The following is a 1139636-nucleotide window of genomic DNA, read 5'->3' as shown; positions in this document are numbered from 1 at the left end:
ACCCTTAGCTTGGTATGTGCAATAACTGCATGTATTACTATCAGCTATGAAATTATTCAGCCACAAAATTTACCTGAACTGCCCAAAGCACTATTTTCTACATGCCTATCTCAGCTAAAAATGCCTTTCTTTAATTTATTCTAAATTCATTGGACATAAATTTTATTGCATGAATTCCTTGTTTTGCTGATAAGGGTCATAGAAGTAATGATTAGTTTTAGGCTATACCTATGGAAACAGCTTATCTTATTTTTTAAATGCCTGTACTGCTTTCACTCACCTTGTGTTCACATGGACCACCTTTTCCTCAAGTAAAACTAGAATTACCTTTGGGGTTTTGTAGAACAGGGTCATAGACATGAGAAGTACTTCTCCATGGCTGCTTCTGTGCCTATATCAGCTGCTTCTTGTACTTCAAGCCGAAGGTTCTCTATCATGCAATTTTTCTATCATCCCCCTCCTCCCAATTAAGGTTGTGTTTCACAATACAGTATTCAAACCCCCAAGCCCTTTACAAATTACATTTCATTTTCTAACCTTTTTCTGACCTTGTTTATGCATTCATCAACTGCATCAAAAGTGCTCTATATTCTTGTACTTGTGTTCTACTCTGTGATCCTTCCCATATGAAATTCAGATTTTGCCAGGCTCTTTCGACCAGGTGAAACCTCTTGTTTATGATCTTTTCTATCCAAGAGAAGCCTCACTTTTTTTTTAATGAAAACATGTAGTGAATTATGAGGATCAAATTTGAACAGCTAGCAGGAAAGGATGCTGAAAAACACCACAAAAATAAAAAGGGCAAGTTAAAATACAACAGAGAAGAGCAGAAGCCCAGAATATTTCTGGAAGTAATTGAAGAGTTTGCTTTATAAAAGAGTAAGCAAGTGATATGTTATTACAGGGAAAATAGTCTTGGCCAGAGGTTTAGGTTTTGGCATCAACTTTCTTGGTGGAAAAGTTTTCCTTCTTGGTGGAGGAAATGTAAATCCCTGACCGGCAGAAAGTGGACTACCAATAAGATGTGACCTTAAATTCATCAAGGAGATTTTAAAGGTGATTTTTTTTTTTTTTTTAAAGTAGGTTCTGCAGGTTCAGATATCTGGGTTTATTCTACTTCCTTCATCAGAGTGTGATGCAGCTTTGTAAGAAAGGATCTGATTGAGGCTATGGCAGAGATGGTTTGGGGACACTTCAGGAATCACACAGAAGTTGACCTTGAGCCAATGACTTTACGCAACTTAGCAAAGCAACATTCCTTCAGTATTCCTGCTTTTGTGTACTTGTGGGTTTTTGCCACTTGGAGCTTCCTGTTCCCAAAGACAGTGGGGAACAAATACTTGTAAAGGTTAGCAGGGAGTTTAGTGTTCACTGAATGGTTTGGAAGCATTTTTGTCATTTAGTCATCATAAAAAGACCAGTGGACAGCTTTTAGTCTTTGACTTAGTGATACATTTTGAAAACATGATCAATAACTACATATTAATGGCTTCCCACTGTTGCTTTCCACCGTAAGTATTTGCTGTTGGGGCCAGAAAGATTATTTCCTGTGGAAAAAAAGAGGAGGAAAGATGATTATCAAGAAAGCTATTAGAATGTAAAACACTTCTAGAGAAACTAAAAACAAACCTCTCAAGTTCCCTACTTTTTTTTGCATTATAATGACCTGTAGCAGACATTCAAAAAAGCTGCTGACTGGCTGCTTTGCTCCCTCTAAGCATTCCTTTAATGCTGAAGATTAAATAAATACATTGCTGCAAAGTATGAGCAAGTGATTTTTAAAAATTATTATTGTTAAGAAGAGGGAGTTGGATTAGAAAAAGTAATTCCTCTGAGAAGCAATACCTCCAAAATAATCTTTCAATGAAAACCAAAAAAACCCAAAACAACAAATGAAAACCAAACAATACAAAACCGGAAAGAGTCTTAATTAGCAGAGCTAGCTGAGGTGCTGTTCTTTAAAAGTTAAAGATGTACATCAGTTGGAGATAGGATATCAAGTATCAGTAGGGAGAGCAGCAGGAAACTTTTTCCACTGGATGAAAGGGATAAAAAGAAGAAAACCAAGTCTCAGTTGCAGGAACAGCTGACTAGCTCCGGACATACTTGAAACACAGCCGATTGTAACAAATACCAGGGAAAACAGTATCTTCTAAACAAAAATTCTCCTCGCTTAGAAACTTAAAACCTAGATAAAAAAATGTAACTATCATAATAACATTGAAGCAACAGATACACGGATCACAAAGAAACAAAATGTTGCAGCTGCGATTGTTTGCACAAGATTTTCTCTGTACTCTGGGCAAACCTCAGCCTTCAAGGATTGCGGGCAGGGAGGCCCAGCTGACGTAGAAATGCAAAATTCCAGTCAATGAGAAAGAATCACAGGCATGGGTCCACACCTCTGGTGCTCTGGGGGAAGGGGTAGGGGGAGGAGGGGGGGGAAGCCTGAATGAATATTCTTTGCTTTACACATGTTAAAAGCTTGGTGGATTCAAAAAAACCACAAACCTTACTGGTATGTCACATCTTCAGGTGCAAAGACTGCAGAGTTGGATCTGCTACACAATCCAAAATATTTTAAGGGAAGAGAAGAAAGAAACAGAATCTAGGAAAGCTGGTAAAGATTAAGAATATATGTTTGCTTACACTGCAGTGACACTTCCAGTTCTCTTCCAAGATATTTTGATAAAACTTAAACTCTGAATTTTACTTGCAATGGAAATTCCTAGTAAGACACGATGTTCTTATAGCAACTCTTGATACCTTTCTCCTTGATTACCCTCCTGATTGCTTAGTGCTGGTTGTCCAAGCTGCAGGAACCAGGGAAGCAATTCTCCCCTGCAGTCCTCTGTGCTTCCTGTGGCTGTTGAACTCTGTAACCCTATGGAAGGGAAAATAGAGAATTGGGCAAAGTTTGGCCCTTTACCTTTGATATAGTTGCTATGATTTTATTGTATTTTATTTTTTTTTATAATATTGTTTTACTTTTCCAAGAGGAATACATAGCTTTATTATCCTTAAACCTGAAATGTAATTTAACTAATGTTCCAAGATCTCCCTTAAGAAAAGTATAAATGAAGCTGACTAATTTAGTAATTTTCTATGCTTAGCGACAGTTGCAAACAGACAAGTCTGTAAAAGGTATTTACAGCCTGTGATTAAATATCATGCTGTTCTGAGCTGTTCTTCTCTTGTGCCCACGATATTTCTTTTGCCAGTCCTCTGAGAATCAACACCTTGGGAGTTAATAAAATCTCCAAGGTGAATAATAAAATAATCCTGAAAGTAATAATAATTATCTGTAGGGCTTTCAAAAGCAGCCTGAGATGATGACCTACAGATTGTAGCCTCCACCTGTTCAGTAATTCCCAATTATAGGATTTAAAGCTATCTTTGGGATTAAAAGACCTAGTGAAATTCTAAAGTTGCTCCTTCTTAAGTCATTAATGGAGGGCAGACACAAAATCTGGTCACATTAACCTTGATTCTGTAGGAAATGGGCTATGAACAAGGTTGAAGTAAGGCCTAGAGAAAAAGTACACAGAGGGGAACCAAAAGAGCATCCAGCTTGGAGTCTACTGGATACACAGGCCTCAGCATGCAAGCTGGAATGCTTAGGAAAAGGATGTGGTGTTGTCTCAGAGTCCTCCTGTCATCTGTCAATTTAATGTAAAGGAACTGGCCATAAGCACAGGAGTGCAGTGCAAATTTTGCATAATTTCTGGTTTTATTGATCCTTGTCTTCTTGAAACTACCAAGAAGGTTGCTGGGAATGGTGTTTTTGTGAGGAAGACATATAAGCCAGTTTAGTAATTTCTTCTCTCACTGATACAGAATTGCAACAATTTCCTGCTCTTTCCTTTCCCTTCTGTCTCTTATCTCCCCTCTTCAACACCCTTCTTTGCCTTTCACAGAATCACAAAATGGTTGGGGTTGGAAGGCACCTCTTAAGATCCTCTGGTCCAACCTCTCTACTCACCTGAAGCAGGTCATACAGGATCAAGTCCAGGTGAGTTTTGAATATCTCCACATAAGGACACCCCGTGGCCTCTCTAGGCAGCCTGTCCAGTGCTCTGTCACCTTCAAAGCAATATTTTCTCTTTTATTCAGATGGATCTTCCTGTGGTTTTTTGTGCCCATTGTCCCTCTTCCTGTCACCAGCACTTTTTGACAACTTCTCTTAAGAAGCATTGATAAGGTCCCCTCACAGTCATCTCTTCTCCAGGCTAAACAGGCCCAGCTCTCCCAGCCTTTCTTTACAACTCCAGACCCCTAATAGTCTCCACTGCCCTCCACTGGACTGTCTCAGGCATTTTCTTGCCTTTCTTGTCCTGAGGAGTGCAGAATTGGTCACAGCCCAGAGGTGGCCTCACCAAAGTTGAGTAGAGGAGGAGGATAAAAGCCCCCTTGACCTGCTGGCAATACTCTTCTCAGTGCAGGACACCAGGACGCCAGGACGCCACTGGCCTTCTTGGCCACAGGGACATAGTTCTGGTTCATGGACAGTCTCTTGTCCACCAGGACTCCCTGGTCCTTCTCTGCAGAGCTGCTTTCCAGCAGGTCACCCCCAGCCTGTGCAGGTGCTCTTCCTCCCCCGGTGTAGGGCCTGTGTTTGCCCCTGTGGAGCTTTGCTGGATTTCTCTGTCCCCAACTGTCCAGCCTGCTCAGGTTTTACTGAATGGTAGCTCAGCCTTCTTGTGGATCAGCCACTCCTGCCAGCTTTGTATCATCAACGAATGTGCTGATGGTCACCCAGCTCACTGATGAGTAAGTGGAACAAGACTGACCTTGAGGACACTGTAGCTACAGGCTTCCAACTAGGCTCTGATCACAACCCTCTGAGATCTGCCATTCAACCAGTTCTCAGTCTGAGGTTTCTCTCTCCTTTCTCATTGATTCAGGTTGAATGTAAAGTGGCAGTCATTTATATGTGATAACCATGCTCTCAGTCCCTCAAGATAATTCCCTACACAATTTTTAATTGTTCTAATTTAGTTCAGCAATCTCCTCCCTGCCCCACTTTATACTGTAAAATTGATTAGAGATTTCACTAGAGAATACAGAATGACATTCTGGTAGTACCTTAGAAAGAGGAAAAAGTATTCCAGGCTTCTTTTACAGCTTGCATGACATTTAAATACATTTTTGATATTGTCTTTTTCACAGACCGTGTTTTAAATTGCTGGTGTTTATAACTTTCCCTTGTAGGAGGATGTTTGATTAGTCAATAAAATGTTAGAAAAGCATAAATTTCTAGAAGGTACAAAAGCTGTTCAACTCCTCCTCCTGTATTGCTGCTGGTGAATTTATTCTTGAATGCAAGAGATCTTAAATCTGCCGAAATAGACTCTTTTTGGGTACTTACACAATATGTGTACTGATTGCCCTTGCGAAAAACACCAGGATATGGTAAATCATTGGGCACATGTAGAGTTCAAGTTTGGTCAAGGATCAGTCAACTTGTAACTACTCTTCAAATATTAAAATACAGCTTTGTCTATTAAAATGAACGCAGGCACTGGCCTTAATTATGATTTTGTGCTGCTTTATTTAATCTCTATTTTTGTACAGGTATTTTTTGAGTAGTGTAATTAATATGAAGATTTTTTTCTTCTTTCTTTTAACTCAGTGGCTATATTGTTTTATAAATAGCCCTAAACAAATATACAGCATGGAGAAAATGGATAAACTGCAGAATTCCTTGCTAAGCAGCTTGTTTTGATTTAGCACCTGCTTAAGTGTAAACATGTCTTTGGTCCTACTGACTTAGGCAGGTTTTATCAGGTTTTATCTCTTCCTGGTGTTGAGATTAATTAACAGGCCTGGTTAAGGGGTTTGTTTAGTTTGCTAAGGTTTCCAGCAGGAAGTGTAACTGGGTAACTATTCACATACAGTTCATGGACTTGGAGCCAGGGACAGCACAGACGGAAGGTTCCTGGACATTCATCTGGAGAGGCCTTGGAGGGTAACCAAGCCCATTGGCACAGATGTCTAGACTTCCACTAGAAACTTCTTAGGTTTCTATTTGAAACCCTGAAGATCTGAAGGAACTGGAAACCTCTTATCTGTTTCCCATGTAATCACATATCCTAACACATTACATTATGCACCATACCACTCCCATGTTGGAAAAGAATTTAGATAGTCAGGAACTAGGTTATGTTGGGATTCTTCCCCCCTGCCGTGGGGTCTGGGGGGAGGCGACCCTGGGGTAGAGGCATGGGGTTTCCCTACTCCCTGCTGGTCCCCTGATTGTCGGGGCTCTTTGGCAGTCGTCCGGCCATGCGGCTGGAGAATAAAGATGTCTGAAAAACATCTATCAAGAATCGGTCTCTATTTCTTTTCCACAGGCCTTGCTGTCTATACATGTTGCAGAAATCCTCACTGCAACCAGGTTATGATATGGAGTGTGTTAAATGAGTGTCAGTAATTGGGAGCCTACTAGAAAATTGAACTGTAAAACTGCAGTGAGCGTTGAGGCTTTTTACTGTCTCATATAGCTTTCAAAATACACTTGAGAAAGCTATAATCTATTATTTTTTCAAGCAACTTGCTCGAGAGAGGAGTTTTTACCATTTCAACAACATACCAAGCAGTATCCATCTTCAAGAAATTTCTAAAGTGTCAAGATTTTTGTAAAATAAACTATTTCAAGCTCACCTTCCCCAAGATTAAAATGAAATTTGTTTACAGAATACAATAAACATGACAGAACAATCAACTTTGTGTGTCAAGAGTTGTTGCTGGTAAATCAGTATGGATACTAGGCCACCAGGCACTTCAAAAATCAATATAATAAATAAATATATAAAGCTGACTTACAGTTTTATACCATGTGTACGGAGACATGATTCATCCTGAAACAAATAATATATGTGGGATAATGAACAGAAATTATATGCTTGAATGCACTGAAGCAATCCTGTGATCAAAGGACAGGACTGGATGTCAAAAAATTATGTCCAAGCCCACTATCTGGTCTAATGGCAGATTTAACTCTCTGATGACTCAGTTCTTTTATTTGTGAGATTAGGACAATATAAAGCATTTTGAAATGCTACTATGCAAAATGTTATTAAAATTAATTATGACTAGAAGGGGTCCCATTTCTAGTCACATTTATGCAATGAGTCCTTCTGAAACAATTGCTGGCTTTGGAAAGCAGCCAAGTGAACTGCACCTGGGAAGTTAAAACTGGTTCTGATCCTAATGTTGCTCTTTTTGCCTTTTTTTTTTTTTTTTTTTTTTAAGAACTTATAAAGTGTCCAGCGCTGACATAAAGGCAAGGTGAAAAGCATAGGAATAATTTAAATGGCACAACCTGTTTCCTGATTAGCAGAAAAGGAAAAGAGAATGGCAGAATGAGGAGGATATGCAGGTCAGACAGGCTGCCTGGTAGAGCACAGGCCTGGGAGAGAAGTAAAACATCCTGTTTCCTTCAGTTACTTGTTGTGAGCATCTCTGCCCAACCTTGGAATGAGTTTAGTTTGGTGTAGTGGACTTGCAAATGCATCAAGCATTAAGAGAAAACACATTTCTTGGGGGTTTGATTTGGACACAGCAAATGTTTGTGGGAAACAAAAGGTAAAAACGGAAGAAAACCGGGTGAGTAGCTAACTGTAACTTTTATTGATTAAAATAACAGGAATTAGGAAAATCAGAAATTTTTATAATTTTTTAAAAATTAAAACCACAGGAATTAAGAATTTCCAATGCACCATGAGGACAAGCCAAAAGGATGTATCTTTATACCATGACCAGAAACATGAGAGTGCTACTGCCTAAGTGTTTCAGGTTCTTTCATCTACTTTTGTAAATATTTAATATACAGAAGTTCAGCTCTTATAATTCCCAAACAATCTAAGCACCATGACTGCTTCAACTTTCCCCCTTTATGTTAAAAATACACTAACAAACAATTTATGGAAATCTAATCAGACTTGGGTAAGTTCACAAGGCTTCTCAGAGTTAACGACTGAAACCTTCTGGTAGATGTATTTATTATTCTCAGCATTAGCAAGACTGAATCTCTTTTAGACCAGTTCTTGTTAAAATTAACATTTGGAAGCTGGAAAATTCAACCTTTGATATTTTATTTCAACAAAATATCACTTTGGCCTTAATCTACAAATAAATCTTAGTTTATCATCTACCAAACTGCCTAAGCAGAAGCAGAGGCCACCATGAATCACATGCTTGATCTGGTAGAGTGATATCATGCCTCCATGGTAATATTGACTTATAGGGCTAAACAGTGTATGAAGGTGAATGTGTTAAAAGAAACCTATTTTTCAAGGCATTTAAATTTCAAAATATCCTTACTTGCATAGAAAAAAAAGTGAAGTGGGATAATGGAAGAATGGGTGAAATTTTATGGCATTTGAAATTTGATTCAGACCCCAATATTCTTTCCCTTTTAATCCTTGATAGAAAAATCCTATTAATGTAGAAAAACATACTTACACTAATAACACCAACCCATAAACATTAAATTTTAATTTAAAATACAGCAGAAGGAAAATTTATTTTTCGAGCTTCACAGACAGATTCCTGGCTCTGAAGATTTTAAATGCTTGGTCTGAATCAAAGTTTAGATGGAAAAGAATACTAAGATTAAAGATCCCCTGACCTGGGTCTGTTTTAGAGTAACAGCTCTTCAGGGGAGAGCCCGATTATTACTCTGTTTACATAGTTCTTGTGTCTTCGTCTAACTCAATTCAGTAGTTTTTACAGAGGAACTTCTTGTTCAGTGTTTCTCTATGTGGGAAGATCATAGAATGTGAAAGGAGGCTGATACTCGTAGGACTATTAGGGGGAGCATCAAAATATTTCTAAAAAAGATGGGATTGTTTTTGTCCTGGTTGGTACAAGCTGCGGTATAGTCTGGGCTTTTTTTTTTTTTTTTCCCCGCCGAAAATAACTTCAAGGCAACAACATTTCCAGAATAAAATAAGTCAGGGGGAAAAAAAATGGAAGAATGTAACTGTTCTGTAGAAGGAACGGATCAAGGTGCTGAGCAGGTACGCGCCCTGCAGGGGCATGGCAAACAAAAGGGGAGAGGCGGTGAGGGGTTCCGAAAGCCGAGACGCAAATTAAAGACAAAAAAATCAACCGCAGCAGATAACTCCAAGCCCGATTAAGATCAACCGCTCGCCCGGTAACTGCCCGGGCGGCACCGCGGCAGCTGCCAGCCCCACATTCCTTTACGCCTGCTCTCCCGCAGCAGCCCCGAACACATTTGGTTAATCCCCTCCCTGGCTGCGCCACGGCCGCGGGGTCCAGCGGCGGGCAGGGTGATGCTGAGTGGGGCAGGGGGGCATTGGAGGGGGAAAGGCGGATGCTGGAGGGGTCAGGCAGGTGAGGGGAACGGGCAGAGGGCAGGGCTCTGCCCGGCTCCGCCCGCTCTCCCAGGCTGCTCCGCGTTGCAGCCGGGGGAGGTGGAGTCGCTTTATCGGGAGCTGAAGTGGAAATTTCCCTCAGTTGCCGGTTCCGCCGCGGAGGAAGCACCAGCGCGGGCTGCCCGTTCTCGTCGCCCCGTGTCGCGCCGCGTTCTGCCTGCTGTCATGTCCAACTACATCCACGTCCCGCCCGGCTCGCCGGAGGTTCCCAAACTGGACATCACCGTCAGCGAACGGGAGGGGCCCGGGTATCGCCAAGGCGCCCTGCAGCTCCTGCGCCGGCTGCGCCCGCACTGGAGACCCGAGGAGGTGACGCTGCAGGTACGGCGGAGTCCGCGCCCCGGTTCCCGCGGGGGGTGCGGCAGCTCGGGCTCGGGGAGGGAGGGGAAAAGCAGGCAAGGAAGGGGGGAGGGCGAGCGGCCATTGTGCGGGGGAACTGGTGCCTCGCTTCCTCCCCCTCCCTCCTTCCCCCGCTCTCCGCCGCAGCCCCCTGCGCGGAGCCCCATTTGCTAGGCGGCTCGGCGGCGGGGCGGGGCGGCGCGGCGCGGCAGCATCCCCGGCTCCCGCCTTCCCTCCTTCCTTCCCGGCGCTCCTCCCTCCCATCGCCCGCTTCCCTCTTCCTCCTCCCATGCCCTCCCCGCTGGAACTCGGCTGCCCGCGTTAGCGGCAGGGAGAGCTCTAGTGCCGGGGGCGAGGGAAGGAAGAGGAGGTGTTCCTGAGAGTCGCCCTCGCCGTGTCTCTCCTGGGTGGGGCGTGTTTGTAAACCGGGGACAGGCCGCCGGAGGAGGGGATACCGCCGCCGAGGTCGCTGCTGCCGGTCTGGGGCGCTCCCACGGGCCGTGGAGCCTTTGTTGGGTGCTTCCTGTAATCAAAAATGTAATAAATATCTGTCATGTATTCGCAGCCGGGCTGAGGTTTAGGCTGGCGGTATCGGCACACACCCGACCCGCTAACGCCCTTGCTCTCTGCTCTTGGCAGAAGTACCGCTGTTCTCTCTGGTGTTCTCTAGGTGAACAGTCATTCGTATTTATGACGAGTCATCTGCTGGAGGATTGGCTGCTTTTGTGCTTCTAGAATATACTTAACATGGTCCCTTGGACTTAAAAAGTCTTTAGCCAATTTGGCTGGCTAAAATAACAGTTCAGTCTGTGGTTAGTTGAGCATTTTATGATATGCTCAACTGTGTTATTCAGCAGTTGCTATTACGTGGAGGTGTCTTATTTCAATGAAGTTCTTCTTCAGAGAGCTGCCTGAACTAATTTGTATCAGAAAGCTGAGCACATTGAGGTAATGGCACATAATTTGACAGAAATTTTCTGAAGTGTCTTGAAAGGAAAATGAAACTTGACACGTCAGTCCAGTTAGCATGAAAATAAAGCTAATGAGCTTTTTCTAAATAATCTGTTTGAGGCAGTGGCCATAAGTTATGCACTGTCCCAAGATCTCGAGGTGCAATGAAAATAGTTTTACAACATGTAAAAACGAGGTTGTTAGAGTTCATAGAATATCTTGAGTTGGAAGGGATGCATGAGCATAATCCAACTCCTTGCTCCTTGTAGGGCTACATGAAGTTATACATGGTTTTATTTTTTTGGTTCTCCGATGAGTGCAGTTCTTAGCAGAATATTTTTCTTTCTTTCATTCAGGGATGTTGAAAAAGGAAACCAAAACATTTTCCTGTTAAGGAGGGATAACTATCCTTTGGATAAAGTTCTAGTAGGTTTAAGAAAAAAAAAAAAGTTGCTTCCTTCCACCACTCCCTTTGACAGAAGCAATTAACAGGATAAAAAACACCGGTACCATTGGTGCAGAACCGGGATTCTTTTACTGATCATGCAGATGTGAAGTAGGAGATTACTGTCTGTGGTTAGAGGTTTCTGTCTAAAAAATGTCTTGAGTTTAATTTTAACCAAGTTACTTTAAGAACACTTTTCAGCTTGGTGTTTTCCTTTTGAACAGTGAGAGAACAATCTATTCACAAAGCCCTTTAATGGCCTCTTATTTTTAACTCTTTAGCCTGTGTTTAAGCTGCTGTGAGTGTGTAACAAGCAGGAATGCCTGTGGTTTCAAACAGGTTCCAGCAGCCGTGATGGCAATACAACCAGTTACAGATGCGTGTTGCACACGAATCAAATACAAAAAGGTGTTGAAATGAAAAGTGACTCTTTTTTGTGAAGGTGATGGAGTGAACAGGAGGATGCCCTGGAGTCCGCCCTTTAGAGGGGCAAGTGTTTAGGTGGGAGATGAGGATGGGACTCCTGTATTGCATGGAAAATTTGCCTGACTAATCTGAAACAGCAAAGTGGACAAAGAACAGTGATAGGTTTAATGAACTACTGCTTCCTCTGGTGAACTCTGCCATTAGCTACCTTTGCTCTTAGTAATTCTTGGGTCAGAACAATTAGTAAGACATTGAAGAGTCCAGAGTTTGATTTGAAGAAGTTAGTTAACTTCTCTTGCAAAAATTTACTGTTGTGTGTTAACTTGTTTAGTCAGCTGAACAATTTTGAAATTATAGTTAGTATATGTTAAAGCTTAATCCTCACTTTTCCTAAGATTTATAAGTACCTAAAATCAGGAATATATTTTAACATTTAATTTTTTTTTTTTTTACACCATAGCATAAACCACAAATTTAGGGACAGAAGATGAAAATAATTAAAATCTTCAGTGCTTAAATTATTCTTTTATTGCATTATTTATCAGAAAGTCTGTAACATCAGAAGCATTACCCATTTTTTTTTGAAATGGAAGCAGCTATACTGTAATGTATCTCCTTTATATCAAGTTATATGTGAATTTTATCCCTACAGGGCAGTACAAATATTCAAGTTATTCTACATTGCTAGGGAGAAACAGAATTTTTCTGTCTAAACACTCATCTTCATGTAGGTACATTGTGCAGTTGTCAACTGAAAATGTCCTAGGAACTGTATGGAATTCGGTGCTTGATTTTCTAACTCCTGAATTTTTGAGGTTTGCTTTCTCTGCTTTTTGTGGTAGTCACTTTTGATTCTGGAATGGCTGTTTTTTAGTAGTAGAAATGTTGAGTAGTTCAGGTTGGAAGGAATCTGTGGAAGCCTCTCTCCCAACCTTGCTGAAAAACTCACTGATTGCTAAATTCAGAAGTTAGCTGTAGTGAACATGAGAAATAGGTTTTTAAAATTTCATTAAAAAATGCTCTTCTAACTCAAACCAGGGCCTCTGAGTTTTGTAGGCAGCTTGAGTTTTGACAGTGGGCATTCCAATTTTTATATTCTGCACGATTTTTAATGAAATATAAAAACTTAATTTTTAAAATTCTTTACTCTTTTAAAGAGGTTGTATTACCCTTCCTACTGTAAAAATACACTCACAGATTGTAGTTTGTTGCCCACTTTATGAATTCCTTATTTTTTCTCTTTTAAGGAGATTCAAGGAAGGCCAGTGTTTGCTTACAGTATGGGAAAATTAGTTACCACTTCAGTAGTGCGCATTTGGGGTTCTTTTATCCCATTACTGTCTACCTCTTGTAAGTCTGGTGGCAAAGAAGGATTCAGTGGGATAATACACAATTTCTTCTCTGCAGTGTAATATTATACTGCAGGAAAAACCATCAGTATTTCTTACCATTCTGAAGTAATATTTAATATTGAGAATAAACGCTGCCTGTTTTTATTGGTGAAAAGACTTAATACTAAAAGTGTTAATTTATACCATTATTTGGGTGGAACAGAATGATATATATGGAAAAAAATTTGCTGAAGAATCATTCAAAGTTCTAAAATCATTAAAATATTAGGCTGGCAAACAGTGCTCCTGTCCTGGATGAAACCTGAGGAGAGGTGGAAAGAATCTGTTTTGGAAAGGGAATCAAATTTTTCTTGAAGACACCCCATACCCCGCCCCCCGCAAATCCTGCAAGCAACTATCATCTCCAAATAAGTTGGATTGGTTTTCTTTTTTAATTCTCTGAAATAATTTGGCCTTGCTTGTTTTCTGGTACTGTGGTTTTTGGTTTTTAATTTTTTTTTTCCCTGAGATTTACTTGTCTTTGCTCTTGCCAGCTCTTTGCATGATTTTACGACTCCAGCACTTCATAATTCCCAGAGATTTGTTCCTACAGCTATGAAATGTGAACATGGGATGGACCCATGCTTATAAAAAAAATGTACTTTTGCCAGTGAAACAACCACCCACCTATTTTTATGTTTACCAGATTAGCTTTTGTCCTTGTTTCTTTGCTTTTTCATCCTGACTTGCACTCAATAGCTTTTCTTCAGGCAGTATTTTCTGGCTGCTGATCTAATTTATTTGCTTGTGTTGATATTCTTTTTATAACAAACTATTATTTGATTCAGAGTTCTGAACTTGTTGGAGTATTTTGTAGTTTATTTAAACAGATTGAGCGTGGGCTTAAAAGTGTTGAAATTGAAAATGCTAGTCTCTGGGAAACAAAGTAAACTAACTTTATTTTGTATCTCAGTGCTGTTACATTTTTCAAGTGAGATATTTATTGCTCAGCTGATTTGGGGATATCACCCACTTCAGCAGTTGGGAAAGCAGTTGCCACGTGAAGAGGAAGGACTGAATTCACAGAGAAGTGCTGATACCTCCAAATGGAGAAGTGATGAGTGAGGGAAAGAGTAAGAAAAGTTAGAGCTGCAGAATGGGCTGCATTACTCGTGTTGTGGAAAAACTGTAATTTGAAGTGTGCCTTGAATGCAATGTCACAGTAAGTGGGAAATGCCAGCAGAATTGGATGTCCTTAGAGGCTGGGTTGGTTTCTCCAGTCTTTTAAGCTTCTGATGAAGCTTGATTATCTCAATCCCCTGTTTTTAAAGGTTTTTGTGGTGTCTATGTGAGACAGAAACTGTAGTGGCATTTTATGTAAGTGATACGCCATATGTACCTGATGTAATTCAGCTGTGCATGATAGAGGTGTGTTTATTGATGACTGGGGCTCTAATTACAGAGAATCAATATTTGTTTAGGGACAGCTTGGATGAGTCTATGTAAAGGCATATACCTTATGCTACAGGTTTGTAACTTTGGAAAGGAAGAATCCAAGACAGTTTAGGTTTAGTTCCTGTCCCTCTCCCTCCCCCCCAATATTTTACGTCAAAATATTCCAGGGGGCTTAGGGTCCTTTCTTATTAGCTGCTTTTTTTTTTTTTTTTTTTTTTAAATCTGTATCTGTTTTAATCAGTATCACAAAATTTGTAAAGCAAATTCATAATTTAAAAAGTGTTAACCAGTTACCTGATGTTGACTGTTTTCAAGTAGAAGAATATTCTTCAGAAACAAGGTGAAAAATAAGTAACTTACTTGTTCTTTTTTTTTTTTCCTGGCATTTAAAAAAAATTATAAAAAGCTTTCACATCTTGATACACATTTCAATCAGAACCAGTCCTCAACCAAAAAACACCCAAAACGAAACCCACACACACCTTGAAGCTGAACTGTTGATGGTTTAGTAGCCCAAAAAAAACCATGTGAAAGTGATACCAGCACTCCAAGTATTGCTTTCTCCGTGCTGCTGTCATGCAGAGTACCCCAAGAGTTGAGCAGAAACTGCTAGTTCAGTCTCTGGCCAAACTTAGCAGACAATAGTGCTGTAAACTTCCTTGCTTCCTGCTTCTCTTGGTGTTTTTAACACCAAATGATCTTGCTCCTGATCATCTGACCACCTAAATCATGCAGACAGTGGCTTTCTCCTGCTGAGTGTAATGAACTAGAGGATATGGCGCCAGAGCCTGGAGACCTTTGAGTGAGGTTTCTTGTAAGCCCTGCTGAACATATGAGAATTTACCCAAGGCATTTTCCAATAGTTGTACTTTGTCTTTCTTTTATGAACAGCTACAGAAAGAGTTACAATAGCTAGAGAGAGTAAAATAACTAGCCTTGTTTCAAGAAATTAAGTTCTTGATCTGTATACCTGTGGATGTGTCTGTGTAGACTATACTTTTCCAGAAAAAAGATCAACTTAGATTTACAATACAAACTTGAAGTTTTGTGAGCATTAAAGAAGCATGTTACTAATGTCTCTTCCTTTCTGGAGATCTCAAAGTCAGTCTGGGGTTCAGCAGCAGAATCTGGGGAATCCCTACTTATTTATGCTGCAGCTTTACATCACTGTTCTGCTTTTTATCGCACTACAGTACTGTTTCCTGTGTTCTCTGCTTATGGATGTAATAACTCAGTCTGAAGGGAAAAATCTGCTTGGTTTTACAGTTCTTCTGAGTCATAAGTACTTTCTACTTTGCCCCATGACACTTTTATTTCTGTCTATTCATTCTTGTTACATGTGATTGCAATTTTGTTCTCATTCTTCTCGTTCTTTTGAACACCTGGAATGATGGGATTAGATAGAAGCTTTTCATGAAACACTTGCTTATTAGATGGGGACATAGGCATCACATGCCCTTTCCAGGAATCTAATAACCTAGTAACAGTGCTTTTAGGGTAAACTGTCTCAAAGATGCTTCATGTCTTGGTTGATTTTGCACTTCTTGGGCTCTCTTGGCCTGTCTTGTTTGTACCATGTATTGCTCTCTGAGACTTGAGTAACTTAAGCTTATTTGTAGCTTTCTCAGCTTTAGTCTGCATTTCAGTAAACAGTTTCTTTTTTTCTAGAAAGCTTTGGATTCAAGCTAGATCTGATTGTGGGCAGTATGAATAGAATTTCCAGAAATGTTTCAGAATTTAGTTTTACCTTTGTATCACCTCATCTGAAAGTATGTGTTAAACTGTGGTAAGCGCATATCAGATTAATTAATTTTTTGTGGCTTACAGGAGTGTCAGAATCTTGCTGCTGGAGTTTTTTTTCTGTGTTGCACTGTGTTCTTAACCTCTGTTGTCTCTGTATTTTTTTTTAATTTATTCCCAGAATTTTCTACTTTCATTGCATTCTGTAGATTCTTCCATCTTCTTCCATGTGGCTATGATAGTTTACTGATTATCTTATCCACATCAGAGTCTGTTCTCTGCGTATGATGCTGAAGTGATGCTTTTGCTAGAGAACTGTTTTGTTCTGCTTCATTTCAGGTTATGTTTTGGGCAAGGCCTTCTAAGCTGATTCTTTAAGTGCTAATGTAAAGGCATTCTGAATAAAAAAATAAAATGACTATTATTTTCTTTTACTGGTGGTAGTAAACAGTAGATGTTTTCTTATGATGGAATATGGAAATTGTCTACTTTGAATAATGTTATTAGAAAAGTAAGTGAACCCTTTTGCCTTTTTAAGAAGCAATAGCTAAAATGCTCCTGGGTGTAAATAATTATTTGTAGCAGCATGTTACAAATAGATGCTAATAAGTAGAGTTCCTAAATTAACAGTTGAGGGAGTCCAATTTCCTTGTTGCAGATTTCTCTTTATTAGTGCTAATGAGACTTGTTTGAAGGGAATAATAGACCTGTGACAGAAGGTGATAGAACTGTGTCCAGCAGTTTCTGTTCAACAGCATAACAACTGAGATTCAGTGCTTTGCATCAGCACTATTAACATCTGGGTGGGTTTTTTTTTTTTTTTTTTTTTTTTTGTAGTATCACTATTTCTGATGACCTTAGAGCTGTATCTTTTTAATAGTACATTTTTTCCTTTTAAACTACATTTTGGAAGTTTTTATCTAAGTATGGCAGATAAGATGCTTTTTAACTCGAACAGCTCAACATGAATCACTTCTGCAAAGTGCTCTTCATACTTTTTAAACGAATTAATTCTGGGTTTATGTTAAAAGTTATAAGAGTTAGTACTTTTATGTTGATTTGCCATCTTTAAGTGCTTGTGTTCTGTTCTTGGCTCCCCGGTAGAAGGAAGACACATGCTCATTGGAGAAAGTTGAGCAAAGGTTCATGAAGATGACAGAGAGACCTGGAGAATCTTTCATATGAAGAGAGGCTGGTCTTATTTGGCCTGTAAAAAAGGAGGCTTGCTGTGGTCTTAGATATATAAATACCTGGTGGGGGGGAATTGAGGAGGCATCCAGACTCCTCTCAGTGCCCAGTGACAGACAAGGCAATGGGCACAAAATAAAATGTGTGAAGTTTCATCTCAACAACAAAACCACTTTTTTATCATGAGAGTGGTCGAACACTGGAACATGCTGCCAGACAGGTTACAAAGTCTCCAGAATTCCTGGAGATTTCCCTGGGCACAGTCCTGGGCAGCTGGCTCTAGTTGGCCCTACTTGAGCAGGGAGGTTTAACTAGATGACCATAGGAGGTCCCTTCCTCATCCGAATAGTTCTGTGACCATACGCTTATGACTGGAAAGAGTATGAATGGATATTTATAGTATAAAGGTGTAATTTGTGATTTACAAGCATTTTGAAATGCATTTAAGTACTCAGTGAAACACTGCTCAAGCCCAGTATCTATGGTGCTAAATGGAACAGTTTTCTTAGTTGCAGTGCTTAACATTGTAATAGTTACTATGAAGACTGTTTAAGAGTCTTCATTATTCATCCTGAGTTATTAAAATAATAGCTATTAATAAGATGTCCCCATAAGTTGTAAAGTCTGAGTTTTGAGTCAAAGAGGCTTTGTAAGCAGCTTTATTTGAATTTAAAGTTACCCTGTCTAGATGAAAGTTATATAATTTGCTATATCTACTTCTGCAAGACTGTTTGTAACTGTTCAAGAAAATAGAGTACCTTTGTATCTTCTGCATCTTTTCTCAGGAGCTTGAGCTATTTCTTCCAATTTGTGATGACAACTAAAACTTCCCCACTTGTTTTCTGCATTTATTGATGAATCTGTTGACCTCATCAAATGAGGGGTGTTGGGAAAAGCAAGGCATATGAGCTAAAACACATCTACTGTAAAAGTCTTGCCTTTTCCTAAAGGGGGAGACTTGACCCAACTTCAGATTTTTTTTTTCTTTAGTAATTAAAAAATTTGCTCATGATTCTCAACTTGTCTAAACCCCTGAGATTTGGAAATAATCTGTCACTTGTGTTTGAGAGATACTACTTTTGAAAATAAAGGCTATATCTTGAAGGGGGTGGGGGAATAGAAGTCAAACTTTCTGAATTGTGTTTTACTGCTTTAAAAAAAACAAACAAAAAACCCCCTAAACACCCCCCTCCCCCCCGCCATCCATAATAAAACCCTACCCACACTGTCCAAGGTTCTAAAGAATTATGATGACTGTAGATACGTTGCCTGTTGTTGGCATGTGTTTTCAGCAAAAGTACTTTTTCATTAAATATTATGGCTCAGAATTAGGTCTGACACACAACAGATCATTGAATTTGTCAGTATTTTTGTTCTGGGCCTGACTTAGGGCTTGAGGGAGAAGTCATATCAGAGGGTGCATGACTGGACATGAGTAAATAAGGAATTCAAACTGTTGTCATCGAACACTTAGTATTCTGATCTTGATAAATAGGTTTCTTTTCTTTTTGAGCTGACTTTCTGGCCTCATTGCTATTATGAATTAAAAAATTTTTGTGTTATCCAACTTGAAGCTATTTTTTGCTGCTTGCTTGTTGTACTGTGAGGGTGTTCTGTGGGAGGGTTTATTCTTTTTGAATTAAGAATTAAGGTTTTGAGGGCAACAGAGTGGAAGAAGAGACATGACTGTAAATACTAAAAAAAATTTATATTCAAGTATTTTCTTCATGATATTCCTCTGTCTTAAAGATTTCTTAATGCTCAATCTAGTACACTTTTGTGTTTTGGGAACTAAAGGATAACCCAGCATTCTTTTCCTGCTTGTTGAAGATGCAGAGTTGAGTTGCTTATGCATTATTTTTGCTTTTCAGCTATTCACCGATGGAATCACCAATAAATTAATTGGCTGCTACGTGGGTGACATAACAGATGATGTTGTTCTAGTTCGGATCTATGGGAACAAGACTGAGCTCCTGGTAGATCGGGATGAGGAGGTGAAGAGTTTCCGTGTGTTGCAGGCCCATGGCTGTGCACCTCAGCTCTACTGTACCTTTAACAATGGCCTGTGCTACGAGTTCATGCAGGGAGAAGCCTTGGATCCAGAGCATGTGTGCAATCCAGATATTTTCAGGTAAGCTTTTTTTAAAAATTTCTTATTTTCATTGTGCATTAATGAAGTTCTGCCCGGCCTGAAGGACTTCGAGCAGAGTTTGCGCAGGCAGAAGATCAGTATTTCTATAAGCATGCGCTAAGCTGATATTCACACCGTCTTAGTTATGGTATTTCAGTGCTGAAAAAATGATCCTTGCTGCCTCCACAGAAGACTGTACTCATTAAAGGTCTGTTTATCATGAGTAATTAACACTTGCACATCACCATTACAGAGGCCATTGAATATGGTGGAGTTGTAGGGAGTTGGACTTGGCTAAAGTACTTTTAACTGTTTCCAATACTTTCCTTTTGTGAATAGATCCCAGAAAATTCCATTGAGAAATTATTTTTTAAACTATTAGCAGTGAACATAAAGTGCTGATGTCTAAAGATTTTAGTTTTTCATGTGTGTGCTGAAATGTATTTGTCTAAAAATAGCAGCTAATTTAAATCAATACTTCAAAACATAAGCAAGAGTAGACTGTAAATGCAGGTGAAGTTTGTGTGCTGTAACTGAACTCCAATCCTTCTCCCTTCCCTTCCCACAGGTAATGATCCTAATGACCTTTTGAGTCTTGAAAGATGCTACCCAATGGCTGTGCTACTCTTCTTTAAACCCTCTTTGAATTCCTGTGTTGCATTTTTTAGAATTTTTCAGTTAAATATAACATTAATTTAATTTTAATTTTTTTTAGACTCATTGCTAGACAGCTTGCTAAAATCCATACTATTCATGCACACAATGGATGGATCCCTAAATCCAATTTGTGGCTGAAAATGGGAAAATACTTCTCTCTCATACCCACAGAATTTGCAGATGAGGGAGTAAATAAAAGGTGGGTATGTCATCATGTTCTTTCCAGTCTTCAAATTCCTTCTGCTGGAATTTGTGTTTGTACAATATCATCAGACTTCATATTGCTCAGGAAGCAGACTCCAGCTTAAAAATATTCTTCATGTGAGTTTAAAATCATGGATGCCCTTCTTGCTGCATTGTAATTAGAGAATGCTCTGGCAAAGTGGTTTTTCTTTTACAACAAAATTATTAAGAAAAGTGAGAAAACATTAATAGATAACTGAAAATGAAGAGGATAAAATGGCTATTTAAGTGTATACTGTGACTAGACTAAAAATTAATGTTAATTTCCTTAGTATAGATACATATAGTACCTAATACTGTTGTGTATTCTTCTTGGAGGAAGTAATGTAATGTGAAAAAAAAGTGAATTAAATTCATGCAATAATTCTTTTAATCTTTGCACCTTTAAAATGCGCAGGAGTGTATTCATATTCTGCTCTGGATTTTTGGACTACTGTTGTGTTTACAGCACAGATAATCTTCAGAAAATTGTTTTTTGGGAAGGACAGAGAAAAATGATTTTCATAATTTGACTGCTATTGTGTCTTGGGAATGAATGCCCTGATTTGGGAAAGGGTCTGTTGAACTATTTGCCAGAAGAATGTAGAGAAAAATACTTCATTACAAATGCTTGATATGGAACACAGAGTATTAAATGTTAACTCTGTTTCCTTATACCTGAAAAGGTTTTTAAGTGATATTCCGAGTCCTCAAGTTCTTCAGGAAGAGATGGCCTGGATGAAGGAAAGACTGTCAAATTTAGGATCACCAGTGGTGCTCTGTCACAATGACCTGTTGTGTAAGAATATTATTTACAACAAGAAACGAGGTAGGTGTTGAACTAAACAATGAGTAGTGAGTGGCTTTATCTGTGCTGTATCAGTGGTGTTGTTTTACTCACTTGTTGAGGTGAACTCAGTTTGAGCTTTTAAGATCCAGTGTAATGGTAGTGATTCCTGTGCAAATACTAAGTTGCTTAATTAGCTAATTTTCATCTGTATGTTACTGTATAGAGGAAAAAAAATCAGTGTTCCTTGCTTTTCTTTAATGAACTCATGAATTTGTTAATCTCCAGTTTGCCTGTATGCCTGGGCTTGAAAGTATCTGACTGGATGTTAATTCTATTCTGGTTATATAAAGCTTTTAGGAAGAAAAAAAAAAATCATGCAAGTATAGAAAATAATATGAAAATTGTCTCCTGCAATGTGTTTTGTTCTGGTTTGTGATCAGGGGGAATGCCCTTTCATAATGAACCGTCTTAGTGATATTAACTACTACATTCAGTAGCTCAATTTGTTTTTGCATGAGGTACACAGACATCTTAAAAGATTTCTTTTGTAAATACATGCTTTGTTTAAACTGTTGTAGGCAGCAGACATCTTGGCAAAGATGAATTACTTTTTTGTTTCTATTCCAATACATTTAACTCATAGTTCATGTTATTAAGATCTGTTAAAGCTTCCATATAAACCCACAGCTTATTGATTTTAGTGGTTTGGGGTTTGGTTATTAAGGGAATCAATCAGGTATTAAAACAAACGAGGCAAACTTTTGACACTAAAATGGCTGCTGTGCAGTAAAAATACACCGTTTTCCTCCCATTTCAGATACGCGAGCTCAGCTAAATGTGACAAACCAGTTTACAAGGTTTTCTTTTGAAATAAGGATGATGCATTCCTTCTAGTAGCTGCTTATTTTTGTGCCAGTTGGGTGAGATTGTTGGTATGTAAGCCCAAAATGAGTGAAGTAAATAACTGAATGGAACTGAAGCTGTCAGTTATTATTGGTCTTTGACCTATTAGAATTATGTATCTTAACTATTAAAGAAAAAAAGTAACAAAACCAAGCTGGAGCTTGTTCTAGTATGAAAATTGGCTGTATGTGATAACACATTTCTGCATCATATGTGAATTCTGCATCACCATGTGTATTGAGGAAATAAACTCTTTTGTTGACTTGTATATAAGTTTCCCTCTGAGTAATAGCACCTTTGAAGGGAATTGCTACTTTTAGTTATGTATACCCATATGTGTATGTGCACCCTAACAATGCTATTAACATGAATTTTAAATTCTATGACTTTAGTACCAAGCTTGAGTGGTTTTACTGAGTTTCAGTGATGGACTATAGTTCTGCTCATATAGAGAAAGGGGGGAAAGCATGGAAGGTGTGCATAAGACCAGACTTGTCGTCTTACATTCTTAGAGTTGTGATACTCTAGTACCATCTCTTTTTACCATGTGGGTTTTTTTAGTGCTGAAATTACCTTGAGTTTTAGCATTCCAGAGCAGACCCACTGAGGTAAAAGTAATTTTTATACACACTTTTCATAGTAGAACCATGCAACACAAAGACAAAAATCTGAGGAATTCCTTTAAGAGGTTCTCTATTGTGGTCAATAGACTTGAAGTTCCTAATTGAAAAACAAATGCTGTATGCTTTGTTTTTGTAAACAGAATGGAAGAAAAAACAATGCCAGTAGTGCATCATTTGTGAGCAATCCTACAAAACAAGTGTGTGAATGATTTGAGTTTGGAGACAGGGTGGGGAGGAGGGAGGTGTGTAAAGTACTTAGGCTTCAAGCAAGCTGTACACAGCTGGGGGAAACACTTGAAATTATGATTTATATTATTAAACATATGTTTGAATGTTGTACATGTACTGTGTTATAAAACTTGTGCAATCTGGGTACAGCAGGGACCATTTTCATGGTAACCAAACCTCAATGCCATCTGTAGAAAGGATGATTGTCATTTGAAAGCCGTTTTTTATAGCACACTTTTACAGAGCATAAACAGGAAGCTCAGCTTTAACTGTAAAGAAACATGTATAACTGGAATAGTGTTTAGCAGAGCAAAAGCTTTTATTGGTATACAAATAATTTCACAAGAGCACAAAATGGAATCTTTTTTAAAGAGGAGCTTCACTAGGAATGGCATCAGATTGTCTGAAGGTAGTTAACAGCTTTGGTGAATGCAATACTTTGACTAAATTCACTTTTCCATCTAGAAAGGCTTCTGTGTATCAGAAGACCTTGGTAAGCCTAAACTGAAAACAAGAGAGAATTGATTTTCTAGTTTAACTACCTTATTTTTGATTTACTCCTCAGTAAAATTTGTGCAAAGCTAGTAGTATTATCTGGCTTTTCAGAAGCTGGCACAAAGAAAACTTAATTTGTTTGTTTTAGTAATACTGTATTTATAATTTTGCTTTTGAATGCTTAATTTGCACATTTACTAGTCGGGGGGGCATGTGTGGGTGTGTGTGTAAGCTACAGACTACCAGGACATATTAGGACTTGTGTCCAGTGCAGTACGAATAATTGTGGCTTGTTCCTGAGCTTTGCCTTAGACTTGTCCTCTGCATTAAATTCACATTAAATTTTCAGACTTGAAAGAAAAATCATAGTCATGCCACATACTGCTTTTAAGAAAAATCAGTCTCCTGTTCTTAACTTTTATTTGTGAGACTGGAAGAGCATGTTGAGTGTTAACTTTATTTAATGGAGTTTCACTCATCTGATTTGAATTTGTTCCTGCTGTGGCTGAGAGAACTCTGCCTCTTGCTGTTTTGTTAATGTCCATTCTCAGTCACTCAGGATATGAATATCTGCAAGTGTTACTTTACGTAACTTATAATTATCACTGTCATCTACTCTTTGAAGGGTATAGCTCGGCACTTCACATTGCTTTTTATTGCAGTTTCAACATCAAGAATACTCAAAACATGCTTGAAGCTTGGTGCTGCTTATTTATAGACCTTGTGTTCTGATGCTCCTAATCTGTTTAGTTGCTTTTTTTTGGTTGTTTTTTTTTTTTTTTTTCTTTCCCAGTATGACCTGGGAATTTCCAAAAATACCTGATGTTTTAAGAGTATTCAGCTACTTGATATTCAACAAGATCAAGAGATCAAGTATCAGAATTGTTTTTTCTATGTGTGCTCTTTTTGAAGATATGAAAATCAGTTGGCAGGAAGTTGTGTGTAGGTAGATGGATAGTTTTGTTCTGTTTATTCCCTCTGCCTACCCAATGTTTTCTATGATCTTTGGTAGGAGTCTGTGGGTGCTCAGTGCTTCTGAAGACTGAGGTATGTTTAAGGCTTCTGGTTTTGACCTAAAAACCTGTTTTGTTTTGCAGAGCTCTTTTGGGTATTTAGAGCTAAAATTATCCTTTGGGTGGGTGACCCTTTTGTGAATTTTCAAGTATGTTCCTAGCACAGATCCTTGTCTTTGAAGCTGTTTTCTAGGGGCTCAGTGGGGCTCATCACCTGATGAGCAGGATGGGACAGAACTCAGGATGCATCATTCAGCTGTGGTAACTACAGCCAGGACTTGGACAGGGGAAGTTGCTTTCCCTGTTAAACCATTAAAAAGGAAAAGCAGGTAGAAAGAGAGGTATCCTCACCCTCCTACCTGTCAGAGCCCTGAGGAGATCTAGCAGATCCTTTGTTGGTTACTACTTGATCTGTTTAAAACTGGATTTCTGGTATATGGAGCACAACATGAATTCCATTCTGTATCCTTCTGTGGTTTTTGTGGAGTGTGTTGCATGTTGTCTGCACTAGGAAATTCCTGGAAAAAAGAAATGTGTTTCAACTTAAAATATTCCACACTCTTGACATGTCTATTCCTGTCAATAGCAGTAGCTTCTCCAGAGAGATGGCGTAGCTTGTTTTTAAATTGTTTTTCATTTCAATAAAGCACAAATATACTTAGACCAGGGTCTCTTGTTGGTTTGCCTGCTCCCAGGGATATTGATGGGATGTACAAATTGTGGATACCTTTTAGAAACCTTAAAACAACAGCTACCTGCTAAACCAGTAATGTAAGCTTTTAGAAGTGGCTTTCTCATATGAACTGCAGTAAATCTTAAAAGTAGCTTCTAATACAATGATTATTTAAACAATTACTGCAAACTTTCTTCTGCTTTTTCTAAAGCTACGTAGAGGTATGTATGTGTACGTATAAGTACATATATGTTCCGTGTTTTTGAATCAGCAAACTTTTTGTTTTTGCTTTTTCAGTTCCACAGAAAGAACTGTGCATCTTTATTTTGAGCCTTCATGCAAAAATGAACTTAACGGTTGAGTTTCACAGTAGTATGAGCCTGAAATGGATCAGTATAAATGCAAGGCTTTTTCACTTTAAACTTTTATCTTATCAAATGGGAGATTGCCAAGTTTTCTCTATCTGCTACAGGCTGGATATGCCCTTGTTCCTGCATTGGGAGGACAGTGCCTAGTAACAGCCCCACCCATATCTTGTTAGCTTCAATTTCTGCTTGTTTGTAACATTCTTTATATCTGGAAGTAAGTTTTTTAAATGTTAGCTGTAATTAAAAATTCATGATGGCACATAGGGATGTTCTAGGTGAAATCTGCACATGAAAAATTTAAAGTATATATGTCCATATTTTACTAGCAGACTTTTACCTGCTGTGTTTGGATTTTATGTGAGGAAGGAAGAAAAAAAACTTCTCTTAATACAAGCAATATTAACTGTTTGGGGGGCAGAAGGGGTTTAGGCAATCAGTTGTGTAGCAGAATGTTAGCCAGGGTTGGGGTTTTAACTGGCTTGTAATTTTAGAGGTGCCTGTTTTGAAAAGCAGCACTGGAGAACCAGTGGGAAGGGCCAGCCTGTGAATCTGCCAGTCAGGCAGTGGCAGAAGTTCATCTGTGCCAATAAGATCTTGCCTGCAACTGCTGTAAGATTTGCCACTTCAAAGCTCTAGAGAACTTCAATTTTTCCACTGCCAACAGAATTTCCTGGAAGGAGCTTGCCGCTTTGCAGGGCTGTTGGTTCGTTAGAACCTAAAAGATTTAACATCTTAACCTTGGTAAGAAAGCCTCTCTTTCAGTGGAAGTAAGGGTGAACTCAGACTTGGAGGATTTGTGACTATGTGATTATATTTGTCTTAGAGTTTTATTTCCATTTTAAGTGCTTAGACAGAAAGATTTGTCCATCTGGAAAACATAATTGTGTTAGTAGTTCAAGTATGGGGAAGATGAACTGCATAGAAAAGAGCACTTTAACAAACTTCTTCTGAGCTAACTTGGTCAGGACATTGGCGAAACTATTTTATTTGAGATGCACAATATTCCTAAATCTTAAGGAGGCAGTGTAGTAGGCACTTAAAATCCTTAGTCTAGGAAATACATATATAATGTACTTAATTTTAACATTGTTCTTGATTTTCTTTTTAGCCTAGAGTTTTAAGTCATGTTAAAAGATTGTTCATTATAATAGAACGAATGTTTTTGTTAATTAAATATGCAGCTAGTGATAATAAAAGAGTATAGAGAGGGAGAAGGGTGCAATGGTGAAAATTACTCATTTCAGTATAGCAGTGAGAAATGTAAGGTTTTATTTTTTAATGTTCTAGTGCAAACAGATGTTTTGTTAACCCATTGCTTCCTTTTCTTTTTAGTAATTTTGCTGGTTTCCCTTAAAATACAAGAGCTCTAGTTTTACCTAATCCATCTTGCTTTCATTTTGACTGTTTTATGTGCTTTAGACATTCTTGAGCAGCTTCAATGCATTTTCCCTAGCTTTACTGCAGGTAAACGTAATTTGGAAACTTTTGGGGCTGTGTTTTGCTGCTTTATCAGCCCTTGTTTTTACAATGGCACATAGTTTGATAGCTTTGGGGACCTTACGACTATCTGATGGATTCTTGAAACTAATTGAATCCAGCTTAAAAAAGCAACAATTAAGAATAGTCTTGCTTTGTAAGAGTGGTTGAGGAAGCAGGAAGTATCAGCATGTTGCAATGTGTTAGTCCACTGTGGCTGCACATTTGTGTGAGAATAAACAGGACTGTTATTTTTTAAGTCAGGGGAAAAATTGATCTACTATTTCTACATAAATTTAAAATAAAGAATATGCTACTGTACTTCTCATTTTGAGGGTAAGGGAGGCCCTCATGTGGTAGAAGTTAAAATTGAAATTTTCCTACTCCGACTTCAAGCAGGGAGAATTGTAAGAGCTTTCCCGAATGAATATTTGCGAGCAAGATACCGATCCCTGAGGAAGATTCGTGAGTAACATAATCACTCTAGACCTCTCTCTTCTCATCTTGGTTTGGATATTTCTCTTTGGACTATGGAGGAATCGTGGGAAATGGGGCTCTCTGAGCCACAGAGAAAAATGTATCTAGAAGTAAAAGGAATCCTTGAACAACAAAACAAAAAAGTAATGCAACCGGGAGATCTAGAACACTTTTTCATCTGGCTTTTCAAAAGGTTCTCCTGTATTTCTCGAGACTTACTTTTTAATATCGAACCTCCTGTGTCTTGTGGTGTTTCTGGGACGAGATCTGGGATAAAGTCAGGGATCAAAGAGAAGCTTTCCGTGCATACCTTATAATCAGGGAAGCTCTTGAGGAGCATTTGTACGGTCCCATTACCCCTAAAGCAGAGGATCCTACTTATCCCGTGGCCGAGGCCGCGTGGCCGCCATCCCGGGAGCGCATGACTGCAGCCGTGCCGGCGGAGGTGCCTGCGCTGGATGCGCCCGGCCCCCTCGGGAGCGCGCGCCCTATTGCAGACCCCATCCCTGTCTCGGGGTCCCCGGCCATGCGACCACGAGTGAGGGAGCGATGCCGCAGGTGCCGCGGGTGCCGTGGGCCACGAGCAGCCAGGAACCGGGCATCGGTGTGGCAGGCCGCTCTGAGCACATGGCTCGGAGAGCCCTGCGGAGGGAGAAGCGGTGGTTTCCACAGCAACACGAGAAGCCGCGCAGCGCAGCACCGAGCTGAAACGGGGCCACAACCAAAGCAGCGTGGAGTTGGCGGAGCGGAACCACTCACAGGGCACGGAGCCAGTGGCGATGGCAACGCGGGGCCGCGCAGAGCCCGGACACGCGCCGGAGCTGCGCCGCTCGGAGAGCGCGGAGCAGCCGCAACGCGGGGGCCCGGCCGAGACGTCGGAGTCGGCGAGGCAGCGGCCACGCGGGACCAGCAGCCACGACGAACACGCAAGCACGTGATAGGAGGAGTTGTAGCCACGAAAGTCACAGGAACTGTGAAATGGTACAATGTAAAAAACAACTATGGATTTATAACACAAGATGATACAGTGGGAGATCTATTCATCCATAGAACTGCCATTAAAAGGAATAACCCTAAAAATTACCTGCAAAGTGTAGGAGATGGAGAAGTTGTACAGTTTGATATAGTGCAAGGAAAGAAGGGTTTACAAGCAGCAAATGTTACTGGGCCTGGAGGTATTCCAGTCAAAGGCAGCCGTTATGCACAAAATTATAAACAATATCCATCCCTGCAATTTCCCTACCCACAGCCTATTTTCCCCTTTTACCCTATACCCAATATGAACCCCTTCCTAAGTTTACCCTATCCCCAGTTTATTCCTAACCCGTTTTTCACCCCATGGCTTCCCTATACAATTCCATTTCCCTACAATTCCTCTCCACTACCGAGGGGGGGATGAAAAGCGGGAGGGAAGAAATTAAACCCTCTCCTGCCTCAGTTTCCCCACAAAACATGCCCGGAGAGTTCTGTCTCCCTTGTGTCAGCCCTAAGATGTTCCACAGAATCTGTTTGGACATTTAAAGACTCAGGAGGGTGGCTTGTTTTGTCTTGAAACTGTTCTTGTTATGTTTATCCAGTTGTTTTCATTCTCCTTTTATTAAAATAAAACGGGTGAGATGTTGGGGTCCCTCCCCTGCCATGGAGCCCTGGGAGAGGGGCCCTGAGGGGAGACACGGGGTTTCCCTGCCCCTGGTCACCTTTGTTTCCCATTGGTTGATTTGGGTTCCCCGGTGTGGCCAAGGACCCTGGGGTCCCATGACTGCGGAGTTCCTGAGCTGAGCCCCGGCCATGCGGGTGGAGAAATAAACATCTCTGAAACATCTACCACGAATCTGTCCATATATACTTCGTTTCCACGGGACTCCTGGTTTGAAATATGCTTGTTGCAGTAATCCCCGCTGCAACAAATATTTACCCTTAAATATCTCATATCGTAGAAATCACAGTCTTACCCTGAAACATCTGAGTGCGCGCAACTGGGTATAAGATGAATGTGGTTTGTTTTCCCCAAAAAACTTCAAAGGACACCAAAGGATTAGGGCTGTGACTTGATCTGGACTCTGATGTTGCTGCTGTTGTCTCTTACATAGGTGATGTGCAGTTCATAGACTATGAGTACTCTGGGTACAACTATCTGGCTTATGACATTGGAAATCACTTCAATGAATTTGCAGGTAGGAATTGGGTTTCAGAGGTAAAAGTTGACTGGTTTTATTAAAAACCCCAACAAACTCATTCTTTGTATATCTAGTTACATGTTTACAGCTGTCAGCTCATGGTATCAGAATGTGTTGATGTCTCATTTTGCAGGCCAGTTATGGCCTTCCTCTGCAGGTCTTCTAACCCAGAAAAAGAAACATCATGTCCTAAGTTCTGGTAGAATTAGATAAGTAGAGAACACACAGCTTTCACCCTATCCTTCTGTGAAGTGACACAGCAGAGGCAGCCCACTGTAGTGAAATACTGTGGATGTCACACTAGAGGTGTATATAGTGACAATATTCTGTGTGATTCCACAGTGGCAAAAGGCAGGTATTATATGTTTTTTGGTGGTTTTGAAGGTGTGCGCTAAGTACTTGGCCTGTCCTAAAATGAGAAGTAAAGACTAAGACTATGTCATAGGAAAAAGGTGGGATTTTAGGAAAAAGATGTTTTTAGATTAATTTATTAACTAGTTGAAATTTTTTACAGTGCATGCCCATTCCTCTTACTCCATAAAGGAGAAATGACCTCAAGTGTATGCTGTATTATTTCAGAGCATGGGCCAGCAGGCAAAACCTACATAATGATTAGTGCAGACAGAAAGTACACTGTGGTGAAATGAGGAGCCTTAATTTACCAGTTGCTTCACAAACAGTGTTAAGTTTAGATAACTAAAAAAAACACGGAGTGTGTACTTGGTAATTTAAGTTGCAAAATTGGTAATTTAAACATTTGGAAAGCAAGTTAAATTCTTTTACAAAATTATATTTGAAAGCTTTTGATTTTTCACCTTATACTTCTGAAATCTGACATCAGTAAGAAGAATAAATGAACAAATACATTTTTTTCCTATGAAGAACAGTTGTGCTTCACTTTTATTCTCTATCCAGTAAAAATCTGAATTTTTTTTTTAGCTAAATTTAGGTGGATCTAACACATGAAAGAGTTTAGGTGCCAGGGGATTGCAATGTTCATAATATAAGAATTAATGAGAATTCCCAAATTCCCTGAGAGTGGTAATGGGAGTGAACTGTGACCCAGGTTTGGGACTCCTGGCAGACTCTCTATAGCCTGTGACTAAGCACCGCCAGTGTAGGAAGAAAAATAGGATAAAAATGCGTCATGGGCTCCTCATTCTATCAATCACCGGTGGAGGAGAGAGACAGACTTATTATAAGTTTTCTTCAAACGTGAGCTTAGTGATAATTGGATATGCATCTGGATTCAGCTTGGTATATTGTGGCATACCAGTCTCTTTTCCCACAAAATAGGTAATATTTGATCTATTTATGAGGGTTTTTGTTTCATAATGCAAATACTTTTTCTCAAAGGCCAAGGTGTTGAATCCCAACACACAAGCAGACTCTATCTGGCTGAGAACATAAATTTTTAATGCAGAACACTGATTTGTATGTGGGAAATTCTTGTCAAGATGTAATTTATAAGGCCAGGTCAAAGTAATAATGTGGATATTTGACAATATCAATCTGTTCCTGTGTGGGAAGGGGTACAGTAATGGACTACTAATAGTAGTACTAAAGGGTTTCTAATGGCCTTTTAATGCAACATAAGGTTCTAATAGTATTCTGTTCTTTTCCTAGGAGTAAATGAGGTAGACTACAGCCTTTATCCTAACAGAAAATTACAGGAGCAATGGCTGAGATCTTACCTTGAGGCCTACAAAGAATATAAAGGATTTGGCACAGAAGTCAGTGAAAAAGAAGTTGAAGTTCTGTATGTCCAAGTCAATCAGTTTGCACTGGTAAGTAACAAACACTGGATTAGAATATGTTGAATGATGAAGAGAAACCTGATACTCTTTGAACAAATGTAGTTGCTATTTTCTTGAATTTGAGTGTTGTGGCATGTAGAGAAAACTTCCATAAGAAATAAAACTTCGCTGTTCTATGGAAACTTGCTTCTCTGATGTATATTAAAAATTCTGTGTAGAATATTCCTAGTGGAGGAGGCACTGGGCATTCAGAAAACAAGAAGATGAGCTTTGAGTGAGGATTTCTGTTGGCTGTTTATTGGTCTGGCAAGTTTAAGTTGGCCACAGCTTATGGTGGGTCTTTGTTGAACTTTTGCTTGTAATGGTGAGAAGACAGAAGAGCAAAGTAGTGCTTCATGAAGACTTACAAACTTTAAAAGCTGTTTTTAAAATAAGGTGGTAACAATTCTGTTAAACTAGACTATTTTGATTTTATTTATTTTTTCATTTACAGATAAATAGGTCACTCTAGAGTCTCTTGCTGATCTTGTTTTGTCTAGGTGATGTGGCTGGAAATGTTACAGCAAAAGTGCTTGTATTTTTTTTCTCCTGAAGAATAACATTCCCAGCTATTTGTAGGAGGAATAAGGCTAAAGTAGCCACTTTGGCCTTATTTTAGTCCTCTTTCCTACTAATTTGAGCACACTTCTGTTACTGTAATACCCTCCATTTTCTGGCAAAAGCTACTGGTTGCGGTGAGGAAGTATAGTTAACAAGGAAGATGGTTATTAAGCAAGCTTTAAAAACAGCAGCTTGTGTGCTGCTATTCTTTTCAAATATTGTTACTGTTAAATTCTGCTGTCCTATTCATTTAGGAAAGTTAGAGCCGTAATTAAGCACTCTGGTGGTCTGTTTGAAAATATATAGCACTGTTTTGTCAGTTTTAAACAATGGTCATAGTAATGTTTAAGAGCATAGAGTTGTGTTTAGAGAACAGGTCAGGACTTGCCTACAAACCACCCATGATGCACGAACACCGTGTGATACTTGCGTCAGTTCATGTGGGAAGCTTTGTTAAGGGAAAACTTGACATAAAGTTAATGGTTGTTGATGTAAAATGATGAACTGCAACTCTCTGGCACAGTTAGCTGAACTAGGTGTACAAGATTCACATGGACATAGATTAGTTGCTATTTTGAGGCATTTTCAGGTGTGTCCATGGATATCTTCTAAATTCCTGATCAAGTGTTACATGCAAGCTTCAGGAAGCCATTTAGATAATTAATATGAGCAGTCATTTACTGAAGTTCAAAGTCTGTCACTTGTAACCTGGGTGTCCAGAAATGTCTTCCACAAGGATACTGTCAAGCTTATGGCCATTGCATGTTCATTTTGAAGTATATTAACAGTCATATCATTAATATAACCCATACTTTCAATCTAAAAGTAAACAGAGGCCTCCAGACTACTTCTCTGGACTCCTAATAGAAGTAAGTTTGGAACAGATGACAAATTTGTGTAAATGCTGATGAGTTAGAGGTTTTCTTAAAGCATTACATATTTCTTTGTCCAAGTGAGCAGTAAAAGCGAGTGTAATTATAGAGGTCTAAGGGTGTAATTGAAGATTCAAAAAGAATTTCCTGTTTGCAGTGGAGTTCAATACATGTGGAATAATACAAATTTAGTTAGCAGCAGTAGAGGTGGTAGTTACATTTCTGTGCATTTTTTTAGCATAGTGTATATGGTCGTACAACAATCTACTTAATAGGTGACATAGTTTATAAATGCAACATTGTTTCTCTTGAAAATGACACATGGGGAGTTAGAGTCCAATGGGTTTCCTCCTCTGCTTGCCGGTAATTTATTCTAAAATACTGCTTATAAATCTCTTTGGTAAAGAGAGATCAAATAACTTTACAAAAAGATAGGATTTTGAGTGTTCTCTTATAGATAATGTTTTGTCTTTATGTGAGGATATGTTTACATGTTAGATTTAAGATAAGGTAAATTTTTTTGTGCTAATTTTTTTTTTCTTTCAGGCTTCCCACTTCTTTTGGGGATTGTGGGCTCTAATCCAAGCCAAATATTCCACCATTGACTTTGATTTTCTAGGGTAAGTGTGCTTGCTATGTACAATCATGGAATACTAGAGGGTGGAAGGGACTTGTGGGGCCATTTAGTCCAACACCCCAGCTATCAGAAACTGAAATCTGAGCAACACACCTGACCTATGTGATCATAGAATAAAACTCTTCATTTTTAAGGGAAAACAAGGCAGTAAAAGCTGTCTGTCAGTGTTTTTTTGTTGCTGAAAGTTCTCTAAATTATGTGTCCCTGGGCTAAAACACATGGTTTAAAAGGCAAAGAACAAAATGTTTTTTTGGGCATTAAGTGTTTTTTTGTTGGGGAGACAAAGACATAAAAGCCAAGTTGGTCAGTGAGGTGTGCTGTCTTTCAGATGCAAGACCTACATTTCCAACAGTGAGAATCAAAGATAAAGTACAAAAGAGCTTGATGACCTATTGCATGGAGTGTTGATCCTGGAAGTTGCTATTCTTGTTTTAAAGAGTCTTTGTACAACCAATGAATGTTAAGTTCTGTTTCAGGTAGATACCTGTGTCTTTGGCCTTCTTAAAATGGTCTTTCATGGCAACAAGCAGAGGAATTAATTTCTCCATTAGGGGCTGAGTGAGGTGATAAAATTCATCATTTTACCTGGTAAAAGGTCCCACTTTAGAATTTTTTGCACTGACTAAGCCAGTTTACTGGGCTTAATTATGTCATTGCTGTAAATAAGACCGATGTGGATTCCTAATTCTTTCAGGCTGCAGTACCTCGCAGTCACCACTAGATGACGTAAAAACACCAGTGATAAACCCCAAAAACTTACCTGCTTTGACACGTTTGTTTTAATCATCATGATCAAATTTCTGTGGCATTGTAGTTGTCCGACAGTCCATCAAGAACAATTAAACACAAAACCACTACTTTGATAATCCTGGAGCAGCAGCTGTTTTGCAAGCTGAGAGTGGGGGGTGGTGGAGAAGTAGTACTATATCGTCATTGTTCTGTTCCTAATTTCTTCCTTTGGCAGCTGCTAAGAGTCAATTTTGGAAACAGAGTGCTGGGGTCAGTGGAATTTTGACTAGTCCTACATGACTGTTGTCATGTGGAGAGTTAGCTGTTCCTAACTTGGAATGTCTCTCTCCTTTTGACCAGGTATGCAATTGTTCGGTTTAACCAGTATTTCAAAATGAAACTGGAGGTCATGACGTTAACTCTTCCTGAGTAATGAAGAGGAGGACTCTTACCAAGTGGATAGACAACCCCTGAATCTTTTCTGAGAACAGATACTGGAAAAAAAGCTAAACATTTGTTGAAGTGCTGTAATGCTCACTTGGTGGTTCCTGCTTTATAAATAATGCCTCTAGACAGTCCTTCAATGTTAAATTTATTATGAAGAACATACGTACTGCTGTTGATATAAAACGGATTAGAAACTTGCTAAATCTATAAAAAGTTGTAGAAATGGCAATTTAATCCTTCTTTGTAATTTAACATATGTTGTATGTGAATTATTTATTATAAGTTTAACATGATTCCATTGCTGCTTTCATCAGTTTTTGTTAAAGTTGGGTGCAGATAGTGAAGTTGTTCCAAAGGATTCGTTTAACAACTTGTTTTATTGAAGTTGCATTAACTTACGCTAAAGAAGACATGTCAGAGACAATTATTATTTTAGAGGCCTACGAGTCAAAGGAGTGACAATAGATCTGTGTGATCTCTAGTGTGGTATAACTAGGGAGAATGGTTAGGATGGTCTTTATTTTTCCCTTTTTCTTTTTTTAAAGGTAGCTTTCCATATGATGGTACTTTTCTTTTGCACAAGAATCAAGCAGCTTGCTGAAATGATAAAATAACATTTTGATTTTTTTTTTTTCTTCTTGATTGAGCTGTAGAAATGTTCAAGTTCTGTGACCACAAGATTCTTTGAGGATATTGTACCAATCACTGTTGTTAGCTGGACATCCCTGACTTCTGTGGGAAAGCTGCTTGTTTATTAAGTGTCCTCTTAAAGTCAAAAGACCACTATTCCAAATTTCTTTCTTTTTGAAACTTGATTCTATATTTGAACACTATTTTGGTGTCTGTATCTGTTGTGCTTCAGTGGCAGAATGGACTGTTGGACTGGAGATAGGAGAGCAGAGATCCTGTTGCATGGGGGAGCAAGACACAGGTTTACAGTTCCTGTATTGATGACAACTTTCTGCTTTGTCATCTTCTAACTTTAGATTCTTAAGTCTTAAATGCCTGGTCCTGTAGTTGTGCAGATTCTGGTATGTCTGGTGGTTCTTTTTTTTTTTTTTTTTCTGTCAGCAAATTGCTTTTCAAAGCCTCCAGTTTGAAGGACAGAATGGAAGAGTGTATGACTTAAGCAGCGGGGCTTTGATCATCACACACACTTTATTTCTTAAAGCTATTATACCAAGAATGGTCTGGATTACAAAATGTGAACTGAAAAGAAAATGTTTACTTAATGGAAAAATGCATAAGTTTGTGTGGAAAAGAGGCTTTAACTCTGAAAGGGGAGGGTGGGTTTGGGAGGCAGGAGATGAGAAGGAACCCACAGCAGAAAACTAAAGCCCAACAATACAGTTTGAGGCTAGGCAGGCATGAACTCAACTCTGATGATACTCTGAAAAACTTTGCACTTTGGTCACATAAGTGCCCACATGTACAAAGTCTGTGCGTGTGCATGAACACATGCAAACACAAACTTACCTGAGGACTAAATATTGTGGGGAGTCTTTTGTGCAGACTCCAGCAAAGATATTTATTCAAAATTGCTTTATGGCACATGGCAGTGTGTGTATGTGTGTATAGTATGTACACGCATACATACATATGTGCTTTACAAAAGCTTGGAGTGATTCAGGACAAAGAAAATTCATGTGAATGAAAAATCTTCACTATTAAAGACCATTTCTAATGGCATTCTGTTATTTTGTAAAAGCACGGTTTAGGATTTGTTTTTCCTCTTGTTTGTAATAATCTCTGAATGTTTCCATTTTATTTTTATTCAGTCAAAATGTTAAAAATCTTTATACAAAGGGTAGAACTGGGATTTTTTTGTAACTTGAAATGAAGTAACTATTTTCATTAGCTGGAGGCTACTATACTGGAGAAACTCTCTTTGATTTGAAACAAATAGTTAAAATAGACATTTATAATTTACTTTGTAGCAGTTATCAAGGATGTTGCTAGAGCTCATGAAGGCACTGAAGACCTTAATCTTCTGTACTTTCTCTCTATGGACTTTATTGACATTTGATGAGTAATACCCTGCTGTCTTGTAGTTTCTTTAAGTTCAGGAAAATGTGCTTGGAACTAAGACTGCTAAAGATTTTTGAACTCTTTGTTACTATTTTCTTCCAAGCAGTGGCTTTATTTCTGACAGTGTTGCTTTGTATTTGTGAAACATTTTGAAAGAAGGCTGTGAAGTTCATTTGGTCTTGGGAAATCCAACACTTGACAGATCCTAAGTTTCCCAATGGCTGGCAAAACACATTCCCTTTTCAGGTACTAGTACTACTTAGGTTTGGAGTTACTGTAATTTTTGTCAGTAGTATTTTTGTTTGTATAGCTCAAGTAGCAATAACTGTAGGAGTGGAAGTTTGCTTCCGCAGAACCAAAGCTTTTCCTGAGTGCAGCTCAATCTCATCCTTGTGGAGTGAATCACATAAAAGCACTTTGAAGCAGGTAGCAAATACTCCAAGCTTTTCCTGAGCCACTTTGAAGGAGCACAAGGACTGTCACAGGTTACAGTGGTTGACTTTGCAGTACTGGTCAAGGCTTTAAGTTTGCACGTTGGAATTCACTTCAGACACTTCAACACTGCTCCGCATCAGCCTTCTCTCAAGAGAAGTGCAGGTTAAATCCATTCGTGATCAACTCTGAGGAAATACTGTAAAACATCTCCCAAAATGAAATCCCAGTTACCTTGAGCCTTGTTCCACATCTGTTTGAGCCAGTAGCACTAGGGTATCCTCATTTCCTGAGGAATATCTACATATACATTAAGTTGGAAGTAGTAGTTTGCATTGCAGATGATAAGGTAGCTTGAAACTGTGAATACAGGACATTCTGAATGTAAGTTAGGTACTAGAGAACATATACTTGTTTCACTTAATTTATCTCAGTCTCTTTAAAAGCAACATGAAGATATTTGAAGGAGGACAAAATGACTGAGCTCTAGAAACATCCTGTAGTAGTTTTGACTGTGACTTGCCAAGAAGATACTCTGTTGCCTTTGTTAAACTAAGGGCATGAATGCCAAAATTAATAATTCTTGCTGTAGTTAAAGCTATATTGTAAATATAAAGAGGATTATTAATCTGGGTATTCTTGCAGGAATAGCATCAAGTCAATAGACCGTAGCGGCCTGGTTGCTTTTGTAAAGCAGAATAGCGTGATTTTTTTTCCTTCTCATTTCTGCAGTCAGATCTGGCTAATCCAGGCCTAATTTCTTAGGTTACCCAAGCACTAAAGATTTCTGAATGGTCAGTAGTCTCCTGTCACATAATTTTAAATACTTTCATTGACACTTGTTGTTTTGCTTTTTAAAAGGACGTACCAAATTTGCATTAACCAGGTCTGACTGTATATGTATATACAACAGTGTAAATAACCATTTGTAAATTAGTGTGAATTGTACTGTATCTTGCATTTATGGACTTGTGTATTGCATTGTATTCTCTCCTATTTTGTAGAAATTTTGATGTAAAGAAGAAATCTAACTCTGTGTGCGGACTTCTTTTGTTAAATTGACTTATAACGGAGCATAATACTTCCATGTTAAGATATCCATTTATAGCCTTGGACACCCAGTGTCTTTTTTCCCTCATTAGCTTTTTGAAATCTTGCTCTTGGGAATGATTCTGGGAATAAAGAGATTTATACGGTACTTAGATTAACAGAAAATCAGTTCTAATAATAGGGCAAACCATGTGTCAGAGGTATATGCAGTACTGGTGGGATAGGGAAAGCTGTTAAAATTGTTTATTTAAATTTCCTATGCATTCTTGAATGCTGTTCACTTTTAAACTAAGGGTGTTGGATTGAAGCACTCCTGAAGTGTGTGCTCCCATGGGGACACTGGTTGAGGTAGCTATGATAGGAGTCCCTCAACTTAAATGCTTTTGGTGGATATAGCCTTCTAATAGGATTAGTTGCTAATTTGTAAATGCTTATACTGAATGTCCAAATCACTCAAATAGTTCTGTCAATTAATTTACCTCAACATGAGAATTATTGGTACCCCTTTAGAGTATTTAAAACTTACAGTGGGGGTATTTTCCCTGTGTGCGATTCCCTCCCCCTCCTCCTTGTGCCCAAAACCCTACTTATTTTAGCGTAAACATGAATATAAAATCTTCCTTTTCATACTTGGCTATCACTAGGTCCTTTTGGACTAAAATTATGTTCTGCTTTGTCATACATGATTTCTCATCAGAATTTTTTTTTGTGTAAAAAGTCCCTTTCTGAAGAGGCCTTTAACCTTGGAAACACAGACATAATGAAGGATCGTTTTTTCCCTGACTAGATTTCATCACTGTTGCCTTTCATTGTCTGTTATGAACTCCATAGTGTCCTTCAAGCTGTTAGTTTATTCTAGTTTATTCTTCTCACTGGTGTGTTTAATAATTGCTGGAAAATTCTGGTTTGCAAATCTTGTTCTCCATCTGACAAAATGATCTTGACGTAGTATGTCTTACCTGTGGTGATACTTTTAAGTTACAAAGGCCTTGGGAAATGAGTTTTTCCAAGAAGTACTAGTCAAGAGGAGGGATGGGCTTGGTAACGTAAGTAAAAGGAAATAATTCACTTGGAAACTCAAGTTTTTGCTGTAGCAATGAACTGTATTTGCTTGTTTCCTCTCATGGTTTAAGGACAAGAGAAAATTATAGAGAGTAAAGTTTGTTTCAGAATAAAGTTCAGATTTTTTAAAAGCCTTTGGTACGTAAAAAAAGCTTACAAATACTCTTGTTACTCATACCAAAAGAAATCTTAAAATTGGGTAACTTTTTGATTAAATAAAACTTTGTTCTAAACCCCAGTGGCACTATAATCTCTTGTTTGGGGCAGTTCTTCCTGTAGTTAGCAGAGGAGGTTGACCATGTCTTACCAGTATGTGTTTTAGGTGGCCGTGTGTTCCTTTTTCTCATGTTTTGTGTTATTTGTTGTGTTTTAAGATTGCTAAACTGCTGGATTTGGCAACTATCTGCTGTCATCTTCCATACCAAGCAGGCTGTAATTATGGTAGTGGATCAGAAAGCAACTTTCAAACCTTAAGGGAAATTCAAGGCTGGTGTGGAACTGTCTTGCAGACAATTTTTCCTCCCTCTTTGACTGTGAGTGGCAAACTGATTGTTTTCAATAGTTGTGAAAGATAGGAAAAGCCGAGACCTTTGATCTTGTGCAAGATAGATGTTCTCTTAGCCAAACACAGGATTTTTAGGAATGGGGCTCTCAACAGTGAGACACCACACCATTCTGGATGGAATGTGTTGGATTAAACCAGACTTTGTGACTTAGAGACCTTCAGTGGGAAGGAAAATATGTGAAAAGTTTGCACAGGCTGGTTATAAGGAGGTGCTCCATCCAAGTGAAGTGCTGAAAAGGCATTGTTTGATTTTTTTTTTTTTTTTTTTTTTTAAGTGACTTTTACAGTTGGTCTGATCTGTAGAGATTATTATATAGAGATAATTAGGAAACCACTCAACCTGGAGAGAGAGGGAAGAGACTCTTCAAAAAATAATTTATAAAAAAGAAAGCACCTTTGTAGCTGATTAGTTTGCAATACATTGTGTTTTGAGCTTTTCTGTGTATTAATAGTGTGGATGGTGCTCTGCACAAAATTCTTTAATAAAGGGTTTTATTACTATTGGGAAATGTCAGAAAACTGACTGGGATGGCCCTGAAGACCACTGGGATCTTAGATGGCCAGACTTCACCAGATGACCAAATTTTTGGTTCAAGGTTTCACACTCTGTTTCTGCAGCCTTCTAAATTTGTCAAGCTGTTATCACACTTTCCCTGTGGTGTGGAATTTAATTCATGGACTTCCCAAATATCTTTGATTTGATGTTTATAGAGAGATAACACAGAGGGAAACTTAGTGGAAATGAAAAGGAAAGAAAAACAAGTTACTTGAAATCTAGCAAGCAAACTTTGAGACTAAATGCTGAAATAACTTCAGGTCCTGCACCAGCCTATTTTTTTGGCATTGCAACTGTGTTTTTCCTCTGTTAACTGGTTTTGGGTTTTTTCCCCATGTAGACACCCGTTCAAAATGCAAGATGAAAGATACCTTGGAAGAGAAACATGAAAAATATAGTATAAAATGCCATAAAATAAAGTGTGAACTGGAGAAAAAGTGTATGTTTCTAAGTTTTTGGTAGTAGTAATCCTTAAGTGTTATCAGAAAATAAGTGTCCAGTCTTCAGTGTGTGAAAGATTTCTTTTCTTTTGTAGCAAGTTTCCATTTACCATTTTGTATCACAGTGTGGTAGTTAATGCTGCTGCTTTGTACACAAGTGCTTTGAATAGTCTCAGCACAGAGAATGTATCCAATCTTTCTAAGGTGTGACTTCCAGTTAGAGCTATTGGTTCTAAGCCTCTTCATCCAAAACCCTTTGAACACTTGCAGAGACAGGGCCACAGCATATTAGGAATATATTCCAATTTGTGTCATTTTCTTTGTTACAGCAGATTTTTCAGTGTTCTTTTAAACATGAGTTCACTTGCGTCCTGTGAGTAAACTAAGCTCAATTTATAGAAGAGCCTTTGTCATATTCTAGCGCTGTAATCCCCCAAAAGAGTCCCCATGCCCCTTGTATGTTGTGGTGTTTAGGTGCATCATTTATTCATTGGAGTGAATTGTATTTCTTTTGAGCTAAATGTGATTGAAACTATTCTAAGGCCTTCTACTTCTGATTAAATGAAGTAATGTACCTTTCAAAGAGATTTATATTGTGTAAATAATTTCAAACTGCAACAATAAAGTTGGTTTCTAACGGCGCTGTTAGCTATATTGTGATGATTTAGTTTTCCCCAGGTTTGAAAACTCTTGATACAGAATAGTTAGGAGCTCTTAAAGGGTTTTGACTTGTGTCCAAATACATGCCTCTCTATGTGATTGACAATGCAGCTAAAAATAAGTATTTTGAGCCAGAATATGGCTTGCACAAAGTTAACAGCTTTGCGTATTAAATGGGCTTAAGTCATTGTCTGCTGAAATTTAACATGGGAGACAGGAATTAGATTGAACATGGCTGTCAGGAGAGCTCACTGCCATTGAGGAAAAGGAGGAAAGCATGGCCAGTCAGGGCTGCTCTGAAGTTTAATTTATGCCCCATAAGGGCTGTTTTAACTCTGGGGACCATTTTGTAGGCTGATCCATGATGCTGAAAATAGGCTCTGAATCCAGTGCCAGTGGCACAGGGTTGGACACTTGCTTGTGGATCAGCTGGAATGTGTTCAAGGCCAGATTGGATTGGGCTCTGAGCAACCTGGGATAGTAGAAGGTGACCGTGCCCATGGCAGGGAGTTGGAACTGGATGATCTTTTAAGGTTCCTTCCAACCCAAACCATTCTATGATTTCAATTTAATAGAAAATACTCAGACTATGACTGGATTTCTGGGGTTACTATCCCTACTGAATTGCTGCCTAGAGCCAAGAGATGGTGTTTGTCTGGCATCCACTGCTCACATCCTCAAAGTTCCACAGGGATGGCTATGCTGTGGCTAGTTATTGTTCACTGTTGTAGTTGCAGTGGAAAGGAGATCTGTGTTGATGAATTAATCCAAGGTAACCTGGAATCTTTCTTTTCTTTCCTAAGTAAAAATCCTTCCTTCACAGCTTGGCCAGAAAATTCAGAGTAAGCTCTGAGATAGAAGTTGACCATGGGAAGTAATGAAGAGGTTTTTTGAGGCCACCACAGAAAAGATGATCCTGAATAAGCTATTAATTCTTCTTTAGATAAAGAGCAAAGTACAGACATAAAATAGGAGGGAAAACAATGGCATGTGTAGTGGACTACACTACCTATCATTTTTAAATATCAGCTATGTAAAGTGTGCACTCCCAGGAGTCTTCCTGAGTGAATTCAAAATAGCACATTTAACCTTAATAACAATAGAAAGCTGATTTGTGTTATTTAGGATGTATATAGGATTATAGGTTAATATATTTAACATGTATACATTGTTAATAGATACAATAATTATATCTATATATGTTTCCTTCCCATTCCTTGTTAATATTCCCTACAAGCAATCTGCAGTTTACCCTCATCCTGGTCTCTTGCTGTGCTGTTTAGAATAAAGTTGCTCATCTGGTTTTTAGATTTTTAGGAGTGTGAAAGGATCAATAATTAAAATTGTTGGAGCAATAGTATGTGCCTGAGAAGCCAAAGGTGGTGTCTACCTGAAACTACTTTCTGGCTGACCATCTGTTCTGCCAATTGAGCAATTTAAAGGACACAGACACCAATAGAAAGAATGGTCTTATTTTTCTATGAATATAAAGACAACACAAAAGTAAAATGATACATCCAGTAAATCTATGCACTTGGCTTTAGCAACAAGCAAAACTAAGCAAGGTAATGCATCTAATCATTACTATACAAGAGAAAGGATAGTGATTGAGAAAGATATATCACCACTTGCCTAAATACTTTACCATCATCCAGAGTCAGCAGTCGCTGCTGGAGGCAGTTTCACAGCAAGGACCTGCAGAACCCTTCTCAGCAATTGGGAAAATCCTACACAGTGTGTCCACCCATAGGTGAAGTCTCCAAATTCACCCCGAAAGTAGGCCCAGCTTTTATAGGCCCAAATCAGTAAGTCGAAGTGACTTGATTATATTTTTAGCACAGAAACTCCTGGATCTGAGGGCATACTTCCTAACCAGCCAGGGCCAGGGCTTGGCCAGAGCCCAGGCCTCAGCTGGTAAGGTTTTCCCCTAAAATACCCTACAAATAAGCCTCTATTCATGTCAGTTGGGAAAGTTTCTTAAAATGATAAATTTCTTGCAGATAACTACACAAGGTTATATAGAGCTAGCATAAGCATCTTTGTCATCTATTTTTAGCTAAGTAATACTGATGGCGTTAGTCACACAGCACCCAGGATTCATCTTGTGAATCAACTCTGGGTGAGGCCTGCTGCTCAGGCCTCAGCACATCACCAGGGCAAGTCAGAAGTATGGCTTTTACTTTTCATCCTTCTTTTCTGTGGATACTTTTTCTTTCCCTGTGCTCTGGGAAATAAAACAGCATGACAGGCTCCAGCACACACCCGCAGGTGGCAATGGAGCTGCAGGCTCTGTCTCATTGTTGGAGAAGCTTTTTCAAGACAGCTCCTTTCTGTAGTGCAGCATGTCATTTGTTGAGTTAAAAAGGAAAAAGGGTATTCTTTTATCTCTCAATGAGTTGCAGCCAAGATCTGTAATTGCCTTGCTCTTAATGTTGCATAACTGTTAGCAAGACTCAAGCCAAGCATTAATGAATTTCATCAGAACTTCATTTTTTAATGAGCATCATTAATCATTAGTCATGCATGCTACAACCTACATTTCTCTAAAGTGGGGCTTTGCCAATCCTGTTGCACTATAGAAACAGCAGCATGTCCTCCCCAGATTTTATCAGTGAAATAACAAGAAAAGACTGTGGAGAGAGGAAGACACAAAAAAATTTTATTTGACCTTTTAAATACTTAAGATGCTCTCTGAAAGTTGGACTGAAGCTTCAGCTTATGAGCAGCTGGTGCTCTACTTTTCTCTGGGCTGTGGTGACAATGTGAGAACTCCCAAGTTGCTCTAAGCTGCAATGTTGATCTAGCCTCTGCACATGGATTCACTGGACTCCCTTGGCTCTTGTTACAAAATTCAGTGGAGCTTTGAAGGTAAAACTTATTCTCAAGTTTGGAAAAATGATGTCTAGAGGTCTACTGGCTGGTCTTTACTCATTTGGATTGTGCAATAGGTTGTGTTTAAAAGCTACAGAAGGAACAGTGGGTTCCTGACTGTCCCAGCACACTTATCTAGATTTAGCAATTCCGATAACAAGCAAGTGGCAGTGTTTTATGTGCATCAAACTGTCTTGCAGCTCCTTCATGCTTCTTCTACATAAAGCAGAGCTAACTTAATTCACCCACCTCTGCAAGTTAAGATGTCATGCAGGTGCCGGCCTGGTAGAGCTGTACAGGAAACAAAAGCTTTTCCTTGCTGTATGTCCTGGGGATGCACAATGACTCGCAACTCCTCCCAGGCAGCCAGTGACAGGACAAGAACAAATGGCCTCAAGGTGCACCAGGACAGGTTCAGGTTGGACATCAGGAAGAATTTCTTCACCAAAATGGTTGTCAAGCACTGGCATGCGCTGCCAAGGGAAGTGGTGGAGTCATCATCCCTGGAAATGCTCAAGAAATGACTCTGCGTACCACTTGTGGTTTAGCTGAGAAGGTGATGCTGAGTCAAAAGTGGGACTCCATGATCTTGGAGGTCTTTTCCCACCTTAATGGTTCTGTGATTCTAAGTCTGACCCAAAAGGTGCAGTCTCTCACTGCAGTTGCTGACTAGAAGCAGGATTTCAGAAACAGATTAAACCAAAGAAAACAAATCAAATTGTGTCTAATAACTCTGCACAAGGAAAAAACTATTTTCTGTATCTTATGCACTAGACAAAGAAAATGTTTTACTCTGATCTTGACCTATGTGAATACTAATGTTTGTGGTTAAAACAGAGGAGTTGTCTGAGGTAGTGTTTTATAGGGGGAAGAGTAAAATCATGGAATCACGGAATCATTAAGTTTAGAAAAGAAATCAAAGATCATTGAGCCCAAACTTTAACCAAACACCACCTTGTCAACTAAACCAGAGTGCTTGGTGCCACATCCAGTCATTTTTTAATATATCACAGATAATAATAACAGTATCAAGGGGTATTCATTTATTGAAATACGGGATCTTTATTTGAAGGGATCAGAAAAAAGAATATGTCTCCCTAATGGGAAGAGGAGCTAGCACCACGGAGGAGAAAGACAAGGAATGAATTATGGGACAGGTAATGGAGAAAAGGGATTAATGAAAAGGTGCACTGCCATGGGAGACAGTGCAGGGCTTAAAAACATGGATATGAAATAAAAGGGAGCACCCAAGATTAGGGGGAGGAGATATTGAATAGAGTGGCAAGATTAAATCAGAGGTTTGCTGCAAATCATCCATTTGCCTTTGAGAAAAAAATGGGAGATACAATTCTGCATAACAACTATAACACAAAAAATAAATACAATGTTAACTTATCTATAAATATAGGCTGAAAATACCTGAAGATGATACAAAATTTTCGGTCATTGTATCAGTTATTAGACTTAGTTGTTGATAATGTTCTAGTGAAAACATCAGTCCTAACCAGTATCCATCATGTGTACATTAAATTAAGTAAAAGAAACCAGCTGGCTGTCAAATACAATTTCCTTGCCATGGGAAATGATCTGAAATTGCAAAATGTTATCTCACTGTCACATTGTTCTGCTAAGAAACACATGACATACAAGAAATTCATTCCTTCAAATAATTCAGTATTTTATTTAAATATATAATATTCAAGTCATGGGTGGCAGATAAAAGCTCTGACTTGCACTTCCTAACTGTTGGCTGTATTTTTTTTAAAATAGAGCAATAGAAGGACAAGCGTTATCTGTATTACAAACAAGCTGATAGGCTTCTTACTCTGTGTAAGTACACACACACAGGGAGAGAGAAAGTCTTCCACCCAAGGACCTTACAATGGATATAAAGGTAGAAGAAGATCAGATTCCCATTTTACACGTGGAGAAGAACACAATAGAAATATAAATTGCAAACCTAGTTCTGCACAATGAGTTTTGTAGCATGAGCAGTAATTAAACACTGATATTATATTGATCAAGCTTTTAATTTCTTTCCTGATGAAATGGTGCTTGCTGAGAGTAAAATGTTTCTACAGAAATATTCTGTTTGCTGAAAATATCCCAAAGTCTTGGGCAATGTATGAGGCACCAAGGAAGCTTTGAATCAGGAAGGAAAGCAGGTATCCCTCTTGCATCTGTGTAAGCCTCCTTGCCACCAGGGCAGTGATTCTAGATCATTTCTCTCATTCTGCTCCTAAAATGAAGGCTCATTAAAAGCTCAGTCTCATTAAATGTAGTACCAAAATTTTGAGTTAGAAATAATTTTGTGAAACCATGTCCAGGACAGTGTTTTTAATCTAAACATCTACCTTCAACAACTGTTGAAGTGTTGATGATAAATTCCTGATTTTTGGCATAATTTGATTCAGTTAAAAAAATCTTGGCTATCTTCAGATTACTCACCATGTGCAAATAATTGATGTGTAGACTCCCACAGATTATAAATGTAGTGGATATTTAAAAAAACACTTATTCTGTTCTTTTCTGTAACTCAAGTCAGATATTTTTTCCCCTTCTTCTGGGCTGAACCAAAATAACTTGTGCCTTCAGTAAAATTTTGATTTAAAGACATCCTGAAATGATGAGTTCACCATGTTGATAAGTACCATGTTTCTATGATCACTCAGACTCACCAGTAAAAGAAGTTGCTTCATTTTCCCTTTAAAGTTGTCTGCTTTAAACTCCTTTTTAAAACTCTGTCCTTACAAAAACCCCAGTAACCTTTTTTCCTCACTTTCCCTCATCACTTTTCAGTCTTTGATGGGCAAAATAACAAAGGGTACTAACTTGACTTATTCTTTCCTCAGTGTATTTTTCCACTCTCACAGTTTTATCTTGTTGATATCAGAGGAGGACACCACCTTCCTCCATTGGTCTCCTCTCAGTATCCTGCTTGTTTCTCCCCTGCTTTCATTTGCTGCTCAGTTATTTATCCATTAAAACCCCTTGATCCTGTCCTGACAAGGCAGAGTTGTTTGTGGGGGAAATGTCTGGATTTTTCTGACTTGAAACAGCTGATATTTGAGTCACAGGTCTCCCAAACTGATCCCCATTACAGTGTGATGGCCCTGGTCACTCTGCCAAACTCCTTAGTGCCTAGAAATTTTTCAGAACTGGTTTTATGTTTATTTAAGGATTACAGATCAGAATATTAAATAGCACTGACCCATGAACTAATCCCTTTCATCATATAGTTGACTCACAGTAATAATTCGCCACTGACAACTAACTGTAAGTTAGCCAGTTTTTAATTAGAGCTCAGCAAAACAATTCTTCTGTAAAAAAGATTTCTGTTTGTCAAAATCCAAATGTTTTGCAAGAATGTGTCAATTTCAACAAATATTTTTAACAAGAAAAAGTCAAAACATCTCATTTTTACTTTCTTGATTTATTTCAATAATATCAAAACATTTTGTTTTGATATAGGATAAAATTGTTTTGACTTTATCATGTTTTCATTTCATTTTCTTTCTATATTAAAGTATCTAACATGTTCCATATTAAATATACCAGCTAACACATCATATTTAACATAAGAGAAGCTCAAATGAGATGGAAAAAACATTATCCAAATGAATTAGTGGAAATACATTCATTGTTCTAAATTAAATTGAAAGCAAATTTTAATCCATTACTGATTTTTGAAGTCACAAAATTTTTCTCTGATTTGGAAACCTTTTCAGCTCCTCTCCACAGCCCTGAATTTTCCACAAGGTAAGTTTGCAATCTTTATCTATGTAACACCCACTCTTTAAATGATAAGCAGTAACAGTGGTTTAGTTACAGTAATAACATTGCTCCACCTACTAAAGTGAGCTCATTTTGTCACTTTATAATTGGAATAATATATATTTTAAAGTTTGGGGGGTTTTTTTTAAGTTTTAGCAATTCAAGTTGTGTTCTCACAGTTCTTTATCTTGAAGGGTCATGGTTTAAGAGGTTGAAGCTGTAGTCTCACACAGTACAGACACTCCACAGGCTACTACACACCAGGTGTTGCAAAATTAGGGCCATTCCAATGAAACAAAGCAGTAAAACTGTGGAGTTCTCTGCCAAATTTCCTGGCAAACACATGAACAATGTGTAGCAAAGGCTTGAGCTCTGCCACTCACCACTTCCCATCAATGGGAGCCTACCAGCCAAAGGTTGTTTGGAGACTCCCAGTCTTGATGCAGTCCTAGGCAGGAGCAGCCTGACCCCCAAAAGTCAACTTTTGAGAGCACTTCATTTTCAGCTAGGGCATTTCTTGACCCAGCTTATGATGTGACCATGGGACCCAACAAGCTGGAAGGCCATGGCAGGAGGCTGGGATCCAAAATGAGATCAAGGCTTTTGGGCAGCAGTCTCTGGCTGGGTTGGGCTGTAAGTGTTGGTGGTGGCTGCTGTGCCGCTTCCTGGCCACCAAAATATGAAACACTGCAGTGTGGCAAAGTCAGGTATCCTCTGATGGGTACATTGACAATAAGAGAATGACTTGTCCAAGAATGATTTTTCCAAGTTGTCCATGGCTGGAGTGGAAGAGGAAAAGAAAAAAGAGATAATAAATTGAATGGTTGAGGAACGGAGTTTAAAATAGGCTTGTAAATGGAAGATATAACAGTAAAGAAATGAAAGATGGAAGAACCAAGAAAATTAGATGGAAAAGAAGTTATACATGAAGCAAAAGATAAAGTTCCAGAATTTTCCTTTGCAAGTAAATAATTAATTTGAGACTTATCCCCAAAGGAGAAATCTGCAGTGTACCTGATTATCGGGTATGTTTATGTGAGCATCGGTACAGCCTTGCGCTTCTGGGAAGGTTCCTGTGTGACAAGGACCATGATAAAGTTGTGTGTCATGTTCCCCTTCTGTCCATCTGTCAGCTCTTCCATGGTGTATCTCCACTTTGGGTGTAACAAAACGGACCTGATCTGAATAAAACTGGTAGAAATATTCCAAAGAGGTTGAACATCTTTCATTTTTACAGGCTTCAACAACAGATGGTGATTTCTGAGTAGGACATGGGTAGTGACATTATGAGCCAAAGGCATCCCTGGCAGAAATTCCTGCTGAGATTCACCTCAGTTGCTCAGGTCAGGAAGAGTGATCTCATTTTCAGTGAAAGTCTCATGGGAAGGAGTGGAGATACTCATTTATTGAAGATGACAATATTCTTGGGAATTACTGAGGCTTATTTTGTAAAATATCGAAATATTCCTAGAACAGCCTCTGCTGGCCTCAGTAAACAGCAAAAGCCAGAACCAGGCTGATTCTGTCTCTGAGTCCATATTCCCAGGTGTAGCTGTGGCTGCTCCACTGCACACCTATCACATGCAGCACACAGAAATGCTGAAGTGCCATTGACACCTCAAAGTACCTCAGCTCTCTTAATCTCTGTGTGCATGACAAAGAAACAAGTGGAAGATTTTCAAATCAAGAGGGATGCTAAAAGCTGAAGACTTCCCTTGACCTGGAAGTTAAATAGTGTTTATCACTTTGCAGTTCATATGTGGGTAAAGAGAGGCACAAAAGGATGGTGATTTGCCAAAGCCCATTCCACGGAGGATTACAAATTAAAAGACATTCCAGCACAATGGGGAGCCTGTGTTAAAGCTCCAGATGATGTTAGGCAGCCTGGCTCACCTTCACATCCCCTCTCAGCCCTCCCTCTTCTTTGGATGTCTTCCCTCCCTTTATTGCTAACAGAGCACAATAATTTTTATAATGAAGGGCCATGTCTTCAGCTTGTGTTCAGCCTCCAAATTCCCTGGACACTGGCAGGTTCAGACCAGCTGAAGCTCCAGTACCTGACACTTCAGTCCCAGTGCAGCAGCTGGAGAGCATTGTTGCTGCTTGGGAGTCTGAGCCGAAGAGATGAGTGGAAGAAAAAACTGGCGATTTGCACTGTTCTCCCCTCCCATGACTGGCTCTGCTTATAAGCCGGCACAGTATCCTTACCCAAACAACACATTGGATTCTTGTCAGCCAATTTAAAAACAGGTTGCCAGGCACAATCCGGCCTTTTTCTGCAGTTTCTGACTATCACATAGGTTCTTAATTTCAACTTGTGTGTTCCCCTGACTTTTCTCTTTCACTCCCCTCCTCCTGTGTCCACTGCAGCCTGACTGAGCTTCCGCCCATGACAAAGGAATAATCCCATTGTTGAGTTCTCATAGGACTGAGACATCCCGATCTGAACCAGGCATAATTGGTGCCTAAGGATCCCAAGTCACTTCTTCTACTGCTCCACAACACTGCAAGGGATGGCAGGAAAAAATCAGTTTAAGCCCCTCATGGAATAGCTTTCTTTCCACATAAGACCCTGTTGCTGTGGAAAAGCACAATGAGGGGAGGAGAGGCAATCTAAAACCTGCCTCTTGGGAGTAAGTGGCATTTTAAATGACCAAATGGAGTTAAGAGTTGACTGAAGATTTTAGTCTTGCAGCAGAGCTGGATGATGTTATGACCCAGCCCACTGCGGCGCTGGGGCAGCAAGATGCCAGTCAACCCCGGACCGTCCCGTGGATCAAGTTTCCCGAAGAGGCAGACTCGGAGGGTGGGTCGAGGGGCGGCTCAGAAGCCTAAGCCACACCCCCCCGGGGCTACTCCCGGGTACAAGCCGCTTCCCCTGGTTCAGGAAAATTCTCGGTTACTCGGTTGTTCATTGGTTCTCTGTTATAGCTCCCGCCTCCCGGTTTCCCCCATTGGTTCTTGTTGAATTGTATCCTCCCCCTGGCTTGTAACTCATTGGTTGTTTTCCCCTTTCACCGCGGTTTTCAAACCCCCTATAAAACTGAGGGAAAAGCCCCTCGGTGGGATCCTAGATTAAGATCATTGCCATGTTCTGGTTGTGAAACTTCTGACAACAAACCTGTTGGAAGCCAGACCAGAACGGCCTCTCTCTTCCTTTATCTCCGAGCTAACGTGATCTTATATCATTGGCTCCTGCCGTGTTTCCTCTGCAAAGAAGCCAGCGAGTGCGTACAGCTAGCGCTTATCCTGATGCTAAAGTCGCTTCTGCGATGCACAGAAGTAACGCAGCTGGACTCCCTCTGATCGAGGGCATGCCAGAGCTCGTGCCTCGAGCACAGAACTGCGTTAGCTGGAGGCATCTGCTTGCTAATAAATGTGTGAAGGAAAAAATTGCTGTGGTGGAAGAGAGCCTACTTTAAAATTAGTAAGTCATAAATAAGCTCCAAATGAAGCCTTTTCGTTATTCCAGACTGGGGAATGAGCAGATGGAGCAGCCCTGAGAGAAGGACCGGAGGGTGCTGAAGGTCAGGAGGTGGCCATGCCCTGGCCATGTGCGCTGGGACCCAGAATCCCCCATGTGCTGGGCTGAACCCCCAGTGTGGGCAGCAGGGGAGGGGGGGTCTGCCCCTCTGCCCCAGTCTGCTGAGAGCCCACCTGCAGAGCTGCCTCCGGCCCGGGGGGCCCAGCACAGGAAGGACTAGAGCTGTTGGAGTGAGTCCAGAGGAGGGACACCAAGGTGATCAGAGGGATGGAGCAGCTCTGCTGTGAGGAAAAGCTGAGAGAACTGGGATTGTTCAGTCTGGAGAAGGGAAGGCTTTGGGGTGACCTCATGGTGGCCTTCCAGCGCCTGAAGAGAGTCCACAAGAAAGATGAAGAGAGACTATTTACAAGGGCCTGGAGTGACAGGACAAGGGGAAATGGCTTCAAACTGACAGAGAGTAGTTTACTTCGGATATTAGGAAGAAATTCTTCCCTGTGAAGAGGAAGTGAGGCCCTGGCACAGGTTGCCCAGAGAAGTTGTGGCTGCCCATCCCTGAAAATGTTCAAGGTCAGGTTGGATGGAGCTCTGAGCAACCTGGTCTAGTGGAAGGTGTCCCTGCCCATGGCAGAGTGGTTGGAACAAGACGACCTTTAAGATCCTTTCCAACACAAAATACTGTGTGATTCCCAGCAACAGGCAGGTGCCTAAACCTGTTGGGGTGGGGGCAACTAGCAGCTCTGTAACCCAACTCAAAGGTGGGCATAATACGAAGAGTAAGAAATTATAATAGAAGTAATAGAAAAATGCTCATGGAACTCCTCCCCCACTTTTGTGTGTAGAAAAACAACAGCTTGGTCAAAGTGGAAAATTTGATGAAATGGACATTCCTAGGGGAAATGTCTATTTTCAGTTCTGTATCATGCACCAATACTTAAATCTGTTACTGTTTTGGTTTTCTCAACAAAAAATATTTTCTTAAGCAAGTGTTTGGTTTGTTTTTTCTATAAAAAGAAACATTTTATTTCCAAAGGACAGTTAAACTTTACAACTTTTTAATAATAGCCACTAAGTATCCAGCCTGGTGAAATACTTGGCTAAAAAATTGCACATGCTATTTCAGCTTCAGTGTTTCAGCTTGTACATGTCCAAACCTTTATGGTTTGAAATTTTGGACAAAACAATATTTATCAAAAAAAATTTGGAACAAGATTGCCTTCCCAGTCAACATTTTTCATAAAAAGTAACAAACTTTTACCTCAGCTGTGGAACTGCTTTCCCTGTGTGGCAGTAACATTATACCCAAAAATATACTTTCTTTACTGTATAGTGGTGATGTTACCAGCAGTGACTAATCTCTCTAGAACTCAAAGTCCTCTCTCCATCTGCAAAACTGAGATGTCACCTCTTAAGGAGAAATAATCTTAATCTAGGCTGCTTTTGAAATAAAAATTCTTACAGTGTTCCTAAACTTTTTGAAGACTTAGATACTTAGATCTAAAGTACTATTTTAATTCATTAATTGACTTCTTAATTAAATTAGCAACTCCCCCCTTTCCTAATCAGTAGATCATCTGTCTCTTATTCTGAGTCATATTCCAAGTGACAAAAATTTATTGAGTTTTCTCTCATTAACACTGCAGAGCAACAGTAGCAATGACTGACCTAGATGCTCTTTTGTTTCAGGAAGAGAATTTTACTAAACTTTATTTATATCCCCCATGCAAATTCAATAATTCATGTTTTTAATGGAGAACCTAATTTTTTCTTGAAGAACCTTTAATGCCAGTGGTGCACGAAGAAGATGCTTTGATTACAGCACTCAAACAGTAAAGAACACTGATAGAACAAGAAAATTGATTAGATTTTGATTCAGGTGCCTACAGATTTTGAGATAGGGGCCTAAATTCTTGATCCTCTGTGTTTAAGATAGCATATTCAGTGCTGGTAGCAGAATACATGAGCTTAGTGACAAACTGTGCAGTTTATAAATGCATAGTACCATTTCTCTGGCTCTTCTATCTAAAGAGGACACAAGCTCTGCTTTTAAAATTACATTTTACAAAAACAGATAAAAAGATGCCTCACACGATTTCCTGCTTACTTTGTGTCCCGGAGCAATACCTAACAAATTTAAAGAAAGCAAAGAGTGAAAGAGAATTAGGAAAACGTTCAACCTAAACAAAAGCCATTCATGTAACAAGAGATACTGAAGAAATATAAAAAGAGAAGTGCAAGCAGGAAGACCATGTCAACATCTGGAAGCATTAAATGTATGAAACTCTTGTATTACTCAGTTTGTGCTTTATCCTCACTGTAACATGACCAGGTATTTGCAATTTTCTTCTTTTATTCAGGAGAAGCTTATCAGGAGAATGCTATTCCATAGCAAGGCTTTTACAGGTGACCACAACATCATTCAGTTCATTACTAAATCAGAGAAGACCCAACAGGCAGCCCATGGAGACCATAGTTATCTATCAGTTGTATTTTTAGAAAAAATGTTTCTGCTGCCTTTAAGCCTGTTGAATCTGTTCAAAGAGAGCAAAAAATGTGCGAAACAGTAATATAGAATTAATTCAAAATAGAAAGTCTGCCAGATGCTCCCTAAGGTCTCTGGGCAGTGTAAGACCAGAACAGATATTTTCAGATTGACACAGAAGAGAGGAGTTACAAATCATAGAACCACAGCATCACAGAATGGTTTGGATTGGAAGAGACCTTTAAGGTCATCTCATTCCAACTCCCTGCCATGGGCAGGGACATCTTCCACTAGACTAGGTTGCTCAGAGCACCATCCAGCCTGTCCTTGAATACCTCCAGGGATGGGGCATCCACAATGTCTCTGGGCAACACCTTTCAGTACCTCCCTACACTCTGAGTAAAGAATTTCTTCCTAACATCTAATCTAAATCTCTCCTCTTTTTGTTTTAAAGTATTCCCCATGTCCTGTCACTATCAGCCCTTGTGAAAAGTTGCTCAGAGGACATTTTCAGTTCAATCCATCTGAAGTGTTGATTACACCTGTATATAAGACACTGTAATTGTGAAATGTGAGTATGTATGGAGAACTGGGTGGGCACAGCATTTTGTGTGAGACAGGGTGCACTTGCATACCCTGGGCGCTGTGCACAAGAGCAGGGGTTTTTCAGCTTGGGCACACTGTGCTGTCTTCTCAGTAAATGGATTTCACACCCTTCAATGAGAAGACTGATTGCATCTGCCTGAGGTAGAGTTGAAAACCTGTTTTCATCTATAGCTTCCTTGTTTCATGTCTATAACTTTCTCAAACTTTCACCATTTGGACTGGAATTTTCCATGCCAGCTCTGCATCCAAAGGTGATTATATAAAGATCGGTATGATCAAAGACAAGAGGAGGGTTTTATGCCTGCTTGTTTGTTTTTGAGAAAGACTAGAGTACTGTTACATTTTTTTCATGGATAGCTCTGCTCTCTGGAGAAGAACACTGCATTTTTCCTCCTTTCCATGCAGACTTCTCTGGATTTAGCTTATTCACAGTTGCTCACTGCTAAAGCTTGTTCAATGAGATGACGAGTTCAGTGTGCTGTAGGAGAAAATAGGACTAAAACCTGAGGCAGACTGGCTTCCACCCCCAAACGTCTGCAAAATTTAGACTGGAATCTTCCTTTTCTACTTAATTTAGGATGTGACTCTGATCAAGCTTTTCAAACTAATATTTTATTCCACTCTATAATATAATCTACATAATCTAATAATTGTTTACATCCTGCAGGGGCTTGAACAGCAGGAAGGAGGGCTGTACTGGGCTAATAGCCCACTGTATTCACTCGCTCATAGGAGTTATTCACATTTCTTACCTATCATCCACATATCTGGAAGTCTCCAGGGCAGGCAGAGTTTATGTATGTACAGCAAGGTCCATAGCAAGGTCCCTTCCGAATTATTCCTTTGCATTGCAGCACAACCAGAAATATAGGGCTCTGCTGTCTCTCCGTAGAAGCTTGTGCAAAGTGTTGACTAAATGCTGTTGTCACATAGGCTCTTTTTGGTAAGTCCATTTCCTCTGTGAGTTTCAGTGTCACAACACTGATGGTAGATTTGCTCACAACACAGGCATCAAATGTGTAGCACCTCTAAAGTCCTCTAGACATATATGGCAAAAATCTATTTATTCAAGATGTCAAATTCAAAATTAACTACCTAATTCTGGTTATTAAAATGCATTGCAAATTTTCTGAAAAAGCCATTTGTTGATGCAAAATACTACCTTAAAATATTCAAAATATATTCATATTGCAAAAGAGATTGAAAAAATCAAAGTATGGTTTTAGCTGATTTGATTCATGTGGAAATAATGCATAACATTACAAAGAACATTTAATTTTTCACCTTGCAATAGAATACTAAAATACATTTCTCTTTTAGAACATTGCTTTATTGAGACATTTCTCTCCTGTCCTATGAGCAAGGCTCCTAAAGGACCACATCTCTGACAACACAATGGATACTTTCCTGTGACCAAGTGCAACTCAGTGTTATTCTATCAATCTCTCAAATTCCTTTGCTCTAACAGTCACTTTACTTCCATGGGCTTGATACACTTGATTTTTCCTGTGTTTTCCCTTGTGTTGCTTCAGAACATGAGTAAGGCTTTTTAACAGGGATTTTAATTTTGTTTTATTGCAAGGCACCTCTTTCTCCCACCAAAATTTCTTGTTTGCTCTTCCCTGTAACAGTGTGAGCAACCCTCCTCATGGAATAGAAAAATCTTTGTATAACTGAGATATAAAAGGCACAGGACATACCCTAAATATGGGAAGAGTAGTTGCAAATAGGAGATAGACGTTTTCCCAATAGATCCTGCAGGGTACAGGCAGCCATACAGCTGAGTCTTAGGACACTCCAGTGACAGCAGGCTGGGCAGCTAATTTGGGAACACTGGGATAGCAGCAGTGTGCATTTTCTGCCTCCTATGGAAATTAAAAAAGGAGTGCAGGAAGGGGTCTAATGTATCATGAAACTCCCTGCCCTGTTTACTCAGGGACTTTCTGAGCTGGAGACTTGTGGCTTTGTGTTCCACAGCCCATGATAGATTTTCCTCTGTGAATTTGTCAAATTACATTTTCAACCATATTATACTTTCGGCTTCCAGAGTTATTTGTGTTTGAGCTTAATTATGTGCCACATGGAAAAGTGCTTCCTCTGCTCATTCCAGTTCTGTTGCAAGATAATTAATTTCATGTCCTTAGGTCTTAGATATTGAGAAGGAGCCAAAATCTCCCCATCCCGTCCTTCGCTGCAGCCACCAGCACATGGAAGATCAAGTTCCCTCTTACCCAGGCTGGAGAGTCCCAGGGTACCTCTGTTCCCCACACAAATGTTGCTCTGACCTGTGACACAGCTGTTGCTCTATTATTTCTATATATGCTGTGTTATTTTTGAGAGTAACAACAGGCCCTTGAAGCAGACACAAGCACAGGGATTCTCCTTTCTATTCTCTCTATTCTTCCTTCCCCCATGGTTCTCTGTGTCTTATTTCCCTTTTCAACCTTCCTGAAGCATGGGCTCAATGTTCCTATGGCATTATGCACAGTGACGCCGAACTCTTTACTGAATGATAACTAGTGACTCCATGCCCGAGTGCAGTTCTTTGCTTTTCTTGGTGTTATGTGCTATTCCTGACTACCTTATCGCCTCCTCACCCAATAACTTTCTCCCACAGATGGACCTTTGGATTTCCGAGATGCTGCCTGTGCCAAACAGTTGTGCTGCTGGCTTGTGTCACAGTCCCAGTGTGGGAGCTGCACTTGAGATGTTTGGGATCTCGACTTGGCTACTGCTGCCCTATGAGAGATTTCTGCTCTGTTTTCACTCTCAATTTTGAAATGTGTCTCAAATGTTTCATAAAGCCCCTCAGTACCAAACAAGTTCTCCCTGATGCTGCCTCCCTCCCAGCTCTCCTCCTGCTCTGCTGAGAAGACTTTCACAGCTTTGTGTATTGTCCCCTTTGAAAAGCATGGCTGTTTATTTCGTATGTGGTTAGGCTGGAGCTGTTTCCTTTTCAATGGCACAAATCAGCAAGCTGACTTACATTCCTTGATCAGCTGGTTAAGCTTAGCCAAGATTCAAAACTCAGTCTTGAACAGAACTGAATGTGACATTTTCTTTTCCAGCTGCTTCCCCGAGTTTAAAATGCCACACGCTTGTGAAGGAGAGTCCCAAAATAGAGCTGCTTATTCTAGCCCTGGACAAGACACTTTACCAACACAGGAAAAAAATGCATTATTTATAAAATCCTCCTTTCCATCCTTCAAGGTAAACAGCTCTCAGGGCTGATCGGGCAGAGGGAGCAAAAGTCCTTGTGCCATTTGTGAAGTACTGTGTCTGAACTCTCCATTTCTATTAGTCTGCCCAAATAAAAAAATCACCAGCACTGTAAATTCACAGTAGCATATACTCCAGTTATCTTAGCCCATGGCACAATGGCCCAAAGGAAGGCAGAGGGGAACTGCTGGGGCAGGACTCAAGTGGTGAAGATGTCTCTTCCAGGATGTTTGTTGTTACTACTGCCATCACATCTCATTGGGACGTGCAGATAGGACAATGACAACGACTATTTTGCGCTGTGGCCTCCTTTCAAAACAAGAAAAACCAGCACCCCTAGAGTTGTTTTTATTTTGGTCAACAAAAACTTAGATATAATGGTATTTTTGCACAGTGTACAAGTTACTGAGCATCTTATAGTTTTTTAACCCATGTGCAAAACTATACTCGCTGAAAAAAAAAGATTGGTAACAATTCACTGCAGCCGGCAATGTTAAAAATCCTACTCTATGTATTAAGTTTATGGTGTGCTGCTGCTATTGCTGGTTTCCCACATTCCAAAACAATATAACAGTCTGTCTTCATGTTAAGCACAATAATGCTGTGAGGTTGCCATGACTAGGAGTGATTGTTAAACAGATCTCCTTACTATATATAATTACCTCATTGTCTAAGCAAGCAGCCACACAGAGCAGCTTAATTTTTGTTAAATTTAATTCAAATCTGACAGTATTACAAACTCTCAGAACGCTGCAACAAAAGGACTTTGTATTCATAAAGTAATTTGTTGCTAATTTTGTCCAGTGCCTTAAAAGGTTGCTGGAAGTAGGAAACCACAAAAGAATATACCGCTCCAAGCTGGGATTTTTATCACTTTCTAAATGACACAGTGAATGTCAGGAAAAGCTGTCTGATAGTGGCTGAATGGGTATTGATGGCTGCTGTAGCGCTAAATGATGCATTGGCACCAAAAGAGAGCCAAAGAACAAATCATCAGTGACTCTTTCTATTTTACTCTTTCAGGGAGAAAAACTCACATCGAGACTTGCAAAACCTGAATTAGATTTATTAAAAACAATTAGCTGAAGGAAACCTGCAGCAGACAAGCCCACTTGTGTGCCCATGTTCTCTCACCCATTGCTGCAGCAGCACAATAAGCAAGGGGCTCTAAAAAAGCACAAGAATAATTTTGTTCAGATCCAGGCAGTTATTTTTACAAACCTGACAAGCTCTGAAGTATGCTGGAAAACTGCTGGAGGGAGCAAAAAAACCCCCAAAACCAAACAAACTCACAAAAACCAGCCCAAAAAATGCCACGGGAAGAGGGCGTTGTTCCTTGTGCCCACTTTTGTACCCCCAACCCACTTTTGTACACCCAGCTCTGCTGCCTATATTAAAAAGCTGGTCTTCCTCATCTATGCATGGGGACAAGCTCTTCCAGCTCCTTATGCAGGCAGGAAAAACAGCTCCCTCTGATCTCTGCTGTCCAAACCAGACTGAGTGCAATGCACAATGCATATTAAACTTTGATGCTCTGGCTGGCAGTAGGGAAGAGAACTGGGAGCCTCCCTGAATACTGCCTAAGTATTTCTCCATTTCAGGTTAATACACTTGGGATCTGAGAAATGTGACTGATTTTTTTATTTGCCCTGCAGTTTAGGCACTCACAGACACCTAACCCATGACAATCAGTTTTTACCAGCGCATGCACCAGTGTTTGTAGGACAGATTCCCAGGCTGGCCAAACTCAGCTCTGTGATAGATCAACAGCTCAGAAAGTCCAGAGAGTAGGCAGATCTAGATTTCTCTTTAAGTAGAGAGGGCCCAGGGACTTACAAACAACATCAGCTGGAGGTGGGTGGGCTGGACAGAGGAGCACTCTGGAAATTCCTGATACTCTGCGCCTCTTGGCTGGCAGGGCTGAGCTCAGTTCCTGCTAAAACCACAGGAATTGTGCTCCAAAAATATGGAGAGTGTAGGATTAGAATGGAGATGAGCTCACTGATGGGATGTGGACTCCACCCTCCTTTCTCCATGGCGGGTGATAGCTGCCATGTGCATGACTGCAAGTTCCCTGCCTCCTGACATGAGCTGAACATGAGCAGTGACCTCATGGGCTTATTAATTCTTCTTACTTCACTTGGGTTTTTTCACTTGAGTTTTTCATTTAGCCATCCAAAATTTTAATTATCTCAATATTTCTTAAGCTACCCATGGGTCCTATTATCAGCAAAAAAAAGGGGAGCTAAGAATAATTTTGCTTACACTGCTAGGGTAGAGATCAGTCTTTGGCAGCAAAGATGTTTGTAGTTCTACTAATAAAAGTCACTTAAAAAAAAAGCGCAACCAATTAGATATCATATAAAATGAGAGTTCATCCTCAACATCCCCTTTGTCCAAGTTTGTTTCCTGGCAGACCTTCGAAGGGACATCACACCTCACTGTGAAAATGTTTGGATGGCATATAGGGAAAGGAGGAGCCAAAAAATATCCAACAGTCCCTATATACTAGAGTTTCTCAGGAAAAGAACCAGCCCAGAGTGATGCATCTGGAATCCAAGCAAAACCACTGATGGAATGCCTGCGCTGTGGTAGCAGCAGGCTGGGAGATGGAAATGATTATGCTCAAGCAGCAGTAGAGCTGCTGCCCATGCTCTGTGCAGTAGGACCTTCTGGAGAACCCTGGAATATATCCAGCAGGAATGCACAGAAATAATGTATGGAGAGAAAGGGAAACACCTTTGTGGCACAGCTGTGACCAGGTAAAGGGAATTTAGAAATCGCTTGTTTCTATAGGGTCACCTGTTTTAATTTGAGTCAGTTAACCAATGTTCTCAAAACAGGAACTAAGGGGATGTGTCAATAAGAGTGAATGAGCACCTACAGCTTGGGCAGGTCAATAAATTTTCACAAATAAATCACTAGAGTTGTTTCAGTAGCATGTAGCAGCTCAGAAGTGACATGGTTCACTTTTAGGGGCTACACAGTTAATTGATAACCCAAGAACACATGAACCAACTGCATTAGTAAAGAAATACTTAGCCTTGCTTAGTGCAGTCAGCACAGGTCAGAGCACAGTACCTAAAGTCTGTCCTTTTACACCTCTCCCTGGGTTCTGAGGAAAGCAGAGCATCCACACCTCAAATCCTGTCTTTAGTTTTGGGTCCGTCACTGCAAGGAAGACATTGAGGTGCTGGAGTGTGTCCAGAAAATGGCAATAGAGATGGGGACAGATCTGGAGCACAAGTTTTATGAGGTGTCTTGGTTTGAAAGACAGTTGTCTGCTAAGGAAAGCAGGAGCCTCCCTTGGAAGGGAAAATGTAACCCCTTTCCCTCCAAATTATTATAATTTTAAAATTAAGGGGCTTTCAGGCAAAGATGTGAGAATAGGAATAACAGTTCTTTACTAGTGTGTATAACAAGGCAAACAAACAACAATAACTATGGCAGTAACAGCAAACAGAACCACAAACCCAGTCCCAGCCCTCTCTCAGCTGCAGGCCCTTTCCCCTCGGGTGCAGTTCCACTCGCAGCCGGCAGGGGCGCTGGCGGCTCCCTGTGAGCAGGGCAGGTGCAATGGTTCCCCCGCGGCTGCAGGGGGCGCTGTGGCGTGAGTTCGGGGAGCACGCGGTAATGGTGGCTTGGCCGAGCCGGGAAGGGATGGAAGAAAAGCTTCACAAACCCCCATGGCAGCTGATCCCCATGCCCCAGCAGGACCCTCGTGAGCGTCTAATGGCAGGAATGAGCACAAAATCCTGGGTGATAGATGAGATGTATCAAACTCCACAGCTGTAGGTGGGAACTCCGGGACTTCTCGGCAGGCAGGGAGTGAGGAGCTGCAGTGTAGTGAAGACTCAGAGCAGTGGCAAAGGAATGGCGGGGGCAGGGCAGTGGCAGCCCGGCTGCCAGCAGGCAGAGAAAGGCGGGCTCGGGATCCTGGGGTTTTTTCCCTGAGGCACCTGAGCAGATGGTGAAAAGTCCCTTGTTTAGTGCAGTAGGGAGGTAAATAAGGTCCCAGTGCAATAGCTGCTCCAGTGAGCAAGCTCCACTCACAGTAGAAGAAAAGTAGCAGAAGGCAGAACCCCGCAGAGGTGACGAATTCTCCCCACAGCAACTGCAGCCTCTCTCCCCTCCAAATGCCTAGAGCACCAGAGAGGTAGGGGCTCCACCCAACCCCGTTTTTCCAGTCTAAATCTTGCAGCATCTCTGCCCTGCACGAGGATCCTCAGGTAAAAGAGAGTAGCCAGCTGGACCCCTCCCCTGACCTGTGACGACTTCTTTTGTCTCTCTGAAGTATCCAGTCGTTACTGTCTCCTAGCAGTATGTATGGGGGGAAAGTCCTTAAGAGGAAAAAAAAAAAAACCAAAAGGAGAACTCCTAAAACTCCAACATGAGGAGAATTTGAGGGTGCTGGGGGTGTTTACTGTGGAGAAAAGGAGCCTTAGAGGGGGCCCTTATGGCTCTCCACAGCTCCCTGAAAGGAGGCTGTAAAAAGAAGGTGGTGCACGGGGAAATCAGTCTCTTCTTCCAAGTAACATGTCATAGATTGAGACATAATGGCCTCAAATTGCACCAGGGGAATTTTAGATTGGCCATTAGGAGAAATTTCTACACTGAAATTTTGGTAAATCATTGATACCAGCTGCCCAGAGAAGTTTTCAAAAGACATTTGGATGTGGCACTTAGGATTGTGGTGTAGTGTAGAACAACAGTGGTGCTGGATTAAAACTTGGTTGATGATTTTAGAGGTCTTTCCAACCTAAGTGATTCTATGATTTGTGAGATCAGCATGCCTGCCTGAGAAACAAGGCGTGTAGTATTGGAAATGTCTTTTACAGGTTTTGCATTTTTAAATAACTTTTTACACTGTATACTTTCTTTTTCAAGCACTGAAAGAAGGCAGTCGTAAGGCAGAGGGTGACCATACAACATCCTGCCTACAGCCATGAAGGGGCACTGCAGGGATGGGAAATGAAGCTCTTAGGAATGCTGGATGTTTCTCCTTTCCTGGTTTCCTAGTGAGTTCGTCATTGCAGGAATCTGTAACCAGCAAGTTGATTCAGCAAGTAAAACAAAAATGGGTCAAAGCTGTTGAATGGTAGTGCCACCATCTTGGCTCCTACTTGAGGAGGCCTTGACTCTTAAAAAACCCACAACACTTTCCAGAAGAGAGAACAAAACAAAAAAAGAAGTAACACATAGATGAGAAGTTAAATGCCCCCACAGCACTGACATGTATTTTTGAGGCTCAGGGACATATAAGCAGCAGGACCAGGGCACTGCATCTCCTGAGGGGGCTTTAGATACTCATGTAAGAGGGGCTGGAGGTATAAGTTGAAGCAGATGAGGGCAGGTAGAGGCTTCAGCAGGGAGCAGTGAGAAAGGAGAGGTTTTAATTAAATTATAACCTGGTCTCCCAGACACTAGCCCCCAAATTAGCCCTCAGGGTTTCTACCTGGACACTCCCTCTAGAAAGCCCCTGTGCATGGCTACTTGGGGTGGTTGTTGGTACATGCTGCCCTGCTCCCAGGAGTGGCCATGTGTGAGACTGGCCCAGCCTGGTCCAGGTGAAGGGAAGGAACAGCAGTGGGAGGCAGATGTGCCTCAATCAGTGGCTGGCATTGTAGAATCATTACGCAGAAGAGGTTAAAAATAGAATTTTGCAATCTAGTGGGCAGAAACGTCAACCAGATGGTGGAGGAAGGAAAGAGGCACTATTCCTACTGTCTAGGTAAGAATTTTTGTTAAACTGTTCAGGATCAGAAAGCTGGAGAGGAAGAAGGTGCTATGCAGCCCTGCGCCAACAGGGTGTGGGGTAGGCCGGTTGCGGTGACCCAGCCCACTGCGGGCCTGGGGCAGCATGATGCCAATCAATCCCAGCCCATTCCCTGGATCGAGCTTCTGGAAGAGACAGGCTCAGAGGGTGGGTCGATGGGTGGCTCAGAAGCCTAAGCCGCACACCCCCAGGCAGTGCCTGGGTACAAGCTGCCTCCCCCGGCTCGGGAAAGATCTCCGTTACTCGGTTGTTCACTGGTTCTCTGTTATAGCTCCTGCCTCTCAGTTTCCCCCAGTGGTTCTTGTTAAATTGTATCCTCCCCCTGGCTTGTAACTCATTGGTTGTTTTCCCCTTTCCCCGCGGTTTTCAAATTGCCTATAAAACTGAGGACAAGCCTTGGGGGAGCATCCCATTGCATTCCATCCCTTCCGAGTTTGTTTGGGTTGCGAAACTTCTAACAATAAACCTGTTAGGAGTCAGACCAGAACAGCTTCTCTCTTCCTTTGTCTCCGAGCTAACGTGGGCCAATCCCATCGGCTCTTGCCTTGTTCCCTCTGCAAAGAAGCCAGCTAGCTAGCTCAGCCAGCAGCACCTTTTCCTGATGCCGAAGTTGCTTCAGCGACGCACAGAAATAACGCAGTTGGCCTCTCTCTGACCTGGGGCACGCCAGAGCTCGTGCCTCGAACACAAGTACTGCGTTAGGTTGGCGCACCAAGCATGGGGCTCACATGAGTGGATCCCTGCGACGTCGTGGCTGTCGGTGGACGGCGTGAAGAAGTGACTTTGGACTTGCTGACGCCTCTCAGTGCAGTCTGCTCTGTTTTAGGAGCAGTGTCCTGAGAGAAGACTGCTAAGTCCCACTGATTGTGCACTGAACTGACTTTGGCGAGCAGCCGTGCCTCAGAGAACCCCACCTGTGCTTTTTAGTTTGGGACCGGACACCTTTTAACTGATTTCTGAAACTTGTGCGAGTATCCCCAGTCCCTGATATTTTGTTTCTTTTTTCATTTTGCAGGTGGAAGAAGTGCTGAGAGAGAGATGGGATCAAAACTCTCAGCCCCAATGAGAGGTTTTTCTCCAAGTTGCAAAATTCCTTTCAGTTAATTTAAATTTTCAAAGGGTCTGTTAAAACAGTTTATTTGCTGGCTTTTCTTTTACCTTCCTCAAGTGTCTCCTGCAAATTTAAAATCTCCTGCCTTCTGGCAGGCTGTGGGGGATAAGATTGCTGATTTAAAGCAAAAAGAGGACTCCTCTGGAGAAAAATTCTTTCCTCTAGTTCTAGTCCTTCGGGACTTGCATAAAATGGATCAGAAAGTAAAAGAAAAGCACAAATCCCCTTGCAGTTCTTTCCGTATCCCTCCTTCCTCCCCTCCTGCTCCTCATTCCACTTCCCCTTCATTGGAAAAACCGAATGGGGGTGTTATGCCCAGAGGCACAGAGTTGCTACCTTCTCTCTGACCCCTCTTGGTCTTTTCAGCCACCCTGTCAAGTTAGCCCTGGCCAGGCTGCCTTGACCCCTTCCCAAACCCCGTATCCCTCGCCCTCTTCCCCAGTTGTAAGCCCAGAAAACTGTTCTAAATGCTGTTTGCCATTGTACTCCCCCCACTCCACGTGTCTGAATAATGGCGCTGACCACATGGCACAGTTCAGCCCTCCCCCCTCTTCTTCTTCCCACAGTCCCTTTCGCCCTCCTGCCCCCAACCCTTTCCTATTCCCACCCCCAGACGTGACGTCAGAATGCTCCGGCTCTCATTTGAATGTTCCACCTCACTAGAGACCAAGTGAAAGCCATTGTGGCAACATGCCCCAACTGCCAAAAACATCAGCTTCCATCATTAGGTCAAGGGGTTAATCCCTGAGGTCTAGGCAGTTGTGAGGTATGGCAAACAGATGTCACCCACTTCCCCCAATTTGGCTGCCAGAAATATATTCATGTTTCTGTGGATACCTTTTCTGGCACAACCTTTGCCTCAGCCCACCGTGGGGAGAGGGCCAAAGATGTCATCAACCACCTAGTCCAGGCCTTCGCTGTGTTGGGGACACCAAATAAAATAAAAACTGACAATGGCCCAGCATACACCTCTGCAGAGTTAAAAACATTAATGAGTGAGTGGGGTGTGGATTACATCACTGGCATCCCTGACTCGCCCACAGGCCAAGCCATCATAGAAAGAAAGCATCAAACACTAAAAAGACTGCTAGAACAACAAAAAGGTGGCAATAAGATCACTGCCCCCATCATAAGACTTTCCAAAGCGTTGTTCACTTTGAACTTTTTAAACTGTTCCTATGAGGAACCTGATCTTCCCATCCTGAGACACTTCACAAACTCTGCCAAACATAAACTGACTGAGAGACCTGAGGTCCTAATAAAAGACCCTGATACTTTACAAATACGTGGCCCATACCCCCTAGTCACCCGGGGTAGAGGCTATGGGTGTGTTTCCACCCCAGAAGGTCCAATATGGATCCCTGGGAAGTGGATCAAACCCTTTTTGAGACCACCTGCGGATGCCAAGCAAAGGAAAGAAGCTGCCACAGCCTGGAAAAGAAGAAAAACCAAGCCACCTGGAAAAAAGACTCCTCCTCCAAGCCTGAAAAATAAACCCTCCACCTCCCAGTCTCCTTAAAATGTGTCTCCCTTCCCAAAATGACCCCTCAGTTTTGTTTTGAAAGAGGGAGAGTCCAAGGGAGTCATTGTTATTTAAGTTAATTGTATTTGTATTAATTTTGTGTTATACTTTTCCTGAAGTTACCACCCTTGACTGTGTTATGACCTCCTACCTGCTGCTGTCCCACCTGCTGCTGCAGCTCCTCCTGTGCCACCACCAACGAGGCGAGGCATGGATCATACCGCAGCCACAAAACAACGTGTGGGTATTGCTGGCCAAAGCCCTCAACCAGACAGGGATATGCTTGGACACGGGCGGGGTGAAGGACCCAATGTCTTCCTGCCTTGTTGGTATTCCCTTGCACGCTGAGGAGTTTGTTGCCTACACCCACAACACCCTGTTCTGGTTTGGCCAAATTTAGAAATATATCCTCTGAGAGAAGGCACAACCACCCCTCCCCCACCAGGTTTGGGAAAAAATAAATTTTCCTCGAAGGAAAGTGAAGGAGATAAAACTATTTATTTACCAAACACACAGGAAAAGGAAAATAATGCTAAATAATAAAATCTCTTGCTGTGGAGAAAAAACCTGGGAAAAAGTGTTAGAGTCCTCCCTTTGGTCTCCTCGGAGCTGGGGCTTGGCCCAGGGCCAGGCCCTCTGTGCCCGGTGGAAAGTCCTCCTGATGTGCTCTGAGGTTGAAAGCAGTCCAGTAGAAAAGGGAGAAAATCCAAAATTCCAGGGAAGGAAAAGCAAAGTTCAACTCTCAGTCTCTCTCCGGAGAAAAGGAAACTGAAAAAACTGGCCAAAAGCTGACTGGAAAGCAGCAAGCTGGGTGCTTCCTCACTCCCCTGCGGCAGCTGGGAAAAACCTGCTATCTCTATGTGACCTTGAACAAGCTGCAAACTGCTTTGAAAAAGTTTTGCTCAGTTCAGAGGCATAGAAAGGCACAAAGTTAATTTCTGGGCATACAGCAGCAACATGGGATACACATCATAAAGTCACCCCAGGACACATCCACATCCTCCAGCCCCACCGCTGGGACCAGTGGATGCGGAAACTTCCGGTAGCCATACAGGAACCCCACGAATTACATCTTCAGGGTTCTGCTGGGTCAGCCTTTTGTTTTAACCCACACTATAGCAAGCCAGAACACCAATTCCCAGTCAGCCCTTTTAATAGAATCCATAAAACCCAGAGTTGGTCTCACAAGATGGCTCTGTCAGTTTCCAACTCCATCAGTCACAGCAAGGTGCTGCCAGCGGGTTTATTCTTAATCTGTGGGGACCGGGCGTGGAACGGAATCCCACCATTTCTCACAGGAGGCCCCTGCACTCTGGGGCATTTGACCACTTGCACCCCAGACAGGGCTCAACTTCTCAATCGGCAAAATTCAGCTAATCAGGCTGGGTCAATTTACAAAATCCCTGATGATTGTGATAATTTGGTCACTAATTGGCCTCATTCTAAAAGAGTTATCATGTCAATTTTCATGCCATGGGTGGCGGCAGGTAAGGCCCTTGGAGAACTTGAGTAGTTTTCCTGCTGGCTAGGGAAAAGCGCCCAAGCTACGTCCTCCATCCTCAGCCAGCTTTTAGCTGAGGAAGAAAAAACAAAGCAGGTGACATTACAAAATTGAACTGCTGTCGATTTCCTTCTCTTCGCCCATGGCCACGGCTGTGATGAGTTTGAAGGACTCTGCTCTGTCAAAGAGCAAGTCCCTCCATGCCAAAATTAAGGAAATTTGTGCCCAAGCTGACAACCTGCATGCAGAGGGCAGCGACTGGTTAAAAATATCTTTTCTGCCTCCAGTCTCTCTTCACCCACCGGGAGCTTCAGCAGCCAGATTCCTTCCATTATCAAGGACATTGTTTGGGTTTTGTTTATAGTGTTGTTAATTTTATTAGCCCTTCCCATTTTTAAGTGTTTGGTTTTGAAATCCCTTAAGCCTTCCCCCTCATTTCAAGGTAATAAAAAAGGGGGAGATGTGGCGGTGACCCAGTCCACTGCAGGGCTGGGGCAGCATGATGCCAATCAATCTCAGCCCATCCCCTGGATCGAGTTTCCCAAAGAGACAGACTCAGAGGGTGAGTCGAGGAGCGGCTCAGAAGCCTAAGCTGCACCCCCCCTGGGCGGTACCCAGGTACAAGCTGCCTCCCCCAGTTCGGGAAAGATCTCCGTTACTCGGTTGTTCACTGGTTCTTTGTTATAACTCCCGCCTCTCAGTTTCCCCCAGTGGTTCTTGTTAAATTGTATCCTCCCCCTGGCTTGTAACTCATTGGTTGTTTTCCCCTTTCCCCGCGGTTTTCAAATTGCCTATAAAACTGAGGACAAGCCTCGGGGGAGCATCCCATTGCATTCCATCCCTTCCGAGCTTGTTCGGGTTGCAAAACTTATAACAATAAACCTGTTAGGAGTCAGACCAGAACAGCTTCTCTCTTCCTTTGTCTCTGAGCTAACGTGGGCCAATCCCATCGGCTCCTGCTATGCTCCCTCTGCAAAGAAGCCAGCTAGCTAGCTCAGCCAGCAGCACTTTTCCTGATGCCGAAGTCACTTCAGCGACGCACAGAAGTAACGCAGTTGGACTCTCTCTGACCTGGGGCACGCCAGAGCTCATGCCTCGAGCATCAAGTACTGCGTTATACGCCCACAAGCCTGGGCTCTCTCAGGGAGCTACTCTCTGTCTGTCCATTATGGTGTGGCTCATGGGGGGCTACCCTGGTCCTACCAAGTGTTGTGATGAAGGTGTGAGAAACTGCAAGCAACTTCTGCCTGCTGGGGTAGGTGGTGTGTTGTAGGAGCTTGGGTGGGTTGGACGGTCGGGACGGACGGAGACGAGAGATCTCTTAAGTCAGATCTTGGAACATGTGGTTTATTGCAAAGGGCGTGGGTACAGGGGCACTGCTTAGAGCTGCCAGCTGCAGCTCGGAGCAGGCCCAAGAGAGCAAGAGTGTAAAAGTAAGAGCAAGTAGGTAAAAGTGGAGTAAGAGTGAGCGAAGAGGAGGTAAGTAAGAGAGTAAGCGGGTAAGGGAGTAAGTAGAGTGGTGCAGAAGTCCTCGTTACAATACAATAAATCATCTTTTGTACTGAATATTCTAATTTTCACTAACCAATCTAATACAAGATACAAATCCTATAGCATTTACATACAGCCTATAAGAATTGTTATATTACCATAGAGTGTTACATCTTAACTCCTAAAAACTACTCTTTGGACCCCTTCTGCTGAGCTAGTAGGGTCTGCTCTGACCCTCAGACCTGCCTGCAAGCAGAGGGTATTGTTCAATCAAAAGGGGATTACCTTCAGTCGGCCATACCATTGTTTTCCAGTTGTTCAGTAACTAAGACTTGGTATCTCAAAGGTGGCCTTCATATCGCTTATAGTTTTCATATTCCCAAAATCTTTTGTCAGGCAATCATATTTATAAGGCTTTCCTGTTTCATCTTCCCCAACAGTGTGTCTGCTGCGGGCAATGGCTGAGTGAAGCTTCACTGAGAGAGGAAAATGGCATCCTTTGTGCCTGTGTGTGTTGTGCTCAGGTGTGAAGCTTTGCCTTTCACCTGAGGCATATGAGTTTCTTAGCAAAGTGCTGATAAGTTTGACGTTGCTCAGGTCAGGTGCCTTCTATTGTGTACTGGAATGTCATGGAGAAAGGCTTGACTGGGGAGCCTTGGCACCAGGTCTTACCCCACTGGCTGCGTGAGCCTGTGTCCAGTGGAATGTGTGTGACAGAAAGCTCAGGCAGGTCTTTGTGTTGCCACATTCATAGTGACTTCTCATGTGGTAAGGGAGGAAACCTGCACCTGCTGCCATGGAACAGGCCAGGTCTCCTGTGCCACCATCCCCTCTCCCTCCCTCTGCCCCATTGCTTGGCCCTGAGGCTCCCCTGCTCACCTGCTGTGCTTCTTGCAAATAGCAAATACATCCAATAAGTTAGTGCAGGGTGAGGGTCACTTTCTTACCCAGTCTCATTTATGCTTTAAATTAGAATTCTTAGATGAAAAATTGGACCTAGTGTTTACCTGAAATAAATCCTGGTTACAAGGGAGTGCTTTATCTGCTAGTAAAAGGTAAAAAAGGAAACTACTATGTGTTAACTCCACTATAATGTATTGTATCTCTACATCATTCAGATGTCACTTTCTCAACCTCCTTCCCAGGGTGAAATTATGTAGTCATGATGGGAACTGCTGAGATGGTGGGACATGAGGCTGTTCTGGGGCTCAGTAGTTGTGCAAAAGGGTCACAGTCAGAAGCAGCACAGTAAATTATCTGAATTTACTTCTTACAGCTTTCTTTCTCTTAAGTTATAATGGATTCACTTTGTAAAAGTAAAGCTGTATAGTTGTGTGTGAAAAGATGCTCTGATGAAATGAGTGTTGCCTAATGGAATCAATACAAAAATATCTGATACTAATTTTCCAGCTACTATGATGGAAAACTGTGGAAGGAGGAGGGATCCTCTCGCAGCTGGGCAAACCCTATGACTTCCTCAGTTATCCTCCACTTAAAAGCTATCAATTTAGAGCTGTCCTGTGTATTGCCCCATGAATTGAACAAGTGTTTTCAGTCTTTAATTAAGGGTGACAAACTCTTTGAACATCACAGCATTCATCTGTTCATGTGTGGAAAGCCTGGTATAACAAAAGAATTTAATCAAACTACAAGCCTAATAAAGACTACATTGCCTGAACTAAATGATGTTATTGCTGCTGTAGCTCATAGTTTTACATTTAAAAAAGAGGGTCAGAGTGTTCATTCATCTTGATTAGCAATGCCAACCTAATTACTTCTGGAGGAAACAGTAATTAGCTGGAGTCTCACCTCATTAATCATGACATTCTTCTAGCAGACTATTTTTATCTCATAAATGGCTTGGATTGGAACAAGGTGTATATTTGAATTCTAGTTAATTGTACACAGCTTGCTGCATAACATTTCACATTTTTATAATTTAACTGCTTCCTTCCTGTAAACCTCTCAGCTATTTTTGTAGGCTGCTCTTGCTAAATAGGAAGTGAATGGCCCACATAAGATAAGTCAGTTTTAATTATGGATGGAAGAAGATGAAGTTGTGTTCCAGAAGTAGGGAAATGGAGTCCCTGCCTGCACAGGAGACTAAGGGGATCTTTTCTCAGGCAGAAATCGGGGCAGAACTACTATTGCACTGACACTTAAGAGAAGCCTGGGCCAAGATTTTCAATGGGGAAAAATGATTAAATACATCCTTGTTATTAAAGCCAGGTTCCTGGGGATGTCTCCATTTAGGCACCTTGAAGTCAGTGTGCCTGAGTTGCCAGTCACTTCTGACAGTATTATTACATGGTTTAAAAATGTATGTTGTTAGAAACTTAGTTTTGCATTTATTAAAACCAGTGAGGAAGCAAGTACTTTTTTTTGGGAAGGGGAGGTTGTTTTTTGAAAAGTTGCATTAAACAACTTCTTAATTTTACAAATCGTGGTTGCCTTATTTATCTGAATTTTAAGAACTGGGAAAGAGAGAGAGCCTAGAAGGCACAGTTCCAGATTCAGTTTACTAATAAAGGTATTAGAACCTAATTTTCTAGGGACAATGATTAGGCAGGAGGGTGCATTAGTCTGGGAACATCAGATTTTTTAGAGGTAGTAAAGTAAATGTATCTTTGTATATATGCTTATAAAACATATGCCAAATGTGTCCCTATTACTGGTCTACTGTGAAGAAAGTTCTCCTGCATGAGGCCATGTTATATATATATATATATATATTTTTTTTTTTTTTTTTTAAGGTTTAAATAAAGGGTTTTTTCCCTTACCTACAATTTATCTTTTTAAACAAGCAATATGGTAACCTGAAACAATGACAGAAGATTCACAAAGAAACATAGGAAAAATAAAAGTTACTCTTTCATTTTTAACTAACAAATATTGTCAAGCTTATACTTGGCATTAGTTGTATGCAATGTTTTACGTTTCCAAAGCACACAAACATTAGCATCAGCTTTTTATTTGCTTTCAGTAAGTAGTGAAATTAGCTGTGTTTTAGAAGTTGATCTATGTTCTATGAGTAGAGCTTTCCACTCCATAATCAGGTAAGTTTACATTACTGCAAATAGAAACTAGTAGCTATTTTTGAGTGCTTTCTGCATTGTTAGGGACTGAGTCCGGAGAGCTGGCCAGAGTAACGAAACGTACACCGATATGATTTGAGCATCGTTCCCCCTTTATTGTTCAACTATGCAAGCTTATATATACTTTTGCAAAGATTCATGCCCAGTCCCTCTAGACAGCCTCTAATCAGCGGGGGAGACGACCAGTGTATAACTTTGCCAAGGACTTTCAGGGCTGCCTGCAGCCAGGTGCTTTCCAGGCTTGCCTGCAGTTCAGGGGCTTTTCCTCAGCAACCCTGAGTTGTCCAATCTTTCCAGGGCTATCATATGCCCCTGTTCCATAAGGAATTCCTCTACACATCCCCCGTTTTCTTTTTGGGAAACCCAGGCCTGGTCGATAATCTTTCACAGCCCCACTTTAATGCAAGAAAAAATGCACCCAAATACTATTAAGCCTATTATAACTACAAATAGCAATCGGCAGCTTTCTACTACCAAGGTACACAGCCATCTGGTAATACCCAGACCCTTAAGCTAATCTCTAATAGGGTCGTCTGTCACCCGAAGGTTACACAGGCCTCTCTTCACTGCACCGGAAACAGGCTACTCCACCCATCTGGGGACCAGGAGGTGGGCCAGCGGCCCTCGCCCCCTTTTTACTTTGCGCCCCTCCTGTCAGCGCTGCGGCGATGACTTGTCCCTGCTTTTGCAGGACATTCAGCAGCGTTGTGGTAAATGCAGCTGTTTGAGACGACTGCTCTGCACGGCTAGCATGCACGAGCATCTCGTTTACTCCTGCTCCCTGGGGCAGCGTGGCAAGAATCGTCTTAGTTTGCCTATTAGCATGTTCAAAGGCAAGGGTCCGGAACATTTGCTCTTGGAGCTCTTCGGAGAGTTCAGTTGCGTCCTTCAAGGCTGCTGACAGATGGTCAATGAACTGACCATATGGCTCTGACAGCCCCTGTCGGACTGCCACGTATGGAGGAGGCTTCTTCTTTTCGGGTACTGACAACAAGGCTTTGTGGGCAAGAGTCTGTGACAAGTGATGAATGATTGTGGGCATGGTCAGCTGCGTCACCGTCGCTCCATAAGCTCTGCTCCCAGTTAGCATGTCAGCTTGGATTGCATACAGTGGGTCTTGCGTATCACCTTGGTGTTTGCTAGCTTCTTCTTGTGCTAGCCGCTTCCACGTTCGCTCCCAGAACAGGAACTGTGAAGGGGTCAACAACAACTGTGCGATGCTGATGCAATCATTAGGACACAGGACATCTGCTGTAAAGATAAACTGCAGGATGCTCTGTGTAGCTTCGGACCAGAGGCCATGCGTGGTGACCGTTTGCTTTGCTTGCTGCAAGATCTTCCAGTCATGGGGCTCCCACCTTGCGGTGTCCCCCTGTATCAGTACAGGGCAGGCCAGGGCATCTACGGCCGGCCAATCTCCTTCAATGATTGCGTTACGGACAACTCCATTCCATCTCCTTCACAATGGATCAGTCCTTGCTGTCAGGGCTGACGGAGGCAATAGCTGCACGTCCTCTTGCTGGGAGGGAAGGGCTGTAGGGCCTGCGTCTGGTTCTCCCGACGGGAACAGAGGAGTTCTGGTGGCTGTCTTGACCGGTGGGTCCACGGGACACCATGGTGCTGATGGTGTGGTTTCGCAAGCCTTAGACTCCAGTGCGTCCTGACGTGTAGACAATTCAGCAAGCTTCTTGATTACTTCATGCATCATCTCTCGGTGGTTCTCCTCCTCTTGGGGCTGACCCCCGGCAGCCCTGGCTGGCTCTGGCTCTGCAGACGACAAAGTCGCAGAGGCTGCTTCGCAGTCAGACGATGATCTGCTGTCCGGCAGAGGGGGGTAGTGCACTGCCATTTTCGGCCGGGAGCAGGACCGCTTGCTTCTCCTCTGCTCACCTGCGCCCTGCCCCCAGAGTCAGGAGGGTCTACTTCCGCCTTAGCTACCAGGTCTCCCTCAGGCTTCTGCGGGGTAACTTCCTTCCCCGCCGGGTCCAGCAGCTCCCGCAGCAAGCGTACGGGTGCTGATGTCCCCTTCATTGGTTGACCCACGGTCAGCCCAAAGAATCGCGCAACCCTGGACTCTGCCCTGGCCTCCAGCCGCCGCTCTGTGAGACCCCTCTCTCTTTCTTTTCCAGGGCCGCCACCCCCCAGCGCCTCCATGGCCGCCATGGCCACCTTCCTCTCTGCTTTCATTTCTGCGAGGGTATTAGTCACAGCTTTCCATGTTAATCCAAGAGCTTTTGCTTCTTTACCTTCCTTTCCACCCTCAGTTGTGGACTGCCACAGTCTGTTTCCAATTTCCGACCGCTCTTCAGTCGAAAACAAAAGCGAAGTGCATTTCAAAAACCCTCGTTCCCGGGCCCACGTTATTAGGGCATAGAGATCTCGATCTTTTACAGTCTTGCCTCTCTTAGAGAGGATACTGGCTAGGAGACGAGTTGCAGCCTCGTACTCCATAGCTCTTGCTTGGAGCGCAAGCTCCGGTCTCCGGCACCACTCAGCTTTTTGCCAGGACACTCCTGCTCCAGCTCTCCAGGCTCCTCACTGTCGGTGCGATGATTCGGAGTCTTGCCGCATTTAAGCGAACCGCATTTAAATGAAAACAAACTGCATTTAAGTGAAAACAAACCGCATTCAAGCAAACCACATTTAAGCAAATATCACTCGAGTCCCTGCTCCGGTGCCAGGTGTTAGGGACCGAGTCCGGAGAGCTGGCCAGAGTAACGAAACGTACACCGATATGATTTGAGCATCGTTCCCCCTTTATTGTTTAACTATGCAAGCTTATATATACTTTTGCAAAGATTCATGCCCAGTCCCTCTAGACAGCCTCTAATCAGCGGGGGAGACGACCAGTGTATAACTTTGCCAAGGACTTTCAGGGCTGCCTGCAGCCAGGTGCTTTCCAGGCTTGCCTGCAGCCAGGGGCCAGTTCATTCAGGGGCTTTTCCTCAGCAACCCTGAGTTGTCCAATCTTTCCAGGGCTATCATATGCCCCTGTTCCACAAGGAATCCCTCTACACTGCAAGAATATTTAGTTATAACTGCCCCACTGATTGAGCTGTAACCCAGCAGCCATAAGGGCACTTTTGGAACTTGCAAATGAGAGAGCAAATATTCTTGTCAGTTTTTGAGAAACGATTAAATTATTTTGATTTTAATAATTAAAGAAAGTACTCTGCATTTTTACGCAGTTGTGTTTTAAAAAAGTTTTCTTCAAGTCCTCTTTCCCATCTTTCAATTACAAAAGAAAAATGGAAAACACATGAGGAGAAAACCAATTGTCCCTAAAACTGAACAAATACCTCTCCCTCCATACCTTGACCTTGAAAAAAATTTTTTTCCCAGGAAAGAATTTGATGTAAGAGACAATTTTCTTTCAAAAAAGATGTCAAATTACAATCAGGTCCACACAGTGATAAAGCAAAAAGCTTCTTAACTTCTCTGGCAGAAGTAGCCTTGCTTTTTTGTAGATGTGAAGTAGTTGCAGAAAAAGGACATATTTGACACACGCTTTTGCTACATGTAAGTGACCTTTTGATATTCAAGTGATTAATTTATAAGTCTGTTTCAATAACTGGTATTGTTTCTAATTGCTAACTTTATTATTAGGATCCAATATGTTTAAGGCAGGTATCTTTGATCATAGGTCCCAGTTACAGTGTTATGCTAGAGGCAGTGTTAGATGTTCAAAATGCGTCAGATGTTAGAAATGTAGGAGTTTTCCTAAAGAGTATGTACTTATAAATTAATAAAACCTTAGTAAATATCTAATGAAAATTGTAGGTTTGTTTGCCTGCATATTACTTGTGTAGGTATCACTGATGTCTCATAATTTCAGTCATAGATCACTTCTAGAGGATTCCTCAAATCTAGAGAAAATTACTTTTCCACTTTTAATAGGCTAGAAGGAGCTCATACAAAGTTTTTGATATTTAAGTAGTACTTCTGACATCTCAAATGAATTTATAAAAAATGAATTAAGCCACTCTTGCACTTCTGATAGAGGCTGCCCAGCTTACCTGCCCAGCTTTGAGGAGGAACTGAAAACAAAGTTGGTTAAGGGCAACTCTCTCAAAAAAAGGATGTTAATGTGTGTAGGGCTCAGAATAACCAATCTTGTCTCTTGCTACAGGTCAAAACGTCAGTATATCTTAAACTTGAGCTTTGTGACTTTGTGAGCCAAGTGCAGAGCCAAGAGCAGAAGACCAAAGTTCTTGTTGTTAGGGCTGTTTTTCCAGCCATGAGATACAGACTCAAACTGTACTCTTGCCCTCTCCACAGTAGAAATTTAATCAAAGACCCCCAAAGAGATTTGTTCAAAGGGTCAGGCTGATGTGATATCCCAACAGAACACAATTTCTCATCCTGAAATCCACAATAAAGGGAACTGAGCCTCCTTTGTACCATTTCATTGATGAATGCTGTAGAGAAGTGGGGAATGATGGCCAGATATTTGGCTTCCCAGCCCTTGGGACTCGGGTGGTTTGTGGTACAGGGAAAATGCCCTTTTGCTGTCTGGAGCTTCCGAAGTTGAATTTCTGTATATTTGTGGGGACTGTGGGAATGGGCCAAACAGCCACTGGAGGAGTAGGATAGACCAGGCTACTGCTCTGGTGGATTTGACACCTCCTATTTCCCCGTCTGCTGTTGCAGAGTTGTAAACAGCACTTGAACAGGTCTCCAGATGTCTTATTTCAGTTTCTCGTAATTTGTGTCCAGACTCTCTTCTGCAAGGCCTGCAGTACAAAACACTCCCACCATCCCGGTAATATGCCAGTCACAGGATGCAAATGCCGGTTTTTGGGTATGTTTTATCAGACATTATAGGCTTTGTGTTTGTTACCTCATTTAAAACATGTGATCCTGGTCTCAGGTATTGCCAGGGTCTCATCCTGTGTTTGCCTTGAAAGGCTTTTAAGAATGTTCAGGGGAAAGATTTTAAACATTAGAATTCAATTACAGACTCCATTAAATTATTCAAAATTGCTACTGCTTGCTAACGAAAAGACAAAAACCAAACAGTTTCTGGACATTGCGAGAGACATAATGAGTCTGCCCTTTTAAATAAGAGTAAGGGACTTGAGTGGCATAACTTCTATCACTGTCTATACCCTTTCATAGCTCTATCCTCCAGATAATCCTAAAAGGGATTACATTGCCATGGAAATATTTCTGCAGGTCTGTACTCTCACCCATTGCCACAGCTGAACAGAAAGCCAACAGAAACTAGAGCAAACTTTTGAGCAATTATATACATATATTTTTAATAACTATCATTATTTTGGTTTTTCTGGTAGCATAAGGTGGACACAAATGGTACTGTGGGCAACTAGTTTGTGGGAAAAATAAAAGAATAAACCACAATGGAGAGGCATGGTGACTATCATTACAAACATGGATGCCCTCCAGGGATAACCATGCATTGGCATGAAGATAATCAGACTTTCAGTATACGGCACCCTTCTGGAAAAGGCAAGTTATGTGGTATTTCTGCTTGCTGAAGACTAACTCATGTCTCCTAATTTTATATTGGCTTGAAGTTACCTAACATACATCAGAAAATACATGTAGTAAAACAGATATTTAAAAGTTTCTAACACATTTAAAAATAAAATCTAAGGCACAACCTTATAATTGAAAGATTAAATCCTGCCCTAGCCAGTAAAAATAGTTCAAAAGCATGGGAAACTATTTTAAGCACAGTGTTGGCTGTACTAGACAATTTTAGTTAGGTCTGTGTCTCAGTCTTGTCAGGGATTAGCATAGTCCAGAAGGCTGCAGTCACTGTGCCAAAAAAATGGTTGGGGGGCGGGGGGGGATAAAGTATTAAAAAATTTATAGAAAGCCAATGTCTATAAATAAAATGGGACAGTAAAACTGTACCTGAAATCTTGAAGTATGATAAATATAAGCCTTGGAAACTGGTCACAGATGAAAAAATAGAAGAGACTGTCAATGACAGCATCCAGTCCTGTTGTATGCAGTGGGAATTCTGCCACTTTCATCTTTTGGCCAGGATTTTTTTCGTATGGAATGGGCCCCCAGCTGGCACATGCTGTTGCAGTTCCATGGTTTTACATGGAATTATGATGTGTTTTTAACAATGTAGAATGGACTCAGTTTGAGGCTTTGCACCTTGTGCAGTCCTTCATATCAATGTGAGGAAGTTGGATTATTCAAACTTTACAGGACAAAGGAAAAAATTCAATCCCCTTGTTGCTAGAATCACTTTTAATGACAATGGAAAAAATACTAGGCTAAGCTTCGAATGCTTGTTAGTCTTATTTTTCTCTTTTTTGTTTGATTGCTTATGTATGAGATTAAAATCCCCTAATTTGTGAAGAATTTGCAGGTGATCTCTGATCCATGTTGTTGTAACAGCCTTGTCTGTGAGTAGACCCTCACAGTGTACACATTTAGGAAACATATGTGGTCCCATTTCCATGGTCTTTACACCATTCCAGAGAAGAGATGCAGATGTGTCCAAAGAGTTTATAAGGGCAGAAAAACTCATGGATACTCAGTTTAGATTTATTCTGCTGAGACAACAGCCAGAAGTAGCTGAATTTTAACATAATGGCTTCCAGAATATATAGCACCTTGAAGAGAGAAATTTTTCAGTTCAGATTTGTGAAGTCCCAAAGAACTATTACCATCCTTTTCTGGTGGTGCACTGATGGAATTCTTTCATATCAGGAAGAATATGTGGAGGACATGTTTTTATATCACAAACTGCCAGGGAAATTCCTGGTGACCTTTTCTCTTTCTAACAATATGTGTTGGCTCAAGCTTTTTCTCTGTGAAGTCATGAGTATTTTCAGTTTTTCCAGGAAAGGCAAAGAGGTAGAGCTTCTGCTGCTCTTGATCTGTCTCATACACAAAATGTTTCTATATGTCGTCTCTTGTTCTGACTTAGGAGCACCTCAGAACCTCTGCCATACATTTGAATTTTGTCTTGATTTGGTTGTTCTATTCATTTGTAGACAGTGTACTGTAATTATTCTTTGCCCCAAGGTTTTTTTTTGTACTGAGTCACTGAAGCTGAATAGCCCTTCCTTATGCATATTTTCTTTGCAGACATAATTTGCTCACTTAAATTATTAGTGTGTTTATGCTACTTATGTTTGATCTTGATTATAAAAAAGTGCTCATTGTGGCCCTGAGTTCTAGATAATGTCTGGCATCCATTAACCAACCTAATTTAAAGAGTAACTTGAGACTGATCTATTAAAGAGGTGCAAGAGGTGGTGTAGGTTGAAGTGCTCTAAATGAACACCTTTTTCCTGGAATTTAGCACGCTAAAGGATGTGCAAAAGTTGGACAGTCTCAAGCTGTTTGGTTTAGCTGTTGCCAACTTGGTTGCTCTTGTCTGTGTGCCCATGTTTGCACCATGAAAGCACTTGGTGAGGAATGAGTGGGACAGAAGATCTGAAGGAAAACATACTTTAATCAAGACACTGGACAGCCCTAAATGGCCTTGTTGTTCAAACTGTTTTGCAAATTTCGATGTGACACCATGGTTTCAGGTGTTAACAGCTTTGCTTTCATCTGCTGGAGGGAGGCCTGGGTGCACAGGGCCGTGTGGTCCTGCCCTCTCTCCCTGCTGCCTCTGAGGCTCATGAGAGCTTGCTACACTGCAGAAAAACCTTTTTCTTTTGGCTGAATTAATTTTGTGTCAGATTAGTGATTCACACTCCTTGAAGGGGTTGGACAACCTACTGAGGGGAGATCGATGACATTTGGGAGTGGGTGAGAGGGGCCAATAATGCTTTTGGATGGAACCTTATCCTCCCACATTGGCAGCAATGTGAGCTCCTAGATCAGCTCAATGTAACTTCATCCCAAGTTAGGGCTGGGCCAGGCCAGCTGGTGCTCCCCTGGTCAAGGCTGGTGGTGCTTCGCTACTTCAGATTCTGGCACTGTGAAAGACTGTCCAGGGAAAGGGGGATCAGGCTCAGATCACTGAAGTCCAGCATGAGAGTTTAAATTCACCTCAGATAACTCCACAGAGTTCCAGAAACAAATGTGAACCTATCTCTTCTGTGCAGTGATGCTGCCTCACATAGCCTGGCCTCTTGGCAGGACTGGCAAAGCAGGAAACAAGAGGAGCAAAAACAAGGATGAGTCATAGCATGTATGGATTTGTGCATCCTGGTACACATCTGATATTACAAAATGTTTGTGTGCAAGGCACACATGATTTTGAAGTTTCAATTTGAGTTCGGATAGCATTCAACAATCTCATTTTATTCCCATTTAAAATCCAGCTTAATTAAAATGTACAGAGTATTCCCACAGTGAGTATTGTTTCTAAGGTGTGTGTCTCTTTCAAATTCCCAGCATAAACAGTCCTGTAAATAGGTAATTAAAGCCATCTGCTTCTTGGTAGCCTAGTTACCTTTGGAGCATCATTTACATTTTTCTCCCCTTTAACTCAGGGAATTAAATTGCCATAAATTCTTGCTTTAGTGGTTAAGCTACTACAAAATAACACGTATGGCACATAATTTGTCAAGAAAAGACATATTCTATTGAATTTCTCTTCCAAATAAACTGTTCTTCACAGCTACAAAAAATTGTGCTGACATACCCATAAGCTGTAATCCAGCACAAGATACTTAAAATAATGTGGTTACTGTCTGTGATCTTGTATTCCTCTTTTTCTATGAAAATGGTGCTTTTTATCAAGTCATCAAAGGTAGGTACTGATGTCTATGAACCTACTTTGAGCTAAGGATCTGGCTCTTGTTTTAGGCCAGTTTCACAGAAAAGTAAACTGAAAGTCAAATTTTAGAATCATTCTTGGAAGTGAATAAAACCAGAGTTCTGCCTTGTGGTCACCTCTTTAAGTGAGAGAAAAAGAACCTCTCTTGTAGCAATCTCGCTGATAACTTTATGACTGTAGAGTGAAGATTTAAATGCGCTGAGGTAGCTGCAATGTAGTTCCCAAGGTACTTGCTGGGACTCACAACTTTTGATGGAGTTGCAACTTATTTTTCCCCAATAGCAGAGGAGGAAAAATGTCTTCTGAGTCTTATCCAAGTTATTGCAAGCTCTTTGGAACTTCTGCACATTATTTCTGTGAGGGGAGAAACACTCTTCACCTCTATTTCCTCCCTCTTAAAAATAGCAAGTTCACTGCTGATTACTCACACTTCACACTTGTAAGTTCTGTAAAATCTGGGGCAAAATACTGCAATATTCCACCTGACTGGTAAGCTTTAAAAGCAGAATCTGCTTAAAAGGGAGTAAGAGGCCTTTTTCCATCCCAAATAATGCAAAAATCTGGTACATAGTTCTCATTGTATTGGTGGCACTTTCTGAAAGAACCCTTCACAACTTTCAAGCACAAAGCAAAGGTATTTGGGCTCTTTAGCCCCTTAAATTCTTTTGGGCATCAGAGCAAGCAACATTTTTGCAAAATTTCCTATTAAGAGGGTTTACTCTGGATGTGGGAGAGAAAAAACCAAACCAAAAAACCCACAAGCAAGTAGCCAGGTTCTGTCTGTGACCTGGGGTTTTCTTTAAAACTCTAGTTGAAGCTTGCTGGTGAAGTGAGCTGGTTGTGCATAGATATAAAAAATAACTTATTGCTACTTTGGGTTTATTCAGTAACTATTTAAGGCACCTAAAATAGCGTGTGAACACCTTTAGGAAAAGAACTTAGTAGTGCTGGTTAGTACTGCTTAGGAAAAGAGCTTAGTAGTACATTCTGAGGATGGTGACATGAGCAGGCAGGCTAGATATGTAGAGTCTTAATCCCAAGTTATTAAAACATCCTCTTAAATGAACAGAAATTGGAAAAGTAAGCCTAATTATGGGATATTGCTTATTTAATAGAAATAACAACCTTTTTATGGGTTTATGTAGTTGCATCATTGGGAGTTAAGACACACGTAGAATATTATTGTATAACTGAGCCATTAATCCAGCATTGTACAATAATAACCCACATTTGTCTTTTTCAGTTATGACCAACTGAAGTTTGAACTAAATTTTGCTTACTCTGCAGGTAATACAAAAGTGGCTTTTGGATTTGCATTTTAAGAGCTTGTTCATAACTTCTGAGTCTAGTGGTGTTCCTCACAATTTTCTTAACAATGTCATGTTTTGCAGGTACATGGTATTTGGTTTAAATAAAACCGATCTTCAGTTCTAGTGATTGTGGTTTGGCTAAGAAACAGGTACAAAGGGAAAAAGCCCAGCCAGTGGTGGGGCAACTGCCTCTAACTACTCTGGTCAGTGAACAAGACGCGGATGGTGAGAAGCGCTGGTCAAACACCCAACTCTAAAGCAGCTCACTCGGCGCTGAGGGTGAGAACCCACAATCCTCCAGTTCAGTAATCTGCATGTTTTCCTATGATTGGCTCATGGTTTCCCCTCCTAGTTTTATGTATGATGTTGTAAATATTCATTTCCCTTAGTTAATATGTATAGATTCTAGAAAGTTCTTCGTACTCGACGCCCCCATTGGTTCCTTCTCCAAGTCCCTCCTATGTCTTGCTCCCATTGGTTCCCTCACTGCTTATCCCGTCTACTTGCCCTTATCTCATTGGCTGTAATCCCTTTCCCCGCCTTCCACATCCCCACTGTAGAATCTGTGGACCCTGTCAAAAATTTGGCTGTGCGTTCCTGTCCCTTTCACATGGAAACCATATGGAGAGTCCTCTCTCTTCTTCTTTGCCTCCGCCTGCGTGCCCTCACACCCGCTTCAGAGAAGATTGCTCCCTCGGGTGAGGAGCTCTTCCCCTCCTTTTTGTGTGTGCTGCTTTCCAGATGGGGTTGCAGCCTAGACCTCTGGGCTCCTCTGTTTTGGCACGCTGGGTGCAAACCCGTCACCACCCAGCTGAAAAAATGAAAATGCTTTTGACCTTGAACCATAACAAAGAGAGTGGCTTTTAGAGGGTGGAGTGTCTCCAGGAGAACAGGCACATTGTGTCTTTGCATGTGCAAGGATTGCTGGCAGGGGGGGAGAGTGAGAGAGGAAAACGGGGGCATAGCGGAGCTAGCTCTGAGGAGGAGCCTCCTCTGTGAAGGAATGCTGCTATGGACCATTAGCAGTCGTTGAAGTACAGGTAGGGGAAAGTAATGCTGTTGTTTTTTTTTCTCTCCCTGCAATTTTTGGATCCATATCCTAGAAATAAAATTTGCATTAGGAGATAAAAGTTCTTCTTACTGTCAATACAGATAAAGTATTTGTGCTGAGGCAGTCAAGGGTGTTCTTCCAATGAATGCCACCCCTTCCTTCCAGTATCTTAAGGGGGCCAACAAGGAAGCCCCAAGAGGGGTTCTTCGTCAGGAGCTGTAGTGACAGGACAAGGAATTCTATGCAATTTTATGATTTTTTGCCAGAGAAGATGGAACTCTAGGAAAGAGCAGGTAGTTTCAGTGGAGAACAAATGCTGGAGGTGTATTCCAGGAAATACTGTTCTTAATGAATAGGGAGGTATTCATGTGCATTTATACATACATTTATATATTTTAATTTTTGTCAGGGCTGGTAGCAACTTCTTGCCATATTTGAAGCTGAGATACCACTGGAAATGTAACCAGGGATTTGGTTGCCTTAGGGATATTGGGAGAAGAAATTAGTTATTAAAATACCCTGAAGATGAATGTTCCTTTATAAGTCTTATCTCTGTTTCCTCCCCAAGAACATTGCTGAGATGGCTATTAAGACCTTCAACTGCTATGAATTAGCACAGCTACATGCTTTCCAGTGAAGCTACTTTTAATTTCCATTTGCAGCAGATCTGACTTCCTTGATTCAATGATGCTACAAACTTCCTTTATATGACGCCTGTTTAAAGATTCTCATGTTTTTATAGCCTAGCAAAAAAATTCGTTGTCTCAATGATATCCACAAAAATACATGAGCCAGATTCTTGTTACCTCACTGCAAATCACAGTCCTTGCATTGCTGTCAATGAATTTTATCTGTTGTCCAGCGGTATAGCTGAAAAGAATTTGATCCTGTTTGTCTGTAGAGTTTCCAGGGTGCGCTTCTGCAAATATTTCTGCTTTCTATCCAGTGAGCATTTCCACATCAGTTTAGTAACCCTGACTACAGTGGATCTGTGCCTGTTTATGCTCATTTGCACCAAATTTGTGCAAAGATTTTTGATACTGTTTTATAAACATAAATTATTAGGGATTTTTTAAACTAGAAATGTGATGAATTAAGATATTTTAAGTGGGAGCTCTCGCTTCTTTGAGGGAATTTTGTGATTGAACTCACTGGTATAAATTGTATTTTCTTCTGTATGTAAGAGAAAGAGACACTTTTTCCAACAGTACATATTCAGCATAATTTTCCACCAAGGAGACTGTAGCAGTTTGCCAGCGTTGTCACATGCCTTGATGTCTTTGAATTTCTTCCTTGGAAGCTGCTGAAATCCTTCATGCAACTGCTCCACTTGGGCATAATCCAGGAAGAGCTTTCTCCAGCTGCTTTGGTTTATTATGTATTGGCTCCCAGAATTTGAGATCACAAGTCGAGCAAAAAGGCTAAATGTAGATTCACACAGAACAGCCAGCTCTCTATGAGCCTGTGCTCCAGGAAGCCCCTCTGACCTGTTCTCAGTGCTAATGTTCCTCAAGTTACTTCCAAGACCCCTGGGATTTGGGCTGTTGATGATAACAGGCCAACAAATGTCATGCTGCATTTATGGGACAAAGGAAAAGCAAACAGCCCCTTCTTTTTTTCTCTATTTGTTGTATGGGGAGAGGAGCCCATTCTACATATCCTCCCTCACAAGCTAGAAATGAAGTGCTAAAGCTAAAATCTTGGCACTTAGGAAAACAGGAAGGAGAGAGGCTGAGGTCCAACACAGTGAGATATAAATCTTTGATGCTACAAGACTACCCTTGCTTTTGGTCATATTTGTATGCTTTGGATATTTTTCTCTTGTGCAGATTCAGGGTATTCAAGCTTATCAATGTGTTCTCATGGCAGATAAGCTCCTTCCTTCAATTTGATAAGAAAAACAGTGTCTTATTTCTAAGGCAGAACTGTCAGGTAAATTGAAAGAAATATGATTGAGGTAAATGAGGTTTATGCAGGTTAGAGTGGTCTCCCTGCTGTGGGCTCCCAGCTCCACAGCTATAGCTGTGGTAGGGTTGCAAAATGTGTCCAGTACCATACTGGCAAGGTAGCAGGTGTTTACTGCCAGCTACGGCATCTTCCACCCTTCATGCTTCAGGTATTGCCATTCAGGTCTGTCTCAGCTTTGGAGTTGGATATTGAGGTCAGTATGGATATTCTCCCTCCCTCCTTTTCCTCTCTGTCCTTCACCCTTCCCCTTCTTTGCAGTGCAATCAGCTGGGTAAAAAATTAGTAGTTGTGAGGATGGCATTTATTCTTCATTGCATCAGAAACCCAAGTCTGAGGTAGTGCAGAGAAATGGAAAGGCTCAGGTTGGGATGGCAGTGTTTCTAGAAGGGAACCACACCAGGATAGGCTCCACAAGCCCATGTGTTGGTGGCTTGCAGAGCAGCAGCCCATTGAGGCCCTACTTGCAGTCTCACAGGGTATTCAGCTGGGTAGGTGAAGAACTGGGAACAAATCCTAATGACCTGCAGAGGTGGAGCAGGATGGAGATGCTAATCACTGTCAGCTCCAGAAAGGTACAAAAAGGCACAAACCTGCTAACAATTTGTTGCCCACCAAAGAAGAAACCTGGAGGCAAGAGGAGGTCTTAGTGTCCCTTGTCCTTCCTGGCATTCAATGGAATGGACTTAATAGCTGGACACAAGTGTTGCTTGGCATAGTGGCTGGCTGGATTTCTTGGCGCTCCCCACACTGGTGTTTCTGTGTGTGAGAAAGTGAAAACTGTTTTATTTCAGGTTTTCTAATTAAAAGAATTCTGTCCATGCTGTGTTCCGATACAGTGTTGCAACAGCATAGCCTCCAAGATGTGGACATTTAGGAATGGAAGGTGTCATGATTACAGAGTTCCAAGATTCCAGTCTAATCCAGCTAAGTGTCTAGGCATTCCTTTTGCAGAAATGAATAATCCCTATTAATTAAGAGGATTCTTATGTGCTTTCCTGACATGTCTTGCAGGATCAAATACACTTTCTTCCCAGACCTCTGTTTTGGTTTTCTGGTTACACCCCCCCCCCCCCGCAGCCCCCTCTCCCCATTTCGTTTATGATTTATGAACAGTGCCTGAAAAACAGCTGCTATGAAGACTTAAAGATCTCTATAATTCGTATGTTCTAAACTCATCAATCCTAGGATACTTATGTTCTTTTACAAAGCAGAGGGAGGAAAGGACATGCAAAATCTTTAATGCTATTTAAAAAAAAGACTTCAAAGGAAGAGGGAGAGTTTTATCCTTTCATAGCTCAAGAAAAGTATGCCAGAGTTATGCAGATAATCAGGCATCTTCTCCACATGGTAAGAGTGCAGAATGTGATTTGCCTCTTTCAGTTACATCTAAACACTTTTTAACTTGAAAAGCTATAGTTGTGTTTTTAGATACATCATGGGGAAGCTTAGGAGAGCTAACCTTATTTAGTGTATATACATTTTATGTGAGTTGTTGTGCTCTTTTGTTATGATAAAATGTTTTTTTTTTCTGATTGTATGTGGGAGTATTTTATATGGGACCTCTCTCTGGCTTAGTCTGACTTTCTCACTACTGCAGTTCTACTGCAAGGAAGAATCCACATATGCATTCCATGACTATGATGCGTCCTGATTTCCTGTGTGTCACCTGCAGCAGCTCAGGAAGGACCGGGCAGTTCTGGCTCAGCAAAAGAGTGTGATTGGAGGAGGAAGAGAGTGGATGGGTGACTGTGGCCAGGGAAGAACAGTAGGGCTGAACAAGTATTTTTTATTTAATCTTCCTAAAACAGAGAGCTGCAAAATGTATTATAATCCTAATCTTGACTGGTGAAGTCAATGGGAATGTAGCCTTTTTTTTTATTAAGGACTAGTTTTTTCTTCTTTCTGTATGCTTGTCAGACAGTATTTTCTTTGAGACAAATATCCACAGTTCCAAGTCTGATTATATAGTTTATACAATGCTAAACACTTCAAAATTTCTCAATTTGTAGTCATTAAAATACTGTCTAGATATTGGAAATTTGAACTTCTTTGCTGAAGGTATTCTTCCTCATTTATTATACCTTGGATGGGCTGCATTTTTTCTCTGCTTGACTGTCATGACCAAGAGCAGTAGTGGACATTTGAATATAATGGGTGAAAAAACTCCAAAGCCATTTACCAGCTAAGGCATCTCCTACCTACCCTGTGAACTTGTCCCAGTGAGAGGCAACACAGGTCAGGCATCCAGGGACAATGAAAAAAGACTTCTTTTTGAACAGGAAACTGTTCCATCACTTTGGATTTTAGTATTTGCATTCTTTATCTAAAGAAAAGACTTTACCCTTGGATAAAATCTCACTCTGAACTTATGATTCTAATTTGCAGCATCAGTATTTCTTTTTTGTTCCTGACTGAAGCAGTTCAGCTCCTCTTGTCACAGTTATTTTTCTCTGTTTACAGGGTTGAATTCTTGTCTTGTAACTAATGTCTCCCAAGCCCATATGGTAATGAATATGTGCTAGCTCTTCCTTTTTTCCCTGTTTTGCAAACTATGCTCAAAGCACATTCTGTGCTCAAGTGTGATTATTTAAAAAAAAAACTACATTTATGAGAAACAACAGAATGTATAGAGAACAAGCACAGGTTCTGAACATGTGAATTGGCATCTTTTTTCCTGTTTCCATGCTGATGGACTATTTCATCTTAGACAGTTTTAGGGTTTTCGTCATGACTTTGCATTTGGTAGAATGGCTTCAGACTTATGAACTGCCCAGGGTCCTATGAACACGGATTTATATGCTTATTTATACAAATGTTTCAGTGTGTAGAGACAGCATGCGCCACTCATAAAGTTTTACCTTCTTATGTACTTTCTTTAAATTTAAAACTGATGCATGTTGTTACTGAACTTGATTGTTGGAGGATGAAAGCATTTTTTTTCTATGCTCTTTTAAATAATTTTAAACCTAGATTATTTGGAGACCTGGTTTTTATTTACTCAGCACTTACTTACATAATCAGTACTCAGACCTTTTCCTGTACAATTAAGCCCAGCCCACTGGGTGGTTAATTTTAGCTGTAAGGGTTTTTTCCTACTCACTTTTTGTTTTGCATGTTGCACCTTCAGACTTCAGCTAAAGGATTCCAATACAAAACAAAAGCCATTTTTAAGATTGGATTGCTGATATTTCTCTGCACAGAGAGTCTTGGGAGCAGGCATTCTGGACCTGTTTTTCTGTATTTTCAAATAACTCAGGATGCATCTCAGAACACTGCTGTCAGTTGTGCAAAGAGCACGCTAAATTACAAGGCTAAAAATCTGACTGGATACATCTCATTGACTCTTTCTAGCTTTATTTGGTGAACTTGGTCCATTTTTGCCTTCATATCAAACACTGCTTTTCTTCCATGTGTTTGGCAGAATAAGTCTATAAATGGTATAAAGCTGTTGTGAACTAAGAATTGTTTCCAGCAAGGTATTTGCAGTGTTCCCTTGTCATTGTCCTTGCTGACAAGACAAAGACAGTTTTGGGACTAGAATTTCTCCCTGTCCTTAGTGTGACTGGTTGCCAGAAAATGAGCACCGTATTCTGTATTTAGTTTAATAAAGTTCTTGGTGTGTTATCTGTGTCATTATTCCTTCTGTAACATATTACATAAAATTACAGTAGGAAATTGGGAGAACTGGAGAATCCATAAAGATGGCAGAGCTGCTGCTCAGAAGCAACAAGCAAAGAAAGCCGCATGGGGAAGGTTTGCAAGCCCTGTCTTTTTGCCCTTTCAGCTTTCTTTAGGTGTCAGTAGAGAATAAGGTGCGTTCTGACTACTTGGGGACCCAGGAAAAAAAATCCATTACCAAGGGATAGGACTAGAGTAGACTAGAAAAATTATTTTAGCTGAAACTAGGTGTAGTCAGTAGTGAGCTTTTTTTCTTGCCCTGACTCTAAAGATAGAGTCCTGTACATAACATTTGCTTGTCTTACAGGTAAAACTCCCTTGTTTCATGTTTGTCTTAATAATGGATAATGTTCAGTTCCCTGGCTTGCAAAAATGTTATGCAAAACATTTCCTGTTTTCTAACTAGCTCTAGTTCTGAGCTTGGAGAAAGCTTTTTGGCACTCCTCATCAGAGGAATTCAAACAGCTTCCCAGCATGCTTTTATGACCTGCTTAATACACAGAGACTTGGAAGCAAAAGTGGATGTAAACCAGTTTTAGGGAACAGGCTTTACATATTTTTTTTTTCTGCTTAGTTTGCCTGAATTTCAACAATTGATTTGCTTTCCGGAGTTTGTCAGTGCCTAAGTCTTGCATTAACTACTGTTGGTGGTAGCAAACTCTCAATTTAATTTCAAGCAGTTCTTTTCAGGTATCTTAAGTCGCCTTTCAAAAAATTAGAGACATCCACCTCCAAGACTTTTCAAAAATAAGGCACTGAAGGAGTTGGAGCTCTGCAATGCGTATGTATGTGCAACCTCGTGAGCTCGTTAGTTGGTTCTCTATTGCAATAAAGCTTTTTTTGTGATAGAGTAATTCCGGTCCTGCTTGAACAAGAAGTACAGAAAATCTCAGTCTCATAAGGAACCAAGATTTGCAGTATTTCTGTGTTGATTTTTTGAAGAGAGCAGATGCTGGGAACATGCTTTGTTAAGCTTTTAGATACATATTTAGGAATGAAGAAACCTTCATGCTTCGTTCTGTCCAGAAGTCCTTTCATCACTGGATCATACCATGTCAGGTAGGAATTTAGGAATTTCAGTGGAATTTGCAGAAACTCCCAAAGGGACAATTGCTAGACAGTCCTGCCCATTACAGACATTTCTTCTTGCTTGCTTGTGAGTGATGGATAGCAGAAACCACAAGACTTTGCTTGCTCATTCTGGTTTTAATATCTGTATGTCTATAACACTCATGGCAATGCACTCTGCAGAATAACAAGGTATTTTCTTTTTCTTGCTTTTGCTGAGTGCTTTGCCACACCAACCCAAACATGCGGTCCATCCCATGTAAGACTTGTTGATATGACTCACTGAGATGCCTCCAGCTGTGGTGAACCAGAGACGAGTTGTGAGGCTACACACGTCATTCACAAGGCCAGAGAAAATACGCTATTAAAAGCTTTCTAGGATTCAGTATGACTCCCAGGCTGAAATTAAGATTTGGAAACAGCCAGATTATTCCAGGTTGAAAATTAAGACAAAGGTAGCATGAGCCACAGCAATGAATACAGCACAGGTTCTGCAGCTGTTCTCCAGCTGATCGCATGTTATTCCCTTTGTGCCATTTCCTAAATTTATTACACAGCTGACCTATCAAGCCCAAGTGACCCATTAGAATTGACGAATGGATCCTGAAAGTGGTTTAAAAGAAGAGAAGCCTCCACAAGAGTTTTATTGTGATGGACCAGAAAAGAGGAGTGTTTGTAGGTGAATAGGGGAAGACTGACAGTGAAGGTGGTGTTGCAGTGTAGTCTCTTCTAGCTCCCTCCTGTGTCATCAGTTCTGCCACTGCAGAGACCCTGGTGTTAATTTGCATATCAGTCAGAGATTATAAATAGCTCAAAAGAGGCCTGGCATATTCCACTTCACCTATTGCTGCTGAATTTGGCCCCTTGAATCCTCTTGAAGACCTTTGATTGTAGGGATGACTACTGCAGAGGCCCTCTCTTCCTCCAGCAGTAATGGTCCCCTGCATGGCACACAGTGTGACAGAGCTCTTTGCCTTGTGTTGGCTAAAACAGGGGAATGTCTTTCACCCCATCTGCTAAATCAATTGCTAAAATATCCTGTGACAGCCCTTCTCAGACATCTGTGCACACTGAGAACACAAGCTAATGTTGTGACCTCTTTGTGGCAGGTTATTGCCATTTGATCCCATTTTAATCTATGTTATCTTTATGATTTTAGTTGTATATTATTAGGGCTGGGACTCCCATAAAACTGCAAGCACCCACATCAGCCTGTACTTTCACTCAGAAAGCCCAGCAAAGGCAGGCAACTGTCACAAGCTTTCTGAACACAAATGATTGCCCCTTAACCCTGCCAGACCCGTGGCAGAGGTTCTCATGGACAGCCAGGGAGTGTCCTGGTGACTTGGGCATCAGTCTAAATACAGCTTTTAGAGGCTGGTGCTTAAGTGGCAAACATGATGAATTATGAAGAATCAATGAAGTGAGCAGAGGGAGTAAAATTTCTTTTGACTGGTATGGGCTAAAGTTTTGAAACAATTGCAAAAATAATTCATGACAACATGGCAAAGAGGGGTTGATGTTCTTGGGAATAACTTTCAGCACTGTGTGAGCAGCTGTAAACAAATCTTGGAAGTTAGAGCAGATGGATGTTTGAGAGCAATATAACCATGAGTGATACATTAGGAATCTTAATCCATGTCAGAAATTATAATCCATACCATTGCCAGGAAGGAATCTCTGGGACCTCTACGACTATTTTTTGAATGCTGTATGAGAAAAATCATAAATCAGCTGTGTTGGTGTAAAAACACTGCATTACCAGTGGTGAGATCCTTTAAAATACAGAGCATGGAGTTTTCCGTTCTTGCCCTTTGAACCTGAAACACTGGTATTCATAGTGGATTTAGTGTCTTCCCATTGTAAAATTCTCGTAGTGGAGTGGGAGGGGGGAGTGGGTTTTGTGCAGTTTTTTTCTTTTTTCTTTCCAGTAGCCCCCCTATTCCCTCCCAATCAACTTTGCAGTGTTGAATGCTAAAAGACCTGGGGTGTACAATGAACATCCTTGCGTAAGATTTGATATAAAATTGCAGGAACCGGCAATATTTCAAAGTCCTCTGAGATTTAAATACTAAAAGCTCTTATCTTGTGTAGATTCCTGCTAAAAATACTGGGATATGTATTATGTTTTAATCTTTGATGGTGTATTTTTGGTTATTAAAATGCTGATATTTTTAGAGGTCATTGTAAGTCTGCTGTAAAAATGTTGTGCCGGAATTTAAATGAAAACTTGGGGACTGGCAGTCAAGTGACTGTCAGGTAGCTGCCTGATTTTTGGGCCCCACTCCTTTTATTTTTCATACAACTCCCTATCTATGGGTAAGATTTACTGAATTTCAGCTTTCTAGCATCCAGTCGAAGGAGTCATCTGTAGTTAATGGAAAGAGATAAGCACCTCCAGACAGTGCCTTATCTCAGGTGAGATAAATCTGCTTCTGGAGATGTGTATCCATTCCTATTGACAACAGAGGAATCCTGGAGAGGTAGTTCAGACTAGATGCCTATCTTTAGGTGGCTGAAGTTAGGTAGGATGTTTACTCTTTATCCTAGGTGGCTTTGAATCAGACTTTCTAGTTATGGACTGATAGCAAGAGAAGCAATTCCTCTTAACACAATACCTTGTCATGCCAGTGAAGTTTCAGGTATTTCTGCAAGTGGGCTGGGAGGCTGACTAAGAACAGCAGCTCACAAGAGGAATGGGAAGATGTTCCCATGACTGTGGCATGGGTTTATGGAAATGCCTGTTGTGTTCCACTGCCTCTGCGTCCTTTTTGGAGCAGTTCCCACTTTGCCCGGTCAGCTCTGGACGCAGGAGGCTGCGGGGCCAGCCTCCGGAATCCGGGAGACCAGAGGTCTGGCTCATGGGTCCTTCCACAGGACCGCGGCAATAGAGGCAGGTGGTGGAAGAAGGAGGCAGGCTCAATTGTGGATGAAATCCGGAACGTTTATTGTGTCTCCGAACACGGGACCTCGACCCCCGGGGGTGCCCAGCAATGAGCAACCCTGAACGCACCTGCCAGGGGTTTTATGGGGGGGTGGCGACAGGGGAGGGATGACAACGGCATCGAATCAGGGAAGGAGAAGGACGGGTCTGCGGGATGAGGGACACACAAGGGAACCTATCCTGGGAAAGGAAGGGAGGGATCCTCCCCCCAAGACCAATCACTCGACGCTCCTGCCAGAACTTTCTAGAAGCTTGGGAGGGGTGCCGGAGCGATTGGCAGGGGTCTGGGAGGAGACAAATAGAGAAAGCAGGGTTGTGAACACGAAACCAGGAGGGTATAAATTGGGATGGTACAATAACACGAAACCCAAAGGGGAGACCCGGACTGAACCAAACAAGACACACTCCTACATTCCACCATGCAATTCCAGGCTGACCTGGGGTTCATCTCCCTGTCGCCCACATCATTGCCTGGCATTCAAAACTTGGCCTCTCTGGAAGGAGTTTTTGAGGAGTTAAGACTGAGTTGTTAAATACCCACAAAACTGGAAACAGCGTAAGTAAGTGGAGAGGCAGAAGTAGGAGTGCTGTGAGTGGGCAGGAGCTGCCTGTCGCTAACCTAGACTTTCAGATGCTTTTTAATCACATCCTTATGGGAATGAGAACCTCCCTAACCCATTTATAGCATACCCCTCTGGCAACTAGAGGTTGCTTCCGGGGAAAGGAAGGAAAGATGACTTTGAAGATACTCGTGATGGGAGGAAGCTGCTGTTGACAGCAGGTTGCATGTGGCACTTTGCATCAGATCTCCTTGGGCACCTGGGCTCGTCCACTCTTGCCTCCCTGATCCAGTACCCAGCTATGCTGTGCATGCAATGGATGAGTCTGTTAGTCTAAGAATTGCTGCACAAACCATTCTTTTTCTCAGTGGAGAAATAAGCACAGATTTTTCTTCTTGAGAATATAGTAAGATCAGAATACATAGGAAAATGAGTGTGTGGGTATGTAAAGACTACCCCTGTATATGCATCTTTTACCATTCACTCTTATGTCTGGGAGATTGTCATCTCTATATCCCATGACATTATACAGCAGAAAGAACACTTGCACACATTATCTTTTCAAGTACTCTTTTTGCTGTCAGGACCTCTGTAAGCCAATGAAGCTGCTGGAAACAGATACAGTTTCTTTACAACTTCCATATATAATTTTTTAGTCACAGGAAACAGAAAAATAATTGAAAAACAGGAATTTATAAAAGCCTGCTCCTTCAATTTTATTAACATGAAAGCAAGAGTAACTGCCTTGCAGAATGTGGAAACAACAGAAACCTTCCATCCTGCAGTATCCAATAATGCCTTTTTACTGCTCTGTACATAATTTTAGTGGATTCTAAAAGGACAAATTTAAGAGGTGTGGTTTTTGTGGAGGCATCTGAAAAAGGTAAAATACTTTAAAATGAAAGAGTTTAGGAAGGCTAGATCTCAGACTTTTAAAAGGTGAATTTCCCAAACCAATATAATGTGAAAGCCCATCTTCACACTGAATAAATGTTGATTATAAAGGTACCAAAAGCATGCATTAGGGAATTAGTAAATTTGTTAATAACTGTAACATCAGACCAGTAAATATCTAACATGACTGGCAAAAGGAGTATATAAAAATGTTTTCTTCTATTCTAAATTTCAATATTACATTAGTAATAGCATACTTGCCAAGATCACATTTTTTTTTAATGAAAATACCTTAATGATGTTGATGTCTGCACAATGTAATACATTTCTTTCCTTTACACACTTTCTGTGCTATCAGGAGATAACACAATATTTATAGGAAAGCTGAAACCAGTAGCAACGGGTAAAAATACCACAAGATGTCACTGCTAACCTGGCAAAACGGCTGCTGCTGCCAAGCTGCTAGACAATATGCTATTAATTTATAATAAAAGGTATCTGACAGCTTTATTCTGATGAATTATGTGAATCCAAAGCACAATTCCAAGTCTTTGGTTTATAAATTGTCAGTGATTTTAATGTTCTTTGTAAAGTTGTGGCATGCAACAAATTTTCCTGCCAAAAGCTGTTAAATAAATAGTCATCCTTTGCTCCGAATAGTACTTTGAACTTGTTAAGAGTGATGAGCAGAATGAATTGATGGTTGTCCATAAACCATTTATGACAGAACGCACAGCAGCAATTCAAACAATTATTGAATGCATTTATTAGAGTTTGTTTGTTTTTTTTTTAAATACTCCACTGAACCAAAAGGAATGGGCACAGGTAATACAGGAGCAATTTGACACTGTTCTTTGCCTGATGCTTCCTCTTGAATAACACATGGCTGGGGCTGCCACAGGATTTCTGAGCAGCACATTTGCCTCCCCCCTGAAATTTTCTGATTTCCCAGCATAGGAGATTGGTCACTATGAAAATACATTTCACACCCTCTGGAAACAGACAGTTATTGTAAAGACAAGCTAATTTTCCTTTCTAAAAATTTAACTATTAACTCTTGTGTTTCCTTGAAAAGCTTACAAAATGGTTATAATAGTTGCAATTAATTTTAAACTCAAATTTATATATTTTTGATAGCATTATCTGTGGAGCCAAAGCTGTGAAAAATTTACTTTTTCTCATGTAGTGTCCTTTGTTAAACCTGACAACCACATGTAATTACCTTTGAGAGGGAAAATAACCCAAACCAACAAATTGCCAGCAAACACATCTTCCAAACCTTTGCCCTTTTTCTAGATCTGAAGTGAGATCAAATCCCTTTAGTGATTTAAAGTGTGCAAGGAGTTTGGACATGGAGGGACTGAAAGACTGGTTTAAAAACAAAAATCAGGTTGCTTCTGTGATACTGCTAACCAAAACCAGAATGTAGAGGTGCTAGAAATCTTACAGGTGAGCTTGATAAAGTTTGCAGCACCATTTCGTAGAGGCAGGGACAGATCTGCAGATTATATAAATTGATTTAGCTCAAAGTTTGGGGGGAAAAAAGTGTTTTACAGCAGCTGAACACAGGGAGCTAAGTATGTTTTGTCAGTTCACTGAAGCTGCATGTATGCACAACCTGATTAAAGAAATAATATCCTTAAACTTTGGTATTTACATATCCCCATTTTTTAAAATCTTGGCAAGATTTCAGATCATATGTGCAAAATCAGAAGAAGCAAAGTTCTTGCCCGATATTTTTGCTTTTTTGCAAAAGGATAACTGAACAAGGAATTTTCTGGGTTCTACTTACTCGTGGAACTGTCATTTCCAGATATGGTATATCAGCCTTAAATTTGAATGTATTTTCTCTGAGGGACTGCCAAAATTTGAATAATGTGTAGTCTTTTTTTAGAAGGGAGTATAATGAAAAGTTGGGAACAGAAATAAAGAAACAATTAGAAAGTTTTTGTAAAGCTGGCTCCTACTGATAGCTTGTCTGGAAACATTATGGTCTGACATATAAACACTATGTTTACTAACATTTCAAAATGTAGCCTATAATCTGTGTACACTTGTTATTTTATTAATACTTTTTATTGCAAGTTACAGACAGACAAATGTTTGAATACAGGCTCCACAGTGTGACTTATAGGTACGGACAGATGTCAACACACTTAAAAAGCTTTTAGTTGTATGGATTCAAAATATATTTAGATTTTAGTTCTACAAAGCTACAGCAATGAGGGGAAAAGATTTGTCAGTATACATTTATGTACATTTTTAGTGTATGGGGGGTTTTGGTAAATGTGTATTAAAACTGAAATCTGATAAGTGTTTTGTTAAAGTGTTGCCTGCCTTTTCCTGGTGTGAATCCTGCTTCTAGCCCGCGGCAGATACCTCTGGGCACTGGAAGGTGCTGCAGTGCCAGGGAAAAGGAGATATTTTGCTGTTTTGGGGAAAGGGGGGAAGTTTGCACTAACACCGAGTGCTCTGCCAGTAATTCCTCTCCACTCGGGTTTGCAACTGAGGGTAGGTTTGTACAAACCCTCTCTAAAATCCCTGTAAGAAAATACAGCTGATTCTTCCCATTTGACATCGGAAAACTAAACAAACAGAACCTTCAAATCCTTAGACATCTCACCGACATTAGCAAAATAAACAAACCCCACAAAGCAGACAGGTTGAGTGAGACATGATTTCTAGAATCTGTATCTCTGAGGAGTACTTGGAAGTATTAGATCTCATTTCAGTGTGCAGCTTTTAAAGGAAACAGCCACGGCGTAATCGGCTGCTGGTGTAAATCGTTCTTGTTTCTTGCAAACCTAGTGGAGCTGGGATAATTCACTCCAGCCACAGCTCTGGTTCCCCTGAATGTAGTCAGATTTGTCTGTAAGTCTCTCAAGCTCAGGAAAAAAGAGATAGAAATCTTTCTGTACGTGTTTTCCCATTGCATTTGGAAAAAAAGAAAAGGGAAAGAAAAAATATGAAAGGATCCCCATGCGTCCCCAAAAACCCTGAAAAAAATGTTTCCTGCAATTTTTATGGGACCTCTGAAGACCTTGAATTTTTAAGTAATCTTTTTTGATGATTTTAGACAGACCATTAAGCTGAGGATAAAAGTCCCTCTGTTCAATATCTGGATACATTAAGCATTAGGCTTAAAATTTACGGCTTTCAATTTGACAAGAAAAATGGCACGTTTGGTCTCAAGTGCTACCTTGAACTGTTTTTCAACATTAAGACAGGTTGTCAGTCCAAGGGGAGGAGGTCTGGGCACCAGTGGCAGCTGCTGCTGCTCTTGCTGTGTGCACAGGCAGGGATAGAGAGATGCAGCATTGCTGCTTGTCAAGAGCTGCAACTTGAGAATGCTTTGGCTTTTTTAAAGCAAAAGGAAAATTATGCTGATCGAGGGTAAGGCAGAAAGCAAATGGGGTGTCATTTCTGACTGTAAAATGTGTGGTTCATCCAAATATTTGAAAGAATCAAAAACAGGGGAAGAAGGAAAATTGAGAATCATATTTCCAAGAAAGCTTTGGGGATTAGAGTAATGAGGAGTTTGACTTCCAGCTTCCCTGGTGCTGGTATTCCAGAATGACTTGCTCTTCCCAACATCTGTGAGCATATTTTACCAAGCAGCAACCACTTTCAATTTTGTCCTATGTCTGAAAGAGAGACAGAAAAGCAGACGTATTTTATTGGCAGTGGCCTCAGCTGGGAACATACAGCAAGATGTCATTAGGAATCTGATAGGGAGACTTTCACTATATTAATTCAAGGCACAACCAGTGTACAGCTGGTCTTAATAGTATTTTCTATGGGGAGAAAAGCAGCCCAGGCCACTCAGTAGTGGAGGATAATATTTGCTGTCTGTAGGCATTTCTTCTTTTGAGGTTTGCCAAGGCTAGCAGCTACTTTTGGTTATGTGGATTATTAGGACCTTAAATAATCTTATTAATTAGATTGAAGGGGCAGGGGGGCAGTGACCACCCCATGCGGGATCATGGACTTGTCTCTGGAAAGGTGTAGAACTGTCTCAGTTAAGGAGAGTGCCAATCTTGCTTGCAGGTGGCAAACCAGGTTTGCTGGCCAACCTCACAGTACAATGACTTTGTGTTTTAGTCAGGCAAGTTTTGAAGAAAGCTTGCAAAAATGTGCTTGATGGTAGCAGGTGAAGAGACAACTCCAAGAAGAGATTAACCTTTTGTTGCTTGGCTGGAGTCAGTGAGTTTAAGACAACAAAAATTAATCCATTAATTGACCATCTTCCAAATTAAAGTAGAGCTGGAAAACAAAACAACTGTAGAAAAATGCCTCTGGGCTTTCCCTGCGTGAGCAGAGTTAGCAACTGCTGCCAGCGTATATGTCCTGGTAATGGTCACAAATCTTAGGGCGAAAAAGCTTTGATAACCAGTCAAAGTATCTCAGAAAGATCTGAAGCACGTATCAAACTGCATCCTTTCTAGTTGCAGGAGGCAACACATGATCAGGCCATGCAAAAGCAAGAGGCATATGACTGGTTTGCTGGCATTAGTTTGTATTTATTGTCCCTGTTACTATTAACTTCAAGCATCTTGTGATTTATCTGATACTTGAAAAGAAGGACAGGAAACAAAAGGAGTTGTTGTTTGTTTATTTGTTTTTAATTTTTTTTCCTTGGAAGCAGTAAAATATTAACTCAGTGCAAGTACACTAGGCTGTTGTCTTCACACAGTCAAGAGAGAGATGACCTACCACCACAAATACCATTCACATGTTTTTCAGAGACATTAAATGGGAAAATATCATCTCTCAAGTCACAAGAGAGCTGAGAAAGCGAGCTGTAACAGGGTCAATTAAACAGGCTTAATTACGATGGACCTTGTGAGCACTTGCCACCCTTTGGGTTAAGGCTTACAGCCTGATCCAGAATCACACATTGGGTCAGACTTAGAAATACTTCCATGCAAAAACTGCAATTTGATGATCAATAATTCAAAGTGAAGAACACTCTTACTGTCTCTCTTAGGACTGAAAATACCTAAATGTTTTAAAGTCGGTGGTCTTGATGAACTGCTGCTTGGGATGGGTGAAGTACACTCACAGCTGTCACTGGCTTGTTTTTGAGACGCAAAAGTCCCAGGAAAAGGAACTGGGGTATTTTGGTCCTGTTGTCCTTAATAAGTCCCAGAAAAATTCTGGGAAAAGTAACCAATAAAACTCTTGTAAGCACAGAGAAGTTAACAAGATGAATAGCCACCAAATGGATTTTTCAAGAGAAAAGTCATGTCAAACCAATCTAATTTCCTTTTGTGAGAGGCTGCGAGATCCTGTGGATAAAGGAAAAGCAGCAGATGACATATTTTTACTTTCTTTAGGCTTTGGGCAGTGTCTTGTGACATTTTGATAAGTAACAAAATATTGGTGAAATTACTGTAGATGGGGCTCAAAATCAATTAGGAAACTGAATGTAGAGAATTATCAGGGGTTTGCTGTCAAAATAAATGGGTGGATTTAAGGTGTTCTGCAGGAGTCTGTCCTGGGTTCAGAACTATTCAGTTATTTCAGTTGCAATTTGGGTAACAAAAGAGAGCACACTTATTGAGTTCCCATGTGACATGGTGCTAGGAGAGGCAGAGAGTACATTGAAGATCTAGATTAGAGTAAAAAGTACCTCTCAATAAAATAGATTCAGAGTATGGAAGAAATTAGATGCAATTTGATAGGAAGAGTTACAAGTGTCACACTCAGGCTCATATGACCAGAAGTTCAAGTTGGGGGGAAAAGCTTTTGGTAGAAGATCTGTGGAGGAGGACCTGAGAGAGACAGTAGAGCATAAGCCAAATGTAAGTCAACACTGTCATGCTGTTGTGAAAAAGGCAAATATCATTTTGGAAAGGATCAACAGCAGTATAACCTGCATGACCCATGAAAATTTTCTGCTTTTTTTAGCATCTGTAAGACCTCAGCTTTAAGGCTGTATCTTCTTTTGTGTAGTGCAGTTCAAGAAAGATGTGGACTGGCTGGAAAAAATACAGAGGAGAACAGCGATAGTGATCAGAGGTCACTCTTGAAGGGAAAGTATGAAGGGAAAGTAAATGAAGGGAAAGTAAATCAATGAAGGGAAAGTAAATTAATTTCCTTCTAATATAAAAAAGCAAGGACTGGGGGATGTGTGACAATGATATGCAACTACATAAAAGCAAAGGGACCATGCAGGACAGGTTGTGGGAACTCCATCATTGGGTCTCTTACAGAAAACATAAACATCAGGAATGATACAGGAAGAGTAGATTCTGCTTTCAGACAGAAAAAGGATGCAAGGTCACCCTGCAAGATTCCTTATCTGCACTGTTCATCCATGATTATTTGCGAGTGAGTATGGTGTATTCAGGAGATTCAAAATCAGGGTTAAATAAAACAGGAATCAAAGATAGGGAGAAAGGAGAAAGTACTCTGAGCAAAATTATGATGACTGAAGTGCTGGAAGAAAGGTGGGAGTGGAAAGGGCAGTTTAATGGGTGCCATCATGGCTCTAACTTTGTTGGAGTTTTCCAAAGTCAACCAAGATTTTGCCCAGTGCCGATGATTCCTCAGGAGACAAAGAGATTTTTTTTTTCCCTAAGAATTACATAGGTCTCATCATGCTACCACTGCTGAATTTGTTTTCTGTTAACACTATTTGAAATGTAAGTAAACTTTTCTCTCCTGGGTGCCTCCATTCTTCAGACATATGCAGGTTCATACTCCTCTTTTCCTAGATACAAGATATTGTCTGACTTCAAAATATTAGTGCTATGTGTAGGATGAAGCATGTTGGTTTTTCATAAGGTTCTCCCAAATAATTGTTGTTAAATTCTTTTGAATACTCATGCTTCAGCTAGATCTAAAAGCTGTGTTGTACCAGCCTTTCATTTAATTTTTTTCTTAGTCTGTACATCTTCCTAAATCACATAGAAGCCAGCTTCTTACCACTATCTCACTCCAAATACCAAGATGAGTGTGGAATACCTGACATACCTGGCCAACAGAAAAAGACATGGGAATGGGGCAAGCCTATGCTTTCTCCTACATAATTACTTTCTGTGTACTTATCTTCAGACCTGAATGAGATGTACTTCCTAATCTGGGGCTCTTTGTCAGGAACCCTCTCCTGCTGCTTGTTGGGACTGTGCCAGCCTTTTGTTTTAGCAGATTCATGAAGGGATTAGACAAATGCACAGGCACCAGGTCTGTAAATACATGCAGAAGGAAATGGCCTGGGAAGTTCCCTTTTGTTACAGTGCGGATACTGCAACATGATGTATCAGACAGCAAGGCCCATGGAAAAGAAATATATATGGACTGATTCTTGATAGATGTTTCAGAGAGATGTTTATTTGTCCAGCTGCATGGCCGGAGCTCTGCCGAGGAACTGCTGCAGTCATGGGACCCGAGGGTCCTTGGCCCGCACAGGGGAGCACAAAACAACCAATGGGGAATGGGGCTGACCAGGGGCAGGGAAACCCCGTGTCTCCCCCTCGGGGCCCCTCTCCTAGGACTCCATGGTGGGGGGGGGGGAGGGCCCCAACATTTCACCCATTTATTTTTAACAAAAAGAGATTTAAAACTTAACATTGAAAACAACTGGATAAACATAACAAGAACAGTTTCAAAACACAACAAGCCACCCTCCTGAGTCTTTAAATGTCCAAACAGATTCTCTGGAACATCTTAAGGCTGACAGAAGGGAGACAGGACTCTCTGGGCATGCTTTGTGGGGAAGCTGAGGCAGGAGAGGGTTTAACTTCTTCCCTCCCCCTTTTCATCCCCCCCTTGGCATCGGAGAGGAGTTGTAGGGAAAGGGAATTGTACAGGGAAGCCATGGGGTGAAAAACTGATTAGGAATAAACTGGGGATGGGGTAAACTTAGGAAAGGGTTCATATTGGGTATAGGGTAAAAGGGGAAAGTAGGTTGTGGGTGGGGAAGTTGCTGGGATGGATATTGTTTATAATTTTGTGCATAACAGCTGCCTTTGACTGGAATACCCCCAGGCCCAGTAACATTTGCTGCTTGTAAACCCTTCTTTCCTTGCACTATATCAAATTGTGCAACTTCCCCATCTCCTACACTTTGCAGGTAATTTTTAGGGTTATTCCTTTTAATGGCAGTTCTATGGATGAATAAATCTCCCACTGTATCATCTTGTGTTATAAATCCATAGTTGTTTTTTACATTGTACCATTTCACAGTTCCTGTGATTTTCGTGGCTACAACTTCTCCTATCACGTTCTTGCGTGTTTGTTGTGGCTGCTGGTCCCGTGTGGCTGCTGCCTCACCGACTCCGATGTCTCAGCTGGGTCCCCACATTGCGGCTGCTGCACGCCCTCTGAGCAGCACTGCTCTGGCGTGTCTGGGATCTGCGTGGCCCCGCGTTGCCATCAACGCCGGCCCTGTGCCCTACGAGCGGTTCCGCTCTGCCAACTCCACGCTGCTTTGAGAGCGGCGTCATTTCGGCTCGGCACTGCGCTGCGTGGCTTCTCGTGTTGCTATGGAAACCACCACTTCTTGCTCTATGAGGCTCTCCGAGCCATGTGCTCAGAGCGGCCTGCCACGCCAACTCCCGGTTCCTGGCTGCTCGTGGGGGCCGCCTCTCTGCTGCACGTGGCCCATGGCACCTGTGGTGCCTGTGGCATTGCTCCCTCACTTGCAGTCAAGTGGCCGGGGACCCCGAGGCAGGGATGGGGTCTGCGATAAGGCACGCGCTCCGGAGGGGGCCGGGCGCATCCAGCACTGGCACCTCTGCCGGCACGGCTGCAGTCACGCGCTTGTGGGATGGCTGCTACACGGTCTTGGCCACAGGATTATAGCCATCCTCTGCTCTAGGGGTAACAGGACCGTACAAATGCTCCTCAAGACCTTCACTGATTACAAGGGTTGCACGGAGAGGTTCTATAACTAGTGCCTGTTTTGTTTGATCCCTTATCTCATCCCAGATCTTGTGCCAAAAACACCCATGATTAATTCCAGTAATTCCAGGAGGATTAATATCAAAAAGTAAGTCTTGAGAAATATAAAATAAAATTTTGAAAAGCCAGTTAAAAAAATGTTCTAGATCTCCCGGAACAAATACTTTCTTGTTTTGTTGTTCAAGGATTCCTTTAACTTCTAGATACATTTCTTTCTGTGACTCAGAGAGCCACATTTCCCATGATTCTTCCATAGTCCAGAGAGAATATCCAAACCAAGGCGAGAAGAGAGAGATCTAGAGTGGTTTTTACTCACGAATTTTCTGTCCTTAGGGATCGGTGTCTTGCCAGCATTTCTCTACCATTTGTTACAGTGCAGATACTGCAACACGCGTATCAAACAACGAGGCCCGTGGAAAAAAATATATATGGACTGATTCTTGATAAATGTTTCAGAGAGATGTTTATTTCTCCAGCCTCATGGCCGGGATCTGCCGAGCAACTGAGGCAATCAGGGGACCTGAGGATCCTTCCCCGCGCAGGGGAACACAAAACAACCAATGGGGAACGAGGCTGACCAGGGGCAGGGAAACCCCGTGTCTCCCCGCTGGGGCCCCTCTCCCAAGACTCCACGGCAGGGGGGGGAGGGCCCCAACACCCTTTAATATTGTTAAGAGAGTAGTTGGTTGAGCTGTAAGAGTGAAAGGAGTGTGGTGGCAGAAGCGGTCTGGCTGATATGGCTGTTAAATAACTCTGTACATTAAAAAATCAATGGCTACGGGACTATTTAATAGTGGCTTGATTTGGTGGTTTTGCTCTGAGGACAATTACAAACACTGGAGATCTATGAGAAACCAGCATGTTCCTGGCAAAGGCTGGGGACTGCCACATTAGGTGGAAGCTTCACAGAGATAGGATCTCAGACATGCCTAACTTTTTGGAATGTTAATTTTTAGAAAACATTTGGATTGACTCATTTGAGGCTGGATGTCCTAGTTTATACAGGTGAAGCAACAGTCATCATTGTGTAACATTGATAAATCAAGGGAACATTGATTTAAGATACACATGCACAGGGACTAACAATAATATTTTATTTCTAGAAAGAAACCTTTGGGTCTGACAGATCTGTAGCTAAAAGCTCTGTTTGGAAATCTGACTTTTATATATCTAAATATTGTAGAGTGGAAAATAATGTTGAGGAGTGTTGATATTATTTGCTCTGCAATACTGATCACAGGTCTGACTTAGGCTTTCACTATGAGCAAGGACAGAAAAAAGAGGATCCCAAATCTAAAGACGGTAATATTTAAAAAAATCATTCTAAATTCTGTTGTCAGAAGTGATCCAGACACTTTAGAATCTACACTCCTCTGAATTTCAACTCACTTTTGAAAGCCTGATGGAGATGGGTTATCATCTTTGGATGGATTGCAAACAGTGGGAATAGCTCCTGCAGTCGCTTTCATTGCAAGTGTTGTCTGAATGTTTATATTTGCCATCCAATTCCAAACTCACATTTGCAAGAGAATAAAACCAGAGGGAGTGTTGGACAGCAGATGAGCCTAACTGAGGGCTCTAAATCACCAAAATCAGCAATGTAAAACAAAAAGTATGAGTAATTAATACTGTCCATCTACCTGTGTTTTGCTATTTGACAGTTTCACTCCAGTCACTGTAAGACAAGTGGTCCTAGCAGAGAAACACAATGGGAGAGGCTGGAAGAGACTTTCAGCTCCTCAAGGGTATTTCACAGGGCAGGTGAGCCTGAAGAGAAAGCTAAGGAAAAAGTAGCAGAAATGGTAAACTCTAAATAAAATGTGAGGTAGGGAGGACATGAAAATGCTGAGAGCTGAAGGATCAGGATTTTTTAACTGTGGATCTCCATCACAATACCTTCTCCACACTGAAAAGGGCAGGAGAAGGGGAAGTAGTTCTAAGTGAGAATCAACATAGAAGGCAGCATCAGAAATACAGTGACAGACAGGAAGAAAGTGGGAAGATGTGATTTTACCTAGAGTAGATTGTATTGAGATAGAACAAAAATTCCAGCAAATTAAAAAGCAGGAGGAACAGGGAACTTAGAAAAAGAAGGGGTGTTTTTGGGGATGTCAGGAGGAGAGGAGCTCAGGGCTGAAAAATTAGTATTAGAAACATGTAAGTCAAAATGATTGACACATAATTCAGTGAAACGGTCAATTCTTATCTACCTTCACTGAGATTTGAATATGTCTTTACATGTGTTTGTAAGTGTTCTTCCTGTATATTATCACTATTTTCTCTTCATTTGATGAACTGAACTGCTGTGAGTTTTCTAAAATTTGACCAACACCAAATTACTGAAGCCAGAAGATAAATATCTGTCTCACTTTACAAACATGCCAGCTTGTCAGACTCTTACTCCAGCAACCAGCATGAAACTCTGCTGCTTTTGAGATGTGTTTGCAGTAGGGATCTGCAGCAACTCTGGATATGACAGCAGAAGCAGCAGCACATCCTTCTGTAAGTTGTGTTTGAGTGGAGACTGAGCAGACCATTTGCTTTTCTTCATGGCTTTACTTCTTTTCCCTGATTTTATTGAGTACAACCTATTTGTGCTTTAGACAAAAAGCTGGGATTAGCTAGAGGAGTTTTAGTTGGCTGGCCATCAGTTCTAAATAGCAAAGAAAAACTAACTTCAAAGCAAAGTGCATTTCAATTAAAAAAATGAAGAAAGGGGCATGAAGACTTTACTAAGGTCATGAACTAAGAGAGGGAGAGAAAAGTAGCTATGTCAAAAATACCTTTCTTTTTAGTTTCTACCTAAATCCAAAGTGTAGGACAATTAAGGTTTTGTAAGCTATGCCCTTAATTATTCAGGAATCACTATTACACTGGCTGAGCAGTTTAGAGCAGCATTACGTGATGCAGGTCTCCATCTGAGTGATTGGCTTAACTCCAGGTGATTGTGTGGAAAACACACAACCATATGTATTGTAACTAAGTAAGCTTTACAACATAATTCTCAGGGAATCGGAAATAATACTATTTATTTAATATATGTATGAACTGAGGAAATGGTGTATTGCCTATGGTTGCACAGCAATTTGGGCAAGAGTCCTGAATGGAAATGAATAATGGTGATTGCTCTACAATCCTCTTCCAGTCACTAGGCAACTCTGCCTCTCCCAAATGCTATGTAGTATCTTCAAAGAAGTCCCGGTTTTGAATATTTTAATGGAACTTTCAAAGAAATTTGCACGAGTTAAACATTCATAACCCAAAGAAATTAAAAGAGTATGGCAGCTTTGAAATTCCAGCTCTCACTCCTAAGGATAGCAGTTGTGTCATTCTTTTAAAATGCTAAAGGGGAGTTTGTGAATCTGGGCATCACACCAGGCTCTTAGAACCACTTCTGCCCACTAAAGGAGGATCAGGGCTATTAGGCATTTTTTGAGGAGACCTTTCATTAGCCTAATATGTTATATATTGCTTTAGTACTTTCACTGCAGCTTTGCTTTCCTTTTTTCTTGGTATTGGATCTTTAGTATTACCCATCTCATTGCTTGAGTTACGTGGGAATATCTCTACTGTTGCAAATAGTGACAGGAAAGATAATAGCTTGTACTGCAAAGGACATATTTAATGATTCAGAGTCTCTTCCAGGTCAAGTTATAGTGAGTGCAATGCAGACTAGCATAGCTGAGTTAATACTATACACAGTGGCTCACGTTCATGTGTTCAGAAACTGGAGATACCAGCTGTCTTGTAGATGAAAGTCAGGTCAGTGTATGTATGTATGTATATATATATTTATGTTTGTTTGGCTCAGTAAGGATATCAGAATGCTCCTTTTTGTTCTAGTTTTTGAACAGCAGTAATAGAGAAAGTTTAAATAAAACAGAGCTTTTGTTTGCTGGGCCAGGAGCACTGCTCCTGGAAGGATGATTTGCCTGAAGAAAGGCACAAGAGAAAAGAAGTTGCTCCTGTAGCAGCAATAGAAGAGAGATGAGTGAAGGGATGAGTTTCCTGCAACCCAGAAAAGGCTCCTAGGTAGCCTTCATTTTAAGGAATTAATCATTGGTAAGCTGGCACACATACTGAGTGAGGCAAAAGAGTTGGTGAGGGAACCTGCTGTCATAAACGTGTTCCTGGAAGAAAGCTCCATTGGGAAAATTGTATGGAACAGGAGGAAGCAATAATTATGGACAGTCCAAAAGAAGCACACAAAGGCTGCACTGTGGGAAGGAGCTGCAAGCTTACCTGCACAAGTTCCACATTCGTGTGCTTCTCATTTTGTGTGCATGTAGCTGCTTTTTATGACACATTTATGACTCACCTCTTGGGCACCGGCATCTACAGTGATGCTCCAAAATCTTGTTTGAGAAATGGCCTTCTAGGCTCTGTGTTCCAAATTTATATCCTACCTGCAGTAAATGTTGCTAAACCAGGCCTCCTGCTAAGGAGCAGAAACTACAGACAGGGAGATAACAAGTTTTGCAGGTGGCTCACAGGTCAGCCTTGGCATCATATTGTCCGTGTTTCATCTCTCCATTTGGCATAACTTTCTTTTCTGTTTTTCTCTTGTCTGTAAAATATTTAAGGGACTTTTTCACTTCAAGAAGGTTGAGCACTATAATGTCTTTTCTGTTCATGGACCAGTGAGCACTCCAGCTTGTCAGTATTCAAATTACTATCAAACTGTTTAGTATCTGTCTAATTAAAACAGAACTTACTTGCTGATCTCTTCATGCTAAAGCAAATGAAATCCTAATAGGAAAAGCAATATATCACTTAGATCAAAAGAAAATGAATAACTATAACATAACCACCTCTCTTCTCTTTTTTTTTTTCTTTTTCTTGAAGTGGGGGAGGAGAATGGCAGGCAATTCCTGTTTTCAGATAAAGACATATGTTCTGTCGCAACCTTCTTATTGATTCCCTGTACTAGCAAAATCCCTGCATTTTACTGTAGTGAGATGGAAATTTCCTTAGCTGAGGAGAAGCATAATTCCAGGGATGGAACATGGGGAGGGGAACAGGAGATGGCAAATTGAGGGAAGAGAGCACACTGGGGAAAGGGGACGTACCCCTAGAAACTTTGGAGCTGAATGTAGAGCTTTTCCAATTGCTTTGCAAAAGCTGAGTAAAGGAGGATGCTCTGTGGAAGTCCCCAGTCCTTTTGTTTGGTTCCATTAAATTGCCCAAGTATCCTTGGGGAAGGGGCTGTCTCATTCTCTCTGATACTGCTGGGTTATTGATAAAAATAGAATAGAGAATATCTCCTTGTTTCCAGTCTATTTGCATAGTTCTTCCTGGAGCAGAATGGTCTGTTCTTCTTCTGCCAACAAAGGCACCATTTGTCTTGGGGTACTGACTTGTTCTGAGGCCTTCAAATCTTTTCCTTTCTTTTTACTTTTTTTTTTTTTTCCCTTTCCCTGACCCTTCCTCTCACTGAGCTGTAGCACACTTGCCTCTGGCTAGGAATATTAATGAGCATTTCTTTTCAAGAGCTTATGCAGATTCCACTTTGTGAATCAGCTGGCAAGAGGTGCTGTCCAAGTAACTTACCCAGAATGGTGCCCAGGGGCAGATCGTATAAGTGCATGGCATGTCTCATTCCCCAGCCTGAGAATAAAAGGTCAAGGAGTTGATTTTCAGTGTGGGGTGCCTTGTTATGGCATGGATGGCTTAGAGAGAGCCCTTCATACAACAAGGGTTATTTAAATAACTCAAATGGCTCTGAAAAATGTAAATTTGCAACAAGATGGGGAACTGAGCAGCTCAGGTGGTTCATTATTAATGGCACAAGTATTTTTCTTTTGTTGGTTCAGATCTGCTCTGAGTCAGAAAAGACATAGAACATTAAAAGTATCTGAATAGGGTTCAGTAAGCAGGCATGAAATTAATTTAGTTGGCTAAATGAAAGTGCATTTTTTGGTAGAAAACCCTTGACCACATTGCACACTTTCATTGGAGATAGAAAGACTTGGGCAATGAAAATTTAAAAATCCTGAGTGGAGTGGCCCAGAAAAGTGTACCACTTCTGTCTCCTGGAGATGACAGGCCATTTGAGATGAGTGGGCTGGGTGACAGTATAGAGAAATGCACACTGCTTTGTATTTGAATCCAAAATGCTCTTTAATGACATAAATCCATGTTTGTCCTCCTCTGCATCCTCCTGTAATCTTTGCCTTGGTGGTGGTGGCTCAGGACATTGGTCTTTATACTAGAGATCTTTTTTTCAGGTGGGTTCTGCCCACCCCCCCCAGCTATGGCACTGGGCTACATCATTTAGCTTCTGGTTGACACAAAAAGTCTGAAAGAACAGATACCCAATAACTTTCTGGGAAATCTTTTATAAAATTGGGCTAAATCTGATGCTAAGTGAAGGAGCAGTTTAAATTGCCTCAGGTAATAATTTTCACTGCAGTTCTTAACCCTGGGAGGAGAGGTTGGCATAATTTGACTGCAGAAAATGAGTAGTAGTTTGCCTGTAGGTGTCCAAACCAAGCATGGGCTAAGTCTAACCATCATGACTTTACCTAAAAAATAGAGAAAAGATAATTGTTAAAATCAGTGTTCTTAAAGGATTTGTATGGTTTCTTCCATCCTGTGTCCTGGATGGGATGATGACAAAAAGGGTCACCTTTTGTGCAATATTTTGGTATTTTTAGCTGTTTGTCCCACTGAAAACAGAAAAATAGATAATTTTATACAGATACAGCTGAAAAAAAGTAAAACTGAACTCTAACTGCTGGAGTTTTTCTTTCATTTACATCCTTCCATCTACCAACACAGGTCAATTCCTGTACAAACTATTGATTCATTCCTGGTCCTGAGATATAGGGCTTATCAAATTCTATCAAATTTCAGACAGCCACTAGATAAACTGCTTTGCACTGCTTGAGGAAGAGAAATGACGATCCAAGGACTGGCGTATTTGGCAGGCTGTGGAAAGCTAAGCTTTAGTTCTGTGTTCTGCTGCAGAATTCCACTCAGTTTTAGGCGACTTCCTTAAACTCTATATGATGAAGCATCTCCTGCAAAATTAAGGCTAATAGCATAAACAGGCATGTTCTGAGAATAGATATACTTTTGACAGGAATGGACTGACATCAGCAAAACTCAAAGTTGAATTTCATTCACTCAAAGTGAATTTCATTCACCCTACCCTGAAGCCAGCAAAAATCAAACTTCTGGTCCTCAGTGTGTTAATGTTGCCAAATCACAAACAGGAATCATTGCTTAAGAAATGGTATTATTTGGAAGGGAGGAAGGAAAATCCCTAAAACGTTAGTAGCCCAGTGCTGGAAGGTATTGCCATCCATTTAGGTGACCACTCCCCAGGCAGGCACATTCACACCAAATTACTTAACCTAAAGCTCTTTGGGCTTTTACAGTTAACAGGTTTTCTTCACTTAATGGCACAAGTTCCCTGTTAACCGAAATGCTTCTCTGCTCCTTTCCACTATTTCTCCATCACTGCATGATCTGGCAGCACAGGGCTCTTCTGATTTTGGGAACCTTTGCTTTGGAGTTCCTTCCTGAGCGTTGTGGTTGCACTGTGGCTTAGCTACTTCTCCCATCTACTTGCAGTAATGGCTTTAGGGTTGGATTCTAGGGACATATGGACACCAAACTTTGCTAGGATGAGGATCTGAATGGATGACTTTTTTTGTTCCTTTTCCATGTAGAGTGATCCTTGGCATGTCACTTATATTCTCTTCTGTTTCTGCAATTCTAAAAAGGGGAAAAGTTTTCTCTGCACAGGATGTCACAGTACTTTTACTAGAATTTTCAAGATGTTTTGCCATCCCCAATTCTAGAAATTATAAAACTATTATTACCTTCACTATTTCAATAGACTTTACCAACTAGCCTGAACAGACACTGCTTTTGAACTATTAAATATTTCAAAACATCCATTAACAATCTCATGTAGAGGATAAGGATTTTGAATATATTTAGTGTTGGTTTAATGTTTTATTTTTCTGACTTTTGTGAGAGCAGAGATAAACTACCATAAAGAAATGATTAGACTTAGGAAAAAGAGTCCTTGGATTATAGCTGTAGTAGAAGATACACCAAAAAATGTAGGTAAAGTGACTAAAACATGATAGGAGTTCAGTGCAGCATGAAACTTTAGATGTCTGCTGGAGAGGGGGAGATTAAAATACCAGTAGTGAGAATATGGAAGACATATCATTAATGAAACTGGCCCTTTCCAGAGCTGATGTTTTTTCTTGTTTCACTTGAAAACCTTAATCTTTCTTCCCTGTGTTCAAGATGTAGTTCTCTAAGGAAAAGAGTTTTTCAGTCCTACCTCAGATTCTCAATTTGATTCAGTTACTCACTGTGGAGCACACACAGCATCTTAACTGAGAGGCACTTTTGGAGGTACTACAGATTTGATCTGTCAGCATAACATATCAGAATGGCATTTCTCTAAAAATATTTCTTAGCATGACATAAATTTGTTGCAACTGATTGTGACACTCGGGTCTCTAAAATTATTGTAACTTTTTTCTGTTTTACTGAAAAGCTGTACCAGGAAAACTGATCACTGTGATGTCTTGTAACATTTAGGGCTTGTATTTTAGTTTGATATACACCCCAATGCCAATTAATGTCAGTTGAATCACACAAGTTAGAGATGGAAAACACCTATTAGATAATGGCAGGCCATGACTGTTCCACCAATGAATTCTCATGTGCTTTGTCTCATCTAGTTTTAAATTACTTGCAATTGAGGTGTGTCTGGGGAGGCTATTCCATGGCCTAATGTATCTTGCCATTAAGAAATATTTGCTCCTATTCAGACTAAACTTTTCTGTTGCTTATTCTTATCATATTACTTTACTTCTCCACTTGCTGTTGCTAAACTGTTGCCATTCCTCTCATATACTTACTCTTTCTGGACTTCAGTCCATAAATAAATATTTCCATCCTTGTTTATTATATGCCCATATCTGCACTACATTTCTTTCCTTTTGTGTCATCTCATAATCCAGACTCTCCTCTTCCAGGACCTCTTTCTGATGTCAGGCCCCCCCAAACTGAAATGGTTGTTGTAGGAACAGTGTCCTTCATAGATGCAAACTCTCATGGTTTGTGGTGAGATGTCATTTTGACTGACACTGGCATTTCTTGTTCTCTTATCACTGCTCTGTCCCACTCACTGGTGGTCAAATGCTTAAGACCCTTGGTGCATCATAGTTAGAAATATGTGAGGAAGAATAGGCATTTTAGAGTTCTAGGAATTAGGGTTGGGTGACTCAAAATATACAGCTGAGGGGAGAAACAGGATAGGCACCTTCACACCTCCTTCCACTGAGAAAAAACTCAAGCCGTTTTAAAGCATCCATTGTGGAAGATTTCAGATGATCTTATGGAAGACTGAAGTGTTTGATAGTCATTTGTAGTTGAAAAAATAATTGTGGAGAGATCTCTGCCAGTGTTTGCAAAGAAGCTGCTGCTTTCTTCAGAGCACTGTGTTGTTCAGGAACCCGCCCTTTCACTGCCCAAGGCTTTACTGAGCTCTCCTGGTTCCTCTCATCCCCAGCTGCTGATGCACACCTTGAATTCTTTACTATGAGTTGTTTAAAATGCAACCAACCTCCAGATTCAGGTCTGGAATCCTGAACCAGTCATCTCTGTAATTAAAAGAGACTGTGGTCAGCCCCTGAAGTGAGAGTTAAAGCTGAACACCAGGTTAGGACTAATTTTTATGTATCTTCTCTTTTATGTTTTTGTTAATGAAGGATAAATGCTTGGGAGTCATATTTCTTAGTTCCTCAGATCCCACGGGAGATTAGTACTTAACCAACTTAAAAAAAAAAAATAATCCAGGATAAAAAGGGAGTAATAGAAATTGGTTTTTTCCAGCTTTTCTCCTGGTGAGGATGTGTTATTTTGTCATATTTTCTTTCTTTGCATTTAGTTGAAGTTGCTATTGTTGAAAGTCATGGAACAAACGAATTTGTTCTCCTTTCATAAAGTAAACTCTAAGCATTCAATCCTAGCAGTCAGCTCTTGCTATAAATGCACTTTTCCAGATTATTTCCAAGGTTTAGTTAGAGAACAAAAAGGCAAAAATGTGCATAAGGGAGACTACAAATGCACTCTGACTATGAAAGGAGAGCAAATGATTGTTCATTAATTTAAATCTCTATCTGAATGCAGGTACCTTTTCATAGATCTTGAGAAACTCTTACGACAAAAAAAGTGCTTTATTCATGCCTATGGTTAATTTAGGAAGTTTGTTCTGCAACTCTCAACAATAGCAGCTTTAGAGAAATGCAAAATACATCAACAACTGGAGGAAACTCAAATGAAGTGAATGAGTTTTGGATAAATAGCTCCACTTCTAGTCTGTGTCCTAAGCTGAAAGCCATCTCTGGCCCCTCTAGATTTGCTTGGTTTTAGTTGCTGTGTTTCAAAATTAAAGGGTCTTAAATTATGTTCATTTGCCTAGTTTTGGATTCAGGCAGGTGTGACTGTGTGCAGTGTTGTTGCCTTCAGTAATGTAGTGTAAGTGGAGAAAGAATCTACTTCAATGTCTGGTCTTGGTTTGCCCTTCACGTACTGCGTGTGCTGTGTGGAGGCTGGATCTAAATTCTGCATCTAGATCCTCTTGTTCCTGCAGCACCCTGGGAAATCCTGTGATAAAATGGGAATACTGTGGCAGCAAATAAGTTCAGGTTCAGTTCCTTTGTACTGAATTAAATATGTACATGAATAATACAATTGGTACAGTAAACCTTGTAGTTTACATGATCAAATAATATTCTTAAAACGTGTTCCCTACATTTTCAGCATGCCACAAACTTTGTTTCAATAATGTATGTCTACACTGTAAAAGCTTTCAACAGAAAAAAAAATAGCAAGATAGACTTTAGTGTCATTATATCCAGTATGTGAGATAATTTGGCTTCTGGACACCTGGCACATGTTATAAAATCAATCATAGAATGGCTTGGGTTGGTAGGAACCTCCAAGATCATCTTGTTCTAATTCCTGGTCATGGGCAGGGACACCTTCCACTAGACCAGGATGCTCAGAGCCCCATCCAGCCTGGCCTTGAACACTTCCAGGGATGGGGCACCCTGTGCCAGTGTCTCACCGTCCTTACAGGGAGGAATTTCTTCCCAATATCCAATCCAAACCTACTCTCTGTCAGTGTGAAGTCATTCCTCCTTCTCCTGTCACTCCAGGCCCTTGTAAATAGTCTCTCTCTGATGCAAAGTGTGTGTGGGGGGGGGGGGTGGAAAGATCGTTGTGTCCATCCCCATCGTGTCTTGGAGCCGCTCGGGGGGTGCCATGCAAACGCACTCGGACACACTCTGACACACCGTAGTAGGTGGATACTCGCTGCCACTCACACACACACACAGTCGGATAGCTCCTGCAGTGTCGCCAGGGACAAAGAGGCGGGAGGGGTCCTTTGTATGGAGTTCTGAGGGGTTTATTGGGGTCCCTGCTCGAAGGGATCCAGGGACAAAGAACACAGAACACTGAGGGGTCCAGGGTTTTATCTGGATCGGCACTGGGGGTGGGCATAACATCAGAGACCAATGTTCTAGGGGCCAAGGGGTGGGTGGAGAGGATGTGGGGTGACAGGACAGTGACCACTGGGGAAGGTGAGAGGTGGAACAAGGGAACCGGGGGCCAGTGGGGTATCAAGGAAAGGAGAACTATCTAGAACATGGACTTAAAAAGGGTGAAAGGGGGTGGTCTTAGACCTCTGAGCTTGCCCACCAGCAGACCTCCACTGTTTTGGGGCTCTGTGGCTCCTTGGTCATTCCTGCAGTGGACTCAACCACTGCAACATCTCTCCATCTTTCTAGTAGGTTCCCTTCAGGTACTGGAAGGCTCCAATTAGGTTACCCTGAAGCCTTGTCTTCTCTTGGTTGAGCAATCCCAATTCGCTCTAAATGCTGACATTCAAAGAGCAATATTTGTCTTTTAGACTGAACGTTGCCTGTATGTTGCAATTGTTTCCGATGCCGTAACACTCTAGAGTAGGTGATGCCATACCGACCCCAAGTTGGGGTATGCTTTGATCCCGGAAGTGATCCATGCATAAACCCATTTCCAAGAGAAAGATTCTGTGGAAAAGAGCAGCAATGAGAAACACAGTGATTTGTTCACAATTGCAGCAGCAGAACTGGCTGTGCAGAGCTGGTGGTTTCAAAGGCTTTCAGTGTGCAGCAGAGTGACACAAACTCTCTTGGTTGGTTGTTGCCCCCTTTATTTTGAAGAATAGGTGTTGTATTTCACAATTACTTCCTTAGGGATAGTTCTAGAATATGTTTTGCAATGTAAATTGCAAAATATGTAGGAATATGCTTAAAAGTTATCAAAGTATCTCTGTCTATCTCCTAGTGGTACACATACTCAGTATCTACTGAACCTACTGGGTGGCCATGTAATTAACGAAATCTTTCCAGGACTTTGTAATGGGCTGTATAATTTTCTTTCTGGTTCATAAGAAAATGACTGGGCTTACAGAAGAAATTCAGCTGGAATTTTTCAGCTCTGGAGCTAAAATCACAATTTTAAGTCCCCCTTTAATGTGAACATGAGTTTCAATGAAACACAAAAGCAGAATATGTCAGTCCAGCAATATGGTGTTTTGCCTTGATCTTTTATAACATGCGACCAATGTTATTCTGGTTCTAATTCTTGTGCCAGGGCAAATTATCCATTTAGGTTTTATTGTTCTATGTTTTCCAATATCATAGAAAGTTAGAGATTTGGTCAGGTCAGATCCCCTTTTTTGTCCTTCTTAATGTAAAGAATAGTATTTATGTTAGACATGGTAAAGGAATTAGCCTGTTTTTCTATAATGCCATTTAAAATTTATCTTTTATAATTAGATTTAAATTTAGGCAATTAATACAGGGAGTTAAGCTTGGTACACTCAAACAGAAACCAGGAAGGGAATATCGTTTGGGATTTATATCAAGGTCCATGTATAAAAGTCAGGATGCCTGGGCTCCTACCCTGTTTGCCACAAGTTGCTGGCTCTGTACATATAATTAGTTTAAGCAGCAGAAATCTTTATTACTGGGGCAAATCCATCCTTTGTCTTTGTGGGTGGAACTTCCTATGATTTCAGTGTGACTGCCCATTGCCTACATGTGGATGCATTTACTCTGTGAGGAGGAAGTTCTGGCCCAGAGTTTCAAAAGTGGGTGTTTAACAGAGCCTTGTATAACATTTTTACACTCATTCCCTAACATAAAAGATGATACCAGGCAGTGGTACTGGCAGGACTTGCTCAAACAGATGTTATTGGTAGTTTAGATAAACAGTAACACCTAGGATGCCAGATGTTGTGATTCATCCCTGGTGCTTGCTGTAATGCATATTCCATTAGGGGCAACTGTTTATTTATTTTTCAGCCCACTAGAAATTTAATTGACTATTTCTCCACCTATTTCCCTTTTCCTCTCTGCTCTTTCTTCCTCTCATTTACTTTTCTTATACCTACGTTAATATTCATTTTGGCCTGAAGCATGGAGAAATCCCATCAGTCACCCAGGGATCAGGTACACTAGGCCAGAGTATCTTACTTTTACTTAACGCTTAGTGATAGTATCCAAATAACTTCCCATTTTCCAGTTGAGAGGTGGGTGAGGGGAGAAGATGAAAACCTTTGCCAAGAAGCTCTCTGTGGTGGATACTAAAATAAGTCAGGTAGCAGATGTCCAGCCCAAACTTCAGTGGGTAATTAGCTGATTCAATATCCAAAAGAAGCAGGTAATTGTTGTGATTTGTGAATCCTTTGCCAGGGCAGATAGTTTACAGCTTGCAGATATTTCTCTAATGAGGGAGGATATTGTGAGCTCTGAGCAGTAAAACACTGTTTTCTTAGTATTCAAAAAGAATGGCTGGTTTTTTTTTCTTTAGGGATGTTCTTGGCATAGACTGTTCCTGTTCTTTTCTTGTTGTTTCTTGGAAGTATTCTGGAAACTATTGAAACAGTATGCAAATTCAATGCAGGAAACGTAACATTACATAAGTGTAATTATCCTTTTATTCAAAGACATTTTTATTTGCTCCTGTGTATTTTAGTCCTCAGAAAAAAGACAGAGAAAAGTTTAAATACAATTGTTTACTTTGTCAAAAAGAAAAAAGTCAGAGGAAGATGTTATAAAGATCAGACTGTAAAAAGAAATTGAGGAATTAGAGAAGCACTAATAAAAGAAAAAATATGGATATCACTGGAAAGGCACAGAATGGCACCATTTCAGGAAGAAAAAAGTATGCCTGGCTGTTGCCATTCTAGGAGAACTGGACATGGAAAGAAGAGAATGGAAAATAAGAGCAAAGCTGTAAAGCCATCTCTCCTCTCTTCTTTTCAGTGTCATTTCATAAAGAGTATGGGGAGAGGGGGAGGTGAGAGGAAGGGGGCCAGGAATCCTAGCAACCAAAATACTATTGATGCAAACACCTTAAAAATGTGCAACTGCCAGCAAAATTCTCAGAGGGTCAGCTCACTCCTTCTTCTGTTCCTGGGCAGAGCAGGATGTGCTCACAACAGCACTATGACTCTTGTTTTCTTCACTTCCTAAGGTGGAAAGTTATTGTTTTCTGTCTGCAATATTCTGATACACAAATATGCCTATAGAATGCTGGGGAATTAAAAAAAATTGCTTGGATGTAGTTAGCTTGAAGAAACAGCTGGATAAGTGCAGGAGAAAGGGAAACAGTGTTTTGTACAAGTTGTTAGGGTTCTTTTTTTATACTCTGTCAGGATTTCCCTTTATCTTCTAAAATCTGTGTATTTTCTTCCACTTCCCTTTATTTTAAAATTTTTTTTTTCCTATGAATCTCTCCTTATTGTTTTCTTTCAAAACAGAACTCTGGACAAAAATCACAGTAACTTCGCTGAAGTCAGTGGACTTTAGCTGGTGTAAGAGATTAAATATCCTTTTCTCTTCATTATCTTTGTTCAATTTGCCCCATTTTTTGCTGTCTCTCCCACACACAACATTCCCTATTGAACTACTTCTTCCTGGTCTTTTTTTTTCTTCATTCTTTTTCTTTTTTTTTCCCTCTCAGCACTTTCCAGTAAATATCTCTGTTCTTCACGGCCAATACAACTGGCAGGCAGGTGTTGTTCCTTCCATTCACTGACAGGAGGAATATTTTATGGCAGAACCCAAAACTGGCCAAACAACAAGCCCACAAATGAAATCATCACCATCGCAAGTACCAATGACAGTGAAGGTGCCAATTATCTCAAGTGCTGGACTTGGAAGGAAAAGATTGAGCCATAACTCACCACTTCATTGCAACTTAATGCTTCTGGCCCCTACAATTTCTTTACCAGGGTCAGTATTTTAGGAATGGAACAGTAACATATTGCTGTCTGTAACTGTCCAGAAGAAGCTGACAGTGGAAATGGACACTGTAATTGTTGCTTACTTTGAACAGGGCTCTGACTGCAGTCACATAAATGAAGTAATGATAGCAAATTTGCATGCAAATAATTCCAGTTCAGTGTGAAAGTTGATTCACCGAGGCTAATAACAGTTCAGCAGATTGTAACAAAGAATAATGGAAGAAATTTCTCTTGGAATGACAAAACTGAAATCTGCTCTAAGTCTTTTACGGTCATGTAAACAGTGTTTGTCATATTGCTAAGCCTCTCAAATAATCTTTCAATCTGAATCCTTAAATTCCTTCTATAACCCAATGCCTATTTCACCTGTAACAATGCTTTTATGTTTTCTAATTGCACAGAACTACTTCAGGCATTACACAAATCAATCCACATACTTCATGCACATTTTTAACTGACACAAGTTATTAAGAGTATGGTGCAGTAGTATTTGATTACCTTTGAAAGGATGAATGCTCCAATGAAAAGGAAGAATAGTCTTTGTCTGGAGGGCAATAGACCATTTCAGCTTTCACAAACAAAAATGTATCAAAAGCTAAATCTAGGAAAGTTTCATTCTAGAAAAAAGTGATGATATCATTAGAACCTGTCTGTTCTTCTTGTGTTCTTGCTCCCAGTGGGGAAAGGTCTTCTATACATCACTCAGAAAAGGTTAAAAAATTACTGCCTTTTTCCTAAACCAACATTAAGGTGATAATATTACAGAAAAGAAACATTGTGGACAACATCAAAGTCTGACAGGACTAAGGAGAAGGATACAGACTGAAAACAGATGAAACCCAGGTGTGGGTTTAGACTCAGCCATAGTTTTGTCTTGTAACATGCTCGTTGATAAAAGCCTCTGCTTTTCTCTTTTTTCTATTCTGGATGGCTGGGAAAGAGAAGTTGTAAATTAACTGCAGCACAATGGACATCTTGAAGGCACAATGCCCCCCAAATTGCTTTGGTTGCTGGCAACTGTTAAATACTTGCAGCTTTTAATTTAGCCCTGGATTTTGCAGAACAATTTTGAGAAAAAAATGTAAAATGTTGGGTTCCTTTTTGATTTTCAGAATGCAGAAACAAAGATGATCTGGGTAACTACAGGGTATGCAGAATTAGGGATTCAAACAGAAAAGGAGAAAAAGAATTATTGAAGGGGTTTTGTATTATTTTTCCTCAAAACTGAATCTTTGCATCCCTAACTTTCTGTGTGGAGAATAGATTTCAAATTCTGATCACTATGACACACTAAGGGTAGCAGCAGGACATAGCTGCTCAAGAGCAAGCAGTAGAGACAATACCAGTTTTGTATCTGGGGAAGTTGAGAAGAAAAATAGGGGTAGGGGTCAATAAACCCTCTATTGACGAACTTTGCCAGGACAATCCAAAGCTGCAGGGGAAAGCTGAACACTGACATTGGGAAAGAGCTCCCTGCTCCTCTGGGTTACCTGTGGAGGAAGAAGGGCATTTTCCAGACAGCTTTCTTGGCTCCCTTGACATCACTCACCTCCAAATATGCATCAAAAAGCAAGGCAAAGCTGTTCAAATGTCATTTACTTGGTTAAAAGAATGGATTTTTGTCCATTAAATTGCTTTTGTATTCATAATCAAGTCTTAGTGTGCTTTTAAATCACTGACAATCTTCATGTAGATCAAATCTTCCAAGTTGTAGTGCAGCTGATAGATATTTCCATGTAAACAGTTGTCATGAGCATGATTAATGCTTGGATACACTGTTTGCATTTTCCAGTGCCATGTGTAGGATTTACAAAGCCCAGACTATCTCATGTATAGCCAAAGTCCAAATAAACTTTGGTTTCTCTGTTCCTGAAGAAGAAACTTTGACAATAGAAGAAACAATTGCTTAGAAACAGTATACACTTTCTAAAAGATGTGCTGGCCTGTGAAAGATTATATTTTAAAAGTTTACACTGTTTTTACAATGCTTTTGGTATTTTATGCAAGCTGTCATATAATGGAAATAATGACCTCAGGGACATGTGTTTATCTAGGGTTTAACCCACTTAAAATACATTTAGCCTTTAACTTTTCCTTAGGCCAAAACCACATAAAATGGGCCAAAGATGGAATAAACACACACACTCCTGAGGTCATTATCACTTCATTGTAGTTTTGCAGACGAAAAGGAAAACAAATACTGTCTCTTTGTGTTGCTTTTGGGACTCAGCATCCCTGAGTGATGGTGTATACACTACTTTATAAATATTTTCTTTTTAGGGATGTGCTTTGCTGCCTTTTATTTTTGCCTCTGCCACTTACTAATTGTAAATTCTTCTCTGTTAATACTTTAATCTTTAAAACATTGAAAAACTAGAATTGTAGAAATTAGAGCCGTAGTTGTCAGTGCAGTATTAGTAGCTGGTGTTCTTCACAAAGAGCGGCACAGATGGAAACATTTTAAGAAGAGGAAGAGTTAGCATGGAGAATCTACTCCTTTTATGAGCTGAGTCCTGGAACATCAGATGGCATTTTGTTTGTGAGCAAGTAAATGAACTTTGCACCCCAATGCTACAAGGCAGTTATTGACCAGTACAATATATACAGATCAATGCTATTCCTAGCCCTCCAAAAAATGGTAGTGGCAACTACTAAGGTCTGCCACCTTACTGTTAGGAAAGGCTTACTTTTTCTGTTGAGCCCTATTTTTAACATTAATATAATAGCTTACTCCTGTCATGTTCTGCATAGTCACCGTGGACTACAAGTGATGAAATTTTACTCATCTTTTCAGAAGCTTTAGTTTGCTTCCTGACCTTTAGTTAGGAAGGGGGAGGAAAAAAGATTTCTCTGAAACATTCAACTTAAAAGCAAAATGCCAAATATTTGTTCTGTTGGAGTCATCAGCAATTTTAAAAATGTATTTAATATGGTGAGGATGTCACTCTACACCCAAATAGTACTTGAACTCAATGCTGTAAAATAGAAGCTTGGAAAGCTGCAGATTTTGTCTCTACAAAGCCACCTGGAACAAGCTGAACTTCAATGGACTTCAACAGACATGAATTGCAAAAGTCCTGGGCTTTTTACATTTTAGGTAAATTATATGTTTAAGTGACTTTTTTTGTTTTGGGTGTTTAAAGATGGAAACAACATGGTTTGACTAGTAGGTAGATAAGATGATCCTGGCAGATGTCCTTCCAAGGGAAAGGAAGTGTTGTGTATACGCGTGTATGGTAAAGAGAGCTGTTGGCACTCATGGTTAAGGCAAACTGAGGATATCCAAAACTCTAAAGAATTCAGTAAGGTACTGATTCCCATGCAGGTCTGCCAGAGGCCCAGCAGCTGCAGGGAGGTGGGGAGATCTCTCCAGGAAGAGCCTAGGAACAGCAAAGAGTCACTGCAAGGCTGCACCTACTGTAATCCTGGGGGCTTTGAGGAAACACACACCAGTAGCAAATGTGCCAGTTGGTTTCTCTTACTGGTACCTGCTTAACATGACAAGGCATTCAGAGGGGCAAGGATTTACTAATAGAGATGACCCAAACAGCTGTCTGCCCTTGCCCATAAAAATACCTCCTTGAGAGCTAATACCCACCCTTGGTTACTGGCCTTAATTCCATGTGGAATCTTCATTTTCATCATAGAGATGCTGGCAACATGTGATCTGTGTGGTACAGCCAGCCAAGGCTTTGTGAGGTACAGTGCTCCCCTTGGAGGGAAAAGACCTCCAAGAAGACTTTTCTCTTTCAAAACTCAGGCATCATCTACTTTTGTACTGGGTTTATATGGCAAGGTTTTGGTTGTGTTGCTAACACATAGTGTTGGTATCACAATTTTAGAGTTAGAAGAGCTTCAAAACCAAGTAATATCTGACAAATTGCACCATTTGAATTTGAAAAGCATCACAGCTTGGCATGTAGCAGAGCAAACAACATCTAACACCAGGTTTCCACCTGCACCCAGAAGGGTGACAAATGTGGAAGGGGAGGAAACTAGCGTGTCTGTGATTGGAAACAAAAGTATGTGGGTAGAAATCTCTTGCCCTTTCTTCCCATAAAAGTCACAGAACTGTGGGAATGACTTTCATTGTCATGCCTGTTTGGGGCAGCTCCTTCCCCTGTGGACACCCTCTGCGCTCCATCTGCACACCCAAGGCTGCTCTCCAACCCTCTACTTTCTGCCCCTCACTTGACCATGGAACTTGATATCCACCTCCTTCCCTCCTTGTCCAAGTTTGGCATGGACAAGAGGAGGGCAGTGTCCAAGCAGGTGGGGGCACGTTCTCCTGGAGGGCAGGAGGACGGAGTCAGGGAGAGAAACAGGGGACTTGGCCTGTGGAGCGGATTGGAGCTGTGGGAGGGTTTGAAATGAGTCTTTGCACGTTGGACTCATTTTCATTTCCAAAATTCAGTGTTTCTGGCAGCACTTATTTTTAGTTTGAAGTTCCATTTAACAGTTTTCGAGATTGGGCAGTGTAGTAATTTAGCAGCCCTTATGTGAAGGAAAGAAGGCTGCAGCTTCTGCACCACTTTTAATACTTGTTTACCATTTCAATTTTGTAGCATGCCGACATTTAAATGTTCTGTTTGCTGTTATTTTTGACACCTTCCCTTTATTTGTGTATTTTTAATCTGTGAAAACATAAAACTTAGAGCTTGCTATTTAGAATCCGGGGATAAGAGCTGACTTTTCTTTGAGAGTGGGCCTGGGTGTACCTGAAACACAGGTGAAAAAACTGGGCTGGAGGTAACTGGAGAGTGTACCTTCCGGAGAGGTGATCAATCAGTATTTTCTTACTTCTAGCTAAAATATGTATCAAGAGCTTTTCTTCTACTACTTTAAGTTTCTCTGGTCTAAAAGGGAAAGGAAAGTAAAAATTATTGTTATGCTGTAGTAATTAAAGCATAATTAAAAACACATGTAAGTCGATAAACAGTTTTGTTCTAAAATAATTGTCTTGGATTTAAGAACTCATCTGCCTTGTCTCAACTCTGATACATTATCTACACCATGGAATATTTTCACAACAAAACATGAAACCATATATCAGTGCAGTCATAAATCTCAACCCAAACGGTTAAAAGTGTTTGCAAGCTATAGAGCTTGGCATGGTTTGGTTATACAATTCCAAGTGAGACCAGGTGGTCTTCAAGAAGTGGAAAATCAGTTTTTATCACAATTTTTTAAAAACAGAAATTTAAAGTAAAATTCCAGAGTATGAAATTCACTAAAAAAGTCATGCTGAATAAAATATTACACAGTTACCTGGAATGATCTGAAAGCAGAATTATGCAGAACTGTGTTTGTGAAAAACTAGTGATAGGCTCTTAAGAGGCTACCAGACATATTCCCCTACAGGTGGTCAAAGCTCCAGAAGATCATATCTTTCATTATTTTTTTCTTTCTTTTTTTTTTTTTTCTTTTCTCTTGACATATCTTTTTCTGTGGAAATCATTACTCTGTTGCTACTTTTCTTTGATTTCTGTCCTTTTTACAGCAGCTCACCTATGGGCCATCTTGGCCTTCTCTCAAAGAGCAAATCACCGTAAGGTTCAAGAATTGTTACAACCTACATCATCTATATATGAACAAATGAGTAAGAAAGAACTGTAGCATGGCCTGGAAGGATAGTGATACTTGACTGTAGGCTTAGATAAGTGGACATTAATAGTCTTGTGGCCAGGATTTAATCACAGCTGCAGCATTATTAAGTACAAAACCTAGTTTCAAATCTCACATGGAAAGTTGGTCAGTGACAAAGTCAGTTTCTGGTCTGTGGCCTGGAACTAAAATACAATTTCCTCTTCTTCCCAGAGGAAGCCTCTCCTGGTGCACAGAAAGGAATGATCCTCTGTGAAAGGAAAATGGAAGTTACTTTATGATTTTATGAAAATTAATTTTATTGCTATGTGGTTTTCCACAAGGCAGTCTACATCTTAACACCAAAATCAGCTGGCACCTTTGATCTTCTTTGGGCAAATGCTGTCAAAGATTCACTTGGAATTTAGCTGTGTGGCCAGTGTAGAGTCAGTAAGATCTGCATGGTTATATCAGTTTGCTGCTTTGAAAATTTACCCTGTCATATTTTAAAATATGCTGTCTCATTACACAGAAATAGAGAGGATTTTTTCTGATACCTGATTTTTTTCTGATAAATAGCATTTGTGGGGCTTTGTGTATTTTTGTTTTCACTGCATCTTCTTTTTGATTAGATGCCTATTTCTTGTTAAGCAATAATAGGAAAATATTTATTCAGGGTTTTTTTCCAGCTCCAGTCTTCTCTATGAAAGTAAAAGAGGGAGAATTTTAAAGATCTGTCCTGTGAAACTGTTATTTCTTTGATTAACATTCAAAATTCTGATGTTTGTTTTATCAATTTAACATAACTTTGAAGAAAGAAAAAGGAAATAATGATTTATCATAATAGATTTTAATTAGGATGAGTGTTTGAGTCTTGGGAGTCTTTCCCATGCATGTTTTCAGATCTCTTATCGTCCCAGAATCAGAACTCTAATTACCACCCATACAGATCAACTTGTATTTTGAAGGTATCAGAAAAAACATCATGAAAGAGTCTTCTTTTTAATTGCATCCTTATAACTCCTGCCATAATTTCTATTGCCATCAATGTGCCTCCACTGCTCTTTCTGTGTTTTTATTTCCTTTGTTATAGGTGAGCCTGTTGGGTTACATTTGGAAGAGGATCTGTGCTCAAGAGTCTCTCTGTTCTCCTTCAGCTTCTAGCAGAATTTATGTAGTTGGACAATTCCTGGCATGCGTGGGACATTAGATAATACAGCCTCAGCAAAAACAGGGGCTGTCCTAGATGTGGGACTCACTGCAAGTTACCTGAACTCCTCATCCATGGCTGCTCCCACTTCCCATAGCAGCAGGAGGTGGGTAGGAAAGTAGGGACAGTGACACCCAGTGAGGGAGCCTGGATGAAATCATCATGGACCCAAAGCGGTTCTGCCCCAGGTCACATGGGTTGGTGTCTGTCAGGAGTTTTTTCCCCTCTGTTGTGCAGGCACAGCTTTTGGAAGCACAAAACATGGGTCTCAGTTGTTTGAGACATTAGTAGATATTTTGCATCCTGAATAAATGCTCCAGGCAGTATTGTGCTGGTGTCCCTCCCTCTTTTCTCTCTCCTGTTCATTGACAGGTTCAGAAATATGATGTACCCTGAGACCTTTCCCCACTGAGTGCAGAAATGTACAATTGACAGATTTTGGTTGAGCTCTGAGTGAAGAAGAGTCTGGGTAAGCAAGGAGCTGGAATTAAACTAGGTCCTTCATATGCCAGAGCAGAAACATTCTGAAAATCCTGTTCAACTCTGAATATATGGTATCAGCCCCACTTTGCTGCCTCAGACTTGTGTCTGTCACAGTAGACTCTCTCTGAGCAGGCAGGGTTGGAGCACACAGCTCTCCACTTCTTGTGTGGTGCTGTCTACTCTCAGTCCATCCCATAGGGTGAGTTGGCTTTAGAGCTAAGCAGTCAAGTTCTTGAGAAATTTTCAGCTCTGCATATAGTCCTGTAAAGTCCATTCATTGCCACTACAGTGCCTGCATTAATTTTGTTAAATTCCTCCTGCATCCTGGTTCCATTGATGACGAGGGTCATTAGATGGAGAGGCTTGTTATTGAACAGCCTTCACTTGAGGTCCAAAAGCTGAGATAAGGGATGATATCTGTCAGATGTTCACACTGCCAACTGTCATTAATTCCACAGTCAGGTGAGATGAATTAGGATAAAGTTCCATACTTCTCTTAGCCAGACTTTCAGCACACTCAGAAGGGTGAGCCTATGCTAAGCCACATTTATTTTCAGCAGAACAGGACAGAAAATTAACTATGCCAGATGAACTCTTATTTTCCTTTCAAAGGCAAATGAGCATCTCTGAAAGAAGGGATATTATTGGCTTAATTGGATCCTTTCTGGGCTATGATCAGCAAAATGTGATGGTAACAAGGAGTACACTGCTTACACTACAGCACAGGATCTTGAATTCCTAGAGGGCTGTGCAACAGGGCAGTGGCCACTTCACCAACCCCCCTTTGCCAAGGGCTTGAATGACTGCAGATTTGGTATTCCTGAATTTATTTCCTGTTTCAAAACCCTTAAAATATGGTTAACATCCATTTTGTGGAAGTCTGTTGTCTTTCAGAGGTCTTAAATTTGGCCTGATACAGGCTGCAAAATACTGTTAAGATATTAGCAACTAGGAAAACTCGAGTGCAGGGGATTTTTAATTGCTTTAGTTTCAACAGTCACATAGAGCAAAGATATTCACACTTAAAAATAACGTGAACAATATTATTGATCTATTTGATAGGTAACAAGAAACTGTTTGAGAGAAATAAAACAAGGTTTAAAAATGTAGAATTTCATGATTAATATTTAGTACTTATATGTATTTATTAATGCCCAACATGTTTTGTTGGGGTTATTTTGCTTTTTAAAATTGATGCTGGTGAAAGTAATCATGCTGTAATTTCAATATGTAAAAATTTGGAGCCATACTCAAGGCAGATAAATGTCTTTATTTCATAGCATATATATATACAACCTAACTAACACAAGTTCACAGTTTACAAAACCTCTTAGCAGTCTCCACAGGTTTTTGACTGAATATATATTTCTCAGGTTCAGGAATCTAATGCTCCCTGAAATCAACAGGGCTTTGCTACACATTTGTCTGACCCAGAGTAAACTCCTCAGAAAAAATCTTCATCTGTCTTCCTTCAACATGTATTTTACTTTCCTCAGCTATAGCCACCTCATAACTCACAACGCTTCCCCTGTGCTTCACCTGGGAAGTTGCATTTCATTTTCTAGAGGTGAAGTTTGGCTCTTAATTACTGCACCATTTACCTGCCATAATGTACTAGCAACCAGAACCGGACCAGTTCTGTATATTTAACTCCTCATGTTGAAAATCATGTTGGGGGAGATAATTTTTCAATGAAGAGAAAATAAACCATTATGGTGTTCTTAGATTTCTATTTCTAAAAGTCCATTAAAAGTGCTTAAGAAGTTACTTATTGCATGTTGAAATACTGCAAATCTTCAATTTGCTTTGGTTTCCGGACAATTTACATTTTCTGTGCCTTTTATGATATCACAGAACTGCCAGGATAGTTGGATGCCTTTTGATTCATACTGAGGTTTCTTTTCTGTCTAGATCAATACGCTTATTGGATGTGCTTATCTTTTTTACTAGGGATTTTCAGATCCAACATTCTGGGATTTTTTTTCCCTGGAATCCTGGTAACCAGGGCACCAGGACTGCAGAGTTTTGGTGTTGTGGTGATGATAGAGATCCCAGCTGTCCTACCAAATCCCTAGCAAGAAAACCACATATTAACTTTTTAAGTGCTTGCAACCCTTAAGGGTTCACTGTTTCCAGTGCTTTCTTGTAGTCTGCTAAAAAAATAGAGGAGCAGGGAAGGAAATTGTCCATACAAATAAATTAGCAACTGACTACGACTGAAAGGTCAGAATGAGTTGGGTAAAGTGCTGTTTTTCACAGAAAGAAAGAAGGTTTTAAAAACCTTGTTCTAAGGAAAAAGAATGTAAACAGGAAATGGCACAAGATTTGAAAATCTTGACATAAGGTCGTAAGACGAGATTAAAAAAAAAGGATAAAATGTCACAGGCAAAAAATAGCAATAAGAGCATCTAATCTGCATTTTGGATTTGGCATGGTATAATCAATTTTATATTGGTTGGCAGGAGAAATTAATGTATTAATGTGTTCATTTTTTTCATTTCAGCTGATAACTAGAAAGAGACAATGACCACATCGCTTTTCTTTATAAATACATATTTTTTCCTCCATATATGCTGAACTGCATTATGATAAAAAGGTAAAGTTGCTTACATGTAAACTTCTTACTGCGTATTCTTATTCTGTAAGATTATCTAGGTATGATCTTCTTACCAGAGGTTCTGTGATAATATTCTCAATCCCTGGACTATTGCCAGTCAGTGGGATTACAAATTCTTATGACACTGTCATTCAGATTTCCACATTTTGTTTGCAAGTGGATACATTTTAAGCATATGGAACAATTCCATATGATACCAGCTTATCTAAAGTCTGCATTTGGCATACAGAGGAATTATTCCATACACTTCAGTGGAATTTCCATAATTTTTGGACTGCTCATGAGAATCATGGATATACATAAAAACAGATAAATACAAAAATGTACATATATACTTTTTTATAAGACTTTTACATGTAACACTGACTTTCTACCTGAAGATGTTGTACAGATTCCCTTATTTGGCTTCCCCAGGGAAGCAGTTTTTCATAAGTAGGGTTATCCAAGTCACTTACTGAACTGAGAATGCAGAATTGCTCAATATAAATTGAAAAATCGGCAGCCTCTGAGGGCAATGATCTATGTTCACCTCCAGACACCATGAAAGAAATGCACTTTAAATTCTTATTTTTAGAGGAAGTCAAAGGCTCTAGCTAGCAGAGAAATTTGCATTCAGGAAATATGAACTAAAATTGTCTAGATGAAAATTTCAAAATGGACATTGAAAGTCTTGATGGCACCTTGCTGTCCAAGCCAAACTTCATTCAGTTGTCTCTGTTTTCAAGGGAAATTACTTCACAACAGATTTGACTAGAGATTCACTAATATGAGCTACTGAAATTTCACATTCTGAGCTGCTGTGCCAATATCATATAGTAAATACCAGTGAAGAAATATGAGATGGAGCATCTCTCATATGAGGAAAGGCTGAGAGAATTAGGATTGTTCAGCCTGGAGAAGAGAAGGCTTCAGGGTGACCTAATTGCCCCTTCCAGTACCTGAAGGGAGTCCACAAGAAAAATGGAGAGAGACTATTTACAAGGGCCTGGAGTGACAGGATGAGGGGGAATTGGCTTCACACTGACAGAGAGTGTAAGGTTGGATTGGATATTAGGAGGACATTCTGCCCTGTAAGGGTGGTGAGACACTGGCACAGGTTGCTCAGAGAAGTTGTGGATGACCCATCCCTGGAAGTGTTCAAGACCAGGCTGTGATGCCTTTTTCAACCTAGAAATGATACAACACACACTTTCGAGATAATTTAGTATCGGAGGTGATATAAAAGTGGATATTTATTGGAGCTCCAGGGGCAGTTACAGAAGAATGTCCACAAAAGCCCACCCCCACGGGAGTGAATGCCATTTTATAAGTTTGGCAAATTAGCATAACTGACAAAAAGCAGCAGTTAGGAGGACAAGTGGTGACGCAGTTCCTCCCAGGTCAAGCCCCTTCTCTGGAGTCCCCCCTTGGCACTAGCTGTATTTTGTTTATGAAAATGTGTCTAGAAGCGTTGTTCTCAACCTTGGTAGCCAGAGAGAACCAAGATAGGATAGGGGCCCTGGAATTCGTTTTGTCTTTCTGCCTAGGGAGAGGGCATGGAAAATTACTGGGAAAAACTAGCCACTAATACAGTAGGTTACAAATATATGTGTAAAGAATACAGAGAATATATAAGAAAAAAGTCAAGAACCAAAACGGCATCAGCTGGACAGGGCTCTGAGCAACCTGGTCTATTGGAAAGTGTCCCTGCTCGTGGCAGGGGCTTGGAATGAGATGATCTTTAAGGTCCCTTCAACCCAAACTATCCTGTGATTCTATGACATGAGCTGCACAAAGCACTTTAAAGATTTACAGTTTGTTGCAGGGACAAACCTCTGGTGTAGAAAGAAGCCAGGCAAGTCAGAAGGGGCTGAAATGGAGAAAGGGAAGAATTTAAAATCTCTTAGAAAGGAGAAATGTCCCTATCAGGCTTAGGTGGATGCTGAAGAAACTGGAAAAAGGGGAAAAAAGTATAGGTTCCTCACAGACCTTTTTCCTCACAGAAAACCTACATTTTCTGACAAGGTTGCTCTGTTAGGTCTGTACATTGTGGCAAAATAAGCCATCAAAAGTGCTTTCATCAAGTGAGCAAATGACTTGATGAGTTGTTACATTTTTTATCCCTTTATTGTGTTGTTTTCTGATTGCCTTGTTAGATAAAGTCACACAAGAGCTTTCAAATGTGGCGTACGAATTTCTATACTTTTCAGCAACAATTGCCTGGGCAAACATCTATTATTTTAATAGATGAAAGTATGTGGTCAAAGTCTTGAGTCTTTTGGCACATTCCCGAAATCTTCAGTACATCTCCAGAAAGTTGATGTGTGTGTCAAATTCCTGAATTTAAGAGGTATGCTGAATGCCACGTTAATTTTATAGCTATGATAAGGAAATCTATATGATTCATCAAGTATTTCAGGAAAAAATGTGCTGTTGATACACACTGGACTTGATTCCATTCATTTTTTCATTCTTCTGCTAGCAAAAAGCAAAAGGGTTATTTTTTCTTATTTATTAGTCTTCCTTTCAAAAGATTTTTCTGTCCTTTACAAAATTTCTTGGTTATTTCACATTTTTCATTGACTGGAACGAAAATAACTTGCTACATTTAACTTAGGGAGTCAAAACCAGCATTGAGGTCAGCAGAATTATGGAAAAGATGCACTTTCCCCTAATATGTTCTTAGTTTTCTCTGTTATGTGATTTAACTATATTGATAGCACCCATTTTTGGATGTACTTGTTAAGTAAGAGGATATCCATCATTTTAGGGTCATTATAACAGGCAGATTTAAACTGCATTTCAGATTTAAGCATTTTTTTCTCTGTGGCTTCAGAATTTGAAATGTACCATCAAATTCCAGTTCCTTGATTTAAAAGTTCTCTTATTGGAAAGAAAACTTTCTATTACTTCGTGGGGTTTTGTGTTGTGCTGGGAATTTTGGAGGAAGTTTGGACGGTAGGTGTTGTACAAAATCAGAGGTGATGAGCTCCTGGTAGTAACCAAAGTGAAACACCTTAGTTTGGCTCTGGTTTTCATACAGTGTAAGATACCACACAGATGGTACTGGCCACTGGACAAACTGGCTATTGCTCCAGTAACTTTGGCACATGCTGGCAGGGCATCCACAGGATGGTATTCCTTCAGTCTCTTTTTCACATTCTGTGCCTTTCTCCCCAGTTTTTGGCAGAGCATATCCAATATAATTATTGATATTTCTTATGTCATGCCTAAACTTTTACTTTGATTAGGTGTTTCATATTTCAGAGAGTATTGTGTCTATCCAGTGGCTTTACTTGGCAAATGTCACTGCCAAGAAGAGGATTATATGTCACTTCTTACCCACAGACCCCACAGACCACTTACTTTTTCAGAATATATCTGAAGGGCTTTGCTGAAACTCAGTTATGTAGGGAAATGTGATATGCCAAGAGAGTGCCATGAGACTCCTGCAAAGCTGGAGTTCAGTTTTATAAACAGTAGTTTTCGACTTCCAGTCTTTTAAAGAACTTGTTTCTAGACATTTTTGGTAATTTCTGACTATGTTATGCTCTTGCTTCCTAGACTAATTAATAAAGATAATTTAGAGCTTTGGAAATTAGTTTCTGTTTGGCAAAAAGTTACCAACAAGTGACATGGAGTCAGTGTATTTTCTTAGCATAATTGCTATGTATTTCTGATGTAGGGAAGAGTCAGATCCTCTGAATAGAAGCAGCACATTCAGCTCACAGATGGTTTTCTTTTTGCCAATGCCTCAGGCTAGGCATCTTTCCCTTATCCTACCAGACCTATACTGCCTATCTTGCCTTACTTGCTCTCCAGAATCCATGCAGGCTATGTGAAAAAAAATCTGTGTACTTGGTGATTGTTCACATAACAGTGTTTGCAGCTTGGGAAACACAATTAGATTTGCAATCCCTCCAATCCATGTGCTCATTCCCAGTATCAGGAATTTACCTGCTTATTGATTTACCTTCCTATTCAGAGAGGCCTAAAATTCTCTCTGCTGCCAAGGCAGTCTCAAAGTGCAAAAATTGGTTTATATCAATATTCAACCCCTTGAGAAAGAAAGGGAACAGTTGGCATATTCAAGAGCACTTGACATATTGCCAGTATTTTTGCCTGTGTGACATTTTGACCTGTGAACCAACACAGCATTATTTGTTTTGAAATAAAAGCATCTCCATTCCAGAAAGCTCTTGGCATTGTATCTTGATTTTATTTATGTTTTTATACTAACTTGTATTTTTATACTAACTTTTACTCCTGTAACTTGGGAATTAATTTCATTTCATGATAAAATTTCTAAGATGCTAGATAAGTGACAGATAAATATTATTGTTATAGATCTTTGTGTATTTATGAGTGCAAACTTGAACTTGCATTTGACAAAGAACATTTTCTTCTACCCTTTAACACTGTTTGTTGGTATTTGCCGTTTATAGAATTTTGTAAGACCAGTTAACTCCTGGTTATAATGCCAATATTTGCACAGCTCTCAAGTGTTTCCTGCAGGTCAGACACAAATATAGGTGAGAAGAAAAATTGGTAGAAATCTCATGAAAACTTCAGATTGATTTTTATCAGACTGAACATTAATTGCACCAGTAGGCACCCCCCACCATGCTGTAGCTTGGATGTCCCCAGCCAGCAGCACTTTTTCCCCTGTGGTGTCACAGTGCCCATAGTTTAACTCTTAAACTGTCATGGATGAATTTTCAAATGGAGTGTCACCAGAAGGTAGCAATTCCTCTATGTTTTAAGAGATGAATGAACCCCAAACCCAGCCTGGTTTTCATTTCCATTGATTTGAAAAAGTTTTCAAGGTTGAATTTGCTAAAAATAGTGACAACTTACATTACCTGGAATTAATTCATGCTGTTCATTTTACTGGCAACCAGGGGAGAGATACAGGCAAGTTATTGTCCCTCTGTTGCACAATGATTCAGTGCAACTAGAAAACCTGTTATTTAGGAGATAATTTTAGTTTGCCATTGAGGTTATAAGGCAGTAAATGGCTCCTTGCTGTATCCTCAGAGTTTACCCAGCTCATTTATGAAGCTATTTATTGCCCAGTGTACTTAGAACCAAGGTAAATTATCACTACAGTATCAAATCTACATTAACTGCCCTCCCTTTTCATTCATCCCTTCCTTTATTTCTTTCATATCTCTTTCCCCACCAGATATAGCAAAGTGCTTACTTCGTCTATATTGCTTCTTCAAATAGAATCAGAGCAAATCATATTAAAAGAGCAAAACATTTTACATGTTAATTGCTGATGGTTTTTATTAGTTCCTTGATTTTAATTGGTTAAAATTTTGTAGGGTTTTTTTCCCTTGGGGGAAAAGATGTGCTCTTGGTACAATCAACTTTGTTAAAAGGATAATTAATTGCTCATATGCAAAGTGAAGTAGCTCACTTACTCTGTTTTGGATCACAACCAACTTATAAAATCCTACTTCATATGAAAATTGTCCAAACTTAAGATTCCCTTTTGATAGTGGAAAATATTCTTGTAACAGTCCACATACCTTTGCTTTCTCTCAAGTTGGATAAACACTGCCCAAGTGTTTGCAGGGTTGAAATACTATCTAAATTTTACTGATGCAAAATGTTTCTTCTGTAGTTTGTAAGATTTTTTTCTAAACATTTTATACTGTGATATCACCTGGTAGAAATTGTTTAAGTGTACTTTTTCTTGTGTACCACTTTTAGACCATAGTTTTATGAGTGCAGCTTCCTTGGTGTCTCTTTCTTGGTACCCCACAGATTTGCTCCTTATTTAAATGGCTTTTATGACGGCTGCCTGCCCTATACCTAACATGGCCAACTGATATCCAAAATATAACCAATTCGACAGGTGTTGTGGACAGCAGTCATGGCATGAAGTAGCAGCTCTGTGAAAAATTCATATGGGATCAGCTATCACTAGGCCCTAGCCCTTTATTTAAGAATATTCCAGACCTGAACAACTTTTTCTGAAGGCAAAGATGTTAGGTTGGCTTTTACAATTTTTTTTCATGAACACTTTCATTTTCACTTGGAAAAAAAAAAATTCTCCTCCTAAGTGAGTTCATATCTGTAAGTGATTGCAGCAGAGCTGCAGCTGAAGCCCAGTCACCTTAAAAACCTTCAACCTGTTTTAAAGCAGTTCTTAGCTGACTTGGGTGAAGCTGGTCTTGACTTCTGCAACTTATGCCTGATAGTAAGTACTGGAAACTCATTTGTAAAATTTGGTCCTTCTAAAAAGTAATTTGAAGTTATTTAAAGTAATGTGCTATCTATAATTGTACATCAGGTGTCAACAAGGCACAGGCTTTGAGATAGTTTCATCCAAAAAATAGAAGTCCTTTCCAAGGGGATCTGATGATGAGGTGCATCAGTAACACCTTCCCAATTTCCAGACTTTCTATATTGTCACTCATGGTTACAGTTGTTTTCTGTTGGGCTCATTTCTTTAGGTAAGCCCAAAGTGACTTGAATTTAGTAAATTTGTCTTTCTATTTTGCAGATTATTACAAGTGCAATGTTAAGCAGATGTGATTTAATTTTGAGTATCACTGATACGCCACTGGGAGATGTTCCTAATGTGAATATGTAATGTCAAATACTCTGTTAAAGTGCCCACAGACAAAGCCAGTATGAACTCTCAGTCTGGGAGGGCATTTGTGTGTATGTATAAAAGAGAATAAACTGGAAGCACCACAAGGATGCCAATATGGCAGGTTATAATCCCTTTGTTTCAGCAACACTGGCCTGCTAATATTAGACATACAATCCATAGTGTGGAACATGCAGTTTTAGTCACTTGGAAGCATATGTTAGCAATTATATTATCTCATTAGACTGAAATATAACTTTAGCAATAATTCCAATTGATGTGGAGTTCTTTTTTTTTAAGGGAAGTGAAGAAATTCTGACTTGTAGATGATTCATGGAAGGAAACAGTGGGCTCTGTTTTTCTGGCTTTAATCTGAAAGAGGGTAGGTTTAGATATTAGGAAAACATCCTTTGCTGTGAGGGTGGTGAGCCACTGAGAACAGGTTTCAAAGAGAAGCTGTGGCTGCCCACATCTCTGGAAGTGTTCAAGGCCAGACTGGATGGAGCTCTGAGCAACCTGGTCTAGTGGAAGTTGTCCCTGCCCATGGCAGGGGGTTGGAACTTGATGTTTCGTGTCCCTTCAAACCTGAACAATTCTATGATTCTCTACAAGGTGAGGGTTATTTCCACTATTGTTGACAAAGATTGTATGTGGATCACCCAAAGACTGAACAAAAGATCTCCAGAGTTGCCACTGAGGGGTAGGCAGGGGAGCTGCTGCATACTCCAGTTCCTGTTTTGTAAGTTAAAACATGGGTGTGATTAAGAGAAAGCATAATTACAAGAAGACTTTCAATAGCCACCTGTGGCTGGGGAGGCTGCATTCCAGAACATAGGCATGGATTTTTTTCTTGTCATGTCCCTATACTCTGTAATTAAATTTTCATTGAATGGCTGACTCTGACTATTATAATGTAATCACTTGCAGCTCTTGTGTGTAATTCATTAGAACAATAATGAGTTTCAATGAACAGGCTCCCCACCAGTGATGAACTCTGAATGATTTCTACAATAAAAATTCATTTGGCAGGGTGGCAGATGTAAGACAGATCATGGCATGCTCAAGATCTGTGCATACCTAAGTATAAATAATGAATACACCTCAGGCAAATACAAAATGTTGCAGCTTTTTGTGAAGTCATTGTCAGAAGAGCTTCTCTGCATTCTGGTACTTTAAAGCAAGAGCTGCCTCATCTCTAATAGTTGCAATTTTTGCATTTATTGTTCAATTCTCCATACCACAATTTTTGATAGCAACTTTTCCACCAGCCCTGTATCCCATTCATTAGTTTATCTCCAGATTTTCAGACAGCAAATTTGTTGATGAATCCCACCGATTACCAGCAGGCCTGCTGTTACACCCCAGTCACTCAAACCTTGGACTAAACCCAAGTTCTTTTGCTTGGGTAGATGCAAAGGAGGAAATTTCAACCAAATATTCTCAAGAGGTAAAAATACACAGAAGTTTACTGGCAGACTATAGAAAATTAAGGAACATTGGTGTTGGGGTTTTTAGAATTCGCCTAGGTTTTTTTTCTGTTAAAGGAATTTTCCCCCATACTGTTGCTAAGGGAACAAATGGCCAGGTGCTTAAGAATAACAAAAGAGCTGGCTGCTCTTTTTGTTTCACCTGGGTGTGTGGTCAGTCAGTCTCGGCGTTCGGAGGGAAGCTGCTTGTTCTTCGGCCGTTTTTCTTTCTGCCGGAGCAGCCCCGGGATCCCAAGCCCACCTTCCCTGTCCTGCTGGTGGCCAGGCTGTGGCTGCCCTGCCCCGCCGCTGCTTCGAGCCTTCGCTACGTTGTAGCTGTGCTCGCCCTGCCTGGCCCGACCCCTGGGGGGGAGGGTTCTCCGTTTGGATACATCTCATCTGCCATCCGGGATTTGTGCTCGTCCCTGCCGTTCCAGCCTGCTGTTCCAGCCTGCTGTTCCCGAGGGTCCGGCTGGACACCGGGGCCAGCTGCCCAGGGGTTTGTGAGACCTTTGTTCCATCCCTCCCCGGGATCCCAGGGCACCGGTGCCGCGTGCTCCCCGAGCTCGCTCCGGAGCGCCCCCTGCAGCCGCGGGGGAACCATCGCACCTGCCCTGCTCACCGGGAGCCGCCACCGCCCCTGCCGGCTGCGAGCAGAACTGCACCCGAGGGGAAAGGGCCTGACAACCAAGAAGGTTGGGACTGGGTTTGTGATTGTTTGCTGTTACTGCCATAGTTATTGTTGTTTGACTTGTTATACACATATAGATATATAATAGTAACTAACTGTTATGCCTAAAAGTCCTTGATTTCAAAATTATAGTAACTCGGAGGGAAGGGGGTTGCATCTGCCATTCCAAGGGAGGCTTCTGCCTTCCTTAGCAGACACCTGTCTTTCAAACCAAGACAATTGGCAAAAGAATAAATACAACATAACATCACTTATCCCAGCATAGACTTAGCCCATTGAACATAGAAAACCTTATAACCCATTCAATGTTACATTCCAAGAAAAGAGGGTTAGAATAAGAAGGAGAGAAAAACTGAAAGACAGGAAAATTAAAAAAACCAGCTACCAACTCCCAGATTCCAAGGATGTAAGGCTCGAAGATGAAGGTAGAGTTAAAGCACAATGTGCTTGCCTTGTGGTGAGGCTTCTTAAAGCCCCAGGTGGGACTTCCGGTCTCTCAGCCACTCAGGGGTGGGTTAGATGACACTGGGGGGCTGCCTCCATTGAGCTGTGATTGACGACACTGTGGAGAGGGAGTGCATGGGAGCAGGGCACGACCTTACCAGGGCAAGGCCTGACCCACCCCCTACCACACATTCTAAGCTCCCAAGATGTCTCGGAACAAATCACCTTTCCCAGCCTCTGACAGCTGCCTCCCTTGCAGCTCACCCCAGTCTCCTATCAGCTGGTGCCTGGCATCCAGGTGAGGGAGCTGCCTGGTATCCTTCCTCTGGACTACTTGTTTTCCCAGGAGCACTGTTCCCTATGTTCTACATTTCCCCAAATGTAGAGAGCTGAACAGCCTGCCAGCTGGGCAAGCAGGAGCCAAAAAATCTGAGCAGCATATTTATGTTCAGATTGTTCTACCTTGGGAACATTTTGGAATTTTCAAACTAGAGCTGTCTTTGAGGGGGAAGAGAAAAGAAAAAAAAAGGAAAAAAAATTATAAGCTTTTGGTTTTTCAGCATTTTTCATGTATTGGGAGTTCCATTTTTATGCAATCTCTGTGCTTGAATTATTAATGCCTTGGCAACACAAGCTTAAGAAAAGACCAAGAATTACAACTAAATGAAGAGGCAAATTTCTTTGTCTAAGTATCTTCGATTTTGCACAAAAAAAAAAAAAGTATTTTTCAAAATAGGTTTTGCTGTAGAAGATTCTATTTGTAATACATTTTAAAAGTTTATCTGAAAAAATCCAAAAAGCCAAAAGATGCAGATTCATACATATTTAGATTTTTCTGTTGTACTAGTTTGAAAACAAACCAGTGGGAGACACCAAGTCATAATAACAATTTAATGGAAATTAAAGAAAAGGGAAAAAAACGGTAAAAGAAAACACTGTCAAACTGACAGAGTCAAGGTACAACCTGACACCCTGTTAGGTAGGGTGGTGGTAGCAGTCTGGTAGAATGGTGGCTGCAGTCCTCTGAAGCAGTGATCCTGTAGTAAAAGAGTCTGCTCTTCCTCAGGAAGTCCAATGGTGGCTGTGGAGCTCCTGTCCTCTGGAAATCCAGTGGGAAGCCGTATCTCTGGTGTTCAGCCTCAGATTATATCCACGATGGGATGCTTGGTTCCTCCCTCTGGGTGGAGCATCTCACAATGGGGTAATGAGTCATGAGGCAAAGTGTTGATTAGGCTCATTAACAGAAGATAGTCCGGAGGGAGTTACCTCTTAGTCAGGCGGCAGGACAATGATAGGCAATTAACAGAAAGATAGTCTGGGGGGAGGAGGCAAGGAAACACTGCCCCACCTGGTTTCAACAGCTCCTGAGGATGGTAATAGAATACCCTGCAACCCAGGACATCTGTGGAAAACGGGAGTTTTGTACTCTGCCTTGACTTGATTCCATTAAACTATTAACCACACAGTTGCAGTCTTGCAATGCAGAAAGCTGCCTTTCTAAGGGATGAGGAAGTCCTGTGAAGCCCTGGGTCGAAAACCATTCAGTTTTCAGATAGTTTGTGTTTCATGATGGCAGGAAAACTTTCCATAGTGCTTATTAGTGCTCCCATATTTGGAGGCAAAACAAATGATGAATGAATCTGGAATACTGAACCTTGTATGCAGAGGGGCATAGACACCTGTTCTAGGGTGTGTCCCCAGAAAATTTAGTTCATATCCTGATTGCAGTTTCAATTTAGGTATTATAGCATTATCCTGTTTATGATTCCTATCTTTGGGCACAAGACAGCGAACAAGACAATGAAGATGTTGAAGAAAAAGGGAAATATGTTACAGACCATGAGATGAAGGGAAATAAGTGTTTGAGGCAACTTTTAAAACACCTCGTTGTCCTACAAAGAACTTCTGTCCTGATTTGTTGCTGCTTCTCACAGGTTAGTTTAAAAAACTAGTAGTGCACAAATAGTTGGCACTGCAGCCAAGTTGGGACATTCCTAATTCTATATTCTGACAGATTAAGATGAATTGATCATGGAACTAGATGGTAGCCAAAGTGCAAGCAATCATGATCTAATTTTATTTGTTTTGTGCAAACAGCATTATATTCTTTTATTTGTTTTGTGCAAACAGCGTTATATTCTTACATAAACTGATCTAAAAAGCCGGTTTCCCAAAGCGGAAAACAATCAGGAGCAAAATTGAGTGGGAGGAAAATTTAAACACAAGAATATGCATGATAATTAGGAATTGTGTAAGAATGCTTTATTAGATGCCAACCCTCCCCCTTGCCCCCCCAAACCCAGCTCTGCAATCAAGAAAGGGTTCTATGGCTATAAAAACCCAGCTAAAATAGAAGGAGAAGACAATTACAACCCCTTTATGAAAATAAAAAAAAAACCAAAACCATAAAAAACAGCAGTAGGTAGCAAATGAAAAAAAGGAGAAGCCCATCATAGGGAACACAAACCAACATTTAGGAAAGAAAATCAACAGCTAGAAACAACCTAAATGCACCAGTAAAAACACCTCTGCACTCAAGAGGATGCAAAAATCAGGAATGAATTTCTAAAACACATGAAGAACAAATCATATCTTAGTAGATATCTCAGTGCTGGATAAAGATGACAAAATTTTCTAGTATTGTACATCAAGATGTAATAAATAGATATTTTATAATTGGAAAGAAGGAGGATTATATTTTAGCATGATATTGAAATGTCTTCAGTTAATATTTAGGAGATTAAACAGCAATAGTTAAAGGCAATTATTAAAAGAATTGGCCAAGGAGTGTCTTGAAGTAAAATTGTGGGCACTGAATTAATCTTTAAAGATGGGCAAAATGCCAGAGTACTGAAAAAAAAGGCAATGTGGTTCCAATAATTAAAAAAGAAATTAAATAAATTGAAATACACTGAGTAGGCTAGTTAAGATAGGTATCCTGGAAAAAAATGTGGAAAAGCTGAAGTGGACGTTGTCAAATAAAGGGTGGAATGACAGGTGCCTTATTACTGCCTGTCACAATGCTTGTATGTAAAAAAAAAGGCTTTCTCAATCATACCTGATGTTCTCTTAATTTTGTTGTGTGTTAAAACAACATAGTTGTGTTGATTCAAAAGTTATTATCAATATTTGACATAGTCCTGCAGGAAAAAATAGAGCACAATCCTAAAATAAGTCATATTCATTTAAATAAATTTCATCCATATTAAATTAATTGGGATCTTATAAAATTGTCTCAAAAGGAAATACAAATGGGCATTGCCACCTAGAGAAGGGATTTATAAGGTTGGATTTCGTTAGTCGGTATCTTTTGTCTGGAAAACACAAACCAACTCCTGTCTGACTTTGTGATGTGAAAGACTGTAAGGGAAGCACGTCACCTCCTGCACTGAGAACTGGAGAACTTGACATAACAAGCACATTTAAAAAACCACGCCTTTTAATACTGTTAAATATGTTATTTTGTCCAAAACTAATGTAAATCTTGTTTACAGTTTCAGGGTCTTTTATGCAGCACACAACAGCAGTAAGAATTCTTTAGAATAATTGAAAATTGGCTTACATGAAAATTGAGTAAAAACCCCGAAATTGTCTTTGGTTCTATATGCCCGAACGGTTCTGTATGAATAGGAATCTGAAATAGCCATTGTGTTCAAAATTAGTGAGACTATTTAAAGAAAACTGTGTGAGCTGGGAGACTAAAATTGAAGAAAAAGAAAGTCTGGAAAGGATGTCTCTTAGAGACTTCAGAATCATAAATTATCAGGTTATTTAAGACAAGGCTACGGGAGATTGTTGGCCCTGAGCATCTGCATAAAGAAAAGAATATTAGGAGACAGGTGTTAATCTAATAAAATAAAATAACGGAACAAATGGCACTGCAAGATCCAGTGTAGAGGAATTCCTTGTGGAGTGGGGGCATCCCCAGGTGAGCTTGGGCATCCCAGGGCTGTTGCAGAAGTACCCCTGACGGGGCCTCAGGCTGAAGATAGGCTTGCAAGGCACTTGCTAGCTGGCAGCCTTGAACAGCCTTGGGAAAAGGTATACACTGGTCAGCTCCCCCGCTGCTTAGAGGCTTTCTCATGGGAAAGGGGCGTGAACTTTGCAAAGTATAACTTGGTGAAGGTAAACAATAAAACTGGAGCACGATGCTCAAATCGTATTGGTGTTCGTGTCGTGTCTGAGGCTGGCTCTCCTGCACCCGGGACCCCCCCCCCCCCCCCCCCCCCCCCCACTAAACGTGGTGCCCGAACAGCAGGGACCCGAGTGAGTTTTGCTACATGCAGGTTCGCTTAAACGTGGTAAGACTCCGAATTTCATCGTATCGGTGCGGCGGAGCCAGGGGAGCCAGAGAGGGTGGCCCCAAAGCCAAGTAAAGCTGGGGGCTAAACCTCAAAGCCGAGTGGCCAGAGACCGTATTTTTGCGTGGCTAAGCGAGTACCCACAGCAAAGAAGCTATGGATTACGAGGCAGGAACTTGACTCCTAGCTAGTATCCTCTCTATGAGAGGCGAGATTGTGAAAGACCAAGATCTCAATGCCCTCGTTACGTGGGCCCGGGAACATGGGTGTGTGAAATACACTTTGCTTTTCTTCTCAGTCAAAGCATGGGGGGAAGTTGGAAACGAATTGTGGCTGTCCACGATTGAGGGAGGAAAGGAAGCTAAAGAAGCTAAAGCTCTCGGCTTAACCTGGAGGGCAGTAACTGGCACTCTTGCAGAGATGAAAGCAGAGAGCACAGTGGCTGCGGCCGCCATAGAAGCTTTAGAGAGTAGCAGCTCTGGGTGTAGTGGCTCCGGGAAAGGAACAGACGGGGGTCTTATGGAGCGGCGGCCAGAGACCAGGGCGGAGTCCAGAGTTGCACGGTTCTTCGGGCTGGCCGCGAAAAGACTTATTAAAGGCACAGCAGCACCCATCCGCTCGCTGCGGGAGTTGCTGGACTCGGCAGGGAAGGAAATTACCCCTCCGACATCTGAGAGAGAAATGGCTGTGAAAGCGGAAGCAGAGCCGCCCGACTCAGGGGGCAGGGCACAGGTGGGCCAAGGAGAAACAGGCGGTCCTAGCTCCCGGCCAAAAGCGGCGGTGCAAACCAGCGGTCCTAAAGCCCGGCTGAAAGTGACAGAGTGCAACTCCCCTCTGCCGGACAGCGGAGCAATGTCCGGCAGCGAAGCGGCTTCTGTGGTTTCGTTGCCTGCAGAGCCAGAGCCAGCCAGGACTGCCAGGGGTCAGCCCCAAGAGGGGGAGAAGCACCAAGAAATGATGCAAGAAGTAATCAAAAAAGCTTGCTGACTTATCTACATGGCAAGACGCGGTAGAGTCCAAAGCTTGTGATGTTACACCATCAGCACCGTGGCATCCCGTGGCCCCACTGGTCAAGTTAGCACTCAGAGCTCCTATGTTCCCATCAGGAGAATCAGGCACAGTGCCTACAGCCCCTCCCTTCCCATGAGGGGAGGTGCAGCCGTCGTTTCCATCAGCCCCGACAGAGAGGACTGACCCATTGCGAAGGAGATGGAATGGAGTTATCCATGATAGAATCAGAGGGTGATTGGCAAGCAGTGGATGCCCTCGCTTGCCCTGTACAGATACAAGGGGACACTGCAAAGTAGGAACCCCATGACTGGAAGATCTTGCAGCAAGCCAAGCAAACAATCACCACGCATGGCTTGCGGTCTGAAGCTACATGAAGCATTCTGCAGTTTATCTTTACAGCAGATGTCCTATGTCCGAATGATTGCATCAGCATCGCACAGTTGTTATTAACCCCTTCACAGTTCCTGCTCTGGGAGCCAATGTGGAAGCGGCTAGCACAAGAAGAAGCTAGCAAACACCAAGGTGACACACAAGACCCACTGTATGCACTCCAGGCTGACATGCTAACTGGGAGCGGAGCTTATGGAGCGATGGAGACACAGCTGACCATGCCCGTAGTCATTCCTCAGTTGTCACAGACTCTTGCCCACAAAGCCTTGTTGTCAGTACCTGAAAAGAAGAAGTCTCCCCCATATGCAGCAGTCTGACAGGGGCTATCAGAGCCATATGGTCAGTTCATTGACCGTCTGTCAGCAGCCTTGAAGGACGCAACTGAGCTCTCTGAAGAGCTCCAAGAGCAAATGTTCCGAACACTTGCCTTTGAACATGCTAATAGGCAAACTAAGACAATTCTTGCCACGCTGCCCCAAGGAGCAGGTGTAGATGAGATGCTCGTACGTGCTACCCATGCAGAACAGTCATCTCAAACAGCTGCTTTTAGTGCAATGCTGCAGAATGTCCTGCAACAACAGGGACAAGTCATCGCCACAGCATTGACCAGAGGGGTGCCCAGCAGGTGGTGCCGTGCTACAGGACCCCAAAGCGAGAAGGTGCAGTCAGCATCAGCTCCTGAGGAAAGTGATGCCACTACTACAACAGCTGGAACTCTGGGACCTCCGTCCCGAGAAGCCTTGGGAGAGGCTGCAGACGTGGCTGAGTGAGGGAGCTGAGGACTTGCCAGATCCACCACTCTCCGTAGCAGGAGAAATAGCGAAACCCTGGGGTGAATGTAACGGCTGCCCTGGGTGGTTGCTAGTGACTTGTGGTGGGTGTCGGGGAACCCTCTCCAAAGGCAAAACCAAGAAAGAGAGTTGCATAAATTTTTGGGTATAGCACCAGACACAGAGGTAGAGTGAGAAATTGTTTTTTGACCGTCTGGAGACAAGAGCATTGGCGGACATTTTTGATCGGCTGTCCGCCCATTTAGATTGAGTGAAGGCAGTTAATTTGACTAGCATCTATGTTTTTACCTGGTGCTTCAGCAGCCAGGGCTCACGCTATTTTGCATGAACTTGCTTGCTGGGAGAGGGATGAGTTAAACATAACTTCACAGATGCTTGACCAGCTAAGTGCAGATGTTGCTAGTGTTAGACATGCAGTATTAAAAAATCAGGCAGCCATTGATTTTCTACTACTAGCTCACTGCTATGGCTGTGAAGAGTTCCAGGGTATGTGCTGTATGAATCTTCCTGACCACTCTGTCTCAATTCACAAGCACCTCTCTGACCTCCAGAGGGGCCTACACAACCTTTGGGAGACAGACAAACCCTATTGGAGATTGGCTTAAGAGTCTGGGTATCACCGGATGGCTGCGTACCTTGGTAGCAGAAGGCTGCCGATTGCTATTTGTAGTTATAATAGGCTTAATAATACTTGGGTGTATTTTTTTTGCCTTAAAGCGGGGCTGCAAAAAATCATCGACCAGACCTGGGTTGCCCAAAAAGAAAACGGGGGATATGTAGAGGAATTCCTTGTGGAGTGGGGGCATAGGATACCCCAGGAGAGCTTGGGCATCCCAGGGCTGTTGCAGAAGTACCCCTGACGGGGCCTCAGGCTGAAGATAGGCTTGCAAGGCACCTGCTAGCCAGCAGCCTTGAACAGCCTTGGGAAAAGGTATACACTGGTCAGCTCCCCCGCTGCATAGAGGCTTTCTCACGGGAAAGGGGCGTGAACTTTGCAAAGTATAACTTGGTGAAGGTAAACAATAAAACTGGAGCACGATGCTCAAATTGTATCGGTGTTCGTGTCGTGTCTCAAGCTGTCTCTCCTGCACCTGGGACCCCTCCCCCCCCGCTAAAATCTAGTAGCTAGAAAATTCAAACCAGATATTGATGAGGTTTGCACTGTAGGTCAGCCATTGCAACAATTTATATAAGGATGCAATAGTTCATCACCTGAAGCTTTCCAGTCAAGGATATTTTTATACTTATAGGTTATATTTAACTGAACAAGTATCTATGATCTGCATAGTTCCAGAACTCATGTTATTATCTTCTCTCCATTAAAATGTAAAGAGATTGCATCTTGAAATGTTTGACTTTGTTCCAAAACCATTAGGATGTTTAATCCTGACATGAATTTTGGACTAGATTTCATGGATTATACAAACCTCAGAAAAACAATGGATATTCTCATATGGAATCAAATGGAGTTTTCTCTCTGGTTTCCTTTAGCACACACCTCTTTTATCTTTCCAAGTCCAGTGACAAACATGAGTTTCAGCTTAGAACTTCAGTCCAAAAAAGAGAGGATGCTGTTTGGCAAAATTTCCTTTTGAAGCTTTTCTGTGGTTAAAAGGGAGAAACAAAAGCAAGACAATAATTTGTTTGCTTTCTCTCCATCTAACCAGGAGCTGCTCCAGTATTGTGACTATATGAAAAGCAGTAAATTCCCAGTATTCCCATCATGTAAATGGCAAAAGTCACATATGGGTTGCTGTCAGAGACTGAAATATTATAGTTTATGACTTAAACATTTTCTTAATGCACTTTTAAAACTGTATTACAAAAGCTGCAGAGAAGACTACCGCACCCTGAATGGAGCCCTGACTGAGGCCTTACATGGCTCGCTGATGAAGATAAGATAAAGTAACAACTCAGGGCTGGGGACATTCATGGAGCACAAGCTTAACACCTCCAAGGTGGAGACTTGGCTTACTTGATAGACCAGGTGTTGCGGGTTGGGTTTGTAACTGGGCAGAAACACCAATTTAGTGTAGTGGTTTGGTCTAAAATACTCATTACTGTTTATCTTCTGTGAGATAAGAATTAGGAGAAACGCAAAGCAGGCACCAAACTTGAAAGAATATAAAGAAGTTTATTAACAGACCTAAAAGAAGGGAAAAAAAATTATACCACCTTCAGAACTCTCCTCCTCCCCCCACCTTCCTCCCTTCTCCCACTGACAATGTAAAAAGACAACCCTTTAGATGTTCAGTCTGTTTACCACTTCCATAATAACCTTGTTCAGTCCATGTAGAAAGAGAAGTCTCTTCTTGCTCGTGCTATGAAAACATTATCACCACGAGACAGCTGCCCACTTCCAAATATTGTTCAGTCCATTTAGGAAGAGGAGTCTCTGCTCGCATGTGAGTCCCTTCCGCCAACTTGCAGCTTTTCCCGCAACTGCTTTCGAGGGTCCACTCTTGAAGTTTTTTGGGGTACAATTTTAAGGTTGAGCCGTTCAGAAACAAAAACAGAGGCCCTTCTCCTTCCCTGGGAGCAAAGGGTCTTCCTCATCTTCATCGTTAGGACTATCTCTGGGAGCATCTCTAGGAACTGAGGTTTTCTCCTTTCCTATTTGGAGCAAAAGTCCTCATCTGGTCCATCTCTAGGGACTGAGGTTTTCTCCTTTCCCGTTTGGAGCAAAAGTCCTCATCTGGTCCATCTCTCCCTGTCCAAACTTCTCATGACATTACAGCTGCATCAGCATCTGCCTATCTCAGCGCAGGTGCTTTTGCTTACGAGCTGAACACTCCACCCCCCATATCTTCATGAAATTACAACGGGATACTCTGATATATCATAGCTTCACAACAGACTTTCAGCTTTAAGCATCTCCTCTCTCTCTTCCCTCAGGTTTTCAGCTCTTCACAGCAATAAAAGGGTTCATCTCACCTCGGCCTTGCAGCTTTGCAGCTGGAATGTTGAATGTTTCTTATCACAGTGGAGAGGGAGGGAGAGCCGAGCCGATCCGGCTGCCCACGGCAAGGCAGTGGGGGGGGTTACACGGCTGGAACAGGTCCATCGGCTCCAGGATGGCCGTGGCCCAGCCCAGCCTGGCCCAAGCAGGGCCTGGCCGGGCCCGCTGGCCCCCACATGGGGCCCGCAGCCACCTGTCCCAGCACCGGAAACGAGAGGGGGAGTTTGTCTATTCTTAAGTGTGGATCACAGAGGCCGTCACAACTTTAAGTGGCTTAGAGAATTGTCCATATTCAAACTGGCCAGCTGATAGGTTCTATCAGGTCCCAGAGGAAACTGTAAGCACCCCTTAGCAAAGACATCCCTTCCGGGACTATGCTTGCTAACCTATGACACCAGGGCTATCAGCTGCCAGGCTCACACAGACCCTCACACCAACCGGTGGAGGGAGGAGCAGCTTTGGGTGTCTTGGAAAAGCCTCTGGTCAGAGGTGCAGTGACTGCCCATCCTCCACTGTGCAGAGGAGCCCAGCTGAGGGGCCCTCACCCGGGGAGGGGAAAGCTTATCCACAGCAGAAGGGGGTGACATGGCCCATCAAAGGGGCCCCCCTCAAAGGGGTCCTCAGACCCTGCACCAGAGTACCAGAGATGATGCAACAGACCCTCAGTGTTGCAAGGGACAGTGTCAAGCCAGCCCCTGCAAGGGAGGCACATGGGCGTTCCCACCTGGCCCAAAGCGTATATTAATCCACGGGATTCTGTACTCTTTGGTGTGTGGCATCATGGCCATGGCGGCGACGGGGGACCCTCACCACCAGCAGACCAGATGGAGGGGAGCAACGAGATGTCATTGGGACCCTTGGACGGGTGAGATGCTTCCACCTAACCCCCGTCACTCTCTCCCTGTCCCCCTACCCTCCCCATGCACACACACTTCTTCCTTCCTTCCTTCCTTCCTTCCTGCCTGCCTGCCTGCCTTCCTGCCTGCCTTCCTGCCTGCCTTCCTGCCTGCCTTCCTTCCTTCCTTCCTGCCTTCCTGCCTGCCTTCCTTCCTGCCTTCCTTCCTTCCTTCCTTCCTTCCTTCCTTCCTGCCTGCCTTCCTGCCTGCCTGCCTGCCTTCCTTCCTTCCTTCCTTCCTGCCTTCCTTCCTTCCTTCCTTCCTGCCTGCCTTCCTTCCTTCCTGCCTTCCTTCCTTCCTTCCTTCCTTCCTGCCTTCCTGCCTTCCTGCCTTCCTTCCTTTCATTAAATAAAATACATCAATTTTTTTGGCATCAACATCTAACCTCATTTGGTTTCAATCTCGTTTCTGGGAATATTTTGAACCTTCTAAGTTCCTTCTTGTTTATGCACAGAGACTTAGCTTTCTCTGCTTTTCTGGGTTTAAACCAGATCGTAACAGTTGCGTTTTTATGTAGCTCTGGAGCATGTTTTGTGACCAAATGTTGAGGCCGTTAAGGTGATGCTGAAATAAACAACTCCAGAGGTACCAGGAGGATGAACTCCGCTAGGAGATGTTAATGATTAGTTATCATGGACAGGAATGGGGCATATTCTTCTGGGCAGAGCTTTGATCTCTTTGCTGCCCCAGAGAGTTCACTGAAAATTTGTTCTGGTGTTCCTGGACAGTGCAGATCTAAGGTGGAGCTTAAGCATCCTGCAATGCTGAAGATGTTTTTAGTATTGTATGAAACAGATTTTTCAGGTCTGAGAGTGAAACTGGAGTCAAGCAAAATAAATCTAATGGTTTAGTGATAAGAGTAGAATTGAGCTTAATATTTTCTCACTCTACATATTTTTCTTTTTCAGCAGTACACTTTAATAGTTTCCTTACACAAGGTATGATTCTCCTATGAATTTCCCTGGAGGTGGTATGGCATGTGACTGCCAGCAGGGATTCTCCTGTGTCCCCATTTCCACCACTCTCAGAAATGCATAAATTTGCAGTATTTGGGTGATACCTTTTCCTGGTCTTAAAATCAAGAATCAAACACAATTAGAAGGGAAGAAGGGATTTTACCTTGGTATTTATTTTAAGGATCCTTAGGTGCACACGTCCAGGTCGAATGCATTGAAATGCATACCACAATGCACACTGCCCCAAAAGATCTGGTATAACATTATAGGTCTTACTAATTAGCATATCTATCAATGATTCACCAATGAGAGGCTCAAGTGAGCCCCCCTCCCCAAGAAACCTTCCCCTGGATGGTTCTATCTTAGTTTACAGAATGTGTTCTGGAGAGGACCTTGAAGTCTGGGGCACACTGATCCCTAACTACGAAGCTTCTAAAATGTTTAGTCTCTCAGCTTGACAAACAAGCCCAAGAATGTAGGCCAAAAAACATTAAGAATACAGAAGTTGTAAAGAGGTATAAAAAGGGTATAAAAGAAAAGGCAAAAAATCATCATGGCATCAGGGGATTCATATGACATTCATATGACAGAGAAATCCCTTCTCTGATTGTAGCAAAGCCCTGTTATCTTACAGATGGATCAGTTGAAATCAAGTGAACGTGTAAATGTACTGACTTCTTTCTGTCCTTCCCCACTTCAGTCTTCTCCTGTCTTTAGTTATTGTCTTCCTCCTTGGTCTTGCAAGCAGGCAAGAAATTAATACTGAATTTATGGGGATTTTCCTATGAGAGTTTATTTCACACACACTTATTAACACACACTTATTAAGACTTTAAACCACAGAACTTTAAAATTCCTGGCTGGGTTTTATCAGGTGTTAAGATGACCAAAGCTATCAGGTCTTTAGGTTTACATTCAAGGACTAAACTTCATCACACTGGTGGTCCTTTCCAGCTCCTATGAAGTCATGCGGACAAAGATGCTTGCACAAAATTGATGGTTAAATGCTTTGTTGAACTTAAATTACGATCAGTTAGGGGATGAATTTAGGAAGGACTTCTTCGCTGTGAGGCTGGTGAGGCCCTGGCCCACGCTGCCCACAGAAGCTGTGGCTGCCCCATCCCTGGCAGTGATCAAGGCCAGGTTGGATGGGGCTCTCAGCAACCTGGTCTTGTGGAAGGCGTCCCTGCCACCCTGCAGGGGGTTGGAACTGGATGATCTTTAAGGTCACTTCCAACCCAAACGATTCTATGGTTCAATGATTCTATGAATTTTTAATATTTTAAAAATATATAGCTTTTTATGCATCTTTATGAGTCAGCAGTGCATCTCCAAGAAACAGCACTATTTATAACATATTGTTTATCTCTGTAGGGTCCGGATACATTTATTTGAGGCTGGACAGATGTGATCTTTTTCGTTTCAGAAAAATATTGAAGCAGATCCATAGGCCTAGGAGTTTCTGATCTATTTAGTGACGAGAACACTGTAACTTTTCTTAAAGGGTCAAGAAATAAGACAAGTAACCAAAAATCTTCTTGCACTTAATTCCCATAGATATTGTAAAACCAAAGAGTTGGGAACTAAAGCTCCATTTTAGGAATTCATTCTTTAAGTTTTCTGTCAAATAGATCTTTTGATAATGTTCAGAGAGCTTTTAAACTATTTTATTTTCCTTTCAGGTCAATGTGAGGTTTGCCTAGTGGTCAGCTTTTTAAGCTATTGCACTTCCCATTTAAATGGGAACATAAAGATCATTACATTGCAATTGGCACGCATCAGGGTTCCCTCCTATTTTACCACCAGTTGAGATTTTAGAGATTTTTGAGCTGTTCAGGGGTTGAAAAGAAACCCAAAGAAGTCATTTTATCTAGCTGAAGATAACTGATTTTTTCACAGGAAAGGTAAATGAAACCAATGTATTTTGCATAATGAAACAGATGACAAACTGGGCAAACTGATCTATTAATGAGCTTCCTGTAAAGCGAGAATGCAGGAAAATGAGCGAGGAGCAGAAGAAATCACTCTGATCTTCAAATTTAACAACCACTTCTAATCAAACAGTATTCTAGGATATGTGAATTCTTCATCTCCCTTGAATGGTCAGCACTATTTGAATTAAAAAAGGTGTTGTAAGGTTCAAATGTAAACCTCATTACAAGCAACTTATTCGGTGTGCAGTATTAGTATTTGGAGGAAAACTTATCTACTTATCTGTCACCTGTTAAAGTACTGTCAGTCAGAGATGGCAATTTGCAGTGCTAAGAAAGAAGCACAGACATGAAGAGGTGAGTCTGATCTGACCACACAAAATACTTTGGTTCCTTCTTCCTTTGAGTGTTCATTGTCTTTTGTGACAGTTCTTCATCATCCACTTTGCCATAAGCAACCTCCAAAAACAGTGCCAAGGAGATCTGAAATGAATGGAGGCCTTGCCCATTACTCGACTGGGCTTTGATCAAGTCTATGTCAATGTAATTTGTAATCGTATTCTTTGCTGAGTGCTTTTATAGAAGTTTCCTTAAGTGCTGGGGCTGTATTCTTTGGGCTGGTCACATGGAGCACAGACTTTTCCTCCTGCAAGAAAAGTGCCAGGCTCTGCATTCAGTCGGGTGTGCACATGTCCAGCCTTGCACACTGAGCCTGTAGAAGTGTTTATGCAAACATCCTCTGCTTGGAGAGCAGCTGTTCCCCAGTGTTGCTGTTTGCACTGGGGCCAGTTGGAGCCGCATCCCAGCTTTGATCCCTCTTGATTTCATGGTGAGCTGCCACTTTCAGAGGAGTTTGCTGATAGACACATACTGGTGGTCTTTCCTCATCTGGGCTCTCAGGTGCTCTGGCAGCCCACTGTGCTCTCTGCTGCACAAATACCTGGTAAATGACAGATTGTGACACTGAGGACATAAAAGCATTTAAATAGTCCGAATATTCCTATACCTATGGTGTCCAAGCATCATCTAGAAAAGGTTATCAAGCTAATAAATCTAATCCTCAGCTTGCCTTAGAGGACCTATGAGACTTGATATCTGGAAATTGTTGATACAGAAGTTAAATCCAAGTGCTGTTACTGAAAATACAGACAGTGGAGAGACTGCTTGTTTTGAAATTATACAAGCAAACTAAGTATCAAATAATGAAGCCTATGACAAAGATCAACGACTTCAAAATACTTCCAAGTATGTTGCTGCCTAAGCCAGCTATCAGTATGTCTGAAGAAGCAGTAAATACAATGCAAGAATTAAGAAAAGGAGGAAGTCAGTCAATGCTGTTTTTTCCTTTCAACCACATGGTGTGCTGGCTGCTGTTTTCACTCCAGGTGTGGCCACAGGTATCCTTCAAAAATGTGGTCTGGATTTATTTGGGCTGATATTTGGTCTGTTTGTGAATGCTTTTGTCTTTGTTCCTTTTAGCTTAGCCATGATGCTTCTTTTCAGGCACATATAAACTTTGAATTAAAAGTGAAGCCACTGCTAGACAATGTGACATAATTTATTTCTAGTATAGGCTGACACTTCACAATATTTTGAAGGCCAGATCCTAGAAAAGCATGAAGAAAGAAACATATTAGTCCAAGTTAATATTCTAACAATTTAGTATTAAACGTTTTGTTGTTCTTTCCAATGTGATAGATTGTGGTTGGGGGAGGAGGGACTCAGTATCCCATTAAAAGGAAAAAGCAGCTGTTTAGAAGGACATGATACTTCAGCTCATTTTTATTTACTGTTTGCATTTAGAAGACACAATAATTTTTGCTTCTTGGTCCATTTTCCATTCAGAAAAAAGAGGAGGTATATTAATAGTTTCTGGTACTTTGGTTAGAGGTGTGGTTTGTTTTTTTCTCTAAGAAATTGTGTTTTTCCTTACTGAAGGATAAACAACAGCAGCAGCAACAATAATAACAACAAATGTTGATTCTGTTAATAACTCCCCCTTTGTAATGCAGTGAAGACTTGGACAATAGGTTTCCCGTACACCGCAGAGAAATTCTAGCACCTTTACAAAACTGTGAGAGATGGACTGCTATTGGATCCAGCCCAGGATTCATCCTGGCTTTAGTACAGGTTTGGAGAAGGACAGTTCATTATGAAAATGGGCATGGTTGCATGGACTGTAATTAGCTGAAGTTAGGTTGTGTTTAGGCAACAACGTGTTGAACACAATTTTTCCTTACCTGTAATAGCAAAGTCATGGTCATGCTGTGTATACTGTCCTTCTACAAATGGGAATACATTTCCTTCTCTTTTAGTGTTTACTTCAGAAAGGATGTCTTTTACTTTTTACTTCAGAAAGCACACAGTCAACTAAGCAAATTTCAAAAAAGGTCAGGTTTTGATTTCCTTTATGTTTTGGTGGTATGGATCTTTTGATGTTATGTTTTTTGGTTTTTTATCTTTTTGGTTTCCTTTAAACTCCCCACAGAAAATCAGTTGCACTTGCTCGGGTTTTTTTCCTGGAGTGAATTTCATGTCTGCACAGTTACATACACTCAAATATCCTCATTAGAGAATTATTATTTTTAGAATTATAATGCAAATTGAATCTCAGATTGGTCTGAGCCCCCAGCATAGCTGCATATTGAACGAAATGCCTCTATTCACAGGACTGAATTTGAATACATCTTATGCTTGTATGTGTTTAATTCTGCACGGGGAAGACCTCTTTGCTTGAGGGTGAAAGGAAATAAATTCTTACAGTGATTCCTGCATTAAAGACAGATGTATCAGAGGTCACTCTTGATCCATATGCTGTCATTGTTTATTCATGGGGGATAAGGTAGTTCTTAAGTTAGAAGAGAAAATGTCCGTTAGCATTTAATGCAGCAGCTCAAGATATAAAAGCCTAATGTCTTAGTGCACTCTGGGAAAGTGGGGAATTTAAGTTATTACAGAATCACAGCAAGGTCTTGGGGGCCTCTGTCACAATGACTTGGTGTCATCTGAGGTAAAATGGAAAGCAATCGTCCAGAGGAAAAACAAAAGAAATGAAACTCTAGTTACCAATCTATACTATTTACACAAAGACCCAACATTAATGGAAACTGAAGATGAAGAACTCTGTATCAGCTCATCCTTTGAACTCCAGTAGGAGTAATTATTTTTTTAAGTCTGGATTTTTCTTTTCTCTCCCATTCTTTCTTTAGATCTTCTTGTTTTGTTTTTACACTTGCAGAAAAAAAGGAAAAAGAAAAAAGCTAGAACAATTCATTCCTGTCCATGGGGAATACCACACAGGTCATAGACCAAGGAGCTGTATTACTACATTAGTGCTGAAACCCACCAAATGAATTACATAACTACTTGAGAACAAATAAATAAGGTACAAGGTTTCTAAAGAAGAAACATTGCACCCAGCAGTGACTTTGAAGTTTTACTTCTTTTTTTGTTTTTGTACTATTATTATTCCATGCTGATATGCTGGTGTTCGGAGTCCATGACCTTTGTGCACTCCCTTGAGGATGTCAGAGATCTGAGAGGCATTGTTGTGAAAGTGTTCATTAGGTATAAAGAAAAAGGTACTGATCTAAATGCAACAGAATGTCAAAGCTCCCCAGATTTTGTTGTTGCTGTTAAGGACAGAGCAAAATAACAATCCAGAGCTGGAAAATTTATCTTCTCTGTTTTTGCAGAATAAAATTAAATATCTCTTCTAAAGTACTTCGCTGAAAAATTTAGTAACCAGCTGTACTTTGGGGGCCTGATGGCAATGTTAAAAAAACATATAAATGAGAAGAGCCCTACTAAAAGATAACAGTTTTAATCCTGCTCTTACAAAAGTCCATTTCAAAACTAAAATAATTTTAGGACAACACAGACTGGACCTAATTGTTCTTGATGTTTTTAATGACACTCTCCAAACTGCTTTGCAAATATTCAGTGTTGTACAGTAACTTATCTGCAAAAAGTTCCTAGAAATAATCATGCAGGACTGTTATTGCCAGTTCTGCTAATTTTCTTGTAGTGCAATTGGCCTCACAACTCCCTTTTTGTTAGGCATAATATTCGCAAAAATTTATGGACATCATGTGCCTCAAAGGATTTAGCATATAAGTGGATATGACAAACAGAGGGAGTATGATTATCCCTAGATTCTAGTTATAAATGTGAGATACAGAGAAAGAGATATTCTCCCCTGCAAAACAGTGTGTGAGAATACCACCCACAGCCCTCAAGGATATTTAGATATGTCTTCAGTTCACGTTGAAATAGATTTAGGAATTTTAGATTTAGGGACAGAAGAGGTCACTGTACCCTGTATCCTATCTTTACCATGTTGGCTTACTCATAGCTCTGTTGGAGGGCCCTGGTTCCCAAACAACCCACAGTTCTTTGGAGAGTTTTCTGCTAATTAAGGGAAATTTCCTTAAATTTTTGAACTGTGAGATGCATCAAAAGCACTGATATTTGTATATCTATCTAGCTCACTGTCTCCTAATTCCTTTGGATGCACTTATTTCTTGTGTTGTTCATTAAGAAAATAATCCCAATTACTCAATGTAAAGAAATGCAGAGGAAGTGCGGGGCTTCAGTACAATTTACTTGAACAGAAGGTAGGAAACATTAGTATAGATGCATTCCAGGACTTGCTAGCAAAGCACAACTAAATTTAGCAGCCAGAGATATTGATTTGATTAAAAATGGTTTAGGACTTGTAAATGTCACTGGAACTTAGCAAAATGAACATTATTAAATCCTTCTGGTGATGGGGAAAACTAACAAAGGGATTTACAGTGGTTTCTGTAATTAATTGCTCTGTCATGATTTATATTAACTTACAGTACAACTCCATTAGCTCAGACCTGTCATCTCTGCTCAAGGAACCACCAAGTAATCACTACCACATTAAAGAATAAATTAGTTTTTGGCTTGGAGCCTAGTTGTAGAATGTTTCATTTGTGTCTGCTGTAGACATATGTACCTAATAAAGTTGGGAAGAACGAGTTAAACTATATATACATCAATGCTGGCTGACTGTATTTTAGAGATGATATGATCAGCATCATTCATTAGGCCTAATGAATTATTTAATTTCTGTTGCTTGCCTCCTGTTTTGGTGAACACCTTTGGATGAACTATGAAGCAAGAGATGACTGAAAACAGGTAGGTTTCCTGAGATCCTCCTTCCTTCACATTCTGCGGCCTGTGGTTGTAGTAATAACTTCATATGGTTTTTGTTAACACTTCATTACCCCAGACTTGGATAAATTATTCTCTTGCTTTTTCCCCAGTTGCAGACACATGGGTGAAGCCAAAGTCTTAGCTACTACTTACAGCAGATTATGGGATTTGTGAGGTTCTATCAAATTATCTCTGGCTTTGATAGTTTGAAGATGTTTTAAGTGTTTTTTCTTTTAGTGTGTTACAGCTTGCACAAGAAGCTGTTTTACATTTCCACATATGCTGTAATGTTCTTAGGAGCCTGCAAGTGAAGTTTTCAACCAATTTATCTTTTCCCCACCCCCCCGGGTCCTGGATAACCCTGGATAAATCCCCTTGAGGCATGTCAGCACATGGCTGGGAAGGCAGCAGTGACACTTTGAACATGAGGCTGGCTGTTCCACTGAAGTGTCATGTGGTTAAACAAGAGTTGTGGGCAGACTTCATGACTTGTGAATGTGCATCACATGTAACCCCTCAAAGGGTTTGTTGGGCACTTGAAGCTTTTAGTCCTTCGACAAGCTACTGAAATTAAAATTGTGTCGTTTATTAGCTCTGTTGTTCAAACCAGCACATTATCACTTCCCTTTAACCAACAGTGGAAATCACACTGACAGCCTTGCTGGTTTTATTGTTTCTTACTATTCATGGAGTGTTGCATGGGTCTCGGTTGTCCTTCCTGACCTCAGTGAGAATGTTGCCCTTGGAGCTAAAATAAGGACATGTGTGTCAAAAACCTAATGAAAAATCCAGACAGGTCTTAGCTGATCTTGTAGCTAGGAAAAACTTGGACCTTGGTTGCTCAAGAAGACCTGCAAGCAAGCAAGACCCAAGACAAAGGGGAATGGCTTTAAACTGAAGCAGAGAGATTAGACTGGATACTGGGAAGAAATTCTTCCTTGTGAGGGTGATGAGGCCCTGGCACAGGTTTCCCAGGGAAGTCATGGATGCCCCATCCCTGGAAGTGTTCAAGGCCAAGTTGGATGGGGCTCTTAACGACTCGGTCTAATGAAATGTGTCCCTACTGATGGCAGGGGTTTGGAACAGGATGGTCTTTAAGGTTGCTTCCAGCACAGACCATTCTGTGATTCCGTGAATATGCACAAGCTTAGGACTGGGAGATGAGTCAGCATGGCAACCCAAGCAGAGGGAATAAATTGGCAGTAGAGAGGTGGCTATTCAATGGATATTTTGATGAAGTGTCCTGGACACAAGTGACAGCTTAGAGTGATGTCGCATTCCTCCTGTCAGCTGCAACTTGAGATAGATACAGCTGCATCAGGGTCAGATGCAGAGCACACAGACAGAAAGAATGCTTCTAAAATATACAGTGGTTTTGCAGGTTCTACTGGACACTGATTATAAGTAATTTTAAACAATAAATAATAATATTATATTTATTTTTATTTATTTAATTAATTTATTTAATTAATATAATAATGGTAATTTCCTAGTGTCCCAGAGAAAAAGTCAAAGCCATGCCTGGCATGTTCACAGAAGTGGCCAAGGCACAGATTTTTGTGAGCCCTCCATCTGTTGATGCCAACACAAGGACAGGAAGGAGTGTGAGTTTCAAACCTCCTCTCTATGAAGGGCTCTATGCCACTCCCCACTGCTTTCGGTAGAGAGCTACAGTAAAACTCAAACTTTTTTTATAAAATCTGTGCGTTTACCAGATCTTTTGGCATGATGACTGCTGTGCCTTTCTTTGAATGCCATAGCACAAGCATTAGGTTCAGTGGCAAGAGACACTGTCATTTCTAGTGTCCCAGACTGTTAATCTTTAAATATTGTTGTATCAGCCAGCTCTTTTCTACACATGCCATCATGACTGGCACTGCCAATCTACTATTTATGTGGATTATGTTCAAACCATCTGTTTTAAAATAATAGTAATGATCTCTTGAATAGAAATATGTGTGCTGACGTAAAGTACAGGGCAATGATAAGGAAGAATTACAAAATGGATGCACATTAATTTGCAAATGTTCAGTGATGGAAGAGATCTATATCTATTAAGTAGTCCCAGAAGGAAGAGAAAAACAGGCCAATAACACCCCCCTGTTATTTTGTTGGACATAACTTGGACCAGAGTTTGTTTCAGTGTTTAGAGACAAGCCTAGTTTTATTTTTCAGTTCAGACCTAGTGGGAGTTATTGAAAATGGTGCAGTTGTGATTCTAATACTCCCCCCCAAACTTGAAGAAAGTACAGATCACTATCCAAACTTTGTGGTTTGGTCTCACATTTCTTATGCAAGTTTTCAAAATTAGCCATGAAATGAGGTAGTGCTTTTGTACAAACTTGATGGAAAATGAGAGGTAGAAAATCTCAAGAGAATATCAGTTTTCAGGAGATTTCAGTATGTCCTGAATTCAGTGGGAATAGAAAATCTGTGACAAAGCTTTTCTTTTAAAGATCAATCTAAACCTCTAGCTTTAACTCTAGTCTTCTAGACTTCTGGCTCAGACCCATCATAAAATATTTTAGCGCTTCCCTTTCTTGTGCCAGGCAAAATCAAGCACTGTTGTCTAATTTGCATTTCCAAAGAACCTATAACTGCAGTTTCTCCAGTGAGTGTTGAAATGCAGAGACATAGAAAGCCATTTTTAAAATATTTTACTTAACAAACCTCAGAGAATATAATGATCTGGTTTAGGTCAGTTCTTACTTTTTATGAACATTCTCATTTCTTAAGTCAACATGGTTCTTGGCTGTACTTTTTTTCTGCTGAAGCTTTGCTGTTTAAGTTTGAGAACATATACGCCAAGCCAGCATCTAATGTGATCATAACAAGCCAAGGGGGTATATTCTCCTCTCAGATACCTTCCATTAACATCAGAGCACTTCCCACTTCCAGGACAAGGGAATCTTTCCTTGAAGAGGGACCAAATAATGACCACAGGCTTTGTCTGGGGTAATTTATCATCTTTTAGGCTTTCTTACTAGCAAGAACAAAAAAGTCCTAATGAATTATCAATACCCACACCTTTTTTACCCATTGCTCTTAAAAACAAGAGATTTAGTTTATTCTCTGGGATTCTGTTGCATTATTTTAGTGGTTCAAGGTTCTTTGCTGGATTCTCTCCCTCTGCAGTCTTGCTCCAATTCCAGATTAGCTACTGGTAGTGACCCAACACACTGTTGAATTTAGTGTATCTAGTGGTAAAATGTCAAAGTGTGGGATATTTTCATTATCAGAAGTGTAGTTAGATGTGACTAGAAAAGCTTTTGCCCCTTTCAGAAATGGCAGTGCATGAGCCTTTGCAAACACAGTCAGAAGCAAAAGAACATATAATCTTATCGCTGTCACATTCATATTTTAGTGTATGCAGGAATTGTTCTTACAGGCAGAATAATTGATATTAATGTTGTTATTATAAATTATTATTCTGCAATCATTGCCTTTTAAGAATGGGCTGATGATTTATGCTTTCCATATAAGCACGGGTTTCTTTAAATGGAAAACAGTCAAAGTCCATCAGGTTTTGAACATATAAATTTAATCACTCCTCACACAGTAATTGATAATCACATACATAAATATATCATATTACCTATTCAAGGATGCAAACCACAATATGCCAAAAGGAACAGAGTCCACACTTAGCATCTAATGGATTAATCAACATTTTAAATATATTCCTCAATGATCCTGCAGACCAATAAAATCCTTGGCCATAACCTGATACCTGGTCCTTTTCACTCTAGAGATTGCTCAATAACAGCTTAATAGTTTTGTTACATGATACTAAAATATATTACAGGTTTTGCAGATGCTTCTCCTCTACTAAGACCACCACTCTAATAGCTCAGAGATTAAGGTGTTGACTCTTGCCCAGAGCCCTGTCTTCTCTTTTAGTCCCATCATGAAATAACATTGTGTCTCCACCTTGCTCATTTTGTTTCATAAAACAAGCTTTATTCCTGAGAATAAAATAAAATCCCTGCGTAATCTCAATTCATTCCCTTTGCCATCCCCTGTTCCCTCAACTGTTTCTCCTGTTCTAGTTAACAATCGCAGACAATTTACCTCCCTTAATTAACTCAATGGATCTATTAAGTGTCTAAACTTGATCTGAGGAGCTCAGCAGCTACAAAGCTCGGGGTCAATGGTGCAAAGTTTCAGAACAGGACTTGGCTCAGTGCAGAGCATTTTGGACAGAAACATTACCAGCAGCAGTGTTACTTATCATTACACCACACCACTCCAGTGCATCAACAGCACTCCTGGTGCTCAGTTTGGCTCAGGGTCTTGTAAAACTTTCTGTTGCACAGTCTGGGTAACCTTGCTACTTTCTCACCTCTAGCCACTGGTCCATCTTCATGCCAGCACAGGTTCTCTCTTTAGGAGCTTGAATTACTTATTGCCCAGACTCAAACATTGCTGCCATGTTCTATCCCTCAAGCATTTCTTTGTGCCGAGTAACCTGATTTCTGGAAGTGTGACTATCTGTCAATACTTCAACTAGACTAGTCCTTTGCACTGAGAAGATAGCAACTCTCTGCCAAAAAGGGCTGTGAAACAAATTAGAAAAAAACAACTGGGATCAAATGCTTAGATCGCAGCATTTCCAAACATTGAACTAAACAGGCAAAAAAAGCTGTAAATCATGCAGATGCTCCTGAGCTTTGTGAAGGTATTTCTGTAGTGTCCTACCATAGCCTGTCAGATCAGATATTTTTGGAGTTGATCTTGGAAAAATGAACTTAAAAAAATATTATAATAACCTAGGATAAAAGCCTAAAAGTAAAATAACTGGGAACACTATGGCAAAGAAGCCTTTTAATGGTGTGTTTTAAATTGCTTTATATGGATAATCTTTGGCTGGCAGAGGACAAGGGGAAAAAAGTTGATACTGAGAGGCTTGTACAGAACCAAAGCACAGAACCTCTGCAGAGCAGCTCAGGAAAAAAAAAAAAAAAAGCTACAAGTGGTTTGGCAAGTGATCTGGCAGTAAAACCGTGGCAAAATTACGTGAGATGATGTCTGGAAGACTGGAGGGAAATCAACAAGTGGGGAGAAGCTGTGCTCTTCCAAAGCAGCAGCAAACACAGAGACAATGGTACTGGGAAAGTCATAATAAGTTTGAGAGTCTGTGACTGCTTCTGCTGCATGGAAAATAAGAGCTGTCTGAGAAAGGGATCTGTGAACAAAGATTAAAGGGTGATGTAGCCAGCGAAGATAAACCCACACTTACAGTGTTGTGGAAACTACTGAACCAAATAGGCTGCAGCAGACTGGGAAATGGCTCTGTGATGATCAGGGTGCATCCAGGATTCAGAAATAAATGGATGATTGTTTTTGGAAATACACAACAAAACTATGTGTGTTACCTACTAAGTACTTGCTCTTGGGCTACTTCTGTGTAAGAGAGGTGGAGTGTACTGTGGTTGCAGAAGCCCATTTTTCCTTCCTCACCAAATGCTGATCTGATGGAACTCCCCAGACCCAGCTTGGATCCATAAGGGAGCAGGCAAGATTCCTCTGCTTCAGGGCTGCAATGTGTGTATGTGCACTAGTACCCCTGGGGCAGGTGACAGAGGAAGATAGGACTGTCTGAGCAAAATGAACATGCAGTGCTGTAAAGTTACGCCCTCCATCAGGATGTGCAGTTCTTCCTTACTGCTTTTATTGAAAATGAACGTATTTTTGACCGGCAGAAGAGTGAGTGTAATATATGCTGCAGCTTTTTCTGAGGTGTTTCTGGTATGTGGTATCACTAGCTAACCCACCTGAAAATTTCAAGGCCAATTTAAAAGTAATGAGTGTTTACAGAATTGGTTAGCTTGGGATTTTGGAGGATTTGTCTTTTTTTGAGCGTATCTTTCAAAATAATTGTAGATTAAACATGTAAGACTTTTGGTATTTTTAGAAACCCAACTCCAGGTCTCAGGGCTTGAAGTTTTGCAGCATCAAAAGCATCGTCAGCAAAGTTTGTGCCTTTCCTGGCTATGTTTCTGCCTGCCTCTGCCATAATTCCCTGGGGTTCAGGGCTTGCAGAGGCTTGTGGTGGCCAGCTGAGCTTTGCTGCATTGTTGTGGCCATGGCAGAGGTGGCAGGCTCTGGTGGCAGCTACACACCAACCCTCCCGGGTCCTGCATTTGCACCAGGCATCATCTCTCACTAACTGATGTGCAGATCACCACTTCGCCCAGCTTCCTTGGGAAAATAATAATGCAACTTCTGAAACCAGATTTTGGTCTTATTTATTCTTTTTCCTCTGTATTACAGTAAGAATGAGTGGACTCAAGTGACTCATACTGCCTGTCCCCTTTATTTGCAGCCACACAGTTCTGGCAGGGCATTGTTCTTAGCCCCTGCAAACTGCTGTAGCATCAGGCCTATTTTTTGCTCAAGCACCAGCAACGGCTTGTCCCTTTCTCAGTCTCCTGGCCAGCAAAGACACAGTTTCTGCTGTCTCCTGTCTCCTGCCAGATCAGTTTTTAATTATGGGGCTCCCTTGGCTTGGGCAGCTCTGAGCTCTCCTTTTGGCTGTTTCCCCTGGGCTGGCCTGTGTTTCACCATTGCCCAGCCCCATGGTGGCTCCAGATGTGGGCAGAGGAGTCCAGGAAAGGATTTCTGGGCGCAGACACCCTGTCATAGTGTGTGTCCTCAGGGAGCTGTGGGGGCATGTCACTGTTTGTGGCTGACCCTGTCCACACCAGGGAAAGCGGGGGAAGGATGGGGAGCCAGAGGTGTGCCTCTGAGTCACCATGTCCCCTGGGCTGCTCTGGGCCTGGCATGGCTTAGTCACCACTGCTCGCCTGGAGCTGTGCTCTGGCTCTTCCACAGCTGCCAGCAACACTCGTGTCTGCTTTTCCCAGGAAGCATTGTGTCGTCGTGCATCGTGCCTCTGATTTGGGTCACACTGGTGCAAACCCACCATGGCCAGGTGTTCTCCAGGAAGAACAAGTTGGCCAGGTCCCACCTTGCTGCCCAGGCCCTCCTTTGGTCCTGGGCAGTCGGAACTTGGCCTCAGCTGCCTTTATGAATCTCCTGTATGTCGTGCTACAAGCGTATCTTGTCAGGAAACTTGTAGCAAGCCGTGGGAGAATTTGGCAGTGGGTACTGGAGTGGAAAATATTAACAGCCTGTAAGAAAGTCTGGCTTGTGCTGCTGCCGGGAAATTGGCAACTGGCAGGGGTACAATTAGTGTAGGAAACTCCTGAGCTCCTCGGCGAGAGGGCTGCGATCTCAGCATGCATTGGGATGGGAGTTATTGCAGCATAACATGAACTTTGTGAGCACCCAGAGACGCTGGCAGGAGCCAAGCCAAGTTGCAAAAAAGCACTATAGTAACTGTTCCTCTGGTCCAAAAAAAGTCATATTAAAAAAAATAAAATCAAAGTAAACCAAAGAAAAAAAAAGAAAGAAAATGAAAGCAAGCTCAGTTCTGTAGAGATGGCACCTTTAGAAAACTGTTATAAAACTGACACTGAAATGGTCATACTAAGTGTAAAACACTGTTCCTCTCTCACCCCTGACCTGCTCAGCATGTTCAAAGGACGGATTTTTAGATGTGTTTAGCTCTGGCCTAATCCTGCTCCTGCTGAAGCCTTAGGAAATTTTCGAAGGAATTTTTTTAAGTGGATGTTACATCAACACAGCACATTTTTAAAGAAACTCAGAATTGATCAGACCATAAAACATCCATTAAAGCAGTGACAGTGGAATTCACTGGGCTCAGTGTGACAGTGACTGTGGTACTGTTACCTGTCCATCTGTCTGCTCTGACTGAGCAGCCTGGCTGGATGTGGCTGTGGCAGTGCTCTCCTCAGCTCTGTCCCCTACCCCTGCAGTCACCTCCACAGTGTTGCACTGGAAGAAAGGGCCCTGTCTTTGCTCCTTCTCCCAGCACAGAAGTCAAAGGAAGATGATGGCATTTTCCTTGAACGCCCTGAGCTGCTGCGGGCGAGGAGCACGTACCCCGCAGGCTCCTCAGTGGCTGGTGACCTTTGCCAGGGTAGGGGGGAATGTCTAACAGTGATGGCAACAGCTTCAGCTGCATCCAGGCCAAAAATAATTGTGGTCATTTTTTTCCTATGGCACTGTGCTGAGGAAGAACTTAGTGCTGTTGCTGTTCAGGTCTGGCCACCATCAGCTAACCGCTTCTAGAAGAGAGAGTGATGCAAAGTCAGATATTTGGACTTCTTGAAAAATTGAAGAATCTGATCAAAAATCTCCAAGCTTGGCCTAATCTTTTCTCCCTCCAAGGCTAAGTGCTGCCAATATATACCAAATGTAGAAATAAAATATTTTACTTATTTGGCTCTTTTCATTTTGTTACACATCTGTTTCTGTTACTAAAGTTTTTGCTGGTTGTGGATGACTTTGTAAATATAAAATGTTGATTTATTGTTGATTCAAGGCAAGCAGAGTTTTTAAAGTCCATGTCAGATCCAGTGGTTCATGAATGCTACAGAAATGCTTCAAAGCACATATTGCATATGAATGCCAATCTACAGTCTTTTTCTGATGTGAAAACATCATTTTCACATGTTGCCCTCAAAAATAGTCCCAGTTAAGGACTTTATTAAAATTGCCTTCAGGTTCTACATAGACTGCTGGTGCATGATGACATTATAATGTGCATTAGACACATGAATTGTAATTGAAAATTAGAAAATGTTTGTGCTAAAGTTAAAAGCCAACAACCCAGAACTGTTAACAGGAAAGTTGGGCTATTGATTAAAAAACGAAATTGTCTGGCAAGGGTCATGTGATGTGGTAACATGAACTCTAACAGTATTTACAATACCTTCATTTATCTAAGTGGAGCACTGGAGTTATCCAATATAAGTTACACTCTTGCAACTTTTAATAAAGACTCTGAGGGAAAAAGCCAAGACTGGAATGCTGCAGTACCCCAGTGACCACTGTCTGCTAAACCAGCTTCTTACTGGTGTTTGGCATGTCCCTGGAGTCTGGAGCATGTATCTGTTGGAGTCTAGAGATTAGATGGGAGAAAGATTGTTTCTTTTGATGAAATTCACTGAACACCTGAGAATCTGTATCAACTGAGACTTGAAGGGAAAATAACCCTTTCAAAATGTGACCATGAGTTGATAGAATTTAAATTAAATGACTGGATGAGGTTCAGTTCAAAAAACAAAATCTAATAAAAGAAGTTTTTTAAATGAGTTGGGCTGAGAAAGTGTGGATTTAAGCACAGAAGAAATTTAGAATTTAATCCATATTTCAAAATCTTTTAAGAATTTTTATCTCAGCAAAAAGGTAAATATTATTGGACCAAAAAAAAAAAAAAAAAAAAAAAAAAAGAGCCCTAAGTACCTGTACAGTAGAAATAAGAAAAAACCCTAAAATGAAAGAGTGGGGTGAGCAACAAAGAAGACTGTGTCTTAAAGGCCAGGAGTTGTATTGGTAAACTCAGAATTGCCAGTAGTAAAGGTATGGTATGATTTGCAAAGAACATTCAAACAAGTAGTAAAGGTTTTTTTACCCAAACGTATAAATAGGAAGAGACTAAAGAAAGACAAAACAGAAATATTCTACTCTGTAGGAGTATCCTCCCAAAACAAACAAAAAAAATTGCCTTTTGCCATTAACCTAATTATATTTAATAAGGAAAGCAAAGGTGGGTCAGCTAGTGGGAGCAAATGAATGGAAATGAAAGTGGAGATTATCACATGGAATTATCACAAGGCTCAAAGTGTTTAATCTGTTTGTTTAATCTGTTCAAGTCTTGGGGTAGCAGATAACTTTCAATCCACTACTCTGAAGAAATTGTATCTGATTTTTCATGTGTTGTGGCAGAAACAACTGTCAAGTCAGGAAAGTACTGTGTAAAAAGTTAATAATTCTATAGACATGTTCACATAGCAATGTACATACATATTTGCAATATACATATATATTAAGAGAGGAAAAAGAGTATTTGGACACTTACAAGCCTAATTATCCAGCATCAGTTGTGAGTCAGGCTTTAAAGAAAAGCTTGTAGAATACAGTAAAGATGAAGGATAAATAGAAAATAGGATAGAATATAACATGACTTTAAAAAAGATTATGCCAGACTAAATTAATAACTTTCTTTCTTAAAAATGCAGTTTTCCTTAGAAAAGGAGTCATTGGTTTAATTAAGGAAGTTCCACTACAAGTGTTGGGTTGATTTGGTTAAATAATTTTGGTATAAAATGTTGCAATGAAACTTGCTGATGGAAAAAAGCCCAGCAGGAATATTTTACAGTCGGAATGCAATACTGCATAATAATACAGGGTTACCTGGAACCAATTGTGGATGACTCCTCCTATATGAGAAGTTTGTTGCAAAGGTAAAACTGGTCTTAATACATTGTAAAGAGATATTTATCATAGGAATAGTGATCGATTTATGCCACAGCAGAGGGCCTGGGAAATCTGCCTGGCATTCCTCACTCCTGATAAAATTCTTGTGTCCTCTATAGAGCAAAGACAAACTCAGACTGTAGGCGGTGCTCAGGGAAACCGAGACTGTCTTAAAAGACTGTAAGACACTTGTTTATTTTGCTGAGAGAAATGAAGGCCCAGAAGAAACATTTTTCTTTTCAAGCCATCCCATCAGGAAGTCTAATACCATGGAAAAAAGGAACTGCTTAAGCCAACACACAAAGTTAGCACGCAGGCAGGTGATATAAACTGACTAAAGTGCTTGAAAGAAACATGAGGAGGACAAATAAGCAGAAAGAGGGTTGTAAGTGCTAATAATCAGAGTAACCTGGTATTTTTGTGCTGTTGAACACTTTAGGCTGGTGGGATTGGCTGGAGGAGTGCACTGTAGGGAAGCTTCCAGCAGATTTTCAAAGGATGCCCTACAGTCCAAACACCTTCTGAAGAAAAGGTTTTGTATCTTTCCTGTCTGACATTCTTTGCTCTGAGGAAGCTCTTTTTTCCACCTTTGGCCAAAGTAATTTGGCCATTTCTGGTTATGTGAAAGAAATAAGTGATAATGTAAAATTCACCACTTTGTTAGGCACCCCCCTATCACCCTCCATTCTATGCCTAGGTGTGATTCAGTTGATAAGACATGGATGGTGAAATTCCTGCATTTTTTGTTTGTTTTTCACTTAAGATGTAAGTATTTTAAGTAGCTGGTTTTGATTTATTTACATTTTTTAATTAAAAGAAAATTACAGATAAAAGATGCTATAGCAATCATCTTCCTACAAAAGCAAAATATTGCAATGTAATTAAAAGGACTCCTCACATTAAAATTAGATTTGAAATTTAATTATGACTAGAATACTTCATCTCTGTGCACAACTGACACCTTATTGATACATAACCTTTATTGTAATTTTATTACATTTTAGCTGAGATCTTAATCTATGGACTAAATAAGATCATCAGATTTCTCTGAAGGCTTAGATTTAGGTGAAGGGAGCAGGATGTTGTTTTCTTCTGTATATCATAGTGGAGTTTTGTATTTGTGCACTTCTTCACTTGGGCTCAGCTCCTCCAGACAAAGAGAATTGGCTCTTGGTGTTGAATAAGTGAAATACTTTGCTTTCAGCTACAAACTAAAAAAAAGAAAGGAACAAATGCCAGCTGAAATAAAACTGGTTGAGGTCCTTTTCCACCCAACCTGGTCTCATTTGTTTGGCTGCCTCCTGTGGCTAAATCTGATTGTCACAATATGTCTGCATCTGCTCCACACACATTTTTCTTGCTCAAATTCTTTCAAATCCACTTCCTGTAGCCATCTGTACAGATAAGATCTCAAGAGCAATACACAGGGTTGAGTAGATCACTCTCATGTGGTGTGTGTCTTCTAGTTTTGGTCAGAATTTTATCTCTATTAAAGATCATTCTTCTGTTAGTGATTGAAGTAGAAATGAGGGCCCTGGCAATCAATCAGATGTCCAGTTTGGGCAACTGAAAACACAACATGAAAGAATATCTCTGCTTATCAGTGAAATAGGCAGATTGAGGATCCCTGGATCTCAGTAGCTCCAGAAGGAAAAAAAAAGCTGTTCAGTAGAAGAGACTATAGTCCTAGTGCATGCCTCTAGTTCTTCACTAAAAACTTGCAATTTGTTTTAACATTCTTTTTAATCAGCTTTTGATTTGACATTTAGTCTACTTTTACAGAAGAGTTACGTTCATTTGGATAGAAAATACTGGAAGTGCCTATCAAAGAACATTGAGCTGCAAACTTTGGAGTAAATATATGTGCATATTCGTTAAGCAACCAGCAACATCTAAACGTGTGCAAAACACGAAGTAAAATGAGGTTGATTGATAGGTTGAAAATTATCAGCCTTTCTCCCTCAGTTGAATTTGGTACAAATTAACAGTGTCTGGAGACAAAAAGCATGGTTGACCATCTGGTTAGGTCATATCATATTAACTGCATGGTACTTGAAATTTGCTGTCATGTAGACAGATACACCTGTGCTGGGTCTGGAGGGGCAGCCATAGTCATGGAGACATGGAAGCATGGACCTCAGTCAGGCTGAAAGACTTGGGATTGTCCAGCTTGGAAAAGAGAAGGCTTTGGGGTAATTGCCCCTTCCAGTACGTGAAGGGAGCCTGCAAGAATGATAGAAGGAGACTATTTACAAGAGCCTGGAGTGACAGGAAAGCGGGAAATGGCTTCAAACTGACAGAGAGTAGGCTTAGATTGGATATTAGGAAAAAATTCTTTCCTGTGAGGGTGGTAAGACACTGGAAAAGGCTGGTCAGAGAAGTTGTGGATGCCCTATCTCTGGAAGTGTTCTAGGCCAGGCTGGATGGGGCTTGGAGCAACCTGGTCTAGTGGAAAGGGTCCGAAGATCTTTAAGGTTCATTCCAACCCAGACCATTCTATGATTAAGTCTGGATAAGCACACAAAAGAGAGCTGCCCACATCATTGTGCAAAAAAAATGGTGACCCTATCTCTACATTAGTCATTACCTAAATTAAATTTAATAACAAAAAATTTCAGCATGTCAGGTAGTAACTATTAAATGATAACATCTTTCAATTTAAAGTTATCCACTGCTGCTATGGTGGTATTTCTTATGGCTGCCACAGAAAACACTGACAACTCCATCAGCATAAGACTTTTATTTATTAAATAAAACAGAAAATTGTCAATATGATTAACAAGCTAATACTATAATAACGCAGAAATAATTGCATTATTGAATTTTAAATGCCTGTGGTTTTAGCATTTTCTTCTTCAAATATATCACTTATGGTAAGTCCTAATAATTTGTATTTATTTCTATGTATCTCTCATATTCAGAGACATTGGAAGGTAACTTCTCCATCATATCTGGATAACATCCTAATGAGTTTCTCTTATAGTACCCTAATTCCATGTTTCCTACTTAGGCTAAACATTTAGCAATAAATACCATTTTTATTTTCTTTTGTCCAATGGTATTAATGAAAGAATGAAATACAGGTGTTGTCAGCAGTAGATCTGACAGCATTTTATGTAGATGGGTTATATTTCTGTTAACCATTTACAAACTGGGTAATGTTCAACAAATATTGCCACCAAGTCCATGGTATGGTAGAAAGGAATTCTATTGACTTCTAGACACAGCCTGAGTGCTCAGGACCAGTGTTCTCTTGAGATATTATTGCAATCTTCTGCTTAGGAACTATGGTAACAACCACACTGGTGGTGATAGTATCTCTATTTCAGTATAATGGGGGAAATTACCACTTGGGGAAAAAAAAGTAACAAACCAGCTTCATCTGTAGTTCATCTAAAAAACTTATTAGGAAAGTTATTAAGCCTGAGTAGGGAGAAATCACATGGCAGTTGGCTGGAGAGACATTATGTCTTGCACTGAACTCTCTTTGGGCCACATCAGAATGATTCCCAGGAATACACCTTCCATTACTATACGTTGCCTAGGACCAAGCAATGACTTTGTGCCCTTTGAAAAACTCTTCAGATTTGCCTTATTGTCACAAAATCACTGACATAGAAGAAAATTTGCCCTTCCTGTTCATCTTTCTTGCCTCATGATGTGTGGGCATCAGTATGAGAGTCTGGGCGAAACCTGAGCCTCCCATACCTCCAGCTCTGGCTATTTGTTTGCTCCATGTTCCAGACCACCATCTCTCTCTGGAAATAACCTACCTTAAATATGAGGGGTGGCAGAAGGAGCACTTGGGGTGTGATTTTAGAAGGAGTCTCATTTAAAGACTGGCAGCTTGCCCCTCTGAGGTGGATGTAAAAACAATGGACCTGAGCTTTCATGTTGCAATTTAGAAGAATTATTAGATTTAAAATCATGAAAACACACATTGTTCAGGTTGTCTGCTGGAAAGATGTCAAAATGTAGTGTTGCAAACTGGCACAAATTATTTTCTCTATTATATCAGAGTGAAGCAGGTTATTGGGTTATTAATTGGCTTTAAAATAGATTCCAGTTATTTGAAATTTTCAACATGGCATTCAAGTTTAGATACTGATCTAAAAGGCCTTGTACTCCTTTTATACTAAGAACTTTCAAGTTACAAGATGGTTATAGAATGTAATTCATGGCTATGTATACTAATCTCTTCACACTCAGATTAGTTTGTCTGGCCATCTCAAATTTTCATTAATCTCTTTCTGTCAAGTAATCCAGACAGCAGAAGCAATGCAAATGCATTTGAGGTGACCAATCACTATAAATATTGAATAGCACACAGTAAAAAGTAATACACTCACCAAAATATAGGCTGAAATATTTTTTTCACTCCTTTTCAACCCAGCCACTGTCACCCAGGCAATCTTGCATTCCTACCTTTCATACGAAAAGCTTTTTTTAAAAGAATGCCTTAAAAAAGGCATTTTGCCTTCAGTCTGATAGCACCTGGATACTTAGAATTACCTGGCCTTACAAATTGCTCATGAAAAGTCCTTTTAGTCATCTGTAATGCAGTGGAGAAACTAGGTTCATAAAAGAAGTGGCTCCTTGCTCTCAGCCCACCTTCTAGTCAGTGTGATAACCACTGGGAACCTTACCCTGGGTTTCTTTAAATGCTTTCTGTAAGCTCTTCTCAAACCTGTTGCTGGATTTTTATTACAATATCGTCTTTCTAATTTGAGATAATCGACCATTTGAAATGATGCTTTAGTAACCCTGTTGTATCACCCTAATTATAACCTATTTGTGTTTTCTGTTTTCTCACAGTTGCTCAAAAATTAATGAGTGTTCCTTTCAAAGAGAATGTATTGACCCTATTTTAGTTGTGTTTTTGGCCTGCCACATTGCTCTTTTCAAGGTAACCTTGATATTGTTACAGACATACATCATAATTTTTTATGTGGGAACTATCTATCTTGATTTGGCTGTGGCCTTTTGTTCCAGTAAATCACAACATATTGCTATCTAAAAGTTTCCCCCAATTTGGCTGAGTTTAACTACAGAAGAATGGTTCTCTGGCTACATTAGAGAGCAAACACCAGTCATTTTGTTTAATGGTGTTGAATCTGGGGTGAAAATGTTACATGCAAAGTTACCTCAGGAGCTAATTAGAGGCCTTTTACTTTCGCAGTTTTTATTAATGACCTGTCAACGCTGTATAGTTCATAAAATATTCTGTACATCTACATGCTGATGATGTGACCTTGTACACAGTAAGAGCACAGATAAGGTATCAGACCTTGACTGTTCTAACTCAGAATTTATGGAGTGATTTTCACAATTTAAAGATACACTTTTCTGCAGAAATAAATTGGCTGAAAACCTTAGACAAATATAAAACACGTAATTAGAGGGGTAGTCTCTTATACTACAAACAGACCTAGGTGAACTGCAGGGGAAAATAAGACTTCCCTCACCTCAGAAAATTCCTCAACCACTGAAAAAGCCAAAGTTACCTTTTCTCTCTCCTCAAAGGAAATACTGATAAAGCTGGAAGGATCTAGATCTAAATACTTGCAATTGTAGCAATAGTTGTGACCATGATCTAGAAAACAGCCAAGCACATGCATGCCAAGTTGTTTTCAAATCAGCCACATTTTAGGATTTGGGATATTTTCGTTTTATTTGGGGGTTTTTTTTGTTTGTCTGTTTTGTTTTCTTTTTTATATAGAAATCCAAAGTGACAGTATTATCAGTGTTTGGCTAATCTGTTTGCAGGAAGGATTGCCTTCTTGTAGTATTTGCTTTGGATATTTTTTTTAGACAGTAATGTTGGAAAAATATCCTCAATAACAAAACCAATAGACTTTGATTCTTAGCCTAAACTATGGGATCTATGTAAAGAACTATTAAACAATGACAGGTACATAAGGATCACACACTTCCTGTGTTTGAGAATGATGCTTGGAACTGCTAAACTCCTTCTTGGAATTCAGTGGAAGCTGGGTCTTTCTTTAAGTCTGATGATGGATCTTGTTCATGAACAAATCATTTAACCATGCCAGGCTGATTCCTCTTCTCTGTCTTTTTCCCTGTCTTCCTTCCCCCTGATAGTGTAGTTTTTCACAGGGTTATGTGCTTACTTCACTAGATTGCAGAGAAGATTAATTATTTTTTCTCTGAAAGTGTCTGAAATTGAACACGTGCATATGCTTTCCTTTACACATTCAGAACCTCTGGCTGCATTTTCTGGCTAAACAATTTAGGAGACAAATTTTAATAACACTTTTCACTTAGACTTTATTCCAGAGACACCATAGCAATTCTGAGAATTGTATTTAATAGCTGCTTGTACAAGCCTATATTGCTGATGGAGGGAATTCTTTTTTTTTAAAAAACCAATATGCCAGTTCCTATCTACTCCTACTCACCAAGGGATTGATCCTTAACTTTCTCACCTCTCCCTGGCCACATGGATTATGTATAAAGATGTAGTGTTTACACCACTGCAGCCAGGATTCCTTCTTCATGCAGTTTGGAGGCTCAAATAGGCAGCGGAGAGAGAGAGATACACCAGGTAGAAGTGCTGGAAGGTGGCCCTTGTGGAAGGGAGAATGGAAGCCTAGCAATTATCTCCTTTTCATTGACAAAAACCGTTATTTTCTGATATTTTCAAATTGGTCAGTAGCTCTTGTTGAGACATGTCCTCAACTTCTGCCTGTGTCCTCTTCATTATCGCAAGTGAAAAAATGTACTTTTACGTATTAGCTTGATCTTGGCTACAAATTCTTGTGTGATTTTGAGATTGCAACTAAGTCCCAAACAAAGGGAACTCTGATATAAAATGGTTTTAAAAGTTTTATTTATTTCAGGAGTTACTCCTGTCACATTGGCAGTACCAAATCTTGAGCGCTTTAGAGGGTGAAAAACACTTTTTCAGTTTCTCATACCCAGGCCTCCTGCTACAAAAAAAAAGGTGGGGGGTGGAAGAAGAGGAGAAAGTATGTCGAAGGTGTGGTTTAGGTACTGAAGAAGTAGGAGTGGAAAAAACTGCAGGAGAGGAGAGTGCAAAATGTAACTGTGGAAGTCAAATACATGGACAAAATGACTTTGAGTAGAGAGAGAAATATTTGATCCATGAACAATGTGATAATGTGTTACCAGCTCTTGAGAACCATACTACAGCAGGGAGTGTCATAAGAACAGAGACTGTTTCAGGAACAGCACACTTGGCTGTTCAAAAAGCAACACTGTCTTTATGTAGTGCCATTTCTTGTAGTTACTCACTCTCTGCTAGTAAATCCTAGAAGCCCTGCCCTAGACAAGACATCTAAACACTCCATGGTTATAACAAAAAAACCAGGTTTTACTCCAAACACAGTTCCATGTGCAAAGATCCAGACATACAATTAAGTTGCAATGGTCTAACACGTTTCCATGATGACTCTCTGCATATGTACTCTCAGCTGTCATGATGTAAACTTATGTTCTTCTACCCATTTCACTGAGGTTTAAGTTGGTGCATTTTAACCAATGTGCTATGGTTTAGAACTATGCAATTTACTACATTGGCTCAGCAACACATGGCCTTTATTAAGCTGTGGCAATTTGATTATGCATCTGAGCCCAAGACAAGAGACAACATATGGCTGCAGACATAACTGAGGGTATTCCAGGGAAACAAAGGGATAGTTATAGGTCAGAGTGGTAGGTGGTGGTTCCAGCACACTGAGTTTAACTACTGGTAAGATTCTCCAGATTTCATGGAGAAGGAAAGTTTTAAGGAGAAGTGAAGAAGAACACCAAAATTATTATTATCTCTGACCATGAAAACTTCTTGTTTTGGGGACTGTGAGGACAACCTATGGGACAAAGCATGAAAATGTTTGAAATTTTAATAGGCCAGACAGGAGTAAACAACTCATTAATGAAGAAGAGCTGATAGGATGTGTGAGCGAGATCAGCTATGAGGTTATTAAAACAACAACAGCTAGTTTTATATTTGATACGATATGAAAATTATGCCAACAGAAGAAAATGAAAAGACGGAGTGAAACAGTTAAAATAAACAAGCTAGAAAATAATTTTTGCCAGGCATATCCTTAATGGATGTGAGGATGATTGCTTTTGTCAAGGCAGAGAAAAGAATGTTGCAGTAATCAAGATGTGCTGTGATTAATGTATGGGAAGAGCTATATATTAGATTTGTTATGCAGAAAGAATCTACTAGAGAGAGACAAGACCTGAAGGGGTGGCTGTAGAGAGAGATTCAGCTCTAGGATGAAACCATCTAATAAAAGTTTAAGTTTACAGGTAAAGTATAGGTTTACATTTATATTTGCTGTCCTAACAATGTTAATAAATCTTAGTTTATTATGGAACAGATATTTTTTCCTGCTCAAACCTGACTTTTGCCCTGAGGTTTACCAAAAATAGTGCATGTGAAAATTTATTTGTTTATTTTCCCTTGCTTCCTTTGTCTTTTTAGAAACATGTATTTCCTCTTTAATCATAAATTCCAAGGAACTTTTCTTTGCTGCTGCTCCTGTTGTGTAGATCATGTGATGTACTGTCTCGGACCTTGAAGACAAAGTTTTAGGAGGAAGCGCTCCGGAATGAGCGCCTCCTCCAAAGGGACAAGGGCCTCCCCTTTTCCTCCGCCAATGAGACAAATGGGTTACATCAAGTCAAAGCTGGAAAGAAACCCAAACTGTTCATAAACACAAAACAAAACAGGGTAGAACAGGATAAAAAACCCAAAACCTCAAATTACAACAAATTCCTGGTGAGGGAACAGACACACGGGCTCGGACCAGCCGGGACCACCCCGCAGGCCCGCCGGCTCTCCGGACAGAGGGAAGGGAAGGGAGGCAGTGAGGCAAGGCGAAGGGAAGGGAAAAAGAACAAAAAAACCACAACACAACCTATTTCCAGCTAGCCGGAACACAAAACCACCAAAGAACAGCACAGCGCTCCCAGCGCGCTCCCTCCCGAGCCCCGCCGGGACCCCTGGAGCCCCGCGCCGTTGGGCTCCGCTGTTCAACCGACCCGCACCCGGGTCCTGTGGCTGTGGCCCCGCCCCCCAGGGCCATCTTAAAAGACACAATGTCCTTGGGCACTAAGCGGACAGTTAAGGAATAAAGCGGCCTCATAACATCACCCCAGGACATGTGCATAGCAATGCTGACACCTGAAGTGTCACTCTCCTTGCTTGGTTGAGCTCAGGGTCACCCTGATATTAGGTGTAACGTGTACAAGAGCTTTGCACTAGTAGGACATGTCCTCCCAAGAGCTTTGGACTGACTCGCAGGACATTTTCCCCTGGGACGGGAAGCCCAGTTGAAGATAGGCCTTGGTTGGCTCCCAGATGAGAGGAAGGGAAATTAAGCATTTTAAAAGAAACAGATTTCTGCAGTAAATGTAGTTTAATGCCTTGATGGAGCTGATGAGGGAAGGATGTACAAGTTATGCCAAGACTGGGACAGCTGAATGTGCTGTTGGGGATTTCACAGCTTTCCAGATACAAAGTCAAAAGTCAGACATGGGGAGGTTTTTGATACAGCTTCCAGCACCTTTTGCTCTCAAGTTCTTCAGTATGGATATTCACATAGATTCTTTTGTAAATGTGTCTTGGTTTCATTTAGAGCTCTTTGGAAGCAAGAGCTCCTCCTTTGTGTGGGGAGGCTCACACAGAATGCAGAGATCAGATATCAATCCTGGTCTCTTTCCTGTGATGCCCCAAGGACAATCTGTTCCTCTTGATTTGTTGTGCCAATCACATGTCACAGGGGTGGTATTAGAGGTTTTAAACATTCAAACTGTGGTCTCCCCTGACTCCAGGAGCAGAAACATGCAGAAAACAGGGCAGTTTGAGCAGGATCAGGTTTAGGCAGCACTGCTAACAAGCATATCTTTCTAAAACTGGAATTAAAAACATTGGTGTGGCCAGGGCAGGAATTAATTTCAGCACAAACACAGAAGTGCCAAGCAACATTCAACACTACTGAAATTCTATGGTAATGTGAAATATAAAGAACATCCTAAAATTACACAACTAAATGAAGCAAAGATTTAGTTCTCTAGAATTTAATCACTAAAAATGGAGGCCTAGAACTGCTTATCATGCTTGTATGGATTACTTTCCATGAGCCAGATAAGCAGAATTTCAGCCCATGGGGGTGAAAAAGAAACTGTAATAACCCTAAAAAGGTGTAGGACTACTTATTTATAGACATGCTTATAAAAAGTCCCAGTATAAAGTCAGTAGACAGGCTTCAAACACAAAAAATAGCCAGCTCTAAGTTGCTTCTGAATTATGGTGAGCCCTAAAGACGGCCTAAAACCAATTAACTTCCTTTTTTGGTAGCCTTTTTATGTTTTAAAATGACCAAAGAGATCTCTTTGAAAATATATTTTTAAAAAAATGCTTCTAGAATTAAACCTTTTGTAAGAAGCTTCAGCCTGGAGCAATATTTAATGGCTGAGCTATAAAGCACTGAAAACTTTCATAAAGGGGTTCATAAAGAAACACCAACTGACCCTGAACTCAAGGAGGTCTAGCAAGCTACACTATAATAAACACAGTGTCTAGTTAATTTGCCCTTAACAGGTGTATGACATTTGAGTAAGATGTGGTTACTTTATGCTCACTTTTAGCACGTATGTCCAGTATATATAAATGACAGAGGGGGGATACTGCAGTTGAGAGGTTTACTGTAAGTTAAAGTGTGGTTAAAAACTCTGTTAGCCAGAGTTTTTTTCCATGTGGTTGTAAGGTGCCTAGCATGAATGGATGGAAAGACCCTTTTAATCTACGTTTCCTACTCCTAAGCCTCCTCTAGGCTTGAAATCGTGTGGGTTGTGTGTACAGCTCATTTCCAGAGCAGTTGCATTAAAACATAAGAACTGCTGTTACAGCTGCTGTCACTTTACTGTTCATGCCATGGCAACTGCTAAAATCTAGACCCTGATCCTTACCTGATAAATAGATGTAAGACAAATAAAACATCTAAAAAAAAATCCATAAATGGCTTAAATAGAAATAACAGTATGTTCACTCACTCTCTCTAGTGTGTAATTTGTATGAAGTACTCCATTCATGTGTTCCTCTGTGTTTAATACAGGCACAAACACATGCAGGATGTGAGGCATGAACCTAAGTCAGAGATACCCCTCATTATTTTTTGTAATTGTTGTAATTGCTCAGGCATCATCCACCCTTTTATAACACATTTTTTTATGTCTCAAGATGTTTCTAGTATGGGTGGCTTGAGGACTAAGTTTTTCATCCAGAAAGGAGGCAAAATTTATTCTAGGTCATTGCCTCATCTTGGCCAGTGAGAGATGCTCTTGCACTAACAAGACATCTGTGCAGGGTCTTCAATCTCACCCTTCATCACCACCCTGTTCTCCACCCCCTCTCTCCCCTTGCAACCTCAGCCACGCTTGGCCTTCAGGCTAGATCTCGCAGTACAAGCAAGGCATAGCTACAAAACAGGTCCCATTTTCAAGCATCCTACATTTAATTTTAAATTCCTCATCCTAGCAGTGGTCAGATTTTTTTTCCGAAACAGACAGGAAAATGAAGGAAAGGCAGATGTTTGTCAAGGCTATGTTTGGGAAGCTGTTGCTTAAATGTGAAAATCAGTTACACTTTAACTGTGAATGAGGAGCACAAAAAGCATATTCTTTCCTCAATATGTGTTTGCAGAACACTTCTCTTTTTTTCACCTGCAATATGTTCCTTTATGCTCTGCCTCTACTTGGTTATCAGTAATGTATTGTGGGCCTACCAATGCTGCCTGTTTTCACAAACTTTGTGGAAAAATGCCATCCATCCCCATGGATTCATTGGTTCATGAAGGTATTGGTGAAAGGTGGGATAGATTTACTCAACTTTTCAGCATAATATTGCAATTGTTCACTGCTAGGACATGAATAAGGAATTTCCATTAGTGTAAACAGCTCAGCTACTGAGCTTAGTGATTGCTGTGAGGGGTCTGTTTGAGGTGGGTATTTATAGTTCTTTGATAGATGACTTATTAAAGCCACTCTATGTAAGTATTGTTTAGAGTGCTTGCTGTGCATGTGGCTTGCATCTGAGTACTTGTCTTTGATTTGAAAGGTATTTTACCTACACTTAGAAGTCTTTAAGAGCCTGAACCACTCTTGCATTTTTTGTTATGAACTGTTGGCAGAGGAGTTTGAGGGAATTCGGAATTTCTTGTAACAACAGAAACGGCCTTTGTTTCTACAGACTTCCCTTTGAACTCACTAACCTCCTGTCAGTAGAAAGCAAAATGGATAACAGCATCTTCTCCATTTCTCCAGTCTTTTGTCCTCCCCAGGATGCAAAGGCTGGCCTTGCTCTGTATGCTTACCTTGCTAACAGGATCCAGACCTCAGGATGAGAGCTACAGAGGATTATCATGGCCAAAGTTTATTACATATCCTAAGTTCATATTAACTTCTGTGCTTTGACATCTGCCCTGAAAGATCTAAATTACAGATTGCCATTTTTAAACTGGGTTGTGATTACACGAGCCCATGCTTTTGCTCAGAACCAAAACTGCTCGGATCATGGTGGGGCTGTAACAGCAGAAGAATCCATTTCATTGGTGCCTTGTTGAAATATACTCCCACATCTAGGATGTCATTGCTAGGGAGCAGAGGCCACACCATTGATTTCCTTTCCTCCAGTCAATGGGAAAATGGCATACCTAGTCAGCTTTAAGTGGCATACTTCTTGGCTATGTTTTACTCCCAGCAGTTAACAGCCATGAATCAATGCCTGCTACAATTAACTCCTCTTGGCTTGGCCTTGACTTGTTTCATGCTGCTACTTTACTTGACTATACCTTTAACTTTGCCTTTGTGGTCACTATTTTCATGAGTTTAAAAGGCGAGTTGGTGTCTAGGATAGTGAGTAAAATAACAAGTGAAAGGAAGGTGGAACAGTTGAAAACCAAGAAAAGAAATTATGTTAAGAGTTCTAGATTATTTTCCCTCTGTCTTTCACTGTGGCCATGCTACTGGAGATGGATTTGATCTTGAGGTAGCTACTTCCTGTACTGCCTCCTCTGACCCTGAGTCTTCTTTTAAGACTTCTCTTAAAGTTGGTAGAATGAAGTCCTGGAGGAGCCCTCCTGTTTTGAACATCTTTGCTAGAGACAAATCTTATGTAGAAATTCCTTCATCCTTCCCCAGTTCAAGGAATTATATCCAGCTGCATGAGAGAGGAGAAAATCTTTGCAACCTCTGAACTCTAAAGCTTCCATATAGGAGTCAAATATTATTAATACAATTTTTATATACCAGTGTGAGAACTCTTATTATGATAATTTACTGCTAAAATGGTACACAAAGGCTTCAGTTTGGGTAAGTTGGGAATAACCTGTTGAAACTTAAGCTGATTACTCCAATACATCTGACAAATTTGTCAGCATGGATTAATTGTTGTTCAGAAGAAATGTTAACCACACAGGGCATACCATTTGAGGGAACATTCAGAAGACAAAGCCAGAAGGGAGAACCTTGCCCCTAAATTAAGTTTATGGTTTTCTGCCTCAAAAATATACACATTTCTGAAGCCCTTTTGTAAGTTAAATCTTACATATCACTACTAACTTCTGTTGCTTACAGTTCTGCTGAAATTAATTTATGTCGACATTGTTACCAATGTCAACATACTTTTTAACAGAGGTGAACGATTTTTAATACATCTCCTATGTAAAAGCTACAAACAGGACACTGTTTGTGCAAGACCTGTCACCTGTGAGTGAGCATGCCAGTGGTCCCCGTTTATCAATCATTAAAGTGGAAATTTTTCTTTTTATTTCCCACATTACTTACTCTAGGACTTTTCAGTGTCCTGAGTTAATACAGGGTGGATAAAACTGTTTGAGGCAAGTTTCTAGATTACTTCATCACTATAGAATATTACTCAAAATTTTATAACCTGAAATAGTTGAAACAGGTCGGACAACATTTTTTTCAGTACATCTGAATTCATGGAAATTCAAAGGCTTCCCAGGAGTGAACTGTAAATTCTAATAAAGCACAGGTAAGATTCTGGCTTGCTTGTCTTTCTGGGATTTTTGTGCTTTGAATTTTGCTACTTCTGTGCTGTTTTTCTCACCTGTCTTCCTCCAAGTCAGGAATCCCAGACTACCTAGGATCTGCAACTCCTCATAGAGAAATATCTGAGTTACCTTAGGTTTTGTTTCAAACCTATGCAGCAAAAAAATAATTGAGTTCTCAAATCCTACATGAACCAGATTTAATTTTTTCTGGCTGTCTTGAATTATTATTCTTCATAGGTAGAATATATTTCTCAATTCTTCTGAAACAGAAGTTGGGATACCAAACTGTGAATTGTAACAGTGATATGTAGCTATATAACAGTAACATCCAGAGGGTCAGTACTTCATTCTTTATCTTGGCACAGCCTTTGGACACATAACTGCAGTCTCTGTTTTAAGGGCTTTGCGGGAAAAGTTTAAGGCAAGAGTAAGGGACATACCTAAGGGAAGTGGATACAACAGATATTTTAGAATTACTGGGGATCAAACAAGATATAGAAAATACTTGTTACTGATAGAAGTTCACAGAATCCCTTTTATTCATTGAATATTTATGTGGTCTGTGCTATGCAGTTTTCTTTGGCTTCTGTGTTGGGAAGTATGGAAGTGGTGAAAGTTCCTGTTTGTCAGCTCTCATATCCATTTTCTTGCAAGGTGGGACATATAGGAGATTATGATGTGCAGAATAACAAAGGATTGGAACAGAATATAGTATCCAAGAGTTGCAGCTTATGGCTGTTGCACCAAGTTGCACCCCATTCAGGGATATTTCTTTCATGAATTGGATTTCATGTCCAATTGCCCAGGAGCACCCAAAAGCACCTACACTGTTGACTGCCAGAGTGTAAGCAAACAGCAGAGAAGATGATAGTCCTTCTTGTAATAAACTCCTGAGCTCTTGAGCTCTGCTCTCTAAGAGAGCAAATGCAGTTTTCTGTGTTGAGGTTCACTGGGTCTGTGTAGCAGCGGGGTCTTGTCCTTGTGCACTTTGTTCTGAGTTCAGAGTAAGTCCCAGAATAAGTTTTGTGATGGCCTATGGTGGCAAGTAATTGGTGCTTGATAACCTTTGGTAACACTTGACAACCTCAGGGACCTCTTATATTTCCTGCATTCCTAAAGGATTTGTGTCTGCAATTCCCTTGTACTGCCAGAAAACAGAAATCATCTTGTTGTCCTGCAAACAGTGTACCAGAACCTGTCTCTATCCTGGTTATGTCATTCTTTTACTTTACTTTCACAAGGCTTTCCCTTTTATTTTTGTATTGCTACCACTGAATAATACACAGTCCCACAGCTCTGGTGAAAAGAACCTGATGAAAGTGAACATATAAGAAAAATATTAGTAGCTGCACTCTTCTTAGCAGAGGTTATGGCCATTGACATTAATGGGAATTATGCATGTGTGGAAGAAGAGTATGGCCCCTTTACTTACCAGAGCCCTTAAGATGTTTTAGTGAGCCATGGTGGTGTTCTAAATATCATGAAACCCAAAGGAGATAGAGAAAACAACCTCTGGCACTGATGAGCTGGATTCATTGCTCTAATGTAGATGGCTTTTCAGGAATATTTCTGTTTCTTCTCCTGTGGAAATAGTTGTGCATGCACTATTCATTGACATGAAAGAGGAAAAGGTAAGGAGAGTGGACAGAAAACTGAGAAAGGAAATAAAAAGCAATCCAAGTTTGATGTCAGACTGTCACAAAGAAACATAAAAGTCCATAATTAAGCATTGTACTCACACACACGTACATATAATTTTACACATATAATATTTTTGTCTGCCTTTTATTAAAATTCTAGTCTAGCCCTGCTTTGCACTATGTTCTGTTTTATGAAAGTAAAATGTGAAAATCTACTGATAAGCCAAAATAATAACAACTTTATGGCATGTCAGGGCTATTTTTTTATTATTATTTTTTAACCTTGATTGTGTTATAATAGTGAACATATGTATCCTTGGCCTTAATCACCTTGTCAAGTTAAAGTGTATATTCAACTTCATTTACATGACATATGATCTAATGCTGGAGAACAACAATACCATTGTAGGGCTAATTGAAAACTCTGAGCTGAGAGCCAGAAGAAACCAATGGTCTGATTGCTGAGGGTCCCAGGGAAAGGGATTTATTCCCACACCTGCAGTTGGTCCATAACACTAACATTGTTACCAACATCTGGGTCTAATCAGCACAGAGGCCTTGATATGCTGCTCCCGTGGCACATAAATTTAGCATTATATTCATTTTAAAGGCCCCCTCTTTCAGTTTTTTAAGGACAAGATAGATTCATGGCTCCTCAGAGTCTAACAAAGTAGAAGCCACAAACAGAGTAAGTTACTGCCAGGTTTCTTAGACCATACCTACCTAGTACATGCCTAGTAAATTCCATTAAATAATGGAATTTAATGCTCAGTTCTAGTTTTCAAAAATGCATCTCCACAGAATGCAAAGTTCAGCTGAATAACTATGTTTAGGGTAGAAAGCACTCTTTTCCAATCACACATACCAGTTTTTATGGTGACATCTGAGCCCCGCCAGGCTCAGGGATGGCTACAGAACCAGTGACATTCTCATTGGTTCCCAGGGTTGGTGTCTGACCCCAGGCCTAGGGAGAAGCTTGTCCCACAGTCTGGTGTGAAGTTAAAACACCATTCATAAAGGTGCTGAAAGTATTCAGAGCAAACTGGAAATTGTACAAAGAGAGGGGAAAAAACCCCATAGGACTGAAAGCCAGGCTGCCTAGGCCAGGAAGCAAAATTTAAAACTTCCCTGGTTGAGGATAGGCAGTGATTATTTTTGCTAATGCATCCCTTGGCTGCGTCTATAATTATCTAACTGGCTGTTTGCCTTTGTATCTTCATGTATTTTTCTGGAAAGAATGGGACAGACATGGATACCCTTACAGAAGGAGGGTTTTTCTGACATTTTTCAGTGTCTATGTATCTTTAATATCTGGAAATGGTGAATGTAATTACATAGAGAAATTTTGTTAGAAGATCCAGAACTTGACTTCTGATTGTACCTCTGGCGCTGATCTTTTGTGGCAGTAGGCAGTTCATTTAACTATTGTCTCTCTTACCTACTTTGCCTTTTGGGGATAAATAATAATGTCGAGAACTGTTTACCTAAGGTTTCAAGGTGGAAAAACGACACAGGGGCATTATGGAGGCTTAACCTTGCACCACTGATATAGGGTAATTACATCAACTGGATGAAATCATAGAATGGTTTGGGTTGGTCCTTAAACATCTAGTTCCAAGCCCTATATTGGAATGTGGGGCTCTATCTTAGTCACTACTGTCAGGAAGAATGTCCATTTAATGACATTTGCTCATTGCAAAGGCACAAAAAGTGTAGTTTTGTAACCTCTGGAGCCTTCTCAATAGCAGCAGGATGCTGGAAGAGGGAGGAATTTCCTTTTCATTGCTAATAACTCCAGGTGGAATTTTTAAACTAAGGAGTCATAACTTAAATCGAGAAGACATCAATGGAGATCTTAACATGCTGAAACAGATCCTCTGCCACTATAAATTGCGTTAGTGCTATTAATTTCAGTAGAACTACATTTTACCTCACTTGAAGAGAAGATGCATTATTTATGGTATGACTACAAAATCTGTCACTTGATGTACCATAGAAATGTGTTCTGGCACTAGCAATTGGTTTTGGTAGCACGCCAGTTTGCTGGCTTTGAAGGATTTCCAGTAGCCAAAGGGGATTTTTAGCCCCCAGTGTCGCCCTGCCCCTGCTCTCCATTTGCATGGGTCCTCAGTAGATTTGTCCCATTTCCCTTCCAGCTGGAAGAACCCCTTGTCAGCTCCACTGAGGTTCAGCACAGTTCTGTGACCTCACATGCAAGGGGGATCAGGAACAGCATTCAGGGAATCACAGGGTGGGATTGTTAGAGATGTTCTGTCTGTGCTGTCCTCATTCTTGGTTCATTTGCCTCCACAAGAGTGAACACCTGCTGTCCTGCTTTTCTGCACTCCTGACCAGCTTTGTGAACAGAATGAGAAATCTAAATTTCAATACCTGTGGTTTAACCACAGCTTCCACTTGCAAGAAAACCTACTGTGCTGCCCATGGGAGATGCATGGGTGGGAGAAATGAGACTGGGGTCCCTTGATGTCTCTGTGGAGGGCTCTTTCTCTAGTTTAGCTCTTTAAATTCTTCACATATTGAAAGTACTGCTTAGATGACTTAAATTCTAATTTTTGTAGTAATTGACTGGCTGATTTCAAGAGCTGTTCTCTCATTAGTTGATCTTATAAATGGGAGGAGTCTGGCAAAATTAACAAAACCAGAAAGATCAGAGTAATGTAATTTGTTGTTGTGGCTTCATTAATGCCACACAGAAATCTCACATTTGCGTTGAATGCAGTAAAAATAGTGTAAGCATAAAAAAAAGATTGTATAACTGTATGGCCACTATGGGGAGATCAGAGAGTCTAGGCTTGTATTTCAAGTCCTTTACAAGGACATTACTAAAACAGTCATGTCTGACTTCATGACAAAGTCTTCGTGATGATGCAAGTAAAATACAACAGTTGTATTGGAGAAATTTAGAAGAATAATCAGACTGTGGAGAAGGAATCTCACATCCCTTCATGTTTTTCAATCAAAGTGCTAATGTCACAAGTAGAAAAAAAAGGAGTTAAACTTATGCCATTGGAATGTTCAGATAATTTGATCATATTTATTTTAATATATGAAATGAAAAAAATATGATCAAATACAGATATGTTATTATTTTAATCATAATATCTTACTTCATTTTATGTCGTTCCTTCTAATGTGGTACCAGCAGATCTAATGAGCTATTTAGGTTTTTTTGCATTTCAAAGCATGACCTCCTAAAAATTAGGGTATTTCTTTCATCCAGGATAATTTTGCTGAAAAACACCCAACTTTTCAAACATTAGCATATATTAGATGTGAAAAGGATCATTGCACATATCACAACAAATGAAATGATTGCAAAACGCACTATAAAATACAGAAAAATTCACAAATATTATTCCAATACTTTCTCAGAACACTTGTAACAGCAATCTACAGCTAAACCCCAGTTCTGCAAGTCATAATGTGAGAGTCTGCTAGGCACAGTAACATACCCATGTGGTGTTGATTGCAGACCTGGAGACATTTTCCTGAGGTGTTTTCTAAAAATCATCTTTTTTTCATCATAATTAAGCTATCCAACACATTTTTTCCTCTTTATGAATCATTCACAAGGTAAGGCTATTTCCTCTGACTCTGTCTGTTAGGTGCAACTGGTATAGAAAAGTTAATGTGAAGAATATCTGACTACGTGATGTTCACAACTTGTACATTTCAGTCATCCAGTATGGATAGGTCTTCAAAAGGACCTGGAATCATTGCAGAAATGTTGTGGTTTGTATACATCAGCCTTGGAATTAGGAACCTGCTACTGTCACCTATTTGCCGTTGAAGATCAGAGCCTCTGTTGTGCATCACTCTGGTGATTAATGTAAAACACAGGATTGAGGTTCTTCCCTCCCTGTGGATGACTGAAACATTTTAAGCATCAATGTCAGGAACAGGAAAAGAAAAAAAGAGTGAAGTTTCAATATACATCTAAGGCACTCAGTTCTTGCTGAATACTGTGGTGCTCAGGCATCATTCTTTAGATTTTTGAAAATTGTAGTTATTCTCCTGATGATTGCAGCGAGCCATTTTTAGATTCCAGTGCAAAGAAATTTAGATTCTTTAGTGCAAAGAAAAGCAAGTGACAGAAGTTTTGGAAGTAAATGATGAGAGGTGTAAGTATAAGCCTCATTCAAATATTCAAATACATGTTCGGGCAGAGTTTTTGCAAGTATTTACCCTCTTCCAAAAGTTTCATGAAAGGGATATTTCTATCTGTGTTCCATACAGCTCAATGTCCATTCTATTTTAAAAGATTATAAAACTGTTGCATTGTTTACCTCTATTTTATTAACCGCAGTGACACTTTTTTGGTGTGTTCCAACATTTTTTTTTTTTAATACAGAAAATGACAAATTGCCTTAATTTGTAGCATTGATCTTCTTCAAAATTCCTTGATTTCAAACCAAGCAGATGATTAAAAGCTGAAAGACCATAATGAATCAGATCTGCACTACATTGTTTTTGCATTCCTCCCTTAGAATTGTGTCTGAAGTACAAAGGATGGCTGGTCTAACATAACAATAAGAATAGAAGAAAGCAAATGTTTCCATGTGATAATAACTCTTAAATGGTTTTTGCAGTCCCTCCAAAAGGACATGCATCAGGCCATTACAGCAAATATTGCATGTTTTTACTGCCAGTCTGTTACATAGAAGTTTTAGTTGCATCATACATTTAATTGCCACATTAAATCATGGTTTCTAAACATCAGTTCATAGCAGGATCCTTCTCTGAAATCTTCTTTTCTCTTTGACGATGTAACCAATACTGAAAATGTCTTTTCCCTTTGTAATCTAAATTCCAATTCTGTGTTCATAATACTATTCCTGCCTACTGCAGCAACTCACTACTTACAACAGTGCAGAAGGAAAAGTCCTTTTCTCCCTTGAATGTGCATATTCCTGGTGGGGCTTAAAAACTTCCATAAATCAATAAAGTAATTGCTGCATAATGACCTATTGTTGGTGAGCGTGCCCAGAATGATGTCATTGGGGGGTAATGGAGCTACTGAATCAAAAAAATGGCAGCTGTTCCCAATTTATTTGAGAGTCAGTTGGACAGAAAATTAAATAAACACATAGACAAGCAGGACAAGGGCAAGTCCTTGCACTATTCTTATGATAGTTTTAATTCAATCGCAGGAGTCAGCAGGCAGCTGATATTGTGGCCCAGAGTTTCAGTAATTGCCTGTCTCCCCTCTCAGTCAGGCTGCACATGCTCATTTCATCATTTTAAGCTTTTGTGACTCAGATTAAAAAAACCAAAAACCAATGAAACAAAGATGAAACTTAGTTCTTTTCTCTCCCACCCTCCCCTCCCTTCTCAGCATAGCAGGCTATCCAGGAGATGTATTAATAGAGAGAAATTTTCATTTCTTCCTCCATCTGCCTCTACGGGGTCTCTACCCTTCTTTCCCTAGGATATGAAGGGGAGTTTTCCTTTTTTTTTTAATCACTCATATGTCCTTTGGGAAGCCCCCTAAAGTTTCATATTCGCTGGGGAGAGAAAAAATGCCGCCCGGCTTCACACTCTCTTCTCTGCTGTGAATAACAGCTTTGATGTGCTCCTTTGAAGTTCCTGGCTCCAGGCTGCATTAGGGAAGCATCAAATGCAGCCTTAGCACCGTGTGTGGAAGCTGGAAGCATGTTGTGTTTGCACACTGGACACGGGGGCACCCACTGTGCTTGTGGGGGCCGAGGGAATGCAGGGGAGCAAAACAGGAGCAGGTCTCCAGCACAGTGAACTTTTTTCTTTTCCCTATTCCCATTTCCTACTGGTGTGGCATTGAGAGCGCGTAAACATCCATGATATTTTCCAGTTCTTGTAGCTCCTCGTGATACCTTTGGACCCTTTAGAAGCCCTGATATGGGTCAGAGCATTGGGACATCACATCTGACTCCAGTTGGATTTTGTTCTCTGTTAATTCAGGGCAATGTGGCTTCAAATGCTGCTTCAACTGTTGTGGCATTAAAATAATCACAGTGATTTTTATGGACACTAAAAGAAGTTTGGGTCACTGATCAGTTATCTGACTTGTACTAAGAATTAAACTGTCTATTCCTTAGGAGTTGGATTCTTAATATGACAGTTTTCACATTTCTAAACAAGTGTGGGTTTTTAACATCCCTCTTTTTTTTAAAACTTACAGATGGATTCTTGTGTGTGTGTGTTTTCTGTGTCTGCATAACCAGACACAGTGAAGTTGATGTTTGTCTCCAAGATGGAGAAGTGCTTTTCCATATTTTTCATCACAGATCTCTTCAGATCAGACATCTCTTTGATCATTTCAACTGTGTTTTATATGCTTCATAATTTCCTTGCTGAGTACCTTATGTTACATGTTACTTTATAAATCAATAAATAATAGCAATAATTAAAAGGGTGTTCTGCAGTAGGGAGCTAGATGAAAAATAGGTTATTCCATTAACCTTTTACCTCTGGAGACAGGAATTTTAAATTTGTGTTAGGTCACAAGAGCAAATCAGTTGGTCTCTTGTGATCTTCAGTCCACATCACAAACCACTGCCTCACTTCTCGCAGTCCCTCCTGATTGACAGCTTTAGTCTGGAAGAATAACAGATCTTTTGCAGCTTGGAAGACTGAAATGCAATGGCAATGCCAGCACCTACGCCCACTGTGCCTTGTTCTTTAGAGAACCATTTGGGAAAAAAGGAGAAAAATCCAAACCCTTCCAATGCCTGTTATCCCCACAGCCTGAAATAATATTTAAATATGAAAACTGCAACTGGTAAAAGTAGGAAGTAGCTTGTGCAAGTAGGAAGGTGGAGGTTTTTCAGCCCTGCCCTATAAAGTAGCTCTCAGAGGGCACAAAAAGTTCATCACAAGAAAATTAAGGGGGAGTTGGTGGTGTGTCATTGTATACCCAAGTGTAGGCAACATATGTGAGGAGCTGTCTATTCCATCAAAGATCTCACTGATCACACAAACTTACAAACAGACCTTTAGATTATTATTACTCTCATATCCTTTTTTCCACTTCTGCCTTCCTCCATCAGTTACTGATGGAGCACTGTTTGTATTCTGAGGTCTGAGTGGCCAAGTGAGGTGTAAAAGAGATAAATAACAGATATTCACAATCAGTGTCACAGTAATATGACTTTTTTTCTGAATTACTCTGAGACCAGGAAGGCGAATTAATAAGCGGAATCTCTTATAAGGCTTAAGATGGAAAACCATCTTAAAAATAAAGGTGGCACAAATTTTGGAAGAAAGGCTTTTTTCCTAGAAAATCTGCATTTTTACCATTTCCTTGCTTGTTTTATACAATGAGATTAAAAGGGTATTTTTTTCTATTATGTAATTTGAAACCAAAAGGACTTGAATTATATTTCTTAATAAAAAAATGAAGACTTCTAAAAGTTCTAAGGATTCTAAAAATTCTAATTTTTGACCAAGACATTTCAGTCTGTTACTCTGAGGAGTACTTTCTGCCAAGTCTCAATCTTTCCTGTTATTTCTCATCTGTCTGCAGGTCATTTATAGGGAAAGAGACAGTGCTTTTTGATGCCACTTGTGAAAGATGCCCCAGAGTGGACTACAATTTTTGTCTCTGCTATTCCCATTGCCAGGATCTCACACACTAATTGCCAGCTGATTTGTGCTGAACACTGGTATGTTCTTTACTGCAAACTGGTTTTTTTATCTGGTTGTGATTATGCTTTGTTTGGAAGTGGGAAATTATTGAAATTTTATCAGTATAATACCTTCAGGGACTCAGCCTCTTCCTCATATCTGTAGTTCCTACTTAAGAAGTATGATATTGATGTGGGGAGGACTTCTGAGGGCACCAATTTATGTTTTATGTTGTTGCCATCCTAATGATAACCTTAGCAGATATCAATCTTAGTACAGTTAGTAGACAAAACCAATGAAAATAGACTCAGTGTGTTTCAATTCTTAGCATTGAAATGTCGCTTGGAATAAAGATACAAAACTGTTTATGATGGGAGGGGAGTCTGGGAGTGTTGTGGGGAATTTGACTAGGGCTAACAGGGATGTGGAAGGAGAAGGAAGTTCTGAGATTCAAATATGGAATTTGATAGAAGAGAATAATTTTTAGGAGTGGGAAAATAAGTATGAGTATGAAGCTTGCCTGGTGTACTTCCACAAAAAGTTCTTTTCCTAAGAAACCGGTCTCAGTTTGAAAAAGTTCTGTTTTCTCATTCTCCGTACAGTGTCTGTGAAACAAGCATCTCTTAGAGGTGAAAGAATTTCTCAGAAGAAACTTTTCCACCATTCCTTAAGATGATCAGGTGCTAGATAACACTGAGACTTCTCTGGAAAATGTCATCCTAAGCTTTATGAGAATATCATTTGTCCAAGGTTTTTGGGGTGTTCTGTGCTTTGTGATCCACATGGCTGGAGGGGGACTGTCACGTTCCACTGTGGGAAACTGTGAGGAGTTCTTTTAAAAACAGGTGGTCTGGAATTACATCAAGTCAACTGAGACAGCCTTCTGTCTGAGAACTGTTTATTGGTAACGAAAAAACCAAAAACGAGTTGTCCCACCAAAGAGGGCTAGAAAAGACAGAAAAGGAGGAAGGAAAATGGAAAAGGATTGGTGGGAGAGAGAGGAGACACAAAATGTAGACATTATCACCAGAAAGTTGGGGAGTGCCATCGAGGTCCAGGCGGTGGGGGTGTGTGCATGCTGCCTGTCGGGGAGCCTGCACAGCTCTCAGAGAGGCATGGCCCCACAGGCACAGCTCCCATTGTGATGGGTGGCCGGACACAAGATGAGTGAGTGGGCGCTTGGGCAGGAGGTACAGGACCCTGGACGGGGTTGCAGCGGGGATCATGGTGGCAGGCTGGATCAGAGGCAGGCAGGTTTGGACGCAAGGATGAAGTGGCAGGGCACTGATCAGGGACACAGGGCAGATGCGAGGGTGAGCAAGCACCAGTGGGGGCAGGAGACCCAAAAGGCAGGCTGGAGCCAGGGCACAAAGGACAAAAAGCGGGCTAGGGCCAGGGTGAAGAAGTTCCCAGCAGGCTGGAGCCAAAGCCAAAACAGAAGACCCACAAGGCCCCCAGACTCAAAAAGCCCAAAAGACAAGACAAGACACAAAGCCCCAGTCACCAAGCCCCCAAAAGGCAAGTCTTAAAAAGCCCCCAGAGCTTGTGATGCAGTTACTTTTTATGCCCCCTGGCTCCTCCCAAGTCTGCCTGCTGGCTGGAGACCATTGGCCCAGTCCAACCTTCCACTGCAGTTCATTGGTGGAGACCTTGTGCCGTCTGTTTCGAGAAGCCTCTCTGGAAAGTACAATGACCTTGATGGTGTCCCGCTGACTGCCTGTCTCATGTGAGACATGGAATGGTTGCCAGGCAAAGTACCCCTAGAGACAAGGCTTTCCCCGATCTTCTCCTAGCTGCCTCCTGCAAGTGGCATGTGTGCAACCCCTCTTCCACATGCCTCTGACAACCAGTGTTGAGACAAATCAAAACTAAACTGGGTCCTCACAGGGAAGCATCCACCACTTTGGTTCAGAGGTCAGATTTCAGTTATATGCATGGGACTCATGCCTTTAAAGACTGAGACCAAAGCATTAAATAGGCATTAGAAGCCAACTGAAGGTGACAGGAGTCAGTTGAAGGTGACAGAACACAATTGGCAGAGCTTGTCAGGTGGATAAGGCTCCTTCTTCCTGGAGAAAGTACGGTGCTATTTTCATTTTCATTCTCTTTTTTTTATCTTCACTTACAACACTGAAGTTACTGATAGTAACTGAGTCTGGAAAGAGGTGATTCAAGAGTCCCCCAGGGGATGGTCTCAAACATTCAGACTCCTCAAACTCATTGAAGGTATTCCTGAATACCTGACCTCCAGGCTTAGCAGAGACCCAAACATTCCCTGTGGCTTCAGAGGCCCCAGTGAGTGGGGGAATAAATGCCTTCAGTAAAGATGTTATTTTGTAGCTCTTCACAGCACTTTCTTTTCTGAGCTGAGTGGCTCCAGCCATGTGTAGATCCACCCCTGCTTTGTGCCATCACCCAAACTTCTTTGTCAAGCCCTAAGGCTGAAAGGGGGTTACTGACAGTACCTTTCATAGATATTTTGGGCAGAAAGGGGAAACTGGAAATAGAGTAGTGATGAAAAAGTCTGGTGGGTGTAATGCCCTTTTGAAGAGTGCTTCTGACAGAAGCCAAAACTGTTTCTCATAGTGCTGAAGGTAGTAATTCTTTACTGCCTTTTGTCAGGCTCATGGCTATATAGAGGGCAGCTGTAATATTTTTCAGTGTTTTTCAATATTTTTTCTTAAGTTTTGTGATACAGCTTATGCTCAGCCATACATGATGGGACAGACAATACATTTTGTTTGCAGCTACAATTTTCTTTCCCAATGAGCTTCGTATGTATTCAGCCAACCTATTCAGTGAAACACATTGTCTTGGTTTGAGACAAATTGGGAGGAAACATCTGAAATGAACGTCTCCTCCACAGAAGGCAGGTTTCAGCAGCCCCTCCCACATCAGGTTTGGAAAGAGATTTCTTGGAGGAAAGCAAAAAAAAAAGCTGTTTATTTAACAAGCAGGGTGCACGCAGGCACGAGAGAATGAATAATGTTAAATAATAAAACCTCTCACTGTGGAGAAGACCTGGTAGATTCAGAGTCCTTTCTGTAGGTGTGGCTCTGCTCTCTCTGGAGCTGGGGTGCAGTGTGGGCTCCTCTGGGCCGTGGTGTGGGGCCTCCTGGTGATGGTGTTCTGGACCGGAGCTGAACAGTTCCAGGAGAAGAAGGAGAAGCCACAATCCCAGGAAAAAACTTCTTGCCTCAGCTAACAGGCTAGCTAAAAAGCAAAGAATTTTAACTCTCTGTCTCTCTCCTGAGAAATAGAGCTGAAAGCTGGGGAAAAGCAGGAAGGTGCTCCCTCAGGTCTGCAGTGGTGAGAATGCAGGGGAGTGTGTGAGTCCTTGAACACAAACCACACTGAAGAATTCGCCTGGCTTCTCTCCCCTGTCTCCTGGACCCAGCTTAAAGCTACAGGATTCATGTCTGGCATAGAGCAGGCAATAGAGGGTACAGCATCATCAAGTCATCCCAAGACACACTTGGACAGCTTTTCACAGTGGATATTTGAGTCTGTCACATTGGGTTTGCAGTCTAGGTTGATTAGCTGGTTCTTTGTGTGAAATAGCTCTGTTGCCTTCATTGTACAACAGCAAGAGGTTAATTTTGCCTCTTTTTTGCATCCATGTGGAACTGTGTTGGTCCCAAATCTAGTGGTGAACTTCAGAATATTTTTTATTCAGACAAGATTCTCTGTACATAAGATTTATTTATTGCAGTCTATCTGCAAGCTCTTCTTTTTGCCATAGCTGTTTATTTTATTTTCAGGTTAAAGTTATGTACATTTAAACTGAGGTTTCTCTTTAGTTTAAAATTGTAAATCCTGCATATGAGATTTCCCATTCGTTTGCCAGCCTTGCCAACATTTTGCTGATGAACCTGTGAAAAGTAAGTGACTGCTGTTTTACATAAAGACGGGCCTGCTTGTGGGGGGTCTCTCCTCAACCAAGCTTCTCAGGTAACCTTTAAACAGTAGCTTCATTTTCAGTTGATCCTGAAACTGGAGAAAAGGTACTCCTTTGGGAAGAAATTTGGTGAGGTAATGATGGGCAGCTCTGCTGTACTCTTTTGCAGTACTGATGGAGAAAAGGCATCTCAGTATCAGCAATTTCTATGCTACAACTAAACACTGGAAGCAAAGGCTTCTCAAAAGAGGTATTTTGACAGATCAGTGCTGGTGCTGGGGATCTTGCCCTTCTTCACCTGCAGTCCTCTCTGCAGCTCCACTTACAGCCTCTGTCTGGAAGTCCTTACCCTGGCCCTAGAGCAGAAGTGGCAGTGAGATATTTAGGACCTTTTACTGCTGTCCTTAACACCCTGGGTTTGAGATATCCATGTACCTGTGCAAATGCTACCCAGCTTACTTTCTTGTGCCTACAGGTGCCCTGTGGGGGATACAAGCAGCTGTTCTGCACTGCTCCAGCATGTTCAGGAAGACAGGGGGCAATGTTCTTGGCTGGAGAGGGTGAATGGAAAGTATTTCTCTGAGCTCCTCTCTTCTCCTCTTTCTTAAAGCAGAAAAGCTCTGCAAGCAGCACTGTCCCAACTCCAAGATAGAATTCTCCTGCTCAGGTAGGGTAGAGCTGGTTGGCCAGGACCATGGCCAGTCAGACTTTGAATATATACAAGGATGGAAACTCTATAACCTTCCTGGGCAACCTGTGCCAGTGCTCAGTCACCCTCACAGTAAACAAGCAAAAAAGGCATCTGGGCATCTCTCCTTTTTCTTGCCCCTGGGGAATCAAAAGGCCACAGCCAGGTATCACCAGGGATATTGGGAAAGACTGCTTTGGAAAAGGTCAGCTGAGCTAAAATCTGTTGATAATGACAAGGAGCCAAGTATTTAAAAATCTTATAAGGACCTCAGAATAAACTTCAAGCTAGAGTCTAGCCCCTGGGACCTCATCCTGACAGAAAGGCTCTGAAGCATCTGAGTTTTTGACTCAGCCCTGAGCCAAGGGTTGGTGACTCACATCCGGGTAGCTTTCCTCCAGGTGTACACATTTGGGAAAACAGCTTCCCAATCATTAATGCACATAAGATTGGAAAGCCTGGCAAGAAAACCTTCAGTGCAGTAATTGCACGCAGCTAGAAAGGAATTGGAATGGAAATGGGACCCATTCGCTGGTTTTTGCAAACATTTCCTGGAGGTCTTCAGTTTGGGATTTTTCATTTCCTTTCTTGTTCTGTGTGGTTTTTGACTTCTTAAGATTACAGCATCTCTTCCATTAATGTAAGGAGGTTATAACTATAAAATTTACTGTGCAAATAAACACCCTCAATCAATATGTAGCCAAGACAAGGAACATTTCAAAAACTGATACCAAGTTATCTTTATGGGTAACTATGATGAACTCAAAGTTACCATTTAAAGTCTTTAGTTAAGCGTTAGAAATAGTCAGATTTCCTTGAAAAAACATTTTAAGAGTAATACTCTGTGTAATCACCCCACATATGATACATCATACTGAAGTTTCAAGAACTCTTTGGTTGAAATTTTAACAGCTCTCCTTAAGAAATGCTAAACAGCAAATACTCTTTCCAGAAATACCATCCACTGTAAACCTGTCAGACTATTACTTAGCTATTAACCTTTCACGATGAAATTGTAATAGTGCTGTTTAAAAGAATGCTGAATATCAGAAATATTTCACTAATACATAACAGATGGATACCATATCCAGAAATATTTGTGCTGTAAACCAAAGTGCTAAGCAGTTTTACACTGAGAGGTCAAAGATGGGCAGGAAACTGTTTTCCCATCCCACAAAAATTTTAGTTTTCATATTTTCCTACTCTCATGAATATACAGATTATTAAAGAACCTGGAGTTTCCCATAATAAACTTTTTCTGAGTTTTTATTTGTTCGGTTTTTAGTCCAAGCACTTATCCTCCACATATGCTACATATTTGTTATTTAACACATCTTTCTTGGGTACAAACATCCTGTCCTGAGAAGGCTTCAGATTCAACAAACCTATTGGCAGTTTTCTTTTTGATCTCCATCTCCTTGACTGAAAACCATTTTCTTAGCAGGTTAAAGAGTAAAAGAAAGTGTGAGAGCAAAGCTGTGACCTAACTGAAATACAGATTCCATATGTCACATACCTTTTATAACTCTCCATATGTGAGGATAACTGGTTTTTCCATCCTGTTTACATTGCTGATTTCACTGTTGGACTTGGTCCTGGGTGTAACCTTTATTTTTAAATAAATGAGGTTTGGGAAAACTTAGAATTGCTGATTTCCAACAAGTTGTAAGTATGGGGAATGGGACACTTGCACTTGGAATATTTTTGTGAAGATGTGCTTTTTATTCATCTTGTATAATAGTTATAGCTGTGGCTCTAGCTGAAGATGTTTCTATAAAAGGATAGAATATGTTTCCAAACAATGTCTTAGTTCAAAATAGTTTGGCACTTCTTGTGAAATGTAACTACAGCAGAAAAAAGTACACTGTGTCTTCCATGTAAGAATGAGTAGACACCCTGCTAAATGGGTATGTCATTGAGCAGGAAGATTTGGATGTGGGAGAGAACAAAGTATTATCATGTGTATATGTGTAACATGAGAAAGAAGTAAAGCTGATGATTTATTTTTAATAATTATGAAGCAGTATGTTTTCAGAAAATTTTGATGTGGTGAGATGGAAGCAGGAACCTCATGCTCAAAAAATGTTTCATTCTTCTATTACAAGAATCTGATGTAGCCCAAGGTGTGCTAGCAGTGATTTTCTACCACTGGCAGTTTGTACAGAGTATCTCTTCTGACTGACAATTACATGTACAAATAATACATTGCCTTGAAATTTATTCATTTATTCTGAATTACCACACTAATTTCCTCTCCAGATTTATGACCAGAGTGTTTCATACATTAAACCATGATTTCACGAAAATTTTTGTTCTTCTCAAACAAGAACTCTTCTATGCCTCTTCTTCATGAGGTGTAAATTCTAATTCATGAGCACTGAAATGATGAAGTTAGAGGTGTTGTAATCTTTCTGTTAATTAAAGGCTTTAAATCCAGATGGGCATCTTTATACATGTAACTATACATTTACACAGGTATATGTTCAACTTCATTTGTACCTTCTATATTTTGATTCAAGAATCACTAGACAAAATTATGTGGCCTATATTATTCAGTCAGTTGAGTTTTCATTAATAATCCTAAAATGTACCAATTCATGTTAAGCTATTTTACATTTTTGAGTAACCAGCTTGCCTTTATTAAGTATTTACTATTTGTGCTGTTAATTAGTGGCATAGATGTAATCTGCTTAATGTCATTCTTTAAACATGTTGTTTTCAACTTTTTTTTCAAAATATGATTTTTTTCAGTGACAAGAAACACTGAAAATTTCCACAGAGACTGTTCAGGATTTTAAGGTAGCAGCAAGCCTGGATACATTCTTTCAATAGCTGAAAAAACTTAATTATATTATTTTTTAATTTTAATTTTTTCTGTCCTTTAAATCTCTAAATTCTATAATTTCTTTGAACTAGCAAAACCAAGAAATATTACAGGTAAAATTTTTTTAAAAGTTTACAAAAATACTTATTTTTGTCCAGGAAAAATAACTATTTAGAGACACTAGTTTCCCACGACCACCCTGCAACATAGAGAACTTTTTCAAAATGCCCTCTGATGTCATTTTAAATTACATTTTGACAGTATTTTTCCCTTGGGTTATCCTACCTCAGGAAGGACTGTTCTACGGAGTCAACCTGCTGAGGAAAATCGGTGGTAAGATTTATAGCTGAAAAGCTATTCCATGGTTGGGTTTTTCTGCCTAAGTTTTTTTTAATTACTATTTTAAATTTTATTAAGAGATACATGCTCTCATTTCATAATAAAAAGAGCCCTGGCCCTTATTTTGCTTTAATGTCCTTTAATCAACATTGTTCCTGATACGGTCACAGCATGGTGGCTGTGTTCTCATGGGCCAGGGGTGCAATACCTGAAAGGAGCCTTTAGGAAGGATGGAGAGAGACTATTTACACAGGCCTGGAGTGACAGGACAAGGGGGAATGGCTTCAAACTGACAGGGAATAGGTTTAGATTGGATATTGGGAAGAAATTCTTTCCTGTGAGGGTGGTGGAACAGGTTGCCCAGAGAGCTGTGGATGCCCCAGGTTGTATGTGGCTCTGAGCAACCTGGTCTAGTGAAGGTTCCTAGTTTGGAACTAGGTGATCTCTAAGGTACTTTCCAACCCAGGCCATTCTGTGACTCAATGATTCTATGATCTTGTTGGTCTTCTACCTTACCTAGTCCAGTTATCTTAAATACTGGACCTTAAGAGACATAGCTCTGCATTACACTTTTCCTCTTACAGCATCAAAGTGTATTCGCCTCTCATATCTCCAAATCTCTTCAAAATTTGATTCTTTAGCCACCCAGGCTGCTTTCCTCCCATTCCACTGTTGGGACAGTCACATCAGCTCACACTCTTATTTTCCCCAGAGCTTACCCTTCTCTGACCATGTCTCAGAGCTTTTTAATGTCTTTATCTCTTATTTTCCAGTATGGAAACAGCTCAGAATGGTGGGATGACAAGGAAAGAAATGGTTGTGTGTGATCATGCCCTCAGTGTTCTTTTAGCAGGTTGCTTGTCTGTAGCTGGTTGCGTTGCTCCCTTCCTTGATTTTCTTCCCTTTCTGTTAAGATACAAGTCTACACTTTTACAGGGAAATTTTACAACTATTTTCTCTACCTCCCTAGCAAAACATTAACAAAAGGTTAGCACAGCATGATCCATAAAATTGCCAGTAGTTGCAGCCTTTTCATCTGATGTTGTAACAGATATGGATCCTGCCAATTCTAGCTAATTTGCACTTTGCATGTTTCCAGTATTTATGAGCACAAGGATTGCTGTGCCATGCTTTTCTCTCCCAATGGATAAGGCCCCACACTAAATCCATGCAGAAACACACACCCATGCGCTGAATCATAATTGAATTTAAGAGATTTTAGCTATTCCAGGCCAGCCTTGTTACCTATGTTAATCTGGATGGTAGCATAAGAAGGTCTTAAACTCTTCAATGTGGGTCAATTTTAAGGCGAGTTTTCTTTGTGACACAAGAATGAATTGCACAATCTTCCTGAAGCAGCATGGATTGCTAATTCCATTTTTTTTTCACGTAGGTATATAATTTCTCTCTTTGCTTGGAAGTGCAGACATACACAGACACTGTAAGATTTTTATAGTTAATAAGGTGTAGTGGGTTGAGTTTGAAACCGGGCGGAAACACCAATTAAATGTAGTGGTTTTGATTCAAAATATTCATTATTTACTTATTTTCCTTCTGTGAGATAAGAATTAGGAGAAAAGCAAAGCAGGCACAAACTTTAAACAGTTGCAGTACAATGAAAGAGCTTTATTACTAACAGAATTAAAAGTAAAGAGAAAACAACAAAACAAAATTAAAGTAAATTCCCCCCCCCCCCCCCCTCTTTCCAGCACTTCTCTCCTTTTATCCAGCTCACACAAGGGATAACAGAACATGGGATGTTAGTCAGTGTTGCAGTTCTTGAAAAGTCTCTCTCTTATGCTTAAGGAAAAAAGGGTTTTCCTTCAGTTGCACGTGGTTCCCAAACTGCCACCAATAGCAGACCCGCCCGGAAACAAACAGTCTGCTGTGTGTAGAACATCTCTCCCATGAAGAATTTCACAGTTCTTTCACACTACAGAACATGGGCCATCACATGGGGTTATTCATCTTTTTAAGGATAAGTTATTTTGGCCTGCACACAGAGGCTTTCCTTCGCCACAAGTCTCTAACAGCCTCTTACTACTTCTATATAGCCTGGCATAGGCACTCTTCACAAACTTCATAGGCACACGTTGATTCTCCACCCCCCCCCCATGTTCTTCAAATGGATTAAAGAGAAAAACAGTTTGTGGTATTACAGTTTCTTACCACGGCATGCAAGAAGGTTTCTTTTAAGCTGCGCGCCAGAATCGCGGCACCGCCCTCTTTTCTCCTGTCGCCATGCTCAGCTCCGTCCCACGGGACTCACTTCTCTTTCTCTCTGACTCTGAAGCCGCCATGTTGAAGAGTGTTCTTGTTCGGGCTTTACGGTGGGGAAAGCCTCGCTCCCTCTGTGCTGCTGGCTGCGTGGTGTCCTCTTCAGTTCAGCACGGAGTGTGCTGGCTGCAGACAGGAGGCTCTGCCGGCTCCCGCTGGCTCCGCCGGCTCCGCATGGAGAGGAGAGGGACCCGCCTGTCCCCAGAAGCCGCGCTGGATGGGTTTAGCTGTGAGCAGTCCATGGCTGGTTTTAGCTGCCTGCAGCTTTGGGACAGTCCCCCTCAGTGACCCAGGGTCCGTGCCGCAGCGATGGGAAAGGGGGAAAGGGGCAGTGGCCCCGGCCCGGCCCGGCCCAGCGGGGCCGGGAGGCTCGGAGCCCCCCCACCTTCCAGCAGGCGAGCTCCGACCAAAAAAGGGAAGTCCCGCCTTTCCGTGCGGTTTAAATATGTAAATTGTGAGAAGCGTAATTGGTCTTAAAGACTGTCCATCAACTCAGGGTCAACCCAACACATAAGGCCCTCAGAATTTTTAAGCCTCAGTCTTGACTAGACTAATTTGTTTTATTCTGCTTTCCTTTTGTTGCAGTTTGCTAAGCGTTTGAATTTAGTTTTAAAGTGAAGTTCCTTGTGATCATTCTGCATGAAGGGCACCACAGAAATAGCACAAGAATGATTGAACTGATTGAGTGACTATACTCCTCCCTTCTATGTTCTCCTCTCCCTTGGTATTTAAAAGGGAGAGGGATGGAGAGCTTTGTAGATGCTCTTTGGACTGCATGTTTTTGTTGTGTGGTCTTTCTATCATTTCTGTACTTACAGCATCAAAATAATTAACCAGTGGAGTTAAACTCAGTGCCAGGATAAAAGATTAACCAGTCACAAAAGCTTCAGGAAGTTAGAAGAGAAAAGAAAGTCCTCAAACATTAAATTAGTGATGTTTTGAGCAGCATCTTCAGGGATGCAGCGGGAATAAGAATGGAACTGCTTGTAAAATGCAGTTAAGTCTATCTATGTGTAAGAGATAGTGTGATGTGATTGTTAATTATAGTTGGATGGTTGGTTGGCCTTGATGACTCAAGAGTTGCCTTCCAGTCTTATGTTAATGGACACATAAAAGAAACCTATTTCATGGAAAAATGATCTCAGGTGGTGTGATAGAAAAAATGGAACTTTCACATTTATTGATAAACCCTGCAATTTTTATCCATAAACTGTTGGACTGTTAGAATTATGCTCTCAATATTATTAACTCTGATTAAAATTTACATTCAAAACATTTATGACTAAGTGAGCATCTCTGGAATTCTTCTGGCATCTGCCACACTGTTGTAGGTGGTTATCTCATCTGAACTTGTAAATGGAGCAATTTTGAGGGAAGGTTGAGGTTAGCTAATGCACATAGAGGGTTGCCAGGTGAATCTTTGACCTACCTTCTGAATCAGTAATAAGCGACTGTTTTGCTGAATAAATGGTATCAGTGGATTTGCAACTGCCAAGAAAGTACATTTCCAAGTAAAACACAAAATGAACTTCTGTTTTTTTATGGTTATTAAAAACCAGGGGATGTTTGGACATGCTACTAACCTTACCAAACTCTGTTATGGGAATTACTTTTCTGCATATGTTCTTGTCATTTCAACAAGGTTGTTCTCCTTGTTCTCCTAAGCCAGAGGCTCACAAGTTTTTTTGGATTGGCGAGCCACTTTTAAGCCTTTGTGTGCCTCAAGTACTTACCTGTAATAAACACATTTATCAGGTTTAAAATACCCCTGGGGCTGCTATGGGTCTGTACATTTCTTGTACACTGCTTATTCGGACTTTAAGAATCAGTGTTGGAAAGTTATTGCATTGCTGGGACTATTAAGAAACAATTACTTTCTTTTGCAAGACACCTATAATTTGTGATCAGCTGCAGTAGTCAATGTTTTAATATACTTAATTTTTGCTGTATTTTGGTGTAAGGATACATATAATTTTTGTTGCTTGTTCTCTTATTTTTGTAGAAGTGATCATTTGTCATTATTAGTATGTATTATTGTTGCTGCTATTATTACACCATGAAATTAGGGGTCATCTTTAGGACGATTAACAAATATGATCTGCTTCATCCGTGGTCTTTCCTACCTTGTTAATCAGGGCCATTTTGACAGATTGATGCTGTTTGTATTCTCCAGCAGGATGCACATAACTGCATAAAGAGCTATAAGGCCCAGTTTGGTCCTCAGGCCTTAGATGATCTAAGAAAGTAAGAGTGTGGGAAGTGTTGGGCATTAGTGCTGCAGGTCTGTGAGAGTAAAGAATACTTAGTACCTGTTTTTAAATCATCCTTTCCTGCCTGCTTGAATCAGATTTTGCCAAACTCATCACTGTTAGAAATATTAAGCTATTGTTACACCAGAGGCTGTGGTTGGGTGTAAAATGAATTTTCTCTTACCACATTCAGACAAAGTAATTTGTTTTGATGCATGACTGTATTTCCCCTGCCACAAAGGGTGAGGCCCAGTCCTTGCCTAGAGTATTTAACTGCCTCGATTGGTTTCTGATGCTTCCAACTGCCACATGTGTTTGATAGACTTCCTCATCTTTCCTTATTTCGCACAGAACTTGTTGCAAAATGCTGAAGTATGTACAGGAGCCCCCTGGGGCAGTTTGTTCTGGGAGATGAGTCTATGCCTGGTCAGGCTCTGAGTAACATGAACAGATCCCTCAGGATGAGGAATGTTGTATAAATGCCAGATGTTAATGCAGTGGTAACATTTCTCAAATTAACAGATCAACAGTTTGTCAATTAACAGTATCAGGTAACAATTGTCAAGTTCTAAGACAGAAATGATGGTAGTTTTAAAATGAAAGTGAATATTATTTAATAAGCCTAACTCTTACTTGTTGACCAACATTGAAACTTGCACTGATTTGAAGGACACATATTTCTCAGTGAGCAATTTTTTTTATTAGAGGGAACAATGCTGGCTGTGATAGGTTTTAACTTTCATATTTTTCAAATTCTGTACTGCTTAGTGTGTAACTGAAGTTTCTTGTAGCCTGTTAACTTCTGCTCTCTCATGCTAGGTAGACATAACAAAGCCTCTCCGGGCCTGCTCTTCAAGGACACCCAGACCGTCCTAGGCCCAAAAAGTATAAATCAAAGAGCCTCTAAGGGGGGCAAGTGGAGGGGAAATTACATCATTAAACTGAAGCTTTAATTGGAGAATTAACCCTGATATGCAAATGAACCAAACCTATAAAAGTGTGGAGAACTTGTGACCTGTTGTCCATCTTGGGGCCTATCTTGGCAATAGCCTCTGGCTCCCCAGGGTGTACCTTTGAAGGTCTTTCAAATAAATACCTACCTTTATTCCCTTAGTCCTGTCTAGTCTCTGTTTCTAAGAGGCCTTTTCAGACATTAGCTGAGAACAGCCTGGTTCTAGAAAGACAATCATGGACCACCAAGACACAGCTTTTAGAAGGCCCAGTTTACAGAGGAATGCCAGATTACTATCTCCTGGGATTATTGAAGAAGAAATTAGTGTCTCTGCACTAGCAGTTGTTTGTTAACTTACAATTAAAAAAAAAAAAAGGGAAGGAAAGGGAAGAAAGGAAGGATGGTAAATTAATATTATTATATTTAAATTATGATTCTCCTTTGCCTTTGCCGAAGTCTTTTATGGAAAGTGCAGTGTTACAGATAAAAATGCAGTCAGTAGAAAAAGTCACACTACCATGAGTACAGCCATATGGCACATTGCAGTATAGGCAAATATATAGTTTTTATGGAAAAAAAGAAAACCCAGACCACAGAAGCTGAATGATATAAGGGACAAAGCTTATTCTTCTGTAAGAATATATACTAAGAACCAGCTGTCCAAACAGTGCTGCAGATGCTTCTGAGGTAATCGACAGTCATGATGCACAAATGCTGCGTAAAGGGTGTTACAGATTAAGGATGGACAAGGCCTTTTAAACTTGCTGGGCACTGAAGCAGGGAAATAGGCAGTGCAAGAGAAAAGATGGGATTTCTTACTCCTGCCTTGCACTTGCAGCAGTGGCTTCTCTGGTGAAATTTTATGAGCTTCCATGCTGCAATAATGCTGAGAAAGAACCACAGAGGGTATTTTTTATTTTTGTTTGGAGATGATTTGGAGGGGGTTTTGGTTATTTATAAATAAAAAAATTACCTGAGTTTATGAATACCCACCCTGCCCAGGCTGTCCTCAGTGGGCTGAGCTTGTCTGAGCCTGGTTTGCAGTAAGTCAGAGCCTCCCAATCCCATCAAGTATCCAACAGTTTTCCCTAAAGCTGCTTTATTCCTAGAATCATAGCATAATAGAATGGGGATAGAAGAGACCTTAAAGATCACCTCTTTCCACCCCCCACTCTGCCATGGGCAGGGACACCTTCCACTAGACCAGGTTGCTCCAACCCCATCCAACCTGGCCTTGAACACTTCAAGGGTTGGGGCATCTACAGCTTCTCTGGGCAACCTGTGCCATGGCCTCCCCACCCTCACAGGGAAGAATTTTTAACCTAAATTTCCCCTCTTTCTGTTTGAACCCATTACTACTTGTCCAATCAATACAGTTCTGAAGAAAATTCGTGATTCCTTTGTTTTTTAATTATTCTCACATATCAACAGCAGGACAGGCTTATTCCAAACACTTCCCTTTGAGGTATAAACATTTCCTGAAAAAATGCCCTGAACCTCTTTTATACCTTTGACTGCAGCTATCAATAGCACCCCAGCTATGACAGATCGACTGTCACAAGAGCTGGGACTGCTCACCCAGTAATACCTGAAAGTACCTGTATCCAGCTTCTCAAAAAATGCCAATCGTGGAGCCTTATCCAGTAAATTTTGCAAGGCACACATCCCTAAAATCCCAACACCAAAAGAAAGAATCATAGTGCAAGCCAAAAAACCTCAAGCCCTAAACCAAACTGAACCCCTTCCGGTTTGAAATATTCATTACAGAGAATATGGCCAGAACATGCTCACTGCAATAGCCCCCACCATGGTTTTATTACTGCCCTGTGCAGAGTTAAAAAACAAAGAAAAAATAGAAAGAAAAAAAATTCCACAGCAACAAACTTAGAGGACGTAGGAATCAGTCTCATTACGGAAGAAAGGGGAACTTTATGAAATATATTTACAGAGTAAAAGATGAGAGAAGGAAGAAAAGAGTACCGTACCAACTCCACTAGGGAAATAAAAGAGACTACCAGGCTTATACCAACAGAAAGAGGCATAGAATTACTAGAAAAACAACTATAAAGACATCGTAAATCAAACAGCATAGAGTTTAGAACATCAAAAACGCAGAAATTTTCATCTATTATTAATTATGATAGAAAATTCTATCTCAGAATATTTTACACAGCAGCTGTTGCCAAGAAAATCTACATCGTCTTGAGCTGAGAAACTTTAAAATCAGAAGCAAATCTTTGTGTAGCCAGTGGAGATAGCATAGATATTAACACAGTATTTCAATGTCTTATTTCCATTTTCCAGTCAATTAAAAATACAAATATGAAATACAAAAACTATTTTAATTTTATTTTGATCTTATTTAAATATCTAACTGAGCCCAAATATCCTGATGTCGATTTTGTGTGTGTCTGCATATGTTATGAAAATCCAGTCATCTCTCTAAAATTGAGTTATGGCTGTTAATCCATGTGGATTAGTAGTTCTAAAAAGTAATTTATTTGTTGTTTTAATTCTTTCCCTTGTAGTAATTTTGATGCGGCTGAGAACCATTTTTGAATATGGAGTCAGAGTTAGGATTCACCAGATTTGCTCCCTCTTGAAACCTGTTAGCACTAACTGTAGCAGCTAAACCACAGTGACCAAATTGCTACCATTATTTTTTTATTAATCTGTGTTTTTCAAAGAGCTGGTTCAGGACTTGGGTCCGTAAGTATAGATGTATTTTCCAAAGCAATAATTTGGCCAGGGGGCAGGGGCAGAATTGCATTTTGTACAGTTTGAGACTTCTGTCTCTGCAATCCACTGCAGCTCTTCACGTGTTTTGTCATGTGTTAATTTAGATTGCAAATTCCCCCGGCCAGGAACTACATGGCTCTTTGCAGGCTATAGCTGTTGGCAGTGCTTAAGGAAATAAGTAGAATGGACTATTTCAGTTGGAAGGGACTGACAGGGATCATCTATTCCAACTGCCTGACCACTTCAGGGCTGATCAAGTTAAAGCACATTAGCGGCATTGTCCAAACACTGTGTCTCTTAAACACTGGCGTGCTTGGGGCATCAAAAGCATTCACTGTGTCTTCTCTGAAATTAAGATATGTAGAGTTATAGCTGAAATGTCCTTGTTACCCTGTCCATGTGTTTCAGTGTGTTTTAATGGTAGGAAATACACTGGCCTCCACATGCACTCAGTGCCTGGCCTCTTGTCAGGGAATAATTTATAGCCATTTAAGTCACAAATTATGGTTCTTGCAAACTAATTAGTTATTATTTGTCTAGATAAAAGATAAGGCATACAAAAAAAATTATTAAACTCTAACTTGTTAAAACAGAATGCTCTATTTGATGGGTGGGGGGAGAATTTTCAGGGGAAATACCAGTTACAGCAAACAGCTATAGCCAAGTCAGCTCTCATGGTTAGTATTTGTCAACAGTGTAACACATTTGCATCAGTCAAGAAAGCCATCGAAGCTGTTCACTTGGAAGTATTGCAGTCTCTTGTTCTTGAAGCAGCAGTGAAATGACAACCTATAAAATGCTTGCAAAGATTTGAAAGGAAACATTTCAGGCACTGCCTGGAAAACGTGTGACTAAGGCTGTGAGAATAATTGTGGTTTTTTAGCTAGAGTGCCGAAACTAAAAAAGAGGGAAGAAAAAAATAAGTTAGAGTCAAACCAAATGGAACTTCATTTTTTGTTTTTCGTGCCAAAATGGAAATCTGAAAACATTTATTTAGTGTAAAATGCAAACATACATTCCATTTCCTCCAAAACAAAAATGTTCATTTTAAAGCATGAGGAGGAAAAGTAAAGGAAATAAAGGACTGGGATTTGCCAGGTTTTCAGAGGTGACAGCTTTTTACCTAGCAGCTGGTATGGGGGATGCTATATATGTACACATGACTATTACTTGAAAAATTACCCCCCAGCATATTGTACACACAGGGACAGAAAACCAGGGTTTTGCAGGTGCAAAAGGCTCTTCCCAAGGGCATCTTTGTGCCTACAACACAGCAGAGAGAAGTAAAGTTTCCTTCCACACCTGATGTGAACCTCTGTATCCTGCAAGCACTCCTGCTTCACCTGGGTATCAGCTCTGTGTGTGTGGCTCTTCCCTTTTCTCTTAGAGGCTGTGTGGAGCAGGTGGTGGAATGCAGCTCGCTCAACCACCTGGCTAAAAAGCCTTTTTCTCCATAGCTTGCTCCTTTTCCTTGGCACAGTGATTATTTAAGCACCCTGTAATACTTCAGCTTCTTAATAACACAGAACAGCTCTCAGGAAGGATTTAGAGCTACTTCTCTGAATAACTTGTAGAGAGATAGTGAGGGCACGGGGGTACATGGCAGAGCAAGGTCTCTCAACTCTATCCAGGTAAGGGTGATTTCTCAAGTGTGTTGTGACCTGCTCACATATTCAGTGTGTGTGCAATGAAATGAGCTGAACGAGACTTAGTTTGCAGGTACATAGCATCTGCTCTGTCAGTCCAACATGACATTAATAAAGGTATTAGACTTTATGTAATATATAAAGTCTTTATAAAACTATAAAGTCCAGGTCCCATTGCAGGCACTCAGTCAGAGTATGACCCATTGCTTATAACCTTCTGAGCCTTGAACATCCAACCAATTTTTTAGTCAACAAATTGTCCATGCTTTCTAGCTGTGGGATTTCAACTTGAATACAAGTGTACTGTAGAAGACAGTGCTTAAAGTCTTGCTAAAGTCAAGGTAAATGACATCTACTCCTCTGTACTTTTCCACAGTTCCAGTCATTTTATTGTAGGAAGCAGTCAAGTTGGTCAGACATGACTTACCTCACTGAAGGTTCTTTATTCAACTAGGCAAAGGCAGCAAAAGCAGAGCAAAATAAGCCAGACAAAGAGAAGGTGTCTTGTCCTAGACCACACAGAGGTCAGTTGTGCAACCAAGAACAGAACTCCAGTCTTCTTAATCCCAGTCCAGTCCCTGACCTAAATTACGTGTCTCTATTTTTTAATTGAAAGTTAACTTTTAGTGAAATATTTCATAGCTGAAAGAAAAAACCTCAAAACATGGACCCCATGGCAGATCCCCAGAGAGCACTAACAGCCAATAGAACATATTTTGCAACTGTTATATTGGACTAAATTCAACTAAGAGTTGATTAGCTGTTCTTTTTAGATATAAATGGCCGACACAATTTGGCCTTTACATTTCCTAGATGTATTGGTTTTACATGGCCTGGTTTTTGGTAGTGGGGGGTTTGGGGGGGCCATAGAGGTGGCTTCTGTGAGAAGCTGCTGGAAGCTTCCACCATGTCCAGCAGAGCCAATCGCTGATGGCTCTGAAGATGGACATGCTGCTGGCCAGGGCTGGGCCGGTTAGAGATGGTGGTAACGCCTCTGTGATGACATATTTAAGAGGAAATCAAAACAGCGCATGCACAGTTGTCCCCAGGGAGGGGCGAGGTGCAGCAGCCTCTGCCATGTCAGCATGGCCCAAGGTGAGCCTTGCCTGCCTGGCCGCCCCTAGCCAGCCATGTTGCAGGAGGAAGGGCAGGGGTGGCGGTGGCGGCTTCTCCTTCCCAGCACCTTGCATGGAGAGAGGCATTAAATAGGGTCAGTGCTGCCGCAGCTGCCACCGCCCATGCAGTGGTGGCAGGGCCATGTGGCCAGCAGCACAAACATGGCGAGCGATTCCCTGATGTGGAACCTAGACTAAATCAACTTCTCTGTGCTGCAGGATGCTGCAAGAATCTTTGAATTAGTGAAACTTGTTGGTAATGGGCAGTAGTTTTTCTTCTAGATACAGAAGAGGAGGAAGCGAGCCATGTAAGAGAGAGCAACACGGCAGCACCAAGGTCAGTGGAGAAGGAGAGGGAGGAGGTGCTCCAAGCATCGGAGCTGAAATTCCTCTGCAGGCCGTGGTGAGGAACATGGTGAAACAAACTGTCCCCCTGTAGTCCATGAATGGGGGGACATGGGGGATGCAGAGATGGGGGATGCAGAGATCCACTCGCAGCCTGTGGGATAAGTGCTCATGCCAGAGCGGGTGGATGCCAGATGAAGCTGTGATCCAGTGGGAGACCCGACTAGGGAGAAAGGGCCTCTCCTTCCTGAGATAGAGAAAGAGGGCCCTTGCTTCCAAACTAGAGCAGCCTATCCTTAAAAGACTGCACCCTGCGGACGAGTGACCCACGCCACAGCAGTTTTGGGAAGACCGTTTTGCCTGTGGGAGGGACTCATGACATAGCACAAGAGAGACTCCTTTCCCAGAGCAAACTGAAGATTTTGGGAGACGAACTGACCCAAACCCCCACGCCCTGTCTCCCTGCACTGTTGGTGGGAAAGAGGGAGGGGCTGGGGGGGTGGGGGGAAGTGTTTTAAAGGCTCATTTTGCTTCTCATTATCCTTCTCTGACTATGTTAATAATAAATTTACCTTATACCTTTAAATTTGAACATCTTTTGCCCTTTGAGTGTTTTCCTCCCAATCCATATCTCAACTCATGAGCCTTTCATTAATTCTTTTTTTCCTTCTCCTCTGCCTGACTGTAGCAGGAGAAGGTGAGCGAACGGCTTTTGTGGGTGCCTGGCATTTGGCCAGTGTGGAACCATGACACTAGACCATAAATGGCTTAGGAGCTTTGAAAATTCCACTTGGGTTAGGATAACAATAAAGAATAGAAGGATCTCTTTTCATGGTAGTAGGAGGAATGAAGTCTGTTTCATGCCTTAGTGCCTACACATATCTGACACAGAACTTGATAAGTGTAAGTAAGTGTTAACTTTAATTTTTTAAAGTTCAAGCTTATGGTCTTTGCTAGTGAGGCTGGAGGCTGATAGATGGGAGAGATAAAAGAGGGAGTATTCTTAATGCACTGGAATGCCAGACTGTCTAGGGTTGATGCCCACAAGTGGACCCACAATTTTCATCAGAACTCTTTTGCCTCCAGCCCTTGTGAGACTTTTGACCTTATTTGTGCAAAAACTTTGCACTGTTTTCTTGGCTGTGTTGAAAACTTGACAATTTTGTTTTGTTGATTTGTGGATGGGTGCTCTCAAAAATCCATCCTAATGAGACAGCTGAAAATTCTGACTCCTGACTAATGTCAGGAGGATACAACGTATTTTATACAGAAGTACAGCTTGCACTGGAGAGCAATGGTGCTTTCCTGAATAACAGGATAGAAACAGCCCTTCCCTGGTGGGTCTGAGCTCCTGCTTGAATGCAGCCTTTAAGGAGTAATTTCAGAGCTGTTGAGTTTCAAGCATGAGCTGTAAGGGCTGGTTCATTTAACCTCTGGGCCCATTCTGAAACCACAGCCTGGGAGTCAGAGGAATTGCAGTTGGACTTTTTAAGTGAGCTGCATCACTTGAGTGATAGATGTACTGAAGTCCGAGAAGAATTTCTATTCCATTTAGAATGTTAAGATTTCATCCCTCCCATCTGTCTTTTAAACCTCTCTCTTTTTTTTTCTCAGTTCACAGGTAGCTCAGAAAATAAGTGCATATTTTGTCAGAGAAGTGGGGTCATGTTTTTGTCCTATTATTCAGTGATCATGGGAACCTCCATTAGGTACAAAAATTTCCTGAAATTCCTATAGAAACAGCCTCCCTGTACCATGGGCTGGTAGCAAGACCCACGCCACAGCAGTTGCTATGCCTCAGACCATAATGTACCACTTTGTTTCCCAAACTTTTGAAAACCAAGCCCTGCTGCATTAAGAAAAAAAGAAAATTATTCTTCTCCTGCTAAATTACCATATTGTTAAATGCACACCCGTTGTAAATTATTCATCTTCTGTGACCCACTGTTAGCTCTTTATGCCCCACAAGGGGATATGTCTCAGACTTTAGAAAACAATGATCTGTTGTGACTCATCTGCTTAAACCTTTTTTCATTGTTTTCCATCATACACATAACCACTTGCTATGTATTCTTGCTTGGCATTAAACATAATTGAATAAGTAGTAATTTTTGATGGGTTAATTCATGAAAACTTCAGTGGTTTGAGTAGCTTTCAGGAGGCATCTGAAACCTACTTACTGGTATAGAAAAGACTGGGAAATGGGTTCTGCTGGTTTTGTGCATAAAGCTAGAACAGTCCTGATTGCAGCAGGAATGGAAATTGAAAAAACTGTTTGCTAATTCCTCCCACCTACACCAAAATGCAAGTTTCTACATGTCATACATGAAATCCCTAATTGTGCTTGGTCTTTGCATATTAAGTGCTTTAATTAATTAATTCTGAGTTAAATATTTTTAAATTGAATGTTAAAATTAACCCATCAGCCCAGGTACAAAAATCAAGTTCCATTATCAGTGTTTTCAATTGTTCAAAGTAGTTTATTAAGAGAGTTACACCCTTCCCAGTTAAAAATTCCCCAGTTAAAAATCCCCAACTTATGCTCCCTTTTCAAACTTAAAACCACCTGTATATCATAAGAGTTATCTTTCCTGTGTTTACTGTATACTTTTACAAGTGTTTTAAGATGTGTTGGATGTATTTTAATACATTTTTAGGTGTTTTTACTTGCGCTTTGGTTCCAAGGCTAACTCCAAAAACCCCAGTTCTAACAGCCAGCAGCTATTTTTAGCCCCATAGCCCTTACCCTATAGGCAAGCTCCATGGCAACCTGAATTTTAATGAAGGCATTTTAGCACCCTCATCTCAACTAATACCACCCCTCTGACAACGACGAGCCATTGGTGGACGGAGATGATCTGTCAAAGGGAAAGCACCAATCACTTTAAACCGAGGGGGCAGGCTGTGGGCGGGCTGTGGGCGGGCTGTGGGTGGACTGGGGCGGAGCAAAGGCACTATAAAAGAACGAGACCGGCTTCAAAAAGTTGAGACAGCGTGTCTCCTGCCAGGTAGCTGTGGTTGGGATAAGTGCTGGGCATTAAAAGCCTTACTCCTATTAAGGAGCCTTTAGTAACTTTTTTACTTTTGGACCAGCCAAAAGCCAGCCCAGCACTGCAAGTCCTTTTTCTCTACCTGAGGTCCAGTGCTGTCTCAGCCAGAAGATCTCAAATCCCTGCGCTCCTGGGGCATACCATCTATTGAGCCATAGGATCCCAAATTTTTATATTTTTCTGATTTCTGTAATTTTTCAAATTTTCTGTTTTCAATAAATTATTCTAATTTTTTTTAACTAAGAGTTGTCTCATTTCTCACATCATCTTTTCTTACCTTCTTAGGAGTGAGGCAGAGGGTGAATATATGGAAAAGAAGGTAAGAAAATCTGGAGGGGGGAAAATTTGAAATAGAAATACAGAAATACTATGAAAAGGGCTTTGGTATTTCAAATCTGGCCTAACCAAGAATTATTAGAAATGTCAGGCATCAGTCTGCTCATGCAAAAACTTCCCACTCAGTCTGAAGAGGAAGAAGCTTTGAAAGACTGAAGAGCACTGGAACAGGTCTTGTCCCTCCTCACTGTCTGTGAAATTTGGTTGCTACTGATGCTGAAAAAGGTAGAGCTCAACCTAGAACTCGGTCCACTTTCTTGATTGTAAACCAAAGCTTTTTATGACCTTGTTGTTGTGCAAAAAGAAAAGTTTGGAGTGGGTTTCACACCACCCATGTGAAGTTTCAGTAAAATACGAGGGTCTAGTTAAATGATTAGTCTTTCAGCACAACAGCATTTCTGCTATGCAAAACAGCATTTTGGACCAAAGTCTGCATCTTCCTTCAAGTGGTTCTAATTTTCTTCCTCAGTTCTGGCTTTATTCTTAGTATTTAGCACTGTTTTCAGAAATGTCTGAAGTCTACTAGGGGCAGAGATGGAATCCACACAGTGCAGTTATGTGGTAAGTTACCGAACTTCTGCATACAAATCCACAAAACAGTTTGGAGTGGAAGGGACCTCCAGAGTTCATCTAGCCCAGTGTCCTGCTTCAAACGCTTCTGTTTAGATGGGGATGCTCAGGGGTGTGCCCAAAAGAGTTTTTAGTATCTCAAAAGATGGAGGCCCCCCCCGGTTTGCCTGGCCAGTTGCTCCAGTGGCTGTTCGCTTTCATCTTGAAAAAGTTCTTCCTCAAATCTCCTATGTTCTCCTATGAAATTTCCTATGTTCTACCTTCTGACCAGTGGCTGTCTTCCTATCAAAGCTGGGAAAAGTCTGGGTAATCTTTTAAATGTCTGCAATGATCAAAATGGCTGTAGCAAAAATAAGACAACTATCTCGTACCAAATGAGTCCTGCATATGAAATACAGTGGAAATCTTTGCCATCAGCAGCAAAACTTCTGTTGTACTCAGGAGGGCAGAAATATTGTTCAGTCCCATTTGTGGCAAACCTCAGTTTGTTTTCAGATTGTATAATTTCTGAAGCATCATAGTTGCTATGAAAAATGTGCTCAATTCTAACTTTATATTTTGACCCTATTTCTTCATCAGTGCATGTATGAACATGAGTGCAGAAAATGAGAAAGAAGATGTTGTGAAGTTCAATGCCATGAGCAAATGTTAGGTGCTAGCCAATGATAGGTGTCTAGAAAGAAGGATTTTTGTTATGAAGTCTGTGGCAGAGAATGAATGTGTCTCTGTTGCCATCATAAAGGTACATTTTCTTCACTGTAACCCCTTCTAAAGTAGCTCTTGTTTCGTTATCATAAATGCCCTAACTGTGGAGGAATAGTTTCACACACCGGCTAGTAGTTCCTAAATAATAATTCGTGCTGTGGAAAATTGCTAAGGGAAAATTTAATTTGGTTAGATTGCTATTTTATCTATCAAAGAAATTAAATATGGAAAAAAACTTGTCAGATCATGGAGTCATTCCCATTGCAAGTGGCTACAATCCCCAGCAGAGAACGGCTCTGATTTTCAGACAAAAATGCCTTTGCAGGGACGAGCACTGTGAGACTCTCTTTCTCTTGCAAAGCCTGGAAGCCTCACAGGCTTGTAGGAGAAGAGGGCTCTGGGGTGGGAAGATGGGAGAGGAGATTGGTAGCCACCAGGAAGCCCTTTGGCAGTTTAGTGAGGAGTGTGCAAATAATTCCACATCTTTTCCTGAGTGCTCCAACACTCCCCTCAAGCAAGGCAAGTCAGTAAATCTTGTCTTTGCACTGGAGCCCGTATAATTTTCATTTTCATTTTCTTCCCATGCTCATCCAGATTTTACTGAGTCATTTCGCAGTTTTAATGCCTTTTTTTTTTAACCTTCCACTATGCAGCTGTAGTCTCACTTGGTCCTCACCACAAACCTGCCCCCTCTTTGCCTGGTCCTAGTCACAAAAACAAAGGAAGATGGGAGAAGCAGGCTTGCTGCTAAACCCACTTTCCTGTTGCAGGGGTCTGATGTCTGAGGTGTTAAACTTCATGTTCTTTTGATCTGAGTAAGGATAATAGGTTGTTTTTCAATATTGTTTCTGGTTCATTAATATGTATGTTGTCTGCTCGTTTTTTTTATCCCCCAGAAAACCCTTTGAAGATACCTTTGTAGCCTCTCTTCTGCTGCAGGCCTAACTTTGACTTTTCCGCTATTCATTGTTTTCCTGCTTGTTTCATGTTCTCAGTCCATTACAGCCACTCGGCTGCTGCAGCCCAGACTGAGGCATCCTCTTCCTGCTTTCTTTCCAAGGACCTGCTCAGTGTGAGTGATGCTTAAGCTCCCCTGGTTTCTTCATGTAGCCCTGGCAAAGAAGATGTCACAGAGTAGAGTCAAATAGGGCGCCATCACTGATTGGCATTGGTGGCTTCTAGGCACCCATGTGTCTCTCACTGGACAAACCCCTCTGCATTAACTGGGAAAAAGCCTGACTGGCATTGTTTCCAGACACATTTAAATAGTTGTCACACTGCACCCCCTGAAAGGATGAGACAACCACTATGTAGTTTTAAAGGCTGCTTGTGATGAAAAGAGCATTAGATCATTTGACTGCTGTTTTTCTTTGGAATGCATCCTCCTACTCACCACCCTGTGGGCATCCATACTCTCTTTTGCTGGACTTGTTTCTGTTCATATGATTTCATGTGCTTTGGGGCATTTCAGTGTGCCTGCTGTTCTTTTTTCCCCCCTGCCTTTTTTTTCTCTCTACCTCTCCATATTTTTGTGGTATATTTGGCAAAGCTGTGGGTTACACCCATGTTTCATCTTGTTGTTTTTGTAATTTATTCACCAGCTGAGCTCAGAGGAGGATTTGTTTTTCAGTAAAATCTGGGGACTTTATGTTTTTTTTCTTTTTTTGTCTTTTAATAATTTTATAGTTTTGTTGACTAAAGCATAAGAGAATTGAACGATTTGTCCATGGTCACACAGTGAGTCACTGCTTCTGTCAAAATAAGAATCTGCCTAGAGCTGCCATAGCTTGTACCTTCTCATTCCAGCCATTAGATACGCAGCGCTGGTGTGAATTTGTCACAGATCTAAATGAAAGCTATTTTTGTATATCACCTGGTTCTATGGCGCCAGATGAATTTCCTAGGCACATCTATCGACCACACTGTGTGGTAGGCAGTAGCAATATTGAGCTCTGAGATAAAGCAGATGTTAGTTCCTGGCCTCTAATGAGTGGATTAATAAAGAACTGTAAATCTTGGCACTCTAGGCCCAGCTGTGTTCCAGTCCTGGATTCACTTGGGAGAAAAGTCTGGGACAATGAGGAAAGGGGCTCTGAGTGTCTCAAAGTCTTGCATTTATTTTAAATTGTTGCATCTCGTCACAACCTGAGCCCAGAGTTCCCACATGTGGTGTAGGCCAAAGCTGCTCTCCCCACTCAGACCCGTGGATTATGCTTTGGAGAGCTGAGCCCTGAAGGAAGAAGCTCACCAGTGATCACTGTTTCAATGCTCCTCTAACAGCAGATAAAAGAGCAACATTTCCTGCAGAGACAGAAGTAACTCTGTAGAAAGAATCTGTGAACTTATTGTTTTATAAAGTAAACAGAGGAGACAAGGTGGGAAACATCCCCAGCATTCCCACTACTCCGTATCTTTTCTGGCTGGGAATTCAGATGCAGAAAAGTTGAAGCTGTATTCAGGCGGAGAAGGCCATTCCACAAGAGGGTATTTTTCTTTTGCTGGACAAATATCTTTTCACTGGCCTGCATGACAGTCTGTCTCTGATCAGAGTCCTCCAGCAATTTTCCAATGATGGGTCTGCTTTTGGTACAACCTGACTGTATATTTGTCTTTCTCTGAGCCTCAGGGGTCCACAAACCACAGCTTGATGGTGCCTATTTCAGAGGGGTTAAGCCCCAGGGAGAACAGCCACCTCCACTCAGTCTGGTTCCTTGCTTCTGCCTCCTGAGGCTGTGACAGAGCTCAGAGCTGAACCCACCACCCCTGAGTACCATTTCCAAGGGTAAACCTTAAAATACTTACAACATTTAACCATGAGAACCAAAAACAATAGTAAAACTTTCCCCAGAAACCAAACCAACAAACAAAACAACCCCCCAGAAAAACTCCCAGGAAAACTCAAGTGGCGAAGAGCACCAATGTACTTCATCTTTTTTTATAGGTTGAAATGTATTCCAAGTCTCCTCAGTCAAAATCATCTCTTTGGAGTGGAGAGCCACAGAAAGGTGAGACAAAGACATTAGAATATGGCAGGATATATAATAGAATTATCACGGGCCAAATGAAAGACTAATTTAAATCTTATTTATGGACTGTGGGTAACATTCAAATTTCAAGTCATCTTCTTTAAGCCTTTTACTCACTAATTCTTGGAAGGAAGAATAATTAAGAAAAGGATCTATTTGGTAACTCATTAGTTTAAAATCTTTCTTCTTTACAGATTTGGTCAACACTGCTTCCATAGTCTTTTGGAAATTTTTCTTCAGTTCATTGAAGAGACTTCAGTTGCCTCAAACCTTTTAATTTTAGCTTATTTAAATATATCAGCCAGTTTCAGGACTTGATAAAGATGAATGCAATTAATCTTAGAGGCCTCATAAATGTTAGGGGAAGAGCTTTTATTTTGAAAAGACAGTAGAGCCAAATAAAAATCATATCTGGTAACCCTCTGAAAATACAAATGTGGGAATTTCTGACTGCAATTAATTTTATATGGGGATTATAATGACTTACATTTACAGACAACAAGGATTGCTAAAGAACTGGTGCAACAGAATTTTTATGTGACTGTATATTTGTGTGTGTATACGTATTATACATATGGAATGCAGTAATATAATGTGGTCATTATGTTTTATCATTAGGGTTGGTACTGAGTTTTCATTGTCACTGTCCACCCCTCCAATAACACAAAATAAATTAATAATTCATCACATAATTGATCACTTGGTGTGATTCTTGAGGCTGTCCTGTCCAGGGCCAAGAGTTAGGCTTTGATGATCCTGGTGAGTCTCTTCCAACTCAGATTATTCTGTGATTCTGTGAACACTGCCAACAAAATCAGTGGGCAATCTAGACCTCGTGTGCACTTTTCCAGCTGAATGTGAGGTTGGCTGGAATGGCAGATCCAAAGAGAGGAACTGCCAAACACAGTAGAGGGATATCATTTGATGGAGAGCTAAAATTTCCTTTTTATTATTTTTACTTAAAAAAAATAATGTCTAAAGCCATTTGGTTCGCACCAAACAGAATGACAGTGGTCTTAGGTTTTGATTTCTTTTAGAAAGAAAGGATAGTCTCCTCAAGAAAAATATACTTTTTTTCAACAACATTTGATAAGAATTCACAATATAAAGTAATGATTAGGAAGACTGTGCCCCATTAGAAGCCATAATAAGATCAGTAAATCTCACCAGTCTTGGATGGGAACATCCTTTCCCTTGACAAGCGCAAAGAGGATCATGGATACTTCTGAAATGTTTATCTTTTTTGTCTTTTAGGTGTTTCAAGTGGCAGATGATGAAGGCTTAGATTGTAAAGCAAAATTACTTCTTACCCCATCTTATGTGAGTGTGTGTGCATTTCTGAGCTCTGTTTTTCCTGAGGCCGAGGGCGTTGGCCCACCTTTCCAGCCACTCTTTTTGGTCCATGCATATAGGGTGCTATTAAGTTCATCTTTTTCAGAGAAACACAGCAGCAGGACAAAGTATTAGGATTTGTTTCTATTTGCTCATTTGCTTTAACCCAGCTTCCTGCTTCAGCAACTTGGTTTGCAGCTGAGTTATGAAAACTTGGGGAGGGAGGTTACTTGACCAGAGTGTGGAGCAGAGCTGACCTTGAATAAGACATGCCAGCTCTGCTGAGAGCATACAAATGTGTTACACTGTATAATATGCAGAAAGGTCTTGAGGTCTCTCCCCTCTCTTTAAACATCAAAGATCGGATAATATGTTTTCATCCTTCAACATTAAACATTCCATTGCAGCCTTGGCAAAGGCGGAGAATTGTCTCTGGGATTCGCTGCCATGGGAGGGCACGGAGTCAAACAGAGCGGCTGGATTTGAAAATGGAGAGGCATAATTTTGTGAGCAGTAATAAAATGTGTAGCTACAGATACTAAAATAATGATAGGGCCATAACCCAAATGTGGAGAGAGTCAGGGTGGAATTCCTCTCTATGCCACATGGAAGCACTAAACACGTAAAGTGGTGGATTTGTGGGGTGGAGAGATGGGGTCACCTTGTCTCGAGGTAGAAGATAAATCAGAACTGATGAATGAGACCAATTAGTTTCTGACAATACGTGTCTCAAAGTGCAAAGGAAGTTAAGAGATCCTGGTAAAGGTTTGTTATGCAGTTGTTCCTGGAGACACGCATTTTTGTAAAAGCAGGAGAATATTTCGGGGGGTGATTTGAAAGCTGGATGCCTTTTTTGTGGACCTATAACAACTGTGAAATTCTTGCTGTTGTTTCTGGATACCTTTTAGGAATCAGGAGGTGGAAGTGAAATCTTGGCTTTGCAATTTCTATGAAAGAGTTTGACTTAGGTCATAACCAAGAAAGAAAAGAATGGAAGAGTGGATTTTCAGCAGAGAATGGAAAGGAGATGGAGATACGGTAAAACGGGAATGTGGATGGGGTGCTTTAGGAAAGAGGAGAATCAGCAAAACCAGTTGCTTCTCAGTTTGTAGATCTGTGTAGCTACATACTAAATAACTAGTGATGGCTCCATCAGGCACTTCGCTGAATGTGGCCAGGAGGGCGTTTTTTTGCTCCAGGTGGGGTGGTGGCTCTGGGAGTGGGAGCAGTCAGTGCTGATTTCTTGTTCCAAACCACACCCCAAAGGAAATTTTCCTATTGTTTTCCTTCCAGACTTGTTGGCAGCAACTCTGGCTGCTTCATGCCCTGACATAACATGATCACATCTTCTCCTTGTGCTCCAGTCAGTGGGATTTCCTCCTGTCCAGTGCGATTTGGCAGTAGAAATTCTATCAATGTGATGGTGTTGCCATATATTTTCAGACCTTAATTTCTTAGAGGGCTGCCTCCAAGAGCTGTAATATTCTGTAATTGTTCGACACACCTGTTTCCAAATACTTCCGTGTAGAACTATTTGTTTTTTTCCTGTGAGAAGACTGTAGTACAAGTTCTGTTAAGTCTTTGACACCTAGCCAAAAACTACACCATTCATTTAAACTAGAAAATTAAAGGCTCTATTCACACACATAAGAAAAGGATATTTCACAGTTTTCCAGTAGGATTTTAAATGGAAATAAGAGTGCCTGAAAATATCACCTAGTCCAGCATTTAGTATAGGTAGGTATGGGATGATGGGTAGAAACTGAATATACTGAAGATGGAAGTAAATTAATGAGATATATATATATAATATTCATTCTTTATAGCTTTAGAAAAATTGACAACACGATGCCTATACTCAGGAAGAACAAAGGAGAATAAAATACCTTTTGATGGCAACTCTGGTGACATCTAGTGGCTTATAACCTGGGGGAGACCACACAGTATCACCTCCCCATCACAGCATATGTCCTGATGTACAGGTTATAGAGTAGCACTAAGGATTGTCACTGAGTGCTGGGCTGGCTGTGTGTCTGATGGAATCTTCCTTTCACACACTAGGGCTGCCTCAGAGAAGTTCAGTGGCAAGTGAAATTATCCTTATATGCATATTGGGAAGTTTTTAGATCCTCCCATGCAAAGATTTCACTTAAACATAAGGTGGCTATTAGTAGTAGCGATACCCATAAAGTTTTCCAGCCTTTTCAATATTCAATCATGCTGCTTCATTTTGTCACCTCCTAATATAACAGAAGAAAAACTGTATCTGTGAGGATTTGCAGTTACAGTCTCCCCCATGTTAGGCATGCTGATGGCCCAAGGGCACCAAAGGGGTTAAATACCTGCCTATGGTAGCTCCTTCAAGATGAAAAAAAAGCGAGTTAATTTGCTACCAGCTTAGCTTAATTGCGGGAGTTGTTAGTGCAGCAGAAGCTAAACCGGGTTGCATTTGAAGTGTGCTTGTTAAACACAAGCATTTCTTCTGTCTGGGAGGATGACTACATGTATATGTTGCATATTTATATGCGCCCTGAAGCTCATCCTCTTCCATAGGGGAGGTTCTTGTAAGCCATCCTAAACCCAGTTACTTCACCCTGGGCAAAGTACTTTTTCCTCTATGTTCAGTAAACATATTGATATTTCAGTCATTTCTTGAAAACTTCAAAGGTAAAAGGAATGAGGGGGCTGCAGATCTTCTGTCTTCTTAGAGCATAGACACTCTCCTGTTAGGTTCATAAAGAGCAAAATACATACATATAGCTTTACCTTTACCTGAAGAAACCTTTCTTCCAGGCTGAAGATGACAAAAAAAAAAGGAAAGAAAAGAAAAAAAAAAGAAAATAAATGTAAAATCTCTGTGGAAAAGTGTTGGTTATACACGTATTACAGTCTATATTGAGCATTGGGAATAAAATGGCTTCTTGGCTGATCAGAAGTACAGTGGATAATACACAATGCAAAAGGTGTCACAATCTGACAACTAGATTCTCCTGCATCACCTGCTCAGTTTATGATCCTGAAATGCGGTTGAATAACTCACCCTGACTTATACTTTATACTGTTCAAATTTTTAGAATTAGCCTGAAAAATATGTGGCTAGCAGACAAATTTCATTCTCAGGTGTTAGTAAAGTCAGCACACCCTCAAATATTGTAGCATAACCTCTCAAGAATTTGGCTGCACCACAAAATTTCAGGTTGTATTTTTTGCATCTTCACAAGTAGTGTAGTTGGTTCTGGTTGCAAAGAAAACCACATGGAATTTGAATTGAGTGCAACCAATTTGGACTTGGGCTTTAAGAGAGATAAGAATGCATTTTGCATTTCTCTCCATGAGGTTTTAACTCAGATGATCAGTGCTTTAAAAATATCTTCATTGATAACGAGGTCATATCTTTTATAAGAAATTAGAGGGATGATCACAGACTTGCATAACATATTGCGCCTGGAGTTATTTTATGATACAAGCTGCTGGGGGAAGGGCAGGTTTGAGACATCCTCCAATTATTTTCTTGACTAACCAAGGAGTCAAGCTACATGGAAAATATACAAGACAACTAAATTCAGGACTTAGGGCAAAGTTTCCAAGCAAGCCTGGCAGTGCTAACTAACTGCATGGCTTATTGTGAATGGGTGCATTGCATGTGGCCACGGGATGAAGCTTATTTTTTCATAACTGTCTCTTCCTTTTTTGACTTTTCCAGACAGGAGAAACTGAGATACTGACAGAAAGTGCAAACTTATTAGGCCTAGTGCACATATTATCTCTGTTCTGTCATATTTTTTAATCTGTCCTAAAATATTGTGAGGTTAAAAAATATAACCTGATGCCAAATAAAATGCACTTCACATACAAATTCTTTCCTAATAACATGCATTTCACAGCAGTGTGTTTCAGGACCAGTCCTTCTCAAACAAATCTCTAGTAGAATGGAAGCCATTTTGTACTCTTAAAGCCAGATTGCATTCTGTCAAAAAGGTCCTCTGGATGTCTCTACAGGGTCAGTGAGAAACTAAGAGGAAAGCAGGAATCTTTTAGACGCATCATGGCTTCAAGCCCCAAATGCTGCTGGAGATGCTTCCTGATCCTTTGTACACCCTCGTTTTCCAAATAAAAGGAAAATTACAATCGGAAAGTTTTCTTAACATGCAAACAAAACTTTAGGTTGTTTATTTGAGAAAAAAGAAAAAAGAAGAGAGAATAAGAAAAGGAAAAAGTAAGAATCTTGAAAAGTTTTGGTCTGAAGGTGGTGAAAGCTAATTTGTTTAGCCCCAGAACAGGTACAGGACTGCTCCAAGAAAGTACCTCACTCCTGAGACCCAGCACCACCTGTAGGGATGAAGGGACACTTAGGACCCAGGTCCATTCAGTGCTTGGCTTCCCCACTGAGAGTTTCTACATGGATGCCAGTGAGTGCCAGTCAAGCTGGCAGCTCTTATGATGTGGACAGGCATCCAGCAGGGACCTGACTGAGTTAATACTGGTTTAATAAAATTCTTCTGGTATGTGAAACTCTGCTAAAAACTCACAGTGCTATGGAATCAGCACTTTGAATCCTGGTGTGTCAGTGGAGAAACTGGTGTTAGCACAACAGGAAAAAAGGCTGCAGTCTGCTGAAAATCTACCCAGCTTGAGATGAAATTTTTTGCTCTATACTTTTACCAGATAAATCTTCTGTAAATGCAATATAAATTTACACTAAAGTTGAGCATTTCTTATATGAGAAGGGTAATTGAGTCATCCTGACAGTAGCAGATGGCAATACTTTGTGATACAGTAGAAGACAGGGCGAAAAGATGAAACGATAGAGGAATTGAGAAGAAGGAGACATTCTTCCCAAACCCTAAAACAATCCCTACGTGCCCTACGGCATGGACTTCACTTGACTTCCATAAAAAGATGGAAGTTTTTTTATCAGACAACATCTTCCTCCTGTGTAATACATAATTCAAAACCAATCCAGCATTCTTCTCAGTTAGATTAGCTTCTAATAATCATAAATAATGATACTCAGCATTTTTCAGCTTCAGCTTATTTGATAAACAATCATACCTTCATCCCGATGTAATGTGTGCATTGTTATGTCCAGTAGGGAAACTGAGGCATAACAGTTACTATTCCAGAGGGGGAAAAAATCATGGAGTAGAGTCAGAATTTAATGCTAATCCTTCTTGCCTAATTCTCACTGAAAAGCAGCAATTAGAGCAACACAACAAGATTTGAGCATTTTACTGTGATGACACTGAATTGATTTAAATTCCATTGTTCCAACAGGATGCCTGTACGACTTCAGTCAGATCACTAAATTTAGCCCTGCTGTGAGCTTGTGCAACTCCCACATAAGTCACTGGGAGTTACGGCTGGGTTATACCGGGCCTAGACTTGGCACTGAGCAAACATCCCTCATGATAATGAAGCAAACTGATTTCAAGTGAATGCTAAAAATTCCTGGCAAAGTAACATTTCTCTCCTCCTGCCAAGCGTCATCAACATTATTTTTTGGGTGGATTCAGATCCCTGAGCGCAGAGTTTTCCATTACGTGTTCCTAATTTTTAAAGATTGGGCCTGCTATAATACTTGAGAAGTAGTGTGTTTAGTTGTACTTGTTCCCATAACACCAGGGTGAAATAGTGCTTTTCTCTCAGCTGGTTAAGCCACAGAATATAGTAGCAGCCTTCCTAGCAATGTCAAGGCATTAGACAGAGGCAAAGCAATCCAGAGTCAACAGAATGAAGGGAACAATTCACACTGTTGTACACAGATATAGAGGTTAAACCCAAACACATGAAAAAGTGATGCTGGAGCACTTGGGAACAGCTGGGCCAGATGAATAACTCAATTGGATGCCATGAGGAACAAATTAAACAACTGACTGGAGACCAGGCTGCTTGTGTGACAGACACTTTAATCAGGAAGTCAAAAGCTGATTGACAAGATGAAAAGCTGGATGACATGAAAAATGGAAACAGAAGGAACAACACAAGAAAAGGGCACCCTGGGTCAGCATGCTGACAAAAATAATCAAGTACGACAGGCCATAATCCAATCTTCGAATGTTTGGCATGGTGCTAGTTACGAAAGTCTGCAGCCAAGAGAAAAGAAAACTATTATTAAGTGAAGGAAATTATCTGCCTCTCTAAAACTCACTGCTATGTGTTCATCAGAGATTCTCTTTCTACCCACAATACATTATAGATATATACTAGAAATAGTTTATGTTGAATAATATGAAATAAAATTAAAATAAATCATGTATGTAGAAATAAATCATGTATGCTGTAGTACTTCTACAGCAATGTTAGAGTAAGTCATTGCTTTTTAAAATCCTACAGCTAAACAGGTGTTGACATTGAGTAGGTATGAAAAATGAACTCTATCACAGTACGTGTTTGTTTTTTTTTTTCTAGCTGAATATAAGTCTATTGCTTTCAAGTTTTCCGTAGGAACCTGTTCTGTCTAAACTTAGAGACTGGCTGTGCCTAGCATTATCTGCAAAATGTAAGGAAATTTGAAATTCCCCAGTAGTGCACATTTAAGATGTTCTGCACATGCAGTTTAATGAAATGCCTCCACAAGACCAAGGGGCTGCAGAGTGATAATTGGTGGTAGAATTCAGTATTTCACTGGCTGAAGGTCCAGAAGAAAGGCATCATGAACTTAGTGTCTGAAATTCACAATTTGATACCTAAAAATGTAGCTTGTTTTTTTCAGAAGTGCTGAAGAGATTGTGACAAAGACGTATTTCAAGCTGGTACTCTTGGAAATCAGGTTACTTGGGAACCTTATTTTGCACATAACCCTCCCACCCCCAGGAGTAAAAGGTTTGTGTTAATTGCTTCAGGGGATAAATGAAGTCAGGTTCTGTTGTGAATGGGGTAGTCAGTTTATACAGGTCTGAGAGGAGTATTTGGTAGCAACTTCAGCATGACTTCTTCAAGACTTGGGATGGAGAGGGCTTTTATGAAGGAGTGTTGGAACTTGAGCTCTAATCTTGAAAATGGGCAATGCGATGTAGGATTAGGTGGCCTTGTAGAGAGTTCCTGTACATCATGTATATCATTGCACATGAAGGCTTGTGCTATTGGGAACTAAAGAAAAATTAACTGCAGTAGGGTATGCCTTGCTGGGCTCTCTGTTTCAGCCTCTTACCTTTTGTCAAAAGGGGGGTGATATGTTGTCTCCTAACTGAGATAATAACAGCTTTTTGTTACTGTAGTGCTTTTCTCTGCTTTAGAGAACAATATTAAAACAGTACTCTGAATATCAGGCTTAATGTGGAACACTCTCCACTGGAAAGAAAGTGACCAGTAAAAAAGCACCACCAAAAACTGGTAAAAGAGGAAAATACTGAATTTGAGATAATTTATTTCTGAGACTTTTTCTCCTGCTTCTCCTTTTATTGCCAGTGTCTTTGGGATTATTGTTACAGTTTTGTGGCTTTTTGTGTCTCTGTGTTTTCCTTTATTTCCCTCCCTTCAACAGTGGTCTTCTGCTTCAGTGACAGCACAGACCCAGGACCTGTTTCATCTCGTCCACATTTGTTTTTCTAAACAATAGCAACAATTGCTGGAACAACAAATCCTCTACTGGTAGCAAGCTGTGCCCAGGTTGATGTTTACCACAAACAATGGCATTAAACTTCCTGGAAATCCCACAACTGCTGTGGAACAAGGAAACTGTTGTTTCAGAGGATGTGGTAGGTTGAGTGATTTTGTTTCTTTCCTTTAGCTTTATCTGCTTTTGCCCTGGCATCTGCTTTTGTTCTCTCTTTAAGGCTTTTTATTCTTCCTTGCGCTGTAATGTGTTGCAGAGGCAGGACATGCTGTGCTGCTCTCCTCTAGGAACTTTGTTCTTTTCTTGTTTTGCTGCTCTCTTACTCAAAGATAAAGGTCATCACGACAGGACACATAGCATATGCTTGCTGCTGGTGTTGGTAAAACATATAATAAATGAGCTTTATTCTTGATTTAAATTCTGGTAGACAGATGTTTCTGCATTCAAGAGTCTTGCTGTACTTGAGACAAGTTTTATTCCTTTCTGCATGAAGAAATTAAGACTCTTCATACATGGCCAGAGTGTAGGCGGAGGGTTTGTGAGATGTTGCCCTGTATCAGTCCTGACTTTCAGATGAGCAAGGTGAAAGAAGACAATAGGAAGGTTCTTGAAAGCAGGATTTAGCCTCATGAAATAAACACAGCAAATCCTTAAACGAAATGTACATAAAATTATTTTGGCTGAGAGTCTGATAAAATTTTTCTGTAATAAAAAAAAAAAAAATATCCATAGGCTGTTCAGGGGGCAGAATGTCAAGCTCCCTTTTCTTAAGGTTTTACGGTTATGAGTCCTGTAGCCTGAAGCAGCATCAAATTTGTATTTAAAAAACATTAAATGGGGGGGTGTGTGTGTGCGTGTATGTGTTCATGCATGTGTGTCTGAGAGGTAAGGAGGGAAGATACCTGTAAAATTTCTCGCAAGATTCATTCAGGGTGCACTCACTAAGAAAGAAAGGCTCCTGGCTACAGTGAGTTCATGTCAGGTCTGGTTTGTACCCAATTAAAAAGAGCTATTTTATATAGGTGTTACATTCTAGAATTTTTAGTTTATAAGTAGATTGCTTAGATGAAAGTGAATAACTTGTTAGTGTATGATATTTAAAAGTAATTTCCAAAGCAGAGAAGAGTTTGGTTCATGATACACTTACTTGAAATATATCTTTCCCATAGTATTAGAAATAAACTATATAAAGGGATGCAGATCCAAGGACAATTCATGCTCAGCCCAGAACTGAAATCCCTGCAGTGTGGCCTGAGTATAGGATCAGGACTGGAGGAGTGACCCAGAGCCAGGAGACCAGACACTGCTGAAAGGAGGCAGGATCTGTGCCTGGCTCAGATTAGCACCGAGTTTGAGCCCAGCTGCATTGGCAGCACCCAGCTGGTGTTCACACAATGAGCAGGTGAAAATGTGACAGAGATGAGGTGTCAGAGCAGCAGAGCCCTATGCATCTTTCCTGTGATTTACAGGTGTCAGGGGCAGTATCACAAAGTCTAACTCAGCCAATATGTAATGAAAAATGTTCTATAATCAACATTTGCTGGAGTGAAAAAGAATATTATATTCTAAGCATGGAGATAGTTTGATATTTTAAGATCTTTTTTACATTTTGGAAGATAAGCAAAATGCAGCAGTCCATGATGAGCAATGGATGGAGATCTTTTTGCAGTGGATTTGTTAAATTGAAGTTTTATGTAAAAATTTTCAATTTCAAAAGATGTCTATATATCTGTGTGTCTCTCTATGTATAGATTTTTATTGGCATTAGGCAGTTTTGTTAACATTAACCATGAGGGATGTAGGAAGACATATGTTTCCCTCCCCCCAATAAAACACAGACACCTCTTTGTTAGACTGTATTCATAGCACGGCTGATTCATAGCTCCCACAAAGCCAAGAAAAGAAATAGAAAAATGTGTGTATCAAAGCTGAGGAAAGCACAAGTAGCCCATGCCCTACTTCCAGTTCATTCAAGATCTCATTTTCTCAGTTTTGAAAGGAAGTTTTATTGCCTGTTTGAAGAGTCCTGGTGGCCAGACCCACAAAAGTTTTAAGTTTTTGGAGAGTGACCAATATTCAGTCCCTGCTTCTGGCTTTGGTTCTCTGGGCTAGATCCTCAAGCAGAAGCATACTCTACTGCTTTTCTTCTGAGAATAGGCATCAACAATCTGGCTACTCCACCATTTGTATGCCTGTTGTGGTGCCCTACACCATCATCCCAATCGCTTACACACTACACATTCCAGAACTTCCAAAAGGCATGAACCTGCTGTCCCTCAACCAAAGCAAAGTAGGAGCAGGGAAGCAAAACCTGCAGATTTTGCAGAACAGTCATGTGCATCGCTTAACTCTGTTTTCAGTAGCTCAAGAAATACACCCATGCTTGTGCTTCACCACCTCTCTCCTGCAACACAACAACAGGATATTCTTTAAGCTGAAGTTAACGCTGCTGGTGTAGCTTTATTTTCTGTGGCAGTGCCTTATTCACTGATAGAAGGACCTTACCTTTAGTCTTGCATTCTTGACTTGAAGGTCTGGTTTTATTCTGTTAACTTTTATGTCCATGGCCTTTGTTCTGTGAAGCATTTATTTTAAAGCCACACTTGCTACTTGATACCTTTGTTCTGCTCTTAGTAACTATCCACTGTCCGAAGGCCTCTCCCTATTGATATCCAGTTGTTCCTGGCTTACCCATCTGTAAATGTCCGTGCTAGGGCAAAGACTGGACAGTTTTCAGCCTGACAACCTCATAATATCAATCATGAATCATAAGCTGCATGATTACAAATACCCCTCCCTAAAGCACTGCAACCACTATGAAATAATTTTGAAACTCCTAGCAACATTATCACTTCAGTTTTCCTCTGAACTCGCCCATCTGCTTATTAGCTAGACACAGATCTGCTTAAATTGGGAAATCAAAGAAAAAGAAGGAAGTCTGGTCCAGAATTTAGGACTCTTCTTGGCTTAATAGATGGGCCTTTAGCAGGTAGCTTTGAGTTGGATGCAGAAAAGGACCCAGGCAACAAAACATCCAACACTTACTCAATATAATGGCATCTGTAGTTCTGTGTTAGGTTCCCTGATGGCATGTGAAGTGCTGTCCACGCACCATGGGAGGAGAGGAGATGTTTGAGGATAGGAGCTGCCAAGGTCAGCTCATGGAGCAGGCACTGCTGAGGAACCAGGAAGGTGAAAACACCTTGACCTGGAGGCACTCAACCCATCGTACTCTCACCACCGGGTTACAAAAGAGCTTAAAGTCCTCCTATCCAAAATGTTTAATGTGGGCTGCAATAATTAAATGCTAATTGTCCAGAGAAAGTGAAAGAGTAAGTGTGACTTCATAGGCCAGTAATTATGTCACCCTCTGTAAAGGATGTTAGAGGAAGAAATATGTGTCCCAGTCCCCACTTAAATGACTGTTTTCCATTTTCTTTGAATATATATGTGTATATGTAATATAAAGATTATTGATATAATATGATATAATCTAATGATACAACATTAAATAGCCAGTAGAGCAGGAACAAAACTTAGGTCTCCTCCCTTTGGAATATCCTAATCACTAGGCAATGGAGTCATGCTTATTCTCTCACTTGTATTCTCTCTGGCCCAGTGAATGCTTCATTAGTCCAACCAGACTGGAAGTGCTTCAAAAGAAGTTTGCAACAGCCCTCCTTGTGTATACAACATTGTCCCCTGGTTTGAGAATTCACAGTGGAAGGTGTGGGTTCAAACCTTCCCAAACAGAGGAGAGAACTAAATATGAACTTACTAAAGCCTTGGTGAGTACCCTTTACCACTGAGCTACGGGGTGTTTGGGGAAAAGTCAGAGTTTTCTTCTTGGCTTTTCTGAGGATTATATGAGAAAGCTTAATCCAAGAGGAATGCTCCAAAATACCATCCCAGTTCAAACCCCCATCTGCAGGGTGAGGAGGTCTCCTTCAGGACTCGATCCCGTAGAAGGCTTGGCTGTTCGTTGCTGTGAAAACTTGAAGTCCCAGGAAAGTCTAAAGCAGACTTTCAAATATGGAGCAGATTTGCTGCGAAAAACAAAGTCAACCTGTGTGCATTTAAACTGCAAGAACTAGTAGCCAACAGGAGATTTTGTGGATAGAGACTCCATCATTCACAGAGGCAATGAGGCAAGATACAAGTAGCTAAATCCTATCAAAAGTCTGCCATTATGGCATGGACAGATAATAATTTAGGGAACAACTGTGTACTGTAACAGATTGCCTGTTTGCTCTTTCTCTTTTGTGGTATTACTGCTCTCATTAATTTCTGTGAGCACTTCTTAAATTGAAATAGGCAAACTTCAGCTTACAGAGCTTTAAGGAGTGGTTTCAGAGCGTGTGACTAAACCTAAATGCTGTAAGAAGTGTGAACAACTGGTCAGCCAGTGGTAGCTTCTGGGTTTGGTGTGTTTGAGAGCACCCAAGGTGTGTTGTTAAAACACATCTGAATCAGGAAAAAACTGTCTGGAGCCTTACTATATCTCGAAATTCTTGGTTTGCAGAACAGGATAATAGATCTTTCTGGTTTCTTTTACATTTGATAGTGTTAGAATAAATACATCAAGATGTTTTTAGCAATGAGAATTATTTGGGGGATAAAAATGAACCATATAGTTCAAGCTGCTGTGGAAGGAGACATTTTTTTATTGGGAATAGCTTTGTGTTTTGTGGAGATTTGTGTTCTCTGTGTAGAAAAGGTGCAATACAGGCATGACTAGGACAAACTTTCCCCACCTAAATTGCCACTCTGGTTCAAAGGTTTAGTCTGAGAATCTCTCCTGAGGTGCTAAAAATAATTGAATGTATGTCTGCTTCTACCACATTGCCTGATTGCTGCCAGCTGAGCTGCACCTGAGTGTCCAGTGAGACCAGGAACAAAGGAGCTGCTCATTTCCAGCGGGTTCCCAAGAACCACCAGACGACTGAGATTTTCAGTCACTTGGAACAACTACCAGGGCATGTGGACAAGTTGCGTGGCAGAGCTGTTCTGGAAGAGCTTACCCTGCAAATGGGCAGGGTGAAATAGGCCTGACTTTCTTCAAGAATAATGACTGTACCTGATGAGCTAAATATATCAGAATAGATGAGTATTCTCTCAACCCTGTAAAGTTGAGGTTCTAAATGAAAAAAAAAAAATTCGCCCTCTCTGAATATACTTTGAAAAGACACTTCGTCTTGTTAAAATCTGGAAGTATGTGGCCATTGATTTCAGCGAAGTATCTGGTGGTTTGCCTATATTAAGAATTAACATCAGCAAGAATTCTGGCTGATACAGAATGGTTACAGGAAATGTTACTGACTGTAACACGAAGTCCAGCATTATTTTAAACATTTGCTGCAATTATTTTGTAGTCTTTCAATCTTAACAGGGACTGGCTGAAACATATGTCCTGAGGGTGAGATAAGGAATATTCCGTAGGTGGTAGGAATGCTGGCTTAGTGCCCTGCCTGGGTAAGTTGCCTTTGTTACTATTGCTGCAAATTTTCGAAAGAGTGCCTCATTTGTCTTGTGCTTACAAAGCTTACTTGGGAAACTGGTGTTTGTTTCAGTAAAAAACTGCAGAAATTATTTCTGCTTTTTGAACACCAACTTTGAGGTACTTTGGGCCTGATTTTGAAAGGTGCTGAGATGCCATCAAGCCCCTGCTAATGCATGTAAGCAGTGGGTGCTGAGACTCTCAAGAGGTAATGGTTTTGTGAGCTCTTACCTCTGCAGTTACCTCTCCTGAAAGTTTTCCAGTTACAGGATGGCCTAAAAGCTACTTGTAGAGTTCAAGAACCTTTCAGAACTTTAGCAGCACAGACCTACCTAGTTTTCTTCTTTTTAGCACAGATTTGGCAGTTGATTTGTTCATCAGTTAGTATGGTCTCATATAGGCGTTCTTAATATTTTCTTAGTGTGAACCACCCCACCAGACAAAAATGTGCAAGCCACTTCCTCCCACAGAAGTTGTTTATGTGGAAAAGGAACATTAGGAAAGTATTTAAGGTATTTTTAGCTTACATTTTAGTACAGTTTAGAGTCTGGAAACAAGGAGCAGTGTGGTCTAGCTATATGATGCTGGGAGCTGATGTATAGTCCTGCAGCTGCAAGTAGGCGGAGATGGCCGAGATTCTTGGCCAAGTCTCATCTCCAATAACTCCCTGGCAAAGTGTTTTCCAAGTGGTGAGGCAGCTCAACAGGGAAGTGTGAGCACACTGCAGCGGGGGCGTGGGGCAGGACCCCAGTCCAGCAGAGCTCCCCAGAGGAATGGGGTACTGGCTCATCCCAGCCTCTTTGAGGGTGTCACCATGGCCTGGGTGGGTGCATTGGGTCTGGCTCAGCTCTGGATGTGCCAAAGCAGACCACTGATCTGGCAGGAGTGGAAAGGAGGTAACAAGTATCCTGGGAGAGAGGGAAGAGGCAGTAGCAGTGGCATCATCAGAACATCTGAGAAAGGGCAGAGGGCTGAAGCAAGCAAGCAAGCCAGGCATTTTTTTCCAGCTGAGCCCTAACTACAGATCACTTATCTGCATGTAATTTGCATTGCTGAAGGTTAGCTATAGCAAAATAATGGGGATTTCTCAGTAAACTAAGTGATCTGTATATGTACATGGAGAAGAAAGGTAGACAAGAAATCCTTTCATACTTTCCAAAGCTAAGAAACTTGACTTATGCTTTTATCTGAATGCAATTATCTACCCTAACACTGTAACCTCTCTATAGTATAGCAGAAGATACTAGAAGGGAAAAATGACACAACAGAAACTGAAAATGGGTATTACATTGACAAATGTAATCATCCATCCTGGAACTGACTTATAAGACTCATAAAGTGACTCATAAGGTGATTTTCCCAATTCTCCCTAGAGACATCCCCTTTACAAGGTGAGAATCCCTGGCTGCATTGTTTCATATCTCAGCACATTGTTGAAGGCAGATGAAATTTTTAAGTTAGTTTTTGATGACTGGGAGAAAAGTGCAAAGTGATGGTGGAGTAATCCCAATAGCTGTCCCAACATGTGTTATTACTTTTTATTGTTATTAACTCTTGAATTTTTAGATCAACTGTTAGAATTGGGGAAGGCTAAACTTGTCTTTTTTTCATACATGACAATGCTTATAGAAGACTTAAGTGCATTTGGTTTTCTGTTCTTCCCAAAGGCAGTATCTGTAGCAGCCTGACATTATATCCATATACATGAGGCATTACTGAGAGCATTGTCATGGTGCTATTTAAGCTTCCTAGCATAGTCCAGGGAGGATTTTGATTCAAAGAAAGCTCACAAGAAATGTTCCCATTTGCTAAATCACTGACACCTCTCACTGTGACATAAGAGGTACCACAGGGTGTCCTACCTAGGGTGACTTTCCAGCTCTGCTACCATAGCAGCAAAAGGGCATTAATGTGCTCAAATATACCTGCCGTATTGCTAATGAACATTAGAGATACCACTGTGAAATAGCAAAGATTCAGTATCAACAGGGACCTTCTATGAGAAGTGGAAAGTTAAACCATCCAGAATCTGCATCTGTGGACTCTTTTCACGGAAGTCTTCTATTGTTTTCGAAGTAAAAGGTGTTTTTAAAGGAAACAAGTTTCTCTTTCAAAATGAGATGAAGGCTGAGAGTGCTTGAAGAGCCTGCTACAAGATACGTATAAAGAGACATTTCCTGGGGTTTTCCCTGACAATAATCCTTGTAGACGGGAAGCAGAGTCTAGTAGCAGCTTTTATGTTAGAACAACTATTTTGTTATTGTAAACTCTGGGGAGAAGTTATAGGAGTTGATGGATCAACAACTTTTATCAAGCTGCAACAGCTCTTTCCATGGCTGTCCGAAAATGCAATCAACATAAATTGGAGAGGGAGGGTGGGATCACATATTCCAACAAGTTTAATTTGTCAGCCTGTAATGCACATAAATGACATAAAATATAATTGCTTTTGAATTCAAGCCCCTTCAGGTTTCATGTTGATTGCAGAAAAAAGAACCAGATGTTTCTTCAGCAGGAATCACAGAAGCAAGATAAATATTCTCTGGTCCATGACGTTTTATAGAGTTTCCAAAAGAAACCAATTAATTATTTAATTATTGGGTGTGTTGATCATGTAAAATATAATTGGCCTAGGGCAAATAACAGTACAACCCTGGGAGCTGGCTGACTGAGCTTACTGAGCTACACTTTTTGCCAACTCTTTTTTCTGCTATGAAAACATTGTAAGATGAATTGATGCTACTTCATCTTTCTTCCATTCTCTTTCATAAATAAAAGAGTCTCAAAACATAGACTTCCCTCCTTTCTGATCACCACCTTGTACTAGAAAGTAACTTGGAGAGAGAAGAGCCAGTAGCAAGCATAAATATTGTGATAGGAAAAGATAGCTTTGTTTAAGTAACATCAATTTAAAGAAAGGGCAATCTGTTTGAAAGAGTCACATTTAATCCTCAGCTCTGTGAGGAATTCCTCATGGTAGAGACAGCAAGGAACCATTTCTTCCCTTGTCAGCACCAGTGGGGTGGGTCTGGGAAAAGGAATGTGGTGCAGGATTTCCTGGGGCACCATGCAAATGTAGGTAATTGAACTGGGTAGAATTAACAAGCTGACATAGAATTTTCCTTTATAATGTTCTATAAGCAAATATACAAGAAATAATATGTAATTTCTTTCAATCAGCAGATATTTCTTAAATAATATTTGTGGTCTTCCAAGCTTTCTCTCTGCTCATGGATGTTCCTGCATTTACTCTGTGGTAGCTATTTTCCTGTTAAGGGGCAGGAAGTAATTGAAATGAGGACTGAAAGAAATTAGTGACTCATGTCCTCATGACTCTTCCATCCTAGCTTTCTTTTGTGCTTGTTCAGCAGCATCTGGCATCTGGGAATGAAATGCTACTTCCACTGTGTTTGCTACGATCAAATCTTCAGGCAGACTGTGGGGTGGAAGTCCATTTGTCCAGTCATTGGGAAAAGAATACAGAGAAAACGTAAACAGAGATCCCTGCAAAAAGCAGTTTCAGGTTCTTGAGATCTTATTTTCTTTGTCATTCCTGCCAGAAACATCCTGAAATATTTCTTTTCCTGGTTTGAGGTCAAATCATTCCCTCACCTTTCTTCCAGTGTTCTCTGCAGATCCGGTGGTTCTTGCTGGATTAGATTTGTTCTGTAGTAAAGAAATGTGCAAAGCCACAACCACTTGAAAATGTAACAGCAGGCCCTGCTAAGGAAAGGATTGGCTTCTGAGCTTTACAAAAGAAAGATAGAATGTGTTATCTGCCTGACTTTGCCCACCTTGTGCCCATTCTTAAAATAACCTTGTGGCTGAGGTCAGCAGTGCTAAGCTAAACAAACTTCCCAGAAAGTCAGATCTACGTATTCATCTGTACCCACAGCAAATTTGGGAGCTTTTTTCAGAGGACTTCAGCCAGGAGGAGGTTGAAGACAAGGGATTTTTAGCCCAACAGTGAGCCTACATGACCAGTCACAGGCTGAGAACCACAACTGAAACCTTCAAAACTAGCATTTATTCCTGGAATATACACCAATACTTTTTCCCCAACACCCAGAGTCATTGTAGAGATGGCAGAGGCTTAAGGTCACATTTTTTTACTGGCTGGTGTGGATCTGCTGTTTGTTGAGCAAATATCAATGAAGACACTTTGCTCTCCCCAGCACTACCATCAAGGTGCTGAATGCCCCTGAGATCAGCGCACTCACAAGTTGGAAGGACTAATGCCAAGTTTGAATCCTATTTTTGAAGTGATCCAAGGTACCTGGACTTATATGTGCTGTTTCTATGCTTGTCTTTATAACACAGAAGCCCCTTGCTATGAATACACAGGTAAAATTTGCAGTGTAAGGTCTCTTTCAGGATGCATTAAAAAATGAAGCTCTGCCTTCTACAAGACATAACTGCATCTAAATAGCTTTCATTGGCCATGCAAATAAAATGTTTCCATTCAGGAGGTATAAACAAGGTGGAAGCTTCTTCTAGATGGCTGAATTTTATTTTCCACCTGAAAGGCCTATCATTGACTACATAATCTGCAGCTATACTGAGGAAGGAACTGCTCTCTATTTCACCCTATATATCATCTTACGGCGACATTTTCTTAGCTGGGAATTGCTTGGTGATTTGCCAGCAGACAAATCAGTGCAGGAAAGGGATGAATTGATCACATTCATCCAGCTCTGGAGGTAAAACCCGGATCTCAGCCAGAGTCCTCCTCCCATTACAAACCTGCCTGTTCACCTGGTAAAAAGGTGCCTGAGGAGCAAAGCGTATTAGAGTGGGATGGAGACAAAATATAATTCATACTGCTATAGCTAACCTTCCTCTTTAAATTATAGGTCCTGGTGAAGATGTTATTTATGAGTTTTGAGCTGTAGTTCATGGCACTGGGCCATTTTTCTTCTTTTCTACATATCCTTCTTCAGAAACCTCAAAGAAATGGCACTGAGTTTACTAACTAAATGTCTCTCTGTACAACTGGACAGTAGGCATAAAGCCAGGTAGAAATAATAGCTCCCTGGAGTAATTTAACTGAAAATGAAAGTTAGTCAACCAGTCATGGATAAAAGAGAGGTATCAGGTTGGAAAACTGTAGGTGGTTTTACCATTCACAAGTAATAGCTTTTCAGTCAGGTTTTGGTCACTAAAATTCATGTAAGATAAAGGGCAGTAATTTCAATGAGAATTAGTACCTCGAATTTTAGCTGCCTGTGGTCAATTTTCTGGCCCTTTGTGGTGATTTGAATGATCACTTTCAGTACTTAATACCTCTGAGGGACTTTGAAAATGTAATTTGTTATTACTAGTCCTCTGCACAGTGGGTAAAATGTATGTGTCCAACTGGCAGGAGATTGCACTGAGGACCAGCAAAGTTCATTGACCTGCACACAGACATCTGGTGATCCAAGAGCAGAGAGGTTTCTAGAAGGCAGCAGTTCATCGGTTTCACCACAGTTGCTAAAATTTGCTCCTATTAGTAGATCTCCAACCATTTTACATGGTTGCATCATCTCCAGTGTCTGAGTGTGGAAACCGAGGCAGCGTGCTGGGTAAAGACAGGTCTGGAATTGCTGTGGTCCAGCGATAGAGCCAGGCCAGGAGCTGAATGTGGGCATCCGAAATCTATGTTCAACACCTTGTCAGCATTCCTTTTTGGAACTCCTTTAGCTGACAGATTAATATACTTTTCTGGGAAAGTTCAGCATACAAGATTTGCATGGTCCTAGCAAAATCTTTCAGTGGTCAGAGGCGCAGTTATTTTCCGGTAGTTAAAATGTATATTTCCAAAACAGCCTGTTGGGAATAATGGTTCTGGTTCTTTTGCTTGTTGGTGTGCAGGCTCCCTGTAACCCTCCTGGAGCCAGGGAATTTTGCTGGTGTACACTCACAGTAATACAGCCTGGGATCAGGCCCTGGTGTATTCAGTAAGACAAACCCCTAAGAGCCACCAAATTGACATGGCTTCACTTGAACAAATGAAGCAAGGAATCTATTTGAACTGGGAATTAAAAGGAGCTATTAAAACATTCCCTCTGGTATTTTTATTTTGTTTACTCATGAGGCCTGGCTCATGCCCCTCTGAATCGCACCAAGTCCATATTTGGAAAACTCTGAACTCGTTTGCATACTTACACTCAGGCAAATTTTAGACATTTTTTTTTTTGTATACACAGTGCACTTTTCTTACTATTTCTCTTTTTTCTTAAACAATTAAAATCAGGAGGCTGCCTCTTTCATTTCACTTTCAAAACATGACCAAAGAGGGATCTAAGTGCTTTTTCAATTTCTTGAAGCTAAAATTTCTTCCATACTTGTTATTGCTTCCTGGCCACTGCATCCCATCCTGCATCTCCTCTCGGAAGAAGGAAGAAGCCCACATTACGCTCAAGCTGCAGCAGGGTGAGGAAACGTCAAAAGTTTAAATATGGGTCAGGTCAGAGGAGCAGCCTCAGCCTGGGTGCTCCAGTGAAATGCAGTCCTGTGGGGCTGGGCAGCAGGTGCTGGGAATCTCTTCACATTTCCAGGACTTTCTGTTAAGGCCTGAAGGACTTTCTGATGGCTGTCCCTCAAGCCATTGCTCTCACCCAGTAACAAGCCCTTGCCTGTGGGAGAAAGAAAAACTAAAGTCCTGAGGGATTTTTTGCTCAGGTGTGATCTGTAAACTCAGTTGTGTCTGTTAATGCCTCATGCAAGTCATTTCACCTATTAAAGATACCATAACTATATTGAACCTGAATAAACAGAGTATCTAAATCAATAGGATTCCTTAGGTAGTAGTCAAACCGGTAAATGTGGGTGTGTTTAGGGCTCTCATGACTGACGTGACACTGACCTGCAGGAGTGTAGGGAAGTGACAGACTCCATCCTCTGCCACCTCCACAGACATCTGCCCAGCCTGGCTCCTCTTTGGTAGAGGAAACAAAAATTGGGAAAAGAGGATATGGGAATGCATCTGGAGACAAGAGAGGCCTACGTGTCTCCAGTTAGGAGGATAAGATGCAGCCCCAGCCACACCTGTGTAAAATCCTGCCCATCCCCAGTTCCCCATCCTCTGGAGGAGGGGTCTGTGCCGGCGATCTGGCAGAGGAACTTACATTACCCTACAGGCACCAAAACTCTGCAGTCAGGTGCCACCTGGGGCAGGGAAAAGGCAAGGAGGAAGCGCCAGCTGATTAGCTCTCCAGCAAGTCTTGTTACAGAATGGGATACAGGCCCATGTCACTGACACAGCTATTCACAGGAACTGACTGGGGACTTAAATCCCCTCAGTAAGATTATAACTTTTACCAAGCCCTCACTTAGGTACCAGGGAGTCCTGGAGGCACCTCCTTTCTCACCATTGAGCTTCATATCTCCAAATCCAGCTTCTGCTCAGGCACGGGGGGCTCCTGAGATTGTACTGGGCTGACCTGCTTTGTATCTATGTCATTCCGAAAATTCATATCAGATCGTGTGCTGGAGGTGTGTGCGGGCAGATATTCCCAGCAAGTGGCTGGAGAGGAGAGCTGGGTGAAGGGAAAAGCCATGAAGGCTGTGCTCTCATCAAATGCCAGTAAAGGAGATGCTTTCCCCCCTTCCCTCTTCCACTCCCTGGGTCAGGAATGAGAGTACTCAGCCATGGTGTGAGAAACTTATTTTCATTTTTGTTCTTATTCTTAAGGGATTTGAGCCCATGCTCCCACTTCTGAGGAGAGGTCCTTCCTATTTATCAGGGGCACATTTGTGAGCAGTTTAAAGCTAGTGAGGGAATAATAAAAATAACTGTAAAACAGAATATCTCTCAGTAAGCGTTGTGCTATACATGCATCTTTATATATCTATCAAAGAGAATAGGAGTATATATGACGATGTAGCCTAAATGTTAGTATGTTTGACTGGAAGGGGCTTTGCCCCCTTACCCAGTCGTAAGTGCTGAACAGAGGTAACCCTTCCTCCTCCTCCCCTGCATTAAGCCAGTCTCCCCTAGCTCCTTTGTTTGGAAGAAGGGGGCCAGTTGTGCCTGCTTCACTGCAGGGCTGTGAGGTGGAAAGGTGCGTTACTGCCTGCTGCCTGACCTACCACAAAACAATTCCTGCTGTAGCTGGTCTGGGATACTGGGAAAGCAGAAGAAAGAGGGGTGTTGTAACCAGCTATGTCCTCCTGCTGTGTCCGTGGACAGCCTAGCCTCTCACCTCCTTTGAAAATCCTGTCTGAAGTGTGCCAGGTACTGCTCAAAGCAGAATTTGACCTCCAGATTTTTCACTATTGTTCAGCTTAACTTTTTTTGTCTGTAGGGAAGAGGAATGCACACAACTGTCAGAAGAAAACAATTAAAAAATTTATTTCTATATTGAGGAAAATTAAACTGTGGGGTGCAGAGGAGCTGTTCACTGAATCATATGTTAAATTACACATGGATATACATACAAGAAGTCACTCCATCCATATTGTAAATATAAAGTAGCACTACACTTAGTCCAAGTCAAGGCTGTGCATATTGTATTCTCAAATATGCTTTAAGAGACTTCACAGGTAAGACTCTTACAGCCCAGACCAGTAATTTAATTTGGTACATATATATCTTCATTACTGTAGTTTCCTATTGACTCACAATTCTGAGTACATTTTTTATCATGGTGTTCTTTTTGTCCTGCAGAAAGTGTTTATGATTTCTCATAAGGCTCATAAGGTTTCCCCTAACCCAGCCCACTGCAATCAAGAAGGGAAATGTCCATTGTATTCCTATCCTGAAGTCTGGGAGCAGAGATGGAGAGAGGCTACAATCTATCCAATGTCATAAATGAAGTTTCTGACAGAGCAAGGCATGAATTCAGCTCTTTTGAGTTTATACTTGTCTGCCAGTGTGAACTGAGTGATTTTCTTTTTTTCCCTTACAGCTTTTTTACAGTGATTTATAGAAAATCTGATTATTATTCTTTGACAGACAGTTCTGAATAACTTGATAGTTATTGTTTCTACAGAATCTAAAATAATGTAAATTATTTGGAAGAAAAGGAATGCCAAAAGAGCATGAAAATACAGATATAGATCCAAAACATGCCACCCTGGCTGTCTCTGGGGTGCATGAAAAACTGGCAACAGGAAGATGGTTTTTTTCACAGCCTGGCATCTGAATTTCATCCAAGGAGAAAAGTAAGAAAGTAGAGACAGAGATAAGTTCTCATTGCCACATTTATCCTTTTTGTTTCCTTCTTGTCAGAAGCAGGGCTGGATATAAGTGAAAAGACCATGATGAAAGTGGAAAAATATTTAAAACTACCAGCAAACTCCCTCCTTCTCTGTTCACCCCGTCTCCCTTCACCTTTATCCTGTTTTCTCTCTTAGAGCAGTGCAGACCTTTAGCAGAGAATCATTAGAGTGGGAGAAAGAAAAGTTTGTTGTATCATCATATTGAATCAGTACAGGATTGAACCTATTTATTGCCTCATGCTTTTGCCAGGGAAATTTGAAATTACTTATGTCATGGAGGCTTCCACTCCTCCTCTGAAATTATATTTTGAATGAAGTAAATTATTATTAGTTGTTCTTGCCATTACAGCCATACTTCATTTAGGTTTTGGCTGCCATTTTCCTAACCCAGTAACTCAGTCAAATTCCTACATGGTTTTAAAACTGAAACCAGAAAGTAGCCCAAGTAAGTCTGACCAAAAAGGGATGAAAATTATTTGCTGTGGGAAGTGGAATGTGCAAAATTGTACTGATAAGTAGTGATGCAGAAAGGCTGTTTGGACTTGGCCATGCCATCCTTACGGCATCAGGCTGCCAAATGTTCATCACACTGTGTATGGTGAGCTACTGGTCTGGCACATATGTTACTGGGAAGCTGATTATGTTGTGGAATGCTCACAACACACCATGTAGATTATGAGTAACTAAGGTGGGTGCTCCAACCCCTTTCTCTGCTTCCCTTTCCTTCATCTTTTAAAAAAGTTGCTTAAAACCAGGTTTAATAAAGTTCTTAGCTGTGTAAAGATGCAATAGGTGTCTAATGGAAATGAGGCTGAACACCATTTCCCATGATTTCCCGTGGAACTTAGGCATCCTCTTGACTGCTTCTTTCCACAAACCTGACTAGACTGTAATTTCCACTTTTAGGTATACATGATATGTACATTTTTAAAGAAATAACTTGAGATCTCTAACAGAAATGGTTAAAACAGACGGATGTTTTAGAAAATGCTAGTAACCATCAGATAAAAATAGACAAGAAGGAGCATTACTAAAGATCAAAGTATTACAAAATAGTATTAACTGAGTAATTCCCTGCAGAAAGTCAGGGGGTTCTGGCTGGTTTTACCAAAACTATTCCCTAAATTAGCATTGTAAAAGTGGAAGGGGCAGTACTGTGGTCGTGTGAAGCAAGGACCTTCTTTTGTGTGTATTTCTGAATTGTCATAAAACAAACAAGTTTTCCATGCTTGAAGGAACTCAGAAGCTCTCTCAAGTTACAACTGTTCTTGTGGCTCCAGCTATGGGAAGATTTCCCACCAATCTCTGAGCAAGAGTTCCTATATTGTGGTATACTCTATGCTTCAGAGGACCCTAGCAATATATAGCATATAAAATATAAATTTTTGTAAGAAGGTGATAGGGAAAAAAATTTGCTTCCCTAATAAGATCATTTACTTCTTTACAGCTTCAGTACAGGAGAAAACAGTGATTTCCAAACAAAGCCTCAATTAAGGATAAAAATAATTCTACAAATAACACTGTATTTGCATGGGAAATATGCAAAATATCATAATGCAATTCTTAATCAACTAGAGAGCTGTCAGACGTACAAAAATAAGTTAATTCTGCTGTTAATATTGCTGCATGTTATAAATATTAATTGAATGCTATTCAGCATTAGTTTCATTATTGTTTAGCAACTGTTTTAACTCCCCCCACCTTTTAAGTTGTCAAATAATTGGCCTTCTTCTGCTCACGTCTGTTCTCATAAAGTGGATTCACGGAGAAAAGAAGGAAAGTCTCATATAAACCAACTTAAAGCGCCAAAAAATGTTGTTTCCAAAGACTCTGTGAGTTTGTCCTTTTTACCTAAGTTTGATAAATTGTGAAGCAAAGTTTTGGACTGGTGGCCAGCCTTGGTCTGGCTCTAGGCATCCTTCTGTACCGAGGAGAGAATCTGCCATACTATGCACCTACTGCGTATCATGGTTGCTCTGACCAAAATTCATGAAATGCCTGAAGAAAGCCGACAGACTGCCTGTGGGAGAAACTGTCTGGTTTTCTCATTAGCAAGAGCTAAAGGGTCTGTATCAGGGCCTTTCATGTGGTAAAAAGCACTCATTAATTGCTTAATTCTGTGGTTGCTATTTATGTCATTATTTATTAATATTCTAGAATCTGACACTGGGGCAAATTCTAGTCTTAGTTAAATTAGTAAGTTAATAGTAAATCTAAAAAGTGGCTTGATTCACTATTGTTCTTTTGGATTTCTTCTAATTAAAATAAACCCTATACCATTATAGGGTTATTCCCCATTATCACAAGTGCATGTACTATATTACACTGCTGTAGTACAAATTTCTTCAAAGATATTAAAGGTTTTGTATTGGAACAGGATGTGAAGTGGATAAATACAAATCCATTTTACAGACTTGAAGGTGAACGTACCTAGGCATGCCAGAGGGCACCCTAGTAAATCCGTGAAAAACCTAGGAAAGAAACCAGAATACCAGCCTTGGCTATGACCACCAGCACATTTTCTTCATCAGTTCCTCAGCAGATAAATTCACATCAGCCAGCCTTGTACAGCCATAAACTTGGCACTAATTTAAAACACAGAAAATGTCTTGTCCTGGGTCATATGCATTTTAATGTCATGGAGAAATCCAGTCATCACTATGAAGAATGGGTTACTTTTGCACAAGAGTTTGAGACCTGTAGAGATCTAAGCCAAAGTGCTGGAAAAGTCCAACAAAGAACAACCTCATGCCAGCCAACCAATGTGAGATGGTGCAAGAGCTGGTCTCCTGTCTTCACCCCAGGTGGTAATAGGCAGATTTAGCCAAACATGTGTTATTGAGCACAAGAGTAGTTAGAGGAAGTCATGACAAAAAAGACGGTCTTAGAGCTCCTTTCACCCTTCAAAACTGCGACATGATTTTGCCTTTGTTTTATGAATCTGAGAAAGAAGGATGATCCATATCCACACACTTAAAAATGCAGTGCTTTTGTCTTATTTTTTTTCATCTTATTTCTCTCATCATCATAATAAAGTATATACGTAACAGAGGGACAAAGGCTGAGGATCCTCAGGCTCAATTAACTGGCTTGTCTGAAAGAGCAGGCAATCAGTTTCCATGAACAGTTTCAAAAATGTGCCCAAAGTCTCACTGCTGAGAGTTCATAATCTCGTTTTCAGCCCAAAATTATTCAGGCCAGACTAAAGCAACTTTTCACTGTATAAGCTTTATCATTTACCTAATGAGCTCTTCTCCCTCCTAATGTTTGTCCTCAGATGCAGGCAGAAAGGAGATGTCACCCTCACAGAATCATTTTGCAATGCAGAAAGAATTAAGATCTTAATCTTTGTTCATATGGTGTGCTCTTCATTTCCCTCATCTTCCTGTCTTTCTTTCTTGTACTTCAGTTCATATTTGCAGACTTTGATGGCCAAAAGATGTGTCCTGTATTCCTGATGGAGCCTCTCCAATGTTTTCTGTGAAGGCAAAGGTAATTCACTCTCTCCCCTGACACATTCAATGGCTATGTTCAATGCCAGGGAATATGGGTGTGCCCTCTTGTAGGCACTTGGAGGTCTCTTCTTGAGGATTCATGGATTTTGGAGACATGTAGGGATGAGGTTGGAGAGGGCATGTCTGAATTAACTGCAGCAAACAGAACTGAGATATATCTGAGCAATACAGGAGAAAATTTAGGAAATCTGCCAATAACAGAGAGAACCCACAAAGTGTGGATTTCAGCACTATAAAAAGTCCTCTTCTGAAGTTCTTCATTTTCTTTAGGCTTCTGTACTTACAGAATTGAGGCATAGATACACTTGCTTTTTCTTACTTTGCAGAGGAATATATCAAGTAGATATTAAAGACATAGAAAACCCCAGACAATCAGAGAAAAATAAATTAAAAATAAAATACAGTAAGTTGCCTATTTAAACCTTGTGTACTAATTATTGTGGAATCTGCTTTTACTTAGATTTGGGGTACTGGGGCTTTGGTTTTACTTGTGTTGGCATACAGTGATGTGTAGCAACAAATGAAAAACCTGTTGATGTACTCTTTTTCAGCTCCAAGTTGACAATGGAATTTTATTTTGCTTTCTCTGTCTCTGTTTCTTCCCATCACATACTTTTTAGCCATATTTGCAAAAAGTTTGAGGAAATATTGCTACAAATACATATTTAAGATTTGATTACTCATTCTCATCCACTATCATGTGCCAGACATGCAGCCTACTCTAACAGATTACTGTTCTTAAAGTTGTTACAGGAAGGTTAAATAAAATGTTGCTTTTATGACGCTGAATATCTTTATGATGTTTTAGCTAAATTATAGGCTGTTTGGAGATGCCACAGATGTGCCAGGTGTTAAAATCAAACTGGCAAAATGTCACCAGTCCCTTGCCCAAGTTATCGTGTCCCTGATTCTCAAGCACCTACCATTTGCTGTCCAACACCTCAGGAACCTGTCCCTGCCACACACCCTTCTTCACATTTAAGGACACAAAGCAAAATCAAAACATGCCAAAACCGCTCCAATAGTAAAATCAAAGTCTGAACTGAAGCCACCAAAAATCCCAATTTTCCAAATTGCCGTCCACTGCGCTTGTTAACCACCCTCTTTTAGGAGCCCCCTTCACTAATTTTGTTTGCTTTCAGAGTCTTGGGAAAAGACATGTACAATTTCAAAGTGGTAGCTACGTGTGTGTATGTATATATGTATATATTTATGTATATACAAATATCTATCTCTATGAAAAAACAATTAAAAATAAAATATGCATCTTCCACAGCAAAAGTAGTGCCACAAAATCAATGAATGACTGATGCTGCAATCTTCATGCTGCAATCTTTATGTGAGAACAGAAAGATTCTGAAAACAGGTTAAAGAAGGAAAGTTGAAAATCTTGTTCTTTAAAATAGAGCCAGAGCTGGACAGTAATTCTGAATGGGACATTTTGACAAGTTCTTGGTGAGTATTTCAAATTTAGTTAAGAAGAATAGGAGTCTGAAATGTTTGCAGGTGTTTTTATTCTACTTACTGCCTGCTCTAGTTCTTTCTGTTAAAATATATAAATAAATGGTTACTTGACACACTTTAAGTGAAGATGGGATTTCTTCTGAAAGTATATAAGCAAGAAATTACAATGCAAGTACTTTAAGGGCATTTAGGTCTCAGGTTTTGTAGAGTAATTCAAGCGCAAAGAAAATGAACTTATTTTAAATATTTTTAAATTTTTATTTTTTTAGTGTTGCAATCTATTTTTCAGCATGTTTGAAATGTTTCAAGAGATGAAAGCATCTCATTTTTAAATCATTCACATTCTTCTACCTATCTCTTTTTTTGTATTTTAGGACTTCAAGGAAAACCTGTGCTGAAGCTGGCTAGCTTTTAAAAAAGTTGTGTTATGAAGGTGCTGACGAAAAAAAGTAAGGTATGTTTAGATATACATTATTTTGAGGGTATGAGAACAGAATAAAAATTGTCAATGGGTGCATAGACTGTGAAGTTCTCTGCATCCACTTTCAAACCTTTACCTTGTTGTATTGCTGTAAATTGGTCCCAGTATGGATTAAAACCAGGTCAAAAATACTTATTTGCCAGACTTAACTTAGGTATTGTTCTGCCTTCAAATATTTGTGGTTGACTTACAGTATATACCTCCCATAGCCAAATAATACAGAAATGTGCTTGAATTAAGAAGATGGAACAAGAGAAACCTTTTTTGCCCACTGAGCTGAAGTCACACCCAAACCTTTCATGAATGTTAATGCCAGTTGTGCAGCTTCACAATGGTGACCTGTAAATCTACTCTCAAGACTCCAGAAGAGAAAAAAGATGCCTCCACTTTTATAGAACACCTGCCAAATTTAGAGCATGGAAGCACAGCAAGGATAATCATGCTTTATGTTTCAGAGCAGAAGAAAATTGGTTTATGGCCCAGAGATGATGCTTTTTCCCCTTGGGTATCACACCTTTGGGCTGTAACGTTACAAATTCCTCTCTCTGAAGTTCTAAGACTTGAGAGCTGGACACCATGAAAACTGCAACGGGGAGTTGAGAGACCAAGGGGAAAACCACTTCTTTGGACTGTTTGGTGGTTGTTTTTTTCCTTGGTCTGCAGAGAGAAATAACCCAAAAAGTGTTTTGACCAGCTCTCCTGAGTCACCCCACACGTGCCTCATTTATGGGCTTCTGAGGGTTGTGTGCCAGCTGAACTCCCTACCCATCTACAAAACTACAAAAATCTTTTTAGGGAATATTTCATTTTGCTTCTCCCAGCCAATAAAGAGGCTGGACCCCTCTTTCTCTTGTAAACCAGGAAAAAGATTTCAGCTGGGTACCGTCTGAGGCTGTGTGCTGAGAGCTGTATCACTTTTGGAAGCTTTACCTGAATGAATTCCACTTGCCATATGTAGACTATTTCTGTTAAATAATGGGTGATCTATTTCCCCATTATGCAATCAAATCAGTGCTCAAGTTGCTAGTAGCTGCAAGGAAATCAGATACCTGCTTACACAGAGAATCTTTACTTTTAAATAAAATTAAGTGAGAGGGGGAATGCAGAAATGAGGTGTTGACATTCAGTTGGAAACTGAGTGGATTTAACAAACCTGTGAATTTTAAGATGCACAGGAGATTCTATCTGAACATTAGGGAATTCTTTTTTTTGCTGTGTGGGTGACTGAGCACAGAACAGTTTGTCCAGAGGGGTAGTGGAGTCACTATCCTTAAATATCTTCTGTCTATACATGATTGTGGGGAACTGGATTTTAGTTGTTGGGATGCTGAAGCAGATGACCTCTGGAAGTTCATTCCAACCCCCCTTCTGTGATTCTGTATGTGTCACAGCACTGCTTTGAAATTATTTTTGACATTGTACTACCTTTCAACTAGCAGATGTCTGTATATGCAGTAGGCTTTACTGATTTGGTCTTCTCTTTACTATTTGCCTTTTTAAATATCTTATGCTTTTACTTTGCTGTAGAAATCCGTGTTTAAAACATCTAAAATGTTGGAACATCAATGTGAAGTTCCAGTTCATGGGAGAGAACTTCTGTCTTCTCTGGTTTTATTTGTATTGCTCTCCCATTGAATTTCATGTCCACAGACCCTGCAAGTTTATGTTCAATCTCAGTTTCCCCAAACTAATTTAAAAAAAGTAAAACATAAAGGGGAAAAAAATATGCCATCCTCAGTTAACTTTGAAATATAATCTGTTGCTTTTTTGGAAAGGGCAAATAACTCTTGCTCTAATGCACCAAAGATGCATATTTATCGCTACCATTACAATGACAAACAAGAAGATGAGGAGAGGTAAGGCTGCTGAAGCAAACATCCTTTATTATTATTTGCAAGCAAATTTTCTCAATTTCCAGCAGCTCACACTGCATTATTAAAGAGCAAAGACTCAGGAAACCACAGCTATAACAGATAATACTCTGTACTTAGAGCCTTTCATCTAAGACTATCAAAACCCTTCAGAAAGGCAGGCTTTATTACTACCAGAGAACAGAGGAGGAAACTGAGGCATACAATTTATGTGGCTCAATCTCGAGTGTAATGTAAACTCAACCACAAACTGAAGAAACTTAGAGCTTTTTGGTTTCCACTCCCCTCAGCTTACCTTGGTGGTGTAACTCTATTTACAAACTGACACTATGCGGGTTATTATGCTTGCTGAATCTCTGTCATAGCACATAATGAATAGGAAATTATCAGTGGAATTACAAACAGTGGGTACAATAATAAATGACAGTTAATTATGTGTAATAGATCTGATCATTTATTGCTACAGGATGTCAGTGATAAAATTAATTTTAAAAAAGCTGATCAACTTCATAATCTTATAAAACAAAACATATTAGCTACCTATTACCTTCCTTTCATGACTTGTTATTAATTTTCTATTGTTATCCAAATGCAGGGCACAATATAACACACACCACTCTTTTCTAATTAGGAAAGGCCCTTGCCTTTCAGGTAGGTACAGGATTACTGACTCATACTAAACAGAGTGAATTTTCAGTTATTTTTCAGGATAAAAGGAAACACTGAAATAAGGAAAATGGAGGTAGGGACAAAAGCAAGGAAAACAGCAAAACTCCCCAACAAGTAAATAAAAATAAGCAGAAAACAATGTGATATTTAGTATTTCATTGCCTTCCAAAGAACCTTTTGTGCTACAAATCCAGTTAGATTTGCATTTTTATTTCAACCCTTTAACATTTTTGGGTCAAAATTATGCTTAGTTGAGGACAACCTTAAACAGTCAGGCTGATAGAAACCCAACTTTTTAAAGTGAGAAATCATGTCTTAAAATTCTGCAGCTTCTTCAGGTCTCTATCTATTAAGCAGTAGACATTTTTGATTAAATTCAGTGCCATCAATCTAAGATAGTTTTTTCTCCTCTCTCTCTTTTTTTTTAATAATGTCTGACAGCTTTTGTAACAAAGTTTTTCAAACAGGACTTCAAATTAGCAGCAATTTATAGCTAATATGAATAACGAAGTAGTGTGGATTTACACAAAGAACTGCCATTTCATGTTGAAAATCTCTGCTTGTCCATAAACACTTGGAAATGAATTTAAGGGAGACTTATGAATGAGACAGCAGCTAATAGTGCAGACTGGCCTAATTTGGCTTGAGTTACCTGATTAAGTATCTTTTTACTTTAGAGCGTTTCAAGTGAAAAATGTATTGGTAACAAATTTTTGACAGTTTTCCCATTTATAGTAGAAATCCTATTAAAATTAATCAGCCTTTCAATTTGAAACAGCCTGATAAAAATTTAAATCATGAAAATGCTATTCTACATTTAAACTATCATTCACTTAGCTCTTTAATGAGATCAAAAGTAACCACTTTTTGTGACACTTGATCATTTGAAAGCTGGTCAAGAACTTCAATCAAAGACCTTTCAAATTCAGTACATTTCTATGGAAATAGTTATATCTGAGCCAAATTTAATATCTTTTCTCTCAAACCAGTGCATTTGTCCAGAAAATAAAATCCTGAATGGAACAGGAACTAATTCTTTACCCCAAAGCTTCTCAGCACAGTGAATATCTGACCCAAAAGTTATACACAGCTTAACGCAAGCACACCTGGAGTACAATTCCTAATCAGATCTGCTTTTATAAAGAGGTTCAAGTGCTCTTTCTCTTACACAGCACATTTACTGTAACTATCACAATACTCCTGTGTAGTGGCTGTCATTATAGGGGTATTAGATGGCTTCACTATTTATGAGGAGCAAAAAAAGGTGACTAATAAAAATCTTCCTATCTAGTGCTAGTAATAACTTTATGCTTCATTGTCAAACACCTTATTTCTGTTATCGGTCTTCTGTTTTGTCACATCTCTGTGAAAGTTTCACCCTATTTCCCATTTAAAATGCATTCCAACATTCCTATTCCACTTCAAAAAGTTCTCTATTTATTGATTAAACAGCAGTTAATATGTGTCACTTGAAACATGCATAGGGGCCAAACTGTGATCCAGATGAATATTAGTGTTGCACTGTTGTAGGTGCCTTTTAATGAAGGACTAAACCAGAGATTATTCTTTTGGTTGGGTGCCTTGGTTTGCAGGTTGTTTTCTTGTCTGGCAACAGTGTAATTATAGTTTGGTTCCTATGTAATATTCTGGGGCAGAAGTAGATTTCCTGGCAGTCAGGGTCCCCCAGACCTGAGTAATGTTGCTCAAGAGGTATTGTTTGCTCAGGCGAGCCATCAGCCTGGCCTCCAAACTCCCTCTGTAATAAGAGGCAGAAGAGCCCCAAAAAGAAGGAAACAGTAACCCGTGGGAAAACTGAGGGGCTGGGAAAGCCCAGGGGGATATCAGCCCCGGAGCAGGGAGGAGGAAGGGCCTACTGAGGACACAGTGACCTGGAGGGCAGCTCCTTTGGGGAGGGACTGAGCTCACCACCTGTATGAAAACCTGTCTCTTGTCCCCATCTCTTTGGTCACAGTGTGAGGACAGGCCACCTTCCTGAGACCCACCATCAGTAGGACCAGGTTTCCAGGGAAGAGCAGCCTGTGGAGAGTCTCTCCACAGGCCAAAATAACTCATCACTGAGATACTGGGGTAAAAAGAGGGAGGCATGAAAATCAATGTCATGGAACAACATCTGGGATTTTCAATCTGTATATAAATCTGTACTGTTTTCTGTCATAAATTTGCAGTGACAAATTATTATTCATTTTCTGCAGGTACTCTGGGATTCTTCAAAGTAATGCAAAGTACCATTTCTGGGAGGAATCGCAGAGTGCATGACTGGAAAAAAACACATCTGAAGAAACAGTTCACATGCTAAAAAATAAGCCTCACAAACTACAAAATGTGCCATAACTTTGATGAGAATTCATTAAAACCATGTGTTTGCCTCAGTTTCCCTCTGGAACACCTTACAAAACACAGACTTGCAGCTGACTCCAAAAATGCAGGCACGTACCAGAGCCATGTTGTTCAGTAGGTTTATTTATCTTAGGTTCAGCTGATTTGTTGCAGAAATATGCTAGACCCTTAATCCCAGTAGGAAATTGAAACTCTGAGAAAGACAAAGTCTGGCTGACCCCCCGCAAGAACAAGCAGCAAATCCTGCTGAGAAGTAGCAGTAGCAAAAACAGAGGGAATTACCAGAGAGTTTTGTCTTGGAGGATGACAACTGTTTAAAAAATGCAATGACTGAAGGAGTAATTCTTCTACACCCTCCCACTTTGTCTGTATTAAGCATGTAACAAATGGTGAATTGAAATCTATACTGGTAATAGTGTCAATGAGGGATCAGGATTATACATGATACTTCCTCAATTTGTTATGCCTCATTAGCATTGTGGCTTATTGCAGGGAACGACACAGTTCTCAGGCATTCCCTCATGGCCTGTCCTGATGGATAATAGAAATAAAAAGAGGCAAGGTACTGGTGACACACTGCTCTCATGACATTTATCAGGGGCATAGTTATCTGGGTTAGGGATGCTTCCTGTTCTCCGTCAGAGTGCCATATTGATTGGAATTAATAGTCCTGCTTGCTTGGTACTTTTTCAAGGAGCACCCCATGTGGAAGGGGCCCTGGTGCTAATGAATACACAAGTTTATACTCTGAAAAAATATTTATAATGCTATGAGAAAAGCAACAAGCATGGTTCTTTGCATCAGACATGCAAACTCCCCTCTGTTTAAGCTGTTCCCACTGACCTGGTTTCATTAGAGATAAAATTCTGCTGGCATGTGAATTAAATGGGTGTATTTGTCTTATCTCAGCTTAAACTTTAAAAATGGCTAAATAATTGTTTTACAAGATGGTGGGGTTTTTTTGTATTTATTTTTGTTGTTGTTGTTTATGTGGAATCCAGATTTCATTTCTATAGCTTGTCTTTGCTACACCTTAGCACATGAGCTAAAAAACAGCCTCAGAACACAGCCAGGCCATTCTAAGAAAATGTATTTTCCTTCCTAGCTTATGCTGTGGTCTATACTATATTAACAACAAGTTAGAAAGCAAAGGATTGAGATTTAGGAGAAAGGAATTTTAATCTGCATTCTCAAGATTTTTGGGAGAACCAGAACTTGAAGCTGGTAAGTGTTAAAATGAGTCAGAGGAGAAAAAAGACCTGAAAGAACAGATTCATGATTAACGCTACCAGTAGGCATCTTGTAAGAGAAAGAAAGTGGTAAGCATTTTTCATCTTTATCTGTCGAGAAGGCAGAGAGCAAGACTGGTATGAAACCCACTCTGGAGCAATGAAAACCAACCAAAAATAGAGAAATCCCACTTCACTGCCATGGAACCTGCAAGGAAAAGAATGGAAAAAAAATTGAATGTATATAATCAGCTGATACACAAAAAAATCTGTGCTTGGTCCACAGGATGGTCCACAGCATGGTCATAGGTTATATAAAAACCACTTTTTCATCTGATTTTCAATACTCATAACTTTGCCTCTACTTTTTGTCACAACCAATACAATCTTAGTCTATCTGCAGCTGGGCTATGCTTTTAAAATCAAAACTGCAAAGTTTCAAAAAAAGGTAATTAAAAGTCCCCCAAGTAAAATCAGAAAATATAGACAGTGAAAAATCTTTACGGTGCTAGAATCATCATTCAAAGCCAGATCTTAAAGTAGCAAGAATAGCATTAAATGTATATCTATATATCTTTTTAACCTTTATACAGACAGCAGGAGCGCTGCATGCTCAATTTGCATTTCATAGTGGGAAACAAAACCATCCCACAAAGATGTGATAAATCATCAGAGGAACAACGAGATGCCCTCACACATGCATATGTTTTTCTAAAATCACAGAGAATGAAGATAAGAGACACACAACCCAATCTCCATCTCAAAGGTTGATTAACTATACCCGAGCCTGACTACCTCAAGAGCAGTATAACTGAAATATGAAATACGGATTTTTTTCCAACAGTTCTTCTCTCTTTCTTTTTTTATTATTATTTTTGGACAACTGACTGACCTAGTTTTCAAATCACAAGAATTTTTAAGACAATTCTTGCTATAGAGGTACAATGGTGATGCATATTTACTTCCAGTGATATTTTAATTCCAGAGAGGAAGAAAAGTCTGTCATTCCTGCAAAGCATGTCATGTAAGATGATTGTTCATTCTGGTTCAACTTTGTTGACTTCTGTGAAGGTATAGCAGATACAAATTTGGACAAGTCAGGTTTTTTAAGTGAAACCAAATGAAAAATTTCTATACAAACCTTATTTTGACAGAAGAACGAATTTCTACAAGAGACATATACACTGAAAAATTTCCATATTAAAATTTTAATTCAAACTTTTAAAGTCCATTTTTTTCCTATAGTAAACAAAAACCCCACATTTCTTTTTTATTATTATTATTTTACTTTGTTTGACCAAGATTAGAGTATTGGGGGAAAGTGGGTTTGAAAACCAAGCCAGATTGTTTTGAATCAACTGACTTGGCATAAAACTGCATTTTCTACCAGTGTATTTCCTTTGCCAATCATAGTTTCAGTCCCCCATTTCTTTTGGGCCAGCCTTCCTCAAAGACCAAATATCCTATACAGTAATAAACGGATTTCACTGACACATGGCTTGTCTACAAGATAATTAATTCTCAGTGAGTGAGGATCTGAATTTACAGTGTACTAGCTATGCTGCACTGACTCTCCATATGGACATCCTAATTGCATTGTGGCTTACTCTATCTAAAGTACATTAAGGATATAACGACACAGACTTGTTACCAGGAAGAAAGCAAGGATGAAGGTTTACTGCTCTCCTATGGCATTGGCTGCTACTCTTGAATTGCCTTGAGCTCTCTGTTCTTGCAGTGATGTGAGAGATCACTGAGTGTCCAAGCTGGACTCACTGCAGGCTGTCTAATGGGACACAAATCCAAGTCCTGACTCACTCTTCCTCCGCTGGCCTCTTCAGTGAAGTGCTGCTCTGTGTGAGGCAGCACACTCCAAATCTTCAAATAGCTTACTTGCTCTGTGCACTTTGAAATCCCGCCTGCATGGCAGCATATGGAAGAGAGACATCCATGCACATCTCTTGTCAGAATGCAATTTTGTATTTACATTTTATCACCATGTACCGCACGAGGGCCATGTTCACCACTAACGCCTTCCATCCCTGCTGTGGTTTGGTCCTGGGTAGAACATTAATGCCAAAACTGTTTTGAGCAAACCTTAAAAGAGAACTGGTTGGGTTTCTGGTATCAATTCAGACTGGATACCACATGCTGACTGACACTGCTCCAGGATCCATGGCTGCCTCTGTTTCCAGCTGTGTTGCTGTGGGCAGGTGGTAATTGCCAGCAGGTTTCATGGGAGACATGTCCCCATTGAGGTCGGGGCTTTCTCTATGCAAGCATAGCTGTAGAAACTCAGGCTCCCAGTGTCAGGTTATAAGGGGCTCTCCTCTCTCTCTAACAACTGGTTTTGTTGGTCTGTGCTGCTGAAACCACCTTACTCTGAGGAAGCGCTACCAGGCCATCCCACAGGTAAATCCAGCTCACCTGTACAGGTCAGACCATTTCCACTGCTGAATTGTTTCCGTTTTTTTCATATCTGCTGTAGCAATTGGAAGGATTTCTTGTAAGGCTTCCGCAAGTGCTGGTTTCCAGCTGGAACTAACCTATCCTGAAGTAGACTTCCTTGCCACTGAAGCCTGCAGCTACTATAGCTAGAGAGCTTAGACATATTAAAAAGGGGTAGGCTCTGTCCTCCCTTCAGGTAAATATTGTGAGCCAAGGGACAGCAAACCCAATTTTATAAAGGTCTGCATACAATCTCCTGCATTCCTCCCCACAAAACCTGGAGTCTTCCCTTCTCTCCAGAAACTGCCTCTGTTATCCAAATGCCTCCAGGCTTCCTGGAAGCCTTTGTGGTCTGTGCTGCAAGGATCTTTTTGCTCTCCCATACCCCATGAGTGTTTTCCCTTTTTGTCCCTGGGCATATGCAATGTCCATGGTTACCTCCAGGTCTCCTACCTCTGTTTTTCCCTGTCACTCAAAAGGGCACTGGGTGTTGGATGAAGTCTGATGCTCACTTGGCCTGTATGTGTGTTACCCTTTGTCTTCCTAGCTCTACCATGCCATTCATAGCTTGGAAAAGAGAAGTTTTCACTGGATCTGGCAGTCAGTGATGGCTTCTTTGCTGCTGATTTTCCCTATCTCACGATCTTTAAGACATCTAACAGATCAGCCTGACAGTAGGTAACATGTTCAAAACTTATTGGGGAAAGACATGGGGGTGGTGACAGACAAACAGCTGAACAGATTCATATCTGAGACAATGAGATAAGCCCCACCTTTTAGAAAATCAGACCAAAAGCTCCCAAGATTTTGCTCATAATATGTGAGTTTCTTTGTACATGCTAGGGACTTGCTGAAGTTTGTGATTATGTTCATGGTATTTTTATTTTCAGCCAGGAATTGATGCATACCTTCAGTGAAAAAAAATGAAAAAATTCCACAACAAAGCATATTTACAGTGACTGGCCATCCTACACATGAAGTTAGACACAAAAAATTATGAATTTGTAAGGTGCTTCCAATATAAAATTAGATCTGAAGTTTACATATACATAAATGTATGTACGTATCCATATATGTAAGATCTACTGTGACTCTATGAATAGTGTAACCAACATTTCCAAACTTTGGGACAATAGCCTGTTACTGCAAAAAACAAACAAACAAACAAAAACAAACCAAAAAACCCAAACTTAAAAAAAATTAAAAAGCTGCAGCCAAATTCTTTAGCATCATTTTTTCTCTGATTTAGACCAGTGAAAGTATGCAGCACAGCACTGGGGAGACTCGATCAGATGGAGTAATTTTATACAGCAAAAACATGCTATCAAATCTGAAGTTTTTTTACTGTAAGTAGATCCTTTTAGTTGAAATAGATTGCATTGTTATGTTCTTTTATTGGAATAATCTACATAGTGAATATTGCAGTTAGAAATTAGGGTTTGAAGCAAGAGATTCTCAGATAAATTAAAACACTTCCCACCCCCCACCCCCGCCCCATTGCAAAATTTGTCTCTTCAGTTTTTCAGACTGAGGAGAAAAAATGTCACTAGGAATTAATTTCTAATGCACTTGAAGAAATTTCCAATCATGATTCATTCATAGAGAAAGAAACAGTGAAAACCTTTTTCCACATCAACTTGCAACTCCATTCATATTTATCAACCATTTCTTAATCCATTTAATCCAGCCAGAGTGCTTGTGAAAAGGAGAGAGGTATGGTGTGAAATGTGACAGCCACCAGAGCAGCAGGAGGAATCTGTTATTCCATAGCCATCCTTCTATGTTGCAGTAGTTTTTTTGCAGCTCCCGGCATGGGGCAGTGGTTCCCAGGCAGTGTCTGTCTGTCTGTCTGCAGCTGCACCTCAGCATTTGTTCCTCCATGGCACTGCCAAGAGCTTTCTGCTCCAGCTTCCAAGTGGTGTCAGGCATGGGGCAGGTGGAAGGGGGGTGCTTGGAAGTAGGAAACCTTTGATTTCACTATAGTTATATATATATTTAATTTTAACTCAGTGTTGCTACTTCCCTTGGCTTTGGACTTTGGAGGTCTAGTGGACTGGTTTTGTCCCTGTGCCTGTCCCATGACCTTTACTACGGTGCACATGAACAGATCAGTTTGAAGGATGGCCTCATGGGAGCAAAAGTCAGCTGCAGATTTGAGATGTTGTGGATAATTCTGCTGTGGATATGTTTGAATTACGAGCCTCATCTCAAGCTGTAATGCTGCTGCACCCATCTCTCTGCTCTGATGGCATTGCAAGCTTCCTTCTAGCCTCTCAACCACAATCTGTGTTTTCTTGGCACCAAAAATGTGAACAAATTTGGAGTTTGGTGGGGTTTTTTTGATGGAGAGGTGAATTTCATCCTTTAAGAGAGAAAAATCTAAAAGTTATACTATTAATTCAAGAAACTTATATTAAATTTGGATGCTTGCAATGGAATTTTAGATTCTCCCAAGGCAGTGAAAAAAAAATTACATTCTGAGGCATCCAGATTCTAGTCATGGCTAAAATCTAGAGTTGTTAAATCCTTATCACAACAGTACAGAATCATTTTAATATGCTGGAAATGCCAGTTGCACAAGTGAATGCAGCACTGGGGAAGAAGCTTTTACCATTATTTCCCTTTGATTTGCCTAATGCACATCCTCACAGGAGAGCTCCCTGAGACACCAGGGTTAACACCCTCCACCCTGCCTGCTCCTCTTATGTTCTTGGTTTGATGGATCCCTTTGCTCTCCTGCTGCCAGTCCACTGTTGGGGAGAGGATACCTGGATCCCTGGTCAGAGAGGGAAAGCCAACACTTTGTCTTTTCCCAGTCCTCTGCCTCAAAATGGGCTCATGAAAAGGAGTAGCAGAAGGAAAAGGACAAAAACTGGAGTAAAACAGAGTAGGCAAGGGGAGAGGAGGGCGAAGGGAGCTGTACCTGGTAAGGAAATGTGCATTTCATCTCCCAGCTGTTGGCAATCGTCCCTGAAGTGTGGAGATGGAAAACTAAAACTGAGACTTCATTTTATGTGGGTGTGCAATGCCTGATGCTCGTTTTCCAGAATTATGGGTAAACTCCACGCAAATTTGCCTTCAGGCTTTTCTGTGGCCTCACGTAGACAGCTCTTTCCTCCTCATTTTAATGCTTAGCTACTTATTTTATGCAATTACACAGACAAAGAATTAGTTTATCCAAACTCACTGTCAGCTGATTCCAGTGCACAAGTAAATTTTATTTTGCATGGAAGCAAACAATTCAGAGGTGCTTGGAGATGTTCACCTGGGCTGCTTTTCTGCCAGTACCAGAAGACTGAAGTTCAAACCCCTGCTTGCAGCAGAGACTGATTCTATGTTCTCTTGCCTTGTTTCAATTAGCCTAATACAGTCCCTCATGGAACATTTCTGATCTTCAAGGTGTTGCGTTCACAAGAAAGAGATAGAGGAGGTATCCTTGCTTGCCAGATAAAAGAAACTAATTAGATTAAGGATTTTTTAGTTCTCTGAAAAACAAGAAGTGGGTGTTAGTTCCATGTCATTCTACAAAACATCAACACGGTGACCTCATTTAATTATTTCCCTCATTCACAAAGCCCCTAAATCCGCAAGATTTCTTGCATTTCACAGGGACAATGTAATACTCCAAACACAAAAGATGATATTTAAAAAGAAAATAACTAATTAGATGTCAAAGCTTTCTTTAAAAGATGATCAGCAGAAAATTAGTAGATTATTTTTCTCAGATACAAACAGGAAGTATATCCTGTTAACTCTGTGCTTTCAATCCATATATCCACTCGGAATCTAATAATTTCATCCATGAGCCAGGCTGGGTTACCTTAAGGAGGGGTCAAAGTCTGACTCAGGGATGTGTATTTTTATGGTTTGCCATACCTTTTTTTTCATATGTGGTAACTTTTCTGCATGAGTAGCTTTCCCAGAACGAATGCTGAAATGAAATTTGAATACCACAGTATCAATTATTCTGTATGCCTCCCACTAGTGCTCCTAATTCCATAATGGTCCTGAATTTTTGTTCATAATGCGCAAATTTCTGCAGTTTTCATTGCAGTTCTGAAGCAGAGGTAGAGAGAACTGGAAAATAAGGTGGTACCAATCAGCACCTTTCCAAGCACACAGGTGCACAGTGTGCACTTCAAAAACTTAGACCAACATGCCAATATAATATTTTAAGAATCATGGAATAGATTTCCTCAACATTCCAGATGTGGTTATGGCAGAAACTTGCATGCTGGTGAAATATCACATATGTTACCAGCAATTCTGCAGCATAGTTACAAGGGAAGTCTTTTGCATATTATTAAATCAAAAGAAAAAAAAAAGAACCAGCTCCCTGATTCAGAAGATCCTTCTAGGAAGACACCAAGAAGAGCTCCAAGTGGAGGAAGCAACATATAAGGTGAATAGTATCTTTTCCAGGAAAAAAAACAACAAAAAAAAATGTGCTTGAGACTAAGGACTTGTGAAGTGCTGGTAATACACTACATGCAGATACAAAAGTGCAAAATGCTACTAGATAGAAGATGATGACAGATCTTTGCTCTTGTCAGCAGTGAGACAGTGACTGTAGCAAGTCATTATCACCCAAGTTGTTACTGTGAAGTGTAAATAAAACAAAAATAGCAATGCAGAAGATTGTAAGATTGTTGATCCAGATTCTGGGTGTTTGGAAATCAGCAACAGAAGATTCAACCAAGAAGCACTTTCATCATAAACTGGAAGCAGAGTTTAGAAGAATGCTATGTTTTACCATGAAAAGAAAAATCATCCTGCATCCAGACAGCTTGTGATAAACCTGACACAGATAATCTAGCATTAAAGACAGTCTAAAGCAGCCAATTCAAAAGAAAAATACCTTCAAGTGGTTCTGAGTAGAGCAGCTTTACAGATGAGAGATGACATCAAAGTAGAAACTGTGAAAGAGTTGTTGTCTTCTTGATGCTGAGAATTCAATCACGGTTTACTCATTATACCTATTTCAGTCACAGTCTTTCCTGCACAGCATTAGCAGAAGAAAGGCTTAAGCCCATCAACCATAATACTTCACTCACTTGAAGTTCTGCTGCCAAGATTTAGTTTATGCAGTTACCTGCTGAAAGGAATCCATCCAGCAGAGCACATTTTACTGCTATTTATTCTTCAGTCTTTAAGAGGCAATGTGGAGCTTATTTGACTTGGAGATGGCAAATTTCAGACTAAAGAGGCCGATCCAATCCTTTTTACCTACAAGCTAGAATCAGCCTCAGAGAAGGAGCTGGTACATTGTCTGCCATGTGTATGGTGAACTGGCTTGTAATGACAGACTTGAGCAGACAGTGCTCTGAGGAGATATATCACTACTTCTCAGCTTCTCTTCACAAGGTAGCAGCAAGAAAAGCCTCTGGGGAGTGCTTTGAAGAGCAACATGGGACAACAAAAGAGTCAGTAGTGTCAGGTGAAGGACAAAGGATTGCAGTGCTTGGAGAGCCTGGTTTGGGTGCTTCCTTGCTCACACACTAAAATGACCTTTGAATACTTTGACACTACCTTGAAATGCACACGGAATTTCTCCTACGCCTGCCTGCTGTGTACTGTTGCAGTGGGGATACTGCAACACGCATATATCAAACCAGGAGTCCCGTGGAAAGGAAATACATATGGACAGACAGATTCTTGATAGCTGTTTCAGAGATGTTTATTTCTCCAGCCGCATGGCCGGAGCTCTGCCGAGGAACTGTTCCAGTCACGGGACCAAGGGTCCTTCTGCCCGCGCAGGGAACACAAACCAACCAATGGGAACGAGGCTGAGCAGGGGCAGTGTACAAATGAATCTTCTGGGTATTTGCTATTTGTTTATCCATCTCTACTCTAAATGTGGAGAAGTCTTGGTGTAGACTAATTCTCTAAAACTATCTGGAGAAAAAAAATCCCCAGTATATTAAATCATTGAGGAGACAAAAAATAAAGTTACTCAGATTCAAAGGTGTGAAAGGATTTATTATCAAATCAAGGGCGGTCTGTAAGTACCACAGCAGAGAAACTTAATAAAATTTTCTAATTGCAATTCAATTCAAGCACACTTTTAGGCACCTAGGATTCACTGAGCCTGAGCAGATAGTGAATGGGTACTTGCTGTTCTTGAGGAGACTTGGATATGCCCCGATAGTGCTAATTGGACAGGTTTGTCTGTTTGTCAGCTGTCTTGCAGAACAGTGTAGCCTATTGATAGCTACTGATAGCACATATTGAAGCAAGCATGCACTGATTTCCAGAAGAGACTGCATTAATAGTGACTTGTCTTCATAGAAATGTTATGACCACTTGTCCAAGCAGAAATATTGAATATTTGAGGCATCAATGCTCAAGACAGGTCTACTAAGGTCTCGGGAGAGGCACATATCTTCTGAGCAGACAGGAACTCACCTTGAAAATTGACCATTGCTCAAAGCAGAGAACTAGAGATCAGAGAAGTACTGACCTGCCCATGTAGATCCCGTTCCTGAGAGCTGGCAATATGAAAAAGTACTGAAAAACAAGCCCGGCAACTTTAGGTACAGAGAGAAAAACAAAATTTGGACCCTGCTGAAACAATTCTCAGGCCATCTGTCTGCATTTCTGTGAAATGAATGGTTAATAAGACATTTTCAGAGTGTGTCCTGTAATTAGCCCTCCCTGGCAGTGAGGAAAGCTGCAGAATGGATGCACTTTTCATTACATCCTAGGAAATACCACAAAAGGTCTAAGAGAAATAGTAGAGGATCCAGTGCAAGAATTAATATTAAGGATATAATGCTGAGCACAGCATCCAAAAGGAGGAAATATTTGGGTAGGGGGCATCAGTAGTCAAGCCCTATTGAATTCTTTGCTAAGAAATGTTGGAAACCTTTTTCCAGAAATAAGCTATGCAACAAATGTTCTCCATTTCCTATGAGATCTGTACATGTTTCAGCTGGTGAGGACAAATAAGACATAATCAATTCCAAAGACAAATTTCCATAGCATCACTTCCACAGACAGCTTCATCTTATCCTACATGTGTGCAGATTGGACCATGGATGTAAACGAGTTCCACTTTAATTAGCAAAGCATGGTGCAACACCAAAACAAGTATGCAAAAGCTGTGCACAAAGTCTGTGTGCCTTTTCCATGCTTTTAGTACTTTTAGAAGCAGAGGAAAAGCTGAGAACCTTGAACCAGATATGAGGAGAGGATAGTTCTTCTATCTAACTTCTCTAAGCTTGGACAAACGCAGGACAAACGGATTTCTTTCTGCAATTAAAAAAAGATTCATGTGCTATCTGTCTGTCTCCAAAAGTACAGCAAGCAGCATCAGTGAATGTTGTTACCAACATTTCGGTGCCAGCTGGGGTAAAGCATTTGCGATCAGCTTCCCAACATATAGATTCCTTTTCCCAAAGGCACTATGTGCCTACTCTCAAGTAGGAATTTGAAGATAATCTCTTCTCAATTAACCCCCTTGAGCTGAGCTCTGCAGCACTGGCCAGACAGTTGATGCCAAAGGCAATCTGAACTATCCAAAGCTGTCCTGAAGTCTAGGGAATGGAAGTCCCTCCTGTCCATGTCACATCAAAGCATGTATAAATCATGAGAGTGTCCCCAGGTGCTTGGGCTGTGTACTTAGCAAAGCTGTACGAAAGAAGGTTGAGGAAGAGCTCTGCAAAGTTGTTTTAATGAAGATTTAAATGAGGAAATGGTTGGTGCCTTTAAGAGTGTACATCTACTGCCTTGTGTACTCCTTACAGTACATCTGGTATTCTTAGCCAAGGGTAAAAAGACTCTTTCTTCATGTCTTTTTTCCCACATTTTTGTTAAAAATATTTCTGAAGAATAAATTCATGCAAAATGAATTATAAATACATGTATAATTGCTGGACAGTCATCAAGAACAAAATTACAACTAGTAAACTACCAGTCACAGAAGATTTAAATAAAATTAAGTGGATTCCTTCAAAAAGGATTATTAGAATTTGCTACCTTACATGGCAATAGCAGCCTGGCAACCACAGACTCCCAGCCTTGTTCATGGACTTATTTAGCAGAGATTTCTTAAAGAAGATTGCACGCACGGAGTAATTAAGAGACACTGATATTTCTAGTTCACAAAAAAGTTAAGTTGGGTTTGTTTAAGTTCTTTCTAATTTAAAATACATTTGTATTTGCAAGGTGCTGCCACAGCTCCTACTAGCAACACTTTTGAGGGTTGGATTCAGAGCTTGAACTTTGGTGTCCTATATCCCTGGATATATCCCTCCAATAGCTAGCACAGCAACTGCTGTCAAGAAGAGTGTGGGGTATTTTCCCTTCTCTTTGGCTGTTCTCTCCTTTTTCCATATTTTGCACCAAGGAAAACTTCTCCAATTCATTGGGAATACCACTAATTTCAATGTTAAAAATGTCTGAGGAAGGAGTACAGGAAAGGGACATTCTAAATTCATTCCTAACCTGCAGTAACACTGCTATGAATTAATTTTTAAACCTCTGGAAACTTGTCTCACAAGTAATAATGGAAATGCTGTGAAAACCAGTTTTGTCACTGGGGCTGGTCTACAGGCAAAATTATTCGGAAGGTAGGATAATACTAGATAACTAGTCAAATATTGAAACCAAGACTTTTAAGTCATATTTAACCTATTTCAAGACTTCTTAAGTTTCTGCTAGATAATCCTTTGAACTGCTGCAATGTGTATCTAGTTGGAATTTCTTCAAATTTTGCTGTGCCTGAAACCAAAGGAATTTGAAATTTGGGGTGTTTATTTTATATTTTGTTCAAAGTAAACTGTTTCACAGTCTAATGTATCATCAATGAAAACGGTGTGGCAAAGAAAAACAGCTATTTAATACTACTCTCCTCTAATTACTGTCTCCAGCAGGTGGTGAGATTATTGTCTTCTGTAACATTATCTACTATAAACTACAAATATCACAGTTGTAACTTAATATGACAGGAACATTTAACACTCTCTCCTGATGTTTCCACTTCTTTTCCTTTTAATAATTGTGTGAGTAGGGGACAATAGATTTGGGAGAACAAAATTTAATTTAACAACTACATAGCTGAGATATTTTACTTCATGCATCATACATATGCACCTTATTATCCTACATAGTAGAGTATTAGCAGTGTATATTGTATTCTTTTACTACAGGGAAAAGAAGTGAATGGCAGTGCTATGATCTCAAAATAGGGTCCCTTGGTGTGATTTCTAAATATTACATCTAGAATGACTTCCCTTTAGAAACCTTGAGGTCAGTAGGATGACCTTTATATCTGAGGTTACATATAGATCCAAACCCCAAGAACTTCTGAACGTTCCTAAATTGAAATACCTGTCACTTTTTGTGCTTTGAAAATGGGACATGAGCTTTTTGTTAAAATGATCATTATTCATAAGAACAGAGCAGGTTTTAAACTGATTCAGAGCTCAGCATTTCAGCACTAGATACGGTGCAAGAAACCATCAAATAGCAGTGACAATAAAACAAATAAAAGTGTGTGTATGCAGATATAAGTATCTGCAAAAAAGCCCAACAAAACAAGCAAACAAAAAAACCCCACATGTATATCTGTCAAGTCTGTGCAGGGCTTATTCCAACTTTGGTCCACCCAAATTAGTTACCCAGCTCTTATTTTGAATGATGCAGCTTGTTACTGAATCACAGTGAAAGAATTGCAGTGACAGAGCTGTCCAAAGTAATCAGGATTCTAAAAAGTATTGATGAAAACTCCGCAACTTAAACAAGCAGACAGGCAAATTTCTATCCTCATTGTTTGTGAAGGACACAGCTGTGAAATTCTGCATGAGATACCAATGGAAAGTTGTAAGAATTGCATCAAAATTATTCATTAGTTACATTAGCTACCACTGCAAACTTCATTCAAAGGCCATCAGAAAGGATGTAAAGTCAAACATCAAGAAGCTGGGAGATGCCAGAATTAAGGCTGTCTGTGTAACTTCAGTTTAGCCCTCATAATGAATATACCATGTAATGCAATCTGCAGTTATGTGATAATACATTATTTTCTGTAGGATCAATGCCTCATTCAGTTCACAGCAAGGATTAAGTACATGAGAAAGCCAAAGGGCATAGGATTTGAGGGCTTTAAGAACTTGGACCTGCTGCAGTTGAACTCAATGACAGAAGTCTTCCATATTTCCCCAGAAACGTTCTTAAACGGGATGGGTTAATTTTGCTGTGGAAGCATGGCTAGCAATAATTTGCAAAAAATCCAACTAGACTGAAGGGGGAACTCCTTGTCCTTCTTCCTCTTGCGGCTTTCCTGCCCCTCCTAACATAAGGAGTTATGTGCCTCCTTAATTAAAACAGGACACCGAGACATCTATTTTGAAAGACGAGGCATAAACTTTATCCTTTGTGAAAACAATAATCAGGACACTAATTACCATTTCCCCACAGCTGCCTTCAGCTACCCCAGATTTCAGAAATGCAAGTTCAGAATGGCAAATATAATTACCATGTTGCACTTTGGGAAGAACGCACAAGTAATATGGAAATCCATACAGTGCATTGGCCTGCCCCAGTGCAGGTGGGATGTGAGATCTGGTCACTAAAAATAAGTCTTTCTTGTAAAGGGTGAATCTTGACTAAAAACATCTCTGTGGCATTTTTGAAAGGAGATAATGCTGTGAGCAGATAAAGATGAAGTTATGAGCATAATCTGCTTGGATTATGAAGATTAAATGGCATTTGACATACTTCTGCATATTACACTGGCACATAAGGTCAGGAAGTGCAGGACAGAAAGCATTGTCCTTTTCTGCTTACAAAACTGTCCAGAGGCAGATTTTCCTGGTTAGGAGTTAATAGCTCAGACACAGGGAGTGGAATGGCACACATATAGACATATACTGGCTGTTAAATCTTACAAGTGCATCTTTGCCAGGGTGGGTTGGAGACAGCTCTTTACCTCCCACCCTTTTGTCCCAACCACCCAACCCCTTTTTGTTTCTGTCAGGGAAAGCTGCAGTGCACATGTGTGCCAGTTTGGCCAAATTTAGAAATATAGCCTCTGAGAGAAGGCAGGTCACCACCCCTCCCCCAACAGGTTCGGGAAAAAATAAATTTTCCTCAAAGGAAAGTGAAAGAGATAAAAGCTATTTATTTAACAAACACACGGGAAAAGGAAAATAATGCTAAATAATAAAATCTCTTTCTGTGGAGAAAAAACCTGGGAAAGTGCTAGAGTCCCTTTGGTCTCCTCGGAGCTGGGGCGTGGCCCAGGGCAAGGCCCTCTGTGCCTGGTGGAAAGTCCTCCCAATGTGTTCTGATATTGAAGCAGTCCAGTAGAAAAGGGAGAAAACCTGAAATTCCAGGGAAGGAAACAAAAGTTCAACTCTCGGTCTCTCTCCGGAGAAAAAGAAGCTGAACAACTGGCCAAAAACTGACTTGGGAAACAGCAAGCCGGGTGCTTCCTCGCTCCCCTGCCACAGCTGGGAAAAAAAAAGTTGCTATCTCTATGTGACCTTGAACAAGCTGCAAACTGCTTTGAAAAAGTTTTGTTCAGTTTTTCCTTCCCCCTCTCAGGCTCAGTTTAGAGGCATAGAAAGGCACAAGAATTAATTTCTGGGCATAGGGCAGCGATATGGGATACACATCATAAAGTCACCCCAAGGCAACATGGTTGAAGTTAGTGGCTTTCTTAGCATTCATAAGAAGGGAAAATTATCCCAGATAAAGGGATTAAAGCTTGAAAGGCCCAAACAACAAAGTTATACCATTCATAGGTTTCATTGCTTCCATGCAAGTGGGTTATTATATGGTCAGGAAGAGGGTCTGAAAGGCAGGTGCTGTATCTGGTATACACTTGCAAAGAGAATTCCAGCAACTTGACAGAAGAAAGCATCTTGGAAAGACAGGGAAAATAATGGCAAATCTAGGAGAATTAAGGGAAAACTTGAGGATCTCAGACAATCAAAACATTCCTACAAAGGGTGCCCCTATTTCCTGATGGAAACTGTGTGCAACACCCTGCAATCACCCTGGGCTGGTCTCTGTCTCATCTGGCAGGTACAGGCCCACGTTGCAAAACAGGATGGAACTCCTGTGGGCAGCTGGACCATGGGAAAAGCTGGGACAAAAATTTTTCAAGTAGAAGCTTTAACTTGTATTTCCCATTAATCCTCAGACCAGCACACAGAGCAAGCAGTAGCAGGAATATTGGAATACAAATGTCCAAAGAACACATAGGCACCCAGCAGGTTTTCAGAGGGTCCACAGCTCCCTGCTTTCCCCCCAGAGTACACTGGAAGCTGACAGAGGCCCAGCTCTTTTGAAAAATCAGGCTGCTTCTTAGAAGTGTAACAAACTAATTTTAAGTGTCCATTTTTAGAAAATTGGCCTTTGTTTCTCCACCAGTTTTTCATTTCCCTGTACATCTTTAACAGCAAAATATGTTTAGCAGCAAGGAAAAAAAATTCTTAGCAGTAGATGGGGATTTTTCCAGGATCATTTCAGTGACAGCTGTGTATAGTCCTAAAGAGTATGAAGGCATGATTCAGTGATCCAAACAAACTTTTGGGTTGAGACCAGCTGTTATGAATACTTTTTTGCTCTTTTTAGGAATAAAAAGAATCGATGTGTATATTACACTCAGGCTGAGACTTGGGCTGCTTTTGTTCGCTTTTCATCATGTCTATGCTTATTCTCATTGTTATTGTATTGCTTTCATCTTCAATAAACAGAGTATTTTTTTTACAAGAAGCCCAATGCCTCTTGTATCTGCAAGCCCAAATTCTTTGTGACTTGGCGTAGCTCAAAGAACTGGAGTCTGCATTGCTGACTTAACTCAGATCTGCTGGTTTTCTGGTTGCTGCTTGCACTTTTCAGTGGTAGGGAAGTGACAGTAATATACCTATAACTTGAGCTGCCATGTAGCTTTTTCATTCTGCTCTGATAGTTGAGCTACCAAAGAGTGAGTGACAGAAACCAAACAAAATTAACAGAGAGAAAGTAAAAAAAAGGAGGCATGGCATAAAGTAATAAGAAATGAAAAAATATGAAATTCAGGAAAGAATATTAAAAGCAAATCCTAAAATAAATGGCAGGGCTTGATTTTGCAGTGCTGGCTTACAGCCAGGTAACTGTCTGAAAAGTAAAACAAGTGAAGCAGATACACCAAAGGTAAAAATAATGTGCATACTCTTGAGGAAAAGATGAACTAGAAGAAAATAAAAAGACCCATCAAGAATGATAGAACTGTGGGACTTTAACCCCTTCAGGCCCACAGTGTGCAGATTCTGTTTTTCTGTGTTGCTTTTGAAAGGGAGAAGTCAGAAATTGCATGAGAACAGTAGGGGAGGGAGGAGCTGGAAACATTTGAAGACTCCCAGGCCTTCCCCAGCTGTAACTCCCCATGTCCTCTCAATCTGGTCAACAGGCCTTGTCCAACCACTTCAGGAGAACAGATTAAAAACCTATCTGTTCTTCCACAATTCAAGTGCTTTCCTTCTTGTTCCAGAAAACCCCATAAAACTGCTCTCAGTTACATGGGTAAAAACAGACTCTGGCCCATAGAAGGAAGAACCACTTCACAGGAAAATGGTCTTTTTCACCCACCAAATTTTTGTAGTTGCTTCTTTGACTTTTGCCACAAATGTTTCAAAGCAATTTTAATCTTAATTGCTTCTATCCTACAGGGATTTTTTATTTCCACAACTATTCTCCTTGAAATTCCTTAAAGAGTATTCAAAATCCAATAGTCCTCATGTTTGTTATTTTTAGCAAAAGTCAATCAAAATAGCCAAACCTAAAGCAACTTTTCTAAGGCTGGAAGAATTCCTCTAATCTATAGAAGATGTAAATGTTACTGCTGTTACTGTCACCTGTCAGCTGATAGGAGTAGACTGGCTACGAAGAAGCAGGCAAAGAAGAATTAAGGTATTCTTCAGTCATAAACTCATCCTTTACACACAGGTCAGTGAAAATAGAAATCATTCTTCTTACACTTGATTTAGTTCCCATTTTCTGGGTGCTGACTGGCCACAGTTTTGATGTACCAGGGACCAAATTCCAAATGAAGTCCTTCTGTGAAAGAGCCTATAAAAAGACTCTTCTGCAATGAACTCTGCCTGCTGTTATTCTTCACAGTGGTAAAAGAGGCCAAAAGAACTCTTACAGTCCTGTTAAGCTTATATGAAATGAAAGCTACTTACATGCCTCTGAAACCACTTCATAGTGAAGATGGGTAAACTGGCTTTTTTATAGCTACTGCTGTATATATTTTTCTCCTTATCTTAATGCAGAGTCTTGGCATATCAGTATATAAATAAAGGTAACCTATCCACTTCCCTTTCAGACTTCCAAGAAAAGTTACAAGGCAATTAGCTTTGTATCATGAGCTTTATTGGCAGCAGAAAGCCAGAATCACAGGAACATTTGGTTCCCAGGAATCTGGATCTCGTAAGTGAGGGCTAGTGCCAACACCAACCAGAGTGTCTGCCAGTTGTTGTTCTTCTTCACAGCTACAGCTGGCTGCCATTCCCAGCTATGCTGTAGATTAAAGATCAATACCTGATCAAATTCACTTGGTGAGAGGTCTGACATCAGTGGGACATAAGGCTGTTAGTGAGGAAAAGAGGTGACGCATCACTCCACAGTCCTCTAAAGACACAAGTAAAAGAGAGGTGAGCAGAACTCCAAAACCTGGAGGGAGTGCTGAATTTGAAGGCAGGCTTGCACTGTCCCCCTGGCAGAGATATGATATCTGTAACGTACAGATCATGAAAGTATATTAATCATTGGGAAACTAGATCATGTGGCTGTCAGTAACGAATCCTGCTCAATTTGCCATCTTCTGTCTTGATCTCAGGATTCCCTCCCTCTAGTCTTATTTTCTCACAATGAGAGTGACATTTCCAAGACTGTCATAGCTCCTGAAGTATGTCAGAACATTACTGTTGTAATAACTGCCTCTCAATATTCTTCCTGTGCGGTCTCCTGGGATATAGAAAATACTGCCTAGGAATCCTTATTTGTGTCTCTAAAGCAGCAGGGCAAGGTTACAGCTTAGATACATGAAGTGCCCATCTCCTTTTGCCTTCAGTGTCCCCACCATTTGCCTCAGCAGAGGAGTAGACAAAAACGTTAAAGAAATAAAAATGGCCTTGGTCTTGTTCAACTGTTTGAGTCACTCTTTGTAACGTTATTATATTCAAGACACCACCATTCATCTTTGGCCCATGAGGTCCCCCCCGCCGCCTTGCACTGCCTGAGTAATTGGTGCCTCTCATCCCTGAAAAGGGGTAGAAACACTTCTCCAACTCACTGGGATGTTGCAAGGGAAAATTAGTGGATACATGCAGCACATTCCAAACACAACAATATTAGTGTAGGCACCAAGTGCTACTAGTGAGTTGTTGCTATTGTTCTTCCATGACACAGCACCTATCTTAAAGGAAGCATTTTTGTGTAGACACAGCTAAGACAATCCAGCCAAATGGTATTCGAGTTGTGAAGCTTAGTGCAGATTTTAGGAGGCCTTACTTATCAGTGTTTAAAGCTGGGTTTGTTCAGCAATTTCCAGGGAACCCATCTGCCTAGGTAGCGTGCCTCCCTAAATCTCTCCTTGAGCAGCCAGGCCACTGGTACGGAGCAGGGAGCAAAAGGAGTGTGCCATATCCTACACGTAGTAATGGATTTAGCAGCAGTTTAAAACTATGTTGAGCATTGTCAAGAATGTTCCTTTGTGGCACTTAATCAAGTTCCTTGAGATGGATTACATACTAACCACATATTATCTCAAAATTCCAAGGGCTGTTTATTGTTCAACAATTTATGATAGCCTTGTTAGAGCCCTGCATATCAGGCATCTCTGGAGTATGAGAAGAAACTGAGACAAATAGCATACAAACTATATTGAACAATTCATTACATTATATTGTGGAAACCTAAGCACAGCATGCAGATAACCCTTTTATGCATGCTGCCTTATTGAACAATAATCACTCTGTAATGTTTCAGATATTTAAATCATATTTATAATCACACATTTTAATGTAACATCCCTCATAAAGTTCTCGAGGCATTTTACAGGATGCATAAAGCATGGAAAAATACAAAATTTAAAAATGCAGATGCACCTACCACAGGTGCTGGAAGTAGGCTAATGAGGTAGATATACAAAAGTCTAAGCTGACAGTTTAACTGTTTAAGTAGTGTATATAATAATTCAAACACATTTTAAGGTATTCTTAGTTATAAACCTGTTCTTTAACTAAGTATTTGGGCTAGGTTGTATAAGTGCTTATTTTCAGTTTACAGTTATGATGAGAAACAGCAACATTTTTTGGTTCCTTATTTAGAATCTTGTGCTTAAAAGCTTTCATGGATCCCAAGCTGAAAGATAAATAAGCAGGAGAGGTTTCCAGTGTATTTGCTGAACAGTGTTGTATATAACAGCACCTCTTCGAAGAGGACTGAAGCCTTTGCCTTGCTGCATGTGCCACAAGATCATGAGCCACATCTTCACATCCCATCTGCAGCACTGCTAGTGATGGAGTACGTCATCTCATATCTCAGTTTCCCAGAGTATTTGGATAGATTTAATGGCACTTCTATTCCCAGCTTTTGATGCATGTGTGCATATGTGCATGGAACATTCCATATTCATGGCCATTGGTGCTATCCAGCCAAGGCTCCCATTCATTCTTGCCTAAAACAGCCCCTAAGGATGTTCCTGAGCTGGTGACCAGCGCAGCTGTCACTATACCAAATGTGTGAAATGTGCAGTAAAATGATGATCCTTTAGCACTCCACAGCATACAGCCATCTGATGTGGACTTGGTTTGCCCAATGGTATCTTAATTCTGATTATATACGTGCTGTTCTTCCTACCAGAGCAGGTAGTAGCAAGCTAATTCCATCTCTTTGATTTGCATTCTATTTGGTAGACCACAGCTTCTGAAAATCAAGGTTAAGTTACTGAACTGTCATGGAAGTTTTTTCTGAAAAAAGTGAGTTTAATTCTGTGCCTGTGACTGTAGAAAATTCTGGAGGTACTTGCAACTTTCTAGTTTTTTTTTTTTTTTTTTAATTTAAGCATATTTCACTATGTCCAGAAATAATTTTTAATATGTTGTAATGTGTAAAAAGTGTGGGAGGGTTGGGATATTTTTCTTGATGGCACTATGTGCATGTGTCTATATTCTCATGGCATATTTGTGGCTTGGATTCAAACTATAGATCAATTCTCATTTTTCTACTTTGAGACATTTCCCTCTTCTTTTAAGTTAGAAATTAAAAATTGGGATAAAGTGTCAGGGAACTTTAAATAAAAATATATGGTATTTTGATGTTTAAGGATCTCAAAAACAGTGCTTCAGAGTTTGATGGGATATAATTAAGGAAACAAACAAAAAAACCCAAACAGAAGCCAAAAACCTTATGGAAGAAACAGAACAGAGAGAGTCCCTGTAGTTGAAAAAGAACTGGCTAATCAACAACATCTATGGATAGGAGCAAATTTGGAGGATTCGTGATTCTTCGTGATTTTGTTTTTTAAGATTATAATTTTATTTTTGCAAACCACTTATGTCCTGGTAGATGACTAAGAAAACCCAGCAAATTACAGGACATCTGCTTTTGGCTAATGCACCATAGAACACCATCTTTCCCTGGTTCTTTTTAGAGCTGGACTAGCTTCCTAGTGGGAAAGGCAGCAGGTGAGGAAACCTGGTCAAAGCTTTTTCTAGTTTACTGTGTGCTCCTGAGTCAGGCACGTAGAGCATCATCCTAGCAAAACCTCTGGATTCAAACATACAGGAGACTGGACTCTACTGCCTGCACCCAAGAAAGGAAGCTCATGCCCACATGTGGCTTTGGCTCAGCATAGCCTGGACTAGCCCATGCTTAAAAATCCCCTTATGAGAAACATAAGTTATGCTTTGTTACAGCTGTCAAAAAGGGCTGGAAAGATTGTTCCTGTGTGAGCATGAGGGTATAGCTGGGACTTAAACACAAGGCATCAGTCATCAGCAGGGACACACAGCAGAGACAGTCTGATCACTTTCCACATCGTTGTGCCGAAATTTCCTCAGTTCTGTCTGAGTCAAAAAAATACTGCTGTTTTGGAGGCAAACCTATACCGAGCTTTCGCTCATACTTCTCTCCATGTTTTTGTTGTCTCCTTTTCTGTCTAGTCACAATTTTCACCAAAAACAACATGTGAGGATGAGTTTTAGTGAGTGGCTTGAGCACAGGGTAGGTTATAGAACTGCAAGCAGTCGGAGACTGTCAGCCTTACCTAATGGAATAACAGATAGAGGGCAAGAATAATAGCTCCCTTGTCTGCTAGTCTATTAATAGAGGAGCCATCAATATTGCAAAATGACTGGTAATAAGACTATTTTAAGGATGGGGTTGAACCTTGGAAATGAACTTCCATTGCTAGCAGGATTGCTACTGCATAAATTAAATGCTTTGAGAAATTGTTTGTTTCATTACGGGGCAGAAATATGGTATCAAATGTTAGTTATTGTTATTTTTTATTATTCTGCTTTTTTAAATGTTTAGTCATTCTTTTTCCCTTTAACATCCATGTCCAAAAAACACATAGAACTTCTGACCTAGGAATATATTTATACATCATCACAAATCTTTTCCATGGCAACAGGCCTTGTCAAGCTGTCACAAGTGCCATAATGACAGATTTCCAAGCAGCTCCCAAATAAATATGATCTTAGCATGTTACTGGAGAAAAATGCTTTCCATAAGTGATGGGTAGCTTAAAGCACCTGGCCCAGAGGTGCAGGTAGAACAGTTAAGAGCCAATACCCCACTATGAAAACTAGTCGGAGATTCAATATTCAGTTAAGTCTGAAGCCCTTATATTTGGAAAACAAAGGAGAATAAAGGCTAGTTCTTGATATCTTTTGTTACAAAATTGAACATGACTGACCTAAGTTGAAAGGACTTCTTGAATGAATAACGACCACTTCTCAAGAGCTCAAGGACTGGACCCTTCCAAGTCAAGAAAGACTTAGGGTGACAGTTGGCACGGACTCTGCAGTGAATTGATCTTCAAAAGGTCCCAAAGAAATGAATGAATTCAGAATTGGGCACTGGGATCTAAAAAACAATCTGGAAGTCAGATTCTGCCTTTGAGATATTTTCTGCTTCTTGCTGGATTCCACTGCAGTCAGCAACTAGTAGGAATAAGGACCTTGGAAAAATTTTTATTTACAAATGAGCAGCAGCAATGACTTATGAGAAGTAGGTTCAGGCTGTCCCTCCCCTTGATATTTACCAGCAGCTACATTTAAATAGGATATCTCTTAAGGAGGCATAGTTTCATCCACCTACCTGTCAACAAAGTACCAGAGAATACGAAGTGGAGCCAGATGCTGTTCCATGGCTTTTTTACTTAATGACCACAACAGTGGAGCTCTGATACTGGTTTTTGGTACTATTGTACATTTTGTCTTCCATCTGCATTCTCAGAACGCCCTCCAAATCCTTATCTTGCTCTTTTCCCCCCCTTACTCACTCTCAGCTTTATGCCTTCACTTGTGGTGCCTCCTAACACATTAAAGTCTCCATGACCTCATCTGTCAAACGTCCTTTTATTCACATCCAAAAATTTCTTAAAACCCACCTCTTCCAGTAAGCAAGCTTTCTCCTATTATAATTTATAATTTTGTCTGTCTTTTTTTCTTCTTGTCTGTCTTTATTTTTCACATTGTAATAGACAGAGCTGGTAGTATCATCAGTAGCTAAAATTGCCTGACATTTCCCATTACATGATTTTGGTTTTGGTTGCTTATAATTTTGCAGCTTTAAATTACTTGGACTGAATTTTTCCATGCCAGGTGTCTCAAGCAAAATTTTTCTGGAAAGTTTCAGCTAGACTAGTTCAGACAGTTCTGAAAATGCAATTAAGGAAGAATGTCATGGTTTAGCCATTTGAAAGAATTCTTACAGGCACTTTGTTCAAAAGCACTTGGGTTTGGTGTAGAGATTTCAATGACCCAGAGAATCCTTTGGTCTAACTCTGTCTGTACCCCCAGAAAAATGTCAGTCTGTGTCCCACCCCCAAAATCTTACTTAAAACTAAAGCTTAATGGAGAACTGTGAGTCTTTGGCAGCTACAGCTCTAAGGCTGTAGGGGCTGGAGTGGAAAAAGTTAGGAAATTCCAGAATTAAAGTTGCTTTGGTAGCTTTAACTAGACCCCCGCCTTGTGTGTAAGCTGCTGTTGCATTCTATATTTAATTATGTGATCACACAGAGATTTTTTTCCCCCCCACTGGGTCTGGCCTCATGCAGGGCACAGGATGGGCCTGTGCAGACTGTGGTGAAGAAGGGCTCATTTGTTTGCTGAATCTGAAAGGCACCAGCTCAAGAGCAGTGGGCAGGGGAATTAAGGAGGAAAAATTGTGCTTTGCGTAGTCAAACACTTCCTGGAGGTTTGGATGTTGCTTCTGTCCCTGCGAAAAGAGAGAAGATTTTAAGAGCCACTTAGCTGGGCAGCTCCATGGAAAATACTCAGCACCTACAGTAGAGTGGAAGAACTACTGATTTTAGAAAAATAGGAATCTGATCATATATATAAGGGCTATATGAATGTATACACTTGAAAGAGGTCAGAATTAAAACTTCAGAGACTTAATATTTAGTTTTTTTAGTTGTGCTCTATAGCTTTTATTCTATTTTCAACTGGAAAATGGTGTATTACATTGTTAAGCCTCCACAGCTTGTTAGATCAGGACCCCATTTCTCCAATCCCTGTCAAGGTAAATGAGGTTAAAACCTGCATTTCTGAATGGCAGCTCTCACATCCAGTATGTGCCCCAAAATAATTATTTTCAGGATCTGGACCTTGTTTAAGACAAAGTGCTGGAGCTGGTGTTCAGAAAGCAGATCCTCACAAACAGCTGATAACTTTAGCATTTTCACACAGCATTAAGCAGGTGTCGGGGGAAGGTATCAGAATGTCACAAAGATTGAAAGGAAAATCTCATTCTCATCTCTGCAAATCCAGCTCTGGCAGTGGAAAGGGATGACAAGATGGGATGCACATGGTATTGCAAGGACAGAGGGATGGGGCCTTTTTGTGTAAATTGGAAACTGCTCTGAGGACTCATAAAACATTAATTTGAATAAAACACTTGGGAAAAAAAATAAGGAATATGCTTGGCACTCTGTCAGAATTTTACCAAACTGCTGAGTTTTCCAAAGTTTTCCATGAAGTCGTGGACATGCTGCATACAGAGTAAAGCAAAATAGCAGCTAGTGGTGTTGGGTCAGAGCAATATCTATATCCCAGTAGATACCAATTAGTAGCCAAAAACTACTGTGTACACATGACAGAGGTTAAAATTGCTCAGAAGGTTTTATTTCTGAAGCTGTTGTATTTATAACACAATTTATTAGTCATAGCCAGTTAGCACTTCCTTAGAAGTGAACTCAACTTCATCACATTAACAGCTGAGAATAAAAAGGATAATTAACCAAACAACTAAACTGTTTCCTACAATTATTATTCAAATCCTTAGTAAAGCATTTATGTTTCTTAAAACTTAGTTGGACCATTTTATCTTGAAGTATTTTTTTTTAATAGAAAAGTAGAACAAAAATCTTCTAAATGGGTCAGACTCCCATTGCACTGAAGTCAGCTCCCTGTTTTAGGAACATGTGTGGATTGATATATCCCTCACAGTCACATTTCTGTACACAGGAAGGCAGAACAACTCACTTTGAATTAAGAAAAGGTAAGCCTCATTCAGGAAGTCAGGAATTTTATGAACTTTTGAATTTATTTCATATTTGCCTTCTTTTCAAGGTTTAATTACAAAATCAGCCTAAAAGAATCCCCTGAAACTCCACCATCAAATTAACTCAGAGCTGCACGTCTCTGCTGCAGAACAAATATCTCTTGTAAGTGTTAGACATTTTGAGGGGGGTGGATCATTATAAAGAAATTATTTTTGCTGTGCTTAATACGACCTTTTCTTGACCAGCAATTTTTCTTCTCTCTCAGGCTTGTTTTCCTGAATCTGTCCTAAGCAGTCTGAGAGCTCAGTGCAGGCTGAGCAATGCCCCAGACTCCGCAGTCTTCCACGGAGTTTCTAACTAGGTTAAACATGTTCACCCACCCTTGTTCTGAATTGCCATATGCCTGCAACTTCAATGAGCTTTGATGGATGTAGCTGTGAGGAGGCATTTCAGAAAGACTCCTGGCTCTTCTGTTCAGCTTGTTCCCCACCAACAACTGAATTGTTTACCCTCACAGCATTTTTGCAGTTATTGAGAATTTTTTATCAGCTTTGCTTAATTTTTGCTGTTATTGAGAATTTTTGATTGGCTGTGCTGAATTTCCTGGAATTTTTTGCTCACTATCCCCAGAAACAGGAGATGAAAAGTAAAGAATTTATCAACTGTGCTTTACAGGTGACAAGACCAAGGAACAAGCAAATCAAAAGGCTTGTGCAGAGTCATGCAGTGAAGCTTTTCTGCCATCATCTTCAAGATTCCTGACTTTTAGGATCAGCGTGACTTCTACATGCTTACATACCACAATTTGGGGCTGTTCTTTGATCAAGGTAAGCTGGGACATTTGGCAAGCACAGATTTTGCTCCTGTGCTCTTCCTCCCCAAAGATGATACAGAAGTGCTGCGACAAAACTCCAGCTGTGACAAATGTTTTTCTGTGCAGGAAGTACCCAAGCTCACAGTGATTAATCCAAAAGACCATTTCCTAGTGGATTATCTCAGATGATGTTTTTCAAAAAAACACTCCATATAACACTTGGACCAAAGTTCACACAACTCTTCCTCTGGACCCCTCTCTCTGTCACACCATGTTTGTTGACACCAGAAGTTTGGTGTCTGGGGGAGAGCAGTGAAAGCTACAGGATTTTGTGGAGCATATCAGGGAGGAGAAGAGAATGTGACACAGCTCATGTCTCTTCATCTGAGGTGCCTTATGCACTGCCATCTCTTCACCTAAGGCGTGGAATATTTTTTATGCCTGACACACTCTTCATTTCAACAGATTTCCAGACAGGAGAAGCCGCATTTTTGCTATGAGCTAGAAGTGCCAGTCTTTTGCCAGGGTAGATATTCTCTGGGAGATTTTTGCGATCCAGACATCATTTCTGTCTCCTTATCTGGAACACGAAGAGTCTGGAGATGCCACATTGCCATGAAGCAGAACAAATAGGTTATTAAGGGCTTACCTCACATAAGCCATGGAGAAAAGATTTTGACTTTAATGAATCAAGGCAAAGGTCTAAGTCTCTGGATGATCTACTCTCTATTTTTGCTTCAGCTTTCAGGAGCCTGTCCTGAACCGGCACACTATGGAGAAGGGTCTAGAGTGCATGTCTTGTGAGGAGCAGCTGAGGGAGCTACGGGTGCTTATCCTGGAGAAAAGGAGGTTACGGAGGACCTTCTCACTCTCTGCAATCACCTGAAAAAAGAGTGTATCCAGGTGAGGATTAGGTTCTGCTCCCAGGTAACAAGTGACAAGATGAGAGGAAATGGCCTCAAGCTGCACTAGGTCAGGTTTAGGTGGGACATCAGAAGGAATTTCTTCACAGAAAGGGTGATCAGATGTTGGAACGGGTTGCCCAGGGAGGTGGTGGAGTTACCATCCCTGGAGGTGTTTAGGGAAAGACGGGATGTAGTGCTCAGTGCCATGGTCTGGTTGACATGATGGTGTTGGGTCCTAGGTTGGACTTGATAATCTGAGGCCTTTTCCAATCTGATTCTCTGTGATTCAGTGTAATCCTGTGATTTTCATGCTAGTATACTGTTACAAAGATGATTTGTGTGAGGCTTTTGACTGAATTTTTTAATATTTTTTTTACGAGGACCTTTATGCCTCTGCAGCCTCCAAAGGACAGGCCGGTCCTGTATGTGGCAAACACCTCTTTCCCTTGATGCTGCACCTGAGCAGACGCAGTCCTCTTGGTGCCTAATGCAATATGCTCTGCGGTCTGTTTCCCAAACAATTTTAGTGTGAAAAAACCCCACATTTTCTCATATTTTCAAGACGTTCACCAGGAGAGGAAATTCCATGCTAAATTTAAGCATGAGATACAAGTGGGCACTGGCAGAAGATTACGTACCACAAATGGAGTTCTCAAACTGCCGAAATGACATCCATTCCTTATTTTCTGTAATGGTCTGGTAAACACACCACATATGGACCACACCTTAAAAATATACACGTGCTTGATGTATTTTAAACCAAACCAGCTTTCCCTGCAAAGCCAGCTCAGACAAAACTCCTTCTTACCTCTCAAAATGGATGGAGATCTTGATTTCTGGATATTCCTGGGACATGATTGCAGATGGGCATTACACTGCTAAATAGCCAAGCTGGAGGCTCCATGCAGAAGAATCACATATTATATATATATGTGATTTACTGTAGAATTTTTCCTATTAATGCACATTATATCGACATTTACTGTGAGAATTCATGCTTCATAAACATGGAATTGTTCTGTTTTCTCAATTTGTGCCAGTTTCCTATAAATACAGAATTAGGTAGTTATCACAAAAGCTATCTGATAGAATTCAAAAATAGATAAACAAAGAATAGCAATGCAATTTGGTCATTGAAATTCTAAAAAAAACAAACAAAAAATATATCTGCCCATTATCTTTTTGATGAATCTGGCCTTTTGCCTCAAAACCACTACTAATTTCAGCTGGCATAAGAGGAGCATTTTATGAATCCTACCCAATGTTCGCAGCACTGAACTGGAAATGCCAGTCAATAACAGCTCATTATCATTATCCAGATGAGAGGCATATTAAGCATGGGAACACTATGCTACTGCAATGTAAAGGTTGAAATGCAAAGCAGCAAAAGCAAGAAAAATTTGGACTAAGATTGCCTACACAAAAAACTAAGGATTATTGTGGCTGGATCTGAATTTGTATTTTTTCTCAACATGCTGGAGCAAAGATATAGGTGGAGCACTGCATAGAGTCCTACAGAATTTATCTTTTCCAAAGAATTCTGCTAACCAAAATAAAAATGATTTGCAGGAAAGATAGAATACAGCCAAGGCTCTGTCTAAAATTGGCCTTCTTCCTTTATAACTTGTCTTCCCACCACTTAAGCAGCCCACTTGAATGGCCAAGTTCCCAAGATTGTTTCAACCCCTCCTGGCAGTTTTTTCTGGGATGCTGTCAGTTTTGCACCTGAATGACTCCACAGAACCCAGCTCCCACACCAGCCAAGATTTTAAAACTGTAAAATTTTTTAAATTCTTTAATTCTTCAGCATTTAGGTGGGGGGGAGAAGGACCAGTTTGCAGCTACCTAGAACTTTGCCCTCCTGCTGCTTTGGAGAGTTTGTGCTCTAGCAGTGCCTCCAAGAAATGTCCCGAAGTATGAGAGTCCAGGCATCCAACCTAAGCACACCAGGTGAGTCTGAGTTTTGTGACTGTTTTCTCTACAATTTCGAAATCTTTCTTTGGAGTCAGAATGAAACTGGCTGCTCAGAAAACCTTTGAAATGGAGGTTGCGCCTCCATTGTGAAGAGGGCAGGCTGGCCCCAAAATACACAGGAAACATTTCATTTCCCCTGGCAGATGAAGCATCACTGCCCTGACAGAAATTACCTGACAATTTAGGACATGAAGGTTTGACTGACATTACAAGGACCATAGAGAAAACAAGAAATTACTTGGAGCGAGAGTTTAATAATCTTATACTTAAGAAAAATGATGAAATGTATACCAATTAAATTAATTTGGATATGAAGCCACATTTTACAGAAGTGTGAATCATGCAAGGTCATGACTGGAGTTTTTCGGGCAGAAATACTATACATTTATTTAAAAAATATTAATCTGATTTCCCCTCAATAACTTTACTTCCTTTGATCAGAGGTGGTTAGAATTCTTTCTGGGTACACGAATGTGTGTATGTAGCCACGTATTTTATAGACAAGTGTCTTGGGGTGACTTTATGATGTGTATCCCATATCGCTGCCCTATGCCCAGAAATTAATTCTTGTGCCTTTCTATGCCTCTAAACTGAGCCTGAGAGGGGGAAGGAAAAACTGAACAAAACTTTTTCAAAGCAGTTTGCAGCTTGTTCAAGGTCACATAGAGATAGCAACTTTTTTTTTCCCAGCTGTGGCAGGGGAGCGAGGAAGCACCCGGCTTGCTGTTTCCCAAGTCAGTTTTTGGCCAGTTGTTCAGCTTCTTTTTCTCCGGAGAGAGACCGAGAGTTGAACTTTTGTTTCCTTCCCTGGAATTTCAGGTTTTCTCCCTTTTCTACTGGACTGCTTCAATATCAGAACACATTGGGAGGACTTTCCACCAGGCACAGAGGGCCTTGCCCTGGGCCACGCCCCAGCTCCGAGGAGACCAAAGGGACTCTAGCACTTTCCCAGGTTTTTTCTCCACAGAAAGAGATTTTATTATTTAGCATTATTTTCCTTTTCCCGTGTGTTTGTTAAATAAATAGCTTTTATCTCTTTCACTTTCCTTTGAGGAAAATTTATTTTTTCCCGAACCTGTTGGGGGAGGGGTGGTGACCTGCCTTCTCTCAGAGGATATATTTCTAATTTGGCCAAACCAGCACAGCAAGTTTGTTTAATTTCTTTAATCCAATTCTTGGACCTGCTAATTCTAGTGTGGATATAGCTGGTGGTTTGTTTAGTAGAGATTTTGGATAAAATCAATTCTTCTTTTGAATAACATAATCCAGAGGTTAAAAAGTCAGTGGTAGTGGGCTCACTTACGGCAAGCAAGGGAAGTGTTAATGTGAAAAATCCCTCAGATTACACTACAGGGTAAATCTAAATAAGAAAGACAGTCAGTGTAATAAATGACAACACATCACTGTGGAAGACGAGAATCAATGCAGTTCTTTTACATGACAGATTTTCTATTCAGACTAAATATATTCTGTTTTGAGCATATTGTGTATTGCCCTGACATCATTTTGCCTTTATTCACATACTGTGGTAATGCTATCTACAGCATATAGACTCCCATTGACAGCATTTTGCCTTTCCTCAAATCATAACATTGTCTATGCAGACATCCACTGACATTGTTTTGCCTGTATTTTCCACTATAGACTCACAGTGACATTGTCTGGCATTTCATTATGTTCCATCTCAGCAGGGTTCAGCAGGGTTTTACTCCAATTATTAAAAGTTGTAGCCAGGCTTCAGGGTGCTCTAGTAACACAAGCTGGCTTCCATGTTTTACTGAAGGATCACAAAATGGTGCTGTCTTAGGCATTTATAGGTTTCTTAATTTGGGAATGCTTTAATGGTATAACTAGTGGGATGATAAAAATTTTACTAGTTTAGATGGAATTAATACATCTATAACTGTGCTTTCTCTTATTTAATGAATTTCAAGTCTTGCTGGCATGCCTAAACAAAAAGTTGCCAGCATGAATTTACACCAGTGAATCTGGTGAATATCAGTGTTATCACTTACACCAGTGAATCTGTGGTCTGTGCGGGCATGTGCACTGTGGGATGGAATCTCTTCTCCCAGCTGTCCTGGCACATCTGTCCATGCAAATGCGTGGAACATAAGCCTGGCTTCACTCTGCAACAGGCGTGCTAAACACTTGGTTTAAAACAGGGTTTAAGATTAATTTAATAGCATCTCACTGAGCCTAGATATTTCTGACAGCACTGGAATCCCTTGTGGTATACTGAGTGCAAATGCAGATATGGAAAATGTGAATTTAGTGGATGCAATGCTATATTGTTATTTTCTAACGTGAAATATTATCACAGTTCAGGGATGTGTGCATCCATGGGTTAAAGAAAAGCTCACATAATTTTATTTTGAAAAGGCTTCTAGGGTTTTATAATGCATTGCCTCTATCTGGTAAACAGAAAGCTGGTGTTATTTCTTTTTATTTTCTCTAAGCAAGGAAGCCTTTTCAAGGCATAGAAACCATTTATCTGTCTTAGTCAAGGTGATTTCCATACCAAGGCCATTGTCCCTGCAGTGAAACTGTGATTATGTGGAGAGTAATTGTGTGTGTGCATATCTGTATACTTTTACATTGTTTCCAGATAAAATTAATGAAAAAACCCATAGAGAATACAAGGAAATGTGCTTTTCCTGCCTTTCAGAGCAGCATTAGTATCTACTTCATATTTTAATGAATTACTGTGCTGGTAAAAGCTGTATCTGTCCATCGTCTACTGAGCCAGAGTGGTCTTCATTATGCTGCAGACAGTTTACTCCCATGAAATGCAACACAGACTGAGGCACTATCATCATCAGGAGCAAAATAAAAACTTGTCATATACAATACTGACAGCAAAATGGAAATGCTTGGAAAAGATGATTATCTATTGAAATATATATAGTCCAGAGGCCAAATGTTCATTCAACATATTGACAACAAACATGTAGCATCTTTTATGAATGCTGTCTTTCCAGTTCCCTCTGTGTCTTTGGATATCTCAGCATATGTACAGGGCATTATTTCTTCTATCAGCCCAAATCCTGAGACAGTGTCAAGTGCCATTGCTCTGCAGAGTTTGCAGATGTAGACATCTCACAGTGGGCGACAATAGTGCCTGGAATTTGTGTTGTGCCTGACACTTTGCTAGTCTAAACTTAAAGTTCAAATTACATTTGTTTTGTTGTTATGTTGGGTTTTGTTTGATTGTTGTTTTGGTTTTCTTTTTTTCCCTAAAACTTTTCCGTTAGCAAGATGGTGCTCTTTTAGTCCTTTTCTAAGACAGTCTGGAAATTTTTTAAATTAACTTTTCCACACAGAAGCCTGAAGCCCAGATAAAATAACATTGTACAGTAGTCACTTTTTTTTTACTGCAGCCACGTGTAACTGTGGCAGAAAATGATTAAAACAAAGTGAGACTGTCAGACTTTAAAGTGGGTTTAATTTTTATGAGCTTTGTCTATCATTCCATTCGTAATTATTTTATTTCATGCTCTCATCTTATGAGAACTTGTCAAAAAGCTTTTGAAATCCTGATAAGTAGGTTCACAGGGTCTTCTTTGGCCACAGTTTTCCTAACCTTTTCAAAGAAGACAGAAAACCTTTAAATTAAGCTGATCTGCAGGCAACTAATTTTTGTAGTGTCAGAAAATCACTGACTTCTGTAGTTTGGGCTATTCTTTCAAATATAAACATTTAAAAAAAAAAACGGAAACAGCTTTTAATGCAATCTGTGTTTACTAATACGAGCTAATAAAATCACATAATATTACTTAGCATTGTGCTAATGTGTATTTCTTTATGCTGTATGAAAACTGTATTAATTGATGTTTTACATTGTTATAGGACTTGCTGTGCAGCCCAGAGGAGGAACAAATTTGATTTTGCTAACACAGTATTTACCAAAGCCATAAAAAAACCTTTGGAGACATAAAAATATGAAAGATGTATTGGAGAGGTTTATTTGCTTTGCTTGTTATTGCATTGTATGAATTTGGACTCAGGATGCCATATGAGAGAGGTGTTTGCTGCCTGTTTGGGAGATCTCAGATATGTTTTCATGTAGCTCCTGGGAGTGACATCTACACCTCAACAGAGTTGAACCTTACACCACAGTAAAAAGAGGGGAACAGAGGTGATGTCTCACAACCCTCACAGGGAAGAATTCCTTCCTAATATCCAAATTTAAACCCGGTCTCTGTCAGTGTGAAGCCATTTCCCCTTGTCTTGTCACTTCAGGCCTGTAAATAGTCAGGTATTGCAGTCAGAAAGAAGAAAACTGAAGGAATAAAGAGTATAGAATTATCTCAGTTGTGGAGTTATCCCAGTTGTTCACACAGTCTTCAACACGACAGGTAAAACTGTAGCACTACAACAATTAACTTTGCATCCAAGCTCAGAGGATAGGTTGAACCCAGGGCAAGAAATGAGTTCAGCCTAAGCTTAAAGGGAAAGTAACACCATCCCATTAAAGCCAAGTGCTGGAGAGGCAGCAATGGGCTAGCAGGAAAAGGTGGAAGTTGGGTGTCACCGCACACTTTTGCACAAGGCAAAGAAGCTGGGGAAGGCTAGAGGTCAACTTCAAAATGTCAGGTCTATGGGGAATCTCAATTTATCACTGCAAGGATAATTTAAAAAGGAAGAAGGGACAAACCTCTTGTGTTTTGTTTTCTTTCTGAATTAAAAACTTTAAAAAAAATAATCCTAAACCCAGGTACAGCGAAATAACAGTAGTTACTTCAGAATAATCGAATATCCAACTCACAGAAGTGAAGGGATAGGGAAACTTTGCATACCAAACCCCCAAAAAGTATGGAGGTGACCAAAATCAGTTTAGATGCCTGGTGAATTTTGATGCTATTTTTTGTACTGTGAATTTTGAGCCAGCAAGAGTTAAGTAGGCTTTTCTGAAATTCAGTGCAAGCCTTATTTAAATGCACATTTCTGCTGAGCAGGGTTTGAGAGCTCCTGAAAACCTATGGTGGCAATGATGTAACCTGACCTATCACCTCAACAATTTTATGTGCCCCACCATGCTATTCATGCGTGGAATCATTGGCAGCAATTAAAGGAGCATTGGGTGAGATATAAAATGATGCAACGTGACAGCTAAATGGTAGTTTTATTTGTTTATTATCTTGAAGAGACCCTATTTAAAAACCAGACTTTCCACTTCTTTTTTCACAGAGCAGTTGTCACACTCAGCATCCACTTGGATCTGTGCTTTGACCTGGATCTTTAGCTGTGTAGTGGCTGCCTGACATGTTTGACTTATTTCACTACTTAGAACAAAAGGATAAAACCAATGCCCATTTAAAGCATAATGCTTCCCTGTAAAGACATCAGTGTATCTCATGGATAGTTGTGTTGGGCAGCTTCCCACCAAATGTTTAATGTTACATCTGGAACACAAAATTACGAACATATGCGTGCACAGTTCATTGACTAACTTATCAGCTGCTTAGTATTCTCCTGTTAATTCCATCTAAATATTTTAAGAAAAGGAATAGCCCAAAACCGTGCTGCCTTATACACCTTTTATTTATTGTCTTCAAGAGTATTTAAGCAAGATCTGTATTTTGTAACCTAGACCTCAGAACAGCCAGCAGTGTGGTGGGAACAACAGTTGTGGACAAGGTGGGGGACAGCCATATGAAACCCTCCAATTTTAACACCATAAATAATCGAAGTGTGACTGGGAAACCCATCTGTGTGATAGCTCTGAATTGTATGGCACAGTCCTTCCACAAATTAAAAACCATTGGTCTATATTTTGGGTTATCAAAACATTCTGAGCACCTTGAAAAAACACAAATTCCTACGACACAGAATACCATTTTTCGAAAGATAAGTATACCTAGGTATCTCCAGCTATACACTATTATATTTAAAGTACTTGTGTTTCTCCTCCCCTTTTGTCAAGATCTCTTTAGTACAGTGTTAGCAGATAAGGATTTGGCATCTCCAAAGATAAGACACAGGTCTTTTCTAAATCTGTTTAGCTCTATGTTACATGGTGAAGAGTAAATTAATTTTGCAGCTCCAGATCAGAGATCAGGTGAGTGGCAGCAAGACAACCACAGAATCTTTAGATCAAGGGATTCTTTTTCTTTAAATATGCACTCCATGAAAATACAAATGTTGCTTTCAGAGCGGTGATTCATACTTACCCAGATGTCCTTATCAGCATCAGAAAATATGACTGTCCTCCAAACCCTCATGTTAGATATTTACTGTGTGTTTCATGGCCTGGGTCCTGGGACTGGAACAGTTGTGCAGGGAAGGGATGAGGTAGCCCATGGGCAAGCACTCTGATTAATTTGCATTAAACCACAGGATGGAGCTTGAACTTCTCCAGGCACACTAGGGTGCATCAACCAACTTTGTTTGTCTAGTGTGAATGTGCGTGTGTTTATGTTCAAGCTGAACACTTTAAAGATCCTCTGCAATGGTAATATTCCTTCTTGCAAATAAGCTTCCACAGGAGACAAAATTGTCCTTTGCTGTTGTAGATCTCATGGTTGCCTTCTTGGGTCATAACAGAAAGCAAGAAAAAGAAATACAGTCAATACATGAATAAACAATAATGAGAAAAATCACCAAATAATAGCTGATGGACAGGCAGAGTGATTTACGATGCAGCTGCTGGGGTCATGCAGCTTCCGGAAGCATTGATGGAGCTGCCACTCCCCAGCCCTGGTAGTCCTTCCAGACTGCTAACACAAATGTTTATCCCTCCAAAAGACACGTTTTCTTTAGCTCTCTCAATCATAAGTTCAAGATACACATTGCTCAATCTCCCTTCCAGAAAATATATTGGTTCCAAAGTGGTTTGTTTTGTTTTTACTTTTTTTTGGTAGGAAAGAGGAGACAATTTTTTGGCTGTGGAGTAATGAGAATGAGTGAGCTAAATTAATTTGAGAAACAAATTTTGTTAAGGGAGGGGGGAGCTGATAGATAAGCAGCCATGGTAAATCTATCAAGAAGGAGGACAAACGAGCACAATTTGACTTTCATGTAACCCTCAATCTATTTATAGGAGGAAGAGTTGGGAAATGAAGCACCTTTCAACAGCAGTTTAAGTCAACAACTAAAATTAATTGCCTTCACTTTAAAACTACTGTACTTGTGCAGGCTGCACATGAACAGCCAATTTCACACTCCCAGACTCTGGCAAAACGTTGACAAAACAACCTCCTCTTGGAAATGGAGAAAAAGTCAGCCCTGCTTTCCTAGCTTTAATAAACCTCCCGTTTGTCAAAGTGTGCAGAAAGGGATCTTGTGCTGCAGAGGCAGGTGACCATCATTACGAGCTATCTGGTTTTGCCTCTGCAGCTCAAGGATAAAAAGTGACAATATTTGCTTGTATCAATATCACAGGCAGGCTGTACTGACTTTTATTCCACTATTACACTACTCACCTCATACCTGAGAAGCCCAGAAATGCTGGCAGAGTGGTTGAACTTGGACCCTGCCCATGGTGAAAACATGAGATTAAGTCTCAGCCATGAGATGTCACAGTCCCTGGCCACCTGCCAGCCCTCAGCACCACCAAGGCACTTCAGCACTGGGCTGTGGGGCAAACTACTGGCTCACATGAATAGTCTGGGAATTCAGTAAGTCAGTCGGTTCCACTGCCTTCAGTGATCTGATTTAATAAAGCCAGAATTGCACTGCAAACCCCTTCTTCTTATTATTTTGTTTAACTTTTATTTTGGACTGAGGGTTGGGAAAGTCATTAACTTTTTGGATTTTTCTCCCTTTGCAGAGCTTGGTGGCATACCTGCTCTCTGAATGCTGTCCTGTGGGCATTTCTTATTCACCTAGATATTTATCTCTTTCCAATATTTTAGATAGCAAACAGATGGGCTGCAAGCCCAGCAGTCAGGAGTCAGGGAGCTCCCACTTACCTACAGCCTAATTCTGGCCAGAGCACTCAAAGCTCTGAGCTTCGTTTACCACACATGAAGACTGAGGCTTGGTCATGTCAGCACTGCTCTATAGCCCAATTTTTACACTGTGTGTGATTATTTCTGCAGGCTGAGGAAGCACAGACTGGGCACAAAAGAAGACTTTTCTCATTTGGCTTTCAACTGAGATCTTTTTTGATTTCCCCTCAATTTGCAACAGGAAGGAAAAGCTTGTCTGTCAGCCTAAGTCTACCTCAGAACTACTAGGGAACTCTTAAAATAAATTATAGTAAACACGGGGTATGTATATGCTTGTTTGTATGCTGTGTTTATGAGAAGTTTTGAATTCTATCCCATTGTTTGTAAATATTCTATATAACTCATCTGTTTTTATGTATTAATTTGTATGTGTTCATTTTTTTTGGTAACAACCTGTTTTATGGAAATATTTTAATAAAAATCTGTGAACATGAGGAAAAGTAGAGCACAATACAGATGCACAAACACTCGCTGCATGACTTGGAGGAAAAAAAGTGTACAAGGAATTCACACATCATCTCAATAGAGAAACATATAAAACAGAAATGCTGAATGAACTGAGTGTGTAAATACAGGCTAAATAGGATCATTGTCAGCCCTGCTTTCCTGTGATCCAGTCTATCCATCATGTCACAGGAGGTGGTGAGCCAGCAGGAGAGGTGTGTGGGGGTATCTGATGCTCCCTGGTAAACGCCTGTGGGATGCAGGGAGGACCAAAGGCAGCCGAATCTGGTCCAGCACCCAGGGGTTTTGGAGGGCAGTGCTGGGCAGAGGGATGCTTTCCCAGGATTCATGGCAGGGGAGAGTGGAGGTGACACCCCAGCAGTGCACTCTCCAGGGTGATCAGCCCTTCTGCTGCGCTGGTGCTGCTCCAGCGTGCCTTGATTTATCACTTTGGCTGGGTTTGATCTGGCTGTCACAATATTTCCAGACTCACTGGGCATCATGTGTCTTTATTAAAGTTTGCTGAGCATTTTGAGATCCTTCGACGAACTGTGCTAAATGCCAGGTGTTATTTTCACTTTTCCCCAGATGTACTTAATACAGTTGTGTGCTGTTTTGCTGATTGCTACACACTGCAGCTATGGAGACATGCTAAGTAATAAGGCTATCAGTCAACTCATGCATGGAAAAAACTCATGGGGTGCACCAAAAGCACCAAAGACTGCTTTGCTATTGCTGTGGTTTTACCTGTGGGGACAGAGAGCAGGTAGGGTCTGGCAAGCAAGCAGCATGTGGCTGGTCACAGAAGGGCTTTTCCCCTCCATGCCACATCCTGCCCTCAGCCTTGGACCTTCGGACTGCATCAATTTGGCTTCAGCCCAGGCATTTAGTGGGACTTGCGCCTCCTTTCTGTCTCTGCCCATCCCTCACACTTGTGTGGGAGCCCTGTGTAGCTCTTGGAAAGTCTGGAAGGACAAGCGAGGGCCATCTGACCCACAAGTGGCATTTGCCCTTTTTTTTGTTCCTATTCAGCAGCACAATGTGGAAATCCCACATTTCCTTGAGCAAAGCCCCACTGCCAAACTGGAAAGCTGTGTGCGATTCCTGAAACGCTGACTCCTATGGTTTCAATATCTCCCTCTCTCAGCTCCAGTGTGACAGGGAAGGCTCCACCTGGATCTGAAACACTCACAGGGGGAAGATGGGAGTGACCTTGAAGTTTATAGTAAGGAGTGTTTTGGAACACAATGGAAAATTTTGTAATGAAATGCCAGAGCTGTTTACACTTCAGAGAAAATTTTGGACACGGTTCCACATCCAAGGTTAATAATAATGTTTCGGGTGCAAGAGTCATGGAATAAGTAAAAAGTTGGCTCAGAAATAAATGATGAAGAATGGGGAAACAAAGAAAATAAGTGATATGAGATGAATTATAACAGGAGGGACTGTAAACTAGACCAGAAACTATTGCATGAAGATACAAAAGATTGCAATCACATCAAGGCTAAGATATAAATACAAGTCCCTCAGCATGCTTGTTTTACATTAGTCTGTGTGTGCCATAAAAGACTGGAGCAAAAGAAAAAAAAAAGGAAGTCTAAGGCTTTGGTCAGTATAAGTATGTATCTGTTTGAAAAAAAAATCTATTTGAACATTTGCCCAGAACTTAGAATGAAACCATCTGCACCATTTATGAGCTTTGTGAAGTTAGGTAATATTTTGTTTTTCAATTCCTGGATGATAACAGAGGTGATGCATGAAATGGTCTATGTCCCTTGTGAAGAGACTTGCTCTGGCTGCTGGCCATAAAGGGAGCAGAGCTGGAAGGGAAGAGGGATTTCCCAGTTGCTGCATCAGGACTTGAGTGATGCTCAGATATCCTTTTTTTCCCAGATGGTACATGATACCGGGTGAGCTGAGTGGTTTTGCCTCCACTGAAACCCCCAGCTACGGACATTTACACACCTCCTCACATCTGTCCATTTGTGGCCCTCTCACTGTATTTCAGGTCACATCATCAAAATAACCTGGGGTTTGTGAAAAACTATTTTAAAAAAATGTTAGCCTTAAAAGGTAGAATAGGTAGATGAATGAACATCGTCCCCGTCCTGTTCCCTCCACTCTCCCCCCCCACCCCACTCCCCCACCCTTTAAACATTAACTGAAATGCTTTTGGGAAAAAAAAATAGTGACGGAGAATGTAAAAGACTTTGTTTGCCATCACACAGTATGTAATTTTATTAAAGGAGCTTCAACGTCTGTAGGCCAAGGCATATGTTCTATGGTAGCTCTCTCTGTAATTGCATCAGTACATTCCATGGGGTTTTAGAGACTTAAACATCAATCATGAAGGCGTGAAATGGTTAAAAGAATAAAAGCCAACAATGCTTTCCTGCATGATGCTCAGAACAGATGAATGAAGCCACTCCTGCATGTTACTAAATCATGGCAACTTCTGGAAAAACGTGAATTTTTTGTGCAGTAAAAAGCCCTGCAAAGATGCTTCTTTTTGATTCAGAAACAACCTTTAGGGAGATATCTGTTGGAAGGGCAGAATCTGAGATGCAGGGAATCGTACCTTTCAAATCTACATGCTGCTTTTCTTATTTTTGTCTTTTTTTTTTTTTTCCCCAGAAGAATGCCTTACAACATACAGTTGTAAGGAAAATAATGTGGCCCACAGCATGTATCACTTACAGCAGGGTTAATCAGGAGTTACTCCACTGGCGCTCGTGCTCACATTGGTGTAAATCCCATGTAAGTGAGGCCAGAGTGATTTCAGAGTAACAAAGAATGTGACAACAGCAGCTTTCAACCAGTGACTACTGGTGGCCCCTACCACATGGGTTTTCAGGAATCAAAGCCCAGTGTGTTTGAACCCATGTCGACTCAGACAGTAAAATAAAGCAGCCTTTCTAGTCTGTTTCTCAGCAGGATAATTCTACTACAGTATTACTCCAAGGTTCTCTGAGTAGCTGCATTTAATAATGCTTTACAGCAAGGTTCCATTTATAAACACTTCATTATTAATAAAGCATGGCAATTTGTAGCATGCATAAAAATTATTTATATTCATGTGCTAACCAAGCCCATAGATTTAATAATATTGACGTCTTATAACACGCGTTGTAACAGCTTGTCACAGCATCATCTGTTAAGCATTTCTTACTAATGCCTTTCATACCATGCCTTATAATAATTTGTTAAAGGATGCAGCTGCATCTATTAAGCCTTTCATAAATATGAATAGCACATTTTCTAAAATGGCACCATATATTAAATTATTACTGGGTATTCTAACTGGAAACAGAATTTCTCTTTCTCGCTTTCTCCCTTTCCTTATTTCCTTTTATCCTTGCATTTTCTCTCCCTGTCTTTCTGACCCCCCCGCCCAGTCTGTCTGTCTGTCTGTCTTGTAACTCATCTAAACCAAGTTTTCTTCTCCTGTGCGGTGATGGTTCAGTTCGGTGGGGTTTCCTGGCCTGGTGAAACATAGAATTTGGGCACCTCGGTTTGAAAGCAGCTTGGGGGCAACTTCAAAATGAGTGAGGTCTGTGCCTCACTGGGACCAACAAGGGCACCAGCTGTGGAAGGAGGAGGTGACCAGCCCTGAATTCCTCTTGTGTGTGGGTTCATGGCTCACTCCTGAGCCAGGAAGGGAACAAGCAAAATTGGCGTCAGTGGTTCCTCTTTGCTTCTCAGCTACCACCAGCATTTAACCACAGAATAATTGGTTTTCATGTAGAAAATTAAAATGGAATTACAAATTATTAGAAGAAGAATCAACTTGTCATGAAGGTCTAAATCCAAAAGATTTGGTTGTGAATCTTCTCTGTCAGAGGGACTTGTGCCTCACTGGGGTGCAAGTGGCAGCAAGGACACAGTGTGGGTGTGGAGCAGCACCTTGTGTGGCTGCTTGGGGTACCAAGGTTTGTGAAAATACTTATTTGCTGCAGAAGGAAGTGGCATTACAACAGCTGTGAGCTTAGGTATCAAAGCTCCATATCTGCTGGGAGACTCACACAAATTCCTGGGACCTGCCAGCCACCCTGCTCCTACGTTTGTCACTGCAGTCCTCCAGTGATTTTATCCTGACCTATCAAACAATTTTGTTCCCTGATGGTCCTTGGGTAGAAACTTCACCCCACGTGACAGTTCCTCACCTCAGCTCTGACTTCAGTCCTTTGCTTTTTGTTCCTGGTGAAACACTTTTGAATGCTGCTGTACAGCACTATCTTGCTGTGCACCCTATACAAAATGCACAGGTTATGCTTTGCAGCAGTTCACTTTTGCACTTTATTCCTATTCAGGTAGTATCTCTTTTTGGGTTTTTTTCCCTCCTTTCCTTCTTCTGCCATATAAGGTAAAATTGTAGCACACTGATATTAGAGATTAAACTCTTAATTGTGAATTTCCTTGCTTTTGTAAGTTTGCCTCAGATCCTTAACATTTTAAATGTAATTTTTCATGTGAATTCCATGCTATTTTAATTCATTAGTCATGGGCTATCATTTTTCGATGTAATTACTGTAATTTCATCAAGTGACATAATTACAGTAAATACTTTGAGTAATTACTATTCATATGGAAAAAATATCTGGAGGTGTAATAATGTCATATAATAAAGTATTTATGATGTATAAAGACAAATTATGATGACATATTTACATCACATAATGGCGTGACATTATTTACATGACATAATGGTGTAAAATTCCATATTTACCTTGGGTGAGGATAATGATACAAAAAAACATTTCAGTGATGTCATCTTTTGGTAATGATTACAAAGAGTTGCTCAGCATCCAGGTACAGCAAATTCAGTAACTGTCACCTTTTGAAGATAAATAATGTTCCCCCACCCCTGGAAATGCCACCAAAAGCCAGTGGGGTTGATCTGCTACCAGTTGAGGGGTGAAAGAAGGATTTATGTGCCAGACCTCTGCCTCCCATACTACAAAGCTTGGTCATGGTGGGCTGTAGGAAGAAAAGATTTTCAGCAGGTGTAAGAATAAAGAAAGAGGTGTCTGAACTCTTTACCTATCTGAGCTATTCTTGACAGAAAAGGCAGGATTTGCCACTGGTTGTATAGTCCCCATTTTCTGAATCTGGGTCTTAACCTGCCTGGTGGAAAGGCTTGGTGCTTGGGACAGCAGCTGAAGACCAAAGGAAGTGGTTTGGCAGACCTGAACTGCTCTGACAGGCAGCTTCGGGGCTTATCCACTTGAATGCCTAAAATTAGCCAAAAATTTTATCTTAAATTCACTATGAATTCATCAGCAAATTGATGCTCATCCTACCCTCTGACCTCCCAAAGATCTGAGGGCAGCAAACAGTTGAGAAGAATGCAAATAAAACAGCCATGTGTGTCAAAAGGAGGCAATACATTTGCCAAAAGAAGGGAATACATTTTCCTCAGTGGTGGGGCTGTCACCATGGGTCACAGCAGAAGCCATAAGACATGGCTGGAGCATTGAGCTTCAAGGGAAATGCTGGCTTCAGATTTATGTGGAAGTCAGTACATCTGGGTCTCTGTGCTAAACCACGGCCCCAGGAAGGAAAAATGGCAAATAATATGTAGTTGGAGAATAAATATAAATAGTGCATGAGGAGAACCAGAGTTTGCACAGATAGTCCAATTTTTGAAGCTTTGCTTCTGTCAGTATGCCACCATCCTTGCAGCAGCCTGTTTAGGGACACTACACACACCTGACCTGTTCACAGCACAGGGATATTTTATTTTACAGTTCTGCGTGGGCGGTACCACTCTGTGTGTGCTGCCATTGGCCTTTCCCTCCCATTTACATGGTGGCTACAAGGCGAGGTGACTCCTGACAGATGAGTGCCATGACATATCAGCCACCCCACTTACACCTTGGCCCAGGGTCTCTGAGCAGCCCACACAAACATTTTATGTTAAGGGTTATGAAAGCATCACGGTGGCTGAAGGCATACTAATAAAAGAACCATTTACTGATTTCTTGTAAACTACAGCAGCATTCATTTCCCTCTGTGGGTTACATATGGCTCTTCCTGGTCTGCAGGGAAAAAGGTGTTTTAGTGGGGCCTTACTGAAAAGCAATATCTTTTCCTCAAATCTGGAAGAAACACCATAAAATTGATGTTATTCTCTGTACATCTGTGAATCCTAATAACGTCATCTAGGACATAAGGAAAAAGTAAAAGAACTGGATTTGGGAACAGAGTAACTCTTCAGGGAAATCTCAGGATAATAACACCAATGCTGTGCTGTAGATATTCAGGATATCTCACGTGTTAGGTGTCATCAGTGTCATTTCTTTTTCAAGCAGGGAAGAAGAAGACCTGGATGCTAAGGCCAAAACACCCCACTTTTTTTTGTTTAAAAGAAGTCATCTGAGGATCTGATAGAATTTTAGATAAATGTTGTCTTTGTCTTTAGCTTGATAAGTTTCAATGCCATCATTAAGACACAAAGCAAACACCTATTGTCACTTAATAAGCATTGTCACATACATTGTCACATATAAGCACATGCATGTTATACATGTTATCATAAATGCTTGTCATTTCTGTTTGCTTACATTCACAAAACCAGACCTTTTTTATTTCTGTAGAATGAACTACTGCTTGGTTTACAAACTTGCAGAGGTTTTGAATGGTGTCAGTAAGCCTCAGTGCACTGTAGACAATGTTCAATTGCTTGCCAAAGCTGCAGGCTAGGCTGGTCTTGTAAATCTTAAATCAGATCCTTGGAACTTGCAGACAAATCCAAAGACCAAGACCAAAACCAACTAACGAATCAAAAAAAAAAAAAAAAAAAGAGAAAAAATTAAATCAGATGCTCAAGAGAGAATATTCTTGCCAGTAACATGACAGAGTCAAGTTAATTCAAACTGATTCAAACAAGAGAGATGATTTCTTTTTTTTAGGATATTGCTGGCCAGTTCTGCATCCTGAATCTGATTGACATATGATACTACTAGGCTGAATGAAGACATTTTGCACATGTTTTTTCTTTAAAGAGAAATTGCTAGGGGTAACACTGGTTACTTACAACATGGAGACATGCCAAACTATTCAGAATGAGAGTGGATTGCTGGCTATTTCATGCTTCAAGGTTTGTAGAGCTGAGCTGATAATTAAGCATTCCTGACATCACCATGTGATCACATAGAGGGTTGGAGAAATGAATGGGAAGTGGAGGTTCCTACCAGGTGTGCCATTCACTTCTGTAAATGGGCATTTCCACTAAAAGAACTTGAATGAGCTCCTCAGTAGACTTTATGGGAATATCTTTGACTTTTTTAATAATTTCACCACAAAAAGTAATGTTTTGATGGAATTTTTTGACAGGGATTTTTGGATTTCTTTTTTTTCTAATACCCATCTCTTTCCACTGCTGCTTTTAAATATTTTCCGCAGAGTTTGATTATTTTTTAACAATCTATACCTTTCAGAATATACTTTCCATATTTGGACTTTTTGGAAAGATTTTTCTGAATGGAAGCTCTTCTGTCCCATGAGGTGTTGATGCAGTATTGAGAGCAATAGCAAATAATTTCATTATTTCTTATCAGCAGCCTGAGCCTGTAGAGGAAAGCTTGGGTGGGAAAGTCCTTAAACCTCTGTCAGCATTTAAGCTTTTTTTTCGTTTGTTTGCTTGGTTTTCAGGCACCATGATGGTTGATCCTCCTGTTACAGCCTGTTCACACTTTGGAGTATCTTCAGTTTTCCTCAGCCTTTGCATCAGATAGTTGAGCAAAAAAGTACTTCCCAGGTTCTGTTTAAAAAAACCCCAACGAAACATGAGTCAGACCCAAGACAGTTCTATTTGAACTTTCACCCTATTAATGCATATCACAAGTTTCCCCCCAGCTGGGAAAGAATCTTTCTGAACTACCACCATTTTCCTGAGGATGACATGGCATTAACACAGGGAGGGAGCAGGAGAAACCACACAAACTAAACCAGCTGGTTCGAACTTCACCTGGCAGACCCATGAGTATATGAGACTGGTTAATCTAAGTTTCCCCATGTTCAGAATGAAAGTTTTCTAGCCTTTTCCAGGCATTGATTTTACCTTAAATTGGACAACTCAAGCTCTCTCAGAGTCATCAATACATATTTTCATCAATGTGTCCTTATGTGGTTTATCACCACATTACCCGTGTTTGATCACTCTGTGCACTCATGCATGTCACTGCTTCCTTTTTAGTGCTTTTTGTGGTGTTTTTTGTCATGCAGGGCAAACTGAGAGGTCCCCCTATGCTGCTGAGCCCAGATCAGGGCCTAACATCTCCCAGGGATTCTTTGCCTCAGCATACACAACGTGTCAGAGCATCACGCCTGAATCTGCCGAGCGCAGTGACAGCGCTTGTGATGTGACAAGGCACATCAGATGCTGAACATGTCACAGAGCAACAGCAGGGACAAACGTGGGGGGATGGAGAAAAAACAGTGAGTGGGGAAATGGAAATACCCCTGCACCAACTCTGCTGATGGTGACTTGTGCCCACAGAGTGGACATTGCCAAGAGACTTTGGAATATATCCACATGCTGGCAGCAGACAGTGCCCACCAGGCCATTAACACTTGTTTCTAGTCTTTTCCAAACTGCAGATTGTTAACTAGCAACTAAAACTTAAAGAAAGTCTAAATGCCTATAAGTGAAACAAGGCAGAACTCTGCTTCAATAAACTTAAAAAGTGGCATTGTGAGGTTTTTTTGCATTGTATTTTGTGAAGGCACTGGCTTCCAGATTGTGTTAACAAAAATATGTTGTTTGACAGATATCATCTCAGCAGACAGGTTGCCTAATCTGTTTTATTGACAAATTGACTTATTATTTGATCAACTTGAATATAGTCTTCAAGATATACTTCTATTATAAAAAAGTACATGGAACAGAGAATAATGTGTTTAGTCCATCATCTGCTTTCAGCTGTCATTTAAACATTGGTGTGTCTGTAAGAAAAAAGTTATCCAGTTGTTTTGATCATGCTGTCAGAATTGTCTTTATTGTCTGGGGGGAATGCCCATGTAATTTCTTCTTCCTTGATACGATAATATATTGACCTCCCTCATTCAGTCAGAAGAAAGCAGGTTACGGTGGCTCTACCCACCACCTACATGAAGTTTCAGATTCTATCAGAAGAGAAACAAAGCATCTCTGGGAGCCAGAATCACTTATACTTCACTTCCTCTGTCTTTTCTTTCAATGGGACCAGGAAACAAAGTGAAGTTAAAAGGTTTCCCTCACTGAAGTCAGAAATGCTTTAAAAAAAAAAAAAAATTCTAAGCTGTTGTGTTGCTGTCTTTTCATTAAGGGGGACGAGGGTGGGCTGTTGGTTGTATTTATTTTAAAGTCAATAAGTTCCACTTGAAAAGTTTCAAAAGTATAAAGGATATAAAATAAGTAAGATCTGTATGAATTCAGGTAACAAGGCAGATGTGACAGCTTTAAGACTGTTCTTCAGCAGATTGTTTTGGGAACCTTTCTTGTATCCTCACCTTTGCTGCCTGGTTTTGATGGGAGAAATCCTGCTCATCCCTGCCCTGTGGGGCTCTGATGCACAGGCATCAAGTGAATGAGAAGATCAGAGAAGATTTAAACCTGGACCTACAGAAACAACCTGCTACCTTTGTCTGTTTGCTCTTAATACTTGGGAGCAAGGCAGTCACCAAAAAGACCTCCTCCATTTAGTCCATTTCTGGGTGTCCATCCCAATTTGTCTGTTTACACTTACACTCACAGTAGGTGGATCAGCTCTACTAGGGGTAATAAAAAAGACCCTGATTTTGTGATAAAAAATCCCTCTGGATTCCAGATTATTATCAATATTAAAAATCTTAGCCCTTTTAAATCAAGTGGAATAGACTTTTCATTAGGAAAGTAAATGCACAAACTGAATTAAAAAAACCCCTTAAGTTGTCAATACAAAGGAAAATTATTTTCTTCTTCTTGTTTAACTCAGTGGGTAAATATATCCTTAGAGGGAAGTTGAGCAGGCTTTTGATGCACAAAATCTGGATTTTGATAAGAAGAAGCCCCCAAAAGAAGCCCCAAATCCAAACAGTTACGTTAAAAATAAGGGAGCTCTAGGAGTGACAACAAAACCAGACCCTGAGCTGTACAATCCCTGGCCTCTGTTTAGCAAAGCACTGATGTGGCTAATGGAAACTTGGCCAGAGAAAAAACCAAACCCAAATCACCCACAATTTGCTCATCTTTGGGGGTTTTTTCCTTCCTATTTTTTTTAAACTGCGGACATTTAATGCCATGCTTGTCTGAGAGCTTTTCCTGTAGCTAGTAATACTTTGCACTGTAGTGCTTTTAATCCAAAGATCTCAAAGTGCTTTGCAGGCATTAATGAATTAAACCTCATAACACCCCTTTGAAGTAGGCATTATTATAGCAGTCTTAGAGATGGGCTGAGTAATTTTCCTGAAGTTGTAGAAAAAGTCCCTGACAGAGTCAGGAATAGCTGCCGAAGTCCTGCGTCTCAGCCGCTTCTGTAACCACTATGCCATTCTCCCAGATTAAGTCTCTTAAATCATTTTAATTTTAAATAATTACTTTGATTTACTTACTGTATTAAAGTCATATCTCTGTTAAATACAAGGGGAGGCACTGATTTATCCTTGGTGGGTTAGGCATTCAGTGCCTGTGGAAGTTGGGCTGATAATGTGAAGTTAAACTGACACAAATCCCTGTGTGGGGATGCTTTGCAGGGGGATAGGAGGGGCTTTGCAGGGCTTAGCTTGAGCCCCGTCTTCAGGCACAAACACTCAGTGCTCCATCAGTACTGCTGACACCCATCCCAGGCCCTGGTGCACCAGTGTAGCTGCCTGAAATTACCAGTAGCGTTTTCCAGGGGTGATAATTTGCACTAAAAATGGTCCTTCTTATGGCTACAACTGTGCCTATGCCAGCAGTTTACATTATTTGGCATACACCAGCCCTCCTCTCTGCTTTCTGACATTGCTAACTAAGACTAAACACACAGTCGAGATTTAAACCAAGTCTAACTTATGTCAAAAAGCCATTCAAACTGCAGCTTGAATTGCCACCCAGGGCTGGCAGAGTTTTAGCTAAACCTTAAATTCGTGCTTTTAATTAGGTTTTCAATTATGTATGTATCATTCTACCGTCATTTAGGCCCAACTCTACGGAAAGTCTTCCTGCTTGAAGTATTTTAGGTTTTTGTGGAAAGAAGCATTTTGGTGTGACTTTAACCTCTTCGTAAAGGCTTGGCCTCCACAAAGAAGGGGTGAAGGGCAGGCCTAATTTTGGTCAAAGTAACATTCCATGCTGCCTCTGGCAGCAAGTTTAGAAGCGTCCTAAAAGGTAAATTGCAAACCTGCAAATAACCAGCCCCATAGTCAATAAATTATTATTCTCATGTCAAGCAGTTTCCTCTGATCAGGTTAGTGGGTGGGAATCCCCCATCACATCCTCTTCAGCCATATGGAGCTGGGTGGTGGTGACAGCTGAATTTGTTGGACATCCAGAGCTCTGAGCAGAATCTGTCTGTGATGGTGGACAACTCTATCTGAGCACTTGGTCCTCTCCCTGCTTCCCTGGCTGCAGACACCTGCTGCTTTACCAGCAGAAAAAAACCACTGAAAACCAAAAAAACCCCAAACCACTAAGCACTAGCAGATCTCTCAGGATCTCAGGATGTTGGATACAGCCAGCCATCTCTTAAGGCTGGATATCCAAGTGGCCAGGCCAGATGTGGTGTAAGTGAGGGTGGGAGGTGTGTAGGTGTGTGTGGGGAGTGGGAACACGTGACCCACCCGAGCAACGCCATAAGGCCATGACTGCAACGATGAATGCAATGTTTGCATGACTGAAGGTTGCACAGCAACAGCTCCAAATTATACTTGGGAATCTGCAGGATTTCTTCTGCATTAGCTTAGATCAAATTTACTTACTGGAGAAAAACACTCACAGAACTCCTGCAGTGCCTTGCAAATCCATCCCAGAGCAGGGAAGGCAGGCTGCCACCCCTGTGCCCCGCACGGCTGCTCCAGCAGGGATGTGCTGCAGCTGGGGCACAGCTGATGCTCACAGGGCTGCCGACACCACCAGCCTTCCTGAATAAAGCCAAGGATTCTACAGTGCTTGTTTCTTTTGCCTGTCTTTGTTGTTATCTCCCAAGAACCTCTGATTCCAGTGCGCAAGTGCTACCCTAACACCACCAGACATGAGCGGAGCATCCCAGGGACTGAAATTAGCTACTCCAACTCTCTCGCTAGTCTCAGACACCAGATTACTTAGATAAACATGTTCACAGGATTTTCTGTACCTTTACAGCATGTGTTCTCCACTGGCTGGCCTGACAGACGCTGCCTGCTCTTCTCCCACATTGCTTTCCTACAGTATTGCTGAATATTTATTAACTGAGAGCTTATTGACAAGCTCCCATGCATCCTTTTCTCACTGATGCCAAAGTCACAGCACTGAGTTTCCTCGTGAGGCACATACGCTTTCCATAACCTTTCATGGCTTCTGCGGGGGGTCTTTTCACTTTCCTACACACACAGAGCTCGGTATGTTACTTTCTTGGTAGGAATGCGCTAATTGTCACATGTCTTTCTTTTTTAAATAGTTTAATGTCATAATTATCCTTATTTTCTTCCTTCCTGCTACAGGCAATTGCTGGAATGTTTTAGAAGTTTTTGAACAAAAGTCAAAAAAACCAACCAAAAACCCCTTACAGCCTGTCTAGGGAAAGAATTGTTACCACTCCCAAGTCTGGGCCGTATCACTTAAGGACACTAGGAACTATTTTTTTTCCTTCAGCTGCATACTTAGGATTTGTCTTTCCTGGTTTTGCAAAGCCCAGCCTTACCCACACATATTACAGTTTAGATGTATCTTCAGCTTAGATTTTCTCAGGTTCTCCTTGACATTTTTCCCCCACAGATTTAGGGAACATTGCTGTTTCTGTCAGGTACCAGCCCCACCATAAAGGAAAAAAAAAAGTCACTCCATCTCCGTGTAAGGTGGTGAGAAGACCTTGCCTGTTCAGTCATGCTCTGGTCCAGGTGGGCAATGTGTGCCATGTCAGCACCAGACAGGTGCTCCCTTCATCACATGTTGCTGACAGTATTGGAAAAAGGGATTTTGAGGGGTTAAACGATTCTGGCTTTTATTGGACACCATCATATGGTTCTTCTCAAGCCCATTTCCACTTCTGTTGGACAGGAGCTCTGTAGGTGCTCTAGGCTGCATCAGGAAGCTGCCAGAACAGATCTCTTGTTTGCTGGAGGGAAGTTTCAGGTGCCACCCCACTCAGGAAAAGCAGAGAGGACAACCTGGCAAGCCAAAGAAGTGGGAACAGGTTTGTAGGATCTCCACCAGCTACCTCCTGCTTTCCCAAATATTGCCTTTTCCCTTTAGGAAATCTGGAACTACAGAGTGGCATCTGTCAAGCCGTAGGCACTTGAGAGTAAGCACCCATCAGAATAACTTACTGTCAAAACCAGGTACAAATTCATTTCATCCCACTGCGTGCCATATGCTGCTGTCAAAACTTCATGAACTGTTTAGGCAGCATGTTGGGACATTTTGACTAACTATGAGCAGAGCTATTTTTTTCATAGCTTTGTGTCACTGGCGTTTATAATTGGGTATTTCCCTGAGCATGCTTTGGTCTCTGGGCAAACAAGCCTGTGGCAAAAGAACATAGCCTGGGAAGGTGGGCATGGGACAAACCTCTGGATTTGGCCATCCGTTTATTGTCCTGACAATGAACTGGAAATTGCACTGTACCACATCGTTCAGGGACCAACTTCTCCTTCTGTTTTAATGCTAATATTTGAAAGATGGGGTGATCTTTTTGTCCTGTGATTTGATGAAAATCTTGAATATTGGAGCAGACTGGTAAGCTGAATCTAAATCTCATTTTCTGCTGCTTGAGCCCAGCTGTTTTGTTCTCTTGACAGGAAAATGTGCTAGCATGCCCTTTGCTATAATAAGTGGGAAACAGACCACAGGATAGGTAAAGAACACATTTGCTGTTTTATTGGTGCCTTGCAGGGCAGTAATACTGAAAAAGGGGAATGCAAAAGAAACAAAAACCCAAAAACCAAAACCAAAAACCCAGGATGGTGGCAATCCACATCGTATTTTTTTTAAAGAGTACATCAACTCCCGTTTTTTTCATTTATTGTGGCATGAATGATAACATAAAACCAAAACATGAAAATATACAACTTATATTACACTATGTGTTATGAACAAAATAGAAATCTATAACTCTATGTTATATTTACATAATTATTTCTTTTATTAAATTTCAAGTGAGATGGTAGGTTGCACATACTTTGTTTTAAGCTCCAGGCATTTGATTGTCTCTATTTCTTTTCTATTTTCATTTCACTTGTAAAATCCAAAACGTTAGAAGGAGTAAGAGCTTTAGAGCCAATGGAGCTATATAAATACTGTTTCAGCAAACCAGTGACAAAAACCACTGGGGAGTAGAGAAATCAGTCAGTAGAAAAAACGAACTTGACATGTTCTTCAATCTGGGAAACTGACAAGATAAAGTCGAAAAAATGTAAATATAAACCAGGCTAAACAGACAGCCCATGCCCTGTGAATTGAGGATACACTTGAATCCACATCTAGTGAATTACACAGTTATTTGCAAAATGGAAGGATAGTTCTACTGAGAAGTGGGCAGACAAAGAAACTTCCTATCCCATACATCATGCCCTGAAACATCCAAGATACCACACAGTTGCCGTTCTTTACAGCAGATGAATTCTTGCTAAGGAAGACCTACGTCTCCACGGAGTATAATTATTTTTGATGTTACAAACGTGATGTCAGAGGCTTCTTCAGGGACAGTAACAGCTCATCTCTTTGGATTAAAAAGAAAAAGCTCTGAAAATGTGCTGTAAAAAGGTTAAAGACAATTTACTTTCTAAAAAATGATTTAATTAAAGACAGTCTACTGCAGTAACCAAATCTTTGAAATAATGTCTTCGAAGACATTCTTCCATATGCATTCATAATAAGAGGATTTCGTTACAAAACTAATTAAATGCTATAATAATAGCTAGTGTTCTTTTCTGGGGGCCTGATTAATATAGCGGAACGGTTAAATAAAGATGTTAAATGCACTTAAAAATCCTATTTTACTAATATAAGGCATGAATAAATGGAAAAAAGGATATACTCTGTGTTATTTAATTGAGCTTAGAAGCAAGTGCCTCAGTTTTTTTCCTTTTTTCCGCCCCCTTTCCCCACTGGTGGCGATGTTCTTTCTCAAGCCCACAAGATGCATGGTGGCTCCCCCCATTTAGGAGGAGGTGGCCTGTACACCCCGGCCCAGGCAGCTCCCCAGGAGCATCCTGGCTCACCAGGCTCCCAGGGAAGAGGGGAACAGGGCCCACCTCAGCATTAGGGCCTCAATGAGCTTTTAGGTTAATATGATCCTAATCTCTTCTAACCTGGTTTTCCTACATGCTCCAGGGCACAGAACCCAGGAAAAAAAAAAGAAACAAGACAAGAAGATATTTTTTTAAATGCATGTTTTGCTTTGTTGTTTTTTTAGGGTTCTTTTCTCCCAGGAAATTCAGGCAGGACAAATACCCAATTTTCAGATCTGATCTTCTACTGCTGAAGGATATATGGGTGCTCATCCTTGGACCTAAAAAAGCCATTAGCACGGGCATTAAGTATTTTGCTGGTTTGGAACCCCAGAGCCTTTTAAAAAAATTTATGTTTTCATCTTTTGGCCTTTTTTTTTTTACTTTTTAACATTTCTGCATTGGTTTCAACATCCCCATTGTAGAGGAGGTGGATAGTCCACTAAAGCAACCCATTCCCAAAGCCTGAGGGAAGGCTGGGGTGCAGTCCCTCCAAAGGGAATGTGTATGGAACAAAATCAGCTTGTTCAGCTGAGCCCTGGCTGAGGTGGTGCGAAAAGCATGGGGGTCCTGGAGAAAGGCTCGGTCCCACCGTGCCCATGGACACCAGGCTACCTCCAGGAGTGGCTCCCGCAGAATTCAGGACTGAAACTTGGTCCCACTGAAGTCCAAAGGCCTCCTTCCCACTGACCTTTTCCAGCCCACGCCTCCAAGACTTGCTCCAATCCCACCCGCCACAGTGGCACCTACCTGGAGCTAAAACAAAGTATTCCGGTAGCCTGAAGTGACACAATTAAACCAGATAGTCTCTATAACATGGTGGAAATCAAGCATCCAGCAAATGTGAGGTGAACCCACAAGAGTCAGAAGTAATTTGTTCACAAAGACAGGGAACAAATTTAAAAGTTTAAAAAAAATAAAAGGAGCAAATATCTGTTTTCACATTGTACATAATAATGATATAAAAACAATTGTCTATTTTTTTTCCTTCTTATCCAAACAGAGTGCTTCAAAAAAACTGGCTCTAGATGACTGGTGTAATTAAATAACTAAAATGAGTGATGAGAGAGCAGAAGTTAATTAAGATTGAAAACAACACTCCCATTAATTCACTCCATCATAATAAACATCAGAAGTTGACATGGCTGGGGCCAAAATTAAAATAAAAGAAAGAGAAATGGTGTGAGCAGAAGAAGAAGCGATTTGTTTTCATATGTATATCTATATATTTATATATATATAAAAAGGTAAGGTGGGGAGGGGTATCCATTTTAAATAGCCTAACAGCTTCATTTGCTGCACTGCCAAATTAGAACAGAATAAAATAAAGTTAAAAAAGGGGGGGTGTAAAATAAATTATACATAATTTACTAATCTGGGAACAGCTGACCATTATTATTATTATTATTATAATTACCATTCAACACTAGCAAGAAGAGGCAGTTCAACTGAAAAAAAACCCCCCAACACAGTCATAAAATACAAACAAAAAAGAACCCTCTCTGACATGGAGGATATGATCAGCTACTCCAAGCATAATTTCAGAGCAAATCTTCTGAGAGAGAGAAAACAGAAAAGAATGTTTTAAAGCAGAGGTGGAAATCAAAACAGGAAAAACAGAACAAAAATAAAAGAGATGTAGCAGGATAAAACTATCATATGTCCAAACCGCTTGTCAGAGTATTGTCCTAAGTCTTCAATGGCATTTGCTTTTTGCTTTGCACAAGGTCTGCAGAGGTCAAGTTACACTTCAAGTGGGATTTCAAGAGGCAAAGAAAGGCATTCCCCCCTTCCCAGTCTCTCCTCCTACCTGCCCCATTCATTCTGCACCTGGCTGATTGCATTGAGGGCTGAACTTGCCTGATTAAGGGACTGTTTGCAAAATCAGTGCTGCCAAATAGTGGTGACCAGGGTAGTGGTGAGTGCTTGGGCTGGGATCTCACTGCCACTAAGATGCATAGGACTAATTTTACAAGTTAGAGGTGATAACAACAGCAATGCATCTCCCTCTGGGAGTAGGAATTTACCAGGAAGCAACATAAAGTTGGCAACCTCAGTTAAAAAATCAATTCAGAGGAAGGTTTTTGCTTCAGCACGATCCCAAGACCTTCCTTTCCAGGGTACAGAGCAGCTCCCAGATAGCTTCCTCAACTGGTTGTGGTCACCCAAGGAAGACAAAACTGCCCAAGCAATGTAAGTGCTCTACAGCAACACTGAAAATATTTCAGCACAGGAGGATAATTTTTCAGTTGTGAGAGGCAGCAGCGAGGGAGACGGCACTGCAACTGTTTGAATTCTTACAACTCCACTTTGAATATGGAAATCTCTTCACAGCTATTAGCCTTCCTTCCTACATGAAGATCCCACTGATAAAAGAAGGATTTCTGCCAGTGCACAGGAGAAGAAAAAGTCAGTTAAAAAAAAATTGCCTTTTGAATCAGAAATCAGTACTCAACTACCCCGAAGGTACAATGTCATTAGAACTGGACCCGGTTGGTGGTAACTTAATTATGCTCATCAAGGAGGTAACATTTTCAGTTGCCGTGTCCTGTGCAGAACAAACCACATTTGGACAAGCCTTTTTTATGTTGTTTATGCTGCCACTTGAAGTGTAAACTAAAAGTAAAGGTTCCTTACAGACCAAGTCATTTGGAGGGTGCAGGACTTCATTCTGGAACATGCTTTTTGCTCACAATAGTCCAAGATTATTCTTATTAGTACCATAAACACGCACACATGAAAATCCAAGACCATAAAATATTTTTTCTCTAAATTTCTTATGTCTCTCTCTTTTTTTTTCACCTGAGAACAGCACCTACAGTTTCCTTTAAAAAGCAAAAGCAGAACCAAAAATATATGTCTAATCTCACCAGCTGCTGGTATATCAGGTTTTTCAAGGGATTGTCTAAGATACAACACTGTCCTAACTTAAGACAGAGCAAGAAGCAAAAGAAAAGCCAAAGAAAAACAGAGGAAGAAGAGATCAACCTAAAAAACAGCAATTTGGACTAGTTCAGCGCTTTAGTAGAAATTTGGCACTTGCTCAAAGACTCAGTATGGTGTGCAACTGATGAAGAGAAGTCCTCTCTTGAAAGGAAATAATTGCTTGTTGGGGTTAACAGAAAGACTCCCCACTTCCTTCCTTGCCAGCCACGCGCACAGGCACGCACACACACACACTTCTGACCCAGATTTGACAGGGAGGAGGAGGAGGAGGAGGAGGAGGAGGAGGAGGAGGAGGAGGAAGAAGAGAAAGAGGAGGAGGAGGAGACAGAGGGGGTTAAAAGGACTTTTATCTTTTTTTTTTTCCTGTCAGGTGCATTACCAAAAAAAAAAAAAATTATTTCTCTTTAAACTGTAGCACAAAACAACAAAACACATTCACAAGCCACTTGTTGGCACTGTGTACCTGAGTGAGAATTTCTAGAACATTGTAGAACAAACAGCCATAAAGTTTATTTGAAAAAAAAATAATAATAATAAAAGGTCGACGGGTAAGACTTCAGTGCTTGGGTATAGCAGCTGAATTACTGGCATTATTTTACCCATAGCTTATATCATTCTGTTGTTGTTGTCGTTGTCTTTGTTTCCTTTCTTCTGAGCCTTTTTTCTTCTGATGCAGGCTGATGTCTATTAGTCAGCTGATGTCCCAACTAGTTAAGACTAACAGTTAAAGTAACAGTCAGTGTATGAGAAAGTTAATGTGCTTGGCCACTGGCAAGGGTAAACCAGATGGGGCTTTATTTTTTTCTTTTCTCCTTGAAGTCCTGCAGGTCATGAGACATTGGGACCCCAATCAGTTGGCTTGCCCCGCAATGTGGTTTTCACTGTCACTGCCATAGTCCGCATCGGGGTCGTCCTCCTCCTCATCGTACTCATCGTAGATCTCTCCGTTGACGTCATCAGGCTGCATCTCCTCCTTGATGTGTGGCTCCTCGCCCTTGATTCCATAAGTGCTCTGGATGACGGGCATGCCAGGCTCTGGGCTGCTGGACACGCTCGAGTGCTCCGAGGGCAGGTGTGGGGAAGGCATTCCCGCCATGGCAATGGCTCCTGGGTACACTACACCCGCGGTGGCAATGGGGATCTGTGCTTGTTGCCTGACAGGAAGAAAAGAATAAAAGGAGTTGGAATGCTGCATGGAATAAAAGGAGGGTAAGTTCAACAGCATATATTGTTGGGCATGCAGAGGAATTCTTATATCAATATTCCAGACTCACTAAACGATGCTCCACAAATGAACTCAAACCCAAATCAATTCCACTGATAAGAAAACCCAATCTCTGTTAACATCCCTAGCCGTACCTGAACTACACAGCTTCAGCTTGCCTGCTTGGGGGTAAAATTCTTTTCTGGATCAGCTGCGTGCCAGCCAAAAATAAACATTCTTGCCAACTGTGGACCAACTCAAAACCTGTATATTTTGAAAATCTTCCTTTTAAATAATCCAATCTGCTATCAGGACTAGACATAAAAGTCACAGTAACTAGACATAAACTGCCAACAGGAGAGAGGCAGCAAGGTCTAGGTAGATTGCACAGGAATGGGAAGGTGCTGCAGAAAAATGCCACTGGCTGAGGAGAAAGCAGAGACAATGTTTACTCCACATTCATTCAGAGACCTGGTCATTTCTAGGGAGAGGAACAGCGGGCTTTCTGGAGCTAACATGGGTTCGTAGGATGGATCTCTAAAGGCCTCCCACTGGAAAGTGATAGTTTCCACTGGGAGCAGCCCTTGTGAAAAGCAGATTCTTTGAAGGAAGGTGGATAAAATTGGGAAAAGGCAGACTTAAAATGGAAGTGGGCATTATTTAAAAATAAATAAAAAGCAAGCCAGAAACATGAGCATTTGAGAAAATCTTCTACAGATGCCTTTATACAGCATCTAAGCCTTGGAAACCTGTCTGCAGTAACAAAAGAAGAATTATTCCAGGCCACAGAAATTCCCTCTGCATCAAGAACTGCAGCTGTGTTACACTAGTGTTTTGTTTCCCTGAAAAGCTTCAGAGTTCCAACAAGCCTAGAGGTTTAAAATTCATGCTCCTTTTGTTTCCTTGCTGCATCAAGTAATTCCATTGCAGTAATACTCTTCAGTACATGCTGCACATTGTAATGTCATCAGCGGTGTGTCCATCTGCTCTGAAAAGCCTTGCCACAGGAGACAGGGCAGAGTCTCTTGAGATGAACATTCTTAATTAAGAATGAAACCCTTCCCTGTTCCCCTGCTTGCCTGTGCCCTTGCTGCACAGTAAGCCTCACACAGCACAGTGATCCTGAAAGACTTTCCTCTGCCAAACAGCTTTATACTTGTTTGGAATTGCTTGCTGCATTTTCAGATACTTCCTGCCTGCCATCCGAGCAAGGCCTCCCTCCACAGAGCCCTTATTTCCGTGTTTCTGAAACAACTCAAGTTGTCTCAGCTGAAGATACAGCTCTTAAAGTAGGGAGCAGATCTAAGTTGCGTTTTATTCTTAATTCAGTAGGAAGGCTTTTGTTTTCTGAGTCAGCATCTCTGCAACAAGATACAACACACTTAAATTGGTTTTAATATTTAACAATAGGAACACTTTGCACTTAAATGGTGCTTTTCAGAGTGCTTTTCAAATATTAAATAATTTAAGAATAGTATTTTTCCACTTCCGTGGGATGTCCAGCCTAGAGGATCTTGCAGCAGTCCTCAGATAGTAATGTATTAGGGCTCTCAGCAGGCCACGCTTGCCACACTACCCCTGAAGATTAGGACACTGAAATAGGGAACATATAAAAATTCCCAATCCTTCCCACTGTGATGCCTTCAGCACAGCCACAGCTCCTGTTAAACCAAGCACTTATTGTGGTGCCCAGGCAGAAGCTGGGCTGGTGTTTAGGAGTTTAGCCCTAAATGACGTGTACTGGCAGATGCAACAGATGGGGAACTTAAACCAGGAATGCAACTGTAGTGCTGTGACTGGCGGTATCACACACCGACCCCACTGCACACCCCACAGCCACTCTGTCAGCAGCTTCCATAAAGATTGCACCCCAGGTTCTGTGCTCTGGTGTCCTAGTGCAAATTACCTCCAGAAATGTCTTGATTTCGATGTCAGCCTTGTTTGGAAAGCTGAATTTCTGTATGCGGAATGTTACAAGGTTAATTTTTTTCCTGTGATGAGGCATGCATGTTAACCAGATAAGCAGTGTTTTGGGGGCTCTGTTGCCACCTATTCTTTTTCCATAAGGCCCCCTCCTCTTTTTTTAATCTCTTGATGCTGAATGTTGGCTGACTTCCTTGTGTTTGTTTCAGTGCTTACCACTGGGATCACGGGACCTGCCAGCACCACAGGGTTAAGCAGCTCAAATTTCTCTGCTGAGCAGCTTATTCTAACAATGCACACTGTAGCTGTTTAAAACACAGTCTGATGACACTTAACAGTCACTGGATAGATGGTCTCTCCTTTATTGCTACTTCTAGCCATTAACTAACGAGATGTGCAACCCAGTTAATATTGAAAGGATTCCAAATTCAGATGAAACAGAACACAAATTCCATTATTTTGGAGGGTCGCTCTTGTTGCTGGTTTTGCTTTTTTTTTTAAGATCCATGTTTAGCTTTTAATTTTCTCAAGTGAATACAGGAATATTGTGGAACATTTGATTACTTCTGATTCTTTTTGATCTGTAACCAAAACCAAGGACTATCTGCAGAAGGAAAATATATGCTAGTCTTCTAGGCATATTTTATTCTAATCATATCAAACTTATCTATTAGCTGTTTATCAGAACTGGTCTTCTTAAAATTTCTGCTCAATAGAAAGCATTTAACTTGCTGGACTATAAGACACTACCTGGAAGGACAAATGAACAATGCAGACAACTTCATGCTTGATATGAATCAACTGAGCCAAGCCCATATTCCAGCTCAAGTTCAGTGTGTTCAGCAGTCCTTCTGCAGACCATTTGCCACAGATCATGCCGAGTGCAAACCTGTATTTTTGGCTTTTGGATCAAGAGGCACTAACACAGATTCCTTCAGATACTCTCTCTGAGGCCTCATAATAGTTATAAGGCTTTACTAGAAGACTTATGTTTCATTAGAAAACTTTAAAGCTTTTTTTTTTTCACGATCAGAGTGGAAATGGGACAGTTGGCTGAGGCTTTAAGATGAGTATAAAGCAGAGCCAACAAAAAGATTCCTAAAACTGCATTACCTCCTCCTGGAACACATTGTTATGAAGTGTAAGTCTCATTTTCTGTTAGCAATATCTAACGCTTGTGTCAATAAACTGTAACATTTACCACATGGAATTAAGAATTCTCCCTGATTTTTATTTTCAGTTTTTGATGAAATGAGTAGTTGAAAGGTCCCATACCCAACATTAAAGTACTGCCTCATCTCCTGGCGTCTGTTGCGCATGATGGCCTTGTACTCGCCAATGCGTAGTTTTTTGCCATCTACAAGGCAGGTACGCTTCGGCCTGGGCTTGTATTTGTAGTCTGGGTATTTCTCCAGGTGCTGTTTGCTGAGCCGGGCCTGCTCCTCATAGTATGGCTGCTTCTCTAGGTTTGTCATAGCTTTCCAGCGAGATCCTGTCACCAAGGAAAAAAAAAAAGATGAGACGCTACTCATCCCCAAACACTGAAAGGCAGAGAAACAAGTAGGTCACCCAGAACAAGACACCTAAGGCCATTTTGCTTTGGGCTGGGAATCTGTCAGAGATTCTAGATAGGGTTCAGGTCTTGTTTGTATTTGACTCATAAACCTCCTGGGTATGGCCAAGATGCAGAGAGAGATGGCACTGGAAATTTTGACTCAATATTTTACTGAAATTTATCTACCTTACAATACCTTTCAAGTGGGCAGTAAAACTATTATCCTTATAATGGGCAATCCCTGACACTTTGTTTCAGGAAACAAGGCAGTATATTTTGGAGGAATGGACACACAGTCTGCTCTGCTGTGTCCCCACACCTTCCCTGGGCCATGCGCCTGTTTACACCTCCTGTTCAGAGAAGGCTCCACTCTATGTGCTGTTGTCTGGTCCCTGTGATCCATGGCTGGATCAAGGCATCAGATCTGGGTATGCAAATATCCACATCTTAATCATTCCTGACAAACACTGGGTCTTTTGGGCTCCCAGGTTGGTGAGAAGCAAAATAGGATCTGACTGTAAATGCTCTGCAGTCAGGTACAGGAGACTGCAAAGACCCTAAAGCAATGCCTCTAAAACCCATAAACTATCCCATATGTGTCAGTGGGGTTTTAACTCCAAGACCATGTCCTGGGAAACATTGCCAGCCCCAACTTAAAGAATTTACTGTGTGTCATGAAGGAAAAAGCACTGGGGTACTGGCACATCTCTCCCTGGAGCTGCACTATGGCTTCATTGCTGGCAGCCTCGTTTTCTGCCTATGTTAATGTGGATATTTGAGATAGGGATATAGTGAAGACTTCAAAATTGTTTTCAAATGCCTGCTGAAAGTTATAAACTAATATTTCTTAAAGGATACAACATGGGAGCAGAAAGTAAAAGTTCTTGAATCAGTTGCCCTATTTTATTTTTCCATTAAATATAGAAGTGCTTCAGGGTAAGATACATTTCAAATAACAGGAATAGTTCAAACTGTGAAACCTGTGGCCTAGAAAGAAAACTTTATTGGAAAATAGTCAATTTTCCCACTGGAAAATGTTTGAATAGTTTCTCAGTTTAATGGGTTCGTAATGCCATATGTCATACTTGACTTCCTCTTGTTCCTCATTTTTTATGGTTACTTACACTGTACTTAGCTCATGCTATTACTCACACTGGTCTTATCCGACTGTACCCCCAAGACTCCCAGTAGAGAGAGTGCAGTTATCCTTTCCCCAGGAAAGAAAACAGTTTCATTCCCTCTAGAAAGGCCCCTTCTGATTATTGACACCATTTTCCCCATTACTCTTTGAATCTTTATTCCATGCTGCAGTCTGGGCTTCTGGAGAGAAGAGCTGGTACTGCCTGACCTCACATCCAGAGATAAGCAATGCATAAACAATGATATCTTTGTCCTGAAGAGGAGCAGTGGATATGCCTTTCTTAGCAAACATTGCTTTGAAGTCAAAACCATGATGTTTACAACCTATAGCATGCAGAGATCCCCGCAGCTAGTCCTGGACTGGGAAATGGTTTAATGACATTGTTACTAGCTTAGGCCCAGCACCATAACTGCATGGCTAGATGGCTTTTAGGGTTTGGACTGAAACTCCTGCACATCACTTCTTATGCCATAGAGAGGTAGTGTCTGTGCCTGGGGATCTGTGGCAGGGCTCTGTGTTACATAGGGCAGCACCCCTGTGACCAGAATCCTGCTCAGCAGCTTTGTCTCCTGCAGAGAAATTATTCCAAGCTTTTTCTGGCAAAGAGAGTGGCTAGAAAAATGACACCGACTTTCCACATGTAGTACCTCCTAGATCTGGGGATGAATGACACAGTGATAAACACATGGACACTGTCAAAACACTGCACACCAACTAATGCTGCATAAGAAGGAAATATAGATTGGGCCTGTGTTGAACAATGTTAAGAATTCAGGGTAAAGCAGATGAGCTCTGGAAGATGCCCAGATGTGAGCGTGCTTTCAAATTCTGCCTTGTAGGCACTGACACACTGGTGTTTCAGCAAAGAAAATCCTAATAGTTAGCCTAAATCTAGAGTTGTCTAATCACAGACCTGCTGAAGACCCTAGGAAAACAGCCCCAGTTCCTTTTCCTGATGCTGCATCAGGTTTTTTTTATGAATAGAAAAGCTGAAAACCTCGGTCTTTAAACAAATCTTGACATTGCTTTATATGCTGTGAAAGGATCTGCAATGTAGGGTCTCACACATGTTTGAGACAGACGGATGGACAGAAAGGTAGAAATTAAAGTCAGCTGTTGCAACACTATCATGAAAATGCTCTATTCCAGCACAGTTTCTCTTCTGCTGTGCCAGTTCACTTGCTGCAAACGTACAGTCAGGTCTGGGCAGGAAGATTCCTACCCCCTCATGTGACAAGAAGTAGTAGGTGAAGTTAGGCAAACACCACAAGTCCTTGCAGGATCAGGGCCATAAGAAGGGAAATTTTGATGCATAATATCTGTACATACAGTTACACATACAATATTTATTACATAAATGTCATTTGTTACACTTTTTCTTCCTGAGCTGCTCACTGAAATACAGCAAAAATCCTGGCAGTTTCACCTGTCTTCCCAGAAAATTTTTAATAGCTGCCTTCTGCAGTGATACCTTCTCTTACTACGACTTTACTGTTCTTACAAAGTATACTAAATATATTTGACTAGTATGTTTTGAAGTATCATACATAATTAAACAAACAATGCTGTCAAAATAAATTTTAAAAAAGGGCATATTTTCTGATGATAAACCATCGTTCTTTATATTTTATCACTTTCACTTATTTTCTTAGTAATTTACATAATACAATCAATTCTCTGAACAGTCTTAATCTGAAATTTTGAAGGATATATAACTCTGATCTTTGAATTTCCACCCACAGGGCAAGCTATGAATGAGTACCATCAATCAATGTATTAAAACTTTTAAAAAATACCTTATATTTGGACAAAATATGCTTGTAGTAGCTTTGTCATTGTCTATAAACACACACAGGCAGGCATGGGTACCTATGCACAGTGCCAAATCCAAGCCCAAACAAAGTGTGATTGTAGAAACTTTCTTTTTAAGGGAAGATTTACACTCTTGGGTGAGCTTTCTGCTCACCATCTGTGCTGGAAAGCTTTGAGTGGGTCAAGTATGCAAGGCTTTTCTCCTTGACTGTGAAAACAAGAGCCCATTCCCCTCCCTCGATGTATGCATAAGGACAAGCAGGACTCTTGCACAATTCTCCCTGATATGGCGCCTGAAGTATTCAGGAAAAAAAAGCAAATTCAAAGACTTTGCAGCACTGAGCACAGCTCCTGTCCCTAAACTGAGCTAGGGCAGTCAGAGCTGTGCCCACACAGATGTGTGAGACTGTGAACACATCTGGAGAGGGCAAATACTTGAGTCCAGGGCAGAAAAGAGATGCTCTCACCCATGCCCAGACACTTGTGCTCAGACACACACGTGCATGTTCAGAGCTCTGCTTACTGCTAATTTTAAGCCAAGTTTCTCTGACAAGAATTTTCAGCTGTTTGCAACACTTTCTAACTTTCAGTCCATCAAACAGATTTTTCAATCTGAATACCTGAATCAGGCTGATTTTATGTTTAAAAAACACTCTCACATACACAAACACTTGTATAATGTATAGGTATGAGTAATATTTGTGTAAACACATGTATACACACCAAGAGAATTTCTTAAGCTAGTAATTAACTTAATTTTTTCCAAAAATCTTGATGCTGATTTCTTGATGAAATTAATTCAAATATTTACCAAAATATCTAAACAATGCATTATTAAATTGATAGGGCCCAGCAGTCCCATTTTAGCACTTTTGGAACAATTTACTAAAAAAAATCATTTCCACAAGTTTAAGTTGCAATGAACAGATGGATGACAAACGTATGCACAGACAAATTTAGTGAAAAATCCATGTATCTAATTTTTATGCTCAAAACATAATACCACAGTGTCAAACATAATCCCTAAAGAATTCTAGTGCTGGGAAGGGGACCTCCTCTCATTTTACTATAAAAATGACCCTCGATTGGTGAGAACTCCATCTAAGCTACTCTGCATGACAACGAGCTCTCTGACCTCAATGTGTAGCAGTGCTGCTGGAAAAATGGGAAGGAAAAATTGTGGCTTTCTAATAAGGAGACCCTAATACCTGGCTGAACTATGAGCTTCTGGTTGGTCACCCTACGCCAGTTAACAGACAGCTCCCCTGCTGACTTCAAAAGACTGGCCTTTTGCAGTTGAGGGAACTCCTTTGTAATGTTTCTGTCAAGAAGGAAGATGCCAGGACATCCCTCTCTGTCGCACAGGTAGAATGAAAAAAATCAAATGTGATGCTGTAAAGAAATAGAAACATCATCTTTCACTGTCTCAGACCTTGCTTTTCCCCATATCTGGCAGAAAAACGGAGAGTTTGGAGTCAGCTATACTGTCTGTCACCTCAACAGGATCTGTAATGAATTTGCACATTTTACTCCAACTACTGTATATCTAATCAGAAAAAGATGTCTCCATATCTCCCTGATCTAGCGCCAAATAGTAAAAGGTGATTCCTTATGTTAACAATTTCAGCAGAATGGCTTATTAAAACCAGATTTTAGGGTATTATAAAATGCTTAGAAGCCCTTTAAAATGTCAACCAGGATCCCCAGAGACTGCGTAAAATGTCAGCCCAGCTCAAGCGCCTGTTTTAAGCAGAATGAATTAGCAGCGTGCTGTCGGAGGTTGTTATCCAAAACAATCAGTTAAGAGGGAAAACATCAAGCTCTCTTTGTACTTTGTGTATGAAAAGGGCCATTCAGAATGATCTTGTAGATTTCTGAAGCTGATTATTTAAAAACAGGTTTAACCAGGTCTACTCTCAATTTAGGAACAGACCAAAACTATTACTGCCCTGTCCTCCCGCTAATCACATCATACACCTCTGACCAGTATAATCCCTTTTAACCAGTATAAGGTTATTTTGCCATCAACATAACCAATTTAGCCTTCTAATCCTGTTCCCATAACTAATCTAATAATCTCATACCACCCTTTAAATCATGGGTTAATATCATCACATCTGCCATCCATGGCAATACATTTTGCTTCTCCAACCAATTTATCTCATTTCCACTTGCACCCTGCTAACTTTTCATAATACCACTCTAATCAAGGTAAGCCTCAAACCTCTGACCAATCTAAACTCGGCATATTTATCAGCCCTGCAGCTGGTTAATGCTGCCATCATAATTGCACTACATCTCTTGAGTAGCCTGCAAAACCAGTGAGATCTGCAGCACAGGTAAACATGTTCCCTGCTCAGCCACTGGCCTGAGAGATGCTTAGGTCCTGTAGCTGTTTTTTTCAGTAAAAATGCAGTATCTCTAATTTGGTCACAAATGTATTACTTTTCTGCAGGAAAGTAATTCATTGGCCTCAGTGAGCCTCATTAGTAACCTACTGTATCAGCCAGCACATCACAGAGGAGTAACTTTGGACAGAACATGGTCCTGAGAATCTGATCAAGTAGGGAAAAGTTGGAAGACTTTGGCAGGAGATTCAGTAGATGATGTTCAGGACAAGTGTTGCTCAGGATGTGAAGAGCAGAGAATATGGCAATCAGAGGTTTTTTTTAAAATTTCAGGATTCTTTTCAATATATGGAAGAATGAAGAACCACCCACTGTAGGAGAAGATCAGGTTCGAGACACAAGTCCATGGGACCTGCTGAGATACATCTGCAGGTCCTGAGGGAACTGACAGATGAACTGGTTAAGCCACTGTTCGTCCTCATGGAGAAGTTGTGGCAGTCCAGTGAAGTTACTGCTCTCTGAGAAAGGAGAAACGTAACCCCCATATTTAATAAGGAAAACTCGGGAACTATGAGCTACTCCGTCTCTCCTCTGTGCACAGCAAATCACCACCACAATCTCAATAATTACAAAGACACAAGAACATTTCAGGCTGTGGTTAATGCATACTGCTGGGCAGCACATGGGAAGCTCTTATTACTGTTGTCCTTGGTGCAGTGACTGAGGAGCAAGAGAGAAAGAAACAATTCTATTGTGTCAAGTGCTCAGCTCAACTCAGAATTTTTTCAAGCTTCACTCTGGAAGAGAAGTGCTCTATCATTCTTACCTAGTATCTTGCTGATGTTGGAGTTGTGCATGTCAGGGAAAGCTTGAAGGATCTTCCTCCGTTCATCCTTAGCCCACACCATGAATGCATTCATTGGGCGCTTGATGTGAGGCTCATTGCTGCCACGCCCTCGGGATTCCCGGTAAATCCGAGACTCTGAAACTCCTGCGCTTCCTAAAAAGCAAGAGGAAAACATTTCCAGCTTGTATTTCAGTATGCGGCTTCCTGTGCCATCAATAACTTAGGTCAGGTGCTGCACATTCAATGAGTCAGTGTTCACAATAGGTTAATGGTTAATATATTGTATATTGTCTAGTTTAGTTATTCTATTCATTCAGTACCACATAGTACAGACCTGATGAAGAGTTTTGATGTTTATTTTAAATACAAAGCATTAAACAGCTTTTCTAAGCCATCTTTTACTGCTTAATTACATAAATCAAATATATACTTATCAATGCAGGTTTACTTTTTATTTTCTTCCTTTCTTGCTTACAGAATGCTGGTCATATTATGTTACCAATCTTCTACCTTTTCTGTGACAGAAAGGGGGTGATAGATGACAATACTGGGGATTTCTTCTTAAGCAATTCTGTAACCAGCGAATGAGTATTTACATACTTGCCTGTTTTTGTGCTTACATCTCCTTAACAATATATGCAATAGCAGAGAAACAAATAAACATTATGCTCACTTCATCAAACCAATAAAGCTCCCATAGATGCAGAGCACACAGCACTTACGGAGGACCAGGTCTACACTTCATGGATTCCCTGTGTGATCACACTTACCCCACATATATTTGCTTCCATTAGTCCCTTTTATTATCAGAAATACATTTTTGGTCCCATCTTGAGACTTTCAGTGGACAGAGGGAAGGCTAAAAATCATCTCCAGACTTAAAACACCCCACAATCAATCACTTCTTCCTGCCTTGTTTCATAGCCACTTATTGCTAACAGATCGTACTCCTCATGGGTTTCCAAAGAACTTGGATTCTCCCTCAGATCCTGTTGATATGCACACACAAACCTGGAAATAAGGAAAAGCCATCTGTACTGACCGTCAGAATCTCCACTCATGTTGAAATCCATCATTGTGTGGCTGAACTTCCCATCTTCACTCTGTTTTACTGCCAGCTGCTGAGTCAGGGTCTCCAGTGTCGTTTTGTCCTATATGGGCAAGACGACAGGATTTGGATCAGGAAAATATTTAAATATTGTAACTTGATAGGAAAGCTAGATAACTATTCACAACAGTTTACTGAGCCATGTATTGAATAAATAATACTTTTTCTGGAAGAGATATGGTTACAGACTCTATCATAAAGTCCTTTCTAAAACTTGCTTATTAGCTAGTGATAAGCAAACTCCATAGTGTTGAAAAGATTGGCTTAGTTAGGCATGATAAAATTGGTTGCACATCTGAAGAATACTTCAACTCTCTACGTCCCTGAGACTGCAAAGCTGGCCTGGAAGTTTAGGTGATTCATGGTCTTTTGCAACGTATTTATTGTTTCACTCTATTTCTAGCCTGCAATCGAAGTGCAGAGACATGGATGGCTTTGCCCTGTTTCTATTTTAAAAGGCAGCAAATTTAGGAAGCAGCCCATAGGAAAAAAAACACCCTACAGTTCAAACTTATTCAGGCCCTGGGAAAGGTTCAGCCTGAATTAAGCATGATCTTCGGGCAGCAGTTTGTGTTCTTGTCCAGACTGTTTTGTCCAACTCTACTAACACCCCGTCCATGATTCATCTGGTCAGAACTAACTATGAACCCTGGATTGCAACAGGCTGGTGTGTGCTGCCAATTAATCTGTCAGGCTGCACTGGTGTCTAAAGACACTGCCAGAACGACATGCTAGGGCAATTAATTCCAATGTTCTCTTCACAACACCTCACTTCCCCCCAAACCGTTTGACTTTACAAACACAAAGGTGTTCCATTTTCCAACTGTTTTTGTTTTCCCAATGGCTTTTGCTCATGAGCATTCTATCTTCCAGACAATCATATGTTTAAAAATACACCTTTCAGGAAAGCAATAATAACATTTCAAAATCTCAGGCGCTGTGCCTTTTGCAAAGCTAAGAAAATGACATGATACAGCATGATAATGAAGTGGCTCCAGTCGAAAGAATTCTTTTGAGCTTCTTCCTGAAAGAAAAGATTTCTGTTTCCTTGCTCTATTCTGCTCCTGTTGACTGTAAAAGATCAATGAACTAAAAAAAACTTCCAGATTTCTCATGGCAACTGTTCCATGTAGCCTAATAATGTCACCGGGTTGCATTACAGAAGAAAACAGAACAATGCGAATACAGAAATGCTTCCTGTAATGTGATGTCCCTGCATCTGCAATTCAAAGAATGGTTCAAATTCATGTAAGTCATTGCACAAAGATTTTCTCAAGGAGAGTTGAAAACAAGGCTATTCTGCTCAACTTTGTATGTTCACAGAGTTTAGGGAATATGAGGTTAACTTTCCTATTCCTCACATTCATTTTCACTAAAAACCCTTTCATACTTCTGGTGTTCTGTCTATACCCTGACACTTCACCACGGAAAGCATGTGAGATGAGTTTTCCTCTTGGTTTTTGCAGGAAAAGCTCATGCAACAGACTCAGCCTATCCCAAGCAAAAGGGTTTCCATAACACTACCAGGCACAGCAGATCCAGAAAGCTTGGAGAAGCTTCAAATAAGCACCTGAACTATTCAGGCATTTCGCTTTACCAAACTCTTTGATCCACCATTTATAACTCAGCTCTCATTTCCAAAGTAGCCTGTCAGAAGTCAAAAAGTCAGGAATAAGTTCACTTTGTATTTCTTCCAAATGGATTGCATGGATATATAATAGAAGTCAACAGTTTTTCCTTCAGAAAAAAAAGAATCTATTTACTGTCAACTTCGCAGTGCTAGAGTTCAAAAATTTTTATGTCAGGAATCATTTTAAAACACTGCCACCAAGCTAGAATATGAAAGAACATTTTCTCTTGTTGGCTATATTATGGGGGAAGGGAGTTACTCTGTTGAAGACTTTTTTTGAAGCATGTGTAAACCTCTCAGAGAAACAGAGCTGAGAGTGCAAAGGGCATGGGCTTAACAGCTTTTTCTTTAGGCAGTAAACGCAGCTCTTGGAGTTGGAGGCAGTTCCATTCCCAACCACACTCCATTGACATGATCTGACTGAGTCCTGAGGTCAGTGGATACTCCAGAATGCCACCTGCAAGGCACACTGCAGGTACGGCTCGTTCATCAGAGCCTGACTTAACCAGTCCATGTATGCTCTGCTGCAATCCACCTTGGACGGAGTTCTACATTTTGAGGTACAGCCATGCTGGATGAAGTGAGGGAGAAAAGGTGTCATGGAAGAGGGGCCGTGAAGGAATGTCAGATGAGCATGGAGCTCCCAGGCTGCTCCGTGCAGCCCTGCACATGGAGGTGGCTCTCTGGAGAACTGGAACATGATGAGCACTGAAACCACCCTTTTAACATGGTGACAAATTTACTCCTTGCTACTTAAATGTATAATTCAACCAGCAATGATAAAATGGCAGCTAAAAAGAAGTTCTGCATGACATTGCTCTGGAAACAGAGGATCAAAGCAGCCAGCTGTACTCTTCTGTTGTTAATGCTCAGAAATGTTTTAAATCTAAAAAGCACGAAGGCAATAGTAAGTCTAAGGCCTGCCCTTGCCTGAGCCTCTGCAACAGCACTTCTCCTATGAGGAAAGGCTATGAGAGTTGGGATTGTTCAGCCTGGAAAAGAGAAGGTTTTATGGTGATCTAATTGTGGCCTTTCAGTACCTGAAGGAAGCCAACAACAAAGATGGAGAGAGACTATTTACAAGGGCCTGGAGTGACAGGACAAGGGGCAATAGCTTCACACTGAAAGGCAGTAGGTTTAGATTAGATGTTAGGGACAAATTCTCTGATGTGAGGGTGGTGAGGCTCTGGGTCTGGCTCCCCAGAGAAGTTATGGATGTCCCATTCCTGGAAGTGTTCGGCCAGGCTGGATGGGGCTCTCAGCAACCTGGTCTAGTGGAAGGGGTCCCTGCCTGTGGCAGGGGGTTTAGAGGCAGATGATCTTCCTTCCAACTCAAGCCATTAAAAAAAAAAAAACAAACCAGACCACCCAACTGCCCCCCTCAAAAACCCAAACAAAACAGTATTAGGAGAGCAGAAAGAGATCAGCAACACCCTGGCAAGATGCAAAAGTCTGACTGTAGGTCAGCAGCATTATGATTTCCTGTCCTACGCCCTTCCCATTAAACACACAGCACCCGATTTTCCCCAATCCTGACATAGAGAAACACTTTTACAATCACTAAATATTTGAAAGGGACTAAGCAGCATTCCCATGTTGTTTTGCTTAAAAGCATTCAGTTGATGACTTACTGCTTTTCGTTTGATGGAAGCACCTACTTACCTTTTCTACAGTCTTTCAGTTTATGGGCAAGTATTTATGGAACCTCCAAAGAAACAAAGGAGAATTTCTTTTCTTCTCTGACCCCAAATAAACTGGCAACCTGCTGATATTGCTATTCCAGCCTCCTCTCAGAGAATCATAGAATGGTTTGGGTTGGAAGGGACCTTAAAGATCAACCAGTTCCACCACACTCCGTGCCCCTCCCCCCCCCCCCCCCCCGCAACCCACAACAGACAGGGACATCTACATAATAACTTCAGACAAGAAGTCCACAATGATTTGAAGTTTATACAAAATCAGGATCTATTAATCATCATTATCATAATTCAAAAACAAATTACACATTCCCAAAACTGCCACCACTCTGCTGTGTTGGATTAGCTGGGTAAACAGTAGCAAGATGAGGCCCCACCCAGTGATAACAGGTGGGTTATAAGTATGTTGGGTCCAGCAGAACATACCTTTGTTTCAGGTATGAAATGCTATTCATCCTATGAAAAATGCCAGGTGGCATCTACTGCAGCCTAGAACTACTATTGCTAGGAACGACAGGCAAGGTTTGTCCAAACTAAGGAAAGAGGTGTAACGAATTGCTTGTGAGACCTGCTAAAAATCAGACAGCACAAAGCAGCAAAAATAAAACAGCAAGGAGCACTTCTGCCCTTCCAGGAGAAGAAACACAGCCATCTCTTACTAAACATGAAGTGATCCCAAATCTCTGAATTTTATATCACACCTCAGAAGGCTGAAAGACATTTTATAAATATCTTATTTCTTTATGAAGGGCTTCCTAATCATCATTCTATTGGAGCGTAGGAGAGACTCTCCACAGGGGCAGCAAGAGCTCTGTTGACTGGATCATTTAAAATTCCAATGAACAGACCAGAGGAGATAATACTGTAGAGAGCATTCAATCCCACAATAGCCCAACTGTTCAAAGTATAACCAGAGAGGTTTCATCAACAGCCACAATGTGATGAAAGTTTCTAAAACTTTATTAATCAAAGAAATTAACCTGCCAAAGAAGACTGATTTGTACCACAACTCCTAGAAATGCTCTAATTATATTTAAAAGAACAAAAACACATACACACATGGAATGTGTCATGTAAAAAAAAAATATAAAAAATGACTAAGCACCACAAGTCAGACTCAGTTTTGTGGTCAGCTGCAAAAGTTAGTTGGCTCTCTGTCATGGATAGCTGTCATAGTTTAACAAAACATTGATCTAAAAATGACAAGAACTTGGTTGCAGTCTCTTTCATAGAAGAAACATAAAACAAGAAGAGTCAAAACATATGTAGAACAGCCTGATCCTGTTTGCCAGAACTCCTCCCACTACTACATAAAAGTGAAGCAAAACCTTGGAAGGTTTGAGAAATAAAAACATCCTGATAGATTTGCCTACTGTCCTCCGCCCTCACTGCTCCCATTTTGTACTGGTTCATAGTACCAGCGTTCAGGGTGAACCTGAGACCATTTACACACCTCCATTCCTGAAGGACTCTCCAGTCCTTCCAGTATACCGTGAATGCTGGGCATATGGCAGTGGATCCCTCCTCCCCCTCATTGAGACATCCTTTTGGCTGGGGTATTTGGCAAACTCTGCCGGCACTCTGAACTCCGTTAGAGTCGCATTTTGGCAAGAGCTGTTTTTCCGATTGCATAATTCAAGGTTAAGCACTTTTACTGAAGCAGTCCACTCTCCACTTTGCTGCTCCCCTCAACCCTACCCCCATTTTTCCTGACAGGAATATTTCTCCTCTCAGTTTTGATGCCTGCAGAGAAACAGCCAGTGTAGGATTCCAGAGGAGAAGTGTTCAGGAACATCACTTCACATTTCTGCTTTTCATATCCCAAGGGAACTGGGATATGAACAAACAAAAAAAAGCTAGAGAGAGCCGAACACAGTTACCTATGGACTACAAGGAGGAACTTGATCATTTCTTGCACCTAAGAATTCCATACACACTGAATGACACAGCCTGCTACCTTTGCTCAGTGTCGAAACATTAAAAAGAAACAGACGGTTGCCTGCTATTGTCCTTTTGCGTGTCTCATTTCTTCCCTTCCCCTCCAACTACAGTTTGTCCAGCTATTTCCCATATCTAAATGCTAAGGATAGTATTTTCAAATAGATTTGAGTTTTGAGGAGGTAGTTTTTATCTTAGATTGCTGAGCAGGACCAGTGACAGCATCTGATGTGGTTTGTGGTGCTGAGGCGCATCTCCTTCCCCAGCAAGAGCCTGTAAATATCAGTCCTTTCAATGCATACCTTGGTCGACATACACCAAATCTTAACGTTTTGGGCAGATTAGTTGCTATGATCGCACAAAATGTAAGTTCAGTTTATGACAGAAAAACATATTTAATTATCAGACATGCTGGTGGCACCAGGTGCTATCCATTCAACCCTGTGGTATTTTCCTTAGCTCTCCAAGAAGGTCTTACACTCCATCTAAACGAGTGAAGACTTTGCAAAAGTAATCTTTCTGTGCAATCCCTCTGCTTCTTGTAAAAATAAACATCAGAATAGCCTGAGTTCTAAAACCCTCATCCACAGTCTTACCAAGTGTGGAAAAAATGAGGTAGGCAGGCATTATGGATGACAGAAAGCTGGAAGAACTTAGGGGAACAACTGGCAATAGTGAGAGCTGTGCCCAGAGGTTTGCACATGATGAATTATTTGCATTCCAGACTCTGCTCCTGCATATTAATGCCATGGTACTTCAAAACAGCTACTGTGCACGCTGTCTATGCCCCAGTCCAAATCTTGTTATGGCCCAGATCTTGTTACACCTCTAACTGCTGTAAGAGAGCTTCCAGCTGTTTTCAGAGGGATCTTTGATTTAGATTTGGGTTTTTCTGTGTCACCTTGCCCAAGTGTTCTTCACTCATCAGTGAATTACCCACAACATTTCACAAAGAAAGGCAGGATTATTAATTCTGTTTACCAGAAGGGAAACTGAGTCACACATTATGGGACTTGCCAAAGGTTCCTAAGAAAGACTGCTAAACATTTTAGTAACTAAAACTAGCACCCCCAGATCTTGCCAAAAAATTACCATCTCAAGCTTGTAATTTCTTTATGAGTGTGGAATTGTGACTCTTGCTGATGGCACATGGTACCAAGGAAAGCAAAATAAAAATAAAGCAGTTATAGATCCACCATTGCAATGGACCTTGCTTCAGTAATGCTTGCAGGGCTGTAAAACTCGTAAAAAGCACATGCATAAATGATAAAATAGAGCGAGACTTTCAAATGTTGACTTGGTAATTGTTAAACCCCTTCTGGCTGCACAATTTTATAGTCTTCTACTGTACTAATGAAAAGGCAAGAAACAACAAAGAAGGGTTTTAGCCTTCCAATTACATAAACTTTGTGGACCACCAAAGAAGATGAAAGATTATTTATAATGTCACAGCAAGTTATCATTTGGGAGATTTTTTTGTTGTTGTTGCATCAAAGTTGAGTATGAAGAAACAATGTATTTACCACCCCCTCAGCTCTTTCAATCTTGCTTATCCAAGATCTCTATTTTTCATGGAATAATCCACCCACAGAATCTAAAAGCAGCATTAGAAGCAAGAAAATAAAAGAACATTCTTTATTTGTGGCTCTTCCTGATTTTATGGTACTTTTTTCAAAATTATGCAGTCTAAGTTGGGGCTACATCACTTGGTAGAGGAACCATATCTTTTGGTTTACAATACATATTAAAATCCATATTGCTTTAATACTGCCTAGAAATCATTGCATCTGATTTGTAATCTGCATGAAGTGTTATACAGACTCAGTAGAAAAGTTCCTTATGAGGTGTTATAGGGAAAAGATCAGAGTGACAAAGAAGACCTAGACATTTAATTACTCTTCTCTCAGGAACAGACACCAATTCACAGAAAGAATTTACTGAAACTTATACAGTCATTTTCTTTGTTGTGCATTGTAGACACAGGGCTTTGGTTTCTAAGGGTGCTCAAGTCAGTACCTTTAAAAGCACTGAAGGCATGACAGAGTCCACTGAAATTAAAAGAGGAAAATCCTCAATAACTTGGCAAGGGTCAGGCCCCTAAGGTTTGGGGTTTTTTTAAAAATTCTGTATTTGAGAAAGAATTACTTCCTTCATAAAATGTATTATTTGGCTTGGAAACAAACTGATGGGAAGTAGCAATTCTAGAGGACACTGAAGTCCTGCTTTTCTTTGGTTATGATCTCTGAAAGATAGTGCTAGTCAGGGCTTTTACATGAAAATGCATATAGGACTGGCCCAGCCCATTATTTTGAAGAAGGAATAAAAAGGAAAAGGAAATCAAAGCAGAATGATGAGATGCTGTTTCCTTCTTAGGAAAATTGTTACAGCACGGGCATAGTTGACCTCAACCAGATCCAGCTGTAATCTGCTGACTGCAAATAGGTTAAGAGTTCCATGACCCAGTTTCTCATCCAGACTGCTTCCTGGGCTGACACAGCCTGTAACTCTCTGTGAATTGTTCAGTTGCTGCACCTTAATTTGCTGAACTCCACAGGATGGAGATAGTGATGCTTTCCCACCATTGTGAGGAGTTTTAAGGTCTCTGGATGAAATGTGCTATGTAAATTTTAATCAGGGACTTCAGCGAGTCAGAAAGCTGGTACAGCTGAACAGTGTGGAAAGAAAATGCTAACTGCGGGAGAGAGGTGGCACACCAAAAATGAACGAGAGGAAAATCACAACCCACGCAGGATTTCCTGGGAAGGAGGGTCTGCATGCATGCAAATAGAAAGCAAGAACACAGTTTCTGCTTTCCTGGCAATTGTTTAATAAACAATGGGTGACTCAACTGCATAGCAGCAATATAGCCATTACAGACTATTTTTTTTTCCATTTTTCCCTAGAAGGTATTCAAATTATGAAGGGTGATGTACCTTTGCTTACACCTCTTCCAGCCCTGCAGAACAGGTCAGGCTGATCTCTCAGGAGCTCAAATGGACACAGTTCACAGAAGAATCAGGCCCAGCTTCTATTACACTGAAGAGAGGTACTGCACTGATGCTGGAGTCCATCAATGTGCTGAAAGCCTCAGTGATTTGAGACATGCGATTATGTAAAAATAATAAAAAAATCTCAGGAAGTAATAAGCTCTCATGGCTGTGGGGCACAGGTTAGAACTTAAACCCAAGGACTCAAAAAGCTCAAAAGTCATAACGAGAACTCCCCATCACTTGTATGTTATTTTTTAAGGAGGAAGTTGATCCATCTTTATTGGGTTTCATAAAACTTCCACTACAGTATAAACAGCTGCAGTCCTCCCTGGTCCATACTAGGCTGTGAATGTTTCCAATCTCCGCCCTTTGGAATGAACCAAGTCTTAATTTCCATTTGGACTTCAGCAGCTACAAGGGTCTAGGGTTCTTCCCTTACCTCTCTGCCTGCTGTTCTCCTTAACTTCAACTGGAGTTTCACACACACACATCTGTGGGCAGAATCTGTCCCTCCCTCCATAGGCTTCATTTTTTATTAGCTAACCCTGCCCATGCAGCCCTGCCATCACAAGGCACTAAAGACACACATAAACATCCATACTTAATCTTGTCTTTGAAAAATGGATCTGGGCATTTAATAAATGATGGTCAACCAGGAGGAGGAAAAAAAAATAGTGGTGTTTTAAAATAAAGAGCTAAAATCCTTGGAGGAATAAAAAAAGTCCTCACTGCAGAATCTCTCCCTCTCGTGCGTAGGCACTTGCTAACTGGGAGTAGTGGCACTGTGACAAAAGCAGCAAAACCAAAGGCAGGCTTTACTAAAGGAAAAGGGGGGAGGGGAGTTCTTCCACTGGCCATCTGTGAAAACAAGGCATGTGGCCATTAAATGCAGAGGCTGTAAATATAAATATACACAAGCTCCACAAAGCAAATGGCAAAAAAAATGAAAGGGGGGACAGGAGGGGGGGAACAGATAATAAATGGATAAACTTTCAGCTGAAGTAAATCAAAATGTTTATTGCTTAGTGCTGGGCAAAACCAATTTTGATCTTTGCAGTGTGCAAGCATGATCTGTGTTTTTTTAAATTAAATTTGTGAAAAGTTTCAGGAGAAATTGCAGTGGGTACAGCAGCCCTGTTGAACAGGACTCCTTGACCACAAATGATCCCGTTGAGGCTGCTGACTGGGCTTACTGGAAGTCTGACATCTGGGTGATGGATGGGTGATGACGTAATACCTGCTTCACTTGTCACACATTTGAAAACTTTGTGCTCTGTGCTGATAGCATGGACAAAGAGGACTGCAGCCCCCATACAAGAATTTCTGCTGGCAAAGAACCTCAGTGAAACAAACTTGGAAAGAGAGTAGGGAGAGGCAAAATAAGAGGGGGATATACAGTTGTTAGGGTAACATTAAGTCTTGTGCTGTGGGACTCTTAACAGTCTGCAAGACACAACCTGGTCCCCACATTGCACAACCATTAGTCCAAACGGATCTCTGCTCACACTGCGAGAACAAAAACATTACACTGATCAGCTTTTCTAAGGTTTTACAGGCCAGTGCGGAATAGAGTGGGATACAGGACATATCTATTAGGTCTGCTGAACTTGCAGGGAGAAGTGTGGACGTGTGTAATAGCTATGGGTGACACAGCCTCTGCTAGTCCTTGAGAATGCTGAAGTGTTTTTCCAGTAAAATACTACAGAGATTATGAAAATGGGCAGGTTTCAACTCTTGCAGAGTGATTTGGTTTATGATGTTAGTACTGTGCCTCTTGACTAATTGTCAGTGGGTTTCTCCTGTTTGGGAAGCCTGGCTTGCACCAGGTCCCAGTTTCAGTCACTACAACTTACTCAATCTAGTCTGACTCACAGTCTTTCAGTGTCTGCAGCAAGCACAGCATTAGTCTGTTTTACCAACCCTTCTCTTTTCTTCTCCTGCCTGCCCTTCTGTCCTGCAATTTTCTCTTGACTTTCTGGTTCAAATCTAACCATTAGGAGAAGGAAGAAAAAGCTATTGAAGCAAAAATCTCTACTACAAGAAAAATTTAAATGCCATGTGTTAAACCAACTACTCCTTATGTGTTTAGTAAACTGAGTTCCAGTGTTTTATTTCACAAAGGCAGCAGGATCTGCAGGTTTGAGATTCTTAATATTTCCCTCCTTCCCAAAGGGAGAGCAGAGACAAAATTCATTTCTGCTCAGTGGATCACCGTGGTTTCTAAAGAGTTAACTTTGCTCTCCTCATCCATCAGGCAGCTATGGAGGCATCAGGAAGGAATGATAGATGTAAAATTATTACAGGGCTGCCACCCGACATACTTTCTGCCATTTGTAACTAATGCTGGAACTGACACACTTTTTTCATTATTAAACATCCACATTAAGTCAACATTGGTCACTGTCATTTCATGTTTGGCACTTTCTTAAGGGGAAGAGGGAGAGGTGGGGGTGGGAGTGCAGAGGATGGTGGGAGGAGGGGTGAGTGGGAATGGGAGGAAAGACATCCTGAACCCAGTGTTCCATAAGCATGAGTAATAGGCTCCTGCTTACAATGCTGGAATAAATATTGTTACAAATAGCTCTTTAGTCACAGCCCAGTAGACAAGTACATGTCAGAGCCTTTTAAAAGGACACACTCCAAGCAATAACAGGGAGAACTTGTACCACAGGTTAAGACACACCCCCAGCACAGGGGGTGTATTTGAATGTACTCAACTTGGAGTGTGACTCCATCCCTACACATCAGAAAGCCTCTGGTGGCTGTGTGTCCTTACACAGCTGTCCCAGCGCCTGCCAGCATTCAGAAACCAATTTGTGCCAGTGCACACTGACACGTGTTCAAACTGAGGGCTTGTATGCCCTCTTCCTCCTTTGTCACAGAGTACATCCCTGAGAGTCTGGCTGCAGTCGGGGAATTACTGGCTAGTGTTGTGCATGTTTGTGCTGTGTATCCCTGAAGGAGTGCACTGTAGGCTGGGATGCGTGCACACACATGCTGGCTCTTTGTGTTTGTGTACAGCTCCCTTGCAGTTTTGGGGCTGGACAGAGAGGCCAGAGTTCCCTGGCTGATGCTGCCTGTTGTGATGCTGCCTGCTTGCCCCAGCTGACAACCTGAGCTCTGAGCTATGTGTATAACAGGTAAGATTGTTTATGTATAGTATGTATCAAGCTATAATTAACTGTAGATGACAATTACAAATAAAACCATGCTCTTGGGTTTCCAAGAAACCAGAAAAACATATACACACTCTTGTCATTTATACAGGGAAATGTTTCCAAGAAAAGTAATGTAAAAATATGTTTTACTGCATTTGCAATTAAAATAGGTTTTAGTAAAATCCATGTTCATCGTGATGCTCATAGTTTTTACAGTAATCCTCTGAAAATCAAATCCATCAAGATGGTCCAAGTTGGATGCCCAAAAAGTGACTCACCCAAATAATCTTAGCCATTTTTAAAAATCTTTTCTTATGTATGACTCCTTTTATACAGTTTCGCTCTAATTCCACAAAGTTCCTGTCTAACTACTGCCTTAGCTGGCATGTCTGGCTGTCCACAGGGATCAACACATCTGAGAACATGAGCAAGATAACAGGACACATATGAAGAGCCCGAAGAGCTTTAACAGAGACTCCCAAAGATGGTTTCCAGCCCGAAGGCTGCCCAGCTACCCCTGGCAGATGAACCCCCACCAGGAGTCTCACATATATATTGGGAATGGCACAGAGTCCACCTCCACTGAAAGGCTGCAGAAGCAATTCATGCAGCAAAAAGCTCAACAGGTCTCAGAGAATCATAGGTCTCCAAAAGTACACTACCCACTGCAGCAAAGAAGGGAGAAAAATTTGGGACAGCCCCAAACAGATGTTTGTTACCTATAAATGAGGTTACTCTACAGGAAGGAGAGTCTTTCCTCTGTACATCAGCACAGACATAATGTGCATTTCTAAGTACTAATATGCCCAGGGACACATAGATATATATTAGGATAACCCTCTCTTAATTCCACCTCCCATCTCCAATTCTCTGGCCAGGAAGCAAAAGTCACAGACAGGATGTCTCGAAAGTTTAGGGCTGCCACTAAGTCCCATGGTGGGACCTTGAGCTTCTGAAAGGGAAACTCTCTAATAAAACTGTAGCACTATTTCTTGCTATCCACTCTCCCAACTATCTAATTCTCTGCCTTTGAAAACAGAGAAAACCAGAATAAAGTTTAATTAAAAATGGCAATACTTGCTTTCCTCTCAAATCTTGCTGTTAGGAAAAAAACTTTAAAGTCCTAGACCAAAAAGACACTTTAGAGAAGTTGGATTGTTTGCCTGGACGTGAACTTTACATACTAAAATAAATCACAGAATCGCAGAATCAATTAGGTTGGAAAACACTTCTGAGATCATTGAGTCCAAATCAGTGAGCCCCAATAAAATTTTGGCATTAATTGTATCAAAACCACCAAAGCCTACAGTTGCTTTAGAAAAATTTTCAATTGAGCAAACCATTTTTTTTCCCTGCTACCTTGTAAAAGAACTCCTGTCTGCCCTCCACGAGCCCACCAGGAGGTACGAATTAGAGAGGAAAATAAACTTCAGCTGAGGTTAAGGGTGCGAAGTGAAAACAGAAGGAATAAGGAGAATCCCAAGAATAGGAAAGTAACAGAATAAAGTGAATGCAGATGGTTCCACTCCTGTTACTTAATCAAAAGGCTGTGCAGAGTCACTAGAGCCAGCATAAAGTCATGTGTTAGAACAACAGCTGATCTGTATTAAAGAAGATTAACTCGCAATGCCATGGTGGAGGGCCTGGGATTATTTTATGTGCTTCCATTGCTGAACAAGCCGTCAGCACAATTACTGCCCTCCGATGTGAATGACTGATCTGTAACCACAGCTAAACAGCATGCTGCTTAGGGGCCTGGGTGCTTCATGAAGATGAATTTCCATACCATCAAAGTGCTTTTAATGGGCTTCCTGATCCAACCACAAGGCCTGCTTTGCAAGTATATAGAACTCAGGATGAAGGCTTCCTGTCCAAAAGGATTTGGTCGGTTGTCACTTGACAATTCCCAGCCAGCACAAGGGAGGAGAGGGGGGAGATAGGTAGAGTTCTCTCTGCTTTGGAGGATTAAAAAAAAAAAAAAAAAAAAAAAAGGAAAAAGGAAAAAGGGAAAAAAAAAGGGTACAGATGCTTTCTGAATTCAACCAACTGCTGTATCCACAGCTGAATTCAATGCGCTTAACAAATAACGGCAATTTAGCTATGCTTGCGAGGAATAGCTTGAGTCACTTTGCATTAGCATCTGGCTGAGTGTTAAAGTCATTTCTACATGGGGAGCAGAGAAAAGGAATTTCTGCTCCGAGCATCCTTTCAAGAATGCTTAAATATTTGAATATAAATTCCTTTGTGCTTGTGATCACTTCTTATATCTGACACTCTGCTTTTCCCTTTTCCCTTCTGGTGCTCTTCTCTGTGAAATGCCATAAACATGCTCTATCCCTTTCTTTCTCTCTCCCCATAGCAGCACCTCTTTCTTCTGAGACAGAGTGTATGTACTGCCAGATACCTATTACACTGACCTCTTTTCTCCTTCCCCTTCCTCTCCAGAAAGTGCATGAAATTGGAGTAATTTCTACACCACTGACACCCAGGATAGGCTGATGAAAAAAGTACAGCGGTGAGAGACTCACGTGTACATTTAACATTCATTACACAGGCTGCTGGCTTCTCACAGCTTATTGATCAAACTCCATCTAAAACCAGGGAAAATGGAAAGCTATCCAAATTAGCAATCTGCTCATTCTGGACGATACTGTTTGACTCACAAGCTTCTTAGGATGACTGGATTTCAAGTTCCTGCTAAACAGCTGATCATTTTTATTCAATCTATTTACCTGCCTGTCTCAGTGAATTGCACAAGACCTTACAGTGGAAGTGGTTTCAATAAAATGCAGTTGACACCAAATGTGACAACGGGGATCCTTGTACTGCACAATGACGGCTGTATCACCTCAGAAAATATTGCAGGGAAGGAGAGGAACAGAGGAGAAAGTCCTGCTAAGCACACGATGTTGAGACGCACACTAGAGTTGGGATGCGTATCTTAGGTGGCAGCATTATAAGGGCAACTCAGTATAAATGTGGCAGCAAGCACTGGCAGTTCTATTTATCCTCCATAAGCCAGGGTAGCACACAGAAGGACATCGGGCACTTACAGAGAAAAGCAGCAAATCACGACCTCACTGACACACATGACAGTTAGAGCCCATACAAATTTTACTAGAGAATATCCACTTTGTTGGTATTTTGTTATAGCACAGCTTTACAGGCCAGTACAAAAGCAGAAGGTGGTAAGGCCCATACATTCTGCTGCCTCTAAGCTTCACTGCAAATATTTGGTGCAGTTTGTGTTGTCAATTCTCTGCTTTTTCAATTTTGTTAAGTCATCTAACATGACATGACAGTGCTACATTGCAATGGTCACAAAATATCATATATGACAACCTCACAAGGCTAAATACCCAGAAGCTGAGCCTGAGTATCAGCAAAGCTTATGTTCCTAAAGAAGCTTGAGTATTTTCAAATCCAGCTCATCTCACAAACACATGTAAGCATTTCCATAAAGCAAGATTTCCACTTAGAGATTTCCAAGATCACCTTCTCTTAATACATGTTGACAGGCTGGAACAGAGAATTAGTGGCCTCCAAAATTCTTGTGAGAGCTTTAACTATCTCTACCTCCTCCCCACTCTCACCCAGGGGTCTCCAGGCCTCTCTTTCATTTCATCTTTTGGTTGTGGTTTTCATTTTGCTTTTCACTTTTTTTGAACTATTCTGTTTCAAAAACAGGGAAGGAAAAATAGAGTGAGAAAAAGGAGGAAGAGAAGGGAGGAAGAACCTGGTTATCTGTGGGGAGAGGCAAATTCCTACTCTGACCCTTTGCAGAAGGAGTCTGGGAAACTCACTTTTTCTGTCCTGCAGTTATTGAGACCCAGGCTGTTCACCACGGCCACCTTCCCATCCAGCACCTGCTGCTCCCTCCGAAGTTGCTCCTTCATCTGTCGGGCCTCCTGGATTGCCTTGGTAACAGCATCGTGGTCATTTAAATAACCTGATGACGTGATAGAAGAAAGGATGTCTTAAAAAAAGAAAGTTACAAGAAAACACTTTAGCTTTCATCAATGGAACGCAGAGTTTATCATTATTAATGAGAAAGAGTTAAAAGGCAATGCCCACAAACCTGTCAGTGCTCAGTAATTCTGTTGTTGTTATGATAGAGCCACCTGGACGTAAAGCATGAGAAACCTCGGTGCCAAAATACTCGTTCTTGCTATTTGATCCTATTAGTTTCAATATTTCCCTGACACTGCAGAGGTTAGCCCTGTGGTTTGTATGCAGCAGGATGTAACCGGATAAGAGTTAGGGGAAGCTTTGATCATGCCAGCAATCCCAAACTCTTAAAAATAGACCATTTCATTCTTCCCCTTCTTAAAACTTGTGAATACATTAAAATAAACCACAGGTGGCGGTGGTTTGCTATACATATGAAATGCATAATGGCTGGGAAGAGAAACCTCATCCACTGAATGCTCCCCGCCACCACCTGTCATTCACAAATGTACAAGAAACCACAGCTACACGGACCTACATTCCCACTCCTATTCACGCTTCTAATAGTAGGTCAAATGTCCACTGTTTTGCCACAAATTTACAGCCTAGGGCTTAGCCTTGGTAGTCACTGCATTATTTCCTTTTAAAATGTTACAAGCATCACTAGCACAGCTAATACTATTTAATTTTAAATGTGACACTTTGTCATTTTTTTCCTTTAATATACTGTAGACCATACTTATTATGATCTGCATGTGATTTGTAGGATAGAATACTGATGGGAGACTCCAAGCCCTAGTCTGTTTTTTCAAATATTAAAGGAGAGGCTAATATCTATTGATCTCCCTCTCCCCCTCCACATCCCCACACGTGTGCACACACACACACACACACACTTCTTTCTGTCTTTTAACTAGGGCATAAAAATGGCATAAAATGAATCTGTAATATGAAATTGCCCAGAAAAGGGACTTCTGTTTGTGACATGAGGCTAAATCTATCCAGATCCATTGGTGAATTGTGACAGATGGAGGGACTGTGAGACAGAAGGCAGGCACTAATCACACACAAAATGACCGGCTTGCCTCAACATGTTCCATGGATTCCAGCAAACTTTACACCCTAATCCATTTTTAGAACAAAAAACATCTGGGCCATAAATCCTCTAATCTGCCAAAACACGCTATTAAATCCCATGATTTGTTGAAAAACACTAAGATTAAAGAAAGGAAATATAAAATGGCTAACTGCCGTGTTAGGAAAGTGTTATTAATACTCTTTCTTTGTCTCAATTATGAATGTTCTGTTCCTAAAGAGCCTTGTCTAATCATGTCAGATTACACATCCTTGTTGTATTGCTAGACTCTTCTATCTGATCCACTGATTGCCAAAAAACGTAGGACATTGTCTTGCTGCTTAAAACATTTCAGGGGAAGAAGCTGATGTCAGATTAGTTCAGTGCTGTGCTGCTGTCAGGATTTTAGTTTGATTTGGGCTTTTATTGTTTGTTTTTTTTTTTGGACTGCAGAAAGAGCAGGACTGGTACTCCCATCTTCCTTGGAGAGCAAAAGCTAGAAAGAAAAGTTTCTGTGTGGTTTGACTATTGTTAATTGTACTGACAGCTAGTTTTGGCTAAAACCCCAGGAACCCTGAGAGTTTTATATGAAATAACTTGATCCACATTGCTTTTATTAAATGACCCAGTTCAGTAATTCCCAGCCAATGGAATTAGAGTAATTCCAGTTTTCCCAGCATAAGGAAGAATATAGTCTGCACCAGTACAGTGCTACCAGTCGATTTTTTTTTCATCTCCATTTTACCAACTTGCTTGGTTTCTTCCCCAGTTTGCATCTGCTAACCTTTGCATCTGAACAACCTTGCATGTAGTCAGAATAAATTAAAAAGGAAGGAAATAAACAAACAAACAGCAGTATTAGTGCTGCTTTTGCTCTTGTCTAGGTATAATACTTTCAATCTGTAAGAGAGCCAAATTTGCCTAGGAACTGGAATGCATGCCCTTCTCCAGACTATTTGGCTTTTCCTGAATACTGCTATCTTTGAGACAGTTTGGCACATGACAGTGAATAAAAGCAAGCACTCCTTATGTTTTTCAGTAGCTGCCAAGATGCTGGTGTGCAGGGAAATGATTAATATAGAAGCGAGTTGAATGTAAATTATTGTTGTTTAGGGTAGGTGGTGAATTACTGACAGAGAGGGGAACTGCATTACATAAAATGCACTTAGTTCCAAGGATTGCCAAACTAGCACAGAGATGTTGCAGATAATGGCAAAGAGCAGAGAGAAGTTGTTTCTGTTTTTAGTACACAGACATATGCCTGTTCCCAAAAAGAAATGCTTGGATTTAAAGTCATACATGAAGCCATGACATTTGTGACTGCTCAGTCTGCAGCACAATTTATACACTATAGGGATAGCTCTGGAAAGGGTTGTGGAGCTGTATGCCTGAGTGCAGCTATGCTGATAATCTCTGAGGCTCTGAGTTCATGTCCTCCAAAGAAAACTGAACAAATACACAGGCATTTCTCCATGTCATGGGGTCCAAGGAGCCTGAAGAACTGCTTTCAGAGAATGGTTTTAATTTGAAGTTACTGGTGGTGAAAAGTGACAGCTCAGCCACATCCCAGCAAGGTGGGCTGTGCACACCTAGGAGAGACAACTTGTGCCTTGTGCTGACAGCTGCAATCATTCCAGTGGTGGAGGTAACTGACTGACAAATGACTGAGTGTTTCCCAGTGACTTTTTGTAGAGGGATTTATCACGCAGGATTAGAAAGTGATGCAGTTTCCCTACCGTGTCAGGGACCTTTGTAGCTTTGCTAAAAACGCTGTCAAAATTTTTCATGGTGTAGCTCCTGCTGGAAGGTGACTTGAAATTTCATGCTCACTTCAAGATCACCAAACAGTTTCATCATGGCAATGAGTCCTACTTGCTGTAACTTCTGTTGGATCTGGCCTAGCAGTTAGCAGGAGACGCTGTAGGGTGTTCAGGAGCTTTTCTTTCTTGCAGTCTTCCAGTAAAGGATAAACCTTTGCTAGAAGTACACTGTGTCCATCCAGCTCTTGCACCAGTTAAAGACAGCTTATCTTACATATACAGCATGCACAGTGATACTGCTCAGCAACCTCAAAAAGTCACTTTCTACCTTTGTAGCTGAGAGATGTACAGCAGTGAACTCCATGTCATTAACAATAACTTAAGTATGTTATCTTTTGCTCCACAGTTTTCCATGGTTTATTAATGGTATAACACATTAATTCTTCTTACAAGAGTGACCTTTAAAGCTCTATTCATCCTCACAGCTTTTATCCAATTACATTATCACTCATTAAAGGTACAGCATTTCAAAATCTGCACCTTGTTAAAAGAAGGAAATTGCAGGGGTCTCAAACCTATGGAAAATATCAGGTGTGTAGGGAAAGAAGATTGAAGAGGGGAGAACAAGCAATGTCTTGCCACTGAGATGTGAGTCAGATGCTTAACTTTCCATCAAAATATGATGCTCCCTCTACTTAAGGACAAAAAACCTAATGTGAAAAAATTGAAATTCGATGCATTGTGCATGGAGAGCAGCAGGGTCAAGCAAATCAAAGATGAAATACATTATTATGTACCACAGTTAAAGAGTGTAGGGTTAATAACAATACAGACATTAACAATTAGTAATGTGATATTTAAAAAATATTTATATAATTGTAATGTGTCATACCAAATAAATTTCAGTGCATAGCACTGCTGTATCACAGACACAGCTTCTATTAGGTTTGACCTATGGCTTCTTTTGGGGTTTTTTGTGCTATCCCTGAAAGTGGCCAAGCAGGAGATGCTTTAGGAGAGGAACATGACAGACAGTAGAAAAAGTACATCTGCCTCACTTAATTCCTAAAACAGAGCTTCATTTACATAATGAAATCTTGATTCAGGTTATACTCAATCACATCATGGAGTACAACATTTCAGTTACAAGGATCAAGAATGGGGTGTGTACACATTTTCCTTATACACACAAAGAGCAGTCCCTTTAACACATCAGATTTATGAAATTACCACTAAGACTGTTATTATTTAGATAGTCTTTAGGCAAAGACATAATTTTGGCAGGAGGAAGAATTACACTATTTTCTGGAACAATGGTAAAACCAGACAGTCAAGACTTTTTGCAACATAAACCAACAAATTTCAGTTTTTTTTGAACGAACCTGGTGATTGCTTTGCTTATTACACCAAGGTAAAATAATATTCCATTCAGCATTTGGACAGACTAGGGACTAAACTTGTAATTTTGGAAAGATACAGACTTTTAACTTCAAGGGATATTTTTGAAAGTTTATCCATCACTTTTAGATGACATAGTATACTGTCATGGGTCTTCAATGACCACCATTAGACAGGTCACTGTCTTTAATGTGTGCCATTAAACAAACAGCATTTATTAACTTCTATTGATAAAGCAGCATCTGAAATAACATAGGTCTTCGTTTTCTGACTCTGTAAAAGTTAAGATACCCCTCCTGAAAGGAAAAGTCTCTGCGAGTTTCTTCACTGACACCAACCAACTGGAGTATTATGGTCAAACTGTGACAGCTCCTGGCCCACTGCCTGGCAGTGGCTGATAAAAACTCCCTTTCCATTAGGACCTATCCCTTGTTATGAGTGGGTGTCCTGGGATGATGTTATGAGGCTGCTTTATCCCTTAACCGTCCGCTCAACACCCAAGGACGCTGTGCCATTAAGATGGACCCGGGGACAGGACTGGAGCCACGGACCCGAGGGGGCAGTTGAACAGCTCAACCCAACGGCTCGGGGGTTCCAGGGGCTCGGGGGGGAGTGAGCTGGGAGCACTGTGCTGCTTTTCTGGGTTTCCTTTGTGTTCCAGCTAGCTGGGAAAAGGTTCTATTGCGTTTTTTTCTTGTTATTTTTTCTGCTTTCCTTCCCCTTGCCTCACTACCTCCCTTCCCTCCTCGCCGGTCCGGAGAGCCCGCGGGGGTGGCCCCGGCTGGTCTGAGCCTGGGTGTCTGTTTACTCTCAGGGAATTTGTTGTATTTTGAGGTTTTTTTTTTCATTCTGTTCTACCCTGTTTTGTTTGTGTGTTTATAAACAGTTTGGTTCCCCACTTTCACTTCTTGTGACCCATTTGTCTCATTGACGGAAGGAAAGGGGAGGCCCTTTTCCCTTCGGAGGAGACACTTACTCCAGAGTGACTGAGCTCACCTATTGTGTTGGCTCTGGCCGAAGGACTCGCTAATGTTGCTGGCACGGAGGACTTTAGTGAACTGGCCCCACTGTTTATTCTCAGAGCTGGCATGTGAGGAGAGGTGGGTGATGTGGGAGATTTGCCATCAGATGTCTTGGGTTTGGCTGAAAGGTTCAGAGGCTGGGCCACTTCATCCTGTGACAAGCAGAGGAGAAAAGAATGTTATCACCAAACTGCTGTTGGCACAACAGCGCCCAAGTGAAGACAGTGGTTTCAGCTCATTTGAACTTCTAAACCTGAGAAGTTGTATCATATATATGAAGATCAAATGTGATACCATCTTGTCACTCTAGTTTGGAACTGAAATGACTGATAAACTGGAAAATTAGTGTGACATGATTAGAGAACATCATCCATTTGCACTTTGCTTGAGAGCTGTCTCTGAAGAAATTATTCCCATCAACAAGACATTTGCTTCTATAATGAAAATAAAGAGGAACTTTACAGTTATATTTTATTTTGAATCTTATATTCATTAATGAAGTAAAAACTGAAGAGTATCTTCACTTAAAACTCAACCACCACTAGCCAAACTGGGCAAACAAGTGAATGGGGGTTCAGTTGGGTTTTTTTATGGTCTTTTTTTTCTTTTGCACCTTTTTCTTGAGGTTTTGTTTTGTTTTAACCTGTACTTTCCCTTGAACTTCCCAGACTTAGAATTCCAAGCACAAAAATACCATAGCAAATAAATACTTCTTTTCCACCTTAACAAAATCTGAGACAATAACCTGGATAATTCTGCACATAGCCCTAGAATTTTTATCTTTTGCAAAGTTGAATTTCTAGATTTCAGCAATTATTATTATAATGTGAAAATAGAAAAATTGGGTGACATTTTTTGAAGGGCAACTGAAATTATTCCTAAACCTGGCTTGATTACACAGAGTGACAGACAGTGCTATAAAAAACATTAAAATGCCAAGTAATGTATTTTTGTTTGACCAAAGTAAAATACAGTAAGGAAAAAAAACCAAAAAACCAACAGAGAAGGAAGAAAAGAATTTTCAACAAGGGGAGCATTTTAGAAGTGTTTTTAACTGACTTTCAAATAAGCAGAACTAATGCATGTGATGTTAGATCAAATCATCACATAAGAGCTTAGCTCTTGTCTGACACTGTAACTTAGGAGAGTCATCCTTTAGCTACAAAAAGTGTTACATCAGACAACTGGGTTTCAGCTCTAGGCACTGAAGAAACTGATTCTGATTAGTTTTATAGAATTACTCCTGACTTACAACAATGCAAAGCTGAGTGAGATTAGACTCGTAATGTTTGAGTGTTTTACCACCAAAGTATCTGTAACATGTAACACTGATTCTTTTCCACACAGGGCGGTGTGCTGCCGTAAAGAAGGAATTTTATAGCTGCCTAGTGCTTGAGGAAGTATGATGTAGATGTCTCCAAACACAAGACAATTCTGAAAAGCACTGTCACGTAACTTTTCCGTTGCCTTTGAGCAAAGCACCTTTGTTAGATTGGATTATATTTCTCCATTTGGTTATATTTCTACACAGTTTTGTGATAGTCATAGCAGATAAACATTATCAGAGGCACTGTGGACAAAGCTGTCATCCTTAAAGTGATGTTGAAAGCCATCCTAGAGGCAACTTGTGCATAAAATAAATGGGAAAAAATCAATGCATAAAATTGCCTAAGGAGCCTACATACTGTACTCTCAGAAGTGAATTAGGTACCTAGATAGCAGAGTTCTGTTGATCTTCTAGGAGATTTAAGTTGCAGGGTTAAAAATGTCACAGTAAAACCAGTATTTGAGATTTTTAGAAGGGATTTGTTACTTTACAGAAATACAAATCCATTGTATTAGAATACAATAGATAAAAATAAGGATAAAATAAAATTAGAGTAAAATAAAATACTAGCCAAATGGAAGGGGATTTGCTTTGCTGCTCCCCTGATTTCAATTAAAAAATAAAGGAATCTCACAACAGTCCAACTATAATGTTGTGAAATCAGTACTGAGTTAGTTGCATAAAAGTTTTAAGTACAAATGGGCCAACAACCCAACCAAATGCAGTGACCTTGTCCCAGACAAGGATCCCTGAATAGCAAAGTCATGTATTTGGAAGACAGCATGAGAAGCAAAGCAAACCTGCTCACAGACTTTTTTCAGTTCAATCCAAGAGGGGTTGGTTTCCACGTACATTCGATTCTTGACCTCTGCTGTAAGTCTCAACAAAAGGGGCTGATTAGTGTCAGATATGGTACTAAAAGCTGCAATGTGCTCTCTGCCCAAAGAAAGTCTGACTGAGAGTCGCACCAGTTCAGAAGGAGCAGCAGCTAGTCCCTGATGGGAATGGCTCTCACACACTGCAAAGGCAGCTTGGATTCCAGCCTGCATCCTTACAATGAAAGGTTTTTTCAGTCTCATTCTTTTGCCTCAGCCCCTCAGCTATCCTTTCCCCATAAAGCTTATTTCTTCCCTCCTCTTGCTTCTCCCTTTTCTCAGCTCTTCTCTTCCTTTTTTTTTAAGCTGGTATGAAGGCAAGGTCATGTGCAAATCCAACAGTGGTTCTGATCTCGTTTAATGCGAGTTAGAAACACAGGAGGTGTTTTTTTCCCCATTGTAGGCATCAAGCAATGAGGCTGTCTGTGTTGTAACTATTCTTGGTAGTAAGAATGCTCTTCTTCATTCAAGTCAGCATAGCCTATTCTGGAGCCAAGAAATATAAGGCCTTGTGGAAATAATAGAAGTCGACAGTTCCAGAGCTGATAAATGTCATTCCAAAGTGCCCCTTCATTAACTTTCATTGTGTGTTCAGGCTAATGGTAAATTAATCAGAGGTCACAGAAGCTTGGTTCTCATAAATGAGGATAAGTAAACCATTTTCAGCTATTATATGTATTTATAAAATGATACTACTTCACTGTTTGGTCTTCATAACATTTTTACTTCTGTTATTTCAAAGAGCATTCTCAAATCCTCGCTGGAAGTCAAATGCATTAAAAATTCAGTCAGACAATTTAGAAATCCTACATTGCATCACGATTTGGTAATAACTTCAGTCATTTCCTTTACAATAGTGGAACTACACTGATTTATTCCAAAGGACTCTAAAAAATATCTGGGGGACAAGTAATAACATACAATTGTGTTAAGTGTGAACATGACTGTTAGGATCTTCACTCCTATAATGTCAGTGAAACATTTTACTCTTTTCCCTTTCTGCAACCATAAATTCAAAATCCTCTGCTCTTCCAGCTTAAATCAAGAACTGTACTGTCTTCATTATTGATCTGAGCCTGTATAACCCCAAGAAGAATTAGGTATTAGTCTACCTTTATTTTTTAAGTATAAAATCTCCCAGCTAACATTCTGCCACTTTACAGATTAGCAGAATTCTCCCAACCATGCCAGGGCTGTGTGTAAGACAGCTTGGGCAAGTAAGAGACATAAAAGATAAAAAACAGATGTAGCACCTTCAGGTAGATGGTATCTTTCAACAGCCAGGAGATTTGATTTTATGCAGTGGATCACAGAATCTAGAATTACTCCCTGCACTCAGTTTTTATTAGAGAAAGTATTGATTGGTCCCTACCTTTTTTTTGAAATGCACCTATTCTAAGATGACATTGATAAGGTGGGTTTTTTCCCCAAGCCAATATTTTTTAAAGAGTTAAAGTCAAACATTTATTTATATATCAGCCAAAACAATTAATGCTGAGACTAGAGGACATTAAGACCCAAAAGGCTTGTAATAATACAAACACAGATGTGATGAAAGTAAAATATGATCTTGATTAAAGGTTATGAAATGGCTCTTTTAAAGTAGCACATTTGTCTTACAAAACAAAACACACACACGCACACACACAAAATAAATGTAGAGAATAAAGCATAAGCAAAACCACATGAAGGAGGGCTAATAAAAAAAGCAAAGCATTGGTAAAGAGATTCCCATCCCTTGTATCACAGTTGTGTCAGAACAGCTGCTGTTTGAGGGAGAACTGATTTGCTTCCCAGGATTGGAGGACTCATTAACCAGAACTTGAATTCAGGGAACTTTAAATCCTTGATTTCCTCTAGATTTTTTTCGCAGCTCTATCTAGGTATTTGAGTAAAGAAAGAACCCTTCACCTACACCAGAATTTGGGGGTTAAGTAAAACATTCAAGACCTGTATTTCGTAGCTTCACTCAACCTGGATTAGTATAACTTTGAGCAGTCATATTTTAAACTTTAGACACAGAAAATCTCCAAGTTTAAGTGCCTGACATGCAACACATAAACAGAAACGCCGCTGGCAAGTTGAGTGTGGATCACACTGTTTTTATAATGTTTGTATGGTCCTTTGAAAAGGTAAAATGCTAGGTTAACCCAAAGTGCTTATTAACATGGGAGGAAAAAATGAAAGAAAGGGAAAAGGAAGAGATTTGGCCACAGTCATACAGTGACAGCGGCAGAGCTTCAGACAGACCCAGGAATTCTGACTCGCAGTCACCAATCTTGAAATAGTTGGCTGAAATGATGTCTTTTCTAATCTTTCCATCATGCTGTCTCTATTTACTTCTTCCTAGGATAAAAGGTTAATTCATCTCTATGGAGAATAGATATGGAAAAAGAAGAGGATAAAATCTGATTTTGAGAAACCATCTAAACCATTTATTAAAAATGGTACTATTTTAACACCAAGAACTGAATAAAAGACTGATAGCCCACATGAATGAACCAGCCTCAGAGAATGAAAAAAGGGTGGTGTGGGGGTGGGGAGTGGTGCTGAAGAACCCAGACGATTCATTAGGATTTGATAATCTCACTCCTTTTCACATATTTTAAGATTAGTGCACTATTAAAATACAGTTACTGAATTATTGTACTGTCATTTAAATCCAAGTGCTGGATCCCACTGTGGCATGCGCTGAAAGTCCAGGTTGCAGGGTTTATTACAAAATCATGAACTACTCTGGGTATCATCTGACTGGCAATACAAATGTGCTTAAATGACCTGGCATAAGCACAGCCCAGCCTGCTATACTAAAGAGGCTTTTCATGACCTCTGGGAACACATTCACCACATCTTGCTGCCTATTTAAATGACCTTGACAGTACAAATTACTGCCAAATGAGTTAGAAATAAGAAGTCAGGGAGGGGGGTTTCTAAAAGATTGCCTCTGCCACCTCACCAGAAACAAAGTCTTATACCCACACCCTGGTTCTGTTTCCTGGAGATCTTGATTTCAATAGAAATGCAAAATATGGAGCACTCACTGGCATGTCTGGGGCAGAACACAATGACGCTATTGTTGCCCACTGAACAATGCAGCCTCAGTGGCTTATCCCGTCTCCTGCTTATCCAAAAATGTCTAACCAAAATACATAAGAAACCGAGGTGCAACAGCAGAGATGCAAAGAAAATCCTCTGGAATCAGTGTCCCTCAAGACTACAGTTGTCCACACACTTATACAAAGACACTGGCAGCTTCCTTCACATCCCCTCCCTTTCTTCTGAAGCCACTCATGGTGAAACTATCAGTGGTGATAATAAGAAGCCAAGAGGTAAAGGCAGTTGTGAAACATGTTGTATAAATGAACCATGCTGCTGATATTATCCTCACTGATGAAATAATTGTATTAAATTAAGCAGGGATGTTCACATGACAGGATGGGTGAATTAGATAATGCTCATCTGCAGCTGTACCTCCTCCTGCCACATTCTCAAGTTTTGATTAAGAATAATGTGTCCCTTCCTGCAAAGGTGGAAATTTCTCTAACTACGTAGAAAAACAGATACAAGACATAAAAATAGGTATCTTGGTTATGATACAGTAATAAACACAACAGAATTATTCTTCAGGTTCAGAGAAGTCGCTTTATTGTATTCTTGTCCACAAGTTTCAGCACCAAAAGTAGAAGGCATGACTAGACTCTGGTTAGAAAGGAAAAGGCACTAAAGAAAAGGATGAGGGCAGGTATAAGGAACAACTGTGTTCTTTCCTACTGATTCTGCAAAGTGCACAGACCTTTACTTCTGTGATGGTGCAGAAAGATGTCTGCCTGGATTTTTTTCTATACCCAGAGCAGCTTTTTCTTTTCTTTTTTTTTTTTTTTTTAATGGGGTTGCTTTGCTGAGTATCTTTTCCTGAGTGAGTTTCTCTCAGAAGGCAGGTACTTTCTGGACTCAGGGTACGTTATCCAACCAAAGTTAGTACTTTACTGATACTGCCCAAATACCCTTCTTCATGGGACTCGAAACAAAGGGGGAAACTGAGCTGCCTCATACTCGTGACAAATATTCTTTCTCTTTTCTGGTCTGCTTATATTTATGAATAAATTACTCCCAAAGGCTTTTTTACACTAGGAGGATTATTGCACAGTCTCCATTCTTGTTCACAGAGAAAACTGGTGTAGGAACATAGTAAGTGAATCTGTTTTGTTACACCTGGGACAGAGAGGACTTCTCCCCCAGTCTTCTTCTGCAACCCTAGGGACTCTCAGTGAGGATATTCTCTGGGGACTTTTTCCTCTCAGAGAGATCCCTAACATCCTCCCCTTCCTTTTTTCTTTACAGGAAGCCTAGCTGCCAGGAAAGAAGTCAGCCGTCATAAAGACTAATTTACTGCCCTGGAAACACCAAGCTTTGATTTTGTCTGGTCTGCATGTTGTCACAGTAAAAAACAGAGAGCTGCTGGGTGTTTTTCGCTTTGTATTTAGCAGTGTTGTTTCCCAAAGTTGTATGCAGAATTCCCAAACAGATATAGGAAGAACAAAAGAGCAGCATGCAAAATGACCTGTTTATGAACATGGCAGGCCCTGGATGACTCCTTCTCCTCCACACCACAACCTTTGTATGCAATGCACAGCACTTATTCTGTAGTACCTATTCTATAAGCCATGGAATACAGATGCTGAAATAATAGAGGAGAAAATACAAAAGTCTAGGATCATTTTACTCCTCCTGCTATCTCAGACATGGAAGAGTGGGATGTTGCAGTTACACGGCAGCCTAAAAGCAGTGTCTGGGGAGAGAGTTATGGAACTGCTCTTCAAAGTCTCTATCCATTGATGACCTGGGGTAAAGGCCTTCCTTTTGTGTAGCATCTGGTCAGACCTCTGCACACAGAAGCAGCTCTTTAACGGTCTTCAGGAAAGACTGCACTGGGATCTTGCCCTTTGGGGTCTTGTGGAGCACAAGGCAGGCTGCTTGGCCAACAGAATACACCAGGACATGCAGCTTAGCAAAATGAACAGACTGGTACATGTTTACCCAAAATTCATTTGTTTAGTTTCACAAATCTTCAGAGACACATCCTCCAAACCACACTTGCAGCTTCTGGCTGGCTTTGGACTGTCAAAATGCCCAACCATCCTTGTGAACTCTGCTAGTAATCTCCACAGACAAATAGCACAATGTGTTTGAGGAAAGCAGCCAGTATGAGATTTCTAGGCTAATTTTCCTTGATCACGAGTTTTCAGTCACAACAACCTCTAGGGAAACCTGATGACTTATGGATGCTTATCCCAATCCAGATCCAAACTTCAAGCATTCGTTTTCATCCACACAGAAGTAAATTACTTAGTCCTATCACCATTATTCTTCTACTTGGGCATTTGCTCTTCTGTTTGACAGGAACCAGCAGAAGTGAGAGTTGCTCACCACATTGCTGAGGACCCAGTAAAAGGATTTTCAGTACAGCATGAAACAAAACTGCAGGAACAAAGAGCTTTTAGTGTTTACTTGCACCTCATAACGAAAAATCTCCTTCCCATTCAGCATCTCTAAGTGAGTGAAAATTTAACTCAGCAGCCTCATATACAAAAAAGCCTCAGTGAAGCTGCTTCTGAGCAGATCTTGCCAGGTTGGTCCTGAAAAGAGAAGGGTCCATGTTGAGTAAAGATGAAACATGAGCCAGTGCAGAAGGACTATTCACTTGGGATCCTCCTCATCTGTACTTCACGCCAAACTTGGGTCCTGCTGTTAGCTTTTTGCATCTAATTATTGTTCAGCTGAATTTCTCACATCACTGCTGCACCTGTTTATTTGGTATAATGCTATTAATGAAGCGCTTAGGTCAGAAGCTCAAGTCAGAGGCTAAGCAGGAGGAGTGATTTAGGCACAGGTCAGCAGGGACTGACACAGACACTGCAAATCTGCAGGGGAAGATGACAACCAATTTTTCACAATTTTAACCATGAAAATCACATTACATGTGGTAAAAATCATTAGAGAGGATCACAAAATTGTGGGGGAAAGGAAGGGAAAGGATTCTTCCTAGGAAGAATTCTTCTCCCAAATTGCCCCCACTGAAATACAAGGCAACCAGTAAAGTGCAAGAGGGGGAAAAAAAAAATCACTTCTCCAGTGTACCATAGGAATTATTAATTAATTAGAGCTCATAATTACTCTGACAGCTTTTGCCTTATTTTACAACTGGGAAGAATAAGGCACAAAGCGGCTAAACGATTTGTCTAATCTCACACAGTGAGTAAACAGCTAAGTCATAAGGAAGAACAGAGCCACTCTTCCTCAGAGCAGTGTTTGGGAGTTTCTTTGATACTGTACTGAACCTCCTAAAATGTCCAGCTGCTTAATAAGAAGTTGCAAAAAAAGTAGACAGAGGTCAGACACTTTGATCTGTGCTTATGTATTCCTGAAGTTGTGCTGGGTAGAAACTGTAGTGGTCTGTGCCCCCGTTAATTTTTTTTTCTTTAAAGTCCTTTCTGCATAATTCTGTCCCAATACAACCCAGAAGGCTGCACGTGTGGAGTTGTGTCCTTATTAATGCCTCTCCCACCTATAACAAGTCTGTTTAAAAAATGGAAATAGACATTGGACTGGATTTTGTTACTGCCTAAACTGAACCTCAAGTCACCACCTTCCAACGAATAATCCCCAGTAAATGTTACGCAGAATGAACAGCAATAAAAACAACAACACCTGAAAGGACGGGGAAAGACTTGGAAGGAAATAAAACAAGGACCTGCAAAGCCAAACAGCATTACAAACTGGAACATTTTAAATGAACAACAAGAAAACAGAAGCCACACTGATCAAAGCCTCCCACCTCCTCTCTGTGGTGGATGACACCTTCGCTGGGAACACACCACCACCTCTAACCCCACACCTGCAAAAGGAATTAATTTCAAAAAGAATACAGACCAAAGTGAACCATATCAAAACAAATTAGCAACAGACCCCTCCTCCTGCTGTGGTCAGACAGGAGAGGCAAGGATGCTGCATAGTTGCTAAGATTCAGGGGAAAAAAAGACAAAACAACTCCCCCCTCCCCCCCCCCCCAAACCCAGCTGTTGAAAACTTTAGAAGAAACAAGTCCAAAGACCTTGAAAGAAAAGATATTTCAAACAGCTTGGACAACTGGCAGGGGGCTAAGAAATTCCTTTTCAAAAAACACCTGTGCTTTCTCTGACTTTGGATATCTCTATGTAGCCTAGGTAGATTTTTCACTAAGAGAGGCAGCAAGTACAGCCCTATGAATATGTAGTGCAAAGATAACATATACTGTATTTATTTATAGATACACACAACTGCAACAAAAATGTCAAAATATGTTTTGCAACTGTAGATATGACCTGCTTGACAATTTGTTTTTCCAACTAATAGCTTTTCAAAAGAAAACTATCAATGCAAAGCTCATCTGTCTTTAATAGTTGCGTGCTATTAACAAAATCCTAGATCACTGAAATCAAAATGATTTTACAACCCAGTCTTGCTGGATATCTTTATGTTTCACCTCCTTTTAGCAGGAACATGAAATCTAATCAGCAGTTGCAGAAACTGGAGGGAGTTTAAGGTACTGTAGGGAATGTTCAAAGCCAACACATGCTCCTTCAGTAAATACTGCACTCACAGAAGAATTTGTTTAATATTTATACCCCATCCATGATCCCACATGTGGGGTCAACTACTTGAGAGAACACTTGTTGGGAATGGTTGGGAATTATTGCAGTCATGCCTTTTTTAATTGCTGATTCCTTAGGTCATGCCAAAGAGACTCAGTTTCAGTTCCTGACTTTCAAACAAACTTTCTCTGTGAATCTGAGTGAGTTGCTCCTCATCTAACCTTCTGTACATGGCCACTAACATCTTTGTGAAGTTATCATAAAATATCACCAAATATAAATTCTAGTGTTTTGCACAAGAGCACATGGCTACAGAAAGCAAAGGGTGAGCTCTTTGTCTCAATTCTCTTACAAAATTGGAGACAATACAACCTTTCACCTATGAAAAACGGTTTATTCTATGCAAACTGGGCATACATCAGACATGAAACTGCATGAGGACACCACCATTTTCAACTCTTTAAGTTTAGTAAGTACTATTGATATATATTTATATATCTTTATCTGTATCTCTCTCTATACATCTAGACATATATATACATATTGACCATACCTATTTCTATTATTATTTGCTGCTGAATGCAGAATACAAGCAGAAGAGTGTTGAAGAAATATTCAGCCCCCCTTGGTGCACAGACTTCAGATCCTATTCCTGATTCACACCAGCAGAAATGAAACCACCATCAGGACCAGTATTGGGGCCAAATTGCTGGCAGGCACAATGAACCACTAATTGGTGGATTCATTAGTAAGACTCATAGTTTGTCCCCATGAGATGCTGAATACTTTCAGCTCCTTTCAAAACCTTGCATCTTAGAAATTAAAATTAACAACTGCAAACTAGTATTTTTGTTACACTGTAGAAACTCAGCAGGAATTTGAAGTCAGATCACAGGAATGCCAAAACTCTATTATGTAAAATTAGGCAGATTTTTATCTACCATTTCCCTGTTAATTCTGGAGAACACACATGCATCCACACACAATAGCTACTCCATGCTGTTCCTCAAGCCTAAAAAATTGGTTAAAATAGTTTTTGTAATGCTGAAAGAAGACAACTGCCTCACAAAATACCTTTCAAATCCCCCAGCACTACACTATTAAGACAAACCTATTCTTTTCAGACATATAACAAATGTGTATTTAAGAACACATCCAAATGCATTTCCATCACTCAGCCAGAACATTCACCTCCCAGAAGCTAACACTGTAAGAGATGGAAAGAGAGACAGAGAGAGAGAGAGAGAGGAGACCTTTAGTCCACCTACTGGCTTCACTGAAGGCAGTGAATCCAGCTTTAGCTCATTTCAAGTAGGTTCATCTGTGTCAAAGGTTACCCACGAGCTATTTCTTGATGATTTATAGCTGATGTCTACAGATCTCCTTTTATTTTAATGATGACTTCAATATAGATGCTAAGACATTCTTTGTCTTCACAAAAGTGTATGAGAGGGAAGTTGACATCTTAAAAAAGGAACTTCAAGAGACTGATTCGCTTTTTCTGAACAGGGCCAGCAGCTCTGGGCAGTTTTTATATCTTATCAAGAAAAAAAAAAAGGAAAAAAAAAGCCCTCTTCATCCTTTTCTTACTACTTTTCTATACTAAAGCTGCTATGTTTCTGTGACTTTTTCTCGGCACAAATCCTAGAGCATTGACTCAATGCTTATGTGACCAGTTAATTATCATCAAGACAAGACACTGGGACACTTGGTAAGCATAAGATAATTTTATCTCTTCACCAGTAATAACATATATTTATATAGCATTATTTTGCTCTGCTTGAGCCCAGAGCGATTTACAAAGCGAGTCCCAAAAGATTCCATCATGGGAATCCTTCCACCCAGCACTGAACCACAATCATTTGGGGGTGAGGAACAACAGCACAGGAAAAGCATTAGCAGGACATACTGCATCCATTTGAAATTTCAGATATCATGCTGGTGAAACTGCTGAGAGTTGTCCAAATGTGAGATTGTTTTTAACCTCAACATTAGTCTGCGTGTGTGAGTGTGCACAAGGTCTGTGTGTATGTATGTGTTGAATTCTCCTGACCCCATATTTGGTCTGTGCCTTTACAGAAATGTTGAAAGTATGGGCTATCTACCCATTTATGACAAATAATAAGTGGACAGAGATAAATTAATTCATCTCCGAGTTTTAATTGCAGACTCTATTTTCTGTGGACATTTGAAACTAGGATAAGAGCACCAAGAAAGGGGAAGAAGATCATTTCAGAGAAGACTAAGACTATTGGAAATAAGCACAAAAAGGGGTCATTCTGATCTGCAAGCAAAGCAGAAAAAAGCCAAGAGTTTTTATTAGCAGAGCTCAAGATTTACCAAGGCAACCAACAAGCTAAATTCAAAATATATTAACTTACAGCTGTAACCTGAAGCCTATACAGCTCTTAGCATGGCTAAAGATAAAAATAATCAGTGACCTGGAATGACTGCTCTCCCTGAGAGCTACCTTTCAAAAGAAAGAAATTCGCAAGAACCCACACAACAAAAACACTCTCCCGAATTGCTACATACATATGTTTTCTTCCTGATTGTACACTGAATTAAAGCTGCTTTACTAATCCTGTCACTGTATTACTCCCCTTTCCAGTACACTGCTTCGCAGCTTTCTCTGGAGCATTCTGGAGATGAATAAATGCACCCCTGAAACTCAACTTTAGAAAGCTTTTTGTGCCAATTTTCCCATAGATATGTCATGTTGGGTTGTGGTTGTCACTGTGCAGCTCCTGCTGTGTTGTGTTAGCTGGAAGTCACATAACACGATGTGGCTTATCCATGACGTGAGATGTCACTGCCCGTCACGTCAGCTGAGAGCCTGTGACAAACTCCTGTGCTTCATCTCCACATACACACACAGGCCCCTTGCTTTGAATCCATAAGCAGGTGCTGACACAGCCACTCAAAAAAGTTGAAGGAACACTAATAACTTATGAAATAACTCAAAAGTTACAATACTTCTGTAACATCGTGATTCAAAATTGAAAAACTTTCTCTGCACTGTTCCCATTAGAGACATGGTCTTCCCCTCCATGCACTCCATGTGTCAACATACTCAGAAATCTTTTATCAAACACTTTTTTTCTAAGATTTTTTTACCAGTTCTGGCAATAGCTTATCTTTTCTTTAAAAGCAGCAGGGAAAATGTAGCAACTTGAAATGAAACAAACAGAAACTAAACTCATTCATTAGCACAAAAGGTGCACATTTGAATTCACAGTCTGACAGCATTAATGGATAAAGACACATGATCAAAACTGAAATTTTAAACTGGTTTCATATGTTAAATCCTGTCAAATTACACAAAAATCCAAAGTGGTTTGTTGTATCAGCTTGTCTGCCTCAGATGATCTTTGGATACTCCCGAATGTTCTCTCTGGATACTGCTGAAGCACTTTACTGGGAGATTCTACTAGTAAAAAGTCTAATTCTGCTGTGAAGTATTTATGCCTTAGCAGAATTGTCAACATGAAATCTTCTGTGATTTGAGACTGAAAATTAATTCCACTTGAATAAAATAGTAACTCACAGATTAATTTTCTTAGCTGCTTTCCAAGCCTTTGAGATACACTTATACCAATCTCTAAATTTCAGGCACGACAACGTGAAGCTTTTTTTTAAATGAAATTCTTACATACTCACAAGACTTCAGGACCTTGGACCTTAAGGAAGCTATCTATTATAAAATCACAACACATAGCCACACTACATTGAAAAATATGTGTACTCTAAAGTGATGCTTTCCACATAAAGTCTCTGAATCCCTCTTTTGCAACAGCTCATTTTACACTGAACAATTCAAACTGCATTCTGTACAACAAATGTGTAGTTCCAAGAAACATGAGTGAAACAGTTGCCAAACACTTCAAATAAATCTAAAGTTAATACTAATCTAAAAGAAACTGTCTTGTTGAATTTGAAAATAAAACAGATTTTTCCACTCTGCTGCTAAATTTTGCTTCTCTTCAGCTATCCACAGCTACCACGGATTAGAGATTAAAATGTTTCAGATTAAAATATTTTTGGAGCTCCCTTGTTACATGATTATCATTTAGCTGTGGGTACAGGAATACTTACTGCAAAATGTATTTCTTTGCTGCTTAGTTTGAATTTCATTCTGTCAGAACATGTCAAGAGGAGCTAATTTCAAATCTAGCATGTAGCGTGGATACAAACCACCCTTCTGCAGACAAAACAAGCAGTTTCTGGAAGCTGTCAGACTGATCATACTAGAACTTGATTCAATCACCTCAGAATTTCCCTTTCTATGTTGAAAAGGAGTTCTACATTTGGTAAAAGGTGGCTACACTGCTGTCCACTACACAAGCCTGCCAACACAGCCTATGCAATTTTTTTTCACTATTAATGCACACAATGAAATACTCAAACACTTAATCCAAAGCTGCAAAAGGGAAGATTTAATTCCTGATGTGAAGTATCTGGTTCCTTTCTAGAAGTATCTGGGAGAGTGAGAGTTCTCTGCTCTGTTTCAAGCTCTCTCCTAATCCATGAAGTACGTACACTGCTACACTACTATCACTTGCACAAGCCTGTGCTCCTGGAATAAACATACCCCTTGATTTAGAAACTCTTAAGAGCTCAGAATCTAAAAACCAAATATCTGGAATAAGGCATGACCTTTAATAAGAATTTCATATTCTGAAGGAAACTATACATTAATCTGATATTGGCATAACTTCCTGGTTTGTTATCTATATTTTAACTTAGAGCAAATATTGGTCCCTCATCTTTTCAGTGCTGCTACACTCAGCAGCCCCCAGTGAAGACTGATACACCCCAAGCTAAACTTAATGTATTTCTCCTCATGGCTGCTTCCCCTCCTTCAGCATAAAGACTTTCTTCTAAACGTTTTTCAACTCTTCCCCACAGATCAAGGCCACCCAAATGTAAGGAGTATCAGCAAAAACCACTGCAACCAAAATTTTTTCTCGTTTTCGTTATGCAGCTCCAGATTGCACACTCTCCTAAAGCCCTTTTACTGCTATTTTTAGGACTTTATGGACAACTGGCAACATCAGCTCAACAGCTCTCTCAGTGACATTAAAAACCCCTTGACTTTGTGACACTGTTTTCTTATTTGGGACTAATACAGTTTCTTCTTGCTCTTTCTCATTCAAGCTCTTCCTTCCAACTGACAGAAGATGGGCAGTTCTGTCAAAAAGCTTTTGAAAAGTTAATGCTCAGTATTTCTAAGTAACAGGGTAAGACACTGAGCAGAAACCAAACGCCAAATCCCAGCACTCCTAAACAGTGAGGGATTCTGGAACTGAACCTGAGTTTAGTAACAGCCTCCTGAAAGTCACAGTGCCTGCTGGAATACCTTGGTGTTCAGTATGAAGCCAATGATGTGGACCATTTAAACAAAAATAATAAGAACTACCAGCTGCTGCCCATCCCACCCATTTTATTTATTTATATCAGGTGTAGAAGGCATTAACAGCAAAGAACAGCAGTGAAATAGTACGGACACAGTGCTTGTTTTTTACCACTTTGCTTTACACCTCTGTTGTTCCCTGTCTGATTTCTGAGGACCTCTCTTTCAGGAATAAAGCAGTCTTGCTTGATTTGTGTATCTCACTTTTGTTTTGTGATCAGAGATTTTGGATGTTTTTTTTCCCCCCTTTTTGTTATATTTTCTTCTGAGTTTTCATTATAAAAAATGCCAGCTGAGCCTGACAAGGGTTAACTGCCTGGCAACTTTGCTTGTGAGACATGCTCATGCCAGAGAGACATGACAGCAGGAAAGAAGAGCTGTGGACAGTTAATCTGAAAAAGCATCCTAGGAGCCCCTCCATGTATCTAATTTATTTTTAGGAAAGTAAGGAGGGGTGTTAGGCAGGCAGAATGCTGTGCAAGTCCCTACTACTGCTGCTTCTGTTTAGATACTGCTATTAACATTACTTTTAATGTTTGGAATACATTTGCTATGTTAGAAAAGCACCTTACGAAGTTCCATTAATACCCATCCTTTCACTGTGCTCCAGAAAATGGTTTAAAAAGTCATTGTTTATATGCCTGCATGTCATATATAGGAAGAAGAGCAAGGAAGAGGAAAACAATTTCAAAGATTCCGTCACCAACTCCACATTTTACTATTTAGGATCAAAAGCATGGGCAGCAAATGAGAAAGGCTTCCAGGTAAAGAGATTATTAACTACAAGAATGGAGAGAGAGATTGAAGAAAGAGCATAGCACGGATGAGGTCTCAGTTTACAGCTCCCTACTCATCACTGCATCTGTACTGTAAACTTTTCCTTGATTATCTTATAGCTATTTCTGACCTGTTTGATGCACCGGCAAGGAGATTGGGAATGCAATCACTGAAAAATGTTTTGGATGTACTGATGTAGAATATTCTAGTGCTAATTGTTATTCCGGTGCTGAAAAGATTAATAGATTAATTTAGCAAGGATTTTTTTAAAATCAGTAGCATATAAAGAATCGTGTCCAGCCTGGAAACTCTCAAAAATAGAAGAGCTTGCAAATGTTGGAGATAAAACTTCTTTAAATATAGCCTCAGTGTTTTATCAGGGATGCTGTGTCTTACATCACTTTAATGAGAACTGCTGCCCTTCACTCTAAAATACCTCAGTACTCTAATGAAAATAAAGATGCCTTAATTTCCTGTTGCTTGGACAGGCCTTCAGCAGCTGCTGAGCTCTCCAAAGAGGACAAGGACTGCCATGAGTATTTGGGGCCTAACATGTGCCACGGGTTAGTTTCAGACAGGTTCCTCTTTTCTACTCTTCAAGGATAAGAATTTGTCCTCATCCAACACAATCATGCCCTTTGATCACCTGTACACAGCCATTTTAATATTTTAATGTAAATTAAATGCTTTCCTTTAACATGTTCAAAAACGGAAGCTCTTACAAGGGTACAAGGAATCTGTATGTCTACCTTTCAGCCAGGCTTCTGCCATAGCGAGAGTCATGTGGCAAGTGAGCTGATGCAGCTGTGCACACAAAGGAGACTAATGTTTTCCCCAAGATCTCCCCAGGATAAAATTCCACATTCTGCACCATCATTTGAAAGGGAGAGATGACAGAAAGGGAGACAAATGCACCCGACTTAACATGGCTGCTTAGGGTAGTCATCTAAAATGAAGTTCAAGTCAACAATTTGCCTGAAGTAGAATCAGAAATATCATATAGATGAGTTTTACGGGCCTTTTTACCATTTTAGGGTTTTTTTCTTCTTTCCTTCAGATATTTTCCTTTTTGTTTTCCACTATATTTTTATCTTGAGTTAAGAAAGCTTTCCTACTAAAACTAGGTAGTCCCATCATCAGTTTTGACTGGCACAGGAAAATCCACAACCAGCTCCCCATAGTTTACTTATTTTTCCTAGTAACATAACCTGTGGTATGCCTGAATTAAAATGCCCATTTCCAAAGGCTCTTATTCTTTATTTTTTCCCTGGTCTCGCATGGACTTGGTAAGAAAGTCACCAGTGACTCGGCTGTAGTTCCCTGACCTTCCCTGGATGAGAATGGAGCAAGCACACCTTGCTCCCTTTCTATCCTTCACATACTATAACCAGGATGCAAGACACAGATGGTGCACGTGGCAGCAACTGTAGCACCATCAGCAGACACTCCTCAAAAATGGAAGTTCTTCTGGAGAGACTCTGGCCATCTTAAGGCCAATCTGTTCAGCCCTAAAACTTTCAAAGGCCATTTACTTGTAGCCTATAGGTGACACGAAGAAAATTCCATTAGAAGTGTTCACTTTGGTGATCAGATAATGTGAAACTAAAGCACCCTCTTCAGTTAAAGATTCAGATCGATATTTGTCTGAATATTGTAGCTGAGGAGAATCTGATTGTGTATATCCAGCTGCTTACTGCTGTTTCTGGCTTGTCTGAAACACATTTCCTTTCCTTGTCACAACTCCCAGGTGCTACTGCTGAGTAAATGTAACATCACTGCCAGAAGTATTTGAATAAAACAAAAAAAAAATTGATTTGGACAATTTGTGTGCTCTTGTCATTGATGGAGACACAACTGTGAGTAGGGTTAGGGCTGAGGTCATAACAAGGTTAAAAGAAAAGCGCCCAGGAATTCTCTCCTGTCACATTTCACACTGAATTGCTCCTGTTTTACAGAAGATGCTACAGACAATGCATTGTGCTCCATTAAATATGGGGAATAGTTTAGCTATATTTACAAGCTACATTGAAAATTCACTCTAGAATTACTGCACTTGAGAGGTTACATGGAAAGGGCTAGAATATTGCAGCATGCGGGCACTAGATACTATATGTATCCATGACACATAAAAAGCCAGAAACAAAGGCAGGAATGAACAAGGCCCTGATAAGTGAGGGTGAAGTTGCTGTCCTTATGCAAGGGTGTAAAGCACCTCATCTGAAGCCAGCGAAGACTGGAGCTATCAGGTGAGAGTCCTGGTAGCATGGTAAAGGTCACTGTTCAGATAAGCATAGTGTCTAAAACATTGCTTTATTTTATTTTGTGCATGGGCCTGTACAAGCAAGAGGCTTGAAATGAATCACGAGATGGGCTGGAAAGTTATTCTGCCTAGTCCTTATCTGCACCTCTGCATGTTCTCTCCTATTTGCTTGGGAGCCTGCAACCACCTTCAACACCCAGTGGGGCAGTATGCAAGCATTTACATGATCAAAAGCAAAATGTGCTTAAGACAGACTTTGGAAATCCAGCACAATTTGGCAAACTTCAAAGATAGTTGCCTTTCAAACGGGTTGTGGAGGAGGCCTTGGTAAATTTGAATGGTATGATTAGCATACCGGCTGTTTTAAAAAACTGCTCAAGAAGAAGCTGTGTTAAAATCCATTTCCGCAAGACACATGCATTTTTCTTTTGGACACGCTCCACTAGCTCCGTTTCTTAAATCAGTTTTTCTGGCATGGATTTCTTCTTGGAAGAATGTACGACACCAGCTCAGTTTCCTAACCAAAACTTGACAGAATGTGTGCAGTACAGCATAATGGCATCTCTACTTCATGGCTTCCTAAAAGTTACAGTACTGAACCCTCGGAAGTGAATTTGACTATTCCAGGTCACATCTGCTGAAAGGCAAGCAAGATGACAGGAGATGCCAGGGTAGTCTGTCCAGCACAGTTCAAACACTGGTGAGGGCCACTGATAAAAGGTTTGCCAAAACAGGAGTTGCCAAGGTCTTAAAGGAGTTTCAGGGATGTTTTCAAGTCTTACTAGATTTAAAGGATGATCCTTGGCAAGCTCCCCCTGATGCTTCTCAGCATTTCCAGAGCCAACAGTTGTTCCATCTGCTGCTGAGGCTGACTTTGAAGAATCCTTGCAAAGAGCAGCACACTAACTTTAACATTACACAAGAGAAGAAAAAGCCACAGCTTTTCAGAAGTGACCTAGATGTTTGCCAGTAGCTTGACACACTCTCAGGTAAGGCTGTCTCCTTGTCTCCAAACACTTGAGCGTATTACCAAAGCTGTGCCAGTGTAAACTGTGGGCTGAAAATAGAGATTCAGTAAACAGCATCTATTGAAAGCTGTTCTAAGGCATTAACTATTCATCTGTGGAGGACTGATGTACATTAAGAGTGAGAAAGATCACTAGAAACTAACTTCAGGAATCAAATTGCTAATGGGGATTTTAAAAAAAAAATTTAAAAATGGCTGTGAAACTCAAGACATATTCCCTGATGACAGTTAGAAAAATTAAATATAAAAAAAAAAATATCGGCAAACAAAATAAACTTTTGGAGCTGTTGAACACAAACAAGCTTTGAAAAAGCAAAGAAAGGTCCACACAGACACAAACAAAGGTGTTTACTTCCAACACATAAGCTTCAGTTTCTGCCATTGTGATGGATTTGCCAGTGTGTTTTCTGAGCCACTGCACTATTGTGTAAGCTTTATTCTAATTACTGTAGGCTCTAGAAAGGTTTCTTTATTGTTTAGTATTATAAATAATTGTGCTTCCAGGCTGGGGTGCAAAGCTCAGAACAGCACTTGCACAACAGCTCAGGCAGGTCAGGTGACCTTTCTCCAATTCCCATCTCTCTGGTGCTGAGGACAGACAAAGTGATATGTCTGTCATACACCATTACCATTAGAACAGAATCTTGTTCTTTTATTACAACTGAACTCCGCCGGATTTCTCAGCAGGAATGCTAAGTGAAATCAATGTCTTGGATTTCCAGGCTGAGCTTGGAGGTCACAGCCACTCTATCATTTCTCAGCATTATCCCTTCTCTTTCTCTCCCACTCTCTCAGAGCCTCCAACTGGCACACAGCAGATTGAAAACAGCATGCAGCACAGGGCTTACACTGCACAATTTTACAGCCTTTTGGAGCCCCCTTCCTTTCCTTTTGGCCCACTTTTTCAGTTTATTTTTTTCCCCCACTTTGCAAAATAAGTTTTGTTTGTCTCCTACAGAACTGCAAGCCAAAGGCACTGGAACACCTAAAAATATGAAAAAGCAATAAAACATGGGAGAGAACAGAGATGATCTTGACAGCTGTGAGTTAAAAATGGTTATGCTCGATGTTACCAGCAGATATGGCAGGCCTTGTAATCCTGCAATTGCCACAAAATACACACTGTGCCCCTTAGATCTCATCAGAAATTCTCCTGCTGCACAGGAGAAGCAAAATCAACATCGAGATTTTAAGTGTAGGAGATCTCACAAGCTGCCAGCCACACACAAAACCCTCCTTGTAAAGTGCACAAACTTGCTAACCAAACACTTTTTAAAAAACCCAAAACCCAACAATCTACCATCAAGCACTGCTTTGTGAGTTCTTGCTCTAAGAGAAGAGACCAAGCCAAGGAAAAGCCACAGGAAGTCAGAAAGGAGAGAGGGAAGAGACAACCTAAAGCTTGATTCATCAACACAGCAGCTACTGATTTCAAGCCATGTCTTTCATTCTTTCAACATGTATCTCACTGAGCTGACAATGGTATTATTTATTTGTCTGGTTATTTTTAATCTGTGCTGCTTTACTGCTAGGGTAAAAACAAGACACTACTGTCAATTCAAGGAATCTCTCCTGACATGATAAAAGGACATGGACAGCATGCTAGAGGGCACCAACAAAAAGGAAGGACACATTTTTATCAAGCTCTTGCTGTCACCTAAATAGGACTGCTTTCTCCCTGCATTCCTTAGCTAAATTCTTCCTAGATGTTTTGCAACAACCTCCTCCCATTTCAGGGAGACATCCTGGAAACAGAGCTGCCTGCAACTGAGAGGCACAGGCCTGGTACAGTACCTTGCTTTTGGGTGGAGGGCTGTTTGTGCTCTTGTCTGTGTGGATGCTGGTAGGGGACACGGCAGCACCAAGGTTCCCCTGGGGAATGCCAGGAATCTTGCCTCCCGGAGACACTTGCATCGCAGCAAGTTGGGCAGCATACAACTGCTGGAAAAACAGAACAAAAAGAAAAGAAAAAATTGGGGTGAGGTGGAAGACAAGAGAGACATCATAAATAAATAAATAATCTTCCCAAAACTTCTGCTACTGCAGATGATACATTTTCCTTCCAATGGGTATTTTTTATTTAGCACATGTAAGTTTCAAGACATCAACTGTCATCTTCTCTTTTGTGACTCATTCCTCCAGGGATGAACGAAAGACATCACCATGACGTCCCAGCTTCCCTGTGTGTCCAGGGATTCAAAACAGGGAACAGAAGCTAATGCTCATGGTTTGCCTGAGCTACTGGACAATCTTCCCTTTCCTGAGGCATAAAGGCATTTCCACCAGTAATATGCATCAACCCCTGTGAAACACATATACTGTTTGATATGATGGTCTCTGTGCTACTATTTTATGTTTCTTTATTTGCTGTATTTTTCCTGTTTTCCCAGGCTGTAAGGTGTTTGGGACATGGAACGTCAAAATTTTATTTAGTAATTACTGTGAGAGTCCACTCTCAGTTGGGTTGTGGGGAACCACTAGAGCCAATACAAATATACACATATCAGTGGTACTGTCCATTAACTATTAGAAGCCCCAATTAATTCTGAGAACCCTTTCTGTGATAGATGCAATGCAGACACAGAGTGGAAATGTTTTTCTCTTCAAAACTAAACCAGTAAGGCACTTTAGACACATATTTTATTATTAACATGTGAATACTTATAATTACAGTCATCTGTTTAAAGTTAAGCACTACAGTAAGAGTTTAAGGGACAGAGGTCAAAAGCAGTTAGAAAGGGGGCAAACTAGAAGTGCCTGGAAGCTCCCCTGACCTCCTAAAAAAACATGGAGAAAAAAACCATGGTGGGCAGGAGAAGCAACAATTGTTGCTGCTTTGTGAACAGGGAGGAACTCCCAAGTCAGGAGCCTAAGAGAGCAGGAATGTACTAACAAAGGCTTTCCCTCCTCAGCCCCAGCATCCTTTTCCAGGACTCACACTAGTGCTGTGTGAGTGACTAGTGCTGTGCAGTACATGTGTAACACTGAACAAAGACACTCTCTGCCTGCAGATGCTAACAGAGCTTCTAAGATGCAGTACGACAAGGGATAACATGCAGAAATATGGAACTGGATGTGAAAAAACCAGGGTGGCTTCAATATGACTAAGTCTACAAATTCTTGTTGGTAGTGCTGAGTTGTTTTGATGTTGTTTCTCAGTTAATTTTATATGCTGATAGACGAACTAAGGTTGGAGGGCACAAAGAAATGCCATCCCAAACCATCAAGTCTGAAAGAGGAGTATGAGGATTCATTTCATGATTATGCTACATGGATCTGTGCAAAAGGTGCAGAGACATTGCTAATATGAGCTCACAGTACATAAGCCCTTAACTTGATCAAATGGGCAAGACTTACTGCTCTGAATCTTGGACAACCCTGGGCATTGTCTCATGATTCCCTGTACAAACTCTTCCCTTTGCTGGTGCACAGTCCTAGCCCTTTCACACAGCTAAAAGCAGCTCACTGCTCTTTTAAGTGTAATCAGACACCAAGTTTTTACTTGTTTCTTTTTCACTCTATTATTTTCAGGCTCACTATTATTTTCAGTTTTGAATCCTTTTTATTTCTTTACTCTACTTGGATCACTGCTTGACCCTTATTTTTCTGTACTTCTTAATCACCATTTATCCATCCCATTCTGCTTAGTCTCCCTCTCTTTCCCTATCATCCATTAATCCATCTGCTCTGTTTTAGCCTTTTCCTCATATTTATTTATTCATTTATTCTATGTGTTACCCCCAGTGAGTCTGAGCCAAATAGATGCAAATCAACTACAGATAAAGTAATCAAAAACAATCCAGCTCCAAATAAGTCACAGATTCAAATGCATGTATTTATCAGTTGAAGCTCATATCCATTCATTCTTTCTAAAGAAGCCCAAATTCTGCAGGGAGAAAGGAACAAGGTCTCTGTGAACTAGGGAAGAACTACAGCAGGCAGTTCAATGAAAACCAAGCCAGCATTATGTATGAATTAATATATCAGAAGGGCAATTGTTGTTAAAGAAATAGGATACATGATTAGAGAACAGCTCAAACATAATGGGACTCTGGAGCTGACAGAGCAGATCTATGGAAAGCTTTTCCTTTTCTTTTGCTCCCTCGTGAAAAAATGACAAAACAAATTTAGGAAACTATGGGAAAAAGACAAAAGAAAGTCAAATGGCCATTAGGCAGGAAAGGTTCAAGCTTGCTGCTACTCTGTAGATTAGATATCAGAGAACATGTCTAGTCCACATAAAAATAACACAGTCATTTTGGACACTTGGCAGTCCTGAGCGAACTGGAGATTACTGACAGGCCATACAGGGCCTGCTGAGGACTGAGCTTTACAGAAATTTCTGTGTGGGGAAGACTTTTCCAAATGAATCTTTATCCAAAGATGGAAACACAAGAACTAAACTACATTACATACATGCACAACATGGTGTCCAAGAATCTGCACATCTTACACCTTCCAGTGGTCTCTGAACAATGGCTGGAAGCCGGTTCCTCCTCACAGTACTATCATCAGCCACCTTTCTGACAATGTATGCAGACTAAATAAGCACTGGGAATGTATTTTTCTATGCAACAGCCCAGAAGAAAGCCCTATTTTCAGGTGAAAAATGGAATATATGGAATTTCAAATGCCTTATTCTCACTTCAGGGATGGACACACCTGAAGAGAAATGAAACACACAGTATGGTGTGGAGTAACCTGGAAGGAGGGGTGAAAGAAAATCTATAAAGCCTTCATTCATGCTTTGTAAAACCTTCTGTCCCCCTGTTATCAGATTCAACATCTCACCTCAATTTGATTTATTTTGAGAATTAAAACCAAACATTAATCAAATTTTGTAAGAGGTCCCTTGTTAGAGTCCTCTCTTAAAAGTCTCTGTCTGCAACACAAACCAACTATTCTGCAGAAAAAGCAGTATCAGGCCCAGCTCTAAAATGAAAAGCGTAAGTTTATGAAATTGCAAGAGTTTGAAACCTATTTAGCCAGTAAGATTGCCCCTGTGTCACCCTCCCATTTCAAAAACTGGAAAGAAATACACAACATGCAGCACATTTCTTAGACTTTCACTATTTTTGAGCTTTTGCATTATTGAACTTGTCTTTTCATATTTAGATGTTTCAGGACATGATGATCTCTAGCTCATACCCAAGGAAAGGGCAATGGTGTGACCAAGTGCTGTGAAACAAGATGGCTAAATGACAATAATTTGTGCATTCATTTCATAGACAAACTGAACTCCAACAAAAGAACATTTCTACCTCTGCTTCCATACTGGCTTCAGATTTTGGAACAATGAATAAATCTCTGTAGAAATATTCAACTATCATCTAAAATGTACCCCTATATCATATACAGTAATGAAACCAAGACCTCAAAAAGTGCAAGGAAAATGATGTTATTCTGTATCACTCCTGTAATACACTGAGTTTGAGCCTCTTAATTTTTACCCCAAACAGAGACTGGCTAAGGCATTTCCACCACCATCAGCTAACCTAAAGATTCAATGTCAAATTCTAGCACTCTAGGAGGTCATTTTGCTGCACCTCATACAGGACTTCTTATCTATATGGTCTTGATTGGTTTATTGTGACCAAGGCGTTCAGTTGCAATCAATAAAGCACTATTGCTTTAGGCAGGTTTATTTTTGCTACACATAATAAATAAGGATAATATTCTGAATTTAAAAAGATAGATAATACTTCTTCAAGAAGGCAGAATTGGGTTTCTGAAAAAGCAATTAAAAAGTAACATCTATTGTTTGTTTATAACTAAATGACTACGTTTAGGCTCCCCTGCCCATGTGCAATATTGCATGTTTTGTTAATGTTTTCTCATTAACCTCTTATGAAAATCTGTATGGAAGCAAAATCATCAGAAAAAAAGCACAATTTGATACACTTTAAAATAAGCAGGAGGTATCGTTAATTTTTTAATGCTGTCTCTCTATTCTTAAGGTATTAAACAAAAAATCCCCTTTCTCCCTAGGTCACCACCTAAACCATTTATAATTCTTCCAATATATTAAGTAGAAATATTCAGCTGAACTCTCTAAATTGACTAGTTCTAAGACCTCTTGGCTTGATGACTCTGTAGTACATCAACAGCAAAGCCTTAAGGTTAGGCCAGCTTTGAAAACTTTCCCCTTGGGCATTGTTGTTACACGTTAACAATGCTCATTACTGCTTGGAGGGTACACTAAAAATGAATTCTTGTTCTATTACCACAGAAAATGAGAATGAGATTTAATAGCAGTTTTAAAAAGGGTTGAACAAAGTGCTAGCAATTACACAGGCAGAAATAGTTGATTCAAGCACCTATAGGCATTTGGATTACAGTATTATCTCTTATTAAAATATTTTTATTAGTGAACAGTGGAGATTAAGAGCTGTTATTAAAAAAACACAGAGAGAGACAGGTGGTACTGGGAACTGAATCAGTTGCTGCAATAAATTTGTTTCTGATAAAGTGCTTTTTCAGTGAAGATACCACAGCGATGAATTTACAAACCACTGTGCCTGAGTGTTTTAACTGTTGACTGATCCACCACTTCAATTTCTTTGTCATTCTGAGACCCATCATTAAAAATATACACATGAATGGCCTTCCTCTTTGTTTTTTTTGCATAATCAGGGGTGGGGGGGAGGGAAATGGTATAAAATGAGACTCACTCAGAATACATGAATTTCATTTTTCTTTACCTCAAAATTTATGCTTATATAAGGCATGAACACTTTGATTAAGGCAAACAGAATTAATTTTGAATCTGTTCAGGTGGTTTTTCTGTTGAAAAGGGAATTCACCTAAAGCAAACATTTGACATACATCCTACTGTAAGACAGGTTTTTAAAAGTACTAGCAACATAGATAAAAGCTACAGAAATTAGAATTAAAGCATTAGTGATTGGTAGCAATGCTTGCTAGATATTCTACAAAAATGTCTTCATTTATGTATTTGAAAGGTAGAAATGCCAGATTTTATTTTTGTCTGAGTTTCCTTCAAAGACTGTTAGTCAAACATTTCAAAGGCACATGCTAATTTGTACATTCAAACTTCAGCAAAAGCTTTTAAGTGCCCCCTGTTCGCATCAGAGGGGAGATTTGCAGAAAACAAAGATAATATTTGAACACAAAGACAGTAAGCACCTTTAAAAACTTGCCCAAAGACCCTATTTCAAGGTGAATTTGCTAACTTTCACTTTGGGATAATTTCAGATAATAACAATAGAGCTTGAGATCCTGAAATGCACTTAAAAGTATTTTGGTGCACTTTGGGATTTATTTTATTTTGCTTTGTTCCACAGAATTCTGAACAGAGTGGAGAATTATTACTGTTCCACCTAACATTTGCCTTTATCACAGCCAATTCCTACAAGAAAGTGCCCTGCTCCCAGTGCTGAGGCATGCAGAGACTCCCTGTGGCAGAAGACCTTGCCTGGACTAATGTTTCCTTTATTCACCAAGCAAAAAATAGCAAGCTGGATGAATTCACCCCAAAATTGTGGACCACAGAGAGGTTAGAGAAAATACACTAAATGTTGAAAAGCTGCTCTGCTCCTTCCCACGGCCTCAAAACCCAGCTAATTTTCTTTGAAAACTCCCATCCTGGCTATGCTCTGCATCTAGCCTAAGGGCAGAAGACAGGTAAGTAAACCACGTATCAAGGAACAATAATAAATATTAGAAAGTTAAGACCGGGCTAGTTAATAGATAATTAATACACTGTGTTTAATCAGAGAGCATTGGTGACACTTGGAGGAACTGCCTAGAAAAATTTTGACTCATGATGTCTCAGTCAAGATCAGATGTGTTTTATGAAGGTTAACTTCAAACAAAATTTATTGTGCTCAATAATATTTTACATTTTGTTTTGTCAGACTAGACAATATAACGGTCTCTCTAGCCTTAAAAAAACCTGAGACTTAGAAGGAAACATTGAGAAAAACAAGTTCTCATTAGAAAAACTGTGAAGCATTCACAAACAGAATAACGTTTCATTTATACACTTGCAAGCAAGTTACAGGCACAGCCTTGTAAGCACCATCTCTCTCATATTAGAAAAACATCACTTTTAGAATCAGTAACCACAAGTCCATAAAATATGATTCTGGTAGCTGATCTCTAGGGTTCCAGGCCTGCAGCCCTTATTACTGAGAATAATCCCGCTGTAGCCAACAGGCCCGCTTTGCCTGTGCCAGGATGAATGCACTAGCTCTTTTCTCATTTGGAACCTCCAAGGTATGACCAACTGGGGATCCTTGGCATCCAGAAGCAAGGCTGGAATCCAAGTCACTGAAAAACTGAATGAGCTTTAGGTTTACTTCTGAAGTAAGACTTCCACTGCAGTACATTCAAAACAATGCTTGCTTTCATTGTAGAACAGTGACAGTGAATAAAGTAAAACATGTACCTACAATTTATGATAGCTCTGAGTTTTCTTAGAAACTGATGTAATTTTGATGTCTAGGACACACATTTTAACTGAAGTACAACTCTATTTGTATTTATAGCGGCTTCTATGGGAAAGACACTAACTGTAACACCCTCAAATGTGAAGAAATGCAGTTTTCCTTGAAAAGCGTTCTTTAATTCTGCCAGTGGATAAACGCTGTTCAACTATTAGCAAGGTGAGAACCAACACCCATGACATAACTGACTGCTCCTGGTGACACAGGAAGACTGTAGGAAACTCCTGATTAGAGCCTAGACCTCATGGCTCCTTTGTCCCATGCCTTTAACGAGAAGACAATCCTTCTACAGGATGTAACTGTAGGAACTTATCAATAGACACTTCCTATCAGAGACTAATATGATCTGTTAGTCTCTGTGATAAAATATCATTGCAAACTGTGTATTTAAGATTGTCTGCTCTTTACAAGTAAAGAGATTTTAACTGGAAAACTGCCCAACTGGCCTACATATTCATACATACCATGTTCACACCATATGACAGTAATTGAAATAGAGTGACTATATGGAATGCAATTGGAGAGGAAATTTGATAATGTCTCATGGAAAAAGTCTGTTGGATGAAATGCTGCAGATAAACAGTGTCCCCTTCGAGGAAAGCAATTAATATTGTATGTATTTTAAACTATTAAAAAAAAAAAAAAAAAAAAGCTGGCAACAATTTATTCCTATAGTTTGTTATGCAGTACCAGAATATAATAATATATTCTTGCTGCCACTATTAATTATTTTTATGCCAATGGAACTTCTTACGTTAGAAAGAATTGCAAAAGAAATTATTTAAAGTAAGGACATACTTTTGACAGCATATTCCTTATGGATTATACAGTAAAATTGGCAGTGGTAATGTAGAGGACTAACAAACAGGCATGTGCGGCTTAAGAAGGGGCATTTGTTTTGTAAACTGCATTCCCTTTATCACCAACTATTCCGTAATGCAGAATACAGATGACTATTCTGTAATGAAGATGAAGTGTTTGAATGAAGGTTCCACATGGAGACTGCTGCTCCAGTACAGCTTTGGCAAATTAGAAGCTTGAAGTCAGTAAAGTGGCCCAGACATTTTACTCCATAGGAAAAAACTCACTACTGCCTATTTGTTTACCACAGGTATGCTTCCCAAGAGCTTTATTTTTTTATACATATATCCAGATTTTTGACAACTAGCTCAGAGCACCTGACTTCAGTAAGTATAATTTCTCATTTGAGAGACCAAAATTCTACGAGTGGCCATTTGACAAAATACTTATTTCATATTGCATTGCTTTACTTGACTGGTACTGTATATAATCATTCACTGTTATCCATTAAGTGACCAGAGTAGTTAACAAGCAAGCACTGCCAGCAGAATTACTGTAAATAAGGTTCTATATATTTCAGACTGACGAGCTATAATTAAGGCATTTCACTATTTTACACACATTTCCTTAAGCAACTCTCTACAGTTTTTATTTATAGATTTTCTGTTTGCATTTTAAGTTGTTGTATTCAACAGGGAATTAAGTCAGGGAAAATCTGTGCCTGTGTTAGGACTGATACTGAATTAATTACTTCAAATCTGAATACTCTGTGTCTCCTGAAGTTAAGTGCAGAGCTTGTAGTAGAAAGATTAAGGTCAACTGCATTTCTTATTTTGAGAGCATGGATTTGCTGACTTGAATGCCGATATGGTATCAGGTTTCAGATTCTAAGATTCCTTGGTGACTTGTCTCTCTTCTTCAGGCTTACAGTAGTGAAATAGGTATTCTGCAGTACATATGGATCACAGCACTCAGCCTGCTCTAGAAACTCTTTCTTGATAAGCCGTGATAAGAAGTGAGTCCTAAAATACTAAAGTCTCTCTTTAAAGTAGTAAAGAGATGATAATCACCTACCAGAAGCAACAATGCCACATTGCCAAATTAGAGTTTGTGGGAGGGAAAAGAAACAGATGTAAAAACTTACACCTGGATATTTTTTGCCCCCTTATAGTTGTAGCTTTATTTGTTAACTATGATATCAAACAGTCAAATGAGAAATATTTTCTTTCCAGTCTGTTTCCATCTTAACATTAAGAGTATTTTTGAACCTGAAGTATCCTACAATTGTATCTGTTGTCCTTGAAGGGATAAATGAACATTGTTCCTCATTTATCTGACACATACAGGAGCTCAGTGACATCTTACTCAGCTCACTCATAAACTTAATTTGCTCTTTGAACTGAGTTGTATTACATGGTCAAAGGGTCTGGATAAAGGCGCAGGAGGTAGAGAGTGGCAACCACTCAGTCTATCATAAACAAGGCTGCTCTCTTTTCAGCTTAGGTAGAGAGGAAAGAAAGTGACATTTGTGCCTTAAAGGGGAGCTAAGGACTGTGTTTGAGCTGCTTCCCTTGTGCCAAGCCTCCCTGGAAAGAACACATAAAGGAGGAAGTGCAGGTAGAAGAAGAGTATTGAAAGGCAGGGGCCAGTGATGGACAGATCATCCAAGCTGCAGAAGAAAATGGACTTACTCTGAGAGCTAAACTAAAACAAATTGATTTCTAGTATGGTTCTAAAGAGATTTTTTGCTGTTTCCCTTTTTCCTTAGCAAGAAACACTGATAGAATGTGAAATAGCATCTTTATCCAGCTGCGTAAGTTATTTTATTTTATTTTATTTTATTTTTGGAGGTGGAGAAAGTAGAGCAAGGTTATTATTTGGGGGGAGAAGAATGGCAGTCCCACAGTGTTACCTTTCCAGTTTATGCGTTTCTGTGCCACAGAAAATTTTCAAATAGGTTCAACTAGATTTAGTTCTCATGCAATTTTTGTACATGTTCGTTGCTTTACAGTCTCCTTCCACAAGTCCTCAAGAAAGCTAACAAGTCCTACCTCATCCTATGAGATCCTGTTGTGAAGTTGTGGTATCAGTACAGGGCACCAGTTCTCCTCCCCAGCAGCACACTGTGATCTCTTTCCATAAAAGCAGATTATTTTACAAGAATTAAGGAAAGCTCCAGCTCACATGTACCTTTCCTTTGGCCTTAACCCACATGGAATCCCCTCTTCTAAAACAGAGTGGTTTTGTTCTAGGTATTATTAAAGGCTTGCTGAAAAAAGTCCATCAAACTTATTTGACCTGTGGAAAATTGTAATTCCAATCACCAGCAAAGAAATAAAGAAATTGCCCCAATTTTGAACTATCAATATTGAGCCTCACTGTATCAGAGCAAATCTATGTTCCAAACCAGAAACCAGCTGAATTTCACTCTGGTCAGACTTCTCCTAATGTTCTCAACAGGGAGTCCTATCAACTTAAAACTCACGGGAGTGCCTAAATTAGCAAATTAGCCCCATTGCTAGAAGCTGGATAACTTGGATGCTTACAACCACAAATGCATGTTTGTTTAATTGGGATGCTTGAGCTTGGGAGAGAACAGGCTACAAAGAGGAGATGTTAGAGTATGTAGAGAGGGGTGGCATTATTTGATAACAAGATTGCTGAGAGAGCAGAAAGCACTCAATTGATATTATTTTGGAGTCTGCTTCATTATAGGAAAGTCTCCCCTTAACAAAATGAAATAACAGAAACAACTCAATAGCTGTTCAATATTTTTATTCTTCAATTTTATGATAAAATGGGTGTGGTCTGTAAAACTCCCCCTTCAATGGAGCCCCTAAAACTCCAGAGAGCCTGAAACCTCTGTGAAGCTTTGGCAAACTTCTCAGGAAATAACATAAGAAGCTGTTTTCTGGTTCATCTCACTATTTCCATGCTTACACTGATGTAATGGGAAAAGTGACACTTTGCGTATTCCATTAGGACACGTACAGAAGTTTAGTCTTTAATTCTTAGAGAATTTGTTCCCCCAGAGTGGTCTCTGAAAACATCTGAAATCCTTCAGGATTCAGTTTCTGACTCCCACGACAAGAAACCGCAGACAGTAACATCCAGTGACACTGCATGGTCAGACTGCAACCCATGCACAAAAAGCCTGGAACTCACACCGATATTCCTCTTTTGGCACACGCTGTACTTGAGGTTTAAGGAGCTGTAGGCACAATAACATGATTTAAAGTCAAAGGGAATTATATCTTTAACTTTCATGTCCCTCTCATGCTATATATCACTCAAGCACAAGAAGAGCTATGAGATGAACTCTGGAACTTTACATGGCTGCTTCTGGTTTCACCAATCCGTGTGAATAACCAGGATAATGCTGGAGCCTCATGCTTCCATAGCAAGTGGGAGCTTTGTCTTTAGCATCAATCCAACCAAGGAAAATGCAACCTTCTCCACATTTCTCCACTGCCATCCTGATGCAAGATGTTAAGTCCCTGATTATTCCAGTGTACCTGGGTTACCCTATGGAAGTGCCCACTCTCTAATTCTTCAGCATTTTGCTCTTAAGATTAGACAAGTGTGAATGCAGAAATACATCCCTCTGAATTCTAGTTATTGAGGCAAAAATGATGTCCTTCACTGGCAACAGGGCTGCAACCTCTAATTTATCTCTTAAAGAATTCCACATAGCCACATATTCCACAACCAGTGACTATATTAACACTGATTAACTAGTAACAAGCTCTATAATCCATTAGTACATCTAATCCATCCCTGACTATTTATTAAATTTGGTTTTCACAACTTTTTTTGAGGCGCTGAGTAAACTGGGGAAAAAAAATAGACTCCTGAGTGAAAACAGTGCTTTTTGAAAATTGTCCCCTTCACATCAATTTTTACTACGGACCTTTTTGTGACAGGAAGATGGATCTACTTGTATGAAAAGAAGAAACACTGAAATTATCTTAGGAGACATTTTTCAATTGTTAATATTATGGCTGGGTTATCAAAAGAGCTAATCCGTATCTTTAAATTGTTCATCTGGAAATTTCGATTAGGAGGAAAAACCCCAGAAATTTTCATGTTTCATAATGAAGTATCAAAATACCAAACTCTTTTCAATCCAAAACAAGAGCCAAAATTGATGTAAAAGCAGATTTTAAATTGCTTCTGGCTGATTAGCTGTCTACAAAGCAGAAGGGGTGAGAGCACCAAAGAGTTTGCAATGGAAACACCAAGAAGCTTTTACTGTAGTCACACTAACAAGAGCTGCTATCATGAAGTAATAACATTATCCAGAAATCTTTGTTCATTACCTCATTCCCAATGCCATCTCATTTCACTTGAGTTACTTGGGTCTGATGATGGGGTTAACGAGCGAGGAGGTGTTTGAGTGGGTGTGAATTAGGGGCGCTGCTAAAATAGAAGCTATTTTAACAGTTCTGTGTTTAATATAGTCTGGAGCTCAGAAATTTTTTTTTCAGGTAAAATACTCACACATTCCAAAGCTAAGAGTGACTTTGGCAAAGCACAGATAATACCTAGGCTTACTCATATTACATGGAGTATTACAGAGGAACTCATGCTTCTATTTCTTTTCTACCTCCGTCATTCTGCCCACAAGTCTAACATAGATGGAATGCTAATGCTTTCATTTCCTGTGTTCAGAGACTTTCCTCAAAACTTGGATATTTTCAGCGACCATGACAGAAAACATCGCTGATAGCTGCTCTCCCCCATCCCTGTACTCCACAAGCCATCCTCACAGCAACCCATTACAATATGTTCTAACATCTGCCTCCTCCGATGATGTACGGCCTATTTGATTGACCCTTTTTGTGCTGCTCCAGGACTGGCTGCTCCCTGCAGTGGGAGGGTGAACAGCACTCATTGCTTCTTCAGCTAGCAACTGGTAAATTTAACTCCATTCCAGACTGGGAATGTCAAGCAGGTATTCTCCTTGCTTTGCAAGGAGAGCAGTAATACCCTCCATACAGTCCCTTCCTTTATCATTATCAGGGATAAGGAATCCAGAACAATCCAGAATAGGGAAGGTCTCTGGGCCCTCCCTTCTATTGTTTATATAGGAAATATTTCTGCCAATTAAATTTTTCCATGACAAATATTAACATTACCCAGTGTTTGTGACTCCAGCGTGGGAAGGATGAATAAGGCAAGGAACAGTTCAGTCCTCCATTACGCAGGGATACTACTTGTTTTTGCCAAAGTCAGCAACTGCAAAATATCTCTCAACTTCTCCAGTTAACACCATGGCACAGGACAGGCCTTTGCTCAAAGTAATCATATTCACCATAATAAAAGCCGCGTCTGAAGTAGCAAAAAAGCACTTGCCAATATCACAGTCATTAAATGCAATCCTTACTCTCACCATCTATATTTCTATCATGTATTTAACAACATTAACATCAGGATCATTGACAACTGTCCAAAGTCATCAGGCATGAAGTGGAAAGAATATGGCTATGAAAACATAGGGAAGCAATGCACTGAGACCAGCACAATGGGATATCCCCACTTCCCAAGGATGGCAAACTCTACTGACACAGGGAATTAAAAGTCTGCACTGACCCCTACTCAAAATTCCAACTGCTACAGAAATACAGTCACTTGGTCTTGCTGCTCCAGGCCCCACCAGCCATCACAGAAATTTTCTGACTTTATGGTCCACCATTACTTGCTTACTAACTGGAATTGCCTAGGAAAATGAAAAAGGAAATTGAACCACAGGAGAAAACTGACACAAAGTGGGAATAGTCTGAGCTAATCACCCTCATCTCCCTTTATAAAAACTAGAATGGTACTTGCAATACTATGCCAGATGAATTATACATGTTAGGCATCCATGGCTAAAGGTTATTCTCACCCCACCATCCTGAATAAAAAACCAGGAAAAAAGTAGCTAGTCTGTGCTCAGCACATCTATGTCATTTTTTAAAATTTTGTGGCAGCAGCTGAACTTAAAGTGAAACACATGTGTCCTCTCTGAATCTCATGAAGAACACACCTCTCCTTTTTTCTTATTATACAAGTCAGATGGAGAGCGACTTTGTCTTCCTCAAAGTCATCCAACTGGTAAGGCACAGAGCTGCATTTTCAGGACAGAACATGTGGGGAAGGGCATATAACTCCTCCAAAGTTGCTTGCAAATTACTTTGGCTTTGTGTGGAGAACATGTATGTTAACATAGAGTAGAGTGTGAACCCAAGGAAAATGAAGACAAACACTGACAGCTGGCCGATCTTGCCCTTCTTTACTGTGTTTGCCTCAAATATAGTATGTTTGTAAGAATGTGTGAAATACTTCTGAAAATAACAGTTATACTCTGTTTAGTTTTAACAAGCAAAGGAACATACAATTTACAATCCTCCTCAGAAGGATCTGATTTACTAAAATTCATGGAGAGACATCAGCAAATTTCCAGGAGGAGTTAAAAACCTAACGTAGTCAATATCCTGTGAATTTTGGAACTTGTGTATTTCATTCTCGCATGTCCAAGGTTACAGAGATTTTATTTAATAATTTGTTTTTAATTTTTATCTTCAACTTAATGTTTCCCAAAGAATCAGACCAATGCTTATACCATACACAGTATCTTTCTTCCAACAGTGCGGTGTTATCACATTCCAGAAGGACACTGAACAACAATTTTTGTTTTTCCATCAAGACAGGCTGTGGAAGAGGGATCTTTGCCTCCTGCATCCCAGCAGCGACTGGCAGTCTGTCTCTCTCATCCTCCTCTTAGAGAATTTTGAGAAGGAGATTCACACCACTAGGATACAATGGACATATGCTGCAGGGCTCATCCCCAATTAAAGAAGATCAATTATGGTAAGTTAGATCTTTGTCCTTCAAAAACACTCATATCATGCAACTCCAAGCCCTTTCCTTAATATTTAATATACTACAAGTATAGGAAGGGTCCACTGGAGCTTTCAATTGCAGAAACTTTGACTGAAAGACAACAGTCATCCTGAAGGGCCTTTTTCTTTAATTTACTGTGTGAGGGGATTATACTGATTTTAATAAGCTTAGGATAATCAAAGTCCTAGAGGATGCACATCACAGATTTTCTCATGAGATTGAAAATATCTTACCTTTCAGTATTGTTTATAATTAGTGTCAAATTGCTCCCTTAGAATCATTGTTCTTACAGATGACACCTATCAGTGTCATCACTGACAGCTTTTTTAGACTTTTGACCCTCCTTGAAAGTAAGGCATTGTATGAACTGTAAATTGTTTTGACTAACAAGACTGGTAGAAAGTAGGATATGTTCAGGGACAGTATAATGTGTCCTAGAAGGACTACCTGGCAGTTGCAGACATGGGGAGACTCCCTTCTTTCAGACTTCCCCAGTCAACTGTAACCTCTTTAAGCTGAGTTGCCACTTCTGAAGTAGCTGAAACAAGCAGCCCCACAGATGTTATCTGGTCTCACTGGCCTAGGAAACTGGCCTAGGAAATCTAAGAAGTTGTCGGCAGTATTATCCTTCCTCGCTCTCCCCACTGCTTGTCTTCCATATTCTGATGGCTGTTATGAGATCAGCTGTCATTCTTTGCACTAGGGAAAGATAGATGGGACACACCAACCCCAACCTAACTGACCTTTGGATGTGACAAGATTTTTAGGTCAGTCCTGCTAAATGGAAGCCTTGGTGTATCAAGGCTCGCCTCAGGGTGAAATTTCCAGTGAATTTATTATCTCCCAATGCCCTTTGGACTGCTTCCTACCATCAAACACCATGGCAGCATTCAGAACAGGAAGAAATACATTAACTGGAATCTGATCGTTTTAAAAGGTTACAGCTGCCCAAATATAATTTAATTTCATACTTGCCCTTTGAGGGTTTGGTGTATATTTTCATTTTATGACTGCAAATGATAAAGCTCTTAAGATTCCAGGCAATAAAAAGGAAAAGGGGGGGAGAAAGTATTTTAAGGGTTAGAAGTCTATTCAGTTCATAGTCAATGAGAAAAGTGACAAATCAGCTTTTTAAAAAAAATCTTAACATTTCCTCTGTTTTTAGTAGTAATTTCTTTCCACACTTGATGGGGAACAATACCTTTTAGTGAAATCAAACCTGTAATGCCACCCAGTGTGATATGAAAGAAATATTTGCTGTGCAAGCATCTACCTATCCTACATCCCTTAAGGACTTGCTTCAGAGGAGCAATTAATGGAAAGTGAAATAAAGTAATATGAATGATCTGTTGCAAGAAAATAAAAGAAATCAGACTTTAGAAATGCTTAAATCTAACCAGAATACTTTGAGTTTTAACTGCGTAGGCCATGGTTCCTTCTAGAATCCCTTCTAATTTCTTCAGGTTATGTAGATAGGTCCATCTCCCCACACCCACACAGCAGGGTAAGAATCACGGTCCTCAACACTGTTTTTGGGACAGCGGTCAGTTTGGTTGGAGTCCCACACCTGTGTGATAACAAAATTCTAAAGAACAAGTATGCAGGATATGACATCCTAGTACACAACATGAAATACGGGGAAATGATGCTCACTCTCTCTGTTTCCCCACTTGAAGTGGAAGCAAGCACTGAAACACAAGCTACCACAGAAATGTGAGTTTGGCCAGCTTGGACTAGATGTAGGAAATGTTAAGCACTTGTGTCTTTCACTGTATCCAATGAAAACTGCGTTACCAAATGAACACCACCTCACCATCAAAAGGTCTGATAGAATTTTGACGACTGTTTCCTTTCCAAACAACAAAACATGAAAAAAATAAAACAGCTGTGGAAAGAAGGAATGATTAAGTGCCAGTGTTGCATATCCCATTTTCAAAGCCACCGTAAGAAATTAATTATTGCTGGGCTCCCAAATCCCTTCAGGGCTCTTTAAAAATCTTTCCCAAACACAGATTGATACACACTGTCTGAATTGCTCTCACCATCACTGTATCAGATCAGTGTACAGCAAGAGGCAAAGCTGCCATGATAATGGGATAAATAGGGATGGTAGCCCTGAAAGGAACTGTATTCCGAGGCAGCTATTGGCATAGCAGGAGAGTGAGTTAAATCAAATGACTGAGCAAGGGAATTTTGCCTCTCTGCCCTGCTCAGGTGAGACCCCACCTGCAGTGCTGGCTCCGGCCCTGAGGTCCCAGCATAGGAAGGACATGAACCTGATGGAGTGAGTCCAGAGGATGACACAAAGTTCACTGTGGGAATGAAGCATCTCTCCTACAAGGAAAGGCTGAGAGAATTGGGATTGTTCAGCCTGGAAAAGAAAAGGCTTTGAGGTGACCTAAATGTGGACTTCCAGTACCTGAAGGAAGCCTACAGGAAAGATGGAGGAGCATGTAGTTACATGACAAGGAGAGAATGGCTTCAAACTGACAAAGAGTAGGTGGAGATTAAATATTAGGAATAAATTTTCCAGTGTTGAGGCCCTGGCACAGGTTGCCCAGGGAAGCTGTGGCTGCCCCATCCCTGAAAGTGCTCTCAGCCAGGTTGGATGGGGCTCTGAGCAACCTGGGCTAGTGGAAGGTGCCCCTGCCCATGGCAGGGGGGTTGGAAATAGGTGACGTCTGAAGTCTCTCCCAACACAGGCCATTCTGTGATTCTATGATTCTTATCTATTGCTTACCCTCAACACCAATAAGCCCTAATTTGTAAAAAAAAAATTGGAATATTGAACAAATACTAATGCAGAACTACTGTGGAGAAAGCAAGAGATTTTTAAGGACAGTTTAAACTGCTATAAAACGTAGCACACCTATCAGTGTTTCTAATGTGAATTTTGTAATTTTCAGAAGTTCAGAGTTTAATGGTAAAATCTACGTGAGACATAAACTAGGACTTCAGCCATGTTCTTGTGCCAAATTCAGCTAGATCCATTTGGTTCCCTTAACGAAAAAAATATGCTGCTGTATTCTATGGTAATGGCCTAAAACACTTTAATAACACTATCACAAGCTGTACTGTTTTGGTGTATTAACAGAGAACACACTGTTATAATTTATAAAGACTATTTTGAGCCATGGAAGGGGAAAGAAAGAGAAAAGGATTTGTTGCCAGGTGCAATTTTCACATTCCAGCATGGAGAGAGGAGTGACCTGCAGAGTTGACACTTCACCTTCAGAAGGGCAGAAGCCACTGGTGTTGCTGCCCAGGTGTGCAGAGGGACAGGCATCCTTCCCCAGCCCTGCATCCACAGGGAGACAGACAGGAATGAAGCTTTTTGGGATTCCTGAGCATATCAGGCAGGGGCATGGGTACCACCCCTCATGGCACCCTATGTCTCTGAGGGATTAAGCTCATCCCCTTGAGCACAAACTGGCAGCCCCAGGCCCCTTTGGAAGAAAGAGATACTGCACCTACAGGAAGGAGCTGGAAAAAACCACTCCACAGCAGTCCCCAAAGACAATTTGAGTACCTCAATATGCCACAAACAGATTGCCTCTGTCACTGGCTGCTGGTGCAGGATGTGGCACAGCTGTGGTTGGTTCCTAAAGCAAAGTACAGCTTGCAATACAGTGAGAAGCCTCTGCTGCAATGCAGATTTTAAATAGAGAGAGAAATCACTCGAAACAGCAAGACACAGAGGTGCAGATCTAGGTAGAAAACGCTTTTGAAAATCTCACTTTCTACTACCATGACAGCGTTTGATACTTTCTTACTGCTTTCCTGTTGTATTGATAATCATAGGTTACTTATTTATAAGCTTCCCTCAGCTTAAAACACACACTTTTTAAAAACCGTTTTTCTTTCTTGCATACATGCCTTTTCTTTTGCTTTTTTTTGTATGTTTGCCCATTAAGGGAAGACAACTCACACAGTAGCTTTCTGACAGCCCTGTTTTCTGTAATTCCAGAGTCTGTCATCCTCCAAGACAGATGATTTAACAATTTGCAGCATATTTCCAGTCAGGTAACTCATCTGTGATGTGACCAGTCTCTATGGCTAAGGGTTAAGAAATGTAAATCCAGCAGCCTGCACTACTTTTTTCCTTAGTTATCCAGTGAATGAAACAGAAACAGACCACTGCTAAAAATGGCAGGGAGTTATGCAAAGTGAAAGGTTTTAGTATTAGGTATTAGACTCCAACGAGCAGAGCTCATGCAGATAGCAAAATTTTAAAGCTAGTCTTGAGGACTACTAGGAGCTACAGGTACTGTTGCCTCCAAATTTTCTTGTTCAGATTGATCTTACAAAATTCACTAGAGCTGAAAGCATTAAGAACCTCTGAAAAGAGAAAAAGGACTTGAGGAAACTGAGCCTACATATTGGGGAAGAAATTGCACTCTGACTTAACTTCAGGAACAAGCTTATGCTATTCAGGCACAACAGAATAATTAAGTTTAACACTGTGAAAGCTACATCTCCAGATACTAAGGTATCTTCTATTGAGAAAAGTTCAATTGATGACTTTGGAAAGAAAAACAGAACAAGCATCCTGACCTCAGTGGTTTGTTGTCTAACGCTTTGATCTACAGTCTACAGTAATTAGGTATTTCATAGTTTCAAACTGTGCCTAATATTAGCCCCCATTCATAAAAGGGTGATCAAATATCCTGGCTGGTAACTGTCAAGCCTGGCAAGGAATCAGACTTAATAAAAGAGAGGGTAAGAGTTCAGAAACTTCTAAAGGCTTGCACTGTTCTTGCCATATGCAATTTATATCACAGGCCAAATGACGTGCTCCTCACGCACACATTTACTATTCTGCTTGTTTATTTCTATTCCATTCTGCCTTGTCAATTCAAAATGACCTAAACTTTGGACAAAAAAGAATGGTCATAACATAGACTGTAGTAAAAAACAAAACATAAACTGAAATTCTTATACATTCATATATTATACCAATCTGCATGTAACAACAAACCATGTCATCTAAGTACAACAGAGAGCAAGACTTCAAGAGAGAATTTCAGGTGCTATGTTTTAGGATGAATAAAATGTAGTAATTTGATTAGTGTACCTAAAGAAATAAGTATGTAGTAAGTACTTAGTTTGTGTAGGTTTGTCAGGGTTTCTCCCTGTTGTTATTTGTAGCATTGTTCCACAAGTACTGGAGCATGTGCACGTTGATCTGCAGTTTTCCTGTGTGTTGTCTGTCGTGATGCTCTGCTGGGGGACTGTAAATACACACTACTGGCAGAGTTCAGCATGAAGACAATGAACTCCAGAAATATTTGGAAAAATTTCCTAGTCTGACTGCAGCTTTCATGTTTTACAGAAGGCCCATGACCCCCCCAGTTTGTGGTTTCAGAGTGAGTTCCCCCACAGCCAGCCAAGCTCCACTCAGTGTGGTTTCCCCTCCTCTCCCCCCGCTGGACAGTTTGCTCAGGATTATACAATCTTATTTGCACGATTATATAATCTTCTTTTCAGCAACATGTCTCTGAAAAGAGCAAACAACATAATAGGAAAACCAGTAGCGTAAGCCAACTCTTTCAAAACCCAGTGTCTGGAATGTGCAAAGGACACAAAGTAGGTGGGGAAAAAAAGTTTTTTTGGTTCTGTTACCAGATTTTTCATACAGACCTTTCCCAGGAGCATTAATTCCCAATGAATGTAAGCCATGAAACAATGTGAAACATAAACATCTCATAGGTCTGCACTGTTGCCAGTACAGGGAGTGAAGCATCTCAAGGTATGTACAGGGGTTGTTATTTACTTCTTCAACAGAAGTTACTTTGGGGCAGTGTAAGAATTCTCAGATGGTTTTTCCCCACTCTGGCTTAAAACACAGGCAGGCAGGTGCTGCCACTGCTATTTTGACACTGGTTTTGTCTTGTAGCCGGTTGAACTCACAGCTTCAACAACACAATTTCAGTGATCTGAAGCCTTGGTTCTATCACACAGAAGTATAAAAAAAGTCCTAGCTGATACAGATGTCTCCACTCCTTATCTCTTCTTTCAAACACTTCAGACTTTGTCTTAGGACACTGTGTAAGTGAAGACTGTCATATTCCAATCTGCGAACAGGCTCTTCTGCTGGCTGCTAAAACTACTTATGATGTCAGGTACTTCAGCAATATTCATCTAAAATTAATGCCTTATAAATAATCAAGGAGTAATCTGCTTCCGTCTGTCAGGCTAACCCCAAAAATGAAGAAGTGTAACATTTTTTCAAGAGAAAAGAAATTAGGGATGACCTGACCTCACAAGCATGCCTGCCAGACAGTTACACACTTTTCCCTGCATGACCTATTTTTCCCTGCTCACACCACCGAGATGTTTCAAACAAATGGCTAGTAATTCAGCCTGCTTGAAACACAGAGGGTTGCCACCCAAACAAGACAGTTGGGCATCTTAATGGCTTTGTCAGGTTTCCAAAAGTTTTTAGTGACTTGTTATCTCTTCTCAAGCTGAAATAGAGCTCTATTTAACTAGTCCATGAAGGACAATGTTAAATGTTTCACTTTTCCAGAAATAAGAATACCGGGTATGGATCACAGCCTAACATTTTGTTGCATATTACAGTGTATGAATGGCCTGCATGAAAAGCATACTGACTACATACATGGCGTTTTAGTTAAAACACAAAGTAACATAGGGAATAACTTACAGCTAAAAAAAAAGTCTATAGCTTAAGTTAAGTGTTCCTGTAGCGTAAGTTCCAATGTTGCAATAACTTCCAACCTGCTTTTGAAAGCTGCTCAAAACTACTCCCTAATGAATTCCCATGAGATTCAGAGAACATCTGCTTCTATTACTAGAATCAGATTCTGTACCAGTTATCAAGATCCCCATCAGCTGTAGCATGAACCACTGAACACCTGTGGGTTTTCATTTTTTCCATTTGAGAACTCCACAACTTTCTTAGCAGAGACAAAGACCAATGTGTCATGATAGAACAGTCTACCTAAAACAGGTTAACTTTTCTGACACACCTTTTATATCCGTTAAAAAGATTAATGTTCCCCTAGCAGAAAATCACTGAATTATATTATGATCAGATATACATGATCACTACAAGAAAAAGGCACAGAAATGGTCATCTTGTGCTAATTCAGAAGAAGAGAAGAGAAATCTTGTGGCAAAGAAGGACAAAGCAAAATGGAAACAACACAAGTGATGAGGTGAAAGAAAAATAGAATAAATGTGTGCAGACGGAAGACGAGGCAAAGGACTTGCTATCCTCATGCTGGGGCTTGTATGTAAAGAGACAACACTATAAAGCTGAAAGCTGGCAAATAGGAAATAACACTGAAAAAATGTGCTATTTCCATTGCCCAAACGTCAAATGTGTTCTAGGAACCCAGGGAGTGGGGGGAGAAAGAGTAACAGCTGCATAAGCATCTCGTAACAGGTTCTTCTTAAAAGGGATTTCTTGAAAACTGCTGGGCTCTGACTCTGGCCCATGTGAGCTCAGGAAAGTCAGAGAGAATATTGGCTGCACTTTTTCCAGGCAATATGCATATGTTCCTTAGTATGCAGAATGTCTCTGTATGTAATTGAATTGTTGTTTTTGCCTCTATTAATACATATGCAAATGAGTCACTTCTGCAGCTGTGCTGTATTAATCATATGTGTGCTTCTGTCTGTCTGCCCTGCAGGCTCAGGGTCGGAGGGAGGGGGAAGAGGGAATTCAGTCTCTTTAACCTACAAGAAAACTCACTCATGGAGACAGAGGTCTGCTAGCAAACAGCAGGCCTGAGTAACAACTGGAAGGCAGACAGGCTGGTCATTTTTCAGTCTTTTTTCATTTTTCATAGATATGGATGGAATCTAAAAGTTACGCAGAAAGGACTGTTAATCTAGATAAAATGAATATGCTACCACTGCTTATTCTTTCCCCTGGAGGGGGGAGGGAGTTTTAACTTGACAACCCACAGAGTAGCCATGATATTGTTTTACCATGTGTATTTACTGTCTGTAAATGTCCACTGTGCATGTGCTCAGATATTCACAGTGCTCAATAAAACACAAAGCATTTCTATGTAGTCTGCTGTAATCAGTCTTTCCTAAATTGATTGGATTCTGATAAAATGATGCGATCAAGTTTTTCATTCAATTCTATTTTAATAGAAGATATTGAATTTACCCATAAAATTGTGTAAGATTCTATCAAAGGCACAAAAGGGCTATTTAAATTCCAACTACAAAGCACATTTACCCACCATGAACAAGATTTATTTGAGCTGTGTTCTGTGGTTCATGCTTTTACACAATCTACCACAATCTCTAGTTCTCAGCAGGTATTCAGAAAGTGAGGACCAGTTGCATCTTAGTGTTGCAAGGCTTGCTTTTGAGTTAACTTTTGAGCTTTTGAGAGGAACTTTTTCCATTTAAAAATGTAGGGATTTTTCAAAGATGCTCTGGGCAATCAACAGCCTCTCACCCCACACCTTACTTCTATAGTTTAATGAGTATCTTAAAATCATCACTAGGATTTCATAAAAAAAAAAAAGAAACCTTGGAAAGATTAAATTTTTCAGACAATTTACCCCACAACAAACAACATAGAGATCTTCACTCTGGTTAGATGGTTGTAGCTTCTTTTACATGAAGAGTTCTGGGCCCCGCATTTTTCTAGTTGAAGGACCTTGGTCTTCACTGATCTGTTTTGAAATGGCCATCTTGGCTACCCATTTGCAGTACAGGTGGCAAATATCTAGTGGTCAACACATTCATCTAATGGTCAACACATTCACTTACAAAGCCAGAAGGAAGTAGTGGACAGAAGTAGGGAATATGGAATCTGCACAATGCAACAATTTAAAAAATATTTAGAAGTGCATCCAACAAAAAACATTGCTTTATTACTCCTCTTATTATTGTCATTTGTGATGGCCATCAGAAACAGCACAACCATACACTGAGCTAACGGCAGAGGGACAACTGCCATTTTTGGTTATGCTAATGAGAAATGTCACTTTTCATGTACTTAGTTGCTTTTTTCCCCAGATGTGTGTGCTCACAGTGAAAAACTAATTCTACTTTTTTTTATGCTTAAGTGGATTTCATGAGTATTATAATATTGTAATTAAACTGTGCACTAATGATTCATTCCCTACAAACAAAGTCAGAGTCCAATTAATGAGAACAGGTAGAGTGAAAAAACAAACAAGGAAAGGATACTGACTCTTGCTGTTAAAAAGCCAGCTTAGATGGTATTTAAAGGAAGACACTGCCCAGCAAAAAGAAGGAATAACCTTGCAGCACTAAGAAACAGTTTACTTTCTTGTAAGCAAAGAACTGGTTATAGTAATATCCCAAAGCGGTCATGAATGCAGACTGCAGAGTAAATGAATAATGGATAAAGTATTGCCATCTCTTGGCTACATTCCGTAGGGACTATAACGGGGCACCAGACTTTCCTTCATCAGAAATAATTCATGTCTTTGCAGCTCTGGCAACTTGACTCCCCAAAACAAGGAAAGAATGAAGTTTTCAATATTCTGATGCATCACTACAGTGTTTGTACAGCTTTTTCAGAGTCTTCTTTCACAGATTTGAGGTGTTGTAACACTTAATCTGGCAAAACTGGTTATATCTACAGATTACAGCAAGAAATTAGGAAGAGATATGCAAAAAACCCCAATTATTACATGTGCTTGACAATTAATGCATGACAATATGGTAACATCTCTTTAAGAGCAAGGGGAAGTTCTGTCCTCAGCAACATTTCAAATGAAACTTAAGGACATACTTCAGAGAAACAGCGTGAACTGACAAGTGGAGATATATAGCTCAACCCTGTAACGGTGCAGAAGCCAAAAGGAAGCTGGTATGTAAGAAAAAAAAAAAGGTATTTGACTGAGAAGGCTTTACTTTTACTTCGTGCTTTACTTTTGTTTCTTAGGCAACATGTTTTATGGAACACTTGCATGACCATTGGAACACTCTGCCTCCTGATCAGTCACGTTAAAGTGCTCTATCCCTTCCATTTCCTTCATGTAAAACAAACACGGAGACTACAGATGGTTATGGATCCTTAAGATACCTAGAAGCAAGGTTTTCCAAAGGAAAATTGGTACTGAGTCAGACACCTAAATAACAGCAAGATGAAGAACTTTGCAAGGCCCTCAAACTCCAAATAGGCTTAATTCTTCTCAAAATTCAATCTCTTACATCAGTGCCTGCTTGTGGCCCAAGTATTTCCAAAACTGTTGTCCAGTTTTTAAAATTCCATTTAAATTCAGTCCTTGGTATGCATCTTACCGCACAACTAAGAGAATAGTTCTGTAGTAAGAAAAAATTAATTGACCCAAGTACTTCGTATAGGAAGTGGAATAAAAAACTGGCCAGACTGTTTAAGGTCTAAATATGCTCATCATCTTTATACAAACAGTCAGAGAATCCAGGACTCTTCTAATGACTGGTGTTCAGAACTGAGACCCAGCTAAAATGCTTTCACACTTAAGACACTGATGGGAGGTTCTCTTGATTCATACAGTGACAGATTTGGACATGATGTTACACACAATCACCAATAATTATGAAGTCCTGTTTCATGCTAAGATGAAGAGGGAAGAAAGTTTGAATGCTGGCACTCCAAACTTTTTTGGGATGCTTTTTTTCCAAGAGCAGATGTTTGCAGGAAGTCTGTATTACATCAGACTGCTATACTGTTTTGACAGGACACAAAATGTCCATACAGTAAGACTACATAGGCAGCTGTCATTATTCATCCAGCATTATCTTTCAATGGAGTTATGGGTATATACAGCATTTGTGTAACTGCCAATTAATCAGTTATTGTCACTATCTGGTTATCAAACAAGCAATCTGGCAAATCTGAACCATTCCGACTCCCAATGATGTGGATTCCTCTCAGTTTTCACACCGTGTGATCAATTGCTTTGTTTCCTAATGCTTAGAAACTGCGCATGAAATATTTTTTATCAGAAAATAAACTTTCAGATACAGTTTTATAAAGAATTTTCTCAGACTTATGAAAACATCTATTTTATACTTAGCTATGCCCAAGATGACTGGTACCAGAATAAACCCTTCAGTTTAGTTTGTGCAATACTTGTTACACCATATCTATGTTTACAGCTTTGAATGTTGATCTTCAAGATGGAAATTCCCTCATCTGCTGAACCATACAGGAAAATATCATGTTCATATAAGGTTTACAATAGTACTTTTGAGCCATTAGCCTTATTCAGTAAAACACAGTGACAATTTATGTTCACGTTTTTTCTCATTTATTTGAAACATAATCACCATCCTGTGCACCACTCTTGAAGAATAAGACCAGATGATGTTTATGAGGGGAAAAAATTTACGTAAGAAACTCATGTGCTTACCCAGAGGGATTTTACCGCAGTAAAGTTCAGGACTGAGTTTTCTCATTAACAGAGGAAAGTTAAACCACTTTTTTTCTCCAAATGGCATTTTTGCCATTAAATGTGTGAATGAGTGAATACACAGGGCTGATAGACAGCACTTTATCAGAGGACAGGTTCAAGCTTGCACTGTTAGTTCCAGATTTTCCAACACGGCCCCATCCATCTACTCCCTTTGCAACATCTAACAATTTTAAGTTTTACCTTCCATTCGTTGAGTCATTAGTCTCTCTGTGGATACTAGAAATCAAGGCAATCCCGCACGGCTAATTGTGGCAGATATCAGATGACAGAATCTGTACACCCCAGTGGGGACTCAAAGACAGGGAGAGAAACAGGGGGCTTCGGATTACAAAGCTGTCACTGCAAACCAACAGGGGATTTCAAAATGAGAGATTACATTTTCACTGACAAAGTTTCCTTGCCACAGAAAAACAATCAGGTGTTAGTTCTTCTTCCATAAATACAGTGCGCATTTCTTTTACAAAAACAAAATTTCAATTTTGACAACCAGGGATAAAAAAAGTACTTCCTCTTGACCTCATAGTACACTACAAACACCATGACCTGACCTAAAATTCTCTAATGGAATAACAAAGATGTGTTTATTGTTACACAAACAAACAAGAAAAATTCCTTGGCTTTGTCTTCACTGAGATAATGTTGTGTATCAAATTTTGCTGGGAGCAACAAACTGAGCATTGTGTCAGGTCCTTTGATCTCCCCTGCTTTAAGTACACAAAGTCTGAAAGATGAGTGATAGGGAGGATAGAGAAAGAAGAAAAGAAGGAACATTCCACTTTTCTGACCTTTTACTGTCTGCTGACCAGGCGACAGAGGGTGTGTAGGGAACACAAGCATTATAGGTAATGAAGGGGAATGTCTGAAGTAAGAAGTGTTTCTCCTTGAAAGAGACTCCGAAGCCATCTAAAGGTGAGTTTGGACCAAAACCATCATGAATCTTTCTTTATGACTCAACAAAGTCATCACTGAGCTAAACTGGATTTGAACAGAGTTTGGAAGGCACAGTCTCTCTAGTCTAGCAACTAAGTTCAGCTCCATTCATGTTAGCATAGATGAGCAACCATTCTGAGTCCTGTATGATAAAACCTTTCCAGAAGGAAATCTAGCCTGACTCTTCCAAATGGCACTAGAAGTTATGAGGCATGTCCAACTTCTATCAGATAGATTGCACTGATAGCTAAAAATCACTGTTAAGATGTGAAACAAAATCAGCTTCAATTAATTTTTAGCATATACATGGCCTTAGACATCAGATCTAAAAAATATAAGAGAGTCTACTGAGTTAGTAATTTGAGCCTCTCCCACTGACTGGCTGCCAAACTCTCCCTCTAATTCCAGACATGTAGCAAAACAACACAGGTGAATTTGGTCAATATTTTCATTTTAATGTTCTCCTTTGCACAGAAACAAGAGGCCTTTGAGGTTCTCAAATTTTCCATAACCTAAAGTCATCCTAAGATATTTATGACTGCAGTCACTTTGCACAAAGCCCACCTTTTAACAAGAAAACTGTCATTGTGATAAAGCCTATTTTAATCAGGATACTTCAGCCCACAGCATGCGTAGATACAGCCCAAAGCTGGTCCTGAAATGAAAGTACACCATCCTACCATCTTACCAGAGCACTGATGCATTATTTTAGGACTAGCTTGAATGACTGCAAAAATAAGAATTAGAATCAGATCGTTGTTTTCTCATTGCTAGCTAGCTCCATGTTTGTTTTTCCTTTTTCCCTCCCTCTTTCTTCCATATGTCTGTTCGTGTGTTTGACTATTATAAGCACTTTATCAATACTGACGTTACGCCTCAAAATTCATTTCAGAGGGATGACTTTTATGGCTCCCATGATTCTTATGCCGCCTACAGTATTTGTAACTCAGAGAATCAGAAACTAACGCTCAGACAATGTTGCTTTTCATACAAAGGCACAATAGGAATGAATGTATTAACCTCTGTGGTGCATGGAATGTGTCAGCTTACACACTGGCAGCTATTTCTGTGAAACTCAGCTAACTTCCGCTGGCTGTGTTAAAATTAAAAAAAAAAAAAAAAATCTTCCCCAGAACTATATCCCACGCTCTAGTATGCTGGCCAAACAACTGAAATATCTGATGTCTACTTCATACTGATGTGGGCCAAACTGAGCTGGAGAATGCATTTCACACATCCCAGTTATAAATGCCGAGCCTTTCCAAGCAGGTATAAAGCTCTGCTGTTCCATGTGACTTGGCAAATAAAAATGAGCAGAGAGATGCATTTGCAATGGAGAGCTTGGGGTTTTTTATGTTTCTAGAAAAGAGTGGCAATCCAGACTTTGCAGAATTAGAGATGATTTGGATCTTGATTTCCTCTCAGTCCCAAATATTACTTGGCTTCATCCTACCAGCCAAGAATACACGGCAGGTAGCAAAATTCACACTGTGGCAATGGACAGCACATTTGCTTAATTCCACTGACTTGACAAGGGTTTTGTAGCTGTTCAGGAATATCCAAAGACTTGCTATCATTAAGACCCATGGACACTAATGCCTCCAAAATTCAGAATACTGACAGTCTGAATCAGATACATCTGGCCATCAGGTCAACTCTTTAATGTAGCTGAAAAAACCTCAAACCCTTTTGTATCTTTCCACCTGTTTTCTAATTGTCTATGTTAAATTAGAATAATCACTAATTATCTGCAATACAGCAGTGCCTAAAATGCTCTGGGTACCATAAAACACAGTAGGAGGGGCCAGTTATTGCTCTGAAGAGCTTATGGCCTAAAAGGACATAATCATGTTAACCACTTTTAAGCAGTTTAAAAGTGCTTGTCAGGACAGAGCTTTTCTGCCTGACAATCTATTTCCTTTCGGTATTTTACAGCCTGCATGAGAACGATCTAATGGAAAAGTGTCCCGGTTTCAGCTGGGACAGCACTGGCTTTCTTCTTAGTAGCTGGTACAGTGCTGTGTTTTGGATTTAGGATGAGAATAATATTTGATAACACACTGATGTTTTGGCTGTTCCTAAGTAGTCCTTACTTTAAATCAAAGATTTCTCAAGTTTGTCATGCTCTGTCTGTGAGAAGCTGCACAAAACACTGGAAGGCAGCAAGGCTGGGACAGCTGACCTGAACTGGACAAAGGAATATTCCATTCCAGAGAACATCATGTTCATTTTATAAACTGGGGACAGTTGTTCAGGAGGGGTCAACCACTGCTTGGGAACAGGCCGGGCATGGTCAGAAGGTGGAGAGCAATTGTTTTCTTGGGTTTTATTCTTCTCTCTTTTTCATTACAAGTGTGGCTATTACTATTATTGTATTTTACTTTGTATCAATTATGAAACTGTTCTTATCTCCACCCATGGGTTTTACCTTGCATTTCCCGATTCTCTTTGCCATCCCACTTTTGGCAAGTTAGCGAGTGGCTGTGTAGTACTGAGTTTGTCTGGGGTTAAACCATGTCAATAAGAAAAGCAAACGTACTGCTATGAGGAAATTCAAAGTACAAACCTAGTAGTAGTTAACAACTGAGTAGTAGTAGACAACTGAGACACAAAAATGTAACAAAAACTTCCAGCAAGATAAAAGGAAAATGTGTTATCATTTGATGACTCTTTTGTTTCAGATGCAAATTTTATGTGAAGAGAACAGCCCCAAAACCCCTGTTAATTGCATTGTGTTCCAAAGGAAGAGAAAACTGGTTTTCATATTTACTTAACCTTTGCCTCCTCTGCATTGTGCTGGGACTTACCTGCAGTTGGAGTGGGCCTAAGCCCGGTGTTGCTGCGGCAGCAGCTGCCATGGTAGTTGGGATCAGCTGAACGGGGTAGGGGTCACCTAAGTAAGAGAATAATAGAGGCGTCAGCACCTTTTATCTACTCTCCACCTGCAAATTAAAGTCCTGCATTCACTCTTTCCAAAAGCCTTCTTTTGTGTGCCTTGTTGAGGCCTAATGAAAAGCTCTATTGTGCAGCCTTTTACTAACACTCTTTTCACAATTCTGGCTGAGAGAGGAATGTGAATAAAAGGCACAAGCAATTAAGGCGGAAACCTCATCCTTTTTCATGATGTATTTAGGGAAATGGAAAAAAAAAAGTGCACATTGATCAGAAGGCTGCACTTCAAAAAAAGAAAAGAAAGAAGATGGGGGTGGAGGAGAAGAAAAGGAAAACAGTACAACCTTGATAACATCACAGCATTAGAAGGGAACAAATTTACAAGCTTGTCCAAAATATGAAGTTAACTAAACTCGACTCACTGTTAGTAAACTGAGCCTCACAGAGTAGAAATGGTACTCAATTGACTACTCTGTTTTCTTTGAGGTGAAAAAAAAAAATCTCTCTTTAGTGGCAGGGTTTGATCCTACAACAGGAAAAAAGCACGTGAAGCTAAGGAAATCAGATACAAGCCTTTGAAATCCCTGCACCAACTCCACTTCACTGACTCGAGATTCAATTTTGCTTCTGAGGGAAAACTACTTCAGTTTTAGTAAGAACTGCATTATGCTTAATGAGGTAAGGGGACCCAGTAAAGGTTTTAAGAAAAATTGCAGGCATTTATAAAGGAAAATTACCTGAAATGGCAAAAATTGAGATGGAGACTGGCACGTTTTAATCATATGGAGTGCTCACTTCTGGTCCCTTCTAATATATCTGATTTGTTAAAAGAAACTTCATACTACCCCATCCACAAAACTATTAAGAAAACTAGCAAAACGAATAAGAAATGTAACACACATTATATTGTTTATCCAAGTGATAAAATGTTTTAACACTTTCCACCAAAATAAGGCTCATCAGAGCATTTCTGTATGTCCCTCTGTTCTGGTAGCAAGCCTGATTTCTGTTGCACAAAAACAGCCAGTGGGAATAAGATTACAGAAAAAGCAGAACAATCTATCACGAAAATTTACCTAAATATTCCTGTACATTTCACTAAAAAGCTAGATTAAAAGTTTTCCCCTTTATTGTGTTTTTTTTTTAATGGACTGGGTGAAAAAATAAAAGAGACAATCGAGGTAATGCAGGGTGCTCTGTACAATTATTAATAATTATTATTGAATTAAAATTTAAAATGTTATCAAGCCTTAGTTACAGGAAACAGAAAACAAAGGGAAAGAAATTTATCTAATTTTTTTTAAATGTTAGAAATAAGCTGTGTTGGTGTACACACATTCAGGAAAGTTGCTAATGTTTATTTTTCCCTTTTCTAATGTAACCTTCTTTAGACTTTTCATTCAAGGATTTTGATCTCCTCCTGTTACCAGTTAAATACCACAACTTCTAGTAATGGAGGACCAGCAGAAACTGGGCTGGCAAAGTATCTTAACAGATACTTAACTTAAATATCTTAACTGTGCACGTTTATATTTAAGAATACCTTACGTAATGCTTTGCTGACTGAAGCCTCACAGTCCTTCAAGGCTGACCAGCCAAGCAATGCAAACTAAAATGTCCACCCAGGCATCCCCATTCCCAAGTGTTTGCACCAGCCCCAGGTCACAACACTTCTATTTATTTATTTGTCAATAGGCAACAGATTTCCTGACTCGCTTGGTTTTCCTTTTCTTCCCCAGAGAATACCACTGTTTTACATTTTCCAATTTTATTTTGCTTTCTGAGGCACCCACCTTCCTTTTCATATCATGGACTGAATCAAAAATTTTTCTGACTTGAAATTTTCTGGAGAGCTATCTTGTGACCTAAGTAGTGGGCCTTAAACATGTGAAGACACAGCGAAAAAGAAACCGTGAGTGTCAGGGTCAGTGGTGTTTAGCCGCTTCCACACCACCAGTAGCCCAAGGGCTGATCTCAGCATCATTCTAAAATTCTCTCTAAAAGAAGACATTCTGATCAAAAAACAGCCATAAAGGAAAACAAAATTTTTAAATTCTCATCTGAAAAAAACCAACACCACCACCACCACAAACAAAAAAAACCCCACGAAAAAACAAACAAACAAAAAAAACCAAACAAAACCCCCCCCCAAAAAATCCAACCAAGAATGAGGGAAAAGCTTCTCACTAGGATGCTGATTTTTACAGCCCATTAAATTTTCTAGTTCTGAATGATTTGTATTAAAACATATATACTAAAAGATCAGCTTCCATGCACTCTCCCACATTTCTCTCCACAGACATATATAAACCTCAGTCCAGCATGCTAATTTGTAACTCCCACTATTCCCACCAATAGCCCAGTGGAAGAGCCAAGATTAAAACCCACAGACAACTCTTCAGACACTTCCGACACAGGGAAGGTTTTGGGACCCTATCCATGAGGATGCCAAGCACTCATTTATTGACATAGGACATCATACTGACAGCTGCAGGAGCAACTGCCAGCCCTCAAAATACTAACAAAGATCTCAGGTCTTATCTGATAAATACACATTTTTTGCTGTTACTCTAGAATATAGTACATCTTTCTACTATCCTTAAATTTATTCCCATATCAGAGTGAAGTTATTGACTAAGCAGTTTTAGCTAATTTTGAAATCTGAGAAATGCCTGTCTTAACTATTTCATTACATCTTCAGTAAATATCTTATTTTTAGATTTAAGAAGTAGCTACCTTTTTTTTCCCCCAAGCTCTAGGAACATTGCAGGAATGTGAGACAAGACATACAGTTCTTAGAAATAGGTATTTCCGAAGCCATTCTCAAGTCTGTACCACTGAAAACACCAATAAAATCTCAAACAACCATGTTAAATTTTCATTTACAAAATTCATTACTGATCTAATGCATGCAGGCAGGAGCATCTTTCAGCTACCAAAAGAAACATTTAGTGTAGTTGTTTCATGTTCCAAAATACCTCTCTTGTTATGTGTGGACTTTTTGTATAAACAAAGCATCAGAGCGAAGTTTTATTGAGTAGGCCATATGGTAAAATCTGGAGCAGATCAAAGGCTGGGATTTTCATGGCGACAACAAGGTAAAAATTATTTCATTAGCTGATGTATTATTGCCTAAAATATAATTATTTCCCAGCTAGTTGGTGACGTCACTTTGAAGAACAGAATTATTCAAGACTGGCTATATAAAGAGAACACAGAATTTATGCACTGGTGATGCAGCAGCTAAAGAAGGGAAGAGGAAAAGTCAGCCTGGGGGAGCTGATGGGGAATATTAGAGGTGTTGGTGCCCACTGTGGGCAATGCCAGTGGACCAAGGAAAAACACAAGGCTGAATCCTCAACTCTGTGCCAATACTTTATTTCTCTGTCCTTCTTCTGGTCTGTCTTCCACAAACACACCCAGAACCTCTTTCCTGATAATTTATGCACTGCAACTTCTTTCAATTTCAAATCACACCTTCATCCTTGCCCAAAATAATCTTCCAAGATCTTGCTTACCAGAGGATTTTTCATGAAGTACATTCACTTTCAAACCACTCTTTCTATGAACTCTCCTATGATCCTCCACCAAAAACACTTTTCTGCAAAAGTTAAGTTGTGGTACAGAGCCAAGTGAACATCCTGTCCCAACACACAAAATAACAGCCCTGTGTTTAGGAACTTGATTTTCAACTGACTGGGTACCAAACTCATGGGTACGAAATGATTCTGTACTTGTGGAAATACAACAATGGCTCTTTAACCATTTATATGTTTTGTGAAGTTTTATCAAAGGGGTTTTTTAAATTAAAAAACATTAAGACTTTTTTTAAAAAAGTGAAAATAAAGCATAAGAGCACCATTCACCAAAACTCTTAAGATGTTTTTTGTATTCCTTTTTCTGTCACTCATCTCATTTATTCTCTTCATGGTGTAATCCCCCCTAGTGTCTTGTCTTGTCTCCTGACAGGCTGCAAGCTCTTCAGAGCAGGCACAATTGTCTTACTTGCTATATAAATCAAGTTACATGCTAATGTTAAATTATAATGTTTTGACAGGATTTTTAAGTTGAACCTGATTATATGAAACAACAGAATACTGACTTTTTTCCTGAAATTTTCTTCTCTTAAAAAAAAAAAAGGATACCAGAAGAGGAGAAGTAGGGCATTTATTTCCCACTGTTTTTTAAAAACTCATTGTTTACCTCCTACCTATCTCTCAGGGACAACAAATGAAAAAAAGGTGGAGGTCATGGAAGAAGAAGAAAAAAAGAAAACAGTGTAAAGAATATGAAGAGTATGAAACAAAACCTAACTCTTAAATGATAATTTCCAAGACCAGTATGCTAAACTAAATTCCATGAAGAATACCAAAATAACCATTTTCTTATAGTAGATTCTGTTGAATGAAAAGGAATTTTACATTCTCTTCCCCCATTTTTGACAAATTCTAGAAAAAGCCACAATAATTTTACACTCAATTTGTCACTTAAGTGTATTTACAATGAATAATCACAGCTGATGGCCAACTGACAGGAAAGACACTGCATCTCCTCTCCCCAGTCACTTATTCTCAACCTCATTTTCCTTTCATTTTCTTGGTGTGATGGTGGATGTGCAGTAAAAGTAATGGGAGACTGTGAAAGACATAAGCAGTGTTCCCTGACTTCTGTCTCTAGAGATTATGGATTTAAATTAATAAGACAAAGAGTATGTAGAAGATACCACCAGTGGCTTCCAGAAAGAAATCCAAAGTGGTTCCCTGATTTTCTCTGAAGATAGTTCTGGGCAGTACTGGCTGAGAGATGAGCCTGTTTTGTGTTTTTAGAGAAACAATTCAGTCTACAGAAGGGATGGGTTTGGAGGGATCTAAAAGCAACCTTCCAATCCCTACAAGGTGATCAACGAGACAGGCCAGGCTCCTTCTGGCAGGGTTTGCTTGGAGGACAAGAGCCAATGGACATAATGTGAATCAAGGGAGGATGAGATTTTCCCCACAAGGACAGCCAGATGTTGAAACAAGCTGTCCAAACAGGGTTATGGACTCTCTGTCATTGGAACTTTGCAGGCCCCAATTGAATAAAGCCCTGAGTAATCTGATCCTATCTCCTTGACGACCCCACTTGAAGGAAGAGGCCTTCAAGCAAGCCTTCTGAGATCCCTTCCAACCAGAATAATCCTATGATTTCAGGATACACATTTTTTAATGTATTTCTATACCTGTTGAGTAAATTACAGTTATTCAAAACTCCAGCTTCCAAGGAAAGCCAATGTATTTCCACAAAGGTTTGTACACATTCATGAATTTAAAAAATCAGGACTTTATTTTGCTGCCCCACTATGGATAAAAGTGCAGTAATACCAGACATCTTTCATGGCCTAGAAACTGAGCTGAAACTACCAGCCTGTTTTTACAGGACCCTATTATTTTGCTTGTCTGCTTTGTTTTTATTAGAATTACTAGGAGAAGCCACACAGAGATTGGGGGCTATGGAATTCTTTCATTTAGAAACAATCTTTAGTTGTGTTGTTATATTTTGCAGCCTTGTTTCCTTCCGTTGCATTTGCAACCTTACAGAACCGACACATTCTCATGGATGCGGAGAGGGAAAGTTGTTACCAAAAATTCCTCCTTCTTGCTGTTTCTATCCACAATGCTATTACTCTTCCCTTATCCTGCGGGGAACATGAGAGTTTGGTCATATGGTCTCTCTTTTCCAAGACATAAACAGTAGCCCTGGAAGATGACTAGCATCTTTATAAAGAAGCTACAGTATGTGGTCCTCGCAACACATGGTTTCTATTTTTGTCATTCTGATAAAAGCATAGCAATGTCAATAGTTTTTTCTTGTGATTTGGTGATTGTCAATGACCTGCATGTCAGCTGACACAGCTGACACAGTTAAATCAGAAATAAGCACTCAAGTCTCTTTAGAAGACAGAAAAATGGACACTGAGCACTAGTAAAATTGTAAGACAATCCACATGATACTCCATTAAACAATGCAACATGTGACTGACTGAAAAACAGAGACACATCAGCAAATTTCCCTGAGGAAGTTTATGGTATTTAACTCCTAAACATTAATTTTATTGTATTATGTGAAGAACCAATTAACTGAGAGCTTCATTTTTATCAGACATCAACATTATTGTTCAGAACATAGATGAACGGTAAATTCAGCATATTTCCATTTTATTAGGCTTGACTTTTTCATCTCTCATATTTTACCAATTTTAAGAGGTAATTAGATATTTCATCAATAACTTTCTGTGTATTATTTTATTTAGAACACTTACAGCAGCAACAAGCTGATATGCAAGACATATACAATGTACCTATTGTATATTCAGATTTTTTTCCCCCTAATTGGATATGGTTGAAATAGTGATTAAAGTGCTTTCAAAAAACCTCGTGTTGATGGCATCTGACTACAAACACAATATAATTTGTTACAACAAATCATCCACAGGGGACAGGAGGAATGGGCAAAGAAAAACAATTCTTGTTTCCAAAATTTGTCATATTACCATAAAAATAACACAGGTATCAGCAAATAAAAGGCTATCTAGAAGCTTTCCTGAGAATTTGTCAATAGCCTGGAAAATGTACTTGGGATAAATCCTATTTCTGGAAATAAAGACTTGGCAACTATTGTTTCCTGAGAAAAGGAAACAAATCCTAAAAATCTCCAAATAATTCAATTTCTTGCACACCTCAGTTTAGAAAACAAGGTGGGTTGTTCTTCATCTTCTACAGAAGAAACTATATGGAATTCAACAGCTTCAATCATCCTGAAAAGCCTCAGGACTGACAGAACACACCACACTACTTTAGGTGCAATTCAACATTTCCCTTCCCTTTTAACATGACGATCAAATGTTTTAAGAAGTGCTGAAGTGCAGTTTCCTAAATTAATCTTACTTAGCATCACTTATTAGGGAAGACCCATCAAAATTTGGGCTACTCTGTGTACTTGAATGGAAAACTACTGGCAAACAGTGCTGCAAATGCAGAAGCACAGAAACATTCTGACCTGGTCCATTCTAATACTTAGATTTGTTGAAGAAGACCCTGAGAACACTGTTCTCATCCTACCTCCTCCTGCCTTTTTTGTATCCCAGTTCCCAGAAGCAGTACCTTGTGCTTTCCCAAATCTTTATTTCATTCCCTTTTGTATCTCTTATATAGGAGGTACAGCCATGCCTTAATATTCCACGTACAAATCCATACATATATGCATTAATAAAAGGATCACACTACCTATGACTGATGAGCAGCCTGCTCAGAGGCAGAACTATGCAGTTTTTAAAGGGCACAATACAAACTTTTTCTCTTCTATCACTTGCACCATTTTTATGCTTTCAAAGCACTTCTCAAATATTAATTAGCTGTAAATAAATTCTAATTATTTCTAAGAGTGGCCCTAGCAGATCTGTATCATCTGGTGTGAAATCTGACTTCAGTGAAGTCAACAGCAACAGCTCCTCAGACCTCAGCAGAGCTGACATTTCCCTTGCCATTGCTAAAATCCTGGGAGTTGTGTCTATTATCTGGTAAGTACCATGAGTAGAGCCGAACTAGCAACAGCAGGAGTAACAAGTGATAAGGTTATGGAAGGAGAACAAAGGAAGGGTTAAATGACCTGAGCCAATCTGTGGAGCCGAAATGTGGGAGAAGCTTTGGGAAATGCAGTTATCGGACTTCGTTTGATTTTGGCATCAGCTGAAATGGAAGGTGCTTGCCTGCTGCTAAAACCAGTTTAATTAGTTGAGATACGGGGGTCAACTCCTAAAATTTGCTCATGCTGCCAGTCACTAACTTAGTTAACAACTCACTTTGAAACATCAGCCCTTCATAAAAAGATTTGCATTATATATCTACCTAAAAATTACATATTATGTGTATAATAAAATACATATAAAAAGGTTCACATGAAAAATCAAAACATTTCAATTTCAAATAGCACACATTGCATGAATAAGTAAGTATAGGGCAAATAAGTAGGTAATCGGTACTTTCCTTGCTAACTGGGGACAATATAGCCCATCACATACTGTCAACTTATTTTTCTCATACGAAAAAATACTTTGGTTGTAAATAATAATATTAAATATTTTATACATGCAATTATATCTAGGTATGGAGGTTAAAAATTAACTGGAACCACAGAATATGAATCTTTTTATCAAATAGAAATGTAATCCTAATAGAAGTTCCTCCCTTCATCTCTGCCAACTTTACCACCACACAATATGCCATAAAGAAAAAAGGGGAAGTGTCAACTTGTGTAAATTGTCCCTTATGTAATGCAAACCATCTGTTTAAAAAAACAAAACAAAATGAAAAACCAAGCCACTCCCAAGCATGATCTGCTATGGAGAAAAAGAAAGAAAAGGAAATGTAGTACATCAAATTGGAAGCCAAAGACCATGACCTGCCATGTAACCATGGAGAAAATATTTACCCCTCTCCTCCCTTTATTTACCCAATTTTAAAAAAGATTTGGAAAAGCATAATTGAATCATTTGCTCTGCTCATAACAGAGACTGATAGTGCTGTATTTTTTTGAGCATTTCATCTCTCTGGAATGTTTTCAATCAGGTTGGAACCAAGCAGAGGAAAACTCTTTGTTTTCAGTAACACATCACACAATGATGCCACCACTGGGTTAGAAGGTTCATGAGTCCTCAGTCACTGGAACCTGGCAAAGGATGGGGGATGAAGTATCAGTACATTTCTGCCCTGTTCTTCTAGTCTACCTTAGGTATCTGCCACGAAAGGAGTCTAAATGGACCACTGCTATTAACTGCTACAATTTATTTTTGCATTATCTTCAGTCTGAATGCTCAGAAAACAAAGTATGTGTAGAGAAAACAGTGATCCTCCTTTCCAGCCCGTCTGGTAAGTCATGAGTCTTTTGGGAAGCACTGCCTGAGGAACCCTGCCACATACATACTCTGAAGCCACTGGGAGACTTACATTTGACCCTCTCTTGGGAGGTACAGGTGAATCAGAAAGCACTGCATAAGTTAATTTGGTTTTATTATTTAAGCTGAATAAAAATAAAACAGCAGTATAACTATTCATCATTTCTTCTCTTTTGCTGACCCTGAGGCTTGATCACACATTCTCTTCCGGCTGTGCTGGCTGAAGAGGCTACCACCTCCAACCACAGCCCCCTTCCAAAGGTTACGACTGTGAGCAGACTGCTTCTTTAATCCCTTCCAAATGTGTTTCCATGAAAAGGACCATCTCATTTTAAGCAATTTTAACTGAGAGTCACTGTGGTCCCACCCTGGACAGAAGCAAGTTTGAGAATGCTTAACCAAGAAGCTTGGCCCATATGTCTCCTTTTGGAGATCTGACTTCTCACAGGGGCAGGGTGCAGAATAGCATAAATGTCCCTTTAAACACATCTCCAACAGATATTCAGAATCAAAGAACTCTACATCACTAGCTAGTTCTGACAACACTGGTTGTTGCAATAATTCTCTCTTCCTTCTCCCCCAAATTTTTAAATCTCCCTTTTTTTGAGAAACAGTATGTGAAAACTTTAACAGTTTTTTGTTATTTGTGACTGAAACGGAATTGTTGCATGGAGTTTTTTATCATTCCTTTGTGCAGGTTGTTTATGCTATTAAATAATAGAATAATCACTAGAGAATTTCTATCAATCAGCCACAGAAAGAAATTCTGAAAGATGTAATCAGTCCAGAAAGAAGGGTAGGTTTTCCAAAAGGACTGGGGAGATGTAGAAGTGAGATTCCATTTTCATCAGGCACATAAACTAATTTTAAAACATAGAATGGCAGTCATGTAGAGACGATGCTAGTGGGGTCTTCAGAAGTTCCTAGGAAGGCTTTGCTCCCAAAAGCAAACTCAGTGAAAATCAGGCATTTAACACATTCAGAAGCTGAGCAAATTAATCTGCTGTATATTCTCTGTTGCAGTACAATGCTGGTACCCACTTCAGCTCAGTTCAAGACAGCACAGGTGACTGCACTAAAGTTTACAGTACAAGAATTTGCTAAATACCCCTAAGACTTAGATCCTAATGCCTTTGTTACTCTTCAGATGAAGGTTTAGTCTCCTAAATCACTCAAGCACTTAACAAAATTTTATCCAAAGCTCTCTGGTTTACAGTCAAGTAAGACTTGTGGACTGATACACAGTAGGACAAGCAAAAAGTGGGAGAAATATGTTTTAATGATCTGTCAAAAACATTACTTGATGTGAACATGTTATGGTTTAAATGCAGCTAGGTGTAAGGCAGCTAGGTGAAGCTTTCTAGATGTAGCTAAATGTGTATGCAAGTTTTTGTTTACACTAGACGGTGAGTAAAAGGAAGAAACCCTTTGGGCTACTTATCACTTCTCCTCAGCTTCTCAGTCAAATTCAGCCAAACATGCCAGGCAATCACCAAACACAGAGCTGTCTTTTTCCACTGGCTTCTGCTCAGTCCTAGATCTTGGCATACTGTTAATTCTAAGCCTTACTGCCAGCAGCAGCAGAAACTTTGCTCTTTTTGCCTTTTAATTTTCAAGGTTACACAAACACATAATGTCATATCTACTTCACAGATGTGAGGAACTATAGAACTATCATGGAGTTAGTGTGCATGTAGTACTGTCTTGGGGTGACAAAGAAGGGAAAAAACGACCTCAACTCCTTCTTTCCAAACCGGACTTCATTAACATGGAACTAATATAATCTGCCAGATATGTCTAACAGTGTGCTTTCCTGACCTTTTCCAGACCTACAGTTATGGTAGCATTCATAATCAGTGTGGCTTACAGTTACACATTCTGTAATGTGAATCACTACTTCTCCCAGTCAAGAGAGACCAAGTGTGAAATCACTGGAAGAACTGAATGAGACTATGTTTTGGCATCGCAGCTGTTGAGGGATGTGAAGTGTTTGGAACAGTACTTTTCAATAGTGGTCCCAGCCTATAAAATACCAGGAAAAAGTGTTAGTGGCCAAAGGAACTCAAGTTAGTGCTCAGGTACTGTGTCTATGATGTTCCGAAGCTGAAAGAAATCTGAAATTGTGGGCTAAGCCAGCTTAACTAAAGAAATCTTTTTACGTTCTAAGTTTACAAAAATGCAGCAGTGGCAAGTGCTGAGTAACTCAAACCAACTGATGAATTAATGAGTTAGTCAATGATACAGATGGATACAGAGACATGGACATAACAAACACCCATACTGGAGATAGAGAAGGATAGAACAAGCAAGTCCTGGATAACTCAATAGAAAACTGATGGCAGAGGAGTTATACAAGCAGAAGTGCATGAAAACAAGTCTATGAAATTCATGCTCTAGCTAAGTTTATTCATGGAAATAAAGTTCCTTCATTATTTCTTAACTTGTATATATTCTAATCCTGTTGACAGGAACATGAAATCCTATAGAAGGCTTAAATAAAATTTCAAAAGAAAAATCTGGGAAATGTAGGGAACAATACAAATCTTTCAAGATTAAAAAAGTAGGTGCTATATTTTTTAGTGTTAGGCTCTCACAAATATCCTCAGAGTTCGTGTTAGTCCATCAAACTGAAAGGCATATGCTATCTTTGATCTCTGTGCAGAACCTCCGTTGAGATTAATGTGAGTTCTGTGTGAAGAAAGAGACTAGAATAGGCCCTCAGTTCACAAATAGCAAGCAGTCTGCTTCAGGAAAAAACATGTTTTCTTACAACAATGTTGAAATTTATTGGGAAGTTTCAAGTAGCTTCTCTTCAGATGCAAGTTTGTGGTCATGAGCATGTTCACTTGTCAGAAAGACTTGTCAGAGAGAAGGCGCACCTTCTACCTCTAGTGTGAGATGTTTGGCTGTTACGTTGAAACACGTTCTTCATCCCTGACAACTTTTTCTCATACTGTAACAACTAATCCTCTGTTTTACACTCAACTCAGCAAGTTAATGGCTTTGTCCTTTGGTGAGGTGTTACATACAGATTGGCATGAATTTGTGCCCTATACCTACTTCCAGCTAAAAAAATCTACAGGACTTACTGCATCCCGCCTTGTAGCTGAAACCAGGAGGAAGAAGGAATCCTTGCTGCGCAGCTGCTGCTAGGGTTCGTTGGTCTGGAGGGAATACGGGAATCATTAATGGAGGCAGCTGACCCTGGACCTGCTGAACAGGAGAGGGAAAATCAAACACAGAACTTTTCGGGGGGACAATGTCTGGTAACATGCTTTCTTTCACTTCTGATCTGAGAGGTCTGGTTTGAATACACCTCTTATATTGGGGTGTTTCAGTAGCACCAGCTGTTCAGCTTCACCTTCATTGCCAAACACTTCATATGAATTACATTAATCCAAAATAAACTGAAATATTCCACTAAGGCATATCTATATCCCACTTAAATTAACTCCCCCCACAATTCATGATGACTCACTTATCTCTGACTGTAGGGTGGTACTTTCTTCTCTTCTATTGAACTGTGTAGCAGTATCTGTCTCAGACAGCAGCTTTCACCCTGACTGAGCCCAAATACAGACACCCCCTCAGAAGGAAAAGTAAGTGCACAAGCAGCACACAGCACAAGCCAGTACTATTTTTCTGCTTCTACACATGCACTTATTTGTACATGTGAAAAGAAAAAGTCTCTGGGATGTTCAGAAAGAAGGCTAAGACACTTTATTGACAAATAAAACATAGCTATGTCTGAAGTATTAGGCATTCAACTTTGCACAGCAACTGTACACAACCATGCAAGTCAGGAAGTGGAAAATATTATATTGTAACTGGATACTGCAGGGGACTTAAGACATGAAGAAATTAGTCATCAAAGCTGGAAGTGGGCCACGGCACAATGTCTACTGCTGTTTCTTTTACCCAGTTCTGTTAATAGTTTTTAAATGCTAGAAATGGAAATTGTCTCTGTATTTCACACAGGTGAGAAACACAAAGTTTGCTGGATTAAAATGCTAAATGACTAGTCTTAATTTAAAACCCCCACTGTTTTGACCAGATCAGTCAGTAAAGAAAGACTGGCTCAGTTTTTAAGAGAGCTCATCTAGATTTTTAATGGCACTGTAAAGCTGAGGCATCGGATGTAGATATGTTTTTGAAAACTACATTTTAGTTTGTGGTCGGTAGCCTTAGGTAACTCAGAAAATTAGGGTGTCAACAGACAACCTTCTATGATGAGGGGTGCAAGAAGATGTTACTCCCTTCATTACTGCCTGGACAGTAGAACTGGCAAAAGAGAACCTGCACCAGTCCTTGGCTGCCACTGTTCAAACTGCACCATTTGCACTTAATTTTCTTTTCATTTAATCTCCTGAAAATCCAGGATGTGTCTTGGTTTACCCAACACCATTACCAGGCATAATAGTGATACAAAATTTGGGATTACCATCCCTTTTAATTTATGCCGGGACCTGTCAACAACCCTGTGTGTGCTGACTGCGTCTTTATAGTCTGAAACAATTTTCAAGGATGGAGTTCAAGAGAACTGTTGACAGAAATTCTTGCAGTGGGAGACGAAGATTGGGACTGAAGATAGAGTAGATGTAGCTCCACTCACTGAACTAGCTTGATCCATTTTTTGTTACTTCAATATTTTCCTTTCTATTCTGATCCTGTTAATTAGAAGGCATACATATTTTCAACTGAGAAAAAAACCACATAAAATGTGATTTGTTCTCTATTCCTACTCAATTATCCTAGAGCTGTCCAATACCTGCCTTTTCTTCATGAGTTTATTTTTTATTTGCTTTGTTTGAGGTTTTGTGATTTGCTTTTTTTTTTTTTTTTTAAGACAAAGACAAAGTAACTGAATTCTTTTAGAACAAAAATGAACAGCCATGTGGAATTTTTGCATAGTACTCTTCTTCGGCAAAAAGCCACATAACTTTTTTTTTAAATGGTTTCCAAGGATGAAAGTGACTTTGCCAAGCGAAGAAGCTTCAAAACAGGACTCAAAAACACTAATAGAAAGACAGATGGTTCTACTAAGTGCTTTGCTGCCAAAAAAAATGTTAAAAAAAAGTGAAAAAAATGGAGTGATGTTATTGAAGCTGACTGCAAAGTTCTCTGATGACTGCAAATACTCTTGTCCCACTGCAAGTGTTAACTCTGCCTCCAGGGCTAATATAACTAAAGCACCACACACACACAAATTGTCATTGCCAAGCCCACAATGTAGCACAAGTCTGCACTTGATTCCAAGTGACTGCCAAACACATGAGCAAAACACCACACTGAAAAATTCCCATTTAGGAAAACATTTACCAGGAAAATGCCCCTTCTTCCTAAATCTGACCGCTGCATTTCATTTTTTTTCAAATTGCTGCTCCTCTTTAACTCACCAAGGGGCCTTATAGCCCTTAATTTCAAATGACACAACCCCGGCTGCATTAAGGAGGTAAAAAGTATAGAGTGATGAGGATGGTTTGCATGGATATAGAAATAACGCAGTCAAAACAGTGTGGTTTTCATTCCAGGATGGAATGTATGTAGCAGCACTCAGCTACACTTCATTTTCTCCTAAACACAAATAAATGCAAACATTAGTTTATTTTAATCCGATTACCTGACACAATATCATACAAATTATGGACTCTTCATTTTTATGGCTCATTTAACTACTACATCTTAACTCTTTTTATGTTTATTATTATTATTAACTGGAATTGCTAGGATACAACTGTTTCAAGTGGCATAGAATACAGGCCCTCCTTCTGAGTTTTACATCAAAGGTGTTTTCCTTTTTTTTTTCTTTCCAAGGTATTACTACATCAGTTAAATCTCTCAAATGATTTTTTTAGAGCTTACCTACCTTCCAATGTTTTCTGGATTGCAACTTCTTGATACCACATTTCTAATTTGAATATAATGGATTGAAAATCAGAACTATTTTCCAGGTCCTTCAATTTGTTCTGCTAATGGCCATATGCCCACAAAAAGAAATACCTCTTCAACAACCTAATAATTCATACAGCTGTCAAGATTCTCCACTGGCCAGGCTCTCTATGTGATTACCTCTTCTCACTTGTAATATCCTAAAAGAGAAAACTGTATTTTAAATCCTCACAAAATTTCCAATTTAGTGATTTAGTGAGCTATAGTTTCACCTTGTAACTTCTTACATACTTTATGATGTTAGTCTGGATGATACAGATACAATCTTCCAAGGCCCTGTTTTTTCATACTGTTGCCACTGTGTCAACCAATCACACAGTTCCCTGATTTTTCTTTTAATTTGAATGCTACATTAACTAGACTATTCTTGTTGTGCATGAAGAACTGCAGGGGTATGGTATGCACAGAAAAGGCACATAAAGCACATAACAAAGAAAGGGACCAAATGTCATGAGAGCCAAAATATTCTATAGCATCAATTCTCTAGTCAAGGAATTCAAACTTCCAAATCTCTGACAAAGTTATTTGGAACAGGAGGCAAGCCCATGTTACAGTGAAAGAAGCACTACTTGCCATTTAGTTTATGAGAAATAACACCCCTTAAGGAAATAACACCCCTTAAAGTCAAGGTTCTTTCATCCATAATGAGGACAGTAAATCATCTTCTGTAATGGCAATGTATTTTAGGACCATGAGAAACTCCAACCAAATGTAACCTAGAGCCAAAACCAAACCCAGGTGTGTTGGTTTTGCTTGTCCTGGTTTTTGGTAGCAGGGGGCCACAGAGGTGGCTTCTGTGAGAAGCTGCCGGAAGCTTCCACCATGTCTGGCAGAGCCAATCCCTGATGGCTCTGAAGATGGACATGCTGCTGGCCAGGGATGGGCCAGTTAGAGATCGTGGTAACGCCTCTGTGATAAGATATTTAAGAAGAAAATCAAAACAAAGTGGGCACAGTTTTTACTAGCCAGAGAAGAGGAGGAGGTGAGAACATGTGAGGGAAACAACTGGGGACACCAAGGTCAGTGAAGAAGGAAGGAGAGGAGGTGCTCCAGGCACCGGAGCCGTGATGCCTCTGCAGGCCGTGGTGATGACCATGGTGAAGCAGCTGTGCCCCTGCAGCCCATGGGGATCCACGGGGGATGCAGAGATCCACTTGCAGCCCGTGGGGGAGGTGCCCATGCCAGAGCTGGTGGATGCCTGGAGGAGGCTGTGATCCAGTGGGAGACCCGGTGGAGAGAGGGGGCCCTGCTCCTCCTTGGAGGACTGCACCCTGTGGAAGAGTAGCCCATGCCACAGCAGTTTTGGGAGGACTGTGTGCCTGTGGGAGGGACTCACATTGCAGCAGTTTTGGGAGGACTGCTTGTGAACCATGTGAACCATGCTGGAGAAATTCATGGAGAACTGTCTCCTGTGGGAAGGGACCCCATGGTGCAGCAGGGGAAGGACTCCTCTCCCTGAGCAGCGGAAGAAGATCTTGGGTGACAAACTGACCAAAACGCCCATGCCCTGTCTCCCTGTGCTGTCAGTGGGAAGGAGGGAGGGGTTGGGGGAAAAAAAGGTATTTTGAGGGGCTTATTTTACTTCTCATTATCCTCCTCTGACTTTGTTAGTAATAAATTCACTTTGTACTTCTAAGTTGAGCCTGTTTTGCCCTTGGAGTCTTCTCTCCAAGCCCTTAACTCATGAACCCTTCATTTAATTTTTTTTCTCTCCTCTGCCCAGGTGCAGCAGGGAAGGGTGAGTGAGTGGCTACGGTGGGTGCATGGTGTTTGGCCAGTGTCAAACCATGACACCAGGAAACCGTCATAGTTGCCACTGAAAATCCAAAAAAGAGACCACACCTAAAGAACTTAATGCAAAAACCAATATGAGCACATGACAAGCAACTAATAGTAAACTACTGTTCAAGTGGGAAACTGAGCCACCCAGAGTTGCCTGCAGAGATTTTTGATTTTGAAAAGTGCCTCAATGTATCTTTATTTGTTTCAGTGCCTTTGAAAAATCTGCCCCTAAATGGCTTACCATATCAAAGGGAATTTGTTGTCAAACTTGGAACCAATTCAAGCTGCTGAAGCCTGGGCCAGCATCTTCACAAATCTGTGCATGTCCTTTATGACTTGACCATAACAAATCCAACCACACAAAGACATTGCATTCAACATAGTCACAGTTAATATTTCCAGGATTCTCAGCTTCATTATAATTGTAGTATTTCCACCTAAATTGTGCTCTCCTACCTACTTTTAGGAACATACTATGGTTACCACACCTACCTAAGCACCAAGCAGTATGTTTTTAACAGTTACCCCTACTGTTTGTTACTAGCTCCTGCTGCGACTTACACAAATTTAGATTGCAAACACTTCACACCTACAGTTCTATTTTCTGTTAAAAGTTATGTGTGCTTTGGGTCACTAAGTGAATAGATACACAGGGAAAATAGTTTAAAGAAACATAAGGATTGCAAAGTTAGACATTTGTGGCTTAGGAAATGCCAGAATCAGGGAAGCACGCATGACATTATTTTGGTCCTTTATGCCCCTGCATCCAGACAGAATCTTTAAAGTTCAGTTTCCCTTCGAACACGACTCTTGCTTAATCTAGAAGGCTTATACCATTTCTCAAGTAACATAAATCCATACTTTCGGCAAATCTAAGCCTCTAAAATAGCAGTTGCCATTAGTTGTATCTATTTTCTCTTCATACACTTCCACCAATTTCACTTCTGCAGTTGCTCATTACATGTTTATTAGCATCAACTTTTATGTAAGTTTTCCTCTCTCCAAGGTAAATATCTCAAAGCATTTCCCAGCATCCATATATACAACATTTTCCACTGAGGGGCAAATACTGCTCATGCACCCACCTCTAGCTCTTCAGAAGCAATTCTATTCATTTTGGTGAGACTGGTGATGGATAACGAATTACTCAGTGCGGGGAAGAATAGCTGCTAAAAACAACACTCTCTTCTCTACAACCTGACAAGCCTCTGAACAGTACTTTACTCTTGAACTTTTCAGAAGATGCCCTTCAGAAGCTGCATGAGCATCTTTGCTGAAATGGACTCTTATGTGGCTTCTTCATGCAGAAGTGTGGCTAATTTTTATTTTCATTGGAGTTATTCTCAGCTGCCTCAAATAAGTTCAGATTTTACATTCCTAGAACAGTGGACGCACATGAATGATTTGATTAACTTCAAACTGTTGTATGAATATCTTCTTGCTTGTGACTTGTAAGCATCTCTTCTACCTTATAGGAAAGAATGCAATGCACATTTCACATGCTGCAACATAAATCTGCCCTTCAAAAATGACATGTTTAATTGCATTGGTCCCCCTTCCTCCAGAAACACTTGGCTCTCAGTGACACACACTCTGCTGAAGGACTAGATTCTTTAATTAGCACGTGTTGGCCCTCTTTCTCTCTACCTCACCCCCCTCCCCATGTCTATCTTAAGGGAAATAAAAATATATGTCCTCATATAACTACAATCTGCTATTTTCCCTTTCAGTGATGTTTAAAATAAGAAAAGAAAATGTTTTTCTCTTTCTCTTCTCTGTATCAGTTCCCTAAATTGACATAAGCATGTCCTGAACCTATACAGCAGGAAGCCCTGCCTATCCAGGTTATGGAATGATCCCTCTTCCTACTGAGTTTGAGGTGCCTTTTTATGGGGTGCTTACTGAATGTTCAGGATGCAAAGCAGAAGGTGGATGGCATGAAGTAGAGAGGCATTTTTTCTTCCTAATCACCACGTGTAAACTCTTCTGCAGTGGATGATTTGGGCCCTAAATATTATTCTTCCCTTTGCTGTGTATGAAGCTTACACAATTCATACCAGTACTTACCAAAATATACCCTGTCCAAACATCTCAGTTCACTCAGCAGTTCTCACTGTTCTCAAAACTGTTTGCAAACAGTGATACTGCTGGCAGAAAACATGCTTTCATAGTGGTGATCTTTTAAGGAGAATAAACGAGGGTATTTAGGGAGACACCTCCATCACCCACCACACACACCTAACACATCCTCCCCATTACAACTCCACTAGCATAGGACAGTTTTATTTGGAGTGATGGTGTGGAAAAAATGATTAGTTTGATAGAATATGGAGACAATCCCTAACAGGTAATAGTATGTATGCAACGTAGCTCATTGAAAACACAAGGAACAAACTTTCAGGAAAACTGAAATGCATATCAGGGAAATACATAAGCATTTTTTATTTTAAAAAAGCAAGGCTTTTCAGGCTGGAAACTTTCCACCTTTGCTCAGTCCTGCAAGAGAACCCAGGTTCACTACCAGCATTCCTCTCAAATTCATCTCATCATTAAGTCTGTAAATGAACACACATTTAGCCTTTTAAACTAAAGTGCAGCAAAGTGCCTTTAACAGCCAAATAATACAGACAGTAGCTGTTTGCATAATGAACAGCTTGTTGATAACTTCCTTCCAAGGCTTTCCTCCTCCAGTTCATGCCACAGAACAAAACGCAATGTTGAGAGACAAACCTCCAGCAGCACTTTGCAGGACAGAAGCCAAAAGGACCTTTCACATTAAGGAACAACCCTTGGACACTTCCAAAGGAAAAAGGCAGTGTTACTTGTTCATTTCTGTAACTAAAATAAAGAACTTCAAAACATTTTTTTTTAATATTTGATTTAGTATAGAAAAAACATAGAGAGGAGGAAAAGCAGTAAGATGACTTTTTTGCATTTGGGATGAGGTTTAACAAGTATTCATGCTTGTGCAATGTAGCATGTAAGTTACCTACAGGGCAATTTGCCACAAAGGTATTGGAACCAACAGCCTAACCGAAGAGAACACCTGAAATAAAAAGAACATACACTGGAACTCATTTCAATAGGCAGCTGTTTTAAGACAAAAGCCTAAGAGTTCACACAGGAAGGGCTGCTCCAGACCATACAACACCCCAGTGAGTGGGGCTCTCTGGAAAAATCAGGACTTTCAGAGCAAGCAACTGTAATTCAGGTAACAGCTACACTGGAAGACTCAAGTGCACTCTCAAAAGAACCCTTTCTAATCCAAGCTCAAGAGAAACACTAAAAATAATTTCCTCTTTCATTTTTATAGGAGAAAAAGATTCATTGTTTGGTTGATTGAGCTACTTGTTTCATGAAGAGCTTGAAGTTAGCAAATGGGCTTTTGAGGTAAGATGACCACAGTTTTGGCCAAACTGACTTACTTCACCTTACTTAATATTCACACAAACACTGTGTTTCTCATGGCATAGCTTCCAAGCACCCGAGCACCTTGTTCCAATGTTAGTACCCTTCCTAGAAGAATAAACCAGGACTGTAAGGGAAATCTGCTACAAACTTTTGGCTGTCAAAACTGCTGATTTATATGCTGTATTGTCCTCTATTTGCATTTTTGTTGGCTACCAGCAACTTACTCCTAAGTACAACTGTTATATAGCAAGAGTTAATCTGCAAAGTCACTTCCTTCAAAGTGGAAAATCTCTGAACTTCCATTAATGCCTGATGCTACCTTGCAGTATATGACATAGCACAGAGTTTCCATATGCCTGGCTAATGCTTTTCCCAATGAGGTCTGGACTAGTGCTGATCGCTCCAGCAGTAATCTATCCAGTGAAACATTTGTCAGGGAAAAGAAAACAGGTGTGAGGTTTCCTGATGCGACTTAAAAGACAGCATGCAAGATAATTCCTTGAGCAGCACATGTACTCTTTTCTACAGTTAGCTGATCTATGATAGATGGGTTCAGTTATTCAAAATATAATGAACTATGGGTTTATTTGTACATGCCAGAAAGAATCAGGGATAAAAAGCAATAAACTTCCCTTGTCACTGTTCATAGCAGCCTTTCAGAAGTCATCTCTATACTTGTTCCTTCTGATTTTCTACACTCTGTTTAAAAGGACTGAAGTGGCTGAGTTTTGCTGTGTGTATGTTAACCCAGCTCTCTTTCTTTTCAGAGTCACTTCTTTGGTGACCCAGTGCTCTCATTTTAACAGATCCAAAGTTTCTGTGCAACAGCATCATGGCTTGCTGTCAAAAGAGCTCCAGAAAGTAGGTCTGGTAGGAAGCACTGCTGCAGAGGAAGCAGGGAGAAGCAAACAGGGCAGTTTTGCTAACAGGAGATGTTTCTATTTGAGGATGTCTGAGTGGTCAAGAGAGGTGTGCAGAATCAAGGAGACTTTTCCTGTAGGAGCACAGGTTTTTTCAAGGTTGACTCTGCAAATCTTAAAATGATAAATCAATAGCTAGTCTATAAAAACAAGTAGGAATGGCTCAGAACTGGCATGGGATTTAGAGAGGGGGAGAAGAGGAAGAGGAATCATCCAAAAATTACTTTTCAAGAACTTCCATGAATGTTGGAAGTCAACAGATTCAGTTGCAAATAAGGAAATTAATAAGTAAATGAATAGGAAATAAACTCTAGTGTTACACGCCATCACAGGCAGGAAGCCTGGCTATTTTCTGACAGATAAGCTTTGTGACCTAGGAGAAATGCTCCACTTTGCTATCTTTTCAGCGCTTCTGAGGACCTTTAGGTTCATCCTGACACCAAAGTATTGTTGTAAATGTTTTCGTGCAAAGGATGCAAACAGGACCATAGAATACTCAGCTATAAAACTGCCCAAAAAGGTTTTCAGGTTGAGAATGCAGCTTAGGTAATTTATTCTAAGTAATTTTCTAAAATAATTTCTAAATTGTTTCTAAATATTTTCTAAATTTATTCTAACCATGGTTCTTACTCCTGTGTAGACTGAAGTAATGCAGCTTTTGTGGAGTGAGCCTATTCACAAAACATTTCTTCAGTGCATTTTCCTGAAAAGATCAAGAAATGGATGGCAAGAGAAAGGCTGACACCATTACACTTAATAAAGTGGTATTTTTTGTCATTTGAAGTTATTCTGAAGCATCTGTCTTAAGGCCAGCTGCTAAACGTCCCCCTTTACCCCTTGTTGATTTTTCCATAATATATTCAAACACCAGTAACTAATCATTTTGATGTATAAATTGCAGTGGTATTTTTCCCGTTCCAAAACCCCAAATTCTTAAACTGAAGCAGGGAGAACAGTTCAAATTAGGAAACCATTGCACTCAAGATGGTGTAGAGATGATGGCCAGTTCCATGATCTCATTTTTGACACAATGTTAAGGGTATTCTTTCAAACAAACCCCTAAGGTTTCAAGATATATTTTTCACTCAGTATCTCTTTGACAAATAGAATATCATTAATTAAAAAAAAATGCAGCAGCTTCAGTGTGTAGGTGACGGGGAAGAAATAGGGGTTATTTAATATCATGCAGTGGGCAGAAATTCAAAACCCATTCGGCTGCAATGCTATAAACAAACAAGAAAGTCTTATCAAAGTCATCCAGTTAAAATCATACCATCTAGAAAAAAAGAGAAAAAATAGACTTAAGGGACTAAAAAAAAAAAAATAAAAGTCATTACCTCCTCTTGTTTTAAATTGAAAGGTTGAGACATAGTTAATAAAACTGTATACAATCTAATGCACTAAAGGGAAAAAAACATCCTTCATGGTTTGATCAGTGTAGGCTCTTGCAGAACTGGCTCTGCTCATATAATCTCAGACTAAAATCCACTGACTAAACACTTTGAATGACCCTTCTTTTCCCCTCAACTTTATTATTATTAAATCAGATACATGTTTCAGTGTAAGTGTGGTCTCCAGTGACATCAGTTTCAGAGCACAAGTAGTTACAACAGCTCGTCATTCTTTTCTGAAGACAATATATTATTATTATTATCATTATCACTATTACTATTGTATATTGAGTTTTATTGCTTTCTATAAGATCTTAAAAACCCTTGCATGATGAACAAATGGCCAGGAAAACTCTGACCACATGTTATTAGAAATCCTCGCAGCAAACACAGCTTTAGTATTGGATAGCCTCTAATTACTGCCCAGGGAAATGCATAATAAAGACCTCTTTTCAATCTCTCAGCTGTTCAGACTTGTTTCTGACTGTCCCTTCTGCCAGTGGAATTGTTCCTCTAGGAGAGTTCAGGTTTACCATCAAAAGTTTGATTTCAAAAGCAAAATGGATTCAAGTTGCAGAAGAAATACTATTCAAACAGATACATCACCACTCTTCCATTCATGTCCTGATGCTTTTTGTACCCTTGTTACCAAAATCCTCACAAAAAAAATGTTCTTTGCAAGTTTTGTTTGGGAACATTTTTTGAATAGGACTGAAGACAGTCTCTAATTTTGTGCCTACAATTTAGTGACAGCAATACAGTAAAAGCACAATTAACTGTAGATAGAGTGATAAAGTTTAGACATCTCATCATCTGATTTCTGTGTACAGTCAGGTAAGCAGCTAGCCAAATTCTGCAGCTTTTTACTCCACTGAATTGTAGGTACAAATATTTTGATTGCCCAAAACATTTTATCTTTTTTCCTTTGCTGTCACCTTCAGTTCTTGCTTGTCTTCCTCCACCTCTTTTATTATTAAAAATATGAGGAAAACCACAAAAAGGAAAAAGAAGAAAAAAAAGAAGACTATATGCAATTGTTTTTTTGGCACTTGCAGATAGAGACCATGCAATGGAGAAGAAAATTGTCTACCTCATAAGGGCACCTATCATCATAAATCAGTTTTTAATTTTCCTGGTGGATTACAGCAATCAGATAAACATTTGCTGCCTGCCTCCCCTTGATATTGCTGCTTGAATGGCCTTGACCCAAGATGTGGTTGGGTGTGGCAGCCCTACCTGCCTTACAATCCCAGACAATTCCTGATGGGTGTGCAGAAGGGGCAAACAGAACAGCATTCACAGAGCACAACATATGCATAACGTTTGAAAAGCAGGATCTCACTAGAGGGGGAAAAGTACAGCATAATGAAAATGAATAATCTTTGGGTATTTTCTTCCTAGTCTGAAGTAGTTCTTGAATGTGCAATTTTTTTTTCTGGCTTGACTGCCTTTAAATATATACATACCATACTCCTAGACGAATTTTTAAGCCACTATAGGTATTAGAGGACATTTACATGTGATTTGCATTTTTTTCCCTCTCCCTGTGGTTTTGGTAAGTCTTCCAAACCTAATGACTGTTCTTTTGGCCAGCAACATAAATGCTGTAATCACACAATTATTGTGCTGGGAACAGTTTAATTCAGCATTTTGTTCTCAACCACAGAACAATTACTCAACAATTTTGGTTAACCATACTAGCTCACTGCCTGGAGAGGAAGCAGAATATTCACAAAATCTATTGTCTTACATAAAGGCAGTGAGCAGATTCTTATCTATTATAACTTTCCAGCATCTCTTTGAGGTATTTCCACATACTCCCCATTAATGAAAATAAATTATTAGCAGCACACTATATTAGCATATTCATCTCTACCTGTTGAGTGCTTTTAATTGTGCATTTGCATACTAAAGGGAAAGATAGATGGGATGTGTCTAGGAGAGAAGCATGTAAGGGAACACCGTAAAAAGCTCCGAAATTACTACAGTGATATTATCCATCTCTTCTAAGCATAAACCTTGGGCATTCAGGCTTAATTTTAAAGTTCTGCTCTTATGGCATTGATTTCTCTTTAGTAATAAAAGGAATTTCCGGATCAATTGATTTATTCCTAGTACTGTTTCTATGGAAAGATTGACACCTAACAGGCTTTGTGTGGTAGACCTGACTCACAATAAAGTGAACAGAAGTTCTGAGACCTCAGCAAGAATGTATTTAAGTTAGTTAGCCAAGTTATCAGGATCCTTACAAATTTTCTGCTCCAAATTTCAGTTCTGGAAGCATTTTACCCAAGCAAATATAAATATTTTAGTAATTTCATTTCCACTTTTGTTTTTTGTTTTGTCTTGCCAGTCACTGGGAGTATTTTCATTCAGAGCTGTGAATCTGAAAAGTACAACTCTGGCAATGCTGCTGAACAAGTAAAATTAAACTAATTTGACAAAACTGACTCAATAAACTTAATTTGATAGTTATATAAGAAAGGAAACCAGCAGTAAACATGATGAAAACATCAAGCAGTATTTAATTTTTTAAAATGCCTTTAGCTTTTAAGAAGTGTTTAGCTCAGAAAAGGGACTTTCTAACAATTATTATTTTTAAGGGCAAAATTTGACCTGTAGGAACTTTATGTTGAGTCCTTGCTCTGCTGAAGTCAATACAAATTGACCCCAATGGCACTCAGCAGAAACAATTAAAAAAATTACTTCAATTTACCAAAAAAGCACAAGGCATCTATGGAGCAGAAGACAGGCTCAAATGTCATCATCAGCAGGACACTGAGCTATGACAGTTTTTTTCTCCATTTATGACATGAGCAGTACATCTTGTTTTGCTTAAAGCCCAGTTTCAGATGTGGAGACAGGCCTTGTCTCTTACGAGGTGGGGGAGACACAGTGGGAATTGCATTAAGGGCACAGAAATCCAGTTCTTTCCATTTCTTAAACTTTCACAAGGATACTTCATTTAAAGAAAAGAAAAAATAAATAAAAAAAGGACTATCCCCCTTTTTTAACTGCTGTATGTGGGAAAGGAAGCCACTACCTTTCACAATCCTGCCACTCTACTTCAGGCACCTTTCCGGTGCTGCCAATGCTGCTCTGCCTCATTTCTGGACTGTGATGACCCTTAGGCAGGTGCTCAGCATTCAGGTGTTTAACCCTGGGCAGATGCAGGGCATGCACAAGAGAAACACAGAAAGTGCTCAGATCACACCAGCAGGTGCTGTGTATGTTTAGATACCCTCAAAGCTTCAGATCTGAGGCTCTTACAGGGTCTGTCTAAAGGATGTCTGGACAAGACACGCATGGGAACTCTGAAGTGCTTTTGGGTCTCTCCATTTGGATGTTCCCAAAGACTATCTGAGTACTGTTACCAGAGAGTAAATTATCTTTTTTGATGTTATCCTAAGCCATGCAGGTGAGAATTCTACAGAAAAATACCTTTCCAAAAAAGTTGCAACTATGTTAAAGTTCCTATTACTGTTCTCATATTCTTTGCAGGAAAGGTGATAAAAAGACAGTGATGCAATACAAGAACATATTGTTTGTATCTGTGCATGGACATCATTAACGAAAGAACAGCTGCCTTCCTGCAGCCAAATGCTTTTGAATAAAACAATCACGGCACGTAAAAGAATGGTTCAGGACATAAACTGCTGGCTTACCCAGTGGCCTTGAAACCTCTAATGTTTATACAAGCACATTAATAACACTTTAGTATCCCACGAAAAATCACTAAGTAAAAATACATCTAAGGTATGGTAAGGCAAATAAAAACCTATCTAAAGTCTTTGAGTTCAATACCTTTCTCCAAAAAGAAAAGGATTATTTTAGCAGTTCAAGCCTACAATATTTTGCCAGCGAGTTTGTTCATTAAAATGTGACCCATTCTGAACACACTGGGTCCCTTTAAGACTAAAAGTCAGAGCTGTGTGCTCTGAGCCTTTTCATCAGGATGACTCATTCATTCATGGGCAGCATGGATTGTATGGCTGGCTTATGGTAGCACTCTAAATTAGTACTCACACAATGGAGAGCTTATACAATTGCAGTAGTCCATATCCAGTAAAACTGCCTTGGTGCCCTGAATAATGGGTCTTGCTAAGTCTCTAACAGTTCTGTAAGAACCCCTAAACAGCTGCACACAACACATGACCTGTGCCATCTTTACAATGCCTGCTAACCATGAAAGCAAGCTTTGGGAACTATTTCCTCTGCACCCTCACCATTGGACAGCATCAATCCCTTTGCTTTTTTGAGAACAAGGGGATTTTATTTTTCCCCTCCTCTTTTTTCTTACTTTTTTTTTCTTCTTTTCCTTTCCAATCAGTTCTCTGCTGATCACCCTTCACACTTTAGCCTCTGCCCCAGAATACTTTGGACAATAGTACTGATTCCATCTGTGCTCTCCATTAAAGCCCTGGTAATCCTCCTCGGAACAGCTGGACGCTCCGGCTCCACACACAGACACTCCTTCTGTGGGACTGTTTGGCTACAATTACGCTGAGCTTGTGCTTATTTCAAGCTCCTGCCTGTGAATGCCTTTCATGGGGTCCCCCAGGGCCGCATGGCAGAATGTCCTGACGCAACAAATTGAACAATGTGTCGAGATACACAGGCTGGAGCGAAAATATGCTGCTTAGTCACCTCTGTGACAAGAAGCACTTACAAGGCATTTCACAGACAAATGACAATATTAATGACAAGCTTCAAACTCCCACCATGCCATTAAGTAATCATGAAGAAGCATCTTCAGTTAATCAAATGGTTTCAATACCTTTATTTTAAAGTCTGAAGTGCTGCAATGCCTTAAGTTTAACTTAGAAGCCTTTTTTCAAGAGCTGCAGTGATTTGGCTCTGTCTGGGAACAGCATCTGTTCAAGAGAATGATCTGACAATGTCTGTCCTGGCTTGAAATGACTGAATGTTAGGAAAGGACCAGCAGAGCACACCCACAGGCTGGTCTAGCTGTGTACCTTGATTTTTCCCAGGGATTTAACTTGCCTGAGATTCAACTGGTGCATTAAGTCTCCATTACTTTTCAATATGCTGAATTTGTAGTCAGAAAAATGCAAGAATAACTAAGTTAATATGCTTTACAAGAAGTCTACGCTGATATTCTAATAAAAGTTCATAGTGAGTCCTACAGATCCAAGTGCACCTAATGCATTGCAACATGATGCATGTTTGCCTGTGTCTGTATCCACACACGCATCATCTGTGCCCACACAGACACATAAACACACACACTTCTCCAGTAGATGTGTGTGCACACGTCTCACACATCACACAAGCAAATGAGGGAAGCTATCTATAAACCTCCTTTCTGGTATTTATTTCAAAATGTAAATGTGTGTGTATGTGCACATGTACTGATATTTACACATATATTTATACACACCGTACCCACGAAACAGATGCCCCATGCACAGGAGTCCACACGCATATGCAAAGCAGGCAGGCATGTACCAGAGGAGAGATGGTGCTACCCAGGGGAAAATTCAACTCAGAACACAAACAGCATTTAGCACATACATCTGACAGCTTCACTTGCACAGCACACACTCTCATGTCTGAACAGGGATGGAATCGTGCAATCCCAAGTCTTTTAGAGGTGTATTTTCTCTGCAGCCCATTGACAGACACATGCCTTTTCCTTCCCAACTTTTCATGTAATATTACCCATACCCAGTCCTAGGCCAGAGGGACTTTTGAGCTTTTCTGTTTTGTAACCCATACCCGGCCAGAAAGATGGAGATGGCTATTTACAACAGCATGTAGTGACAGGACAGAGGGAATGGCTTCAGACTGACAGAGAGTAGGTTCAGATTGGATATTAGAAAGAAATTCTTCCCTGTGAGGCTGGTGAGGTACTGGAAGAGGTTGCCCAGAGAAGTGGTGCATGTCCCATCCCTGGAAGTGTTCAAGGCCAGGTTGGATGTGGCTCTGAGCAACCTGTGCTAGTGGAAGATGTCAAGGCAGGAAGGTGGAACCAGAGGATCTTTAAGGCCCCTTCCAATCCAGACTATTCTATGATTCTAAGATTATTAAAAGAAATGGACTTCTCAAAGCTTCCTAATGTGGCCCACAACATCTGCATGTAGCCTTGAGGCAACTCCACACATTAGACTCCCATCAAAATATTATTTATGGAAAAGCTAATCCATGTAAGTTATGCAAGTTTATTTGACTATGGTACAAAACAGTTTAAAGGTAGAAGGACTCAAAAATGTATCCCAATAACTCTTCTAAACCACTCCAAAACCTATTTAAACAGATGTTTAAATTATACTCTTTTCATACAACATGTTACAATATACAGTAGCATAAAGGTTTCATTGTTATTAGTTGAAGATACCAAGAAAAACCCACAAGTGGCAAGTAACACAGCTCTCCTAAGCAAGTCAATAAACCTCCCCAGTGCATCAGTCCAGCGCATATTTCCTAGTCTCCCACATGCATTATGTAGAACACAGTCAGGCAGCCCACAGCTACAAGCAAGATTGGCTTTTTGTTGTAAACCCAAAAATTCAGAGTGCATGGTTCAAAGCCCAGATAAATGCCTAGATATGATACTTTTTGGCTAGTTCCCCCTATCTCTCGAGAGGTCATTTATCCTCCAAAGTCTTTACAGGTGGTCAGCTGTCAAAGAACATACTTTCAGCTGAATTACAGGCAATTTGGCCAAGATCTTTCTGCGATATGGGATTTAGAAAGAGGTGTTAATCATATTTTGAAAATTCTTCTAGGGCTCCTTCATGCCACATTACTGTGTCCTAGAAACTTCAAATGAGGTTTATACAAAAGATCTTGGCAAGATCTAGCATAAGGAAAGGCATGTTTGGGAAGTAATTCTCAGGTGCATTAAGAACATCAGAATAGTCCGTCAGGCTCCAGCGTATTTTAAGGAGTGCCAAATATCTGAAGAGGAACTAAGTTTTTACTAAGAAAAAAAAAAGTGTTTCTTCTCAGTTTTCCTTGAGCAAACAGCTTTAAAATAAAAAAATTCCTAAGAGTTCTGTCACAGAATTTAGCATTTTTGCTGGATGTCTTCTCTTAATTGATATCATTTACCTGGCCTGAAATACCATGCCTAATCCTGCAAAACTAACTTGAAGATCAATCTAACTGCCCACAGAGGCTCTCTGGGGTTCCTGTTCCCATTGTTCTTCGAACCAAGATTCCCAGTTACAGCCCTGTAATACTCCAACAGCTTCCCAGTACAGGTTCTTCAGCTACGACCCACTTCAGTGCCTTGGAAAAAGTAGTAATATTTTGTTGCTAGGTGGTACAGCTACTTTCATAATGTTTTAAGTCTTTCAAGAATGTAGAAGGCCATCAAGGTGAAAATTCAGCAATTGCCTGAGCAGTGGTACCGGGCTCTTTCAATACACCTCTAAGCCACAAAGTTCCAAGTCTCAATCCAAATCTCCACAGTGAAATCAGATCTGGCATTTAGGCTCGGCCTCCCATAAAACGTCAACTCCTGAGAAAGTTGTATCACAGTTTGAAGGGTTTGGTTCAAACCTTCTCTAAACATAATAATAATGAGTAGTTTCTTTCATGTCAATATGATCTGTAAAGTTCATCTATTATGGCTCAACTGAAAGTCTGTTTACTTCAGTTTTATTAAGAATTGTATTCAAACTCTTTATTAGTAAGACTGGAAATTTACTGAAGCAGAATCCAATCTAACGCTCTAAGGCTGTAAAATAGGATGTTGCAGGAAACAATGTTTTTATTTCAACTAAATCTTGCCTTTCAATTTTGGTTGTCCTGCTTTTTCTCTCCTATTTTATGGCCAAATTCTGGAGGTACATAAAACCACATCATACTGACAGCAGAGGGAAGCACACGTGTATAGAAGAGGAGAGATTTAGTCTTTCCTGTTTATGAAATAATCTTACTTAATTCATCCACGTTTTCTTCGATACTACAACTAGCATGGAGAGAAACCCTAATGTATGCAATGTGCATACTAGGAAGATAAGATGGCCAAACAGCAGTTTTCTGCATGCTTTTTTTCTAATAAATTTAGCTAGACCACAGCTTAAAATAACCCTTTTAGTTGTAAAGTCAGGGTAGCTCAACAGCTTACAGTTTTTTCCGCTATGGACTGAATTCTTATATAGGGAAGATTTCAGTCTCCTCTTTCTACTCATGTAAAATGAATGGGATGTCACATACATTCACCTTATCTTGGATAAAAACAGTTTCTTTAAGAACTTTACGGAATGTCAGACCAGTTTGCCAGATAGTGTAAAAGCACTGGATGATGATATGACACAGGACTCCTTAAGAGTCACAGCTGAAGCAGTCTGTTTTTTAACATCCTGTGTTTTATATACAACATTAACCAGGATCAGCCATCAATTGTCTTTGATTCCCCTGTAGATGTTCAGCTGGCATTCATAAAATTCTTCATGCAAATCAAGGACAGTATTTTATCTTTAGAAGACACCACATTTCTCTGGGTTTTGATGAGAATATGCACTATTCTAGAGTGTGAAAAAGGATCACTGAGAATTCTGGAAAGATGTAATAGAGCAAATCCCATGAAAATTGTCTGGTTTAGGCTGCAAATCGGAATGATCTGATTTGCTGTACTTATGTTGATCCCAGGACAAATCAGTGAATCCATCCATACAAAGCTCATTGATGGTTTAGGCCCTTGGACACCAAAAGCACAGAGAAACAAAATCAAAATCACCGGGCACTGAGAAGGCCTTGAGACTTCCACGGGAAAAATGTTGTGAGTGATGTAACAGGCATGGAGATAGAACTGGGTGAGGGAAGGACCAAAATTAATGGCCATTTTGGTAACTGGCCTCGTAGTTCAAATTACAAATGAATTTACAACCCATTTAACAGAGAAGACCTCACTGCAAGCTCTGAGAAACAGTTAAAGAAAACCAGGAGCTCCTTATAAACTTGCAATTGTCCATGAGTAACCAACTATGAGCCTGAATTCCTGAAAGGCTGAATCTTGTAAAGTGAACAAGATAGGCCCATATTAAAACTTTTAACGACTTTAGTTAAAAAAAAAAGGGAAAAAAAAAAAAAAGGAAAAAAAAAAGGTGGAACTTTGCAGCCAGCTGGCTCCATACCGAAAGCCAGGCTGCACAGCTTGAACTTAAAGCTATCTTAACATAATGAATAAGTGCCAATAATTAGCATATGTAGTGTGAACAGGTTTGCTGGCACAAGCAAGTGAAAAACTCCAAGGTAAAGTTATTATTAGGGAGTAATTAGCTCTGTGAAGTAAATGAGTGAAACAATAGCTGCCAGCACTGACAATATGGCTAACATCTGACTATGTGGAAGATAACATTGTAAAGTATTGCTCCCTGAGCTAGAATCTGTTAATAACCATATGTTAGTGTAATTAATGCGGAGTCTTTCTGACCTGTTGTCACATAAGAACAATACTTTCTGGGAAATATTCAAACAGGCAGCTCTAAACTCATGGATGGCAAAAAATAATTTGGGAAGCTGCTTACAAACACCTTTTCTTCTGCATTTCTTTAAAAAGAACTAAAAAACAGTAAATGGGGGAGAAGACTAGAAAAAAAGCCCCCACACTTATGAACCAACTTCTTTTAAGGCTGATGACAAAGTCAAACCCTGGATTGAGGCTTTCCAGATCATCTAAATGAAACCCTAAATAATACTATTGGATTTTAGGGGTGCTTGTAATCCATGCCCAGACCGAATTCTGCAATTTGATTAATTATATGGAGCGGCTTAAACCCTTTATGCAAAAAAATCCTTGAACTCAGGAGTGTTCAAATCTGAGACTGGGTTCTGATTTTTTGGCTTGAGCTCATTTCTAAATTGAATAGATCCCTCCAGGTGTCTGACATTCATCAGACATTCTGCCAAGGTCTTAATATCCTGCTAGATAGGGAGGGCCTCTGCTTGTCCCCCATACAGGACATTCACACCTCCAAATGAGTGAATTCTGTGACTACAAAGTGCTAGGCTACAGATAATTTCTCTTGAGAAGGTACTAAAAATCATGCCCAGAACTTCTGAATTTTCATAATAAATGGCACTGATGCAATATTTTTGTCCCGTCATATCAACATCTCAAAATGTTTCAAAGAGGTCTAGTAAATACAGTTTGCTCAACAAGCCTCACCATAGTTACTGTATTTTCAAGTCATTGTGTTGATGTAGTGCATCCTACAGAGAACACATATCCCATGAAAAGTCATTGTCTCTGAAGCTCCCTGGTAAAGAGACCTTTGTAATTTAATTTGAATATATCTCTATTCCAGTTGAGCATCTCATATGCACCTCGTTCATTAGAGCATTCACACTCATTGGCTCACTGCAACAGTTTCCTAGAGAGGGCAAAATGTGGTCATACATTGCTAAAGAATAGCCTTCATTTCTAAAAGAAGAAGTTAAACAACTTTAAGGACCTGGCCATATTTAATTTCAATTAAAAAAATACAAAATCTAATGCAAGCTTGTTAGTAGGTTCCCTTTTCCCTTTTTAGTGGGGCAGCTAAAAAAAAAAAAAAAAGAAAGAAAAAAGAAAGAAAAAAAGAAATTTTTTAATGCTTTACAGCCTATTATGGCCAGGCAAAGAAGTCCTGCATGTTTGAGATCTCACACATTCATCTTCTTGCTAAACATCTGTTTAAGGCTTGTGTGATCTACCTGTCAGCACCAGTGATCCATAAAGTGTTTGAACCTCCTGTCACAAACCTCAGTCCTGGTTTGATCAGAGGCTTTGTGCACACTAATCACGCCCTTTATCTTTTCTAATGCTAGGAGAAAAAAAACACAGCAAGGCTGTCTTCCAAACCTGAATGTAATTAATCTTTCCAAGGAGGAACCTGCATGGTTTGAAAAAGCAAGATCTGATGGGCTGCTGTTCTTTTCCTGCATGGGCCTTATTTTTCCTACCAGGCATCTTTACACTTGAGTGGTACCCTTTACAAAATACTTTAACTATATCCCAGTGACAGTGAAACAACCTTTAAGATCATCTTATGAATGAAACTGCTGGTAACTTTGCTGAGAAAAAAAGGCCAGTGAAAGGAGTTTGACAGAAGCATGTTTAAATGATTCTCTCTTTTTAACTGCATGGGAAAAAAGGGAATTGGAATAAGAACTGGTTCCCTTTTCATGTTTCTCCTAAGGTGCTCTCTTCACTAATAATCCCACCGCTACCTTTCTTTGACTCAGCTGCACACAAATGTTCTGAAAGCTGCAGGAGTTCCAAAAAGGGAACAGATAACATCAGGTGGGTTTTGGGTTTATTACAGCTTGCCTTTTGCCACTATTTGCTTTCTGCGGCATAAGGGGAATGAATGCTATGCGTGATAGAGATGACAATTCAAAGTGCAGCTGCAATGAGACCCATACTGAATGGGAATGGGACAATTAATTTTAAATTTGGTTACATCTTCTCTGATAAGAAGAGCTTCCTTTGCTCCTCAGTATCCCTGAGTCCAGGCAATAATAACAACAGAAACTCTAGTGAGCAGATGGTGGGAAGCAGCAAGAAACTGATGCTACAAGACCAAATCTGAGTACAGATTTCATAGCAATCCCCAACCTAAATAAGGTCAAAAGCCTTGAACATACATGAACGGATTGATCCGTGAGTATGGAGATGGAGTTCATTTGGATAATTAACTAATCAGAAGGAAAAACTTTAAGAATTTGTGCAATAAAGTAGCAAGTAATTGGTGGGAAGTGACTCTCATGATCACATGGCTGTCCTGTATTATTGAAGGCTCTTTAACACAAGGCTGTGTCACACAGAAACACTATCAGAATCCAGGTTGATTTGGAGAGGAAAATAAGTGAAGTTAAATTAATTTTTCTATTACTGTCATCATATATTACTTAGACTGTTAGGAAGTTCAAAGGACTCCAGAGGTCCAGCATCTGACTATGCATGATCAAAGAGAGTCCTGCATATTTTATATCTTTTTTTAAGACAAGATACCACAAGTGGGAAACATGATATAGTGGAAAGGAGTAGATGTCTACCAATATTATTTGGGGTTCCGTGCTTGGATCCAGTTTAGATTTCATGATCTTGCTAACTGTCTGCAGGCAACAGCAGCAGTAAAATTTGATAAATAATTTGGGCAATATGGAAAGTTGGACCCCTCTGGAAAGATTATTCAGCACACTTGAGGTACTTTGGAATAAAGTGTTATACAGCACAGGAAAAGTGAACAAAAAAAACAATGAGGGGAGTGTGTCACCAACAGAGTAGATTAAAATTGGCATGAACTGTGGAAGGAAGAAATGTAAGTGAAAAACCCGTGAAGAACCTTGGAGAAACAACACCAAACTGTAATTTCCTATTATGGAAAACAAGGAGCTAATGCCTAGGCTGAAGGAAGGAGTTGGGTCCAGTAATATCAACAGAAGTGAAGAGATGATGGTGTTTGGGCAATGTCCTGCCAGGAGAACAGGGAGACAATGGAAATGTCAGAATGACACAGAATGACAACAGAAGACTCAGTAATCAAGTTGTAAGATTGAAACAAAGTGGCTGAAATTTTTAGGCAGAAGAAAAAGCTGGATTTTAGAAAAGAAGATTTGAGAAAGCAGTCAAAATGGTTTCTTGGAATATGGATCTGCTTGACAGGGGGGAAGATGATGTTGCTACAAGTTAGAGAACAGAGGAATCAGAGACACTTTGGGAAGAGAGCTAATGAGTTCATTTGAGGTTAGTGACTCTGTCCAAGATTTATGTTCCCTCTAGCTAGTGATTAAGGCACTTGAATCACAACTAATTTATCACCTTTCTTACTTGCTGCCCATGAAAAAGCACCTGGTATTCCAAACTGGCGCCTAATATTGAAGCTTGACAGCTAACTGTCTATAGAGTCCATCTAAATTTGATGAAAGACACAGGTCAACTTCCAGATAAGCTCTGTACCATATAAACTTTGATTATAGAGTGAGGACAGGACTAAACTGGTATCTTATCTAGTACACAATCCAATTGGTTTAAATCTGTATCTCATTGACTAATTAAGAGTTCAGAAGGTCTAAGATTCTGCAGAGGCTATAATGTGCTGCAAGCAGCAGTGTGGATAGGATTCTAATGATATTAAAGAACATTTTGTGTATTTCAAGGAAGAAAGGGAAAATATATAAATTCTTTACAATTTCATTAAAAAGCAACAATGTAGCTAATAGAAAGATTTTTTTGCTGCCTTATGATTTCTAACCCCTACCCTATCTCCCCGTGGCATGATCACATTGCTTGACAAAAAGGAATGACGGCAAAATAGCTCCTTCAGAGATCATTTAGATTAGTCCCATCTGAGGAACGATATGGTCTTGTCTTGATTAGCTGTTAGAATCAGGTTTCTACGTCTTAACTTAAAATTATTAAGTCCTCCAAACTTCACCTTCCCATATGTATGAATATGCTTATGATGTCTGGGAAGTTAAAAATGGTTTCGCCTTTTCAGATTTCTGTGCATGCGTGCAAACACACTTGAAGACAGTGGGGCTCTCTTGCTCAGTACCCTGTGAAATCCATTCTCCTGAGGTCTACTGGCTTTGGAGATGTACATGCACACAGTTACCCAAAATTCATATCCAAGTTTGTACTTGTTAACTTAAAGCCGGCATTTCTAAGGAGCACTGCTTGGGAGAGCTGGCTGCAACCTGGTCTGCAGAAGTACAAACTGGATCATGTAACAGCAGCAGTACAATAAGATGCTTTCTCTGCAAAATTCAGCAGATAAAGAAGCTACAGTCATGTGAACAAAACCAGCTATAGTTTTACTAAGATACAATCTAAGGCAAAAGTAAGTCAGCCTCACTTGATACACTCTGAAAACTATTAGAACTAAAACCATTTCCTAGTGCCTTGCTGAATTGTCAGTGCTGACTTACACATGCGCACACACAAAATGTTCAGTGTTTTTTCAGCCCAGCTGAAAAAAAATGCATTATGCTGGTGACATGTACTTTTTTCCAGCGGCAGCAATGAACAAAGCACTCACAAGTGAATTTCGAAAGGCTGGAAATTTCAGTCAACATCTAAGCCTCCTCCAAAATCAAACAGGCAGCCTTAAGAAGATTCCAATTTCTTTCATATGTCTAGCTGTTTCTGACACTAACTGAACAAGAAATTAATTCTCATTCTGTTTTTCCTCTGAAGTCCAAGAGCACCCCTCTCCTGGAGTATGTGAGGCTGCTAAATAAAATCATCAGATGTTGTAAAGCAACTTAAGTGAATTCCAGAAATGCAGAGAAGTATGTTTGTATCTGAACATGCAAAGGAGCTTAAAGAAAGTAATAACCTTTAACAAACATCCAGAGACTTCTGCCTTGACCACTTGTCCTAGAGAAATTTGTTCTCCTTAAACAACATTTTCTAAAGACAGAAGATTTATTACTGCTTTTAATGGGTGCTGTAACAATTCCTTGCTTTCTAAGACTTCATGCTTAAAACACCTAGGAGTAAAAATCTCAGTCTTTCACTAAAAAAATTAAAAGTTTATCAATGCAACAAGTTTTTATGCCTTAGATTGTTTATCACCCCATTTTAAAACAAATGCCGAATCCCTCAATTTCCTGCACAACCTCAGTGAAGTGTTTTTTTACCCAAGAAAACTCACTACCTCTACAAGCAGCAAGACAGGCATAGGTATCTTGTGAAGAGAGCTGCCTACCCTATGAACACCTATTTCCCACGGCAGGAGAAGATTAGAGTAACTATGGAAAATGGAAACAAATGAAGAAAAAAAGCAGAGCCCGCTATATTCCTTCATTCCAGAGGGGTAACAGTTACAGTGAACTATTTTAGCCAGATCTATAGCTGCCTTTTCTGACCGATATTTTTAGCCGCAGTTGGTAGAGATGAAATTGTGCTGTTCTTGTAAGGAAGGATTTTTTTTTCACTGGCAAAATTTCAAACTTTGACTAGGATTATCAGCATTATTTCTGCATCCATACTTTCTGAAACATCAGCCAGCACTATCTCTGCTAAAGGTAGTTTGTGCCCCTTCCTGAACAAGCAGCATATGGAGCAAGTAGAGAGACTGTAAAGCAGGAAGGAACAAAGCAGAAAACGTAGTGTCAACCTCAATAACCATTTCACAGGGCTAGAACAACCATTTTATTTTATTTGCCATTCAACAGCTTAACTTCAAATAGGTGTTTAATTAACTCAGAGTGGCAGTCTAAACGTTTAGCCTGAAGCTGCCTGACAAAGGGAAAAGTATCTACTGCACTTGCAGATTTAGAGCATCAGGCTCAGGAAGAAACTGTTAATTGCATAATGCAGAGAATTCATATGACACACACAGAGACAAAAGTGTAAAGACTGAACTCCCACCATATCAAAGTTTCTTCTATGTCAAAACTTCATACAAGTCTAAAAAGTCTAAAGAAAAATGAGGGCACTTATGGCTAAAACCTGTTTTCACAAAATAAAATTCTACTGGACGTGAAGTAACAGATTTATTAAAAAAACCAGGAAAGACAAATCTAGGAAAGCATTTTTATAAAAATACAAGCACAGTATGTTCAGAGGAGGGTGAAAAGGATTAAGGATTTTTCAAACTTAATCCAAAACACTATAATATTGGTTTAAAAAAGCATAAGGGCTCACAATCACCTAACAGAAGCCGGGCATCTTAATATGGAGATGGGAGAAACAAGGAAGGCAACATATATCTTGCCTCCACTACTTGGCATCCTATTCAGTGGCAGAGGTACAGCTTGAGACAGTCTTCCCTCTTGTTTCTTGGGGTCATAACAAGGGACCAAGCCAAATTAGAAGGAAATGAATGCTCTGGCAGTTGACTGATCATTTTGAGTATTTAACTTCTTGCCCATCACCCTGCCAAACAGGTATATTCCCAGCACACAGTGATGCTGGGTGTCCCTTAAAATTAGATGGCCCTCAAATATTTTTTGTTCAAGTACTCTCAATGCCTTGGCCATGCAATAATCTTCCTCCCTCTTTAGTTTATTATACCAAAAGATGTCACACTGTGACTGTTTTAATCAGCAAATAAACAAAGTGCCCAGCACCTGCCTTGGCTTTTATTATCATAATAATCCTGTTTTGTTTTTTAATTCTAAAACATCAGCAACTCACCCGTAGGTGAGCATGTGTTTATGCCGCCCCTACTGTTGCCTTTGTGGTTTCATTATTAGCAAGCCATTAAATGAAAAACAGGAGAAGAAGGGGGAGAGATGGGAAAAGCAGGCCTGAGGCACAGCCAGTTGTGCCTGTTAAATACAACATGCTGGCCTTAGGTAACCAGAGCCCTGAGACTGGCAGGGTAAGTACCAGAAACTGAGAAGACAGCAAGGCAGTGAACAAACCACTGGGAGTTGGAGCAGACCAATCCAGGACAAGAAATACACATGGGCAAGCATCCCACTGGCATTTAGTACAGCCAGAATGGAATACAAACCTAGCAGTGGTCAAGGTGAGGAGAGGGCTTGGGCATAGTAACTGGTAAGGGCCTTACATTCTGATTTGTTTAGGCAGTTTTCACAGAACTGAGGGGTGCTTGAAAAAGGAAGGTATGTGCTGACAGTCTTGGCTTTGTTACAACAAATGGATCTAGAAAAATTTAAACACAGCAAATGCTAAAAGTGTAAGGAAATTTGTTTTCTTACCTTGAAGAGGACAGAAAAAGACCCTCATAAACTTTTTACAACTTATTCACTTAAATTTTACTGATGGAGCAGGTCAGTTTTTCTGCATTAAACTACTGATGTGATTCAGTGGAATGGCACCAACATAAATCTGACTCTGGGACTAAGAGAGTCTTTTCTGCCTGCTTCCCTCCCTCATTCTCCCCCCCCCAAACACTGCAGTCTGCATTCAATTTCTTCCAGGGAAATGAGAAATTCTATAGAAAAACAGCAAAAATGGAGACAGAAGATAAAAACCTAGAAGGCCTGAATCTTTGATGACTCTGCACTTCAGTTCACATTTTGTATTATGGCCCAATGGGAGACGCCTGACAATCTGGGTTCTGTTCCTGGTTCTGGCAATGAGCTACAGCCTAACAATGTGCAAGCTGCTTCCCCTCTGTCCTCAATTCCCCTGGTCTGAAAAACAGGATGCTTTAAAAAGAAAGAAAGAAAAAAAAAAAAAGAAAGAAAAATATTCCAAGATCCAGTGATGACGGTGCTACATAAGATCTGGATCATACACATATTGGTGCAAATAGACTGTGAAATGCAAGTAAAACTTGGTGATTTAATGTTATTTTGTAGAGCTGTAAGTAACCCCAAGGGATGAAAAGGCAGAGAAGAATCATACCTGGCAGTTATGAAGTAAGGGATGATGCTTCCAGAGTTAAGTTTCCATGTACAGGGAGTAACATTTGAATTTCAAGTCACTAGAGTGTTTTGACATCTCTTTCTACTATTTAATACGCAGTAACAACAATTTATCATAGTTCCTCTAGGAGGTGTAAAACAAAAATAGCCAAGCATTGTGGGAAATCTACATTGCCAAAGCTTCTGAAATAATCTGAGTGAAGACAAATCACAAATTCAAGAAAGTGTCCTTCATGTAAGTATTTCAGTTTCCTTCTGAAGCAGTAAGAACCTTAGAGATAAGGACCAAACTTCCTACCCTAATCTTTATTTCTAAAAAAAGGGATTGGGCAAATAGGCTCAACATCTTAAGGCCCACTTTTCCCAGGGACTGGATAGAATTAGATCTGAGTAGGTTTATCTCAATCGAACTAGGATAGTTTCTATTAAAAAAAAATAAAAATCCATATTTTAACCAGCAAAGTTTAATCCCTTCTTTTCCTGTGAAAACTCAGATAAGTTTGATTTTGTGCCTCTTGCTGTCTCCATACTCCAGGTATTATGTCATTGCACATTAGACTGTGTCAACACACCGTGACTTCGTTCCTGCTAATGCAAAACCTCAGAAAACATGGAGCCAGGAGATAATTTCAGAGCGCTTTTTTTTCTCTGTTTAATGTAACTCTGTATTTATCCTTCCATATTTCTGACATTTTCATTGAGTGATAGTTCCAAAACGAAGAAAATCAGTCTTTTGCATGCAAAGCCGTCTTAAAGCAGACTGGTGACTAGCAATCTTCCTGGGCAGGTGAGCTTCACACATGTCTCAGGAAGCATCTCTCTCGTGAAATCCAGGAACAGCAATGACAGGCTTCCAAGGAAACCTCCTCAAGTTCCCCTTTGGTGAAAAGAAGGCTTAACCTCCCACAAAAGGGCACCTCCTGAAGGAACAGGGAGATGACGTCTCAAAAAAACCCCATGTGTGAGGCTCTTAGAAAGTGTGCCCACACTCTAACTGTGAGTGACGTTTGCATGCCTGAACTTAAGAAATGTCTGCTTTCAGAACAGTCTTGTTTTTAAAAACAATCTATCTTTTTTTGTATTTAAGTATTAAAACAGTTGCTCAGGTTCCTTAAACATGAAGAAAATTAATACAGAGAAAGAGCCATGTGGAATTTGATAAAATTGTAACATCATGTTAGTCTTGTCTGCATCTTGATCATTTATTTCAGCTCAAAGTGTCTCTAAATGCTCATGTTCAGATTTTGTACAAGAGGAAGGAATTTAAGGCTCCTGCAATTAACGTGTTATGGCAAAATCAAGTAAAACTTCACGGGTTTTGAGTCATATAATGTAATCAACGATGTTTATTGCACTAGGTAACGAAACACCACCAAAACCAGACAACATATTTCATGAGAAAGAAGCCATTTAGGAAATACTATTACATAGCATTATTAAAGCCCCATCTTCCACTGTTAACTACTGCATGCTAAAGCAAATGTCAGCCCAGGGGGGCTTAATGTTTCTAAATTAAACACCCTTCAAACATGCTTTCTGACAGTTATCTTCGTATTTTCCACAGATGCTGCCAGTGCCACTGCCACAGAGTAAAGCACTAAAATAGATCCAATTCTAGTGTCACATCCAGGCTGTGCTGATACCCCTGCCACTGCCACTATAACTTCAGTCAGAAAACTGCAGGAGGAAAAACATGCTTTGTGTAGAGGGCATCTGATGGCGCTGTAGATGATTTTTTGGAAGCTTGAGCCACTGATCACAGCAACAGAAAGTCACCAGCAGGAGGTTCTGTCTCAGACTGAAAGCAAGAGGCCAATCTATGTTCATTTCCCAGATATGCACTATCTCTTGAACACTGAAATGGTTTAAGTTATTCGACTTCTGCAGATTCACAGGGCAGCCTGTACAGACGTACAGATGTAACATTCTCTAGAGGTTTTGCTTACCCTGTAAATCATTATGCCTATATTCTTAATTGTTTGGCACAGCTCCCAGGACATCCATTACATCTCCTGTGACTAACACAGATTTGTATCTGTTCACCCCTGGGGCTTCCAACCAATAAATGTCCGGGCATAAAGAGAAGGGCATGAAAATAACGCATTATAGGTCAGCAATATTCTGTCAGGACACCTGAACAATATGAGCCAATGAGCCAGTCAGAAACATAGTATGAGCCTCTTGCCCCTCTTTGGTTCTTCCTTCTCTGGCTTTCTTAACATCTAGAGAGTCAGTCGCCAAGATCGTACTGGAGTGTAGAAGTCCTATTCTAAACAAAACCTTGGAAGAATATTAAATGTACATTGGAAACGGTGGCATCAGGTACTGATTTATGTGTACATTTTGCCTACTACACACCTAAGCTCCTGTCACAACTTCCAGACCTCCCCAAAGTATTCCCACAACTAAGCCACAAAACCAGATTAATAGCAGTGGCTCCTACTCAACAGCAGGTGAGGTTGTGTGAAAGAAAAAAGCAAGGCAGGCAGAAAAGTACCTGTGGTACCTATAACCCACTAGAGCAAGACCTGCTTCAGTAGATGCAGAGAAAGTGCTTAGTCTCTAACCCATGGCCCCCACTGAGAAACTCTGAGGAAGCTTCTCTGAGGCGAGATGATGGTATTTGTGGAGGCAGTAATAGGAAACACCACGAAAAAAGCAGCTCTTTTTGCAGAAACAGTTTGCTCTTTTTAAACCATTCCCATGGCTTCATCCAGGCTCTGAGGGGAGCACAGTATTGGGAAGGTAAAAAGGAATCAGTTCTGTGGAGGCAAACAGGAGAAAAGGCAAACACACCCAAACCAAAAGAGAGCCAGAGAAGCAATGAAGGCAGACGGATGGAGGGCATTTGTGCAAATACAGATTTCATATGCAATTCATTTAAAGGCAGTGGCATTTTTATCACAAAGAAGAGTTTAATCAAAGTCTCAAGGGATCTGCCATAAAGGAAGCCCTTGCCTTGCTGCCTGGGTTGTCTGAAAGAAACACCTGTTACGCACAACAAAAAAAGACAAAACAAACAATAGGTATAGAAAGGAGGCCATGGTTCAAACAATGGGAAATGGAGAAGCACAGTTTTCTCTTAATGAAGGACTAGAATCCTATCAAATGAACAGCTGGGGAAAGCGTAATTCTTTATATTTGCAGGGAAGTTGCACAGATTATATGGCAACAAATACAATATATGTATCTGAGCTCTGCTTCCTAGGCACCAGAAAGGACAGAAACCTCCTAAGATACCTCTGAGTGGAAGAATAAACTTGCCTGACCCCAGCTCCAGGAAAAAAGATAGCCAGATTTCAAAGGAACACAATGGACAACTTTCCTCCCATGGGATCTTTGCAAGAATTTCTGCTAAGAGGATACTGAGCTCAAACAACCTTCTCAAAAGGTGCAGAAAGAAAACTTGTGATTTACACAAATCCACCCAAGCACATGAAGGGGATGTGAAGAATACCCAAAATGGATGTTTTGTTTTAAATAGGAAGTGCAAATATTCTTAACATAGACTACAGAATTCTATGTCAGTATATAGATTACAATTCAAGTTTCTTTATTCTGATTGTACCAAAAAGACAGGAATTCTGAACTGTGCCCTAAGAAATAATGCAAGGGAAGTAGACTTAAAAACACCCTGAAAACACCCTGACCCTGAAACTCATGACACAGCTAAAATTCTTGAAAAATGTAATTTTAAGCCTGCCTTTCATTTCAAATAAAGAATAAATTCAAGGAATAGAGCATAATTCTAATTCTGGTCACTAGAATATATCAGCTCTCCAAAACTTTGCTTACCAATACAATGAGAAAGAAATTCCTGTATTTATCACGTATCTGGTATCCTACCCAGCGAAACCTCCTGCTGCCAGAAACAGGTTCTATGGAAAAATGGAAGCAACGTTTATAGAGGTGTCTACAGCCATAGAGACATTCACAGAATCACAGAAGGGGAAAAGAAGAAGTCTGAAAGTTTTATTTCCTGAATTTTTTCTAATTTGAAGTAATTTGAGTCCATTTCTGCTTATATTGCATCTTATTTTATATGCATCAGTCTGTTTGCATCACTGGGAAATACTGTGATCACCAATGCCTTGCTCTAAATTAAGGGTTCTCTCTACTTGCCATGATCTCAGATGAAGAGGAACTGCCAGCACTGCTGAAGAATTCATAAAGCCCTGAAAAATTCACAACTAAGACCAGTTGCAATTTGGTAAGTATTCAATAACCTGTGGCCGCCACTTGGCAAAAATCTTTCCTTCCTCCTAAATTCCTTTAGAGGCATTGAAAACCTATGTTCAGAAAAGTAAAGTAGTCATGTTTGTAATTGATATCTAAAATGGGGCATTTCAAATGCACGCACAAAAATGTGTATAAGTCAGCTTACTTCTGTGTATAAGGTGTGAATGTAACCAATTAACTGTTTCATAAATGCTTACTTTATTCCTGGACTACAAATTTGAACTCCAGGGTTAAAGAAATTGGAAATTATGCTTAATTTAGATGTATGTGATTCTTAGGGATATTACTAACTTAAAACTTATTACATATGGTACATGAAAAAGCCCCTCTTGCTGATTCACAGCAGCTCAGAAATGCTTAAATGGCAGACAAGATTCTACATACAGTTTGCAAGGTAAGAAAATATATTCTCACCACACAGAGCTTTAAAGGGACAAATGCTACAACAGGTTTCCATCAAATACTGTACCATCAGCCTCAGGGGGTTTTTGCTAAAGCACAAAGAACATTGTAAATTAGGAGGAAAGAATTGATTAGTGGCACACACTGATCTGGTCCCAACCCTACTGAGGGAGAATGGGCGGAGCAAATGGAGGGTGCTGAAAAAAAGTAGTCAAACTCCATTTTCAACACAACCAGTCCAAATTCAACAAAGGCACTCAAGCACTCCATCTATCTTTCCAAAGAGGACAGCAGTAAGAAAAAAAAGTCTTCTCTATTTTGATGGAGGCCAAAATTGAAAAAAACAAGCCCAAAACCAGAGGAAGAAAGGAAATGTGACATAGAAAAAGAGGGGACTTCATAGCACAGGCTCTTATCCACCACAGCCAGGGATCTGTTCTGTCCTGCTAGCCCAGGAGAACACAGAACTTCGCCTGTACCTCAAGTGTCATTTGGCACTTCTCCCATGCTGACATATCAGAGTTCAAACTGACCTGGAGATATACTGTAAGTGGCTGGTGTATCAGCATTCTGGGCTTTTACAGACATCAAAACCACACAGAAAACCAGTTAAAATAATGCTACATTGGATGAAAAGTCAACGAATCGAACACTAGGGAATGTCAGAATTAAGGCTGTCAGTGTAATTTTAATTTTCCCACTTGTGACTACAGTTTACAATTATATTATCATATAATTCTGGAATACCGTTTTTTTATTCAACATGTATGACAGAGATGTATGAGAATAAAATAAAGATATCTATTTCACTTAATTCTGGCACTTGTAACTTTCAAATGCCTTACTTTGTTACCTAAATAATGTATTTCTTTGCACACAATGTTCACAGCACACAAGAGTATAGAAATATCTCGATCATTTCTGTCCAAATCCACTTTAAATTGCTATTTTGGTTATCCAAGTTCCAACTTTAGGGTAATTTGTTGAACACTATCACTATCATCTTTTAAATAAGTCAAATCTGATAAAAAATATTTTATAACACACACGTTATAAAATTAGTTCACTCATTGTACCAAATATTTATGAACTCCAAGTACTGTGAATTAAATTTGTCTTGTTTCATTATTATTACTTTTCATGTAAGTCTTGATTTTATTTTTTATATATTTTTTATAACTTTATTATGCTTATCTTGGAACTTAAATTCTTTATTTAACTTCTAAATACAGGAAACTCTGACATATACCTCTAAGTCTCTTCAAAGCATATTTTAAATCAATTTGAATAAAAATCTGAAATGGTTCCCTGAAATTATTTAACCGTTACAAATTTTATTCAACTTTCATATGTGAAAAGTGAACTTAAATGGAGACTATACACAAGATACAAAATAAAGACAGCCGACACGATAACCATAACCCTCCAAGTAATCTTTGTTCAACTGAGACTTTTACAAGACAACTATACCTTTCCCTCTCTTTCTCCAAAATTTTAAGTCAGGGGTCACTCACATCATCTATCCAATCACAACCCTTCAAGAAACTGTGAAATGTTTCATTTACTCTTCTAACAAACACCAAGCACAATGAACTGCCTTCCATTTTAATTTGCACTTTGCAATTCAGTAGCAGATAAGTGGCAGAAACTGGACAACTAAAACAAAACTGTTCCCCTTGGCCTCTTGCACAGTGAGCTCATCTTGTCTCTTAAGCCATACAGGGTAAGGCATCATCAGTTTTTGGACACCAAATGTCTGAGGAAAATCCAAGGTGGTGTAGACAATGGTGTTGATTCAATAGGTGGAACCACGCTCCTCCCTCTGAGTAATTTGAAACCATTATCCCAGGAGAGTTTGAAGTACTCTGTTTGAATGAGCCATCAAAACACAGTTGAGACCACTTAACATGGCAAATGGTGAATCAGAAAAGCAAGTCATTGGCAGTAGGAACTAAATGATCCTCTAATTTCTCCCTCTTGACACAGGTATGGGTGCTGGTGGCAACCTCAGAATGCCAAACATAATCTCTATCTCGAATACAGCCATTTTGGCTAGAAAAGCAACCATTTTAGATAGAATCAGCTGGGCAGAATAAGATGCCCAGTGCTTAGAATCATAACAAAATACAGTGGTCCTCATACATCAAGAGTCCCAGTAAGAGTTGTAAACCTGGCAGTAGTTTTTTGGTTTAGTGCTAATGGACGCAGATCAACACTGTTCTGTCCAAATTCCAGTTTGGGATATTGCACACTACTTGCTTGTGTCTCCCTGTCCTCCCATTGGAGATTCCCATTCCATCTCAGCTCTGAGTACCTGTGCTTGTATGTCTAACTCCTGCTAAGGCAGGGTGAAATGTCACCACCTCTACTGGACCAGCCCAACCCTACACTGGTTGACACCACTGTCATTACAGTCAGGACAAGAAAATATACCCGCATACTCTTGCAGGTCAGAATCTCCTAATATACGTATCACTAAATAGTAACATTAACAAACATTTACCAAAAAAAATTACATCCTCTATTCATGCTATGCATCACTACAAAACACAGTAACTCCTAAAGAAACCTTAAGAACCATCTTCTGAGTAAAAGCCATGCAATCCCAAGCATATTCCATAATATTGAAGAGGAAATAAATGAGATCTGAATTAAGCCTAGAGTTTCATTCTCTTCGGGATCCTTCAGGATGTCCTGTGCCACATAAACTAAGTATTACTTGGCCAACAGGGTCAAAACCTGCCAATTTAGAGAAATCACCAGAATAATATGCAGGTGTGAATTTTAAAGATTTGCTTTGTTCTGGGCGGTGAGACCCTACAATAAATGCTCTCCAAATACGCAGCCATCTGAGTCATTTTGCAACTGGTGACCCTTATAATGATGTTCTCATTTTCAGAGCCAATGTGATGCCACACAGCGATTTGTCTGTTAAATTGAATTTTTGCCTCTAGATAGATAGATAGATAGATATAAAGTTTATTTTGAAATGTCTCCTAGTGCTTCTGAGCCTGACTGATGTGAGATGTTATTTTGAACATGCCAAAGCATCTGAACGGCTCCAGTCCTTTCTTTTCAGTGTGCATTCCTTGATAAGTGGCAAAGCTTCCCACTTATCAGTCACTCAAAGTGACTGTGGCTGTCAGTTGTGTACAAAGCGCAATCAGTTTGGAAGAAGAGACACCAGCATTTTTCTTCTCAGTTTGAAGCAAACACGTTTTGACTGCTAGTCATTCAATTTTAAAGCATCTTCAATTAGGGGCGGATGAAGATATAAAGAAAACACATCCTAAACACCTCTGCCAGCCAGCAGTAAAAAATTTATTGTTATCTTCTGCTTTACCTTACTGCAGAGGCAGCAGTACCAGCCTTTTTTTGGCTGTACAACAAAAGTGCTCAGGATTGCACACACTCCACACAGACAAGATCACAGTCATAAACAGATCATGCTCAACTTCTCCAGTCACTTATACATGGTACCTTCTGCTCCTGTGCCTCTGCTGCCTGCTGTGCAAATACCTGCATGGGCACACAAATGTACACAGAGCTCACATGACACCCCATGCCACCCATTCTGAACACAAACATTCACAAAATGACATATGCTACTCTACAGCCAATAAAATGCCAAACAAAACCGTTAATAAGGCCATGGAAATACAGACAAGGAGGGGAAAGGGAGAGCTGGCAGAAAGGAGAAGTTGCTGTGGGAAAGGATGGGCAGCTGCATAAGAAAGGTTACTCAGTAGCAGGCAGCTGAAAGTGAAAGAAGATGGTGAAAGTCGATGGGTGAGAGATGCAGAAATTGGAGAGGGGATCTGAGAACAATAAGAAGGACAGGGCCCTGGAATGCCTGCTGAGGAGAGAGAGACCAAGATGAGGCCTTGGAGCATGATGCTGCCAGCTGCAATGACTGGATTTGACTGCTGGCCTTTTTCTTACAGTCTTAGCTGGATTATTTTGGGTGTTTCAGTGTTCTGGTTTTTAATAAAAAAAGTTTCTGGCCTTCCCTTGTGATTGTGTGAGAGAATTGGAAAATGGGAACACTGAAAGCTTAGCAACAGAAAGTAAATTAAGAAAAGATGCTAAAACGGCAAGAAAAAAGTCATGAAGTTCAAAACCATGTTATAATTTGAGAACATTTGGACCAGTAACACTGGAGAAAGCAAGTGCTATTGCAATCAAGTAGCTCAGCATAGGCAAAAAAGGTGATTTATCTCAATCAAACATGCCCTTGCATGTTCAATAAACTCAAGTTAACAGAATCACAGAACATTCCAAATTTAAAGGGACCCACAAGGGGTTCAATTCTTCAGGGAATGACCCATATGGGGATCAAACCCCCAACCCTGGCAATGTTAGCACCATGCTCTGACCAACTGAGCTCACACAAGTTTTAAACAGATACTCCTGGTTTGCACTGGCACAACTACACCAGTCAGCAAATTTGGATCGTATAAGGGTATAGAAAGGGCCTGAGACCAAACTACCTACAGAAACTTGCTATAAGGGCCATCTTAGGAGTTAAAACCGTGGTACCTTGGTGCAAAATGATACTCTGCACTGAAAGAAGTACAGATAAAGATCTCAACAATCTTTTTCATAACTTAACTTTCCTGGTAATGGAAGAAAATGAAGGCCCACAGGCTAATCAAAAGTCCAGTCTAATAAAAATGTTATTTGCTGAAGTTGAGAGAACAGAAAGCAATTAGCTCATTCTGACTGATTTTTCTTTTTACTCCTTCCTTTCCCTATTTCCTCCATCAGACTCTTATTTTGGTTGCATTTTTTGTTTGTTTGTTTTTGTGTATGTGTGTGTGTGGTTTTGAATAACTTCTTTCCCAGGGGATTTTTCCTGCTCAAGGGACAGGCGAGTTATTCTGATAACTGATAGGACATCAGCTGCAGAGCTTTGTGAGGAACAATTGTTTTGCCTCTTTGCTGGCAACCTCAGTGCTTTGGGAAGAGGTTGCAAAGTCATGGGAAAGGCTGTAGTGTGACTCCTTTTTGGGTCTCACTGAATCCAGTATGCCCATGTTTATAAGTTGCAGGGAAACAGCTGTTCCTGACACATGATGAATTTGGACAAAATGTCCCCATATCCACAAGACTGTTCAGTTTGACTGTGCAGTCACAGCTTGTCATATCGACACTGGCAAAACAAAACAAAAGAAAAAACAAACCATTTCAGTGGACAGAGCCTGTTCTAAAAGCGTTTTGCCGAGTGAGGAGGAAGATACTTTCTCACAGTTTCCTACTGAAGAAAGGTCTCATTAAATTCCCACTAATAATGAACAAGAGCCTTTTCTCCATGTTCAGTGGGAGTTGGATCAGGCCCTCACTTCAACAGCTTTATTGTCTTTTCAAGGAAACCTTTTGTCCTCACCTCCCTCTGATATGCAAAGAGGACTCTAATTATGGAAAAACTAAACCGTTCTGCCTTGCAAGGACTTGCAAAGGGGTCGTAGCACCACAAAGCACTGCTCCACTGTCACTGACTTCTCAGAACAACAGAATTTCCAGGGAAAATGGGAATCCAGAAGCAACAGGCATTATTAGACCTGTAACCAAGCCCTTGTGTAGCAGTTGCTCATTTTGTGTCTCCAGTGAAGGACTCATTATCTCCATCCCTTCAAAGCCTCTAGAGAATTCTGGTTACAGACATGTGAGAAGTTGGGAACCAGGAAAGAAACACCCCAAGACCTTGTGGCTGCATGAGGGACACTGACAGGACAAGGATTACAAATAGGGATCTCTACACTCCTTACTATAAGCCCAAAGTTCTCCAAGTATTTAGCTCACATAGCGGCCTGCTGGAGTTTGTTTTCCAGCAGGAGACAGAAAATGAAAGGATAAGCCATGCTGGAAGTATGATTTAAGAGTGCAAACTTGTTTGGGCAGCGAAAAAATCTTCACATTTCTTTTTGTACAATCAATTAATCTGTGTCTTCTCTCAACAAGAGAGAGAAACTGGTACCTTCTACAACAAAACAAAAAGAACACAAACAGGTCTAGATATCATGCAGCCAGCTCTGAATAACAGATGATTGCTCACCTGAGGAGTTCAAAACAAACAACAAATCTAAACAACAAAAATTATTGCCATAACTGCGTGGGTAAATGATGGTATCTAAAACACTCTGGAAGCAGGTTCCTACTACTGTTTTGGAGGACTGGAGTCAATCCAGAACCTCTTGCTGCTTGGAAAGTTTTGACAATAACAACTGTGTCATTTCAAAACTTTGCATGTTAAGCTTAAGAAATATTTTGCTGAACTGCTGTGTAACTCAGAAACCAAATACTTCTTTCCTCCCCAAAAATACAGCTACATTTTGAAAAGTAGATTGGGCTGAAAAATGGACTAACCACCCTGCAGGAAATTCTAAGGTCAAGATTTTATTACATTCCAAATTGGAACAACATCTTAAACCTCAGAAGGTAATGAGAATGGGAATATTCTGATTTGAGAACATATTAGTGCAGCCAGGCCTCTCCATCTACCAACACAACTCAAGGGAAAAGGGACCCAGCCAGCTGACAGCAGGTGGGAGGATGGAAACCTGGATCCAGACTCACAAAGGAAAGCCTTCTTTGGAGCTGGGAGGACATGCAGGGCAGCAGAGTGATTTAGGAAAGCCAGAAAGTTTGCAGCCCCAAGGCGCACAATGCCAGGAGGGCTTTGCTGCCCACACTCCCTTCCAGACAAGCTGCTGAGGGTCTGCAAAGCTTGAGGTCATTGAGGCCACAGCAAACTTTCCACCTAAGAGCTGGCAAAGGCACATCCCACCTGGCAGGTGTGATACTAAAAGGGTTAATTCAATTTTTACTGTGCCTGTGAAACTTTTAGCAGAGAAACAAGGCCTGCAAAAGCTGCTTTCAGCAAGGATGGTTGGGAGGTAAGAAGAAGACATCTGGCCCAAGAATGCAGTGATAGACAAAACAAAGGACTGAATCTCTGGGAACTTGGGGTGAGACTTATGGTAATGGAGTAAATTGTACCATGCATGAAGAGACTGTATATAAGTAGCCCTCTTGTAGAATCATCTTCCCACTTTAGGTTAGAATCTCCTGTGTGCACCTTCAGGCCTGAATAAAATGATTCCCTCTTTAACATAACTTTAGTGTTGGAGAGATTAATTCCGGTATTTCAGGCATTTGATAACAGGTGCAGTGGGGCCAGAGACACTTCTTCCAGCTTTGCATCAGAATTTAGTTGGGATCCCCTCATTCTCAGAGGTCCAAACTTTCTCACAAAAAAAGGGTCCTATCAAAACGTCTGCTCTAGCTCTGAAGGAAAATGAAAACCCTCTACTAAAACACACAGTCATCAAATGGTTGCTGTCTGACAGGAACGGTTCTCAAGCTTCAGAAAGCACTTGGTTCTAGGGCTAAGTATGTCGCTCAGAAAAGAATACAAATTAGTAACCAAGTACTGACAGTATTAAACTAAGAAGGTCAAACAAAACTGTGGCCTAAATGTTAGAAACACTGTAAAGCAGCATTGTTGCTTCCTGCTGCTTTGAGATCTTAGTTTTACATTATTGGCAACCTGAAGTGTTCCAAGATCTTGAGCTGGGCTCTCCAAAAAAAATTTTGACTAAAAATCAGAACAGATTAGAAAACAGCATTTGGCCTCCGTTTTGTTTGCCTTCTAATTTTGGAACTTGTAGTGCTCATGGTTTCAGATTTTGCCTGGAAATATGAGAGCTGGAAGTTTACATTTTAGAGAAATGAAAGCTGGCATTTTTGTCATCACATGACTCCAAGAGCTGGGGCTTGAGGGAAAAACATAAAACATTGTCAGGTTTTCTACAAAATTGTGAGATTAGCAGTATCAGTTTTATCACAATTTAGGCTGCAAGGTTGACCTATTTTATCAACAGTGCCCTACTGAATATGAATTGCTTTATGAATTTTAACAACCATATTTCATTTTAAATATAGTTCAATTAAAGTGACATTCGTCACTGAGCTTCAAAGCAAACCCTTCCATCATCATCCTGGGCTAGACTTTTTCTCTGAGCAAGTGAACTGCATGGTTCCTCCAAACTTTGTGTTTCAGAGACACCCTTTGAAGGAGGACACCACTGGGGTGTACTGAGGGACTAGCTCAGCATCATGAACATCTTCCAAGTTTCTTCCACTCTCTGCCCACCTGACGTGATAGCTACAGAGCCCCAGACTTCCCCAGGTTCTAGACTAAGAGCACTAGGAAGCAGATCATGGCCTCACAAAAGATGTGTAGGTAACCAGGAGAGTTCTCTTGAGGCCCTGAAGGACAAAACCAAACTGAATCCAAGAACTTTCTGAGATGTGCTTGGTGTCAGCCTGTTCTACAGCTGCAAATCACTACCATTCTAAAATACAATCTGAAATCTTTGGGATTGTTGAAGCACAAGAGCTGACAAAACACACATTCCAGTTCAATTTCTGGTAAAACAGCAAGACTGGGTGCAGGGGAGAAGACCACAAATACTCAGCAAGCAGAAACTGTTCCAGTGAAAACCTTACACACAAAGATTAGGCAGAACAGAAAGCAGTGTGCATGGGATGATGCATTCCAAAGTGGCATAAAATCAGATGGGGGAGGTTAGTTAATTATTCAGAGAAACTCAAAACTCTTCACAAATTAGGTCTAGAACATCCTGAAAAGTAGAAAAAAATTATAAACATCTGCCAAAACACAAAATCCCATCTAGATCACATTATAGCATTTTGAGGTCATACAGATTCTCAAATTTAATCCAATCTGCAACTTTTCTCCAGTTTACTTAACTCTCTAAACAAACTCCTACCCTTCTGATTTAGTGACACCTCCTTCCAATTAATTCAGAAGAGATGGACTTGGAAAGACATAATGTCAATTAGAGACTCACATGCCAGGTAGATTTTTCTAAGCTCAAGGAACTAAAGCATCTTTCTCCAACATCAAGAAATGCTAGTTTAATTGAGCTGTAGTTACACTGAGCATTTGCAGTCTTCTAAGGAGGAGAGAGACGTCACAATCTCTCCCTGGTAGTGTATTGTGTATCAGAGATTGTGTGATGGGGTAAGGAGAGAGGGAACTGTTTCCAAGTTAGCGCACTTAGAGAAAGGACTCATAAATCATGGGGTCAGCCAGGTTAGGCTTTTTTTAACCTTAGGGTATTATGCTTTCAATACAATATTTCAATGCCTTTTTTCTGTGTAATAATTTATCTGGAATTATGGCAACCCTTACAATCTTAGAAAGAAATTGGCTCAAGTAAAACGATTCCTTTGTCATAAATAAATTGTGTTCGTAACTGCAGCATAATCATTCAAATGCAGGTAAGTCAAACAGTTATCCCAGCTTTGTAGGAATATTTCCCTGTCAATAAATCTAATGCTATTTAAAATCTTCAGGCTGGTGTGACAGAAGCCTGTTAGATTAATTAGGGCAAGGTCAGAAAAGCTGAACTCACAGCTACATTCTTGTCACAGTTTTGTTCCACTTACCATAACCCATAAGCTGACTGTAAAGTCACTCACCATTTTAAACATGGGCATGTTATGGTGACTTCATTGACTTTAATTATATACAAAGGATGATTTCTTTAAGAATTGTTTCTTCTTTGACAGTCAACTAATTGAGGAGAAATGTCTTGCTTTGTATTCACTGTCAATAAGGATTTTTTTATTTTTAAATGTTTTTCCCTTCAGAGTTATGGGCTTCAACCAGGTTTCATGAGACTTCAGGATCATACAGGCACAGAACTGTCCAGATTGCAGTTCTGTGCAGTATAACCAAAATTTCACTACAAACAGATCAGCTCTGTGGGAATGAGAGAACAGTATTCTCTCTGCCTGTTCAATTGTTGACCTTTCTTGTCTGACCATCCAAAAGGAGGTTGCCACAAATCTGGGGTTTGTGTGAAGTGGACCCTGGAGGTGAAATTCTGACCTCGTCAGGGTCAATATTTCATCTGAAATCCCTTGAGACAGACCTCCAAATCATTTCTAAGGATTGCAGCTTCTATCAGATGGTAGTTGGCTGACTTTCATTTACTACTGACTTAGGTCAAACTTGGACCAGGGATCAAGAGATGAAAGGCTCTATATCTCATTATCAATAACCAGGGTTTTCTTCACTACCCTGAAAACAACATACTTCATTCTTATCTACAAGGCGTTAAAACTTAAAAGGGTTGGGGTCAAATTATGTTACTTCAATTTATTTTTATTCACTGTTTATGAAACAACTTCCTCTCTTGCTGCCATAGCTAAATGCTACAAATATAAGTATTTTCCTTGCTATTGTACAGGTTCTGCTATTGTTTTTCTTTTAAAGTCTTATTAAAGATGCAGCAATAAAGAAAACTCCCTTCCACACACAAATTAAAAAAGAAAAAACAGAGTACAGAGGTTGAGGCCAAACCAAGCCTTACCAATCTCAAAATTATTTTCAGCAAAGCACATCTTGTATAGAAGTTGCCTTATAACAGAGGGGTGGACCTTTCCAGGAGTATTTCATAAACACGCAAGTCCTGATACAGACGGAATGTCCTCTGAAATGACAGAGCCAAGTTTTCTTCTAGTGTGAAGCCATACAGCTCTTCTGATTTGGCTGGAATTAAGTTTTCTTAAATGGGTTACAATTATGATTGATAGTTTTAGGCAACTCACTCTGAAATACTGAAGAGAAGCTTTGGAAGGAGAATCCTGTTGCTACTGGACAAACAGAACACAGTCTACAGCAACTTGCAGTGCGCTGTACAAAACTGCATAATTAAACAACCAGAGATTTTACCCTGATCCTAGATATTTATAAGAAGTCAAACCTCTCCTTTGTTATTCTGGGAAAACCTTCACAGGCAAACTGATTTGCATTGTTCCCAAAACAGGGACATGCACATGGAAGAAAAGTAATGAAATACAGTCGATGGCATGAAAAGAAACTTCTGAATACATTAAGGAAGAAAGAGGCTAAATAAAGTTTACTGGTTATACTGGTTTAACAACTTTTTCTACTACTGGGAATAAACCTGTTGATACCTAGAACTAACACAGTTGCTCTCTTGAATCTAACCAACCTTTTGACTAGTTCCTCACTCAGATAATACTTCACCACAAATAAAAATTTCCAGACTGCCAGCACCTCAGGCAGAGCGAAGAAGGTACACTTGATTATCAATCACTGAAGAGAGTACTGCTTCAGCAAAACCTCAAAAACAGAGCTGTAGGACATCAATTCCAAACAAACTCTTTCTGGCAATGCTTTTGTCACTCCTGAGGAAAGAGGATTTAGTCCTGCAAATGTTTGTTTGCATGACCAGCTCCTCTAACATCTTCTTCCTGATCCCCTAGGAAGCGTGTTAATCATATAAGGCCTTCCAGAAACTGACCTTTTTTGCTAAATGACGGGTAAAATCCTCATGTGTTTCCATAAACAAGATGCCAGCCAACTGCAGAGATTCTTAAAGAAACTATGGCAATAACGGCTGAAGGAAAGAGTGGGGAAAGGGAAGGGAAGAAAGAGACATAATAGGGGCATGGGAGGAGATGTGTCTCTGACCTGGATCTGTTGCTGAAGAAGGTTAATTTTGTGTTGCTGCTGCAGAAGCTGCTGCTGTTGTCTTGCAATCTGTGGAGAAATTGCACAGAAGAAACATGAGATACACATCACCATTCCCAGAGTTTGTCCACAGGAATCTTCCACCCTGTTTAGTTCTTTAAACCTCTCCACTGAGCTAAGAAACCTTCAAGTGCAGGTGGCAGCAGCTTGGACTGTTGCTGAAGCAAGGGGCACATGTTCAGTAACAATTAATTGCTAGTGCTAGTGGGAAATGGAATCTTACGGAAAATGCTGTGCTGGATATGAAGACAAGGACCTATGCAAAAACTTTACTGAAATGGCACTGCTAAAATTCCCCAGGAGAGAGAACAGTACTAGCAGAGAAACTGGAAAATAGTGGAGGAAGGCAGAAAAGGCAAAAAATTAGGATGGCCAGAAATAACTCTTCTGTTTGGCATCACCTGCTCAAAAGTTCCAAAAAAATGGCAATCTGACACCATGGAGGAAAGTTCCTAGTGTACTTTTTTTTATGCAGAAACAGGCACAGAGGGACTGGAACTGAATTTGGAAAAATCACAGGCTCTTCAATGTGTGTATCAGCTGCAAGAAACTAAAGGCGCAGGGCAAGGCTACACAGCTCAAATCTAAAACCAGTTTATGGAAGTGGATGGAGTCGTTCAAAGTCTCCTCTCAAAGCCAAGTGCAGTTTTCCATAAGGACTTCCACCCTCCCTCTCCACTAAATGATTGTGAATCCTACTGTAGACACATTTTACACACAGTGAAGGAAAAAACAGACATTAACAGAATGGAATTAAGAGCTCTAAAGGCTGGAGGTAGGTAAACCATTCTCGAACTTAAAGAACAAATTCGAAAAATTTTCATTTAGGTCATCACAAAAGCTCTGCTCTCATGAACAGCCAGTGCAGCAGTACAAACATTAGAAGGAGCTCTGCTCTTCCCCTGTGTTATGTGTACACTTTTCAGGATCAGTTGGTAACTTATACATACTTACTGGGAGAAATTTTGTGCATTCTTCCCCTTAGGTATTTTTTTTCTATTATTATTATTAGACTATTTGCATAAGAAACACTCATTCATAGTTAGCTCCACATCTAACAGATTAAATAAATGTTTTTTTTCTGGACCCTTTCTTTAAGAAAGAAAAATAATTTTTTCACTACATTTTTTTCAGAGTTTAGATAGTTTAATTTCTGCATAATACAGAAGTATACACAATTTCTTTAATTAAAAGAAATCCTAGTTATCCTAATTTTTTATTGCCTTTTTCCATTGTCTTCATTTTCTTTTTCCATTGTCTTCATTTTCTTTTTCACTTTCAAATCCCTCAGCCATTCTGGCAGTAGTGACTTTAAAAGGCAGGGCAAAGGGAATAGCTCATACAGGATGTCTCCTTGTGAAAGAATCTTGCCAATTCCACCTTCACTCCTTCATCTACCTTTGGCATTTTAACAACAGCATGATACAAATTCTCCAGCTTAAAGTAAGTCACTTTTGTTCTCCATGTGTGGGATTTCAGGTGTGAGGCCAAAATACCCTTTGTTTAAGATAAGGGCTTTAAATAATTAAAACCAGGGAAAACCAAGGCTTAAATGTCTGAAGGTATCAGCAGTGGTTTAGAAATCTTAAGACTTGCTTAAGTACAATACCAACACTGAATATGACAACTATGACAGATTTCAAAGAATTTTGTGAGTTTCATAATACTCACATAGCTGCAATTCTGTGATAAAATTTTAAACTAGGTATCTAAATATTCTCTGCTCATGGTCAAGTACAAAAGCGGATTTTAATTTCTGCTAAAATCTGCACAGTGCAAATCTGTGAGCAAAGTTATGTTTTTGCCTATAATGTTGTATGCCTGTGTATGCACATTGGAACTGATCACATGTGACAACCATGCCTGCATTTCCAGTGAAGGACATATTTGCAAGAACTGAAAATCAAACCACTCACATGTAAAAGAAAAAAAGTCATGCTTGTTCACTGACTTTATATTATTCTCTGCTTTTTTCCCCAGCTGGCAAAACCCAACCTTTTCACTTCTCACATTACAATCCAAGAGCTGCATTTTGTTCTTTTTATACCTACTCAGTATTACTGAATTCAAACAGTTTTGGTGGGTTACTCATGAGGGCTGAATTTGCCTGTTTATTTACAGATAGTTAAAAAACCCAAACCGTATTGAAAGAGAATACAGAATTGCAGAATATTCTGAGTTGCAAGGGACTCACAAGGACCATCAAGTCCAACTCTTAAATGAATGGCTCATGCAGGGGCTGAACCCACAACCTTGGCATTACTGGCACCAGGCTCTGAACAACTCCAAGATGGAGATATTGCAAATTAAATCATTCTTCTGGTATGTTTTTGTTCAAACTTTTTCACCTTGGAGAACAAATGGAAAAAATTTTGGGTGCAGAGTGACTTTTGGAGTATGAAGCCTAAAAGATAAACTGCTAGAAAGTCCTGCTAGAAAATTATTTAAGTTGAAAACCACTGTAATAATCACTCACCTGTTCTTGTTGCTGCTTAGCCAGCTCCATTTGCTGGCGTTGTTTCTCGATCTGAGATGCAGCCAGCTTCTTCTGTTCATCGTGAGCTGCTAGCAGCTGTTCCCTCAAACTGGTCAGCTGATTGATCATACCCATGAGCTGCCTTTCTTTCTCAGCGAGGCTTTCTGGAGTCCCTGGGCATCATATGGTGGGGGAAAAAAAAAGGGTAAAGAGAAGAGAGGAAATTTAGAGCAATCCAGCCTTTTTTTTATTTTGCAGCTTTACTGTAAGCAAAGTTTAAGGAGAACCAAAGAGCAGCAGCAGCATATTGCAATATGCTGCACACTAAGACCTGTTCCTCCATAGGAAAATGAGCCATGGAGGATAAATCTGTACACAGGCTTTGATCTGGTGTCCCCCTTCAATGTTTCTTTGCCCTTTCATCTATTTTCCACTGCCTTTTTGTCAGATTAATAAGGTGAAATAATACTGCCTATTTTGAGAAAGTTTCAAGTTTTAAACACTGGGGATCAAAATCAACCCTTCCAGGTTTGTAAGACAACTATATTTATGTCAGAAACTTAGGACAAATATACAGTTTCTGTAACTGTCAAAGCACTGATGCAGGGTGAGTATTAACATCCCTCTATAACCTGTTATATCATCTACAGCTGCCCTGATTAGGATTAAATTATATAGTATTTAAATTGTTAATAACTCCTATTGCTGTTGCTGCCACCAAGGTGCACTTTTATAGGAAACAGTCTTTTATAAACATATCAGAAAACCTGAGTTAAACACAACTCACCATCACTCTCATTTGTACTGCTACTAGATGTTTTTCAATAGTAGAGTTCATCAGACACAGAGGAGCTCACTACCTCACTTTCATAACTGTGCTGAAAAAATTCTTTTTCTACCCAGAAGGACAGTGGTTATAAGGGACGAGAAGAAAAAATTCCAAGAAAAATCAAAAGCTATGAATCATACACTACAAAAAACCAAAAAAACAAAAACAAAAACAAAAACAAAAACAAAAACAAAAAAACCCACCAAACAAAAAAACCCAACCCCCCAAAAAAACCACCAAAAAAAAAACCCAAAAAAGAGGCACTTTTAATATATGCATTTGACTGTGAATTTAAAAGACCTGAAAATATGTGTAGCAGCTAATCCACAGATATCCCCAATACCACCACACCCTCTCATATGAGTCAGATCCTATGAAGACCTTTCTAAAAAGCTGTTAGGAAAGGATTAAGGCTATCAGTGTCAATGCCTCCTCTGAAAATAGCCTGCTTTTGGGACTACCCTGCCACACAAACCTCTTTCAAACACAGGAAACATTCTTCTGCCAATGTCACCAGTGCTCTCCAAGTAAAAAAAAAAAAAAATGGAAAAAGAAAAAAATTGGCGACTATAGCAAACATGTTCCTAGCCAACTATCAGTCAGACATGGAAAAGAGCTACTGGTAATAGCTCATTTAGACTACCCCCCTGCCAGTGCAGGAATGTTCCCTACAGTATATTTACTACAGCTTTCTAGATTGGATTGAAATGTCTGAAATGGTCAATCATCTACTGCTTGCTTTGAAAGGCTGTACCACAGCCTTTGAGGTGGCACTGGGAGGGCTCTTTGCTTGATAGTTAGCTTAATTTACGTTTTTTTTTGGTTTTTTTTACTTTCACTTAATTTCAATGCTATGATCCCAAGCAACATTTCATTTGCTACATCAGCTGAGTCCAAGCCCTTAAATCCATTTGCAGACAGCCATATGCAAGTGAAAAACCACAAAGAATCACCAGAAAAAATGTGACAGAAGAAATGTAACTAAATTGTTTTTTATTAGGGTTTTAGAAATTTCTGTGAAAATATTCTCACCACATAACAAAGAACTACAGCAGAATATTCTCAGATAAAGCCTCTAGAAAAACTGTGGTACAAGCTGGAAACTTGAGAAACACACTGAAACAGAAACCATAGGACTTTAAACCTGTTCTGTTAAAAGCTGTGAGAAAGAATGGAAGCCAGTGCTGAAACACTAACACGGCTGAAGAAAACACTTCTAACTATGATTTTTACTTCCAACATTGGAGACAGTGAACTGCTACAAGTAATGCATTTGCCACCTGGCCCTGGAATTAATCAGAAGTTTCTATTGCCACTCTTCCATCCTTTTATTTTTCACCAGGAAAAAAGGTGCAGTGTTTCCAAGTGGCATAGAAGAATTATTCTAGAAGGCAGCCCCTGCCTTGGCCTGTCCATGTGGGTTTACCGTAACGCTCCTCTAATGAAAACTATCATGCACTGATACTGCCACTATAACTGAAACATCTGAAAACAAAATACTTTGTATTTATTTATTCAGCAGATATTTTATTCCTAACTTTTACTGAGGTGTGGATGCAAACGTGAGAGAGAGAGGGGAAGAAGGTCGTAGAGAAAGAAGGAATACACAGGATTGCCTCAGTCCTTGAGTTAGGGTAAGCAAAAAGAAACCACTGTCAAATACACCAACATGCATCACAGCTCTTCAGCCAGTACCAGTTCATCAGTGCATTTTGAGCTACTACAGTAGCTTTCAGTTGGGAATCAAAAAGCACTTTGTAAAGTTAAATTAATCCCCATCTTTAAATTAATCTGAAAGGTGGAAAAATGTTTCCATATGTGTAAACTGACAGACAGAGGGATCACAGAGTTAGCTACCAACAGCGGCAGAAAAAGATGCGCTGATATCCAGCCCCATGCATCAAAGTTCTGGCTGCGCTTCCTGGGAGGGAACAGGACACTCCACGTACCACTGACCTGACCACGGCACTGGACACTGCACAGCCAGGGATCCACCTCCTGCACTGCTTCTTCAGCCTGACTGACCCACAGAGCAGCAAAAAGCTTCTGCACTAGGCGAAGAGCAGCTTTATCTGAATTCCAAGAATGAAGATGAAGTACTGCATCCAGCTCTGGGGTCCTCAGCACAGGAAATCCATGGACTTGTTGGAAGAGGTACAGAGGAGGCCACAAACATGATCAGAGAGCTGGAGCACCTCTTTTATCAGAAAGGCTGAGAGAGTTTGGGCTGCTCAGCCTGGAAAAAAGAAGGTTCCAGAGAGACCTTCCAATACCTAAAAGGGGCTTATAAAGATGGGGACAAACTTTTTAGCAGGGCCTGCTGTGACAGGACAAGAGGCAATGGTTTTAAACTAAAAGAGGGTCAATTTAGCTTATATATAACGAAGAAATTGTTTACAACGAGGGTGGTAAAACACTGAAACAGGTTGCCCAGAGAGGTGGTGGATGCCCCTCCTTGGAAATTTTCAAGGGCAGGTTGGACAGAGCTTTGAACAACCTGGTGTAGTGAAAGGTGTCCCTGCAGGGCGGTTGGACCTGATGACCTTCCAACCCAAACTATGACTCTATGAACTAAGAGCAAGCAGGCAGTGCAGTGAAGTGCCAATGCAGACACCAAAATCACAGGCACACTGCAGCCAATGCAGCCGGGGACAAATTGACTCAGTCTCTTCATTATTAATCAGTTTTTAAAGAAAATTTGAAATGCCCACAAGGGGTGTTTTATATCCTACCTTAATAAGTACAATGCATAATTCCTTGCGTTTATACAGCTGGAGTGGAAGTAGTCTGACAAAAGGCAGACTTCTTGCATTACATTTCTAAAGCTATTTCAGTTTGCTAATAAACCAAAAGGGAAAATTTATCAGCATCACCTTTATAAAAAAAACTTCTGATGGAGAATACTTTCTGGAAAACATGGCTTAGTAGGTACTTTATTTTCACGTGACTAAGCCATCCTTCCAGTAACTGGAATAGTACTTAATGATAATTTCAATTCTTTGAGGTAATAATTCCTTGCAAAATTAGTACTTGGATAGCCATACTCTCAAGTGACCTGCACAAAACCAGAGGCAAAGAAGATCAGCTATGTGGCTCTAATGAGAGATGGTGAGTTCCGTGTAGATTTTCCCTTGTCTGCCTCACACATCTATATAAGCCCCACTGATGATGAATCATATTTTTGAGGTATCTTGCAGGTAACTGGTGGCTTGTAAATGTGTGAAAATGAAAAAAAAAGGGAAGTACTTGAATCAGACGGTCTTGATAATTGTGTTAAGTGTTTGCATTTAGTTTAAGTTTGGTATTTTTTATGTTAGCCTTATTACCAACCTTTTCTATAATTACCTTCATGGAAATGGTCAACAAAAGTGCCATTTCACAGATGCCACTGCCAATCATACATCAGTTTGCATAACATATGAAGGCCAAAGCATGGTCAGTGTTATTTATTTAATGGTGAGGTGAGGACAACAGGAGGGGTCACTACATGAATACAATCAGTTACTGGAATTTTTCCTAGTGTATTAAAAGTTACCATAGAGTTAAGAGCTCCAGTTGTTTTTCGTACTCTTTTCTAGATGCTGTAGATTGGGGGTAAACAAGGATGGTGGACTTTTGTCATGCCGTCACTATTTTCTCTCTGTTAACCTGCATGAGATCTAAACCTGTATCATTGTGTGAAGTGTCTTGGCAGCTAAGGGATTTCAAGAATTCTGTAGCTTACAGGACAAAACATGTCAGTATTTTAAGCAACTAAGCCAACAACTGAATAAAGACAGTTGCTCAAATTATGCTACTCGTGAATTAATGAACTACCCACATGGCTGCTAACCCTGCTAGAACTTGGGAGGGGGTGCAAATCCCTAGCTCCAGCAGCCACCTTCAGCTGCTTCCTTACTAAACTCATTTGGAGATGCTCCAAGCAGCACAGAGTTGGGAATGGTTTTGGAGCTGGCCTTTACAAGTTGCAGTGCTCTCACTCCAGCCATGCAGCAGGGCTGAGAGAAAAAAAACCACGTGTCCATTATTGCAGCATACAGCTTGACAGCAAGCTAGACCACTTCACAGAGCTATTGAGTGAGGAGCAAAAGGAGAGTGCCTTGCATCAATGACTGCCTCAAGAATTACTCTTAATTACCGTCAGATCCACGACAAACAGATATTGCACATTTTATGTTTAACAAAGCTTTCAACCACCAGGCCACCTGCCTTTCAGGAAATTGCTGTAGGTGCTCATACTGTTCTCTCTGTGCTCTATCACTGCAGTGGCAAAATGTGGATTTTTCACAACTGATCAAAATAACTCAGGCAAAGAAGCATCAAAGTACACACTGCAGGTTGATGCAGTGAAATGCCCAAGAAAAGATGCTTTCCAGATGCGTCAGCTTATCCTCTATTACCATGAAGAGAGAGACTCAAAAAAACCTCCCATGTTTGTGGATGCAACACCCACAGCAGATGGCAATAAAAGAAGACTCAAATTAGTGGCATTCTGTATCGCCAAACCTAAACTTCATCTCAGATCAACACTACCCATAATAATGTTTAAGTAGTAGAAGAAATTTACTCAAATGTGAAATAAACTATTACACATTCTTAGTTCTGATTCACAGTCTCAGACTGGCACTGACAGTAACATTTTAATAAACATTAGAATGAAGACACCAATATGACCAAATGACACACTTAAAGTGAGAAATCGAACAGGAGAAACCTTGGCATACCCACCCAAAACAGAACCAAAGCAAAAAAAAAAAAGGCAGAGAAACTGCTTTTGCGATCAAAACAGTAAATACTTTATTATAATTTATTAGACAGAATGAGAATGTAAATGAGAAATTGGGAAAGTCAATATTTTCTTTAACAGACATTTTAAGCTTTTGCTGCAAGTGTTCAGGCAGTGAGAGTGTTTGCTCCCAGACAGCTTACAGATGTGTATTCTGCAGGGGCAGAGCCATGGCAAGGCTCTCCTAAATCCCTCTGTCATGTCCCCATTAAACTGCTAGGAATGGCATCAACCAGGGTGCTCATGTGCACACTCACCCATACAGACAGTGAAATCTATCTACCGAGTCAGTTTACCATCAAAGTAATTGCGTAAATAGCTTTTGAAGTGTCAGAATCTGTCTTTCAAAGGAAAATCAAAGAAAACAATGTGCAAGTACAAAGCCTGGAAGACACAATAATATTGTATTATGTTCGTATCATTAACTGTGGTTACAAAAGAAAATAAGTCTCCTGTATCTACAAAGTTTTCTACAGGGAAGAAAATCATTAAATGGAAGTAAGAATATTTTGAAGTACTCTGTATTCGAATAATGTTAAGATATGTAATAATAATTACAGCATTCAGTATAAAGTATTTTTTAATTTCAAAGCACTACCTAATTGATCTTCTTAAAGACTGTTTGCAGGTAGAAAGGTAATGGTATGCATTATGTTTTTCAAGAGCAAACTAAGGCATGAAGTTTTTAGCAACTTGCCTACAGTAATTCTGAACTCTATGCAGTGTAGGAGGTTTTATTGCTGGCCTCGATGAAGTCACCAGCAGAACTACTTCAGCAAGGCCAAGAATTTCCCCACTGACTTTTAATAGCGATACACGTTAAATAGATAATTAAGTCTGTGTTTGACCCAGTTGGAGACTAGGTAGCATTTCAGCCAAGGGGACCCTTACGAATGAACCAATTACTGATGTCATCCAACTTACCAAGCAACAGAACCATGCCACAACACAGTTTCTGTGTAACAACAGTGTGACAAGGACTGAGCTACAGCCCGTAAGTGAGCTAAAGAGTGAGTCACCTCAAAGTATTTCCTGCAATGGTGTGTTTTTTCAGTAGACTTTTTGAGCTAGTGAAGGTTACAGTTTTGATACAAAAATGAAGGAGGTTTTTCAAACTGAGCAGTCTATTAACTAAGCCTTCCTCAGAAAGAGTATAATCCTACTAGTCATAACTGTACCAAATCCAAAGAACAAATAAAATTATCAGTAGTTCATAAAATAAGTATCTTTTCTAGAGGGCTTTCTTACAGTATCTTTCCTCCAGAGTATCATTCTCATCCCAGTGTCAACTATTTTTTCCCCACTCCTCTCCCCAGTTCTAACCTTGACATATTAGAAATCTAAACCCAACATTACTCTGCTCAGTAAGGAAACCAGGAAAGTAAAACAGACAGGTCACCTACTCTTCTTCTACTTTCAAGCAAATTAATCTGTGTCATGTTCTCCCTAAAAATTTTTTTTAAAATCTATTTATAACATAAATTTAAAGAGGAGTATTCCCCTTCATGCTGCTGACATCACCTGAAGTCACATATGTTAGGCAATGGGGAGCTGATGTTTCCTTCAGGAATAGTGGTCTGATAAACAGATCTCACCGGCTGAGGTAAGTTCAGAATTTAAACTCTTCTCTCCTCTGTTTTTGAACAGAAATGTGAAATGTTTATAGCCAAGCAATGGGATTTTACTTTATGTACTTGCTGGAATGTGTTGGTGGGTGGATATGGGTCTGTGCTTGTGAACGTATGCAAACTCCCCTGATGCTTCCTTAATCAATACTTCAGAGAGTGCTTTATTATGGACTAGAACATAGCTTTTCAGGCCACTAAATCCTGGAGCTGTCAGGGCAAAAACAGCTGAAAACTGGCATTTTTCATTAAGTATTTAAGCCAACTTTGCTACATAATGACTGCCATCACAACTACCCACCTTGCTAAATTAAATTATTTCATCTTATTGATAGGGACTAGAGTCAGCATAATAAAAGAAAACTTTCTGACTGTTTTTTACTGAGCAAGCCACAGCCACCAGAAAAAGAAACAAGGAAAGAAAAAGTGCACAATTCAAACTGATTTGCCTGTACCTACAGATTTATGTAATGATTCTTCTCTGTTTGACAAGTAAAAATCCATTTTAGAACAGCAAGATATAAGGAAGATATTTATTTCAGCAGATGGACAGTCTTAACCTTTTATGTTTGAGTGCAAGGCTGCAGAATGAATAAAAACAAATTATGACCAATTACCCTCTTTTGCCATTACTAGCCTCAAGAACTCATATTCTGTGGGGGAAAAAAGCTCAGATGTCTGCTCTGTAACAAACCAGCACTTTGCTGTTTCGCAATGCTGGAAAGAGGCTGTCACTGAGTACTCTTTATTTGCTGTCAGGAAAAAGTTTTGGTACAGTAGACTACAAATAAAGCTTGGTATTCAACCAGGTTAGCAGCTTATTGTCAAGGTTACAAAAGGAATATACAACATTTGTATTGAGACTATTTCTCAGAGGTTACTCATTGTTTTACTGTCTAGACAAGTTAGAACTAGGCTAGGAAAATAGCATTTGCTGCTGGAATTTTATGCAGCAGTAGGAAAAAGAGTAAAAAGTGTGTGTGTGTGTACGTGTATTTGCTTTGTTTCGTTTTGACAAACTGGCAGTTGTAGCTCAGAGACATTCAGCTCTATCAGTGCATCTTTCAGGTAACTTCAGCACAGCTTTAGGACCCTTTTGTCAACCAACTCTGAACAATTTTTAAATACAGTGGTTTGGCTCCCATATGCTCCAACAAAGTCACTGGCATTTGCTACCTTAATTAGTTCAATTTTATTCTATTATCTCTATCAATAATCACATCTTAAAAATAAAATTAGAACCTGTTTTTTTCTGATAAAATTAAGTACCTTTATGTATAAAAGTATAAATCCAGAACAACCTGAATTGGCTGTTTTGCCATATAATCACATTTTTAGAGGCTTTAAAAAAGATTCCTCCAACCCTCCTTCCACATATGCTACCCTCAACTAACCTCCCATTCTAGGGTCAAATAGGAGCAGCTCCATCCAGTCACAGTCTCCATCTCAGGCTTTCTTTTGGCCTGAAGAAGTTCTGCATTGGTGTGGCTCAGCTAGCACTGCCTACTTCTACTGTAGCCTGAGACTATCCCATTGTGTTGTGATCAACCTCCAAGATTTTGGCAGCTGCCAAATTTCCTCTCGAAACTTAGGATTCCCTGAGTGCAAGTGGGCAGGTTCTCATGCACGCCAGCACTTCTGGAATATTAAAAAATGATTAAAGCTCAATTTGCAATTTGCTACTATTAAACCCCTCAAAAAAATAAACACAAAGAAGAAGATACTAAGTAGGTTGCAACAAATACTGAATTTATCACAGTTCAAAGCTGACAATCCAACATATCTTACCTCCTTCACTAATGACTTGCACCCTCCTTCTCTTGCCACTCCACTTACAATACTACCCACAAAAAAATAATGCAAAATATCCACAGCTGACCCAAGTTTGCAAATGTTTTTGAACCATTAATTTACAAATGCAAAATTCACCCAGCTCCTACAAAAGTGTGCAACTTTCACACGTCTCCCAGGGATCTGTGCTGTATTAGTCAAAGGTTCAAACCCAGTGTATTCCCCATGAATAATCTTTCTCCCCTTCCCCCTCCTTCTTCCTGTCCACATCTAAATGCAGAATCCCCAGCTTCCTTGTCTTTAGTTTACAGATTATGTGATCCAAAGTGTCACTCACTGGATTACTGCACATAACCTGCGCACTACCCGAAGCTTACTTGTCTTCAACTTGTCCAGCATTACTTAAATGGAATTATCCATCACAATCCATATACCGAATCTGCATAGCTCACTTATCTCAAGATTCTGTGTGTCACCTACTAGATTATCCGTTTTAATCCATACATTGAATCTACATAACATATGTCTTTAATTCATGGGCTCTGATGAGCTATAGTATCGCTGAATGGATTATTTCTCTTTATCCATTATTGGCAGTCCTAAAACCGTTGACTGCGTACTCTCTCATGCCCCATCTTCTGAGCACATGAGCAAAATCAGAGTCTTCAGCAAACACAGCTCTATCTCACATCAAACACAGCCTAACACAATACCTGCACTGATACTTCATGGAATTTGGAACCCAGTTTCTCACACAAAACAAATGTCTGTGTTATCGTATACTGAAGATCAGGATTGGTAGGCTAATCTCGCTTTCAGTTACATCCATAAATCTGTGGTTACTCCAGTACAGTCTCTGGAGTCACCTAGATTTAAGCGGATACAATGAAGAGCTGATTTTAACCTAACGACAATCCCTTTCACAGTGAGTACAGAAAACACTTCACCTGACTTGTTTACAAATTAACCTGCACAATAGAAAAGGTTTTTCAAACAACAACAACAAAAATGTATCAGGTTCAGACTTGCCCGGTCTTTCTTGAGAGACTTGGGCACAATCACTGTTAACAATGCCTTCAACAGAAAACCAACTCAGGAAGATTGGAAATGAAAAGTCTGTTTAGCCTTTTGTTCCACACGCCTATTCAATATTAGCTAAGTGGGGAATATATAAAATATGCATTATTATGTCTTGACAAGTCTCAATAGAGAGATGGACAAGATTAGCAGCAAGGTTTTGTGCACACCAAGGAAGTTTTTAAGAGTTCTCATCATGGCTAAAGCTGCCTCACTCACCCCAGTGTGAGCAAGGGTGGACAACCCATGATGCACCTGAGGGGCCAGCACTGCTCCTGAAGCCCAGCACCAGTGAAAGAGAAGCTTCATGTTAATTTTCTATATATAGGGATGATCACTGATATTTAAGAAATAAATATTTTTTATACCTTTTCCTAACAACACTGGAGGACAGCACCTGCTTTCCCCCTGCACTGCACAGCAACAAGGCAGTTACACTGACAGCAGAAAAGGGGAATGATTTTCCTTCCTGTAGACGATTGGTTTGAGACCTGAAGATCTCTCTGCTCCACTGAATCCAATAACCTGCATTATCTATGAATAATCCAGAGGCTTTTTGAGCCCTGGTTTTGAATATGATGGATATAAGTAAGTTTGAATAGGCTTCAACCAATTCAATATACAGTTTTACAGCTTCACTTTAAAATACTTCAATTTAACAGCACGTTTTGTAGGTTTTACTATACAGCGACTTGTTTTGAGCAGAGTAAAAATTCCATGGATATCAAAACAGAATTTCTTAAGAAATCTCTAGTGCCAAGCTTGTAATTTAGTCCCAGACAAATTCTCTGAACAAACACAGGTATTTGAGTCACAATTTCTACAGATATAAAAGGTTCTAGATTTTGCCCCATTTGAAGAGTATTCCCTTGCAGTAACTTTCAGTCAAGCCGTGGAATAAAACATTTTATTTCTTTTCAATTTGTAACTGGATATATAGATCCTTCTAACTGTGATCTTGAAGTTTGCAGCTGGCTCTCTGCAGCTACTCAGTGATGGTTCTCCTGTTTTATAGGCGTGCAGATGAAGAAAGGGGGGTCTAAAGTAGCAGCCAAAGGTAACAAAGCAACTAAGAGAAACAACTGAATACAAAACATGGGAGTCTCGTGACTTCTAACCAATTCCCTTATCTTTAATAAAATATTACTGCTTTCTAACTTAAAAGAAATCACGCTAATAGAAAATAAAGTCTTCCTCTTCATCTCCCTTTCTTTTAATCTCTCCCAGAGAATAAAACTCAATGGTAGCAACACAGATTTGGGCATTAACAATATGTAGCCTAGTGCTGAGACTTTAGCACGACATACTAAAACTCCCCCAGACCTAATGAAAAACACAATGAAATTTTGAACAGTTAAATGGAAAAAACTATTCAGTGCATAAGACAGTTGGGCAGTACAGCTCCTAGTGCTGTCCACATTCCAGGGTGTATTAATAATAAGACACTACTTAAGTGGGGGTTTCCAAATATCACTAATAGAGAAATGAGGGGTGGAAAAAATGCAGCTGTCAGGCCAAATACAGAGAGAGAAGTTAATTAAAGAATCACAACTGGAGAACTTCATAACTATAGAAGAACAAAATCATTTTGTAGCATAATATATGTGTGTTTGTACACGTGTATGTGGGTATAGAGCAGCTCAACTTGCACACCTTTCCTGCTGCCTCACTAAATATAGCTGCAATACAGCTGAGCCATTGTTTGTTGGCTGCTCACGGCTGATGGTGCCATGAAAACCACATGCCTGGGCACTAAATAATCAGCCTCCCTGACCCCCCAAGAATCTGTAAGTCAAATTCATTTACCCCCAGAGGGCAATGCTCTATTGTATCCTCCCTCCTTTCTAGCCACCTAGGAACAATGGACAATAATTGCAACTGTCACGGCAGTCAGTAGGAAAAATAAACCAGTGCCTGTTTTCACAGCTTACTGCCAAATTTGATCCAAACACCTAATAACCATGCCCCCAACCACAGAACCACAGTTGCACTAAAAAGCCTCAGATGTGAGGCTTTTGAACAGAGCTACAGAACAATAACTCGACTTGTGTTCAAAATATAAAGCTAAAACCCAAAAATTAAAGCTAAGAAAAGTCTTCTTTGAGGCTGAGCTGTTGCTCCCCATCCTTTCCCCCAGGCACGACTGAAAGGACTGTTGAGTTTCTCTCATGGTAGCATATAGCTGGCTGCTGCTGCTTTCAAGTTTAGCTTGTGAAAGGCTAAAACAGGGAGGGAGAAAAAAGATTGCCCTCCAAAAGAGCAAGATCATAGGCACTGGGAACAGACCACCTTCTCACTGCACAGCACTCTTCAGAGCAGCTCTACGAAGTCCAAAGGCACTGGAGAATCACTGGGAGTCCTTCTAAAGGCTCCAGTGCATCAAGAGTTAAAGAAGCTCCATACAGTGTGCAAGATCTGCTGAAATACACTCCCAAAAGTGGGTATGAAAGATGTCTCCTCATACTTTGTCCCTGAAACATCTTAAAGATGTCTCACCAGTTCATGGCAAAGGATGACGTTATTTTAAAACTATGTGCTTTCAAAACCCAGAACTCCCAGGTAAGACCAGTGGCTGCCCTTCCTCTTTATGACCTGTTGCTTTACACACATGGAGCAGGAATGAAGAACCCAGGGTTTGGCCCTCTGTAGTAATAATAATAATCATCATCATCATCATCATCATCATCATCATCATCACAAAAACAACAACAACAACAACATCATCTCAGCCTACTGGGGGCTGCAGCATTATATTCTGTTATGAAGTTATTCTACATAAGTATTGAATATACGTCTTTGAATTACAGCCTCCTAGGGAGAAGCCTGGGGAAACAAGTGGCATATTTTCCTACTTGTGTAGAGTCAGTGGAATAGCACAAACTAATGCTGGTGGCTTATCGGTGACAGGCTGGAAGGCCCATGTAATTAAAATAACACTTTCTTTGCATATGCACCAATCCATTAACCTGTGAGAGCACGTTGTGTTGTATGCTTTCCTGAATACTGCCCACCTCTTGTGCACACGGTCCTTAAACCTGTCAGGCACAAGGTTTGGGAGCCTGCCTGAGTGAGGATGTCTAGATCAGGGACAACATTAGTAAGTAAACATACCAAAAATAATGGAGAGAAACTAAATCCAGTTTATAAACACGAGAGAAGGGTTTAATTTTAATTTCATTCTACTTTCACATTTCCAAAACAACATTGGCTTGGATTTTGCTACTCCAGATGTACACTGATATAAATGGGAGAAGAATCAGAATCACTGTTTCTTTTCAGAGTGATAATGGCTGCTCTGAAAACTTACAATTTTTGACGTGTATTTTGAGTGAGTTCCTCATCATACGTGCTGCAGAGGAATTATAAAAATATTAAATTACATGAAAACAAACAACTACAGGTTCCCTAAAATGACCTCAGATATATAAAAATGGGAAATATCTTGGCAAAGCAGAAGCTACTGCTGCTGGAGAGTGGTCAAATTTTGTCATTTTCCTTCTGGAGTAGGGCTTTAAAAGAACATGCTTTAGTGCACAGATGTTGTACACTGTCTTTTAAAATCTGCACTGGCTAATTTCAGTACCTAGAGGTATCATTACACAAACTTTGCTCTTTTTATTTTTTCCTACATGCAAAAAAAGTAAACAAAAAAAAGCAAAAAAAAAAAACCAAACAAAAAACAACAACATAATCAAAATCTGTCCAAAAATTAACAAAATTAACAAGGAATTCAGATCACCCTCAGATTTCAGAAGCTGAGGTCTGCTATGCTCTGATATCACATATATTTGATACATGAATTGACTTTTTTTTCCCAATCCAGCAATAGGATGTGTTCGTTTATAACACAGAACGATATATGCATCAAAAGCTTAATGTAAATTCATTTACTTAGGCAATATACCATTTCACTGATTTATATTATCACAGATGGGAGTGCATACATTTCATTTAAACCCCAAATTACCATGTTTGAAGGGGAGGGGAAGAGGAGCAGACAAAGTTCCATAAAGCCAGTGGTATCTGTATATTCATTCTTAATTTCCTTTTAGCACAGAAACAGCGTTACCTTTTATTTCTCCAAAGTTCCCTGATCCCATGGCAAGAAGCTTGTCTTTCCAGTCCTTTGATAGTAGCTTTTCAATACTGGGAGTTTCTGAGTGAAGGGGGGGAAAAAAAATGTAAGCAAATCAACATGACTGTCTCCACAATAGAACTCATTAAAAGTCTATCTGCTAAAAATAAGGCCAACCCTATTCTGGGCCCCAGTTCGTAATGACTTCATCAACAAACTGATAAGAGGGGAGGGAAGAGAAAAAAAAAAAGGAACAAAAAAGAAAAAAACTGAATGTGTTTTGTCACCTGCTGTTTCAAAACCATTAGCTTTTTCCTCTAGTGGAACAAAGCTCCGGTAATTCTGTATTACAATGGGCACATATAAACCTGCAGTTCATTGTTTTTCAATTTGGTGAACAAGTTGCTGCCTATAATGGATGCCTGTCAGTTTCTGGGTGTTAGTCTGCAGTCAAAAAATAATTATGTTGATAAAATGCGGAGTAAAGAGAGAGAGAAAGAGAGAGAGAAGCAAAGAATTAGCTCCTAAATCTGCTACATGTAATTATATCCCTCTGAGTCTTTACAATCACATCCACTTTATAATGTGTGTTTAAACATCGTGTGGTGGTAAGCACACTGTGGAAAGATTTTCCGGTAACACGCGCATTATAAATAATAATAAAAAGTTGGGTATGGAAAAAAGCTTTAAAAGACTGCAAAATCCAAAGGGAGAAAACGCACTGCTTAGAATGGAAACCCATTATTTGCTCATTTCAGATTCTATCACTTCCTTTAAAAATAAAATAAAATAAAATATATTTGTTCAGTATTTTCAGGAAAAATGCAGCGAGGGTGTGGATAGGTCTGATATTTATGTCTGCAACTCTTGTGTTCTGACCTCTTTTTGTGTAGAATTTTAATGCATAAGTAAATATAAATGCTAATAAAATTCAGAGAACATTAAACTCAATTCCAAACAATGTAATTGTATATTCTTGTCAGCATTTAGATGGGTACACAATTACAATAGCTTTCAATCCCACGATTAGCACTGCATTCAGTTAGAAAATGGAGTGTACTAAAAGATAAGTGTCCCAGTATGTGCCATCTAAATAACAATACCCACACTTATTATCTGGATCTAAGACATATACTGCTATTCTCCACATTTGTGTTTATGTGTATTTGTATTTGTTCAGGCATTTGTTTACCCCCTACCAGGAGCATAAAGGGAGTACATGTTAACTTATCAAAGGGACCGTCTGGCCTAGAGACCATACAATTATTAGCAACTGGTTAATTTTCCCCACAGTAAAAACCATTATGAGCAACCTTCATTATCTCGTTTGGCTAATTCCGCCTCCTTTCTTAAGCCCCAACTTGGAGCTCGGAGGCGCTGCGGTTCCTCGGGGCGGCTCTGCCGGCCGCGCTCTCCGCGCAAAGCCCCCGCCGCTCCCGGGGGCTGAGCGAGCCCGGGCTCCCTTGAACCCGCCGCCCGCAGGGCACCATCAATGCATAGGGAACTACCGTGCCACGGGCACAGGGATGCTGTCCTGCATCTCACGTCGGCCTCGCCTCTGCTCGCACACAGCTGTGCGCAGACAAACGGAAAGACAGACAGACAGACATCCGAGCCGGGCACAGCCCCACGCCCGCATCTCGCCGGGAGAGCAGCGACAACCTTCGGATGCCACCGACAGCACAGGAGGGTGTTTTGTTCCGTGACATTTTTATTCACGTTGCAGCACCCCGATCTCCTCCTGTGCACCCGCGGGCACTCCCTGTGCTGATCCCCGGGCTTGCCCGAGTGAGATTTCTCTGCTAGAATCTCTAAAACTTATCTCTAAATCTCATGAAATCCTAGGGATGCGGGCGGGAGAAGCTGTCGCGCAGAGCACGGTCCGTTCCGGGGCTGGCGAGCTGGAGGCGCCGCCGGACTCCGGGCACTTGCGCAGCTACTACTGAAGTTCGTCCGTCCCCCTCCAAGCACCCACGAAGAAAACCACTTTCACCAACGTGAATAGGTCAGATAAACACCGTCACTTTTCCTTTTTTCTTTATAATTTTATTAATTTTTATAATTATTATTCCTCTGCGCTTTTCTAAAGACTCCGGAACAGCATGTAAACAGGCCGGAGCAAATGCGGCATTTGCGGCGGAGAGCTGTCAGTCATTAAAAGCCAACAAACCTTTGCAAAGCAGGAATGCGGCAATAGGGATCCATTGTGAGCTGACAATGGGCTCCAGAGCCTCCAGGCACCAAAAGCAGCCCGCCTTACTTTTAAGTCCATTGTCAGCAAAGTCCACGACAAAGCTTTTCCCCCCCGGCTAGACAAAATATTCGCCGTGGTACGCTCGTAAAGAAACACAAGTCTTCTGTCTAACTTGCCGCCTTAAAGCTACAGTAGACGCTCTCCGGGGCTGCCAGAGCCCCGCTGAGCTGGCCGCCGGCCGCTGCCTGCCCGCATCCCTGTTTCCCTGCATACTTGCTTGCCTCCCGGCTTCCCTGCCGCCTTCCCTGCCCGCCGGCCCCTCGCAGCCGCTCGGGGAGGGGCGCCGGGACGGTCCCGGTGTCACTTTCCCGGGGGAGTTTGAGCTCTGTCGGTGCAACCCCGGGAGCCGGAGTCCCCCGCCCGAAGACTCGTGTTACATCCCAGCAACCCGAGCCCGCCGGTGATGCCGGGAGAGCCGCGGACAAACAAGCGGGGAGTAATGAATGCGGTGGACGGCCATGTATCAATGACTGAATTTCTGCGAGAACGGTAAAGATCTCAGTAGGAAATCATGATTAGAGATGTGAAAGGCCAAATGGCAAAATCCCAATAGTAACAATGCATCTGTTCATTAATGTGTGAATATGAGTAATATGAAAATTTAACACAATTATAAGCCCCCTCAGCAATCCTGATGGCATAAAATAGATTGTGGTGATCTAATCAGTGCTTCCCCTGTTGAAATACTGTATGTTAACTATTCAAAATAATATTATATAGACTTTTTTTCCTTTAAAAACCCCCAAGCAATCATATTAAATTGATGTCCGAACTTGGTTTCAAACCTCTCTAGATTTGAATTGCCATTTTTACAGAAGACACTTCAACAGAATTTTGATGCAGGACCAGCAAATAATCATCCTTCTGCTAATACTTAAGAAGAACTTTAATTCCGAAAGACAATAGCTTCCCCACCCCTATAGCTTTATGGAGCTAAACAGCTAGATTAGATTACAGCTTGTCTAATTCTATTATATACCATGTTAACATATTGTACTTACATAAAATATGTTATTCATATACTCGACCTATCACATTTCAGTAACTGTTTGTGAAATACCTTATGCACCATATCTTGGAAAGAAACATTTATTATGTCATTTATGTACCCCATTAAAAAAAGATTTGAAATTTACACATCTTAAATAAAAATAACTGTTTAAAAAGTTACGACAGTAGAGGTTCCATGAATTATACAGAAACAAAGTCATCCTTTGTTCAGCTTTTTTCAGACTTGAGAAGATGATGCTCTCAAATTAAGGGAAGAAATAAATGGTGTATCTTGTTTGCAAGGCAGGCATTCTCTGGATTCATTGGAAAGTCAGTAAAACTTTTAATGCTTGCACATATAATGTGCAGCTTGAAACTGGGAAAGATGGCCTGCACACAGGAACTGCTATTCCTGATCCCTACTCCAACCATTTCTCTCCTCTTGGATTCCCCAAAACCACGTTTTTTTACATGCAAAATCGGAGCTATATAGTGACAGATTTTGGATGTGCATCAGGACAGCTATGTATTCCAATAATCTGTATTTCCAAAAAGCTACACATGTTGTTCTGAATATGGCGATGATTCATAATGCCTCCTAATTCAATCTTTGAGAAGACCCCAGAATTACCCCCTTTCCTTCTTCCAAGCCCCACTTGAGCTAAGAATCCCCCCCAATACCTACCTGCAGTGTAGATCCTATGGCACACAGTAAACCAATCCCAAGTCACAGCACAGTATGAATACATCTACAAGACTTGTTCACAGGTTGTTTGTGAACAGTAATTTCGTTAATGTTTGGGAAACATTTTTGTCCCAGACACACTATGAGAAGTGTTACATGTTGTTGCAGAAGAGGATTATGGATAGGGCACCAAAGAGAAGGATTGAGATGGAAAGAAGAACAGGAATCATTAACTAAACATTGGCCAAGAGGCGCCTGACTGAATCAATAAAGATACAAATTAATCCACAGAAATGATTTCTGCTGTGTCTATTCAACACATTTATCAGTCATTAGCTCTTTCTAGAGATATTTACAGCACATTTTGTTTTTCTTCTTTCACCCCTGCCTCTGTTGCTTACATATGCTTCTCCGCATCACTGCGTATGGCAGTGCCCACTGGTGAATGCCTCCGCCTGTGCCAGCAGCTCCCTGGCTCCTCGGTGTCCCCTGGTCCCGCCACCCTCCCTCTGTGCCAAGCACCATCCAGACTGACTCCCTCATCCACAACAATGAGACTTGGAGACTGATGCCAGCAGCCAGTAATTCTCATGCAGGCCTTCAGCACATGGAATGAAACCACTTTCCTTGGAGTTGTGAGAGTCTTGTGTTCACTGCTCTGATCTGCAGGTATGGATGCATCTGTACATCCACTGAATTGCTCTTACACAACTGGAAAGCAAATAATCTCCATAAATTAACATTAAACAGCTTTTAAATCTAATTTTTGGTATGCTAACAAGCATGTCACTGTCCCTCTACTCCTGCATTTGATATTTAAATACAGCTTCACTGACTTACCTGCTTAAAAGCCCTAAAGTTTTCACACTGGGAAGCGAGTGGTTTGTATCCAGGAAATGGACGAGGATACAAAGCCATAGTAAGAAAGAGGCACCATTTTTATCACTGTCTGCTAGATTTCTATTGAATTTAGTCTACTTCCAGAAGTTCATTTTTTTCAGGCATTGTAACTCCCCTTTGGGAGTGGACCTAATCCTACTCTCAATTCAGTGGCAGCACAGATGCACATGTACCTGGACCTGCCTCGGCAGCCTTCCAAACACACAGTCCCACAGCACAGCACTCCCTTCAGGCCTAGCCTCTCCAGTAGCTCTTTTCAATCCATGCTCCAGGGTCACAGTCCTAGAAATCCACTTATACAAGCTTAGAATGGTGTTCAGTGCCAAATCTCTATTACCTCTCTCTGTTCCTGCTGATTATTTACTGAAAGCAAACTTTGGTATCATGCAGCTGCCTGCTTCCAGAGAAAGGCATGCAATTCCAACATGCTGTAACAAGGTGAGGAATGGGAGCTCTCCACATGAGGCATGACCGAAAGACCCATATTTGAAGAGGAAATGGGAGAGAAAGCTCTGATGTTATACAGAGGCAACTATGATCAAAGTGTAAGAGGCTGATGTAAGTTGACTACAAGTTAAGAGGGAAAGTGTGAGTCCTGGAGCCTCCCACTTGCATGGTGTCTGGATGTCCAAGGATGGGTGCCCTCCCAAGGAGATGCCCAAAGGGTTCCCTCCTCTGTAACTACAGTGAACAGATCTTGCCCTGGGTTGAAAGAGAGATACTTCTCAGAAAAAAGTAAAAGAAAGATGTTTGGCCTTGGCAAGGATGATGACATGAAGTGTAGCAAGAACAGAGAGAAGCCAAGAGTTGCTCAATGCCCATCCAGACCACCAAACATTTCCTGCCAACACGTGTTATTCCTAGAGGAAGGAGTATTTGGTCGGCACAAATTATCATGAATGAACTTCAGCATTAGCTGATACACCTTCCACTTCTGGCAAGCACCTTCCTTTGTATTAAGAAAGCACTGGCAAACACTGAGCTGGCACCCATTATTCACCTTTTCCTTCTGCTATGGTCATAAATATGTTCCACCCATCAGTCACAGTTCCACTCAGCGTTCCTACAACCCTCACCTATCCATATGTCACCCCACTGGCACTCTGTTCTCTGTTCATGTACCGAAACAAATCCTCTCTGGTCTAAATCAGGAAATGAGATCAAGGGCAGATTTCCACTCTTCCTTTAAAAGAGCAGACAAACATGTAGATAGAAGAAATTTCTCTTTTTACGCCCCCATATTTTATTAAGAAGCTCTTACCTATACAAAATCAGAAACAATTTTCATAGCAAGGAAAATAAAGCAACTATTATGAAGAAATGGCTGGTATCAGCAGGTTACATAGACATGCAGCATCTGCATACACATATGGTTCTCCATCAACAGAATCATGCTTTTAGGGAACTACTTGCAGCTAGGCAAGACACTATGAATCATGAGCAGGCACAACACAGAATGTATTTAAATTTGGAAATCAAAGACCACAAAACATACATTTTTCTCTTGCCTTCCAGGAAGTACTGCAATTTTTCACCAGTCTAAAAGCAGATTAAACTTTTGGAGCAGACATTAGGAAACACCTCTATAAATGTAAATATTGTTCAAATGTAGGACATGGTTGCTCAGGCGTGATAAGCAAAAATGTGGTGCTGACTACAATACTACCTGGGGCTTCTCTGACTGGACAGTGAAGAAAGGAAGAAGAAAGTGGTGTGCTGTTGGGTTCTGTGGGTTTGGGGTTTTTTTTATACACAAAATGTTTTTTAGTCTTTGGGCACAAACTCACAGAGCTGAACCAAACATTCAAGTTACAATATTAGGAAGCTGTGGTGCTCTGGCCAGCGCATCACAGTATGACTCTTACTGCACCACTCCATCACAACCACTGTGCAGGAAACAGCTGGGCTACATATGTCCATGGGTAGCTTCCAAGCCTACTAAAAAGCTCCCTTCTCTGGCAGGGATAACCAGCCCTCCTGTTTGTGGAATCTCTAGTTCCATTCTGGCCACATGTTAGCTCACATAGCTTTTCATTTCAGAGGACAAAATCAACTTCTTTATCCATAGAGGACCGTAGTCACCTGTGGTACACAGTGATATCAGGTCACCATTGCATTCTTGTTGCACATAGTGCCTAATTTTGTGTATGGTCAAAAATACACCACTTGTTTTCAATTGTTTGCTCTCTTTTGCAATACCCATCATGCTGCTTTGATGAAGTATATGTTGTATGAATGATAAGACATTTTTATTGTCATTTCTAGTAAAAGAGCACTTAATTCACATAGCCAGAAAAGGTTCCATAGCACCATAAATAAATTATTTAAGATTTTAACATTCAAATCAATAATCTATGAATGCCACCAGAAACATGATTCTACTCTACCTGCAAATATACAAAGCAATGATTTTCACAACTGCTCACCAATGCCTACTGCCAGTCTTATACGAAAGTTAACCTAAAAACAAGGGGATGTTTATTACAAAGGAAAGTTTGGAATAGCCTTCAGATACACTAAACTAATTGTTGAACTAATTATCCCTTTGGATGTAAGCAAGGAGCCTGCAAACCACAGCACCAGACAGGAACACATGGCTAAGCAGGACATGGGGAGAGCAGAATGACTTCTTAAGCTAGATTTGAGGCCAAAACCAGCATCTCAGTCAATGACACCTTCAGGAATAGCCAGGCTGTTGTCTGAAATTTTTATAGTTCCCATCACCTGAATGCACTGGCAGTCGCTCCATTACCTGTGTGCTTTTCAGGCTGTCTTGTTTCACTGAACAGTCACCCACTCCAGGAGCAGTGTCACACTCCACGTAAGAGACGTGCAATGCAAAGACAATCACACCAGTCCTTCAGCCTCCCAGCAAAAGAGTCGATGTTCATTTGAGGGTCACACAGGCCACAGCCAAGATTTTCTCAGCTTCCATCCTCTTTATTGGTATACAGCCTCAGGACAGAGCCTGCTTCCAGAGTGTGAAAAATTCAGGTATTTCTGAAAGTCTCTCTGTCATACACTCTTCTGGACTGACAATGAGATGTTCACAAAGCCCTTCTGAAGACTAAATACCTGAGAAACCCACCTCTTTCACGAGCACATTGCTGAGCCAGGGAACAAGCCTGCATTCCTCCTCTCACCTCAGAACAACAGGGAACTCCAGCTCTATCTCTGTTATTTCTAACATGCTAACTTCTAAAGTATATACTTCATTGTCTTACCTACCTTAGTGACAACAGACCCCATCAAGGCTACAAAGTGTATGCTGATAACCCTTCAAAGCACAGGGCTGCAAGCTGCAGTATGATAATTGCCACCCCTTCCTCTCCTGTGGGTGTGGAAATCATATTTGTGTGCCAGGGCAGCTGGTGTGTGCTCGACTCACACCTCCAGTAATCTGGCCTTCCACATCAAGCCTGGAGCCACTGCTGGCTGCCTCAGATTTACACGGAGGTGGGGCTGCATTACTTGCAGGACAAACCCAAATTATTCTGAAAAAACAACTGCAACAGTGTAGTTTGTAGTCACTGCTCAGTTACCGTCCATTTAAGAATCTGTCCTTAAAATACACAGTGGGATATGGCTGGTTCAAGAATCGATGCAATCTGCCCTTCCCATTTCCGCAGCTGAGCAATGGTGTCCCCCAGAGAAGGGCTCTGTGAATGGCACAGGATGTCATGCACAGGACAACATATCTTTTATCACTGAAATTCTTTGGGATTCAGTGCTTTGGATTCCCAAAGGCATTCAGGAGCATAAATCCCATTCTGGAAAGGAATTAGGGTCCACCTGCCTTTGGATATCCAGGCCAGGGAGTTGGCCCAAAGAACACCTTCTGCCAAATGCTGCATTTCACCGGCACAATTATTGCTGGAACATCTTTTTCAGCACACACAATATTTAGGATGATCCCAGCTCCCTGCTAGCACTATTTTCTTCACCCCTAATTAAATTAACATGTAAGAATGAAGCACGTTTTTGAACCTTATTAAACTTTTAAAAAACCCAAAAGTTAAATTTTTAAATGTGCCCAGTACTTTCTTGATATTCAAAAAATAAATTAATACATGAAACAGAGTAACTCACTTTTAAACACCTGAGCAGCAACCCCTTCCTTTTTAATTGAAGTTACACCAGTAGGAATCCTTATGAAAAGAAGGGCAACAGTGAAATAAAAAACTCCTCTCCTACACATGAAAAAAAGAATTGTCCTATTCTGTGTTCTTCAGCTTTCTAATGCCCCTTTAATTCCTGGCATCTCTAAATGGAAGAAGGAATTGATTTTCTCAGGAGTGGTCCACCCAGCAAAAAACCATGTGTCAGATGACAGAAGGGGGTAGTATACTGAACTTCACTGAAATTCTGAAACCACAAAGATATTTTAATATTTCCAGAGACTATTACAAGAGTAACAACATAAAAACATAGACATCTTGAATTAAATAACATTAAATTTCACTTCAGTTTTGTTTTTCTGTCTCAGTTGGACAGAGATACTCCACCGAAATACATATTCCCCTGAAATACATTTTTGTATTAGTGCTACCAACAGAGCCAGTTTCTAATTAAAGGGCCCTAATATCTTGTTAATATTAACAGAGGGCCATGATTTTGGTCTGCTAATTTTTTACATCTTCAGCACATCCTTGGTAAGTAAGAAGGATTTAAAAAAGGTATTCAATGACATGACTATATACTAACTTTTTATAGGTATTGACACATCATTAAGGATGTTCTAGGGAGATTCCATGGTTTATCCTTTGACCAAAAAGATCTTTCATGCTGATCTGTCACTTTTAAAGTAATTAAATGCTTTCTCGAACAAACCCTAAAACAAAGCCCCAAGAGCCCCCAAAAGTATGTAATCTAAATAACCATAAAACATAAATTGAGGGCTACAGTGTTTGGCTAGAATTTCAGGGAAATCCTTCTAAAGCTCAACCAAACCACTTCTCAAATCCAAAATTCAACAGCAACAATGTAACCATTCACATAGAGTTACTATAGCATTTTTACCTGAAAATCTCAGAGCAACTTACTTAAAAATGGAAAAAAAATTGAGTCCTGAAGTGCTGGTAATTTTCCTCAAAATGACAAATGCGAGGATTGTGTGTGATGAGGCTGAGGAGACAATTTTCTAAATAACCAATCTTTCAGCCCTGGCCACTGCCATCACTTCCCACCAGCAAAAACCCGGCAGCTCTGGCCTCGGGATGATCGGCTGCAAAGGGAGCTGTTGATCCCTGGGGCTCCTCACCTCTCGGCCTTCCTTACATGTCTTGACAAAGAGTTTTATTTGCCAACGCAACAGAGCAATAAAAAAGAAATGAAAAAAGTAAGCGAAACAAGCCCTCTTCTCACAAAGCTGCAACTTCCACTACTGAGGCCTGCTTGGGGTTTGGGGTTATTCTGGGTTAACTATCTCTGCTTTCAGAAACAGGCCCACACAGTGCCTGGGCATTCCTGGCTCCCCCTGTGCCCATCCTGGAGAGCATCAGGGTGAGGAGATGGCAGGGGCAGAGCCCTGCTTCCGAATGGAAGCCAGGAAATGTCCTGCTGCAGCTGTGCTTGTTACTGGCATAATCATGAGCTTCCACCCTCCTCCCCCACCCTGTTTTTCCTTTTTATTTTTCCCTCCTTCTTTTTTTTTTTTTTTTTTTTTTTGACAGCTGTCTTCCTATCTTCCCAACAGGTGCTATTAGGCCTGAACAATGGCGAAGGCTTTTAAGCCACTGCTGTTGACAAGTGAAAGGGAACAACAAATGGCTCAGTAGTGCTCTTCTCCCAGGGTCACTCAACCAATGGTAATAGTTATTATTTTTATTTATTAGCTCTGTGGCACTGTCCTCCATTGTACCTTCTCCAACCTCCCCTTTCCGTGACAGCAAGGAGCTTTTTAACTTTTAATAAAAATGGGCGAGTGCTTAGCTCCTGAGCTAGCTCTTTTTGCAAAGTGCACAGCTAATGAATGTTGTCCATTTAGATCTGGATAATTTATGATGTCAGCGGAGCAGAGGTGGGGAAGGCTGGATCCAGATACGGCCATTACTTACACTGCCAGGAGTGACAACGAGAGCCATGGGGAGGTGGAAGTCAGACAGAAAGAAGAAGTTCCCTCAGCCTGTTTTTAGGGCTTTTTCCAGGATGATTACAAGATCAGCAGATAAATATGACATTCCCTCTTTTGAGGTTGATGTAATTTTTCTTTTCCCTTGTCAGCATTTTGCTGACTGTATCATAATCCTCTTCAGAGAACAATGGCAGGTGGAAGAAAAGTTAATTTTCCCTTAAATGAAAATGACTGCACCCATTTAAACAATGCACTCAGACATGTTACTGCCAAGAGAAAAAATTGTGCCAAAATGTTTTCTGATCCTAATATATTTCTGATACACATACATTTACTAGATGAGGTTACTCAATTAAAAAATGGTATGCAACAGATAAACCCTATCAAATGCAAGCCCTGTGTTGTCACTGTCCCGGCAAACCAGGTAAATAGGAAGGAAAATCAGGCAATTCCATGGCCAAATGAAATCAGTAACCAGAAAGTGACCTGGAAGCACAAATACACTTGAAAGTTGAAAATGTAAAGCTAAAAACCATCAAAAACATATTGTGGAACTGGTTGGTTTAGAGTCATGTGTTCGATCAAATTGAGGTAACAGTATGTACATCTTTTGATCATCTGGACTCATTTATTTAAATTTTAAATTTACGTGAACGTGTAGTGAAAGGGCTACAGACATCAGATTGTGTATGTACTTCCTAGAGTAAATGTGTACTATTATAATTTGAACTGAATGATAACATTGAAAGAACCAGAAAGTACTCATTTGGAATGTTAATAAAACCATTAAAGGAATTTAAAAAATTGAAAACAGAAAACTGAAAAGGATATCCCCCTGAAACAACAAAAAACCCCACACAGCAGGCCCGGATTTCTATTCTTTTTCAAAATATGACAGACTGTTTTACCATTGGAAGTGAGAATTAAAGCACATATGCCTGATGCTAAACAACTACACATCCTGAACTCCTCTTGCACAACATATGTGAACACAAAATCTCAACTATTGATTGCCAGATGCCAGAAAGACAGGAAAAATAATATTATTAATAATAACATTAAAAAAATGGTACACTATAAATCAAAGCTTCTGAAGTGCAGGTAGTTTCACAGTAAATCAGACTGCTAGTTGTGATGTAAATGATATTTGCATAAAATCATTATGTCAAATTAAGTGGAAATTATTAAGGCTAATGTCATCCTTGGACTTGCCTAAAATAATCTCCCAAGACTTGCACACAGGCTTCTCCACTGAAGTACAGCATTCCATCTGCCTTGACAACTTGTTCTGTTTGTTCTCAGTTGTCTCCATTCACGGATTTTTTGGACTGTTATTTTCAGCGTAAATAGGGTGAGGAAATACACTGGGTTTCCTTTTGATCAAGCATTTTTCTTTCTAAGGAATAACATCGAGATACATGGGTGGTTCAGCCATGTAACAGCTGTGACAGGTAATCCCCAAATACCCGAAGAGAAATCAGAGAAAAGTCTGTTATGCATAGCTCTTTAACATAATAGTTCTAGACAAGGGGAAAGGAAAGTCAGAAAGTAAATGCAGAAAAGTCAGAGGAAAAAAGGGAAGAGAGACAAAGAAAACAATGCTGAGAACAAGGAAAAAACGAGACTAAGAAAGGGGCCTCATTTGTCAAATCCAAAACGTACTTATACTACACAATGCACTGAAGGAGGAGAGTTAGGGCAACTCTGCAGCCACTCCTTGGCTATTGAAAACTGTCACCAACATGGAGCCATTCCCCAGCCATCAAACAGGTAACTGCAGCAGCCTGGGCAAGTGTGAAACAGCTGTAACAGGAACTTATCAGAAAAGACAACAGGATTTAGATTGAAGCATAAACTATGCCTTCAAATTACTGCCAGCACTCCAAAGTGAAAACATCTTTTTTATGAGAGAGGAATCTCACTCATACCCTGCAGGAAAACTTTTTCAGACTACTTTAGAAAACTTAAAACTTCCTTCATTCACCTTAGGATGATAGAACTCCCTCTGCAAATAGTTGTCCAGATCCACAAGAAGGATCATCTGCATTCAGCATGGCTTCATGAATCACCAAAGACCAGTAAGGTGAATGCAGGGCAGGAACAGAATACCTTCCCAAGAATTAAGGTCATTCACTAGGCAGCTCTTTACACAGTGTTGGCAATCAAGAGGCACTACATTCCCCCTGGTAAAAAGAACACAGACCCCAGAAATACAGAAAATGTCAACATTTCCTCCGATGAAGTTACTTTGAAACAAGAAACAGTTCTCTCACTTCTGCACTACCAATCTCATCAATGGCCACCTAGAATTAGCCTTCTCCCACTTCATCCAATAAACTTGTCCATGTCACTCTGGGACCTAATTTGTTTCATTAAAAACAAGACAGGACTATGTGTACTCATCCTTACAGATTTCTCAACGACCCATTTGAGAAGGCCTGCTCTAGTGCCTGGCCCCTAGACTTAAATTAGGAATAAACTCCTTTTTGCAATTCCAAAGCATTTATCTGTGCAGTCCTAATAACATGAGCAAAAGGGAAGCTTAAACTAAACTGAAGCAGGATGAACAAGTTCTGATGAAAAAAGAACCACTTAGAAGAGACAACCTTCTCTGCAACATCTGTAGTTCAGGATCCTACTCGTTCTTCACTTCTTCGGTGTAGTGGTAAGAGACATCTGGGTTCTGCTGTGAATGGGCAGAAGCTACACTTTGCTCTGTCAGACAGAAATCTGGTACCAGCAATTGTGTTCTCATCTTGATTATTTCTACCTTTCATGGCCACAAAAGCAAAAAGGCGTCTTCTGACACAGCTCTGACTGGTATAACAAGGTGTCTCTCCAAAGAATCTGGCCTCATATTCAAAGCGCTTAGTGCGACATGCACCTACTGAAAGAACGCCCAACCCCAAACTTCCGTGTATGATTGTGATCTCAAGCACTGACTAGGCTACAACTAACTAAAGGACTGGGACACATGGAATAACGCATAACCTGAGAATCATCAAGACAAACCCTTACAAGGAGCTGGACCCATACTCAGGAATGCAATCTTGCAAGACCTGACAGTAAAAGTGGGTGCTTCGCCGGAGTGACAACTCCTTTAAATAAAGATCAAATCTGTAAATGAAGAGCATATAGCACAAAAAAAAGATCTGCAAAAGGACCGGAAAGTGCAGGGATCTGTGCAGCTCTGCTGCTGGGATTCCTGGCTTTAATTCTTTGTCTTTGTGGGGTAACTCTGAACATTGACTCAAACTACCTCAAAGTCCCTAAGAAACTCAGCAGAATTTTAATGTTTGCATGGAAATCACTCAGGTAACTGTTGGTGCAGCTGTGAAAAAATCAATCCAAGTCTGGTATCAGCTGCGCCTCAATTTTAACATTGAAACAGCTAATGCTGATGAACTCTGAATAATAATACCATTATCAAACTGTTATATGGAATCGTATCTTTTGTGATTTAATTTTGTGACTAACACTGATATCTCAGTATGGTACCTACCTTTCTTTTCTGACACAATGCTCAACAATATGCAGTTTACACAGAGATTTATTTCACATCTAACAGGAGATGTTTGGAAAAAGAACTACATGCAATTCAGTTTTTCTTTTTCAACTCTGAGATAAAACTAGGGCTGAGACTGAAATATTTTCTCTTAAACTGACCTCTCTCTCTGAGTAAGATAGAGAAGTCTTTGAATAAACATATATAAATGTCCCTCTGGTATGGAGATATGAAGGAGAGTCATATCAGATACATGTGGGTATGCCAGAAAAGGACCCAGGGTCAATATCAAAAGTGGTGGAGTGGAGGGATGTGGGGCTCCTGTGGAGTGAGGCAAATGACAAGAGTGAGGCAAATGACAAGGGTGAATTCCCAGATTGCTTGAGAACAGGGTGTCTGGGAAGGTGGGGTGTGGAGTAATTGCAGAATGGTGTAACAGGGAATTTAATAGATCAGAAAAGGCTGAATAGGATAACAGGCCCATTGTTCAGAAAGTTCTCTTTTGTGACCAGGCTTTAAGAGAATGCCAGAGAAACAAATGACTTAATCCTGGGGGGATGCTATGGCATAAATGAAAGTAGTCTATACCTTGAAAGCCGATGGAATAAATTTCTGTATCACATAACCACACTGACGCCTGCAGCTTTCAGCAAAGTCTTAAGACTTTGCAATTGACGAAACCCTCACAATCCTGCCCTCCCATGTCCCCCTTTCTCTCTTCAACAGCATTTTCCAATGTACGTGGGGGGCAGACAGGGGAATAACACATGAACAACAAACAGACGTGGTCAAATGCCATGTCAAACACAATGGTTACAGGGTAGCACAGAAGGAAAGAATTCTTCAGTGCTGGCTTCCCTTCTCTCCCATGTTCTAACCACTGACCTAATCTTGGAGCTTCCTGGTTCTATGAACACAGCCACTAAGCACTACACCACCAATTTACACAGCTTCCTGCTTCCTTGCTAAAGGACTGGAAGTGCCATAGGAGATGCTTGGTGCAAAATGTTGGCTAACCTTCCTAGTCTCTCCCTGAGCATCATGTGTTTCTGGGGAACTTTCTTGAGCCCTGTTAAAGCAGATGATGGAGTTGGAGGGTCCTGGGACATCAAAGACAGCATTTTTCCAGTTACTTTAACACAAGCTGAATCAAGAATACAGAAAGGACAGCCTAATTTAAAAAGTAAATGTCACACTAGGGCATAATATGCAACATATTATACCTTTCCAGAATATGTTATACCTTTCCTTGCAAGGATGGCAGAGTAGGCAGTGTTAAAAGTGACACCATCAGCTTTGGCTTTATAAATAACAGAAGAGCCAGGATATAATGTATTATATGGTTCAAGGATTAAGGAGAACATAAAATGACTGGAGTTTTTTTCATAGAAAAAAAGGTAGAAATACGCATTTCTCAGTTACCCACAATTTCTTAATGGAAGTAATAGATCATTAGTTAAGAAAAAAAAATAATCTCGAGCTCATTGTAACTCAGGAAGAAAAATGAGAGGTAGAAATATAATGCAGCAATCCACAAACCAAACTTTTTCCAGATCTTTATGAAACTCAGCCTCTAAATCCTCAAATTCCTACTACACCTAGATGGAACCTATTGGTTGGTTCTAAATTTGGCTACAGAAATTCTCCAATTCTCTGTGAGTCTTTTGAATGAAATTCCATTCTAAAACAATTAACAGAGAAAAATTACTTTGCCTTCCAGGAATTCAGGGTTGGAGATGTGTAGCTCAGCTGTGACTTGTGGTTTACTTGGTAGGCAGTGTGTTGCACTTTTTATTCTTCGTCTCTCTCCTTTTGCCAGAGGAAAAAAAAAGATCACCATAGGTGCACTTCTAGAGAGCTTTGCATAAAAGCTAGGCTTCTGCAAAGCCCTGATCTGACTTTAATTGAAACACTTGTTTCCATACATACTACAGATACTGTTTTTGTAAGAGTTTAAAACATATAAAAGAAGCTATTACTGCTTTGAACATTTCTAACTCAGAAAAAAAATCAAGGCATGAAAAGTTTCCTCCATCCTATTTAAATTACATTTGGGTAGTTCTCTGTGGGGCTACTACAAATTCCTTTAACCCCACCAGTCTCTTAGCTACATTAAATTAATGATGCGTCTCAAGCACTCACTCTTCTGCAGGAGAGTGTGGAATCTCCAGTCGGACACCTACAATTCACTAAATTGGAAACATTGACCTAAGGGAGGCATCAGTGCGTTATCCTTGCAGACAGTATTAGGCTGTAATGCAAAACACAGATAATATTTGGGGGAGTTAAGAAGATGAGGTGTACGTTGAGTGGATTTTTCAATGTCAGTAGGGAAAGGCTTCAAAGCACTTCAGTGCAGTTCTCCTGACGACTATACCATTCTAGGTTCACCAGCATATAGTACTACATCCTTCTTTATATGAACACTCCAAACACCCAAATTGTTCCAACAGTCCCTACTATAATGTGTTCCTGCTACTCTATACAATACTTCAATTAAGGCTGAGCTACATTAACTATGATTATCAGAAAAATATGTATTTCCACAATGCCCTTTTTCGTCCACTGTTATAACTCTTCACTCCCAAAGCTGTGTTTATAATGAAACGTGTGGTGTATTTTCCATTAAAAGCCTTGGCAGGAGTTTCTGTAGTTTTTCTCATGTATCTCAACTTCAATACTCTTTCTGCATTTGCTTCACAATAACCAGTCTATTTCCAAGTGATTAATTTTCTATTCTAAAACAATGCATTCCTTTCCCCTCTCATTTTGCTGGTGTGGGGTTTGGGGTTTTTTTTCCCTTTTCTTACCAAGAGAAAAAAATTCTTTTTCAATGACATCATGGTATAAAATTTTCAAAGCAGGTTTTAGCGGGAGATATGCAGATTGCTTTGAAAAGTTACCCTCATAAATAACAACAAAGTACTGAATTATCAAGGCTGTAACTCAGTCAAGAGGTGCTGTAACCATTTAAATTATATGACCTCAGCAGAACCTCTTGATTGAATTGCAGCCTTTCATTAAACCAGGCACTCTGTATTATTTTCTCTGAACAAGAGTAAATCAGGATGGTAAAGAGATTAGCCCCCAAGCCCATCTCTTTGTGATCTAGAGGCATATAATTTTTAACCATTACCTCAATTTTGTAACTTAAAAAGCCCGTGCATAATCTACTGTGTCAAAAATTCCCTTCCCTGTACAGGGAATGACGACATGACAAAAGTACTACTGTGTAACCCAGGTACATTTAGAAACTATAATGCTTGTAAAGGAGCAAGATCCCACTACTGAAAGCTAGAGAAAAGTGGGGGAAAAAAGGAGGGAAAAGAGAAACTGTAGATTCATAGCACTGCCGATTCATTCACAAAAAGCTGGAAACCAGAAGGGACCATTAGCTCATCTAGGCTCATCTTCTACATATATTACTGAATATTCATTATTTCATCAACCAAAATCAAACCTTTCTCTGATTTATTTCTAACTACCATTTTACTAGAAGAGAAACAGCTGGCCTCTGAGTCAGGACATTCCATAAATATCTCCTTGCTTTTACTGGAAAGTTGTCTGTGTAGGGATGAGGGTGGAGGGAACCAGGGTACTTATAACACTCCCTCTGTTCATCTCTAGCTGGCTGATAGAATGCTGCCTTCATAATTGGAGAGAGACAACCTCCATACCAGTGGTTCTGAAACAAACCCATGACAACATCATCAATGTTCTGGAACTTTTTATGGAGTGGGTCCATGCAGGAGCTCCTGTGCTTGTGCAAGCAGCCACTGCAGCGGGCTGGCAGGGATCCCTTCTCCAAAGAGCCCTTCCCAGGCTGCTCAGCACAGGTTGGGAGCATGATTTAGGAGGAACAAGTTTCCCCACAATTTGTATCTTACCCTGGAAGAAGACGGTGCTTTCCTTAACTGGCCATAATGTGCTTCAGTTTCCCTTATTGCTTGGACTTTGCCTTCTTTTCAAAGCCCCTACATTTAACTTGGTAAGAGAAAAGCTACAGTAAGTCCCTTTTCCTATTTTCTTATATTTGTGTAGCTGTTAGACATTTTGCAAAGGAGGGGAGTACCAGCCAGCCTCTCACAACAAAAGGGCTACTGTCACTGCGCCAGTCCCAGACATGGTGGAAACCAGCCCACAGGAAAAGGCCTGGCTCCAGTGTTAGGCTCCGGCCGAGTACAGTCACTGCATTCACTCAAATTGGCAACAGGTCTCAGTGTTCCTGGCTTTGAGCTGTGAACAAGGGTCGGGATTGAATAACCAATTATACAACCGCTGACTGAGTTTATCCAAGGTTTGCAAACTGCTATAATAGCCCAGTATTCACTGACTGTTTTATCCTTTTCCAGATATAGTGTCATATCTCCCCTTGTGCTCCATTTACATGTCACTTTATTACATACATCCATTAAAAAGGTTAATACAATGTCACAGTCAATGCCTAAATGTTGCCATTCAGTATCCTCGCCTTGCTCCCTGCTACATTTCACATTCACACATTTCTTTCTCTCCCCCTCTCCTGTGGGCTTTGCTCAGTCACACTCGCACACTCTTTCCTGCTGCAAGTTAAATCAATTTGCTGTCAAGAATACAGAGCAGAGCATGAACAAAACGGTAGCCAAGAGTCAATAGAGTAAAAACTGCATGCTCCCTAAAGTTGCCAGTCATGGTGAGTGCTCTGTACCGCTAGTGACGGGAATAACCTTTAAAACTCCAAAAGTTCAGAGAATCACCTAAATTTGTAGACATTGTTGAGACTCCCTGAATCACCTGGGTCTCTTAAATTATCAGGAAAGTTCACTTGCTAAAAAAGCCTTTTAAGTGGCTTTTCTTACTTTTAGATAAACTTTAAACATACCAAAAACTGTTCTTCTCTGATTTTTAACACTTCCCAACTTGACCCCACCTACAACCCAGACGCGTAGGAGGCTGGAAAAGACTGGAAAAAAATAGAACCAAAATTCTCTACATCTTCATGTGAATTACTGACAGAGATCTTGCTTAAAGTTTGTTATTTTTCTCTTCTGTAAAATATTATTGTCTCTGATCAAATTGATCCTCTCGGCATAGAATTTTGTTTCTGAAAACAGTAAGAAAAGAAAATCTTCTACAGGTTTACTTTTTGAGATAAAGGGATTCCTGCCACTTTTTAAATTTCTGTTTTCTACTGCCCTATTAACAAAAAATAGGGCAAGAAATCAAAGACAAAATTTTACGTTTTGATTTTATGCAATACAAATCACTGCTGTTTGCATACATGGTATCACTGGCAGAAAGGTACAACTTCTAAGTAAAGTACAACTTCTGAGATGTCAGTACAGCAGGAGATCTTCAGTGGTAACACAGTGAAGCTACATTTATTTAACAAAGCCCAGTTTCATTCCTGATCATAAAAACAGATTTTCATTTAACTTTTTGGCATTTTACAGTTAGGAGTAGGACAGTTCAGAAAAAATAATTTGATCCCGTCAAGTAAAGAACTTGAGGATATTTTTTCATTCTCCCCCATTTTCCTGGGGCTTGAGACTTCATCTTTTTGCTGTCTGACCATGAAAGCCATGGCCACAGAAAAAATGTTTTTATAAAGACTACTTTTGTAGAATCTAATTGTTTATTTACTGATTATCAGTCAAGAAAGTGCAAACAGGTATTTGAAAATCATCTAAGCTGAGGGGTTTTATCAACTCATCATCAGTACGTGAAGTTTGACTGCAATAATGGAAAAGAGAACATTTTTTCCCAATATACCCCCCTGCAAAGGAACATGAAACACACTGTTCATGTGAACTGTACACTACTCCCACTCACTCAAGACAAAGTTATTCACTGGGGTAAGACTTTCAGAAAATATTTTGGTTTACTTTTTAAAAGAACCTTCACACACGTTTTGGGTAATATCTATTTCCCTTCTGAGGAGTGCTCAGGCTTCTTACACGAACCCTTAATACTCACACAGACCACTTCATGTAATGGTACCAAACTGTGCTACAGGGACCCTAAACGATCTTATTTGCTCACTCTTCAGCTTGGGACAAGTTAGGGATATGTGAAGCATAGAGATGCAGTGTTAGAGGAGCACAGCAGTCCTGACATACTAAATGGAGAGACACCCAAAATTCACATAACTTCGACTCTCAATAAAAAAAATCAAATTCTTCAAGAAGCCCCATTACTCAATTTAGGATTCCAAACAACAGAATTATAGCAAAAATCTATTTCCAATTAATCACTTTCCTATCTAAGGGCCTGTATGTGAAGTCCTTTTTTTTGTTCTTTTTTTTAATGTAATGCCTTTTGAAACATTCACAATGCAACTGCCCACTTTTGCATCATAAAAGATCTGTAGGCACCACACTGTTCAGCTATCAGTAATAGACTCTTGATTGAGTTGGACTCTGAATGACACATGGTAGCAGCAAGTGATAAAAAGACTGGAGAAAAACCCTCCCCTCAATTTACTCCTAAACCAATTATTTGCAAGCTTTGTGCACCATGAAATTCTACTAGAAACAAATTATATTAGCAATGCTTATGAATGCTATGGCAAGTTGTTATCCAAAAATGGGAATTACCTCTGAACAGAAGAGAGGAATGTAATAATTCTTTTGGCAAGTGGAGAGGCTTCTGTTTCATTCTCTTGTCTAATTGTTCTAAAGAAAAAAAAATGACACTAAATTTTGTTACCACAGTTTCTTACGACTTCTTAAAACTTGATGACCTGACTTGGTACTAATCTAATCAAGCCTGAAGCAAGTAGCTTCAAAATTGTTTAAGGCAGAACAACTTGTCTGAGCTCCTTTGGAAAAGGACATTCTCCAAACTCTGACTTCTTTTTCCTGCTCATTCAAGCAAAAAAAGGAGAAAATGGGGCTGGAATTTCTATGGCCAAAACCAAAACAAAAAAACAGGACATGACATACCTTGGCAAGTTTACAGACTTTCAGGCAGAGAAGGATGCAAAACTGCATGATATTTTGGATAAACGCAATGAAGAAAGGCCTAACTTGAAAATATAGGTATAAAAGCGTTCTTTTTTTCTGTCAGGAAATTCTGCAAGGGAAAATTCCTTCCTATCACCCCTTCTGATTCACAAATTAGCATCTTGCAAATGTCTGCAGCTCTGGTCACCACACAAGAAATACCCAGACAGATGCACTCTTCTGTAGGAGGATATCCTATCCCTGTGACATCTGAGTGTTACTTTAACAGTATTGGGGTATCATACATCAGAAGATGATAGCCTAGAGCCCTGTAGTGTACCTAAAACAGTCTGTGCTACTGTATTTGGAAGAAACTGATATTCCCTGAAAGATGCTGCACCTCTCAAGCAAAAACATCATATTACTGATTTGTGGTGTTTTCATACCACTTTTTGGTGGCTTTTTGAAAACGCTTTGGTTATGCATAACCTAGAAAGAAGACATAGTACAGTACTTACAGATTGCTAACTAATATTTCTGTTTCAGACCTCAAGCTCTCTTGAAAAATGAATAAGCATAATTCAGAATTCATGAATTTGAACGCTAATCTACAAATGTGACAAGCCCCGTCTGTCCCACAGTCCACAGAGCCTGAAAGACTGGCAAACACTCCAGTGAGTGATCAAAGTGTTTTGTTATGATATTAAAAAAATCATAAAAGTAATAATTTTACTTCCTTCTAAGTTTGAGGACAAAATCTGACTGGTTAGTTTCCAATCTTCTCTTTTCCTTCCAAGACTTCCTTACTGTGAGCACAAAAATAATCTTCATTAATATTCTGTGAATATTAAGTGAAATAAATAGTGAAATAAAAATTGAAATAATAATTAATATCTAGCTGTTAAATTCTTGACAGAAAAGAAGAATAAAGCAGAGTTTGATTCACTGACTCCTTGAAATAGATTCTTAGGGGAACTGAAGACATTCAGAGTGTAGAACAAATTACATCTCATGGAACTCATTCTTATGGTCACTCCGGAATTATCCTTATTTATAATTGTATCTTTTGGTATTCAGGCTATTTCCTTGCCCTCATCAAAAGAGAAGGACAAAGAAGGAAATGTGAGGGCATATTTTTTCTTCCATCAATTCTAGTGGCTAGATGCCATAATACAGCACGCTTTTATTTCTATTACAGTTCACTTCTTAGCCTAGTGTTAGCAATAGTCAGCTTTAAGGCAGGTACAGTAATCCTAGCTTACTAATTGATTATTTCAGAATCATATTATTACTGTACTCAAGAATCAGGATGCTACTGCTTTCATCAATATTTCTTTAAAAAAACAAAGATATGAGTTTCCACCTCTTCAATTTTGTGACTGCAGCGAAGTGCTGGATTGACAGTGGTTGGTAGATAGATTCTATTTCAAACACGTATTTATCTGTGTTAGCTGCAAAATGATAGGGCTGTGCAGAAGTAAAGATTCACTTGTTTCATGTTCCTAATCTTCTGCTGAATACCCCTTCATAACTTGACTAGAAAGGGATGGATTTATTTGAATTCCATTTGTGATGTCATATGGATTTAAGAGTATTCCTAAAAATATATGAAATCTTCAAAACCTTTGCAAACTTTTCTCTCTGAGCATGGAATAGGTGCAATGAAACTTAAGAGAATTTTAACTTAAAATATATCATGCTATTAACATTTTAACCACCCTGAAGTCATATTCATGTTGCTACATTTTCAAATTATTTTCCACTTTACGAGAAACATAAATGTAAGTTCCTTTGATATTTTAAACCCCGACTTAGAGACTGTTTCAGCCTCCCTCTGTCCAAGTGTTAACTGACTAATAGCTCTGCAGCTGTGGAAGAAAACATCTCTCATCTCCCCCATGGTCCGGCACCTTCCATTTATGGCGGGGATGATTTCATTATGTTTTACCACTGCTGGCTCCCATATTTTTCCCCTAACTCTCTCCCCAGCCCACTGCTAACTGTTATAAACCTTCGAAAGGATTTGGGAAGCTATCACTCAAAGCACCACGGAGCAAGAGCCAATCACCAAGGCAAGGGAAGCCTTCTTACCTAAACAAACCATTATCGGCTCATCTCTTGTCTTTGTACTCTTTTTTTGCTATTACCTCATGGGATTAACTTTTATCTCTAATCTCTGCTCTGGCCAACTGTCAAGGAGCCTAAAAGCTGCCTGTCTTTTAATCTGTGTGTAATAATACTGCTGTTACTAACAGATAACTGTGAAACAACATGGAGGGAAGGAAAACACACAAACACACAAGGGCTGATTGTTAAAAGCTGCTGTGCTTGTTCCTACCTGAAAGGAGGGCAAGATCACGCATGATGTCCGTATTGCATTTCCTTCTTTTTCTCTTTCATGTTTTTCTTTTCAGTTCAATGCCACTGAAGTGTTTTAATTTGGGGTATCTGTTCTTATTAACCAGTTTATCTCCTGTTCAACCTGAAATGGCTAGGTTTCCAGGAGTATGTGAAAAACCTCATCTACTTGTAACTTTCCATTAAACAAAAAATCAGGATGGGTAACATAACAGAAAATAAAAGAAAAAAAAGGAAAAGAAAATTAATGATCCTACTGTAAAGGGAAATAGCCAAAGCTTCAAAACAGTCAACATTTTAAAGCTTGCCTTGAAATAAGTAAGTCTCTTACTGGGTGGCACATTTACCAGGCAGTCAGGTTTTACTTTAAGTTAATACTTTTATAAGCTCTCCCCAATACTACATTACACCATGTTTTGTAAAACAAGTCTAAGACTGAAAGAAAAACAAAGACCACTTAATTATGGCCAGGTGTGCAGGGTAGCAGTTCTCAGAGAATATGGGGTCTTGAGGGGTTAGAGCAGGAAGGCAAACCCTCATAAAAACTGCTCTTGTAGGGGTGTTGGTGGCATTTTTTTCAGATTTTATTAAAAGCTTATTAAAGTCAAAGACATGCCCTTTTATTTAAATCTAGTCCTTTGAGTTTGAAAATCAACAGGGGAGAGGAATAAAGGAGCCCTACCAAAAAAATACCAGCAGGAGAGTTATGGATACAGTATTTTGAGGAAGTAGTTGTGAGGACACAAAGGACACAAGTCTTATATGGAATAGCAATAGCAATTTAACCAAGTGAGTTAGTGATAAATATATTTTAACCGTTGCACTAGGTAACTTCTAGGATTCCGGCTCAGAATCTTACTATACCTCTCAAAACCTATGAAGCAAACTCATATGTTCCAATCATTCTCCAGATATGAAAACTTAATGATTAGGCACCATACTCTGAATAACCAGCAACCTTAGGGAAGCTGGAGCTGTAGAGTGGCACATGACAAAATTTCCTCCTGGCAGGTCCAAGACAATTCCTTTGAATCTCATGGTGATTTTGTACATCTTAACAGTTGTATAATTTTCCAGCTTCAGTTGAAAAGGCATCATTATTCCCAAGTGGGAAAAAAAAGGCAGAAAAATAAATGTCTGGCTCAAAGTCAACCAAGAGGGCCCAGTGGCAGAGCCAAGGTCACACACAGAGTCATTCAGGCTGGAAAAGACTTCAAGATCAAGTCCAACTTTTAACCAACCACCACCTTGTCAACTAGACCACAGCACTCAGCCTCATGTCCAGTCGTTTCCTGAACATCTCCAGGGAGGGTGACTCCACCAGCTCCCTGGGCAGCCTGTTCCAATGCTTAACAATCCTGTCTGTGAATAAATTCTTCCCAAAAGCAGGTGGCAACAGCAGCCCAAAGGGAGAATCCTGGATGCTTTAGGAGAGGGTGGCCCAGGACATGTCCCCCTGGTCCCCAAACACTCTGGCAGGGACAGACCCAGCTCCAGGCACTCTCCCCAAGGACTCTCTCCTCTTCATAGCTTCCCACAACTCTTCCCTGCAACTCACTGCGACTGTCACGACATATCCTGACTCCTGCCCACAGAGCTCTGCCCAAACAGGCCACAATACACTCTCCATGTGGCAAAGGCAATGAGAAGCCAATGGTGTCAAATGGAGGCGTCAAAAGGAGGTCCAGTGTGTCCCCCAATGGCTAATGGCATCCATAAGAAACCTGAAAGGCATTCAGCAGGAGTGATTATCTTTGCAGAGTATAAAACCTCATCCCCCTGCACAATGTGTTGTAGTAATCTCAGTCACATATCACAGTGACAAGGATTACAGATCTAGGGTCCAGATACAAAAGGCAAGGCTGCAATCTTCAGCCAAAAAAGCAAAGGAAATTTTTAACTAAAGCCATCTGAAACTCCAGAAAGAGACAACGGACCAGAGACATCTCAAGCATGAACTTCTTGGCAAAGACGAGAAAAAGACCATCATGAATGAGGAAGGGGGATGGGAACCATCCTTCACTCCTCAGTGAGGAATGTGAGAGTGACTGTGAGTGTAGTGAGGCACTGGCACAGGTTGCCCAGAGAAGCTGCAGATGCCCAGTCCCTGGAAGTGTCCCTGTCCATGCCAGGGAGGTTGGAATGAGATGATCTTTAAGGTGCCTTCCAACCCAAACCATTCTGTGATTCACCAAACCTAAATCCTTTCCTCTACTACTCTCTCATCAGAGCTGATTTTGGGGGTTTATTCTTAACTCCATACATTCCTTGACCACAGACAAAGATGTCCTGGCAGCCAGAGCTGGACATCCTCGCACTGGAACTCAAACTCTCTCTGACACAAGTCATCATTCCTGACAATAGCTTGAACCCCAATGAAGAAAAACAAGAAAAATGTAATTAATTCTACCATCCACCAATACGTCGATAATCTCAGACTGCATACTGTGGTCTTTATCATATACTATCTCCAAATGGCTTTCCAGGAGTTTTGAATAAATAACAGTAAGGAAACTCAAGCTACCTCCTGCCAAAGGAATATATGACCACAACTATCTGGGATTATTTAGAAAAGAAAATAGAGAAGCACCCAAAAGCAATACCATCCACCTTGTATAGGGATTACTGATGGTTTAACACTGTTTGCTGCTCAAGTGTCAAAGGCTGCTGCTAGATTTAAATGTGGACTATGCTGGTAGAAAGATACTCGCAATGCAAAGCAACAGCATTTCCTCTTATTACGGATTTTGATACTGAACTAAAAGGGACAAAGAATTCAGGAAACCAAATGGTTCAAAACTTTCTCTCTCCCACCTGTTTCACCTGACAACATGAGGTCTTTAGACTTGCCCATCTCACTCTAAGATGCTTATATTCAGCCCCAAAATATAGGATCTTTGCAAACATTAGAGTATTTATTGCTCAGCTCAGATCTGAAAATGAAAACAAAACACTGTATCTTCTCACTGTCACCTCTGAAATTCTTCTTCATACCACTGTCAGTGTTGGTCCCTCATTTCATTTCATCAGAGTAAAAATCTACATCTGTTCTACATTTAAGAGACAACATTCACAGTTTTTCAGACTGCCAGCACCAAAATCTAACAACCAAGTTCTAATCAGTGACAGAGATGCGCCTACACTTGCAGCCCACTCCCACTAAAATAAGGAATCGGGGACACGAACACTAGCTTTGACCCAAGTGCCCAGATTAGCAACCTCCCACTTGCCCCCTCCTCAGAAATCAATATATTGCTCCATTTAAAAATGGTTTGCTGAAAACTTCTCAGAAGCAGCTTGGTGAGGGTGATTATCTGAGGATCTTAAGTGAGCCTTTAATAAGGTTCTACTGTATACAGTACATCTAAAAAAAAGCCCACTAAAAATAACAATGAGAGAAGATGATTGTAGAGGATCTCACTCTCTCAGCATCATTTCTAGCTTGTGCCCACAACACTACAGTAAAATATCTTGTCAGGCCAGGAGGGCTCGACAGGCCTAATCAATAGCTGTTATTTTTTCACAAGTGCCAACAAAGGAAAAACTTAATTTATGCCACACAAGATGCTGAAAATAATTCATACTAATTGGACTGCCTAAAATTCCCCTTCTGTCCTTCTGTTTTTGATTGCTTTTAACTTCTCAAACTTTGACTGTCCACACTGAAATGCTTAGCCTCTGAGCTAGAGAAAAAAACAAAAACACAGGAGTAACAAGGGCAACATTACTTTCTTGCTATCTGACAGTTTAAGCTGCCATTTCTAAGCAAAATTAGCATTGGTTTTGAGTGTCTAACTTCCTTCAACTGTTCTGTAAAAGACAGCTACACTGCTTGAGAATGCCAAATTTTGTCAAGTGAAGATTAAGTGAGTACAGACCTCTTTCAGTATTGTCTTCAGAGGAAGTTAGAAGACTGCAGACAGCTGTGACATACTTTAATATTTGCAATACATATTGTAATATTCTGTATTGTTATTAATCCCTAGGACTTGTAAAAGCCCTTCAGAAGCACACGGAGTAAATCTTAGAAATCGTTGATTTTTTTTCTCTTCATAACCACATACAAACATGACGTAGTGCTACTGCAATTTGTGGGGCTTTCCAGGCCATCAGGTTATTATCCCTTACATAGGAACATTTGAAAAAAGCTAACATAGCAATTGAAAGTTATTCATAAAGAGAGGGAAGATTCTGATAAGCAATAAACTATTTCAGAAAAAAGCCATCCACTGCCATTTGTCTACTAAGCTATAAAAAGCACTTTCATGAACAGTGTATTTCAACTAAAAATCAAAACAAAATAGAAATCACTACCAATTACTATCATACATGTTATCACAGGAAAAGGTTTCTAGCCTCTGTCCTGTTCTGAGAACTTTGGATCTGGTGCACAGCTGTCTCACAAAGTATGGGCAACAGTGTTAAGCGTTTGGTTTTCCTACTATTTCTAACTGTGGTAACACAAAGAAAAGGCTGGATGCTTTCCCAAAAGAAATGAAGATGCATTCCAAATCCTAAAACACAAGGTACAAGCTCCAAAAGAAACACACCAGGCTGTCAGGCCAAAGCTGCTACTGGGGAAAAAGACAGGTATGAGGAATTTGTTGTGGGGAGGTGAGTCAAGCAGTAAAATGTTCTGCACATGAGGATGAAGGAGCAGCAGAACTAAGGAGCAGTGAACTGGGGATGGAAGAAAGATGGTCACTGGGTTTTTATGAAAAGTCCCTATTTCTTTAGTATTTTTCCGTAACTCCACTGCAACCAAGCAGAAATATGCCCAGCAAATGTTACACTGAGACTTCTTTCTTTATTCAGTGATCCAACCTGACTCAGGTCTTAACAGTCTTAGACTCAGCTGATGTGCATTCTCAAAAGAAACAGTATTTTCCCTATCCTTGAAACATCTGGAGAGAAAGTCAGCCTGCTCCAGAGTAGAATGAAAGGGAGAAATACAATCAGTTAATACAGAGAACTACAGAGTTTGGCTCCAGTGCTACCTTAAGCCTTGACCTAACCTGACAGGATATATGCACATCAGAATTTGAAGTTAATTAGACCAAATGTCTGCTGACCAACCTGTGATTGCATAGCACGGCTCAACTCTAACATGCATGTGGAGATACCTGAGGGACAGAAATAAATTTTCACACAGGAAATGTTAAATGTTCGGCTTTACTGTGACATGTGGCTGTGCTGTTAGAACAGAAGTAGCACATAAGCAATGCACAGCCTAATGCAGAAGCTTTTTATCATTCACTCCTAACTTTATTAACTTTCAAAAAGGTTCATGCTGTTATTCTGTCCAAAATTATGTCCAAAAGTGTGCACACACACTTCCAATAGATTAATAATATTTACCACCAAGAATAAGGGAAGTGTAAGTATGATAGATAAAGCTAACATGTACTTCTGTTCCAATATGAAGGGTTTAACAACTATGACACATCCTGCCCTTGCACTTCAGTAATAATCATTCCATGTCAACAAGAGGGGAAAATGTTGGGGCTTTTTTTGTAAAAGAAACATGTTTTCCATAGATGTTTTCATACACTGAGACTTTAAAGTGCGTCACTATGTCTGTGTGTATGTATATGGAAAAAACTTTCTATTCTTAAAATGACTTCGCAAATCAAGCAGGGCAGTACTGCTCCTTACTTTGAACAAGGAAACATTTCAGGAAAAAAAAAAGTTGTGACTGAAAATATTTTTTTGTGGCTTTGTGGAATTATTCTACCTGACTTCGTAACAGAGTAAAAAACTCCTAGAGATAGACAGGCAGGTGATCAATTAAACTAGTATCAGGACTGAGTTAAGTGTTCATTCAGTTTCCACCCAAACATTGAATCCTCTGTCAGACTCCCTCCTAGCAAGCAAAGCTTGCTCTTTATCAGTTCCATAAGTACAATTAGCTAAGTGATAGATACATGCACAGGAGCAGAGTGGAATTATTAATGCAGAACTTTGAAGAATCCTTAAATCCATACCCCACTGTGTTGATTTTGCCACAGTCACTGTTAGAATCACAGACTAATTTACCTGTGGAGAAAATCAACTTTCAAAAGTTCCAAGGAAGAAGATCATATTTACATATGTGCCAGCTTCAATTTCAAGGTCTACAAGATTGCAGGAAAATAAAATAAAAAAAGAGGATCAGTTTTTCTGGTCTTTCAACTTATGCAGCAAATCAAATCTTCCAGATCCAGACTACATATCTCAGATATGCATGAGAATGAAAATAAGAAAGATAACCACAGACACTGAGGAACAGATAAGAATCATCAAATGCATTACCATAGTTTTGAACGATGACAAAAATGGCACTTGAGTGAGATATTACCCTCCAGCTTCATCACACTCAATGACACATTTAATGTCAGACTAAAATTTATAGGATATTAAAGCAAACAAAACCATGTTTAAAGCAATGTTAATGTTACTTTGGTGTTTACACACAAACCACCAGAAGTTTGCAAATTTAAACTTGACACATAGGCCTTCATCTGTTTTATAAACACAAATGGCAACATTTGTACCGAGTGCCTCCATCTTGGGTGCAGCTTTTGATTTCCTGTATGGATTTCAACTCTAGCTTTTCACTTCCTTGTCCAGGAAGGACCCAGCTTCTACTTACGAGACACTACAAAGTAAAATATTGAAGCTGCAAGGCTGCCCAAAGGATCTAGGAACTTTTAAGCGCAAGGGTAATATCTGGGGGCACGTGGGCTATGCTAGAAGTGATGGAGTGATGTTTTAGACATAGAGTGATTCCTTTCAAAGAACAGCTTGGATTTCCTCCCATTAACACAAACCAGTGCATATATGTCTACGTAGGTCCATTAAGCATTTATTTAATCTTCTTTTCCCCTACAGTCTTCTTCTTTGATAGATCTCTCTGCTCATCTCCAGTTATTAGCTATTACCAGAGGCAAAAGCCAGCAGGTAAAAGATAACCAACTTGAATATGTCAAATCTATTGTTGTCAAAATTAAAATAAATCCAACAAAGTCTGTCTTTTAGTGTAGCCGCTGAAATACGCATACTGCCTATTTCAGTAAGACAGTTCAGTTTTTAATTCTTCAGCATTCTCTACACCATGTGAAAATAGCTACCACCACTCTTCTTATTGCTGAGTATTATGTAGCCCGAATTCATAAAGTCATTTAGGATGTGCTAAATTTAAAATATGGCCCTAAATCCACCTTTGTAAAGCATGGCCTGAGTACATTTTAAGTGAATTTTATACTACACTATTATTGTCTTTTTTTTTTAAACCAATAACACTGACCTAATCTGGTTGTTACAAAGGTGCTGTGAAAAGCACCATTCTAGTATTTTAAGAAGAACCTCTCCTAAAGCTGTTGTATATTTGTGAAGAAGGATTTGGGGGATTTAAATAAACTCTCTTTAAAAAGCTAAATTTTAGTTAACAGAAAGAGAATTCAAAAGAGAGAGGAATTATATGGACAAGTTTTCCAGCCCATCATGTCAGGAATTGGGTAAATTATGCTTTTTTTTGTTAAATACTTCCTTCTGTTGACTCCAAATGGGACTAGCAGAGTAAAGAAGAGCAGAATTGATATGTGCTATTTCTACCCACAATGCCACAGTTCAATTCCTTTCATCAACCAAACACCACAGACAAAAGGATTTAGTAAGACAAATGTGACCCACAACTACAAGCAAGTCAAGTATTAAATTATTCAAAGTGCATTACTGTCTTACTCTTCTCACTTAAATTCCAAGTGCACCAGAGACAAAAATACCAGAGTTGTTTTTTGTCACCTCTCGCAAAACTTGGTTAATTAGCGTAGCACAGAGCGGTGCCCCTGGTGCACACGTGACAATGTACACCCACACACTAATTCACTCTGCCACATTCAGACTTAATTAGGTGTGAGCCCAAGCTGCGAGGCTCAAATCCCTATCTGGAAATACCCTGTGCTGGCCAAAATACAGGAATGAGCTTGAGGTGATCCAAACTCAGGTCCCCACACTGTCCTGTCCCCCACCTCTCATCTACACTGGACTTCTTTTAGTCTCTGGCCTCTGAGGCAAGAAATGCCTTTACAGTTTGTCAATACAAGACCTGGCACACGGGATCCCAGGCTGAGTTTGCACCCCACAGGGTTACTGTAATATCCTATTACTGGCTAAACAATGAAGTGACAGAACCACATTTCTAGAATGGTGCTGATTTAAAACAGGGGTTTTTTTAATAGACATTTAACAATATTAGTTTTGTTTCTTTTTCTAATGTAAGCTAAAGACAAAGTTGCATTTTGCTTGAAAGAAATACTAAAGAACTATTAGAATGTAACTTAAGAATATTTAAATAATGTGGGAAACCAAGTCCAATTTTAAGGTAAAGTAAATACTCCTGGTCCTGAGTCACACTGAAAGTTGAAATCGCTTCAATATGCCCATTAGCCTCATCTGAAAACTGGACACAGACTTCTGAATCATTACCTCCTTTCAAAAAACTTTACCAACATCGCCTTACACGTTTTTCTTACCTATGAGGTTCTAGGTGGTTCATATGAGTGGTTTTTTCTTTAGTTTCTTTTCTCTGAGGGTGAAAACAAGTTATTTGCATTATATCCTTTGTGCTTTCAGGTGGAAATGTTACTCTGCTGCAAACTGATGGTGAGGCTTTCTGTGCCTGCAGGCAGAAGCACCGTGTCAACATAGTCCCACCACAGGCACACATCTGCACAGCAGTGCCAGGGGAATGTGGGGCTTTAGAAGCTGTCCTGGTGATTTGGTCTTCAAAGGAGAGAACAGTCTTACAGGAAACCAGCGCTGACCAGTTTTCTTTCCCAGAACTGGAAAAGGAGGCCATTCAGCCTGGGGGTCACCACTGTTTCCATTACAGGCAGAATGAAGTGGATCAGATCTGCATGTGAAATTCAACATCCACACTATTGGGACTTCCTGCACTACACAAGTAGAGACCAAACAGAACAAAAATGCTCAGGAAAAAAAAATCTCCTGAAATCATTCTGGAAGAAGGTTCATGTTGGCTTCTGAATTGCAGAGATAGTGTTTAACTAATACACAAACAGAAAGGAAAATATTCTAAAAGCTGAGAAGTGAGTGCTAGCAAGGAGAGTGTAATTTAATAGCCTGAAGCTGTCTGATATACAGTCTGAGCATAACCACATTAAAAGAAACCTTGTAAACCTTCAAACTGTTAGCTATCTGTTCTGAATGGCACACCAAATCCTTTTAACTACAACTTATTTTGGCTGAATTTTGTCAAGGCAAAATTAGCCCATGTTGTTTACAACTGAAATTACACACTGCTATTCCATTCAAAGCTTTCCTGCTCAAGGTCTTGCCTCCCACATTATTTGCATTTATGTATTTTTCCAGAGTGCAGTTGTCCAGAAATTTCCTCAGAACTCTACTGGATCAGATTTGAAAATTTATGCATAGAATTATTTTTAAGAATGAGTATTATGTCTTAGCACCACCCCTGAAGTCTGTCCAGGTCACCTCACAAGAGCTTTTCCATAGCAGGCTTTACACAAGTTTAATACAATCATTCTATGAGTCATGCACTGGCTGAAGGCTCTACCCCTGACACAGAGAAGACACTTCCAAAGAGGGGAAAAAGTTTAACAGCTTCAATGACATTGCATGCAACACAAGAGAATTCCAGCAGCAGACCATCTGGGCTTCTGATCCAAAGGTCATTGACATCCATTGACTTCATTAGGCTTAGACAACTACTAAATATGATCACCAACATAGATTTTGGTTTCGCTGGGTTCTTGAAAGTGTTAAAAGAATTAAACTCTTCATTTTATTCATGCAGAAAAAACAACCTAACACCAGTGTAATGTCAGGCAGCAAGCATCTTTGAAGGAGAGCAACTAAAGGGAGGACACACCACAGCATCTCCAGATCATTTTCTTCCCTTTTTTTACTGAGTTTGCCAACAAGTGTGCCAAATAGGCTGGACTGGTTTTACTTGTTTATTTATTTAATGCGACAAGGCAGCATGATACCGTCATTCCATGCAATACAGTCAGCCTAGGGTTTGTCTGTTACTTTGTCACCAACGACTGCATGAAAAATACAAAAAACTCCCAAAACAAAACACACAAATCTCTCCTGAAGTATTCATTGTGCTCCTAAAAAAATTAGAGGATCCACAGAATGTCAATCCAACCAATTTCCTGTGCCCTCTGGTAACTCATGGACAGGTTTATTTAATCTTTCTTAGTTCTTTTAACACTCTGAGTAGTCAACAAATTATGTGAAATTACCTATTACAGAAGACAAATGACTATAACGTTCGCATTCACACACTGAAATCAAAGAAAACATTTGGATTCTGAAGTAATATTTCTCTATCACACAGTCTCAACATGTCCCTCAAATATTAACTTCCCATCACAATCTCCATGGAAAGGTAGGGTTGGCAGAAGAAAGCCCAGGAACTCAAGCCAGGAGTGAGATGCTCCAGCGCTCCCTGTGCAGGCTGGAGATGTGGGCACCAGCAGCAGTGCTCTGGTTCCTGGAGCTCTGCCAGCACAGTCTTTGGCTTTAAGGAGTTTGGATGGCTGTGTCCTGCAACCACCGTGGGATGTGGGAGGGGAAGCTGCACCATGGTGAGTTTGCCCAGCAGGTGAAACTTAAAAGTCAAAGTGCCTGCGTCACAGTATTGTCTCATTGTGTCACAATGAAATGCCATGGCATGACGCATCAAACTGAGAATACTTCAAGATCTTTCATTTTCTCTTGGCCAAGATTATCTGGTCTGCCTGGCAAAATCTGCATTTTCAGTGCACATGCAGGGACAATTTGAAGTTTAGAATTACAGTTACGATTCATAATGGTAGACTGAATGGGAGAATTGTGTTTAGGCTGCTTACTTCAGACTCTTTTGTGCATCCCAGCTGGTATCAAGGAATTTTAAGCTGGGTGGTTAAGGGCTAAACTTCACATGGACTTCATGAAGCCCGGCAGGTGTTGTCGGAATGTGAATTAGCCCACCTAAGTTAGATACCTAGAAGTATAAGTATCCTTCTCAAAATATGGGAGAGAAATATGGAACAAAATGTCAGAATTTTTTCCATGAAGTATCTTCATCTTGCCATACAGATTTTTATGCTTCATGGAAAGCGTTTAATGGCTTCTCCTAAAACACAGAAATCATTGCCAACACTTCGATTCAACGTATTCAATGGAAGCAGGGAGAAAGAGAGAAGAACAGGGCAGGGGCAGTTCTACAGGAAGAAGCTTAGATCTACAAAGAGGCTTATGATTAACTTTTTTATTTACCATTAAATTTCTTTTAGCTAAGTCCAAAAAAGCAGTGAGAGGGCTCTGACTAGACAGTTTTCAAACTGTTATATATTTATGGGAAAAGGATCTAAGCAAAATTCCTACATTTTACTGTTTGTATTTCACAGTTTCACATAAACTGTCTTGTTTGCATGAGCCTTCCTTTTACTGAGACTCAAGAACACTGCTGCAGATCTCTTACCAGGGCAACTAACTAAGCCTCCTAAAACTGTGTTCTAGCCATACTCCCTATAGCTGTAAGAATACCAAAATGCTCTCGGAATGTTCAACATATTCCCTTGAAACCAAAGATATGACAATTGTTAAACGTACCAATGAAAGGAAATATTTTATACAATAGAACTAAACTAATCAACTGGTTCTCTAGCAGGAAAAAAAATGAACTGAAAAGAGTGTATTAAAGAAGAGCAGCATTAATTCTAAAAGGTTCCTGTGGTTGATTTGCTAGGATAACAGCTTGACCACAGCAACCACAAATGGAAATACCCCTAAAGCAGCCACGGATGTTGTCCAAAAGAAAAACACCTGAACATCTTCTCAGAAGACAGTTTGCAATATGACCTTTCAGAACACGGCCACTCACCAGTGACTGCTTGTACACTCTGCTTATCCAGAGCCTAACTTGTGATTCCTGAGAGGAGACAACACTGCAGCAGTTTACAACAGGTACAGACAAATTGTGCAGGGAAGAATCAGAAATAGATGACAAGTTGCAAATTTTTATTTTTAGCTTAGCTCGTGGTAACTTCCTCATAACCATACTCTGAAACTGAAAAAAATGCAGTAATTATACACTGAACTTGTTTTAAAGTGATTATTCTCACCAGGGAAAAAGCTGTACTTACTCCTCTATCTTAGCATAAAACTGTCAGCTCTAAGTATCTTGAGGTGAAATGTTATAAGCATTTCTCTTATTGAAAAATATCTTATGGATAAGTCCTAAGTTTTTGGCTGTGGCAAAAAGTGGAAAGAAATGGACTGGGAGAAAAGTCACTTACAATTATGTATTTTGTGGCTCCTTCATAACTTGAAAATAAAATCCACTTAAAAAGACAATATTCAAGGTAAAATTCCAGTACTTCTTTGTCACATCAACTGTTCAGAAAATGTTACAATTTTGAAAATTTTAAAGCAAAATTTTGAAGGAAATCATAGAGAAACATTACCGGTGCACATTATGTGACGTAAGGTATTTTTTTTATAATACTAACATTATAGTTACTGGTAAAGAAAACACAAAGTAAGCATCATCTCTGCCTCAATAAGTTTGTAACGTAAGAAATTTTTTAGAAAATTATGTAAATGTCGGGCTTGGTCTTTCCTGTCCTCCACAGAAAAGCAGAAATAGGCATCTGTTTACATCAGGTTCTCAGAGGAACATAAATACATGCACATGTGTAGGCACGCAGAAAAATACACAGTCCTAATCTTAACTCTGTTGACTTTGTTTGGGATATCCACCAGTGCCACGTAAATGTGCTTATCTCCTGTGTTTTTCTGAAAGTGCTGAAAGATGTCATCTTCCCTGACAGAGATGGGATCAGAAAAATCCACACACATGACCACAGACAAGCAGTCCACCTGGAGAGGACAGAAATACTAAACTGCATTGTCCAGAACACTCATCAGCAGCATATAAGGAAAGTTTTGTTCAAAGATACCAAAACTGCTTTATTATGGAAAATGAAAAACGTCCTCTTTTCTCATGTTGGAAGCAAATCCAACCAAAAAGTTGTTACAATGGAAAACATGCAGTTGCTCTGAGGTGTATCTATCAAAGATTGTTGGCAATAGTTAGCAGGACAGAGAATTTCTTGCTTGCTTACTTGGGAAAGTTTTATCAACTTGAGCAATACCTTTACCATTATAGCCTTGAATGAAAATGAGGATTTTTTCAGCTCAACTTATGGTCACTCCTAGACAACAAGCGAAACTGAAAACGCCACTGTTTCACCAAAATAAGAACAACCACACAGTGGGTCATGGCAGTATACTGATAATTTTAAATTTGCTCTCCTGGCTTTAGGAACATAGGAACTTCAGAAGCACAGCTTATTGTATATTGGGGTTAGAGATCTGTAAGAACAGTCAAGAACTGCATTTAATATCTCATCTAATGGAAATCACTGCTTAATTAAAAGCCTATCAATATTCTCCACTGTATTGACATTGCGATGCACTTTACATAGTCATGTCCTGTTGATAGCAAATCTTCACTATCATTTTTGCTATTTCTGTTGCTTTCCTTGCTTGCCTTGGAGATGCTTGTTCATGCTCATCAAATCTAGTTAATAGATGCTAATGAGCTCCTTCAAGAATACAAGTGGAAAGACTGGAAGAAAGGGAAAATAAGATATGGAACTGAAAGAGGAAAACTTAAACAGAAGAGGAATAAATAAAATGAGGCCTTTTTTCCTCGTGTTACATATTTTTTCAGTCAATGGTGAAAAGCAATGGAGCAATCTTCCCTCTCCTCTCAAATGCCAGACTTCAGGTAAATCTTCTCCTACTTAGTCCAACTGCATAGGAAAGAAACAAAGGGATGAACAAATGCTCCTGCATCACAGGTCCCTTGGGTTCTGGGCCATGGAAAGGCTTCCTTGGTCCCCAAGGATGGGAACAGGTTTTCTGAATTCAGCAGCATGAATATCTGTGTGCCAGCAGACTCCCCCTCAGCCAGGCCAGAGCATTCCAGAGCCTCCACCCTTTGGATGTGTGATCTGCCTATCTTCTAAGAGATTATGTCTTATGTAGATATCTCCCACACCTTTGGATTGTCAAACACAAATCAGTTGGCCAAAACTGTGACATGCAAAATCACAGAAATTTAAATATTGACTTGAGTTGCAAAATTCAGATTTTGAATACCCCTAAATTTAGATGTGTAGGGTCAAGAGTTTAGGTTCAATCCCTCACCCACAGGAAAGCCAGCTGAAAAATGTGCTTACCTGTTAACTCCCAGAATCATTAGTGTGAATTGACAAGGTTTTACTGCATACAGATAAGATTAATGGAATCTTCCTAGTTGCACAAAACCCTCAAGGGTTTGGAAGTACCGTTTAATTTGAGCAAGTAAAGCAGACACACATTTTGGATGTTGAAGATACTGGGATCTGGTTCAGTCTCACACACTTTAATTTTACACATAGGTAATTTCACTGATGTCACTGGAACTACCTGACTTTTACAATGGTGCCATGCCAGAGGAGATTGAAGCTATGTGTCTGCAAGGAAAGAAATGTGCAAAAGAGAAAAGATGACAAGGAAAATACGTGTAAATTAGACTTTGCAGCATTAAGTTAACCACCATCTAATCTTAGAAAATGCTGTACCTTTAACAGTATTTTGCACTGCAGAGATGGTAACAGCTTGTTGCAGAAGCCATGAGTCCAATGTCAACCTGAGGCTGGTGGTGGGGCTGAGATACGGAGGTGAAAGCGGTAAGGAAGCAGCAGTTCACCTCAGAGACCATGAGTATGTCTGGCTTCACAATTCAGTTGCTTTTCAAACAACGGGGGCTTCTTGCAAAGCAGAAACTAAACCTATATTGATAAATCCTTGTAAGCAGGAACACTTGGCAATGCATCTTCCAGCAGGGCTTGATGCAGATTTAAACAATGATGTGTTACATATGCTATAAATGAAACTGCATCAGGGCCTGAACTCCTTAGTTTCCCTAAAACAAAATGCTTGTATTCTGGGGAGAAGTCCATCATAGTCTATCTTTTCTTTATTTGAAACTTCAGTCGTTTCAGTTTGTTTTTCAAAATACCAGTATTTTTTACAAGAAGTACTTGCTTTGCTCTAACAACACTCCTGCCCAATAGCAGCTTCTGTGAAACCAGGATTTTAAATTAATATATTATTGATAAAATTCTTGCATTAAGGAAATGTTAAACTATATAGAAAAAGGTCTGGTGTACCACTGTAACTCCAGTATTTATCCATGTAATCTGCAGAATTCAAGACAAGCAACCACAGCTCTTGCTAATAGTAGTAGCAATAGCAATTGTATGATGTAAGTACATCTGTAATTTGGTCCTACATATCTGCACTGTGCACTTCATAGCTGGCATTCCGGATTTTAATACTAAGAGGGATACTAAACATTTCACGTTTAGCTGAAAAATTCTACAGTTGTTTACTATGAAATGGGAAATCTGAGGAAGTTGCTTCATGTTCTACTTAAATGGCAGCACTGTACGAGAAGAAAGATAATGATTGCACACCCAAAGACTGGTGCGTATGAATCCAGTTATTTCTCTTATCTGAGAAGATATTAATGTGGGGCCTTCAGAAACAGCCATAACTGCGCTGGAATTTGAGATGTTGCTCAGATACCTGCAATTCTGTGTTACAGAACATGCCAAAAAGCAGAGATACATTTTAAGGTGGAAATTAGAACAGCACCTGCCCTGCTGAATTAGATGGTACTTCAGAATCTTTTTCTTTTTATTTTTCATATTATTGCTAAAGTTTTTTGGTTTTGTCTTGTTTGTTGTTTTTTTCTTTTTGTTCTTAAATAAAATTCTTTGTCTATGCATAAGAATAAAAAGTGAAAGGAAAATAATTATTCTGGTAATATTTGGGGAGTTTTCCTATTTTAACAGAATTTTCTTGAAGAAATTCAAAACTAAAAGAAAAGGAAAACCATAATAAATGAGGTTTTAAATACAAAGTCTTTATTTTACTACAAGATATAGAAACACTGCTCTTATTTATGTAGGAGTCTATATAAAGCATGGGCTTTTTTTTAAAGATTCCCGTTTATTTGGCTACATGGTCTGCTGAGAAAAAGATTAATTACAGTCACTTCTTAAGTATATAATTTTCTTAGGAATGGGCAAAAAAATGCCTGAACAATCCTTTTCAGTGTTTTAAGGACAGCTTGCGATGTAAGTCCAGGGAGCAGCCTTAGTTTTGTACCAGTTGAAAATGTGGCCAGACAACTGCAATGAGTGGAAACCTTAAAGGCACAGAAAGCCTTCCTTGCCAGGATTCAGGTCTATGTAATCCACAAGTGCTCCCTGACTCTGAAGCACTGGTAATGAACTATAGATCCTGACCACATAGGAATAAGTCACATTAGAGAGTGTCTTACTGAAATCAATAACATGGATCAAATGTATGATTTTTTTCCTCTACAACTCTTAAGGCTACCGTATGTATGTCATTAATCTAACAACTGAAAGGTATTTAAAATGTTTTTAGTTCAAGGTACCTCATGTTAATTTAGTTATGAAAATTAAATATACATTAAGACAAAAGGGAAAAGAGAGGCCAGTGCTTCTAAAATGAAAGCTTTATTTTTGGCAATAAAAATTTAGAGCCCCTCCTCTTCCTCCCTCCCAAACCCTCAGGTTGATTCATCTCTCATTCAAATTTAAAATGCACAGAGAGGCTGCAACAAACCCACAGAAGATTGATATGCACCACACTCCACACATGGTTTAGCTCTTTATTCCAAAGTCTGGCATGATGATGTTGGGTTTTGTGATGATATTATTTCAATATATAATAAACAGGGTTTGCTGTAAAAACAGTGCAGTGCAAGTCCCCTTTAAAAAAAATACAAATTGTTACTATAGCGCTTTGAGAGAAAGGGAGCGAGGGATTCACAATGCAGGCTCAGAACTTGGCAACCCGTAAAAGTGCCCAGTCGAAAATTACTAACAGCTGGAGATGACAGTTGTTTTAACAGCTGAGCTGACAGGATTAATTTAAATGCACTGAAATCAAAAGTAGATAACACCTGTTTAGTCTTCCAGGGCCATTCGACAAGGTAGACCAAAGGAAAAAAGCAGAGCCAGGGCTGTCTGTGCGGGCATGTGTGCACCATGTATGTGTGCATGTCTGCATGTGTGTGTATGCATGCATGTGTAAGCCTCTCCCCACTTTCTTCTCCCCCTCCCTGAGCAGGGGACAGAAGAACTCCAGAGAAGAATGACATACTTTTGAAGGCTGCGGGTGCAGGGCAGATCGGTGGCTTGTCACACAATAACAGAGAGGCCAACCCCCGCCAGCCTGAAACATCTGGTTCCCATTGTGCCCACCCTCCTGCTCACCCTTCTTCCCCCGCCTCTTATCCAAGGTCTGTGACCCAAACCCAGCAATGGATAAAGATCACTGGGTTTAAAGCTGCAGTTCCTCACTCCTGCATCCCAGCAATCCCCCTGGGTTAATTAATGCATTCTCTTTGAGCTTCAAGTCACTGGAGCTCCCACATGCTCCCTCCCACCCACTTCTTCCTCAAACTAAAACAAAACAAAAAATTCCTCACCTTCTTGCCATGCCACAGCACATAACTTGCATGTCCACAAAATAAATAAATAAATAAATTCTATGAGGCATGTGAGGAAAAGCATGTGAAACAGCAAGAAATTTTTTATGTGACAGGAAAGGAGGGGCTGATTTTATCTTTGCTTCTCAGGCTGTCATCCTGTACAGTGTCCTGCATCATGAAGGCTGCACACCCCCAGGACCACAGCTGGATGTCCCAGCACAGCCCTTGTTCTGGGAACGACCTCCAAGAGATCCAGCAAGACAGGAGAATCTAGGACAATCTATGGGAACCACATCTTTTCCTAGTAGTGTAACTACCATACAAGGCCACTGTGCCAGCTTCCCATGGCACAAGAACCCTACGGGCCTGACTCTGCAGCTGCTCCACTTGCAGCACTTCCACTGAGGCAAAAGTGAGCTCTGCTACTGAATCCAGGCCAAAGGCTCCCAAACTCAACCTGCATTCTCATTTCTGGTTATGTAAATGGGGCTGAGTTGTAAAAGGCAAGTATTTCCAGGGAGCTTCCTTCCTCAGATCTACATCTAGTCCCTTTTTATAAAGCAGGGCCACTGTCAGGCTGTGTCTCCCAAGCAGTAATTAAACTTCACCACTGTGAAGAAGCACACAGCTACTATCGCTATCAACCATACTTCAAAACCACAGAAACTGGACACAGAGAATGAAGTTCATGTGGCAAATCATGAAAAAACACCACAAAGAACAAAACCCAGGAGAAATTGTGTTTTCTGAGTCTGCTCTGTGCTTTTCGCCACAGGACTGATCTTTTCTGCCTGTATTCCTCCAGAGATGAAAGAACCCTAGCCCTACAATTGGTACAGTAATGTAGCTGTACACTTCTTACAACAAAGCCTTCAGCTCTTCCTTCATGGCCCACAGCCCTTCAGCAGGGCAAAATTGAACTGAAAAGCTCACGTGCTCACTTCAGCTCACTGCAAACCCATCCACCATGCTGCCACACCAATATCAAAGCACGGTTGGCACCTTCAGTTTTTGCAGTTGAAGGGGAAAAAAAAGTGTTCAGCAAAATGGTTCAGAAAATGTTTGATTCATTGGTATCAAAAGTTGGAGAATCACAGATACCTTCGGTTACAGCATGAACCATTGCCAGAAAGAAAGCCAGAAAGAAAATTATCCATGGTAGCTGTCCCTTAGCTGCAGGTTTCAATGTACTCAGCTTGTATTGTCTTTACATTTCCAGCCACCAAAACCCCCACTCACTCCCTCCCACCTTCCTCTTCCCCAAACAGCACAAAGCCTCATATAGGCTAAATCACTGTGCCAAGAAAAACAGAACAATTCTTAACTAAGCTGCATTTATTTACTTATTTCAGAATTTCAAGTCCTCTTCTAGCATTTATTGTTCAGGCAAAACTACTTACCCAGACAAATGTAAATATTAATGGCAATTCTGAGAGAAAAAATAACACCCAAACTTACCTCTTGTGTGTGAGCCCTGTATGCAACAAATTTAAGTAAAACCACAAGAAATACCAATTTACCTAGACAAGTTTCAAGTCTAGGTGTAAAACTGCCTTCATTTTGTTTCACAAGAAAGTACCAGGACACTTTTAAACTCGAGTCACATGAACCTTTCTCTGGAGGGAATACTTTGGCCACTAAATTAATTTTAATGAAGCTGGGAAGTATTGTGTGATGGACTGTACCTGAGTTTCACTTCTGCAGCCCAGTCTACGTGTGAGAGGATTTAATGCACAGGACCATTTTGCCCATCTTGCCAGTTTTGTATCCAGGGTAGGAGAGCTCTATTAAAAGACAGACACCAACACCAGTTCTTACCTACTCCTGGGTAGGAAGGGGAAAAACTTCACTATAATGAGATATAAAACTTTCTTACTTGCTTTCTTACTACTTTTCCAGCAAATGAACCTAGAGATTCCCAATACATCCCTAAAATATTGGGCTAATACCAGAGGGCATTTTCCCTGTTATTTTTCATGTTCATGAACCTCTGCATGTCTGGATTCTGGCCAAGTCTGGAAGCAGAAGTGCCAAGGAACATGCGAGAGGCTGTTCTCCTGACAATTCCAATTTGGCTGGTTGCTGGAAATGGCAGAAATCCCCAGAGAAAACCAGCACTAACGACAGTTCGTCTCCTGATACGCAGCACAAGATCCCTACTGCCTACCACAAATAAACCAGGAAATGTTTCAAAAACGGGGAGAAAATGGAATAATATTGAGAGAACATCTATTTTTTAAAAATACATAAATCCTCTACTGGTTATAAACACACATCAAAGTAGCAGCAGTAGTAGTTGTACTAGCAGTAATAATGATGATGTCAGGAAGGCCCGATTACCCTTGCTTATATCCATACTTTATTCTTACAAATTTTATAAAGCCTATCTGCACATCTAAATCATTAATTTCCATTAATATTTCCAGAGGAAAAAAAATCTCGCTTTTTAAAGGGCTTTTTCAAAGTTTTCAGTCTACTGGGCATGCGATGATAATTGCTGCTCTGTTCTGCTTAATGATAGTCCTTTCCCTGCACAAAATAAGAAGCAGTTTCTTCCCCGCTTTTTCTTTCTTTACACAACTCAGAGGCTCAAAGAATAATTACAAACAATGCCTGAAGAATGGTTCAGTTAATGTTAATTTATACAACAAACTAATTACTACCAAATGGTAAAAAATCACACGTGGAAGTTCCTGTCTCCCACGCACACAAGTAAACCAGCAGCCATCTGTCTCAGCCTGGGAGCTCTCAGTGACAACCGAGGAAAGCAAGGCAAAGGATGAATCCAGATACACTAGGCTGCTTCCTCTGACACAAAACCATGGGATTCAAACACCATTGTCTCTATATGGTAATCTTAGCAGTGGCATTTTTTCTCCTTTCATTTATAAAACAAGCAAACAACTTGCATCAGTAACTGCCTTGCTATCTAAATTTTATCTCAATCCCAATAATTTAGGATGAGGTCTAAAATATCTCCACCTATCAGCTGTAATTCTTCCTCCCAGCATTTTCTCTACAATACTCTTTATAACATCTTTAACTATCAGAAATCATGATGTGAGACAGTCTTTGAATCTGCTTACACTATGTTAGACAACATGATGAGAAAATGTGCTTTTTTTGTTTCAACATTTTTTCAACCTGAGAAAGCAATTTTCTCCCAAACCTTGAAAAATCAAAGTCAGTACAATTGTTAAACACTTTTATGGGATGCTCATTAAAAACTGACAGGGAGAAAAAAGCTGGGGACAAATCCTGAAGCATTTGTTCAGTTTAAAGCCTCACTGAATTCAATATGAGTGTTATTTTATTGGGGACTTCAATACCAGATCCTTTACATGAACAAGGACCTTGGCATTTTGACTGTTAATTATTCTTTGATTAGCTTGCATTTCATGAAACAAACTAAACACAATATTATCCCCTAAGTTCTGTTCAAGAAACCTCAACTCCAATATTCTCCTCTCTCTGTGAGATCAGAACTCCAGCAGTCATCAAAGAAAGTTCTGTACAAGAATGGAAGCAAAATATCAGAGTTTAGATTCACAGTACAGATTTCAGAGGAGAAATGTTTTTTTCCCTAACAATAAAAACTTACAAATCTTTCTTTGTTTGAATATAAGGCAAATTATTTATATTACAGAATTATCTCTACGTCTCATTTAAATCAGGCCCCCCTCTTATGTTTCTGTGAACCCCACAGCAGTGCCAAACTGCAGCATTCATTTTATTAGGAGACGAGCCAGTATAAGGTAAAGACTGAAGATGTTTTAGTAAAGAGGAAATGTCTATGAACTTGTGCTTCTGAATATTTCTCTATTTAAAAAGAAAGAATATGTTTCAAATAGCCTGAAATATCACAGAGGAGTAACAAGTGCCACAGCAACCTGAAACAAGGTCCCCGTAATCTCATATTCATGAAGGAACACAGTCATTATTTCTACATGGCAAGAACAGTATCGACAGTTTAAATGAAGTAAACAAGAAAGAATCACAGGAGAATCTGCATAACCAAACAATAATGTCTAATTATTCCTCATTCATAGTCCTTAACAGAATTATGATATATAAAAAAGTTACTGGGAAATGATTCTCACGTACAGCCAAGAGCAAAAAATTTTAAATAATAAAATACATCCAATGAAGTGAAGGCGGATGAAACAATTTTCCTGTTGCTCAGCCCTATGTCGCTTCATGGTTTTTTTTACATCATCAGGGGCTACTTTCTGTGACTGAAAACTTAAAATCCTTCATAAGAATTTAACTTTGTTTCACATTTCACAATGTTTTGACCTTTTAAAGGTGCATTTTATAGATTAGCTACTATTTAAGGGGGTGATGGGGGGTGGGGAGAGGGTGTGGGAATCACAATCCCAGTTCAGCAAAGTCCAGTTCTTGGTATAACAAGTGAACTAAGACAGCTTTCAACATGGATTTGGAGTGTGAAATGAACCACTGAGTGCTGTATCAGTGAGTGGGATAAGACAAAAAAAAGGAAGGGTCATTCAGCACAGTGTGTGTTGCAAAAAAACCTGTATCTGCTTTTGGGGGATGCTTTGGACATCTTGCAGTCCTTGGGCTGTGACTGACATCAGGTCTCTTCCCTCCTCTTTCACCCCAAGTAGCCTCAAACAGCTCTCACAGCCAAAAGTCTGCCTCTAATTTTAGTTCCCACTCCTGGCACAATGCTGTGTCCTAGATCCCTGAAAGCCTTGAATTAATACACTAAAACCCAGTATTAAGCTAAAGAACTGACAGCTTTATGGACTGCATTCAGCCTGGGAGGAAAGCTACCTGGCATTGCCTAAACAACCCTAGTGCCCTCTCCTAGCAGGAACAAGATTTTTTTTTTTTTTTTTTTTTTTTTTTTTAAAAAAAAAAAGAAAAAAAAAAAGAAAAAAGAGCAAACAAACAAATCCCCACTAGGATTTTTCCTATCCCAAGATTAATCAGATTGCAAAGGGGGATTCTAAGGGAGAAAGGAAGGTCTGAAGAATGTTACAGCACAACTTTTAACCTCCTTATACTGAAAAGCTTAGTAAAATTTTCTCCCTGTTCCATTTTTCCACAACGTTGCCTGTTTATACACATATAGCAGGCATCTCCATTCTTTTCTTCTTGATACTTTTTCACCTGCCTTTATGTCTACAGGGACTTGTCTGCTAACAGAGCTGAAGCAGATGAGTTAAAAGCAGGCATACTGCATCTTGTGTGCTCCTGAAAACACTCAGCAGTGTGGTGGTTGGTAGCTACAGTCTCATTTCTGGTGAACATTTACAATGTCCAATACAAGCAAATCCATTGTTAGCACCAACTTGTGAGAAACCAATGATGAACTGGAACTGGCAGCTGAACTCTCTCCAGCACTTTAATGGCAGTTTACTCCATGCTATATTTATGGCATAAGGCCAGAACAAAAGCAACAACCAACAAAATGAGCTTACATAGAAATATCAAGAAGATTTTGCAGTCTGGCAATGTAAGAAAGCACCTCTCATTATACTGTCTTTGTGAGCCCCGTTACTTTAAAATATTAGATCATGAATACTGTGTAGCATCCACTGGGTGTGGTGCTCCTCCATCCAGTAACCTGTCTAGCAATAATAATAATAAAAAGGCACATGATTGTCTCAAAAAGACTGCATCTGTTTTTCAGCAGAAAGAACAAGGTCCTAAACTGCTATGTCATGTATATTAGTCATCTAATAATTTTATGTTTAGTTACAGAATGACTACCAATGAAAGCTCCCTAATTCATCTGAACTCAGACAGGATTGACTTGGCCAAACTAGTAAGAGAAGAATGCATTTTGCCTGGATATGCATCCCATACATCCCATAAATGAAAGCTTCACAGGAGCTGTGAATCAATTAGATGACACAGCAAGAGGAAATGCATAAAAAAAAGGACTTTAAAATAATCTTCAGTGAAATGTCTCCATATTTAGTTAAACACCATTGCTGATTAAGGCTGTACATGAGCTCAGTGTGGAATCCAGAATTGTTGCAGCTGACAATCATTAGCAAGAGCCTGCTGTCCTCTAGTTTCATCTTCATATATTAATTTCATATACAAGGAAATATAACTATTTGGAAATACATGGTTTTATTTAAGTCTTGTATATAGAGATCTCAGCAAAAAACATTAACATGCTTTACACTTTGCAACAAGCCAGCAAACCTACAGGATCAAATGAATACACAGTAATCACTACAGCTGAAACCATTTTTCTGGTTAGTTGTTGAATTTTTTGCTTTTCCATTTTTTTTTCCCCTGGTGCCTGACTCTGTGGGAGATAAGATGCTCAGTTACTGAAATGGGATATGTGTTATGGGCAAAACAGAAAACAAAAAATAAGTTTAGCATAAAAACATCAGGGTGCGTAAAAAAACCAAGAGGCTTTCTTCTTCCATGTGATCTTTGTCTCAAGACTATTTACCTTAAGATTGTGCAGGCTAATCTACAGTACGAGACTAATGCAACATTCCAAACCATACTGGAAAAACAGGACACTCGGATAACCACTTCCAAGTCAGGAGAGACACCTTCCTTTCTGATAAAGCACTTGGACACCAGTTGTAACTTCGAGGCTTTTAAATCTTTGGCTGTTGCTGTTCTTGTTTATTGGCAATGCAATACAATAATTGTTTGGGGGTTTTTTTGAGATGGGAATGATATTTTCCTTTGGGCATATGGGTTGGCCTTTGCAAGTGCAATTCCTAGATATTTAGAAAAAATTTATAATTTTTAGCCAAGTAGCATGTCCCATACACAGCCAACAGTCCCTGCTGGACTTCACATCCATAGATCTCATCTCCTGTGTGTCTATTATTTATTCGCAAATTCAGTAATTTAATTAATTACAGCTAAAAGGCTCAGGTGAACAATGGAGGTTCCTTGCACATTGCAGTGTGTGAAATTGCTATTTCTCCCTGACAGGAAGAATCTGGCTCTCTGCGTCACATACCTGTGCTTCTTCCTTGTGCTATCTAAGCCAGTACTTTCTGTACCCCCAAAAGGCAAGACTGGGGGCTAATTCATTCTGCACTATTGTACTTAGATAGAAGTATCTTACCAGCTAGGCAATAAAAGTTTCTACCAGTTAGTGACCATACAGACTTTGCTGTTGTTACCTTTCAGTTCTTTTAATGCTGCTCCTTCTAGGAACAAGCCTAATCCCTTCTGTAGAGGGATAAAAAACCAAGTCACATTGGGTTCTTTACAAATCCTGTATTGGGTCAAACGTTGCCTACCTAAAGTTCTTGCATATTCAGTGGGAGTGATGAACTTGTATCTGAGAGCAGAATTTGGCCCACATCACCCTGAAGTGTCCATTAACTCTCCCACACTCAGAAATAAATCAAGATGAGATTCCTCTCAAGTACAATGAGCCTAAAATATAAACCATGCTGCTCACAACAGGGAGACCAGGAATTCAACTTCAGTCAGATGGTTTTCTCTTCCTCCCTCCAACCTGCATCAGTAAGAAGAGAGCAGGATGCTCATTCAGTCCCAGGATGTGCCCTGCATAGGGCTCATCCAGAGCATGAGCCAGCAGGACCCACAAAAGGTGCACACGTTCCCTCCAGAGTGGAGACGTGCAAGGTACAGCTCATTCCTCTCTGCTCACTTTGGAAGCAATCCTCGCTCCCTCCAGCCCCCAACCCCAGCTCTTCCCTGCAAAACCTTGAAGCCACCACTCCTGTTGACACCTTTTACCCCATGCCACAACCCTGTGTTGCCACCTGTCAGTCACAGCTCCATTTGTCTCCAGGAGGGTGAATAAAGCAGAGGGGGAAGGAAGAAAGTGGGAGGACCTCTGCATTGATTAGAAATGTTTGGGGTGGGAAGGAGAGGGGGGGGAAAGGAGGGAGAGAGAGAGAGATGGAGATAGATTAGAGGGTAACAAAACTGGAGAGGAAGATAAACAGAGCCAAAAAGAAAAATGTCCTTTGTTCATTTAAATGGCTCTCTGCTCCCAAGCCCTCTGCATGACTAATGCCACGCTGTGGTGTGTAAACCTCTTGGGCACATAACACAAACAAAGCATAACTCGGCCTGAACAAACAAAGGCCTAAGCAACAGTGATTGAATTCATCTTAAAACAACAAATCAATTCTTCCCTATTAATGCCCTAAATACCAGCGTAGGAGCACTGTCCTGTTGTAATAAACAGCCATGTGTTCAATTACCGTCTGTTTTCCCAACTACTGCTCTCTCCAGTAATTACACCATGCAATGCATTCTACATTGACATTATATTAATGTGCTGGGAGGAGAGATCTTAAATAAGAATTAAATCAAGGCTAAACATCTCAGAAAGCCTTACCAAGTCACACAACTGCTAACAGGGCATTCTCCAGCAGAAAGCACAGCCTGATTTTTCTCTTCATTCACTTTTCACTTTCATCCTCTAGCTAAATAAATAAATTAAAACACAAGGTTGAAAGAGCTCTATTGCCCTAAAGACCAGGGCAGCACATCATTCATAAGCTCTCTAAAGTCCACTTCACCTGTACAAGAAAGCTCCCCAATCAGGAGCAATTCCTAAGTATCAGCTTACCTCACATCAGCCAAACAGCAGCAACAAAACCCCTTCAACAACAGACAGGTGACAACAAAGTGGAGCAAGAAAAACAAAAGCAGAAAACTTTACGGACTGAGACAAAAGCAGGAGAATAGAAGTTTAAGAAAAGGTTTCTTACCCTTTTGCAGAACCGCCAAACAACTTCTACTGACTACTGAATAGCACACATCAAACAGACCAAACAAAAGATATGATGAAAGACATATTTACCCGTGCAGGGCTCCTTCCCCCCACCTCAACCTTTCTTTCCTTTTCACGTACACCCACACTGCACCATTTGCATTGTGTTGTTAAATAACCAATAGCAACCCAGAGGAAACACTGGAAGGGTTTCTCTGATGCTGTCGAGCACCAGACAGATGCTTAGCAGTGTCAGTATGTTCTTTACATTTGGGTTGTGCCAAGGTTTGAAATTAAAAATAAAATAGGAATAATAATACTGGGAGAGGAAGAGAAAGATGGCAGTGAGTTAGTGCATGGATGTACAGTAAACTTTTAAATCAATGGAATATCATCCTACCTGCTGGGTTTTACTTCAGCAATTTGAACTGTTACAGAATTAAATAAATAGAGCTTTTCATTTTGCTGTGTACTGGACTGCAAGAATTTTAATAGAAAGTGAAGCAGAATTCTGGGGTGTACCAACTGCAGATTTCTAGGCCCTCTAGAACAGACTCCGAGGTCTCTGGTACAAAGATAGGCCAAGTACATCTAATGCATGATAACCTTCCAAAATCTGCTCCCAAAAAAAATGCCCTTAGGTGCTGCAAAACTTTGCCAACTTGAGGCTTCAGAAGGCAGAGAAATTTGCACATTTGGAGGAAATAAAATTTTGAAAGCTTTTCTGACTAATACTACAGATTGCCCTCAAAACCACAGTGTGTAACATTCAGATATATTTAAGTGTCCTTATAACAACTGTTCATTTGTCCTTCTCAGGTCATTAGACACAAAAACACCCCCAAAACCCTCACCAGGTTTTGAAACTCATTTTTGTTTGACTAGTTCGCATTTTTTCATTTTAGCTGCCAAACCAAGTCAGGGGAAAAGCTGTTTCTACCTGACCCAAAGTGTTTTATTTAATCGTAATTGAAATGTTTTCATTTCTCTTTCAGATTAATAATCTTAAACATTTTCATTTCCAAACAAACATTTTGTCTAAAAATGTTGACTGTTCCAAATTTTCTACTATTTTTTGGCTAAAATTAACTTGCTGAATTGCTAAATGCTATCAGTCCTTAATTACTGTGTAACAGGTTTTAGGGTGCTTAGGGCAGAGAGTTCCCCCCAACTCTCCTTTATTTGGTTTTTGAGCACTTTTTGAATTCATACGTAATAGGAATCATACACATATAGCACATTTTCTCCTGAGGCAATGCAGAAACCACAATACAATTAAACTGTATGAGAAGGAAAGATGCTGAAAGGAATTCTATCTTCCCAGTACAGCTTACGCACAACGCAGGAGATGTATACAGATGTGTAAAGCTGGCAACCCTCAAACCACCTTAAAAATGTCAATGTTAAACAGACATGTATCTAATAAAAGTAAGCAACAGCTCCAAACTTAAGAGTGTTTTTACAAGGCTACTTCATTAGCTAAACAAGCAAGTGGGAGTTGCTGCAAATGTTGCTCCTTGCTGTACTAGAGGCTTTCCCTTGCTTCTGGTAAACAGAAGACACAAGACAGCCTTGTGAATAGCTCATGGCACAGACTGAGATCTAAAGCTAATCAGACAGGATGACAGGTCATCTTAATCAACTTCAACAGCCAATCCACATGCTCGTCCCAGCTCCTCACCTCTCCTTCCCCCATTGCTCTCTCGCTCATTTGGCTGTATTTCCCCCTTCCCCCTTCACTCACTTCCCACAAATTGTGCTGTTAAGAAAGAACGAAGGGAGCCCTTCAGGTCTCAGCATCCCGGGCGCAGGTGGTGGGGAAAACTTTGAAGTGTGCTCTCCACTAACTCTAGAGCTGGCCGTGCCTCCTCCATAAGCAGCTCTTATTAAAAAAAAGACCAAGCATCCACTAGAACAAAACCAAGCAGGCCTATTTAATTAGGGCAAATGCTTGATATCCACTTCTTCATGTTAAACCACACAGTCACACAAGCCTGGGAGGTCTGATTAATTTTAAAATGCATGATTGTGACAAGTGCCTCAGGGGTAAGAGAAAGGGGAAAAAAAATCGCACAAATCCTGCTAGCTCGACAAACAGGTTTCAGCTAAATGGTGTGTATGTTGCCCAGATTAAGATGTTACTATTCAGTAAGGGCTTGAACCTTTAATATGAGGGACAAGAGGCCTGAGAAACAGGTGGCTTGCTCTTCACTCTTGAATAAATGACATCCCCGAAAGCTGCGGCACATGAGCACACAGAAGGAGCTGGCACACTCCTCCATGTACATCTGGGTATTACAGTCTGGGGCAGAGGTTTCTCCAGCAGTTATCCAAGGACTGTAATGAAGGTCAGAAAGCTAATGGCTTTTCCAGGGGAGGGGGAAATGAAAAATAAAATAATAATAATAAAAAAATTTTAAAAGAACGAGAGCACACAAAAAACTGCAAACTGATCTAGGTGGAATACAACAGGGGAAACACACAGTAAAGTGATGTGGGGGCAAAAGTGACAGCCAAGTTTTGAAAACCCCTACTGATATGAATCACAGTTGGTGAGGAGTCTGGCTACCTGGGGAATAAAGGGCAGACAGGAGACCAAAAAATTATTTTTGCCTTACTGAACCACTTTTATGTTGTGTTGTTAAAGATGGGAAGTGAAAAGAGAAAGCATTTTGCTTTGGTTCCTGCTTGTTCAGTATTATAGAGTGAACATAACCTAGAAAGAAAATTTTAATTGTAGAGATTCATCAGAGAAGACTTTCATTCTGAACAGGGGAGGGGGAGAGGGACTGCATCTTCTCTCCAAAAGCACAAGTTTTCTGTATCTCACTTGACCATAATGCTTTCTTCTATATTTAAGATGCTGTATCAGCACCTCAGATGCCTTTATCAAAAGGAAGAAGAAAAATCCAAAAGCTAAAAACCTTTGAGGATGTAAGAAGAGAAAGTTGGAAGGGAATCTAAGCAAATTTTGAAAACATCCATTGAAATAAACTGTGACTATCAGGCTAAACTGTTGGGAAGGAAAACACTTAAACACTGAAGGCAACAAATGAATAAACTTCACTTTGAGCAAGTCAGAGCTGGCAAGGCTTCAAACTAGGCTACCTCTGTTCTAGAGTTAAAGCACTTGTTAATAAAGATTTAAGCTACAGTATTTAACAGGGCCTTCTCTTCACATAGGCCTATTTCACAAACCTAATCCTTCAAATGTTGTAATTGGTTTTTTTTGTATCAGCAGTATATGAAGGCATATTTCCATATGGCAGGGTCTTTGAAAGAAGCACATGGAAGTTTGATGCTGGCCTGCTCTACAAGAAAAGACACATTTTCTGGTGACAGACTGCAGAGATGAACATGGAACCACAAGGCACCTGAAGCTTCCTTCCACAGCAGCAGGAGTGTATGAACAAAACTTGAAAGTACTCAACTGCAAAGTACCCTTGTTTGTCCTTCAGTGGAAAAGCATTACAAAGCCTCTTCAACATGTACTCTGTCAAAGGGGCAGTGAAGAACCAAATAAAAGAATTTTAAACCTCAACCAATTACAGTATCCTTAGGCCTTTCCCGACTCCGTGCACTTTATTTCTTCCCATCTCATCAGATGTGATTTAAAAACAAGAGTCTGCATTTCAAAGGCCACCCTTCTTGTGCCCCTGAATGGCCCGTGCTGGAATTTGTGGCTTAAAAAGAGGGAGACCTCTTGATTTTTTTTTACAAGATTTGCTGATTAAAAGTTTGATAATGTTAGGAGATACTTCAACTACAGAGCCTGAATTCAGTATGGCTCACTTTTATAGGTTACAGAACTGCTTGAACAACAGTCATTTAAATTACCACATTAACAGGTGTTGTGATTTATGATGTAAACTTAAACATCAAATACAAATAGCCTTTGGGGGATGTTCAGAAGACAAAAATCATGCCCAAGAGGCTCTTCTCATTCCTTTTTTCACGACAAGTAATTACTTATAGTATTGCTGCCTACTATAATACATGAAGATCTAGTACTCACATTGCCTGTTAAAGCTCTGCAAACACATGTATTCCCTTCTTACTAAACAGCTGAGATTAATTGTTCCCCCTCTGATGACCAAAGGACTGCAAGATCAAAATTTTGGAGCAGGAAAAATATGAAGCACAATAAATGAATAATTTGTGTGTGTGTGTTCATATATATTTATGTCTAAATACATATAATATATTTTATACATATGTGTGTGGGTAGGTATGTATATTTGTGTACGTGACTTCACAGAAAATTCAAAGTACTCGTTTAAACAGCCCAACTGAACTGAGTTTCAGAGGTCCTTACCAAGGAAGAATGAGCCATGCAGATGAATGCCTGTACCCGCACAAGCTCATGTGTTCAGTCTCTGTTGTCAGATAGCTGTTCATATGATCCTTCTTTATACAGAACTCCTACTAATTCCATACAACAACATGGATCTGGCCTCAGAAGACCCACTGATAAGGTTTTAAAGACGAACAGATACATAACCTGTTACAAATATATACTGCCAAAATGGAAAAAGAAGATTGATTCTTAATGAAAATTAGGAGATGTAAAGAATCAAAGAGTACTCCAGCTTACTCTAAAAATAAGAAGGAATTTACTTGTTTGCCTCTTTCTTTTCCAGAAGCCAAGCCATACATTTAGGGGAAAGGCTACAGAGATTTCAGAGATTTAATTTTCCACAAGCACAGGCCATAAATTAAAATACAGCAATCCAATCCCTTTAATAGTGCAAGGAAAAGCTAAGTGGTTGCTTTGGTCTTTTCTTTCACAAACTTGTGTCAAGCTCAGTGACTTCAAAGAGATTTCCATTTCATTTCTACAAATGAGGAGAACAGACAGACAGAGAGTCGCTGCCATCCTCTGATGCCTGAAGAAAACAGAAGAAAAACATGCCTGTATCTCATTCTCCTAATGATTTTAGCTGCAAAAGGAATCCCATGGTCGGCAGACGACCCTCGGGGCAAGGGCTTGAGGTCTGCCACAGTGTATAAGGCTTCTCCAAACCCACTCCATTATCTTCATTATTGTATACCAGGAATAAAAAGGGACTGACTCCTCTTCTGAAGCTCAAGTTAGAAAGGACAGAATGTTTCATGTAAAATAACATTGTGTGACTTCAGTAATAGGTTTATGCCTTTGGGGGCCTAATACTAAAGCTGCATATAAGGATTTTCCACAGAATTTGAGAGAAGAAAAATGAGCACTGTATTAGTAATGAGTAAAATTCCACAAGTTTTAGATTCACTGAAACACTTACATCTCTGTGTCAGCATGACTCATTGTCAATCACATACTTTCATCCAGCAACAGGAAAATGGCAAAATTGGGGGGGGGGGGGGGGAAGGGGGGTAAATCGTGGAGCTTTAGAGCTAAGTATAAATCCCTACAAAAACAACATTCCCCCCCCCCCATATCTAAGGAGGAAAAGGAAGTGATGAGCTTTTGGAAAATTAGGTAGCATGGATTCCTACAGGGCACATTCACCAAGGGCATATATACAACAAATCTACATGAAAACCATTTATATGAAGAGTGATGCTTCCCTTATCAGCTCATGTGTGAGTACAGGGATGTGTTTACATATGTGCATACGTACATGTGTGCATTGGTGCACTCTGAGCCGTATGTTTAAAATGTAAAAATTCTTGTCCTTTACTGACAAAATTTACTAAGTTTTACTTTTATTTTCTAACAAACATAATTTAAGAATACCGCTTACCTTGTATCTATAAATTTTCTTAGAAACAGTCAAACCTGTTATCAATATTTTGGAATATCTCACTTGTCCTTAAAGCCCATTTCAGAAAAGAGAAGCCCTGTCCCTGCCTGATAGGAGGTTTAAATTGAGACCTAAAGCTGTCTATCCAGCCCTTCTCTTTTTTCTGATTTTGAAGAAACAGGCCATTTGAGAGAATGCTTCAAAAGCACGTTTCCCACAGTAATTCAGAAGACTATTTCAAACAATAAAAAGAGAGCAAACACAGCCCATTGTACAAGTTAAATAATATATAAACTTTTGAGCACATAGAGAAATGGGAATCTGGCTCATATCTGGTCTTTGGAAGATTCACAGGAAATTGATTTAATTAAACCTCAACTACTGGTGCAAATGTTTCCCTTTCTTCCCAAAGGGAAATAAAGTATTATATTATTCTTGTTGACATAATGCAGCAAAGCTTAACCAAGATTCTTGATCTCCATCTCACAAAGGTTTACAAACTAGCAAGACTAAAAATCATTACTGAAATATGCATTTATCACAAATTGCTGCATTTTTACCTACATGTACTATCAAAGATTCCCACTTGTAACATCTTATTCACAGGGAAATTCATTAATATGCTAATTACCTGACTAGCAACCAGTGATGACTGACAATTTTACTTTAGCACTACATGAAGAAGACATGACAATAATTTTCTGCTGGAGTTCAAGCAGAGAAGACACTGTATTGCATCAGTATATAACTCATTTAGGGAAAAAGACTTGCATTTGTCGAGGACCTTTAAGAACAGTCTTGCCATCTGCACCCAGAAATATATATTTTTTAATTAGCCACTCTAAAAACAACCATGTTGGCTGAAGGGAAGGGGGCGGGAGGCTTGTCAAAATGATGTATTTGTCCCTCACTACCTTTCAGTGCTCTTATGCAAGTCTAATTTTCTTCCTAGCCAGCTCACCTCTCTGGCCTCCTTTTGTTTCATGTCCCATTTCCCATTCTCTTCTAACTTCTGAACTTTTGTTAGTTCGCTTTTAAGGAGAAAGGGAAAAAAAGCTCAACTCTTTCCTATTCATTTTTTCCTGGATGGGGAGTAAGCAGAGACATGAATATGGCACCCTCATAATGATTTAACTAGGTCTTAATGAAATTTTCATCACAACCTGCTGTTCAATTTAATGGCCTTTGAAAGACAATAGAACAATGGCTAGAGGGAAGAAAAGATTTTTTGCTGCATGCATTTGCAAAGCCCAACATTCAGTTGCTCCCCCTCCTCTCTCTCCCAATCTCTTCACAAAGCTGTAGATCTTTTGTTTGTACTGTATATTTTCATTTTAGTAGAGCTGAGATAATGCACAAGCTCTGTAACCATTCTCATGTCTATCTGTGGCCTTTCCTTAATGGAGTTTGTGCAGCTTGTACAACCTCATACTCAACAGAGTATTTATACATTGCCCAGAACTCGCTGTTCTTTCCTCTCTCAGATAAAAGCCTGGTCTCCTTCCCACCCATTCCCCCCCGATCTTTTCCATCCAAAGGCACCATGTATGTTATGGCACTGACCATTATGTCAACCTAAAAGCAAAAGAAATCCTGTAAGTAATATTAAAAAAATGCTTAGACAAGTAATTTGTTTCCCAGCAGATCCTTACTGCATACTCCAGTCAAGAAAAGCCTAATTTACAATCCTGTCATGCTTGTGTATGTGCCAGCGTGTTTGTATCCATACTTTCATTCTAGTATCCAAGGTTGTCCTAAGATTTTCTTGTAGGTGCTGTCACTTCATGCTTCAGCACTGAGATTGGCCCTGAGAGCCCTGCTTTAAAGCATCTGAAATAGATTTGCACAACAGGATAGGTGAGTGTAAATGAAAATAGCGTCTCATTACTGTGCACTAGGAAACAAGGCTCAGTATGTTCATACAATCGGCTCGCAGTGCCCCGAAAAGGCAGCTGTAAGTAGGCATGTGGATATCTATGGAGAACATGATGAGAACTTCATCTTCCAGTCAGGACTTTGACTCTGCCCCAAACAGGCAAAAACTAAAAATCTTCATCTTTCATCTTAGTCTCAGCCCACAGAGCACAAGTGCTATCACCACCAACGGGAGAGAGGGTCTCAAAAAGACACCAGTCCTCCAGAAATGAATCCTATAAGCCAAAGCTGAAACTTGCTGGCCACACATGATGCAGGGAACACACGCATTCTCTCCGTCTGTACAGCACCTGCACTACAGATAAACAGAGGATAATGTGTCCCACACAAAAGCTTTCATGAATTCCCAATTTAACTTCTTACCTTTCAAATAATGATGTGAACACTAGATCATGTCACAAAAACATTGATATTGATGATAATATTTCTTTCAGCTCTAGGAATGGGGAGAGGGGAGTAGCGGTGTAAAAGCCCCCAGGTGATTAAAAGTAGCTCAATGCAGGCATACTGAGGAGATTGCAACTGTAACAAAAAGACCTCTAGACTCTCTTTTTTGGGAAAAGCTAAAAATGTTAGCTATGATGGGACACTGACAAAATCTACCTCTAATGTAGACAAGAACGGTAACATCTTAAATCTGCTAACCAGGAAAAGCGAACAGAGCAGAAAATGGCAAGACTAAAAAGTATATGTATCCAAAGGATCTGCAGAAAAGAAAAGAACACAGAAAATTTTGGCCAGTTTCCCAGGCCTTACCTTCTGGCTCGTTTTTGATGAGCTCTTCCATTTTCCTTTGCTTCAGGGTGTCCACGACATCCGCGAGGCTCCCCTTGCGCCTCTCTGGGGTTCCCAGGGCTGTGCTGGACAAGGACTCTCCACTCTGACGCCCACCTTCTTCTGCCTTCAAGGGTGAGGTAGATGAGTTGTGCGGGGCAAATGAAGACATCACTTTATTGCCATCAACTTCCTGAAAGGGGAGAAAAACAAGATGAAACATTTCTTTCTTTTCTTAAAGAAGGGGGAAAAAAAAAAGATGGAAAGAAAGAAAGAACAATCCTTTGTTCTTTGAGTTCATTGCTATTTGTTCTTCTCTTGAAACCTTTAAAAAAGGCATGCAATGCTTCAAAAGCACCCAGAACAAAGCCTATCCATAAAGCATAAACCAAGATTACAGGCTGGAAGGAACAAAGATCAGCTTGCAAGAGAGAAACATAAAATACACTTTTTCCCTAATTGAGAAGAAGTGTTGTTCTCATAGGTTTCCTAATAACAATGGTATTGATTACCTTTAATTGTTTGTTCTTTTACAGCTCTCTTTCTAAAAAAACCTTCAATTTTTACAAGGACCATTAATTTCCTGACTTTATAAAGTGCTTAATGCCTTGATTGGCTAGTTGTTGTAAGAAATAAAATAGTAACCAAACATTAAATGTCCTTCACCATATGACATATTTTTACTCACAGTTCAAGCATTTCTCCCATCTATAAAGGATGAAGCAATTGCTTTCTGTTTTCTAATTCTATTCTCTTCTGTCTTAAACCTTCACTTCTTGTAGAAATAGTATTTTTCACAAAGGTGGTCCTAATGACTTTCCCTGGCAGCACAATGGCAAAGCTCCGTGACTTCCTGGAACACGCACACAACCCTCCTCACGTGAGAGTCCACAGAGGTCTACTCATTAATTTTAACGGAAAGCAAAACTGGTTCCAGCATCTTCAGACTTGCCTTCATTAATGTGAGAGCCGTCTCCTCCACATCTCCTCCAACATAAAGCAACGTTCTCTGCACAAATTCCTTCTCCTTTCATGTTTGTTATACTCTACCTGTCTGTACACATCTCCCAAACCCATTTTTTCCTCTGCTAATATATGCCATCTGTACCTGAAAAACTTAGGTCAATGTCTCCAAACAAAGCTTGCTGCAGAGTAATACACTGCATAAAATATAATGCTGTAAACATGCATAGTTTTTATTTTGATGTGATTTTCCAGGATTTTTTTTCACTGTCCTATTACCTTACATTTTTGTACTTCAGCTGTTTAATGAATATTATTTCTTTAAAAAGCCACTGGATCATCTTGTGATGTGAGTTACAGACTTGGTTAAAAAAGTCTTAATTTTTACATTGTTTTCATTTTTTCATTTCATTTCAGAGGGTATGACCGTGATACATATATCTATAAATATGCACACACATTGTTTTTAATTATTTGTGTTATAATTTTCTTTTTTTTTGAGTAATTTTGATGTCTCTGCTCTAATAAACCACAGTACTTCAGAAAAAAAGATATACTTTATAAATAGAACATAAATTGCTAAAAATTATTTCAATAAAATTTGACTAAAGCTACATGGAAGACATGCAATAAAGGAAATATATTTGTTTCTACAGGCTACTTTGTTGTGGCAAAAAGACTACCTATGGTTAAGAAAACTTTTAATGCAAACAGTTTTGAGCAGCTTGAATGTGTTATACTAGTGAATAAATTCCCTAACAGAATCGGATTTAACTGAGATTACAATCTGGGCCATCATATGCCCCAAAAACCAAACCCGGTGATGTTAATGACAGACTTTCTACTGACGTCAATGAGCTTTTGACCAAGCCCTAAAAAATTTTCCGACTCCAATGAACAGAAATGCTCCTTTTCTTTTTCTTGCAACTCCCTCCATTTCTGTTCTGCAGTTGGAAAATTCCTAGTTGCTAACACCAGACTACCAAACTTAGCTGAACCCAAATGCAATTTTTTTCCCATATAAAGACTTGAATAAACTGATTTTTTAACACCAATCTAAACAAGCAAAATGGTTAACTTCAGCATCAGTTCAGATTTTATCTAAAACTCTAAACCATTATCACCAAGTGGCAATTTTTTTCCTACACACAAGGCTATAAAAGAGGAAATATCTTGAAAGCTGCTTTCTTATTCACACTTTGAAACAGATAAGCCAAATATCATCCTTAGTTACAGTTCTTAAATCTACCTATGCCATCAGTTAAATACAGAACAGCGTGTTTCTTCATTTTACCAGGAACTAGTTTCTTGTTTTAATCCAAAGCAGGTCCCAAAGACTTTCACTCCTGTTTCTGTGTGTCACATATTGATCACAGACATAAAGTACTTGTGAAAGTTGCCTAAACCTCAGGTATCACCCCTGCTGTTTTCATGTACATTTGGGGTACATGCAAGTGGGGTTTTTTATGTACAAATATATTCTGAGTATAAAACCAGTTTGTTATAAGAGAAGAAGCATAAGAACCCAAGATTGAATGATTATGTAAAGTAATAACAGAGATATCCTCCTACTACAATGTTGGCTAAAAGCATTTATAATACCACAGTTAGGAAGACTTCATAGCTGAATAAAAAAGGAAAGGGAAGTGTTTTTTAAAATGGCAAATTATATACTAAAATATACAATCAAGAAACCATTGCCGTAAAAGAAGTTTCCTTAGACCACTCTGGTTAGGTGTGCATGTATGCAGTGTTTGCATATCACATACATGGCTATTTATACACTTCTGGGATTTAAGACACTCAATCAAAACACATATACAGTAGGGGAACAGCTGCAATCACATCTCAGTGGGCTAAATTACAGTACCCCAGTGAATTATTCATTCAGAAAGATCTGTAGCAATCACACATCCATTGCGTGATTTGCAATCCAAGAGGAATCCTCTCCTTTCTGTACTGGTGGATGAGAGCACACCCCAGCTTCTGCTGCTGATGACACTTCAACATGTATCCTCCAGCATACTAGCTCCAGAATCTGCTTTCTCACAAGCCCAGGATCTTTTTATTCTGTCATTCACAAAAACAATGCGAAACATGCAACAGTTATCTTGGCTTTCAGTCCATGTCCCTCTCTTTTACTTTATTCTTTCTTATGCCATTACTGGCAGAAGTGAAAAAGCTCCCAGTGGGTCTGGATTTTTACTTGTGGCATGTAAAAGGAAAGGATACTTCCACCACATTAAACCTGCTTGTGTCAATGGTTGCATAAAGCTAAGAAACTTCTAGTAAAGAAAATCCTCTGATACGGCATACAAGAGTTTAACTATCCCCCTGAAAACACTCAGAGAAATCCTTAATGGCAAGAAAGATATGTCAGCAACAGTCTAAAATTAATCCTCTGAGAACTTCCCTCCCAACAAGTGAGATTTAGCAGGTTCTTTTTTTAAAAGGACAAATCGACATGACTTTCTTCAGTTTAACTGAGAGAAAAGCAACAACACTGTAATGTGGTATTAAGGAACATCAATATCTACTACTGATGTTTTAAAATTAAGTCCATCAAGCCACACACAAGACCCATCTCTCAGCCACCAAACAGTGGACAAACACTCTTTTCCTAAAGAACAGTCTCTCTCAGCTGCGTAACCATTTCACCTGTTCAAGTTTGATTACATTCCAGCCTCCAGCACTGTTAATCCTGGTAACACTTTTATGCAGTCAGCAGCTGCTTGGTGGATGGGGCTCTATTGTTCATTTGCATTGTGAATTGCTCTGCTAATGTGTGCTGGCCCAACATTCCCTCCAACTCTGAGCTGGGATCGTACTCACCAACACCTGATGCTGCTGATTCTTGCTTTTCCCACTTCAGAAAGGCAGACAAGGACCTACACAGATCTTGCTGAAGCAAACACTAGGCCCTTCTTTCCCCCCCAGCAACAGCAACAAAAAATGGGACCGGTGCACATTACGTGTCTTCTGCTTCTGTTCCAAGCTAGAATCCACAGGAAGACTTGTTCATTTACAAGAAAGTTGCCTTGATATTGCCAAACAGCTTTCCACCTATGGAGGAATATACCTCTTCCAAGGTTTAATGATAAAACAGGCTTCTGCCCTTTCAGGATGAGGTCAATAATCTTCCTTTGTTAATCTTGGGCAAGCTTTACTTAATCTAGCCCCCTTGTCACCTTTGTGATTGACAGGAAAAGTCACGTCACTGGACAATGGACTTGTCCTCACTGAGCAATATATTTTTTAAAGATTACACAATGTTACCCTTGCTCTCATAAAAAGTGCAAACATTGTGCTGTTAAAAGAAACTCTTCATTCCAGCTGTATCTTTCAAATTGTCTCTCTCTGTTTCCAGGGTCCAAGGGAGGCCTATTTCAGTTCTTCAGAGAAACATTTAAAGGCTTAATGAAAAGAAACAGGTTGTACTTGGTGAGATTTCCAAAATATCTCTTAGTGCTCTAAATAGATCTCATCTACTCCTTCCTCATCTAGAGATGCACATTACTCCTGTCTGCAATTAAACTCAGACAGAAAACTCTGCTTCTGTGACATTAAAATTTTGTCCCAAACCAACCAAGAATCGAAGCAGAAGAAAACTGAGAACTAAGTCTGAAACTGTTAATTACCACCATATGGTATGCATGAAGTCTGCATCTGCAGGGAAAAAAAAAAGAAAGATATAATGAGAATCAAGCTGCTGGTTTTGCAGCCAAAAACACCTGGAATAAAATACCTGTGTCTTTAAAACAAGCATAGATATTGTCTGATTTTAAGAAGCCTGCGATCCTAAAAGCAACCAAAAAGGTTCTTTTTTTCAAAGCTGGAATTTTGCCCATAGTTCACTCTTTTAGAATGTGTAAGGAAGACCAAAGGCAGGGTTTTTTTCCCTGTTTTCTACATTAGACATGTAGGCCCATCTATTTTATAGTCTCCATAGTGACCAGGAGGCTGGTAACAGTATGACATAAGAGATAATCAGAAAACAGAATACTTCACACTTCTGAAGACAAATGATTCTCCAGCAATTTAGTACTGTTTCCTATTTTTTAAAATTTATTTTCCCTAACAATATTTTAGGAAATGAGTATCTATGTGTAAGATTCAACAGCAAAGCTACTTCAAGTGAGAATCTGGAAGCTGTAGAAACACTTCCATTGCCCACAGGAGGCCCACCAGCAATTATGAGAAAACTCAACTTGACATTTCCAGTACTTGTTAAGGTTTAAAAGAAACAAAACAGACACAAAATACTCACAAAGCAAGAATGATCTTTAATTTTTTCTTAACCTTCCATTTACAATCCTTGCCTTAATTAATGTCATTAACTTACTTCAGGAGCCTAAGTGCCATCACCTTTCAATGGGAATCATATTTTCAAACCACTTAAGTGATTTGGAAAACTCTCTCCTTCTACATTCTGTGTCACAGGGGCTGCAGAGAATGTATTGCCACAAACCTGACTGGTTTAAGGTGGCTGTCAACCTGGCACCTTCAGGAAGATCAAACACATAAGGCTTCCCAGTGAACACTGTGTTTCTCACGTTACAATTTCCTTCCATCTAGCTTATATTTAAATAGGTCTTTTATCTGTAAGTCTCCACGTAGTAAAGTTGCTCATCAGTGGTGGCAAAGAATGATCCCAAGGAGATTTAAAAGGAAACAGTGGAGGATACAGTAAGCCAACAGGAGACTGTATAGAAGGTCATAGAAGGGAAAAGCAGGTGGAAGAAGATAAATACATCATTAGGAAGTAAGAACTGACACATAACCCAAAGAGGGATATGTGTGGGGAAGGGCATCATAAAAATAAACCTGGAAAGATGTACATCCAAAGGCTACGGGTCTGCAATTAGATCTATGCAAACCAACCACTATCCTTATACCAATTCTTTATTTTCCTAGGACTGGTTTTAATGATTACAAGGAAATGAAATGAGAGTGAATAAGTTAATGAATGGATCAGAAGAGTCAGCTGAAGGGGCCATTGTGGCAGAGAGCTAAGAATTTTACCTGAATTAGGTGAACTAAACACAGTGAATAGAGAGGCACATTTTTTTTCTTTTTACTGTGACCATGCTACCATCAAGAGAAATACATTCAAATCAAATACTGATTTGGCTTTACTGACACAATGTATTTGGAACTCCATGACCCATATCTTGGAGGTACTACCAATTATTAGACTTACAGAATCCTGACAACATCTTGTTCTCCCTCTAAAACGTTAAAATTTCGCTTGGTAATGGAATTTTATTTATTTTTAGCAATTACTACTAGCTCTTGTCCTTCAGGTTTTATTTATTTGACATCAAGTGCTGTATCTAATTAATAACCTCTTTTTGATGAAGCAGAGATACATTGGCAGAGATTTCAGTGGGAAGACTAACAGGTACTTCCAGTGCTTGATATCCATGAACCTGGCTGAAAATGGTTCAAAGCTCAAAAAGACAACCATCTGCTACAGGAACTCTGCTACATCAGACACTTCCCTTTCCTCTACCTTTTTCCTCCATATGTAAACTGAGACAGTAATAAATATTTCCTGCAGCTTGGGGCATTTTAGATAATTGATATAAAAAGCCTAGAGATTATTGGCCAAAAGCCTCACAGCAGTTGTGTTTTCATTTTTATTGATGCAATAAATACTGAGCACTTATATTACTCTTACATTACCCCATGGGGCACTACAGCCCAATCACTTGAAACCGGAAATTGGGAATTCTCTCATATATCAAGTGCCACCCCACAATATCTGACAGGAACACTGAAATGTACCTTGATTTTTTCCAAATACCACGATACTCAAACTGCTGCCAAAACTGCATGATCAAGAGACAATTTCAAACATTTCCAAGGTTTACAGATGAGTTGCAAGAAACTGTTTGGTTGCATTCACACAAAAGGAATAACTCAAAATCCGTTTTGCACTGATTTCTAACTTTATCCTTTGAGATTTAGAGAGCATAGGAACAGATTTTTCATGGATTTAAGTATCTACAGATAGAAGGAGGTGCCCAGTGGGATTTCTGAAAATGCACAATAACAGATACATTCATTTAATTCTCACTGACTTCATTACAGGTGCCTGAAAATAAAGAGGTGGAACCAGCACAGTGTGACTGGGTGACTCTCCGTGCCTCTTCACCAGACCATTATCAGACTATCTCTAGCACAGAGCACAATCTGATAACCGATGCTTTAAGACAAACATTTCTCCTCTGGCTGTTCTGCATTCCAGCCCATCCCCAAACATACAGCACAAGTTCAGTATTTCTTACTGCTTATCCCATCATTTTTACTTGATTTATTAAAAATCAAAGAATTATATGCAAATTGTGGATCTGTTTGTAGTAAAAATATATGAGAAAATGTTGTGAGTGAAATTTTAGAACTTTTTTATTTTGAATGTCAAGCATGGGGTTTTTTAAATTATTTTCTTCTGTGGTCTATATTTAGGTTTTATTTTTAGCCCACCTCTTTGTCCCATTTCTTGCAATGAAGTGTTCCCCCATATATAAAATAATTTGCAAATCTTTAGATACTAAATACAGTAAAATTGTAACAACTACTTTGTAATGGGTAAATGTGGTGACATGATTCCTGACACCCATACACAGACCAGATCTCTCCTACTGCTGCTTTCTCCAGCTAAACTCATTTTAAGAAAATAACGCAATATAGGATTACATCTATTTGCTCTCAAAACACTTAACAAACAAAACTGGCATTCTGAGAACTCCTAATATGTTAGCTATAACCTGCAAAAACAAAGAACATGTTGTACTATAAGAGCCTTGTTATCTTTGTGCTAGTAATCTTCATGCTTAAAAATAATAAATAAAGCTCTGCAAAAGCACTTTTAAGACTTTTATGAGCTCTTCCCTGAGGGACTAAAGATCACCCGTAAGACCTTGCTAAACAAAAAATAAGACTGCTTATCAAAACAGCTTGGTAGAGGCTTCAGCATACATTAAATCCTTCTAATAGTTTGGAAATCATGCAGTATAAAACGATTATCTTTGTAAAAAAACAAGCTTACTAACCAGATACAACAACTCTGGCTTGTGAGTGTAATAAAACCTATGCTGAGTGTCAAAGCCAGTTTGATCACCAGCTTTGTTACTATGAAACAAACCCATTGTCTGTGCTAATTCCTTGAAAGGAGGGGAGAGGGGTATCTGAACAGAACTCAGTGATAGGATAAAAGGAATGCCATAGGCCAGCAGTGGCTCCTGGACTGTTCCCAGCTTTCATACTTCAATTCACTGCGTTTTCAGATGGAAAGGGATGTCAGATTACTTCATCTGTTCTCTGGTAGCCTACAAAAACTTGTACCAGACAGATTATTTCACTTCATTCCTTTGGCTGGGTGGCTGAGAAGAAGTAAAGAAAAGCCACATAGGAATAATTAAAACTGCCTTCTCTGTGCTGAAGGTCATTTGGAGGATATCTTGCCTGGAAAGAGCAACCCTCTAAACTGGGGAACAAAAGAAAAGAGAACACCCTGCACCCACAAAGGCTTGTGCTCATGTTCATACTAAGGCAGGGTGATACTGCAAATACCAAAAGCAGGTTTGTAACCCCACTTTTGGTAGGGCCTGAGATGTTTGAATTTGGCTAGCAAAATGTCTCAGAGAGACAGTGAGGTTTCACAATCTCCCTATGAATATTCTACAGATTTTCATTGCTCTGAAACGCTGCCTCATGTTTACTTCTGTTCAAACCCCAACTCTTCTTGTACAGCTGCTTCTTCCAGTGCACTGGATGGTTGGTTCTTCATCCCTGTTAGAGCTTGTACCACCTCTGTCTTTTTTGAACAGTTAGCATATATTTACTTTGTTATTACTGACCATATTTAGGCTTTACTCTCTCAGTCTTCCCTCACAAGTTAGCTCCTACAGCTCTTTAGTAATTTGTTGCTTGCACCTGAAATCCCTCCAGTTTGCTTCTTTTTCTAACATGGCCAGAACTGAACACATTATTTCCCATACAATCTTAACAGAGAGTTATGAAAATCATAATTACCTTGTTACTGCCTTTTTTGTTGCCTTGCTACAAGATCATATCTAATTTGTTTGAACACACCCAAGCATTTTTCAGCATTACTGTTTTCCAAGTGCCTTTCTCTCATTCATGATCTAGGTTTTTGCTGTATTTTGGATTACTTGCTCCAGCTGTATCAATTTGGAACCTTAATGCATTACTTGTTTTCCTTTTTGATAGCTACTTTACCTGGAACATTCGCATGAGATGCATGAAAGACTGTATGAAGGAAGCACAGCTCAATGCATGCAAACTTCTGGACTGAAATCCACGCAACTTGCAATAATCAATTTCTTGAGAATCATTTGCTCTTTATACTTTTGAAGACCTTAGTCCACTCATGCATTAGAAGGAATCTTACACACACCCTACATAAAGGAAGGTAATGAAGTAGGTAAGGGCACTAGAACACATCCCCTATGGAGACAGGCTGAGAGAGTTGGGGGTATTTCGGCCAGAGAGAGAAGGTTTTGTGGAGACTTCAAAAGCACCTTCAGTATCTGAAGGGGCTCTTCATCAGGAACTGTAGTGACAGGAGAAGGACTAATGGCTTCAAACTGCCAGAGGGGAAATTTAGCTTAGATACACAGAAGAAATTCTTTACTGTGATGGTAGCGAGGCACTGGCACAGGTTACCCAGGATAGGTTGTGGAAGTGTTCACAGCCAGGATGCATGGGCTTGGAGCAACCTGGTCTAGTGGAAGCAGTCCCGTCCCTACCCATGGCAGCAGCTTGGGACACAATGGTCTTTAAAGTCCCTTCCAAACCAAGACATTCTGTGATTCTGTGAAGGGTAGGTATGTGGCTAAATCCACTACACTTTTTAAATAATTGTGTTCTGCTTGATACACATTGTGTATTTTTCATGAGCCTTCTCAATTCACATCTATTTATCTACTTTTACCTTGTATTTGTTCTCTTCCTTTTCAAAAGACTACAACTAGACTTACAGGATGATAACCATCAAAATAGTCTTTGCCTCCATAGAGATTAGCATCACACTATTTCTTTCTTCTGAAAGCAATCTTCTGGAAGTTTTCACTTTCAAGAATGGCCAGAAAACATAACTTTATTAAAACGGAATGCTACTTAAGAAATAGCTTCACTGTCTCCACTGGAGTTTAAGATGGCATAAGAATAGGAATTTAATGCTTTTATCTAAATTCTCTATTCTACCTGCTTTTCACAGACTTCAATTGCTTTGTCTACTACTAACTCTCTTACACTTCTTAAGTAATGACTACATGAACAGTAATTCACAGGATTTTTCCAAGCAGTAACTGGTTTAATCTTATTTAACAGTTATTAACAGACTTGTTTTCCCTCCCAAATTCAAACCTGTTCTGCTCTTTTATAACTTGATTTTCTTCCTATCTACAACTGTTACACAATTTTAGTGATAGGGAATTTGGAATTCTGGTGTAAACCAAAGTAGTTTCCTCACCTTTGGAGGAAAGATTCCACAGGATATAAGAAGAAAAGGAATATATATATTCTGTGCTTATAAACAGAGAATAAATCCTTTCACAGAAAGACAGTTCCATAGAACACGTTTACAGAGTAGGAATCGAACTTATTTGGATCTTGTGCACTTCAAAGGATGGTATTTGATCAGAGAATGCCAAATATATCAAGATAATTAATAAAAATTAATATGATGAAAGTCAATCAATATAACATTGATATATAAACATAATATGGGTTAGAGATACTCAGAATTTGTTTAGTTAATCCCCACAAAATACCTTTGTGGTATTGTACATAGAGCAAGTCAGGAAATGGCATGAGCTGACTTGCCAGGTTCCAAAGCACAGGAATGGCAGAGCACATTCAGCATCCAAGGGTTAACAAGAACCAATTCCCTGTTCACTCTTCTGGGTCTTACTATACCTCAAATGGTAACATTATGTTCTACTCCAGAGAGCAGCATGATGTCATTTTATCATTTAAGTCCCATTCTAAAGCTCACCCAAGCAGAGCTTAAACAAGATTTAAAATGTACACAGACCTCACCATTTAGACTGTGGTTGAGTGATGCAAAAAAACCCTAATAAATTCTAATTTATGACAAATTCACAGTTGTTCTAGCTCTGCAGATGAGTTATTCTTTCTTCTGTTTCTGTAAATTGCAGTCAGCAGCACACATTGCCTACTATGAAGAGACCTTTGTGATAAGATGATATCAAGGGATGTTGTGACATTCCTGATTAAGAATTACACAGTAAGCAAACTGTACAGAAATGCTAATTTCCCTCTCCTTTCTCATCACTTACCTAAATTATTCTGAGTAATACAAATGATCTTTATTAGCTTTAAAGCAGTTCATTCTCATTCTCTTATACCATTTCATTAAAGAAATCAGATTCCTGTAGATGACTAAATGCACAATGTATTCTCCTTAACAATTAGTTTTGTGCATTGTTGTATGTCATGTTCACAAACAAACCAAAAAAACCCCAAGGAACATCAATTATTCTACAGTCACAGCCAACTATCCACCATCAGCAGAGAATGAATAACTTTTGCTGGAAATAGCCTTTCTTCTCCAAGGTCCTCTTTGAATCACTGATTTCTGAGTATTCCCTGTAGTTTTCAGTCATCATGAAGTGATGCTGAAAAACCCACAGAATTGCCCAACCCAAATAAGAAAGGCACAATTTTCTCCACTTTGACTGGAAAGAATGTAAGGCTGCTTTATGGTGAGGAAGCACTGCTTGACTAACAGAGCATGGTTTTACAAAATCTCTCTCTTTTTTCTCTTAAATTTACTAAAATTGGGTCTCACAATGTGATCCAACCAGGTATCACTGTGCCTACCAGAACTAAGCTGATGTACTGAAGGTTTCTAGCAAAAAGTTCTCTGCAATGCATTCATTATACTCAGCAACATCAAACAGGGAAAAATAATTAAAAAGCTCCTATTGAGCACATAGAGACCTTGAGCACAGACAGGGGGTGAACACAAAGACAGGGTATTTGGTTGTGTGAGACACAGTTTTTATCCATTTATCTATCTATAAACACACACACACACATATATACACAAATATATATATGTATTCATACACATTAAAAGAAATTACAGTAAATTTTGAAAGGTTTTCTTATTTTCCTCTTCCCCTCTATTCTGGTCTACGAGTGTCTACACTTACAGTATACATATTTAAGCACATTCAAAAGAGTTACACAACATTTCTTTATTTCAGTTTTTTTAATCTTTAGATGTACAAGTATGTGGGGATGACTTATTTGAAAAATAAATTGCCTGTGAAGTAAGAGTGAAAATCACATGCACATGACATTATACAGGGGAACTATGCAAGAAGCTTGTTTGTATGCTATGAGGAGGCAAAAGTAAGACACATTAAGAATGGTCCCTCTGAAAGGCACCCAATCCTCCTTACAGCACCTCTGACAGTACTGGAGGCTGCATTCACACATTTATATAATGCTCTTCTCAATATACTTTGATTTATTTGATTTGTTATTCAAACATTACAGAGTGCCTTGTAACTTCAGGTTCAGAGAAACTTTCAAAACTAGAGGTCAAAAGATGTTATGACATGACGCCGCAACTTCTGATCTAAACTGGATCCAACCAGTTCAAACTGGTCCAAACGTGTTTGAACCAGTCAGAACTGGTTTGAACTGGCTGGATCTTGTTTGAACTAGTTAGAACCAGTCTGACGCAGCTGGATCTGATTTGAAAGGTTCAGAACCGGTCTGAACCTGGCCCCACGCTCATCTGGACTGCTGGTACATAAATCAGTTACCCAAAATAGCCAAAACATCCCCTTCAAAGGAGAAAATCTGGGATTAGGAAGGCCCATGGAGTCCAACAGCAATACCTAAGTTACATTACCAGTGACTGAATGGAGAACTTCTGAGGATTGCTTAAAATACCCAATCTTTTTGTAAATTTTTTTTCCATTATGATATTGATTATCAACATGCTTCTCCAGATTTCAGCACATTTGTTTTCTACAGGAGCTGGCCAGAACACTGAACAACTCAGCAAGAGTTTCAGAAGATCGCCATGAGCAAACTGCATTTAACTCCACAACTTATTTTCAATGAACAATGGGATCACATTTTCAGAAGACTAAACTGTTCTAGAAATCGCACTTCCTGAACACATTTGACTTCAAGCCCTTGTGTTTATTAATTTTCATGTCAGCTATTATTCAATACGAAGTAAAACTTTCTTCCTTGGAAGTAACAGAGTAAGTTAAGAGCTCAGATTATGCACAGTGATAAATAAAACACGGCCAGAATTAGCTGCTAAAATCCCTCAAATTTTAGTCGTTCATCTTAAATTTTACTTTAGGGCTTAAGCACTACTGAAAAGAAACACTTCCAATATACAGTGAAGACACTAATGAAAATAAACTGGAAAACAGACAGTAAAAAACAGCTTTGGAAATTGTTGATTGTTCTTCTGACTGCAAGGATGAATTAATTTGAGATTGACACAGATTACTAGAAGTTCAGATGAAAGTATCTGTGTTCTGCTTCTGTAACAGGAGAATGTCCAACTGTGTATGGGGATAAACAGAACAGTTGGACTTTAAAATGTCACCTATATTCAACATATTTGTTCCCCATGTATTTTCTGAGTCATGTCTATCTGCTTGCTTTATTGACTGTTTTTTTTTAACTACCCTCAGCACTGAAGATTCAATATAGCTACAGAAGAAGGAACTGGACTCTGCTTTGCAGACATATTACCAACAAAATAGTTAAGTACCATTTGCAAAGTGTTTATTACTAGGGATGATGTGAAGCAAAAAAAAGCATATTTTCAAACTCTGGGTGAAGTTATAGCATTATAGGCAATTAATAGAAATATCATATTTTCATGCAACTACATTTGACTTTGAAAGCCACAGCAAGACAGAAAACATAGGATCCTTTAATGTCATTTTTACAGTCATTTATCTGACTATAACCACACTTTAAAGCATTAAGGTCAGCTGGTCATGAAGCATGAGCTACACTTCTGACTAGCGTGCACTACATTTGACTTGAGAGTAAATAAGGGACTGACACTCCATTAACCTTCACAAGTACAATTATTTATCAAAACACTTCAAAAGACTATCCGACAGAGAACTGATAAATCTGGAAGCAAAAAAAAGGAAACTGTAACAGTACAAACTGATCTTTTGCCAGTGATGAAGAGCTATTTCCTACCACAGTTCCTGGGACAAGTCCTCCAGTCAGTTTTAACAGAGCCATCCATTTTAAAGGACTGCCCCTTAATTCACATCAGCTTTGACAAAATCTCAGAGCTTTCCTTTTTTATTTTTTTTGTTCTTTTTTTAATTTCCATCTTCTTGCTCAGAAATAATACATGCTAATATCCTGTATTTACAGGAATCTTCAAAGACTTCCCTTAGAAATGCATGCAGAAAATCCAGAAGAGTTCTGAGATGTTTGGCCCTATCTACTCTTTTGCACTTTTAGTTACAGGCCAAGGATGATGCCTGTTCCCAATATTCCTGTCTGGTGAGGTGACCATCATTTTCGTACCACCATGTGAACTTTATTTCTTTTACTGCAGGACATGTGGTGTTTGTTAATTCTGTAAAATTTCTATATCTTTATGTTGTTACATTCTACCCAAATTCCACACTGAAGCTGCTCATCAGCAGCTGTCATCTGCCATCAACTACTTTGACTTTTTGACTGCAGAAGCACTTTGCACTTCCAAAGATAGGAAAGTTTGTTCAAAATCCTATGCTGGAAATGGTCAGGAGGAGAGTGAAAAGAAAACAGCTTCACTATATGAAGATTCTCTTATGATCAACTCGTAATTTTGTCCATCACTGCCCTTTTGTCTTGCATACTGGTTTTCCTTTGGCAGTATAGCACACCCCTCTATTGCACTGTACCCCAGACTGATCTCCAGCCTCTCTCAGATGCACAGGTGGGAAGAATCACCAGGTATTTACCACTGAAGTTGCAGTTATTACAGCAGAGCTCCAAAAAAAGCAGTGGCGTGCAGCAAATGAACCACCTTCCATGTCTTTGCTCTCCCTTTCAGATTACTTCACTACTTTGTAAAAATGCATCAAGTTCACGAACACAAAGAGCTCACCCAGCTGGCTCATACCTTCTTTCTGGTGGTCACTAGGCAAGAGCCCCAAAATGTAAAAATCAAGAGACAAGGGAGGAAAAAAATCATTTTAAGGAGAAGAGGCTTTTCTCTTATCAAGTAGCCCAAGACACAGTAAAAGTAACGGAAGTGTTGACTGACATCAAGGTCAATTTCTACTAAATGTCATCTAATAAAGTGAAAGATTGACTTGATAACTCCTTTTTAACAGAGGATTTATTACATTCATAACATACAGAAAAGCATAATCCTCATTATATTAGTTACCTTATTTAAGCTTGTACAAACAATTTATTCCTTAAAGATAATAAAAGGAAATGCATTATGATCTTAAATCTTTTGCACACTTTACCTTATGCATATTAAAATAATCATGTTTAGGGGACTGAATACTTTTTAAATATGACTCATAAAATTGATACCATGAGGTCTAATGTTTATTTTCTCCCACTGATTTCCCAATCAAATGCCTTAAATTTCGAAGACTTCCTCCCTGGAAACTCCTAGTCTTTGAAACTCAACATTTCTTTTTCCTCCATCCGCTAAGAAAATATTCTGTAGTCACACTTTACTGGCAATTGTTTAGATATGCAGGAGACACTAGAATCCATTTCGTTATTCGACAGCTCTGCACTCAGAGCTCAGCAAAGCTAAGCAGCCCCAAAACTTGTCCTCTGCCAGGTATCTATGCAAAGGAGAGCAGCACACAAAGCCTTCCTTCCATCAGAAGATGCATGAGAGAGGATTTAACTGCAAGTTAATTGAACAAATCTACACAGCACCAGTTCTAAAATGGTGTCTGAGCCACCCAGAGTCTGTTTTCACTTGGGATTAGAGATTTTCAGTAGCATCTCAGATGCAACTGCTGCAGACATCACTGTCATTAATGGAAAAGCATCTGTTTTTAAGCAGGAGACACAGTTGTTAAAATGTGAAAGATTCTACTGTAAGTAGTTCCAGAGAAGCAGCAAAAAAGTAAAATATTTTTAGAAAAAAATGGTGGAGACAAGAGCTCCATATACTGAAAGAAAAGTTTGAGACAAGGGAATGTGGTATCACTCTTCAAATACAAAAACATTTATGGTAGAAAAGAGCATATTTCCTTATGCTTGCAGTGGCTAGGACAAGAATTAATGAGAGAAAACTGATGCAGGAAAGATTACACAGGAGTTACTTTCTAAAGGCAGAGACAGCAATACCTTGGGCCAGACAGACCAGGAGGTTCTAAGTCTCCTGTCTTGAGTAACTTCAAGAAGTCAGACTATTACCTGAAAGATATTACATTGGTACAGCTGATCCCTGGATTGAAGCTGGGACTGGATGACCTCTCCCAATCCCTCTCAGCCCTACAGTTCCATGAAGTGCAAGGCTGACAAATGGTGAGAAATAGATGTGCTCATTCAGTAGGGGCTCTACAGATCTGTAAGGGACTTACTCACTAAGCTGGATCAGGGGTTTTTAGTTGTGTTTTGCTTTGGATTTTTTTTTTTTAAGATAAATCAATAGGCTTGGGCCATTTTCCAAAGATGTGATTTGGTAAGTTTCAAGCCAAACCTCTCAAGCTTTACTCATGAGATAAGTGCTAAACAATGATCCAGATTCATCAAAGCTTTATAGACTTACTTAAAAGAAAAAGAAACTGATTCAGCCAACTCATTTCAAGCCAAATCAGGCAGTTGAAAATCTATTCCTGAGATTTGGAAAATCTGTCTATTTTAAAAATATTTTAAAAATATGTTTCGAGAGTCCCTCTTTTGCAGGAGCCTCAGGCAACTCTGTCAAGAAACTGTTTTTTTGGGTTTTTTTCAGTCTGATCAGGAGTGGTGTATTCCTCATGTCTAAAGGAGATAGCTGAAATACATGTGTTTGTATATATACACCTAAATATTTTTACATATATACTTATATATACAAGCAACATAAGGATTCAAGAATATTCTATCAGAAGTTTGGTAATTAAAGCAGTGAGTTTACTTTTCAAAAAGACTAAAAATGAATTTGCTTCTTTACTACAAGAAAAAAAAAATTGTAGTGCTGGACACCAATGTACTCTGCTAATGCACAAAGCTAAACCTGTTTCCTGCTCTCAGGCATGTTTATGAGCCTTAGTACATAAAATCTACAGTACTTCTCAGTACTGACCCTTAGAGTACTTCCTAGGGGGAGGTTGATTCCCATGTTCTTACAGTGCTTGGTATCTCTACCAAGAAGGATAACAACTGAGCTAAACTAGCTCATTTTTGTATACACCCCACAAAAATCCTCCTGGAAGCACCAAAGTGTTTCAAAGAAGTGTTTCAAATCAAATACTACCAGGAGAGGGGAAGACATACGCCTGGTGTTATCTAACCAGGATGGGTCACAGTGTTGACTGGGAATGGAGGAAAGGACATCCTGCTTACCGTCTAGCATCCCACACATGGCTTCTGAGATGGAGAAAATCTGGACTGAAAAGGCTGTGCTGGGAATGTAGAGATTTCTATGCAGAAACACAGAAGAGGGTTCTATCCTCTTCTTCCCATATATACTGTTAATTTCTTAGTAAACTCAATTTCAGAGGCTGGAAGTTGATGTCACTACAGTGACGGGCACAGGCTGAGACCATTAGAAGGCTGCCCCTCTAGCCCAGTATCAAGCATTTACTGTAAACATTTATGTCAAAGTGATGAGAAAATGTTCAAACCCTTGCAGCATTTTCTTTTTCTGTTTCTGTTCTTTGCAAGGAAACTACTTCTTCCGAGAACGTGGAAAAAGCATGTGACTTTGAACTGGAAAACCTGAAAGATCAGTGAGCCTACCTGCTAATGAGCAACTTGCTATTGAAACGAGCTCGTTAGCTTTCATTCTTGCTGGCTGCTGATCGATTCATGAGCCACTTACGTGGCCTCTGTAAGCTGTACATAAATTATCAAACACATTGATTTCTACAAATAATAAATCAGAAAGTCAGTCCTTTCCATATCTCTAGTATAAATGCTTAGCTCAATGGCCTTCAAAATTCAACCAAAGAAAACAATGATAACATCAGTGTTCACAGATACATTGCATCTGAAATGGTAAATATTCTGCTGCAAAAATAAGCTGTGCTGGCATCCCAGGGAAGTGAAAAAAAGCTTGCATCTGAAAATGTTACATACAAAACGCACAGAATTTTGCATGAATCTTTGTGTAGGTGGCAGCTCAAAAATTCACAGTAAGGAACAATTGTTTCCAGCAGGGAAAAATCCATGATAGATCATCTTCAAGTCCTTTTCCATCTCATATCATTAAATTTCTACAGCCATCTTCATATGACTGAAGTAGTCAAAGTCCTATGGCATCCCAGAGTCAGTGCTGAGTTTCTGAAGTGAAAGCATTTTCTCTTGTCAACTGGCATTCCCAACAGCATAGGAAGAGAACCTGTTAAACACTCATTAGTCAGAGCATGGGAAGAGGTAGGGAAAGCCTCCTTAACCCAAACATGCACCCATAACATTTCCATTTTCAGCACATACAGGTCAAGCTTGGCCAAGCTGGCCAAGCTGACTTCACCTGGCCTCCCAACTGTTTTTTAAAAGTATATCAAAAATTAATACTTTGGACATGTATGCTTGCAAATTTCCAAGCACTTCATAACACTGATTTGCAATAATTTGCCTAAGGTCATGTGGGCCTTGATCCAAAGCCTATTAAAGACAAAGCAGTCTTTATAGTGACTTCAAAGAGCTTTGGATTGGACCCACAGTGAAGCACTGCACAGTAAATAGAAAAATCAAGAAGAGAAAACCTGGTCTAAGGAAGAAATGTCATCCTCTCCTTCACTGACTCAGTTTACTGAAAAAGATGGGAACATGAGATTTAATTTTCCTGTTCTTCTGTATCACACTGCCAGCCCAATGAAATGGTTGTTTCCCTTTTCCCACTCAACTGCATTTCTCAGAGCATTATTCAGTTCTAAAATACAGCCCAACACAAGAGCTCAACCACGCCGTAGAGATATCTTCATCACCTTGACCCTCAATAACACCAGTCCCAGAGCAGCTCCCTGGAGTGCCCCTGGAGAGAGCTGTGGCATTCCATGCCAGCCGAGGATGGTGCCAGGAGTGTTGGATGGAATGCTCACTCCGAAAGAGCAGCAATCTTAGGACTAAATACAATAACAATAAGGAGTTAAAATGTGCAGACCAGAGAACATCGCTTAATCCCAGTTTACTGAAAGGACATGTCATTTTTAGAAAGTTGTCCAAACAACTGTCTTAATATTCTACACCAAAGTGGCTATTAATCAAACAACAAAGGCCCAATTAACACATAGCTGTTGTCACCTTGATGTTAAAAGCCTCTCCCTTCCCCCTTCTTTCTTTCTTTCTTTTTGTCTTTAATGTTACAACCTAACCCAAAAATGCCTCAGGGCCCTACAGCAAAAAAAAAAAAAAACCAAAAACCAAAAACCCAAGATAGAGAGAGGGAGACAGGGAGGAAGGGAAGAGGATAGGGAGAAAAAGTGGGGTGGGGAGGGGAGAAAAAGAGAGAGAGAGAGAGAGAGAGAGAGAGAGAGAGAGTCTTAAATACCATCTCTCCTCTAGGCAGCAATTTCCACAGATGAAGAGGTCACCACTGTTTAACAGTGTGCTGCCACGTTAATTTAGTATGACAAGATAAAGCAGTAATCTCTGCTTGAAGAGGCTGTAAACCGCCTGCTATCCAGGGACATGCTCGAGTCGATTTGCACTGTATATCACTTTATACAATTGCCGTGACAAAGCCCCCTGAGTTCCCTCATGTAAATCTCTCTCTCTCCCTCTCAACTTCCCTGCCAGTCAGACAGCCGTGGATCCGTGGTAAGCTATGCAAACTTCATGTTTTACGCATGCCAATGGACCCCAAAGCTTCCCGCCTCCCCCCCCCCAAGAAAAGATGTTTAGGACTTTGATAATCCATTGATCCCACTTCCATATCGGCTTGTATTTTTCAATCTGTCGTGTTAAGTTGTCAGAGAGGGCGATTAAACCGATGTTTCATGTTCCGAGATTTGCGTTCCTGGGAATGATAGTTTTCAAAGCCTTTCTTGCTAGGTTCTGCTTAAAGATTATCCCTAAGAAAGCTGATGTGAATATTATTACTGGCATAAACCTGGTAATAAAACCATAAAGTGTTTTAGGTAAAGACATTTTAGAGATATTCAGGGTTATAAACATAAGAGTTTAAAGCTGGATAGAATTTGGAGTGCTCAAAAAAAAGGAAAGAAAAAAAGCGCCCTGTCAGGCTGTGGAGTTTTCTCAGCATGAAGCAAAACAACATATGTAAAAGGAAAAAGGGAACTCGCATGCCTATGTAAAGTAAATATAATTACAGAACCACAGAAGAGGGCAGAGCAGAACACTGACCTGTGCAGTTAGACAGGAACGAGGAGACAGAGCATGTGTAGCAGTGGTCATGATAGTGCCTCAAATAAAACACAGTGACAGCTATTCCCAGCAAACAGCCAAGGAAGCTGCCTGTGTCTCCAGCAGCCTACACAGCTGAAAACATGGGCTTCTTGTTGGGGAAATAGGGAGAATTTTTTGCAATATGTTGCAACTCTCAGATGCCATACTGCATCTCTAGAACATAGAAGTTTTAAATTATGTCTCCTTCTATTTCACATTTAATTTGTGTCATTTTCCTATGGCCTGCAGGCACGATACAAGTCACAGCACACAATATACCAAACGTGGTGCCAAAATGTGAAGCTGTGCACATGTACATATACCCACTTTCTGGATTAAACACAGAGGAGGACATAAGTAGAATAAAAACACACATAGCAGACAGGTTTCTACAGAGTAAGGCTGGAATTTAACTACAGTTTCTGAACTAATACATTGCTAGGTCTATTGACTATGCCTATGCATGGCATTTGGACTTGCAAAAATGACCAAGCAAGGCTAAATCAAATCTTTAACAGGTTACATACATTCTCTGTAATCAATTAAATTGAATAATAAAATTTGATGTTCATTGCAGCTGATACTAAGACCGACAAATGCTTCATTAAGCATTTGAACTTCTAACAACATTTTATAATTCCCTAAATTTTAAAGGGAAAACCCACTAGAATTAATGCCACTATTCAACACTTAGAGAATCCTCCCAAAATTGCCCTTTTAAGGTGTTCCATATTACTTTATTCTCTAATACATGCTGCCAACCAACGCATTTATTATTTGAACTTAACACTACTAAATAGATATAAAACAAAAGGTTTGCTTTCAGGGAACATCCAATTCTTAGAACCCCACTAAACACCATCAGTACTGGTTACAAAAGAATTCTGATAGAATATTCACACACAACACCCCCCAACCCCTCCCCCAAAAAGGATGAACTTGAACATGGTTACTTCTACAGAAATATGAGAGAATATTTGCACAGTAACATGCATTATTTCTTTAACACTATGTACTGTGAATGGGATTACTCTCACCTAATTTTAGCCCCAAATTAGACACCTAGTCTAAACTAGTCATCAAGGCTCCCTCTATAGTCAACAGACAAGCACTTTCAGAGGGTAATTCATCTTTCTTGTCCTGATTGCTTATTTTAAGATTGGAAATGTTGTTCTAGAAGGGTGGTTATCTTTTTCCACAAACTTTGAAGACAGCCCAAACGCCTAAATTTTATGTGCCTAAACTTTGGTGAACTGAACCCCAATCTCACTGTATGGCATTCGATAATCTCCGTGAGTGTGGAAACTCTGATAGAGCATAGACTATCACGGATGAAGGACAAGCATAATTTCTACTGTACTAGCACAGCCATAGGCAACAGAAGGGTTACTGCCCATGATAAATCAACAACCTGGAATCTGGAAATAACGTCTTATTTCACCCAGTAAACCGAAAACTTGCCATCTCTGTTAATATTTATCAAACTACAAGTCCAACAACTCTTTGTGATATTTTACAGAGCAATAAAAAGATACAGGTCCTAAATATAAAAGCAAGTATTTCAGTCAAATTACTTTATTCACAAGGAAAGCTCGGGAATTCACTGTGGCCCTGTGTCAATATATTACCCAATACTCATGTTGACAGCTTCAAAACTGAAGCTATGGTCACTGCCCAAAAGCTAAGTTTACACTGGCCACAAGCAAACAGGAAAAGTACATCATCCGCCACAGATGTATTCTTTGCAGGACTGAATCACACTATTTGAAACTCTGCTTGTAGATATATGAAATTCCAAAAACTGTTTTCCAGTGGAGTTTATCAAATTGGTTTAAAGACAATTTAACCAAGTGTTATACATGTAACTATTGTGAATGATCCATCTGCTCTCCCCCACACTCTGCTATTGTCCATGTCAAGACAATATGAATCTAAAAATTTGGAAAAAAAAAAAAAGGGAGGTATTTGCAGATTTTATATTTATAAAAGTAAAGAATATACCACGGATTCACACTCTATCATTAGTCAGATGCAGGCCACAAACTCAAGTTGAGTGGTTTGAGCTCTGAGATGCAGAATATTTTCTATTCCCAACAGCGCTAAGCACTATATAGCAAACTTGTACTTATGAACAATGAATTATGAAATGCTCTGGCCAGGTAACTACCTCTCAGTCAAGGCTTTTTTGGTTGAAGTTATCTAACCACAGATTTATAAACTACAGGGATCAAGAGCTGAGCTTAACACCTTAAGCTCCAGCTGTAACCTATGAAGAAAAATAGGCACTTCTAGGGTGTGAGTTCCCTGACCTACTTACAAGATATGTTAGGACAAAATGAATCATGCTCCACTGTTCCCTATTTCCTTCCATTAACCATAAAGTTAAACCTAAATTTACTAGCTCACTTCTGAACATACACTTTTTAAACATATACTCTGAGCAGACTTTGCCCTTGAATCTTCGCCCCAAAAAAGACATTAAGATTGACATGGCATTGTATGATGTGTTAGTGGCTGAGTCCATTCTCTGAGAAGAAATAACTTCTTTCCTCTATGAGAAAAAGCCAAAATGTCCTCATGCTGCACCAAGACACTAATAATCACCAGAAATTTATCACTGAGACTCCATAAATTTAACTGAAAATTGTACAAGAAACTAACTCGCTCCTAACAGAGCTCTAAATCCTAAATGCTAAGCTCTGCATTTGTATCTGGTTGTTTTCTGGAAACCTGCACATCCTCAGCAAATACTGCTGCCTTTGAACACAGATGGATCCAAAGCTGAGCAGATCTCCTGATTACAACTACAGCAGTTTAAAATGAAAAGAACGGGGAAGAGGAAAGTTTCACTTAAGAGTTACAGAGATGAAACACACACTTTAAATTCAATCTGAAAATCAGCATAGAGGAGAGTCTGAAGCACGGATGTTTTGCATTATTTCTGGCTAGCAATATTAATAAGCAATGCAAGCTTCCACCTCTGACATGACTTAGTATAGAGATACACATACAATCTACTTCAGTAATTCAGACTTGAGACGTCAGAAGGATTTTACCTTTTGCTATAATATTTCTTATTTTCCGTCATCAAACTCCAATCCTACAAAAAGCTATGTGCAGAAGGAGTTATAGCCAGTGACCTCTCCTTCCCTTCCTCTTGCTACCATCAGCATTAGGTTCCAATCAACCAGATTATTTTGCAGGAACAGGGTCATAAGCTAAGCATTCTGGGGCAGGAATGTTTCTTTTTTCTGTCTCTATAAAAATAAATCATGCTATGGGTACAATATAAATAAAGATAATAACAGTCTGATATTAGATTTTACTGGTCTATGTTTTAGACAATCTATGTAATTTGCTTGCTGCCTGTACAAACTACAAAAAGTTAATCTTTAGAGCTCTTTTTTTCCTTGGGGTGGATTCAGTTTTAAAAGCATAAAAAAGGATGCCGGAGCAGACTATTTTCATGTATAATTACGGTCTTGTTTACATTGCTCTTGAAAAAGCTATCCTGAGTTAAATTGGGCACAACTCCACTCAGTAACTTTCGTTGGTTTATGTAGTGATGCTAAATTCATGGGATTCATCAACTCTACTTCTCCTTTGCAAAGAGCAAAAATGCCTTATCTGATCACACAACTGCAGCTAAACTGGACAAAGAAACAAAGAACTTCAGGGTGTTAAAGAGAATCTGGAAATGAGGCCGGCCAAACTATTCAGACAAGCTTGCTACCCCAGGCATAAAGGACTCTTTTTACTTAAGAAAGTTTGTTTCCTCCATTTCATTGTCTTTTAAACACTTTGGAACATTGGTTGGTTCAGAAACATTGCAGCACATCAATCTCCTCTTGAAGAGAGGTCTCTGAACACATCTTAGGAGCTGACCCACCCAAGGGTAGATGCCCATTCTTAAGCAAACATATTTTGAAATCTGCAGTCTGATTTGCCAAAGGTCCTTCTTCAGCCATGAATTCCTAGAGAAAATTAATAACCCCTTTTATTACAGCAGAGAAGGCAGTGGTATTTCACTGATGTACTTAAGACAAGAAGAAGCAGTTCGCTCCAAGAAAGGGAAAAAAGATGACTGGATGACAGGACACTTTAAATGCCAGCAACTGCCTGGAGACACATTTTCATTCCCACTAAAACCATCATTACCTTTGGTGAATCTGAAAAAGCATTAGCAGTGGCAAGAAAAATTAGAGAAAGCAAGCTGGCCTTGGCACAGCCTAATCCAACTGAATTTTGTATGACCTGAAAAATAATACTTAAAGAGACAATGCAAAAACCATGAGCACATCACTCGTCCATTGAAAGGACAGATAATAAAGAAATGCTTCAAATCCTAACTGCAGTGGGTAACTTCCTATGGACACCAACATCTGACAGTGAGAGAAGAGACCGTAAAACATGACTGTGACTACTGAGTGTAGCAGAAGGTTCTGGCACTTCTAGGAGCCAGAGTTTATAACCACAGGGATTCCTTGCAACCCTGAAATTCAAGAAACCATGACCAACACTTCACAATGCCTTTCAGGCTTGGTATATCTCTACTGAAAGTAGATCTGCATATCAAAAACCAACTATCCTCTAGTTTATTGACATTCTGTCCAAGCAAATAACGCAACACTTATTTTTTACTGTGCAACGTCTTCATATGAGCTATTTACTAAAAGACTTTAGAATGGATTAAATAATAAAAATGACTAAGGTAAATATGACTACAAGCAGAGGAAGAAAATGGGCAAGGCAGAAAAAGGTTTTCAGAGGACAACTGCAAACAGACAGAAACTGATAGAGTAACGTTGGCTCTTATAAGGCTGGAAATAGACAGAAATTTGCACCTGCAGTGAAAAGAAAGGGAGAAAGCCACACCAGCTGCTCAGAGTAAGTAATGTGAATTTGAGAAGCGTGGGGAGCAAACAGAAAGCACATGGGGAAACTGCTCTGGAAGTTTTAAAATGAATTAAAAACTACTGAAGCAAAAATGAGTCAAGGTGGTGTGCAAAAGCAGGAGTTTGTGCTATGTAGGGGGTAAAACACTGACAAGTTGGGATTCCCACATGCCTTGCCTTAAGGCATATGTCAGATAAAAAGTATGGAAGTCTGGTATGCTGCTCTCTATTCTGGTAATAGTTACACTGACAGCCCAAGGCCAAAAGCTTCTCAATGGTGCAGAAGCTCGGCCAAAGGACATACACTCATTGTTTGAAAGGAAAAGCACAAAAACTTAAAACTACCTTTCTATGAACTTCTCTTTTCAGAACCATGGAGAATTGGGTGTTTAACTGGCAGCAGAGTTTGTGTCTCACTACAACACCAGAAAGATTCACTGTCACCAAAGAAAAGGTACAGTTTCAGAATAAATTTTGGTAGAGTGCCACAGGGAACAGACCTGGACTGCCGAAACTACATGAAGTCCACAGCTATTGTTTGACTTCAGAGAGGATGGAGAAGATCCCATAGATCCTACCTGTATTATGTCACACCTAGGGAGTGACAGTTGGAAGCAAAAGATGTATCAAGAAGTAGGAACATTTAAATGTAGTCTCTTTGGATTGTTGCGATAAACTGGTCTTGCAGTCCTAGTGGGACTTTCTCCATATCCTTGTCCTCACCAGTGCTCCTCAAATTGATAACTTCAAAATTTTGTTTCAAATCTCCGCTATCTCCTTTGCTTAGAAAGACGACCAAGTTTTTTGCTTACATAGTTTTCTGATGGGGCATTTAATAGCTCTTTTCTCTTCCTCATAAGAGAGACCATCTGGTTTGAATATTCATACCAAATGTGGGCTTTACACAGTTCTACCTGTCTTTTTTCTGTACAATTTTTCAGCTACTCACTTGAGTTACATTTTACTAGTATTTATGCAGTAAGTTTAAATGAAGATATTTTTCAGTATGAAGTCAATGAATTGATGCCTAGGCACATAACCACTTGCAAACAATGGACACATACAGTTCCCAGCACTTCCATAAAACAAAGGTGTTTACTTTTCTGTTGATTTTTTTCTGCTTAACTGCATTCAAATGAATCCATTAAAAACGTGACTGCTTCACAGTAAGATGATCTTCAGCAAAAACAAACAACTGCTGTTTCCACTTCTCTTCATGGCCTTTAGAAACTACAGTCATCTGCATCCTGTATTCCAGGCAATTTATATATTATAAGCCTGGCCTTGATTTGTCAAGTTGTTGGTTTAAATGTAGTTCTAACCCTCCTGCTTGGGGATGAAAAAATGTTTTCTTACTTCATTACTTACTTAATGCCCCCTAACCAACCTTTGGACCTTTCAAAGTCTGATCAAAACACCAAAGTGTCATCTCAAACTTCAGCCAGTGTTTCTGCCCATTGCCTTCTGCTGGGAATAATGTACCCACTCTGGTTTTCCATGTCTACAAGTATGCAAAAGTCACTGTGTTGAGAAGGTGGTTGAGTAAACTGAGGGAACTTCCATAAAAGCACACTGCTGCACTATGGCTTTGATCCCTGACTCACCTGAAGAATGAAGACACGTTTTTTGTTTCTTTATGTGTCTAAGACAGGACCTCCACATCAAGTAGCTGGCAAATAATGTAAACATGACTCACATGGATAGGACAGGATTGGAGATCTGGGAGAATACAGATCATGACAAGGAGGACAAGCAGATTGGCCCAACCTGAACGCAAGGTACTTGTCAGGCAGATAGGAGAATCATCAAAGCTGTTTCCATTGCAGCTGATTCTCCAGGACTGCAGACAGTTTTCCAGGGTCTGGACTAAACAATGCAGTAGGCAACTTCTACAGCTCTTTGATAGGTCCTGACTGATTATTTTTCATTTGTTCCCTTTCCTAGCAGCCCATAATAGTGATTCCCTGAAATGGTGCAAGTGTAAAGATCAAAGTCTGGTAAGAGCCTGAAATTGTATCTGTGGAAACTGCTTCCATGTGCTTTCGTGATGACATTTATAAATGCAATGTTTGCAACAATGTAATTTCACCATCTTATAAATATCAATTTAGCATTAAGAGAGGAAGGAAAGAACATCATACAAATGCAAACTTACCACCATTTCTCCTTTGTTTTAATTGAACTAGTCTTGTTCAGATAAGCCTATCTCTTACAAAAACTACAGTTTATAGTTTAAACTGTGAAATTGTGTGCGCGCGTGTGTGTGTTGTAATTATGGTGCCTGCTAACAATTTCATACTGCCACACTGCACATATGGCTTCCAAGCTAGCTTTATCTGAATCTTTGTGAATCTATTCTCCATGCTATTAAACTGAGCACATTCCACATCGTTCAAAAGTAATTACACTTTTGTCTAGAGTGTAGGAGACTGCTCTCCCCAAACAATGAAATTCTCATTATTAGAGCTGGCACAGTAAAGGCACTGGTGTTCACAACACTGTGCATTGTATCATCACAATAACTTATCCTAAGCTTGATGCTCAAAGGTACACTGGAAATTAAAATTTCTCTAAAACCACTGTGAGGGTTTGGTGTTTTTTTTTTTTTTTTTTTTAATATGCATTCTTTAGCTCAGTATAATTAGAGTCCTATTTGACTTTTTAAAAAGCTATATGCATTCAGATTTCCATTCTCCTCGGAAGTTCTGAATAATAGCTAAGTGCTCCAGCCGCTTGTTGTTCTGATCCACTACCATTCATATGCTGACAACTCCAGACCAACAGGTGAAACGCAGGCCAGGATGGATGTGATAAGAGAATTCAAATGAAGCATTAAACAACCTTTTATTTCGGACAAGGGGAGGAAAAGCACAAAGCAATGTGTCGGTAAAGCTCTTTGACCTGTAGTACTGCTTTTCTTAATATTATTCCCAAGTTACACAGGAGTAACTTCATTCACCACAGAAACACAACTTCTTTTACTGTGAAGCAACAAAGCTACTGAACAGTGCACCAAAATATTTCCTATCATTTTAAAGTACTATTGAAAATGAATTCTAAATCCCACTAAAAGGGAAGGACAAATGTGGGCTACCAGTACAGTCACAGTCATCAGTGTGGAACAACTAGAGAGTGGCAAAATTATAGCTTACCCGTTTGACCTTTTGTTCAGTACTTTTTTTTTTTTTTCTTTTTTTTTTTTAAATCCCATCCAGCATTTCATTGATATTCTGTAGTTAAAAAGAATGGTCTGATTTAAACACACCATGCCTGTGGTATACTTCCATCAGTACTTTTAGCCTTGACATTTCTCATTTTCAGAAATTAGCACACAGACAACATTGGTGAGATCAGTGGTCTTGAGAGTTGCAAAAGCAGACAAATAGAACATAAAGGCAGGCAAACAGAAACAAATAAAATAAACCTTTGTAACTTAGATGAGCTAACAACTATTTGTGCTATCCAAATTCTGTAGCCTTAATAGGTTTCTTCAAAAGAGCTATTGACTGATACTGTAATCCTCAAGTGTTTCCCTGCAAAGCTTATGGCTTGCTATGAATGTCCTAAGGGGACTCTCGGATATATTCTAGGTTAAATCATTTGTCTTTTATTTTCTACTGAGCAGTTGCTTTAAGTCTGATACATTATTGTTTCTTTTCTTATCAGGAAAAGAGTTTTCCTACTTACAATAAGTATCTAGTTTCTTCTATCAAGAGAAAGACAGAGATAGAGTTACCCCTGCCTTGGTTGAGGCTGGTAGAGATCTCCAGAGGAGACCTGGCCCAATCCCCCTGTTCAAGCAAGGCCACTGAGAGTCAGCCAGGACCATGTCCAGATGACTTTTGAGTATCTCTAAGGAGGGAGACTCCACAGCCTCCCTGGGAAACCTGTTCCTATGCTCAGTCACCCTCACACAAAAGCATTTCCTGATGTTCACAGGGATCCTCCTGCATTTCAGTTGGTGTCCACTGCACTATCTTTTCTCTGGCTGCACTTCCAATATCCTCAGAAACACCCTGTTCACTTTGATGGGAAGATGGGCTTCGCAGATTTTTGCCAATTTTGATTATGTTTGAAGATGTCTTTATAGGAATTTTGCCCTCCTCTTACAAACATTTATCCAGAATTTTGAGCTGTCTCAAGCTGGTAGTTGTTAAAACTTCGTAAAGTGCAACAGGGTAAATTTTCAAAAGTGTTAAGTCAGGAAGTGTGAAGCTTCTGGAGCTTTATCAATAAAACTGTATCAGACCACACTCTGTGGTGCTGTGTGCAGGCCTGACTGTAGAACAACAGAATGTCAATTCAAACAGTATAAAAATGTCCTCTGCAATGCTAAAAAGTGAATGCCCTTTGGAAATGATTTTTGTCACTGCTAAGCACAGGAATTGAAGTCATCTAAATGTTATCCAGTGATTTCCTTCTGATACCTACATACCACAACAGCAGAGGGTGCGATTATGTACATTTTACTCATTTAGACTGATCCCTTCTTTCTTCCTGGAGACACAGATGCTACATCCTTTCTGATCTACCTGAGTCATGATTTTTACAACACAGTCCTCACTAAAAGATATTGCCAAAGTGTTACATTCATACAGACTGGCAATATTCTTAAATATGTATGAAGACAAAACTAGTCCCTTACAATCCCCCAAACACTGTCTCGGGTAAGCCTGCAGTGCGTCACTGCTACAGCGAGACTATCTACAACACCCCACGATTCAGTATCTTGTACTGCAAAAAGACAGAACACTGTTTTGCCATTAAATACAGCCTTCATATCAGGAAGTTACACTAGATGATCAGCTAAACCTCTTGTTCTTAGAAACTATAAATGAACAAAGAAGCTAGTTAAAATTAGTTGAAGAGCAGTTAAGTGTTTCAGTGAGGTGTAGCTGAAATACTCCTGCTGGGCTCCTTAGAAAACAGTAAGATTTTATTTCATTAGCGTCTGATTCTACACTACTGGTGCCATCACACATTTATCTATTGACTTAAATGTTGTCAGAAACAACTTATCTTCAAAACACTCTCTTAAAATAGGTCAAAGTATAGCAAAGCCCACACATTAGTTACATACCCTAATATTCCACTGGCTGGAACTGTTATATTAATGAATTTCATCTCCATAAAACGTAAGATAAAGGATGAGAAATAAACAAGCTCGGAAAAGATAATGATATTGTCTGCCCATGAGTAATTTCTCCAATGATGTTCTTTCTTCATATAAAGTTGCAATAACACAAACTAAAATTATGTATTCCAAACCACTGTCTGAGCTTAAGCACTAGCCCAAAAAAGGAAGGAAAACTGATCAGGATCAATGAGTTATTCTGTCTAGGAGAGCAGCTTCAGTGAATATCCAGTGACTTGGTCCTATGAGAAATAATAATCCCTAAGGCTTTTTACTTAGGGCTTGTTACATATGCATAATGAGCTGTAAGGGCTTAAATACCACTGTGGAGCTGTTGAAGGCTTTTATGAGAATACACTAGCACCTATTTTGCAATGCCTTTTTAAAAGCCTTCAAATATGCAGGTCTGTTTATTATCTTCACTTCTAGTGAAATTATTAGTGCCCTCGTCAAAGTGGGGGACTAACAAAAAAGTTACAGCCAATTTGTAAATAGGCAAGAGCCATGCAAGCGTGTTCACTACAGAGCTTTGTCGAGGTGCCTCAGTCCTGGGGTTCCAATACCTTTCCTTGCACCTGTCACCCTTTCTAAAAATGTATCAGTATTCTATGTGAAGGGCCCAAACACAAAATAGGGACACTACAATACTAGCAAGGAACATGGCATTGTTTTGTCTTCTTTTAGATACAGCCAGTTCTGGACTTCCCCCGGACTACTACATGTAATGAATTAAGTGCTCAGTGTCATTTGTAGAGAGGAAATTAACAAGTGAAAAAGTAGTACGTTGATTTAATTTCATAAGCACAGTAAACTTTATTGTAGGTATCTGTGATGTGAATTACACTTTAGACAAAAGTTTTTAAATCATCAAAATTTAAAGTTTCTTCTTTTTTACCCTTTATGCAGACTTTCATGCTTTACTGTTGCACAAACTTGGCATTAGGGTGATATTTCAGACACCATGCCAAACGTGACTCTCACTTAGAGTGTTCCAAATCCATTTGCTGTTTGCTGAACACATACACTTCCAATTCACATCACTGCAGCTAACAAATTTTAGCACCCTAAATGCCATCAGGCAAAGGTGAGGAAAAGTCTGCACTGCAAGTGATTTAGCATTTGTAGTGGAGGGTAGAGTCAGCCCAGCTAGGTCAGAGCTTACACATTACTGTGGCGTGTTCTGTACGTGTAGCTGTGCATTGTACACTCCATAAAGTACAAATCTGGATGCCAAACTACTGCAGAGGCAGAATTCAAAGAATGGATGTAAGCACAATAGACCATAAGCAAACCTACCATTGTGTTGTGCTGAGAAGTGGGAGTCCTATGGCCACAGTTCTCTTGCGTCAGCAGAGAAACTGGCTGAAATTCCTCAGAGTGAGGCTTGTTGGGAAAACTCACATGCAAGGGAAGGTGAAAGGCTGGGAGCCCGTCACTCTCCTCTTCTCCCACTTTCTGTCTGCTTGTCACCATGGCTACCTCTCCATCTGCTTCCCCATACGGAGAGGCTGGTCGCTTGGAAGACATCCTGGAAGGAACAAAAGAGGAGAAAATAATGAAACCTCCAAATAAATCCTTAATGCCGTCATTGTGTGGTTAGGGGCCATTGTAACAGAAATGCCTTTTTTGTGCTGGCAGAGAGCAGGAAACCATCCAAATACCACTGCAAAGCATACACAATTGGGAACAATGGCCAAGCAGGTAGCAACAGAACAGTGGCTTGTTTGTTGTGAGAATAATACACTAATATAGCACTCTCTTGTATTCTGGCTTCTTAAACATGAAAATTCACCTAAGACTGCATAATGAAATGCAATTCCTTTAAAAAAACACCCATCTAGTTTTGCATTTGCAAGGGACTCTAAGAAGATAGAACGTCTCCCCATACAAGCTATTGTCAACTTAGCTTTTAAGGAATAATCATCTGCTTGTCATTATCAACCACAACTGATAAAAAAATAAAGTAAAATAAAATACAATACAATAAAAGAACTTGCTAGCAAGCCAAAATGTCTGTGTTTACAAAACTTCACCCATGTGAGCAACTGAGTGTTAAAGTCATGTTGCAAGGATCTTTCCAGGTTTGCAGATCTGGTATAGTTAAGCAATTAAACATTTGGACATTAAGCTTTTTGACAACATAAAGTCAGAGGTGTACTGACTGAATTAAGATCTGCTATCAAATCTATCTATATATCAAATTCTTCCTATCTATGGCCAGATCAGAAAAAAAACCCCACGAAAATGTAATTTACATCTCTAACTATATAATAAAGGATACACAAGGAAGATACATAGAGCACACATTGTAAAAACCACACAGAAATATTGACTTGAAGTTCCACCCTACACTGTGAATTTTTTGATACTGTCTGATAACACCAGTCTGATAGCTCATGTTTATCTTCAACTTTTAGAAAGACTGAAAGAAGCTTAAATCATGGGCAAATTCAGGTGTCATCCAAGCCAAGCACTAGTGAAAATCTTACAGAACACAAAATACTTCCAGCTTGGTCTCCAAAAAAGAGGGGGTACAGTGAAGTGTTAAAATGCAGACAACTTCTGGGACTAATTACAGCAACATTGTTCATGAAAATCAGGGTATGCTCATGGATGGCATAACAGACCCCTGTGCTAAGCAGGGGCATCTGCAAGGAGTGGAATGAGGAGTGAGAACTCCTACAGGCACAGCCCAAAGAAGAAAAGAAAAATAGGGAAATGTTTCACAGGAAAAAAGAGAAGTTATGAACGAGGAAACTGAAGACTATTTGTACGCAAAAGTTAAAAGAAGGGGCTTAAGTAATAATGCTCCTCCTCATAAATCTCGTATTTATGATTCTAATTACCCCATTTTTATTTTCCACTTCACAGTTAAAGGAACTGCATTTCAAAAGCCCAGCAGCCTCTTGAACCGTGTGTGGGGCTGCTGTGAGGTGGAGCATGTCCATACGATTTGGCATATTGAGCACGGAATGGTTCTTAGCAGCAGTCAACTGGGTCTGAAAACAAACTGACTTTAAACAGCCCTTTGTTAGGACTTATTTTGCTTCTAATGATCTCATTTTGAGCCTTGCCTCCTGAGACAAGTTAGATTATATTAAAAAAAGAAAAAAAAGAAAAAAAAGAAAAGAAAAAAACAGAAGAACCAAGAACAAAAACTCAGACAAAAAATCCCTACCAGAACCCATACTCAGCTGCACATTGCCTGTTCTGAACACCACCTATTGCTGGTGCTTAGAGAAGCAATCTGTATTTTCTATTAATGTTTGACTTAGTCCAACAGACTAACACTTCATACATCCTACCTGAATTCTGTCTTCTAGGCTTTCCCACCTACGTGTCTGCAGCAAAGCATATGTACAAAGACAGAGATCACCAGATAGACTCTTACTGGCAGTTTTCTACTAGCCCACTGAATTCAGCATTTTACAGCTATGTTTGACATGACAGATCTCAAGCTTTTCTGCAGAAACCATACAACTCCCTTTTAAAGTTAATGTGAATTATTCATATTCTGCATTGTACTGCATCAAGATAGACATTTGCTATTGATTTTAAGTTTTTTGGTTACTCATTTTAACACTATTTAATAGAAGCCTGGGTTTCTACAAATCTCTCTGAAAACCAGCACTAAGCAGTTGTCTCAATTTTGGCAAACAAAAAGGGAGGGACACAAGATCATTAGCCAATTATTCCACAGTAATTTTCTATACTTTAGAACATTTATATTTGATAAAATGACTGAATATATTGTAAACCATGTACAAAAGTCTCCACTGCAATTCACACTGACAACAAATCATAGAGAGAGGATGCCTTGCTTTGTATTGATGATTTGGATTACATATTATAGACTCAAACTGTGTCAAGAACTCCTACTGCTGTTAACCTAGAATAACACAGATTCTGTCACAAGGAAAGTTTGAATATCACACTGAAATAAAGCTCTTCTTTTAACTTTATATGTGAATACAGAGTTTCAGATCATCATCTTCTGCTTGTCACTTTTCCTAACAGGCATGAAATAATTTTCTGCAGAGAATTTGTATGAACAGACAAGGAAGATAATAGAGGTGTCCACCTCCACGCACTTGCAATAACAGAGATTATTTTGCTTTTGATCTAAAATGAAAACCTATAGGTTGGATTGTAGGCCAAACTAAAGTGATAGTAGAAAAGGTAGAAGAAACTTTTCCCTTTGTCTCTAAAAGATCCAGTTTAAATTACAAGCCATGCGCCCATCACCATCCTAGAAGACTAACAAATTACTAAAATGGCTAAGGCAGCAAAGTTGAGGCTTTAATCATCATTAGTCTTCCAAGGACACTCACAGAACTGAATACACAAACCTGGACAGCTCAGACATCAAACACAACTTGTTTTCAGGCAGCTCTGTCCATAGCCAACCTGAGTCAAAAACAGAAATCAGTTTCACAGAAATTTCTTACTCCTTATGAACATCTGGAAAATTTCCACAAGAAAAGGGAAGATTTAAATAAATAAATGAATAGATCCATATCTACTTTTGGAAACGTCTTCCAAAAGAATAGTAACCGAGACACTGTCAAAGTCTACAGTAGCAAAGGATCAAATCTCTGAGGGGTTGCTGAGTAGAAAAATGATACAAGAAAAAGTCACCTATAAATTTCTTTCATTATTTCTACAGTTTTGTTGGTCCATTTCACAAATTTGAAATGCTCCTACATCATGCATCCTCTAATTCTCTTCTTTTCATATATCTTCATTATCCTACTGATCTAATATCATGTCTTAACAGATTCCATATCTAAGATGCAAGTAGAGTTCCCACCACAAACAATAAGGAGACGGAAACAGGGAAATTCTGAGTAACAACATTATCTGAAACCGAGCTCTTTTAAACAGATCTAGATCTAACGAAGTACTGGAATCATCCCATCTCAACAAAGGACTGCAAACATCCTGGATCTACCCTCAGTGATAACACAACAGTTTACAGCTCACATGACTTCAAGATCTTTTCCTCAAATTTAAACTCAGAAGGGTTTTCAATTACATCACTCTGAAAGAAGATTTACAATGGAAGAGGAAACATCAGCTTATGGATAGGATTAAAAAAAACCCCCAAAACCCTAAGATGTAACTCAGAAAAGCAGCAATACAGCAGAACAGATTTCAAACGTAAAAGGGTGTCACTGCAGATGAAATCTGTTGCAACTTAATTGTTTCAAGAAGAATTGCATTTTGAAATGTCATTAATCATTTCTACTGAATAAAAATAGGTAGGTGGTAATTTTTTAGAGAACCTAAATCTCCAAAGTTCTGATGCACTGGGACACAGGCAGTACCCAGGCCATTCCACAGACACACTGGAATTATGAAATGTATCCCTATATTTATGTATCCCATGTATCAATGGTTCAGATGGAACCAAAGATTTAGTTCTGATGATGAATTCAAATTTGATACTGTTTCCTGTAAAAATATCTGTTTGCAGAAAGGCTTCCTAATATGCAGAAATTGCAGTTCAAAACAAAACAAAACAAAACATGCTTTTTGTTAAATTTTCATTAAATAAATGCTTTTCCTGGTAGCAAGAATGTTTTCTTCAGGGAAGTAAAAATCTCACTGTTCTAACACACTGTTATCCAACAAATATTTTATGTGATTCATATTACAACAGTTTCTCCAAGTATTTTTTTACTGCTCTTCAATTTATAACAGATCCTTTGTGGGGTTAAATTGATACCCTGTGTCTACTGATCTCAGAGATTTTGCATTGACTTCAGCACGGCTTGATTTTCCCACTGGAGCAAGTAAAAGCTTGCATCCACATGAATTGTTTCCTCATGCCATCTACACATATTGGTTCCATCCAAATACTTTCAGGGTACTAAATATGACTATTTTGCTTGTTTGTTTTTTCCCTCGAATTCAGTGTCTCACAAAAGTGATCTTTCCATGATCTTTCCACAGCTATTTTTTTTTATTATTATTACTATTTTTAACAGTACCTCACTTAAGTGTCCCCCACTACATCTCCATTTGTTCACTGGTTTCAGTTCATTTCATACATGATTGTACTCCCAAAATAAATCTGAAGTGGTATTCAGTACTCAAGGAGATAGTGCCCTCTAGCACACAACCTGCATCTTTCCCAATTTGATTGTTCATGCCATAAAATTTCATAAATTTTATGTCATAAAACTCTAATCTTGTTACATTAAGCAAAATACCTCAGAAATATTTCAGATACCTACAAAAGCTTTTGGAGAAGGGGCTTATCCATGTCTTCAAAAGTGACAAACACAGATGTGTCAGGAGAAAAAGATATGAGGCCATAAATCTTAACTTGTTGGAAGTTAATTAAGGGATTCATCAATCATTACACAGCTCACCCCATACACATGCAGGCAAAATCCCGTCAGCCGCCACAACCCACAGCAATCTACAGGTTAAAAACTCCCAAAGTCCCACTGTTCTTACTATTTATAAATGACTTTGTATAATCTAGCATTAAGACCTGTAATTATAAAACAGCATTAAAACAGGCTTGCAAAGTTATGGATAATTATAGTTGGTACACTTTTTAAAGAAATAAAAAGCTTTTCCATTCAAACACAGGCTTTGCCTCTTTGACAGCTCCAAGTCCACAGGATGTAGAAAGATGATTTAAATTTTATGTCAAAATTCTGACTGTGCAAGACTCTTTTTTTCTCTTATCAAGAGAGGCATTGTTGTTTTCTCACCATAACCAGGCGTGACAGCGCCTGACTGGAGTCGCACAGCCAGTTTCTGAATCGGCATGAAAACATTCACCTCTTGAGTTCCTCTGGCAGCTAGAAACCAAGTCTTTCTCATGGATAGACTTTAAATCATATGTCAGCGATGGGAACAGGGTATGAGGACAAGAGGAGCATATCAGCAACAGTGTGGAGGGTCAGCCCACTACCAACAGCACCAGATCTGCTCCTGAACACAGCCTGAGTCCAAATCAAATACTAAGTGCTAAACTGGTCCAAAAACTCCAGTGGGATTCAATCTGCAGGGATATTTACCTCTAATTACAGTACTTGTTGGAAAGCCGCAGTCTGCTTTTCCGCAGGAAATAATTATGATTACAGACAGCAGCACTACTACATGCATCTAATGTATAAGCGTACACACGCACACATATAGATGCATAAACACAAGCTTATCCAAAATGTCAGCAATGCATCTGCCTTATCCCTGACCACATTCAGTGCTAATAAAACAGTTCTTCTTCCCAGGTTTACTGAAACTATGATTCTCCTTACACACAGCCCAGGCAAGAGGTGACAGTTAACACTAACAACGGTTTCCATTCTGTTTTGGCCCCGAAGTAATTAATTATTTATGTACACTGAATAACTAGTACCTTTAAAAAAACCAACTCTATTCATTTTGACAAGATTGCTTGTGTAATAAGGTATTACTCAACATGAGTAAGGGTGGCAAACTCCTACACACTGTCCCACTGGGAGCTGCAAGCCTGACTTGTTTCTACACATACCACTAAAAACAGACTTCATTTGGCAATATCTTTGAGTCATTTACAGCCTGGTTTGGAATTCTTCACTGAAGTAATTCTACAATTAAAAAAAAAAAAAGAAAAAAGAAGCAAAACTCTCTAATCTGCTAATCAGTAAAAACTGTGCATGAAACGTGCTCTCATCTGTCACTCACACTGAGGTGGAATAATCTGTTAATTATTACTTTCTAAGATCATATCAATCAGCCATCTTTTAAAATGCACATATGCTACAAGTAAGTTGTGTTATTCAAAAGCGGTTTTGGTGAACAAGTCAACTTTGTTAACACAAACCAAGATCACTACAGCATAACCTACGTAGTATTTCTGTGCAGTTGTCTATAGAGCTGCCACAAGTAATCCTATGGTTAGGGGCACCCAATAATTTCCATTTCACCCGGCCCACCTTCTCCCTTTGGCTTTCCAGATTTCCTCTCTGTATGGGGTAACTTTAACAATTTTTGATAGTCCTCCAGTTTAGAGGATTCTGAATATAAAATAGGAAGGGAATATGTTATCCTCAGTCCGTTTTAAAGTATAGTGTAATATCAGCAGCCTGGCTAACAAACCTGATATTCCACATACTGTGGAAATTGTTTTTTGAGAAAAGCTACTGCTCCAAATTCCAGCAGTAAATGGTTTCAATTCGACAAGATTTGAAACTCTCAAATAATAAAGTTGCTATATGTGTCCTTCAAGAAAATATTAACAAAACCCTTTTCTAATTAGAAAAATGAAAAAAAAATCCCACCATTTTCTAAAAATTCTATGCCATCAACCAGAATTTTATCATCTTCATTTTCTTGCACTTCCAAGGAATTTTTGCATGAAAAACCACTGTAAAATCAAGTCTAGTAAAAATCTGTTGTCAAAAACAGCTCACGTTGAAAATTACCAACATCTGTTACACAAAGTTTTTCACTGACTTTTTGAAGCAGGTAACTTGGAAAGACTGTGCATGACCAAGTTTTAAGTGAAATACTGTAGCCTGAAACAAACCAGCATTCAACCACCAAAACAGAATTTGGAAGGTAATGAAGGAACTCCTATCTACTATATTCTATTACTGTAATGAATATTACCTAATTCTTTCATAGACCTCACACAGACTTTGGTCTTACTGGTGTGTGTTATGCAGGAACATTTAGCAATTCACCCAGAGACACACATTCAAAATCAGCTGTAGCATGATAACCTGTGTTCTCATAATTTTTGTTTGGTACCTGTCAAGTTCATCAGTCTTTTGTTTTTCACTCATCTGTATATCAAAGAGTCTAAAATCTAATAAGAAGTTTATAAACCTGAAACTACAGGGTAAGATTTTAGTTGCTGAAAAGCATGTTTCTAAGAGATCAAACTTCAAAATCTGTGAGTTTTGAGAACTTCTTAAAATCAGAAGAGGCACGTAGTGATAACGCAGTTATGGCACAGGCAACACACAACTGCGGTGGTGCAGTGTCAAAGACGATAAGCATCTATCAGCACAAACTCTGAAACAGCAGGATGCAGTCATTGTTGATGTTTCAAGTAAACTGAGCCTGATCACTGGCTTCTTTCATGCAAAAGACTCTGCTTGGATGATTTTGAATTAAATCCACAAGCTCATTTATTTTCCAGTGCATCCTCAAATTAACTCTGGCTTCCTTTCCTTCCACCCCCCAACCTTTCAGAAATGTACCTCCCCCCACCCTTCAGCTCCTCATACGTCTTGCTTTTTTATTTTTTATTTATTATACTTTTTATTATTATTTAAAATTTGCCCTCATACTCCACAAAAATAGCAGAGTTTTGCTTTTATTTTCATGTAAAGTTTTAGGAACTGCTCACTGCTAAAAGCACTATCTCAATCACTGTGACCATTAGGTAATCATCACTCTTCTGCTTGCTGAACTACAAAGAGGATCTAGTAAAATAATTAGAGATTTCAGGCCTTGAGATTTCACTGTACAAACTAATACTTGAAAATGGCAGAAAAGTCATCAGCCCTTCTCCAGACTGAGTGGGAGAGCTGCGCTGCACGGGGAATCCATACATCACACACAGAGGTGCACACATAATTCCCACTGACACTGAGTGAAATAAGGCAAGGAGTTGAAACGGCTTTAAAATTATGACAATTATGACTGATTTATTACAAAGAAATTTGAGGAAGCATGGGCTCATTTTGAAAAATTAGTTAATATTAGAACTTTTGCATTTTGGGAGCTTATTCTTGGTCATTCGCAGTATTTGTCTAATCAAGCTGACATATTTTTCTTCAAGCATTGTTAAATGATTAATTACTTTCAATAGAATCAACATTAATAATAAGAGTTCTCTCCCAAAAGATGCACAGATTTTAATCTGAGGAGCCATTATTTTGAGTGAGATCTTGGTAGAATGTGACACAGCTTTTCCCACTCTTCCATCATGCCACTGTCTGATGTGAGTGCCAAACAAACAGCCATTCAGCTTCAAGCCCCCTCTCCTTTCCCCTTTATTGAAATTTAAAACTCAACAAATGGTATTTTAAGTATTTTCTAAGCAACGTTTCCTCTGCAGAGTTTGTGGGTAATCACAAACAAACCAGAAACAAGGAAATTTTTAAAAGTTCCTTTTTTTCCCCACTTCACTCTCGATTTCCCTACTGTTAAGTTCAAAATAATAACTTTACATTGCATGTGTGTTTCCTTTCTATAAATGTGCATATAATTGCACTTATGAAATAATTCTCAAGGTGCTCACCAGTGTTTACACATCTGAATTTGCAGTATCATTCCACCATTATTATATAAACTCCTGCTCCAACCACCACTTGCATGCACATTTTCACTATGTCTACCACTTTGTAAAACAAATGCAAAACCCCATTTTTTTTTTTGCAAAAGAAATGCAAAAAAAAGCACACATAAACACATTCATCCACATGTGTCCTGTATGTTTCCTGGCAAAACTGATCATGCCAGTAAAGTAGATAACCACTGATAGCATGAACTTGCATCACTGAATAATTGGGCCTCTAAATAAGTTTAGTGGGAGCAGAAGTGAGGCCTCAGAGAACCCACATGTGCCTTTAAGAACTGCAGACACAGTGAAATTGGTTTTGCATCTGTGTGTGTGGTGAGGAGGGGTATGAAAAAATATACTTAAAGCACAGCAATGTCTCTAATGGATGTAAATATTTTCTTTCCAACAGGTAAATCCCAGCTGCTCAGAAATTTTTTTTTTTTTTTTTTTTTGGTTCACATTCATGTGCGTGCTCCTCCCTTTTTGGAGGGTTTATACATGACAGGTGCATTCTTGGCCCAGGAACAAGTAATCCTTGAGACCCCAAGAAAGAAAAATCAGACTGAACTTGAAGATTAAATCACAGGGAATAAATACATTATTGCTTTTCCATTATGCTAAACAAACACCACAAAAAAATTTCAAACATTTATAATGTATAAGCAATTTGAGGTAGGATTTTCAAAGCTGAAAAGAGATTGTTCCAAAGCCCAGATGTTGCCTTTCACAAACTAGTGAAAATTGCTGCCTTGGAAAATTACTCTGAAATACCAATAGAGTAAAACAAAAATTGTTTAAATAAAAATAATTTTACTCAGGCGTTCTGATATGCCAAGAGAGAAAATGAACTTTTTTCAAGTGTTCAGTTTTGCATTCATATCTCCTACTTCAGAAGATCCACAGTCGTGCCATCTCTGGCCCAACAAATGAGGGCTAGAACAGGAAATATTTATGGTATGATGTGAGGGCTTCCACCTCGCTAACTGTGCACACTGTACTGTGAAGTCTTCTTCAGTTACCTTGTGACTGTTGTATTCTTTTCCCAGTTTTTATTACACAGAAAAGTGTAAGAATTAAAAATCTACATTAAAAAAATGGGTGGTGCAATCACACATCTATTCACTCATGGTAGTGTTGTACAAGTCCCTTTCACATCTGTAATTTTTTCTTATTTCTGAACATCCATGTTCCATTTCCAACACTACTGGACACTTTTCAGAAATTGCTTGCACATGCTAACACTCTTCCTCATGTAGGTAAATGGATTGACTTCAGCTGCCTGAAAGCTGATTTTTAGTTTTGATTCTAAGATATACCTGTCACATTGCAAGAGAAAAGAACAATCATAGCCAGCTGATAATTACCCAGCTTAACAAACTAACTCTAGACACTGCTGGAGCTGCTAGGTAAGAAAAATACAGCTCGTAGTCAGGTAACACACGTATATCCTTGCACAAATAAATGCATATTGGCATGCAAGGTGAAAACAAATCAACAAATAGGAAAATGGGAGACCATGCTGAACAGAACACCTTAAGAATCATAAACTGCCTCAAATTTTCCTTAAGAAAGGCTGCGGTGGCAGGCACAGAAGCACCATTGCAAAAAGAGGTCTACTTTAAAAAGCCTTGGAAGCTGTGGAGTGGGGTAGAGAGGAGAAAAACCCTGGAAGGAATATCCTTCCCTCCAAGGGAACTAGGAGGATGCCATTCACCCTTCCATAGGTGCTCTGTCTACCTTCACATCTGTAGTTCAGCAGCGGTGCCCGTCCAGCTCCACAAAGCCCCAGCTGTATAAACCAGCGCTGTCAAAGGACACAGCTCAGGGGTGGATAAAACAGGGAGGGGTGTCTAACATGCTGACCACTGACTGAGCTTGCAAGGATAAAGAAGCCTTGATGGAGAGAAGTAATCATCCATTGTGTTTGTTTATTTTACCTCCTCCACCACATACTGGAACCTTTTTTGTTTTTTCCATTACCAAAACCATCCCCCACTGAGAGACCTTTGTGATCTAAAAGGGGCAGAGCCCCTCTTTCTTAACAGTGGCAAATTTATGTAAGAAGATTCATTCAAACACATCTTCAAATAAACATTTGCCTCTTCCCCTACCTCACACTCTCCACACACTGCTTTCAAACACACTTAAAAATCACCATTAAAATGCTCTTGCCTACAACTGCTTTTACTAAGACATACTAAAACAATTTAGCAGTCTAAGGCACATATTGCCATGGAAGTCCAACTTCAGATGAGAGCGACAGTCCTCTGAAAAAAATAAATATATATTACAGTAAAGTAAACCTGGCTGCTATTGCCATAACAAGTGGTATAATAGCTTTCTTGAAAAGACTATTTCTTTCAAAAACCCTCTCCCTGCTGGAGATACACTTAATTATATTATAAGTGAACCATGGCATACCTGCTGCAACCAAAGTAATTGACTGGGAATAAGTAGAGTCACAATAAACTAAGCCATGGAGAAAAATCATGGATTCATTAGCCCCATATATTAACAAACACCTCTGTACCACCAGCTAATGATAAGTTACATTTTCAAGGTTAACACCCTCAACTGGATATAAAACACAACAGGAAAGGTCCACTATCCCATTTTTTACTTTAAAACAGTAGTAAATAGATTTTGATTTGGGGAAGTGGTCACCTGGCAAGCTCTAGAGCCATTTGAATGAAAACTAGGAGAAAGGATTGACTAAAATACATCAGAGAAATTTATTTCTTAAGTATAGCAATGGCCTTTGGCATTGATGATTGCCAAAGAAGCACAAACACTGAAACTATGACCCAATTGGTTACTCTTGAATGCCCTCTCTGCCTCAGGATGGACAATGAAACCAGGACTCAACATTAAGAATTCAGAAGACAGCAACTTCCCATGTGATCCCACGATTTATTGAATCTTTCTGGCTCCCAGTTTTTCTATTTTTACATAAGAGATAAGAAAGTTTAACTGTCTTTATAAAATGCTCTGCAAGCTCACATTTTCCTTTTTTAAAAGGAAACATTCTATTGGTGATTGCTGTTTGCATTACTTACTTGTATCATTAATTTACCCAGTGGGTTTGTGTGTACTGACACTTAAGTGATGACAAAAATTAAGTTCTCTCATCAGCTACTGCATTTTGCAACTGCAAAACTAAGTTTTACAGAATCACAGACTATTCTAAATTGGAATGGACCCACAAGGTTCATTGAGTCCAACTCTTCAGGAAGTTCCTACATGGAGTCCTGCCAACAGACTGTAATAATGTTGGTTTTTTTTCTTTTACCTAATGACTGTATTTACATAATAATCTATTCAACCCTCTTTTCTGGGCAGTGATAATTAAAACAAAACAACCCAACAAAAAAAACCCCAAAATCTAAATAAACAGCATTTAGCAGGAGAATGTCACTGAATCCTTTTCACTACTGTCCAGTTTCACTGGCTGGCCTTTCTAGCAGTCTGTAAACCCCTCCTTTGTAAAAGAGCTCATCAGATGTGCAAAGATTTTTACCTTTCTCCTCTATCCTCTCTCATCCTCCATCTCCATCCTTGCTTTAGAGGGGATGATCACAAGGTGCAGCTGTCACCAGGCCTTTACAATCCTAGCCCCTGACTTCCCTCTACCTCCTTCCCGCCCCACATTATAGATACAAAGCACAAGCCAGATTTTAAAGATATTAGAAGTGCCAAAAACATAGAATTTGCCTTGCTGTTAAGAGAATTTCAAATATGCTTCAAATATTAAGATACCTATAGACTTCTGAAAATCTGACTGGGAGCCCATCAATGTCTCCAAGAACCTTCATAACTCTATAAAACTCATCTTACTCCTCTTCTTTTTTGTACACAATTTATTAGCAAACATTCCATACTTGCACTACCCTTTTCATCATCCTTAAAAGCACTTACAAATACTAATTACTCTTCACATATCCCTTCTCCTGTGAAGTAAACAAAGATTATTATGCCCTCTGAAGTAAATACATATTACTAACTCCTTTTTGCAGTCTGAGGAAATACAGAAGGGGATTTTAAGTGGTCTGCACACCCCAAAGTAAAGAGGAGCTATTGAAGCACGGACTAAGATATAGAAGTTCTCCATCCCATGCTCAGACTATGACAGTCTAAATCTCACCCCTCTATTTGCAAATGATACTCTTAGCCCAATTGTTCCTGTCTGCTGGCTGATGATCAAATATTTAATGCATGCCATAAAATGAAAATATGAACTCTATAGCAGTGCCTCTTATTTGTCATGCCCCATTACTTAGGGTGGTAACATGTGCTCACATGACGATTTTCAATTTTATTATAGTCTCTATTTGCTCACTCACTTAAGATGTTTAAAGAAGAGTTGTATGGATTATCAGACAGTCTGAAAAGTTCAGTTCAGAGCTCTTCAAACATATTCATTTTCATCTTATTAGCACAAGTAAAGTAAAAGCCTTAGACAGGTAATTTACCATCCAGTTTATCCAAAGGGACTTCTAAAGAAAAAGTCAACCTTTGTAAATTGTTGGTGATAATCTCCAAATTGATCATTAATTATCAGCTGCTACTAAGCGTTTCTTCCATCAGCAGCACTGTGAAAATAATGCATTTCTCAGAAAATCTACCACTGTTGTCACTGCCACCTGTGTAATCAGCCCTTATTAAACCCAGCAAAGTTCCAGGGCAGGCAGCTGCCTTGCTAAGCAAATTCTGTCCAGCCACTGCATTTTCCAGGCAACTTAAAAATTAGTTACCCACCAAAAAGAAAGCATTTGTTGTTAATATTATATTTTACATTCTCTACCTTCCCATGTATAGTAGCAGCTACAATTAATTTAAACCCATTCAACTCTGCTTAATAAAGAACACATTGTTTTGTACTGCCAAACTCAAGCTGACATACACAAACTTCATCCTTCCCTTTGCAGTTTTATGGTTTTCTTCTACTGCAAGTCAATGCTTACAATCAAACAGTAAACATTTAAAAAAATCATTCCAGACTTTTTGTTTGTGAAACTGAACTCAGGAAGAGACCAAATGTTTACCACCTCAGGTCCACGTCACACAGAATCAGAGCAGGACCTTTTTGTACAAGAGTTTGCATGTCAAAATCCAATTCAGCCTGATGCAAATATTCTGACAACTGTTCTCCAGAATTGCTGAGTATATACACTAAACACAGTTTTCAGAATTTTGGGAAATACTGTGACCAGTGTACAACATCTGACATTCTCACAGCTCCTACTTTAATCCCCTTTAATGGATAGTCACAGCTAACTTTACTGCAGCAACCATGGATGTCACAGACCTCTCACCTTAAGTGGGATCAAACACACCTGACAACCACACTTTAAAAACAACCAGGATCCCAAAGAGGACTGCAATAAACTGCAAGTCTGACAACCATTTAATCGTGTATTGTCATATCACAGTTAAAAGGAAGCAAAGAATTAATATTAGAGGGAAGATATAGGCAGGTAATGAAATTTTTTAGAAATACAGTATCTGCAAATAATATCCAGAAAAGGCTGTACGATTACAAAGCCCATCAGTGTATTTTAGCTTGAAAATGGTCTACAGGTAAAAATACCCTAAAAGAGGTGAAATGCCACCACCATGGTTGTATGTATAACACAGCAGCAGCTGAAGCCTTTTACACTTGAGAATGGCAGTTCCAGCAGCACTGCAATATATTTCTCTGGTTTTGTAAAAATTGAAATGAAGGCTTTAATAATTCTGTATCTGTGCAACCACAACATCTTGGAAACACACACACACACACACACACAGAGTAAAAGAATTTTGTTCACATTTAAAAGGACTGACTGCTCACTGGGTTCATGACCTCTGTCCATTGGCAACAACTCCACACTGAGTCCTGATAATTCCAAAGGCAATGGGATTACAGTCATAAAGACAGAAAAACGCAACAGTACCACAGCTGGAAGAAGAACCATCCCTCAAAGACAGTTTTGCTCAGATACTCTAAAATTCAAGTAATTTAGATGTACAGTTGCAGCACAGGAGCTTTTAAATAATATATATAAGATTCTAGTTCAAATGGCAGGAAGCCTGAAATGGAATAGAATCTTACAGAGAGATGAGACACAAATCTGGTAAAAAAGAAGGGAATAGACTTGCATTTTTATCAGTGAGATGGTGCCAGTGAATGGGCTGCTGCTCTTGCAGGAGCTTGAGCTATAAATACTTTAATCTTGAGCAAAGAAAACAAGGAAATCCATCCAAACCATTAAGGTGTGCTTCTGCTCTGGACAGGGGGAACGTCAAATGGCACCACCTCACTAAGCAGTCCTGAGCACTGGATACACTGAGAGTCATGTGAGTCAGAGAACTGCCTGATTGACATATCCTGGGCTAAACTTGTAGGACTGAAAATAAAAAAAACAAACCCACACTCACAAGTGCAAGTAAAACACAGTTTAAGGAGAGAAAATAAATCCTGTGATGTGATTTATAGATAATTCTTTTCAGGAGAACTACACCAAGACTCTCAATGTATGCTTAATGTTGGAAACAAGATTTGTCATCAGTAAACAATTTAATAACCCAGTTACATGAGCAGTAACAATTCCTGGGCTGGTAATGAACAATATGATATCAAAGTTGTCATCTCTTAAACAGAATCTTGGTTGATTTTCTGTACATGAGTAGTCCTGATTAATTCAATTGTGCCCTCATCATGTTTAGTGTCTGTCTAGATACAGGAGAAGAGAGTCTTGCAAAGGTCTCTCTGAGGATTGAGTGAGCTTTGAAATTCTAACTTGGGCCACGCTATATGAAACAGAATCCAGCTTACTTGCCAGGAAGCAATAAAAGAGAATTCGGTGAGCCTGCTCATGTGAATACATCTCAGCAGAATCAGGGCCCACTCGAGCCACTAGGGAGGAGAAACTTAAATAAAGCATTTCAGTATAACCATTCTTTCAGCAGTTCGTAGTCTGTATTAGTAGCTAACATCTGAGGAAAGGAAAGGTTTGCTGCTTGGCAATAGTGTGGTGTTAATGTAACACAATCTGTTAAATGAAAAAGAAAATTAATTCCAATTTGGTGTCTTCACATTTCACACTCCAGAGACTCTCATGGACTGAATGAAAGACAAGAAGAGGAAGAGAAAATTTAGTGATTTTTTCAAAAATGAATTGTCTACTTCTTTGCATTTCACCTAATTAAGTCAAGAGGCAATCTGAGGGAAAAATAAGAAAGGTTTCTTATTTTTCTAGGTATTTCTCACCATGTGGCATAAGAAATGTCTGCCTCTGTCCATCTTTCACTGCCTACTCCCCCTCTTCCCCTTGTCCTCTCCAGAATTCAACTGTTTAGCTTTACTTCATCCTCACAGCAAGGAATGGATTAAGCAGAATTACTTACTGCTATGCCAATTAGGGATGAATTAATTACAATTTTGCCTCCTGTCCCTCTAAGGTTGCAAGTTTGTATTCCAAGCCCAACCTGAATGTAGTGAAGAGCTGCAAACATTCAAGAGTCTGCAGAAACCAACTTTTCCTCCTGCCCTATTCAAGCCTCTCGCCGCACTGGGGTGACATAATGTGAGTTCTTCCCTCCAGACAAAAGCACTGCTTAGCTGTTGTACTCCTTGGTGCTCCAATTCCCAGGACTGTAAAGGGGGGCGGTAATGATACCTATTTTTCAGCAGCATTGTGCAAGTTAATCCCTTAATATTTGTAAAGCACCTTGAGGCCGAAGCACACAGGGCACAACAGAAGCACAAAGCGTTACCATCCCCATAATAAACTGGGGCATGTTCCAGTTACACTGTTCGTAGCGAAGTCTCCCTGGACGTCCATTTGGGACGCTTTTGGTTTCTGGAGTTACAGGCATGCACTGTCCAAACCAAAGAACTGGAAAGCTACACAAGACCTTTTTTCCTCAGCAGCCCATTTTTGCCTTATTTATTTTTTTCTGAAGAAATACTTCGCCATACCACCCACCACCCACATTCACTTCCAGGCTAATTATACTTTGAAAGACAACCAGCATAAAGATGATTATAGCTTACAGAGTCAAGGGAAGGCCTAGTCAAATAAACAGGATAATTTCCCTTGGTCTCTCACTTTTTTCCAGTTGGTGATGAATCTCAAAACCTGTACAGCCATACACCTTAAAAAGACTAAAACAATCTTTGTTTCCCTTTTTTCCTTCTTTTTTGCTACCCCTATATACTTCCAGCAGCACCCTCCCCAACCTATAAATTGCCAACCAAACCTTCCTCTTCACCCTGGTTACAAAACAAAATGAAGCAATTCTGAATGACCCACTGCCATGACTTAAAAAAACCCAAAAGAATTAAAAACAATCCAAGAACAAGAGCCAAGGGCCCAGTATCTTGTCACCATCCATTTCAAATGCAAAAAATGGGACAGAAAGCAGGTAGCTGTATCTCTCATGCAAGGGCACCCATGTAAGCCGTCCCATCCCATCCCCATTTCCCTCCTGTGTCATTCCCTCTTCCGTTCCCTTTTCACTCTGCAACAAGACCATGGATGTTCTAAGGCCAAGCATTTCATAGCTCAAGGCCAGGTTGGATGGGGCCCTGAGCAACCAGATCAAGCAGGTGGCATCCCTGTCTTTCAAAGTGGGGTTGGAACGAGATGATCTTTTAGGTCCCTTTCAACCCAAACCATTCTATGATTCTGTGACAGTGAGGCCAAATGACCTCAGAGTTAAAAGCTCCTTCTAACTTTAGCACCTTCTGAAGCACTGGAGAAGGATGCCTAAACCTGCAAAGATCTCAGCATTTCCAGCTGCCACTGATTCTAACAGAAACTCTGGGCATTTAATTTTGAGCTTTACAACATCAGGAAAAGAACTTACTAATCTCTCCTTTTTCATTAATCTGTGGTGAGTTTCTACAAATCCACACCTTGTAAGTCTAACCGTTCTGCTTTGCTAGTCTGGTATTACCTATCGCATTATAAAAGAACATTCCTGTACAAACAGAACATGAACCCAAATATCACTTTCTTCACAGAATAAATTTCATGCTGCACATTTGGTCAAATCCCTACACAAAGTAGAAAAGGAGGCACCCAGAAAAAGTACCCCACTGACTTGATTATAACATATTTAGACATTTTCTTTTATATAATTGTTCTGAGATTGTGGTTTTTCTAACACACCATAAAGTGCCACTATTTACCTAAAGGAAAATATTTTAGTTCAGTTCTCTGCCGTTATTTATTCTAGTCCATTTTTTCACATCTATATAGCTTATATCATTATTGACACAGCTATATGAGTAATAACATGTATCATGCCTCTTTCTGTACACAACTCATATAAAGAAAAATAGGGTAGTTCAGCCAAATGACTAATTATCAAGGGTATATTTTCAAAAAACAGAAATCAATTGCACATCACAGTCACTGGCTGTGGTCATTCATTACATCTCTGCTGTAGATCCTGCTCTGCTTTATAGGAGACATGTCATTACCAAGAGGCAGTAAAAAAATACTGTAGAAGTTTCAGCTCTCTGAATGATAAATATGTTAGTCTTTTGCAATGTACAATAAAAAGATGAAAAAAATCACACAAAATAAAGGAAGATGGAGCAAACCACAGTGCTGATTTGCTGGTTCAGTGACATACTGTTCTAATGCACCTCTTTTGGCACCTACTCCTCATACAAACAGATGACACTTATCTGAAGCACCTATGGTGCTCTCATGCAGACCATTCCTAACTAAACATTTAGAGATTCTGGCTTGATTAGCTGAACACGATGGAAGACACCACATACAGATGAAGCGGAGTTTTAGAACTGAAATACCCACACACCTAGCAGGCATATAAAATTGTTAAAGTAGGAAACAAGTAGTTTTATACACCTAGGGTGTTTGACAGTCCTGGACATTATGTGTTGCTTTAATTGTATTCCCTTAAAACTAAAAAAAATTTTTAAAAATCCATAAAAGGTCCAATCTTTCTGACTTAACGCCCATTACCTAACATCAAGCAAGAAACAAAAATAGGTTGTGTAAACAAAGAGGAAATAAAAAAAAAAATCAAAAAATCATTTCAAACCTCTCAGTCAGCATAGCTGGGAAACCCAGGAGCTCAGCCTGTCCAGTTGGAGTGTGTGAAGCAACAGCATGAATCTCTTCCTGTTTACTTTTCTGAGTGCCTTACCTCAAGACTAGATATTGAGAGGAATGAGTCTGTGGTCCTCTTGCCTCTACCTATACACTTAGACATCCTTCAGTGACTACACTGTGTAACTTGTTAGGCGTTAACCATGTCCCATTCCTTAGTCTACAACAGCAGCAGTTATCCTTTTATCTTTTAGGTAATATTGCCTACATTTCACAGGGGGAAAAAAAAAAAAAAAAAAAAAAGCATTCTAATCTGGATTATTAGGCATGTAAAAGTGCATCCTGCTACCAACTGAATAACGTGTAATAGGGATACTAAAAAAAACACCTGAACAACCCCACACCAAAAGAAACGCAAACAAAAAAACTAAACTATGTTTAAATGGCCCAAAATCTATTCTTTAACTGATGTCATGTACACCCACTTCAGTTTTGCAAAATAGCTTCTTCATTCCTGAAACATTAAATCATTCCAAGGGCACTCCAAGCTATGCTGTATTTTCCATGTTTCACTTCAATAAAATATTACAAATACGTTACCATGTAGTTGGGATTTTTTCTGCAATCATCATAACAAACCAATGTTTTCATAATATCGCCACAAACCACATCTATTACCTCATACAAGAGCACAATGTTTCGGCAATGCAGCGCAAATAGTAGGAACAACCTCACCATCATCTTCCAAAATAGTTCTTTGAACACATTTCCAAAAAACAGTAGCGACAAAAGCCCTGCCACTTCATTTCTTCCCTCCACCCCCACAATGGATGAGAAGAAAGCGCTGAAACAAGCACTGTCCTCTCCTATCTCTGCGTTATGAAGAGGCTCTGGATCACAGTCATTCACAGCTAAATCACACTGAATTCAACAGGAAACATTCCAAAACCTGGAGAAACTGTATACATCATTTAACCCAAACACTCCAGAATAAGATTTAAGAAAAACAGACTGTTTAATCTTCCTGTCTCGCTTGTCTTAACCAAGTCATGGTGAGGGCTGGGGAAACACCTGAATTATACCAGAAATGTAAGTAGTGCCCCATTTTAATGTGAAAATGACACTGAAAATTACAGCAGAAAAATTTGAAGATGAGTTGAAAATTCTTTTGCTCATGGCCTGATGCTTTAACAAGTCCAAAACCTACAGAACTTCAAAGGAATCAAAGTCACTCAAAGCCTAACAGATAAAGGGCTGGCCTTTATCTGTGTGTTCAATCTACTATATTCCTTCCCAGACTTTACCCAAAACGGTTTCAAGCAACTTACTGTTAATAAGGATTAAACCTACTTAACTCAAGTATTTCCAGAGATCACATCACTATCAGGCCTGATTAACAGGTCTTGAAGTCTACAGCAGCGAGGCTGCACTCCTCATATATTCTAAATATGACTATATATTTGTATTCTGGGTTCTTTCTCAGTGAGAACCAGTGCATGCAAAATAAATTCCCAATCCCACATCTTGTATACAAAGGGCATCACACATATCCTGCGATTTAAGCTATTCTCCTGAAATTATCTTAGTCTCACACAATCACACTTCAAATACCCCATATGTCCAGTTTGGTTATCCCTCCTTTGAAAAGCTAATAAATGTAATACTTAGATGCAACTGCATTTCATCTAAAAACAATTATCTGCAGTACTTTGTGCCAGGAAAAGCATCAATAGGCATCATTAACAACACTTCCACTTTATTTTCTTCCCGTCTAATGGGCCCAATCCAACACCCAAGTGAAGTCAATGAGAGCCTCACAATTGTTTTCAGTGGGAGCTGGACAGAGCCTCACAATCGCACATGAATGTGAGGTTTGTGCAAGGAGGCCGAGTGACAAGCACAGCCTCTGTTTATTCACACCACGATATTGCAAAGGGAGAGGAAGAACAAACTTCCCGGGATGTTCCCACTACCCGGAGCTGCTGAAGAGCCAGTAATAAAAGCTTTGGAGGTGGGAGCTAACACTGCTCTCTGGACTTACTCAGTCCTTCTTCTCTTCTCTAAAACTGTCCATAAGAGCTGAAAACTGGACTGACACAGGCACCTGGTACAATGAAACTTTTACCTGTTACTCTCCCTAAGTGTTTTTAAAATTAAAAAACACAATAAAAGATCCTCCCCCCCCCCCCCCCCCATTGGTGCTACACAGAGCCTCCTATTCAGCTGGGTTATTTTCATCTCAAAGGAAAAAACAAGTCATCTGCACAACAGTTCTCAGTTACAATGCACTCGTCTTACTTTATTGAACTCTACCTGATTTAGGGTCTAAAAATGTCAAACATTTCAGGCACTCACTTTCATGTTTCATACATATAAAAATAAGGAGAGAGAAAAACGAGCTCTCATTTTTCCCCAAAACACCCATGGAAGCAGTATATTTCCTAAGAGATTGGATGCATGAGCCAAATGATTAAAAACACTTAGAAGTACCCCAAAATTCTAAAAGGACTCCCAAATGCTTTGTACTTGCTGGCTCACATACAATGCTTTCCCAAACAATTTTTTATTTCTTTACAAAAATCATGTACTCTTTCTACACACACGCTCATCCTTTCCTCCTGCTTTCAGTGTTAATTATGACATCAGAATCTTTTAAAGTACAGATGTTATGTAGCCTTTGAAATGCAGGAGACTTTCAAATCTGTATCTACCTAGGGCCTCCTCGAAGGAACAAGTAGCATGTAAGGCTTCAAGGGATTTCCAAAGTTCTGCACTGACGTGTGCCTGACCTCACCTTCCCTCGTACACTGGACCTACACAGTCAAAGACACTGGCAGGCTGATACTCCATTGCCACTTGATACCTACGTATTGCAAACCTCATTTTATTTGGGATTATGAAAATATAAGCCACCAAGAGAGTTGAAGTCCAACCTTTGAACCTGCTCATGTGCACCCATATTTAATGCAGATGCAACTGTAACCTGATGGTAACACAAACTCAGTGAAAATCACAGACATACCAGGAGCATCCTCCTCTGTAAACCATCCTCTCTCCATCTCAAGCTTTCCATAGGTTGGATGGCTAAACTTAGTGGGATGGGTGATAGAATGCAGCAGTTTCCTTAAAACCAACACTAAGAGACCAGAAAGAGACACAACCAGAATTTTAGTGGTGGAAACAAAAGAAAGAGGAAATTAAAAAGAAGAAAAAAAAGAAGGGAGAGGTCAAGATATTTGTTCATCTCGCATTTAGAGCATGAGGGAACTTAGTCTTAACAGTGTAAATCAAATTAAATAGTTCAGGGATCTCACTTAAAAAGCTGCCATTTTAATAAAACGGGGGACAATTGGCAAGTTGTTTAAAAACTGTAGCTGCATTCTCATACCCTCTGCCTCCTCCTTTTCCCAACCCTTACACCCACACCACCAACTGCCATCTCTAATTTACCTTGCCATGCACTCGCTCCAGAATTCCCTCCCAACCGCAGAGGACTGGAGGAATCTACAGAAAATAAACTGACAATAAATACGACTATATTACCTAAAGGGAGGAGGGGAAGCAACGAAAATTACCAAATTGTTGACATTGGTCAAGAAAACTTTCCCCTCTAAAATTTCAAAGAACACGAAGGCTGAACAGCAAAGGTCTCATTATGAATTCACTCAAAACTGTTTTTTTTTACGGAGTTCCTTCTCCCCCATCCCTGAATACAGGAGCTTATTCTTGTGCAATCATTAATGCTCAACGGCAGATAGGCTGCTATTTCCCACTCCTGAAGAAACCCATTTTATAACATGCAATATGAAGAACTGCTTCATTAATCAGATGGTTAAGTAGCTCCAGTAGAGTTGCTATAGGGAGGCATGGTGACACCGTGGTGGGAAAACTGGCTTTCTTTCCATCTGGATCATCATTTAAAGGGCCTCAGAATTTCCTTTAGCTTAACAGGTTTATTGTTTTAATCCCTACCTGGGAGAATAACAAGACTCCTCATAAAAATGTAGAAAGCAAGTCTGACTGCATGTGGGGAGAATGTGAAAGGGAAACAGCTGAAGAAGAGAATGGATGGGAATAATATAGAGGGTTGCAAGCCTATTTTCTTGCTGGGACTGAAAACATTAATACTGTTAAGGCTTATTTCACATACATTTTTTTAAAAGAGTCGGATTTTTGCTGTCCATGATTCAACTAAAACTATGCAGAAGCTTTTAAGTTTCCAATATTATCATCATTTTATCCATAGAAATCCAACTTTATCTGTCTTTCAGCATCTCGGATCTTCTCCACAAAAAGCCAGTCAGGCTAATAAAATGTAATAGTTTAAAGCAGCACTTTCTTGAGACGACGTAACATACAGAAAATGAAATTTTTATAAAATGAGAATGTAAGTATCAATCGGTCCTTTTATTCACCCTCCTGACATCTTGGAAGCAAACAATCCAGCCCTACTTATAAATCAAAGTGCATTTACTGAGGAAAGCATCCAGAAGCATTATGAACTGACATAAGCAGCTACCTAGATGCAGCAGCAAGGAACCTTTAGCCCTGTCCAAAGGTGTTAACAATGCAGGACTAATGTGACACAGCACTAACTGGATGGCCAAACACAGAGGCTTTGTTACACACAGGAGGTTGCATTTTTGCCATCTTTATCCAAACATGCACCTAAGGGAAAATACTACCAAGTCCTTTCAAAGAAGAAAAGGAAAGAATAACTGTTTTGTCCTGCATATTTTAAGGACAATTGCTAACAAAGAGTAAAAGCTCCACAGATTATTTATTTTTCTTGTATGGTGAATTTTCCTCTGCTTAACTTAAGGGTAAAATATGAACTGGTCAGAGTACCAAAGTCCCACACACCCAAATCGCCTCTCTTTCAAATTTTTTTAAATATAGCTATCTATTTCCTAAATAGGGTTTTACCAATGGTTGTAGTCAGTCTCATTCATTCTCAACCTTTAAACAGATTGGATCAAAATGATTGTATTATATGCCTGTACTTTATGGTATCAACTTTACTTTCCACCACCGCACCACTAAAGGAAGACCGTGGTCCTGATTTGAAGCTGTAAATTCAAGATCAAATGGGAAAGTGTTAAATTCAGAAGAGCTTTTGGTCCATTAACTTCCATGCTGATTTTACACGCTCTGCAGTGCTTGGGCAACAGACTCTGCTATACAACGTATTCCTAAGCAAACAGTGCTTTGTGTCATAAACCATCTGGGGTGTCAGTTCCAAGGGCCACTCATCTAAACTCCTCTGATACACTTGGAAATGCTGAGGTGCAGAACAGAAACTTTTCCTCACTACAAAATATCTTTTGCAAGGGTAAGGGAGATGCTGCCATCAGAGAAACGATGGAAGGCACAACATTTTGGCTAAGGGTGTTGTTTTCATTATTCCCCTGAAGAAAACCACTGGACAAACAAGCTTTCTAAAACACTGGGATTTTTCTAAGGTGCCAACAAAAGTGATACCCTTCATAATATGGACAGTGCTCCCTTTCATATCAGAGCCTATAGTTGCAAAGCTAAGTGCCAAGCAGATGGTTGAAATCTGTTTTGTATAAAAAGCGTGTGTGCACACGCAGTTTTTTTTAGATGGAGTTCTTTGTATTCATATTCAGGCCTAGGTTCTAGCCATCAAAACACTGGCACTGAAGCAATCATTAGCTGCACTTTAGACAACTGGCAACTAAGGTATTCACAGTTCTCCACAAAATGTTCAGCTAATACCTCCCAGATGTACAATTAAGGCAAAAGATCATCTTATTAAATTGGTATCAGTGCTTTGGATGGCCTTTCAATAGACTACACATGTATGTAAAAAGCTATTGTATTTATCTTCTTTTTAAAATAATACTCTCTTTGCTTTAAGTGTTTACAGCAGCTTTTAAAAATACAGGCTTCTACGTCAAACTCTACCCAAATAAAACAGCAGAAACTATATTCATCTTGTTTTCATCTTCCTAAGAAACACTGAGCAAGAAATTCTGTAGATCATTTTAAGAGAAAGACTTTGTCTAACTTATCTGATAACCATTTAGCTTGTTTAAAAAGAAAATATAAGATAGGCTCAGCTGCTCTAGAGGAATCAGTTCCAGACAAGATGAACCTGCTCCTGCTACACTGGACAACTCATGGCTGGTTGTGTCAGTTGCAGGTACCTCAGTGTAAGCGGGTTGCTTATTACCACAAACAGCAAAACCAGAAATGCTTACCAGCATGGGGCTCTGCTGTCTGCCTGGGCTTCTCATGGAATCAGTGAACAGGTGACAATAATTTGCCTGGTGACAAATTAACAGAGGTCACACTTTTGAAAACTGGGGTTATCAAACAAATGTATATTTGGAAGAAGGCATTTTTGTGCAGCGGTCTCTCTATAGGCCTTGGTGGCCACAACTGGGAATTAGTGCCTCAGGAAACACACAGTTTCAAAACCAAGATTGATTTTGTGCGCAGTGCCAAGTCCGCTAAGGTCCAGATGTTAGCTCTGGCATAATTCAGGTACATTTTCATCACGCGGCCATTCAGATCATTCTAATCTGCGAAGCATGCATGTTGTTTAGGAGAAAAAGATAGTTAACCTGTTGTCAAAGCACACCAACATGGAACTTCCGAAATCCGCAGATTTGCTGAAGCCTGCAGAAATCCCTCCTGAGGCTTTAGAAACTCTGGCGGCATTGCAACCCATGGAAGTTTGCTGCAGATTAAGGAAAGTCAGGATTCTGCTCAGTGATCTCCTCATGAGTCACCATTTCATGCCATCGTGGCGTACTGGGGTGAAGAATACCAGCCTTCTTCATAGAGTTGAGCAGGACGTTAATTAATTAGGCCGACATTTTTAGGACCTGACACTGAACTCCAGTGCTCCTGAGTCCAAACACTCAGAATGAATGGGTACTTTTTTAAAGGATGCCTTGACTGGCCCTATCACAAAATAGGTCTTTGTGAACACACTGCTGAATAACTACTACAGAAACACTATGGAACTGGCCTGATCATAATCCATTATCTTGAAAGTAATGTCCCTCTTAAAAAGCTTATCAAAGAAAATAACTTAACAGCTCAGTCATGATATTCATAGGCAACAGAGGTCAAACCCACCCAGGACTACTTCAGTTTATACCCATTTTCCCAACAGTGTGTAGTAAAGGATGCAACAGACAGCCTAGATCTAAAGCTACCTGCTGACCTCAGCATTTCAGCTCTACTCTTACTGAGTGTGCAGTTGGAAACAAGAAAAAAAAACCCACTAAAATGGATTAGAATTACTTTTAACGTGAATAAGAAAATAATTCCTCCCTTTTAACAACCCTGTATAATTTCCTTCATTTTGGATCTCATTTAAAAAGCAAATGTCACACATTTGGGTAGGAATCACAGTGCATTTTGTGTTCTGCAGCAGGGTTTTTTGCTTTTAGGCTGGTTGGTTGGTTTGCTCACTGTGGCTGCCTACATTGCTGCTTGCAGTGGAGTCTGTTCCTCACATTAATACTCTCCATGTGAACAATTTTTTCCTGGATTCCCCTCATGCCTGGTCCTTAGGTTATAAAACCTGTGACAACTCTGGTACATATGGCTCAAGATGTTAACTGCTCTACAGGACCAAAGTTTACCTGTTAGTAGCACACACAGTTTCCCAAATTACTGCTTAAACACAGCAGCTGCTGCTGCCAGACTCCAGTTATCCAAACTTGCCCCAGGTAAGGAGTTAGTTTAGAAGCACACACAGGTAACTGGAGGGTCTACAGACAGTATTCCCTCCCAGCCCTCAACAATACAACTGTGGCTGCAAATATTTCTTTAATTTATATTATTAATTATACTCCATAGTCCCTATTTTACATACTTAAGCGATTTGAATACTATAGTTCATCTTGCTAGAATGAGACCTTTAGAAATTATAATTGGACAGAGAGAAGTCTATAATTTGCAGTTCTTAGGATCTCAAGAAGGAAAAGGAGGGTGTCTTCAGGCTAAAAAACAGGTCTAGCAGTCAGTGTCTCCACTTTTTAAACCCGCACATGCAAAAGATTTTGTGACAGCATTCCTCAGTTTACTCATCTATAGGTTGAGGCTAATCTTGCTTTTCAATCTAAAAAGCACAGAAATCTTCATGATTTGTGTATCAATGCTTACCAAATGCTCTGAATTCCTAATCAAAAGACTTTATAGGAAGTATAAATCTATTATTAATAAAATCAGTAACAGTAAAGCAACTTCTACATACATGCATCTGGAAAAAATACAGAGAGAGAATACACATACACATATATTGCTCAATTTATAAATTGTTAAGCATGGCTTCAGGACTGAAATCTCATTCATGAACCATGCTAGGGATCTCTTACCTACTCCCTGTTTCTGAATTTTCCCCATACAAAGGCACATTTATAGTACTCTAAGCTCTAAGCACAAAGGCTGCTCTGTGGAATGGAAAGAAACCTTCTTTTTTTTGTGTTTGTACAGTGACAAGCATAATGGGGTCCTGATTCAGGATGCTTGCACTCTACAAAAACACACTAAATCAATGACACTAATACACATGAAGATTATCTAGGAAGAGATGCACGGCATACTTGAGAGTGGCACAGCACTATCCCTATACTTTGCCTGGTATTTCATGCAAACACCTAATGTGCATTCCTGAGTCGCACAATTTCACACTTTAGGCAAGAACAGCAAATGTGAGCAGAACTTACAAAACATAAGCAAAGGAGGAGAGCCTTCCACTGAGAAATTCTGCCAAATTCTAATCTCAGTTGCAAAACCAGAATCAGCTCTATGTTCATGGGCTTTTGACAAAGATGAGAACCAGCAGCCTTCTTTAAAACACACCATAAATTTCTACTTCAGTGTCCAAAACCCAGGAGCAAAAGACAAATCAAATCCTGAACCTGAAGAGAGAAATGTATTTTCAGTATCCCTGTTATATTTGAATTCAAAAGCCTAGATATTTTTAACAGACATGGAAAAAAGAACTATTTGGCTTTACTCAGCAACTGCAGAAGGAAACTGTACCAAAAGAATAATGTTGCATGTTCTGTTTTCACTTGATTCCATTTAGCCTTTCAGTTCTATTTCAGTTATGTTTCATTTAGCCTATTTTTTTTTTAAATAATCATCATGTTTTGGTGATTCACATTTCACACCAGCACAGGAACAAGTCATGTAAATACAACACAGCAAAATGACCCAGTTTGTTAATAGACATGCCAAACGGGTAAGAACATCCTTCCCTCCGCCCTTACCAACCATCACCTTCCCACACATCTCATTCCTATCCAAAAAAGCCTCTGCCCCGGTGAGGCCACGGTATCAAAATTTAGGGACAAAACCCTACGAACAGAAACCTGACTAAACCTTAGGAGAAAATGTTTTCAGTCTTGTTTTACAAAGTGAATGTAATGAGGACGCTAAGGGAATTTATCTGGAAACAGAAGACTTCTCTGCAGTCTAATAGAGCACTCAGAACTACGGCTCCCTCCCAGCACAAAGCTCCGCTGAAGTGCTTTAGTCCTAACTCAGGCAGGCCACCCCTAAAGGTGAGAGGAGGCCCTATGCTTCTTGCCCTTCATTAAGCATTCTCTCTCTTAAATCAAGGAGTACTTCCAAATTATAAAAATGGTGCGCAGAGACACACTTTGGTCTTTCAGACTGTGATGAATTTTAGCTTCACCACATTCTACTGAAGTGCAGTCTCTTAATGCACCCTAGCAGAGAGACATTCCAAACCACAGAGGGCAAACACAAACAGATCTGTGCAGACGGGTGCACACACTCCTGAGATTTTGGGAGGCTCGCTGTTTTAAATGGCAAAAAAATTTTGGGTGAAATATTTTCACGTAACTATGGTAAAAAAAAAAAAAAAAAAGGAATAACAGCATTAAAAATTGTTTTGAACCACTAATATTTTCTTTACTTTTGGTCTTCTGCAAGCTATTGAGCTGGCAATGGCGAGTAAGTCCAGCTCGCTGTCAGATACATTAACTTTGGCCATGCCCAACCTCTGAGATCAATCGATGAAACTTGGGTCAGTTTCTTCATTCTCACATTCTTAAAAAATTAAGCGCAGCACCAAAGAAATTAAGAGGATGACAAACTGTATGGGTTTCTCCTTACATGAGCTACATTCCTAGGTCTTTTCTCTCTAGAGCTACAAAGGTCCATGAAGAACACTAGATGTAGACAATGCTCTTAACTGCAAAAATAGCACATACCTCTCTCACAAGTTCCTCACCACTAAAAAAAATTTTGAGTATTCACAGAAGAAAATTAAATACCCACTCATTCTGCTTATATTTTTACCCCCAAAAGTAACAGAATTATATTACAACAGAAACAAATTAGTAATAAGACTATAATACAATCACAAAGAAAAATTAGCACTAAGGCAACATTTTATGGCATGTTTAGATCAAATAGCAGTCAGACACCCACATCATAGAAAAAAAAACAAAACCCAAAAAATTTAAGACAGTCTATATGAACTTGAGAAAACACAAAACCAGAAGTGCATAGCAAAGCAAAATAAAATTATTATAAATCTCAAAAAGCATATGCCGATATGAATTTCAATACTTGGTTTTTAAAAACTGTAAGTATGAAAAGGAAATTCGGAATACTAAAAATAAATTTCAAAAATAACAAAATATAAATACAGTTTGAGAATCGAGAAATGTTACCTGATTAATCCCACAATACTTTTAAGGGAAACAAGGTCAACACCATTTCAAACTTCCAAAGCCAGCTGCAAGCTTTTCCTCATTTTCACTTCAACTCTGAGCTCCACAAGTCAAAAATAATATCATCATGTGGGAATTTTTTTTTTCTTTAAACGAGGTGACAAAAGGACGAGTTGAAGAGAAGTGCCAAGCCAGATCAAAACCAGGACGCTGGAAAATGTTTGCCAATTCCTTTCAAAACAAACAGCTCCCCCAATACCATGGGAAGCACCTGAACTTCATACTAACATCTGATAATTCTAGCAAATGGAATTCAACATTTCCTTCTTACTCTGTTTAAAACAATTAAATAAATTAATTTTGCACCTATCCTAAAAAGACAGGCAGCTTCTCTGAATTACTACTGTACACCTCACAATTTCCATTCACTTCTCACATTCTTTTCAAGTCCCATGGCCCCTGCAAGCAGCGCTCGCTCACCAAAATTCTTCCAGAACCTTGTCTAAATTTGCTGTCTCCCAACAACTACTGTGCACAGAACTTCCACACTGTCACAAGGACATGTGGGCTCAGGAACAACTTTTGGAGACTCCTGGCTTCCCAGCTGGCATAGCTGGGCTCACTGTGGAGACAACAAGCAGTGTCTCTCGAGCGGAGGCTACGGCACATTGAACTCCCCGCAGCACCCCTGGTGCCCAGCCACAGCATGGGCAAGGCCACTTGAAGCAAGGCAGCCCCTCTGGAGGGTATGGGAGAACTGGGACAACACCATCACCCTCGGCAAAGGTGTGGGTGAAAACTTTATGGTGGTGGTGTTTCGACAAAGGGGCTGTGGGAGGAGATGGCAATGGGACAAACGCCGTCAATAAATCCCCACGACCGCTCGCCCTTGCCCACTGGCCAGAGCCAGCCCAAAGCTCCAGAGAAAAACAGCCCATTTCAAAAGTTCCAGAAGTTCTGGTTTAGGTAATTCAGTAATATGACAACGATTTGCTTACTTTGTAGCATTGTGGGTTTTAACATACCCATACACAACATAATTTTACCTTTTGTAGGAAGGAGACTTCACACGTTTTCCACATTTGATAAAAATCCATAGAAACTTTAAGAGGGAAAAACTCTTTGCTTTTAAGGATGCTACTCGTTAAACAACCAACTCCTTGCCATCATCAGAGAGGCACTACAGCTATTGATTAATTGCTGTGAGCACTTCTTTTCTCTTGACTACAGTAACAGAATTCACAGCCATTGAATATTTCCAATGTGTACAGGTACAACATGTCAACATGTTTTTCCCCTTCCACTTATGAGTTAATTATGCTATAACCAGGCCTGAACAAGAAATTAATAAAATACAATAAAATAGAAAGTCAAGAGGATGTCAGACTGACTTCTGCAACAGTTGTGAAGGCACAGGTATCTCACACAAACATGAAGTTACCCTGTATTTCAAGTCTAGTATGAAAAGCATGTGAAGAAACTGTTACTGTACCTTGGGAGGAGACACTCTTTTTCCTCTATAAATATTGTTTAAAGTGTTTTTTATACACCTACAGACATATCACATTGCACAGACAGATATTCCTATCCTATGAGGGAGCTTCATGTTTAAGTAACTCAACCAGATACTCTGCGCCTCCTAAATGATAAAGCCATAAATGCTTGTTAAAGCTCCCTGAGAAGTAGTAAATATTTTGTAAACTACTTATATATTTAAGATCTCTGGACAGAAAGAGAAGGAAAAACAATTCCTTGCCCATGTAAAGGTACCAATCAAACACATTATGCACATAAACACCACAAGATGCTTGGTGGGAGACTGTGTATGTGTTTGTGTGTGTGTTAATTAACTCCTTGAATGCATATGATGAGCCAGCCACCCAGAATTAGTAATGCCAAACTCCCAATTTGATTCAAATGCAATGAATACAACAGTCGAATTGTGCAGGCTGGTGTGTCACTCATCAGCTCTCTCATTTGGGCTTTCGCCTTCCAAGACTAGTTCACAATTTCAGCAACTGGTAAATTACTGAGATGTTCATTAAAATCTGTAATCTGTAACAGTCAACTTCTTCCTAGCCAAGCATAAGAACAACAAATTAAATTAGTGCATGCAGGACATTAATGAATAGTCTACAAATACATTAATTCTTTTGGACTTATCTCAGAGAAAAAAACTCTGTTAATTTTTATCACTGTGAAATACCAGCATCTGCAGCTTTACACTGGCACTCTATTTATTCTTCAAATCCCAGACCCCTAGAACCACAAACGTAAGCAATGAAGTCCTTTTCTCAAAATGTCTCAATGAAGTTAAAAGCTATTCAGCCCAATAGTAAAGCAATCTTTTAAATGAAAGAATAATCACTCTTACTTCTACAGGTAGATTTTAGGAGAGTGGAACATCATTCTGAGCAAGCCGAGTAATAGAAAGGTATTATTCTTTCTCCAAAATTCTCAGCAAATGCAGCAGAATAAAGCTTTTAGGGTAACTTTAGCTAAGAAAAGCACTTAGGAATACGCAAAGTTTCCTTTTAAGAAAATGACTTCTCCATTTGACAGTGTTGGTACAACCCCAAAATAAATTCAGTGGGAGTCTAAAATGACTCGTGCAGTGCAGCAGTGAAGCAGCTAAGTATATTTTTTCCTCCCAGCAGAGGCTTGCTTTACATCCTTGAGCCCTTCCTTTCTACAAGCTATTCACTAGAACAGAGAGCGTTCCGAGAGCTCACTACCGGTGCCTGCAAAGGCTGAACTTGTTCTACTCTCCCCATCCCCACTACTCCCATCTACACCTTTTGTCTTTTCTAGCTCTGCCTTTTTTTCCTATGGAGGCACTAACCTATCCTTCCTTCTTCTACAAGCACTACATACCACTTTACCTTGAACTGGCATGTTAAAATTAAGAACGAAAAAAGTAAAGGAAACAATGAAAAAGAGAAAGGATGTCACTCTGTCCGGATGCCTAGCATAGCCTCGCTCTCAGTCTACAGAGAAATGTAAATATGCAGTAATTAATTTGGGTTTAAGAACATTCCATACACTAGGGATATTGTTAAACAGTCACTTATCTATTTTTCATTAATCAGATTTTATTAAGACATTAAAACTTTATGTTGGGCATTTCTGAGTTTTTATCATTCTGTAAATTTCCCAGCTGTCCGCGATGGTTCCGGCCACATTGTCTCTACCTTTTCCTCAGTGAAGTAAACTTACTTTCTATTGTGGCCAGACTTGTTATATTTAAGTATAATGACCCAACTTAAAAAAAAAAAAAGAGAGAGAGAAATCAAACAACAAAAGACTTATTATTTTCAAGACCTTTAGAGCCAATTCAGAGTGCCACAGGCACTCACACAGTACATCCCAGAAGTTACCCTTTCTCTGTGTAACACATGGAGTGGATTCCAGCTATAATTTCTACAACATTGCCGCAAACATCATCCCCCTCACCGTACGTATTCTGATGCTCCTCTCAATCAAGCGGCTGAACCACCACAAACAGAAATAAAGGCATGCAAGGAACTTCTCAGGAAAGGACAAAAACCCTCACGTTTTTTGCATGGTAATTAATTATACATGTTAATTCACAAAACCTACTGCAATTTATCAGTGATGCTGAATGAATTAATGAATGTTTATTCATCTCATACTGAGGATCATTTTCATTCTACGTGTGTACTGTAAATTCCCCCTGCTAATGGTCACAGACACAGAAGAGCAGTCCCCTGAATTCAGCTCTCTTCAGCTGGGGTGACTGAAAGTTTCTGAAGTGTTTGCAGTTTACTGAGATACACTGAAACATCACGGGAAAAACACCGGGGAAAGAGGAACAACCTCCTGAGAGACATACAGATGCTCTGAGATCTGAGCTGCAACCAACTTTGCCTGACAAATCTTTACTTCCTTGTCATTTGCTATTCAAGTTTAAAAAGGAATAGTGGGAGATGGATAATAGTAACAGAAGTGAAGTGGGACATGCAGATGTGACATGCTGGACCCCAAGCAACTGCAGAGATGTGATCCAAGAACTGTGTTAACTGAGAATCCAAGAAAAGAACCTGCCATAAACATCTAAAAAACAATGATCTGTGCATCGTGCGTACACACACACACATCAGCTCTGCAGGTATTTGTGTGACTGAGGATCTCTGTGCAAGAAAGTGTGTCCTCGTGGCTGTTCCCTGACAAACAGACATGTATTACAGGGACAGCGTCTGGGTCTGTGTATGTGCGTGTAACTATAGTCAAACACACACAATGTAAACAAATGGTAATGATTAACAAAGATACTGGTCTGTATCCCCAATTCCAACTGCAGAGGGAAAATTGTTTAAAAAAAATTTTTCAAAAAAATTGCATGTCCTGAGGTTCATTTTTATTGCTTCCCATTTCTACTGTTTGCTATTATCTGCATGGCAAAAGGAGAGCAGCGTATTGATTATTTAACTAGAATGTTTACAAGAGTAAAGCTGGGATCTCTGAAAATGAAACATATGCCTGGGGCAAAAAAAAAAAAAAAAAACCAAAAAAACAAGAGAGTAGAGAAGCTCATTCTAAGGATGATGCTTGCCCCAAATGATTTGTTTATATATAAAATTTATATAAATATCTATATTTATAATGTAGAGAGACTTCAGCTAAAAAAAAAAGTCCCCCAGCAGGAAAATGAAAGGACTTCATTCTGCTTCAGAGAGTTTACAAGGATTGTGTTCATCACAAAGTTCAAAGAAAAATCAAAACTGCTTGCTTATAAATTTCTACATATAATCTTAGTGAAGCACATGAAATACTTGAATCTATCGATTGTATGAAAAAGACAAATACATGATCATGTTGCCAGATCAAATTTGACATCAGAAACAGTAACAGTTTCCTCAGGTAGTTGAACTAAGTTAATACAGCGCACGTGAACAAAACCAATTTTGTTCTATTATTGTAATGATAACAAACCAAAGGAAAACGCCAAGTATTCCAAGTAAGTCTGGAAAATTAATTGCATTAAAGACAACCTTGGAGTAGAGCAACCAAGCCAATTTGACTTTCTAGTAAGGAAGTGTTCTAGTTTCAGAACAAGGATTGAAAGTGTTAAAATAGGTCTTTTCTGCATTTCCAAATTTTAATTTTCTCTGATCTTTTAATTCAAGTGTTCTTTCCTGTCCTTCCTTTCCATGAGTGTTCCTCAGCCCACTTAAAATGTTTTTATCTTGCCTTCTTTTCTGTGCCTTTACTATCAAATTCAGTAGGTTTGAACGATGAACAGCTTGACTTAGCATATTTTTAACCAGCTGGTCTAGCACCTAGCTTGTATTGCATAGTCAGATACAACCAAATGTTTATACAGGAGGTAGCTTTCACGAAGATGAGAAAAACCTCAGTAACGCGCATCCTGGCATTCTTTCATTTACTGCTTAGAAATGAAAGTTTGGGTTGTTTACTGCAGCCGCACAAGGGGCTATTAATAACCTTTAAAAAAGAAGCCGGAGGGGAGGGATGCGGGACAATCAATGGACGTATGCACAAGCGCCTGAGAAAACACTTCCAAACCTCTTAGGAGAGCCAAATCATATGAAATAAGGACTAAACTCTCGGAGGTCACAAGCCGTCACCAGTGACAGCAAAAACTTAATTCCAAGCAGGGAAGGCTCCTGCTTCGGGCAGGGGGAGACGGGCACATCTACGTCATACCCGCAGCCCGCTCGTCATACCCAGACCCCGCTCTTGACACTCCGCGAGAGAGGCGACGGCTAAAACTTGGGAGGCAAGAGTTTCACTTTTTTCCTTTCTTTTTCTGTTTGCTTTTTTCCCTCTCTCCTCAGGCAGAAAGATGTTCTCCTGACGGAAGGCTGGGATGTTAACTTGCCTAAAAATAATAGCTCCTGCTAGATCAACAAAAGGTCATGTGCTCGGAGAGCGCCTTCCCAAGTTTGACGGGAGCCTGAGGTTGGAAGTTGAACCCCCCGCCTGGCCGCCACCGGGCATCCTCTGACCGCTTCCCGGGGAGTCCCCGGGCAGGAGCGGGGAGGCTCTGCCCAGGAAGGTGGCTCGGCGGGCCGGTGGGGTAGGGGAGAGTGTGCAGAAGGAGGGCACGGCAGGCTCTGCGGCCGCGGAACAAAGCTGCGCGCCGCGGGCGCACAGCCCGGGGGCCAGGGGCTTGGCGGCGCCCGCCACCCCGGTCACTGACACGGCGCTGGAGAAGCCGAGGTACCGCGGGGGGAGCATCTCCCCGGCCTCCTGCCGCCGAGCGCCGGAGTTGCGCGCCCGTCCCCGCGTGTCCGTGTGCCCGCTGCCCATCCGTGCACACGCGCGCGAACAGACGTGCTCGGATAGATTAAAAAAAAAATAAATAAAAATAATACTACACCAACAAACAAACCACGAAACAGAACAAAAAAAAAAAAAAAGGGAAGAGACACCCCCACACACATACACACACCCCCGCCCCAACAACTCGACTCACCTTTCAAACTCCTGAGGTAAATCAGGGTCAGTTAGCATGCTGGAAAAGCACAATTTCCCTTTGTCACAGCAGCCACCTATGGTCGCCTCCAACTGAACCTGTCAAGTGAGTCCAAACCTTCTAAACCGATTGATTTTCTCTCTCGCTCGCTCGCTCGCTCGCTCCCTCCCTCTCCCTCCCTCCCTCCCGGCTCGCTCGCTCTGAGCGAGGACTCCTTGACCAGTCTCTTAAAGGGGCAGCGCGCTCGCAGCAGGATGATCGCGCAGCTCCCCCCGCCGCGCTGCGCGACCTCCGGGGGCCTGTCCTTTCCTTTTAATTCTGCTCGCCCGCCGCCGCCAAACGGGAAAAGTCAACTCCTTCAATGTCCTAAAAAAAACGTGGAGGGGGATAAGGGGGGGGGGGGGGGGAGGAGGAGGAGGGGGAAAAAACAAAAAGCAGTCTGACAATCCACCTAAACCGGCAAACCAGGAGCAAATCCCCTGCGCTGAGGAAGATCAGTGGAGAAAGAAGATAAAACAAGAGCAGATTGATTAAATTGAAACAGTTATCAACTCTCGGAGTTGAAATAGGGGAGAAGATATAAAACACATAAAAATGTTACCAAAGGCATTTGTGCTCCTAAAAATTTTCATTCCTTTCCCCCCACCCTTCCCGGTCTCTCGCTTTCTCTCTCCCTCCTTCTCTCTCTCTTTGGGTAGGGGAAAAAAAAAAACCAACCCACCAAAAAAAAAAAAAAAAAAAAAACAACAACAACAAAAAAACCCCACCACACACCCCGCACAACAATCAGGCATTGTTCTGAGGGAAGAAAAGCAACTTTGACAGATTGAAATATAGCAGAGGCCCCTTCAAGGAAACCTGTAAACAACTTGTCACTCACTCTGTCGGTCTCACTGTTAGCTCTTGCTTTCCACAAAGTGCTGCGAACCGTCCTGGCAACAAACCCAAAGTTTCCTCAGCTCCAAACTCCATCAAACAGCCCTGTTGTGTGCAAGGGAAAAGGTAGCCACATGCCAAAGCAGCGGGCGCGCACACGAACGCACACACACGGATGTTCAAACAACAACAAAAATAAACTTTCCGTTCGTCTGTTAGAGCTTTTCTCGTTTTCTACTTAATCACACCCCTCCTTTTTTTCCCCCCACTCTCCGGGCGAGCAATAGAAGTCCCTCGGTCGTGGCTCCCTCTCATTTCCCCTGCCCAGACAACCCCTGATAACAAGGTGGACGACGCGCGGCTGCAGAGCCTCGGCTGGCTGGCGGAGCGCAGCCTCCGCCGCACTTCCAATTATCCAGATAAAAATCTGGCAAGCGAGGAAGGCAAGCAGGTAACGGGCCTTGGACACGCGGGGACAGAGGCGCCGGCAGCCCCCGCATCCCGCTTCGGGGATACCCGCATCCCGCTCCGCTCCGGCGGGAAGGGCTGCTCCCGAGCCCGCCCCGGCGGGGAGAGGGGGCAGTGCCCGGGAGCACGCCGCGGGGAAATTCCCGTCCGAGCCGCGGGGATTAGCCGGGGGCTACTCTGGAAGCGGAGCGCACAATGCCTCAATAGTCTGCGTGGCCCGTGTCCGGCCTGGCACTGAACTCGCAGTAAGGGGAGGGAGGGGAAAGAAAAAAAGAGAAAAAAATTGGGCTCCCTGTTCTTTCACATACACGTGCATACACACCCACACAGAACCACGTATCTATACTCCATTCTTTCCAATTGCCCTGCCCTAATTATTCTCTCTCTCTCTCTCTCTCTCTCTCCCCCCCACTCCCCCCCGCCCCTTAATCTGCAGCTGGACAACATTAAGGGCCTTTAAAACCCACGTGGTTTTGACCCCACAACAGTTTGATTAGGTCCTTTGCCCCCCTCTCATCCCTGCCTCCCAGTGGCACGGACATAGCAAGTTTACTTTTTGAAATATATACACATATTTTCACGGAGCATCCATAAAACTTTCAACATTTTCATGCCCACTGGCTTAAGAAAAACGCCAAATAGAAAATCTTGTTATTTTTAATATCCAACAGCTACACTATTTAATTTGCTGCTTTTCACTCTCAGTGCATGTGCTAGAAACCAGCAGGCTCACGCAGAGGCCAGTCAGTCCAGTGTTGGTATAAAGGCATTATCAGCTGGAAGTCTGGGCTTATCGCTTTAATCACGAGGAGCAAACCCACTCGCAACTTCTGCGCATCATCACTGAGGAGCACCCGACCCAACCACGGAACAAAACACTGCAGCCAAGTTTGCGAAGGTGCCGTCGTTGTTATGGTTTGTAAAGGAGGATCTGCAAAGGCAGCCTCCAGCCTGCCTTCCACCACCACGGCGCTCCGAGCTGAGCCGCACACAATCTGTCAACTTCTGGCATGAGGGAGATCTAATGGCTCCTCACTGTGGGGCAGGGTAAACCAACTTCCTTTGGTAGCCCCCAGCAAATCATATTTTCCACAGAGGTCCATTCATGGGAGCCTGACAAACCTAGTTAATATGTACAAGGATTTTTCATTTGTTATTTAGTAGCTATCCATTTTAGGACAGCCGTGAATTAGACTTTGAAAAGCCAGCTGATGATTAAAAAGAACAATTCCAAATACTTTTTCTTTCATCTGAGGGTCTCAAACCATGTTAAGTCTCACATTACTCCTCTGCAGGTAATAAATATAATTAGGGCCGATTCCAAAACTTTATTTGTATTGAAAAGTATCTCACTCTGCAGGGGCTCCATTCAAATCAGCAAATCTCTGTGTGGAGTAGGAGGCTACTTAGTAAGAGAATTTGGCCTCAAATAAGGAAACTGAGATGCAGGCAGGCTTAGTAGCTTGTCCAAGCTGACACAGTTAGTCAACTCCAGCAAAAGGATGAGAAACAAAGATCCCACGTGCCTTGCAGTCAACAACAGCCCTTATGCTGCTGAAACATATATATATATATATTTGACCTTTTTTTCCCACAGAGGCATGATTTTTTTACATTTACTGTTTTGTTTAAAACATGCTTCATTTCTGTATTCACATTCTGTAGGGCCCCTTTTCTTGGTGTTTCATTTTCCTCTTGATTCACCACTGCCCATCCATAAATGCTGTTCCTTCTGTCCCAGCTCTTGCTTTGCTTTCCCTATTTCCTCACGCTTGGCCTAGGAAGAAGTTTACAGAGTGAAGCTACACAGAAGCCACATCTGGAAGAAAATTAAGACCACCTTTTATTAAAAGAAGTCTAAATCTCAACCATTTGGGTAGAACAGGAATACTATATTTTGACTGCATGTTAGCTCCATTCAGCTCTAACCTCATACCCTTTATCCAACTCAGCTCCACTCCACAACTGCCCTTCTTCTACCATGTCCTTCCTTTGTCTGTTCATATGTATTTACCCCTTCCAATATCATTTCCTGTTTGAGCTTTTTCAGGACAATGATCACATACCCCGCCCCCCCCCCACCACCACCCCAGCTGGTATTAGGCCTAGCACACTGGGGCTCCTGGTTTGCTGGCTCTCAGCTAATATGATTATAAACCAGAGCAACCACCATCAACGTCAGGAATTACAGAAGAAGACATGGGCTAGACTAGGAAGAAGGAGAAAGAATCATATTAAAAGGAGGAAAAAACGAAAAATAAAATGTGGGACAAAAAACTAAGATAACTGAGCAAAAAGGGAGAGCTGAGAAGGGGAGAGGAAATGGAAGAAAGGAAGAAAATAGAGATCTCTCCCCTGAATGATTCTGACATGAACTCTTCTTTTACTTAACCTAGTTTACAATTACTCTTACACCAATAAATTTTGTGCTCAAGTACCTTCTTCCCCACTACCTTCATTTTATGTTTTCTGCAACTACTGAGCTTCCTCTCCCAGATGACTGGGTCCCCCCAGTCATAGAGTGGTGTCCAAAGAGGAGGAAAAAAAACCTTACTGTTGCTGTCGTAGTAATATTGTATTACGGTATCCTTGTACTATACTGGATTATAAGGATAATATATATATTATTGGAATATAGACAATTAAGTATAGACTTTCTGATAAAATTATGGTCTTGCAGTAAGTTCAACTGCAATTGCAAGATGGAGAAAAAGCAAGTTAAGTGGTTTGAGGAAATCTTGAAACCTTTCTAAAAATCATTTCATATTAACTTTTAGACTTGCTTTTTAGAAATTGCCAGGACATGTCACAAAGGCTGCTAGCATATCAGAAAGTGGAAAAACTGAGAAATTTGGATAAATAACCACTAATAAAGAAGAAAATGTACATAAGATGCAACTGTCCAGTTTTTAACATAAGAAATTTTATCTTGTTCTGAAACTTTTGACTAGTAATAGGAAGCTCTGGTGCCCCTTTTTACTGAGTGGGTCATAGTTGCAAACTCCAGCATCCACATTCAATGCTGTCGATTCTTTCTTCTCAAACTGAGAATTCAGATACAAGTTCAAATATCTTTAACTGATGAGAAAGATGAAAACCCCCTTACTACTCCCCCAGCATTTCAGTGAATCTGCATTTCTCATTTTGCTTCCTTTAAGGGGTGCCCAAAACAATGAAGTCCCAGTAAAAGAGGACAATCTGGGTTAACCTAAACAAAAAAAGCTCTTTTCATTTGGATGAGGGGACAGAACTGAAATCATAAACTCCTATAAGAATTTTTGTGCTTAACTGATTTTTTTTTTTTTCGCTATTGTGGTTCTCCAGTTCAAGAGGTGAACCAAAAAATCAATTATCCACCCAGCTCAAGTTAGAAATAACATAACTCTGGCATATTGCACAGGCAGAATCCTCAAGTCGTTACACAAGCATATTGGCAGAAGGAAAACCTTAAATGAAAAATTAATTTTTTTTTTTTTAATCCTTAAATGATAGCACTTCAGTCTAGTGCCTTTGGCAGATACTGCAGCACCGTAAGCAAAGGAAGTTCTGGGGGGGGAAAAAAAGAGCTTTTTGGGTTTTGTTGTTTCCACTGTAGGTTTTAATAATAGAGACCTACAAAGTCCAAGGCAATGTAAGATGTTCCACAGAATGATTTACTGGAAAATTCTCACAGAAAATATGCAAAACTCTGAAGATCCTAAACGGATTTTCTTTTTTAGACACACACTCAAAACAACTGCAGCATTAAGAATGAATCTGTAAGACTTCTAAGAAAGGGTGTTTTGGAACACACTATGGGAGAGTGGAGGGAGAATAGAGCAGGGTTGATGCATTTTTTATGAAAAATATCTTGCAAATAATGAGTGCTTACTTCAGAGCATGGAAATGTTTAGCTACAATGCAGTTTGGATCATATGCTCAGGAACAGATTTTTCCTTCCAGTGTGCATGCCTAGCTGCCATTTCCATTAATGGGAATTAAGTACATGTGTCAAGGGGAGAAGTTAACTCTTAGAAATATAACTAATCTATGCCTTTTTTAAAGAATGTAAATGCCACATCAGGCATGTTCAGTGTTGGCAAAACTGAATGCTGAATATAGTATAGCAAAATCTGAGAAGGAGAAGGCGGTCTGGAGGACTGAAATTTCTGTGCTATTTAGAGTTTTTCAATTTACTGCATTTCTTCAAGGAAAAGTAAAACCATCTCATTTGTAAGTGGGAAGCCCTCATTTATCAGTTATTCACTTGCACTTTTAGCAGGGCCCTGCCATCTGCAACCCTCCCTGTAAAAAAAGGACTGATGCTACCCTTAAAAAAAAATCTGAACCTCCATCTAAATTCAAACTTCTCTGAATATTACAATAAAGTCCCTATTTATTTTTTTAAAGGAGGTTGAAATTCCCTCTTTTATCCTGTCCCCTCTGAATCAGCCAGGGTAAAGGAATCTCAACATTAATATATTTTCGAACTATAATATAAGTAGGGATTTTTAGAAATTAAAATAGTACATGTAAACACATATAAAATTAAATTACATATCTATTTTAGCAATAAGTAAATTTAATTGTAAAACCGAGAAATATTAATGAGATGGCACAATCCTGATTTTGTGTCATGTGTTGGTCTCTCACTCTCCCAGCCCCCTCTATTTTGGGGGTTATTATTGTTTTATTATTTCAGTATACTTTCAGTTACATACAGGGTCTCTTTACTGTTTGTCCTAGTATCCTTTGTCTGCGCAGAGGAAAAAAAAAATTAAACAAAACCAGGACCATTTAAAAAAAAATAGCCATAAAAATAGAGAACATACCCATGGATAGGAACTGTGCTTGAAATTTTTTAAGAAGCTAACTGGATTTCAAATTTACAGTTCCTTGTAAAGGTTCTGAACATAAAATGTTACTAAAATAGGAACCTGTTGCTCCGAGTCTTTTTTTTTTCTCCAGTGTTCTTTTTTCAGTGTCGTTATCTAGTGTGGAACATCCCATCCCAACTGAAGCCCACAGCCTCACATTGTCCCTGCTCTGCCTCCTACCTGGTCACAGGGATGATTCCTTTGACAGGTCTGTTTACTATCAGTGCCCATCCAACCTTCAGCCTCTCCAATGACAATGCCAGCAAGAATATTCTCCCTCAGTGTCATTCCAATGACTGCTGTGAACATGTAAATGCATGCAACAGTGATCCCAACTCATTTCATACAGAGAACTGACTCCCAGCAAAGGGAAATTACTCACTTTTTCCCTGGTGCTTGTGCAGAGGAGGGGTTGGTAGAAATCAAGACTTAACAGACAACTTAAGTTGCCTATAGTTAGACATAAGCTTCTGAGCCCAAGTATCCTAAAACCACAACTTTGATCTATTTGTAATGGCAGATAATAATTGTCGAGCGTGATTCCAAGTGCACTAAAATAGAGATCTTCCTACTTGACCCATTGGGCCTTTCTTCATGGCTCTCACAATTCTTATCCCACCCCATTCTCATCACTCCCACAATAACAATTCTGTCTCTTTTTTTTGACTGATTCTGTGAACAAGGTTAGTCATCACATTTTGTCTCTGCATTTCTAATCTGACTGCTTTTTCCACTCTAGTCTGCTCTAACTTGTACACCAAGGACACTGGGTTTAAAACAAACAGATTTGCTTCCATTGATCATCAAGCAACATGCAATTAGAAGTGCAAGGGTGTTTTGGAATAGTTCACATCACCCAGTCCTGTGTGTTTTGTGAAGGCATTCCAGCCTTCCTCTTGTGGTCATGAGGTTTGCTCTGGTGTTTGCCATCCAAATTCTCCACACCCACACATACATTGACTGTCTGATTTCCTTACTAGAAGTGGTTTTCTTGTAGTGCCATTACAGTAATTTGTGACACTTTTAGCACAGAACTACAGCCACCCTGAGCTAACCAGATTGAACTCTTTGCAGGTGTGCATGACTCAGAGTTTAATTCATGGTTGCCCTCCATTTTATTTGCTTCATTGGATTACAAAAAGTGGCAATATAAAATTCTTTCAAATAATATTACCATTTGCTATTCACTTTTTACTGGAGGAGCAGTGAAGAATTAGGTCTTTTGTAAGAAATATCCTCTATCTGAACCAGTTTACAATTTTGACTGCAGTTGCAATTAGACAAAGAACACCAAAAGAGGTAAGATTCCTACATTCTGTAAACTCTTTATCTATTTTATTCCCTTTTAGTCTGTATAATCGTAAGGATTCGTGTAACTGCTCTCTAGCAAGTATTTCAAAAATAGAAATACCAAAATGTCAAATTCAGAACAAATTTGGAAATGTATTCCTTTCTAGTGTGCCATGCATGAGGTCCCTACATTATGTATACAGTCTATGATAAAATTAATACAAATCAGTGTTTTTTAAATGTAGTGTATTGATATTTAACTTGTTATACATGCCACTGTGAAGATTAAGCTGTAAATTAGGTGATGATTCTAATAACATTAAATGCAAGGGAAGGAGATATAAAACACATTGCCATCTTACACCTTACACAGTGAACAGCAATCAATGAGTATGTAGAGTTACGTTTCATTTGTAAAGTTACAAAAGCATACATAACCCTTAATTTATTTTAATGGTGCTCTGATGCAGTTTTATAAGTGATTTTCCACTTCTGAGTAAAAGCAAAAATCTAAACGCCTACTTTCAGCACACAGACTTCAATTCAGCCACGATTACAGAGAAATAAATACATAAGTATGGTATAAAGCAGACCAATGGCTTGTTATTGCTATTTCTATGGAGGCTTAACTCTTGCTTCTCATCTCTCATTACATGGGACAGCTAGAGCCTAGAAACATTGCCAGGGTAGAATGCTAAAGGCCCCTGGGAATGCTTCTGTACCTCGTACAGGGAAAAACAGAGAAAATACTGCCACAGAGTTCTGAAGCATAAATATGGGAAAATCAGAATATCTGGGGACACTCTTCAAAAACCCTAATGCAACCCAGGTACAGGGCTGACTACTTTCTAGTACCAATTAGCTTGTAAGACAGATCTTCAACAGTTGCCACTGAGGTATATTCAGAATATAAAAGAATCAGAAAGGAGATATATAAAAAAAACAAAAACACAGAAAAAAACCCCCAAAAAACACTGGACTGAGACAAACAGGCAAACATTCGTTAAGATAAAAATACTAAGAAGTTTCTCAGGAATGTTTATCAAAGAAAATTTATGTTATAAATTTTCCTCTGCCTGGAGAAGATCCAGAGCTGAGTGTCTCTTCTCTTGCGATGTAACATTGTACTGAATCCAGACTGCACATTTGGTCACCCACTTTTTGCTTTCAATAACATTTTCTGTTTCTAATGTGGCTTTTGTTTTGTTGTACAAAGTTTAATTTCTCTTTCTTTTTGATTCATTTTATTTTTGTCATTATTTCAGAGTTGTGTTAAAGTAATTAGTGACATGATGCCAAGGACTGAACCACACAAGCAACCTAAATATTTTGATTCAGTGAGAATGCAGTCCATAATTTACAAAGTGCCTGACCCCCATCCAATAGAATAAATAAAATAAAATAAATTAGACGACTTCTGTATGTTAACAGCCTGAGCTATACAGAGAACAACATCAAAATGCAGAAACAGTGAAATGTCACCACATCAGATATAAGATAGTCTTTTGACACTTTTTCAAGAAATGAAATCACATTTGTACTTACCTTTTTAACATTTGCCCCCACACGATCAGTCCTGTCAAGCATTTCTCCTGGTATTTGCATGTGGCTACTGCCCTTTCTTGAGAGCAATGTGGTTCAAAATCTGGGCAAGGATTTCACAAGTGAGAATGTCACAGGTGAAACTTGTTTTCTTAAGGAATTCTGAGCTAGCAATAGAATGGCAGCAAGTGTTTCCAGAAGTGCAAATTGGATAGAAAATAAAAGAAGAAGGAGACACCTACCTTTTTCTTCTTCAGGTTGTTTTTTTTTTTAACTGGCCTTGACTTTTTCATTTATTTTGAAACTTGCCATAAATTTTCCAGAAGGGTCCCAATACCGTAGTCGAAGTTAAAACCTGCTGTATGCAGCCAGGACAGGCATTTGGCACAAAAGTAACCATACTGAGCTTTGTGCCTATAATCTCTAAAAAGATCACAGCTTTTAGGGTGATTTGTGGGTCATGATACATAGGGCCACAAAAACATGACATTGCCAGGATTTGTGTTTCATTGCATGAAAAAAATGTACATCGCTTAGTAAAAGCAATTTTTTCCTTACGTTAGTTTGAAAAATCACCACAGAATTTAAGTGAGGGCTCTGCCTCAGACACAAACTACAGCTTGCATCAAAGTAAGAGTCAGGTCTCCATTATATTATCTCCTAGATATTTCAAACAAGGTGGGCCCAGACTAGACAAGTGTTCTATAATGAGGGGGGAAATTTATTCCTGTCCCTCATCTCGTGCTGAATGCTTTAACTGCTTTATTACTTCATAAAAGTATATAAATCCAAATATACGTTGCTTCTGAGCCAAAAGTAAATTACAAGTTACATAAAAGACTGTTTCCCTATTTTGTGTGTTTGCATTTGACTGACTCATTCTTATAATAACTGAAAAAATAAAAAGTAACTGATCTCGCTTTTATTTCATAAACTTCTATTCTCATTATTTATCTTTTCTCTAAAAAGACTCTTAGCTTTTTCCTCATACAGAAGTCAGTCTATTCAAGCATCTTGTGAAGGTCTTTTTCAAAAACTGCCATTGAAGGGAAAATAAATCTAATGATTGTATTTTATTATTTGTTGACAAGCTCAAACAATTATCTTTATACATAATTTTTTTCTCTACAAGAGCTATGCTGATGGATAGCTATTGTATCACAACACTCATCTATATGTCTCCTGATTTTATTTTTTATTACCATTTCAACCAATTTATCAAGTAAGGAAAGAAAAGTCATTAGACTAATTCTCAGCATCAATTCTACTGTTCAATTAAAGGGAAGCAGAAAAATGGCTTTCTCCAACCTTACAGGTTAGAAGCCAATATTAAAAGGAAAGAATACATATTAAGTTAGCAGCCCTATTTGAGCTCATCATAAATTTCCCGTTGCACATTTTGATATGTCCAACTTTACCCACTACTCTGTTGCTCTTCATTTGTTGAGTTTAGCATCTACTTTTCCTTCACTTTTTTCTTTGACAGTAGCCAATCTTTAATATTGCAAAAGAATGGCTACAGGTTAGGTTTCCCTCTTAAGCCTTATACAATTGAATATGACTAGGAAATAATTCGGTTTTCAGCAAATCTGTTATACTTTTTACCTATTATTCTGTGTTACAATACCAAGGAAAAAACCTTAACTAGTATTCTGTGTCACAGTACTGAGGGAAAAATTATTTACAAAGTTGACATGGATAGCCTTTTAGAAAACATCTGAACTTACTCCGTGTAACTTCAATACATCCCAAGACATTATGGTTGTTTTGGAAGAGGTTTTCCCACATTTCTAGCTAGCAGTAATCCTGATCTCCTCCAGTGTTAAGCCACACCTATTCCAATGCCACACTTCCTCTCCTAATATCGTACAATGAGCTGTGCAAATCAAGTTTTCCAACAACTTGGAGCCAAGTCCATACTCCAGACTAGGGAAGCCCTCAGGGGTTAATGAATTTTAACCATGCATTGATACCAAGGATATCTAGAAAATCAGAGCCTGTATTTGTCAATGTGGTATGAAATGGCATTAGCTCTCCAAGAACTGAGGGAACTATGGGTTCCTGCAACCAGGAATTGGACCAGAGATTGTACAAGATGTACATTTTTTACCATGTAAGAGTTTTGATAGTCTCTGCACATGGTTGGACTAGTCCGTGTAAGGAAAAATACTGGGTTTTTTTAGAAATGATCCAGTGACTTGCATTTACAAATCTGACTGCAGAGTTTTGTATGGCTACTGTGCATGGCTTGAGTATTTTCATAAGCATGACAGAAAGCATATAAAACCAGGATGGTAGAATTTCAGTATTAATCAAAACCTTACAGGTTTTTTTAAATTTAAATAAAGACATATTTCTTATAAACCTTACAAAATATATCATTGCACTAAAACTTCATCTGCAAACACAGTTTCATTATTGGTAAATACTCACAGTCTCTCTGCCACTCTCCCTGATGTCCATACAGGACCTGCAACCTATCCCTAAAACATAGGATAGTCAATGAAAAATTCCTACAACTGTGTTTTTAAAGGTTGTTACACACAAGATCTGTGTACCACAATGAATGCTCATATGTGAATATTCAGTTATTAATATAGCACAGGGAGTTTACTAAATGGGGAGGACTACAGTGAGCAAACCTCTGAGAAACAGTTTGTTGGACTACTCAGATTTTCAGGTTCATGAATACCAGGAACAGCAGGAGGGAAGCTCATCCCCACCTACATGGGCAGCACAAAGGCAGCAGACACATTACACACACTTAACTGGATCCCACATCACACGAACAGTGAATGCTGTGTACCTTTGCTCATTAGCCTGACTGCACATAGCCACTCTTTGCATAAACCAGGAGGGCCTGTTCAGGATTTTCAGATATTCAGCATCAGTCGCTGAAGTCAGGTGTTGCTGAGCTGTTTCTGGCTGTCCAAAAATCTCATAGATATCATAGATAGCACAAAGCAACAAGGCAGTAGATGATCTCTGAAAGCCATAGCATGTTGCTAATTCTTAACAGTTTGTGTGTCTAGAGAAGTTTCAGGCTTAGAACATTCTCTGAGTCGGCTCCAACACAGACCAGGAGCCCTTTGCAAGCCTCTCAGCATCATTCTAAACTTGAAGCTGGGACTGATCATTTCCATTCCCATACCAGTGAATATAAGTTTCCTCACACTTAGACTACAGACAATTCTTACTTGTGGTGATGTATTTTACGTAGTATTTGTGGTCATTTTCTGAAAAGTGTGACCCTACTCTTTGTACTTAGGCCTTTATTCACACATAACCATGTACGTATCATTGCTTTCTCCGTGAAGGAAGTATTCATAGAATGTGTTCATTTTGGGTACTGAGATATATTTCAAACATTAAAAAAAAAGAACCCCAAAAACCAAACAACCCAAGCCTAACAAAAATCAGGAAAAGGTTTTTAAAAGTGCCTTTATGAATATAAAGGATCTATAAAGCTGTCACTAGGTGGGTCCATAGCAATGGATTAGACTTGGAGACATGTTACATACAGAACACTGATGATTAAAACAGATGCAATATAGACTAAGAGAGAAGGTGGAAATGGGAAAGTGAAATGGGAGGGATTCTTTCCTCCAGCTGCAGAGGCATCAGGCCTGGAAACCAAAGGGCTGAGGGGCTGTATTTTGCACTGGCTGCCCATCCTTTAGATAGCTTTTGTTAAGAAAAGTACGATTCAAATAACAGCAGAAGTTACTCATGTTCTCTGGTAAGCAGGTCCACATGCTCACATGAAAGTTCTCCTTTCTGTAAGAGTAAGGTTAAAGATAAAGGAAGGTATTTTTTCAGACCCAAATCTCTGTACCTTCAAGCCAAAGGAGGAACATGAGGAACATTCCTTATTCATGCTAGAAAATATTTATTTGCGGCAATGAGTGGAAAGGAAAGTGTAATTTCTTAATTTACTTTCCTCTTGAACTGCCATAAGAGTAAAGTATGGGTTCCAGGTAGAAAACTTTTATTTTTGGTCTGGTCACATTTATTCAGGTTTAGTCAGACTTCAGCCAAGAGGAAACTGCCTCAATGTGGCCACCATGACAGCAAGGAGGGAATAACAGGTATTTTCTCATTTCTGCTAAGCAGAAGCTCCTATCAGAATACAAAGATGATGAAAAACGTGGGTGGATTATTTGGTTCCAGCTGGCTCCACATCACACAGTTAGGAAATGCCACGATCTTTGACAGGTTCATATTAGCAAAAATCAAGCAAAAGATTATGGGAAAGCTTCCCATTCCATTATCAAATAATTTGAGGGAGGGAAAAGGATGGGAGACTACCAGTTTTTCTTTCTAAGCTCTCAGGAAATGTCTATTTTTATGACCCTTTTAATGTTGAAAGCATTGTCTGAAGTAAAGACTAATCTCAAAGGATGTGAAAGCAAACCTATCGTTAGACTGCTCAGAAAATGTAAAGCAGGAAGAAAGGAACCATTTTCATCTGGTGGAGCTGCTGCCCAGCAGGTCTAAGTGACTGGAGACAGGTGCCAGGGCCTGGAGCCCACCCCCAGTACTCCTTCCACCCTGCCCGTGGCTCAGGACCCCATTTCAGCCCCAGGGCCATCAGCCCTTGTCCCAGGGATGCTGCAGCATGGCCAGTCTCCAGCTCCCCACAGCCCTGCCAGACCTGCCCAGCCATGGCCCCACATCCTGGCCCTGTGGATGTACCCCATGCCTGGAGCTGGAGCTGCCCTGCTCCTGCTCAGCCAGCCTGGGGGGAGTCCCATAGCCCCAGGCCCTACTGACAATAAGCCCTACTTCATCACCCACCCATAACACAACCTACCCAACAGCTTCCAATACCTACAGCAAATAAAACTCAACATCACGAGCATCTTCCTTAGGGAGATGAGAGTGGGAACATGGCACCATATGTGAACACACTACCAGTTACACACATAAGATGTCTGTACACTGTATTAGGTGTCTTAGACATTATACAGTCTGATCTGTGGAAGGAAGCCTATTAAAGAGCACGGGGACAGTATTTAAATGCTACACCCACTGGTGTTTGAATTCACTGCTGCCAAGAGACTGCTCCTTGTCTTTGGACCACACAATTCAAGCCTATCCTGTTCCTTTGGACCTTAATAGGCTGTTGATTTCAGGAGAAGAAGAGGGCTCACCTTGTTCCTCTGAATGCTGCCAGAGGAGGAAGGAGGGAGGGCAGTGCCTATGGCTCTCTGTGCCCCACACACCAAACAGGTCCATGACTCTGATGTTCAGTGAGGACACCCAGGGAATGGAGAAGACGGGGCCAGTCCTCCTGTGCCTGAAGGCTACAAGCTCATGTCTTGCCGTTCCCAAAGATTTGTTCCAACCACCAGGTACTAAAGCTGCAACTACTGACCAAAAGTCTGTTTAGAAACTGGTACAAAGTGCAAAAAACTTGCTTTGATGGGAAATTTAAGTAGCACAATGACAATCCACTAGCACTAGAAGTAAAATACACAGCTGAGAAGATGGCCCTTCACCTTCCGCACCCTCTTCCATGGCCTCTTCCTTCATTTTACATGAAAATGGCCAGGGATGAAGCACTAAAATAGTTTCATTACCTAATTCATTAAGCTAGAAGAAAAATATCTTTCTGCAGCCAAATTACTCTTTCATTCTTTCTGGCCAGTTCGAACAATTTCATTAATAACATTACAGATCTCAGCTAGCCCCAGCCTCCCCTTTGTTCTGGTGGTTAGAACACTCTCCTCAAAAGTGGGAAACACAATCATATCCCCCTGTGGCAAGAGGAGAGACTAACCCCCCCCCCCACCAAGAGCAGCACTTCATTTGTGGATCTGGAGAGATCACTGAGGAAGATAAGTGCTACACTGTTCATTTCCACCAAGAAAGCAGAAACTGAGTGCACTTTATATATCTCACAATTGGGAAGTTTCAGCACAATCAGGGCAGACAGAAGCTAAGAGGAGGTTCTTGGGATCACAAGATTTCATTTAGGCACTTAGGCTCTGTCACTGTTCACATTAAACACTTGCAGATCTGAGCCTAAGTGCAGCTCCAGTTAAAGGGAATAAGATATTCCCTGTGTAAAGAAAATGGATGTGGTTGGAACAAAACTCCCTGACAGGAAACAGGCTGGAAATACATGTAAACTCTAGAGTTTGAATCTGGTATTTAGCAATCTCTTGGAATTAGTACCTTTGATCCTGAAAAATACATGTGTGCTACACCTTAAAATCTGCTCAAAGCCACTCAAATGTTCAAGGAGTGGTAAAAGTTAATTTTTGTTAAGTTTTACTGTCAGACCACACCAGGATATGTGCAGAACTCATCACAGGGCTCTTGCAGTACAGTTAAACAATGCACTCAGCCAAGACAACATAAGACAGCAGCACTATGTCCATGAACTAAGTACTATGGGATTATCAGGGTTCTCTCTCCAACAACACTTAAAAGACACTTAGTCCTTTCTGAACAATTGTGACTACATAATGAACACTTTTGATTTCAACATGCATCACCAAAAAATACATATCATGTCATCTGTAGATACAGAAAGTGTCACTGAGGTAAAGATGAGGTGCCTAATAATTCAAACAGGTGACCATAGGGCAGGAATTCCCCACTTTACAATGCCAGTGTTGGTCCAGCTCCTTTCAGATCTTTAAGGTCTTGTCAACCCCAGCACTAAGCATCCCAATCCCAAAAAAAAGCCAGTAGCTTTTTTATGGGGCTTCCAAGACTAGTTAATTTTTTTACAGCACTTTCAAAATACAGAGTAGTGCATAAGTGCACAGAATTGCAAAGAGAACTTACCAATGGATCTTTGGTGAAACAGTTGTTTCAACAGCCACAATTTCTCTCATTGAGAGGCTGTTTTCTTTGAGTCACTGTTAGTATGTTATTGACTTCTCTAATACTCAGCAAGGGATGTAGAAAACAAGACAAAAGTTCAGACTGGAGTGGATTCCAGTGGGACAATACTCTGCAGCTTCCTCTGATGTCCTCTCATCAATCATCTGTTTCTAAAATGGCAGAGATGGTGCGAGGGATGGAATACTACTTACTGGATGACCTGGAAGTGTCATGAACATTCATTTGAGAAAAAAAGCCTCAAGGGTTGCTCATATGTAGTTTCCCTTCTTGGGGATTTATGGCTGGTTTGAAAAGATGAGGCTCACAGTGATGGCCATTGTAGCTGATATGCTCTTTGGTGCGGTATTTGAATTTTGGTCAACAGAGAATTTTGCTGTATATGCATGTGACATATCCAAGATCTTGAGTAAAGCTGATAAACCAGAAAAAACACTTATTGCAAATCTGATAGATTTCATGTCAATATTACGGCAAAGAAGCCTCTTATCTTGTATTGTATATTATTTGCTTCTAATTAAGCCTGGAAAGAGAAAAGCAAGGAAGAAGGCAAAAAGACCAACAAAACTCAGAACTTTTTAAGTTCTTCAAAATGGTTCTGTTCAAACAGCAGATCAAAGTATAGACTGGTTCTTATTTTATCCGGAGTTGGCTTATCCATCGACCATAAGGACTTCTTTAATTCCTGTAAAACAACTGTGTGTTCAGGAGAGTGTCTATTCTGAAAATGTTTCTATTCATAAAAATGGTATTGCTGAATTCTAGCTCTCCAGTATGTTTGCAACTCAATGTGAGATTTACTGGCTGACAGATAAAAGATGTCTTTTTCAAGCACCAGTCCTGAACACTCAGTGAGGGATCATAAAATCAATCTGGTTACCTAGTGGCTCATCCAGCAACAATAGGAAGAGACAATTTGTTCACTGTCAACACGTGGACAACTTCATTGCCTCGGCTGCCTTCAGAGGGGCCATGCAGCCTTGCGGAGGAGCCATGTTTGGATGCCCGCTCCTGATGCACAGAACAAAGGGAGTCTCATCCCACTGTTCTCTGAGCGTGGAGCAGGGGTCGGCAACCTTCCAACAGGGATATGCCAGATTGTAATTTTCTTTCCCAAATTAGAGTTTAAGAATGCTGGCAGGAACTTTGCAGGAGCCAACAGACGCTGCCTCTCAAAGAGGCGACATGCTGCCAATCAGCTGATTGGCACTGTCTTGCCTCTGTGCGAGGCAGGGGCTCTGAGCTCCTGGGGAATCAGGATCTCAGTAGGAGCTGATGCTTCTCAGACATGCCTCCTGCACTGACCTTCCTATGTGCCATTCTATAATCTGACCTATTGATGCCATAAGTGGGCAGCTTGTAGCTTCTACCCTTAAAAATCTGTCCAGAATTCAAAGCCATATCCCAACTTGGGCACTGATTCTAGCATGGAGGTAAAGGGCCAAAGGAAAGAAAATAGCATTCAACATTCCCTGAAACTTGCAAAGTCATAGGAAATACAAACTTCCTCAGTTGTGCAAGTTTACTTTTAACTCTTGAGTTTCTGTCTAGAAGTGCATGGGCAATTCCAGTGCCTGAACACACACTTTAGAGAAAAGAAACACCTAAAATATCGCATATGCCCTTGCACTTGCTTCAAATTTACATACCTCTTTCACTTTCAGGAGTAGAAAAATATTTTCAATTAGTCAGAGAGTAAATACACATAAATACAACACAGTGGTTAGGGTAGAATAGATAATGGAAAGCAACTGCACTTTTCAAAATGAAAGATGCTTGAGAAAACAAACAGTAATTTTCTGAGGTTTTGGGCAAGGCAGTTTTCTGAGCTTAACTGAGACATAAAAACTACCATCCCTACTCTTTCATTCAAAAAACTGCAAAAGGGGAGAAGAGTCATCCTACTTCTTTCAGATCTTTAGTGAGTAGCTGTCATGTTTTGAAGGCTTACAAACTGTGCGCATAACCAGCGGCACTGCTGTCAGCCAGCGAAGCATGGAACTCGCTCTCCTCGGTTTTGCACTTTCTAGCCAAACTGAGTAGCAATGCAACTGACAGAGCTGCCACCAGGTCCTCTTCGAGGTATTTAAGAGCAGGGCTGTCTACTTCCTATCTTCCGACTTCCTTTTCCATGCAGGCTGTAGTTCACATTCCTCTAAGAATAGCAGTGGCTCCAACTTCTATGCCACTGGCAGTACTTCCCTGGCTTTTGTTCAGTAAATAGTCTAATTCTGCTGAGCTGGTAGCAGCTGAGATTGTTAGTGATATATTGTCCCAGCATTAAACACAGTGTCACCTGGCAGGATGATTGACTGGAGCCTGGATCTTGGCAGAATAGTGTTTTGCAGTTAGTTTGGCATTTCTTTATTAAGTTCAGGCTAGATTCACTTAAGGAATGCGCTTGCCAGCTATGCCGTGTTTTCGACTTTATATCCATCATGATGATAAATGGTCTATTTACAAAGATATTCATAATTAAATTCTTACCTTCTTTTCCCAGCCCAACATAAAACACACCTATCATTGTGTTCTGTTGAAGCTAGCCAAATCCCATTTGAAACATTTTCAGACATCGGCATAGGATCCTTCCCTACTCCGCTCAAGTCCTGAACTTTCGAAAGATGAATGCCTATTTTTAGGGATTGACATTGTTAAAAAAATGACAAATTACACAAAAACACCCTTCACTTCCTTCCCTTTTTTTGCCTCTTTTCTTTGCCTCTGTATTCCTGCAATTCAGTGAGCCATCTAGGAATATATGAAATTTTGAGTGTCTGCCTCCATACCTATGCAATTATCAGAACTCTTATAATGGTAGTGCCTAGGAACCTCAGCCACCAGTGGATGGTAGCTGCTACATAAACACAGAGAAAAATCATAGTTCCTTCCCCAGGCATTTTGCAAGTTATGAAACAAGAGGCAGCAGTTAGACTGCGGTGGTATGGAAGCAATGAAATACATTTGCTCAATATTATTATGCAGTGGTTGCACAGAGACCTATCAAGTTATTTTAGATATTAAGACAAACTATCAGTCCAAACAGAGTTTCAACAACTTCATACACCTCATTGTCAAGCCTTGCAGACAACCATTGTTTTCTGGTTTATTGCTTGGGAATGGCTCAACTGTACCATTTCACCTCCTGCAGTAATGGACTTCTGTCCAGGGCTGTCATTGCTACTCTGAAGGCTGAGAGTGCAGACTGAGAGACACAGCTGTGCTATGAAGCAGTTATGCAGTAAAGAAGTTATTAATCCCTACAAGCATATAAATCACCGTGCCCAAATGCAGTAAGGTTTCTCTAGTATATTTTACTCCCCCTCTGAAATATGAATTTCTCTTGCTCAACCTCCCTTATGATATCCATAGATTCTTTTTTCTGAAGTACCTGGGGACAGATTCTAAAAAATGCCTTAAAATGTAATTAGACAATCACCCTGTAGCATTCAAAACTGCTTCCAGAAGTAGTGCTTAAGCACATTTTAAAATTCCAGATGAACCTCCCTGTGCCTAAATAACTTAGGCACTGACCCATCATGCTAAAGACTGCTCCAAAATTCCTCCTCTCCCCATACCCAGCTCAGTGCTCTGTGACAATAAACCCTTTCTTCCTGGGTTAAATCTGGTAGCAGCCAAGTTTTCCCTTTAAGTATTTAATTAATCTTATTGCCAAAGTATTCTTCTTGAAACCTTGATAAAGAGCCACTTAGCACTCAGAATTAAAATTTATGGGAAGGGAAGCTCGGATGGGATCTGTCTCACCTAATATTACACATCTTCAGCATAGCAGTTAATATCAGATCTAGACTCCATTCATAGTTAGCAGAGAGAAGTGGGATCTCATAGGACAGAATTAATTTGACACCTCCTAAATAACTACTAAAGGATTTCGTGAGTTGCATCTCTGCTTTGACCAGAAAGAAAGAACAGGTAACTCATTTTGCCACAGCATCTGCTTTGAAGGCAGCTGAAGTTAGGTGAGATGGATTGCACCACTGTGTCTGGAGGTTAAACCAGGATATTGATAGTCCAGGTCTATGAATTCTTTCCTTCATATCATTGACTCTGAACATAACCACCAGCAAATCATTTAACTTCTCAATGTTTCAGTTTATGTATCTATAAAAAAAGGTATATTATAGTGCTATTACATTCTAGATACGCTGCAGAGTCATAGCAAGACAAAAGTAGCTCTTGAAAGTGTGCTGAGAACCTCAGAGGGAATATATTAGGTATGTGCAAACCATGTTAAAGAGACTACTAAAGAATGGGGGGAAACAACTGACAAGAGTTGGAGCAAGAAATAAAAGAGATTAAATTCCACTTGCTGCCATAAATGTTGTGAATAGTCTATCTTACAAATGTTTAGCATGTTACACATGCTCAAGAGAGCTAATATTTCAAGGTGGATTTTCTCCACACCACGAGGAGAAGCGAAGAACTTGGTTAAATTCTCATCTGGAGTTAAGGAGCATATTCCAGCCAGGAGAGTTGATTGTGCCATTAAGCCTGGCAACACCGTAAATGAAGCTCTTGTTGCATGGTGCTGATCTTCCCAGAATTCTTATTAAAAATGGATGAGTGCATATGCTTCCAAACAGCCAGGACATCATTTTTTTATTTATTAATCCCATGAGCATTGCTCCTCGTGCATTTTTGCAAGCTTTTCATAAAAATGAAAGGGGGAAAAAAATTGTGGGTTAAGATGGCCATTTGCATGGAATTTTTTTCCCACTGACAAAAGTCTAAAGGAGGCACATGTTTAACTTGTTGGTCAGGACAACACAGTAAATTTTGGTTCTGGATCTGGTGCTCTCCTGGCCTGTGTCTGGAAGCAAATAGTTAATGTTCCACATGCAGCCAGAGGTGCTGTAAAGGAGGGAGGAATTGAGCACCCGAGGTGATTATAGCTGAAAACATGACTCTAATGTAGGGAAATAATTCATATTTAAATAATTGATTATTATCTACAAAGTTATCATTATAATCATGTTTATAATGAATGCATGTTTTACCAATTTGAAATAACTAAGTATTCTAATCTTAGCAAGCTTAAAGAAAGTCTGTTAATGAGATAAGAATATTTTCCTTTCTGCATATGCATTAACTGCTCTTTTTTCAGTTCAGAAAAGATGCTTGCAAATGGATTACTCTGGGACGTGTTCTTGCCAATTTACCAGTGAGTGCAGGTAGTATCAGGAGATACACTGCTGGGAAAAATCTAGGTTTTAAATTGTACTTCCTACTTCCAATTGATATGGCATTTCCCTTCAGTTCAGTGTGCCTTTTCATTCAGTTCCACGATATCTTCACTTCTATATTCCATCAGTGGCTGTGCCAAATAGCACTCCTGAATATTTCGGAAGCACGTTCAACTCAAGGCTGTGGGACATAAACCATCCTCTTTTTTAGTGGGAACGGATGATGCTCTTGTAGGAGCACATTCTTTGAGTTGCCTCAGTTATTAATTTTCATTCTTCCCAGGCAGAGAACAACCTCCCATTTCAAATGAAACCTGTATTATAAGTATCAACACCATAGTCACTTCGAAACCCATGCTAATACTGCTAATATGATAACTTCCACCAAAATTAGTAGAATTCAGGAATTTAAATCATAGAATCATAGAACAGTTTGGGTTGGAGGTGGCCTTCAACATCATGTAATTCCAAACACCTTGCCATGGACACCTTCCACTATCCCAGCCTGCTCAGAGCCCTGTCCAACCTGGCCTTGAACATTTCCAGGGATGGGGCATCCACAGCTTCTCTGTGCAGCCTGTGCCAGGGCCTCACCACACTCATAGTAAAGAATTTCTTCCTAATATCCAATCTAAACCTACTCTCTGCTAGCTAGAAGCCATTCCCCTTTGTCTTTTCACTACATGTCCTCGCAAAAAGTCCCTCTCCACATTTCTTGTAGCCCCTTTAGGGTCTTCCTGGAGTCTTCCATTGCCAGGCTGAACAACCCCAACTCTCTCACCCTGTCTGCTTGGAGAGGTGCCCTCAGTCCTGTGATCAGCTTAGCTGCTCTTCTCTGGACTTTCTCCAGCAGACCTACATCCTTCTTATTTTGGAGGCCCCAAAGATGGACGTAGTCTTAAACCTCCTTAAGGATTGGACATTTAGTCTAATATAATGAATTTTAAAGGTATTTTACTTTGAAACCAACTGGCAAATACAGTCACCGGAGAATATTCCTGCTTATTTTACAAACAAAGCCTCACATATTCCACATTTTACAGAGGGTTGGTGAATCACTGATGGTCCACTTAAGGTGATCAGCTTTGACACAAGGCAGGCACCTTCCCCGTGTGCAAACCTCACAGCTGTGGTCAACAGATGGATTCAAATTCAACATACCTGTTTTGGAAAGATGAAAGACTGGCAACAGGTATTTTGCTGGTTGTGTATTCAGGACCTCTTCACCTGCTTCCCTAATAGTGCATGGAATTGATCCTCTTCAGGTTACGATAGCAAAAGGCACTGGCTCTTCCCACTCCAGATCAAAAGGAGAGCATTGTGATACAAAGACCACCCTTTAGGTTACTACTTGTCCAATTAGATGGACTGTGATGGATTTTCTGTTGTGTAATTTGAAGATTTCAATGATAGGAATGAACAGAATTTTGAAGTATTTAAACTAGCTGAAAATACTCTTTTGCCGAGTTTTGCAAGATATTCACAACTCTAAGTGCCATCTTTTTTACCACATGGCAAAACACTGATTACCAGTAATAGATTGATCCTTTAGGGAAAGAACAAGTCTTACAGTTACAGTACTGCCATTGTTGAGAGACAAGTTCCCCTGATAATCATAATCAGTACTTGATATTGCAATTAATGCTACTGAACATCCTTTCTTCAGAAGTTTGTGAACTGAAACTGTACTTCTACTTTTCCTAGTCATATTGCAGCTCCTTAGTGTATTTTAGCTCAAAGCAGGAACCTGGACTAAATTTATATTTGTCGAAATACCAGGACCTAAGCTCTGGCTGCAGGTTACACATAGCATGTGTAATTGCATGTTTGCATGAGAGAGAAATGGAAGTATATCTCCTGCCAGACAGAAGACTGACTTTTCCCAAAGAGATCCCCTACACTACATCCAGAGGCACGGAGGCCACCTAAGATCTTTTGCTTCAAGCCTAACACTCTGAGCAGTTTCTTTTCATGCCAGCAGAGTTTGTCTCTTTTTTTTTTTTTTTTTTTTGTCACACTGTTAGATTCCCATATCACAGTCATCCTGCTTCTCCTTGTGTCCTCCTTCCCTTATTTTATGAACTCCTGCAAAGGGGATGTGTGGGAACAGGTCTTCTCAAGAAGCAGAGCTGCTATGGAGTCCAGAAATATCGGAAACAAAACAAAAGCCCTGGAGTCTTATAAAGAAGATGCAGTCTCCATGGACTTTCATCCACTTGGAATGATTATTTTAACAGCATCCAAAAGGGCAGTGCATATCCTGATATGCGCTCCAGTAGCAGGGATTATGCCTTTGCCTCCACAGCGAGCAGATGGAGAAGCAGTACCCTTCAGTGTGGTCTGTGGAGACAAAGAGAAGACATGCACCAGACATGTCTCGGGCTCCCAGCCAATCCTTCTTCCAGTTTGGTAGGGAAGTCAGCTATCCTGTGCTTCCCTTCAGTTCAGTTATAAACTTCTCCAACCCTTTAGTTCTTATAGAGCATAAAACAGCTGCTAACATAGAGATCAGTATAATATCAGTGCCCTACAGTCTCAGCCCAAATACCTCTGAGTGATTTTTAATTGGTAGGTGGTCATCCCATCCCTTTTCCTAAAAAGTAATGCTCACCTTCAAATACCCTTAAAATTGTCTTTGAAAATGAGTTCACATTGATGCCATTATTAGTTCAGAAGATCTATCCAATTTCAGGTTTTTCATGTTTATTAATTAAAAGGTGACTGAAAATGACATTGTCAAAGTCTGCATTAAATTGCTCTCTTTGTTTTATGATGGTTAAAGGTCCCTAAATAGAATTGAAAAGGCCACATGTGTTACAATATTATTATTATTTTTTAAGCAGACACCACTTTGTCATCGTAGACTAGATTCAAAGCTAGAGGCCACAGTCAAACACACAAAACAATAGCTGGCTTTTTTCTCTTTCAAGTTATTGATATGTAAGAGACAGGACAGAGTAATTGTTTAATCACGGGCACATTGCTTTAAATCTCATTCTCAGTGCACACAGAGAAAACAAAAATGGATGGAAAGGGCACTGAGGCATTTGAGATGATTGATGGCAGGTCAGTGGCCAATGCACAATAGATATAAAACATAGCAGATCAAGAGCATCACATTCAAAAAGCATTATAAGAAGTTGATCTCAACCAGAGAGATGGTTAATACTATAAAAAGATGGAAATACCAGGCAGTGTGCAATATCATATCATGGATTGCATCAGGAAAGAAAAGGTAGGAAATTGAGGATGGCATATATTTTTGCTAGTCTTTAGAGCACTCACTTTGAAGCAATATTTGCCCATTTTAATAAATTTTATGCTCCAGAAGTTGACCCTTTCAATTAAAAAAACGGACAGTGTTACTCAGGAGAAGCAGTCCCTGTGACCTCAGTGGGGGCAGGCAAGACATCCTGATTTCCGGCTAAATTCCTGTACATCCTAACAGCACAAGCCAAGTTCATTGACACAGAAGATAACTTTACATAGCTAATAGTTTGTACCTACTTTGCATGCACAGCACTCTAGTCTGGACAATCCACTTGGTCCCAAAGAAAAGGCAGGAGGAAAGCCTTTGTGGTTATTACACTTTCCGAGGTTTCCCAACCACTTCACGCAATTCGCTCTGTGAGAATTTAACATGCCGCTCTTATTCCTGTGATATGCATTAGATTTTTAACGTAAATATTTAATGTTTCCAGATCACAGGAGACCATCCAGCTGAACAGATTATAAAACATTGCAAAGTTTAAAGCAACACATAGCAGAGTAGTACCCAGCACTCTGGGAGGTTTATGAGGATAAGAAGCCCCCGGTTTTCTGATTGCCCTCACTGGAGGTCTGTGTCAGAGTAGCATGAAAGAGCAATTAAAAAGTATTTAAAATGTACTATTAGGTTCTGGTTTGAATGGGTACTAGGGGATAAAGTCACTGTCAACAGCTGGAGAGTTAGCAACTGACAGAAGAATCAACAGAATTCTGCAAAACCTCTGGAAGTGTGGCTGGAATTGGGAGCTGTTCAAGCTAACTGTGGGAATTTGGGGAATAAATATTTTACTTTTTTTTTTTTCTATGATGTAAGATGTTACTGCTGAGGGCTACAGTCCCAGCTACTTTTTATATCTACATGAAGCTCTGTGGGCTTCCAGGACTCGAGCACTTTTTCAATACTCAGATCTGAGAACTCACGTTAGAAGGCAGCCACAGGCTTTCATACATGTATGAAATGTGAGCTAAGAAGTTTCTTCACATTAAAGTTTCTGTGAATCTGTTCATGTAGATGGAACCAATTTGGCTACTTACCAAAATGGTATCAGAACCTGCCCTTTGATTGCCAGGCAGAAAAGATCAGGCAGCTCACTGACTGATCAAGTGATTTGTTATGACCTAATTGTATATTTAGATGTAAATGTTGCCTTTGCATTTGCCTGTAAGGGCACAATTTGACCCTTTCGTTTTTTTTCCAGCTGAAATGAAATTCGCCTAAGTAACACATCAAAAGAGGTAGGAATTTGCAGTTGGCACCATTTAAGGATTCATATTATCTATTGATATTACATTAATTAGATATTCCCCTGTTCAAATTATTCAAATCTTTTTTTTCAGGACTAAGAAAAAGAAACATGGCTTGTACTAGAAATTAATATGTGACGCAGCATTCAGCAGCAGCTTTTGCTCTTTTCTTGAAACTATCTTGCACAAGTGACAGGGAGAAAGCTTGGCTAAGAATACTCCTAGATCAGGGATATGTACCAAAGCAATACATCACTATTCTGAGTAGTGATTTCAATAGGATGGTTGCTTGTTTGCAACATTCAGCAAATTATATTCAGGATTGGGCCTGAAAAGCCTGATTTTGTCCAAGGAATTAAATGGGCCAAGGAATGAATCATACTGAGAGCTACCTATGTAAGTATATCAGAAATCCATCAAAAAATCAGAGCATTTCTGTAATACAGTGTGGCTGAATTTTGCTGGTGAGTGTGGTATAACAGCTCTGTGAGTGGACAGAGAATTTCAGTCCCTGGAGCTCAATTCATTAGGCTGTACAAGCAATAATGTTATTTGTTTGAAGCAGAGGAAGACTATTTCACAAGTAATATTTGCCCCATTTACAATATGATAGAATATGCCACATTTGTATATTTTAGTTGGATATCTGGCTACTAACAGGGAACATTTACAATTAAAAATACATTATCCTCACCTAAAAAGTCCTGATTTAACAAGTGAAGACTGTTTACAAGTTGCCTGGAAGTTTAAGAGCCTTGGAAAATTATCACAGATCACTAACCTGTTATCTTCTATGATGACTATGTTTTTATAAAACTATGGGGTTTTTAGGAGCACCAGGTCCAGGCTACAAGTTGCAGCTTTACCCCCCAGACACACTGGTTTTCTTTTCAACCGAAACTGCAGGGAAAGTAAACACTGTCAAATCAGCCAGTGTTCTGAACAGCCATCATGACAACTTCATCTTAGTATGTCAACATACCAAGTATTTCTCCTAGATACCTCCAAGGGCCAGATCCAATGACCCCAGAGCCGGAGTAACTTCCAGTGCTGGAAGCAGGTCTTCCTGCTGGCTCTATAAGAATAGCAACAAAATGGATGTTCCTTAGAGAAAACAAGGGAGACAGAATGAACCAGTGAAAGAGGAAGAAGACGTGACATGCAGAGAGGGATGCTGGAAGAAGTCAAAATGGAAATGCAGAAGGAAAGAGGTTAAAGGAAACCATGGGACGTGTTGATAGCAAGGAAGGACAAGACAAGGATTTGAGCTGTGAGTGACTGAGTTTATACCCAAATCCCTCGAATTTTCAATCTCTTATTTTATCCAGCCTCATAAATACACATATATTGCTCTGCCATTCTCCTGCCAGACAGAAGACTGACTTTTCCCAAAGAGATCCCCTACACTACATCCAGAGGCACGGAGGCCACCTAAGATCTTTTGCTTCAAGCCTAACACTCTGAGCAGTTTCTTTTCATGCCAGCAGAGCTTGCCTCTTTTTTTTTTTTTTTTGGTCACACTATTAGATTTCTGCAGCTGCTCTGTAGCAATTTGCCATCCACTATGGACCATAGGTGGTACAGAGGAAGGAGGGGAAGACGCCAGAAAGGAGCCAGGTAAAACTATCACCTTTTTCCAGGTGCTTATTTAGAGATACAGCACTGGGTAGCTGCATTCATTCCGAGTCTAGGAAGCTACGACCAGCCAACTTTTGCCAATAAACTCTACTGCAATAAATTTTTTGAAGTGCTACAGATCTGGAAAAGCCTGAATGATCAGAAAGCATTTTTGGTTTTTTATTTGTTAGATCCAAGGAGACAAGCTGTTATTTTATTGCTCTGTGTAAATGCTCCTACTTTGATGGACAAAACGTCTAGCACAATTGGACCACAAAGTGACATAAATCCCAACAGAACAAAAATATATCCATTACCTACAGTATGTCCGGAATCAATCTCTGTGAGGGATGATTACGGTATTGACCTGAGATCTGTCAGTACATTTTCTTCTGAGAAGTCCCTAGTGCTTGTAGACAGAACCCCTGTGGGGGTTGTCTTTCATGTACACCAATATGAACTGAAGACTAAAAGCTTGCCTTGTGCGTGTGCTTTTCATAGCCAGATTAAAACAATTAATGTCTATTGAATTAGTAGCTCAATACAAGTTGTGCTAAAAGCATAAAGGAAATGAATGTATATGGTACCAGGAATCTATGTCACCAAGTCCTCAGCAAAGGACTCTAAGCAAGTCACGCCATAATATAAACTTTCACACCTCAGTGCTCCATATACCTGGATAAACTTCACTAAATATCTGCATAAATTTGGTAATTAGGAGGGCAGCAGAGAGGAAACAAAAGTTGAATAGGGTGTAGTCAACAACAGGAAATCCTTAGTGCCTAATGCATTGTAGCCTGTATTTATTACAAAGACCCTCACGTTCACCTGGAATTAATATAAGCAGATTTTTTTTCAGATTGTCTTTCAGTCTCTGGGGAAGATGCATCCAGTTTGAGTGCAGTAGTTGCAAGTGGATTAACCACCCAGAATTGCCTTCAAAGATCAAGTCATCACCCAGACCCAAAAAACCTGTCCAAAGCTAAAGAATTAATTCATGTACAACACCAGTGTTCTCCCAGAGGGAAGAAAACCCTTGTCATGTAGCCCTGTGTGATGTAGGTGGAAGAATCATTCTCTTTACGCCCTGGACACTAACCAAAATAAAGTCAGGAATTTTAGTATACTGCTAACTAATAGGATTAAAACCAGGTACATGAAATTTGAGAATGTCTCCTGACACTTAAGGCTCTTTGGCAGTTTGTTCATCAAGACAGGAGTGAAACCATATTATGAGAAGCAATACAACAAGCTAAACACCATAGCCCTGGGCCTTCATGCAATCAGACTATATCATACCATTTTCTCATACACCCAGGAAAACTGAGATCAGCTGAACAGGCCACAACAAAGTACTCAAAAGAAATGCATGAGCTGCTTCAGTCTTTAAGGAGTCAGAATCCCAGCTCATAAAAACATAAAAGGGAAATTCCAAGTGAGTTACTCGGCTTGTGACACTCATCGTTGCTGGGGTGGCTCACCCTCAAGAGCTGTATGAAAAAATCCTTCTCTGGCCAGGATCCTCATCACTTTTATCACAGAGATGGAGAGCCAGAGAGAGGGGAAGCTCACAGACAGGAGAGGGGGAAGTTCCGTCAGGAATCCCAGCCCTGTCAGAAAAGGGCTGAGCATGTGTTAAGAGTCCCAAAGACACCTGGTAATCTGGTAATTCCAGATTTAGATTGCTTTCAGACCTTGTGATAGTGTGCCCTTGTGCCTGATCCCGTGACACAGTTCAGGCTTGGAAGCCATGCTTCTGTTTTTTAAGAATCAGTGGTTACCCAGCCTTACCCTGGGGAGAAGTATTTGAAGAACAACAAGTTCTTTTGTCTTTACATTTTTAAAAACACTTCCAAGTGTGTCTCAGAAGTTTTTTAAATTAAAACACTAGCCACAGAGACTAGAACTGTTCATCATCAGCATAAAGATGTATAACTATCTTAAACTCTTACATACAAAGATGACTTTTACCTGGCATTCTGCAGTGATTCCAAGTTTTAGCATCCTAAGAGTTTAAAGGATGGGACATGGATTGCACATTACAGTGTCTGATGCATTAAAAAGGGGTTTTCCAGTCATTTTACAGTACATCTGCAGTCAAGCTGGGACTATCACTCCATCAAATTGGAATAAATAAATATTTTGCATGCTTATAAGCACCATAAACAAAGTCAAATATGCACTTCTCTATAAGAATTCACAGAATTTTTCAAGCGTCAGTTGATTAACCAAAGAAAATTGCAGAAAGGGACACAAATGTTCCCATATCCACTCTGTAGTGGAGTAAAGTGAGGTTAAACCCCAGCAGGAGGTGAGTCTCTGACTGTCCGGAGTACTGAGGGGCAGTCCTCAGCCAAGAGCTCACCCTGGCTCTGCTACAGGGCTTGCTCCTGCCCCAGCACCCTCGCTGAAGATCCTACAAAGCACTTACTCATATTTAATCATGGAAGTACTCTGGACCTTGCCTCCATGAAATATTTAAGAGATGTGCATACAAAAACAAAGGTAACTGACATCAGGAATAGCCAGGGAGTCTAATAAATTGCTTTAAAAGAAAGGAAATCTGCATAATGATATTAAGGAAAAAAAACCCCAAACATTCTAGGAGAAAATAATTCAAATATCTTATATTTGAATCTGATAAGGTAGTAAAACCCTGAAATTATATACAATAAACATCACTGCAACAGATGTGGGGACAGCCAAAGCAATCACAGGAAAACTCAGGTTGCACTGAGGTAACTTCAGCTACAGCAGCACAAAGGTTGTTCCTGTTTACCAAGTCCCATATAAATCTCATCAAGCTGATGTTAATTTCAAGAGTGTTTTAGCACAGCTGGGAAAAATTCATGCCATAGAAACCTTGGCTTTACAAAAATAGTAGTTTCTGAAGTATGCTAATTATTTTATAAGTATACAATGAACTGGAAATACTTTAAAGGCAAACAAACAAGAGTGGATTGAAGCGGTGGGTTAAAATTGAGATGCAAACCTTTCAGTAGAAGCATTCAAACATTTTCAGCACAGATTTTGATGGATTACTACATTCTGCTTACTCTATTCTCCCCCTCCCCAAATTGTATCAAAATTTAACGAGTAAAAAATGTGTGGAAAAGGAAAAATAATTATGGATACAGTTAGTTAGTCAACAAACATTAAGTAGCCATAAAAAATCCTGAAGATTTTTTAATGTATTTATTTATATTATTATTTATATTACATTAGCATTCACGAAATAATGCACACTTGACAAACACAGAGACATAATCTTGTCCTAAACAAAAGTTTACATTGAGAGACAATTAGCATGAGGACCTGTAGCTCCTTGTTGGGCTGGGTTTCTGGTCAACACCTATGGCTTTATTTACCACTGAGATGTGCAGCCAAACAAGTGAACTCTCTAATGGTACAACCATGGTTTTATGGCATGGCTTTTTCTGTCACGGAAATACATTAATTCAGGTATGCAATGGCAGTTACAAAATATTTTTAAACTGGTTTCATTTCCTTGTTTCTTCCACACTGCTGCTGGAGAAAGAACTTCCCAAGGTCCCTAAATTTCTATAGGCTCTAAAGAGGAATAAAAATAAAATAATTTAAAAGAAAATTCAGATATTTTACTATGGATTGTCCTCATGACTGAGGCTTGCTGATCATTCCCAGCAGCCTTCCACTCCCTCCCTGACCTATGTACAAAACCAGGAATGACAGCACAAAGGTACTCATACAGAATGTCCTCTCTTCTGCCTAGTGTCCCAAGCACTGGATAATCTTGGTTAGTTGAAGAGTGAAAGAGAAAGAAAATGATTGCAGAGTAAATAATCTCATCACTTCGCTCATGTTGACTTTTCCAGGCCTGTTATCAATATCATCTGCATCATCTGAAGCAAGATACAATTCAATATGCTGGAGACTCAGCAAGAATAGAACCCAGGAAAAGAAAGGTCCAAACAGAAACTCACTCAGAAATTCTGTCAAATGGGACTAGAGGCACTGCTGTGCAACTACAGTGTGGGGGACAGAATCCTGATGGACCAGCTCTAATGTATTTAAACACTGATAGATCAGATCTGCCCAAAGTCAGTACCTTTGTTGGAAGACAGATGTATCTGCTGATACTTAGATGCACAGAAAGTGACAGATCACAAATCACAAAGTCCTCCCTCCCTACATCCACCACAGCAGTTCTGTCCTGGTTGTGCCTCGGATAGAGTTAATTCTCTTCCTGGTAGTTAGTACAGTGCTGTGTTTTGAACTCAGGATGAGAATAGCATTGATAATACACTGAAGTTTTAGTTCTTGCTAAGCAGTGTTTACCCTAAGTCAAGGACCGGTCAGCTCCTCACGCTGTCCTCCCAGGAAGGGGCTGGAGGAGCACAAGAAGCTGGGAGAGGACACAGCCAGGACGTCCGGAGGAAAGTTGGCCAATGGCTCAGGAACATACCAGGCATCATTGGGTTGGTGATGGGCAATTGATTTTTACTTGCATCTCCTGTCTTTCTTGGGGTTTATTTTTATCTCTTTCCATTATTTTCCTTTTTATTACAGCAATTGATCCTTTTATTTAATGCAATTATTAAACTGTTCTTATCTCAACCCATGAGTTTTCTCACTTTTACCCTTCCCAATCCCACTGGAAGGGGAAAGGGAGCCTGTGCAGTGATTAGTTGCTGGCTGGGGTTAAACCACAACTAATTCCCTACTTGCTCTTTGGCAGCACCTGAAGGAAACTGGAAGCAGAGTGACTGCTCAGATGCGATGATCTTCAATGTCCAAACAACAACCAACATAAAATTTAATTCAAGCTACACTACAGGGCGTGTTTTCAGCATTTTTGGGGGGTGATGATGCTTGGGGAATTAACTACAAAACTCCCATTATTAACAGAAGTCACACAGCTAAATCCCCACAATCTATAACAAAAATATTGCCTTACATTTCTCACTGGTATCATTCCTGATCTGTGCTGACAGCACTCTCATCATGAATAACATTATGTCAGGCTGCCCAGTGATTCCTGAAACTGTCAACAATGTTTAAAGTCAAGTTCTCCAAACTTTTTAAAAGTTAATCATCTTCACTCTGGAAGCATAAAAGTTGAATGCAATAGAAAATGTGCAGATTCACAGCAAGTTTTATTGACTTGCTGGACAAAGACTTCATCTAGCTGCTGAAACATTTACATACTACAAAGCACTATCTATAGAAAGGATGTCCTTAAAGGCCAGAATATACATGAGATGGCAGAAAGAGTTGAGAAAGTATGAAGAGTAGTGCATAGTGTACTTGACTTTTACACTAAATTATAAAAGCCTTCAGTCAATCCAATGTGCGCAATCAGCCTAGTTTAGGGAACTTCACTGTAACACCATGTACAAGCACACCTGAGAAGGAAAAAGACTTGAGAGATCTTAATTTCCTTGTCGTCTTCTGTCACATTCTGACTTAAAATGCCACATTTTCAAAGCATGAAAAACCATCAGTCCTTAAACTTCCCTCAATTTATTTACTTTTTAAATTACTTCTCATCAATGTGATGAAAAGTTTCAGAGTGAAAGCCTGAAGTGAGAGTAATCAATGTGCTCTTTACTAGTTGAAATTCTAAATTTTCTTTACTAGTGCCCCCTAGGCAGGTCAATAAGAGGCACTAGTAAAGATAATACCTTTCTTTCTGAAAGGCAGCCAATCAACTTGGCATTTTTAAATGTCTCAATTACAAATAAGTACATATATAAAATGTTTCAAATTGAGTGCCTGATAAATGTTGTATACACTTTAAACACCTATGTTTAACATCCTTTTCTCATTTGCATCCTTTGCACTTCCCTTTTGTTGTCTAAAGGGGGGTTTTCAGCAATAATGACATTAACTTGTACTCCAGACCTCCGAACTATTGACCTACACATGGCCAAGCACACAACTTGCAGGATCAGGAGGGGAATAAAATCCCTCAAAAGTGGAAGCAACAAACAAACAGATAGCATTTAACAAGAAAACTACTTTTTCCCTGCTCCTTCAGCTATTCATTTTACAAGAATTATAGCAGGCACAACGTTCCAAGGCAGAAAGAAAAAAATCAATTTGCTACTGGAGAATGGCTCTGTAAACTTGCTCAAGAAGAATCACTGTAGGAGGGGACTCGGGTTTCCATGAAATATCCACTGGAAAACACCTCAATTGACCGCTACCTTTCTGTTACCAAATATGTTTATCTTTTTTTCTAAGTTCATAATACTTCCATGAAAAGGAACTCTATCTCCTGTCATCATCTATTACAGGAACTCTGTACATGTTGGTAAAGAGTAAGCAGGAGACAAAGTTCTAGTGAATCCATGGGAAACCTGTTTAACTGCCTGAATTGTAAAGCCACTCCAGATTTCAGTTGATCCAAACTGAACTGAGTTTCTGAAGCTTCTATAAGCTTTCATTACTCACAAGTCTTCCAGTCTGTGCTTCTCTCAAAGCTGCAACTCCTTGAATCAAGTGATCACATTAGATCACATTGGGATTCACTTTTTAGAAGTGGAGACTTACTGTTAATGCCCAGCTGAATGCACTGAAGAAGTCCAGAAACAAAAAGTCAAAGAAAAAATGATGCAGGAATTATTATTTTATAATACCAAGAATATTATGCCAAGTTTTCACTTTGGGATTTAATTTATCATTTTCAAATTGTACCTGCTGGCAACACTTCTATTTTACTCTCTGGACCATTGAACTGAAGCACTGAACAAAGCAGCCAACAAAATCTCTGCACTGGATCGAAGTCCTCTTCAAAGATCTCCAGCATATGTTTTTTTAAGAAACAGAGGGTGTATCTGTCAGCTTCCCTCAAGAGCTAATAGGGAACAGTTCCATTTGAAGGGGAAGGCACAGTTATTCTGCTGGTTCCCTATTAACCTGGGAAAGCCTTTAAACCAAGGATATTTCCTCAAAGTTTCTACTCGTCTTTTTCATTTTTGAAGGAGCAGACAGGAGATGAAGTAGAATGGAGAAACAGTCTCATGGAGTGTCCATATGATAGGGCTTGTCTTATAGAAAGCTCTTATCTGTAAGAAATTTATTCACTCATGAGAATCTAAACATAGCTCCCTGCTCAGAGAGAAAATACAAATGATACACAGAAGTCCTCTCATTTTGGTACTGGGTAACCATGGATAAAAATAAAGCAAGGAAGAAGAAAAAGTTATCAGAAACTGTTTGCTTGAAGTCCTTTCAAGCGCCCCCAGTCAAGCCATTGATGTGGTGTGGCCTAGGAAGAGATAAAGCAAATGAAGATCTACAGCTCAGTCAAATATTGAACACTGGCCTCTTAGACTGGACATGCTTCCTAAAGAACAGAAGGATTTTCTCTCTCTTTTCCTCCCCTCCTTTCTTCTCTATTGTCAGAAACCAGATAGCTGTATTAGTGAGAGCCACAGAGGTGGTTACTCATTAGCACCACGTTCTCTGACAGCCAACATGCACCAATAATTTTGTCGTCTCAGGGGATCCAGCCACAATGTGCATCTCCCATGTTTGCCAATAATTGCACTAATGTTCAATCCTACACCATGTAAATTCCCTCCATCAAACAGATATGTTTGACATTGTCCTGAAATGCGACTGAAATGCTTTTAGGTCCAGGCTATGCTGTTCAGCAGTGCAATTACAATAAAGGAAATAACGACAAATATATTGAAAAAATACTGGGAGTGAGGGTGATACAGCACTGGACCAGGTGCTTAGAAACTGAACAAGATCCTGAACAAGCTGAATTACTTTCCAAGCTAGACCTCCTCTGAGTGAAGGGTTGAACCAGATGGCTTTCAGAAGGTTCGTTCCAACCTAAATTCTGACTCTAAGTGTGGTTTAAATGGCCAAACTGCCCACTGGTAGTGGATAGTTAAGGGTTGCTTATGTGGCAAACATTTGCCATGCATCCCATTCTCCCAGGGAAATTTCTCGTTAAGGTGAAAGAGAAAGTAAAATTGTTTAAAGTGCCAGACCAAGAAACATGAATTACTGTAACTTGTCCTTCCAAGTTCTTCACAAGTCCTCTAAGTCCTATATGAAAAATAGTTAACAATTCTTAGAATAACACAGATCTTCATCCTTACAATGATTATTCAGAAATTATTTTGTTAAAGGAGTAGGTTTGCCAAGACAAAATTCATTCAGGGGTTGCTTCAAGCTCTGCTCGAATGTTTATATCAACTTTTATGCAACCTGACATTCCAAAAAGAACTGACAGTAATGGACTGGAAACACAGGGAAACCATTACAGAACACAGAAAAAAGAGTTTCAAAAGAAGCAGAATTTAAGAGCTAAATTTCTTTAACTGGCTCTGATAAGGGACTGGCTGAACAGAAACTCTCTGAGGAGCTTTCAGACTAACAAGATGACACTCCGCATTGCTCCAAAATGCAATACAAAAGTTGGGATGTGAGGCTGCAGCAATATTCCCCTCTGGCTTTTATTTTGTCAGATCTGATGGAGCCAAGCAGCCTTTACACCAATTAGCAATAAAGATGGAAAGGCCTTCCAGGGAAGCATTAGTGTCTCCAGGAGAAAGGTCCTGGCACTACTCTCTGGAAACCTGTCCCCATCCCATGCTCCAGGCTGGTATCAGGGGGCCAGCATCCACTGGAGCCACAATTTCTGAGGCTGCAAGGTTGCAGTGCAGAGCATCTCACCTTCACCATCTCAAAAAAACCCTAGCTGGTTGAGGCATTAAGAAATCTTAGCTGTAAATCAAGTTGATCTAGACATTTATACAGTATTTCAGGTTTTGGCAGCAGTACCAGGACACGAGAGGGGTCTTCCCTGGGATAACAGATCTCCTCCACTTCAAAAGTAACAATCAGATCTAAATGTGTCCTTAGAAGTGCATACAAAGACATTGTTGTGATGACAGTGGTACAATATTGACAATAAATGCTCCACCCTTTTTGCTGGGGCTGAAGCAGACATTGAGCTTTCCTGAGACTAACAATTCTCTGCAAAGATGCTTCCACCTCTGTAGCTCCAGCATTCAGTAAAGCTCTTGGGTCATGCTGGAAATGTTTTCTAAAATGCTTTTTTTGATTCTTGATTCCTGGTCTTCCTTTTTTTCTTTCCTTGATAATTCCTAGCTGGAGATAATGCTCCTTGGTGACCAAATGCATACATAGCACACCCCAGTAGGACTAATATTACTTTATTTATGTTATGATGCCTGTTTAAAAAGTAATGGACCTCATACACCCCATCACTGTAAACCTTTTCCACAAGATGCAAGAACAATGTGGACCAACAAAAGTTACTAAATTCCCACTCTCCACCCATCTTTAAGAACAGGAAGGCTAACTCTAGAGTCTCCTCAAATTATAATGTAGCTCAAAGTAACATTTTTAACTTGTTATGTGGAGTAATTCTGGTTCTTTCTAATAATGGCTGAATATTTCTACCCCTCTCCTCTTTACAATTTGGAGCATTCTAAATTTCTGGTTTCTTCAGAATTAAGATTACTACTAAAATAGAATATTGCCATTTAAAAAACTTGCAAAATATTTGTCTTCCTTTCTTTATACTGCTAAGAGTCTCTGACTGATACCTCACTCTCCAAATCTTTCCCTTGCACAGTGCCAATTTTGTACTGAAGGGTAGTGTCCTTCTCCTTTTTGCACACAGATAACATAGGACCATTTTTCCTCCCTCATCTCATTTTATGGTGTTGCAGAATTACTGTGGACATTCTTCTCAGAGCCTGGAAAACTATGGCCTATGCTGGGCTAATTGCCTGTGAGGTGACAACTGCTCCATCCACATGTCTGCAAAACATCTCAGCAAGTTGCTCCAATCAACAAAGTCTAGTATGTTTGATTTAATTCTCAGAAGAACTCATTTAGGTGTACCCAAAGAGGCATGTATTGAAACAGAATAGATAAGGATTAAATGTTCTGCATATACCCAGAGTCCTGCATCTCAAAGCCTTCCTAAAACCCTAATTAATTAATTAACACTCAAGTTATCCTCCGTGGTAGAGAAATATAGCTTTGCCTACTTTATAGGTCAAGGTCTGAGGCAGAAATAGGCCAAATTAATTGGCCAAGATCCAACAAAAAGCACATGGCAGAACTGGAAATTCAAATATGACTTCACTTGCAAGATGTCTCACATTCCCCACCCAAAAAAGCAGCTGTACCTTCATTCATTCTTTCCTCTCGAACACTTGTAATTTTTTAACTTGATGACCATAATTTCCAGTTAGAGGGAGCAACACATCACTGAAGCAGCTCTTAAAATCTTCTTTAGAGGAAGAAAATACAAGTACGGTACTTCAGAGTAATGCAGAAAAAGAGGTTTAGGGTTGTTAACCTGATACTTGCTCTGATTAGATCAGCACAGTCCAGGTTTGGAAAGCTCAGATAAACTAAAATTGGTAACTTTGATATTTTTGTGACTTTATGTCATCATCCATAATGCTACTGTATGGTAAAACATTATACATGATGACATAACACCTGGAGAAAGCATTATGCTTATCAGAAGGCTGTGGGTTTAGCCAATTCAGTTCAAGACCACATGAGCATTTCTGAGCTTTTAGCCAGGCTTTATCAGCTCTGGTTATTACCTCTGTCCTTTTTCTGGCAAGCTGCTCCAAAATAAGAAGCAAATAACATGGCTGCATTGTCTACCCAATGCAAAAGCTACACAAGGGTTTAATAGTTTGATGCACAACAAGAAAGATACAGGTCATTGTTTTCTGTTATGCCATGACCTTGTGAAGGTAACCAAAAAGAAATTTAAAATAAAAATTTAAAAAAAAATCAGAATGCTCTGCCTTCACAAACCTCTGCCTTCTGTGTGAAGGCAGCTCTAAAATATGTGTCAGGGAAGCCACAATAGTGCTAATGAAAGAAAGTGGAAGAAAAGTTGTCTGTGTCGCTCAGAAAATCCCCATCACATCTAGAGGAGACGCTCCCAGGCAGCAACTCTTTAGTCCAAAGTTTTAACCGACTCCTTAAATTCACCATCTCTGGGGCCTGGCTGCTTAATAAAGACTACAGGGTGTTGAGAAGCACAGTATATTATTTCATTAAGTGCTTTTTCGGAGAAGGGGATTTAGAAGTAAAACTGCTGGCTTTGTGTGGCAAGGTTATGACCTTTGACAACTTTGGAGCTTATCTCTTTCATCTTCCCACTCCCCCGAGACCCCGAACTTGCAGAGGGATGGAAACGGGTAAGCTGGGGCCAGACAGAGTCCAGCATTGTTGTGGGGCTGCCTCCTCTCCCTCTCCCTCTTTCCCCTTCTCTCTCTCTCTCTCCCTCTCCCTCTCTCTCTTTTTTTTTCCCCTAAACAAAACAGATCTGAACTGAGCCAAGGAAACAAAAATGTATTGTTCCTCGCAGATGGAAGCGAGTGTCGCCTAGGTAACCAGATTAATCTCCTTTTTCTCTCCCTTCCTCTCTTGTAGTGCGGTAATCGGTGGGCTCTTTTCACAAAAAAGCCAGCCTCAAAGCTGGGGCTCTAACTAGGTTCCTAATTAGCTGCAATTTACAATGAAGACAACATGATGAGATAATAGAAATTTGCAAAATAATGACATACCTCAGCAAAATATTCCTCCTCCTAAGAACCATTTTTATACAAAAACAATAAAGAGGGCCCTTCTAAAGCAAAGCTGGAAAATGGTGGTGTATTATGTGACACAGAACATTATTGTTCGCCTCTTGTTCCCCCAATCAACAGCTTATTGTTTGGCATCTTAAATAAAAATGACTCAAATACAGGCCACATAATGATCTCCATTGCGCTAATACACTGTATATACAGAGTAGTCAAAAATGTACCCAAGCCAAGGCCAGTGGGGCTGATAAAGTAGCAGGGCCCAGAAAGGTAATTTACAATACAATGCACTAACTATTATTGCTGGCCTTAATCACACATATCTTCCTGATTTCTGTCAGGATGCGCTCTGACATCAAAAAAGGGCACTTGAACGGGGGGCAGCCAGTTAATGAAATATGATGGCTTGCATTTGTTTTCATGTGGTGGTTGGCTCAAACGAGGCAGCTTCAGACTGTTAGCCAACAGTCTTCCCTTGTGCGACATCAAAGGCTCCCATTGATGGCAGAGAGGGAGGGCGCAGGCAGGGGGATCGTGGGGAGACAGCGCCGAGGGAGGAGCGCCAGGCAACTCAAAGGACCATTAAATCCTAATCTCTACCTTATGTCCGAAAGAGGAGAGTGGGGAAACAGAGCGGGCCAGGGCCGACCTGCCCCTGGTTCCAAGGGGAAGGAGTGTCAGCACCTCCACATGCGGTGCAAGACAGGCATGGTCTGTGCACCACTGCTAGAATTGGGCATTTGGCTACACAAGGCTGACTTGTCATTGCAGACATGGGGAGTACATCCCTACTAGAGAAGAGTTCAGGGCAGTTTTGATCTCAACAGAAAGATTTCATAAATAGCAACAGATTGTCTAAAACTGTCAGGAAGAACAGCAGCATCAAAAGTCATTCCTTCTTTTATCTGTGGGCTCATCAGTGTTGACCGGTGCAGCTGCAAATATTCAAGACCTACAGATCTTTGAGGATTGTCCCTCAAATAAGTGCAACTATGGCCACTTTGGACAAGTATAGAAAAGCATTATCATGCACCCTGACCTGGTCTTTTGGTTCCTGAGTATGGCAAGAAGCCTAATTTCCTTCACAAAATAATTGAAAGGAATCAGTAATGTCATATTATACAGAGCAAGCCAACTGCTGAAAACTACTGACAGGATACGTGGCTCTAGCAAGGTCCTGCAAGACAGTTTACAGCGAGGGTTAACCATCTCAAGAAGCACTGTAATTCCATTGCCATCTGTTTATACAACTTCTTTCATCTTTCAGGATCTCAAAGCACTAAAATGGTATTGTAAGTTTGCTGAGGAGAGCCACTGAATACATCAATGCTGAACATTATGCTATGCAAGAATAAGGAAAAGAAGATTTTAGAAGTACCCCAAATACAGCACTTTGAATGACCACTGCCATGAGGTTTAAACAGGACACAGGACAGACTGGGCTTTGGGGTTTAAGATAATATTCAAAACACTCACATAAGAAATACATGGGGGTACACATTGATCCTGAGAGACTTTAGAAGTGTAATGTGACACCTTTAAATCAACAAAAGTGAAAATTCAAACAATAATTAAAAAAAACCCCCAACATGCAGATTTAAGACACAAAACAGTGCTGAAAATAGATTTGAATTCTGAACTGCGTCTGCTATAAACAAACACACCCTGGTCTGCAAAGATTTCTAGGAAAAAGAGAACAAGGTGGACAAATGTGAAGCATTCGGTCTTTAACTAGAAATAAACAGTAATAAATGGTCAGATTCTCATTTGCTTAATCCTATTCTCTCCATGCAAAGTGCGATTCAGCTGCAGAATAAGGTGTCATTTAATGTAACTGCATCAAAACTGGTTCTGAAAAACATAATAGTATGTAAGGTACTTGAACTGCTTGTCAGGCAGCCCTACTCCAACTAATGCTGAGCATCTTCTTATCCCATTGACTTCTCCCAGCACGGGAGCTGGCAATCTACCAGAAGTATGCTGACACACAGGATCAGGCAGCACCTAAGAAAAGAGCAGGAAAGTGCAGAAAATGGCTTTGAACATGTGAACCCAATTCAGTGTAAATCCTGTGTTGACATTACTGATCATAGAAGTCACTAGTGCTTTGCACCAACTGAAAGCCAGATCTAAAGATTTGTGTGTTAGCTTGTTTTTTTGTTTCCACATACTATATATGTTTCTATGGAAGGCTGAATATAGCCTGTTCCTTTCTGGCTCATCTGAAAAAGCAGACCCAGTTTACAATTTAGATTTCTAAACACAGAAATAAGCTTTTTACCTGGCACATGTCACTCCTTTGGAGCTTATACCCTAGTTTTGCTTAATCTATCTAGAGGTTTTATCATTGCATACTTAGATAATCCTATGTGGCACAGCCTCCACACACCAAGAATTCAGAAAAGCGGGAACAGTGTTGCTGCCCTGTATATCCCATGCCAGAGTCAGAACAGCAGCTCTGTATCTGCAGCTTGGTATGATCAAAAACAGCTCACCATTTTACACAGAAAACATTAGCTCTCCCAGCTCCTTGGATGGATGAAATAACTCAGTAAGAGTTAGTTTCCCACAGTTACAGAGCTCTATCTGATATTGCAGGTGCACAATACAAACTGCATTCAATTGGATTTCTGTATATTCAGCATCTGAAGGTTTGAGAGCCTAAATATTAAACTTTTCTCCACAACAATCCTATCCAATGCACTGTACCATTGGAGGTCAAAACACTGGGTGTAAACCTGCAATATGAATCCTGTTATCCCTTTCCTTCTTTTTTTTTTTTTTTTAAGTTAGCAGATCTGTTTGTGTAAATAAATGTTGCAAGGCTGGACACTCAGTATATTTGCTTTTCTAGCATCCTGAGTGTCTGGCACAGACTGTGTTATCCAGGATCTATCTGAGATCATCTACACCATTCCCCTGGAATAGCACCTGCACCCTTGTGGCCTAGAACGGCTCCCACAATACAAATTTACAAACGGCTTTTGAAAATTACTCAAACCTCCTTCAGTATGAGAAAAATCTGGTGTGCGACACAACTGGCTTGCCTTTATTTAATTATGATTATTACCACTCCCAGGCTTTGGGCAGCTTTGTGTGTGTCAGCACATTTCTTTAGCATCTCTGATAGCCTTCAATCTTCCTGCCTTTTCTACCTTTGAACCAGTTGCAAACAGCAAGAAAAACTACACAAACCAATGGGTTCACGCAGGATACAAGAAAATCCATGCATCTAACTTAAGTTGAATGCTCTCCAACTCTATTCCTCCTTCTCTTGCCCCTGCCCCCCAGGGGAGGTGGGAGGTATGGTTTAAATCAATAACCAAAGGCTTCAGTTTTACAAACCCTTGAGCCATTAGAGCTCTGAGTTCTTGGTGCATCAGCACCAACCTCCCCCACCCCTGCACATACACACATGTAACACACATAGAAAAGAAATACTCCCAGCCTGGCATTAACAATGTTCATTCAGTGCTCTTTACTTAAAGGAAGAAAACAATTAAGTGAAACCTTGAAGTAATCTCATTCTGCCTATTTAGCCTCTTCATCCCTCAATGTGTGGTTAGTAAGTGTTGCAATCAGGGACTAAGGCCTGCTATCATTTGGCCTTAATTAAAAAAGACACAAGCAGTGGAGCTGTGAATTAGAAATGTAACAACGTACTACCCCTGATTAATTCGAGGCTCATGTTGGATTAATAACTCCAAACAAAGAACAAAAGGAAATTGTTATGCGAATTGCAGTCCTCCCAGGCCAGACAAAGGTCAAATCACAGGATTTCAATTTCATCCGGAGTCGCTTAATCAACTCCCTCGGAAGGAAGACCATATGCAGTCCTGAAAGCTACCCATTGTAGTCGTGTTGTCACTGGACCTGAGAGACAGCACAGAGATAATCCCAGCTATTCCCCATCTTTTCTCCTTCTTGTCTGTTGCTTTTCTTTTTCTTTTCTCAGTTTTTCTTTTTTTTTTTTTTTTTTCCTTACATTATGACAAAAGCACTTCATTAGGGCTAATGATTAAGGAACAATCTGAAGCCAGGACAGGATAGTATCTGTGGGAAAGCAGCTTTTGTGGCTGCTGCCCCATGGAAGCATCCTGGTTCTCACTCCTCATGCAGCTGCAGAGGTAGCTCCTCATTTTGGGGGGGTCTTCTGAGGCAGCAGCAGAAGCCACAAACTGCTGTGCTTCATTCCACACCACACAGTTACTTACAACAAACAGCACTTGAGGGTGGGGGTATAAAACAGGATGTTTGGGACACATTCAGTATGCTGCCTACACCTTAATGCAGAGGTCTTTTGGGGATGTTAGCTGAGGAAGAAGGATATTACTAGTCTGAAAACCTACCTTTGACCAATACTAAGCCACAAAGAATAAAATCCCATATTTTCTTGCTGTTGATACACCCAATGAAATGATGATGGAGCAAAACAGCCCTCAGTTTTCATGATCTTAGATATACTGTCCCTCCAGTGAGCAGGAACAGAGCATGTCCCCCTGCTCCCATGGAACATGACTTCTCAAGTAACTCACATGGCAGAGCATTTTATATGGACTGACCAGTTATTCTATATAAAGAAAATAGGAAAGGTCAGGTCTGCTTAGGAATCTGGCACCCCATGCCAAGAACAAGCCTATAGAAATTAAAAAGGAGCAAGAAAGAAGCTTCAGGGTGGGGACCTGGAACATGGAGTTCATTCCCACCCTCACTGCCTTCTGGAAGGGCTCTGCCCATCAGCTCAGTAACATCAGTTTGCCACACAGCTGCCAGAAGCTGGCCTGGCCTGGATGGGGCAGGTACCCTCTCTCAGCTAGATCCCTGTTGTTTGTATACATTTCAAAAGGCAAGCTGGAATGTCTCAGGGTTTAATTCATTGGGGGTTTTTGTTGTATATTCTGTAACAGCAACACAGTTCGGGACCAAATTTTCTGTCCCCAGGAATCAGCTCCAGCAAGAAGCCAAGAGCCCACAACACTTCCCACCTTGATGTAGACGTCTTGCTTAACTCAAACAAATCTCTCCTGATTTACATGGAAATGAGATACAAAGATTCAAGCAACAGTTCTCTTTTAATCTTAAATTCTGGTTCAAATCATATTCTGTGTATGAATTCCTTGGTGTAGGATTGCTGACAAATGCACCAGGACTCTCTGACTTGACTTTGCCAAGAGATCCCTTAAAGCCCAATAAAACTACACAAAACCTGGTACTAGTACCTGGCACTGCATGAGTAGTTTCCAAATCTGCAGGCACTGAAGAACAGGAGTTATGATTGGGATATTAAAACACCTTGGAAAATGCAGATGCAGATTCTGTAGAAATCTCTTACCTGTGTTAGGTGCTGGAATAAAATTGCAGGTCACTCAGTGAACTTAAAGGAAGATCCTGTTTTGACTTTCAGCTTGGGATCATCTCCATTCAGTTCTGTCACAAACTACACTTGGTCCTCTTGCCAAGGGGCTGCTCACACAACTGCTGCCTCTGAATTAGCTGTTGGAGGGGAAGAAGTGGTTTGTGAATTGCCCAGTTCTGAAGCCCTTTCCTACTCAGAAATATTCTAGTTTTAAATATTAAGCCAGTACATGACTATTCAACTTCTCTGATGCTTTCCTTTTAAGTATCTGTACTCTCTTGCTTTACATATTGATTTCTTAGCATGCAACCAAAAATTAAGATGAAATACCTACTGTGCCATGGAAAAGGAGAGTCACATACTAAGAAACCCTTTCGCCTGTTTTTTACCATGTCATTAAATCCAAATTACATGGAATGCAAATTCTGTTAGAAATTATTCTCCCAAGCATTCCACCAGCTCCAAAATGTATTCAAAAAATAATTTTTGAAATCTGTTACTATTAGAAGCTCAGAACAAACTAACTTACATGCACTACCAGTTATTTTAGCTACTTCCACTCTTCAGTGCAAAAGTAAAACAAAATTTTTAAGTGTGCAGTTCCAAAACTTTAGCCCATGTATTCATCTGTCAAAGAAGGAAACCTGTGCACATATCCCTGTAAGAATAATAGGAGGACAAGATTTCCTTTCCCATTCATGTTTAAAGCTAGTTAAGCTTGTAGCCCTCAGTCTAACAGGAGAAAGACTGGTCACACATTTCTCATGTATTCTAATTACTAAAGAGCAAATAAGTTTTTTCTCCAAGAATGAAAGAATCACAAAATCATTTGGGTTGGAAAAGACCGCTGAGATCATCAAGTCCAACCTTTGATCACCACCATGTCAATTCGACCATGGAATTAAGTACCACATGCAGTCATTTCTTGAATGCCTCCAGGGAAAGTGACTCCACCACCTCCTTGGGCACTTGAGCAGTCCATTCCAGTGTTTAACAACCCTTTCCATCAAGAAATTCCTCCTGATGTCCAACCTGGACCTCCCTTGGCATAGCTTAAAGCCATGTCCTCTTGTCCTGTCACTGTTGCCTGGGAGAAGAGGCCAACCCCTACTGGGCTACACCTTCCTGTCAGGGAGTTGTAAAGAGATATAAAGTCCCTCTGAGCCTCCTTTTCTGCAGGATAGACAACCCCAGCTCCCTCAGCCGCTCCTCATAGGACTTACTCTCTAGTTAGCACGCACTCAGGAATTTTTTAGGCTCTCACTTCACAGCACTAGTCCCCAGGTCCATGAGATGACATTATTCCTCTCAACACAGGACATGCACCTCTCACTTATCAGTGAATTGTGTGCAAGCAAACACAAGACAAAAGCTGATGTGTTAAGAAAAAATAGCTCACCACAGTGATGAATTACATCCACTGCTACAGTAATGCCACAAAAAAAAAAAAAAAAAGGCACTTAGGACAGCTCTCTTCTGCTTTCTACAGAAGAAGACAGGGGTGTCTGCTCTCTCCCAGCCCAAATGCCAGCACAGGCCAGGTATGCAGAAGTTCCTGTAGCCTACATCAAATGATAACCTACAAATATGCTGAGGATGAGAAGGAAAAGAATTTATTTAAGTGGCTGCAGACCCAAGCCGCCCCCACTACTAAGCATGCATTCTGAGTCTTGAAATCAAACTTTGCCCATCTTCATAGCTCCTGCACACACTGCTGCAAAAAACAACTTCCAAGGAGCTACACCTGTTGGAACAGGCATAAAATATTCCCCACTCCACTTTGAGCACAACTGCCTCCCTCTCTGACATATCTACAGTGAAGCAGGTGGGAAGACAAGGCAAGCCCTGGGTAAGCTGCACCTGGGGACCAGAAGACTGCCCTATATTCCTATGCAATCCCTCGAAGGTGGTTTAGAACCCACCCCACTCTCCTTGCTGCTCTCAGCTGTCTCTAAAGACTTATGAATTTTTATAAATCCAAAGCATCAACAACAGGCAAGCATTGAAAGCTGCCCTCAGCTTGACATGCTCTTTTCCTTGTGGCAATCATCTCAGAGCTGTGTACCTGTATCTTTAAGCAAATAGACCAACAAATTTCCCTGATTTTACTTGACATTTTTTCTAATCCTCTCCCTTTACTTAGGAGCTGCCTCTTTCTCTTCCCTTCCATTCAAACAAGCCACCAGCGAGAAACATTCCTCCTCTGTAGCTCTTACCAAGTGTGCAAGAGCTCTCACATATCTTTACCTCACTGACCCTTCATCTCTTTTCAAAACACAGATAAGAAACAACATTTTCTTATCTTTCTAAGAACTGGGAACACTTTCTACTTCTATTAGTTTTTGCCACCCCTATTAAACACTCTAAGAGTCTTCATGAAAAAAAATATGCATAAATATGGTAGTTTTCTGATAGATTCCAAGCAACCAGTTTTCAGTGGATAGTATTCCAAACTGTACTGCTAGCAAGAAGCTTTGTCAAAAGATTAAATATGATGGGATGTGCAGAGAAAATCACTTATGTCAAGCCCATTTGTCTCTCCCAAAGAAAACCAAGCCAACCAACCAAAGATAATGTGGATGCTTCTATTCACCTTACCAAAATGCCACTTCTGTTAGAAAGATAAAATCAGGACACAGAAAATTAGGTTTTACATCTGGATAATTTTTCCAAAGAAGTCCAGCACCTTTGTTTAAGCTCAACTTAAAGGACTGCACACCATTTCTCAGAGTTTCTGGGCAGTTGCTGCTCTCCCTCTCAGAGGTATCTGCTCCTCAGTATTGGTTGGCATTAAGCAGGGCAAGACATAATTTCCTTGAAAGATACAGCTTTCATTCCAAGTCACAAAAATACCTCATGAAACAATTTTTTTTCTTTTCAATTTTGGCCAACTTTAATGGTAATTATGGGGATTGCCAATTATTGTTATAAATCTAGAAATACAGCAGGAAATTCCTTGTAAAAGAATCTATAATATACTTTCACAAAGTTATCAGGAATCTTATCTAATTCTTCATTACTATGATGAGATATTACATAAAGGAGTAAGATTAAGAGTCGATTCATGTTATGTAAACCTGGAAAGAGGTTCCAGAAGCTTAAAAGAATTGGATCCCATAAATAATTTCATCTTTGCCTTTTTTTTTTTTTTTAATTTTCTTGTGAAATCTGTCTCCTTTGCTTTGATGCCTTTGATTGAAAGGCATTGTGTAAATGACTCACATTTGCACAGCTCTGAAACACGAACACCAACAAAAGCCGAAACATACAATTTGGTGTATTTTCTTGCTGACTAAACACTTTTCCTTGTATCTTGCTTTGCTTGGAGGGTAAATTGTCAGTTTCAAAGCTGAATGAGTGCGTCAATGAGTTGGGTAGCAGACTATTGGTACAGTGCGATAATTAAGGGATCTTAGTTCTTAAACAATGCTGATAAAACAGAAATCCCTCTCCCTTTTTTCTGGATTACCTTTAGAACTGAAATCAGAGCACATTATATGAATAATAATTTGCACCTTCTGTGAATGATAAAAGATTGAATCAAATTTTAACTAGACTCTATTTGTAAATCCCTCAGGATGACATAATTACTATTCAACACATACTTTAATTAGCTGTACACATCTATTTCATAGTATTTAACAGGTTTAAACAGCTTCTATTGTCTGTTGAATGGATGTTCCATTCTTATCAAAATGGAAACAATTCTGAATTTCCTAAACTGGAGGAAATTTGCTTACAGAAGTTAAGAAATTACCTGAAATTACTGTTCTTATAGTCAAATACTTTTTGGTTGTCTTCAGTTGTTTTTAATTTTTAAAGTTGTTTCAAATTCACCAATGGTACAAAGAATTGACAATGCACTGATGTAAATTATTGTTGCTGCTGCTTCTTTCCTTCTGACGAAAAAGGGTCATAGTTGCATTGTCTGGTGAAAAGAAAAATCTATTCAAAATTTTGCATAGAATTTGGAATTAATACAAGCCGGGCTGGGACACAATTTCTTTTCCTGGTTTGGATTACAGCATGTCCTCACCTCTAGAAAGCACTACTGCTTTCATTGCTCCATCAAGGGCCAGAAACAGGTTGAAATTTGGCAAGCCATACCTTCAGGTGAAACTGAAGAATTACCATTTGAGACCTTGGTGCTCACATTGTGTAACAGCATGTACTTGCTCAGCTGCAGGGGCTGTTCTTAAAACCAGTGGGATCTGCAGAACAATGAGGCTTGGTCACACATGCAGCTGCCATGAGTTGAGGCTTAGTGCAAATCACAAGCACAACCTTCCCTGAAATCAGAGAATCCCAGAATCTTATAGGTTGGAAAAGACCTCAACGGTCATTGAGTCCAACCATTACCCTAACATTGCCAGGTTCACCGCTAAACCACATCCCAAAGCGCCACATCCACCCTTCTTTTTAATATCTCCAGGGATGCTCAAGCAAATGAGAATGACAATGATGGTGTGCAGACGCATTTGCACGTGGTATGTTTTCATATTTTGTCAAACTGCCCCAAGTGAGATTAAAATGTTTGCTTAAATACTTATTTTATACTCTTTTTGTGTATAAAAGGGTATACTCTTTTATACACATAAAGATATATAAATATATAAAACTTTAAGGGTATGATTTATAACTCTTAAGTTATAACTCTTTAGACAACTCACTGTTCCCAGAGCCAAATCCAAATGAAGATAATCGACACCCAGCTGAGCTGAGAGGGAAAAGCAGGACTAGAAGTGCTTTGCTCTTCCAGACATCTTGGTTTTACTGGGATCACAGAGAAGCCACGACCTCCATAGTCACTGTAAGGGAGCACTGCCAGGACCTAAGAGTCTAGGGAAAGGGAAAGACCAAGTACACTGCCCTGGCAGAGGAGAAACTAAACAACTTGAGTAGAAGGTCTGAAAGATATTTTAGGTACTACTCCTCCCAATTACCCAATCTTAGGACTTAAGTAATAATCCTGAAACAAACAAACAAACAAACAACCCCCCCTAAACCATACACAAATGCCTTCCAATGCATTTGAGATCCTTTTGTTTTATCTTTCTCTTGCTTCTTTAGGCTACCCCCATGTCATATTTTCAGCAATTCCTTGTAGCAACAATGTATTTTTTTTTGTAAGTGGAGGTAAAGATTCTTACACATTCATATTATCTCATAACAGGGCTTTCCAAGACTTGTTACACATTGCAAGCTTTACATAAAATTGCAGACATTGTGTTGGGAAGCTAATCTGTTTTGCCCCTGAAACAGAATCAAGTAAAACAAAATAAAAATAAACTTATCCAGTTGGGAATGCTACTTGTTTCGTAGTTATGTTTCTTCTACTGTGTATGATGAAGTGTAATTGCCCAATCATTAAAAATTAAAAAGATATGGATGACTCAAATGCATCAATCTGACCCCTTTTCTTTCTCAGCAGATTTATGGATGGAAGAGAAAAAAAAAAAGGGGGGGGGGGGGGGGGCAGGGTGTGGTATATATTCCAAGGTGTTTTATACTTTACCAGCACCTCTCTTTTACCCTCAATTTCCACCCTGCCTTGCTGTGGTCTCAGCTGAGACCCAACAAGAGAAGGTAATAGGGTTCCAAACCTTTCTGGGAACTTTCCACTGCAAGTACTGGAAACATACTAGAATACAGAGCAGGCTAGGAGCAACAGGCTCCTCTGCTTCCATCATGCAAACAAAGCAGGCTGCAATCGTCTGTGCCAGTGCCTGTCCGTGAGCAGCCCGCTGGTTCCCCCTCGTCAGCATGCCATGGGAACCTCATTTGGAGGTGACAAAAAGATGGACCTCATGTAGCTGCACTGCATATCTATCTTCAAGTCATTACCTGGGAGAAGAGAAAAGCTGTTTGTACTCTCCCCAGTAAACTTACTCTCCTTGATTTTCCTAACATTACAATGGAAGTTCCCTGTCTGTTATGTCGGTCTCTTGCTTTGTACTGGAAAAGCGGAAAATTACAGGGAGAAAAATGGTGCAAAATACAGTCACTGTGTAGCATTAGCATAGTGCTGGATACTCTCTAATTACACAGAGTACTGTTGATGTGCTGATAAAAATAATCATACTGATTACTTATATATATCCTATTGGAAAGAGAAGTAGTTCGAGCTCAGCCAGCTATAGAGGGAAAAACTACAGGAGGCCAAACAAGGATTTACAATTCTTTTCCACTTGAATGACATCATCTGTGAGGAAACACGCATTTTGGTGGAGCACAGTACAGAAGAACTTTGTGAGAGTGAAAAAAGTCTGATAGTAGATACAGGCAGCAAAACCATGAGATTCGAACATCATAAAATGGATGGTAGTACCAGCTCACACAGAGCACCCAATACCTTCCATCCCCAGCTGAATCCTACTATCTTACAATACTTACACTGTATTATTTATTATTTGCATTATATATTATTTGCATTGCAGTATCCCCAGCAAGGCCTCCAGGAAACCCCATAGGAGTATTTTCATGTTTGGTTGATTAGTTTTGCATCTGCATAAAAATATTTGCCTTGTTGCCTGAAACCTTGACTTCAGCATGGAAACACACAAAAAGCAGGAAATAAATCTGATCTTTCTGCTTTCCAACTCCAAGTTGATAAATTTTTAAAATAATTATAATAATTAAAGATGAAGTTAATAATACAAGGAATGTCTTAAAATTACATTGAGTGTGTCAGATTTATGAAAGCACTTCTAAGTTCTGCTGAAGCCCCAAGTAACTGCAAACCTGTTGAGTAGTGAGCACAAGCATCTGAGCCACCAATACCCCTTCCAAATCTTAATTACTATATCTGTGGAATACCTGACTATGGAAATCAGCTACAATGATACGTGTTGTGCATGGCTGTGGTTTCACCATGAAGGCAGTAACATTTACACATGAAACTCGTTCTGTGGGTAATGCTTGAAAAAATAAATGTATGTATATGCATGTCCAGAAGAAAGAAAACTTGACAGAAACATCAAGTTTGCAGTGTTGTGTTTTCTAAACACAAAATATTGTAAGCAGAAACATTGTCCCTACATAATACATGTTGGCACGATCACAGTTCATTCTTGTGTGAATAATTTGGGATAGCATTAGAAAAATTGCAAATATGGCACTTAATTTTATTAAGAAAACAACTGATGCAATAGCAGCTATGGCAAAAATGGGATGGTAAACAGGCTGGGGTTTTACCAAGTTTTTCCCTGGGCCTTTCTGATAGTTAATAAAGGTATTTTATGGAAACCATACAGTCATGTTGAAGGAGACTGTACATCCTACAGTAGGAAAGGTAGATACAACTAAGTCAGCTAAGTGTTTTGGCTTTATTAATTCCTTTGAGGGAATTGAAAAGATTAATTTCTGAATGTTGATTAATGTGGACCTGGAACTACATCACTGGATGGAGTAGTCTGTCAAACATGGAGGAAAGGATGGGATAGATCAACTCTTACCAACCACTTGTTTGGTGAGCTTGAGCTGATAGGCATTACTTTATTCTCAAAATATTTTAAAAACCCACAAGCCATGCAGTGGGAAAACATGAGTGTCATATTTGGGATCTGCCAAGTAGAATATAGCTGGAAAAAAATTTGGTCCTAAGTCTCAAAGTATAGCAGATCTGTGCCCTGATTTGCTTACATTCATCCAAACCTCCTTCTGTGCCCTGTGCTTAGATTAGGTTGTGCACACAACCTATTTTCTATTTATGCAACATCTGCTCTGCTTTGAGATTGTGAGCAAGAACATTTCCAGGCTCCAAAGCAGGATGAGATTACAGACTGGCAAACTGAGCTGGATAAAACAAGCCCAGAGCCACAAAGATGTTCAACTCAGATTATTAAAGATTCAAAAAATGTCTCTATTTCACATTAATATAAGTGATTTCCCATATTTATACTTCCTTCCAGTTTTGAGAAGGAAGAGAAACAGAGTGCTTAATTAGTAGAAGTTTGTCTAGTGCTGTTCTTTCACATGACCAGAGTGACAAATCTTGTGGCTATCATGTGTAGAGCCATAATTAAACCTTCAGCCCTGATTATTCAGATCTTGGAGAGTCATCTAAGCCCTGTCGTCCCGACACAATGATGTCCTCCTACCACTGGAATGAAGAGGGGAGTACAGGAGGAAAGGAGACATCCAAGCCCAGACAACGCCAGTATGAAAAATTTTCACCTTGTGGGAACACTGCAGGGACTGAGAGGGGAAAAAAGGTGCAGTGCTGCTGAAACAGGGGGAGATGGCAGGGATGACACAGGGTCCCCCGAAGGTGACCAGTTCAGAATAAGGAGGGTGCTTTTTTCCTAAGGAGCAACCAGCAAAATTTCTGTTAACATCTGCAGTAAAATTAACTGCAGTGGTTCCTGTGAAAATCACCTCTGTGGGCAGCAAGGCCAGAATTTGTTCTGCAGCAGCAAAAGCCACTATGCATGGAATATCTGTTTAATTTGTTTTAATAGCAACAGGCAGAAGGTTAAAAATCTGACCAAGGCAACAGCCTCAGGGTGACTAACAGTACCACAGAGCTGCTCTTACCTTCCTGCTGGACTTGGCTTTCCTGATTGCATCTCAGACTCACTGGCAAAGTACATGTGAACAGAGATGCTGCTGCTGCTGAACTGAAGTTCAACAGCCCCACTGATACTCTGGGAGCTCATAAGCTCACAAAAATTCCCACCCCAGCTCAAATTCACAAGCTGGCCAGAAAGACAGTGGTTCACCAGTTTGGGTATCCAAATACTTTCACCTGAGTTCAGTGGAATAATAGTTCACTGACAGCCTCCAAATAAATAAATAAATAAATACATACATACATACATAAACCCCTCTTTACTTGGCCATGATTGAGGGCTTCTTCCTCCCTTGGAGGACGCTGCAAGACAAGGAATGCCATTCAGCCAGTAGGAACTGGCTGCATCAAAAAGCAGCCAGAATTTCTCCCTCTCCCCATTCTTCCCCTCCCCAACACAATAGACCTGAAAACAAAAGACAGATTATTAGGTTTAAGTATGTAGCCCATTCTCCACATACCCTTTCCTCTCTCCTCCCACCCCTTCTTCGGCACATCTGGTAACCATGTGTGGCAAGTGCTAATGAAGACTTTCCTGAGTGAGCTACAATTAGGTCCGACTGCTGTACGCCTCTCTCGGCTGTACCGAGGATAAATACCAAAACAAAACAAATATCTTCCCTTCACTGTTCCTGAAACCTCCTCTTGCCCCTGGGATTCCCCTTCCTCATTTGCTGCTGAAATGAGAACAAAAAAAATAGTGTAAGCAAATACTTTGAGGTGGTCTTCTGCCTGATTTCTTTTCTGTTTTTAAATCAGCATTTTATTCATTTTGATTGAACACGACAGGCAGGCAACAGTGTTTCTATGATCCTGTCTACAATAGAGAATTGTTAAACAGATGTCCATTTTTTTTCCTCCTAGCCTGGCAGTATTATACACATAGCAGTTTTATCTGCTTGAGCAGATCAAATTTGTGTGTGTGAGTGTGTGTGTTGCCATTTGGAGTGATTAGAATAAGCCGCACAGAGGAAAGATGTATTGTGCACAATTAAGCCCATCTCCAGACCGCACATTTTTGTTTACTCTCGGTATCCTCTCCTTTCCCCAATCAAGCTACTAATAGAGCTGTTTCAAGTTTCAACAAGACCACATTAAGTGCTGGTCTCCGCATGAAACAGAATGCCAAACCCCGGCCCCTCCCCAAGATCTAAGCACCAGCCTCCCTGTCCTCCTTTACATTTCTCTCTGAAATTGCCATGGCCCTCACCTTCAAAATTCCTAATGATTCCCCCCGTAGACACGCGGTGCACTGTGAAATTTCACAGTGTGAGACTTTACATATTCTTTGTCATTTCTCTCAGCTGCGTCATGCAACATGATTGCCACTGACCAACCCCTACTTGAAAGTATGTTCCCACTAAACAAACAATCCAGATAATTGCTGTGGAAGTGATGATATCTGCATACATCATATTTCAATTATACCTTATTCACTCAAAAAATGGCTATGACCCTCCTGCGCCTTTTGAACGGCACCATATATGGAAATTTAAAAAAAACTAAGTTCTAAAAGCAGAACAAAAGCAAAACTGATGCTTAAAAAGGAGTTATTCTCTTAAAATACACATATTTCTACTTGCCAAATGATTTCTCAGAGAAGATGATAGGCTGGAGTAATGCAGGGAGGGGGGAACAAAAGGGGTTTTAATCATGGTTTGGATTAAAGAGTTGTATAACAATTGCTCTCCTTCCAGGCACATATACTGTACATGCTCACTGTAAATGATCAGTATTTAAAGAAACAAAGTGCACCATGACACATTTAACATAAAGACAGCTGCATATACATTAACACTTGATTAATCAAAAGACACTGGTTATCTTTCTCCCTCATGATACCAGGAAATAGCACTTACGCATACAGGACTGACAGCCAAAGGCAGGCTTCTCCCCTACCCCAATTTAAAGTACATAAAACACACTGTGGGGGAAAAAAAAATAAAAAAGCACAAGACTCTTTCTAATTTGACGGCCTCTTTTTGGACAAAAAATATTGCTTCATCTCCACATAGTCTTGTTTTTCTCTGCACCAAGCAGATAGTAGAGCAAAGCCGTGGCACTTCTAGCAGTATTTTTCTATAAAACATAAATTTTACACTTTGAAAAAAGGCTAATTTTATTGGTAATGAATACCAGTAATAACTTAATGAGTCACTGCAGTACACACTTTAAGGAGGAGCCGGTGCTAATGCGTGAATAATTATTGACACAATTAAGTGCCCAACACTGGGCCTGTTAAACTGCTTCTGGCACGTGAGGACTCCTTAATGGCTCCATGGCATCATACAATGACCCTAAAAGGTTTTAAACTGCAGAGACCTCCCTTTCGCTACTGCAAGGGATCCTTGGATCTTCAATCCCTTCCCAGCCAGATAATGCTGAATTGGCAAGGATTTACATCCTGTGGGGTGTTTTGCCTGTTGCCAGGCTGAATAATTACCTATTTACTGATTCTGTAAACAGTAAGCTCACCCTTTGACCTGCCTTGGGAGAGACTGTCTGGTCCATAACCCTGCCGGGGGCTTCTTCCTGCCTAATAGTCACTCTGTGAGCCATGGCTGCTGCTGGAAACCTGGCTGCTCCCTTCCCACTGATGGCTCCAAAGCACAAGATGCCAGCAACACACCAGCCACTGAATCCAAAGTGTGGGGGGGGATTAATCTCCAACTCACCTACAAAAGCTTTCTTGAAACTGGAAAAGAGTATTCGGCACAAAAAAGTCACAGCGTGAAACACCTCCAAGCTGTTTGGGCAGCCTCAGGAAACATGTACTCCCATCCCAAGACACCCAAGCCCCCTCAGCTCTATTGCACACACTCTGCTTCCCTCTTTTACAATGTGTGCCAGTGTACAGATGTCCCAAATCTCTGGCCCCACTGTGCATACCACGCTTATCTGCGGCAAATACAGCAGAATCTCTGGAGATATCTGCAGGTTTCCAGCAGAGTTATTTGCGAGGCAACATTATCATCAAGAAAGCCATAAAAAAGTCACCTCTGGCAAATAACTCTTGACCGTGTTTCACAAGAAGGGCGCTTGTGTCCTCTGAATGGACACGGCTGTCTGTGAGTCCTGCCAAGACGCCTCATCAGTGAGCTGGAGCAACACATGCACTCACACAAAAATTGACCCTTTTTGCTGAGATCCTGAACTCCCTCTGACCTCCCCCAAGCTATTCCAGCATGCATGGAGGTCCATGAGGTAGATGAACAAGCAGACAGACAGGATAATATTTTATGTTAAAATCTGCATAGCCTGAGTACTGCACCTATAGAGCTGTCACTGAGGTGTCCCCAGCCAAGGGTTAATGAAATGGCTTTGCATTTTCTCATCTGCAAAATGCAAATACAGATGCTGCCGTCTTTGTAGGGTGATGTAGGCACATATTCATTTCGAAAAAATGCACTGTACTGGACACAACAAAAAAGAACAGGAAAATAGAGCTGACCTGAAAAATACATGTCCTGAATTAGGAACTACCAAACACAGTCTAGTACTTCTCACACAAGAGAAGGCTTGGAAGGGAGATAGCACCTCAAAAACTAAGTAGCTTCATTAATTTCCTTTTATTAGATAATGGTAAATTATAAACCCGAGTCCTTTTTCCTGACAGACACCACAGGCCAACGCCCAGCTCACTGAGACCTGGAGCAAAGCTACAGGTTGTCCATGTCCCACATGATGACACATTCCCACTGATGCAGTTCTACCAGACCTTCCACAACCCAAGGCCTTTTCTGAAACACCAGGAGTACACATAAGTTGGAAAGAAGATTGGCATCATGCATAATGAACTGAGGTGTTGTTACTTTTAACTGCCTGATTTCTGAGTGGAGAGGAACAGGGAGGTATCTTTCCCCATTGGCCGCCTCCCAATAAGTCACAGGACCTGCCTTAAAGAGCAGTGAGAGTTTCACTTGCAGCTGTATTGTGCCAGCTCAATGGTACCAGACTTCATAAATGGCTCTTGACCTCTTGCCCTAGCTTGCAGCAGAAGACAGCTGTTCTAACAAGAGCAGTCCTGCAAAGCCAAGCAGGGTTTGTGTGGTTCCACTGGAGCAGGATTTCACTGCTAAATGTCCAGTGCTGCTGACACCCAGCCCTAGGAAACTCCCAGTCTGCCCTTTCTTCTCTGTAATAAACCAAATGTGCAACAAAATATTGCCACATCCCATGCATATATTGACACAATTGGGACTTCAACCCCAATTTTGCTTTGTGTTTTTCAAATGGCTTTGTTTATCTTAAGATAAAGCACATGTTTTGGCCTGATGCAGGGGCCAGCCACGTTGGGGAACCGAGTCAGTGCATGCACTGGGCCCTGGGTCACCTGAGGATGGAACCCCTCCTGAAGTGTTGACCTGTGGCAGGAACCAGAGATCCCTGAGACACTTGCAGAATCGGTCCCCTTTAAAAAAGAAAGAAATGATGAATTTTTTATGACTTGCTGCGCGAAACGTACGTTTTGAAGTCAGCTGGTGTGAAAACTGCAGGGAAAAGGAATCAAACTTTAGGCTGCTGGTCATAGGTTTTTATAACATGGAGAAGAAAAAACCAGACATTGTGTTTGCATTCTATTTCTGGCCCTTTTAAGCTGTAACAGCATGAGTGGTATTTGCATCAGGAGTTACCATATATCATTGCAAGCAACATATGCATAGATGGAAAAAAGATGACGGCAGCAGCAGGTTCAGTGAAATCTCAGGATCTCTCTGTGATAGGGACCTGCTAAAGGTTTGGTTTTATTTAGCGTAGCTTAAAATGTCATTGGCATATGTGTTTCTCAATTAACACCAATTTAATACACTCCAGAAGTGTTCTATTCTGAGAGCAGGCTTCAGAGTTTACAAAGGATCTAACCTGACATTTTAGCACAGGATATCCAGACCCATTTACAAACAGGAAAGCACACTATGAAGGCTAGATTTTTTTTGTTTCACATTGTGTTATGATGCATCTAATGATAAATACAAAAGTCAGAAAATCCTAGCAAACAGTGCTGTACTATGGGAATTATGAGTCCCTCCATCCTCTGTGAGTCATTCATATCCCCCAGATGAAATGGTGCCTTGCAGCAATGCAGAGTTTCAACAAGTGCATGGTTGATTTTCCTTCCGTATGCCTTAACCATGCTGCACATTTTCCTCAATTGATAAGCTGCAAACTCACCAATAGAATAAGTAACAAATACATTAAAAAACCACAAAAGCAGACCCCAAACTCAACAAGAAGTAGTCACTGATCCTGAAAACCCTGGACCTTATGACAAAATTTTGAGGGAAAGATTCACTGATGATGGCTTCCTAAATGATAAATACAGATGTCCAACAGAACCCCAGAAAGCAACCACTGATAGGCTGAAGGATTATTTATTAAACAAAAGGATGAATAAAGAATAGGCAAGTATCATTTCATATGAACTTTACACAGACTATATGAATGCCTACAGTCTATTTAAAAAGAGCACCTGGCATTATTAATATTGATTTTGGAATATACAATTCATTAGATGCAATGGGCCAAATTCATCCCTGATGAAACCGGTAACTTTGGAGAAGCTGCATGACACAGAAATACCTCTCCTCAAATCTAGTTAACTGTTTATTCTGAAATCAGTGACAACACTGGGGAAAAAACATTAAAAAAAAAACTGGGAGAAAAAGGTTAAAATCAAGCAGATCAAGCTTAGGCAATACCGGTTTTCAACTTGCCCATTAATTCTGTCCTGTTGTGTGTCCATTGTCTGCACCAAAGAAGGGAAACCAGCCCAGGTTTTTGCAGTTCAAAAGTGTATCACAGGGCATTCACACAAGAGGGCAGAAGTGTGATTGGAGGGACAACCTGAATTCGGCCTTAATTATCAGTGTTTGGCTTTGCAATTAGTATGAACTTTCCTCCTTTTCTAAAGGGGATAAAAAAAAAAGATAAATACTAAATCTATTACATACAACTGCTGAAGCTTTGCAAAACACACATCCCTGGCAATGTTTAGCCTCTGCACAAAAATCTACTCTTTGAGCTTCAGGGAATGAGCTGGAGTGCAGAAAATAAGGTCCAGTCTGGTCTCCAGCCAATTGGACACCTCACCAATTTTTCCCATTTCCCAGCTACATTTCTGGGGAAACTCCAGCCGATGCCAGTGTAGGAAGGTAGGAATGCACAGGAAGGAGATTGGGAGAGGAGGTGCTCACCATCCTGCTCCAGCTGCTCTGGCAGGTCCATGGATGTCTAGTTCAGCACGTACTGCAGGAGTGGAGGTGGTTTGGTCCCAGCTGAGCTCAGCTCCTCTGACACCCCTGTTTGGCTGCTGCTGTGACACTGACTCACTGCCTAGAAAATGACCATGAAAGTGAAACAGAGACTTTCATAGGCTTGTGTCGTCACCAGGTTTGGACAGAGCCTCACAGCATGACAAAATTCTACTGCTGAAACCTGGAATTTCACGGCATGACAAAATTCTACTGCTAAAACTTAGAATTTTTTTCAATAGAGAATTTTAAAGAAAGCCCAAGGCAGAGAAAAGATTAAAGTTTTTTGGTCCAACAGGATCATTTAAAAGAAACTGAAGCAATCTAAAGACCTCAGACTTCTACTGTCTCTTGCAATAAATAATTTGGAATAATCTTGCCTTGTAACAACATTCTCACCTACACACTGTCTAGAGCATGTGTGTTTGTCTATACCCATATATATATAAACACATCCTTGAATACAAACAGTTGGAAAGACTTCATCCCGAGCATGACTTGCCAGGAAATCTGGAGAATTCTGATATATGGTGAGTTAAAATATTAACAGATGTGCACATTCAAAGTCAGAATTTAATCATGAATTTGATCAGGAATACACATTGAACTCTGCTAGTAAGAATTCTGAAATTCAATACTACTATCCAAGATGTTATTTGTTAAATAACAGGAAATCTTGTGCTTCAGATTCTTCAATTCCTGGTTCCAGTGCAAGCTTAGAGTTGCTCATGCTGTTTTGGTCCTCTGAAAACTTAACTCCAAAGACAGGACTCCCTCACCAGGCACCCCAGTGGGTATTCACCTAACTTCAGGGATCTATAACTGCTCATGGAGTCAAGAGAAATTCCTAGTATGGCTGCTCTGAAGCCCCCTTGGATGAGCCTACCTTTCTCTATTGATTACACAGATGGCTTTAGCTCCTAATTTAGGTACCTAATTTAGATGAGGCTCCATGGTGTGATAATTTCATCCTCAAACCTTACAGTAGCACACATGCTAGTCACTACAAGCTAACTCAATCCCAAATGAGTGGGGTCTGAGCTAAATTCAGGCTTCTGCTAAAAATGAGCCCACATGCAGATCTAGATGCCCTCAAGCTCTAAGAATCAAAGATCTTATGCTAGGTGGAAGTTTCTCTGAGCTAGCTATAGCTTTTCCTGGAAATTTGGATTATTTATAGCTTTATAAGCCGTAAAGACCCTGTCAAAAGGTTCCTTATTTATTTTATTCCAATTATATGGTAATTTTTATATCCCTTTTTTCCAGCCTTCAGTTATCACTACTGAAGAATTTTTATGTTATACTTCATAAGCAGCAGAGAACTTACAGAAGTACAGATACCTTGCCTGGAATTCACATATCACTCCCCATTAAAGTGTCGCCTCCCTTCCTTTTCCTCTCCCAGCTTATAACACGCAGCAGTGGGAAATAAGCAGGCAAAGTCCTGTTAAAGCTGGAAAGAAAATCTACCTACACAATGGAATTAGAATCACAGAATGATTTAGGCTGGAAAAGACCTCTAAGATCATCTACTCCAACTTTTGACTGATGATCATCTTGTCAATCAGACCAGAGCCCTGAATGCCACATCCGGTCATTTCTTGAACACCTCCAGGGATGGGGACTCTATCACCTCCCTGGGCAGCCTGTTTCAAAGCTTAACAACCCTTTTGTGAAGAAGTTTATCCTGATGTCCAACCTGAACCTCCCTGGCACAGCTTGAGGCCGTTTCCTCTTGTCGTGTCCCTTGTTTCCTGGGAGCAGAGCCTGACCCCCACTGAGCTGCACCCTTGTGTCAGTGAGTTGTGGAGAGTGAGAAGGCCTCCCCGAGCCTCCTTTTCTCCAGGTTAAACACCCCCAGCTCCCTCAGCTGCTCCTTATCAGACTTGTGCTCTAGATCCTTCCCCAGCTCTGTTGCCTTTTTCCGGCACCTCAATGTCTTTCTTGTAGTGAGGGACCAAGAACTGGACACAGGACTCAAGGTGTGGCCTCACCAGTGCCGCGTACAAAGGGACAATCACTTCCCTGGACCTGCTGACCACATAAGTTTTGATACAGTTATCACACTGAGCCAGGCAGAGGGCATGCCTGTGTGCAAGTTCTCCATCTGTGCTGGATATACAGCATCCGAAAGGGTTAAGAGAGAGAGGAGAGCTTTCAGAAATACCTAGAAACAAGGATGCCTGCAGGGTGTGCTCAGTTTGTTTTGAAGATATGTTGTTCTAACACTGGTGGAGTATATTGCTATTTGGTATCCTGCTAGACAACTCTGTGGCTGGATTTGTGTCAGATCAGTTAAACTTTCTGTGAGGATGTTCATTCCAGCCAGGATCAAACCCTGGGCCTGCACAGGCCAGCCCACAGGACAGGCTGTGGTAGGACTGTATTGAGCACAAGCACTGCTGCCTTCACCCTTCCCAGGCTTCCCAGGTGAGGGGACAGCTCCATCCACACCACTGGGAGCACATTGTGCTACATGGGACACACTCAGCACCTCCACAGAGAGCACTGGGACTCATCCACTACTCACTCATGCACTGCTTGTCTTTATTTCTAGCCTAAGTTACTCCTGCTCCAAAGAGCCCCTTCCTTTTCCTTCCTTTTGCACTTTTGCATCTTTTCATGCTGCCTTCTGGGGGTTAATTCTTTTTTTTTTTTTTTTTTTTTAAAGCAGGTGACAGGAGCACAATATGCTCTCCTCAGGACAATATCAAACCATCCTGCCAGTCTCCTCTCCACCTATTTGACATATATCCTAAAAATGGACAAATTCTTCTGGAATGCCTAATAAATCTCTCCCCTCAATACTGAATTCATCCAAACATGTTTCAGGATACAAAGTGTTGCCTCTTCACTATGTTTTCAAGACAAGTTTTGAACTCTCAGCACTTAAAGTTGAGGTGCTCAAATAATACCTTTGTCCATAATAAAACTGACTGCTCTTTGCTTCCTGCCTCTTCATCTCAAAGGACTTTTTTTTTGCACATTCTGAAGTAACTGCATCTTCTTAATGGCATCCAGTGAGGAACTTTATACAAAGCATTTCAGCACTTAAATAAATCATATCCCCAGTTGTTCCCTGACCACTATTTTACAAACCCTTCCTATGAAGGAGGAAAAACAATCTAATTAGTTAATCTTTGCACAGTACTTTGAAGAAGAAAGTGCTGTGTCTGTTTGAACATTCTTACACCACCTGGTGCGTTGCTTTTCGTTCAGTCTTCAAAACAGATCAGGATCCAACACCAGCCCCCCTAGGAACCATCCCAAAGAGCCCTGCGAGCCACCCTCACTTTCTGCCTTGTTGGGATGCTCCTCAGATGAAACCACTCTCCACACACACACACACACACACACACACACACACACATCAATATCCAGAAAGAAAATAAAACGCCTTTCAAATCCTAACTGTGTAGTTTGGCTGTGTACTACAGGCCTTTTTCTGTAAATAAACACATGCTCAAAACTCTCACTGGTTTGAGGACCGATCATGAACCCTTTACCCATGTACTCATTAATATTCCCCTCACCAGCAGTGCTGGATGAACGTCTGACTGTTGGGATAAGGGTGTTGCAGTACATGATTTTGAGATTTTCATGGCTATGCAAACCAGCAAGAGAGTTACTAAAACACAAAAAAGGTAGCAACAACTTCTAATCAGTGAGTCTCCTCTGGCCTGGAAGAGAGCTTGGTGAAGAAGTAAGCCAGAAACAGATCAACTCTCTCTAATTTACAACACAAGGTATCAATTAAATAAATTAATCAAGGGACAATTAATATCTTGTACAGTAGCAGGAAATTCAGGCCCTGCTTGTGCGGCACATGGCCTGGGTTTGAAAGCTGGTTAGACCCCACGTCGTGAGGTTTTTATTGCCGAGGAGCTGGTGCTACTTCTCTTTCATCCAACGCCTTGGCTTTTTGTTTTCTGTTTTTAAGTGAGGGCTTGCGGTTGTTTCTAACCCATATGTCTCTAGTTTAGAGCCGCGTGGTTTGCCCCCTCTGTCTCTCATCATTGCTTTTGGCCCAGTTTCTTGACAGGAAATGCGAGATTTATTTTGTCTGGCCTGAACTACATTGTTCCTTCCTGACTACTGGTGTTACTTCACTCCAAATAACATGGCTTTGTGCTTATTGCCTGTGCAAGGTCAGAGCCTAAGGGGAACAGGCATACTTAGGAGCAGTGGTGAGAGAAGGGGATAAAGCTTACAGGGCAAGCAAAGAGACTAAAAGGCAGAGGGGAGATGGAGAAAAAGGTAAGAAATTAAGATATGATGTAAAAACTTTTGGTTTGGAGGAAATCCCCTTCAGACAGCAATAAGCTGAACTGCTGCTACGGAACTGGATATGGATTCAATCCAAGCTACTAATGCTAACATTATCATATGAAGCAGGACATTGCCAGGTAATTTTTACCACAAATTTAAGGAGAAGAAAAGTTACCAAAATTGATACAAGAAATTTTAAGTATATTGCTAAAGATTTTCAGTCTTTGTTCACTCGGCAGAACAAGCAGCATGGAACGTGGAACGAATCTGTGGTTCAGAGCAAAGCAAGCTGAATGCAAACAAACATATAAATGCTGAAAACCAAACATCAGTTCTTAAACTAATTATATTTGAGTTCCTCTGGTGCTTGTAGAAGGATTTGTAAACCTTTGCCTGGTATCATTAAGTACATAGTAAATGAACTAGTAAAAGGTGGGGCAGGAGCTGTGCTAGGCATTGCAGCGCTGCTGAAACCCGTGGCACTCAAGCCTAAACCAAGAGCAGAACAGTCTTGCAATAAAACAGTCAGCTTTATTATGAACAAAGATAATATTTGAGCAGCTCAGCTAAAAGCCGCCAAACTGCTTTTTGACTCATCAAAGGGCTAAAAACCCCATCTCTCCCCATTTATCTGACCTAAAATAAATCCAAAGCAAAAAACAAAGCTAATTCTCCAGCCAGCAGAGACACATACCTTGCCAGCATCCCAGCCTGCAATGCATTTACTCTGAGTGGGAAATGCAGCTCTAGCCTGCCCACACACTTGCTGTTATCCTTGAAATTGGACTGAAGGAAGTTGTTCATAACTTCAGATAAGCACAAGGGTAATGGGCACTTTTGCCTAGAACACATCCAAACACTAGAGTAAGTACCTTTTTCACACGAAATTCTTCATCTTAAGCTGATCTCAAATTTTGTTTTGTAGGACACTTTTGACAAAGTCATCCCCACAGCATTTATACCCGTGATGGTTCAGGAGGAGCTCAAATGCCTGCTGAAAGCCTGCAGTCACAAATTAGCTACTAACCAGCAAGTCTACAGATGTTCAAATGTCTTTGGATAACTCTAGAAGTTCTGATGCTTTTGTGACTTTTGTCTGATACCAGTCAAAACAAATTGTTCAGGATGGGGCCAGGAGCCTGGGAGAAGGGAAGAATAGCTTTTCAAACAACCTGAACAGGCATTGCCAGCACTTAAAAATCAGTCCAGGCTCCCTCATGGTAGTCTTTTGCTACCTCAAACACTAAATCACATTACTGGATCAGTACCACATTGCTCCTGGGCACTGGGCAGCTCTGTGTGGTACAGAAAGCCAGTGCTCTCTCCTGTCATGTTTTGATCTGCACAGATAAGATCCTAAGCAATATCCCAGAATTCTGCTCCCCGAGTATCACATCATGTTCCCATACATGGTCAGCCAGCTTCTTCTCACTGAAGGGAAAATGGTTTTCTGTACCAGCTTGGAGGGGGTGTCTCGGGAGATGGGTCTTGCTTTTCATTCCAGAAACACAAGGCCTGTGTGCACACTGATTCAAACAACTCATTTACTTGGTCAAAGCTGGAGAAGAGTCTAAAAAATGTGGTACATGGCAGAACATGGGACCAATTGGCTCCAAAGAGGGAGGAGCAGGGCCTCCCCTTTCTACAGGAGGTTGTTACATTGGCTCAGCTGAGTGTTGTGTGAGAAGTAAGAAGAGCCGGGATTGTCCTTTGCCATTTGGGGTGCAAATTTCTAGCTGAGGTATTGCTTTACTGCAGCATGACACTAGCAGCCATCTGACTGCATGCTGAAGTTTCTGTCTCTTTTATGCTATTACCTAAAATCACTTTTCCTCATGAAATTGGGATTGTCTCAGTGTACTGGCTTAAAAACACGTGGTCAAGCTTTATGGTCCAGTTCTACTCATTTTTTGCTGAGGTCTGAAGACTCAAAAGCTTATCAAATTAAGAATGGTTCTTTAGTGAAAAACGGATTTTAAATTGAATTTAAGTTGGCAAGACCTTTTCAGCAGGGTGGTGAGGCAAATATGCCCAGTGCCAACTTCCTCATACTCCTCAAGTGAGAGGCTAAAACCTGTGGGCCACCTTCAGCAGTGCTTTGCACCCTTCAGAGTCTACTTATTTCATTGCCATTAGGTTTAAAGAATGTTTAACATTCCATGATTGCCCTACTTTACAGTCCCTTCATTTTCTGAGCTTAAAAAATAGCGATGTTGCAACACTGTAGTGTTTCTGTTGTGATTGTCATGATGGAAGCAGAGCCAACGCAATTTGCCCATGTTTTACTCACCGCCATCTGGCAGGGATATGGTGGCATGCTAATCTTCACAGGACTCTTGTTTTTCAACTATCTGCTGGACAACTAAGGAGATCACCAGGCTGCTGGGATGAGTGCCAGATGGGAGGCAGGTATGTTTATGAGTTTAAGATTCTTATTTTCTTTCAGTGCTTTCACATGCTGTTCATGGAGTGGCAGGAAAAGTGAAAAGGGGGAGGAGGGGATGAGTCAGTGACTAGACTACAACTGTTCAAAATCACTTTGAAGTTCTGCAAAAGGTGGTTGTTCACAGTCCACCTCTTATCTGCTGTTTGCTCACTTGGCCTTGAGGTCTGGATGGGCTTTGTGGAAGTCCTTCCCAGTGCTTTGCCCTGTGTTCCCAGTCTGACAGGCAAACACATGGCTGAACACACATATAGTACTCAATAAAATGGTCACATTTTTTTCCTCTCTTCCTCATTTTTGTAGCTCTGGTGAGCTCTGGGTTGATGGAAGGACAGTCATATGCTACCTCACCAGTAATTACAGGCAGCTGACATGGTGTTAGCAGTGCAGCTGAGTCTTGCAGAGGAAGTAGAATTATGGCAGCTTTGTATCAAGAATGAGAGAAAAGTCTTTGCTCATCTTCCTGGACTTCAGGGCTGTTTAATGGCAAATATTGCTGTAACAATATGGAGACTGGGTCTTCCTGCTGATGAATGCCTAAGTAACCCAAATGATAATGATAGCATCAAAGCTATATAGATTTTGAAGTTTACCTAAAAATCCCAACAAGAAAATCCATCAGGTTCTGAATTGTGAGAGGACAACTGCAGACAGTGGATGAACCAGTCAGTAGATCACTGCTCCTCAAGTGATCAAGACAATAAGCCAAATTTGTCTGGAGCACGCTCAGGTCTCAGCTACATGCTGCTTCCTAAGCTTCCCTCCTAGATCCCACATCTCTCGGCCTCTTTAGGGCCACAACTCACTGCTGCAAGTTTCAGCAGGGAGAAGGGTGCACAGCACCCACCCAATTCACTGGGGCTGCAGCCAGTGCCAGCTCCTGTCAGCATTTCAGAAGAAATCAGCAACTTCAGCAAATTTATTTAACAAATGCCTTACCCTGACTCACCTTCTTGCAGCGGGGCCAAAAAGTAGAGTCTAGTTTTAGCCACTGTAATGACTAACATTAATAATGACTAACAAAGAATTACAGCTAAAAACATAAGCTGCTTTAGCTCAAACTAAGCAATCATGGCTCACCAGTTAGGACTGAAAGATTCATGCTCAGCTCAAGTGCAGAGGAGTATCTGTGGCACACTCTCACCAACATGTGACATTAGCAGAGCTACGTGCAATAAATCCTTATTACAGTAGGCTTCTCAGAACAAAGATTTCTGATGAGGGGGCTGGTTTGGAAGAACCCTGTGTTGCATCAATTAAGCAAAACAAACAACTCCTTACAAACATCCCCCTAAACAAAAAACAGAGCACAAAAAAACAAACAAACAAAAAACATCCCTCACCTGTCATGGTCAATTTGGAAATGAACTTATGGTTACCAAGCCAAGGGTAAAGCACAGGACATGCACATGTACCTTACCTTTCTTTCCTCACCATAGGTAAGGCAATTACTATGAAAATTATCTGCTCCATTTTTAATATCTATAAAATATCTATAAATTCACACACTCACAGACAGTCTCTCTCTCAATAGGTCTTGGCATAAGGACGCATACAGAATTTTGGCATTGCACTGAGAGTGGAATAGGCGGCACAACCTAGACATGCCCGAGCCTTCTTGACACAGGAACAGCTTCTCTTCCCTATGCCAGTGGTTTGCTCAGTGCCAGCTCTGATGCACACCCCCTTCCAGGAATGGCTCTCATCCATGCTGGCAAACAAAATGATAGAGAAGAAAATATGAAATTACTCTTCAAAATGTAAGTGGAAGGATGAGCACGGCGCCAAGTGAGAAGTATCCAAATGTGAGATCCCACACTGCGGCGTGTCAGTTGGAAAGATGACACACATACAGAAAGTCAAGCACACAGGTTCGTCCACAAAGGGAAGCTAAAGGAGACCATTTGCATTTTGTACAATAAAATGTTTAAATCAGCACTGCACAAATTATAAATAAAAACACTCACTATAGTCACCAAGAATGCAAGCACCCTATATGGAAGCTGGCCAGCAAACCCCTTCATTAAATACAGAGCGATCAGAAGGAAATAGGAAAGTGGCTGCAGACCTCTGAAGGCCAGCAGGTAATACTGATTATTCAGTTCTAATGAAGGAATCCAGTACTTATTTTGGACTACTCACAGGAGAATAAAGTGAGAGTTTGGGGTGAAGTAAAGTCGGCTTTATTTAACAATCTGTGACTGATTATAAGGGAGCAGCAAGTTCCAGATGGGTGGGAGTGCTTACAAAAACCCCTCTATTTTCCTACAACTTACAATCAGTGCTTTTAGTTTCCATGTATTGTAATATTGCCACTTAACACGACAAGCACAAGAGAACAAAGAAACATGAAACTAACTTTGCACCAAAATTTGGGGACTGAATAGGACATGCTTTCCCACTCAACAAAGGATGTAGTTCAGGCTTCTAATTTTAGCACCTTATTCAAGACAATATCTGATTTAGAATGTTCCTTGGTCAAGCCCTCAGCTCTGACCTAAGCTTAAGAAACTTTAATTCTGTTGTGTAAAATATGCAGGCTTTTTGAGACAGAAATCATGCCTTATTCTATGTGTAGAATAATCATGCAGACAGTCTTTTAAAATAACATTCACTTTAGCCATTATTTATTTTCAACTGTCTGTCTTCAAGAACTACTATAATTTTGAAATGAACAATTGTTTTTCTTTTAAAATTAATCTTATGTGTGTCCTCATAACCACCTAGATTTATTATTGCTGGTGGGCAAATCACATCTTGGAAGCATGGAAATCCCAACAGTTTGAACAGTAATTAGTCCCTTTTCTGTCATAATTGCAAGTTCAAGAAACTGTTCATTTTGACATTCAGAGAAGGCAAGATACTTTAACATTGTGATTCCTGTTCCGTGCCTTTGCCCACCCAGTACCTAATCCCCACTGTCTTGGCACAGCAGTGGAAAAGCAGCAGGAATATGAGTAATGGTAAAAGCCTGGGACATAGCAGCCTTAATTGATTCATATTCTGTGAAAAGCAAAAGAAAAGGTCTATGTTTGTCTCCTTGCAGAGCTCCAAAGTAAACCCTGCAAGACAGAGTAGGTGCATTAGACTCACTGTGTGCTCATGGCTCAGCAGAGTCATGTAAGGTAACACAATCCAACTTCCACCCACAAGCATTTCCCTAAGCAGCAGCTGGAAAAGGGTTAATGCCTGATGTTTCCATTAAACCTGAGCTACCTGGCTGATTTGTAGCAGCCTGATAGAATCCTTGTGTTGCACTTTTTCACATGGACAAATGGAGTCACTCCATGAAGAGTAACGCTCTAACAAAAGGTCAATTAATTTCAAATGGACGCACACAGCATTACTTCTACTTAAACTTAAAACAAACGAAGCAGGGCAAGGCCTGCCTGCTCTGTGCTGTTACTTGCCAATAATTAAAAGCTCCCCATTCAGGACCTGATGAATGCAGAATGTATCTGGAGGCATCCCTGTGTACTTTGGACAGAAATCAATACTATCACCTCACAACCCCCGACAGGACAACATTTAGCCTCTCTGAGCTCTCCAATCCAAAACATCTATCATCTCATCTCTAAACTTTCAAGGACAAGTTACAGTCTCCTTTGCTGGGAATTTAGGGTTAGGTAAGAACAGCAGCCACAATAAAAAGCCCACAAAACCTTTCTAAAGAAAGTCATTCTTTTACCTACTTATTTTTAAAACTCAACTCTGGATTCATTTTCAACACAAAAAGATTGAGGATGGGTGTCAAAGAGGAGTGATTATAGGATTTGCATTACTTTGGTTAACTGTTTGAACATACTAAAGGCCAAAACAGACCACGTTAATTGGTCAGGAGCTGATGATCACAACACAAATCCACAAGGAACAGAACTCACCCTGCAAAAATCACCTTTATGAATAACATTAGTTGACCCTAACTCAAATATGGGAAATGAACTTACTCCTAGGAGGTGTTTCACCAGATCACATTTGTAGTAGCACTGTTGGGAAGACATAATGAAAAGATCCCAATGGTTTTCTTCTTGATTGAAAAAATAGCCTTCATTAAATCAAACTTTTCTACAAGAAAAGTCTGATTGTGCCAAAATACTCTAAATAAATTAAATATTCTGGGGCCAGATCAGTGCAATGCAAGTAATTTCAATACATTTAAGACATCTGCAAGCAACTGAAGCAATTCTGCAGCAGTTAGAATAAAACTTATGAAGGGCAGCGAAGTATGGGTCTAAAAGAGCAAAATAGTACCTGGCTTCAAAGAAATTAAAATTCCGGGAATTACAAACTTCACTTCGTTTTCAGTTCCCAAAAATCAGAAAACAATAAGCAAACTTTGTGTAAGCATGTGAGTGGTAACAAGGAGAAAAATAATACACACATCAGTGTTGATTTGCCAAGAAAATATCTTGCTAAATATCTTTCTGATACTTATAATTCTTTGCAGAGCACCAGGAGTAAAAGTTGCCATACTTCATTTGTGGTTCACTTTTTGAAACTCTCTGACACTACCTTCACACAAGTAAACTATAAGATCTTCAAGAGAGAGGATCTTCCTAGAACTATCACAAGGCAGACATGAAAACAATACACAGTTACAAGGAAAACAACAAAAACATTATTAATGGCTCATTACTTTAATGGAAGAATGCATAGAGCAGTATTCCACAAGAATCTGTCCTAAATCAGACTCTACTCAATATTTTTGCTAACAACTTATATGATGGAATAAAGAGTGTTCCTATGAAATCCGCAGATAGCATCAAACTGGGAGAGATAGCAAGTAGGAAGGCAGAATCAGAATTCTAAATAATCTTAAAAATTGGAGGAACAGCCTTAAAAGGATGCAATGGGGACAAGAAGATGAAACTATAATTAGGGAACAGTTAACTGCATAAATGCAGGATTGGGAGCAACTGATTAGGGAGCACTTCTTTGGGAAAGGATCTGGGTGTTACAGTCAATTGCAAGTCAATAACATGACGATATTGTGGAAAAGTCCCAGGATATTTATAATCAGATGATTCATGAAGATACATGGAAAAAAATCTCTCACTCTATTTCATCACTGGTAAGATCTCTGTAGGGAACAATTTTGGGGTACTTCTCTAGAAAAGAGATGTGAACTACCTGTAGATGGTTTCTAATTTCCACTTGAAATTTAATCATCACTGTGTGTATGAACATCTTTTTTCTTATCCCTTAGCTTAAAATGTTCTTCTCTTTCTTGGTGTATTAATGCCAAATAAATCATGTAATACCTTTAAACACACATAAATGGAGCTGTACAAAACATGCTATGTTAATTGTACAATGGCTTCCTTCCCTCTTTTGCTGGGAATACCAAACCTGATACATCCTGCACCCAATTTGCCTTTTTCGTATTTTCACATTTAATATTTCAGAGTAATCCTGTGATCACCTAAATGTCCAGGTCTTTCCCTCTCACTTTGAGGAAGGGAGGAGATGACAAGGTATAGCAAACATCATTAGTCCTTAACCAAATGACCTTGTTATCTATGCTGCAAAGTTTTGCCTGACTATAAATCCCCTTCAAAGTCATCTATTTTGGCATTATGGCATTGTGACCTCCCGTAAGATGACAGTGCCTCTCAAATTTTATGGTTGGTTTCTGTTTAAAACACAATTGTTAGAACAATTAATGTTCTTTCTTTATCGGTCTTCTTTTCTCCTTTTATTTAGGCATATGAATGATGAAAATCTCACAGTGTAAATCACAATTTGTTCTTGTATGTTTGTTTTGTTGTTTTGTTTTTTAAGCAGAAGTCAACCAGATGAGTTTCTGATTCATTAATTCCATAACTGTCATGACCCAAGCCTCTATCTGTTGAAAGACTGTTAGGTTGTTTATTCTTTTTAACCCTTGTGATACATTTAGATTGATCAAACATTTTCAAAGCTGACACTGCAAGGGATTAAAAAAAAAAAGCTGAAAATTGCAGTTCCCAATCAGGCTTTGCCAAAGCTCAGCTCTATATGAGAATTCAGTTTTAAAACACATTATTTGCTCTCTAAATAACATGCAAGATACTATTCATGATGTACTGTGCCAGTACTTTTCACAGTGCTATAAAACATACTCTTTTCTACATAATGGACTCCTCAAATATATATTGGAGCTGACAGAACGGTTCTAGGTTTGATGATAAAATTATAATGTGAAATTTTATGGCCTGTTGTAAAGAGCAGATCAGGCAGGGAGAATATACAGCCCAGGTGATGGCTCTTCCTGGCTCTGCACTGATCTCTACAGCTCCTCATATTCACTGACTAAAACAAGGACAAACAGATGAAGCAAACAATATTCGAAACACTATTACAATTTTAAAAAATGTTCTGAATGTTAGTCTACTTTAAAATGAATGAGATACATTGCTATTGACATTACCATTAGTATAAAACGATGTGTGTGTGTCTGTGTGTGTGAAGGGATAAGGAAGGCTGGGGCTGACTTGAGTATTAGAGATGCTTTTTTTTTTCCACAGTCTTGTGATTCTTGCTCTGCCACAGTTTTCTGAAACAAGGATTTCAGATCTGGCTGCTGCAAAAGCCCAATGAGTAGTTCTCATCACAAGTTTCCTAAGGAGTCTCAGCAGACAGATGGAAACGATACACATGCGCAAGAGCCACTCCAGCACAATAGAGCCACTGTATCAGGAATGTGGGAAATCCAGCATCCCTCCATCCCCGAGCAGCTTTAATGCACTGAGCTGTAGCAGCTCCAAAGAAGTGTTTGTGGTCTACTGAGTCAATCATCTGTACATTAAAAAATCACAGCTGGCACTACTATCTCTTTGGCACAATACTTAAAAAGTATCAGTCAAAAAGGAGAAATAAAAGGACCACACCAAAGCCACACAAAAGTGAGAGTAATTCAGTTACTTGTGACCAGGAAAGCAGAGAAAAACTCATAGCTTGACTCCAGCATGAGTGAAGACAGGGCTTACGTCTTTTGCTGAGTCAGGATCTTAGCACTGAACATTACCTAAAATTGCTGTGCTGCTGAGCACACTGGGTACATTCTTAATCTAAAACTGATATCATATCTTACATCCCACTATTGGCAATAATGGGGTAATCTCATCCCCACACAGCAAGCAAGAGGCACGTTCACATATTCCAATGGCACAGAGCTTTTTCGGAGAGAACCCTGTGTAATTTGCTCTACACAACCCTTAAAACCAGTTGTTTCTTACATTTGTGCAAACATGAGGAGTGGCTGAGATCACTTGGCTTGTTTGGTCTGGAGAAGAGGACACTGAGAGGACTCCTCACAGCAGATCTTCAGCTTCCTCATGAGGGGAAGCAGAGGGGCAGGTACTGACCTCTTCATTCTCGTGATAAGTGACAGGAGTCTGGAAATGTCATGAAGCTGATTTGGGGGAAGTTTAGGTTGGACAGCAAAAGAAATTTTTTCACCCAGAGGGTGGCTGGGCACTGGAACAGGCTCCTCAGAAAAGTGGCCACAGCAGCAAGCCTGACAGAGTTCAAGAAGTGTTTGGACAATGCTATTAGCACTCTCACTCTCCCTAGAGCAACCAGGGAGGACCTGGAAGCAGAGATTCCCTACCCAAGCACAAACACTGCACAGAGTTACTGACAACTGCACACACAGCAACCTTTTCCCATCATGTTAAATGTGTTAAAAACACATGTACATCAGTTATATTTGAGGATGAAAAATTTCTCCTGGGGCTGGTAGGGAGATTTTTTTTCCTGCTCACAAGTGTTGCCACGGGACTGAAGGAATGAGGGGGGAGGCTTACTGTGCGCAGCCTTAAACACCACGTGTCTGAGAATAAAGAAGAGAAGATCTGTGCTAGAGTATAGGACCATTTGTTCTTCCCATTCATTTGAGAAAAGGACACTGTGGGGTAACCCACCCCTCAAATAAAAATTAAAAAAAAAAAAAAGGAAGGGCTGATTTGGATGTCAGTGCAGAGAGCGTGCAGACCTCAAAAAATACCTTATACTGGTTGCCAGCTTTCCTTATATATGATGGCAAGAGTAATTATAAAAACAAATAATCAGACATTAAAGTTGGCTTAATCCTTGCTTAAGTGCTGTAGACATATAACTCTGAAAGCATGTACAGTGTGATTATAAATAAAAGCTCTGGTCTGTCATTACATTGAGCTATTTCAGAGTTTTTAAAGATGGCAACTTGGGAATTAACAGTCTTGATGCTGTTGCAGCAACATCAGCCACCAAACCTCAAGCAGAGTCTGTGTTATATTTCAAGATTTTACGTCCACCTACTAAGACTGATTACCTCCTCTTAGTCCCTGAATGGAGAGGGCAATTCAGGACATGTTCAGTGTATCTGTATCTAGGAATGTACTTAAATGTGTACTCACACAAATGGGTATTTCTCTCAACTGGGGTCTCAGTTTCCTGGAGCTGATGCTCCTGTAGCCTATTGCAAACTGGGTTCCCGGTATAAGTCTGGGTGATGTGACTGGTGGTATATGAATAATAAAGTTTTAAAAAATTGTCACCTGGCCAGTTTTTTGATTACATATTTATAGACACAGAGAAGTAACAGACACTTCAAATTTTTGCATAATTAAATGAAAAAAAAATACTAATTTGGAAACTATGGGTCAAATGCTCCTCGGTTTTAAATAAGAGAACTCTACACAAAATCATCTGTGTGCTTTTGCATTGTACACACGAAGTGCATAGAATCAGCAAAACTCATATAGCCAAGATTTCCTTGGAAAACATTATGGTCCTTATCTCACTTGACACATCAAGTCATTACCACTAACCTCTTTCCGCACTGAAAAACTCCAATAGCTTTGAAAAGGATGATTGCTATAAGGGAAAAACAAAGTACTCAGAGAAAGAAACCCTCCTTGGGAAAAGGAGAGCCTTCTCTCCTTGCTGGTGACGAATACAGACCAGCATCATATTCCTGCACCTCTGCAAGTGAGAGGATGCTCCTGAAAACACCCCTGCTCACCAAGGAGGACTCAGACAACAATCTCCAGACAAGCTGCATGCATGCCCTCTTTGTCAGGGCTGAAGCCTCAACAACCACATATTATGAGGAAGAGTTTATTTGGAGACAATGCTGCAGATCGGTGTGTAGCTGGGGAAAAGCTGCTGGCTTGGGTAGTAAGATTAGAGAGGAGTTGCAGAGGATCCTGATGCAGTAAAGATGGATTGTGCTCCAGATGTGGCATCAAGGTTATTAAAATCCTCTTTATCAGCTGGTGCAAACACACAGCCACATAGAATTGTTTACAGCTCTGTCAAAGATACCTGAAGCTTAGGATCCTACAAAACATGGAGCAAGAAAGCAAGAAACATGAACAAGTGAAGCTGTTACTGAATGTGTTCGTTAGCACTTCCAACATGATCGTGTGTCCTGAGCCATGATATGAAATAAAGGGCCTTTTCTGCTAAAGAAAACCCTCCCCTGTCCCAGAATCTGTAATAACACTTTTTTTCCATAGTCAGGATTCATATCATCTGGCTGGTTTATTCCCTAACCTTTTTGGCTCGCTCAATTGCAAGGCTACATTCAGGGTCCTTCTGACTCCGAAAGGGGGTCAAGTTTTCCTTTATAACTTGAAAGAAGAATCAATGAAAGCTGATTGGTTTTTGCAATTTTTAATGATTTCAGTAGATAGTCCCCATCTTTGCTTTGTTGACTCGGTCTGGGGCTTTTTGGTTTGTCTGGGCCACAATACTATCGAAGTACAAATTACTGTACGTGCTATTTGCTGATATTACAAGCTGAGATCTGGCACTGAAAGCAGCTTCACTGGGCTGAGATAGTGGCATGTGCTCTGTGACAGATTAGTGCACCAGCAAAAGGAAAAGCTCTTATTTAAGGAATGCAGAAGGCTTTTGTCCATCACATCACGTGCTAATTCAGTGACCTGAAACTCCTGATGATTCCTCAGCAGCTAGGAGAATTGCATCCTCATGTTTTTACAGTGCAAACTTTTCCTTTCCAACTCCCTTAACCCTTTTTTCCTACCTCAGTGCTTTGCAACATGAAAAGCAGAGACGGAAAAGTTAACATGCTTTAGCAGTCCCCACAGACTGCTTAAACAAACACTGTGATTGCAATTTAGACAATCTGGAGTCCATTCAATATTAAATCCCCATCCCAGGCTACAACTACCAAACAAATAAAGGATTCATGGAGTACTTTACACTGTCATTTACTCCCGCAACCATTGTCACTTGACAATCCAGAGGAGGAGCCTGCAAAGTCTGATACTGCACCAGCTACATCTGTCAACAAGAAGACAGAGAGCTCTGCTAAGCAAACAGGCTTGATCCTGCTTTACACAGTCTCCCTTTGTCTTGCCCCAGCTGAGCCCCCTCTAATCTTCTCAGGCTATCTTCAGCAGCACAAGCAAGAACTTCTCCTGGAACCAGGCAGACAAAAGATGCCTTTTTTCACTCCTCTGGACTGTTTAAATGTTTATGCCACTCCAGCTCTGTCCCTGCACCTTTATCCCACGTCCCCACCCACTGCACAACTGGAATGAACATGTACTATTTACGGCTGCAAATTCTACAAATGTTACACCAGCACACTCACGTGTGTGTGTGTGTGTGTTTATGGGGACTCCAAATTAAATGCACTGCACATTTTACTCTCCCTCAGCTGCAAATTATTTCAGTTACTTATTCAGAAGTGGCACCCAGATCAAACTCCCATTATGCTACTTCAAGTCAGGATGAGCTGGTTTGGCTGAAGAACTCTAATTTGTCTCCTTTAGAATCCCCCTGGTACTAGAAATGTTCACCACTTCCAAAAATTGAATCCACTTGGAAACATTAAGGTAAAAATATCAAGGTATATTACTCTAGAAGTCCAGGGTGGCAAGTACTGGCACTGGAAATCTTGCACTGAGAAACTTTTTTCATAGTTATGCATCTTAAATAAATAGTATATAAGCAATATCACCAGGTAAACCCATAGGACACACTTCATCTCAAGAAACATGAATGAATGCAAGATTTCCAGCTGTTTCAGCATCAGGAACTGCCATATTTATTCTGGAAGGAGCAAACAACAGATGTAGTTGGATAGCAAGAGTTCATCTGGTTTTCAGTCACGCTCAAAATAAAACTCAATTTGCCATTATCATGTCAAAAGCACTTGATAAATGTCAGGAATCTGGGGGAAATCCTAATGTGTAAACCTCAAATTCCAATTGCTTAGCCAGGTTAGAAGGGGCCTCACAGGACAAAATCCTTTATCAACATCTGTTAAAGCAACTATTAGCAACAAGTGGTTTGCCTGACTTGTGAAATTCACATGAACTGTATTTATGATTTTTTCCTCCTTCACTCAGTGATGAAACCCCTCAATCCACCACCTTGAACTGCTCCTGCCAGGGACGTGCCCCTGAACAGCGATGGGTGGGATGGGTCGCAGAGCCTGGAGCTGCCTTTGCAGTGTTTTGTGCTGATTGCTTTTTAAAAGCCAGAGAGGAATATTTTAGAAATAAAATGAGCATTAATACGACCCCACCTTCCCACTGTGCCACATCCAGCTGCAGCTCTGCCTGCGCCAGGGAATAAGCAGTGCCCAGTGCCAGCTCCAGGGCTCAGAGGGCAGCACTTCCTCAGCCCAGCCCACACAGCAAATTTGTGGAGCTACTTTTAAACCAAAACCTTCACCTTATTTTGTTGCCATGTGCTTTGATGGGTTCCTTTAAAAAATGCAGTGGAAGAGAATCAGAGGGGATGCATAACCCAAAGTCACAGTTGGATGACTTACTATCCATCTACAGCTCACACCTTGGAAAACTGATGTTTTCTCCCCACATACATCATCACCCAGTGTTAGAAATCTGACTGGTGCAGTTTATCGGACCTGACAAACCTAGGGAAAAAGGAAAAAAGGAAAAATAAGGAAAGAATTGCTGGGTGAAATCTGATGTAAATGCACCTATATCAGGAGTGAATCGAGCTGGTTAAGTATCTATTTAAAAATCTGAATATCTCTTTCAATCTCTCATTCATCCCTCCACAAAAAGGGAAGAAAGAAATTCCATTATCTCAATAGTAGTTGCTGTCAGCAGCTTTATTCTCTACTAGTAGGAGACACACAGCTCTCCACTCCCTCACTATGAAGTACAATCCTAACTTTATATCCAATTCTGTTTAGCTGAGTTTTGATTACTGTGTCTCTACATAGGCCATTACATTTTTTTTCTCCTTCTGGCTGTGAATGCATATTGCACTACACAAATGGATTTTATCCTTGATTGTACCCAGGCATTATTTCCTAACAAATAAATAATTCAGAATAAAAATTTACCTCCCTTCCCCTCATGTTGGCACTCTCATGTAGTAATTCTGTAAGGTGAAGTACATCAGAAATAACAAATTTTTTAGGCCAAGATTACAACTCATATACTAAGGCCACGAATTCCACATTCATTCTATGCTTTTTGTCTCCCCAGCTCTTTGGTGTCCTGTCCCTCATTTGAGGTATTTGTCACACTTTTTTAGAGGCCCATGCCATGCATGTGAGTCTTTGCAGGTTACGAGTTACAACCAGCAGCCTGAGTGACCCTTGGACTTCTACCCCCCATCCAATTTCTTTTCTTCTTCTCTCTTCTCTTCTTCTTGCTCTCCAAATACCATCTTGTCTGCCCCTGTGGAGATATCGCAGAAATGTTCTTCATCAACATACAGTGTCATCTAACACATGGAGCCTGCCAAGTTTTCATGTTGTTATATCAGGAAAATATCCCCCAGGGGCAAGGGGAGAGGAAGAGGTCATTTTTCATCTATGGAAGAGTGAGTAACCCTTTTCCTTTGGGACTAAGAGGGTCTTAATTTAACAAACCTTCTTCCCTGTCACACTGCTGCTGCTCACTTGCACACCATGGCAGGCCAGGCAGAATGAGAGCTGGAGAATAAAGAGCACTTGCAGGAAAGTAGCAGCTAAACTTGGCTTGGTGTGCTGGAATTCAAAATAATTAAATGCAGAATGGGAGAGAAGCCAAAAGTATAGGAGTTTCCAGTGCAGAGCAGTGAAATTTGTCTGGTTTCCAGGTGTGATGAGCAATCCTCAGAAGGCTCTCATCAATTCAAAAAAGGAAGCTCAAAATGTGGGTTCTTGGTTGAACTTTATTCAAACTGTATAAATCTTTTCAATTTTCAGAAAGACGTAGACCCAGAGGTTGCTCAGAAATAGGCTTCTTCAGGGATGGAGTAATTTCTTTTTTTCTTTTCAAACAAACAACAAAAAAAAAGCCTTTCGGCATTTTTCACTGTGGGCAAAACAGCAATAACACTGTTAAGTTTTCCATGACAAGCTAAAGTCTTTTTTTTTCCTCAGGGTCCTAACCCAAAAAGGGATTCAGGGGCTGAGCAAATAATCATTTTGGTTGTGGACATTTGCATTGGAACTGGTGCTTACTCTGCTGCTTAGGCTCAGGCTCTCCTCACCTAAACACATAACACTTCTGCAGCTTGATGAAGTGGTTGCTGGCTGTGTTTTTTTCAGAGGCATCTCTGATGACTTGTAAGACAGCTCCAGCCCAGTAGTACACATGACATTTTACATGTCCTCTGCAGACAGGCACATTTTTCAAATGAAACTGCAGAAAACTCTTACCCTGCCCACAGAATTACACAAAATTAAATAAATGAATCACAAAATCATCTGGGTTGGAAGAGACGTTAAAGATCATCTGGTTCCAAACCCCAAATCAGGGGTTTAAACTAAGATCCCTCAATATGAACCCCTTATTAGCCTACCAAGTGCGAACAATATCCAAGACAAGGACACGTTCATTTTCCAATACTACTGTAGACAAAAACCAAAAAAATGCTCCTCTCATTAAAGCATTCCCTGAAAGAGCAGGAATTTAATTATAATTGTTAGCCCTGAAAACCAGAAGTGAGTCTAAGTCAAAAATTCTGCTTTTTACAGCTGCAGACCAGTTCTGCATTTGCAGCAGTGTTGGCCTCTTATTTAAACCAAACCTCCGGCTTTACACAGATTTGAAATCATCCTTTTAACTAATTTCTGTGACATAATCTTGTTTGAATTAGAGACATTAGGCTGAATACACTGTGGGTATTTGCCACTAGTTACCTGTCTATAATGATAAGACAGAGCATGGAGAACTCTGTAGGCACTGCTTTTTTGCCTCCCCTTTCATCCAAGCTAGGCAAAAATCACCAGATGAGGTAAACACCGTGGTCCCTCAAACACGGCTACAGAGGAATACTCTTGCTTGTTTTTTCAAGTCCCTCATATAGGAACAGCACTGTTACAGCAATTCCAAAAGCAACCAAAAATCTTGTACAAAAAGCTGTAAAACTTTCAAGACCTTTTTCCCCCCCCTTCCAATTTTGAATCATCTTTGTAGTCTCAGAGATGACAGAGAGAAAAAGGAAATAAAAATCCATTAGAGATGGCTCCTTGTGTATCTTCACCCAACCATCTTCTTTTTCACCTAAACATTTTCAACCTTTTCCTTTTTTAAGTTAGAAGTGCTTACAATGTGATAAAGATTGGTGGGGTGGCTAGAACAGCATGAGCACATGTTTTCCTTCTTTTTTTTCTTCACCAAAACCTTCTCTTAGGCTTTTGGCAACTTTTTTTAGATTATGCCAATCAGGAAGGAAAGCTATAAAGAAATACTCAAAGTCAGTTTTCTGGAGAGAATAACACAGCAATCAGGTTCAAGTTCTATTGCACCTGCAGGCACATTTTCTTGAATTGCAGCTTCCTGAAAAGCTTGACAAAGTAGAGGTCCTTATTTTCCAGCTCAGGGTCATCTGCCCCTAGAATGATTTCACTGATTCTATTCAGACTACTATCAAAATATCCAAACCAGGCTCTAGGCAGAGTGATAACCTCTCCTGCTTTCATTCACATTTTGTTTGCCATCAGGTTCTTATTGCTACTCCAAGCTGTTCCCAACATGAACAGCATAACGAAGAACCTTGTCTTGTTTTGTTTCAACCAGAGAAATAAAAGGGGAACAGCAGCAAAATCTTATTACTTGCAGATACCCAACAGTTATTCCCACTGCATAGAAACAGAGAATGAAGCAGATGAAGGAGATAGAGTAATGGAGCAAATCTTCCAAAGGTCCTACAAGTACAGGGTGGGAAAGTGGCTGTTAATGATCCCCACTCCTCTTCTCACATTGGAAAGCAGAAGTGATCTATATTATTCCTGTACTGGATGTGATTAAAAAGTACCAAATTATTTAAAAAACAAACAAAGAAACCAAAACATAAACCAAACCTTCATGAAATTTTCAGTCATGTTCTAATGACAGAGGACCAGAAGATGTTGAGGGATTCCACTGCCTACTCCTTTGCAGAGGAATGACAAACTTTATGATCTTCCATACAGTCTACAACTGCAACATGTGCAGAAAGTGTTCTTCACCATAGGATGGACTTGCTCATTTTGGGGGGAAAAATGAAAGCGTATCCTTGCTTTCTTTTACATAAAGAAACTCTGTACCTTTTACCTACATTTAGCTAATCCCTTCGGAAAACAGATATTACCCATTGAGTGTTAAAAGTAAGCTATAAAAATTGGAAAAACTGTTCCATATTAGATGCCGTGAGTACTGGTAACAGAAAAGAAATTATCATGTTCTTGGTACATGAAATACAACATGAATGCTTAATTTTCAGAAAGTCCCACCTTCAAAAAATATTTAATAAAACATCAAAGCATCCTATTGCTTCTGAAATCCACACCAGATTCAAGCACAGATATGCAATTAAAAGCAAGAAGCTAATTTCTGTAAGGAGGTGCTCTACTTTTAAAAATGTTTTTATGTGAGCAGTAATTTTTTCCTTCCGAATTCAAATTGTAACTCTGTGTTAAGTGAAGAGTAAAATCTCTAGCTTGGCTTCAAAATGGCAATTTTAAGTCTTAATGACCTTCACACAGTACTTTTGAACATCACATTAAAAAGATAAGCCTTTGAAAACTTTAAAATGTGGGTAAGTAGGAAATATTTGAATAAGTAATTATGAAGGCTAAAGAGAAGAATGATGTATATCATCACTAGGCTATATTCAAAGAAATATATTAGGTCTTGGAGAATCAGTTGTTCTTAAAAAGACCCATACCAGTATGAATGTATGTTGCAGGTAATGAACATCTGCACACACATAATTCCTAAAACTCCTCTAAGGATTCCTCAAAAAACAGGAGTGTTGGGGCCTCTGATTCAGCAAAGCACTTTTGTTTCAGCATAATTAACCAGATGAAGTCATGCTCAAGTCAACTGTCTCACTCGAGGAGTGCTCTCCAAAATAACTACACATATGCCATAAACAGTTGTGAGCAAGGTCAAATCCAATATTTAAATCAAGGCAAGATTTAACATACTCTATGGATTGAGGACCTAGCTAATATGAAGTGCTTCGGGAATTAGAAAACAGTTCTTCACTGCTTGAATAAGGAGAGTGGAGTATTTCAGAGCGCTCTGTGTAATTTCATATCTAAAATGCCCAAGTAGTTTAAAAAAGGCCAGGGATTTCAAATTCCATAGGCAACACTGGAAATTTCAGCCACAATTCCTAGAAAGTTCAAGTCAACACTGCTGTGGTTTATTTTAAGACACTGGGTGCACTGTGATTTGTTCGACTTGCGAGTTGCAGCCTCCTGAAAATGAGATGTATGTATGTGTGCTTGCATGATATCCTCATAAATGGGATTAAAAACCAGTCCCTGCTGAACACTGCCATTCATAATTTAAGGGTCAAAAGGAAAGCAAAGAGATCCCTTTAATCCCTGAAATAAACAAATATTTATTTCAGTCTGCAAGCTGCTGTGGTGCCATAACAGCACATTAACAAAAAGTATACTGAAAAATGGTCTGCATTTCTCAGTTAGGGGCTCCTATATATAACTTGGGTCATTTGGGGTTTTGGTAACAGTAGAACTTTAACAAGGTTAACCAAATAAGGTTTTAATTGTAACCTGTAGGGATGTCTAATTGACACTACCTATCAAGGTTTCCTGTATAGTTTCTTATTTATTTTTAATATTTCTACAAACTCTAAATTGTTCTGAAAATAATGGCTACATTTAAAAAAAAAAAAAAACAAAAACCAAAGCAAAAAAAAAGAGAATAAAAAATGCTGTAGTTAAGGTTAGCCAATACCTTCCAAATGGGAAATGGTGAGTTCCTACAATATTGATACACTTTAATATACAAAAGCAACCTAAACTCCTCAAAGAAAGATAAGCTATTATCAGCTCATGCAGTCAAACTTATGTCTAGAAATCACGTAATTTTCTGCACCATAAAAAAAAAAAAAGCCAAGCAGACAGGATTTCTCTAGTAGCCTTAACAAGTTTTGAATGTCTTCACAGCGTGGGCTAAAATCTCCCATACAAGATCTCGGCTTTAAATAAAGTTTGGTTTGTTTTTGGTGGTAGACAGATAGCTGCTTTGAGAGGGAGGGTTGGAAAAGAAAAATGTTCCACTTAATTTTAAAATGGAATGGATCAAATGTTTTTGATACCACTTAACTAACTTTATTTGGTGAACTGGGACACTGAATTATTTTATTTTATTGTATTTTTAAAAATGTTGCCAAGAGACAGACTCCCTTCCCTCAGTGGGAGCTGTACCTATTTACACCAGCTAAAGGAGTCCATCAAGTCATATTTTTGAAGAGACATGAATGAGCTGCACATGAAAAAGAATGTGAAGTAGTGAATATAAATTTTGCATGCGGGAAACTGGCTTGTCAATTTCAAGATGTAACAATAAAACTTCATTCACTATTCTAGTTATTAATAATCACAGCACAGCTTAACTTCCAGCTTACCTATGCCAACACCTGAACTTTAGAACTGCAGAGGGTTTAAGGCCAGACCAAATCCAAATTTTGATGTTTGGTTAATAATTAGTATATTAATTCATTTCAACGTTTACAGCAAACACAGCGGCATTGCTGAAAATCCTAATTATAGAAATCAGTAAAAATTGCAGCACAATAATTACCCCCCTTTGTCTGAGGCCAGTCATTCATGGCTTCTCCTACATAATCTCATGAACTGCCCAGGCCTCCCCTCAGCCTGCTCTTCTAAATATCTGAGGATCATAGAGGTGAGGTCACTTCATCTCTCCTTGGGAGGAAAGAAAAAAAGAAAAGGATAGAAAAAAACAGAGAGAAAAGCAAAGCATCTGCTAAAATCTGACTTCATTTGATTTACTCTCCAAGACTGTTTTTTATTAAATATGTTTGACTGCTATCTCTAATTAAATGTAGAATTAATTTTGGCAAACTAACCACAGATGCAGTTTATGTTCAATTTTATCAGACAGATTTATTTATAAGCTGTCAACTTCTTGAAAGACTTCATTTTGGAGCAGTTTTAAATTGCTAACAGTAGCTGTAAATGGGGCTACTGTTCTCTGGAAGACTAAAGAAGAAGTATGCTATAAATGTCCATTCCATCTGCGAGGAATCATAAAACAATCACATTCCTTTATATTTTTTTTCTTCCCCCCTCCTTCTTGGGACCTTTATTAAATTAGTTCAACTCAATTAAAAATAACTTCAAAAACATTTCAGGGCCCTTTGTTTCAGGGAATACTTGGAACTCTCTGCACGGAACGTCACCCTTTTAACTAATCCCTTTTGGGGAGCGGAGGAGAATAGTGGTATTGTGACTTCAGACAGTGCTTTCAAGGGTCTCTACTGTACCGAATTGAGGTCAGCGCCAGACAATGCCCAACACCCAATAGCCATTCAGGCGTTCTTCACAACTCTATCAAACGTGTCTTTCTTTCTTGCGCGCGCTTTCTCTCGTGGCAAAGTCACAGGACAATGGAGAAAGCCTCCAGCACCATTTATGGTCACTATATTTGCACATGACAAAGTCTATTCTTCCTGGTTTGCCAATTCCGTGGTAAAAAAGAATGAACCCTGGATGGATTTTCCCACCATTACAGTTGCTCAAACTTAGCTCAGATTAAAAACAGAAAACTCTAAAAACAACAAAAAACCCATCTAAGAACAGTAAGTGCTGTTTGAAAGAGTAGCTACTCCAGTCCTTGCTATTTTGGTATTGAGAGAGAAGCTGCAGAGATGAAATGGAAGATTAAATATGCTACATTATAGCCTGCATATGCATAGCTGAGGATACATTTTGGTGGAAACAAGGGATAAAGCAGAAGAGACTATTTTTCATCATATAATTTGCCATTAGCCGCGTTGGAAAATCACTGTTCAAACAACAGTGCAGGAGCTCGTCTGCACCACTTGGTTTTGCTGGGGAAGGTTTCCCCGCTTCAATCACAAACAACAACAGCAGCAAATCAATTACTGCACATTTGCGCTGGCTACTGCTGCTATTTCTGAAGATCTACCTCAGAAGTTTTACTCTTTCAACAGATGAGGATGAGAGAGAGACAGAGTGAGAATGTGGCACTAGATATGGCGAGCTTGCTGCCAGGAAGATTTTTTTTTTATATATTTTAAATATGTGCTACAGATACAGTATTCTTCACAACCTAAAAAGATCTGAATGAAAATGTGCTGCTGTTTAAAAAGACTGTTTATAACCAGTACTGAACTTGACATTTGCACTGCCTCACCCACACACCTCCAAAACACACACATCTTTTTTTAGTTAATCAGAAATGGCGAAGCCCCCACCCCGCTGCCTGACAACAGGGAGCGCAGCAACCCAACCTGCAGACAGTCAAATGCCATTAAACTCATCGTCTGAGAATCATTGCAGAATATTCCATCCTACGACTGGATGATGCTTTTTCTTCATTTCTATTTCTGACCTTTTTGGCAATTTTTTCCTTCCCTTTTGCACCACGCTGTTCTTGTGGCATTTAGTGGCTGCAGACTCCTTCCCAAAAAACTGATCCCTAGCCTCATGAGACAAATCCCACTAGTGTTAGGAGCTGCTGTCCTGCACAAGAAAGTGCTCTGCTTCCCCCTCTCTGCTCCTCACAGTGCTGGAAGATGACAGCCAAGGCATCTTACTTTGATGTTGTACCTACCCATTCTCAAAAGGTCCTGTGTGCACAGTCAGCCACACCTTCACTTAATCATGCAGAACAGCAAAGAATTACAGAACAAGGGCTTCAAACTGATGACTGGTTAATGGTGGTTTGGGTTCCTTCCCCCCCCCACCCCCCCGGGATCTAACATACTTGAATTAAATTATGACACTGAGGCTCCCTGGAACAGTTATCTCCAGGAGCCAGTGTGATGCCAGGGACCAAATTCTGCTTTTTGGCTCATAAGGAAAACAACCAAGTACACAAATGCCAACCCACTTTAGGAAATCCTATAAGTATGAACTTCATTTTAAGAACCTTCCCCAGTCTGAATGTTCATCTGAATCAAAGGCTAAATGTCTAATTCAGGCCGAAACCAATGGGGTATTAAGATCTAGGAGAATTTCAAGATCCATCAGGAATGAGTTACTCACTTAACTGGTAAACCTACATGAGATCTTTGGATGAAAAAATCTATAGAATGAAAAACCATATTGTTAATACAAAAAAAAAACCCTATAGCATATTCCACTTAAACAGTAAAATGTATGTGTTGGAGTACTGACTCATGGGTTCCAGACATGTGGAAAAGAAATGCCATTAAGTTACTTCCAAATTTGCTCCCCACATTTTGATTGTATGCAGACCCAGAAATGAGTCAGTGCCATTAGCACATTCTTATTTGATAGAGTAAAACTTAAATATCTGATTGTAGATGTGAGCATCATCTACAGGCTGATAGCCAAGGGTTTCTGCCTACAAATGGGAGCCTATGTCAAACTGCAGAAACAAATTAAGAGGCCAGAAAAAGGACTTTCTGAGAGTTTGCTGGTCAATAGCTTTCTTTCTGTGTTCTAAAAAAAAAAACCAAAAAAATGTTAAGGAGGTGCATTTAAAAAAGAAAGACTCTGCAATGAAAGAATTCAAGAAAAAAAGCTGCTTTGACAACACATGATAACACAGCATTTAACAGGCATATACTGTTTTGAAGCTGCCTTTAAAATTGCTCAGCTAGGTAAATAAATGCCAGGTAAATATTTTCCTAATGTGTTTTACTTGAAATTGCTCACTTTCCTTAATACAAAAATAAGATGATATCTCATTAGCTTCAAAAGATGGACCATATGTTCTTTGGAAGTTTAATTTCTGGAGTTTTTATATTAGGCCTTCTTTTCAGCGATGATAAGGACTTTTATTAACTACCTAGAGGAAAAGTTGACTTTGAAATGTCTCCTGAACCCCCAAAATACATGACAAATACCTAATTACTTAGCCCTACAGTTTGTGATCTACACTTTTACTAAATCTTAACATACTTGTGGAAAAAGATCTATTCAACTCCAGCAGGTTAATCTGGGTCCTAGAAAAAACTTAAGAGGCTGATGCTCCATCTAGCAATCAAAAAACAGAGGGACGAGGGAAGGAAAATGCAGAAATAGATGGAACAGAAGTCCATCCAACTCCTATATAAGGGTTTTTTTTCAGACACTGATTGAAAATATTGAGGAGATCTTGAAGTATGTAGCTTAAAAAAATGCAACCAGTCCTTTTTCATTTAGTCCTGGCCCACAGCTCTGTCTAGCAAGGGCAAGATTATATGCTGCCACCCCAGAGACGAGTTGCCTATTTTCTTAAATCCTGGTGCTGTGCACTCTCAATGCTGAAGATGCCTCTCATCCTCCAGGTGATGGCCTCCAAGTTACAGCTCCAGCCTGGAAAAAGCCACTGTTGGGAGGGCTGAGGCAGCACCATTCTCAAAGAAACTGCTGAATCTACTGAATCTGATATTATTTATTTTTATAATCAAAAACTAATGTGAACCACATTCAGATTCAAATCACACGTTTTAAAAAAAGATGCAACAAATTAAAACCAATTACAAGTGAACTAAATAAAGCATAGAGCCCCTCATCAAGACTGTAACTGTTTTTAGAACTCAGATTTCAAATTTCTTGTTTCAGACCCAACTCCTCTTTCCATTATATGACAAGCACTTGACAAGTGGAAGGAAGCAAAAGTGAGAAGTCCAGCTTTGCCTCCTGGTAGGAGATGCACAGTTCCTGAGAGAGAGAAAAGCCTCAAGTGATTATGCCTGTGCAGCTCCCGGGGAGAAGCAGCACCCTGGTAGAGGAAGGAAATGATGCTCAGACAAGACCCTCAGGTGATGGAAACAATTTCCTTGTGTCTCAGACTGGACTGTGGACAGATTGCTACAAAAGAAGGAGTCACTGCATTGCTAGGCTAAAAGAAAAACTGAAGGGAAAAGTCTAAACCACAGGAACCCATTTGGCAGATGAAAGGTGATCATAAGCCAGGTTTTCTATACCATTTAATGTAATTATTCTGTTATTTTTTCCTTCTATCTTTAACATATATTTATTTGTATATACATATGCGTATAAAAAAAAGGGTTTTTGTTTCTTTAAGAAGATCCTGGATGCAGAGTTTGGAAGCTTTTTCTATAACCCATTGTTTTGCTTGAAAAGACAGTCGGCAGAATCCAAGAGGATATAAAGCACCACCAAGATAGACAGATAGGTGGACAAATTGATTGAAAGATTTTTTTAAAGTGTCTCCATCCACGATGTCAGTATAGCATGGAACACTGAGACACCTTTAAAATCACACATGCATAATACAGAGTGATAGGTGAAGAAGGTTAAATTCTAAATCAAAAAACCCCCAAAACATATTTTCTGAAGTGAAAAGATGTTTATGAGTGTCAAAATGCAAACTCGGAAGTGCTTTTGGGCATGAAAGCCCCCCAGCCAAGCTAGAACAACATGAATTTCATCCCTCCGCAATTAGAAGGTAACAAAGCTTAGTTTAAACTGCTTTTACTCCACCAAGTTTCATTACAGAGCTGTTGGGATGGGCAACCACACCCACACAGGGACCAACAACAACTTTCACGGGGCACTGGCTCAGTCTGGCAACCTGCTGAGTTACAGCAAATAATTAGTATCTGAGGATTTAAATATTTGAGTGTACAAAAATATATCCACACCCCTGATATCTTGGTGCCTCTCTGTCTCAGGGAGAGCCAAGTTTTCAATAACGCTTGATGACAGTGCTCCCTGGCACTGAAATCATCGGAGCTCCACAAGGGTGGCAGGATCAGTCTCTAATTCATACACACAACTTTATAATTCATTCTTTGAATCCTGAGGTCATGTTTTGCTACTGGATAATACAATGCACTGCTTATTTCTGGTTTGATAGCATCCAAGGAACTTTTGGACTCACTTTTAGGTTTCTGGAAAGCATGTATTAGAGTAGACCTTATAAATATAAATTAATGTGATCCCCTGTAGAGAAAACACACAAGATCATGAGTCCCCTTAATAACACAAAGGGGATACCTGAACATAAGTATAAAGATATATTAGTGCTATGTTTTCTTTTTTATGACAACAATTTAGTTTTCCTCTGTCCTTCCAGCCAGACTTGGCTTGTGTGATATTGAAAGAGAAGAATCATATACTTTCAGAATGGCTGACAGCCTGCTTTAGGCATTATATCTTTAAGCAAATCAGCAGCAGCAAGAAAATTGACATGTAGAGAGAGAATAAATTACAGGACATTGAAATATCTCTACTAGATCTGCAAAAAGTAGAAGAGCTAAAAATAAGAAGAAGATCACCTGATATTAGCGGGAAGGCCAATGAAGGGAAGAGGAAGATGAAAGGGAGAAAATTTTCTTGTAACCACCATGTTTACTCTGAAAAGATAGCATGATATACCCATAGAATGCTACAAAGGCTGCAAAATCTGGTGCTCAAAAGTTAGGACACAAAGAATAACAACTGCCTATACAACCTTTGTTTAGCCCCATCATGTAGATCAATTGCAATGCAATAATTGCATGATCACAGATTATTTTTCCACAAGATCTCTGTACCACTGCACAGAACAAATCTTCCTGAGTAACGAGTCAAGCCTGGGTTGTCAGTGAGAATGTGGCTTTGGCTCATTTTTTGCAGACTGTGAAGGTGTGTTGCAATTGAGGCGAGGGATGAAAGGAAGCCAACAGAAGCTTACATTAGACAGACAGACAGGTGGATCCTGCTTGAGCGGGCTGGATCTCCTCCCTGACACAAAGATGTGAGGTCCCCTTTGTAAGTGAACTTTCCTAGGTATCCCTAACTCTGTCTTCCTCATCTTCTGTGTAGGGGACATAAACCTGCTCTGCTGCTCTGCATTATCACTCACAGGTGCCACATGAATCATTCGATGCATTACTCTGAACATAAGAAGTGCTAGATAATATTTACTATTTAAAAGGAATATATAACACAGATATAAACCCACTAGCAGCTTCAAATGTCCTGGATTCAACATGTTAGCAAAATTTCTGCTTCTTAGTTTCCCATATATACAACTGGTATACCCTCCTTTCTCAGGTTCCCAACACACCCATTGTGAAGATAAAGTTTGTGATGTTCTCTTCCACAGAGCCATACAAAAAACTATGAAAAAGTAAGTAATTGTATCTTCAGAGCAAGAATGATATGTGATTGAATTGTATGGACAGTGCTATACACTGTACCATAAGGAATAATCAAGAAAGATAAGGAAAGATTGAACAGCTGCTCATTTGTTGACCGCCTTCATTCTGTGTGGTCAATGAGGTTCCCTGTAGAAGAAAAACTGTACTTGATCATCTAATTGCAGACTGTATCCTATGTACAGAAATGGGAATCCTGGAATGAAATTACACAGCAATGTAATTGGAATGCTTGACTTTCCAAGCAGTGCTATTTTAGCAGAGATTTCGTGCATGTAATTTCCTCTATTTTTCCAAAAGGCAGAGAAAGCAGCAGTTTCACCATATTTATGGCACTGTCAGTATATTTGTCACATGGCTCAGAACCTCCAGCTCTACCTCCTGTACCTTGCTCTTCTGCTAATGACAGTAACCAAGGGGACAAATAAACTTGTATCTGTGTAGGTCTCACACAGTGAATCTTCCACCAAAGTTTCAGAGACATTTCATGCCAGTAAAAGGGGATCCATCCCATGTCCCTGACAAAACATACTTTTTCTGCCCTTTCCCCTAAATCCTTCCTACTTTATTTTTTCTCCATTCTTCTTTCAGTTCAGTCCCACTCTTCTTGTCTACCAGCATTAACTCACAATATCCACTGTCCAAGACCAAATCTTTCCCTTTCCTCCCACACCTCTTCCTCAGCTTATCTCAAAAGCACTTAAAGTAGATACGTATGGGCACATACTGCAAAAGTCATGGCAAATGCACAGAGTCAATCACTTGAGAAATTCTGTATTTGCCTCACTGCTGTGGAATATTAAGACTATTTGTTTAAAAAAAAAAAAGCCCGCCAGGTTTTTTTTTTCTTGTTTTTTTTTTAATGGATGAACCAAATATTTTCTCTCATATCATTCAATATAAGAAAAGCAAACAAACAAGAATAAGAGTGTGAGGTCAGACCAAAGGTCCACCTTGCCCAGCATCTTCTCTATAATTGAGTGACCAAAGCAGATGTCTAGGGAACAGTGAGTTTAAATAAATCAATAAATCTGCCTAAGGCAGATATTCAACACTTTACAGTCTTATAGCAGGAAGTGTTTGACAACTTCAAAAATATTTTTCTTCTGTAGTACCCAATAAATCTTGGTTATGTTCTTAAAATCCCACTGGAGAGGCCTTAATTGCTGAGATCAGATAATAACATACAATCGGAGGAAACAAACAAGTTCCTCAAAGAATACAAATAATAATGCTTCTGGACTGTCATTTTTATTCCTTGTGCAAAACATACTAGTAAGAAGTTACTTTTATCCAAACTTACATTCTCTGTCCCCAAGATACACAAAATTTCACCTCATCATTGTACTCCCACAAAATTCATATCAGCCTGGTTTTAAAGAAAAAGCTCTGTTTGTCAGAGGTCTGTTTGGATTCTTGTGTCATGTATTCTTATGTTGAAGATGCAAACTCATCCAACACTGGCTAAGGGTTAAAATTGCAAACCTGAGCTACTGTTGCTATTAGAGGATTATTAAAGCCTCAGGTTTTTAGTTAACTGAGAGTGATTTCTCACTAAATCTGGCCTGCCCAGCAAAGAAACATATTTTTTGACATTTGCCATGAACTATTGAACCTTCTTTAAAATAAATAAAATAAGAGATATAAAGTGGGCTGGGGCGGGGGGCGGGGGGGGAGTGTAGGGGGTGTATATAGAAGCAAAAAGGAGTGGGAGAGAGAGAAAAACTGTATATAACATAAAAAACAAAGTAGTCAGAAATAAATCAGCTGAAGTCTCAGCAGTGCTGTGGAGTTGTTCCCTGCTTCTCTGCAGCCACTCACATGAAGTGTGAGCTGTTTTGTGGCAGCAGGATGACAGCATTAGCAGCATGACAGTGTTTGACACCACACAGCTCTGCTGCACCAGGTGGTTCTGGGTCTTCACATGGGAGATTGGTTAGAAATATTTGGAGAGAGAGAGAGAGGCTGAGCAGGGCAAGGAGCAGACTTGAGAAGAAAGCAAGTCTTCTATCATCCCTTTCACTGCTGACTCTGCTTTATGAAGACTGTGGAAATCATTATAAAGAAAAAAAACATCCCATGGAAGGGCAGGTTTATACCTTTTTTTCTGGATCTGACCCAGGGGACCAGCTGGTATAAAGTCCTGGAGTTTTGCTTTCCCAAGGTTTTGGGCACTCAGGATACAGATGCCCTACCTGTGGTGGAAGTTCTTCTTCTCTCACACTATGGCTGGACCTTCCAGCCAAGAACTGCTGTGGTCCAGTATCAGCAGGTGAAGGTCAGCTCTGGTTTGATTCTACCAGAAGTTCCCAAGTTCTTCTCCTTTGGGAGAATAGTGTCCCTCATTTCAGGAAGCCAATACTGTCACAAGCATAACACTACTGACTTCCTTATCAAACTGCATCTGTAAACATCCGCCCAAGTGAGCAGCTGGGAGTTTCTGTTTGATAAGGTATTATCCAAGCAAAGCCTCAAGAGCCACTTGTGTTGAACTTTTCTAAAGCAGGCAAAATGTAAGGCTCTTCTACCAGGGTCTGAATGAAAGTTTCCAGGGATTCCAATGCTCTGAGTCTAGGAGCTATGATGCACCATACAAAAAAAACCCAAACCATGTTGTATTTTCTGAACCTGATGTCAATCACAGTGTCATTATTATTATTATGTTGGCTAACTACAAACAATTAAACCAAAGGGAATGGATGGGGAGCAAACAGGAAATGAAGCAAGAGTAAAGATTACTTGTTAAAAACAATAACAGTGTCCCGGAGGAAACACTAGAAAAGTCATTAATTGTAGAATGCCCCCTCCCTGTCTGAATCTAGGGTAGCAAAGTTTATTCTTTCCAGGACTGAACACAGGATCAAAAGGGATAGTCAAAGTCCCCAGCCTTAACAGAGAGGGCAGTCAAGCAGGTATTGGAAGGGGACTGAGGAAAATGTTACTCAGGGGTTCTCTGCTTCTCTCAGGAAAAAAGCAGCGATTTTAGGTCAGCTGGGGTTTACTCCAAACCTTCCCTTCTTGTTTTAACATTTTTGTCTCCCTGCAGTTTACCTTTCTTTGCAAAAATAATTGCTTTTAAAAAGATGTTCTGAGACATTTTAAACAGAAACTGCAGTTGGAAATGGGAGAAATAGAGGAACATGTAAACAAGACAGTCACTTTTATAAAAGAGGCAACTGTACCTGTCAATAAAGGATGTACTGAAGAAAAATAAGAGCAGGTCTTTTTGTAAGACTGTGAAATAAGAAAACTTTGTCTCAGATTTCCCAGGAGTCTCTGCATACTTCTGTAGATTTCTGTGTACAATAACAACAACACTGAACAAATGTAAATCCAGGTCTGACATTTGTGGTTTTGTCCCATCCTTAAAAGCAAATCCATGCAAGCCCACACAAAACTTGAACTTTGTGATGTGACAGGAGGTCCCGGGGGTTCAGCCAGGCACCTGAACCGAGTGAGTCAATCTTTTGAGGTTGGCTCTTCTCTTCCTCTCCCACACTTGTGGTTGGTATTTCAAATCTATCAGAGTCTGTGAGATACCATCTCTCTTAACAGTGGTTGTGGCCACCAACTTTTTTCTCTATAATCTCTCTCCGTTTTTCCTATGTAAGAGTCTTAAATGAAGTTTGTTCCAGACTATTAACCTATGACAGAAGACTGCAGAGATAAGATTTCACTGACATATAGAACAAAGAAAAAGAAAGGGTGTGAAAATTGCAATGACAAGGTTGCCTTCATAGTTCAAGATGTATGAAATGAAATGAACTAAGATATCTGACAAATGTCTGCATAACACACGTTGGGCACTACTCACTTCATCTGAGTCAATCAGAACTGCATTTAATAGACAGCACAAAAGATTTCATTTACAAACACAACTCCTAACTGCAACATCTACAATTTATCCAATATTGTGCTGTTTTAAAGAATAAGTGATGTAACCACTGCAACCAGGACATATATTCTCAAACTACAACATTTCTAAACCAGGCAGAATAAATACTCCATTACACTGAAACCAATTCAGACTCTGTCTATAAGAGGAAAAGCCATGGCATTGGGAAAGCTACTACGTCACAGTTAAGTTGATCAAACAAGCCTCATGGATTAGACAGGACCAAGCCATCTTTTTGACTGCATGCCAAAAATAATCTTTCATCTTTGGCTGTGCAAGAAGTTTTCATATATTGTAAAGTGAAGATGGTTTCAAGCTGAAAATGCCACAATTCTGCAAAAAAAAAGAAGAGGACTGAAATTAGAGACAGACTGAAGGGAGTTATTTTCATAGTTGCTGTTGTGGATCAGGAACAAAACATCAAAAGCAAAAGCAAGGAAAAATGTAAAGGCTTGCATACAAATACCATGCTGTGTGGAGAATTTCTGCTGAAGTGCCTGTGGTAATGCCTAGTTTGACACCAACTTGGCAAAAGTCTCAAGTTCTATTTCATTCTGCACAGCTTAATACAACCACACACACAGAGCACAAACCCAACATGGATAGTGCTTACATTGCCCTGAAATTTGGCCCTGTGAGTGACACCTTTCCTTTCTGCTGCAGTTCAAAATTATCTGTTAGTTAATGTCTTTCAGGCCTAGCTGGAAACCCTCCTGCTGGGAGCCTCCTCTGAGGAGCACCACCAGGAGCAATGGGATGCTTCAGGGATTTGCAGTTCCCTCTAAGGGGCACCAAGATACCTGGATGCCCCTTGCATCCTCAGAGATCCAATGTACTCCAACTCCTGCTCTGCTTCCCCTCTTCCATTCCAGATTTTCATATAGCAAATATATGTAACCCCATGAAAAAACTATGAAAGAGAAAACAACAAAGAAGCAAAGCAGCAGGGTAGGAGAAATACTACATTGTTTGTTTTTGCTAGGGACCAGAACACAGTCTATTGCTTGGAACAAAAAAGAAAAAAAAAAAAAAAAAAGAAAAAAAAAAGAAAAAAAAAAGAAAGAAAGAAAGAAAGAAAAAAGCCCTAAATTAATGGGTCTTTTTTTTCCATTGTTGTTTATGACCATAATTTAGCAATGCATTTACTAGCCACTGTAATCATCAAACAGGCCCTGACAATTAACAAAAAGACCATGAAAATGAAAGTAGTGAAATGGAAATGAATCACAGCTTCACCACAGCAGAAAACATCTTTCTGAAGAAAGACAGACTAGAATGAACACTACTCCAAGTAAATTACATATTAATTAAATGAATTAGCAGTGTTGCTATTGTCCCATTTGGCTACTCACAGGCATTTTACAAAACGACCCTTGCAGCTTTACGAGTTTCTGTCTTTTCACCACATACTTGTGTAATGCCTGCTTCCCGACTGGGATTCCTATTTCCAGTAGCTACTGGATGACAGCAAATCCCTCTATCCATCCCACATCAAATCAGCCTTATGCATTCAAACTCCAGCAGTTATTCTGAACAGTGTTCTTCCATCATGCCAACCTATGCCTCTTTTTGGCAGAGGGCCTGTATAAAACTGATGAGGGATGGGATAATGCTTTATGGTAGACAAGGGGAGTATGTTTGTCCAGCTCAGTTTTTCAGACTCCCTTTAAGATCTATGTGCTTTCATTAGAAATCCATATTATATGGGGAAATTGTTATATAAAACCAAATTCAATTTCAAATACTTAAAGTATGTTGGGTTCACAAGAACTTTTGGCTTAGATATGCAGTCATTCTTATATTAACAACAGAGTGGAAAAAAACCTTCTGAAATCTGCTGTAAGATCCTTTGCATCATTGCTAAGGTGCCAGACAGATTCTTTGGATATGGGAGTGTATTATATTAAAGAACCTGGCTTCAGGACCTTCACACGTGAAAAAAATCAAATGTTTAATGGGAATGACCTTCAAAAAAATGTTAAAAAACCTGGGGCCCTTGTATAAGCTGGAGCCCTATTTCTTTGGTGTGTTGTCAACAACTTGTCAACAACAAGGCAATATCAAACCAGTATTTAGAGGCAAAGGAAATAAATACAAGCAAACATGAAACTTTGGAGAAATTTTCAAGCATTGTGGCTTTGCAGTTGACAATTCTCTAAGGGAAATTTGCCTCCTGATGCTGAGGAAATGGGTGGTCCAATTACTAATCTGCTCAAATTATTTTCATTCCAAAATATTGTTAAAATCTCTGCCATAATGGAGCAAACATCTAGCATCAAATAACTTGCAATAAAAGCTCAGAAGCATGCAGATGCTCCCCCTAGAAGAGGTGGAAGAAGCCTTGCCCTTTCAGCTACATTTCCTGCAGAAAAGGCTTACTGTGGATGAGCTCAAATTAAGACAGAACGTACTGACCTATTGAGCGTTTAGTCTTAGCTTAAGCTGGATGTCACATTCTGCAATTTATTAGCGCACACAGCACTTCCCTCTGCAGTCATGTTCTTGGCATAAATGAAGTCACAAATCACCATTGTTTAAGATTATTAAAGGTCTTTCTACATCAGTGTTATTATTAGCATTTGGGTTTAAATGAATAGTCTGCCATTTTTAAGCTACAGTCAAATAAACGAGACTCCAAATTCTGCTGGGAAAGGAAACCCCACACTGTCTCATTTGAATAGAAGGCCAACATGCATTTTTTGGCTACGCCTGTCAGTTTTCCCTGACTTGATACAGAAAATTCAAATGCCTACAGACAAATTAAAGTGGGAGCATAATGCATTAAAAGATTACTTGTGGGATGTTGACATTCAGATATGAACTTCACACCTTCATTTTATCCTCACGATACAGCAAAATACAGTCCTATATCCTAAAACGCAGCAAACTCAGGGAAACTCACTAGGCCTGGTACTGTGCAGCTCAGCACTGCTATGTAATTTCTGCCTATTTCACATGAAGGAAATATGTGTGTATAGATGCATTTGTTTTAAACACTTATTGAGGCCACAGGACTGGTGTATTTTAAAAGAGATCACATCCCTTTGTAGGTAACAGAACAGTGGGTAGGTGGGCTGGGGTAGGGTCAGTCAGTGTTTTATTCTTTAACCTTAATTCTCAGCTGAGCTTGGAGATAACAGGGGAAAAAATTATCTTTCCTTCCAGGGGCAATAAAATATTTAGCAGCTTTTTGTATGGTTTTGTCCTCCTCTTAGACAACAAACAGCAAGAACTTCCAGAGGAAGAGTATTTACATGACTGACAAGGTGATCTGGACTTCATGGGCTATCTGAGAAATTCTGTGATTCCGTTTTACATTCCCAAAGACAAAATGCTATGGAAAGAAGTCATGTGCACTATATGCAAAGCAATTCATGGGCCCAAATGTAAATCTTGTTTCATCAGATAGCTTGGCTCTACAGTTAATTATTTTTTTGTGAGTGTTGTGGATGTGTTCGAATGATGCATTTCATATGTATAAATTACCTCCTGCCTTGTAAAGTTATCAGGAAAATGAGATCTTGCTCTAACTCAAGCAAGCCCAGAGATAAAGGAGACAATAACAACAAAGATCTCAGCCCTTCCATCTCCCTGTATAAATAGCTTGAACAGCCTCCTGCATTTCAAGGGTTCTTGTCACTGATGATCTTTAGGATCTTGTTGCTGAACTCTACACTTCAGCAATGAGGACATCCAGTGGCAATCACCAGTTAACTTATGTGATGTGAGTGCTTTCTGCAAGTCTGAATTTGGTATCTGACACTATTTTTGTTCTGCTTACATCTGCATGGGATGAATAATATCCCTTTTCTTGTTTGGTGACTGTTTTTCTTGAGCTAAATTGCCTATTGACTCTAGCCGGAAGCTAAACAAAAAGGGCAAATAATACAGCAGAAGCCATTAAATAATGTATTTTTTTTGCCTATCATTAACATGAATACCATGTGCAATTTCAATCCCTACAGAAAAGCCATAACAATCTGACACTGTTATAGAGCAATTGCTGATGAAGACTCACTGCTCTAGCAGCAGTTTTTTCTTTATAAAATATTTTATGCATTAAAACACCTGGAGAAAGCCCTATTATCTTCTGTAACAAGCAAACAGCAATTCTAGTGCTATTTCATAAAAGAGGAAACTAAGGCAGAGAGCTGAGGCTCCTTTGTGAGTCAAAGGCTGAAGAGGGATTAGAAGGCAGGAGACTTCTTCCCAAGTCAAATCCATCCCAGCCACAACTGCCTTGTTTGTTCAGCAAGGATTGTGTTGTACTGAAACAGTGCAAGGTGAGCTTGGAAGGATGTATGCCTACATTTCATAATCATCCACTCTTCAGGATACTCTGAGCAAATCCCTGCTTGGCACTGTTGCTAGGATTGCTTTTAGCAGAGGAAAGCCAGAAGTTTCCTATCTCAGGCAGGAGCATTCATTCCTCTGTACCCACCTTGCTAATGGAGAGGAGAGATTTTAGTTGCTCTGAAGCAGCCACTACTTGAAACAGTCCCCACAGGGAGACTGAAAAAAGTTACTGCTTCTTTAACCTGAACAGAGGCAAGATCTTGATAGGAGCAAAGGACAGAGCTGCGACTGCTGAGGGAAGGAAAGAATTGAAAACAATTAGTGTGTTGATGTCAGCTTAAAGAGGGTCACCAAGAGATCAGCTTTCCCTGCATCTGTTCTTTAATTAAAGTGAGAAAGGTGGCAGTGTCCACTACTCATCACTATGGTAACACTGAAATGCCACGCTGCTGGGAGCGGGATCAGCCATGAACAGAGCAGGTATGGATGAGGAGGGTAAGGGAGGACCCCACACCTGGGAGCCCTTCCCTCCTGGGACTGTGGAATGGGAGAACACTACACACCCTGCACTGCTTCTGCTGAAGCTGGGCAAGAGAAGGCTTCCCGGGATGAAAGACCAGGAATGTCATGCCAGAAGAGGGGAGGATGAGGGGTTTTGGCAGGTTTCTGCTGTGGGTGTGTGCCCGTCACCCTCTGCCCACTACTGTCTTTGATCATCACTAGTATACTCATACTGTGCCTTATCATCTTCATTGATGATTTAAGTTGCTACAAAAATATTTGCCAAAGCTATTGTTTGAGTTGTCCTAATAATAGTGATTATAATATTCCTTCAATTAATTACAGACAGCTGCACTCCCAGCTTTTTCCACTTTCTCTTCCAAGTATTTCTTGCATTATCAGCACTGACAAGAGTTTTGTCCACAGAAATATTGGTCTTAGGGGTTTTTTTGGTGGGGTATTTTGGGGGGGTTGCTCCTTGTGGTTTCAGTAATTACTTGTGCAATTGCTTTCCTCTTCAAACTGGAGTTCTAAAATAACAACACAAAAATGATACCAGACCAAAATAACATAATATCAGTGCAATTAGAGTGAAAAATGTCTAATACATTTTGCAAATTAACTTCCAGCCCTGCAGTTGAGACCCCATCCTATATCTTACCTTAGAATTAAAATAATCTGGGTATTTTACTCCTTGAAAACTATTTCTGAACATAATTTCCTCTCTCAGCTTGAGACCTGTCTCAAGAACCAACCATGCTGCATGTATATATCCAAGAGTCTCTGGAGCTCTCTCCATTTAGAGTCTAGGAACTGAGGAATAGAAAATAAGTTTCATTGTATGCCAACATTCTTATATTTTCATTCATTTTCAACATTCATATTTTCATACACAATTTCAACATCTTGCCTTTCAAATATGACAATACATTAACAAGATTATGGGAATATATATTATCCTGTATTACTATGTGAACAAAGCAAAAATGATATTCCCTTCGAAAAAGAACCTGTTAAAAGCCCCTATTACACCAGGAGCAGAATCATGAACAATTGAGCTAATGACTAGGTAAAATATAAAAGACATTTTCAGTTAGGTGATGAAAGGTCCTATTAACATAGATGTTTTTAATGAGCTATTTTAACTTGTACCTGGCATTTCTCAGCTTAGATCTCTCTTAGATCTTCTGGTCATTTCTCTCTGGTTCTCTACAAACTCTTGGATCTAAACCTTGATTGGTTCACATTTCTTGGCTGTGGCTATTACAACATATTGGACCACCAAAATATTTCATTTAACTTTTAGTTTGCAAGTGTCACATATTGCTTGAAACCTCTTATCTTCCAAACAAATTATAATAAAATCTAATTTATTTTTTTTTAAAATATTGCACTAGCTATAAACTGTTGGTGCTTTTCTGGCTATACATTAGGTCTATTAATAACACTAGGATAAGCAGTCTGATAATTGTAATCCATTGACAAGGATTTAGCAAAGACTTTGAATGCATCCATGCACCCTAAACTACTGACACCTTACAGGAAATTGTAACACAAGAGGGACTGTACCAGACCAGGAGCTCTGTCTTCTGCCTTATGCAGTGCTACAAGATGGTAAAGAGAGAATACAAAATTAGGGCCATCACAGCACAGCATTTCCTCAGTATACTCTCCTACCCTCCACCAATTCCTCAGTGTCCTTGATCAATTTTTTAAATGGTTTTTCTACAGTGGAGATAGGGGCAGGGGAGACAACAACCAGAAAGGAACACAATCTCCCATATGTGGTTGGATCATAGATACAGCACTAATGGACACAATAATTATGTAAATACAGTGGCATAATACTGTTCTCTGTTCCTTTCCTAATAACTCTTAGCATGATACTTGTTTTATTCATTGGTACTACACTTTGAGATGACACTCTTGAGTGGAAAACTAGTTTACAGTTCACCACTCTGTATGCAAAATTAGAATTATTTTTCCCCATATGCATTACTTCACAATTTATACACACAGATTTTTACCTGCCATTAATTTTACCAACCAGTCACTCACTAATGTGAGATCCTTCTCTGCAATCTGTCTTGGTTTCAGCAAGATCCTTCTCTGCAATCTGTTTTGGTTTCAACTCCTTGAATAACCTGTTAGAAGCTGCAACCTTTTTTCAATTTTCCTTTCTCAGATCATTTATGATATGTTGAGCAACAGATACCCTAGCAGCACACACATCCTGTGAGACTACACCACTGGTTCCTTACACTGTCAAAACTGTCTATTTATTCCTGCCCTGTGTTTTCTACCCTTTAGCCAATTATTTATCCACAGAGCCTCTTACTCCTTATCTCATGACAGCTAAGTTTTCCAGGAGCCTTTGGTGAGGGACCTGTTGAATGCCTTTTCAAATCAAAGTAGATAACACCAGGATCTCTCCCTGACTCCTCTGCAGAACTGCAGTAATCTGTGAAACACAGCTTCTGTTAACAGAAACCACATTAACTCTTCTGCAACATAACATATTTATCTTTGTGTTTACTAACCCTATTCTTCGCTGTTGTTTCATCCAAATGGTCTGTTAGGGTGTCTATTTCCCATCTGAATTCCTTTACAAGTCATGGATGAATACTGTCTGGTCCTGGCAATTTGATGCTCCACATTTTGTTGATTCATTCTCTCCTTTCCTACTGACACTGGAAGTTAAGTCAACTCCTGTGACACATTCCCCCACCCCTCATTTTCCCAGTAGAGTTCTGGCAGACAACATCCAGAGTATTTTCTGTCAGCAGTACAAGCAGATTTGTGTTCACAGAATCACCCTGTAGACTCTTATCTGGTGCATCCCACACACACTTAGATAAACAGACAAGACCCTCCCCAATACAGACAAAACTAAATCTGGGTGCTCAAAATCTAAGCCTAGTTTTAAAAGTCAAGCTGAAAATTACTCCTGACTTTTGCACAAGCCAAGCATGCTGTATGCAGGATAGTACTGGTGGGAAAAGCTTAAAACCATGCAGGTTTTGTCATGTAGATCCCAGCTCAGTACTTTGCATGAGCTCTATTTCACAAAGTTTGTCTGTTTTCAACAGAGCACCTACTGCAAAATAACACTGAGCAGACTGTATATTAAAAAGCCATCCCACGCATATTTATAACTAATTTATTCTTCATTTCTTCTGTGTTGAGTAACTAAATTACAACAGTGGCTCAGTAACCCCTTTTAGTTTAGGAAAGGGCAGCAGCTTCATTTGAGTAATATTTTAGCCCAATTAGTCCATTAGTCTCCAGTGGAGACCAGAGGAGAATGGAAACCAGTGAAACAAGAGTCCTGCAGGATTCCTTTTAAGTAACAGACCTCTGACTCATCTGATATCATCTGGCAGCCCTCATGATCCCTTCAAAGATATTTCAAATTTTCCAAGTGTTCCGCAGAGACACTAAGCAGGCATTTGCAAGGAAGAAGCAGTGTATTAGCATAGGCCCCCATGGATAAATCAACCTTATAAAGGAGTTTCAAACTCCTCATGTGCTGAAGAAGCTTCAAGTATCTGAGAATTTTGGCTTCTACTCTTTCCCAAACCCTACAGAGTATGGGTTAGTCACAAAATAGCACCTTGTGATGGGATGTTGTCTGAATGGACCTGCTGGATGTAGCTGTCCAACTCTGGTTTTATATAGATTTAATGAAGAAGTGGCCAAAATAAGACATGCATTTTTTTTATCTGAAAAACAAAACTATTTTAAGGCCTATTTTAGACTCCTTGCCTTATAATATATATGTGGCAGCTAGAAGGTAGGAAAAAAACAGATACAAATGCTCAAGATGAAAATTCTGAAGGACTTTCCTGGTTCTGTCTAGCTTACAGTCTGAAAGCTGTGAGAAGTTTCAGTCAATTACCCCTTCAATGAATGCAGAGAAAGCATCCAAGAAAACCAGCATCTAAGGCAGGGAAAACTGTTCACTTCACGTACGTATCTGTATGCAGGATAAAACAAGTTTCAATTATTAGCTTCGCTTAAGCATCTGAAAGAGAAGTTACTAGACCAATGAGAGATGTGATAGTTGTGGCAAAAGTGGCAAGTGACACTTTAGTATTACCCCAGAAGGACTCCTCATTTCTGTCACCTTACAGCAGCATAAACATGAGACCGAAAATATTTTCTCTGTACAGGGAAGAATTCAAAGTCCCTGGAAGCTGAGGCAAAGAGAAGTATCATCCTCACCAAGACTGCCTTGGAGTGTTGTCATCAACCTCAAACACATCACTGAAAACATTTATGCAGCCCAAGCCCTCTACTCTTTGAAAGGAACCTTAAGCCTTGACATGGGCCTGCAGGTGTGTGTATGTGTTCTCACCCACAAGTATTAAACTGCAAGTTTAATACTCCAGGATTGCCCTTCATACATTTAAGGACTGCAGCCACACCTACCCTCCTACCAGCACTGAGATAACAAATTCAAGCCTTACAGGAAAATGCTATTTCAGCACAGTGACTGAAGAGGTGCCTTAGCACAGGGCTGTTCTCCAGTTCTGTGCTTTGGTTCAACTTGTATGCACAGAGCTTAAACCAGTAGTCACTGGCAAAAGACCGCATTTCACAACAGGAATGAATTTTCAATTGGTCTCATCTTTTATCTTTATCATTCAATACTATGACCTATCTTCTCATCTGAACAAATGTAAAGTCTTTGTAAATAAATACAGCACACATATAAGCACTGAAATAAAACTTTCAGCTAGTGTGAGGAAGAACTGTTAATCTCCAAAATAAAAATCATCATTGTTAAAATAAAGTCCCAAATAAAAATCATTGTTAAAATAAAGTATCAAGCAGTCTGATACCAATGCATGAAAGATGGGACACTGATTTTGTAACTCTCATCCAGAAGAAATGCTAGTTTCAAGCTGCATGATACTCAATTTATCTGTCTCATAGGGCTGAAAACCTAAGTCTATTCTCATGGGGTTTGAGTCTGAGATTTTCATGGAGAATTTATTTATGATTCCCAAATAGCACTTTCACTGGTTGTTTTTGATATTTTTTTCTTATGTTTCTGTTTGCATTATAAATAATGAGAGAAAGAGAAACTCTATTTTTTAAGTATTCACAAGCCTGAACTGCATGTGATGTTTCTTCCCCAGATGCCTGACTTTATGTGACAGCAAGAGAGGAAGAAAACACTCAGCCTTCATCTCCCATTCATCTAACAGTCACTGAATAATGGCTTTAAAGAACAAGAATACTAATCTCTCTCTGGTCGTCATCTAGTGAGTGCAGGGGCTCCACACCTCAAATTCCTCTCCACAACAGGACTGCTGCACATTTTACTGACAGATACATGTGTAGAAAGGACAGCTTCAATTTGAACTTATTTAAGAATTTGACCCAAATCTCACTGAAGTTGAGAAAGCTATGCCTGCCTCTGCCACTTGTATTGGCATAGACAACCTGTTGTTTTATCGTCATTAAAATGATAAAATTTTATCCTTCTCTGTCATTGCTTATCCTAAAGAAATGCAAAGCACTTTACATAATGATGTGTAAGTTATCGTGTCACAAACATGACAAGAGGATGCTGCTCTTTACCAGAGCACAGCTGTAGATGACAGGAAGAAAGAGGTAACCTTTTATTGTAGGCAGAACAATTAAGGTATACAGATGACAGTCTGGAAATTAAGATACCATGCTAAAATTTATTTCTGGTACTACAAAAGCTGTAAAGATCACAAATAGGATTACAGAAAGAATCTACTGTTCAGTGGTATATGTCTTACATTAATACTTAGATTATATAACAATAACCCTCTAATTTGCTTAGTGGAATATGCCAATAACTGCAGAAAAACTTTTTTTCAGTGTTATTTGTAGAGTTATGGAAAGCTATAATAATATCTTTTCCCTTATTACAAAAGAATGTTTAATACGTCAATTTATTTTTACAATTTTTTTATTCCACAAAGGAGCCTTATCTTTCCTCTCAGTAAAACAGATGGCTGCCAGCACAACATGAACAGTGGGCATTGTGCAATTTCAGCTCACCTGGAAGCTTCTCAAGAATAAAACCTCAGGACTATTTTGGTAACATCATTTGGCTGGACAGTACTTCAGGGGGCGTGGGTGTGGTACCCGCAGCTCCTTCCAGGGGTATCTCCTGATTTATGGCAGTAGGTAACTGGACAAGACAATAGCAACACTTTGATGGAGTTGCACATGTATAACTTACACTGCCTCCTCTTGCGTACACAGAATGGAAGTCAATAAAAGGAGCATAGACTGGCTGAAAAACAATGTGTCTTACAGACTTATGAGCTATTTCACATAAGCTTCTGTATTGCCATGGAGGAACCCTGTGCACTTGATAGAGACACAGCAATAAACAAGGGGAGATAATGACCCAACCTGCACATTAGGCTGGCATGGGAAGAAAACGCTGGGTGAAAGAGGTGAGCAGGCATAGGCACAGACACATTAAGGCACACGAATCTCTATATCAATAAGGGGTTTGAAATCAGATTAATTTCTAGACAATTAACAAGGCTGTTGAAAGATCTGCTTTACAGCTGCTGCTGCTGCCAGGAGATGATGACAACTGAGGAAATGAAAATCAAAGGAGGAAACAATTACAACAATACTCGCTGAAACTATTTAGAGTTCTCTTAATAAGTCAGCGAAACAAGTAATTGAAAGAATGTATTTTATTGCTGATTAAGATAATACTTAATTTAGGTCTTGTTTTTAAAAAGAGCTCAAATTAACAAATCAGGTCTTTCATCTGAGCACAAGTGAGAGCTCAGTACATTCTCCTCATATCCCACAGTCTGGAGATTCAGAGGGCGGGCTCTGGGAGAGAGCAAAGATGAGAAAGAGGTAGGAGACATTTGGGGAGAGGGGCCAGCTGGAAAGAATAAAGTGCCTAAATACAATTATATATAAGATGTCAACTTTTATTCATTCCAATCTAGCAGCACAACAGTAACTACACCTTGCTTTTCTACACATTAAGTTACATTAGCATTTTCCTGTTCTCCAACCATCACACAACTGGTAATGCTAAACATTAAGCCTGACATCTAAACTTGTGGAACAAGGGATGACTTTAAAATAAAATATTTTATAAGCAGAAACATTGCTAGCTTCCTCTTTAAACAGCAACAACAAAATCCATATATATTTTTTCTTTGAGTTCATAGTGCCATCATGTCACATCTCTAGACATTATGGTTGAGAGATAGGGAAAAATAAAACAGTTACAAAAATAAGTTTGCTGTGACTGTTATTTCTTTGAAACTATGCAGAATAACTCAGTTAGCTGTCAGACTGCAAGAACAACAGGAGCCACTGCAAGTTTTTTCTTAAATTTCAAATTCTACACTAGTATCTTTCTCATTTTTCTGAAGGATGAAATAAAATAAAAGCTGCAATGTAAAGAGGATTTTCAGGTTTGATAAAGAAAGGTAGGATTAATAAAAAAAGATGAGTATGGGCTTTTAAATACTATGTTATAACCTGATAGTGTTTTGAAAAACTCAGACATATAAAAGTTAATCATAAAAATACTGGCAAACTTGCCTTTGAAGGGGAAGGCAGCAAAAAATTACAGAACATCAGAGCTCGGAGGGAAAGGTAGAAAAAAATCGGAAAAGGGTTAAAATGACTAAGATTAAGAAGGTGCATGACAACCACTCTCAAAGCCCTGATCTGCGCTAACAAAACCATATCCTATGCTTTTGATGAGACACTCACAAATGATTTAGCAAGAGGTGCTTTTGAATTATACCAGTGCTTTTTTGGCAATAAAATGTCTTTTTGAGTTTTCATTTGTATCTGCCCTAAGCTGAAAACATCTTTGCTAGAAAATAATAACCAGGTTGAAGGTATTTTTTAAAGCAAAATTTCCCTAAAAGGGAACTTTTTGCAAATTTTAGCAAAAATTGATTAAAATAAAATTAAGAAATCAGGAAATAATAAATCTAACCAATCAAATATAATGCAACAGAGGCTCCAGATTTCAAGCTGTTTAAATCAAGACAGCAAGGCATAGATTTCTAGGAGCTATGAAACTTAAAAAGGACAAAATTCTACATTTATCTTCTGCTGAAACTAGGTGACTTCCCTGCTTTTCCTTGTATGTGCTTTAAAGTAGCTGCTTTAGAATATAAAAATACCTATCTTAAGCTGCATGTTAATTAAAATTCAGCCTGTCTTTGACATATAAGCTTTAATCAGTTTGCAGTTAATTGCTCTAAGGTCTGTCCTCCAGTGCCAGCTCCAAAGCCTGAGCTCCCATTGTGCTCTGGGAAATTGCATGATTCACAAAAGTCACTTTGCACCCTACAAAAGTGCAAAGCTTACCCTCCTCAGGGATAACAAAGTGATGACTTTGCTGGTTATTGTCTGAAAAAAACCCAAAACAACCCACTTCTTCATGGTGGGAAGGAAGAGCGGGGAATCTTGCGAGATCTTCAACAACAAAACCCAACGGTAGCCCCACTGCAATCGTAATTCACATCATCACTGAACACAGTGCCACGATTTCCAAGGAAAGCAGCTATTCTTGCCACATTTTACATCAACAACACCAAATTCCTAATCCAAAACTATGTGGCATTAAGCAAAACTCCCATTTCTCTATGCCATCCTTAATTTGGCACAAAACTACTACTTGGTAGATACTGTCTTCAAGAAATACCTTTTGCCCTGAAGAAAGTATTCTGACTAATATTCAGGTTCCACCTCTGAAACTAAATATTCACATACAGCAAAATGTTTCAGTTTTCCATCTGCCAGGTATCCAAGAAAGAGGCAGGTATGTGATACTCATTCCTACACTACAACATCTACCCAGAGAAATGTCTTTTAAGTTATTAAAAATACTGCTGCATCCCACTCACTTTCTGGTATCTTGAATCCTTTTCCTCTATTTCAAAAGACTGTTAAGTTTGAAATTCCAATTCAAGTTGAAAACAACTCATTTTAAATGAATAGGGACTAGCTCCCACTGAAATCAGAGGAAAGAATTCACTGGACTTAACAAGGACTTCAATCGATAGAGGATACAGGATGGTCTGGATGAGTGAACAAATACTTAAGACAGACAAACATATCCTAACCATAAACCTAAACCAGTAACCTTTCAAGACATTACCTATTTGGGTAATATCTGGGAATGAAATCATCCTCAGCACCTCTAAAGGTCAAAGCACCAGCAAGACACAAACAGCACATTCAAGGGCAAAATCACCTAACATGAATCAACCATTATACAAATTCTTATGGCTGGTGGTTATCTACGTCCTCAACTGCACCTGCCAGCAGCACCAGTTTGGGACCTCCGCACACCCCAAGACTGACACAGCCCCACAATGTGCAAGGACCTTGAGTCTGAATACACAGGGGGCCACCAGCTGTGCCCAAAATGTCATTTAGCTAGGGCAGGACACAGCTGGAATGTGAAAAGTAATATCTATATGGATTTATACACAGACAACCCAATTTGGATACGTGGCACAGTGAGTGCCACATGACAACCTTGTCCATTTTCCCCTGCGTTCTGCTCCGGTTGACCCTAAGATGGGTCTTTATACACTTAACATAAAACCTGCACTGAGCAGTTTTGGAGGGCCCACAGAACTGAGCTGGTTTTGATTTACACTTGCTAGTTTTAAACTGGTTTTGACCACTTCTCACAGTTTTCTGCCATCAACAAGGCCCACCCTGCCACAGAGACAAGCAAGATGCAACCACCAGGCCGAACAAAGAAATCACGGTAACTTCTGCTCATTACATTGCAAGAAATGTTGCCCCAGGAAAGAAACTGTGAGCCATGGAATGGCTCATTGGCTGTATACCAAAGATGTTGGTATACACCAATGCTTTTGGTGGGTCAAGACTATCAAGTAAAGTAATTAGCAGCAAGATACTGGATCTTCCATCTCTCGGGGAGCAGTGCAGTTCTGCACGCTGCTCTCCCCAGAGAGGCTGCAACCGTCAGACACAAAGAAATTAGGAGTCAAAGGAAAAGAAAAAAAGAAAAAAAAATGTGGAGGATTTATTTAAAAAAAATTATACAGCATAATTGTTTTATTAATTGTGAAACGAGAAGACATATTAAGCACTGCGTGGCCTGGGAGTGAGAAATTCAAGAGTATCTTCTGTATTTAGGGAGATAAAGAGGAGATGAGTACGGTGTGAAATCAGGAGGAATAAGAAACTGGCTTCCCCTTTTAAGAACAGCATCAATTAAACCCAGGGGAGGCGGGTGCAGTTTACTAGTTAATTAGTCCAGGGATGTGGTCCTTTCATGTGTAATTCAGAACAGGAACACCTGGTGTGCGGCACTTCAAAGCACGGGGGAGGAAAAAAGCCAAACAATGCAGGATAGGTCACAAAAGAAAGCAACAGCACAAGAACAAAAACTGTTTATATCTGACCTTCACCCTGCTGTAAATAAAGCAAGACGGTAGGGCCCCCTCCTCCCCGCCCGGGGAGAACAAACAGCTCTGGGCGCACAAGGGGAGTCACAAAAAAAAAGAGAAGGAGAGGGGGAAGAGAGAGACATGGTGGTAACTAATTGTTTTACAACCTAATTAAAAGGAAAACAGACAGCACGATATAGATAGGGATATAATGATTTTAATCACGTTCTGATATGCAGAACCAGAAAAGACAGAGAAGGGAAACGTGATCCAGGCAGCGCTGGGAGGCTGAAGGAAATGCTACCTATGGGCAGGGAAGTGTGGGGCAGGTTTGGGGCACCAAAGTCCTACCTGGGCATGGATCTCAAGGTCTGTGACTGGGCAAGAATTTGGGTCAAGTTAGAAAGCTACAGACTAGGAAGGAGTCATGATGATCCATGGCCCTGTGGAGATGTACTGACTTGCTCCTCCAAACCCAGACTGAATTTTAGCATGCTCCAAAGTGTCTCTGTCCCTTCCCATGCCTGCTGTTGCACAGAGAAGCTTTTCAGTAGCATGCCTGAATCATGTTGAAACTGGAAGCAGATGCACTGTGATAAAACTTTTACAGTGCTTTATCTCATCAAACACAAAAACCACTCATTAAACCAAAGTAGGTGTTATTTCTGCCTTACAGAAGGAAAACCAATAGGGAGATTGATTTAGCAGCCAGAAGCGACAGAGCAATCAGTATCAATGATCAGGCATGGACTTCTCAACTTCGTCAGTGACTTTGCTGCTCAGTCAGCAAAATCCACCAGAAGATGGCCAGATCTTGTAATATGAACAATATTTCATGGGATGTAATATGGTGGATGTAGTAAGAGTGGATCCTCTGAAGAGGATTACTTTGGATTTTGGATTGCTCTGAAGAGCACAAGCATGTGTATGGTGATACAAGAATCTCAGATAAGTCTGGCAACTTCAGAAACATTTGAAAAAAAATTTAAAATTTTAAAAGATCCCAATTTCTGAATGTATATTTGAACGAGATCCCTTTATTTTATTGGTGATGATTTTGTTCACTCATCACTAAGCTTGATCTATCACAGTAAAGAAAGATGCTGCTATTTTCAAACACTGGACTGCAATTTAAGAAACATGATTTAGTCTTTAATATGCTGCTATCTTTCTTAGAATCCTGGAGTAATTAAGCTGAGTCTCATTTTGCCATCTGTAAAAGAGAAGTGGTGTGAAGAAGCTGGGTTTGTGGAAAATGCCCCACAGAAGGGAGGCATTATTACAGATAAAGCTTACTTATGTTTAAATAGCAATTTTTATGTTTCATGAACCAGTTATGAAAACCCCACGTCTTGTTCTAAATCACCGTCTGTTCCCCAAACAATTTTTAAAAATTAAGAAAAATGGCATAATCAGGACTGTTTGCAAAACTCCAGCTTATGATACAGAATTCTGGCCAGCACAACAAATAATACTTAGTAACTTTTTGGACATAATGCACAGAAGAGCACCATGTTAATATCAGCAAAAGCATGAACACCCTGTGTGATTGATAGTTTGGGAAACTATGAGAATAAAACCAAAATAATCCCTCTTCTTCTCCCTTCTTTTCCTTAAGAAATAACACAGAATAGAATAACACAGAATTTTTTCTTTTTCGTAAGTAGAAAATGGGTATATTGAACAGCATGCATGAAAACACATTTCAAAATGGGCTTGGTGATAGCTGGGAAGAAAAAAATAAATTAAGCCTATTTGGTGATTTGTCTTTGCTTACTTCTCTGTAATTTATACCCAGGTTGGAGATCACAAATGTGGGACTATTTTCTAGAATGAGCTTTGCAAAACAGCCTGAAGAACTCTCAAAGTACTCCCCTTCACCCATGCTCAGATGGGAAGGGCAAGCCCCCTTATTTAAAAAAAAAAAAGTATGTTATTTAATGAGCAGTGACCTCTCCAGAAGCTGCATTTGTCTTACTAAAATGTGACCATCATTCAAGCTGCCATTTAACGGGAGTTCAGTGCTGAAATGTGTTTTGGGGTATTTGGAGGTTGGGTTTTTTGTTTTGTTTTGTGTTGTTTTGGGAAGGGAGGGGGATTGCAACAAAACATCCAGCACGAATCTCATGAGAGTAATGGTAATAAGGTGACATAAATGTCCAGTCAACAAGTTTTGATTAGCTGAAGCCATTTAACAAAAAGTAGATCTCTCCAAAACACTTCCATGCATAACTCATGCGCACTGCAAAATCAAAACCAGCACAAAACGGATTTTCCTGTGTCTTTCACCAGTTTGTCCCAAAATCACTCCCACTCTGCTACACCTAGGACACGACTAACATCACCTATGAATGCAAGTCAATGAGATGGCACAGCAAAGCTCTGTGGGCTCCCAAGATCTCCCAGCAAATAAGGGCTGGATGAATTTCTACACCTAAGAGGGGAATAGGTAAAAGTAGGTTGAAAGCAATTGGTCAGGTCCAAGTTAAATGTGAGCAAAAAAAAATAAAAGTGGTTTTGCAATCTCATAGTTCACAGATACCCTTGGCTAATCTGTGTGAACCAAAGTCACTGTTAAGTACATAAGACTGTAGACCAATATTTAATTCCAAAGAGGAGTAAGAGAGGAAGTAGGAAATAAAAGACAAGGGCAATGAAAACTGAAGGGAATAATCCCAGGTCACAGGACATTGCCAAGAGTCGAGTTGTCACCAGCCTGAGACCTCTCTAGGTGGTTCTAGGTTAGGTAAGAAGTTAATCAGCTACGTAAATGTGCACATATATCATTATATCCAGCTGTTTAGATTGAACTACAGCATTTATTTGGCTTTAGTTGGGGCATTTTTTTGATTTTCTGTTCTCAACTTGTAATTGCAAGACTGTGCTTAAGTCTTGCTAAATAAGCCCAGGCTTTGCCTTAATATGAAATTTGTCTTCTGTTGTGGTTCAAAATGAACTGGAAGAAAACTGACAAACCCTTGGTACTCTTGTCTTCCTGAATGCAGTGGCTCAGTATGGCACAAGAAGACCATGTTCTCAGAAAGAGAGGTTAGAGCAGTATTTCCTCAAAAGCAGCAAAGAGTGTCTAAAAGGGCTTAAGAGGGCCAGATGACTGCAGCTAGGAGAGGTTTCTGCAGAGCAGGAATAAGCCACAGCCTTTCCTGGAAGGAAAGAAAAATTAAGAGCTGAAGGCACACCCCAAGAGTTGCATGTGGTCTTGCCAGGGAGTAATCCTCATACCAACATAGATTTTTTGGGAGGGTATTTATTATGCATGTAGAAGAGAAACTCTCTCTTCATGCAATGCTTGACTCACTTGCAATGAAAAATAAAACCTTCACTGGTTTCAAAAAATGAAGAAAAATAGAGGTGACAACTTTACAGGGAAACTTCAACTTTTTCTGTGGTTCCTCAATAAGGATCCATTTGACTCCTACCTTACTCTAACTCCGCAGGGAGTTAAAGGGTAGTGGACTAAGCCATTCTGTGTACGATTCGCCTGGGCTGCTTTAGCATCCAGTGCTGATTGGACGAACTTCCAAACTGCCTGCTCTCCCCATTGATTAATGGGGAGTCCCAACAACCGGCTCAGAGTCGAGGTTCACACTGTTGAGTTTGAAGGAAAGGCACCCTGATTCCAGGTCAGGTGAGGCCACGATGTGCTGCCAAGGCGGTTCTCCCATGATCACAGGTGACCCTGGCAGGGACATGAGCAATTCCCTAAGGATGCAGCCCATGCTCTTGCTGTGCCAGCTGGGCTGCATTTGCTCCACTACCATTGCTAACTTCAAGGTCTGTTAATAAGCCCACTATGCAGCAAGTCTAAAAATGAGCGATGCCCCCAGCGGGATCTCGGCATGAATCCCAATGAATCTGATTTACATCAGTCCCTCTTACATAACCTTCTACAAGAGCCCCCTGCACACACCCACACAATGACCAAAGCCCCTAAAGGCATTTGTTTGGATGAAACCAGCGGCATTGCCCAGTCTCCTCCAGCAATTTCCAGATCCCAGCTGAGCTCCACTGTGCTGCAGTAGCTCTGCATCCTCCTGTAGAGCTGCAGGTGTTTTACCAGGCCAAGGGGTCCAGTGGACACAGTGGGACTCCCAAGGCCTTAGAAGCTGAGTTATTCTTTGGTTCAAGGTAAATGCTTTCAAACCCCCAAAAGTTGAGAATTCACTGGTTTGTGCACTATTTACCTACCTTCAGCAATAACCCAGGCTGCAACCAGGACATAAATCAAAGCTAGCACGCTGCACTTCGGATAAATTTATATTTCTAAACCATGGTATCTTCCTATGCCAAGCACCCACAACAACAAAACCTCTTCAGTGTCTTACAGGAAGGAGTAGCACCTTCTAAACCATTAGCACCCTTCTAGCTAGCACAACTATGATAAATCACTGGGAATGAAAGTATGCACAGTGTTTTTTCATTTGTGGCACTTCTATTTCCTTTAATGTGTGCCTGATAAAATGTTTTCTAAGCATTGCCTTTAGTATGTGTTTATCCCAAAGGGACCATTCCAGGAGGACAAAAAAAATGCAGCACCCACTACTGCCAGGTTTGCCTTCAAAGTCATGAATACACACTTCATTCACTTGAATAAATTTCCTTTTTATCTAATACATCCAGTGATGCTTCAGGCTTGTGCTTCACGGACGTGTCCTACCTTTCAGCAGAAACTCTGAAACAGAAGTTAAGTTAGCTAAGAACAAAGTTACCCTCATGAAAATACTTGTCAGGAAAGCTCATGTTTCAAGAAGAAGAGTGTTTTATTTTTAAATATTCTTACTGTAAAAGACAACTCAACTTTTTGGGGAGCCAGTCCCTTGAGGTTGAGAGGTGCTAAGTGCCTTCAACTCTCAAAAAGAAAAGGACACACTTGAGCAGGAGAGCTCTGCTTGTGCAGCTGAAACAAACACTTTTCTTCCACCTGTGTCTTCATTAAAGGGGAAAAAATTGTGAGGTCAAAGAGTACAAAGAATGTCACCACACTTTCTCCTTTAACCATTTGCAAATTAATGACAGAGCTCCTGCCTCACCCTCAGACAGAACAAAATCCTTTCTACCCCATCTCCAGTCACTGCTACATATGTGTCCGTGGCTAGGCAGCAGATTACAGTGCCCACTCCTTTAAAGAACACCCTGATAATATGCAGGGCTAAAATGTCAGAAGCTATTAGAAACTCTCAGACACACAATATATCTCCATCCCCACGTTTTCCCCTTACACTGTGCAATAACAGACAACAGGCATGCAAACTGCTCAGCTGCAACTGTTCCAAGTCGAATAATTACAACTTGTCAGAAAGAATTAATTTTCCCATTTCTCATAAAGATGTGTAAAAATTACCATGTTATTATACACTGACACTCTCTGGAGGCAGACACAAAATTTAATTTTGAATTCTTTCCGCATATTAAATTAAATCCATAAATAAGAGTTTAGGCATTCACTCGGAAGCATATGTTCATTGGGAGCGAAAGCCAACACGAGCCTGGCTGTAATGGTTGTTGTAATGTTTTAATAGCTCGCTTCTTCTAAGCACCAATAAATTTACATGATCATAACAGTCGTGGGCATACAAGAAGCCCATTACTGTCTGGGCACAGGCAGCAGCGTTAACAGGATGGAAAAATGGAAGGGGGGGGAGAACCCTTAAATAAAATTAGGCAACTGCACTTGTCAGCTGCTCCATGATTGAATTTTTAATATTGTGGTCAATTGGTCAAAACAAATAATGGGATAAAATATTTTAATGTATTTAAAACCTGCTTCTGTGGTTAACAGAGTTTATCTATCTCTTTCTGTGCACAGCTTCAGTCTTGTCAGGCTGCATTTCTATCCTGTGAGAGCACTGACAGGAGGAAGGCTCGTCCTGGCATCATCTCCCCAGCTCCTGCTGGCCAGCAGGGCTGGGTCCGGGGCTGTGAAGGGCCTGGGTACAGCCATGCCACTTCCTGCCACTTGCAGCTGATGCCAGTGGATTTTGAAATTAGACTCATGGAGAGGGTGGATGGCAGTTGATCCCACACCCTTTGGGATGCTGGGCAAAGCCCAGCAGCCCTGAAGATAAGTGAAGAAGCAATCCACAGATCACCATCTCTTTTCATCTTACCAAGACAATCCCCGTGTAAGCATACCAACATCCCAGACTGTAGTGCAGGCTTCATCCACACAAACCCAACCTACATACGTGCTCCCTCGGCAGAGTCTGGAGTTGCCCTGCTTGCCTGCACTTGTGTATCTTCCTCATGCTCCCTCCATTTTGAATTTCCAATGATTTGTCATTTAGATACATTCATAAGTGAAGCTGAGTTTTCCAACAGGGAATTTAAATGTGATATAAAGGTTAGCTGTAAAGATGGGCTCCTGAAACTTGTTTTTAAATGTGGGCAATGAAAGATAGCAGCTAACCTTATGCTCTGCTCAAATTAAGCTACCACACACTGTCTCTGCCTTTCTTACACTTACAGTCAGATGGTTCTCTGAAAACTTAATTATTTTTAATAAAAAATCCCAGTTATCTCCAAACCTCTGCTCACCACCACCAAAACTGGGAACATATGTATGCATAGTGTGTGTGTACAGTAGAGTGTGTGCACAGCCACACGCCACCAGTGAGTGACTCACACTGCAGGGTGAAAGGCAAGCCAGCTCCTCCAAAAACCTGTGTGTATTACAAGTCTTCACAACATTTTCTTTCCTTCCAGGATAGACAATACACATAGAAGTCAGTATTATCTCTACAATCCCACATTTGTTCAAAATAAGTTTTTAAGTTCCTTACAGGCAGCAAAACACAGCCACAGATAGCCAACCATTTTTCATCTGCAATCATACAACATTTTGAGAACAGCACTGAAAACCCGTCTCCCACTGAAGTCAACAGAAGAGTAGCTGTTGTGGGAGTTGGACAGGTTCCTAAACTCTCACTTATCTGCCCAAGACTTCACTGATTCCCAAACATGCAGCCCAGAACATTCAAGTTTAGGCAACTCTCCCGGGGACATGCCAGCCCTGATCTGCAGCACCAGACCTGGCTGCCACGGCAGGGACGCAACACAAGCACCAGCACTGGCATCTGGATCAGGCAAGAAGAGGCCAGCAGCCAGCAAAACACAGGCATCCGCCTTCAGTAACATCACTCACTTTTAATTCTCAGAGAGAGTGAATCCAGCTGAGGTCAACTACGAGCAAAAAAAAGTATTGTGCTTTGAAATCTGCTGGGTGATGTACCGCACACAACACAAATTGGGGTTGTCAGTCTAATCTCCAGGAGATACCACCATAAATACTATCCCAGGCAGACCGCTACAGGTGATGCTCACACTATCAGTGTGCTGCCTGGCTTGCAGCTGCTCCCAGTGCTCAAATTTGCCAGAATTTCACTGCCCCAAGTTGAGCCTTTAATAATCGGAGATAATGGAATGGAGCAAAAGGAGCCCAGCAGCAGTAACGCTGTTTTGGAAAGGTTTAAAAAAGGTTACAAGTAAGCAGAGATCGCTTTGTACAGACTCCTCAGAGGTACCGGTGATTCAGAAAATGAGTATGACAATAAAACTAGAATATAGCTCTTTGAAGCTGAGGAAATACGGAGATTTTCAGTGTTGCATTTTTGACGTATTTTCAGTGCATTCACCGCAAGACTGAATTCTGAAACTAAAACTTGACAGATTTCGAGAAAGTATCTTTCAGTGGTGTGGCAGCACTAGTTGCAAAAAACCCACGAGGCACCAGTATTTCACTTTTCACTAACAAATCTCATTCTTACTCAGAGGTGAAGAGACTGAAATCCTTCTCACCTACTGTGTAGCAGCTTCTCTGAAATGAATTTGCAACCTCAGCCTAGATCCTAGTGGGCAAAAAAAAAAAAACCACCTCACAAGCCAAAACCCCCTAAAGCACTTGGTATTAATTGGCCATCCTTGCTGGTGGTCTCAGGACTGAGGCCGTGGGCATGGAAAATGAACAAGCTCCTGACCTTCTTCTGATCCTCTCCATGAGGGCTGAGACAATGACTGGGCTATGCACTGCCATTTCCTATTTAATTAAATAGCTAAATGGAAGATTTCCTCTGTGGCTAAATGGGAGGTTTCTTTTTCCAGTGCGGCTCTCAGTCTACTAACTTGCAGTTGTTTAGGTTGACTGTAACATTTAAAGGAAATAATTCCCCCCTTCAGCTTCCCTAGAACAAAGGAAAGAATACTGCACCAGAACTGCAGCTCAGTTTATGGAGAGACAGATTTATATGTGTGTGTTTCGATTTGCATCATTCTTTTCTTTCTAAAGGGACAACCCATGTCATTATTCCCTTTCAAAAATAAGACACGTTTACCTCTAATCCCACTGTAGAGAGAACTTCTTAAATGTGAGAGTGAGTTGCTTCCATGTTAAGACGTGCAAACTTCAGCTACCTGACGGTGATGATATATGCACATTATATAATACATATATGTGGAAAACAGCCTTGATGTGACAGCTGAGTCCTGAGGCATCGTAGTAGTCACTGCGTTTGAAAGACAGCTTCTCTACCAAACCACTCAAACAGTAAAATGAACACAATATACTCTCCAGCTAGAACTATGCCCTTAAGCTTCAGTTGGAAGAGGAAAAGAAAACTTCTCATTGAAGTCTATTTTAATTAGGGCTGCAGAGAACCAGTTTGAATGAAAGCCTGCCTTCTTTTTTTTTTCCTCCTTTTTTTTTCTTTTTGAAATGCAAGGTAGAGTTTAAAAAATTCTTGGGTAGGGTGAAAACCAAAAGAAAAGCCGAAGTAAACTTGCATTTGAACGTCCTTTAGCTGAAGAAATTCCTCGTAAAAACTTGGATTTAGGGATGACAAAGAAAGGATGGGTTCTTATATTCAGTCTGCTTCTCCCATATGATCTGCAGACTGGCTCTGTCATAAAAACTAGAAAACACTAAACAAGTTATACAGCATTTGCTTAACTGACAAAATATTCACTGATTATTACTGCCATTAGCCTGTTCTTTTTGATTTCCCTATGTATTTGTTTCTCAGCTATTTGGATGTTTAGTATCCTGACATGATGTGTCTCCAAAGCTTTGTCAGATGCTATCTTTCTAGATTAAATACATACAGAAGGATATGCTTTATATTTGCCTGTGACAACTGCCTTGCTTAACTGTGGACTTCCAGGAAGGTCACAGAACCTGCATCCATCTGTGCAAGCGATAACAGCTTGGTGGTACCTGACTGGCTCCACTTGCGCTAGATTTAATAATTATGAAAAGTTTGAATCACAGCACAAATAGCTGGAAAGTAGATGCTTCATACATGGCACGAATCCACCTGCCAGCACTGGTGGTTGTCTGGAATACCCTTAAATGTTTCAAGCAACAGGGCTTTTCCTATTTCCCTGACTGCCTGAGATATCAACTTACCTCATGTGTCTTGGGGTCATATGCTGTTACTTTAAATACAGAGACCTAGGCTCAAAGATTTTGAGTTCATTTCTGGGCAAGGGGAACACAAAGCCTATTTAAACAGATGAAAAAATTATTTTGAAATAACAATGCTGCAGAATTCAGTAAGAAGGAGAAAGAAGAGAGCTGCAGTACCAATCCAGCACAGGCATAAGGAAACTGTAATCATATCTAATTAGAGTTAAAGTAATGTTTCCCTTTGAAATGTTTAATTAGCTCTGTTTTATTACATAAACATTCTTGATGCAGAGCATACTGAGCTAGAAGAGTCTGATGAGTTAAACAGTGCAAAGTGCTCAGGCGCCCAGTGAGGGGCAAAACCTGACAAGGAGTGGCTGTTGTTACCAGATGTCTGGACCATCAGTGGAGCCATGATGCTTGCTGCAAACAGCAGGCTATCATTTCAACCTTTGTTGCCTCTACTGAAGCCTCCCATCGTGCTTTCAATTTAACAGCATCACAAGGAGACAAAGAAATTTCTTACAATATGCCTTTCAGTTCAGAGACAAATCCCATTTAAACTTGTTCAACCTCTCATAACGTATTAGTTATTGTTGCCAGTCTGCATGTCCTCTGGCTACACACTAGTTGTTCTGGAAAAGGGAAGCTTTTTCTTCCCCCCTGCCCCGCCCCCCCTTTTCTCTCTCTCTCGCTCTTTTTTTTTTTTTTTTTTTTTAATTCTTGCCCTTCAGTTTGATAAAGCAAGACCAGATTTACTGGCAAACTTACAGCATGCTTGTCACAAGCTTGCAGCAAATTTAATTAACCTTATTACAAATATGGTTTTCTTGAAGATTACATCACAATCTGGTTTCACATCGCCTGCTGCTGATTCAACATATTCTGTGCTTTGGAGAATATGTTCATTTTCTGAAAAAGGTCAAAATGTTAAAATAGCTAAAACTTCACTACTTCTTCTGAGTTCCTGTTCAAATCTTGTGGTGTACCAACACTTCGTCTTACGAGCAGCGTTGTTCTCTTGCCGTGTGCCAGTTGTAGATGGGTTTACTTCACAGTACAGTTTACATCCCTTTAACAACAGGGATAGCCAGATGATGGAAAAGTTTGTTGCTAGTTTAACCCCTCATTAGCACACTGGGACGACATCCCTAAGAATGCATAACTAGAATGAGCTTTGCCCAGCAAGTGAGAAACAAGTAACATTTACTTGCACAATTTGGAATTTCGGCTGCATTAAGGACTGAGTTAAGGTATTACTTCTACTCAGGAACACTGACAGTGTGAATGCATTAGTTGGCTAAGATTAGCAAAATAAATTAGTAACTTTTTAGTTCAGTACAAATTTTTAAACCCTGAAATATTTCACCAAAGGATTTTTAGGTCTCAGTTTTCAGAAACTGGAACAAGAAATTCCCTGTGACAGGAATCTTATGCCAGCATTCTCTATCGGCATACTTCAAACTTTAAGGAGCTGGATAAACATATCTGATTGCTTCCTTGAACTATACCTGCATTTGGAACCTTTACTGTTTACAGAGACTGAGTTAGTCTCCTTGAAAGTGCGTGCTCTCTCCTGAAACTCTGGGAGAAAGATTTCTTACATGTTTAATTTTTTTCATTTAATGTCTAGAAGAGGAATGCCCTTGTCTGTATTCATGTAATAACAAAGCAAGACTTCACAGGCTGATATTCTCTTATGGCGTGGGAGGAAGCAGAGGAAAAAAGTCACAACATCTGTACTAAAATCCTCTTTAATAGAGCATAAAGAGAGAAGAGAGTGTAAAACAAAGACACCTTTGCTAATCACTAATTCTGTAATTCTATTAGCACACAGGTGTTATCAAATCAGTGAGCAGTGGATGCAGGAAAGATTATGCAGAAAAAAACCACAACGCAAACATTAGTACAATAGCAGGGATCTAAAACCTTGGCGTATTCCATATTGTTATGGCTCCCACACACCACACAGATAAGGTGGCTGACCAACACAGCACAAGTGCATCAAAGACATTCCATGGAAAGCAGCTATGCTCTGGAAGAGATAATCTGCAACAGCAGAATTAGTACTAGAGACTCTAAACATGTGGTTATAGTATAGTGGCTTTTGTAGGATATCCAAGTGCCAACTCCCCCATGACTGGGAATATTTTTTGCCTTTACACCTATGTGTACATCACATATATTTTGTATTATCTAACTTTCATATGCCTAAACTCAAGTGAGAACATTTGTCCAAGAAAGACAAAAAGGGTCTGCCTACCTTTTTTCTGCCCTGCAAGAGAAAAACAAAACAAAACAAGCAAAACTCTCCAACAACTAAAACCCTCCAGACTCTTCTGCTAAACCTAATTAATCTATAGGTTATTTCAGCACTGCCACACATGGAGGTTGTGCATTATTTTATTGATTCACTTTATAACCACACAATGCAAATATTAAATCATTTAAACTGGAATAAGGTCCTTGATTCTCTCAGAAATGTATTTACCATTAGGGACATATTTTGAAACTTTCTGCAAAACATCCAAAGAACTAATTAGGAAATGGATAATCCAGCTAAGGAAAATGTTCTGCTGAGCCTTTTACTCAAGAAGCATCAAGAAGTAGTGAGGGATGTGAAAGTCAAGGGGAACCTAAGTCACAGTGAATATGACAGGATGAACATTCAGGATTTTAAGCTTCTGAGGCGAGTGAGGAAGACATAGCTCAACCACTGCTTGGACCCCAGGAAGGCAGATTTCAGATCGTTCTGGGATTTGCTTTTCAGGATCCCAGGGAGACTTCCCTGGAAGGCAGAGGGGCTCAAGAAGAGCTGTTTGATTTCCAAACCACAATCTCCTCAAAAGAAGAAGTAGTCTATCCCTACATGTAGGATGTCAAACAAGGGTGGCAGAAGGCCAGTATGGCTGACAGAGAACTCCTCAGCTAGCTCAAATGCAAAAGAAAGTCTATAGATAATGGAAGAAGGTACAAAGAACAAATTGAGATGTTGTCCAAGAACACAGGGAGTTAGAAATGTAAGAGTTCAGCTGGAGATGGAACTAGAAAAGGAAGTGAAAGCTGCAAGAAGAGCTTCTCTAAGTACCTTAGAGAGAATAGACAAAGCCAGAAATTTCTCAGAGACACACAGTAGTAGGACAGGAGGCGAGGGAAATGTCAGTTGAGTATAACATTTGTTACCATGAGGATGGTCACTTCTGCCAGCATCTGAGCTGGGAGGCTGTAGAGTCTCCACACTTGGAAACGTTCAAAAGGCAACAGGACATCCTGCTGTAGGAGGTTAGAAACGTCTCTCCAGAGCTCCATTCCAACCTAAACTATTCTGTCATTCTATGATTGCATGAAATGTGAATCCGATTGGTCTTCCCCCACTTAAAGTGAACACCACCTAAAGAAATATTCCATAATTAACTGAATTAGTTTTGGTCCTTTGTGCAGTCTGTAATAGTTCCGGCACTGAGTGATTTACTTGGCATATTTTTACTTCTATTTCTAGCAAGTGTTACTCCATCTAATTTACTCATGTCTTACATGCCTTACATTGGTGCTGTACACCAAATACCCCATTCAAAATGGGGTAACATAAACCTGTATACCATCCCAGCACTTTAAACTAATTTACTGTTGCTTGCTTTCATCTATGTGTTTGCCACGTAGGTTATAAACCAGAAATCTTTCTTTAGGAGTCTGTGCCTAGAAATTGGCAGCTCACCAAAGCTCTCCCTGCCCCCTACTTCTAACATGCTTCCTCCTTTTCCCAAAGCTCTTCAACATCACAGCAGTGAATCCTGCTTTTTGCAAGCATTAAATCCTGTTTAGATATATGGATGGTTTTGAGAAGAATATTTGCTGGCCTGAGTGCTTCTGGCTTTCACCTTCATGGTCCCTGCAAATCCACACAGCTTTATGCCAATGGGATAGGAAGGTTTTTGGAAACTTGTTGGCATATGGGAGTTCACTATAGTAATTTTGCTTCCTTCCTAAAACTTTGAGCTCTTCTTCTTCCTCCTCACAACTTTCCGGGGAGACTGACAGAGAGGAATTGAAGCAACCAGAATAAATTCACTGAAGGAGACAATCACTGCCCAAAGATTTGGGGTTCCCCCACTTTTTTTGGGTGATGTGTGACTGGTGTGCAAGAAGGGACATGAAGGGGAGCTTTTTATCTCTAACAATTCTATGCAATCCTTTGGAGTACTATAGAATGAAAGGTGCCCTATATTAAGGCTTGATACTATCATAAAAACAGTAACATCGCTCCAAAATAAATACTTCAAGATTTATCACATTTCTGAACTTTCATCTCTTGGAACACAACCAGAGACCTTTAGATGATTCGCCTGCTACTACTGTTACCAAAAATCCTATGAGAAAAGAGAAGCCCACTACTGATTGCATATGAAACAGCAAAACAGCAACCCCTGACAGTTTATAGCAGCCAGCTCTCTTATCACAATCCTCTATGGACAAAGCACCTGTTTATGCTGGCAACAAATCAAAAAAAAAAAAAAACCAAAACCAAAACCAAAAACAAAAAAAAAAAAACAAAACCAAACCTCTTTTTCTGTAGGTCCATGCATTATTACAGTACATAAGAGACCTGCACACAATTTTTCTCAGAATTCTCAAATTCAGCTAAGCAGGGAATAGCTTTCCCATTCTTCAAAAAAACCTGTGCAATTACAAACTCTTTTCAAGTTCCAAAATGGGAAAACACCAACACCGTTAAAAGTACAAGACACACAAGCAACCAGATTAATCAACTGCCCTGGCAGCAACAGTTAGAGAACTCACTTTGAACATAACAGAACTTTTAACTTTCTACCATAATTGATTCAGATGAAGGCCTTTACCCATCTCACACACGGGGAGCATGTGCTGGGTCTCTTGGTCCGTTCTACTACAGCCAGACAGCCAAACAAATGAGAGATAAAGGCTTTTATCTGGTATGAAGGAAAACAAAAAGCACTTCTAAAGTTTAAATCAGGTAGGGCAAGAATTTAGCCAGATCAGTAAAGCCACAGTGAGTTCTCAGAGGATTAGAATAATTTACTTAGATTTTCTCATCTGGTTTTGATGAGAAAATAGAACCTGGAGATAAGAAACTTTTCTTCACAGAAGTTTCATTGGACTTGACATATTCCAACAGAAACGTATGGTTTCACTTGAAAAATTCCAGAGGAAAATAAGTTTTATAGATTAAAAAAAACCAACCTGTGACCACCTCTAAACTTTAACCTTAACTTGTGGTAGATAATTATATCTGCACTGACACACAGAATAAAGTGGAAGTGAACATTTTTAGGGAGTATGCAAGTAGGCTTTCCTAACTTCCTAACAGTGAGCTGAAATGAAGATGGAGAAGAGATGAATTGGAATTTTCAGTGAGTGTACCTAGCAAATTCCAGAAGTATTATTAAAATTTATGATTGTGGACTAGAAACAGGAAACCTAAGATGAAGCACTCTCTAGTTAAATGTCTCAGTTCATATAAAAGGAGGAAAAAAAAGAGTCAGGAGATCACACACAAAGAGGGAATCTTGTGACAGTGGTCAGGTAGGAAATTTTCTGCCCCAAACTCAATGATCTAAATGAACACACAGACAAAACCTGTTTTGCACCACTCACTGATATCTTCAAGAATGATGCATCTAATAACAGCTCCTCTGTCCTAAGTCAATAGATTGGAAATGCCCCCACACACCATTAGGGAAATGTTCTAGGTTAAACGTTCTCTAATTTCTTCTGTGTGTAGCATTAACATGCACTGCTCCCACAGTAATACGAATGGTGCCAATGCTCATGGAATTTCTGGTAATTCAAGCGAAAAGGAAACACAAAAGTCTTGGCCACTGCTCTCCCATTTGGTCCCCTCACTAGCCAGGCAGTGCCAGGCCCCAGCAATCTTTGAACAAGGCACCCTGATAAAAAGAGAGACAGATTTGTTACACAGAACATATAATACTCCAATATCTACTAAAAGGAGAACTCAGGAGAAGCACATCACCATCCAGTTATATTCAATAAGTTTTCCAGCTAATGGAAATAATAGTGATTGGACAGCTGCAAAGAATTGCTTCAGTGACATATGTTGCACATAAAAACAAAAGGCTGAATGTGAAGATAGCAGCAGCAATTTAATGATGAGAGTTGCAAAGCCAACATCTCAAAAACTAGCAAACATTGTTTTCAGCACAACTGCATTTTCTAGTGTGTGGAGGGCGTACATCTAGTCTAGGAACAAGTGGAAACTGTAAACAGTTTGCGTAATTGTAGCAGCTACCTGGGAATGACATGGCTGAAATTTGGTTAACTACTCAAACTAAGAATGACATGGCTTATGACCCACTTCCCTGGGAGACTGAGGAGATAAAAATATCAGTATTGTGCTTCATGTGAGGCTTGAGCAAGATTTGTAAGAATGGATGCACTCAAGGTTAGTCTGCAAAAATCTGGGAAACTCTAACGAACATTTGAAAATAGGGGTCAAAAAAAATTATATGCTCATAGGAATAGAAGAGGGAACATTCCTGAAATAGAAGTTACATGTCCATTCAAAGACCTGCTACTATTACATTTCAAGTTACTGCTTCAAAAGGTGAGGATGACAATTATCCAAAGAAACAAAAACTTTTCAAAATTGAACACAGACAAATTAGCAATTTTTCTGTATTCCTCTTCTCCAGGATGTCTGGGATGAACTTTTCAAAAGAAAAAAAAAAAAAAAAACCAACCAAAAAAATTTAAGGTACAGAGGAAACAGTTTTGCACAAATTTATAAACTTCCAATCAGAGCTTTGCAATATGAACAGTTTAATAAATAATAATTTTTAAAAATCAGATGAAGAGGCACTTTACCCATCTCTCAATAAAAAAATCCTTTTATCTCTTTCTTCACTTCCATTAGTGATTCCATCAAGAAAGTTAATCCAAATTTTCTCTAAAAATTTGGTAATTCTATTTTGACATTTAAACAAGAAAACTATCCCTCTAACAAAGACTTAAATTTTTTAATTTCTTCTCTATTTTCACAAGAGCAGCAAAATGATTCAAATACAATGAAAAATGTTATACATATGTAAACTGCTACTATCCTCTAAAAGCTGTTTTGTCAGGAGAATTCAATAGCTCCCAGGGAAAGGCTCTCATCTTAAGTTTTCGGGCCCAGTTCTTTGGGGCCATGAAATTTAAACAGAGTAAATAAGGGTTGTAAATCCATAAGATTACTATCTATTTATAGTAGAGCTCAGTAATCTTCATGCACTTCTCATTAACATGACAGTTACATCACCTTTGATTAATATTTCTGCTAGTATTTCTAGTTCCATTTTGCTGAAAAGAAAGTAACATCAGTATCACTGTAGATTTATATGACATCTCCCATTGCAAAGTGATTTTAACATGCTTTAAAAAAAAATATCCATTATATATTCTTACCAGCTCAAATATGAAATGAGACACCTGTGGTGGGCAGGCAAAGCACAACACAACACGTAAGTGAAGTGGAGAGAGAATGGAAATTTTGGTTGGTATTAAAGCATGACCTCAGAGTTATATAATAGGTCAAGGATTTTTTAAATCCCCCGGAGATCAGAAATCTTAGGCTGAAAGTCTGAGCACAGAGAAAACAAACCAGTTGAGCCACAATGATGAAGGTAAACCACAAAGATGACTTGCACTTGTTGGAATCTGGGGTTTGCTGCAGAGGCCTTACATCTTGCTTTATGATGATCAATCATAGTTTGACTCACCAAAATGAAACTCCTTAAAATAAAAATTTTAAAATTCCTAAACTCTATAATTAGTCTTAAAAATGCATGAATGGGAATGATAGTATTGACTACATGAGTCCTTGATGTACAGGACTTGCTGTAAGAGTGCTGCACACTTTGACTTCTCAGTGATTTTAGCCGCCCTCACACTTTAAACCCACAGCTCAAAGCCAGGGACCTAGTGTATTATCACAGCAGTGGGAAGGGCTTGGACGGACGGTTTCAACAGTTGTTCAACTCCAAGGACAGAATTCAGCCCTTGCCTTGGGAGACACCAGTCCTGTGATCACTGATACTGACAAACTCAACCATTTATTGCTCAAGAAGGATTTTTTTAAAGCTTTTTGTCTCTAATGTAGGCAAATGAGGTCTGCAAATATTCACTAGAGTCAGGCATGCTGTGAGCATCGTCTTAATGAGACCATAAGGATGCAAGCAGGAAGAGCTATTTCAGCAGGTTTAAAACATAATACCCAACAGTTAGATTTCTTAATTTCACCTAAGTGTGAGCAACTGAAAAGTAGAGGCAGAAAGCATTTAAAATCAGGAACGAAGCAATACCGTAGCTGCCACCCTGGATTTAAAGAAGACAGGACAGCTTTCAAGAGTTGATTGAACCAAGAAAATGCCCCAAATAATCCCACGGGTACACAATTCCTTTTCTCTTTTCCAAGCATTCTGCCCTTAGAATAGTTTTCACTGTTTAAGAAACATACTGAACATTCTCTGGTTACCAGACTCCACATTTAAAGTTTATCATCAGGAAGAATATTATTTATATCAGGAATCTTATTTGCTAGACCGCACAACAAATAACTGGCAGCCTTGACACCATCCCTGTGTTCCCAGACAATGTCTCTTAAGCTCCTCCTTTGTAATTCCCAAATTTGTGTTTACCTACAGTTACTCAGAATGACTTACTCTTTTAAAAGTATCTGAAGTTCTTTTTTGGTAGAATTCAGGATTTAATGAAATTCTCTTCATGATAATTATTAACATTTTTGTGCAAAACTCCCCAAAAACTCATCTACCTTTTGACCAAAAATAAAGTGAGGAGATATATAGATATATATATATATATATACACATGAGCTATTATTTGCAAGATGTTCTATCAGTCAAATTAACTACTATGGGGGGTAATTCAAGTGCAGTTCTACTACAGAGTAATTTCCACCTAAGGATCTCAGGTGTTTTCCAACCAACCCATCGTGTATTTTGCGTCAGGAGCACAGAGAGCAGATGGGAGCACAGGTCTGGTGCTAGGTCACACAGTAGGGCTGTGGCCACACCAGGCACAGGGCAAGGTGATGATCTGCCAAGACCCAGTTCTGTGACTTAAAAATGCTATTATGCTTTTTCCAGTACTGCTGTTGGTAGGACTTTGTTAGAGAATTTTCTACTGAAAAGCAGTATTTTACTCAGCTTAATAACCTTGTATTCTCATCAATATCCTTACATAAATAGAGAAAGAATGGCATCATTGTGTCTGTACAACCAAGATCCCATTTATGCTGAAATGTATCAGATTACTATAGGGTCAAAATGTGCACAATTATCTCAGATAAAAAGAACAGGTGCTTTCTTGGTGATTTAATAAAAAAAGAGAACTAGGGAAAGATTTTAAAGTTTGTTTTTTAGAAAAGAACTAAGAAAATATTTCCGAATTTTTAAACACTAAGCTGAAAATGATACACATTGTGGTAGAACACCACAGTCAAATACATGAAACCTATCATGATACCAAAGGTGTTGGCAGATCGTTACAAATCATTTATGAACAAGTTTATTCCTCTAAGTTAATTAAATTGACTAGGCTGAAACAAAGCCAACACACAAATTATGCCAGATCAGTAATAAAGTTTGATTTTTCAATGAATGACAACATATCAGCAATTTCTATTTATCTCCTTTAACCTGTGGACAACTAAACAGAAATAAAACCTTTCTGTTGTAAAACTTAAATGGCTGAACCCTGTGACACTCTTTCAGAAACATTCACCAACTCCTCTGCTATTGAGGTCTATTTTGTTGGCTTTAAATCACCACAGTTGAAACTGAATCCTATGACAATGAACATTTTCTTACTCGTCTTTTAAAATAATGCATGCCTTGATCTTGGCACAACTATGAACTGTGTAAACAGAAGACCAGAAAACTATTTTCTGAATTATAACTAACTTCCAAAAATAAAAGGAATTTATCAAAATACAGTATTTCAAAAGTTTCAGACTTATGTAAAATCAAATCTCCAATTCCTATTTAACACCCAAAGTTAATTTAAATGCTATCTTGGGTTGATCAATCATACCCTCTCCTTTTTTTTTTTTTTCCCCTTAATTTGTTTTTGTTTGGGTTGCTTGTTTTTGAAAAAAAAAACATTTTCACTCTCAGCATAAGCCAGTTCTATCTCTAAATTCTCTCTCCAAGAACACATTTCCCTACGAGGATACCAGTGACAAGGGAACACTCAGCCAATGGCTTTGACAACATTACAGTAAAAAAAACTGCTCAAAAGACACCAGCGAGTTAAACCTGGGCCCTGACCAATAAACAGCTTTATTCCCTCATTTCACAGTCAGTAAGTCTGCACCAAGTCCACTGCTTCTCTACGCTGTTATGAGCAACCTTTTACCACTTGTTGCTTCACCTTCTGCTTGAGCTCCTTTTGCGGCGTGTGAAAAGAAAAATGCATAAGGAGGTTAACTAGGACTAGACAAAAGGCTGCAGAGCTCAATCACGGCAGGCATGGATCACTGTCTTCTCAATAACATCTCTGTCCCCCCCACCCGCTGCTCATCACCGCGCACACGCACGCGCTCCAGCTCCGAGCCATAAATCTTACAAAGTCACTCAACTGACAGCCTAATAACATGAAAGAAGTATCTGCAAACAAGATGGTTTCAAACCACTGCTGGTGACCCTGAACAAATCAGGGCCCAGTTTCTTTTGCAGCCTGCGTTTCTCTCCTTCAATCACTTAACCGGGCAGATTGATGTGACACCACAGAATTAAACTGAGTTCTAACACACCCTCTCCCTCCCCGTCTCTCCTGCTTTCTGCTGTTTACTAATGATTGGATCTGTCTGTCCAGACACAGCAAAAGTCCAGTGCTCAGGGTCCTTTGGGTGGCAGAAATGCAGCTTCCCAACATCAGAATAAACAACTGCCACCACACACACAAAAATACTCTTGCTGTCTTTTGTGTTTTCATTTATTATTTAAGAATTTCTTTCTTTAAAAGAAGTATAAAAAGCAAACATCTAAAACAATGCAACCCATCTCTCCATGAATGTAACGGTCTAATACCTTGTGAAAATACAATTTGCAAATTGCACCCTTTGAGAACATAATTGGAATACCAGAGTACTTGGCACAGAGTCAGAGATGGGAGCCCTTGTCTGAATCCCTCTGAAGCACCTCCATCTTCCACTGCTCTTTAAAGCCACAGCAGTACCTGAACCCCTCCTACCTTTTAACGGGGGTACGAGTAGAAAAGTTTGAAGTGATTAAGCACACACAACCCATGGTCCTGAGTAAAGGAGACATCAAATGATTTAATGATGATGCTTTCTCATGGCAAAGAATGACCATCAATCCAGACATCCTAAATCTCAGGGTAAACAACATCTTTCAAGCAGGCAAAAGGAAAGTTAAATAGCTGGCATGAAGAGCAGATAAAACGCCACTAAAACAACCAATTGCTGAGCCTCTACCTGCTATCCTGTTCTTTCTTCAGGATTTCCTCAGGATGCTATACAAAAAAGATTGAAAGAGCGAGTACAAATGCATGTATTTATTCACAAAAATATTTTTATACTCACAAAACTTAAATATTCATACTCGTACAAAGGTAGACATCAAAATCAACACAACTAGAGAGTACAGAGATGGCATCCGATGCTCAAATTTTATCTTTGTTTTCTATTTTATATCTGAAAGCCTGATGTTTTCCTGAAAGGCAGTGGTGTTGCTGGAGAGCATTCTGAAATTTTCCCTAACAAACAGCTTTTCTCCAGAAGGAGGTGACCGAGATGGTGATCATTGCTTCAACAAGGATCATACCACATTGGAAATGCTGATTTAATATTTCTTACTGAAATTTCCTAAGTATAATATTGGTTATAAAGCTCCTATAACATACTAAAATCCCTAAATCTTGTGTCTGAACTGTGTGACATTTCCATTAAAAGATTTACTAAATTTAGAGCTGATGTGATTCCTATGCAACCCTCATGCCTGGAGTGATTTTCACTTCAGTATTCTGATGCAAGTTCAGAATATTTATACTGATAAATATTTCAGAATCAAGACTTTTCTCATCTCTCTTTCTTCTTGCATGTTAAAACAGAAATGACAACGTATCGATAGATTTTTCATTAAAAGTAGTAAAACTTACTCTCTCCTACAAGTGTGAATTTGACTCACTAATTTACACTCTCAGAGGGTTTTTTCCCTTGTACAGCTTCAGCTGAGTCACGCAGCTTGTTTTATATCATTGTTTGCACTTCATCAGTCTCCCAGTTAAAGGAGACTGAGAGATCTTTCCCATATTGTCCCAAAGTTGTTTCTGTGTACCCCCCAACACACACACTAAAATACCCCAATGAATACAAAACCCAGGAGAAAGCTATCAAGAGGGCATGGGAAAAAAACTCAACCACAAAACCAAAAGCATTGTAACCAGAGACATAAACAGGAGAAAGTTCTAGTAGGTTGCTGTACACAAAAAAAACCCACAAAGGAAAAAACTAAAGAACATATATTGTATATGCAGCCTGCTGAGAAGGCTATTTTTCAGATGTCCTCAGCCCAGAATGGCCTATTTGCTGCTTTGAACTTATTTAATAACATTAAGCAAGAACACTTAACTATCTAAAAGAAGGATCAGTGGCATAAATCAGACATCATTTCACATATTTCAGGATCAAAGCTGCAAGGCAACATGATTTGTGAGGACATTTAAACAGCTCTAATATATCACAGTTCCTTTTGAAGGATACTTAGGCATATTAGTTGCACAAATGATGATTTCTTTGCATAGTTGTAGCCAAAAAGAAAAGAAAATTGGAACTTTTCATTCAGGAATTGGTTTCGTCTATAACCTTGATTTATGTATAGCATCAAACAAAGCAGATGAAGAACACCGTGAATTTGAATTATCAAAATTAAAACCAGGAGAGTGAATTGATTTTTTTTTTTCAAATGATCAAGGCTAATCAAAGTGACCAGTACAGAAATTGCATAATCAGTAGCCAATATGAGTTAATAGGAGCTGTATAACCAATGTCCAAGATTACAATCATATTTCATTCAAACTTTCATGAACCTGTCAGGATGGAGCACGGCCTACAGAACTGTTTGACTTCAGGATAAGAGTAAGCTGTACTGTTCAGTTTTAAAGCATTTTCTTTTTCTTCACGCAGAAAACTGCTTGCCATGGTGGATTGCCCAAAAAATATCTCATCTTAAAACTCTCTAATGAGAAAGGCTGGATGAGATGATTTGTCAAGGTCCCTTCCAAACTGCCCTGTTTTGTGATTCTCTAAAAAATGGTAATCATAAAATTGCCCTACACTCTAACATTTAAGATCAGAATCAAACTTTTCAGGCTTTTAGCTGCTGAAGATGTAGTTACAAATATGGAATTTCAACTTATTCTGACTCCCTCCTCTGCCCTCCCCAAGAAAAAGGTCAACCCCTTCTTTGAGCAGTCTTTAAAATACAAGTCAAACAGATTCATGTGTATCAGTCTCTGGAGTTAGAACATTTGGTACTGATTTCCCCTAAAAAAAAAATCAAAGATTATCTATTGCTCCCTCATGTTTCTGCACTGGTCTTCTAAGTTTAGAAAGAACAAACTACCAGGTTTTTGGGGATTTAAGAAGACCTGCAGCTGCTAGGGTACCACACTCAGGGTTTTCAGTATCATCGACAATATCAGGCTGCTGCAAATTCATCACCAGTTGGTGCCCTCATCCTGAATCAGTGCACATGGTGGATATCTACTGCTAATGAGAACAGAGGTAAAAGCCACAGGGAGAGGGGAACAGGACTGAAAAAACTAGGCACCAGAGAAGTCTCAGAAACTGCTAACCTCTGGGTGTGCAGAGAATGGATTATCAGACAGTCTGAAATTAAAGCAACAAGAAGGAGGCAAGAAAACCAATGGGAAATTAATATTTTCAGAAAATGTGTTTAATGTTCACAAGACATAATAGCATTTAATGCTTTATAAAACTCTGTTTAGCCTGCAAGTTATTTAAATTAGCAAGTCTAGAGTCACAATTCTAATTCCCTATGAAAAGGAATTCCATTTCTTTGTTAATAAGTAATCCCATATCCTTTTCCCAAGACATGCACATGTACACAACCTTACCATAAATAGCATTATTCAGTAATTACAGCAAAGAGGAAGGTTAAGGAATACCTATTTTCCCCATGATCTCCATTCCATTAGCATACAAACCCCATTACATTCAATTAACATCCAAAACATATTTGCTAAAGAAAACTAAATACTCTTAGGTTCCACATTCTCAGTTAACTAAAAACAAACTTCTGCAGGAAGCAAACAGTAGTCAAAGCTTCTGTAGTATCAGAGTATTCTTATAGTTGCTTTCTGTATTTTTAAAAATAAACTTTTTGACATTGAGGACACATCTTTAAAACAATTGTTGGTAAGTCTGACATTCAATATGCACTGAAATCTAGAGAAGGACTTTTATGAAGGAGTGATGTCTGATGGGGCCTTCCTCAACTACGGGCTGCATCTCTGTGCTTAGCAGTACTCTATGGTTCTTGCAAGAACTTTTAATACTTACAATGTCTTGTAACAAAGGGTACCACAGTTTAGATCTGCTCACCTAAGAGCTCTGAGTTTTTCTGTAGACAACAAAAAAAGGTGGACTTCTAAGGGAAATTATATACACAGGGAAACCTGATTTGCATGTTTAACAAAACAAGAATACACAGGTTTGGTATTTGTTTAGAAAACAGCATTTGAAAAAGCTTCACTTTAATAAATGGTGCAGATTGAACTCTGCCCTTTGCCGAGCATCATATCTGAAAGGGCTTACTGTAGCACAGATCTCAGCTGCATGTTTAAAATACTCCTGACATATGGGGAAATTTTCCACAGATTAAATGATACTGAAAATAATGACTAAACACTGAGTCAGAAAAAGAAACAAGAAGATATATGCATCCCCTCCATCGCTCCACTCAGCCACCCTAAGTAAGATGATAAAGAAAAGATAAATTGCACTATTCCATAAATTAGAAGAATTACAGAAAGGTCAGATATCTAAAAAGAGAAATTATATGCTGAGAAAGAACTGAAAGAGTGTATAGCTCTAGCACAGCAGTTAATATTTTATGTTACAATAACTCAGAAATTTAGGAACCTTAAATTTTATCTGGAAATACAGCTCTTGGGATTCAAATAAAACACTGAAAACCTCATCAGTTTGGTTTTGTTTCTTTTTGAACAGGATCAGATTGGAGTATAGACTCTGACCCTCCAATACTCTAGCACATGAACAGTCTCAGCTGGCGAGAATTCTTGGGAAGTACAATCCCTCTCAGAAAAAACATCTCTGTTATAGAAATAAATTTAGCACATAGGTAATGCTAATTGTTATGAGTCAGGGCTTAGCATAAAAAAATAGCCAAATCAATCCTGAAAGCACTAGAGCAATATTATGTTCCAAGAATGAAATGGTAGCACTATAGAAAACAATGGTGTTTTTGTACAGCTTCAAAAAGACATATTTTTTCAACAGATATTAGGAGGTATACATAGTAACAAAAATGAAAGCAGAAGAACTTCAGAATCCTAATATAATTTCAGCAAATTAATTTTTTAGCACCAACAATACAAACCTGGAGAGGGAGTTAGGCAAAAAGATCAGAGAACACCTGAATTTTTTGCAGGTACAGACAAGACTCAAAAAATATTCTCAGATGAAGAAAAAACCTAGATTTGAAGATCCCACCTTCAGCGGGAAGATGCCCGCCATCCCTGATGCCCAAGGCTGACCAGGCTGTGCTGGCACAGGGCCCAAAGCATCCCTGAGCCCCAGGCACCCATGGGGAGGTGGGCTTGGCTTTGCAGTCAGTACACACCGACTTTACCATGAGGAAATGAGAACACTGCAGAACCAGGAGAAGACGATTTTTGGCATCTGGAGCTAGGGGAGATGAACAATATGAGAAGGTACTTGGGGGCTGCTACAGGAAAAACTGAGAACATAAAAATTGGAATTGATAGTTTGGAAGAGCAAGAGTAAGACAAGCAGAGAGTGACAGTATCCACTGAAAAGTGGAGACCAGAACCAATAGAGTGGGAAAAAAGGCACTAAAGCAAAACCACCTTCAACAGTATAGACAAGCTGTAAATTTACTGGTGGAGATGGGTAAACAAGGAAAACCACTCAGAAAGAAAAGTGCTCTCCCTCCCCAGCACTCTGACAGTTCTTCCCCTCTCCAAGGTGATGAGAGGGCAGCAACCTCTGGGCAGAGAGGGGCAGGAATAGTCCTGCTGGATGTGAGGCTCTCACAAGGACAACAACAAGGAGTCAATGTGATGGACAGGGTGGCATTTCCATTCTTTTCCCCACCACACATACATAAACACTATCCAGGCTGCAAAGTAAAGAATCAAAAGAGAGAACTGTGGGATTTAAGCGGACTGTGCAATCTTAACTCAGTTGTCTTGTGCAGATGTATCATGGTAGGATATAAATATATCATGCCAGTCTTTTTTATGTAAAATGTCACCCGCAGGATAGAGTCTGCCTGCTTAACAAGCAGTCATTTCATATTTTGTTTATTTTCAGCATTTGTTTGAAAGCCTGGCCTTATTTAGTCTATGTTGCTCTGACTCCATGTTAATAAAGAATCCTTTTTAGCTTTTCTGAAGTCACCCATCAACATAATCTTTATCCTGTATCAAATGAAGCTGTCTACAAACAAGCTTAGCCACAAGAGGACTAAATTAAGGTTGGACAAGTTACTTAAATTATGATTTCCCCTCTGCTCCCTCCCCCCAAGTTTCTCAGTGCTTGGGCTTCGTGTCTTAGCCATGCAATCAGCATTGACTTTTGTGGTTGATACCTGAGTATCATTACAATGCACTGAAGTCATGGCTTCTTTAGCTACTGTAAATTTTAGGTGAAAGTTGCATTAAGATAAGAAACAGAAAGGATGAATAAAAACAGTAATTAGAAATGTAGATTATATCCTTCAAATCTACACATGAATAACATTAGAACAAGTATCACGACTATTCAATGGTGTAATAGTCTTTGGAGCACACACTTATAAAGAAATTAGAAAGCAGCCCTATATTTGAGATTTTAATGGTATAAACAGATCAGACTTGCAAAGATTGGGAGGCAAACAGATGGAGAGGAAACTCAAGAAAAATACCAGTGCACACTCCAAAATCCCCAGAGCAGGTCACTGGCAGAACTGGGTGTCTGCAGTCCAAGATCAGCACCACCAAACATGAACTGTGGGATAGAACCAAATTAATCTATAGTGCTTCTGTGGAAAGTCAGGAATACAAATCAAACTCTCCTTAATTTTAAAGTATTAGCAGTACTAAAATTCACTTTCCACTCTAATGTACTGGTATAAAACTTATCATTTTATTGTTAAGATTATTGTTTTCCCTACGCATTTGCAATAGCATCCATCATGACAGTATTGAAGAGCTTTCAACATCTCCATTTCAGTTAAATGAATTGCATAAATTCTCCTATTTCTACAGAGGCCAAGAGGCACAGAGGATGAGAGGTTCTTAGCAGGGCGTCTGTAAAGCTAAAGATGCACTGTTCTGATGTAGAGTTAAAGATGCACAGACTTTGTCTAAATATGATTCATTATCTTCAGTAATACTGAGCAGCAAGTATCAATGTAAAATCTTTGAAAAAAAAATTTTACCAGCATAGAGGAGCATGTAACTTTGACTGTTTCTATGGATTTAAATTGATTTTTAATCTGCTGATGGTAGACTGTAAATAGCCGCTCAAAGCACACGAGTGCAAGTCAATGGGAAGTTTTATTAGTTTGCTTTCAGACAATTATAGCAATGATGGAAGGACTCTGAAGCAGGCAGAGGCCCACGACCTGAATGGTTTCTCTTCTCCTCACAGGCCATTTGCGCACTGCCTCCATAAGGGTCCAATTCAGCCAGAAATTACATCTGACTTCCGCACCACAGAAGCCCAGGATGGCTGCAAAGGAAGTGCTAACATTATTATATTTTTGGTAGAATAGGGCCCTAATTCATTGGCAAGGCAGCCAGTAAAAACTCTTGTACACAGCACACCTTCTCTATAAATCATTTCACAGAGTCCCACAAGAGGTTCTGAAACAAATAATCTTTTTTTTTTTTTTTTCTGTAGCAAGAGGGAAGGAAAGGGTTGTGCATGTAAAAATTTACTTATTCCACTTGTTTTCATCCCTTTAAATGTCCTGCTGATTATATTTTTATACAGGCACAATCTGCAAGTGTTTCCACACCACATTCACTTGGTCTTCTTCACATCAGTTGTCCTGCTGACTTTTAGCCTGCACTATTTTTGTACAATGGAAGATTAGGGCCCCTAATATATTCTCCTCAGGTGGCACCCAAACCTTCAACTCTTCCACATCCCTCTAATTTCATTCTGCCATTTGAAAAGAGGTCAACAAATAAATCAAGGTTAGAAGAGCTAACCCAAGAAATGCTTTGCTTTCAGTGAACCCAGGCTACCAAACTAGGAGAAGAAAGGACAGAGCACCCTTCTTCATAACCGGCCTGGACAACATCTCTGGTTCTACCCCTTCTCCCCAGCAATGATAAACAGCTCACAGAAACACATCTATGCAACATCCACACTTCGGTGCTCTGGAGAGATCCTGACAACAGTGATCTCATGCTACACTCTTAGGTCTACAGCATGGCACGAGGCACTTGTGACTTGGTATTTCTGTGACTCACCCAGACGTAGAATGTAAGAGAAGACCAGAATTTGCTGTCAGTTCACCAACCACCACAGACACTTCAGAGGTTGCTTCAGCATCCCGCCTATCATTATAACTGACTACAGAAGAAGTATAAGAAGTATTTGCATACTTTGAAAAAGCTTAACAGCCCAACCAAAAAAAAAAAAAAAAAGCCAAACTACAACCAAAACCAATAGTCAGTTTTCTTAGCTGACCTAAAATTTTGTACGGAAGGTGGCACCCCCATCATCTGCTCATATGAAAAAAATAGAAAAGGGAAGTTCTTAGCTCAAATTTGTAACTCACAATAGCTTAGCACAGACAAATGGAAGGAAATGGCAAAACACAGTCATAAAAACTACATGTATATTAAGCAAAGGACATTTCGAGAGGATTTTAGAAATAAGCCCAGAAATTACTCACTTCACTGTCCATCCTTTAAACAGTCAACTCTGCCTGATGCATGGGTGCCGCGCATTATCAAATTTGTGGATTAACTGTGTAGCAGTGCAAAGATGGCTGAAATCACCCAGTTTTACTTGTACCACTCACATCATCAGTGATAAAGTACCCATTTACACATCCCTTGAGGTGGTGGAAGATGACTCATTTTATCAGGCATTACAAAGGCATGGGGCTCTTTTAGGCAAAAAAGGGAATCTTACCATCACAGAAAAAGCACAAAATCAGAAGCTATTGAGATTAGAATATTACCCATTTAACCTTCTTTATCAAGATAAATGTGCTACCTAACAACACAGAAAGACAGCATCTTGGCTTCATGCCTAATTTGAGAAGAAAATATTTGACATAAGTAATATTTATGAAGATACATCTGGCCCAAACTCCATGAGGGTATCATGAAGGTCCTGGCACACTTCTAAGGTGAACTGCAAAGAGAAAAAACAGTGACATCCTCACATGCTTAGATGATTTGCCCTGGGGTACTTCTTGAGAATGTCTTCTTAGCTGTCCATTGTTAATAGGTCTTAAACACAAAATTGAGCCCTAAGAAGTATTTACTTTGGTGATTTTGTACATGCCATGACCAGTGAAGTGTTATTTCTGACTCGTGAGTAGTTAGCACATGTCCAAGAGAAGAACACCACATACAATGCCAACTGAGAGACTTTCCAGAAAATTACTGATTACACCAAAGTCCTTCACAATTTTAGTGACGGTGGCTGCTGCAATGATCACCAGACAGCTGCCAAAACCCTCCCAGAATGCAAGTTCCTTGACTGCACATAAGAAGACCAAACTCTTGGGACAAAATTACCTCCTGATGACATTCTGCATTATTTGACGGTCTCGGGTTAATTCCTTTGATGGATTCATACACATAAAGACCCTCCAGCAAGACAATTATTCTTCTGTTTTGACTATAAAATAAATGGTTAAATCCACTAGTCACTGGCTCATAAAACAACTTGTTGAAATAATGAATTCAAATATACTAATAGGATACACAGGTTCACCATTAATTGTTTAATCCATAGCTGCATAATACTGTATTGAATTATTTCCCCCCGTTTTACCCTTGCTAGGAACTGACACAAGTACAATAATTAAAATAAATTTCAACACAACCATTTGGAAAATTGCCAGCATTTTCAAGAACTTATAATTTTCTTCCTTCTCCCTTTTCCCAAGAAAAAATACAGTTTTGACATCTTGGTAAAAAAACAGTTGCAAACTGTTACTTACAATTTAGGAAAAAATCACTGTTTTAATCATGACCTTTCATCTGTCCTTGATTTGGAGCGAAAGGGTGGGGGAAATTGGCCACTTACAGGAATAATCCTACTGGGCTTTCGTCTCACTGATTGACAGCCTCATGTGGCTAAACACATTCACAATTATAAATAAAAACTACCCCTCTCAAAATGGCAGAACTTATTCTCCATCAAGCAAGATGTGCTTGGAGCAAATATAGCTTTTAGTGGAGATAGTAAAAATGATCTTTGAAAGATGTGATAAACATCAATTCTGCACTGTCCACTTCCAAACCTATTTGAGAAAAGGACACTCCCAATAATTATTTATGTAAAGCCCAGAACAGCTAAATACTGCCCATGTCATTATTACACAAATGAAAAACACATTAATAAAATCCCATGTTAATAATATGGTAATAATACATGCCAATAGGCTCTTCTCAATTTCATATTCTATCTGAATATGGGCTACTGGAAAAGCACAACTGCACTATTGGCTGCAGTGTCCTTATAGATGTTTTCAAAATGTGACAGATCACATTTGCTGTTGAAGACTCAAAGCCAGTGCCTTGTTGGCATTTGTCTGAGTTGCCAATGAACCAACTGAATGAGCTAAACCAGCAGAAAATGCTTCACTGTTTCCTAAAGTGAATCTCACACCCCTCTGCAACAGGCAGAGAGGCAGAGCACAGCCTCAAAGCTGTGAAGGTGACTTGTAAATCAAAGAAAGGAGGTAACAGGAAATTATTTCAGACTCCTTCCTACCTTTCCCAAGACACTTATTTCCAAAGTCAAAAGTCAAAATCAGAGCACTTTGCCAGAAAATCCTGTGTAACGATTACACATGCCCCAGTCACCTCGTAGGGGGGAAGACCCACTCTCTTTCCCCTTTGGTGAACTCCCGTAACCACTTCTTCCTCTTCTGCTTCTTTACCAGAACCACACCCAAGGCACCAGGCTGAAGGACACGCAGGAGCTTCTCATGTGTGTGCGACTCCTTGTACTGTCACAGGCACTTCCAACACGCTTCCCAACCCAATCCCTGCATTAGTAATAGCATTCCTACAAACACTTCTTTTCCAACAGCTGGTAGAAGGGATGAGTTTTACTGTCTTGAAGCAGGCTTAGAAGTTTCACAAGCCTTTGGAGACAAGGGTAGGGGTTTCCCCTCTCCCTCCCACCAGCACACCACCCCCTGAAATCTGGGAGGCACCCAGCCGAGCAGTTTGGAACAGGACCCACGGCAGCAGATTGGCCTGGGCAGAAACAACGCTTGTCTGTCTAGGTAAGATCCCTGCCAGCCTTCCTGCTAAAATTAGAAAATGGGCGACAGTACCTTGGCGCCTGTCACTTGCTGGAGACAAATCTTTAGCTCTTTCCGCAGCCAAAGGGTGGCATTTTGATTCCTGCCTGCCAGATCCAAGTCATGGCAGTACCTTGCTATCAGCTGGGCTCTTTGGTGGCAAAACCCCTGCCTGCCATCAGCTGCCTCTGCTCTTTGCCCCATCACTATCCTTCTCCCAAAACAGCAGAAATGGGAAGGAAGCCAAGCACGGCTTGAAACAGGCAAAACTTTCTGGAGGGGGGACAACAATTTTCACTCAGAGATTAAAACTCCAGCCTGGGTATGTCAAGAAGTAAATTCAGTGTGCAAACAGGCGTGCTCATAATTCACACAGTTAGAGCAGTATCACTTTTTAATCAAAAGATCTCAACCTCTTTCACATAGATCACAGATACTAAGCATCACAATTTTCCTGCAACGGAGCAATGAATTATTATGCCCACTTTTATTAAAAGTATTTAAGTTGATCTATTACCTATGTAGGTTACAGATATATCCTACTGCCGCAATCTCAAACACATTGATCCTCGCAAATCTTCTTTGAAGTAGGGAAATGCTATTTTCTCCATTTTGGGTAATTGGAAACTCTGGTGCAGACAGACCATGGCCAGATGTAGATGATCTAAAAATCCACCTAATCCCAAGGCCTCCACTTTCAATTGGCTAGGCATTTCTGAAGGCCTAGAGACGTCCAGTAAAAACCCTCTAGGTTAGGGATTAGGCAGAATCTAGGCCTTAAGTAGGGTTGAAAATTTGCCTTAGTGCATTTGTGCTTTACCTCCTTGCAGCCAAAACATGCCATGGGGCTCTTGGCCAGAAACTGAGACTGCAGCCCACAGGAGACAACCCCACATGGGCTCAGCTGCTCAGCTCTCAAAGCAGCAGCCCTTCCCTTGTCCATACTGAAACAGAAAGCATAAAAATACCCATAAATATAAAGAATAATAATAAAACTTTTCGTTGAAACAAAATGCCCATCCTTTCTGTTGAAGACGTGAAACAGAGATGTTTCCCCTTCAAGAACAACAAAAAAAATTGTTTTCCTCCCTTAGTTGTTCCATCTTCCTCATAATAAAACTATTTTGTGATCATTAGAGAGGTTTAGAACACTGTAGAAATAATGCTGAGAAAAAGGAAACATAAAGGCTGAGTTTTTCATGTAGTTTTTAAAAGTGAAAATTCTCTTGGGTAAAAAATGATACCACTCTTTTTCCTAAGCTATATATGGGTTGAAGCACTTAGTGTTCAGCTATATCTACATATACATTATAAAGTTACCAGTGTTATGGTTTTATTGACAAACCTCCTCAAACGAATTGTATTTGCTGTCAACTCAGCATGTTTACCCAAAACAGAAAATAAGAAGATGCTCCTCACCCTACTGTTTTAAGTCCACATTTTAGGAAACTATCATTAGATTGTTATTTTACTATAAAAGGTTGGAAAAAAAAATGCTGCTCTCAGAAAATTATACAAAACCCATGTTGTTGGAATTTTTTTTATATATATATTCAGGTCTCATTTACCCTTACATTTGACACAAATGAAAATAAAACAGCATTTTAAGCTCCTGGAAATGACAATATCATGTTATCCAGATAAGTTACACAAAGCTATTATTGAAATTCTGATAGCATTTGGTTTACTGGTAAAGGAAAATTACCTGTAATGCATAGTTTAAATAATTACTTTTAAACAAAAGCTTCTTTTCTACAACACTTATTTATCTTCTGAGACTAGCTCAGCAGGGCTATGTATTTTATTAAAATTGCCTTCAGACTGCTAATGGTGGGGTGTGTGTTAGCACAGGAGAAGGGATGGCCATTTGACTCCTGTTCCTAACATGGGAATTTGGTCCAGATTCTGAAGAGCCAGAGCTCCGCTGTGCATTTGGGTATGTCAGAAACACCCAGCCTTCCTTGTGATAACTGGCAGCAGCATTTCAGGGCAATAGGTCAGACAAACTGGACAGCTCTAATTGTGCTTATGACAGCAGCAGCAACAACCCCTAAACCTGAAATTCCTTTTACTAATATTTCATTTGATTTCAAGTCTCCCAATGTGAAATTATTTTGTAAGCTCTTGCTCATCATTTCTCCATTCTCTTTCGTGCTCAGCATTGGATGTTCCCTGTGCCATATCAGCAACCTGTATAACAGTTCTGAGCTGCTCTGTGGTGAGTTTATGTGGCAGATAACCAGCACAAGTCACCCAGATAACTCTGATAGATCTTGTTTCCTCTCTGAGGAAGCCACAGTCAAAATGCACTTTGGATCAACAAAGCACAGGCACTAAAACCTGAAGTTCTCCTTCTGGAGAAGCCGTGGAGCAAACACATACACTTAATAAGCCCTGGGCACAGGTCATACCTGCCCTGTGGGAACAAGGGGTTCAACTTGGTGTGGTCTCTCTATGGCCACCAAGAATTCCACATGAAAAGCAGGCACATCTATCTTACATCCTTACAATAAACAAGTTAATTTGCTTTATTAATTCACTCTATTTTTATATATGTTTACTTATTCATATGACCACATTAATCTGTTTAACATCTTTGTCTTTAAAGGGATTAAAATACTAGAAATTAAAAACTACAATTTTTTCACAGAAGCAAACACCACAAATGCTACTTACACTTCAGAACTGAAATTGCTAAATGATGTGGTCTCTTTCCTTTGTTGAACAAATATCTGACAAGAAGCAGAAAAGAAGGCAAAAACTTCTCAAAGTTCTGTCATGATATTGGCCAAAAAGAGACAGCAGGATTTGTTCACTGCATTGACCCTGAATTTTAGAGAAGCTCAACAGCTCCATAGAACTGACATTTGCTGGAATATTAACTAACTTTTAAATGATGCTTAAAGAAAACCATGAAAAAATGTTCACTAGCTGATGTTCACAGGTTCTGAGGTGTCCACAACACCTGCAGAAGGAGAGTTAACTCATCACCTCAGAAAAACAGTCCAGATGCACACCATCTCCTGGTAGGCTGGACCAACATCTCCCAGTGGGAAGCGATGTTATTGAACATGGATGGAAAGCAGAGCAGACAAATAAAGCTCAACTACTTTTTTTTTTCTCAAATAAAGAGCATTTCCCATTTCAGAAAAAGTGAACAAGAAGTGAACACCCACACACAGCCTCAAAGGCAAAGAAAAACAAAGCTTTCCAGAAACTCTGCCCTTCAGCTGGCCCAGACACACCAGGGACAATCAGATCCTGCAGACCAAGACTGGGAACAGCAATGGGACTTGTGATAGGGAAGCACAAATTAAGTACTTGAGTTTTAAACTGCTGACTCACTCACTCCCACTGTCTAAAGAAAAAAAGAAAATGATGTACCCAAAAAAAGTGTACCATGTGCAGGGCACACATATATATAAACCCCAAACTTGTTCATAGGAGAATGGCAGAAGAATCACTTATCATCAGGGGCAACTTGGCTTTTTAATGGCAGACATTTTTTGTTTGGAAAAAGTGTTTCTAAAAAGCAGGCAAATACATTACCAGAAAAGTGACCAGGAGCATTCTAACCTAAACTAAAGAGGTAAAAAGAATCCAGTCATGCACACAGAGAATTTGTTCACAAAGGAAGGCAGAAACAAGCAGATAAACCACTGGATTGTAACTTCAGATCCCAAGCAGAGTGAGCCAAGGCATTTCTAGGTTTACAGTGTTTCTCCAAGACTCTAGGGCCACTTCTCATTCCCAATCTCAGCTGCCTTTTCTCACTGCTTTTAGGAAGAGGTAACATTTGATGAGTTGGCTGTTTCTTGGATCTACTTTGATTTTCATTGCTAGTGATTTTTAGGCAAGAAGATTGTCACCCATCCTACCTAATGATACCCAGACCCATGAAGATTATGTTAAGGAATCCAGTCTTGGTTGCATTGAATTTTTTTTTAAAGGGAGAAACAAACCTATAGTTTCTGTTTGTGAGAACAGGCAGAAAGGACATTTCACATGTTTCTGCTGCACTCAGGTTCTTCAGTTATCATTTCCTGTTTCATCACATTTTCATGGATATATCACTGGATAATGTGCATGATTTTAACCTGTGTTGTCTGGGAATATTCATCCACTGATTCTCGGTTACCTGAGCAACTGCTGGGCACAAAATGAAGGCACAGAAAAGAGCCTTATCCTAAGTCTCTTAAGTGCTAGTAAATCATCCTAATTCCTTCTTAGGCGACAGTTCTTGCAGTTGACATAACAGTAAGCAAATTCACATATAAACACTCCAATAAAACATCACATTATGATTTGGACCTGCTCCTTCAACATAAATATGATGCTCTTTAGACCTAGTGGGTCTAATGATCAGTCAGAGGTACACACTCACAAGCCACTCTTGCAAACAAGCCTCAGTCTTGGATTTTTACAAAAACTAGCACAAAACCCCCCAAAACTAAAGCCATCCATGCAAGTAAGAGATTCAGATCTCAAAGTTCAGGATGACACAGAAAACAAAAGATGTGCAAGAACAGGGGCTTCCTCCCTCTCACAGCCAAACTCAGAAATGCATGCAAATATTGTGAGATTGTAGATTACCAATTTAGCAGCTGGTTTCATTTTGAGACCTTTTTGGAGGGGAAGTAATACAGTAACAGCAATTCCTCCCAACCCACTTCCCACTGTCACCACACAAACAGACTTAAATTCTCAGGTTGACCAAAATCGTATCTGCAACAGAAAATGGGATTATAATGAAATTTTGCCCAAGAACATTTATATTATTTACCATCTGGAAGCAAAATCTGCAGTGAGAATACAACCTCAGACAAACTCCCTTTCCTTATTTCATAGAGCTACTCTCTCCAGCCTACACTGGGTGTACAAGTTGCAGACCACAGAGATATAAGATGCTTTACCACATTTGTGTGGAGGAGGTTTCTGCAACTCTACTGATACTCAACTCTTCCTCATCAAAATCATATAGAGGGAGAAGTCATAAAAATTCCTACTTTATTTGGAAAAAGGTTGAATAATTTACTTTTAATGACTTTAAGACAAGCTATCCATAAAAAAATACCAACATTCCAACTCCTTCAATCTCTGGCTGCTTTTCCTTTTTATCAGGAAGACAAGTTCTGCCACATGGTTCAAATTTTTTTATACATTGATCTTTCTACTGTATCTTTTTTTTTTTACTATGATGTTAAATTAAACTGCAGGAATAAACAAGGGTACCTCTCTTTTTAAGTACACTTGTATATAAACAAACATGCTGTATTTGACAGTTGTCTTCTCCACCTTTTCCATGTCATTTGTTGCCACTCTAACTGCAATATCTTTGTAGGACGATCCATGTCTTTCTATTCTTACCTGCACTTACAGTTCAAATTTGATCAGAGTTTACAGTAACATAATGTTTACATGCTAAGGAACTATAATGAGAAATCACTCACTATTCTTATTGTGTGGAAGGGCATATCTACAAAAATCAAAAGCAGCATGTGAAAAAATAATTCAAATATTTATAAACAATATTTGAAAGTCGAATGTATCCTGATCAAAGGCAGTGGAAACAGAGGCTGAGCCTAAAGAATTATCTCCAGCCTGCCATGCTTTAACTACCAGCTCCTGCAGACAACTAAACTGTTATGAAAAAGCACAGAAACTGAGCTTTAATAGTAAACATATGACCCAGTACGCATAGGGAGACAGCCTGATGCATTACACAGGTTTGCTTGGAGATGATGTAACTTCACAGCAAAAAAACAGATGCCAATATATGGGTTTGAAAATTGCAAAAAACCAAGAAAGCATTGGCAAATAAAAACAACCCAAACCAACCCAAATATCCAAACCCAGAAGTTAAATTCTTCCAAGCCAAACATGTCCAACTTGTCAGACGTCTGTTAGTAACATACACTGAAAACACAAATACTTTATTCTCAGACAAAAAATTTTGCAACTAAATCAGTTTTTATAATACTGGTGAGTCTTCTCATAAGTGCTAGGGACCAGATTATTTCAGATCAGAAAATGATTTATTCTCTTATCAGCCACAAACTTCTTTTGATCTGTGAGTTTGAGCCAAGCTTGCTCCATGTGCCTGCAAACTCTCAGTCGCAGGAGTTTGGTATTTTTCCCATGACGTGTTGCTCGAAGCCTCCTCCAAAAAGCAGCAAAGGGTTGTGTGGATGAGTAAGGGAGGCATTTACTGCCCCACAGAGCTTATTATCCCAACATCAGACAAAGCATGACAGGTGGACCCAGCAGGGAATTTCAAACAGGGCAACACTTATCTTAGTGCTATTTACCTCTTTGGGGCCTCTGAATATTAAAATTTAAATATGTTCTCACAAATCTAGAGGAGGGGGAAGAAAATCCAAGATTCTCGCTACAGAGCACCACAGAGAAAAAGCAGAGAAGCAGAAATAAATCAGTCCCTCCCTGTTTGGGTGAGCTCTGTCTTTTAAGGCAGTCATAGTACTGCAGCTGCACACAGTCACATCTTGGGTATCAATAGCTCTGCCTCAGTAAGAGCCCAGGAAAGGCAGCAGGACAATTTATATAATTGACTGGATCAGTAGCCATACCTGTTATTAAGATTACTTGACACAAGCGATTAAACAACTACCTGCAGTTGTTCATACCTTGGCAGTATTTTGCCGTTTCGGCTGATTTATCTCCAACGCATGACTGCCTCAGGCTGTGAGCTTTGGAAATGGGACAACTTCTCCCAAGAACAAGGGTACACAATATTACACTGAAAATTCTTCAAGCTCCTCCTCTGAAAAATACTTTGGTGCTTCGAGCTTCAGAGGAAAGTTTGAAATCTGGCAGCCTAGCTGTGGCTTTTGTTCCCATGAAAAGCCTTTTGTCCCTAGATGTGCTTCAAGTAAGCCCTTAGGAACTGTCTTTGCAAACTGCTGTTGTCCAATGAGTAGTGCATGGCTTTCCAATGTTGTTATTGTGCTTTCAGCATGGTTCTTATATGAAAGCAAGTGTTGTATCTTGCTTATATTGTATTTCACCTTCACCCCATTTAAAACCATGTAAAACAGGAAATGAGAGTAAAGTAATCAAACGAGGTTTCAAAGAAGGTAACACAGTGAAGTTACAGATAGTACCCAAGTACCTTAGCAAAACATTTCTTGAAATAATGCAAACACCAGCCCAGCTGTCCACACAGCCCAGCTGTTACCCTCAAACCGGGCAAGTTTGTCCAAGTAGCTCACATGCTCTGCCACCTTTTACACCAGCTCATTACTTCCCAGTCTTTCCTGCATTTCTCCTCAAGCCACCCTCCTGCTGCAGGGAAGCCTTTCTGCCCCTGTTGCAGGTGAGCAAAGTGAAGCCTCTGCCCGCAATGACACAAAAAGCCTGTGAAGGATCAAAGAACTCAACTGGACTGTGCAGGCCCTGGACCAGCCTTGTCTCCCAGAGTGGAGCCAACATGCTGCCAATTCACATCAGCACATCCAGAAACGCCTCACTGGCAAGGAAGTAAACACACCTCTTACCTGCCAAGTCTCCCAGCTTAAATTCTCAACTCCTTTTTATTTTCTTCCTTCCAACACTGAAGGCGGCAAGGGGAAAGAAAAGAAAAAAAAATATCGAAGGAAAAGTCACAACTGTCTCGTTCAAAATCCTTTTCCTATTCACTACAACTCTCCTGAATAAAAATCTGAGGGAAGTGGGGTTTCTCTACTGATTTTTCTACAGAAGTCAGATCAGGCTCATAGCAAAGCTCTCCCTAAAATATGAGATGCTGAACCTGAGACCAAGACCTGTGGCACGAGGAGGAAAGGGAGTTCTCATTAAAGGAAAACTAAACTGAGGGAAGCAATGGGTATTAAGGAAAATATGGGGATTAGGATTCCAGTACAGCAAGGTGCTTATTCACAAAACTGTAGAAATACATGTAACTTTAATTAATCAGAGCACAAACTCACACAGAACCCTTCAGGAGCTGCAGAGGGGAAAAAAGGAGGGAGAGACAAGTGGGAAACTGAACCCCAGTCAGCTGAAATCAATAGTGAGACTGACAGCCATTTCAGCGGACTTTGGATCGTACCCAAAGTGGCAGAAGAAAAAAAGATGCAGCAGGAACAGGGAGAATAAATGAGGGAGCAGATTAATAAGTCAAATAAATATTATTAATAGTACAACTTAAGAATAGCTGGGGAATTGCAAGGGTGGGGGGGGTGACAGATATTGCTCTTCAGGCTCATAAATGGTGGCTTCCTCTATCAAAATCAGTGGAGTAGTTTTAGATTTACATCAGTGTAACTAAGAACAAAATCAAATTAAGGAGTACAGAGTAACTGGAGAAAAACCAAGCATTATTGAGCGTTCCAACACTGGGAGGCACTCAGATACTATAGTGCTGAAGGCCATGTTACTAGATTGATTAAATGTTTGATCCATCAGTAGGAGATTTATCCAATACGGGGAGAAAACAGAGAGCTCTGACACTAGACTACTAATCAGCTATTATTTATACTTTGTACATGCTATAAACATACAAAGGAGATGCTTTATAGAATTTGCAGTAATAATAACTCACAATTATTTCCCACTCCTGAGGTTAGCTCTAACACATTTCTTCAACATTTTAAAGGTGTTTTGTAAAAGTATTTTGAAAGAAGTTTTCATAACAAAATCCCAGGACTTTCATGCTTTCATTTAGAGCCTCTCTGAGTCCTAAAGACTGATATCAAACACTACAGAAACTAAGCCCAGAGCTATTTATACTATTTTTTCTTGCATGCACTATTTTTCTTGGACAAACAAGGGAGAGTTTCTCTACGCTTCATTGCCAGGCTCATCGGGAGTTTTTATGTGACAGTGTGAAAGTAGCAGCTCTTTTCAACAGTTTCATGCTCCCACAAACACAGACTAGTTTCTTTCAGACACCTGCTTTCACTAATGCACTGCCATTCCTTATGTCATGTCACTTTCTGTTCTAAAACTACAAACCTTAATAAAAATTAAAGCTCCCACTCAAGTTAATCTCTCTTTTATTTACTTCTTATTTCCTCTAAAAGCACTGCAATGATGATATTGTACCTAAGTCCTGACCACTGGGATTTAAAATGACTTGAACATTTTACAGCTTTATTACAAATAAAAAAATTATTCCATCCAGTCTGCCCTTCATTTCCATGCTTCGCCCACAAAATCCACCCATGTTTAATGATGCCTAAAACAAAGCCAGTCACATTTTTGTGACATTTCTGTCACCAACACGTGCACATTTTTTCACTTTTTAGTAGATGGCCTACAGGTACAGAGAAGGCTACTACTGGTAACCTGGGGAAATCTGTTTAATCTCAAATTGTAGAGATTAATGTTTAAATAAGTGAAACAAGGTTCCATCTAGTTTTTGCTCCCACAGGTAGACTTTGATTAGTAATTACTAGTTCAGTCCTCAAATTCCAACTAATAATGAGACCATTAAAAAAAAGAGACATGTTTAAACTTTTTTCTTTTCAGTAATGCCTTAAAATATTAAAAAAATTCCAGTCTCTTTAAGAAAGAATACTGATTTCCTTCCAGAGAAGATGATGTCCTTGGCTGGATTCTAGTCTAGTAGGATCTATCCAGACTTTTCAAAATGTACGACAACTTTAACCAGAACAAGAGGGAATTTTTCTGCAAAGCTGGGGAGCTGTAAGTGAAAAGCTACAACTTCCCATATGGAAGGACAATTTGTCTTTCATATATCAGCATTTCTAACAGACTTGTGTTGAACAGAGCAGGACACACAAGACACTGTCCAGCTTGGTGTTCTTCCATTAGTTTGTGCATTGCTGATGTGTGAAACGACTTGGATCCTCTTCCAAGGTCTAATGATCACAAGTGCTGCTATTATTATTATCATAATTGTTAACCCTACTCTTAAATACAGTCTCAGAAAGAAACAAAATTTTCATAGCACTTCCCTATGAGTTACATGTAGTTTTGATTCCCAGTGCTTGGTTGTAGTGGTGTCGAGAAAGGTTTGACCAAAAACACCGTGGAAAGGAATTTCAGAAGGTCCACAAGGATATTTATTTGAGAGTGTTTGCTCAATGTTACTCAGAGATCAGGCTCTTAACTACATTACAACAAATTTATTGGTGATTACAGATTAGTAAATAGGCCACCAGTGCATGTAGGATCAAAAATTAGAGCTCAGTGTCTTGGGTGTAGCACCATTTGTACTTGAGAGTTATCATCTGCTACACAGAGGAAATGGAGCAGAAAACTTGTCTCTAAGTCACTATTTCCCTTTCTTCCATCTCCCAAAAATAAAACAACTTAATTGTGAAAGCTTTACAGTAAGAACCATGCAAAACTTTTGCCACAAAATGTAAAAATCCCTCATGCTTCATTACAAATCTGAAAAACAAGACAGTATCTGCAAACAACTTTCACACAATCATTATGAGTGTTAAAACAGAAACTAAAGAAAAGCTCAGATATTGAGAAAGAACTATGGTTTTAAGACTAAATTATTTGAAGTAGACTGTTTTCACATGTTGTGGCCAAAAGGCAGGGAAAAATTAATATTTTCAGAAACTGAAAACCATCTCAGTGGACAAGGAGTCTGGCAAACCAGTGAAAAAAAGTAGTTTACACATCGTTTTGCATAGTCCCAAATTTATGTTTAATAGCAATATATCTTTATCTTCAGGTGCAAACAACTTGCCTCAGCAGTTGAAAACACTTTATAATCCAAGAGTATTTCAGGGGTTCTGGAAATATTTCAGAATTAGACTAAAATTTATTAGACATTAGAAAAGGAACAACACAAAGCAAGTGACCTGTATTACCCATCCACAAAATTAGCATTTGCCTTCCTGGCTCTGTTTTTGTGGTCAGCAATGAAAGTAGTCCCATCACTTCAATGATTCCCCTCCCAAACAATTCCGTGATTCTCACTTCTATGTTTTTGAAGTTCTCTATAGCACCCTCTAAAAGGCAGGGACTGTCGCCATGCCTCTTGTCTCTGAAGTGCCAGCTGCAGCAGAACTTTCCCAGTTCCCAGCTGCAGTTCCAGGGTAGTCTTCCCTTAGGTGCTACAGTAGAAGATGTTAACATCCCTTAAGTTTTCATCTTCTTCAGCATTGACAATGTGTATTTAAGGAGTGAAAGTACAAACTTGGAATCATAGAATCATTTAGACTGGAAAAGACCCTTAAGGTTAACGACTGGACTGAACGGTTTAACACTGCTGATCCACCACTAAACTGTGTCCTTAAGTGCCATGTCTACACATCCTTCAAGCACCTCAATGGATGGTGACTCCAGCACTTCCCTGGGCACCCTGTTCCAGTGCTTGACAACCCTTTTGGTGGAGAAACTTGACCATGCAAAAGCCTGGAAGAGCAGCTCAAGAGGCATAAACTGCTCTGTTCACCTCAGTGAAATGTCAACATGGAGAACCCAAAAATGGCTGTAACAGGGTTGAATTTTAAACTGTTTCAAGACTTACATATGAAAAAAGAACTGGTTGTACAAAGCACTGTCTGATTCCCACTCTGATGTTGCAGGCATGTGGCATTTGTTTAGCCTCCTCCCATCTAACAAGAAACCAGCCTCAGAGTCTAACATTGTACAACAACCACCCAAAAAAGAGAGGGAGGAATTCAAGCCGCTCAACAGATTCCAAAAATAACATTCCACTTAAGCAACTGGCACAAGTGAAGCTTCAGAAGGGTATTTACACCCTTTACTACCCTCCCAGTACAGAGGAGGTACTTGTACAGAAAATTTCTTAAATCAGATATGGCAGAACCACTAATAATTCATTTGCACTCTGGGTGAGCTTGGCTAATGAATTCAAATGAGAGCAGAGGCAAGCCACAGACTGCCAGATTTTTAATATCCTCATATTTTCTAGTAATGCTGTAATTGTAAATTATGTTTACTTTGTTGTGCATTTTATTGTTGAGTCTTTAAAATCATCTGGGATCCCTTTGGGATATACAGCACTATATAAATGTAAGTTGTTATTATCAAATAACAATCACTGGCCATTTAAATTATACAATAGCTACCTGATTATACTTAACCAAGTTAAATCTCTAATTAAAAATGATTATATATAATCTAAATTAAAGATATTTTTTGCCAGTTCAAAGAACCCAAAGTTTTTCACATTGGACATGCAAGTGTCCTATAACATCTGGAGCTTGATCCTGCAGTACTGACATCAGTTAGGACTTCTGCTGTTGCTTTCAATGGAGACACTTGGCAGAGAGCTAAATAGCTTGACAATTTTATTCTTCAGCAAAACTAAGATTTGTTTCCCACAGTCATTTGAGAGAGTATTCATCTGCACCTCTAGTATTGATCCTGTTATTTTGGCTGTATCACCAGCTATATATATAGCTGTAAATCTGAGAAATTATTTCAACCCAACACAGAGATCTCTTGAGCTTACACTCAAGCAGTAAACTTGGTGTTTGTCCTGTCAATTGGGCACAGTGTGGGACACAAAAGCAACTAACCTTTTCTCTCTGTGGTCAGAAGTTCTGACCTCCTCCTGTGATACATCCACAGGGACTCAGCATCCAAAATATGTACCTGTAGTCTTGTGCATTAAATAGTCCATGCAGCCATATGAGATATTTTAGGATGCTGCAGATTCTGAAAATGCTGTTTCCAGGCATACTCCAAAATCCCCAGATCATGCATCAGCAATATGGTACCGTGATATTTTATCCAAAAATTCTTGTAGAAGATTATTTACTTGACTTGGAACTGTTAGAAATCACATCTTCAATCTTCGAATCCACTGAGGAAAGAATTAATTGAGCTGAAAGTCCAACATGACTCTAGGATTTAAGGTTAAGAGAAGAACCTTGTTTATGTTCTCTCCTAATAAATACCACGAGACCGGGGGCATGGGGTGTGGGTGGAAACATGTCTTTCCTGGCTGACCTCTGCCAAGTCACTTCCCTTGCTTTGGGTGTCTCCTCTGTGGAACAGGGACAATGGCATTAATCTTGGTATTGATGAATAGAACTGTAGATGGGGCTACGTTATATTTCAATGATAACAGCTCATCTTGGGGACCTTTTAGCATCACAAAAAAAGAAAAAAATTCCTGAGTCAATAACCTGTTGAGAAGTGATGACTGAAACCTAACTTCAACTCAGCTGGGTTAAGTTGGCCCAAGATTCCTCCAGCAGAGATGGACAGACTGCCCCAAGGCTTGTAAAAACCTAATGGGGGCTGAAACACTCTAGCTCTAAAGAGGCAGGCTCAGGTGACAGTGTTCAAAATCTAGTGACCTTAGAAAAGTGATTAACATTAGTTAGGATGAACCTGGAACCATAATCTTGATTTCAATCAGTTCTGGATTCTTCTGAACTATGAAAAAAAAAAAAAAATCTAAGATTTGATCTAAATTTCTCTCCTTTTCCTGCTTCCTCTCCAAAATATTATTTTTAAAGTGAGAAATTGGTGAGTTGATTTTGAAGTGAAAAAGGTACTAAAAAGCACTAATTTCAAAACAATCCTATAAATTTCTCCCAATGAAAGTATAAATATTTTGCTTTGAAGTAGATTTTTTTCTAGAAGTGTTCAATTTTCATGTAAAAATTGTTCATTTTAATTTAAAATGAAAATAACTGAAGTGAGGAAAGACTACATATGCCTGGGTGCTAATTCTTTTAAGATCTGGGCTAAGATCACACTGGCTGAAGATTCCCTCTCTCCAGCAATGCAAATAACAATGATGTCCCACAGACCCTTCACATACACTCAGTGACCTCAGTGGCATTCTGCCAACTTATACCAGCTGAGAATCTGGGACAGAAGCCCCAGCTGAAACCAGGGCTCCCTTGTAGATCCCCACACATAGAAAGATACAGACATCCGTCACAGCACAGTTTGTAATTTAAAATGACAGCAAAACCAAAAGATGAGAAGTAGAGATTATTATTAAAAGGGAGTATAAGCATCTGTTGCAAAGGGACAAATGTGAGGAAAAGCAAGGCATGGATTTCTTGAGTTCTAAGCTCCCAACCAATACTTCCTTTCCTAAGACCATTTCTTGAAGTCAGGATGGAAGTAGAAATTTAATAAATTAATAAAACCCCCATAGTGTAAAAGCACAGTAATGACATGTCAACACTCCATGGATGTTAGCTAACTTTGATTTTAAAGCGTTACCCACTGGTTTCTCCTGCTTGCTGGAGCACACTGCCAGTAGTCCTTTGGCTGCACAAGGTGATGGATGATGACACCCATGTCCTGAGCCACCAGGAAACGCTGCCTTTTGTTTGACACGTCTCCCTACAGTGTTTCAGCAGAGCACGGGGTGCGATCCATCACTCCGGCCACAACACGCCCTGTTACACCAGTTAGTTGGAAGGAGTTGGAGGGCTAAGTCAGGGGTGATATCCTGAGGTGGGAAGTCAGACTTCGGTAGGTGTGGGGAGGAAAGGGGAGCAGGGCAGGGGTGGCACGAGATCCATATTGTGGTTTCACTGGATGGACACAGCCTGTCACAAGGAATTAGCATTAATTTGCACCAGCAGCACAGCTAGATTGAGACCAGCAAGCAATGATGACAAACAGCACTTGCAAGATCACATAATGAGGGGGCAAGGCTGCTTCACTGGAGCCGCTTCACTCAATTAGTGGACAAGGCTTTTAATGCTGCTATGCACAACCAAAGCAATTTTGATTACTTAGAGCTAAGTCTCCATTTAGAATGAGTCAGAAGCTGAAACGGCTTTTTTTTTTTTTTTTCTCTTTCTTTCTTTTAATATAATTTATCTCCAGAGTATTCGAATGGTAATAAGCCATCTGAAAGCTGGACACATTAGCCTCTGTTTGTGGCCAAGTGATGTTGAAATATACTTTTTAAACTAAGTTCAAATAGTACCTATTCTAGCAAATGAAACTGATAAAAAGATAGCAAGCAATCGATACTATGGAAAAGTAAGGGCCAAATTTTGCTCTTTTTCACTGTAATTTAACTGAACCTTTGAAAGGGGAGTTTGGTAGAACAGCCAGAATTTCATGACAGTACACTTAGAGCAGTAGTATTCTTTGCTTGCATCCCCTTGTGCTGCGTTTACAGTCACTAATGTGATTGATTCTGTTAGCCCAAGACCAAAACTGGATTACTTTCTGAGTAGGAGGTAAAACTTTGTGTTCATTTAGCATAGATTTTAGTTGATGTTTAGGAAGTGCAATTTAATCCCAAGAAACTCATGGAAACCTGAGCAAAGCATGTTAATATTAACAGTGTTTCTGGGTTATTTTTGCTACTTTCGGTCCAAACCTGAGTTTCCACTGTTGAAAGGGGAATTTTACCAATAACTGTGGGTTAAGGAAACTTTTGCTGGGCAAAAAAAAGTGCTGCCAACAGTTTAAAAGTAGATCTCATGAACAAGATGCTGCTGTCAAACCCTCCTTACCATTGTGCCTTAGGGATTCAAGTATTCACTGAGATCAGGACTTGAACTTAAATTAGGTATAATTTAGAGCAAGGATCTGTGTGTGCACCACACTCTCATATCTGCCTAGACCAGTGGTACATCAGGATCTCCTTATCAGTCTTTTCAGTCGAAGCTCTGGATAAGCACTTACATATTCCCTGGCACAAGGAGTGGACCCCAGATAGCTGTTTTCACATGGAATAGCCTGCTCACACACCTACAGAATTATTATTCTGTTTCTCCTTCCATGAACAGATATGCATGATTGTACATATAGATGGACTAAGAATGGCATGCAAGATGAAGAAAAATTTCATCCAAGACCTTTCTTCAATTTAGGAAGGAAGAGGATGAGAACATGGGTACCTTTGAGCAGCCCTTATCACTAGACTGTACAGTTAATGAGTCTTCTTGGAAATCCCAGGGAATCAAAATACTTTGTTTCATGGGTATTGAAATGAATCATTTTGACGTTCAGAATTTTATTTTCATCTTTATTTTGGCTGAAATTACTTATCAGATTTGACCCAAATTCCTGAAGAACTTCCGCTGCTTAGAAACTGAATTTTTGGATGCATAAATTGGTTTCTGTGGGAAAAATCTTTACCAAATATGCAACATTTCAGTACTTCATCAGGATTTCTTACAAGTGGGTGGAGGGGACTGGGGGCGTGTGGTGCAGTTGAGAGAAAGGGATTCCTTATCAAAGAATCAAGAGAGATTATTTATCACCCACACTTTTCCCTGTATCTGATCTAGTGCAAAGCTGTATTTTTCCACTGGCCTCTGAAGCACCCGGTAGTGCCCAGTTCCTTTGGTTTGGGCAGGACACTCAAACCAACAGACCAAATGTCTGATGCATTAAGGGCACAGAGTGGATACAGGCTTTGCCTAAAGCACAGAACCAGGAACATTTTAAACTGCTTCATTTCTCAGCTCCAGTACAGCTATGTATGTATAATTTATTTAAGATTTGACTCGGCAGGGTAGCTGCATGCAATCAGCATATTGTTTTTGTAAAGGTTCCCCCCTATTGCCCCTTAGACAGATTTTAACTGTCAGTATATTGGCCTTTTGAATTTTTGTTTTCATAATACCATAAGCTATTTGAAAATACATTATTATATACTAATCACTGCTTGTCCAATTTTTTTTTTTTTTTGAGTCTTACAGGCAACAGCAGAGAACAAGAAATGCAATTTAGTTGGAACTTCAAACCAATGTTTCGCTATCATCCAAACTGAAGGTCTTTTATGCCTCTCTCACTATTTGGTTTTAAAAGTGAAAGGAAACCAGTTGCTTAAATTTGTTCTTTCAAATTTCCACCCACTTCCCATTCTCGAAGGAGGGGCTTTATGATAATAGATAGGCTGATCTTGAGATCAATCACAGATAGAGATATATTTACTGTCCTCACATAGTCATAGTATTGCTTACATACATGAATTAAAGATTGCCTAAATCCTGCCTCTGAACATTTCTAAACTTTAAAAAGATAGATATCTATATTTGAATTTCATATCCATCTCATATCTCTATAGTGGGATGAACAAAACCACCCAATTCAATCACACCTGAACTCTAAAAATATCTCTTTCAATATTTCCTATCATCATGTGGACTTCTATACATAACAAACTAGCCCTGAAAAGCTAATACAGAACAGCTCCACTCCACACTCATCCTTATTTCTTTTCAGGAGTGCCTTTGTACAGTTGAGCTTTGCCTTTGAAGTGGATTAAGGTACACTCCATATGGCATTTTTAGTGGTGAAGCAAAGTGCTACAACAGGAACCAGTGCAGAAAAATATTCAATGCACAGACAAGCTTGTCCATTAATGGCCTAATACAGGGCAAGCCTGAATAACATCCTCAGTTACAGTAAGATGCTGGGTGCTTGATGAAAACATTTTAGTGAGAAACGCAGTGGTTCACAGGTGCAAAAGGTCATATTTCTGTAGATGTTATGAATGGTTACTTTATAAATTTAAATCCAGGAATTGGCAAGATTCCATATTTTTAAACTTAAATCCTGTATTGGAATCCCTGTGCTGTACATGCAGTGGAAACAGCATCTTAGTCAGGACAAGCAGGAAAGGCATAATGGACTTCCACTTTTCATATAATGGCTCTCCAACCATTACTAGCAGCCCTGGTTCCCCCTTCTCCTTCATCCCTTCCTCCCTTCTTTTTGACCAAACAGTCCAGTCTGGACACAAGACAGCTCTTGTTAAAATCCATTTAGTTCTGTGAAAAGATAAAGAAAATAAAGTCTTCTGAACAAAATTTTAAAAAGGAAATCCTTTACAAAACCCTAGAGATTTAACTTTCAATAAAGCAAAACTATTTTAAACTTTCACACAATAGGAAAAGTTCGTCTGGGTGGAACAATTGGTAGTGGAGCAGAGAACAAGAAACTGAAAAGGTTAAGGTTTTCCTGGATGAAAATTGCAACTCAAACACACACTCAGGGGGACAGTTATACATATGTTTTTGAACAAAAACTCTAACCTGGCATGATTAATTTTGGCCTTAGTTTTGTCAAAATATTGAAGTCCATATGGCACAAAGCAAATAATTTTACATTTTTATTTTAAACCCCTGTGTTTTTCTTGTCTATTCCCTTCTCTTCCACCACACACACTGGCAGCCGCTACCAATACGCCAAATGCCAAATCAACCCTGCAAGCTGGCTGGCACAAGCGCTCTACAATACTGGCACACGCTTGCCTTTGCAGGGGGATTCTCTCTGAAACCCTGTGGCACATCCAAGCATCCCTGCTTAGCAGCTGAGGACCCTGTCTATCCCAGTCACATCAGCAACAGGGTGCCTTAACTGTGAACGTGCTGCCCATTTCATTATGCTTAAATCAAACAGCTCCACTTTGCCTCAGTGCATCCATTCCCCCTCCCACCCCCAAGAATCAGTAAGTGCTTTACAATGTCTTTGTATCCAGCAACGGAGAGGTATTGCTGCTGCAAAAACACAGGATGCAAATCACTGCAATGTGAGTAAGAACAAGAAAAAAAGACATCATTCAGGCAGGCTGAGCAAACTCCTGTACCTACAGTTGGCTCCACAGAACACTGGGTCTTAGGTGGAGGAAAAGGATGTCACTCCTTTACTTCTTGTCCATGAAACCTTCAGTGAGCTGGAGAAAAATCAGGAACACTGAAGGCTTTGCTGACCCTGTCAGGATTCAAACTAGTATTTGAGGCTCAAATAAGAAATCATTCTCTTTGATGGCCTCCCTGTTTGTATTCCCTATGTTTTTTCCTTATATTAAAGCATGTTTCTCCAATATATGGCATTATATATAGATACAGATATATATATACACACACATATACATTTTAAAATATTTTAGTTAATATTTATTCAGAATATAAGAGAGTAGATTCCTTAAAAAAGCAGACAATTAATACTGTTTTTAGACAATGACCAAGACTAGGCACTGGACAATCTAGCACGCTGTACTGAACCAAAGGTGCACATACCTTCTACACCATTTTCTACACTTGTACACTAAGTTCATGGCCAGACATTAATCCCACCTCCCAGTGTGATCAGTGACCTCTGCAGCTACAAGAACTGTGTTCAGGATCTTCCAGACAGCCCTGATGACAAGATCAAAATAATACTCTTTTTTCACTCATAGCAGACAACAATGAATCCTTCATCTGTGAGAGCCTGTTTTGAGGGAGATTTGAAGCATTTCTGACAAAGACCCATTTCTTGGGCGGCATGGTGTTGCAGTGCACAGGCTGGAGGAGACTCTGGGGAAACCCCGTGCAGCCACGGTTGCTCAGAGTCTTCACATCAGCCCAACATCCGCCACCTGAGAATAACATGCTGCTCTTCCCTTGAGATGTGTCGAGGAGCCAGAGGACTGGGTGAGGGTACCAGCAGCGGCCCATCACACTGAGGACACAGCCTGCCAAGTGTAGCACTAACCAGAGCTCCCAAAACACTGGACACTCCCTCTTAGGGTAACTGCACCTTTCTGCAGCCCTGCTGGGAGCTGACCAGGGAACAAGTAAGGAACCGGTCATGATTTGATTACTCGCTGCCACAGCATCATGGTCACTGTGACTCGCTGTCACAGCATCATGTGAATCGAGATCACTCAATCGCAGCAAAGCTGAAAACTTTCCCCTGTAACGCCTCATGGAGATGGGGGCAACTTTGGTCTCTTGTAGCCACACAGCACAACCACAAAACACTCTCTGCGCCTTTCCACGTTACCAAGTTTCTGTTGGAGCAGCAACTCCACCTAACAAATGTAACTTTAACAACAGTAAAACGACCTAATAGCTTTGCATGCCAGGGGGCTAATGTGGTGGGCCATTTAACGCTGCACTAAATAGCCGTGGTTTGGTTCTCATTGCCAAGTGCTGAACTGAGAATTGCAACTGCAGGAGCAGTCCCTAATTCGTTAGTTAAAGGGGGTCATTGCTCATAGGGTGGGGAAGAGGAAACAAGGGGGGAGATATCAGACAACTCTAAACATTCAAAGTCGACAGAAGGTTGCACTCCTGAGAGAGGCAGTATTTAGTTGAAAGCCTGACAAAGCTCTGCAGCTGGGAGGCCTGTGGTGGTTTTACTCGACACTAAAAACTTGCCATAAGATACTTGTAACCTGTATAATAGGCTTGGTGGGAATGGGGAAGCTGGGAATGAAAGGAAGGTGAAAACATCTTGCTAATAACACTGCGGTTTCGTTTCAACTGGCCCTCAAAACCATACACCATGCAGGCTGCCAGCACAGCAAAGTAGCAGCAACACAAATAAACTGCTTTCCCATCTACTCTTCCTGAAAAAAAACAAAACTCCCAAACAGATCTGATTGCAAAGGACATCACTTAAAAACTTAAAATGATACAACAAAACAAGCCCAAATTTACAGGGCACCTCTGCAAAGGGAGAGCTTTATTCCTGGATGTTAGAACTCTAAAACAACCGTTTTCTCTAATTCCTGCCATCACTCAGATTGGCCTTGAATTACCTCCTGATAGGCCTCCCATGTGCTTGCAGATGAGAGAGTGTAATGGGGATCTGTTAATTAACTAGAAGCAAAGTTGCACGGTGGGGATCAAACACTGGATGCGTCCTAAAACTCCCACAGAGAAGATGAAATGCAGCGCAAACTTTAAAGACTTCCCGTCATTAGCCAAGACCTTGGCTGCTCCTGGCCCAGACCCCTCCTGTTTCAGAGAACAATGAAGACAATGATGGCAGAAATGAAATAGTGCAGCAAGGAACAAAGGAATTAGCTATTTACCCACAGAGAGAGAAAGGAAAAGAGGGGCAGGGGGGAAGGGGGAAGGGAACTTGCTTTTTTCCTAGGGTTTCTGTCTACTTTTAATTAATTTACGGCTGCCAGGGACTTGCACACGGAGCACGCCCAGGAGCATTGTGTTAGAGCTCAGTGTTAATACATGTAACATCTACTGTTTACTCCCAGGCAGGAAGGAGAAGGAGCTGGGGCAGAGGGGCAGTGGGAAAGGAGGAGAGGAGATCGTCCCTGTAAAAAGCTGCTTGAAAGAGACAGGCAGAGATGAGCAAAAGGTTGTACTGATCTCTAACTTCTCTGAACCTGCTTCATGCAGGCTATTATTCTTTAAAAGAGCTCCAGGTAGGGTGGGTCACTGTGGGCAGGACTTGCACTGGGCACTGAAATGAAAAGGGAGGGCACTAGGACAGGGACATGCAGGTGAAGTGACAGCAAGTGCTGTGGAGCCAATAATGGGCCTCCTCCAGGGCCCTCAGATCAAGGGAGATCTTGGGGCACAGGCACACAGCCAACAGTGCTCTGAGGAGACACCCAGCCTCACTTCCCTGTGCTTCCAAAGGACTTGGAGCACCATAGGGCACCACACTAGTAGCCAGCTTATTCAGCAGTTCCACAGATAAATACTGGCCCCAACTTCAGTGAACTGAAAATCCAGCTATGGCTAAACTGTGCCTATCCCTCAGACACAAGGACATGGCACCACACTGGGACCTTACCATACAGGCACCCAGATGCAAGACTGGATACCCTAAAACATCCAAGCTGGCATTGCAAGCCTATGTTTGAGTGGCTCACTTGAGCACCAAACAAAAATTTCCTTCATCTTATTTTACGTCCAAAAAAAAAAAAACCAACCAAGCTTTGTCAGATGGCTGTTTTCATGAAGCCTGAATCCCAGGATGCAAAGCAGCACTGCATTTCCACTGAAAGAGAAAAAGGAGAACAAGGCTCAGAGAAGTCACACTGGACGAGGACAGCCCTGCATTAAGACTCTACAGTTTCACTACAAAACCATCAGACCTCAGAGAGTAGGGTAATGGATGCATCATGAGAAGCTGAAGGAAGCAGCCTAATGCTTCTGGTAGGTTCTTTGTGAATGTTTTTCTTGGGCTTTTGTCTCTCTTGAAGAAGGAGCAGGAGAAGCAAAGGCTCCACTGAAAAATAAAAGTCTGCAGCTGATCAGATTTATTCTTGGCCTAAACAGTGGCCTTAGGCAGCAATGGTTTCAGTCTGTGTTCTGCACATGACTGCTTTTGATAAGGAATGAGATCAGGAACGTGAGCCCCAGGTGAGGATGAAGCATTTAGACTATTTTCTGGTTGCTTAGGAGAATGTCAGTCTTTTTAAGAGGTAAGAGCAAATGATACTATTACATACATTTTAAAAATAAGAGGCATAACCATTTGGTTTCCAGACAACCTGTTCAGAAGAATCAGTGCGTATTTCACAATTCAGCGAAAGAGACAAGACCTTCTGGGCTTACAGTTAACAAGACCAAAACAACAGCTAAAAAGCCCACTGCACATTAGGCATGTTTGGCCATGTAGGAGAAAAACACAGAAAACTTCCCTGGCATTTGGTCCAGGGAAGCTCCACTCACCATAGAATGAGGGCAGGGGACAATGAGGAAAAGTCCTTTAATAACATAACTAGTGTCTCAGCACTGTCCTACATTAGCTAACTCCACAGGTGGGAAATAAAATGTGAAGGGAAGGTTCGATTATGTCATATCTGATTCAATGCATGATAAAGCCAGCTATATTTTCAAAGGGGGAAGTGATGTCTATTTTTTCAAAAATCATCTAATTCCTGTGTCAGATAGTGAAGTTTTCACATAACCAGCATCATTCATGCATTGTTTACGTATCATGCAGCCCTAACTAAACTGAAGTACAATATCTTGGAGAACATCTCACTGCTCTTTCACTCTTCTCTCTTACAGCAGCTCTTGCTTCTTCCCCCAAAGACTGTTTCCCATTACGTGGAAGACATTGCCATCATGACTTCTGTGTGTGATTACATTTTCCTCTTTCAATGAGATCCAGACAACCACCTGGATATAAAAAGAGAAAATAAAGGGGACTGACTTTATGGAATTTGTTCAGATCTCAAGCAGAACACACAAGATTGTCACTCCAAAGGGAAAACTGCTCTACATGGCACAAATGGATGAAATTAATCCTTACCAAAAGGCCTAAAGCAAAAAGTACCAAAGTCCAGGTTGCAAATTCTTTGCTTTTATGCACCTCTGACAGGAAAATGACTGTGTTAGAATAAGTGATTTTTAAAAATCTGTTTTATTAATTCATTTGGCTTCTAACATAGAGAGAATCATCCCATCACAAAATCTGCCAAAAGGTTCAGTTATTATTAGCCTCTAAGATGCAAGCTAATTGCTTTCTGTGTTTTTCACCAAAACCAGCTGAGATCCTGAGGTTCACAAAAAGGATACTGCACATGCTCAGAAATTTGCCTGTCCTGAAGATTTTAAATTACAAATTTGACATTATTCTTCCCCAGTGTAAAATCTGAGGCTTGCATCTTACAGAGACTTCTCCAGCCTGTAACTCTGCACGTCAATAATCTTGCTGAAGCTAGAGAGACTATTCAGATGCATAAACCAATGTGAACTTGCCAAGCCTTTGCAAAATTAGAGCCAGATTATCACAGTGAATACTATAGACCTTGCCACAACTGCCTAAAATGAAATTCATTTTTAAAGAAATATATTTGACAGAAATTTTATGGAGAAATAATTGGGTCTCTCTTTTTCTCTAAAAGAATTATCAAAACAGATATCCAAATGTTAGTACTCCACAATCTCTCTAGTTTTATTTATCTCCTCCTTCCTTGAAGTTAGTTAAGGATTAAGTTAATCCAGAAAATCCAAGTGGGTTGACCTCTACACTCCAGTAACTCTCTGTGGCCATTGCTATTTCTTGGGACAACAGCATTTTCATACAGTGCACTTTGAAACAGGCACTCTCTGCTCCAGTTTATTCTGGAAGCAGGAGGAGGGAGAACATACTTGATGCTTGTTCGAGGGCTGGGGTTCAGCAAGTTGATTCAGCTCAGGGCATGGTCAAATAGACACCAGAGCACGTTCAAGTGAGAGGCACAGCTCTAGTTGGCACTTAATTTTCTTTTACCTCAAGGAGGACAAATGTGAATGGTTTAATCATGATCAATCCGTTTTACTCCACTAGTTTGTCTCTTGTTGATAAAGAGTTGAAATCAGCTATACAAGTAGACGGTACTACAACACAGAAGAGAACAATGGTTCACATGGCTTTTCCAGAAAAAAACCCAGCACTCCTATTTTTAAGGGTATGATCCTCAGCCTACTGACATCCTCCGACAAGCTGAGGACTCTGCCTCATTCCTCAGCATATGGACCTGCACAGCCAGGCCTCACATTTGCTCAAGCAATATATTCTGCACACCTCTTATTTCTCTGGAAGTGGAAGCAATCCCGCCTTACAAAATCAGCAGTACAGAGAATCTCTTCCCATCTCTAAAATGACAAATCACTGCAATGCAAGTCTTACCAGTGCTATTCCCTATTTCCAAGTTATTTATTCCAGCCACCAGTACAGTAGCTCACCAAAACCTTTCGCTGGCTGGTTTGGAAGACAGCCCCTCCTTCTGCTTTGTATCTTGAGCCAAAGCAATGCTGTAGAGGTACCAGCAACAGGACACTGTGCTTTATTTTTCCATGGCACAGGCAGTGATGGGCCTGAGCTTTCATCTGAGGTTTTCTAAAGAATCATGGAATGACTTCAGGTTCAAAGGCACCTCAAAGATCATCTCGTTCTAACCCTTTCACTAGACCAGGTTGCTCAGAGCCCCATCCAGCCTGGCCTTGAACACCTCCAGGGATGGGGCAGCCACAGCTTGATGTGACCCCTACCAACCTCGTATGTTTCAAAGGGCTGGATGGCAAACTTGCAAGGACTGTCCCTCTTGTAAATTTCTTTAGCCATGAGCAAACATAATTTTCAAATGAGAAAGGTCCAGATTTCAGGCTGACATGCAATTTCGTCTTCCTTTCTCTCCCCCAAAAATCTTTTTTCAAACAAGTGTATTGCCATGAAAAATTTTTGTTTTGACAAATACACAAATTTTTTTAAAACAAAAATATGTGGTTTTTGACTACTTGACAGTACTGCTTATAAAACATTGCCATACATTTGCTTCAGCTACATGTGGGCCTAGAACTAAATATAGACTTTAGTTTTCAGAGTATTCAGTGCCCACCACCTTACCCTCTCTTAAATGCGGAGGTGAACATACACTTCAGCATCGTGAGCCAGCTTATCCATGATATATGTGTATTTCATGTATGGGGTATATATATATATCTAATAGAGCACTGCATACATCCAGTGACTTGTTCAGGAGCTTAATCTTCTCCTGAGTCTCATTTTTATAGGGCTGCTGAGAAAACAAACAAACAAAGAAAAAAAGCTACAAAAACCAAACCAAAACTACCACTTACAAGCACGGGGAGAGACTATTAAAGGCACGGGTCTCTCATATAAGCGCAACATACGATTAGATAATATTGTCTGGATTAGCAGCTTTATAACCTAGCCAAGCCCCAGGGCTACAATTATCTGGTTGCATTAAACTGAAATCACCTGCAAAACCTTGCAGTGAATGAACCCTTGGAAGTGTCTAATCTGCTGGTTTGCACTTGAAAGCGAAAACAAAATTCACCAATGGTGATGAACAAACATCCCAGTGCGAGATTTCCCAACTAATGTTTCTAATTTTGCTTCAAAAGGAAGGTCTTTCCATTGCTTTTGGCTCTTGTTTGAAATACCTTCCAAATACAGCATTATAATAAGCAAAGAGTAAGAAGATAAAAGTCACAATAATAGCTACTACCAATTTTCACTTTTATAAACCTTTTCAATTCATTAATTTTGATGCAGAAAATTTGCAAGGTCTGTTCTAAGGAGGAACCAGATTAGACAACACTCCTATGACTCCTATTGGACCCAACTCTGTTAATAGTTTGGAGGCTCTCAAACTACATTGCAGTTTCAAAGAGAAACCTTCCAACAATAATTTCTTCCTTTGTACTTCCATCACCTTCTCCTAGTAATTGACCAGGTGCCACAGAAACAGGAACAAGCAATATCCATCTAGTACCTGAGGTTTTTGCTCCACAGAAATTCTACAGCCTTGCAGTCTATCAAACAATCAGCCTCCCCGAAAGGAATGGTCGTTTTGGACTCTGACCAGCTCTCACTTCAGGCACTCCCTTCTGTCTATCTACAGTTCCCTCTGGTTACAGAGATGGACACGAAGAGCTCACACCACCAGCTGTTGTATATCAAGATTTACCAGGCGTTTTACTAAAGTAAAACTATGAGCTGATGGATGGAATTATAATCAGGTTATACAGATAAGAAGGAAACCATAGATAAGAAATTCAAACTTGTGTGGTCCTGAAAGTTCCCTAAAAGATTGATGCCACTCTGCCCTAGAAATGGCAATCACCTGGGGCTTGTAAGCAGAGTCCTGTATTTTAGGGAAGCACATAGACAGCGAGCTGCCTCTCAGCCTTCTGCATATCTATGAGCAAAAGACACTTCTTAAAAGAAAATTATGTAGAATCATCAATAAAGTCATGAGGATGGACAATTACACTCATGTTGTCAGGTGAGCGTAGTTACCTACACTCATAAGTGAGAGTAATAGTATGAGAAGATCTGCTAAAGCACCAGTAAAAAGTCAATAATTACAAAGGAAGTGACGTTTGTAGAACTACTCAGGTACTACTGTGAGGGAATTAATGGTACTACTTTTACTGCTGATCTCTGCAAATCTTCAATTTCTCTAGGCTGGAATATGCAAGTGGGAAGAAAACTTCTAACTAAATTAATTTCCATGCAAAGTTTAGGGACAGTCTAGAAGATGTTCTTTAAAAAATAACAATGAAGTTTGAAATAATTTAAACTGAACTAATTGATTTTGGATTTTCTCCATGTTGAAAGCTATTTTCTGATACAGTGTTGGGGAGAAATGTTTAATGTGGATATGACTGGTAAATGCTACTATACTTTTATAGCAGCACCATATTTTTTTTTATTAAAAATTAATTTCTTGCCTGAAAAGGATTAAAATAATTTCCCTTTAAAGAAGGTTTCACTAGATTGCTGTTCTATCTACACTGCACCATCCAGTTGTGTATTTATGTCATGACTTGCAAAAGCTTTTCAAGGCACTCCTAAATGTGCTTTGAACAGATGGGGAAAGGTAATGCATGGCATTTTGTCAGCACAGACACATGCTGATTCTGACGCAAAAAGTGACATCGTAGTGTATTGATTTCACATACATTTCCATATGCTTAAATAGTTTTAGCCTGTATGTTACTCAAGCATTCATTTTAAGATAACAACACTTTAAACTACATTTTTTCCATTTATCTTCTCGTTATCGGAATCCGTATTTCATTCCAAATATAGCTGCTTGGGTATGCAGGAGAAAAAAAAAATACGAATCAGTCAACCTTCCCATCATCCAATGTATTGACAAAGCAGATAATTCCTAAACCACAGGAGGCATTAAGAATGCAGGCCATCATAGCTGCTTAGATGATTTTCTGGGTGCTTCAACCCATCTCACATTGTCAGTCAGGTGCGCTGAGACCTCCTTTCCTCAGGTCCACATATGCACAGACTCCAACTCTTCTCCTCAAAAGTACGCACCTCTTTCCTTGCACTGGCCATTTGCTACCTCAGCAAGGCAGAGAAAACAAATCTGTCACTTGTTCTCTCCTGAAAAGTTCAATGCCTGCCTACAGAAGGGGATGTCTCACACAAATAACAGGCGCCCCAGGGAAGAGCCACACTCCCGCTGCTGTAACAAGTTCCGTCAGACCTATTTGTATGCAAACTTCCAACTTTACCAAAAGCAATAGTGTTGTCCTCTGCCAGCCACTTATTTGATTTTATTTCTCTTCCACAGTTCAGTACTACTCTCTTTTGCTCCCTCTCTATTTCTGACCTGAACTTTAGGAGGGAAATAACACATCTCATCTAGACTAGAAAGGAACAGTTCAGTTTAGGTCAAGCTTAGCTAGCAAAGCCTTCAGCTCATTCTGTGGCTCAAATTCAGCCTGAGCTTTTACTTCAGCTGGATACAGTTGTATCAACAGCATTATCCTCTGTTTAAAAGAGAAAGAGAGATGCAGGCAGATGGATTTAAGTAGCTCTAGCTAAGCTCAACTTAACCATGACTTCCCAGCCACCATCCCAAGGACAAAGGCAGCAGAGACCTGAAAACCAGTGAGTTCACAGTCTAACAAAAAACTCAACAGGCTAGGTAAACTGGTTTAATTTTATCACTCAATAAAGTTGCTACTGGATACACAATTTAGCATTTCAGAGGCTTGTAACTTGGGAGCTGAGCTTTCCATTGAGACAGTGAGAATATTTTTAATAAAAGCAAAACGACTTTTTTTTTCCTCTCAGCTTAGGGACAGCTGAGCCATTTTGGCTGAATTTTTTTCTTTTTTTTTTTTTAAATGTCTGAGGCAAACACCCAAAATGGAAAATATCAGCCAAAGCTGAAATCATTTGGCAAAGATATGAACAGCTGAACTGAGACTTTTAGGATGGAAAGCATCAAGCAATCTTTGACACAGACATAACTTCCCATACCTCCTACTGCCTATTTCCCCACATTCCTGGGGTGGTCAGGAGAGGTGGTCTCCCCACCAGCATCAGTTCCAAAGGTACATAAATGCTGTGGAGAACACACCAGCATCCGCCTGCTAAAGAGCAGTGCCATGGAGCAGGACCCACTCTGGGACTTGTGAATCTTGCTTTGAACTACCTGACCTTCAGCGCTGTTGAAAAGGAGTTGTTGAGCTAAACAGACCCCAGACAAATCAGCACAGCAAAGCCCTCAGCACAAACTATCCAGCAACAGCAGCCAAGCACAAACCCTGGACCACAATTCAGGCTCCTGAGTCCCATGTTTATTTGCAGCTCTTTTATACCTATTACAGGTTTTGTGTAAAAAATATGCTCCATTTTTACCTTGAGCAACCACAGCTTACAGTCACTGGAGGAAAAAATTTGCTTCACTAGAAGCACAAGGAAGTACAAAGCTAAAGAGGTTAACAAGTAAATAGTTCATCCTTTTTTTTTTTTTTTTCTCTTTTTAACTCAGTGGCATGAATGCTCAAGACTCTTATAAATACCAAGTAAGATTTCACAAGCTGGCACGCTTGAGTTTTTAACAGAGGAACGTTTTGAGGTGCAAGGCAAATACTCTGTGTTAAGGTAAAAGGAAATAAAAAAGTTGACCATAACCTGAGGCCTTGGCTCCTGCCAAGTGCCTGTTGTTATGAAAGCAAGGTGCTCCACACGATCTAATCATAGCACTAAACCTTGTTACAAGCCCTTTTACAGCTCCAATATCTGGGTTACATGGAAACACGCTGGAGAGCCTCCTTGTGCTATGAAATAAATGTCATTCTGACTGGCATCCTCTCTTCCAGCGAGTAATTTCCCTCTGCTGATAAATCGATACAGCAAAAACAAATGAGAGTGCACAATGGGCACATTGAGGATTACATTTTTATTCATTTCAGAGCCCCTGCAGCAGAGTTTTTTTTAAACACAATAGCAGAAAATGATGCACTCGAGCTGGGGGTAAGGGGGGAGGAAAGCATACCTTGCAGAGGAAGAGAGAAGGAAAAGAGCAAGAAAGGAAGAGAGAGTAAAAAGGGGAGGAAGAAAAATAACGTCAGAATTTAGAATACAAGTCTACATTTCCAAGCCTCAAGTTTGGGGTGGGTGTGTGTTCAGCGAGTATTTAGTTTGGTTTATTTCTAAGTTCTTGTTCTTTGTTACAGCAACAATATTTTACCTTTTTTCCCCCTTTCCTTCCTTTTTAGATTTTAATTTTAACTATTCCATTCTTTGCTCCAAGGAACTCTTCTTACCCCTTCCATCTCAACTGCTGTACTAATACATACAGGACACCACCAGTACTGCCCACATCTATATTAACTCATACCAAAATGGTTATGTCAGAAGGCATACATTTGGTATAGTTGAGATGTAACTGTAGGAAAATGGACCAAACCAGAGAGACTTCGGGGTTTCGGCTCAAGGAACTGATCCACCATCCAGTGAGGTCAGGAGAGATATTTTCAGTGACCTGCAGCAGGTTCTGACCCAGCCTGGTCACATTCAATTATACACATTTTGGCCCCAGGTCTTTCGTAGTTATGAAGCAGAATTGAAAAGGGCTAAACTTCTTTTCTCCGTAGGGCATTGAAGCAAAGAAGGTGCAACCATGGATTTACTGAGGTGCAAACCCAAAGGCAGGAGCCTAAGGTGTTGAGTAACTGGTTGGCCAGCACAGACGTAAAGAGAAACTCAAGGGCACAGCAGGACACCAGCAGTACTGGTCAAACTCCCAGGTTTTTGGCATTCACCCACTGCTGTTGAGAGGCCAGACCCCAATAGCTCCACAGACTGGAGACCACTGCATGTCTACAGAAGACCTGGAATCAATACAGCCGAGGGGGAGCTCAGGGAAAGACATCACACATTTTTACAGCATAACCCCGACTTGAACATGCCATGGGCAGGAAATCCAGGGATTCCAGGAAATCATGGTCCTACAGTCCTTGTTCCTAAGAGGGACTCCAGCAAATGCAAGCAGGGCTTCCATTTCATCCCTTTATGTCCACTAGGAACTGGACCAAAGTGGCAAAACATTGTACATTTACAGCCATGTGACTGCTGGTTTGTGGCCACTTTCAGTAGTGTCACAGCCCTGGTTTGAACCAACAACCTCAAGGTGAGAGGCTGTTGAATCTCATTACTAGTTCCCCATGCCTCATTAAATTTGCATTTATTTGGTTCTCCCTGTTAGTGGTTCCTACAATGACCAAGTAGAAATGACACAGAAATGCGCTTTTTTTCCCCTTCCTTTTCTACCCCCTCCCTTTTTTTTTTTTTTTTTAAGCCGAAAGGCCGTAACACAACAGCAACATAATGAAAAGTGAAATCCTTTTACAACCCTGGGAAGGCCAAGATGTGTGCCCAATAAATGTAAGCAGACATGATATTCTTTATAATCACAGCAAGATGAAGATGTGAACTGAATAAATGCTTTAAAAACATCATAGATTTTATTAGATGCAAAAGATTGAAGCGTTAGGCACCTTTTAGCTCAACTTTCATTTAATTTACTGCTTGCTGTACTGTAGTCTAAAGGGAGTGAAAAAATCCTCTCTCTAATTTTTTTTTCCTTTTCATGAGCTGACCAAGGAGATGAAATCTGGGTACTTTAATTACCATTCAGAGCCAAAGGCCTGGCCTTTGATATGGAAATCCCACTTCAACTCCAGCTTGCTGCTGCCTTTCCCTGTCCCCTTCTCCTTCCAATCTCACAACATGAATTTTAAGTAGTCTTGTCAACACCTGACCGTGAAAGCTAACAGAAGCCTGTGCTGCTAAGTTGGTGCTGTTGATAATTTTTGTATTTTTTTTTTTTTTAATTTTAATTTTCCTTAGGAGGGAGAGAGTGGGATGGGGAAAGGCAGGTTAGAAATTGGACAAATCTAAGGAACTAGATCTTCTCCTTCCTTGTCCATGGCCTGGCCTGGCTCATGCAGCAGCTCACATGAAAGGGTAAAAGAAAGGAGGAGTAGGCGGGGCAGGGGGGGAACGGATGAAAGCTGTCATGTACAGTTACCCTGTTATTGTCATCTGCCTGCTGCATGACTCCCAGCTTTGCTATAATTATTAATTGCACTTGTCAACTGTCATTAATTCCTCTTTAGCATCCCTGTCTTGGAGTAATTAGACAGAACAGCCTCACTGCACTCATTGTTTTGAGAGGCCCCTGAAAGAGCCCAAGGGGCCTGTGAAGAGACAACCATCATTAATACAATAGAGCACCTCAGCATTAACCCTTTCCAAGGTGTAGAAATCAGAAGCTGACAGCTCTCCTATCTTAAGAGTTCCAGTCCTGTTTCCCTTTTCCTTATGAGGGTTCCCATCCAATGAGTCAAGAGCAGCTGGAGGCTTCAGGTGCTTCAGCCTGGGGCACCCCACTTGAGGGGCTGCTAGGAGGCCTAATTTTCTGAGGGCGGGGGCTCAGCACTCCCCAGCTCTATTGAAACATGATCTTCTGCCCGACTTTTAGATGAAGGCACAAAACACCAGACTTATAAAGTTACCATTATCATCTTTACCTCTTTCACCAGAGTTTAGGGAGGTTGACCAAAAAGCAGTTGTGGGATGTCAGTGTCCTTTGATGCTCGTTTTCCCCCTTGCCTGAAGAAAGGGATCCAGAGCATTTGTTCTGACCATCACTGCTGAGATCTCCAAGCCCAGCTTCGCTACCTCTGTCCCCACAAGTGAGAACTTGAGAACTCCCCGCCCCCCCCTCCTGCCCCCCGGTAATCTTCCCATGCCCACATATGCACTCCCAAAATTCTGAATTCCCCAACCCAGACATCTCTATGCTGTTACAAAGGTATAAGTAATGACCACAATCTTCCTTACACTTGCCATTGATTCGGTGGCCACAGATACATGGCAGGGAGTGGACTCTACTCTCCCACGGCTGCAGTGCTACAAAGGATAGAACCTCAGGTATGTGGGAAAGGTACAGTAGGAAGGCCCAATTAGGAAGCTTACAAGGACAAAAGCAAACAAATGGGTTGATACTGTGTTTGTATCACCAGTCTTGGGAATGAAGCTGCACTTTCCATTGGTAATATCAAGTTGCTTCTGGGCGGGACATAAAAGGGAGGGGAGGAAAAGCAGTGTTCCTTCATTTAACTTTAATTTACTCTGGTGCCTGACTATATAAATGGTGATTGAAAAAAACCCAAACAAACAAGGAGGAACTAGAGCAACCTGTTGCTGCAACGAGCAAAATATCTCTGCAGTTAAACTCAGAGTTTTCTGCTTAGGTTTACCAAACTCTTTCTCTGCAGCTAATCCACTCTCTCTCTTCATCTTTTTAATTGTAATGCTGGAATTCAAGTTTTTGTAGAAAAAGAGAAGCCAGTAAGGCAGTAGCCAGACTTAATTTTACTGTTGCTTGGGAACACTCCAAGGAGCTCCTGGGCCACTGGACAGACCTCTCTGGGGCTAGGGAAGACCGTACTGCACAACTACTCCCTCAGTCCCACAGCTGGGAGTAGAGGGAGCACAGATATTTTTTTCCTCTAAAAATTCCAGGAGAGACTCTTATTCACCCTAGGCAAGCAATTCTGCCAAACCTGGTCACACCAAATAAGATCTTCAGCAACAGTATTCCTTGAATGATGTATTTTAAGTAAGACTACATATTCCTGGTTTAAAATCAGAACCTAGACTACGGAAAATGAAAAGGAACTTTCTTCAGTCTGTTAACTTAAGGGCAACAAGAGACCTTTGTGAAAAGGGTTTTTTTTCCCCATTAAATTTTGACTATCTTTTCAATGCTTACCCAACTGAGATCAAAGCCACAAATTAATGAAGCAAATATACTCTAAACCAGTGTTTCAAAGTCATAAAATGTTAAAGAACCTTATTCAGAGCTTCACCTTCTTTGGATCTGGCTTAGTAGCTTGTGACTTACTGAAATAACAGAGAGCTTTGTATAAAGCCATGTGGAATGTATTTATAGTACATATAGAACCAGAAAAGTATTTCATAAGCATAAGCATCAGATTTTTTGGCACTGTGCACCCTGCATCAGAAACAAGAATGTGGCCACAGATCTAATCAGCGAACACTTATTCACTTTTCTCTTTTGTGGCTGCAGTCAACCACTGTAAAAATTAGAGTGATCTTTTCAAAACAGGGCCCAGTTCAGCTGCATGCTAAGTACCATCACTGATTATATTCCTCCTGCATTTTTTAAAGATGGATTTCAGTGTCCCACAAAACTGGCTCTGTCTTGTATAACAACAAGATTTGACAGCCAAATTTTATTGTTACCTTATTAGTAAGAAGCTCTGCTAAATCACCTTTAAATTGCACACAAGGCCAAATTTCTCTAAAGGTCAAAATGAATACAGCACATGCATATTATTACAGATTTCTGAATGGCCAGTGATACTAATTCCTCAAGTAAATAAACCAATTCTATTTTCCTTTGCTAATGCCAGATGTTTACTTCACCTTCTTACATGAGTATGCTCTTGGGACAGATGTAAACCAATCCTGATTGCTGGCAAGGAAGGCATCCTAGGATAAAGCTGGCTGAACTCAGTGATGATTTCAGGTTTTCAGTGTGATCTGCTGAGACATTTCTGTGATTCAGCCAGAAGCTCCGGCATTAGCTCCGGTTAATTCAAGAAGGTGAAAAACAATAGGTGGTTACCAGCCATTTCAGTATGAATTCACGTGCTTTCTGTGGTGAACTTCTGTCACCAGTGCATTTTGATGCACTGTTGGGAAGTTTTGCCAATTTAAAAGTACAACTCAGCAAACAGCTCTTTATCAAATGGATTCAGCTGCAAATCCATGCATTCCTCTAATGCATAATGCCTGACCCCTGTACATTGGACATTCCCAAACCATCCTGAGCCCCTATTTTCTCCTCCCTCCCCTTTACAGGCCACACTAGCTGAAAAAGCAATTAACAAGAGCACAGAACATCCAACATGTGCACAACCCTAAAAACACACCAATATCATTACAGATAATAAATTCTGTTCCACAGTCTCTCCAATGAAGAGTGTTCAAGTGATGATTAACCAACAAGCCAAGTGTTCAGCTGCAATCTCAGCCCATTTTGAATAGCTTTTGCTCAAGGCACACTAAAACAGAAGATTAAAAAGCCCCTCCCAAACGGATTAAAAACTCTTTTAAATGACCATCTTCCAGGTCATTATGGCAATAAGTAATATCTATATATACACATCTATATTACATATAAGAAGAAAGAAAAAAAACCCTCAGACAATCCTTCTCTAGAGGATTACTTCAACACTTTTGACTTCAGAGAGATTGGAACTGATTCTCCTAGGCAAGCAGCTTTAACCTAAATCAGAACTCACCTCTCCACCAATCAGAAAGACGCTTTTTCAGAAACTTATACTTCCTAATACTTATATGGGCCTTAATCCTCTTGGAAACAGTTTTAGGTCATTATTCCAGGAGTTATTAGGTTGGAAAACAGCTTCTAGGCAAATGATGCTATTCACAAACCTTTTACACCAGAAATAATGGTTGGATTATTTCTGCCTCAAAAGTAGTCTTGAGGTCTGATTTCTGATTTTCTTTATATCTGATGCTCCTGAGGACAAAAAAACAAAACAAAACAAAAAAACAACAACAAAAACAAAGAAACCTCAACAAAACAAAAAACCCCACAACTACTTGCTGTTAAATAATAATAATAATAATAATAATAATAATAATAATAATAATGGAAATTTTAAATATGTAGAAGTAATTTTATAAGGATTATAATAGCAGCAATGAGAGAAAGTTTGGATTTTAAGTAGAAGCAAAAAATAAAGGTTTTTATTCTGGCTTCCAATGCTCTTGTAATGTTTCCAAAGCCACCCGAAAGATATGGTGTTTCCCCAAAATGCCAGTGTCAAAGGGCTTTCACAGATCTTTATTTTTTTTCCTCATGTCTTCTAAACTATTATTCTTTTTTTCACATCCACTGGTGTCTCCCAGCATGATAGAAAAATAATAAAGTATATTGAATTCTGCTCCTTGGACAGCACTTGAGGGAAGGGTGAGCAAACATCCATTGGTCTGGGACCATCCCTGTTTCCAGGACTTTAGAGAGCACTTGCCATTTCCACCCAGCCTTATGCTTTGCTTTCAGCTGCCAGTGCTCTGCAGAGTAGCTGACCACAGACTCACCAGGCAGCTGAGCTCACAGAACTGGCATCAGGTACACAAAATACTCCTGTATTTGAAAACACAGGATTATCAATTCCATTCCGTATTTTTTCTACCCTTGAGCACAGTAAGCAGATGGGAAATGAGGAGTTTAGTACCTCTCACCCCAGATAGTTTCCTCCTTGTCTTTAAAAAAAGTAAGTTATCATTATGTTTCATATGAATTTTCAGTAAGAAGAGAATCCAGCCCCAATGCTGTTTTATTTCCAAAAGGCTCTCCTGAGCAGTTGGCTACTTCTCCATTTTATAGTGAAAGTCAAAAAAACACCAAAAAACTAGCACCCCCCCAAATACACACTGACAACAAGTCCAAAGCATATCAATTCATCTGTGCTATACTGCAAACTTGGCTTTCTTCAAGCAGATCAAATACTGTAATTTCAATGGCAATTTTTGCCCAAGTAAGAACTTCAGGATTTACCCCATAACTTTTACATATAGCTGTATATGCAGGTAAAGTACCCATAATCTTCCATTTCTCAAAGAAAATAATTGAACTATTAATTTAAAACCCTGCCTGTTGTAAACTGGTTATTAGTAAATTTTCACCCATTAATGCTTACTGCAAAGATGAATTTCTGTTCTTTGCAGAAAAAGGGGATCATAGTGGAAGATAAGATTTCAACAGCACAAAAAGAGCAGCAGCATCTCTGACTAAATTCTTCACCAAAGAATTCTTCACTGATATCACTTGGCCAAAGGATTCTCTGGCGTCACTTTCTGAAGTGTATTAAAAATGTATTAATTTGCCTATATAACAACTTTATCATCATTGCTCAGGAAAAATCCCAAAACCTACAAGAAAGGCCTTCTGAGGTTAACAAAAGCTAAAGAGACATAAGATAATTTTAAAAAAAAGAAAAAGAATTGTTGCATTTGTTCTCCTTAGTTATATTAGGAATAAAAAACAAAACTAATGTAATAATGTATCCCAGCAGTTCAAATCTTCTAATTTATGTAGAATGGATTATTACTTAGACAATCTGACCCTGGGCAAAACTTCCTCAGTTGAGAAGATTTACAATCTAATTATGCAGGAAGTTCTGCTGAGACAGTTTGGGTGCAATGGTCTTCTATTACATTAGCTTAGCTAAAATTGCTGCTTCTTCACTTGCTTGCTCTTCCAAGTACTCACATGAAAACAGAAAATCCTTCCTTCGTGTCCTTTATTTCCCTTCAGTCTCTCTCACCATTACTGTGTGCACAGGCACTTGTTCTCAACTGCAAATAGCAGCGATGGGCGGAGGTTGTTAAGACCCAACTACAAGTTGCCTTTCAGGCTTTTGCTTTGGCCCCTGTTTAGTGAAGTGACTTTAAACAGGACCATCAAAGTGCCTTTCATAATTTTTACAATGATACTTGCTGGGTTGTTTCTCCCCTCCCCTATTGCAAATGCCCCTGAAAAAAAGCCTGGAGCTGAAATCTGTGCCTGTATACTTGCTTCTTCATCCTGCATGCACAAAACTAGTTTATTTTTGTAGGGTGGCTCAGAGATGTTTTGCTGCTGTCTCAGACACCTGAATATTTTTAGCAATCTATATCATTAGATTAAAAAAAAAAAGTTCCTCAACACATACAAAAATAGTGAGAGCTTTGTAAGTCTGCAGAGGAAATGATGGGAAATTTGGGTCTAACATAATTCAAAGTATCTTTTTTCCTGTAGATATATTACAGTGTATCAATACAGCTGAATATACAGATATGTCCTGTACTAACATAGATGGAGAAATCAGTGCCTTTTTTTCTTTATAGTAAGTGTTTTGATTTCAAAAGGTCAACGGATCATATCACAGCCTTTGATCTTGATAATTACCATGTGTAGTAATGCACATTTTTATCTACAGGTGGCAGACCTTTTAAAATCAGCTTCAAATTCATTAGACAATTTTGTTGATAGCACCACCCACATTAAAAAGTAAGAATCTGCAGCATAAAGTTCCAATTAATGCTGTTCAACTTAGAGGGCAGATCTGTCAACAAAGTGGCTCAATTCTCAAAGGCTAGTGACCTTTCTCAGAATTAAGGCCTTAAGAAATAAAAATAATTTTAAGAAAAATTAGTTGCTCAGTATATAGGAAGCTTTTATTATTTAAAAATCATTCAGCAACTCAGCAAAAATTCCTTTTTTTTTTTTTTTCTCTGTAAAATAGAAGTTTCACTTCCTTGATTATTAAGCACTGCCTGGCAAATTAGTGATTTCTTCTTTGATAAGCTTATTTAGAAGAGGAAAAGATGAGAATGTCACAACTGACTTCTGGCATTTAGAAAGATATAAGTGAATCGTACAACTTCTCCATATCTGAATCAATCATGTTAAAATACCATGACTTAGACTGTCATCTCAGATGCGTGTCTAAGGCCTCACCACGAAGCAGAAAAGCATTGATTTACACCATAATATTATCAATCATTCACATAATCCTGCATTCAAATTTAATTAGAAATTATTTTTCTGAAAAAGAACAGTGGAATAACCCTCTGCATGTGGACAAAATCATACTGAAATCAAGAAGGCTGTCTCTGGGTTTTATCTTAGTCAGCCCTAAAATCTCAGTTGCACAGCTCTGGCTCTTGATCACCTTCCACACCTTCTCCTCATTTCCACTCAGGAAAACTGGATGTAAGTGTTACCTGTCACCATGGCTGCATTTCTAACCCTGATGTTTTAGCAATTGCCACTCATGATACAAGAAATGTGAGAGCAACCTGGTCAAACATAGGTGACACCTAACCCCATGACAAACTCATCAGACTCAAGAGCGCCCACCTCAACTCTAGTTCCTGAAGTCCACAATAACAAGGATAAAAAAAAGGCTACCAAAAGGAAGTGCTTGTCTTTGAAACCTTAATTCTGCAAACATTCACTATTCATGGAAGTCAGATTAAGCACAAAAACTACCACAGGATTGTTGCCTTTTCAGCCCCTAAAATCAAGGGCCAAACAAGGTTAGGTGATAAAATGCGGTTACTGTTTTTAATGAAGGGTCCCTCCAGATGCCCAAACCGCCGAAATATATGATGAAAATGCATCGAAAATGCACACGTGACATAGGGCAAGTATAGTTTTATAACTTTAGCAAATTAGCATAATTGACAAGAATCTTCAATTAGACAGGTCATGAAGTAATTCCCTCTCTTGGTCCAATCCCTTCTGAAGCCCCCCTCCTTGCTAGTTGTTGATGTCTATTACATGAGAAAGTGGCTTGGGAAGGTGTCTTGTCCTTGATTCCCCTTAGAAGCAAGATTAGAACAGGCTGTCAGGAATTTGTTTGTCTAATAGGAAAAGTACTGAAGTTAGGAAACTATATAACCATATAAAAACAGTCTGCCGAGCTACAAATATATATGAAGAATATATAAAAGCAAAACCCATTTTGGCATCAGGATCAAGAAAGACACAGTAACTGGTGGGATTATCTGCATCTGAGTCTCCTGCCAGGCCGGCAACATTTAACCAGATTGTTCCCCATCTAGTCTCCCTATTACAAGAAACATCGTATTTGTAAAAATTTAGCACTTGGGATATAGATATTTACACAGCAACACTACTATAATATTGCACATATAGCCACAAAACCAAAAAAAAAGCCTCAAAACCTAAACAAACCCCAAAACAAACAAAACAACAATCCAAACCCAAAAACTTTCAATAGTTATCTTATTGAATGTTTTGAATAGCTTGAAATACAACTGCAAGGCAGTTTGAGTAAGTAACAGAAAGTATAGACAAAATATTTACACTGAGAATACACACACTGGAGAATGCTTATTTACTTGCTGACATGCCCACTCTTCCCCCTCCTCCCCAGTCCAAGAGTGGGTGAGAAAAACTGAGTACACGAATGTCTTTTGTGGTAACCTGGTAATCTTCTCCTTTTTCTCCACAAGCTCTTCCTTCATACCACACTCTTCCTTATTGCCAGGCCCCCAGAGTAATTGCAGTATGTCTTTATATGGCTTTGTTTTCCTACCCGATGCAGAGGAGTTGGGGTTATTTTCAATCTTCGAAAGCTTGTAAACAGGATCAAACAGGAACCCGGTCATCAGCAAGAGAAAGGCTAGAAAAATAAAAGCAAATGCATATCAACAATTTTATTTTAAAAAGAAAATACACCCAAAACATGAAACAAAAGCCTGGGCTCTGCTAGACATCCCCCTCCCCATTCCTTTTTATTTAGCTCATGAACTCTTTTTTGCAGAACAGAGGCTGGTGTAAATTAATGTGTGACCCAATATATATCACGTGGAAAAGCTGCCATAGAAATATGTAATAGCAAAAAAAAAAAGAAAACGTAGACATTATTAGAACTAAAGAAGCACCTCTTATAATGATAAATCAATACAAAAATTGAACTAGGGGAAAGATATGACTACATATTCCTGTTTCTCTAGATTGTTTAAACAGCTCACCTACACTCAGTGCTTTTGTATCCCCAACCAAACATGCTTGCACAATTAGCAGTGCAAGTACAGCGCTGGGAGCAAGAAGTCCTCTGCATTTGCTTTTGCTTCCAGCTGACACCCTGTGAGTAGGAGGGTTACTCACACATTTACTCCATGACTTAGACACTGTCCTGAGGTTCTTGAGTTGCACCTGATCTTCCTGCATGGGTGGCATCTCCCCCAAGAACAACACAGCCCAGAACTTCAGTGACTCACATTCATCAGTGAAGTCAGTGTGACTTCCCAAACCCCACCTGGACCTCCACAGTTCAGGAGCATGAGGCACCTCAGATCTCTCTGAGCACCTACTGCAGTTGTGGCTGCTGCTGTGTAACCCCAAGCCTTCAGCAGAGAGGGGAGAAATGCATTGTGGCACAAGGTGTGCAAGTGTAGGATGGGTAACATAGGAATAAGCATAAGCAAGTCTGAGCCGATACTTGTGACATGACACCCTGTGCTCACACAGGCCAAAGTTCATCTCAGATATGAAGTGGTTGTCCTCCCAGTCAGGTTTGGCATCCCTAAATTGTATTACAGTGTATTATTATCAATCTAGTCTAACCAAAACAAATAATTTGTGGTAGGAAATATATGTACAAATATAAATAGGAATTTCTTTTATTTTTCAGCTACAAAACACAGACACAACCAAATTCTGAAATCAAAATCCTCAATATATAAAACCAGGGACTTTTTCCTACTGTTTTAACTTAAGAGAATTACTTTTCCAGCCCTACAGCTCAGAGACCCCCAGGAAAAGCTGCAGCGTACAAGACACCACCAGGAGCAGGTTGTTGCATGAAGGTTCAAAAGGCAACCATTCCTGGTTCCCTACTGAGCTCTGCATGCAGGCAAACGTTGTGAAGACGAAACCTCAATTTCCTATATTATTTTTGAGCAATCAGATGAACAAACAGTAATGTGTCCTGTATATATTTTGTATAGAGATTTCCTCAGCCATGAATTTCTGCTCTTAGAAAGATGAGTATCTCTGTGGGCTTTTCAAATCTGTGCTGAAGAAGGAAGGGGGAAAGTCATTCCTCATTGAAGGTAAGTTATCAAAATTTACTTGTACAAAGATAGGTCAAGTTTTGCAAGACCTGTTAGACTGCCTGTTTACCATCATCACAAAGAACCAAAATATATCAATTGCTTGAGTCTTATTATTTGGTTATCAAATTAAACATTCATTAACTAAATAACATCATATAAAATTAGTCCTTTATCTTCCTTCCCTAACTCACACATTATGAATACAGCAGACATGGACCACAAGCTGAGAAAAGAACAAGCCCCACTCAATTCACTCCTAATTAAGATGAAATCCCAGGACAAAAAAGGCAGGTAACAGGACAATCAGAACAATAACATTTGTTTACAGAATATTCCCTATTATGTTTTTGCCTTTCCCAACAACCTGGAACCAAGTGCTATCCCTGAACTCTTCATATCAGCAGAACACCAGGAAAAAGTAATACTCATTTTGCTCATTCTTTTATTTGCTGCTGCCAACTTTGACCAGTGATACTTGCTCATCCTTGTCTCTGATATCTCCTCCCTTAACAAACTCTTTACAAAACTTGCCATTTTCTATGACCATAGATATTTCTAGGTTTTTGAAGAGCCTTTGCTTTCTAATTTCTCTGTACTTATCAGTTATCTTCCACAACCAGGCCTGGGCAGGCACAGGTAGAAAAAAAATAACGGTAACATTAACAACAACAACAACCATCACCACCTGAATTTGAATCTTAGTTGTATTTGGGTTAGTTTACAACACTGAGACCCCCATTTTATTCCCATACAGACTTAAGCATTTTCTTCTTGTTAATTTTATCTACATACAACTTTCTAGCTGGTGTCAAGCAACTTCAAAAGAGTTGTTTTATGACTGTTAGAAAAGACAAAGCAAAACTCAGGCAACAACTGCCGACAAGCTTTGATGGGAGTAAGAAGATTTTTTTTTTTCAGGAGCAGAGCTGGAAATATCTGTATGGAAAAAGACCCTTTGAAAAAAATCAGATTTACTTGGATTAAGCAAACTTTAGTTAATTAGTTGAAGTAAAAATAAAAATGTGTTTTTAAAGATAAAAACCCACCTAATTCAACTGTTCATTAACAATGCAATGAAGCAATCACCAAACATTAACAGAGACTTCTGAAACTGTGGTTCTGGCTACAGTCTTGAGTGGAGAGACAGAACCAGTAAAAAAAGGCCCTGTTGCCATGTGAAGTAACCTAGATCCTACTGTGCAATTAAATTCACTTTCATATTTACTGTAGTTTCCATAGGATGGACCTAAGAAAAAATCTACTTTTAAACTACTTCTTTGACTTTCTCTCTATTTCCATAACTAATCCTACAATATTTTTGTTTCTACAGCAACATGGTTGGGAATCATTATTTAGGAGGATGGTGAGTGCACTATTCCAGAAGCAGGCAGCAGCTCTATGTACAGAAATTAAACTAACCCTTTCCAAAAAATCCTAATAAGAGAAAATTTTAGGTATAAAAATCTTGAACTGTAGCACACACCCTTCCAAAGACTTTTACAACATTAGAAAAAGAAATACAAATATACTGTATAATATCACCTAGAGTGTTACGTATTGTATTATATTTGACTAAAGTATTTTTATTTAAATGTTGTCTAAATTTTAATAGTGGTGAAATCAGAGCAACAGCCTTGAGAAGACCAAAGTTCTGCCTCTGACCACAAGCTCCCCACAATCATCTCCAGGCAGCCCTGCGTCAAAAAGCTTTCACTATCTGCAAGTTCCATTATCCTGTTCAAGCTTTGCCTCTTTACTGAGGCCACCAGGAAGATGACACACAGTGGCAAACTTTGTGGTGACTTTTCTGTGATGATGACAACATTAGCTTGGAATATATTTTTGGGAAGCAAACAGAGCAAAGCCCCAAAATTACTCTAGCAATTATGTGCTGGATATTTCTCAGTGATAAAAAAATTAAAAATCAAACCCCCAGCCCACCACACAGTTTGTACAAAAAATGCAACCTTTTACAGCAACTGTGACTCACAGCTCTCCACATTTCACCTGGTGGTTAAAACTACATTCAGTTATGCACTGTAGAGAATGAAAGAAACAGAGGAACATGAGGTTTTGTGCATACACTTTCATTTTCACAACAACTCCTCGAGGCTTACAGCTGTTAGTTTTTAACTCTTCAAGTCTTAAATCTGCCTATTGAAAGTTGAGCTGAATTAGTCAAGTGGTATAAAGAAAACTGTGTTGCTGCATCTCCTGCAGGGGAGATCTTCAGTATCTAGCAAATACTTCTTCACCCTTAAAAAATGGAATGCATACAAGAAAAAAGCATAAATGCTTTTGAAAACCTATTGTCTTCAGAGAAGACCCTACCTCCTACTTTCAAACTCTGAGTTCTCATTTCACAAGCCAAAATCCAATCCACTTTATGGCCCTTCAGAACACTGTTTTTGACAACATGCACTAGGAAGAATCACAGGTTGGCTCTGGATGTTTTTTCCGACTCAAAGCAGTCAAAACTAGTCTAAACAGAGTGGGCTTGGGGGTTGGTTCAGGGTTGGGTTTGTTGTTGTTGTTTAGCTGTTTTTCAAATCAGTTTTCTGCTAGAAAAATACCAGGTGGCTTGTGCAAGATTACCTCCTCAGTATCTACCTGTTAATATGACTGAGCTGCGAGAGAAAAATTAGGAGGGTTAGTAGGTTTTATTGGGTTTTTTGTGGTCTTGTTTTGTTTTCTTTTTCTTTTTTTCCTCTCTATTTTTTTTAAAATCTATTTGCCAACCAGAGTCATTTATCCCCTATTAGATAAAGTATAATAGACTATACCGAAAGGGTCACTGGCCTTCCATTTAATGATATTGCCGGCACCAATCTACATTTTCCCGACAGTGTCCCTCAACACAGAATAAATGGCTGATCTCTTCACAATAACAGCTGATTTCTCTTTATTAAGCTAAAAAGGTCACCATTTTCTACGGCTGGGCCGCCCTGCACTATTGATAATTTTATGCATAAACAAATGGCAAATTTGTGCCACATAAATATGCATTAGCAATTACTTTTTCCTCGGGCAACGCTCGCCGCATGCAAATGTGTCCCTCACAGGGCCTGGTGGCTTTTGTTTTAGCTCTTGAACAGCTAAACAAAAGAGCACAATAAACAGTTTAAAAATTGCCAATCAATAGGAAATGCAAATGCAAAGGTAAGTGGCAGGAAACTTGCCCAAACAAATAAAACTAAATCAAAAAAGCCAAACAGAAATCAAGCAAAGAAATACATAAATAAATGGAAAGGACTCTCTCTTTTCTCCCTACACTCTATCTACAACTCTGTTTTATTTCTTTCTGATAGACACATGGCTGAGGTACTCTTTGTGCTGCAACAGTGGAATCGAAATGGAAGCACCTAAAATGGGTTGAATATGTTTTAAGCTGGACCCACACTGGCATCCAAAGGAGGCAAAAGAAGGATGTCTGCAGAAATTCACAGTGGATCCATGGCTTAGCTTTTTTGGCTGCACATTTCCATTAAAGATTTTTAAACAAATGCTACATTTGAAGGAATCACTGAAAAAAGCGTCAACATCTTCTGTAAATAGTGATTCGGGATTTTATTACTAGGGAAGTGCCCAGAAAATACCAAGTTATCTGTGGCTACATACAGATGTCTGTAGGAACTGCCTAATAAATGTTGTCACTTGAGAAGTTGAACTACGTGTAATTTCCTTTACCCCAGGGACAGAAAGCTTGATTTTCCCTTGTCTTATCCTTGGACTACTCAATTCTGACAGCAAGTCAAAGTTGTATATAAGGTGCAGGACAAGGGGAAAAATCAGACCCAGACACTAAATTGGTATGACCATAGAAAACTGACAGTTTTAGGAGAACTGATGACTGCTTTGAATTTTCCTCTTCAACAGAGGAGCTTTAGTGCTGCAGAGGACAGAGTGTGACACATACAGTGATTATTACTGTTCGTAGGCAGGCTACTACACGTGGGCAAAGAACCCAGCTCAGTAATGCAGGAACAACACATTGTGCACAAACATATGCTAAGGCTGCCTCAATGACCCAGCCAAGAAACCTGCTTTCTTTCCACACAACTTCTGGGGCAGAAACTTTATTTTCATGACTAGGATTGGGAAATGGAAAGGCATGAGGGATAGCCAGCAGTGTAAACTGCACCTCAATCTACAAATGTTTATGAAGAAGTCAAACTTAAAACATGTAGGCTTACCTTCTGGTCTTAAAAAAACAAAAAACAAGCAAACAAACAAAAAAAACCACCAAAAAACTCTCAACAAATCAAACCTAAAATATAATTTAGTTCAACAGAAATTGAAGAGACTAATCACGTGCTTCAAGTGTTTCCTGTATAGGGGACATCATACAGCAGGTAACCCACGTACACAAATTTGTATGATGTTACTGTCCAAGGGTTATATTTTTAGCGAATGAGAATGTTCCTGTCAATGTAAGCATTCAGCAGCAATCCTACGTTTTTCCCACCCAATCAGCTGTCATGGAATGACAATTTCACAGAATTCATTTCCATGAATTATCCTAAAAATCAACAAGCTGATAAATATAATTTTTTTGCCGGTTAATTCAGTTCATTTCTTGCCTTTCACTTTCCCTGATTTTGGCTTGGATGATTTTGTAACACCACTTTACAGTAGGACTTTTGATCCTGATAGAACCTGATAAAAGTGTTAAAGGCTATAGTGGCAGTGGTAATTTTTTTTAACTATTCTCTTCCTAAGAGAACTCTTACACATGGTCCAGTATAGGAGAAGCTGCATCAAGCACAGAACAAGATATGCCCTCACAAAGAGAAAGTCCTCAATTTAGGCTTTTAGCCAAGAGCACTCCCACACCAGTAACACATTTCAGCCACAAATCCACAACTTGCAATTTCTCTAAATGGTGATAAGATGATCAATTCAACATAGTACATATGTGAGATATATAGAAATGCCCTCTTGCCCCCTTGCCATCAACCTTTCTTGGCTCTGCTTTTCCCTTATCATGCACCAAAAAAAAAAAAAAAGAAAAAAATATATTGATAATAGCACCTTCTGCTTTGGGTAAGTCAAGGCTCATCCAACAAGTGCATACCCATTAAAGAGAGCATCCTCAGTTAAGACGCTCTGCCTTCTGCAACTAGCCTTGGAGCTGCTCCTTAAACGTGCCCATGCTGTCAAGGGGCATCTCATTGCAAATCCAAAGACTTCAGAAATAACATCTTGCAGAAATTTGCATACCATTTTGTTAAGCTGAATGTGATTGAAAGACCCATGGTTATACACAAAGTTCTCCTAAGGTCATCAACAGAGTGAAAAAAGGCATGAGCAGGTATGCTAAAGCAAGATCAAATAAATTGTTTAAATGTCACTGCAAAGGTAGTTCTCACGAATGTCTCTGTGGCCAGTCTACTGCCATTAACATAGTTAGAAAGTCTGTAATAGGAAGAAAATTATTACTACATAAAATATTCCTACAAAGAGAGACTGCTGCAGAATTGAAATGAAAAGATGTAGCTCAATCTGTTAATGCCCATCCCACATGTGTGAATGTGATGAACAGTGCAGAATGAAATGACTGTTAAATCTCTGTTAACAAGGGTATTTTAAATAGTATGCATGGGTCCTTCTGTATTGGTACCATGTCTTAACAAAATTTGATAGGGTTATTCATGTTAATCCCCAAAACTAGCACTAGCACTACCAAAACAAGACCTCCACAGAACATACCAAGAGATGGCCATTTTCTACAACAGTGGGTGGAGTTGTTTTTGTGAGAAGGATGCATCTCAAGAGAGTGAGAGAGGAATAGAGAAGAAACTATTTTTGTCAAATTCAAGCTCTCTAGCTCTCTCTCCCAATGAGTTCAGCTTCTACTCTTCTTTTCTAGCCCCATTTTCAACAAAAGCTACTCTCACTAGTGGTTAAAAGAGGTTTTTTTCTTTAAAAAAAAGACAGAAATGAGCACTCACAACTAGAATCTTCATAAAAACATGCTTTTAATATCAGAGATTGCATTTTTTTTGCTTTGTTTACAGCTTTCCTGGAAATCATTAAATTTAAAGCTTTCTGGCAAGAGTGAGTTTCTTTAAGAACTTTAATAATGCACAGAGTTGTCATCGATAATCTCTAAATACTTATTGTGTATATTTTTATATGGTTATACACTTGGACAAAAGATAACTAGATGACAATACAGATGCTGACACATCTGTGTGATAGGCTTTTAGAATTTAGCCATGTACCAATTCTTTCCTTGATGCCATGTTATTAGATCATTACATGACTGCACACATGCACACACACACTCACACACACACCTGAGGATACTCAAAAGCAACTAATTTCAAGCATTACAGATTAATCCTACCTCCTCCCCCCTCCCAGACTTAAGTATTAGCACTTCAAGATGTGTCCTACTAATGCAGCTACACCCCTCCTCTTTGATTCTTCATTCTTCTCCCTTCAGTTCATTGCTTTCAGTTGTTTTGAATTGGGAAACATCAAAAGCTGTCAGCAAGAATTTAGCACGGATTAGTATCAGAAAATTAGTGGGTTTTTTAATTAAAGAAAATGTGATGTTTTTGTTCTCCAAATCTCCTCCTTCCTCTTCTCTCTCCACCCCAAGAATAATCAAAATGTGCTTCTGCAATCAATCTTATCGTCTGAAAAGCAAGCTGGATTTCTTCTCTTTCCTTCACACTCACTACCGGTAATAACTCCATGATTAAGACTCAGCTGACAGTTCTCATGCCACTGAAGTTGAAAAAAATCCAGCTCACTCCTCCAGTAGCTGAATTGGTCCTGTAGGAAGGGGTGGGGGGAAGGAGTACGGGGAGATAAACACATCTGATCGGAAGACATACACAGCAAGGCAACACTCCCTGCTCAAAGCTACCAAAGCACCCATCCCAGGCAACCACAGCCTCTCAGCAGATAACAGATTTAAGTATTCTACTCAAAATAGTAAGAAAAAATTCTGAAGGTTTCCATATGAACCCAGCAGAATTGACCAAATGTATCCATCTGTTCGCTTTCATATAAGCAATATGTATGCTGCCAGGATTGGACCTCTTCTAGGGCAGGGCCCTGGGACTTCAATTACATCTGCCACTTCCCCGCTTTACAGCAGCCTCAGCAGCAAAGCAGGAATTTTATTTTTTTAAAGCCTCAAAATAGCATCCTGAGGAAACACACAAGAAAATGACTATTTCTACATTTCCTCCCTTTTCTACCTGATGACTTTGCCTCAGTACCTAATATTAATATCAAATGGGATGTTCTGAGCTGAGAAACATGGAAGCATTTCAAGAAAGCTTTTTAGTGTCTCATTTCCATCTCCTTAGCTCAGAAGGGACTATTTCATAAGCAAATTTGAACACCTTCAAGCAACTCATGATGAGAGTATCCCGAATCAAATTAGTTACCTTGCCTCTATTAAACTGGCAAAGCAGCAAATCCTCATCCTTCCCCGCAGTACATAATCACCAATACAACAGGCAGACCAGAACTTCCAAATATGGCTGCACCTTACATACCCCAAACTTGAATTATAGAATACAGATTACTTTTGAAAATTTATATTGCTGATAATGTTACTTATTTCAGCTATGACAGGTTTTTTTTTTTCTGATGCAAGCATGAAAATCTGTTTCCTTGAATGCAAAGCAGTATTTCTTACTTTAGCAACTGTGGTACATGCAACAAATCAGCACTATAAAGGCAAAGCTAAATTTTGAGTAATTCACTAAATCTCTGGAGTAGTGGTTTTCAAAGGACTGAACTCTCACCAACCTGTGTTGTGAAGCCCCTGTTGTTTGCTTTTCTTTCTAAATATCCAGCATATCAGCAGGAATCACACCACTACTGATCAAACCTCTACCACCCCTCCATTGGAAGTGCCATACTCTTAGCTGTGGTTGGCCTAATATATATAGTATTTATAGGAAAATAAATGCAGCAGCCAATACACAAAAACAGTGAGTATAAAAACTGAAAAAATGAACTGCTTCGCTTCATACATTGTCATTCGTGACCTGAGCCACACATTTTTTCTTAAATCACTCTCACTGACACAGCTTAAATCATTCTTGGATGACCTTGAAAAGTGCATGGAGGAAAGCAACTCTTACCACTTGCCCTTTGCAACCACCCATTGGAATGTTGTCCAAGACCGAGGAATAGGGAGCACTCAATTTACACACATGCAGAAAAGACCTGCTGAAAATCAGTGTAACAGACTGAATGGCCTGGTATGTTGGGTATGCTACCCCTGTGCAGGTCCGTGTGCCTCCCTCATTGTGCCAACCTGCTTCACAAGCCTCTTCCAGCAGCTCTTCTGAGTCTTCGGAGTGCTCCCAGGTTTTACACTGAGAAGCGCTAGTGTGTGGAATGTCTGCGCTACGGCAGTGAAACATCACGCCCTTCTGTTTGCTGCCAAATTGTAAAGGCAGATGAAGCAACTTAACTCCATGTAAAGACCTAAAGCACAGAAAAGCAGCATGGATTAAAAAAACGGAGTAATGGGCTGGCAGGAGCTGAGGAGAAACAAGTATGGGTGAAGATGAGAAAGACAAAAAATCATTTAGAATACACCAAGACTGCTGGAGGCCACTACCCTCATAACTGGGAATAACTGCTGGACTTCTGACCGACTCAACCCATCTGCTTCTGTACACAACTGGCAGAAACCAGCAGGACTCTCTTCTAAGTATCTGTAAGTAACAGCCCTCTGATGACCTAAGTGAGAGGGAAAGGGTGGTAGACCTCTACAACATTTTCAGTTTAATACTATAAAAATTCTCTGGTTAAAAATATCGAACCAAAGTGAGCATTCAGCAATATACTGTACTTTAACATTTCACAATAATTTCTTATTTAGCCACTGGAAGCCCAAGCTAAGATTCAGTCTTTGCGCATACACATTGCAATGCTCTCTAATTATATGATCAAATTCCAATTTTTTTCTAGGAGAATATCACCCCAGAAGAGTCAGCTCTGGAAATGAACATGAGTTGCATACTCACAAAGTTCTTGGCTGAACCATGAACTCCTTTGTTTTAGGTACTGGAACACAAGAATTGAAGGCAGCAGAGATTTGCAAGCCAAAAGGAGGACAGTTTTGCAGGAATCCAAAAATCTTTGCAGGAAGCCCTCTGTCGTACATGTCCCACTTTCTGACCTGGTGTACCTGAACATATACTTGGGGATGCTGTATTTTGCAGTCAACTGATGCTTTGTTTTAAAGATACAAATAGCTACAATAAAATGAAAAAAAAAATTTGAAAATCAGATCTGACCCAGATTCATTTAGAAGCCTATCACAGGAGTTGCCTTCCGTACACATCAAATGGAGGCAGAGGGGTACCTCTGGAGACTTGCACAGAGAATTTAATTCCAAGTAAACTCTGCATTTCCTTCTCTCTACTGACTGAACAGAGGCCTTAGCAAGATACCTCCTCTTCAGTTATCATCATGGAGAAGTAACAGAAGGGCCTGTATCTACCTGGGATCAAACACTCCACTGAAAGCCCAATCCTTCTACAAGCCTACCACCAGGCCAGTTTGGAGCCTGGATTGTCACATGGCTCTGGCCTTCTTGGTGCACAGTAGCATCACTTTGGAAGTAGGGTAGGAAATACTTTTTTCCCCAGGGTTCTGCTAAAACAGGTGGCAAGGGCACACCTCTGGGTAGGAGAGTTCAGACACTTTCACGTGGTTCAGAAACTCCCTAAGGCAGATAAATATTCAGGATGAAGCAGGCTTCAATGAACTGGACTGCTGCCAGGATTCAGGATGACTGTAGCTATATAGGTAGAATTTGACTGAACTGGCATGTTTTCTTCCCCTTCAAAAACTTCCTCTCATCTGTAAAACAGAATCCCACCAAGATGGATGTAGTGAGAATCAATTAACATCTTTACAACATGCAGATAACACAGCGATAAGCATCACAGAGGAGTCCATAGGAAGTTATTAATTTTCACATGTATTGGTTATTATTTATATTTGGTAATATTATAGAATTGCTGTTTTTGAGCTGGGGTTTGAATGTGTACAGAATATGCCTGCCACAGGGACATACAAAAAGGATTTAAAAAAATATGGAACATCTTCTCATTCTGTCAGCACTGTCATTTCAGTGGTCTGATATGTGATCATGTAATTAAAGACTGTATCATAATGCATATGCACAAAGGGGCTGAATTAAGGTTGTGCAGGCAAATCTAATTCGGGCATTTCCTATGCTTTGAGTGCCTGACTTCACAATCTTAGCGTTCATTTATCCAACAGTTTCTGTATGTAATACCATACATTATATACACATGTCGGGAACACCTTCCCCACTGCTGCATGTTCTGATTTTGGGAGATACATTTACACACATATGAACACACACACATCGCAAAAGCAGGATGATACAAAGCCATATCCTTGCCACGGACCATCTTTCCTCCTAATTCACTGTCATTGCTCACTGCCATTGATTTAACCACAAGAACAACCAAATTCTTTTTTACATGCGCTAGTTCAGTTTGGTTTATCCTTGGAGAAAAGAACTTTTTCTCCCCTCTTACAATTTCAGTATTTTTTCTACTTACTGAGCAGAACTTTCATTCCAGCCCTTAAACAACTCACAGAAAGAGCTCCATTAAGGCATTTTGCTGTGCTTTCTTGCCCCAGCACTGCCTGTTTTGTCTGCCAAGCTCTGTCCAGACACCAGTGCTTACTTACCCAGTTCCTGGGTTTTCCAGCCTGCCACTGTATGCCCTCCCAGCCCTTGGAGTATTGATTCTAACTGGGATCCTTGTAACACACAGGTAGTTTCACCAGCTAAGCCCCAAGGAAGATGCTTCAATCCCAGCCAGAAGATGTCCCAACTTAGTCCATGAGCAGCATTTATTTCCCAATCACTGTCCATTGTTCTACGTCTTTGTTACTCACTAATACCTTAAAACACCTTTCAAAACAAACCCAAAAACCTCACACAATCAGCCTTAAATGCTAACACAGTGCTGCAATACACACACACATGGGTCGACAGCTCTCAACCAGGAGTTCTCAGATAAGCTTTTCCTACAGCCACATGTGGCAAAATGCACTGCTTGTTCAGGTTTTAGCATGTGTTCTCTGGTGTACAAATACTGCACTGTTAGACCTCATGAGGCAGGTGAGCATGCCCTCACTGAAGGAAAAATCACCCTGGTTTGTACTAATGATAGCCACAGTGAGCTCCAGGACTGAAATAATGGGAATTTCCTCTTGCACAGTTTCATAAAAGCAATGTTGAGCACTCACAGACACTAAAATCACCTTGAATCTGAGCTTCCTGAGAGGCAGTTTGCAGTCTCACACAGTTAACAGTCTAGATCCTTTCCTCCTCCTCACACCAGTTTTCTCTCTCAATTTCATAGAATACAACCTACAGTTGTCCTAGAATTTCAGAAAGTGATAATTTTCTGTAGAGGTGGTTTATCTGACATTGGGCCTATAGCACAGGAGGGCACTTGTAGCTTCTAATCATCCTCTCCATCTGTTCACCATAAGCAATGTTGATCTTCAAATTACACAACCTACACAATCCTGAAAGAGTCTTTTACTTTCCGGTAGGACAATCTGCTCCTTCCCTTTCCCCGTTTATTGCAATCTGCAGGATCCTTGCACTGCCGCACATACGGAGAATGAGAACATATCAATCCACCCTAAATGACCTCGAAAGGCTGAATCAGTTAACCAAAATAGGCAGAAACTGCAGCTTTCCAGTAGACTCCTCCTCCCTGAAGTTATCTGTAAATCCCATTCTTTGCAGTGCAGACCCTGCAGTAAGACTCTGATCATAAATGTGGTCCCAAACAATGCTGAAATTATGTCAGTGCATCTGTGGGGTCTGAAATACTGTTCCCAGCAGCCTGTCCTGAGCCATTCTGGCCGAAGCAGCCTGATCCTTCCTTCAAGCATGCAGCCTTGGAGGTGCCCCAGCCCAGCATCACGCCACCTACACCTCTCCCCACACTTTGAAAGGTGTCTGCAATGGATGGGCAGGAGGGGCGGCAAGCCAGCTGGCAGCACTGCACTCCTTTGTCTGCCCAGGAGACAACCATTTCAAAGCAGAAATGCAATGGGTGAGGCTTCCAGGAGAGGAAGCAGCAGCCATGATAGGAAGGAAAGACCTTGGGCACGCTGATACCACAGGTGCTCCCATGAGCTCAGATCAAATGGGAAGCAGTTAATACAGTTAACACAGAGAAGATGACGAGAAAAAACAGCTATCTGGCTCTCCAAAACATTGAATGAACCTTTTATCTGAAAGATTTGTAGTGATAGAGGATCTTGGGATGTTTTCTTATAGTAGAAATACTGTTTGTACTGCTCCACCATTACTTGCTTGGTATCATCAGCCACAAGCCACTGAAGGCAGGAGGATGTGGTGCTGAGTGGCATAAAAACTGCTAAACATGTTTTTAAAAAAATCCCAAACAAAATAAAGCCCCAAAAAGTCACACAAACACCAAAGCAGGTCGATCTGCCCTGTAGCCAAAAGACGCTCCACAACATGGAGCTGAGTCACACAGGACAAATGAGCCCAAGTATGGACAAAGAGCCTCTTAGTGATACTTAAGAGCTGACAGTATTTGGCTAAGTGGCTGCCATCACTGTGGCAGCTTTATCACACACCAGTGGGTTGGTAATGCTGTATACACCACAAAACTGATGTTGATGTTCCTAAGCATAAGCCATTGCATGTGCACTTCTCTTAAAGCTCCATCTCCTACACATCTGTGAATGCACGAGAATTCCGCTTTCATTGCATTTTTATTAGGTCTCTATCCGTTCTGCTTCTTGGTAAAGCTGGCAGAAGCACTGCTGACTTAAGGCCTGAAGTAAAACAAAGATATGATATTTTTGCTTTAATCCTAATGTTTATAAATCAAATCTTGGAAGTTTTTGGCTAGGCACGTTAAAAAAAAAAAAAAAAAATCTGGCCTTATATTATGGAAATCTCTCCAGGTATTTGAAACTTCAGACATAAACAACCAAAGGTACCAGGCATGAGTACGAAGGGATGACTAGCAATGTCTTACCCCCACATATGCCCCCAATCTAGCAAATGAACCTGAAAATGTGGCACTACAGCTTTTCCTCTGCTCTCAGTATCATTTGTTAACCATACTACAACATACTATTTTTAGATGCTTCTGCCTTACAAATGGAGTCTTTATGCATAAATTCCTGCAAGAAACAAAACTTTCAAGACATGCTTTGCTCTTGGGCAATTTCACTCCAGACATGAGAAGTAGCGTGTCCTCCTGACATGGGACCAAGCTGTACCCTACCTACAGCCCCAGTGTTTGAAGTCTTCAATTCAATAAACATTGTGAGGAGTAAGGACGTGATGTTTTACTTTCCAAATGTTTGTATGTCTGTACTGTTGTTACAGTATTAGCTCCACCAACTAATGTGTCTGTGGGTCCTCAAGAGGTTAAAACAGGTTTGCAGACAATAAGCAACACAGAGCATGCTTTTTGTTATTCTTGCTTCATATACATAGATGTTCACACTATTTATATGATCAAAGGCTCCTAAACCATTTCAGTAGCTATACAAAACAATTTCAAATCAAGCAAATAAGTATTAAGATTTCCAGATTGTCAAAATACCACTTTTTCTTTTTTTAATATCAAAAGAACTAAAATTCAAAACAGGCCAGAGTGGATTTACTTTTCTGGGGTGTTAATTTTCACAGGTAGCAATGACTGACAGCTCCTATTGTCTTGGCAGGGAGATCTATGGGTACACCAGGTTTGCAAACGTGTCCTAAGCAACGATTTGTAACTGCTTGTCAGGCTGCACTGAAGGAACAGGAAAATGATATGGGGCATTAATGAGCCTTAGCTACAAAGGAACAGGTTCCTACACAGCAGCCTGTCCAGTCCTTTGCTTAGGAAGAGCTGACTGTAATTTTAAAAACAAACAGGACCTAATAAATGCACCCTGGCATGGGAATTATTTCCAAAGGACTAGTTGAATATTACTTTCTTCTTTTCTGGGTTCCAACAGTTAAAATTTCTGATTTTAAGTTTAAAAGACAACATGGCTTTCACAGTGCCTAGAGAAGGTGACTTAGAAGACATAGCTGTGATGGGTAACAAGTCTCAACTTTCCTTCACATCCAGTTCCAATGATCCTGCAGTGAACACACAATATCTATGTGTCCTGTGCTCAGCACAGCCAAGTAGAGATTTTTCACTGCCTTGCCAGGGACCGTGCCTTCAACCTGTTCCAAACACATCCCACTTTAAGACCAATACATTAAAATTAAGAAAACTTAAAATACTTCAATACTTTCTGCTGACTGTGCTGCAGTACTCGTACAATTACCCTCTTTCAATATTTTTAACTGATTTAATTAATGCATAGAAAGTCTTCCAAGCCTAGTAAAACCATAACTTACAAATATTTCAATACTGTTAGGCAGAGCCCAAGTTCCACTGCAAATGGTCGTACCTTTTCTGCTTTTAATGGCACAAAGCAGAAATAGAAAGAAGCAAATGGCAAGAACTTCAGGGAGATAAACCTTAGTTTTCCAATAAGTAAGAGTGTGGGTATTGGAGTGGAAAACAGTAGCAAGATAAAACACAAGCTCAGAAATAAGTGTAAGAAGCTTGAATGTTCTTACAGAAGCCAGTGGAAAACACAGATGTGGTCAACTGTGGTGGGATGTCTCCTTATGCCAGGGATGCTGGTGGCAATACGATTAATATTCCAGGTACAGAAGCAAAAGGAAGTGGGTTTCAGTGTAGTTTTTAACTCAAGACCCTGGGGGAAGGTATTAGTTCAAGCCTGGAATAAATCTCTGGAAATTAATGATAAATCAGACAGAGGGGTCAGAGTATTATAGGGACACATCTAAAGCCATTATTTTATAACAGCTGATGGCAATAGCTGCTCAGGAGGGAAAAAAATAAAATGCTGATTTTACAGATATTTGGAGGGGGGGAATTAGCACTCTAGGGAAAGAGGGCAGAAGAGATGGCAGGATACAAAGGTCCGGCAAGATTTATTGAAAACCAGAGGGGAAATGTAAGCTAAGGGGAAAAGAACATTCAGTGCACACAAAACAAAATCATTAGACAGAATACTAACTAAGCCTCTATTAAATAAAAATAAAACCAAAATTTTTAAAAAGGCAGCTCACCAACAAGACCAAAAGCATCACTGCAGTCCACAAGTGAAGGTGCACAGAGGAAGCAGCCCTGTGATCACAATCACAGTTCAGCCATACTGACTAGACATTCCCCCCTGCCTTTTTCTGACTACCACTGGGTAGGTAATAGCAAGCTTAATACATCTGGATTTATGATTAAAGAGTACTTAGAAAAGATTGATTTGCCCTGCCCGACAGCAAACATGAATAGCCTGGAAAAAAGAAATAAAGGGTTAGAAATCACACAGACTTCAGAAGACATGAAAAGGGACAAAAGTGCTGGCCTTAGTGGCTTTTATTTGAAAAAATAAGTCCACCCCCAACCTTCAGATTACATACCCCTTTGTACCAGAGGCAGGATAATAAAATGCTGTGTAGAATGACATCAACATGAATCTTGCCCAAGAAGAAATTACTGAATGCATAAACAAACTTTTCCATCCTTCCATGCCTTGCATACTAGACTCTTTAAATACATGCATCAAGGCTAAGAAAACTTAAGTGGAGCAGGTTAAAACACATTCATAGGGCACCATACTCTATTATTTACTTGTCAAGCATCACATTCACTCAAGAGGGGTTGGCTTTCAGAGAAGTCAGATAATATTCAGTGTCAGAATCTAGTTCGTAATAAGTGGTATCTAAATGCAACAAGCCATTACACCACTAAGGATAAAAATTTCCTATTCAGTGCTAATCAAAATACATAAAAGGTGCTAAATCTTGGCACCTGGAAGAGGAATTAATCTGTTTCCTGAATACAGGCTCAAGAGTACTGTCACTGCCGGTATCAGCATCCAAAATTCCTCCACTCCTCCTCACATGATGAGGGCCGTGACAACCATCCTGGTGGACTGACATACACTGACACATGGTGACCACAAATCAGAGGAAGATGTCAAGTATTCTCTACCAGCCAGCTGTCCACAAAATAAAATGCTGCTGCTCTGTTGATGGAAAGGGAGGGCTCAGCTGGTCGTTTACTGAGTGATCTTCAACTTCGTTTTGAGAGGGAGCCGAGCAATGCGCAGCATGCTCAGAGCTCTGCAATCCCCTACCTATCATGTGCTGCAACCAGCCAGGACTTCATCCTAAGCAGCTGTCAACTCAACATTTTCAAGAGCAACAAATTCATTAAAACTGTATAATTAAGGCTGAAACTTTCCATGATACCCAGGACATTTAATCATACAGCTTGGTTTCAAATTAACCAAGTCTTGAATACTTCAACCAGTCTTAAAAATTCCAGACTATATATCTATATATTTGTCAAATGCCACAAATTATTCAGATTATTAAAAAGTCTTATCCTTAAATTACTCTTCTACTTTTGAAATGCAGATTCCATAGTAACAATACTTCAAGAGAAAAGAATTCAGAACAAAATTAAAATGGACGTACACATGCTATGATACAGATCTTTCAGGACAGAGCAGATGTTAAAAAATTAAACAGTATTGGGAACCAGTCACTGGTAAATTAAAATTAAACTAAGCAAAAATCCCATTAAAACCCACCAACTTTCACAGCAGCAGAAATATTACAGGCCACAACAGGATATGACCTAGGGCACCAATTTTATTGGAGATGGCCAAAAGCACAGAACAAACACAACTTGGATGGTGGGAAAACACGAAACAAAGTTTATGACCGTTTCTTCAAAATTTGCATCCAAATTACAACTGTCCAAACAAATCTCCAGTTCCTCACATCCTTTCTAATTTGCAACATGACAATTTCCTGCAGTACAACAACCTGTTTTGCCCAAGCACTGAGCACTAAAATTTCCTATTAGAAAAGCCGATGGCAGTTCTCATTATTTATTTGCTCTTAAACTCAAGTAGAAATCATTATGTAAAATTTCATATTTGGAAAGGATAAAATATATCTGAGACAAGTTGGGATAAAATAAACTGGCAGTTACCTGCAGCTGCTCATGGGTGTATGAAACATTAGGAAAAATACAAGAGATGGAATTTAATGCGCAAAGTGAAGACTGCCAAAGGTAAGTGAAAAAGAATATATATATATTACACAGGGTTTGCATTTTCTCCCATCAACATCACTGTAGGGCATTGGATATATATGAGAAAAATATCTGTAATTCCACAACATAACCAAATTTTACCACTCTCTTCTCATTCCTGTTGTCACAGTTAACAACATGCAAGCCATACAGCAGGTATGAGCCTGGTGTATCCCTGTGCTCCTTATGTGGGTTTTTCCTGCTGTAAAACTGGTTGCATCACTTCGTCCCTTTCCCTCCCCTCCTTCCATAGGAAGCCTCCTCTCAAATCTTAAATAGAAGCCACCAGTTTTTCCTTGCAATCTGATTATCAATTTGCACCTCAGCAATGGAAGGCTAGAACTCTATTGTTTTGTTAATTGTCAATTTGCATCTTTGAAAGGTGTTGTGCATTTTCTTCTTTTGGCAGGTTAGGACTAATTCTGTATGTTAACATATATGTGGGTGGTTTGGGTAAAAAAATGTTTTCTTTCAGAATGCAGTTGATTGAAAATGTGCTGCTTTATTTATTTTCTTTTGCTAAGTTGCTAAGTTTTCTTGGACAAATCTTGTTCAAAAGCTAGTAGGGGCCACTCTGCCTAAGAAAGAGGTAAAGGGATAAAGCTCCTTTTCCAGTAGGTTTGTAGAAGTTTATTTAAATATTACCCTCTAAAAAAAGGAAAAATCATAAAGGAATATTCATTTACATTTTCCATTTATGACAAACAATCAGTGCACTCCTGTGAGTGCTGGTCTTTGGACTCAGCAACCACAAATCTCTTATCGTAAATAAAATTCCTTTTACTCCTGCAAAGCCCCTTTCCTGTGTTAAGGATGTATGAAATTGATTGATTCATGAACAGTACAATTGCTAATTAATTTTCAAATGTAGGATGGTTGGAGATGTGAGCTTTTCAAAACTGCAAGCTGCAAATGTAGAGGTGGCCAAAGTCACTCCTGATGAATAACAGGGCAGGCCTCACCTGCATGGAAGAAGTTTTTAAAGTCCTCCACCTACAAAAAGTAGGAAAAACCTGGAAAAAACAGACTTACAGATGGATTCTGAATTATATAATTGTTTGTGTTGGAAGGGACCTTATAAAGATCATCTAATTACAGCCTTCCTATCATGGGCAGAGAAACCTTACCATGTAACTCAGAGCACCATCCAGCCTGGCCTTGAACACTTCCAGGGACAGGGAATAATGCTGAAGTGACAAAAGCAAGTAGAAATTCCTGCTAAAATACCAGACAGCCACCAAGACAAACACTCGAGCTGAGACTACAGTCTATCCAAACACAGAAAAATCAACTGCTGGAAGATTTAACAAGACAGAAAGGCTTAGTTTCACAGAACTCCATGTGTTGTTATCACTTTCAGCTAAAGCTGGACACAGAATGGGGAGTGAGAGGAGGACTATCAGAAAATGACGTATTGTCTTTGTAGGCCTGGGAGCTAATTAAAAAAAAACAAAAAAAGGTACACCAACCCATTTTAAAACAAACAAAAATGAAACAATCTGAAAATCCTGACAACTGGAACTCCTGCTGAGCCACAAAAGCTCACAGAGTGAGATCAAAAGGGGAGATTTCATGACATTTCTATTACTACTCCTAAAGAGATTAATCCAAGCTCTATCAGCAAAACTACCTCAAGTAATAGACTTCCACATACTTTAACTCTGTGAACAGTTGCAGGTCCTGACCAGCTTTGAGCACTTAGAACCTGCAGAACTAGGACCCAAATCAGTTGTGCTCTCTCAACTTTCATTTCCAAAAATATCTCAAAAGCAGGTTAAGAGGAACTGCAATGCTGAATGTGTGTTAAAACCATATAAAGGAGCAGGAAAGTATTTTATTATCCACACTGGAAAACATTCTCAGTTTTACAGACTTCTCCCAGCAAGCTGAGACCTGTTATAATGCCCACCAGCTATATGTTTGTGAAGATCAAGAACATTTATGCCCATGATGCCAGAAGAAATATGGTTGTCCAGAGAATAGGAAGAGAAAGTGGCTCTGGCTTTGGGGAAGCCTCTGTCATCAAATCATCTTGTTTTACATGTAAAAGTAGGCCCAAAATTTAAAAGACTAAGTTTGAGCACTGGACAGTTGGAGGTGTGCATAAAACATCTCACTTGGTTCTGTTCAATCACTGAGGAAATAATAATAGAATAATAATCAAGGCCTTATTATAATTTTAAGTAAATTATCAAAACCAGTTCCTGTAACTGGGTTGAAATATTACAAAAATGGAGCCTTGTGGAACTCCTACAATGTCCTCTTTTTACATGATAGGAATGACAAAAGGCCCTTCCCTTATAATCTTTGGAGTAGACGAGGGTGAAGCCACAAAGACTGAATTTAGACCTAGACTCCACCACAGTGTCAGGATTTGACTCTCTTTCCTAGAGAGTTCCTTTTCTGTTGCCAGCTGGAGAAAACTTAGAAGACAGTGGAAATATTGAAAACCTTCTCCCAAGTGAAAAAAAACCTCCAAGCCAACCACCAAAACCTCCAAAAAAGTAACACAGGCCTTTAAGTGATGAATCCAATCACATGGGCAGATCCACATAAATCACCCAGACAAAAAGGCATCTTGACATCCCATTTTGACACTAAAGATTAGGAAGGAGTACAGAGACTTTTTAACTCGAATTTACTTGCCCATCCTTTCGTGACGGCCAAACACAGAATACATTGCAAAGAGTGAATTTATACACAAAACAAGCTTCATTACCTAAGGAAAACCTGAGATTTGCTGAAATTTTGATACCACAGACACAGATTAGGAGACCCAAAAGCAATTTTGTCAGATGTCCACCTTAATAATAAAAATAAATATTTTCCTGTTTGATGGTTGGGTGATCAGATATAGCTTTGCTTTGGGTTTGACCTAAATTTCTCTTAGTCTTATTAAAGAATCAAAACTCGTAAGGTAGTGCTTCAGCATGTTGACATGCCTCACATCCATGTATTAAATTATCTCACCTATTCTCTTTGTGTTATGCCCTGAAAAGAAGAGGAAAAACTCCTCAGATGGCACTGAGCATTTAGCTGGTGGCATTCCCTACCAGGGGCAACACAGTAAAAAGTAAACACTTGCCAGAATTGGGCACGTAGGGATCTTACAATCATCCTGTGCCAATAAAATGGCTGAAGATAGACAATGCTCTAACACAGATACACAAGAAAATCTCTCAGATACTCCACAGATGAATTCAGCACTTCCAGTAGGCTGTTTAAGTATCTGGGAACATATTTCCTGACTCAATGGTGAAGTATGAATAAAAGATATTAACTAATCCTGACCTGACAGAAACACTTTTCCCTTCAAACAAACAAAACCAAGTATTTCAAAGACCCCTCTCTCTCTCTCTTTCTTTTTTTTCCTTCCCCCTCTTGACTGCTCCAGAATAATAGCTCAAGTGTATTTACTATTCTCCATGACTTACCCTCTGCCCCACTCCAGGGGCAAGGACCCTACTGTGTTCTCCCTCCCAGAGTAAATGCCAGACCTGTTCTCCCACAGTGTGCAATGCTGCCCAGGAAACAACAGTCGGACAAAACCTCTGGGAATCTCAATCGACCTGAGGCAAATGGGAACACCACAGAGATCACCTATTGGAAGAGATCTGACAGTCCTCTGAAAGATAAAATGCTGACTTCCTCCCCAAAATCCAAGTAATATATTTCTAACAATTTCACTATATCAACAATTCCACCAAATCAGAAAACCACCCGATTTTCATTGTTATCCTTCAGATAAGGATTGACAATTATTCTCCAAGCAAGCACCAGAACAAAAGATGAGATGTGGTAAAGCCGGAGAATTTTTATGAGGGCTGTTTTAGTGCACTGACAGATCAGAGACTTCACTCTGACCTCTGCAGTGCATGAGCTCTCTGGAGCAGCAACTCCCTCTCTCACAGCAACAAGCCAATCTCCCCGGCAGTGTAGGAACAGCAGCAGTAAATAGGGAGGCAGGACTGAGCTTTTCTGCTGATGCACTTTTAAGTCTGGTAAGGGCACAAAAGAGTTACAGGATTTAAGAAGAGAAATAACTGTGCTACTCTGTCTGCAGCTCCATTAACACTGCACTGGCTTGAAATTGATTCAACTTTAAAAAAAGTCTTACTAGTGCAACAGCTCTATTCCAGCACTTCTCCTGGCCCAAGCCAGGACAAGACATTTTCAAGATCTGACAGAAGGTGTCTAGAACACCAGGACATCGGAGTGCATTTGTTTCCTATTATTTTTTTGTTCTGTGGAAAACTCAGTAAAACATTAGTCTGATTATATCCCCAGTTAGAGATACTAACTTACTTCAGCTGGCATTAAAATAGCCTGTCAAAGCCAGTGAAAGTACCTGCCAGAACATGACTTTCATCACTTCCTTTCAGAAGTGAATCAGTGTCCTGTTACTGAGTTTTCAAGTCTTTTATGATATCCATGATCTATAGTTATAAGCTCTTTTCTAGCCAAACTCACAATCAGGAAATTTTCACTTTATTCTTCTGATGCTTTCCTCTCTTGGATTCATTCTCCTGTGTCTCAGTTGTAGCCTAACAGCAGTATTGCCACTCCTCTGATTTATTATGCCATCTCTACTTCAGAGAAAGATGAAGGAAACCCTTTGTTAAACACGAGTGCTTGTCCATCCTCTTACAAGGTCAAGTTTTAACCCCAAAAATCCTGTGTTATTCTAGGAGTAGACTAGTGAAACATGCACAATTTTAAATAACAACATACCTCTCTGACTGCTTTCTCTACTGTCCTTTTTTCCTATTTTTGGGGCATCTAATCCAGTCCCTTAGTTACTGCTTTGATGGCACCTGCCCACTGCACACATATTGTAACTAAGGCTCCAGTGACACCACCTCCCTTTCCCACACCACTGAAGTTCATTCACAACCCTAAAAGCTACACAGGTTATTTGCATATGTGCTCTCTTCAATATCCATATCCCTCCTTCTTAGCTCTCCTTCCTCTCAAATACTTGCCCAGTTATTATATCCCCACTTATTTAACCAGGATCTATGCAATTGAGTAAAACAGGAGGAAGAGGAAGGTAAAACCCCTGGACACAAACCTCTCTCTGCCCTCTTAAGCACTAATTTCACATCCCCAATTTCTCCACCTGGAGACTTTCTGGGGACTTGCAGGGAAGAATGTGTTTCCACTGGAGTTCATCTAAGAAACAATCAGCTTAAGCAGTTGTATTCAAATAGTATTAATGTTTTCAAATCGACTTCCTATTTTCCTACTGGAAACCCTGCCAAACACACTCTTCAACAGACACTAAAATAATTTGGATAGTTGATAAGCAGTCCAAATTTTTAGTGGAAAACTGCCAGATTTGACATCTGTGAGAAAGTGGGTAATTTTTATTATCCACAGAGAGCATGCACTCGGACCGATATTTTCTACCTCTACACATCTCTTTCTACTGGAACTGCTTTATGGTTTTACAGGATCAATGGGCTGCCAGAAATTATTTAACCCCTTCATTGCTACCAGGACCCAAGACCCCACTGCCACCATTTTAACAGTGCTCACCTTATTTTCAACAGCAGGATGTTCTTATCCATTAACTCGGATCCCTCTAACTACAGCAATGCAGGTTTTTTTTTGGTTTTTGTGGGTTTTTTGAGGTAGTATCTTCTGATTGTTATTTGCCAAGTATGAGAAGAAGCCTAGTCTCTTCTAAGCAAAGGGTTAATTCCCTGCTTCCTCTTGTCCCTTCTCTTGCTGGAGAGAGGGTCTCTGAACACCTGCTGGGGGAAGCAAGGATGGGAAAATGCCTTTGGGAAAGTAGACCTTCCTGCTGAGGAGCCAGCCCAGCTCCAGCCTGGAAAGGTGTTTTTCATTGCATTTCATTTTGCTTAGGGCACCTTCTAATTTATTAATGGCTATAAATATTTGGTTCTGCCCCTACCCCACCTAACAGGTCAGGTCCTCCAGGACACTGAGGTGCATGGAATTGTGGTAATTTACGTGAGCATATAACCTGTGTGACTTCTCATGACATCTAGTCTGACTTCCTCCAAGCAACATCACTTCTGGTTTAGAATGGATTTTACTATCTCATTTGCAAGCTGTAGGAAAAGCAGAATATGAAAAATAAAGAAGAGATGAGATAATATACAGACCTTTTACCATGGTTGGGGTTTTGTTTGTTTTCTTTGGTTTTGGGGTTTTGTTGGTTTTGTTTTTTAAAAAAAGCAAGATTTCTGTTTGAAACTGCCTGCTGAGGTTCCTTTAAATACATGAAAACAAATAGTCCCTGGCTGTCTGGGATGCACCACAGCAGCTCATCCTCTGAGTGATTTGTAATGCTGAGATGGTTTACCTCATTCACTATAAAGATTATCAAAGTTCACTTTGTAAGTGCACATGTATATTTTATTTCTCAAAGATTACTGGTTTTCTTCTTATCCCCACCTTATCCTGCTGGGAACAGGTGGCAGAACTCCTGGCACCAAAGCAATCTCAAAACCTACACTAAACAGGGATAATTTGTTATTGCTGTCTTAATGATCAAAAAGGAAGATCCTCCTGGCAGCTCTTTTTTCTTTTGTTCCTTTTTTCCCCCCCCTTTTTTATTTAAATACTGTATTTGAGGCCAAATCCAAAGCTAGTGAGTGAGAACTCCTGCGCTACTCATGGATTTTTACTGGACAAATACCAGTGGCAGAGTCACGGTGCCTCTGGACCATAGATCCAATCAGTGCTCAGTCATTCCAACAAACCCTAGAACCAGACAGAGCTAATGGAGAGGTCTTCTGGTCTTTTGCATCTTTTCTGTCTCAGAAATGAACAGAATGCTGTAAAATTAGGAACAAAGTGGCAACTTAGAAGCACCTCTTGCTGCACTTCTAGAAGACATAAGACACAAATGCATATATTTTATGATTCCTCACCCACACTTAAAAAAAAAAAAACAAAAAAACCCCCAGTAACTTCTTGCTGTGTTATGTCTAATTTGCCTAATGCCTGAAAGAGGGCAAGTTTAGATTAAAAGTTAGGGAGAAATTCTTGACTCAGATGGTGGTAAAGGAGTGGAACAGATTTTCCAGAGAGGCTGTGGCTACCCCATCCCTGAAAATGTTCAGGGCCAGGTTGGATAGGGGTCTGAGCAACCTGGTCTGGTGAAAGGTGTCCCTGCCCATGCCAGGGGGTTGGAACAAGATGATCTTTAAGGTCCTTTCCAACCTGAACCATTCCATGATTCTATAATTCTAATTAAGCCTGTTCAAAATCAGGGTCAAGGAGATTTCATTTGCATTTACTTTATTGTCCAAACACTGTTTAAACAGGAGTAATTTTTCATATTTCATACCTAGATTTATCTAGGGATCTCACAGGACTCAAACACCAGGGAACTAAAGCTCTGGTTCTGCAGATGGAAAGCTCTACTGCAAATCACTGCAACCTGTAATTGCTATGTTGCCCAATGCCTTAAACTAAAAAACAGAACTGATAGATGGGAGTCTCTCATTGACTTGAGTAGAGTTTGGATCAGGCTGTAAGTCTCCAGCAAATTTCAAGTTATATATCACCATTATCAATTTTGCAGATTATTACATCAAAGAAATAAATAACATGGTGACAGTACCACAGAAGTGTCACTAGAAGCACAGAACCTGGTCTCCTGGACTTCTGGTTGACTGAAAGAGCTCTGAAAGCTGCTGCTGAGCTCCTTGTTTCAGAAATGCCAGGGAGAGAAGGAGACATCCCCAGAAAGTGCTGTGTCCTGTCAGCTCACGCTTCTTGCACCGGAGGATGCAATTTTTAGGCCGAGTGGCAATATATTTGGCAATGGCAGGGCCTGGAGATAACTCATGCCCCAGCAACTACAGCAGTTGACAAAATTAATAAGGAAGATGAAGACTGCCTTTCAGAAAAGAGAATGAAGAAATAAATTCCAGGATGGAAAAGGAACTGAGTACGGAGAACATGCTCTAATCTGTATGGTGTTCTTTTACTTGGTATTTCAGGAGAAAGGGATCTGAAAGGACCACTGACTTCTTTTGTCTGGTAGCTTAGTAGTTTCCCACTGCACAAAATTATGCAGAGATGTACCAATCAGAAATTCTAAAAGGTTTCCATCAACAGCGCCTTTTCATTAAATCCATAGAAGAACATCTACAAAAAACAAAGTTATTTTCTTGGCAAACTTGTAAACCTTCTATATTAGCAACTTTAGGATGTGGGCACAGCATCACAACATTCACCGTGAGCTGCCAGGGTGGAGTACAGCATTAGACAGCTGACAGCAGACTTCTGCAGCAAAGCCCTCCGAACTTCCCTTACTGCTCCTTCTCCAGAGAAGTCCTGTGATAGCTCTGAAACCTTTCTTTCCTTTGGAATTAATAGTACTCAACTGCTGCAAGAAGGGAGATGCCAAAATGCCTCACTCTTCATGGGCACTCCATAATACTTAGATACAGAATTGATGGGTTTTCTAAAATCATACAGCTTCAAGACAGTTTAGAATTTCAAAGGAGAGTTAGTTGTTAGGACTTTTTTTAAATGCTAGGGACCAGCAGAAATCCCAGAAGAAAATAGGTAAATAGCCAGAGTTAAAGAAGATTGGGGTTTGTGATGAAGTCACATTTAATGATGAACCCCCTCTTTTTAAAGTATCTATATATAACTGATAAACAATAGGACTATAAGATTAAATCTAAATTAATTACAAAATGTTTTTATTGCAGAATCATTCCTTTACTCCTAAAAAAAGCAAATAATTAAGAACAAAGGAACATTAGTCTTGCACAGTTGGCATTTCCTTAGCTCTGGATGTCTAACACCGTGTAGATACAGATTATATCTTTATACTGTAACAAAGTCTTCCAGTACATCATCACCTCCTTCTACTATTAGGGAAGTAGAAGAAGAAGAAGAAGAATAGTATCTCCCCTATTAAAATAGTATCTCTAGCTCCCTTATTAAAATAGTATCTCCCCATGAACGTCTTCCCACGTGGAATCTTATAATCATATATGTTTGTATTAACACTGTTTTTATGATATTCGAGTAAACACGAGCATGAGAGTTTCAAGATATCTCAAATAAATGTGCATATTCATACACACACACACACACAGTGTGTATGGATGAACTTCAGTTGTATGAGCAAAAAAATTATACACAATAATTAGTTCTGTGCCCACATGGAGCTCCCTTACCTTCAGGGGTACTTCACATGATCCTTATTTTTGTACTTTAAACAATACTTTTAAAATTACTTTACCAGATACCATCACACTCGTACTACAGCCATAATGGAAAAGAACAGTAAGCATGATAAATACATCAGCTAATGGGGTAGTAGGCTGTACAGCTCTGCAGAAAGATTATTACAGGCACAATGCCACAGATTTATTTATGGCTTAAAGTAGTGTATGTCATAAACATACATAGTTTTAGAAGGTGGAGTCATCTGATCCAATCTGGCAGAGCTTTCACATGGGAATGGCAAGGACTCCACATTACCCATGAATTAATGCTTTTATTGGCAAAAAGTATCTCCTATGTATATTCCTGAATGAGAACAATGTGAAGCAGTTTCCAGGGATTCACATAAACTCTCTTTCCTTTTGAAAAACTGGCTGAGTAACAAAGTCACTTCTTTTTAGAGTTCTGCTTCACTTCTTCAGTCTGTCCAGCCATGCAAGCCTGCACATTGGTCTCATTTGGCCACTTCAGCAAAGAGCCTCAAATTTCAGGGCAGAAACACAGTTGTTTAATATTGAGCTCCTACAACAGCTTATCAAAGCAAGGTAACTCACATGTGCATCACAATCACATGGAAAATGTAAATACAGAGATACAGTATTGTCTCTGTATTCAGACATTAGTAATGCTGCTACAGGTTTGAAATGAAGCATGTTCTTTTCCAATGAACCATGAATAAAGGAAGAAGGAAAAGCTCACTGGCGGCTCGGTTCTCCCCAGCGCAGCAATGGCTGGCCCATTCAGTTCACATATCCCTCAATCAGCAACTCCACCTTCCCTGAGTCACTGGAAATCCCTAAATCAGGTTTGGAGCACACACTGTTCCCTGCTGCATCTCCTGAGACCACAGAGCCTGGGCACATGATTGTACATGCACCAAGTAGGGTCCATGGGTTTGATTAAATGTGCATTAAAAAAGCGTTACTATATTCTACTGACATCATGCTTCTGAAGCATGGGATTGGGTTCAGACTTTATCCTTTCAGCTGCCCATATGATGACAGGGACAAATAATTAACACTTCTTTCTAAGGGTGCTAAACCAGAGCACTTCCAATACTATGAAGATTTTAGCTTAAGTCCCACCATAAAGCCATAAAACACATGATGTAAGCACACAACTACCTCAGTGTTCATAAAAGCAGTCTTGTCCCACTCTTACCACAGTGAAAGTCATCCTTCTCATCCCTTGCTCTCCTCATTTCCTCCCAACCTAATGCCATTTTACTTCTTTTTTTTTCAATTCTGCACAGCCAGGCTGACTCGTCTCTCAAGGCAGCACCACCCTCCAACACCTAATAACTATTTTCAGAAATATACACCGAGTATTCTTCATAGCTCTCCTCATAACCAAAAACATACTATAAGACTTCAAAAGCCTTCTATATTATCTTTCAAAACTCCTTTTTAAATTCTCCTCCATTGAAATGACTACAGAAAAACTGACAGCTTGGGCCATTAACATAATAAAACCACTAAATCATGCTGAATACTTTTGTACCATTCTTTCCTTATTTTAATAATTTATTTGACCTAGATAAATTTTTTGAAAAGCATTAGGCAAAATCAAGTGAAAGCAACTTGAATCTTGTAAAATAATTAGAAATGTGCATTTTGATAGAACATACACAACTATTACAACAATGCTCTGTCAAAGGAAAACCAATTTTTACCATGCCCAGTTCAAATTCATACCTTAAGATGCTGCATGAAACAAGAGTGGCTTCGAATGCAAAGTTGTGGCCTCACAACTCTACTGACATGAACAAGCAATGCCCAAAGATTTCCTCTAACTCAAAACTGCACATCCTAAGGTTTAATCCCTGTCTCCATATGGGATCTGTTCTCAGCCTTGATGCACAAGGGGAGGACTTTTTGTTGCTCAGGCTAAGCCACAACTGAGCCACACATTCCCCACAGAGCCCAAAAAGTTTCAGCTTCATCATTTATCCAGTTTGGGACAGATCCTGCCTGGGCTGTTCACCTCCCGTCGGAAGGTGCTTCATCTGGGTGTATGAAAGCCAACTCCACCTCCCATGGCAGAACGCTTAAGTCCTCTTGCTGCCAATCCCCACGAGTAGCAAGGCAGTGAAAACAAAGTGTCATTTTTGCCTAAAGTACAGGAGTATTTCATATTATCCTCCTCTGTGGTTACTGAGCCAAGCATGCATTTAACAAAAAAAAAAAAAAAAATTCTACTCTTGTTCTGTTTCCATGCAATGAAAATAATACATAATATTGGCTTGGCCTTAAAAATACTTCTTTTATGAAATACATTCCATTTGTACTGACTTTTGTGGAAGGTGCGTGGGTGTGTCAGAAAGAAGAATTTAGTCCCAAACCCTTACATTTCCCTGTATACTTAACAAAGAAACAATTCAAACCTTGTTTGTTTAAAGGAACAAGTCCAGCTACAGATAGTTTGTAAAACACAAAGAAAACACCTGAGTCCCAAGATCTCAAAATCTGGGCAAGCCAATTCCATCTTGTTCAGTTTGGATGCCGTGTCAGCAAAGCGCACAACTTAAATATGACATGAAGCCCTGCTGAAACATCTTTCAGTACTACCACAGCAAAATTAATAGAGTAAAATAAAGTTATCTTGTGCAGCGTGTCGGGACAATCATTATCTCTACACATTTCCTTGGAAGTCTGGAGCAGAGCAGACGTTTGAGCCAATGTAGGGAGTTTGGATGTTTGTGTCCAGGGGACCATTATGCCTCAGCGCCTTGCTAATCTTTCCCAGTCTTCCTTTCTTCCAGACTCCACAGCACCTTTGTTTCCTTCCATTTATCCTCCTCCTCCCCTCCCTCCCTTCCCCTCACTCTCTCCTGGTGGCCATTAACTACGCTGACAGTTTGACAGGCTGAAATAAGGAAATAAAACACTTAAACATTGTTTCCCGATGTATGCATTCATCTCCTCTGCCAAACACAGATATTGAGGAGATACTTCACTCCTCCTGTCAGCTCACTAAATTATAGCCCAGCTCTCACAGCAACAAAACTCTCAGGTCCAGCACATTCAACTTGATCTGTCTTCCTATCAGAGGGCCACGCAAAGGCCATTTCCATGTCTTTACCAGGAGCTTCTTATGTTTATACTCTTTAATACCACATTTTCATATGCCTAGGGTTGAATTTCTGTTAAAAACAGAATCTTGTGCTTCTTCTACTGAAAATGCTCACATTATCATGACAGCTCCACTTCTTGCTTGGATTACGACGAACCTACTTCAGGAATAAAATAAACTATGTTGCATTAAACTTTGTGTCATTCTCATAACCCATTACAGCAGCTGAGTAAACCAAAACCCAGCTTCGCTTTGACCAGGTTTATTAGACTTTTTTATTTAAGTATTTTCTCCTGGTTGACAGAAAACATGCTGTTGGAGACTAGAGGCATCCCACCCTTTATATAAAAACCACTGCTCCCAGCGTCAGCTTGCAGGAGCCAATGCTGTGCAGCTCCCCAGGGGAAAGTTGCAGTGATACTGTCACTGCTCATTACCTCCAGTGGGTGTTGCTGTGAACAAGCCTATGGGAAAAATGCAGGGGGAAAAAAACCAAAGTATTACAGACACTCATAAACATGTCTTGTGTCTGGAAAGTTTGGCTGTTCCATACAACCAAGAAAGGAAAGCTTGGTAAAAATACTGAATGATTGTACTTCCTTGCCATTTACCACCATTTTCCACTTAGATAAACACAAGCATTCTGTGTGTTATCTGCTGTGCTGGTGTAAGGCTGCAATGGAGCAAAACCATCTTTTTGTAATTTTGGCAGCTCCTATGGAGCAGCACAGCACTGTGGCTGCATCTTCTAGGGATGCCTGAAGGCCAATATCCATCGCAGAGCAGACCAACTTTCCATCTTACCCTTCCCCTTCACTGAGGAGCTGTGACAAGCAGGGTACTGAGGTCCCAGATACTCTCATAACTTCACAAGAAGCAATGTCACATAGCAAACACAAGTACATCAACGGCCCAGAATACATTGTCACTTTTCCCCCTGACTAATGGAGAAGTTTTCTTCAGGTTTCAGTTACCAGGTGGGAATGTAGCAGAAATAGCTTGGCACATTTTGGACCTCTGAAATAAATAAACAAAAAGCCCCTCTTTACACTCCAATGATATAAATCCCAGCAGAACTTTACTCTCTTCCTTATCTCCAGCTTTCTCATGATTTCAGGGATCTCTAATCATGACCCAAAGAAGCAGCCTTTGAAGTAACTGTGTGATTCACCGACACATGGATTTAAGTGGAGGTAGGATGAAAAAACCCCCAAAAAACAACACAACAATGTCCATAAAGAAAAATCTGTGTACGTGATGCTGTTGAGATTTCATTCTCTCTCTAAACATTTTTTTCTGTTTCTAAGAGTTGCTATTAAACAACAGAAAATACTCAAATTCAATCACCCTAAAGAGCAAGCAGAGCCTGAATGGAAAAGTAAAAAAATTGTTCATCTAGAGACAGTAAAGGCTTAGCTACTGCTTTTCCATATTGACTGTCCAAGAGAGCAGTACTTCAACTGGTTACACCCATTCCTTTTGTTATCCTCCAAAGACTATTAATAAAAAGCAGCAGGCTGTTAGATGCTGTTACTTACTGTGTTTGAATTTCATGAATGAAAATGAAAGAAAAATATCAATAAAGCAAGAGGAAACACAAGTTCCTTACTATTTCCTCCATACGAGCATATAGAAGAGTCGGTCAACCAAACCTTCCATTAACTCTTTACTGACCATCTGCACAGAACTCCCTACAAACATCTAAGATTTACTTGGGCTTCATCAATGGGAATTATAAAGAGCTCTCAGCACGCTGTTGGAAGGCACCACTCTTTTTCCACTATCACCATTTCAGACTGCCAGACGAAAGAATCACAGGATCAGAGAATGGCCTGGGTTGGAAGGGACCTCAAAGATCATCTTGTTCCAACCCCCGTGCCATGGGCAGGGACGCCTTCCAGTAGATCAGGTTGCTCCTTGGAGAACCTACCCACATGAGGACAATGAAAATCCCCTGATATTTGTCAAGATATTTCCATCAGGAGGGTAGACTATGGCTCAGGGCTGTGTCATAGGTGGGTGATGCTGGAAAATAAGGGGTTCTTTACAAATAAAAAAAGTCTCAGGAACATAAATTATTGCCCATTCCATCCTCCAAATAGCACAAAGACAAATAAAATTCAACTTGATTACACATCCATAGCACCTCAGTAAAACTGTCACTTGTGTGCCTTATGCCTTCTATTTCCTTTAAGGGTCAAGATGCCTAATATAGACCACACCTTCATGATGCATCAAAACTTTAAGTTTGCATTGCTCACAGTTTTTAGAAGAGATCCATTTCATTTTCCCTTTTAGTTGTACTTCTACATCAGAACAAACAAAAGACAAGTCATCAAAAGTAACTCAAACCATGATAAATACCTGCTTAAGATTTGGAGTTATGAGTAAGCCTTTTAGTGACAATTCATTTTGACAAACATTAAATTCAGAAAGAACCATTCCTCACAACCAGTAATGGCAAAAAAGTCAGTATTCTCACTCCTGCAAAAATGCTCTGCTTGTATTGTCAATGCCAAATGGGTTTTCAAAGTCAAAATGGTAAGTGAAATGAAACAGGGCTTTACAATCCCTGTTGAAATCCACATTACTTTTCATAGCAAATGTCAACAATTTGCAGTATTAATTAAAACCATGATCATCCCCAAAAGACCTGGGAGGACAAAATCTATACAGCTGGAGGAGGGTGGAATTTAAAAAAAAAAAAAAAAGAAAAAAGTCAGTGCTCAGAGTTAAGATGAGTCAGACAACAAAGTCTCTGAAACTGCAGGAATTTAACAAGCACACAAATTTCTTTCACTTATTCCTTAGGACTTCACTGCTTTATCTTCCTTTTTCCATGTGTTACCCCTACTGCTTCTCTCCTTCTCTTTTTCTTCTACTTCTTTTAATCACAAGGCTGTTCCAGTCAGGATTAGAAAAAATAAGGTAGAACCAGTTAGCTTCTTCCTACTCTTTTCACACAATGAAACTTTTGGATGAAGGGAAGAAGCCAACCTTTTCCCAGGTGAAGCCACTGAGCTCTCTGAGACCCTGGAGGGTCACAAGGGGATCCTCTTGCAGGCTGGATGTCTCTGGGGACTTGGTCCCTGGGGCAGTGCTGGACACCCTGAGCACAGCCCAGCTCTGCACACTCTGTATCTGGAGAGAGCTGCACACTTCAGAACTGGTTATAAGATGGATAAAACCCCAGAGATGCAAAAAAATGTGTATAAACAAAATAAAGCCTCTTGCTGAGAAGACTGTTTTATATGTTTACAAGTATTTAAATTAACATGGCTGATGGAGTAATGAGAGCCAGGTAGAAGATGGCACTTCCCTCTGATGCTAGGATAATTAAAAGGGCAAGGTATTAACTAGCTTTGGAAAGAAAAAGTTATCTTAGTTGTTCTGGGGATTATGGTCCTGTCTTGATCCTACCTTCACTAATCATTGCATTTAGTCATTAGACACTTTGCCCATTCCCTGGAATCCACATCTGCTGATTACTGTTTGCTGATCTGCTCTACAGACAGGATTTGAAACACAGGGATAGTGCTAAAATGCCCTTTAGAAAGGCCAGATAATGCCATTTCTGGTTTGTAGTACAGGAAAGAAATTCTTTCAGAGATACTGGTGTCAGCTACATACTCATCATCTTTTTACTAATGTGCTCCTCATGCACAGTGGAATCCTGCAGATCAAATGTTTTATTCATAAGTCAAATAAGTATTTACTACTTTTTAAAAATACCTGAGGGGAAAAAAAAACCCAAGCAAAACACCACCACCTCCCTCCCCTCCCAAAAATAATTCTGAATTAAACATTACGTGATGATTACAAATGCTGGCACAATGGATAGAAAGCACAAGTCACAGAATGATTATTGATGAAGCAAATAATATTAGTATATATCCATCCAGTTAATACATACCTTATTAGCATACATTTATCTGAGATGAAAAACCATGTAAACATGCTATATTTTATGCAAAACACATGCAGATCTCAAAGCTTCTGGAAAATTGTCATTACAGCCTTCGATACTGCAAAATGTAGGTACTCCTTTTCATAGCCACTGCATGCAATAATGTTTCCAAAAGTAAGCTGTTGCAATAAATGAACTTACAGAAGTGAGGTACCTCACTCACAGCATGTAAAAGAAATAGTGTGACAGACCCCTGTGCTACAAATTCATCAGTGGTTACATATTCTAAATAATGTAGCTGGTAGCAACAATATCATTTGTGTCTTGTATTACTCTGCAAACAATCCAATTTATAAAATGCCTATTGTGTTTACACCCACAAAACAATCATAAATTCTGGACACTAAACAGTGTCAGCAGAGGAAAGCCAATTTCCCCACTATATTTTGCACTTGGCGGGTTTTTAAAGAAAAGACAGTCACAAGAGAAGGCTCCTCTGAATTCAGCTGTTTACTCATGTTGGGGACTGATGACAGCAGCGAATCTGTAAGAAATTTAATCTTTCCTCACAATGAAAAGATATTATTAAACTAATCTGGAAGCATGGCACCTGTCCAGAAATTTTGCCAGTTTTAACATTACGCTTTGTTATTAATTACAGAAGAACTAATAGTAGGGAAAATATCCCATTCTAGGGAGAATCCCATTGCATACAACTTCCTACATGCCTTTTGCTGTACTGACAGGAAAGGTGGGTCAGTGATAAATAGATACTCATCCTTACCTGTCACCCTGAATTAACAATTTTGAGGAAAAACGTCTCAGGAAGCCAGGTGACTGCAAACATGCAGATTTGTCCTGATGCTGCCTGGAGTACCTGGATGCTGTTATGCACAGCCAGCTTCTGCTCTCACCAAATTCACACATAGTAGCTGCCTCCACTTCTGTTCCACAGCGAGGCATCCAGAAGCCACCAAGTCACCCCAGTTTTAGAGTGAAACATGTTTAAAATACAAGTAATTGGAACTCAGCCCACAGTGATCTGATTGTTGGGACCAGGCCACCGCTTGGGAAAGCTGGTCTTCCTGGGGGATTGTTCCCAGAGAGGCAATGGTCCGGTGGGGATGCTGGCCAGAAGGAAATGCTTGGGGCACTCAACAGCAGCTTACCTGCCATTACTAGGGGCTGGAGTTACAAAGATATCCATCTCCCTGACAGCTGATTCCTGATACTTTCTCATATACAATCTCAGTACTTCTTCTTAAGGGCCTGATTCCATTCTTCTGAGCAACTCAGGTCTAATGTGAGTACCAGTAGAAACTCAAATTCACTGCTGGGCACAGATGCTTTCTGTTCCCAGACTTCCTGCAGAAAGCTGTCCATCCATTCCCATGGCTCACTCAACTATCACATCTTCTTAAAAGAGGAGAGCTTATCAGGACAAGCTCTCTCTCATGAGATTTTAAATATTCTCTCTCTGTTTCCAGGGCAGGAACATTGCAAGACATATTGTTACTGCCTCATGTTGTATGACAGCTGCTCTCTTGGCCAGTACACAGGGGACTGCACCAGGGACCTCAAACTGAGCATGAGCAACTACAGCTTAGAGCAAAGAGCAGAGAATGTTTGGTAACTAATGCTAAAGAAGATTTCCATGTGAGCTCACGGAATAATATTGTTACTGAGGAAATGAAAAGAAAAAGTAAAGATGTGGTCTGCTCACCAGACCAGGTAGACCTGGTTCAGTACCCTAACAGCAGAGAGAACCCAAGAGCTCAGAAGTGTAACATATCAGGTATATTGCAGTCTGCCCCTGAAAGTACAGTATTTATCTACATAAACCTCATTTTATTAGTGTTTTGTATCTGTACATATACCAAAGGGGACAGGGAAAAGAGTCTTCCTTGTTATTATAAAAGAAGAAACATGTCAAACGTTCAACTGTACTTTGGTTGATGTGGCAACTTCAAATATAATACAACCCAAGGTGCTCATTGTGTCAGTGATAAAACTGGTACAGGACAGACCGATTTTTTTACCTGTACAGAAAAAGTGCCTAAGTAATGAAATCTCTATTTAAAATACTATTTGTTAAGCAGTTATTACAGCATTAGTTTCAATATGCTTCCCTTAATCAATATAAAATAAGTTCATTCAGTCATTCCCCTCTTTTTCCAGTTGACTGATAAGCAGAGTACCTCCCTTTTAGCAAAGCCTTTACAATTAATTTTTAGTCTTTGAGTGGCACAAAGCTGTCTCACCCCAGCGAACCCAAGGAGGAAGAATTCTGACTCACATATTTTGAGTTCTTCCCTGCTTTTCTCTCCCTGGTAAGAAAAATGTTTCCTGCAGTTCTGAGCAAATGCAGTTTACTGCCCACTAATGTTGATGGTTCCAGGAAAAAAAAAGAAGATTTGGTACCACTATTTCCTCAGAAAAGCAGCAGCAATCACTATCAAGGCCACAATTCTGACCACAGTCCACTCACACAAGCCATCTGGATGGTTCACAAGGAAGAAACAGGACCAGAACAAGCACAATACAACATCCAGATCCTGAATTCAAGGGACTGAAAATTATTTTCCCAATAGGCTTAGCTGTTTCCCTTTGGGTCCTTAACCTGTAATTTGGGGAAGAAAGACTCTGTCATATACCATCCTCAAAATATCACTGCTTCCATTAAACCCTAGTGCTGCTTCCTACTTCTGTGCTGTCTGACTCCAAGGATCCTCACTCTGTGCTGTTATTCTTGCACTGATATCACCAGTTGTCTTGACTGAGAAATCCAATTATCATCACACTTCTGAAAATAAAGTTTAATTACAGGCAAGTGTGATGATTTTATAAATTATGATGATTATCGGAGTGAACTGTAGCATAACCAATAGTATTAAGAATATAGCTGAAAATTCTCATAGGGCAGGGCCCAAATCTTTGAAGTTGGCAAGAAGATTCTCATTGATGTTAAAAGTCTTTGGACTTTAATTAGACACAATGACTTAAAGTAATTACTGCAATTCAAATAAATATTTTATCATTTTTGTTACAACTCCTATTAGTAATAATACAATTAGAGTGCATTAAGGATTCTTTGAATAAAGGTACTAAAAGCAAGTAACAAGCATAATCTTAGAAATAACATAACATGTTAGTCTGGCATCATGATATTCTGTCAGTAATCTTTTGCAACACTAGAAAGTTGTCCCAGTTATTTACATAATACTTTTCTATTCATATTTTTATATCAGAAAATTTGCAGTAGCAAAGAAGTCAATAAAATATTTAAAGTCTAAAGAGTCATCTCTTTGTTTTAGAAACAAGACTGCTGAGCTAGAATAGCAGCTTTATTTTTATTTATTTGCTTATTTTTGCTGTCTGACATTGTGTTCCCATGTTGCTATTGAAAACTTCTCCAGCTAAGGAAATTCAGCAGAGATTTACTCTCACTTTATTTATTCCTTGACACAAAACTGTGATATTTTCTGGACAATGAAAAAAATCCAAACACCACCACATCCAAAGGAAGGATCTGTCTTCTTATCCATTCCATTTTAGTTAATGACGAAATGTAACTATGACCCTACTGGGAGTAAATAATTAACTGTTGCAGATGGTAGGACTAACAGTGCATGGTCTCATAGCCATGATTTAGGCTATATAGTAGGTAGTACATCGTCTTTGGTTTTCTTTCTTTTCTTTCTCCAGGGCACACTCATGTAGTTCTGCTCCTCATTATTCTTGGAAGCTGTAAATTTAAGTGTAAACTCATTGCCTCTGCAGGGGTTGCAGGTGAGTAACATGTTAATGACATTTACTCCATTTTTTTTCCTACTGAATTCTGTAGGACTGCATTTTTAAAAGATTCTCCTTCCCCAAAATCAGCCTCACTAACTCCAAAGTGTTTGGACCCACTCTGTAACCCCTCTGGTTTGGCTAGAAATATCACTTGCTGCATCCAAGGAACCCACATCTGGGTGGTCCCAAAATGATGTAGGGCCACTACAGGATTTTGTAATTTAAGTGAGGGTGCTCCTGGGCAGTGGTGGGACACCAGCCAGGGAGCTCCAGGCACCACTGAGTTTATTCCATCCACTTTTATTAGCAGTTGCTTCATGACTGCCTGCAGTTCCTCAATTACAGCTAGCAAGCCTACCTCAAGAGCTTACGAGAGAGGCATGTTCTTTTCTGCTTATGGGAGTTGCAAATACCTTAAAAAAAGAAAATTGACCCTTTTATTGATTCAGATGCTAACTCCACCTTCCACTTCTTTGCTTGGTCTTATTATTCAATTAATTTTTGTGGGTAGCCAGTGGAGACCCACATTAAACATAGAGTATGGAAGTAATTATGACATTCAAACACAAGATGCAAGAACATACAGGGTTTTATCATGTCTAGTAGCTTGGGAAGGACTTACAGTCTCTCATCTGACCTTTCCACATCCAAGATGCACAAAAGAAGGCTGGGAGGAAACAAGTTGTGCACTAAGGGCTGCTCATTTCTGCACAGGTTGGCAGAACAGAAGAGGGAAGAGATCCCAGTGCAACTAAGCAACTATGAAGACAGATGTAAGCTACTAATTAATACAACCAAAAAGTGAACCAAAGAGAAAAGGATGCAAGACACTTCTGTGGAAGACAGGCTAATGACTTCAAGGAGAGGAGGCCACCTTTGATACCACAAGAGTCTTTGGGAAGGAACCAAAACCTCTGACCTGCATCCACTGAAATGAGTAAAGCAATCCTGATGAGTCCATTTAGAAACACCCTCATGGTCAACATTACTGTATGAATGTGCTGCTTTGGAAAATTAAATTTACCGTAAAAATATTTAAAACAGTAGTACTCTTGTTTGCTTTAAAAAAATAATCAGGCCAGCATTAGTAGCAATTTTGATATTCATTCAAGCAAATATTAAGACTGCTACTAAATATACTGAATAAATGTTATAAAGGCTGCAAAGTATCAGTGTCAACCAATTGGCATTAGGAAACACTCTTGTTAAAAGGTAACTGATAGCAAATGACTTACCCTGTTATATTTTCAAGCTTTAATAGTCTTCTATATTTAGTCAAGCTGATACAGTATGCCTGGGAGAGCCTTATGTTTTGTAAATATTAATCCTTCAGTGGATTCACTGGATTACCTGTATTTTATTATTCAGCACAGCCCAGCTGTACTGCATTTGGCTGAATATTGACATTGCTAGCAAGGAAGAAACATGTAGCAATGCTGACTTCTTACCTAATATTTCCTCACCTGGATTTACACAAAGAAGAAAACAGCTGCAGGTTATATCAACTGGACAGATTACTGTGGGCAACCAAGAACTCATTTATATCACAACAAGTGTCAATATAGCTTAGTCTCAAATTAAGTTCTCATAATCAACTGAACTCACAATGCTAAGACTTTCTTAAAAGACTACCAAATAATTAAATCACATTCTTGCCTGGGCTAAGATGTTCAAATTTAGGAACTAATTCCAAAGTTAATTTCCAATTTTAACCAAATGTATCATAGCTGTACTTCCTGAACTTTGCATAATACTTTGGTTATTTCATATGTAAATCCAATCAATCAATAAACCCAGTGAAACTATATATGTATATACAAGTATATGACTTAAATCTAAATCAGAACTCACTGATATTTCTGATATTTATAGTGTATATTTAGAATCTCAGCCTGTTAATCTTTAGACTTTTATTCACAGAATTTCACAATAAAATTTATTATTGGCTATGTTAATATAACAGCAGTATTTTATTCTTAGAAGTTTGCCATGCATAAAAAAGAAATTGATTACAAAAAATTTATGATTTTTAAACATTGCACTTCACAGCACCAGATACAAGGACAAATACAATAGTTCAGGTTGCGTACATAGTCAGACAGGCACTTTAGAAATGCAAGGGATAAGATTTTGAAATGAATCAAGAACTTGATTAACTTGGAAAAGCATGAGTTGAATCTGGTTTTCAGAGAGTGCTGAGTATCCCTCTGAAACAAAATTTCAGTTCATGAGTTTTCTTCCCACCATCATCTTAATGAACAAACAGATGGTTTTCCAAACCTGTTAGGACCTTGAAATACAGCAGGACTTATTAGGTCCCCAGCAGAAGACTCATTGCTGAGTAGATATCACAGCATTGAAATTACAGCCTTTTTGTTATGATATATCAATAACCTTTCATGCAAGAAGCATACATCAAGTAAAACATTAGCTAAATGAAATAACACATATATGCAGAACACCGGTAGCTCAGGCAATAAATTTTACAAGAAAAATAGATTACAAAGCACTTTTTTTGTCCAAATCCATTGTTTTCCAACAAGCCTGACATTCCTAATTATTCCCAAGTCATTTTTGAAATGGGATTTGGGCTTATAAATCACACCACATCTTGAAAAGTGTTCTTGGTTCCTCCGCCAAATAATTCATCATTTGATTGAGGCAAAACCAAACAGAAGCAAAAGAAAACAAAAGGGACATGTGACTTGGGAGAATGAGGATCACTATTTGCGAGTACACTACAACCCACAGGTGATTCAGAGCTGTGAATGTTCAAGCTCAAGTATATTTTTATAGCTTTGTTATCTTACAAGAGTAGAGCGGCATTAAGAAAACACATGTATACACATTAATGTTATAGGGTCGATAGGCTTATACTGACATGCCAAAACAGCCCACAGAAAACCCCAAACCTCAGCCAGATGCAGCAATTCTCAGACACGCATGGCGCAAGAATAGCTTGTCAAGGAAACATGTCTTCTGCTGACAGTAAGAGCTTAATGAATACATCAATATATCCCAGGACTACTACAGAATCACAAACTGGAGTAGGAAAAATCATTGCATTTCCTGTATTTCATAGCAACAAAGGAAAAAAGGAAACAAAAAACCAAAGAACAGACATGCAAACCCAAGGACACGCCTCCTTACTCCTGCCAACACACTTAAGTAGGAGATGGGGCAAAAGTCACAATCAGGAAAGCCACCACTCCAGAAAATAAACCAAGTGCTATAAGAACTAGGTTGGTTTATCCCCATTCTTGGTGGGGAATGTTCCACTCGCATGAGCACTTCAGTTCACACAAGCCACGAGGCATTTTGGCATTCCCAGGAATAAGATAATTGGAAACTTGTGGTCTGACTCCCTCAGTTCTCATTTTTGCACTTGACACAGTTATAGGACAGACAGATGACCTGGTTTTGTTCAGCTGAATCTGTTTTTTTATCCACAAAGCACCAACTTCTGAGGACGTCAGTCAATTAAGTTTTGGTTAACTTCTGACATTTATACACCATCATTTAAGAAAAAAAGACAGAAAAAGCTATTTCCAACAACCTTTAATATATAATGATAAATTTTAATCCCTCCTTTGGATGAAATTTCTCTGTGTTGTTCAGTTGCTGATCAAAAGCTGAACAGGGATCCTACTTGGATGAACAGACACATGAAATTCTTCTTCAGGGGCAGGCCAGCTGAATGGCTACAAAGTTCATGCAGACACAATCACTGCTCTGCCTTCATCACTTTGCATCAAAAAGTTTCCAGCTTCTTTTACAGCCCCTCAGCTCCCAGTGTAACTGCAGGAAAGGACAGCAGCCCTCTCCCTTGGCTCCCTCTCCTTGCACTCTTCCCACACTGACTTACAAAGCATATCTCCATTTAGTGGCAGCACATTTCACCTCCTTTACTCAAAAATAGGCTTCAGAACTGAACATGGGTGAAGTATTTTGGTGGCCTCCTTGTATCTTCAGGGTATTAATTAAAATCCCTCATTTCTCAAATATCTTGTAACATCTGTGCTTTGTTGTTCCAGGGGAAAACTCGTGCCCAAATCTGACCACATCAAAGACCACAGACTCGCAGCACAGTTCAAAAGAGCATTGCTCCTGCTAGCAGAGGCACCTTTCTTTGCACAGCACTTATGGAAAGCTATCAGAAATTGGGATTGCAGACTTCTTACCCCAGCTCCATTTTCAAAATAGCTGTAGGAGAGAAAAGGAAGAACCTCCATTAACATGTCCAAGAACTGCAGCTGAAGTACTCAATGTACTTTGGTGTACAGCACGTAAGGCAGGCCCCTGTCTCAGAGGGCAGGAGAGGCTTGACATAATGCCTGCAAGTGCTCCAAGGATCCTGGATGAAAAGTGCTCCAGAAGGGCAAATCCTGTCTACTGGAAGTTCAGCATCTGAGTGTGCTTCTGACCCTTTTTAATTGGGAATAATACTTTTTTCCATTATTAGTTTAGGTAATGGTTAAGAAGAAAACCTTCTAAAAAATACATACATGGCATAGAGAAAATTTGCAATTCAAATTGATATTTTTAATCTTAAAAGTATTTTGGTGGAATGGAGTGAAAAATAGAAGAACAAGTCCCATAAATCTGTCACTCGCATAGCACATCGCTCACAGCTTTCCCCAGCCCACTGAGAAGGAGAGCCATACAGCTTTAAAATGACTTCATTCCCATATTTACATATTTTTTAATAGGGCTATGATGAATCTCCTTCCGCTTGACTCCTATTTTGAGCTGTGATATTTTAATCTCCATTCTTGCTGCAACTTAGCAGATGAATGTGCAGTGTGACAGAGCTCAGAGGAAACAGTATAAATAAAGCAAAGTGGAGCTATGACATCTCACATTTTATAGCTTTTTTATTGTAGCCTAAGCATAAACAGAGCACAGCTGTGTTATACATACTGCTGTGAGCACTCCCCCAGCTCCAACCCCCCACCACTTTTAAAGAGACACGGCCCCCACAGAGGATCCTCTGGGTACAACCACTGCTGTTCAAGGCATGGCTAACAGAAGCAAAAACACCCCTCCACCCCTCCCATTGCCTCCCTTCCTTTGTTTTCCCCTTTTCCTCCTTCTACTGGTTTGCTCCCTTGCCTTCCTTTTCCCTTGCCCAGGATGTGACCCCGCGGTCCCCAGCGTGTACACACGGCCAGTGCTGTGCTGCTACCTACTGAAGGATGCCTTTCTTCCCTCCTTGCTATAATTTGCTCTGTTTAAGTACACAGACACACATGCAGAGCACAGAAACAACCTGCAAAAACAACACTTTGATAAAAGACTTGTAACTAGCTGGAAGTACTCAAAATATTGCCATCTCTTAACAGTGGTATTTTACAGAAAGGGCTCTCCCATTTCTCATCACTTCTTGATAGGTTTTTTTTTCTCTTCACAGAAGTCAGTAAAAAAAAAAAGAAGGAAAACATACTAACTTTACTCCTGCCTATTTAAAAACAAACTATCATGATAAGTTCCTAGACAACAAAGCCTCTTTTCACCTCAGGAATTTATGAGATACCACAAATGTTCTCAGCATAATCATCACCACGCATTCCACAGAAAAAGCTGCCATTTGAAGCCTTAGACAAGAAAATCACAATGCACATGGACACTTTCATGACTATGAAAACGTAAGGGCAAACCCAATATCCAGCAATTTCCCACATAGTCTCCAAGAATGCTGTTTATCCTTGAGGCTTGTTGAAAAGTTTTATGGTTGGACTAGATTTTAAAGGCCTTTTTCAATGTAGGTGATTCTCTGAAAGTGCTTCTCCATCTCCAATTTCAATATTATAAACATAGGCACATTTAAAATAAAATGTGTTCTCCTTTTCTTTTGTTCTTCCTTCTGCTACCCATTTAAAAAAAAAAAAGCAAAAACCAAACCCAACACATCCTGGCATTGCAATGGTCACAGTGAGCTTGAGAACTGCATCCAACTTGTCCAAATACAGGGCCAAAGGACATAAAGGGAAGCTCTTTGGCTGAGGAGAACCGTGTTGCATGTCTCATCTCACCAACTTGCTGCTCTCCCTCTCCAACAGTGAAGGAACTTCCAGGTATCACCAGTGGTCACCTATGCGCTACAACCAAATTCTCCTGGCCATCCTCTGTTCTCCCTCTACACCCTGCTGATTCTTGAGGGGATTTTCTACTTCGCTGCCATGGGGCTTCACTGCTCAAACATTTTCTGCAGCTTTTTATTCCCCTGTATAGGATTGCATAGAGACTGGGATAAATCATCAAGCAATCCTCATACAAGAAAAGAAAGTTGTTAAAAATACCAAAATACAACTATGTTAGATATTCATCAACAATTGTATTTAAAACTTTTTAAAAAGATAAATTAAAAGCCACGCAGAAAGCCTGCTGAAATTGTTTACATATGGGAAGCTGATTAAACGAACAACTTTTCAAAGCCGGGATCTTGGGATTCTCAAGTCTGCCTGAAGTCATCCCTTGACTCAACTCATGGATTACTAAGACACCAGCCTCATACAAAGATCTGGTTAGAAAACTGTACCTTTTTTTGAGAGAATTAGCGTAATTTCTTTGTTTTGCAAGCAGATCATCACATCTTAAAAAAAACCAAAACAAAACACGTGTTATCTCATCAAGATTTACTTGTCTGTTCTCTGAAAATCCCTTGAGCTGGAAAGGGAGCAGGAGAAACCAACCTCGGACCCAGAAGCTCAATAGCGCCCAGCAAAGCCATCAACTGGAAGTTCCTACAGGCTTCCCACCATCACCATTCCGGTAGGAAGCACTTGTGCACTCCATGCTGACACTACAGTCATCATCAAAATTTGCTCCCTCTGAATGAGTGAAGTCTGAAAGAGGAGGGCCATAAATTACTTTTACTGAGTGAGAAAATAGATAGGAGACAAGATTTAAGAAGAGAGAAAAAAACAACACAGACACAAAATAATATATTTTCACTATGTACCAACATCTACCTCCTGTTGAGTTTTAACTATATTTTTTTCAAATTCATATATGTCATCTTCCGTAATAATAGCAGCACCAGCTTCAGTTCCCTGAGGATTGTTCCTTGGTACTTTTCAAGGTTGCTGCAAAGCTCAAATACCTAAAGAAGTGGTCAGTGCTACTAAAAATCAGCACTAGAAGTAGTAGAATGAAAATAAATGAGACACTGCAATGTCACCTGGAAATTCAGACTTAGAGCCCTTTGTCGCTCTCTGAGCTCCACCTGGAAAAGATCCTGAAGGTATTTACAACCACAATACTAAGAATGTTTTGAATGAGTGAGACTACATCCTGGTTCAGATTTAATGACAACAGTGGGAACTGACCCCTTAGGTACTATATTAAACATCATCTCTGACAGGGACTCTCAACTTTGAAAGCTTAATCCAAGTCAAATAATCTGCAGCTCCAAATCAGACCTCCCCCTTCAGAACTGGCCTAATGGGAAATTACAATCAGTATGAGATAAAACCTTCTTTGAGCTTCCAATTAATACTTCTGACCCCAAATTCCTTTGCATGAACTTCCTGCACTTTGCAGAATTGTTGGTTTGATTAGCACAATCTAAAATGTCTCAGAAATTTAAAAAACAACAACAAAAACAACACAAAAACCCCACCCCAACCAAAAATCATAAACAAAACAAAATATGAACAAAAATCTCAAAAAAAAAAGAAGAAACCAAAGCCTCAAAAGTCATAGCACATGCAACACTTTATCAACACTTTAGGTGTGGCAGTGTCAAAACATCACCAACTGATTCCCAGACTGGTGCAACACTATGTAATGATGGTGTAGCTCTCACCTACTGATTTTGAAGGGTAAATACAGCTACGACCCCAGTTTCTAAAGAAAACTTTTCAGACCATGAAAGGGATTTTCCTTACAAGCCATAGCACCTCTCACCAAGAGCTTTCAGCCCAATCAGGGGAAGAGGCTCCAGGCAGGAGCTGGGGGGTACCTGCCCTGACAAACAAAGAGACAGAGCAATGGGCTTTTTTTTCCCTCCTTCTCGTTTAGTTTTCAGTCACAACAAATGAATGAAATGAACCAAAGAAAAGAACTAAGCTGAGAAAAACAAAGTAAAATTAGTAACAGGCTAACAGCATATACCCACTGCCTGGGGCAACATACGGCTGATGGATGATGACAGCCAACAGACAAATCCTCATTCCCTGTCTACTAAACAAATTAGTAATCTCATCAATATCGTCACTACATACACCTTCTGCATCAGCTGCTGCTGCAACACAACTGCTGCTAAGCTTTAGGGGGAAAGCCTCCCTTTGTCTCGTAGTTTGCCAAACCCTGTGGCCATTCAGGGTTGCCACCCTTTGAAAAGTGCAATTAACCTGATAACAAGATTTTTTTGTTGTTTTTACCTTTACATTTTTTAAAAAGCTTGCAGAGTTATGTTTAAAGACAACGGCCACCTGCATGGCACACTCTGAACTCCTAGGAGTCTGGAGAACTTGAACCTTCAGGGCCTTCCCACCTGTCAGGGTCTTGCCAATTAAAATCTGAATTCAGAGACCTTAAGCTTGAAGAGGAGAACAGGACTTCGCCTCTGAGATTTGGCTCTAAACTCCCTTTTACTCATTACTCCAAAAGTTTCTCTCTCAAAATGACTACAAACAATGAGTTTCAAAAATAAAGCGATTTTTGGATATCCAATACATCTTGATTCCCCCCTCCCCCCAAACTTTTCTGAGCCCCATATAGTACTGGCACTCACAACATTGCCAAAAAAGAGACAGCATCATTACCTTCACTTCCAAAACTCATCAGAACAATAATGTGATTCAAACACATTCCAATCTTGAAAGATCAAATTTCAACAACACTCAACACAAACAAGGACAAAATGATTTGTTGTAAGAAGTCTGGATTGTAAAGCATCCCAGCAAACAAACACACCAGTAACTACAGCAACTTTGTAACTTCAAATTCACTTTAGCTGGAATTTGGGGGAAAAAAGGGGGAGTTTATAGCCTTTGGAAGAAGGGGACGCAACTTAGGAGGACTACAACGGTATCATGAGGTTAAAGGTCTTCAAACAGTAAAGCTGGCTACATTTTTTTATGTCAGCAGTTACATTAACAAACTTATCAATAACTTGCATTACTGAATATTTGCTATTTATTTAAAGTTATCACCTTCCACTTGAAAATATGCAATATATGGAACAACTTCTTTCTGAAGCAACCCACTGTATCTGTGTACAGATCATAGAATCATCAGAGAATTGCTTGGGTTGGAAGGGAGCCTAAAGATCATCTAGTTCCAACAAAACCCCACCCTGTCATGGACAGGGATGCCACCCACTAGGACAGGTTGCTCAAGGTCCAGCCTGACCTTGAACACTTCCAGGGATGAGGAATCTACAACTTCTCTGATATCTAAACTTCTCCTAGTATAAAACCATTCTCCCTTGTCCTATCACTATCAGTCCACGTAAAACATCACTCACTTTTTTAGAAGGCATTGGAAGACTGCTTTTTCATCTCTCCTCCAGGCTGAACAGCCCCAGTTCCCCCAGCCTTTCCTCATAGGAGAGGTGCTCCACCACTGATCATCTTGGTAGCCTCCACAGGACCCATTCTAACAGTCCTTCCTGTTCTGGGGCCCCAGAGCTGGATGCAGCACTGCAGGTGGGTCTCAGCAGAGCGGGGCAGAGGGGCAGAATTCCCTCCCTCCCCTGTTGCCCATGGAGCTTTGCATGCAGCCCAGGATGCCATGGGCCTTCTGGGCCAGCAGTGCAGAGACTGCTGGCCCATGTGCAACTTTTCATACACCAGAACCCCCAAGTCCTTCTCCTCAGGGCTGCTCTCAAAGTGTTTTCCTCTGTTCACGTCTGGGATTGCCCCAGCCCAGGTGCAGGACTTGTTGAACTTCATGAGATTCCCATGGGCCCAATTCTTGAGCTTGTCTAAGGTCTCTCTGGATGGCATCCCTTCCTTCAGTCAGCTGCACTGCTCAGCTTCATGTCATCTGCAAACTTGCTGAGGATGTGCTCAATCTCACTATGTCACTGATAAAGATATTAAAGAGCCTTCGTCCCAAAGCAGAGACCTGAGGAATCTGTGTTAATGCCTTAATTGCAAGAATTCACCAAATACTCCCTAGAAAGCTTCATGGTTGCATTAGAATTTTTTCATCCACAAAAAATCTAAAGGTGTTCACAGCAATGACTGATGATTAATCCCACTGACTCAGCCTTTCTAGTTGTTAACAGCTGAAATTTAAAGTGTATGTCAGGACCAGTGTCTTCTCTTGGGGTCAGCTAAACCAACGAAATACGTGTTTTCTCCTGTTTGCCTCCATAATTGACTCCATGAAAAATTCACAGCATTTCTTTGTGCTCTAGTGTAATATGCAACCCTCTTCTGTATCCTGTAACAGTTGGCACAGTGTTGTGGTTTGACACTGGCCAAACGCCAGGCACCCACGAGAGCTGCTTGCTCACCCTCCCCTGCCACAGCTGGGCAGAGGAGAGAAAAACTGAATGAAGGGTTCATGAGCTGAGATAAGGACCGGGAGAAAACACTCCAAGGGCAAAACAGGCTCAGCTTAGAAGTACAAAGTGAGTTTATTACTAACAAAATCAGAGGAGAATAACGAAAAGTAAAAATAAGCCCTTAAAACACCTTTTTCCCCCAACCCCTCCCTCCTTCCCACTGACAGCACAGGGAGACAGGGCATGGGCGTTTTGGTCAGTTCATCACCTAAGGTTTTCTTCTGCTGCTCAGGGAGAGGAGTCCTTCCCCTGCTGCACCATGGGGTCCCTTCCCACAGGAGACAGTTCTCCATGAATTTCTCCAGCATGGTTCCAATCTCACAAGCAGCAGTCCTCCCAAAACTGCTGCAATGTGAGTCCCTCCCACAGGCACACAGTCCTCCCAAAACTGCTGTGGCATGGGCTACTCTTCCACAGGGTGCAGTCCTCCAAGGAGGAGCAGGGCCCCCTCTCTCCACCGGGTCTCCCACTGGATCACAGCCTCCTCCAGGCATCCACCAGCTCTGGCATGGGCACCTCCCCCACGGGCTGCAAGTGGATCTCTGCATCCTCCGTGGATCCCCATGGGCTGCAGGGGCACAGCTGCTTCACCATGGTCATCACCACAGCCTGCAGAGGCATCACGGCTCCGGTGCCTGGAGCACCTCCTCTCCTTCCTTCTTCACTGACCTTGGTGTCCCCAGTTGTTTCCCTCACATGTTCTCACCTCCTCCTCTTCTCTGGCTAGTAAAAACTGTGCCCACTTTATTTTGATTTTCTTCTTAAATATCTTATCACAGAGGCGTTACCACCATCTCTAACTGGCCCATCCCTGGCCAGCAGCATGTCCATCTTCAGAGCCATCAGGGATTGGCTCTGCCAGACATGGTGGAAACTTCCAGCAGCTTCTCACAGAAGCCACCTCTGTGGTCCCCTGCTACCAAAAACCAGGCCGAGAAAAACCAACACACACAGACACATGTTCCTGGAACTCCTTGAGTCACAATTAATATTAGATTTATATTCTAGTTCACTAATTCATGCGCCTAGTAGAGACTTCAAGAACAAAACTGAAATACTGAAAAATCTTCACCAGCCAGACTGAAATATTTCACCATTTTAAACCACAAACTCCCATTTACCTATTTTCCAACATTAAGTATCTTGCTGTCTAAGTAGGCAGGTACATAATACAGGAGAAATGAAACAATACTTTCAACAACTTATCAGGTTGCAATAGAAATAGAAATAAAAATTTTGCTACTACATGTGATTTTTCTCATTATCCCTCCCTTTTTTGGGGGAGGTTTTTTTTGTTCTTTTTTTTTTTGTGGTTTGGTTTTCTTTTTTTGGTGTTCTGTCATGTGTGTGATTATCATGTCCCATCCCAAATTATTTAACCATATCATAGGCATATTCCCCTTAGCACTTAATCATACACAAAAATATTCTATTGCTTCATAAATTCCATCACAATGAACATAATCCTTTAGTTAAGTGCCAATTAATTATTAAAAACATTCATTGAGGATTAACAATCATGAAATAGATACAGTTCTATTATGTAGTTGTTAATCCTCAATAAATCTACTTGTAATAGACAGCGTTTTAGTAAGAGAGCTAGTCTACTTAAACTAATGCTTTATATTTAATTAGATAATTATTGCATGTTAAAAAATACATTCATTAGTTTAATAACTATGTAATAAGCATATTTCTAATAGAGAGATTAGCAATCCTCAGAAACGAGATTTTTTTAGTAATCATTTGTATTAGCGTCCAAGAGCTACTCTCCAACATGAAGGCCACTATGCTGCATCTTTCCTGCTTACACAAACACAGGCCAAGAAGGGGTTAATGCTCTTCAATCCACACTTCTTTTGGGTCCCAAGATGAGGACAGGGGAGTCTGAAGTTCACCTATGTACAAATCCTATATTACCTTGAAGCACCTGAGATCACATCACACCTCTCCAGAAAGGAGTCCAGCCATTCCTAACATCAGTATATGACATGGCCAAACAGCAGTCCTGGTTTTAAGATGGAGGCCTTGGTCTGAAAGGGATAAGTAGATCCAATGAGATAAATCTCTCTAACAGCAAAGAGCTCACTACGACTTTCAGTTCCTTCAAATAAGGCTAAATGCATATCCAGCTGTAAAGAGATCCATTTCTTGCCATTTTATTTCTCATACTTCTTTTAGTTTTGCCATCTTCTTTAAAAAAAAAAAAAAAAAAAAAAAAAAGATGGTGAGGCATATCCTGTTGTTCATCTGGTACCAAACTCCAGTTAGGCACAATGCCTGTTTCTAGGACTGAAGCTATGGGAGTGACCTATGGCATAAACAGCACTGAGTGGCCCTTTCAGGAAATAAGTTTAAGGTCCCTTCCAGCCCAAAACATTCTGTGATTCAATAAGGTGATCACTAACCCCTCAGTTGAAGCTGTGAGGGCTATCTCATGAAATAGTAAAAATATAAACTTATATCCTGCACCTCTGGAAAACTATTCTCCCAGCTGATGGTCAGTATCATTACCTGACAAAGGTAACTTGTGGGATGGAGTTTCAGATGAGCCTGATACACCCCTATAAACAAATTTGTCTTGCCTTTTTTCCCTTGCACTTCAGTGATGAGCTGATTTTAGTGAATGCTCTCTCTGAAGAGGTGTTAGTTCTTGAACCAGAGCCAGTGCATTGCAGCTCAGCAATAGTAGACCTTGTTTTCTTATGGTGTAGGGAATACATCTGTAATTCTGTAAATCTGTGACTGCTTACACTCCCTTTTGGAACCAAAAGTGGAGAAAAAGGAAGACAGTAGTCAGACAGAATCAAAAGCACAGATTTTGGCTACTATTTTAAGATTTGTATTGACACTGTAAGTGATCTATGTTCTTTCTTTAAAGTGGTTCTTCAGCAGCTCAAAGTTAACTTTAGTATGTTTTTTAAAATGTCACAAAAGTCCACTTAACTTTGAAAAAGAAATTAATCTTTAATATGAAGATGGAACTGCTCTGGATTTCAGCTACCGGTCACTGGACTGCTCATTTTGATGCAAATATTAATTTTGTACACAAAATTTTGTACACAATGTCCTAAATTTTAAGAGTAACATTCGGTAAGAAAAGACAGTAGACATTACATGATGCTACAAGTACCAGCATGTTCTGAATTTTCAGAATAGCAAATGCTCCAACAAGATTAGTAAGAATTCTTTCAGGATTTCAGTTATATTTTTGTAAATTCTGCTGTTACCCCAATGATGGGAAAGAAACCTTTTTTCAGAAAACAATCCTTCCCCTTTTCTCAGGCCTTCCCTGTTTCTGAAGGGTCTGATTAAGACCTAGGTACCCTATTGTCCTGCTCAGCTCAACTACCCAGTTATCCCACACTTCCTTTAATGTTTTTTAAGATACACTTCCAATTTGAGGATTGCAAAAACAGGGAAAAATGTCCTATAAAGTAACCAGTGAGTAATATCTGCTTGAGCAACTGTCTGCTTAACACAGCCGTCAAGGAAAAGTGAATTTCCCAATACTACCCAAAGGGGGATTGATACCTAGTCCTGCTGTTGCACAGTGCTCTGCCTGCTCAGCTGAACAAGTGACTCCACACAAACAACAAGCCTTTGGGAAGGAGAGAAGGAATAAGGAAAGGGGGGAATAACAGGGCTGCCTGAATGGTTGAGGGAGGCGGTGCTCACACTGGCTGCCTGGACAGCCCCAACATCCACCACAAGGTAAATGGAAACAGCACAGTTACCCCTTGGGACAAGGTCAGGGCTGCACAGCACTCACACCAGGGAGGGAAGGAGTTGTGTTAGTCTCTCCCGGCTTACAGTACCACAGACTCACTCTGCCTTCCCTGCCAATAAATTATCCAGTTTTCCCAATGAGGAGGCCTTCACCTTTTAAAAGTTTGAAAACATAGAGGGGAGAATAAATGCTTAAACTCCATGGCACTGGAAAAAAGAAAAGAAAGAAAATTTTTTAAAAAAGAAAAAAAAGATTGCGAGCCTGGGACACTGCTGGAATAAACAAAGTGGCCTTATGGTTACAGCAGAGTGAGAGAAGGAAGAAGCCAACCTTCTGACTCCCCAGACCCCTACTCTGGGCACAGCTTCCCCACAGAGCGTGGACCATAAGCATTCATTCCTGCGGAGAGCCAGTCCCCAGAGCCCAGGGGGAGAAGCCGGCTGGAGACACTCCTGTTTGTGCCTCATGAAGCAGCCAGAGTGCCGTCTGCTCTTCCAGCAGCAGCACAGCACCTCGGAGCTGCAGCGACAGCTTCTGCACAGAACGTATGGCAGAGGTCTGGCGGCACAGGGGCTCGGGCCATGGGGGGTGCTGGGTTGGGCCCCCTGCCTCTGCCCAGCAGCATCCCCACTTTCATGCCAAAACCAAGGACCTGCTTTGAGATGAGAGCACGACAGGGGAGATTTATCAGTCACAGCTGTTTGACTGACTGGTAATTGCAGCTGGGGGTCCGTCATCTCACGTCACACAGAGTAGGAAAATGGGTCAGACGTAACGCGTTTGGTTAAGTATCTAAACTGAAAAGGTACTATTTTCTTTTAAATTATATAGTCTTTACTGGCAGTAAGGTTACTGGTGCAAGGCTTTCTAGCTTTAAAACGTAACAGGGACATGCCCTCTGAGGGTCAGGCTTTCATTTGCCGATGTTAATTCTCAGCTGCCTGTTACTCGTCCTTCATTGTAGCCTCTGTCTTAGCTGGGCACGCTCCTGATTCCCTGCTATATCCAGACGGTCCATGTAAATAGTGTTTATGTTAAGGAAGTCATGTTCTGTGTGACTGGAGCACATAGAAACTGATGTTGTTGTCACTTTAGATTAAGCTCTCATTTTAGCAAAGGAGGCAATTGGAGCAGGCAGCTGAGTGGCCGAATGAAATATTCAGCTCATTTCGTTTAAAGCTGCCCCCGTCTCCATTGTTCAGGCTGGCAGGGCTGATTAACCCTTGCTGGTGCTGTCACAACAATGCTAACTCTGTCTCGAGCCCCAAACACTCAGGCAGGTTTCAAAGGTCAGCAAGGTGATATTTGTCAGGGCTTTTTCCTCACAATTAATGAACTTCAAGGAAAGGGCAAATTAACCCTCCAGGCTTCCACCACTTTATAGATAAGAGAAATAAAACAGTACTTAGCAATGGTCAAGGATGTTCTCCATGCTCAAGGCAAGCAGGAACACTGCTCCCCTTAACCACAGATCGGCACCTGACACCTGTGAACATCCTGCTAACCTTGAGCTAACCCCAGGCACTTCATGAGCTCTTCCTCATGCAGAATTACATACTTGAGGTTTTTTTGCAAAAATTGTTGACAGCAAATAATATGCCAAAATAAACCTAAGGTCTAGGCAAAAGAAAGCCCTGGCCCGCACTGCTTTGAGTGTTCAGCTGTGGCCACACTTGCAGACAGTCTGTGTCTGTCTAGAGCACGGCAGCCCAAGGCTTCCAACGCTGCTGCCATGGGGCTGCTTGCCTACAGCCATCCCAAAACCTCCTTTGGAAATGCCTCGGCCACAGCATTACCACTGCACTGAACCGAGCACAGCCTTCCCTCTCAGGGAACAATCTTAAGGAGTTCGCTAGGATACAATGGTTGCTACAGGAGAAGCAGTGAATGCTCAAATATGCAATGCCTGATGTCCCAAAACCAGACAAGAAGATTATTAAATGGTCTCCCTTCAGCTTGACTAGTTGCAAAGATTCTATTTATGGAATGGCCTAATGCTGTTTCATGACAGGCACTTTTAAACCCAGTTCTACTTATGCCAGCATCTGCGTCAGTGCTCTGTCACTTACTGCCTTATGCTGAAGGGCCTGATGCTCAGCAGTACCTGCTCACAGCACAGGGCTTGGGCTCCTTAGCTCAAGACAGAATTAGAAACAAGACACAGAATATTCTTGGCAAAAGTGTTAGTAACAGCCCCAAAGACTGTAAGGTAAGGCCATCATAAACTGCAATATCAAGGGTAGTAGCATTTTATTTTTAATGCGAGGTTTGGTATTTTAAGACAACAGCGCAAGTACAGGAGACAAATTTTCTTACAATCACTCTGACAATTACTGTACCAATTTTTCCATTTCATCTGTATTTTGCACTAAATTGCCAAAAAAAAAAAAAAAAAAGCATATCTATTAAAAATATCAGTAGTTATACGAACTACAATCATACTGACAGAAGATAAGCACAAAAGTAACTCTGTTGTGGAGCAGCTGAAATCGTAACTCCCCACCCCCCTGAGACACTGAACTGTACATATATACTTGTCTCTCTCTACTGCTAAGGCATTTCTCTAGGATACAACAGAATTGGGTACCATGGATAAATGGATAAACCTCATAAAATAATACTTATACTACCTAAATTACTAATTTCCAATAGCCTTGCAGCTACATTTTACTGTGACATTTTACAGCATAGTTCATATGAGAATATCCTGTAAGAGCACTCACACAAATATTCTCTACTTGCATATAAAGTATAATATTCCAGCTTTGCTGTAATGACTTCTACAGAGTCAAAATCTCATCAATTGCATTTTTACTTTACTGGTTATCTAGATAAATATGCAGCTGTCTATGAATGACTTATGAATGCAGATAATAGTAAGTTAACAGGAGAATATAAACATTAAACATGATATCTTAGGTGTAATTATTGTACACACAGTTTAACTACCAGCACTTTTTTTTTCATTTGGTATATTGGAGAGTATATTACCTGATTCCAATACTCTCTATATATCTGCTTAAAATTTAGGATCCAGTTCAAGAAGATCCTTCAATGCTGTTTAAATACATAGGGGTCTTAATACCTCCAAATAAAATATACATCTGTCATAGTGAAACAAAGAAGTGCTACATGTTATAATGAGACCTATTTCTTCAAAGACTAACCTCTTAAACCTCACAAGCAATGAATGAAATACGCCTTTTAGTAATCCCTTTTGATACTTTCCTGAACAAGAAGTCATGCAAGAAGTACACAGATGTAGCTAAGCTCCTATAATCAGTCTAAATATGAGTGGTTGTAAAACCAAGTTTATGTTATGCATGAACATATTTTAGACCTATGCACTGGGAACAGTGAAGTGCTTGACATCTGGAGCTAGACAGTGGTGAATTGTAGCATGCACACATCACTCTCATTTGCATAAATATCTACTTTCAGAATCACCAAGGCTCAAACACCCCCAGCTTTCCACCAGTTTAAAAGCATCATTCATTTGAAATGTTAGGATAAAGCCCAACAGGTAGCTTACCCACCAAAACTCAGCTTTGACGGTATTGTGGTTTCATATTTCCCCCTCTCACCACGGTTTAATAAAAAACCCAAACAAACAACCCATACATAAACAAAACCCACACACAAAAACATACCCTGCTACCCTGCTACCTGACCACCTGCATCTCCAAAAGACCCCTATCTCAGGATGGCAAGAATGGAGATGGATGGCCTCTATAGAGGGGAAGAAATAAAATGCAAAACACCAGAGGTCCTGCAGAAAACACAACTAATTCCAGAGGTAGACCTGTCCCCTGCATGAGTCAGCCAGCATTCCAGCCCCAGCATTCCAGCATGGTGCTGTGGGAGCCCTGCAGCCAGAGGTGTTGTTTAGGCAGGAGAGTCTCAGGGGTCCTGAGGGCCGCAGTCATTAAAACCGCGGCACCTTTTGAAGGAATCGAGTTATTAACCTCCATGACCCCAGACAAATTTAAACCCGACTAACAGCAGATTTCTCTGAGGAATCAAGGCACGTGTTTGTAAATTGCTTGGATAGTCAGCATGATGAAAGATGTTACATAAATGACAGTTATTAATATAATAGTGGCAAATGGGTCAGGAGGAAGATTTCAGTACTGATTTAGGCTGTTGTTTCTAGCCAACATCAAATATTGGTCAAGTTTGGATACTGATGTCTTGAAAGAATAAATATGATCTTCACCTCTTTAAAACTACAAATCAATTTAGAATTACAAATTGTTTCTCTAGTTTGAAGAAAATCTTGGAAAAAACTCTTTAAAGAAAAAGTTCAAACCAAAATGGTAATAATTCCTTATATTTGGTACAGTCTAGGATTAAAGATTTGAGTTTGGACTGTAATATTGTCACCAACTGATTATGGCCAAAGAAATCCCCCAGCAACATTCGTAAAGCTAATTTTCCCAAAGCAAAGAGAAAAAGGCATCTGGGAATGCACGGTATCCCCATTGCACAGGAAGATGTTGTAAGGATGTAAATGAAACGAACATTTTTCTGAAAGGAAACAAATAAATAAAAGCAACCCGAAATATGCACCACAAACAAAGTTTCCCACTGCAACCCAACTAGAGATCTTGTGTCCCTACAGAGCATTCCACTGGCATGGAAGGAGGTGCAGAAGGTTAAGTTCAATATCCAAATTCGCCAAAGATCCTATCCCTGGTGTTATTAGCTTCATTAGGACTGTTGCCTGGCCAAGTTCAACAACCATATGTAAACAAAAACATGTGAACATATCCATCCACAGATGCCAACTTCCCTGCAATTCCAAGCACCCAGCAATCATTTACAGATCATGGACAGGCAGCACTTTCCCAGCCCTGTTCCAAAATAGATCGTAACCATCAAGCAACATCACCACTTCACAAAAAGAAATGAAGTGGATTTGCTCCCAGATTTGAACCCAAAGAAGATACAAAAGTAAAGACCATGTAATTACCCAAATGGCAATTTGCCAAAGCAGAAACTGCCTGAGCCAGTGCCTCCCAGTTCAGAGGTGGAGGCCTTGGCAGCTGGGGTCACAAGCCTGACCAAAATTAAATCACAGAAGTTGGGCTCACAAACCAAAATGTGACTCCTGGGCCTGTCAACAGGAGAAAACTCTGGACGCTGTTCCAAGGTAAAGATCTGGCTCTTGGTGGATAGAGGGAGTTTTACATAGTTTGTGAGAAATAAGGCAGTAGCTGCTTATACACACAGAAAGAGTGCATCTTTGTTCAACATTTCTCATGGAATGGTTATCCAAAAATACCAGTAGTCTGGTTACAACAGACGTTTTTGGTGGAAAATGGGGTAAGGAAGGAGATGTCAAAAGTCAAATACTGCTCATCAAATTATAAACATTAACTCCCAGAAGATTATAGTATTTTCAATGTAAAAATGAACTCTCAGGAGATTATGTTACTGCTAATGCTATTAACCCCTTCAAGAGGTTCCCCACAAGGTAAAAGAGAAGAAAAAACCCACAAAAATCTCACATACTTATGCTCAAATTCGAGGTGATTCAGAGGGACATTTGAGAAGAGCCTGCACTTAGCATCTTTCCTGTCACAGGAACATGGTGAGGGGTGTTTTCTGCTCATTGTATTTCTACCAAACCATGCAAGAAAGAAAGAGGCACTTCAGAGAGATTGTTCAGGCCAGCTTCAGCAATTTTTTAGGTCAATCCAAAACCCTATGGCCCCAAAAGTCATCCAAGATACTAAAGAGCAGTTCCAGAACTTTGTGACTAAACTTCATCCTCAAAGCTGTATATCAGGATATATGGATGACCAAGGAATCCAGATTTACAGAACATTTAGTAAGGCTTCAGAAAATTTTTGGTGTAGCCAGGCCTAAGCCAGAGTGACCCTGGTCAGTTTATGGGTTTTGGTGGAAACTACGCAAAATGTGGTGGTGGTTTCAGCTGAGTTTCATTCTAGGGTTTGGGTCTTATTCAAAGCCTGAACTCTAAGGGAAACTAAAGGGACATGAAACCATGCAACATGAAACTGAAATAAGGTTTGCATGAACACTGAAAAGATTTCATTAGGTGGGGAAAAGGGCAAAAGCCCCAACCAACAAACAGGCCTGGGGCTTCAAATTCACCATACATATAGTGATAATTCCAATCTTCACTATTGCTATCTCTGAGAAGTCATTCCTCATACTTCAAACCCAACTGAGAAATTCAAGGTAAAGAGAAATTACTTTCATTCATGAAGGTTTCCAGATTTTTAGTTTGGAGGACATGGCTCCATATAATCCATTTTCAGTCAAGAGTTAAGACTAAAATAATAGCATTTATTTAGGTTTAAACTGATAAACATTTATACCTCCACATCCGTCTTTCTTTTGAAATATACCCAGTATCATCATCCTTGACTACATGTGAAAACAATGCATCATGAATCCATAATAACCTCTTCACTTGGTTTGCAACGTGGATTTTTGTATGGTTAAATGTCTCAATTACTCCCACTTATAGGTTATCCACATATGGACTGAGAGCTGAACCCATTTGAGAATTAGCTTTTAACAGCTGACCTGGTGCCTCAGCAAGTGTTTTGCAGAGTCTCCTGGGAAAAAGCACATTCATGAGCAGGCCTAGAATCACAAACCTTATCCCGGGAAAGGCAAAGCACATTAGTACTTATCACACAGAGAATTCAACTACCCTACTGCTACAATGCTGCTCAGTGGCCAAGTGACAGAACAGCATTAAATATTATTTGCAGAAAGAGCCATCTGCCTGCCATCACACGGGAGGGTGAAATCGCCTACAAGCATGTGAGAATGGAAAGAGATGACAGAGTTTCATATGAGAAAGATAAAGGGAGAGGAAAGATGAAAGCCAGAAAAACCAGCAAAAAGTAAAACAAAAATTAATTATTTAGAGCTTAGCATCTGAGCTTGCTATTGGATCTATTAACATCATATCCCAAATAATTATAGGGTTTCCCACTACCCTCACACTAACTGCTACTGCATTTTTATAAATTGCTATGTTACATAAAACACTCTGTATTTTTAATGTCCCTGTAGTATCTGAGCAATTATATGCATTAGAGTTCTGTATTTTCACATCATTGAGGAATGATGGCTTCAATTCACCACCTCTGTGCTGATAACTCCCACATCTCACTCCCAACCAATCTTGTTCTATCTAAATACATATTTCAGCCAGTTTTGCTTCAAAGTACAACTGTTAAAAACTTTTTCTCTGTCAGATACTGAAGACCCAACAGCAGTGACTTCAGACAAGCTGATGGGACAGAATTTTTCTTTTTTTTATATTTGCCTTTAGAAAGACTAAATATCTAATGGATATCTACAGTTAAAGTCAAAAGCATTAGAAAAGATCAGAATGCTTCTAGGCTTGGTATGTAAACTACTCAGTAAGTGATTTTTAAAAAGATCATCCTTATGGGTTTTAACAGTTAAAAACAATGAACCACTACTCCTTCCATCTGGCTGGCAAAACTATGTACCAACAAGTTCAGCTCATTAGAGACCATGACCACATTTACACCTCCTACCTAGCAATGGCTAGGAAAGAGTCTGTAACAGCTTTAAGAGACCAACAGTAAAATAAACCCAGAGAAGCAGCAATAAATTTAAGTATCTACACGGGTCCTACTGCCATCCACACTGCCCCCCATACCCTCAGTGCACACCCATGGAAAGAGCCCACCTGCACCAGAGCCAGATTTTAAGTGCTCCCTTCAGCTCAGTTGTTGGCCTTTAGCTAAACCAGTAAATAGTAGCTGCAGCCCTTGCTGCTCTGCTTTTCCCCAGACTTGCAGAGGCAGCCACGCAGAGAAGGGTGGTGGTTTGGCAAAGGACCCTTGGAAGAGGTGGAGTTAAAAGAGGTGAAGGTAGAGCCAGCTGTTGAGCCATGTAAAGCTGGAGGAACCTGGAAATCAAAATAGGTAGGTTTCATTTCTCCTATCGCTCTGATCTGCCCCCAGCATTGAAAATCATGGCCCTTGTCACTCAATAAAGAGGAAATGCAACCTTGGTGTAGCAGTTCTTATTTCATCAATTAATTAATGCCACTGTGGGATCCCCATCATTCTATCAGCTGTGCTGATGCTCCAAGGATGTATCATACAGGCCATGGCGTAGACAGGAGATTACAGCTAGTAATCCCATAGGTTTTCCACACTGTGGGATATAGCTGCAGTACTGACAAAAACAGGGTAAGTAGCAGCTCAAATTTCATTTCCTGCCTAAGGAATGCTTATGTTGTTCTCTCATCAATTCTACCATGCACAGCTTGCTAAGGAGTTCACCCTGTTCTCAACCTGGAACAGTGAGGGAAGAACAGACTCAATAAAGGCTCAGAGATTTTGTTCAAATGGGTGTAGAGAGAGAATTTAAGCTTCACACATCCCATCTAAACGGTCCAAAAAGAGAGAAAGAAATCTAAAACTCTCTGGACTTGCACACAATTTTTCCAGCTCTCCCGTCTGTTACACAGACTAGACATTTTGCAGATTTCTTGGAGAACTTCCTGGCAACCACAAGCAATCACCAGGGCAGGATGCATATGTGTTAAACTGAAATCTTAAACAAAATCATCTTTTTGAGCTTCAAACATTTTTTTTTTTTTTTAAAACTGTGGGTTCTGGAAAATGGCTTAGTATTATTTTATTTCACTGCAGCTAGTTCAGCCATCCCCACCCACCACAGCAACAAGAGGGCTGCAAAGTCTTCGGGGTCACCAATGGTGTTTTACATGGCCCTTCTAGGAAGAAATTGCACAGGCCTTTTTTTATGGACATCTTATTTCTATTATGGTGATTTTTCTTTGACTCTATGCTGTTGATGTTCAGATCCAATTGAAGATTACAACTCGTTTTTTCAGGCATACCCGCCTAAACAGACAGACTATTCCTGATTATTAAATCAAACAACCTGGGGTCCACAAGGTCAACGGCTCAGTTTGTTCCAGAGCTGTTAATCAAGCAAGAATTAATACACTGAGTATAGGAGAAATTGTCAGTTAAGACTCAATAAAAGGACTTCATCTCTTAGTGAATCCCTAGTAGGTTAACAGCTTTGTCTTGGATGGATGGTAGGTACTGTGAAACATGTTTAGTGTGACCCCACATCACTGGTAATGTGTAGTTCATTGTTTTTATGTTCAAGGACATTGTGGAAGTTCACAGCTTTCACAAAGTTTTCTCCTTAACAAATGATACGGCACCATCCGCTTCCAGGGTGCAATGGGGGCATGAGGAATGGACTGGGAGTAACTTGTATATGATATAAATGCCCTCTTCTGTCAGAGGCAGCACCTCACAACTGCTGCCACAAGAAATACAAAATAATTCACAGTGTTGAAAAATCCAGGGCATTTATCAAAGTACATTTTGCAAAATACTCAACATCATTAATAAACTTGTTATTAATTCATGAAACAAATCACCTTAAAAGCCCTGATAAATTTATGGGTTTTAACCAATAAATGTGTTCTTAGTATGCTGTTATTCAGCCCACCATATAAGCAGGTAAACAGTGAGAGAATATCCATTCCTTTAACTACCCACAGGGTTGGTGAATTTGATAAACTTACATCCCACTTGCATTAAAGAAAATGAGGAGAGATTAAGCTGCTTGCAGAAAGCAACATAGAGAAAGCTGCTGGCTGTGATGGGATAAAACCTCAAATGATAATTCTGTGCCCACTCTGGCTCTTTATAGTTCTCCACTTGTCTTGGGAGTTGTGCATTAAGAAAAAAAAGAAAAAACCCAACCAAACAACAACAGCAAAAATAAAAACCAGCAAACCCCCCCCCAAAAACAAAAACCAAACCAACAACATAAACCACAACAACAACAAAGAAAAAAAATCTGAAAGTGTTAAAACCAAGTGTAATCAGAACCAGCCTTCAATACAGAGTGGGAGAGCAGTGAACCAAAACGGGAGAAAGTGAGAGTCACCCTGTACTCACTAGAAAAAAGACCAAAGGAGGAGCACCTTTTGTCCCACAAACAAAATTTCTACAAATATATGCATTACAAAGGACTCACACTGAAATGAGGAAATTCCCATTGGCAGCCAAGTCTTAAATATTACCTCTAAAAATCAAGGACAGAGCAAAATGCCAGCAGGCCTCTGGATCCAATAAAAGCTACCAAGGTCTCAAACAAAAAAATACAAATGCTGAGCACTCCTCAATTCCTCTTCAAGGCCAATAACTGGCCAGTAAGTAAACTTGAATAACTAATGGAAATCAGGAAATCTGTAATGAGCTGCTCAATAATTCTTTGCTAAAGGGAAAGAAGAAATAAAATAATTTATGTATATTCTCTGTGATCCTGCTGTAAAAATCTCAGGCAAAATACACAAATCATTATTTTATTTAAAAGAAAGAGGGAACAAAAAGGTAATAATCATAGTTATTTGATCTAATTATTCCTAAAGGAATCCATAAGAGACTAGAAAGTGTTTAAAAACCACCAGTCCTGATCTGCTACCTGGGGAGAATAAAAAACATTCTAGAAGGAAACACAGGTGAAAAAAATAATGAAATTAGCATCTCCAAATTGTTTAAAAAAGGATCTTCAGCCTAAAGAGAATCGACAGCATAGCTTTAAGGACAGATAAATGACTGCCTCAAGGATCTGTCTTACCTCCTCTTTTTTTTTAAGTAATACCTTAATTTGCATAGTAATAACCCAATTATTGTAAGATTAAGTGACAGAAATCTCATTATTACCGTTCCTACAAAACAGTCGATATTCCATTCAGTACCTTTTAATGTTACACACCTTAAAACATAATTATTCCAATATATGCTCATTCATCTTTAATGCAATTTCTTTAATAATAATAAAAAAGGCTCTTCTGTAATTGTTAGGGGTTTTTGGTTGAATATATTATTGTTAAAACATGATTTTCCTCCTTCAGGCTGCTATAGAAACAAGCAAAGCCAACCAACTGCTTAGGGGCACGCTCCCTCCCCTCTTCCCAAGAGGGAGTCCACCAAGAGGCCTAAAGCACATATGTTAAAATATGTTGCAACAACTCTCTCTCTCCATCTCCCCACTCCCTGCTTCTTCCCACGCTGAGAGCTGGTCATAAGACAAGCTTGCAAACAAAATCAAATATATAGCAGCACCAGGCTTCTGAGAGTTATTTGTGTTCAGGGATTGCTGCTACAGGGAGAGGGGGAAGGGTTGTGGGTCTAGGGCTGTGGGAGGAGGAATCAGAGGCATGGGGCTCACCTGCTACAGGCATTCTCAGTTCCAATTATGGAGATAATAAATGGGATAAGTGGTCAGTTACCAGATTAAGAACGGAAAGGAAATGGGGGAAGGAGATAGGGCTGGCTCCATCAGAAGGACACATATGCTCTGCTTCAAAAACATGTCATGAGCAGTTAGAAGAGGAGAAATAGCAGCCACCACCTTGCCAGTCCCATCTAACTCAAGGTAAGGCTGGGGACCCTTTCACAGGCAAATCTTCCACACCACTTCTTCAAATCCTAGACAGGCTGGAAACAACTGAGGGTTGGTAGCACTCAGTGTCTGTCAGGAGCCTGTACAACTTCAGTCACTGCTCCAAGTCCAGTGCATAGTGGCCAGTGCCTTCCAGAGTCACAGAGTCTTGGAAGAAAAGGATTGTAAACAGCCACTCTTATAGACAGTCCCCTTCCCAATATACCCAGAGCAGCTCTCCAGGAAAAGTTAGTGGGAGCCATTCTTTGTAAAAACACAAAACTTCAGCTCGCTTGGTGCTCACTTGATCACTTATCCCACCATCACTAAAAGCAGTAAATACAAGAAGCAATTTCACAAGAGTTATTTACTGTTTAATTTTTGTGAAAGCCTTCTGTCAAAATGGCATGAAGGAGAAGTAATTTGGCTAAGTTCCAATTCTCAAAGTCCTTTACAATCACCGAGACACTGCAGGTCCGATTAAAAAGGGAAAGTGTGCATTGCTGGACACCATCCCTGGGTGGAAGCATTCCAGGGTTTTTCAGTGTTGGGAACACAGCTTGCTGATCTTGGAGGTGAGGCAGCCCACCTCCCACCTCCAATCCCTGTGGGGCTTCTCATGATTGAGAACCACAGGGCTGCCTCTTGACACTGCCCTGGATTTCACAGAAGGGGAAAACACCACATGCCAGCGCCAAGCCAGCAGGGAAACGACCATCCTTGGCACTGCCCACAGCCCTGCATGGAGGACAAGCTCCAGGGCAGAACAGTGGGACTTCGTTCTGAAGATTTTGACCACTTCCCTAATGGTTCTGGTTATGAAAAGTTTCCAATTATACCATGTTCCACAGAAAGCAAATTAAAATGACTGTCTTTACTTGAAAATAAAATAAAGCCGTGAATATGCTAATAATTTTTTCTTACATTCTTATCTCATTTCATGCCTTTAAACAGAAAACCTTGTGAATCTTACTATAAAAATTATCAACAAAGACTAAACAGCCTTCCATCTTACACCAAACTTGGAGGGCTGAGTTTATACCATCCTGACCCAATCTGACTGAAATTGAAAACTTTTCCTCTTCCATTAATAGCTTTTCCAATTCAGCAGTTCAAAGCCGCAATCCCTCACAGCCTGTGCAAGGATTTAGGATCATTTTATAAATCTGTGTGGCAAATGAACATGAAAGAAAAACTCTCCTTATGGCTGGGAACTATCCTTTGGGGGGAAAAAATGTTATTAGCTTTTTAGAGAGCATTTGCAAGGGTAATTTGCACTACAGCATTTCTTTTTATTGGCCTTGCAAGCAAGTGTTGAAACAATTTGTCTTATCATATATATTCACTTTGAATAGGGACCTCATGTGAAATGCTCCTCTTGAAACAAGGAACAATGGGTTCGAAAACCAACACTAAAAATGGTTGAGTGTGGCAATAATTTATTTCATCAAAAATATTCAAAGGGAAAGAGGAAAGCAAGAAGGAAAGGATAAATGAATGAGGGAAGGAAAAGCTTCTGATTTAGTCTGTCATAACTTAAGGCAGCTATGCCAAAGCTCCCAGTTTGGTCCAGCAATTTCACAGGTATTATAACAGGAGGGTAAATCGCTACTCCTGGACATCATTTGTATTTTATTACTTCTTAAGCGTCCTCAACCAAAACCAAGGCTTCAGCATATGAGATTCTGCCCAAACAAACAGTACAGAAACACCTCTACTGCACACAGACGATTCCCAACAGGCAGCTGTAAGTCAGGATTTCCATGAGGTCTAATGGACAGCAGCTGAGGATGCAGCATTTGATACAAGGAGTACAGAAGTCACTGAAAATCCTTCCCCTCTTTCACTGTTCTTTGATTCATGGAAGAAGCAAAGCAGCAGATTGCTCCTGGAAAGGTAAAACCGAAACCTCTGAGTCACCTCACCCTGCTCGGTGGGACAGTTCTTCAATGCAGAACACTCTTGAGCAAAGAGAATTGATCTTTTTATGCTCTGGTACAACAAAATGCAGACTGCAGATCTCCAGTTCTGAAAGTGGCATTTCATTCCACCAGGGCAAATAACTTTCATTTTAAGGAAGGAAAAAACTATTCATGACAAGGAAATAATACCACATTTGCAGTGAAGTTACAGGTCATTTGAATTGCAAGTACTTTCTTCTGCTAAAATCAGTACAAAAAAGACCAATGGTAGTATAGTAAGAAATAACAAAATCAAAGGTCACCAGTTACATATGTTTGTAGTGCTGCTTTCATCCCTACAGCAAGAATTCAATTTGCAGATGACAGCCCCAAAAGGCAGTTTCTTAGTGCAGCTCCCTTCCCCTTCTCCTGGAGCTCAAGGGATTCCCAAGGGGTGGTAAGAGTCTGTTGCTCACAGGCTAAAACAATTTACTCGTTCTGTTGCTGCAAATCTTCTATCTCCCATCTCAGTGGTGTACTGGGTACAGTAACCAAAATTTAGGTAACAATACTACTTACTCTGAATTTTTCAATTAAATGCATTTTAATTGAAAAAGAAAAATTAATGGAAACTTGCTAGTTTCAATAGCAAATTCTCAAGCCCAGAATAACTGAGTTGAAAAAAAGCCCAGAAAAACACCCAAAACCCAAAACACGCCACAGGCCAGGATGGATGTTCACCCAAGCTGTGAGTTCAAACCCCTGCTTCAGATGAGAGACCACAATTCCACATGTCTTGTGGGAGAATGTTAACCCCTGGGCTATGCACTGCTCCAAAGTGGTGTCTTTCTCTCAAGGTTAGATTTGACTTCTGGGAGGATGAGCTTTTTGGGGTTTTTTTAAGTGAAGATTCCTGAAAGCTTTCTTTTCATTCTGATTCAGAAAAAGGCAAGAACAGGGGGGATTTTTAGAGGTTACTGAAAAGTACAATGGGCCAATACTTTTAACTTTCACAAATAAACACAGCAGCATTTAAATCAGTATAACCCCCTTGACTTAACTATTTTTCAGCTTAACCCAACAGAAACAGAAATTATTTAGGCTTACATTCAATGAAAACCGAGAAGTAAAGCTGACCAGCAAAAGAGAGCAATTAATTTTTCAAAAATTCTCCTGAGATAAGAAAAAGACAAAATCCCCCCCAAAGCCCCCACACTCAATTCTTTAAAATGTTTGTCCATTTAAAGCTATTGACTCAAGTCCCATGTCCTTAACTGAATTCTCACAGGCTCCTGAGAGATGTCTGTGATAGCTTTTCCTCACCTTCAAGGACATTTCACTGCATTATCACTGCACACACAGAAAAGGCCAAACTCTGCTTCACTTGCTCATGACAGAATTGCCACTTTACTCGCAGTAGTAAGGAAAGGAGTAATAAGGAACTTGGCCTAATGTCATCAGCTTGGAAGCAATATATTTTATACATTGACATCCTCATCAATATTACCTTCAGAGACAGAAATTGTCTCTCAAACTGACCCATTTAGGAATATATGAAATAAAGCAAAATATGCACAGCTAAGAATAAAGGAAAAGACAGACAGACTTAGTAAAATGAATGAATAAACCCTCAAACCATTGTACACATTTTTTTGTTGATGCTTTGGTAAGTACCATCATAAACTGAAAAACAAACTTCTGGGAGCTTTGAACAGCGATTTAAGTCCAAGGCTTACTTAAAATTCATGTAAAAAGTCAAACAGAAGCATCACAGCACATGACTACACTTTTAACCAAGCCTGGGATACACTGTTCTAACTGCATGATCTGTTTCTTTCCACTTATCATGGCCACCACCAGTATTTAGCTGCTCTGCTCTGTGTGTCCAGATGAAGATGCATATGATGATATAGATGTAGCTACCATACATGAGTCCATCTGCTTGCTGCCAACATAACATACTTGTTAAATATTGCATTAGTATTTAGCTGTGACATAAACGGGCCCCTATTCAGCCTGTTTATAGGGGCCCATTTATGTCACAGCCCCTATAAACATTTGAGTGAGTGCTTACTGAAGTCCTTAAAGTTAGCCAGGTGTTTAAATACTCTGCTGAATCAGGGCCAAAGTCAAAGTGTTGACATAGTATGATGTAAAAGCTTAATATCAAAGGAATAATGATACCAGCACAAAGCTCATTCAGCTGAATTTCACTGCTATTAATCTACACACAAACATATAATTTCTGGAGACATCTGATCTAATGGAACCCTAAGGTCAAGCAGACTGTTCCCATCTATTTCCATGTGAAAACGAAACTACTGCTTTGTGACTACCGAAGTTCTCTCAAGAGTAAAGCTATTTGAGACAGACTTGTCCACACATACAAGAACTTAAATGTTTATCTAAAAATCTGAGCAGTAAAAATTTACCTATGACCCTGACAGGTATGTGATAAAAAAATGTAGAAGAATTAATAAAATCCTACATCACACTTCATTTAAATCTGCAAATGACTTGATAAAAATCTATCTTTCTGTATCTTCCTTCTCAGATGATTTGATTACAAAAAGTACAAAATCCCTCATCATTAAATGTCTCAAATCAAACTGAAGAGCTGATAGGAAAACCTGAGCTCTGACGATTCTGAATATCCATGGTATTTGTACAACGTGTTGTAATATTCACACTCTTTAACTACTCACATGTGGCTGAAACATTTAGGTTTGAATCACACAAAGAACAAGTTTTGATGCAATATATATATATTCTTACTAGTGCATGGCTTACATTATGATCTGGGGAGTTTGGCATCACACAACGTGTCACTTTCTATAAAATAAAATCTGGGAATTATTGAAGCCATTGTCATTTCATATGACAAAAATATCAATGTTAAATGTGCCTTTAAAACATTTATCAGTCACGTGTGTCAAGAAGCAAGAGATGAGGAATATTTCATGTGAGTAAAATGCAGATAAGTTAACTTGACAAGAACATGTATTCACTTAAGAACGGGTTATGTCCCTCTTGGCATGGACATCATACTGTGCAGAGTCTCCAAGAATTTAATTAGAGCTGTAATATAGTAATTAACTACTGTATATTGAAACCTTTTGTAATTTTTTTTAATCTTTTTTTTTCAATAGTGGGTGAAGAAAGAGAAATTATCATGATGAAAAAAACCAAACCAGCAGCACAAGAAAAGAGAAACTACTGTAAATCCACAGGCATTAAAAGGTGTATGGTGGGCTTTGTCATCTCTTTGTTCCATCACTGACCTCACCCTGGACCTGAACTACTTATGACACCTTCTCTGAACTACAAAAATGATGCAATAAAGTCTAATTTATTTTTGATAGTTCTCCATTAATAATTTCACTTCTTTAAAGGAAATACTCCTGCTTCCCAAAATCAATGGGGTAAATTCTCCAACACTCTAAATAGGTATATTCCACAACTTCTCAACCATATGTCATAAGTATTGCTGGCTCTATACAGAAAACAAATTCCAAATCTGGGTCCAAACACAAAAACCAGGGACTTGAGAGGACTGAAAACATTTTTTTTTCACAAGGTACCTGTCTCTTAGGCCTTTGTTTGGCTTCCACAAACACCAAGACAGAGTCTTGTGGAGATTCTCTAAATAATCTAGACAAAGTGACGCAGCAGGAATGAGCCTAACCTGAGCCAAACCTGAGATCCCTTTTCTCCTATTCATGACAAAACCATGAGAAAGGGAGAAAATGTTCAACCACACTGCATATGCTCCATGAATCTACAAGTTTGCATTGACTCCAAGGGATCTTTATATCCAGCTCTGATCCCCCAACCAACAAGTAAATCCTGGACTTAGTCCTTTCCTCAGAACTCTTCAAAATTTCATGCTTATGAAAACACTATCAGGATTCAATGAATAGTATAATGGATCCAGAGGACAGAGACATGTATTTTTCCAACTTGGGAAAATTTGGGTGGGTGATCCTAACCACTTCTGCTGTAATTTCTCCACCCACAAAATAGGAATAATAGTAACTTACCTCTTTGATATAGTATTTTTGGTGAGTAAAAAGCACCATGAAAGTGCTGAATTCCATTACTAAGTGCTATTATAGTCTAAGTGGCATTTGGCAAAAATAAAGAGAATATAAAAGCATCCATGCTTGGATTTATTGTTTCAATTGGGAGTATTCCTTTGGACTGCCTTTGCCTTCTTCACCCAGCAGTATGAAGCACAAACACAACATTATGGAGAATGAGTGTTAATACGTTCAGATAAATGCACCTGTGAAACATTTGCAGACGTGATGGTGACACGCACCACAGAGGAATGGGATTACCATGTGTCAGCTGAGCTGGGTGGATGTTCTCTGTGATTCTGTGTGGATGTTCTCAGCCTGCTGAAACTGCCTCTGAAAATTTTTTAAACTGTGATCACTCACTTTGAAAAAGTAGCTCCTCCATGAAGTTTTCAAAGCCAGAATCCTCACTGACTGTGGAGTCTTAATTCATAACTCGTCTGCTGGGATGGATGTGCTCCAGCCCTTACTTGGAATGCCAAACAACAGACTTAGTGTTGGTTGGTGAAGCAGGGGCAGAGTTAGAAACAAAAAAACCTATCCAGTTTCCCCATGATGATTCCCATTACTCTTTCTTTGTTTCCTTGAGATTGTATTTCCCAGGACAAGAAAAGTAAGTGGCCATCAACAGAGGGAAGGACATTCACTGCCACCACACAGGGAACTTGAGGCTTGCTCAAGGGACTCCCCAACTAGCAGAAACCCAAAACCCCACAGGGACAGATTTCCTGAAGGATGCTGAAGGACACATTTTCAGTGTGCAGTGACACCTGAACTGCCTCTGGGCCCTTATGGGGTAAAGGCTGTTTAGCCTGGGCCCAAACTGTGTCGCATGCCTTGTTCCAACAAGATGAAGTCACAGACAGCAGCCCGAGATCATGAAAAGAAGGTCACCCATATGACCCATCCTTCCTGAATCCCCACTGCTCATTCCCTCAGTGCCCCTCTCCATCTTCGCCTCCCACTTCTGCCTCCCCCTAATCCAGCTGTTTTCCAGCCTGAAAAAAAAATCCAAACAAAAAAATCCCACCTCTCATACACAAAACAGGATGTACAGAAAAGTAAAGCATTTCTGATTTCCTTCTCAGGGGATCAGGAGCAGGGCTGTTCCCTTGACTTTACATCAAAAGCTAATCCTCCCACCTCCTCCTCATAGACAGGCAAGTTCTCCAGACTCTTCCTCATTACATAAGGCACATGCATAATCCTTCCCCTCCCACAGAGCATCTCAACAAACACAATCCTCCGCCTCCCCCTCAATCACACCAAGTCTAATCCCAACACTTCTGACATTCCCAGCTAAATAGCCATCAGTACAGTGAGAACAAATGGAATGAAGCACAAACTCTGCACATGGTTTAAACAACAGCCTCACAACTGACTCTCTCAGTTTTCTACTCAGCCTTCATGTTCTGCTTCATACTTGCAATGTAAAATTATTTTTCTATATAAATTCTGTCTTGTGCTTGACTTCTTTTCTGTAGTTTCTTTTGTGAGGGATGAGAGGGAGACAGGGTGTTTTTTATTAGTGAATAGCAGATTTTGTTTTGTTGGTGGCATTTTATGACCATGTTTTAGAAACAAGTTCATGGTAAGTTCAGAGGAAAGGAATTTTCAAAGAAAATCTAACACAAAGCATTGTGGGGAATGATATGGAAAGTTGACAAAATTATGATAAACAATGAAAAAAAAACAATTAAGTGTGGGGAAACACTGCATCAGTGTTTATCACATTGTTAACTTTTCTTATGGAAAATGCTTTATTGTCTGCAGTTTCTGAAAGAGATCTTAACCCAAGCTATGGGAGCAGAATGCTGCATATATAATGGGTTTGAAACATATTTTTTATATATATGGGAAAAAAAAAGAAAATGGCAAATATGTCTGTATGAGATAAGGCTTTCAGAACAAAATATAATACATGGAAATCCTTTCTTGAAGTGCTTTGTGGTCTTAAGGAGGTAGGAAACTTGAAACAGTTACAGTAAACACAAGTCTAAACAAGGTGTGAAAAACTGGGGCAGAAGCAGAAACAAAACCTGAAGTAAGCAGCTAAAAGAAGTAAGAGAAGTGATGTCTTACATGGTCATGGCTAATCTTTTTACAGTTACTTTAAAATCCATTTAAGAACTCAGTTGCAAAAAAAACAGAGAATGTCTACGTGCAGCATTTAGGAAAGGTAGTTGGAAAATGAGGAATAAGTGGAGAGATGGGCACTCAGAACTTCTAGCTCTAATTCCAGGCTCCTTGTATCAAATTGGCTAAGCTGTACCACCTCTTAAACCAGTTCCTTCCCTGAATAATGGGGTGATAGCATTTTCCTCTCGAGCATGCTATCAAGATGAATTAACCAAATTATATTAACTAAGGCTCCCCCACCGTCTTTCTGCAAATCTTCTGTCAAGGCTCCTTACTTGCCTCGATGTCTACAAAGGCTATCTTGACTGCTGGGCAGCTGGTGTATTAAGATACCTGCCTATTATAAATGTATCTACATTAGAGAACAATTTGGTGCAACAGAGGCAGAGCACAAGGTGATTGCAGTTGATACCAGGGCACCTCCATCTATATTATCTGGGCTCAGGTTTACTATTGACTAGATTCAGCCCTGTGTGCTGTACTGAATCTTGTGTGTAGTTCATTTATGTTCCAAGGGACCAGCCACTGGTTTAGATCCTTGTATTTCTCTCAGTGCTCAGAGTACCTGTGGTGTGTTTCAGCACAGTAAATTCTGCTTTGTTTTCCTCCAGAGGTATCTAGTTCAACACAAACCAAAACCATTCTTCAAACCAAGCTGACACATGCTAAGTAAAAAACACCAGGGAGATTTTCTTCAAAACCGCAGGATTGGTCCCAACCAAAATGCTAAGACCAAAATGCTAGTAACCCATGCTGACTACTATATTTTTTCTTTATGCATTCCCTCCATCTCCTTATCCATATCATGGTTGTTTTCTTCTTTTAGTCTTCAAGATACATGAAGGTTTTACACCATGTAGGGTTTTGGTGGTGAAGCCACTCTATGAAAATTGCTCCTGGCTGCAGCTTACAGGGATTCACAAGCAGCTGCAATGGCACAAGGTGAAGTGCAAATAATTCATGTGCAAAGGCAGAAAGAAACATCTGTTTATAAACTAGTTTCCCCCCTGCACTGTGAAGGTTTAAAATCCTTTGGGATGCAGTCAGATGCTGTGTTGAAGAATTATTTGGCTTATTATCTGTACTGTAAAATTAAGTTTCTAAACAATAATGCATTTAAATATTAGTGTTAATAATTTGTCTTCTTCTTATGGTGGTATGTTTTATCTTCCAACTTATTATCTTTCTGAAAGGACATTTTACCTATGGATACAAACCCTGCTGCAGGGTTTTTCCCATCTGTTGAAGGAACAGATAACAAATACAACTGTTAAGAGTATGGTTAGATATCCCCTATTTCGTATATGAAACAATTACTTGGAGAGTGACTGTATAAAAGACATTTGATAATGAGAGTGTTGAGAGTATTTAGTAAGTACAGAAAAAGGACAACTCCTTGATACAGGCCAACCAATATTTTAAATAGCAAGGCTTCCATTTTGTTGTTACTGTGCTTTTAATTGCATGAGGTGTCGACTTCTATTCTTGTGGAGAAATCAGTCAGGAATCGACAATAATGAGGAGTATATTCAAAAAGGTTACTTCAAGCACCAGGAAGCTAATCTTCTTTGGTTATTCATAACTACTAAAGAGATAAAAGCTTATTCACAGAATAATTCAGAGCACCTAAGCTAAACACTGTCTCTGAACCACCGTCCACCCACATCCTTCCCCACTGAGAGAGGAACAGATGAAAGCCAGCCTTAAGTTAGTCTTTCGGAATAACCCCTGTTTGTGAACAGCATTTCCATATACTTCATCTCTTTAATCAGAGGGTTTAAAACACATTGTTTTATTTTGAACTCCAAGTGCTTCAATTTTGTCAGTCAAATCCCACTGAAATATTCTCAAATTTTAACATTTCATTTGGCCTTGCCATTAAAAATGCTTCAATAAAGTGAAGTAGAAGTATTTCAGCTTTGAGAGGTATTAATTTTTATCCTTTTGCAGAATATTCTTGTGGACTCCTGCTACTGATATTCAACTAAGGTCCTCATATATACTGTTTCAGCATAAGGTAAATCAGAATTGACCTGAGGTTATTACAACCAGATTTTAGAGATACTTTGCTGTTATTACCTTGTAGTCAGTCCCTGTGGATTAGCATTCATATAATAAGTTTACGGTTAAATAGCGTCTTAATACCTTAAAAATGTTCTAATGCCCTAGACAAATATTGTTCTAATACATTGTACCTTAAAGGTAGATACAGGGAACAGTAACGTTTTGGAGATGCTTGTGGTGGGAGCACTGTGCAGAAAATGAGTGGCTCTGTGTTAACAGGGATCACCCAGCAAACTCAGTGATAAGCAGTCAGTGGTACTGTGCCTTTAAGTCCTGGAAACACTATTTTTTAGTTTGTTTCGATTTTTGGATCAAGTTATTTTTGTAAATAAGAATAAATTATCATATTTAAAGTAGGTATTAAATTAACCACTATTAATCTCCTAGGGACCTAAGAAGCCTTAAAAAGCAGAGGAATTTTAAAAAGTCTTTTACTTTCATGTTTCTAATCATTGTTGTCTTTCTTGCTTCTAAAATCAAACCAGTTTTTCTCATCGTTTCTTGGGAACTCAGAACAAAATATTTGCAGAGACCAAAATCCTTGTGTGACCCAGAAACACCAGTACTTTCCAAAAATATAATGACATGCTAACCTATTAATGCAAAACTGATGCTTTACCTACTTTTCACTAAATCACACCAAAATGGTCCATTGTGGCAATCTCATTGAATGTGTTGCCAAACTTCCTTTATTAGAGACATTCACAGGAACAAAACCTTAAATTAATTAAGTATTAACTAATCATCTCACTGTCTAATCAGATTCTTTGCACTACTTAAAATAGTTATTGGATCTGTAAGGCATGTTTTTTTCCTATTTATTTATTTATTTTATTTTTGTTTATTTTTATTATTCCATTATATTTTCCACAAGTAATACAGGGTCCAGTTGACTTCCAAGTCTTCTGAGAGACTCAGTAAAATACTGGTTTGGTAACTGTGAGGGTTGAAAAATCTGGCCGTGGGTGTCCATCTCTGTACTTCTCCCACAATGTATCTAAACTTTCCCTCCTTTGAATTTATGTCAGAGCTGAGCTTTTAATGCATGGCCTTGGCTTGATTTATGAGTACATTTAAGGAATGTAAGGTCACTCAAGCTAGCAAACCAGCTGGCCTCCATGCAACAGAGCACAACAAAAACTTTAGGAAAAGTCTCCTTGGACTTACTTCAAACAATGTATAAAATAAATCTTTTAAATTTTACTTCAAAACACATAAATAAAACTATATTTTCATGTTTGAAAATGCAGACCTATTTTAAATGGCAGCCATAGATATACCAGAGAAAATGGGATTTTTCCCCATTTTGTCCTTACACAGCAGCATCCACAGTCATGGCTACTTTATTACGAGTCTGAAAAGAAGTATCTGAGGGAAGGAGACTCCCTTTAAATTAAAAATTAACAAAACTCTGTCAATTCTGTGATGTAACATCCTTTGGAATAGAGGACAAAAGGCCTTTCCAATACAATACACCAAGTTGTTAATGCTGCTGTCTGCGAAGCTTTATCAGGTGAATATTGTATGGAGACTGAAGAGACATCCATGTAGGACACCAGCTCCAATACATCATTTCACTGGCAGTTTGTGAAAAATCAGGGTTAATCTATAAAGACCACAGGGCAGACTAGAGAAAGGCAGTATTTATGGGCTCCTCTGTACTCAGTGAAGAAAAAGAGACATAGTATGAAGACAACAACAGTTTCCTACCTCCGTCAATTTACAGATTTACTTGAAGTATTCCAGTGAGGTGCAGAAACCTCACAGTAAATTTGCCTTAGTTTTTGCAACACCCTCCTAAGACAACAGTCAGAGTCTGCCAGTTTCCTGATAAATCAGCCATACGTGGTCAGCCACTCTGGAGCTATACATTGCCATTCAGGGAGACAGTAGAGGAGGTCTAGACAACCCTGCTTCCCCAGGGACAAAGCACTGCAAAGAACATACATATTTACACAGACCTAGTGTTGTCAAATATTGTGATTTCGCCATGAGATTCATAGCAGGCATTTCTCTTACAGTTCTGCTCTGCTTATTGGAGAATATCAGCTCAAATTTAACAAAGAAACGGAGCTACAAGCTGCGATGCTTAAAAAAACCCACCCTTGAAAGTGTGAACCCTGACAACTCCAATGCAAGAAAAATATAGAAGGGGATTGGGGCTTTTTTTATCTTACGATTTCTAAATGATTTTGTGGCCTGCTTCAACTGGTAATATTCACACAGATGGGTTAAATGTCATTTTGCACTCTGAATTAACTTCCCTAAAATCTGTTCTCCAAGCCTTGTCACTCACCTGAGTAATCCTCCTGGTTTTAAATGGGCCTCCATAAGTGACCAGACTAGTTTACTTCTGCACGCTGATGAGCGTTACGTAGGAGGTGCCGATACTCCCACATCCCTTTAAAAAGAAGATTAGGCACTAAGATAAGTGAAAACTTCTGTTCAAATTGGCTCAAATCCTTCTCCTATTTAAATTGGTGGCAGAACTCCCACTTACTTCAAAGGTCCAGGACAGGCACAGTGTATTAATTAGGACAGTGCAAAAACTCTCATTACAAAACTGAAGCATGTGACACTCACCTGATTTAAAACAAAACAAAACAAAAAAAAAACCAGCCTTGGATTTGCATGTCCGAGAACACTGGGCACTAAGACTTGGGTACAGAAGTACCCAAGCATTTTGGATTTTGAACTAAAACTATGTAAGAATGAGATAAATTTATTCATTACTCATTTGTTATAAACTTGAAAGTAAGGCCCTTTTAAAGCAGGTCTGAATTTGTTGGAATTCATGTAAATGAGAATAAAACTTGACCAAACAGTAGGTCATACTTGCCACAGTTCTACTTACACTGAAGAGGGCTGCAGCTTTTTAATTTTAAAGAAACTTTAGCCTTTGCACCACTCTCTGCAAAAGGAAAGAGCCCCCTTAGCAGGATGTAATTCCAGAGCTGTAATTCCAGTGTTGCCACATCAGACTCCTCTGATAGCAAATCCCCAGTGCGGGGCAAGTACAATTCATTTAATTTATCCTCCTGGCTCATTCCCACTCCTAGAAGATGGCGACATCAGCCTGGTCCATCTGAAAATATCCTCTCTGCCACATCAATTGAACCTGAGAACTGCACTTGGCAGGGCAGCAGCAACGCTTGCTCAGTCCTGACAGTGCAGGGGCTGAGCCTGAACTGCTGCTCCCTGGACCAAGTGGCGACACATCCAATTCAGCCTTTTTTTTGAAGAGATCGGGGAGCAAGCAATCTAATGTCAGGCTGAATACTTTTAATATTTATAATGAATAAAATTATATGCTTGGAATGCAACATTCAGCATAACAGCATTAAAAGCTAAATTTTTATTTGGATTATATTCATGGTAATAATAAGGAATGTAGGGGTTTTTTTGTGACATAGGTTAAAGAGTCTGTAACCTCTAATTTGACAGGAACTCTATTATCAGTCTCTGGAAAATTAGACAAGATAGAATATTAAGACATCCAAAAACTGACACAAATAGAAAACTAGGTCTCTCACTTGCTCCTCTTTCTTTAAACAAGGAAGATGATTATATGCTGTTTGACATTCCATTTTCAGGGCAACTAAAGAGATGCCGGGAGTCACACTTCATTTATTCTTCCAAATGCCACCACTGAAAAAAAAATGTGTTGGTATTTGAAGGCACCATACTCCCACAAACAGCGGCCAGAATTAACCTTGTCTTCCTGATGGATTCATTTGTGAAGTCCCTCAGTTTAGTTTCTCAAGATGAAATTAAAAATACCCTCATGGCTTAGTGTAAGGTCTTAAAGCACACACACTACGTGGTGGGCCAAAACTCCCCAGGGTGTAGCCTCGCTGAACTCATTGTATTAGACAAGTCAAGGGGAAATATGTTCTTGTAGAGATTTCCAGCCTCAAGATATTTGGATTTGCTTAAGGTTAGCATCTGAAATTTTACATAACTATTCTGACTGAACCCCACAAAATTTTGAGGTTCACAACCAGCTCTGAAACTAAGAGCAAAAAAAGTTACTTTTCCAACTCTTTCCTGATTCTCAGTAAGATGTTTTGCTTTACAGTGTGAATAAAACAATGTTGTTTTATATCTTGTCATCCCAGTGAACAAAGGCATAATGTTGCACACATTTCTGTAAACAAACAAACAAACAAATCCCCATGTTTTTGTTGGAATTTTATCAATCCAAAATAGGCAAAAATAAAATTCAATTTTTTAAAATCTACTCAAAGCTGACACAAAAAATTAGAATCATTAGTGAGTTTTTAGTCTGTTCTTACTCAGGCAAAAGTCCCATTGAAATGAAGCCAACATTACTTCAAAATCTGAATACTGTTTCATTCAGCTTTTCAGCACCAAGATGAAGCTTTAGTTACAACCATCTGTCATGGGTATAATCTCATAGCACTGATACCCATTTCTCTTAAATATAACCTTTCTTCATAAACTCTTTATCTACCTCTGGGGTATATACAAAGCTCAAAAAATACAAATGGAAAATCACTATTTTCACTCTTATTGTACATGAACAATGATAGTACCTTGCACTGTAACAAAAATGCATCCCAGATAGCTTATCTAGGCTGAAACATACACTACAATACAGTATCTTGAAGACAGAGATTAAGACTTGTTTTGGCACATCTTGAAAGAACTAATGAACCAGAGGGATGGTGGAGAAGAAGACAATGTCGTATTTTTAGATTTCAACACATTGTGAGGCTTCTCAAATGGCAGTTCCTCCATTACCATTAAAAATCCACTATATATGCATTACTGACTATTAATAAGATGAAGCTTACAATGTACTTCAATGGGAAAAATCACAGATACATAGAAAACATTGTAAGAATTGTATCTTATAATAAAGCATAATCATCCTTGAGAGCTTGCATTCCTCAATATACAAATATTTCACCCTGGTCTTGCTAATGTGTGACAAAAGGCTCAGAACTCTGGACAAAATAGAGAAATAGGGGTTGATGGTGACTGAAATGAGGAAACAGCACAGGCACTGAACTGGGTGTCAGACAAGTTGGGGCTGCATTTCTAACTGGGCTACTTCTTTCTCTCAGACCAAGTAGTGGGTCATGCCAAACTCAGCTATCCAAATGCCTGTGCAGTTCAAGGTGTGGACAGAGACATTTATTTGCCCTCTGGCCTGTCTGGCTGGAATCCATCCTGGTCCATACAGCCACATTAGCAGGATGCTCTGTCCACCTGCAGTGCTGGAACACACTAATTTAGTTTGTTACTTCCAGACTAGTCTGAGCATGCCCTTCCCTGCAGACATGCCCCTCACTGAAAAATAACAGGTCAAGGTCAAAACAGAAATTTCAAGTAGTGTTATATTAAGTGCTATATTGATTGGTTGTTTTTATTTTCACACATAAAATCCTAAATAATGTATTATCTTTCAATGAACCAAAATCTGAAAGTCATCACCAACTGCCCGGAACAGAAGGCAAGACAAAGTTGTTCAGGGGAAAGAAGACTCCTGATTTTTCATATGTCTAAAATCTTTGACTCAAAACATATTTTTTACATCAGCCATGATTTTTGAAGACATGAAATGACTACACTGTTAATGAAATAATTTTTAGAACTTAAAGGCCTGGTTTTCATCTTCAGTGACAACACAATACTAAGAGGTTGGTTTGAGATTTTTTGCAAGGAACATCATTTAAAAACAGATACTTCTAACTCCTCAAGATAAGCAGTTGCAAAACCACAGTGCTTCAATTTAAAAAGTCCGTATCAGACATTATACATTTCCTGAGGATTCTGGGAAGTGTAGTTTCCTAGCTTAGTTTTCTCCTAAAACATAATAAATTTAAGACAAACCATCCAGCTATTTTTGTTGGTAAAAACGAGGCAAATATTGCCCCCTGAAATTATCTCCACAACTGAAGGGAAGAAAACCAAGTGAGCCTATTCCTCTGGTGTAAACAGATTATCTCCTTGTTTAAAGTGATGAAGTTGTCCCTCCCTGTTGGACAAATATATAAAACAATATATCTTATCTGTGTGCCAGGATACTGGGTAATATCTCCAGGGCTGGCTATCAGCTGGTTTAGTTGTAAGACTGTTTTACATTAGGCATAGCGAGAGCAGGAATTTGGTAATCACCGAGAAGAGGGCAGGAGGAGAAAATAGGTCAGATAGCTTACAAACATGCCAGAAACAGAGACTAATAGTTCTACTTTTTATTCTATAATAAAATTAATGTTGCCCCAGCAGCATGCTATTTGGTACATCCATCTAATCTATTAAACAAACAAGAAGACAAAGGATTAGCTGAAGATAGTACTCCTGTGTATTTGTGAACTAGTTTCTTGTAATTAACAAAATTGATGATAAATATAATTTTGCTTTTACTTTCTCTTCATTTTCGCTTACAAACATGCAATATTATATATCAACTCGAATAAAATCTGCTAAACTGATTACGAAACTACAAATCTATGATTTATTTAGATGTTTAGTAACAGCATTTTCCCTTTTGCTGGTTCCTTCACGTACTAGAAAGAAAGGAAAAGACAGGAGGAGATATGCACAATTTCACCCACCAGAATTTCACATTAAACCCTGCAATGTGCACACAGCAAAGCAAACAGTGCAAAAAACATGAAAGGGGAGAAAACGCTGGACAACTCTGAACAAAAGCAATCTCAAGTACAAAGACTTGAGATTTTTTTAAGATCTTTGCAAGCAGAGAGGAAAATAAGTGCTTCAAAATGGGGGCAAAGTGAAGAGGGTTCTTTATAAACACTGACTCGAAGCCTTCAGACATTAAAGACTCACATTATAGACTAACGCTATAAACTCCCCCAAACCTCATCTCTCTAAATGCTTGAATTAATTTTTCTCTTGTCACTGGGAATTAAGTTTACTTGGTCAATCAAAACTGTCTGATTCTCTGCAAGAATTTTCATCCTTTAGTACAGTTTGTAAGCAGCTCTGCAGAACAGGCCCTTTGAAACTATAAAAGAAGACAAAGGTAAATGGCACTACTGCAGCAGGGAGAGTCCTGCCGAGAGGAAACCCAACAAAAGATTCATTATGCTATTAACAATAAGAAAACAGCTCTATGATTTCCTCTTATTTCTAATATTTATATTGGCTTGGTGCCCTAAAAAACCCAGTAAGTCCTCCTGCACCTCAAAATCGGAATGGAGTTTATAGATAAAATTAAAAGACTACAGGTAAAATATTTTTTTCCCTAAAAATACTATTGCTGGCATTTGAAAAATTCTCTTTTCCCTGCTTTGCCTCACAGGCACAGTGGACAAGTGTGCTCAGTTTAAGATTCCCAAATTTATCATATCTGCTGCAATGACAGCATACTCACATGATGACAGTAGCCAAGATATCAGTGCTGATTCATATCTGCATGAAACTCACTCTTCGGTTCATAAAATTCTTCTTATCTTTTTGCTAAGTTTGAGGTCTGCTGGAATCTAAAAGCTCAAAATGAAAAACAGCCTGTGTCTATTCTGGGGCTGAGCTGGAAGAAAAAACCAAGTTCCACACCTTTCCCCCAAAACAGTAACACATTCAGTTTTATTTATAACTCTCACCTATTTTGGAAATTTTTGTGAACCTGGCCTGACATTCAAATTGGTAATTCACCTTAAAACTAGGCGAGGCTCCTCTCCTTTTATGCCTCCATACAATTGCTTTGAGAAGGTTAATAAACAACAAAGATATTAATAGCATACCATGACAAGACCTATGACTGTCACAACATAATTATTCTAAAAACCAGAGGTAAATAGACAAAATCTACTATGAACTCCTGTTAAGCAGCAAACAGAAGAAGGAAAAGATAGTGTCTATATGTTGGAGATTATAAAAGGTTCTGAAAACTGCAGTGTGACTTTGGCATGGGTGACACAGAGTTGTGAATATTTTCAAGGAGATCCCATCAGACCTTGGAACTAACAATCCTCTTTCAAATCTGTCTACTTCTTCCTTTTAATCTTCCTTTTCTGTTGTTTTTGCTTGAGAGAAAACAACAAGGCATGATGCTGTGGGAGAGATGCCAATAGCTCCTGCTGAGAAGTGGAAAAAAAAAAAGATGTGTTGGAGCTGGAGCTGCTGAATCCTGCTCACTTTGTGCAAAGGAATTAAACAGCGTCTCCCTTCACTGCCTAAAAAGGGCAAATTTGGTTTACCTGGGTGAGAGAATGTCTTTCACTGAGGGTGTGAAGTAATATGACGTATGTTTGAGGTAGAAAAGGATGTGTCAATTCAACTCTGTTGCTGCCATAGGCAGCATCCAAGGGAGATGGGAATTTCTCTGTTCTAGGTGGTGAGATCCTCCACACCTGCCTCGACAAGGAGATGCAGCAGTTCCTCCATGGTGGAACATCTCAAGTGCTCAGACCATGAGTCACAGACACACTTTTGATGGCAGCAGGAGCAATTGGGTATGGACAAAAACAAAAGCAAAAAAACCAAACAAAAAATCCATTTTATCTCATTTTTGAGCAAAGATTTGGGATACTGTATAAAATGGAATTTTCAGAATTCAGCTTTTAACTTTCTCCACCTGCTTTAAGTTTTTTATACAGTATTTTTAACTGAGAGGATGACACAGGACACAGGAGACATCTGAACAAAGCTATTTGCTGTTGTTCAGTCTTCATCACAGGGTGTGGCTGGGAGTTCAGAAAACTGGAATTTCTACCACATGGCACAGCTGCCATGAAGAACAAGCCCCACATTCAGTATTTAGTCTTAAACACTATTTTTCTAAAAAAGAACCTCTTCATAAATTACAAAAAAACCTAGCAATATTGGCATCAATCATGTACTCTGAAGGCCTCAAATTATTTTTACATAGAAAACCAAACACTACGATCCATATAAAAAAACCTAGAGTGCACAGGGAAGTCAAGTATTTTCTCCTAATCTGATGTTTTTTCCATGGTCCCACAGTTTCTTCATCTCCAAACACTGACTCAGAGTGTAAGTAAGTAATTCTGAATTTGGGAGTTTTTGAAACATTACTGCAGAAGAACTTGCCTTCTGTGGAAGTCCACAGCATCTGCATTTACATTCTTAGAATATTAACATTATTCTGTTCCAAAGGAGAACTGATCACCTTGCTCTAAAATTGGGTCCTTTCCAAGCAGTGAAAAGCAGAAAAAGTGATTGTGATGCCTAGTCAGAAACACACACACACACACACATACATACACACAGAGCTCAGAGCTAACATTTTGTTTTACAAATCCAGGCTAAGACAACAGAGTACATCCAAAGCCATGAGCAGCATCCTGAGTTTTGGGGCACCTCCATGGGCCAGTGTCCAGGCTCAAGCAATGCCAAACTCCTCCTCCCCCTTCACAGGCATGGTGACAATTTGCATGGATAAGCAAAAGTATTCAGCAGTTGCTGGATTTCACATCCAACTTTTCCACTCCCCCCCCAGTCCCAAGGCAAGGCCACAGCAGAAAAGCAAGCAAGTCAGACAGCACCATGCCACAGGCCACCAGACGGACCGCTCAGAGTTATTCTTTAAGAGGGTTTTTACATCTTACAATTTACGTAGGAAGTTACATCCTTCTCTCTCTCCTTTCCTTCTTTCTCCCACCAATTATTCATTTAACTTTTTGGAAGCAAACAGAAAAGGGAGCCAGTCCTTGCAGGACGGGCACCTACCACGGAGATTTTGTCCTCCCTCTGACAGTCATCCCAGCAGCAGCACAAAGCTCAGAAAACAGAGCCACAGCTCACAGCCAGGCTCTTTCACCTGGATTGCCAGTGAGCTCTGAGCTTCAAGGCTGACAGCTGAAGTCAAACTCCACCTGAGTGACACAGAGGGACACAGGAGAAAGGATTCCACCTCTAAAGACCTTTCTCCAATTCAAGCCCTCTCTGCTGGGAGCCATGCAGTGGGAGCAAAGATGTGTATCCCCAGGGATTTGCACCCTTCCATGCCAGGCCCTGACCATCCACAATGGCATGATGTCTCTGTGAGAGGGTGGCCCTGATACCAGATGCTGCATGTCATGGAGACGGGAGCAGAAATCAGAAGAAAAAGTTAAATACATTCCCTCTTTCTCACACATGTTCGAGTTATTTCTCCACAGCAGCCAATATACAGGCTCCAGAACTGCAGTTTTCTTCACACTAGTTCAGTCCTCCTTTCCAAAAAGAAAGAGGCTTAATTTGAAGCTCAGTTCAGTCAGGAGAGAAAAACAGTCCTTCAGCTGCAAAGATTTGCAAGCCATATGTAGTACTTTGGGGTTTCAATTTTCCTTTGCATCATTTACCCTGTGCCTGGTCAAACATTTTTTCTCCCTTGACTTTTCCAGGCCTCTTCCTCACCAGCCCACCAGTTTTTGCTCACATGCCTGTTTTAATGAGCCTTCCTTATATCCCTCCCTTCAGACCAAGCTGTTTTAATATTTCTGGTTTATTCATTTCTTTTTAAATTCTGAGCAACTAAACAAACTTAAAAAGCAATTATTTTCAGGACTAGTAAAAAGAAACAAAGTTTCTACATGTTTTCAAAATGAGCATCTGATCTATTTAACAAAAAACCAAAACAGTACATAACTATAAGACTCTTACCTTCTGACCAAGCTATGCAGAAGAAATCTTAACTTCAGCTATCATGCAATATGCAAATTTCAAGATGATATTTTAGCTGATGTTTAGTTGAAGCATGTGGCAAAAAACCTGGCTCACAGCAAAAAGCCAGCTTGCCAGTAAGGCTTGTGTGCCTGCTAATACAGAGATGTAGACAAAAGAGGTACCCGAGGTTCTGCAAAACCTAAATGAACAAACCTAATTTATCTAAGTCCTTGACAGCCCACACAGTACAAAGCAGAGGTCTTAGGGCAGCAAGAAGGGGAAGTCTTTACAAATACAGCACAATTTTTGTACCTTTGTATTCTGCAGATGGGCCGTATTGCTTACAAAGGTTGCATGCTTTTGACTAGGAATGAAGAATACCACAGTTGTGATTTTAATTTGTTTGCCATTAATAAAACTGCTCAAAGCAATCCTTGCTTTTTCCTGGTTCTCCTTTGAAGCCTCCCATCCCAACATTCTGCCATTCTCTATTTTACCCTTGTTGCATAATCTGCAAATACCAAACTAACTAGAAAGAGCCTGAGCAAAGGGGTACTCTACACACAGGTCCCAGTGATTCCCTGCCTCATGGAAGCTGGCAGGCATTTATACACCCTAGGGACAACAGAGGTTTTGAAAACTAAGGTGTCTTTCCTCCTTCCAATATGGTTGCTAGGATTGGAGGATACATTCAATTTATTTATCTGGGGGGTGAGCACATGTCAGGAAGAAAAAGAGAAACAAATTCCTATTTTTTAAAGTGCTGCAAAATTGTCTGAGGAAGCTTCACAGGTTAGCACCACTTCAAACTGTTGCTGCATTAGTTTTGCTTTTACTGTGGAACACCACGGGGTAAAACCTTAGTCTTCCTCTGAAAAAAAAACAAAACAAACCTATACTGGTATCAGAAAAGGGTGGGGGGAGAAAAATGACAGCCACTGGCCTGCCCTTTAACTTTCCTAACAGAGCTGGTGGCTGCAATGAAGCTTAATCAATGCAATGGAAGTGACATTTCACAGTCAAATCAAATTAAATGGAAATGAAAGGAAAATCTGAGGTCCAACCTAAAGGCTGTTCCCTCTTGCACCGAGGTCATTGCCATGGCAACTAAATGCTACAAATGTGTAGAGTAAATCCTTAACAAATCTGTAGAAAGCATGTCCAATTGAATATGATAGTTCCTGTCACTGTACTTTGTACCTTTCAAAAGAAAGGGAGACAATAAAACAAAGCACATCTTAGAGCCCATGTAGCAGAAAAGAAGTTCTGCCAGCAAGTACAGGGCGCAGCAGCACACTTAATCTTCCTCTTCGGTTTGGACATGGAGAAACCGAGCAGCTTTACTGTATGACAGCAAGTGGGGAGCTATGGACAGAGACCATATTAAGTGGATTAGGGCATGGTGTGTTACATTTTCAGTCTTGCTTCAACTGGAGGGCTGATGACTGCGAAAACTTCCTTGTATCATTGCAAACACATTTAACCGTGGCTGAGAGTAATTCCTACTGCAGAGTGTACGGGGCCTCCAGCACCCCACCCAGCTTCAGCATGCACCTCCCTCACCCTCTGCCTGACATGAGAAGGCTGCTTTCTCAGGGGGTTTGGAACGGTGAAGGGGTGATCAGACCTGCTAGAAAAAATCAGGGGTGCTCCCACCTTTTTGCTTGCAGCCCTTTCTCTGTCCAACTCCAAGGCAATGGGGCTGGAGCAGCTGCCCCCTGACCTACCCACAGCACTCTCTGAGCACAAAGGCTGCTGGAAAAGGGGACATGAACCCATTTCATCCCCTACACAGTCCAGCATCACAGGCAGCCCTCACCCTTATTGTCTCTGCGTCAGCTCCGACTGACACATGGGCAAACTCCACACCTCTGCGTGCCACTGTGGAGAATTAAAGGTAATTACCAATTCCTACTGCCACTCAAGGTGTATATTTCACTCCTCAGCCTAACAGCTTCTGACAATGAAGGGCAATTTAAGAACCACATCAAAATACAACAGCCGCACGCTCACACTCACTCTGCTATTTAATTTCAACATTTCCACCTGTGTAAGCAATGAGATGAGGAGCGAGGAAGGCACCACACAGGATATGGAATTTTTCTGCTCCTTCCAAGACGTGGAAGACTTTTCACACTGAGCTGTGACCTTCCCGAAACTTGTCATTTATCCGAGCTGCATAAGGTGGCAACCATTATCCTCTTCTTGAACACAGTGAAGTTTTGATTCCGCTGTAGTGATGCAGTCACTGTGCATTACGGAAGATCTTGAGAGATTCCATGCCCTGGGCCAGCACAGGCTGGGAGTATTGCAAATCTGATCCGAGGTGACATTTTCTACTCAAATACAGACAGCCCCAGGACATCACACACCTTCCTGCATGAATAGCAATACACACTAATGAACTAATTTCTGGGGGGAAATTGCTACTTCCGGAGTGGGTGGGGGAGGAGACTTCCCTGACACTTCAACCAGAAAAGGACTCTGGTTTTCCTGCGATCTTTTGCTGTTTTTTTCAGCTTTTACAAACAGTGCTACTTCACATGGCTATACACAGTATCTTCAGCCTGGGTCATGAACTTAGGATCTCTGTGTGGTTCATCCCACACTGTGTACATGAAATCACACACACTCCTCTGCAAAGGAACAACCCAGAGTATCCACATACCCCACCATGCTCACAGGAGATTCTCAATTACATGTAAGGAAATAAATTTACTCTGAATTCATTCTGGTATTATATTGACTGAGTATTGCTGGATATTCTAATTTAGACTAGCCAAGCCCTCCTTTTTATCACACATAACAGTGATATTTACAGATCATTTCACATTTCTTTTACCCTTTAAGTGATGCTGGATGTTTGTGGTCACTCATTCATGCTCCCATGAGTTGTAAATGCACTCAAAAAATCTGGCTGGCAGACCAGGCAAGATGCTTATGCTGGAAGAGTAGAAGTGGCAATTTGCTGTAAAATATACGTAAGCTCTGACTCAGAGATAAAAAAGGGCAAGGAAAATTGCCTTTATATTACCACTATTGTGGTTTTTCTTGAGCTTCCATGGAAAAATAAACTGAAAAAGTACTTCAGAGGACCAGGTAGATCAGAAAAGCAGTAAAGGAATCTACGGAGAGGGGAGATACAAGTACAAAGCTGCAGGCACAAGCACTTTGATGCTGAGACCAGTGTTTTACCCACACAAGTGGTTTCTTAAATTTCTCAATAGACGTTGTTAATACCAACACTAAATTTTAGAGGGTTTATAATCTAGAAATCTACTTACTCTCATAGCAAGTCTCTCTGAAATGCAGCTGGACTGGCAGTCAGGTGAACACCATCATTCAGGTCCCATCAGAATATTTTACTTGAGTAAAATACAGTGTTTAACCCTTAGGTCTGTAATCTTTGCTTTGGGTCAAAGGAAATGGTTTGACATAGAATGGAACATTACAGAACAGACCCAGGGAAAAAAGAGCAAGGAAAAGTGAAAGACACTGAACACATAAAGAGATGAAATGCTGCAAAGAGACCCGTATTCCTATCATATCAACACTCCTTGCACCCAGTTGTTCTTACTCAAGAAAGAAGCAAATGCCTGTGGGAGCTAACAGCTAGTGAATGACCTAGTCAGAACTTTAGCACTATATGAAAGGCAACTATTTAATAAAACCTCACCTTTGTTACAGAATTCAGTATTAATAACAAATACAACTTTTTAAACATATTTTTACATAAGTGTCTTGGGGATCTTCCTTAATATGCCTTGGTCTCACCCTCATAAAAGAAAGGAGCGACATAAAAAGCAGAATCTGCAATGTGATGGACACTGACAAGCAAATAAGAATTCTGAAGCAATTTTTATGTATTTTTTCAGTACTGTTTGATACATATTTTCTCATGTTATTTCTTTTATATTATTTTTGAGATCTAACAACTGCTTTTAATAAGCAACTGTTATTGCAAACATATAATTATACTAGGCCACAATCCAACAAAGCACTTAAAAGCACAGATTAAAGACACTGAAAACAATGGGATTATTTATGTGCTTAAGGTTAAGCATCTGCTGAAGGACTCGGATGGATCAAAGCCCCATTTCTATTACATCTACAGACAAAATATTATATATGTTAATTAAACGTAAAATATATGTAAATTAACCAGCACATGAAAAATAGCACTTGCATAAATGTTTTTAACCCTATATAATTTGTAATCATAGAATATTTCAGTTAGTCAAGATGAAAAATAACTGCTAATATCAACCATTTTATCACAGAGTGACAAATTCCTGGAACTGAAAAACTGCAAAATAACTTGCCATGAGGGACTTCTCCTCATAAACCATCTCCTGAGTAAGTACTTCATGTTCTGAGGCAAAAAGGAGAAAATAAAGAGATAGAAAGCACATCTCATTTACCTTCAAACTTCAGTAATTCATGTAAGAGCTTGATTTGTTAATTTTTTTTTTAATCAGAGTAGTTTTATTAGGAAGATCCACAAGTTATTTGCAGGTAGTGCCTAATAATCTTATTTTATCAAAATATCTTCCTTGTTTTAATTAATTGAACAATTCCTTGTCCTTGAATCAAGGATGAAATGGACCACAGTGCTTAACTTCCATTCTCTCCAGAATTATTTATTTTATTTAACTGTATACCATTTCTTATTCTTTTGTTCACTAATAAAAAACCCATCTTGACTAAAAAAACTTGCAAATCATTATTTCCACTGTAAATTACTGTGTCATTTATATTAACCATTTTAAACAAATAAAGCAATTTTTACAATGTTTCAAATTGAAAATTCTAGAAAAGGCCTCTTGATAAAGTTGAAAATTTCTCATTTTAATCATTAGTCTTAAAAAGCTCTATTTTATATACAAAGACAAATTACCATCTGAAAATTACTTTCACCTGATGTTTCTTTTTAATTTTATGGAGCTAAAATAGAAAAGGCCTCTATTTCATTTCAGTAAAATGTTGTGACAGATGAAACCAAAAAAATTTCTAAAAATGGTTCTCCACTGGAAATCCCAAATGTATTTCATTTTACTTGTAATTTGGAAATTACAAGTACAACAGTTAAAAAAATGTGATTCAATCAGAGTAACACTAAAACTTGCAGTTCTTTCAATTTGTTTTCATATCCACTTTTTCTGGTCTTTCTGTTTTGGTTTTTTTTTTTCCCCTTAGAGCAAATAAAATATTATTACTACCTTAATCTTCTGTAATAGCAAGTACATTTCCTTCAGTATTTTAATATGAAATTGTGTATGGCTTAATACTGAAATATAACCACAGGAAAAAGTATTAATTGTCTTATGTCTTTAATTTAAACATGTACTTGGAGAATTATAGCCAAGAATTACACTCAATGCAAACTTTTAAATGACAGTAAAACCCTTAAAATGGCCTGATCACACCTTCTTTTAATCAAATTTATGCCAGCTCACTGACTTTGCTTATGACTTGACTTCAATTTTGATTTTCTCTATGCAAATAAGGATTTCGCTTGAATCCTTCAATAATGACCAACAGATAAAAAAGCAGAGAAATAATGACATACCTGAATAATCAGCTATTCCTGGAAATATTGGGTCAATTAGGCCTTGTATCAGCATACAGAAGAATTTAACATAAAAATGGCTATCTAAGGACACAGGGAAACTTCAGTGACGGGGATATGTGCATTCCTAGGAAAGTACATTCTGGAAACTACACTGCAGTTCCCAGCATAGAGCTGAATATGTCCAGAATAGATTATTAATTCTGATTAATTCCAACTGTACATTTTTGGTAGTTTTAATAGCTGTTTTGATAGCCATCAGAAGTTACCACACCAAGTCCAAAAACCAGACCTTTGGAATTTCTGAAATGAGCACCTTCTCTGCAAAAGTAATAGTCATGGTAATAAAAAAGAAAGTACACAGAATTTTCACTTATTGGTTGAAATGGCTTTTGGTTTTTTAACATGTTTTTTCATTTAGAAGGACACACTGTCATTCACTTAAGATGACAAGTCTACAGATGGGAATCATGCTATCACAGCTTTATCACCAATATTCTTGATTTTTTCTTTCCAAAGCAAAGTAAGGCTACACCAATGGATTGTTGTGCGCATCTTTTTCCCAGACATTATGAATAAATATCAGTGATGGAGGCAAGGGAAAAACAGAAACTGCCCTTATTCTGCTTCGAAGGGATGACAGAATATCCAGTGCTCTCACAGCACTATAGAGTTAGTGCTGAAACATCTGAATGCAGCTAGAGAAGTGCATCTCAACTGTTTTGTGTACCACAGATGTACTGTTTAATTAAGCCATCAAAAAAAAAAAAAAAAAAGGAAAATGGAAACAAGGGGATACAAAAGCAAGGGAAACTTCTTGAGCAAGTTAAAGCACTCTTAATAAGTAACAACATGACATTAGTCATTAAGAAACAAGAACTCTAAATAATGCATTCCGAACCTATAGATCTAAACCAGAAGTTAACAAAGGCTCATAAATCTGTTTGTTCATTAAGTTAAAAAAAAGGCAGACTTTGTGTTGCTATCATGTCAGCTGGCACCAAACTGTACGCAATTTAGTGCAACTACAAAGTGAAGCCCATAGTCTACAATGGCAGGGTTTTTGATCACGCTAATTAACAGCCATTTTGTTTAAAATAAACAGATACGACTCTAATTGCCTTTTTTACATAAGAAAGGGAAGATCTTAAAAGTGAAAGCATGCAAAAGGAAAGATCAGACAGTCGCCTTTCAGGCTGATAAGCAAACTCTGTGTGAAATGAGCGCAAATGAAGTTTGAGACACTCTGGATTGACAGCAGGAAGACGGCAAAGCAAGAGGAGAAATGGCTTCCAGAGGTGGAAATGCACAGACACAGTGCCTTCCACAAGGAAATGCTCTATTTCAGATCCTTATTTTCTCTAGTGTCCCTGTCTTCTGAGCACCTGCCAGAAAGGAGTTTCATTGTTTGCAGGGCTGGGTACCAAGCGGTACCCGATCTTGTGAAATCACCTGATGACACAAGAAGCCTGGTTAGGATGTCTGTACAGACTCTGACAGGACAGGAAAATGTTGTAGGAAAGGAAGGAAAGAAACATGGAAAAGGCACACCAATCTCTGCGCCTGCACCTAACCCTGGCAGCAGAAGAGGGGCCAGACAGCACTGTACTGCTCCATGTGCCAGCTTCAGGGATACACAGAAAGACCATTCAGGTCCCTGAAAAGTCCTGGTAAGTAACATGCAGGGCAAGTGCTGGGACACAATCCAGTTTTCTAGCTAACTTCAGTGAGCCTGAATTGCAGCCTGGAGTTGCAGTGGAGATTTCGTTTTTTCCTTCTTTACCGCAATGTTGGTTACTTCTACTAGATGGATTATATTTATTGCTTTTCAAACCTAACTTCAAATACGCTTTTTAAAGTGCATTATAACATTGCAGAGTAAAGCAATGAAGTAAAAACCTTAAAAACTATTTACGTTAAAAACGTTCCCTCACCTTTCTCCCCCCTAATAAAATTCACACTCCTGAATTCACACCCCTGCCAAAAAAACCCACTCTGGTAGGTTTTAGGATGCAAGCAAAGAATAATACCATTCAAAAATGCCTCTCTGTACTTTAAGACTCTCCTTAATAACAAACCCTCTGTTACAGCAACCTGCAGCATCCTTCCTCAGCAGCACAAATTCCTGCATGTAACAGCAAATTCTGACTCTCTTCCACAGTATTTCAGAGATAAGAGCAGGGTCCTTATTTTCAGGACACCACACAGACTGCATGTTTTCAGCATATTCAAAATATCATTGTAAGTTCCAAAATCACAGTAAATTGCTCTGCTTAGGCACAGCAGGCTTTTATGCCATTGTGCTAATGGTACAGCAGGAGACTGAGTTTTTGCAGGACCTGGTCAAAGATGTGGCAGCAGCTCTCACTGGAATAAGGGTCTGTGAAAAACCTCATCGTTTCCCATTGCATCTGATGGATGAACTTCTACTTGCTTTTCCTAATGCCTCACACCACAGTTTGTACATTTAAAACAACAAACGAAGCCCCACTCAAAAAGGATTTGAGGATTTGCACATAACCAAGAATTTTCCCTCAGATGAAACAGAAAGAAGACTGTCACTCATTAGCCACGTTAATGAACATGTTGCTGTAAGAAATTTAGATACAACAGTGAGAATCTGACAGCATAGATTACATCTCCTCAAACACTGTTAGTCCCTCTTCTTGCTGGGACTACAGGAGGAAGTGACTCTGGGATGGACAGGAGAGCCAAGGCACTGAACACACAGATCTGCAGGGTGCAGCTGACCTAAAATTCCCATGAGACACCACACCACCATTCACATTCAAAGGTTCTTCTGTTTTCAGCTGAAACTGTTAAGTAAAAATTATCCTACATACATTTCTCAGAACTCAGCTTTCCAAACCCAGTTTTAAACCGAACATTTTCAGCCAGCTTTAATGATAACAACATCAGAGAAGAATTTCATCACAAGAGCAATCTCCCTGGCCTTCAAATACTTTGTTAATATAACTCTGAGCATCAGACATACTCCCTATCAAAAACAAGCATCAGCATATACTGCAGGGGAATTTCATTACTACTGAAACAGTACCGTGTATTGTACTGCTGGCTGGGAAACTCAGACTGAATGACTTCAGCTTTCAGATCAGCAGCCAGAACAGACTACAGCTGGGCTAATTTGATTTAGACGAGGCCATGTTGTTGCTTTTCAAACATTAAAACCCCACAGAGTCATAAAACACCAGTGGTGGTGTTGCCCGAGCAAGGACAAGCAGAAAGATGCAGCAGCTTTCCCGGCACAAACGAAGGTTGCCGAAATATTCCTACAAGAAATACACTGTGGGAAATAAGACATTAAAAGAGAAGTAAGTTAGAAAACAAGGTGGATTTTAGCATTAACCTACCACTAGCATCAGGTCAGAAATCATATTGGAGAGCCATGAGTGACGTACACATGCAGCTGGTTTATCATCTCACTATGGCCAAAGTGATACTTTCAAATACAGACCATGTTTATGTATCAGCAGGTTATACAAGAATGTTAAAGGCAGTGACTACTACAGTACCATTCTTGGTAAAATCTGTCATATTTTTTGTACCAAAGGATTATCCTCATAAGGAAAAAATAATTTGGCTAAAATTACAACCACAGTTCCTTGTCAGTCCCTTCCGCCTTAGGGTATTCCATTGGTTCTTCATTTTCAAAGTATCTATTTGCCTTTTGAATCTAGAACCTACTAACTTTTCAATTTGACTTCATTTCTTCCTGCCTAGGTCACATGATAAAAAAAAAAAAAAATTCCTTACCTAAAAGGGCAATTTTAACAAACAGAACTGAAGTCCATAAAATAAATACAAAATAAGCACATAACCTTTCACATTCTCTCCTTTATGTGTGAGTCTGTGTCCACTCTTCTCTCTTCTAGGAGATGTTTTGAGGGACAATTCTGCTTTAAAATCAGATGTTAAACTGTAACTAACCACTAGTATCAGCTGCACTTGTAAGAAGGCTTTCAGCAGCAATTTTACACAGCACAACAAATGACATAAACAATTTGCCTCCAAAGATCTGACTGCCCTTCTTAACTATCATACTTCTTCAAAGTAAAACACAAAAATAAACCATCATAACAAGCAAATTCCTAAAAATTAAGTTCTGAAAAAAAAAGGTGTGGCAAATCTGGGCAATAAAAAATTTGAAATAAAAACTTCATTTGAAGTATTTAGGATTGAAGTCTCAAGTAAGTAGTACACTTTACTGTAATTCTGTGTTATGACCTCTTGTTAAAATCAAATGCATAATTTACCTTACCAAGAAGTATGGCAATAACTGGGAATATAACTACAAGTAGGATAAAAGTAAAACAAACTACAGGCAATCAATAAACAATAATGCATACTGCAATGCAGGATTTTTTTGTAGATAAAAGCTTTTTAAAGAATTCTTCCCATAGCAGGAGAAACACTCCACGGTTACTTTAAAACAACAAGACGTAACATATGTTTGGAACTTTGCAGAAATTCTGTATCCTGGAATTTGAAAGTTCTATAGAGTATCACTGAATTTTTCATATTTAATGTTTTCCATTGGAAAAACCTTTGGGTTTAGTGTTCATTCAAACCCCAGAAGCAGTAAATCATGTTTTCATTCCAATACCTAAATAAATAAGAGGATTTTATTGAATGCAGAACAGTAAATGCGATTTTATGAAGTTACATCCACTACAGTGTCATCTCTGTCAGGTTTTACATAACACTGGAGAGACTGTGCCTATTTCTGTAATGGCCATTTTCATACTGTGCTTGAATAAATCCATCTGGGTTACACACCAATCATGGTACCGTTTCAGAAAGTGGAATAAAACCAAGTTAGTGCAGTCACTTCTGTCATAAGAAAACCTTATTTTCATCTCAGCACTACGGCTGGACGCTTACTGAGCCATGACCATTGATAATATTGAAATTGTTGGTGTGGAGAGACAAGTGAAGGAAGGACATCTCCCACCTATCCAGCTCATATAGCCTGTGTTCTGAACTTAGTAATAATAAGAAAACACCTATGGCACCAAGCCAAGCCATGCACTGTCACTAGCTTGGGCTTTACAGAAGACTTTAACAATGCACAGGTTTTTAAAAAAGACCAAGTCATCACTGCTGGACTGTGTGAGTCCCACACAGTTCTCTCACACATGCATCCAGCCAACATAGCTCTTATTATCTCCTTAATACACATACTGCAGCACTGCATTGCCACTTGTGTTAAGGGAAGTTTACATTATCCTACTGGTGATATTTGCCGTCATAAACATGTTTTCTTCAGTTACACCATTCAGGCTGTATTTTCCACAGAACACGAGTTCTTGGCATAGGACAAAAGGAAAGCAGCAGTGAGCTTCAAGTGTACATACCAAACTCTCTCATGACAACAGTGGCAGGATCAGCAACAGAAGCAGCAGGTTTCATTTGCAAACCAAGGCAGTCAGATAAGCAAGTCATGGAAAAGGGAATTTCACTGTAAATCGTTTACTGGCATTATATTTCAGCTCACAACTATTGCTTAGTGAGCAGTTTGGGTATTTTTTGGAAGGAATATTTCAAAAGCAAGTCTTTGAAGAGGAAGATGCTGTCTTACACTGGGGAGCAGCGTCCTATCAAAACCTCACAAAAGCTTTCATACACTACATAAAGAAAAGGGAAAACACAGGCCATTCCTGACTGCTGGATTCAGAAAGTGTATAGCTGAATCAAACCCAAACTCCCTAGCTTAAAATAATCACTAGCAATTCATCTTTACCTTTAGTGTTCATAATCTCTAGTATGATACCAACCAGATTCCCCTCCAGTAGTTCCTCTCTATTGAGATTGCTGTAAAAAGCAGCACTGCAGCCACTTTTGCTTGCAGTGTCCTTTCCACTTTACAGTTCTCTCCAGCAGTCTGAATTACTCAAACATATACCCTGATTGGCCTCCTGCTTTTCTGGAGATGCAGCTCCTAGTAAGTCCAATCCAATATAGAATTTTTGCTCTCATCACTCAGCCAAGTGAAAAAAAATCTGAAAACAGAATTTCTCCTGTAAGCCATTCTTTTCTGAAGAAAAACATCTAGGGGGGAAAAAAAAAAAGGAAGAAAAAAAAAGTAATCAAATGAATAGTCAAGGAAATGCTTTTTGTCAGGAACACATCTTTGGAGTTGCTTCTAGGTGGCTGGGCATGCGTCACAGGTGGCTTCAGCAGATACTTTGGAAGCAAAACTATTTATTGTGAAGTATAACAGATTTAATTCTGGGTTGTTTTTTGCTTCTTTAATTTTCTCTTAAATGAAAAATGCTTATCCCTCTTACTCATATCATTTGGATTAGAATGCCTAAACATTTTGGCACTTCAGATATTTTTCATATGGTTTAAAACAACTTAAACATGAACATGTGAGAAGATTCATAGCCTTGGACCACACCTTCATGCAACAAAATTAGCTTCAACAGAGTTGCAGTATCTCTGCCTCTCACAGAACAGCATCAAAAATACGGCAAATACCAAAATAATACGTGTCTCCATCACCGTGTGCATATATACACACACACACATATATATATGCACTCACATGTATATACTGTATACACACAGATTCTTGTACATTCTTCCATGACATGTTCACAAACTTCAGAAGCTGATTTGCATTTTAAAGAATTATTAAAATAGCCTTAATCCCAGTGATCCAGAGCTCACCTGAACAGCACTTAAATAGGCAAACTGAAAAGTCATTCTTAAAGCACTTCAGCACCACCTCAAAGCTCTCAGGAAAGATTCTTCTACAGATCTCAAACTCTCTCAAAAGAACCTGAGAATAAAGGAGGACTTTGCAGCATGTGAAGTCGAATATTAGTGAGAATGTAAGTTTTGTTCCCATACTTTCAGTGTAATAAAAAGGTGGATACATTTTAATGACACGCTGTGGCATAAGTATTGTCTCTTTAATGCAATTCTGGTTACATAGAAACATTTCTCACACAAAACAGCGAGATTTTACATACTCCTCCTGATTTCATCTTAAGGTTCTTAGATTTGAAAGATTTAATATTTAGCCAAATGAAAATATATATTAAAATTATATATTCATGTTCCAGGTTGCACAAATTTCATAGTATCTCATCCCCAAAAATGCAGCCACTTTTATAGAGGAATCCAGGAGCTGATCAACAGCACACAACAGCACAGTTCACAGAAAGAAATGAACACATTAGATGTAATTTTAAAAAATTACCAATTGACTGGAGAGACTTTAGGTCTTCATCTCTAAAAAACACACGATCCTTTAAAAGTAAGCATCCTGAGGAAAATAAAACTTGGCCTACTTTACCACACATGGCTCTATGCCAACAACTCTACGTGACCTCTGTTTAGCCTCCAAGAGCATTTACACGAACCTAAAAATTCTGGTCCATGTTCTGCCCTTGAATGTGTACACACAGCTCCGCCGCAGTCAATGGCAGCTGCGTCTGTACAGCTGAGGGCAGAATTCAACCATGTTACCAATATTGGAGAGATGAAGTCAGCTCTGCTGGAAAGGCAATGAGCCTTGAATCCACCCAAGAAAGTGTTCCTCCCCAGAAAGAGACTCCCCAACAAAAAGTACGACACTCACGTTTTAGTCATTTTGGTGGCGCTTCTGCAAGAGAGAGAAAATTCAAAGGGAAGGTGCTATGCTTGTGTGGCTCACACTCAGAAAGGATCGTACGCAGCGCCGTGCCTTATATACGAATACATCTATATGTATGCATGGGTGTATTTTTCTGAGTGGGAGAGGCTGTATTACAGATGTAGCCGAAGTCTCAACTCTGGAATTACTGACAACAGCTCTCTCAGACCCAGTTCACTTGCAAGCACCAGTCATTGCAGGAAACGTTAAAACGTGTACTTTGTAAAAAGAGCAGCCATTTCCTTTTCCCATTCAAAATACTAATTAAGACCTACAGATCTTTCTTCTGACTTCTCTTTCTCACTGTATTTATTTATTCTGTATTTATTTATTTATTTATTTATTTGGATGGTAACCTCTTATCACTCACGCAAGGACAAACAAAAACTGCAGGGCAAATCAGGTACAGAAAACAGATGTTGTGATACCCTCGTGTGAGGGTATTTTAGCCCACAGGAGACAGTAATGTTAAGCTTTATGTGGTAAAGATAGGACGTGCATCTGGCTCTGCCCTTATGCTCCCTGATCACTAGCCCATACCGCCCACCTTCAAAGCCACAGTCTCTCCCTCTCCAGGAAGCCACGTGCAGCTCTGCCTGTGAAACTGGGAGAGAGGCAACAGCAGGAGGCCACAGCACTGCACTGCAGCCAGGAATGGGGTCCCCAGCAAAGCCCCACCTGCACCACCACAGACCTCCACAGCTCGGGCTCTGCTCTGTGCACATGCCCTTGGCTCAGCCCTTGGCAGGCAGGAAGGGAATGTAGGACATGGCTCTGCCCAGTGACCTGATGTGACACCTGCTCCCCTTGCAAAGCCACCTTTCTCCAGCATGGAGTGGTGCTGCTGCAGGGAGACACTTTGGGATTCTTTCCAATACCTTTAAGTTATTTGGAGAGTACAGCAGCAGACGGCCACAGGTACTACTAAATACTGCTGTGGCTTGTAGATGCTGGGTAAGTCTAGAATCACCATGTCACTTCTCTTCAAAGACAAACCATAGATCACCATAGCACATATAATGTGCAGTTACGGAATGGCACTGGAGCTTCACTCATATCTCTGGAAATAATATGATTTACACTGGCTATGGGTCTGGCTTTTTAATTTCAATTACTAGAAAATTATGTTGGAGTTGTCAGCATGATGATAACTCATGCTAATATATCCTGATTTTTAGAACTAAGTGGTGGCCTGTTGTCTGGGTATTAACATGACAACACAGAAATAACACCTTTTGGAGCATACTGCAAGTATTGAATGCATTTTAAAGGTTTTCCACTTACAAAAGTTATCAGCACATTTATTTCGGTCTGCAGCTTCTTAGAAGGGCCCCATGTTCAGTGGAGAACTATTAGAAGGCCTGCTCCTGATCTCCAGCCTCAGTAATGCATTTCTCTGATGTGCAGTCCCCACTGAAAACTTCTAGTAGCTCAACAACCAAGTTTTGGAAACTACAAAACCTGACATTGGGCACAGAGCTTTTAGTGCTCAACACCCAAATTTGAACCTGGGCCATTCCATTGCCTTCCCCTCTAGTTCTTTTTGAGAAGAGGTGGTGTCTCTTCCCTTCCTTAATGTCATCTATTTCTGGATTTAAGACAGCAGTCTTCTCCTGCTCTGCCCCTCCAGTTATTTCTTGAAAGAAGGACACATGTTTCCAGTAAGGGTGAAGCGAGAGGGACGTGTGAGCTCAGCGTTTCGGGGCAGACTCTGCACAGCTATTCTGGGACTGCCGGAGCCGTGCAGCAGAAAAGCATCAAACATTCAGGGGAATCCCCTTCTGTCACTTTTATTATTATCGCAGAAAAAAAGTAGTGATGATGTGTCTTCTTAGACACGGTCCTGGGCAGGAGGGTGCTCTTTATTTTAGGTAAAGGCAGGAAATGAGTAATAGATTTCCTCTGCAGTCGAACGGGGGGTAGGGGCTGCTTGGTTGAGTGAGCTTTAGCCTCTCAATATTTCAACTTTGTGCTAAATAAGGAAAGTAGTTACAATCCTAACTACTTTTATCATTTTTGGACATTTCAAGTTCAAAAATATAAACTACCTGTGAGTCTTATCCTGTTACTCTGTAAAGAATTTTCTGATCTCATCAGCTGGAAAATTGAGGTAAAGTGTGGTGTACAGAAACACATGGAGAGTTTGGGAAACCACTGTTCCCTCACACAGCACTAATGCATTTTCCATATAATTTCTCACTATTATTAAAAAAAGTTCTGTTTCCCCAGTGGTAGAAGTGATGGGATTGCTTTTTTATATATGTGTGGATAGATAAACAGATAGATAGATAGATAGATAGACAGATAGATAGATAGATAGATGCAATCCCATCATATATATTTTTATATACAGATGATGATGATGATTTTTAGTATATATAAATTTTTTCCAGAACCGGTCCAGATGCTCTTGCAACAAAATCCCCACACAGCCACCTGTGCCGTGTTTACACTTGGCCTCCTCCTACCATTACTCCCACTGATGAAGCTACACAACTGTTAATAAAGTTTGAGAGGGGGAAGATGTTTTTGCATGCAAAGCAGCTGTTAGCTCACAGCACCAGCTCATGTTCAAGACTCTTTTTTACCTGGATGAGAGCAGCCCCATTTCTGTGTGTGTTTAAACTTCCTGCAATATTGACTGAATGGCTTTTTTGCCTCACAGGACTGAAGAGCCACATCAGACAACTTCTCAGTGTAGAAAATCAAGCAAAAGGAAGGAATAAAAGCTGAAGAAGCCATCAATGAAAAGAGACTGCACAACTTAATAATTAACATGCTAAAGAGAAACAGATGAACAGGAGAATGAATTTGTAAAGAAATCTGTATAAAAAGGAAGTTGTTTCCATTTCAGAGGAATTTGAAATGTTTCCTGAACTAGTGTATTAATTCTGTTGGGGCAATGACTGCTTAAACCCAAAATGTAGTAAGATTCTACAGCAGAGCAGCAGTTAATTTTGACAGTATGGATTTTCCACTTAAACTGATAGACACTCCCCGCGATGACACGCTCCTACACTGACTGAAAGGTCACTTGGAAGGCTGCGCAGTTCCTGCCATACACTTCTGTCATTCTGGAGTCCTCACTGCTTACCATGTTAGTGTTGACTGGTCTGACCCAGGCTTACACTTCAAACAGTGACACTTAAGTAGTATTTACTACTGTCATGTTACTTATTTACAATTTTGCCACTTATTAAAAAAAAAAAAAAAAAAAAACAAGAAAAACAAGTTTTCTCCTGAAGTTATGCAAAACACAGAATTTGGGGAACATATTAGGCTGATTAATATTTTGACTGACTTCCTCTCAGAAGAGCAGTCTCACCTTCAAGGTGGCAGCCCCATTTTCTACCCTCATTCTGTTTCATTCTTCTCTGCTTGCACGGCCAAACTGGGTCTATGGGGACTGGCTTTGTCCCATTTTCCTCAGAAGGTCACTGCATGTTGGAGAACAAAGCTTCAGCTTCTCCTGAGCATTTGCACTGGATATTCTTTCCTGTCATTGATACCCCTTTCCACAAACGCAAAATTTTACCACATTTCCTGTATTTCTACTAAACAAATACCATCAGCTTGCAGCTTCTTCCCATGACCAAGCAGACATCTCTTTTTTTCTGAATTTTTGTCTATGAATCAAATTTATAAATATTTCTATCATACTTGCACCCAAGGTTTCTTAATTTCTTACTCCTGAAGGTAAGTTATTTTTAATATGCAAACTTAAACTCCACTTAAAACTTCCACGAACGTTTCATAAGCCAAAATGAATATTGTTTTTACTTCAGCTATCATCATTACCATCTAACATTGATGTCTAAAAATAACTCAATTATGACCTATAAGAAAAGCAGGAATTTCAGACTTTGAAGTAAAATACCAGAGATGGAAAGCTGAACTTAAATTAAGATATTCAAATGCATAAATAATATGTGCAGTATAAAAAACCCAGTTCCTAAGAACTCATTACATGGGTACCATGAACAGGCTGACAACCATTTATGTGCTTTGTGCTGTCCAAGAAAGAGCAGAACCACAGAACAACCTGTGAAATATCTGATACAATGCCCAATTTCACTAAGTAACAAAATGGCCCCTGGCATCACCAACATGGGGTAAGGATTGTGACACATTATGTCATTAAAAAACAGCACACCAACATAGTAGCACTGACCTGATGTGGGGTCAGTAAGAGCACCAGAATGGGGTTCCCTGCACAGGGAACTTCAGTGTGGCTTCCCTCTAGCTTAGGCGTAGTTGGACCATGGATGTACTGATCAATAACCACGTCCTTCTCTGTATACTACACCACGGTGAGGAAAGAGAGAATGATTGTGAAGGGGATTGAGAGTAAGAAGCATTTTGATTTTCCCTCGTATTTTTTCTTGTAAAAAACCAAAATTGCATAGCCTTGTGTCTACTTCAAAGGGCTCATTTGAAAATCCACATCTAAAACCCCTTTAAAAAGAAAGTTAGAAATCACCAGCGAAGCAGAAATCCTCAGTCTCACCACCACGCCTGTGTTATTTCCCCGTTTGTACTGCTGACCCAGGTCTTTTTTTTTCTCTCCTTCCCCCTTCTCACACCATGAGTGCTTCAGTGAGGCTGCTAGTCAAACATATCCTCAAAGCTCCCAGTGTTGTTCTATAAAAGGATGAACAATCGAAAGAGAGAGATCAGCAAAACCTGCCTCAGGGGTTCTGGGAGGGCCAGGAAGAGGAGTACCTCATCTTAGCTGATTTGTTTTGAGTAAAATTTTTTTAAAAGTGAGATTGAGGAATTGACAGTAGGAATTTTTCAGTTTTCAGTATTCTTGTCTGCTGCATTAATGCAAGCCAGGCTCCCTAAGCTGGGAACCAGGCACACACAGTTGCCATGTCTGAAGAAAAATCACTGCAAAAAACCTTTTAAAGGGTGAATTCTCTCCTGGGACTAAAGAACAGCATGAAAAAGGCCACCCAACCTTTGTGATTTCTTATCACAAGTCTAGCAAGACTGAGTCTTTTTCTCAAGTCCTTGGGTTCTGAAGCCACCTGATTGCATAGGAATATCAGTTTCCATTAAAAGAAAAAAACCACCTGCCAATGACGTGTAAGCATTTGCAGGATTATGCCCATAACAATCACATGAAATTTAAGGAATATGGGTGTTATGCTGTCCCTTCAGAACTATAATGACCTGAAAATTTAGGTATTACTAAGCTTCTGTTTTTCAAACGTACTTTCTTAAGTTCCTCTAACTTTTACGTTATTGTGTTTTCCTTTTTTCTCTGGGTAACTACAAAATCATAAGAAGCCAGGAACATCAGTAATTCCTAAAAATAGCCATCCTATCCCCCTTTCCAAATTTAGAAATATATGGCATTTCTCATGAAAATGGAGAAATAAAGCATTCACTAAAGGTGGAGTGACCTATTTTTGGCTTTTTAGTCAGCGCTTTTTTTTCCCTCTCAATTCCCCTTTTCATTTTCCTATCCCGAATCCTTATTTCTTTGCTCCTATTTTTATTTGGGGAGTAACTGTCACCATTACTCACATTGTCCATCTCTTTCCAGTTTTCCCTTAATTTTCAGTTCATTCTCCCTTGCTTCCTTCCACTTCAAGCTCCTTCTCCCCAGCTCAGCTTTTCCCTCGTAAAATCGCCTTGGAGCAGCACACTTCTCCAGCTCTATTTAAGTCCCACTTCAGTGATCATAAAAGGGCATAAACATATAGCTGGGAAAAAAAAAAAAAAGAAGACTGTTACAGCTGATTAAAAAGAAATCAGATGATGAATTGTATAAAATAAGGTCAGAGTCAGTTGGCAAAATAAGATGCAAAATAAGAAACAAACATTTATGGAGATGTAGTAGGGCTATTTAAACTTAAAGTATTTAAATTTTTCATTTCCAGAGGCTTTGCTTAAATATTCTTTATAAGCACGCTGTCAGTGAGGTTCCAAAGTATTTGTGATCCTAAATTCAAAAGACAGCTTTCATTTTTGGTTCTGTAAAATAATTTCTGTTCAGCTGAAACAAAAGTCCATCCCCACATCAAAGAATAAAAAACACCTTCTCCAAAATGTTTCCATTTGATGTGAAATAACTGTAATCCTCAAACCAATCAGCAAATTGAAAAATCTACTTTTGTGTAAAGTGCTCTGGATCCCTTTGGGATGAAGAGCACTGTATCAGCCCTAGAAATAATTAACCAACATTTATGGAATGTCAAATGAGCCTCTGCATAATGCATTAGATCTTCCTACCTTCCAAACACTCTTAATGTTAAGGAAAGTGTATCTGTGACTCCAACAGATGACAAATCACTTTCCTTTTTCTAAATATTTTCTTGTTGCTGTGCCATCCCTTGATCTACTATCTTTCCACCACCAACGCCCTCTCCCTTCTTCCAGGCATTTATTGCTCGTGTGACATCTTTTCTGTCATCCCCTTGACGAAAGTTTACCCAGATCTCTGGAAGCATCTCAATGTCCACCTTCTTTCTCCACTTTTTTAGGAAAGACAGCACTGCATGTAGGAGAGCTGGTGCTTCCCTACTCCTTGTTTTCCTCCTCTCCTCCCTCAGGTGACCTACATCAGCACACTGTAGACTCCCCTTTCTTCCACCACCTTGTCTGAGTGTGGGGCTGAGCTCAGCAGCTGGCCAAGCCATCATTTGAGCATGCCCAGCAGAAATGCTTCCACACTCACAACCAGGGATGCACTTTCAGGCCCTCCAATGAGTTCTTGGCAGCAATCTACATAACAAAGCCTGGAAACCTTCACCAAAATAAAAATAAAAATGAGTCACAGCCCTTCATTTCCCCTAACAGAAGCCAACATGCCAACGTCCACACCTTCTGCCTTCACTGATGTAAATAGAAATAATTTCACCTGTAATTTTCAGTCTCATTTCTGACTTCACATGCTAACAAAGCTCTGACAAACAAAAAATATACACACCGGCACTGGCTCTGAACTGTTTTCCCTTTTGACTCCCTTTCCTCTGCCCTTGCAGCAGATGTGGCTGGTGATGCTTGTTAACTATCCCCTCCTTCCCTCACAGATACCCTCCACCCAGACCTTTCAGAGTAGATGAGCACGAAATGCTGTCCCTGAACAGAAGGAAATTTACGGTATAGCCAGTAATTATCAGTGAATATTACCAATCCCACAGAGGACAAGGAAATCTCTGTTACAAAATCAAAGTATGAAAGTGCAGTCCTTTGTGTAAAAGGGAGAGGGAAAAGTAACATTTCTAATTGAAAATTAAAGCAAGAAGCTAGATACTAGCAAAGTACATTTATTGTGTTAACGTACCATTTGTCTTCTGGGCAAGTTACTAAAGGTCATTTGTTCTTCATAGCAAGTGTTGAAAATAGTTTATGTTGTGGGTCTAACTTAAAGGAACAATGTCAAAACCCTCAGGCCCAAAATGACCTTTTTATGCCAACACAGAGATCTAAATCTCTTACTGAGGATAGTGGTGATGTTTGCATTTCACTCTCTCCCCCTCCCTTCTCCTTCTAACCTCCCCCTGCTTTCACATGAGATACCTCACCACAGAAGACAGCACAGACTGCAAAGTTAACATGCCCACTCCACACCTCGTGCTGCTCAGCCCTTGCTCTGCCCATCCTGCCAGACACCCAAGACAAGCTGCTTGCTGATGTGCCTGGTTCCCAACCTGCCCTCTAACCAAGTGAGAGAGGGAAAAGGGAGGGGAAGGGACCAGACCTACCCTTGCCTGCTGAAAGAAAAGGAGTACACCCTGCCATGTGCTCTAGAAGGTAGAATATAGTGACATGGGCAGTTCTTCTTTCAAAACCCCGTGACAATGCTGTCCTCCTGCCTAAACAAGCCTCTCAGGGTCACCTCTAGCTGGTTGTCCCAAAAGGGCCTGGCTGTAAAAGAGGGAGGATCAGGGTTGCTGAGGTGCTGCTGATGAAATAATAAAATACATCAGTGTAGGACATACACACAGAGAAGCAGACACAGATACAGAGGGATTTGAATATAAAGGCTCTGAATGGTTGCAGACTGGCAAAACACCTGGAGCCTCATGTGATTCATTTAAAAAACAGCCCATCTTTACTACTGCACAGATGCTCTCCCTCAAGTGTTAGTGTAAGATCAACGTGGTGGCCTTGTCCTCCTGCTCAGTGTTGTCACATTATCCTCAACTCTAATCTGAGCATATTGTGAGCACCTGCAGATGTGGGGCACAAAGAGACACTAAGCAGCACTTTAGATGAAGGAACTATCATAAAATGCATCATGGAACTGTAAACACCTTTTCACTTCCAAGGAGAAGTGCACTGGGTAGGCTGCATTCCGGCTTCCTGCACTGCTGCCACTCTCTTCTGAGGGTGAGATTTTCTGTCTCCGCAGCCATCATTCCCACGCTTCTGAGCCACACCTGGGACTTCTGACATATGATACATCACATACATGAGATATATGAGAGTACAGGCAACATGTCATGTTCTCCTACCCCACGCATCTCCCACAGGGCTCCATCTAGAAGATACGTCTTTTCCAGGCTGAATCCCGCAAGGTGAACACCTCCCATGAACTAACGCTGAGCAGGCTTAGCATAACCTTTCAGAAGGCACTGAGCACTTTGCAGGATTTAAATGCAAAAGCCTCAAAAAGGCAAAGCTCATTTTCCTGAATTCCCAGCTCTGGCTGCCATTTGTGACAGACTTCACACATTTATGTGCTGCCCTGTCACATTTGGGTGGCAAAAAAATGGCAAAGTATAGATGCCGTGACAAGTAGATGAGACATGTTTTTCCTCTTTAGTGTTCTTAGGCTCAGATTTCCCTTCAACACATAGAGGAAGAGAAAAAACCCTTGGGGCAGACAGAAACAGTTTAAGAGTTTAGTTACTCTGTTATTGTGAAAAGGATTTTTAAAAAATTAAAAATTCAAACATTATAAAATACAGAGCAGGGCTGGACTTTCTGAAATTCTAAGTGGAGACTTTTGTTCATGTAGACTAATGTAATAAGTAAAAATATGCACAGGCATCTAATCTAATGCATATTTTTATAGAGAAGTCTTATGAGTGAATTTCTATATTAGATGCATGAACTACATTTATGAGTTTCCTTTTTTCTTTTTCGGTTGGTTGAAAAGACATGTAGAGAAAAATACAGGAACAATTCAGACACAACTGTGGTTCCTTTTTATGGTTCCCACCAAATCCAGTATTTATTTTCATTAATTTAAGGATCCAAGACCAAACCACTTACCTAGCTACCTAATAGGTTCTCTTTGAAGGTTTATTTAATACCAGACATACACTTAAAAAAAATATATAAAGTACAATTTTTAAGTGTGGGAGATAAAGGCAGGATATCATATCGGCATCTAGTTCCTAAATACCTGTGATTCTTGTTTTGGTTTTGCACTTGATTGTGGCCATTAATGTTACAAGAGAAATGCTCAGCTCACAGATGGAAAATCTCCCCGCAAGGGCTCTACGAGAACAGTTACCATCAGACTTCTCAGGGTTCATTGGGTGGCTCACAAGAGTATGAAATACTGCCCCATAAAATACATATAAATAAATAAACCTACAGTTAGATTTAACCACACTGTTTGTGTCTTTTTGCATCGAGTATATGCACTTTTATTAGTCAAAAGCAAGTATTGACACACATCAAGATTCAAAGTCAGAGTTATCACTTGGATGGTATCCCCTTGACTCAGACATGTCACGGGATTTCCTTTAATGGGCAAAATACAAACTTGAGTAAATTCTCTCCTCCACAGCCATAGTGAAGCCACCAAGTATCCAATAGTAACTCTGACCTTAATCAAGCTTCAATATGGAAATTTTATTTCACCCTAATCTCCCATGTCTGTTTTAAAGCAAAATGCCCAAGTCAAATCCAGGGACTGAAAAAAGGTTATTTTGAATTGGGAGATATTAAATATTCTAGCTGAAATCCTGGTTCCTTTGAATACCACAGCAAATATCCCATTCACTTCAATACTGCCAAGATTTTTACCATGGAGAATGGCCTGGAATTCAGTTTGTAAAGGTGAAGCAATAAAGGGTCTGAATCAAGTCCCACTGAAGCCCATGGACAGACTCCTATTCATAGCAATGGAGTGGATCAGACTCTAAGTCTGTCTTGGCACAGTTAGGAGCTGTACCCTCACAGATAGTGAAAGAATTGTTGTAAATGCCAGACAGAATTAGGAAGTACAAGAACACCCAGTACTTTATACGACATTTTACAACAAGTTCAAAGTTCTAAACTGGACATAAAGTTAAACAAATTGCAATTAGATTAAGAATCAGTCACTTCAATGTATTAAAAACCCAAGGTAAGTTTTCCTGTAATATTTGAAATAGGCAGTGCAGAATAACAATTTACTTAAATGTAAAAATAAACCTGTAAGAGAGAGAGACAAAGACAGAAAACAGAATAATCTCAGGGGAAGGGTGGGGAATAAAACCATAAATTAAAGCTGTAATTCTAGCCTTCAGTGATGGCTCTACTATTTCAACTATGCTTTTGGCTTCTATGTCCATTGTAGTGAATCATGCTGTATTGAAAGGTGAAAAATGCTCACATCTGGATTAGGAAAAAAAGATTCATAATTGACACTGCCATGAAGAATATTTGCAACACAGAACTGGGTTTCCAACCTTGATCTATTTATTTAATCTAAAAGATAGAAACAGCTATCAAGAATATTTCACAATGAGTGGCTTTGCTTGCAAGGACTTCCCTGTGGCAAGGCAGACTCTGCTGCTGTGCTATTCGTGTTTCATGATATTGACAGGACTGCATTGAAACCTGCCCAAGCAAGTGGCCATATGCTTGGAATTTGTTTAATACTCTTTATCCTACTCTCCATAACAAGTTTATTGCTTTGAAACAATGCATTATGGACAGCAATGGCTACAGTATGCAGTTGACACGTGACAGCAAGGAAAAGAAGGGGAAGAAGACGTGGAAAGAGGATGGATTGAAGAAAGGCAGAGGGGCAAAACACTGTGTGCACCAAGCCTATCATTTTTATCTTATTAGGAAATAACATGACCCCTATGAAGATCTAACATGTATGTGCAAAGAATACTTCTGAAACACGCTGTAAACAGCAAGTAAACTCTTCCAGCTGGGATCAGTATGCCATTTAAAGACCACAGAGGGACCATAAACTTGAAGCAGCCTGCAGGATGGGGAAAGCAGAGATCCCACTCACTGTGTCTGCATGGAATAGCAGATGATCCACACAGACCACTCTGCAGAAGGAGCGGTGAGAGGTGATCCCATCTGATGTGGAGGCAGAGCAAAGACACAGTACAAGAGAATTTTTCAGGGCTATGGTATAGGTGAGGGTTAGTCTGTCATTCCTCACACCAGCTTGGGAACTATTCACAGGATCACAGAACACCTCAAGTTGGAAGAGACCCGTAAGAATTACTGAGTCCAGCTCCCTGCTCCTTGCAGGGCTACCTTACACTAAACCATGGACTGAAAGTGTCATACAGACAGCCCTTAGACTCTGATACACTTAGTACCATGGCCACTTCTCTGGGGAGCCTGTTGCACAGACTGACCAGCCTCTAAGTGAAGAATCTTTTCCTAATGTCCAACCTGAACTTGCCCTGGCACACTGCAACAAAAGAGGAGGCTGTGAATACAATCACAAAATCACAGAAATATAGAAAGCCCTGGCTTGGAAGGCACCCTAAAGACCATCTCGTTCCAACCCCTCCTCAACAGGCAGAGACACCTTCCACTAGACCAGGTTGCTCAGAGCTCCATCCAACCTGGCCTTGGACACTTCCAGGGATGGGACACCCACAGCTTCTCTGGGCAACCTGTGCCAGGGCCTCACCACCCTCACAGGGGAGAATTTCTTCCTAATATCCAATCTAAACCTACACTCTCTGCCAGTGTGAAGCCATTCCCCCTTGTCCTGTCACTCCAGGCCCTTGTAATAGTCACTCTCCATCTTTCTTGTAGGCTCCCTTCAGGCACTGGAAGGCTGCAAATAATCGAAAGGTTAAATTTATTATTTCACCCTTTTTCTGGCAGCCTGGTTTCCAGTTTCATAATCAGGAACATTATCCATTGCTCTATTAGACTAAAAGGAGATGTTCTCCTGTTAAGCTCCTACAGTGTTTAAAGTGTTGGATTTAGATACCTTCACCTTCCCTAAAGGTATGCCATGCATACAGAAGCACCAGTGCATACAAAACTTTTGGAAGCCTGAAGCACACAGCAAGTGTAGAATCCCAGGCACACAGTTCACCACCCCCTCAGCTAAGAAATTCAAACAAATGCCCAGAACCATCATGTACCACAACATATAAAAAACCCTCCTCTGGCCCGCTTGCAGCAGAGCCCTGGTTATGGCAAGGGACAACTTTGTACCTTGATCCTCCAAGCTGACTCCCTAAGGGAAGAAGGACACAAGCCCAGTTTCCCATGAAAGAGATGACAGCACACACTGGTACCCAGAGTGAAGCAGATGTCGGCAGCCAAGAATCCCATCTGAATAATCCACTGAAGGACAAAAACTGAAAAATGTAGAACTCCATAAAAGGAATGTACCACGCTAACAAAGTCAACCAGAAAGGGCATAGGGGAAATTGAGACAGCTAAGAAGGAATCTGAAATGTACATGTTTGGAGAGGTTAAAAAAGGAAATAAAAAGGATAAGCCAGTTTTCAATTAAATATAAATATTGAAAACATTTCCTTTCCCCAGTGGCAAAACAATTTTCAAGAAACATGTTTGTCTAACAATTTCAAATTTAAAAAAAAAGGCAGGAGGAAAAAGGTAAACTTAACTCAAAATGTAAACAAAATTTTCAATTACAATTATTTGAAATTCCAACCTCTGGACCTGAAAGGAGGTCCAAATGCATTTTGTGTCCATTTTTCAGAACACTGATATCCAGCGAAGGCAAGGAAGGGTAGTCTCTCATCTGCTAAGTGCACTTGGCAAAAACAAATGTAGACACTTAAAAGAAAAGAGAAAACTCCTCCCTGTGCATAATGGACCAGGAAATGGTAAAGGAATAAGTTGTTTATTTAGGGACCTGCATCTTTTGAGCAGCTGTTGTACTCACTGCTTATATTTGAGACTAACCTTTACCATGGCAGTGGTGGATTGCATATGGGGCTCATCACTGGACTTCTGGGCTGGGGATTTCCAGGCATTCAACAAAGTTCATCTGCTGCTGAGGTAAATGAGAGCTTTAGCATTTCATTCCATAACAGCAGAGAGAAAGCGTGAGTGCTTTTAAATCACCACCCCCCTACTACAAAACAAGACCAGAAATAGCCTCTGATAACCACTCTAAAAAACTTCAGAAAAAAATGTCTGGGTGAAACCACCCGTGGGGACTGGTCCAGGGTTCTGACTATTTGTTTGCTGAAATGGATGTCTAATCTGTCTTTTAACAGCTCTGGAAGGACATTTCTACAGACCTTCCAGACTTCCAGCACTATCTACAGTGGGATCTTATTATCAGTCATGGCTGGAAAAAATGAAAATGACCAAAAAAAAAATTAAATGCAATAGAAAGGAAATAAAATTGAGTTACAGAGGCTCTCCCCACATGTAGCCACTACACATTATTTAGATTTGAAATCAGCCAAATTACTGGCTACATGGACATACGGACTGAGCAGCTGCTGAGCTACCAATGTTACGCCGGGAAAAAAGATATACCTGAAGGATGCTGATTTTAAATTGTATTGACCAACTTTGCTGCTTTTACATATAGAGAAGGAAAAAGGGAAGCGGAGGACTGTGCTTTACATCAGCAACCCATCACACAAAATTGTATTCTTAAGTCAAAACCAAAAGGAAATGACGATGGATTTCAGCATTGATACCCAGTACAAATCTGTAATTTTTTGAATTGTTCCTATTTTCAAAACATACTTTTGCCATAATTAATGAAGGCTGAATGTCTTTTACTTAATTAGGGATAAGAAAGCAAATTCTAAGATGATGTTATCAAGAACAGCCACAGCCAATTTTGCTTTGCTGGCATGGAGGTCAGTGGGGATTTCTACACTGACTGCAGACACAGGGAAGTCAAGTACTGGCAAGGAGTCAGGAACGGTACATGAAATACTTCTAAAAGCACCTACCCTCCTGCATAAGAAGCCCTGGCTAACAGCAAAGTATGGTGCTACTCTGTCTGTATTTCAGTAGCATGGCCCAGCTCTGAGTAAATAATACTAAACAATAATTCTTGGTTAAGAATTCATTATACAGAAGGTTCCAAATAAAAAAGGAAAGAGAAATAAGTGTCTCAAACCTAGCCATTTACAGTTGTGCAGCATTAAAATCACACCTAGCATAGCTGCATGCATTAAAGCAAATAATAATAATAATAATAATCTGAATTAAACTAAATAAAAATTCTCAGAATGGAAAGAAAACAAATCCAAAGCCTTGACATCAGCATAAAACCAGAATTCTGCCCATTCCCTTCACAATGGCTTTTCTATTGCACTTTGTTCTGACCTTTTATTACTTTCCCAACATTAAAGAATATTGCTTTTCAAAACTCTTCATGTCTTTGCTACCCCTGCCATTATTTCCACTCCTATTGTTGAGAGCTGTTAGTCACTTTTGTTCCAAGGTGCACAGCAGCATTGTATCTTAAAAAAGAGGCAAGAATATATGTACGTTTTGAGGGGAAAAAATATAATGTGTTTTCCACCCTTTCTTCCAAAGACCAAAGCCAAATTTTGTTATAAAATTAAAGTAACTAAATGAATAAATAATATTTTAATAAATATACTGGGAGACTGAAAAGCATGAAATTGATTTCCTGCTGGTAAGGAGGGAAAAAGGACACTTTTATATGACTTGACTGGATTTAAATAGACATTGTCCTGATCCTGTAATTGTTCCATGCCCAGAACATCTACTGAATTCAATGTGAGCTCCAAAACCAGATCAATTAGAGGATCAGAGTTGTTTGGGAAAGGCCTGCCCATCACTTTGAGAAAACAAACTAGACAGACCTTAAAAAGAATGTAAGCCCATAACTAGTTGACAAGATTAAACAAACGGGGCTATGCAAATCCCACAGCCCATAAAGCAGCACACACCATCCTAATGAAGCCACTTAAAACCAGGTCCTGCCCATAGATGAGAAGGGCTTTGTCACTAACTTCTGTGTATGAACTTTAAAATGAGTAAGACCATTCAGGAGGAAAAGTTGAAGTGTTGACACTAAGTTAGGGACACTAACTTAATTTGCACTATATATTTAAAACCTACTTGAAGAGCGCACAGCCTGGCAGCTTTTTGCACCACCAGAAGGCCTGACAGTACAATTCTGCCCTTAAGCAGAGGCGAAACACTGGCTCCAGTCCAGAGCAACTGAGACTAACACACAAACAAAGTCTGCTTCCAGGCCTGCAGCTGGATCCTAGGGGACAAACCCCTGTGCTGCTCTGGAGCCCTGCTGATTTTAGCCCTGCAAAACCAGAGATGTAACTGCAAAATCTAGACCCTTAATTCCTAGGAAATACTGTAAGAGCTCATTTAAAATGGAGAACATAAAGGGCAATTAAAAAAAAAAAAACTAGTTTAGCTTTTTTTTGTCCGGTTGTTTACAAATGGCAACTAACTGCATGATCATTAATCCCTTATCAGTATTTCGCTGCTGCACAGTCAGTTTAGTGGATCAGTTTTACACAGTAGGAGAATCTTAAAAAGTCTCACCTCTGTTTTATTAAGGTCTCAGAGGAACAGTACTCATACCTGGGCAGACTTGAGTACAACAGCAATCAGCCTGATGTACAATATTCCATCTTTAGCCCATTTTAATGGACTCTGACTTAAGCAGTCAAGTTCTCAGTTTGCTTTATAATGACAGCTGGTTCTGCAAACATAAATCTAGTAATAAAAGATAACAATGGCATTTAGTATACTGAGTTCTTTTTTTTAAATGGCAGCACACGTCATCAAGTAGTTCAAAGCTATTTCAACTTCAAGTAGGAAATTCTCACCATGAAGAGTATCAGCAGTTCAGCTACACTCAATTCTCACAACCATATAAAGCAGATTTCAGAAGAACTTCAAGGGGTTGTACAAAAAGTCACACACATTCAGAAAAAAAGCCCATCCATTCCCCTCTCTGGCATCAGTTGGGAACATATACCCAGGGAAAAACTGTGGAAGAGAGTCAGAGAGAGTGATTCTTCCTTGGGTGTACCTTCCTTGCAACCTGTAGTTCACAGACTTCCCAAGTACTCCAGGACAGAGCCTCAAGGCTTTGTTTACATCTCTGTATTCAACATCCCTGATGGACTTTCCATCCATCCACTTGCCAATTTGCTTTCTAACACAGTTATTTTTTAGACCATCCATAACCTTTCGTGACAAAGTTTCACAATGTATAAAAAATACCAGTCTGTGCTTGGCCCCAAAGTGGATCCAGCTGTACATTTGAGACAGAATAAAGCCCCACAATGAGGTTCCCCCAAAGTCTTTTCTCACGTATTAATGCAAAGCAGGCATTCACAGATCCTGCTGGGCAGCTCCAGACACCACCATTAGCTATGGATTTGGTTTATTCCCCATATACCACCAAGTTGCAACAGGGACAGAGATGCAGCACTCTTGAAGCCAGTTCATTTATGCAGGATGGCTTTCTTCTCTGAGAAGGAAATTCTACAAGCAGAATCCATGTTCTTTACTCATCTGACTGCTAAATTCCCTCCTCCGGCTACTTCAGACATTGCAGTTGGAAAAAAAAACCAAAAAAACCAAACCGAGACAGGTATTTAAAAAAGATGCTGCAGTTCCACAATTGCTTCCACAGGGTCACAGAAAAACAGGTTATGAGCAACCTCGGCTGACGCTTATGTGACAGGGTGTGCCATTAAAAAACTCACTAAACATTAGTTTGCAGCCGGATCAGTCCCTTGCTCTGGCTCCGCACACAACTGCCAAGCCCTAGAAAGGATGTGTGACTGCTCTGTTCTGTGACATCCCATTCTGGCACCACTTTAAAGTGGTTATGCAGGTGCAGTTTGTATCTTTTACTTTCAGGACATTAATTCTAAAACAGATTGGTAGTTAGCAAAATATGTTATGACCTTCATTACTTTGTAGAAATCTTAAAACTCCCCAGTAAAATCTCAGCCCTCTGGGCAAGTTCAAGCCTATTCAGAACCCCTTGCTTTTTACCAGCTACTATTCACAGGCGCTTTGAAGGAGCCCACAATCTTTCCCGATTTGTTAAAAGGCTGGAAAAAGGACTCCTGTACCATGATTGTACCTTGCTGAAATAAAAGAATTGGCAGGACTTCCCATCAAATCCTGTGTGGACTGAGCCCCCTGTTTTAAAAACAATGTTTGCCAGTGGTGCTAGTTCTGATTATTCTATTTTAAAATGGACAAATTGGAAAGAAACTCTTTCCTCTCATTCCCATAATTGGAAGCGTGGGTAAGTTTACATGACTTCCTGAAAAAAATGCAGTTCACAGAAGGCATTAATGCAAAATGGTATTGCAGAGATCATTTGCTCGTATTTACTCCTTTTCTTAACACCAGACACACAGTTAAATATCATACAAAGCATTTAGATTTAAAACACCCTTTCAAGAACTATAAAAAGACCCAGAAACTCTGTAACATGTAATTAAATTGAGAAAGTAGCTCAAAGAGCTTGGCAGGGCTCAGAGAGATTAATGAATGTGTGGATGAAAATAATCCGTATCTGCATTCAAAATAAAATAAGTTAGACCACCCATTTCAGCTGTGGACTCCACAAAGACACTACAGATGAGCCTGGTGTCACTCCCCATCAGCCACAGCACGCTGAGAGTAGGTGCAGGAAGCCCTTGGTACTTGAGCCCTTGCATCCCTTATAGGGATGTTAAAGCAGGATAATAGAGGATTGACTGAAATGTTTGGGATTTCCACAAAATACTTATTTCCAGAAGAGGTATAATCTTAGGAAATGTTCACAGGTACTCACAGATATCTTACAGGCACGTAACACAGGAGAGACAGTAATAGATCACCTGAGCCATCTTTGTAACCCTTAAAAGCAAGTAACAGTCACTGGAAAGTAAAATCCAATAACTTTTATTATTTAAATATGCATTTCCATTACAAAAAGAGAAGAGCAAATTTCCATCAAAAAACACATTTGGGGTGTCATTCCTCTGAGTTTGTATCCACCTTGATGAGTAGATTACAAACCCAAGCAAACTGAGCCGAAGGTTAATCAAAACGCAGTGGAACTGCAATACAGCCAACCATCACTGGCGTTCCTCTCACTTCTTTCTTTCAGCACCGAAGATAGGATTCAGTGCAGATGAGAAAAGAGGAAAAAACCAAAACCCCTGACTGTTTAAAGTCTTAATTTCCAGCACAGCAACTTCCAGAGTATATGTGCTCCTGAGGATGATTTGTATGACCACCAGCAAGAGAAAGGATAAAAAAGAAAGTGGAAGAAACAAATGGAAGCAGAGTATCAGATGTAAAAACCTGACATGCAATTGGGTAATCTCTATTGGTAATCAAGTACTCTAGAATTTGAAATTATTAATACTTATTGCTCACATTTCTGAAGGGCGAAAAAAGCACATAAAAATAGTAAAAATAATTTCTCACAGTATTACCTCAGGTCAATAGGGGCAGACTACCTGTAGCAGGCTAGACTGCAGCTGAAAGTTTAGAATGAGGAAAACATAAGGTGTATGAGGCACAAAAAGGGGACACCACAAGATAGGTGTGGGACTGGCGAGGTGAGGAGGTTGATAAAACAAAATAGGTGTGTTAGAAATTCATACACAATGTCAGTGGTGGACCAGGGAAGTTTTTCCATCCCTGACCGAAGCTTCTGTAAAAATCTGATCCTTCATTCCTTTCTTTGGAGAGATGCTAAGAAATTTAAATTGTCTGTCATCATCTCTAAGTAAATAAGGTAGGATATTTAGAAAATGCACCTGACCTCAGGCTGTTTTTACAGCTACAAGTGCTTTCCTTTAATTTGCCTCACAAATTGGGCCCTTGGTCTGAGAGCCCATATTGGGCTCATCTGAACATAGTGGCATCACCTGTAAAACAAGAGGTGATTTTGGAAGAGCAGAAATACAATCTGGCTAAAACACTGAGCACCCCTCTCCTGCACAGGCTTCACCACTGCCCACCTCCAACCTATTCACCTTATTCCACCTCCACAGAGCTGTGCATGAGGCACACGGAGCTCCACATGAGGTACAGAGCTGTGCACGAGGCACACGGAGCTCTGCATGAGGTACACACAGCTCCACACAAGGCACACACAAGCTCAAGTCCTCCCTTGACTTGAAGACTACAAACAAAGATGAGAGACAAAGAAGCTGTCTCTCAGGAGGAGAAGGCTACAACTCCTGCAGGCCGCTTGGTTTTATCAGCCAAGAGATATCCCCTTCATTTGCTGCTCTGACATGAGTCCCACAAGTGCTGTTTGCGCCCAGCATCTCTGCTCTTGTGACCACCACAGCCAACACTGGGCATCCCCTGGCACCTCCCAGAGACACAAGTGTGAGGGACAAGGCTACAAATTATCCCGTTACTTAATTCTGAGGCAGACATCACTTTGCATTCAAGCCAAGTAACAGGTCTTTTTCCTGCAGGTCAGATTAGAAGAACCGCAAGGACTTGGATGCAGGTTTCCACCCCTCAAAACTTTCAGCTCTTTTGGATCCAGCCCAATCCTGCCAACAGGATCACACACAAAATACAGCATTTTCCTGTATGAACAAAAGGAGTATGGACCTTTGAAAGCAGTCATTATATTATTAGACTTCAAATAAAAAGGAAGTGCATTGCTTTTCTCCACTCATGATTTACTAAAATATAATTTGAGTTGTCCATGTCCTTCCAAAGTACTGTATCATAAAACATTCTGCATGATGCAAAGAAAGGGTGAACAAGGTTCAGAAAGATTTGTAAATCCCTAACTCCATGAGCTGTCCCATGGTTTCAAAGATGACGGCGTACATACTGAAAGTTGGGTGTCTATTGTCAGTGCCAAAAACCCAGTGAAACCTGGTACATGGAAACCTACCCTGTGCTGTACTGAAACCATATGTGGTCAAGACTCATTTGGAACTACTAAATTCCAGTGAAATATAATATGCACTCTTAGTATTTCATCTCCTTTCAAAAATAAATTCTTTTTTGCTCTCCCTTGTTTAGTAACAATCACTGCTTATGCCAGATACAAGTCAGACCAGAAAAACAGACTATTAGCCAAATTTGACTTTGAATGGTAAACTTACTGACTTGAAAATTTCAAAAAAGCTTGAGCTGCAGCAATATGCCTCATTTTTGCTTTGGTTTTTCTGGTACCTTTCAAGTGATACAACTTTTCCTTTTTTTAATAAGGCTCATTAAATCATTGTGAAATATAATTACATAGTACCAAAAAGCTCTTTACCCGCCATAAGGTATCCGCAGTGGTGTTAAATTTTTTATCTTATTGTCAGCTTACTATAAAAAGATATTAACCTTTAGCTGATCTATGCTCACACTTGATTGCTATCCACTGTGGTACATCACAAGGGGCCAGGGTTTCACTGTGCACTGCTTTGCTTTCCAAGCAAGGTGCTTCCAACTCCACCTTAGCTCCTCCGCTGTTTCCAGCGAAATGGATGTGTGAAACTCTTCTATTAGTCTCTGAAGTCAACAGCCAACACCGAGGAATATGAGGCTCATCACTTTAAGGATTTAATGCCAAGATGTTTAGAGTCTTTTTTTTTTTTTTCTTTCTTTTTTTCTTTTTTTTTTTTTTTTTTTGGTTCTAATTGGGCGTTTTGGTTTAAATCCTACTTTCTGACTGATGAATTTTTCGATTAATGCAACTCATTTGCAGCTTGGTATTTTGCCTAGTTCCCTTCAAATTGAAGCAATTATAGAAAAAATTAAGTGCTCCAATAATTTTAAACCTCTCCACTCTCTGCAATATTATCAGTGTACTTCACTCTTTTTTAAAGGTGCAAGCTCTTCAGGAGTGCTTACTCTTCAAGCACACACAGTCTATGAACTGATTAAATATTATCAGATAATTTAAAATCTTTACAAGAGCTTTGGCTTTCCAACATTGAAAGCCAATTCTGTGCTAAACTTAGATGATGCTAGGACATGGTATGCTCCAAGCACAAGAACTACCAAAATTATTTTTGAACAAAGACAATCTCAGGCTTTATAAATGCAACAGCAGGAAAAAACAGCCTCCTCATGATTGAGGGGTAAACTCTTTCTTCTAAGATCACAAGCCAGAGGAGTTGGGCTGAAGTCCTGCCAGACTGGCAGACAGCTGCATGCAAAGCCTCCTCGACTTCCATGCTGCTACAGAAGTATCCACAAAGGATTTCCTCTTGCAAAACAACTTGCACAATTGGGCATTTAATATCCATGTCTCACTTTGAAGAAAAACCCACCACAGGTAGACAGAAACACTCACCTGAGGGGCTGCTGAGGTTTGAATGACTGCTGTCTTTGCAGTACAGCAGCCAGACACTCTTCTTGTGTCAGGAGTTTATAGGTATGATTTTAAATGAGCTCCGGAGCAGGAAGTTATCTCATCTTGCACACTTAAATGCTGTCTTAAAGAGTCCACTTTTACAAATCTACAGCACTTAATCATAATTTTAGTGCTCTTTTCATGTGAGGTTTTCAGAGTAGGTAAAAAGATGATACACCTACACACAGAAATCTTATTATTTCTTTATACTAAAAACAACACTGAGGCAAAGAGAGAGGGGTTTTTTCTTGCCTAGTATTGTTAAAAGACTATAACACAAAGAAATATACTGATATATGAATATATAAATATATAAATATACTGATACATGAAATCAACGTTTTCAGTGCAAGGCGTGGCTTCTTCCTATATGTTACACAGCATTTGTAAGTTCAAAAAATACTGTATTACGTATGGAGGTACATGGCTACAAAACCAGGCTTATTGCATCCTCTAACTTAGCAGTACCAAGACTATCCCTCACACAATTTTTAAACCACTCAATTAAAAACAGTAATGTAACTACGACATGATAGACTCCTGCCAGCATCAACTATCTATTATTCATTCCTCAAAGAGTGGCAAAAAAGCAAAAGCAACAAAGGTTAACTCCTCTTTTTATTCATTCTTGTTAAATACCAAAAGAGCAGTTTGTAGGACCAAGGGTAACTTGGGTTGCTTAACAAATGCCATTACATTCCACACAGATTTCTCCTGATTGCCTCAAAAAGCAATCCCCCTGGAGATGCAGCAAAGGCTGCTCAGCCTAATCACTTTTTTGTCCCACGTACCACATTTTATCCCCACGTACCACAAGAACACCACTGTATTGCAACAAATGAGAATACATGCTGTAAGGGAGGAACTTCTGACCTCACCCCCAAACACTTGGTGAATACAGATTCTCCAAATTTAAATCCACCATCTAATGCCTAATCCAAAATCAGCAATTTAGCTGTTAGACAAATTCTTTTTACCATGTATTTCAATAAATACTTAATGAATAACCTGTGACAGTGAAAGAAAAAGGGATGGCAAGAGAGGAAGGGAGAGATTAAAAATCAGCATTTACAGCAGCATATTTTGTCTGTTCTCCCTGTATCCATTTCCAAACCTGTCTTCCCTTTCTTTGCTCTTTGGAGTCAGTTTTCAACCTTGACCTTAGCAGAGTGAAGAGATTAGCTTCAGTGCTACGATAAGCAAGTCTTGGGTCTGAATAGCCCTTCTACATATATTGGACATCCATGTTAGTGGATGTCAGACACGGATCAAGGGAGAGTAGACATCACACTGTAAAGGTCTCACCATGGATCAGCCTGTCAGAATGCTGCAAGAAAATAGGCATTCTTTCTACATCCTGAGTCAAATGCATGAACTTGGGAGTGGTGTCAGGCTTCAGCTGGCCAACACAAACTGGAATCTAAAGGGCTAAACTCTTCTCACTTGCAGCAAATCACAAACTCATCAGTAGAACTGCTCTGGATTTTCTTGTTTGAGACAGGGTGGACTTTACTGATGATGTCCTCTGGCCAGGAAAGGTGCTCGAAGAAATAGTGTGATACTGAAACCTACTCAAACCTGTAACATTAAGTAACAGCACTCCTGAGCCCCACAACTGCCCCCCAGAGCCTCTCTCACAGTTTTGGGGTTTCACAATCACAACCTGTCTTTCTTAAGTACTATTTTCTCCTTCTTGATCTATGTAACACCCACAAAAATATCAGGGAAAACAATGAAACTGACTGCACACTAGGGACAAGGTTATAAAAAAAGCATTTAACATCAGCCTCATTCTGCTCCCATTGACGTCAGTTATAAAATTCCCATTGCCTTCCTGGAAGCCAAGAGATGCCACTGCAGATCACTTTTGAAAACAGCAATCCAAGAGCAGCCAAATGCAAAGAGATAGCAGACTGACGGATTTTTCTTTTCCCTCCTGTTGCTTCTAATTATAACTTTATTTAACTGTACCCCATCATCTACATGCTGCTTCAGGGAAGGGGTCCCCAAGACCAAATGGAGAGGTCAAGGCCCTTTGCAAGTCTGCTAAAATTGATGCTGTCTCTCCAACCCAGCTTTCTCATGTCTCATGGAAGAGTGAATGTGTGCACATGATTTATTTAGTTCATTTCATATTTTACTCCTGTACTGAGGTGCCCTGATTGTCCACACTGAAAAAAACAATCTAGTTTTCTCCCTGTTCCTTTCTGGAACAAACTGCACTCCAAGGGGAAGCAGTCTGACAGGAGAGTTTATCCCAGCATTCATGCTGCATAAAGAATATGTCTACATAGAATGACAAATTTGGCTCGTTCAACCTTTCCGGCAGACCTCTCATCCTCTAACACCCACAAGCCAACAACCCAGGACATGAAACACACAACTCAATGGCATTTTGTAGAAAAATCACCCCCCCACACCAGTCTGCCATGCTATCTGCCCAGTAATTCAGGCATTTTGAATTGCCAAAATCCAAAATGTGTCAAAAAACCATCACAGGGACACCACAAGAACCAAGAAAAATACAGACCCAGGCTTTGCAATGTGGACATGGCCCAAAGCATAACGGACCTAGGCCAAGACAGGAAGGCAGAGAGCTTTACAAATGAAGTTGTTTCATAGTATTTTTACCAGCCATCACATCCTCTCCATGAGTCCTCAGCTACATCAAACAAAGGGCACCTCTAAGACACCAACAGTGTGAAAACGTAATGACATACAGACACACACTCTTAACCTATGAAATAGCATTTCAAAAAGGAAGGAAACAGGTTAGTGGGAGGGAGGTTATATTTTAAAATGCCACACTCATGCCCTGACTGTATCCAATTATGAAGAGGAGATAAAGGTGACAAAGAAACAAATGCAAGAACTTCAAACAGGAATGGAGTAGAAGAAATTAAGCCAGAAGTCTGGATCTCCACAGTCCCAGAGCTCTGCAGCTCTTGAGTCCAGCCAGGACCACAGAAGTGCTCAGTAATGAAAGAAAGAAAAAAGATTGCATGCGCCAGTGTCAATGGAGGCTTTCTTAAATAAACAAGTCAAATCCCAGGGGTCAGGGAATCCATAGGTAATACTCACATGAATTTAAATGCATTGTTTAAACCACACACCTGATTTAGCAAGACAAAGATGCTTCTTTCCCTCCAGTAACACAAGACAGCCAAGGGCATGCCTGATTTTGGAAGCTTTTTCAGTATAGTTAACAGCAGACACTAAGAACACCTAAGTCAGCTCTTAATGATGACTTTTTAATTTAGTCATAAAGCTCACTTAGACAAGACAAAGGCTTCTTCCTTAGTTCATGTGTATGCACCAACAGGAAAAGGCACAGACTTAGAATTCCCTATAACATGGAGAGATCCTGCAGAAGCTGACATCAGTGTGAAACGACAGGCAGGACTGCCACTACTGTCATGTTCTCATCTCTGTAATTAGCCAACTGATCTGAGCATCCTTCATATTGCCCTGCAGTTTGTCAGGGCTTCCCTCTCATGCCCACCATAAAAATAGGGGTAAGAAAATACAGGACTAACTTTTATCCAGACCAAATCTTTTCCCATATTGACAGCTAAAACTTGTTTTATTCACCACTAGACCATTGAACTCCAAAACAAACCAAGGGCTGAAAAAATCTTAGTAGTAAGTACTTTTGGAATAGACTTCCCTTCTTCTCTTTCTCACTCTTCCTTTCCCCTAAAAACAGGTAGAAGAATGCTTGGAGAAATCACACATTATTTACATGCAGTATTATTTTATGGAATTTTTCAAGGTGTTAATTGAAAGTTTTAATGAATGCTAATCATCTGTCATTTTCATTGGCAATCTCCTCTCTGCCATATGGTTAACTTTTACACCTGTACAGATTTTGCAATCAGTTCTTTTAAATTGTTTTACTTTCTCAGTATTTTAGTATTAATATTTAGGAAACAAGCCAGCTGCAACCAAGACTGCCATTGTCTGCGGTTTATTTACTACATATAATGCCTAGTCCTAAGTGAAACAGAGTAATACATTGTACTGTAGTGGCACTAGTTTTGAAATATTTGTATTAATCCAGTATTTAAAGGAGATGCTGGCCTGACACCTGTGAAGATCAAAGTACTACAAGGCAGGGCAGGTACAGCACTCACATCTCCTTCAGCCTCCCTATTTATTGTCCCTATTTTTGTCCCTTGCCTTTCACCCCACTCTCACCCTACATCAACAGGCAATTGATGCAAACTCCAACAGTCATGTTTCAGTTCTGCTCTTTTTAAGTAACGTGGAGATTTGTTTCTGAAGAGATTGGGCTGAGGAAGCACAAGCATGCAAGTTATGAGTTCTATTTTTGACTGACTGCAAATATTCTGTGTGAACCAAGTCACCCTCAGCACACATGGCACACATTTAAAATGGACATACCTACCAGGCTTTTCAGCTTTTACCCTTTTTCAACAGAGCTGTCATCCCCTCTCCTCAGTAAGGAAGTCTGATCTTCAAAACAGGACTTTTCTCTTGTACATTTTAACCAACAGTAATATAAAAATAATATTTATCCTTGAGATTTAGCATTAAAATAATAAAGAGATGAATGAGTGTAGCTTTAAACTCGTCTTTGCTTTTTCATCCATCACTATAAAATGGTCTAAGAGCTGAAACAAATCAGTAACATCAGAGCAGTGCCACTGCTGCAAAACTGGCAGAAGTGAGAAGATGGTGAATAGCAAGTTTAGGTTTTTAAACTCAGGAATAAGTAACAGGCAGGCTACTGTACTTCTTGCTAATTGTCTGAGAATGAGATGCAAGAGGGGTGAAGGAACAGCCTGGCAAGGGCTGCAAGCCCCAGAACAGCTTTAAGCTTTACTAGCAAACACCGGAAAAAGGGTGGAGGAATTTTGGTGCAAATCCTAGGAGAAATTTGTATGCACACAAAAAGTGCTACAGAAAAACAGCAGAGAAAACTGTTTCAGAATAGACTCACACCAGAGACCTGAGGATTTAAGTAATAAACCCCAGAATATCGACAATGCCTTGTCCACTTGTCACTGCTAGCTGAGCATGGCTGATTTCTGCAGTGCTTGTGAGGAAGGAAACACGAAAGCAGGAGAGAAGGTTCTCTGCCCTGCCCTCCTGATGATACCAGCAAAGACCAGTAGAAGGGGCAGGTTAAGAGACAAATACTCCTTTCAAAGGCACAGATCTTCAGAGTCTGTCAAAGTGTCTGAGCAATTCACAGTACAGAAATATGTGCAAATTTCTACCTCTTCTTCAGTTAAATTTTGGGGAATTAAATTCAAATTTTGAGAAAATTATTCTTTGACTAAAGTTATCTCAGCAAAATGAACAGAAGTGTTATCCTCATTAAATGCAGTTCATCGTTCTCAGTATCCCTCTGTTCCCAAATCCACTGTATGGAGAACAGGGATATGAGAGGCACTGTCTCTATTTTTTCCTTTGAATATCATGCACCTCACGAAGCACCACAAGGTGAAAGGTCTTCTTTGTAGGAGGAACACATAACCTGAGAGTCTTTGTGACCCCTTTTCATGGTGTGTTCCAGGAAGTTCCAGGGTTGCAAACACCCATGAACTTTTTCTATTGTCTTGGAATACCTGGTGGTTTCCTTAAAGCCTCAATGCTTGTGATCATATGAAAATCTCAGTTTCATTTTTTTAAGTGCTGAATTTTACTGTTGAAAGTTAAAGAGCCTGAGCTATAAAGACTGAGAGCTAGGGCTAATAAAAAGGAAATCACAATCTATTACTTTTAAAACCCCACAATGCATAAGGGTTCTGACTTTTTAACACTAGGGATAGACAGAAACACTATGCAGATAATTTTGGACAAAGGACAGAAAGAACACCAAGAGAACAAAGTGTACACAATCTCAGCAAACTGCAAAGTCTGGATTTCCTGTGATGAACTGAACCAGAAGTAAAATCCTATAACCTTTCCAAGTGTAAAATGGAATAACAATACAGTAGGTAACTCAGTGAAACCCTTTAAAATCTACCCATTCAAACCACTGCTTCTATAGTGTGATTATTAATAATGGCAATCCAGTACCTGAGAAGCCTTGAATTGAAACCTGGTGTAGAAGTGTTCTTTTAGGCCAGATATTACCACAGAGGTACAGAAATTAGTTCTCTTACCATCTCTTGTGAGTCCAGCTAATGTACAGTGCTCATTTTCTATGTACCCTAGTTCCTATTTATACAGCTGTTCATTGAAGAAAACTGTTCGAAATCATTTAGAAATATAAAGATACCTATTTCAAGTGTTAAATAAACTGCTAGGAACTTCCTAGAAATTTTGCTGAACAGTAGGAAGCAAGTTCTTTATTTTCCACATCATAAGCCTAATAACACTAACAAAACCCCTGCTCATTGCACTACTGCAAATTTTACAATATGAATTTAGATTGCTGAAAAGAAAAACAGATGGAGCAGAACTGCCGAATGCTCTGGAAATCCCAGGGTTGGACACACAGCACTGGGGCCTGAACTGGGATGGACTAAAGGGCACACTCTACTCATTTTCCAGAAGCAGCTTCCAGAGCATCAGAAGTGGAAATGAATTTGCATTTGCTCAAATGTAAATGATATTCATGAGAATAAAAGGAAATCTCAGAAGTTAGGCTTATATATATAGCATATTCATGAATCTGAAAGGGGTATTTAGATGTCTTGATTTTTTGAGCTTTGTTTATATTCCTGTTCTGTTGATTTGTAATGGCAAAAATATGTTCTCACTGGTCCCAAATGTTGATCTCCAACCAGTGAGATGGACCAACAATGCATCACAAGCATGTGGCAGAGACCAAGCTAATAATTTCTGATGCACAGATTAATTTGGGGTTTATGCTGGAGCTTTTAGGGTACATCAAGGACGAAAGGGTACAGCAGAGAAGTGCCATAGCTGCAACAAGAGTTGGGGAGGAGAGGGAATATGAGAGGGCAAGGAAGGAAAGCTCAAGATTCAAGGAAGATAATAAGAAAAACTTCCAGCACAGAGCTGAGGAAAAACCTGGATCTCAGCCTCGTATCTTCTGTCTTTCTTTCCTGTCCCCTGTCCCATGTATGCAGCAGCCAAGATGGAAAGGTAGCTTTGCTCCACAGGAATAAATTCACCTGGCAATGCATCCAGTAACATTTGGTCTCAGAGATTATACTCCCGCTACAATGATTACTCATACTTCACATTATTACACTCAATACACACTATTACTACACTACACAGAGATGAGTACTCCACTGCACCACATCTTACCTAAAAGAAATAATAAATATTTTATTTCTATGCATCAGACTTAAAAATCATGAACTGTTAATTTCTATGTAAGCAAAAGGAAAAAGTAACAGCAATGGCATGCTGCAAAATACATGTATTTACAAATTCACAATTCTCAGTTCACTTATTAAAAAATTCTCATGAAAAACTGGTCATAGCTTTTGAACAGAAATGTCAAATGTTTGTATTTTAGGTGTTACTCTACTGAGAGCGCAAGAGACAGTTCTGGACCAAAGGATAGCATGTTTCCACTTTGCCTGGGCCACAGAAAAATCCTTGCTAACTCTCTACTGTATCCTCAGGGCACGCGTGTACGAACGCTTCCTAAAGGTAGCATTGAAGACCTAGTGGAAAAAAGTAAATAAAAATAACCCTTAAGGTTTTAAATTCATTTTATACCAACTATTTTCCTCCCTACTATACTTTGCCAAAACATTCTCCTATGTTGGGAGTCTATGATGGGAAAGAAAACATTTCAATCTTATGTGATATCAAGACTTTTGAAAGTGTTTTGATAAGAACTGGCATTTAATCAAGTATTACAACATTTGCAAAGAACTTGACGTAGTAAGTCACTTATTTCCTCTGTGTATACGGTGTATATTTAGTCCTAGCCAGGCACCACTGCTGCCCAGTGTGAGCCAGGCAGGCTCCTGAGACAAGGATAACACCATCCCAACAGGTTTTTTGTAACCTATACAACCTTGTAGCCCTTCCCTGAAAAATAAAATGGATGAAAGGCTGACATTCCCCACGTCTTCCTGAACACACACAGGGGCTGTTCCCCAAGTGAAACAGATCTGCAAAGGATGCCACAGGATCCTGGATTTTGCCCAACTGGTGTTTTCATGTGCAAGCTCCAGCAACTAGAAATATTTTCATGGTCCCCAAAATGGAAGACACTTCAAAAAAGTGCTCCCTTAACCAATTCTGCACAAGGAAGATAATCCTCATACTTCCCTGTCTTCCCTCTACTGCAATTTGGCCCTGAAAGAAATCCCATTTTCTTGCAAGAGCAGAATTTCCAAAACGAATATTCTCTACTGGCCGAGGCAGGGTGCTGAAGGAGTAAATCTAGATAGACAGCTCCTACAGAGGAATTTAAGGAGCACCATTTCCCATGGGGAAACTAAGGCAGAGGTGTGTAAGGAACACGTCTGGGCCACTCTGTGGATCAGTGCAAAGCCGAGATCAGACCCATCACCATGATGTACTGGCAGCTGAGAAAAATAAAACAGAGGAGCTTCAATGCTTTAGATGACAGGAAGAGAATTAATTTTCTGATGTGGTGTTTTGTTGATTCTTTCGCCTTGTCATGTACAGCAGAAATAATGTTCGTAGGATTAGAGTAAACTCACAGCAAAAGACTCTTATGATTATTAAGCATCTCAGCTTCAATTCGATGTTTTATCACCTGCCAACCTTCCACATCAAAAATGATTTTTGTGTGTATTTGAAACACAAAATTTACAAAATATCAGTCCAGAATTTAAAATACTTCTTAAACATGTTAGAAAAGTAAGTTTAAAAGGTCACTGAAGCTACAAAGAGGAGAAAGCCTGTCCATTGCTCTTATGCAATAATTAATTTTCATCAGGGTCCTTATTATGCATTAGTTTTTATAGAGCAACAAAACATAACTGCATGCTATTGTTTAAACACATTTGGGGCATATGCCAGAACAGTAAAGGCTGGAAATAAGTGTAAAGGATAATACACAAAATGCAGCTAAATGTATTCTATATTATGGATCCATAATACAGAATGCAAATGATTCTGACTAAGCATTCACAGGAGACAGTCTTTAGGGTGCATGCTGTGAATGTATATTATGAATAATGCATAAAACTTGGCTAAATCTTAATGAGTCCATTGACATCCTATGGGGTCCACAGGAGCTTTAGATCCCAAAGCATGTCAGTGGCGTATTACTCTCCTCCCCCACTTCATTTAAAAAATACTTTCTTAAAACAAAGGAAATTAAAACACAAAAGAAAAACCCTTAGCTCTGATTTAACTCCCATATGATGGCAAATGCAGAGTCACAAACCCTGACTTCCCTCACTCTGTTGTGCCTTGATGTTTGACATTAAACCAGGGCACTGTATGGCCTTTCTGTAGGGCTGCATCAGGTGTGGGACAGAAGTTACTCCTAATTCTCAAATTAATACACTCAAGGGCTTCTCAACACACAAAAGAAAGAGGATGAGGTGATAAGCACCCCTATTATATTTTTTCTCCATTCTCTTTCCCTAATTCCCAGATTCTTTAAGACCAATAATTAATGTAGAAGGAGATGGCAGAAAATATGGGGGGAAAAGACATCCCATTTACTGGTTAGAGCTACTCCAAAGAAGAAAGTTCACATGCTGAAGGACACTGGCAATGGGTGAGGTCATGAGGACAAAGAACTTGACCGAAGAGAAGCGCCTGGTATTTACAGTTTCCAAGTACAAAAACACAGTAAGAAAAAATTTTCTATCTCCTGAGTGAAACCGTGAGGTTGTACCATTCGATCTGAGTGTACGAGTATACCATATTCTCTAGGAAAAAAAAAGCCTTGGCATCAAGCCCCAGCTCCACTCAGAAGTGTGAAGATAGTTTTTGTGTGTCGTGCTTGGAAATAAATTAGTGGATTTTTCCTATAGCGTAAATACAAAGGAAAATAACTGGTTATGTTCTTGTTTATTTAGGGTTACAAGTCTTCAAATTGGTCGACATTGTAATTAATTAATTCTTGCAAAACCCATGAGCGATGGTTAAATTTGTACGTCCTTAAACACAAGAAAGCCGAGGAACAAAAGGTCAAGAGACTTCCCCAGCACGGCAGAGCACGGCAGAGGCAGAGCGGGGCCGAGCTCATGCTCTCTGTGCTCTGCCCCACACTCACCCCTGCACCTGGGTGGGCCAATGCTGCTCTGTTTAAGGACCACTTGGGTGCTCAGCCAGGTGACTTGGGCAAAGCCGATACAACAATACCCGTGCAGGGCTCAAACCAATGGCACAGATCCCACGCTGCCTGGCCTGGCTCTGCCCTCTACTGCCACGGCACTTAGGCCAGCACACACACACTCATGCACGCCCCAGGTACTCCCTGTACATCCAGCCTGGACAGTCTGTGGGCTGGCCGGCATGCCAAGGCAGACCTGCACCCCGGACTGGGCAGGGTTCTTGTTCTCTCCCTCATGCCCTGTTGGAACCCAGGTGTCTACACTCACGGGGGCTGGCAGATCAGGTGAGCACTTTTCACCTCGTCCACATTTCAGCACCTGAACCTGCCACACTAGAGCAACAGGAACCCTGGGAATCCCTTGCCTCCAGAGACTGAGATAGGAGAATGGCTTCTGCCACAGGAATTGCCCTCCTGCCCAAAGCAGGGATCAGGGACAGGAGGAGAGACATGGTTTGGGACAAACTTGACATAACCAAGTTTTGCAAAAAAGAGAAGGAAAAATAGCAACTGCCAGGAAATTCAGAAACATGAGTGTTTTGTAGGTTTTGTTAAAATCTTCCTTTTCCTCCCACATGTGCTTCCAATGGAAAATCAATACCAGGGAGAGAGAAACTATCTGGGTGTTCAGCAAGCATTTCTGACCTCAAAAAAAAATGTTTAATCCGGCTTTCACTTTCCCTGTTTCAACTTCTTACAAAAACAACAAAATATCCAAACATGATTTTTTAATGTGAAAACATTAAACAGACAGATCCTTGAGGAAAGTAAGTGATGGAAACAGTTCCACTGGATCTACAGCAGAATCTGGCATAAAACACGCACAGAGAGAGCAGGGACACACGTGCTGATCTTTGAGTGCAGCTGCCTGTGTATTTAGGCATGAATACCCATAACAATATCCTTTTCTTTTAATGATGGGTAAATTTTTGTGCAGTTATAAAATAAACCCAACTTTCTTCTTGTAGAGATATAAATTGGCCCCTATATGAAAACACATATATTTACACACACACGTATATATTCTAACTGAGAGCAAGGGCCAGGCTTTCACACGAACAATACTGTCAAAGTATTTTACCTTTGCAACCCATCCTGCTACTATTTATACTTACTGCTACAGATATCAGCAATTGTTACCTTGCCTCCTCACCCCTCCTGGACACCATGAGAATGACAGAGAACGGAGTCTCTCGGTAGCACTTTCATTCCCAGCAGGAAGCTCAAGCGTTTGTGATATCCATTTTGATACAAAACCTAAATTAGGCCTCTGGAAATAGGTAATGCATAAAAAGAAGCATTTTTGTGCCACAAGATTATTATTATAGGTTACTGTTAACCCTTGGGAGATGGAGGTGAGTCCTGCAGCTCCCCACTGGGTTGAATATTTGCTGAGAAATCACAAGCACTACCTAAGCAGATATTTCAGGTGTGCTTCATGCTAAAGAGAACGATCCTGTTGACCCATCATATTCTGATAGCCAGTTTGAGAGCAAAGCATTGTGAGTTAAACAAAAAGGATCAGCACAGCATGCACATGCTGCAATTCTCCTGTGCTAAGAGAAGATTTAAAAGGGGCTGGATACAAGGACAACTGTGGAATTACAAATGCAGAGATCAAACAAACAAAGAAATACTGTATTTGGGAACTACCCAAAACACACTTTGCTTCTTAGCTCCCTAAAGTTCTTCCTTATGTCAAAGTTTCCACTGGGTCACAATCTAGTGAAAAGAAACACATCATTCAAAAAGGAAAATATAAATCCAAACCTTTAAATATTTTGTAGTTTTCAAGTTTCAAATCACTGCAGATTAAAGTGTCAGGGCTGGAAGTCTGTGTGATTTATCCCACCTTCACAATTTCAAAACATAAAGCCATACAAATCGTAAGTTAACTTTTTATCTTCAGAACCACCATCATCCCTGAAGTTTGGAGAACTGGTCAATAATTCGGATTCAATGAACCAGGCTATCTTGCACTAAAGCTACACCACCTCCTGTTGTGATACAAGTTGGCCTAGCATTACTCATTGCTTGACTTACTCCCTTAGCAAAATGAACCACACAGGAAATTCAATCTGTATCTGCCTACACGATTAATTCAAGTTCAGCTTATCCTAAGCATTTCTCTTTCCTTCAGACATGCAGACTTCAAAGGGCTATAAACTGTGATATTAAACACAAAACCAACTGCGTGTCAGTAAGTTTTCACTAAATATAAATAAATATTTTAGTAAACCATGGTTGCTACTTGTTAAGCCTGGGAAAAATGGAGCCTTGCTGTAACCTGGAAGACAAACTGGATCTCAGAGCCTCACACATTCTCCCATTCAAATCCCCATGCCCTCTATACCTACAGGAATAACAAAGGAGAAGCATTCCAATAACCTCATGCAGTAGCAAGGCAGGCTGCAGTTCTCCTAATAAATGTAAGCTTTATAGCGCCTTCACTCCAAAAGCCTCATTCTCAGTGATTCCTATACACTGAAGGGGAAGCCCTGTGGAAGAGGTGTTATTTCACAGACCATTCTGACTCTTGCACTGGCGACCAGAGCACACAAATCTTTGCACCCCTATGTGGGTAAACATTCATAAAAATATCCTCCTATCAACAGAACAGTTCACATGGGCTACAACTCACTGTGAACAGCAACGAGCTTTCCGTTTGGCCTAGAGATTTTCCTACAGCCATGGAAAGGCACGGGGAGGAAGCCAGAAGTCCTAGCTGCTCCTTTTCCACTCCACCATTAGGTTTGGCATAGCTTTTCCTAGACAGCCCTCTTTGCTCTAGCAGCTCTGACATCTGCGCATTGCATTTGCCCTGTTGTGCAAGCAGGACTATTTCCTCAGAGATAAACAGAAATCACCAAGCCCACAATGCCTGACACAAACAGACTTCAGATCCAAGCTTCCTTGGGTAGCCTAGACCATCCTTTTCACTTGCAAATGTAAAGCGAACTTGGCAAGACCCAAAGGGGAAAAGAAGGAAATTATCTTAATAAAGAAATGGGAATGAAAGATCTCCCTCCCTCCTGCAAGCATGCTTTTTTGAACAGCTATTTGAATCATCCCTGCTTATAGACAGTCCCACTTCTTCAGCAATGGAAAAGCAATACAAGCATCCTGTCATCTGATCCCCCCAAACATTCTGTAATTTAATGAGAGCAGGCTCCTCACTGGGCTCTCAGACAGAAGTTTGCCCACATGCCTTTTGAAGTACGTACCTGATTTTGCCTTTGTCTGCTACGCTCCTTTTGCAGCTGCATTCCCAGGAAAATGTTTCTATGCCCACTTTCCCCTGTTGTTTCTACAGTCTGCTCAGAGATGGATTCATTGCTGGGTTTCAGCAGTTACACTTCTTCCTCAGTTGACGCTTCCTTTTATTTATTCTGAAATTTCCAGTGTAGAACAAACAGGAATACCACCTTTCTAAAATTACTACTATCCCACTGTCCTCCGATGCAACATTAACAAGAGGCAATATTCTCCAAAGCTATGAAGCATATACTGCCCTAAATTACATTGCAGTTGCTGCCCTGAGCTTACACATTTTTGAATAGGAAGGCTCCCAGGGATCTCTCTCTCTGTTCTGACTGCATTTACTGCTTTAAAATATTTTTAACCCAGACACTGAAGTGCCAGCCTAGCAGCCCTTCATGCTAATCCTAGCCTGGGTGGCTGTTCTTAAGGGAAAGCATTCAAAAATTGTAGCAGTGCATCAACTTTGACCCTTTTCACTTAAAACATGAGACTTCTTTTTTTTTAGGGAAAAAAAAATTAGATTCCAGAGGGAATCACTGAACTCTGACCTGCTTAAAATTAGTTTTGTTTTAGTGCCTGTGTGGTGACTCAACAGGCCAATTTTCCAGACACTTAAGACTTCTCTGCTCCTGAAGATTCCAGTTCAAGTCCTGGACTCACTGCCTGGGGTCGGATCAGAACACTTTGTTCCAAGGCTTCAAGCAGTGAATTCCCAGATCGCCGTACCCTTGCCAGATGCTGGCATGCTTGGTAATAAGTAGGGCTGCAACCAAGCTAATTATATTTTTTTTTAAAATCTGTGAAGAGTTTTGCTTGCAATACATATGTTAGACCAAAAGAATTACCCTTCAAAATTCAGCAGTCAAGAAATGTTTATATGGCTCTGATAAACATTTCATGATAAGCTGGATTCTTTCGGGGGGGAGGGGGAAGATGTGTACTTTGGTTTTAACAGTGCAGCAAATAATTCTCAAATAGGGTCTGACTGAGTGTATCCATCTCGCTGGGAATAACTGATTTCATTTTTTTTAATCTGTCACAGGCATTACAAACACTAAATGAGTCACCATAGACTCCTATGCTGCAAAAAATAGCATCACAACACTTCATTTGCTCTTCAACAGGACTTCAAGTGTAGTGCCTGGTATCAAAAAGCCTTGTCAGTTAACAAATTAAAAAATCCCAAGAAATGACACCCCAACACAATATCTTAAAAAATTACTTCCTGCAGAAGTTAACAACACCCAGCAAAGCAAAGCTCATCTAAGAGCAGTAATTTTCCTCAATCTCAACAGAATTTTTCAATTTATTCTTATCATTAATGCTCTAGCATATACTTCGTATCTTTCATCAAAGGATCTCAAATGATTTACCAAACAGCCCCAGAAATCTCCTGTAAAGCAAGTGAGCACGATTATCTCAATTTATAAGTACTGAGGAATTAAAGCAAAAAAGATGCTAAGAAACTTTGGCCATGAGGCAAGAAGAGCCAGACCCAGAGACAGAACCTAGGTGCTGGTCCATATTAAATGGCATCTGTTACATTTCCATCCCTGTTTCACAGTGACTATGGGAATAAAAGCTATGCCAACGCCCGTAATCACTTATTTGACAGCTGCTAACCCAACGAACACGAAGGCAATTTATACACCGTGCCCTAATCTGTCTGGATTTGATCATGTATGAACACAGCACTAGTACTTGCTCCAATGTAATTCTGTGTTTTTCCAAGTAAGAATGTAGCTTTCTTCCTTTTTCAGAAACACAGCAAGGCACTAAAAGACAGAGTTTTAACACGCAGTCATCAATATGCTGTTCTTACAAATACGAATGTAAAACAGTAATAACACAAACAATGATGCACACAGTGCTGTATCAACAGCATGACTGCCTTCTGCCCAGAAAGCCCTCCTTCAACCTAGACATGGCAGCTCCCAGGACAGACAGGCCTGGCCTTACGCCCCAGGAGACAATGTCAGGACAGCCAAAGGGAGGGGAAAATCTGTGACAACAAACAGGGACTCTGGCTTGTGAGCATCCTCCACATATTTAACCTCAAGATCTGCCTGCCCCTGATGATCACAACTGGTGACCACAGGACTTGAAAAATACCCAAAGAGGGTAAAAGTTTTGAACCTTCTCCACTAGAAGCCAAGCTGCTGAGCCAAGGCAAACAGCAGTGTCTAATGTAAAGACATAACTTATGCTTGGTGGTCCCTGTCAAATGGCCAAGTCATGGTTTCTGTGCCTGAGAGGACCTCCCAAAGAACCACCACGCATCCCCACCAATGAACCTAGTCTCACAAATTCCCACCATGCCTTCTCCGAGGAGAACTGTCACTGGATTGAATCAATGTGAGCTAACTAGGTTATTCATCACCTGCAAAAAAACGATGCTGCTCAGAGCTTTTTGGATACAATGGTGAAGTGAAGAAGGCTTTCTTCACCGCCTACGCAGCCTGGGCTCAACTCTGCAAAACAAATTTGAGCCGCAGTCAGACTCAATGTCAGACTTTTGCCAGCTGAGCTCCCTCTCACTTCCTCAGTTTCAGGTCATCTGAATACCTTGACAACCTGTGAGGATAAATCAAGCACAGAAGGTGTTTAGGAACTAAACACACATGTCAGGTGTTTCTACAAAACCTACACAAAGTTATATCGAAGCATCCCAAATTCCAAATCCTTAACAAATATATCACACATTTTGGAAACGGTGGGCAGGGACTTGAAACACAGCCGCAAAAAATGAAAGGAGACAGAGTAAAGCTGGGAGGAAAGCAGGAGAGAATGCACATTTTTTGCTCTGGAGGACAGATCAGTTGCATGAAACTAATCTTCACTGGGGTCGATTCTTTGAACAGCTCTAATCTTAAAGCAAATTAAACAACACATTAATACAGGCAATCACTGATCTGTTGATCCCCATGCCAGAAAAGGGCTGCTGGGACTCACTGGTTAGGCCTCCTGCCTGATGGAAGGACCTCACCCAGCAATTCCGTCTAACCCCTGGTACAGCAAAAACCAGGGCCCAGGCACAGACCCTGCTGGTCCTCATCTTGCACTGAGAGCATTAGAAACTGAATATTCCCACTTCCCATCTGGCCATCTTCCCTCAGCCACACCGGCTCGGGACCAACATGCCCACAGAGCAGTGAACAGACCCATGGCCATAAACCATTCCCACAGTCAACATCTGGTTCTGCCACCAGATCCATCCCACTGTATGTCACATGAAAACTGTTCATGTCATTGACTTCTTTTTAAGAAATTATTTACTCAGGCTCTTTGATCTTCTTCAGCGCCAGCAAAATTAAAGCCCCCATTCAGCGAAGGGCTTAAAACATTTGCCAAATTTTAGGCACTGAAGAAGACCTGCTGGCTACAGTGGGACTAAAGGGCTTAAAGCCAGGCACATTCGGAACCATGTCAGGGCCAAAATCCCTGCACAGCCATTCAAAATGCATCCAAGGCTTGCGCTTTGCTTCTGGAAACTTTATTCTCACTTTACATATAGTCAAAACCTGACAAGAGCTCACTGTCGGATTATGCAGGAAATCTGCAAGTTTCACCAAGGTGTGATCTTATGCTTTTTCACACATTATTGTATCATGCTGCGCCAGAACACTAACGTATGCACAGTTCTAAAATAACTTGCATTATTACAGCCCAACACGGCAAACGGCACTGAGAAGCCAACACACAGACCTCCAGAGACTTGCTCCTCAGTGACTTGCAAACTGATAAGGGGTCACAATTAATTTCTTATGGAGGGGGGAGGATTTAAAAAAATTTTAAAAAAATAAAAAGGAGAAACAATCCAAACCAAACTCAGCATTTCAAAACCTTTTCCCCCATTTCTCTCTCTTTCAAATGAAATTGTCAATTTTCAGATTTGTCTTTGGTCACGTCAGGGTGGGAAAATGGGATTTAATAACATTTAACTGACTTGCTATCAAGAAGGAAACATATTTTTCTTCTCTCAAATTTGAAACCGACACTTTCTTTTTTTTTTCTGTTGGCCTACTTTCTTTTAAGTTGCTTTTCAATTATTTATGAAAATGCAATAATGCATTACTTTGCTGTGCAAATGTTTAGAAGAAGGAGATAGTGTCTTTCAAGTGAAAAAAACCCATACATGGCCATACAGGGGTTTATTTAGAAGCACATTGCAGGTGACACTTTATAAAAAACAATATGCTTTCATTTGCCTCCCAACACACATCCCCATTTTCTTTAAACTGTGTGTTTGAGTCAATGCAAAGAAGTCCACAGCTCCACAGAAACACCCCACTCATTGCTCTCCTGAGCTGGAGCTGTAACAAACAAAAGCTCTACATGGGAAACTGTACAAGGGGCTGAACCAAAGCCTATTAGGACACTGAAAAGACTCCACGCTTCCTGAACAACCTAAGAAATGACAAAACCTTGTCCCACTAAATAAAGGAAACTAATAGCAAAACTCTCAATGGTTCAGTCAGATTCTTTTTTCTTTTTTAAGTTTTTTGCTACTTTTTTACTTGAAACAGCTGGATTTGGAAACTGCTGTGTTCCAAGCCCATAGAACATCACTGAACACTGACTGCTGAACTTCTTTCTGCAATTTTCGAAATCCCATTTGGATGCACACTCAAGTGGCTAACCACAGGCTCACTACCTCAAGGTTTTAGCATCAATAGACTAAAACAAATAGCAAAGTCTGCCTTGACAGCAGCAGCTACAAAACCAGGCCCATAGCGCTCCCCTCCCATCTCTCAGGCTCTGCTCTCACATGTACAATTTTGGCCTCAGAAGGTGACTTGTCCCTGACTGTCAGTGGGAAGATGCACTGTCAGTGGGAAGATGTTTCTCTGCAACACTTTCTGCAGGAAACTCCTCTCCATTAACAGAGGGAGCCATGAAGGATCAGCTTGACAAAGATTCTACTGATCTGGAATATCAAACCGGGAAAAAAAGACCAGAAAGCATTATAAAATGAACACAGATGTTCTTAACAAGAACATAAACTAAAATATAATCAGAGAAATACAACCTACCAAAACAACCCTAACAAACCCTAAAACAACCCTAAATAACTCTAAACAAACCTCCATCCTGAAGGTTTTCAAGCCTCAACTATACAGAACCATGATTGTCCCAGTCTGCTGCTAGCACTGACCCTGCCCATGTAGGTGGCCTCCTGTGGTCCCACCTGACCAACATCCCCAGTGATATAAAAGAAAACAAAACTGTAGAAGGACTTAGAGAACCCAATCTCTGCTACTATTATTAAAAATCTACAATGTCCTCAGTATCACTCCTTAAAACTGGAATCCATGTAAATACTGCAGTCACTGGAGGTCCTGGAAGACACCTCTCACACTCACTTGTCGCAGTCCCTGCAGTTTTCAGAACAATGTTTAACAACACAGGTAACTTAGGAAATGTTTTTTCTTTTCCCCTTTGTTAGAATGACTTAGGCATCTAAATCACCCTGAAGGGCAGTAGGGCACTGTCTGCACGGTCATCAAAAATGGGACTTAGCTGCATTGAAATCTCATTTATCTAACTAACACTGCACTTGTGCAAACTCATATTTTGCTGACTTGAAATGAATTAAGCCACATTTCTAAAGCTAAGCCTATACTTAAATATTGTTCTTAAACAGGGCCATAAAGCACACCTCTACAACTCACACTCAGGTGTTGAGATAAAAATAATTACAGAAAACCGTACAGTTATACAAGTACATATTTTCCTTTTTCTTACATGTAAAACCACAGAATTTAAAACTAAGCAAAGCAAGAAGAAAAATCTTGCATTCTTAAAACCTTTTACTATTGTGCAACAGCTTTTTTCTCCCATCTTGCCTCTTACAGCTACTTCTTTATGCTGTGTTTGCATGCATTGCAGAGGTGCTTGGGTATGCAAGTACTGCTGCTATTCACACAACGGGACCCATGCCTTTATCTCCAACATACTTTAAGGATTAGAATCTGTTGGTTTCTCCATTTTCTACCCCATTTCAGCTTGTTACTTCTCACTAGGAGCCACTTTCTGTGCCAGCACAGTGCACGAGTTATTAAAAGAACAGTGGGACATGTGTAGAAGGTGCAAGAAGGTGCTTCCCTCCCCTCCATTGCTCCTGGTAAAAACACATGCATTGCTCTCATTCAAAGACCACATCTTATACAGAGCAAGATATTGGTCTAATGGCATCTTGTGACTGGGGTAGGAGGCAAGCATCCACATGAAGGACCCAAGCACACCTTTTAGATGTGTTGGGCATCTACTAGATGCGTGCTTGGAGAATCCCCTCCACACACGTTTTACTGAGAGAGCCTCAAGTGGGTGCAGACCTGACCCCCATCCTCACCGCTGCTTTCAGGGGCTGCCCACAGAACACATCCTGGGGCATCACCACATGCTTTTACTGGGCTGCTTTCCTCCACAGCACTTTCCTGGCAGAGAGGCCTTCAGCTTCCAGAACTGTCAATTGCCTTTCAGAAGCACTAAACTCACACATACACATTTGTACATATTTATCAGCATTTACTCATTTGTAGCCTCTCATGAGAATTAATATTATTCCTCTACAGTGGAAAAACTTCCATCATCCTGTGCAAACTGCTACTTACCTACGGCAACCCTGTTTATGGGAATGCCTCATTATATATAATTTCAGGTTTCAATTGGAAACTGTTTTACAGAAGTGACAAGCACTTCACTATTTCTATCCCAGCTCTGTCTTTCCTGTCTACAGGAGGCTCAAAACAGATCTTGGTAACAAGTTCCATCAAGAACTCAATACTCACCCTACTTGTGCACACACTGACAGAGTAATCTGTGTGTGACTCCCAAACCTGAACTAATTAATTGTCCTATATTTGTAAATCTCAACCACAACGCACTTAATGCACCATGGTGCCACTACACAATCCCGCGTTCCCGGAAATCAGAACAAATCGTTCCGTTTCCTCAGAATCGTTCTGTCCTGCTCCTGGCAGCTGCCTGCATACAATTAGAGATATAAAATCAATCTGAAGCACAGAAAAGAGCACAGTATCTCCTACTGAACACACTCTTCTTCCAGATTTGAATTTGTAAAGCAGAATATTGCATTAACACATTCCCTTTCCTGTGACTTAATATGCTTCTTATATATTTTGCATAGCTTCCTGGCAGGTGTGTTCAATTTGTTATTAAACAGAAGTGTAATTGACACATACACTGCATTCCTTGCTATTATTTATGCATTTGTCTATATATCAACATGAGTACCATGATCCTTAATGCCATGGCATAAGGAGCAAGCTCATCTCAATGAAAAGACGGTTGTATGTTCCTGGATGCCACGTAAGGACAGCAGAGTGCTACAACAGCTGCCTTTCCCTGGGTACCTCAATGACCCCAGGCTCCTTCCAGAGTCAGTGGAGGAGACTCCACCAGAGTGTGATTTGGTGGAATGATCACTGTTACAGAATAGGTACTTTCTGTTTCAGTAAAAAATTCTTTAATACAGAAGTCAGTATCTGGCTTTAATTCAATCTGCTCTGAAATCACTCAAAAACCATTCATTTTCTATCATTTTCTAATTCTCTTCTCTAATGGTTTCTGAATCTTTTTCAGTACAAACCTGGTCTATTAGGACTAATCTCCTGCTAGAAGGTCGGTTGTGACATTAAAATGGTGTTCCCAGCTAAGAAAAGCAACTCTTCTATTCACTGGCTAAAGGCACTGAGTTAGCCATATAATAGGTATTTTGCTTTCATTTCAAAAATATGGACTGTAAAATTAACTTCCAGATCCTTATTAAGAAAATATTTAATTGGTTAGCTGAGGATCACAACTGTGTCCCCTAGCCTTTTTCATTACCCTGAAAGCTTACTCATACGCAAGGATTTTATAGCAGTGTAAAAGGTAGACTCCATAGTCCTAGTTTAGAAATTGAACCAGTTTAATTAAATGCATCTTTAGACTGACTGCTACAAACCACAATATGGCACTCCATTGAATTTAAACCTGTTTTGTTCACTTAGACCCTATAGAAACTGAAGATACTGCAAGCCATATTTACAACCGTTGCAAAGCTTCTCAGCAGAGCAAACTTAACTGAGTTTTGTCCCCTCTCCTCCAAAACATGGGCAAACGAAGCAATGTAAAGGAGGAGGAGCCCAGCTATGAGCCAGCAATTTCGCCCTATCCCATCAGCTCTTTGCTGTCCTAGCCATCCTTCTAACCTGCTTAACCCAAAAGCCAGTGCGGAGAATCTGGGTTTAAATTAAATTAAATTAAATTAAATTAAATTAAATACATCAACATCACTGCCAATAAGAGCAGTAGTAAGACCTCAAATACAATTTTAGTAATACTCTGGTTACACCTTACACATCCCACTAGGCTTGAACCGGTAAAGGCAAGTTCTGTGTACATAGGGCAAATCTAAGCCTGCTGAATTAGACACAAGCATTCCTAAGACCTTTCAGATTCATTTCAAATAAAACCTGTATTACCCTTCTAGGCACCAGGAGACAACAATGGAAATCACTCCTCCGTGAGGTGTGGTTTTACTTGGCTCCTCTTCTGTAAAACTCTGCTCCTTGCAGAAGCTACAAAATGTCATCAAATTGCACTGGCCAATTGAGCCTGGTCAGTTTCTCTCAGGATGTGCTCACAAACCAAAATAGATTGGTCTAAGTGTTTGGTGTCCTTTCTCAGACCAGTACAGTATTAATACAGTACTGACTTTCCCATGTATTTTAACTATAATCATTCAAAGGATCAAATACTAGTACATAAATATATAATGTAAATAGTGTGAGGCTTTTTCCATGAGATTTTGCAGTAGTGAAGAACACTATCCTTGGAAAATAACTCCAACCTGCAATTTTCAGGCAATTAATTTCCTTGAAATATAGACAAATACTTTATTCTTCAAGCAATAATCACAGAATACACTTTAGCTTTGTCACCAGAATTTCTTTTTATTTAAAAGAACAACAGGAAATGGGGGGGGCGGGAGGGGGGGCGGGAAGACTTCTATTAAAGGACAATTCACTGAAAGGTCTTTTAGCTGGCAATTGTCAGCACAGCTCAGGGCCAATGGATCAAATTTAACTCTCAAAAGTGCTGATGGTTGTATGAGTCTTCACAGTAGGGGCTGGAGCTCTTGCCCACTCAAGTTCAATTTTTGGTGTTACCATGGGATGTAGGAACTGGGATCTTGGTGAGCAAAGATTTGCTCAGTATTTGATGCACTGGGTAAAGTGGTATTCTTAAAATCACTAGCCTCCCAAGCAGCTAGTAAGCCAGCAGGAGGTTAGTAGGAAGAGAAAGTAATTGTCCTTTGTGCCTCCGAAAATAGCCAATATTAAAGAATCCTCTTATGTATTACCTTCGTTTCAATCTACGCTTGCAGCTCAAAGGAAAAGAAAGAGGCTGGAGGAGACAGAAAATAAAGCTGTCAGAAATATTATAGGAGACCCTCCTCAAGCTGTCATGAAGTGTATGGTCTCCTCACCTAGAAGCCTGTGCAGCCAGAAAGGATGAGTGCTCTGTAGGCAATAAAAACTTATTCAGACAATGCACTTTACACACACACAGTGTACTGTGCATGTCCCTGTGCATTCACCACGTGCCTGAAGAGGCCGGAGACCTGGGGAAAGGCACTGCAAGAGTGATCCTCAGATACTTATCCAGGATGTCCATAGTGCAGCCAGCACCATGTGGACTCCACTGTACGTAAGTCATCTGAAATCCACTTTACATGCAGCCTCTGCTCTCCACGCAGTGCCCAAAGAAGGTGGAAGTGCACCACGACCAGCAGTAGAATGCAAACCTAATGCTCTGATCTTGACCTGAATGTTGTTATCTGTTAGCAAGTTTCCCAAAATGAAACAGATTTGGCTGCTGATTTCCCTAATCCTACTGTTTGGTCACAAAACTGAAAAGAAATTTTCTTTGGGTCTGGGCACAACATGAAAAAGAAAGAAAGCTCTCCAAAGCCCCCAGTACTTCAGTGCTACTGGAAAGGAGCTCACTTTTGTTTCAAGCTTCAATGTAAATGCTGTCTAAACCAAATTTGGGTCTGAACTTGACTACATAATATATCCTAAGTGATTAACTGGACTATATCTAACATCTTGAGGATATGGAGAATATAAGCAAAACAGATTACAAAATCCCCTGGACTTACAGTAAAGGAGACTTAAAGGCTTTACAAGGGCCATTCCAGTAGGCTCCAGATGCCCACTTCCTCACCAGCAACATTCCCACTGCCTTCTGTATGAGCACAGCTCTGCCTGTTCAGGGAACATGCGAGGATCCTCATGTTGAAAACAGGAAAAAGAAAACTTCTTTGCTAATAGGAAAAAAATCCTTGTAATAATACTAATCTATTTATAATGGTCAAAAAATATGACAGCTTACAACAGCGTCAGAGCAGTGCTTTGGCAATATTTTAGCATAGTGCTGTATTTTTAGAAGGACTGTTCATTTACTTTCTCCTAAATGCTGCAGTTCTTATTTTTCAACAAACGTTCTGTTTTTTTGGTGTATCATATGCCAACATCAGAGTGTTTTATCTCAGGGTAAGTAGGAACTGCAGGCAAAAACAAAGCTCCTGCACACACGCTGCTGTACAGCAGCACTGCCAGAGATGCCAAATCCCAGTCTCCTCCCGTGCTTTATGCAGTGAGAGCTCCACCACTTACAAACCTTCCTGGAACGCGGCGCTCCGTTTTTACAATGAGTAACAGAAAACTGCTGGGTTTCTTCATCCTGAGCATTGAGGAACTATCCCATTGTAAACAATAGGGCTGACAGTTTAATGATATTGCTCAACCTAACTGATTCTGGCAAGCAGCACGTACGATCAGAGTGCAGCAAGATGTGTTTAAGCACTTTTATGTTTTCTCAGCACAGGGTACCTTACCATTTCAAAATTCATCTGCAAGCTACCTGTGAACTTCAGTGTAAAACTGTAAGCTCACTGTTAAGTCTCACCTGGGCCTACAAGATCATGACAACAGGATGATCCTAATCCCTCAGAGCCTCTACAGCCAAGACCTATAGACAAAATCCACAGGCTCTTATTTTCTTTCTAAAAGGCACGTATGAGCTTCCATTGCTTACAAAAACTTATACTAGGCTGAATTAAATACATGTGCACCCACATGTTAACTGAATTAACTTGAAACCATCAATACATCTCAAATGTCCATCTGTTTACACAAGCCACTTGCAGCTTTCAAGTCTTGTGCTCCTTACAGTGTAACTCTCAACCAAAACAGTCTAAGTGCAAGCAGAAAGCTCTGCTGTGAGATTTCCATGCATAATGACCATGTGTTTACAGGGTTTTCATGTTCAAATCATGTCAGAATAGACATGCTATCCATTTGCAAGATGCAACACATCCGTGCCAGCCTCTCCCTCTTCAGCTGCAGAAGCCTCATAAAACAAAGCTGGCTCTAACCTGGACAGATATAGCTAAATTTAAAAAACCTCTCTGCAATTTCAGTTTGATAGCTGTAAATGGTATAGCTTGCAGGACAAAGAATTAATTTTGAGGCAATAATGTACCTTCCAGGTCTGGGAAGGATTAAGAGCAGCAGATACAAGTAGCTGTTTTCAGGTAAATTTCAGGTGATAAAAGACTTCAACCAAAAACTTTGTACTAGCTCCTCATAAGAAGTTGCCTTTTATGAGTGGCAACTTCATATCTGAAGTGGCTCACTTCAGCAAGGCTGTGCGCAACTAGCTGGATTTCAACTGGCAGGATTAAAGCCAGGACACATTATCCTACAGTTCTACAGCTGGAATCAAACTTCCTTTCCTAACCTGAACTAAACTTAGTATTTCACTTTTCAACAGAGATGGAGTGAAATGCAGCTCTATTAAAAATTAAAAAGTCAACCAAAGTCATTTTCTCTCTGATTTTAGGCTATTGCTGGCTTTCCTGTCAGAAGAGGTCAATGTTGTCAACAACAGCAAAAGCTACCTGTGCCAGCATGTGAAACCAGCCTCTCAGAGAAAACAGTTCTCATCAGACACCGTCCTCCTGGATGTCCCTACTGTATTGCTGTTGTTGATGATGATGAGGATTGCGATGTTGAACGCCTACAAATCTCCCATGTGCCTATTTCGTTGGCCTGCTGTTTTGGTTCTTTTTTTTTTTAAAAAAAAAAAAAAAAAAGCTCGAGGCCATTATTCATGAGCAGTAAGAAAACAAATCACTCTTAGACCTACTCCTCTTGCAGATTCCCACACTTACTACCCAAAATCCCACAGCTCGCTATTGGTTCTACCCTTGACCAAAGTACAGGGCTGAGGCAGCATGCCATCCCCTGGGAAAAGCCGATCACGTTCCTCCCGGCAAGCGGCTCCGGTTATTCTAGGATCGCAGTCGGGCTGGAATAAAGTCCCCTAACTTTTCAGAGAAGGCAGCGCTCGCTCCCAACGCTAGTGCCTGAGGAGCCGCGGGGACGAGCGCGGCCGCGCTCTGACCGGGAAGTCGCTTTTCCCCCCTGACCCGTTTTCTTTTTGAGAGGAAAAGAGCCGAAACGAGCAAACCGAGAGCCTTCAGCCCCTTCCACAGAGCCACCCTCCTGCTCGGGCAAAAGCGAGGAAGGTGCCTCGCAGAAACACATAAAGATGCTCATGCCGGTGCCCCCCACCCCGGTGCCGGTGCGATGCCCGCCGTACCCCCCGCTCGCCCCTGCGCGCTCCCCGGCAGCGGCGCGGCGGCCGCCGCCGCTCGGCACTCACGCACGGAGAGGCAATTACAATAATTTAAAGCTTCCTGTCCGCCGGCTCCGCCGGGATCCCGAGGGCTGAGCCATGCCCGGGCAGGGCGCGGAGCAGCGGCTGCCCCACCACACACGCGCGGGCACCGCGGCCGGACCGCCCCCGCCCGCCCCCAGCCCCGGCGGCAGCAGGAGCAGGAGCAGCAGCAGCAGCAGGAGGAGGAGGAGGAGGAGGAGGAGGAAAGGGGGGGGCGTGACAAGTTGTGCCAAACTTCGGGAGGTGTGCGAGCGCCCGGGAGGAAGCCGGCCGAGCTGGGCTGACAGCCGGCCCCGCCGCCTCCCCCGCCCCGCCGGCGGCGCCCACCCCGCCCGCCCCCGGAGCCCCGCGGGGCGCCGAGCGCCGAACGCCCCCGGGGAGCGGCCGCGGCGAGCAACAAAGTTAAAACGGCGGCGGTCGCGCACCTACCCGCTGTCTGTCATGTCTCCTCCGGGCGCGGGGTGCTAAGTGAGACACTGGCGGGGTGGGGAGAGCCAGAGGTGCGGGGAGGGACCGGGAGATGGGTGTTTGGTGAGCTCTTCCTTTCTCTCCCCCCTTCTTCCCACCCCTTCCCCCTTCTCGCTTTCTGTCTCTCAAGGACGAGGTGAAATCCCTTGGCTGGTCATGAGGCGGCTTCAGAGACAAACAACACAATGCGAGTGCAAATAACAAAAGGGGAAAAAAAAAAAAAAGGAGAGGGAGAGGGAGACCGGGAACAATGGGGGAGGAGAGGCTCGCCGCGCCGCGCCTGGCCGCCGCCGGCACCCCGGCAAGCAGGAGTAGGAGGAGGAGGCGGAGGAGGAAGGCGATATGGTGACAGCGGGGAGGGGGCTGAGCGGGGAGTCCCCCCGGCGCGGCGGGGCTGCCTCAGACCATCCCCGACCTCCTCCCCGCCGCCCGCCCCGCCGCGCACCGGGGTGGCCCTGCGTGGCGGCCACCGGTAAGTGACGCGCCCGCCGCCCCCGCGAACGGCCATCGCCACCACCACCATCCTCATCCTCACAGTCCGCGGAGGGGGCGGGGACGGCGGCTGCCCGCCGGTACAGCCAGCGGTTCAAAGCGGCGGCAGCAGCGGGCCCTTCCCGCCTTCCCCCCTGCTCCGCCCGGGAACTTCTTCACCGAGACGGGTTGTCGCGGGTCCCGGGAACATCGCTCCCGAGTCCCTTCCCGAGGAGCAGTTCCCCCTCCCGCCCTTCTGCTAAGAGTAAACACGCCGAGAGTTGCATGTCCGTGGGCGTGTGCGTGTCCGCTAGCACCTCCCGCACCGACAGACCCTGTCACAGCGGTGCGATCGCGCACATGCCCAGCCGCCCGTGCGGACGCCCGCTGCATCCCCTCTCCTCAGCTCCCACTTCATTCCCAGGACCCCCGGCCGGGCGCTGGAACCCGAGAGAGAGGCAGAAGTTTGGGGTCCCACCGCGCCCTTCCCCTCCGCGCTCTCTCGCAGGAGCCGAAGATGACGCGGTGGGTTCGAAGCCCACCGGTGTCACCCCGCAGCCCCAGGGGTTACCTCAGTGGCCTGCGGGGCCCGGCAGGACTGCGGCCCTCCGCGCTCCTGGAACCCGTGCCCGCGGCGGAGGGGCCCGGGGCAGCCCCCGCCGTGTCACCGCTCCCCCAGGCAGGCGGGGAGCGAGCGCCTGTCTCCGCAGCCCGCCTCTGCCCCGGACCCCGCGGTTACCTCTTCCTCCTCCTGCTCTCCTCCAGCAACCCCCGCCGCTGCTCGGGGCAGCGCAGCCGTGTCCCGGGCTGGCCCCGCCAGCCCGCGGGGACCCGGCCGGCCGCTGCCGAGGCTCCGCGCGTGGGTGGGGGTACGCGCCAGTGGGTGTGGGGGAGTTGTGTTTTCCTCTCGGCAGCAGCCGCTGGTTCTGTCCGTGCCCAGCGCAGCTGCTCGGAGCCGGTCCCGGTGCTGCGGGTGCGACGCGTCCCGGGGCGCGGGGGGACGGCGGCCGCAGCCCGGGTCTGGGAGGGGTGGCGGTACCCCGCCGCTAATAAAGTCACGCTCTCCAAGTACCAGGTCTGCCTTTCGCTCGCTCTCTCTCTTGTTTACTTACGGGGTCTTTTATTTTTAACGGAGCGGTTTGTACACGTGCTTTTCCGAAGCGCCGAAGCCGGCTGGACGGGGTTCGAGCCTCAGAGCGGGAAACGCAGAAATCTGCACCCTGAGCCAAATTGCTCAAAGAAGAGCAAGTTCGGTTATTATTCATCTCCACGAGGGAAGTCTTATCTTCTACAAATATTTGATACTGGGACAAGTCCAATAATTAACAAGAACAATCAAACAATTTCACTGCCTTCTTGGGGATTTAAAAAGTCATCATCTGGAATTCATGAACATTACAACCTTTTTTTTTCCCCCCGTGCTTGGATATGTTACTGTATATGATCTTTTCAGTGTGTTTGTGTCCCTAAGTGATTTTACCCTTTCATGCAAAAATATGCAAACCATTAACAGCACAGATAATATTCACAACTGCTGATTCAGTGAGACTTCAGACCTCTCCGTAGGAGTGGTGAGAGAGGGTGGTAACCCTGACGGGAAAAGGAGAAAAAAAAAGAAAAGAGCTGGAGGAATGTTTCTTTCTTGGCTTCCTCCCTACCTCTGTGGCAGGAACTCCCACGGGAGTCCTGTGGGTGGGATGGGAGCAGGGCAGATGGGAGCTTGGCCAGCCCTGTATAGGTGCAAGCATCAGCTCTCCCAGCCAGCCCTGTAACTCCTCATACCAGAGAAAAACCCAGGCTGGGGCTCCTGAGCTCTGCAGCAACATTTCTGGCACGGTGCAGACCTGGGGTGCGGGAAGCAGCATGGCTTTCAGGACCTGCAGTGAGCCAAGCAGGACAGACAGGGAACTGGCCATGGTCCAATTGTATCAAAAACCCCCAAACACTAAGCCAACCCCAAATTTGCCTCTTCTGAATTAAATTCAGACTTTTGAGAAAGGTGGACACATGCTAAGTGGTAATGTTTCACCCTGCACTGTCCCAATCACCAAACTGTGCATGAAGGCTGGCACTGGCTGTCAAAGTTACGTGTTCTCAGCCCCCACCTGCTCATGCAAATCCTGCTTGTGATGGCTGCTGACCCTTAGTGCTGCATAGGCAATGAGACAGTCCGGGCATGGAGGTCTGCTCAGGTCATCTCAAACCTGGGGACCTACAGCCAAACTTCCATGGGACACACATGGCTTTGTGTGTCCTCCCCATATCTTTCAGAACTCTTCTCTATTCATACCCTTCCCACACCATTTTTTCTTTGCAGAAGCACTCCTCCCCCCACCCCTTTACTACTTGCTTTATGCCAACTCCTCCTTACAATCATGATAAAGTTCCTTGCAGTTCAACACAAGAAAGGAATAAGGGTGGCTGGGTCCAAAACTAATCTGGTGCAAAGAGAGAAAGCCAAATGCGGGTGCATTTTATTTAAGATCAAAAGCACAATGGTGTGAGATTGTATTATGCTCTCCACAGGAGCTGTATTTTTCTAGTTCTACAATAGGATTAAGGTGTTCAGTGGAAAAGAGAATTACAAAAAAAAAAAGAAAGAAAGAAAGAAAAAAAGCCCCATTGGACTGCTAGTAGCTGCATTTGAGTTTGTCTTGAATAATGAGGATATTTCATTCCTCAAAGACACTAGCATCCTATTTCCAAATGCTTTTTAAAACAATTTTGAATGCCCATAATAATTTAATTTTTGCTATTTATTGCTAAGAATTAATTTTGAGGGGGGTTATTTATTTATTTAAAGGAAGGATGTTGCCATTTTTGCATTGACTCATTTCAACATTTTCAGTCAACCAAATGCTTTTTAGTAGAACCTAAAGACATCTCCTTATTTAGCCCTGCATATTTGAGTGCACAGGATGTTGAATGTTAGCACACATGGGCTGGACACAGCTGGGAGCACAGCTTCAAGCCACTTTTCCACCCTGAATAACTAAAGAAAGTGCAAAAGAAAATTTTCAGTGCAACTTACCCAGTGAAAAGTAGGCTACTGTGTAAAAATTGCTAGCTATTTTAAATTTGAAATTTGCAAAGGTCTGGTTGACTCTCAGTTTCCCAGCACTAGGGAAGCATGGCCTGAGCCTAGTTCTGTTCTAGCGTTCATGGAACATGACTGTGTTGAAATGAAAGGTATCACACACCTTTACTGTGAGCAGTGTGCACCTAAAAATTAGTTTGTGGAGGTGTTTTATGCATAGTGCTGTGTTCAATAGGTTTCCCCCACCCACCCCTGAACCTGCTAGTTCACCAATTAAAGTTTTATGTATGATTCTAAGGAAAAAAAAATTTACAGATAGATCTCTCTGCTCACACAGAGCTAATCTGTCTTCAGTTTTCCCTGACTTTGTCCCTTCACTACCACTCTTCACCAGCTGCCTTTTGCCTCATCCTCCTAGAAAATTCATAGCGCCAGTTTTCTACTCCATTGGGTCTTGGCACACTCATTTTCACGAGAGCTGCTGTAAAATGCCACCTTTCTTACATGGAAATGGTTTGTTGCTACTTCTCAGAGGTATAAATGACAGCATTGAACAACAAAGCCTGAGTTCTATAAAACAACATTATCTTTGTGCCAGAGTAATCCAATTATTGAGGTACTGTGATAACCTTAAAGCCATATCAAAATGAAGAAACCACTTAGGAACTTACAAACATCTGTTTTCATATCAGAGAGCATCAGCACAAGAACACCCTTACGTGGTCCTAATCAGTCCAAGCACCGCTCTCATCTTTTACATTCAGCATGGCTTATCTGCTCCTCCATAATAAAATCAGGTTGCACTGATTTCTGCTAGTAGGGAAAGCCTCTGTTGCTTAAATTAAAGCAATGTGGTTCTATGCAGGTCTTGTCTCCATTCTCCCAGAGGCAATAGAGAATCCCATCTATGATATTTCAAAAAGACATTAAAATAACTTCCTAGGGAACATAAAACATGCTGCTGTTGCGTCCCTGAATAGGGCGCTCTCTGCGGTTTCTTGTTAGCTGGTTCCTGAAATTAAATGATAGAATCATGTTTCAGCAACTTGCAGTTTGGATCCCACATTTAGGTTCTATTAATTAAACAAGGAATGTATTTATTTTTAGTAGAAGGTGCACACAAAATCTAAAAGATACAGGAAACGTTGATTAAATTAAATGTCAGTGTAGCGTTCTATAATTTAAACTACTGCAGGCACATGGAATGATAAAGAGAAAAGGAAGCCAGCTGAAAAAGTTAAGATACTTGTTTTAAGTTCTCCATGCTGAGCAAAAATTAAGTATTACAGGAATCTGTAAACAGCTTTCAGCTTCAGTAATGGATTAAAGGCACAAGCCACAATCATCTATCATGCTACCAGTAGTAACCCGTAGATTTCAATGAGATTACTCATGTATATATAAAAATAAGCATAATCTATCAGGACATGCAGATGTATGAAGACAGTCACAAGGATGGATTTAAGAAGCAGGCTGGAACTTCACTAGCACAATATTTTCACATGTCAAACAGTTAAGTGGGCCCGGTGCAGGGATTACAAAATGACAATTTAGGGCAGATCTTCCCTAATCTCTCTTTTAAAATGAGCTCACATCTCAAGACCACCCCTCAACCCTTCCCCAAGAAAAAGGAGGAGGACCTAAACCCCACAACACTTCATTTAGGTTTGCTTCTTTCCTAGGCATAAATCCAATTGCAAAGTTCCAGATCTCTTTTTTATTTTCAGCCTTAGTCCACACTGAACATGATCAAAAGCTTTCTGTCAATTCCAACAGATGAATAAATACGTATATTCTCCCATATTCCATTTCCAAATCCATCTTTTCAGCCCACCTCTGACTTTGTGGTGTTACAAAGGCCGTCAAAACATTTAAGCCTCTCCAACTCTATCCTAATAGAAGAACATGCCTTTCTGGATACCAGAATACCCCATCAAGAGACAGCGTCCCAAAATCACAGATTATCCACTGTGATACAGGAGAGGATTAAGACCCAAACCTTAATTTCACTTTTGTGCCTGCCAGAAGTGAGAGAACCCATCCAGGATCACAGCTGGAGGTCTCATGCATATATTCTGGCTGTCCTCTTTCCTTCTTGTCTGTTTACCTCACCACCAGAATAATTAATAGTGTTTTCCACACAGCCTCCACTGGAGGCGGAGGAAGCGCTTGCAGGATGAGAAACCATTTGGTGATGCTTGAATACATGTGGACACCACCAGGAATATGTCTTGCCTGGCTCGGTGGGGATCAGTCAGGACTAATTAATGAGGGCTGACCATTAGGACAGTGCAGATGTGGAACTTGCAGACCCTCAAGTAATCCAGGTATGTCATCATGGCACACCGCTGCGCACAGTGTGAACTTTAAACTCAAACCAAGGCTGCAACACAGTTTTCAGAGTGATTTCCAAATGTTTCGGGCACTCTACAAGTTGACAAAAATTGTGGCATAGAGCTTTCCAAAAGCAGGTGTCTTTCATTTTTTTTATCTTGCCACATTTTCTTAAACTGGTGATTGACTGAAAAAGGGAGGTAATCAAAATAATCTGCGACTTCTGAAAATAGAGGCCAGTTCCTGTGAGTAAGTTTTAGCAGGACTGAACAGTTAGTGTCTTATCAGTAGCACAGGAACAGGGATTTGTATATACTGTTTTAATAAGATTATTATCTCTACTTCTCCTTAAATGAAAACAAAAGAAAGAAATTGCCGTAAAAGAACAGAAAAAATGACTCACTTTCCTGTCATTGCCAAAAGCCTCTAATTTTTGATATAATCAACCTTTGTGCCACAAGATAGAGCTATCTTGTTTTTTAATATATATTTAGGTGCAGTAATTAATACTAAAATAAAAAAAAAAAGTGGGAAAAAATGGTATGACCTTGTTTAAAATTTAGCACATTGTTGTAGGATTATTCTCCAGCATGTATGCAATAACTAGTACCCTCAAGAAAAGCAAACAAACATAACAAAACCAAACAGAATAAGTAAAAAAATTGCCAAATATCCAACCAGAAAATATTCTTTCTTACTACAAACTTTGTTCTCTGAATTTGTGATCAGTTTGAAAAATCAGAGTGTATACAGTTTTTGCTATAGCATTTCTCATGAAAAGCTGTTTTCTTGCACTACCATCTTTTGTGGAGTAACACAGCTCCTAATATCCTTAAATTGCTATCATAAAAACTAAAAGGAGAGGAGGTTGAACTGCAATGAGATGTCGTTTGTGTTTGTAACAGGGCAATCGTTGATTTAAAATTGGCATTGGAGCTCCTTTTGTGAAATGATTGCTAGGTTAGGAAAACAACCCCTTTAAACTGGCAGCATCTGAATTTCTAAGGAAGAACTCAGGTTTAGCACTTGTTCTGGTCTGTATTGACTATTAGACCTGCACATATTTCTATGTGTGCATATTCTTTTGCTCTGGAAGTATCCTATAGGAATGCTCAAAAGATCACTGTCGAGAAGGCTCAAATAGCTTTATATTTTACCTTTAAGGAAAACAAAACAATGGCATATAAATAAAATTCTTGTAGGAATTCAAAGCCTGTTTTACCTCATGCACCTGCTTATGTGGCTACAGGTATGCAGTGAAGGATAAACAGTGCAAAATATTTTATATTCTGCTTTTCCAGTGTGTGGGCATTCAGGCTGTTCACTACAAATGACTGCACAAGGTGAGAGGCACCGGAGAATCAGGCCCCAAAGATTTTCTAGACTGGATCAGATCACTGGTGCATTAAGTGTGTCACCTCACAGCTGGATGCTCCAAAATGAACCTAGCTATCTGTGCAGTACTGTGGGAACTACTCTGGCAGTCAGGTTGCACCAGGAGAGGAGAGTGGGGTTTGCCTTTTATTTTCTTAGTGTGTCTAGTCAGAGCTGCCCTTATTTGGAATCAAACTGTTCAGATTCCTTAACAGTTAAACAAGAGTATCTGACTCTTGTTGTGAAACAGGATGTAAGACATGGCATTAGAAATTATAAATAATAGCATGAGAGAAAACAAAACAACACAACAAACATTACTTTCTCACTGTATTCATGTGCTTCTGTGGTATAAGAAAATAGTCTGCAATATAAGAAACACATCATAAGTATTCCATGATTTACATCAGGGTGTTTCACACTGCACAGCTAATTTGTGGAACTTTACAGCTTTATATAATCGATTTATTTAAGTCAGAAATGTGACTTAATATTACATGAACAAAAATTATATACAATATTAGGAATTTCCAGATATCAGCAACACTAAGTAGCACAAATATAACAATGCACAAAGCTGTATAAAGCTGCTGAACCCGGTGAGAATCAAATCTCAGCACATCAAGTCATAGGCACAAATATTCCTAAAACACTTCAACTTGCTGATTTCAGCAGCCAAAGACTCCAAAGCAGACGAGCAAAGCTTAGCACACGTTAGATACATTGATCCTAGTTGTCACATATTCAAAACTATTCTAAAGCAATTACATACCTGCTATCTGACTAAATGTCAATAGCACTTATATGTGACCCTAAATTGCTTTTCTGGAGCTCAGTCTCAGCCACCAAAAAGCCCCAACAAAACCCACAGAGAAAATGTATGCACCTACACTCACAAAAGAACCCAAATGAAAAATAAACCCAAAACCAAACAAAATACCCAGTCAAAACCCAAACACTTGTGCTGCAGGCTTGTATACTATTTTTTAAAAGAGTTTCATTTCAATAATGTTTTTAAACATGTGCCATGTGACTGGTGATCCAGCTTCCCCAGTTCACATAGCAGAACATAAAAGCTTCCAAGGAGAACAGGTGTCCCCACCATCCATTCACTCTTAGTCATTCGGAAACTTAAGACTTGACTGCAAATCTTTTGCCAAAAATTAAGGTCATTCAGGAAAATATTTTTTTATCCTTTTTTTAAATTTTATTTTGATAGAACTACTTCTCTCCAGACAAAATAAAGTAAGAGATGAGTAAACAAATGATCTATTTCTGCAAATGTTTATGTAAAGAGCTGTTATTGATAAAGTTGAAGTTTCACTAGCAAAAAACACCTTTTGGGTTGGATTGGTTTGAATGAGCTGATTTTCCTTTCTGACCATGTCACTGAAACAGCTGTTGTGGTCTGCTGTGGGTGACGAGCCCACAACCTATGGCTGAGCACCAGACAGTCCCAGGATGTGCTGGAATATAGGGTGAGCTCCTGGGCAGGGAAACCTGAGGTTTTGCCTCCTGCTGGCACCAGGTTCAGGGCCCTGTGCAGAAGAGTCAAAGCAGGAAAGAAGGACAGAACAGAAGATGTCAGGCCACAAGGATGAAATCAAGATAGAAACAAGAAGTCAAGTGGCACTCTGGGACCTGCAGAAAATGATCTATTAGCAAATTGAAAAAACCTCACTCAGAACCTGTCAGACCAATTAGAGGTCTCTGAATTAGTGTGTGTGTGGTGAGGGGTGTTTGTATTTTTTCTTATAACTGACTTCAAAACAAACCGAAAAGTTTGGAAAAAGCAGAAGGACTTTTGTTCAGAAAGAAATCTGCACTAAAACCCTATTGTATTCATCCTCCAAGCCAGAAATGGGGCTGGTATTTGTAAACCCAGGGCAGGGATTAGAAGCCAGGCTTGCAGACAAAGAGCAAATCCAAGAGTTCACAGCAAGGACTCTCCAACTATAATATTCGTGAAGTCCTTCTCACCCAGACACCAGCTGTTTATATCTGGAATTTCCTTTTCTCTTTCATAGATTCAAACTGATATTTTGACAGTGAAGGCTTTCATGCAGCTGATTAATTAAATTTCCTTTTTGAGTAAGGAGGTTTTCAAAAAGAAAAGTGACTGTGACATAACTAGTATCCATAAGGAAGCAGGCACTGAATGTTAAGGGGGAAGGAGGGAGAAGGGTCAACAACAGGCATGGGACAGCAGGAAGATGCACCAAGACACAAAGGAGCCCTGAAGAGCATCGGCCATCAGCTAGTGAGTTTTAACACTGCTTTCAGTAGGTAGGCTGCTCCCAGACTTATGGGACTTTTCAAGGCTTTCAGAATAATTAAATATTAGTCTTTGTTTTATAGCAGGTAAGGACATTTTTGCTCAGGAACATTTAGCATCTCTTGAAGCACTCCAGAGCTGGAAAAGCTATCTTTGCCTATTTCAGATCTCTTTGTTCACAGTTATAATCTATTTAGTGGCTGAATAGTTGGAATGGCATTGAAAACCAATCACCCTCCTACTCTCATGTTACCTTCCCCTACAACCTGTTTACCCTCCTCGCCCGCTGTTTTCCTAAAAAGCAGCTTGCTGACAAGTGGCAGGATTACCATTTCCGTGGTGACACAGCTCATCAGAGAACAATGCACAGAGATGAACATCATTTTTGAAGGAAAAGGAATGACTTTTTTTGGATATATTTATTCCACAGAGGTGGTAAGTGCAATCTTGCTTGTTACTGTACTTCACAAGCTCATCTTCATCCCTCTTGGTGTAATGAATTCCCTGATGATCAGTGCTCAGCCAGTGCTTGTGTGCCTGTTTGTGTGTGTGTGTGTGTGTGTGTGGCAACAAGTGTGCAATAGAGCTCAAGTTCACCCTGGTCCATGAAGCATGTGAGCATCCTGTGACTGAAAATATGCTCCCTTGCGTAATCCTGAGATTAGCAAATTTCTAGTAAAGGATGTCAGACAAAAAAGGGAGAAGGAAAAATGTGTAAGGTAAATACAGAGGAAAACCCAGCCTAAGAAATTAACTAACAGGATTCCTGCTCAGTTCCAGCCGCATCTCTGTCATTGATGCCTGTGTGAACTGGAGTGAGGTCTGACAACTTCTCTGGCTTTAAAATCCCTTCTCTTAAAAACAAGAACTGAAGTAGGTGAAGCTGTTTTAAAGATCCTTGGCTGTTTAGAAGATGAGTTGTGCCAGTGCCAATTGATCATAACCAACTTCTGACAGATAGAGGAAGGAAGGTTAGCAGATCACAAAATATACCCTGCTCAAACTGTGACATTCATGAAAAAAGTCACTGGCTGAAAGTGATTATCATCTTGGCAGCTGTGTTTGGTGGGATATGGGATTGCACAGACAAACAGCTGAAAGGTGCTGACTGGCCTTCTTCAGGTGTGTTCCTGGCTACTGGCATTTTTAATGCTAAAAGCGGAGGTGTTTTCCAGACATGCCCCTGTAGGAAGGTGCCATGGGCATTTTAAGAGTTGCAATTCCACAGCTGGTGTTAGCTCTACTTGGCAGTGTGATATCTGGAGTTCCCATGCGCTTCTGTGTCTAAGAACTCATCCTGCAAGCTTTGTGCAACTGGGAGGCTTCTAGACAGGATGGACAGTGTCTTCCACTGACAGAGAACATGGATAAATTACACCAACTATAAACTGAATCCGTGTGCCAAATCCTTGTATTGCAGACTTGGGGCCAAAATGAAGTTTTCTGGTTTGGGATTTTACAATGAAACCAATGAAAACTGCCATAGCAGCCTCCACTAAGTCCAAAAGAGGAAGCAACATCTTACAGAATTTCAGGTGAATATTTGAATTGAATATCAAACCTGAATACAACTCTATGGGTTGCAGGGTTCTCCTGATGATTTTATTTCTGAAGCCTGGACAGTTCAGCCCCAGGGGTTCTTCTGCTTGTATAAAGAGAGAAAATAATTTCTACTCAGATCATCTGTCTGTCTGTAACCCATAGAGTTTGGGTTCCAAATCCAAACAGTCTTTTCATTTGTGGTGAACCCTATTTTTGGTTGGGAGCAAAGGGAAGGGAGGCAACCAAGAAAAAGCTTAAGGGAAAGCCTTGGCTCGTGCACACAGAAGCGTTTTTCCAGATGGGATATCCCCTTTGCTCTCCCCAAACCTGTTGCTCTGCCAGTACTTTCCTCAGGCTCCCCCTGGGAACTCGGGAAGTGGTGGCTGCCTGGCATCTGTGGGGACAGCTGGGTACCTGCCCGGGGCTCGCTGCAGCTGCATCAGCTCTGGGCACCCTCCCCTGCACACCTGGCAATGCACCAAAAACCCATTTGAGTCTTTAGCAAAGATATTTCCCTCCCTCATGGTGTTTTGAATCCTTTCTTCAAGCCTTTGTTAGTTGCACTTGGAAGGACTCCAGGCAGCCCAGAAGACAAAACAATGCAGTACTTCAAACCCCACAGTTCACTCGTGTGTCAGGGCGGGTTCACACATGTACTCGCTCTGCGCAGGTACGAGGCTGTTTCTTTCAAACATCACTTCCCTGCCATCTCTGCCTTGTTGCTTTGCAGCAAGGTGGAACCGAGCAGATCATCTACCGAGGTGATGTAAAACCTAGTGTCCCTGAATTCATTGTTAGTTAAGAAAGGAACAGAGTCAAAAACTCAAGAAAGGAATTTGTGTGTGTACCTACTGGAGGCTCCAACACACCCTTTGTATGTGGATAAAGAACACTACATATTTACAGACAAAAGTAACGAAATCTACAAGGTTGTTTAAACTTTGTCTTTTAATAGTCCTAAATCTGGTTTCTTTACAAGCTGAAGTGTTTATGCTTTGAAATCCACATTATCACAACTGTCTTGGTCTCAGTGATCCCCTTCCTGAAGCAAGTTACTTGTTGCAGAAGTAAATTACGCCATATCATCTTCTTAGAAGATTATTAAAAGAATTTCTCATAGCATTCGGGTTGCCAGTTTGAACTGAGTGGCAAACAAGAGGTGGCAAACTAATTAACACCTCAGAAATATAACAGATTAAAAGTGAGTATTTCTGTCTCATTTTGAACCCACTCAAACACAATGGGTCTGTAAATTCAGCTCAGAAGCTGTTGGGGGTGAATTCTGCTCAGAGGAAATTATGTTCGGAGAAGACAGAGAAAGCATTGCAATGAAAAATAAAGCACATGACAGAACAGAAATCTGATAGGATGAAATATTTAAAAGATTACATGGAAACTAAACAGAAATAGAAAGATTTTTATTAAAAGAAAAGCAACCAAACAACAACAAAACAAAGAAAACCCCAACTTTACAGGAGCCCAAACTGATGGAAGTTCTATTTCTACACATACAATAAGGTTTAGTTTTCCTAGAAAACGAACTACTTCAAATTAATTGTCATTGTATAAAGGAGAGGCTTTACATTCCCCAGCAAAAAGTGACAAGCCACATGAATTACTTTCACCCAGTAAGTAATTCACAAAGGATCTGATTCTGCAAAGGAATTATCTGGGTAGTATAACTGCTACACAAAGTGCCAAAGATATGGTGAGGGCCCATATGTCTGCAGATCCCCCCAACCCAGGCACATCCACAAGACGTGGGCGGTGGAAAAAGCAAAGCTGAGTGCAGTCCACACCAGCACCCTTAAATCTTAGAGCCACGAGTGTTTATACATCTGCTAGTGAAGATTAGACTGTCCAGATCATTAAAATTCAATACATAAGTAGAAATACTTAAAATACAAAAGAAAAAAACTTTATATAGCAATTTCCCCCCCTCCCTCTGAGCTGATTTCCCTGTCAGTGTAACTCTGCCAGCTTTAATGCCTGTTATTTTTAATTTGCCATACAAGAGGAAAGGCAATCAGGGAAATTCATGTGCTCACATACACTCATACACATGCGTGCATCGATAGATATCATACATAATTTCTCAAAGCAAATATGTAGTGATTAATTTAATAAAAGAAATAATTGCAAACAGCATACTGGGTCATGGGTGACAAATCTAATCATTTACTGAGAGTAATATATGCAGAAATAAACAAGATATAGCTTATAAGCAATGTGTGGGAAGTTAGCTATGATTCAGGCAAGCTTTGGATTTCTTGTTTGTGGACAGAAGGTTGCAAATTTAACCACTTAACAGACACCTCTCTAATTTCTTGGTAATTAATGATTTTTGTAATGGTTATTAAGGCCTCCAGCCCTAGTACTGTCAGCTCATTATTGTATTTGTGAATTAACTGTAGCAGTTAAAAATATAGGTGGACAAGAAGCAGCTCCATCTTATCCTGGGCTGTTGCAGCACTCTGAACTAGAACATGTAACCCCTCTAGTGGAAACTGGGAAAAGTGGAAAAGTGGCTCTAAAGAATTGCCCACGGTAAGACGTGGGCATCCCCAATGCCTCCAAGATCAGTAAATGAAAATTTTCTTGATCATGCATCCTTTCAAATGCCCTGTGCTCAAAAAAATGCAGCATCACTGATATTTTACTTCAGGATGCAGGAAAAGTGCTTGGAATAGAACAGAGTGAAATGAAGGAAATAAGGTTTGCGCCAAGCATCCTGTTTCACTCCAATGAGAACACAATTAAGCTGAGCCACCCTGAGAAGTTTCCTTTTAATAAACAGCCACGTCAGTTTCAAAGTCCTTTAGAACATGGGTGCTGAAAGAGTGCAATCAACAGAGGAAAAAAAGGACGACTGGTATAAACTTAGGGTACCTTTACTTCTTCTGATACACCTTTTAATGGGATGCATTCCTGTTCTAGAGAAAGGGACTACTGAGTTATTTGAATGGTCTCATTTTTCTCCACAAATGGGAATGAACTGAAACTTGTCATTGTTGCACAGGCCTGTGGTTGCACGGTCTGAACACAGAACTCTGAGCCTTACAGTCCTGAGCTAGCCAGGACTTCCGGCTTCATTCCAGCCACTGGCTTTCTCCCATCTCAGTTTCCCCACTTTCAAACTAGTGAAAACACTTAATCTTGAGTTTCTCAAAGCTGAAATGTATACTCAGCAGCAAAGGAAAGTTATTAAGTCTATATACATAGCATGAGTGTGTAAGCACACAGCACTGGCCACCTGGCTTCCCAAAATCCCCATCTTTACACACAGACGAAAACTGCCCTGGATACATTGAGCAATGGCATTATTGTGTGCTCCTTGTCCTCATCAGGAATTCTTATATTGTAAAGACAGACATTCTTTCATCACTACTTCATCTCCATATCTAAATGAAATGAGTCAATAACTCTTTAGACATACTACTGAAAGGTCACTGACCTGAGGTTGTCTGTATTGGGGTGAGAGCAGAAAATATTTTTTGTTCATTAAGCAGAATGATAATTGTGAAAGAGAAGCTTTAATAAAGTCTTCTCTGTAAAGTAAGGTTAATCATGTTGTGCCTATGCACAGCTCAAATGAAGTTAGAATTAGGTGGTGGACAGGGAATACCACAAATTTGTCACAACAGAACAATAACTTCTTAAATAACTTCCTTCGGGAGGACACTGAAGCCCCCTCACAGTCAAGCTCAAGTCTCCATAAAGTTCTTGAAACTCTTCATATTCCCTTTGCACAGTAGTCTGGACTTGCTGAATTTTAGAGTGGGATGATAGATCCATATTGGAAATGCAAATAGCAATATGCTGTGTTGCCCTAGAGAAGCAGAAAACAATTATTCCTCTGAATCTGTCTTGAACCCTTTTTTGCCCCCTTTCTTCCCGTGAAAACTGAGCATGGCTTTTTCTCATGTTTCTCATCTTAGAGAATTAGTATCAACCATCAAGATGGTAGTCAGATGTATATAATTGCATATTTTTTTACTCAGAGTGTAACCTCAAAACTCTCTATTGATTTACAGACTTTTCAAGTGCTGCTTGCGCATGTATCACCATGTGACACAGGAGTATTTCATTGAAATGTTAATATGTACAGGTAATTTTCCAGTATGCAGAAAATATGGTAAAAGTATAAGTGTTGAACACTTGTAAGATGCTAGAAAGTGTCATGCCAGATTCTAGAAAAGCTTCTCGGAACCAACACAGCTGGTCAGGAAATACCCCTGCCTGCAATCCAGGCTTGGTTAGCTTTTTAAAAAGGGGCTTTTAAGAGGTTGCATTTTAATATTGTAATGCCAGCAGATTGTGGTGCCTTACAGTAATCAATCCTTAAAACTGATTAATTCCGAGGATGCGCTAAAGGGTGTGCTGCTATATAAAAAGAAAAGGGGATTTTACCCGTCTATTATTTGCATAATGATTGAGGACTCCCCTCAGTTGAGTGCTGGCTAATTTGCAAGACAAAAACTGAATGCTCACTTTCAACGTGCACCTAGTTAAGTCCTAGTGGAAACCCAGACCGAGACTTCTCCTTGCATGTTTGCATACAGCTGAACCCGCACCTTCAGAGCATTAAAGTGCTACTACCGAGATTTTCAAAGCAGCCTGTGAAATTTAACGGGATTTTCACAAGCGAACCTCTACTCTATTTTGAGAAATTGAGAGTAAGTGCAGGTGCAAACAAAGATACTAATATAAGTTCTAACTCAAAGTTTAAGAACCAATATAAAATAATTAGAAGTCGTAAATCAAATACGTGTTATCTAGTGTTTTCACGTTAGCAAAAAGGAGAACTGCAGGACTCCCCAAATAACTTAAAACAGCCCACACGAGGACGATGCTATTCCTTGCCTGCATTTAAAGAAAACTAATCACATAGGAAATGACCACTTGATCCTAATAGCAGATCCCTGCTCGGTACTCTGTGAAAGATCAAAACAGCAAGGCGGTGCTTAGTCCCCTCTCAAGGAATTCCTCTGGGACTCAGAGCTGGCACCTGCCTGCAGAAAATCACCGGGGGTTAAATACCCAGTGCCGTCACTCGTCGGGCACTATCCAGCTTATTCACAGGACAAGCCAGTTTTGCATCCAGATACATTTTTAGCACGATCAGACTTCCCGCATTTCCCACCACTGTTACTTTCACTAGATCTTCCTGTGCTTGGAAGCTTGAACGCCTTGGCAGGCTTTACAAATAGAAGTGTAGCTTTTGACCTCCGGGCATTATCCAAGTCCGCAGCACACATTTATCAGCCTGGATGTAGTGTTGGTTTTATGGACATTTCCGCTATCAGTTCATGAGAGTTTCTAGTCTGCCCGGTTCTCCTTTCCGAACACATGAGCACCTGTTAATCTCAGGGCCGAGCAGCCCGCGTTAACCATTCAGGCTCTGGTGCAGCCTCCGAGGTTGGTGCTGACAGCACCGTGCACCAGCACTCTCCTGTCTGGGATTAAAACACACCTGGGTCAAAACAAGGCCAGCATTACTTATTTTAAGCACACACCGTGGAGGAACTCTGGTGCTGAAGGTTTTGCAACAATGCTATACAGTCTGGCTCCTGATCTTCCTGTAAAGCCCAAAAAATCTGTTTGTCTGCCTAAGTGTCACACTGCAAGAAGTTACCTGCATGGACTTGATTAGCATTGCCCTGCTCCGTCCAAGAACAATAGTTAACCCACTACTTCCCTAACTGCACATGCACTGATTTGATTGAAAATATATAAATGTAAATTTAACACCTTCCCCACATCATTGTTACAGTGCTTTGGAATGGCCTCCTTGTACATGCAGCATGCGATGCCGTCGTGGCCACAGCTCTCCAAGGTTTGATCAGGGAGTCCATTCTGCCATCTGCTCCAGATGAACAGGATACTTTGCTCTGAGGTGAGGTCCCTGGATTCGGAAGTTTGCTGGGTTTGAGTTAACAAAAAACTTAACTCTGTAGTAGTGTTAATTTTCTTCATAGTAGCTGGTGTGGGACTGTGTTTTGGAATTGGGCTGGAAGCAGTGTTGGTAACACAGGAATGTTTTAGTTCTTGCTGAGCAGGGCTCACAGAGAGCCAAGACCTTTTCTGCCCCTCACCCCTCCCCAGCAGCGAGGGGGCTGGGGGTGCTTAGGGAGTTGGGAGGGGTCACAGCCAGGACAGCTGACCCCAACTGACCAAAGGGATGTCCCAGGCAATATGGATCATGCTCAGCATATAACGCTGGCGGAAGAAGGAGAAAAGGGAGATGTTTGGGGTGATGATGTTTGTCTTCCCTATTTACTGTCACATGTGATGGAGCCCTGCTGTCCTAGAGATGGCTGAACACCTGCCTGACCATAGAAAGCAGGGAATTAATTCCTTGTGTTGCTTTGCTTGTGTGCACAGCTTTTGTTTTACCAATTAAACTGTTTCTATCCAAACTTAGGAGTTTTCTCACTTTTATCCTTCCCATTTTCTTCCTCATCCCTCAGAGGACAGTGAGTGAGTGGCTGTGTAGAACTTAGTTGCCATCTGGGGTTAAACCACGACAGCAAGTGAAACATTTCACTTTACTACATGGGATAATGTCTCTCTCTAGTGGCTAGGTACAGTCACTATAGCTGCATGCTTTACTTGCATTTTGGATGGCATTTCTAGTTAAACAACCACTGCCATAATCAAATTCTGTGCTAAAGGTCCCAGGTTAAAGCAGCTTATTGAGCACATCATCAACATGCAGTCCTGACTTCACTAAATCCAATTAGAAAATGTTCATTTTGCAGGGATTGTTAACTGTTTACTTTCACAGAAAGAATATTGCTTAGAAAGAGACAAAAGTTGGTGAAAATATCCAAGGCTTGGGAATTTGTTTCTGGCTAAGTATATATCAACCAAACTAAAGCTTTTGGCACTGTTTGTCTCAGGACACTTCTGAAATCCCAAGGATATATAATATTTAGAGAGAGGTGAGAATAACCTTTTCCCTCAGCTCCTGATGTATTTCAACTTCTTGTTCTCCTAAAAGCCAACAGAACATTTAAGTGGGGGAAATTCTAATAGAAAAGGGTGATGTTTGAGTGTTAAAAGGCTGCTAACTTGATAAGGCTCCCTCTTCCTCTTCACTTGCTCACAAGCAATAATTCAGTTCAAGTGATCAGTGACCGAAGGCCAGATTTTTAGAAGTAATTAGATGCAAAAAAGAGAATAACTATGTACCTAGAAGGGATTTCTGAAATTTTCTATTGTACATATGGAGAAAATCTCATTGAATGCATGCCCTGTTACAGATCTGGTTTTCTCTAAACAATAACTGACCTTTGCTGTTACTGATATGCAATAGTTGTTTGGTAAAAATAAAGTAGGAACTCCAGTCCAACCACCACCAGGGTCACTGATGTTGACTGGTGTAGGAACTTGTTACTGCAAGACACCAAGGGGAGGTCCATGCTTCCACTGTCAAGGTTATGTGCATCATTAAGAGATTTCTGTCTCTGAGTCTGCCTATCTTCAATGAGAGTCATTAAATCTCATGACTGAAAATCTCATGATGGTGTTTGTAGCACACCTGTCCAGTTATACCAGCAAAGAGTGTGAAATGGAATCCCTTTGCAGATGTCTTGCCAGAGCATTGTTCCTAAAACAGCAGGGCAGCTGTTGGGTGGTGGAGTACCCAGAGTGCTGGACACCTTGAGGACCCTCTGTCAGGACAGCTGTCCCCTCCCAGCACTCAGGCAGGGAGGGCAGTGAGTGGCAGCTGGGAACAAGCCCGTATTCTACCCTTGCTCTTCCCAATGCAGTGCAACTGTGCTGCAGCGGATGGGAGAGACAAGAATGGCAGGAGAGAGAGAAATCCTGGATCAGGAGGGGATGAGTTCTAGTGCTAGCAAAAAAACCACAGCTTTTGCATATGGCTAAGCCAAGAAGGGAAACTTGGGGATGGGAAACAGCAGGGAAAGCACTTCCACCAGATTATAAACAAGACATTAATTGGGGCTAGGGAAATAATATCCTCATATTCTCCCAGGACTGCAAACAAATCAGTGGCAGAAAAACAAGATCTGAGATTTCCTTCCAGTTTTCCAGTCCCATTCTGCATTTTCTAGACCATGCTATTTTCTATTTCGGACAAAATAGACCAAACAAAAAAACCCAAACAAATGAGATCCTCATCAGAGATGAGCTGTGGGACTGATATTTTAATATTAACACTTAGCTTGCCATATCCTGCAGGCTCTGGAACTGCATTTATCAGGGGCAGACAAAGGTTTTGCCTATAAGCCCAGTGAAATGGCAGAATTTGAACTTCTGCAACTGCCTGAAGCCTCGTCACATGCAGGACAGTTTGCTGGCCCTTCTCACAGGACCAGGACCAGGTGATAAAGCAGCCCTGACACAAGAGGAACCAGGTTGTCCTCTCCTGTGGCAGGACAGTAGGTGCACCCAGAGGACAGCCAGGAATTCCTGACTGGCACTAACAGGGGTCTGTCCCCCTCTGGGTCTAGCCCTGCTGCAGCTAATGGCACATTTCAGCAGGGAATAAGGCCTGTGAATTGCAGCTGTGCATGAATATTGATAATAGCCGCCAAACGCTCTGCTTTCTATCTCCCCTCCCAGGAGGGGTGAAGTGCTTTCTCAGCAAGGGTGAGACAGTGCTTCCAGGGAGGCAGGAAGGGGAAAATTGTCTCCCGTTTCTGCTGCCTTAGGGCTCACTATTGCTTATACGAAAACAAGTGCTGAAGCTGCCATTTACTTGGGAGGAGGCAGGATCAGACCCTCATTTTTCTGCCAGACAACACACCCTCATAATTATGTATTCACACCATATTTTGATAATGGTTCCTTACAGACTAATTAATATGAATGTTTAAGAAGTCTGGTTTTAATATGTTAGTACTGAAGGAGAGACTGCAGTCCTGTGGGAGGTTATACATATTTCCCACTGATGAGTACCTTAAATCTTAATGTGTATGGAGAGAGGGGAGCATATGAATCTACAGAGCCAGATACAAATGCTTCTTTTACAGGATGGGTTTTATACAATTAAAAATCAGTTTTCTTGGGAGCAACGGTGATGATTATTTTTAGTTTCTAATAGATGTGTCTCTGTTTGAGGTCTAATATAACATGCAAACTCTGAAGCTTTTCCTGCCATCTAGAGGTGTGGATTCTCTGGTGACTCATAGAGTGAGTTGCTTTTGTGGCATGTCTCTCACCACAGCACTAACAGGGGCTTTTTCTTCTATCCAGCCAGCTGTTTTCATGAACATTGCAGGGACTTAGCAACTTTGAAAATGCTACCTTTCTTGATGATGAACACAAAAGTTTCTGGGAAAGGATGGGCAAATAGAGATCAATTACCATGTAAGACCTATTTCCTTAGGAAAGTAGTTTAAAAACAGTTGTAAAATGAAAATGTCCCCTCTCTTAAAACAAACAAACAAACAAACAAACAAAAAGCCCAACAACAGCAAGAGCAATGAAAGTGGAAATCAGTGCTAATGATCTGACTCACAGGGGTCTCATCATTAACAGGAACTGACTCACTGCATTTCCTAGAAATTTCCATGATGCTGTTTTATCTGCCCTTTGTGTCTTGGGAGCAGAGTGGACAGAAGCAGCTTACCCCATGCATAGACCATGGTGGCAGGTCTGGCTGGGCCCAGTGAAGAAGCTGTATTTGGCTTTTTGCATGCCTGATTTAAAATTGTCCCTGGACTGAACACAGATTGCCATGAGAGACAAAGCATATTGGAAGTCCTGGAGGTTACCACCAGTACTGTGATCAGTTCAAGGACAGTTGAGACCAGCTAAACAGGTTAGATCAGTGTTTCTGCTTCCTGTCACTGAGGTTTCTGCTTCCTGCCCCAGGGGAAACAAAAACTGTATCTCAGGTTTTATTTGTTTTCACCTTGTGGGTCTGAGTCTGCAGGGTACATTTGAGCTGTATGATGAGCTGTAGATAAGTGGTGTACAATACCAGCCCATGGTACCTCTCACAGCGCACTGCAGCTGAGGATTGTAACAGAGCAAGGCAGCTCCAAGAGTGAGGGGCCAGGGCACATGCACCCTGGCCATCGTGCTCTACCACTGCTTTCCTCCTTCCAGGAAAGCCACAGCACAAGGACCAGCCTCATCCAGTGCCAAGTAGATATACAACCAGAATAACGGAGCCAGAAGTTTGCAAAAAGCTGGATCCTGGAGTGGAGGACAGCATTATTTCTGATCCCTCTTACTCCTACTGCAGCTCAAGTCATGCTTAGTAATTTTTTCTAGTCCATTTTACCATCTGCTATTCTGTCCTTTGCAACAGCTGACAACAGTGCAAGGACATGAGAGCTTCCATGTGATGGTTGTTTAAAAACAAACACACATTGTGCTCTGTTGCCAAATATTTGTATTACTGAAGAAGACAGAAGCCTTGGCTATGGCTGCAAATCTATTGTTTGAGGTGTGATAAGAGCAGACAAAAGGATGACACATAATTAATAATAAAACAAAGGCCTAAATATAACTCCAAAGACAAAAATGAAGGAGTAAAACAACACACGAAGACAACATATTTAACTTCATAAAAAAAACCAGAAGCCACCTAAGCAGATTTAAATCTTTTTTTAAATCACCACAAAGAAAGGTTTTAATCTGGGGATGGAGAAAGATAACTTGTAAGGCTATGTAAAGGTTGTTTCCTAGGAAGTCAAGCTCTGTGGGACCACAGAGAAAAGACAAGGTAAAGACGGTGGCATTGTGGGCTGATCAGAGTAGAAAGTCCACCTCTCTGGTTGTAGTTGTCTGGCAGCTACACTGAAACCAAGGAAAATCCTTGAGTCCCTCATCTAACAGCCTGTGAAGTCAGTCAGCACCCAGAAAGCGCAGGTTCTGGTATTGCATTCATCTCACCTAGGTAGGCAGTGGGCACTAACTCAGCAGCCCCTAGAGAAAGGGGAAGTGTCAAGTGAAAGTGGAAAATTGACCTCTTTTCCCACCTCTCAAGGTAATCCTGGCAGATCAAAGCTGAAGCACAACAGAAGGCAGCTTGAGGAAATTTAAACTCCTTTACTACTTATCCTTTACTTCTGCAACTGAGATCTGGGTGGCTGGCAGAGAATTCCCGTGAACACCACTTCCCTTTGAAATGTGTGCCCTTAGTTAATCTCAGGGAGTCCAGGTCTGCAGACATTCTTAAAAGGTCCATCTTTTGAAGGGATATCTTTAGAAGGGCAAGGCTGCCTGAAAAAATGAAAGTTAATACAGAAATAAACCTTCCTTCAGGTTTTGCTGAATGATCTTCTGACTAACACAAGTTGTCCAGCTTCCAGCTCTACCACCAATTTCCCGCATGCTTGAAGCCAAGCTTAATTTTCGTTCATATGTTCCATTATATATATAATTATATAATCTATATTAAATTATTTACCTATGTTGCATTTATAAGATGTATTTCATATATACATTCTACTACATTCATCTCACTCACTGTCTTATCTATGCAGCCCATAATTTCAAAAGGAAGAATTTCATAAAGCAGCCATTACCATTACAGGTTATTAATTTGGTTTCCTCTGGAATTGCCACTAAAAACGACAGCAGCTGCTCCTGTCTCTGTGCTGTGACATGCCTCAAATCCCACCCTATCTATTGCTGTAACACAGAACATTTAATCTCTGTGAGCTGTGAGGTGAAGAAAAGGTATCCCTGACTAATTCTACTGCTCCTTTTCTCCAAAACAGAGTCCACCTCCACAAAACTGCCCTACTTACCCTTTAACTCATAGCTATACTGTCAGGATTAGCCTGTTCATAAGGAGGTCCAAACAGCAGAATTTGGAGCTACTGTGTGACACAGGAGTACAACCGCCAGGTTATTCATTTTATCTCACCCAAAAACCTGCCTGCCTTCAGACAGGTAACTGTGCAAATGAGCAACTGCCAGACCCCAAGCCTGTGTGTATAAAAATGCTAGGGATTCTGCATTTTTCCACTTGTTCTTGTAGATTTTATGCATGCCTAGGAGCAATAAGCATGTATAAGGTACCCATTTGGGGTTTGGTAAGGTAAAAGAAAAATCCATTGTAAATAAAGTGAATTTTTTTCCAAAAGATCCAAGATTTTTGTGTGCATTTTAATGGTCTAGCTAAAGGTTACAAAAAAACCATTATTTTGAAAACTGGAGTGAACCTGCTCTTTGCTTCATTCAGCTTCCACCTACTTTATGTGACAAAGAATGTTTCTGCAGAGTTAGCTATAACCATCACAGCTGTGTGTCCACCCAGCCAGCAAATAAAGTAGGACTAGTGCAGGTGTCCTACACCTAACAAACAAATCAATTTGAGAATCAAATCAGATAAGAATTCTGTGGGACACACAACAAAGTGTCACACTAAATAATTAATTTTATCTCTAGATATGTTTAAGGATGGGCTACATTTTAGGTAAATGCTGATCTAAATATCTTAAAAACCTGTAATCTCAAGTTGTATAAATATTTTTTCTACTGATGTTCTTTTTCTTCTAGCAGGAAACCTTATTTAAAGTACTTTTTTATTTCAGAGCTCAAAATTTAGATTTTCATTTCAGCTGCACTTGTACCTTGTGTACTGGCATTTTGCTGTCTCTGTGTTTATCTTACTTGCTAAAACCTTCCCTTTGACATCTCAAACAATTATGTGTTCTCTCAGTCCCACAAAATTAAGAAATATATCCTCCTGATGTTGAGGATAAGGGAAATGAGGCATGTAAAATTGAAGGCCTTTCTTTCTGAAAACACTTGTGTGTATTGAATATGTACTCCTCATACGTCTTAGAGCCTGCCACTGGAGTGAGGTGAGTCACCCAGAAAGCATGTGCTTAAGCAGCCTGCAAGATGAAACTTGTATGAGGACACAAGGAAAATAAGTGTCAGTGTGGGGAATGGATTTCATTTTTTCCTGCTTTAATCATCCATGACATTTTCTGAATACTCCTTTGTTCTGTACAACGTAAATAATGACACAGCCATTTTTCAGATATGCTGTATAATGTAACCAAGTCCTTAAAACACTGGATACGGTGCCTTAGTATCCATTACATCTCCTAGGCAAGGGATTCAAGAACAGATGCACTAACTTTGTTTGTGTCTGCAGAATCTCTGTTTACCTCTGCATCTTTTTTTCCAAACAACTTCAGCAAAATTAAATTGAAAAAAAAAAAGTTAAATGTTAAACTGTTTTACTGTTAATGAGCAGAAAAATTTTAAAGTACAAGTCTGAACTTGGAGAAAAATAAATTAATAGAAAAGCAGACTTCAGATGTAAATATCCAAAATAATGCATTCTTGAAGACGAATAAAAGTTGTTTGTTTTGGTTTTTTTTCTTTTTCTTTTACAGTTTGAATTACTGTTCTGTTCTTGGCTGTACTGTAACCTGCCCTTGAGAGACACACAGTCAAATATCTGGATACACATATCAGTTTATTCTTTTTAATGTCTCTAAGTGCTAATTCTTCAGATTCAGTGTAATTGTTAGTCTTCAAACAGTTCCTTGAAGCTGTTGTCGTGGACTGAATTGTTTGGAACAAACTGATTCACTGGTTCAGGCTGAAGGAGACCCTCATGAATCCTCTGCCAGGTCTTTTTGCAAGCTCCGGTTTCAAGAGCTATTGACAAACACTTTGGACAATATTCTGTCCTGCAATCATCCCATGAATTCCTGTTCTTCTTCTGAACATGATGTGCTTTGAAAAAAAGCACTACATCCTGGAGGACAGAACCACAGTTCTAGCAGGCAGCACCAACCTTGACATCACATAGTCAAGCTATGTGGCATTTCTGTGTATTTTATTCCATGTTCTTTAACATGGAGCTATGAAAAATTGTTGCTGATATTGCATTTCATGTTATTTTGCTATTGACCATGCCTGTGGAGTCTAAATGTCACGCAACCTTTGTACCAAACCTTATGTATTGCAAAATAAGCATACCAGTAGTCCACAGACATGTAAGCGGAATTTCTTCATTCATTGTGTCTAAACAGGAGCCCCAGCACACTTGGACAACAGACTAAAATTTAGCTGGCTGTTATTCACCCTTTAAGTCTTTGTCACTTGAGACTCACACATCCCTTGCAGACCCTGTGGGGATCCCTACCTGGTAAACACACTTCCATGGGATTTTTGCATATCATAGTGTAGTCTCTTTCACTTATACCATATTCACTATATATTACGCAGTGATATATAAAATACTATATATCCACCATCAAAAGGCCTTTCCTGTAACACTCTCTTCAGAAGTTATTTGCCAGCTCTGTCATGCTGAACACACATATGCACACTCCTAAATCAACCAGCCTCTTTGATTTTGGGAACAGATTTCTCTCTGCATGGGGTTAGAGTCCCAGATAAAAAGGTCTGGAGAGATACGTAGGAATATAATGGAAGCAAAATCCAGTCCATCAACTTGCTTAAGAGAAGATCAATATAAAAAGATTAGGAAGCTTGATTTTTCCAATACTGTCACTACAAAGCAAATTTGTATCCCTTTGGTTGCTCTAATATGAAAAAAGGATCATGTGCTGGTAGAAGCATATTTATATGCTGCTGATGTTGAGCAAGAGGGAAGCTGGAGAGCGCAACAGTCACATTTTCATTTGGGAAAAGCAAAAAAAGCCAATGAGACATGGAGTGAAGTAGCAGAAAGAATAGGGACCACTACCACTACCAAGGCACACAGAAATGTAGGAACAGCAAGTTAACCATATGGCTTCAAGGGTTTCCCTGAGGAGAGATACAGCAAATGCTGGAACTGGGGCAGTGGTGGCTGCCCCGAGGACATAAAGAATGTGAGCATTTTCTTCAGGCAAATAGAAGCTGTGACAAAACACAGGGAACTATCCTTCTCTGTTTTCCTGTCTTCCCTTACTAATCTTAGATGCAAACAGTGCATTTCACATGCAATGACACCCCTGCTTTAGAAAGTTGTGCAATATGTACAGTTGTCTTTCAAAACACGCTGGGCACACCTACACAGCGCCAGTGACCATGGTACACAGATTCCCAAGTGGACACATGGAGCCAGGGGAAGAGGCTGGTGTGACGCTGTGCCAGTGCCGCTGCACGGGGGCTCTGCATGGCACTAACCTTCCCACCTGTGTGTCACACAATGGCCTGGGTTCAAAGAGACCTTAAAAACCATCTCATTCCAATCCCCTGCCATAGGCAGGGATGCCTTCCACTACACCAGGTTGCTTAAAACCCCATCCAACCTGGCTTTGGACACTTCCAGAGATGGGGCATCCACGGCTTCTCTGAGCAATCTGTGTCAGGGCCTCACCACCCTCACAGTAAAGGATTTCTCCCTAAAATCTAATTTAAACCTAATCTCTAAATTTGAAGCCATTCCCCCTTGTCCTGTCACTCCAGGCCCTTGTAAATAGTCTGTCTCCATCTTTCTTGTAGGCTCCTTCTGGTCCTGGAAGGCCACAATTAGGTCACTCCAAAGATTTTCTTCTCCAGGCAGAACAATCCCAGTTTTTTCAGCCTTTCCTCATAGCAGAGGTGCTCCAGCCCTCTGACCATCTTGGTGCCTCCTTTGGATTCACTCCAGCAGCTCCATGTCCTTCCTGTGCTGAGACACCAGGGAAGGCAGCTCTGGATACAGCTCTGCAGGTGGGGTCTCACCAGAACGGGGCAGAGGGGCAGAATCCCCTCCCTGTGGGGTGTGGTTGAACCCTCGCTCCATTGCACACCAGCAGGATTTACAACAGCCAACACTGTTCCAGTGGACAAGTTTCTTGTTTCATACACCCAACTTCAAAGGCAGAGCTAGGATCACTCACTTTTTATTTTCTAGTGTCAGGTCTTGCAGGTGCATTCAGGCACAACTGCTAATAAATTCAGAGGTGGTGTGCTGAGGAAAGTGCCATCTTCCAATTCCTTTGCACAAATCTTGAGGAGTAAGTCTTTATCTCTGCCAAAGGCTCCAAGTAGCTTCACACTACTGAGTAAGCTACTCCAGGAAGGCTGTCTTTAAAAATAAATGCATTGTAGCTGCAATGCACTTGCACTTTTCATTCTTCAAGATTAACAGGTTTGAGTAAAGACTGCAAAATTTTTCTTCATCATTCCTTTAAGAAGTCCTCACATTTGACTCAATGCTGCTATATATTCTCAATGCCAGTGCTTTCTTCCAAGGGACACAAACTTAAAAATATGAATATTTTCTTAACAAGACCTACTGGTTTCTATATTCATAAACTGAAGCATGAAGTATGTCTAGTAATATCTTACCCAATTATTTTACTTATTTCATTAATTCCATGGCATAAATACTGCAAAATAGAGACAGATATTGATAAAGAGGAAAAATTAAAAATAATACAATGATATTCAATTTTATAGCGTGATGTCACTGTGAACAAGCTTGCCTTTTTGTATAACCTTTCCATATATCTCCACTTATGGCATCTTCTTGGAGAACATAAAGCTTTTTGAAGGAGGTAAACAGCATCATCTAGAAACACATTTATATATATATATATACACACACACACACATATAGGGGTTTTCTCTCAGCTGGAGGATTAACTTTAATCAATCTTGCTAGTAAAAGCTGCAATCCCTTTTCTCCTGATTTAAGGAGGAGACTACAGCTTTGAGCAGTGGTGTACCAGTTTTCCAGGCTCTGAGCTGCTGGGATTGCTGGGCAATAGTTATCCCAGACAATTCATGTGCATGGCCAGTAATCAAAACATGACTGACCTGCTGTACACTTAACACATATTTTGTGAAAATGATATGTTTTTACTCATTGATCAGGAATATAAAGCCCTCATTATGGACAAGTCACGTGTGGATGTGAGGCAGGAAATAATAAAATAGATTTTAAAAAAACCAAAACAAATCCAACCAGAATCCACAGGTATTTTTGCAAACCCAATGTACACAGCTCTTAAACACATCCAGAAGCATTCAGATACCTGCCTGGAGATATTTGGGTAAAAGAAGTTGCTGTTTGTAAACCTTTTTGTGTGTTAGCTCTAAGAGCTCTTGCTGGTCCTCATTCACTTCTTTCTGTGTGTTTCACTTCCATTTTTATCCTCTAAGTCTTGCACAATGGTCAGTTTGCTGGATGAGATAATTTCCCACAAGAACAATACTTTTCACCTCCTTGCCTCCATAAACCAGATATTTATCCATATTGCCCTCCCAGGCTTCACAGCCCAGCAGGAGGGCAACACGAATCAAATGCCAATGCAGGGTAACCACATCATGAGCAGCAAGAGTGCAGACAGCAGGTCAGAGGAAGTGATCATTCTCCTCTGCTTGGTACTTGTGAGAGTAGTTTTGGATACCAACAAACAGGAAAGGATCAGCAGAGAGCCACTGTTACAGTCAGGGGCTGCAGCATCTTCCCTGTGAGGAAATGCTGAGGTTCAGCCTGAAGAAGAGACAGATTTGGTAGTCCTGCAGGGAGGTTATGAAGAAGACGGAGCCAGACTCATCCCAGAGATGCACAGAAAAAGACCTAGAAGCAATGAAAAACAAATTGCTTGCAAGAAAACTCTTACTGAACCAAATGAGAAAAAATCATCTCCTTCTGAGGCTGGCGCAGAACTGGAAAAAGTGCAGAGGCGCTGCAGGAGATTTTCAAAACTTAAATACAGCCGTGAAATACTGATCAAGATGGCCTTGCATTGAGCAGGAGGTCAGATTGAACAACTTTTACAAGTCTTTACGACCTGAATTGTTCAGATTCTCTGACTCTAATCTGTTCCAATTTTCACTCCCCTCAGCATGTAACAATTTCTACATCCTGGGCACTGCTTCTTTCTGTGTTACTAGGACATGGCTATGAATGATATCAAATGAACTGTGACATCTCTAGAAATTGCAAGACGTGTCACAGCGTTATTAATTCTATTTCAGAGCCATTGCACTGCATGCATCGAAACATAATTCCCAGGTTCCTCTAAGTTGATTTTAATTTTCATTCAGAATAAAATTGCTGGATATGATGGAAGACAGGAATAGGAAACTGGAGATTCTCTTTCCAGGTGACTTCAGGTAAAGATGTCTCTGCCTTAAATAACTATGTGATGGATAGCTGAAGTGTCTAAGCATGGGGGGTACTCAAAGACAGATTTAGCAACCAGTTACTCTAAGCTGAGTCAAACTAAAAGGGAGTCACAAATAGCCATTGGATTTCTGAAAATGGAGGAAATGTCCTTCATTTCCTCATATATGTTAAATTCATAATGCACAGAGAAAGGAAAAGCCAGTCTTGATTGAGTCAAGTCAATTTTGCTTTCACAAGTACAAAGAGTCAATTGAAGAGAAAAGATGACCTTTGTTTGGTGAAAAAATCTTTGATACATGTTATTCAGTAACAGCAGGTGTCTTGATGCTAGCTTTTAAAACAGAAACCTTATTGTCATTTCTACTTGCTTTAATGATGGCACTTTACTTAGTCCTGGGCATTGAAAGTTCAGTACCTCCTCAGAATTTCATACTCTGTGTTTTTTTCTGGAGCCTCGTTGCAAGAAGGCAATATTTTACTGCAAATGGAGGAAAAAGCCAAAGGCCTAATTTGCTAAATGCACAAATTAGAACAAATACAACATCCTTAAATGTAACAGCCTTGGGTTTGAGTTTGTGTGTAGTTTTGATTCTGAGAGCCTGACAAACTGTAAATTATGCCCACTCTTATTCAAGTAAGTCCTCTGCTGCTGCTGTATTGGACACACCATATTGAGCACAGCAGACCTTTTCACTGGAGGAGGGATATCTAGTTTGGGTTTTACAGTCTTATTTTACAAATTAGGCCACAGCAGATGGAGTGCTTTCCTACCTCGACTGAGTTGCAGCATTTTTGCACCACAGTATCCATGCATGGTGTGACACAGAATGATCCTGTAGGCTTGCTGATCACCAAATAATGTACAAAAATACCTTCTCTGTATCCCTTTTACCCCAGGATGCTTGGCAACCCTGACAACTGCTTCTGCTTTGGCTGGAGTGTGGCAGGGATGTGACACACTCTGGTTCCGCTGGTACTACAAATAGCAGATCCCTGACAGGAAAATTGAGTTACATTATCTGTAATTACAGTCTCTGGAATTCCATGCCAGGCAAATGAGCTCTCAATGAGAGTTGCTGCTTTTGCATGTGAGGGATCTGCTTCCCAGTCACCCAAACACAAGTCAGACACCATGAAATTTCTTCAGTGCTTGTAAACAAGCAAATACCTAACTCGACTCAAGGACAGTAAGGCAGTCAATGTATCACGGTTTGCCTTTGTTGTCTGGCTTGGAATTTATTACAGAAATTTCCTAGGCTTGTGGTTGTGAACCCTAATGCTACATCGCTTCTGTATGTCAACACAGAAAGTTTTGCTTAAATGTCCATCACCAGTGTGATTTCTACATTTGCTTTGGAATGCATCAGACTTTTTATCTTCAAGTATTTTGGGGCTTCCTACAAAGCACCATTGTCCACTCTTCACTGCCTAATTTTCTTGCCCCTATTCTAGCCTGTTCATTTGTAGACACCCCGTTTTATGTGTTTGAAGTCCAGGGATTTCCCACACTGGTATAAATCCTCCATAAAGAAAACCTCATTTGCTAATCTACTAAGGATCCTGGAAGCACACATCTCAGCATCCACTGACAATTTCCAGCAAGGGCTGGCAGAGTCACTGTCTTACACTCTGCAGGTGCTATACACAATGACGGCTTCTTACCTTGGAGTGTTTCAGAAACTGCAACAGAAGAACATCGACAGTACACAGAGTTTGAAATCTTGACAATCTGCATTTGCTACCATCCAAGCAGTCAAAATCAATGCCTGGAAAAGTTATATAGGTTTGCTATTCCAGAACAATTTTAGTGTCTTGTAGAAAATATCACAAAATTAAGTGTATTGTTGTAAGTGTATTGCCCTGTTGTAGTGCTAGTGCTGTTAGCATCGTAACAAAAATTTACCGCTCTTTTATGGACATTGCAAAATAGTTTCTTCTTGTGGTCATTGGATACCAGCTACCACTTAGATTTGCTGGACTGTGAAGGCAATTAGAAATCTGGAAGAAAGAAACTCTACTGCAGCACTGAAGTGAACAAATAACGCTGCAAATTCAGGTCATGGCAGAGATCATAGACTGAAAAAGTTTGTTAGGTCCAAGATGAATGAAGAGTAAATACAGCTTTAAACCTGGCAAATCCAAAATTGTTTGAACATCCTCAAGAACTGGACAAGACTTCTGTGAGGCTTTTAAAGTATTAAAAACACCAGCAAATAGAAGGGTAGGAGGTAGGGATTGGATTTGGTGTGGGGATTTTTTTAAAGCCACTTAAGCAACTTCAAATAACTTCTATTGACTGCACTTACTGGGCATGTCTCTTGCCATGATCTCTCCTCCTTGCTTGCTTCATTTGTGGTACATTTATCCCAGAAATAAAATACCTTTAGTATGTTAGCTACCATGAGCTTGACAGATCAGGGAACAAGCTGAGGACCTTCTGCATTAAAAACAAGACCTGTTACAACTTAATGAAAAGAGCCCTGTCTCCTTAGCTGGGGCTGCAACAGCTTCCTTGGACAGTACATGTGGTACGCTGGGGGTTTGATTACATGAGGCTGTTGTGGTGAACACCACTGTCATTTACAGGAAACTTTCAGCACAGAGACATTTTTCAGCAATGTTCATGCACAACTCCTTCAGCATTTTACATCAGAGAAGTTTTGCTCCTGAAGAATGTGACAGTGTAAATAGAACTGTCTGAGTACAGATGGGAATTTAGAAGATCATGAAAAAGAAAGTGTTTCCTTTAAATGAGCCTTACCTGCCAGGAATCTTTAGTGAATAAATTAAAGGAAACCTTTATTCTGTCAATCTTGCTCCCACACACTCTTCCCTGCACCATTTTGAAGGAACTGATTTTGTTTTCTACCAAAAAAAAAAAAGAGAAAAGGCCAGTTTGTGAAACAGCTTACTAATAATTTAAAATTTTTTAAATTGATATTTACAGCTAGATCATCTCACTTTTTTAAACCATGGCTTATCTCTAATCAAGTCTATGGAGTGAGATTTCTTCTATAAATAACCTCTTTGCACATCCATTTTCCAGATTCCTCTTTAAAAGAAAATTTCATTTTGTCTGATAAATATATCGGTTTCACTTCAGATTTGGCTTCCAATTTGTGTTTTCTAGACAAATGCCCAAACTGTTTAAAAAACAGCTATCATGATCTTGCTATTTGTTCCTTCCTACGGATGATAGGTTGGAGCTGGTGCTGGTGGTGTGGGTTACACTGCTCATCACTTGCAGATGTTTTGACTCCTATTTTGTTGAATATTAAGGAAATGGTACAGTTCAATCTTACATTATAACTGAATTTTACTGTTTGCTGTTCAATTTTACATTATGACTGTATCTTACTGTTTTGCTGTTCTTTCAGTCCATAGAGCTTGAGAATGGACAACAAAATTTTTAGAGTTTTGACAGAGTATGGTTCTTATATTTATCTTATTTTATTTTCAACACTGTTTCCACACACATATGTAAGAGCACACTATCCCGAATTACTTTGGAGAGGTATTTTGGGAAATGTTCTCAAGGTGACTACTCTCCAATTATGATGCACTGAATTAATTGCATTTTATCTTACCCATGGTCTAACACCACATATATTTTTCTCTGGAATGCAGCCTATATTTTCCCTCAGAAGCAGCTAGTTAAATCCTATCTGTATTTTTTTTTAAGAGAACAAAGTGAAGGAGCATGTCCTGACAACACAGTTCAAGACTTTGCTAGTATCTTCTTCTCATTTGTAACTCTGTGAATTTATTAAAATAGGCTGCATTTTGGGCTATACAAAGACTCAGGTTCCATAATGATAGGCAATGGGAATTCATCAGTCAAGGGCTCTGATCAACAGCTAAATAACAAGATGAAAAACTCTTGTTGAAACTGTCCAGGAAAATAAAGGACAATGAAGGTCTTTATTGGAGTTTCTCCATGTACGACATCTATTGCAATCAACAAGCAAATACATTAAAAAAATTTTAAAAAAACCCCCAACAAACAAACAACCCTTCCCAAGACTACCTTAAATCTCATAATTTCTACTTGTGAAAAACAGTGCATTAGGGGAATTTGAATACTGCATTTTACTTCTACTTGCAAATGTAGTGACAGGACAATGGGAAATGGCTTCAAACTGAGAGTAGGTTTAGACTAGATATCAGGAAAAAGTTATTTTGTGTGAGGGTGGTGAGGCCCTGGCACAGTTTGCCCAGAGAAACTGTGGCTGCCCTATCTCTGGAAATGTCCAAGGCCAGGTTGGGTGGGGCTCTGAGCAACCTGGTGTAGAGGAAGGTGTCCCTGCCCACAGCAGGGGGATGGAATGAGATGAGCTTTAAGGACCTTCCAACCCAAACCAATCTGTGTTTCTTTGTATTAGAACAAGGTACAAAACAGGAGAAATAACAGAGGAGTCTATAAATAATCTAGGGTTTATAGAAGATCCAGCCACCATCAGCATATTCTCCAGATAGCATTTATATGATCTATTCAGTAGTCTTTATGGAAAATCCAAAGTACTGAAAGAAGAGACATGGATGGAAAGACATACAGAGCTGGGATTTAAAAGAAAAAGGGAAGCAAGGTGAGGCTTGGGCAAGGACAATGCCACATGTATCTGAACACTTCAGAGATACTGCCACAACTTAAGACACTGCCTGGCATTTGCAGCTGCAAGGGATTGTCCTTTGCTGTCGTGAATGAGTGACCCACCACCACTTTTGCCAAAGCCAGCACACTGTGCAGGACATAAAGGTGACACACAGGGCCAGTCGCTCTTACAAACTCTTCATATGAGCAATAATTAAAGCACCAATTTACTCCTTGCTAAAATTTCAACTTACAAGCAAATGGGCTGCTCAGTAGTTTTACACTGAAACATAAGCCAGTTGCACATCATGAGATGGAAAAGCCAGCTGGTAGAAAGGTAGAAAGTGGCAAACCTCAGAGCTTGCATGTACTATCCTGTCCTCATCATTTTTATGGGAGAATAAGGCGGAAGAGAAATAACTTGCAGTACTGCTAAGGGAGAAGGTGCTAATTCCAAACATGTTAAGCATTCAACAAGGTGCATTTATTAGGGGAACCTAAAAATAATAAATAGACGCTGGGTCACACTTCTAATTCCTGGAAGAAAGAGTAAAAGCAATTAACCATCCTGCAGCTCAGATTGCTGGGAAAGACTGAGACTAGAAAGAAGAGCTGGATGTGTTCACAGTGAGGAATGATAGAGGAAATAGGAAGAACTGAGGAGGTAAATTCCCTGAAGTTCAGAGCGGGAGAAAAAATGAAGCCTTTCACATGTGTATAGGCCCAAAAATTATATAAATATATTTTTAAACAGGGAACATTTTTTACTACCTACAAGGGTATAAGCTTTTGAACAGCTGTCTAGTGCCAAATATTTTCATATGCTGAAAATGTCAGCAAGGTTCTGGCAGGTGCCTTGGAAAACAGAGCCCACTTTTATGCACAGTCAGCATCCCCTTTGGGAGACTCCATTTCCACAGGCTGCACTGAGGTTGTGTTTGGCACCTGAGGTATTTCACAGGAAACAACAGCAACTTTTTGGTGGTATAGAGGGTACTACAGCCTGAAGAAATGTTTTAGTATTATAAGGGTAGAGGTGAGTGGGTGTGGTAGAAGAGCCTCTATGCACGTTCAGAAAGAGCCACAGACCTACTAGTCCAACCCTAAAATTAAAAAAAAAAATTCCATGTTAATAATTGGCAGATGAGAAATAAAAATTAGAATATGTATAATGTGCAGGACCAGCAAGACTGAAGCCCCCATCAAGAGGACTGGCCCAAACAGCAAAGGCAATATAATCAGTGATGGTGAGCCACTGCAGAAAATTTGTGTCTTCTGCAGTTTCACAAACCATTTAGAGGTCCCAGCCCTAAGTGCAAAGGAAAAAGAAGGGAATATAGGCAACTGGTTAAGCAGGGCAGGCATCCCAGAAAGAATGGAAAGAGAAGCCTTGGCTTCTTATCGTTGCCTAGACAGGAATTCCTCAATAATCAGTTATGACTCATTTACTCCATCCTAATGCTAAAATATTTCCCTAGCATGGTAATATAGCACGTATAAAACTATAAATTCTGCTGCTATCAACTCAATTAATTTACTCTTGGGGAAGAAATGGACTGGCAAATTACAGCCTACCATACTAGCATTCTACAAATGAGTAAGTAGAGGTGCTCTCTGGAACATTTCCAAAGAGGGGCAATGCTGCTACAATGCATAAAAAGTGGACAAATTAGACACGTAAAAAGAAGTCTGTGAAGTGACAAGCATAGGAAAAACTTTGTTAAAGTAAATATGTGATTCTAAGCCAGAGAGATGGATGTTGAAATGGGGCAAATACAGCTGGGCCCCTGAGAAAGCAGGACTCTCTGTCTGGAGCTGGGAGAGGACAACCAGAGGTTAAGGCAGGACAGAGGCCCAGAACCCAGATGGCACCAAAAGTTTCATGGTGGCTCTGCTCTGCTCTTCAAAATAGGCCTTTTGAATGAGGGGTGCTCTGGAGTTTTCAGGACTACAAGAACATGCCTGAAAATCTTGACTCAAATATTTCTAAGTGTCATTACAGATTAGCAGTCCTTGGTTTAAAAATTAGAGTTACAATAAAACATGGCCAAGAATATTGAACGCACTCAAATAAAATGAGGGATTACATGTGGCAAATTAACCAACAGCACATAAGCCTATGGGATTTGCCTTTGCAGTGTTTTTTGGTCAGGCTAAAAATAATTGGTTTTGTACTATGTCTATGTAGGTAGTTGAATGCAGCTGGGAATATCATCCCAGATCGCTGGGGCTAATGTTAGCTAAAGCAATTCTCTTCTATAGATATTTTGAAGTTGAGACACTTCCTTCCTCCTTCTCTGGAGAAATCCCACCTACACATATACCTACTGATACTTTAATGTGTGCACCTGTGTGGATTCCCTTACAAACCACTCTTTCTGTCAAAAGCATTTGAGATAATTTTCTTGTGGTATTCAAGACAGAGGTTCTGAACAATCTTAATTTTTGTCATTTGGTAACTTTGACCCTTTACTATCTCTATTTTGGGTTGTGTAAAATTGATGGCTCTGTGTGATTTTTCCCTATAGCTAGCTCTCAGTCTGCTCCAACAGAAGCTAGTAAGAGAGTTTTCCCTTGACAGCAATGGATGCACAATCAAATCCTTCAGTGTACCATGCAGAAAAGCTGCTGTTCAGCTTCTGCTCCTGAATTAGTAATTTCCAATCATCGATAAAAACTGATTCACAATTGCACATGGTCACCACAACCATACCATGACAAGCCTTGACCTTTGCCTCCCTGGAAGGTCAAACCTTGCACCGAGTCTTGGTTTTAAGCTTGTAACCTGGTATTGTTGCATTGAGGGACTATTTGTGTCTTGAGCAGACAGGTATGCACAGAAGAGTTTGGAGAAGTGATGTAACTTGTTCTAGATGGGACAATGCTCTCTGGCTACATCTCTGTTAGTAAATTTAGCAGTGCCTGGGAACTTCCCTAAGCCTGAGGATGTGATCATCTCTACTGTTAATCCAAAAGAGTGGTGATTTTGGCCCATGCCAGCTGGCACTCCCAGACAATTCCTGGCCACGGTCTGTGAGCTAGCATGGACATGGACCATTCCCAATGGGCATTTTGCACACAAAAACCTTATTTTTGGAAGCCAAGAGAAGTGCAGACAGAATCCATTATCTGCCAGGGGGTCTCAGTGCCCAAGAACTCACAGACAAATGCAACTTAGAATTACAGACATAGGTTTTATGTCCTTAGGGACCATTTCAACATGAAGAGATAAATATAAATTTGTAACACTGTTCTGAGTTCTAATGATTTAAAATGCATTTCCATACGAATTTGCTGTAGCTCAGAATCATTATAAGCTTCTCATTCTTCTTCTTTATTCATTTATTATTTTAAAAAAGGAACCCAAAACTAAGCACACCATCTACTTTTATTGGCTTAAGTGAGTAATTTTTCAGCTTCGAGTTAAAATCAAGGGGAAAATCAATATGGGCATCACTGTAATTGAAAACCAGTGGGTGATAATTCTGTACTGCAAACAAGATAATAAGTATAGAGATGAAACACTGGCAGGGGAAAAGAAGAAAAGATTAAAGATACGATCTCAATTAAATATCAACTATTATTAACATTATATTAAAAATTTCCCTGTGTTCTTTTCATATGCTGTATATTTTTTTCTCTTTTCCTCTAATGGATGTTAAAGGAGAGAATAAATGAAATTATGTGAAATTATTATAAAACAAATTCAGACAGAATCAATCAAGTGTGTCCTTAGCTGGTAATTTATTCCTAATATCATTGAATAGCCCCCAAAACATGAATATTTAAATCCAAATCTTCTTTCTTACCACTCTCTTTACATAGCCTTTCCTTCTACCTCCAGCTAGCAATTCTAGCATTAAGGAATTATCTCCCCATTGCACACAATGAAAGGAAAAAAAAGAGAGAATTCACCTTTACTCCTTATTTCTAATAGACCTGCTGGTTCCAGCTCTGGACTTTAATACTAAGGAGAAAGGAGAATTATCTCTCTAGTAGGCCAATAAAACTACTTTGTCTCTGGTCCAAACTGTATTTCAAACAACATACCGATAACAGTTTAAGAGAGAATCCATTTTGCTTTCAGACCTCTCACACTCAGAGTCAAAGGGGGGGCTTCTAAAAGCTCATTGAGAACAGATGATGATGATGAGGCCTGAAAATTAGTTTTATTCAAATAAATAAAAAAAAAAAATTAAAATCAAAAACCTGTCTCCGCAATGAAAAGTACCATTCAACTTTTAACAAGCCAGCTTACCAAGAAAGAAGTCGTATCTACTACTGCTACTACAGTATAAGGGATAAGGCAAAGAAAATACTAATTCCATTATTTAATAAATAAACAATAAAATATTTTTTATGTAACAATAAACAGTGGATGACAGAAGGAAAACACAGTCCCATGCCTTTTCTTGCAGCCATCTCCACACAAAGTGTTAGTCATGACAAGATGTGCCCACAAAACTAACGTTAATAATAGAATAAGGGTAAATGTCAGACTAGGGGAGAAAGAGTTAAAAGAATAAATAAATTAAAGGTATTTAAGCCAGTTCTCCAGGTGAAGTTTGTCATGATACACCTAAAGATCTTACTGTGGCAGTGTCTGCCTTAGAGAGTGGAGGATGGGAAGAAAGGAGAGGATCCCAGGTATGGATGAAGGCCAGCCCCTTCCCTCTTTCCATTTTTTAAACCTCAAAACATTCAAGGAGAGCTTAATCCTCAGTTCTTCTGCATACAGAACTCCCAGTGAAATCACCAAAAGCTTATTAACATCACTGTTAAATTTACACTCTTGTACAAATGGTTCATAAATCGTTCTGAAGGGCACAGATTTTGGTTATAAAGTGCCTTTCATCCACAGACGACTCCAGGTGTATCAGCCACAGTTCAGTGTAACAACACCAGCAGTCTGCTCTTGCAAGAACAGTTTGTCATTCAGACCCAAGCACGAGAACAATTGCCCAAATCCCTGTCTAGCCACACTGCCTACCCAGATATTGTATGGGTTGCAGTGGAAAATGCAGATATTGTTCTCTCCTTTTGTGCCTTTGCACATGAATGGAGACTAAGAGGAATTTGCTCCTGCCATGCTTGCCAGGGGAGCCATAGACAGGCAGGGGGGAGTAAACTGCACCTTTTTAATGTTTTTTTTCTGGCCTGAGAGAGCAGAATGGGACAGCATTGTGTCCGAGACATGTTTCTTTGTCGGCCTTACTCCTGGGACAGCACAGTGGCCTATCGTCCCACAGGCAGGACTCAGCCAAACACGGGCCTGTCTCCAGCAGGAATGGTCATTAAATAAGACAATAGTGGTATCAATATATCTGAATGTGTTCTTAAGTACTATATAAAGAAAATAATCTCCCAGAGTTCAGGATTTTAAAACATACAGTACATATTACTGATTTTAATTATAGATTCTTTGAAGTCTCTTTCAGTCACTTCAGGTAATCTGTGCTTTTAGAATACTAGAGACTTACTGCTTTGAATATTACTGACAAGATTGCTATTAAAAGTACAATCAGCTTTTAATTTTTACAAGTTGTGCCAAAATGGTTTAAGCATATTTGAAATTATGAGGGTTACCTTTACTCTCCCTCCTACAACTATGACACAAAGTCAGGTGTCCCATTGTTAGCACAGCAAAATATGACTGAGCTGGCATGGAAATAACATACATACAAGGAGTAGGTACAGAGAACTCATATTAAGGTTCTGAGCATGCCCAGGGTAAACAAAATACCTGTAGTAACTTAGTTGAACACTACACTGGCCCCTCTAGAGTTAGTTAAATGGTATTAACTGTAAAGTAGTTGTAGCCATGATAGTCTGAGCACCCATGAAGATACAGTTTGCAAGATGAGATGCCTTCAGATCAGAACAACTGGTGCCACTATCAAGTCTTTTGTTCAGCTAGGAGTACCTCACAGTTGGGACTCATCACAAGATCCTTTTTTTAAAATTTTTGCACAAGAACATGGCCACACAGAGCTGAAAAGGTGAATATTCCCTCCCAAGCAAAGAATCAAAGAATCGAGAGCCCATGCAAAGCTCAGAGATACATTTTCAATTCCATCTAAGCTCTTTGCTAATGGCTCAGGATACACTGAGCACTGCAAAGATTTCTGGTTTAGATTATCTCACCTCCTCCACTGCTGCCCTTTGCAACTACAGCCGTGGGACACAAGAGATTCATTCCTTCAGATATAACACTCATCGTTTTCCTTGTTGCATACATGACTTACCTGAACACATTTCTACCATTAAAAGCAACGCTTTCACCTGCTGAAAATTCTTTTTCAATTGTCTGCAGTAAAATATTTATTTATCAATGCAAAACTCTCCTCTGAACAACTTCTGGTGCAATTTACATCAAAAGCATCCTCATAAATAATTCGCTAAAGGGTGTTTTAATAATCAATTGCTGGATAATTACTGGTTCCAGCAGGACAATTGCTGTAAATCACGGGCATAAGGAGCCAATCTCTAACACCTCCCAGTAGTTTCTGCCCATGCTAATGATGTCTGACTATGTTAGCCCTTTCTTAACCATTTATAAACACACATAAATATTACATTACAGAATACAAATTTTTGCTGACAGAGTAGTGTGGAATTAAGGTGCAATGTTTTAGAGCTTTTTCTGGTAGAGAGGTCTCGTTAGGAGGGATACAATTATACCTGCATAAAGACACTTGTTTTGATACAGTTTTCTCTCACAGATTTCCTCTCTGAAAATAAGAATAAGCAATCTAAGCCATAAGGTCTTTGGTTAACATAAGTTTTCCTCTATGTCACATAGCAATCTGGGCATGGCAGCATCTTTTCCAGTTAAAACTAACCTTCATATGTACTAAAAAAGAGGTAAAGTACATCCACATCTGAAACATCACCCGTGGTCTACAGAATTGTGGTGCACTGCAATGTCCCCAGCAATTAATTTCACAGTGTACTCAGATGCTTTGGTGTCAGGCAGATCATTACAGACACATACCCTCAGGAAAATAAAGCAAATGGAAACTTATTTCAATAATCTTACCTTGAACACACCCTTCACACGCTCTCTCTCTCTCTTTTTAAATTTATTTATTTTAATTGTAAGGTTTTTAAGTGATTTTGGTTGCTTTTAAATGCCTAATTTTCTTTATATAAATTGCACAAGATCATCCTCCATCCTTGAAGTGCTGTGCTTGGTGCCCTGTGCTGTTTATTATTTTGCATTACAATTATCATGCAAAGCATAGAAGGTGACTTTAAGCAGCTCATTTGAAGTGCTCTTTTCCTAAAGACAATATCTTTTTGAGGCTATTTACATAGATGTTTATCTCCTCATTTTAAGAAAAATCAGCTCAATTATAACTACACGAAAGTTTTTATTATGGGTTTAATCCTGAAAGGTAAATAGCGCAAAATGCATGCTGAAATTTTCATTTGTGTTTTTGTTTGTGTCTGTGGATTAACAAACCATCCTGCACTGAAATTAATTATACAGATACACAAAATATTAACTGATAGAAGAGGATATGTGGCAAAATAGCTCAGCAGTTTGAAGAACTGGAAGCTTTTTTGATCTGTATACCATGGCTGCTGAAATGTGTGCCTACTGCCCAAATGGAGAAAAAACAAAACAAAAAACCCAATCTTGTGCAGTGGATATGTATTCCATTTAATGTTGCTTTCTGTTGCCATGGCTATGATAGCCTTAATACTGTAGGCTCACAGCAAGGTTGCAATTAGTATTTGGATTTAGAAGAGGGAAGATAATGATTTCATATCAAAACTTCTCACTTAATACTCTTCTGGACATAAAACTGCTTGTGGGTTTCAGCTATTCTCATGCTAAAACCAAATGAAAGGAAAGAATCTGTGTTATTTGGCTTTGCACCTGACAATTCATGAAGCTATTTGGCCTGGCCTCTTCAGAAATGCAGCTCAGTTCACCTGTACATTTATGTATATACACATATAAATGGACATGCACACTTAACCTCACATGAGGAAAGTTTACAATTATTCATTTGCCTTGTCATAATTGGGACATGAACCACTTGCCACTTTGGGAAGTGTCTTTGCCTGGTTCTTCCTAATTGCTCCTCTTAAAGAACAGTGCACTTACCATCCTGAAGTATTCTGGGTTAAGGTGCTGGAGCTTGAAAGCTATTCTCCAAACCACAATCCCTTGTCTCCCACGCCAAAGTGGACTCAGCTGACTCAAATGGACAACCCTACTCCTATGTTGCTGGAAGACTGATGTACAAGCTGAGAATAGACTCTGATGGAGAAGAAAAGGCCTAATCCTTCTAATGGAAGCCTTAAGTAGACTCTTTGGATAAAGGGTAAAAGTTTTACTTTATTCTTTAAACATCTACCACCAGTTACCTTTCATGGCTGAGAACTTTTGCTTTCCAGTGCTCACTACAAAGTGCTATTTTCAAGCATTACAGCATTTTTTACAGCTGTGCTACTTCTGTTTTCTTTGACAGGAATCATGCTTTAAAGCTTCAGAGGAAAGGGCAAAGAAGCCCTTGTGGACATTAATAGAAAGATTCACCCAAAAAAGAAACATCTGCCCGTTCCTGTCAATTTGTGCTTAGATTTCATCTTCACGATGCTGAGTGCAGCTCTCTGTGGTTCTGTTTTAAATCTTTTAATCTTCCCATCCCTTTAAGTATGCCCACTTCTCCTTTTTAAATCCATTAAAATTCAGGGCTCATAGTTATCCCACAGCAATGACTGCCATCAGTTGACTGAAATATGTTAAAACCAGCCTTTCCTCTTCTCCTCTTTAACATGCTTAAAAAGTTGTAATAGATTTTCTGAGAATATTACAGAGAAAAGTAATCTGTTAATCTTCCCATGTAATTTTGAATCTTTGTCATCTTGCAACGTGCTTATTGTCCTTCCAGATGAAACACAGGGGGAAGGGATTTGTGACTTCTGAGTGGTCTGGCACCAAATTGCCTTATGCCTCTGCCATTACTGTAGGAGTTGTGCTTGGCTCTCATTGGAAGTTGGGCTTGATTCACATCAAGATCTCCATAAAGGATGGATTTTTTCCTTGGCCCTCCTTTTATTGTTGATGTATTTATAAAACCACCACAGCTCCCACCAGCCCTTCTCTCTTCATGGAGTGCAAGTCCAGCAGGTCACCACCCCAGAGGGCTCATTTACCACTAGTGTTGGGAAGTTCTCTTCCACACGTTCCAGGAACTTCCTAGGCTGCTTCCTCTCTGCTGTGTTGAGTTTCCAGCAGACATGCAGCAAGTTCAAGTCTCACACAAGAACAAGAGCTGGCAATCTTAAAACAACAGCCAGGCACTTATACTTTGTCCTCCTCTTTATCCTGGTTGGGTGGTTTGTAACAGACTCCCACCAGGATAGCTGCCTATTGCCTTGCTCAGCTCTGTCATAGGTCTTTTTGCTGACTGCAGAAGCCTCTTGCCACTGCCCTTGCACCAGCTTGCACAGATTTTACACTTCTCAGAAGTCATCTTGGAGGGAAAGTCAAAGGTAGATGAATTGCAGTAGGAGAGAAAGAGTGGGAGAAAGAACAAATCTTTCTAGGCTTTGGTAAATGCTTTTTGTGGAGCACAGAAATATACCCAGGCTTTCCCTGAACTGAGTAAACAGATGTTGCTAGCAGGATGGATGCAACAGCACAGAGCACATGTGAGGTTGAAAAACTCACCTGACAACCAGGGCAGACACCTGGTAGACATCAGGTACCTGTTCCTGAAAAACAAGACATGAAATCTGTCTGCCTGAGCAGTCCCTTATTTCAGCACAATCTTACAAAGACCTTGTTCCTGGAAAAAATTGTAAAAGCAACTGCTTGTGTATTTCTGTCAGCTGTCATCAGCAGAAGCTTCTGGCAAGTCCTGCCCAAAGCTGTGGATGTCTTCTCTCCCTTGTGAATGACTTTGAAACTCCTTTCTAGACATCCGATTTTTCCCCTGATTGCACAGTAATCCTATTTGCTTTTACTTTTACTTGGTCCAGCTTGAAACAGTGCGTAGCTGTGCAGCAGCCTTGATCAGATAAACAGCTGGATTGCTCCTGCTGGATGGGAGCACAGGCCACCAATTTAACTCCTCTGGTAAGAAGTGTACTTTTCCTCTACATTGGTCATTTTCCAGGGATCACCAAATTTGGATCCTCTGTCCACTGTAATTTTTTATCTCTTGATGTCTCCAGAAACGTAATAGCATCAGTTTAGGGATAGCTGCCCACAATGGGGATACTAATGGTGACCCTGCTGCATTAGCAAATTTTAATTCTTCTTATGCAGCCTCCTCCTATTCAGACAATCCCATTTCTAACAGCCTTTCCCTCCACATTTTCTGCAAATGTCATCTGGCCTGCGATTCCTGGGAAACAGTCTCTCATCTGACCCATGGGACACCCGTGCACAGTTGGAACTTGGGTCGCTTCCAATTTACATTTTTTTCCCTCCTAATCCACATCACTAGCAATTGTTTTTTGAAATACTGCATCTGGTATAAAGGAGTCACCCAGAGGCTGGGAACGAACAGCTGATGCTTGTCAAAAAGATGCATAGTCTGATCCACAGGTTATCACTATCTTTGATTCCATCAGCTGTGCCTGTCTCCAAAGATGATTCTTCCCATGGCTTGCACTAGGCACAGGTCCTTATCTGCCTCTACCAGGGCCAAGTTTAGATTTGGCATAGCAGATTCTCGCTCACTTGAGCTATGTCCAAGGTACATGATGGAATGAAAGCCTTCATAAACAGTCTCCTCAAGGCTGTTCCTCCCCCCCACTACCATCTGATTTGCTATTTTTGCCATTATTTTAAGAGGGCAAATCTTCCCTCTGTCTCCTGAGGAATGGCTATGAAAATAAAACACACACACAGGCACACATTGTGTGCAACAGTAAAAAGAAAAATTAAATGTACTTATTTATAATTTTTTTTTTTAAGTGCCTGTAAGACCCGAAATCTGCAGTGGAAAATTCTTGGTAAAGATGCTTTGGTCTCCAGCTGACAGGCACCACCAAATACCAATATTTTCTTATCAGTTTAGCCATTTACAGAGAAAGAAGTGCTCAGAGCCCATCCACTGCCCCCAGATTCCAGGCCTTTTCTGTACAGCCTAGTAAATCTTTCCTCCACTAAATAAGCTTCTGCCATTTTAAATCTGCTTCTACCAGCTGAAGTACTTGTCTGTGGATTTCAAAAAGTGATTGAAATATTGCAAATAACAAATGCCATTTCCTTCTCTAACTTTGTTAGACAGAATGCAAGAAATCCATGACAGCACAGATAACAGGACTGTATTCTTGGGGAGAAGCCAGTCTGTGCTGCTCTGTACACATTACAAGGTGCATGCCTAATAACACAACTCTCAGATAAACATCAGGAGTTAGGCATATATTGAGGATCAGTGTACAACATCTTATTTCTAGTCCTTTTAGCTCTAAAATAGAAATTGAAGTGTAATTAGTACATGATCATCTGCCTAAATCTGGTTCCCTTCCTACTTCGAGAGCAGTCCTGTACTCCACTGGTTCTTCAAGTGAGGTGTGCACAAAAATTACTGGAGTGGAGCTCAAAAATCCCGAACAACTCAATGCATAACAACCTTCCTTTTTGTCTCTACCAGCATTGTAATGGTATTGCACACCCGTGTCAAATTCTTGCACAAATAATGCTTCACTTCCAGCACAAAGGAATATTTATTGCAATTATTTGGCAAAATAACTTTGCAAAAACAAATAGCTGAAAGAAAGCTTTGATATATTTGCAGACATTTTATTAAACAAAAGGAAACGTAAATTCTTTGATTTAATCATACACAATGAATTATTCATCCAGCCCTTTTCTGTGTTAATCAGTTAACACAAGGTGATAACATGACTTCAGAAAAAATGAAAACAAAACCTAAAGAATTGTAAGAAGGTAAGCATAGTCTGAAATATGAACCAGAACAGAGCTTGTATAATGAGATAATGAAGGTTCCTTTTAAGAAAGGGGTAAAGAGGCAAAGCCAGCACACCTTCTGAACGAGGAACAAGTTCATCTTTCATGACCTTCATTACACTGATTCCAAAGGAGAAGGTGTTTGCTGAGGACTTGCAAAAAGCCTAATCCAGCTGCAGTTACCTGACAGTTCTCTTACCTGCACTGTGCTCACTGCCACTGCAAAAGAGCCTGTTTAGAGGCTTAAGAGCCTGGACTCAACATGTTGACCCTGCCCCTTGGAAGAAGGATTCAGTTCTGAGACTGAAAATGGGAAAATAAACCCCCAATTTCATGTTCTGACTAATGGAGTCAGAGCAGAATGTCTCATCTGCCTTACTAGGAAGTGGATTTGGACTGAAAAAGTAAGACTCATAGAGGTACTGACGCTCTAGCACACAGTCCCATACTCTTGGGGCAAAATCTACGCCCCATTTAGATCAAGGCTGCATCTGCTCCTGGTCAGGGCAAGAATTGTTTCTCACAGTACTCTGGGGGGTTCCCTTTGGGAAGCCCAAAGCAGCACAGCACAGTGACTTGCTTTCAGAGTCAACCCTTGGTACTGAGCAGGGACACGGGATCTCTGCTCCAGAGACACAACTCCCTACAAGGCTTATTCCACCACAGTGCAATGCCCATCACATCAGCATATAATTTCCTTCTCAGAAAAACCCATATTCATCAACATATCCATTACTTATTTTGTATGTTTAATTGAAATTTTATATACTAAAAGTACCAAGAAAATCTCAAGGTAACAGTAAATTTTTCTTATTTATCATCACACAAAAAGTTCTCCATATGGATTTAGCACTTCATGTATACATATTTCTTATAAAAAAAACAACCCATACTTTCATGGAATTTACCATATTGGTGAATATTTATCACGAATGTTTTGTGATTTTTCCAGACTTCTTTTCCCTTGACCCCTAAACATCTCAGCTTGAACCTGCATGAATTATATGCATACAAAAATATAAAGAGACTCCAAAGACAGAAAGAGAAGTGGCATTTGGAATTCCAACCTGCTGAGAAATATTTACTCTTACTTCACTTGACTTAAAAGTAGCTGAAGGGAGTTACTCTGAACAGTAATTTTATGCCTTGTAAAAGCTATCAAAGTTGCACACAGATGCATTTTACAGAGACTCGAAGGAATGCTCACACTTCTTGGCAGGTGAGTTAAGCCTGTGGCACTGTCTGGAGACAAGGTTGCAAGGGTGAATCAAGCAGTCCTGAAGATCCAAACCATTACATGAATTTAAACATTTTCTCAGCATCTGTATTCCCCAAGCCACAAGTGTGCTTTTGTTGGTTAAACCTTTCAAAATGCTAATGCCCTCTGAATGGCTACAGCTCTAAATCCTGTGGTGCCCAAACCAGCTCCAACGCAGGCCAGCCCGCATCCTAATAGTCCTACTTGCAGACTAAGCAAAGGCAGGTGATTCCTTCAGTATGGAATTAGCCTATAATATATTTATTTCTGGAAGCAGAAAATAGGCTAAAGAACTGCACCTACTTTAAAAAAAAATAACAAACAAACAGCAAGAAAATATACAGTCCTCTAAATAAGGTGGCAGCAGGTGCTAAGTTAAACTCCTACAGGCTGCAAATACAAATTATTGTATTGATGCAAACACAGTACAGAGCAGTGAAGATGCAAGCCTTGGAAGGATTGCAGGAGACATGCTCTTTTGTAAGCAGACTATTTTAATACGTTTTCACTTTAAAGTCCTACCTCCTGTTACTGCTAATCCCCCTCATCCATAAGAAGCAAATGTGAGTTGCTAGAAATGTATTTGAATGCACTTACTGTGAGATGCCATGAATATCACCACCAGAAATTATGTACTGTGCCTTCTTCCCTGCCACCTTTGCCCTTCAGCTTTGGCTTCTCAGCTTACATTGCAATAGTTTCTTTTATCTGATGCATTATTTTGTGCTTTATTTCTCTGAGTTCCAGAGGTCAAAATTAACCTGTAGCAAGAGAAATGAAATAAATATAGGTCAATCTATTAATTGGATGACCTAGTAAGAACTTTACAATAAAATCTGAAGGCCAAGATTTTTCAAAACAGGTGGAAATGAGATTTTTGCTTGGATACTAGTTATGGTAAGAAATCACCACTCTAGTGCCTGCAGTCAGTTCTAACCTTGAGTTTGCTTTAGAAATAAATAACTAACAGCAAACCCAACAATAAAACCTGCATGAATATCTTTAATATAAAATAGTCCCTTCTAAGAGATGGGTGGGCAGCAGTAAATTTATAGGGAGGAAGAACTGAAAAATAAAGCTCTTGAAACTTGCGATTCTAACTATCACTGTGTAAGAGAACCAAATGGGTCACTGAAGGCCCTTCATAATTAGATGACTGGCTCCCAGTAATACCCACAGGAATTCTAGGACCAACTGGAAGCATGAATTAACAGGAAATGTTTCTCCAAAATCCCCTTTTCATTTTCTAAGATGTCAGCCAGGCACTCCTATGCCCAGATGTATTGCAGATGGTTTGGTTATTTTTTCATGGTTATCAACTCATCTGAAGGTCATAGGTAGTTCCATAATGGCATTATACACAACAATCACAACATCAGAAAAAGCAAGTCTGTGATTCAACAGACTTTGTAACAAAAATGTTCCACCCAGAACAACTAGAGCAAGTTGCAGACCTTCATGCAAGGGCTGTCACTCATACTCCGAGTAAAAACAGGAGCACAGCTCATCTCAGCAGGCTTGGAGCTTCTGGCCTCCACCAGCTCCTTTCTTTGCACTGCCAGAATTGGGGTGTGGATGAGGCTGTAGCATTGCCCAAATATTAAGTGGCAGCAAGCTGTGCAGGCTGGGTGTCCCTGCATGAGGCAGGGGAAAGCCCGACGGGATTCTTCATCAGTTACAGCTTTGAACTACATCTTCCCAGAGCTTTTCCTTAGAGCGAGCTCCCTAAAGATGACCAAACTAAAATAAAAAGCCAAATTTAATTAGATTATAAACTAATTAGCTGACTCTAAGTGGAGAAAACTCAAAAGAGGGTAGGCAAAGCAGAACAGAAATAAAAAAGGTTTATACCCAAGTCTTCCCGTTAGCTACATTCCTGAAAGTAGGTCATTGCTTCTAAGCATGTCTTCAAAGAAGTTAATGGCTCTGCTTTGCAGCAAGCTGCACAGATAAGAAAGTCCTCTCTGGTGCTGAGGAACCACTCATTCCCATTTCCAGACACCTAGCTGTGGAGTTTACACACTGCTCTCTGCCTTTTGAGCATCAGTCTCATATTCCTGCTCCTCACACTCACCTTGCTTCCACCTGATCACTGTGGGCTGGAAACTTCCCTCCACTCCCACACTCAGCAGTTCACCTTAAAAGGAGCAGCCCCACCTGAAACACTTTACTTAAGGATAAAATTACCAGCTAGGTGAAAAAATCCAAATTATTGCCAATTAGGTCTTTATTCTACATTCTCTTTAAACAATTTTCTGTCTCTGAACAGCTGGCTGTGTCCCACACACAGCCACTCACAGGGACATGAATGTTCACTTGACTTGAAATGAGTGCTCTGACACACTCCTAGTGCAAAGTGTTGCAAAAGAAATACTTTGGATTAGTTTCTGCCTTTGATTTAATGCTTTATGTCTCTGCTGAACTCCTTTGCTTCCATTTGGGGAAGTTGCATTTGAGAAGAGGGACTTGACAAACACTAATGAACAAAAGCCCTGGTCACAGCTTCCTCCTGAGCGCCCAACAATAAAGCTAAGCCATGACCCACAGTTATGTAGAGCAATTGCCCTCCTCCATCTGGGCATGCCAGAAACTGCCTCCAGAAATTGGCTAGCTCCCTCTCAACTCACTAATTTCTTGCCCATCCTGTACTTGTCCAGTCCCTTGTTTGTAAGGGATGTCTACCATATAAAATAGAAATTGATACTGGGCATTATCAGCTCACAAAGCAGGCTGAAGCAGGTTCTTTTCTAGACCTCACAGGAAAGTCACAGGGAAGGCAGCATCCTCCTCATCATCAAGACAAACTTCAAAGTTTTCAACTAATTCCAAGTCTCAATTTCCTTCTGAACACTAGAATTAATCTCGGCTGTACAAAACAGCCAGTATCTTCTGAATTTGAGTGGTCAGCTGGGATTTTAAGTGTTCTGGATTTTTCTTCTTCCTCTGTATGATTAAATTCTGGAATTCCAATATGGATGGCTCACATTCTAGAGGGGTAGTTTAAAAAGCTACCTCCTAATACACTGTGATCTTGTCTGTTGTGGTGTATGGATACAGAACTACAGGTATGGATGCAGAACTACAGGTGGGAGAAAAGCTGAGGAAAGGGATACTTGGTTTTCCTTTTGAAATGGTTGCAGTTTTTCCCATAATTAAAAAGTCATTAATAGCACAGGAGACTTGGTCTCACGTGTCTGAAGGGCACCTAATTGCTGGAATGGAGTCAGTTGCTCTCTGAAAAAAGGGGTTATAATTTAATGGCTTGAAATGCAACAGCTCCAAATAGCAGCAGTAGAGACGGATGCAAAGAGTGCAAATACTGAAATACTGGAGAGCTTCCAAATGCTTGGCATTAAGGAAAAAAAAAAAAAAACAAGGAAAGGAAAGGAAAAGAAAAAGCCACATGGCATAGCAATATAAAGCTATGTCACAAATGCAATTTTATTCAAAGTCACTTGCAACGCTAAAGCTGAAAGCTAAAAGTACTAGAGGAAACTGTAAAGGTCAGCCCTAGCAAAATCATGCCTTTTTTTGTGGGATGGCTTCGAGAAGTGCTGATGCCACAAATGGATCTGGTTTCAGTGCCCTCTAAGGCGCTCTGTGGATCCACCTCCCCTTGCTGAATTGTCTGTATCAGCTTTGCAGAGGAATTGCAATGCTTTGATGAAACCAAAGTCATTGAATTGATGACTCTGAATGTCTGACACTAAAAAGAAACAGAACAAGCTGGAAGAGGCCTCTTCTCTACTATCAGTTTTCCATTCCCTTATCTATATTGACTGTGGCAGAGAAGTTTTGGATTATATGTTGTCTTATTATCTGCTATCCAAATACTTTCTGCAGTGTCCTGCAATTCCATCCCGATTATGCCATCGTAATGGTAATGCTCCTGTAAACTACAAAACAGAGGTATCTCATGTTGATGCTTATCTTACTATACCTTTTCTGTCTTTATCTAGGTCAAAGCTCATAACTACAGCAACTGGATTATTCTGGAGTACACCAGGTTGACCAAAGGGATTCCTTTGGATGTGAACGATTGTATTTTTTGAAAAAGTAAAGAAAGGCAAAACAATCTCTCCTCTGAATTTTGCAATATACCACAGAAAAATGTGCCTTCAGGTAGTCTGAAAAGCTGAATTATGCTTGCACAAAAAAAATTGCTCATCCAAGTAGAGATTGAAGGTGTATTAAAAGAATCTTGGTTGTCACAAGAATGAAGCCAACAGATGTCCGATAGAAAGTAAATTAGAAAGAGTCTGACCCCTTGTGCATAAAGGGGGATGTTTTAACTACTCTGGTACATTTAGAATACTTCTCAGAAATCCCAGATATGTTTATCTAACACACATCTAAAAACATACTTAAAAAGGCAGCTATTTTAACAAAAATCAGAGGCACTCATTCTGGCTTCTTCACGTGGCAACTGTGGTATATGGCCTCTAATCATACATGACAGGCTAGAACACATATGGCCATTTTTCTGCAGGTACTACTGTAGATGTCATTCTGAAGGGGACTGGGAATTCTGGACAACCTGTACAAGTATTTTTTTAATATGCCAGCACCCATCAAGACTGCTTTAACTTCTTTTGGGAGAGTTCCTTAAGCTGTGTTTTTAGACTGGAACCCAAATGACAAAACATTACTTAGCTTTTTACATATTTCTTGCCTATCTTTCTTTTTCCTCTGAACTTTACAAAACTCAAGCACTGTCTCAATTGCACCAAGAACTAATTTTCAACCTCCTCATTTAAACTTGCAAAAATAGATAAAGGGTGAGGGTGAAGGTAAGGAAAATACTTATCCTTTCTGGTGGGCGAGTTGCTGGATCTTGAGGATAACAATTATTTTAAGGCTTGCAAACACAAAATGAGTAAGTACCATTTGTCACCAGCCTCATGCTTGTAACAAAAGTTTCTGCGCGGTACATCAGAAGAAAGAAAAACCTTCTCATGATGCACTTCACAGTCCTTCAGCCTAATATTGAAGAGAATGAGTCACAGCCCCAGATGTCAAGTGCCCCCTGCAGAGAGTCATATTGACTGGAGTCCTTCTCTTTTAGTCCCAGATACTGACACAGATGCTATTTGTATTAATAGAAGTGCCTAATCTATTTACAAAAAACCAAAATTAATTCTGTAAACTATTTGTCTCAGTGCCATCCCACAACAGCCAAGTTTTGGGTACTTGTAGAACTACTCTGTTTCTTTCATGGTGATCTAAGCAGGAGAGGGGGGAGAAGAAGGATGTCTATAAACATTGGTAGAGAACTGGCAATAAGATCAGCAGGAAAAAGCTGGCATGTGAGGATTAAGTATTTTCAATACTTTTGGTGTAGCAACTTCTATTTTTTGTTGTAAAATAATCAGAGGAGATACAAACACATCAGAAGGTATGAGAACAAGGCTTATCCCATTAGGAAGGAATGTTTTGTCATTCTAATTTGGCAAGGTTGCCCTTGGACATCTAAGAGGCCGCCCCTACAGCAGCTTTTGTAGCTGGATTATACAGAGGAAAGTGTAGAATATATAAACTTCTAGTCAAAGCTGCAAGTTGCTAAACCAACATCTCTGTAGTTTCCCAAGGAAACAAAAATAATCCTACAAAATTTGTTCTAAACCTGCTTCTCTCCTTGCTCGGATTCATACTACATGAGCTGGCTGTCATGGAATATGAACATTCAAAAAAGGGTTCTCAAATAAGCAAAGTTTCTGCATTCTTAAAGATTATTTCATTTAATTCTGTCTGTCAAGTGTGATTTTTTTTTTTCAAACTAGACAATTTTTCTCTCCATCATACATGAGTTACAAACATTGTATTACAAGCAATAGTGTTGAAGAATGTTATAAGACTAGAAAGTCTTCATTATTTCAGCACTAAGTGGTGTGATTTTTAACCACCAATAGACAAACTGGTCCTAATTTTCTACAAGAGAATTCCACAGGGAATTGGCTTTTGATTAACCAATAGAAGAAAACTATGCTTATACTATCACTCATTTTAAACCCAAGCTAATTTTGAAAGTGCCTGTCTTTCAGATATCAGAACATGGTCCCATTTCTGATAGATAGGTTTTACACATCTCTGCCAGAACGTTGTGGGAGGTTTGGCAGGGGTGTTGTCCCTTTGTCAAGTGGTTTTAAACCTACATGGGTTCATTTTTACTGGGGGAGTGCTGGCTGGGGTTCATTACAAATTTGAGTGTGTCTTGTAAGAGTGTGTTTTACCCTTGCTGCTGACAGAGTGGAGGTCAGTCCCTCTGTGTGTGCAGAGGGCTTTGAACGAGTGCAGAGCATCTGCCCAAGTGTCCCTGCAAGGTCACAGCCTTGGCACCCCAGAGCTATGAAGCAGCTTCATAACTTCACCCTGCAGGGATTTAGGTTTGATTCCCAGTCTTTTCCTATGTTCCCTCAAAATAAGGAAGTCTAAAAGACCACAGAACAAGTGTCACCCAAAGTTTCTTGCTTTTCACCTGGAAAATCAAGAGCTAGGCCTAAGCATGCCAGCAGCTCCAGCCTGAGCAAATACTGGCCCGTTTGTAGAGGCCAAATTGAACTGGACCCCTTTTCCCTTGAAGCCACCTGCTGCACAGCTTTACCACTTCCTAGGCATGTTTGGTAGTAAGTTATGTAAATTTCTCATTAAAATTTGGAGAAACAAAAATGAATGTCAAAGTATGTATCTTATCTCATTTGCAACGTTGCACTGAGTTTTATTTTTAAAGCCCTGCAACCAAGGAACCAAAAGAATGCCATGTTCTCTTCAAAGCACATGTAAAGTGCACATATTTAAAAAGAAAAATCTGAGTTATCTCTAACCAAGAATTATTTACGAAAAAGTTAGCAAAAGACTTTGATATTCCAAGAGTGGTTCAGTTTAGCAGGGGCAAGTGACTAAGAGAAGTCAAGACAAAATAACCCCTCAAAGGTCATTCTCAATTTTTCAGCTCTGGATAGGAGCCCATGACACTGCATTTCTATTTCTGGAACACCTATACAGTGCAGTAGCCAATAATATGTAATTCTAAAGGAAACTGGTGCCTCAGAGCGTTTATATCGTTATTTAAAAAACCCTTTTCCTAGACATTGGTACTTAGAATTTACTGGAGTTTTAAATTTACTATTTCATTTAAGAAGTGTCACTGCAAGGCTTAATAGCTGCCCTTACAAGATGCCTGTACAGCAACATTTATGCACAGAACAACTGAAATAGCCATTTGGGTATTTAAAAATCAGACTTCAGGGCAGGAGACATTTTTAAAAAACAAGAATAGTTTTGAATGTCCACCTCCTTTTATCTTAGGAACAAGGAGAGGTAACTCAATTTTCCAGGGGAGTCTACCTCAGAGGCATTGACTGGGTGCTTATGGCAAGACTGGGAAGGCAGAGGTGTGAGTATCTGCCCCAACTGACCAAGTAGGGAGTGAGGATTTGGCTTCAGTGTTACACAGTCCAGACCTCCAGCAAGCCCAGCAAGCACTCCCTCTGAACACAAAACTCATTGCAGCAAAGCTTTGCAGAGGATAACATTTCAATGAAATGATGTATGTGACAAAGTTTTACTTCCCCCAAGTACTCCAGATGGCTCTCTTGGGAAGCTTTAAAGGGATGAAAAGAGGTAACACTCCTTGGAGGTAGAGGATTCACAGGACAGATAGGAGCCTTTTCCCTTTTTCACTGCAAAGCGACATGACCAGTGCCACAGTATCAGAAATGCTGCAGAGCCCCCTAACTCCCACTCCTGTGTTTTAACTGGCACATTCCATTTGAAGATTAGGCTCCCTTCAAGGCCTTTCCTTTTGTAGTGCACAATTTAGTCATGAGTATCCACTAAATCTAGTGTAAGTGTCAGTTTGAGATAGAACAGTCAGGGTTCTGCAAATTTCTTTTTCAAACAACTAAGGCTGTGCTCCTAAAGGACTGTCAGAGTGTAGCATTAAAGAAGCTCCTTCACCCTAATCAACTGTGTAAAAATCCAGAGAAACATATTCCTGTATAACTTTGACCAAGAGCTTTGAACTCTCTGTGATGTAGAGTTTTCCACCCCCACTGTAGATGAAGGCAAGAAAAAAAACAGTTAGAAAGAAGAGCTTTATAGACCTGTCCCACTAATCTTACCATTTTCATAAAATACAGTCAAATTCAAAATAGATTTCAACACAGATTGTTGGGAACCTGACTATAAAACTTATTTTCTTCCATAAGAAATCCTTAATTGAATTTTTAAGAGAAAAAAAAAAATCAGAGATTTTGTCCTGCCAAGCAAAGTCCTCTTTTTAAAGCCCTCTTTCTCCATCTCTCATTGGAAAAACAATAAATACATTGTTTCACACCGGGAGTTAAGTATATTATTTATTGTAGTCAGAAGTTCCTTTCTCAGTGTATCCTGGGTATGAGCTCATGCCGTATCAACAACCAACAATAGCTATTGTTCCTGGAGGTTTAAGGAAGTTTCTGTACCCTGTTTCCTGAACACAGTATGTAAACTAATACATACAAAAAAGGTGTTTCATATCATTCCAGGTACGTTGGGCCCCCTCCATGTCAGCCTGCTGGCCAACTTTTTCACAGAGAGTTGGAAGAGTAAATGTGTTCTTGTGTTTATCCTTTTGTAAATGGAAACAGGTACTTCCATCACAAACTACATGGAAACAGAACCCAAAGAAACACAACAACATGTTTGATTTAGAAAGAACACTTTCTATCTCTTGGCTTATAAAACTGTCCAGCCTTATGGATTAGTTCCTTGGATAATTCATCACTTCTACGTTCATTTGATTAAGAAGGCTAAAATCCTCCAGCTTCACGCACATCAGGAAGGTTGATGTTTGTTACCATGTAGCAGCAGTATCTCCCAGCAAAGAAGGTGTTGGCTAAACTGAATGACTGAACTGTGACCTATTTGTCCCCCTAAGCCTCAGGCCAAATATTCATGTACGCATAGATGTACAGGTGATAGATGTACACCTTGCTCTGCATGACACAGTCATGCCAGGAAGACGGTGTGAACATCTCCAGATGCCCAAAGCCACATGAACCTTCTCAGAATGCAAACCCAGAATATCCCAGTGGGACCAAACAGGGCAGGGCTGCCTTGTATTTTTACCTCTTCCAATACTAGTGCCTTGCATTATTACATATTTCTCTCAGAGAAGGCAAAATTTTTTGGATTTTTCTTTACTGTCACATGGTCTTCATCTTCTGGAGGAAGGACAAAGCATCCCACTAGAGTCAGTCTGCAGGTAGCAGAGGTTACTATCCCTTATCCTCTGCAAATACTAGCCAGCCCTCAGGCAGGGAAGTTGGAACTAAATGATCTGTAAGGTCCCTTCCAACCCAAACCACAATTTTTTGATTTCCCCACAGCCTGTTGGGGTGTGAGAGGTTGTAGAGGTTTCCAGTAGGTTTCCAGTAGGGAGCACTTCACATCCCAAAGATTCCACTACATTACTCCTGATTATGGTGCTACTGGAGCACCTCAGTGAGTACAGCTTGTGAGAAGGAGAACAGAGGTATAATTTGTCCAGACATTCCTGTCTTGACTTCAAGGAACTTCATCCAGACCTCTCCTTCCAGGTAGCAGTGATCATGGTGAGGCCCTACTCTCAGTCCTCCCAGTTTAAATCACTGCTGCATTTAAAAGGGAGCCCTCTAGGAAAGGAGACTGTTTTCTGGTGAGGATTGATGACTGTGATCTGAACCTTGAAACAGGACAAGAAATAAAGACGTGATAAAGACATTAACAATGTATGGTTTAGTATATCAAGGCTGGGCAAGCCAATTAGGACTGAATAGAAAGTAAGCTAAATCTTTTCCCACAACTCCAATCCTTTCTGTAGGATTTGAAAGGGAATAAAAAGCTGCTACTGCTTTAAAAGTTACTTTCATGGTCATTTTTATGTTTTTATACTAATACTCATGCTCCTGCCAGGAGCACAAATGAAAGTGCTGAAATACCCCACAGCCTTTCCTGTGAGATTTACAGGCTAATTTTACAGATCCAACAAGTTTGAATTATTGGGATAGGCTTCAAATGAGCTTCTAAATTTGGGAGTATTTCTCTGAATCCAATATGAGATATTTACTATTTGATTTTTCCTCAGCCCTATGGGAGCCACAGTGTATTGTTGTGCTTTTACTGCATGTCCTATTTAAGAGTTTAAAGCTGGCTCTTAGATCTTTTGTTTCCAGGCAATCTGTGCAATTACTGACAGTGTCCAATTGACTCCTCTGACTGCTGCTCTTCTCAGAGCATGACACTGTGAGTGAACTTGGAAGAGCACAGTGAGGGCAGGCAGAGATCTGGGATGCCTTGTCTGTACTTAACTTCCAGTTAAAATTTCAGAGGGCTTTATTAACAGTGCACTGGGGAGGAAAACCAAGGAGAGGGAATGAACAACGGGAGACTCAAAGAGGTGGATCAGACCATGTCTCTGCCAGCATCCTCTTCAGTCCTGTAACACAGAATTCCCTCACAAACTCCTGCACAGGAAGAACTACGGATGGGACTGTAGTCCCCAGAATAATTCGGGAAAGACAGTTTACTATAAAAGATTACTCTGCCCAGTGTCTAAATTATGCCTAATTCTCCCATAAAAGGTAGCTTAAAGCCCCCCCCATCCTTGAACTTGACTTCTTAGTTTTAGCTCATCAGGATAGCGCTGAATTTTAAATGAAATATTTAATTGTCCATTTTCTCATTCCACCCAAAAGTGGAACAAAAAATCATCAGTATTAATAATCAAAACCTACACAAAGAGAAAGTTTAATACATATATATGAATTTTGCCCTTGTAAACAAGGTTGCTGCTATCAATTGCTCCTTGGCAATGAATAACAAATTAACCTTCTGATCATCATCAGCTATGATTTCGCTCTGTGTATGTCATGAATTCTGTTTCCAAAGTCTGTGGGGACCTGATTCTGCAAACATTTTGGAACATTGAAGTTTTGACCCTAAATCTGTATTACTTAACCCCATGATTCCATCTTATTTGAGAATAGCTTTAATGGAATAGCTTTAGAGTATCTGCAGATGTGGGTGTTTGTGGTATTAGTGTGTATATTTGAAAAAACCCTATGTTAATATAGCTATTTCTCAAATGTAATTGTCAAAGTCAAGGAAAAATAGTTTTAAAAAACTCTTAGATAGAAATGCAAGGAAAAAATACTAGTCCTCATCCTTCTAATACACCCTTTTCACTTGAGGATTTAAGTAACAAACCCCTTAATCTTATTAACTTAAAATCATGTATCTTTTTTTTGTTATTTAGCAAAAAAACCCAAAACATCCAAAACATATTTTGGGGACCTAAACTTATAATCCATATTTGAAGGCTTCAAAGACCAAAGTCTCAAAACACAAAGGGAAAAGGTTAATGAGTACAGAACTTCTCCGTTTTTTCTCTGCCCCCTCAATCCTCACCACGAAACACACACATGTATGTGGACACACACACGGAGTTTAAGGACTGACTGGCGCTTGAAAGCAGCTACTCCATACAAGAACCATTACAGTAAAACATAGAAAAGAAGACTGCAAAAGAACCAGAGCTTTGGGCTTAGAACGGCATTTTAAAATATTTTTCCATTCAGCTATTAGTATTGTATTAAAAAAATAATAGTTTTAGCTCAAATTCCCATGTTTCAAAGCTCACACAGCTCTAACACTAAGGTTATCTTGTTTGGCATGAGAACAGCTCATGTCTACATTAAAGCTGGAAGCTTAGAAGTGACATAAACAGGCCTTTTTCTATAAAGATAAAAGGCTAAGCTTTAAAGAATTTTATATTTATAGATAAACGTTTCCATAGTAATCATTACAGTGAAACTTGCTGGTGTCAGCAATCCTTTGCATACAAAAATGGCTTATATTCAAATTAGCAGGAACCACAGAATCAGATCCCAGCTGCTACCTGAAAGAAGGGCTTACAGGAAAAGTGTGAATGGGGATCTCTGCAGTGGGCAAATGCCCTTATTTTGGTCACCTCTCTGCTCCTTTCTGCCCTTTGTGCTCATACATAAGACAGAAGATATGATGTAGGAGGCAACTTTGCAGCACACAAAACCAAACTGAAAGACCCAGGTGTCCTTTTCCACCTCTAATTTTTAAGTTTCAGTGATATAAATACAGACAAATTAAAAAGCATAGGACAGGCAACAAGCAGAAAGCTGGGCCAGGTGACAGCAGTGTGGTTTTTCTCCTCACCTATTCCCTGTGACTTGGATTCTTTTACAATATGGTATAAATTCTAACCCTGCTTTGGGAAGATGTCCATTTCTTGTTACTTAAGGTAAAATCTCCTTCCCATATCCCTTGGTGAAGCTGGACTTTCCCACAAGTGCTCAGTAAAGGCCCATGTAAGTATTGTCCCAGTGATGAGCCTTGCTGGGTCAGGACTGCCTTCTTACTACAGCTGCAACAGGCAGACTGGCACTTACAATGATGGAAGTTATTTAAAGCAGTGAGGTTACAGTAATCATGTAAGGTAAGACTCAAACTGCATGTTTCTGGAGGTTTCTACAATGCCCTAAAGTAAATCAGGTTTTAATTAAAAAAAAAAAAAAAAAAAAAAAAAAAAAGAAGGGATGTGAAGGCTTTCAGTCTATGAATTTTTAAAGTGCCACCAGTTAATTAAACAAAGGAAGGAGAATATCACACTCCCTTTTTTTACAGGTGGCAAGATGAAGGAGAGGTGAGGTGACTTACTCAGGGACAGCGTGGTAAGTAGTGCCTGGCACAGAACCAAGCCTCCTCACTCTGAGATTACATCCTACTCACTCCTTGAAGTCCTGAAGAAGGGAAAAGAAAACTAGCTAAGAGAGCTGTTCAGCTTTGAAATGAGAACGCTCCGTGTGTGAGCCTACAGGCGTATGAACATATGCCATGGGAGAGATGCAAGTAATATTCCCTGATCAGCAATAATGAAAACCTCCCTCCTCCACCTTTTTTCTTTAAAAAAAAATTTTAAAAGGCAAACCAGGGAGGAGGGTAAGTCTCAGTGGTTTGCCATTAATATACAAACGTTTCCATTGTAATCTGAGCATTAATACCTGTCACTGTCAGCACCTCTTTGCAGAGAGGGCTCGCCCGCTGTTTCTCTTGGCACTCTGACACTCACAGGGGATTGCTTTCACAAGGTGCTCCGCGTGCACCTTCAATAGCCATTCTACCCAGGTTTTTACGATATCTTTGGAGACATATATCCAGTTGTTTGGCTCCTTCAAAGCTCCTGAAGTCTGGAACTCAGCTGGCAGAAAAGTAGCCTCCAATAAATAATGGAAGTCTTTTGGCTGGCGTGATGTTTGTGTTAACACCTAGCAGAGGGGAGGGAATGGGGCTGGGAAGAGTGGCTGCACTTCAAAGAAGTTGCCCCTGGCTCCAGCCGGAGCTGCCTGTGGTTGGCAAGAGCGGCTGGAGCTGGGGCTTCCTTGGCTCTCCTGCCTGGAGCAGCTCAGGCTGGTCCCTACTCTCAGGTGCTGTCACGGAGCATTAGTGCCCAGGCTAAGCAGAGAACGAGATGGGAAACATTAAAAGAAAGTGTAGGGCCTGTGCTCCACTGAGCAGTGCTTTCGCAGGTTTGATGGTGGCAGGTGGCAGTAGCAGCCTCGTACAGATAACAATTTTGCCTATGAGGTGCTCAGCAGTGAACCTGAAGCAATTCTTCTCCCCTCTGCTCCTTACATCCTCTGTGTAACTGAAGATCAAACCATCAGAGAGGCAGGGTAGGGTTACAGTGCAACTGTAGTACTTACAAATCATTCTACCTGAGCCAAGATCAAGGAAAGTCAGTGGGCTTCAGAACAAGCTCTACCACTGGACAGCAACATTAATCCTATTTTTGCATTTCTGCAGCACATCCCACCCCAGCATGCGATATTTTACAGGTATCAGTCAAGACCCAGAGGTTTTAGACAAGGAAGAAAACCAACCATTTTACAGAGGAGGAACACATGCTAAGACAGACCTTACACTGTGTGGTGATCATAAGATTATAAAGAGAAATCTGGGAATCGTGTCCTTGCTACGCTTCCACTCTCAGTGGCCACCTAATATTCAAGCCCACCATGGATGTCTCAATGGTTCTCTGGAAGCCATTCCCCCCAACATGCACTCTGGGAATGACCTTCCTTCCTGGCTGTCTCTATGAGTAAACTCTGTGTGCACACCAACAGCTTCCAAACTCACACAGAAGATAGAGCTGCCCACCAGCTCTGTGAGTATATGCACATACACTCATCATTTTAAAAAATAGATATCTCTTCACCAGCCATTATTTATCACACACCAGGACCTGATAGACTAGTGGCTCCTCTCAATTGCTTTGAACAGGAAATAAATGCAATTACTTGCCATGTCTGTTGACAGATGGTGATTTTTACGTTTTTATAGTAGTTCTGTGTGTATGCGTGCACACGTGTGTCAGAGGGACATAAAACTTTGGAGAAGAGCAGACACTTTAGTTAAGTACCATGGAATTCCACTCTAATCTCTTGTTACTGTGTGTTTTGTGAAATAAATTCTGCACTGAAATTTTCCATGTGTGGTCTCAATGGTAGGTAACATAGAAAGTTTGAGAAAGATAGTCTGCTTAGACATTTTATGCCATGAGAGTAGGATGGAAAACACTTTTGCTGCAAGTTTCAAATGCCTTTTAAAAAAAAATTGCCAAAGTTAGACATTTCAAATGCATTTTCCTTCTTTTTTTAGCCCCTTTTGAATAAACAAAGCCTGAGGTAAATTGGCCAAGGGGTTTCTGAAGGAGCACATTTGCAGATGATAATTATCAAAAAAACTATGTCATCCACATTCCAAAATATTTCAGGACTCTCAGACAACATTTCAGGGGAGTTAAATGGACTTATTTCACCACCGATTTTTGATGGAGCAATACATATTTAGGGAGAGCGTAATGAAAAACTTGACTGCTCTGAAATGTCATCTTAAATTATTTGAATAAAAGGTGACCTAATATATAACTTCATAGTGGCAGAAATGCCAAGAGTATCCCACTCAAATTAGGGAAAGATGCAATTCCCCTTATGTTCCTTCTATTTCTTGATTTTTCCAGCTCTTTTCTTTTCCTTCCCCATGAATTGCCTGTCGCCCCCACCATCCTCCTTCACCTTCCCACACAGATCCTTTTTTGTGAGTAACTGTGGAACGTTCCAGCTACGCTGTGAGTTAATGCAGTGCGATAGAGGGAGAGGCAACATCAGGAAGTCAGAGATTGGAAAAGTTAAGGGGCTGAGCCCCTGGCTTCAGTTCAATCGATAATTGCCATGCATCTGGCCCCATGTTTCTCCTGCACAATTAACTCAGCCACTTTGCACATACCTCATCTTTTGCATCAGTTTGTGAAAAGTAAATTTACTGTCTGCTGAGTCCCAGTCATGCAGGATGGTGAAAAAAGTCTCACTGATGGCAGCACAATGAGAGATTCAGTACAACAGGTCCAAACAAACCCCAGAGTAGAAAGGCTTAATTTTCAGTTCACCTCGAGATCAACTAACAGTTACAGTATGACACTTTTTCCTCATTGGAAAGAAAAATTCCCAGAACCATCAGGGTTGTAAACCAGGCAAATAATATTAAAATGAAAAGTGCAGGATGAGTGGGGCTGAGCTTCTTTGTTTGTTGTTGTTTTGGGAAGGCACTGCCCACATGCTAGGATAGCTACCTCAGTAGTTTGTGCCACTGTGGAGTAATTCCAGCTGAAAAATAAGTAGTTTTCTCCCACTCCAGAGGTGACCAAAACCCACACAGAAGGCAGAAGTGCTTTGGCATGGAGGTGCTTTGTGCTGCTACAGGTTATGCCCAATCTACGCTGAGCAGGCTAAAGCAACACAGACGGTGTTGGAAGTACAACCCAAAAGCAGGCTGAAGGAGATTTTCCAGTTCTAGCTTGAAGTAATTAAAAAAAAAAAAGTGTACATGCATACATACATACATACATCTTCATTCTTGTTTGCTCTCTCCTTTGCCTTTCCCCACACCAATTCTACCAGGAAGGCAAAGGTACAGCTCACCTGACTTTCTAGGACACTGGAGTAGCTATCATCTGGTATCCATCTCTACAAATATTCTAATGGCCTTTTATCTGAGTTAGTTCTGCATTAAATGTTCCTGTACACATTGCAAAACCATGCAGAAAAGGATGTAGTAAAGGAAAACAAGCAGTGAAGTTTATGACTAAGGTGATCTTTTACTTTGCTAAACAACAAAACTCAGTTTTTTCTTCTAATTTTACATTCCATTTTTCCTCTAATTCTATTCTACCTGAATGCACCCTTCATTTTGTTGACATAATTATTTTTAAAATTATAATTGTAAATGAAATTTAAGATAACAAAGCAAAGCACTTCAAATAAAAGAAGTCAAAACATTTCTTTCTGAAATTAAAAATTTCAATTTTTTGACAGATTTGTGAAGTTGTTTCTTCTGGAGCTAAATATGCAGAGCTGGTAAGAAGTTTCACTGCAAAAATTCTGCCTAGCTCTGAAGATGAGTGGTTTTGTGTGTGCCTGCATTTTTGCATGAAAAGAGAGGAGCCATTTAGCAAGCTAGGACAATGACAGAGCTTCCAGCACTGCCCTTCTTGACTGCCAGTGTTGGCTACTGTCTGCTGCCTGCCTGGAATCATTTTGCTGTGGATCATATAATCTCCCAATATCATTGCCAGGGTTCCCTAGGCTTGGGTGTCTAGAGCTCACTCAAGGATAAAGCATTGTTCATACTCAGTTCGCACCAGGCTGGAGCAGCAATGTTACTGCAGAAAAGGAAAAATTATTACAGACTTGAGTAGTAGTTTAGCAAATCCCCATTACATGCTTTTTCCTCCTTCCCAAAAAAAATTAAACTGAACAAAAACTGATGCTGATCACTGTGTGCTCAGAGTCATGGGCCACTTTCTCAGCTGAGTACAGCAGAGCTCTCCTGGCTCGTAGTGCAATGATGCTGATTTATGCAAAGCAGGCACATGGCCCACAGTTTATGTCACACATCCAAAATCCCATATAGACTTAATTTTGCTTTTCAAAGCCTACAGAAATCCACAAATTAACACCTTTTAGCATTATTCACTTCGAGTTTGTCAGTTTTTCTGCAGTAATCGATTAACAGTTGTTTTCAAGTTAGGGTTTATCTCTTGTTGGCGGGTATATTTATGACACATGGTTACACCTACAAGAATACATTAAAAGTTTTTTGAGCAACTTGGAACTACAAAGGCAAACTAGTGCCTTGCAGTTGCTATAATCTTTGATGTCACTAGGAGACTGCGTTTACCAGAATCAAGCAAGAGAGTTCTGTTTTCTGCAACTAAAGCAATCCAGGTTAAACTTTTAAAGAAGCCGAGTCGACACAAGTAACTCACATATACTTTGAAATGTTTAGAGATATTATTAAGAGTGCCATGCATAAAACTTTTACCTGTATATCTCCCCCTTGATTAAATTCCTTTTCTGAGAGAGGGAATGCTGTTTGTTACACAGCATCCAGCTGAACAAAAGAGAAACAGAGCCTGAACTGTGTGCTCTCGGCACCAGAATCTGATGCAACTCTTTCATCTCAGTGTAGCTTATCTGGTAGGCAGACCCAGTGGAGGCATGAATTCCTAAGGATAAGTTATATTATACAGCATGCGACTGGATTCAGCCAACTCACCAGTGATGAATTTGCCTTCTCTTTCAGAGTTTCACTTGCTTTTAAACAGAAACCTCTGCAAACGGAATGAGTCTGTCAGTGTAATCTTTACCATATTTGTATTCGTGCATACATACACATACATAAAACACACACAGCATGAGGGAGCTTATCTTTAATGACAAAGGATTGTGACTCCGGAATAACTCAGTTCCCAGCCTTGCCCCTGAATTCTTCTATGTCTTGGACATGTGATGCATGTAGTATCTCAGTCTCTCATGCACTTATGTAGACAAGAGTCCTTTGAGGGCAAAGGCTGTTCTTCACTGCATGATTGTCTATTGTCTAATGAAATAGCCTCTGACATGAGTTAGAATTTAGTCATGTCACAAATAAGTTATTGATAGTTTTTTTTTTTTTTTAATGCCAAAAATGGATCACAATGAGGGTAGTGTTGGGCAAATTCTATAATTAAGGAACAACATGTTTCTAGTTTCATTTTCTCCTGTTGTAATAAATACTGCAAACACTTGTCTCACAGCACTAGTTCAAAGCATTCCAGGTTGCAGTGAGCTACTTGTCTGTTTGGGGGATATCAGTATAATATATGCTGCTATTTTATAAGGGTTTTCTTCAGACATGCAGAAATTTGAGACAGAATTCATCAACACCTTTTCTCTGACTGCCAACGCAGAGCTGTGGCTGGGAGATGTGAAATATTCTGTAAGAGTGAGGGAACAGAGGACCTAAGTGGGGAAGGCAATCAAAGCTGCATGGAGGTGCATGGCCTCCAAAGCCATGTCTGAGTCACAGCAGCCAGTGCTCGTCTCGCTCGCATTGGAGTCAGATGGCGTCATTTTAATATTTCTCCTGGAAAGGCAGCAACTTCATTGCGTGTGACGCTGTACATTATCCACCATCACTCTCCTCATCCTCCTCTCGGATACACCCACACCCTCACGCCACAGAAAGCTGCAGAGCCAAGGACCTTCGTCGCCCACTAACTACCGAGAAGGGACCAAGCTCTGCTTTCCAAGCACCATGTCACGATTATTTACCGCACAGACCTCTGCTTTTAAATATGTGTTTTAATTTCCTATAATCCCAACTCCTACCATGATTATGTGGAATTCCATTTATTCTATTTGTTCTATTTTAAAAGGGATGAAGTCATCTGTGCTGGAAACTATGACCTGATTGAAAGTACTGAAACGCTGCAATGTCTCAGACACAGCTCTGGCACATGAAGAAGTATAAATTAAACTCTTCTGCAGACATTTGATCTCTTGCTATGAAAAGGGATATTGTGCTTCCTCTGTTTAACAGTATTCTCTGCCCACTGTGAAAAGAACTCTGTTTGCACTTCTTTTTTTTTTAAGTGTGGCATTTTTTTCCACTCTAAATAGGATTGCAAATTAAGCTTCAGCATGTATACACACAGACTCTATATATTCCTGACTGCTGTGAGCTCAGAGATGCCAATGCCAGATCTCCCAGACTCATTAACTAACTGGTTCGATTGTTACCAGTGAATCCACTGCTTCCAGGACTGTGCATAGTGCAAGCACTCCACAACTGCAAACCATTTTTGGTCAAGAGTAACAGATCAGCTGAAGGCAAGGCAGAACGTTAATCCAGTCAACAGTCATTGCTTAAAGTTGTCTACAAAAATTCCAGTAGCTCCTTTTAGCATAAGGTCACCAATTACAGATACCATTTCTTTCTTCAGGGTAATTCTTGCAAACTCTTATATAGCTCTGCACAAAGGGTTGGGGTTTTTTACTCAAATTTTTTAAGAAAATATGTATAAACCTGGTCTTATGCCACATGAGCTGTAATTCAGCATGTTGTGCTGCAAAACAATTCAGTAAAATTAACCATCGCTTGCTATACGTTTGCTACAGAATTAGCTCCACTTGCCTACCCACTTCTACAGCTAGGGAGGCTTAAGTGAGAAGAGTCATGCTGAAAAATAGTACTTGAGTTGCTGCAGGGTTAGCAACAGCTGAGGTGTGTGAACCACAGCAAATTCCCCCTCCTTTCTGTAACAAGCCAGACAACTCATATTAATAGTTAAGGAGTTTTTTGTGTCAGCAGGATTCATATTAGGGGCAATACACTTGTTCGTACTTCAATGAAAACAGACCCTTAGTGACTTCTGTATCAAGTGCTTTCAACTTACAACACTGGAAAAGATCTCAAAATGCTCAATCCTGACCTGCCTTTGATCCACGAAAACTGAAGGGAAAAAAAATCTCACTTCAGACAGTGGAAGAAGACTAAAGACAATGGAAATATTTCTTTTCATTAAAAAAATTCTCAATTATAGATTTTTTAAAAATATATAAGCACTGCAAAAAGGAGCCTGTACAATGGTAGCTGAGTTATTTCTGTGCTGTATGTGCCACCACAGACAGCATTTTCAGTGTGGAGTGGACCCATAGCTGGGCAGGGAATGGCTGTGGGGAGCTGGAGACCAGACCTGTTGTGGCACCACTGGGGCTTGGGCAGAGGGACTCTGGGCAGGGACACTCCAGGCCCTGTCACCAGCACAGTGATAAGGACAAACAAACTGCCTTAACTTGCAGTCTTCTGCAAGAGGCACAATATCCAGTTGCAGGATCTTCTCTTCTAGCTGCCAGTGCAACTAACATCTTCAGAGAAAAGCATCATCTCTTTCACCTTAGTGCTAGGAACAACTCAGTCCCCTGACCCTGCCTCATGTACAATTGTACATCTTTACCTAGCCAAAAGACTTTTGTTGTTAATTCTGTGTTAGAAGATTGATTTTTGTTAGTCAGCCTTTTTATTTGTGTTATATTTCTTTAAAAAGAATCTGAACTTTGTGAAAAGAAAAAGGCTCTGAGTGTTTGAGCCACAAATATTTTGAGGTTACCTATACTAGACTCCACTTTTCCCTATGTTTTCTACTGCTAGTGGAGCCTTGCAGAAAAAAAAAAAAAGCAAAAACCCCTTCACTGTATATTCCCTACTTCTTTCATTTCACAATAATACGATGTTCAGTCATTGCTCTTTGATGTTCCTTTGTGCTGGGATTTTCAAAGGAAATTAGCTTCCAAAATATGATGACACTCAGCAGAAGCTGAGCGCTGAACTTCAGTGGGTCTCACTGAGCATTCAGGCTCAAGCTCTGATATTGAAGATATGTGTCACCTGTGACCTAGAGACTGACATCTTTTGTGGCACTTAGTCGTGTCAGAGATACCCGATAGAGAGAAAGAAATGAACTGAAAAAATGCAATATATAACACTTGTCTTCAGGGTTTTTTAAATCGTTAAGTCCTTATGTCATCTTTGAATGCTTTGATATATATGATGGGTTGACCCTGGCTGGATCCAGGTGTCCATCAAAGCCACTCCTCAGCAGGACAGGGGAGAAAAAAACACAACAGAAAGGTTCATGGGTTGAGATAAAGACAAGGTGAGATCACTCACCAATTACTGTCACTGTAAAAGCAGACTTGACTTAAGGAAATTAGCTTAATTTATTGCCAATCAAATCAGAGTAGGGTAATGAGAAATAAAACCAAATCTTAAAAACACCGTCTCCCCACCTCTCCCTTTCTCTAGGGCTTAACTCCACTCCCTATTTCTCTATCTCCTCCCTGGCAGTGGTGCAGGGATTCTGGGAATGGGAGTCATTAGTTCATCGAACATTGTCTCTGCTGCTCCTTCATCCTCAGGGGGAGAATTTCTCACCCCTGCTCCAGCATACAGGTCCCTCATACAGGAGGGACCTCCATGAACTTGTCCAATCTGAATTCTTCCCACAAGGGGCAGTTCTTTAGGAACTTTCCATGGCGAGGAAGTCCCTTCAGGAACGCGCTGCTCCGGTGTCGGTCCCCTGTGGGGTCACAAGTCCAGCCAGCAAACCTGCTCCAGTGGGGACTCCTTTCTCCACAGGTTCTGCCAGGAGCTGCTCCAGTGCAGACTTCCCACAGGGTCGCAGCCTCCTTTGGGCATCCACCTGCTCTGGTGTGGGGTCTTTCCTGGGCTGCAGGTGGATCTCTGCTCCCCCATGGACCTCCCTGGGCTGCAGGGGCACAGCTGCCTCACCACAGGCTGCACCGTGGGCTGCAGGGGAATTTCAGCTCCAGTGCCTGGAGCATCTCCTGCCTGTCCTTCCTCACTGCCCTCAGGGACTGCAGAGCTGTTGCTCTCACATACTGTCACTCCTCTGTGTGATTGCTGTTATGCAGCTGCCCTTTCTTAAATATGTTATCCCAGAGGTGCTACCACCATCCTTGAGGAGCTCGGCCTCACCAGCTGGCATTTGCCTGCATCAGACTAGGGTGAAGCTTCAGCAGCTTCTCATAGAAGCCACTTATGTAGCCCCCCTGCTACCTAAACCTTGCTAAGCAAGCCCGATACAATATCCAATGTAAAATGAAAGTCAGCTAATACAATCAAAACAATGTAATTCGCATAGGCTGTGCAACTTTTGTTTCATATTTGCAGAGTTGTTCCGCCAGCCTTTGAACATCATTTAGGTGCTCTGTTCAGAGGTGGCTGCTCTAGTGGAACAGCCTTCAGAAATTAAGTTCCTTCAGTGTGACGGGATTTCTTTTGCTTTTCCAGAGAAAGGCATTTTTAAAAGTTGAAATTTTGCAACCAGGCAGTTCCTTAACAAACAGGAGAGATAGGATCTGGTCCCCCTGTAAGTACCAAATTTTACATGTTATAACCAATCAAGGAAAAGGAAGGGGAAACAAATATGCTAATCAGTAAACTGCTACATAAAAGACAGTGGATGAGTGTGAGCACCGCCCACTGACCACACGGATCGGGGGAAAAGACCTGACTGCCCCCAAGATCAAACAGATTGGGGGACCAGGGGCCATGCTCTGGTTCTCCTCCCACAGCCCCGACGAGCTTACAATTAGAGCCTTGTGTTTCGCTGGCGGCGCAGGAGGGGTCGGCACAGCTGCCATGGTGGCACAAGCATCCTTCTTTGTCCGGTCTCTGGGTGCCATATGCGCCATGAGGGCCTTGCACACTGTCCTCCATGGACACAAAAGCTCTGTCAGTGCTGCATCACCTTGTGTAACTCAGTCTCACAACGCATCCCCTAAAGTGTCCCATGTCCAAGGACCAAAAATATTGGTACTATCTAAAGTTGAATCACAGTCTTTTGCCCAGAACAAGAGTCTGTCCAAATCTGTAGACTCAACTTTCCTGCCATGTTTATTTAAAATCCGTTCAAACGTCTCTGCGGCGTTCTGTTCCTGGGACACACCATCCCCCATGGTTCTCAGCTGCTACCCTCCGTCCCGCGGAAAGGTAAATTGGTGCTACAAGCTTCGTTTCAGCTCCCAGGCTTCTTTTCAGCCCCTGGGCTTTGTTTCAGCCCCTCGATGAAGTTCAGCTGAGTCACTGGAGCGACCGCCAGTTGCCATTCAGTCCCTGATGCAGGGCGCCATTTGTGAGTGACCGGGGCAAGGACCCAGACCGGCAGGGAATCTGAATCGTTTATTCAAAGAAATGAGTTGGTTTTATACACTTTTCCAAGGCACAGCATTTCCTTACATGGCAATCCTCACTACATGACCTATCCCATGTTGCCACATCAGCAACACACTTTCTAAATGTCCTTCCATGGGGTGATCACTTGCTGTTCACCCGTCCGTCAGCTCCTGGCAGGCTCCTTTCCATAGGGGTCTGCCATGTGACACCTCCTCCTCCCAGGGTCTGGTGGAGACGAGCCTCTGTGTGCCAACATGTGCTTCTTTGTGCTGCCAAGTGTTTCTTCGTGCTGCCATGTGCTTCTGCAGGAGTATCCCACAGCCCGTAACCCAATTCTATCTTATCTCTCTCCACAGGCGAGGGTCATCTTTAAAGACAAACTGAGGCAGACTTTGCAAGCCCAACCAGAGAGTGGATGGGTGCACGGCAAGCATCTGACCCCCAGGGGAGCAAACTCCAGGGACCAAGGCAGGTTTTTATGGAAGCTGATGTCCAGCTGATCAACTTGGAGCACTTCTAGCAACACAATTGAGCTGAAATACTTTTACTTCAAATGTAAATATCAGAAGGCAACACCAGAGCAGTTTCCCATGATCCACATTTCCTTCAAACTGAAATCACAGTCCAGCTTCCCAGGCTGCTTTTCTCTGTGTGGCTGGTACAAGCATCTTCCCCTAAGCACCACAGAAAAGGAGGAGAAATTGTTCACCACTTTCTGAAATATACTCCTCTTTCTTAGGAATATGAACCCTTATGAGCTGTAAATTTCTAACTGAAATAAAAGAAATGTAATTAATAGGTTTCCTGTTTTTTTTCCCAGGGGTCTACCATTCCTACTGGATGAAGGTGTCTCCTCGCTTTGCTTACACCTTTGCACTTGAGATGGTCACAGCAGCACCTCATCAAATCACATCACTTATTTCAGTGTAAGAGTTTCTCTTTGAGTGTCTCATTTGCTACACTGTCCATGACATCTCTGAGAACCCTGTGGATGTTCTCCAAATAGCATTTTTCCAACTCTTACAGCTACCCCTGGTTGTACTACCCTTGTCTCACTCCTGATGTAATGATGTAGCCAGCAGCCCAGCTGTGTCTCCTTGTTGCCAGTGGCTGGGAAGCAGAGTGGGAAGTAGTGCATCCGTTTTTGACAGCCATCCAACATACTTCACTTGAGTCCTAGAAAGGAGAATGCAGAGGCATCCTCTGAAGATCTCTAACTCTATGCCTTGAAGATCTATGGAGAAGGAGCCTGGGTCCTCATAGCCAGGAACACATCCATTAAATTTTTCCAGTTGTCTGCTGCTTTAATATGGTTTTAGCAATACAGGGCACAGAGACACAAAAACTTCCCAGTGGTACATTTTTTTGCTGCTATCCAGCCAGAGCATCATGGATCTCTCCATGAAGATCACTAAAATGCAATAGCCAAGTCTTCTTACCAAGGATGCTTTGGATTCAGTACTGCTAAAGACTTTATAGCTTCCAGAGCTGGAAAAGCATAACCATCTCTCTGAATCTTACTGGAATTCATCCCATGTGATGTTTGATTCCCTCAAACCAGTAATTGTGAAGGCAGATATTTTCTGATCTCTCTAAATCTCATGTTGCACGTGTTGCATTACTCTACCTATGTCCATAGGAATGACAAAGGGACCCCATTTCTCTAGAAAGGATAATCCCAAAAAAATACAAGCAAAAAACCTGCAGTGGGTCAGATTATCTGGGTCCCTACCCTGTCTTGAACAAAAGGAATAAAAGAAATGGCATCAAGAGAAGGTGAAGGATGTTGTGTCCTCCAATTTCCCTCCCTTCTCAGGAATGATGTGGCAATCAGGTTGGTTTTGCCCAGAAATACCAAGGAGTTATTAATAATATTTATTATTCCTCGGTGTTTTTCCACTGTCCCAGCAAAGCTGGTAGCCAGCTGCTCTTGAAAGGTGCATAAACCACTTATCATCAAACTAGGAGAAAAATGCTTAGTATCTAATCTGGACATAGAAAGACACTATGCAATTTTAATCAAAATCTACTGTAAACACTCCATTTGTTTTGATGTTTGAACTGTGATGATCAAAGTTCAAGCTGTGCTTATTAAACACTTGTTGAATGTAAAAAGAGAAAGAAGACACGTGACATTGTGCCCTGATTGTCTCTGATGACCAAGTTTCTGGTGCAAAAGTCCCAAAGAAGAAGAAATCAAAATTCACTTTGGTTAAAAATTCAAATGTGCAAGCTTAGAATCCATTTCCTATGAATGCTTATTAAAATTCAATTCCATGAATGTTCATAAAAAGAGTCCAGAGTGGACAAACTCTGGCAGTGCGGATTACAGTTTCAAATGAATAATAGCCATCCTTTTAGAAGCATTCATTAAACCAAATTTTACAGTATTAATCATAAAGGACTCTGACAGATGTCTTTAAGCTCATTAATGAAATTAATCCATTAATTGGTGATGGAATATATTTACCTCTAGACAAAAACATAATATTCCAACTATTATTATAATGGCCATTATTATTTTCTTCTTAAAATTTGTTGTACCTTTTAGAGGCACTTCAGTAACCATGTTGTTTCAGGATACAAAGGGCTATAGAGCATTGCCCACTCCGAATAGTCCTCTGAATGGGGCCTTTGTTTTGTGTGCTGTTTTGGTAGGAAATGGTTGCTATTTAGGTCTCCAAGAGGGAATATAAAACTATGCTCACCTAATCAAACAGACCAGTAAATACAGCAGTTAATCTGACAACTTCAAATTCCTGAATTGCATTTGGAGAAACAATTTAACACAAACAATCATTTAAAGCCTGCATTAATCATCCACCTTGGGTTACTAAGATGCATAATTTGTTTTCATTATTGCAAGCTCGTGGTTCTAAGTGACATTTCTAGCAGTTGGAAGTTTTATTAAAACCAAAAGAGGAAAAAGGTGCTGTTAATCTTTTCCATCAACAGAGCCGTAAAATAAAAGCAGGGTTATCATAAGTATCAGAAGATAGACCTGTCAGAACTCCATGTCTGAAAAATGTGACTGTCTTAAGTATTCTACATAAGAACACAATTGCTTGTGAACTAAATCAGCTATTGTTCTCCACGGTGGCAAAATGTTCCTTTCTGAGCAACCCTGCCTGGTGAATGTGAATCAGGAAGTATGGCTTGTTTTGATTGAATTATTAACATATCTACAATAGCTTCAGAGTTACCTTGAACAGGTTCAGTGGGCACTTTAGAAACAAAAGGGAGAAAGGGAAAAACATGTGCAACAAAAAATTCCACCTGGCACTTCAGTGCAACACAGAATGGCTTTTTAAAACAGCAGCAGGGAAAGGCTTCTTCATTTGGATATAGTAAAATATAAAGATATAACTGCTATATTTATGCCTTGTGCCTCTCAATAGAACAATAGCAACCTTTAGCAACTTTCTGCTTGTCTGTCCCTGCAATATTGTGTTGCAAGGTAGTTTGGCCAAAGCTGGCTGTGTTTGTAAAACATTACACAAACTCTTTCTTCCCTCTTGAAAAAAAAAAAAAAAAAAAAAAAAAAAAAAAAAAAAAAAAAAAAAGAAAAGAAGAAGAAAAGAAAAAATCCTGGCTTTTAAAAGAGCCATTGTCACTTCTAGCTGAATGTTTATTTTACTGTCTCCTGCACAGCAGAGGACTTTCCACCTATAAAGAGCAATTATATAGCACTGGGACAATTTGAATACTCTAATCAATGCTAGTTAAAGTGCAGATAAATAAATTTTTATAGTGCCAGGGCTCCTACCCTCCATGGAAATTATTGTTAATTTATTGAATCAATAATCCTGGAACAATAAATTATAATGCCTTTTGTTTTACTAAACCTCTTGCAGCATGTTTAAAAAGCACAGCTTTATAAATATTGCAACAGGCTAGGGGGAGATTTCCAACCAAGGCTTTGTGTCTGTCCCATTATGGAAAAGATTAAATTGTAAAAGGAAAAGAAAAAAGAAACAAAATAAACAACAAAAACTTGAAGGTGCAGAGACACTGAAAAAATAAATCCTTAAATACAGAAACTGTCTGGGTTGTAGCTCAGCCCTTTTGGGACTGTACTTTTTAACTCTTTCATTACTAGCCATGCTTTTATCAATTTATTTTCATAAAGTAAAACCCACTAGATTTACAAGAACACATGTGTTTTAAAATACAAGACCAGAGATGGGTCTCCACTACAGCACAACTTTGCAATAATTATTGACTTCAGCGGTGCAGTTCTGGGTCTACATCCATCTAACAGCAGTCATAGACTCACCCAACAACTGAAGGTACATATATATATATATATATATATATATATATATATATATATGAAGCAATTTCACCCAAAATGATACCAGTAGAATTATTTTAACCTTTAGAAAACATCATTCAGGCTAGTAGGTATCATGTAGACAGCATTGACTTCTTCATAACCTTTCTTACTCTATATTTTTGCAATACCTATTGCAAGGAAACACATCCTTGGCTAGTAAGGTGTTAGAGAAACACAGTTAATCTTATTATGGTCTGGACCTTGTGGAAATGTTCCATGCATCTGAAGCTCACTGATTGCAGTTTGTATCAGTTCAGTAAGACACTCAAACATCTTCTTGTGAGGAACTGGAGGTTTCTATTTACTTTTTCCAGATAAAATGAGCTGGAGCGGGGACTGCTGGCTGTTCTAGTGGGAACAGATTCAGGACAGGAACAGAGATACACAGCAGGGTCTTTTTTTACTTTGAATAGCTGGTTGTTCTGGGGTAAGGTGAGGGTTTATCTGGTGGTAATGAGAAAATTCCCCATGAATTTAATGTGTCAAAATTCCATCCCTGTTCTTTCTGACTAGTTACTGTCAAGATCTCAACACTGGGACACTTATTGATGAGAACCAGACCTTCAGCAAGGTGTAAATTAGCTTAATTGAGTAGAAATTAATGATTCTGCACAGATTTGAAAGAGCTGAGCATTTAGCCCAAAGACGGTTGATTCTGTATCCGTGCTAAAGGAAAAAATTACATGAGCTGTTATTCTGCTTCCAAACTCCTATTTTTGATGAAGGTTTGTGGAGCTGGAGCCACAGTCCCTAGCTTATGTAAGCTTCACTTATTACACAATGAGCTAAACATAAGTAAAAGTAGGCTGAATCATATGGGGATGCAAACCTGGCCAAAACCCCCAGAAATCTCTGAGGTGGGTGTGAGGAAAATCAGCTGCTGTAATTATGATGGTGGTTGTGGGGGATAAGGGAGCAGCCAGATTTGGCTGAGCTTGAAGCACTACTTTTTGATTTACAGACAGGGAGTGTATTTTGACTTGTCCTCAGATTGTTAATTTTTAACTCTTGCTGTTTGCAAGTTTGCCAGCACACAGACGGGAAGCATCCTTTCAAATCCTGCCCACAACACCAGACAGCATCCATCCAGGGATAATTTTAAAATGACTCTTTTAGTCATTGGCAGGCTGTAGCCATTTTGCCTTGGTATGTCTAACCCAGCTCACCACTGCTCTTTTTCTGCAGTCTGCCACAAGCCTCTGGTATGCTGGGGCTGGAAGAAGCTCCATGGAATCTCGCCTTTTTATTGCCATGCTGTGTGCTCCTTGGTCCCTGTGTTCTGACATCCCAGAGACACAAAGGGCATCAACACATATCCCACCAGCAAAAATCTTCTATGGGAGATTTCTACTGACATACCCACACATCTTTTTTGACAAAGTTGTATGCTTGGTCTTAAGAATCCCTCATGGTGCTGAACTTGGCTCATGTAGTCTGGGATGCTTCAGGAGTCTTTGGATGAAAGAAACTATGTAATGAAAGCCTTTTTCAGCAGGAGCAGTATCAGTTATTTGGGTCTTGAGACCACGCTGTTGAAATCTATGGGAGTTTTGTCATTGATTTAATCAAGAGGAAGCCCGGAGTAGAAAAGCTACATCCAAAATATAAATATCTTTCATTTTTAAAATAGAACATGTAGGATAATGCACACTTGCAGTAATTTCTGTGGATAAGAATTCACAAGATAAATGGAGGTCCAAAGCTAGTATTCTAAACTTTCCCTATACTTCAGATTAAGCTCCTCTACTATCTCTGCAGCAACTGTATACAATTATCTTCTCTCTAACAGCATCCCCAAAGCAGATGTAATTAGGGATCTTTGGAGCCAACATATGTGTATTTTAATTACAGAACCAATATGGGATAGTATTTGTTCCAACATTTACCATTAAAAAAAAAAATCATGAACATCTAACTTAATGGATAGTTATTTTCATGCTAACTTTGAGTAGAATGTACTCAGCTAAACTGGCCACTCTAAATATGACACTGAATTACTACCAGAGCAGGGGAGGACCATCCAGCACCCACTCTAGCTCAGAGAAGACAATAAATAATATTTTTCATCACATGGCACACAAAACAATCCCTTAGAATAAATTAATCATCTAAATATTACAGGATCGAAGCTGTTTTCATACTCACAGCAGTTGTAAGTTGCCAACTAGGATGCAAGGGAAGGAAGAAGCAGACCCTTGACTGCATAATTCAATTAACTGTTTGACTCCTTGAGTTGCAAAAAAGTTTTCAACAATTTAGTTAGCTTTAATACGCTATAACCTGAGAGGAAAAAACAAACAAACAAACAAACAAACAAAGGAGAGAGTTCCTGGGTTGCCAAGTACCTGGGTTGTCAAGATCCCGAACTTTCTTGTGAATCAAGAAACTAAAAATAGTCAACATGGAGTATTGAAAAATTACAGGAATTTATGAGATTGGATCAGTATATATGAGCAAAGCAAAACATGGAAAATACTGTAAGTACTTACTGGTTACAGCATCTGTAGATCTTTTATTTGAGCTGTCATCAATGACTTCTCTGGAAGTCTTTTTGCATCCTGTATTTTCTGTAGTGGAAAGGACATCTCCATTCCATGGACTAATGCCTGCAGACAACGGCACAGGAAGGAGAAATGCTTAGTTTTCAGACTGTAGTCTGAAACTAATCTCTTCATTCTCCACTTCTCCCTGTGAAATTAGGAAATATTAACACTTAGTTTCCTCAACAGGTCATGTTTGTAAGCATTGTAACTCCACAGTGATCATATGCTTCACAAATGCCTTGTAAATTAAACAAACCAATTTTACAAATCCAGCAGGCTTCTGCACAATAGTTATTTTTGTTAGGAGTGAGTGAACAATAATAAAAACCCCAGTTATTTATCTCTTTGAATAAATTAAGACTTTACAATTGATACTCCCAATCTCATTATTTGTTGTATCATTCAAACTTTATCCTATACATCCAAATTTCCCACTTTCCTTAAACTAGATATTTTATAACTTTTTTTTTTCCCAGATTTTTTAATGCTATTTGTTACAGAGAACCCATGTCTTCCTAGGGACACTGAATAACCTATGTTTATCTTTAGTGGTAGAAAGATCAATCCTATTGAATATTTAAGTGTGAAGACTAGGGAGTTGCACACGAATAAAGTTCACTAGTTTATATGACACAGGTATTGGTGTATTTTTCTTCTTTTAAAATAATTTCTGATTATTTCTATGGGATTTATTAGGGTTTAGGTTTTTTTCCTGACTGGATTAAGCAAAGTTTTGTCTTACGGAAATTGCATGAGGTCACTTGGATTGTTGCTATTCACATTCTGCCGGGGCACTGACTGGGTAAAGGACATCAAGGTTTGGGACATATCACATCAAGATCAGTGGCTGGGCAAAATAAATGGATGTGACAACTATAAAACATAATAAACATAGTGGAAGTGACAAGGAGAGTAAACTAAAGTGATGCAGTAAGTTCCAAGATACATATCTGTTCCTAATGGCATTACAGAACAAGACTAAAATGTAAAGAACGTGTAGCAGATTTTAAAATTTGTGAAGTTCTCGATAAAGAACAATATTATTTTCCCCATCTACTTTCTGCCACCCATACCAGTCAGCATATGCTCAGCATTTTGCATCTCCAAAAGCACATACAAATCAAAAATAAATGCTGTGACTGATATCTAAGAGGCAATGCATAAATATCTCATAAGCAGAGCTCACTCCTCGGAGAGCAAGCTGACAACATGCCTACATGCCGACTAGGGAGAGCAGAGGAGACCTGGAGGACAGTATTTGAAGGGAAAGAGGTTTCTCCAGTAACAGGGTACAACTGCAGTAAGAGCAAGAGCAGGCTGACTGCACTCTGGTTCACTGCCAGTTCTTAATCAAAGCCTCAGGGCACTGTTGAAATGGGAGCATTAAATAATATTAAGGAATAGTGAAGGACAACTACAAACTCAAATAATTTCCTTCCAACTGTGAGGGTAATGCATGTCCTTCAAATGTCCAGCATCTCACTCTTGGCTGACATGGTGGGCTGATCTATGAAAAATACAGATCATATCCAGCATAGGATTTCATCTGAGTGCTGCCTGGGCACTTTTAATTGGATGACAACAGCAACCCTCTTCTCTTTTTACCACTTTGGATCACATAAGAGTAGACAATATTCAGGTACTTCACCAGTCCTTTACTTGTCATGACTGAGCAGGAAAGTGCAGGAATACCAGGTGTCCTTCTTGTGCCTTTTTCCTAGGCAGATACCTTGAGATATTCTTTGTTTACCCACCAAATAAGTTTTTCAAGGTCAAAGAGAAGTCTGGATCCCTGGTGCACTGAGATCCTGCAAACCAGTGAAGGAACCGTGCATTCCCATATTTTCCAGCTTCCCACTAACGCTGTTTTGGCCTTGAGCAGACTTCAGCCATTGCTTATGAAGGGGAAAGGGCTGGGACAGTAAAGGGAAGGAGCCACTTCCCTCAGGGCTCTACCCCAAACTCAGGAAGGCTTTCTCCCCATTAGGATGAAGTGATGCTGTGGCACACCTGACCATCCTGAGCTGCCCCCGTTCCCCCATCTCTTCTCTTCTGCCCTCAGAGCAGACAAGGAGCAGAGGTACACTCCTGCTTGGGCTGCCATCAGCCTGCCCTCAAAAACACTGCCATGGCTACACACAGTGAGCTCTCTCCAGCATGGCATGCCAAAAAGCTGGAGGTGGGAAGCACTTGTGGCCATGCATGAGCACCCAGCAGAGCAGAGCAGACTCTGCTGCCTCCTTCCCAGCTGTGCCCTGGCCAAAGGAAGCTCTGACACTACTCCCAATTATCCAGCTCTCCATGTCAAATGTGCCTCTCTAAACCACCAGCCAAGGTCTGTTTTTAGTACAGCCTTAAGTAAGGGGGAGGAAGGGAAGAGGGCAAAGAAATAGAAGCTCATGGTGATATTTCTTGCTTAATATTATTGTGTTAATTCCTTGTTTTTCCAGCAGCTGAATCATCTGTGCCTCCTCTGGGATGTGGCTCCAGCTGCTGTGAGACCTAGTGGCAAAGGCAGAGCTGATTAACTACAGGCTCTCCTGCTGCTGAATCCAGCCAGCAAACCATGTATGGGCCATTTCCTTAGCAAAATTAGTCTGTTTATTGAAAATCATAGCTGAATTTCCTCCTGGTTTCCCTTCCTCCCTCCCTGCCACAAAAGAAGCTCCCATAGTCAGGATGGCATGGGGAGGGCAGCAGCAGGAGCTGACTTCTGCCTGTGCCCTGCTACAGGTGCCACAAGGGCATAGGCTGAGGGAGGGAGAGCAATATGGGTCTCACCTACTGTCTGTGAGGGTTATGTTTGAAGCTATCAGGGGAGAGCCCCAGAGGAGCCCTGTTAAAATCTGGATTGCCTGAAAACCACACAGTCTTAGTGACTGACCAGCAGACTGAGGCCACAAGCAGCTGGCACTAGGACACACCAGGTTCAGTGGCTGAGTGCGGGCATCTGCCCAGATTGCTCTGCACTGAACAACAAAACAAAACCTTACAGGTTGCAGCTGGTTGACTACTGCATGGCCTGCCCTTCCTTGCATGGGAGACAAAAAATATCCCTGTGTGATGCAACTGTTTTCCTTTGGCTTCTGCAGCTGGTGGCACAACAAGCTTCCTCAGCAGACACAGGCTGCAAACAGACAACAGTGACCTGTGCTGGTCAAACTGGACATCAGGGATTGCTCTGTTCCTGGGCTATTCAGGAGGGCCCATTTTTATTGCTCCAGGTAGATCAGGAGCAGTTTCAAAATCTGACTGATACAGTGACTGTTGCCCAGAAGAGGACTTTGAAATACTCAGCCTGTCTGTTTTTGAAAATGGGTGTCACTAAGTGCCAGCAATCCCTGTTTGATCTGAGGCTGCCCCTTGCATCCCCAGGCAGGCAAATAATGTAGAGCCAGGTCAGGGAAAACCAATGTAGGTAGCAGTGGAGAAAAGCAGTTGCAATGTTTCATCCTGAAGGCTGTTTTGTTATGAAAAAAACCAACTTTTTTTTCTTTAAAAATCAGAGCATTTTGCAAATAACTGTTCTGCTCTTAAAGAGTCTTCAGTTTAAAGCAATTTTGTTAACTGTTGGACTTCCTCCTTTTCCTTGTTTTTTTTTAATTTCTTTTTTTTTCCTTGTTGAGGAATGTGGTGAGAGGCTGGGGAACACTTACTTCTCAGTTAAAGCTAAAATTTGTTGGTTTGTTTAAAAAGTGATAAAAAATAAAAAGAAGCCCATGTGGAAAAAACAACCAAATTTCAACCAGCTTCAGAGCCACCAGCTTAGTTACACTGGCTGATGTGCAAACACACATGGTAGACTAAATTATTTAGATTAACAGATATATGTCAGATATATTATGATGCAATTTATACATCAAAAATACTTATTAAAAAGAAGTCTCTTTTTAGTACCATAGCAGAGAGCAGCCATAACAGCTGCACTTCAGGTAATCTGGAAAGGCCACAGTAGCCTGTACACAGAGACACATCTTTCCAAAATGACCAGCAAAACTGAGGAATTGCAACAGCATTAGGCCTCAGCATCCAAGTTGCATCACTCAGCTGATGCACAGCTGCTGGTGGGTCCAGGGTGACCTGGTTGTGCATCTGAACTGTTGCATTCAAAGCTGAATTGAGGTTCAGGCTCTAATTCAAGTGCAACTGAAATCACACAGACAAACAGCTAAAAGTCCAAGCCAACAGTAATGTTCATGACACTCATTATGTCCCTACAGGGAGCAATTAGTGAGGACTGCAACAGACCAAAAGAAAGGTGATGTCCTCTGTCTCAAAAAGCTCTAATCTCATGGCAAGACAATAGGAGATCACTAAGAAGAAATCAGAACAAAACCCCATGGCTGGAAAAAGAGGAACTGGGAACTAATTTCTATTCACATCCTTGATGTGACTTTGTGATTCTTGGTCATCTCAGTTTCCCTGACATATATCTGTGTCTTCCAAAGGCAAACAAAAATCTTGAATCTTGCAGTTATTTGTTAATGATTGCAAAGCACTTTTAACTAGAGGGAAAATCTTGGCTGACACTATGGAAGCACAAAGGGACCATAATAAAGCCTAGCTGTTTGCTGAAGGTTACCCTACTGTGACAGTCTCTGGTGGGTGCAGGTGGCTCTTGTTCACACCTTTGGCCCCTGGCTTTGGCAAAATGTCACCTGGAGAGTTTCTGGAGCATTTCTGGAATGTCTTGAATGCCAATTGCATTTGAGCAGTTGGTGCAGAAGGCTCAGTAACACCTGAGACACGGAGCAAGCCACCAACAGCTCCAAGATACCTGGCAAGCATAGCATTGGCACAGCGGTATCTCAGTGTTTAATCTCTGGCTGAACACAATCAGACAGGGCTGGAGTCAAAAGGATTTTTAAATGTTGTATTCAGAGAGAGCTCTGTATCATGGGGACAGAAGATCATCTCTAGTGGATCCATGGTAGAGATCCTTTGTTTTTTATTTGGAAGGATGACAAATATTTTATGTGCAAGACCTTTTAATGCTGATGTGGCCAGAGGAAATGGAGAAGTTTAAATGGAGGACAACAGGACAACAGGAAAAGCAAAGTATGACGTGTTGCTTATTCAAAGCCAATGAAGATGGGGCACAACAGTTCCATACAAAGAACTGTTTATGTCAACCAACACGTAATCTTAAATTTCCTGCCTGAGCCATTTTTTAGTATCTTTTTGTCCTGTCTCTTTGTCAGTCTCCACTGAACTGAAAAACATAAGCATGATCATGTTAAAAATACCTTTTTTTCATTTGTAAGGAAACCCTAGTGACTCCAGATCTCTATATAGCACCACCATGGTTCACCACAAGCATGTCAGCTACCAAAAGCTGAAGCTGAAAGGTCATGCCAAGGGTTTTATAAGTTATCTGGGGCTGTGAAAAATAAGGGACTTGCTAACTCTGAAGAATAATTTAACTGAATACACTTGCCCTGACCCAAAGGTGCTACCTTTGGGAATGTTTCACAGTTTGACACATAGAACTGTTGAGCATCCAAAGACACCAACCTGGCTCTCACAGTAACAGAACAAGTTCCGCCTCTCTGCAAACCAGGTTCTCACTGCATCACTCTCTGCACCCACATACACTTGGCTTCTCCCTGAGCATTGATAACAAACAAAGCAACACTCAGGGGACTTCTGTGATGCCTAGAATACTTCTGATAGACCAGCAATACCTAGTGGTCCAGGAAAACCAATCTCTCCCCTTTATCCACAGAAAACAGCTCTACACCAAGGTGCTACATTCACGCCCAAAAACCCCATAGAGAATTCATGCACTTAGGCTAATAGCTTTTAATAAAAAATAATAATAACTTTAAAAATCAGGTTTCTTGCCACACAATACAATAAAAATGCATGTTTTTCTTCTTAAGCACATTTTAGCTTTTGTGAGCTTGTGTGAAAAGAGCCCATTATTAAGCCTGAGTTATTAAAGCAATATTAGAATTGCCCCTGCCCTTTTGTTAATTTGCTTGGCTTGGTGCACACATGGCATTTGTTTTATATCATGTGTGGAACTTGCTTCTTTAAAAAGTCTGCAGGTTTCAAATTCCTCCACTTTTGATAGATGTACTGTATGTACTGTTAGGTTTAAAAAAAGTTACAGGTGGCTGCTATTTTTCCCAATTCAGTCCACAAAAGCCTCTTTCTTAAAAGTAGTCCTTAATGAAAAAGAAAAGTAGAGCTACTGTATGTGAGGTTGCAAAGAACTCCGGTGGAAATATTTGGTGTTTACATTTTGCCGAACTATTTATACTGTGGACACATACTACACTAAAGGCTCTCTTTTCCCTGCATAATAGAAATCCTTGTGACTGAATTCTATATACTTAGTATGGTTTACATTTTTTATCCAGTTTTACCACATTTTATTCCGCCGTGCTTCCTACATGACTCTGTGAGTCTGTAGCAGAGCTGTATAATAGCAACACCTTCTGGAAGAAGGGAGACACTGGAGAATGCTTTCTGATTCTTGCAGCTTGTTGCACTCACCAGCCAGTGTACATTACTAATAAGGCAGAAGCTCAGAATAATAATTAAAATACATCTCTGACTGTATGTGCATTTATTGCTTCATTTAGCAGTAATTGAAAACTCCGTGTTGTTTTTTTTTTTTAATATCTTGTTCAGAGCCTTTTTGTTCAGAGTACTCTTAACAGTTAATATTCAGGTTTTTAATTACACCAGATTTATGGGTCTGAGTCTCTGCTCTGCACACCCTTTGTCTGATGATATGAAAAAACAGAGGAGCACCCTGCTGCTTGGTGGCAGCAGCCACTTCTTCTCCCCTCAGAACAGCACGAGCTGCCAGCATGAGGAGGAGCATTCCCAAACCCATTCCCAAACCCCGCAGCAGAGCTCCCAAAACCACTGACCGGCAAATGATTTTAACATCAGCCGAGTCTTACAAACTTAGATAAGCACCATAGCCTTCCTGGTGTCTTCATAAACAAAACTCTGCCCCTGAAGAGCCTTTAACTGCCTTTGGCATTGGGGCTTTTAAATTTTTGCCAAAAAAGACAGGCGGCCCTTTCTGAGTGTTGCTAGAAGACAGCTTTGCAAACACCAGTAGGAAACAGGGGGTGGGTGGCAGGCGGACTCCTTTGACTGTCTTTAACTTCGATCTATGGCAATATTTTCTTTTGCAAAGCACTGCAGAAAGATACCATTACAGTAGCAGTAGTAGTAACGGCAGTAATACTAACAACAATACCACCTCTAATTAGATCTTTGAACAGCGGTGCAAGCAATCATTTTCACACCACTGCTGTAAAGATGAGTTCTACTAGAGAAACAGGGAGAGAAACTGAATTCCTTGGTGAAAAACACTATCAAAGAACAAGAGAGGGACAAAAGAGCTTCAACATTTAAACTTTGAGGCTATACATTTCAATCACAAAATTTGCTTTAATGGTACCAAACTAGTGAACAGCCTTATTCCAAAACACTGGGCATTATTCAGAAGAAGGATTATTAAATCCTGCAACATTCAGGCGGCTTGGAGGATGCAGGACTGAGAGTCCAGGTGAGCCTCATAAACCTGGATGCCTTTCCTCAGACAAGGCAAGTCACAGCCTGGTTCTTCCTGATGAGCAACCCGGGGTCACATCTGACAAGTTTTGATGATTTTGCAAAGTTAATACAAGATTTCCATTTTGCTTTTAATTTTCAAATCGTGTGTCTCTGAGCAAAATTTGCCCATGTTCCTTGCTTTGACACTGTGTTTCTGTATCTTCCATGCCTCATTCACATCCTTGGTCAGGATTTCATTTTTTGGGCTATTCCTTTTCTTTCTGCACACCCTTACTTGTGTTCACTGCTGCAGTGCCAGCTCCTGCCCACCTAATAAAGAAGCCAGTGTACTGCAAAGCATGCACAGTGCAGCCATCATCCACAAAACACTCTGACTTAGCTCACTCCATTATGCAAAACAGCTCTGAGGAGAAGCCTTCTGGAAATGCAGAAACAGATTTTTCCATGATGGCAAAAAAAAAAAAAAAGAGCCCTGCAAGGTATGTTGAGGTGTGTCTGGCAGCAGGGGGAAGAAACTGTTTAAGAAAAATTGTTTGTCAATGGTTTTCATGATATGTCTGATTTTGGCAAAGCATCTGCGGGCTAGTGGCACCCACAACTGTCTAGCATGTGATACACCCCCCAGCTAATCACATCAAACACACTCCACATCTTTCTAAGTAACTCCACGTCTGTACCTTAAAAAGCAGGGATTTGGGGCATGATCCTGCATGAGGGCAGACCGCACAGCACTAAGGAATCCATCACGGGCTGTGATGGCAGCTGCTCAGTGTGGCCAGGTGAGGATAGCTATTGGAGCAGGATAGGGAAGGCCATATGGCACCAGCTGTGCTCTGGCTCCCAGCAGGACAACCTCTCCTCTAATGAATATAATTTCCACAGCATGCACAAGAGTGATTCGCTATTGCAATAAGCTGTTCTTGTCCTTTTCCTCACCTGTACCTGTCACCTTCGGGCTGCTGAGCTATCACACAAAAGAAAAAGACAGTGCAATGAAAACTGCAAGCTCTGAGCCCTACACTGTGAAGGTGCTCCCTGCTGCCACCAAAAATGAGCACAAAATTCTGTAGGGAAGCCTCTCCCCTGCCCCTTCTGCTTCATGTAAAGAAAGGCTGTGTCTGCCCCCCACACCTGTAAATGCCAGGAGCCATGAGGTGATGAGCCAGCAGGACTGTCAGAAAGTTGCTGAAGCCCTTCTCTCTGGTTCTGCCATTCCAGCCTCACTCCAAATGACATAGCTCCAGCATATCCCCTGAGCTGGGGAATGGGTTAATCCCAGGATGAGGGGAGTTTGTGACAAACCACAAACTAGACTGAGAATCCCAAGTGGAATTTTAACGCGTCTGGCCTGGGATCCTCAATCGTTGATAATGACAGGCATTACCTGACCCAGCCAGCTCGGGGATCGCGATAGCTGTTCTCAAGAATTTGCAAATCGTTCTCCAGTTCCTGGCTCCTTCCCTCTGACTATCTTGGCAGCCTGTTCTGGCAGCCAGACTATCTCACCTAAGACTTCTCCAGCTGGTGAAGCATCTTGGCGCTCCTGCCTCTCCATGCCCACACACTTTCATCAACTTCAGCAGTAACCCTTTTAAGTGTTATCTCGCAGCCCTAATTACTTCAAATACATTTTCTGCCTGACGGCGTCGGACAGGTGGAAACTGAGCGCCATCTACTGCTAACTAATAAAAGGCTGCTTTGGTGAGGATGAGACTACAGCCCTTTTCCAAAGGGAGGGAGCCTCTGCTGCGGGATTCCTGCAATCCAGCAGCATCCCCACAGCCACCGGAAACAATTCTACTTTGAATTTATGGTTAAAGCCTTGCAGTTTCCCAGGAAATACATCTCTAAGTTCAGGATGTGTCCCTAGCTAATTTCTTCAACCTGGAAATATTGTGAGAACCAGCTTTCCTGCAGTATTTGTACAATTATGTAATTAATTTTGCCCTGAAATATTACGGCATTAATCTGTCTCTGGTATTTATACCTAACACAGGCAGACCATAAAGCTGGTCTCTACACAGTTTGTAGCCCCAAGCCTTTGGCAACACTGGCTGTACCCCCTTTGCAACTGTGAGCAACTGGTGTGAAAGAAGTGAGTAACCTCCAAAGCAAGCATCTTCCCCCACTCATATGTAGCCAAGGGGCCCTCCAAGAACCTGAGGAAGAGAGTAGTGGTCAGCATGGCCACTGGTGGGAAGAGGACTTGGTCATTTCCTTGTCGAATGTCTTGGGACTTTCCTGCATGGGATAAAATCATTTGCAAATGCATATCCTTAATAAGACAAAAACTCTGAAAGTGCTATCAAGAGTCTAGGGTGGGTAGGTTTCTGTGACAGAAGCAAAAGCTGTATCTTTTCATATACAACTTTTGAATGTATCTGAAATGATGCTAATTGTTAGCACCAGATGATGATGCTGTTAATTTCTGCTTCTCCCTTTAAGCAACTATTGCAATCTTTTCCCCAAAAATGCAAATATTTGTAGTGAGGACAAAGTTAGGAAGGTTGATGGGTAGAGATCTGAAAGCACTAAACCAAAGTGCTGCTGTGCACAAGCTGCAAAGACCAGGAGCAGGTTGTCTGTGATGTTTCCATTAGATACGGCTGCAAAGATTCCTGAGAAAAGGAGAGAGTAAAGATGACAAAAAAAGATGAGCAACACCACTTCAAAGTGTCTGCAGTCATAAAGTTGGGACATCTTCAAACTGTTGGGAAAAAAAAATATCCCTGATACAGTGTAAACAGCTGTGTTTGTTACAAGCTCCATAATACCTGCTACCTTTTTTCCTAAAGCTCTACATGCGTTAGAAGGGGAAAAATTATTTTTAAACATTATTTTTTAGCACATATGATGGAGATGAAAGGTGAAATATGTGTATCAGACAGTTTAAAAACAGAAAAGCCAAGGAAGAGAGATGTTTGGTTTATTTTGCAAAATACCCTTAGGATTTTTAAGGTTGTTTTGAAGGGTTCTAAGATCTGGCTCATGATTTTGGGTTAGGCTTTATTACTGATTCTAAAAAAGTCAACTGAAACTGTACAATCAGCACGCTAATAACTTCTTGCTTTTTGTAAATGAATAAAAACTGGTTTTCCTCACTAAGTAACAGAAAGGTAAACAAGAAATCAAAATAAGAATTAAATAATTCAAATTCAGGTGTGTTCTCCTTGAGACTCTGTGATTCCCTCAGTTTAATATCCTGTAGCCCACAAAATTATTCACTGCTGCCCAGAAGGCAGGAGACCACTTTCATCTCCCAATACGTTAGGAGAAGATGGGCTGGTTCACATGGCCCTGAGGCTGAGCCTGTCCCAACAGCTTTGACTTTGACTCTGTTCTATCCCCATCTCTTTTCCTCTTCCCAGAGCCTCGCAGCAGCAGTAGCAGCAATCAGATTGTCCTGTCAGCATTGCCAGGAGGACAGAAGGTATGAGCACAACCTTATTATGGAGCAGATCTCACCCATCCACTGGCCAGGTCAAATTGAGAGCAATATGAAGGACAAGGCAAGACAGACTGCGGTGGAAAATTTGTCCAAATCTGTCTGTGGCTGCTACTTCTACTCAGGGAAAGAGTGGTGGTCCTTAGACAGGATCCCCAGTGGGATGAAGAGACACTGAAGCAGACGAATATATTCCTGAGAGGACACCTACACATTGACTCAGCTCTGACACACGGTAGGTACAACATTACAGAGACACTTGGCCAATCCATCACCTCTCTGGCAGACAAGCACAGAGGGTTCAGGAGCAGCAACCCCGCCCTGTGTCTGCCTAGGGTATCCTCCCACCAGAATTTCACTGAACAGACCATCGTAAAGGCTGAATTTGGCTGAAATTCAAACAGCAAAGGATTAAAAATTACTTTGTTATGAATATGAATACTGCTGGTAATAATCTGGGGAGTAGTAATGAAAAAATAGAGATTGTGGTGTAAGAAACTAAACTTACAAGGCAGCACTCATGGGATTAAGATGATGATGGTTGTGGTCCACTCTTAGGTAGACTGTCCCAAATGCTCCCCTTTGTACATTATTTCGGTATAAGAGGAATTTTATTTCAGTTTTTGTTTGGTTTGGAAGAAACATAGTACTAAAGCTTTTAAGTAAGTACAAAATTAATTAATACTGTTGTGTTTCTTGGCAGGACCAATATAGAAGGTTTCATGTTGAAATACACTACCTCTGTTCTCTGTATTTGGTTTAGCCTTTTTTTTTTTTAAGAGGACAGGGTGCTGGATGGCAGGGGACAGAGAGGATATTTTTTTGTTTGGAGGGTTGACCTATTTTTTTTTCCTACACCACATTTAAAGCTGGGAAGGTAACCAAAACAAGATCCAACTTCCCAGACTATCAGCGAAATTCTCGTATCAGATAAATAAGTGGTTATGGGTTAAAGCAAAAATGGTTACAAATTACCTTCTGGAGAGGTACTCCAATCTGCTCCAAAAAGTAAGGTGGTAGAAGCAGTTACGGATGAAGGAAGGATATTCCAGTTTAAAACAAATCACAGTACATTACAAAAGCTCTGCAAAGCCTGTTCTAGCTCACACAAGCTCCCAGGGCTGTCAAGAAAACACCAAAGACCCGAGTCGCCTGGGATCAGTAAGTTTAAAGGCAATCTGTTCTTCCTGAGCTATGAGAGTCCTGTGAGACTAGGACTCCGTTCCAAACTTCTGCTAACAGCAATGCCAGCTAGGAGCATGGTGAATTGTGATTTCCCCAGCATAGCTGTGCCAACCGAAGCCCCAAATGACTCCGTTGTTCTAGCAAAAAAAATGTGCTTTTCCTTGTACAACTTTTCCTGTGCAAGGCTTGGCCAGGTATGGTTTTACTGTATAAACACCAAATGCAGTTTCACTGGCAGATCTGCAGCCGTCTGTCTGCACTGATGAAATGCCCCTAAGCACAGGCACAAGAGCACAGTATGTCACACTTTGGTTGTAAGCAGAGATGAAGGTTGATTATGTACAGCAGGTCTAAAAATCCATTGCTCCCTCACAGAGGCTTTGCTGTTCTCTTTGCGGTGTTGTGTTTACTCAGAGGGAGCTGTTGTGAACTGAAAATATGCAAGGTTATTTTGTTTTTCTTTTGTGCATGGAAAACAACACTTCTTGCATTCCCTACAATTTCTAGGGGAGGGGAGAACTACACACAGCCCTCGATGGATGTCTTTCTTCTTGTAGGAAGAAAGAGCCAAGCAGGCATCTCAAGTTAAAAGAATAATTTGCTTAGAATTGCGATGAAGAACCTAGAGTCATTCTGCCTGCGGAAATCAGAGGGGTCACAACCTGATTGCTGGAGACAAGGCAAGTTTTAGGCGCAAGATAAAGGAAGAAAAGTTGGGAGTTCAGTGTTTTATCAGGGAACAAATGTTCCTGCAGTTCAGGCATTTGAAAATCGCATTAACCTGGAAAAGCAAAAGCAGCAACAAGATACAGACATGAACGTAATAGACACTGACTGCAGTGGCTCCAGGGCAGATGCCAGCTCTTACTTCTGCAGTGGAGGTCACGGAAGAACCTTTTTGGTTCTTTTTTCTTTTCCCTTTTTCTTTCAAACCAGCATTATATCATATGTTTAACCAGAAAAAATAGTTCACTCATGAGCAGGAAGGAAGAGGCCAAACACGGGTCTTACTCTGTGTGTCTCAGCCACTTTACCACATCTTGTACTCCCTAAGATTATCTGGTCAGTTAAACACTTGTGGTGACACATAAAGGAGCAAGAAGGCAGCTGTACAATAACCTCCTTGTGGAGGGGACTTTGCTGCAGGCACAGTGAGCAGAGCCAGCCTGACCACATCCTCACCTGGCCAGGCAAGAGGCCACAATGCCCAATTCTTCACTAACACACACACAGGCACCAAAGGGCTCTTGCAGTTACGAGCTCCACATGCAGCCAGGCAGTTTTGGAGCTGAAAGACTTTGGATAAGTCACTGAACTGCAGCTCAAGTCCATCTTTTCTCTCTGAAGCAATAACTAAAATGTTGTTTTTTCCACAGATGGCTGCAGGGTTTCCCTGTTGTGTGGGCTTGGGTCAAGATCACAAAGGTAAACACAGTAAATGCTTCAAGTCTCACCTGTGTGGGTTCTTTTACTCTGTGCTGGTTAGTGACATAAAAGAACTTTGTATTTGCAAAACATCTGGTCCTCAATTAGGAAAACTGCATATGCAAAAATTATGGCCACTAGACATGCAGGCACAGAAACCTGACTTTCTGGAATAGACTCCAGAGTCCTTCTTGCAACTTGCCTTCCGCCCCTGAGGTTCAAGTTGTGTTTGGTCCCCATGCACCAAGGAGAAGGGCTTAAATTGGCCAGACACTCTTATGAAAAACATAGCACTGTGCCCAGATGCCTGATGTTGGCATAATTAATTTGCTTCTGAACACTCATAATCCCAGAAGATATCACCTGGGATTCAGAGTGGAACATTTAGGCAATGCAAACTCTTCCAACGTTAGGTGAAAATGAGCTGGGTGTTTATTTGTTTAAACCAGAATCCATACTGTAGGCTGACAAGGCCTGGAATTATAGAAGGTTTGGCCATGCATAAGCTTGATTTTTCTTGCATTTAAATGTCACTGTCAGCTGTAGGCAATGTTCCAGCTTGTGAAGTTTTACTGAAACTGGAAGCAACACTGAACTTGGCAGAAATGTGATTGTAGAGTTTAATTGAAAGAATAAGCCTGCTATTACAAATTAATGTGGAGAAGGCAGCCATGGTGGAATCTGTCTTCAGGTCCATATGGTCCTCCACTGCTCATTGATCATACAGCCTGTCATGCATTTACCCTCACAGGAGTCACTCTGTTTCTGGGGAGATATTACCCCCATTTTACAGCTGGAATATAGGAGCTAGGAGGGTTACCTGTCTTTCTCAAAGGCACAGAAAGGAACTGATCAAAGATAACTGGTAATCCCTTCTTCCTTTCCAGATTGCTTATAATTTTTCCCTAAAGAAAATCACTTATCTGATAAATTTATATTATGCGCTGCAGAGAAGTGCATATTATGCACACCATGAGAAGCAGTATCTTTTAAAAATAAATCGTTACAAGCCATCCTGGTTTCTGCAATTTACTGTAATTGCAGTTTGATTTTCAGTGTTCCTGTGAAAGATTTCAAACTAATCATCTTATGACTGAATGAAATAGCAATTGTTAAAATATTCTTGGTTGATTACTGATGATCTGTGGGTCATAATTTTCTTTTTTCCCTGAAGAATTACTTTTCAGTTTTCATTTTTTACAATGAAAACTGTACCACTTTCTGGCTACCAGCTCTACACAAACACAAAATTATTTTTCCTGATGATATCTGTTTTATCAGAGAAAAAAACAGGTTAGACAACTCTACAGCACATGAATTTTGCCCTGAACTTCATATATAATTTGATGAGTTTCACTGAGTCAAACACTGGCTCTCCTTCATGCTGCTTAAATTGCAGTAACAGAAAATAAAGCCTTGTTCATGCTAGTCTCTCTTTCCAGGAAAAAGTTGCCACAAAGAGGCTGTGAGGCTTGGCAGAGATATGCACGTGTTCAGAAAATAAAGTTGGGGTTTTAATATGATCTTATCCTGTAAAACTGGGGGGATTTCCCTTTTGTCAAGCTGAAATTTTGCCTTATTGACATATCTCTTAACTTCTGGGTTATCTCAGTATTAAAAACTTGTCGATATTAGACATACACAAAAATGGGGAAGTAACACAGATGTTGATTTTTTTGTTGTTGAAATGTGAGTGAAATGTGGAATAAGGAGACTTCCTTTGTGCCACTTGGATATACCAGCGTAAGGGAATCCTTCCAGGGGACTCTGAGAGCCAAAGAGCTAAGAGGTACAATCAAGCTCTAAGATTCACCCCAGTAGATGTAAAACATTGCAAGGTAGGAATTCAATAACATTTATCTCTCAAAAACAGGCAGCCATCTGACCTAAAAATGTGCTGATTGGTTATGGTCCATATGCATAATACCAGCCTCAGTTACAAGGCTTTCATGCACATATTGTTACATAAGCCTCTGCCCAGGCTGGCAGATTGCAGTCTGGATTCCCTTAAGTAAAAAAATAAATATATAAATTGTGCTTTGCCTCTTTAGGAAGTCATACTGCACAAGGAAAAAAGTGCAGCATTTGGGGTCTCACTAGATTCCTTCCATGACACCAAAAATATAGGTAATCAGGTAATACTGTGTCAACTTGTTTATTTGTTTAAAAGCCTTATTTCAGGAGTGTGATGGGACCAAAAGCCAGAGGTTCCTCAGTCAGAATTCTTCCAGTGTGCTATGCAAGCAAAGCCTACATTCCCAAAACTGTGTTGCTTTGCTCCTTCAGAAAAACAGGCACAACACCAACTTTCTTTGCTTCCCACCTTAACACACACAGAGGCTACAAACTCAGCAGTCTGAGAAGTCCTTGGCACAGCCACTGAGAAATCTGCAGAGCTTTGGATTAGTGACTCACCTGACAGCAGCTATTAGCACTTCCCAGCCTAACACAGGCACCGATGATGAAAATAGTGCAAAGGGAAATGTTATTTCTCCTAGCAAGGCAATGTGTCTTGGATAACCAACCCTTGTTCTCAGCTTCACAAGCCAAATGATGACTTTGCAAGTGGAACTGTGTGGCGATTGCTGCCACCTGACGGCAAAGCAAACATTTTGATTGCAACGGAGGACAGGTGGGATCTGTCCCCACTGCTGAGTGACTGACCCATTCCTTCAAAAGGAGACCCGTCCATGGAAAAGTGATTGGCAGCTGGAATTAGGGAGGATTTCTAACCTTGAGCTTAGATCAGGCTCAACTGCTTTTTCCTCAAGAGCCATAAAAATATTCCACCTGCAAAAGGAGGGAGTAGCAAAGGGTACCTGTGCTATGAGTTATGCGTAGAGGTGGGTGTTTGCCAGAGAGCACTTTCAAGACAGGAATATAAACAACTGACAAACTTCTCATATTTTATGTTCTTTGCATGTTACAAGGATAGATTCTGCAGTGGAGGATGGGAATGATATGAAGTTTATAAGCATTTAAACGCAATGTGAATCTTAGCTAGTAGGATCCAGAGCAATAGGATGGTCAGAACCCCATCCCTAGAGGTAAGAAATCCTATGGCAGCAGGCTGATCTGTGACATTTTCCTGCAAACTTTAAAGCACTAAGGTTTCCTAAATAGATGGGTGTATTTTCCACTGTCTTTGCTCTAGTCAGTTTTCAGACATGCCCTCATGATGAAGATACAAAACCTTCAGAAGGTCCTTTCTTATCCAACCTGGGGCTTCACAGTAAACCAAGTATTATAGACTTCATTGAGGCACAAGGCTTGTAAGAGCTAAAGGAAGGTTAAAAAAAAAGTTAACCCAGAATTCAGCAATGACTTAAGCAAGGTCTGGTGCATAAAATTTAAGAGCCATAATAAAAGTGGCAAGCACCTGGGAGATACTCAAATCCTGACTTTTCATAGGGGCTGATTCCTTAACTGGCCTCAGTTCCTTGCAAGTGCTGCTGTAGGTAAGAGAGCAGCCCTGCTCTTCCTATGCATGGCATCTGGGCATGTGCTTTTGCCTTCCTGTGGCCAAGCAGGGATCTGGTCACCCTGCAACGGGTATAGTGCCAGCAGTGCCACAAAGGGGAGGTCGGGGATAGGGCAGCTGGAAAGGAGTGGACCATTCTCTTCATCACACTCAGAGCACAGAAGTCACCTCAAGTTAGGTTCTGAGCTAATACCAGCTGTAGTCTCTGATGAAACCGGTGTTTCCACTGGCTCTGCTTGGTGATGTACTATGTCAATGTCACCTAAAAGGCAGCTAAGTCAAAGTCTGTTTTCAGGCTGTGGTGTGGTACATTAGATGAATTTCATCCCTGTCAAAATAAGGTCAGAACTGCCCTGGCTGTTTTACAGGGGATGGTGTTTCTGGTAGTGGCAGCCTCCCAGCCCATATTTAATTTGTGTATCTATATAGGACAGATATAAAATCAACTCCCTCACACATAACAATCCTGCAAAGCACACAATTCCAGATCATGCCTTAGCTGCACCTGCACAGGCCCCATTTAGACCAGAGCTTTGCCTGCATCTGCCTTTGGGCAGACCCTGAAGGTTCCCTGTATACTTGCTGTGTACTGAGGATGGCTGGTCTGCTCCTGAGCATTTGCAGAATGCCCCTTCAGATTTCCCACCTAGCAAATCAGTACTGAATTAATCAGCTTTTTCTTTGAAAGGCTATGTCTTGTAGGCTGTGAATATGCACATGTGCCTTACAGAAGTAACTGTTAAGACAACTTAAAATACTATATTACTTATGTTGTGTCAAAATTTAAAGTTTTGGTGCACTTTACAGTCTGTGGTTAGAACTCACCCATTTGAAATATTTTGTTATGTGTGTTTCTGCTTCAGTTAGGTATTTAACTATTTATCTCACAACTACTCAGTTTGGTTAGGATACTTTCTCTGTGTATGAGTTTTCTTTACACCATGCTAAAAAAAAGGGTTAACTTACAGCACCATCAAAGTTAAGGATAATTGTCTAAATACCACTAAGAGCTTGAATAAACCAAAGTTGAACATTCTGAAAGAATTATGTCATGTGCAAAAGGAGAAGTATTAATAAACAGAGGTTATTCTGAAATAATTTCAGAAGAACAGTTTCCTTGAATGTTCAGAGTTCAAAATCCCTAATTTGTACAGATACAATATAGTATCAACTGCAGGTGAAGCACGACAAACATTCTCTTACCTGCCATTAAAAATCATCTCCTTGGGAAATAGAGTAGTAGACACACCTTCCATGTTCTTGTATTTTCTTTTACAAGTTCATTATTGGAGAAGCATCCAGAACAACAAAGGTGCTACTACAGAAAATTTTGCTCTTCTTGGCCAACAGGGCAATTCATTAGCAGCTGTTAAAATCACCACTGTGATGCCACAATATGAGAACACTTAGCAAAATTAAAGGGAGAAGAACAGCTTAAATTCAACACTTTTGTTGATATGCTCTCAAAGCCGGCACTTCTAATTCTGACTGCCTATACTGGAATCCCCAAACTTGTTTTCATGCCTTCTTTATATGAACACAGTGCAGGTTATTTGCTTTCTGCTCTGCCCTCTCACTGTATTATTTTAAAACAGTGGGTTTGGGGTTTTTTTTGGTCACATCAACTTCACAAGAGTTTGTACCCTGGATCAAAGTCCTCAGAATTGGTACTCTACAGCCCCAACAACACAGTGCTGGTGGTGTTACTGCAAGTGCTTTATCAGACAAAGCTATTGCCAGCTACTGAGATGTTTCAAAGGGGAGGAGAAACAAAAAGTCTTTTGAAACTTTGCTAAAAGGCACAGGTCTGTCTCTGAAGCCCAATCAGCACCTTGTATGATCAGTCCTCAACTTACTACTACTTGGGATAAGTGAGTTTTGAAAGCTGGAGCTCAAGCTAGAGTTATGATTAAGAAAGATTCCCTCAGGATGAAAGGGGGAGAGGCCAAAACACAGGAAAAAAGTCAGATTCCGACATATTAGGTTCATTCTCCTAGCAGTAATTAGTAACTCTTAGTACTTACCGAGCTAAAGCTTCTTTAAAGTGTCCTGTACCCATGCCAGCTTTCTCTGAAGTCACTGAGAACCACACCAGGTGGAAAATGTACCCTTATGTTTACTTTACCACAGCATGGATCAGTACTACCTTTAATCACAGTATTCCCTGCACTGGAAAGGGGGAATACGTGAAGTTTTTTGGTAAATATAGCCACCACACATGGCAAATGTCAAGATTTTAATGACACTCACTTTCAGTACTTTCCATCTTCAAAAGGCTTCCCACTGGTTGACATACTTTGGAGAAATGACTGTTCAAAAATGCCCTGTGAAGTAAGTGCTCCAAGTATAAAGCTGTTTTCTGGCATTCTCCCCCTTGACTTCATCACTCACAAACCCTTAGAATGGGAGCTGTATTCAATCACTGCTACACAGTCCTGGCACATCAAAAACTGTTTCATGACTACATGGTTAGCAGGTAGGTACTTTTGCTGCTTAATTTGTCCAGCATTTTACTGTAAGTGAGATAACTGGCTCAGCCTCCAGGCTTGGCAGGGTAGGTGCATGTCTGCCACTTGAGTCTTGCTTTGCTGTTCTTACATGCCACACTTCATCCAGGAGCTTTTTTTTTCTTTTAATCCAGCCTTCAAGAATTTATTTCATAGCAGCTCCCATCTATGGGATCATTACACTTAGTTAACTGTACTCAACACTGATGATTTCATAACACGCCACAAACAGGTGCCAATTAAATTCCTTTATTGGAGACAGAAACATTGCATAATTACAGATTTGATGAGGAAAACTGCAAATAGTATAGACTGTTTCTACTGCCAGCAAAATACAGCTCTTAGAGGATTTATAGACATACAAATATAGTGCTTCTTTCATGCCAGATGGTCAGTACGTAACAATGCCATTAGGAGCGCTTAATTGTGCTTCTACAAAACCTCTAGAGAAGAATGAGGTAGAGTTTCCTTTAGTTTATCCAGTACTTTTTCACACATCTGTCCTTTACTGCTTTTATATACTTCAGATTCTTGTAAAATACCCAGTTAACTTTCAACATTTGAGAAAACAGAGACCCTTCAGAGGTGTTTACTTCTCTCTCTATAAGTTGCTAATTTCCCACTGCTTATGTGCTAAAATTTCAGTAACTACTACTGCACCCTTCTAAACGCCTCAAAGGTCAAGTAGATCAGGACTTCTGGCTTTCTCAATTTCTGCCTCGACAGAAACTGTTTATATATAGCTTCAGATAAAACTCTTGTCTCCATTATGGCAAAGAACCTTTTACATTTTGTCACTCAGTGGCCAAGGTGAGTCTAAGCCGTCTCCCCGGGAGATGAAGGGAATAGATCCACTCTTTGTGAACATCCTTGACTATGAAATAGTGTTAATGATGTGTTTGCCTCCTACTTGCAGCGCTAGTCAACCACTGGGCTTAATACAAATTATGGGAAGAGAATACATCACTGACCTGTTAGATGGTACAGAGCATTACCTGTTTGACCAAATACTCCACCATTTTACAACATATAAAGTATGTTGCAGTTTCAGTTAAGATACAGGGGCCCAAGTTATGAAAATGTAGGCTCAGATGTAGGTATTTAAGCAACTGAGTAAGAGCATTCTTAAATATCAACACCAATCTCTGACCCTGCTAGACTTTTGGTGTACCTGGGTAGTCTCTCAGTTGGACTGAACAAGAATGGTAATGATGTTCTTCTGACTTCCTGCCCTCACTGACCTGACGGGTATTTTTACTCTTGCTCCTGGCATGCCTGTTCTGGACACAGCAGACTTCACTTACTGCTCTGGCATTTGCTGCAAGCATTTAGTCCTTACTGAAAGTACAAGTAGGGTGCAGTTATTTCACCTGAAGTGATCACGATTCTAGTGGCAACTGAATCATAATGAACAGGGGATTTGGCATACAGAAAGGTGATTACATAAAGAATGTTTGCTTTCTTCCTATAAGCTACTGAAATATAATAGTGTAAGATAATAGTTCAGCAACACTGTACCGGAATTCTAAAATGAAAAACAAAATTTTTATAAAAAGGCGCAAAGTTTAAAAGATTCCATGTTCATACCTTGATCACTTTGATCATACAATGAAAAAAAATCTGTTTCTGCAAGACAGTACCGCTTGAGATAAGCTTCTGAGCTCCTCCACCTCTCCCTGACATGACTGCTCTAAGCCTGACAGAATCAAGAACTATACAGTTAGTGTTAAGAGAGCCAGCTCTTAGAAACTTCCCAAACTCTTGCTTAGAAAAACAAGCAATAAGCTTATTTTATCAACTATTCCCTGCATTTTACCTCTTTGGTAAAAACCAAAAATGGCCAGTGTTGGTAAATCATTTGGAACACTAGCCAAATACTTCCACAAAGTTGTCTTCTCTGTTTCTACCTTAACTTTACCCAGAGATACTTTAAAGGCTTAAAATTCTATATCAAGGTCTTAAATCCTCCTTAAGATCTTCCCACAAACATGAATTTTAAGAGACTTTTCTTTTTTAAAAGCACGGCATGAAAATCCAGGATTGTGGTAAAAATCAGACACGATAAATTAAGTTTTAAGATAAGCAAAGACTATAAATTCATGTTCAGAGAGAGTCATGCTGTTACTACTGGTGAATATAACTACCATTATTTTTAGTATATTTGGTTGTGGTTAACCTTGCTAGAGTGATTAATGAGACTTCTCTTTATCTGAGCTACTAATTCCAAAACTTAATTCCAAATCTATTGACTAACCTTATTTCAAATCTATTTACTACTGTAATTCAGTATTGTTCCTCATCTGCTAAGTCCTAATATACCTGACTGTTCTTGCTCAAGGTAATGCCAGGTTAGTTTTGTTTACAGAGATGGGGATATATTTGCCAAGTGTACTATAGATGGCACTCAGATTTTGCACAGTCAGAGAAAATATCCTGGAATTCCTACTAATAAGCATCATGCTCAAAGCAAGGCATGGACAGGAGGACTGCTACAACAGTATTTTTCACCAATGCAATGCCAGTATTCTCTTTTGCTCTTATGGCTAAAAATACAAATAACTTATTAAGAAGCTTCTTAGCTTAAATGATTTAGGACCTATGAATTATCTTTCCAAATCTTGAGCATAGAGAAAAAAATACAGTAAAACATAGGTCTTTCACACTTCCAAATTGGTAAGCATTGCAGTTCAGCAAATTTTTGGTCAAGATTGATGAAGAGGTCTGTCTCAGTGCTACATGACCAAGTGCACCTCTAAAATAGTCCCATGCTTTCCTTTGAGAGGTATCATGATTCCTTCAAGCATCACTTTTTAATAGGACAGCCCAGTTTGAGGTGAATTCTCTTGTCAAGATCATTCTGTATTCTAATTTTTTTATTTCTGAACTACGTACGTTACACATTTATGGGTTTATGCAGCAAACCCTGAATGTATTTCTCATTTAAATAACATTTTTCTCCGCATAATCAAGTTAGTCTATTCTAATGTAATGCTTGAAATACTGGACTTTACATGGCATCTTTCTTGTTGCTTAAAAAGCTTTTTCTGGAAAGTTTAATTTGATCTGTAATAAAATAAGGTTTTATGCAAAAGTTTGGATTAGAGTTAAATGTGGTGTAAGTGGTAGTACTGCTACTCTGCACTTACAGAGTTTAGATAACTTATCCAGTCAGTGGCAGTCTGTTCAGGGATTACATGTTCCAGTGGTAAAGCACAATTCTGATCCCTCAAAACCTGGAATATGAAAAAAACCTACTCTTTTTTTTTTTTTTTTTAACTTTTACTACTGCTAAAAGCAAGAAGGATGCAAATTTGCTTAAATAGTTACTTTCAGATATGAGACAACAATAGAAGGCTGGGGAAAAAGGGGTTCAAGTCTGTGTGAAAGGGAGAGAAAGACAACAAGGAGCAGCTCTCTCAGGGCATGCTCAGCCATCATTACAGCTGCCACTCTCAGGATATCAGCTTGCCACTAGAACATTAAAATTTACCCTCAGTAGGGTGGATCCCATGCAGAGAAAGACATTGTACCATAGTCTGCCAGGCTGTGCCACCATCCTTGTACATCTTTGTATTCTATTCCATAGCAAGGCACAGTGAACAGACAGTTCACACTCAGAAATCTGCTGGGATTATGCAGATTGTTTTGGAGAGGCCATTGAATTCAAGAGGGTTCCTCCTTTAATTAAGCAGCTCTGAGATCAGTCTCAGCTGTTTTTCTGTCTACCTCTTGGAAGGCAGACATTTCAAATAACTTGCACTCCAAATGACTTTCAAGTATCATTTTTCCAAATTACCATTTTTCATGCCTGAGGATAAATAATATAAAATAAGTATACAGGAAAGGATCTATGGTATCTCTATGTTGAATTAGGCAAACCCAAACAAGAGGTCATGTACAAAGAGGAGTGGCTGATAACTGCTTTTTGGCTTGAAAGAGTTGAACAGGTGTAAACAACAGCTGGGCAGAGAGATCCCACTACCTTGCTTTTGTCTTATCAGACTTCTCTTCTATATCCCAGAAAAATCATGTTTGCTTTGCACTGCTAGGGACTGAACAGATTATCTACCCTAGGAACCTTTCTTAGCATCCTCACCTGGGTCTGTCCTTGTAAATTCTCAGCAAATTTGCCCTCACTGCAGTTAACAATCTGCTTAAGTAATGCCAATTGCTGAAGCCATAAATCTTGGCACCAGAACAGCTTGTATGAAATGCCAATTTCATGAAAATTCTGTTATTTGAAGGATTTTTTTCCTAGGCATGGATCATGCTAACCAAACTGAAAATTAAGGACATGCTCAATACTGAAAATAATAATCAAAAGAATGAAGGGGAGAAGAAAGAACATATGAAAATTAGATTTCATTATTATCATTTTAAAGTACCAGTGTTTGTAAAACATAAGCATGTGAAAGGCTGAATCTCATTTGATCAACCCAATTAAACATTAAATAATTGCAGCCAATTATGCAAATACCACACAACAATATTAATTTGTTGATCTTTTTTGAACAGTTTCAAATTCTCTTAATGTTAGACTATCTTATGTCTTAAATGATCAATTACCAGAACCGTAACTAAGTGATGAAGAATGGATAATTGCCTAGTTATGATGTACCATACTCTTTCTATGTAAATCTGTTGCAATTAAACAAATAGGGCACATGGAGAAAAGATGTGCAGATGTTCTTTTACAATCTGTTATTAGCTCAGGGAATACCACAGTTCCCTCCTAAATTTTACAAGCGAAAACAAGGAGAATGCAATATCAAATACTGATTGTTATTTACACATATTATTTCTTTCCTTTGGTTAACAGGATAGAATGCAGTGCCAGAATTCAGACTAGGACAGCATTCAACACCAGAAGAATTCCCTGCACTATACTGACCTGTCAGCTCTCTTACTTAGGTTTCAAAGTTTAAAATCTATAACCTATTGCCCTGGATTCCACTTGGAAACAAGCACAGCTTTGAGTTGATGTAGCCAGAGTAAGGCAATTAACCAAGATATTAAAGTCAAAAATTAACATACACACACTCCACGTTTTCATTCTTCCCTGCAAGAAAAGACCACTCATTTCTGTGGGTCATTCCTCTATCAACTCTCCTCATTTTGAGGTCTCTGTCAGCAAAAAAAAAGAGAGGTGTCCCTCAGGTCAGTACAGGAAACAGTGCAAAGCACAACAAATGAAACCACCTGGTTTCTTCACATTAAATGACTTGCAACCAATTTAAGAAGAGTTTTATGCAACTCTCAGGTTTACATTTCAGTAAAATAATTCTTCTAACTGGTCCTTATTCATTCTGCCCAGTGAATAGATTACTGCTTGTATACTGAGGCCTTCATGGGGATTTTCGATATACGGTATCATATATCAACTCCATCAAAGCTGAGATGGTAAGGTATTGCACAACCACTCTGCCACGCATCTGAAGTTAGATATTTTCACTTTTCCTTTTGCTGCTAAATCAAAGATGAACTTAAGGGAAAGATTAGATAGTTCAGTACCAGTAAGCCACATATGGTTGCTCATTACATAATCTTTAGACAGCTCCATGCCACACTCTGGTTAAAGGCACTCTAATTTCAATACTGGTCTCGTTGGATAAAACTCTCTACCCCATGCTGCATCTTGACATATTCCCCATGTTAATTTTTCCACCCATCTAATGAAATAAAAGGAAAAAAAAAAGGAAAAACCAGCAGCTTGTAACATATAGTAAGATACTGAACAAAGAACCGCACATGATACAGATTCAAATGGTCACAACACTATGGCTACTGTAAGTGAAACAACATTTTGTGTTTGAAGTTGTAGTCTAAAGAAAAAAAAATCCATCAATTTTAACAATAGTTACATTGTCAGAGAGAACCTTCAGCTGTTCTTCATTAAAAGATCAGATTGGACTGCAGTTAAAGACAAGAAAAGTCATGATCTGAGGGAGCAAAAGAAAGTGATGGCTAAGGAGGATCTTCAAAATGTGACCAAAAATGAACAGGAAGCCATAAGGCTGCTCTTTAACAGCTGCATAAGGCATGGATGGCCCATTAGAAATTATACTCCTTTTAAAACTATGTTAACACATGCCAGTAACTACAAAGGACTTATAAAGCATGGGAGAGATACTGTTGGTCTTAAAAAAATTAAAGTGCTAAATTTTTCCCTTAATATTGGTGCATCTCTACTGCAAACTAGAACAAGAAATGTTTCACTTTTACTTCTTATAGGACTCCAATAAAGTGTCAATAAAGTTCCACTAGTTTTATACTGAAGTAGCACTTTGGAACACTGATACAGAATATGGTTATCCTTTTTGGCAAGAGGTATCTTAAAGCTGTTCAACAAAGCTGTGTGCAGAAGGAGAAAGCTAATAAATATTACAGAATGATTGTTAGTGAACATTTGCAGAACGAACTTCCCCAGCTATGGGCTACATGCTCTGTCTTGCTTCCAAAGCATCAAGACTGCATGTGAGAAAGCAGCATTATATGAATTATCTGCTTAACCAGAATGAAATCAGGGTTTGAATGAAATCTCTTTCCTTCTAGACATTTTCTGTTGACAACATTGCTTGTTCCTTAACAGGAAGGCCCTTCTACAGTACCTGTGTCAGTGGAGGCTGGATACATCAAGTACGTGAAAGGGACAAGAAAAACATTTTGCTGACTTAAATTATGTGAGTGGATGATGAAAGAAATTCCTCAATCCAAAGTTTTGGTTGCTGTGAAGAATGGTTCAATTTTCACAGCCAGAGTTGTCTAATCTCATTTTCTAGACACTCACCTGGAAGGCAACACTGTGTCTGCAGAACCCAGCTCTGTGCTAGGCCAAAAGGGAATTTTTGTCTCAGCAGGGCCTGACCCAGCCTTTAAAATCATGTCTAGAAGGATGTACTCAACTATTAGAGAGCTATGCACTGCCCAGGCAGCCACTGCACATCCCCATGGAGGAAAAGGCAGCAGGCCAACAGGGACTATCTTGCAGGCTAGACTGACTCAGAGAATTTTGGGCTAAAGGCCAGAGTTATTGGACAGAGTATGAGGGCATTTACCAGGCTATGCAAACTCGGGAATCTCCCATACAAGCAGAGTATGAAAGGAAGGAGTGTATGGCTAAACCTATTTGTTTCCCAACCACAGAGCAAAAGGCAGAATAATGTCAACAGAACCCTGTGGGCAGCTAAGAGGCAACACCCTCATGTGACACATGTTCTGCTGATGGTGGCAGTAAACAAACCAAACTGAAGAGCAGTTGAAGAGCATTTTACAAGTTTTCAGACTGTATATAAGGAGGCACTAAGAAAACTATTAGGAAAGTTCTATTGCTAACATTTAGCACCTCTACCAAGAAGACAGGCTTCTACCAACAGGATTACAGTAGAAATCAAAATGATTGTGTTCATATTTGCCAGATTGTGGAAACAATCATCCTGGGGAGCAAATTGATACTGAGACTATGCTACGCACTGGCAGCTACAGAAGTTGTCATTACTCAGATGTCAGGTCTGTCTGCAGGGTCTGGACTCTGCCACCTTCATGACACCAGCACTGCCCAATCGCTGTCTTCTCTTCCATACTGAAACAAAGCAAAAAATGGAGTTTAAGAATAAAAGTTAGAAGAACCAGTGTATGTTTATGATAACTTCTTAGGTCTATCCTCAAAAACATTCATATCCATTGCTCTGGAGAGTAGTTTACATTATTTCTTAAGCCATTGCTTCTGTCTTTGATTTGGCACAGCCTAAAGATAGCTTGCTTTATCCATATTACAATAGGTGGTTTAGGAAAGGGCAATGCTGATACTCATTACAGATGACACAGAACAGTCCTGCTTCACTTCCACCAGTTTAATGCAGTTACTCCCTGAGGCCTGCTCACTAATTCACTCATAAGTATGCCCCTGCTCAAGCTCCAATAAACAAACACATTTCATTTTATTTCTTTTTATTGTCAAGGTGGCTTTTTATTATGACATTCTGATTGAATGTGAAATAAAACCATCGCAAATCCCACAGAGTACAATTAGGGAGAATTGTAATCCAAAATAAAACAAGTTGTCTTTCTGTATACAAACGAATGAGATCAACAAGCAGAAATGAAGGCAACCCATGGCATGCAGCCATATCCCTTCCAGGGGAGGATACAGCCCCAAGGCAGCACTTTTGACTGCTAGACTGGTTCCATGTTCTAAAGGTCTGTCACCAGTCCTGTAAACAATGCTCCAGATAGACCCCAAAACACACCCAGGGCTCAAGAAGGTAAATAATTCAGAGGTGGAAAGACAGCAGCAGATGGGAGTAGGGAGTCCTTTCCCTTATAGTGTTATGTTCATGGAGCTTGAAAACACTTTCAATCAAGAAATGAAGACTAATTTTAGAAGCTTTATGTAGCTAAAAAGATCACCTAATTTCTCCACAGAGGAGAAAAGGAAGTTCCTCTGTACAGGTTCTGCACCACCAGGAAAAGAGGTAACAGATCACTAAAAGCAGGGAAAAGACAACAGCTCCAAATCAGGATGAGCCAGAAGAAACACACTTCTAGATCCACAAAGGAATGGTGTTCAGTGTGCTTGTGTTTTACTCTTTACTCTAGCAGGCAAGGCCTCTAACTGACCTTCACAAGTATCACATCTACTTTTTCTTTTCATTACTAATTCTCCTGATCCTATTCTGCAGTTGCAGTTATTTGTAAATTTTGCTATCTTTAGGCAGTAGTATCATCTAATGTTCTGATACAGAAATTGGTGCAAGGACTAGTCTGAGTTGCCATTTGACTACAGTTTGCATCTGCTTCCAGAATTAAAAGGGGAATTAGGATGTGATACCACAATGAAGATCATTTCTTTCTGCAAATAAAAGCAGATTTGGCTTCCTTTTTTAATTCTGTCAAGGGCTTTGTGACCTCAGGCTAGTCAATCCCATCCCTCTTCCACTGTCAACCACCTCCAGGTCATTCTTTGTAAAAATTAACACATACATTGTCCTTTCCTGGTTGTTTTTCACTGACCTACCCAGAGAAAGAAAAAGGGTTTGATTAAATGTCTCTTATCTGCTGCTTTGACTGCAGTGTTTAAATGTATTTAATAACATGTAACATAAGCAATGTGTCTGACTTTCTATCCATCCCTTCGAAGTTGCACCTTAATCTATGTTTTAAAGGGCATAGCAAAAGCTTGTTTATTCTCAAAGAATGGATGTAAATCCACAGAAAAATCTAAGTGGTATTTCAATGTGAGTATTCCCAGAGAAAGAACCTCATCCCTAAATCTACTAACTCAAGCAGCTATGGAAGAGTGCACTATTACTAACTCATTCATAAGCACACCATTAATTTATATAATGTACATGCTTTAATTTGAAGTCTTTATCAGCCTTCAGTAATCACGATATCTACTCAGAGACAGGAAGGGAAATGTGTATTGCAGTGCCACCACTGTCTCTCTCAACTGGCATGAGAAATTGAATCAGTTCTGCCCATGAGTTTCTAATTTGTCACTCCAGCTCTGGTTCCACTGAACAGCTGTTCACATCCAAAGACATCCCGTTGAACATGGCAGACTTGCAAAAGAACAATGGACAGCATGAACACAGACTTGGAAACACAATACTGAATAAAATATGAAAATAATAAAAGCAGCATGTACTGTGCACAAGAGAAGGGGTATAATGACAGTGGATATGGAGCTTGCATCTCTTGGACACAGGTTCACATGCAGGACATAGTGGTACTGAGAATTTTTATTTTTTTACAAATTCCCATTGTTCAACATGAAATGGATACACTGCCCCAGTTTTCCTGGTAGAGAATATAGAAGATCTTGGTCAAAGATTCTCCTCTGACATTTTAAGAATACTATATAGTCCGTTTTTGTGCTGCAGCATTGTTTTCTGTGCGACATCCCGGGGTCCTTCCAAATGAGCCCATCTCTCCACAGGTAGAAAGGTGAAGAAACACAACCAGCAACCACTGATTGACTCTTATAAGGGAAGCAACCATCAGTCTCTTTAAAATCATGTTTTCAATGATTATGTGTTCTAACTCTCCTGACTTTTTTAAAGAAGGAAGAGAACCCAGAAGTAAGCATATATGTAATGGTCCAGCATTTTTCCAGGAGTAACAAATTTACTCCTGGCATGTAACTGATGAACTCAGACTATGTACACAGCTGAAAGGTGAAAAGGTCCATATCAGCAGGCAAGTAAAGTGAAAAGGTCCAAGAAAAGATACTGTGTAGTAACAATCCACACTTTTTCAGCCTCCTCCTGAGCCTTGGTCGGTGGTGGAAAACCACAGTGATAACTCAAGAGGCAACAGGCAGGAACTGATGCCCAGGAAGTTCCACCTGAACATGAGGAAGAACTTCTTTATTGTGCAGTGACCAAGCACTGGAACAGATCGTCCAGAGAGGCTGTGGAGTTTCCCTTACTGGAGATATTCCAAAACTGTTTGGGCATAATCCTGTGCCATGTGCTCTGGGATGGCCCTGCTGGAACTGGGAGGTGGGACTAAATGACCACAGTGGGCCCTTCCAGCCTGACCCATTCTGAGATTCTGTGACCAGGGAGGGCATGGAAGGATGCCTCAGGGAAAAGACTGGATAAACTTGTCTTACACTGCTCACTATCTTAAGGGAGAAAGACACAGATCACAGGATTACCAGCAGGAAGTTTAAAATTTTAGTAGCAAATCTAAGAACACTTTGAGCCAAAAATGTAGAATGGAAACCATCAGAATCAATTTGAAGAAATCCTGACAATACTGCCAAGCAACTGCTATCAGATCTTAAATAAAGGGGCTTCGTAAGGCCCTTGAAGGGCCAAGACCTTCTCCTATCCCCAAATCCCCCACACCATAAACTACACTAAATAAGGAAAAAACCCCAGGCAACTTAAATAAGAAGGGCCATCACCTGCTGCTCATTGACTTTACCTGAAATGGTATTGGTTCCTGTGCCCAGACACAGAGATAAAGCACAGATTCCAAACAGACATTGATATTTAGCAAATGTCAGAGATGACGGAACTGTTTTAAGAAGGAGAAGTGACTATTTGATTGGAAAGATAATGAGAAATGGAAATGGTGATCAGCTGGCTGCGCCCAGTGAGTGTTTATTCCTCACCCATCTCTTTATTGATTAACCTGTACTCACTTGTGATTGTGGTTAAGATGCTTCATAATCCTGTCTTTTTCCCTTAAAAAGCAACCTCTAACAACAGCATTAGATTTCACTGATAACAGCAATATCTTGCAGCTCTTATGCAGCTTCCAAGATGAATAGGGAAAAGTTATACTATACTTCATTGCTATCATACTTTCTCAAGGAAAGAAAATTGGCAGAATAATCACAGCAGACAAAAGAATCTATATTATTATATAATGTCACCTATAGCATCACTACCAAAAAGATTATTTTCCAAAGCTTTAAAATGTTCACCTTTTATTATTTTATCTCATTATAGAAGAGGAAACACCTTACCTGGATATCACTTAGCTTATTCAGGAAACGGGTTGTTAACTCAGGCCCATTCTCCATCGTTGGAATGTGCAAGTGCTGGCATGGAATAAAGGAGAGGGAGAAGGGGAGAGAAAGAGAATAACATGTAATAATAGCTTTACATATATACGAATACCTTACGGTTGCCAAAAATTTTAATAAATATTTATCATACTGGCTAGCCCTCCTTATGAGTAGGCAAGGATGGTTGGTTTTGGGATTTTTGTTGGGTTTTTGTTTGGTTGGTTCTTTTTAAACAGGAGGGCATTTCTGAGCCAGTGAAAAGTTAGAGAGTTAAATTGTTATGCTGTTGTTCAATAAAGGCAAATCTAAGCCTTCCAAGAGATCTGTCCGAAATGGAGGGAATATTGTGCAGGCAAGAGTAGTAATATTACATACAGTATTTCATTTCAAAGTATATTGTGTAGAAATACAACACATATTGACAGTACTTATCATTCGGCACCTCGATGTCTCATTATCTTAGCATCAGGTAATATCAATACATTTATTCTATTTTATTCATTCAGGAAGTATCACTTAACAGACATTTATTGTACTTATGTTTAAAGGACAAAGCACAATGCTTTATGCAGCTGCACTATCCCAAGTCCACTGAACTAACTTTGTGCTGACTAAATAGCATCAAGTCAGCTTAACAGTCTGAATGCCTGCGGAATTCCACCTGTGCAGGAGAAATCTCCCATATGGAGAATAGTAGGTGAAAGCAGCTGTGCACTGTCTTGAAACAGCTCTTCCATCAGAGCTGGGATCCCTGCAATGAGGGGTGAAGAAGAGAGGAACTTGAGAAGGAAGGACTGCAGTGGCTCAGAAATTTGGTTCCCTGTGGAAGTCTTTTCTCTCCTCACCCTTCCCAGGTACCTTAGCAAAAAATAGTGAATAAAAGAAATGCAGAATAATGTATTTTTCTACATTTGCAAACAGGCTGGGAACTGGCTTTTTCTTACACTTTCCCAGAACTTGAGATTTTGTATTTTCAGCTTTTAAAAAAACACCAGAAGACAAGAGGAAAAGTTCCCTTCTGACAGCCTCACTTGGGAAACAACATACTGACAGTGTTCATCTCCAGGCAGTGCACCTTTTCTATCTCCCCTGGTTTTGGCTTCAGCTGCAATTAATTGTGATAAAATTCAGAAGAAAGAAGGAAAGGGGTAAAAAAAAAAAAAGAGACATGTCCTTACCTTGCCCTTATATAAAATTTTAGAGATGGGACATACAACACAAGCTGTTCCAGCACCAAACATCTCCTTTACTCTGTTCTCTTCCAAAGCAGCTGTCAGGTCACTCATGGTGATGTATCGCTCAGACACTTTGAATTCTCCCTGCACAAGAAGAAGAAACCATAAGAATTGTAAAGAGTTTAAAACCATTCATATTTTTGTTTTCTAGATTGAAACACTTCCAATAAAACTTTTAGCCTAGTGACAGTAAGTCTTGACTCTGATCTTGCGATCTTTTCAAACATCCCAGTATCGCACAAGCTAGATTTTCATCAAAGGACACCCTCCAAAGAAGCCAGTGGTTTGCCAGATAGAATGCTGACGATTAAGTGGCACTTGCCTCTGTTTTGGTGCAGAATATCATTATCACATTAGGGAATAACATAGAAGAATTGTTATGGGACACTGGATCTCTCTACTGATGGTCTCTAGTGCATTCAAGTTTGTCCAAAAATTGCTCAATTATATCACGAGAGCCTTTGCATCCCAGTCTCAGAATTCTCCTAAGCAAGATACATTCTGTTGATTAATTTCACCTGCCAGGCCAACTATGTGATATATATTTTTAATCGCTAGTGAAATTTTCCAGTATAGTCTGCATGCAGCTGTCACACACAAAAATTAATTGTGCCACAGGTATGAGTAAAGCCATTTGCACTGGACAGTCTAACACTGGAAGAGTTTTACCACCTACAAGAGTGAAGAATGCATAGGAATCAATTGAAGGGATGTGTTTCAAGAAAAAAAATAAACATCAGACTTTGAAATTTTCATTTCATGTATGTGTTACTCCTGTTATCCCGCTCTAAGCATTAGCCCAGCCAAATCCAGCAGACAGGATACTGGGCTTGATGAGCCTTTGGCTGTGTAGCATCCTTACCCAGGCTGCAATAAAACCTTTGAATACAGTAAGGAAGAGTTTGCTGCATTTCAAGATGTGACCTAGTCCCAAGTGTTCAGTAAGTTCTTGGATTACTACACTACAGAACAGGAATGGGAAACAGACAGATGACTTCAAAACTGTGGCTGGGTAGGCTGCATGCTAGTTAGAAGAAACAAGGTTGGAAGCATGAGAACTAAATGCAGAAATAATGTGCTGATGACTGAAGTATAGCTATGGTCATGCATGGTAATTCTTTGTTTCCTTGCTTTGAGTTGCTGGTACCAGTGGATTTAATTACAATTTTCATGTTAAATACTACACGGAGCTACTTTAACAAGCTTGGTATTGTTCTGTGTGACAGGTGTGGGAATTCTGATGATGTTCCTGAGAATCCCTGAATTAGCATGCCCTTAGTTTCCATTAGATTAAAGGGATTGAATCCATGCTCAGCAAGTTTTGTCAGCAACACCAAGCTGTGCGGTGCGGCTGACATGCTGAAGGGAAGAGGTGCCATCCAGAGGTAACCTGAAAGCAGAGTTTCTGACAATTGAACTCAGAGCAACTCAGAGCTCAACTCTGAGCAATTTGACTAGTTGAAGATGCCCCTACTCATTGCAGGGAGGTTGGAATAGATGGCCTTTAAAGGTCCTTTCCAATGTCAGGTTGGATGGGGCTCTCAGCAGGCTGGGATAGTGGAAGGTGTCCTTGTCCATGGCAGGGGGGTTGGAACAAGATGATCTTTAAGCTCTCTTACAACCCAGGCCATTGTACGATTCTAGGAAGCCAGACTGTTCTATGATCCTATGATTCAACCAGATCAGTTGAACTTTAAGATACTGAGCACCAGAAATGTTTACTTCTGCTGATGTTATAACATGATAATTGAAGCCATTACTGCCAAAACACTCACCCAGTTGCGTGCCAGATCCAAAATGCTTTGCCTTGTCACTCCTGGAAGGATGATGCCATCTAAAGGTGGCGTTGCCAGTTCATTTTCTGCCAAACAAAAGAGAAGCAATGGTTGAAAAACAAACTAAAGTTTACTAATTATACACCAAACATGTGGGTCCCTTCAAACTCAGGATATTCCATGATTGTGTGGCATCAAAAACATTCCCTATCCAGTAAGATGCGACATATTTAGCAGAGTTCTTCAAGAACACAAACAGATACTCAGTTCAAGTAAGTTGTTGTTGAGTGTCTGAAACTATTTGAGTACACTTCCATGGGTGGGGAAGAAACATATTTAATACATTAATATATACTTGCCTAATGCCTTGTAGGTGGTTTTACTCCTCAATACATTGTAGGTATAACTGCATAACTGCACTGTGCAACTACTGTAAAATATGAAATGGTTCAGTCTTCAAATTCACAGTAGAAAGGCAGAGGGAAAGCCATGTCTGATGATCCCAGGGCAGATCATAACTTTCCCTGAAATGTTTTATTTAATTTGGGAATATGGGATTTAGTATATCCATTCCACAGCAGCAATATGAAACATTTACCAAAAATTTTGAAGTTCATTTACAGAAACAGCAAAGCAGTGGAAATCTTGCCAACCCTCCTTGGAAGGAGACTTCCTTAATGATCTTTTGTTGTAGTCTAGACACCCTTTTTCCCTGCTAATTTTCTCTTCACACAATTAGAGCAATCCTAAGAAAAATCCAACAACAATAATTCAACTTGTTCAACTAGTTCGGTTTGTTAGCTTGTGTTTCTTGTTTGCTTTTGAAAAAGAACATTAGATAAAGTTCATCTAACAACTAATGGGATTATAGATAAATGGTAAACAACAAACACTTGGTAAACAATCCATAGTTGGTAAATACTTGACTTAAAACACAAGTTTGTATGTAGACTTTGTTCTTCCATCTGGTCTCTGCAGCAATCAGAGTTAATCTTTTTCATTTTAAACCATAGTGTACTCACTCGTTTCTATTATCAGAGAAGACTGACCTTTTACTCTTTTCAGACAGAGCCTTTAAGACAGTCACAAATTTGCACTAAGTCAAGACATCCAGAGTCTTTCAGTAATACTCTTCATACTCTTCCCTAACCATTTTCTTTCCCTATTTATAATCCTTTTTCTTCTTTGACATTATAAGCATACTATCCCTGCTCAATAATCCACAAACCATTAAGAGTTTTGCGTATTTTTTACCTAGGTCACATAAAAAACCCAATAAAAACATGAAGATACGTATCTTGTGTGCCCTTTCTCCCTGGTTGCAAAAGGATCACTGAATCTAGGCTCAACTGAACCTTTCTCAAAGGAGAACCTCTCTTTAAAATTAATTTCTATAGGTCCTGTGAATATTTGCAGCTGGGTAGAAGAGAGAAACATGGTATTTGTCCTTGGTCTGTGAGAGCAGGTTGAGCTCAGCTGCTCAATTCTGTTTTCAACACTCAACAAGATATTTCTGTGCATAAACACTGCCTGCCAGCTTCAGACTGATTAAATCCTGGGCTCCCCCACTCTGCAAGAGGGGGTACTGGGAGCTGCGATAGGATAGGGGAAGTGGAGGATAAATTCACTGAATCTGCTACTCACTATCCATTCTCTCAGGAAATACCTGGTACTTTCTAATGCAGCCACCCCTCAATTTATTAATTTGGGCTTTCCTACCAGTGCTTCCATGTTCCTTTTATGAGGAACTTTACACACGTAAGTATTAGGTATAAACTGCCATGCCAAAATGTATAAAAAAGGTGCCCCAGAACAGGCTGTATGTTCTGCTCTGGTTTGACTAGCTCACAGTGTCATTCCCCAACCTATCCCAGACTTCTAAATACAGCAGCCATCTCTTCTTTCTCATACAGTCAGGAATAACAGCATTCCCTTTTTGGAGTCTGTCTAGCATCATTCCTACTTGTGATGCATGTCTGGTCCTAATTCTGGCACAACTATCACAAGGTGAGGACTTTAAAACTTTCCATGAGCCACGGGGCTCTGATTCTAAACACTGAAAACCTGACATTCTGCATTTATGACCCAGTCACAATCTAATACACTCCTTTCTTTAACAGAAAACTTCAAATACTGTGGACTTTGATACCAAAGTTTGTGATTACACTTCTCTGCTTGGTGATGTTGCCACAGATCTTGTCCAGGACCTGCTTAAGCTCAATAACATATATTAACTGATTTGAGCTAGTTTGAAAAGGTGCCAGGCCAAACCAGCCGCCAAACAGCACTAAGCAGACAGGACATGAAAGTCTCAAATTGTTCCAAACAGGCTGCTCTGTAGAATTCTGTCAAGTATACATATGATGCCTACCAGCCTGGGGCCACCCAGGGAACATCTGCTCCCCTGGTATCCGGCAGAGATGGTAGCACTATCCAACATGGCATGCCAAAAGCTCATCCTCTCTGTGAACTGATGCCAAACCAAGCTCCATATGACATCAGTTTGTCCATCTCCCAAAAAACAGACTGTGAGCTCACAGTCTCCATTTGCCTTCTGAATTGTTTTGATGGGATAGAAGCCTTAAAATGTATAGTTGCAAAAAGGGGGAGAAAAGCATTTGAAGGGAAGTGTCAGGGTTGCTCTTCAGTTGACTCCTGCTATTGTTATAGTAGTAGTACTGTCTGCCCAGTGCCCTGTTAAACCTGGTATAGGCTTGCTCTAACAATAGAATTCCATCAGAGTGTTTAAAGGGGTTTTTAAAATGAGGTCTTCCATATTACACAGCGTCACCTGTTACACACCTGTACTTAGGAACACTGAGCAGGTAAGATTACAATCATGGGATGCCTTCAGTACTAGTCACGCTGTAACAATGCTGAGAAATCCACCTAAATATGTATTTTACCAAAGTGATAACAAATTCCAAGTGAACTTCAGGATCAAGGAGAATGCAGAAAACCCTGTTTCACTAATATTAACAGCTAACTTTTACCATTTTGTTCTGGGTCTTTCTTGTTACTTCCCTCAGGCTTTTCTCCAACTTTTCCCTCATGCAATCACTATCTTGGCATCTGTCTGTTAATTTGCTTTCCTCAATTACTTTTCCATCCTTTGCTTTGTCTGCCACCTCGTTCATTTGCTGCTCCCCCCTCCATGCTATTGCTGGGGCTCTCTGTTAGAACAGAAGCTACAATCCTGATCTTGTTAGTACTGTAATTGTACAAGACAATTCTGTTGCACAACTAATGTTCCAACTAGAGAATACTAAGCAAACTTGCCTTAAATTTTACCAGATTGTTCCAGAGAATCTTTTAACAGATTTACTTTTTAATTTATGAAATTTTGAAGTGGGTACTATTAATCATCATTTTAATAGCAGCACAAAAATATTAAATAATGGCTGAATACTGTTCACAATGCCTTAACATTAAAGACAGAAGTAGAGCCCAAATGGTTGCAGATCATTTTGAAGAAACATAATTTTTCAAAACTGCACACAGATTTCACAGTTAGCAACCTTCAGATTGGACATATATTTAAATTTTAAAGTTTTCCATAAAGCCAAGCCTATATTCTAGGCAGAAGAACAGACATTGTGACAGGAAGCGAGTCTCAACGTCAAGAGCTTCTGGGGATAGTTACATGCTCTGAAGAGGCAGGTGGAAGGGGCTGTAGGGTGACTAAATTTTTCACTTAGTGAACATAAACTGTAAATATGATTTGATGAATGAAGTATCACATTCCTGTATTTATGCAACAGCAGGGATCCAGTTTTGGTCATATTATAAGCCTCAGAGTAGCAGTGAGAATACAAGAACAGTACAGAGCAAGTCACGCTATTTCACCAAAAATTGAGCAGTTTTTTTCCCTACTCCCTCCTTGATGTTACAAACAAAATATTTTTTCAGCCTCCTCCCGCCATCCAGGACAACATGTCACCTTTAGTCACAATGCTGTAACTGAAAATATACAGCAAAGGCTGCAAGGAAAGCCTACTCCCATTGGAAGCCTGGCTGTCCTCCAGTCCAGGCTTTACTGGGATGAGCCTCTGGTTATAAACCAAGCAGAGCAGTTCAGACAGCTCGGCAGTGACCTCAGAACACACAAAGAAGGGCATTTTCTTTTGATGATGATCTGCAATTTCTGCCTCACTTTTTTTGATCCCTCTCAGCTGCAGCATTTGCATAACAAAACCAAACCACAGCCTAAGTGAGTGTCCTTTGTGAAGTGGCAGAACACAATGACAAGCATGCTCTAAATCCCAGTGCAAAGCCACAGGCAGGTATGTGATGACACAGGTGTGCAGTGTGAGTGATTGCCAGCCAAAGATCCCATAAATTAAGAGTTACTCAACACCCTGGGAGACAGTGAAGTGCTCCATGAGGATAATGCCCGTGTCCTGTGAAATGACAGGTTTGCCAGCACACAGCCTGCTTGGGTGGCAGGAATTACAAGTTGTTTGCTACAGACACCTCACAATAGCACTATTCAGCAGTGCACTGGTAACACAGTGACTGGCAGATCTTTGGAACACTACGGTGCTGCAGCTGGATAATTCCAGCATATTCCTGGTTTAAGTACAATGAGAACATTGAATTCTAATTATGTCCCTGCTTCAGTGTCCTTTCCCTGGGAAGAACAAGCCAAAATCTATTTTCATGTTTTTCCAGCGAAGTTCCACAAGGCATAAATTTGGCCATCTATCTACAGTGACAAATAGACTGCTGCTGTAACAACAAGAAAATATCTAATATTTATCACTTCATTCATAAAGCTTTGCAGACTCATTCAACACTGAGGGAGTATTATTCCTCTTCTTACAAAAGTGGTAAAGATTTTGCAGAAGAACAAGCACCGAAACTGGAGATGGGAGTCAGGTAGCTGGATCCTGATCACACTACATTATCCACAGCACACTGCTATCCCCACAAAAAGTTGCCTGTTTTTTGCAGCTGAGCGCTGTCAGAAAGCTGACAGTTTTCAAAGGTACCCCTGGCACTACAATGAAATCAGTCTGACCCCCTGCATCTGCTGCTATGTAAAAATGCAGTAACTTCATTTTCATGGAGAGCCAACATTCATGGAAGTCATGAGGTATCCTTTTATTCACTTGCCTGTAGTCTTCTGAACCAGCGCAGCTATCACCCATAACCAGTTATTGCAGCTATCAGATCTCAAGCACTGAATACCTGCATCCCCAATGGGTGGTTTTGAGATGCCTAAATAGTTGGCTGCTCATTAACTAGACAATTTTCTAATCAGCATGTACTTTGCTCAGAGATGACTGTGGGTAGAAAGAGGTAAAAACAGGTTCAAGAATGATGATATGTCTTGAAAGCATCTTTTGAGCATTAGTGATACAGGACACTGACTGACATGTATCTCTCTCCCTGCCACCACTGGACAGAACTTTGAATTCTGCAAAGAAAGCAGAGTTCTTCATCAATTGGATGCTGAAACACTTTTGGATAGGTTCAGGAATATTTGACTTGTCACCACGTGATGATGGGAGCCACTCATACTCAAAGCTACAGACTCTGAAGAGTTGCTCAGCCATAAGTTGCAGTGCTTCCAAGCCAACACCTCCTTAGAGATCAAACATCCTGCTGACACCAAAGCTGATGTGTGACCTTGTGCATGGCTAAACTCTGCCGTTCTGAGCATGTGGACTAGCCCAGCAGTTTAGTCTGTTATCAGCAGGCAGCACTCACAGCTGCTCCAGAATCTCCTCTCTCACAACTAACAGCCACCTAGTAATTTTCAGAAGAGAACAGGCATTTTCTTTGTTGAATCATCTTCATTAAAAAGATTATGATCTGTATTCTAATAATCATGTTGTGGATTACGGTCCCAAATGTCTACTCTGTTAAAGTTTTCATGCTTTATGTTACCATACCTCCATCTTCATTTATCCAGTAGAGAAACAGATTCATTGTTCCAACTTCAGTTATTTGGTGATCTTCTCCATAGAGCCACAAAACCTGCTGGCAGCCAAACTCCAGGGCTTCTTGCTGGGCATAAAGAGCAGAACCATAATTCCTTCAGAAAAAAAAACCAAAGAGTTATGAGTAGCTGGTTGGGCATCTTCTCAATTTAAACAAGATTTTGTACACATCTACCTTATGAGCAAGTGCTCTGCTTGTCCCTGGGATATTTTCATTGTTAGTATCCCACTAGTATTTTACTAGATCGTTTGTACCTACAACCCAAAAACTTTGAAGGGCTGAACAGCACCAACAACTCAAGCATATCCATCCAAATTGTCTTAAACATATCTCTTGTCCCATATTCTGGACATTCTAACTATTGCAACTAAAAATCCTCAGAAAGCACTTCTCTTTATTTAGCAGTTGGCATCCTGGAGAGAGAGCAACAATTGCCCTCCAGCTTTTAGGGTTTTTTTGGTTTTTTTTAATCATCTACCTCATGTCAGATGGGTAATATACGTTAGGTGAAACTCTCGGAGCACAAATATCACCAGAGGTGAGTTATTTTTTTTTCTAGTAAAAGATAGTCACAGAACAAGCATCTTCAGGAAATGCAACTGTGTCTCAATGAATTCCATATCCTTTAGGAGCAAATGTTTTTCTAAAATGCTGCCTACAGAGTGAACCCGACTGAATAATCCTTGCTGCTTTGAGGGGGAAAATACCCCTTTTTGCTTCTGATGGTCAACAACCTTCAAGACGAAAAGTCAGCAGCTCCAAAATGCTGACCACACTGAAGTCAAGTTCTCCCCTCTGGGCACAAATCAAGTCAGTAATGACTACTCCTTTTTTTCACAGCTGATGTATGAAGGATGCACAGGAAACAATATATTCCTAAAAGTAAGCAAAATCTCATAAACAAAGAGCAAAGGTTCAGAACATCAGCTTGAATGAATTAAAGTTATTTGCCTGCCCTCTGATTATTCTACCAGCTCAGCTGAGCAGCACTTAACAGCTACTGACTTCCTGCCTAGCAAAGAAACTCCTGGGTAGGACAATTCAAGGAAGGAGGTCAGCAGCCAGAGCTGCTCCCTGCTCTACTGGCAGCAGGCTGCTATACTGATGATGCAGCACAAAGTGGTAACTTCAGTGTCATCTGCTGCAAGGGCAAGAGCCAAAGTATTATATGGGCACCTTCCAGATGCAGTTCCTCAGCTTGAGATGCTGCAAAAAAATCAATTGACTGTAATATTCAAACAAAAATATGCAACTGAGTATTTGCAAAGTACAATTTTGAACTCTTCGTTGTAGTATGTTGTTTGTTTAACTACTGCATTTAATATCTCTATTTCTGCTGGATTAGATACCTCACTAAAACCCAAATCTGCTTTGTGAGCTATGTAGAAAATGCAGGATAATGTTTTCTTACCCTCCCACTTTGCAGTCTCCCGTTCCCCCTTTCCACGCTCTTACATATTTTGGATCTGCCCATAAGGATATTGGATTAAAGCTTCCACTTGCAAAGTAAGGGCCCACAGGGCTCAGTATGACATACAGTAGGGCTTTAGTCGGCTTCTTCACTCCAAGGGAAGGCTGAAAATAAGCAATGTAAACAAATCAAAAGTTACTGGTATCCTTCAAACATCAGGTGCTGCACCATCAGCTTTTGAAACACTGCTTTCAGCAGAACTGCAGCATGAGAGTGCTTTTACCAGGACAGTGTAAAGTGCTGCAATGAAGAAAAAAATATTTCTATAATGCCCCCCTATCGAAACAACATAACAACCCTGATTTTATATACTGTCACCATCCACTTACAGCCATTCCATTTATCTATGTATTATTCTAGTGTTCTCAAATAGTTTCAAGCTTTTGAGAATTCAAAGATTAGCTTAACAAAGTGCTATATAATCATACCAGAAGCCCACAAAGCCTTCCGGGGGAAGGAGTGTCAAGACCACTCCTAGCAATAACAACAGTGGAGAAACCACTGTCAGCTGCATTAGTGAGAAGAACTGGCCAGTGCCACTTAGAACTGACATTGCTAGAGTTGAGTGCTGGCTCTCTGAATGCCTGTGTGATAGCTAAAATTATCTGCCTGCTAAAAATAGTTCACTATAGTTCAACTGCACAGGAAATAACCAAGAATGTAACAGTTTCTCCTCCCCCTCCTCTCTGAGAGATGGCTTCTCACACTCCAAGTCATCACCATCAATACTTGAAAGTCTGGTGTTGGCCAAAGTCCCCCAGGTGCTGAAAGGGTTCTTTTGATTTCTGTCTACCTTACTGCTTCAGAAAGACTTCTAACAGGATTAACTGAGATCTTCATATTTTTGCTGACATGATCATTCAAAAGATTGTGCTGCCTGGGTTTCTAATTGTGGTGATTCATAAAAGCTTAGCAGGACAGCAATCTGGAAACAACATGAGACACAGTGGAAAGGCTACAGTGTTGGCTATCCTGAAACAAAGCTTAAAGCAGAGGAATTTCCAAGAACAAAACCAGGGGTAAACCCCCCAATTTTTAATACCAGTACTTTATAGTTACTCAGTGGAGATTTTTTAATCTGAAAATCTGCAACTAGTTTAAAAGTATTAAATTAATGGAGTCCTAGAACTTATGTGAAATGTAAAATGTTCATGTATGGTAAATACTTACAGATATGGATTCTGCAGAAGTTTAGCTTACCTAGTTTGGAACCCACATTCTTTAGCTTCTTGCCCTATGCTCTACCATTATAAGTTTCTCTCTTGCTACTGCTGAAAAACAGAATCCTGAAGGATTTAATAAAATAAACTCTCTCTTTCTAACTCCCTTTATCAATACTATAGAATTGACTCACACATGAAACTCAGAGAGGAGACATTAATACCTATTTGCTAAGGAGCCTCTTAGAAGGTCAGCTTCAAGAATAAATTGACACAGGAACTAGTCCCTAGCTCTGTTGAAAGCGTCTCTTCTGAGACATCTTAATTTACAGGGTAAAATCTTCCAAAAACTCCTCACTAAGTTCAGATATGACTTGAAATCACAAAATGTACACAGCAATTTCTGTTCCCTCACGTTCCCTCCGAATTATTAGGATTTTAATATAACCATGTCACATTTAACTATCCTTTCAGCACAAGCCCAAAATTGACATGCGGCGTTGTCCCATTCCCACTGCGAGTAGTTACCCGGTTTACTTTCCGTGCTCTGAACCAGTGTGGCCACTAAGTGGCGGTGTGGGCAAGGTTAAATTTGTGCCGTGGCGCTATAGCCGAGGGACTCCAAAATAAAACCAAAAAACCGATCTGCCCCGAACTTAATCCTGTCACCTACGGACTGCTGAGTATTTCCCTTTATGGATGGAGGATTTTGCCTCGTACCTAAATAAACAAGAGTTAAAGAAAGGAAAAAAATAATGTTGCCCACCTCAGTTCCAATTAGGGTAGGGCGGATGTACAGGCTGGCAGAGGTTGAGTATGGGACCCATTCCTGTTCCACTTCCACAAGCTTACGGATGCACTCTAACAGCTCGTTCTGGTCAAAAGACTGGGAAGGAAAAGAAATGGATGAAAGCAAATGGAGAAATAAAGCCAGAACACTTTGTGGTCTTTACAGATCCATATGCTACAGGGACCGCTTCCTCAGGATATGCAACAGTGACACTGTAGAGGTGCACAGGACTACATACATCACCTTCCTTGAGTTCATTCCTCACAGAATTTAATATCCCATGGTCTTAGCTACTGTGCCTTTTTGTGCAGTATCCTGAATGACCTCCTTTGCTCCAAAGTATCCTCCTGAGATGGTAAAAAGGAACCATTGACTCTTCTTGCCTCCAAAGCATGTGGAGAACTCTCTGTGCAGCCAACTCAGCCAGGCATGCTGCAAGTTACTGCACCATCTCTTCTACAGAAGAGTGCTTTGGTTCACAACTCCAAGGGGCCAGCAAGTCTCCCAAAGTTCCCAAGTTCTTACAGCAATTAAGCTAAAAAGCCTGGGAGGAAGTTCACTGGTCAAGGTACAATTGCTAAAAGCAGTGTTAGGCTACTGGCATTACCAAAACCAAAGGCACTCAAGAGGCCAAACAACTTAACTGAAGTGGAAAGAAGAAAAGGGAGAACATTAGCACCAGAGCAAATCAGATAGCTGTCTGCATGCAAATACCTGCAGAACAGAACCCATCCCTCAAACACTCTGTACATCCAAGGCAGCAGGGAGACAACAATGAAAGCAAAGCACTCAGTGTTCTGACTTTTTTAAAATAAGCAATTCAAACAGTTTCCTTCAATTAATAATATCAGTTAACAAGAGTTTTACTGAGCTACCAAAGACTTAAGAGCGTTTGGTAAATACTACTACTGAAAAGCTTTAGAGATTTGCACTCTGAAAATGAAAACATGCTCTGACTTAAGGAGCAAGAGATGCCTTGGGTACGTACTGGCAGAGTTGTTCTCCGTGCTGATCGCGCCATCCTGTCCATATTGAGGGCTGGCCGGAACAGGCGGATCTTGCCATCCACTCCTCGGTAAGCCTTCATCCCTTCGAACAACTACCAGGCCAGAGAAGGAGGGAAAAGAAATCAAGTAGTAATTGAGATGTTACCCCATGATGATCTGTGCAAAAGCAGAACACACCCTTTGGAAATAAAATCTTCACCTTCCTGCTCACAGTACGCAAACACAAAAATGCTAACTAGTGAATTCTGGCAATACATTCCTGTGAGATACATTTATCTGAAGTGTAGGCAGGTCATCTTTGTAATACAAACTTCATAGTTCTTTCTCTGTCAAGGAACTTCATGATAACCTTTTTTTTTCTTTTTTCATAATTTGGTTACAGCAATTAAAATTTGTAGCATGTGTTTGACTTAACTATTCCCTCACATCCTGACTAATATCTGAGTCAAAACAGCATTTTCACTTACATAAGGGATCTACAGAATTTTATTAAATACATGTTAATTATTTTTAGGGCTCTGTCCAAAACACATCTTTGTTAGGAAGCATAGAATAAGGTAATTGAGAGAACTCTTCTAAAGTTCTTGCTGTAATTGTAGCAGGAACTGGTCACTTATTTCCCCCTTTTACCCCTATGCTGTGGAATGGTGTTTAGCCTGAATGACAGTGATGAAGCCTTACATTAGAGACAAAGTGCATGAAAATATTTTCTCTATACACTTCACAGGAAATTTAAACATAGTTATCCCCCATCGGACTGCAGGATCCAGACAACTGGTGTTGACAATCAGAAATCCTTATCCTATCAATGCCCTCCCAGAAAAATGCCTTACAGCATCTCCAAACCACATCAAAAAACATGCCCACAAAATATCCAGTTATTTTCAGTTACAGATTGGTAATTTCTGGTTATACTTATAGACAGAAAACACATGTATTATATAAACTCACACTAATACACATGTATACACAGGTATTATTTAGATTAAGTATAAAAGGCTCAGTTATGCTTATAGACAACAGTTCAGATTCTTAGAATTTATCTTCCAAAGCATTTCTTGATACAATATATTCCAGTGTAAGTGCTATGAATTTAACTGCATCACTGCTGTCAGCCTCTCAGGCTTCTCCTCCTCTGACTGTTCCACAAAAAGTGGCTGGAACTGCATCCTATGTGGTTGGAAGTCTAGACAGGCATTATTTTATTTGGAAAAAAATAATCCTGTATTTGTGCATAAGTCATTTTAACAGAATATTTCAGGTTTCACTATTATCAAATTCTATTATATTTTTCCATAAGGATCAGTGAAATGCAATCTTTAGAAAGCTTGCATGCAGTTTCATGGCAGAGCTAGGTCCTTCCACATGACAAATTTTAATTGGGTTGTAATTGGGTTGCAGAATCCCAGCAATTTTCCTCAGGCTGTGTGCCAATTATGTAGCAGAACCAGAATTAGAACCCACAACTTTTTGCCTTCAAAACTTATCTTAGTCCTATGGCAATGCCAACTTTACTGAAACCTTGGCACAGTTTTGAAAAAGAAGTTGTTCCTAGGGTAGACATTGTAGCCACAAGAAAAAAAAATCTTTAATAAAGGATAGCATAGCTGGTCATCTGGGTGATACGATTTTTACTGGGCCAGTTACTAACTGATGGCACATTGTTGGAATGTTACTTTCTTATCACAGAACACATTTCCCCCCCCCCTCGCCCTTCTCCCAAACACATTCACAGAACTTTCAATGAGAGGGAAAAGGGAGGAACGTCACTATTAAGATTTGATCAATGGTTTGACAGAAGTAAAAATCACATCATTACTGAAACACAAAGCCTTCTCATGATGTTAAATCTTTTTCTCTAAAAATAAATGCTTTTAATCTTCCAGAGCTCAGTAAAACCTTTGACTCATTAAAAACGGAGACAGTGATGTGTTCCAGAAATGTTCAGCTTTAATGAAAGCAACTGCTGTGGTTGCTCGATGGTTGGTTGCTACAGTGGTGTGAAAACAGTATTGTCTGACATCTGGACATCACGAGAGCTGGATCTGGAGTTCAGCAGATCCAGATTACCACACTGCATCATGAAGGGCAAGGAGAAAGGGGAGGGAATGCCAAATTCATCACTTTTATTATACCCACTGTGTATTCATTGAGCCACAGCAATGACACCAGATTCTCCTCTGTCTGTCCTCTTGGCTAGAGGAAACGTGATGCAATACGGGTAAAAGAATAAAAAAAATGGAAAAAAAAAATAAGAGCATATTCATATTAGCAATGATTTCAGACCAGGCCAGAGGCCAAGCATTAAAACAATATGCTACTAAGAGTGAAATACAGATTTGGGACTCCAGCGTGGTTTCTTACAAGAAGTAAGAAGTGCAGACCAAGAGCTGCAGCCTCGGTCACAGGGGTCTTGTTGTAATTTACACAGGACCTCTGGAGGCTTGGTGACTAGATGGGGAAAAATCAGTCAAAATAAAAATGGTGAAGGCAGAAGCTCAGGAACAACAAGCAGGGAAAGCTTCCCTTATACCAGTGGTTAAAATACAAAAAATTTTTAAAAAGGAAAAAAGGAAAAAAGGAAAAATATAAGAAATAGTAAAAGCAGCACAAGCAACTCCACACACTTCAGTGGAGACACTCCCACCTACCCAGAAGTGGGAGGAGAAGTGGGCTTCCATTTCAGGGTCTGTGCCCTGCTGGGGCTCCCACACAGGTGTGAGTACAGCCAGAGCTGCTCTGAAGGCACAAAAGGCAGCTTTAGGCAGTAATCAGCTAAGCACAGAAACTTTAACCACGCTGGTTTCCGACTTGACATTCCACTTCCCAAAGTTCCTTGGTGTATGTTCTCTCCTTAAAGACACTTGTATACACTGAGTGCATCAGATCTAGTTCCAAGGTTGAGGGATTTGTTCAGAGTCCCAAACAAGCACCTATCTAGTTTGTCCTGCAATCCAAGCTATCAACCTTTAAATCAGCTTCAAGACACTTTCACGAAGTGCATGTTCAGTCCCCCAATTAAAGCTACTCTGAGACTCTCACAGGCTCACAAAGTCCTGCACTGCCACATCAGAGACAGTAACTGGACCAACCCACTGTCAGTGAACGAGAATGGTTTTTCAAATAAATTTATCACCACACAAGAAAGAGCTCACCTTCCCTAGGACAGGACTTTTAAGTGTGCTCTAATCCCCAGGCCACAGCTGCTTCTGTGTTACACATAACCCTGTTATAAATAATGCAATTATTCTGGAAGAACACCAGTTAACAAAACAAAATGTAACTCAATACTAATGAACTTAAGGCAGTAATAGTCCTTGTATTACAAAGTTGTGTCTTCCAGAGTTAATAAAATAGTGGTTTTCAAATCAATTTAATACTCACTTCTATAGCATAATGCAGGGCTGAGGCGGCTGGATGTAATGAGAGGTTCTCTAGCGGCTTAATATAGGGTTTCTCCCATCCTGAAGCCAAGGACCATTCTATCATCAGCATATTATCAGTGAACACAGTTCCAAATACCAAACCAGTGGGGTCTGGTTTTTCCTTGAATGTCGTAGCTGGGGTGATAATCAAGTCGGAAGCCTGAAGGAACACAGAGACAAAAATGAAGTGTATCAAAATAATGAAGTCAGACTGATTTAAAATTATTCTGCATCAGTGAACATAGACAAGCCTTAACATTTTCTCTGTAGGGATATTTAATGACATGATGGTTAAAGGCAATTAACCTCTACGTAGCTGGAGAAATATTCATAAAGTGCACACAAACATATACACAGTGCTGTTATACAAGAAGTAGCATATTTTGAAATTCTGTTTAAGAATTGAGTTAAAGTAGCAGTACAAGGTATAAAACCAGAAAATTAGCACATGAAATCTCTTGGACAGTAAGGTTAACACCCCTGTACAAGTTCCAGAAACACCCAATTGCTGTACCACAGAATATAAGCTGATCATCAGAAATTAATCCCCATCACAACTAAGTAGATGTTACACTGATTTTCCTTTAATACATAAAACCAATGTGAGAGATCAGAGCCTGCGGGCAGCAAGTTACTTATGTCACAGTAACTTGCTCATTCACACGCTTATCTTCCTAGGAATAACCCATTAGCAAAGAAGGCTAAATGTTTCCCTGCATGAGGGACTGCAGAGACTCTCTTGTAAGCCATGACTAGCTGCAGACATGCACCACAGGGGTTTGTACTGTTTTTGGCTGGGATAGTTAATTTTTCTTTATGGTAGCCCCTGTGGTGTGAATCATCCGAAAGAACATCAGGGAAATAAGGAATGCAGGATCTCTGGCACGTCACTCCCCTTTTATTCACAGGTAGGGGCTGAACAACTAGAAAGGGCTACAAAGCAGGCAGAGCCTTGATTCACCCTCTCCCTTCTCTTCCTATACCATCTGAGCATTTAAACCATGCTGCTCAAAAGCAAGGGAGAATTCAAAGAATCACATTCAAAGCTCCATTTTCCTTCCTAATGTAAGTCAGAAAGCACTGTCCCTTATTACAGACCCCCAAGTGAAATCCTGGTCCTCTGTGCTGGGTGCATATGGAATAGACTGGAACACAGGTAATCCAGAACAGTGATAAATGATTTGCAAATGCTGTAAAAAGGTGCTTCCGCAAGAAATATCAGTGTCTTGGACTTCTAAGCCCCTGCGCACATTTTGCAAAATGAGGCAAAATCGGTCTCAAGCTTTTGAAAAAAGAATATGTGTACCCCTGCTTCTTTAAACAACCTAATTTTCAAGATGCCTTTAATGAACCTGTTTCTTATTGACTGGTTGTTTTGGTTTAGGTTTGGTTGTTTGGTTGGGGTTTTTTTTGCTTAATGGCTTAGATGTGAAATTAACTTAGAGCGGGAGCACATTAATAGTTAAAAGCTTGTTTCAACTATCTCCAATTATAGGGCTTGTCGAGATATTACAGTGCATTAGTCTGGTTGAATTAATACATAATCTGATGAAACAACAATTACTCTTCTTAACTCTTCCCTTTATTCTTCTGACAGCGAATGCTCCAACGGGAGAAGCACTACCTAATGATGTCCTAAAACTAATTTTACCTGGCAACCTCTTACCACTCTTACCATGCTTTAGAAAAAAAAGGTATCACAGAAGACAGAGATCAAAATAAAAGCCACAGAGGAGTGTTTGCTATTATCCACAGTGCAAGACAGCTCAAGCAAACAATTACATGGGAGCAGGGATGTCAGTGGGGCTTAAGTGAGTATGTAGAACACAACCATATCTTTGTGTTTATCTCTGCACAGAACCACAGCTTCTAAAGAACTCCCTGTTCCAGTGGTATCATCTGCTTTCCCTCGAGTCCAGCCTTCTGCATCTCGGGTCACTTTCATTAGGGTAATTATCTTTACAATAAACTGGCCTGGGGACCATAATTATCATATGAAGCCTCTTCCCCTAGAACTCCCATCAGTGTGCTGATTTCTGCTTTTATGCCTGTTTGCTGCTTCCTCAGTGGTGGTAGCACAACTGCTTGAAAGGCATCACTCCAAAACAGTTTGTTAAGTTTTCTGGGGTTAACAAATAGCTTTTATTTAAGGATGGGAATGAATTTTAACTTGGCTCTTCTCATAAACCCACAAGCATATGTAGAGGGAGCAGCAAGCTGCAGCCACAAGTGAATACACTCACTGCACTTCAGTTTGAGTCCCTTGAAGGCAGAAAGCCTAGAGAGGTAAGAAACTATGATCCTTATCCAGAAAAGAAACAGTTCCCAGACCACAGAGCTTCCTGGAAGTGCACAATCTGACCAGGGATGCCACTTGCTCTTTCTCATCTCCTTCAGAATTTGGGGAAACCAGCTTTCCTCCAGACACCGTGCCAATGCCTGAGTCAACAATGTCAGGTACACCACTTGACCCATAACAATTCCTTCAAACAACAGTAGGAACACCCTTGGTAAGACCTCAGAGAGAGGCTAAACTGCACAGACCAGTAGGGCAACAATCATCCAACAGGAAAAGAGGCAATTTTTCTCATTCTTATAATCCTGTTAAGATCTCTGGAGAGCCACTCTTTTGGCCATTACTTTCTTAATATCCTTTCTTAGGACTCTATCCACTATGTCTTTTTCTCCCTGTTTTTACCAAGCAGTGCAAATTAACAGCATGCAAAAGCACCCAAATCTTTCAGAATCTAAATGCTTTTTGTGTCAAGACAGCATCAAGTGCTGCAATGCATTTGGTCTTCTTTTTCTGTGAAGGATGACACATTGAGAGGAGGTGTTGGAGGATCATCTTTGGAGTACTCCCACCACAGGGTGGTCTGCACAAAGTATTACTAGCACCCTCAGCCTCTTCTGGGTCCCTGAGAAGTAGGATGCCCTACACAACACTTCACCTGGCTCACAAACCCTTTGGGCTTCACTTGTTCAAGCAGCACCAAGAGGGAAATCACTCAGAAGAACCCACAAAAGGGAAGCAGAGCACAGCCAGGTGACAAATGCCAGGGTACTGATTAAGTATCAATGCCTCTTATGTTAATATCACTCATTAAAAGATTATCACAGTGCTACCCCGCTATCATCTATGACCTTTAAAAACAGCAATTTACTTTTTTCCTTTGCCAACATTCCCCAAGCCCTGAAAGCAGCATGTTAAGGATGCATTAGGGATTGGCATTAGCACCCATCCAGATCTCTCCACAGTTTGTACTGCCAACACAAAGGGGAATTTTCAGCTGGACTTGTGTTTTGCTGGCTTTGTTTATCCAACATGCTCTCAAGCACCTCCTGACGCTGTTGCCTAATAAAACCATTAAACTGGAAGGAAAACCTGTAAATGCCGAACAAAAAGGATAAGAGAGATTAAAAAAAGAAGTGGATGTGGCACACGGTGAGTGCAGTTATTTAGCACCTGTTGCCTGAAGTAAAATGATAAAGACATTGTCCCGAGCCTGCAAAATCTCCATGTCACAGCAGAAAGGAACGTACATACAAGATGTGCGTGCCAATATGCCAGCCCAGGACACTCTGGTAAGGGAATAGGAAGCATCAGATTGCCCTGCCTGTGGGAGGCAAAATGGAGTGATGGGGAAGCCAGCTGGATACTGCTGATTTTCAGGGCTTATATGGCAACATTATACCTGCAAAGGGCCACTGGCTCAAAAAGATGTTTTTTTTGAGAACCCCCTCATCTGAAAAGTGCCTGTTAATTCCAATGCAGCTTCTTTCAGGGCAAAGCTTTACCCAGCCCAAATAAAGAAGATATAATGTGACTGTGACCTCTTGAAACTAAAATTCATCATTTGATCAAAACAGATCTTCTCACTTATGAGATGGGTCAAATTAAAGGTGACATGCTGGTCCATGTCAATTCTAACCGAAGCTGTGACAAGACATCCTGGTGCCCCTGGCCGAGCCGTCAGTTTAATGCTTGCTCTACCTGGCCTTGGCAATAGCTTTAAGTTGATTTGCAGCTGACAGCAGCCCCTGGCCAGAGCTGTTACTCTCATCATTGCATTCCTACCTTTCTTACCCTACACAGCTGTCTCAGGTAGGTGCAGACGGCAAGATCATATTTGTCCTACTCTTTCTACCAAGTCAATGCCTTCCCAAATCATCCTTGGCTGCAGTTATTTTCACTGAAAATCCTAGACCATAAGCAGTAGGTTGGGCAGCTGTAACAGCTGTAATTCATTTGACATACCCAAACTCTTCTAAACACTGTGCTAGGCCACGCATTTCTATCACTTACTTGTGTAAAAACACACCTGGCAGCCTCAGCTATAAAACAGCTCACAGGTTACCTAACAACAGCAGCAAGTTTCAGCAGAGATCCTCAAAATGTTAACATGCACCCAGTGAGACTGACTGCAATATCTTCTAATGAAATAAGTAAAAGGGTATGAACATCCCTGACTTCCAGTCAAGGTGATTAATTCAAGATCACAAGCAACTGCAATAATTTTTTATCTTATACTGAGTTTTTAAGCATATTCTAGGAAAGATCAGGGCCTTCTCATGCAATAACAAACAGGGAAGCACAGGCAAAATCAAGTAACTTGCTTTGCCCTTGCACTTGTGAACAGCAATGGAGCAAATTCTGAGAAGGACACAGATTACAAAAAGCACAAGGAATTACTATAAAGGGGAAAGGTAACAAAGCATAGCTGAGAAGAGTCGGAGAGAATGAGTTTGGCTCTATACAGAATGCTATTGAAGCAGGCTCCAGGGATGAGGATTTCCTGCCTTTCAGTCCTTATGGCTGTGGCTCGCTCATCTTTTCCAGCACTCAGCTTTCCAGCCACTCTTCCCCACGCCTGGGGTATTGCCTGGGGTTGTTGTGAGTTGTGGCGGAGAGCTTGACAGGGCAGGGGTGGGGAACCAAGCTTGTGCAGGTCTTTATGTCACTGGTATTGGGAATGCTGATGGGACACTGAACAGATCTTGGTTTTCAACACACTTAGGATATTACAGCTCAGTAGGTGATAGGACCAAACCTCGCGGGCTAAGACAGTTTAATATCTGGGTGATATGCTTTAGGGGTTACAATGATAGTGCTGGATTGACAGTTGGATTTGATGATCTTAAAGCCTCTTCCAACCTTGATGATTCTATGAATTAGGAAAACAAAAGAAAACTGAACAAGTGATGCAAAAGGCCACAATGGCTCACACTACCAGCCACCTGATGCCTCACCAGTGCAGGAGGAGGAGCAGGAGCTTGCAGTTGTGTTGCTGAGATGTAATGAGGAGTGGGCTATCCCCAGCAGGGTCACCTGTCCTGGCTGTATCCCCTTCCCAGCATCCTGTGTCCCCCAGCCTGCTCACTGGTGCTGGGGTGAGGAGCGGAAAAGGCCTCGGCACTGTGCACTCATTGCTCAGCTGTGGCTCAAGCAGTGGCATGTCACCCACGCTGCTTTGGCCACAAATCCGAAACTCAGCACCACACAAAGCTAACTTGATCCCATCCTGAACCAATCCACATGCTCTGTGCACTGGTGTTCTCATGAGACATCAGGCACAAGCACAGTGCCAGCCCAGGGATTCCCTGGCAGGCCTGGTCACCTTCTGTCCCATAACTTGTCCTCAGCTTCATAGGGAAGCTGAAAACAGGGCAGACACAAGAGCAGGGACTGCCTGGATCTGCCTGATGCTGGGACAGCTGGGGATCAACACTTCCCCCTCCTTCTCTGGCAGAGCCCCATGATGGGAGCTGACCAAGCAGTCAGGCAGTTCGATGAGATGCAGATCTGCTGCCATGCCAGAATATGCCTTTGCCCAGGAGGCAGGGAGCACAGGGAGGAAGAGGGGTTAGCTGCCAAAGCAGCAATCCAGTGCTCTGCATGGGAGCTCCAACTCCCCGCGGGGGTTGGGGGAGGAAGGACTAAGAACTAGGGCTGTGCCAGGCCATCACTTGTTGTCCTTTGTCACTGTCCTCACAAGCAGCAACTCATTGCTTCCCATCTGGGAACTGCTGCTGTGCCTTTTCTTGCAGACCCCACTGACAATACAGAGCTTGTCAGCCCCAGCCCCTCCAGTCAGGCAACATCCAGGCTCTCCCATGGCTCTCTGGTGTCCAAAAGCAGCAGCCTTTCCAGGCACCCTGGGACAGACCACATCTGATGCACAAAGACAACAGTGAGCACAAAACTCAGACACACAGCTTGAAAAACACCACAGGTCCCCCAGCCATGGGCCAGCCCAGACTGCCAAGACCAGCAGCCCCTGCCCTGTCAGCCAGGCGGCATCCTGAGCAGCAGCCACCTCCCCCCGACCCGGAGCAGACAGGATCCAGTACTGCTCAGGACATGAACAGCAGTCACAAACGCCACACAGCCCAACGTGGCTCTCCCACAGCTCCATGGCAGACAAGATGGACAACCACTGTCAGCCTGGGCCAATTCAGAAACAATGGTGGGTGAGAAAGCACCACAGACAGCCCAGAAAGCACCACAGAACCAGGCATGTGCCAGGCCCCTCACCCACCACAAAGTCATTCTGCTCGTCAGCAGTGGGAGATCCCACATTCATTTCCCAGTCATGCCCTGTTTCTTTTCCCATCACCATCTTCTTCGGAAAAGACTACTAGTTCTGGGGGCAGAGACCATCACTTTCTATACAGAGCCCTGTATAGCTCTTATCACAATCATAAAGTCTACAGTAGCAATAATAAGAACACAGAATTCTATCAACTCAAAACAAGAGTAAGAAAGTCAAATAAATTCTTAGAAATCTATTACCAGCTTGTAAGTATAAAATTAACGTTCATGTAAGCTATCCTATAATCCCTTTACCATCAATACTATTTTAAATTTACAGCAGAGCCTAAGGCTTGAGAATGGAAAGTGTGCCAAGATGCAATAAGATTTGAGGAGGAAGAAAGGCCTATTTTTCCTACTACTACTACCAAAAAAAAAAAAAAAATTAAAAATTTTTAAAAAATTATCCTTCTGCGATCCCAGGGAACATATCAAAAATATCAGAAATCTTTCAACATAAAGCTTCCCAGAAACTTAATCTCAGAATATGTTAGCACATGTAATTGGACTGAGGCCTGGAATCACTGCATCACGTTGGCTGTACATTGGGTAATAAACCACAAAACAAATGACAAAGCAAAAGAGAGTCAAGGCTCTGAATCAGTTGTGAGACAGTCATGGAAACAGCAGAAAATATGGCTGGAAGGACTATGTCTAGTCCATCCTATGCAAGACATCTAACCTGAACTATTCATAACAGATACTTCTCAAATATTTGTCTAACCAAAGAATGAAATTCTGCTACACTCTACAAGAAAATGAGGGCAGCATAACCTACTGCTGGCTTCTTTAACCTTTCCCCTGATCCTGCAGAGGCTCCAACTCTGGTGCAGCAATGTTTGATCTGGAGCAGTAGGCAGGAAGTAAACCTGCTCTGACAAGAAAACAGAGAAGTGGTTGGAATTGACGTAAAATTCTTGCCTAAAGGAGTGAAAAGGGCACCTAGGGCAGCAGCACAGCTGAGAATATATTCTAAAGCCCTCAAAACACAACAGAAGGGATATAAAGATGTTGGAAAGCTACAATCAGGCTAGATGATAGAGAAAGCATAGAAGAAATTTATTTTGCCCTAAAAACATATCATTCATTTCAATAGCACTAGCTAAATTTTACGAGTTTTTCCATGTTGCTGAAATGCTGTCTGCATAACTTCCCACTGATTTGCTCCAGAAACCATTTAAGTTAATAAAGACCCTTTCTTCCAGCTTTGTAGGAATCTGGATTGTAAGACAGGTAAAACTACTTGAATCTTTACAGCCTCATCCATTTCTTCTGCTTCAGGAAAATTACATGCATTTATAATCGTTAGGTTTGGGGGGTTCTTCTCCATTACTCATTAGTCTGTTCTCCACTGACAAGTTTTGAAAGATGTGTTTTTAAGGCTAAGAAAGAAGCTGGGATGGGGCTCCTACATATCCTAAGGAAACTTTCCACCTGATATTAAGGAAATCTTAAGAAAATAATCTACTTGAATTTAGTGGGGTCTACCTCTTCTACTCCAGGTATTTGTATTTTCAGATCTACAAGGAACAGTCACTTAGTTTCTCTTCTATCAAAAAGTTCTCTAAAACATTTCAAATATGATTCTCTCTATATAATTCAAACCACCAAGGTGCTGATGAGATTATTTAACATTGGAATAAAAACCAGACACACTTACTGTATTTCGGTCCTATGAATCATTTCTGTTTGGTAACAGCTATTCCAATCAACTAAGTGGGGTCATCAGGAAGTGTGAGCAGGCTTAAATGCAGTCATTGCACTGGTGTGAAAAACACACTGCCGCAAGCCCACTGTTACTTTTGGGCAATTCAACTCTAAAAATCCTCTTTGTCTGTGCAACTGCACTTCACGTCTGCAGTGTAGACACACCTGGGATTCAGATTAGAAAGAAGCAATTCTATTTAGGCAAACACAGACTGCAATTCTCTAATAGCAGAAAGTCCTCTCATGCATTTGTACACAAACCGTTCCATCAAAACAGAACTAGGACCATTTTTCACTAATGGAAGACATTGGCTAGTTACCTAATTCATATGATCCCGTATTAACACAAACTGCTTCTTCTCAAAGATCTGACAGCTTGGTTAATCCAATTCCTGATGCTGTGCTGCTCCTTGCCTCACAACCACTGCATTTCTGCATTGCAGCATAAACACAATGTTTCATTTTTAGAAAGAGTTTGCCTGGGAGAAGATTTGAGTCTAATACAAGCTGAGGGCTCACACTGGCCTGTGACACAAGTCTTGAATAGAGAAGTCTCTGACATTTCACCAATAACACATCTTTGAACAAAGATTCAAGATACTACCGTCTCCTGATTTGGAAAACATCATTTGTATTTCACATGAAGCAACTGAAACAAAAAATGAGATTTTTGCAACTAATCTTCCCTGAAAGAAGTACCCATGCTGAACGAAGAAATGAATTGCAAACCTAAATGTCAGACAAACAAGTTGGAAGTATTTTGCCTAAGTAGCCTGGCCAGTTACAAACATGTTGTGTGGAACAGCCAAGAATAGAATCATAATCTCACATGTCCAAGTCCTGAGCAGTTGCAATTAAATCTTCTTACCTGATTTTAATAAGCTTGCACACATGCAGGGAAGAGGATTCATGGCATGCAGGCATTCAAAACCTTTTGGAAATATAAAATGCTTTCATGGTACAGTGTCTATATTATACAGAGGTTATGGGAACCATTTCAAAGATTCAGTTAACCACACCTGCCTTTTTCTCTGATTCCATCTCCTTTTCACAGTGGTAGACAGAAGGTAAACTTACAAATTGCCATGAAATTCAGTGTCTGATCTGCCAATGAAACTGCCAGAGTTTGCCATTTCGTTCCACTCAGTACTTTCTTAGAAACAGGGACTAAATATGGGATTAACATAAACCTCTTCCAACTCTCTAGGCTGTTAATTCATTGAAAGTTCTTATATCCTTCCAAAAGCAAGCAGGAAAGCCAAGAGAACCCCATGGAGAAAAACCAACCAAACTTAATTCTCTTCCTAAATTGTAGCTTCCATTCAAGTGTGTTCAGCAAAGAAAACATTCACTATCAAAACTGGGGATATGATACCACAATGACATCAAAATTTAAGAAATCTTGGAAGTAGGTATGGACACTATGGATTTACTAAGTTTTGGAGTCAGTTTGTAAGTTTACTTTGAGAATCACTGACTGGTGCTAAGCCTTGCATTTTAAAAGCAACTCTTTACCTTGGGAAAAAAGAACCCAGAAAATGATACAAGCTAAAAGTAATCTCCAAAATTCCAGTACCATTTCTGTGCTTTTACAGACACCAACTACATCTTAAGCTCCTAGTGCAAAAAGTGATAAAGCATCACTTTCTTGTGCTATGAATCAACTCAGCCAAACTGCCCTTGGCTGTTTTTTTAGCAGTTTCCTTTTATCTTGGCTAAAAGCTCCTGTTATTTGCTAAAGACAATTAGCTTTATTTGCAAATCCTTCAGCTTCAGATAATGGGACAATCAGTTCCTCTACTACAGCTTAGAAAATCTATTTGCTAAAAGCCTGCAACTATTTGAAGAACATTACCCACTTGAAGAGAAACACAGAACCACTTGCCATCAAGCTGAAACTGAAAAGAGCTGCCACAGGTCCCAAATTCTTTCCTAATAACTGGAACAAGAGCAGTAGATATGTGTCAGTCTGGTCCACCTATTAATAGTAATACTCAAAAGAGTTTATGCCATGCCCATGTGGATGCAGAATACCACAGAAACCACTCAGCACTCTTTGTCCTGGAGCTGGTTTTCCTCCTGGCAGGTAAAGATGAGGGAATGGATTCGATTGTATCACCTGAAATAATTCTTCAGCATATACATACCTACTAGGAGGGATAATCAGGTGAGATGAAAGTACAGTGATTTATAAATATTTACTCGTCAATCTGTTTTTATCCAACACATCACAAAAAGCAAATAGTTTTATTACCAGTGACAATAACATAAAGTAAACAGATTCAGCTGAAATCAAGATAAAATCGGAATGTCCTTTTCTCAAGCAATGCCCAGCCCACACATGCTAAATACTGTTATGGCAATAACAGAACCAGCCTCTAGCTTGGTATTCCTGATCTAACAGTGGCTACAGCTATGTACTTCCGTGGAGGTGATACAGAGATGACCTACCAAATGGTAACTGACATGGTTTTAGCTTAAGAGGATCAGACTGGACACCAGGAAAACAAAAATTCTTTAAGAGAGCAGCCCAGCACTGCATTCAGCAGACAAAGCCACAGCTGTCCTGCTGTAGTGCTGATGAGAGCCACACTTTCAGTGGGAGGATGGACTGGATGGGCTAAGGTTCTACTTCACAAAATATTTGGAGATCCTTACTGTAGCTTGTTACACACACATACCCACACACAGATATCCAATTGGTTGTCTCTTACTGCTTCAAGACAGTTTATATAAGAGCAGATTTTCTATACACGCACTCTGGGGAGCTACTGCTCATCACGGCATCAAGATATCATTAAACTTCTATAATAAATCTTTTCCCATACAACTTAATATAAAGGAAATGTGCTGTCTCATCAAGCAAAATTTAAAATGGATTCTAATATCCATTTAAAAGGATTCTAATATAACTTAAGAATTTAAAATGGCAATGAAGGGTATTCTTCTAATATCCCCACCCAACAGTCAAACCCCTGAAGAATCAACAGCTGCAATACAACAAAAAGCCTCACTGAGTGCACATATGCTTTGGCAGATAAATAATTTATTGATGTCAGTAGAAAATGACAAATTGAGGACAAGCTGGGGAGGAAATAATATATATTTTAAAACCATGTATATAATTGGAAAACTATATCTATTTTTTACATAAAAACCATGTAAATTGCTTTATATTCACTGGCCTTGCAGGTAATATGGTAACTATACTGCGTGTATTTCCTCATTCCAAAACTACTTTAGTGTTCCCTTGATCCATATGCTCTGAGCATGTCAGTAACTTTACCTAAACAAAGGAAAACTGCTCGGTACTTCCTAAACTCTTCAAGGAGTGGAACTTTAACCCTGTCACACTAATATGCTAATGTGATAAAGTCAATTAGTTTAGACTTTAAGACCTTAATTCAAAAATTAGACTATTCTTTATTTTATACACTTTGATCTTTGCATTGGATGGGAAACAAGAAAGTTTGGTGAAAAAACAATATTCAGCTTTCATTAAAAAAAACAGGATCAGAGAATTGTTTGTTATCACTGTCAGCAAACCTTTCACATATAAAATAGTTTTCTAAAATAAAGCTTAAAACCGTCTATTTTTTCAAAATGGATTGTTCCTTCTTCCAATTCCCAGAATAAGGAATCCTATATCCCACTGTATTTGCTACAAATCATAGGCCCATTTAGTATAAAAATGGTTTTGGCTCACAGCAATGTAAAACTTTCTTTGGCAATCTCTCAATTTGAACCACAAATGCCTGCACTGGAAAAAGAATTTCAGCTTCTTCTAGTGTAAAATACACTACAGCTTTAGATTCTGTGGAAAATTTTTCAGACTTTGGTTAGGATTTTTTGGGGGATTTTATGCATGTAGAGTGGAAATAATCTTTATGTTCTGATTTGTACAATACTTAGCACAGTGTCAGCTAATTCACAGCTTGGGCGTTAAAACATTAGAGCAATGCAAGAAACAAATAATAAACCATACATCATTACAGAAAATTCAATATAACCAGCATTTTACCTGGCTAGACGTGAGATAGCTTCAAAGTGGAAGCCATGCAAGCATATTAGCAGAGCACTGTACTTCGTCTAGCAAGTCCAAGATCCCAACAGGGATCACCAGCTGGAGCACAGCACTGCACTAACCTGCCCATGCAGCTTCCAGTCTGCCACGGGCTCACATCCCACTGGCTCGGAGCCTGGAAGGTTGAGTCTGTCTGCAGAAAACTGTGTGGGAGCACACACAGATATTCAGAGTAGCACGAGCAGCCATTGAGACACAGAAGCCCCAGTTAAACATTTCTCATTCTGCCACCACAGGTCTTCACATTAGCAACTCAATCCAGATGCGCCTGCAAGCTACAGCTACTCCATTCTGCTTTGGTGTAGCAAGACTAGCCAGTATTTCCTAGAAATTCCCTAGAAAGTCTGCACTACTTTGGCACACTGAATAGGCTGTTAAAAAGTAAAACAAAAGAACTGAACTTTGCACCACTAAGATGCCAATTTTTCCAGAGCTTCAGATCATTGAAACTCAGAGAAACATAACAGGAGTAGGTAATACCTTTTTAAAGTGCTCCATGTATCAGTCTTCAAAGAGAAAACAAAGACAAATTCCAAGACAAAAGACTACATTAAATCATCTTTCTGGATATGAGAGAAATAAAAGACATCACAGATGCCTTTAGTTTCTTAACATCAAGCGTTAGGAATTCCAAGTCAGAGCTAATTCACACATTAAAAGAAACCAAATCAGAGTTACATATGGAAACAGACTGCTACATTCTCCTAACAACAGTCATTCTGTCTTGCGACAGCACAATAAGCAGAATGAATGCATTAAAGAACCTACCAGATTTTTAGTCATAAAAATTTAGTGCCTTAGACATAACTGTGTGCTATTTAGTGGTATTATTGGATGCAAGTGTAAGAATAAAACCAGACGTGCATTTCTTGATTCAACTTCCCAAAAAACATTCAGTGGCACAAAGGATGACTGTACTCTCCCTTACTGGTGCAATATCCCCCTCACAGAGATCCAATGCTGGCAATAGACAGAAACTACAACTTAGGTGTGGGCACAAATCACCATCAGCTATTTAAATAAACAGATATATTAATGCATGCATACAACAGTTGAGGAACAGTTGAGGAAGACTTCACTCACGTGGAAGGAGCTTAGTAGATAAATTCTGGAGCTCTGACACTTTATACAATACAGGAAACTGTAGCACAATCACGATTTCCTTTAATGTTTCTTAGCTGTTCCAAGATCACTGCTCATGTGTCAACTCTAAATGCCATATATTAAATGCTAATAAATCACAGACCCGACAGGATGAGATTTTTAACTGCAGAACTGAGTCAAATTAAGGTAGTTCAGTAGCAGTCAGGATGAAGGAAGTACCAATTCCGACCTGCTGCTTTTAAAGAAGTTCATGAGACTAGAGAACAGCGAGCAGTTAGCAGAGGGGCTCACTGCCTGCCAAAAATCATAGGTAACATTCATTCCTTCCCTCCCAGTGTACAGGGACTTTCTGACTCCACCTTTCAAAGTCAGACAGAAACTGCAGTGAAATTCAAAGCAGCTCACCCCACCTAAAAAGCACAGCACTGCATTCTAAACAGAAATGTCTTCAGAGGGCTAATCTGGCATTCAAATGTTGGGCATGACCCACTGTAAACAATATGTTTTATGTAAGCTTTAACCAAAACCATACCCTGTTTTCTACATTCCCACAATCTTGGATTGCTTAGGTCACTGGCACAAAATTGCAGTTTTCTTCAGTACAGTCAGCCCCATGGGTCAACTTGATTCCTTTGAAATATTATTAGCTATAGTTTCTGAAATTGTAACTGTAACTGTCTTCCAAAAAAATGTTTGTGAAGTTTCCTAGAATTAATCCATGCTATTTTATTTTCATTTTATGTTGCTGTTTTTTGATTCATTTATGAAGTTTTTCCTTCTTAATTTTACTATGAAGTTAAAGAGGCTGAAAATAATTATTATAATGTATGATACTACAACCAGGACCTATACTCTCACCTTAACTTTCATACACACACCTCCCACAGTACAGTATTTTCTAGAAATCTATTCCCCTCTGATGACTGCAGCTAATCTTCAGAAACAATGCCATAAGGCAGGAATGAAGTCTTACAAATTAGACTTCAGCCTGAGCCAGCTGCTTTCTCCTAGCATTATTCCCTTTATGACCATCTGTCCCACCTGCTAATGTATTTTTCCCCTCACCCAGCCTCTCCACTACAATGATTTGCTATTCTGGCTGACACACAAATATCAATAGAAAGAAATCTGGACTAAATCCAACTTTGTGCCACCCAGTACTGGGAGCTTTGGAAAGGCACCTGCTTGACTGCTGGTATAATTAAATCTGCCTTAAGTCTGCTTTAGTTTATGCCAAGTTCACCTGTGACCCAAACACTACCAAGAGTTTGTCGTCACTTTGCCTTCCTTATGGACTGCCTCAATGAGTGAAAGACACAGCTCAGTTTGGTTACACAAGAGTCTCCTCTCTGTAAAGCAATTCTTGTTTGCAAATACACCAGCACACTCTGCTGAATGAATCTAGTGAGATCTGTCTATTTATTGAAGGTGAATTCACAAAACAACCCTTGCACTCGAGACGTGTGGTTTCTTGTGGTTTCAAAACTGGCTGCATGCCTGTTTTTGTTAACATTTTTCAAATCAGACCTTCTAGCTGAAAAGTTATCCTGAGTTTTCCTCCTTGGGCAGAATTGCCAGAGAGACACAACAAGAAGAAATGAGGAAGAGAAGAACTGGAAAGGGCTGAGAATGAGGAAATAGAAATTAAACTGCATGTTACTACATGGTGAAATTCTGTAGTCATGGACTCTCAAGAATTCTTTGTGTTTTCAATGAGACCAACATCAGAATAAACCTTATCAAAGGGTCCAACATATTTATTGCAGCATTAATTTTTCATATCCATTTAAAGCCTAACAACTGAAGGGGAAATAATTACTTTAGAATAATTCAGATGACTGCGCAGCAGTGGCACTGACCAAAAACATCAGGAAGAACATGTCACTTACAAAGTGTATCATCATATTTTCATCTCATGTACTGCTGACAATAGTCAGAAATAACAGGAAAGGAACTGCTGAAAAAACATGAGTTTTTCTGAGTACTACTTTTATATTTCTGCTAAATATAGATGAGGCTTTTTTAAAGACCGTAAATCAGGGAATATAAGAGGAAAAGAATTACAGATGTGCGTCATAAAGAATAAAGGTAAAAGAAGTATAAAAGGCAGGGAAAAAAGGAAATTAGGACAGATGTAGAATTCAAAGGAGCACTTGCTGACAGGCTCTGCACTTTCAACAGAAAACTGGCAGCTGACATCTGTATCCACACAGTTTTTAAAATCAGCTCTTAGTTACTAGCACTGCATTCAGGAAGGAAGCAGAGGAAAAGAACAGTATCTTAACTGAGCTCATTTCTAAGAATAAGATTAAAACAAAAAGAGAAGGATGCAATTTCATGTCAGTTCCTGGCAGCTGCTCAGCATTCCTTACTGTCATAGCCCTGTTTGTTGTGGAGTGCTGATAATGTTCCAGAGCTGCAGTACTTTGGAGTCCTTCTGCAATCCTTAGCTCTGCAACTTTGGGACCCAATGGAAAAACTTGCTTCTGAAGACCACTGATACATACCTTGAAAGATTCAGTCATTTGCTTTCCTGTTTCTCCCGAACATCCGCCACCCGTGCACTCATTCTGGCAGCCCTAGAAAAAATAAAACCAGAGAAAATCAAATTCAATGCACTTTGCAGAAAAGCTGACACACATTCAGTTAATTCATTTCAGGGACAGATTGTATTGAATCATCAGACGTTGTCATCAGTAAATATATTAGTAAGAACTTTGTGGTAGGTTCTTAGCACAACTTTCCGTCTTCTCAGTTCTCAGTTTTACTTCATTTGCATTATTTTGTGCAACTGCATTTCAGGGCTTTATATATATAACATATATATATATACACACATATAACAACCTAGACTAGATTATGACTGGAGTGTACAAGGTTATGGACAACATCACAAGTCTTTCATTCAGAGCTGAATAAATAAATTGGGTTTTTACACAATTCCATCAGAGCCAAGTTTCTCTACTAAAGTATCTACCTAACAGGTTTGCTTTTGCCTTTTCTCAGAGAAGGCTGAGTAGGCAAAGAGAATGGAAGAAAAAAAAAAAAGAATTGGTTTCGTTAAATCCTTCATTAAACAAAGACAGTAATAAGGAATTCTCACCTATATGAATAAATAATGAGAATATTTTGCATCATCTACAATGTTGAACTTCAGGCTTCTGCCAAGGAACCAGGAGGGGAAAGGAAAAAAAAAAAAAAAGGAGTGCCAGTTCCAGGCATCCTTCTGTTCAACAACAGAGCGATAACAGACAGGTACAAGCCATCTACCTAAAAACAAGATTCCCAGTTCCCACAGCATCAGGTTAGCATCCCTCCTGCACTACCTGGACCTTCTCTGCCAGTAGCCACTAAATGCATGTTATACCCAACAGCATGGAACAAAGGAGACAAATACAGCCCTGACAGGGTTCCTTGTTTCCCAGGAGCCTTTAAGAAAGAGCTGAAAAGGTAAAGTGGGTGCAGAGGCTTGGGAGAGGGAAGAAGGAACCAAGAGCAAGAGGCTGGGGTGATGAGCCATGAAAGAGGATGGCTGGGATGATGGCATAAGGGACCACAGCCAGAAAGATGGAGAGAACTTGGTGGCTGCCTCTCACCCTGCCACCCCCCTCAGCCTTGCTGCATCTTGGGTAGGAACTCCCAGTCCAGGTGGGGAAGCCCCAGATGAAAGGTATAATCCCCCCAAGAAAAGATGCACAGAAAACCTTTCATGGTCAGCCTATGAGATCCCAGCTCTTCACCAGGGAGCAGCCCTCACCCCACAGGGAGGGCTGCATGCAGGTGGATGGCAGTGGCAGGGACACAGCAGCCACGCCAGTCCTGCAGCAGCCACCAAAGAGTGGGGCCAAGGCTGGGACCACATGCATCACAGGTTGGGAAGCATGATACACAAAGTAAATAACATGATTCTTTTCCCTTTTTACAGATCTTGGGAACATGGTAAAACATACAAAAAACAAAAAGCAGTATTTTCAGTGGACCTTCCACAGATCACAGCCTTGCTACCAACAAAAAGTAAAAGGCAAACTCTCAGCCACAGCAGATCTCACTTCCTCTCCCCTTCCCCCCAGGGAGCCCCCCACATCCCTCCTGCCTTTTCTCAGCTTTAACCCTTCTGTTCCTCTTTTTTTCTAACCCTCTACAGCAAAGCAGGCAATCGTGGCTACAGGACCCTCCCTATCCATTAAAGGACAATGTGCCAAGAGATATCATAAATCTCTTTACAATATCTCAATATGCTTTATCCTTCACTAAAAGTATGTTTTATTTGCCTTAAATCTTACGGTTTTCTACTCCAGAAAGACAAGACTTCGGCAGTGTGCATGGGCATTCAGTGGCAGACCCAAGCAGGACTAAAGTGTTACCCAAAGCAAAGGACACTGTATAATAACAGGTCCTTGCTTTCCCTGTAATTTTTCAAACACTTCCAAATTCACTGGTAAAATCCTAGAAAGCCTTCATGACACCATCAATTTACAGTAATGAAGTATTCCACAGATGAACTGAGCCAACTGATTTTTCTGTGCACCGCAACAGATTAAGATGGAGAGTGTGCTGGTTACCAGCTAACAGGATGGGAACTGCCAGCTGTGGAACAAGAATATCTCAAGGAGCTCCAGCTCCATTGCTGGCTTTTGTCTAATATCCACTATGCCAAGTTGGATTTTCTAATAATTACTGGTGACAGCAAATACTGACAAGTACTCAACCATTATGCTTCAGTTTCTTCCTGTTGCTGCTTTGTGAAGTTGCCCTAAAGCAAGAGTTGGCATCAACACAGAGCACTGAAGCTGGATACAGTTTAATATTCTCTTTCATGATCTTTTTTAAAGATACCAAGCTTTCATGTGAATTTCAAGTACAGACCACCTACAGGAACAGCCCCTGGGGGCTCCATCATGTTGCCCTTCAGTTCAAGATTACCACTGAACTCAGTGAAGTCAACAGCCCAATTTTTGGGTATATGCCATGGGGCCAATCCTGTTCTTCATGAAGTCATTATTTTTTACAGATTTAACTCATATTTAAAGCAAATAGCTAACTGCCTTTGTTAACCACACTAAGATTAAACTGAGTTAATCCCTTGGCACTAGAAAGAAATACCACAATTACTTTCTAATTAATGGAGTCATATTTTAATGGCTCCATGGCTTATAAATCTGAAACATGTTGCTAAATGCAATAAGGAAAATTGCTCCCTGGTTTAGTGCCAACCTTGCCAAGGGAGATATGGCAAGCATAAATTTGCCCTTTGTGTTTAATAGCACAGCAGATTTAAAACTGCCTCCATTAAAACACTGATGTTATCCTAAAGATACATTTGAGCCACTGGGTCAACATGTTCTCAGAAGTCACTCAAGACTGTCTCAAGTTGCTGTACAATTACACACAAGCATGACATTATTTCCTATGTTGTGCTGTAGAGACATCAGCGTTTTCTCTGTGGCATATGTAACTGCTTTTTCTAAATGGGAAATAGAAGAGTATTTCGTAGAGTTTCTTCAAAAATACTGAAAACATATTGATTTTAACATTACTGTAAAGCCTGTATGAGAATGAGGTGTAAAGTCTTACAACAGATTAAACTTGGTTAAAAAATGGGGTTTATATGTCATTTAATCTCTGTGGAACACTACTGAAATAAAGACCTGCTGAGTAGTAATTCTGTTCTTACTTTTACAGAAGACTTCAATGATATAATGACCATTATAAATCCTTTAGCATTGACACAAGTGATCACAATACACTCAGCTGGATAACAGTGCTCCCTCACATTAGCACTTAGTTCCAACCTAACTCTTATACAAGGCAGAGGTAAAGCCTTAGGTGGATATTTGTGTATGTAACACTTACTGGCACTTCTGGCAAATTTTAGGCTTAATAGTTGTCACCTGCACTTCTGCTAGAGCTTTCCCAAACCTGGACCCTCAACTCCTGCACTTGGTCCTCAGGCTGCCTTAGACATACATATCTTCAACATCTTCTAGCATCATGATGCTGCAGTCAGTGCTTTCCCTGCTGTCTTTGGCACACCTTCTCTACTTCTATGCAGTCAGATCATTCATCCTTCTGCTACAAAAACAGGCCCATCTCTGCCCTAAACTCCCCAGGCTTCCTAGACTGCATGAGTGTGCCTTAGGTCCTCCAGTGCTTTTAAGACACTCAGCAGAAGCATCAGCATCTTTGTTCTCACTTGGGACTGTCTGTTCTATAAACTTCCACCAGGTGCTTTGTCAAACTGCTGCACTTGGGGTTTAGCTACTCTATCTCATTGGCTCATCTTCAGTTATGAAACAGGAACTGAAGATTACCAGGAGCTTCATCACTGTGAACTTCAACTGCAAACTGCATTTCTTTAATCTATAGCATATGAGATGATTTATTAAAAAAAAAAAGTCACCAGTTCTCAAAAAAATTTTGCAGTTAACTCTATATGCCATGTACTTTGTCACTCATTCTCAAAGAAAACTGACTCTTTAATCAGTTCTCTCTTCACTTAATTTTCCCTGTTGTTTGAGAACTCTTCTCACCACCAGGGAGCAGAAAACTTTCCCTAGCAGAAGGCAAGAGTAAAGAAATAAATTGAAAATGTTGTCTACAGAGCTCACACTTTCAGCTAGGAAATCATATTGGATGCTTTTCAAAACTACTCAAGTTCTGCAGCTCCCAAAATCCTTAGTCATCTTTTTTGGTTTCACCAGTCATCTGTGTGAAGCCCCCCACAGACTCCATTCTAATGGAGAATTTCATCAACATTTCATCAACAGCATCAGTGCCCTAGTAGAGTACCACCAGTGACAGGGAACATCTGGAAACCTAATTTCATGCCCATGAAAGAACCACAGACAGTGCTTTTCTGGGCAAGCATCAGCTATTCATGGAGGACAAGAACCTAAAGAAACCAAACAAGCCACAGATGCACAGCAGTGATTGCACAGAGTTCCTTCTACCAAAGGAAACCCATCTCCTGCTATAAACACCATCATATCTTGTAGCAGTCATCAGGCCCCAGAAAAGATGGATCAGGAATTTCCTCTCAGTCAGAAGTCATATGAAAGACAGCTTTCAACAAAGAAAGTGGTTTCTGAGACATTTCTCCAAGCCAAAACAGTGTCTTACTGCTTTTTCCCCATGCCTGCTTCTGGCTACTAAGTGTCTAAGAAATATTTCATGCTCTAATTTGCACTGGAAGGAAAATGAAATTAGAACACTTGCCAGATTGCAGGAATACAGCAGATCAACAAACCCGATACATGACTCATACCCTGGTACTGCGTACAGGCAAGCCAAATGAGGTGTGTGTGGTGACAGGTACTTTGTCATTCCCAGCTGTACAAATCAGAGCTGCCTTTCTGCGCCAGGTATACAATAGAATCCAACATGCACAAATGCCATCTATTCCGTGTATTGCTACAGTCAGAAAAAAACCACTTCCATGACCTCAAAACAGCTTTTACCTGTCCCTAGAAAATGTTAATACAATTTTGCAGCCACACCACATAAGATGAATTTGCAGAATGCCCCCCCCCGCCAGTAATAATGTTCACAGCTTAACAAAAAAAACGAACCAAAACCAAACCAAAATAAAAAACCTTGCACACTGTCAGACAGAAAGAAATTACTGAAGGGCCAAGTCATATAATACTGTTTTTAATATCAACTAAAAAATATTTATTTAATGACATTTGTGAAAGACTTCCATAGTTTAAGAAGCTCATTTGTGGAAGCCAACAGCCAGGCATGTTTATTTCAGCTTCAGAGTAGTACAAAAGTGTTTTAATCCTGTTTTTATATTGCAGGTATGTGAACATGAACATACACAACACATACGCTACCATGCAAGTGTCACCAAGCACATCTGTTGGGCTGGGCCATTTACGCAATTTACAGTCCTGATTCCTGCACTTCTAATACATTTTTTAAGACTGTTCCTCTTTACATAGATCTTCCCTGATGCCTTGTCAGCTTGGCATTATCACCTTACTGTGGCTGCTTGTTCAGCCTTGGGCTGGCACTAATGTTGGTTAAACAGAGGCTGTGCAATGACAGCATACAACAAAGAAAAACACAAGGCAGCTAGTGTAGCAGAAAGAGAAGGCTTCCACGCTATTTAATAATAATTTTGCCTCACAGTGAAGGCATTGGGGCCTAGAACATACAAGAGATTCTATGTCCAAGAAAGCTGAATTGCATAAAATAAAGCTGAATTGAAATAGATTGTAATTAAATTAGTCCAAAGAACTGTGCAGGCACTTATCCCTGACTTGAGCAGTTTACTGTCTTTAATTTAAAGCAGTTTAATTAGTTTGACTAAAACTGAAATATGTTCCTCTTAAAACAAGCATCACTGTTTTTATTATGCTTAAATAAAAGACAATTCGGATTATATGAACAATAAGCACAACTTATTGGTTAGAAAAACCTTAAAACAGAGACCATCAAGAAGTGGAAATACTCAGCTAGTCCATCCAAGACTCATGTTCAGTAACAGTTATAGCTATATCACTTTGCAAAAGCACACAAAGTTGGTTTCACGAGAAAAATAAAGGCAGAACAATGCTTGCAAAGTAAAGCCATTGCAAGCAGCACTCTGGTGAAGAACCTGTTAGAGAACTAATATCAATTTTTTGACTCAGTGTTTAATACTTGAGTAAGTTCAGTAATGCCTGAACTGATGCAGAAGAAAGCTTGTCTCAGTTCACCTGAAAGATAGCGAGGCTAGGCAAGGTGAAGAACTACTTCTGAAGTCCAAGAAGAATGGGTGCTTGACAAGCTGAATTATCAAGAACCGTAAAGGAACAAAGAGATCAGCAGAAATAGAAAACAAATTAATTTGCTGAAAACTAATACCCTAAGGAGAACCTGACCAGTGATCTTCAGCTTCAGGCTGAATTTATTTTGTCACATATTTCAGAAAAATTTACATGAGCTGTGAAATACAACATGGAGTCTCAAGCATGATCCTCCCCAATGGAAAAATACTGAAAGCCTCCCACCAGTCCCATCCAATAAAGGACACAGAGCAGCTGTAATCTCCGCATGGTGCCCCTTTATCAACAGTCAGTTTGGTCTTAATACATTTCCTGCACATCTTTTTCTTTGCAGAAATAGGCAAGTACTCTAAAGAAATTCTCTTCACAAATGACCTCCAAGTGCAGTGTGCTTCAACCTCGATTTCTAAACCCACTGCTCACACTGTTCTTGATTGTTTTACTTCCTATGACCCTCCTGTTGCTCTGTCATTCCCCAGTGCCATTTCCTCTGTCTTCACAGTTTACTGGCTCTTCCCTTCTGATTTGGGAAAACAGCCTCGCACAACGAGGGGAAGAGGCAGATGACCTAATGGAGCTCTTCCATCTCTAACTCCTATGAACAGTGCCTCTAAGTGACTCTTTTGTTGGTTTGTTTGTCCCTTCTAGCATTAATTAGGTTTTTAACAAGTGCATTGTTTGCTAGAATGGCATGAAGGAAAACATGTTAAAGCAACCAGCTGGATCAAGTTGACCTATAAATTCATCTGCTTGTTTCCTAAGTAGATAGTGTCTCATGGCTGTATGATATAGTGATTGCTCAAACAAAATAAATGAAAATTCTGAAAGGCACCACAGCTTCATTGTGTCTAGGCCCAGTTCTTTGATATGAGATTTTTTGTATGAAACTGGCAACAAGAAAGGGTATAAATGCTATTATATGCTTTCCCCTAGCACTGTAACAGGGTTTTGCTCTTTATCACAAGCTTGTGTTCATTATGTTTTCTCTAACATTTTGCTCACATATTCTATAATGCCAGGTACTAAACTGGCATTTTAAGATTTTATAGTAAAATTAAGCAGGATGCATTTTTAACTGTACTGTTATACCAGAAAAGATAAGCCTAAGCACAATAAAAATTAATTTGTTTATTTTCCTTGGAGATTCAGTTACACTGACTATATTTTTTATTCTGAAACAGCTGTACAGATAAACGATAGATCTGATTTAAAGATGCATAAAATATAGCTTGCAATTTATTTGTGAAATTGCCTGATGGTGGAAACTCCACACAGATCCTGCAGCTGATGACCAAGGCAATTGGTTTTATGCAATTACCAAATGAAAATATAAATAACATGAAGGCATAGAGAGCAGAAACAAATCAAATCATTGTCTGAAGAGTTACTGAGGGCTTAGAACTGGAAGCAGACAATTTAGTGCAGGAGACCAAAGCTTCTGCAGTTTGCAAAATAAATCATTGTAGACTCCTGGGGGGAAAAAACCCAACCAAACCACAGCAGAGACAGTGATGGATTCCAAAATGAGAACTGACATGCTCAAAGAAAAGAGCTAGCAGACAAAAACCTGTTTTTAAGGACACAGTCCTGTTTGCAAGCTCCTTCCTAACTACAGCAGCACCAGGAGAAGCACGAGGTCAGGCCAGAATCACTGGCCTGTATAAGGGGTCATTTGTAGCTATTCTCAGAGTGCTCAGACCGTGTCCCACTTAAGTCCATTTTGCACTGGAATAAAGGTTTACATAAGACACTGAGCAAAGATAAATGACACACTGAAAACGAAAGGTCTGTGGAGGGAAAAAAACAGCTTTTGGAGGAAGAAGGAGTTACTTTTTTCACCGTAAGTCCCATGGACAGTCCCACTAGCGATCCTAGAACTGTAACTCACACAGCTGGCTCACGAATGCAAGTGCACGTGTGGTTGCTGGTACATAAAGGGCTGATGCAGGCTGACTTGATACCACATCTAGCTCTGGTAACTTTACATGGCCTATTTAATCATAATCCATTATCAAATGCCACTGCTGAAAAGCACAAGAAGCATGACTTTCCGCAGTGTGTTGGCTGTTAGTGCTGTTATTCCCTGTTCTCTGTTTCCCAAGAGGCTGGTATGCCTGTGAAGTGTCCAACAGATGAAGCTGATAAAGCATGGCAGCAGCTATCTAACCTGGGGATCTGATTGGGCTCAAGTCTGCAGGTACACTCTGCTCCACTAGTCAGAGGAATGCTCCTTAAAAATGTGTTCCTCTGCTGTGTCAGTCTTCTCAAATGACTGAGCAAAGCCACATTTCTTTGCTTGCAGGCAGAACCATGCACGCGCAGATGTGGGCTCTTCCTAGACATTCAGCCACAATGCTGCAGAAAGACCCTGAACCGAGCTTTCAGGGCTCACAGTGATCTAGCAGGTCTTGTTAAGAGATGCATTAAAGTTATCCTGTATCTCTTCAAACAGATGATGCAAGGCAGGGTAGGGAAAAAAAAAAACCCCACAAAAAAAGCCCCCAAAAAAACCCCAACAGGACAGCAAGCTTTCTGGAAATATTGCAAATACTGTGTTCTCTTGGATTCTGATGGCAGGCTGGAATTGTTTGTTCTAGATACAGAACCAAGACCCTCATTATTTATAAGCTTTAAAGGATCTCCTCACTGTAAGACTTGGAAGCCTGGCTCTACAGTCACAACACCTAGGTGAAAGAAGGCAGAAATATCCATCTCTTCTACAAACAGGAAACTGAGGCATGGATTGTCCCACTGGCACACTTCACCTGGTTTGGCAGCTCCTTCAGGGAATTCACTGGGGTGCCAGAATAGGGTGTGCACAGCCCCCCAGGAACTAAAACATACCCATCAAATCCATTACCGTTCTTCCCAAGGAAGAAGAACAGGTCCAAATGACTGATTTACAGTGGGTTTGGCTGTTCACTACTCACAGCTATAACCTATTCAAGTTTCTTGCCTACCAACACACAGGTGATGGCTGCAGAACACCTGCCTATACCAGCTCCAGTGGGTTTTAAGCCTCGCATAATTGGTTTGAAGCAACGAGAGACCTCTCCAAAGCCTGGGTTATACCCCCTGTGATGTGTGTTTTGCTGTATGTTCAAACACTGCTCTGGACACAGTTCAACAAAGTAGAAAGGAAATTGAAGCTTTCCTTTTTGAAGCACTAGGAACACAGCTAAACCAAAGGGAAAATCCTTGGGACCTGTTTGAGGACAGCATCTACAAAAATGTTCTTGTTCCAGTAACAACAAAGAGGGAGCATATTTGCATGATAGATGTTCAGCTCAGAATATTCTAGGAACTTAATTGCTTTACATCCTTTATGAGTTGCAGAGGGTGTAACAGAAGGTAATAAGCATTATCCACCACACCAAGCAAATGTAAATAATCCCACGGAAGCTTACTAACAAGGCAGGAAAAGCAGGGCACAACTACAGGGTCACTGCAGTGTCACACGTTACTCCCTTGAATGTGGTACAAGAAGATAACACCCAGAAGAAGCTGCTTTTCTTAATATCATCTGCTCAAAAGAGGTAAAATATTTCAAACTAGTGACAGAACGAGCTATCCCACTTATTTAATATGTATTCAACTGTGTAACAACTCTAAGAGAGGAAAAAATCATGGATTATAACACTCCAAAATTTTGGAGCTGCGTTAAACTTATCCTATGTGTCCTTTCTAAAGAACATGAGCAAGTTCTTCATCTGAAATCCCCTATCATTTGTTGACAGTGCCCAGAGCAAACTGAACGCTGCCCAGGGAATTTGAGAGCAAAATATCACTCAGCACATTAAAAGTAGCCTTGGAAAAGTGTGGTCACAGATGAGGTATTTGTAGAGGTGTGAGCGTTCAGCACACATGAAGTACACAAAGCAAAGAGAGGACCTTTGCCCAAATCATAGCATGGCAAAAGCTATGACAAACATAAATCAGGAGTGATGCAGTCTCTATTAGAAAAATGACAGCTTTGAAATGCACTGGTAATGAAGATAATAAACTGGCCTATGACAACTAACGTAGGCTCGTCCTCCTACAGTTCAACATCTGTATCATTGATCACACAGCCCTGCTCAGCTCCCCAAATCTAAACTGACAAATGACTCATTTTTAACATGAACAAAAGGCTTTGTGGGGCTTCAATCTAGGTGAGCATCAATGTTTTTGACATTTTGGAATGTATGAAGCTAATCTCGAGCACCTTAAAACAGTTTAGAATTGCATCTGATTTGTCCACTGCTGAAATCCAGTTCACCTGGAAATGGCAGGACAGAACATTAATTTTATATGTATGCTCTAATAAATATTTTGCCCAATTAACATGGTGAAAACATTGCTGGCTACAGCACACCACCTTAATAGAAAATCCAAAAGGAAACAATTGTAAATGCTAATTTTCAGCTCAGTGACCAACCAGAAAGGAATGCTGTTACTGAACTTCTATCTTCAGGTGTCAAGACGGGAATCAAATGGTAAATGCCAAAAATGGTCTCTGAAAAAGTGCTGAAAGATAAAGGATAATATTAAAAATATTGAAAAGCACAGATGATGTACTCATGATGGATAAACGCCTCAAATACATGAGCACGTGAATAAAATTATGGTTTTTCTGCATGCATGTAGACATGCAGCTGAACAGCTGTGGCAAAACTGTGCCTGTGTAGCCACTACATGTAGTAATACCCTGTGCTAAAACTATTACTTCATGCTTATTCATTCTTTCTAGCTTTTACCCTCTATATTTCAGGCAATACTTTCTAGCAATTAGGAAGGGGTTTGTCAAATTTTAAGCAGGCATTGCCACAGGGCAGAATTCAGAAGGACTGTGATGTTGAAAATTTGGTAATAAATCTTGATGTTCTGTTGTCAAACAATAATTATGGTACTCAACTATAAATCTATAAAAATAGTTCATAACAAACCAACTATAAACTATAGAGCCTATAAAAAAAAAAAAAACCTTACACTTTTTCTTCATCCAGGATCAAAAACTTAGCCTCTCCACCAGTTTCCTCAAACTTTAAAATCAGGGAAATAAAACCTGCATCATGCATCTGGTAAGAAATTTACTTAGCAACTGGCCTGCCAGCTGTGTTGAGGGTAACTTCATAGTAAATGTTAACACTTGAAGTTTCTTTTCCATACTCATTTGATTAAGAATTTCCTTTATTTTAATGGAGGTTAGGAAACTCTACATCAAAAGAAATTGTATTTTTACTGATGATTTCAGGTGGACTATCTGTAATTGTCAATTAATTGCATGATGATATGCAAATGTATCATTTTATAAGAGTAAAATATGCAATTTTATGTGGTAACCTTATAAATTGTATTTCAGATGCAGCAATTTAATGTTCACATTCCTGGAAATCAAAAATATTATTCAGTGCTTCATAGTTTTCCAGCTTACCCTCTTCTGTTAAGCACAGGGACTTCCTCAAGATAATAACGAAAATAATACTACTATACTGACATGTTAAAGAATATACCTTCTGCAAAGAAATCTGCCTGCAGTGGTGACTTTAAACACCACCTTTGCACAGACTTCTTTGTGCTGTTAAAAGCCAAGCAGTCAGGGCTCCGGACAAAGATGTATTGGTCCACACCACTGAGTGTGTCAAAAACTAAGACTGGACTTAAAAAAAATTAGTTTGTAAGCTTCTTCTCAGGACCACAGGAAAATCCAGGCTGGAAGGGACGTCAGGATGTCTTTAATTCAACCTCTTGCTCAAAGCAGGGCGAGCTCGGAGCTCAGACCATTTTTCTAAGGCTTGATCCAGCGGGGTCTTCAGAGCTCCCAAGGATGGAAACTGCACCGTCTCTCTTGGTAGCCCACTTCCCAAATGTCCTTGTGGAGAGAATTTTCTCCTTATACCCCATCTGAACCTTTTTTGTTTCAGTTTATGCCATCGTCTCTCATCCTCCTGCCATATAGCACTGCTAAGCCTCGCCACATCTCCATCATTTTCCTTTAGATTGTGGAAGGCTGCTGTTACAGCATCCCAGAGCCTTCTCTGGACTGAACACACTCTGTTCCTTCAAACTCACAGTGTCAAAGGTTTCAAAAACTTCATTCTCAGTAAGAGTAATGCAAATTCAAACATTTATGACAGAAGTGATGACCCTTAAGACAACAGTCTAAATGAAATTAAACAAGTGGACATGATTTGTGTGGCAGTGATGTCTCTGAATCCTAGTGGAAATTATTCCAATCAGAACCTTGTGGAAATAAACCCTATTTGTATACCAGGAAAAACAACTTTTTCCTGGTATACAAATGGTGCTTACTAGGAATGTTTTTATCAAGATGGTGTGTGAAATGCTCTAACAGGCAAACTGTTAGCAGCAGTTAGCAGTAGCTGTGTACCTGCTGGGAAGTTATATGATGCCCTTCATTAATGCTTCAGGTATACTCTAAAATAAAACTTGGAACACATTGCAGACCTCAAGGGAAGAAGTAAATGAATAACTCTGTTGGAATGGTATTATGACATTAGTTTGCAAAACCAGTAATAAACTATGGGCCAAGATGCACAAAAAACCCGATGGGTAAAAGTTCTTGATCATTTTAAAGATAGTTTCAACTATTCTCATGTTAAGTTTGGGATCCTCAGATGTACACACCAAAGGGTGCTTTCCATAAGCATAACGCTGGATTTTCCTCTGCAACAGCATATGGTAATACTTCCTAAATTGCCCTTCTGCAACAGGTGCTCTATTTTATGATGCAATTTTACCTGGACCTCTAATGTATAAAGCCATAAAATAATGAAGCTGTTTCCAAGGTAAATAGGGCCACCCATTCACTTCATCCTGTGTTAGAATTGGAGGCGCTAAGATGCAAGCATGGAAGTGACTATGAACATAACATATTAGGGTCACATACTACTTTGATTTATGCTCAACTACCATCTAAAGTCAGACTTTTAAGATGAAGTTTGGGCGTTTAATCTCTCCACTACAGCCATCGTTGCAGGCGGGTAGCCACAATTCATTATCAAAAGCCACAATCAATACTGAGTGCCTTGAACTCATGGAGCTGCCTGCTGAGCTTATCCAGCAGCATGAAGAACGTAATGTGCCCCTGTGGCAACACGAACGTGCCAGCCCTCACATCTGTGGCCTAAGAAGGCTGATTGTGCGAATTTTACAGAGAGAATTTACCCCTTGGCTCCTTCATTCTGACACTGAAGGTCCTACCCTCAAACCTACTGGTAATTTTCAGCATTATACATTCAGCTATGATTATTCATGTAAGAAAATGGCATAACACAGGGAAGCAATGAAAATGCCTGTTCTAATTCTTTACCATGCCCACATCACCTAATTTGTTTTAAAATGCCTGAATAAATGCAGAGCACCTGAGTGTTTACACAGTTAATGAACCGATTTACCTCCTTTCCTAACATTTTCCTCCCAGGGATAAATTATGACTAATGAAATCTATCTGAATTATTTTCATCTATCAAATTAAACCAAGAATACGGCCTATGGACTATTTTAGCAAGATACCAGTAGTGTTAAAGCTACCTTATGACTTTGCAATCTTCTCTTTTACCTATGACTTTGCAGCATATTTCAGTGCTCAATTTGCATGGCAAAAAATCAGCATATCCACTGGATCACACAGGAGTGCTAGGCCTGTCAGTAACAATCAGTGCATTAGGTGGACAAGGCAGAGACTGCAGAAACCAGAGGCGTAATTCATTTCTTATACATTACTTTAAACAGGACAGAAAGGGAGGGTTGTGGTTGAGCTGGAAATAGTTCAAGGAAAAATAGAGGGTTGTGACTAAACACAGGAAATGATGAAGGGAGAGATGAAGGGACAAGGAGGTGCAATAATGCTATTGATTACTGAACCATTTACAAATGTATCAGTTTTTACGTAAGTATGGTGATAATCAAATCATAATTTTCTGTACCTTTGATAAATGCGCTACAAACACACAGTGACAGCCAGAGCCCTGGAGAGCTGACAGTCGGAACAGACAAGGCAAATAAAGGGTAAAGGGCTCAGACAAGCGCCGACCTGCCCAAGGCCACATCACTTCCAAGTGGCAAGAGCATCCTTTTACTGCTGTAGCTATTGCTTCCTTCCATGTCTTCTTCAGTAAAAAGACAAAGCGAAGGTTGGTTTTGAGCAGGTGAGAAGAAGCCAACGAGATGTCAGCGCTGCTTTAAGCAGACAGGTTGGTAGGTCTATGGTTTCCCTGTTACTCGTTTTTTTTTTTGTAAGGCCATGCCAGCGCATTCCTGAGAGGTGGAGGACACCCTGGAAACCGGAGCCATGCCCTCTTTCCTTGACACACAACAGGTACATCAGAAACGAAATAAAACACAGCAGTCTGCTCCTTCCTTCAGATGCTCCATTCTGGCTCTGAGCATTGTGGCTGGGGGAGCTCTTGGGTATTTTCCCTGAGTGGTTTCAGACCAGTTTTCTGCCATGGCTGGTCTGCCACTCCCCAGCTGCAGGGAGGTCAAACAGGGCTATGACAGCATCCCAAGGCTCCTCCAGAGGCTCATCCATCCTAGCCCTGCCACCATGAGTAGCAACTGCACCACTGCCAGAGTCACCCAAGGGACAGTATTGCTGGATGTGAGGAACACTTGCCATCAGCAGCAGAGAGGAGCTGGGGAGACACCTGCCAGTCACATACCTGTTGTGCCTATATTCCATCTGCTAAAGTGACCCAAGGAAAGCAAATAACTCAGCCGTGTTTTCCTCAGCTGTTAACTTTGGCATCAGACTGCAGCTGTGCAGTTCACAGTCGGCCCAGCGCCGACCTTCCTCAAAACCCAAGCATTACTGCAGTTGTTCCACAGGGTGTAACGTGGCTGTGGTGTTTCCTTGGTCTAACTGAAAAGCACCAGTGCTAACTCCATGCCCTTTGCCTTGACAAGGAAGACTTCTTTTTAATCCCCAGATCAGCCTCACTAAGTAGAAGAGCATAAACATGACATTCATAAAAGGAGAGTGCCCACAGATGCTCATGTGCCACGTTAGTGTTTGCTACCGACAACTCCTCTCTCATTATTTAAAGTTATTTCTGAAATTACTCAAAACCTCTAAGTACATGTTACTGGATTTTACCCATAGTCTATTTTAGTACAAGGGCAGACATAAGAGCTTTAACAAACTCACAGGCATAAAAATACTTGATGTCTGCCAGGAGATCATAACCTCTGCAGGCTTTTGGGTTGTTGTTTTTTTGTTTAGGTTTTTTTAATCATTGAGAGTCCCATAAACAAGAAATTCCCCTAAAGGAAATCATACACCTTCCCTTCCTCCATCTCCATCCCCCCTCATTATTTCTTTTCCACAGAATTACTTCTTTTCCACAGATGCTGTCTGAAATGAAAGAGCAAGGAAAGAGGTAGAATCACACACATCCTGCCTCTAAATCTCAAACAACAAATCCATCGGGGACAGAAATCCGTTTCGCAGAGCACAAGTAAATCGGGGCACTAAAATCTGCGGACACAAATCAGCGAGCTACCGATTTGCCATGGAGAAGCTCTGCTGCTCCGCATCTCCGGAAGGATGGACGAGTGGATTTCGGCAGGAAACCCGCTCCGCTTACCTTGATCATGCTGGCAGGGGCGGGGGGGGAAATGTTCCTGCGGGGCTCTCGGAGGGATGGAGCGGCGGATCGCCGAGCCCCGGGGGCGGATACAGCGGCGCCGGCGCTGCGCGGGATCGGGGCCGGCCGGAGCGCCCGCTGCTGCCGCCGGGGCTGGGGCTGCTGCTCCCACTGCCGGTGCTGGGGCTGCTGCTGCCGCCGGGCTCGGATTGCATCAGCGGGCGAGGGCGGCGCGCACGGCGGGCGCTCGGGGAGCTCGGCGAGGGGCTGGGGGCCGCCCCGCCCCGCTGCTCCCGGCGGCACCGACACCTCCCCCCGCCCGCCGAAGCCTCGGGAAGCACCGGCGCGGCCGAGCCCCCGCCCGCACCTTTCCCGCCCGGGTCACCCCGGCCCTAAAATGGCCCCGCATCGTGCACGGCGCCGGCCGAGCGGAGACAATTCAGTGCTTGTGCTGTAATTCAAACTGAGGGCGACACGTTCTCCTCAGCCCCGTCTCCTTAGCGAGCCTTAACCCACTCATCGTTTTCTGAGTCATTTCCTCTGTCTCACGTCCGACTCGGCTGACACACCAACACCTCAGTTATCCCTCCCATCGCCAGCTCTTCCCTGTTTCCCCCGCCACCGCTCCGGGCACGGCTTGTGCTTAGTGCCCCAGCACTGCCACCCAACACAGGGAGGCCATTGCATTTTAGCTGGAATTAGTGGGGCTGCCAGATGTTTCCCTGCTCACCCGTGCCCCCAGTCCATGCTGAAGGGCTGGTAGGTACCTGCACAGCTCTGCACACCATTGGCCACCACTCCTGCCTTACCCCTCCGAGTTCTGGTACCTGGCAGGCAGCTGACCAGCACCCGAAGACAAAAGAATAAAGATAGCAGCCTGTCCACTGTGTTGTTTCTACCCGTGCTGCTGCTAGTGAAACTAATACAAGAAAAAAGCCACGAATTTTTCAGAGAAAATGCCAGTGTCATGTTCACAAAGTGCCTACTTTCATCATAGCTGATTTTACATTTACGTCTTTTCTTCCTTTACTAATGTTTTCATAAAAGTTTTCCCCTTCTGATCTCCTTTAGAGTTGTTGTAGGAAGCCGTTTCATCTCAGTGCGACTGTCAGAAGTGCGAAGTTCTGCTTTGCACGATGTACATAAATTATTCTCTGTTGCACAGTGCCAAAGATTGGTTACATAAGTAGATTTTTGTTCCTCCTGCTCTTCAGACAGGTAAAAAAGTGCCATTTAATGGATTTGCAAGCATTTTGGATTCCAAAAGAACACAGGTAAGTGACAGTACCCAAAATGCAAGTTCACATGAGCAATGATGTTTCAGCAGCTGTTTAGGAGAGGAGAAAGAGGGAGCGAAAAACAGGAGGCAGAGAAAGCAGCAAAGAGGCTTCAGGCAGATAAAACTCATCATCAGGGCAGGGTGCATTTAATTCAGTGCATTTAAACTGACAGTACACAATAATAATGCCTGCAGAAGAGTTTCAAGAAGAGAATAAGCACATAGAGGCACTTTGCTCCATATACTCTTTTCAGCACACACTCTTATCCTCAAAGGGTTTCTACCACATCAACTTCCTGAAAGATGAAGTCTCTAGGCTTAACAGTTCCTCGTGGATTTTTGTTCTATTAATTTGGTCCTTGAACCTACATAAAATTTGCTATCTATCAGATCTTGTGCCCATCAGTTCCACAGTTTAGCTCTGTTCTGTGGAAAAACTCATAATGCTTTATTTTGAATTTGCCTCTTGCAAATTTCACATCATTCTCCATTTTTCTTATACTGTGAGACTATAAGCACAAATGAAGAGCATTTCACCCCCTGGGTGTCATTTGTGATTTTACAGGCAGCTGTTGAATCCTCTGTCAGCCATCTCCTTTCTCCAGATGAGGAGTTCTAATCTTTTTTGTTTACTATAAAACAATTCAATAACCTTGATCATCCTTGATTTAGGATGGGGACATGAACTACACAACACTCTCAAAAAGCAGGTCACCATATTTACTTTTAATTTGCCTTTTTTCTGCTCCTCTATTTGTTTTCATTATAGTCCTTTTTCCTGTTTTGACTTAGTTCATGAGCACTAAAATGAACCGATTTGTGAACTACTTAATCCTAAGATTTCTCTGCTGAAAGGCAACATTTCATTCATAAACCTCTCATTTTATAAATTGAGATCTCTTTTTTTTAGCTATGTGCATAATTTTATACTCACAGACATTATTGTATGTTATTTTTACAACTGTATATTCAGTTTCATAAGGTCCTGCTGCCGATAGCCCTAGTTTGGCTGAATTAACATCCTTACCCTGAAAACTTTACAACTCATCAGCAAACTTTGTCCTTTCTCTGTTTGCCTCAGTTTCCCCTTCTCTCAGTTACAGACTCTCTCTTCTGTTTCTTATCTCTTACCCAATTAAAGAGAGCAACCAAAAAAGCACCTTTCTTTTCGATGAGCCTTTGCTAAGAGACTTTGTCAAATGCTTTGGAAATCGAATTAGATGGTATCCATTGGACCTCTACTTCCTTTGAAGAAGTTTATAGATAGGTCAGGATTTCCTTTCAGAAAAATCGTGCTGACTCTGCCTCTCAATGGCATATTTATCCCTATATCTTTTTGCATTTCTTGTTACAGGTTGTACATTTTCTCCAGACTCACTTCAGTATCCTGAATCCCTCTACCAAAAAAAAACAAACAAAAAAATCTGTTTGAGCGCAATTTTACTGTTTCCAGAGCTCAGTTTACCAGTCTGAACAATCAGCCCTTTTTTTAACTTCTCTGGAACATGCTCCACCCATAGAGGCGCATTTCAAGTTATCCTTAAACTGCTGCCAACTACTGAGGTACAGAGCAGAATCCATGGCCTGGGCAAAACTAAGAAATAGGAGAAGGAAAGGAAAAGAAGAAATATTATCTGAACTACAGAGGAATTGTGGAAAGCCAAACCACTATTTATTATATATCTAGGATATGTAATAAAAAGAGATCTTTGTATTGATCTTTTGCTTTTATTCAGGGCCAAGCTGGCCCTGAACCTGCAAATAAAAGTCAGAAAAAGGAGACCAAAACTCAGAAAAGCTGCACAACTTACTTTAAAAGTTGCATCTTGCTAAAAAAATCCCAAAACTTGAAGTTGCCATTAGTAAATGTGCCACACAGATGTATTTTTGCAGGGATAGCTTGCATTACCTCAGTCTAGTTACAGACCTTTATGTAACACTGCAGAAGTTACAAGGCAAGAGACACTAGATCTTTAGTGATTCACTCAGTTGCATTGATCCTTCAGTAAGAAATTACATTTTCTACAGTCTAAATATTTAATTTTCATAAAACATTATTCATTTTAACGCTAGTTTTTCTATTAACGCCAAGAATTCTGTGAATGCTTGACAGCACTGTTAAACTTTAGAAGTTTTAATAAGTAAATTTTTCACACATATGAGAGAATAAGGTAGTTTATATGCTCTGAGTCCAAAGTGTTTCCACAAGTTCTAGGGATTCATGAGGTGAAGAATTTGAGTCACACACATTTTCCAAACCAGACCTGAATAAGCTCACCTTTAAGCCACTGAAATATGAGAAACTACTGCTGTGGAAATGAAAAGGCTGTACGATACAAAGCCAAATGGGAAGTATTGAAAGAGGAAGCTTGTAGTTCTATAATTCTATAAGAATAAAGAGCAGAATCCCTTCTTGATACACTTTCCAAGGTTTCCTCTACAACCCTGGTTGTATCCTCTGAAGAGGACAGGGAGAAGGTGGGTAGAAACCAGGTTTTCCATGTAAGAGAAAGCTAGGATTCTGAGATTTTCTTCTTTCTTCTGAAATGGCATGGAAACTTCCTGTAGAATAATGTGGAGAAACAAAATTTGATTAAATCAAAAGGTATCACTTAGACAAAGACTGTGCTTCAGTTTGATCCTGATCTTTCAAAGCTCTTTGTAATATAAGCCCTGTCGAAATGTGTTCCAAAGCTATTTAAAAAAATAATTGTATCTCTTCCAGAAATACCAGAATGTTATGTTTTGATCTTTGTGAAATACTTTACTTCTACTTTAGCTTTTTTACTAAAACTTAATCTTCCATAGTTTCTATGACTGCATGTAAGTGCATTGGCACAAATATTTAAAATAAGGAAACATCAACTTTCATCTACAATATTTTTGAGGGATAACTTGTGTCTGATTTCAGCCACAAAACTAAAACTCATAAGAACTATTAAGAAAGTAATTTCTGGACATGATGTCCATATAGCTGCCTTGCAGAACTGGGAATACAGTTGTGGAAAGCTTTTAAAGTGAGGGGAAGACAAATCTTTGGTTAAGAATCAGGTTGGTACTGTAGAAATCTCTAAAAAGAAAATAAAAAGTATTATGTAATTATTGTACATATATGTGAAGTATTGTGTAATTATATACATATATGTGTTCAGATATGTACAAAATAGTAGGGTGGGGTGTTTTTAAAATGTTTTTATTTTGGGGAAGGAGAGGTCCTTTAAAGACTGGTCCTTTGGGACTACAACAATGATGGGCGAAGCGGATGGTTGCAATTACTAGTCTTCCTTTTGGAAAAGGAGAAGAAAGTTAGGATTGTTTGCAGAGACAGAAAGAGGAAAGCACCATGGGCTGTCTCCTTCTGGAAGGGCTCGAGTGGGATGCAAGGTTTCAGGGGATGTGATTTGCAGATCAGCGAGATCTTTTTGCGGCAGCACCTTCTCCCAGTACTCATTTCCTCACTTCCATCCTCTCGCTGTTTCCCCACCTCCTTGGCCATGCCAGCCCCGCTGTGTGCGGGCTCTGCTGTAAAACCCATTAGCAGAGTGATCTGGGTGTAAAAAGCCCAGATAAAAAGCCCGGGAGTAGGAAGCGATTGTCGGAGATGCTGAAGGGAGGAAAGCGCCTCCGCTGGCGCCCTCACAAAGAGCACGGGCTGCACGATTACCCTCACAGAAAGAAACATTAAAAACCAAGAGCCGGGAGAGGAGATAAAAGGGAAAGCAGCCACACAACATCTGACAACCAGGGAAATGCTGAGAAAAAGACTGAAAGGAAAAGGCCTACATGCGTGAGAGTAATTGGAACCAAATAAACACATCTCCCCCCTTTCATTCCCACCCTCTGAGGGAAAGAGCATTTTACGCATTCCTCCTAAACAAGCACTTTGTGAATGTGTCGCTTACTTCTGCCCGGAGAGGCAAGAAAAACATCGCGCTCCGGGAATTAACCAAGAACAGAGTTTGTTTTCAACATTTCTTCCAGCCTTCTGTTTTCCAGCTACTCACCTCACCTCTGCCTCCTCAGGGGCTCTTCCAGAAGGTTCTGGGTGGCTGCACCTGCCTCACCCCAGTATTGCCAGCCCCCAGCCCTGTTGGAATGGGACAGGCTTCCTACAGGTCACATCTTCATCAAAGCAAAGCCTTCAAAAGGCTTTTAAAGGAGTTTAGGTGTTCCAGAGCTAGGAGCAGAGGAGACATAGGGTGAGCAGCAGGGGCCAAACCCACCCCAGCTGGCTCTATTTGAGGCTTTAGCACCTGGGTCATGTGAACCCTGAGCTCATCAAAATCAACCCCCTCATTCACCTTTTAAAGGGAGTACCAGGATTCTTTGCTCATCTGTTTTCCTCATCCAATGTTACTCCCAAAGTTGTTTCTGTCTCCCACTCAGCCCTGCTTAAAAGCTGGTAGAAAAGTGAGAGGGGAAACACTTGATGTTTTGTGCAGTTGAGGGGTTTTTTTGAGGGGGGAAGAAGCAAGTGGAGGACAATTCTCCACACAAGTTCATAGAACGATAGAACTATTTAGGTGGGAAAAGACTTTTAAGATCACTGAGTCCAATCATTACCCAACACTTTAAAGCCCACCACTAAACTATGTCCCTGAGTACCACATCCACACTTGTTTTAAATATCTCCAGGGATGGTGACTCCACCACCTCCCTTGGCAGCCCATTCCAATGTCTAATCACTCTTTCTGTGAAGAAATTTTGCCTAATGTTGAACTTAAACTGCTCTGGTGCAGCTTGAGGCCATTTCCTCTTGTCCTGTTGCTGGTTGCCTGAGAGCAGACCCCGATCCCCATCTGGCTATATCCTCCTGTTGGGGAGTTGTAGAGAGTGATAAGGTCTCCCCCAAGCCTCCTTTTTTCCTCAGGTCCCTCAGCTGCTCCTCACAGGACTTGTGCTCCAGACCCTTCACCAGCTTTGTTACCCTTCTTTGGATCACAAAGTTTGACAGTTAATGATAAAAGCCACTCAGCTGGAGCATCTGGAAGATTCACTGTAGAACTGCTTGGTTTCATTACAAAAACAAAATCAATATTCAAAGACTGACCTAATGGGTGTGTGGGTTTGGTGGAGTAAAACATCTGGATCCAAAAAAGCCTTATATTTCAAAGCAGTAGAATTAACTTGTAGAAATCAATGCGATATCTTGATTTCTCTAATGTTACTGGAAGAGCTTTGGAGTGCCTGGAGAAAAGGAGGCAGCGAGGCAGCTGGGCTGTGCCAAAGTGGAAAGCCTGCTTTCCAGACGTCCCAAGTACAACCCGGCTGCTTCAGATCCTGCCAGCCCAGAGAGGGGCTGACGTGCAACATTTCGGCTCTGACGGTGCTCTATAAAAAGCTCAACATCCTCTTTTGTGCTCTAAAGCTACGCTGTGGATCCCCAGCCTAAATTAAATCAAGCCTAAAAAGACTTCAGAAAGAAGTGCACAAAAAAACCCGTCAGGAAATTTCAAGCTGTTTTCCAGGTCCCGCTTACCAGCAATAGGACTCGGAGCTGTTAGCGTGCGCTGGGGCTGATTGAAAAGAAGACAAGAAAAGGTACGTTTTGCCCTTGAGTACATCATCACTTGACCTCCTGCCCAGGTTTTGCAGGGACAGGGGCTCCATGCTGGTGCTCCCAGGGAGCCGGTGATCCCCCAAGCCCCCAGGCTCCTCCTGCCGTCCTTGACCCCGGGGCCTGTGAATTTCGCTTCCTCGTGGCTCCTCCTGGTGGCCGCGGGGGAACCCCTGACCGCGGGACCACCATGTCCTGTGATGCTCAGCTATGAGCCCAATGCTTCTGTGAGCAGTAAGATACCCCAAACATATATTTTTAGAGGAGATCCACCACACTCCCCGGAAAAGCAGTACTCAATGGAAAATGGTGTCTGCTAGAAAGCATACAGCAGCACAGATGCTTTTTGGCAAGCACATTTCTGGGTATGCACTACCTCAGCAGGTAAACTGTTAATTAAACTACCATTAATGACTGGTAACCAACACATAAATGCATTCCTATAAATAGATATTGCTCCATATATCAAGTTATCAGTCATAATACTTCGTCTGAGATAATGAATTCCACACCAAATTACCCCACAGTAGCCATGTCATTTTTCTGTAAATTGTTATATGTTTGAGGAAGATGCTATAGCATATAATTGTGGTGAAATTAGGCTTGGCGATGGATTACAGCAGCTGCAGAATCTCTTTGTTGGGCTGAACATGAGATCCAAGTCTTCTAAGAGATGCTTTAATGTGCCAAGATCAATACTAGAGGGGCAGAGCTTAGAACAAATGGGCCACAAGGGCCAAGTTCTGCTGGTAAATCAGTCTGGTAATGACATGCCAGTGATGTCACAGCTGGTACTGAAGGGTAGAACAGCCAAAGCGAGCCAGGATGTGGCAGCCAGAGAAGCAGAGATGGGAGTCCAAGGGCTAGCAGTGACCTCTGAAGAGACAGCTGGGAGATAGACGTTTGGTTTAGGGATGTGGACTCTACTCTCCAGCCTGACTGATAATCAATGATCCAGAAAGGCAACAAGGAGATGAATCTGTGCCTTGAAATCTGGTGAGTAAACAATTTAAAGTAATCCCATAAAACCTTGATTTTGACATCTGCCACAGGGACAGGATTCCTTTCTTTACACTGCTTTTGACAGACTCTAAACTGCATATGGTACCACATTGTGAGCAGTAACAAAGCCAAAGTATTCCTGGTTAATGAATGGCAACTAGTCACTGAAAGTAACTGGCCAGGAGCTAGATACAGATTTAAAATTATACTTCTTATAGTTTAACAAATGGAACCAGACATTGCTGTGGGGTTTTTTCCTCTTGAATTAGGAAGTGCCAGTTCTTTGGAATCCTTACTATACAAGCAACTTTGGTCAAAGTTAGTTGAGAGGCTGGAACTTCGGTCAAATTAAGTTTTTAGGGTACTAACTGGTACATAGCACCAACACCAACACCTCAACAACCAGTTAAAAGCTTTGCTTTGCTGCTCTACTCCCTCTGTGAAAATCCTCAACAATGGGCTACAAGCTTGCAGAGCACCACTGAATGGTAAACCTGCTTATCAGGCCACTCTCTAGGACACAGGGAACTCATGGTCATATACTTGAACTAGACTAAAAACCTGCTCCAAGATCTAGACACATGCTCTTTCTCTCCTGAAGTTTCACAGTTATTTCCTCAGAAAAAAAAAAGGAGGTAGTTTCCCAAGTAACTGAAATTTCATGTTTTCTTGTGCTGTGCTCAAAACTGGAACATGAAAAACTAGGGGGATGCTTATGTAAAAGATTTGTTGTAAAAAAAGCAGGAAACCTTCCCATTTAACATTAATCCAAGCCCCTACTTACTGTAAAAGCCACAACAGTGTAAGACAGCCAAGCAGTAACAGCTTGTACTCCCGACCCTCTGGAAAGGAAAACTTGTCAATAGACTTTCTTAAAATGTGCAGACAAAGACACAAAGACAAATTATAAAAAAGGTACCCATTTATTCAAGGTATGACAAGGATATTTACAGTATTCATTTTCTCAGAGTAAGATCCATCCTTACGAGTTTTAAAGCAGCAATTATAAATTACATTTAAAAGGGGAAACATTCCAAGCATGTTTCTGTTAGAGATATTTTTACAAGGACAGAAACACTTTAAGGCTAAGTTGTTTTGACCTTTGCTGCCACCCACATTTATCTTGGCAAAACCATCTCAAAGACAAGATTACCTTGAGGGGTAGACTATGCTAAATTCAACATACAATTCTGTTCCCTCTGATGCTTTTCACAACAGTTCACATGTGACAAAAAATTGACTTCTGATTAAAAACAATGAATTAAATATAAATGAGATGACCTGCCTATACCCCAACTTTTCAGAGGCAAAAGATCATCCACAGCAACACATTAACCACCTCCAAAAGACATCATCAATCATCAGCTTTCTTGTTGATGAAGGTACTTCAGCTTACCAAGTAAGTTGCTGCAGCCAGAAATCACAGTCATGTGGTACAATCCACCTTTCCTATCGCATTATTTTTCAAGAGAGAAGAATGAAAACCTTCAGGTAGCTGATTTCTAAGGTAAGTGATGAACACTGTCTACTTTAGACAGCACTTGGTTCCCACAGCACAGACTAGTGCCCTACCACAGAAAACAGGACGAGTTGGCTAAGCTGCTGTAGTGTTATTCTCTAGTCACTGTAACACTCAACAGAGCTATAGGAGCAGTTAAAATTGGGTTATCTAAAATGGTTTATCTCTTGAGGTAGAGCCCACAAGTCATATTTACTCCTGTCTGTAAACTGTAATGCACATGCCATCAAGCAAATATAGCCATTTTTGGTCATTTGTATAATAAACCCACTTATTTTTCAAATGTTATTAATTATAAAATAACAGCTTTTTTTTCTGAATAATTTTGTGCCTCTTGTAGAAGAAAGCAAATTAAGTATTTACGATAGCAGATTGTGGCTTACATTTGCAATGAAAAAACCCCATGTTTTATACAAATAAACTTCAAAGCAACTTTCAAAAGGGTTGATACATAAGGATTCTTTTAACTTAAAACTTATTTTGGAAAATTCCAATTTTAACTGCATATTAAGGAAAAAAACAAAAGGAAACAACCCACCCCCCCCCCCCCCCCCAGTCATTAGACCTTTAGGCTGGATAGCTACTTTTAATACTACATTGGGTAATTGGTTCAGGATTACATGAAAGGGAAAAGAAAGTGAAATACAACAGAACCACCCTCCCCTCCCCCCCCCCCCCCGGCCTGCACAAACACAATTCACTGAATGAGCCCGGTTTGTTAGGTGAGGACACTGTAACTAGGACTATTGAAAGTGCACAATGTTTAACATTCCATGAGAAGCAGAAACGTGACCCATGCTTTAGGGGGGGACATTTATTCCAGGTTAGCCAAGAATCCTCTGTAACAACAAAGCTGTTTCTGTAACCAAGAAAAATTGTTTGAAGATAACCAGATAACCCAGCAACAAGTTACAAACACATGGAGATTGGCACTTGATCTTTAGTCAGCTCCAGACACTCAGTTTTCTCCCCAGAGACTCACGTACACAGAACTTTAAGTTTCCATTTTATTACCGTAAAAAATAAAAGTCCATTTGTAGTTCCAGAGTAAACAAAGAAAGCTTAGTTTCAAACTGTTTAAAAACAAAGCTCAAAATTCTGATAAGTTACATTTCACAGGGTTCACATCAGCACCTCAACCTAATGCATTTTTTTGTGAACTAAGCATATTTCACAAAGTTTTCATGTTAGTGATAAGGGGCTACATTCTCATCTGGATGCACATGTAACGTGGCTCAAGGAGAACAACCTGGAAGGACTGCCAGTCAGCTTCCAGAGTTCCCCATTGAGCTCTACATGTTCAGAACCAACATTTAAGACCAAAGTTATTAAAGATTGACCTTTTGCATATCCCAAAATGGAAGGCAAATACAATCAACTAACATTTGGCTTTGAAACACTAAGATAACAATGCTGTATTTCAGCCAGATATTTACAAAAATGTTTACAACAGAACTGTGTAGGGTTTCCTTTTTATTGACACTTATAGATGAATAGTCATCTTAACCTTCATGCAAAGATGCATCTCTTGTTACACAAGAAGTTTCCTGTTTGATTTTTTGCACTCTGAGGATAGCAAGCAGAGGATTGGGTAAATTTGGGTCACCCTTAAAAATGTAGGCCTGTTCGCTCTACTGCACCTTCAAAATAAGGAGGTAAAGGACAGGCACTGTTAATTCCACAAGGGTTCATTGCCTCTAGCATGTTTTCCAAAACCAACAAAAATAGTCTTGAACAGTTGTAACATGGGTTATTCCATGACTTTCCCCTCTTCAGTTTGCTTCCTGAACTCTGGAGTTACTTTCCTAGAAGCATACTTGCCGAGCTTCTTTTCTAATGTATATTGTTGACTATACATTTTAAATTAAACTGTTATGTAAAGAATGCAACAAGCTTTTTCCTTTGTACACAACTTAATCTTTGTGCTGAGTATTCTTCAAAGGGATTTTATAAATAATACAGTAAAAGTTTAGATCAGTCTTCCACCCTCTCATCATTATACCATGTTGTTGCTTTCTCCAACTTTATCTACAAGCTGTGGAAAAGGAGACAAAAAGGTTTTAAGCTGATGATATTTATATACATTGAAGCTACTCTCAAATACTGCTTGCTACTTACACAGTTAGTATGTGACTGGAAATGAGAGTCAAGTAGTACTCACCAAGGTCTCATGGTTTAGGTTTGTGAAAACTAAAATTCTTACAATTGCAATTGTGTTTCTGCATGACATGTTTTTCTCATATAGACATTAACAGTGCAACATGAAGATGCAACAGAATGAGAAAGGAAATAGAAGAATGCAGATAACACTGCCAGCTTAATGGTTAAAACAAAACAATACAATCTCAGCCACACATGCATTAGTAGACCAAGGAAGATATTTCAACTGACCATTACTGTGGATTCTCTTCTGAGCCTACGTAGGCTTTGAACAAAACATTAACAATTATCTTTTAAAAATAAGATTTAACCCCATTATGATCAAACTAAATATGACTAAGATCAATTGACAAATGAAACATTCAATTGATCATGAATTATGAGCCACAACTTGGCCTAACTGTGAGATTGGAACAGATGATCTGGAACACTCATTTTTAAAAAACAGCCTGTATGTATCTAAGTTATTCACACTATTAATTTTTAGTAGTAGCTATTTAAACTGTTACTTTCAAAACGAGTATTACAAATGCTTGTGTTAAAAATACATACCAAAATTAGCACAGTAAAAGTAGTTGACTGAAACACCCTGGATTAGCATGTTACTGGTACCTGTTAATTGTCTTCAAATCCCTGGCCATTTGGTTAAAAAAATTGAAGACTCCATTTGAAAAAATACAAATCTTGGTAATAAAAAGATGTACCCTGGTGCAGTGGACCTTAATAAATATGTCTGATGAATGACTATGCATCATGAGAGTTTCTGGGTTCACCATACAAGCTGCAACTTAATATTGAATTTCACTGTTTGCTTTTACAGGCCACTTTTCATAAGTCCACCCAAATACTGCACCACGAATGGTATCCTCCTCATTGTACAGACAGGAGAAGAGGCCCAGGGCAGTGGCAGAATTTACCTATCTGGTCACCCAGGGCCAACAGCGAAGCAGGAAGAAACCCAGCATTTCCAGTCACAATGCAGGGCTCTTCCCACTTCACTACCCGTGAGCAGGGGCAGCTTCTGCAAACGTGTCCTTTTGTTCCTTTTACACCTACAAGTCTCTCCCTGGGAATGAATGTGATGTGTATGGTGCAAGAACTGTACAGGAATGCGCTTGAAGTCATTGCTCCAAAGTAATATTTGCTTTATTTTTGATGCATTTCAACTAGTGCTAATCAGTGGAATAAAAACCAGAACAAGCTTCAATTGTTGCATGAAATACCAAACTTACCGAGCTTATACCAGGTAAATTCAAGAGATATCCAAGAACTGGAACTCTTCTAATAAAGCCAACCACCACAGGAAAGAACCCCCTTTAGGTAAGATATCAGAAGATTGCATTAGTTTTTATAATTAATTTTTTCTCATATTGCCATAGCATGAAAAAAATAGCAGGTAATTTTTAAACCAAGATTACATAAAATCTTGCAACTTGTTAGCAGCACTCTCGTTTACCAAATAAATCAACACACATTCAGCAGAGAAAGGAAAAAAACAGGAAAGAAATGGTGTATTTTTAAATGGATTTAATTTTCTTTGTAGCTGGCAACTCTCAGTCAGCTCATCAAAAAGTAACTCAGGTAAGAATACCCAACTTAGTCAGCAAAACTGATTTCTCAAAACTAGCATATATATTTTGAGATAATTACTCTATATTATAGAAAATACATTCAAGACCCACTGTAGAAACAGGTGAAGTTAGTTCTGAGTAATTAAAACCATGTATGGTACTCTTTACATTAACTAAAGAAAATGGAGCATGACAGAATTGTGTATTCATTTATTTCCCAAATTTAGGTCAGCAGTTTTGATGCCTTTTCCTGGTCTTAAAATCAAGAGTCAAACACGGTTAGAAGGGGAAAAGGGATTTTACCTTGGTATTTATTTTAAAGATCCTTAGGTGCACACATCCAGGTCGAATGCACTGAAATGCACCCCGCAAAATGCCCACCCCAAAAGATCGGGTATAACATTATAGGTCTTACTAATTAGCAGATCTATCAAAGATTCCCCAATGAGAGGCTCGAGTGAGCCCCCCTCCCCAAGGAACCTTCTCCTGGATGGTTCTATCTTAGTTTACAAAATGTGCTCTGGAGAGGACCTTGGGGTCTGGGGCGCACTGATCCCTAGCTACAAAGCTTCTAAAATGTTTAATCTCTCAGCTTGACAAACAAGCCCAAGAATGTAGGCAAAAAACCACCAAGAATACAGAAGTTGTAAAGAGGTATAAAAGGGTATAAAAGAAAAGGCAAAAAATCATCATGGCATCAGTTTGAATCATGACCCTAGGGATGTTGCCTGGCATAGCTGCTATGGTGTAGACCTTGCACTGCCCACTTAATCTCTGCAGCAGAAAAACAAATTTTCTGTGGCAGTATCTCAGCTGTTTGCAGCCAGCTGGTGGCATTCCCAGCGATCTCGTGTTGAGCATTCCCTGCATGGAATAAGGATTAACATTCAATGAGGCCTCAGCCACAGCGAAACAGTGAAGTTTCACAAGTTATCATCCTCTTCACCACACTGCTAAGAACTATTTGCTGGGTAATATCCATACCAATAAGGGGTTTTTTTGAGATTTCTTTTTTCAGAAACCGGATCATTTCAGTAGTCCAGTAAATTGTGATGCAGGGCAAACCACTTGTAACAGATTAAAACAACTGCTGTATGCAAGAATAAAGAACAGTCAGTACAGCAGGGATAATATCGTCAGCCATAACTCTGCACACCTATAATCTGAACAAGGCTCCAAAAGCACCTTAGATTACAACAACTGTCCCACAATAGCCAGGTCAGTTTCCTGCTATGCAACCAAGCAGCAAGATCCTGAGGAACAGTATAAAATGATGCTCGAGGAAAGACTTCATTTCTAACTTCTGCAGAAAGGAGCAAGTTGCTGACAACACGATGATGGTTGAAGTCGACAAGATTGAAGCAAAACAAAAAGCTTTGCTTGAAGTAGTCACTAGCCAACCTTGAAGCAAGGGATTTAGATTCTATAAACTATTAAGCACTGGAAAAGATGGTCACAGAATCACGGAATCATCAAGGATGGAAAAGACATTTAAGATCATTCAGTCCAAACCACTGGTCTCCAGATGCTTTAAATTAAAACAGATCATCAGATGGAATTATCTATCCCTTGTTGATACCCTTCAGGCTAAGGGATTGTCCTAGGGGTAACTATTGATCTTTTATAAACCTCTCAACATTATTTTACCTTGCTAGCACCACTAGATAATCCATAAGCATACCTGCTTAGACATTATAACTCTTCTGAGATCTTTTAAAAGGAGAGTGTTTTGTTGGAAACACATTCTACTTGCTCTGTACTGGCTGATTAAACCAAGCACCACATGCAAGAAGTGACAATGTATTCAGTGAAATACTGTGATTATCAAAGCACTTGCAGTGACAGAATTCAAAGTAACACAGAGTAGAACAATAAGAAATACATTAAACCCACAAAATACATTTTCTGAAATTTCACTGTCTTCAGCAGGAGCCAAGTTCAGATTTGTTTTTAAAAATAAACATTTTATCTGAACTAAATACCAGATTAACATATGATTTTACTGAGTACAAGAAGAGCTCCAGGAGAACAGTGGTTTCACTTTGATTAACAGGACTGTATTATTTAGCCATTCGCTGAACACTTCAGGGTCTGAAATTTGATCAATAAGCATTAGTGAAACAGTCTGCATGGGGACAGAAGTCCAAGAACAACTAGAAGCCTCCCTTTCTACTTTTTTGCGTACTTTTTGCTTTTTTCTGTAGGGAAGCATGGAAACTTCAACCATGGAAATAAAGATAAAAATACAGATATCTGTGCAGGTTGTAACAAGTCAAATTCTTTCACTATTACAGTTGCATTTATAAAGAACTTAAGTGACACACTGTGAGAGTTATACATGTTTCAAGATGGCTGTTAAAAAAGTTAGAATTTCCATTTTTCTTTAACTCAGTCAAGATACTGCTAACCCAAACAAGCAGTTCTGACTCTAAGGCACAATTGTAATGAAACATGACAGAAAACATCTTTTCCCTGGGCTGCCATAATGATGAAATGGTAAGGTTACAAACCTAGGATGATAGTAACTAAATATTTTGCCCTGTTTGTTAAAGAAAGGAACAAACTCCCCACCAAAAAAAGTACCAAGTATCCCTTTTCTGTGAGGAAATATTTAAACTTCACACTGCTAACAATTTGGGCTCCCACATATTTTGAAGCTTTACAATTCTTTGGTTAGACATCAACATTATCAAAGTCACTTTGGTAAATGCCTCACAAACATTAGCAGATTTGAGTCTTGGAAAAATACTTACCAACTTGTAAATAAACAATTTCACAAAAAATCTAAGGATGCTGCTTTGTCAACTCTAACACAGAAACACTACATGAACACATTTATTCCTAGATACACCAACACAGAAAGTTATTTTCAAACAAGACTTACCTGAACAATAGGAAGAACCCATAAATTTCAAGGATCATTCCTATTAAAGGCCAACCAATGAGAACTATGAGCACACCACCCAGGAAGAAGCCCGTTGCTTTCATTTTGTGTTTTTGAAAGAAGAATCTGAATGTTCTTTCTAAACCAATAACAAAAGACAAGCCAGCCACAAATAAAACCTAGAAAAGACAAAAACAAACCAAAGAAAGAAAATAGGTAATTATGTTCCCAAGTACAGCATGTAAACATATACATATATATATATATTTTAAAAAATTAGACTGCTTTTCTTGCACAACTTCTAATACCAAAAGACAGATGGTGAGAATGAATTTACTATTGATTTTCTTTTGTAAGGTCCATCTTAAAGCAGTTGTAGCTCTCAACTGCTTGAAAGTAAAGAGTCTATCCTTTGTGGTCACTGCCAAACACACCCAAGACAAAAGACCTGCTGACAACAGTTGTATCTGCCTTGTCACATACAGTCTTTACCACAAGTGGTGCTGAAGCTTCGTACTACTGACAGCAAAAGTTCCTGAAAACTAAGAGCACACATAAAAGCACGTGTTCTGTGCCACTGACATCTTCAACAGCTTGTACTGATCTACTCATAGTGCAAAACCAGAGAAGGAAAACAGCTGAACAGTTGTTTTTTTACTGTGTAGAGCCTTTTTACTGTTTAATTGTTCCAGTATAGATTGAAAGCTATCACACTAGTCTCAACTAGTTACAACTACTTCTAGTGTCCTGCAGCAACAGTACTCATACTTATTTCAGCTTGTAAGCACAGAAAGTGATGGCATCTCAGATTTTACTCAAGATTATTTTACTCAAGTTTAAGTTTGTACAGTATTTAATTAATCACTGTCTTAGAACCTCCTGCCCTTTCTAATAAAACTTTTTTTTAATAAAAACAACTCTCTGCAAGGATACAGTACCTTTTCTTGCATTATCTTTGGTTACCACATAGCCTGTCATTGTCTCTTCCTACCTATGTTTTCATCATTTTCCCTAAACAGGGGCTCATATTTCCACCTTACATTAGGAAAAGAAAAAATAAGCATTATTTAATTTTTCCCTCTTCCACTGCACACTTGATTTGATGGTTCATAACAATGCTTCAACTAATGCACCCAAATTCAGATACACTATTTTGTATTTTCCTTCAGTGAATCTCAGTATTTGAAAATGAAACTGATCTGTTTTGACCGCAGACTTTTAGGCATCAGCATGAGGGGGTGAACCGCTACCAACCAGGCTGTGCTTTGGCTGGCTGGCAAAGCTGAGAACAGCAGAGACACAGAGATTATCACATGCAGAAAACACCCTGTCATTTTATATTTGGATTGGAAATTTCGTGTACCAGGACGAGGATTTATTTTCTGTGCTGCTTTGACCAACAACTTCAATTTGGTAAAAGCTGAAGATACTGAATCTCTCCTTATGAAGGGGGTCTGGCTCTTCTAAAGCCAGAACTGTCAGCAATTCATACTTCTTTCTTTCCTCATGCAGCACTGCAAAGCTACATTCGCTAGCAATCCAAATATATACTTAAATTGACAGTTATCTTAGAGGATCACAAAAAATCACATTTGCAGCAGCACAACAACTGTGGAACAAGCTGCTTCTTGTCTACCAACATCCCACAGGCCTGACCCAAGGTGATATTCACATCAGTGTGAGCTGTTCTAACCTCAATCAGGAAAAATGAATCACTCCTATCACTGAGCACAACTCCTCCTTTATACCAAATCACCACAGTAATCTTTGTCATGCAGCTTCAAACTGACAACATACTCTTCTATTTTTAGTTTATCTTTAATAGATCACATACTTGATTCTAAGCAGTGCAGAAAAGGCACTTACATTTCCAATAGCCAAAAGAGCTTTGTCAAAGAAGAGTATCATTCCAAAGAAGAGGAAAAACACTCCAAAGCCTGTTAGTCCCATTCCAATCTCTGGAAAAAAAGCAAATTTAGGCATGTAACAAAGCATGGTACCAAGATAAAGTCATACATAAAAATTGGGAAAAAAATTAGAACATCCAATCTAAAGACATTTTAAATTTAGAAACTTGCCTGAGTGTACCAATATTGTAAATCTTGTAGATACCAATTACTTCAACAGACACATCTTTGGAAGCTGTTTTTCAAAAAAGTCCGTATTTGGAACTAGACACTGAAATTGAATGCAACCAAAAGCAATGCATACATACGGCAAAGACATACGTCCCTTTTGATTAATTGCTAGTATGGAGAAAAGGATTGTTTTGTAAAGAGAAAATCAAACTTTGTTTTCCAGATTAGATCAGTTGGTCAGTACACGGTGCAAATAACACCAAGGTCGTGGGTTTGATTCCCGTATGGGTCATTCACAGAAGAACTGGACTCAATGATCTTTGTGGATCATTGTGATCCTTCCCTTTCAACTCAGAATATTCTGGAACTTGCAGATCTTATCCCATTATCTTTAGCACAGTAATGTAAGTACCCTGGTTCTCTCCATCCTCCTGAGACCCCATGTTCAATTGCCCATAACCTTGCATAGCAGTCCAACTCTCCCCAGTTTCCAGATGGAACACAACTTGAATGAATCCTGAAAGAGTTTTCCAAGTTACACATGTGCTGACAGCTATCAGACGCTAGCCTGGGTCTCCAGACAACTGCCAGTTTTCACAAAACTATTAGATAGTAAATATTGAGGGATTAATGTTCAATTATATTTTTCATGCTTAATATTTCATTTTTCATAATTAAATGATAGATTTACATTACACAGATACAATATCTCTAGACTGCCAGTGTTGTATAGCAGTTTCATTTTATGAAATTTTTCATTTTATGATCTTAATTTGTAGATTTTTTTAAAAATATCTTTTGTACTTTATATATTTGCTTATATTATAGACTGGGTAGTGCTGGGTTAACAGTTGGACTCAATGCTCTTAAAGGTTTTTCTCCAATCTAAGTAATTCTATAAACTTCGAGTTCTGCAAAGGATGCTCAAGAAATACTGGGAAGCCAAGAGTAGGATGGAAGGTTTGTATGAGAAACCAGGCTAAAAATGTCAAGCTATGATTAAAACTACCATTTGATAACAGCCTCTAAAGTATCTTGAAGACTGCTCTTAGAAATAATACATCCAGCTTTTAATTTTAAATCTCTAAAGCCTTCCTTTGACTCTCACACAGACTGAATGAGAGAGAAAAACCAGGAACAGCAGCAACACGTCTGCAAAAACACAGGCATTTATTATTGCTTTCCCTATGACCAGACAATTTAGAAACCTATAGAACACAAAAACAGCTTAGCAAAACCAGCCCTAATACTACAGACAGGCTGGCAGCCCAGTATGTGCCCATATATATGTGTATTTTGAAATTCCAAATAGTTTTGCATAGCCTGTCCTGAAACAAACAAAAAACCACACCCACAATCACAGCTTTCAGTGCTACTGTTGGCAGATCTACCTCAATATATTTTAATTGCACTTAGTAGGTGTAGTTGGTCATTTGTTGTCACTTGATGAGCTTGGGAGTAAAGGAGGATAACTACGCCTGTTTCAGGCCTGTTTCCAAGTAGTTATTGGAAATAAATTTCAAAACGGCTCAAAGAGATTTGTTCCAGCAACATGCCACTCCCCAAACTTCTGTAAGGGCTTGGCTTTCAGCATGGCTGCAGAGTACATGCTGTTAGAGCTGTAGTTCTGTAGTATTGCCTGCCACTTTAAACTGTTACTATGAGCATTTTAACACCCCACAATTAAAACCACTAAGTAACTCAATACAATCAATTTACTACAGGCACTCTCTGTACTTGCTCACAATGAAAAATAGAACTGCAAATTGTATTCTCAATCGATCTGCTGACTGAAGGCAATATACCAATTGCAACTGCCCTTTTCTCTAGTACTCTTTACTTCAGAAGAGCAGAAACAATCTGTATTCTAGAGGGAAAAAACTTGGGAGGCAGGACTCCAGAGGAATTACCAGCTGCCAGCAAGATAAATATGCAGTCATGGGAAGTGAGTATTCACTCCTCCCGCAGACACAGCACAAGGTATGGATCTGGCAAGGAGGCAGAGGCCAACTCCCAACAGCTGCTGCAATCACCACTCTGGCACTTCTCTAATCACCCGAAACGTGTTTGTAATCACTTCTGCCACAATGGATTCTGATTCACTTCAGAAGTCACCCATATTCTCTGGTTAGTGGAGGGAAAGGGAAAAAAAAGAAAGGAACATTATTCTCATTATCCCAAAATAACTGCTGGAAGAAGATGAATGGTCCACGACTATTATCCTCTGGTGCTGATATCTCAGCAGAGGGTGTTACTGACTTGATTTATATCAGAATTTGGAAATATATTTAACTACTGTTCTTAGAGGAAGGAAAAGAAAAAGTGCTGGCATTTTGTATAAAATCTTTTCAACAACAAACTATGAATATTTATAGAGGGAGCAGACTATTTTTAAATGCTTTCTCCTTTGCCAGAAGAGCTTTCCCACATTAGTCAAATACAACATATCAATGCCTAGAAATGCAGAAACACACACTAGCCAGCTTGCATTTATTCTGATTATGATTTCCTGAGACAAGGGATCAAACCTTGATCAATGTTTCTCCAGAAATTCCATAAGCTGTGCACGAGTGCTGCAGCACTGTGTCAAAACATCTTAGTAGATATTAAGATTAAAAATTAAGATACATTGCTTGTGAAAGATTAGGGCAGACAATGCACATCCCCAGTCTTTTATAGTGCACTATATAGTGCAACATAAAAAGGAATTGTGTGCTATAGGCTCCCAGAAGACAAAAACTAATACAGTTTATATTCAATGTATAACTATTATTTTGCTAGCAGTATTTTTCAGTATTGAAAATTTAATTTGGGAAAAGCCAAGTGCATTCTTTTGCAATTACTGGTGGTTTATAACACCATTCAATGCGCCACTTAAAACTATTTTCTAGACTACAGATGCAAAATTAACTTTCCAAACATCAACCAATGCAGTGGTTCTCTCCAGGTATTTATCACACTACTCCACCAGTGACTCTCTGGCTAACTCTGTATTTTTCCAGACAGCCGTGAGTTTTAAAATATCTAATGAACTATCTTCAGAATTTCAGAAAAACTGAAAAAAACCCCAAATCCTTAAAATCCCTAAATGTCACAGTATTTCATTTACTACTCTTGTCTCTGACATTTAAAACCAACAGTCTTAGCAGTGGAAATAGCTGAAGGTCCCAAATGAGGAACTAAGGAAAAGAAAAACAGTGAGTCTCTCTCTGAAGAGATTTTTCTTTTTCTGCTTAACAAATACTCCAGACAGGAAGTTAAAGGCAAAAACAATGCCCATAAGGGTTTAAACATTCAGAAATCTAAAAATTAACCCCAAGGGTTAGTACTCATTCCAGAAGCAGCACAATATCTGAATATCTCAAGAAATCATTGACCCTGAATGCTACTAGACTCTGCTGCCTGTCTTCATCCTTGGCCTTAACTGGCTCTCCAATACCTCAATTTCCAGTATCCTGCTATCAAACTTGGTTATTTTAACTTTTTTTTTTCTAAACTTTTCATACCATCCTCCATAACTGATGCTGTGGTGCTTATCAGGCAGACTCATATCCTTCTGTGGCAATCATAAGAGAAATGCATCATACATGAGATGGTAATTTAAATCAAAGGCCCAACGTTGTCTTCTACCTTGCAGCTTAAGCTGTTATGACAGAACCACAATTGTTAGGGCTGGAAGGGACCTCTGGAGATCACCCAGTCCAACCCCCGTGCCAAGGCAGGGTCACCTACAGCAGGTGACGCAGGAATGTGTCCAGGTGGGTTTGGAACGTCTCCAGAAAGAGAGACTCCACGCCCTCCCCGGGCAGCTTTTCCAGGGCTCTGCCACCCTCAATGGGAAGAAGCTCTTCCTCATCTTGAGGTGAAGCTCTGTCTTTTAGTTTACTGCCATTTCGCCTTATCTTGTTGCTGGGCACCACTGAAAAAAGTCTGGCACCAATTTCTTTCATCTCTATTTCCAAGTACTTCAGTGGAAACAAAACTATGGCCACATACAAGTATTTTTAAAGCCATTTACAGAAAATTAAGTGGTTCCAGACCACTGACGTCCACAGGGAGGCACACGGGAGGATACGAGCTAAGCGTTACTTTGTTTACCGCTCAGCTTTCATTCATTCATTCATAGTGATCAGTCAAGGTGCGATGGGTACAAACCCACAGAGGGACTAGGTTAGATATCAGAAAGAAATTTTTTCCCGTAAGGGTGGCCAGGCACTGGAACAGGTTGTCCAGAGAAGCTGTGGATGCCCCCCGATTCCTGGAAGTGTTCAAGACCAGGTTGGACGGGGCTGTGAGCAACCTGGTCTGGTGGAAGGTGTCCCTGCTCATGGCACGGGGTTGGAACTCGATGACCTTTAAAGTCTCTTCCAACCCAAACCATTCTGTGATCCCACCACACCACGGCACACTGAGCACTCCAAGCCCCAGACAAAAGCCGGCCGCGCTGGTGACAGAGCTCTCCTAAGGGCGAGGGACCCTGCCGAGCGCTCCCCTATCGCTCTCCATCCCATTTCCCTTTCCGTGCTCCCCGCCAGCTCATGGTACCGCCACACCGGGCCGCCGCAGCTTCCACTGCGGGGATGCGGCCGTGAGAGCTGCCCCCCGCCCCTGTCCGCTCCTACCCCGCCGCTGGCTCCGGCCGGTCCGCAGGGGCCCAGCCGGGCGCTGCTCGGCCGCTCCCGGGAGGCCCCGCTACGGACAAAGGGTGCGGGCCCAGCGAGCCCGGCCACCCTGGGACCCCCTGCCCCCGACGCCCCCAGCCCCGCAGCGGGCGGCCCCTCCCCGCTTCCCCCCCAGGAGCGGCGCCAGAGCTTACTCTGTGTGTCGGACAGGGAGATCATGGTGGCGGCGGGCCCGGGAGCAGGACCGGGATAAGGACGAGCGGGAGCGGGACCAGCGGGAGCGGCGGCGGCCACGTCTTCCGGAAACACGCACCCCGCCGGATGAGAGACGCCCGCCGATTGGTCACGCCAGCCGCCAATCAGCAGCCGCCTTGTATCGCCGCTCGGGCGCGCTCCCCCGCCCACGGCCCGCGGCCGGCGCTGATTGGCGGAGAGGCGGCGCTCGCGGCGGGCCTCGCACGCCAGTGGCTGAGGGCGGGCGGCGGAAGGGGCGGGGCCGGCGCGCGCGGCACAGGTGGGAGCGGGGGCGCGGGGCGGGTGAGGGTGAGGGATAAGGGATAAAAGGTGCGGGAGCGCGGCTGGTACTAACCCTTGGGGTAGCTGTGGGAGCTATCAGTCCGAGCCAGGCCTGAGCCCGCCGCACGGGAGGACACAGCAGCGAGGCGCGGTGGCGTCCCCTGCCTGGCCCTGGCAGTCTCTATCCCTTCATCCGTCCCGCTCCGCCCTGCACCCACCGAGGAAGTGCCTCCCTTCCCTGCACTCCCTGAACAGGTGCTTCTTTGCCTCCCCCAGCAATCTCCTTCCCTTGCTCCATCCTGCATCGCCGAGCAGGGGCTTCCTTGCCTGCCGTCCGCAGCCTCCGTCCGTCCGTCCATCTATCCCCGCCCTGCAGCCCTACCGAGTAGGTGCTTCCGGCCTGAAAAGCACCGTGCCCGCGGCTGGCGTGTGGGTGAGGAGTGCGGAGGATATTCCAATGTATATGTTCACTATATATCTTCGTGTATGTGTTCCATATAATAGTCACACTATATGCGTATGAATATTCCCACACTGGAGTAGGTTGCCCAGGGATGTGGTGGAGTCACCATCCCTGGAGGGGATTAAGAGACGTCTGGATCTGGCCCTGGGTGATGCTGAAGTGTTTTATTCACTCATCATTTTTAATATATATTTCCTCCTCCATTTATAGGAGCGGGGAAGATCTTTGTTATGGTGGAATCAGCTGATAGTGAGGATCTGCTGAATTTATTCCCTTTCACCTTCCATTAGACTCTGCTTCTATCTATGTAATAAATAGTTCAAAATTCAATAACAGAGAGAAAACATCAAGTTTCTTGAGTTTGGTATTGTTAACGTATAATATGATGAAGATTGTTTTTCAAAAAATGAGCCAATAAATAGAATTCTATGTTCATTTCACTGATGATCTATTCAAAATCAATCCCCCTTCTCTGAACCAAACCACATTTTCACGTCCTCCTAACAGGTCCTCTAGGTCTTATGGTGGTTCCCTTTCTAAGGGGCACAACATAATGTGTTCAAACTTCTGTAAAATGGTCTTTGAAGAGATCAAAAAAGATAATGGACACTTGGTGAGTGACTGGTCTACGTTAGAGCATTCTTCTTGCAGGAAATTTATGACTTGGTCAAAATTCACTTGGATTCATTTAGAAGCCTGGTGAGTTGTGGAATTGGTTGTGAGTTTGTGTTCATCCATTTTGCAGAAGGGAGAAAGCAGTTGTCATCTAGTGGAGCTTCTTTACATAAGCAAATTAAATTAACCAGTTCTTAAACTGTTACATTAACAGCTCTGGTAATGAAGAATCTCCTGCAGTAAATTTGTTCTAAGTTGAGAAGGTTGCCTTATAAAATATATTTTAAGATATATTTATTTCATTTTCTTTTTAGTGACAGTTGCTTGGTTAAATAAGATCTCCTAAGGATAACATTCTTTAATCTCTAAAGATGACAGCTGTTGCAGGTAATCCACAATTAATATTCCATATGTTCATTTTGCTGTTGTTTAACAGACACAATCACCTGATGTTACTTATTGTTATTTATATGAATTTATGGTATGTAGAAAAGAGTTTGTGAGGTCTGTGCTATTATACTTAAGATTTGAAGGAAAAAAATTCTTTTACTGGAAAACTTTTTATTTCTTAGGTAAAACTAACCCAAAATGCCCCATCCCTGGAAGTGTTCAAGGCCAGTTTGGATGGGGCTCTGGGCAACCTGTTCTAGTGGCAGAGGGGTTGGAACAAGATGAGCTTTAAGGTCCCTTCCAACCCAAGCTATTGTATGATGAAAATCAAGTTTGTCAAGGAAATTACTTGGTTTTCAATATTTTGAAAATGTGCTTCGTATTTTAAGATATTTGTAACTCTTTTCTGCTGAGTAGCAGTGGGCATTTAGGAAGACAACTTGTCACCATTTTGTGCCACTTGAAATGAGGATATTTTTTCCATATCACACATTTTTGTTTCCATAACCATATTACCATATCTGCTCTGGTTGGACCAAAATCTCTTGGGTTTTCTGGGTGTGGGGGAGGAAGTAATTTCTTCTTATGCTTTTCTGACCTGGCTCTGAAATAGTGATACATGCTTGGCATGCAGGCGTATGTGTTAATTATTCTTTTAAACTCTGGGGATTGGCTTCTAGAACACAATCTGCAATTCACACACATGCCTATTGGGATGGAAAGAGGCAAATTCCTGCCAAAGATTCACGTGTGTAACCTAAGCTTTTGAGGAGTGTTTCCTTCATTTTTTTCACGTGAACGATGGCTTGTGTTTGTAAAAGCATTTTCTGCTATCTCCAAACCTTGTTGTTCATCAGATCCTCTTGTTCTGTGCAGGAGGGAGATCTTGGTGCACGAAACATTAGCTTTTTGCTAATGGCCCTGTTTTCAGCTCCAGAAGAATTTGACTTGCTGAGGTTAATGTTGCTTCTCACATGTAAATAAATGCTTTCTATTAACAACTTGTTTGTGTTATGCTTACGTTGGGATTGGAGTACAATTAATATAATTAAAACTGGCATCAGCACATGACTAGTCTCTATTGTGCCTTCTTCTTGCTTTTCCTTGCAGTGCTAGAGGAGGTGCTGGTGTCCATTGAGAATGAGCTGCAAGCAGTGGAGATGCAGATACAGGAGCTTGTGGATAAGCAGCAGGAACTCCTTCAAAAGAAGATGAGAGTAAAGAATCTGATAAAACAGTCCTCAGGAGATTTGGAGGCAGGTGGAAGTAAAGACACTGAAACCTCAGCTGAGGAATGGAACAAAAAAGGTTTGCAGATTCAAATTCTAATATTTTAGCAGAAAGGTGATCTAATTCAGTAGAGGAAATTGCACTTTATACAGAGTTTTGTTTGGATAATGGTATTGTCCTATTCAATTTTCATCAGCTGGCTGACATGCCAAGGTAATGGGGTAATGTTTGTACTTGTCTCACTGGATATTCCTAAACACTAATCTTGAGTTGTTCTGGGCAGAATTATCTGTTCTGTCAGAATGGCCTGTTATAACTACTTTAATTCTTTGCTTGTTGCAAAGTCATGATTTGATTTGCTCTTAGAATCCCAGAGTAAATTTTTATTACAATACTTGTATACTAAATACTTAAATTATATTGCAATACTTATCCTTGTTTGTGTAGTAAAACAAATTGCTCTGGATTTTCTCAGGATTTGAAACTGACAATTTTGCACTTAGAGTTGTTTCTTGCTGGTTTTGTGTATCCTCTTGCTTGAGTGGGTAGGACATTGGTGGCATTTGTGATGGGTTATGTAGCCTCATTGTCTTACCAAATTAATGCGAATTAGATGGATGCCGACTGCCAAAAATAACCTAGAATACATTATTGTGGTAGAATTAGTGCAAGTGGCAAGTGCCTCGTGGTGGTGTGAGGGCTGCTGTCTTTCAAGTTAAACATTAACTGAAGTCCTGGATAGTTGGTGGTTCTTGGCCATGTTATGCCTTGCCAAATTTTACTCAGATATTTTTTTTTCTCCATTTTAATTTAATTTTCAATTTGGAAATGCCTATATCTATTGTATATATAAGCTTTTTTGTCTTTTTAAAAAATGAAATTAATGTTGTAGTTGAATCTATATTTATCTATGTGTTTGAGAAGTATTATGCAAATGTAAGAATACTGATACTTTATCATTGCAAATTATGCTATTGAAAAAATCACTTGGTTTGTGTAGTTCTATGCCTAATTCTGTCTTCCTGTGCTTTGAAAATTAGTATCTTTGCAATCAGATGCTGTGTATGTGTTGAACAAGAGCAGCAGCTAAATTTGTTCCCAGTAGAAAGCTCATGGAAGTTAGTGGGAGGCTTTTCTTGGTTTCAGAGAGCCTTGGATTTTGACTGTGCTCTTTGTAAATTTCTTTGCAATGTCACCTCAGGCCCCAGAGTTAATTCTTGCATTGCATGTGGTGTAACCCGGAGCTCCCACGGTTTTTCTGCATTTTAATTTTAATAGTACCAAAAAGATGCATCAGGAAGCATAATTTAAGTTTTTACAGTATTTCATCTTTAAAAAATGCAGTCTTTAGCTCTTTATTGAAGAAAAGAAAAACCTATTATAAGCATGTTGGGGTGGTGATTTTGGGGAAGATTAAACAACTTTTCCGCCTCCTTTTTTTTTGTTGTTTTTACAAATGCTTATTACTGATGGAATATATGGAAAAATTGTATCCCTACTCAATTATACTATTTGTAATTGCTGCATTTGTATGAGGGAAGCATTTGAGTAACTCTTGTAGGGCTCAGTGTCTGGTTTTATTTATTTTCAGGGGGGTTTCTAATTTCTAGTTAATTTTGGACTAATGAGTTAACACGATCATTAGCACTCTGAAGTTCATCTGTTTTGAGTATTTCACATTAGTTCACATCCATGTGCAATGAGAGCTTTGGTCTGGAGGTGGATTGTGTTTACAATTTGAGCTTTCAAAGGTCCACCCTAGAAAATGGTGTATCCAGACTCAGGTTGTGTGGAGCTTTTTCTGTGCCATTATTGAATCTTTAAACACTTTTCCAGATCTAAAATTGTGTTGCTGCCAGATTTAGTTATTGAATATGTAAATTACTCCTCCTTCTTACATTTTAATTTGCTTATGAAATGTGTTTGTTGAGTTGGTTTTTTCCCTTAACAGATTTTCCATGGTATGAGAAGATAAAGACTGCACTGCAGAGCAAATTTAAACTCCAGAAGTTTAGATCCCTGCAACTTGAAACAGTAAATGCTGCAATGGCAGGAAAGGATATATTTCTTGTCATGCCTACGGGTGGTGGAAAGAGCCTTTGTTACCAGTTACCAGCTGTCTGTTCTGATGGTATGGAAGGGGGAAAAAAAAGGACATAATATAAAGAATTAGATTTATTTTCTCCCTTTTATAGTTGTTTGGAGAATGAACATTTTTTGGTGTGGTTTTTGTTTGGTTGATTTGGTTTTGTTAGGTTTTTTTAATAACTCATTCAATTGCACTGGAAGTTTACTTGTTTACAAAGGCCAAATTTACCACTACCTGTCACTGCTTAGTTCTATGGTAAATCAGCACCTCATGACACAGATATCCAACTTGTTTTGTTTTGTATATCTTTATACTCTGTCTGTTGCAGCTCAGTTGTTTGTGGTCTAGACCCTGTGGGGAGGTGCATGCCATGGGCCTTTAATAAGAATTATCCCTATGGGATCTGGCACTCACGTGCCAGCTATCTAGGAGGGGAATTTGCTGCTGTGTATGAAGCTTAAGCTTACATCTGGAAGTGTCTTCAGAGCAGGGCTGACACATCAGTAAAAAGAATTAGAGGAGATTTGTGACATCTGAACTGCTCAGTTTGCACAACGATTGGTTGTTACAGGTTTCACACTGGTGATATGTCCTTTGATATCTCTCATGGAAGATCAGCTCATGGTTTTGGAACAGCTTGGTATTTCTGCAGCTTTATTAAATGCCTCAAGCAGCAAGGTATGTTTAACTTCACGTGTTTTGTGGTGTATGTGCTGGTGTCTCCCCTCTGTGTAGTTACTTGTGAATGTTGAATGGATGAGAGATTTATCAGCTAATGCTGTTCTATCAACAGTATCTATCAACAGCCAGGAGGGTGCCGTGATATGGGCAAGGTGGTTAAGTATCTTGTGTTCATGTTTTACTGACAACTACACATGGGAACCAACACCTTCTGTGGAATAAATAGATTTCTTGGAGCTATTTAGAGGATGTGAAGTACCTTTGGCTGGTGTGCGTTGTACATTTTTACTCAGTTTCTAGACTTGAAGTAGGTGATTTTTGTCCACTACTACCATGTTGAGCAGTGCAGGCTTTTACATATAATTATTTCTCTCTTACTATAGGGTGGTGAGCTGTTTGATCCAGAGGCCAAGAAGCAACTTATTTCCCAGTCTCTTACTAGACAATTGCTTCTTTTACAGTTATTTCCTGACTAGCAGGAGGCCGTGATCATTAACTTGCATGTGACACTGGATTCGATAAGTCAAATGTGCTTGTGCCAAACTTGAAGCCTGTTTTGATGCAGAGCACTCTGAAAACTCAGTAATAAAAACCACTGTTGTGTGCAAGGAGTTATTTTACACTTGCAGTATCACAGGCATGTTTGGTACATCATAGTTTATTGGGAAAATATTGATACCACACGATGGAGCAAAGACACATATTCAACATTTTGCTTCTTCAAAGTTCCGTCACAGATTTTCTAAGTATTAAAATGACCATTTTATATATCGTGATCTTCTACAAAGGCTTGTAGTGGTCAATACCGTGGAACAGTTTATCAGTCTCTGTTAATTACACCTTATGAATTGCTAATCACCTCTTAAGAACCTTAGCACTAGGCAACCTCAGTGTGTTGTCCCAGTTTGTTACCCGCTGCTCTCTCGTTTTGTTTTGAACAGGAACATGTGAAGTGGGTCCACACAGAAATGCTGAACAGGAATTCAAAACTGAAGCTCATTTATGTGACCCCTGAGAAGATTGCAAAGAGCAAAATGTTCATGTCCAAGCTGGAGAAGGCTTATCAGGCTGGGTGCCTGGCTCGCATCGCTGTGGATGAGGTGCATTGCTGCAGTCAGTGGGGCCATGACTTCAGGCCTGGTATGCTCCTCACAAATGCCTTTTGCACGGTTCTTCAGGCATCAGTGCATAATGACTTGGGCCTGAAATAAGGCCAGCTGCTTTCTTCATGTGTTAAGTAAATTCTTAATGTGTGACAAGTACCTGTGTTAGCTCAAGGACTTTAATTTGCAAATTGTCCAGGAGCTAAGTCCCTACCAGTGATGATTTCAACATAGATTTTGCTGTCAGTATTCTGAAAAACGCCTTATTCAGCTTACTTTAATTGGAGCTTTATAAAATCAAAGGTTTTAGCTGGCATCTTTAATATGGACAATAGTTACCTTTAATCTACTGCTACATGAAAGTGTCATTCTGTACACTACTCCCTGGCACCTACGGTGAAAGAGGTAGAGCATTTTGTAAATTCATGAGGCATATTTTAATCATCTCTAAAGCAAGTGGAAACAAATGTCCTTTGCTTACAGGAAAAGAAGGTGTGCTTCAGTCTTTTTCCTCTCTTGGAGATTATAGAATATTGTTGGGTACTGTTTCTTTGTCTTTGAAAGAAAACCTGATTTGAAGCAATATCAATTGTAAAGTCACTCTTAGCGGTTTTGCTAGAAAGTGGCGCCTGAGCCAAGAGCCAGGCTAGTTCAACAGGCAGTGTGGAATTTGGATATGTACCTCTGGCTGCATTTCTGTTCTAAGGCAGTAGGTGATTGTCAGTACTGAGCCTTTAACATCTTTTATTCCTACAGTCTGAGCTATGTATCCAAATTCCACATTGCTTGTTTATTAGAAAAGTTCAGTTTACTCAAAAGCCGTAAAAACACACCTGCAAAATAACCTGAGTGTTGTTTAATACAGTGCCACACATATTTTTCTAACTTTTTAAAAATTTATATTTCCATATATTTTTGCCGTCTGAATTGTGGCTGATAATTGCAGCCTTACAGTACCTGGAGGGTGCCTAAGAGAAAACTGGGGAGGGACTTTTTAGAAGAGCCTGGAGTGACAGGCCAAGGGGGAATGGCTTCAAACTGAGAGTACATTTAGACTGGATATTAGGAAGAAATCCTTTTCTGTGAGGTGGTGAGGCATGGGAACAGTTGCCCAGAGAAGTTATGGATGCCCCATCCCTGGAGGTGTTCAAGGCCAGGTTGGATGGGGCTGTGAGCAACCTGGTGTAGTGGAAGGGAAGGTGTCCCTGCCCATGGCAGGGGGGTTGGAACGAGATGGTCTTTAAGGTGTTTTCCAACCCAAATGATTCTGTGATTGCTTCTTTAAAATTCAATTAGAAGGCATCTCTTTTGACAAGTGCAATCTGCTTGTTACTTCCTTTGGATGTGTAAACTAGTTCTGTAGTAGTTTAGCAGTAATAACATTTATTGCAGTATTACCCCATTAAATACTATCTACATGAATGTCTTTTTAAGTTTGCATTTGTGGTATGAAAAATCTTTTTCTTTCCCCTTTTTGTTTTCTTGCTTAGACTACAAGTCTCTTGGCATCTTGAAAAGACAGTTTCCCAATACTCCCTTGATTGGATTGACAGCAACAGCTACCAATCACGTTTTAAAGGATGCTCAGAACATTTTGCATGTTCAGAAGTGCATTACCTTTACTGCTTCCTTCAACCGACCCAACCTTTACTATGAGGTAGGTCTTGTTACCTGTTTTTTTGGCTGCAGTGCTGTTGTGCTGTCTCTGGGAAGGAGAGAGGCAGGCAGCAGGTTCAGACTGCTTCAACCTGTTGGAAAATATGTCCCATGATGGCAAACAGGTTGTGAATTATTGTGTTGTGCTGTATTTTCACTCTGGCCACAGGTTTGTTTATTGTTCTTTGTGGGGAAAGCTTGCAGGTTTGTTTTGGGGTTTATTTTTCTGTGGACTTTTGAGTTGTAATCTGATTGTTCATAAAGAGAATATAGTAATTTTTTTTAAATGGCAGAAGAGTTGTGTTTATTATACTGGAAAAAGTGAAAAAAGGTTTTTGGCAGACTGTTTGCCCACTTGAACTCTGACTTGTGCATAATATATTTTTGAGGTTCGGCATAAGCCTTCAAATAACGAAGATTTCATTGAGGACATAGTTAAGACCATTAATGGAAGATACAAAGGACTGTCAGGTAAAAAGTGTCAAAAAGACACATGTTATTTTTCATAACCTTCAGCATTACAAGGATATTGGGATGTTTTCAAGTGATCTTGAAGCATGTAGAGAAATTCTGCCTTTACCATACATTAAACATCCAGCATTAGAATAAATTAAATTTATAAGATCCATACCTTGAATAATTTCTCTCTTTGTTCATTGGTGTTTAAATGTCTTTACTGCTTACTCGTATCTTCTGAGGTATTGAACTGGAATGTTGATGTCTGTAGAACAATGTTTACATAGGTAAGAATAATAGGAAGTTTTAAGATTGGAAAAGCAAAGCTCAGAAAAGGTTGTCTCTGTGTTCTTAAATCACACATTATTTAGTATCTATGTGTCAGGATACTTGTTATCTTTAACATGTTTTTTCATATTTGATCATAAGGGTCATCTGTTACTCAGTGCCCAGAATGGGTGTTATGGGGTTAATTGTAGATAAAAGCAGAACTGTAAAGGTTGGACTTGTGTAATCAATAAATTACGTAGTGGAAATAAAGAGGAGAGACATCCTTCCAAGGCAGCAGAACCCAGGTTTCTGGAGCAGCAGTCTGTCCCTGTCTCTGCTTGGAGCTCTGTGGCTGTGAGGAGCAGCTCCCTGAGCACAAACTGTGCTAAGATGATCACAAATCACATGGCTTTGTGTATAATCCCTGATTTAGCCCAGCCTGGCTAATGACAAAAAGCAGATTTAACTGAAACCTCAGGTGAGATGCCATAGATGTCATAAGGAATAGCAGCACCTCTTTATAGTAGCTTTAATAAGCATTGTCCTCCTTGAGCATTAATAGGATACTTCCATGATTCTATGGATTGGCACCTGTATTTCCTCTTTAGCCATCAGGTCCAAGCTGATAATTGAAGTTTCCTTCATGAATACCAATACCATGGACTAAACAAGCTCAAAGACTGTATAGTGTTTTTAAATTATTTCTTTTATAAGCTAATAAAACTTTCACAATTGTTTTTTAAGTATTGGGGATTGTTTGGCCTTTTTAAGGCATTACAAGACCTCTTTCACTTTTGTGCAGGAATTGTGTACTGTTTTTCTCAGAAGGATTCTGAGCAAGTTACTGTGAGTTTGCAGAAACTGGGAATCAAGGCAGGGACTTACCATGCAAACATGGATGCTAAATATAAAACCAAAGTTCATAAAGGATGGGCAACAAATCAAATCCAGGTTAAGTAAATACTGTTCATGTACTTACGTCTCATTTAAACAAATTGTGGTTTGGTACCTTGATGATTTCTTAATCTTTTTCTTTTTTCCAGGTTGTAGTGGCAACAGTTGCTTTTGGCATGGGAATTGATAAACCTGATGTGAGGTTTGTAATCCATCACTCTATGAGCAAGTCCATGGAAAACTACTACCAAGAAAGTGGACGTGCAGGTATTCTAGGAAGTGGCTTTTGTGAAGTTGCCATTTACATCCATTAAACCAGTAAAACTGTCCTTCAGTTTTCCAGGCATTTGTGCAAAGTCTCCTGGCTTTGAGATAGTTTTCAAAGGGTAAAATGACACTGCCTCTGTAAAGAGGCTGTAAATACAAACTGCATTCATGACCTGGCCTCTACTGCAGTATAACAAAGAATGTCTGGGTACCTAGACCTCCGCTCTGCATTTTTTTAATTACTTGATTTTTATCACGTCTGTGGCTTACCAGAATAAGATGACATGGATTTGACATACAGTTTTTCATTTTTTTATTTTGTATAGTGACTGGGATGTATGATTTGCTCAGATTGTCTCTAGATGGTGTTTAATCACTGTATGAATTTCAGAAATACAAGTAGGATGGGGAGTCTGGAGCAGGGAATTTTAAGAATTGATCAATGTTCAGCAGCACTAAATGCCTGTTCTGGCCAATCTCCCCCTCCCCCCCCCAAAAAACATTTTGTGGTGTTTTGGTTTTTTTGATCTTGTTCGTTTCAGTACTTTTTTAAAGGCAGATTTGAGTCTATGTGGAGAAAAACTTTTCAACTTTTTGAGGGGCAATTGGTTGAGGTTTTAATTTTCTGTTCATTTTAATGCATTGCAGGTAGAGATGACCAAAAAGCTGACTGCATTTTGTATTACGGGTTCGGAGATATATTCAGAATCAGCTCAATGGTAGTGATGGAAAATGTTGGCCAAGAGAAGCTGTATGATATGGTATCTTATTGCCAAAATATGAACAAGTAAGTTACTGTGGTGGCTTGGTTGCTTAGTTTTTAAATAGGCCAACTTTGGGGTTTTTAGAGGGCATTTAAAAAAAAAAAAAACCAAAACAAAAGAAAAAACAGGAAACAAAACCAAAATGAACCCATCACCAAACAAAACTACCCACAGAAACAGGAATGGGCTTGCCAGCTTCAGGATTCAATTCTGGAAGTGGTTATGTTGAGGTGAAATATCTGTCAACAAACACTGTTTGGATTTCAGTCGGAGGAAATACTGGAATGCTTTGGTTTTGACTCTAAGCTAGAGTGTTTAATGCTTCACCTGCTCCACTGAGCTATCTGGAATACTTCATGGAAAACAGGTATACCTGTGCTGTGGACAACTGGTGCATCCAGTAAAGCCTTTGGTGGTCTCAGTGTAACAATGAGTTCATATTCTTACCATTTTTCATTCTCTTGAAATTGCAGATTATACTTTTCCGCTTCAACCAAACTGTTCCTACACCAGTGTTAAATCATTATTCCTATTGGCACAGCTGATAGGGAATACTGGTGTTGCAGTATTTGTTCTCTGATTTTTCCTGTGATAATTCTTCATGCTTGTTTTGAGATCTGAGCTGTCCCTAGGGACCTTTTTTGCCATTTTCATGACGTATAACAGAGGTGTTATAAATTCACTTGTGTTCTATAGCCTCCCTCTGCTCTCTGCTCTTTAGGTGTCGCCGGGTGCTCATAGCCCACCACTTTGATGAAGTGTGGGATTCTGCAAACTGCAACAGAATGTGTGATAACTGCTGTAGAGAGAATGGTAGGTAAAGGACAGAGAACATAGGAAAAGTTGATTTAAAGAAACACCTTGTGTAGAAAAACTATAAGCAAATTTTGGGATCTGTGCTTGTATTACTGACTGTTTTCAAGGTGCAGATTTTGTTATGGACATCAGTTTTTGGTGGCCTGCTGTTGCCAAGTTCAGGGTGTTTAGCAGGATACTTCCTTGTTTGACTTTTTGCCTGAGGTTGGACACTTCAGTATTTTTCAGGCTCAGCTGTTCACCTGTTCCCAAAAGAAAAGCTGGGGCAAGGGGGAGATTGGCTTACCTGTTTTAAAAGGATTCTGGTTGTGTCAGGTTTTGTTTCAGGATTTTTTTGGGTGTGAAAGCTTTATTGAGAAAGAGCCCCTGCATGTCATACTGTCACACTCAGGCTCTGAGGAAGGTACAGTTTGCACGGCCTCTCACAACTTGCCTGGAAAAATCCCTGAGGATTTCAGGGCTGCACGCTCATGAGATGTTCCTGTGTCAGGACTGCACATGACAGGTGTGCAGAACAACTGAGCACTCTAATTCAAGGTTTTGCTTGTGATTTCAGAAAGCTGAAAGACTCAGAAGATGAACAAAGCATCTATTGTTGCACTTAAAAAGTGAGTGCTGTGACTTGAACATGGGAAACCCCATGGAAAGCAAGAAAGCTCTGAAAGAGCTGAGAGAAAGTTGGTCTTGGGCATCTCTAAAGGTTGCACAAAATCACCTTAAATCTTACTGAGGACCAACTAGGTGAATTCTTGTAATATGTGGAAAATACTGTCTCCTCATAACACATATCTGTTGCAAAAAGCATTTGGATAATACAGTGATCAACACTTGAAAAAACTTAGGAACAATTCTGTATTCAAAGCTGTTCTCATAACGACTTTATTTCCCTCTATGTTTCTGGGGTGTAAAGCAGACAAATCAAAATTTAACTTTTTTTCATTATACAGTTTTATTGTATAATAAAAGTCTTTTGCAAAATCTTGCAAGTAACAATGTCTTGTTATCTCCTAATTAGAAATGGGGCTTAGCTGAAATGTACTCTGGGATCAGAGTTTGGGAAGAGTATGGAGCTGGCTTGTCCCCAAGGCTTGCAGGAGCCCTGTGATGAAATGAAGTTGAAATATATCCTGTTTACTTCTTCACCTCTAGGGCCTTTTGATACTTAAGCAAGCTCTAAGGAAACTTAGCAGTAGTACTTGTTTTACAGTACTTAATCCTTAGTGTCAGTCAGTTGAGGTAATTCTGTGCCATGATCTGATCATTATGTACTACGTTGATGAGTTGGTGCTCAGAATTGTTATTGATCATGAAGCTAATTATTATAATGTAATTATTGCTTTTTATGTCTGTCTCATTTTGTCCATATCTGTCTTGAGAGAAGAAATGTCTCACAGTCTTCACCTCTTCTGTGCTCTCTAATCTTTTCATAATAAACACTGTGGGTGAGGAAAAGGAATCCAGTTCTAGAGTGACATAGTAGCTACATTGCAAATTTTATGCTTTGAAATAATTTCTGGTTTGTAACATTAAATACAAGTATAAATGTTTGTCAGATGGGAGTTTCAATAATGGAGAAAAATATGTGAGTATACATATATCCTGATTTGACAGAAGAAAAGTTACCACTTTATTTGTTAAGTTAGTATAAAAGCAAAACAAAAAAAGTATTGCTATTATACAGCACAAAGATATGTATTAATAGCTATATATAACTACAAAGAACTTTCTATTTAGTTCCTTTACTTTTACTTGCAGCATGTGAGAAGATGGATGTAACAGGATACTGCAGGGATCTAATCAAGATCATTGAACAAGCTGACAGCATGAGTGAGAAACTCACCCCACTGAAATTAATTGATGCCTGGTCTGGGAAAGGTGTGTCCAAATTCAGGGTGCCTGAAGTTACTCCACCCAAGCACCCTCGAGAGGAGCTGGAGAGAATTATTGCCCATTTATTGCTGCAGCAGTATCTGAAGTAAGTAAGACAACTATTTTGTTTTCTTTGTTTTGGTTTTTTAACATTCAGTAGTCATTTTTCTTTGCTCTCTTGTAACTTCTGTATAACACTAATGGATACATTCTGTATTCTTGTTTTTATTTCAGATGCATTTAATGTATTCTTAAAAATGCTTCAAATATTGCTCTATTTCTATTTCAAAAGTTGGAGGAACATTTGACATGCTGCATCTTGTGCAATTTTAAAAAGCTAGGGTCTTCTATATTCAGATAGAATGTTTAAATCTGCAGCAGGATTCATTTTGGAGAAGCCTGCAGTTTATACAGATCTCGCTCACATTCCATGCATAAGGAAGGCAAAAGCTCATATGATGTCTAAGTCAGGAAAGACTGGCTAATGTGTAAAATGCTACTCAAAAATTTTAAGAAAGTATAGTAAAATAACAGTGCTGCCTCTGTAAGCTGTCTGTGTGCTGTGTTTTGTCTTCTCATACAATTTTATAAATTCAAGAATATCTACAAATGACCTAATCCCTTTATTTTGTCTTAATTTTTCTTTGCATCTCTCCATACAGCTGACTTTTTTTTTATATTACTAAGAGGGTGAGCAGATGACTTATTACATCTTTTTTCCTTTTCCTCCACGTGTTTCAAAAGATTGACCAAGTGCATGTCTGAGCGTTTTTGTGTGTTTAAAGGTCCACAAACTGAATTGTGATAAGTGTTGGCCAGAGTAGCTCTAAATCAACCGAGTGCCTGCTTGGATAGGTAAAGCAGAATGAAGCTGCTGTTTGGAACATCCATCAGAATGGATTATGTGAAGGGTTATGTGTCCCTTTCAATATGGGAAGAGTTGTTGAGATCAAAGCAGGCTGCCCAGGGAAGTGGTGAAGTCACCATCCCTGGGAGTGTTCACAAAACATGTGGATATGGCACTTGAGGACATGTTTAGTGGCAGTGCTGGCTTGATGGTTGGACTTGATCTTGGAGGTCTTTTCTAACCTTAATGATTCTATGATTTTTTCCCCCTGCATAGTCTGGCCTCTGTCTCCAGCCTTCCCTTGTAACACTGATTTAATTCATGCAGGGAGGATTTCAGCTTCACAGCCTTTGCTACAATATCCTACCTGAAGGTGGGACCGAAAGCCCGGCTGCTGAAAAATGACGGACACGTGATCACCATAGAAGGGATAACAAACGGGAAAAGTGTTTTCAAGGTATTTAGATCTGTACTGGTTTGCTATATAGATATCTTCTCCATTAGAGCTTAATTTAATTATTTGGTATCTGCTCAAAATATGTTTTGTAGTAATGCAGTCAACCTCATAAATATCTTCTCTCTTATGTGGGAACATGGAAAAAGAAGGAAAACAATGTTAGAATTTTAACTGAAGTCTTTATATCTTACAGGTCAAACCATCCCAATCTTCAAATTTGAAAGGAAGCAGAGAAAATGCCCAGACTGTATCAAAGACTGTCCAAGATTCAGTGGTGAAGAAATCACAGGAACATAAACGGCCCAGCTGTGGTCCTAACTTAAAAGCAAAGAAGCCTAAGCTTCAGGCAGGTGGAAATGACCAACCAGTAGTTATTGACTGAGTGTCACAGACTACAATTTAGGATCTAATCATGGTTGCTGCTCCATGGACAATGCAGTGTGTAAGTTCAGTTTGTGCTTTAGTAATGGTATTTTTATTTAATAAACACTGAACAGGGAACAAATATTCTTAAAAACTGTCAAATCTAGATGGCTAGTAGTAAAGGAAAAAGTGTTTCCTATCAAAATAATTGGTGCATATCTTAGGATACATCAATGATTACAAAACCTGTATTAAACCATGTTGCTTTTTTAACTCTTTTGGAAGTGTACTATATAGTAACACTATGGCAGGATCATGCCATCTGGGACGGACTTCCAGAGGTTTCCAGACTTCCTTCCTGTGGGAGTCTCCACCCACTACTCCCGTGAGAGTCATCTTGAAGTTTCCCTCCTTTGCAGCACAGGACTGTGGTGGTCCTTAGCTCTGCAGTGTCTCTGGAGACCCTGTCACCTCCTGTTCCTTCTGCCTGCTGTGCAGGTGACTCTCCTCCTTCACCAGTGACTCCACTGCAGCCACAGCACAGCTTCCCCAGGGCGGCTGCTGTCACCAGTCCCAGGGAGTGACATCGGACAGCCAGAGACTGGGATGCTGCTGCATCCTTCCTCTGGAGCCCTGGCTGGGTCAAAGCTGCTGCTCTGCCAGGGCTGGTTGGCCCAGCCCATGTGGGCATTGCCACCTCTGCAGTTCTGAGCAAGGACATGTGTCCCTACACCCACTGTGGTATATTTGAGTGAAATACTGTATTTATGAGTGAAATATTATGTGTATTTGTCCCTTTGAAATGTCTGTTGCTTTTAGAATTAGATTTCTCTAGCTTGTTATTCAGATAGAAATTTATAACTTCCGTGCTTTGCAAAAGTACCTAAATTTAGGTTTACAAACAAGACAACCTGCCAGCCTGGGAAAAACTCAACAGCTACTGCTGCTTTGCAAGCATTCTCAGGCACACATGCTGAGTGCTATATTCAATTTTATTTACTTACTTTTAACATCTTTGCAGCCAAAGATCAAAAAGGCAAGTTCAGTTTCACTAACAAACACAAGTTCTGGGTGGTTGCATTTTGGTTCTTCTCCCTTCCTCCCCCAACACTTATGTGTATAACAAATATAAAACAAGTATTATTAAGAACACGCTCTTCATCTTTATTTTTCTGATAAAATTGTGACAGTGACTAAAGCCTATAGTCTTTCACCCATCCTTGAGCTAAAGACCTTTGCCAAAAATTGAATTAATTTAGTTAAAAACAGTCATTCTCAAAAAAATGTAAGTGATTTGTCTGGGAGAAGTCTCAATCTGTACTGCCAACTCTGCATTGAGTAGAGTACAATAAATTCTTCCCAATTTGACCCTAAATAAATAGCAACTCCCATGTAGCAACGGTAGAACAAAATCAAAGCCAGGATGAAACAGCTGCTGTCCAAGGCTGGCACTGTGCAAAATAGTGCAGCTCTACCCCAACACCTGGACAGCTGAAGGGACAAGCAGTTAAAAAGCTGCTCTCAACTGCCATCTCATCCTGGCTTTCATTGTGCAAAGCTTGTGTTCTGTACTTAACTGAGTAGAAAATACATTTATTTCAGAAGTAAACTTATGGGGGGGGAAAAAAAGGCATAAGGCCTTATATTTGCAACCCACATTCCAGGTACTAAGACCTCTAAGCACCCTCTGCCCTAAAACTGTTCTCTGTTCATCTGAGCCAGCTCAACAGAGATTAGCTGGTACCTGTGTCAGTATTTTGGCAAGATCAACCCAAAATCTTTACAGAGAATTGCATTTATCCCTCATTTCTGGTAATCCTGAGAAAACAGTTTTCTAAGATGTATTACTTGGTATCTTTCAAAATGGGAATGGCGTATTGTTCAATCAAAATAATCTTCTATATCAATATCTGGATTTAGAAGATCTTCACCATAGGCTGAAAGATCCATTTGATTTAAAATTAAGTTTTCAAAGGTTTCTTCCAAGTCCGTTTCACCAATCAGCACAGCTCCCATCATTCGGCCATTCTGCATCACCACTTTCACATACTCGTGTCCCTTGGTACATCTCAGCATCAGCTCATGGTCTGAGCCTAAGCCCTGGGCATTGTACTTTCCCAAAACCACCACCTAACAGAAGGAAAAGGGAAAAGAAAAAGCTCTCATAAGAGCATTGCAGTGGCTTTTAGCATTTCTGTTGCTAACACTTCTAGGCCTCAAAAGTGATGCAAACAGGGAAATACTTGTCTCTAGGGTCCCTCCCCCACCACTGGCTTGCAAACACACAGCGGACTCAAAAATCTTCCCCTCGAAATACCATACACATTAGTACAAAAGGAGAAAATCTAAGATGGGATTAATTATATAAAGAAACGTGTTTTGTCAATATTAAAGCATCTGCTCAGTCTCAGCAAGTGAAGATAAGCAAGCAGTGTATGTTACTCAGTGGTTTACAACACTCAGACTGTACTGACCTTGTAATTGAAAAATTTTGTAATGTGAGCAAATAGTTCAAAGCTGAAATCCATATCAATAGATTCCCCTAAAGCATCTGCTGCCATGCACTTCGCTGCATACCATCCCATCTGCCGAGCTTGGGTCCACAGCCTCATCTGAAGGAGATTGGAAAGATTTAAGTCACAAGACCATCACTGTGCCACAACCACACTCGCTGCTCTCCTCAGTGCAGACTTTGTGGTTTTAATACTCAGAAGGGCTGGCCAGCTCAGTTTCCAGCCACCTCCATAAAACTCTGTCGTCAACACACTGAGGATTAGCCACTTGCTTAACCCTTCACTCCTCGGTGTGTGCACTGATGTGTGATTCCCTGTGGATCACACGCATCCGAGGATGTACCTGGTGCCACACAGGGCTCGGCTCCCACGCCGCCGTGCAGATATCTCCAGCTGCGTACACATCTGGCAGCGACGTGTGCATGTGCTTGTCTACCTTCAGTCCTCCATCTTCACCCACAGCAAACTGAAGGGTTTGCACACATCAGCAATAAAACAAGTCATCAACTCATTCAAATTCCTCTGCCTTAAGCAATCATCTGTTACGTTACTATTTAACATGAGACCATCCTGAGTGGCAAGACCTCCATGGAAAGTACAAAGCATTATTGTTACTATTTCTAGACCACAGCACAGGTTTTTAAAGGACTGTTACTGATACCTAGGTTGGGAAGTAACAGGGCTTGCCAAATTCCAAATCACACTGTGAGTTACAGGGACACCCAGTCTAAAGAGATCACTTTGTATTTTTGCCAAGCAGGAAAATACCATTGCAGAAACTTAATTCCTGATCTAAGATTATAGCATAGGCCTGGAAATATCTCATGGCTCAACATCAGATCTATGTTTTCATCATTTGCTTTAACCAGAGCACAGACTTTTACTTGCTAATCAGATGGCACCACTAAATCCCAAACACCCTAACATCCTGGTTTTGTCTGGGATCATTTTTTAGTAGTAGCTTGTATGGGGCTATTTGTTGGATTTGTGATGAAAACAATATAAATAACCCAGGTGTTAATAACCCAGGGATGTTTTAGTTGTTGCTGAGCAGACACTGAACACAGAAACTGAATGATCTTGAGGCCTGGAAATTCATGCTGCATTTAAGAACTCCGGGATCCCCGTCCGTGTTAGGGTGCTGACTCAGGGTGACTTCCCTCAATAAACACAAGCACCCTGACAGCTCAGTGTCCCACATCAAAAATATTGGAAATAGTTGCTTCCTTTCCAGGAGCAAATGTCATGATTTAAAAGGTAAGAATATGGTACAGCATTAACACGAAAATTATTCTACATTTTTGCCACATTAGCCAATTATACAGATGCTCTTCTCTCTTTGCATAGGCTTAATTTAACAGTTTATACTGCATATATATGGTGTATATATACCTGGGGAACAACATTGTAAACCAAGACCACAAATCAAATACATTTGTATCACGTTGGATGTCTCAGTATCAACACAACCTGCCTTATTTTGAGTTGCTGCACAATATTTACTCTTTAGCAATCCATGTTTCATGTCGAAACAGAAACATAAACCAGCTGAAAAAGTTTTTTCACCTTACTTGAAAAGCTCCAAAAGAAATCAGTATACTTACGTTATTGCCATCAAGAAACAGCTCAACATTAGGCACAACTCCAGTTGCACTGACAATGAAATTGCATCCATAAATTTTTCCATTAGTTAATTCCACATATACAGGCCACAACACTGAAAAAGGGGAAAATTTTGCCCTTAGAATGTAACCAACAAATTATTTTATTAATTATGTCTTATGATAAGATATAAAAGAAAAAAACCCACAAAACCTTTGAAGTAACTGAATAGGTAAAGAAAGATTAAAATTTTAAAAGAAAAAGGAAAAAATTATCAGAGGTTACCTATAACATTCCTTACCATTGCTCAGAACTAGAGAAAAAAAATTATTTTGGATGTCCAACTCCTACTAATAACTTTTTTCAGAATTTTCCTCAATTAAAGTCCTCATTTGTAGGGGGAAAATACTGTATCCTGAGGGGTGTTCTCTCAAGTATGCAATTGCCAAATATTCTTTTGCGTAGAAATTTACAGATGCACAGAAAGTGCCTCAAAAGCAAAAAGAACGTCACAGATTTGACTTATGCTGAAAGTAACTGATTACTAAAATAGTATTTTAAATATTCATTTTAATTAGGTGGAAATTATAGGCATAATTAAAATGAAAAAGGGGTATTTTCCTCTACTTTGAAGGTTTACTTCAGTTTTGATATAAAATGTTGGTGGTTTTTTTCTCCTGTTTTAACTTCACTATTAAAATATTATTTTAATGGATTGTGTTAAGGATGGAATATTCTGCATACAGGATTTTGGTTACTTTGTGGAAAAAAGGGTCTGACCCGTAAGATTTTGTAATTTAATTGTAGCCCATAAATTTAATTACTGTAAACTGCTAGACCTCAATTTATAGAGATAAAAGATTTATTTTTCAAATCTGTATTTGCTTTAAAACAGCAAACAAGATCAAACATGCTCCAGCACAGATTTATCTTCAACATCTTATCGGCACTGGCACTCACCCTCGTCTGGTTCTACATCTTTTTCTCCTTTAGGAAAAGTCAAGGAAGTCTGCTGCAGCTGGATAAATTCTTGCTGTAAGTGTATTTTCTTTACTTCACACAGTATTTCAATATGTACTTTATGAGAAAACTAAAGAAAGATTGACAAAATTATAATGATTAGCAATCACAAGATTGTTAATGGCAAGTATTATCTTCACCTAAATTGACATTACTAAACTGGAAAACCCCCCAGCATATATCCCAGCCCACTAACTGAATTCCCACACTTTCTCCTCTTTTGGCACAGATCTAGCCATAGCCAATGGCAATTTACCTGCTTTTTCAGCATGTATCTGATGTTCCTTGAAAGTCTGTAACAATTAGATTTTTCTGGCATGCCAGAAAATGTATTCAAGTTCCTCTGAGCTTACAGGAAGCGAGTTCAAAACTTAACAGAATAAAGTAAACTATCTTTTCTGTCTTTCAGGATTGCAAATCCTTTGTTTTTCTATCATGAATGAAATTCTGATAACAATAATAAGTTTTTGTTCTAAAGACTGTAAAAAGAAAAAATATTCTGTACATCAATCCACATTTCAACCATATTCCGAGCTCAAACCAGAAGTTGGAAAGTTACCTGTTTCTCTAAATTATTTTGTGAATTTGGGCCTTGTTTTATTCTCCACGACACAAATACAGTTCCACCACCTTCAACAGACAAATCACCACTGATCAAGCTGCAAAATATCCTAACCATCCTTTAGCTGGTCTACAACTGATCAGCCCTGCATTTTTTAAATGTGAAACAGATGCAAACATCTAACAGCTAAGGAATTCATAAATGAAGAAAAAAACTATATGTGAGGATTTCTGCTTTATTGCAAACAGGAAACTCTACACAATGCTCATGCCCACAACATTTAAACAAATATGAAAGCAAGGTTACACCCATACCTCTTTAGTCCCTTTAAGGTGTAAGCCCTCGTGCCAGTCAGGGCCTAAGGCACTGCCCAGCTTGTCACACGCTGTTGTAGGTCTTCCTTTTTCCTCGATTCCTTAAGGAAAGAGATGGAGTATATCAGATTTAGTGTGCATACTTCCTTGTCCACAAAATTCAGAACAAGGATTCTCAATTAATAGAAGAATACCATCTGGCTGCCAAAGGGGAAGATGGAAGTGTAATATCTTTCTTCTTCCTGCCTGATGTCTAGAACCATGCTCTTCTTTTTGTGATGATTTTGGTCCTACATATGTTTGTGTGATGTTTGTTCATGCAGTCCTAGTTAACTGTTGTTTCTGAGACTGCAGTTTCACTCCATCTGTAATAATGTTCTGTGAGGTTTCATCTGCTCCTCCAGTATCTTACTAGGTGACAGCTCCTTCCTATATAATGGTGAGATAGTTCACTTCAAAACATTACAGAAAATAGAACAAGTTCTTCAGCAGAGGGAATACAGGGAATATAAATTTGGCACAAAGGTAAGCACTTTTTTACAGTTTGCAAGTAACTGTATTACATTCCGTCTACAGAAATTCAGGATGGGTTTTCATGTTGCTTTTTCACTCTCAGTTTTTGGAAGAATGAAATGTCATTTAAGATAACAGTAAGCCTTATTCCAAGCTGCTAAACTGACTGATTTTCAGACTATCTTTAATACAAAATGCTGCTGCTGCAGTGTCAGAAAACTAAACCCCCCATACCTTCCACTGTGTACTTGGTTCTTTTACACTCGATTGGAGTCTCCCGGCTTTCAGCAGTGAGCTTTGGAATGAGAAATTCAGCTGCTCCTGCATCAAAGAAAGTGTTCCCAATGGCTTTGTCTTTGACAGCCCAGATTACTTCACAGCCTTGAATTTCATACCTGTGGACATTTAAACAAGGGATAAAGTGACAGACTGCCTGAAAAGGATCTGACTGTTAGCAACATAAGCAGAAGTGTGTCAAATTTCCTTCCAGAAGCCAGAACTAGGGGATCCAAGACTTTCCAACCTATCAAATCCACTTCTAAATATTTACATAAAGAACCCATTTAAAAATATCCCTTCAAATTGACAAGTCATACTCTCACCAACACAACCTCGACTGAACTGGGGCAGGGAGTGGTGGGGGGGGTGCAGATCAAATTTGTAATAGTAATAATTAGTATTTCCTGCTCCCCATAATGAAAAAGGAGTGCATTTCCGCTGGACTCCCACTGCTAAAACCAGGCATTTGGATCTTGTTTACACTATGTGGAACATGAACTGTATATTCTTGACATCTCTGTGTCAAAGCTTCTTCTGGAGCTTTCCTAATTTTATGTGTCAGTAAGAGCCACTACGTTGCAAAAAAAAACCAAAACACAACTGTAATCAGTTTTGCTACTAAATGCTTTAAGAGATACAATTTTATAAGTCAACCTTCTCCCAAACTCATGTACACTAGATTTAGCATTGCATCGTTAAAGATTTTATTTGAATATGTATTTTTTGTTTACTTACACTAATTCAAGGGCAATCCCACCATTTCCTACCACCACTATTCTCTCAGCTTGAGCTAAATTCTTCTGAAAAGCCTGCATTAAGAAAGGAAAACTGTCAGTTAGAACTTAGAGCATGTTCCCTCACACCGGTTAACTATATCCTTTTCAGTATTTTCCTGCTCTTGTTTTGATTTTCTCAGACTATTGGTACACATACAGTTAGGCTGAGATCTGTAAAAGAAGCTGCTGTAACAAACAATTTCAGTTTCACTTCAGATTATTTGAAAATGTTAACTCCTTTTTTTATCCTTGAGGTCCAACTTCATTTGATGAATGGCAGTTCCCTGTTATGGAGAAGCAGTGCTCCCCCTGCCTCCTCCGATTCTGAAGACCTATAGCAGTGAAACTTCACCTTTGGCTTCCAAGCTTCATTTTTAGTCCATTAAGTCATTTCTCAGGTGAAAATTTTTCCACGACTTTGACTATAACTAACTCTTTTCTATACTAAGAGGAGAAGCTACAGTAGAACTAAAAGGAAATAAAAAGTCATTCCTTCAGTAGCTTTCCACTGTAAGAAGCAGCCCACTGTACCATGTACCACACACACCTTCCCAGGGAAGTTTCTACTGGTGCCTACTTCCTGTTTATATTTTCCAATTGGATTCTGCCTGGAGGGTGAAAGAATATCATTTATTCCATATTATGTTAGAAATACTGTGTATGAGCTATCTATAAAATTAACCAATGTAGTGGCTAATTTATTTATTTACTGACATTTCAAGGCTGTTTTTCTTCTAGTGAAAATGTTCCTATTTAAGAATATATAATAACAAACATTATTTTCTGTTTCTCCATTTCACTCCACAATAATTTTGGTATTTTGCACCAGAAGCAGGAATATATGACACGTTTTTAAGTCCAAAACACATTTACCTGTGCACTGTCAGTATCCCGGATTCCTAATACATACGGGTTCCCTTCAACAATTAATTTCGGTTTGGCTCCAGCACACAGGCAAAGTTTTTCATATATGTATTCTTTCCCATCCTCAGTGCAAATTTTCTGTTAACAATGAAGAGAAAAGAAAAATCAATTCATCTAAGAGAATTCATCTAAATCAAGACATCTAAGAGAACATCAGAACATTCTTCCTTAATGTCATAGTAATTTGCAGAGATTAAAAGCTGTAAGGGGCTTCTTAAGGAACAAGCCTTCATACCCTCACTGACTGTGTGTCATTTATTCCCATCACACTCAACACAAGTATGTCACCAATAAAATGGGAGGTGTACACAGCACACTCCAAGCAAGATCCAGTTTACCACTTGGTGGCACTTTGTACTCACTGGCTGTGCCAGAAGAGAGCTGTGTTTTCTATGTGACAAATGTCCCTCTGGCCCCAGTAACAGAACTATGCACTAGTGTACGTTAGCAATTGAGAATCTCCCTCAAAACATTTCAACAGCAGTAACTCTGTGTTAACCAGGCACAGGATAGGACACAGTTTAGAACGACTGCAGATCTGTTCTTTGCTGAAGAAAAAGTGAAGGCACTAAACAAGCTACATCATTCTGAGAAAGAAGACCTTAAATTTTAACATTTTATGACATTATTTGTTGTTCTACAAACTAGAAGCTGCATAGTTTAAAGTGATTTTGGGCAAAAGATCCTCCAAATCCACATGCATTAATTATTTGTGTCCACCAAGACGTAAACTAAAACACTATCCTAGTAATGATGTAAGAAAACCACTGGATTCAGAATGTTAGCAGAATCTACCCAAAATTACATCTCCAAAACTTAAAAGTGAGCAAAGTGAGTTTTGGATGTGCTGAAGTGAAGAATAACATGTTGACACAGAGCTAACACAGGTGTGTACATGTTATCCATTGCTCGTACTTGCAACGTATTTCCTGCTAAATAGAAGGAAGAAAATGTGGAAATGTTGGTTCTTTCAAGATTTTGTCCCCTGTATATATTTCTACTTGAGAAACAGTGTTAAGCAGTAAGTGAAATAAAAATCAGGAAGTATTTTCTTGTAATTTCGGTAACTTATCAGTTCAATAACCAGAATGTTCTTGAACAAAATTTCTCACCCAAAAACATTCAACTACTTCTTAAATTATTTTTTATATACATAACTTGAAAAATCAAATAAAAAAGAAAACATTATCTTACATGTTCATCACTTTTCAACTGCTTTACTCCAGACTGTATGACTCTAATATTGGGATATCGTTTTTCTAATAAGGAACTTGGTTGCTCTTCGACATCAAATTCCTCAAGTGTTTTGGAGACCTGTAAGAGAAAGAGAAGTATTTAAAAGTATGGATCATTTATCCCTATCTTCTTCCACAGCTTTTGACAGAAGGTGCTCATTTCCACTAAAAAACTCACAACATAAAGCCCATATTGTCTGAAGATCTGTTATCACGTAACTGATAAAAGTTCCTTTTTTAATACAGAATCTTTCCATGCCTGTTCCTGGTTAAAGAGTCAAAGCACTTCAGAGAATTTTAATCCTAAAGATAGAGATTAAGCAAAAATGGAGAACCCTGACAGTTGCTCTAACTGCTACGATGTTTTATTCCATAAATAAGTCTATTATCAGAGTTGTTAACAGTGCTTTTTAACTTATCTGACATAGTGTTAAAATCCTGCTTTTCTCTTAGTTGTAACTTTGATAAAATAACTCATCCAGAGCCACTATCTGATATTTCAGAGACCTGGGGGGCAACACCAAACAGAAAACAAACAAAAAAAAATAAAAACCCCAAAGAGGCAAACCAGAACCTGAAAAACATTCAAATAAGTTATGACAATTTGGGTTTTTTTCCAAAAGAGAGTGGCTGCATGGAAACCTCCAGGCCTGCTACTTTATTGAATATCCAGAGTTTGGAACACATCTAAGGAACCAGAAGCCACATCATGCTTGCAATTCAGAGAGAAATGAAGATGCTCATGTCCAAAACATAAATGCTGCTGCCTTCAAATAATGCTTAGTATTCCCTTATTTTTCAGATGTGTAAAGTTTTGCTGATGTGAATGACAGACTTTACATCTCTGCACTGTGCAAATGTCTTTACTGGACACTCGTGGCACTGCTGCCAGCACTTTCAGAAAGCATTCTTTAGTTGGGTGCTACTCCAACGATCTCACAGAGAGCTCTAAGACTCAGCTTAATGACCCTACTAGCCACAAACCTGAATTCATGCATGGATTTGATTTTCTTTTTCAAACCAGCAGGAAAGATGTCACTGAATCAGCAGCTGCTGGAGTAGATAAAGCTCAAAGCAATTTCCCAGAAGGCTGTCCCTTCTTTCACTGCTTGTCAGAAGGCTGTTTCAGCCCCAAATTCAAACATGAGCAAGACCACGATACCATTTCAGTGCTTAAAAGAGGGCAGTCACTAATAAAGCAGTGAAATAGAGCTTCAGTAATTCCAAACACACTTCAACCATGTAAGTACCTAGTTTAACCTTTCGTTGAATGGTGTTAATATATTCACTAATTACTAATAATGGATCATTATAAAATAGCTCATCAGTCTTACTAACACCACTATAAAACAGCTCATCAGTCCTACTAACACCACTGCAGTCACACTAATAGGAAAACAAGCACAATGTCATGAGCATTTTCACCACTGGGTTCTAAATTATCTGCACATAAAAACTTTGAAGATGTCTTGCTGTAAGAAAAATTAAATGTCTCTTACCTGCTTGAAATTAGTTACAGCTTTTATAACTGGGGAAGCTGTTATTAAAAAAATGTCTTCTGATGGGAATTCTGCAGCCAGCTTGTAAAGAAACAGAAACTATGGTGAGAGCCATCATCAGAGTTTAACACAATAAAACTACTGGTGAAAAGTAGCATGTATTAATACATTACTTTGATTTTGCAGAATCTTCTTGAATAAACACTACTTCAGGGTAACAGAAGGATAATGACTGAAGAGAATCTGGAGACATATTTATTTCATTCACACATAAATATACCTTCATTCATACATAAATATACCTTCAAGAACTGCAGCCATAGTGTAAAGGACTAGTTTATTGTAACAATATTCCAAAGACTGTCTGATAGATCAGACTATGATCCTGTGATTTCTGGAAACACCCAGTTGCTGGATACACATTTTTTTACTGCATAGCAGTGACTAATTGGTTACAGGTTTCATTTTCACAGAGGAAATGCTGATTTTTACTGGATATTTTAAACCCTACATAGTAAACTGATAAATAGATTATCATCTTCAGGGTGCTGTTAAGCAATTCAAGACTTTTAAAGCCCCAAGCCAAAGGGAAGAATTTCCATTTTAAATGCACCTTGCTCAGCAAGGTGACAGGTACACCAAAGCAAGTGGTGCTGTTGTAGGGAAAGGATGCCATCCAGAGAGACCCTGACATCACCAGAGAACACATGCATCCAAGACACAGCCTTTATCCTGCTCTGCAGTTCTAACAGATAAAATACTCCTCACCAAACTAATATCCGCATGATTTCATTCTACAGGTACAAAATTATCTCCAGTTACTGTTACTTTAAAAACATCAAAAACCTTGAAACCAAGAAACAGGTTAATTTATTTTTAGAACTTGGGCTCTCAGAGAGCTGGATGAGGTATACAGCTCTAGAACATGGATCCTATAAAAACTGAGCAGTATTAATAAAAGGAAGCACATCACGGCAGCCTCCAGCTCAGCTGCAGCACAGTCCTTTATGGCTATGAGGAGTAATTCCTGCAGGAATACTGAAGTCCCTGACCTCTGGACCAGGGCACAGAGTGCCGGCTTTCTGCAGTTATGAAGTTGTAACTCTCCTTTTATGAAATGTCCGTAAATTGCTTCAAAATAACCTTAGAGGTTTGAACCTCTTGAGACGTATTTCTACACAGATAAATATCGTTACATTACAGTATTGCTGTCCTAGAGCTGCCTTTGGTTTTTGTTTTCCCAAGCGAGACAAATGATTTTTAAGAAGTGGGGATTAGGGGGGGGCAGGACAGCGTACGGAACTACAGTATACATGCGAATATTTACGCATTTACTGTGTAGATCTGCTTCTATGACCGTGCACAGGATGCCCCTGAGAGCGTTTATGCCTCTAAGCAAGCGCGGGCACCGGGGCGGTCCCGCCAGCCGCGCAGCCCGGTTCCACCGGCTCACGGCCGGTCCAGGCGGCTGCACAGGGCCGCCAAGGGCCCTGACAGACTAAGGCTCCGCCGTGGGGTCGGGGAGCCTCCCGGATCCCGGGGACAATTCCCGGCTGGCGCCGAGCGGGCTCCGCGCCCCCGCGCGGGGGAAGGCGGGAGGAGCGGGGGGAGAGCACCGTGCGCACGCGCGCGGCGGCGCGGCCGCGGCCCCGGCCCCTTTTACCTTCTCGGCGCAGGTGACCCCCGCGATGCCGCCGCCCACCACCGCGAACCGGCCCCGCGCCGCGCCGCCGCCGGCCCCCGACATCGCCCCGCCCGCCCCGGGCACAGCCACCGCGGCGACCTCCCCCGGCCGCCACCTCGCTGCTGCGCGGCCGCGGCGGCTCCACCTACGGCGAGCAGTAGCACCAAAACTTCCTCTCCTGCCGCGGGCCGAGGTGGGCATGAGTCGTCCCGTGCGCACCCGCCCCGAAAGGGTTCTTCCCGCCCATTTGGTATTTATGTAACGTGTGTGTAGTATCTGCTGTACACCTCTGTACAAAAAACTGGGATCAAACCCCAGCTTTTGCACCAATCCCGGGATCGAGCCGTAATCCAGTCCGAGGTTCCCCCATTCCGTATTCCTGGGAAATCCAGTCCGGGTTTTCCCCGATGCCATACCCGATCCCGGCAAACTTTATAGCAAAGACCACTGTAATCCGCCTCGATTCTATTTTTTCTTCATATTTTTCCATATTAGTCAGCTTCATATTTGATATGAACAGCAGCAAGGTTTTCTCAGCTTATTGAGTGAGACTCAGAGTAGGATTTAGTGAAATTCCTGTGTAAATCAATGCCTAGGGCAGCTCCAGGTGTGGTCAGTGAGGGTGAGGAGGGGTGGGGCAGTCCAAGGTGTGGTCAGTGAGGCTGAGGAGGGGTAGCCCCTGTTGAGGGTTGCTTTCAGGAGGGTTACTGCAGTGTCTGGAGTGGGCCATCTCCGGGGATCTCTCTAAGGACAACAATGAGAGCATCCTGCAGGAGCAGGGGAACACCTGGGTGCTCTTGGAGCCTTGCTCAGGATGTGCAAAGGGACAAGCCGCCTGCCACAGGGCAGCGCAGGAGAGGGAAGCAGCGCACCTGAGCAGGTGGAGCAGTGTGTGGAGATGAAGGGAAGATCTTTTTTCTCTTTTCCATTTCATCTTGCCAGTCCCATCCCTGTGCCTTCAGTCCCTCCCAAGTGCTCTCAATCCCATCCCAGTCCCTCCCCAGTCCATCCCAGTAAAAAAATGCAGTCAGTCACCCAGGCAGGTTAACTGATTTATTAACAGAACAAAACAAAACAAACAACTGGAGATGGGAACCCCAGATATGCCCAAGACCCCAACAACAAAGCAGAGGAAAAACAGCACTCACAAGATGCTAGATACTCCCCGGGCTATGTGTCACGAGGGGAGGACCTGGTGCAGAACACCAGAAGAGTTCTTATAGTCCTTTGTGGCTCAGGATTGGGCCGATTTTCAATCCGCTCTTCCATTGGCTCATGTAGGGGACTCCAGATTGGCTCATTCCAGGGTGCATTCCTGACCAGTCATTCTCTCATAAAGTCATCTCATTGGCTCTCTCTGTTAACCAATCCACTTGGGATGATGTCACTTTACCTGTTGAATCCTTCTAGAAAATTCCCACCTAACCTACCCATATACTGTTGCCATCTGTCGAGTTTCCAGAGGCATTACACCCGTACATAACGCATGCGCCTATCCCAATTAACTTCTGCTAACAACTAATCAACCTTAAAACTCAGCCCCGATATAACCCAACCAACTCTTAATATTATAACAATTATAACTTCATTTAACTGTATAACCATAACCGGTCCACGAATTATTCACGTTTATAACACCAGTGACCCCAGAAAAAGAGGGGGTTGAGGGGAAAAGGGTTAAAATTGAGGGGGGAAAACCCCCTTTTCCATTATTGTCTGTGTTTAAATTCCCATTCACCACGATTTTAAGGGTATCAATTGAAGGAAAACCTGTATTTTCCATGATTTAGGGGTATCAGTTGATGGGGAATTGTTCTTTTCTGGTTTAAAGAGAAGGGGAAAACCTTTATAATGCCATTTTATGGGTTGAGGGCAAGCTCCCCATTTTCACCATCTTAAGGTTTAAATACCAAGGGAATCCCTTTTTCCCTTGGTTTTAAGGGTTTAAATTGAGGGAAAACCCCCCCTTTTCTAACAATTTAAGTATTTCAATGGAGGGGGAAAGGGCAGGAAATGCAAGGTGATAAAGGTGGGGAAGGTCAGAGGAAAAAGGGTGGAAAACATGAGGTGGTAAAGGGCAGGAAATGTGAGGGGAAAGTGGATGAGAAACATAAGTGGAAAGCTAAAATTGTTGTTTACACTGCCTGTCAGTAGGGATAAAGGTAAAGCCTTGGAAGCGTGCTTTACTATTCAAATTTTTTACAGCATGTAATTGCACTGCTGGCCAGTTATGGGGAGTGTGAGAGGGGAGCTGTGCATGCATCTTTTCTCTTAATAAGGCACTGATCCCATTGGACCAGCTCTTCTGAGGTGATTGGTATTTGACATACTCTGTGTCCTCCATGCTTGACTGTGTGTATATATATGTAGAGAGTAATATATATATATGAGTGTAAAAACAGGTCTGTATTTTTTATTTATACCTAGATACACTTTATATATGTATGTATAAAGATATATAACATATATTCAATATCTGTGTCCACAGAAGTGTTGGTATAAAACATGCTTTAATAAGAGCTAATGAAATTAATAGTGGAGATTTACATGCCGATAGAAAGGAATTAAAGAAAGTAAAAAGTGGGCATGGGACCCCACTTCACGAAACTGCTGAAGGGGCTTTAGCATGGCTGGGGAGGGGATGATCAAGAGGGCAGTGGGTGTCACAAGGGTGGGGTGTTGATGCATGTGTTGTACAGGAACAACAGAGATTTATTTGGGAAAGTAATACCATTATGGCCCAAGACACTTGTCTTGACACTGAACAAAATGTTTGTCATTTTGAAACATCCTGATTAAACTGCTGAAGCTGTATTAGTGTATGTTGGAAAAGGATGCATTTGTATACAAACCCTTTGTGATTTTGTATTTGCAGACAACACCACTGGGGAGATGTTACGATCTGGTTTAAACCCAGAAAAGCAAAGAAAGGTAAGTCTCTGTGCATAAACCAGAAAGAACTTAGAAGGTTCAAAATATTCCCAGAAACGAGATTAAAACCAATCGAGATTAAATATTGATGCCAAAAAAATTTGGTATGTTTTATTTAATAGTAAAAAGAGGCAAAGAGAAAGAAAGAGAAAAGAAAGGAAGAAAAAAATAGAAAAAGAAGTGTGCATGGGGAGGGTAGGGGGACAGGGAGAGAGTGACGGGGGTTAGGTGGAAGCATCTCACCCATCCGAGGGTCCCAATGACGTCTCGTTGCTCCCCTCCATCTGGTCTGCTGGTGGTGAGGGTCCCCCGTCGCCGCCGTGGCCGTGATGCCACACGCCAAAGAGTACAGAATCCCGTGGATTAATATATGCTTTGGGCCAGGTGGGAACGCCCATGTGCCTCCCTTGCAGGGGCTGGCTTGACACTGTCCCTTGCAACACTGAGGGTCTGTTGCATCATCTCTGGTGCTCTTGTGATAAATGAGTGAATGGTAAATGTTGTCCTTCGCATCTAGGATTTTAACATTTGTAAGTAATAAGGTACTATGTAGAAATAGTGTTAAGGTAAAATGTAGTTAAGTAGAAACGAGATTAAGGTAAATTGTAACTTCAAAATAGTTGTAATATGTTAAGAAATGTATTAACAAACACATGGTAATAAATGGATTTTGAGCTGAGAAACTACAGAGCCAGGAACCTAGATATCTTAGAGGAACAAAGAAGATAAACCACATGCATCCCAGGAAGACTGTTCTCTCATCAGAACTCACACCGCCCAAGGGAACTGGCAGCTACAAATTAGGCTGGAGACTGGGGAGGCACCAGAGGGGGGTGCTTGCCTTCAATTCTGAAGCTATCCAGAGGACTGACACGGCATCATACTGGCGGAAGGGGGCAGAGACCAGAGAGGGGGGAAAGTAGAGTGAAGCGTAAATTACTTCCTGGGCTTAATGAATATGTAACAGTTTAAGAGAGTACTTAAGTCCACAGTAAAATGAATGGAGCACACCTCTGGCAATATTGCCAAGTGCCCCAGCCCTGTGATATGCCTTTGTTCTACTAATAAATATTCAATAATATATTGCTAAAAAATGTAGCTCTTCTATTAATCTTTTTCACTCTGGTGCAGGGTCTGAGGACCCCTTTGAGGGGGGCCCCTTTGATGAGCCATGTCACCCCCTTCTGCTGTGGATAAGCTTTCCCCTCCCTGGGTGAGGGCCCCTCAGCTGGGCTCCTCTGCACAGTGGAGGATGGGCAGTCACTGCACCTCTGACCAGAGGCTTTTCCAAGACACCCAAAGCCTCTCCTCCCCCACTCTTTGGTGGAGGGTCTGTGTGAGCCTGGCAGCTGACAGCCCTGGGGCTGTGATCTCCACCTTGGAGATGTTAAGCCTATGCTCAGTGAATGTCCCCAGCCCTGAGTTGTTACTTTATCTTACCTACATCAGCAAGCAGTGTAAGGCCTCAGTCAGGGTCCCCATTCAGGGTGCAGTAGTCCTCTCTGCAGCTTTTGTAATACAGTTTTAAAAGTCCTTTAAGAAAATGTTTAAGTCATAAACTATAATATTTCAGTCTCTGACACCTTTTCAACCCCATTTCAAGCATGTGTCTGAAAACTAAAATCCCTCTGGAATAAGTTTGTCATAGCTCCTTTTAGTTTTCATTGTTGGACATGAAATGCATCATTGCACTGCTAATATCTCTAGACCCAGCAGAGGCGCCCAAGGTTAACTGGACTGCAGAGATTCCTTTGTCAGCCCTGCAGATGTTTCCTTCAGTTTTTTAATGAGGAACTGCTCACAAAGAGGACTCTACAGCCTATACAGCTAAATCACAAACACCCTCTACTCCTGAGAAGAAAGCAGTAGATCCCATAGATTTCCACTTGCTTTAACAATTTGGTCAGGTCCAACAATGCCAAAGTTGAAGCACTGTGTACTAGCTTGACAACAAACCAGTGGGAGGCACCAAGTCAGAATAACAATTTAATGGAGAAATTAAAGAAAAGGGAAAAAAAAAAAGAAAACACTGGTTCAAACTCACAGAGTCAGGATACAACCTGACACCCTGTTAGTCAGGGTGGTGGTAGCAGTCTGGCAGAATGGTGGCTGCAGTCCTCCTGAAGTGGTGATCCTGTAGAAAGGGTCTGCTCTTCCTCAGAAGGTCCAGTGGTGGCTATGTAGCTCCTGTCCTCTGGAAATCCAGTGGAAAGGTTGTTTCTGGTGTTCAGAATCTCAGATTATATCCAGGATGAAATGCTTGGTTCCTCCCTCTGGGTGGAGCATCTCACAATGGGATAATGAGTCATGAGGCCAAGTGTTGATTAGGCTCATTAACAGAAGATAGTCCGGAGGGAGTTATCTCTGAGTCATGCAGCATGGCATTGATGGGCCATTAACAGAAAGATAGTCTGGGAGGAGGAGGCAAGGAAACGCTGCCCCACCTGATTTCAACGGCTCATGAGGATGGTAATAGAATACCCTGCAACCCAGGAGATAGTTATGCATCTGATACTAAATTCATGACACACACAGAACCTGTGAAAGAAACGTTAAATATTTAAATGTGCAGGCACTCCCCTGCCCCCAAATATTGGAGCAGACCGCTCATTTTCGTTGCATGGATAGAAAATAGATGATCTTCCCCACTTAAGCTGTGTCAAAGCTGAGCATCCCACTATAGGTATCAGACAAGACAGATTCTCCCCTTCACAAACTGCTAGTAATTGAGATGTGGCATTTGTCTGTCACCTTCAACGAATAGGTTCAGGGCACCGCTGTCTTCCACAGAATGCAACATCCCTAGAAGATAAACCACAATAGTCATGAAACTCATTCCTGCTTCTGATCACCAGTGCTGTAATTCCTTGTTAAAAAGAACTGGAATTTTTTTTCAGAACTGTTTTCTTTCCCCCACTTCACATACACCAGCCTGACTTTGTCAGATGAGGTGGATATTCTCTGGGAGTATTGCAAAAGTTGCTTCCATAAGCAGGACACAGGGACTTGAGATACTTGGTTCTCTTGCCAATTTTTTATGTGCTCTATAGCTGAAGTCAGTGGCTCCACCTATCTCAGGGAATACGTAACTGCTGTCACCACCACATCTCACTGTGTGTATCCAGTTATACATCTGAAACAACACCCCAGAATGACAGAAGTCAAAACCCAGCTGTGAGTTTTGTCCTTTGTGTCCTCCATTCTTATCAGTTACTATGAACAGTCTTCTCCCTCTACAGCACTGAAAATGCTGAAACCAAATCTGAACACCAGCTTTAAATCAAATGGAAACTATTCCAACATTAAATTGAACCTGAAGGCATCACTTCACATGTTAATTTTACAATGAGAGCATAAGATTGGATATATTAAAATAAACCACTGTCTCGTTATAGGAGTTATTCCAGTTTAGGGGGTTTGATGCGTCCTAATTCGGGTTGTATGGGTGTTAGGTAGGACGGTTGAAGGTTATGATTTGGGTTGTATGAAGTTATGCTGTTTAAACTGTTGAATGGAGTTGGAAGCCCTTTGTTTAAAAATACTGCAGTTAATATAAAGAGGCCAGGAGGTGGTGATATAGAGTATTGAAGGTCCCTAAGCCCCATCGGGATGACATCAGCCTTGAGAGAGGCAGCTGCACCCACCAATCACCAGCCTCCCTCCAACCTGGACCTTGCACCAATCACTCGATGCACCGTAGGGGGAGAGGGAGAGACCTAGAGACGAGCCAATCATCACCTCAGAAGAGGGAAACTAAGCCAATGAACTGAGTTGCTAAGCAGCAACCCTGTGGACTGACCAATAGAAGGACTGAAAGAGAGCATAAAAGGCAGTGTTCACCTGCAAACACATCCTCCTGTGGCTTCAAGACTCTCACAGTGAAGTCCTTCTGTGATTGAAACCTGCCACAGTGAGGTCCTCCTGCCTCTGGGTTAAGAGGAGAGGGCTACTCCCCCTCCTGGTTCTTCCACCTGGTCTTTTTGTTTTGTTCTCTTTTCTTTTAATTACCAGTTAATCACTTTTGCGGACAACTGGCCCTCATTTATTACAGTCTATACTACACCCCAGCAGACAAGAAACTCTACCTCCCAGCTCCTTCCAAACTATAGCGTCAGGCATATGGTTTGGATCTCTCCCCCTGTTGGCACACTAAATCACTTGTTTCAATACATCCAATCAAACTACCTCCCCTCTGAGGACTCCACGATGTCTCAGAATTTTGACCAACCAAAGCAATGTTATGACAGGTGAAGAAATTACTTATTTTCTGCCTCATCTGCCTAAGCCTTAGTAACTCTAGAAAAGATTTGTACACAGCATTAGTGAACATTTCAATATTAGCTGCATGAAATTCAGGCTTATCTGAAATACACCTCCTCATACATAACACTCCACACTCCACCTCTCTTAACCCTCTTCTGCCTTTGCTTATTCCAATATTCTCTTTCCAAATATATTTTCTTGAATTCACTATTAATACTTCCTCCACAGCACTGCTCAAACTTTTGAGGGGTGCCTTTTACACTCTTGCACCAAATGATCCTTGGTTCATCCAAACTCTATCGAAAATGAACATGCCCTTGTTTGTAGCCCCAAGCTTAGACTGGGATTCCAACTGCTCTAGGAGTTACACCAAGTACAGTAAAACCCAAAGCTGTCCTCAAACCACCCAATCATAAAGATAATTCTCAGAGAATTATTAAAGCAGACAAGAGCATTGAAATGCAAGCACAGCCTCCCTGTCTTCTGGGGTATTTTGTGTTAGGGTCATACAATGTAGGGTTGAATTCGCCATAAGCACCACTCTTTCCACTTCTCTGAAGGATTATGTGGGCATACAACATTAAAAAATATTTGTGCAATTAGAAGAACTAAACCTGCATAAAGTTCTAACAAAGCTGCTTTCAAAACATGCACAACACAATTTATGGGCAATCAACTGTTTGAACTACGCAGTGTTTCAAGGCAGGGAAAGGGTCTTGTAAGTTAGTTTTCCCCAAAGAACAAGAAATATCTCTGATGTGCAAATGAGATGGTGGAATTAAAGGAATCTGGGATATTTGCGCTTTGAGAGCAGTCTTATTCCTACCTTCCACCTTGCCCTTCCTGCCTTACTATTTCCTCATTTAGACCATTATTTCTTCTCAATTGAGATTTTTAAAGTTTCAAAGACATTTCCCATAGCACCGCTATGCAAACAGAAACCAGTAAAGATGTTCAGGATCACCAAGACTTACTGGAAAGACACTTTCTGACATCCTGCTGAACACTATTTTGTTATGAGGCTGACCCACCAGAAAGCAAAAGGTTCTAGTTGTACAGCAACAAGGATTTCTACAAATGTACAGTGATGGTGTGGAAAAACCCCACGGTGTAGATTTGTGTTTTGAGTATTTGATATTAAATCCTGCAACACCTTTTTAAGCTCACACCTCGATTTCTGTATGAATCTTCATGTAACTCGAGAGGCATGAGACCAGAATGGAGGGCATTCAGGGAAAAGTCATATGCCAGACATTCCTTATTCTCCAGAAGGACTTCACAGATACATCGAGACACTTTGGAAAACTTGCAAGAGCTTTATGAACATGCCAGTCCTGCTCCTTGGGGAACGAGGAAATTAATTAACCTATTCTAAATCAGTGACAGGCAGTTTTCCGCAGGGAGTAACTACACACCTAACGTAATGGTGGAAGTGTGGGGACAGGAACCTCAGTATTTGTGCTGGGTTTTTTTGGCTTCAAATGTGGGGAAGCATCATATGTATTCAACAAAAGGTAACTGCCTTCCCCGTGCTGCTCCACCAGGCCTCATCAGAGCTCTTACTAAAGAGAGTTCCTATCAAATGCACGCACACCCTCTCGTCTGGTGCCAGCAGCTGGACTGGCACCTCCTGCCAGGCTAGGGCACCTTGGAGACGGGACAGGACGTCCTTCTTGAGCACCAGATACGGATCAAACGCAGCAGCCCGTTAGGCCTTGCGCCCGAGCCCCGCGCTGCTCCCGCCACCCTGAGGGGAACAGGGCCACCAGGGCCCGGGTGCCGAGGCGACAGGGCTGGCCAAGGGCCACACTGGCCGAGCCCTGGCCCCAAACTGAGCGCAGGAGAGCGGCAGCCCAGCCGGCAGGGCGGGGCCCGCTGGGGGGTGCTCCGCGGCCCAGCCGCACACGTGAAGGGGCGACGGGGCAGGCGCTGCCCACCGAGGTGCTGCCGTCGCCCAGGTTCTCCACAGCGCAGACGAGGCAGAGCGGCGGGCGAAGTGGCAGCGCCCAGCACGGCCCGTGATAGCCGCACAGCCCCGCCGCCCCCGCTGCCATCAGCCACTGCCGGGGCTGCCGTGTGGCTCCGCCCCGGGGCCGCCCTCGGGGCCGCCTCCCTTCCAGCGGCCGCAGCAGCGCTCCCGCCTTTTCCCGTACAGCACACGCTGTGGCCATGTTGAGTGGCTTTGGGTGCCAGCCTCCTCTTCCTCCTCCTCCTTCTCATTTTTCCTCCTCCTCTTCTTCCTTCTTCTCTTATTTCTCCTCCTCTTCCTACCCCTCTTCCTCCGGAGGGCCTTGGGGTAGAGGGAGGCCACCTGCGCGGCAGGAAGCACGTGGAGGCCGGGCGGGTGGGCGAGGGTGCGGCTGGCTGCGGGGAAGGAGGCCCGGGGGGTTGGCGGTCCTGGGGACACCCGGTAGAGGGGGACTCAGCGTCTGGGGTCACCCCTGCACAGTGCCGGGAGCCGGACAGGCTGTGGCTCTGCCAGCACCGGTCGCTAACACTTCTTGTGACCTCGCTGCTGTGCCACCCCGCTGCTGATGTTAATGTTTACACACTATTTGTGGTTTGCAGAAATAATCCTGATGTGGAAAACGAGGTTCACTCTTTATAAGACTTAAAAAAAAAGTTTAATAAAAGGGACAATTAGGAGACAATAGCAAAAAGGGTATTATGGCTGTGTGCTTTGGCAGAGATCCAAAGGCACCCCTCTACATCCAAAAGATCATCTTTAAAAGTACATCTCTTATTGCATATTCATCACAATCATGCATGATTCATAAATTCTTTGGAGTTTCTGTGTATCATCCCATCAGCCTTATCTTCCTTCTTGGCTCCATTCCGTCTCCGCTCCCTCCATAAATTCTTCTCTCTGGTTTCTGGTTTTCCTTCTTCTCTGATAAGATACTCCAGGAATGTGAAGACTTTCTCTGCCTATGTTTTCTAAATTGACTACATAAACAATAGACATTCTATATCTTGTATTACATTACAGAACCTAGGTAAAGTTTTTCTAACATTATGTAACATGCAAAAAGCCAACATCACAATACATTCGTAACACTGATACATTCCCTTCCGGGGATTTCTTCAAGTTTTTTGTTAGTGTTTTAATATGTACACTGAAGTGCTTCATTTTGTGTAGTCTTTGTGGTATAAAACACCTGAAGACTGCCCAATAAGTGCACTGCTGCTGGTTTGTAGGATGTAGATGTGTGAGTAGATACACTGTTGAATTTGATGTGAAGCATATCTTTCTTACTTTTCCCTTTCACTTTGATAGAAGAAGAATCCTTACTCTTTTAGGAATAAAATGCAGTGGTGTTTTTTCTGTATGTGCAGAGCAGATGAGAATAATGACATGACTCCAGTAATCAATGTATGTGGTGGACATGATGCCTGTGCAGTGTTGATTGGAACAAAGCCTCCTTTGCTCCTATTGTAATATTTATTTTTCCTTTAGAGTGAGTCAGAAGTGAATCCAAAAGCTTACCCGCTGGCTGATGCACAGCTCACCAAAACACTGCTGGATCTTGTGCAGCAATCCTGCAACTATAAGCAGCTACAAGAGGGAGCCAGTGAAGGTGAGACTAGTGTGTTGCAAAGTGTGTTACAACTCATAACAAGGATTTTTTGAGATGCCATGGGTAGAGATTGTCTTTTCTCTGTAGCTGTGAATCACTCATTTTATATAGATCTGGCTATTGCTGGTGGTGTGTCTCCTTTCTCCTCCTTCAAGCCTGCTTAAACTATATTCAGGGACAGAACTAAGATGTAATCTTTTGAACATTTTTATGCAGCTCTTGTAGATTGCCAAATTGTGTTCTTGGTACATGGTTTGTAATCATGCATGCTTCAGTGGTGTGGCGCTGGGATTACCAATTGCCTAGCCAGTTCAGAACCATAAAAGATTTGGCTTTGAGGGTATCTCTAGTGCAACCTGCTCAGAGAGTGGCTCCCTTCACATTTGCTTGGGGCTTCACATAGTCAAACTTGTAAAAAACCCACAATACCCAAGGATAGAAACTCTGTAATCTCTTAGAACCCATGTCCCATGCACTAGATCTCCTTCCCACTGAGGCCACTTTCCACATCTCCTGAAACTGTTACACATTAGATGTTCTTTCCAGAAAGACCTAGACTCTCCAGTTTCTTTTACAGCCACCAAAACACTGAACAGAGGCACAGCAGAGTTCATTGTGGTGGCAGCAGATGTGGAGCCCTTGGGAATCATCCTGCACCTCTCTCTTCTCTGTGAGGACAAGAATGTTCCTTACATGTTTGTGTGCTCCAAGCAAGCCCTGGGCCGGGCATGTGGTGTTTCCTGGCTTGTCATCGCCTGCTCCATCACCATCAAGGAGGGATCACAGCTAAAGCCTCAGGTCCAGTCTGTACAGCAAGCTACAGAAAGACTCTTGGTCTAAGTGTCCATGAGTGTGTGTGTGAAATAGAAAAGTGCAAATTAGGGGAAATTCATGTTTAGCTTCATCTGAGATGATAGTTTTGGTATCAGTGTTTAATTTCAAAATGCCGCATTTTTGTTTAATAATGGCTTAATTCTTAGTTTTCCCATCTCCTATACCCCTGCTTTTCTATTATTCCACTCCAACACGTTCTTTCTCATTGTATTACTTCTTGAAAACTGATTGTACAACTGTATTTCCTGTTTTATGTTTATGTTTTATGTTTAAAAGAAAAAAACCCTCCCACCCTTGTCTTCCTGTCTGCCTGCTCAGGGCTTTTTTAACCCACCCGTCAGCTTTCTCTGTGTTCTAGTATTTCTGCTAAGTTTCAGCCTCCAGCAGGTGTGAGTAACTCTGTGTTTCTGAACAATTTAGGCTACTCAGGAAAAGGTTCCTCATGTTTAAGTTGCTGGAGTCATTAATGGAGCATTACAGGCCGGGTATAAGGCAGGCAGCGGCTACTGTGTTGCAGCAGGTGGAGCCATGATCAGCAGGTGTAGCACAGCCCTTGTTGAAACCAAGCAAGAGACTTCTGTAAGAGATGCACGGGGAGCAGAAATCTTATGGCAGTACACAATGGGAACTCTCTTAACTTGGTTATTTTTAAATACTGACTTAAAGAAAAAACACTGCAAAGCTAAATAGAACTGTCATTCCCTTGGTGAAGCATTTGCAACTAACTGGATTGTTTCTGCTTATAAAACTAAAGTGCTCAGAAGTTACCTAAAGGCTATTGCAGTGCAGTAATTCATACTCCTTCATTTTTCTTTGCAGATACTGTTACCACTGAGGTTGGGCTTCCTAGGGAAGTGCGGCGACTGAAGAGGCACAGACTCTGCTGGGTGTTGCAAGCAAAGCCAGTTTATTGTACAAGTTACCAGCATTTTATAGTTTACTACTTCTGGGTAGATCCATACGCTCAAGCCCTGTCGCAGTGACCGCTACTGACCACAGCCCAGGCTAGCTCCAGCGGTGTGCGGCTGGAGTGGGGAGCAGCTGGAGGCACAGAGCTTTAAAGCTGCTCCTATGAAGCCTCTGCTCTACCCTGGGGAGTGAAGGCTCCAGGCACTGTAGCAGTCAGCAGCCCTCGAGGAAGGGAAAGATAAAAAGCAGCAGGGAGGCTTGCCACTGGATACAATCCAACATTTATTGAAAGAGATCCACGGTGAAGAAGCAACAGTTGCAGGGTGATCACGCCTTATAAAGGGGGATTCAACAGGGGGAGTAACCCGACTAGGGACCAATAGGAGGATTAGGAGGGACGGGCACCAGAGGGGAGGACCTACACCTGGTCCAATGGTCTTGGTGGGAGGAGGGAGAGGGGTCACATGCCCCAGTGGGGCATTGAAGTTTAGGGGATTTCGAGGAGGGGAGGTATCCGAGGGGACAGGGTCTCGGGGGATTGATGGGAACCATATAAGGGTAATTAAGGAGGGCTTGGGTGACGGGCACAGAACAATCCAGAACTCTGAGAGGGGCTTGGGCGATTGGCAGGGAAGGTGCCAGAACAAAGGGAGGGGATAACCATATTGGGAACACCGGGGGGAGCGGCTTGCATCTGGGGCAAACCAACTGGGAGTGGAAGTGGGGGAGATAGGGATGAACCATTGGGGTACAAAGAACATACAAAAATACAATAAAACATTGCACCACAACAAAGCTGTTGGATACAATATTGCTGCTAGCAAGAATTTTCTTGCTTCTTTCTAAGCCCATGGGATACTTTTCTCTCTCATGAAGAGATTAGCAGAAGTTCTGTAAACCATAAACACCTGCGACCTTGTAGAGCTATGTTTATGGTACAGTAGAAAAATATTTTGACAATGGATGTTTAGGATTTCTAACCAATCCACCCAGGGGGTGGCTGATCCTTTGTCCAATTAGACTATGAAGAAAAAAGTCCATAAAAGAGTTTGTAAAATAATTAAATAGATCAATCTTGCTGCACAATTCCTGCCTGTTGGATCTTCTCTCCTCCCTACGGCTGCGGGATACAGTAATAAAGCCCCCCTGCCCCATTCCCATAGCAACACTATCAAGTCCTTGCAGATTCCCTCTTGTGACAGCGGTGTCCTGGCTAATCATCCTTTTGCACCAGAGGCTCAGGTCATGGTGTCCTGTTTGTCCCATGGTTTGCCTCTTGTTCTTGCCTTGGGTTTTGTTTCATCTCTGCTTCTTTTTCTTGCCTTGAGTTTTTATCTGTCTCATGGCTTTCATGGCACCAGGGCTAGAAGGTCTGCACAACTATCATCTTTCATCGCTCTCTGGCTCCTATCAATTCCCCTTCTCTATTCAACAGTCATTATTTACTTTATTTATTAATCAATCTCTGAATACATTCAGTCAAGCAAGGCAAGCATATCACTATGATTAACAGCACTCCTAATATAAACATTCCCATCTTAACTAAATTTTTGATCCATCCAGTGACCCCCACAGTCTCCAAAAAGGCTATTAAACGTATCAGCACTATCTTCTGCTCTTAATTTGGCTACACTATCTTGTAAAGCTTTAATACTTGCGCAAATAGATTGTGAGTGATCAGAAGGGTTCATACAGCACATTCCATCAAAATCTTAACATCCATGTCTGTGCGCTAGAAGCAAGAAATCAATAGCAGCTCTATTTTGCAATGTAGTATGCCTAATTGAATCAACATCGGTTAACAATCCTGTTAAAGCAAGCAAAGTAGCATTAGTTTGTCGAGTTAGTCAGCAGCCTAGCTTGTTTAACAATCCCAGTGCATTTCCAGCCGCTATTCCTGGAGCAAAAAAGGAGGCTTCCCAACGTCTTTGTAGTGACCAAAAGTTGAGATTATAATCACAATCGAGGCAAATGCATGAGTACTGTGCTTTTCTATGTTGCAAAATCATGGATGTGTTAGGTGTTAACGGCGAGAATCGCCCCAAACTACAGGGTCCTCCCTTAATATGAGATGGAATAGCAGCCTAAGCTCTGTCTCCACAAATAAAAAACACTCCTGCTGGTAGTGATAATGGAGCATTAGGAGAGCGAGAGATAATATTAGTAGTGCAATTACAGCAAGCGCTTGCATTTCTAAATACAGGCTGGATCGGAGAAACATCCCATGCTTTAGATTGGTTGCTCCTGGAATAATTAACACAGAGGTCCATTTTTGTGGACCCCAAAGGCTCTATTTCTTGGGGCTCAAGAGTTGCATGAGGGAGATATGGGACCCATTTGTCCCAAGCATGATTCTCTGAATCAAGAATGTGAGCTTGAGAGGGATGTGGCCACTCATCTAAAGGTAAACCAACAAGGCAAGTAGAAAATGGATTTTCAGGAGAGACCGTGGCCAAGCATAAAGTATCCTGCCCTGTTAGATTGGCTAAAGTTATCCATACATTTGCTTTTGGCTGATTAACAGGCCAAGCAAAAGTAACAGAAAGAAGTATTAGTACTAAAAAAGCTTTTGCTAGCATAAAGCAAAAAGCATAAAGCAAGCTTTACTTTTTAACAAGAGTACTACTAGAATATTTGGCCACTGTAGTGGGCCATTTTTCAGTGAAGACTTCCAAGTGTTCAGGCAAGCAATAGCTGTGCCGGCACACTAGAATCTTTATCTGTATAGCACGATTCAAGGATATTAATCCTTTTGTGTATTCTGATCAGCTGGTTGTTTGATGAAGGGTCTGATGTTCTTGGCTGGAACCCAGTGAGGACCGGTGTCTGTGGAAATACAAGCATAACCCATTCCTCATGTAATGAGGGGAAGTGGACCTATGATTTGCTCTCTTTCTGGGTCTTTTACAAGGACTCGTGCTTTCTGCCCTGTGTTTAATAAAGTTTCCTTAGAAATAGAAAAGTGTTTATTATAGGGGGAACCTTGGTATCATAGCGATTAAAAAAATTAAAAACATACAATGCCTTGTGTAGCCTTTCCATTGGTGTATATCCCTGCATTCCCCCCTTCTGTTGTGCTAAAAGATGCGTAAGTGTTGAATGAGCACATTCAATAATTGCTTGTCCTGTGGGAGAGTGAGGGATGCCCGTAATACGAGATTTTCCCCATAAGGTGAAAAAGGAGGAAAGTCGTTGAGAAGTGTAAGCAGAACCATTATCAGTTTTAATCTGCTGGGGAATCCTCAAAGCTGCAAAAGCTGCCAAAAATGGCGACAAACATCTTTGTCAGTTTCTCTTGTATGACATGATGCAAACAATGCACCTGAAAAGGTGTCAATAGATGAGTGAATATGTTTGAGGCTGACAAATTCAGGATAGTAAGTGACATCCGTTTGCCATACCTGTAGGCTTTGTAGGCCACGTGGGTTAATTCCCGGTGAGCCTGTAACAAAATTATGATGCTGACAATCAGGGTAAGCAGCAATGATGTCTTTTGCTTGTTGGCGCTTTAAAGCAAATGTGCAACAGAGGGCTGAAGCATTCTGGTGAAAAAGGAATGGCTAAGTTTGGCTTGGGC

At 40.2% G+C, this 1139636-nt stretch overlaps 7 protein-coding genes and 3 long non-coding RNA genes across 40 annotated transcripts; 6 read left to right on the top strand and 4 right to left on the bottom strand.

Annotated features, from left to right (window-relative positions):
• Positions 1 to 9415: 9415 nt before the first annotated feature.
• On the top strand, positions 9416 to 41325 carry ETNK1 (ethanolamine kinase 1). Its single transcript, XM_048300622.1, has 8 exons — positions 9416 to 9722; positions 19148 to 19407; positions 20123 to 20263; positions 20973 to 21115; positions 29423 to 29506; positions 31136 to 31296; positions 33285 to 33358; positions 34465 to 41325. The coding sequence occupies exons 1-8, from the start codon at positions 9567 to 9569 to the stop codon at positions 34535 to 34537; spliced, it is 1092 nt and encodes a 363-aa protein (XP_048156579.1). The 5' UTR covers positions 9416 to 9566; the 3' UTR covers positions 34538 to 41325.
• LOC125324585 lies at positions 26632 to 27372 on the top strand. The gene is made up of 3 exons (XR_007203041.1): positions 26632 to 26644; positions 26744 to 26748; positions 27259 to 27372. It is a non-coding gene; the product is annotated as an uncharacterized LOC125324585 (long non-coding RNA).
• A 202316-nt stretch (positions 41326 to 243641) lies between the features above and the next one.
• Positions 243642 to 251475, top strand: LOC125325601. The gene is made up of 3 exons (XR_007203426.1): positions 243642 to 243723; positions 245585 to 245659; positions 250445 to 251475. It is a non-coding gene; the product is annotated as an uncharacterized LOC125325601 (long non-coding RNA).
• A 55566-nt stretch (positions 251476 to 307041) lies between these two features.
• SOX5 (SRY-box transcription factor 5) lies at positions 307042 to 916646 on the bottom strand. Of its 20 annotated transcripts, XM_048300784.1 has the most exons (19): positions 915121 to 915208; positions 768917 to 769003; positions 632909 to 633069; positions 577842 to 577907; positions 552550 to 552781; positions 520663 to 520873; positions 483222 to 483299; positions 462234 to 462320; positions 448057 to 448229; positions 445521 to 445589; positions 401679 to 401802; positions 389576 to 389661; positions 360056 to 360202; positions 338926 to 339103; positions 333552 to 333697; positions 318270 to 318378; positions 317207 to 317380; positions 310800 to 311016; positions 307042 to 307551 (listed from the first exon to the last, which is right to left on the bottom strand). In XM_048300784.1, the coding sequence occupies exons 5-19, from the start codon at positions 552778 to 552780 to the stop codon at positions 307248 to 307250; spliced, it is 2334 nt and encodes a 777-aa protein (XP_048156741.1). In that variant the 5' UTR covers position 552781; positions 577842 to 577907; positions 632909 to 633069; positions 768917 to 769003; positions 915121 to 915208; the 3' UTR covers positions 307042 to 307247. The 20 variants fall into 20 exon arrangements, with proteins under 20 accessions (XP_048156741.1, XP_048156740.1, XP_048156737.1 ...); XM_048300783.1 differs by lacking the exons at positions 577842 to 577907; positions 915121 to 915208 and adding an exon at positions 916628 to 916646; XM_048300780.1 differs by lacking the exons at positions 577842 to 577907; positions 915121 to 915208 and adding an exon at positions 915547 to 915825.
• LOC125324652 lies at positions 463636 to 468411 on the top strand. Of its 2 annotated transcripts, XR_007203057.1 has the most exons (4): positions 463639 to 464244; positions 464329 to 464982; positions 466601 to 466837; positions 467459 to 468411. It is a non-coding gene; the product is annotated as an uncharacterized LOC125324652 (long non-coding RNA). The 2 variants fall into 2 exon arrangements; XR_007203056.1 differs by having other exon boundaries at positions 463636 to 464982.
• A 98605-nt stretch (positions 916647 to 1015251) lies between the features above and the next one.
• On the bottom strand, positions 1015252 to 1072448 carry BCAT1 (branched chain amino acid transaminase 1). Of its 2 annotated transcripts, XM_048301144.1 has the most exons (12): positions 1072206 to 1072448; positions 1056355 to 1056426; positions 1040320 to 1040520; positions 1039075 to 1039131; positions 1036917 to 1037027; positions 1035905 to 1036024; positions 1033919 to 1034082; positions 1032459 to 1032601; positions 1026562 to 1026647; positions 1024730 to 1024870; positions 1023510 to 1023584; positions 1015252 to 1019609 (listed from the first exon to the last, which is right to left on the bottom strand). In XM_048301144.1, the coding sequence occupies exons 1-12, from the start codon at positions 1072212 to 1072214 to the stop codon at positions 1019568 to 1019570; spliced, it is 1221 nt and encodes a 406-aa protein (XP_048157101.1). In that variant the 5' UTR covers positions 1072215 to 1072448; the 3' UTR covers positions 1015252 to 1019567. The 2 variants fall into 2 exon arrangements, with proteins under 2 accessions (XP_048157101.1, XP_048157102.1); XM_048301145.1 differs by lacking the exon at positions 1039075 to 1039131.
• An 8499-nt stretch (positions 1072449 to 1080947) lies between these two features.
• GOLT1B (golgi transport 1B) lies at positions 1080948 to 1095199 on the bottom strand. Of its 2 annotated transcripts, XM_048302023.1 has the most exons (6): positions 1095072 to 1095199; positions 1090044 to 1090135; positions 1088178 to 1088356; positions 1084955 to 1085036; positions 1083954 to 1083987; positions 1080948 to 1083597 (listed from the first exon to the last, which is right to left on the bottom strand). In XM_048302023.1, the coding sequence occupies exons 1-5, from the start codon at positions 1095094 to 1095096 to the stop codon at positions 1083979 to 1083981; spliced, it is 387 nt and encodes a 128-aa protein (XP_048157980.1). In that variant the 5' UTR covers positions 1095097 to 1095199; the 3' UTR covers positions 1080948 to 1083597; positions 1083954 to 1083978. The 2 variants fall into 2 exon arrangements, with proteins under 2 accessions (XP_048157980.1, XP_048157979.1); XM_048302022.1 differs by lacking the exon at positions 1083954 to 1083987.
• Positions 1095200 to 1095366: 167 nt separating this feature from the next.
• On the top strand, positions 1095367 to 1119363 carry RECQL (RecQ like helicase). 9 transcript variants are annotated; one of them, XR_007203055.1, is made up of 17 exons: positions 1095420 to 1096469; positions 1096786 to 1096858; positions 1097972 to 1098169; positions 1100043 to 1100222; positions 1100752 to 1100858; positions 1101803 to 1102001; positions 1103455 to 1103621; positions 1104010 to 1104091; positions 1105149 to 1105297; positions 1105390 to 1105507; positions 1106156 to 1106294; positions 1106993 to 1107084; positions 1108843 to 1109062; positions 1110131 to 1110260; positions 1110454 to 1110702; positions 1115732 to 1118600; positions 1119195 to 1119363. XR_007203055.1 is itself a non-coding variant. In XM_048300759.1 (16 exons), the coding sequence occupies exons 3-16, from the start codon at positions 1096843 to 1096845 to the stop codon at positions 1110640 to 1110642; spliced, it is 1986 nt and encodes a 661-aa protein (XP_048156716.1). In that variant the 5' UTR covers positions 1095420 to 1095826; positions 1096364 to 1096469; positions 1096786 to 1096842; the 3' UTR covers positions 1110643 to 1110896. The 9 variants fall into 9 exon arrangements, 7 of the variants coding, with proteins under 7 accessions (XP_048156720.1, XP_048156722.1, XP_048156716.1 ...); XR_007203054.1 differs by having other exon boundaries at positions 1115634 to 1118600; XM_048300759.1 differs by lacking the exons at positions 1115732 to 1118600; positions 1119195 to 1119363 and having other exon boundaries at positions 1095420 to 1095826; positions 1096364 to 1096469; positions 1110454 to 1110896.
• Positions 1111598 to 1123627, bottom strand: PYROXD1 (pyridine nucleotide-disulphide oxidoreductase domain 1). Its single transcript, XM_048300766.1, has 12 exons — positions 1123524 to 1123627; positions 1121861 to 1121941; positions 1120321 to 1120440; positions 1119076 to 1119204; positions 1118162 to 1118235; positions 1117382 to 1117542; positions 1116635 to 1116735; positions 1115699 to 1115828; positions 1114741 to 1114853; positions 1113480 to 1113602; positions 1113098 to 1113235; positions 1111598 to 1112753 (listed from the first exon to the last, which is right to left on the bottom strand). Exons 1-12 carry the CDS (start codon positions 1123605 to 1123607, stop codon positions 1112505 to 1112507), a joined length of 1503 nt encoding a protein of 500 aa, XP_048156723.1. The 5' UTR covers positions 1123608 to 1123627; the 3' UTR covers positions 1111598 to 1112504.
• Positions 1123628 to 1123640: 13 nt separating this feature from the next.
• Positions 1123641 to 1135409, top strand: LOC125324646 (NHP2-like protein 1). Its single transcript, XM_048300767.1, has 4 exons — positions 1123641 to 1123737; positions 1126420 to 1126475; positions 1134196 to 1134316; positions 1134894 to 1135409. Exons 2-4 carry the CDS (start codon positions 1126437 to 1126439, stop codon positions 1135154 to 1135156), a joined length of 423 nt encoding a protein of 140 aa, XP_048156724.1. The 5' UTR covers positions 1123641 to 1123737; positions 1126420 to 1126436; the 3' UTR covers positions 1135157 to 1135409.
• Positions 1135410 to 1139636: the final 4227 nt, after the last annotated feature.

The sequence above is a fragment of the Corvus hawaiiensis genome, chromosome 4, assembly GCF_020740725.1.
Source record: "Corvus hawaiiensis isolate bCorHaw1 chromosome 4, bCorHaw1.pri.cur, whole genome shotgun sequence".
NCBI lineage: Eukaryota > Metazoa > Chordata > Aves > Passeriformes > Corvidae > Corvus > Corvus hawaiiensis.
This window is presented reverse-complemented; position numbering and strand designations above follow the sequence as displayed.

Bases quoted from the DNA above. Each gene is read 5' to 3' on its own strand.
- GOLT1B (XM_048302022.1), bottom strand. From the start codon at position 1,095,096: ATGATCTCCCTGTCCGACACACAGA. The intron at 1,090,136-1,095,071 runs GTAAGCTCTGGC...CTTTTTTTCCAG, and splicing joins CTCCCTGTCCGACACACAGA to AGATTGGAATGGGACTAACA. The intron at 1,083,598-1,084,954 runs GTAAGTTTGGTA...CCTTTTCCACAG, and splicing joins ATTTACCTGGTATAAGCTCG to CTTGTAGATAAAGTTGGAGA.
- ETNK1 (XM_048300622.1), top strand. From the start codon at position 9,567: ATGTCCAACTACATCCACGTCCCGCCCGGCTCGCCGGAGGTTCCCAAA. The intron at 21,116-29,422 runs GTAGGTGTTGAA...TCTCTTACATAG, and splicing joins TATTTACAACAAGAAACGAG to GTGATGTGCAGTTCATAGAC. The intron at 31,297-33,284 runs GTAAGTAACAAA...TTTTTCTTTCAG, and splicing joins AAGTCAATCAGTTTGCACTG to GCTTCCCACTTCTTTTGGGG.
- LOC125324646 (XM_048300767.1), top strand. From the start codon at position 1,126,437: ATGTTACGATCTGGTTTAAACCCAGAAAAGCAAAGAAAG. The intron at 1,126,476-1,134,195 runs GTAAGTCTCTGT...TTTTTCCTTTAG, and splicing joins ACCCAGAAAAGCAAAGAAAG to AGTGAGTCAGAAGTGAATCC. The intron at 1,134,317-1,134,893 runs GTGAGACTAGTG...TTTCTTTTACAG, and splicing joins ACAAGAGGGAGCCAGTGAAG to CCACCAAAACACTGAACAGA.
- PYROXD1 (XM_048300766.1), bottom strand. From the start codon at position 1,123,607: ATGTCGGGGGCCGGCGGCGGCGCGGCGCGGGGCCGGTTCGCGGTGGTG. The intron at 1,120,441-1,121,860 runs GTAAGAGACATT...TTTCTCTTACAG, and splicing joins CTGTAACTAATTTCAAGCAG to GTCTCCAAAACACTTGAGGA. The intron at 1,112,754-1,113,097 runs GTCAGTACAGTC...TCCTTCTGTTAG, and splicing joins CAAAATTTTTCAATTACAAG to GTGGTGGTTTTGGGAAAGTA.
- BCAT1 (XM_048301144.1), bottom strand. The intron at 1,040,521-1,056,354 runs GTATGTATCAGT...GTGTTCCTTCAG, and splicing joins AAATGACTGAATCTTTCAAG to GCTTCCGACTTGATTATCAC. The intron at 1,026,648-1,032,458 runs GTATGGTAACAT...TTTGTTTGGCAG, and splicing joins CTGGATAAATGAAGATGGAG to AAAATGAACTGGCAACGCCA.
- SOX5 (XM_048300772.1), bottom strand. From the start codon at position 588,806: ATGCTAACTGACCCTGATTTACCTCAGGAGTTTGAAAG. The intron at 483,300-520,662 runs GTAAGGCCTGGG...TTTTTTCTTTAG, and splicing joins CATCAAAAACGAGCCAGAAG to AACAATTAGACAAGAGAATG. The intron at 445,590-448,056 runs GTGAGTGATTAT...ATTTCTCCACAG, and splicing joins CTAAGCAGCAACAAGAACAG to ATTGCAAGACAACAGCAGCA.
- RECQL (XM_048300763.1), top strand. The intron at 1,105,508-1,106,155 runs GTATTCTAGGAA...AATGCATTGCAG, and splicing joins CCAAGAAAGTGGACGTGCAG to GTAGAGATGACCAAAAAGCT. The intron at 1,109,063-1,110,130 runs GTAAGTAAGACA...TAATTCATGCAG, and splicing joins TTGCTGCAGCAGTATCTGAA to GGAGGATTTCAGCTTCACAG.